General features: G+C 36.5%; 3 protein-coding genes and 2 pseudogenes across 6 annotated transcripts; 2 read left to right on the forward strand and 3 right to left on the reverse strand.

The window, feature by feature from the left end:
* Positions 1-30,137: 30,137 nt before the first annotated feature.
* SPAG16 (sperm associated antigen 16) lies at positions 30,138-744,638 on the forward strand (the record flags this gene model as incomplete). Of its 2 annotated transcripts, none has more annotated exons than XM_084253918.1 (16): positions 30,138-30,264; positions 41,127-41,173; positions 42,412-42,507; positions 47,262-47,380; positions 51,781-51,918; positions 61,823-61,930; positions 70,328-70,463; positions 75,543-75,612; positions 78,272-78,384; positions 149,804-149,931; positions 360,148-360,291; positions 393,250-393,435; positions 445,865-445,991; positions 518,325-518,390; positions 546,173-546,299; positions 744,463-744,638. In XM_084253918.1, 16 exons carry the CDS (start codon positions 30,138-30,140, stop codon positions 744,636-744,638), a joined length of 1,908 nt encoding a protein of 635 aa, XP_084110044.1. The 2 variants fall into 2 exon arrangements, with proteins under 2 accessions (XP_084110044.1, XP_084110045.1); XM_084253919.1 differs by having other exon boundaries at positions 70,328-70,445.
* On the reverse strand, positions 730,897-731,517 carry LOC311184100 (small ribosomal subunit protein eS8-like; annotated as a pseudogene). Its single transcript has one exon. The product of its transcript is annotated as a small ribosomal subunit protein eS8-like (transcript).
* Positions 744,639-748,291: 3,653 nt separating the features above from the next.
* On the forward strand, positions 748,292-906,768 carry VWC2L (von Willebrand factor C domain containing 2 like; the record flags this gene model as incomplete). Its single annotated transcript, XM_084241574.1, has 3 exons — positions 748,292-748,696; positions 769,557-769,686; positions 906,620-906,768. Exons 1-3 carry the CDS (start codon positions 748,307-748,309, stop codon positions 906,766-906,768), a joined length of 669 nt encoding a protein of 222 aa, XP_084097700.1. The 5' UTR covers positions 748,292-748,306.
* Positions 906,769-1,013,090: 106,322 nt separating this feature from the next.
* On the reverse strand, positions 1,013,091-1,080,950 carry BARD1 (BRCA1 associated RING domain 1; the record flags this gene model as incomplete). The annotated part of the gene is made up of 11 exons (XM_084230431.1): positions 1,013,091-1,013,505; positions 1,014,757-1,014,854; positions 1,030,342-1,030,434; positions 1,030,990-1,031,122; positions 1,035,934-1,036,042; positions 1,044,144-1,044,316; positions 1,045,874-1,045,954; positions 1,053,671-1,054,620; positions 1,067,051-1,067,199; positions 1,070,986-1,071,042; positions 1,080,808-1,080,950. The coding sequence occupies 11 exons, from the start codon at positions 1,080,948-1,080,950 to the stop codon at positions 1,013,173-1,013,175; spliced, it is 2,319 nt and encodes a 772-aa protein (XP_084086557.1). The 3' UTR covers positions 1,013,091-1,013,172.
* Positions 1,080,951-1,113,097: 32,147 nt separating this feature from the next.
* Positions 1,113,098-1,113,608, reverse strand: LOC311180413 (DPY30 domain-containing protein 1-like; annotated as a pseudogene). Its single transcript has one exon. The product of its transcript is annotated as a DPY30 domain-containing protein 1-like (transcript).
* Between the last annotated feature and the right edge of the window lie 39,825 nt (positions 1,113,609-1,153,433).

Raw genomic sequence — 1,153,433 nt, forward strand, 5'->3', positions numbered from 1 at the left:
ATCTGTGGCCTCTGCAGCACGAGTTTGATCCCCTGGCCAGCCAGGGAGCTACCCACATGGGGCAGCAGACCTCTCCTGTCCCCTCACACCTCTAGCCTGTACCCCAGTTCTTGTATGCATAAATAAATCTTTAAAGTAGCTGATAGCTATGCAGATGCTCGTAATCAGAAATGCACGAAGATTAAGTCCTACTTAAAGTTTTGTTGGATACCTATTGGCTGGACAGGGAACAAAAACAGGGGAGCTTTCTAGTTTCTAGTGTCTTTTGAAAAAGGTTTGTGTGGTCACAGGAGATACTCAGAAGGAGCAAGAATGTGAATCAAAAAAGAATTGAAGTCATTAATTTAGCACACTAACTCAAGTTACTTCTGTGGTAGGTCAAGAGGGCCTCTTAAGAGAACCTACAGAAAATGAACTTTGGTCTTTAAGACTCCAGCATTCCTGAGAAATGCTTTGACATGGGTTTAAAGAAGTCAGAGTGAAATTAGGGGCTAACTCGATGTAGTTGTAGGGGCAGGAAGGGCACGGAGCAGGTTTTCTAAGATTTGAGCAGACAGGGGTAAAGGAGAATCCTGGAGCCCTCGGTGGGTTTCTCAGATTTCTATTGAGCTCTTAAATATAGTGCAGCAACCAGGTACACAGCAGGCAGGGGTGCTGGGGGCCAGGAGGCCAGGAGGCCTCTAAGCCCTACCCCGCAAGAATTCACTCTGGGCTTCTCTGGCCTTCTTTCTCCCCTTTTCTCTCCTGCCTCTTCTGCTCTGCTTCTTTTGGTGACTCTCTGTAGGGTAAGGTAAAAGGTATCAGGCTTTTCTGCCCTCCCGCCATCAGGATAGATGAGGGAACCCTGTGATCCTGAATGCATGCCTGATGGCGGGCACCTGAAGTGGGTACACCTGAAATAAGACTGTGCTTTTAAGGACGGTGTCACAGGGACGCCAGAAGCCGAGAAAGCAGCAGCAGAAGCCGAAAGAGAAGCCGAGAAACAGCAGAACGAACGCTAGAGAGCCCAGATAGAGTGAAGACTTGCTTTTATTGGGGTTCACCAGGCATATGGCGGGCCTCCCAGCCCCCCAGCCAGCACCCCTGCCTGCCATATGCCTGGTGAACCCCAATAAAAGACCTGCAAAAAACCACTGAGGACTCTGACTCCTCCATTACCTGTTCTGCATGGGATCCCAGAAAACCTGCACTGTGTCCTGTCCTGCCCTCCACACTATCTCAATACTCCTCCCATGGCCCACATAAGTGAACAACACAACAGTGTAATAACTGCAGGTGCCCATCAGGCAGGGCAAACCTAACTGTGGGAGGGCAGAAAAGCCTGAAAACCATTTACCCTACGGTAGGGTAAATGGAAGTCATCAGGCTTTTTCTGCTCTCTTGCCATTAGTATCTATGACTGGCACCTGTGGTCTTGCACAGGCACCTGAGCCCAGAGGCAGGCGATATAAGAAAGGCTATGGCGAAGTGTGGGCAAGAGCACGTGTGATAGCTACGAACATGAGAACGCCAGAGAGAGCCTGAAGAGAAGGAGTAAATTTGCTGGGAGCTGGGAGGCCTGCCAGCCTCTTGGCCCCCCAGTCTCCTTGCCTTGCGAGTCTGCAGGCTTGCCTGAGAGCAAATGGCACAGAAAGAACCTTAAAGCCTGAAATAAGCCACCGAGAACCCCAGGACTCTCCTTTATCCATCTGCCCTAATCGATAGAGAACCTGTCCTGGGTCTGCTTCCACAGCACTGGACTTGGAGGGTCACTGAGCAAAGTAAAAACTGGTCTGAAGGGGGAAATGGATGCAGATGTCTTATAACTCCTAGAATATTCAAGATAAGCCTATCTTCAGGCAGTGAAAGCAGGTCTTTCTCCTGCATGCCAGCACTGCCCCAGGGTAAGTACACCCTGCCCCTCCCATTCCCGTCTAGATTTTTCTATATGGTAAAAAGAAAGTTTCTCAGTTTTCATAATAATGAATCCTCTTGGTGCTTATTTTGGTTCATTACTGAGAAAGAACACTGGTATATGTCAGGAGTGCAGCTGTGTTCTTTCCAGCCCCCTATAATTTATTTTATCTTTTGTTGAAATAACTGCATTGTTATATGTTTTAGGTGTGCATCACTGAGAACCGACATGTGTACATACTACATTAACTTCACCACTGAATATCCTTTTCTATCTTTTACTATGTAGTTGATTCCTTTGTCACAATTTACCTGCCTCTCTTCCCTTCTAGTTAACCACTAATTGGTCTTACAATACAAAAGTTTTTCATTTTATTCACTTTCTGTTCTTACTGTATAACACATGAGTGAAATCATATGGTGTTTACTGAGTTAGTTCAATAAGAATAATTCCCACCAAATTCTTCCATATCACAAATGACAGGATTTCATCTATTTTATTTTTTTAATAGTTAAATAACATTCCCTTGTGTATATACACCACTTCTTTATCTATTTTTCAGTTGAAGGGCCTTTTAAGTTGTTTCCAGTATTTGGCTATTATAAAAAATGCTGCAGGGGAAATGAGGAAGCAAGTAGGTCTTCAAATTTGTGTTTTTACATTTTTCAGATTAAGTACCCAGAATTTGTATAAATGTAGCAAATGGAATTTCTATTTTTAATTTTTAAAGAAATATCTATATTGCTTTCCATGATTGCGCCGACTTACATTCCCACCAACAGTGTATAATGTTCCCTTCTCTCGGCATCATCTCCAGCTCTTGTTTCTTGTCCTATGAGTAACAGACATTCTCACAGGTGTAAGGTGATAGCTCATTGCTGTGATTTGCATTCCCCAATAATAATATGATGAACATCTTTTTATGAGCCTATTGGCCTTATTACATTGTTATTTAATTGGAAGATAATATTATGGGTCAAATTAACACCGAGAAGGTAGATGTGGTGTAAAGATGTCCCCATCCTAATATCTACCAAGAAAATACCCAACATTTGAAAAATCATGGCAGGGAATTCTTGACTCCAACATTTAAAAGTAAACTTAAAAGACAGCCAGCTAAATTTCTTACTAATTGCCCAATTGTAACATTTATGATATCTTTTGATATCAGTAGTATACAACTTCAGGTCACATCTTATATTTAAATATTAAAAAAAGTGTTGACTAAAGCCTATTGTTTTCTTCTGTCTATGAATCTTTCTTGACTGACATAACAAATGCAATTAATCTTCATGCATTTTAATTAGATTCTATGTATATTGTCTATTCTGGAACTTCAAACTTTATCTCTTCTATAGGATAATTAATACAAAATACATTAACGAATTCACAATTACCATTTAAAACTCATTATTGTCAATGTCTCGAGCAATACAGTAAAGTGAGAAGCACATCTATATGCTTCTTTCACTCTCTTGTATTGTGCACTTGTGTCCAAAAACACATTTTCCAAATTTAATAGGTAAAATTTCATTGCAAAATAAATTTGGAAAGTCTGGAAATGAATGGGAAAATAAATTTAAGAAAGGATAATTAGCCCAAAATTATCCATGAAATTTTTTTTTTTTATATAGAGGCATGCTTTATTTATTTATTTTATTTATTTTGTTTGTTTGTTTTGTTTATACATGCACTGGGTATAGTCAGAAGCGCGGGAGGGTGAGAGAATTCACCAGAGCCAGAGCGGGGAGCAGAGCAGGCAGAAGGACCGAAGTACACTGCTGAGGGGAGCAGCGGGCGGCAGGAGAGGTCTGCGCGCCATGTGGGACCCTCCTCCGGAGGCCGGGGAGCAGCCGGGGATCGAACCGGCACTGCAGAGGTTGCGGGCAGCTTCGCAACCGAGCGCTCAACCACTGCGCCACCGGGGAGGCCCTATCCATGAAATTTTTATTACTACCATTTGAGGTATAGTTTCAGTTTACTTTCTGTAATATTTGTAAGACAGTACATTAATGTACAAGAATGCCAAAATAACTGGTGTAAAAGCATAGGATGGACTTACTATTTATGTAGAAGAAGTCCTCATATTCTTGAATATCTTAGAGAATTTGCACTCAGCACACAATTTAAAAGATTTTTACCTTTGCATTTGGTGGGAAAAATCTACGTCATTTTGAAATGTGTGATACCACACATGGACAGCAGATGGCAATATTGCCATTTTCTAATGATGTTCTGCATCGTTGGAAAGAGTCTCCTGTTCTTTCATTTCAGGGGAGATAAGGAGGATCATTCAAGAATCAATCTTGAAAGTCATCGTTAATTTGAAATGACATCAAAGTTTCATACTTTTGCCACTCTGTTTTTTAAAAGAACAAAATTTACCTCACACCTTTGCTATTAACTTCTCCAATGGGGTCTCCTAAAATTCTTCTATGTATAATGATTTCTTTTTAAATGATTGTAGAGCTTTGCTGGCACAATAGAACAGTCTTACAGAAATGATACTAAGAAAAAAACTCTTCAGGATAAGGGTAATAATACTCTCTATTCATATTTACTATGTATTATCCCTCTTCTATAGCATTATATGTCTAACATGGCAGTGAGAGAAAAGATAGAGTCAACCCAGTTTTCTTTGGGAAGATTATCTGTATTTCCATTATCTTACAAATTGCTTGAAATTGCCTCAGAGCATCTCTTTTGTAGATTCTAAATCCATTCACTGCTACTTTTTGTCCTAAAACAAATAAGACAGTGATAGCAAAACAACAACAAAAACAGTAACAACAAAAAACTTAGTTCTCTACTTTTCCTGGCAATGATTGTTGTGCTGGTTCTATTGTCCAGTTTAATACCAAGTCTGCCATTAGTCGCAAGTGGATCAGTAGCTTGAAAAGGGAGATGTTATTGACAAGCACAAATGGATTTCTAAGTCTTGCTCTAAAACTCCTCGCTAATGTTTCGTTCACAGGACCAGTTAAGCATGTCCATTCCTTCCTGCAATTTTTTTTTTTTTGGTTTTGCTCCAATCAAAAAGAAAGGATTTACTATCCTAGGAATTTCAATTTACTTTAATCATGGAGATCTAGTTTGCCTTCCTAAGATTTTCATGGTTGACTGGAGATGTGAAATAATGCATCAATGAAAGAATAATTTGGAGACAACTCTAGAGAGATGATCTGTTTTTATTTGTCTTATGCTTCCTTCAAACTCAGAAAATTGGTGGATGACTCTTGCATTTGGACCTGCATTTCTGTATGTAATTTTTTTCTGCGTACTTAGGATATCTTTCATCTGCTACAAATACTACTTATTCTAAGCAATTTATATATAAGGAATGTACCCTACACTATGATTCACCTATTCATTTGATCTCAACTACTACTAGAGTCAAGGATAAAAGCTAAAATTTAAATATCTGATTTGACAACCTGTATTGAAATAGAAATGATATAAACAAAGATGAATCATGCTTTCTAGGAATATTCAGAGAGATCCTACATTATATTTTGCTTAGATACTGAGAAACTTTCAGCTGTTTGACACTCCAGATGTGCCTGTATTGGAACCAAATTACTGGTGTACTTTTATTTAGGGTTCATAGTAGATACCGAATAGATTGCAGCTTATTAATAGCTACTTGAGACAGAAATATCTTTACTTCTTTACCTTCATTTAAATTCAGTTCAAGTCAATCAAGTTCAGGCTCTGGCCACTAGGTTTACATCAAAATTCATGTCAGTTTTTATCTCTGCAGACACACTAGGTGCTGAACTACAAGTCAAATAGGAAAAGTCCATGTGTGCTCCTTGCGGTCAAGGAATAGTCTTATTTCTCTTTCTGCCCTGTTATTACCATAATACCTTACACAGGCTAATGTGATGCTCAGCAACTATTTAATCTTTCATGTTTTTTTTTTTTTAAGATTGATTTATTTATGCATGGAAGAACTGGGGTGTAGGCCAGAGGTGTAGGGGGTGAGCAGATTCACCAGAGAGAGTGGGAAGCAGTACAGGCAGATCTACTGCAATACACTGCTGAGGGGAGCAGCAGTGTGAGACAGCAGGTGAGACAGGAGAGGTCTGCTGGCTGGGGATCGAACTCGTGCTGCAGTGGCTGGCGATAGCTTTATAGCGCTGTCTTTAACCCCTGTGCCACCAGGGAGGCCCTATCTCATTGTGCTTTGACCTGATTTCCCTGATTAAAAACAATGATGAATGTTTTTCCATCTATCCATTGGCCATTTGGGTATCCTTTCTGGTGAATTTTCTGTACAGACCTGCTACCAATTTATTAACTGAGTTATTTGGTGTTTTCTTGTTACATAAGATTGGCAATGATAAAATATAGAGAAGAAAACATGGAAACATATGTTATCAATGATAAAGACGTTTTGGAAGACATGATCTCTATGGTAAGGGAAAAAAAGCAAAATAAAAGACATACTAAATGAGAAAAAATGCACATATTACACAAATGAAAAGTGATTAATATCTAAGATGTATATAAAATCTAAGTACTTAATTTAATAAGATGTGGCATATATGCATAACGGATACTACTTAGCTATAAAGAGTGTGTTAGCTATAAAAAAAAGATGTTTGTGACAACATGGGTGGAACTTAAGGGAATCATGTTAAATAAAGTCAGAAAAGGAAACACCAATGCCTGATGATTTCGCTCATATTTGGGATATAAAGAAACAAAGAAAGGAATAGACAAAACTAAATCAAAACCAAATTTAGAAATATGACTGCAGAATTGAGGTTCCTGAAGGGGGAAGGTAGAGGATAACAAAGGGAAGGGGGCACAATGGAAGACTATGGGTGCTTTGGTGATGGGTGTGTGGAGTAACATACATCTGAAGAGGTGAGCACCTGTTTTTCCAAATCTTATACAGTATTGGAAACTAATGTTATGTCAATACAAAAAAGTTAGAGAAAAAGTTAATCACTCTTTAAAATTAGAAAAAGAATTTAAAATACATCATAATTTCAAAAAACAAACACTACAAATTCATGAAATCCAGAGAGAAGTGATGTTTTAAAAAGTATTCGATGTTTATTACACTCCTTTTAGTCTACACTTTTGACTATGCATTATTTCATAACTTATATATGCTGTTTTCAACATCATTTTTCTATAGAAGGAATTTTTTAAGCTGTCTTTTCTATGAAATTGACAATTTTTTGTTAGTATTGATATTGCAAAAAAGTGCTATCATCCTTACAACTTGTTATGCTTATGACTGAATTTTTTAGAATGTATGAAACATGACTTTATATACTTATGGGAAAACGTTGATACAAACTTTGTAGGAATTCATTTGAAATATAGATCAAGAGTTTTGAAAATGTATATGCCTTCTAACTCAGTAGTACAATTTCTAAAAGGATATTTTAGCAAAAACAATTAGTGTCATAATAAAAGATGTATATAAAATAGCTTTTACACACAAATATTTCATTGCTTTCAGTGTTGCTACGGATTGGTGTTCTTTATGAGAATCTTGATCAATTTTAATTCACAGCCATTAGAAAAGAGATAAAATGTGAGTGTATAATAATTAGTAATAGGAAATGCAGCACTATGAGTTATTGAGGATATTTCTGTTTTGAGTCATGAATTATGAGAACTGAATCCTTTGCCCACAATTTCACATGTTTAATTGTTGGAAGAATTTCCTTGAGACTAGCTTCTAGATCTACTTATTTCAAACTGTTTTCTTTTTCTATGCCACCCTTTTTTCCCAGTTCTTGGTGCCAAAACACACAGTCATATAGAAATATAACCACTACCTGTTCACATTACTGTCACAATACCGGGTAAATCAATCAAGGGACACAATACCCCAGGAAGTAATTTCATTCTATACAGAAATGACTCAACTACATAAATGAGTCCATTTTTCCCAACTATATTCTCAACTTGCCTTCAACAGAACCCCCAAAATACTGGTGGTCCCTGCAGCAAATCCTTCAATAATAAGGAAATACTATGAGGAGAACATTATAGAGGAAAAAGAGGACTGTCTTTATTGATGATAGTTATGACAAAATTTTTGCAAATTTAACAAATATTTACTGCAGTGAAAATACATTCCTTTGGTCTCTTCAAGGACCTTGGAGTAACATCCGAATGAGAGGTAACTTTATTAGTTTTTTTTTTTTTAAGATTTTATTTATTTTATACAAGAACTGGGGTATAAGTTAGAAGCACGGAGGGTAAGGAATTCACCAGAGCCAGAGCAGAGAGCAGAATAGGCAGATGGACCAAAGAACTGCTGAGGGGAGCAGAGGGAGAGGCAGGAGAGGTCTGCTGCGCCATGTGGGGTACTCCCTGGCAGGCAGGGAATCGAACCGGTGCTGCAGGGGCTGCGGACAGCTTCACAGCATGGCACTCAACCTCTGCCCCAGCAGGGAGGCCCAACTTTATTTGGTGTTTTTTTTTTTTTTTTTTTGGTGGGACCCTCGCCAGTGGCCAGGGATAGAACTGGTGCTGCAGAGGCTGCAGGCAGCCTCGCAACCCAGCGCTCAACTGCTGTGGCACCAGGGGAGGCCCAACCAACTTTATTAGTTTGAAGCAAGCAAATTTTTGCCATAGCTGCTGCTGCTTCTGCAGGGGAGATTGAAGAGGAGAGAAGAGGGAGGTAGGGTATTTGTGTTGTCACTTACACATGTCAAAATAGAGGAAAATTTCCTACTAATCAATGTGGAAGTTTTACTTTCCCACCTTTAAGCTAATAATCCTCCCTCCCTCCAAAACATTATTTTGTAGCATTTTTGATAAAAGGCAAATTACCATTGGGTTGCAAGCACTCTTGATTAGTCTTAGCTGTTTTAGAAATTCCTATTAGGGGCCTCCGTGGTGGTGCAAGGGTTAAGATGCAACCTATGAAGCGATCTGCAGCCTCTGTAGTACGAGTTCGATCCCTGGCCAGGGAGCAACCCACATGGCACAACAGACCTCTCCTTACTTGCCCCGCTGCTCCCCTCAGCAGTGTACTTCAGTCAATCTGCCAGTTCTGTTCCCTACTCTGTCTCTGGTGAATCCTCACCCACCCCCACCTCTGGCCTGTACCCCAGCTCTTGTATGCATAAATAAATTAAAAAATTAAAAAAAGAAATTCATATTAATGAAATCATACAGTGTATATGTTTTGTATCCTTTTTTTTTGGCTCTACATAAACTTTTTGAGATCTTCCATATTGTTAAATATCTGTCAGACATACATTTCTTCCATAGCTGAGTAGTATTTTATTGAAAGTTGTACAATGATTTATTCATCCAATTAGTAGTAGATTGACATTTGGTTTCTTCTCAGATCTTGGGCATTGTATGTAAAACTTCTATGAATGTTTACATAGAAGTCTTTATGTGGCCCTATGTTCTAATTTTACTGGGTTAAGTATCTAATTGGGATCAACAGGCAAGCATATTTAAAGCAGCATTATGGTCAAGTTAATTTCTCTATACCTCATTTTTTCTGTAAACTGGAGGCTTTTGTATTTGATTTATCATGTATGATGAGTGTAATTCATAGAATATTTAGCACTGTGGTAAGAATTGATACACAGGTTATGAGAATTATTAGATAGGGATGTTTTCTAGGACATATGAAAATTGAGGTTTTAGTCACAGAGTTGTAGGTTACTTTCTAGATGCAAAAGGAATGTCAAGTTGTTTGGAGCCCACTCCCAGGGTTCTGATCCCAGCACCATCATTTCCTTTTTTGATTTATAACCTTTCTGTGCAGTTTCTTCATTTGTAAGCTGGAGAAAATCTTGTAATATTAGAGTGCAATTATAATCATTTTTCCATATCATATCCATATTTTAAAGGAAATTCCTTCGGTTGGAAAGGACTATTGTTCAGAGTTTGTATAGCTTGATCTTCAAAGACTAAACTGCATTTGGTAATTAGCTGGCATCGTAAAGGTTCTCATAACTGTAATAGACTGTCCCCTTTTGATTCTCTTTGTAACATTCCCTATTGCAAGAGAGTACCTTCCCTTACAGCTTACAGTTTTTGTGGTATCACTCAATCAAAGCATTCCCTCAAGGAGAGTTTTCTTTTTTTAACAACATGGTTGGTATTTATGGGAATACATTGAAGGAGATGTTTTTATCCTTTCTATTGTATGAGATTTATGTGCTTAGGATTTTGCCATGATGTTCCTGAGAACTGGAGAGGATATGGAATCCTAATGACACTCTAAAACACCTAATAGTCAGGAGCTGAGATGCAACTGGTTTTTATAGCCTAATTTCTGTAGTATGCAAAATACCAAAATTCGAATTTTGCCTCACTATGTAATGTAACTCTCTGAATATAGGTTGCTATAGCATTAGAAAGGGCTGTATCAACAGGGAACCTGAGGAAACACTATGATATTCAGAAAAAAAAGCCTTGCTTTTAAAAGCTTTCATCGAAAAAATTTCTTCCGGCAAGATAGAATATTGCATAAACAGGGCCCAAGAGACTGCTGGAGATCACAGGGTCAGTAAAATATTCTTTACTTTTGCAAGTCCAAGTGTCTCTATCTCTATTTTGTTTCTTGATGTCATGCTATTTCAGTATTCTATTCTTTAAATAAGATAAATATTTGCAATTATTGTTAATGAAAAATGATAAGCAATAATCATTTGAATTATTTAAAATAAATTATTTAGAACTTAGTGCCTTCATTTTGCTTAACAAAAAGTCTTTCTAATTTTGATTGCAGACTAAGCTTTGAAGACTATGCAAAAGAAAACCGTCTTAGCACTGTTATTGAGAAGTTTATGCTCTTTTTAGGGATCATAGCAACTGAAGCATAAAAGTAGCCAACTCATTCATTCATTGACCCACCAAATACTAAGATGTACCAAATGTTGGGTACTATTTTGGGCTCAGGAAAAACAGGATGCAATTAGATAAAATCCTTCCTTGGTGGTGAAAATGGATGCTAAATTATCAATCAAACAAATGTATACAAATTGAAGGTAAAAAGGAAAAAAAAATAGAAGGTATAAAGAAAAAATAACACCGCCAAGACATTTGTGTGAGAGTCATAGTCTCCCAGAAGCAGGGCATAGCAGCAGGAAGACCTTAAACAAAGATAACATGGCTTTGTCCAAGGAATAGGGAAATTGTTTTTGTGGCTGGATAAAGTAAATTATGGGTGGGTTGAATACCTTTTACCATGCCATCCCAAACCACCAATGAAACAACTCCCTAACTTGGAGTTCAAGGGGAGAGAAGTAGAGTGAAGTAGAAAGGGGTTAGAATGTGAGTGTGGCAAATACATAACAAGAACAACCTTGTTGTATTTAATGCAATGATGACTGCATTTGAATTCTTGCTCTTTGCTATGGTCTGAATGTTTGGCCCTCCTCCACCCAGATAATTGTTAAAATCCTAATCACTAAGATAATGATATTAGTAGAAGACACTTCTAAGAGGTACTTGTTATGAGAATAAACCCTCATGCATGGGATTCTTTCCTATGAAAGAGGCTCAAGGAGATCCTTTGCTTCTTCCATCTGATGAGGGCACAGTGAGAAGGAACTAACTATATGAATCAGGAAGAGTGTCCTCATCAGAACATGACCAAGACGGTGCCTGAATATTGAACTTTGCAGCTTCCAGAGCTGTGAGAAATAAATTTCCAAAATTTTAAGTGATCCAGTTTGTAGTATTTTGTTATAGCATCCTGAAGAGACCAAGGCACTTTCTATTAATCCAGTCCTTCATACAACTGGCTTACTGTTCTTTGACAATATTCTTTTCTTCGTGAGTTTGTGCTTTTATTTATATGTCTTCCTTCTGATGGTTCATGCTCTGAATTCCCCATAGTATTTTATCTGCATTTCTCTGCTACAGTGCATGTTAATTGCTTTCCTCCTAATTGATTGCTGGAGGGCAGCAGTCATGTCTTACTCATCATGATTTGAAGTGCCTAGCAGAGTCTTGCTTTTATTGGTTGTGCTGGTAATCGTTGAATAAAAGGGACATACATACCTGTTTACTTTTCTAGCAAAACTATAATTATACCCAAACTGAGTTTTCCCCAGTACCACCAGGCAAACTGGAGTCATTCAGTATATTTTTAAATGAACCAGTTATTAGTATATTTTTATACTTTTATAGATATACCATGTAAAGTTGTTAAAATAATATTTAGAGGGTGAAAGGTAGTAATGATACAGCATACTTTTGTGTTTTCTCATTTGATGAGTAATTTTGATAAGTGTATTTTAGAAGATTCTACTAAAATGTGAGAAAATTATGTTATTTTGTAGAACTAATGACTTCTTCTGAACTTGTTAGAATTAAAACTAAGCTTCAGGATAGTTTTTTAAATATGAGATTATATCTCAGCAATATCACTTTTTTCTGTCTAGTCTTATTACTTATTTAAAAAGGTTAATGAATTACTAATGTTGTCATGGTTGTAAGAAAAAATGCTCTATCGCCATCTAATGAGTTATATGAGTACTGTGTCTTGGCTATAGGTAGACAGTAGGCACATTATTTGATGACACCATTATCCTTTTGAGGGTAATATTTGGACTATGACCATAACCATTTCAGAATTGTCTTCTTTAGATAAACTGTAACTAACCACTGATAATTTTGAATGGAATTATTAATTAGATTAATGTGAGTTTTAAGTAATTATTTTGTAGTTTATAACTCACCTTCACTAGGTTTGTGACATATGGTAGCAAAATGATGATGTATTTTCAGAAAATACAAGCTATAGAGAGCTTAGGAAGAAAAAAGAAGGCTATAACTTGAACGGTGATCACTCTTTTGGGGCTACTTTAATAATCAAGGGGAACTGAACCTGTTTTGTAGATAGTTATATAAACTCTGTAAAATTCTTATGTATTCATTGTAGGTTGGTAGATTTATTGGGTACATTTAAGTGAATAAACATAGAAATAATTTCATGTGAAATCTGTATCTCAGTATTTTCTACTTTTCTTGATTGGTCCAATGCCAAAAATTTCATTAGATTCCAATTCTAAGAGGCTAGAAACTGATTTGTAGAAATGATATAATGAATGACGTAGGGGAAGAAACTACCCATATTAATCATATTTGAGTACTTCTTTATGTTTGCATGGAGATTTCCTAATTTACCAAAACATCTCTGACTGAAGCATGTTGAAAGCTGAATCTATGAGTGTTTCTTTCATAAGACTTGATAGGCTGAGTTGCTGGGTCTCAGATCTTCAGTCCTTGGTATGGCCTCATGATAACATACTCTTTTGGCTTGATTCCTGAGCTTCCTTTTGGTATTTGGATTTGATTTGAATTTCATTTTAGTCAATGGGGATTTTTGTAGTTGTTTATGTGCAAAGACCTGAAATGTGCTTGGGTGGGTGCATGTTTCCTCTGGTATTTTTTTCTTTTTACCAAGAGAAGAATATGCTACATGTAGTTTCTTGTCAAGGAGGATGAACGATATCTAGAAATTATTTGAATTCAACCCATACTTTGTGTCAAGCGTGCATCTTCACTGAGATTAGCTGAACCCTGGAATGCACAAAGTCATGTTTTCTGCTCCTGAGTTTTGGAGTGGTTTATAGGGCAAGTTTTGTGATAATAGCTGACTCATAAAGAGGTCAAGATATTTGATGGCCTGGAAAACCCTTTGGCTTCATTTTGCTAATGAGAAAAATGAGACTCAAACTAAGTAATTTTCCTGAGATCAGACCAAATCTCAGAAAATAATCAGAGACTACTTGTGTCAACATTGCTTTATATTGAGCCAGGACATTTTAATCTGGTCTCCAAACCAATGAACATCTTCACTGTTTGCTTCAAATGATTCTTGCAATTTTTCTGGGGATGCAGTTCATTCAACTGGACAAATAACTAAATTGTCACACTAGTTTGCTTACCTGAATCAACTGATTCTTAGGACATCAATTACTTTATCAAGAATTACTCTTAAAATTTTTCGCCTATGATCTAAGCTATTAGAACATTAACTTTGTCTAATTATATCTAGATCCCTCCCTGAAAGATCCACCTCAAACCAAAACTCTCTAAATATTTTTTCCTAATCTTTTCCTCTGAATCTATTAGCTTCTGTTAAGGCAGTCAAGGTGATCATTCTGATTGCTAAAGTAGATTTAATGAACTTAATTTTGCTCGATCAACAGTTTGTTGGTGGTCTTGTAAAACTGACAGTTGCCATATTTAGAATTGTTTTGTTAGGCATTAATATATATAATAGTAACAATAGCAGAAACCTAGATATGAGTTTATTGATATTCAATAATCATTGCTCTACCAATAACATGCATATTGATCTAAGCATCAGACTAATATTCATAAAGGAAGATCATCATCTTTAATGTTTCCATATTGAAAACTATGGTTCTAAGATTTTGAGATCAAACACATATTTAAAAAAATTACTGATCTTCATCTCTTAAAAAGTATATAAATTGTGACACAATTTAAATATATTTTTTTTGTCTGTAAGTACCTTTAAAACACTGATTTTATTTATTCTTTAAAGTGTTTTTAGGTAATAAAATTGGTTTACATTTATCTAAACATTTCTTTTTTCTGAAAATTTAGCCTTTTATTTATTTATTTATTTTTAAAGGTTTACTTATGCATACAAGAACTGGGGTATAGGCCAGAGGTATGGGGGCAGAGGTGAGAGGATTCACCAGAGACAGACTAGGCAACAGAACAGGCAGACTGACTGAAATACACTGCTGACAGGAGCAGTAGGCGAGAGAGGATAGTTTCTGCTGCACCGTGTGGGTAGCTCACTGGGCAGCAGGGGGATCGAACTCATGCTGCAGCGGCTGTGGATAGCTTCACGGTGCTGTGCTTAGCTCCTTGTACCACCAGGGAGGCTCCAATTTTAGCCTTTTAAAAATTATTTTTGTGTAGAAGAATTTGGGTATAGGCCAGAGGTGTGGGAGTTGAGAGGATTCACAGAGACAGAGTGGGCAAACAGGCAGACTGACTGAAATACACTGCTGACAGGAGCAGTAGGCGAGAGAGGATAGTTTCTGCTGCACCATGTGGGTAGCTCCCTGGCTGGGTATCAAACTAGTGCTGCAGTGGCTGCTGATAGCTTCATAGGTTGCATCTTAACACTTGCGCCACCAGGGAGGCCCTTTAGCAAAGTTTCGTGTAACGCCTTTGAGAAGTATTCCTGCCCCAAAATTTGCTTTTTAACTTCAGTGATAAAATATCACATACCTACAAAATCTGACCATTTAAACTCAGAAATATCCCAAGTGTTCTAGATAGTAGGGGATTTTGTTATTTTTTAATTTTTTTAAATTTTTTTAAAATTTTTTTAAGAGGCATGTATTATTTATTTGTTTGTTTGTTTGTTTATACATGCACTGGGTATAGTCAGAAGCACGGGAGGGTGAGAGAATTCACCAGAGCCAGAGCGGGGAGCAGAGCAGGCAGAAGGACTGAAGTACACTGCTGAGGGGAGCAGCGGGCGGCAGGAGAGGTCTGCATGCTATGTGGGACCCTCCTCTGGTGGCCGGGGAGCAGCCAGGGATCGAACTGGCGCTGCAGAGGCCGCGGGCAGCTTCGCAACCCAACGCTCAACCGCTGCGCCACCGGGGAGGCCCAGTAGGGGATTTTGAATGTTCCATAATGTTTTCTGGCTTGCTTACTCTAAGTTTTATGCCAAATTCCATTGAATTAAGCTTTTATTACTTATATATCCTTTTAATATTTTATAAACAATATGTTCACATTGTCAAGAATTAAACTGTATTTTACTTTCAGTTCCATCACTAGTTTTATTTCAACCTTCCTCTTTTCCTCTCAAAACTCATTATTTCAAATATATCTGGATGATCTTATATGTGATTCAGTGAGCAAAGGTCAACTCTAAATAGGAAAATGTTACACTTTTGATTTAATCTGCTTTTGGTGTGGAAGTAAATTCAATTGCAAGAGATTTTTTTCCTTCTAAGTCAAAAGCTTTCATTTCTTATAAATAAGATATAGATTGATTACACTTTGTGCTTCAGTTGTAATGATTCCATAACCTTAGCAGAAAATAGTCTAGTGTCTTTGCAAGGAGGTTACATTACAAGGGAACTTTGAAGTCAGGTATTGCCCTTCTCAATAGTTTTACCATGTTAACTGCAATATCTTTCATATATCAAGTAATTAGCATGTTTATACAACTTATCAGAAGCTTTGAAATAGTGAGCACTCAAACTTTTTACTGAGCTCCACCATGAAAATGAATACAGAAATGGACAAAAGAATAAGAAAAATATCAGTACTCTTAAACAGATGATAGATGAAATGATGAGGAATGAAAGACATTTTGTTTTTGAAACTACAAATGGAAGTTTCCTAGCACAATAATGATTATGTCAAAAAGAAAAAAATCAACCACCAAAAGTGTTGAAATATTGCTGACATAATCTGAATTATTTCTTGACTTGTGTATTTCAATTAACAATGGTTTGTGCAACTGATGTATTTTTTTGAATTTTATACAATTACTAAATATTTTCTGACAGGTTGAGTAATAATCTTATAAATCCCAGTTCAGTAGTTCTATGAGTATATTATTGAATTATTTTGAGAAAAAACATACTTTAAAATAAACAAAATAATATACTAACATCTATAAAATTAATAACTGATGACCAATTTTGGTTTGGATGGTGTCATACTATAAATTTTCCCTTATGTAATTATATTCTGTTTATATCTAATATTTGTGCTTACACATTTACTTAAATATCAAAATTGACTTTTAGTAGTAAACTGAATGTAGTATATACATATGATTTTTAATAATATACATCTCAAATTTATATAATATTATAATGCAATGTTACTTCAATTAGAACTATCACACTGAAGTGAAAAAGTATTTCTGTTTTGAGAATTTAACTCTCTAAGATACTTCCTGTGGTCTCAAACTCAAGACTATGAGTTGATTAACTGCAATATTATAATTCACATTTGTAATTTAGTAATTAGACATCCAAGTTTTGACAAACATTTTGAATCTGATGAAATCCAGATAAACTTGGAATAATCACTGTTCACCAAAGATGTTTACTTGACTAGTTGTGAGGTTTTCACCTGTTTGAATGATCTGTTGTTAGAATATTTCCTCAATAGGATTTTAGCTCTATTGGCAAGAATTATCTTCTATTTTAAAATAGATATAAATAGGAATAGAAGAATCATTGAAGTGAAATTTTCTCCTTTGATGGCTGTTTTCGCTTGCTTGAATCCTTAAAAAGTTGGAAGAAAAAACTCTAGAGCAAGAGAAATACAGGGAAGGCTTTTAGGTGTGCCTGGAGGAAAAGGTTTTCAGTTTTAGCATTATGCCAGTGGTTGAAACTCAGCAGCTCTGCTAAGCTCCAGGAAGCACATTCTAAAAGGTAATACTCTAAGATTTATTGATCGATTATGTTATTCCAGAAACTGCTCCAGTTTATTCCAGAAACTGCTACAACCCTATGTAAGTTATTTTATAATCCCATTTCTTGCATGAGCAGTTGAGGATCACAAGGGTTATGAAACTTTTTCAATGTCCCCTTGCTGTTGAACAGTTGCTCCAGAGCTTGCACAACTGTATTAATTATGAAACTGAGTCCCTCACTTAAAAGGAGAGAAAAATGGGTCTCCTGCACTGTAAGGTAAAGAAAATGTCAGGCGTTTCTGCCCTCCTGCCATCAGGATAGATGAGGGAGCCCTGTGATCCTGGGTGCATGCCTGATGGCGGGCACCTGAAGTGGGTACACCTGAGCATATGGCAAGTAGGGGTAGAGAAAGTTTATCTGGGCTCTCTGGCGTTGTCTGCTTCTGCTTTGGGCTTCTTCTCTTTTGGCTTCTCTGTCTGCTTCTGCTGCTGCTGGCGTCCCCGTGACACCGCCCTTAAAAGCCCAGTCTCAGCCCAGGTGAATCCCATCTACCTATGCCCACACCCTACTCCAGGTGCCCGCCATCAGGCATGCATTCAGGACAAGGATCCATCATCTATCCTGATGGCGGGAGGGCAGAAAAGCCTGACATTTTCTTTACCTTACATGCACACTAATGATTAATGTGCACATGGGTTTTTCAGGGCAGGACAGGCTGACATGCTCACTTTGTTGCAAGTACATGCTCACTTTTTTCCCTATTAGCTTACCAGTTTGTGAACATCTGTCTTTCTTTGTAGAAAGATGAACTAACCTTCCTGTGATGATTTATGAATCCATTTCCAGGAAGAAGAATCAGGGAAAGCCATGAGCTAACTCACAAGACAAGTGCTGGTGCCCCTAAGTCTACTTGCTGTGATTCTATTGAAATTTGTGAAATTACAAGTTTCCCTTTAACCCCCAACCCCTTTCTGTACACTCCACATGCCCTGTTCTCCTATATAAGTCTACTGACTGCAGGAAAACAAATTTGGAAAATTTTTTTTTCCCATCCTCTTGGTAGGCACCTTTTTAAATAAACTTTCTCTACTCCAAGTGCAGATTCCTCAGTAATTGGTTTTAGCTCTGCCTCAGGCACAGGAACCTATTTTGGGGAATTCAGTAACAAATTTAGTCACTAATATTCTCTTTTGCCCTTGGGTTTTCCCTCGATTTCTTGTGCATTATGACTCCAATGGGCATCAAATGCTAGTTCAAAAAGTTGTTTCTAGATCTTCACTTGTGTAGGGTAAGGAAAAATGTCAGGCTTTTCTGCCCTCCCGCCATCAGGATAGATGATGGATCCTTGTCCTGAATGCGGGCACCTGGAGTAGGGTGTGGGCATAGGTAGATGGGATTCACCTGGGCTGAGAGTGTGCTTTTAAGGGTGGCATCACGGGGACACCAGCAGCAGCAGAAGCTGAAAGAGAAGCCGAGAGAGAAGCCGAGAAGAAGCAGCAGAAGCAGAGAACGCCAGAGAGCCCAGATAGAGTGAGGATTTGCTGGGGACTGGGAGGACTGCCAGCCTCCCGGCCCCCCAGCACCCCTGCCTGCCATATGCCTGGTGAACCCCAGTAAAAGACCTGCAAAAACCCACTAAGGACTCTGACTCCTCCTTTACCCGGTCTGCTGGATCAGGAAAACCTGCACCATGTCTATTCCTGCCTTTACAACTTGTTTTGGTCCTCTGTATCTCCCAAGTGATGATGAGGTTCTAGTATTGATATTAAAGCTTATGACTTGGTTAAGAGGCCTAATATGCAAATAACCCTTTGTAGGGTAAGGTAAAAGGTATCAGGCTTTTCTGCCCTTCCGCCATCAGGATAGATGATGGATCCTTGTCCTGAATGCATGCCTGATGGCGGGCACCTGGAATAGGTTGTGGGCATAGGTAGATGGGATTCAGCTGAGCTGAGACTGTGCTTTTTAAGGGCGGCGTCACAGGGACACCAGCAGCAGCAGCAGAAGCCAAAGCAGAAGCCGAAAGAGAAGCCGAGAAGCAGCAGAACGAACGCCAGAGAGCCCAGATAGAGTGAAGACTTGCTGGGGGCTGGGAGGCCTGCCAGCTTCCCAGCCCCCCAGCCAGCACCCCTGCCTGCCATATGCCTGGTGAACCCCAAATAAAAAAACCTGCAAAACCACTGAGGACTCTGACTCCCCCTTTACCCGGTCTGCATGGGATCAGAAAACCTGCACAGTGTCCAGTCCGGCCTTTACACCCTTTCATTTAAAAATCAGTAAAATTAACAGAGAAAAGTCTACATATTTATATGGGAGCTTTTTTAACATCAAGGACTATATTATTTTAGTTTTTCAGCTGTAGGGGCCGGATGGTCATGAAGCAGGTTTTCTATGATCTGAGCAGACCAGACAGGTAAAGGAGAGTGGTGGCTTTCTCAGGCTTTTATTGAACTTTTACATGTACTGCAGCAACCAGGTACATGGCTCTACATGTCCAGCAGGGGTGGGGGGCAGGAGGCTGGTAGGCCTCTGTAAGGGCAGGACTGGCCACAGTGCAGGTTTTCTGATCCCATGCAGACCGGGTAAAGGAGGAGTCAGAGTCCTCAGTGGTTTTGCAGGTTTTTTATTTGGGGTTCACCAGGCATATGGCAGGCAGGGGTGCTGGGGGCTGGGAGGCTGGCAGGCCTCCCAGCCCCCAGCAAGTCTTCACTCTATCTGGGCTCTCTAGCGTTCGTTCTGCTGCTTCTCAGCTTCTGCTTCGGCTTCTGCTGCTGCTACTGGTGCTGCTGCTGGCGTCCCCGTGACACCGCCCTTAAAAGCACAGTCTTAACTCAGCTGAATCCCATCTACCTATGCCCACACCCTATTCCAGGTGCCCGCCATCAGGCATGCATTCAGGACAAGGAACCATCATCTATCCTGATGGCGGAAGGGCAGAAAAGCCTGACATTTTCTTTACCCTACAGCCTCCAAGCCCCCAGGAAGTCTTCACTCTGGGCTTCTCTGGCCTTCTTTCCCCCTCTCTCTTCTGCTTTTTTCTCCTGCCTCTGCTTCTGCTTCTCTTGGTGACTATCTCAATATCCTTCCCATTGCCCACAGAAGTAAATAAGACAGCTTGCAACAATTAACAACTGCAGGTGCCCCATCAGGCAGGGCAATCCTAATGGTGGGAGGGCAGAAAAGCCTGAAAACTATTTACCCTACATCAGCTTTTATTATTTTACTTAACATACCTGCAGATTTCTCTTGGGTAAAATCCTTTCAAATACTCTATTGTATTCATGTAGCAAAAGCAGGGTTTAAGTTTCTTTAGTTCTTATTTGTCTTGTTCAGGTTCCCAGATGCTTAGGAAGTGTGATATAAAGTTGTTGAGGTGCTTGTGCATGTTGTGTGTGTGTATGTGTGTATGTGTCTGACATTGCTAATTGTCTCTTTTACAGATATGATAACCAATTTGAAGATGGAATTAATGTCATTGTTTCATTTTGTAGGCAGTGCCAATTTACTACCCATTCTGAGTAGTACTTTGTAGGGTAAAGAAAATATCAGGCTTTTCTGCCCTCCCGCCATCAGGATAGATGATGGATCCTTGTCCTGAATGCATGCCTGATGGCGGGCACCTGGAATAGGGTGTGGGCATAGGAAGATGGGATTCAGCTGAGCTAAGACTGTGCTTTTTAAGGGCGGCGTCACGGGGACGCCAGAAGCCGAGAAAGCAGCAGTAGAAGCCGAAGCCGAAAGAGAAGCCGAGAAGCAGCAAAGAGAACCCCAGAGAGCCCAGATAGAGTGAAGGCCTGCCAGCCTCCCAGCCCCCCAGCCAGCACCCCTGCCTGCCATATGCCTGGTGAACCCCAAATAAAAAACCTGCAAAACTACTGAGGACTCTGACTGCTCCTTTACCCGGTCTGCATGGGATCAGAAAACCTGTACTGTGCCCAGTCCTGCCCTTACATACTTAAAGTAACACTAGGCAATTTTATCAACTATCAAAAGCTTTTGTGATTGGGAAGGGAGAAAAAGATGGATTATCTGAAGATCAAAATTGGTTAAGGAGATAGTCTGTTTATTCTAGTGAAGTCACCAACTACTTAATGAGTGACCTGAGATAACTCCAGTATCTGTTAATCATTCCAAAGCACTGTTCCAAGCATCTTATTCCAGCACTGTTCTGCATTCTTTGCATGCAGTGTTTTTGAGGACACCTGTAGGAAAACTTAGTTTGTGGTAGAGCAATGATTCTTAAACTAGAGTGTCTACTAGACGCACCTGGAGAGCTTATTTAAAACACCGATTACTGGGCCTCAGCTTGGAGACTGAATTACTAAGTCTGTGTTGAGCCCTAGAATTTGCATTTCTAGAAAGTGGGAGTACTACATTAGAGAAACATTTGTAAGGATAGTTGTTTTAAATGGAAATTCAACTATACCATAAAAATTAAACCTATTTTCAAAGTATATTCTGTATGTTTGTACACTATCATGTATTACAGATGCTTTTTCCTCTTAATTTTTGGATATTTTCTATTTGTTAATTTTTTTATTCTTTTTTTAAAATTTTATTTATTTATTTATATAAGCACTGGTTACAGTCAGAAGCACGGGAGGTGAGAGAATTCACCAGAGCCAGAGCGGGGAGCAGAACAGGCAGAAGGACCGAAGCACACTGCTGAGGGGAGCAGCGGGCGGCAGGAGAGGTCTGCGCGCCATGTGGCACCCTTGTCAGTGGCCGGGGATCGAACCTGCGCTGCAGAGGCTGTAGGCAGCTTCGCAGCCCAGCGCTCAACCGCTGTGCCACCGGGGAGGCCCAAATTTTTTATTCTTAATGCAAACTGTCTCTACTCCCTCCATTGTTTTGGTGATATTTTCCAATTTTGGTACTATATATTGCTGAAACACTCATTCCTTTTTGAGTAGTTTTTCAAATTAGAAATATCTTTAAGACTAGAAGCTTCTTTGTACAAGGAAATAGTGCTATTCATTGTTCCTCACCTTGCTCCTTTGCTTAGTGCTCATTATTGTACATGGAAGTCAGTGAATATGTACTGCATTGAATATGTTTTTGACTCTACTCTTTTGCTGAATTACAAAGAAGTTATGTAAAAAGTATAGTTTGAATATCCGTTGGCGTCTGTAGGAAGAAAAGACAGTATGCAATAATGAAACAAATCAATTTGGATCTTAATTCTTTATTTGAATGTACTGTTTCTTTATTATTTATTTGGTGTTTTATAGTGCAATGTATCAAGAGGAAGCAATCAATGCAGATATATTGATCAAAATGAGTTAGAACAGGACAAAAAAGGAAATAGAATTTTACCTAAAAATTGTTGTTAAAGGCCACTGATTAAATTCCATCACTAATAAGTCAGCCAAATAATATGAATCAGCAGCTATCCTTCCTGCCTACCTGTGGCTATGTAGGTGTTTCCTTTTTTTCCTAATAAATATGTCCTTTTAAAATAAAAAAAATAATGACATGAATCATAGAGAATGATTTACAGGATAGAATAAAATGATTTAAATCAAGGAACTCAGAATTACTGGACTTGTACATATAAAATATACTCTAGTGAAAGAATCCCTATTTAATCTCTGTAAAAGTAGATATTAAAATGATTTGTCATACCTTTATATATGTTTGAAATATTTCATGACATAAAAATGTAAAATCTTATGGAAAGACAAAATAAGATTGAATAAATGGAAAGGTCTACAGTGCTCTTGGATAAGACATGAATAGGAAGTCACTTCTAAACTTAATATATAAATTTAATGCAGTTCTATTTAGAATCAAAGTTTTTTTCGGGGGAGAGCATATATAAATAGTAAAGTATAATATCAAAAATAATAAAATAAGGGGAATAGGAAAGGTGACCTGATGTTTCAGATATCAGAACATCAAAATTGGAAAACCATTAAGTGCAAGTCAATATGGCATGGGTATAGAAACTGACAAAGTAACTATAGGAACAGGATAAATATTTCAAAAGTAAAACTCAGTAAGATGAGAATTTAATATGTAAAAATGTTAATATGTCCAATGGGAAAGTGGAAATTATGTTTTGAATGTTCTGATACTACTGGTTATGCACCTGGAAGAAACAAAATTGGAATCTATTTGATCTCCTACACAAAAATAAACTCTAAATGAATTAAAGAGCTACACATGAAAAATAAAAACTGAAAACCTTGGGAATTTTTAGAATTTCAGAGAGGGCTTATACTATCAAAGATTTGGCAAAATAGTCTTAAGACTATAAACCTGGAAGGCATAAAAGAAAATATAGCCAAAGTGACTACAGGAATAGTGAAATTTTATCATCTCAAAATATAAAAAACTCAGGAGGATGATAAATATGAATATTTGTAAAAGAATTAATAGGCTAAGTTCTAATATCAATTATAAACATCTCATAATTTAACAAAAATATATTAAATAGAAAAAATTAAAAAATGCAAGTTTGAAAATTGAAATGGCAACAAATATAAAAATTTCTCATAGTTACTAATTGCCAGGGAATTGAAAGTAATATAATATTGATATATCATGTTATCCCCAACAAAGAATCAAAAATTAGAGAGCTATATATGTATACATTGCAGTTGTAAGTGTGAGGCTTTATAATTTGGGGGGAAGTAATCTGGCAACAGTTATTGAAATTAAAAATGAATGTGTCTTTTGACCCAACTCTTCCACCATCTTACAGAATGTACACCATGCAAATAAATATATATATCAATGTATAGGCATATACATAAATAAAAATAGGCACATAAATAAATGAATTCTCCCTCCTCCCTCCCCTTCCCTTCCCTCCTTATATTTCTAGTGTTGCTCATATATAGTTGTAAGGGGCAGCAATGGACACTGTGCAGGTTTTCTGATCCCATGCAGACCGGGTAAAGGATTGAGAGTCCTCAGTGGCTTTTTGCAGGCTTTTTATTGGATTACCAAGTACATGGCAGGCAGGGGTGCTGGGGGGCTGGGAGGCTGGCAGGCCTCCCAGCCCCCAGCAAATCTGCACTCTCTCTGGGCTCTCTGCTTCTGTTTCTTTGCTTCTCTCTTGGCTTCTCTTCAGCTTCTTGGCTTCTCTTTCGGCTGCTCATGGCTTCTACTGGCCTCCTGGTGACGCTGCTCTTAAAAAGCACAGTCTTAGCGCAGGTGTACCCACTTCAGGTGCCCGCCATCAGGCATGCATTCAGGATCACAGGGTTCCCTCATCTATCCTGATGGTGGGAGGGCAGAAAAGCCTGACGTTTTTCCTTACCCTGCAATAGTCAATTAGGGTTTATGAAAATCTTTAGAGAAATCTGTTCTGTTGCTTTTGTGACAGGTTAATCATCAATGCCTGAAAGAGGCTCCATCTCACAAGGTCTGTCTTGAAAAATGCTGTGCATCCCATTGAGTATTGAACTGTGGAATCTCATTGTAACGCCCATCAACATGAAAAGGTCTTAAATGTGTGTTAGTTGTTCAGCCCTCAGAGTTGTCATGATGCATTCCCAAATCAGACTTTCTTTTTCACCTATTCTGTCTCTAACTCCTACCTCCAACGTGTTCCTACTCTGCACCATTCCATCCTCCCAATCACTTCAGTGATCGTTTCTGTAAACTTTACCACTTCTTTTATCTTTCTATTCTCAGTCTATAGGTGAGGAAGTGTCTAGCTCTTGAACAAGATCAGGGAGAGTTCCCTGGACTTCTAAATATTTCTCCTTCTTTGTGGGGAGAAAAATTTTTTCAAGTCTAAATGCACATATGTTATATGACACATTTGAGAACCCCTCCTCAAGCAACAAAAACTTCAAATGATATGAACATAATATTCTTTATAGAGTCAATATATCAGCAAGTTCTGGTTGAATTGCAGACAAAAAGTCCAATTGAAACTTGCAAAAGCAAAGGGAACTTATTGTTTCAAATAAGAGAAAGGTCTGGATGAGTTTAAAGTAGTAGAGCAATGAAAGGTTGAGAAATTTTTGAAAATAGCCTTGTATTTTAGATAGATTAAGATTTACCCAGAAGTTGCAAAGATATAAAAATTTCCCATTTGCCCTCATCTGGTTTCCCCCATTTTTAATATTTCACATTAATATTATACATTTGTTGTGCCTAACAAACTAATATATCATTACTAAACTCCATAGTTTATTAAAATGTCTTAGGTTTATGCCTCATCTTTTTTGGAGGGGCCAGGATCCCACATTATATTTAGTCATAGTGCGTCCTTGGGCATCTTTGTGAATTTCTTATGCTTTCTTTGTTTTTGATGATGCACTAAGAATTTTGTACAATATCCCTCCATTGTAATTTTCTTCACATTTTTCCTCATGATTACTCTGGAGCTATGGGTTTATCCTGATTCTCCACTATAAAGTTACTCTTTTTCCTTTTTTCCACAGTATACTCTTTGGAAGGAAGTCACCAATTCCAGTGTACACTTAAGAAATGGAGAATTATGCTCCATACTTGGAATGTGGAATATCTTCAAACATTATTTGGAATTCTTTATAAGATATGTGTCAATTCATATATCAGGTATGTGTCGATTCTTAGTTATGCACTCAGATATTTGTTTTATACTTTGAATTTTACTCCAATGCTAGTTTATTTTGTTGCTCAAATTATTCTAATTTTGTACATTTTTGGAAGCTCTTTGAGTTTGGTCCTGTGAGGAAGGATACTTTAAAAAAAAATCTGAATGAGTAAGAGTCTCTCCGATTTCTTAAAAATTTTCACGAAGTCTCACTGGCTCCTTTAAGGACATATGTGAAATCCAGAGCTGACCCCTGTGGCCAAGATTAATGAAATATTCTTACTAGGTCAAGTCTGGGTCATGTGATCCTCACTGGAGGTGGAAGGTTGCCCTTTTTGGAGCACATGGGCTATCAACTTAGAAGTCAGTGAATTTTGAATGGTTGATAGAGAAAAAAGGGAAAATAGAACTGAATGGTTGAAAGTGCTAATTTCCACCACAGTCAATTACCACTGCTTTTATGAATTCTGAAATTCTAACACTGGCTACCACTTACTGTGAAGTTTTGAAAGAATATGATAATAGTCACTTTTCTAAAAAGATGCATCAGTAAATGACTGGGCATTTATGGGTAGCAAATGAATGCTCATAACTTCTGAAAATTGTGTACTACTTTATTATACTTTGCATATTGAATATTATGCTTTGAAACTTCAAAATTCAGAAAGTAAACCCTTTGTCAGAATCCTTTCTGGTTTTGCTTTTAAAAATAATTTTGCTTTTACAAAATGAAGCCTATATGCCTGGAAAGAAAGAAAATCTGCTTTTCTTTATGGCTGTTGCTTCATCATGACTGTCTCCATTGGTTTTCTTTATTTACCACTTTCAGGAACATGTTCAAGGAGGAAACTAGGCAGTCGCTGTCCATTCATTAAAATGTTAATGGCACTTTTTTTCCCCCTTGTAAAATACTTTAAATGGAATACTTTTAAATACTTTAAAATGGAAGGGCTGTAGTATGGATGGCCTATGGGACAGTATTGCGACTGAAACAATTCCTGTGATCTGAAGGTTTTGGTTTTTCCTTAGCATTGTTTTCACAATTATTTTTTCATTGAATCACAATTAACAACTAGAATTGCAAACAATGTAAAAGGATAATTTTAAAATTCACCCCCAGCAAATGTATAGTAGTATTGAGATATTATCAGTCACCACAAAATGTTGCAGCGCATTTTTTATTTGAAGGCAATGATTGGTTCTATTAGTTTAGATTATTTTGTTTTTCATTGTTTTAAAATATTCATATATTATGGAGATCTAAAAGTTTACAAAAGAAAATATTAAAGTTGCTTCTAATTTTAAGTTTTGAAGGCACTGTGTTTAGTTAGGTCCCTGTGAAAAGTGTTCAAACTGTAGTTGAGTCAAGACAATATTGGGTGACTTCCAAATTTAAACTCCATGAACTAGACATAAGCAAATTGGTAACTCTGAATTAAAAGATTATTTGCAAACTTAAGAAAATTAGACTTACAAAATTTTTTTTGACTACAGTAATGATTTCTTTGAATCCCCAGATTTTTTTAAAGATTTTTTTATTTATGCAAGAACTTGGGTACAGGCCAGATGTGTGGGAGGGTGAGAGGATTCACCAGAAACAGAGTGGGGAACAGAACAGGCAGACTGATGAAATACGCTGCTGAGGGGAGCAGTGGGAGAGACAGGAGAGGTCTGCTTCGCCATGTGGGGTGCTCCCTGGCCAGCCAGGATCCAACCTGCACTGCAGAGGCTGTGCACAGCTTCACAGAACGGAGCTCATCTGCCTGCGCCACCAGGGAGGTCTAGTCCCCAGATTTTTTTGAGCACTTTTGATGAGAATCTTTCCCATTTCTCCTGTACTGAAACAGAGGATATTGGTTATAAGTTACGCATTTTTTTTTTTTTTTTTTTGTGGGACCCTTGCCGGTGGCCGGGGAACGAACTGGCGCTGCAGAGGCTGCGGGCGGCCTTTCAGCCCAGCACTCAACCGCTGCGCCACCAGGGGAGGCCCTATGCATTTTCTTATAAATTTATTAACACTCCCCCCTTCTTAAGTACTACATATTTATAAAAATATTCGTTGTAAAAAATGCTTGAATATATATGTTCTTTACAAATATAACCAATTGGGGATTGGTATGTGTAGTCAACATTTTAAGAAAATTTATCAATGATTATTTATTAAAAGTATTTTCTGTACCAAACAGAGTGATGTTAAGTGCTTTTAAAATATTTCATGGCATTTTATATTTTAGTAGAGGAGAGGGAACTAAGGTTTAAATAGTTGAAGTTAATTAAGTTCAGACAGAAAGGCCAGGATTTAAACCTACCGGTAAGAAAGTGACACATTATATACAAAAACTAGGAAAAAGGAGAGCTGTTGTGACAGACCAAAAAAAAAAAATCAAAGTAAACACTAATTATTTGGCAAGAACCATCACCACTGCTCTTTCATGCTTAACTGGCTGAGGAGGTAAGGTAAGGTCTTGACTACTCCTATCCATGCTGTTTCTCAGACTTGTGGTTGTAACAAGCAACCATGAAGGATTAGGTAATGCCTCCCTCTTGAACAAAAAAAACAGCTTTCTATTAAAGCAGTGGATTCTTGTATTTTCAGTCTTTTATAATTGTTCCTTGCATTTAAAGAGGGCACAGGTTCTGTTTGATGCAAAAAGTCAAGGATAAAGATTGGGTTAGTAAAATAATAAATACTGGGAATAAATTCTCCAACTCTCTAAATTTGACCCTTGATTATTCTCAGAAACAAATTCTAGTCAAACCATTAAATCTGATAGATAAGTTGTTTCTTAGAATCTGCTGTGTGCCTGGTGAGTTCTTACAGCTTTACTTTGTTTACTCCCTGCAACAACACTTTCATGTAGACAGTATTATTGTCTTCATTTTACAAATGAGGAAATTGAGGCCTAGTAGCATTAAATAATTTGCCTAAGGTTTCATAGCCAGTAAGTAGTGGAGCCAGGCTCTAAATGCAGCCTATGGTTCAACACCCAGGCTTTCAATCACTTCTTTAGGAAGTTACTGCAATTTTTGGATAGTAAATGGAGCCTTTACTATTTACAATAGCTAAGCTTTGGAAACAGCCCAAATGCCCAAAAATAGATGACTGGATTAAGAAGATGTGGTACATATATACCATGGAATATTACTCAGCATTCAAAAAAGATAAACACATGCAATTTGCAGCAACATGGATGGCGCTGGAAGGGATTATGCTCAGCGAAATAAGCCAAAAAGAAAAAGAAAAATACCGGATGGTCTCACTCATAGCAGGAATCTAGAAAACTTAAATAAGGGACCAGAAAAATGAATAACTATAAGAAAGCGAAAATCAAAATCAACAAAAAACTATGAACCAGAGACACTTTTTGGGGGGTGAGGGGCGGGAGGGGAGGGATTGGGGTCAGAATGGGGGGGTTGCAATTGTATGGGGAATATAAAAATAAAATTTATTATTTAAAAAAAATATAATGAGTTACTGTTGGCATCCAGTTTTCAACAGAAATTTACAATGAAAAAAAATGTGCAAAAAGGGTTCTGTGGATGCATCTGTTATACCCATACTATAAGTGTGGAAGTAATTTATTACACATTAACTTAGCTCCCTTTGTAGCTCATAGTTCTTAAGAAAGTCGGTTTACTTTGGCAAGAATCAGCACTACAAATACTATTCCAAATCCCGGTGCATTAAACCAAAGTCAAAACAGACATCCAGATACTTTAATGGGTGACAAGAACGGAACAGACGAAGGTGACCACTCTGGTTTTTTATGGGGATGCATCTGAGGATAGTAGTTCCCTGGGGTCAGTTTCTCAATTATTCTAGTACATTATCTCTCCCTCTAGGCACTGAGGAGCTTCCTCTTTTTCAGTTTTCCCTGGGAAAAGCTCCACACACTTAAATTCGGAGGCTGATGATGGGTATGTCAGAACCAAGAGAAAGGCAATTTAGTGAAGAAAATGAAGTGAGAAAGAAATGATAGGGTTGAAATGATAGGGTCAAAACAAAAGAAAAACCAAGCTGTCTCGGTAAGAAAATGTAAGTAATCCAAGCCAGCTGTTTCTTGCACCCTGTCCACTCTGGGAGCCACTTGCGGAGCTTGCACGGTAACTAGGCAACGACGTTGCCCTGGTAACCTGGGAAGCAACGCCAGGTCTCCAACCTGGAGGGCAGGGACAACCCTCGGGCCGGAACCGGCCTGCTGAGAGGGGTGGGGGGCAGGGCTCTCGCGAGAGCCACTTGGGGTGAACGGCTGGCGTCTTCGGGTTGCCCTTAGGGACGGTGGGCAGCGCACGGACGGGCACCGGGGCGGGGAGCGTCGTCATGGCTGCTCAGCAGGCAGTGCCCACCTCTCCCCTGCGGGTCCTGGAGGAAGCGCTGGGCATGGGCTTGACCACTGCGGGGGACACCGAGGAAGTGGTGACCGCCGAGGGCGCCTATTACCTGGAGCGTATCCTTCCCGTGTTGGGGTTGCGGCCCCCGGTGCGCGTCGAGCGCGCGCTCATCCCACTGAGGGCGCCTCGCAGGGTGCGGCCGCCCCTGGGCCCAGGCTCCTGGGACACCTGGAGGTGGCGTTTGCGCCATCACCATCTTCGGGTCGCTACCCTCTGAAAATTTCCCCTCTGAAGGGTGTTGGGCTGCTCCTTTCCTGTTGGAGGAGTTGGAAAAGCTTCAGGAGTCTCATACTTTGCACAACTCAAACTTTGGACAAAAGTTTTGTGTTAAGGCGGCACAACTGACCGACTCAACCCTTCTTTCTTTTAGTGTTTTTTTTTTTTTTTTCCCTAAATAACCGCAAAGCCTTCAGAACAAATTAAATGGGCAGATTAGAGAAAGACTTATGCTTTGGACCTCATGGAGTCAAAGTTTAGGGTATTTAATCCATGACCCTGTAGATGGTCCAAGTGTCCAGTGCTTAAATTGGTGGCATCAGTTTCTTGGGTAGTTTTAATATTGGCTAATTAATAATTCCCCCCTTTTTTTTTGAGCGGGGTCATGGTGAGCTGGTGAACTGGTAAGACTCTGATCTGTTAGATAAAAACTGAATTGGTGATGAGTGATTATCAGTGGAAGTACCAGAAAAAAAGAATAGCCACATACTGATAATTCCATTCAGTATTTCTTGTAAGCCTTTAGAGCTGCTCTCCTCTGACCATTTAGAGTTATTGTACTGGCGAGATGGGGTGGAGGCCATGAGAAAAAATATATGTCAACTCCTTTTTTTTCCAAGCAGGAGGGAGAGAGAGTTTTTTGTTTTATTCCTAAAGATGTCAAGAAAACTCCAGAATCAGTCTCTGTCTTCTCAAACTGTAATCCCCCCATAGCTTTAATTGATTAAAGACTTCAGAGATCCAGAAGTTATTTCATTTTGTGGACTTTGGCAAACTGATTAACCTGCCCTGTCTAAGGATCAGTGCTATACGTGCTACATGGATCTTTGAAAAACCTACTTGAAAAGATCAAAGAAAATATATTTTATTTGATACAAACATGACTTTTATAGGAATATAAGTTTGAACAGTTTGAAATCAATTTGAATGAAACATGTTTTGTTGCCTTAAATGAGGTGTTATTGTGTTTTCATAGCACTAACAACTTTTTCAGTAATAATTCCTCTTCTAAATTCAAAAACAATTCAAACAGTAATCTTTAGAAGCTTATCTACATCAAATATAAAGTTATCCATTGTCCTTGCTAGTGAATGGTAATCAGGCATTATATTTTTATCTGCACTAAAAATGATTTCTATAATATAGTTTAATTGTTGACATGAGACAAACATAAGGTCACTTTTTGCAGACAGCTTTTTGAAATAAATGGTGGACTACAATATAGCATAACTTTTCAGCAGTTAAAATCAGGCTTACTTAATTTTCAGGGAAGTCACTGGCACTGCCACAACTGCCAACTTAATCAGTTTGCAAAAAACCTGTTTTGTGAAAACTTCTCTAAATCACTTTGTAAATAAAGCAATGCTAACTTTTCATGATTTTATTATCCAGTTTGTAAATAATCTAATCTTTGCTTTTCTTCCATTTCTCTTTGGTTGACTGAGTACTATTTTGGGCTTCAACCAAAGGGTAGTCAGGGGATAACAAACATTTAACCATTCAATTTTCCTACACTTAATGTTCAAGTAAGAGGTATAGTCATGGGAGAGGCTTTAACTCTTAGTTAAAATGAAGTTTGAGGATTACTTTTGGATGCCAATTATCCCATATCCCTGGGCACTCTTAACATGCATAATTAAGAGTTGGCTGTATAATGTTATTTGACATTGTTTCTTAAGGCAATTATGATAGTTGCTGAAGTGAGACTTTCTTGGGTCTTAAGTCATTAGCTCTCAGGTAATTTAATTGAGCGATTGCAGTGGATAAATATAAGTTATAATATGCACAAATGAGTCAGAAATTTGTTCTCTATTTTGCGCATACAGTTAATCACTTCTAATCTACTGCATTTGGTTCTGGACATCCCTTATTTATGTCTGAACATATGCTGATAAAACACTAAACACCAGGCTATCAATATAGAGCAAGACTTTGTTTTTTTTTTTTTTTATAAATTTTATTGTTATATTCCCCATACAATTGCAGACCCCCCATTCTGACCCCAATCCCTTCCCTCCCGCCCCCGCCCCCCTAAAAGTGTCTCTGGTTCATAGTTTTTTGTTGATTTTGATTTTCACTTTCTTATAGTTATTCATTTTCCTGGTCCCTTATTTAAGTTTTCTAGATTCCTGCTATGAGTGAGACCATCCGGTATTTTTCTTTTTCTTTTTGGCTTATTTCACTGAGCATGATCCCTTCCAGCGCCATCCATGTTGCTGCAAATTGCATGTGTTTATCTTTTTTGAATGCTGAGTAATATTCCATGGTATATATGTACCACATCTTCTTGATCCAGTCATCTATTTTTGGGCATTTGGGCTGTTTCCAAAGCTTAGCTATTGTAAACAGTGCTGCTATATACATAGGGGTGCAGGTGTTCTTTGGAATTGATGTTTCTGTGTCCTTTGGGTAAATACCTAGGAGTGGAATTGCTGGATCATATGGAAGCTCTATGTTTAGTAGGTCCAGAAATCTCCACACAGCTCTCCACAGTGGTTGGACCAGTTTGCACTCCCACCAACAGTGCAGAAGAGTTCCTTTTTCTCCACACCCTCGCCAGCATTTGTTGTTGCTAGTTTTTTTAATATGTGCCATTCTCACTGGTGTAAGATGGTATCTCATGGTAGTTTTGATTTGCATTTCCCTGATGGCAAGTGATGTTGAACATTTTTTCATATGCCTGTTGGCCATTTGCATTTCCTCTTCAGAGAAGTTTCTTTTTAGCTCTTCTGCCCATTTTTTGACTGGATTATTTTCTTTGTTGTTGTTGAGTCTCATCAGCTCTTTGCAGATTTTTGTGATCAGTCCTTTATCATTAGTGTTGGGTGCAAAAATGTTCTCCCAGTTGGTGGGGTTTCTCTTTGTTTTTGTTATTGTCTCTTTTGCTGTGCAGAAGCTCTTTAATTTGATGTAGTCCCAGCTGTTTATCTTTGCCTTCACTATCACTGCTTTGGGTGATGTGTCTGTAAAGATGTCTTTGATGTGCAGATCACGTAGTGTTTCGCCTATATTTCCTTCTATGTATTTTATGGTTTCAGGTCTTATGTCTAGTTCTTTAATCCATTTTGAGTTGATTTTTGTGTATGGTGTGAGGTAGTGGTCAAGCTTCATTCTTTTGCATGTAGCGACCCAGTTTTCCCAGCACCATTTATTGAACAAACTTTCTTTGCTCCAATGCATAGTCTTTGTAGAGCAAGACTTTGAAAGTGGTTGCCTCTAATCATCCAGGAAATCACCCCTTTCTTTGTGCTTAAACATGCAAATGTAAAGAACATGAGTAGACTAATGTGGCCCAAACTAGATACAGCCAGAATCCACCACAGGGGATATAACTTCATCAGTAAGTGTACAGTATTCATTTTGACAGTTCAGAGTATGTGTTCAGGAAAAACAATTCTTACCTTGCAATATCCCTCCCCACTGTAATCTAGCTGTAATAGTGTCACCTATTTCTTTTCTAACTAACTTCACAGTGTCATTGCCTTTATGTTTGAAACTTCTGAGAGGTGAAATACAAATATGTATGATACAGCTCTTAACTTACTAAGTTGTCTCCAGAGCTTTAAGAAATCTAGTCAGAAAGTACATGAATCCTCTGGAGAACTCATCTTTCAAAAGATACTTGCAGCATTGTGAAATGTAAGGGTAGATTTTAAATATGTGATCTGCAAAGGGCCAGGTAGATGTCCCCAGAATTTGTAAAGAAGGCTAGTTGTGGTTTGTGAATGATGCTTCTGTTAGAAATCAACACTGCTTGGCTGAAGTTTTCATTTCTGGTAGTGATCAGGGACTGCCTATTTATGTGGGCCTGTGCGTATGTGGTAGTGCTGATTCCAGTTGGGGGATGCAGACTGGTATCAGTTGTAGTAAGAAAGCTAATGCTTTGTTAAGATTTTGTTTAAGAGTAACAGAAATCATGGACACTGGCAAGGTGGAGTCCCCAAAATACTATTTTTTTGTCTGCCTCCCTTTGTCTTGTTTCTGTGATCCTCTGTCTTTCAATTATTGTTTAATGCTTATGAGCTTCTTAGATACTAGATACAAGTTTGCTGGCCACTAGATATGTCTCCTCTGCCTCAGCAATAATTGTGAGGGTTGAATCAGTTTAAGTTATCCCTTTGAGGCTAGTCAGCTCAGCATGTAGTTCCAAAATCTGCTAATTCTGAAAATACACAATTCCCGTCTCTGAAATATGGTGATGACACTAAATTGATACCCTATCTAAGAGGCATGATTGTCTTAAATATCATGTATTCAGTACAGTAGCCATGTTCACTGATTTTTAACTTTAATTAAAATTGAACTTTTGTTATTTTTGCTTTTTGTAATTTTCATTCTTATAAACATTTCAATATTTTTTCTATTATAACATGTTATTTTTTGGAGTGTTTATAGTATTAAATGAGAAGGTATTTGTAAAATCCCTCAAAGAATCATTAGGTACTCAAGTAGTCTATTTCTTATAATCATTGGAAAACTGAATTTTTCAGTGACTGCTTTGTTGCACCCTACATATATTTAAATTAAAAGGATAGACAAATGGAATGTAGAATCTATGAAAAGAGGCAAGTGACTAAACCTGAGTGATGAATTTTACATAATGAAAGCCATATGATATTTGGAGAGAAAAAGAAAATGTATTTTGTTCTGTGTCCTCTAGTCTAGGACATAGATTTAATGTACACTCAAGTCATCCAGGAATCTTAAATGAAGATTCTAATTCATTAATTGCAGGTCACTGCTGAGATTCTGCATTGCTGGCATGCCCCCGGTGTTGCTGATGCTGTTGGTGTAAAGACTATAATTAGAGTAGCAAGGTTCTAGACAAATACCTTAACCTCTAACCAGTTTTATTTTCAGAAAAAGGTATAATATGTAAAGCCCATATCTTTGGATCTCCTGACTTAGAAGTTTAAACCACTTTCCAGCATGAGGACTATATGTTTTTTACGTTGAAAGAAATTTACTTTCCATCTTCTGAGGCAGAAGATGTGCCATAGTTATTTAGGGCAAGGGTGGCCAATACATTTCCACTCTTGGCAATTTTCTTGAATTCTTCTAGCTCCCTGGCATGTGGTGTTAATAAGAATTGTGAGACCTCATGAAGACTCAGTGGGAAAGACTGCAGGAAGCAATCAACAGTGAAGAAAGTGGCAGCCAGCTTGCCAGTTATTTGGCATCTTTGGTTTATATTATTCATTCAATGTGCTTTATGCAAACTGGCATTCTTAAGATAGTGAACATGACTGTGTTGTTTGCAGGTTACAGTACTTTTATTTCAATTTGCTAAGTAAATATTCATCACGGAGGATCCAGGCTGGATTTTAGATTGCCTCTGTGAACATTGGTCTGCAGTGATGGCAAAGATTACAGAGCAATTTCTGTCTATAGTAGCTTTGGGAAATCATGTGAAATATAATTAGCTATATGTTTCACTCCATTTCTTTATAAAGATGCTGCTGCTGCAGTGATCGCCACTTCCACAGGAGTGGAAGAGATCACTGTGTGAGGAGCTCTGTGTGCAGCTCAGTTCTGAATAGTGTTTTTTGCTTTCTTCCTGTTGTCCATTTGTAGAACCTTGTTTGTGATGTCATCATACTAACCATCATTTCGAGTTCTGCTCCAGTAGGTCAGCTGAAATCCTCTGAAGACTTGTTGAAGTTGTGTCTTTTATAGTACTGTGATGGATTTAGGCTCCCTAGCAGTTTCAGTATGGGTATATATTGTCCTACACCCAACTCGATCTCTGAGGTCAATTCTGTTGGTTCAGAAACTGTCAGTCATTTCACCCATGATGAGAAGTATAGGGAACTGATTCATAATATGCAAATTTTCAAGTCCTGTTAAATTCCTTGCATAGCAAGTGGAGATGTGGAGGGACTGGGCCCTTGGTCCGAGTTGAGACTACCACTTGAGTATACATAACCTGGCATAGAAGTGGGTGGTGCTGTGGACTGTGTGGCTGCAGACCAGGGAGGAAAAGGAAGCTGCAGATTGTACCATGGTCAAGAGCCAACTAAGCAGGCAGGCAGGCAGAAAGGCAAGAATTGATTTGAGGGAAATAGACAAGAGTGGGGAAAAAAAGAATTTGGAACTGAAGTTCAACAATGCTCTTTGAAGGAATACTAGTCAAATAACGGACAGGGAGTTTTGTAAGGGCTCAGAATCAGCTTCACATTAAGAAACTGAGTGTAAGCCAGGATGTGGTTTATTCTACAGTGAAAAAATAGCTTTGCATGAGAACTGTGACTGTCTTAGTTCTCTTGACATTTCCTTGAAAATAGGATCACCTAGGAAATTAGATTACAGATGATGAAGTTGCCTAGTGAAAGTAGAACCTAAGTGTTTTATCTTTCAGGCAATTCTTGATGAATTGTCTAGTTGCACTCTGGCAATATTGCTTCAAAAGCACTGCTTTCCTACCTTTTTCACACCTGGTATTCCATCAGATCCTCATCACTCTGTCTTTCTTACTGTTCCATGATCTAAGGGGATCAATATCTGTATAGTCCACAGTGTTCTTATTATGAGAACCTAAGAGTGTAATTTCTCTCAGGCTTTGAAACCAAATATTGCTGTACATTTGCTGAGAAACTCATCTATTTTCATTGGATGGACACTGGGTTTTGTATCTGATTACATTTCCCTCTTTATACTGACTGCTGGGAAACTTAGAGTGAAATCTGTGACTTATCTTTAATAAAGTTCTTGATACCTTGTGGCATGAACCACATCTTTACCTTGATCTTATGTTTGGTATTTCCTTTTTTCTTCTAATTTCCATATTCATTCATTTTAATATTTTGCACTGTATGCATATTTATAAATGGCCACTGAATCATTTTGGGATTCATTTGTGCTTTTGTCCATGTGTTGCAGGCTAAGTAGCCAGGGAGACAGATGCATTCAAACATACATGCCAAAGTACATTTATTTCTTCAGTAACACTACAACATTACATTTGAACTGGCTTGCTCCTGGGAAGATTTTCTGAGCAAATCATATTGTGGAAGCTAAAAATATCAGTCAAGGAACATGTTGGTTCCTATTTTTATATCTTCTTCCTCACCTTTTGTCTCCCTAAACTTTTGCCCACCATTCATATAACTTTTGCCCTTGTAGTCCTGAGTTCCTTTTATACTACTCCTTCCTCAGTTCTTCGAATTGAGCTATTGAGGTGATTTCATTGAGCTCTTGATAGTACAACACTTGAGACTTGGAAAATAAATATATGAGAGTTCATTACTTAGGATACTGGTAAAAGTTGCATGTTCTTAGTATGCCACTTTCGAAACAGTTGGTGTTATTAGAAAATCTGTGACCTTTCTATTAAAGAAACCTGTCTTTGCCACTCATAGCTATGTGATATGGGGCAAATCTTTTAATCCCCCTGAATTTTTTTTAAATTTAGAGATGACTATATCTCCACCATTCAATGTCATATTATTGTTGTGAGAATATTGTTATGCTCCATATGACTGTATTTTTTAAGCTTTATAAATGCATTTACTAGTTATTCAAAGCTGTTGCCTATGATATTTTCTGAGTGCAGTATGCAGTGTTGTTTGATGTTTCCAAAGCTTTGAGGAAGAATCACTCTTTTCCTATATATATTGCCACATTTACCAACCTGGTTTTGATATTTCATCTTCACAATAATCTTCTCAGTCGACTTACTTGAAATATCCTATGATATACAAATTTCAGAATATTTACTTCTTTGTTAAATTTATTGTATGAGTAGCAATGAAGGATGGTATTATTTTACTAGACACTTCAAGACAAGTGACTGCTTGCAGAATCAACTTCTACTAGCTGTCTTGTAGAAGGGGGCATCCTTTTCTATAAAAATGAGGACCTGAATACCTCCTGTAGCTGAACCTCAGGAAATTTTATCTCATTAAGTAAAAATACATAAATCTAGAAAAACCAAAATCTAGAAAAGGAGCAAAATTTAGAATATTGTTTATCTGTTCATCTATAGCATGTTGGGGAACTGGGCCACAAAAGCCTCATAAGAGACTTCCCCCTCCAAAGGTACTCATCTCTTTTCAGAATAGGAAATAATAACAAGTACTTGTATAGCACTCATTCTAAGCCAAACATCATTTGAATTGATTCACAGATGTTAACTCTTTTAATATTCTTGAAACCCTGTAAGGTATTATAGTAACCACCCTCCAGTGTGATGCCCACCAAAGTGATTCCCACCTCCTGATACTCATGTTCTTGTATGGACCCTTTCCATACTCAGTCGGGTGACCTATGTAATCAATAGAATATTGAATAAATGAGTATATGTGACTTTTGAGACTTGACCTTGAAATATATTGTGACTTCTACTTTGTTTTCTTGGCTAGCTTATTTTTGGGGAAGTTAGCCACTATATGAAGATGCTTAAGAAACCTGTGTTAAAGTCCATGTGGGAAGGAATTGAGACCTTTAGGGAGCATCTTAGGAAGTGGATCCTGTTTGCTTAGCTAAGTCTACAGATGACAGCCACCCTGGCTGCCATCTTGACTGAGATGTCATGAGAGATTCCAAAGTATAGTCTTCCAAGTAAGCCTTTTCTTAACCACAGACACTATGCTATGCTTTTTGTTTTTTCAAGCCCAAAGGTTTAGGAAATTTGTTATGTAGTAATTAAAAAAAATATAGATTTTGGTATCTGGAGGTGGTATTTTAATATAAGAACTGCATTAGAATATTGGAGTGACTTTGCGAATGACCATTTAGCAGATGTGAGTACTTTAAGTAGGATATTAGTGAAAGCTGAAATACTTGAACAGATCATTTACTGGTAGAAGCTTGATGGTCTTTAAGGAGCTGCTGGCAAGAAGATTAAAGGAAAGTGAAGCAAATGCTATTAGATAATATTCCATAGTAGTAACTAATATGGGCAGGCACTTCACTCTTTATACTCAATATGGATGAGTTCAAGATTATGGGATGGACTTCAGTTTTGATTCTGTGGTTGTCTAATTCACTTTTCAATAGTTATTTTTTGAACCTGAATTATTTTTCAATATATTATTAGGGACATTTATGTTTAGCAATAAAATACTGGCCTTTTGACTTTTATCTGGCTCCTAAGAACTGGTCAGACTGAACTAGTCCTAAGCGTCTCCTCAAGTGATAGGGCAAACAGTGAAGTGTCACTGATTATCATGGGTCTGAGTAACAATAATTTATTATCTATCTTTTAGAGGCTTAGTATTATGTGGAAGATGATTGCCAAATATTTACATAGTTCAGAAAACCCATATGAAATAATAAGAGGAAGTAGCATAGCAGAGTGAAACTTGAAATTCTGGGTCTTTTCCTATTGGGTAGGTCTTAACTGTGTAACCTTATGCCTTTGAGTCCTGACTGTAAAATGGAGATAATCATAGTTTCAGTCTTGTAGATAGGGTGAGGATGAAATGAATTAATACATGTAAAACCCTTAGGACAGTGCCTGTCACCTATCTCCTATTAAGTGCTATGTAAGCATTACCTGTTCTTATAATAAAGAGAAACTATATTCTCAGACAGAATAATAACAGTTTCTTATAACTAGCAGCAGAATGACAGCTAGGCTAATCTCATCTTTGATTTTTGTAAGATTTATGGTGCATTAAAGTATTTAATTTCATACTTTTTAAACTTGGCATATACAAGTCTCTACACTTGAAAAAAACCTACCAACTAGCAAAAGAAAATAGTATTACTTGTTTGTGATGATTTCTCCTACTGTGAAATGATATGTTGAAGTTTTCATTTGTTATTAAAATAGCGTGTAATTTTTGAAAGGATTAGCAGTGCTTTTAGAATTTTTATTTGATAATTTCCATTGATATTTTGATGCTTAAATTTTGGTAATTTATGAACTGCTGAATTGTTATTTTTATGTAGTTTATATATGCTTAAAATTCAGTTGTCTTTCCTGAGAAGATAATTTTAAAATTGAGATATCTATGAAAAAAAAAGGTGCAGATTTTAGCAACTTTTATTGAACATATTGAAATGTATTTTTCACTTACATTTAAATATTGCCGTGCTTAATAGTACTGTTAATATAGAAGTCACACTGCATTGTGACACTGACTCAGGAGCTCTGGAAAATTTGGTGTGGTTTTACATAAACTTGAAATTTACTGTCATAGATTTTTATTTATTTTTTTTATTGAACTGTCATCATTTTATATTCTTGTTTTTTTCTTTTTTTCCACAATAAAGGATTTCTGCCCTTGGGTGTGGTCACTATAATGTTCCCATGGCCAAATCACATATACTCCTCCATTGGGTCTCATCCCTTCCTTTTTCTCTGCAATCTCTCTTCCTTCCTCTTTCCTCTCCCCCTCCTGGATGCTTTAGATTTGTCATAGCTTTCTTACTCATAATTTTTTTCTCTTTTTTATTTGTATTTTATTATGCATGTTTTTCTCTTTTTAGAATCAGTTGGAAAAAGATAGAAATATGTATTTTTCATGAGTTTGGCCTGCAAAGAAAATAATTTTAAATAAGAATTAAAATATTTTGTTTTAAACATTGTATTTGTAAACTGTATAAGGAGAAAAAAAATTTAAAGAGGTTACATTGCATATTTTTTACCAACTTGGTGGTGAGATGGATCTAATACTGTATTTTCAGATCAAATTGATTTTAAAAATAATTGTTTTATTCTGTATAGTTTGAAATTAAAACTTGACAAGATATTCAGAGGTCACAATAACTGAAGCATCTGAAGATGATTATGAATATGAAGAGGTAATTTGTTCATTTTAGGCATTTTGTAAATTCATTACAATTGTACTTGTGAAATATTCATTTTATTTTGTTTTTTGTGTTTTACCCCTTGAGAGATGGCTGATTTTTTCATTGAATTCAGGTAATATCAGTTGGTTATGAGTGCGGAGTAAAAGTTCTTTTTAAGAGTTTATGTTTGTTAATCATCTGGCTCTTTTGATTTTCCTGTTAATTGCCCTACAGCATCTGCTCCTTATTACCTGCCCTGTGGATCCATACTACAGACTGACCTCCCTGTCTAGCAGGCATTCCCTGTTACCCAATTGGCTTTCGGTAGGGTTTCCCAGATTGCCACTACTGAGCTGGAGCTCAGATCCTGTTTCCTTCCAGTTTAATTGCACTTATGTCTAACATGGTTACTGTTCAAACATTTCCTTTAATTCATTGTTCTGATGGAACCTGTCATTATTCCTGAGACTTGGAGGAGCATAGTGTCATTTTTAGATAACAGAAGCTGCAAATGAAACTGTAGAAGGAGGCCTGGCAATTTGTGGCCAGACAAGTAAGAGAAAGGACTAAGATAGACTTTTTGTTATCATTGAGGGTAAAATGGAGATTGTCTGTACCACTTGAAACTACTGAATGAGTTGGCAATGTAAAGCTTTAAAACTACAACCAAGATGAAAATGCATACATTGTGCAAAAATGAAAAATGATGTAAAATTGTATAAAATTAAAAAAAAAAAACAACTGCATGACCATAGGAAGCATGCAGTAAGTGTTAACTCTCACTAGTATGATTAGGTTTGATTGCATTTTACAAAGGGTTTTACATTCAGGCGGGAGTTTTGTTTTCTTTAGTTTTTTTTAAATAAACTAGAGATTTATAGTTGCTGGTAGTTATAAAAAAATAATGGTGGATAAAATCTGGATGGGGAGAGAATGGTGGCATTTAGATGACCTAACTTTATTTTTTCAGCAGAGTTGTTAGACATTTGTCATTTTAGATAAAAGCAGTTGCCCATAAGCTAATCTTGGGTTTATTAGAAGTGACATTGATGTTTACAAGGAAGTCAGAAAGCTACTTGGCTTTTGGTTTTTCATTTTTCGTAGATCTTCAGTGTGACATTGTGTCTTACACAAAGTGAATTTCTTTGCATCTTTGTTTTGTGAAGAAAAATTATTTCTCAAATGAAATAAGGTATTTTTATATTCTTGCTTACTCTTCCCAAACTTCTTTTTTTTTCCCTGCGATTTAGATACCAGATGACAATTTTAGCATTCCAGAAGGTGAAGAAGATTTGGTAAAAGCATTTCAGATGGTCCAAGAGCAGGCTGCAGATACTCAAATTTTGGTGAGAATTTTGAATACAGCCATTTAGCAGTGATACCTTTTATTTGAAAATGTGACTCATTTAAATTTTAAGTACTTCACCTTACTATATGCAGCCTTATCACCTGCTGTCTTTTCACTCCTATTTATTTATCCTTCATTTTTAAGTAAGTAGTTGTATTTATTCTTCTTTCCATTGTCATTTTAACATCCTGGTTACTCTTGCATTACTTGCAATAATGACACCTTTTCTTAGAAGTCTGCCTGACCTATTAAGCCGAGGATTTGCAGTGATCATGTACATGGTATAATGCACAGATTCTATAATTTGTTTTCAAGTATTTGATTTTTTTTTCTTATAGAATTTTTTTTTATTTTTTAAAGATTTATTTATTTATGCATACAGGAGCTGGGGTACAGGCCAGAGATGCGGGGAGGTGAGAGGATTCACCAGAGACAGAGTGGGGAACAGAACAGGCAGACTGACTGAAATACACTGCTAAGGGGAGCAGTGGGCGAGACAGGAGATGTCTGCTGTGCCATGTGGGTATCTCCTTGGCTGGCCGGGGATCGAAATCGTGCTGCAGAGGCTGCGGATTGCTTCATAGTGCTGTGCTTAACCCTTGCGCCGCCAGGGAGGCCCACTTATGGAAGTTTTTAACCCACAGGGAGTGGTTACCATCCTAATTTTTTTTTTTTTTGTGAGGCTTATGAAGTAATTTCATTAAAGAATATGGTAGGGAATACTTGCTGATTATAATATCATCAAGTAAAATTGTATAAAACTGATGACATTCCTTTAAAATTGAAAACTCTCAAAAATTGATGATGGCATAAAATATATTATTTTTAATATTTTTAATTGAGGTAGTGTTGGTTTACAATACTGTATATGATTCAGGGGTACAGCTTCACACCTATGCAAATATTCATTGCCATACCACTCCCACCATCAAATCATCCATAATCATCCACCGTAGTCCATTGTACCCCCTCCCACTTTGTTCTCCACCCTCCACCCTCTGGTAGGTTCAGTTCTACAAAATGTAGAATTTTTTTTAAAAAAATTTATGTATTTATGCATACAAGAACTGGGGTATAGGCCAGAGGGATGGGGGGGTGGTGGTGGTGAGAGAATTCACCAGAGACAGGGTGGGGAACAGAATAAGCGGATCCACTGAAATACACTGCTGAGGGGAGCAGTGGGCCAGACAAGAGAGGTCTGCTGTGCCACGTGGGCTAGCTCACTGGCTGGCAAGAGAAACTTGTGCCACAATGGCTGTGGCTTGCCTTATAGTGCTGTGATTTAGCCCTTTGTACTAACAGGGAGGCCCCCAAGATGTAGCATTTTAAAAGAGGTGACTCATTTTTTAATGGATACATATCAGTCACCTGATATCATCTGATATCATCAGTTACCTGCCTATCATCTTCCTCTTGCTATACATCATTAAGTTAAGAAGGATTTAAAAAATAATGTATACGCCACTCATTCATATTGATTTTTGGTAAAGTAGTTATGCCTAACACATAACTTGGCACATAGCAAACACTAAATGAATAACGGCTGAGTAAGTGAATGTGTAAATGAATCGCTGAATGAAAAAATTATGATCCAAGCTAATTAGTGTGTTGTATCATCCTAGAAGGTAAATCAAAAGGTGAATTCAAGGTCAATTGGGGTGAGAAATGCAGTATAGTAGCTGTCATATCTACTGAACCAAATATCAGCAATTTTTCTCATCAGTTTCTTAAAAAAAATCTGTCTCTTATAATCTTCCAAGAATTAACTTTTATGTTTGTTATATTTATAACTGGTTGACTGTCATTTAATTTTTTTGTATCTGTGTCTTGAATTCTTTATAGAAACAGTGCTAAGCAGAAAATTCAGAAAAGTTGCCCTTAAGCTTTTAAAATTAAATATGAATTCATTTTATGATAAGAATATCAACTACCTTTCTATTTTTTTAATTTCTAGATTATCTTATCTTCAAATACTAGCTTTGTTTTTTGCCATGGGCTTTCTGTTTTAAAACATCTTATATTGCTTATGAAAGCAGTTTCCACTTGTTATGATCTTACTACATCTTTTTATAAACAAGATATATTTTCTTCTATGTTAGAGGATTCCGTAGTCACTACCTAATGAGGACTTTCAACATTTTCATTAAAATTTGCAAGTATAAGGCCATCATACTATTAGGAAAATTGGATATAGTTGAAGTAATTGACAAATAGTTAAAATTAGTTGATGTAGCTGAAATAATTGAAAAGCTGGAAGTTGGAAATAATGTAAATACTTGTTAAGAATTTACCAAAGACTATTGTAAAGTTGATATTTAAATAAATTCTCACTACTTTCTTTAAAACTTGGTGATATAGTTGAAAAAAATGAGAACACTTTAAATTGTGTGTTTGATAGAATATAATTATCCTTAACAGATATAGTGGTCCTGCACTCTGAAATAAAACATGGTTTCATTATATTGAAAATGATTATTGAAAAAAAATTAAGATCAGAAGAGGTATTAATCTGTAACAATGGTATAGTTTGGTTATACTATCAGGTTTCTTAAATTTGAAGCCGTTTTTTTGTAAGGATGGATATAAGTAGGGCTACAAAGACATACACACATATACAGATACATTCCTAGGAATTATTTGTATATAATTTCATTTAAAAAAGGCGCCTGCATTTATGTTGGATTTTCCCCTCTAAGCTAAACTTTCTAATTAGTATTAGTTTATACTAATTTATACTTAATATATATTTCCTCACCATTTCTTGGTTAACTTTTCTGTGTATGATATGTAACCTGTTGTACTACATAGAAAATACCAGGTTAGAGAGGAGATGTAGGGAAAAAATGTCCACTCCTTAGTTTCTGTAGATAAAAATAGATTGCTCATCCAAGGGTCAGTAGGTTTACTGAGTTCTTGCCAATGAGAATGAAACGAATGCATTCTGGAGACAATGATGCTGTTGATATTTTTAAGAATCTGCCCATTACTTGATTTACTTTAAATGCTCATTTATGTGATATGGTAGTTTTTATAGGTGTCCTAGTTTTATATCTCATTTGGTGAAATATCTCCATTTTTCTAGTTTTTGTTTATAAACTTATTCTCTCAAGGAGCATATAGTAAATGCTTGAGGGTTTGAGAACCATATGGTCTCTGTTGCAACTACTCAACTCTTGTAGTGCAAAAGCAGCTGTAGACAGTATATTAACAATGGACATGACTGTTCTTATAACCTTGATTTACCACCGATTTATTTGATAGACTTTACTTCCATATGAAATAGTGCAAGCCCTTCACCATATATTATTTATCCATAGTATTTATCAAAATCAAGCCACTAAACTCATACATATTTCTCTTAACAGTGATATTTATTAAAACAAATTAAATGTCCTTCCATTTTAAACATTTTAAAATGTGTTATATTCTCTGGAGAGGGTAAGCTAACCTCCTCAGTATCCAGTCTAATCACACTACTTTCTTGGGGGCCTTTGTACTTGCCTATGCTATATTTGTAAAAAAAATTTGTATAAAACGATTGGTATAAAAATGGATATAAATGAAAAAATCAGTATTGTGGAAAGTAAAGAGTTTTTTTAATATACATACTTTTTTCCCCACCACCATTTCCCACCACCTCCATTTCCCTCTTAACCTCAGATCTCTCAGGTGTTTATTGAAGTCCAGTGTTTTTTTTTTTTTTAAAGATTTATTTATTTATTTACACAAGAACCAGGGTACAGGCCAGAGGCATGGGAGGGCCAGAGACAGAGTGGGAAACAGAACAGGAAGACTGACGAAATACACTGCTGAGCGGAGCAGCGGGCGAGACAGGAGAGGTCTGCTCGCCATGTGGAACCCTCACCGGCTGGCCTGGATCAAACCGGCGCTGCAGAGGCCGTGGACAACCTCACAGCATGGTGCTCAACCGCCTGCACCACCAGGGGAGGCCTGATGTCCAGTGTTTTTTTTTTTTTTAAGTATTTACATGACTGCTCTGTATGTATGTCTGTTTGTTAGGTGTATGTCCAGGATTTGTTTGTATCATTTTGACTTATAGTACTACACATAATTCTCAAACTCCCTCAATTTTGTTGAAAATAACTGCCTTTCACCCTTCTTAGGCTGCATAATACTCCATAGTGTGGTTGTACAATGTCTTCCTGATCCAGTTCTTCAGAAATAGGTATTTCGACTGCTTTCATGTCTGAGTTGTTGTAAATAATCTATGAGCATTGTGGAACCTGTGGATTTTTGTCTCAGTTGTTTAATATTTTTTGATTTTTGTGCCAAGAGTACAATTACTGGGTCATATGGTATTGCCAGTTCTAATGTTTTAAGCTAAATCCAGATTGTTTCCTTTTTGGTTTCACCAGGTTACACTCCCACCAACAGTTAATAGAATTCCTTTTTCACTGTATCCTCTCCAACACTTGTGCTATTGTCATGGGCACAAACCGGGGTACAGGTTCTACTTCTTTAGATTTATACTCAGATGCCACTTTGTCAATGAAATCATCTTACACCATCCTACTATCATAGCAGCTTAATTCCATACACATATTTACTCTATGTTGGGCTCCTTACATAATTATTAGATAATAGGACCAAATCTTGTCTTTTTCCATCACTACTTGATCTATACACACCTCATTGATGAATTCCTGAAAATTATATAATGTTATTATTCAAAGTATTCATCACTATTGGTTGTCTTCACAACAAATATATAATTATACACTTAAATTTCAGGAGCAGAAAACAGTTCTACCTTCAAAGCCTGCAGTACCTGAAGTAATAGAGGACTTTCTCTGCAATTTCCTGATCAAAATGGGAATGACCAGAACTCTTGATTGCTTTCATTCTGAATGGTAAACAATTTTTCAGATAAGTAGTTTTCTAGAAATGCTAGCTTTTAAAATGTACACTTTGAACCATCTTAAAAGTCTTTGAAGTGATTCAGCATATGCAAAATGGGTGAAATAGATAAAAACCTTTCCCTTTCCTACCACTGAATTCACAGACCACACACACACACAAAGAGATACACCTATACAAACATAAAAATAGGATTTTGAATTCAAAGAAATTTTTATTAAACATCTTTTCTAAATATTCAAATTTAGGTGATTTTTTAAAAATCAAGAATATAGAAAATGTCCTAGAGTTTTATAATACTAAGCTATTTTGTGAAATAGTTTCCTTATGTATTTTGAGTAACTATTAAGGTTATTATTTCCTGTCTTAGGCATCCTACTGAAAGCATTTCTTTGCTTGTTTTGCTCATAATAGATTGACCTGCCTTTCTCTACTCACATGTCTAATTGATTCTTTTCAACAAATACTCTTTTATTTAATAGTAAGTAGGATTACGTTTTCAAATGATACCTAAGTACAAGTTTATCTTGTTATGATTGAAATTTTATTAACTTACTTGCTGAGAAAATCTGCAAGCTTACTGTAGTCCTTTGTACACTACTTACTAATAGCATCAGACACATTTCCATAGTCTTAACATTCCTTAAAGAAATGTTACAAGTAATTTGATGTGTAAATATGTTTGATCTTTAAAATCCACTGCATATTATGTATATAATTATTTATGTGATATAGAAATATGTTTATAGTGTTTATGGGCTATATTCTGTTTTATTATTTTTTATTTTAAAAGATTTATTTATGCATACAAGACCTGGGGTAAAGGGCAGAGATGTGGGGGGTGCTGTGAGACGATTCACCAGAGACAGAGTGGAGAGCAGAACAGGCAGACTGACTGACTAACTGAAGTACAGTGTTGAGGGGAGCAGTGGGTTAGACAGGAGAGGTCTGCTTCGCCATGTGGGTTGCTCCCTGGCTGGCCGGGGATTCTACTTGTGCTGTGGATTGCTTCATAGTGCAGTGCTTAATCCCTTGTACTGTCAGGGAGGCCTTGCATTCTAATTTTAAGTATAAGGGCAGTTTTTAATTTCTACTACTTTAATAATGATGTAATTTTTATTTTCTGCTTAAAAAAAAATTCTAATGAGATCATGCACAGGGGAGAAATCAGTTTCATTACAGTAAATGATATGCCTAAATTAATAAATTTAATGGGGAGAGTCATGTTTCCATTGATGTAGTTTAGGAAAAAGAACAAATTTGAAAGTAGAAAAATATTACTATTTCTATTAAGTTTGGAAATTGTGTTAATGGTTTTTATGAAAATGTCTGAGAAATAATTATGAATGCCGTGTAAAATATGCTTTCGTAAGCACAAACAGGTGATTAATTTACAGTTCCAATGAAATGGAAGATTAATGTGTTTTAAATACCTTTCTTCTTTCTAGAATATGTGTTAGTCCCTGTAGTGCTTACATGTTTGACCTGTCTAAAGTGTGAAACCATCACCTTGGTGAAATCTGGAACCTTGTAATCTCTTAATAATTACTCATTTTTTGCCATATCTTTTTAGATTTAGCATTTTTTAAAATTATATTTTTAATTTAAACATTGGGCTCACATTTTTGCTCTTCTATAGTGAATCTGTTCTACTTACCCTCCACCTAACTCCCCTGTCAATGCCCACTTTGCTCCCTCCTTCACCCATTTCTCCCTCCCTTATATTCCCTCAGGTAACCCTTAAGTTCCTTCACCCAGTACAAGATTTAGCAGTTTGAATTGAGATGAATTGAGATGAAATGTCAGGAAGCTGTAGCAGTATTAGTATTAAACGAACCCTAACCAAATTTACCATTTAGCATAGTATTACAACTGTGAAATAAAATTTGCTTGAATTATCTATTTATTATATGGGCTTAGTAATTCTGTGGTTCAAATAACTTTACCCTTATTTCAGCCCCAGTTTGTAATGAGGTTACATTGTATTGGATATTTTTATTTCAAAAGAACCATTTTTGACTTTCATAAGAAACCTTTACCTTTTATGTGTAATAGGACGATAGGAATATTAAATACATAATTTATATAATTTTTATTATGAAGAAAAGCATATATATAATTTCTGAGAATTCATTTATTCTTAGAAAAGTTGACAAAGCAAGCTTTCTTCATTCTTAGTTTTTAAACAAATCAAACAACAAAACAACCCCCACCCCAGCCAAAACATTTGGTCAACAAAATTCAACTGATGTGTTTTTAATCCTCAAACAGGAAATTCAGTAAATCTTTTAAATTTTGGATCAGCAAACAGAGCCTCAGGCCAAAATCTGTCCTGTCTCCTGTTTTTTTCTTTTGTAAAAAAAATTATTTTGGAACCTAGCCACGACCTTTCTCTTAGGTATTGTCGAAGATTGCTTTCATGCTATAACAGCAAATCTAGTCACAGTGTAGACATATGACCTGCAAAGCTTTTTTTGCGAATTCTAATATATTTATTTTTGGCTGTTTACTAATAAAGATTATATATATTATATAGGTATATATTTGTATATACACATATATATAGGTGAATATAGTTGGAATTTTTTCTGTGAACTCAAGAAGTCTCCACTGTAGGTTTAGTTAATAATTTTTTTATCTTCATTTTGAAAGTACATTGAAGGAGACAATTAAAGAAGGGGTTAAAATGAAGAGAATGTGTTCACTTTAAACACTTCCACTAGTGCTTGTGTCGTCTCCTTTCTTTCCCTGCACCATTTTGCAGGCTAATACTTCAGTTCTTCAATCACTACTTTTATCTTCTCTTCTGAGATAAGTATGAGCCACTTTTTAAATATGGATAAAATAATGAATTATGACTAAATGGTTATCTATTTGGTGTTTTATAAATTGTGCTAAATATTACTTAATATTGATTCCATTATCTCAACCTTCTGAATATGCTGTGGAAGTTCACTTGTTTCTTTTATATCAGATAAGATGCATCACATAGAACATCTGGCTATTAAGTATAATATATTAATAAAGTTAGGACTTCTGATGTAAGATATTGATAATTAAAGATTAGCTCATCTGTATCTTGCATCTAAATGCTAGCTTTGTAGGGAGTTCTTTTTTTAATAAATTTATTACTCAAAAAGTTTTTCTATGCTTGGGTTTTTTATTTGGTTTTATGAATTGCTGTGTATAATGATTAAAATTATTGCAATCTCGAAATGATTCTCTGATGTTTCTTATTTCACGGAGAAAATAGAAAAGCAGTTCCATGACTCCTGCTTCCTTCTCTACCAGCCTGTTGCCTCTCTTTTCAGACATTTTCCTTCCCTCTCATACAAAGATGCAGCTCTACAGTCATTTAATGTCAAACTGCCTTTTGTGTATTACATCCAAGCTCTTCTCACCTGCTCAAGGACATTGCTTTTCTAACTGTTCCTTATCTGTCCTGTACTGCATTTCCCCCCCCCCCCTTTGCTAAATTATTCCTGTGAACAGACAGACATACAATAGTATGTAAGCTCCAGATATCCCAGGTATACTTTTTGCTCTTTTTTCTTCATGCTAAGTACTTCTTTGTCTCAGGCTTTTACATTAATTTTTTCATCAACTACAATGGTGCTCTCTCAGCTGTCTACATACCTTAGTCCATCATTTCCTTCAGGTCTCTGCTTAAATATCACTTTGTGAGTCAGATGTTCTTTGGCCACCCAGTCACTCTATCTCCATCTCTAAAAAAGCATCCTTCTAGTCTGCTTTATTTTACTTCAGAGAACATATCTCCATCCATTCTAAAATGGAAATGCCATTGGACAGAGATTTGGACCAACATTTTGTTAATTGCATCAATGTCTAGATTAGTGCCTGGAACATAGGAGATGTTTAGTTATATTTTATAGACCATGATGATATTAGGACCTAGCAATTTGTGAATATTTTATTATAAGTATATGCTATGAATGTTGACATTTTTATTTATAAAAGTAATATTGTGACTAGTTAATGTAAACATTCCCTAAGACTTAACTTTTTTTTTTTTAAGATTTTTTTATTTATACAAGCACTGGGTACAGTCAGAAGTGTAGGAGGGTGAGAGAATTCACTAGAGCCATAGCGGGGAACAGAACAGGCAGACTGACGAAATACACATGGCTGAGGGGAGTGGTGGGCATGGCAGGAGAGGTCTGTCGTGCCATGTGGGACCCTCACCGGCAGTAGGGGATTGAACCAGCGCTGCAGAGGCCTGCGGGCAGCTTTGCAGCCCAGTGCTCAACCGCTGCGCCACCAGGGGAGGCCCAAGACTTAACTTTTTGAATTGTATATAAAGTAGGCCACTGTAGTTGACAGGAACAACATAAAGCTTTTATTTATTTATATATTTTTTAAAATTTTATCCTAGGTATGAGTTAGTACAGAAAGGAGTATCTGAAGTTAAAGATGCTGGGAATGTTCCAGATGTCTACACCCAGAATATGCTTTTAGAAAATGAGAACAAAAATTTGAAGAAAGAGTTGAAGCACTACAAACAGGCAGCTGAGTATGTTATTTTTTTTTTTAAATGACATATTTTCCTGTTTATTTTGGACTAACTAAGGTTTGAATGAAGCTAACGTGAATGGTGGTTAACGAATCAAAATTTTAATTTAGAGAACTGAAATATTTAAATTCGAAGGATTATGAAAGTCTTCATTGGCAAATTAGTTGAACAAATGACCAGAACTCACACACTTACAATTCACCAAGTGTGGTTTCAGGGGTTGTGTAGTAGATGGTTAGTTTCTTACACAATATTCACTTCCTTATGCAATTTTATAACTTTTTATGTTTTGTAAAATCTTCTCCTGTGAGGATAAGCTAATTTCTGAAATAATAGAATTGTAGAAAGCAGAGAGGAAGCAAGGAGTTAGTATATTCCTCGTAGAGGAATTTCAGTATTTGAAAACTCCCCAAAGGAGACTCTTATTTTGTAATTTCCGAGCATGAATTTATACACAGAGGAGAAACAACAGTAAGAAGCCAAATCTCTGTGGATCATTCGTTCTTTCTAAAATTAATGGGAGACTTGCAATTTTCAGTGAACAAATTTAGATAAAGAGTGTATTCTGGCAAAGACAACTTTGTGAATGTGTTGAATTGATGTGGGTCTATTCATCTAAGACAAGGTTAGATGAAAAAATCAATGCTTAGATATGGAGATGAGACAGTGCATGCTTAGTTCATTAATATGTATTAAGCACATTTAAAGGGGAGATTTCTCCATTTAAAAATCAAATTAAAGTAAAAATTAAATTAGCAGAACTACCATATAGGAATATTTTTAAGATCTTTTTAAAAGTTTAATCCAAGGACAAGTCTTTTAATTGTAGAAGTGAAGAAGACATTTAAAATAAACTCCTACTTGTAAAAGATGGTAATATCTAAAAGATAATTTGTATGGTCATTTATTTAGTTCTGATATGCACATAGACATACTTTTGCAAGTTATACAAATTTCATATGACCTATGTGTGTAGTATTTGGCATTTTACATTCTAGATAGAAATGTATGATGATCCACAGAATAGCACATTACCAGAACCTGGGTTCTATGTTCTGAGTTCATTTCTCAGAGTGGTTTGCGCTGTGGGCCGTGATGCTCACTGTGACTTTGCATAAACACCTAATGGCTGCTCTGGGAATTGGGCACAGCAAGTCTTTTAGAGTGCTGTCTGGCATACGGTTCCAGTTCCTGATCTCCTTTGAATTTTTTGAATTTGCTAACTTTCTTTTGAATAGATACAGCCTCTTTGTACAATGAGTTTTGCTCCAGTGACATTAAATAATCATTGTTGATTAATAGTTATTGATTGAATACTATATTTTATTTTTTTTAAAGATTTATTTTCATTTATACAAGAACTGGGGTACAGTCCAGATGCGCGGGAAGGTGAGAGGATTCACCAGAAACAGAGAGGGTAACAGAACAGGCAGACTGACAAAATACACTGCTGAGGGGAGCAGCGGGCGAGACAGGAGAGGTCTGCTCACCATGTGGGTTGCGCTGAGGCCAGTGGGGATCAAACCGGCACTGCAGAGGCTGTGGACAGCTTCAGAGCGCTGCGCTCAACCACCTGTGCCACTAGGGAGGCCCGAATACTATATTTTAAAACTATCATTAAAATCATATAAATCATATCCAGGCAGATTATTAACTTAATGTTATAGTAAACCATAATTAAAACATATGACTCAAATTTGTCTCTTATTTATGTTTACTAAAATAACATTACTACTTATGAAAATTATTACATTTACTGAAATGTAGCTTTAATTTTTTTAACCTTTTTAAAAATTTTTTTTGAGGTAATAGTGTTTTATAGCACTGTGATACAGAGATAGAGTAACATACCTCTTCAGATGTATGTATAGTTCTAGTTTCACTGACTTACAGTTATCTCTCAACTTAATCTCGTGTTGTAATTTAAATTTTAACAAAAATTAGAAAAGAAAAATTATTTATTGGCTGCAGTCTACTTAAATGGAAAATTTTCAGGAAAGTGGCTTGACCAATAGTAGATGCCTAATATCTGTTTTGTTGAATGAATATTTAGCCAATGTGCTTTCACAACACCTTTTGGCAAAGTGTATGGTTTTCAGTTTGACTTATAAGGATATTTTCCCATAGAAATTAGTAATGAACATGGGATTCCCTTCATGGAATTTAACCTAAGACTTTCCTTTATAGAATTAAAGCTATTTCTTGAAACAATGTTAGTGTAGATATTAATACCATTCTAATAGTTAATATTTAAATGCATAGAGTCAGGATACAAATATGTTGTATGTTGTTTTCTATCATATTGGTAGCATTTAATGATGTGGTAGTAAGAATCAGGGAAATCATATAGATATAAGCTAAATAATTTTGTAGGAGAAATTTTCCCTGGCAATAATACTGAACTAAAAGTTCAAATACTTTGCTTCCAATATTCTGCTGCTTATTAACTCAGTTTTCTTATTGTTAAACTGAGAGTAATTATAGTTAATATTATTAACTCCTAGGGAGTGATATGATAATTAAATGATACAATCTATGTTAAAGAGCTGTATAAATCACAAAGTGCTTTGAAAATGTCAGCTATTATTATCAATGGCTCTAAAGGCTGTCTTCCTGCAATTTTGAAAAATCATCACGTTATTAATATTTTTTGAAATTCAACAATGATGAAGCATGAAGGAATAAATGAAAGAGAAAAATCTTTTACTCTAAAATATCATTGGAATTGCTATAATCAAAGCAAGAATTAACTTACCTGTTGTGTGCATTGCAAATTTTAGAACAGAGGCTTTCCCTATACTTGCTACAAATTTAGATTTTCTTCTAAAGTACAAAGTTTGGGAAATAATTGTTTGGAAAATTTTGTATAGATTTTTAAAAAGATTTGTTTATGCATACAAGAGCCAGGGTACAGGCCAGAGGTGTGTTGGGGTGAGAGGATTCACCAGAGACAGGGTGGAGAGCAGAACAGGCAGATCTACTAAAAATATACTGCTGAGGGGAGCAGTGGACAAGACAGGAGAGGTCTGCTGCGCCATGTGGGTCACCTCCCTGGCTGGGGATTGAACTTGTGCTGCAGTGGCTGTGGATAGCTTTATAGTGCTATGTCTTAACTGTCACAAGAGAGGCCCTGCTATAGATATTTTTTAAGGTGAAATATTATTAAAGATATTTATAGTTATATTAAAAGTTAAAGTTTATTGTATACAAGATAGTGGAGAAGAATGACATAATTTGGTATTCTTTCTTAGACAATGAAAATATAACTATGCTTTCTATTCAAATATAGATCAATTGTTTTTTTAACTGCAAAGGTCTAGGATTTAAGTGACCTACTATGCTCTTGCAGAGAACTGTTAGTTAATTCAAAACTAGAAAGCGTATCTTAGAGTTTTAACATCTTTTGAGATTAGGACACTATTCATGAACCCTGTTTTATTTGGCAGTTGACATGCCACCTGTTCACCTTGTCTGAGTTCCATAAGAAATTATTGTTTTATTTATCAGGAAGCTGTTTGATCTTGAACAGCCTTTAACCTCTTATCACATAAACATTGTAGTTATTCTCATTTGGATGGTTTACTGCTAAAAGTACTTATACTTTAATATCCCATAATCTAGTTTTCACTCCCCTATTCTACTCATTGTACGTACTGTTTTCCATTCCTCTCCTCCCTCAGCTGCTGTGATGGCTTCTCCTAGCTCGCTGACAGGATGCCTTTCCTTTTCGTACCTCCTCACTATTCGTGCTCTTGACTGCTGTCCGATAAGACAGCCACTGACATCATCCCTATTTTCGTGTGTACTCTTAGACCATTTCTCTTTCCCTTTCAAGATTCATTTGACTATTCTAGATCCTTTGTATTGCCATAGAAATTGATAAAGTGTCAGTTTATCAATTTCTGTAGAAGGACATGAATGGGATTTGGATTGAGATTAAGTTGAATATATAACTTAATTTGGGAAAATGTCAGTGTACAAATATATTTATATATGCATGTATTTGTGAGTAATTGATGTTCTCATAAGTTTGGCTTCTAATCTATTTACAGGGTATCTTTCTCCATTTGTTTAGGTTATCCTTAATTTCATTCTATATATTTATGAAGGAGCTGGATATTTATATCTTTTATAGCTAATTATTTAATGTATATAATTTTATTGTTATATTGTGAGCTGCATAGAATAAGAACTGGGTCTTGTGCTCAGCATAGCTCTGAGTCTATAGCTATGCCTGGCAAATAGGAGGAGCTTAAGTGAAAGTGTGCTGTTAACATTTTTGGTCTTTAGTTAAGCTTTTAATAATTGTTAAAGTAGTTAATTGATGATTTTTGCCCCTTTCATAACATTCCTTTTGAGTAGGCATTATTTCCTATTATGATGGGAATTTAAACAACTTTCTATTAAGGTAAGTCTTGCCCCATTTAGAGTGTTATCTTCCTTTGCCAGGCTTTTACATGCATGAATAATAATGCAGGCCCGAAGAGGTTTGTTGAGAATCCTAAAGATTTGGTAAAAAAATAATAATACCTGGCATTAATAATTAGAAGATTAGAAGATTAGAAGTCCTATTTTAAAAATAATGAAATATTTTAACCTTCTGCAGAAAAAATGAACATAATGAAAACTAAAATTAAATGGCAATTAATATTGAGGAAAACTTAGGTGCTTTATTTAGGGACCCTTAATTATACATTCAAAGTTCTTATCTAAATAAAAGTATAACCCAGGATAACAAAACCAAAATTCACTTCTGTGAAAGGTAAAAGAGTGCCCAGTTTTTCTGAAGACCCATTTAATGTAATGACTTCAGAAACAAACAATGTGGAAATAAAGATAATAATGAGGCCCATAAAATTTCATGCTTTCGTATTTAGGTAATTGTTTGTTAAATTAAGAAGGTATTTTTCTCTGGACATGGGTATACCCTCTCTTTTTTGGCTAAGAATATAATGAAAGTTTTCCTCTAATCTGACTGAATTCCATTTTGATAATCTCATAATTATTCCAATATTAATTTTAGTTGATTAAATTTATTAACATAATCAATTGAAGATAATAAAATATTGGTAATTACATAGTACTGTTATGAGAAATTATTTAGAAATATATACATGAGAAAGTGCTTGACAGTGATGTCCTACCTTGATTAGTATAGCTAAACAAAGAATGTTTATATACTTCCTTTTGTCAAATTATGGCAACATAATAACCCAGTAAATTCATTATTAAACCATTACTCGAAGATTTTTTATTTAATAAAGTTTTTTTTGAATATTTTACTTATTTATACAAGAACTGGGTTACAGACCAAAGGTGTAGGGAGGGTGAGAGGATTCACCAGAGACAGTGGGGAGCAGACAGGCAGATGGACTGAAAACACTACTGAGGAGAGCAGCGGGCATGTCAGGAGGGGTCTGCCGCTCCGTGTGGGTATCTCCCTGGCAGCCCGGGAATTGAACCCACACTGCAAAGGCTGTGGACAGTTTCACAGCACTGTGCTTAACCTGCTGTACCACCGGGGAGGCCCTAACCCTAATAAAGTTTTTTTTTTTTTAAACTAAGGATATTCACCTACAATATTTTTAGAGCGTACTATTAAATCACATATGTTAAAACATGGAAGTTTTAACAATGCTTTTTTATAGCATGATAAAAATTGTGTACCTTAATATTTTATGCTTTAACTGTAGATCTTGATTACTGGTTTCCTGAAATGAGTAAGTCAGATAGCTTTCTATAATCTCATTAAAAAGCATGAATAAAGTATCTTCTTTGTGATATACAATTCTAAATAGAATGTTTCACTAAACAACTTAACTTCACTGTGTGTGAAACTGAATCTCTGGTGTCTTAAAATAAATGGTTTTTAAAATGCAAAAATAGCCTACTAATGTAATGAGAAGATACTGTGTAATTAAAAATATTAATTGCTTATATGAATATTTTAGACTCTAGTTTTAGAGCTTTTATTTTTGTTTTATTTAGCAGATGGGCAGCAGGAAGGTCATAATAGAAGAAGCATCACCATGAAATGAATTTAAATTGTTTTACTGAATAGACTTCATTTGTGCTAACAGAAAGCAAGTCCCTGAAAACCAATTTAATGGTCAGAAACTTTAAGGTCTAATACTTAAATCAATTCCTATGCTTTCTTTGCTGGGATGAGTACAAATAGGCCTTTAAATGTATATTAGAAAAGTGAGTGGATGCAATACTGCACATTTGTGTTTCTGCTTAAGAAACTTTGCAGCATTATTTTCCTAAATATTTATTTTATTTTATGTATATTTAAAAAAAGATTTTTATGTATTTATTTATACAACAACCAAGGTACAGGCCAGATTTGCAAGAGGGTGAGAGGATTCACCAGAGACAGAGCAGGGAACAGAACAGGCAGACTGACTGAAATACACTGCTGAGGGGAGCAGCGGGTGCGACAGGAGAGGTCTGCTGCGCCATGTGGGACCCTCGCCGGCTGGCTGGGATCGAACCAGCACTGCAAAGGCTGCAGACAGCTTCACAGCACTGCACTCAACTGCCTGTGCAACCAAGGGAGGCTCATAGTTTACTTTATATATTTCTTACATCATTTTTCATTATTGCACAATGTATGCATTTTCATCTTGGTTATATTCCCCATAAAATTGTACCCCCCGTATTTTGAACCCAATCCCTCCCTTTCCCACCCTCCCCCCCATAGTGTGTCTCTGGTTTATAGTTGCTTGATTGTGATTTTTTCTTTATTATAGTTATTCTTTTTTCCTGGTCCCTTATTTAGGTTTACTAGATTCCTGCTATGAGTGAGACCATCTGGTATTTTTCTTTTTCTTTCTGGCTTATTTCACTGAGCATGATCCCTTCCAGCTCCATCCATGTTGCTGCAAACTGCATGTGTTTATCTTTTTTGATTGCTGAATAATATTCCATTGTGTATATGTACCACATCTTCTTGATCCAATCATCTATCTTTGGGCATTTGGGTTGTTTCCAAAGCTTAGCTATTGTAAACAGTGCTGCTGTAAACATAGGGGTGCAGGTGCCCTTTTGAATGAATGTTTCTGTATCCTTTGGGTAAATACCTAGGAGTGGAATTGCTGGATCATATGGAATATCTATCTTTAGTAGGTTGAGGAATCTCCACACAGCTTTTCATAGTGGTTGGACCAGTTTGCACTCCCACCAGCAGTGCAGGAGAGTTCCTTTTTCTCCACATCCTCACCAACATTTGTTGTTGCTAGTTTTTTTTTAATATGTGCCATTCTCACTGGTGTGAGATGATATCTCATTGTAGTTTTGATTTGCATTTCCCTGATTACAAGTGATGTTGAACATTTTTTCATATGCCTGTTGGCCATATGCATTTCCTCTTTGGAGAAGTTTATTAGTCCTTCTGCCTATTTTTTTAACCAGATTATTCTCTTTGTTTTTGTTGATTCTCATCAGCACTTTGTAGATTTTTGTCATCAGTCCTTTATCATTAGTGTTAGTGTTGTATGCAAAAATTTTCTCCTAGTCGGTGGGGTTTCTCTTTGTTTTGGTTATTGTCTCTTTTGCTGTGCAGAAGCTCTTTAATTTGATGTAGTCCCAGCTATTTATCTTTGCCTTCACTATCACTGCTTTGGGTGATGTGTCTGTAAAGATGTCTTTGAGGTGCGTGTCTGTATTATGGGTTTACATTTCAGATAAGATAAACAAAACGTGTTTATATATATAATTCATTAAGTTATTCATTAAGTTATTGAAGATAAGGTCATTTAGTAGACTTAAAATACATGTTTGTGAGTCTAAATTATTTTACAAAAATATGTAGCATTACTAATAATCATAAATCCCAATATTTTTGTTCCATTAAAGATGTTTACTTACTGGTGTGCCTCCTTTTCTAGACAGGCAAATCTATCTATTAGAGGACTTAAGTATATCTGGTCTACTATACAAAATATGAATAATAATATGATATTTAGGAAGATCAGGATGATTACAGTAACATTTATTGAGAATGCTGTGTATAAGGCAATAGTGTATAAGGTGATATTCTTTTGTTTTTATTACAAAATGGTCCACCTAGCCATTCTACATAAACACTCTCCTCTTTGCTCATTGCTTTTTAGACTCATCGTGATGGCAGAGGGGTTCTCTCTCTTTTTTTGATTCACTTTTATTCCATGGAATGCTAACTGGAATAATTAATTTTTCATTTAATAGCTGTCATATTCCTAGCATGATTTTTCAAGATTACATATTTTCATGGACAACTTATACCTTCAAATTTGCTGGCATGGAAATGAAGTTGAGAGTGACATGGTGGGAGGGACCATAAATAGTATGACACATCCTTTACATGTGATGAAGAATACAACTTGACAGTAAATTAATGAAAATACAGGTCAGCAATCAAAAAAGATAAACTCATGCAATTTGCAGCAACATGGATGGAGCTGGAAGGGATCATGCTCAGCGAAATAAGCCAGAAAGAAAAATACCGATGGTCTCACTCTTGGCAGGGATTTAGAAAACCTAAATAAGGGTCCAGGAAAAAGACTAATTGTAATAAAGTAAAAATCAAAATCAACAAGCAGCTATAAACCAGAGACTCACTAGAGTGGGTGGGGGCAGAGAAGGGAGTAGGATCAAAACAAGGGGTGTGGAAATTGTATGGGGACTATAACCAAGATGAAAATGCATACATTGTGCAAAAATGAAAAAGGATGTAAAAATGTATAAAATAAATAAATAAATAAATAAAAAGTGGAGGAGGTAGAGGCACAAGAAAGAAAGGGGGGGTGAGAGGAGGATAAGATACTTTTACCCTGTTTAATGTGTAACAATAAGAAGTTTAACTGATCATAAAATGCTCTATCAGGCAACTGAAGACCTAAGCTCATCCCATGTCTTTGGCAGTATCCAAGTCACTGCTATTCAGTGATTGTGCTGATAAAGCTCCAAAAGTATAAATCTATTTGTGTACATTTGTTTGTAAATATTTGAATTTGAAATACTGTGATATAGAGAAGTATATTCCATTTGATACTCTTGTGAGATGTCAGCTCTATTAACTCAGTTGATCTGTTTTTCAGAAGGTGAGTCTTAATGTTGTAACATTTTGTAAATTAACCCAGATTGTTAGATAACTATTTTTTCATTATAATTTATATTTTACATTATTATATTGAAGCTAACTTTTATTGTGGAAATATATGAAACGTACCAATTAATTTTTCACATACAGTTTGTGCTTAGAATACTCTTGTTTTATGCCATATAGTCAATTGAAGAATGTTTTTGTATTATAATGGTGATATTGAAGAACTTTTTCATCAAGTTGCCACTTGTTTTAGTAGTATGATGTGCAGGTGTGTATTTCTTTCATATGCATTACCAAAATTAAGTGCTGCTTTTCTGGAACTCATATTCCTTCTTTTTCTCAATTTTTAGAAGTAAATAACCCAACATATTAAATGCATTTAACCATATGTTAAAGCAAGTTCAGAATTATAATTCATGAAGAATTTTCTATTACTTGTAATTAACTTTAGTAATTCTGCTTATGTGTGTTTGTATTACAATTTTGTAAACATTTTATTTGGAAGTAGATGGAGTATAAGTTACTTTGACAGCAGACATTTAATTTCCCTTTATTTAATAAAATGTGGATAAATGACATTTTTGGAACTGCTGATTTTGTCCCATTTATCCCCCACTCCCAAGTATTACTGTTTTTTTAGTAATACTCCCAAGTATTACTGTTTTTTTAGTCCTTCAGTGAGAATTATAAAAGTTTGTTTTTCAATTAACTTTTGAATTATTCAAAACTGGATTTGGACTGATGGCTAAATAGTGTTTCAGAAAGGAACGAGCAGTGATTTTTAAAGTTGTTAACTGTTATTACTGTTTTTTATAGTAAGGCTAGAGAAGATCTGCTGAAATCTCAGAAAGAGCGTGATTTTCATCGAATGCACCACAAGCGAATACTCCAGGAAAAAAACAAATTAATTAATGACCTCAAAGGGTAAGCTGCTAATATTTATTGGCATATAAAAGATTTTTTAAATTGGTGTTAAGCAACTAGACCGTGGCAGAAGGTTTTGGGTAAAGCTATTCATTTAACATCTACTGAACACCTGGTATGTATCAGACACTGTACTGTGATTGAAATACAAAGGTAAGTTCAGGCCCTTAGTGTTAAGGCTCCAGGGACTATTGGGATGTATGATGGGGGAGTAGTGAAACAGATGTGTACTGTATTATGCTGCATTGTTGCTAGCCAAGAAGCTGGTCACTCCAAACAGGTTTGAGTGTGATAGTGTTCAGAAACCTATTTCCAGAGGAACTTAACTCTAAAATATGTATGAATTAAAAGTGAGAGAGTGAGCTCAGCAAGGTGCTCTGGGAAGATACTACATACTGTGCAGAGTTACTAAATCCTGAAGGACTGACATGTTCACCAGTTGCACACAGTTCAGAGAAAGAGAGAGCAGAGTGAAAATGGAGTTTGGCAAGGGTGAGACATGTGTGCCTAATGACTTTGAATTCACTTTTCCTCTCCTCTCCCAACAAAGTCAAACAACTAACAAAAAACAAGAAAATAATTTCTAATTCTTAACTAAAATTCTCCTTTACTTGTTCTAAGACTGTGCTGGCCAGTCAACTTTCTGTGATATTATATATCTTCTGTATTTGCCTGAATCCAATATAGGTAGCCACTAGAAACGTGCTGTTAGGAATTCATACAGTTAGTACAACTGAGGAATTAGATTTATAATTAATTTAAGCTTAAATTTAAATTGGGATCATGGCCTGTTAGAGCAAGGTAGGGACAATAATGATCATTGTTGTCTTTATAGGTGATTATATTTATTATGGCTATTATTTAATTATTGGCTGTTCCACAGAGCTATGGTATTGGAATAATCTCAAACTTAGCAATACATTAAAAGCTAGAGGTTTTTAAAATGTTTTTTCTTAAATTGAGCCATTAGAAAAATAAAGCATCACTTTAAATGAGAGATTATATTAGCTAAAAAAGAGATCTTTAGAATGTTTATTCTTTGACTTTAATAATTTCATATTTTGTTCCTTTTTTTTTTTTTAGTTTGTAAGATTGTTTTATATCCAGAAAAAAATCAGGCCAAAATTTTCAAAATGAGTTCTTTTCCTTTTAATGTAAACATTAACTGCATAGCACAATATGATTAGAAGAGCTGGGATTTTGGAGTTTATAGGCATTGAAAGCCTGGTTCCACTACTTATACTTTTGATGACTATTGTAATTTTGTTTCTAACCTTATAACAATGGTGATAATGTATCTTGGATTGATGTGTATCAAATAACAGTGTTTGGAGCATAATAAGTAGTAAATATTTTGCATATACCCTAACATTGAAAATGTGTATTGAATCTATACTGCTTTCTCTAGATTTCCCTTTTGACTTTTTTTAAAATAAAGCTTTCTATTTTGAACTGGATTGATACTGTATTTTTTTTTTTTTTATAGAGGCATGCTTTATTTATTTGTTTGCTGGTTTGTTTGTTTTGTTTATACAAGCACTGGGTACAGTCAGAAGCGCGGGAGGGTGAGAGAATTCACCAGAGCCAGAGCGGGGAGCAGAGCAGGCAGAAGGACCGAAGTACACTGCTGAGGGGAGCAGCGGGCGGCAGGAGAGGTCTGCGCACCATGTGGGACCCGCCTCTGGTGGCCGGGGAGCAGCCGGGGATCGAACTGGCGCCGCAGAGGCCGCGGGCAGCTTCCCAACCCAGCGCTCAACCGCTGCGCCACCGGGGAGGCCCTGATACTGTATTTTATTTTAAAAGCTGTTCTTAAATTTGGGAATTAGTCTACACTTAAGGCAATAAGAAGGCCTGTGACTTTGTAGGAGTCTTTAAAGGTGGCTAAGCTTTTTCTTGTCCAAAGATAAATAATTGCTGTGCTCAGAGTGAGGTACCCATTTGCCCAGAGGAAAAGCCTGATACTGTTTGTAGAAGCTTTCTGTGTGTGTCAGACATGCCACACACACACACACACACAGTGAATTTGAATCGTAACACATCCTTTCATGGATCTTAGGTTTACTCGGTTCTCACCTCGTGAGGATACAAGCCCGCTTCTGTACTTCAGTAAGGTTGACGACAGTCTGAGTTTTCTGTATTCAGTTGTGTCAGTTGAAAAATAGTTGTTCACTTTTGCTCTTTGATGTTCTGCTCTTCGGTTAATTGTGCTTTTTTGGTGTGTTTCAGAATTTTTTTCTTTTGAGACTGTGACCTGTGTTTAAAAATATACTACTTATTAGATTTCTAGCTATATGAAAAATACTGTTATAGTTCAATTCATGAAAAAAATTAAGCACTTTCAGATTATACTTTTTATAATCTTCAGGGGTCCTGGTACTGAAACTCATGTTGTAATATGACTACACTTCGACTATCTCCAGATAGACTTTATTTTAGTATTTAACCATTAAGAATAGTATCTCCATTTAACTATCTGGATGAATCACTAATCATTTTTTTCCAAGGTTCTGATACAAAATCTCAATGATATTATAAGAGTGACAAAAAACTAGTTATGAAGTTAATCAGTCACCAATGAATAACTTGTTCAGTAACATACCATTGCATAATGAATCAACTTTAGGGAAGAAATTTTTTTTAAATTGAAGTAACATTGTATTGTAATAATATATTAGTTTCAAATGTGCACTGTTGAAAATCAAAATTGCTAAATGTCCGTTTCTGGATTCCACACCATTGTTCTGTTTGTTCCAATTTTAACCAGCTTTCCTACATTCTTCCCTTGTGACCAACAGTGGCCTCATAGTCTAAAAATTCATACTTGTTTTCTCAGTTCATCTGTTTGTTTTTACTATACCACATGTGAATACAACCTTATGGTGCTTTTCTGTCTTTGTATGGCTTATTTCACTAAGCCTAATATCCTTTTGCTCCATCCAGAGTATTGCAAATGGAGGGATTTCATCTGTTTTATATTCATTGGTCACTTGTTACCAGTTCTTGGCTATTGTTAATGCTGCAATAAACATGGAGTGTTTATAAATCTCTTAGAATTTGTGTTTTTGCATTTTTCAGGTAAATACCAAAAAGTAGAATAACTATGTCATTTCTATTTTTAAATTTTTGAGGAATCCCCATACTTCTTTCCATAGATTTACAATTATACCAACATTGAATAAGGGTTCCCTTCTCTCCATATTCTCTATACTTTTGTATAATATTCATTCTCAGAGGTAGGAGATGATACCTCATTGTTGCTTTGATTTGCATTTTTCTAATGATAAGATGATGAGTATCTTTTGATGCGCCCATTGACTGTATGGGGAAGGGTGTTTTTATAGTCATGCTGTTAGACTCTTGAGTTCTCTATGTGATATTTTACCCAAATATTTCCATTATGTTTCCATATTTTCTTACTAGGTATCAACCTTAGTCTTTCTGTAAATTGGCCAACTAAGTTTTAACTAGTTGATTTTTACCTAGCACTTTTATAGTATGTCCTATTTAACATTGAATATCTTATAAATGTACTTATTTTCAGAATTATCACTACCCAAAACTAAAACTTATAAGTAACTGAATGATAAAGTACTTATGGAACTTTATAAAAAGGTACTCTTTTAAAATGATTATGTAAAGGGTTTCTTTAAATGTTGCTTCCTGTTATACTGTACTGGTGTCCTGTGTGTTCCTGTGTAACTTTTTGGGCAAAGTATAATCATGTCATCTTTCTTGAATGAGTAGATGCTAGAGTCATTTGATAAAGAAAATATTTTGCCATCAATAATAATAATCCTTCATTTGTCCACATATTACAGGACACATTGTTTTGGATATATAATTTTTACCTGACTATGTATTTATAAATGTATATGAAATGTATACTATGCAGCAAATAGTACATATACATTGAGGACATTAAGAGGAATGGTGAATGGAATTATACATGCTACTTATATTTTATTTTGTTTCTCTTGTTTAGTAGTATGGTTGCATTAATATGCATTATATATAAATCATATACATGCATACATATATGTATTTATATGATAGCAATAAAACCATAACATTAAAGCTTGTATGTAAATTTTAATACTATAGTTTTACTGCTATTATCAATGAAGTATAATTATAATATGTCAAGAGAAATATGACTTACCAGTCAAAGGTTTTCATAAATATTTTCATGAAAAATACTTATTGTCTATGAAGACTACTGTTTTAAATATCAAATAGGAAAAAGTTTACATGAAGAAACTTCTGCTTTGGGCAGTGTCAGGGTAACTGGTATAAACTAACTTTGTAATTCATACTAGATTAGCTGTCTAACTGTAACGAACTAAACAAAGGACACATTTTTACAAGTTTTTTTTTTTTAATATTGGGAAATTGGCAGAGCAGAGTTGTGATGCTTAGGAGAAGGGGAATGCAAAGTGAACAGCATGATCACCCCAGGTTTCTGCCTGGAAGTACTTTCCAGACAACAGTAAGACAGGTTAGAACAGGTTAGACAATGAGAGCACAGTATTCTTGATAAACTGAGGAGAGAGAGACAGAAATCAGAGCTGCCAAAGAAGCTGGAATTTGCAGAACAGAGTACATAAAAAAGGGAGGTACATGAAGAGGAAATTTGGAAATATCTGTATGTTTTCCCTTTAGTTTTGACCAAATATTAAGTTGTAGAAACTCATAGTGAGATAACATGAGACCTGTAAAGAACAGCTCCTTGTGAAAATGTGAGCTAAATGGTGATTTTTGGAGGTTATAGATACAGGTGTTCTGACCATCTACAAAGGAGGAACATTACTGAGTACTCTGAACAATCAGCTAAGATCTTTGATAAACCAGGAGCTGCTTTGGATATGCCTTAAAAATTCTTAGACGTAAGCTTTGAAAAGCTAAAGCTAACCTACCATTAATTTTCTGCCAGAACAATGTTCTTTAAAGAAAGATAACAAAATCCAATTTTCTATCTGTGTCCAACATGCAATAATATATGTAATATATAAATATATTTATAAATATGTAAATAAACTATATGTGCAAAGAAACAGGAAGATGTCTTATGACTAGGAAAAGATAGAAACAGGTCTACTGATGACAGAGACAATAGTATAAATAAATGAAGACTTTCTCATCTATTTAACACTATTTTAAGAAATAATGTTAAGGAAAATGAATATAATGAGTGAATAGATGGGAAAATTCAGATGTTTAATGGAAACAAGCAAACATCCAAATTCTAATTCTTGGACTGAAAGACATGAGGTTTGCAATGAAAAATTCTCCAACAGAAAAGCTGAGAAAAGTGAACAGAAACTCAGAGGAAAAAAATGACTAAAATTAAATAAATAAACAAATTGTAGGACAATTTCAAGTAGCTTACATATGTCAGAAGAAGAGGCTGGTGTGGCCTCTTCCTTTTCAATAGGTTACTCCAGCATCCAAGTATATCAATTCATATCATTCACTCAGGGAATCTGGAATTGATCACTGGGTAGATGACTTTATCCATAACCCTACTTAATCCTGTAAAGCCTCCTTTAACGGGGAGTCAGGGTGTTATCTCAGATTTCTGAATATGAATAACAACCACCTAAAATGTCTTTATCCAGTGTACAATCTGAAAAGTAATTCTGTGGATGGACAGGTTGTCTTCACAGATTATAATTGCTGTTGTGTTTTGGAGTCCCCCTACTGCCCTCCATGGCTGCTCTGGTATTTCCACTTGTGCTGAGAATTGTCCATCACTTTTATCAAGTATCTAAGATCAACCCCAGCAGTGAGTTTATCTCATCCATTTGCGTGCTTGCAGGGGTGTAAAATCCAGTGTTTCAAGAAAGTGCTTCAAGTTCAATGAACTATTGCTTATATCATTTTACAACTTTTTTTTTTATATCAATTACTTCAAAACCTAATCTTTGGGGTACTGTTCTGGTTCCTGTTAGTACATGCTGATTTATTCTTGCAACAGTTTGGTTGTATTGTTTCTTTCTTTCCTCATCAGATTATTTGTCAGTTATGAGAGGAAGAAGTAGAGGCAACTGCAGCACCCTGTTGTAGGGAAAAAATCTGTTACTTTATGGGAAAGACACCTTTGCATTAGCTTGTAAACAACCAATGTGTTAGTTCTCTCTGGGATAGCAGAGCTACCTTTCAAGCCCATAGGGTCTGGCCTGGAGGAGTAGGACTAATAACCTACATTCTCAAGTGCATCCTGACATCCAGATAAGAGCCTACTTTGTATTGATGAAAGGATCAATTCATCAGGAAGACATCATATTAAATATGCATGTCTCTAATATAAGAGCTTCAAAGAAGCCTGATAAAATGGAAGGTAAAAACAAATTTTCATAGTTAAAATTAGAGACATTAACAATTCTTTTATCAATTATTAGAAAACTAGGCAAAAATTCACTAAATCTATAGATCAAGGCATAAATTAATTAAGAATAATTGACATTTGTTGAATTCTGCTTTGGAATTTTCAAGTGCATGTGAATGTTCAATAAAATAGGTTACATGCTGAACCATAGAACAAGTCTGTCATCAATTTCAAAGAATTGATGTTATGCAAAATATATTCTCTGACCACAATGAAATGAAATGAAAGATCAGTGACAAAAAGCTGTCTGGAAAATCCCCAAATATCTGGCAATTAAGTGACAGATTTCTATATAACCCATGAATCAAAGAAGGAAATAAGAAAAGAATTTCAACTGAATGGTTGAAGAGAGCACATTAAAATTTTAGGGATTCATCCAAAGAAGTTCTTAAGTACTTTAGAACTTGGTAGCTTTAAGTGCATGTATTAGAAAATAAGAAAGTTTCAGATCAATGGTCTAATCTTTTTTTTAATAGAGATTTATTAATTTATTTATACAAGAACCAGGGTACAGGCCAGATGCACGGGAGGGTGAGAGGATTCACCAGAGACAGAGCAGGGGACAGAACAGGCAGACTGATGAAATACACGGCTGAGGGGAGCAGCGGATGTGACAGGAGAGATCTGCCATGCCATGTGGGACCCTTACTGGGCGGCCGGGATTGAACCAGGCGCTGTAGAGGCTGTGCACAGCTTCATAGTGAGGTGCTCAACCACCGGTGTCACCAAGGGAGGCCCAATGGTCTAATCTTATGCCTTAGCAGTTCAAAAAGAGCAAATTATATACAATGAAAAAAATAAAACAATAAAAATAAATTCAGAAGCTAATTAAGTTATCAGAGGAACAATAGTCACCAAGAATATATGTTGATTATTTGGCAATACAATAGAATTGAGAAAATTGATATTATTAACAAACCCTCAATAGACTAATCATCACCAAATGTTGGCAAGGAGATAAAGTAACTAGGACTGTCATTTATTGCAGTTGGAAATGTAAATTACAACTCAGCAATTCAACTCCTAGTTATTTTGTTTTTTTTTTTTAAAAAAAAAAACAAAGTAATGCAGCCCAAAATATTTTAAATGACTTGGATAGGGGAATGTTTATAGTAACTTTGTTCTTAATTCCCCTACATTGACAGTCACTCAGTTCTTCATCAGCAGAATAGTGGATACATTCTAGAATATGTATATACAAGGGAATACTACTCATAACAAAAAGGAATGAATTACTGATACCCACATTCATATGGAAGACTCTAAAACATTATGCTGAGTGAAAGAAGCCAGATTCAAAAGAGAATGCATTGTTTAATTCCAAATATTTGAGGCCGTAGTTTATCCTGAGATGTTAAAACCGTTGTATTTTGGTAACAGTGTAGCTACTTGGGAATATGCATACTTCTAAAAACTGAGTATACCACTAAGATTGATACATTTTACTAGAGATAAATTGCATTCAATAAAAAAAGTAAAAATCTTTTCAAGGAATTTTCATATAATTCAGATTCTTGTGTTGCTATCAATTTTCTGCAATGAGATATCAAAATATTTTATACTTAATTTTCTTAATGAGCTTAATCAAACTTGTGTTGAAGACCATTGTTTATTTGTTTTGATGCGAACAACACTTTTTCTACTTAACTACCCATTGTTTGTAGCCTTTGTCTTTTTGAAAATTGTTTCCAAATTGATTTAAAAACCTGCAATTTTTTCTCTCTCAGTGAATCGCAGCAATCTGAGTATTACATACTTGAATTCAGCAAAAGGTGCAGGTAGGAAATGGAGAACTAGTTAACCCAAGAGAACTGTGATTTTTGCGCTCCCACCTCCTGTGCAAGGATGTTGTACATGTCATACTTTCCATCTCTGGCCTCTGCAGTTGTGACCTTTACAAGGTTATTCAGTTTTTTATCCAAAAGGGGAAAATTTGGTTTAGATGTTAGGTGGAAATCACTGATCTAACTCACTTCCCTTTTAAGGTGTAATTGGCCTTTTATGTCTTACAGGTTGAAGTTACATTATGCATCCTATGAACCAACAATAAGGGTGTTATATGAGAAGCACCACTCTTTACTGAAGCAGAAAATACTGACCTCCTTGGAAAGAGACAGAGCAGTTGGCCAGGTAAAGAGATTGTCAAATCTACCTCAAAATGATCTTTACCATTTTATTGTTTTGAAAGCATAAGTAGAGATACTGGTTTTCTTTTGAGATAAATTTAAACAGGTTTAGCCAATTTTCATGTTATAAAAAAAGGCTCATTTGGAAGCATTCAGGAAACATGTTTTATCTATTTTAAACCTACAAACTTTCCAGAGCTGCAAAACCTTGCATGTTGATTGTGCTCTTTGAATGATTTTATTATGATTAAATTAAACTTAACTAAGACTTAAATTTATAAATTATTATATCATTGAAAAATTTGTATGAGATAATGAATAAAAAGCTCCCTACAATTTATCCCCAAATGAATATTTGACACAGCTGGTTACTGACTCAATTGCTAGTTATTTCTACAGTTGAGACCCCTTTCCATTCTTCCAGCAGTGTTTGCATAGACCTAGGGCAGTGATAAGAATCTCTGGCATAGAATTAAAATAAAACACAATGTTTATGGGCCTTGTTAGAAATATGTATTAATAGCATTTTTTTAGCAAATATGAAACTATAACTATATTTAACATTTTTACTATTTTCTGGAGTTCATTTTTTACCAAACTTTTCAAAGCTGCAGAACCTTGCATGTTGGTTGTGCTTATCTTTGTATGATTTTATTATGAAGACATGCTTTAATCCAAGTGTAATTTTGTCTTTTCTTGAGTGTAATTCTTAGCTACTGAAATGTACAACATCAGTAGTCTGCTTGCCTCTTTGTGTTTGAATCTTAATTTTGTATTTTAAATGTCTGGATTCTATTACTAGCAGTAGAGCATCAAATGAATTTACTAATAATTTACATTTTTGTGAAATTTATGTCAAGCCTTCAAAATTTCATCTTCATGATCTTTTTCATCTAACTTCCAACAAGGGGCAGGGCATCTCGGAGTACTAGAAGCTAGATTCAGTTTGCCCCTACTTCTTATTCTGCCACAAACTCAGCTTAGACTTTTACTACCTGCCTTATTTAAATTCCCAGCTTCATATTTATCTCCCCATTATCCTTCTTGATTATAGAATCCATTAGCGATCTGCCCATACAATGCCCAAGTGACCAGGTATATTCTGTCCTCTCTGACTGATCACTCAGACTGCATTTTGCTAGTCAAGGCTACCAGGGCTTCCCATGCACCCATGCTGGCTAACTCCCCTCCAGGTTTATGATTTATACATCTGCAATCTGTCCACCACTGCATTTGCCATTCATCTGCTTTGTTACTAGGCCTAACTTGTCTTCCTGGAAGGCCCATCAATTCAATATGAGGGAATTTCTATGATTACATAAAACACCTGTATGGAGATCATATTTAGAATACGTAAATCTTTTGGTTTCAAATTATTCTTCACTGGTTTAGTTGTGAGAGCTAAGGATTGGGAATGCTAGGTGTGAATTCCAGCTGTGCTACCTGGTATCTCTGTGAAAATTCAGGTCATTTTACATAGGTCTGTTTTCTCACCTATTTAACAGGAATAAAATTGGTTACTTTAAGATTGATATGTGTCTAAACTGACCATGTGATTTAAAAGGTAAAATCTCTATGAGGCAGGGTTGAATTTTACAAATTATTGTTCAGATCTGCAAAAATCTGCACCCTCATTGTCTGCAAATTATTTTCTCCTTGAAATCCTATTCCAGTTGGAAGTAGAAGAAAACACAATCTGCTACTAAACTGTAACTCTAGGTTTAATACAAGGTGTTTGTTATATTCACTGATGGTTTAACTACAACATAACAGTCATTGTTGGTTGTTTCATTCAAATGTCATTCTCTTCTCATTCTTCCCAGGATGCTCCCTAATAGAGGTGACATTTATATCCATATAGCCTGATGCCTATATGTTATCTTCACGGCCTTCACTTGTAGTATAGTGTAAGTGGAGTGGTCATATTCATGGTATTGAGGGGCACCGGTTCTGGGCAATTCTTTCATGTGTGTGACCTTAATGTACTTTGCTAAATCCATGATCTCTGGCACAGTTCTGTGAGATTATTAACACTGTGACCTCATCGCCCTGATCTTATCATTTTTCTGGTTCAATGCTTCTAATGTTAATATTGTATGTACCCCACTGAGCCCTGTTGAGATTTCTATACTGCAAATACAAGCCAGCCACATGCAGTTTGGAAACGACTTTCAGTTCAATCTGTGTAGGCATGCCTCTTTCATTCAATTTTCAAATACCACCTGCAGAATATTAAATTTTTTTCCAGCCAAATGAAAACACAAAAAAGGCTTCTTAAGGGGTTGTCATTTACCTAGGCTACTCCTTAAGAAGCCAAAAACAAGTGTAATCTGTAGTTCGGGGACACCTGACCTATCTGACTTTAAGTGTCCTTTGCTTCTAACTAGCCCTATGTGGATTTTTATCTTGAGAAGGGATGTAGGTCATTTATATCTCACTTTTTGCTGCTTCTCCCATTCAATTGCAGAGATATTTCTTTCTTCTAAGAAAGAAATTGGATGGAATATCTTCTTATCTTATTCTATGTTATAGGTTACTCTACATTCCCATTTGTCCTAGATAGTTCTACTTGTTTCTTATTTTGTTTTATAAATTTTGTATTGAGGTAACTTTGGCCTTGATTTTACAGTCAGATTTCTAGGGTTTGTTTTTGGTTTGAATTTGACTGACCCCCCTGTTTTGCTTCACAGTATTCTACATGTAAGTGAAAGTATTTGGTATTATTTTTCTCCTTTGGACTTGTTTAGCATAATCCCCTCCAGTTCCATCCATGTTGTCTCAAGTGGCAAGAGTTTTACTTTTCCTTAAAAGCTGAGTAGTATTTCATTATATGCTCTGTATAAGTTGTATACATATATACATATACATACAATGGAAGACTGCCGTATAAAATCTTCCTAATCCTGCTCATCTGTCTTTGGATACATAGGTTGTTTCTAAAACTTGGCCAGTATAAATGGTACTGCAATGAACATAGAAGTACATATATCCCTTCAAATTAGTGATTTTACATTCTTTGAGTAGATGCCTAGGAGTGGAACTGCTGGATCATATGGTAGATCTTGTTTTAATGTTCTGAGAAAACTCCATACTGTTTTCCAAAGCACCTAACCAGTCTACCAGTCTACATTGCCACCAACAGTGTATAAGCATTCCTTTTTCTCTACACTCTCGCTGACTCTTATTTCTGGTTTTTTGACATGGGCCATTCTCACAGGTGTGGTTAGAATTTGAGAGTTTTTATGTGTGAGGAAGAACTCACATGATTTGACTCTCCCACTGCTGCAGGAAAGATTCAGGTGTCTTTTCCACTTACCCATTTGTGAGATACAAAAGCAACTGTGAGGAGTAAGGCTTAAAAGCTGTTGCAGTCAAATATCAAAAAATGACGTCAGACTCTTTATATAGGAATAAGTCTAAGAGAACTTTCCATGGTCAAATTAGGAACAACTTGAGCAAAGAGAGAGAGAGACAGACAGACAGAGAGAGAGACAGAGAGAGAGAGAGAGAATGAATGTATTAAATTATAATCCAAGGTATAAAATAATTATCTACAAGTTTGTAATAATATAAATGAATATGTACATAAACATAGGAGAAAAGGACACTCCTGGATATAGAAGAATCCTAAATCACATATGTAGATAATCTCCTTTAAGGAAGTGTGGAGTTTAGCAGCTTGGCTATTAAATATTGACTGTACCTAATGACTTGCTTCCAGAAGTACAGTTGAAACGTTGGAAAATGTAGCTTCACAAGTGGCAAAAACTGACAAATAGTACTTCCAGGAAAGTGATCAAGGTTAATGTCAGAGTTTATCATGTTGATAGCATGTACCCTTGATGTGATGTGTTAAAAATGGCACTTTTCTTAGTGGTTTTTCTCTCCAAAACCCACAACTCTAGCCTAACCATGAGAAAATATCAAGCAGACCTAGATTTATTGACATTCTGCAAAGTATTACCTGATTATACTCCTGAAAATCGTCAAGATCATTAAAATCAGGGAAAGTCTGAGAAAATGTCCTAGTCCAGAAGAGGCTAAGAAGACATGGTGACTACATATAAGAGGGTATTCTAGATGGTATTAGGGAATGGAAAAAGAATATAAGGAAAAGAGTAATAAGGTCATAACAAAATACAGACTTCTGTTAATGATGTATCAAGACTGGTTGATTACTTTTGACAGACATACCATAGTAATGCATACTATAAACAGGGGGAATAGGGTGTAGGGTATACAGAAATTAGCTGTACTGTATTTGCAGTTTTTATGTAAATCTTACACTGTTCTAAGTAAGAAGTATATTTCATTTTTTTATATTGCATTTGATATCCAAGAATATTTTTTTTCATTTTTCTTTTTACCCAGGGAGTTCATGAGTGCTAATCTATAAATTATAATTTATTGTCTGCTATTTTCTTTAAATGAAGAAATGTTGTTTCCCAGTGATAGTAGAAAAAATATTTGTGTTTGTGTATAATTAAACAGATGGTGTTCTCAGATGGTATAATCATATACAATAAGGGATGACATAGTTTTTTAACGTTGAATATTTAAATATGTTGTTCAGGAAATAAAGGTAAGCGGTAATGTTTGTACGCCACAAAACTAACAAATGTTCTTAATTATAAAACATGCTTAATAAAACAATGAGTGTTTTATTTGTTAATAAAGCAAAGAGGTAGAAAATGAGCTAAAAGTTTAAGGGATAAAAGCAGTCTCTACATATTTTACTTCCCACCTAATACTTATCTCATCTTTTATGGACATAAAGATTAATTAAGTTGTTGTGAAGCAACATCAGAGGAGAAAACTCTCTCGAAGTAGAGAACTGAATGATTATCATTCAAAATGTGCAATGAGAATTCTTGGCTCAGGAAACTGCTATAAAATAAATGTTTTGGATTCATACCCATAATAGATATTTAACATTTTTTTTTGTTATAACCCATGCTTAGTTTTTTTTAATACATAAGGATTAATTGAAGAGAGAGGAATAGTTTTTATACTTTGCCATCAGTACCTAAACATTACATTTTACTTAATGTTTTTTAACCTTTTATGTATAAGCCTATATCTTTGTATTTTTATTTTATAGATTTCTGGACTTCAAGCAACATTGAAGCATTTGGAAATAGGGCACAGTTTCCATGTGAAAGATATCAGAGGTAAAACTAAAACATTACAAATCTCTCCTTTAATTATGGTTGGGTTGGTGATTTCTCAACCTTATCAGATCTCAAAATTTTAGAGATATTTGAAATTGAATATATGACGTGGTAACTATATCACAAATTAAAAGGTTAATGAAAGATCCAGTGATAATATAGATATGATGCTATATTGATTAATTTTAGAGGAAAATCTGAGTAAACCATAGTAGGAAGACTACTGCTTCTGTCCATGATGGACTGCCTGGTACCCTACTAACCTTATCTATAAATAACTCTAAAGCTAGAGTTGTAATATAGATGAGACAACTAGCTTTAGGCAGTAGAAAATGGCACAAATCACAGGTTGTGTCAGAAGGACAATTTTTAAGTTGAACTACACCATTCACATGGCTTTGTGCCTGGGGAAATTTCCAAACCAACCCTGGTGAAGCTGGAGTTTGAGAAGAGCATGAAAGTCCTGATGCACTGGAAAACAAAGAATATAATCCACAGCTCTTTAGATGACTAGAATCTGTAGGCTTGGAAGAAGAAGTTGCTGTAGTGAGCAATGACCCAGTTTGTGTGTGTTTACTGTGAGTCCTTAGTGGATGTTGGGTTATACAGGCAAGGCAGCCAGAAACTTGTCTGAGAAAGAAGATTCTATAGGAGTAAGAGGGCACCATGTATTCTAGAGGTCAAACAGTGATGGGAGACATTGGTGATTTATTTGCATATTTTTGATGTTTGCTTTATTTCTTGAAAGTAATTGTAATTCTTATGTTGATTGTACCGAAGGAGAGTTAGGGAGATTACATAGTACCAGTCAGTACCAAAGGCTTTGTCACTAAAAAGTATTAGATAATAGGCACAAGGATGCTATGATAGAAACATGGACTTTTATATTATCAAACAATAAGAAGCATGATGTGGAATTTGAGAATTATATGCACTTAACCATCAATGTGACAGACTTTTAATGACTGAGCCTCTCATTTGTTCTATAAATATTTGTATAAGTGTTTGTCTGATAGAATAGAAATCATGTTATTCTTGCTACGTTGAGAAATAATTGAAAGGTATATTTCTCTGTTTATTCTATATACGTTATACAATGTTTATTCTCATGTTTTGGTTTCAAATGTTAAATATTTTCCTGAAATATTATTGAAGTGAATTTTGGTAATTTCATTTTGCTTGTGATAACTACGTATACTCATAAACCAAACCTTGTTTGAATTCTGCCTTTATTTGTTATCCTTACTATTTTTATTTCTTTAATGAAATAATACTAAGTAATATTATGTAAGCTACCAGAGATCTGCTTGTATTCTTAGAATTATCTTCTAAAATCCTGCTTTCTCTCTGTACTGTTTTCTTTTTTACCCTGTAGATATTACTTTATAAATCCTTTTCATATATAAAAGGGAGTGACCCTTCCAGACTTATTGACAAAATTTCATGAAATAATGTATAAATTGTTTGGTCTAGTGGCTGTTACATAATAAAAAGATCAATGATGCATAAATGCTAATTATTATTTTAAATTAGTATAATTATTAGTTCACACCCTTGGTTGGTGAAGAGGAGAATAAAAGAGAATTAAAGAGGAATTTTTCTCTAATGTCAGTGAACTCTTATTGCCTTTCCCCCATAATTTGACTTCTCATATGTTGTGGGCCTCTAACTTGTAGCATCGTTGAGTCAGTCTGGGTAGCAGGCTTTGAAGTCTTTCAAGTACTTTCATGTAGGGCTGGGTCATGCAGCATTCTGTTTTTATGTTTTCTCAGTGGCCTATTTTGAGAATTTTTCTCCTTTGTCTGGAACTGCATAGGAAAAAAATAGATAATGAAAAATAGTGAATGCCAGTAATGTGATTCTTTGCCTTTATAACTTAGGATTCTTTTGTGAGCCTTAACCTTGAAACCATTTACATTGGCTTGCATTTATCTCCTTTTAGCTATGATAAATATGGTGTTATAATTTAGAACAGTGAATCATTTCTCTTATTTGTGAGTTAATGAGTATGACTTTATTTGAAATCAACTTGCTATTTAGAAGAACAGAGGAAACTTGTATACCTGAAGGTATATAAGTATACCTTATATGTGTATGGAACGATGTGAAAGAGATTTTTCCTATCACCTTTATTTTTCCCTCAGGATGTTATTAGGACCGCTCTTTATGTTCAGGAAAGTTAAGAGAGCAACCATATTGTTACAACTCTGTTAGAATATTAGCTTGTATTTTTATCAACATCAAGAAGCACAGAGAATAATCTTTTATTAATTCAATGTTCTTTAAAAAAAATTTCTTATTAACATTTTCATTTGGGAAATTTTGTTATTACTTACCATTCTCTCCTTTGACTCTTCATTTTTGTTTATAAGCACTTTGAATTCTCTTGGTAATAGAAATTTGGATTATAATATATTTGGAGATTGGCTCCTATACTCTGAGTTTCAGTGCCATTTCATTAACCTTGAAGTAATGCCATGCTGATTTTTTTGGACATGAATGTGAGACCTCACTTAAAACATTTTCATATGGTTTTAATATTATTAGTTTAATACTTCAAACATTACATGAAATTATTACTTTGGCTTTCATTTATTTGTTTATAATCATATTCCTTACAAATGTATAAAGATTAAGAATAAATTGTATTATCTTATAGTTACTCCAAATTTTGAAAAGGAAAATGCACCAGAAGGTCCTACCCAAAAAAGTCTTCGTGAAGCCAGGGAACAAAACAAAAGTAGTAAAACAAAGATGAAAAGAGATTTAAAGGTATGATATATACATATATATATTTTTTCCCTAATAGTTAATACCTAACACTCATATTTTCAAATGAGATACTGTATTTTGATGCTACTGTGACTATAGATTCAGATTTTAAGATTTGGGGACTTACATGGTATCATTATTTAACAAGAAATATAGAAGTCCTATACTTTAAGCCCTTTGGTCTATGAATGGAAACTGGAGGTCCTCAAATGTTACTTGCAGATAGTTGACAGACACGTGTTCATCAAGTGTCACAGACAGGTCAGTGAATCATTCTGCTGCCTACACGGACTTCATCATGGTCATGTTTTCTCCCCAGCCTACATTTCTGCTTAGCATTACCACTGTCCACAAGAAGTAACTGCAAGCTCATCTTGTGTATTTTTCTCACAGTAAAATTCCTAATGTTTCTTAGTCTTTAAAAATTGATGAAAAGAATTATACCTCACTTACCCTTCTTATCTATGATTCCCTTTGCTTTGCAATCAGGCTGATAGTTAAAATCTTCTGAAATAACTAAAGAATGTTGGCATTAAAAATATCTGGTCAAAAGATAAAAAATCAGAAGGCAGTAAAATTACCTAAGATCTGTGAGTGGAGTTTCTTTGTTATGAAAATTGCATAAAAATATGAGTAGTTGTTACCTTTGAGTTCTGAAATATCTGGCATTTTCCTAAAATCTGAAAATATCTATAATAGCTTTTTAGTAGTAATTTTAAAAGAAAATATTTTTATCAGTTCAAATAATATGTCACTTGCTATTATCAATAATGTTATTTCCTCAAAGTTATGCATTCAAATCTGGTACTATATATAATATTTGAATAAAATACTAAAGCTTTGATAATCACTTTTTGTAGAGGTACTTTCACTACTAGTTTATGGATTTATGGTATTTGACTTAGATCCCCTCTTCTGCATTTGGTATTTGACTTAGGTTTGGTATTTGACTTAGATCCCCTCTTCTGCATCAGCCCATCTTCTGCATCACCATGCTATAACCAACCTCTCATCAGGATGGACCTGTCCCTTTTTGTCACCGTAAATGCTTTCTTATTTCTCTGCCTGCTTGTAATTTTAGTCTGTAAATGCAAAATCATAATGGTAGAGGACTCTTTCTGTCAATAAATAGTGCTTGTTTTCATCTGGGTAATATTTGGTTATCTCCATAGAAGTTATTAGTTCAGAGAACAAATAAAGCACTCAAAATACTTAAAAAAATAACAGTTAAGTATTTTGGGGGTGATGGTGATTTTCATTAGGACCATTCTCATTTTCTAATGGCTCTTTCAGGCAGTAAGTTGCTCTTAGAAATGATTTGTTCATTCATTCACTAATTGCTTATGACTTGTAAGACTTCATATTAGTAATGCAGGGTTGGCTTTTCATGTGACAAAAAGCTACTAAAATATAGCACAAATGTATTACATATATGTGTATAACATATATTTTCCATGATGTATTAAAATATTTAACATAATATCTATAACATGATATAAAAATCCAGACCTTATAAAAGTGCTTAAGTACAAAATAAAATGAATTATTTTTCCATTTACTAAGTAATAGTTTTTACTAATATTTCTTTTTTATTTTCTGCAAGGCTGTACCCTTTGACCAACATCTCCCCAAAGCCCAGCTTTGTTCTTTATCGGGATTGCGTGATTATTTGGGATTTTTTTAATGGTTTCACAAAAATATTGGATTATTTTTGCTATTTCTTTGAACAATTTGATTGATGTTTAGATAAAAATTGGGATGTTTTAACAATATTAATTCTTTCTGATCCATGAACACAAGGTGTCTTTACACTTATTTACCTTCAGTTTCTTTCATCAATGTCTTGTAGTTTTCACTGTACAGATCTTTCATCCTTGGCAAAATTTATTTGTAAATATTTTATTGTTTTTGACACTTTTACGAATAGAATTGTTTCTTTGTTTCTTTTTCACATATTTCATTGTTAGTGCATAGAAATGCAACTGATTTTTACATGTTTGTTCTGTATCCTGTAACTTTACTGAAGTTGCTGATTAGTTTCAACACTTTGGTTATCTTTAGAATTTTCAGTATGTAAGATCTTATCTGAAAATGAAGACAGTTTTGCTTCTTTCCAATTTGGATGCCTTTTATTTCTTTATCTTTCATAATTCATGGTGATAGGACTTTGAGGATGAAATAAATATGAATGGAGAGTGGGTACCCTGTTATTAATTTTAGAGGAAAAACTTCTATCCTTTCCTTCTAAAGTATAAGTTTGTTGTGGATTTCTTGAACATGGCCTTTATTATATCGAAGTATGTTCCTTCTGTATCCAATTTTGTGAAAGTTTTATTATGAAAAGATGTTGAGCTTTATTAAATGTTTTTCTTGCATATTGATAATATGATTTTAATCTGATCCTATTAATTTCATTCTAATAATATATCACATATATTTGCTAATTTTAATCCTTGGGATAAATCCTACTTGCTGCTCACTATGTATAACCTTTTAAAAGTATCACTGAATTAAGTTTACTACTACTTCGTTAAGAATATTTACATCTATATTTAGCAAGGACATTGGTTTATAATTTTCTTGTAGAGTATTTAGCTTTGATCAGACTATTGTTGACCTGTTAATTGAGTTTAGTAGTGTTCCACCATTTTCCCCATATTTTGGAAGAGTTTAAAAATACTTGATGATGTTAGTTTTTTATTTTTTTTAATTTTTTTACCATTCACATCCACATTTATAAAAAAATCAAATACAATGAATTTTACAGCCCCCTTTCCTTTTTTTTTAATTTTTTTATTTTTATATTCCCCATACAATTACAACCCCCTTATTTTGACCCCAATCCTTCCTTTCCCCCCCCCACCCCCATAGAGTGTCTCTGGTTCATAGTTGTTTGTTGATTTTTATATTTTCTTTCTTATAGTTATTCTTTTTCCAGTTTCTCTTATTTAAGTTTTCTAGATTCCTGCTATGAGTGAGACCATCTGGTATTTTTCTTTTTCTTTCTGGCTTATTTCGCTGAGCATGATCCCTTCCAGCTCCATCCATGTTGCTGAAAATTGCATGTGTTTATCTTTTTGGAATGTTGAGTAATATTCCATGGTGTATATGTCCCACATCTTCTTGATCCAATCATCTATTTTTGGGCATTTGGGTTGTTTCTAAAGCTTAGCTATTGTAAATAGTGCTGCTATAAACATAGGGGTATAGGTGCCTTTTGAATGAATGTTTCTGTATCCTTTGGGTAAATACCTAGGAGTGGAATTGCTGGATCATATGGAATCTCTATCTTTAGTAGGTTGAGGAAACTCCATGCAGCTTTTCATAGTGGTTAGACCAGTTTGCACTCCCCCCAGCAGTGCAGGAGAGTACCTTTTTTTCCACAACCTCCCCAACATTTGTTGTTGCTAGTTTTTTTAGTATGTGCCATTCTCACTTGTGTAAGATGGTATCTCATTGTAGTTTTGATTTGCATTTCCCTGATTACAAGTGATGTTGAACATTTTTTCATATGCCTGTTGGCCATTTGCATTTCCTCTTCAGAGAAGTTTTTTTTAGCTCTTTTGCCCATTTTTTGACTGGATTATTTTCTTTGTTGTTGTTGAGTCTCATCAGCTCTTTGCAGATTTTTGTGATCAGTCCTTTATCATTAGTGTTGGGTGCAAAAATGTTCTCCCAGTCCATAGGGTTTCTCTTTGTTTTTGTTATTGTCTCTTTTGCTGTGCAGAAGCTCTTTAATTTGATGTAGTCCCAGCTGTTTATCTTTGCCTTCACTATCATTGCTTTGGGTGATGTGTCTGTAAAGATGTTTTTGATGTGCATATCATGTAGTGTTTCGCCTGTATTTCCTTCTATATATTTTATGATTTCAGGTCTTATGTCTAGTTCTTTAATCCATTTTGAGTTGGTTTTTGTGCATGGTGTTAGCTAGTAGTCAAGCTTCATTCTTTTGCATGTAGCGGCCCAGTTTTCCCAGCACCATTTATTGAACAAACTTTCTTTGCTCCAATGCATATTCTTTGCTCCTTTGTCAAAGATTAGTTGCCTATAAATCTGTGGGTTTATTTCTGGATTTTCTATTTGATTCCATTGGTCTGTGTGTCTGTTCTTGTTCCAATACCATGCAGTTTTGATGATTATGGCTTTGTAGTATAGTTTGAAGTCTGGGCATGTGATGCCTTCATTCCCTTCTTTTTTTTTTCAGGAGAGCTTTGGCTATTTGGGGTTTTTGGTGATTCCATATGAATTTCATCAATAATTGTTCTATATTTCTTTGAAGAATGACATTGAAATTTTGATTGGAATAGCATTGAATCTGTATATTGCTTTTGGTAGGATGGCCATTTTAATAATGTTTATTCTTCCAATCCATGAGCAGGGGATGTCTTTCCATTTCTTTGTGTCTTCTTCTATTTCTTTTAACAGTGTTTTATGGTTTGTATAGGTCCTTTGTATAGGTCCTTTACCTCTTTTGTTAGATTTATTCCCAAGTATTTCATTTTTTTTTTATTTTGATAATAAAAGGGATGGTTTTTTTTTTATTTCTTCTTCAGATTTATTGTTTGTGTATTGTTTGTGTACTGATTTTGTATTTTTTTGCGTGTTGATTTTGTATCCTGCCACTTTACTGATTGATTAGTTGAATTAGTTTTTCTGTAGAGTTTTTGGGGTTCTCTATGTATAATATCATATCATCTGCAAATAGTGATAGTTTGACTTCTTCTTTTCCTATTTGGATTCCTTGTATGTCTTTCTCTTGTCTTATTGCTCTGGCTAGGACTTCCAGTATTATATTGAAAAGCAGTGGTGAGAGTGGACATCCTTGTCTTGTTCCGATCTTAATGGGAATGCTTTCAGCTTTTCACCATTGAGAATGATACTGGCTGTTGGCTTGTCATATATAGCCTTTATGATGTTGAGGTATGTTCCTTGTATCCCAAGAATTTCAAGGGCTTTTATCATGAATGGGTGTTGTGCTTTGTCAAAAGCTTTCTCGGCCTCTATTGATATTATCATATGGTTTTTATATCTCTGTTTGTTGATGTGTTGGATAACGTTGATTGATTTTAGGATGTTGAACCATCCTTGTGTTCCTGGAATGAATCCTACTTGGTCGTGGTGAATCATCTTATGGCTACATAGTTGGATTCTGATAGCTAAAATTTTATTGAGGATTTTTGCATCCGTGTTCATTAGGGAGATTGGCCTGTAGTTTTTTTTGTGTTTATCCTTGTTTGGTTTTGGTATTAGTGTAATGCTGGTGTCATAGAACATATTTGGTATTATCCCTTCCTTCTCAATTTTTTGGAAGAGTTTGTGAAGGATAGGCACTAATTCGTTTCTAAATGTTTGGTAGAATTCATTTGTAAATCCATCAGGTCCTGGGCTTTTGTTTTTGGGGAGGTTTTTGATTACCATTCAATTTCGCTGCTTGTAATTGGTCTGTTTAGGTGTTCTATTTGTTCTTTATCTAGCTTTGGGTGATTGTAGAGTTGTAGGAATTTGTCCATCTCCTCTAGATTGTTGAACTTGTTTCCATATAACTGTTCATAGTAGTTTCTGATTATTCTTTTGATTTCTGCTATGTCTGTTGTGATTTCTCCTCTTTCATTTATGATCCTATTTATTTGTGCTTTCTCCCTTTTTTCCTTTGTGAGCCTGGCTTGGGGTTTGTCTATTTTATTGATTTTTTCGAAGAATCAGCCTTGGTTTCATTGATCTTTTGGATTGTTTTTTTAATTTCAATTTCATTTAGCATGTTAGCATGCTAAATGCTTCAATTTCATGTTAGCGTCTGTATTTGCCATTGTGTTTGTCTTTCCTTGGATTTTATTTATTTATTCTTTTAATAACTTTTTTTTTGGCCTTCTTTTGTTGTTAATTGTCCCTCTGAGGTTGTGGCTTTAGGACTCCTTGTAGTATTTTTTGGAGTGGGGGTTTAGTTGTGATGAAATTCCAGAGTTCTGCTTTGGTTTTTATTATTTCTTTTCTTCTACTGGTTTTTGTTTTTTTTTGTTGTTCTTTTTTTAGATCTTTGAGCTTCAAGATTAGGTTGTTTCTTTGAGTTCTTTCTTGTTTCTTGATGTGAGCTTCTATTGCTATATATTTTCCTCTTATTATTGCTTTTGCTGCATCCCATACATTTAGGAAATTGGTGTCCTCCTTGTCATTCAATTCAAAGAATTTTTTAATTTCTTCTTTGATCTCCTCGTTAGTCCAGTGGTCTTCCAGTAGTGTGGGTTTCAATCTCCACGAGGTAGGAGAGTTCCTTGCTTTCTTTTTATGGTTTATTTCTAGTTTGATGCCTTCATGGTCAGAAAAGATGGTTGGCATGATTTCAATGTTGGTGTATCTGTTGATGTTGGTCTTGTGTCCCAGTATGTGATCGATCCTGGAGAATGATCCATGTGTGCTTTAGAGAAATGTGTACTCAGATTTTTTGGGGTTTAGTGTTCTATAGATGTTTGTTAAGCCCAAGCACTGTAGATCCTTGTTTAGAGCTTTAGTGTCTTTACTTACTTTTTGTCTCATTGATCTATCCACTGTTGATAGTGGTGTGTTGAAGTCGCCCACTACGTATGTGTTTTCTCTGATGTCTCTTTTCAAAGATGATAATAGTTGTCTAATATATTTTGGTGCTCCTTCGTTTGGTGAATATATGTTAATGAGTGTTATTTCTTCTTGAAGTATTGTCCCCTTGATCATAATGTAGTGACCGTTGGGGTCTCTTTTTACCATTTTGAATTTGAAATCTGTTTTATCTGATATAATTATAGCTGTTTTTGCTTTCTTTTTTGATACATTTGCTTGTAGGATTGTTTTCCATCCTTTAACTTTGAGCCTATTTTTATCTTTTGTAGCTAAATGTGTTTCCTGGAGACAGCAAAAGGTTGGGTTTTGTTTCTTAATCCAGCCTGTGAATCTGAGTCTTATTGAAGAGTTTAGTCCATTTACATTTAGAGTTAATATTGATATGTTAGCATCTGTATTTGCCATTGTGTTTGTCTTTCCTTTGATTTTATTTATTTATTCTTTTAATAACTTTTTTTTTTGGCCTTCTTTCATTGTTATTCGTCCCTCTGAGGTTCTGGCTTTAGGACTCCTTGTAGTATTTTTTGGAGTGGGGGTTTAGTTGTGATGAAATTCCAGAGTTTCTGTTTGTCTGGGAACGTCCTTGTTCTTTCTTCACACAGGAAGGAGAGCTTTGTGGGGTAGAGTATTCTTGGTTGGCATCTGTTTTCTTGGAGTCTGTTGACTATGTCTCTCCATTCTCTCCTTACCCATAGTGTTTCTTCGGAGAAGTCTGATGTCACTCTGATTGGTTTTCCCTTGAATGTTATCTGTTTCTTCCCTCTTGTTAGCTTCATTATTTTTTCCTTGTCTTGGATTTTTGGGAGCTTTACTATTATGTGTGTTGCTGTATTTTCCTTTCATCGTGGAAGTTTGGTGTTCTTCTTGCTTCTTGTATATCAGTTTTCAGCTCCTTCTTCACGTTTGGGAAGTTCTCTTCAATTATTTCCTTGAATATTTTCTCTGTTTCTACATCTCTTGCCTCTCCTTCTGGGATGCCTATAACTCTTATATTTCCTTTCTTCATGGAGTCAGATAGTTCCCGAAGTCTTTCTTCGTTCTTTTTCCTTCATACTTCTCTTTCCTTTTCTGTTTGTGTTCATTTTATTTCTGTGTCTTCAAGAGTACTTGCTCGTTCTTCCATTTCATCTATTCTGCTTTCATTGCTTTTCCCACAGTTCTTTAGCTCCTCCATTAATTCTTTGATCTCCTGCATTTCTTTTACCTCCCTCTTTAAGGACTCAATTTCATTCTTCTGAGCATTGTTTTCCTTAATGACTTCCATTAGTTTTTTCATCACGGCAATTTTAAGTTCTTTTCTGGAAGGCTCAGAAGTTCTTCCAAGTCACTGTTGTTGCAGGCTGGTGTGTTTTTTTTTTTTTTTTTTTTTGTGGTGTGTCTTTTTTCTGAGGCATTGCTACTTTGCTTGTAGTTTTTCTTTTCCCTGCTGCCTGTCTTCTAATTTGCCTTATGTGTTGGGACACTGCTGTGGTACTGGCTGGCATCTTTTTGGTGTGTTCTTTCGGGAGTTTCAGAAACTGGCAATCCAAACGAGTCAAAAACTGTTATGCCAGAAGTCTAGTGAGGTAGTGGTACTTTGAGTATGTTAATGGTCACTGTCACAGAATCTCTCCTCCTTCTGTGTTTAATTACAAATGTGCGTCTTGAAGTCCCATAGACTTCCCTGGAGGTGGAACTGCTGGATTGCACTCTGGGTTCCAAATCTCTGGATCCTCCTCTGGGCTCTGACTTCCTGCCAGGTGAGATTGGGCTTGTGGAGGCCTTCAGCTCACCTCTGACTGCTCAGGGAACCTTCTCCCTCTGACTCCACGGGCAGCCTTCTGCCATATTCAGCAGTTTTTATTGAAGAAAGGTCCCTGTTCTAAAATGGCGCTTTGGAGACAGGCAAACTCTTTTGCTTGCCCAGTAGCCCTGGCCGTGGGTGCCCGCTCCTGCTCTGGGTTCGGACTGCTGGCCTGAAGGGGCCTGGCATGGGAAACTTCCCAGCTCACCTCTGGCTCTTCTGGAAACCTTCTGCCGGTTTCAAGCAGTCTTTATTGAAGAAAGTTCCCTATTCTAAAATGGCGCTTTGGAGATAGGCACACTCTTCCGCATGCTGGATCTGCCCTGGCTATGGATGCCTGCTCCCCATCTGGGCTTGGACTGCTGGTCAGAAGGGGCCTGGCTTGGATGAACTTCCCAGCTCATCTCTGGCTCCTCCGGGAGCCTTCTGCTGGTTTCAAGCAGTCTTTACTGAAGAAAGGTCCCTATTCTGTGGAGTGTTGGTGATTTTTTTCTGGTCGCTAGGTGGCGCCAGAGATATCTCCTAGTGTCCTTGGGGAGCTGTTTTTTTTACCCCATGGGACAGGAGAACAGAGTGGGAGTGGTGGTGAAAGCCTCAACGGCTTTGGGGTGCTGGTCTGCTTTGTGCCCCACCATCATGGGGATCCCACGCCCTGAATTTCATGCCCTCGGTCTCAATTCCAAAGCCCACAGGTCTAGGACGTGGTAGCCCAGTTCAGTATCTGCAGAAATGGCTCCTTTTGCACCCCGCCCCCTTGTCCGGGCGCCTGGTTTCTGATTACTCAGTGAGGGACATTCACCTCAGTGAGGGCCCCCGCGCGTCTCCCAGCAAGCCTAGGCCGCAGGTGCAGGGACCTGGGCAGCCGAGATCCGCGTATCCTTTTTAAGTGTGCAGCTTTTCCACGCAAGCTTACCGGCTGGCCTGGGGCTGTTTGTAGGTCTCCAGGAGTCTTTGTTTTTCTCTAATGGCGCCTGGAGCCGTTCGCTCACCTCCGCTGTGAATCCTGCAGGGTTCTCCACAGCTCCAGTTCACAGGGTGTGGTGGCTGAAATAGTTCCTTTCCACTCACAGTCCCGCTTGATGCATAGTTCGTTCTTGTTGGTTGTTTTAGTTTTTTTGTTTTTTTCCTCCTTCCTGTTGGTCAGAGAGGGCTGACTTTGTGGGTGCGGGAGGGTAGCAGGGTTCTGAGCTTTCCTCCCTTCTGGTCCTCTTTTATGGCAACTTTCTTCTTCGGGTAGTTTGCTGGAGTCACCCGTTTATCTTCCGTGTCCCAGTTCTCACTGGGACCTGCCGCTTTTCCTCCCTATTAACTTTTTTTTTAATGGGAGATTTTACTCGCAGCGTTTCCTAGCCGCCATGTTGATCTGCCCTAATTGATGTTAGTTTTTTAAATATTTGGTGGAATTCAACATTGAAAAACGTGATCTTGTGCTTTTCTGTACTGATAGGTTTTTAATAAGCAGTTCAATTTCATTTGTTATTGGTCAGTTCAGATTTTCTCCATGATTCAAATTTGATAGGTTGTATGTTTCTTGAAATTTATGCATTTCTTCTATATGGGTTATCTAGTTTGCTGGTTTGAGATTATTAGTGATCATTTATGATCTTATATCTCCATTTGATCAATTCTAAGAGCTCCTCTTATTTCTGATTACAAGTCTCCTGTCTTTTTCTTAGTCAGCTGAAGATTTGTCAATTTTGTTTATCTTGTCAAGAAAACTGCTCTTAATTTTAGGTGAAGCTTACAATAAATCTGTAACTCATATTTTCAAATGTTGCTGCTGACTTCTAAAGCTTAGCATTACAATATTGTATCTTCACACCAATAATTTAGCCATCTTCAGGAATTTCTATTTTGCCATGCTGCCGTCACTTTAAAATTAGCATGACTTAATTAAAAAATCATCATGTTATTTCACAAATAGGCTAATTTCTTCATTTTTCAAATGCATTTTAATAGTGGGTGAATTCTACTAATTCATTCAATTGAAAATTATGGCATGTGCACGTGCATGATTACATGTGCATGTGTGTTCTCTCTCTCTTTCTCTCTCTCTCTCACTCTCTCTCTGTCACTCTTTCACTCTCCCCCTCCCCCCACCCTTATCTATGTAGATATATATCTTAGGGAGCAAAAGGATATTAGTTTTAGCCTTAATTTAGTACTTTTATAACTTATCTTTGCATAAGTTAACTATCATAAATCATTTTTCCTTCAGCATAGCATCTATTAGCATATACTTTCACAGAAACTGTTTTAGAGTATAAATTATTTTGAAGTCTAATCTGTATTTGAAACCCAGGTCTATCACTTATTCCTTGTATAAATCTAGACAAATTACTTAATTTCTATGTTTCCATCTTTATAAACTGGTAGGAATAATATGTACATCAAAGGTCTTTTGTCACTGTCAATGAAGTAATATATGTAATATATGTAGCACACTGCCTATTACAGAATTAATACTCCTGGCAAAGGGTATTTGCCAGAAGATAAATAACATTCAATTATTTATATTATTCTATTTTTGTTAAATACCATCACAGGTAATATTGAAGAGAAGTCTATAAAATAATTTTATTTTTTAATATAATGTATTTATTTATATATATTTTGCATTTTTTTAAAGATTTATTTATTTATACAAGAACCTGGGTACAGGCCAGATGTGCAGGAGGGTGAGAGGCTTCACCAGAGGCAGAGTGGGGAACAGAACAGGCAGACTGACTGAAATACACTGCTGAGGGGAGCAGTGGGCGAGATAAGAGAGGTCTACTTGCCATGTGGGTTGCTCCGAGGCCAGTGGGGATGGAACCGGTGCTGCAGAGGCTGCAGATAGAGCTGCACTGAACCGCCTATGAGGAGGCCCTCATTGTTCATTTTGTCTGATGTTTGCTTTCTCCTCTCAGGTGTAGTCCCCATAGAATTCCCATCACCAATTCTCCTGTGCACTATTGCCATATTTCCTTATCGTCCCTCCCCTGTTTTGATCCCTCTTCCTCCCCTTACCCTTCAGATTGTCTCTGATTTATAGTTGCCTGACAATTTTTATTATTTTTCCCTTATTGGGCCCCCCTGTATTCCTCTTGTAAGTGAACCATGTGATATTTTTCTTTTTTTGCTGTCTCCAAGAAGGTTGGATTTTGTCTTTTGATCCAGTCTGCTACTGTGTCTTTTTATTGATGAGTTTAGTCCATTTACATTTAGGGTTATTATTGATATGTTGACATCTTTATTTCCAATTTTGTTTGTCTTTTTGTGATTTTATTCCTTACCTAGTCCTTATTCATTCCTCTGTTGGTTTTGGCTTTAAGACTTCATGTAGTATTTTTGGGAGTGGGGGCTTAGCAGTAATATATTTCTGGAGATTCTGTTTTTCTGAGGTCTTTATTTTTCCTTCATAGAGGAAAGAGAACTTTGTGGGGTAAAGTATTTGTTGGCATTTGTTGACTTGGAGTTTGTTGAATATGTCCCTCCACTCTCTCCTTGCTGGCAGTGTTTCTTCGGAGAAGTCTGATGTCAGCCTGATTGGTTTTCCTTTATAGGTTATGTTTTTTCACCCTTGTCAGCTTCATTGTTTTTCCCTTGTCTTGGACTCCTGGAAGCTTTACTATATGTGTCTTGTAATTTTTCCTTTCACTGTGGTAATTTGGTGGTGTTCTAGCTTCTTCTAGTCTGTTTTCATCTCCTTCTTCATGCTTGGGAAGTTCTCTTCAGTTATCACCTTGAATAATTTCTTGGTTCTCTTTTTGTATCTGAAATCTGTGAGAATACTGATTTGTGCTTCCATTTCCTCAGTTCTGTTTTTGTTGCTTTTCTGAGTTCTTTAGCACCTCCATTAATCTTTTAATATCCTGCATTTCCTTCATTTCCTTCTTTAAAGACTCAACTTCATTCTTCAGTTCATTAAATTTCTCATATTCTTTTCCTTTTCGTTGCCTTTATATTTTTTAATTATGGTGATTCAAAATTCTCTATCTGGCAGGCAGAGAAGTTCTTCTTCCATGTCATTGTTGTTGAGTTCTAGGGGCTGATTTTCTTTTTGTGGTGTGTCCTTTCCCAGAGGGCTTGCTTGGTTATTTGTATTTTTTCCTTCTCCCTGTTGTTTGTTTTCTAATTTGTTCTATGCTTTGGGCTACTGTGCTACTGGTACTGGCAGGCATCTCTTTGGGGTGCTCTTTCTGGGATTCGGAAGCTGGTGGCCAGACCAAATCGAGCGCTGTTAGGCCAGACTCCACAAGGCTAATGATGCTGTGGATGGGTTGATGGGCTCTGTCCCTGCAGATCACTGAGTCTCTGTATGCTGCTGGTCTCTTTCTCTGCATGTCTGTCTTAAGCTTTGTTTTCTGAGCCCTCCTCTGTCTTTACTCAGTTCCAGAAGGGGATCTTGGGGTTGCTGGCTTCCAACAGCCCAGCTGGCAGGCCTGTACTTTCCCTGCACAGTTCACCTTGATAGCAGAGCCCTCCCTGTCTTCTACTCAGTTCTAGAAGGGGATTGCACAGTTGTTGGATTTTAACATCCCGGCTGTCGGGCCTGCACTTCCCTAGGACCCACAGTTCCCCTTGATGGCATAGCCCTCCTCTCTTCTACTCCTCAAAGAATTTTAGATTCATTCCTTAGCCATTTTATCATTTCATTATAGTCATAATTAATTTAGCAGTCACCTTCCCTGATTGTAGGTATGGTTTCCTATTTCAGATTGTGTAAATATAGCAACATGGATATTAGAACATGATGGCATCTAATCTGATGGTCCATTATTTCTTTGTCCTAGTATATGTTTGAGAGTTCTGTTATTTTCTGGAAAATTATACACAACTCTCACTTCTTTAAGGTTTATTCTATAGTTTGATTTACTTTATGAAAAATTAGTTTTTTTTTTTTATTGAGGTAACATTGGTTTATAAAGTTGTGTTTTCAAGGTATAGGTTTCCCACTTCAGGTGTTGTTACTACACATACCCACTACCAAAGTACTCATAGTTTTCTACCATAGTCTATCCAGAGGGATCCCCACTTTATTTTTACCCCTTGTTCTCCCCCTCTGATTCTGGTAACCTCCATTCTGCAGTCAGATTTCTAGGGTTTGTTATTACTTTGGCTTTATCTGACCCTTTATTTTGTTTTTCTATGTTCCATATGTGATTGACACCATCCAGTATTTGTCTTTTTCCTTCTGACTTAATTTGCTTAATATAATCCCCTCCAGTCCCACCCAAGTTGTAGCAAAAGTCAAGAATTAACTTTTTTTTTTTAAATCTGTCTGGTAATCCTTTGTGTATATACTACCTTTTCCTAATCCACTCATCTTTGTTTGGGCACTCAGGTTGTGTCCATTACTTGGCTATTGTAAATGCTGCATATGTCCCTTGAACTTAGTGACTTTGCATTCTTTGGGTAGATACTTAGGAGTAAATTACTGGTCATATGGTAGATACTTTTTTAATCTTTTAAGAAACCTCCATAGAGGCTGTACAGTGTCAGAGGGTTCTTCCCCCCGGTGTCCTTGCCAAAATTTGCTGGTTTTGTTCTTTTTAAAGTGGGCCATTCTCATTGTTGTGAAGGTGATATCAAATTGTGGTTTTGATTTGTATTTCCCTGATGATAAGTGATGAACGTTTTTCAATTGTTGATCACTTGTTGATCATTTTTCACCTGTTGATCATTTGTGTGTCTTTGGAGATGTTATTTAATATTTTCATGAAATTTGCCAGTGATTATATAAAAGAGATATAGTTTAAATATAATGATATGAAAATGAAATGAGAAAAAGATTCCTTCAACGTTGACATTACAGTGTATGCTATCGTGCTGTTATGTCACACTGACCATGACAATGGTGCACTTGAAAAGCAGTTCAGCATATTTGTATCCTGATACCTTGCACTCATTAAAGTTTAATTGCATTTTATATAATATTCTTAAGTATTGCTATACAGTTTTTATTATTTTTGGTCTAATGTTTGATAGCAACAAAGAATTATGTTGCCATTTTGCCAGTAATTGTGAATTTTACATTAGAATGTTAAATCATTCTATTTAACATAAATAAGGTTGCTTTCATGGAAATTACTTTTACACATTTTTGGAGTTTGGAAATATGGAAGAAATTAAAAAGTATATAACCATATGAAAATGGAATTTTTAAATTTTTTATATATTTTTACATCATTTTTCATTTTTGCACAATGTATGCATTTTCATCTTGATTATAGGCCCCATACAATTCCCACCCCCATTGTTTTGATCCTACTCCCTTCTCACCCCCTGTAGTGTGTCTCTGGTTTATAGTTTCTATTTGATTTTGATTTTTACTTCATTATAGTTAGTTTTTTTCCTGTCCCTTATTTAGGTTTTCTAAATTCCTGCTATGAGTGACACCATCTGGTATTTTTCTTTTTATTTTGGGTTTTTTTCACTGAGCATGCACCCTTCCAGCTCCATCCATGTTGCTGCAAATTGCATGAGTTTATCTTTTTCGATTGCTGAGTAATATTCCATTGTGTTTATGTACCACATTTTCTTTCTTTCTTTTTTTTTTTTGGTATTCCAGTTTTATTTTATTTTTTTAAAGATTTATTTATTTATTTATTTTTTAATTAATAGAAGATTTTAGAATTTATTTTTTTTTCCTATGTCTTCTCTGACAAGATTTATTTTTTTTAATTAATAAATTTTATTTTTATATTCCCCATACAATTGCAATCCCCCCATTCTGACCCCAATCCCTCCCCTCCCGCCCCCCACCCCCCAAAAAGTGTCTCTGGTTCATAGTTTTTGTTGATTTTGATTTTCACTTTCTTATAGTTATTCATTTTCCTGGTCCCTTATTTAAGTTTTCTAGATCCCTGCTATGAGTGAGACCATCCGGTATTTTTCTTTTTCTTTTTGGCTTATTTCACTGAGCATGATCCCTTCCAGCGTCATCCATGTTGCTGCAAATTGCATGTGTTTATCTTTTTTGAATGCTGAGTAATATTCCATGGTATATATGTACCACATCTTCTTGATCCAGTCATCTATTTTTGGGCATTTGGGTTGTTTCCAAAGCTTAGCTATTGTAAACAGTGCTGCTATAAACATAGGGGTGCAGGTGTTCTTTGGAATTGATGTTTCTGTGTTCTTTGGGTAAATACCTAGGAGTGGAATTGCTGGATCCTGTGAAAGCTCTATGTTTAGTAGGTCCAGAAATCTCCACACAGCTCTCCATAGTGGTTGGACCAGTTTGCACTCCCACCAACAGTGCAGAAGAGTTCCTTTTTCTCCACAACCTCGCCAACATTTGTTGTTGCTAGTTTTTTTAATATGTGCCATTCTCACTGGTGTAAGATGGTTTCTCATGGTAGTTTTGATTTGCATTTCCCTGATTGCAAGTGATGTTGAACATTTTTTCATATGCCTGTTGGCCATTCTCATTTCCTCTTCAGAGAAGTTTCTTTTTAGTTCCTCTGTCCATTTTTTGACTGGATTATTTTCTTTGTTGTTGTTGAGTCTCATCAGCTCTTTGCAGATTTTTGTGATCAGTCCTTTATCATTAGTGTTGTGTGCAAAAATTTTCTCCCAGTTGGTGGGGTTTCTCTTTGTTTTTGTTATTGTCTCTTTTGCTGTGCAGAAGCTCTTTAATTTGATGTAGTCCCAGCTATTGATCTTTGCCTTCACTATCACTGTTTTGGGTGATGTGTCTGTAAAGATGTCTTTGATATGCAAATCACGTAATGTTTCGCCTATATTTCCTTCTATGTATTTTATGGTTTCAGGTCTTATGTCTAGTTCTTTAATCCATTTTGAGTTGATTTTTGTATATGGTGTGAGGTAGTGGTCAAGCTTCATTCTTTTGCATGTAGCGACCCAGTTTTCCCAGCACCATTTATTGAACAAACTTTCTTTGCTCCAATGCATAGTCTTTGCTCCTTTGTCAAAGATTAGTTGACCATAAATCTGTGGGTTTATTTCTGGATTTTCTATTCGATTCCATTGGTCTGTATGTCTGTTCTTGTTCCAATACCATGCAGTTTTGATGATTATGGCTTTGTAGTAGAGTTTGAAGTCTGGGAGTGTGATGCCTCCATTCCCTTCTTTTTTTTTCAGGAGAGCTTTGGCTATTCGGGGTTTTTTGTGATTCCATATGAATTTCATCAATAATTGTTCTATTTCTTTGAAGAATGACATTGAAATTTTGATTGGAATAGCATTGAATCTGTATATTGCTTTTGGTAGGATGGCCATTTTAATAATGTTTATTCTCCCAATCCATGAGCAGGGGATGTCTTTCCATTTCTTTGTGTCTTCTTCTATTTCTTTTAACAGTGTTTTATAGTTTTCTTTGTATAGGTCCTTTACCTCTTTTGTTAGATTTATTCCCAAATATTTGATTTTTTTTGTTTCAATAATAAAAGGGATGGTTTTTTTGATTTCTTCTTCTTCAGATTTATTGTTTGTATATAGGAAGGCTACTGACTTTTGCGTGTTGATTTTGTATCCTGCCACTTTACTGAACTGATTGATGAGTTGAATTAGTTTTTCTGTGGAGTTTTTGGGGTTCTCTATGTATATTATCATATCATCTGCAAAGAGTGATAGTTTGACTTCTTCTTTTCCTATTTGGATTCCTTGGATGTCTTTCTCTTGTCTTATTGCTCTGGCTAGGACTTCCAGTATTATATTGAAAAGCAGTGGTGAAAGTGGACATCCTTGTCTTGTTCCAGATCTTAATGGAATTGCTTTCAGCTTTTCACCATTGAGAATGATACTGGCTGTTGGCTTGTCATATATGGCCTTTATGATGTTGAGGTACGTTCCTTGTATCCCAAGAATTTCAAGGGCTTTTATCATGAATGGGTGTTGCACTTTGTCAAAAGCTTTCTCAGCATCTATTGATATTATCATATTGTTTTTATATTTCTTTTTGTTGATGTGTTGGATAACATTGATTGATTTTCGGATGTTAAACCATCCTTGTGTCCCTGGAATGAATCCTACTTGGTCGTGGTGAATTACCTTATGGATACACTGTTGGATTCTGATAGCTAAAATTTTATTGAGGATTTTTGCATCAGTGTTCATTAGGGAGATTGGCCTATAGTTTTCTTTTTTTGTGTTGTCCTTGTTCGGTTTTGGTATTAGTGTAATGTTGGCTTCATAGAACGTGTTAGGTATTATACCTTCCTTCTCAATTTTTTGGAAGAGTTTGTGAAGGATAGTGTACCACATTTTCTTGAGCCAGTCATCTATTTTTGGGCATTTGGGTTGTTTCCAAAGCTTAGCTACTGTAAATAGTGCTGCTATAAACATAGGGGTGCAGGTGCCCTTTTGAATGAATGTTTCTGTGTCCTTTTGGGTAAATACCTAGGAGTAGAATTGCTGGATCATATGAAAACTCCATTTTTTGCAGGTTGAGGAATCTCCATACAGCTCTCCATAGTGGTTGGACCAGTTTGCACTCCCACCAGCAGTGCAGGAGAGTTCCTTTTTCTCCACATCCTCACCAACATTTGTTGTTGCTAGTTTTTTTAGTATGTGCCATTCTCACTGGTGTAAGATGATATCTCATTGTAGTTTTGATTTGCATTTCCCTGATTACAAGTGATGTTGAACATTTTTTCATATGCCTGTTGGCCATTTGCATTTCCTCTTTGGAGAAGTTTCTTTTTAGCTCTTCTGCCCATTTTTTGACTGAGTTATTTACTTTGCTGAGTCTCATCAGCTCTTTGTAGATTTTTGTGATCAGTCCTTTATCATTAGTGTTGTGTGCAAAAATTTTCTCCCAGATAGTGGGGTGTCTCTTTGTTTTGGTTACTGTCTCTTTTGCTGTGTAGAGCTCTTTAATTTGATGTAGTCCCAGCTGTTTATCTTTGCCTTCACTATCACTGCTTTGTGTGATGTCTATAAAGATGCTACTGAGGTTTATGTCATGTTGTGGTTAGCCTATATTTCCTTCTATATATTTTATGGTTTCAGGTCTTATGTCTAGTTCTTTAATCCATGAAAATGGAATTTTAATGCTAATAATTTAATAATATTGAATGTCTTCAACATTTGAAACAATTCATTAAAAATCTCCAAGGAAATATACTAATCAAAATATTTATTCATAATGCAGTGCAATGTTAAATGCATAAAGATTAAATCAACTCATTTACAATTCTGTTCAGAGTAGGAAGTCAAATTGGTAGAAATACTATTATTATACTGTGTTCTGTTAACATAAGAAGTAAATGTGAATCAGAAATAAAAAAAAATTAAAAGCTAATTTTCAGGATCTTTACTACTATTTTGTATTATGTATAAGCATGGTTTATTTAGACAACACAAAAATGAGAGTGAAATAAAAAAATTAAGAATTTTACAGCATTTTGAAAATTTTCAGTATTATCAATATCTTTGTATCTGAATTGCAAAACAATAATTCACAAAAAATATGGTTTGCAAATTAAACATACTAACTTTCAAGCAAATTAATATAATAGGTATGTTCTTGAATGTAATATACAAATTAACTATATATAACACAAAATGCAAGTTACACATGATGTATGTAGTCTTCTGCCATTTGAGTTTTCATTTGCTGTTTGGTTTCATAGATCTTCCTCATAGGTAATATTTCACAATATTTATTTTTTCATTTTATTATTAATGGATAGCCATGTTGTCTCCAAACATGTCTCCATGTTGTCTCCATAGGTACATCTCCAGCTGCACATATGAAAAATTTTCAATAGGATACTAATCTTAGGAGTATATAGCTTGGTCATTGGGGATGAGAATTCTTTTCCAAATTAGTTAAACAGATTTACAAGTCCCCACACAGATTCCCTATTACTCTGCAGACTTTCAGTACTTTGTATTACTATGGTTCTTTTTTTTTTTTTTTTTTTTTTTTTTTTTTTTAATAAATTTTATTGTTATATTCCCCTTACAATTGCAGCCCCCCCATTCTGACCCCAATCCCTCCCCTCCCGCCCCCCTAAAAGTGTCTCTGGTTCATAGTTTTTTGTTGATTTTGATTTTCACTATCTTATAGTTATTCATTTTCCTGGTCCCTTATTTAAGTTTTCTAGATTCCTGCTATGAGTGAGACCATCCGGTATTTTTCTTTTTCTTTTTGGCTTATTTCGCTGAGCATGATCCCTTCCAGCGCCATCCATGTTGCTGCAAATTGCATGTGTTTATCTTTTTTGAATGCTGAGTAATATTCCATGGTATATATGTACCACATCTTCTTGATCCAGTCATCTATTTTTGGGCATTTGGGTTGTTTCCAAAGCTTAGCTATTGTAAACAGTGCTGCTATAAACATAGGGGTGCAGGTGCTCTTTGGAATTGATGTTTCTGTGTCCTTTGGGTAAATACCTAGGAGTGGAATTGCTGGATCATATGGAAGCTCTATGTTTAGTAGGTCCAGAAATCTCCACACAGCTTTCCACAGTGGTTGGACCAGTTTGCACTCCCACCAACAGTGCAGAAGAGTTCCTTTTTCTCCACACCCTCGCCAACATTTGTTGTTGCTAGTTTTTTTAATATGTGCCATTCTCACTGGTGTAAGATGGTATCTCATGGTAGTTTTGATTTGCATTTCCCTGATGACAAGTGATGTTGAACATTTTTTCATATGCCTGTTGGCCATTTGCATTTCCTCTTCAGAGAAGTTTCTTTTAAGCTCTTCTGCCCATTTTTTGACTGGATTATTTTCTTTGTTGTTGTTGAGTCTCATCAGCTCTTTGCAGATTTTTGTGATCAGTCCTTTATCATTAGTGTTGGGTGCAAAAATGTTCTCCCAGTTGGTGGGGTTTCTCTTTGTTTTTGTTATTGTCTCTTTTGCTGTGCAAAAGCTCTTTAATTTGATGTAGTCCCAGCTGTTTATCTTTGCCTTCACTATCACTGCTTTGGGTGATGTGTCTGTAAAGATGTCTTTGATGTGCAAATCACGTAGTGTTTCGCCTATATTTCCTTCTATATATTTTATGGTTTCAGGTCTTATGTCTAGTTCTTTAATCCATTTTGAGTTGATTTTTGTGTATGGTGTGAGGTGGTGGTCAAGCTTCATTCTTTTGCATGTAGCGACCCAGTTTTCCCAGCACCATTTATTGAACAAACTTTCTTTGCTCCAATGCATATTCTTTGCTCCTTTGTCAAAGATTAGTTGACCATAAATCTGTGGGTTTATTTCTGGATTTTCTATTCGATTCCATTGGTCTGTATGTCTGTTCTTGTTCCAATACCATGCAGTTTTGATGATTATGGCTTTGTAGTATAGTTTGAAGTCTGGGAGTCTGATGCCTCCATTCCCTTCTTTTTTTTTCAGGAGAGCTTTGGCTATTCGGGGTTTTTTGTGATTCCATATGAATTTCATCAATAATTGTTCTATTTCTTTGAAGAATGACATTGAAATTTTGATTGGAATAGCATTGAATCTGTATATTGCTTTTGGAAGGATGGCCATTTTAATAATGTTTATTCTTCCAATCCATGAGCAGGGGATGTCTCTCCATTTCTTTGTGTCTTCTTCTATTTCTTTTAACAGTGTTTTATAGTTTTCTTTGTATAGGTCCTTTACCTCTTTTGTTAGATTTATTCCCAAATATTTGATTTTTTTTGTTTCAATAACAAAAGGGATGGTCTTTTTGATTTCTTCTTCTTCAGATTTATTGTTTGTGTATAGGAAGGCTACTGACTTTTGCGTGTTGATTTTGTATCCTGCCACTTTACTGAACTGATTGATGAGTTGAATTAGCTTTTCTGTGGAGTTTTTGGGGTTCTCTATATATAATATCATATCGTCTGCAAATAGTGATAGTTTGACTTCTTCTTTTCCTATTTGGATTCCTTGGATGTCTTTCTCTTGTCTTATTGCCCTGGCTAGGACTTCCAGTATTATATTGAAAAGCAATGGTGAGAGTGGACATCCTTGTCTTGTTCCAGATCTTAATGGAATTGCTTTCAGCTTTTCACCATTGAGAATGATACTGGCTGTTGGCTTGTCATAGATGGCCTTTATGATGTTGAGGTATGTTCCTTGTATCCCAAGAATTTCAAGGGCTTTTATCATGAATGGGTGTTGCACTTTGTCGAAAGCTTTCTCAGCATCTATTGATATTATCATATGGTTTTTATATTTCTTTTTGTTGATGTGTTGGATAACATTGATTGATTTTCGGATGTTAAACCATCCTTGTGCCCCTGGAAGGAATCCAACTTGGTCGTGGTGAATTATCTTATGGATACATTGTTGGATTCTGATAGCTAAAATTTTATTGAGGATTTTTGCATCAGTGTTCATTAGGGAGATTGGCCTGTAGTTTTCCTTTTTTGTGTTGTCCTTGTTCGGTTTTGGTATTAGTGTAATGTTGGCTTCATAGAACGTGTTTGGTATTGTCCCTTCCTTCTCAATTTTTTGGAAGAGTTTGTGAAGGATAGGTACTAATTCGTCTCTGAATGTTTGGTAGAATTCATTTGTAAATCCATCAGGTCCTGGGCTTTTGTTTTTGGGGAGGTTTTTTATTACCATTTCAATTTCGCTAATTGTAATTGGTCTGTTTAGGTGTTCTATTTCTTCTTTATCTAGCTTTGGGTGATTGTAGAGTTGTAGGAATTTGTCCATCTCCTCTAGATTGTTGAACTTGTTTCCATATAACTGTTCATAGTAGTTACTGATTATTCTTTTGATTTCTGCTGTGTCCGTTGTGATTTCTCCTCTTTCATTGATGATCCTGTTTATTTGTGCTTTCTCCCTTTTTTCCTTTGTGAGCCTGGCTAGGGGTTTGTCTATTTTATTGATTTTTTCAAAGAACCAGCTCTTGGTTTCATTGATCTTTTGGATTGTTTTTTTAGTTTCAATTTCATTTATTTCTGCTTTGGTTTTTATTATTTCTTTTCTTCTACTGGTTTTGGGGTTTTTTTGTTGTTCTTTTTCTAGATCTTTGAGCTTCGAGATTAGGTTGTTTCTTTGCGTTCTTTCTTGTTTCTTGATGTGAGCTTCTATTGCTATATATTTTCCTCTTATTACTGCTTTTGCTGCATCCCATACATTTAGGATATTGGTGTCCTCCTTGTCGTTCAATTCAAAAAATTTTTTAATTTCTTCTTTGATCTCCTCATTAGTCCAATGGTCTTCCAGTAGTGTGGTTTTTAATCTCCATGAGGTAGGAAAGTTCCTTGCCTTCTTTTTATGGTTTATTTCTAGTTTGATGCCTTCATGGTCAGAAAAGATGGTTGATATGATTTCAATCTTGGTGTATCTGTTGATGTTTGTCTTGTGCCCCAGTATGTGATCGATCCTGGAGAATGATCCGTGTGCGCTTGAGAAAAATGTGTACTCCGTTTTTTTGGGGTTTAGTGTTCTATAGATGTCTGTTAAGCCCAATTGCTCTAGGTCCTTATTTAGAGCTTTAGTTTCTTTACTTATTTTTTGTCTTGTTGATCTATCCATTGTTGATAGTGGTGTGTTGAAGTCTCCCACTACGTATGTGTTTTCTCTGATGTCTGTTTTCAGAGAGGACAACAGTTGTCTGATATATTTTGGTGCTCCTTCGTTTGGTGAGTATATGTTAATGAGTGTTATTTCTTCTTGAAGTATTGTCCCCTTGATCATAATGTAGTGACCCTTGGGGTCTCTTTTTATCTTTTTGAGTTTGAAATCTGTTTTATCTGATATAAGTATAGCTGTTCCTGCTTTCTTTTTTGGTCCATTTGCTTGTAGGATTGTTTTCCATCCTTTAACTTTGAGCCTATTTTTATCTTTTGTAGCTAAATGTGTTTCCTGGAGACAGCAAAAGGTTGGGTTTTGTTTCTTAATCCAGGCTGCAACTCTGTGTCTTTTTATTGAAGAGTTTAGTCCATTTACATTCAGAGTTATTATTGATATGTTAACATCTGTATTTGCCATTGTGTTTGTCTTTCCTTTGATTTTATTTATTTATTCTTTTAATAACTTTTTTTTTTGGCCTTCTTTCATTGTTATTCGTCCCTCTGAGGTTCTGGCTTTAGGACTCCTTGTAGTATTTTTTGGAGTGGGGGTTTAGTTGCAATGAAATTCCGGAGTTTCTGTTTGTCTGGAAAGGTCCATATTCTTTCTTCAAAGAGGAAGGAGAGCTTTGCGGGATAGAGTATTCTTGGTTGGCATCTGTTTTCTTGGAGTCTGTTGACTATGTCCCTCCACTCTCTCCTTGCCCGTAGTGTTTCTTCGGAGAAGTCTGATGTCAGCCTGATTGGTTTTCCTTTGAATGTTATCTGTTTCTTCCCTCTTGCCAGCTTCATTATTTTTTCCTTGTCCTGGATTCTTGGGAGCTTTACTATTATGTGTCTTGCTGTATTTTTCCTTTCGTCGTGGAAGTTTGGTGTTCTTCTTGCTTCTTGTATATCAATTTTCAGCTCCTTCTTCACATTTGGGAAGTTCTCTTCAATTATCTCTTTGAATATTTTCTCTGTTCCTACATCTCTCTCCTCTCCTTCTGGTATTCCTATAACTCTTATATTTCCTTTCCTCATGGAGTCAGATAGTTCCCGAAGTCTTTCTTCGTTCTTTTTCCTTCGTACTTCTCTTTCCTTTTCTGTTTTGGTTCTTTTTATTTCTATGTCTTCAAGATTACTTATTCGTTCTTCCATTTCATCTATTCTGCTTTCATTGCTTTTCCCAGAATTCTTTAGTTCTTCCATTAATTCTTTGATCTCCTGCATTTCTTTTACTTCCCTCTTTAGGGACTCAATTTCTTTCTTCTGACCATTGTTTTCCCTCTCTAGGGACTCAATTGCATTCTTCTGATCGTTGATTATTTTCCCCTTATCATTGTTTTCCTTTATGACTTCTGTTAGTTTTTTAATCACGGCAATTTTAAATTCTCTTTCTGGAAGGCTCAGAAATTCTTCCAAGTTATTGTCTTTGCAATCTGGGGGCTGGCTTTCTTTTTGTGGTGTGCTTTTTCTCTGGAGAGTTGCTAGGTTGCGTGTGGTTCTTCTCTTCCCTACTGTCTGTTTTCTAATTTGCCGTATGCGTTGGGACACTGTGTAGTTGGGACTGGCCGGCATCTTGGGTGGGCTTCTCTGTTCCCCTCTGGTTCTTCCAGGAGTCATCTGTCAGTTTCAAGCAGTCTTTACTGGAGAAAGGTCCCTGTTCTAAAATGCCAATGTAGGGACACACTCCCCTGTGCGCCTGGTCTGCCCGGCGGTGGGTTCCTGCTCCCCTCTGGGCTTGGACTGCAGGCCAGAGGGGGTCTGGCGTGGGCGAACTTCCCCCGCTCACCTCTGGCTCCTGAGGAAGCCTTCTGCAGGTAGTCTTTACTGAAGAAATGTCCCTGTTCTAAAATGGTGATGTGGGACACACTCCCTGCGTGTCTGGTCTCAGGCACACTCTTCTGCGCACCTGGTCTGCCCTGGCTGTGGGTGCTCGCTCTCCCTGTGGGCTCAGACTACTTGTTCGGAAGGGGCCCGGTGTGGGCAAACTCCCCAGCTGGCCACTAGCTCCTTCAGGAGCCTCTGCTGGCTTCAAGTCGCTAGGTGGTGCCAGAGATCTCTCCTAGAGCCCTTGGGGAGCTGATTTTCCACCCCGTGGGACAGGGAGCAGAGCGGGGATGGTAGGGTACACCTCAACGGCTTTGGGGTGCTGTGTCTGCCTTGTGCCCCACCGTCGTGGGGAACCCACGCCCCTAATTTCGTGCCCCGGGTCTCTGTTCCAAAGCCCTCAGTTCCAGGACGCGGGCTGTAGCCCAGATCAGTGGGGCGGGAATGGCGCCTTTTGAATCCTGCTCCCCTGCCTGGGCGCCTTGTTCCTGCTCACTCAGGATGGGCCTCCGCCGTCTCCCCCTAATTTCGTGCCCGGGTCTCAGTTCCAAAGCCCTCAGTTCCAGGATGCGGGCTGTAGCCCAGATCAGTGGCGCGGGAATGGCGCCTTTTGAGTCCAGCTCCCTTGCCTGGGCGCCTTGTTCCTGCTCACTCAGGGAGGGCCTCCGCAGTCTTCCCCTAATTTCGTGCCCCGGGTCTCAGTTCCAAAGCCCTCAGTTCCAGGACGCAGGCTGTAGCCCAGATCAGTGGCGCGGGAATGGCGCCTTTTGAATCCAGCTCCCTTGCCTGGGCGCCTTGTTCCTGCTCACTCAGGGAGGGCCTCCGCAGTCTCCCCCTAATTTCGTGCCCCGGGTCTCAGTTCCAAAGCCCTCAGTTCCAGGACGCGGGCTGTAGCCCAGATCAGTGGCGCGGGAATGGCGCCTTTTGAATCCCGCTCCCCTGCCTGGGCGCCTTGTTCCTGCTCACTCAGGGAGGGCCTCCGCCGTCTCCCCCTAATTTCGTGCCCCGGGTCTCAGTTCCAAAGCCCTCAGTTCCAGGACGCGGGCTGTAGCCCAGATCAGTGGCGCGGGAATGGCGCCTTTTGAATCCAGCTCCCTTGCCTGGGCGCCTTGTTCCTGCTCACTCAGGGAGGGCCTCCGCAGTCTCCCCCTAATTTCGTGCCCCGGGTCTCAGTTCCAAAGCCCTCAGTTCCAGGACGCGGGCTGTAGCCCAGATCAGTGGCACGGGAATGGCGCCTTTTGAATCCCGCTCCCCTGCCTGGGCGCCTTGTTCCTGCTCACTCAGGGAGGGCCTCCGCCGTCTCCCCGCAAGCCTAGGTCACAGGCGCGGGGACCTGGGCAGCTGCGATCCGGTCCGGATCCGCGCCGCTTTCCGCACGCAACCTTACCGGGCGGCCGGGGCTGTGTGCTGGTGCTGGTCTCCTCCTGGGGGGCGTGGCTCTCTTTAATGGCGCCTGGAGCTCACCTCCGCGGCGGATCCTGCAGGGTTCGCCTCTCCCGTTCACGGGGTGTGGTGGCTGCAATAGTTCCTTTCCACTCACAGTCCCACTTGCTGCGTCCGTTTTTCTTGTTGGCCGTTTTGGTTTGTTGTTTCCCTCCTTTCTGCCGGTCGGAGAGTGCCGACTTTGTGGGCGGGGGAGGGGAGCAGGGTTCTGCGCTTCCCTCCCTTCTCGTCCTCTTTTATGGCAACCTACTATGGTTCTTAATTCTTGTCAATCTAATGAGTAATATATGTTACTTTCGGGGTGTGTGTGTGTGTCTTGTTTTTATGTGTACTCCTGTTTAAAGGTCATTCATACATTAGCTTCTATGGAATATAATCTCAGTCTTTTCCTTATTTTCCCCTACTATGTTTTTAATGAACACTGGATCTATAGAGAAATTTCTTGCTTTGTTTTTTATGTTTGCAATTTGTGTCTTGGCCTTATTTGTTTTTGTCAGTTTTGCTAGATAGAGACTTACCAGTTTTATTGACACTTAAAAAAAAAGAAAACTAGCTTTTTGTTTCATGATTTTCTGTATTTTTCTATTTTTAATGTCACTGATTTCTGCTTTTGTCTTTATTATTTATATTACTCTTCTATCTTTGAGTTTATTGTCCTCTTTTCTACTCTGTTAAGATAAGAACTTAGATTATTCAGTGTAAACATTTCTTCTTTTGTAAATATAGTGCTATAAATTTCCCTCTCAACACTGTTTTAGCCATATACAACATATTTTGTTATGTTGCACTTTTATTTTCATTCAATTATAAATAGTTTTCTTTTTATTTTACTTGAGACATCCTTTTTGACCCATGGGATATTTAGAAGTGTATTTAGTTTTCAGGTGTTTGAGACATTTCTTCTTTGATATGATCAGAGTATCATATCAGGTAACAAACATTAACATTTGTTACCATACATAGGTCACTTTCTTCTGTAATACAGAAGATGAAAAATACTTTTGAATCCTCCAATTCTGACATCTCTATTGTCACCTTTCAGCACTCTGCTTTGATTGTATCTTACATTATTTCTAAGGTTTATAGTATTTAGCATGAAATGGTACAGGGAAAGATGAGTCCACAGCATTTTGTCTAGAATAGCTGTCTCTTCATAAAATATTGCTATCTAATTTTAAGCCTTTAATTATTCTGAAATCAGTTTTTAAAATGTGGAATGCAGGGAGAATCACATTTCACTTGGCTTCATTCATGTAATTGATTTTTCAGCACAGTTTGTAATATAGTACTCTTTCCCATTGTCTGTAGTATCAGGTCTCTCATTTAAACAGACTGATATATGCATGGGTTTGCTTTTAGACTTTCTTCTCTGTTCCATTGGTTGATTTGTTTATTCCTGTGGTAGTAACATACTTTTAAATTCTTAGAGTTTTTAATATGTTTAGATACATCCTAGGACTGTTTCCTCAAGCTTATTCTTGTTTTTCAAAAGTATTTTAGCATTTCTGTAATTCTCTATAAATATTAAAATAGGCTTTCTAAATTCCTAGAATATTTTTTCTTGGAATTTTTATTGGAATAGCATTGGTTTATATAGATTGTGCAACTACCTGACATCTTTAGGGTAGCTAGTCTTTCAATGCATGAATGAACATGTTTTATCTCCTTGTGTATTTAGATTTTTCTCTAGTGTTTTTCAATAATATTTTCATACTTTCTTCATAATGATCTTGTGCATGGTTTTGTTATATAATTTTTTTATAATTTTTGCTATTGTAAATGTTTTTTTTTAAGTTGTTAAAATAAATAATTTATACTTTGTCGACTTTGAGGCTTCCTTCAACAGAAATCAAGAGGGAGCATTTAAGTTCACTACAAGATCAGCATACTGTCCAACTCCTCGCCTCCATCAGCAGGAGTGGAGTGGGACCTCTCAAACATGGAATAAGACAACACCTTTCCAGGACACCAATGACAGGAGACAACAGAGTGTCCGAGGTCTCAGAATAGGACCATCTGTCTACAGGACTTCATACTTCTGTCAACAGGAGTCAAATGGAAGATACTAAGCAACACATGTTCCTGCTCTGTCCTGCCCTTGCGACGTCCTACCCCATCCTCTCTTTCTCCAATAGCAATAACCTGTACTTTTGTCGGTTATTTTTAGTATTTGGAAAGAGCCCAGGACTCACTCCTAGTTTATCCTTTAATTCAGAATTCTAATTCTCACTAAGCTTTCTTATATCACCTTTTCCTACTCTGACCTTTCTTGTTCTTGACTTTCAAAACATTTCCTCTGTACTCTGGGCATTGATCAGCAGAATCCTCCATATTTTCAACTTCAACTATGAATGTTCTGCTCACTTTCTGTGCTTATGGAAAGCTAATTCTTCCTTGCTTATAATTTTTTAACACAGTGGTGTTCTGGTGAGTGTGTAACAATTGGTGATTTGCGGGAGAAAGCTTGATTTGTATCATCCAATTTCTGTGCTAGAAATACATCATAACTGTTCAAGCTACCATCTTATTACACTAGGTGTATATTTAGGAAGTGAAACCCATAGTTCGCTTTCCTGTGTCACTATGAGCCAACCTACACTATATAACAACCATTATATTTTCCACTTATTTGTGCTTGGAGGCGAGATGAATGTTTCTTTTATTTCTCATTGCTGCCCTCAGTTCCTTCTCGCTGGCGCCTTCAAGAACACAGCCCACCATGGATGTCATATCAGATTATCTCACTCACTATAACTTTCGATTATAGGCACTTTTCAGTTCATTTTTTGGTAATTATTTAAAAAATTATCCTTGGGACTTTTTTACTTTCTTCAAAAATGTGATTTATATATTTACATGGGTGTGTCTTCACAAACTAATGACTTTCAGTTCCTTCACAGTCTCCCCTTCAGTGATCCTCTTCTCTATTCATTCTCATCTTCTCGTTTTCTAATCATTTCCTCTTATTGTTGCCAATAATTGCTATGATTTTTCTGTGTCAATGTTGTTTGCTCCTTATCTCCATCTCCCCATTTTCTGCATATTGAGATGTTTCAGAACTCAGTTCTGGTCCTCTTTTCTTTTTTTATTGTATTTTTTAAAATTTAGGTAATACTGGTTTGTAACTAAGTACATGATTCAGAAGAATAAATTCATACCTCTGCAGATGTATGTTCCCACACAATACCTGTTATAGGACAGAGAGAGGGGCAGCCCAAACCCCGCAAACCTGCCTATTCTACATGGGTTCTGCCATCCGCCGCATCAACACAAAACATAGGAGACTTTAATGGGAAGGAACTTTAATAAAAACTAGGAAACAATACAGGTAAGGCAAAGAGTCTAGTTTCTAAATGAAGCACCCAAAGTTACCCGTCCCCTCGTGGGTAAAACTCCATCCATATGGGATCGGCCCAGAGCAAGGCCCCAAAGCCTGCCACAAGTCTAAAGCATCTTCCAGTGGGGACCCACAGAAAAGGGTCAGAAACAACCAGACAAGCCCGGAAGGAAAAGAGCAAAATCAACATCAAGATAAAAGCTGCCATTGTCACCTCCCCATGGGTCTCACCCACATCTGTGTCACCCCGTCCACGACCAAAAGATAAGCGCAGCTTCTTCACGTGTCTCTAGGCTCCATGCGCCTCCTCCAGGTCTCCTGGCTCCATTCTGCTTCCTTCCTCAGTCTCTTCTGCAGCTTCTCCTCTTCCTGCTCAGCTCCACCCTCCCTTGGGTGGGGCAGGGAACCTCCCTCTTTCCTGGGGACCACCCTGTTACATACCCACCATCGGGGCACCTTCAGTCCTGTTTGCTCACCACTCCCCACCTGCCCCTCTAGTAGCCTCAATTTTACAGTAAGATTTCTGGTTTTTTTGTTGTTGTTGTTCTTGTTGTTGTTGTTTAGTTTTGTTCATTCCTTTGTTTAGTTTCTCTGTATTCCATTTTTGAGGTAAACCGTCATATTTGTCTTTCTCCATCTGTTTTATTACCTTAACATAATCCCTTTCAGTTCTGTCCATGTTGATGCAAATGGAAAGATTTCACCTTTTTCAAATTCCTTTTTAAAACTGATTAGTATCCCATTGTGTGTATGTGCATATGTGTTTGTATGCATATATTATGTGTGTATATTGTGTGTATATATATCATATATGTGTGTATATATCACATATCATATATATATATACACACACACACACCACATCTTAATCTACTCATCTTTCATGAGACTCGTAAGTTGTTTTCAAGACTTAGCTATTATAAATAGTGCTAGAATGAACACAGGAGTGCACATACGCCTTCAAATTATTTTCTTCAAATTTTGTGTTCAGGTACATACCTAGGAATGGAATTGCTGGATTATATGGTAGAGCTATTTTCAATGTTTTAAGAAACCTTCACACTGTTTTCCATAGGATCTGGACCAGTTTACATTACCCTCAGTAGTGTATGAGGATTCCTCTTTCTCTACATTCTTTTAATATTTGCTGTTTGTAATTTTTTTCTTTTTTAATATGGGCCAATGTCATAGATGTGAGTGACCTCTCATTGTGGTTTTGGTTTGTATTTCCCTTATGGTCAGTGATGATGAACATTTTTTCATATGCCTGTTGGCCACCTGTATTTCTTCTTTGGACAAGTGTCTGTTTAGCTTTTCTACCCAATTTTTGATTGGGTTGTTTGTTTTGTTTTTGTTGACTTATATGTGTTCTTTGTAGATTGTGGATATTAGATGTGCCTCTTTTTTTTTGAGGTAACATTGGTTTGCAACATTGTGAATAATTCAGAGGGATATCATCACATCCTTCATGTATGTGTTACCACACCAAACCCACCACCAAGGTACCCATAGTCCTCCAATAAAGCCCATTGTGCTGTCTCCCCACTTTGTTCTCACCCCTCCCACTCTGGTAGCCTCAATTTTACAATCAAATTTCTGTGGTGTGTTCAGGTTGGTTTTATCTGCCCCTTTGTTTCCGCTGTATTATACATGTAAGTGATGTCATCTAGTATTTGTCTTTCTCCTTCGCACTCATCTTGCTTAACCTAATTCCCTCTAGTTCTAGTCATGTTGTTCGAAAAGTTGTGTTTATCTTTTTTCAGCTGTATGAGTGGTATTTCAATGTGTATAGTGTATATATATCATATCTTCTAACCCACTGATCTGTATTTGGACACCTAGGTTGTTTCCATAGGTTGGCTATTGTAAATAGTGTTGTGATAAGCATAGGAGTGCATGTATCCCCTCATATTAGTGCTTTTGCATTCTTTGGGTAGATACCTAGGAGTGGAGTTGCTTGATCATGCGGTAGATCTATCTTTTTTTTTTTTTTAAAGATTTATTTATTTATTATTTATACAAGCACTGGGTAGAGTCAGAAGTGCGGGAAGCTGAGAGAATTCACCAGAAACAGAGCGGGGAGGAGAACAGGCAGAAGGACCGAAGTACACTGCTGAGGGGAGCAGCGGGCGGCAGGAGAGGTCTGCGTACCATGTGGGACCCTCCTCCTGTGGCCAGGGAGCAGCCAGGGATCGAACTGGCGCTGCAGAGGCTGCGGGCAGCTTCGCAACCCAGCGTTCAACCGCTGTGCCACCGAGGAGGCCCTCTTTTTGCTGTCTTTAGTCCCTAGGTGATCTCATTCATTCTCATGGCCTTAAATTACATATATATTGAATCCTTAAGTTACATATTCAACTGAAATTTATTCCCTGCACTTTAGTTTTATATACCCATTTGCATGTACATACATGACCTCTGCAGCTAGATATCAGTTCTCCATGACAGCTCTATTTTCTGCAATTTTCCCCACTAAATGAATGAAAACTATCTTTCCAGCTAGTCAAAAAATTATGGAGTTATCCTTGAGTCATGTGTCTCTTACACATTTCAGATAAGATATGAAAATAAATCATTTTGGTTCTTTGAAAAATGTCTGTGCTTCCAGCTTTTCTTGCCACCAGCACTGCTGTTCCCCCTTGTCTCCCTTTTTTTATTTTCTCTGCAGTTTCTCACTTAGCTAATTGCACTTGTTTTCTAGTCAGTCTCTCTGCTTTATCCTTCATTTTCCTTCAGTTTCTTTTGAACATAACAGCCAGAGAAATGCTCTTAAAATATAAATCAGTCCATATTTTACTGCTGAAAATATTCTGGTGGCTTCTTACTCCAAGTAAAGGGGTAAAACCTTTCTAATCTCTGAGTTCCAACATAATTTAGTCCTTCTTACCTCTCTGACTTAAGAGACTTACCTCAGAGACTTATCTCTCTGATTTCTTGCTATTCACTATCTTTTACTCAGTTTTAACCTCGTCCTTACTTGTAGAATATCTAAACATCCTTCATAAACTTTGACACTTGAAATTTCCTGTTTGAATAGTCTTCTCATGTCTGAATAGCTCATCCACTCAATTTCTTTAAAGCTTCAATGTCTACTTTTAGAGAGTCTTTCCATTGCCACCCAAACTAAATTTTCATGCTGCCACTTATTCCCTGTTCATCCCTGGGCCTCTCATTTTTTTTCTCCTTATTTGTCTTACATATCTTTCTCTTACATGTCTGTGTTGTACTTATTAACTTGATTATTGTATCTGCTCCTTGGGAGCAGAAATATTTACCTGCTTTATCCACTGCTATATAATCAGTTCCAAAAAACAAGACTGGCAAATGGTACATAGTGAAAAAATAAGTGTATTTCAATGAATGCATAAATGAAAAAAAAAGAGTTTTTCTGGTGCTGTTAGTTATGAAGTTTACTTCAATGAAAATTACTATATGTTCACCTTAAATGTAGTGACCTTGCTAAACTGTCCACTCAATGGGTTTGTCTGTACATCCTTGTAGATAGGAATGACATTTATTAGCAATGACAGCTGTGATTTTCTTTTTCTAATCCTGAAAGTTTTATACATATATTGCTTTGTGAATTGTTTAGGATCTTTAGAAAGTGATTAAATGAAAGTGGTTGGATTGTGTATTCTTACCCTATTCATGATTTTAGAAGAAATGCTTCTTATATTTTAGTGTGAGAGGTATTTGTTGTAAGTCTTTGGTAGATATTCTTTATCAAGTTAAAAATGTTCTCATTACTTCCGTATTTGCTATGTTTGTGTTTTATCATGAGTAAATTTTAACTTTTGTAATCATAAATGAATGATAATATTATCATGATTTAAGTGTCAAGATTTTATTTTAATCCTGAATGAATATTGACTTTTCTGCTTTTGAAATGTTTCTTTTCTATTACTATTTTAATGTGGGAAATGACATTCTGGGTTTTCTAATGTAAACATTAGCTCCATTCTTAGGATAAATATAACTTACCATGTGCTATATGATTTACATTTCATTGGCTCTATTTCATTATTTTTAAAGGTATTTACTTCTAGTTTATTAATAAATTTACTTTTAATTTCTCTTTATTGTCAGTGTATTGTTATAATTTTGGTATTATTTAATGGGTTGGAAAATATCCCTGCTTTTTCTATTCTTTGAAAGGGTTTTTATGTGTCGGAAGACTTGATCCTTAAATATGTAGTAGGTGAGATGATTTTATGTTATGGATTCATTTTTTTTTAATATTATAGAACTATAAAGATTACTTCTTCTTGAATCAGTTTTGGCATGTTGCAGTATATTTATATGGACATAACCATTTGTCTCAGTTCCTGATTTACCAACATAAATATTTTTGTCATTTTTTTCATATATTTATCTCTAATGAATATAATGGATCTGCAATGTAATGTATCATAGTTATGATCTATATTTATGATACCTGTTTTTGACTTTCCTTTAACAGTTCTCTCCTCACATTGTTTTTTTTTTTCCATCTCTCATCATTCTACTTGGAGATTTATAAATTTTATTGGCAATTTTGAAGACCCACTTTTGAGTTTTAAGTTCCTCTATTATGTGATCCTCTGTTTCTTTATTTCATTCTGTGTTTTCATTGTTCCCATCTCCATTTCTTTACACAATTTGAGTTGTTCTTCACTTCTTTTCCCACTTCTTAAATTGGATACATAGCTTATTAATCTTTGACCTATATATTATCCTAAATACTAGTTTAAATAAATATTATTCTCATTCATCTTTCATTTAACATTTAAATTTTAGTTAACTTATAAATATTTTAAGATTTTCATTGTGGTCTCTCCCCTTACCCATAACATAGTTGGAAGGTACATTAAAAATCACATATGTACGGGCTTTAGGTTATCTTTTTTTTCTTACTGCTATATATTTCTAGTAGAGATTAATAATAACCAGAGCTCATGGTGTATATAAAATCAATTCTTGAATTTTGTTGAGAGTTAATATGGTAGAAAACACTACTCCACCAAAATGTATGTATTTTGTTCCATAGTTTTCATTATATAGCTAGACATGTATGTAGTTAGACACTATATTTCTCAGCCTCTTTTACATCTGGATATGACCATGAAACTAGATTTATTCTCTTGCATCTGCCATGGATATGAGAAGAATGTTTCAGTTGGTTTCTAGTTCAATGGAAGATATGAGGAATAATGCTACCATAAGTAGCCCAATTTTAGCTGACCGCCTGCTGATTTGAAATACATAAGCCAGGAAAGTGTTTTTTGTTGTATGCTATTGAGATATTGTGGTTGTTAATTATATGACACTAATACCATTGCCACTCACATGTCTCATCCTTAAAAGTACATCAGACTTAAATTGCTTTGTACTCATTTCCCTTCATTTTGTATGGAACAAGGGTGTGCCTTTGATCACGCAGATCAGGACAATGTCCTAAATTGCTGAACATAAAAGGAAACATATCCTGATGCATCATGCTTAGCTCTGAGTCAACTTTAATTAATTTTTTGTTTCAATCCATCTTTTTTGAGGCCTCTTTGCCTCAGCAATTAAATTTTACCTAGTAGTAAAAGTGCTTTATCAAGTGGTATAGGTTCCATTCTTGTAAATATGTGTACTTGAGAAGAATATGTATTTTCTAACTTGGAAGTTCAAAATTCTATATATAATAAATAGAATATAGCTGGATTTTTATATTTGATTTATATTATATTTTGGTCAGTATCAGTGTTTGAGAAAGTTGATGGATTTATCTATCTTTTCCTACAGTTTCATCAACTTTTGCTTTTAAAGCTATTAGGTGCTTATAAATTTACAGTTCTATTTCAACTAGATAAATTAAAACATTTTGTAGTAATCTTTCCTACTTAAAAAATTTAAATCAATTTCAATAATCAGTACTATCTTTTTAGTTCTGTTATTTTATGCATATATTTATATACATGTCAAATTTATAATTAAGTAACATTGGACACATTTTTCAAGAGAAAATGCTAATATACTTTTACACATTTATATACAGTGTTGTATATTTTTCACTTCACAAAAACATTTGTTATAACATTCTTCAGAAGTACTTAATTTGATGTTCTTTAATGCATCATTATTTTTCACAATGTATGTTATCTCCTTGTATCTATTCATTTTGGTTATTTCCATTGTTCTGCTATTTCAAGTAATCCAATGAGGTTTTACATAAAAGTACAATTCATTTCTGATTGAGCTTCCTGAGGATAGAATTGAAGAGTTAGCGTTATTGAGTTAAAGATTAGAAATAAATGTTTGTTCTTTATTTTGAAAGGGAAATAAGACGTTCCCTTTAAAAGATTGCTGCTTTCATTCATTTTTCTTCTACACATTTGTTTCTTTACCTCAAACCTTTCTATATCTGGTAATGCTTTGTCTTTATTGTAGTCTTTTTTTTTGTGACATTATAGCTACTTTATCTGTCTTTGATTAGTATTTTCTGGTACCTCTCCTTATACCTTCATTTCAGTATTTCCCTAATATTTTTTTAGTGATTTTTTAAATTAACGTTTACTTCATTTAAATATTTTACACTTACTATGATTATTGATATATTGGATTTATTTTACCATTGTCGCTTTCACTTTATATTTACCTTTTATGCTTTTATTTAACTACTCTTTATTTTATATATTTTGAACTTTATATTATATATTTTCTCTTTTAGTATTTAGTATTAAAAATTTAGCATGCACTTATAATGCAATGTAAAATGAATTACTTGAATAGTACATAGATCTTCAATCATTTTCGTTGAACAAAATACAGTCAATTTGCACATTTTTATGTTTCTTTAACATGACACAATATGCATTCTTAAATTTATTTTATAAAGTCAGGTTCCTTTATAAAGGCAATATTCATTTATCTAAAATGAAATTTATTAATTTTATTTTTTGATTGTTTGAGATTTCATCTTTTTCGTTTGTCCTGCAATTTCACCAAAGTAGGTTTGCTGTTTTTTTCACTTATTTCATGGTATGTGTTATGTATTTGGGTATCTTACCTTTTCATTTCTTAAAATTCCCAACCTTTTAATATTGTAGTCAGTATTGTCTTTCTTCCATTAAAAAAAAAAAAGCAATCATTCCATCCAGGGGTATAGTTAGATATATGTAGGTTATACTGCTTCATTCTACCTTCCATATCTCTTTGCCTCTTTCAGCTTTTTTCAATTGGTCTCCTGGTGCTGTGTTCTCAGAAATTTCTTCCTTCTTTTGATTTTTTCTTTAATATAGTTTTTATTTTATTTTTTAATCCATCTTTTATGGTTTTATATATATATAAACAGTCTGTCTTTCCAATAGCTGCATTTGGTTATTTCAAGACTATTTTTGATAATCATTGATAGTTCATTGTTGCTTGCACTTCTTTGTATGCATGCTTTTTATTTCTTTAAATGTTTCTAACATTCTGCTTCCCTATTGTATGTTTAACCTAAAGCTTTGTCTCCAAAGCTTTGTAATCCTAGTTTTGGCATTTGCCAACATGTCAACCTTTTGCATGTATTTACTGCTTTTAGCTCATAAGGTATTCCAGCCATGTTTTCTTACTTTTGCTTCCTTTCATTTTTCCTGAGTGCACAATACAATAAAATTGTTGTACTTAGGTTTTAGTTTTTTAGTGGAAGAATCCTTCAGAGTATATATAATCACATATTGTTGCAATAGAAAGTGCAGTATTTAATTTTAGCAATTAAGATTTCCATTGTTATTACTTTTGGGAGAATACAACTAAATGGTAATCCACTTTTAATCTTTGAAGGGAAATTATAACAAACTTAAATGCTTATCTGGAGTTAAAAGTATTTTCAATGAATAAGCCCCAATCTAAATTAGTTTCATTTGTCCAGAAAAGATAAAGAAAGTTAAAGATGAGTTTGGAAGTATGTTTACTTGGTTAGTGTAGGAGCTTTTGGAGTTACAGTAGTATAAAAAGGAGCCTTACAATAGCAAGAAGAGGCATAAATTGAAATACAATAGGCCATCATATGGTAGCTACTAGCTTGCATTGTTCATCTTCATTTATTGATTTTTTATTGTATTTATTTGTTGAGATAATTTGGTTTGCAGGATTGTATTTTGAGGAGTACAATATATTTTAATTGATAGATGTCATTTTCTCACCTGTTTCAATAATTTTCTATTTTCCCAAAATTCTAATTATCATGAATCAGATAGTAGAAGGTTAGTAGTAAAGGAAAAGACATCAACTGCACACAGTCATCCTATTTCATATTTCTCATCATAAATTTATTCAGTATACTAGGCAGATGGAGGGTACCAAAGAAGATGAAAGGGTCCTAGTTCTAAGGATTTATAAGGATTATATATATATATATATATATATATATATATTAGATCAACTGGTTTTAAACCTGGAAAGAAAAATCATCTTATTCGAAGTTGCTAACTTTGGAATATTAATGCATGTTTTACTACTTGAAAGTTAATGTCACAGTCTTTCATTTAACTATATTGTATTGTTTATAATTTGTATTTAGGTAATTTATGAGGTAATTTTATGTACCAGAAATATTCAGAACCCTGGATTTCAATTACTGAAATATATTCATAACTTCCTTTATTAAAATGATGAGTCTCATATTATAGAGAAAAGATTTGAGTTAACAAATAGATGTATCTAGGCATTGTTATTCTAAGCACTTCACTTAGGCACTATGAATCAGTTTTATCACTTTTACTTCATCAATAAATCCTAGTATACTTCCCATAATGACTTTTTTATAAAGTTTCATTTATTTATGCATGCAAGAACTGGGGTGTAGACCAGAGGTATGTGGGAGATAAGAGGATTTACCAGAGACAGTGGGGAGCAGAACAGGCAGAGCCACTGAAATACATTGCTGAGGGGAGCAGTGGGTGAGGCAGGAGAGGTCTGCTGTGCCATGTGGGTTAGCTCCTTGGCTGACCTGGGATCGACTTGGGCTGCAGTGACTGGGAATAGCTTGATAGTGCCAGAGTGGATCTGGGTTAACCCTATGTGATCAAAGGAATGTTGTTGATGATGCATAACTTCTGAGATGAGGTCATAAAAGGAATGCAGTTTCTTGAATACTCTCTTCTGGGAAAATATGTTTGTAATATGTTTGAGAACCCTGAGACCACTATCCTCTGAGGGGCTCACTGTATGGATTGGCCACATAGTAAAAGAGAGAAAAAGGTTAGTGTTCTGCCTGTTCCCTCTGAGGCACCTGGCATGGGATTGTGAAACCAGAGCCCCAGGGTATAAACCACAGGGCAAGACTGGTTCTTTCTGCCACCTTAGCAGTGAGAGCCAATGCTGGCGGCAGAAGTGGCAGTTTCCTGCCCTGCTGCTCCCAAGGCCAGCTTCCTGCTTATGGGCTGCCCCTGTTCCAGCTCAAGCCAGGCCCGAGTGCTAGTCCCTGAGCGTGAGTTTCCCAAAGGGCTGTCCTGAAGTGCTGTCTCTGTGCAGCACCCAGGTGGCCCTGCAGCAGAGGTCTGTAGGAAGGCTACAGGGAGGCCCATCACAGTGGGTCGTACTTGATGGCTAGTTGCGGCACTGGGGTGTTTGAGTGACAGAGACCCTGACCCTCCCCTTCAGGTGCCCGGCCCCAAATGTGTGCTGCCTGTGGGGCTCAGCCCCCTCTCCACACTCATCCCACCTCATACAGAGGGCAGCAGGAGGGCAGGTGGTTGTGGTTCTGCCACGCAGCCACAGGGCATGAAGCCTTCTGGAGGCAAGACAAACCTCAAATCACCTGGGTTCAAGGATGCTGGGAGAAGTATGGAACCCCCACTGATCAGTTAAGACAGAAGATAAAAGCAATGCTTTATGAATATGTTGGAGACATAGAGGAGTTAGTTCACCTTAAAATATCATAGGAACAACCTGAGCATGCAGTGAGGAGGGATGATGAAACAAGGAAAGTTGTGAAGATGATATGATGGGAGAAAGTAAATGTTCAGAAGGGACACATCTTGAACGGTGCCCTGGGTGATCAGGCCTTCATCTGTAGTGAGCTGTCTGGTCGGAAGTTGCCAGATTCCACCATTCCATAAAGTTCCTCCTGGATGGCAGGAGGTTGGAGATGGGAGAGAGTCAGTCAGTCTTCTCAAGAGTCTGAATATATTTCCAAAGTTCTAATGTGTGACAGGGAAAGTGACTTCTAATATAGCCAAATTCTGTCATTCACACATGAATTGTCTGTGTACCACAAACTGTTACACAGATTCTCAAAATGCACCAGAGACCAGATACGAGGTTCACAGGTATAGTCTAAATAGTTACAAACTTCTAGGAAGCATAGGTAGGTCATAGTCTGACGACTGGAAAGCCAGGTGGACATAACTATAATCACTTCTCCGGGGTATGTGGCCCTATCCTTGGTGTTGTGAGTACAGCATAGCACAAAACAATGTTTTAGACAGTATCACTGGTATTTTGTTCTTTCTGTACCAGGGCACTCAGGTAAAATATTTGTGTGACCTACTGAGGTAAATAGCAAGATATTTTATGATGGAAGAGACTGGCCACTGGACTCTGGCAACCCTAGGCCTTCCTGGTGGCAGTGGAGGTTAAGAAGTAATAGCTTGGTAAACCAACTGGAAACTGTTTTGGGGTGATACTAAAATGAATGAGAGGTAATATCTGCCCTCAGGTTCTTAGTGTTTTATAGAAGGGAACACATTTGTGTAACACAGTGATTTACCTAGATGATTTGAGGTGATTTTTGGAGATGTTAATATAGTACTGTGACAATTAAGGAAAAGATATCCCCACATATTTCTGAAGTCTTTGGAAGATAACCCCTGTTTTGTATTCCACTCTGCTTGATTTCATGGAACAGTGTCACATAGTGCCCATGGATATCATGTCCTCAGCATTTCTGATCTGGAGTCAGGCTCTGTAAATTCCAGAGACTTCTCCCAACTTTTTGTATTTTTTGTTTACAGATATTCACATTTTTGCTTTCATAGTATGTTATAAAGAGATACATTATCATGTATCTAGGAAATTACTGTTGTGCAATATACATTGCATGGAGAATAGACTTATCTTTTTGAAGTATAAAATTCTGTGTCATGTGGTCATATACAAATATTTATTGGATATAACTTGCTTTACTTGATATAGGTGTAAAGATAATTTTGGTAAATCATAACGTGTCACTTTGTAACTGAAATAACTAGCATTTTTAATAGAAAATTATGCACTCACATTGTAAAACATTCAGAAAGTGTAGAAAATCATGATGAAGAAATTAAAAATTATGTGGAATCCTATTAATCTGGGGTAGTCATTATCATATGAGTGAATAGTTTTAATTTGGTTGGTAATGTACATGTTAAAACATGATTGTTGACACATTATTACATATGAATTTGCTTTGATTTTGCAAAAATTGGACTATTATTTGTTGACTTACCTTTTTCCTATGGACAAATATATCGTTGATTTAAATTAAAGATCTTTACCTACTATTTAGTTTTTTTTATTTTTTAACCAAAGATCAAACTTTGAAATTCATTGTTCTTTAACTTTTAAATGGCTAGGGATTAGTGAAGAGAAATGATGTAACCATAGTAAAATTTCTCATTATTTGAAAAAGATTGACAGTATCATTTTAATTATTTTAACTGCTTCATTTGTCTATTTTGGAAGGATGCATTGATAAATCGGACATGATATCATTCTCTAACTTAAAATTTGATTTCTTTTATTCCTTAACTCCTTTAAATTATTAACATAATTTTGGGGTGTATAATTCATTGGAGTAGGAATTAATATTCTTATAGACATTATGTTATAAAACAAGTTCAAATAACTTTTTTTTAAATATTAGGGAGATTTATTTTTTTAATTTTATTTATTTATTTATCTATCTATCTATCTATTTATTTATTTATTTATTTATTTATTTGTACAAGCACTGGGTACAGTCAGAAGTGCGGGAGGGTGAGAGAATTCACCAGAACCAGAGCGGGGAACAGAATAGGCAGACTGACGAAGTACACTGCTGAGGGGAGCAGCGGGCACGGCAGGAGAGGTTTGCAAGCCATGTGGGACTGTCGCCCGGCGGCCGGGTATGAGACCGGTGCTGCAGAGCCTGCGGACAGCTTTGCAGCCCAGCACTCAACCGCTGCGCCACAAGGGGAGGCCCTCAAATAACTTTTTGTGATTATATTTATACCAAGTGTAATAACAAAGTAGTCTGTGGGTGGTACATTGTTTTGTTTCTCTAAAATTAGATTACTTGGTAAAGCAAAGTTGTTCTGTGGACTATTACTGAACATAGATAAAGAGGAAGTAACTGATATTTTTATAATTTGTACTATATGCCAGGAACTGAATTACATGTCTCACTTGTATTAGCTCATCTTACTTTTGCAAACAATTTCTATTTTAAAAATAAACATCATTCTCTAATTTTATAGAAAATAAACAAATTAGTTGGAAATATGCACTTACATAAATGGTTTCACAAATATTTTATCTAACTATGGAGTAGAATATATATAAAGTGTGGGTATTTAGTTGTTTTCATAGACATATAATTTGATAGAGAAAACATTATATATTGAACATAATAAATTCACTATAATACATAAACATGTATGTATTTATAGTCATTTTTTATCTGCAGGTAGATAGTCTTGTTGGTTTTCCTGTATTGATCCTCTGTTTCACTTACACTTTCATTTCATATCTTCCTTTCTATTGAAAAATTTTGTTTTGAGGTCTATGCATTTCATTTTACAGAGCTCTTTTCTGATTTTTTTCTATAACCTGTTATGCTTGCTTAATTGATTCTAATAAATCATAATATCTTCAAGAGTAGAAATTAGATTTTTTTTGGGTATTAAAATCAGTGTATAAATCCTGGCACTACTCTCTTATCTGGGATCTTACTTTGATTTTTATTTATTTATTTATTTTTTAAAGATTTATTTATTTATTTATACAAGCACAGGGTACAGTCAGAAGCACGGGAGGGTGAGAGAATTCACCAGAGCCAGAGCAGGGAGCAGAACAGACAGACGACGAAATACACTGCTGAGGGGAGCAGTGAGCAGCAGGAGAGGTCTGTGCGCCATGTGGGACCCTCACCTGGTGGCTGAGGATCGAACTGGTGCTACAGTGGCTGCAGGCAGCTTTGCAACCCAGCGCTCAACCGCTGCGCCACCGGGGAGGCCCTTACTTTGATTTTTAAAAAAAAATTTCATGTCTTCTGTAATTCTCTTCTATGGTTTCATTATTTTATGTTTATATTAAGAATGATTCAATATAAAATCTGATTGGGATCACTATGTGTATTTTCCCCCCAGCAAGTTTGTTATGAGTAGATGGGCAACTTGATCCTAGTTTTAAATACCAGAATTGAGGGGCTTTGCTCTGGGCACCAATATCTATAATAAGTACTAATTGATTTTAATCTTATTTTTTTTTTACCAGCATTTTGATTATTTCCAAGATCTAAGTGCCTAAATCTTGATCACATTATGCTGTGAGAGTAGTATGCTAGAGATAGGTATAGTGATGAGAAATAGCAAAAGTAAGTCAATTCTATACAGACCAATCAACTTTCTGTTTTTAGCTTCCCTTCTCTAAAGCTCACCCCATTTTTCTATTTCCAAGTGGTTGTGAATATATAGATGAAATTACTTGTCTCAGAACTGTATCTCCTCCATGAAAAGTGTAAGCTATTTTTCTCTCCTTGCTTTCTTAGTTAATATTTTCAATCACTCTTCTTCCTTCTTTAGTACCCATTTTATTTTCTTTATCTTTGCGGGATTATACACACACACACACACATGCACTTTTCTGTATATATTCTGTATATTAGCCATCACTTGTTCTACTTGCCTTCTTATTCTACTACCAAATTCTTCCTTAACATACTCATGAGAAGATTATTTTAATAGCATTGATTGAAGTCAAATAAAAATAAGGGGTGAGAAGGAAGATATTTATAAGAAAGGCTCATATTCTGAACTTTGAAATGTTTATATGGAACTTATGATCTGGCAGGCTGTCAAGAACTAATGAGATCCAATAACATTTAAAAGATTCACAGTTTTTGGAGATAAAAATCCTTTTTCCCATTAAAATAATTGTGCATTAAAAGTGTGCACTAGTGTTTTTTTGGAAAGCACTATTTGTATTACATATCTGCTACTATTGTTATAAGGACAACATTGTGGTTTGGCATATTAGATTGGAGGATTTTAATCACAAGTGTGATATAAAAGATTACGTTGAACATCAAAAATGGAAGGCTCTGTGAACAATTCATGTTAAGTACACATCCCATTTCAATTATTGCAGTAGCTTGGAATGTATCTGGGACTTTCCTATGTGAAAAGTTGAGTTAAGGAAACAGGTAATATAGCGATTTCTTCCTGCTCCTAAAGCAGATGAACAAATGACAGCCTGTATTTATGGAAATCCTTTGGGCAATATGATGTTCTGGTTAATACAAGATAAAATTAAATTATACATTTGTTTATCAAACATTAAATAATAGTAAAAGTAATATTCATTGATTTACAATTTTCATTTATTCTGCATCTCAGTCGCATTGTTTCAGAGCTTGTGACATATCTCCCACTGACATTTGTAATGCATGTCAAAATGGCAGTGTGTTTATTGCTTTCTTTTGGAACTTACTTTTCATGGAGAATAAACCCTGGATAAACAATGCGTTTGATCTGATGATAAAGGATAAGAGCAGTGCTGTATATTGTTTGGAATAATCTATCATAAAACACTTTCAGATATTCCCTAGAGAGTGAGCTCATTCTTTATATGCTGTATTTTTCTTCAGAGACTGATATTACCCATTTTTGAGATGACAAAAAGAGAACAGAAGGGAATGGGTTGTTATATGAAGCAAAAATGAGTGCATTATCACTCACAAAAGGATGTTATTGTAAACTAGAAGGCACATGTACACATTTTCATTTTAAAAGACAAAGACCAAGAAGGGTTTTTAGAATTTACACAGCAAAGAAGGATGTGAATAGAGGAATCGTGTGAGTTTCCTTAATACTCATAAAGGATTTAAATAAGTTTCAAATTTATTCTGTACAAATATATATTGGATTATTCTGTGTTATATAAGATTCTTATTGTTCTTTCAATAACCTAGAGTTTTATAAGCATTGCCCTTTTACTGCCCTTATAGAGTTTCTAAAGTATTAAATATTTGCTATAAAATGGCTTCTGGGTTAATTTTAGTGACATTTTGTTAGATTTTTAAAGTTCCTTTTAAAATATTAATCATGCCTTTCCACAGCACTGAAAAAAAAAGAACAACATCCCTAAGCATGCATATTCTCTCTTTCTCTCTCCCTCTCGCTCTCTCTCTCTCTCTCTCCCTCTCTCTCTCTCTCTCTCTCTCTCTCACACACACACACACACACACACACACACCATGTTGTTTATATTTTTGGTACATGGATAGGAAAGTCATGAATGGTACCAGATTCACAGAGCCACTTCTTCCTATAACTGCCCTTGTATACCCAACTATGTGCCGTTCTACAGTTTCTGACCTTAAGACAGAAGAAGCTTCCTGTAGGCTGTTCATTTTACTTGTTGAATGATTTGTCATTAAAGATTCCTCTAGATCAAAGCTTCACCTTCTGGGTACCATCTTTCCCATCGTGGTGAAGGCTGAGGGCTAGCATTTGATCGAAAGCCTTAGCCTCCACAGGTGGATATAGCTTCACCAATAGGGGCTGTTTATGATGACAGCTCAAACTTCTAAGTTGTTCCCCTCACTGCCCCAGCTCTTATGCTATTAGCATAGTGTTATCTTCTCTCTACTGTCTTCCTATGCTGTTGCCTTAAAAACTAGAGGTTTAGAGGCTCCCCTGGTGGTGCAGTGGTTGAGCGCTGGGTTGGGAGGCTGGCCACAACCTCTGTAGTGCCGGTTTGATCCCCAGTGCGGGTCCCCCCCAAAACAAAACAAAACAAAACAAAAAAAACCCAAAAACTAGAGGTTTATCTTTTATTGAGTTATTTCTTGAAGAGATTCAGGCAGACGAGCAGTGGTTTGTCTATTACTGATTTAATTTCTTTATTTCGTTCGTAGAGATAGGTCATTCTTCAATCTGGTTTGTGTTGACCAGGAAAAAATCATTTCCTATTTTATGATATTTTGAACCAAAACATTTTTGTTACCTAAAACCTGAATGTTTATCTGGTTTAATTCTATTTTTTTCTCCAAAGGTAGCACTGAGAATGCAGAAGAAAATTCCCATTCACAGACCAAAATTTGTTTTACTTCTTTTTTATTTCAACTCCCAACATTACACATAAACTAATAAATATTTAATAAATATTCCAATAATAGGTTAGATTGCTTTAAAATTAATGATATAGTACAGCAGGCAAAGACTGGAGAAAGGGATAATATTTGTATTCAGATACTAGTTTGGTCAGCTATTTGACTTGGTTTATTTAAAAAGATTCCTTGTGCCTTAGTGACATTATCTATAAAAGGGGCTAATTATTCCTTCCACATATGGTATATGTGAAGTTTACAGTATTTAAAATAGTTTTTGCCTTAACTGTTAGCTTATCAATGGTATCATAAAGGCAATATGAAACTATTAAATACAAACACTTTGCTTTTTATTTCTTCTTGATTCTTTCAACAATTATTTCCACTTTGTAGGTAAGCATACTAAAAGTTCAGAATATTATATTAATTTGTCCAAATTATGCCATCAGAATTGGGCAATGCTAATCCAAATACAAGACTCTTTGTTTTCAAAGCCTTTGCTTTTTCCCTCGTAAACAGTCCTTTTTCATTTCCTGACTTTGAGTGTCTTTAGTAAAAGCTAGTCTTAACAAATATGGCTCTTTTTACAGAGCATTTCATTGGTGTACATATCCTCTGTTTACAGTTGGTCTTGTAGGTTGTTGAACTTAAACATTGCGGAAAATTGAAGAGCACTTTCCCTGGAAAACTAATTTCCCCATATACCTAATTTAGAGGGAAGAGAACAAGGCATTACTTAGTACAAATCCAGTTGGGATGCTACAGTAGATGCTCTGAGACTTGATAGGCAATATCGTGGGAGAGGGAAACCAAAGGTGAACGAAAATGAGAAGGGAAGTTCTCAAACACAGTTCAGGTACTTTATAATATGGCTTAGGCAAAATTAATATTATCAGCAGAAATAGGAGTAGATGAAATAATTTTTAAAAATTAAATATTTTTATGTAAGAATATATCATTTTACCCATTATAGACCCAATAATTTCAATCTACATTTAATCATATTCATTTTAAAAACCTGAATTTATGACCTAATATGACAAGATAGATACAATTGTTCTTTGCATTAGCAGAGTCATATTAAAATATAGTATTAAAACAGTCTCAATTAACAAAATGAAAAGTCTTCATGGCTAATATGCTGAAGTGATCTTTTTTATATTTAAGAACATTTTAAATAATCGTACCCTTTACTTGCTAACCCATCTTTAACTTTGAAACTGTTAATTCCCTGATGCCTAAATGATTTTAATGATATGAAAAACAGATAACTCTTCTATTTTCTGGAGATGGGTATACACTCTAGGGATAGCATTCTTCTTACACTTTTTCCAAAGATATCCTTATAGAATATGATCTTTGGGAATCTGGAATATTAGAAGTTTGGTTCAGGGATTTATCCTCCTCGTGGACTGAGCTGAAGATGGAAATTTCTGGTAGGTTGACAATATGGCTTCCAAGTTTCATTAATTTGTTTGCCACAGGCTTACGGGAGAATTTATAGTTTGGAGAGTCTTTGAAAATAAATAAGACTTATGGGCCTTGGTGTTAGGAATGTATTTTTAATTTTGTCAGTAATAAGGGGTACATTCAAGGCAAGAAGAGATTTGGTTGATGCTTAATCTTGCAACAAAAGCTCTGTATCTCTACTTCTTTTGTACTGTCATCATACTATCCACTATTCTATTTACATTCTACATAGCATTCTACAACAGTCTATCCACTGTTCTGTTAAAATTTTATACAATTTCTCAATGCATAATTGAATGAGTTTTAGTAATTTAAGTCATGTTTCCTATACCACTATGGTATAATTTACTGGGTTAAAAGTGGTGGTTTCATTCTTCAATTAAAGGAAAGGGGTCCTGGACAAATGTCTGATGCTAGGGCTGGAATAGGTAAGCATGTATAATGGGCTTGGGATTTGTTGTAATGTCAGAAAGCAAAGGACAAAAACCTGTGGACATATTAAAGGAATATAGGACATAGAAGTTAGCCTGAAGGGGTTACCGATGATCAAAGCTGTAGCAATTTGAACAGTACAGCATCATCTTGTATTGTAACTCAAAGCAATGAAAGCCAGAGCAGTGTTGCTACTTTCCAGAAGTAATTGCTATTTTAAATTACAGAACTATATCCCATGGAATCTCAATTCTAGTTGTCAAAGCTGCATATCTTGTCTGCTTTATAATGATTGTTTAGGCAAGACTGTTCTGGCAAATGGCTATCATTAAAATATCTACTGCAAACTTAATTTTCTTTGCTGGATATAAAATTCATCCAAGAAATAGTGCATCTTATTTTCTAGATAGTGATTTTGAGGGAAATGTTATTGAATGGAACATAAAAGCCCCTGTCTCTTACCATGTAGTTAAATCAAATAAATAACTGAAAACTGATATAGAAAAGTAATGGGATAAAATGTATTTAATGATAGTGATTTTGTTATTTGTGTATTTTTCATCCCATTGGAGCTCAATATAATTAAGCTTAATATTTATTAAATCTAAAAACATTGATAGAATTGTATCACGTTGTATCAGTTCAAGACAGAAGGCAAATCTGAACTCACTTAACTATGTTAAATTATTTAAATGTACGACATCAAATAACAAGAACATGCAATATGTATTTAAATCTGATTTAACAGTCAGCAACATGTGTGTCCAGCCTTGATTTCTGGTCCTAGAACTAGTTGCTAGCTATGTCATCTTGGACAACCAACTTTGGAAGCAGCTCACCTTTTACTTAGTTACTCTCTCCCTTTTATAGCAGGCACACATGACTTTTATTCCTGTTATTCTTCATGTCTTTTAATATCTATATGCTGATTAACTTAGATGGCTAAAAACTAAGTTAAGTCTTTTTCAAATTTCCTCATAGATGTAGCTGAAAATACATTGGGCTTGGAGTAATAAACCCTGAGTTTTAGTCCAAACTTTTATTTTTTTTAATGTTAAATGAATGAATACTTATTGCTAAGTAAATGAATAACATTTTTGACTCAGCTTTTTACCACTGATTTAATAGAATGTAATTAGGATTAAATTAGATAATTGAAAATAATTTTAGCAGTTTTCAAATGAGAGGTAAGGGGGAGTGTCTATGGAAGCATTGGATAGTGAGGGAGATGAAATTAAAGATCAACATTGCTTTGCCCTGAAATCAATTAAATTTACTTGAACCTTATAGTCAAGCAGTGAAGATATTGGACATTTAGAGAAATGTTTAGTACTGTTGATTTACTATGATACTGGATCATTAAGTCTATATTCACAAAATTGTTTTTGAAATAGTAGCATTATTTGATTATTTTACTCTTGTCATCCCATTAAACTTGTATAAATGTCATATAGGTTGTATTAATGTCATATCTAGTCAAGCTATGAGGTATTTGAGCATCAGAAGTACTGATTGTATTGTATTATGAATTGTATTTCTTCAGATTACTCACAACTAGAAGACTTCTTTTGCTTTTTTAAAAAATTATTTATTTTTTAATTTTTATTTTATATATTTTTACATCACTTTTCATTTTTGTACAATGTTGCATTTTCATCTTGGTTATCATCCCCGTAAAATTCCCACCCCCCTTGTTTTGATCCTACTCTCTTCTCCCCCCATGTAGTGTGTGTCTGGTTTAGAGTTGCCTGTTGATTTTGATTTTTACTTTATTATAATTAGTACTTTTCCTGATCCCTTATTTAGGTTTTCTAAATTCCTGCTAAGAATGACACCATCTGGTATTTTTCTTTTTCTTTCTGGCTTATTTCACTGAGCATGATCCCTTCCAGCTCCATCCATGTTGCTGCAAATTGCATGAGTTTATCTTTTTTGATTGCTGAGTAATATTCCATTGTGTTTATGTACCACATCTTCTTGATTCAGTCATCTATTTTGGGGCATTTGAGTTGTTTCCACAGCTTATCAATTATAAATATTGCTGTAATAAACATAGGTGTCTTTTGAATCAATGTTTTTGTGTCCTTTGGGTAAATACTTAGGATTGGGATTGCTGGATCATGTGGAAGCTCCATCTTTCGCAGATTGATGAATCTCCACGTAGCTCTCCATAGTGGTTGGACCAGTTTGCACTCCTACCGGCAGTGCAGGAGAGTTCCTTTTTCTCCACATCCTCGCCAACATTTGTTGTTGCTAGTTTTTTTTAATATGTACCATTCTCACTGGTTAAGATGGTATCTCGTAGTTTTGATATGCATTTCCCTCATTACAAGTGATATTGAACATTTTTTCATATGCCTGTTGGCCATTTGCATTTCCTCTTTGGAGAAGTTTCTTTTTAGCTCTTCTGCCCATTTTTTGAATGGGTTATTTACTTTGTTTTTGTTGATTCTCCTCAGCTCTTTGTAGATTTTTGTGATCAGTCCTTTATCATTAGTGGTGTGTGCAAAATTTTTCTCCCAATCAGTGGGGTGTGTCTCTTTGTTTTGGTTACTGTCTCTTTTGCTGTACAGAAGCTCTTTAATTTGATGTAGTCTCAGCTGTTTATCTTTGCCTTCACTATCACTGCTTTGGGTGATATGTCTTTCAAGATGTTACTGAGGTTTATGTCATGTAGTGTTTAACCTATATATCCTTCAATATATTTTAAGGTTTTAGGTCTTATAGCTAGTTCTTTAATCCATTTTGAACAACTAGAAAACTTTTATCTGAAATGATAGTCTTTTCCTTTTCAAATACCATTAAATTCATTTTCTTTTATGTGTTATTCACAACTAGTGGTGCCCCTTGACTTAATATTTTATATTTCTTGATTTTTAGTATAGCATAAAATACTATGCCAAAATAAAACCCACTTAGTCTTTAAGCACTGTGATGAAAAATATAAGGTTTAGTGTCACACTGCCTGGGCCTTGTTTCTTACTAACTTTGAAACTTTGAGCAAATTAATTTCTCTGGCCTTCAATTTTGTCATCTATAAGGTCTGGATTATAATAGCCCCTAATTTCATAACTTTTATGAGTTAAATACTAAAATGTCTGCATAGCTTATAATAATATTCTCAGTCTATGGCAAACTTTCATATTGTTAGTAAGAATTTTCTATATTTTTAAATTGTTTCTTTAATTTTTTTTCCCTTCATATTATAAGTCTTTGTTTTTGAGCTTTAAGTACAATTAACTCAGATTGTTTTGGTTGCTGGTGACAGAAACCCATCAGGTTTACAATCCTGGATTTTCATTCCCATAATTTATATAAAAAATAAGCAAGAAGATTGGTAATACACAAGGAGACTCAACAGAGTAATTGCTACTAAAGCAGCTGTACTAGTATATAGAGGTTAAAGCATGAAAGACTTTGAACATTTGTAAATGATGTTCCTTATTTGGCAGATAAGTCAAAGATATTTTTCTTTAAAAAATGATTTTTTTTTAAATTGAAGTACCATTGCATGTAGCATTAGGTAAGTTTCAGGTGTACATTATTGAGGTGTAAAATATCGGCTCTTGGTAAGATTATAAATTGATGCAGCCATTATGGAAAACAGTACGGAGTTTCTTCAAAAATTAAAAATAGAAATCCCATAGAACTCACCTGTCCCAATTCTAGTTATTTATCCCAAAAGTACAAAACGACTAATTTGCACTTACTGTATGCACTCTCATGGCTATTACAGCACTGTTTACAATAACCAAGAACTAGAAACAACCTAGGGGCATATCAAATGAGGACTGAATAAAGAAATTGTGGTATTTATACACAATGGAATACTATTCAACTTTTTTAAAATAGATGAAATCTTGCCAGAGGGAATCATGCTTAGTAAAATAAGCCAAACAGACAGAGACAAACATCTTATGATTTCATTCATATATGGTATATAGAGAAAAGAAACAAACAGATAATGTAAATAAACAAAAAATAAACTTTTGGACTATCAGGCTAATTAGTGGCTACCAGAAGGAAGTCAGATGGGGGTGGGAAAATCAGGGAAAGGAGACAGTGTGGTGAAGGATATTATTGGATCTTCAGTGTACTTAATACTTAATGTAGTGTATACACACAGGTGGATATTCGTGTTGTTTAGGAGTTACTATCTGAACAGCTTGAGGCTACTTATTAATCAGAGTTTCTGACGGGGCTAAAAGATCTATTGCTGCCATCATGTAGAGCAAATTTTCTCATAAGCGAGACTACTGGACTGAGATCTTTTATAGTCACTTTATAATAAGCATTCAAAACTAAAAATGGAATGGTGAGGTTCTACATTCCAATGAGCTTGAATTATATTTATTACCTTATGTCTTTGTTGCCTGATTAGAATGGATGAAATTGTGTAACCAAAGCACAAGTTGCTTCAGGGGATTACATTGGACTCATCTAGTGATGGTTTCATTCTATTCTGAATACATATTCTAACTACATATATTCTTCCCATGTAATAGATAAATACCTCTTAGAGGTTTAGAATATATTGTCTGATTTTGTGTTGTAAATTTTCAGTCATTTAAAAGACCTTGAACATTGAGAATTAATTCTAATTTATTGGAAAGAAATACTTTCAATGTCTTATGTTTTTTGAAATCTAGTTTTCAAATCTACCTATTTAGCACATGCTAGTTAATAAAATCCTAAAAATTTGACCCTTTACCCATTTTATTTCTCTTATCCCATTAACTAGCGAGAGCCTTGAAGTTTACTCTTCATTAAACACATTTCCTTGAGAAAGTGACACAATTCATTATTGTAGACTAAAGTTTAACTTGAGGAAAAAAAAGCTCTCTAATGTACTTTTTTGGTATAAGACACTTTAGAAATATTTATATTATACTATCATGTATAATAATGTTATAAAGATAAGATTTTTAAAAATTACACTTTTGTTGTGGTAATGTTGGTCTACAATACTGTATATGCTTTAGGGGTATGGCGTATGTATATTATAATGCTCCTACCAGCAAAGCACCAGTAATCTTTCATCATAGTTCATTGGGCTTTCCCCTTCTAACTCCCCCTCCCATACTACTCCACGCTCCCTTCCAGTACTGTTAATTCTATAGTCAGATCTCTTGGATTTGGTTTGGTTTAGTGTTGTCTATTCCTTCACATTCCACATATGAGTGAAAAATCATATTTGTCTTTTTCCTCCTTAATCACTTAGCATGACCCCCTCTAGTTCCATCCATGTTGTTGTAAATGGCATTATTTTATCTTTTTCATAGCTGAGTAGTAATCCATTGTGTGTGTGTGTGTGCGTGTGTGTGTGTCACATCTTTCTTAATCCATTCAACTGTCCTTGGGCATTAATGTTGTTTCCATAATTTGGTACTGTAAATAGTGCTGCAGCAAACATAGGAGTGTATAAATCCCCTTGAATTAGAGTTTTCACATTGTTTAGATAGATACTGGGGACTGAAATTGCTGGATCACATGATAGATCTAGTTTTTCCATAACTACTGAACCTGTCTACATTTTCACCAACAGTTAATGAGGATTCCTTTTTTCTTCACATCCAACAGTTGATGTTTCTGGAGTTTTTGATATAGGCCATTCTGACAGGTTGTGAGATGGTATCTCATTGTGGTTTTGATTTGCATTTCCCTGATAAGTGATGATAACCATATTTTCCTGTGCTTGTTGGCCATCTGTATTTCATCTTTGCAGAAGTATCTGGTTTTATATGCCCACTTTTTGATTGTATTATTTGTTGGCTTGTTGAGGTTTATGAATTATTTGTGGAACGTTTGTATTAGCCCCTTGTTGGATGTATGCTGTTCAAGTATTTATTACCACTCAGTAGGGTATCTTTTTGATTTAATGATAGTTTCCATTGCCATGCAGAAGGTTTTCAGATTGAAGTTATGACTTTTTAGACATACATATTGCCATTTTCTATTTAACCTTTTGTAACTCTTTTTCTTTTTTTTTTAAGATTTATTTTATTTATTCATACAAGAACCTGGGTACAGGCCAGAGGAGTGGGGGGTGAAAGGATTCACCAGAGACAGAGCGGGGAACAGAACAAGCAGATTGACTGAAATACACTGCTGAAGGGAGCAGCGGGCGATACAGGAGAGGTCTGCTGCACCCGGTGGGTAGCTCCCTGGGCAGGGATTGAACTCGTGCTGTAGTGGCTGCGGACAGCCTCATAGGTTGCATATCAACCTCCTTCAGGGGGAAACAACCAACATCTTTTGGATGCCATACTACTAGCTTGAGGTAGTTTATCCTTTGAATGTGCTGCGTTAGCTTTATTGAGCCATATCTTTGAGAATTTGGGCTTTGTGATAAAAAAGCAAGTACTTCGTGGAAATCAGCATGAAATGCCCTGAGAATAGTAGGTTCAATATGATTCAAGGTTAGAGAAGTGCCCTTGCTAAAAGGCCTACAGTGCAAATATTAAGCAGTAGATGTCATTTAAGAATGAAATAATCTTTTCTTTTAGTTGTATGTTTTTTAGATGTGCTATTATTTTGTTGAGAGTTAAATACTTATTAGGGTATTGGAATATGATTGCTCAACAAAGAAACTAAGGTATTTATTTTTGGCCCAGGGTTATCTATTAAAATTGTTGAGGGATTAAGGGGGAAACTTGGGATACCTCTGACTCTTTAAATGGCCAATGTGCTAGTATCCTTTTTACCCCCTTTCTCCAATTTTTGGTTGCTTTGCCATTACACATTTCATTTATATATTAATCATCTACTCTTTTATTTTTAAAGACTTATTTTATTTATACAAGAACCAGGGTACAGGCCAGATGTGCAGGAGGGAGTGAGGATTCACCAGAGACAGAGCTGGGAACAGAACAGGCAGACTGATGAAATACACTGCTGAGGGGAGCAGTTGGCAAGACAGGAGAGGTCTGTTTGCCATGTGGAGAGGAGAGGTTGCTCTGTCACTGGCGGGGATCGAACCGGAACTGCAGAGGCTGCGGACAGCTTCACAGCTCTGCACTCAACCGCCTACGCCACCAGGGAGGCCTCTAATCATCTACTCTTGTCCCAGTTTTATTTTAGTTTTAGATATATTATTTTGTGTATTAAAATGGTCACTTCAGTCCTTGCTGAAGCATTTCCAGTAATCTTTTGGTTGAATGAAGCTCTGATAGATCACTCATGAAGTGCATATGGCCCTTTCTTAAATGTGCCTTAATACATTTCAACGCGAGCCCATTTTCCTCTTAGATATCTAGTAATATACTTGTCATTTCTGAGAAGATCTTGTCTTTTCCATAGATCTCTTTCTTAAACTTTTTATTTTATTTTATTATTTATTTTATAATTTTTGTCTTTTCTAAATCCTTTTTTTTTAAGATTTATTTATTTATACAAGAACTGGGGTACAGTTCAGAGGTACAGGAGGGTGAGAGCCTTCACCAGAGAGAGCAGGGAGCAGAACAGGCTGACAGACCTAAGACGCTGCTGAGGGGAGCAGTGGAAGAGGCAGGAGAGGTCTGCCGGCACAGCGCAGCGATCAACCTGCTGCGCCACTGGGGAGGCCCTCTTTCTTGAACGTAGTCAATTCTATTACATCTCTTTTTATGTACATTCCTGTTTTCATGAATTTCTAATTCAAGATGCCTTTTCTCCCATGTGCAGCTTTTTTGAGTGTCTTTAATTCAGTTCTGAGTTGTGTTACAGCTTCTTCTATTTCAGGGTGGTTTTTTGTGGAGGAGTTTTTCATGGGTTCAGATGTGAACAATCTTTTTTTTATTGTTTCACTTATTTTTTCCACAATATTTCTAATTCAGAGCCTCCTGGGTGGTGCAGTGGGTTGAGCACCGTGCTGTGAAGCTGTCCCAAGCTTCTGCAGGGCAGGTTCGATTCCTGGCCTGCCAGGGAGATATCCACATGGCTTAGCAGACCTCTCCTGTCAACCCGCTGCTCCCTTCAGCAGTGTATTTCAGTCAGTCTGCCTGTTCTGTTCCCCACTCTGTCTCTGGTGAATTCTCTTACCCTCCTGTGCCTCTGATCTGTACCCCAGTTCTGGTATAAATGAATAAATCTTTTTTAAAAATATTTATTTATTTATACATTCAAGAGCTGGGGTACAGGCCAGAGATGTGGGGGGTGAGATAATTCACCAGAGACAGAGCGGGGAACAGAACAGGCAGACTGACCAAAATACACTGCTGAGGGGAGCAGCAGGCGAGACAGGAGAGGTCTGCTGTACTGTGTGGGTAGCTCCCTGGCCCGCTGAGGATCAAACTCGTGCTGCAGAGGCTGCAGAATGCTTCATAGTGCAGCACTTAACCCCTTGTGCCACCAGGGAGGCCTAAATGAATAAATCTTTAAAAAAAAAATTCTAATTCACCAATACCCCTTTCTATTCTTATAGTGAGTTTCTTTAGAGGCTTATTTTTTTCTGATTGTGGGTAGTATTATGTCTTTTCCATTATTTTGATTCTTTTTTTATATTGTAGTATCCTACATTTTCCACCTAAGTTTTTTCTCTCTTTCAGTATTCATCTTTCACAGGTCACTTCTGCCTCTCTTTTTGGTTGTTTCTTTCCAGAAACTATGCTTTCTGAAGACTGCCACGTAATGTTGCCTGCTTTTCTAGTTCTCTCCCTGTTTAGTTTGGTTTGAAAAAGAGTATGCAAGCATTCTCTTTTATAAGTTATTTAATATTTTGTTTGGCTGGGATCTTGATGATTTATTTTTTTAAGAAGTCTGTTTTACTAGGTTATGTCTCAGAGTAGATCTGAAAGACCCCCTGATCAGACCCTCTACTAGGTACCAATTCTGTTTTTATCATACAAGATGGATATCTTTCTGTCGATGTTAAGATTTATTTTAATTTTAAATTTATTTAATTTAAAAATATTTGTTATTAAGTAATTTATTTATTTATTTATTTGCCTATTTATTTATTTATTTATTTTATAGAGGCATGTTTTCTTTGTTTGTTTGTTTGTTTGTTTTGTTTTGTTTATACATGCACTGGGTATAGTCAGAAGCGCGGGAGGGTGAGAGAATTCACCTGAGCCAGAGCGGGGAGCAGAGCAGGAAGAAGGACCGAAGTACACTGCTGAGGGGAGCAGCGGGCGGCAGGAGAGGTCTGCGTGCCATGCTGGACCCTCCTCTGGTGGCCGGGGAGCAGCCGGGGATTGAACCGGCACCGCAGAGGCGGCGGGCAGCTTCGCAACCCAGCGCTCAACCGCTGCGCCACCGGGGAGGCCCTAAGTAATTTATTTTTAATAGAGGTCACATGGTGTGCTTTATTAGCACTCCTCATTCTTCTTACTTTTTCCCAGCTTGCTCTACCAAAGCTTGAAGTGTGGTGGAAGTATAAGAAATTACAAGCTAGAATTTGATTTTTTTTCTATTTAATTAAAATTATTTTTAAATTTGGGCAGATTATGCTGAATTTCTGATTTTTGTGGTTTCGTATTCTTTTGTGTTATTTTAGGGAAATATTTTGAAATACTGTCCTGTGTATCATTGTTCTTGAAACATTTGCAGTTTATATTTTGAAGTAATATATCTACCCAATGAATTGAATTTATTAATAATGTAGATGTTCTTTTTCACTTAAACTTTTGTATTAAAGTCTGCTTATATCATGCTATCCCACAAGATTTATTTTTGACCATGTTTTCTTACCTTAGTGTTTTGAACTGGATCTTTGTTCCATGTAACCTAGTAGTGCATCATTAATGAAACTCTTCTGCTTTGAGGAAAGATATTCATAAGCTTAAAATATTATAATTATACATATAGTATGAACTTACTATTGATTAATTTGAAATAGTGTACTTTTGTTGAAAATGTGATATATTTTCTTAAATCATATTCTTGCTTAGTTATTTTGTGCCTGCAATGTCTATAGAACTCCAACTGCTTGATCCAGTGTCTATAGAACTCCAACTGGTTGTGCTTTCATGATCTTCTGTCATATACCTTTCCAGTGTTCCATCCTCACCTACATATGCCCTGCTTGTTTATTTTGAATTGCATTTTGTTTTTTCATCCCCATACTCTATAGTAGCACTATATTTCGATTTTCCCTGACTATGGGTACTTTTTTTCAGATTAATGCATGTTGTTTGCTACCATCTTACTCAAATTTTATTTTATGCCTGCAAGACTGTGATTTCCTTGAGTTGAAAATTAGTTGGCCTTAAAAGCTTAAAATTAATTCATTTATATACCTAGATCAAGTCTCATTATTTGTGTCCTGATAAATCCATGTCAGGGATCCTACTTTCTTCTAGTTGTGTAATTACTGAAAATTATTTTGACTATAGAGAAATATGCTTCACTGCCTTGCATATGCTTGCAAATTTTTCAAACACTCAAACAGGAATGAAAATTCCTTTTGGCAAAGTGATTAAAGCTAATTTTGACCACAAGATAAATAGTTGAAATCTTTGAAACACAGGTTATCTTGACTTATTGCTGCCTAGACTTTGATTTTGTAATGAATATATAGTAAATTTGGCATATGTGTGCATGGCTAGAAGTCAAAAGATAGAAATTGAATCAGAATATCTGAAAGGTATTATTAAAATATAAATATATAATGGCTTAAAAATCATATTTACAGAGCATTATTGTTGGCCATTATATATCAGTAGATGCATTTTTCAGAGTCACTAAATCTTTAACACTCTATCGTTCCATAGTCTGAAAATGAGTAATGTCTCTAGTCAGTCTTATGTAGGATTTACCACTTAGTGATTGAATTAGGGAAATAAAAGTGCTAACTAAGTCTGTGAACACCAATATAAATTATAAGGTTATTTTATAGCATTTCTGCCTCAGAGAAATATGTTTGTTCTGTCCTATGAGTGAAATATGAACAATGCTTTGATTTTTGGGAGGAACATTTGTTCACTAAATAGGCATTTGTAGAGTGTCTTTTAGGTATAGTATACTCTATTAGAGAAACAGAAGTGAGTAATATGCCATATTTGACTTTTAATAGCTCATACTTGAATGGAAGGGCTATGTAATGACACAATTACAATATTCTGTAGTAAGTACATTTCTCTATTAATAACAGGTGTGGCCCAAATAGAGCGGTACTATGACATGAAATATATTTAGGGGAGTGATGGAATATGAAGTTAGAGAGAAAAGCTGAGGTTATCCCCTTAACTGGCCTTGTAGGTCAATCACAGGACTTTAAACGTTATCCTGTGAATGATAGGAAGTCATAGAAGAATGATATATGATTATAAATGCCTTCTAATAACGCAATTTTGTTTGTGAGATTCTTTAAGCAAGGAGATGTGAGATACTGCAGTAACCTCTTGTGGAAAATGATGGATAACTATGCTAAGAAAGGAGCAAATAAGAGCAGAGAAGAGATGACTTTCAAAAACATGATTCAAGAAATACTAGAATGATGAAATTCAGGCTTGCAAGTGAACAATAATGCCATTAATTATAATCATGGCTTCAAAAAAATGAAACTGATTTGGGTGAGCAATAAGAAAAAAAGTGTGTTAAAACAGTGAGGCAGCTATGGAACATCCAGGTAGGGTTAAACAAGAAAATATACATTAGAGTAAGTCAGATATAGACAAAATTGGTATAGGATTAAATGTGAAATGAGGAAATAAAAGTACACTTGTGACCTCCGAGTAATAATACCTGGAAAGGGGAAAAAATTGTTGCCTAAAATCTGTCACAAATGAAACTTTGATAAATGATTAAAAATATTAAAATTTTAAATTCTAATAATTAAATTATGTATTGATAGTGAGTTCCACAGCAGATAAATAGGAGGCAGAGTCTTTTTTGTTGTACAAACTTTAAGATTTGCTTGTTATTTCAGATGCCTTATGGTACACAAGGCCAATTTTAAGAACTGATAGACATTTGGAATGGTATGGAATTCCTACAGTCAACGATAATATTTTACATCTAGCACAGGTCATACAACCTCATTATCTCTCATCTTAAGGAACTAGACAAAAATGAACAAATGAAACAAAAGTTAACTATCTTTCAACATTGGGCTTACAATCATATATTCACATTACATTTTCTCTATTGGTTGGAACTTACTGGCAACTGTAGCTTCAAGCAAGATGTGCTGGGCATTCCCCAGTCTTCTGTAATCATCACTTTTTCAATTTTATATTTATTGAAACTAATCTTCATGGCTCTGTTTTATTTTTTTCTTACAGTAGCGTTTAGAGAAAAGTTAATTTTATCTTGTATTCATGTCTACTAAAAAGGGAGAATGTGAGATAAAGAATGTTATGATACTGAGAAATGAAGGGGAATGTATTTCTATGTTGTAGAGAAAAATTTATGTATTAAATATATAAAAAACATATTTTCTGATAACTACCTAATTTATTTTAATTATCTTTCTGACGCCTGACTTTTGAATATCTGACCCTGCTCCACATGTCACACTCAAAGATTGTGACAGTCTTATTCAAGGATAAGAGGGATCATTGAAGCATGTGTTAACCAAAGGAAGATTAAATATTACAAAAGATAATATTAATGGATATTACCTTCAGTAATTCAGAGTGGATGTTCCTAATTTTCTATGGTGTCTCATAAAGTTATGTCAAAAAGCTAAAGAGATCATCTTTGGGAATATCCATCAACTATATAAGAGGGATATCATTTTAGGCTTAGACTTGAATTTATATCTGAAGATTTGAGGCAAACAGATGCCAATCAATTGGAGAAATATTAGTCATTTCTCCTTGGACACTAATGCAAATAGCTTTACCTTGTTACAAGTTTTGTATTACCTTTGAGGAATGGAAGCATATTACACCAGTGAGGAGAGATGCCAATAATTATCCATACTATCTATCCACGAAACTAATCAGAAAACACTTGGCATTTACTAGGAGTAATGCAAATAAATAGGTGAAAATATGAATTGTTGGTTTAGCAAATCTGTTGAAAGTAGGGCTACCATTTTCAAAAACTTCTTTGTTTATTGACTTCCATAAAGCATTGTTCAGTGCTGCCTCACTCCCTGATACTGACAGAAATGGCCATCTATGTCATCATTATGGTACACTTTGGGATTTTCATATGCCTTTTTTTATCTGTTTCTTCATTCCCTTTACCCTCAGTTTGAATATTTTTGAGTTTGTAATACTTTTGTGTAATTATAATAGTGTTAAAGAAAAGTTATAATTTATTGTCCACAATTATTTCATATGTAATACATAATACTTTTCAACTATTTGCATTATTGTATAGCAGTGTTAATCAAATTGAAAAATTGGGCCGTTTGATATTTTTATTAAATTACAATTATCAATTTAATGACATAAAGTCATGATAAGATAACTGAGCTAAGTGTTGGCAATTTCATTACAAAAATGCATGCTTTTTCTTTATTTTGGAAGTTCTTCAATTTTAAAATATATTGGGCAGTGAATGCAACTAGAAAAGTTATCCAATTCAGCAATTTCTAGCTGGATAGATATATCTTCAGGCAAATTTAACCTTTTATTTACTTGTTCTTGTTCTCTTTTTCATAGAGATTACACCATTGTTTATTTTAAATGAAAATTATAGTAGGATGGATATAATCTAAAAGTCATTGAAATTTCCACTTCTATTAACTTTAGCTTACATGCTGCTAAGTGAGGGGAATTCATAAGGACATAGAAAATCTTCCTTCATTTTCAAATGAAACTACTAGTAAAGATTGCCTTACTTTACAAACTGAAATAGATTATGTCCTTTACTGATAAATGTCCAATTCATTGATTTTTGTCATATTTCAACTAATTGCTTACATTTTCGTTTCAAATAAAATCTAAAAAGGTTTTATAACTACTGCCTTTCAATAATCTTTCAATAATGTACTGACCTGATTTTAAAATTGTTGTAAAATTGAACAACTACATTTTAATAGCTATGCATAGAACTACTGTATGAGTGACCTCATGAACTCCTTGAATCCTTCTGGGATTTTGATCAGCATCTACTTTTAGACTCATAGAGTCTATGGAGCCACTATGTTGACTCCAGAGAAACAGAAGGATAAGCAACCCAGCCATGTGCTCTTTTTGTCAGTAAGAGGACCTATGCCAGCTGGCTGCCTTCCAGAAATGTGTTTGATGATCAGAAACTACTGGGTATTTCTTGTCTTCCCAGAAAGGAAATAGTAGCCAAGGAAATGCAAATAAATTGAATAATTTTTCCCATTTATCAGAAAAGTTATAGGCAAGAGAAGGGTATATTCTTCATTCATTGCTTTCAGACACAATTTTATTAAGGCTGCCATTGTTGTGATGTTGTAATTAAAGAAGAATCATAGTATTATTGAAACAGTTAATTTACGTGGGGTTTACAATCAGCAGTAGGATATCTTGATTGGGTAATGAGTAGAGAAAATGATACTTCCCAAACTTTTCAGTATGTATGGTCCTGTCTGTACCAATTTGAAATTTGGGTATCTTTGTGCAGAAAAACTTATACTTCCTCTATTTTATGTGGACATTCATCTATGGTCATAAGTATTCTTTGTAAGTATAATTATTAAAGCTTAATAGTGTCCTATCACCAAGATGCATGGTATTCTATAATTCAATTAGCTAATCCATTTTCTTTTGAATTTAAGTGTTTCTAGTACTTAATAAAAAGTAATGGTTCATAGTTATCATTGTATTACATCCTAGCACATTGGTCTGAATATTTTCTTTCTATATAATTTTAGAAATTGATTTACTGATAGAAAGTATTGGGTAATTTTAAAAGCATTTTGATATATATTGCCCATTTTGTTTTTTTTTTTTTTTATTTTATAGAGGCATGTTTTTTTTATTTATTTTATTTGTTTGTTTGTTTTTTGTTTATACATGCACTGGGTACAGTCAGAAGCGTGGGAGGGTGAGAGAATTCACCAGAGCCAGAGCGGGGAGCAGAGCAGGCAGAAGGACCGAAGTGCACTGCTGAGGGGAGCAGCGGGCGGCAGGAAAGGTCTGCGCGCCATGTGGGACCCTCCTCAGGTGGCCGGAGAGCAGCCGGGGATCGAACTGGCGCCGCAGAGGCCGCAGGCAGCTTCGCAACCCAGCGCTCAACCGCTGCGCCACAGGGGAGGCCCATATTGCCCATTTTGTTTCTAGAAAGTTTGTATCACTTTTTATTATTACTTGCAGTATGAGTACCTTTTAATGCATCACACCAATTATGTTATTAAAATACACAATTAACTAATTTGCAAATGAATAACATCTCTTATTTTAAATTGTATTCATTTCATTATTAGTGAGATTGAATCTTTTTACATGTTTAGACTAATTAATGAAGACCTGTTTTATTTTGGTACATTTTTCTTCTAAAGAGTTTTAGGTTTTGATGATTGATTTTAAAATCTCATTATGTGCAATTATATTATTAATTTTACATACTTGGGTTTTCTGGAATTTTTTCCTTTTTTAACTTGGGGAGTTTAAATGATTTTATAACCAAATATAAATTTTTAAAATTCATGATTTCTTCCTTAATGCTGTGCTTCAAAGGGTTTCCATATTCCAAGATTACATAGATATTTACTTAAATGTCCTTTTTTGCTTCCTTTATGATTTTTTGCCATATTTGATTTTCTCTTCCTAAATAGTTAAACCAGTTTTCACAACTTTTACTGAACAGTTCATTTTGAGTCTTCTAAAGATTTCAGTCATCAAAAATGTGTACTTTTACCTCAATGAAAGCCAGCAGTGTGGGGATCTCACCAGAGACAAAGACCTGCATTAAAAATCACTGTGCTCCTAAGTGGAAGGCTATGCTGAACCTTATTAGCATAGATAAGATAATGTTCTTAATAGATTGTTGTGACATTTGGTCTATAGCAGATTAGAAACAGCAGGAAAGAGGGATCAAATAAAGGGCAGAAATAGCTGTCATTATCATAATTAGAAGACAAAAACTAAAAAGTATCAAAGTTGTGTTACTTGATGGTAGTGTTCATGATTTTTGAGCCAACAAGAAAAAAAAATTCTTACTTTTATTTTTATTTTTCAGAAGCCCATTTAAAAAAGAAAAAGTTTAGTACAACAGGCTTTGATGAAAGAACTTTGCAAAGCTGTATTTTGGAGCTGAGATTTGGAATCAAACAAACTTGGCTTTTAATTTGAGGTTCTTAACCTAACAAATCCATGACATTGGGAAAGGGATTAAATTATTTTAGTTTAGGGCCTCCCCAGTGGCGCAGTGGGTTGAGTGCAGTGCTATGAAGTTGTCCACAGCCTCTGCAGTGTGGGTTCGATTCCTGGCTGGCCACATGGCATGGCAGACCTCTCCTGTCTCCTGTCTCGCCCTGTCTCGCCCCGCTGCACCCCTCAGCAGTGTTTTTGGTCTGTCTGCCTGTTCTGCTCCCTGCTTTGTCTCTGGTGAATTTTCTCACCCTCCTGAGCTCTGGCCTGTACCCCAGTTCTTGTATAAATAAATAAATCTTTAAAAAATTATTTTAGCTTAAACTGGTGCTTAAAATAGTAATTCCTTTCATGTAAGATCTAAGAGAAAGCATAAAGCTTATTATCATTCCCTATGTTTTTAACTAAAGCAAATCTTTGATCTCTCTTCTTACTTTATGGCACAAATAAGGGTTTTAGCTCAGAAATATACTTCAACAATGTAATGAATTAGAGGAGTTTCCAAGTGATAGTTTATTGATTGTATGGTTTGTTTTTGTTTGTCTTTTTGCTTCAACATAAACGATATAGGTCAAAATAAAGACTGACTCAGTGACAGCTTTAAAATACATTAAAGGTACTTTGCTTAATGTAATCATATATCATAGACACTTTAAAGCATAATTAGGTATTTAACAATATTAGATAAAAAATGCTTAAATACATGTGGAAACCTCATTTAGCAAGTAAAATTCTCTTCCTACATCTAAGATAACAACAGTGCAAACAAACATAAAGGTCATGAAATTGAACACATATATAAATAAGCAAGGAAGACTTTCCCTGACTCATTATCATTGTCATACTTACACTGTTAATGTCAATTAGTTCAATCAAGTCTTGCTGATAATGTCAGCTGTCAGTTATTCCAGGTGTTGATATGTGAAGCTTGTCAACAAGCAGTAGACCACTTGAGTGATGTAGGAAATAATGAGGGCACAGAATTCTGAAGAAAATTTCTCCATTTCTGGTAAATTCTCCCTGTGTGAGTATTTAAAACAAGGAGAGAAAAAAGACCTTGAATCTATTTTAATGTGGTGTTTATTAAAATTTATCTTAAGAGATTTGAATTTTAGCTTTGTATTAAAAAAAAACTAATGAAAATGATCTGTGATTAATCATTGGTCATTATAAACAACATTAGTTGCTGTAAGAGATAACCCCCCCAAGTCCCAAGCGTTTTTACAGTACAGGTTCATTTTTAATTTGTGGGTAATGTAACTCTTCTATGTGATTCTCCTCCATTCTATGACTTAAGAATATGGCACCCATCTGATAGTTACACTGTTTGGGACATAGTCCAAAGTTGTTGTGTCCTGGGAAGAGAAATGGTGAACCATGCTGGAATCTTTAAAGGTCAGGACTGCAAGTGACTTATACAATATCACTTATATTCACGTCCTGTTCTTCAGAAACCCAATCATTTTAACTCAGTTTAAGTACAAGAGAGATTGGAAAATGTAAGAGAGTTCTAGAGGGTTTCTGCTAGACCTACTGAACTTGTTTATTTCAAAGTAATTTAAAGCTAGGTTTTTAATGATAGTGTGTCCAGTTAAGATATGAAGATGTGGTCTGTATACACAGTGGAATACTATTCAGAAAAGATAAACTCATGCCATTTGCAACAGCATGGATGGAACTGGAATGGATTATGCTAAGCAAAGTAATTCAGAAAGAGACAAACACCAGATGGCATCACTTATATTTGGAATACAGAGAAACCAGACAAAGGGTCAGATAAAGAAAACCTCAAAAACTAGCCCATGAAAGCAGACTGTAGAACTGAGACATTTAGAGGGAGAGGGGAAGAAGGAGAGGTGAACTCAAAATGGGAAGGGAGCACTATGGACTATGGTGGTGAACTATGTGTGCTTTGGTACTGGGAGCACTGGAAGGGGTGTTGGTGGGGGGAAATCCTGCACTTCCAAAATACAAACAACAATGTAAACCAACACTAACGCATTAAAAAAGAATTAAAAAAAGATATGATTTGAAAATACTAGCTACAAATGAACAGCACTTAATATGTATTGGACTAGTTTTCTTACAGAGATTATTTGAAAACTTAAGGGAAAAAATACATACACATGGTAAAATACTCAAATAGTAAAGAAAGATACAACACACAAAGAAATTATTTCTCTTCCTTATAAGCTTACCTCCTTTTTCTATGCCCATTGATAACCAGTCAGTATTCTCTCTAAAAATGTGTGTTTTGTGCATATATTAGCACTTTACCTAAGTAGATCCTTTTCAAAGAGCAAATTAAAAATATCTATCAAAACAAAAATTGTCTTGGCAATTTCACAGTGAGGCATTTGCCTTGTAGCTAGTCCTGAAAGTTTCACCAAGTTACACAGGTTTTGTTATTTCTTCACATTATTTATTCTTTGTATTTCTACTCTAGCTTTTCTTAGTGATGTGCTTTTTCACTGTATACTATTCCTTTATGAGACCATGAATCCTTGAAGTGAAAGGAGAATATATTCTACTTAAATTTGTGGTCTTACAACTAACATAATACCTGGCATAGAATAAATGCTCAAAGGTAGAGTGAAGGCCTGACTGAAAAAATTTGAATGTCAGACTCAAAATTGGCCTGAAAGCAAAGAAAGAGATAGAGGAGCAGATGAGAGTTCAATGGCTTGGGTCCATAGTCTAGGAAAAACCTCAGTATCCAAGGAGACTCATGCCAAAGAAAGCCTAATAGACATTATATCAATAGTTTGTTTTTTCCACAAGGTGAAATACAGGGGATGCCTCACTGATTTATCACTGAAATGGAGAGAGATGTATCTGTGAGATCTTTTATCCTTTGGATATAAACAGCAAGACTGTATTTAATACTGGCGGGCTAATAAAACAAGAATTCCTTATATCATTATTACTGGGGCAGATTTACATAGCCAGTAGTTAAATGGATATGGGATTGCAATTCTGATAGGTAGGATCATAGTAAACTCATCTTTTCTAACCCAAAATAATATTAAATCTGGAATTTGATTAGGTATAATATTTTGTAATAAATATAGTATGAAATAATTCATAATGAATTTACTAATTGGTTGAAATTAACATATGCCACTAATTGCAGAGACATAATAGTATCCACAGAAATAGCTAGTATTTATTGAGCATTTGTTATGGGCCAAGCATGTGATGAAAGATTATTTCACTTAATCCTCATGGCAGCCTATGAATCACATATGATTTTTGTTGTGTCTTCCAGATGGGGAAATATGGCTTAGAAATTTTGTGAAATATGTCATCCATCTAGGTTCACGTGCTAGTATGCAGTAGTGATTACTTTGGAGAAAGGATTTTCAATCTTGACTTTTATTTCACATGGAAAATTTTAATATAAATACCAGTGCCAGAGTAAATACTCAAACATTATTACTTACTTGATTTGGGATTGCGGTCCATAGTACTAGTATATTTAAAAAACCATCTGGTGATCTTAATATATAGTTGGGTTGAAAACCACTGACAATAAAGGTGCATTGCTCTCCAGTTGTAATATGTCATTCTGAAGAAATGATAATGGGTATGTAGTTTGAAAAAAATAGTTTTAAGATATGGCCATTCTTTCCTGAAATGTTTCCATGTACAGAGTGGATAATATACAGGGTCTTAAGTTTTGCCTCTGCAAGTACATCTAGGTTTAGATAGGATTGCTGTGACTAGGCCTGTGCTGTTCCTCTTGTGAATCTTTAGCTAGGTGTTAAGGTATTTTTATATTGCTGATACTCTGTTTAGTTACACCAAATATGCTCTAGTTGATTAGGTTTTTTATTAAACCTAGCTGATTAGGTTTTGTGAATTGTCTTACTGTATTAGTGTTAACTAATGATTGCTTTATAAAAATTGCTGTACATAATAAGGTTATGGTTCTAGTTATTTCAATGTAGTCAAATAATTCTATAATATCTATGATATTAGATTCTGATCCACTTTGCTGTATTTTCCAACACAGTAATTTACCATTCCTCCATTTCCAGCCAAGCAACATTATTAAAGTGAAATATTATCATAGCAATGGAAAAACGGTCAAAAGGAAAAATATGCAATTCGGAAAAAATGGAAGTACAAAAAAGTTTAACCAACCAAGTCAATTAATTTAAAAAATGTCAATGAGACAGTTTTATATATAAATTAGCAAGATTTTTCTTTCCTTAGATGTTTTACCTTATGGATACAGTATGATGGTTATTGTTCATGGTGTCCTCAGGGTAAAAGGCAAGCTCTGAAGGGAGGGAAGTTTTTCTTTATTGTTAAGTGATGAAAGAGCTAAAACCTGTGCCTGTCATAAAATAGATACTCAACTGTTTCAAAGGAAACAGTTGCTGGATGTATTATTTTAAGTATATGTGTATGTGGGCACTAACAAAGATCTTGCACACAGTACCATAGGACTGGCAGGTGTATAAATTCACATAACATTTTTGAAGAGGTGCCTGTGAAGAGGCATTTTATTTATTGTTAAATGCTTATTTTTGAAACATTCATTTACACTTCTAGAAATGTGCTTTAAGAATATAACCAGTAAAGGACAGATTTATAGATAGAAAGTTATATCCATAGCACTGAAAATATAGGGGAAACAAAAGTAGCTGAATGTGGGTGTGCTGGACTTAAACGGCCACCATTTTGGTTAAGTGCAGTCTGCCCTCCAATAAAAGGTCAGAACAGCCCCAGCCCGGTCAGTTATATGACCTTAAAGAATGTAGGATATCAGACTCTTCAATGCTCCTTTCAAATTAAGCAAGAAAAGAGTGCTGAAAACCCTGGGATAATGCACATACATCACTAGGTGTGACCAAGAACACCTGGGGTGGGGGGGCATTGACTAATGTGTAACCATGCACCCCAGAGACTGATCAGTTCCTTTTGGATAAGGTTGGAACCATGTCTGGGGACCCAGGGTATAACTTCGATTACAACACTGGGTCAGATAATAAAAATATCTCGTCAGCAGACTTATGTCCCCTTGAAGCCTTAAATGAGATAAGCACATTTTCAGTTTCACCACCCTTTTTCTCTTTTTTTTTTCCTGCACTTTGTAACTGATGCTGTGATTATTCTGTCGATAAAAAGGCCAGGATCTTGTTTGTTCAGCAGCATCCCACATTGTGTAGCCTGCTCCACGACTCTTGTTTTCTTTATTAGTGTGGTGTTGCTGATGCAACAGCTGAGTGCCAAATAAAATATGTGGCAATTATCATACTTTTAACCAGACTCAACAATGTTAAAATGAAGTAACTTGATGTTAAATGAAAAATGGAGGATCATTAGTAGAATATGGTTCCAATTGGTAAAAATTGAGAATGAGAAATTAACCAAAGTATTAATGGTAATTATGCCTGGGTGCTGAAAGTAAGATTGTTTTTACATTTTTTGTAGTATTATGAATATATTTATACCCACACACTTATTACCTTGTTAATCAGAAAAAAGCTTCACTTATGAAAATTGGGCTTGTAATTTTCCAGGTTTGAGGCTGTAGGATAAGTGAAAAAGTATCAGGCTTTTCTGCCCTCCCGCCATTAGGATTGATGATGGATCCTTGAGGTCCTGAACGCATGCCTGATGGTGGGCACCTGGAGTAGGGTGTGGGCCTATGTAGAAGGGATTCACCTGGGCTAAGACTGGGCTTATAAGGGTGGCGTCACGGGGATGCCAGCAGAACCACGAGAAGAGCAGAGAAGCAGAGATCACCAGAGACCACAAGAGAATGCTGGAGAACCCAGATAGAGTGAAGACTTGTTGGGGGCTGGGAGGCCTGCCAGCCTCCTGGCCCCCTAGCACCCCTACCTGCTGTGTACCTGGTAAATCCCAATAAAAGCCTGAAAAGCCACCAAGGGCCCCAGGACTCTCTCCTCCTTTACCCTGTCTGCTCGGGTCATAAAGATCCTGCTCCATGTCCTCCTGACATTACAGAGGCTTAAGAATCCATTGTAACCAACTAAGGAGAAGAATTTTTATGTGCTTTGTTCATTGACGGATTCTTCATACCTAGAGTAAGGTTTGGGATGTAGTAGCACTTAAAAGTATATTTGAATAAATGAATGATTGCACAAATGATTGTTATGTTACTGTCTCTAAAATTCCTTTTCTACTGTTAGTTTTAAGATCATCGGTGAATTTCTTTTGGAGTTAAGCAATTGTTTTGTCCATTATTAAATATTAAGTACCTACTCATAAAGTCTTTCCACTGAGGAGAGACAAATATTCTCATAAACTACAAATAGTCTTTGGTCATGTTTTCTTCCTGGGGAGACAGGTGACCAACACGTGGATTCTAATGTGGATTCTAATGTATGTGAGATTTAAAATGATTACACCTGAGGGGGTGGGGGAAGCAAATAATGTTTAAAAATGAACAATGATGTAAAAAATAAAAAATAAAAAAATGATTATGACAAATAGTTTAGCTTCAGTAATCACCTTTAAATTAGATTTAAAGAAGAAAACCATAAGTAATCAATTAACAAGCAGCTATATTCAAGAAAAATGTTTTTATTCTACCACTGATGGAAGGCAAAAGAAGTATCAGAAAAACTAGACAGAGAAAAAAGAATAATCACACACTTTGTTGATAATTTGTAAAAAGGACAGTTATTGAAAGAGAGCGATTGACAAGTGTAGGGTAAGGTAAAAGGTATCAGGCTTTTCTTGCCCTCCCACCATCAGGATAGATGAGGGAACCCTGTGATCCTGAATGCATGCCTGATGGCGGGCACCTGAAGTGGGTCCACCTGTGCTAAGAATGTGCTTTTAAGGGCGGCGTCACAGGGACGCCAGAAGCCGAGAAAGCAGCAGCGGAAGCCGAAAGAGAAGCCGAAAGAGAAGAAGCCCGAAGCAGAAGCAGAGAACGCCAGAGAGCCCAGATAGAGTGAAGACTTGCAGGGGGCTGGGAGGCCTGCCAGCAACCCTGCCTACCATATGCCTGGTGAACCCCATTAAAAGACCTGCAAAAAACCACTGAGGACTCTGACTCCTCCTTTACCCCGTCTGCATGGGATCCTAGAAAACCTGCTCAGTGTCCAGTTCCTGCCCCTACAACAAGTACTGTATTGTGCTTACTGTGATTTAAAGGGGATGTTTAAAAATTTTTTTTTTAAAGATTTATTTCTTTATACAAGCACTGGGTACAGTCAGAAGCACGGGAGGGTGAGAGAATTCACCAGAGGCAGAGCGGGGAGCAGAGCAGGCAGAAGGACCAAAGTACACTGCTGAGGGGAGCAGCGGGCGGCAGGAGAGGTCTGCGCGCCATGTGGGACCCTCCTCTGGTGGCCGGGGAGCAGCCGGGGATTGAACCGGCGCTGCAGAGGCTGTCGGCAGCTTCGCAACCAATTGCTCAACCGCTGTGCCACCAGGGAGGCCCCCCCTAAAAATTATTTTTTTTTTACCATGTAGCATACATCTTTGATTAATGCTTTATTTAAAAATTTACCTTTTTGGGTGTATTTTCACAAAACTAAAAGAGGAAATGATGGTCTTAATGTAAGTCTTAGGGGGAATATAACATTTATGCTGCAGTTATTACAATGCATACAGTGACTTTACACCGAACTTGTGCTTTGTTTTTTCTCTAGGATTCAGAATTCCCCATTGATACAAAACCAAATTCAAACTTGTACTCATGCAAAGAAAACAGTTGCCCAGCAAAATTTGACTACAAGCTGAACGACATATTTAGACTTCATGAACTTCCAGTGAGCTGGTAGGATTCTTGATGTGTTATTAATGGCTGTGAGCATTTATTTTCATGTTTAAATTATGGTGTTCTTATCGTCATTCATGGTCGAAGTGGTTTGCACTTAGCCTGTTTCCAAATTGCTACTCCTAGCAGTGAAACAATCTGCTTACGGCTGCTGCAGGAATCTTAAAACTAATTGGTGTAGGCACTTGGTGGCAGTACAGACTAAGTGCACTGTTTTATTTATAGTAGAGGTCACCCTTTTGACTTAAAATGCATAAATCAGTTTTAGAAATGTTTGTAGGATTTATTGTAAATGTAGGATCACAGCAACTATGCATTTGACTGGTTTACTTCACTTACAACTTTACCAATGTGTGCTTTCATCTGTTTAATTTGGTTTGAGAACATAGTTTTGTGGCCCCTAATCACATCCGTTTAAAGATAAAATGTATGATGCAGTATTTATTAAAATGCATCAATGTGGATTTTACGAAAATGTGGATTTTACTAATCCACATATTTAAATTTATAAGGAAACATTTAAATTTATAAGGAAACATTTAAAATTCCATAAAATTTACACTATTACTCAGTTTTTGAAATGAAATTTCTCTAGAGAGCCTGTGGATGCACCTTCTATAATAAACTTCTGAGGTATATTAGAATTTTTGTAAGTGGTCAGCTTGTGTAAATTGTCATGGATATATCATTTTGAGTACAGCTTAGGTAAATATTATTTCTTAATATTTGTTCATATGATCACAGGTTTATGTCATTGATCTTCAAGAATTCTAAGATTTTTATAAAAGTAAATGGCAAACATATATGCTCTCCTTATACAGAATGAAGACAAATTTCTCACAATAGGATGTTAGCCAACTCTAGCAACTACATAGGTTTTCCTGTGATGTTTTTTTTTAATCTTGCAAGGAACCCTCTGTTATTGATGACTGTTTTTGTAGTTTACTTTCTAAATCCTATTTAACTATTTTCATGTAGTAAGGAAATGTCATGATACATTGCTTAAGAGCACTGCAGATATGATCTTCTCTGTCAGGACCAAAACCAGTAGATTAATGAATGGAAAAGGTCTATTAATGAAGGGAAACATAAAAATGATATATTCATATCTTAAGTATTCTATTTCAACCTAAAGCAGAGCATTTGTATTCACGTGTCAGTCTTTTGATGTAAGGTCACTTTGATTAAGTGACTGTTGATTGGAGTTATACACCATCTTGCTTACACAAGTGATACCAGTAATGTGTCATCTAAAATTTCAATTTTGTAATTTTCTTAAACTGACACAAGAACTTCAGACACTCGGGAGACGATCTTCCTACCTTTCCATGCCATTAACTTAATTTTCATTGACAGCAATTTTCCTTACCACACATATTTTATCAACTTCATTAATCTTTTAATTACATTATAATAGCAAACACAAATGACTTATTAGGAGGTTGAGGACCCAATTCCTTTGTGTGTGGAGGTTGAGGACCCAATTCCTTTGTGTGTAATGGTGGACCTTGGCTGGAAGGAGTAGCCTGTGTTGTTCCGCTTGTTCTGGTGAGAGCTTTGAGCAGTCACGGTGCAGTGAGCACGGCTAACATGTTTTATAGGAGAGATTGGAAACTTTTGGTCAACTCAAAGATAAAGTGGAGGCTAAGAAAAGGTTTTTTAAATGAAAATGTGGAGAAGACAAAGAGGGAAATACTTAACTCTGTCAAGAAGAAAATCTGGATTTTTAAGCTTAATTTATTTGCAGCATTTGGAATATAAGTTGCCCTGCTAACTACTACTGCAATCCAAGGAATAATTCATCTGTCACAGTCTGCACTAGATAGCCCGTTAGAAGACAAGGCTCGAGTACAATGAGTTAGGCAGTAAGTAGTGAATCACTAGTAGACAGGATAAACTCTAATCTTCTAGAGTTACATGCCTCAAAGGAAAATTAAGATGTGGTTTGGACATTCCACTTATCTGGGCCTTTTCTTGCCTGTGTCTTCATGTACAACTTTTCTGTTTTTATTTCTCTATCCTACCTTTTCTTCTTTGCCAATAGTTTGTTTCTTTCCCACCTATTTTATTGTACTTATTTCCTCTTTACTCTTGGTGTACAATGCCAACCCTTAAGTAAATGTAATGTAAAATTTAATTGTAAATTTTTAATGTTTCTCAAATAGTTTCATATTCTCTCTTAATTTTAAAGTCAAATTGTCTGTTCCCCTTACCTCACATGTACACACAGAGGCTTGGTACTTAACAGGTCTTTTACTAATGTTCACTGATTTAGTTACATGTCTTTTTAAGGAACTTAAATGAGTTGTTGTTTAATGTGACTGCAAATTTATTTATTTTTGTTTGTCAACTGCCATCAGTGGAAATGAAGTTCATCTGCTGTGGTGTGTGGTCCCTAGACTTCATTAATTTAACAATAGTAATATAATGCTAATGAAAGAATATCAATAATAATAATAAGCTGTGCTTTACCAAGCATTGATGAATGGCAGGCTTCATATGGTTTATACACTGGTTTAACTTTTGAATTTCTGTAGGCAGTTATCATTTCCCCCATTTCTCTCTTCTTATGTCCCTCACTGCATACATGTGCTGTCGTACAAGTAACACACGTGCATTCAAAGAAAGAATTTATATCAGGTCTGGTTAACTCAAAAACCAGTTACAAAACAATGAATAAGTCACACATTTTAAAGTAAATACTGAGGAAATAGTCTCTGTATTACAATTGGGCATGCAAGTTTGCCAATAAAATACAATTAAATGACATCGGAGTTTGGCCACAATCCTTTCTTCCCCCGACAAGCATGACACATGGTAATAACTTTACACTTAAGTGTTAAAATAATTAGTTATGTAAGGGCAGAATTTGTTATATGTTCTTTCCTTAGGGAAAAAACACATTTATTTAAATGTTTTTTACTATGTTTTCCTAACAAGGTCATAATAAAATAAATGCACAGTAAATTCTAGATAATTTAATAATTCTCAATGTCTTACTAATTTGCATTTTTATGGAGTGTGATCTCATAGGTTGAAGAACCAGAAGGGCTTTAAATCAGATTAGTTGAGAGTTTTTAAATTGTATGGGTTTACTTTTTTGATTGCTGAGTAATATTCCATTGTGTATATGTACCACATCTTGATCCAGTCATCTGTTTTGGGGCATTTGGGTTGTTTCCATAGCTTAGCTTTTGTAAATAGTGCTGCTATAAACATAGGGGTGCAGGTGCCCTTGTGAATTACTGTTTCTGTGTCCTTTGGGTAAATACCTAGGAGTGGAATTGCTAGATAATATGAAATTAGCCAGAAAGAAAAAGAAAAATACCAGATGGCTTACTCATAGCAGAAATTTAGAAAACCTCAATAGAAATCAGGAAAAAGACAAATTATAATAAAGTAAAAATCAAAATCAACAAGCAACTATAAACCAGAGACACACTACAGGGGGTGGGTGGGGAGGAAGTAGGATCAGAACAAGGGGGGTGGGAATTGTATGGGGTTGCGAAGCTGCCCACAGCCTATGCAGCGCCGGTTCGATCCCCGGCTGCACCCCGGCCACCAGAGGAGGGTCCCACATGGTGCGCAGACCTCTCCTGCCACCCGCTGCTCCTCTCAGCAGTGTACTTCAGTCCTTCTGCCTGCTCTGCTCCCCGCTCTGCCTCTGGTGAATTCTCTCACCCTCCCGCGCTTCTGACTGTACCCAGTGCTTGTATAAATAAATAAATAAATCTTAAAAAAAAAAAGAAAAATTGACTAAAAAAAAAAAAAGGAAAAAAATACATAAAAAATATATAAAATTTAAAATAAATGAAAAAGAGACAAAAATTAAGTTCTGATTGAGCTCCTGTCTTTGTCCGATTTTAACAGGATCATTCCCATCAGGCCAGGAAAACCCCCAGTAAGTCCCATTAGATAATTTTTTTCCTTGCTCACAATTCCCCTCCACACCTTTCCTGTTTCCTCATGTGCTGCTCATTTTCACTAGAAAGATTGGCAGAAGTGTCGCCAGAACGAACAGTGTCCTCTGCTCTTCCCATGCCCCCTCTGTCGAGTTCTCTTCCTCTTCTGTGCTCTGAAACTGGACTTGTCAGTCATTTGCCATTTGTGTTCCCCCCGCCCTCCTTTTCCTCTCCTGACTCCCATGATTTGTGTGGTCCTGGTTTTCTGCTGTGGCCCACGCCACCAGCTGACCACTTTTAGCTGACCACTCTTCTTCCGTGGGTCTCGTGGCTGTGTGAAACCAGCCTCACAGCACTCTGATGGCCTCTTCCATTCTGGTAACTCATTTCCATGGCAATATCGCTATCATTGGCAGCTCCCCTAAATCTGAATAGTTAAGAAGTGTCTCCAAATGAACGTGTCCTGAAAAGAACTCTTGTTTTCCTCCAGAAAACCTGGTCTCCTAATCTTTTTAGTAAGATGCAAAGTAAGAACTTATGTGAATTTACTCAAGCTAAATGCCTAGGACTCATTTTGATTCCTCATATTCATACACCACAAATCCCACCACTCCATCACCAGTAAGTCTGATTCCTGCAGAATATGTTTGCATTTTCTCTACATATCATGATCAGTTTTATTGTGGCTATTTCTCACACTATTGCAGAAGTCTAATGCATTCCACCTTATCTCACACTAATTCGCAATAGCCACACATGTCTTTAAAACCTGGAAATCAGAATGGGGGGCTGCAATTGTATGGGGAATATAACAATAAAATTTATAAAAAAAAAAAAAAAAAATAAAACCTGGAAATCAGGTCATAAAATCCCCTGCTTTAAGTGCACTTGTAATGGCAGGAAGACACACTGCAGGATTTCTATGTTCCTGTGCAGATGGGGTAAAGGAGCAGTCCTGGAGCCCTCAGTGGCTTTTTCGGGTTTTTATTGAGTTTTCCAAGTACATGGCAGGCAGGGGTACCGGGGGGCCAGGAGGCTGGCAGGCCTCCCAGCCCCTGGCGAGACCTCACTCTTTCTGGGTTCTCTGGCGTTCTCTCATGACCTCTGCTTCTTTTTCACTCTTTTCACTCTGCTCTGCACTCCACACCACACCGCTCCACACCACGCCATCCTCTGCCACACTGGCCTTACATGCCCAGTCTCTTGGCCCAGGTGTATCCCATCTACGCACGCCCACACCCTCCGTCAGGTGTCCACCATCAGGCATGCACTCAGGACCGCAGGAATCCATCATCAATATTAATGGCAGAAGGGCAGAAAAGCCTGACACACTTTACTTACCCTAAAACACTCTGTCTTCTTATTCTAAAATAAAGTCCAGGCTTCTCACTGTGGCCCTCTGGGCTCAGCAAGTTGAGTCTCCTGCTACCTCCTTGGCCACATACTGTCACATGCTCCTGGCCCAGTACCCCAGCTGCCACAGTGTTCACATTATCCTGAAATTAATGCCACACCCCCAGTATTTACACTAATCTTCCTTCCTGTTGTTTCTCCAATTTTTGCATGGTTGACTCTTTTTTCAGTCTCAGTTCAAATATTACCTTCTGTAAGAGGTATTTCCTTGTTACTGATCTCCTTCCTCCAGATACTTTCAGTACATCAGCCTGCTTCATTTCCCTCGTGGTTCTCAGTAGGCATGTCAAATTAAATTTATACTTTTTTATAAAAACGGAAAATCAACATGACATATTAGTGTTTTCCTAGTTTATATGTGACCGAGTCTGACTTGATTCTCACCAGTCCAGTTTTCCCTGTGCCCACTGGAAGTTTCTGTCTCTCAGTCTTCAGAAGTGACGTGAGCCGGGAGACTAATTGTGATGAGAACCAGTGTGCACCACTTCCAGACCTAACTCCCAAGACTTACACTGGGATTCCTGTTCTCTGTCCTCATTCTCCTAGTTGGAATCAAACTATGAAAGTGACATGTCACCTCTTAGAAGGAGCATGGTGCATGAGGCACGTGCTGCATGGAAGGTTCTCCAGCCTTCTTTGAGCTTTACCTGAGGTACTGCTTTCACTGCCCCAACTAATCCACCATATTTTTGTGACTAGAAATGAGTTAGGCTATACGAGATGAGTGAAATTTCTTTGAAAAGACAGACTCATCCATTCAACAAAAATTCACACTCATTCATTTTTTTCACCCATTCATTCAACAAAATTTATAGAGCATTTGTCGAGTAGTATTCTGGCCAATCAGCTAAATACACTGGAATCTGTTTCCCGGGAGTTTGTGATGGTCTCAGGGAACAGAAAACCCATAATGAGCACAGATATACAATAATGTTTGGTGACCATAATGTCGTAGAGAAACATAAAACAGGACAGGTTAGCTTCAGGCTTAAAGAGAACAGCCAGTGATACACTGAGAAAGTGGCATGTCGTGAAAACCTGAAGTAGAGAAATAAGAAAAATAGTAATGAGGAACAGCAAGTGCAAAGCCCTTCAGGTGGGAATATGTCCAAATTGTTCTGATAAGTTCGGTATAAACAGAGTAACAGTTTGGAGGAGATGGGGAGAAAATGAAGTTAGATACTTAGTGATCAAAGGGAGGCTTTATATAGCATAGTAAAAAGGACTTTGAATTTTATTCTGAGGACGTGGGGAAGCTATTAGAGGATTTTGAGAGGAATTTGTCCTAACGACAAGGTCACTCTGACTACTGGGTGAAAATTAGACTGTCAGGAGTTAAAGGTAGAAGCTGGGCAGCCTAATCGAGAACCATTTCAGTAACCCAAGAGGGTTATGAAGATTTTTTGTGTTAGGATGAAGTGTTATAGTGACTAAGTTGTAAGATTCTCTCTCTCTCTCTTTCTCTCTCTCCCTCTCCTCATCCCTCCCTACTTCCCTATTTCCCTCCCTCCCTCCCTCTCCTTTAAAATATATTTTGGTGAGGGCCTCCCCAGTGGCGCAGCAGTTGAGCGCTGGGTTGCGAAGCTGCCCGCAGCCTCTGCAGCGCTGGTTTGATCCCCAGCTGCTCTCTGGCTGCTCCCCGGCCACCAGAGGAGGGTCCCTCATGGCGCACAGACCTCTCCTGCCGCCCGCTGCTCCCCTCAGCAGTGTACTTTGGTCCTTCTGCCTGCTCTGCTCCCTGCTCTGGCTCTGGTGAGTTCTCTCACCCTCCCACACTTCTGACTGTACCCGGTGCTTGTATGAATAAATAAATAAATAAATCTTAAAAAAAAATAATATATGTTTTGGTGAGAGAATTAATAGGATTTCTGATAGGCTGGGTAGGGGGTAAAAGAAGAGTTAAGCATGATTCCAAGGTTCTTGTTCAGAGCATGTGATGATAGAGTTGCCTTCTTTCATTAGGGAAGGGTAAGAGAGGGGCGATTTAGTAAGAGATGCTTGTTAACTTCCCAGTGGACATATATGTGTATGAAACCCCTTAGACTGTGAACACCATTCACAGCTGTATGTGCTGCCAGGCAGGTAGGCAGATTCATGCCAGTACTATTCATGCACCTGCATGGAAGTGACAACAAAAAGTAAAGAAAAGGACTAAGTAGCTTTTAATGCAACAAGTCGTTATATGATTGTAAATTTCAGTATGGATCAGTGTGAAGCTTAACTTGCATTTCTTTAGGTATAAATTATATTTTCAGAAAATCTCTAGTTGTATTTTAAAATGTGAATTTTGAAATTAAATGTTAAATCCTTTTCACAGCTATATATTTTACTGGTATTTTACAATGTGTATTTATAATAAGTTTAAATTATAATATTTATGCTGTTTATATTTACCAAATGAGAAAGATAGTAGAGCAAAGGGCATATGTAAATTTTGAATTATCAAAGGGAAAGAATTTATATTTTCCTGGAGTTTCAGAAAATTCTTCTTAAGAGGATAATTATATACATGTAAAATTTGTAATCATTACTTGTAAGTAGAGCTTGTAGTGATTTAAAATACTTTCTAAATTATAAAGCTATTTTCTGCTGGTTTTGCTGTTAACTATCAAAGTACTAAGGTATTAAGTTAGCTTTATTTTTTTAAAGATTTATTTATTTATTTATACAAGAGCACTGGATACAGTCAGAAGTGCAGGAGGGTGAGAGAATTCACTAAAGCAGGGAGCAGAACAGGCAGAGTGACGAAGTACACTGCTGAGGGGAGCAGCGGGCGGCAGGAGAAGTCTGCGTGCCATGTGGGACCCTCCTCCCGTGGCCGGGGAGCAGCCCGGGATTGAACTGGCGCCGCAGAGGCTGTGGGCAGCTTCGCAAGCCAGCGCTCAACCGCTGCGCCACCTGGGAGGCCCAAGTCAGCTTTTTCTTTTCTTTTTTTTTTTTTTTGAAACTTTTACAATTGAAATTTATTTTTTTTCCTTCTAAAGTGACATATTGTTACTCTAAATTTAAATGACACTTTTAAATTGTTGGTATTGTTTCTTATGTGCTGCTGATGCCACCCTAATTTTGTTTTTTTTTAATAAATTTTATTTTTATATTCCCCATACAATTGCAACCCCCTTATTTTGACCCCAATCCCTCCCCTCCCCGCCCCCCACCACCCATAGTGTGTCTCTGGTTCATAGTTTTTTGTTGATTTTGATTTTTTTTAATAATTTTATGCCATTGAGTTTTAAGATGTAAGAGGTACATGAATTTACAGTAAGTGTAAAAATACATTTTAATGACCTGTTTATCTTTTTGGTTGTGTTCTGTGCATAAATACATCATCTAATTAGGAGATTAAATTTTCAGTTTATTTCAGATTGTCTTTAGTGCTCTTGCATGTATCTATCTTCAGCTTTAAATTAACTTTGTTTGGACACTGGGTGTGTTGAGCAGCTGTCTTCTTCTAGAAGGTGTTCTAATTTGTTTTTTGGGTCTACTTTAATAGCTAAAAACAGAAAGGCCTTTTCATTGGTCACAGATGATGCACAAAGCATTTTCAATTCCAGTGTTTCATAGACTCAGCGAGAGAACGACAGTTGCCCTTCTGGGGCTATAACAGTTTTTCATTCTATTTTAATTATCTAGATCCATAGTAATAACCACAGTGACCTACAAGAAGGCATTGTTGGACATATTATAATTATATATGGCAATTATGCGTAGTGCCAACAATGCATAAAAATCTCACCTATTAACAAAGGTTGGTAAGAATAAAACTATGCTTGTCTCCCTTAGGACATAGTTTCAGTTTTTGAAAAAAAAAAAAAACGTAAAACAGTTTTTTCATGAATTTTTTTTATGGAGTGTATTATTAAGATAGAGCTGGTCTATTGCCATCAAATAACCATACATTAATAATAGTCCAGTAAATATGGAAACAAACTGTCACTCCACCTCTTGCTTAGCTATATGCTGGTATTTCCTTTTCTTATTACCTACTGTATAATAGAAAGGGACATGGAATTTAAAATCAAAGGTTAATGTCTATAATGTAGAATGTCAGGGAAGATGATTTAGGACAAGTACCAGTATACCTCTTTTTTTTTTTTTCCTAACTTTTTATTGTCGCAGCTGTTTTCTGTTCACATGTATAGTCATACTTCAGTTTAAATAACTTAAATAACATAATCAATGATTTGATTATGTTAAAGCTATCAGTGGTTCCAATATTTTCTGCCATTACTTGGTGGGGTGCCTGCCTTACTTAAACTTGCAAAAATCTTGTGTAAAGTCAATGCATGTGGTATGGTAGCCCATATTTTTTCCCCCTTGCTGCTTACCCATTGTGAATGGGTTGTAAACTTCAGTACTTGTGCTGATAGGTCTAAATCTTAAATCAATTTTGGCAATTTTTTATATGGCTATGATTAGGATGATGTGCACATTTTGATTTATATTATTTTCCCCATACTTTTGAGAATGTTGAGATATTTCTGTAATAGATTTGCAGTGTAAGTTGCATTATTGCTGACAGCAAAGTTACCTTTCCAGTGATCCTACCTTGTCATATGAAAAGTCTCAATGATAATATTGATTGACATTTTTGTTTTAAGCAATTAGATATTTTCCATGTGTGCTCAGATTAGAGTCAATTTTTTTGTTCTATTCATTTTTCTTACCACCTTTCTTCATATTCCTTTTGCCCTTTCTTCCTCTCCCCTCCCTCTTAACCTTAGAAACCTCACTTTGTTTACTAGTGTCTGCTAGTTTTTACAAGTATTTTGCTTTGTGGAATTGTCTACTGTGTAAATATCCAATATTAATTTTTGACATTTTGACTTGCTTTACCACTCACAGTTCCCTCAAATTCTTTCCATCTTGCTGTCAAAGGCAACATTTCATCTTTCCTTATAGCTGGATAGTATTTTATTGTATGGACATACTCTATCTTTTTAACCTAAACCCCTATCATTGAGCACTTATATTGTTTCCATGCTCTAGTTATTGTAAATAATGTGGCAATAAACACTGTGGAGGATATAATTTTTGGAGAAGTCTGAATGAAAAGATTGAGAACCCACTTATGGAAGCCATTTGGAATGTTGCGAGAAAGCTGGGTGACAGAGACTTCAAACTTAACCTTACTTGGAAATTGTACTCCCAACACCTACCCCCTATTTGATGCTGTGCTTACAAATAAAAACAAACATTTCTGTAACAGAGAATGAAGGGGAATTTTAAAATGAAAGTGAAATCTGGAATTTTAAGAGCTTAAAAATTAAAATGTGGGCATAGAAATATGAAACACTTTTAAATTTCAAGAACTTAAGGTACTTTTAATAAAGATAGAATTATTAAAATCAATATATTAAAAATTTAACAGTGTTTAGAAAATCATTAAACTAGAAAGTTAAAAATAAGAATGATGAAAATTAAAGGCAATGAGAATTTTCATGCTGATTCAACAAAATTCTTTGTTAGGAGAAGATAAAGAAGGTCAAGTATAAACAGGGAGACCAAAGATAAAAGATATAGTCAATTGAAGTTGAAAAAAAGGAGCAAATTAAAATACCCAGTATAAAACAAAGAAACCTGGAAATATTAAAAAAATGTCAGGGTGCCACTGGGTATTAAAATTACATATTCTCTAAAGATGTATGACAAGAAGATTGAATATGGAAGAAATAAGAGGTGTATATAAAAACTGCTAGATATAGGCCAGTGAAGTTGAATCCTGCCTATATATCCTTTTGGAGATGTTCAAGATGTGCATCTTGAAAAAAAAGTTAAGCCTGTGAGCAAATTGTCCTTGGCCTTTCACCTGACATTGTGCCCATCTATCAGTGAGATACAGACTTGCCCAGGTTGGCCCTTCAAACATATTCACAGAAATGTGCTCACTGCCCCGTAGTTTTTGTTTTTTCCTTAGACTTGCTCCACAGCCTAGGTGAACACTACTTTCATTCAAGGAGGAGCATTTAAGCACTAGTATGCATCCAAAATAGTATTTCTGTTGTCGACGTTCAGAATTCCTTACTATTTCTAGCAGCAAATGTTTTGTGTAAACATAAATAGATCTTCTTTATAGGTATTATCTTTAATTTCACCTAAACTGTACAGATTATGTATAAGGAGATTTAGATCAGAGTATTGTTATAGAAAATAAAATGTTATCAATTTCAAATGTGCAATGTCAAACCTAATAGATGCAGTTGAAGTGAGATTTACATGTGAAAAGCATATTTTCTTTATATGTGTTTATATATATTTACACACACACATATACCTGCACATATTTATATTTTCCTTTGGCAATTATTTGGAGATGTTGAGAAAAGTTCTGCTAAACTGTATCTTAATAATATCACTTAGCAAGTCTTACCCTACCATCACATGTATTTCATTGGCCCCTGTTATATTTTGAAAGGTTGTATAGTTACAATATTGGTTTTGCCAGTAAAGATTTATCAACAATATGTTTTATATAAATCATAACACAGTAGTGTTTGATTAGAGTAAAAAGGAAATTAGCAATGATAATAGTTTTTATTTGTATATATATTTTTAGTAATAGTTTTAAATTGCAGGAGCAATTACTACATATTGAATAATTACATACAACTTTTGGCAACTTTATTAGGTAAAGAGATGATGTTTAATTAGGTATATTATACCTTTATGTTTTTATTTTCCTATTATAAAAATACTTGATGTTGCCCTCAAGTACCAAAACAGGTAAACATTATTAATATTTTAGGTAACTATTATCCTTTCAGAAATTCTTTGTAAATTTTCCATTTTCTCCCATCCCCAGTAAGAATCATCTTATAAAGAATGTTCTAAAATTTTCTTTTTATAATTAAGATAATGTAGATAACCTTGTAAACTATTCCAAACTACTGTTTACTTATCTGGTTAGTATTTTACTTCAGTAATTAATACTTCATTCTGTCATTTTATAAATAGCATGTTGGTGATTATATTTTACATATATCTTTGTGTAGTTTGCCTATTAAATGGCAGCTTATTTCTATGGATTTTTGTTTACTATGCATCCTTAATTTAAAGAAATAACACTAGAGTAGCTAGTAATTATTGATGCAATAATAAATATACTTACCCCAAGTATATGAAAATTACATTTTATGTTCTTAAAATAAAAATACATTCATTACTTTCTACCTAATTTGTGACATTGTGACATTCTTCTATGCCTTTTTTACAGGTAGACCCCTTGATCTCCCTGCATTGGTCATTGTGATTAGATCCCCTCTCCCCCATATCTTGTTTCCTACCCTCATCTCAGTTTTTTTTCTGCACTGGGCTGTTAAGAACTTTCCTGGTAACCCTTTTGGAGACTGTCACCTAAGCCATGCTGAGATCCCATCTGCTACTGGTATGCTGGGATGGATTGGTTGAAAGTGACCAAAAATATAATATAAATTGCTTTTAAGATGAAGATGAATTATTAGCTCTATTAACTGAAAAGATCATAAGTAGGAGTAGCCTCAGGTCAAGCATGACTCACTATTTTTAAAATATCACTAAGTCCCTGATTTCACTGATTTTCTATTCTGACTTTTGTATCAGCTTTGTCCTCAGGCTCTAACCTCTCTTTTCATGGTAATAAAGTAGCTGAAGCAGCTTTAAGCTCTAGATTTTATATTCAGCATTATCCAGGGATATAAAGAGGGGCTCTTTCCATAGTCTCAAAGAAAGAGAATGGACAGTCTGTTTCCCGCAAGTTTAGGAAAATGTCTTTCAAGTTTCATTTACTGATCAGATTAAATGTCATCCCAGATTTGAAAACCATGACCAGGAAGTCTTGGCATAAAGCAATTAAGACTTATTCTAGTGATAGGGATGGTATGTATCAGTTTACATGACTGATAATAGGGATCAGCATTTCGAAATAAAAAGAAAGTTTGGGTGTTGTTACCAGAAGGAAAAAAGGAATGGATGGTAATCCGTGTTAGCCACTCCCTGTTCCCCAAGTTGTAGTGTATTCCCAGGTGTCTCAACTGCTGTCTCTGTTTCTTGTTTTGAAACTTCTAGTCTTGTAATATTTATCGTTGTGTAGTAGAAAGAAAATCACCACAGGTATCAAGCACTCAGCCATTTGGCACAGTTATCAGATATACCCAGGACATTGTGCTATATCTCACCACAGAAAACACTTCTGCAATTGGTTGTGAGGATTACATGAAATGATCTACCTAATGGTACATGGCGTGTCTCCTGGATCCTGGTATGTGTGAGGTGGATGTTAGTCTCTCATTTCTACCTATTTGTAATATCTGTCCTCTTTGTCTACAGGGATTTTATTTCTTTTTTTTTTTTTTGATAATGCATACAAGAACTGGGGTACAGGCAAGAGGTGCGAGGGGTAAGAGGATTCACCAGAGACAGAGCGGGGAGCAGAACAGGCAGATTGACTGAAATACACTGCAGAGGGGAGCAGTGGGTGAGACAGGAGAGGTCTGCTGCACCATGTGGAACACCTCCCTGGCAGGGGATTGAACTTGTGCTGAAGTAGCTGTGGATAGCTTCATAATGCTGACACTTAACCCCTTGTGCCACCGGGGAGTTCCAGGGATCTTCTCTATTTCTTGTCAGTTCTTTCACCAAGCTGTAGTCATGCATAGCTTAATATCAGTTTGGTCACCCATGGGCCATGTATACTATGGTGGTTCCAATAGGCTACAAATATATAGCCCCAATGTGTAGTCACCAGACAGGTTTGTATAATTACACTCCACGACATTCACTTGAGAACAGATTCACTTAATGACACGTTTCTCGGAATGTATCTCCTGTAGTGAGATGAGACAGGACTTCTATTACCTGTGAATATACAGTTTTCCCTCCTATAAGTGTGGGTTCAGCATCCATAAATCCAAGTACGAATTTCAATAAATTCAACATATATTGAATATATAGAATGTAGTGAGTATTATGATGATTGCATCTCTGCTACATATGTACAGACATTTTTCTTGTTATTATTCCTTAGAGAATATAACAACTTGTATAGTATTTATATTTTATTAGGTATTTTAAATAATCAAGAGATGATTTAAAATATAGGGGAGATTGTGTAGGTTATATATAAACACTATACTATTGCCTATAAGAGACTTAAGCATCCTTTGATTTGGTATCTGTGAGGGTTCCTGGAACCAATCTTCCACAGATACCAGAGATCACTGTATTTTAAGACATTCTTTACCTTCTATTCTGGAGTTGTGAGTATTTCAACACTTACAGAGACTCACTTTTGCTTTCTGGTATTTGGACATTAGATTAATTTATGAATGGTATGACTTGCTCTTCCAACTGAATTTCTATTGCAATCTGTATCAGCTCTAACCTGTTTGATTCTACAAGTCACGTCTATTTTTCAGTCTGACCTTTCTCTATTCTTGCCATTCTTCTCTAAGGAAACAACTATGAATCAGTAGTACATTGTCAAAGATGACAATTTTAGGTAGAGAAGTAGATTATTCATTTGGCTGGAGATCTTTAAGTAAAAGAAATTATTGATCTACACTTTAAGCTTACTAAATGGAAATAGTATCCAATCACAAGGGTGCTTTTCTCTGGGTAGTTTAAAGAATAAGTAAAAGTAATAATTGGATATAACATAGCCTTTGATTGATGTTGATATTTTCTATAAATATTTCTGCATAGAGCAGACTTAAATAATTTATCACCTCATAAACATGCTTCATAAATATCTCTGAGAAATTCACTGTGACTTATTAAATTACTACCTGAAATCTTTAGTACACTTTAAAAAAAATTAAGGCCAAAAACAGAAAAAAAAAAGAAGTGATAAGTTTCATCAAAGATGTAGATAATTGATATTTTCACTTTAATGGTTAAAGTTTTCTGTTGTTATAACTTAAAAGGTGTTCAACAGATTTGAGTGTATATTATTGATAGATTGGAATAGCAAGCATATTTCAGCTACCAGTTGTATATTTACTTATTCTTAGAAAGAGTGCATGCTTTTTGTTATATTATTTATAAAATCTCAAAATGATTTGGTGTTCATGCATTTCATAGGAGACAAAGTTTGGGTAGTGGTTAATGTGTTACATGTTAGAGTATGGAAAAGTGTAAGGACTAATATAAAAAGTCAACTAATTTGTTATCAATTCCTACCAACTACTTAAAGGTCATCTTAAGTGTCACTAGCTGAGAGAGAGATTCTCTGGCCTGCAAGGGAATAATCCACATTATTTCCTTTAATGCACTGCATTTTCTTCATAGCATAAACAAAATTTCAACTATTTTTAATAATTTATCTCTTTCACTCAAAGCTGTCTTATTTGATATTTAGATATTTACACATTGACTTATATTCAAAATGACTGGAGAGAACATTTTCTTATATTGCTATTAGCTTTTTATGTCAACTAAATAAGGGTAGACATCTCAGGTAGGGGTCTGGATTTTTCGAGCAGGAATGAATTACAAATGCCACCACTTTTAAAATATCAGTGAAGAGACTAATACGGTTTGAAAGCTAGTTTGACAGAAAACATCACTGTTATGAGATTTAAAAAATATAGTTAAATAAATCACTTATGGTCTTCTTGAATAATAATTCTCTTTTTTTTGTTAGTAGTGTTTTCAAGAAGTTGATTTCAAAAGTAAAATTTAATTTAAGAAAATAGATGTTTGATTATCCTATTTACTAGTTATTATTTCATTTTTCTTTAACCCTAAAGCCCATTGGAAAGAATTATTGCTGCTTAGAAAGGACCTTTGTATTACAAGTTTTTCTCTGGATTTCTTACCCTTGATATAACAATAGCTTTCTTGCTTTATATTTTATTTTTTTATAACTTTTTAAAAAAGCTTTATTTATGAATATGGGAGCTGGGGTACAGGCCAGAGGTGTCGGGGGTGAGAGAATTCACTAGAGACAGAGTGGGGAACAGAACAGGCAGATTGACGCAAGCACACTGCTGAGGGGAGCAGCGGAGTAGTCAGGAAAGGTCTGCTGCTCCATGTAGGTTGCTCCCTGGCCGGCCTGGGGTCAAACTCATGCTGCAGAGACTGTGGAGAGCTTCAGTAGGTTGTAGTTTTAACCCATTGCACCACCAGGGAGGCCCTCTTGCTTTATATTTTAAATTAAAATTTTTAATGTCAAGTTTAAATTATTACAGTTATGCTTACCTTTCCAAAGTACAATTTTTCCTTTATGGTCTCATGTTCATTTTAGTCTCATTATTGATAACTTCAACGTTATAAGTTAGGGGTATATAAAGTAGAGGAAATAATATGTAAATAATAAAATATAAAAAGGTAAACTTGACTTGTCAAATTATATAGCAAGAATGATTTACTCTCTTTGTACAAGTTGCAGAGTCCTCAAACTATCAAATTAAGTGAGAGAGTAGCTTTCTACATCATTACTGAAAAAATAGGATTTAGGGGATTCAGGGTTGTTGATTAACATCACCTGACATAATGTTTGCATAAATTGGCTTTTTAATCCGTGGATCTAGCAACTCTGGCCATGAGTATAGGTAGGATGGAGCTTAGCTGCATAAACCAAGGCAACGCAAGCCAGTGTTGTACAGTGTTTTCGCTGCAACACTACTAGCATTTTCTGAAAGTATATGTTCTGTCACATATCATTCTCTCCTGCTGAATAGAACAGGGGGCACCCGCTCTAGGTATTTCCTGTGTTTGGTGGCCTACCAACACTTACATAGGTATGCCTACCTCTTCATTGTCTACCAAAATTTGAAAAAGCCCCATCTTGCTATTGGTAATTCCCAATATTCTCAGCCTTTTTCTCTGCATCTGTATGAATTCTATTAGTAGGGGCAGCTTTCTGGGGTCCAAAGAGTGTTCCTAGAACCTGCTGAGGCTGGATAATGCAGTCTAGTAGTAATGCCTTCAAGAGACTATTATTTTTAAGCTATGCCAGTTTTCTTGCTATCTATTCACTGATTCTCTTGTCCACTGCCATCTTTTTTTTTTTTTTTTTTTTTTTGGTAATTCTTATTACCTAACCTCCTGTCCTTTTGTCTTTTACTTGCTGTTTTGTAAAAACCTTAGCAGATGCACTCCCTGTGTCTCTTTATGCTATATACTTGTAAATATCCCAAATCTGCCGAGGTCATTCACTGTGGCTGACTCAGTCTCACTCAGTGGATGTACCACTTTGACCATGGGGCCCTACAAGCTCTTCAAAAGTGTTTTATATTTCTGCCTCTGATAACTCATTCCTATAAATGTTCTCAGGCAACTTGAGGTTCAGGAAGTTTTAAAATAAATGCTTATTTCTCACTCAAATTTGCTCAGTGAAGGTTTTCCTATTTGAACAACTTTCTTGAACAATATGAAAGTGGCATCTCTTCTTCAAGTGGCAACCCTAGTAACCTCAGAGATGAAGGCTCTTTCTACTTTTGTAACACTAGCATCTTCAACACATTACCACCAAGATTCTAAGAAGAGTGAAAGGAGGGTCAAATATGCCTGTGAGAGTTTTATGACCAGCCCTGGGAGGGTTAGACACCACTGACCTTACATGATACTGAATTAGCTGTAAGGGTTACTGAACAATATGTGCTAAGGTTAATTAAGCACATGGCAGAATCTCTGTCAAATCATCTTTCTTTTTTATAGTTTGGTTCCTCTTACTTTCATGGGGTGACGGCAGGAGCAAATGCCCTTCTAGTAGGAGAGAGAAGGAACCATCTATGTTAAGTCTTTCCTTCCAGTTTTGCTCACAAAGCAAAATGCCATGTGGATGACAGTAGAATACCTGGATAAAATTAGGGGTCTATAATGGAAAGTAGAAACAGTGACTAGATAGTAGGCAGTTTGACTATCATTGTGATAGGACGAAATGGTACCATAAAGTCCAAGAAAGGGTTTTGTTAGGATGAACTGGATGATGGATTGCAAAGAGTTCAAGATTTTAAAGAGAGTGCTTTTAGAAATTAGAAGATAATTATAAGTAAATTTAGTATAAGTAGTCCAAAAAGAAATCATGACATTTTTTCTTGTGGCTTATGTAGAGAGAGAATGGTTGCCGAGGAAATGGGACCGTGATATTCATTCATAATGAATATTTTATTATCCCTGAAAGTTTAGGGGAAAGGCACTGGACTGTGAAGATAACATAAAAATATTATGATAACTGCAGTTTATTCCAATAAAAAGTCAGTTCGGTTGAAATTTAGCATAATGTCAATATGTTACTTATAATTTTTCACATTTGCAAAATTCTCATAGAGCTATAGTGAAATATAATTTATAAAATTGAAATTATTTATGACAGTACAGATACACATCTATGCTAATTGCTCTAATAACCTACATAATTAATTATTATGCATTCCTAAAATGGAATGCCATTAAGTTATTTTACTATGATGGGTGTAATCATTTTGATAATATAAGTAATCTACACATTTTTCTAGATTAATCAGAGATGCTGTTCTAAAGCTCTTTTAATGTGATGAATTATAATAGTTCACTTATCAGCATCAAGGGTCTTTAAACACTTAATAATCATATTCAGATTCTATCACTTAGAAATAAATTGATTTTTTTAATTTAAAATGACATATTTTAAGATGACTTATTTTCTACAAAACAGGCAACAAGTATATATTCATGAATTGTGCTAAATAAGCATCCAAACTATTGAATAAACACTTTATATTTGAACTTTTATAAAAGTTACTTAAATTAGGTCCTCCTGATCTCTTACTTGGACTAATAATTAATTACCTCCTGCTGACGTCTAGCTCTGGTTCATCCTCCAAAATCACTAGATTCTTCTTTTAAAAAGGAAAAATCACCATTAAATATCCTTATTTTAATATCATACTTGTGGCTTCCTGTTACCTAAGGATGACAATCAACTCCCCACATACTTTAGCCCTATTCCCTATGCTGGCTTCCTGTCCTGTTGCTCTCAAACAGAATGCTGCCTGAGCCGTGCTGAGCCAGCTGCTGTGTCCCAGAAATGAGCATGAGGTATGTGAGTCAAAATTTTCTTGAAATATTAACTGATTTTTTTTCACCCTAACAATTCCATTTTCTGTTGCCTTTATCCCATTTGAAGCTGTTTGGCTCTGTACGTCTGCCTAGGGGAAAAAAATAGAGCGAGAGAAAAAGAGAATTTTTCTGAAGAGAATCTGGCCTTTACGGCTCATGGCATAGTTAAAACACACTAGAAAAACATCCTGAGTTGAGAGCTGGGCCCACTCCTTTTTCTTTTACCTCCAGATGATTTTGTGAGGCCCAAGAATATGAGATTTTCACACTGTCTGCTCGATACAGCTCTAGAGATCTGACAGGACCCCAGAGAGAAATCACTGCCTGGCATGCCCAGTAGACAGCATGTCATCATTTCAGCTCCCCAGCATGAATTTGGAGTTACCAGATGATTCCCTTGTTTCCTAGAATGGAACAGAAGTCGCAGGAGTAGCAGAAGAACTATTGAAACAAATCACCACAGGACAGGAACCAAAAGTTTTCACTGAGACTATTGTGAACACTTAAATGAATTGTTTTAGTGATGTGCCCCATCCCTGGTGTGGATATAAATGGGAAACTAAAAATCATGCATAAAGGAGAAATTTAGCTAAGAGAAAGATAAAGAAGCTACATTTCTAGCACACATGAAATTATGCCCTGAAATTCACATCATTTATGGAAATTTATACCTAGTTCTTTTTATGCATTTAAACAATGTGTAATAAAAATAATCAATTCATGACTGAGGGCCAATCATTTTCCCTTTAATAGGTATCCATACATTTTGTTTGATAACAAAATGAAGCTTAGGATCTTTTGTAAAGATCCTAAAAATGATCTTGAAAAATGAACTGATATTAATGCTTTCTAACTTTTCTTGATTTCATTGTAAGAAATGCTTTCTTAAAAGCAGATTATAATCATGTCTTTTAATTATAGATTTATACCCTTTTTTTTTACTGATTTTTAAATATGTTTTAACTCAATATATTTTAAGCATTATGACAGATGGTGGAAATGCAAAAATAAAGAAAGTCCCTGTCCTCAAAGAACTCAAATCTATCGGGGTGCTATAAAAACAATGTAGTAATCGTATAGAGCATCACCTAAAAGTAAAACTGTAAGGAATTGTGGATTGTGAGAAAAGATCCCGTTTGATTTGGACTTTGATTATAAGTATTGGGAAATGTATACACTAGGTGACGAGGGAATATTTTCTTTTCTTTTTTCATTTTTTTTTGAAGATTTATCTACTCATTTATACAAGCACTGGGCACAGTCAGAAGCGCGGGAGGGCAAGAGAATTCACCAGAGCCGGAGCGGGGAACAGAACAGGTAGACTGTCAAAGAAATACACTGCTGAGGGGAGCAGCGGGCGGCAGGAGAGGTCTGCGCGCCATGCGGTACCCTCGGGGATCGAACCGGAGCTGCAGAGGCCGCGGGCGGCAGCCTCACAACCCAGCGCTCAACCGCTGCGCCACCAGGGGAGGGAATATTTTCAAGGAAATAATTTGGTAGCATTTTCATTAAATGAGAAGAATGGAAAAGTTTCGATATAACTGGTTTGCATATTAATGAATTTATTTAGTGCACCTTGATACACTGTCACTTTTTGCATTAGAAGCATTTTTCAAATGTTGAACATAAAGCTTGTAAATTTATGCGACTTTATCCCCTTATATTTTATTACTGACTTAATATTTTATCCTAAAGCTATAATTAAAGTGACATCTAAGAATTTTAACCTTTACTCATAGGAATCATCTCTACCACTGTAGAGCATCTTTATATTTAATTCTCCTGTAGAATCACTGCAGGCAAATAAAATGAAAGCAAACATTTTTATGGTATAATTCTTGTTTTGGATTGAACTCTGAAGTTCAGATAACTGTGAATGTGATCCAATTTGGAAATTAATTTATTGCAGATGTAATCCAATTGTAGTCATACTGTATTACAGTAAGACTAGTCCAATATGGTTGGTATCCATATAAGAGGAGAAGTTACATACACATACAAAGCAATCCACAAGATTTGCTTTTATTACTTATTTAAATAACTTGTGATTATTCTGTGTAACTTCCTAAGTAAATTACTGTCACAGCAGGGTTGTCTGGATGTAATCATATTCAGGTGGCGTTACAGGCGTGTTTATTAAAGATCAATGGTCAGTATCACCTTCACTTGGGCAGATTGTCCTCTGCTCTTGCCCTGGCACTCAGAATGTCCTGCTGCTTAGCCTGACTTGCTTAAGATTTTTAAGTCTTCATTGGTATCTAGAAGGCTTGGGATTGGCACTTCATCTGCTGAACGACAACTTGACAGGGTGCCCCACCCATTTCTTTTTTTGTGGGGTCTATGGCATTGTACTGTTTGCATATCTATCTTTTCCCTGTGGCTGGAGAAAAGAAATTAGCTATAAAAGGTATATATGAGAGTAAAGTACAAAGAGGATGTTCCAGGATCTAGAGACTGAAAAATCTCTGATTTCAAGATTGAATAATAAGCATAAAACTACTATTCTGTCCATCATTCTAAATATGCCATTGTACCTCAGATGAGACAACATATGTTAAATGAAATTTTACATATAGATAGGAACTTCACACAAAAATGGTTGCCCTGGACAAATATTCTTTAAGGATAAGTTCTGTCAATAGCTATGAAAGGGGCCAGTGAAGAGAATAGAATTGGGCTGAAGGAAAGTTGACAAAGTCCCAGCCAACTCAGCCAGGATTATGCCCCTGTTATCTGAATGAAATGGTCTCACCATTGAATGCTCATCTCTCTCATTCACTGCCCCTGAAGGGACAGAATGTGGGCAAAGTGGTGTTGTATAGCTGAGGCCCACCCTGAAGAATCTAATAGCTGGAGGTCATCTGACCCCCTTTAAAATTGATTTTTCTATTTTAAAGTGTAATATTTCTTATTATAGATGACCTACTTGCTTAAATAATCACATCCTTATTTTTCTTCCATCCATACTCTCACATTGTTTCCCTCCACCCTCCCAATTTATAAATTTCCTTAATTCAATACTAATTTATATATCAGATGACCTTGGAAGTTCTAGTTTTAGCTGAATCAAGTTGCGACATTTCCCTTTTTATACTACCTGTTTTCCCCCTTGGAAACAGATGTCATTCCTACCACCTTCTGCCCTCCTGTTTCAGTAAGGACCACTTGCCTTGAGGGTGGATGCACAGCTCTCATCTCAGAATCTCCATTTCCAGCATCCTGGAAAATCCCTGGGCCTTTCTCTATTGAATTCCATTTTGTGGCCATTATATTCCCTTTTACTTCATCTCCTCATTTTGGTGCCATACTTTATAGAAGAGGAAAGACATGCTGGGTTTGATAGCTGTTTTGGTGAAATAAACTGAAATTAGGCAGACTGAAAGGACATATGTATCCAAATTTATTAATTTTCAATATTATATGCACAGGGACACTACAGCCAGAAATTGTTAATTCCTCCACCCCAAACACAGAATTGAGAGCTTATATCTTGTCTTAATAGAAGAAAGGGATGAAGATGTAGCCACTTTTGGGAGAGAGTAAAGATTTTTAGGGAAGATGGATAGACTCTTAGAAGAATGAATGGGAAAGTATGATGATTTGTGACAAAGCTTGTCTGGGGGTGGATGTTGAAGTCTAATCTCTCCTGTGATAGAAGTCTACGTTCCCTGGGTGATGAAATCCTTGGGGAGGAGATTTGTGACAGTTGAGTTCTTTTGGAAGATCTGTCTTTAGGCAGATAAGGGAAATTCAGAGAAAGCTTCTCCCTGCAATTGTTTTTCAAGTGCCTTCTGATCAAAATAATCCTTATGTCAAAGTAACATATTGTGGGGTGAAATGTTCTACTTTTCCACATTGATTCTATGAGACAGAAGATGGTTTACAGAACATTAAATTTTGAAAATATCTTTATCCCTCATATTTGACTTGAACAAATTTCTTGATCATATAACTTTTCCTCAAAATGTTGAAATACTGCAGCAGTGTCTTCTAGCTTGACATTCAGTTAATTCCTCTCGTCATTATTTGTTCTACTTGCCTTCTCAACCATGTTGATATCTTTAAGGCTTTATCCACCATGGTTACATGTCTTTAGACAGTAAATATTTTTCCGTTTACCAAGGAGGTTGCAAAGGTTATGGGAGGATCTCAGGGAGTCTGATTGTTGTTGATGTAAAGTCTCAACAACTCTGCACATTTCAGCTTATTCAGTACCTGTATCCCATGTATTTTTCAGAATCTAGGAGAAAGATCTGACTTCCCTTTTGTACATGTTACTTCGTGGGATTTTTGTTTATCCCTTTATTCCTTATTGTTACTTTTGTTGAGTTTTGAGGAGAGGAATTAAGGGTGTAAGTTAATGATATTCAATGAGACATTTTAAATCTCAACCTCTAATTAACATCCTCAGTGACATTGCTGCCTTTTTTGTTTCTCTGCTAAAATGTTCTCATGAAATTGCAAATATTAATAGTATAAAAAATTCTGATCAAATATATAAAAGTGAAGATTTTATTTATTTTAGTCTCCAAACAGTCCTAAAACTAAAAATGATATGCACACAAAAAGCCCATATTTACAGAAAATAAGATAACAATTTTAATGAAACTAGAAACCAGACACCATTCTAAAATGAATATTGTAGAGAATAGTTTAGGAAGTAATACAGGAAAACACTACAAATTATGAAAGTAAGGGTGCTAAGAGCACACACATCTTTAAATTTCTTGCAGCATGCAGAATTCAAAAAATGAACTCAGTACAAGTGAAAAATCAGACTAGAAGCATGAAAATATATCATGAGCTCTGCTGAAATAAATTCATCAATATTGAGAAGAGATAAATGAGTCAATAAAGTTGTAAAAATAAATGAAGATGATCTGGCAAATAAAAAGTAGAGTCCTGATACTTTATAGGACTCAAGCAAAGTATATATTGATAGATAATACACCTTCAAAATATAAAATGAAATATCCTGTCTGGGATTCTATATTAGAATCCAAATTTGTAATGAACTGACCATCTTCATCTGCTCCATGGACAAGGGGTAGTTTACATAGTGATTTTTAGTTGGAGCAAAACTCCAATATTATGTTGGAAATTTTGAGAAAAAATAAGATTTTTTTTTTTTTTAAGATTCATTTATTTATATGAGAACTGGGTACAGGCCAGATGTGTGGGAAGTTGAGAGGATTCACCAGAGAGAGCAGAGAACAGAACAGACAGACTGACTGAAATACACTGCTGAGCGGGAGCAGCAGGTGAGACAGGATAGGTCTGCTGCGCCATGTGGGTAGCTTCTTGGCCTGCTGGAATCGAACCGGCACTGCAGAGGCTGTGGACAGCTTCACAGTGCTGTGTTCAACCGCCTGCACCACCCAGGAGGCCAGATGTGTTTCTTAGTAAGATAGTAATGCCTGGAAAAATTTATCTTTTGGGGGTGGTGGTAAGAATTGAATTGCATTTGGTATTTAAAATAAAACTATGAAGTATTTTTGAGTATTATTTATTTCTCAAGATGGGAAACCTGTTTTTATAAAATAGCAAACATTAACTTTATAATTTATAAATATATCTATGTATGTATAGTATTATCTATATATTCAGTCATACATACATGCATACCACACTTTACTGCATGTGTTTGCATTTAATAGCTTTTTTAATACAGAAAAATTCCAATAAAAATTGCATTTATAAATTCAGTAAGCACCTGTTGACTCCCTGATGGAGACTGTTTCAGCAAACTTTGCCTCATTGTTCTTTCTGTTATACTTTCTTGCATCTAAATGAAATACTAGAAATACTATTCTGAAATGATGGAAAAGCTCCTTTATTAGTAGACAAGAACTTTTGGTGTTACTTTGTAAATAGTCTAATAATAAGGATAAATTATTAGAGTAGATTTTAGTTGAACTTAAAATGTTCAGACTGGTGGCATTTCTATGTTGTTTTAATCACAACACTCATTGTGTGTGTGTGTGATGTGATGTGATGTGATGTGACAGTATGTGCTGGTTTGCTTGCACTCTGCAGTTCAGAAGCAGAAGAGAAAGAGATGAATGGAGGGGGAAGAGACATGTAGGAGAGCAGATAAGTACATTTGTTTCATGTACAGAAACTGCTACCAGTCCTTTCTTCCTGTTCCAACTCTTTCCTGGTACCTACAGATTCCAAGTTCAGTGCCTTTGTTGAATTCTGCTAAGGATAGATGCATCTTTCTCTTGTGTAGACTGTTTTCATATATTCTGAGTCTTAGCTTCCTATTTCTGTTTCATCCAATGAAATCTTCACTATAACTTTAATTTCCCCAGAATTTTTGGAATCTCTCATCCACTGAGGGTCATTCTTTTGTTTTGGTGATTTCATTTTTTCCCCCTGAAATTTATATGAGGATGAATTGGAACATAGAATTAAAACTGCATTATTATTGAACCTATTTCACAGTAAACCATTTAGAATCCTACCATCCATGAACTATCTCTCTGCCCTCTTCAGGCACAATCCTCATTGTATCTGGTATCTGCACATAATTATGTTCTTTGGATTATGATATTAGCACTGTAGCTAAATACTGATCCATAGTATCAGGGATCTTTCTAGTTTTTGTTTGTTCATAGGAAAATATAAATATCAGGAAATTACATTTCTTTGAAAGTATACCTGTTGGTGAAATCTTATTCTATATTCTGATTTTTTAAAAATTACAATAGTTACCTATGAAATTTGAAATATACTAATGAAGATTATTTCATTTGAAAGAATAAAATGAAATCTTATAAATTTTTAGAATATTGTATTGCTAGATCTCATTTCTGTTTTTATGACACTCAGAATGTAAATTTGCAAAGCTTGCTACCTCTTTTAGGCAAATGATCTTGAAAAACATAGTCATTTATTTGCATATGAGTTATAAGGATTATTTCTTTAAATCTTTATTATATTTCCTTATTTGATTTTGGAAGAGACGAGACAATTGGCATTATAAAGGTTAATTATTGTACAGGAGTGTCATTGTATTTTGGCTCAATTGACTAAAGCCTGAATATTATTTTATAAATAGATAAAATTTTATTTTCTAAGTATTTTAAACCAGATAATACAACTCCTGCTCTCAACATTTATAGTTATCTAATTGTTAAGTTGTTTAAAGATTAACCTTATATTTTGACAGTAATAAATCAAATTTGTATAATAAACTTGTTCATATTTTTCAGTAAAATATAATTAATACAATGGGAAAAGACTATAAATACGACATGCCTAATTCATTTTCGTGTGTACCACTATGATACAAATGATTCTTAGAATTTAGTTTCACTGTCATAGAATAAATACCTATATCTGTGCATAATGCTTTTACTTTTATGTACAGAGCATAATAAATGTCAAAATGTAGTCATCTTTTTTGTTATACACAAAACATAATTCATAAATAGATGTTCGTAGTATAGATAAACTCAGTGTGTGTTTATATGTGTATTTGCATGATTTCAAATGCAAATAAGCTGACTACTTGAAGTCCTTCCTTCTCCACCTATGCCTTATTATTCTGCACCACACATTCACTTTTATTGAGTGGTTAGGGTTAGGCTGACACTTTTCAGGCTGAAAGGCAGAAACATTTATCTTCACTGACAAACAATTTGTGAGTACTTTCTTTAGGTTATGAGACACTTGCTCTAACACAATTCTCATTCTATTCTATTATGAAGCCTCTGCAACATTTGGCATCTTTTAACTAAATTTGCATGTAATGCACCTAGTGGCACCAGATGTTGATTGTAACATATATTAAAATGTTAATGCAAAATTTTATAACTCTGAAATTAAAAAAAGGAATGTGGGGATTATTTTCAATACAATTTTTAGGAAAGAAATATTAGTTTTTCTCTGAATATAAATACATTGTTTTATTAAGATTATGTGAAAATGCCAAAAGGAAATGATATATTTATAATCTAACGAATCAAATAAATTGTTGATATTTTATGTCATTTAATCACATTTCTATAAAATGGATATTATATATTAAATATTGCAAACAGCTTAAATAGCACTTTTGATTACTTTTGAATGACATTTTTTGTTATTAAAATATACTAAATAACTTGATATCTTGGTTTTTAATGGATACATGCTATTTCATTCTGTGTATATACTATCATATTATCACTAGTTTTGGTTATTTATGTTAGTTTCATTTTTTGCTATTATAAATTATGACATAACCAGTCATAAATTTTCATGCAAATCTCTAACCGTTTGGCCATTTTATGTATTTTTATGTGTAATCTCATCATCCCCTGGTCATATTTTTAATATCTGAATATGTCTTATTGAATTTGAAGTTATTTTTTCTATAATGTTATTAATCTTCAGACTTGTATATTTTGCAAATGATTTCCCTACATTTTCAGATGTTTATAAGAGGTGTTATCACTTAAAATATGTATTTTTGTTTAAAATACCTATTTTCTTAAATCTCTGGAGAAAAGGTTGACAGTTATTCAAAAAGTTAATTACACACCTACTTTATTATCCAGCAACTTTTCTCTTAGGGATTTACCCCAAATAATAGAAAGCATATGCCCACAAAATGTTTGCACAGAAATAGCAAACTATTAAAAGCAACTTAAATTTACGTCAAAAAAGAATGGAGGGCCTCCCTGGTGGCGCAGCAGTTGAGCGCTGGGTTGTGAAGCTGCCCGCAGCCTCTGCAGCACTTGTTTGATCCCCCGCCGCAGGGCAAGGGTCCTACATGGCACTCAGACCTCTCCTGCCACCCGCTGCTCCCCTCAGCAGTGTACTTCGTCAGTCTGCCTGTTCTCTTCTCCACTCTGGCTCTGGTGAATTCTCTCACCCTCCCGCGCTTCTGACTATACCCAGTGCTTGTATAAATAAATAAATATTTTAAAAAAATGGATAAAAATTGTGGTATTCATAAAATGGATAAGTCAGCATTAAAAAGAATGAATTATATAGATTCACATAAACACAGAAGACGCTCAAAAATATTCTCATTGAAAGAACCAAGACACAAAATAATACACTGTGATTCTGTTTCCATGAAGTTCAACATCAAGTATAAAAGATTTATAGGTTTGGAAATCCTGAGAACCATTGCCTATTTGAAAGGAAGAGAGAGAAAAAAAGGAAAAGAACACAATGGAGCTTTTAGAGGTTTTTTAATGTCAGTTTCTCATTTGGGCCGTTGGTTATTACATGGATTTATACTTGTCAGAATGCAATGATTTGTGTTTGCTCAAAAATCATATGCTGAGATCCTAACATCTAGTACCTTGGAATGTCACCGTATTTGGAGATAGAGCCTTTGAAGAGGTAATTAAGGTGAAAGGAGGTCAGTGATTCAATATGATTGGTGTTCTTGTAAGAAGAGGAAGTGAGAACACAGCCATACAGCGGAAGATCATGCGAAGAAACAGAAAAAAGACATCTACAAAGCAAGGACAGAGGCCTCGGAGGAAGCCAACCTTGCCCACACCTTGATCTCAGAATTCTATCCTCCAGAATTGTAAGAAAATATTTTTATTGTCCACCTAATCTGTGGTAGTGGCAATGACAGTTCCAGCAAACTGATGTATCTATCCTCTAGATGTATGCAGCTTACTGTAGGTTACTTTACTCAACAACAACAACAAAATGTCAGTAACTAGACTTCTACTTGTGACCATGCCAGAGTAACAGGGGAAGAATCAATTTACTAACCGATATAACTGAGGGAAAAATAAACAAGGCAAAACTGAAATAAAGAGGGGAAAAACAGACAAATCATATAAATTTATGATTTGCAAGGTATTGGACATTAGGCAGTCAAATAATGTTAATAACCATGATTTTATGGGGAAACTTTCAGACATGTGAATAAATAACTTAGTCTTTGCAATTAGGTAATTTAGACTAATTTAATACACTCTAAATCGTTTTGAAGAGGATGGTAGTTATGATCATTAAACCTCCCCATTATCTTATATTACACCAGATTAATGTAGTTATATTTTAAATCTTTCTTTCATTTACTATATTCATTCATGAAAAAGAAAGCATTATCTTCACAAAATTGCTGTTTATTTATGGCATAAAATCCTATGCAATCCAAGTTGAAACTAAAGAAAAATTATGAACAAAATATTGAGTTACTGCCGCTACTTAGTTTTTGTTTAGTTTTCTTTGCCTATAAAATTTCACCAATAAAATCTGCATTAGCACAACTTCCTCAATTACTTTCCCCACTGATGTCACTAATTAATCATGAGAATGCTAACAGAAGGACCAGAAAAATAAACACAACTAATACTGAGTACAAATATTCCTAATTAAAAGATGAGCTGTATTTCCCCTGCAGTGGGAGAAAGTATTTCCAAATGCAGTGTCTCTAATCACTGACAATGTTACTGAATATAGTTCTCAACTTGTTTGTTGCCCATTTACTCAAGACTATGTATTTTCTTGAATTATTGAAATATTTGTGTCAAAGAAATTCATAGTATGGAGAAAAAAGGAAAAACAAAGCAAATCCGTGAAATAGAAAAGAAAGTGAGACATCAATGAAATAAAAATTGATTCTTTGTGATTAATAAAAGTGATGTGATGTGAATGACAATGAAAAAGGAGAGATTTACATTATCAATATCAAAAATGAGAGAATGCCCATCACTGCAAATTTTTCAAACATCTGAAGTAAATGAATGAATACTAGGAACAATTTTATAGCCAATAAATTCAACAATGTAGATGAAATGAACAAATTCCTTCAAAGACATTAACTGCTAAAACTCAAGAAGAAATAGATGACCTGAATAACTCTATCTAGTAGAAAATATTGAGGAGGACAAGCATCTCATGCTATTTCTCCTTTATAAAATCTCATTTCTTATTATTTGCCCATTTTTCTATTCAACACTGTATTTCTCTTTTTTAGTTGTTGACTCCTACCTTTTACCATATTGATCCATTGTTAGTTTTAGATGTTGCAAGTAACTCTTCCATTTTTTTATGGAAATAAAAAATACTTAATTTTCAGTCATTGAAATTCATTAAATGCACCCTTTATGAATTTTACTTTGAGTCTTTTTGAATCTTTCCCTAACCCTATATAGAAAAGATAGTCATAGATTTATATCTTTGCCATTTAGAGGGGTATCTTTATTCCTTTACTCCAGTTTGTTTGAGATTTAATATAGCATCCCTCTTTATCTTGGTTATTTTCTGAGCTCTCTGTCTTGTTCATTGGCCTATTTATTCTTGACTATTAAGCTCTATTACTATGGTTGTTTAATATATTTTGATAGTGGTTTAACGAGCATCCCTACTTCCTTTGCTTTTTTTTTTTTTCAAATTTTATACAAGCTCTTCACAGAGTTCTAATTTCTTATAGGCATTTTTTGTGTAACTTCCTTATTGAGGTAACATACAGTTTTTATTGAGGTTGCATATACATTTTTGGTAAATTTGTTGACTTCCTAAAAAAAACTGCATGTGAAATTTTATTGGAATTGCTGAATTTATATATTTATTTGCAGATAATTGGAAGAGTTACAATTCTGAATGGTTTTGCCTGTACACATGGCATATTTATTAAACATCTTAGAAATCTTTCAATAGAATATTTGCATATTTCTCAGTGAAGGTCTTGTGCATACTTTATTTGTTTAGTTCCTCACAGTTTTCTGGTGTTTTCTTTCAATAATGGATATTAGTTAATATTGAACTTCTTGTATTAACTCTTTTTTCTCCCATTCTATTATCCCCTATATTTTTGACTTTGATAATTTCTTTGACTTTCTCTTTCAAACACTTAATTAGCATTTTATTTTAACTAATTTTCTTAACTGTTTTCTGAGTACTCCATTGTCTAATGTTCCTTTTTATATTATATATAAATACAGTGCCTTACGTTATTTCCCAGCAAATATTGATTATGGAATTTTAAAGTATTTTTTTTCTTTTATCTCCTCTATTCTGAGTGCTTTTATTTGTTCATTTTGTTTTGGTCCCCATTTTTCACATAGGTGTCTATCCTTTGATAGTGATCATTGGCTGACCTTTCCGCTTAAGAATGAAGTGGGACATGTATAGGAGGAGTTTCCTTTATGTGGTAACCACCCACATTTTAATTGGGGCTTCCCAAATGTTTATATCTTTAGGTTTTTGTCTCCCTACAGAGAATGAACTTCCAAAGATGTAAATTTGGTTTCTATGTCCAGAACCTATTAGAAGAAAAGGGCTTGGGGGTGGAGAAGGTAATGGTGGAACTCAATATTCAATTTGTAGGTATCACTTAATCCCTCTGTTTGTAGGTCTGGCATCCCACTTTTATACTACTCTGTAATGTGGCTCCTGAGTTTAGAATCTCTGTTGAATTTCTTTAGATAATGTATCTTGCAGTTCAGTGCTTGAGGAGAGAGTGGGACCAAGGACTCCCAGACCTAGCTGCTCAAACAGGCTGAGCTAGTTCCTGTTTATAGGCACCTGCCTTTACTTGAATCTTTCTCTTTGTTATCTCTCTGTGCAAGCACTTACTTAGGTTTGCTCTCCCTCCTCTGCTAAGTCATTACCGTATCTCCATCTGTTTCCTGTTTTTATATTGCAGGTTGCAATTACTGATGCCTCCTGCTTTCATCAATCATAGCATATTGATGCTATGTTATTGTTCTACTTGCTTTTTGATCTGTCTTTTATCTTTCTGTATTTAAACATAGTCAGAAACTTTTTTTTTCCATTATGCATTTGTTCATCGTGGTCATGTAAGACTGGCTATAGAAAGAATTCTATATATGTTGCAGATTAAGTACATGTTTGATAGCATATACAAATATGTAGTAGTAATTTAATTCAGCAATAACTAAGTGACAATAACTCTATTAGGCAACAAGAAACTGTGTTCTTGTGGGTAAGAAATAATTAACACATATGAACTATATGACAATCGATGTTAATGGCATTTGCTATAAAGAAAAATATAACAGATAAGGTAATGGTAATAGATAGGAAGGATATTTTAAACAGGCTGTTCAAAGCTTCTTCCTATTTCCTTAACATTTGAAAAAAATTTTTTTGATTAACACAGGTATCAAATGAATCGACAAGAAATTCACTTAGAAATAAGAATGATACTTGTAAGTTTGTAGAGGTTATAATTACTTTTCAAGAAGTATCTCTCTCCTTCTCATTTCCCCTGTGTTTGGAGAATTGGAAAAATAAAACTGTTTAATGAATGTGAGGTTTAAATACCCTTTGGAAATCTAAGTTGCTATTGAAAGAGATGTATAATGCAGTTATATTCCTTTGTTTATAGAGCTGGAGGAGTGAAGGGGAAAAGCGGGGCTAATAGAATAGATTACATCTCACTTATGGCACATAGATTAAAATAATGTATTTTATTGTAGATCTGTCTTCAGAATTCAAACTAAATATCTTTTACTTTTTCTGTTTAAGTAATAGCCTCAGGGATTTTTTAGAAAATCATTATCAGAACATAACCTAATATATCATTGATACAGTTTCTTCCTATTGTGGGATCATTGACAAAATATCATGTTAGCAATATCACCTTTTCTAGTCTTGAAATGAGAAAACAGAAAAGGGCTCCCAAAATATATTTTTTTCCAGTAAAAGTAATTCTGATACATTTCTCTCTTGTCTCACTCTATTTTATTGAAAGAGAAACCATGTCAAATATTTTCCTGTGTATTACGCAGAAAGTGAACATTTATATGGTCTATTTTAATTCTTAACTTCCTTTGGAGTATCTTAAACATATTTATTATATGGTAGTGGTTTAATTTAAAATGATTTTCCAATATACTTTTCTGCTAGAATCACTAAACATAAACATTAAAGTGTCTTAACCTCATTTTAAACTTTACATATGTTTACAGAACAATGGATTTGTGATATAAAATTATGTTTTTAAAGTGAGGAATATTTTCAAATTTCAAATTTTCAAATTTGAGAGTCAGCTGGACATATGGTTCCAAAGTCGGATATATAGAACTAGATACACAGCAAAATCCCTCCCTTCTACCACAGCCACACTCTCCTTAATCTCTTTCCCCATGTGGAAGTAAACATTTAGTGTGTCTTATGTCTCTTTTTTTTTTTTTATAGAGGCATGTTTTATTTATTTGTTTGTTTGTTTTTTGTTTATACATGCACTGGGTACAGTTAGAAGCGCAGGAGGGTGAGAGAATTCACCAGAGCCAGAGCAGGGAGCAGAGCAGGCAGAAGGACCGAAGGACACTGCTGAGGGGAGCAGCGGGCGGCAGGAGAGGTCTGCGCGCCATGTGGGACCCTCCTCTGGTGGCCGGGGAGCAGCCGGGGATCGAACTGGTGCTGCAGAGGCTGCGGGCAGCTTCGCAACCCAGCGCTCAACCGCTGTGCCACCGGGGAGGCCCTGTGTCTTATGTATCTTTCCAAAGATTCTATTCGTATACAAACAAGCTTGAGTATACTTTTTTTGCTTGTTCTTATGTACATCAATATTTTAAAATTGTTCTTCACATTGTTTTAATCATTGTCAGGGAGATCTTTCTATATTATAATATTCAATATAAAGTGCTTCCTCAATTATTTAATATCTACATAGTATTAAATTTTACAGTATACCAATATTTACTTAATGTCTCCAATTAATGCATATCTACATTTCTCTCAATCTTCTGCATAAATATAATCAATGACATAACAAACATATATTTATATTGTTCTTGTATATATAAATCTTTGGGGAGCTGCCACAGATGTGGAATTAGTGAATATAAAGGTCTTTTGTAATTTTGGTGAATATTACAAATTTCCTCCATTTTTAAATAAATTTAGAGAGGTAATTTCTGTACAATATTTTCACTCACTTTTGGATTTGTATTTATATGTTAGGTAAAAAATATCTCAGGACAGTTAGTTTTTTTCTCATGTTAAAAGTGAGGTTGAGAATAATTTAATAACCCACGGTTTGTGTTTCTTTTTTTTAAAAAAAAATTATTTATTTATGCATAAAAGGACTGGGGTACAGGCCAGAGGCGTGAGGGGTGGGAGGATCCACCATAGAGAGAGCGGGGAACAGAACAGGCAGATGGACTGAAATACACCACTGAGGGGAGCAGCGGGCAAGTTAGGAGAGGTCTGCTGTGCCATGTGGGTTGCTCCCTGGTTGGGGATTGAACTTGTGCTGCAGTGGCTGTGGATTGCTTCATAGATTGCGTATTAACCTCTTGTACCACCAGGTAGGTCCCTGTTTGTGTTTCTTTTTTTGAAGATTCTATTAATGTAATTTCACTATTTTCTTTAGGATTGCTTTTAGCAATTTCTAGGAACTCTTTATGTATAAGTGAGTTTGTGTTTGCTATGCAAATATTTTCTGTGTAAATATTTCCTCCGGTTATTTGTCTTTTGAGTTTGCTTATGGTCTTTAATTATTTTAATTTTGAGTAAAAATTTGCATTCTAAATTTTGAAGGATTACTTCCATGTCTTTTGATTTTTAAGATTATTTTACATTTTAATAATAGTATACTTTAGAATTTATCCTAATTTTTCACATAAAGTTTAGATGTCCCTATATTTTTCCCCAAATGCCACCACATTCTTCTAATACCATTTATGTAAAGCTTCTTTCCTTGATGGATTTATAATGTCACCTTAATTAAATCTTATATTATCTCATATTTTGGATTTCTATTCATGTCTGTGAAACTCAAATAAAACTTAATTTTAACATGATTGGTTTTCTTTGTCATTGAATTAATTTTTCTTTTTTTTTTTTTGTTTTTTAATAGAGGCATGTTTTTTTTTTTTTTCTAAATTTTATTGTTATATTCCCCATACAATTGCAGCCCCCCATTCTGACCCCAATCCCTCCCCTCCCGCCCCCGCCCCCCTAAAAGTGTCTCTGGTTCATAGTTTTTTGTTGATTTTGATTTTCACTTTCTTATAGTTATTCATTTTCCTGGTCCCTTATTTAAGTTTTCTAGATTCCTGCTATGAGTGAGACCATCCGGTATTTTTCTTTTTCTTTTTGGCTTATTTCGCTGAGCATGATCCCTTCCAGCGCCATCCATGTTGCAGCAAATTGCATGTGTTTATCTTTTTTGAATGCTGAGTAATATTCCATGGTATATATGTACCACATCTTCTTGATCCAGTCATCTATTTTTGGGCATTTGGGTTGTTTCCAAAGCTTAGCTATTGTAAACAGTGCTGCTATAAACATAGGGGTGCAGGTGTTCTTTGGAATTGATGTTTCTGTGTCCTTTGGGTAAATACCTAGGAGTGGAATTGCTGGATCATATGGAAGCTCTATGTTTAGTAGGTCCAGAAATCTCCACACAGCTTTCCACAGTGGTTGGACCAGTTTGCACTCCCACCAACAGTGCAGAAGAGTTCCTTTTTCTCCACACCCTCGCCAACATTTGTTGTTGCTAGTTTTTTTAATATGTGCCATTCTCACTGGTGTAAGATGGTATCTCATGGTAGTTTTGATTTGCATTTCCCTGATGACAAGTGATGTTGAACATTTTTTCATATGCCTGTTGGCCATTTGCATTTCCTCTTCAGAGAAGTTTCTTTTGAGCTCTTCTGCCCATTTTTTTACTGGATTATTTTCTTTGTTGTTGTTGAGTCTCATCAGCTCTTTGCAGATTTTTGTGATCAGTCCTTTATCATTAGTGTTGGGTGCAAAAATGTTCTCCCAGTTGGTGGGGTTTCTCTTTGTTTTTGTTATTGTCTCTTTTGCTGTGCAGAAGCTCTTTAATTTGATGTAGTCCCAGCTGTTTATCTTTGCCTTCACTATCACTGCTTTGGGTGATGTGTCTGTAAAGATGTCTTTGATGTGCAAATCACGTAGTGTTTCGCCTATATTTCCTTCTATATATTTTATGGTTTCAGGTCTTATGTCTAGTTCTTTAATCCATTTTGAGTTGATTTTTGTGTATGGTGTGAGGTGGTGGTCAAGCTTCATTCTTTCGCATGTAGCGACCCAGTTTTCCCAGCACCATTTATTGATCAAACTTTCTTTGCTCCAATGCATAGTCTTTGCTCCTTTGTCAAAGATTAGTTGACCATAAATCTGTGGGTTTATTTCTGGATTTTCTATTCGATTCCATTGGTCTGTATGTCTGTTCTTGTTCCAATACCATGCAGTTTTGATGATTATGGCTTTGTAGTATAGTTTGAAGTCTGGGAGTCTGATGCCTCCATTCCCTTCTTTTTTTTTTCAGGAGAGCTTTGGCTATTCGAGGTTTTTTGTGATTCCATATGAATTTCATCAATAATTGTTCTATTTTTTTGAAGAATGACATTGAAATTTTGATTGGAATAGCATTGAATCTGTATATTGCTTTTGGAAGGATGGCCATTTTAATAATGTTTATTCTTCCAATCCATGAGCAGGGGATGTCTCTCCATTTCTTTGTGTCTTCTTCTATTTCTTTTAACAGTGTTTTATAGTTTTCTTTGTATAGGTCCTTTACCTCTTTTGTTAGATTTATTCCCAAATATTTGATTTTTTTTGTTTCAATAACAAAAGGGATGGTCTTTTTGATTTCTTCTTCTTCAGATTTATTGTTTGTGTATAGGAAGGCTACTGACTTTTGCGTGTTGATTTTGTATCCTGCCACTTTACTGAACTGATTGATGAGTTGAATTAGCTTTTCTGTGGAGTTTTTGGGGTTCTCTATGTATAATATCATATCGTCTGCAAATAGTGATAGTTTGACTTCTTCTTTTCCTATTTGGATTCCTTGGATGTCTTTCTCTTGTCTTATTGCCCTGGCTAGGACTTCCAGTATTATAGTGAAAAGCAGTGGTGAGAGTGGACATCCTTGTCTTGTTCCATATCTTAATGGAATTGCTTTCAGCTTTTCACCATTGAGAATGATACTGGCTGTTGGCTTGTCATAGATGGCCTTTATGATGTTGAGGTATGTTCCTTGTATCCCAAGAATTTCAAGGGCTTTTATCATGAATGGGTGTTGCACTTTGTCGAAAGCTTTCTCAGCATCTATTGATATTATCATATGGTTTTTATATTTCTTTTTGTTGATGTGTTGGATAACGTTGATTGATTTTCGGATGTTAAACCATCCTTGTGCCCCTGGAATGAATCCAACTTGGTCGTGGTGAATTATCTTATGGATACATTGTTGGATTCTGATAGCTAAAATTTTATTGAGGATTTTTGCATCAGTGTTCATTAGGGAGATTGGCCTGTAGTTTTCCTTTTTTGTGTTGTCCTTGTTCGGTTTTGGTATTAGTGTAATGTTGGCTTCATAGAACGTGTTTGGTATTGTCCCTTCCTTCTCAATTTTTTGGAAGAGTTTGTGAAGGATAGGCACTAATTCGTCTCTGAATGTTTGGTAGAATTCATTTGTAAATCCATCAGGTCCTGGGATTTTTTTTTGGGGAGGTTTTTGATTACCATTTCAATTTGGCTAATTGTAATTGGTCTGTTTAGGTGTTCTATTTCTTCTTTATCTAGCTTTGGGTGATTGTAGAGTTGTAGGAATTTGTCCATCTCCTCTAGATTGTTAAACTTGTTTCCATATAACTGTTCATAGTAGTTACTGATTATTCTTTTGATTTCTGCTGTGTCCGTTGTGATTTCTCCTCTTTCATTGATGATCCTGTTTATTTGTGCTTTCTCCCTTTTTTCCTTTGTGAGCCTGGCTAGGGGTTTGTCTATTTTATTGATTTTTTCAAAGAACCAGCTCTTGGATTCATTGATCTTTTGGATTGTTTTTTTTAGTTTCAATTTCATTTATTTCTGCTTTGGTTTTTATTATTTCTTTTCTTCTACTGGTTTTGGGGTTTTTTTGTTGTTCTTTTTCTAGATCTTTGAGCTTCGAGATTAGGTTGTTTCTTTGCGTTCTTTCTTGTTTCTTGATGTGAGCTTCTATTGCTATATATTTTCCTCTTATTACTGCTTTTGCTGCATCCCATACATTTAGGATATTGGTGTCCTCCTTGTCGTTCAATTCAAAAAATTTTTTAATTTCTTCTTTGATCTCCTCATTAGTCCAATGGTCTTCCAGTAGTGTGGTTTTTAATCTCCATGAGGTAGGAAAGTTCCTTGCCTTCTTTTTATGGTTTATTTCTAGTTTGATGCCTTCATGGTCAGAAAAGATGGTTGATATGATTTCAATCTTGGTGTATCTGTTGATGTTTGTCTTGTGCCCCAGTATGTGATCGATCCTGGAGAATGATCCGTGTGTGCTTGAGAAAAATGTGTACTCCGTTTTTTTTGGGGTTTAGTGTTCTATAGATGTCTGTTAAGCCCAATTGCTCTAGGTCTTTATTTAGAGCTTTGGTTTCTTTACTTATTTTTTGTCTTGTTGATCTATCCATTGTTGATAGTGGTGTGTTGAAGTCTCCCACTACGTATGTGTTTTCTCTGATGTCTGTTTTCAGAGAGGACAACAGTTGTCTGATATATTTTGGTGCTCCTTCGTTTGGTGAGTATATGTTAATGAGTGTTATTTCTTCTTGAAGTATTGTCCCCTTGATCATAATGTAGTGACCATTGGGGTCTCTTTTTATCTTTTTGAGTTTGAAATCTGTTTTATCTGATATAAGTATAGCTGTTCCTGCTTTCTTTTTTGGTCCATTTGCTTGTAGGATTGTTTTCCATCCTTTAACTTTGAGCCTATTTTTATCTTTTGTAGCTAAATGTGTTTCCTGGAGACAGCAAAAGGTTGGGTTTTGTTTCTTAATCCAGGCTGCAACTCTGTGTCTTTTTATTGAAGAGTTTAGTCCATTTACATTAGAGTTAATATTGATATGTTAACATCTGTATTTGCCATTGTGTTTGTCTTTCCTTTGATTTTATTTATTTATTCTTTTAATAACTTTTTTTTTTTTTTTGGCCTTCTTTCATTGTTATTCGTCGCTCTGAGGTTCTGGCTTTAGGACTCCTTGTAGTATTTTTTGGAGTGGGGGTTTAGTTGCAATGAAATTCCGGAGTTTCTGTTTGTCTGGGAAGGTCCATATTCTTTCTTCAAAGAGGAAGGAGAGCTTTGCGGGATAGAGTATTCTTGGTTGGCATCTGTTTTCTTGGAGTCTGTTGACTATGTCCCTCCACTCTATCCTTGCCCGTAGTGTTTCTTTGGAGAAGTCTGATGTCAGCCTGATTGGTTTTCCTTTGAATGTTATCTGTTTCTTCCCTCTTGCCAGCTTCATTATTTTTTCCTTGTCCTGGATTCTTGGGAGCTTTACTATTATGTGTCTTGCTGTATTTTTCCTTTCGTCGTGGAAGTTTGGTGTTCTTCTTGCTTCTTGTATATCAATTTTCAGCTCCTTCTTCACATTTGGGAAGTTCTCTTCAATTATCTCTTTGAATATTTTCTCTGTTCCTACATCTCTCTCCTCTCCTTCTGGTATTCCTATAACTCTTATATTTCCTTTCCTCATGGAGTCAGATAGTTCCCGAAGTCTTTCTTCGTTTTTTTTCCTTCGTACTTCTCTTTCCTTTTCTGTTTTGGTTCTTTTTATTTCTGTGTCTTCAAGATTACTTATTCGTTCTTCCATTTCATCTATTCTGCTTTCATTGCTTTTCCCAGAATTCTTTAGTTCTTCCATTAATTCTTTGATCTCCTGCATTTCTTTTACTTCCCTCTTTAGGGACTCAATTTCTTTCTTCTGACCATTGTTTTCCCTCTCTAGGGACTCAATTGCATTCTTCTGATCATTGATTATTTTTCCCTTATCATTGTTTTCCTTTATGACTTCTGTTAGTTTTTTAATCACGGCAATTTTAAATTCTCTTTCTGGAAGGCTCAGAAATTCTTCCAAGTTATTGTCGTTGCAATCTGGGGGCTGGCTTTCTTTTTGTGGTGTGCTTTTTCTCTGGAGAGTTGCTAGGTTGCGTGTGGTTCTTCTCCTCCCTACTGTCTGTTTTCTAATTTGCCGTATGCGTTGGGACACTGTGTTGTTGGGACTGGCCGGCATCTTGGGTGGGCTTCTCTGTTCCCCTCTGGTTCTTCCAGGAGTCATCTGTCAGTTTCAAGCAGCCTTTACTGGAGAAAGGTCCCTGTTCTAAAATGCCGATGTGGGGACACACTCCCCTGTGCGCCTGGTCTGCCCCGGCGGTGGGTTCCTGCTCCCCTCTGGGCTTGGACTGCAGGCCAGAGGGGGTCTGGCTTGGGCGAACTTCCCCCGCTCACCTCTGGCTCCTGAGGAAGCCTTCTGCAGGTAGTCTTTACTGAAGAAATGTCCCTGTTCTAAAATGGTGATGTGGGACACACTCCCTGCGCTTCTGGTCTCAGGCACACTCTTCTGCGCGCCTGGTCTGCCCCGGCTGTGGGTGCTCGCTCTCCCTGTGGGCTCAGACTACTTGTTCGGAAGGGGCCCGGTGTGGGCTAACTCCCCAGCTGGCCACTAGCTCCTTCAGTAGCCTGTGTTGGGGTCAAGTCGCTAGGTGGCGCCAGAGATCTCTCCTAGAGCCCTTGGGGAGCTGATTTTCCACCCCGTGGGACAGGGAGCAGAGCGGGGATGGTAGGGTACACCTCAACGGCTTTGGGGTGCTGTGTCTGCCTTGTGCCCCACCGTCGTGGGGAACCCACGCCCCTAATTTCGTGCCCCGGGTCTCAGTTCCAAAGCCCTCAGTTCCAGGACGCGGGCTGTAGCCCAGATCAGTGGCGCGGGAATGGCGCCTTTTGAATCCCGCTCCCCTGCCTGGGCGCCTGGTTCCTGCTCACTCAGGGAGGTCCTCCGCCCGGGTCTCAGTTCCAAAGCCCTCAGTTCCAGGAAGCGGGCTGTAGCCCAGATCAGTGGCGCGGGAATGGCGCCTTTTGAATCCCGCTCCCCTGCCTGGGCACCTTGTTCCTGCTCACTCAGGGAGGGCCTCCGCCGTCTCCCCGCAAGCCTAGGTCGCAGTCGCGGGGACCTGGGCAGCTGCAATCTGAGCGCTGCTTTCGCGCAAGCTTACCGGGCGGCCGGGGCTGTGTGCTGGTGCTGGTCTCCTCCTGGGGGCGGGGCTCTCTTTAATGGCGCCTGGAGCTCACCTCCGCGGAGGATCCTGCAGGGTTCGCCTCAGCTCCCGTTCACGGGGTGTGGTCTGAATTAATTTTTCTTTTGCATTTTCAATTTTTCTTTTGCATTTTCAAACATTTTGAGGAAAAAACTCAGATAGGAATTTTCACAATATAAATTTCAAGTAATTTTCCTATAATATATGTTTTCAGATTTTATTGTACCCCTTTCTCTAAACTACTATTTATTTGGTGCATTTTAATGAAATCTCAAACTGATGAATTATTTTAAGAATTTTTAATAGTTAATTTTGAGATACCTCAAATCAACATGTCTAAAGCAGAATTTATATTTTTCTCTTACACCTATACCAAATTCACCACCCATGTTTGGGAATCATTCTTGTCTCCTGCTTCTCACTAAGCCTGTTGGTACTAATTTCTAGTCTTCTCTCTAATACCAATCTTATTATCTCCATCTCTGCCAAAAGTGGCATCATCTGTTACGTTGACAGTTTAACAAGTCCAGCATGAGGATACCTGCATTATGTTCATATGAAAGCTAGAGACTAACTAAAGGAGCAAAAGCAATCTTGGGCCTCTCCGGTGGCGCAGCGGTTGAGCACTGAATTGTGAAGATGCCTGCAGCCTCTGCAGCGCTGGTTCGATCCCCTGCCAGTGGGCGAGGATCCCACATGGCACGCAGACCTCTCCTGCTGCCCGCCGCTCCCCTCAGCAGTGTATTTCGTCAGTCTGTCTGTTCTGCTCCCCGCTCTGGCTCTGGTGATTTTTCTTACCCTCCCACACTTCTGACTGTACCCAGTGCTTGTATAAATAAATAAATCTTAATAAATAAATAAAAGCAATCTTGCCCCCCCACTAAAAATCCTTGAATGCTGCTTCATATTTATTCTTTCAATTTGTATCTGAGACACTTAAACTAAGTTGGAAAATGTACTAAATAAAATTTCTAATAAGTATTGACATATAACATGTCAATATATTATATAACATATAACATTGAGTAAATTTCAGATGTACAGCATGTTGTTTGGAAATATTTATTTTGCAGGATTAATGCACTATAACATTAGCTAAGATCTGCATCAGATAATTATCATTTCCTTTTTGGGGGGTGTGAACACTTAAGATGTACTCTTAACAACTTTTCAAGTGTACATCATTATTAAGTGTAATTATTATGTTGCACATAATTTACTCATCCCAGAACTTACTCATCTCATAACTGGAGGTTTGTATTCTTTGACCAATATCTTTCCTTTTTTTCTGCCTTTTTTTTTTTTGCACATTGAGATCATGTAGTATTTGTCCATTGCTTTGAAATTGCTTTCCTGTGAGTTTTTGTTTTGCTTTGTTTTTTGCTATGTTTAGTGAAACCTCTCTTCAATGAAAAGACCAAGTTTTTTTTTATCTGATATGAATGTTTATTAATTTGTTCATACCTTAGGCAACATAGACATACATTTATTTGGAACTTAGCTCTCTAGTGTACATGTTTTCTTCTTTTTTCAATTTCTCAATTCACTTATCTGCTTGAGATAAAGTGACATCATTCATGAAAGTGTGTTGTTAGGAAGTCAAAAAAAGGATCCCACTGGAAAAAAATACCTGACTAAGCAACATTGCTGAAATGTATTAAAATTAGTAAAGCTTAATCTAGAAAGCAAAGCTTTTGTTATTTCTGGTTTTCTCTCACTAAAAGAATCCTTTTTGCTCAGGTGATTGAGTAATGAACAGTATCAAAAGGATACTGCTTTATGACTCTTGAGACCACCAGCTGGTGGCAGTCTCCCTCAGAGTGATCTCACCACTTTCTTCTGTATTTTTTAAGTTTCCCTTTCATTTGCCCTTTTTGTTTGTATTTCTTTCTAAATGAGTGCATCCTCTCCCTTCCTTTCAGTTACCTCTATGTTGAGACAGTTTTGAAAAGTAGGAAAATTGTAGGTCTTCCCAATATTTTGTTTATTTCCTACATTTTTATGAAGTATAATGATGAGACCATTGGGTAATAGTAATCATAGAGAGTTTGAAAATCATAAAACTGCAGCATACCATTTTGTTCCCAGGAAATGGTACATTGAAAAATCAGAATGAGAATTAAGGACAAGGAAAGTTGTAAATTGTAAAATGAAAATGCAAGGCAGACAGATTATGTATATTTAATGTGTTTAAATTTCAGAAATTCTTCCTTTTAATATAAAACTAAATCTGTATACTTACTGGTGGAACATCACAGTTAATTTTCTTCTCTGATTTAAATACACATGAAATGCATATTTATAATTATGTACTCACAAATGTAATCCTATTTTTTAAGGATTTATTTATGCATACAAGATCTGGGGTACAGGCCAGAGGTTTGGGGGGTGAGAGGATTCACAAGAGACAGAGTAGGGAACAGAACAGGCGGACTGACTGAAATACACTGCTAAGGAGAGCAGCGGGCGAGTCAGGAGAAGTCTGCTGCACCATGTGGGTAGCTCCCTGACTGGGTATCGAACTCGTGCTGCAGTGGCTGCGAATAGCTTCATAGGTTGTGTCTTAACCCCTTGAGCCACCAGGGAGGCCCAATCCTGTTATTTTTTGCAAGTTTTTTTTTTTTTTCAATTGAAGAATGAGAGGGATAAAGTGGCCTTTATAGCATTTTGTGAGTTTTAATTTCTAAGGGATATATATATTTTCCACTTGAAATATAATACAATTTATTTTGAAAACAATATTGCAGAGTAACATTAAATAGTAATCCAGTAACTTAATACTTTATCAGTTGTGTCTATGTAAAAATTTGCTAGTTCCTTATATAACTATTAGTACTTGAATAACTGTATTAGTGACTAATAGAGTGTGAAAATCAGCAGCACTGATAGTTTCCCTTTCATCTCCCATAAAGCTTTTATATTAAGTTTTTATATTAAAAACTCTAGAAATTAAAAATACAAAACAGATGAACTCATTACAATATATTTAAGCATGGGATGTCTTTTAAATATCACCAAAAATTGGCAGGAAAGCATGTGGCTTTCTGATAAAAATGACAAGTGAGAAACTTTCTCTTTCTTTTTTTTTTAATGATTTATTTTATGTATACAAGAGCTGGGGTATAGACCAGATTCGCCAGAGGGTGAGAGGAGTCACCAGAGACAGAGAGGGGAGCAGAACAGGCAGATTGATTGAAATACACTGCTGAGGGGAGCAGCGGGCGAGACAGGAGAGGTCTGCTCACCGTATGGGTTGCTCTGATGTCTGTGGGTATCTTCTTGGCCTGCTGGAATCGAACCGGCACTGCAGAGGCTGTGGACAGTTTCATAGCGCTGCGCTCAACTGCCTGTGCCACCAGGGAGGCCTGTGAGAAACTTTTTCTAACAGATATATGATAAAATGGTTTAATTATATTTATTAGTTTAGCTTTATTCATTCCATACTTTATTAAACACTTTCTGCATGCTAGGGATGTACTATGGACATGGACATAAAAATAATATAATAGACAAAAATCTTCAGCCTTTGGATGTTTATAATCCACTTAGGAATATCAGCAATACAGTATTGTCTGTGAAACTAGAAATCATAGACAGGTGTAATACTTTTTTTTTTTTTGAGCTATTAGGTTGTGTTTGGAAGTTCTGTTTTAATTTTATTTTTTTCATTATAGAAAATTTCAAACATCCATAAAAGTAGAATGTTGGAATGAAACTCCAGGTACCATTACTCAGTTGTTTCAAAACTCATAAGCTTTAGATCACTTGAAATTTATATTCCTTTTCTCCTGCTACCTCTTCTTTGCTGCAGTGTTTTAAAACATACCCTTCACGCATCTTCACCATATTCACACTTCAGTTTGCACCTCTAAAGAGAATATTTAAACAACTGTAGTTGCATTATTATTATTATCATTATTATTTAAAGATTTATTTATTTATACAAGAACTGGGGTACAGGTCAGAGGTGCAGGAGGGTGAGAGAATTCACCAGAAAGAGCGGAGAGCAGAAGAGGCAGAGGGCCCAAAGACACAGCTGAGGGGAGCAGTGGGCGAGTCAGGAGAGGTCTGCTGTGCCAGGTGGGTTTCTCCCTGGCCAGCTGGGAATCAAACCCGCGCTGCAGAGGCTGCGGACAGCTTGACAGCACAGTACTCAACCTGCTGCGCCACCAGGGAGGCCCCTTAGTTGCATTATTACATGAATAATATTGACAATATCTTAATATCATCCAAGTTCTAGTCCACATTCAGGTTTCCTTCAGTTGTATAGAATTCATTTTAACCATACGAATTGTGAATTAATTATTCAATAAATAAGACTATTCATTTTATCTTTTTAAACAAATAAGAAAATCATAAATATTAGTTTTTGTATGCCTACATCTGTGAAGGCAGAATAACAACTGTAGTCCTGCAGAGATCACCTCTGAATTATCTGCACATATTCCAAAAGTAATAGCTGTGTTTATTCTCATTTCAACTTAGAAGGTGAGGAAGTGCATAAACTTTTTGCTATGTGATGTCATGCAGATTTTCAGAGAAAGAATTCAATTAGTGTCAGGTGCATCAAATCACTGCAGGTAATTGCAATCACTTTTCAGGAGAAACAAGAGGAAACAGAAATCTCAGACTGAAAAAAAAGTTCTCAGCTATCTGGCAACTTACATAGTGGCCCTTTGTTATTCAGCAACTGTACTACCATGGAAAGAAAGGTCATGACTTGTATTTAAATAGCAGAATATATCTAAAAATCATATTGTAATTTTAAAAGAAATGGTTGCTTATCTGAGTAGTTAACAGATTTAGTCTAAATCACAAATTATGTTTTCGACTTAGAACATCAGTTTTTCTCATGAGAGATGTAGAATATGCCAAAAATATCCAAAACCTTGTAAAAAATTTATTGACAGTGTTTTTTTTTTCACCCAATAATATAACTTCTTGGAAGCATATTATAAATGTTGAATTGTGTTTACAGTATTCACTCAGGAAACACAAACATGTACAATTATATAAGCATGCTTATTTTAATTAACCCCTAACTTGTACTTTTGCCTTCATTAAGAAATCTCAGTAGAATAAAAGGAATGTTTAATAGATTTGTGAATCCCATAAAGAAAGTCTGGAACATATTTAAGTATTTGGATATAGGAAATCATGAACAATGGTACAATATTTATTTTTTTGGAGAAAAATAAAGTTAGAAACCATCATTAAGAAAGTTAGTTTCTAAATACTTGAACTAACAGAACCAATAATCTGTCATTTTTTTTCTTAGAAAAAAACACATATATTTCAAGCAATTCTATCTAGTACAGTGAACAGAGTCAACTATGGTATGCAAGCAACGTTACCCTACACATATGCTATGCTCTCCTGCCATGCCATTAGCATCAGTGATCGACACTAGTGGTTTACACGCGTGCCTGATGGCAGGCACCTAGAATATGTTTGGGAGAGCAAAAGTGGGCACACCTGAGCCGAGAGACTGAGCATATAAGGAGTGGCACATGACCATGTGACAGACCAGGGAAGAGACCACGAGAACACCAGAGAGAGTGAAGTTTGGCTAGGGGCTGAAGGCCTGGGCCCCAGGCCTCTTTGCCTGCCTGCACCTGGTTGACTCATTACAAATGGTATAGAAAGATCATTAAAAGCCTGAAAAAGCCACTGAGGGCTCTAGGACTCCTCCTTCATCCATCTGCCCAGACCATAGAGAGCCTGCACTATGCCTTGCTAGAACTACAATATGGAAATAAAAATTTAAACAGCACTGAGGAAGAAAAGGGAATAGTAGAGGATTACTTCTTAATCCACATGCTTATTTCCCATTCTCAAATGTGGCTATTTTGACCATCTCTGTGTCTAGTTCTTTTGGTGATCTATGATGTATACTTTGATTTCTTGTTATATTCCCCTCTGAGCAAAATCTGGTGTTTCTCCACAGTGGAAGGTGAGACCTAGATCTTTTTTTCCTTCCACTTCCTACCCTCTAAGAGTTCATTTTTTGTTTTTGTTTTATCAAAATAAAAGATTAATTTTATCTTTATAAAATTAATAAAGATTAAACTTTATTTTGGAATCCATCTATTTCATTTGATTTCAATAGTTATCTTTGAGTTCACAAAATGGATTATGAGGAATTTAGCATCTATTAACTTTCTTCCAGGCTCTCTCCGCATCTCAAATTTTGCTTGATATGCTAGTAGATTAATAACACCAAGAAATGCATATGTATTAATTATGATTATCTTTAAATTTTCCATAGGTTCATTTTGAAAATGGATTTCAATAAATGTCATTTGTTATAACTATTAGCTACTATTTACTGGATAATATGGTTGGGTTTATGGACAAAAAATAAGTAATTCTTTACCCCTAGCAAAACTTTTCTGCCTACAGGGATATATATATATATGCATGTAAAATAATGCAATTATTTATTATTATTATTTCATTTTTTATGAAATATGTATTAAATTATATGAATGTGGACTTTCCAAATTTTGGGAGATAGCAATGAATAGAAGACAATATTATTTTCTTCAGGAAATATATATTCTCTTGGAAAAAGCTCTCTCTGGCTAAATACCAGCTCAATGTAGACTTCTACAAGCAATGAAACTGTTTTTCTGAGCAACTATTCCATTCACAATTAGAAACCTGGGCAAAATATAAAATATATATTAGAAAACATGGGGGAGCTATAGGAAGATATAGGAAGATTTTCAGGAGTGAAATCCTGGAAGAAGGGAAATTTCAGTAAGTGAACTTGATAATTGAAGCTGCTTCTCCCCTTTCAATTCCAAAGCAGAGGCTTTGTTGAGAGGCTGAGAAGCTGAGCAGGAAGTGGAAGCTGAGCAACTGAGAAATAGACCAGGATTTTCAGCAAGCAAAAAGTGGAAATAATCAGGACCAGCAAACAGGCAAGATCCCATGTAAACTCCCTGGCTTTCAGCTGAAATTCTGAGGGGCTACAGCCTAGGAATAAGAAACTGCTAGTAATAACTCAGGGTGGACAGGCACTGAAGGCCATTTTGAATCAACTCCAGACCTTGAATGCCAAAGCAGAAGAGAACATATTGATGGTTCAAACTAATGATCGAGACATTTTGGAAAAATATACATTAAGGGAGGAAAATGCCAGTCTTGAAGAGGAGTATTGAATTAAATGATTATGGGGTTGATAATGAATTGGGATGGGAGTGAAAGCAAAAGATGATTTATAGGCCGTGGGAATAGGAATAACTTTAAAACTGGAGGTTATGGTAACTGGATGTAGGAAGTTCTGGTTTGAAACCTGCGTTTCCAACTGAACAGTTCAAGAACTGAGTCTAGACAATTTTTGCAAATGGCCAACTGAAGGAGAATATAATTGAACAAGAAAAAAACCAAGAAACTCCAGAGGAATTATCCAAATCAGATGGTACAGTTGCATTGAATGCTGTGTGGAATTAAATTAAAAAGGAAGACAAAACCTCTCTGATCAGAAAGGTTTGAAAAGGTGTGTCTTTGTATTTTCTCTAAGAAGATTTCAACCTTAACAGGGGAAGCATTCAGAGTGGGAAAAAGAAATACAACCCTTTATCTTTTAATTTTTAAAAAAGATTTATTTATTTATGCATACAAGAACTGGAGTACGGGTCAGAGGTGCGGGGAGGGGGCATGGTGAGAGGATTCACCAGAGACAGAGTGGGGAACAGAACAGGCAGACTGACTGAAATACACTGCTGAGGGGAGCAGCACGGCAGGAGGGATCTGCTGCGCCATGTGGGTAGCTCCCTGGCTGACCAGGGATTGAACTCGAACTCATACTGCAGAGGCTGCAGATAGCTTCATAGTGCTGTGCTTACCTCTTGCACCACCAGGGAGGCCCCTTTATCTTTTAGCTAAGGATCACTTTGTTTTCCCTCTCTTCCTTTTTAATGATTTTATTCTTCAACCCTTAAATTAAGAAAATGATATACTTTGAGAAAGGGAAATTTCAATTACTTTAACTTCCATGCATTAAGAGAAGAACACTTTAAATTCCATATCTATTATTTTAAGTAAATTGCTATTCTTCATTATAATTTTTGGCAGTAGAGTAATAGCCTAAACTTACTGTGTAACATCTGGAATACCTTCTGTTGACTATCAATTAGAACTTTTAATCAACATCTGCATAACAATCTGATTCAAAGCCAAATTAAATGGTTTTTCCGGTGATGTTGTTGAAAGATACATTCATGACTTAAGAAACTGTCCCTTCCTAGACTGTACAGCTTGAAAATACTTGGTTTATTTTTCCTGATTTGGTTATCAGATTTAATTTATGTGGCTAATAGTATATATCTTTGTTTCTTCATAGATTTTGAGATCCAATACCAGAATTCTTTCTTTTTATTGATATTTCTGTTAACCTTAGCACTTGATTTTCTTATGAAACTTTTTCAGAATTGGCAAATAGCAAACAACTCTGAAATTCCAAATAATCCCCATATAATTAATTGCTGATGATATGATTTTCATCCTTCTGGCTTGAGCCATTGCCAGGGCTGTTTAAATCTTCTGATTAGAAGAGTGAGATGCAAACAGAAATAGAATGGAGTGACCAGAAACTCAGGAAATAAATTTGAATGTTCTGTTCTAATCAACATAGATTCTAATCAACTCAGATGTCAGTTTTTAATACTTGATACATTGAAATTGTCTATAACAGAATTTTTACTGCTTCTTGATAATTTTTGAAATTCTGTTCTTCATTAGGATGCATTATTTAAAAAGAAATGTTAATAAATCAACATTAATCCGTAGATGCTATTGACCACTCTTATTTGCATTCTAAATATAATTGATTTGGTGAATAGTAATCATTCCTCAATACTAAATGCTGAGCCATTAATTTTGCAGTTGTATAGCGTTCTCTTGAATTATTGTGCTGTCTTTCCCTTGTTGTTCTCTTTGCTTGGTGAATGTACTTTTTATGTACATTTTGTAGTAATTTCTTCTGTTTTTTTTTCCCAGAATACTCTTAATTTTATCATAAATTTCTGTGCATATTTGTTTTGCTGGTACGAAAATGTTGGGATGGTTTCTTAAGCATTTCTAGGAGCTTTGAATAAATATTGAATGTTAATACTAATAATGAATATATTTATGAAATATATGAAAACTCTCAATTTTGATGCACACTAAACCTCTGTGTATCACACTTTAAAGTGCACACTTGTTACCAGCAAGTCTTGTTAAAAAATCAAATTCCAATCCAGTAGGAATGAAGTGAGGTGTAAGATTATGCTTTTCTAATAAGCTCACAGGCTACAGCTATGCTGCTGAGACACAGGCCATAATTTGAGAAACAAAGATAAAAGTAACTTTAGGTTTTGATTTTTTTATCAAGTAAAACTTAGAATTTTAGCGTGTATATTAATAGTCTCCACTTTTAGATAATATGCCCTTGAGGTATAACTGTTTATCTGTGAATTGAGTATGGAGAACAGAATGGCTGAATATCTGATATGGATATTTATATCTCAGGAAGTCAGCTACTATCCATATCCCAGATTGGATGCATTAATTTTGATGTAAAGATATTATATGTGGGGCCTCCCTGGTGGTGCAGGGATTAAGACGCTATCTATGAAGCAGTCCGCAGCCACTGCAGCATGAGTTCGATTCCCTGCCGGCCAGGGAAAAACCCACATGGTGGGACAGACCTCTTCTGTCTTGCCCGCTGCTCCCCTCAGCAGTGTACTTCGGTCCGTCTACCTGTTCTGTTCCCCACTCTGTCTCTGGTGAAATCTCTCACCCTCCCATGCATCTCTGGCCTGTACCCCAATTCTTGTATAAAAATAAATCTTTCAAAAAATGTTCAACATCACTTGTCATCAGGGAAATGCAAATCAAAACTACCATGAGATACCATCTTACACCAGTGAGAATGGCACATATTAAAAAAACTAGCAACAACAAATGTTGGCGAGGGTGTGGAGAAAAAGGAACTCTTCTGCACTGTTGGTGGGAGTGCAAACTGGTCCAACCACTGTGGAAAGCTGTGTGGAGATTTCTGGACCTACTAAACATAGAGCTTCCATATGATCCAGCAATTCCACTCCTAGGTATTTACCCAAAGGACACAGAAACATCAATTCCAAAGAACACCTGCACCCCTATGTTTATAGCAGCACTGTTTACAATAGCTAAGCTTTGGAAACAACCCAAATGCCCAAAAATAGATGACTGGATCAAGAAGATGTGGTACATATATACCATGGAATATTACTCAGCATTCAAAAAAGATAAACACATGCAATTTGCTGCAACATGGATGGCGCTGGAAGGGATCATGCTCAGCGAAATAAGCCAAAAAGAAAAAGAAAAATACCGGATGGTCTCACTCATAGCAGGAATCTAGAAAACTTAAATAAGGGACCAGGAAAATGAATAACTATAAGAAAGTGAAAATCAAAATCAACAAAAAACTATGAACCAGAGACACTTTTAGGGGGGCGGGGGCGGGAGGGGAGGGATTGGGGTCAGAATGGGGGGCTGCAATTGTATGGGGAATATAACAATAAAATTTATAAAAAATAAATAAATAAATAAATAAATCTTTCAAAAAAAAGGTATGTGAATACTTATTCTCTCAAATACGTCACAGTGATACTTACAATTTTACAGGATTTTTTTGGTATAATTATGTTGATACCTTGAAATTTACTTAAAAACATTAAAATGATAGCCTACTATTTTTTTATAAACTGACAAGTCTTTATTATTTCCTTTTATAATTTTCTTGACTTTCATCCACTAGAGATCTTTTACCTTATCCTCATTTCAATTAATATTTCAGAAGTTTTATATCTTTTATATATGCCTATTTCCCCCAGTAATGTAAATTGTAAGTCTGGACTGTTTAATAAAACACTGACGCATTATTGGGCTATGAATTGCCCTACCAGTTTCTAATAGCCAGGTTGCAAATAAATCCATACATATTAATTCATCCAGTTTTCCTTGAATGAGTTTTTCAGAAATTTATATCAACATTATGGTTTATTTCCACTGTTAATAAACTGAGTGAACACAGTCAAGTGTCTTGGGTTGTTCCTCTACATTTATGATGCTTGAAGTCATTGAGCACTATTTTCATTGTTCACAAATAGTAGTTGCTCACGGTCATTAATCACTTGTCAGTCTCTTTATTTTCTCTCAAAAAGCCCTTGCTTTGTAAAATGAAATTTCTGATAATGAACCTATCTCAGAAACTTTTAAAACCAGTCAGTTGATTCTCAAATATTTCATACTCCATTTTAATTTCCATGACTTTTAATTTGGAAATCCATTTTAAAAAAATACAAGATCCAATTTTTCCCTTTTCCATAGTTAATTATAATTATAAACATATAATTAATACACACTATAAAGAATACATTTTAATAGGTTGGCATTATATACTGTTTATAGGACAAAAAAGGGAAATTTTTCCACTAAAAGAGAAAATACCTCAGGCCTCCCCTGGTGGCGCAGCGGTTGAGCGCTGGGCTGCGAGGCTGCCCGCAGCCTCTGCAGTGCTGGTTCATTCCCCAGCCGCCGGCGAGGGTCCCACAAAAAGAAAGAAAGAAAGAAAGGAAGAAAATACCTCCTGGTAATATAAGCCCATATGGCTAGAAGTTTATCCTTGGTCTAAACACCCTACCGGACTTGAGTCTAATTACCTTAACCTTGAATACTACGGTACAGAATGGACCTTGAGTGGCAGATGCTTTTCTTTCTCATACCAGAACTTATATCTCCTTTGGGACCTGAGCACCTTGTCCTTGACAGTTGATACTGCTACAGCAAGACTGTGACCATGATGTTTTCCCAATACTCATCTCTCAGTTTCCTGCCCCATTTCAACTACCTATTTCTGCTTAGATGCTATAATACTTGTTCCTAAGTTCTGATACTTCCAATATTCATGGGCTCATTTATAACACGATTCAATTCTGACACTTGTGAGAACTGTGATAGTGACAGTATTTGTATATTTCCTTTACGTTATTTTCATTTACTCATGAAGTTAGTACCTAAATATATTTCAGTGATATTCATTTTATTCAATGTTGCTTGGTTCCAAGAAACAGAAACTCACTCAAAGTAGCTTTAATATTTAATAGTACACAAATTTTGTGGAAAAGAAGTATACAAGTGGACATTCTCGAGAAAGGCACTGGCATGTTAGAAGCCACTGGGACAGAGATGATGGCTTCTTCTGCTCACTCTCTGCCTGAGTCCACAGGTCCCTGCTCATTCTTCCTTCTGTGTATTTTCACCAGTCTCCTCTCCAAAGAAGGTGTTCCTCTACTTAGCTTAGGCTTTTGCTGTGCAACAGCAGACTAATATGTGAGCATGAATATCATAACATAAATCTGGCTGGTCAAATGTGCACCCCTGCTTCAATCAGTGTGATGAAAGAGAGACAGGACATGGCATATGATTCAAATATCTTTATTGTTGATATCCTGGAACATGATTCCCTCCAGTATTTTATTGTTGTAGTTCTTATATATAAATATTTAATCCATCTGGAATTTATTTTTGTGTATGGTATTAGTGAGAAATCCAAACTCATTTCTTTGTGTCTCTTTTAATAGTAATATACTTATTTCTGATAAAAATAGTCCTATTTATTTTTGCTTGAAATATATGTATATTTCAAGTATATTTGCTTGAAATATACTGTTTTTATATAAATTTATAGGTGTTTCATGCCATCCACTTATTTACAAGTCAGAGGATTTGCAAATATATTTCCTGGTTTATCATTTTTTTTGCCATTTAAATGATTAATTGTGTATTATTAGCTAAGTCTATACTTCCTTTATGGATTTCTTCCTATTTTGTTTAATGAAATTACTTCTAATTTAACAGGTTTTGTTTTTTATATTTTATATAATTCCATTTTTTACATTTAAATATAATTTAGCTTTGTGGGGTAATACTATAGTCCCTTTCAATTACTAATCACCTTTACTATTTTAATCATAATTATTGCAATGTTTGGCATCTCCCTAATAGAATATCTCATCAGAATCCTGGCATGCTTATGCCTTCTTGCTATTTAAGAATCTTACATGTTCTTTAGAAAACTACCTTTTCAGTCATGTGTTGTTGAAAAGGAAGCCAAGTCCAAGTTGATACCTTATTTTTATACCTAACCTTTAGTTTGTATCAGCTGATTGTGGTAGTAAGAAAAAAATAGTCATTTTTAACATTTTCCCTGATTTTTTTTTTTTTAACAAAAACATCCCCTGATTGAAAGGTGCCTGAGTATTCAACTTTAGCCTTGAAACATGAGGCCCTAGGGTCATGGACTAAAAGGGACAGAGAAACAAAAAGTTAATTGAAACCACTATTAGAACATGCTCTAGCTGTTAGAAATTAGGGTGAAAGTCAGGAAAGAAGTAGAGAAAAGGGGGAAAAAGCATGTGTATATATAAAAAACATTAAAAAATAAATATAAAAAAGCATGTGTACATATAACACTTCAATCTCAAAAAAATGCTATAAAACTATAACTCAAATGAAAACAGAAGAATCTCACTAATATGTACAGAATGTTATTTTATTTCTTATTTAATGGCACAGGAATAGCTGCAAATTAAGTTGTTTCTGTATCTTATTTTCATGGATTAAATATGACTACTATATATGCCAAGTAGAGTATTTTGAAAGAAAAACCCAATATATACTATATTGATATATAAGTGAAATTGACTGTTCTATTTCATATTTTTTTCCAGTAATACATTTTTCCTGACAATAAAAAGATTCCATTCCAGATGGAAAGAAACAGATATCAACTTGCCAGTATACAGTCTATATCTATTTTTAAAAATGTATAGTTCTATCTACTCCAAAACAAAAGTGTATGGCATACTATTTAATATTTTTTCAAATGACTGATACTGGTTTTCCTTTATGTGTTTATTGTAACTGCTCTTGCAGATATCAGTTGTGATACAGTATTTTTCCAAAAGCCTATGAATGGTCTTGGCGGCTTTTTTTTTTTTCAAAGATTGATTTATTTATGCATACAAGAACTGGGATACAGGCCAGAGATGCGGGGGCTGCGAGGATTCACCAGAGACAGAGCGGGGAACAGAACAGGCAGACTGACTGAAATACGCTGCTGAGGGGAGCAGTGGGCGAATCAGGGGAGGTCTGCTGCACCATGTGGGTTGCTCTCTGGCCGGGCAGGGATTGAACTTGTGCTGCAGAGGCTGAAGATTGCTTCATAGTGCGGTGCATAACCCCTTGTGCCACCAGGGAAGCCCTGTCTTGGCTGCTTTTTAAAAATAAAAGAAGATGAAAAAGCATCTTGCCTGTTTTCCCTTAACTGATTTACACATTGCTAAGTCATTATGGAACTCTGAAAATAAAGGGATTATGTCAGAGACAAATAACAAAAGAGGAGATGCTGGTATTTTTTTTAGGTAACTGAGGTATAGATATTTTTGTCTGAGTTTTCCTTAACTAAATGTTAAAATGCCTTTCCTACTGTTAGCACAGAGAAAATGATTTTCTCTATAAAGTATTTTTCCCAAATTTGATCCTCACTGTGATCTCTTGGTTATTTTTTTAAAAAAAAAAATTTGATTAGACAATTAAAGAGGAAATTTTGTTAGGATTTGCCAGAATATTTTAAACAACTTGAGATGCTTTGTAGAAACTGTTAGTCAAGGAAGTAAAAATAATTTGAAGTTTCAAGATGTATTCTTGGGCCACATAAAAGATGAATGCAGACTCTTGTACTCCCTGTTTGGCTTATTAAAGAAAAAGCACATGACACTTTGATGAAATCATGTAATATATAATTGTAAAGTGTAAATTTTAAAAAGAATTTAATATCCTTGAAGTTAGGGATTCTATAATTGCCAAAGAGTGAGGCCCTAGATCACCCAACAGAGCAAATATTCCTCTAACATAGAGTATTGGCTAAACTTATTTGAACTGTTCCTATTCTGCTAGCAACATCTTCTTTATTGTCATTTTTATATGATGGGCATTGAAGTTATCTTGTACGAAATGTAGTTGTGTTACTGAACTTTAAACCTTCCAGATACTTTGGGAACATACTGTCGCTTGAGTAGAAAATGGGAAAAATCATAGTGAGATTCAGAATAAAATTGGAATTGGTGTTCAGAGTTGCCCAAATATATGAACAATAAAATAAAGGAGTGGTCAAGGAGTCTTTGAGACAAAAAAATTAAAGAATTTTCTGGTTATTTTTTGGTCAAGGCAATGTTTTTATTCAAGAGAAGGTGTCGGGAAGTAGATAGCAATGATGAAAGAAAGGAGAAGATAAAGGGGGAGAAGAGAAGGCGAGAGAGGGAGACTGCGTGGGAAGGAGGAGAAAATGAAGCCCAGGAAAAAAGAAAATTAGACATGGGGCTAGGGAGGACACCTGAAGGGAGCTTTGGAAAAAGAATATTTTAAATCTTAATGATATATTTTTGGAAGAGGTAACAGTCATTTCAACAACTAAGTCATCAGTATTACTGATGTCTTCACGTTTAAGAATTTATTGGCAACGAAGCAATATGTTTTAATAGCTATGAGCCCAACTAGCATTTGTTTTGGTGTTGGAATAAGCATGGCTTAGAGGAGCGCTTCCCTTTTAAAAATTCTTCATTGGGCCTCCCGGGTGGCACAAGGAGTTAAGCACTGCACTATGAAGCTATCAGCAGCCTCTGCAGCTCAAGTTCGATCCCCTGACAGCCAGGGAGCAACCCACATGGTGCAGCAGACCTCTCCTGTCTCTCCCGCTGCTCCCCTCAGCAGTGTATTTCAGTAGATCTGCCTGTTCTGTTCCCTGCTCTGTCTCTGGTGAATCTTCTCACCCCCTGTAGCTCTGGCTTGTACCCCAGTTCTTGTTTGCATAAATAAAAAAAAATAAATCTTTAAAAAAATAAAAATTTCTTCATTGATTAAAATAGCCTTTAAAGAACTTTAAAAATAAAATTTCCTGACTTTCATTTGTGAATGAGGGCAGACTGTTCACAAATATAGAGACTTCGAAGACAATAAAATGTAATTATATATTTTTTGCTAAACATAGATATTCAATCCATGCAATGCATAGCACGTTTTCTTTTTTTTTCCCTTTCATGTCACTCTCTAAAATACAGCAAGTGAAGTTTCTGTTCATGAAGAGGTAAAATATAGCCTCTGTCAGATTAATGAATTAATTTGTAAACATTTTTATTTGCATAAGTTTAACCTTAACCAATAATTTTTGAAAGTGACAATTTGTCAGATCTGGTTTGAGTTATGAGTCTTGTCTATGACAAGAAAATCATACCTAACAACGTCAAAAGGGACTGGTTTTGGAGCATTTATTACCTGCCCCACGCCCCTCCTTTTTCTTTCCAAATGAAAGCATTTAGTACAATCATCTCCATAACATATTATGAAGTACACAGTGCTGAATCCCATACATTCAGATTCCCATGTTTAGAGTTTAAGTAAAAAATATAGTACTTGACTCAAGTTCTATGTTTGAAATCTTATACCTAGATAGTTTTTCTGTAGACAGTGGACTCATACTTGAATTAATTTTTATATTTGTAATAGTCAGTATATGATTAAATCTAAAATTACCCATTGAATATATGCCATTTAAAAATCTTTAAAGGGGTATATAGGTATAAAAATTTTAGAATGACTGCTCAGGAGAATACCACATTTCAGTAAGATAATCTCATTATTTCACCCACTGCATTTTTTTTTTAAAGATTAATTTATTTATACAAGCACTGGGTACAGTCAGAAGCACGGGAGGGTGAGAGAATTCACCAGAGCCAGAGCGGGGAACAGAACAGGCAGAAGGACCGAGGTACACTGCTGAGGGGAGCAGCGGGTGGCAGGAGAGGTCTGCGCGCCATGTGGGACCCTCCTCTGGTGGCCGGGGATCGAACCAGCGCTGCAGAGGCTGCAGCCTCGCAACCCAGCACTCAACCACTGCGCCACTGGGGAGGCACCCTCACCAATTGCATTTATTAAAGCTGACTATGTGTTAAGGTCTGTGCTGGCATGTAAGTTGTATTCGGACACCAAAGGCTTGCATCTGAACCTCCAGGAATTCATAGTAACAGAATGAACTGCTTAATATAATTAAAACTCTAAATGTTAAATGCTATAAATAGAACTAGTAGGAGTGGACTCCCTATGTCAGCTTGAGGGCAGAATTAATCTGAGAAATTATTTCCATATAGATGATTACTGAAATGTTATTTAATAATTAGGTCCAGAATTTGGATGTAGCTTGAGTGGTAGAAAGAAAGCAGTTAATGATGAAGAGAAGAAAATTGAGACATGTTTCAGAAAGACTTTAAAATGTAGAAAAACATATATGTATAGAGAGAACCAAAAAAAGACTGCTATGTTAGAACAAAATTTATTTGACTGTGTGAAATTAAATATTGTTGAGACAAAATATAAATGTGAAAGATGAGATTAAAGTGATGGGCTGAGCCCAAATCACAATTGCTGCTGTATGCTTGCCATGAAAAAAAAAAATTGAACTTTGCCTTATAATTTGGAGTCTTTGAAGTATTTTAAGTAAGAGGATGGAATGATGGTATAAAAATTGTGGACTAGAAAATATAATATTGAATGTAGCGAAGTAAAAAAATAATCTGGTGAGAAGCAAAGGGATTTGGCACTAAGATAACTGCTTTGGGGAAGGATGAGCATTGATAATTTTAAAAGAATTTTTGCAACTAGAAACTAGATTGGATGTTGAGAATGAAGGATAGTGTAAGAGTGTTGTTATCCAGCTTGGTTCATTGAGTGGATGGTAGTATCGTTTGTTAAAATTACGGGCATAAGAGAAAGACTATATGGTGGGGATGAGTTTATGCATGAAAAGATTACTAGTAGAAAACTGGATGTATATCTGAAGCTAAGGAAAAATGCCTGAGATTTGAAAACTTAAAGTAGTCATTTACTTAGTGTTTTTATATTTATTCCTGTGTATTTCTGTTATTATATAGCTGTTCTCATGTTTGGTTTTAAAATTGTCACCTGGGTTGTGACATTTCTACCTGAGCTGTAGATTTTCTCTTTTTTAAAGCAATATTTAAACATCAAAGGCACATGAATAATTTAAAATAATTTTATTTAGTTAATTTTCTGCTTTTTAAACTTTTTAAATAGAACATTTGTATGTTGTCTATTACTTATCAGTCAAGAAGGTGTATCCTCATGTGTTTATATTAACAGGAAATTGAATATAGACCATTGCAATGAAGCCCTATTGTAATTTAATTTGAAAATGACTTGGACTCTTATAAGACTTTAAAGCTATTTTTAAGCAAAACACTAGCTACTTCATTATTTTTTGTAAGAATACCCAACAGTACAACATAATGACATTGCATTGAAGCATGCTATCCATTTAGAGAATCTACAGTTGAATAAAAAATTATCAGAAGGTACAATCAGTTCTTTTTTGAAGTTCTTACATGGTAGAAAATTGCTGGTTTGGAAAAAATGAGTTCAAATTTAAATGATAATCTGATCAAGTATTTCTTGAATTGGGAAAGCCTTATTGATGATTTTGATTTTTACAAAAATTACTTTCATTAGGTTTGTGAAAAAAAATATATATGTAGTAAATAGTTTATTAGTTCAACAACACCATTATGAACAACAACAACAAAATAACAGAATTATCATTTGATTATCTTCATGAATAGTTTCCTGAGTTGGGCCTGCCCTTTGGACCCAGGCATGAAGTCTCACAGTTGTCACTGAGGTGGCCTGAGTTAGATCCCCAGCGAGGGAGCTAACCTACATGTTGCAGCAGACCTCTTCTGTCTTGCCTTCCTGCTCTCCTCAGCAGTGTATTACAGTAGATCCACCTGTTCTGCTCCCCACTCTGTCTCTGGTGAATCCTCTCACTACTCCCTCCCCATACCTCTGGCCCACACCCCAGTTATATGCAAAAAATAAATAGAATCTTAAAAAAAAAGTTTCCTGAGTTCTGTAGGGCTAATGTAGATTGCCCAAACTCCTTCAAAAATAGCAGAGAGTTAGATGAAAGTGTGGATAAACAAATATATCTGCTTTTTGACTTCATATAATCAGAAATATAGATATGCCCTCATATTCAAAATATTTTATCTACAATTTACTTTGTTGAATATTTCAGGTATTTTATTGATAGACAAATGAAAGATACTAATTTTTCAAGCCCACTGGAATTTTAATTGTCAAAGTTCACACCTACTTCTGCTAAATAACGCACCTCCTAATTGCTCCAGATCCTGACTATGGCAGTCAAGTCATTCTAGCTATTTCTTGTGCCAGAGAATTTCTGTGCCCCCTATTCCTGTCTTTCCTTACACAAAGGACTGTACCACCACCTCATCTCTCCTGGAGAATAGCTTCTTTGAATACTGGGAATTCTAGGTGCTTTTAAATTTACAAAGTTGTCATCTGTACCACAGAATTAATAATATTCCCTCCCATTTACTTTAGATCTGCACTTGTTTATCTTTTAATGTTCCTGTCCAAATCCTCAACCAACTTGATTATGTGTAAAACTTAGTGGAGAATCGTGGTGGAAAAAAAAAATAGCATCATATGGTTTTTGAATTGATAATATCATTGTTTTTTAGTCAAGTTTAATAACAGTTGAATTTATCTAGCTGGAAAAAGTTAGACAAAGTCAGGTAATTATTGTCAATTTGCTTGAGAAGAAATACAGCTTTTCTTTGAACACACATCAAACGTATAAACGTAAAGTACAAACAAAATATTCTTATTTTAAGTAACATAATGGACTTTCAATTCCAAGCAGTTCAACAAATATTAAAATTTACACATTGTTTTACTGTATTCTCTGGAAATATGAATCAAACAATCCTTATATGTAAATGGCAGAAATCACTACTCAACAAATTTGATGGCATTTTTTATTAAAATTGAATATTTATTCTTTACGTCATTTTGTATACTATTTAATAATATATTCAGATGTAACCTGCTCACATTTATACTTCATCAATATATTTTTTAAAGATTTGTTATTTAGGCATACAAGACCTGGGATACAGGCCAGAGATGCAGGGAGTGAAAGGACTCACCAGAGACAGAGTGGGGAACAGAACAGGCAGATCTACTGAAATACACTGCTGAGGAGAGCAGCAGGTGAAACAGGAGAGGTCTGCTGTGCCATATGGGTTGCTTCCTGGCTGGCCAGGGATCGAACTCATATTGCAGAGGCTGTGGGTTGCTTCACAGTGCAGTGTTTAACCCCTTGTGCCACCAGGGAGGCCCTTCATCAATATATTTTTGTGCTTCAGTAATTAATTCATGTTTATCATGTGCCAATTTTCTACATTTCTAGGATAGCTTATTTTCATATTCAATGCCAAATCACTAAATATTTTATTATTTATTTCTAATGGTAGAAAACTCAAAGGTCAAATTGATAGCTTATAAGAATACAATGATATGTTTTTATTTAATAAGTAAAAGGCCAGGTTCCTTTCTCTGTGGGGCTAATATCACCTTGATTGGAATTATTAGGAAGAATGCAAGCTTTTACAAGCTGACTTGAACCCTGAATAATTGTGTCTTAGCCTTACCTCTCTCATGAAATCTGATTTACTTTAAAATTGTGTCTTCTTTGGCACTTAGGAGTTAACTTTTGTCCTACATTACTTGTTTGTGTGTGGGGGTTTATTTGTGACCACTCCATTGACCCATGTATCTGTTTTTATACATGCTATTTTGATTTCTATCACTTTGTATGATAGCTTGAGTTGGGAGATTAATTACTGCAATTTTGTTCTTTTTACCTCAGGATTGGTTTGATTATTTGGAGTTTTAAGATTTTTTTTTCTCATTGTTGTCAATGGTATACTGAATCACATATTTCAAAATCACACTGTAATATCTAAATTTTAGACATTTGGTAAAAGTTAATACTTATATTAAATAAGCTTTACTTTTTATTTGGAAAATGTTTTATCTCTTAGAATTTCTTTTATTTAAATTACTTGAGTACCAGTTTTGGTCAGTTATATATAGAAACTAAGGTTCATGAGCTCTGTGCCTCTTAATTATTGATAAATGCTATTTTATAGAACAATGTTATTTTATAAGTTATTACCTATTTTGCATATGATTTGCATCAAATAGCTTCCGAATATAATGAATAACAGTATTTTATGTATACACAGAGATTTTAAAATACCTCTTTAGGGGGCCTCCGTTGTGGTGCAAGGGGTTAAGCACAGCACTGTGCATCTATCCGCAGCCTCTGCAACATGAGTTTGATCCCTGTCCAGCCAGGGAGCTACCCACAAGGTGCAGCAGACCTTTCCTGCCTTGCCCACTGCTCCCCTCAGCTGTGTATTTCAGTCTGTCTGCCTGTTCTGTTCCCCACTCTGTCTGTGGTGAATCCTCTCACCTCCCACACCTCTGGTCTATACACCAGTTCTTGTATGCATAAATAAATAAATCTTAAAATAATAAATTCCTCTTTAGGTAATCAAGTTAATCTTATAATGTGTCAAGCAATATGGTATTGGTTAGAAGCAAGATTGCCAGATGCTAGCTCCACTGGCGTGTAAAATTCAGAAATCAACACTAATGATTACTGGGAGAACTTCAAATGATTGAATACTTTGAACCCAATTGAGTTTTAAGACTTAAATGAACTGTTAAAAGAATTATCTGTACTACTCTCATAAAGTGCTTCTTACATGTTCTATATTGTAATATTTGTTCAAAGTAAAATTTGCAGACTACTCAATCACAAGAACAAATGAAATAATAAATTGTAATTGCACATACTTTCTCCTTTTTTCTGGATGGAATTACTAGTTTTTTAGCATATTTTAGCAATGGGCCCTTAAGCTGAAACGTAGCTGAATTTTCTTACAGATCATGGTTACATAAACTTTTGGGGGAAAACAAACTCTTTCGACAACCTAGCTATTTATTGCCATTGAATATGAAATATTTGACTCAGAAAGTTGACCTTTAGAAACTATTAGCTATATGTCATCTAAAGTCAGCAAATATGCATTAGTAAAGGTTACATCTTGTCAGTGTCATTCTTTTGTATTATCACATACTTAAATACTTATTTGTTCTTTTAAGAAGAAATTGTCACAAGTAAAATACTCTTTTCAGAATTTTAAACCTCAGTAAATAATAATTTTAGAACGTGGTTTACTTGTAATAATCTGAAACTGTAAAGTACCTGATGATTTACAGAGTCAACGATAGGTGGGCAATTTATTAAGGAACTATTTCTCGAGGGCTGTTATGAGAATTGTTTCCTTTTTTTCCTACCTTTTCTTAAAGATTTATTTATTTAGGCATACAAGAGTGGGGGTACAGGCCACAGGTGTGTGTGTGGGGTGGGGTGAGAGGATTCGCCAGAGACAGAGTGGGGAACAGAACAGGCAGACTGACAGAAATACACTGCTGAGGGGAACAGCGGGCAAGACAGGAGAAGTCTGCTGTGTCGTGTGGGTCACCTCCCTGGCCCAGGATTGAACTCATACTGCAGTGGCTGTGTTTAGCTTCATAGTGCTGCGTCTTAATCCCTTGTGTCACTAGGGAGGCCCTTTTCTGCTTTTTTAAATATCAACTTTATTTATTTATTTATTTTTACAGCTACTATTTATTTATTCATTTATTTATTTATTTTTGAAGAGGCAAGCTTTATTTATTTGTTTGTTTGTTTATTATTTATTTATACATACAAGCACTGGGTACAGTCAGAAGCGCGGGAGGGTGAGAGAATTCACCAGAGCCAGAGCGGGGAGCAGAGCAGGCAGAAGGACCGAAGTACACTGCTGAGGGGAGCAGCGGGCGGCAGGAGAGGTCTGCGCGCCATGCGGGACCCTCTTCCGGTGGCCGGGGAGCAGCTGGGGATAGAACCCGCGCCGCAGAGGCTGCAGGCAGCTTCACAACCCAGCGCTCAACCGCTGTGCCACTGGGGAGGCCCTACTGCTACTATTTAAATATCAACTTTATATGACTTATAATTCCAAACTGTTCCTAAGTTCACTGAAATAAATTATTGTATAAAATTTCATGCTTAAACTTTCTTTCTCTTTACACTTTTTCTTTTAATTTACTTTAGTTTTGTTTTATATAAAACACTGGGATAAGTGAATGATCTTTGTGGTCTCTTAGCCAACCTCCCTTTCATCAGCTACCCATGTTAAGAGTTGTATGTTAGAGGGCCTCCCCTGGTGGCGCAGGTGGTTGAGCGCAGCACTGTGAAGCTGTCAGCAGCCTCTGCAGCCGGTTCCATCCCGGCCATCCAGCGAGGGTCCCACATTGCGCAGCAGACCTCTCCTGTCATGCCTACTGCTCCCCTCAGCAGTGTATTTCGTCAGTCTGCCTATTCTGTTTCCCACTCTGTCTTCGGGTAATCCTCTCACCCTCCCATGCATCTGGCTTGTCCTCCGGTTCTTGTATAAATAAATAAATAAATCTTAAAAAAGAAAAAAGAGTTGTGTGTTAGGGTTCTCCAGAGAAACAGAACCCAAACAACCTGGAGACCCAGAAGAACCAATGGTATAATTCCTGTCTGATGCTTAAGGCCTGAGAAAGCAGAGGAGATAGTCTGAGTTCCATGTGAGTCCAAGTCTGAATGTAGGGAAAGACCAATGTCCCAGCTCAAGGACAGGCAGAGAGAGCAGGTTCACCCTCGTACAGTCTACTCAGGCTCGGCAATGTGTTTTGCTTAGTTCAGATTTTCAAAAATACTTTATTCTTTCTTCATCCCTGAGGAGAAATGGCTCTACAACCTTTGAAAATATTGAGAAATTTCCACGTTTTCAGTTATGGATTCTCTACATTCTCTGTGCTACATCCTCTCTTTCTCTTGTTCTCATTACATGTTTTTGTGTGTTCATGTGTGGGTTCATGATAGATTCAGAAGCTAGACACAACTTTAATGTGCAACAGTAGGAAATATGGTGATCTACTGTGAAACAGTTAGAATTGGATTCCCAGATGTTTCTCAATAACATAGGGTTGTGTGAAAAAAAAAAAATCATCAACTCAATCAGAGCACCTTAGTTCTGGAACAAATAAATTGAAAGTAAAACTACTTTTAGATTTCATTTTCTGCTCAAATGTAGAAATAAAACAATTTACCCACATATTCATCTATTGTTGTTTTAAATATTGTATTTTTACATATAGTAATCATTTATTGAATAAAATCTATAACTAATTTTGCTTTATTTTGACCAACAGGAGTACTTGCATAGGAATTTTTTTTCCTTCTGCCAGTTTATGATAATAATATTCTGCATCTTCTCTTACTTTTATCACTTTTTTTTTAATAATAAATTTTATTGTTATATTCCCCATACAATTGCAGCCCCCCCATTCTGACCCCAATCCCTCCCCTCCCGCCCCCGCCTCCGCCCCCGCCCCCCTAAAAGTGTCTCTGGTTCATAGTTTTTTGTTGATTTTGATTTTCACTTTCTTATAGTTATTCATTTTCCTGGTCCCTTATTTAAGTTTTCTAGATTCCTGCTATGAGTGAGACCATCCGGTATTTTTCTTTTTCTTTTTGGCTTATTTCGCTGAGCATGATCCCTTCCAGCGCCATCCATGTTGCTGCAAATTGCATGTGTTTATCTTTTTTGAATGCTGAGTAATATTCCATGGTATATATGGACCACATCTTCTTGATCCAGTCATCTATTTTTGGGCATTTGGGTTGTTTCCAAAGCTTAGCTATTGTAAACAGTGCTGCTATAAACATAGGGGTGCAGGTGTTCTTTGGAATTGATGTTTCTGTGTCCTTTGGGTAAATACCTAGGAGTGGAATTGCTGGATCATATGGAAGCTCTATGTTTAGTAGGTCCAGAAATCTCCACACAGCTTTCCACAGTGGTTGGACCAGTTTGCACTCCCACCAACAGTGCAGAAGAGTTCCTTTTTCTCCACACCCTCGCCAGCATTTGTTGTTGCTAGTTTTTTTAATATGTGCCATTCTCACTGGTGTAAGATGGTATCTCATGGTAGTTTTGATTTGCATTTCCCTGATGACAAGTGATGTTGAACATTTTTTCATATGCCTGTTGGCCATTTGCATTTCCTCTTCAGAGAAGTTTCTTTTTAGCTCTTCTGCCCATTTTTTGACTGGATTATTTTCTTTGTTGTTGTTGAGTCTCATCAGCTCTTTGCAGATTTTTGTGATCAGTCCTTTATCATTAGTGTTGGGTGCAAAAATGTTCTCCCAGTTGGTGGGGTTTCTCTTTGTTTTTGTTATTGTCTCTTTTGCTGTGCAGAAGCTCTTTAATTTGATGTAGTCCCAGCTGTTTATCTTTGCCTTCACTATCACTGCTTTGGGTGATGTGTTTGTAAAGATGTCTTTGATGTGCAAATCACGTAGTGTTTCGCCTATATTTCCTTCTATATATTTTATGGTTTCAGGTCTTATGTCTAGTTCTTTAATCCATTTTGAGTTGATTTTTGTGTATGGTGTGAGGTAGTGGTCAAGCTTCATTCTTTTGCATGTAGCGACCCAGTTTTCCCAGCACCATTTATTGAACAAACTTTCTTTGCTCCAATGCATAGTCTTTGCTCCTTTGTCAAAGATTAGTTGACCATAAATCTGTGGGTTTATTTCTGGATTTTCTATTCGATTCCATTGGTCTGTATGTCTGTTCTTGTTCCAATACCATGCAGTTTTGATGATTATGGCTTTGTAGTAGAGTTTAAAGTCTGGGAGTGTAATGCCTCCATTCCCTTCTTTTTTTTTTCAGGAGAGCTTTGGCTATTCGGGGTTTTTTGTGATTCCATATGAATTTCATCAATAATTGTTCTATTTCTTTGAAGAATGACATTGAAATTTTGATTGGAATAGCATTGAATCTGTATATTGCTTTTGGAAGGATGGCCATTTTAATAATGTTTATTCTTCCAATCCACGAGCAGGGGATGTCTCTCCATTTCTTTGTGTCTTCTTCTATTTCTTTTAACAGTGTTTTATAGTTTTCTTTGTATAGGTCCTTTACCTCTTTTGTTAGATTTATTCCCAAATATTTGATTTTTTTTGTTTCAATAACAAAAGGGATGGTTTTTTTGATTTCTTCTTCTTCAGATTTATTGTTTGTGTATAGGAAGGCTACTGACTTTTGCGTGTTGATTTTGTATCCTGCCACTTTACTGAACTGATTGATGAGTTGAATTAGCTTTTCTGTGGAGTTTTTGGGGTTCTCTATGTATAATATCATATCGTCTGCAAATAGTGATAGTTTGACTTCTTCTTTTCCTATTTGGATTCCTTGGATGTCTTTCTCTTGTCTTATTGCCCTGGCTAGGACTTCCAGTATTATATTGAAAAGCAGTGGTGAGAGTGGACATCCTTGTCTTGTTCCAGATCTTAATGGAATTGCTTTCAGCTTTTCACCATTGAGAATGATACTGGCTGTTGGCTTGTCATAGATGGCCTTTATGATGTTGAGGTATGTTCCTTGTATCCCAAGAATTTCAAGGGCTTTTATCATGAATGGGTGTTGCACTTTGTCGAAAGCTTTCTCAGCATCTATTGATATTATCATATGGTTTTTATATTTCTTTTTGTTGATGTGTTGGATAACGTTGATTGATTTTCGGATGTTAAACCATCCTTGTGCCCCTGGAATGAATCCTACTTGGTCGTGGTGAATTATCTTATGGATACATTGTTGGATTCTGATAGCTAAAATTTTATTGAGGATTTTTGCATCAGTGTTCATTAGGGAGATTGGCCTGTAGTTTTCCTTTTTTGTGTTGTCCTTGTTCGGTTTTGGTATTAGTGTAATGTTGGCTTCATAGAACGTGTTTGGTATTGTCCCTTACTTCTCAATTTTTTGGAAGAGTTTGTGAAGGATAGGCACAATTCGTCTCTGAATGTTTGGTAGAATTCATTTGTAAATCCATCAGGTCCTGGGCTTTTGTTTTTGGGGAGGTTTTTGATTACCATTTCAATTTCGCTAATTGTAATTGGTCTGTTTAGGTGTTCTATTTCTTCTTTATCTAGCTTTGGGTGATTGTAGAGTTGTAGGAATTTGTCCATCTCCTCTAGATTGTTAAACTTGTTTCCATATAACTGTTCATAGTAGTTACTGATTATTCTTTTGATTTCTGCTGTGTCCGTTGTGATTTCTCCTCTTTCATTGATGATCCTGTTTATTTGTGCTTTCTCCCTTTTTTCCTTTGTGAGCCTGGCTAGGGGTTTGTCTATTTTATTGATTTTTTCAAAGAACCAGCTCTTGGTTTCATTGATCTTTTGGATTGTTTTTTTAGTTTCAATTTCATTTATTTCTGCTTTGGTTTTTATTATTTCTTTTCTTCTACTGGTTTTGGGGTTTTTTTGTTGTTCTTTTTCTAGATCTTTGAGCTTCGAGATTAGGTTGTTTCTTTGCATTCTTTCTTGTTTCTTGATGTGAGCTTCTATTGCTATATATTTTCCTCTTATTACTGCTTTTGCTGCATCCCATACATTTAGGATATTGGTGTCCTCCTTGTCGTTCAATTCAAAAAATTTTTTAATTTCTTCTTTGATCTCCTCATTAGTCCAGTGGTCTTCCAGTAGTGTGGTTTTTAATCTCCATGAGGTAGGAAAGTTCCTTGCCTTCTTTTTATGGTTTATTTCTAGTTTGATGCCTTCATGGTCAGAAAAGATGGTTGATATGATTTCAATCTTGGTGTATCTGTTGATGTTTGTCTTGTGCCCCAGTATGTGATTGATCCTGGAGAATGATCCATGTGCGCTTGAGAAAAATGTGTACTCCGTTTTTTTGGGGTTTAGTGTTCTATAGATGTCTGTTAAGCCCAATTGCTCTAGGTCTTTATTTAGAGCTTTGGTTTCTTTACTTATTTTTTGTCTTGTTGATCTATCCATTGTTGATAGTGGTGTGTTGAAGTCTCCTACTACGTATGTGTTTTCTCTGATGTCTGTTTTCAGAGAGGACAACAGTTGTCTGATATATTTTGGTGCTCCTTCGTTTGGTGAGTATATGTTAATGAGTGTTATTTCTTCTTGAAGTATTGTCCCCTTGATCATAATGTAGTGACCATTGGGGTCTCTTTTTATCTTTTTGAGTTTGAAATCTGTTTTATCTGATATAAGTATAGCTGTTCCTGCTTTCTTTTTTGGTCCATTTGCTTGTAGGATTGTTTTCCATCCTTTAACTTTGAGCCTATTTTTATCTTTTGTAGCTAAATGTGTTTCCTGGAGACAGCAAAAGGTTGGGTTTTGTTTCTTAATCCAGGCTGCAACTCTGTGTCTTTTTATTGAAGAGTTTAGTCCATTTACATTTAGAGTTAATATTGATATGTTAACATCTGTATTTGCCATTGTGTTTGTCTTTCCTTTGATTTTATTTATTTATTTTTTAATAACTTTTTTTTTTTTGGCCTTCTTTCATTGTTATTCGTCCCTCTGAGGTTCTGGCTTTAGGACTCCTTGTAGTATTTTTTGGAGTGGGGGTTTAGTTGCAATGAAATTCCGGAGTTTCTGTTTGTCTGGGAAGGTCCATATTCTTTCTTCAAAGAGGAAGGAGAGCTTTGCGGGATAGAGTATTCTTGGTTGGCATCTGTTTTCTTGGAGTCTGTTGACTATGTCCCTCCACTCTCTCCTTGCCCGTAGTGTTTCTTTGGAGAAGTCTGATGTCAGCCTGATTGGCTTTCCTTTGAATGTTATCTGTTTCTTCCCTCTTGCCAGCTTCATTATTTTTTCCTTGTCCTGGATTCTTGGGAGCTTTACTATTATGTGTCTTGCTGTATTTTTTCTTTTGTAGTGGAAGTTTGGTGTTCTTCTTGCTTCTTGTATATCAATTTTCAGCTCCTTCTTCACATTTGGGAAGTTCTCTTCAATTATCTCTTTGAATATTTTCTCTGTTCCTACTTCTCTCTCCTCTCCTTCTGGTATTCCTATAACTCTTATATTTCCTTTCCTCATGGAGTCAGATAGTTCCCGAAGTCTTTCTTCATTCTTTTTCCTTCGTACTTCTCTTTCCTTTTCTGTTTTGGTTCTTTTTATTTCTGTGTATTCAAGAGCACTTATTCGTTCTTCCATTTCATCAATTCTGCTTTCATTGCTTTTCCCAGAATTCTTTAGTTCTTCCACTAATTCTTTGATCTCCTGCATTTCTTTTACTTCCCTCTTTAGGGACTCAATTTCATTCTTCTGATCGTTGATTATTTTTCCCTTATCATTGTTTTCCTTTATGACTTCTGTCAGTTTTTTAATCACGGCAATTTTAAATTCTCTTTCTGGAAGGCTCAGAAGTTCTTCCAAGTTACTGTCGTTGCAATCTGAGAGCTGGTTTTCTTTTTGTGGTGTGCTTTTTCTCTGGAGAGTTGCTAGGTTGCGTGTGGTTCTTCTCCTCCCTACTGTCTGTTTTCTAATTTGCCGTATGCGTTGGGACACTGTGTTGTTGGGACTGGCCGGCATCTTGGGTGAGCTTCTCTGCTCCCCTCTGGTTCCTCCAGGAGTCATCAGTCAGTTTCAAGCAGTCTTTATTGGAGAAAGGTCCCTGTCCTAAAATGTCGATGTGGGGACACACTCCCCTGTGCGCCTGGTCTGCCCCGGCGGTGGGTTCCTGCTCCCCCTCTGGGCTTGGACTGCAGGCCAGAGGGGGTCTGGCATGGGCGAACTTCCTCCGCTCACCTCTGGCTCCTGAGGAAGCCTTCTGCAGGTAGTCTTTACTGAAGAAATGTCCCTGTTCTAAAATGGTGATGTGGGACATACTCCCTGCGCTTCTGGTCTCAGGCACACTCTTCTGCGCGCCTGGTCTGCCCCGGCTGTGGGTGCTCGCTCTCCCTGTGGGCTCAGACTACTTGTTCGGAAGGGGCCCAGTGTGGGCTAACTCCCCAGCTGGCCACAGCTCCTTCAGTAGCCTGTGTTGGGGTCAAGTCGCTAGGTGGCGCCAGAGATCTCTCCTAGAGCCCTTGGGGAGCTGATTTTCCACCCCGTGGGACAGGGAGCAGAGCGGGGATGGTAGGGTACACCTCAACGGCTTTGGGGTGCTGTGTCTGCCTTGTGCCCCACCGTCGTGGGGAACCCACGCCCCTAATTTCGTGCCCCGGGTCTCAGTTCCAAAGCCCTCAGTTCCAGGACGCGGGCTGTAGCCCAGTTCATTGGTGCGGGAATGGCGCCTTTTGCACCGCTCCCGTGCCTGGGCGCCTGGTTCCTGCTTACTCAGGGAGGGACTTTCACCTCAGTTAGGACCTCCGAGCGTCTCCCCGCAAGCCTAGGTCGTCTCCCAAGCCTAGGTCGCAGGCGCGGGGACCTGGGCAGCCGCGATCCTGGTCTGCACTTGCTTTTCAAGCGCACCGAGCGCGCCACTTTCCGTGCAAGCTTACCAGCAGCCAGGGCTGTGTGCGTGTCTCCCGGGGTCTTTGTTCTTCTCTAATGGCGCCCGGAGCCGTTCGCTCACCGCTGCAGCGAATCCTGCAGGGTTCGCCTCAGCTCCCGTTCACGGGGTGTGGTGGCTGCAATAGTTCCTTTCCACTCACAGTCCCACTTGCTGTGTCCGTTTTTCTTGTTGGCCGTTTTGGTTTGTTGTTTCCCTCCTCTCTGCCGGTCGGAGAGTGCCGCCTCTGTGGGCGGGGGAGGGGAGCAGGGTTCTGTGCTTCCCTCCCTTCTGGTCCTCTTTTATGGCAACTTTCTTCTTCGGGCAGTTTGCTGGAGTCACCCGTTTATCTTCCGTGTCCCTGTTCTCACTGGGACCTGCCGCTTTTCCTCCCTATTAACTTTTTTTAATGGGAGATCTTACTCGCAGCGTCTCCTCGCCGCCATGTTGCTCCGCCCCCTCTCTTACTTTTATCACTTTATGTGATGCACTTATACCTGATTCACTTAGAGTTCATATTTGTATATGATGCAAGATGGGTCAGTTTTTTCTGCAATGAGAAGTTAACTTCAAAATCTTGTCGACTTACAACAGCATGGATTTATTTTTGTTCACTTAGGTGATCACGTCTGGTTGGCTCCGATGGGCTCTGCCAGGAACTTTAAATGTGGGGGCTTGGAGAGCAGCCTATCTTAGGCATGGTGGTTTGCTCATTAAAATTTGTCTCCTCTAATCTTTAAACTTCATGAGGTCACGGCCTCCCTGGTGGCTCAAGGGTTTAAGATGCAACCTATGAAGCTATCTGTAGCCACTGCAGCACAAGTTCGATTCCCAGCGAGGGAGCTACCCACATGGCACAGCAGACCTCTCCTGACTCACCCGCTGCTCCCCTCAGCAGTGTATTTCAGTAGATATGCCCTTTTTGTTCCCCACTCTGTCTCTCATGAATCCTTTCATCCCCCACACCTCTGGCCTGTACCCTAATTCTTGTATGCATAGATGAATAAATCTTTTAAAAAATAATTTCATGAGGTCAAAGACAGTGTCTGTATTTTCTCCTTTCTGTGAAATTCTTTATACACACACACACATACACACATACATCTATAGCTGCATGTATCTTAGCTCTTTTATCTACTGAATTATTTTATGACTGATTTGAAGAAATTTTTTAAGTATGCTATGCTGATATTTTGTCTCATGAGCATTTTGTCTATATTCGCCCATATTTTTTTCACTTTGATTATGTGTTTTGATTAGCAGCCATGTATTTTTTAATGAAATTGAATTTATTGAAAGCTCTCTTTATAAATTACAAATATTGTCTCACTGAAGGTATTTTTCAACTCAAAAGTAACAAAGGCATTCTCCAGAATTATTTATCATCTGACTGTATTGTCTTTTGTGTGTTTGTGTGTGGAAAAAGGTAGACATAAAGTAAACGGTTTAAAGGACTGAATGAATTCTATCACATCTATTTTTAAAATGAGTCAGTGGCGTTGACTTGTACTTAGAATAAAATTCAAACTCTTTTCCTTGGTACTGCATCCTGTGGCCTGTCACTCTCGGCACATTTCATTCTGTTTCTTCCCTTGTTCATCCACTGAATGATACTGATTTCATTACACTTTTCTTATATTAATCTCAGTCCTTTCTTCCTCTGTTTTGTCCATCTCAAGACTACCTCCCTTTTTTTTGAATGTCAGCTTAAAAGTCATATTTTAGGGTGGCCTTTTCTGCTCATCTATTTAAATTGGCTTTCATATTCATTCTCCTTAAGAGAATCCTGGTTTTTACAGAGGTTATTCTTTTATTTATTTTATTTGTTTATTATTGATTTCTCTTTCATAAAACTCACACTTCATGAAGCAGAGATTCTATTTTATTTGCTCCTTAGAGTCCATAATAATTGTTGGCATTTATAGATGTTGAATGAATGACAAAATCATGTGCTGTCATTTATTTTTTACTTTAATCCAATTAATCACTCTATTGTCTGAAGTCAGTATCTTACTATTCTCATTTTGTAAATAACTTATTGATATTGCCATAGTTTGGATCTATATCATTTCTAAATTTGTTATTTTTTCTTCTGACATTTTTCCCTTCTGTTATCCCATCTGCAAGATGTGTCATCCTAAAATTTTAATCATAGGACTTCCCTGATTGTAGTTCTTCATATCTTCATTTTTTGTCTTCAAAGAAATAAAACTAAATATATAAATACACACAATATTGTTTTGATCCCACGTTGTTTTCCATCTATCATCTCATTTGTTTCTCTTTACTGCAAAATTACACAAAGTATTTTCTGTACATATTCGCTTTCTCATTTCCAAATTGCTATTTCTAATAGTTTTTATTATGTGGTTGTTTGACTGATTAATGAAATTTTTCCAACATATGTGAAAATAGAAATACTATCCAAACTTCTGTACTATTCAAAAATTAGTGAAAAATGGGCCTCCCCTGGTGGCACAACAGTTGAGCGCTGGGCTGTGAGGCCTCTGCAGTGCCGGTTCATTCTCCTGCCGCCGGCGAGGGTCCCACAAAAAAAAAAAATAAAAAAAATAGTGAAAAATGATCAATTTTGCTTTGTGTATGATCACTCAACTATCTCCCATACATACAGTGGATAATTTTGAAGTTAATATAAGACATACTATTTCATCTATAAATACTTCAGAATACATTTATAAAAGAAATATTCGTTTTAATTAAGTACACAAATGTTAGGTATGCTATTTGAACATTTTTACACACACACATACACAGAAACACAAACTACTTCTGAACAGTTATTCCACCTAGAAGTTTTTTTGATGTCCCTTACCATAGTATATCTCAGCAGTTAATATTATTCTAACTTCAGTGACCAGAAGTTAGTTTTATGACCTTTTAATAAATTCAATTGAGTAGTGTCCTTGTAGTTGCTGTTATTATTTTTTTTTCCATTTAACAATCTCTCTGAACTCTATACTTGTTATATGAGTGTTGGTAATTGATCCTTTTCCACTGTTGAGTAGCTTTTCATTCACAATTTGGTTGAAAACTATGTTCTTTTTAGAATTTGGTTATTATAAATTAGACTAAACTGAACATTCATGTTATGTATCTTTTGGTGAACATATGCTGGATCAGAAGGGAGCTAGATGTTTAGGTTTAATAGATAGTGCTACTTTTGGGCCTCCCTGGTGGTGCAGGCAGTTGAGCGCAGAGCCTCTGCAGTGCCGGTTCCATCCCCGCGGAGATGCCCACATGGCGCAGCAGACCTCTCCTGTCTCACCCACTACTCCCCTCAAGTGTATTTCAGTCAGTCTGCCTGTTCTGTTCCCGGCTCTGTCTTTGGTGAATCCTCTCGCCCTCCTGTATCTCTGGCCTGTACCCTGGTTCTTGTATAAATAAATCAATCTTAAAAAAAAAAAGATATTGCTACCTTTACCCCCCAATCGTTGAATCAATATATACACCTACACACAGTATAACAGAGTTCTAGTGACTTCACATCTGCCAAAGGTGTGAGCTCATGATATTGTCAGTCGTCTTGAAAATATTTTGATGTATGTTGCTATTTCATCCTGCTTCATATGCTTCCAGGACATGATTTCTAGATATTTACTAATTACAAATAATGTGGCCATGACCATTCTAGTATCTGTCTCATTGTCAGTTCAGTTGTCAAATGTCCACCTCATTCTGATCATTAACTTGCTGCTGTACCTAGAAGAGATCATGTGCCCAGTTCTCATTTGTGGATTTAATTGTCTACACATGAACCTAAATTGCTTTGCTTTAACTTACTGATTTCTCTCAGTCCGTGCCTGAACTCTTTCCTAATTCTAGCACTGTCCATACTCTCAGTGAAGAGTCCGTACTCTCAAAGCTTTGTCTGTCTTACAGTCCTATTATCTCACCTTTACTGGAGCAGAGACAGTGGTAAAGGAAGTAATTCACAGAATATTGTGGAAACCATTGGATGAAATTAGAGATAAAAAAGACATTAATAGAGAAAGGCAGAATATTCTCAGTGGAGAAAAAAATTGCAGCATGTAAAAAATAACTGGTCAGAAAGTTTATACTTCATGTGTCTTACTCATGGGAAAAAAGTTTTACTTTTGGTTTGAAGAAAGATGAGACAATGAGACCGATTGTTAAAATGCCTTAAAGTTTAGTGAGAGTTTCAGTTTGGTTTAATGTAAAGTATGGAGTAACCAGCCATAACAGTTCCCAAATTAAATTTCTTTCATGAGCAAACTATAATTTTTCTCTCAATTTTAAAAGACCTCTATTTATTAGAACTTAAAATAACTACATATGCTTATTAAATAGTTAAATATTTGTTTTTTTTTTTTTTTTTGTTTTTTTTTTTACTGAAGTGTATATGTAGGGTAAAGAAAATGTCAGGCTTTTCTGCCCTCCCACCATCAGGATAGGTGATGGGTCCTTGAGGTCCTGAATGCATGCCTGATGGCGGGCACCTGGAATAGGGTGTGGACATAGGCAGATGGGATTCACCTGGGATAAGGCTGGGCTTTTAAGGGCAACGTCACCGGGACACCAGCAGCAGCAGCAGAAGCCGAAAGAGAAGCCGAGAGAGAAGCAGAAGCTGAGAGAAGGCCGGATAAAGTGAAGACTTGCTGGGGGCTGGGAGGCCTGCCAGCCTCCCGGCCCCCCAGCACCCTTACCTGCTGTGTACCAGGTAAATCCCAATAAAAAGACCTGCAAAAAGCCACTAAGGACTCTGATTCCTCCTTTACCTGGTCTGCTGGATATTAGAAAACCTGTCCTGTGTCCGTTCCTGATCCTACAGTATATAAAAATACTTTTGCCATTGTAAAGGGAGGAATAGACATGGTGCAGGTTTTCTGATCCCATGAAGACCAGGTAAAGGAGGAGTCAGAGTCCTCAGTGGTTTTTTGCAGGTCTTTTATTGGGGTTCACCAGGCATATGGCAGGCAGGGGTGCTGTCTGGGGGGCTGGGAGGCCTGCCAGCCAGCCTCCCAGCCCCTAGCAAGTCTTCACTCTATCTGGGCTCTCTGGCGTTCGTTCTGCTGCTTCTCGGCTTCTCTTTCGGCTTCTGCTTTGGCTTCTCCTGGAGTCCCTGTGACGCCGCCCTTAAAAGCACAGTCTTAGACCAGGTGTACCCACTCCAGGTGCCTGCCATCAGGCATGCATTCAGGATCAGAGGGTTCCCTCATCTATCCTGATGGCGGGAGGGCAGAAAAGCCTGATATTTTTCCTTACCCCACAGCCATATTTTCCTCAGTGCCTAAATTGTAAATTAGGTTTATGAGATAACTTTCTAGATTGATAGGGGTAGATACCCGTAGCTACACCTTATAATCTGGAAATATTAAGCCCATTCACTCATAGCATCTGTGTTAGTCATGTAGGGTAAGGTAAAAAAGTATCAGGCTTTTCTGCCCTCCTGCTGTTAGGATAGATGATGGATCCTTGCGGTCCTGAATGCATGCCTGATGGCGGGCACCTGGAGTAGGGTGTGGACATGCGTAAGTAGGTACACCTGGGCTGAGAGACTGACCTTGTAAGGGTGGTGTCACGGCATGCCAGAAGCAGAACTACGAGGAGAACAGAGAGAAGCAGAGGCCACCAGAGAATGCTGGAGAGCCCAGAAAGAGTGAAGACTTGCTGGGGGCTGGGAGGCCTGCCAGCCTCCCGGCCCCCCAGCATACCTGCCTGCTGTGTACCGGGTAAATCCCAATAAAAACCTGCAAAAGCCACAGAGGACACTCTAAGGCTCTTCTCCTTACCCCGTCTGCTTGCATCATAGAGAACCTGCTCCGTGGCCTTCCTGCCATTACAGTAAGTACACATTAAAATACTTTCACGCAAGTGAAAATCAAAATCAACAGAAAACTATGAACCAGAGACACTTTTTTGGGGGGTGGGGGGCGGGAGGGGAAGGATTGGGGTCAGAATGGGGCGTTTGCAATTGTATGGGGGAATATAAAAATAAAATTTATTATTTAAAAAAATAAAATAAAATACTTTCACGCATGGTATAGTTTAATCATTTTTTTTTTTTCTAAAAGAGACTGCTAGTAGACAATATTATTGTCATTTTGTGTCTGGCAAATTACTCAAATGGACTTATCTGGTAAGGGCAGTGCGTGGACACACCTGAATCTACCATTTTGAACCCCATTGCTCTAGACTCTGTAAATTACCTGTTTTATTTCCTGTGTGATCTGCACTTAGGCACATTTAAAAATGCACATCACATATAGTTGGTGTTCTGACTGAGAAGCGTCCATTTTTTCTTTTACCCATGGATTGCAGGCAATACTTGTATTTTTGTACAAAGTTGATAATTTGTAAGTTGATAATTTGTCAGGTACTATTGCCTTTAATTTCAAGAAGTATTTCAGAATGTTGCTTCCATTAGTGCTAATAATCAGCTTTCATAGTTGTTTAATTTTGTATTTTCACGATCCCAATCCATGTTTAATATTTTCTGAGATGCTAAATTTAACTATGATCCATTGTGGTATGAAGTATAATAGTTTTTTTTTTTCAATTAGAGTTTATCTCTACTAATTCTTGAGTCCAAAGATTCAAATATGCTAAGAACTCTAATTTTGTTTTCTGTGTGTGTGTGTGTCTGTGTAATAGAAGGGGAGCAAGGATGTGGGATTCACAACCACAATAGATATTGTACTTTCAAAAAGAAAACAAAATATGAGAGTTAATAAAAGCTGGCAACTTTAATAAAAAAAAAGCCCTTTAAAATTATATATTCTGACTTTTGCAGATGTTATCATGTCATTATCACAATACTAGTTATTCATAGGTGTAAGAGGCTTGACTTTATAGCAAGTGAGAGACTAATGTTATCCAGTGAATTTGTCCATTTTGAAAGTTAAAGCCAGAAAAATCTCAAACCCTTGGAGGGTTCCTAGGAGGCTTTTTGCAGCTATCAGCTTGATTGTCTACATTTGTTCTAAATTGTTAGCACAGTGATTTATATTGACCATTCAAACCCTTTCCTTATTTTTGACTAAATTCATTTTACTTTAGAGAAATAGTAACGTCTTTTATTCCACATTTATAAACTGTATGCATGCCAATTATTCTGTAGCACACTGTTGCCATCTTAGTCTCCTCTGGGTATTTTTAATATGTACCTGTCTGGTTTTCTATACTCAATTAAAATTAATCCTGAATTTTACATCTTGTTGCTAGGTTAGTTTTCTTACATACCGTAGTGACTAGCCCCCTTAAAAGTGCCCTCCTCTTAGATGCAGAAATGACAATCTGTTGACTTCTATGTTTCACTAAATATTTCTCCAAGCCCCACTCCATCTTACTGTATATTGCCTCTCATCATTTAGGACTCTGTCCTCTCAAATCATTTTCCCCCCATCATTACCTTTTCAGTTCAACCTGTGTATATGATTCTCATTATTAAATGTGCAGATTTATCCTTTTTTCCCTCAGGCTTTCCAGACCAAACAAAATGAGTGTTGATCTTTAATTTAGCTTTTAATTTGATGGTAGTAGTAGGGGTGGCCTGATATATGTAAATGTGCATTTTTATTCGTGGCTTTTTTCAGGTTCCAACCCTCTAAACTGCCTATTCAAAATCTGCCCACTATATCCACCATGGCACAGAGGAGGCTGTTCTCCATTAGACTTACTCATGCTGAGACATGGTTGTCTGAGGTTCTTCATTCAAAAGTCCAGTAGAACCTTGGTCATTATGAAAATGTTATAATTATGGCCACTTTTAAGTTCCTGCCACTTTTATTTCAAAGTTTGACTGATTTTTTTGTCCCCTTTTTTCCTATTTTAATCAACACTTTGATGATTTTAATATTAAGTATATTTTTGGTTGAAATAAGTCAAGGACATTGATTAAAATGAAGATCAATGCTGCTTATTAATATAATATATTCTATTATTATTATTATTATTATATTCAGGAATTGTGCTTATGTTATAATACCAAAAATAAGTCTAATGGTTACCATATTGAACAATAAAAGCAGCTTCAATATCCTGATATGCTATATTAGATACAATGTAAAGGGTTTCAGTTCTTTTTTGTTTTTTTGTCTTTGTTTGGCTTAAATGGAGTGTTTAGCTTAATAATACTATGAATTATGTCTTTTGTTTACTTCACAGACAGCTACCCCATTAAACACCCAATATATTAGGAGATTTGCTATGTAAACTAGTAATAAAATTCCCACAAGAAATATAATTTTTCACTAACAAACACATTTTTGTAATTCTTATATATCCTGTTATTATAGTAGGTAATGAGATATGATAAAATGTGCACGTACATAAATAACTGAACTGTTTTAGAGATGTAGAGAGATCTTTTATATTCTTAACATTTCACCACCTTTCAATTAACACTAGAGATCTCTTTACATATTTGTATGATTGAGAACAGCTTCCCTTTGAGTCATAGAAAGCAACCCATTTTTGATACTAATTTTTATAGTTTCCATAATTTGTATGACAGAACTGTGAAAGTAAAGAAGTAATACTTTATAAAATTGTAATACTGACGGTAGTAATAAAACTTGTACTGCTTTATAGAAATACAGTAACATTTGCTTAGTGATCTGAAAACTATATGTGTGTGTAGGTGTGTAGATTATAATTTTGGATAATTTGTACTAAATGCTTGGAACAGTGAGGGTTTCAATCAACTTGTATATCTGTCTGCAATGTTTTGTGTCTCATCTTTAGTTTAGATGTGGATTATTTGCCTTTATATTTTTTAATTAACATACACTAAGTAACTAACAGATGTTCAAATAATATTCAGAGGGGAAACATTAAGATGAATGTATTTGTGCATAAAATATAAACATCTGAAATTTTAAGTGCCCCAGGATCAGTCAATGGAGTTTTTTTCTTTTCCTTTGTTGGAATTATATCCTCTTTAACTTACTGATTTCCAAATGTTTATCTTCACCCAGGACCTCTATTTCTGAACTAAAACTGCCTAAATCATAACTTGGGCATCTAAAATACATTTCAAACTTAATATGATAGATACAACCTTTTGGACTTTCTTCTTGCCTATTTTAGTTTCCTAACTTCATTCCAAGACTTCGCTATAGTAAGTAGTTCTGCAATGAGCATAGGAGTGCATGTTTCCCTTCAAATTAGTGTTTTTGTATTCTACAAACATGGATTTTTAAAAATATTTTGAGAAACCTTCATACTATTTTTTATAGGGGCTGAACCAGTCAACATTCCTACCAGCAATGTAAGAGGATTCCTTTTCCTCCACATCCCCGCCAGTGCTTGTCTTTTTTTTTTTTTCCTTTTTGATATGCGTGAGCCATTCTCACCGTGTAAAGTGGTACCTAACTGTGATATTTTTTGCATTTCTCTGACCATAAGTGATGATAAGCATTTCTTCATGTGTCTGTGGCCATCTGTGTCCCTTCATTGGATAGTTGCCTATATAACTTTTCTGTCATTTTTTTGATTGAGTTCCCCATTTTCTTTTTGTTGAGTTGTTCACATAACTCATTTCTTTGCAGATCTTGAATATCAGTCCCTTTTCTGATGTATGGGGTGCAAATATTGTCTCCCATTCAGTATGGTGTCTTTCTGTTTTAGTGATGGTTCCTTTTGCTGTGTGGAAGACATTAGAATGACATAGTCCCAATTGTTTGCATTCTGTTTTTTTCTTGTTGTTGGAGATGAATACACAAAAACATCTCTAAACCTATGTCATAGAGTGTCCTGCCTATGTTTTTTCCTATGTATTTTATGATTTCAGGTCTTATATCCAATTCTTTGTCCAGTTTGAATTAGTTTTTGTGTGTAGTATGTGATTGTGTTCTACTGCATACAACTCACCAGTTTTCCCAGCACCATTCACTGAAGAGGAGCACATTGCTCCAGGGTACATTCTTGGCTTCCTCATCACAGATTAACTATCTATAATAGTGTGGGTTTATTTCTGAGGCCTCAGTTTATTTCCTTTGGTCTGTATGTCTGTTTTTATTCCAATACAATGCTGGTTTGGTTATTATAGCTTTGTAGTTTTAGCTGGAAGTCTAGGAGGTTGGTTCTGCTATTCTATTTAATAGGATTGTTTTTGTCTAGTCAGGGTCTTTTGTGGTTCCATATGAATTCCAATAATATTTGTTCTATAGCTTTAAGGAATTCCATGGGAGCCTTGATAGGACGTTGCATCTGTATATTGCTTATTGTTAAGACTGCCATTTGGACAATATTAATGCTGTTAGTTCTTATAATGCATGAGCAGGGAATATTTTTCCATTTCTTTGTATATGCTATTTCTTTTGATAATGTCTTATAGCTCATTTTTTAAAAATAGGTCTTTCACCTCCTTAAGTTTACACCTATAATTATTTTTGATGTAATTTAAATGGAATTGTTTTCTTATTTTCTCCCTCTTCTATCTTATCATTTGCATATTAGAAGAAAATTGATTTTTGAGCATTGATTTTTATCCTGCCACCTTGCTAACCTGATTTATTGCATCAGTTAGATGTCTGGTGGAGTCTCTGGGATTTTCTATGTATACCATTTGCATCTGCAAATAATGATATCTTTTTATATGTTATTTATATAGCTTACAGAATGATTGTTAGCTTCATGTAACTATCATAAATTCTATGAAAATGCATCTTTTGTGTGTTGACCTGAGATCAACTTGGTTAATGGCTATTCAAAGCCCCACAACTACTGAGGATTCAAATTCACATCCTCTAGTACCATTTTCTGAGCCTGTTTTCAAGACACCAAGAGAATATGTGAACTCACTTCCTGCTTCTCTGTGGAAAGAAATCTCCTCCAGGAAATTGTTCTGTTTTTACTGCTTAATTAAGCAGATTATAGTATAAATTAATGTGTTGGCACAGTTAACTATTTCTTACTTACTTTTCTTTCCCTATGGAGTCTGCTACTCTGCAGGAGTCCCTTTAAATGGGAACATCCCATTAACTTCCTTAACACAGAGGTGGGGAAACAAACACAGCAACAAGTATAGTTACAAGAGCTACCCCTCAGACACCCTGAAAGTATGTTATCTCAAACATTATTAGAGAGCAATAATCATAGAAGGAAAGTGGCAGTAGGGGAATCTAGAAGAGTCTTGCTTACTTTTTCTCAAAATGTGATCTTAAAAATCCTGAGAGAGCTTATTAAACATGCAGATTCCTGGGCTCCAACCCAAACTACTTAATCTGAACCTCATATAAGGGTCCAAAATGTACCATTTTAAAAAGCCCTCCAGTTAATTATCTTTCATTTAATCACATTAAATATTAGGATTCTGAGAATATAGTTCATTTTGAGTCAGTGTGCTTCTGTTAGGATACTTTGACTGCAGTTGGGTGCTGTGACTGAACTAAACACTTGAGAGCTCTTGCTGAAAGCTCTCATAAAGATAATTGAGGCAGAGGAAGCAGTGTTGGGAATGGAACAATACCGAGTTAATCTCTGGAGTCTAGGAAATTCAAACTGTAACATGAATATTCTTCTCCGGACAGTGTAGGTCAAACTACATGGACACCAACTGTTTTGCCTCCCAGGAGCAGCACTGACCAACTGCTGGCTCTATTCAATGAGTTTTCCTAGGCTGCAACAGACCATGTTGTACCCAATGTTGTACCCAATGAGGACAATACAATTCTCATAAGGAATCTGCCCAGTATTAAAAAGGAGAATCAGTGCTGCCAGTCCAAATACATATGTTCTCTCTACTATGCAAGAAACTGAAATCTAATATAGAATTCTGCAAGCACCCCTAATAAGATCTATCAATAGTTTGGAAAGGGCTTGCTTCCACTTACAGAAACAAGTAAACATTTTAATGTCAGTTCTGAACTCAGTTGTCATCAAATAACAGAATGCTCACACTTTAAAAGACAGCAGGCCAGCTTACCTCAGCTCTTTGGTAGTACTTTGTGTCCACAATGCTATGCCACCTACATACCTAATTACTCCTCTGTCCTCACTAAGAGTGGGCCTGTCCAATTTTAGGATGAAGTTTCTTAATTTGATTAATTCAACAATATTTTGTTGTGAAGAGATAGCAGAGGTACATAGAAAATGTTCTAAGCAGTAGGATTGCCTTTACTTAGCTATAGATTGAAGTTTAATTATTCATTTACTATAGTCTCCAACCATTGTTGCCTCTGTCTTGCTGTGCCTTCTACCTAGAACACATCCCACTAGATAGATCATCACATTTTGGGTTTTTTTTTAATCAGAAGTCATGTTTCACCACAAGTGAAAATTTCTCAAGGAGTCCTTTATAAGTATTGAGTCTTCATAATCTTCCATACCCTTGCTCCTTCTTTCCATCCTGTCCTCACTTGTCTGATCATTTCCTAGTCTACAACCAAATATTTCCTTCATAGACCTATTATTATCTAAGGTTACTTACCTTTGTTTACTTGTTTTTTTAAAGATTAATTTATTTATGCATAGAAGAGCTGGGGTATAGGCCAGAGATGTGGGGGGAGAGGGTGAGTGAGAGGATTCACCAGAGACAAGAGTGGGGAGCAGAGCAGGCAGACTGACTGAAATACACTGCTGAGGGGAGCAGCAGGCAAGACAGGAGAGGTCTGCTGCGCCATGTGGGTTGCTCCCTGCCCGGCCAGGGATTGAACTCGTGCTGAAGAGGCCTCGGACTTCTTCTTAGTGTGGTGCTTAACCCCTTGCGCCACCTGGGAGGTCCCCTTTGTTTACTTGTTTAATATGTATTCACTGACTCGCCATGCCATCCACTCATCCAAATAAGCTCATAATGCCATTTTCCTAGGTAGGAGCATATAAAGCCCCCCCTTGTTCCCCATCATGTCTTTAATCACATCTCACCATTTATGCCATTCCTGAAACACACCAGTGTGTTTTAGAATTTGCTGAATATGTTATACTCTTCCATCCTCCTCAAGGGTCTTTATTTTCTTCACTTCACTAGAAGTTAAATGAAAGAAAGTCACAAAGTGGATTGGGTTGTTAGACCTTGTGACACCCCATGATTTCCTTGTCTCTTTTGTTTATCTTTTTGCTAAATTTTATCTCCAGATTCCTTGTCTTTCCTTTAGTAAAAGTTTAACTGTGCCTTGTACAAATCAGCAATTTAAATGCAATTATTCTCTTAATAATTAGTCCTAATAAGAGGTTAGAGAGTTGACTCACATTAACAAAGTTAAGTATTTAATTTAAAATGGCATTATTTTCTGAATATATCCTTTTAAAAATAACTTACATATACCTTTGAACAACAAATGGAAAAATTTATTATAGCTTTAGGTGAAAATGTTTAACAATTCAAATCTTCAAATTTTAGGCAATACTTAGGAAAGCTGCTTTTATTGTCAAATATAATTATATGTATTATATATATAATTGTATAAGTATGAAATACTTATTCAGCTAACACAGAATATGCACACTTCAGTTCATGGAACTGGAATCCTGCAGTGATGACAGAGTACCAAGACATTCCCTACTATTACAAAGAACCACACACTAGAATGAAAATAATTATCACAATTAGGAAAAATAAGACCAAAGACATTTTTTGGCTAACTATAAGCCAGAAAATAATGCCATATGCTAACTGTAGCCATATGAAATAAAAAATTTTTGTGTAATGTATGTGTATTTGTGTATTTTATTTGTAACACAAGTACATTTTTGGTGATGAGCAATCTAATGGTTGGAGAAGAGCTTTATATATATATGTAAGTCATTCAAGTCACAGAAAACACTGTGGCATCATAAGCCCTTGAGAGTTTACTATCTACTTGGGGAGCTAGGACTTCTCTAAAAAGATAAATAACAATACAGACATGTACTTAAGTAGGGCAGAGAATTATATATAAATGGCTATCTTTATTAGAAAGGAGGCGCTGTTTTTTAGGACAGGCCATGGTTAGTTTGACTAATATGAAAAACTTCATGAAAGGGGGAGGATTTTAATGGTCATAGAAAATTGTTCATTATCAGAATACTGATAGATGAATTGATAGATGAATTAATAATAGATGAATTATTCCAGGAAGAGTTGATCCTGGGAGATATGAAAGGAAATAGAAATTTCATAGGTTAAGGCAGATTAAGAGTATGACCAGAGAAGACTGTGTATAGAATTGTGAGATGTATTTGAAAATGTATTTTGGAATGTGTCCTAAGGGATTCTGAGGTATTATAGAATTGTATGCCTTAGCAATTGATCTAATGCCTTAGACCATTTAAAGGTTTGTGAGTCTTTGGGAGATTTCCAGAAAAGAAAGATTGGTTTTATTAATTTTTATAGTAAGTCCATAGTTGGATCTGCTGGTAAAATTACCTGGTGAGTCATTAAAAATGTATATTCAATGTGCCTAAACCCCAAACTCTCCATTAGTCTTGGAGGGATTCAGTACTCTGCATTGATAACAAGACTTCCTATTTCTTATTTGGCTATAAAGTCCTAGACTCATAGGAGGAGAGATTACTACATGTGGAACTCTACTTTGTGGGTTACTAGAACCATGGTATCTCATGCCATTCACTAGAGTATGTCTTCAAATGTGGAGCATCTCAACATTCTCAGTATTACAATTAAACAATTACATGACTATTTTTCCATGTTAAATTGGAATATTGGGATTTTATCCCAACCTGTGTTCAGAGCCAAGGCCCCCAGAGAATGTTTATGGTCACCTTTATGAAGTTGTCACATGTCAGTCAGGTTTCTCTTTGATACATGAAATAGAACTCATAGAACATGCAAACTCAGCAATTCTATTTTTGTAAGTATGGGCAAAAAGTAACTTTTTTTATGAACAATTCAGAAGTGTCACCTGGATTTTGTTTTTAAGGTTTTTGTAACTTTGCGTTTGTTGAAAGTATGATTCTAAAGCAACATTTAAGAAGTGTAGCTCCATGCCTTTAACTGCTGATCTATCATTTGAATCATCTACATAAGGCCTTGTGTAGATCAGGCACATGTAGAATGTGTGCGGAGAATAAAAAATGCTTCAGTAATGTTCAGAAATCTATAAAAGCATCTCCTTTATTCTTTGCCTTTTGAAAAAATGGAACCAGTGTTCCCTGATATTTACCCAAAGGAGCTAAAATCTTATTTCCATACAAAAACCTACACATGGGTGTTTATAGCAGCTTTATTCATAATTGCTAAAACTTGGAAGCAACCCAGATATCCTTTAAGTGAATAGATTAATAAGCTGTAGTACATTCAGACAATGGAATGTTATTCAGTACTATGGAGAAATGATCTATCAAATCCTGAAAAGGATTTGGAGGAATCTTAAATGCATATCACTAAGTAAAAGAAGCCAATCTGAAAAGGCTACATGCTGCATAATTCCGACTCTATGACATTCTAAAAAAGACAAACTATAGAGACAGTAAAATGATCAGTGTTTTCCAGGTGTTGGGTGGGTTAGAAAGAGATGAATGGGTGGAACACAGAGGATTTTTAGGGCAGTGAAAATAGTCTATAGTGTCATAACGATGTACACATACCATTATATATTTGTCCAATTCCAGAGAATATGCAACAACAAAGGAAATGATGTGTTAATATAATGTGTCAGTTGTAACAAATGTACAATTCTGATGGGGGATATGGGTAGTGAGAAAAGTAATGCATATATGGGGGCAGTGGCCTATGGGAAATCTCTGTGTCACCTCTTAATTTTAATGTGAACCTAAAACTACTCTAAAAAACAAGTCTTTTGAAAAATTGAACCATTCCCAGTTTTCCTGTTTGTTAGGTGTTGCTGTTGAATATTCCGAGTGTCTGTACCCTATGAATGATGAATGTCAGGTTGTCATGGAAGATGCCATGTTAAGTTAAACGCTACACTTGTTTCCCTGTGAATTGATTGTTCATGTAAAATCAGTTTTTATTGCCACTGACGGGACGCATGTGAATTGCTTTTACTCACAACACGTCTGACACCAAATAAATATGTGAGCCTTTTTCACATCAACTGTTTTCCAAATTTTTAGACACTAACTGGGTGTACCACAATCCAGCTCAGTTCTGACACTAATTACTCTTCAGTCTAAGGACTTAGACACACATGGTGACTCCTGTTTCAGATCCAGCCAGAAGTCCTGCATTGTACCCATAGTTTTGGACAACTGGCTATAACCCAACCCACTGCTTAGGTTTGATAATTTGCTAGAACAACTAATTTGCTAGAACTCAGGAGAGTGCTTTACTTATTATTACGGCCTATTATAAAGGTTGCAACTCAGGAGCATCTTGATAGAAGAGATGCATAAGACAAGGGGTGGAGTTTCCACAGTCTCCCAGGCATGCCATGCCTCCTCTACCTTGCTGTGTTCATCAGCCCACAAGTTCTCTGAGCTCATCCTATGTGGATGAAGTCTCATTACCAAGTCAGAATTGATTAAATCACTGCATTGGTGATTTCTAATAACCCTATTGAAGCTATCTTGGGACCTCCAAATACTTACCTAACTAGTTTTAGGATCTGTGCTCCAGGAACCTGGGACTAAATACCTGTCTCTATTGTATCACAAATGATTACTTACTTTTTCAAAATGATCCTGTTACTTGTTTATTATATATATATATATATATGAAACTTTTTCTCTATGTTGTCATTGAATTAAAGGTAAAAATGTATGATTTTGTCAAACTGTGTATTCTATGCTTCCCTCACAATTGATAAAAATAGACCACATACTAGAGGATTCTGGAGAATATTCATGCAGCATCCACCTTTAGGCTTATCTAAAGTAGTCAGAGACTTCCTATTATTTCACATTTATATGTGTCCATTTTACATCATGGTCATTTGTTCCATTGTCTAAATAAAAAATGGTAAATTTCTACCTGGTGATTAAACAAGTCTCCCTTTTTAAATAGAGTGTACATTTATTTGATTCCATTGATAAGTGATAGTTTAAATGAATCAAGAAGCAGATTGTTCCAGGATTAAGTATTTGAATACGAATGGGTTAGGTAATTTAGAAAGCTGCAGTATCACAGGCAAGCTATATTGACTAATATTAAAAAATAACAAAGTTAGATGAATTATTCATAATCCAAGACATACCAGAGTAAACATCTAACCCCTCTTTTATCCTTACCTCTACTAAAAGATTACATGGCAATATTCCTTCATGGTAGATATTTAACAATGCAACAGGTTAATAAAATTAAAAGGCATTTTATTAGATTAATTACACAGGACTCAGTAATTAAAAAACCTATAACATATTTACACCAATTTAAGGAAAATGCTTTTTTTTTAATATCTGGAAACCTTGTAGAAGTTAAACTAGAGAAAAAATATCTACATTCTTGGTTTTGATGATCAGTATTCTAGATTACAAATTCTTGTACTTGGACAAATTATGTTATGGTAATTTTTTCCTTTAGAGGGAAAATATCAATGGTTGAAGAGTAATTCAAGCTATTTATCATCATCTTTGAAAGCGTAAAATAACAATAAAGTCCATTTAGGAGACACATTAATCTCGTGTGACTCCAGAAGCAGGCAGAATTTTAAAAAGCTTCTTCAAATATTATTTAGAACATGCTTCTCTCTAAGAAAAAATATTTATCATTCTTTTAAAACATTAAGACATATAGACTAAGGTAGTAATAGATGCTGATCTTTCAGAAAGCATCAAAGGAAGAAAGTTTTGATAAAGTTTGTGCTTTCTGAGGCCTTGGAAGGAAAGACTGAAAACTGTAAGTAGATGGTTATTCATTTACAATGATAAAATTTATAAACTTTTGCACATTAAGTTATATTAGAACATCATTGGTAGGTGACAGAGCTGAGATTTGAGCCAGGTTTGTGTGAGACAAGTCCCCACACCTTGTTGCCAAGTATGTGCCTACTACCCAAAGGCACAGAAGCCAAAATCCATGCTACCAGCCTTGAGAAAATAATCAGTTTAATGCACGGACAACTACCTGGAGATTGCAGGCAAGATTCAAGTCAGTCTCCCCTAAAATGTGGCTTTGGGTAGTATATATGGGGAGGGGGAATAAAGAAAAATATAAAGAATGCAAGTTATTAGAGTTTGGCTGCTTTCTTCTGAATCATGGTGTAGCTCAAATTTAAGTCAGGAGCTGCAACAAAATAGAAGCATCCCTTCTGAATGTTGTCCATCTAACCATGAGCTGGGCATCTTAGTTCATGGCTACTTTTCAGTCTAGGCAATGAGAGGTCATTCGGAGGACATAGACCATTCTTATGAGCCTACACTCTGAAACACAACTTATCAACTGACGAAAAATGAGTTATGGGTATTTTTGTCCCATTGTTTCACAATAGCCAGCTTGTCCTGCTATTCCTGCAAAAAAAGGAGAAACAGGAAAAGCCATCATGGTTTCAACCTTTGACCATAGTACCTTGATATAATGCTTAAGAGGAGGTATTTTGTTTGGCCAGATAATCTGGATTCAAAGCCCTACTCTGTGCTTATGATCTGCATAATCTTGGGCAAATTCCTTAAGTCCTGTGTCTCCTTTTTTAAATTCTAAATGAAGATATGATAAGAGTATTTACTGTGTAGGCTTGTGAGGTTTATATGAATTAATGCAATTATAGCATAGTAAGGGTTCAAGTAATTTAGAAAGTGGACTAATGTACCTAACTAGCCATATATTTGCCACCAATATTTAGATCATTTTCTGAGAATTTACATTGTTCTCAGTTAAATAGTTTCCATGTGTTTTTTTTTTTTTTTGAAATGAAGTATGACCACTTGCATACAGGCTCAGCTGGTGGTGGTGGTGTTGTTTTGGTATATTTTCTGTACTTTTTGCCACTTGACTAATGAGTATAGGTTTCTGATTCAGAAACAAGTTTATTTTTCTCATTTTCAAAACAGGTCAAATTTGTCCCATATTGGGCTGTGACACTTGGTGTTGCTTTGCCTGTAGTGTTCTCGTGGATTTTCATAGAGACAGGTCCATCTCTTCATTCAAGTTCTAATTTCATGGCACCTCTTTAGAGTAGCATCCCTTGCCCGTCAGTCTAATATTCTACCACCACCATAGCACCCTGTCTCCTCACTCTGTCCCGTTGCTAGGTATTAGCTTCTGCAATAATTTACTCCAAATGACTTTACTCTTTGTTTGTTTATTACTTGGTTATTTTCTAATTTCCCTGCTAGGTTGTAAGTGTCTCTGGGACAGATATCATGTTGAAGTAGGCCATTTGATGGTAATTTTACCGATTCTACTGAATCTTAAGGGATATGCACTTCCTTTAATTGCCCTCTAGTTACTATTTAGAAACAGATATTCTCTATTCCTTATTATTTACGTTAAACTTGATTACAAAAACAAATATACTTTTGGAAATATCCAAATAGTTTGTAGTTATAGTCATTCTTCCAAATACTCTTTGTTTTATTCTCACTTTTTAGCCAGCCATCATCAAGTTGAGTTTCTGGCATAATTTTTGTACTCGTGAGGTTGTAGAATTACTTTTATTATTTATTTATTTATTTTAATTTATTTAATTTAATTTATTTTTTTTTAAGATTTATTTATTTATACAAGCACTGGGTACAGTCAGAAGTGTGCGGGAGGGTGAGAAAATTCACCAGAGCCAGAGCGGGGAGCAGAGCAGGCAGACTGACAAAACATACTCCTGAGGGGAGCAGCAGGCAGCAGGAGAGGTCTGTGTGCCATGTGGGACCCTCCTCCGGTGGCCGGGGAGCAGCCGGGGATCGAACTGGCGCTGCAGAGGCTGTGGGCAGCTTTGCAACCCGGCGCTCAACCGCTGCGCCACTGGGGAGGCCCTATTTATTTTTAAAAGATTTATATATGCATACAAGAACTGGGGTACAGGTCAGAGATGCAGGGGGTGAGAGTATTCACCAGAGACAGAGTGGGGAGCAGAACAGGAAGGCTGACTGAAATACACTGCTGAGGGGAGCAGCGGCCGAGTCAAGAGAGGTCTGCTGCACCATGTGGTAGCTCCCTGGCAGGGGATCAAACTCACGTTGAAGAGGCTACAAATAGCTTCATAGTGCTGTGCTTAACCCCTTGCGCCACCAGTGAGGCCCCAGAATTACTTTTAATTGAACTGTGTTTTGACATTATGTCCTAGCCCACACTGAGAAATATAAGAGACTTGTAAAACTTGCCATTATTTCAGAACTGGTGCAATGGAGGATTTGACTAGTAGCTCTAATATCTGTTAGTCTATGAAAATAATTTAAGTAGTTAAAACAGAAAGGAAGAAATTTCCTGCAGGGCAGTGGTTATGTAGGTGATGGAAACGCAGAGAAGCCAAACGAGTTGAGACTAATGAGAAAACAGTGACAAGCCAGCTGCCATCCCTAGGCTTGAGGAACTCAGTAGATCACATTCCTGAATCCAGGGGATTGGGGTACTGGAAGGAGAAAGCTGTAACTCCAAATGAGAGCCACAGCCAGAGCCAGCCTCGGGTGAGGCACAGATCTGAAGGCTGACTCACCCAGAACTGGCATGGCGCTCCATGAGGAAGCACAAATGCACGCTGTACTCAGTTCTCAGGATGAGGAAGAGATGTTATCTTTCAAGGCAGTTGATATAATAGGCACTAAATTATTCCACTGATCATGATTCTCTTCTTTCTGTTTGTTTCTAAAGAATGTAAAATAATTCTCTCTTTGTGTTGGTCTCTAAAGAATGTGAAATAAATCTTATGGCTCTCTTTTGTCACTGTGTACAGGAGTCTTAAGGGATATATTCTGTGTTATCTTCATATGCCCAGATTTATTCCCTCCATGTTGTTAGTCACTTGGCTGGGGGTTGCAGCTACAAGCTGTGAGTTAGTAACACAAGTAATTCTTGGTGGCCATGGCTCTGAGGAAGTGACTACTATGACTCTTACTCTGGCATCCTGTCCGTTGCCCTTATAAATGAGGGTGTTGACAATTCAACATAACTAACCAAGCTTGTTTTAGAAACCTTGATTTCTGACTTCAAAATCTGTCCTCTTTCAACTAGGCAGACATTTTAACACTCCTTTCTAATTTTTATCCAATTGTTACTTTTTTGTTTCTTTGCCCAAGAAAGTTATTGTTCTTTCCTCTGCCATTGCTTAGGTTTAGAACACACACCTTGCTCTTTCTCTGAGATTGTTTGAGAGTAGGTGCATTGTTATTTATATTCTCATTTTTTTCAGCACCTATCTCAGTGTTCAACGTATACAGTATGCTTAATAGACACACTTTGAATGAGTGAACAGGGAAATGAGTAAATAAAATGAGAACTTCGATTCTGTCAATCCAGTTAATTGATGAAGTAAATAATACAGTTAATAATTTTACTGGTAGGATTTATTTTAATACGGATATTAACAAAATTCCAAGTGACCCAGACCATTTGGGAAAATGTGATGTCAAAAGAATTGAATTTGATTAAGACTAGTTATGGGATATAAACTTTGTAAAGCAATCAAGTCAAGACATAGAACATGGAAATTACAAGTGAAAAACACGTTGTGTGGATCTATAAGTCATAATGACATGCAAAATATATAAGTCCACTGTACAGTACACTTATTTCATTAACCTGTTTTTATTTAATTAAAGATTTATTTTTTTTATTTATGCACACAAGAATTGGAGTATAGGCTAGAGGTGCAGGGGTGAGAGGATTCATGAGTGATGGAGTGGGGAGCATCACAGGCAGATTGACTGAAATGCACTGCTGAAGGGAGCAGTGGGCCAGACAGGAGAGGTCTGCTGTGCCATGTGGGTTAGATCCCTGATGAGAGATTGAACACAGGCTGCAGCGACTAGCAATAGCTTGATAGCCTGAGACTTTAACCCCTGTGCCACCAGGGAGGCTCCCTCATTGACCTATTTTCTAAATCTGGCATGTGCCTTCTCTTTGGTGAACACTTCTTTGAACAATGACCACAGATGGGCAATAAGAGATTTCATAGATTAAGTATAAAGAAAATAGAATTCCTTTACTGCATAAAATTCCCAAGAGTCATATAGAAGTGGAATTTGCTTTGTGCTTTACTAGATTCTTGGGGAACCAGGTTCCCCATTTGGCTTGTGATACTCTTTGTAAAATTGGAAACATTTGCATTCTGGAAAACAGTCAGGATTTTCCTGACCTCCCAGGAAAAGGCTTGAAACCCAGTGCTGAGAAAACTCGATTTTATTATAGAACTGTAACTGAATATTCACAAGTATGTGAAAAGTTGACTGTGATAACTCAGAGAGACAAAATTTCAAACTAGTATTAAAAGAGCTCAGCCTTCCTCGCTTTCTTTGGGTCATGCATGCATGGCCTGAGACTGTGGATGAGGCAGTGCTGAGGCCTAGGACTATCTTTCTCTTTAAATGGAATTGTACAGAAAGTACTATACTTTGAAAAATACTGTAAGATTTCAACAGTGAAATTTCTTTATTGAAGGGCTGGAGGAAGGGATAGTGCCAATGACACTGAAACTCTTGTGCTGTTCTGTGGTGTGGTAGTTAGACGAGAGAGCTTGACTTCATTATGGAGTGGGCTATGCCATTCTTGAGGTTTGTGGTACTTACAATATGGGTCAGTTTACTATATGGACAGTTCCCTTGGCACACTGGTTTTGTTTGTGTGATTGAAATCTCAGGATTGTTTCATTATTTTGTTTCATTCATTTGTGAATTCATTTTTTTTCATTTTTTCAGTATTTAGTTTCCGACTTCCTTTTATTTTTAGATACCAGAAATATAGTAGCAAGATGCTATAAGATTCATGGTGTGGTAAAGCAGGAAGACAAGCTACTAGACTAATACACATTGAAATTGCTAATTGAAAAAACTACTTTGAGAATCTGTGGTTTAGAGCAATAGCAATACTATTTCAGAGTTCAAATCCTGAGCAACTAGTTTTGAAAAAACTGAATCAAGTAGGCCCCTCTTGCTCCATTGCACCTACTCTCCCCAACCATGTGAGGAAGATCTTCTCCCTCCCAGACATATTCTGTCACTTGCAATCCCTTCAGTACTGTGGACTTCTGTTATAGTCACTCCAGTGGCATGCTTAATTCTCCACTGGAATTATACTAAAGTCTAAGTTCCTGGGTTCTTTTCCTCCACTGTGTGTTGCACAGATGCCTGGCACAGGTTAGTTTGCTGAGTAAGATCTTCTGACTTTAAATCTTCATCGATGTAAATTTTGTATGTTTCTGTCTATGGTATTTTAATCTAAAAGGGAAAAAAATGAGACCAGTAATAATACTGCTTAGTATGTTATGCAATCTTATATTGTTGAAGCACTAAATTAAGATAGCAATGATCATATAGAAAACTTGTCTAAACTTAAATTTGTAAATATATGTCAAGTTCAGCTGTTAAACCAAAGAGGCAAACTATACTAACTTAGAAAATACAGAACATAGATTGTTACTCAAATATCTATCCCATTTTTAATGCCTCATATTTTTGTTTAAAAAGACAGGTTAGTTCAATGATATAAAATGCATCATTAAATTATTTTGTAAGTAAGTAGGTTAACCCATTTGACCTTTATAGCATGTTTTTTGAAAATGAAGAAAATACAGATGTGTGTATTTTAATTTCTAAGCTATTAATTCTAGAATAGAGAACAACTATGTTTTGGTTTTTGGTCTGTATGTTTTCTGTGGAAGACCCTCAAATATTATTCTATTAACTCTAGTAATTTATGGAAATATCTTAAATTTCTAGGTTGTCCAGGAATTTTTCAGGCATATACATAATATTATGCTGTTTCTCATTATTTATACCTCCATTGCTGGGCCTTTCAATCTAGAGCTCATTCTTTTAAAGCAAGTAAAATTGCTTTGTTGTCCTCATTATTTTTTTGTCCTCATTATTTATTTATTGCTTCTCCTGCAGGTATACTGTTTTTTTTTTTTTTTCTGAAAATCTAGTTTTTTATAGTTTGGTATTCCTGGGTTTAACCTTGGAGTTTTATATCATTTCCCTGTTCATATACACTTTCATTTAATATTTCAGATAGCTAAATGATCTTGAATCTTGAACATTATTCAGTTCATTTTCTGAATGTGTTTTTGCTTTTTCATTTTTTTTTATTTCAAATCACTTCCCTTTTCTATGGGGTTTGTGTGGTGATGTTCTCTCTCAAATAGAAACTCAGAAAATGGTTTTCCGTATGAATAGTGACTATAACAAAAGAAGTTTGATTTCTGCTTACTCCATACACAAAGACCAACTCTAAATAGTTCTAGGAATGATATGTCAGTAACAACATTTTAAAACTTTTAGTAGACTTTTAAGTACATATTATATTTTAAAACTTGGGAGAGTAAGAATTTCTTAAAGGACATATGAAAAACACTATAAAAGATTGAGAAATTTGATGTTTTGAAATTAGTAACTTGTGGTCTGTAAAGGACACTTGAAATTAAAACATAAATTACAAATTGAGAGAAGACATTTTTAGTACATTCACCCAACGAAGTATGAAATATGTACATATTCCTACACATCGAATAAAAGCACAGATAATTTAATAAAAATGGCAGAAATCATGGATAGCACTTTGCAGAAGAGGAAGTATATATTACCAATAACTATATGAACAAATTATTTGGACTCAGAAGACTTCAGAGATTACATACCACTTCACAATGACCTCTATTTTACTCTCCTTTGATTGGGGTAAAACAGCTCAGTTGTACCAAGTGATTCAAAGGATATGAATATATAAGGGTCTCTTACATGTTATTTCTTTTTTTTTAAAGCATTTTATTATTATTAATTTTTAAAGATTTATTTATCAAGCACTGGGTACAGTCAGAAGCTCAGGAGGGGGAGAGAATTCACCAGAGCCAGAGCGGAGAGCAGAACAGGCAGAGTGACGAAGTACACTGCTAAGGGGAGCAGCCAGTGGCAGGAGAGGTCTGCGTGCCATGTGGGACCCTCGCCCAGGGGCCGGGAATCAAACCAGCGCTGCAGAGGCTGCGGGCAGCTTCGAAGCCCATGCGCTCAACCGCTGCGCCACCAGGGGAGGCCCTATTTCTTTAAATCTAGGTTGGTACGAATGCTTTGGAAAGCAGTTTGGTATTATGTGTATTGTTGTTCTTACCTTATGATGCAGTAATAGGATACTAGCCAGAATATATTCTTTCTAAAATCCAAGAGAAAAGCTTCCCTGTCTACACTGGAGACATGTAGAAGGATGGCAGCTGTTTTCATAATAATAGCACTTCCATGCATGGAGAAGTCACAGCAGTGTCATACACTACTGCCTAGGATTGATCAAATTCTATACAGCATAGTATGGCATAAAATGCTGCTATTTGTTTACTCTGAACTGTGATTTTTCTTTCTTTCTTTCTTTTAAAGATTTATCTATCCATGCATACAAAAACCGGGGTACAGGCCAGATGTGCGGGAAGGTGAGAGGATTCTCCAGAGATAGAGCCGGGAACAGAACAGGCAGACTGACTGAAATACACTGCTGAGGGGAGCAGTGGGTGAGACAGGAGAGGTCTGCCGTGCCATGTGGGTAGCTCCCTGGCTGGCTGGGATTGAACCCATGCTGTAGAGGCTACAGACAGCCTCACAGTGCTGTGCTCAACTGCCTGTGCCACCAGGGAGGCCCTGAATTGTGATTTTTCTACAGACCTATTTGTTCTTTGTTGTGAGCCCTCTGTGAGAGTGTGCTATTACTTTTTCTGTTTATTTAGAACATAGTTCCAGCTGCTGACTCACTTGTCATGGTGATGAAGTGCTAGAGTGGTAGGTGGTACATTTGCTCTTCTCCTTCATGTCTTCGATTTAGCAATAAGAATAGGTGTTCCTTGTTGGTGACCCAGAAAGAAAGTATCTCTGTTCACCGGTCTAAATGTAGTCTCCTACCCTCCTCAGGCTCTAAAAGTCAGCCATACTAGACTCACTAATCAGATGTATGTCACCTTTCCTCAACTCTAAGGAGCTCTGAGGCAAAGTTCTTGCCAGGATCATTCTCAGCCTAATTGAAACCTGAGTCTCTCTATACCAGACCCCCAAATCCTTCTGTCCTGAGGGGCACAAAGTATACCTCAAGTGTCCATCAGGACCAGAGGACAACTGAAGGTTTAGCTGCCTTTTCTAGTTTATTCCTTTCTTTGGACCACAGCAGATTCTTGCTTTATAGGTGTAGCTGCATTGTACTTGAGAGTGAAGGGAGCCAGGAAATTTAAGTTGTGCTGCCTAGAAATATCTACTCTCTGAAAAGTGCCTTTAGTTAGGCTACAATTTTCATTTTCATAAGCATAGCAGCTCAAAATTACATAACTTTCCTCATCTACCTGTGTACCTTATCTATTTGATCACCCACTTGTTAATCATTTTTATTCTCCTCATTTGCTTCACTGGAGTATTTTTTAATTCAGACTGTGCAAAATAAAAGAAAGATAAAGCCCCAGGAATAGCGAACAAAGTTTTAACATTTACAGTTGGCAGAGCAGGTTTGAGAATAATCTGACTTTGTGAATGACTACAAAAGGTGTTAATTAAGTAGCAGGTGTTTTATCACCTATGTCTATTTGAAAAAAAAATGCAACACAGATGTAGAAAGCTTAAGTACCTCTATAGTTTGTATAACAAAACTCTATATTCATTGGGTTCCATCTGCCACACTAACCTCAAACTGCACTTAGTGCCAGCCAATTAACACCTTGATTAAGCTATAGACCACCTGCAGCTTCAGCACTATAATGAAGTCACTAACTTTTATATAAAAACTCATTGTAATACCTAGATTAAAATAGCAGAACGAAAGGGGAAAAATTCACACATCAGCCCTGGCAGGTTCACACACACATGTACACACACACACACACACACAGGCACACACATTAATTGTGTCATCTCTGTTTCGCTCTTCATTTTTTCAATCTGTAAGGCATGGGTTATTTGGTTGAAGGCCTTCCAGGTTCATAAATACACAAAAAGCCAGCAGAAAACATTAAATCCTGTTCTCTAAACTCAAATTTGAAAAGTTCCAGATGAGTCCTATTTGCTTAGTTCATGTTACATGCTCAACAGGATTGGGTACTATGGTTGACCCAAGTTAAATTAGTTACCTAATTCTGTGGCCACACTCAGAGGAACCCATCATAACCATGTGCTGGTAGCAGATAACCAAAATAACCTAAATTAGCAATGCATAACAATTTATATTTTTGTCTTTTCATAAGTGTGTCATGTTTTCTCTCTTCACATCTTAAAAATGAAATTCACATTGTCACTTATAAATTGTGAAGCATATTTTCTTTTCATACTGGGGAAACAACAGTGACTGCCCAGCAGAACAATTAAGATATCATTTAAAATATTTTGAAGTAGAAATGTGACATTTTGAATAGAGAGTTCATGACACCTTACCTAATAGCAACTTGCAGGATTGGTTGAAAGGGAGAGAACTGGAGATCTAAGAGACTTTTATACTCACCCAGATGTAGTATTCGACAGGGAGGGCATTAGAGTGGAAGGGTAGGTCTGTATTTCCAGAGAAAGGGTCACAGCAAGGGGCTATGTAGGTGACAATTAGTTTATTCATGGTGCCTCAGTGGTGCAATAGTGATGGATAGGTTTCTTTCTCAACTCATCACAACAAAATATGTTTCTTTATAATAATGAGAACAACAAAAAAATAAGCAGAATGCTGAAAGATGAAAAATACAAGAGGAGCAAAATAAACTAGAGTAAAAATAGATTTTATTTTGCCCAGCTCATTTTATTAAGAAGCTTATTGCACAGTTATTCACTCAGGACTACAAGAAATGGGTGGTCCAGCTATCCAGGACTCAGCATCAGAGTGCATTCTTAATAAAAGGACCCAGAGACTACCATGGCCTCAAGTATTAGCATTTCATACTGATTCTTCTATAAAAAGGAAGGAAAGGAAGTTCTTGAATTTTATTATATTCTACACTCAAGGGAGAGAAAAGTAGGTTTTAGCTGAATGTATTTCATGTCTGGTAAATGTTAATTTAAAAATCCTTTGCTTCCCTCAAAGTGGTATTTGTATAAATGTAAAAAGACCAATAAATAGTGCCTGAAATGGAATAGACTAGTGAATGGGTAACAGGGAATTGACCTGTACAATTTGTGGAACTGATTAAATAATCTCTGTATAAGTTTGTTGTCTTTGTAGCAAATGCTGGAACTTAAAGTTTTCATGTCAGGCAGTGATGGAAAACGTATGTAAAATGAGGGAGATAAAGACAGGAACAAATCCATGGTCAGGAGCGAGGTCCGTGGGAAATGACAGAACATATGTCGATTTGCATTGCCCTCAGTCTTTTTTTTTTTTTAAATTTTTAAATAAATTCTTTTTTAAATTTAATTATTTTATTTTATATAATTCTTACATCTTTTTTCATCTTTGCACAATGTATGCATTTTCATTTTGGTTATATTCCACATACAATTGCAACCCCCCCTTATTTTGACTCTAGTCCTTCCTTTTCCTGCCCTTCCCCCCCCCACCAGTGTGTCTCTGTATCTCTTGTTTATAGTTGCTTGTTATTTTGATTTTTACTTTGTATTGATTAGTCTTTTCCTTGGTCTCTTATTTAGGTTTTTCTGGATTCCTGCTATGAGTGAGACCATCTGTTATTTTTCTTTTTCTTTCCAAGTTATTTTGCTGAGCATGATCCCTTCTAGCTCCATCCATGTTCCTGCAAACTGCATGTGTTTATCTTTTTGATTGCTGAGTAATATTCCATTGTGTGTATGTACCACATCTTCTTGATCCAGTCATCTATTTTGGGGCATTTGGGTTGTTTCCATAGCTTAGCTATTGTAAATAGTGCTGCTATAAACATAGGCGTGCAGGTGCCCTTTGGAATTACTGTTGGTGTCATTTGGGTAAATCTTGATGGCATGGACGTCCTGCAGGAGAAGCTGGCAGCTTTGTCTCAAAGCTAAACACATACCTGGCTCAGAAACTGGAAGAGGTTCCAAGGGACCATGAGACAATTGTGTGCTTGCCTGGCCCCAGGCCAGACATGATCAGACAGGTTAGTGTTTGTGTTTGTGATCTACAAAAGATAACCCAGAGATCCTGCCCTAAATTTTCTGAGGACAAAAGTTAACATGACTGCTTGCTTTACTTCTGTTTTTAAATCTCATGGAAAGTAATGCTTGTGCTCTGCCCTGATAGGAAATAAAGACAGATAATTCTGGGATATATTTCACTCTGGACCCAGTTGACACCTAAGGCCCCTGCTGGTACTGTTTTCAACCTGAAAGCTCCCCACAGTTTTATTTTTATGTAGAAGAACTGAGGTATAGGCCAGAGGTGCAGGGGATGAGAGAATTCACCAGAGACAGAGTAGGGAACAGAACTGACAGATTTAATGAAATATACTGCAAGGAGATCAGTGGGTGGGACAGGAGAGGTCTGCTGCACCATGTGGGTTTGCTCCCTGGCTGGGGATCCAACTCAGGCCATAGTTGTGGTCATGATGATAATGCTGAGACTTAACACCAGGTCACCAGAGAAACCCTCCCAACATTTTGAAACCATACTTAAATCTACAGCTAAATAATGTCATACTTTTGTCTACTATGACAATATGATGCAACTGTTATGTCTGATAACTAAACATATGCTTATTCTTTCAAGCTGTAAAAGTCTCATTAAAAACAAAAAACAAAAATTGTTTTCTTCTTTTAGCTCATTTTCACTTCAATTTTGATATCCTGTAGCTTAAATAATGAGATATATTTTGTTAACTACTATTAACACATTGTGTGTTAAATGATAGGGGAATGGGATAGAGAAAAAATATTTATTTTATACAGACGCACACACACACAGGCATGCATGCAAATAGCACTCATTCATATCAAAATAACGAAGAAATACTCAACAGTTAGTCTTAATTTCTGCAGTGGACATGTAGTTGCATCAAATATTTCTACCTGTCTTTTTCCACTACCTCTTCCATTTCCCTGGTTGTTCCTTGCAAGGCAGCTACCTGAGATAGGGAGGTCATTATGGGTTCTTCAGGCAAGGCAAGACTGCTTTTCTGAAGCAGAAGAAGAAAGCATGCTTCAACAGGCAAAGCAGGCTTGAAAGAATATAGGGGTACAGTATCTCATTTTATCTAATTTTGCCTCATCCTAACTTGCAGGATCCCATTCCTTTCCAATTCCCTATTTTTACAAAAATGGTCTTGAGTTTGGAATTCAGTTTGCATTGTAATTTATTCGTTGTCATTAGACTTTGATTTGGATTTTTTTTAAGTACGACATCATAGTTATCAGGATCCTGATGTGGACACAGCTAGGAATTTAAAGTCCTGAAGTCAGTGCCCTTTAATATGCACCAAATACTGTCTCAGAAACAGAATCACTAGACTATTGTATGTGCACACTTTGTTATCAGGACTTGACAATATACAACTATGGAAGCTGATTACGACAGTTTCTGTGAGCCTATTGATTTTGGATCTGATGCTGAAGCTTAAAGTGTAAAAGGTAGGCGGTCACGAAGGAAAAGATGTAAAGTGAGAGAGAACAAAGACAAGCTGAAAAAACAACAACCCACAAGCATGAGCTGGAGCCCTTGAGAACTGACTGGAGCTCATGTCAGTTCTCTTTCTCCCAACTTTGGTAGTCCTTGTATCCTACAGGAGAAACTGGTATTTCCTCTTGAAGGTAAGCACAGCTCTGTGCCCTGAGAAGCTGAAGGAGAATCTGAGGGAAAGCGAAGTCATAGGCCCAGCAGCTCTCACACTAGTCAGTGGAGTCAGCAGATAAATGACAACATGTGTGAGCTACAGAAGCACCACTTGATTCTGCACAACTCCTGAGCAAAGAAATGACATGGTGCCTGTCTCGTCTCCTCCCTCTAAAGCAAAAATGCCTCTGGTTTCTCACCCTAACTGTGAACCACGGGGATTCCTAGGAACTGCAGTTTAGCCTAATCAATCCCACCCATTACTAAGCCACCACAAGATCTTTGGAATGTTTTGTGCTGTTTGTTTATTGTGTGTGTGTACAATTAATATTTCTGTCTGGTTTTAAAAATTAACTTATATTGATGAAAATTATTATCAATTTCTTATACGTTTGAGGCAAATGTTGGGTTGGCCTTTTGAAATATTAAACACTGTGACTTTAATAGTTTTCCCTCTTTGTTCTAAGCTCTTAAATTCAAGTCGGAGTTTCTCCTACCACCTCCTTCCTCTGGAGCCAGAGAGCAATTACCTTTGAAGATGTAATTCAACTTAGATAATTGGTAGTAATATTTATATATTTTTATTTCTAATTTACACAGGTCAATCAAAACCTTTTTTTGTGATTTTGAGCCATATATAAAGTCTTGGCATTTTATGAATGCTATTTATTGAGCAAAAGCTACCTTTGAGAAGTAAATAATGGGTATAGTGGCATTTATCCAGCTCTCAAAATTGTACAAAAAAGGTGCAGTTACTTTGTACTTCAAAATAGACCTATTCCTTCAAATTGACCGCCAATGAATTTTTTTCCCCAAAGGTTGCATTCACCAGCCTGCCTTCTCTGAGAGCACCTCTGTAAGCCTCTAGGTGTTTGCCAAATATATCAAGTCGGTACCCCAGGCCAAAGCTCTAGGACACACAAATGAGTTTCTCTCATGGAAAGTCTGGGCAGTTTCATTTTGCTGTTTGTGCACTTTAATGGGGGTGGTAATCTGCCAAGAACTGTCCCTCTTGTTTTTACAATCCCTAAAACCCAGGAACACAACCTTCTCTGGCCTCCAGAGTCAAGTATCCCCTACGTGGCAGCCGCAAAAACCAGGACACCAGACACATAGACAAACCGTATTTAAATTGATACACACAGTACTTAAAAATTTATTTCCATGAAAAATGATCCTGCCATTGCTACATAAATGAGTATTTAACTAGAACTAAATTTTATTGAACCATTAAATAATTAAAATAAAATTTACTACATTATTTTATAGTCCTTCTCCCATATAGTTGATTAGAATATTACTATGAATTAATTTTAAATCACTAGTATTGAAGGTATAAAAGTGCAAACAAGGCAGCCATAGTATAAAACTGTGAGATCTCAGAGAAAAAGAAAGTAAATTCAGGTGAACTTTATGTTCGTGCATCTTTTCCCTCTGGACCATTGAAAACCAAATAGTATGCTTTAGATTAGACCTAGTGGTTTCTCTGAACAAGAGTGCAAGTCTGCAAAGGTAGGCAGAACAAGGTGTCAAGAATGTAAGGGAGCCATAGGGCAGCAAGCATAACACTATCCATGTATTTCTCCTCAGATTTTGCTGACTTCTGAGATTCACAAGTATTAGGCAAGACACTGATATGAGACGAAGGAAAAGAGAGAGAGGTATCGCTGAAGCTAAATCAAAACAAAATTGTTTTTTCAGTCCTCACAGTATCAAAGAAAAAATAACTAGAAATAACAGTTTAACAAATAGAAGGTTTTTTTGGCTTTTAAGGGTCATAGCTTTAAAAATCATGTGTATAAGCAATTGGGCAGCATTATAAATATGTGTTAAGGTGACTGCCCGAAGAAAATGAAATGTATAACATCTGATTTTGAAGAGTCGAGGTCTGCTAGGAAATTGGACCAAATGATCCGCACCAAGAGCAAAATCGTGTCTTAGAAACAACTTCAAGTGATTCAGGTAATTAAGTTATCAGACATTAGAATAATTGTTTTTAATATGTTAAATTGGTGAAAAGGTGAATAATTTACTAGAGCTTTAAAACTTCAGATGAAAACGCTATAACTGAAAAACACAGTAATTAAAATTAATTGCTGTGGGAGCTTAATAGCAAATAAGACAAAACAAACCGAAAGCTCAATGAACTAGAGCATAAGTCTGTAGAAAAAGTTCAGATTAAAACTCAAATATTAAAAAAAAAAGGAAAGTAATACTCACAATAAAAGAGTGTAAGCGTACTGTGGGATATATTAAAGGTCTAACATATTTGATAGTGGAGTCCAAAAAAAGAGAAGAAAAATTGGGCAGAAGCAAGTTTTAAGAATATTCAAACAAAGTAGTTTAAAAGTGACAAAACATAGTTGACATATAAGTTGATTTATTCTGAATCCAGATGACATAAAAACAAAACAAAACTTTGGCTTCACAAATGAATAATGGCATTCAAAATCTCCCACAGTTTTATCTCATAACAATGGGTGGAAACTTGCTTTACATGTGCATAACTAAATGACATTTTGAGGGTGGAATGCTATGCTTTTGGCATTTGAGATGATTACCATTTGACAACTTTTTTATTCATTATAATCAAGGATTCTTGGACTATAAGAGAAATGGAAAATTTCTTCTTGTTATAACTTTAATTCCCCCCATTTATTTTTCTTTTTCCTCTTTCCGGAACTCTTGAAATATATTGACCTTTTGGAGGAGGTTCTCCAGATCTCTTAAATTTTCTCATATATCCTACCCCGTCTTTTTGTAATTCTGAGATTTATTCCATTTTATCTTTCTAGTCACTAACTTATTCTGGTCAATTTTATTGCCATTGGATCTGTGTGGACTTTGATTTTGAAATATCTCACATTTTTGTACAGTATTTCTGTTTTTGGTTTGTGTGCTCAGCACACAGGAGAAAATCAAATACTGAACACCAAGTGTTTGAAGCAGGGGAAGAATTTAATATCTGGAAGGCACTGACCAGCATGGTGGGAATCCTAAAATCCACCATCCAGACTAAGGGGCTATAAGCTATTTTTAGGGAAGTTTACGTGCAGAGAAGCAGGGAAGCTATTGGAGTCATTTGAGGAGGAGCACAGTGCCAGTCTCAGTTTCAGAGGGGACAGGGTTTGATGCTTGGTGTTTTTTGTGGATTTGTAGACATCCAAGACCATGACCAAAGACTGGTTTCATTATCTGTGTATAGACTTGTTGCAATAGCTTGCTGGTTCCTGAGGAATAAATTAGTCTGTCTTACAGATGTGTATTCTTTGATTTGCAAACAGAGAGGTAGATTAGTGTATGTCCAGAGGATTGATAGTGGCCTGAGGCTTAGTTGAGTAATACAGGTTAAACCACCATGTGCTGGGTTAGTGTTGGTCTTCTTGACTTACCCCTTGAGAGATGTTCTTTTTTTACAGTACTAACTGCTGTTCTCCCGGGTGGCACCATGTGTTAATAAGAGGTTTCCTTTGTGGAAACAGTCCCATGGCTCAGAGTCTGATTTTCTAATCAAGAGTGATATGACCATGATGTTGGGTGTTAGGCCAGTAACACCATTGTTTCACTCTTGAAAATCTGCCATGAAGTCCTTCCAAGATAAACAGGAAAATATCACCAGCACAGATTAAAAATTTATAATCTCATTAGGGTAGCTGTTTGACTTTTTGGTTTGCTATTTATTTATTTTAAATTAATCATAGACTTTATTTTTCAGATTACTATTAGATTCATAGCAATATTGAAGACACGGAAATTTCTCATATACTCTGTCCCCAGGCATGCATAACCCACCCCATTATCAACTTCCCCACCAGAGGGTGCATTTGTTACATTTTTATCACCCAGGGTTCATAGTTTACATTTTGATTTTTACTCATAGTATGAAAGAACTTTAATAGAATAGTGTGCATAGAGAGAAGAAAATAGTTTCCAAAAAAAACCACCCAAAGTTACTTCTCCCCTCAGAGGTTAACGCCCAGCCAAACATGGTTGACCCAGAGCAGGGCCATGGAGTGGCTGCCACAGGCCTAAGTTACCTTCTGGCAGGGAACCAAAGAAAGGAACAGAAAAGTGACCAAGCAAACCTTAGATGAAGAGAGCAAAATCAAAATACAAATCAAGGTAAATGCTGGCATTATCAGTCTTCCTGTGGGTCTCTCACCCACGTGTTTCTCCCATGTCCCCCAAGTCCCTGGTGTAAATCCAAGGCTGAGAAGCTAGAGTGCCCTCCTTCACGTGTCTCTGCTCCCCTCCTTGTGTTGTTCTTCCTAGTGTTCTCTTCCAAGTCTTCTATATTATTTCCTGGCTGCTCAGCTCCCCCTTCATTAGGTAGGTCAGGAAATATGGAATCTCCCCTTTCCTCTGCCACAGTAGCTTGTGATGCCAACTTTGAGTAGTTGTTCATACTATTCTGACATTTTTTTATCCATGGAAAGTCTTCTGTCTTTAAGGAAGTATATATTAATGAATGCTTAGAGTATCTTTTTACTCCCATTTTAAAAATGATCTACCATAGGTCTGGCAAACTATCCTGTTTTCAAGTTTCCATCCATCACCTGATAGAACAAGATGGGGGGATTGAGGAATCCAGTAATGTGGCCTCTGATAGAGGGTATTCCTTTCAGGCTGCTTCTCTAAGATTGGTTCCTTTGAATATTCCTTCACAAAACTTATCTGCCAGTAAACAAGGTATGCATCGGTATCTCAAAGCAAGATGTGGTGGGTGATTTTTAGTTAATTTATTCCTTCATTCTTATTTTCTTTATATCTGTGTTAACTGATAATATGCAATTGTAAATTAAACACACTTTTATTATATAGTGAGTTTTTAAAATATTAATAAGATAAATATACAGAAAAGTGAAATATGCTTGTTGTGAAAGGCAAACAGTGCTGCATATTGTAGATAAATGGAGTAAAGACTTGAATTTGGTAGATATTAGGACACTGGGAAAAGTATTCTCTAATATAAAGTGTGAGAAGGTTCTAGTTATAGTAAGAGCTATGGGAAAAAGTATCCCAGACACTAAAATTGTTTAAGGCTCAAACTGCTGAGATAAAAAGGTTTCAAGTTTGTTCAAAAAATTGAAAGAGAGAAGGCGAAGTTTAGATGAACCATCCTGAATAAATGGGGAACATGGTGAGAAATCATGAACAAATAGTCTATGATAGAAGTTTAATTCAGTCAAAGTTAAGTGGAAAAACTCTGAAGGGTTTTTTTAGCATGTGTCACAATCTTTGATTTTTATTTCATGATATTCCACTGGCTGTTATGTGAGGAATAGTTGAAGGGGTGACCCATTATAGGCTGGGGTAGCCCACTAAGCTTGATGCTATCAATAAGTAAGGATAGTGAGAGGTAGATGGGTGGGTTTGTTTTAGGAAGTGGAATTGATAGGACTTAGTAATTTTGAATTTTTCTTTCTTAAGAAGAGGGTTCCTGAGTTGGTCACCTTAGTGGGTGATTTAGTGAAATATTGAAGACTATTTATTTTTTAAAAGAAGATTTATTTATTATTTATACAAGCACTGGGTACAGTCAGAAGCGCGGGAGGGTGAGAGAATTCACCAGAGCCAGAGGGGAGAGCAGAACAGGCAGACTGACGAAGTACACTGCTGAGGGGAGCAGCGGGCGGCAGGAGAGGTCTGTGTGCCATGTGGGACCCTCACCCGGCAGCCGAGGATCGAACCGGCACTGCAGAGACTGCGGGCAGCTTCGCAACCCAGCACTCAACCGCTGCGCCACCCGGGAGGCCCTGAAGATTATTTAAACAGCAGTTTCAGTAAAGGATGCCAAGGTGATGAAGAACTTGGTTTGGGGCAAGCACAGTTTAAAATTACTGTTGCCTGTTGATTAATATGATTAGCTTCTTGCTTCTACTTCCTGAAATCCTTTGCTTTCTGCGGGGCTTTGTGGTTATATTAGACCCCTGAGTGCTTTCCTGATGGCTCTTCACCTACCTCACTGCCTCCCTGTCTCCAGCAGACTTTTGTTTTCCTTCCCTGAGCCATGACTACATTTTCTTACTATAGTTATGTAATTGTTTCGTTAATAAGCCTTGTGGTGGAGGGAGCTGTTTATATTGTTGTGTCAGACAATACCACACTCACTGTTTGAGAGCAAGATCCTGGCTGTTTTTATTGATAGAATAATCATACAGCATCAGCTACATGTGTTAGGAGGACAAGGAGAAAAGGATGGTGAAATTAAGGAGTGCTATCTAGGGCTTGGGGTGACATGAGTCTGCTGACCATGTTTATCATCTTGATGACCAAGTGTTGTAATCAAAACTGGACCCCAGACACCCGGCCATGGTCCTAATCTTAGCAACAAGGCATCCCACTGATCAGGGTTCCCGGTCGTACCTCATGATGTATGAGTTGGGAGTAAGTTTATACATCCATCGTCAGCACCCGGGTGTTCCCGGTCATACCTCTTGATGCATACCCTTCGCAGAGTGATCAGGCTTAATGTTCTTGATTGATATGAAAGGCACCTTGTAAGGTTTGGCTCATATGGCTGATTGACCAGTTCTGAAGGGCTGTTCTGACCTTGTATAGGAATGCAGAACTGCAGGTAACCATAATGGCAGCTGAACAGGCCTCTTAAGTTTAGCAGACCCACATGTATGACAGCAGTGTGCTGTACTTTGAAAGTAAGGATACATCTTAATATCTTATCAGTGATTTGCACTGACTCTGCAGATGGGAATTTTGTATGGCCAATTTAAATACATTATAACATCATAGAACTTAGCTGACCTGTTTCATCTACAAGTCTAGTGTTTTGATTCTTGCTTGTTTTTATTCTTGCTCATCTGGGCAAGTCAGTTTCTTGGTACTTCCAGTTTCTTTTTTTTTTTTTTTTAAGATTTATTTTAATGATTTATGAATATAAGAACTATACCTCTGGGGTGTAGACCAGAGGCTTAGGGGGTGATAGGATTCATCAGAGACAGAGTAGGGAGCAGCAGAACATGCTTATCTACTGAAATACACTGCTGAGGGGAACAGCAGGTGATCCAGGAGAGGCCTGCTGCACCGTGTGGGTTAGCTACCTGGCCGGGGATCGAACTCTAGCCACAGTGGCTGGTGATAGCTTGATAGTGCTGAGACTTTAACCCCTATGCCATCAGGGAAGCCCCAGGACTTCTAGTTTCTTGTTTGTAAAATGGTTTATATAAACTAAGTGATCCTGGCCTCCCCGATGGTGCAGCGGGTTGAGCGCAGTGCTGTGGAGCTGTCTGTGGCCTCTGCAGCACCGGTTCAATTCTCGGCTAGCCAGGGAGAAACCCACATGGTGTCTCACCCGCTGCTCCCCTCAGCAGTGTACTTCAGTCCATCTGCCTGTTCTGTTCCCCGCTCTGTCTCTGGTGAATCCTCTTACCGTCCCGTGCCTCTGGCCTGTACCCCAGCTCTTGTATAAAAAATAAATCTTAAAAAAATTAAAAAAAAAAAAAACTAAGTGATCCCTAAGATAACCTCTGTATCTGGTCCTCAAATCACAATATATGTAGAAGTGGGGAAACTGTTATCTAGGTAACTATCTTAGATACTACAAAGAATAAAGTGATATAATTACAAAGTAAAGGAGAAGGACATTGGAGGTTGGCAGTTGAGGAATTCTTTTTTTTTTTAAAGATTTATTTATTTATTTATACAAGCACTGGGTACAGTGAGAAGTGCGGGAGGGTGAGAGAATTCACCAGAGCCAGAGCGGGGAGCAGAGCAGGCAGAAGGACCGAAGTACACTGCTGAGGGGAGCAGCGGGCGGCAGGAGAGGTCTGCGCGCCATGTGGGACCCTCCTCCATGGCCAGGGAGCAGCCGGGGATCGAACCGGCGCCACAGAGGCTGCGGGCAGCTTCGCAACCCCGCGCTCAACCACTGTGCCACCGGGGAGGCTCAAGGAGGAATTCTTGATCACCTTCCGTATCATTTCATTAAAACTGAGTTATGGAAAATAGAAATGAAAAGGATAAGCAAAGATATAAAAATCTTTATATGCCTAATATGGCGATAAATTTTGACAATTCACATCCCACATACATAAGAGCTGAGATGTGGTCATTGGATATCATTTTTTCTATTTTTGCAGAATTCTATCATTAACTGCTTCAGAGTGCAATAAAGTATATAGTGAATAATTAATTTTATATAACTACAATTGAGCATATTTAAATATCCAATTTTTAAGTACATCTTACCCATTTCTAGATAATTTTCAGATGTTTTAGCATTGATATGGTGACCTTTTTTTATCCGTGTACTTTTGGTTCTGGAGACATCAGGACACATACAAATTCTATTAAAATAGTTCAGGAACTCACCCAGGCATGCAATAATTATGATCATGAGCATCCAAGGAAAATTAGTGTGTAATGTCTTGATTAAAGCTAAGGCAACACAATTTTGTTTACGGATTGACTTCTATTAAATATTTAGAGTGGTATATTTTCATTTTCCTCTTATGTAATTAATATTTAAGATAGCTTTTTGGGTAGTACATTGCATAATTAACACATTGCATAATTAATGCAATTAATTTTGTGAGAAATGTAGTAGTATGTAAAAAAAATCTTTTTGGAAAATAGCCCATATATTTTGTTATTATGTTAAGATGCAAATTTTGCCACTTGTTTTAAAGTTTGAAAAATACTTATGCATTGCACATTTGTTTATCTAGAAATAACAGCTGAGAAAAATTATTAGCATCCTTTGATTTTTTTTGGGGGGTGGAGATTTATTTTCATGTTTTTTAGGCTGAGTTGGGAATCTTTCCCAATGGTATTCTTAAATCACAGATGTTATGAGAATATATTCTGTTTGCCTTAATCCTGATCTTGCTTTCTTTGGAAAAAACAAAACTGTGATTCATATTAGTAGTGTTATTACCAAAGCTACTAGATATTGATATTAGATGGCTATTAGATATTGAGTCTTGGGATAGAAGAGTTAAAAAAAACTTTTTTTTAAGATTTGTTTATTTATGCATACAAGAACTAGGGTACAGGCCAGAGGTGTGGGGGAGTGAGAGGATTCACCAGAGACAGAGAAGGGAACAGAACAGACAGATTGACTGAAATACACTGCTGAGGGGAGCAGTGGGTGAGTCAGGAGAGGTCTGCTGCACCATGTGGGTAGCTCCCTGGTGGGGGATTGAACTCATGGTCCAGTGGCTGCAGATAGCTTCATAGGCTGCATCTTAACCCCTTGTGCTACCATGGATGCCTAGAAGAGTAAAAATTTCAAATTCTTCTTATCGCTCTTGTTGCCAGACATTCTGACTATGGTATCCCTTTAAGAAAAACATCTTTTATCTTAGTTTAGCTATAAGAAGTCTATAGAAATCCTTTCTTCATTTTTCAAAATGAATTTTCAGAAATATCCACAAATAGAAAACTAATAGTTCAGCACAAAACTCTGTAACATTTGACATTACCAAATAGATGTTCTATTGAGACTTTTTTATATGAACAAAAATAAATGAAGATGAAAATAAAAACTCCCCAAACTCTATATCCCTAATACTCAAGTGGGGAAATATGATCCCTCAAACAGTCCTCTTAGTTCTCAGATTGGAGTAAAAAGCCCCTGAGCCAAATGAGGGATATTCTATTGGAAAGAAAAGAAACTGAATTTCTTAATTCCAAGTTGCAGCTCATTAGCACACCATTACTTCCCAATACTGTGCTCCCAGCTCCACTTGTTCCCCTTCCTTTCATTCTCACCTCCTGTAACTGTGCCTTTTGGTGACTCGATTTTCCCAGGTGCAATTAGAGAAAAACAGCCTTTACTTAACATTTGATTTTATCTGGCTTCTTCCTGCTTGATTAGATCTAGAAATCTATGAAAATGAGACTCTTTTCTTCTACTTTACATTTGGCAAACATATTCTCTCTAATTCTTAAATGATTGTGAAACAGATAATCAGATGTTGTGTGGAGCAAATTCATTATAGCTAAGTACTTTCAAGAATTAATACTAATAATCATCTTTATATCACAGCAGTAATGTTTCTCATAAACTCTATCACTCTTCTAATTTAGAATTTGAGGTGAGGGTTATTTTATTTTGCTTTAAAGCAATTTTTGTGATTTATTTTTTTTTCCTGAAAGGATAATTTTCAAGTGGCTCTTTTTTTTTTTTTTAAGCTCTTTCAGAATCAAGGTTTTCTCCTTGAGTTAAAATATTTAGTATGCTTTATGTGTCTAGTAAAAATACTTTTCCATATATGGATGGCATCTACATTAATGTTCCAATGCTAATTTCTAACTAGTGCAGACTGGTCATAAGGCACTAATTTATCCTCTGTAACTGGGCAAATACAAAACTTCTCTCTGATTTATTTCTGGTTTTTAAGTATGTTTACCACTTTTAGAACTTAGGGATTAATGAAGAAATTCTTAAGTCAGAAGCAAAATAAAGGCCATTAGAAAATAAAAGCAGAATTGGTCATTGTAAGACAAAAATATAGGTAATTCTCACACAATAAACCAAAGGAGATGAGAGTTGTCTTCAGTTGTTTCCAGAAGCCAATCCTACTGTTACCCCCAAGAAGGAGGGGTGCCATTTTACTCACCCCTACTTATATGCAGCATCTTGGATTACAAGTTCCAGTGTGCCATGAACTGGACTTCCTGAATAGGAGAGCTTCTGAGAACTAGCAGTGGAGCTGTAATACAAAAGGCAATAATATGGTCGGCCTCTCTCTTGCTTCTTGCTTCTGCAGTTCAGCTTACACCCTGATTCTGCTGGGAAGGAGACTTGAAGAGATAGACATGTAGAGATACTTAGAAGAGACTTACAAGAGACAGGTGGGGATGCTCATCTTGGTCCTTGGTAGAGACAATGACAGCTTTTATCATGACCTCATGGTGAATTATTATGTAGTACATTTTGAATTTTCTGTCCTAGCTTTCTGGGACCTGCCTAAACCCTATCTTGTGTTTTCCCATGAGAAGATAATTCAGACTTGTGGCAAGCTTTCAGGCCTTAGTAGCCCCACTCTTGGCTGATTCTGTTTGGCTAAGAATTTACCCGCAAGGTGATGAATAATTTTGGGAGTTTTATTGGGAAACTCTTATTTGAAATCCTTTCTTCTCTCTTTATCTATGTATGCCAATTCTTTTAAAAATCTTTCACATTGTGTGATTCCTTTGCCTTTGTGTTGTGTGGATGGCAGAATCCTTTTTAGAGCATGCACCCTTTAACAATTTGGAATCCCTTGGTACCTCTTGGTCATATACTAAAACAGCAAACCACCGCATAGTTACTACAGAGGTCTTAAATGGTAAAAACAACTATGAAAATAATTTATTGCCACTGTACATGATTAACTCCTATATTTTCACACTGAAGTCCAAAATTACATAAAGTAATTTTAAGATAGGTACATGGAATAGTCTTCGTTTCGATAAGTTTGCTTTTATTTTAAGAAACCAAAAATTTGATTGCTATATTGAAACAGTTTTGACTGATACTGTTTAAGATAAAGCTAAGGAATGTTTGTAAGTGAATAATAAATCACTTTAATGAAAATGTGGGAAATTTAGGACATTGGGAACTTGGCTGTGGTATTTGTTCTGGAGCTGGTGTGTGACTTACAGAGGTTTAGGAAATGGTAGACCAGTGCTGTCCTTTCATTTCATAGATTTCTCAAAGGATTCTTAGGGCAAGAGACCTTGTGGGGGAAAAAAAAATACCATGTGGGTGGAGATTAGAACAGTAACCAAGACAGCACTTAAGAGCAACTACTTTTTGTCACCTCTTTCCTGGAAGTTTGGTTTCTCTCTTCCCTGATGCTTCTGCATCTCCCATATAATATAATTTCCATGGACTTCTTTCTTTATTCATCTTTTCAAATATGTAATGGGTGATTTGCTGGTGTGATTATAGGGTCCAAGAAGTCCCATGATCTGCCATTTCCAAGCTAAGAGAAAACTGGTGGTGTTGGTTTGTCTGAGTTGAAAGACCTAAGAACCAGGGGTGCTGATGGTGTGTTCTCAGTTTGTGACTGACAGGAGAAGTCTCAGGAGAAGACAGATATATGAACTCAACCAGTCAGGCAAAAGGGTGAATTTTCTCCTCCTTTGTCTTTTGTTCTATTCAGGCCCCTCAGTGAATTAGATGATCTCCACCCAAACTGGGAAGGGCAATCTGCTTTACTGAATGTACTGATTCAAATGCGAATCTTGTCTGGAAACACAACCACACACAACATAGACATGATGTTTAATGAAATATCTGGGTAACCCCATGATTCAGTCAGATTGTTACATTCCTTTTATTTGGATGCCTTTAAATTTAGTACCTCATTGAACTGAATACTCAATTGTGGACATGGTGCTTGCAGGGATGCCAGATGTACATAGGGCTCTCAGCAGGGAACTGGAGGGAGCAAAGGTCTACACCTCCAAATAAGTCTTTGTCAAGAGATTTATTGCATGGGAGAGACTCTGAAGGCTAGGTAAAGGTTACCCTTTTGTGAAAGACATTTACTAGTGTAAATGAAGCTGCCTTTAGGGTGTCTCTGTGTACCAGAAAGACCTAATCTTGTCTCTTTTTAGTGGAGAAAGCATGTCTTTGTTTATTGAGCACCCCTCCTCTTAGCAGGTTGTTTAAGATGAGGCCTGAAGCCATGTGAGTAAGTTCCTCAGCTTTACTTGGTGTCTTCCATATATCTAGAGGTATCCAAGTTATTATTAAATTTCTTTTTGACTTTTTCTCCTATTAATTTGTATGATGCTTCTTTGATTATTTCTCAGCCTGAAAGAACCCAGAGGGGTAAAGGATGATTTTCTTTGTACCCCAGTAACACCTTCATTTAAACAGATGTGAGCTGAAGAGATAGGACATCATTAGTGTCACTGATTAGAAAATTGAGGATAATCATAACACATTGAGTACAGATCCAAGATTAGAACCATCTTTTTTTTTTTTTAAGATTTATTTTTTTATACATATAAGAGCTGAGGAGTAGCCCAGAGGTGTGGGTGGGATAAGAAGATTCCCGAGACAGAGTTAGGAGCAGAACAGGCAGATTGACTGAAATACAGTGCTAAGGGGAGTAGCAGTTGAGACAGGAGAGGTCTGCTGCACCATGTGGGTTAGCCCCCTGGCCAGGGATTGAACTTGTGCTGCAGTGGCTACTGATAGCTTCATAGTGCTGAGATTTAACCCCTTGCACTAACAGGGAGGCCCAGAAACCAGTTTTGATTAGGCTTATTGCTAACCAAATATTATCACCATTTATCCCAAAACATTTATTATATATCAGCAGTACTATTAAGTGACTAAAATCATGTAGACATATAAAGCCTTTTCCATTTAGGAAAAATTATGAAGTAGACCTGAGTAATGTGGAAGGGCAATTAAAAGACTGTAGAAAGGAGTGACTTATTAGAAAGTTGCAAACGACTCAAGACAAAATTCTGAATATTGAATAATTTTCACTTTTGTTCATTTTAGTCATGGTTTTCTTTCTCTTCCAGAAGTCTATCATGTTAATATCATTCTGTGTCTTCATCTAGAATTCCTTTTTTCTCATATGTCCTTATTAGAATTAAAATGTATTTGCTCCCAACAGAACACAAACTTTTCTCATCTACTTTTTGTAAACATTTTTAAACATTACTGTTTGTTAATTAACTCTTCTTAGGTTGGGACTTTTATTTTTAGAATTTCTAGCTCTACATTTATTTTTCTCATGTCACTCTTCTGATCCATTTTTTTAATTCCTTTTGTCGTCTTAATGACTGCCCACTGCTAGTCTGTCAGAACTCTATATACTGCACCTCATTGCTTTGATTTCTAGCCTGTCAATACTAGTCTTTGGCATGCATGTCTGCATCTCCTCACCCTCTGTTTCTGATCATATTTCCACTTTCTTTAACATATTTACATGTATGTTTAATTTTTGATGCACATCAGTGCGTTTGAAAATTAATGCATGACCTCCTCTACCTTGCTATAGGAATCTCTTTAAATAATTGATTTTCAATTATAGTCATGTCTCTAACTTGTTTCATAGTCTCTTCTTTCTTGAATTACAGAGTTTTGCCAATTTTTACCTTTACTGATAATGTTCATATAGATTTTTTTTCATTAAAAGTTGAACCAAATACTAGCCCACTCATAAAATCATCTGACGTTGGTAGCCTTTTATGATCTTCATAGCTGTTTTTTTCCTAACTCCATAGAAATGATCAATCATTATGTTAAAAAGATATCTTAGAAATAGAAGGCTGAAGTCCTAGAATTAGAACACTTTTATGTTAAAGGTTTCCCCCCCAAAAAACTTTTACTTTGCATTTCAAGTTACTAAACCTAAAATGTTCATTATAATGTTTGTTATATTGTCAGAGGCATGTACCTCTAATTTTTATTAATTTTTAGAGTCATTTCAATGTGTAGTTACTGGGTCTAGGTATTGTAATAGAAGTTTTGATAGCTAAATGTTTGTCATTAAGATCCTGGAAATAAATTATGACATGTCCATGTAGAAAAAATTGCAGTGTTGAAGAAGGATGTATTCAAGCTGTAGTATTGTTCAGTGTGTGTGTGTGGGGGGATAACACATTGCTGAAAAAGTTACATCCTCACCTTTATACAAAACTATGCTCTTGCACAGATTGGCATGACATTTATATATTCTATACACACAGCAGGAGATCTTGAAATTATGCAGCAATTGTCAACAATGGCTCTTGCTAGATAGTACAGTAGTTACTTTTTGCAGTTCATTATATTTTGAAACATTGCAACAGATCTGGATTAATATTATATTTAAACTATTTATTACAAAACAAAGAACATTTGAAAGAAATCATACCTTTAAGAGAAATACTCATTCCATCACCAATTGCTAAAGTGTTTGTGACTATTAAAATAAAAAAGTCTCAGTGTATTCTATAAAAATATTAGTAACTGTAATACTTAAAAGTTGGGTGCATTGTTTGTAAATTGATAGATTTTTAAATTATTTTTCATTATGGCCCTATTTTCTAAAGTTATTCATGTTAATTTCTTGAAAGATACATATTTATTACCTGTGACATGTTACAGATGTTAAACAAATTTAATTTACATGTTTTTCAGATAAATAAGGAGAATTAAATAATGATCATAATGATTACAGCAATAGTAATAACTATCAGTCAAAATGACATGTTTCTATAGCTTTGTAGTTATAGTTTGAAATTTCATCTAATTCCCTGAGATTGCATATTTGGTTCTTTGGTGATTACGTCTTGGGGCCAATGGGACGTGATAATTGTTTTTGTAAATGATTGCAATCTAAAGTTGTCCAGAGCTCAAAAATCTTGCCTGTCATACCCTGTTTCTATATCTTCGGATTGAAGCTCTCATGTTTCATGCTAGAAACTCTCCTTTTTTTTTTTTTTTTCCCTAAGACCAAGTCTTTTTGGTGTCTCACTCATTGTCAGTTCTCTTGTGTTTTTTCTTCCTAGTCTGTTGCTAATCATAGATCAATTTAATCTTAGCCTGAAATTCTGTGAAATGAAACAGATTCATAAGTTTGCTTAACAATGCCTATACACTATAATCATCAAAAATTACTTTTACTGGAAACTTTAAGAAGATGCATTCTTCACTTACAATTTTGGTTTTTTGTTTTGTTTTGGTTTTGTCTCAGAATTTGAACTGCTGTTTTCAAGAACCAAATAATAATTGAAAATTTCTATCCTTTTGTTTTGCTTCTTCCTGCAAATCTGCTACTCCAGAAAGTGAACTAGCCAAATAAATAGTACAATTTGATTTTAAATTGTACTTCTGGCCCCAATACAAAGAACAAATGTGATTTTGCCTCAGCCACTTTGTTTCTTTTATATTTACCAGGTCACATTGAAACTGTAAATACATTTTAAAAGTATCTATGAAAAACTTTATTTTCCCATTTTCTAATTCTCTCATTCTAACCTTATTTCAGAATTTGCTATTATTCCAATATTTTATGGTTGCCATTTTACCTATGATCAAAATATCTGTAAAATTACCTGTGTAGGATGACTGTATCCCTTAATTTCATGGCCCCATGATATTTAGGATTAAAATTTTTAATTTTATAAGATTATTTTAGAGATACAGAATTTTAAAAATATTTTTGTTTGTTTTCAGTCAGTAGTTGAGATACTAAGGACACAATACCTGGAATGGGAGTGTCGATCAAAGGGCCCTCATAGGAAAGCAAATGGTCTTCAGACACATATGCATAAGGTCTAATCCCCACTGACTCTACTCTATCCCTTCCCATTGGAGAGAATGAAATTCTCACTGGGGTTATAGGGGTGGTCAAATACCTGCCACCCATCCAATACTAGAGGGGATCCACATATTATCACATTAACTTATAGCCCAGAGATATTCTGGGTCATATGGAAGTTGCTCTCTGGAACAGAATGAATGAGTAGAACTATGGGAGGCAGAGGTTTGTAGTATCAAGAAGGTAGGATGACCTCTGATTTCCAGTGGAAATGTGGTTTGCACATTTTGCATGTTTCAATAATTTTATTGCTAAGAAATAACTGAAATTCATGACTTAGGGATAAGTGGAAACTCTACCTAGTGCCTTTGATAGGAAATGCATTTGGGTAGAGTGAGAAGGGCAGCTTTCAGTTAGGCCATTTCAGGCCATTTGTGTCACCAGAGGTCAAAACAGTACATTATATTGGGCCTTAGTCTCAGTCTAAGACACAGAATGATTTCTATGATACATTTTGTTTTTGAGGAAGGAATCTCTTCTCTGCAAGTTAAAGCATATATTTTTATTATTAAAAAGGCAAAATGAGGGTCTCCCCTGGTGGTGCAGCGGTTGAGCACTGGTCTGCGAGGCTGCCCGCAGCCTCTGCAGTGCCAGTTTGTTCCCAGGCCTCTAGCGAGGTTACCACAAAAAAAAAAAAAAAAAAAGGCAAAATGAGCCATGGAAAACCAAGGCCCAGAATATGGGAATATGGGAAGACATCAGGAACCAAGCCTATGTTCTGTGTTTTAAAGGGTCATCTCTTTTCCCTTCAAATGGATGAGCTTCTCAAACACCGGTTTCTGATTCTTTTGGTTTTGTTGGTGCAGCTCTTTCTAATAATCTTGGATGTTTCTCATAAGAGCCACTCTTCTCATCCTTAGAAGTACTTACATTTCATCATCACTTTTTTTTTATTTATTTTTTTTATTTTTTATTTTTTTTTAATAGAGGCATGTTTTTATTTATTTATTTATTTATTTATTTATTTGTTTGTTTGTTTGTTTGTTTGTTTGTTTGTTTTGTTTACACATGCACTGGGTACAGTCAGAAGCGCGGGAGGGTGAGAGAATTCACCAGAGCCAGAGCGGGGAGCAGAGCAGGCAGAAGGACCGAAGTACACTGCTGAGGGGAGCAGCGGGCGGCAGGAGAGGTCTGCGCCGCCATGCGGGACCCTCCTCCTGTGGCCGGGGAGCAGCCGGGGATCGAACCGGCGCTGCAGAGGCCGCGGGCAGCTTCGCAACCCAGCGCTCAACCGCTGCGCCACCGGGGAGGCCCACTTTTTTTTTTTTTTTTAAATGTGGTATTAGAGGTTCTACCCAGAGTTATCAGATAAAAACAGCAACTAAATGGAACACATTCAGAAAAGAAGTGGAACTTTCAGTATTTGCAGATGATAAAATATATATAAAATCCTAAGACTCCACCAAAAAGCTATTAGAAACAATGCATGCATACAGCAAAGTGGCAGCTTACAAATTAATATACAAAATTCCATAACTTTTTTGGTATACAAACAATGATTGAGAAGCAAATAAATCAAGAAAACAACTCCATTTATAATTGCTTCAAAAAGAATGAATGACGTTGGAATTAACCTAACTAAAGAGGTAAAGGACCTATACAATGGAGAACTACAAGGTGTTATTAAAGAACTTAAATGGAGACATAAGGAGATGGAAAGATATCCCATACTCATGGATTGTGAAAAATCAATGTAATCAAAATAACTATGATACCTAAAATGGTCTATGAATCTAATCAAAGTCCCTGTAATATTTTTCAAAGAAATTGAATAAAAAATATTGAAATTTATATGGAACAACAAAAGGTATTGAATAGCAAACTCAACTCTGAGGGAAAAGGAGGGAAATGGAAGCATCTTATTACCTGACACCTAACTTTACTACAAAGCATCATTGTATTAGCACAAAAATAGATGGATCAACTGAACAGAATTGAAAGTCCAGAATAAAATATGTACATATTAGTGCCTAATTTATTATGAAGCACCTATGATCATAAAAATGAGTAAGAGAGTCTCTTAAATAAAAGGTGCTGGTATTTAGGAGTTCTTTGTAGATGTGGGATATTAGCCCCTTATCAGATGTATGTTTTGCAAATATTTTCTACCATTGTGTAGAGTGTCTTTATGATTTACTGACAGTTTCTTTCACTGGGAAGAGGCTTCAGTTTGATACAGTCCCATTAGCTTATTTTTGAGGGAATTATGTGTAGTAAAGAAAGTCACAATGAGAAAAACAATTATTGGACATTTGCATAGCAGGCAATTTGATAAAGTAAAATATTATTTTGTAGGAGATCAAGATTTAAAGAAATAATAGCTATCAGGATTGTTACGTGTTGTATTATTTGTCTGTTTCCAGACCAGGTATAACCCTCTGGAAGATACAAATTAAATCTCAAGTTTCTTTTTATAAAACAGCCATTCAGTCATATGCACTTTTGGTGATGGTTATTTCTGTATGATTTGAAAACATTTATTGTGAGATTTTTGTATTGGTCATGTGATTCCACTGCCTATAAGAAATTAAGTATGCTATTATATTTCCCCCATTGGGCTCAAAGAATGAAAAATCAGATATGATTGTGTATGAGATGTCAACATTTAAGCTACAAACTAAATGGAGGATTCCAACAGTGACCTCATGATCTTTTAGTGATACTGAGAAGAACCTCTTTGTACTTAAAGAGTATACCGAACTTTTAATTAAAAATACAGCTTTTGATTAAAAAATAAGTTAAACTCATAGAATTAAGACAATAAAAGCTTTCCTGGGCAGAAAAATCACCTAATGCAAATTTGAATTAAAGAAGTAATTACTATTTAAAATATAAATGTACATTGAAAGATAATATACCATTTACTACATAGTTTATTGAGATCAATGAATGATTTTCTACATATTTTCTTTCTTCATTTTCAAATGTATCTTATTCTTGAATCATCTTATTTTCAGTTAAAGAGTGAGGGCCATATATATATATATATATATATGAAAATTATATCTCAGCTGTAGAAGCTAGTGCCTTTTAGCTTTTTTGTGCATATTACCCTATCCCCCCCAAGGGGATATATTCAGGATTTAGTTGATATTTTGTAGTGTTACATTTGGAAAAAAGTAGGGAAGTGATAATGACAACCTTTGGAAAGTTTTTGTTAGAAATTTACTTAAACTTTGAACAAAATGTCATTAACTATTTCTGTTCTCTTATAAGTATCTGAAAGTTAACATGTAGCTTATAGAAATTTCAGAATATTCTAATTTGCAACTAGGAAAGGATTCTGTGCTATTCTAACCATAGCTTCTTTTTTCAGTTTTGTGTACTTGTAAGTGCATAAACAGGATTTTCCCTGACTCTAGACTGACAGCATTGGATTGACAGTTGATAAAAGTTGTCAGCATTGACTGTCATATTGAAACTTAGCAGAGTACAAAAAAGCATGTAAAAGCTTAGTTATCCTGTCAATACTGGCATTTCATTAAGGATTAATTAAGCCAAATATTCTTGCTAATAATGCTCAAAATAACCATCAGATCTATCCCTAAAATATGTGACTAACGTGTGCTATGTGGTATGTATATATTTATGGTTAAGGTATAAGATATAATTTTTTTAGCTTATACTAAAGACGACAGCATACAAAGGAATGTGGAAGATTTCTAATTAAATTTAGATCATAGAATAAAAAGCCAAGGATAATTTCAATATTCTCCAAAACCAGAAAAATAAATGACAGTATGTCTTTTCTTTGAAAACCATTCCAGTATTTATTTTATACTTAGCTTTTATAATGATTCACATATTAGAACAAAACTAATTTCATTTAAAGTGAACTAGATTGGTTCATTATGTTAAATTTACTACAATATTATGTGTTGAAAAAATTGTTAACATTTTACTTACCTATATTTCAACAATTAACTTATTAAACTGCCAAGTCCATATGACCCCTCTGGTCTCTTATAACATCAATAAGTATATCTTTTAAAAGTTCTATGTTACCTGAAGTCATTAATAAGCAACTTATTTAATCTAAAATAAGCATCTTATGTAAAATATATTTACTGATAATGTACTATGTTCCCTGTATTCTGCAAAGTGACTGAATAAAACAGTATGCAAAACAGATATATTACCTATCCTTATGGAGGGGATAATACATGTTTAAATAGCTCTTTCATGCAAAATGGCAGCTCTAACAGTGCTATGAAAGATATTTCAAGACTATGAGAGTCCAAGATAGAGGATGAAGTGAAAGAAATTTTGAAGAGGTGAGGCCTCCTGGGTGGTACAAAGGGTTAATAAGCACAGCATTGTGAAGCTATCCCAGGCCACTGCAGCATGAGTTTGATCACCAGCTGGCCAGGGAGCTACCCACATGGCGCAGGAGACCTCTCCTGTCTCTGCTGCTCCCCTCAGCAGTGTATTTTAGTCAGTCTGCATACTCTGATCCCCACTCTGTCTCTGGTGAATCCTCTCAGTCCCTGTACCTCTGCCTTGTACCCCAGTTCTTGTATGCATAAATCAATCAATCTTAAGAAAAAAGCTAATGCTGAGTCACCTGAAACTTGACTTTAGGTCCCATTCACATTTAATCAATCAATCAATCAATCTGAAGAGTTGGTTGAAGTGGTTGGTAAAAAGAGTCAGGGGAATGATCTGCCCAGCAAAGCTGCCTAAAGGTACAGTGGCAAGATAAATTTTCAACAAGTATAAGGACAGTTATGACTTGAGTTGTGTTACTCCAAAAAGATATGACAGAAATGAGTCATAATAAGCAAAAAATCTAAATATTTTTATTCCAAAGTAACACAAAATTTTAAAATGAGAAACATAGAGTAATGATTTTTTTTCATAGAAGGATTTGTTGCAGCACCTTTTTTGAGTGATTCAAGTGTTAACATAATTTGAGTTACGCATGTTTATTAATATTACCTTGGAGTTATTTAATGGAATGTCTGCTGGAGACTGACTTGCATTTGTGCTCAAAATACAAAAAAATGATTTAAAAAAAAAAAGATGACAGGTAGAGACACTGACTTACAGAATTTGGTATCCAAACAAAAGTCAGATTGCTTTTTGTGAAAGAGTGATGTCTTACTGTTTCCTTAAAGATCATTTGTCTTGAAAACTGTATTTTAGTTCTTAGAATTAGGTGATGTGAATAGTAGCTATGAGTTTTCAAGGAATAGATATTTTTAAGAATGTGTACTGAAAATCTTAAACTACAGAATCTGAATTTTAAAAACACATAGATTCATTATTTAACATATAACTACATTCTTGATATTGTAATAAAAGTATCATCAATGTTTAAACTCTAATTTATATGCCGACATGCATTTCTAAGTGAACTTAAACAAAGAAAAATGCCAACTATTTTTCTGTCAGCTTAGAATATATATGAATTTTATATCAATTTTGTTTTACTCCTTCTGAACTTTAACATTTACAGGTCTTATTGGGCAATTTATCAATTCTCATGCTCAATGAATTTAGTCATTGAGCACATGCAACTTAAAGCAATGAGGCATAACTGTTGGGGGTGGTTAGGAACATCAGTACTGATAGAATCAGCATACAAATAGAGATGTACTAAGATAAGCAAAGGGTAAAGGCTAACATTCACCCTGAATTTGGAGCAAAACCAAAATTAAGACCAGATTCCCCAGTATCACAATGAAGATCAAGTCTTGCATGTATTTTGTAGATGGACCTATTTCTGAATTACCTTTCCATCCTGTGACCTGCACATTTAAAAACAAAACAAAACAAAAAGCAATGGCATTAAACAAGAATGCCATGATGCAGTTTACTAAATATAGTTATTCTAAAGTGCTGTTAACACATTCTAACCTAGCATTTCCCTATCTGATAGAATGGAGCATCGTGATGGCTTGATGCAAATTCAGATCAGTCAAGCACAAAATTTCCCCTTTGAAAATGAAACTTAACATGAAAAATGAGTTGAAGTGGCAGCCTCTGTTCTGCTCCACAGAGGATTAAGTACTGCAGTGATTAAGTATACTGGACCTGGTGTCACTGAATTAAGTGAGTGACACAACTTAGTCTGACTGTTCCCTTCTTACCTGGTTGGGCAAGTAATTTTGCATCTTAACATGTAAAATAGTAAAAGTCCTCGAAACTGTTGATTAAATGAGATGATGCACATCAAGTACAAAGCATAGTATGGGTACACAGCGGGTGATTAATACATGCTGGCAGTTATTATTAATGCTGCTTTTCTTCTTCCTAAGCACTCATAATTAATACCCCAGCACTTCTGTTCTCCCTCACATTTGCTCTAGTAGCTTCTCATTCCTTTCATAATGTTCCATGTTTATGGCCCATCATCGCCACCCTGCTCCTCTGCATTTCTTTCCATTACTCTTCCTGTCACTCCCACACCCTCATTTTCTCTTCTTTTTGTCATCATCCTCTTAAGTGGGATTGTTTTCCATTCATAAGAAGGCAAATACCTATATGAAGTCACGTTTTTTCCCCATCTTTTATAGGTGTTCAAACTACTTCCTTTTATTGAGGGTTTCTCGAATATCTCCTAATATTGCCTTATTTTTTGTATAGACCCTAGTATAGTCCTTTTAACTTCTAAGATTATTTCATCACATAATGGTATTTCTGAGCTATAAATATCAATCTTGAGCACACAGAAGTTAAAATTTCAACTTGTTCCATTTTATTGAATTGCAGGAGAGAACAACTGACAAAAATCTCAATGAATTTTCTTTTGATTGTTCCTTGGAAAGATCTGTTTTCTCAGTTGATATAAATCAAAAAGATTTAAAATTGTCCTAAATAAAATTGGCCCTATTTGATCCCTGCCAGCCTCGGATCAACCCACATGGCGAGGCAGACCTCTGCCTGTTATGTTCCCCACTCTATCTCTGGTGAATCCTCTCACCCTCCTGGCATCTGGCTAGCCTGTATCCCGGCTCTTGTATAAATAAAATTAATCTTAAAAATAAAATAAAATAAAATTGGCCCTAAATAAAACTTCTCACAGGAGGTAAAAACCTGACAGTTGTGCTGGCACCCAGACCCTCTGAGAGGGGCTACTGCCTGGGTTTTGTCCTGGATTGTGTTGTGTTCACCTGTATGTCCTGCACCCATGGGAAGATTATACCTGTCGACAAAGTTGTACATGGGTGTCCCATTAGGATATGTATTTGTCAGTGAAATGTGAATGGAAGCAAAGGCTGCTATTTCCTGGCAGAAACTTTTAAGAGTTGGCACACACTCTTACTTTCTCTCTGTTTCCCTCTGCTATAATGACATATATATTGTGTTCTAAAAGAAAATGACATGACAAAGCTGCAGGCAACTAGGAATGGAACACGTGTGATGAGTGAGAAATGAAGCTTTGTAGTATGAGTCAATGACATTTTGGAGATATTTGTTACTGAAACACAACCTAAACTATCTTGACTGATAGTTTTTTTTTCCTTTTTCAGATTATAAGGGACTTCACCATCTTGTTTTCTAATACTATTATTCCCATTTTAATATTCTGACCCCAATATTATCATTAGACACTCCTCTTAATTCTCCACTGCTGAACAAGCACCAAACATTTAAAAGATTTTGTTAAAACTAAATTGAATCTAGCATCTACTAGAATTCCCCCCTATTTTTTATAGATTGCCTAATTCCATATGGAACTCCAGGATAAAAACATCTTGATCGAAATCTAGTCTTTTATGCTTGCTTTTTGCTAGCAAATGGAGTCTCTTTCCATCTCTGGCAGGCCCTACAGCAATGTTCAGATCAGCTCCCCCTTCAAGAAATATCTCATGGCCCAACTATGAGTACCATCTGTTAACTCCTTCAGGTCCACCTTATCTTAACTTGAAGCCATATTTTTGTGAGAGCAGCTTCAGTCAGTTACTAAGCCAGAATGCGGTGAGAACACCTAGTCACTTCCTTTCATTGTGGGACTTGTCTGATGGGAAGTCTTTGATCTGAGTCTCCCAGTTAGACTGGCAGAGACTTTGTCAGATCTTCATTGCCATCTGGCAGTCCCTCCTGCCCAACCCTGCTTTCTCCCGTTTCTTCACAGATCTCACTTTCCAAGATATTTTGTACTCTTAACTTTGACTCAGCATCTGCTTCTCTGAAGAACAAAGTTAAAGTTTTTGAGAATGTCCTCCTAGATATAAAATCAGGACTAAAATCAGACAAAACAACAAAAGAAAGAAAAGCATGCCCTGGCCTCTTCTTCCTGTAGCTACTCTCGGTGTCTGTCCTGTGTGCATCTACTTGGTTTATTCATTGGGGCACTGCCATCAGCAGGATAATTATGTCTCATCAGAGAACATTAAATTTTGCCAGACAAATAACAATATATCTAAGTTATATAGCCTTGGTTCTTGAGATTTTGAAATGAAATAGTCTCCTCGATAATTTTCTCAAGTATAAAGTAGAGATAATAAAAGTAACTTCCCCGGTGGTGCAATGGGTTGAGTGAAGCACTGTGGAGCAGCCTCTACAGTGCGGGTTCAATTTCCTGCTGGCCAGGGAGATACCCACATGGCGCGGCAGACCTCTCCTGACTTGCCCGCTGCTCCCCTCAGCAGTGCTTTCGGTCCGTCTGCCTGTTCTGCTCCCTGCTCTGTCTCTGGTGTATCCTCTCACCCTCTCGTGCTTCTGGCCTGTACCCCATTTCTTTTATAAATCTTGAAAGAAAAGTAACTTCCCCATAGAGTTGCAAGAAGAATTAATAGCTAATGTTATCAAATGTTTACTTTTTGTCAGGCTTTACCTGCATTATTTTGTTTCACCCCCTCAGCAGGTGGTTACCAGGGAAAATAGAAGATAAAAGTAAGAGCAGATAAAAGTTTGAGCCTATACTGGAGCCGAGACAGAGTGACATCACAGCTCACTTTCTCAGCCACTCTGCTGAGCTCCTTTCTCCAGGAGTTCTAGAAAGAACTTAGCTGGAAGAGTACCATGGCTTTAAGCTCACCATTTGCTGCAGTAAGCATTTGATAAATGTTAACCCACAGAGCGATTCATTTTCAAAGTGGAGGAAAATTTTAAAAACTGAATAATTTGGATATAAAAAATAGGAGATACTTTAAAGCCACTTCTGTGAATTTGAACTTTATCTTGAGTTACCAAAAAGTATTAAGAAGGAGTGACATTCAGGTTTCCATATTAAATAGGGGTCTCTACTAGTAACAGGTCAGTTAATTGAACTTGGCTGTGAATCGTGGTAAGGAAATGGTGGGTTGAACCAGACAAGAGGTATTGATGAACTGACCTATTGTGGTACAACAGGATTTGAAACAAGTTTTGAACAAATATAGGCAATGCAAATGATAGACTTAGCATTGCCACTAAGTTGTGCCATATTAGTCAGGACACTTAATGCCCCTGGATTTCAATTTACTGCTGTGAAAAGGAGGCATTTGAGTGAGGTAACTGCTAACTTATTTTTATTTATTTATTTATTTATTATTGTATGATACATTTTCAGAGAGAGAGTGGGAGAAGCATACAGGGGCGTATATGTGGAATTGGGTATGTGGAATTATAGGTATGAAAATAGAGTAAAAGAGATTTGTATATTTGGGTCTGGAAGATTTCTGCATTTATAACAGTGAAAAAATGTTCCACTTTTTAGGCAAAACTCTCAGTAAGGGACTTTTTGACATATAGATCATCCTCTAGTCTCCCACTTCACTTTTAAACTCCTTTAACACAGTAAACAGATTTTTATCTAGTCTTTTGAAACAGAATTTAAGCATCTTAGAACTGTCATCTAAATATGAAGAGGATACAGTCAGAGTAAGGTGTTTGGTAATTTTGTAAAAAGCATTAAGCAAGTTCCCAATAAAACCATCTTTGCTTTCTAAAAAAAATTACTGGAGGGCCTCCCTGGTGGTGCAGGCGGTTGAGCACAGCACTGTGAAGCTGTCCGCAGCCTCACAACCCACATGGCGAGCAGACCTCTCCTGTCTCACCCAAACTCCCCTCAGCAGTGTGTTTTGTCAGTCTGCCTGTTCTGTTCCCTGCTCTGTCTCTGGTGAATCCTCTCACTCTACCGCGCATCTGGCCTGTGCCCCGGTTCTTGTGTGAATAAAATAAATCTTAAAAAAAAAAATTACTGGATTTATGCAAATCCCATAAACGTTGGCAGTCATGGAAAACAGATCCCTGCCATAAAGAGTAGTGACTTGGGACTGTATATCAAGCTGTACAGATAATTGTAGGGAAAATAAAGAGACAAGGCCCACTTTAGTTTCTTGCGCTTTGGGAAATTGGGTTGCATCTGCTATGGACAGCCCCTCCGCCCCCACAAAAGTAGAGTGTATCATTTTGGAAATTGCTGCTGAGTGGTGGTGTGCACTACCACAGCAGAGATTTCTGAAGACATTGTAGTGCTGAGGCGGCAGGATCACGAGGGATAGCACTTTCAGGGGGCTTTGTCAGAGTCCTCTGAGTAGCTGATGTCAATTACAGCAGGCATAAAAGCCAGAATATTTCACTTGGCAGAGGTTTGTGAGATGATGGTAGAGTGAATGAAACTATTAACTTACTTGCACTTTTAGAACTCCATGATGTGTATTATGTGTTGAATTAAAGAAGAAAGAAGAAAACAATTTTTAAAAAAGATTTTCTAAATCTTTTAAAGTCTAAAAATTTTCCAGAAATAATCTGTATTTTATTTTTAAATTATCAGTAAGTGAAAATGTAACATTGAAGAGTAATGTAGTATTATCATTTACCTTAGTATGGGGCATCACTGCCTTTCTCCTGTTGTACTGAAATAGTCCCCTTACCTCCCATTTTGCCTTTCCGGAGTCTTTCTACACAGCGTAGCCAGAGATATTTTTCTAACATGAAAATAGGATGATGATATTCTCTGCTTCAAAGTCTATTGTCTCAACTGTTTATAAATCTTCAGTAGATTCACCCATGGACTAATGCTGTCCAGGAAATTATTCCAAAACTTAGTTGCCTAAAAAAACCCAGGAATTAATAGCTTTTCCTCACCATCTCTGTGGCTCCATGATCCAGGAATGGTTTGACTGGATGCTTCTGGACTAGGGTTTCTCACTCAAGCTGCAGTTATAGGGAAGCTTTGGTTATTAGGGATTTTGTGTGGTTCCATGTACATTTCAGTAAAGTTTGCTCTTGTTTCTTTAAAGAATGCCATTGAATTATGATGGAAATTGCATTGAATCATAGTGTATTGCTTTGGGTAAGATGGCTATTTCCACAATGTTAATTATCCCAATCAATGAAAAGGGAATATCTTTTTAATTCCTTCTGTTTTCTACTTTATGAAAATTATTTTCATTGTACAAGTCTTTCACGTCTTTATTAAGTTTATTGCTAGGTACTTAATTCTTTTGCTGTGACTGTAAGTTGAATTGTTTTCTAAATTTCTTTCTCGTATCGTTCACTGTGTATAGATATGCAGTAGACTTTTGTGTATCGATTTTGTAGCCAGCCACTTCACTATACTGATTATTGTCTTAAAATTGATTGTAAGGAAATAAAATTGCTCATCACCACTGTTCTTCAGGGAATTGCAAATCAAAGCAATAATGACATATTGTGTCATACCTGCTAGATGACTAAAGAGAGTAGTCAGGATGTAGCCTTATTTCCCAAACTGGGGTGGTGACCATCTTTTCCAGAATTTTAAAGAGTAATCAGAGATTGGTTCTGCTAGTATCACCTTTCATTTAACTTTTCTCTGCTCCTCACTGCTTCTCTATCACACCAGAGTAGTCACAACTAGTGTGGAGTACAAAGATTCACTACAGGGAAAGAGAGAAAGAGCCAACAACTTCTTGTCTGGTCCATTTAAAGTCAAACTGGAAGAGATGCTTAAAATGGATGACATATCATAGCATTTATGTTAGACTAGACTAGACATGGTATTTTAATTCCATGAAGTAATTTGAAAAGTCATGCAATTTGATTGAAATCTCATCCATCACAGAAGAAGAAATTTAAAGAGGAAATTGTGAAAAGGTGTAAAGTGATGTTCTTCTTGCACCTTTCCCCTCTCAGTTCGTTCTAGTAACTGGTCAAAAAAAAGTATTAAATGATAGCAAAATATCACAAATTGTATGATATGATAAATAATAGATCTCACAGGTGAACAGAGAAGGAGTTTTACCTCCAGCTCTCTGTATGATTCTGTTAACAACTACTCAATGAGGTTTGATGTAATGAGAGAGGGATCCTGAATCTGTGGTAAATCTCACCTAGGATACTGACTAGAGAGGTGAGGTGTTTACAAGAGGTGGGTGGAATGACTGAAAAACCAAGGTTTGCTGAGCTGAAAAAGACTATAGGAAAATCTATTGCTTTTGCCTCAGAGTGCACAGTAGAATTTCTCAGGGTACTCAGTTTCCCCTAGTGATATCTACTGAGAACTCACAAAAGAGTCCTATATGGGAAAGTAAACTTTAAAATTCTGTTAGCTTCAGAAATAGGCAAGTAATCTTATAATAATTCCTGAGAAGTAAGAACTTTCATACTCTTATTACCTTTTTTTTCCTTCCCTTTGACCCTAAAGGAGAGATAGTAGCATTAGCTGACAAGAAGATCTTACAGTTGAACAAAATTGGAAACCTAGTTTAATTATATGGGGTAGAACATTTATAATTACTAAATTAAAAATTTATCCTTGACTTGAAAATTACCCAAATTGTCCCACTCCCTAATAACAGAACTAACACATATAGCTCTTATTATGTGCAAAAGCATGATTTTAAGAGCTTTTACCTCTATTAACCCTTTTAACCCTTGTAACAACTCTGGGATGTTAGAATTGAGTATATTCTGCATTTTATAGAGAGAACACTGAGGCACAGTTAAATAACTTACCCAAGATTATATCATTTAAGTATCACTGTTTAGGATTTAAAACCAGCAGCCTGGTTCCAGGATATATGATCCCAACACCGTTTTTTATGCTAAAAGTAAAAAAAAAGGTCACAAAGTTATAGACATAGGGATCCACTCTGTGGATGTGATGGAAAGAAAAACAATAGCAAAATTGCCTCTGCAGCTAAAATTCCTTATACAATGTCCTGATTTCTTTCCTGTCCTTCAACTTCTAGAAGAAAGAGTTTAAAACTGATTTCCTATTATGGGCTATGCTTTCTGGTGTCATCACTTTGACTTCTGTGAAGGCTGGAAAAGTACAAGAGTAGAAGAAAATAGGTAGGTTAGAAAGACTGTTAGGAGCTGATGGCTGCCTGAAATAGGTAATGGAGGTGAGATGGAGAGAAGAGAAATTACACACACATGCGCGCACACACACACACCAGATAAAGACTAAAATTGGTGTGGGGGTGAAAATTATGTCATTAATTTTGTGCACGTGAATCTAAGATAAAAGATCATAAAGTTAAAGTAAGGATTAAATTAGATAATGCATGAAAAATACTTTCACCATCTTCTACAAGTGTACAGGAAAGTTTGCAAAAGCTTGGTTCTGGCAGCTTTCATGTGTCCTGAGGTAGGTGATGTAAACCCTCCATACCTTTTCTGCCTTAACTGTGAAGCACTGGTACCTTCTTCTTGGTGTACAGGGGGCCTAACATGAATACATTCTTGTTAAAGAGATTAGCACAGTTTCTGGCACATAGAAACTCTTAGTGGCTCATCTTTTACTGGATCATTTTCTTCTAATCTACCTGATATGACTCCATGAAGTAATTTCTATATATCAATAAATATACATAGTTGCTCTTAGAGGAAGCTAATATTTCATGAATATAGTTCATTGTTCTTACATAAGCAAAGAAAATTGTTTAGACTGTAACCTGTTGGTAAAACTTCTCTGTTTTGTCATGATACAAGTGCAGAGGGTACTGAGATGCATGCATTCACTCTACATCCGTAATGCATAAGACAAAAGGAAAGTGGGCAAATGATGGCAAGCTAACTACAAAGTTCAATAATGTATCAAGTAGGAGGTGATAAAACTATACCAAGGGTTCACATTTCCCTCATCTATCTATTTAAGACCTCTGACAAACTTGTTACGTTCTGGGACATCTTTGACATTTTATGTTCTGTATTCCGCACGTGTTCTCTACTTTGGTTCTCTTTCCTCATATTTAAACATACAGTGACTATGCTGAAGTCAAATCAACTCTTGGTTCTATTTTGTTTTCATCGCAAATGCATGACATTTGGGATAATTATTGTGAACAGAACTTTGATTTTTCTGATTATATAGTTAAAATGTAACAAAATATTTAATTTGTTGCAAAAGCTTTTCTGTACATATCAAAGTGATGATAGAGATAAAGTAACTTACCAGACTGATAAACAATGCCATCATATCATGGCTTGAAATGTTACTTAGTTGATGTACAAGGTAATTTGGGGGTGTCAGTGAATAGTATATAGGAGTATAGGTTGTAAACAAATTCAGCAGTTCTATATTGAAAGGTGCTTAGATCCAGATCCAGATTCAAAGTCTGGTTTCAAGGGAAAATAATGAGATGAGAGTGAAAGAGAGTAACAAAGATGTTTTCTCTAACCAAGATGGGTACCTTAGTGGTGGTTGTGGTGTGGCACGTGTGGTATGGTATGGTGTGGCATGCACTTGAAGGTGTGATCATGTACCTCTGAATCATATACATTGTTGTAAAACAATATTGTCTCAATTAAAAAAAAAATCAAAGAAGAATCTTCCCAAGCCAATAATTTTATATCTTAAATTGCTATTCTTTTGGCGAAATTTATAATCATTTGCCAACACTCTTCTGAATGTAAATCAGCTTATTTTTTGTTGGTAGTTTTTGTGAGGTTAATTTAACTTCTTTCTTTAATTTACGATTCCTAATTACATTCAAAATTAACTTTATACCAGTTAAATCACAGTTTGCTACACTTTATGGATCCTGGAATTTTCTTGTCACTACTTTGTCATCAGTATAATTCTAAAAATTCTGTTTACAAGCTGTAGAGCTGCAGTGGTAAACACACCCAGAATTAAAATGCATTGACAAGTGAAAATAAGTTCTTTGATCTTAGTGGGTAAAGGAGAAATGTAGTCATATACCCCTGAATTCCACTGCTTTCACATCCTAAGGCTTTGAAGTTTTTCTTTCCTTTTCTGTACATACGTTGGTTCATAGTTTGTGCTTTATTTTTCATCTTAGAAGAGTTAGTTGATACACTTAGACTTTGAAGACAGGAGTACTGTTTAATATAGATAGATTCATGAAGAGAGATAATTGTTTAATCATTTCCATAAGGCCAGACACAAGGCCATAGACAACTTAGTTCTGTGAAACACCCCCACCCCCATCTATACTCACAGTGTTGGGGGGGTGGGGTGGCGATTGGTGACTGCCTGACAATCTGCTTGAAATGCATATTCTATCTCAGGTCTGGAGACTTTAAATTCTGTTTTTCTAGCAGGTTTGCAGTCTATGCCCTGGGGATGACAATGAAGAATAGGATTATAGGACAAAGCGAAGGTCAGGAATGTCCTAAATATCTTTTACTTTCACTATGGTAGATTCATTCACATCCATCATCTGCTTTAATCTCATCATAGATCATATTATCTCTAAGATGTAGGAAATTTTTTGAAAAATACAACACAGGTATAACAATGCAGAATAACACGCTCATCTCTCAGCTGATTAAGCAAGGTATGCATTGTGAAATTACCTAGCCTATGAGGGCCTTTTTTTCCATTTTGTTATCTCTTTCACAGAGATGTTAGAAGGATTTAAGATATATATGAAGCATCAAGCCTAGTAACTGACCCATGTGTCTTTAAAAAATTGTTATCATTATTATATGTCTAATTTTAGCGATATATTTTGCCAATCAACACAGAAAAAAACTTAGGTGTTTAAATGTCATATTTAGGGTTGGCCATTACAGATAATATAAATTAAATTATAGGTATAATGTACAAATTAGTGCTTTCATTACCTGATCATTTAAGATACTTAATCATATATCACTCTCCCTTTTGAGATAATGAGTTTTGGTAATAACTGTTCATTCAAATTATGAATGTACTGACTTGCTTATAGTTTTCATTAGTCAGCACTGGGGTGTATTGTGTATGTATTTTTTTTCTCAGCACAGAAAAGTACAAGTCAAATAGTGAACCCTAGTATGCCAATCATTTCGTAATTTCAAGATTGCTAATTAGCATCATGCTGAAATGCAAAGATTATCAGGGCATAATGCATTCATTTATGTTAATGACTCCTTATTTTATCTTATACAAGAATCAGAAATTTCCCTGAGAAGCAAAAAGAATAAAAAACCAACTGGGAGCTTTTAAGAAAATGTTTATGCATTTAAATGTATGATTAACCTATAGTCATATCATAATCCTTTATTTTAAAGGAAATGATATAATAAAATGGAAAATACATTTTATAAAAGGTAAGTTTTTTCTTTATAATGTAACTGATATTTTAGTAACTGAAATGGGAATTATCATAGAAGTACAGGAAATTTTGTCTGCCCTCAAGGAGAAAGAAAAACCACACACAAATAATTAGAGACTAATTATAGTTTAAGCTCTGTGCGAATAGCTACATACAAGTAAGAATTAAAAATGGGAGAAATAGGAACAGTTATGTGATGATGAGACTTCAGGTCAGGTTTGAAGGATATAGTACAGGTAGATGGATAATTTAAAAAAAAAAACCACATCAAAAATAGCATCTCATTTTCTTTTTTTGTAGGAGCAAATAGTAGGTGCTGGTTTGAGAAACTGTACATTTCTTGAACCACACTTTCACATTTGTGAAATAAAATATTCTATAAAAGTTGTCTTAATTACTCTATTCAGTTCCGAATTCCAGACCTAGCTATCCAGGGCAGGAGACAGAAGAGATGTGTACAGATCGAATATGTTAGGTGCTTGTGGGAAATAGGATTGCATAGAGAACCTTGTCCAGACCCTGGCAGCCTTTAGCGTTGAATGACAGGATCACTACCTGCCACTGAGGATGACAGTCAGAAGAGGGTAGCTCAAATGAAATTAGGATAAAGATGTAGTTTTGGATGAAGGATCCAATGGATAACAAAAGACTGAGAACGAAGTAAGACATGGTGATAGTGGAAGGGCTGTGTCAGTAACATGGAGACTAACTGTCTGGGTTGTCAGATCAAAATCCTGTGATGTGACCATTCACATAAACTGGGCTTTGTGTGGCTATGTCAGAGCTGTAGAGGAAAACCTAGATGTCCACAGTATAGTCCAGGGAAATGAGCACAATAAGGTCCACTGCCAGTGAGATAAGGGCATTCTATAACATTTCTGTCACACTCTTCTGTCCGTATCTCACTTGTTACTGAAATTTGAGGGAAATGCGGGTATTATTAATGTGTCCTAAGCTATCATAGTGGATCAGATTTAAACAAGATACATGGCATTAGACAACATATATATATATATATATATATTGTTTCAAATTTTAGAAATAGTTTTAAGGATACAAGCAATAAGATACATAGACAAGAAAGAGACATCTAGGACATTGTCTTAGCTTCCTCAGGCCTTTCTGTGCTGTGCCAGACATAAATCACAGCCCAGAGTAATAGATGAAGTTTCTATAAAGGTAAATCACCTTATCTGATGGGATTTTAAGTCATGATTCATCTGTGTTTTATAACCAGACTCTGATGGGGGTTATGTAACATTTTTCAGGGAGCTATCCTTCAAAAATCTACAATTCTAGGTCTCCCATAAACAAATTAAATGGGGACATTTTGCTAAGAGCATTCTATAGGTAAGAAGAGATTTTGCAGTAGGTATCATCAGTTTATTTACCAGAAGGTACTTTATCAACATACTTACAGGAAGGAAAACCCGGTCACTTTCTTTCCCCATAGGTGTGTCTGTCTCTTTATAATGAGAGAGAGAGAGAGAGAGAGAGAGAGACAGAGAGAGAGAGAGAGAGAGAGAGAGAGAGAGAGAGACGTCACTAAGTCACTACTTTTTTTTAATTAATTTATTTATTTATACAAGCACTGGGTACAGTCAGAAGCGCGGGAGGGTGAGAGAATTCACCAGAGCCAGAGCGGGGAGCAGAGCAGGCAGAAGGACCGAAGTACACTGCTGAGGGGAGCAGCGGGCGGCAGGAGAGGTCTGCGTGCCATGCGGGACCCTCCTCCAGTGGCCGGGGAGCAGCCAGGGATCGAACCCGCGCGCTGCAGAGGCTGCAGGCAGCTTCGCAACCCAGCACTCAACCGCTGCGCCACCGGGGAGGCCCACTAAGTCACTACTTTAACTCCTTCTCCATACCCACTAAATTTTCACAGACTGGGGAGGGAATATAAAAGTTGGGGGTGGACTTAACATAGCTTCTGGCATTAAGCTTAATAATTATTGTTACTTATTGTGAATAGAAATAATAAAAGAAAATCAGTATCCCTTGGGGGAAAGAGCCTACCCAGACTTTATAAAAGAGTTTAGGGAAGAGGAATTGGAGACAGATTTAGCAATCAGAAAGCATGCGAGAGTGAAGCTGAGTATCATGATATTGACAATGGCAACAGAGAGGAAGGAATGAAAGGAAATTAGAGAAATAGAAATTTTGCAGTGCAGTCCAAAGTCACGACAAAAAGATAAAGTGAATTATACTGATGTGTGAGTAGCTATTCCAGTCATCCAAAAAGAAGTAATGCAAATGTGTTTGGAGAAAGGATTAGGGAATATGAAATTGTAGAATGAGAGAAATATAATCATTCATTTAACAAATATGCATTGAACACATTACTCTGTGTTGTTTCTAAGCGTGGGGGATATAAACATGGATCAAAACAGTGATGAAAATAGACACAAATATTCCTGCACTTCATTATGCAATTCTTGTATACCCTCTCTAATATGATCTCATTGCACTCCCAGACTCTGGCCTCAATGGCACAACCATATTCTGAGTTTCCTCATCCTAGAATATGTTTCTATGTCATTTCTCACAAGAAATCACATCAGGAGATACCTCCTCTTGAACACATTTACCTCCCAATCCTGGAGTGTATGCAGTGAGTGCTCTGCTCATATCTCTTTAGTACATTACTCTAACGTCCATGCCACCTGATTTCTAACAGTCAACATGATGTACAAAGTCTTTTCTGTGGCTTCTTTTCACTAATGAAGTTCACTTTGCACACCTGTATGTCAGGCAAGCCTTTTAGGAACAACCCTCAGCCAACTGCTAGCATTAATCACTGTCTAAATACTCCACTGTCTAAATACTCCCTCATCCTTGAAGTTGGAGATCTCTAATGGGTGTGTCCTACAATGCAGAGATTCCCCCAGCAGGATTAAGATCCAGTCACCCATAGTGGTAGCTGGCTGAACAAGTAACCTTTCTTGTCTTATTTAGAATCAATGTAGGTGAGAATAACTGAGTATGACCTTTTTCTTTTTTCTTTTTTTTTAAAGATTTATGTTATCCATACAAGAACGGGGGTGTAGGCCAGAGGTGCTGGGGTGTGTGAATTAGAGGATTCACCAGAGACAGAGTAGGGTACAGAACAGGCAGAATGACTGAAATATACTCCTGAGGGAAGCAGTGGGCAAGATAGGAGAGGTTTGCTGCACCATGTGGATTAGCTCCTTGGCCAAGGATTGAACTCCTGCTGCATTGGCTGCCTATAGCTTCATAGTGCTAAGACTTAACTCCTTGTTGTTGTTGTTTTTTAAGATTTATTTATGCATACAAGAACTGGAGTACAGACAAGAGGTGTAGAGGGTGAGAGGATTCACCAGGGACAAGTGGGGAGCAGAATAGGCAGACTGACTGAAATACACTGCTGAGGGGAATAGTGGGAGAGGCAGGAGAGGTCTGCTGTGCCATGTGGGCAGCTCCCTGGCCAGAGATGGAACTCATGCTGCAGAGGCTGCGATAGCTTCATAGTACTGTGGCGAACCCCTTCCGCCACCAGAGAGGTCCCCAAGACTTAACTCCTTGTGCCACCAGGGAGGCCCCTGAGTATAACTTTTTCTATTCAAAATACTACTTGTTGAATGTGTTTCACTACGGGAACCTAGTTAGAGGTTATTCATTGCCAAGCTTTGCTTTGGAAAAAAGCTAAGAATTTTAGCTGCTGAGAGCTGTTGCAATCAGTCCTATTAGGAAATATGAAAATAAGTTGGGAATCTTCCATTTTCTATCAAAAATGTGTTTGTACAGGTATCACATTGCTCTCATCACTAATTGGCTTTTGGCATTCACTTTGAAAGCTTCAGGAGCTACACTTGCAGAAGCAGACATCAAGAATGTCAAGTAGCCATGACATGACACTACTTATGTCAAGATGAGTCGTGAAACTACTTGGTTTCACTAGTGTGATCACACTCATAATAGGTTGTTTTGAAATATCCAATGCTGCCGAGGAAGCTGATGAATCTGACAGAGGTAAAGTTCTTTATAGGGAAATTAGGATTCTGAATGTCAGAGGCAAATGTCAGACTGTTTTGTTCTAATTTACTCCTTTCAGTTTGAGGATCTTCAAAAGATAGTTAGGGATATATACATGTATTAGACATACTGCTCTGCAAGTGTAATTGGGCACATAGTGTAAAGGTAGAATTTTATCTTTTGGAAAAGTTTATGGGCATTTCCATGCATTCAATCTTGGTATCAATAATTTTTTATAAATTATTTTATATAATTCTTACATCATTTTTCATTTTTGCATAATGTATGCATTTTCATTTTAGTTATATTCCCTATACAATTCCCACCCCCCCCCGGTTGTTTTGATGTAAATCTGACATTATCAAATCACTATCTTAAGCTTCCCAGGACATAATGAATATACACTGGAATTTCAAGTAAATTTGCTTGCCAGACATGCCTAGAGAGAATAAGTCATTAAACTTCATATTATATAGAAATGCTAGTTTTCTAGCTGTTCATTCACCAGTTCATTCATTCAATCAGTCATGTATGCCAGGCACTCAAATTTGAGCAGTGACTGAAATACACAGTTAAAAAAACTCCTGACTTCATGGATATTAATTTTAGAGGGAAGCCAACAGCTGAAAAAAATACAAAGAATCATTTAGATAGTAACAAATGCAATGGAGAAAAGGTATTAAGTGAATGTGATAGGAAATGATGTGGTAGGTTGGGGTTTGAATGGCAATTTCAGGTAAGGAGGTCAGGGGAAAACTCACCAAGTAAAAACAGGAAAGCAGTGAGAGAATGACCTATGTAGGTTTCTATGTAAGAGTCTCTCAAGCAGAGGGAACTGCTGATGCAAAGTTATTCATGAAGAAACAGCAGCTAAGGCAGTGCCACATGGAGAGGATTGAGTGAGAAAAGGAATAGTAGGGGATAAATCTGAGTGATGAATGAAACCACTGGAGGATTCTGAGCAAAGAAAGGGTGTGAATTGACGTCATTTAGTGGCATCCATCTGGATATTATATTAAGAATAGAAAGAGTATATTTGCCAAATTTGGCAATTGACTGTAAAAAATAGTAACTTTCAAATCTTAGTGACTTAACATCTAGCACTTTGGATTTTATTTTTCTTATTCACATACCTAAAATGAACGTGCATTTGGCAGAGAATATGTCTGCTCCAAGCAGTCAGTGAAGGACCAGGCTCATGTGTTTTGCTGCTCTCTTAGATTCCCAGCCCCAAAATGTCTGCGGTGTCGTGCTACCTCTCTGGCAGTCTGGGGAAGAGAAGAGAGCCCCTGTGAAGCAGTGCATATGATATCCATTCTTAATTCCCTGGCCAATACTCCATCATTTGGAAATGGCTGAAGTTGTTTTTAGGAAGAAAAGGAAGTGTGTTTAGCTGAACAAATTATAGTCTCTGCCACTGGAAACAAGCGCAGAAACAGGGAGACTAGTTTCTTTCTGAGAAAGAGATGATGGCAGCCTGGACTCTAGGGAGTGTGGATATAGTGAAGACCTCAGAAGAAATTTTCAAACTATTCTTTCTCTTTACTGGGGGATATGGAGTGGCAATATTAATAGATGCTATATGAAAATTATTTCAGAGATAAATTATGGCTAAGAAATTCTGAATTTCTCTACAGACTTCTTGCTACTTTTCGACTTAAGCAGAGGATTTTTGCTTTTTATTGTTTAAAATAAATGTCATATGTAGTTGTTTAAAAATTTTCAGGAATTACTTTTAATAGACAATATCACATAGCAATTATCCATAGAGTATCCTTTGGGAAGAGAAATAGTTGGTTAGAAGGACACTTTGGTCCTTAACAGACTTTGGGGGACATTTTATCCTTTTTGAAACTTACTTTTCTTTGAATCTAAAATAAATACTAGCTTTTAGAATGCTTTCCTTATAGGGTTACAGGTCAAATATAATATACCTGGAAACACAGTGGGCATAAGTCCATGTTATTACTAGATTGCTGTAGCTAAGAAAGAGAAGAACACACATGAATGTAGAGGCTTTATAAGGGGACTGGATGCCTGACCTCAAGTGGTCTTACAGGATAGCATCACCTTGAGGATAGCCCAGTGGTTTTCTGCTTACTCCCTGGAATTGGTCAAACTAGACTTGCAAAGTCAAACTCTATTTGTTAACACTTAAGATACAGTTGTGTTTAAACAGGACTCTCAATTTATGAATTTAAAATTTTCTGGGACAACTATATTCATGTCTCCCATCCTTGAACACCCTCTTTTCAATATAAGTATATTTGGGAATGCCAAGTGAAGATTTAGACATTTCTTTAATGAACACAAAGGATCAGAGAGGAAAAAGTTAAATTTGTTGGAAATATTCTCTTTAGGCATTCATGAGAACTGATCCACATCAGCCCTCCGCTCTGCAGTGAGCACATCTCTGACAGTGGGTGTCTAGATCACATCTATTATTGGATTGAGAAGATTTATCTTCTCTAAGTGATACAAACTGAGCATCTTTTCCAGTTCAGAACATTTTGCTACAAATTGGACAGGGAACCAATTATTTGATTTAAATTTATTAAGTCATGGTCTCTTTCTACTTGTGGTTTCTTGTGATTATACTGGGTCACCTAGGAATGACCCAGGACTCTTTCATTCAAAGTTGATTAATCTTATCCATTATGTCAGGGCTAATAATTTTTCCATCAGAGGTACCTTCTTTCTGACATGAAAGACCTGGGGTGAATCTGACTTACTGTAACTCCAGGGAGGGAAAGACTTAGCTAAGGAGGAAATGGTAATGCCTATGGTTGATGCTAAATTTTATGAAGCATATTCTAAGTATTTTAGAGTGAATACCACCTAATATCATAAATAAATTGGCTTATTCATAGACTGTCCACCTATTATGTATCTATTTTCTATTAAAATATTTAATTTTGCACATTTAACTTACACATATATTAATATTTTAAGATAAACATTATTTTCCATAATTATTATATTTACAAATAATTTTAAATTCCACCTATTTTTTTCACTTAATTATGGGTGTGATTTTAGTACGTGATGATTCGTTCAATTTCTATAAGAAGATCTTATAATACCTTTTAAAAGAGATATTTATTTGATCAAGAGGAAAAATTGTTGGCCTAAAATATCATGAATGGTATATTAAGAGAAGTTATTTGAAATGGTAAAGTGCGCAAGTATATCTACCTTAAATTTGAAAGTAAAGTTTTATTGTCCATTTTCTCTGGTTTATATATTCACTTATGTAGAGCCAGTAGGTTTGATTTCTTTATGTCTCAGTTTCTAATACATTTGCTTGATGTTCTTTTTCTTATATCAGTGTTATAGACCTTGCCTGGTTCAATGGAATGATCAACATTTTATTGATTCAGTTGCCCATAATATGTACTGTTTTGAACTGTGTACATCGGACCTGGAAAAGTAAATATATTGAAATTCTAAACCCTGATAATTTCCCCCATATATTTGGATATATTATTTGAGATGAAATGTGTGTGTTTTCATTACACTCTATCCATTAAGACACTAAACTCTGATGAAATATTGCATCTTTTATGTAAACACCATCCATATAAATCCATTTGTTGTTGATGTTTTCTGCATTTGTTATGAATAGGAGTCTGTGAAAGCTATCTGATTAATTTGATATAAAGGATTATTTATCCGTAGCATTGGTTCAGCTTATCTGATGTTCTAAATTCTTACCACAAAAAGGTAGATTTTATCTTTGAGACATATACTATATTTGAGATAGCTAAACTTTGATCTTGGCTTTCTATATAAAGCTCAACCTTATATATCTACTAACATTTGAGATCACAGATTATTGTCAGAAACTACTTCAGTTTTTAAAATTTGTAATTATTTTAGACAATTTTAAATTTATCAAATTTTTATTTTTTATTTTTCAGTAACCATCATAAAATTACCAAATGGCCCATTTATATTCAGTTATAAAACATAGAGAGGGTCTAGGTGTTTTATTCAAAAGTATTTTATGAAAATGCTTTTAAAAAGAGTGATCATATCCCAAAATGAAAAAAGTATTTTTTGGTGCATTATTCAGAAGCACTTTTATTCAAGTCTGCTTAATCAATAGAATTTGGGTGAATATCTGTTTAGATGTTTTCAAATAAAATACAAATAGGTTTTTTACTTTCCTTAAAAACATACAACTTTTTAAAAAAATCTAAATAAAATTGCCTTATTATGAGTTTATATTGCTTTCCTTCTTAAATTTTTCTTTTTTAAATCAAATTTAAAAAAATATGAAACTATCATTAATTTGGTTAGTGGCTATTTTATTCAGTGTTTTAAAAATAGAGAATATGTAAATATAGCTTATGCACTGAATGTTATTAGTTAGATATATTTATTGCATTTATTTTTATCTGTACATCTATTAACGCATAACATAAATTAGAAGTGTAATCTGAAAGTAATTATAAATCTTGTTATACACAATTTTGTGTCATTTTACATATCCAGACATTCATACATATGCTAAAATTACTGTCACATAATCAATTTAAATATGATTAGCAAATTTATTTCTCAGAGCTTAAATGAAAACAACAGTGTTATTAGTATCTTTTAGGGTATAAAAATTCATTCATTTGACTTAGTCTGTGCCAGTTAAGACATTCAGAAAACTTTAATTGCTGTCACACACTTTCAACTTTGTCTCTTTTCCCCCTTCTACTACATCAGTGTTTTTCTGTGTATTTTCAAAGTTAATATAATCTGACAGCATGTATGCAGTTTAATGATCTGATTGTCAGTTATCCAAACAAGTTTTTCCATCCTAGTGGTATGAGTCTGCTTGGCATGGTAGAAGTTCCAGGACTCACACTGATGAAGGAAGGCAGATGATAGCAGTACTTAAAAAATTCAGTTGTATTTTAAATTATCAATTTAAATATAGCAAATTATAAATTTAAACTGCTTAAGCTTAACATCTTGGCTACCAGCTACTACTCTTTATGAAAAACATCCTTGTTTATTGATTCAAGTTAATATTATTTTTGTAAGTTCTATTTTATTTTGTCCTCTGTTTTCCTTTTTGTAGTTTCTTTACTTGGATTGCATATATTATTTTTCTCTATGAAATTTATTTACTTGGACTGCATAAATTATTTTCAAACCTGTCTTCTCCTGGCCCATTTTCCTTCTGAATAATTTCAGCTGTTTTTATACATGTTGAGCTATGGGAACCTGTATAAATATTCAATATATGTGTCATTCTGTAACATAATTCATAAATTATTTTCAGTGAAAATCTCATTGAGATGCTTCCATTCTTATTCTTCATTTACAAAGTGTTCTGGCCCTCTTGGATAATATGCTGAGACCTGGCATAATTGTATATTGTGTATATTGACAGTGACCTGAGTAGAAGACCCTATCGTATTCTAGTAGCAATAAATACATTGGCTAATAGGGATCAAAAAGAATAATATATATACACACATATATTATTATATTTGTTTCTCCCTGTATACTGTCAGGGAAAGTACTCCAATAACTCTGAGTTGTTAATGAGACAAACAGAAAATAATATACAAAGACTTTGTAAAGATTAATAATGCAATATTTATCCAAACACATATTTTCTATAAAAAGGTTAGTAATGCTGGCTTTCTGCATTCAGAGACAATTTTACTTCACTTTCAGCATTATAGGAAACACTGAATAAAAAGATGTCAACAGTTAATTTGAAGTATGTATCATAATGACTATATGAAGAAATTAAATCATACCTTCATTTTACCTGCCATGATTGTTATAAATGAATAAAATGGACTATTTGAATCTCTATTATGAAGAGCTATTTGCAAAAAATTGAAATAATACTTTCTTATTGTAGACTTTTTAAAGTTGTTTCCACACTTACTCTGTTTCTCTTTATATAGTGTGCTCTCTTGTTTGTAAATCCCCAAAGCCTAAAAATACATATTCCTTTATTTAAGTGGTAGCTAACTAAAGTGGATCAACACTCGCTCACCTTTCTCTTGCCGACTTTTTTGTACTGCAGAGGTAGGAAGTCAAAAAACTCCATTTCCCAGAACCACTTGAAGCTTGAGTTCTGTATGTAATTTGATCCTGCCGCTTTATGTACTTGAGTGAAACTTAGAAGGTGGAATATTGAAAAGCCTGCTTACTTCTTTTTTTTTTTTTTTCCTGCTGGTGAACTCTGGTGGATTTCTTTAATATCTGTTGTTTCCATTTCTAGGATCTGGATTCTTGGATCAGGGCTGTATCCTTACCATAACACATTCCTAATCATGACCAGCTTCTTTATCAAAGAAGAGCATTACTTTCCCAGGTGGTCTGGTTCTCTGGAAGAGCTACATGATTGTTCTGTTAAACAGTTTAGTGTCTGTCTTTCAGCCCACACTGCGATTCTGCAAGTCTTTTCAGAATTTATAATACAGGTTTTTTTTTTTTCCCCACTTATAGTGTCATTGTGTCTTTTGCATTCGAAACCACTAATATGAACAATAATATATGTTGTATTTTACTTATTTCAATTGTTAAATATTTTACCAGAGAAACATTTACATGTGGTAAGATAGACCAAAAAAGTAGAGGTGATCCTAAAATAAAAAGATATTTATTCCCTGACCCCGTCTGTCCTACTTCCAATTGCTTTAAAATTTGGGGGTGGGGGGGTGTGTTCTTGTGGCTACTTCCCATCTCTGAATAATGTGGCTATTGTGACAATCTTGATTTGCTCACATCAGACATGTTCTATTGATTTTCTGTTAGGTTACATTTATATTCCTTCCCATCTTTCCCCACAACCACCCCGTATAATTATACTACCATTTTTATTCCCTTATTGATTATGTATGAGACTTTAAATATCTAATTCTGCCCCCTTTCTATCAACTCTAGGAATAAAATCTGACTCCCCTCTCTGTCAGGTAAGGGTATTTCACCCTTACCCTTCCCTGACCTTGCTGTCCTCTATCTCATACATCCATTCTGTCTATTTCTGTAGGTATAATAATTACAGTAAATAGCATGTTTCATTCTCTTAAGGTTTTTATTGAACTGCAAAAGATTTTTGAAGTTTCATTTGAAATTAATTTTGCTTTCAAATTTGATTATTATCAAATTTCTCCTGCTGGATTGTTCATGATTTTATTATCTATTCTGATAATCATTTAGTGCCTGATCTTTCAAAGTAGAAGTTTCATTTTAGTCTATTCTTATAGTGAAATTCCTCCATTGAGGTTTTTTTTGTTTTTGTTTTTTTTTTTTTTAACTGTTCTCAATTTTTTTTTCCCTTGGCTTTGTAAGCTTTCTATTTTGTGAAGCAACTACACAGAACACTAAAAAATATACTAAGTATACTGGTGAAAAAAAAACAGGTTGATGTTTTATTTCAGGTTTTTAAAATGTGAAGATCATCACTTTGTTAACTTTATTCAGTTTGTGATAGAATAACTCCAGCGGACAATATACAGAGACTCCTTGCTTCCTTTCCTGAACAATAAATGAAAGTTTGCAAGCTATTGTTCTATGTATACAGGTTATTTTTCTGAGAAGGTTTTCTGTGTTCTTTTTTAAATTGAAGTACATTAGCCAATTCTATGCTAACAAAGTTGTGATATTGTTGCCATCTTATGTCATTTAGCTTAGTATTTTCTTATAATGCTTAAGGCAATTTGACACTTGAGATTTTACTGAAATTTTTTTTTGTGTGTGATTCATCCAGATTATTTTTTATTATACAAGATTCTTCTCGGGTTCTATCACAACTTCAATATATAGTATATGAATTATATATTATTTATAAGTATGATAAATATATATTCAAATAATGGATCTTAGCTTTTTGTAGTATTAACTTTCAAGCATGTTTTAGTTCCAGTAGGTACAGGTAGAGAAGAAGCACAGACTAGGAATAGGTAGATCCAGAGTCAGATACCTTGTGTAGCTCTTTGCATAGCTTTAGGACTCGCCCTATGGGAAGATGGTGATACAGGTGACAGTGTCCGGTGTGGATATAATGTGAATGTAATGTGCAAGGCCCATAAGGATACTTGTAAGTGAACTACTGGTGTCATCACTGTAGATGGTCTGAATGGTTTGGACTAGATTAGAGACAGAAAGACAGAAAGACATGTGGTTTTAGGGAAAAGGGGATAGCAAGACATAAATAACTAAGTTATCAGGAAGCTAGAGAACATGCCACCTTTGGGAGGGAGGCAGACTACTATCAAACAGAAGCATATTTCCAGTTGCATATATTTAGAAGCCATGGTATAGGTGAGAATCAGAGATCTCAGCCCACTAGGCATGATCTATCTTAGGAGTTCACTCTAACCTAGTATTCATCAAAATGTTATCCATTGTTTTCCCTTGAACTTTGGCTAAAAATTCATACTCTGAGTCCTGTTCCATTTGTTCAGCCTGTGATAGGATCCAGAGATCTTATCAAATTTGTTGAGAAATCCTGATAAATCTTTAAATTTGTGAACACATTTCTAATCATGTCAGATACTGGACTTAGGAAGACAATTCCCTAGGGATTTTATTTCACTTGCTTACTCCCCTTCACTTCCAAGTATTTAGAATAGCCTTCCTAATCTACTGTCCTTGTCAGTGTGATTAAAGGGCTGGAAACTGTTCCTATGGCTTGAAAACTTTTAATGTAGCCATGGATGGCAGTGAGAACAGAATGGGACTGAGCAAAGTTTGCTCATATCTACTTTGTCTTCTGTACTAGTTCAATTTGGGAATACAATATGAAAGTCCATTTCAACATCAATAGATTATACTGTGCTTCCCATAATGAGCCCTTAAAAATTATGTCTAATGGGTGGAACTTCCTAATCAATATAAAACAATGTATATGACATTATAAATCTATTACAGTTTATGAGATCTAATTTCCTTTTGTAATCTTCATGGATATAAAAAATCTGTTTTTTCTTTAATAAGAGAGCTAAAATGTATCAAAAATAAGTCTTAAATATGTTGAAAAATATTTCATAGCTTCACAACAAGTTTCTTTTTATTCATACGATGAATACTATTCCTTGTCTATTAGTTGAAATAAAATCATCTGCTCTGTGTTCAGCTGCATTAAGCTGCAGAAGCATTAGGGGATGTTAAGAAATGTGATTTTGAGTTTACCTGCTGACTTTTTGATGGCAATTTATTATAAGAAACAGTTAATAGTGATATCTTGCTGTTGCACTTGAGCTTGCTGCTGGAGGTTGTAATCCAGTCTTGGCAAACCTGTAATTACTACTTCCTAACTAATTCTAGGTTTTCAGTGTTGAATGTGGAAGTGGATATGTTTAAAGTTATCAGGTGTAATACACAAATAGGCACAGTGATCAAGAAATTAAAATTTTGGGTGTCAATAACATATTTTTAAATGGTACTGTCATTTTTCATGGTTACAAATCCATTTTTCAAATAGAAATATTTTTGTTACAGTTTTATGAATCTGTGAATTACAGCTTTGAAAAAGGTGAAAACAGTGAAATTTTAAATTTAAACTTAAATACCTCTCACTAGTTATTCAAGTTAAATATTTTAAAATGTTTTTTCTCTAATAACTAGCACTCTGTATTGTGCAGAAGCCATAAGTATCCGTAAAACGGAATGTAAAAAAGTTACTATGTTTATTTGGAAAAAGTCATGATAGAGTCATCATTTCTCATTTTAAATATATAGATAATATAAGTGATCCACTAAAAAGATGAACGCCCCTAATACAGTTTAATTTTGCAAATGAAAATATATATCATCCATGAGGATGAAATCTTTCTCCTTTTTTTATCATTTAATTTTCAAGTGTTTTAGGTACTGTATTAGGTACAGGGACTAGAGTTCTGAACAATACAAAGAGTTTGCTCTTGTAGACCTGGATTCTAATGGTGGAGGTAGAACTAAGCAAGTGAACAGTTATTCCAGGCTGACAGGGCAATGTCTCAGATGATAGTTGTAGTGGTAATGATGACGTCTGCTTTAATATGTACTTTAAAGATATATCATATTGCATTGCATATCATGTACTTAGCCATATATTGTGTATAATGAAATAGTTCACAATGTTATCCAAGATCATGCAACTAATAAGCTGACTGAGTTAAGATTAGATCCTTGGTCTGGGAAGAACCCCTGATACCAGTCTCCGGGATCAGTAAGCTTGAACATGACAAACCAAAGGCCAGGAGCCTTCCAGGGGGGAGTTAGAATATTCAAACATAAGTAATTTCAGCAACATGATGGATGTAGCTGGTATGATTAATATCCAGACAAATGTCTAGACAAATTGATCAATGCCTTTGGGGGCTTGGCCTGCTTGGATTTGTACCTGCACACTTGCTTTTGTATCTGAATTTATACCATTACACTAGTCTGGATAATAGACTTTTCCAGAGATATCAGTGGATTTATAGGATCCTTAGGAGTGGGAACCCAAATATTAAGTACACCTCAGATTAATTAAAATTTAATGACCTGTGTGTGTATATGCATGTGTATTCACAGAAAAGAAAGAAAATAAAGTCGTCACCTAAAGTTAAGTGCTGTAATGATTGTATTTTGCACCCATATCTCAATGGTGGTCAGTAGTGACTAGCCTTTCTTTAGAAGTGGTCTTGAATGCTTAGATCTAAGGAGACTTAAAGGAGTTGCCTTTATGCAGTAAAGACAAAATAAGGAAATGAAATGGGAGTTTGGAATAGAATTCCTGCTAGATGGAGTATAATATAGTGGAAAGAACCCAATATATATGAAGCAAAGACCTTTATTGAAGATTTGCTTTGTTCTAATGAGTTACTTAGGACAATTTACATACGCTCACAGTCTCCTTTAGGGTGTGTTGAGGATCAAAAGAAATAAACCTTATGTCAGGGAGGAATTCTTAATCTGAAGAGCAGTATTGCCCAGATGTGTACAATTGGGCTACTTTTGGCCTATGAACCAATTGAAAATCAGAAATCAGATCCAGATGTTAAGGATGCAAGTTCATTTCTCTCTTCACAGTCTCAATAAATTTCTATGATACCCTGTGAGATTCAGAACTACTGCTCTTAAGTGTCATATAAATATTATTTTGATAACTTGAAATGAAGGTAATCAGTAATTATGAAAAATGCTGACTCGGTGGCTGAAGAAATAGCAGATTTTTAAATGTTGAGCATTGTTATTTTTATCCCTTTTACCTAATTTTTTCACTGTTTTGCCTACTAGGGGTATTTTTTCTTTGATAGTTTTGGGGACAGCACAAATGATTGCTTGGAATAGTTTCCTTTTTAGCTTTGTTTCCCCACACTACTTTGCATTGTTCCTATCAGTATGTGTGACATTGGGAAAGAAGAAAAAATGAATATATACAAGCTGTCAGTTACAAGATAGGAGAATAATCTGCAAAAGACAAAAAATTGACAGTAAGCTGGAATGTAGCCTTCGATTTACATTCGCAGCTTACTTGATGATAGACAATACTGCAAATATTTTTTTAATTTTTTTTATATATACAAGAATCAGGGTACAGGCCAGAGTTTTGGGGGGTGAGAGGATTCACCAGAGACAGAGTGGGGAACAGAACAGACAGATCAACTGAAATACACTGCTGAAGGGAGCAGCAGGTGAGTCAGGAGATGTCTGCTGCACCATGTGGGTCACCTCCCTGGCCAGGGATCGAACTTGTAGTGGTTGCTGTGAACTTCATAGGTTGTGTCTTAACCCCTTGTGCCACCAGGAAGGCCCCCAATATTGCAAATATTGTTTTCAAATACTCTGAAAGAAATAGAGAACATGCAAATTAAATAACTTCAAGGCAATTATTTTACTTACATTGCTAAATTATTTCATTTTTAGGCTTGTCCTCAGTCTGAAGTCAGTTCTGATGTTATTACTTGGATAAAAACAAAATATATGAAACTGCTAAGAGTAAATGTGATTAATTTTCCCAAAAGCTATTATCTAAGAAAAGAATATAGGGCCTCCCTGGTGGCGCAGCGGTTGAGCGCTGGGTTGCGAAGCTGCCCGCAGCCTGTGCAGCACAGGTTCAATCCCCGGCTGCTCCCCGGCCACCGCAAGAGGATCCCGCATGGCGCAGACCTCTCCTGCCACCTGCTGCTCCCCTCAGCAGTGTGCTTCAGTCCTTCTGCCTGTTCTGCTCCCCGCTCTGGCTCTGGTGAATTCTCTCACCCTCCCGCGCTTCTGACTGTACCCAGTGCTTGTATAAAAAAAAAAAAAAAAAAAGAATATAGAGAAGATTGTAAAACTATGAAATATATAATTATAAATAATATATTTAACAAGAGCAAATATTAGATATTTAATATCCTAGTAAATATATTGCCATATAAAACATTCATTTATGTTTATATCTTGCTATTTCATTTCTCAAAAAATGCTTCTGAGAAAATAAATATTTTAAGAAGAGAAGTCTGGGAGAACTTGGTGACAAGTATAAATGCTCAACTCAGGCAGAGGTCCCTGCTCTCCAATTATGTCTGAAATGCTTCTTACTGTTCGAGGCCTTTTCCTCTTACTGTCACTGAATCAGATGGAAATAGGCACGCCACCAAAATGCAAAACTGGAAAAGCAAAACAGGAACTTCTAGGATACTTTTTGATCATGTTTAGAAGAATGAAAGTAGATAAAGTAAGCAGATTCTCAGATAGGGAATCCATTCCACATTCCCTTGAGAGTCTTTATTTGTATTATTATTTAATTGGCGCTGCTATCTTAAATATCTCCAGATACACTCCCATTCCTACCCTCCCCAAAGTCTTCTCTTAAAAATACAGGTCCCAATATAAATAAGACATTAACTGAGAGCCAAGGTGATAGCTGCTAATTTGGAAGAATTGCTTTGTGCCTAACACTGAAGCTCTGAAGGAATTCTATTTCTGCTGGTGATGGAGATTTGATTGTGCTGGAAATTAATGCTTTGATAGTTGGAGCTGGTATGGAGATAGAGCATACTTGAATAAGAAGTTACATATAGACAATCTTAGGACAGTGGGGTTAGGAAAGAGAAATGCAAAGAAATGGGAAAGTGTTTGATAAATGTTAGCAACTTGAAGTCACTGAGAACAACTGCAATATTTGTCTGAAACTGACTTTGGACTGAAGGGGATGATGAGGTAACTGGATCCTCCTGCAGGTACTGAAAAGTCATCTAGTGGCCTCAATGTGACACTTCAGTTGCCTCAGGAATGGAATTTCTGATTCTGGGCTATGAACAAAAAAAGCAAACTTGCACATGGATTTTAGAAAAGGCCACTTATGGTCTGATTCCATTTACAAGAATTATTCAGAGCTGGCACTGCCACCAGAGAGATAGAAAGTGGTTTAGGAGCAGGGATGACATGGGAAAATGCTAACTCTATGGGTTTCTTTATTGGGTGATAAAAATATTTTAGAATTAGACAGTGTTGATGGTTGTTCCGCCTTGTGAATATACTAAAAATGGCTAAATTGTAGGTTTTAAAATCGTAGGTTTATGTAAATTATATCAAGAAATCAACATAAGTTGGGAACTTTCTGAATTTATCTGTCAGCTCAGCTATGAGATAGACAAACTGCCCTTTTCAAGTTATTAAAGCAGTTAGTCCAAAGTAAGAGTTAATCCTGCCATCATTTACTGCTATGGTATAAGCAAGAGGCTAAAATCAGATCATGTGCTAACTCCCTCTGTTTGCCCCCCAGTTGAGAGTGAGGTGGAACAGCACAGAGGTGGATTTCTTTTCAATGTTGATGGAGTCCCAAACAAAAGACTTCAACAATTTTATGAACCTTAGGTAGGGTTAGGGTGGAGGACGAGGAAAGACCAGGAATAGGAAAAGTAAAGCAAAGGTATTGAGTCAGAGTGGGGAAAAGTATCTTCACCTCCCTCCACCCCAGTAAGAGGTCTGAGCAGAGACACTTGAAGATCTCAGCCTATGGATGGGCTAACTAGATAAAAAGACCTGGAATGAAAGCACCTGGCTAGGAATGCAAAGAACGTAACTGGCCAGCGGATCCTGCATCCTTGACTGCAACTCCCTTCAGAGACTGCAGCACTGTCTTCAGCAAGTCTGGTGCTATGAGACCAGCTTTCCACCATGAGGCTTCCACATAAAGCCATAGTTATTTCCCTGAAAAATCACACAAAAGTTTATTTTTTGTGTTTAAGACTTATTTATTTGAATTGTCATATTTTTTATTTTGTTTCTTTTTTTTTAATTGAGGTAAGATTGGTTTAAATCCCTATATTTTACTTGGAAGTATAGGATCATACCCCTTCAGGTATATGTAACCATACCATCCCCACCACCAAAACACCCATAGTCCTACACAGTATTGTATTATTATTTTTAACAATGTGGTAACAATGGTTTACAATACTGTATATGACTGAGGGTTGTAGGTTCAGCCCTTTTCAGGTATATGTTACCATACCACACCTATTAATCCTCCACAATAGTGCATTTGGCTCCATCCCCTTTTGCTGCCTATCTCTCACCTCCCCTTTTAGTGGCCTTAAATCTGTAATGAGATTACTAGAGTTTGTTTTGGTCTGGTTTTGTCTCTTCCTTTGTTTTGTTTCTTTATATTCCACATATAGGTGAAACCATCTGATATTTGTCGTCTCCTTTTGACTTTTTTGCTCTGCATAATCCCCTCTAGTTCTTTCTGTGTAATTGTAAATGGCAAGAATTCATCTTTTTTTAGTATCTGACCCTATGGATGAATTCCATTGTGTATATGCCACATATTCTTTCTCATCTGTTCTTGAGCACTTATGTTATTTCTGTAACTTGGCTATTGCAATAGTGTTACAATGAACATAGGAGTACATGTATCACTTTGATTTAGTATTTTTGCATTTTCAGGTAGATACCTAGGAGAGGCATTGTTGGATCATACGGTAAATCTACTTGTAATATTTTGAGAAATCTCCATATTGTTTTCCATAGACACTGACATTTCCATCAATAGTGTCCAGGAGTTCCTCATTCCCTATATTCATTGGTTCCATATGTTAAAGAACTGCATTGGAATAGTCTTTAACTCAGTTTTGCAAGGATAGAGGAATTGGGCTGGCTTTTAAGAGATGCCTACCAGGATAAAGTAAGATCTTATTCCCATTGTAAGTCATGAAAATAGAAAAGGAAGCAATAAGAAGGAGTGTATCCAGTGAAGAAGGAAGGACATGGTACAGTGCCCACAAACTAAGGTGTCATCTGAGTCCTGGACACAGTAAAATAATGACTTAAGTGTGAAGTATTAGCTCAGAGATTGGTGAGAGCAATAGCTGGTAAAAGAGGTAAAGACTGAGTAAAGAGGACATTCTAAGACAGAGAAACAATTGAATGCATTAAACAGGGTGATGACATAATCAGATTTACATTACATAAAGTGTCTTCCTGATGTCTATGCCAAGAATGAATTTGAAACGAGAAAGGACAAAGATAGGAATGTTATTTTAAAAGCTCTGGCATTAATTCAGGCAATATAATTGTGTTCTAATTTAGAATAGTGGCCTTCATAGTAGAGAATGGTATATAGATACCAAAAATTGTTAAGATTTAAAATGCACAGGGGCTAGGGATTAGATATGAAAGGTATGGGAAAAGATGTAAATTTCTGGTTTGGAAAACTAGATGGACAGTGGCACAACTCTAAGCTTAATACTACAAAGAAGCAAAGAGATATTCATGGATATTTCTAAGCTCATTATTGGCATAGTTACACTATTATGCATATATTTACAGTATTTAGTTTCATTATTGTAAAAATCAAGGCATTTTTATTGCCATACATAAGGTTACACTCATAGGTATGTATATTTTTATAGATCATTTAACAAAAAAACTTTTTTTAGAAATTGTTATACATAGCTGTATAGTATAGTCATAAAAATCTAATGCACCCAGACTGCATTAAGACAATATCAAAAAAATAAATAATATATTACAATATGTGAAAAAGGGAGGGGCAAAAAAGGGGAATAGGATGACAATATTTTTTATTTTTTTTTAAGATTTATTCATTATACAAGAGCTGGGGTACAGGCCAGAAGTGCGGGAGGGTGAGAGGATTCACCAGAGACAGAGTGGGGAACAGAGCAGGCAGACTGATGAAATACACTGCTGACGGGAGCAGCGGACGAGACATGAGAGGTCTGCCCCACCATGTGGGACCCTTGCCAGCTGGCCGGGATCGAACCAGCACTGCAGAGGCTGCGGACAGCTTCGTAGCACTACGCTCAGCCCACTGTGCCACCGGGGAGGCCCTATTTTTGATGTTTTGTGTTTGTATTAACTATGAGAAATCCACATAGAAATATCCAGTGATCAATCATCTATATAGGTGGCCCAGGAGAGAGATAGGAGTTGTGACTCTGTAGAGTTGAAAATCATCAGTCTGTTCTTTTCAGAGATGAAAAGCAGAGAGTATGGTTAAGTAGGACAAATATGCATCAGAAAGAAAAGCTTAAAACCACAACAATAACAACTAGATTAACAAAAGCATTAACAGAAGACAAGTGAAGAGGGAATGTAAAAATAGAGAATGGGTAAAAAAAGTGGTCAGAGAGGTAACAGGGAATTCAGACAAGTGGTGTCCTGAAGTTTAAAGAAAATGATAAGCACAAGAAGGAACAGTCAGTTGGAAACAGGCTGTGTGTCAGGTTCACAAAGGACTGGACAGGAACTAATTCCTGAGCATCCAGCTCACTGGTAGCCCTGCCAAGATCTCTCTCAGTAAAATACTGGCAGTCAATGCAAAACATCAGTGAATTGAATGAGGAAGTATACAAGGTCAATATTTTTTTATAAGTCAAAGTTTTTGAGGAAACACTTATCAATTTTGTATGGCCAATTCCATTTTTCTCTTTTGCATTTCAGTAGGCTATCTAGTTCCACTATACGGAAATTTCCCATAGTTCATTTGTAATAAGATGTAGATATAAGCTAGGCTCAGTCAAGTGTTCTTTGAATTGAGAGCTGTTGCTAAAAAGCAATACCTTTTCAGGCAGTAGCATTGGTGACAGCACATCATTTGGGGGGGGTGGTAAACTAGCGTGAGAATTGGCACCCAATTCTCATTGCTAATAGCAGAGACACTGACATTGGAATCTTCACAGAGGATTTACTTGGTATGATTTTGAATATCGTCCTCCATGGAGATGGAGGTCACTAGCGAAGGCATAAAAAGAACATCAAAACCAAAAAAAAAAAAGCAAGGAAATGGATTCTCCCATTGATTTTAATCCATGAGAACCATATCGGTCTTCTAACTTACAGAAGTATAAGATAATTAAGTTGGGTTGGCTTATATCACTGTGTCTGCAGTAATTTTCTACAAGAGCAATAGAAAGCTAATATAAGGTCAGAGCAAAAAAAGTTACATTTCTACTTTTGAAAATTAGACAAAAATGATGAGAATCCCCCCCCCATTCTCCTATTTTTGCTTTGCCAGGAGAGTAAGAAAGAAATTAGAAACCTGGAAGAAATATTAACATTTTTTTTTTAAACCTGAAGGCCCAGGAAAGGAAATCTTACAATGTCTTTCTAACATGCATAACCTTCAAAGTTCAGAAAATTAGTCATTATCTTCCTATACGCCTTGCAACATCATTCACATAATCTTAACAAAAGTATTCAGAGTGAGATGTTTTTAATGAGTCTATATTAATTGGAAACAGGTAAGTTAAGTGTTGAGTAAGAGTAGATAAAAGCAAAACAAAAGCAACTGCTTTAATTTTAGAAGACATAAAACTTTGTTAATAAAACTTTATAGGTGTTTTTGCTGGTTCACAATTGAGAATCTCATAACTTGTTTTCTTTTTTTATTTATACCATTTAAGAAATAATTTCTAAAGATGGTGCTATTTTCCTACTAAAATCCAACTTAACATTGCACTAACCAAAAATAACCCCATGGTTCTCCAGCGAGTGGCCAGTTTTTAAGCATAGTTTAATTGCATTCCAATTGTACCTAATTCAATTGCACTCCAAGTGTTCTACAACCAATCCAATTGCACTGTAAAATGTCATCTTCCTGAAGAGGGACACATAAGGACCCTTGAAATTTGCCTTTTATTTTGGCTTTTGAGATATAATAAATTCCCTGGCAAAGCTGCTGGCTACTTTTTCTGGCTATCCCAAAACGCAGTAAAATAACCTGTTAAATCCAGTCATAGTTGAGTAGTGAGAAAAAACATAAATAAATAAGATGATTGTTGTTATTTGATATTAACATTTTCTGCTCTTATATATACTGAAATTATATGATGATTGTATATATTGGCAACTTACATGATTGCTACAATTTCTGGAAGATCTACAATGTCTTCAGAGTTTATCTGATGTTTTTAAAAATATTCAGTGGGATTTTCTATGTAATATTAATTTATTTTTAAAGATTTTGTATTGAGGTAACATTGTTTTGACTTTTTAGCTTAACATATATAGTTCACTACAATTAAAGTAATATATCATTTAATACTAACAATGAGGATAGAATAACAGGTAAATAACTTTAAAAATAGACTTCTTTAATACAGTTAAAAATCATTTGATTCTTCATGATAAGGGTAAAATGTTTATACTCTTTACTTCTCAAGGCTAGTATGTTGCATGCTTTGTTATTAACCATCTTGACCTTAGAACTTACATCTGTATTCTGTCTTCATCCATCTTCTTCAATAGTTATACCCTAGCTTTTGTCATAATTATCAATACTGTATCCTCTGATGTTAAGAGCGTGCAATTCTGATTAGTATACATTTTCTTCTTTTTGTTGATATATATTTATCCAAATCCATTGCTTATCGCTTCCTCCAACTTCTGCCACTGTCTTTAGTTTTCTGACCCCACTGACCCATCTGCAATCAACCCCACTATCTACAAATTAACCTTATCTTATGCAATTGGAAAGGTGAGAATTAATATTAATTAATGGTTTCCATTGTCATATCCATAATGTAGCTCAGTAAGCCTTCTTTGTCCTCATAGTCATCTCCCCTCTGCTCTGTAGCATAATTTCAAAACATGTCTGCTCACCAGACTGATTAAACAGCTATAACATGTCATTTCACTCTCATCGATCAACTCACCTACTTCTTTCCAAATAACATAAAAATCATCTTGAGTGAATGAAATTAATTTTTTATTACCAGACATCCACAAATACCTCCATCTACTTCAACCCTTTCCAACTTTAATTTGTTGTTGTTACTGTTATTTACAGTAGGAGACTTGCTCTCCTTCTAATATCTTTCTTGTTACCCATGTTAACATGGGTCTGGTCACAGTGGTTGTCAAATTCAAGCAGAAGGCAATATTTTACATTTAGGAGAGGAAACTGTAGTTTTGGACTTTCAGAAATCATCCCGTTACTGGGGAGGAAATCTCTAAACCAGGTAAAATTTCTAGAACTTCTGAAATCATGTCATATTTCCAAGTTTATGTTTGCACTTTGCTCATGAGGAAAAGTATTTATGAATCTGGTCATTGAAAAAATTTTTCTTTTTTCAATTGTCTATTGTAGTATCAAGGTCAAAATAAACCAAGGAATAACAAAATTGAGTAAAGATTTAGATTACTGTTTAAAATCTTCAAAATATTTTTTTGGTGAACAAATATATAGTGCATTTTATGACTAAAAGTCCTGTTTTCTATAACAATAACTACCTCCTCTGTGTTCTCACCTCTTCAAAGGCTAATAAGATTGTCAAATTGATGGAAAACTTCCTGCTTACTAAATTATAGCACCTCAATTTATATTAGTGTAATATGTGGCAGAAATGAAATACTCTCTCATTTCAAAATCTGTAAATTTGTTTTATTACTTATAGTTGGTTTCTCTAGTACTCTAAGCCTTGATAGTCCTCATTAGATTTTTTTTTTAAACAAACAAGAAGACAAGGAGGCAAGGAGAATGAGGAGGAGGAAGAAAGGTAGGAGGGAGAATTCAAATGTAACTCTGAGCATTGGAGTTTTCCTCCCAACGTGTTACATGATTAATAAAATAGGATTTTCCCCTTCCCTTCATTTTGTGTGAGTTACCAGCTCTTTCAGTTTCTTTGTGATGCTGTAGTAAATTATATTGACAAAAACATTAACACTGAGCAATAAAATGAAAAGTTATAAAGAGATTCCTTATTATGTCTTTATGTGAGAGGATCTTTGTGTAGTGAAATTTAATTTTGGTGGTATGAAACCAATTTGAGTAATTAATAACATTTAGAGGAGAGGACAATTTGAAAGAGGCTAAGTTATTGTCTCTGCTGGGCTGGGACCATAGGGAAGTCTTTTCAAAAGGAGAATGAGCAACTTAATGCAGTGAAGCATGGCACCTGACTGAAAAGCATCTGAGAAGAGTTATATATTCCAAATGTAACACTCAACAATGGTTATATCACTAACTTTATTTTTTTAAGATTTGTTATATGTGCATATATATATATATTTTATATATATATAATATATATATATATTGTTAATTTTTGGACAGTATTTGATTTCTCTCTTCAGGTGTAGTCCACACAATTCTCCCACCTCTATAGCACCCATGATCCATCACCAAAGTCCCTTGTGCTCTTCCCTCCCTTGTTTTGACCCCTCTCCGACCCCATCCCCTGATATAGGTCTCAAATCTATGGTCACCTTACCAGCTTTGTCTTTAAAAAAAACTATTTTTGCTATATTGATTTATAATCTTGTTACAATCAAAAAATTATAAACCTTTCACCAATAAAAAGTTAGAGAAGGTAGCTGAATTAAAGGTTGAAAATATGAGCATCTAGGTATTTGTACCCTAGCATCTCCTCACATAAATTCAATTGTAGACAGAAATTTGAGGATATCTATATATCTTAGAAGGGCATATCACTACTTGAGAATGACTGACCTATCATATTGCAAATAATCAAAGAGAAATATAACATGTACTATTTTTAATAGATAGGAAAATTTTCTCTCATTTATTACTGGATTAAATCATCATCATATTCTTGCAGGGTAATTTGACTATTAAGAAAGTAAATAGATGGCTGGATCAAGAAGATGTGGTACATATACACAATGGAATATTACTCAGCAATCAAAAAAGATAAACACATGCAGTTTGCAGCGACATGGATGGAGCTAGAAGGGATCATGCTTAGCGAAATAAGTTTGAACGAAAAAAAAATACCGAATGGTCTCACTCAAAGCAGGAATTTGGAAAACCTAAATAAGAGACCAGGAAAAAGACTAATCAATACAAAGTAAAAATCAAAATCAACAAGCAACTATAAACCAGAGACACACTGGGGGGGGTGGGAGGAAGGGGCTGGGAAAGACAGGACTAGAGTCAAAATAAGGGGGGAGGTCCAATTGTTGGGGAATATAACCAAAATGAAAATGCATACATTGTGCAAAGATGAAAAAAGATGTCAGAATTATATAAAATAAAATATTTAAATAAAAAAAGAAATAACTATCTTAAAAAAGTCTTTGATATGGAAATTTAACTTTTAGTTACCTATTCTAAGAAATGCATTTGATTGATATTCAATGATTTAAGTACTAATGTGCCATTAATATTAGCCAGAAACCAGAAACAAAAATAAGGCAGTTAAACAAATTATGCTACATTACACAGTTGAATTGTATGAAGTCATTAATAGTAAACATTTGTAGAAATAAAAGTACAGCATAATACATTGTAAAAAGGGAAAAAGTTACAGAATAATGTCTAAATAAATCTTATAGAAAACATTTGCATTTGTATGTAAATATAAATATTATGAAACCTACACCAATCTCTTGTGTAGATTGGTGTAAGTTTCATGATATTTATGAATTATTGGTCAAAGAAAACCCATATTGATGGAATTTTAGATGGTGTTATTGTTTTCTCCATGATGTTTATCTCTATTTCCTACTTTCTCTGAATTCATTGTTTTCTATTTATTTAATTCGAATCACTAAAAATTGTGTTAATGGTGAAATACAGATCTCACCACCAGTCTCCATAAAGCATTTGTCCTTGCAGGAGATAGATAAATTCTTTACCTAAGGGATTTACCTGGTATGTTGAATTCCACAGAAAAGCCTTAGAATAGACAGCATCAATGGAACCCTTGACAGCATTATTCATATGACTGTCAATCCTTTGTTTAGAAATTTCCTCATGTGTTACCTAGGATTTATTGGATTATCCATAAATGCTAAAAGAATTAGAGAAAATGTCAAACCAATCTCAGCCTCTGTTATTGTTTGTGACTGATTGGCAGCAAACGGGCATTTTTTTTTTCATGGGGAGATACTGCATTTCAATCTAGCATGTGATGTGACTCTTACCAGGAAGATACAACCGTCAAACTTCACTTCACATTAATATTTTTCAAAAATTTCTATAACACATTAAAATTTTATCAACATTTTCAAAAAAATGTGAAGTATGACAGTCACATGTAAAACCATCAAATTGTTTTGCTTCTTTTTTTTTTTTTTTAGATTTTTTTTTTTTTTAGAGGCATGTTTATTTATTTATTTATTATATTTGTTTGTTTGGTTTATACATGCACTGGGTACAGTCAGAAGCGCGGGAGGGTGAGAGAATTCACCAGAGCCAGAGTGGGGAGCAGAGCAGGCAGAAGGACTGAAGTACACTGCTGAGGGGAGCAGCGGGCGGCAGGAGAGGTCTGCGCACCATGTGGGATCCTCCTCCGGTGGCCGAGGAGCAGCCGGGGATCGAACCGGCGCAGCAGAGGCTGCGGGCAGCTTCGCAACCCAGCGCTCAACCGCTGCGCCACCGGGGAGGCCCTGTTTTGCTTCTTAATTGATTTTAATTTGGTCTGCATTTTAATGTACACATCTAGTCTCTGTTAGCATACTAATGGATGTATATAAAAGCTGTATTTTTCCAGTCTCATCAAATTCTTGCTCATCATACCAAGAGTGAATACTACTGGTCTTGTAGATGAATCTTTCCTCTGTTATTAATACCAAGATAATAACTGTCAAACAATTTCTCTTTCCATAGGTAGATCCTTATCATTTATTCTAAGTAATTCCTTCTCTCTCCCCTTTTAGCATCATGTTGTCTTTATAGAGATAGATGAAAAACAGAAGTCTGAATATTTTTCCTGTTTCCTTTGTCACTGAAAGAAAAATATTGGTGTACTTAATGATAAACAGTTGAATGCTATTACTTTGGAAGGACCAGTTTAATCACTGTAATTGTAGTAGAGCACTTAAAAATGCATGGAATGGAATCTAAAAGTAGATTTAAAATTCCCTCAATAAAAACACTCATTCACTTGATTACTTTGTAGTTAGAAATAAAACCATCCTTTCTGTAAGCCATGGCATTTTATTTTGGATTAATTTCTGAGTAAGAAGAATTTGATTCTTGACATGTAGTATGTCTTAATTTTTTATCAAATGTTTTATAAATTTGACTTCAGTGACATAGGGCTTCTCGTTGAGATTTTCCTACCTCATGTTCATCTATAGAAATAACTAATCAGTATCTTTGTTTAATAATTAATGTCACAATACTAAGAATTATTGCCACTATGTTAAGGTATGACTGAGACAAAGTCTGGCATCTCTCCTGGAAAATACACACATAAAAACTGTTGAGTATTTTATTAGAGACTCTGCTTTCAGGATTTAAATTTGTCATTCCATATTTTGTTTTACTGGCAACTTTAAAAAGACACTATTTGTGTAAATTGCATCCAATACTTGACAGTTCTGATCAGCAATGGCCTTATTCATTCACATTGATGTAATAATTTTTGTTTTTTCAAAAGGACTCTTAATGTTCATTTCATGTTTCCCCTATAATTCTAATAGTGAAAGTATGATGCTTGAAACTCAAAACAGATTTATTTTCAACTAAAAGTGACCTTATCATACATTCACTTTCAGCCCCCACACTTTGTAATCTCTTTTGTCTCAAAGTTAAAAATATTGATAATTTGTGAATCCTTTGTGTTCCCAACTTTTGCTAATGATGTTGATATCATCCTGTTCATTTTGGATAAAAACCTGGATAGTATTTTTAATTTTCTAGATCTTTCGACTTTCCAAAAATGACTCTTAGAGCTGCTCTCTTATATATATTGTCCTTTCCATGCGCTTGTTACTGCCACTTAATATCACTCAACTTGAATATTGCTATTGCAGTTACCTTCTTATCCCATGACGCTTCACTTCCTTGTCCTTCCCTAATACATCACTCTTAGCCTATAGACAAAATGATTCCAACAAGTCATGGGTTTCATTATTTGAATTTAATTATTAAACACCATTGATGTCTCATCACTGCCTATAAAATAAGATGCATGTCTTTTCTTTCAGCATTTAAAACTCTCAATAATTATTCCCCAAATTATCTTTTGAGCTCCCTATTTCTCTTATATACTTTTCAATTCCCCACCCCCAATGCTCAGCTTTCAATAATTTTATCATAGGCTCAATAACCAAGAAAATAGAATGAGCTAAATGATATCAGTGGGTCATTTAACATTATCTGAACATTTCATTTCTAAAGCACCATTCTCACCAGCTTAAATGTGCTCCACAATTTAGACTAGTATAATCAAAAGTATATCATTTTACTTTAACTTTAGTACTATTTTTTCCATAGAGGATATTTGTATTTCTGAAGTTTTTGACAATTTCTACCTCACTGTACTTATATTAAAACATAAGCTGTTTATTTTATTATAAATTATAACATTTGTATAATTCTACTTTACATTTGATGAAACCACCTAATTATATACAATTTATTAATAGTTGAAGAGTATGTATGAATGTGTTTACGTCTATGTGTGCTAAATGTGCATTTTTGTGTGTTTGTGTGTGTTTACACAAGAAATAAAATGAAGGTAGTCCTAAATTAGAAGGTAACTTTTGACTGTTTCATAATTTTGTCACGGCTCAACTGTAACTATTCCACATCAGTTACAGTTGCACATCAAGATATCTTAAATAACTTTCTTCTGCCTGTTCTGACCTTTGTTGTCTCACTTCAACTCATCATCCAGCAGCTGCCTGAGAATTTTGCTTTAATCTGTTCTCTACTCAGCTAATTTAGAAATACTATTTTAGATGAAAATAGCACATAAGTATCCACTGAGAAATCCCTTGTGGTTTAATTATCACTGATTTTTTTTTAGAAGCAATTTAAAATTGTCTACAATTGTGGTTAATTTAGCAATACATTTTCGGTGGGGTGGACATGGCAATATGTGTTAAAATATTAAACACGCCTTCATGGGCTTGGAGTAGTTTTAATTGTCAAGTTTCTTTTATAGCAAAACTAATATAGAAGTTGTTATAGTCAAGTCCTTTTTATTAATCCAAACCCTTATTGAGTGTTTGTTTTTAAGCTTACAGTAGAAAATAAAAGTCTCTTTGGAGAAAACCAAAATTCGAAAGGAACTTGAATCCTGTCTATATTTCCCTCATTTTAAAATCATGAGATTTTTGGTAAAAGTGACAAGAAAATACTATTACTGTTCTTTAATAAACTCACATTTATTTATATAAAGAAAACAGATTTGAGGTCTAAAATGGTACATCAGGTTCCACTAGTGCAGAGATAATAATCATGCTTTTGGGGGAAGACTATTTGACAACAGCTTAAGAGATACATAAAATTAAAAGCATTAGACTGCACAGAAGAGATTAGCCTAGTATGTTCTTTCAGTGATGAGGTGAGTTGCATAAATCTGGAACTAGAATAGAAGAAGAAATGTGTGCACCCTAATCCTAAACAAGAAAAGCATATTCATCTTTAAATATACATTCAATATTTAAAGAATAAGCATGTTTTTATAGAAATATGGATTTTCTAAAATCTATTTTTAAAATGTAAGTTAAGTCTGGTAGACAAGTTCTTACCACTAAATGGAAAGGATTAAGCATGAATGAAAAATTGTTCAAACATTTCCAGAAGTTTATTCTGTGGGAAATAAGTCCTTCAAGCTATTTAATGAAAACAAAGTGTTTGTGAATAGATTTTTTTTAATGAATATTGCATGTTACGTCATCCTGTAATGAAGGTATGGCACTCATTGACACATTAAAGACAGCATTTTCTGACATATTAGAAGCCAGCTCCTCTCAAAATTATAAAATTTCAGTGTAAGATACCATCCCAAACCAAGCACAATTTCCCCTCTCTATCTACCAATCTAGTATTCATCATGACAAATGCTCAGGAATGCTGTTTTTAAAATATCACCAACTTAAAAAAAATCTATACATGTAAAGAACAAAGCTGAAGTACTGTTTGTAGTGACCTACAGTCTTCAGCACATAAAGTGAAACCACAGAGGAATCACATGACTGGTGCAAATATTTTGTCAGTGTAGCCTTCACTGCACCGATTGTGGTATATTCCATTTAACTTCATTGAATGTTTGTCTTCTCAACTATAAAGGAGCAACAATTGTGCCTCCCTGGATATGTTGTTATGAGGATTAATTACACATAGAAATTCATTTTACCAGCCCTAAAATGCTACAAAAATTCCCCATGCATTTCAACTTAATTTTACCTCCTATTTCTTAATTTTACCTTCAGTTTTTCAAGTCAGTTCAGCATCCCTCCTCTGAAATGACTTTTAAACATGTTCTCTTCTCCTCACATCTGTGGACCCTCCTCTACCTGTGTGGCCTCTTTTCTACCTAAGGTCTCAGCACCTGTGTGTGTGCATGGCCTCTCTGTTCACCTATGTGTGTGTGAAAGATTTGGATAAGGCACTCCCGCATGACTGTCTTGAAACAATGGTCCACATCACAAGGTGGCCGGGAATGCCTAGGTAACCATTGACTGACTGTGTGGTCAGGGTCCGAGATGGTCTGGGAGTAGCCCAAAAATTATGCCATGCACCTGCACAGGAAGTACTCCCTGTACATGTGGCCAACATGTCCTCCCCTGTTTTCCGTAAGATTGATTATCCTTTGATCCCTTTGCAGTCCTGTTCCCCATAAGATGAATACCCTTTGTTTCCCCCTGCACCCTGTTTCTCCTGCATTGTCATATAATCAATCATGCTTGTTCACTATTACTTAATAAATAGCAAGAGGGCTATTCACTGGACAGCAGTGTCTTGCCTTGCAAATCTGCTCCAAGACTCGTCTCTCAAACATGCCCCCAGGAGTGTGCTGGCATGCTCCTGACCACCAGATATCTGCATTGTTCATCAAATATCAATCCTTTTTAATTCTTTTTTTTTTTTTACTTTTTGAATTTCTGTTTTATTTTTTATTTTTTTAATAATAAATTTTATTTTTATATTCCCCATACAATTTCAACCCCCCCATTTTGACCCCAATCCCTCCCCTCCTGCCACCCACCCCCCCAAAAGTGTCTCTGGTTCATAGATTTTTGTTGATTTTGATTTTCACTTTCTTATAGTTATTCATTTTCCTGGTCCCTTATTTAAGTTTTCTAGATTCCTGCTATGAGTGAGACCATCCGGTATTTTTCTTTTTCTTTCTGGCTTATTTCGCTGAGCATGATCCCTTCCAGCGCCATCCATGTTGCTGCAAATTGCATGTGTTTATCTTTTTGGAATGCTGATTAATAGTCCATGGTGTATATGTACCACATCTTCTTGATCCAGTCATCTATTTTTGGGCATTTGGGCTGTTTCCAAAGCTTAGCTATTGTAAATAGTGCTGCTATAAACATAGGGGTGCAGGTGCTCTTTGGAATTGATGTTTCTGTGTCCTTTGGGTAAATACCTAGGTCTTTTTAATTCTTAATGAAAATGTAAATCTTATGGGAAATCCACAATGTCTTTCTGTGACATCTTACACCTTACCTGCATCTTATCTTGCCTGCTTTGCTTTCTTTTTTTTTTTAGATTTATTTATACATACAAGAACTGGGGTACAGGCCTTGTGGGGGGTGAGAGGATTCACCAGAGAGAGAGAGGGGAACAGAACAGGTAGACTGAAATACACTGCTGAGGGGAGCAATGGGCAAGACAGGAGAGGTCTGCTACGCCATGTGGGTAGCTCCCTGGCTGGTCAGGGATGGAACTCGTGCTGCAGAGACCAGGGACAGCTTCACAGTGCTGTGCTTAACCCCTTGCACCACCAGGGAGGCCCTGCTTTGCTTTCTATTAAAATGCTGGAGTATGTCCTTCAACCATAGGTTGCCTGAACTCTACCCTCTGCTACATTCTCAGAATTCTAAGCAAATTTTCCTTCTCAATATAGTATTTTCATTGACTTTATCTCCTTTAGAATCTTCCCATTAATATTTAGAATGAGGTTGAGGTTTATGTTCCAGTCAAACTAAGCCAGCACCAAAACATACAAAATAAAAAAAAAAGAAACCAGCAAGCATACACACTTTTATTTTTTTTTGAGCTTTTTTCAATTTTTATGGAAGTAACATTGTACTGTAACATTACACATTATACACTAAAACTCCCAATCTGTCCTTCATCATTTAATTTACTCTTTTTACCTGATTTATTCTCCTCTCCTTCCTCTTCTGATATCCATTAGTTGGCCTTACAGTCTAAAGGTTTATTTGTATTTTATTTAGTTCATCCATTTGTTTTCTATATATTACACGTGTGAGTGAAATCGTTTGGTGTTTCTTTCTGACTTATTTCTTTAAGCATAATGTCTTCTAATTCCACCCACATTGTTACAAATGGCAGAATTTCATCTTTATTTACAACTTTATCCTTATATATCTTTCAGCTACCATCATCTCTCTTTCCTCCCATTTGGAGTCTTTTTTTTTTTTTTAAATGTCTGCACTTTTATCTCTTCTCCAAATAGATATGTCACTACAATTCATCCCAAATAGATATATTATCAGTCTAACTTCTGCATATACAATTTACTCTTCCAATTTACTTTCAGTAGTTAGCAACCAATTGTTTTTATATAACAACTTTAAAATCCTTTGAAAAATAGTTCCAGAGAACTCATTTCAAGTTGCAAAGTTTCTGTTATTTACATAACATTTGTAGTCTAACTACACATATGGTTATTATATAAGCTTTGATAACAATTCAAAAAGGAATTCTCTAAAAGATGTTAAAATAGCTAAAGCATGATCTTATACCAAGATCAGAAATAGAGGCAAGATAATTTTCATGTTTCTTTTAAATGCCAGTTTATCCCCCCTGTTGTCCTGTTTGTGTATCCCAGAAGCCATGTATCTCTTATATACTTAAATATTTATTGCTTAGTCATGAATAAATTACACATTTCTTGGTGGATTATGAATATGCATTGCTTCACAAATGTCTGAGGTTGACTAAAAATAAAAATCACTAATACCTTTGAATTGAACTGGATCTTAACTCTTGTATGAAATCCAAATTTAAGAAATTCTTTTATAAAATATTATAATAAACATAGGGTGAATAAAGTTTCAAACTTAGTCCTTAGCTGGTCATATTATTCCTATTCAGAACACTCTTAATATCAAAGAATTGTATTTTAAAAAGATTCACTGAATTTGAAATGAAAATTATTTTAATTACAGTGACAGAAAAGTCAATATGATATTTCTTTCTGGCAGTTTGTTCATATGAATTCATTCAAGAAGTAAAATTTTATCGGATATAACTTATATGCACATTATGCAATTTCATATGTAAATGGTAGCTCAAATCATAATGGTAGCCCAATTTTATAAGCAGTATTTTAAAACAAAGTATCTAGACTCTGTGCAAATAGAAACTTTTATTATAAAGATTCTTGGCTTTCAGCATGTACCCTTTGCTTTTTTTTTTTTTTTTGCTGTTTTACTGTGTCTTTATCCATTAATTTATGTTTATTGTATTGTTTTCTTTTGAACTTTCTTTCCAAAATGATTTTCTTCAAAGGCAGTGTTGAGAAAGGAGCAATAAAATTTATGGCCTGGCTACATAAAGAGCAAAATATATTTTAGCAGTCATAACTGATATCTCACAAGTTAAATGGGTAAATCTTATTTAATACCTTTTAAGGATTGCTCATATCTATTATATATCTCATTATATATATATTATATATATAACTCCATATATATAATTGAGAACAAAGGAGTTATATTTCATTGGCTGAGGAATGTATTAGGGGCACAGAAATGTGGTTAGTTGACTGCAGTTGTTTGGCTTGTCCTAGGGCAGTTACACAAAGAAGGATGAAGAGACTTGAACTGACCGCTTGCCTCTGGATCACTGCCTTCTCTGTGTCAACAAGCTTGTGTCTTAGCCCAAGGCTGGATCATTTGTTGATAAGCTTCTAGGCTCTACTCTTTTGTAAATGCAAGTCTCAAATGAGAAGTTTGGGTAAAGTTTTTTTTTTTTTTTTTTTGTATGCTCTAGGATCTGAGAACAGTAGTAACCCTTTAACCCCAGTTTCAATGTTACCAAATTACATAAATCTAAAAGTTCAGATTACTCAAAATTCTTTTAAATTTGACCTTACAATGCTATTTTTCTCTTATTTTTCCTACTATTAAAATTAATGTATAACTTCTAAATATGCAGTAAGTCATGGTGAAAGCTTGTTGTGATAATAGTTGATGTGAATTAAAAAAGTGAGTTTCTTTTTTTTAATAAGGTTCATTTAATTATATCATAACAGAGAATCAGGAGTTAATTCTAAAAGTCTAAAACGTGTGTGTCCTCTAGAATAGTGGTAAGGTAAACTCTGTAAGCACTGCAAATAATGAGATTTTATACTTAGGATTCATATTGGCAAAGTCTGGAAAAGAAATTATCATGATATGTTGTATCCTCTTTCAATATTAAGCTATTTACCCAGTGTTGAGTGTGTAAAATTCTATTATATTTGTTCAATATATAAAAGTGATACTAAAACTGCCAGTCATTTCTGTACATTAATGTTTTTGCATCAGAAATGAAGCTTAAATTCTTATGCTTTCAAGGTAATTTCTATTCATTATCAGTTAAACTCTTTGTATACATAGGTCTAATTTCTTCTTTCAAAAAAATTCCTTTTAATAGAAATTATGGATAATTTTCAACTCTTTCATTCTTGTTCATATACCTGACATTTGAAATTCCAGAATGTATATTGTGGAAAAATTATCATTTAATAATAACTATTTCATGATACTTATCAGTTGAGACAATAGAGAATTCATCTCATATTAAATCTGATTAATTTTTTATTAGCAATCTTTCTTTGGATTCTTGACTCTTTAACTGCTTTGCTAGGATTTTTTAATACAGTTATACACAATTTGTTCATTTTAATTGTTCACTTTAATGATGCTTTAGTAGATTCACAGAATTGTGTGACCATCAACATAGTCTAATTTTAAGAATGTTTCTGTCACCTCAGGAAGAAAGCCCATGAGCAACAGATCCCCATTCTCATCCTCCCCAAGGCAATGACATCTACTTTCTGTGTCTCTATAGTTGCTGTTCTGGACAGTTTATATAAAATAGTGTCATGAATGTTCTTTCATGTCTGACTTCTTTCATGGAGCATATTTTCTACATTTATTCATGTTATAACATGTCACTATATTATTTGCATTTCCTTAATGTCTAATGCTCTTGAGAACATTTTCATGTACTTAATGGCCATTTGCTTATATTCTTTGGAAAACTGTTCAATTCCTTTGCCCTTTTTTGAATAATTTATACTTTTATTAATGAGTTTTGAGTGATCTCTTTATATCCTGTTTCAAAATATCTCATCAGATATATGACTTGCAAATACTTTTTCCCATTATGTATTGTTTTTCAAACAATGATTTTAATTTTGATGAAGTCCAATTTATCAGTTTTTTAAATCACTTCTGTATGCAATACAGTTCACTCATTCACTCAAGATCATGAAAATTTACTGTTTCTTCTATGAGTTTTATAATGTTAGAATTAGATCTGTGATCCATTATTAACTTTTTCATGATGCAGGGACCCAAAGTCTTATGCATATGGATGTCTACTTGTATCATTTTTTGAAAAGATTAATTTCTCTTTCAAATTTCCTTGCACATAATGGTTTATTACTATTATAGACAGAATATACAGCCCTAGTATGCATTCTTTAAAATACTTTATGAGGGACTTTCTACTGTAGCTTATATTTCACTACACCAAAGTTCAGAAAACTTTTCCTTAAAGGACCAGCTAGAAAATATTTTAGATCTATAGGTCATTTAGTTTCTGTTACAATTTCATTATTCTGATGTTTATGGCATTCATTGACAAAATATAAATGAATGAGCTTGGCTGATACAGGTACAAACTTAATGGCTAAAACAGGAAGCTGGCCTTCAATCCCTGGTTTGCTGAGCTTTTTTTTCCCCCCCTTAAGATTTATTTATTTATTTATACAAGCACTGGGTACAGTCAGAAGCATGGGAGGGTGAGAGAACTCACCAGAGCCAGAACGGGGAGCAGAGCAGGCAGAAGGACGGAAGTACACTGCTGAGGGGAGCAGCGGGCGGCAGGAGAGGTCTGTGTGCCATGTGGGCGAGAGGTCTGTGTGCCATGTGGGACCCTCCTCCGGTGGCCAGGGAGCAGCCAGGGAATTGAACCGGCACTGCAGAGGCTGCAGGCAGCTTCGCAACCCAGCGCTCAACCACTGCACCACTTGGGAGGCCCTTGCTGAGCTCTTAATCAGACTTAAGCTTCTAAATAACCATGGGTACATAACAAGCATGTTTTTAAAATGAATGAAAAAAAAAATTTTCTTATCTCACACCATGTGTGTTACCCTCTTTCAGAAGTATTCTTTTTAGCTCATCTAATTCTCTCTTAAATTGTGATGTTGACCCATTGCTATGACTTGTCTTAATTACAGTACAGATATGCTCTATATATCTGCTTGCTCCAGATAGCCATTACTTTTATTAAATCAACTTCAATTTTTTATGCAGTAATATTACAATTCTGGTTGTGTGATCATCTGATTGTCCTGTTCTTTTTCCTCGTTAAATGCTGTTGAATTATACCATGTCCATATTTCTTGTGTACTTTCCATTCTTCCTTCCTGTGTTTGACCATGTTGATTTCATCCCACTGTATCATGATCTTAAACTAGATTTCCTGATTTTGTCTACAGCTAGAATTAAAATTAAAAAAAATTTTTTTCTTAGACTTCAAAAATATACCAGGTATTATCTCCACCATTACATCTCCAAATCTTGCACCAAATTTGCAATGTTATACAGTTTTAGAAGTTAACTTCCCAGTCCTGCTTCAACTGGCTCTACATTTCCACATACCAGAGTAGAATCAGCTGTGCCAATATTTGTCTGTGCTTTCTACCAAGTATGTTTGCAACAAAAGAAGAAAATTTTGTCAATTTCATTAAGAAATTAGCAAAACTCAAGAATTTCACCATCACACTTCAAATTCTAGTCTCTCACTGACTATATTTTTTGAATTTTGTCATTTTGTCATCATCTGTAGCATAAAAGCAATAATGTCACTTGTTCTAAGGAATGTAGCATAAAAGCAATAATGCCAGTCATTCCAAGGAATGCTGAATTAGTCACTGAAGAGCTGGCATTTTGTGAATAAAATGTTTTAAATATACAATTTCTCACCAAGGGGCCAAAGGGTCAAAACTCTCCTGTTGGTAAATTGGATGTGTGATTTAAAATAAATATGCATCATTAATAAGGATTTATAAATGTGTCTTCAGATCAAGTTCCATGTACTTGGAAATTAATTATGAAAGTAATCAAAATATATATTGAATTATAAAATATAGGTATGAAGAAGAATCTGCATTTGTTTTTTCTTGTGGAATAAAGACTTTCTATAGATCTTAACTTATGATTCTGGGAATTATATATCTTCAAAATGATAATGCATCCCTTGACAATGGAAGTTGAAACTGTTACTTAAATCTGCCACTTATTCCCATTGTTTTTCATTATATATAAAGAGATAAGAAGTATGAAATGATATTTTAGGAGATAATCAGTTTGTCCAGGTAAGTGCCATGTTAGCTCCATAATAAATTCTATGTTTTGCAGAACACAAGTTATGCAGTCTTTCTCAGAGCAACAAAGTAAAGCATACATCTTTCCACAATGCCCAAACAGCTCTTTTACATGGCAGGAAGACATAAAAATTTAGATTCCAGAAAGAATATGTTAAAAAAAAATGAGGTTGGTGCCTCCCCGGTGGCTCAGCGGTTGAGCGCTGGGCTGCAAAGCTGCCCGCAGCCTCTACAGCACCGGTTCGATCCCCAGCCACCGGCAAGTGTCCCACATGGCACAACAGACCTCTCCTGCCGCCCGCTGCTCCCCTCAGCAGTGTATTTCATCAGTCGGCCTGTTCTGCTCTCCACTCTGGCTCTGGTGAATTCTCTCACCCTCCCGTGCTTCTGATTGTACCCAGTGCTTCTATAAATAAATAAATAAATCTTTAAAAAAAATGAGGTTGGTTATGAGATACCTAAAGAAAATAGGAGTTAAATGAGAGAGCAAGATGCTGGGAACAGAGGATCTAAGATAGAAGCCTGAGAACACTGAAATTTCCAGTTTAAAATTAATTTATGCGTAGCCTCTGAATTTAGGAATAAATTAGTGTGTGGGGTGGGAATGAAAGGATTTGATAGTTATTATGGGAAACAAATATTTAAGGTGAATAATTAGTTTATAAGATTTGACTTTGCTTTATTAGTTATAATATCAAAATAAAGTATTTTACAAACACCAAGTCACATTGTTATAAATTTCATGAAAACATGATTTTTCTATTAAAAATTGTGTCATTTGTGACAAGTTACCTCTTATTTCTTTCATTCATCAACACACAAATAATGACTAACCAAAAAAATACTAAAAAAGGCAAATTGTTTTGTTTGCATTTTCCTTATGTTGTAGGGAAAATCTTGAGATATATCTCCACTCTCTTTGTAAGTTACTTTTTCACCTTTGATGGTTTTGAGAAAATGGACTAGTTGATGAGAGGTGGTGAGGAAGGAATGTTTTAGATCTTCAGACTGACTTTTTTTTTTGTTTTTTTTTTTAATAATAAATTTTATTTTTATATTCCCCATACAGTTGCAACCCCCCCATTCTGACCCCAATCCCTCCCCTCCCGCCCCTCACCCCCCAAAAAGTGTCTCTGGTTCATGGTTTTTTGTTGATTTTGATTTTTGCTTTCTTATAGTTATTCATTTTTCTGGTCCCTTATTTAAGTTTTCTAGATTCCTGCTATGAGTGAGACCATCCGGTATTTTTCTTTTTCTTTTTGGCTTATTTCGCTGAGCATGATCCCTTCCAGCGCCATCCATGTTGCTGCAAATTGCATGTGTTTATCTTTTTTGAATGCTGAGTAATATTCCATGGTATATATGTACCACATCTTCTTAATCCAGTCATCTATTTTTGGGCATTTGGGCTGTTTCCAAAGCTTAGCTATTGTAAATAGTGCTGCTATAAACATAGGGGTGCAGGTGTTCTTTGGAATGGATGTTTCTGTGTCCTTTGGGTAAAGACCTAGGAGTGGAATTGCTGGATCATATGGAAGCTCTATGTTTAGTAGGTCCAGAAATCTCCACACAGCTCTCAGACTGACTTCTTAGTAGTGAGTAGGCAGAGATCAATAGAGGAAGAGATCAAATAAAAGGAGAGGTGCAAAGGCATTAGGCTCATTGAACCTTCTTAACCATGTTGCCTAAGATCAACCCTCCTCTGAATTACAGAATTTTTGAAAAAAAAATTTAGAATGCTAAGTGATTGATGTCTTCTTACATATGTTAGCTTGGAGTTCATGATCTGATTGTATAGTTCAGAATTTTCGGTAATAACCAGCTATCAGATTTTTCCAGGCACAAGTTGATAAAGAACAGTTTCTTTTGAGATATGTTAAAACAAGTATCTACCTTGATTGTGTAGATAAAAACAATAATGAATACTTTTAATATTGAACTGAAAGAGGTAACATCTTTTTCCCTAGGCAGAATGTGTTACGAATACTCATGATTTCACAAAAGAAGCAAAGGTATTAAGAGAATAAAATAGATACACTGATTATTTGAAGTTTAATTTGTACATTTTTCATTTAGTGAATTAGTTTAAGTCTCTCTCTTTTTCCTTAAAGTTTCCTTTTACCATTTATTACCATTTCCAGAAGAAAAAGAAAACTAAAAATGCAGAAGGAAACAGAAAGAAACCCCCCAAATTATAGCAATTTCAATTTTTTCTCTATCATTCAGAATAATTGTTTTCAGAAGAGAAAAAAATTTAAAATGAGCCCATCAGTAACTGAAGTTACTATGCAATAAGATGTAAGATTTGTGAGCAGCTATTTTATATAAATGGGTAATTTTTTTTGTCTCAGATTGGCTATACTGTAAGGTTCTAATACATAATAATCTTTTGTTTTTTTGTATTAAACCTTTACCTATAAAGTATATATACCTGTTTAATATCCGTGTACATAGAAACAAATGAATAACATAAACCTTATATAAATACCAGGTAATTCTGGAGGTAATATACAACCAACAAGCAAGAAAATGAACAGAACATTTTTAATGAGAAACTTATAACAACTGGCACCTGTCCTTGGAATAGGGCAGGATTATAGCTTAGACAGTAATTACAGATCCTAGGCAGAGTAGATTCTTATGTCCAGAGAGTTAATATAATATAATCCTACTGTGTGGTAATGAGGCATAACAGAAAATTGAGACAAGAAAATCTTATGGCAAATATTTGATGATTGTTTGTGCTGGGGGTGGGGAGTTGCAAAGATGAGAGAAGAGCTGAGAGACAGTTTTTACTTTTGAATTGTAGTGCACACAAAACTTTTCAATATTTCAGTTTCTTCACAGAGACTACAAGTCTCTATGAGGCTTGTAGAGGCCAAGCTTCAAGAAAGATGAGAGGTTTTAAATGGTTTCAGAGGTCCTGAGTGAGTGAATGAGGTGCTCACTCGTTTCCTGCTGTCAACATCTTTCTTCCAGCACCACAAGCCTAACTAAAAATTCTAGTCTGTTTCTCAGCTTCTAAAACTCTGTTTATTGGGGTTACGCAATTTCTTGAAGGGAAAGCTATTGCCAAATAGTGAACTTTCATCCTTGTACCTTCCTTCTTTCCAGACTCTCCATCTCTTAATTTTTGGTTTCTTTGGCAACCCTAACCTCCAGTTTATGATATATAAATTCTACTTGATTACCTCTTATAGACCCAGTACTGGGGTAGGAGGTAGGAGAAAATTGAGAATAAAAGCAGATATGTTCTTTGGTCCTCATACTATATCAAATTAACTGGAGGACTCAGACATAGTTAAGTAATTGCCTAAATGCTGCCTTATTGGTGGCAGTGTTGGGAGAAGCCTAGAGGGACTACACTAAGAAGGTGCAGCCCTGATCCAAGGGCAGTCTCGTATTTATTTAGAACCAGGTTCAGAGAAGATGTATGAGCTCGTGGGAAATATATATGCATGGGAATGTGTTATTGGAGATGCATTATTGTCCGGTGCAATCAAGGGTGGAATGACCTAGGGCTGTTGCTTGGGGGGGTGGAGGGGGGGCTTTACACGTCTCCCTAATGAAAGCATACTATCTCTATTCCCTATTCTTACCTAACTTAATGCTTATCTTTATAAGTAAGGTATGTTAGGTAATCTTGCTAATCTGGCCATAATGTCTGCCTGCTGTTTTCAGCAGATAACTGGTTTCCAGTGTGTTCCTTATACCAAGACTTTTGCCCTTGGTGAGAGATCTCTTGCCTCATTGTATATTAAGCTTGACCAGTGGGACTTCTGGGCATCAAGACAATAGCCTTGAGAACAAGGAGGGTCAGGGATCCCACACATAAATACAAGTAAAATTGAAGTAGGGGTGAGTGGAAGGAAGTACATGCTGCCAAATCTATACTAGGTGTTTTAACTTTGCTGTGGAGGCCAGGAGGTGATAGACTATCACTAATTAAGGATGGGTAAAGGTAGGTTAAGGGAGGAGGAAAGTAAAGAGCATTACTGGAAGAGGGTGCAATGTGGTAAGAAAAAGAAGCAGAGAGTCTTCTGACTGATGTGGTTGAAGGAGGGAGTTTTGGAAAATATGACATGTGATAAGGCCAGATAAGATGCTAGATTTGATTTCATGTAGTATAACTCATGTTGTATCTTTAAAACCAAGCTGAGAAGCTTTATCTTTATCCACAGAGTAATGGGAAGTCATTGAAAGAAATGCTTATTAGAAATATTTGCTGACTGCAATGTGGTTAATGGTCTGTGTTTTATTAAATATTATAATACCAATTTTCCTGTTACATCTAAAATTCAAAGAGATTCTCAGACATATTCATGGTCATAGAGCTAATAAGTGATGAATTTGGCAATCATATTCACAATTCTATTTCCTGGTTTGATATTTCTTCCTTAAGTTCAAGTTGCCTTATGTGAAAACAGGCATAGAGAAAGGACTTAAAAAATAAATTTGGTTGTTGGATGGCACGTAGCTAGCAGAGACCAGTCCTGGGTTCTGTACTTTCAGATTGGAAGAAACAAACAAAAGAGAGAATGATCATGTTGATTTAGAAATTGATGGTATGGCATGTAATGAATAGCTGAAGGAACTAGGCTGGTCTGTTCTAAAGAAGAGAAAATGGGGCCTCCCTGGTGGCACAGCAGGTTGAGCTCCACGCCATGGAGCTCTCCTCAGACTCTGCAGTGTGGGTTTGATCCCAGCCGGCCAGCGAGAATCCCATATGGTGCAACAGACCTCTCCTGTCACGCCCGCTGCTCCCCTCAGCAGTGCATTTCTGTCATCTGCCTGTTCTGCTCCCTGCTCTGTCACTAATGAATCCTCTCACCCTCCTGCCTCTGGCCTGTACCCCAGCTCTTGTATAAAAATAAATAAATCTTTAAAAAAAAAAAAAGAAAGAAAATGTGGGTAGTTGGAACACAGTAGCACATGACAAACCTGCCTGTGCTTTCCTCCTTCAAACAGTAAAGAGAATGAACTTATTCTGCAGGGCTTCATAGAGCTAACCAACCCAATGGGAGTAAGGTAGAGGAAAGTACATTTCAGTTTCTTAGAGAAGAAATCTCCGGAGACATCTGTTGTCAAACAGTAGTGTGGTTTTCCTCTTGTTGAAAATAGGCAAAGCCGGGCAACCACATGTTAATGATATTGTGAAAAAATATATATATCCATTAAGTAAATAAATGAACCTTATGATGTGTTCTTCATACTTCAATTCTGTGATTCTCTGGTATATAATGGCACATGATATTTTAAATTTGTAAATGATTAAAGAACCTAAGTATAAAAAATTGATAAAATGCTTTCTAATATCACTGAATTTTCTCATACAAATTGTTCCTTTTTTTATTGAAATATCCTCATATAGCAGTGGTTCTTAGAAAGCCTATAGCACAGTTAAAGTCCAGGTTCAAGACAGTCTGGAATGTTGGACATTTTAGGTTATATGATAAAACATCAATCCCTTAAAATAATTCTTGAAATATGCTGAATATTAATAAGAAAACAGATATGCTAGAAGTCACTGTATATGTAGAATAAATGGAAAATTTTATAAGGTTTTATGTCTAACTTGATTGTTGGCATAAAATTGATGGTTCCTTTGTTAGCATGATGCTTTCTTAATGTGCTCAGCATACAGCTAGCAATCTTCCAAAAGACAGAGATTAATTGTTCTATTAAAACACAAAAACAAAAACAAAAATGTAGGTTTTTCAAGTGAAGAATGATACCTGCAGTTTGGGAGATATATTTATGATTGCTCACAGAGGCCTGTTTTAAAGCTTTTGTACCAATAAAATATATATAACTTTTGCTTCTGCCACCAGATGGCAGAAGGAAGCATTGCTTAAGTAAGAGTTTACAGTTAAATTGCTTTAATATTTCTTACATAATTAAATTAAATCAAAACAGATAATTTGAATATTTTAATAGCTCTTGTGACAAGTTTGGTAGTGGTGGAGATGGAAAATATTAGTTAAAATGAGATTTTGGAATGAAATTCATTATAAATGTTTAAGAAGTCCCTTAAAATAGTACTATTTTACTAAGACAAAAAGTCTCACAAGGAATTCCCACTAACGTTTTAATTCATGAGGTAAATATTTTAGTTGTCCTCTCATAAATTATTAATGGATGCATTATTCAAAAGGTAGTCAGTAGACAAGTAAATAGGGTTAATGTGTTAAGCTAATGAACACATAAAGTACAAATCAAAGAATAAAAGTATAATATAGTTAGTTAAGACAGATGATTTGAAACAGAATTATAAGTGTTTTAAAGAGTATATAAGTAATCACATATACATTAAGAGATAATAATTAAAGAGATAATAAAATTCATTCATCCAGATCCTAGGCATTTGGAAAGTCATTCATTTCATCCATTTGTGGCATGCATCTGAAGAGGTGTGATCCTATATCTTGAATCACACACAGTGTTATAAACCAATGTTATGTCAATAAAATAAATATTAATTTAAAAAGTCATTTCACAGTGGGGGAGGAGGGGGAGGGTTTGGAGGGAGGGAGAACAGGGGACTGGGGTGATGGTGCACGGGTGCATTGGGGAAGGAAGCTCTATGGGGACTACACCTGAGGGGGTGGGAGGAAGCAAATATTGTTTAAAAATGAACAATGATGTAAAAAATAAAATATTCAAAAAAAATAAAGTCATTTCAATGAGATACCCATTTCTTAACTAAGTAAATGCTGTGACTCATCAAAAAAAAGTTTCAAGATAAAGGAGATTTAACTTTTTTGTAACAGTTTGTATTTTTGTAATGGTGTTTTTGTTCCGTTTAAAAATGTCACTTCCTGGTGGCATTGACTCTTTGACCCTCTGTATCTGCCTGAGCATCCTACTGATGTGAAAGGAAATATTCATATATAGTAAATTTGTCTGGCTGAATCATTTGCATGAAAAGCCCTTTCTTTGCCTACCTAAGGGGCTATTTTGAATTTGAACTCATAGCATCATATGACAACTTGACTGTGTTTTTCTTTTTTCAAAAAAGATTTATTTATGTATACAAGAACTGGAGTACAGGCCAGAGGTGTTAAGGGTAAGAGGATTCACCGGAGACAGAATGGGGAACAGAACAGGCACACTGACAAAATACACTGCTGAGGGGAGCAGCGGGCAAGACAGGAGAGGACTACTGAACCATGTGTGTTGCTCCCTGGCCAGGGATCAAACTCATGCTGCTGTGGCTGCGAATAGCTTCATAGGTTGTGTCTTAACCCCTTGCACCACCAGGGAGGCCCTGTTTTCCCTTTTAAAGCAAGATTTTTCTTTGATTTCTGTGTTACATTTCATCAGGTTTGTTCATGCATCCCTTTCGATCTCTTTGGTGGGAATGGGTCCTGGCCTCCACCCCCAGCAGATGTCAGAGATCATAGGACCATAGGATCATTTGTTTATCCTCAGCAACTCCCTACATGGTGTCTTCATTCTCTCACCTCCAAACACTATCTAAATGAGGTTTCCCAAGTGTCTATTCAGCCCACTTCTCTCTGTTGACTTCTAGATCCATATAGCCACTGCCTACTTGAAATAAGTCTCTTTTATTCTAGCACATTCCCTTTCTTGATGGCATTGACTTTATGAAAGTGTAAGATAAGTTTTCCAGCACAACGTTCCACTTTTTTTGGTAAAAATGTCAAAAAATGTGCCAAATATTCTATGGCCTGCATTTGTATCACAAATTAAAAAAAAAAAAAATGTCACTAGAGAAGCCAAACAATCATCACTGTTCTTCAAAAACAGGATATTTATAAAGGGTTTTGAAAGTTTATTTTTGCTAAGGACAGTAATAGCTAAACAACTGAGGTATATCTTAATTTACAGAATAGACATTTTCAGGGATAAATACATGTTTGAGTCAGCGTGTATTGATTCAGAAATGTGTTGGTTAATACATTTGTTTGAAGTAAGGGTTCTTGGTTTATCCTGGTTGTTTTATATTAAAAAAGACCTGCCTGTATGAATATGCCTGTAATGTATATTTTATATTTCTTTCACATAACTTGGAGTAGAAGACTGCCAACAGTCATCTCCCAAAAGGCAACCTAGTAGCCTATGACATGTCTTATGCCATATATTCTGCTTAAATGAAAAGCTGCAGTGCAGACTCACTTTGAATTTGAATCAAGAGGCATGAAAAGAATGAGACACAAGGCAGTGGGATACGCAGTTGTAAAGTTGTGAATTAGGGCCTCCCCTAGTGGCTCAGTGGTTGAGCCCTGGGCTGTGAAGCTGCCCGCAGCCTCTGCAGTGCTGGTTCGATCCCCAGCTGCTGGCGAGGGTCCCACATGGTGCGACAGACCTCTCCTGCTGTGCCCGCTGCTCCCCTCAGCAGTGTATTTCATCAGTCTGCCTGTTCTGTTCCCCGCTCTGGCTCTGGTGAATTATCTCACCCACTCGTGCTTCTGACTGTACCCAGTGCTTGTAGAAATAAATAAATAAATCTTTAAAAAAAAAAAAAGTTGTGATTTAATTTGCTGAAGCAACCATGAGTCAATCCAGTTGTGAGAGTCTGTCCTTATGAGGAAGAATGCTATTAAAATGAGCACCTACTGTGTGCCAAGTATTGCTCTGAGTACTTGAAAGCAGTTAACAAAAGTTCCTGGAGTCATGGAATATAAAAATTGATAGAGACATAGACACAAATAAATAAATATACAAGGCTATTTCAAGTGACTATATATCTTGTGGAGCTATGGATTTAATAAAGCTGGTATTATTCTGGGATAGGGTAGATTGGAGCAGTCCTAGAAAGTCACTTTGAAGGAGTGATAGCTGAGATTGTGAATACTAAAAAGTGACCACCTGATAAAAAATTTCAGGGAAGAACATTTTAAGCAGCATGAAAAACAAATGCAAATACCCTGAGACATAAGCTAAAACACAGAAAGGGCAGTGTAGCTAGCTCTAGGGTATTGTGAGGGGTGTTTAGAAGTGTTGGAAGAAATTGTCATTATCTGGGGATGTTTAAATCACGAAGAAAATCCACTAAAGACTTATAAGTAATGAGATATGATATCTAATTATTCTCGTTGTATGGACCATGGATATAAGGTGAAAGCAAGGAGAACTGCTTGATGAAGAACAAGAGAATGATAATTTTCTTAAGTTTTCAAATGGGGCAAAGGGACACATTAAGAATAAACTAGAAGGAATGATAGGGTCCAAGTAGTATTGTATTTATTTATTTACTTATTTATTTATCTTTAAAATTGGGAAACCTTAAGCATATAGGTTAGACTTGAATAAAAGAAAAATGCAGAGAAGGAGCAATTATAGAGACAGGTAGAAAAAAGTGACCGATATAAGATCCTAGCTGAGATGTCAAGAGTTAAATTAAAAAAGAATTGGCTTCCATCTGAGCTGTCTCAAGTAATCCAAGAAATTCTGGTGAATTTTACATTAAGGGTTACTGGTGGAACCTTTATTGGCTGGAATTAGCAAGATAGAAATGTTAAACTACCCCAAGTCCCATTTTTATCCCACAGAGAGTCATACCAAGAACATGCATCTGATGCACATGTCAGTTTAGAGAAAGAACCCCTCATGTAATCCCTATTAATAGGGCAGGCATGAGAAGTGACCTTGTCAATAGGGAATACACTGCTTTTTGACATCAGGGATTTGAGGACTTCTTCAGTCCATCTTTGCTATAGGAGATGTCATTGTTTCTGTGAGAAGCTGGGTGCGGCTATGTTTCTTGAACTGAGACAAAGAAGAGCCCACCCAGGTGTTAAGTTCATTGTCCAGACAATCCAGAATAAGCAGCTGTGGCCATTTTTTTTTATTTCTGCTTATGGTATAATAGCTATGAACAAGAGAACAGATACTTCATCTTAGACTAGACAATGATTATATGAAGGTTGAGGGTTTTGAGGTGAGAACAGGAAAACAGAAATTTCAGGAACCACCGTCTCCAGTTTTCTCAGTGAAGAAGACAGCTATGTCTTTTGCTGAGAACAGAAGTTGTGTCAGGGCACTTGAGAGACCTAGTGATAGTTTAAAACCATCATTGGTTTTAAAGAAGTTGTTGAGAGATTAGTTCATATGATAACTCCTATGCCATGACCTTACATTTAGTGAGAAACAACTCCCCAATAATACCAGGAGGCTGACAGATCAAGAAAAAAGGATTCTCAACAAACAACTATGAACCAGAGATACTCTATGGGGGTTGGGGGGTGGGGAAAGGAGGGCTTGGGGTCAAAATAAGGGGGTTGTAATTGTATAAAAAATAAATAAAATATTGCCATCTTAAAAAAAAAAAGGATTCATGAAGAGACCAATATTCACTCTATTTCAGATGTCCCATAAATCCTGAGTGAGACCATGAGAGGTAGGGTATGGAGGCTTTTATCAGCTGTGGAATGCTTTTGTGTACACAGTTTTAGGTGGAACAAGTGGGGACAAAAATATAACATTAGGATTTTGTTGTTACAGTGAGCTGAGGATAGCATTGGTATTAAGAAGTTCTAGGATTTTTGAGTTTAGAGATAGTGGCTAGGTCAATTACATGAATTCCTAACATTATAATGAGAATTCTGATACAAAGAAAGAATGTAAGATGTCCCAGTTTGGAGCAAATTCAAACAGTTTTTTGAGAATTCAGTGGATAGAAGTGGTAAGGGAAAAGCAGAGTCTACATAGATGACAGCATGTGAAGAATAGATATTATAAAAGAGAAAGATTTCCAGATACTGTTGCCACCCCCACCCCATACATAATATACAAAGTGGTGCAGATATGGGGACCTGTCACCTTCGTAAAAAATGGGAAAAATCTCAGTTCAGCCAGTAGACAAGGCTAGAGTTTGATGATAAAGAGGATACAGCATATGAACTTGAGAGAAGGAAATCTATATAGTGGGAAGAATAGGTATAAAGTCTATCAAAAGAAAATTTTAGAGAAATGCTTGCCTTTATTTTGGTAGTGGAGGATTGCTGAGATGGGAGCATAACTATATTTAGCTTCAAATTTTCTGATGCTGGTTTTTGATGTTTTACTTGCAGAACCAGCTGAGGTTTGGAATCATGATTTAGGGCCGTGGTGAAGCCAGGATTACCATGAGGATTGTGGCAAAATCCGTCAGTCCTCCATCTGGGCCTGATTCATATATCACTAGAACAGGATGGTAGTGGATTATTGCTGGGAATCTTGTTTTCATATTCACTTTTATTAGACATGAAGATAAAGCAGTAATTAATGCATGCAATTTTCAGCATAATTAAAACAAGAATATATAATTTTTAACACTTCTGCTATTTTAAACAAAGATTTCTCTCCTGGCTTAACAGTGTAAATGTAGAGGTTTGTCATTCAATATACCTCTTGGAAACACAAAATCTCTATCATTTACTAATAAGTATAATTAAAGTACTGTTTTCTAACAGACCAGTAATTAGGCTCCATAATAAACATACTGAAGTAATTCTTAGCTGTGACAGTTAAACCACCGCAAGATGAGGCTTGATTCCTTTTCTCTCTCCCTCTAGTTTTACTTCCTCTTTAAAATTCTTACGCATCAGGTGTGTGTGCGTGTGTGCTCTTTACACATGATGTGGTTATGGCAGAGGGTGACCCTGGGGCAAAGGTCTTTTTTAGTGACCAGCTGGGAGCTTTTCTTCCTTCATTTCTTTTTTCAATTCTTACTCATCCTTCTTTGACAGTCCTGCATATGTCACTGCCAACAGACCGAGGGATGAGATGGAAAGTGTGAAGGAATGCAGCCAAGGAAAGATGAGTTTGTTGTTGTCTGTTTTCCTTTCAGAAGGTGGATGACAACTTTTTCTTGTTCATCATAATCTCAGTTGCTTGCACAGCTGTTCAATTAATAACTAATATAAATAGATAGATAAGCCTTTTCCTGAAACTAATTGTGAAGCTAGAAACTGACCTGTTTACCTATTTATGTTTCTATTTCTGCTTTGTTGATTTTGGTAACAGTTTTTATGAGAAACTTTTTTTAAAGATTTATTTTTATGCATATAAGAACTGGGGTACAGGCCAGAGGTGTCAGGGGTGAGAGGATTCATAAGAGACAGAGTGGGGAACAGAACAGGTGGATTGACTGAAATATATTTCTGAGGGAAGCAGGGGGTGAGCAGGAGAGGTCTGCTGTGCCATGTGGGTAGCTCCAAGGCCAGGAATTGAACTTGTGCTGCAGTGGCTGCGGCTAGCTTCATAGGTTGCTTGTAAAACTCCTGAGCCACCAGAGAGGCCCCCAGGAAACTTTTTTTATTTCACCAAGGTTACATATTCTTTTGGTGATGGGCCTCAGATTACAGATTAGCACATGGGTGACTTTTTGGCAGTCTTCTGATAATGGATGCATAAACAGTCCTCATTACAGTTTCCATATGCATGAAAAAAAAAGTAATTTTGGTTTATTGAGTATAAATTATGAGAAACTTCCTGAGAATATATTATTTGTATTATTATATCTCTATATTTGACTGATTCATCTGCTAACTGAGGGAGGTATAATGAAGACTCCTAAATAGTTTTAGACTTGATGTGTATATTTGGATGCTATGCTATCAGATGTGTATAGGTTTATGATTTTATATCAATATTATGAATTGTATCTTTCATCTATATTAAATGACTCATGTTACCAACCATGTCTTCCTAATATGGATTAGTACTATCAACCTTAAGTTTTTCATCTTACATGTGTGTTATACTTTGTTTTTATTTCATATATAAATTATCATTGTGTCATAAGTTTGTCTTACTATGCATGGAGAAATCTAGACATAGAGCTGTAAACAAAATGAAGGAATGCCTTTCTGAATTCTGATAGTTTTTTTTTTCCTTAACATGTATTGTGTTTCTTATAAACAGTACATATAAGTTGTGTTGTTTGTCTGCTTTCTTTTATCTAGTCTGAAAATTCATATATTTTACATAAACTGTTGAATTCCCTGAACTTCACTCTTATATCATATTGTTTTCTGTTTTTATGCAGTCATGCCAAGTATTGATTTTATTTTTTAACTTCTACTTTTTGAGCTGTTTTCTTCCCTGTTTGTTTTTCCACTAAATTAGAATGCTTTTGCCTCTTTCTCATTATATTAGGGATCATCTTAATGTTGAAAACATACTTTAACCCATACTTTTTCATCAAATAAAATTGATACACTTTTTAAATTTCAGCTTTTCATTGTAAAATTAGATTTATATTTTATCAAATTGGTACTAAATGCCTCCTTTGTCAATAAATTGCTATTTATTGTTAAATGTACATATTAATTTTTTAAATTATGATTTAATTTTTGTGCTCCATTTTGTATCCACATGTGCAATAATTGTTTGGTTTCATCCTATCTTTCATTATACTAGAACTCAAACTATTTTACCTCTTTAAGACTCACAGCCTTGAAATTCCATAAATCTATGTTCTTAGTTTTGATTCATATTTTATTGACTGCTGCATATTTTAAGTATTTCTTTTTCACAGTATTTGCTTGTTCTCTATATATATACATAAATGCATATATACATATATATGTATTTGACAGAATATATCAGAATCTTTCCATATGTCTGTACATATAATATACATATATATATATGTATTTGGCAGAATATAGCAATACGTTAGAGTAAGTATCTGATTTACAATACTTTCCTCTCAAAATTCTTTATTAGTTTATTTTATTCTAATTTATTATTGAAAAGTTAAGCATCACTCCTTTAGCCAATATTTGTAGTTGCTCATAGTTATTTTTGTTATGCTGTTTTGTTTTATATTTGTTTGTTTAAGTACTCGTTTGTTTTCAGCTCAGGAAAATTTTGTCCACTCATGATTTTTATTTCACTTGAATTATGTAAGATCTTATGCCCCATCAATTTAATAATCTCTGCTTCTCGCATCTCCTTGAACTTTCTCTGTATTCTAGGAAACGTGCATGCCATATCACTGATTTGCTATTAGTTATACTTTACTGACATTGTTTTAAAACATTTCAAGTATTAATTGATTCATCCTCCTCATAATTCTACATTAAAATATTATTGTTCCATGTTGTAAATGAGGAAAGAGAGACATAAATAGGTTTTGAAAATTGCTCAATAATCACATAACTAGTCAGAGGGAAACAAACCGTGCTCCAAACCCCATGCTGTTGACCATGGGGCTATCCTGACTGTATATTGCAAATTTTGCTTTAAACTATAACACAATTTTTAATTGTTCTAGCAGATTTTTATGTAATCATTTTTATCTAAGTCCTCTCTGCATTTCAGTCTCAAATTACTGGGTTGCTGTCCTCCCTTCCCCAACTCTATCATGTATTTTCTCAGGACATTCTAATCCTTCCAAGAAACCACATCTTAAATATCTTCTTGTATCTTAAAAAATACTTTAATTCTTCTAATTTATTCTGTCCTCTCTGTCCTCCAATGATGTGCATTCTCACCTAAATTTTTTTTTCCTCTATGTTATAGTATTTTTCAGAAGCACTAAACTGTTGTTGCTCTTTTAGATGGTGTGTTTCCTCTTTGTTCAGTTTCCAAAATGAGAGAGCCACCAGACTATTTTTCAGCACACAGTGTATCTGAATTTTATTAACCAAATTCTTTGGCTCCCTATGCCCTATACTATTCACCCCTATTGCTAGAGGGCAGGTGTATGAGAGTGTGTGTGCACTGCTCATGTTGAGTCAGGTTTGAAACTCAGAAAGGTCTGATTTTAGCAGTGTGTCATGTTTGCTCTTAAGTTGACATTTGTTTTTCCATTTATAGCCCAAATAATTTTCTTTACAAAGAACAAAGATCACAGAGAATAAAGCAAAGAGAATTATGCTTTATAATCCATTAACATTAACCACAGCTCCAATGGCCAATTTATCTCATAATTGTTCTTTTTTTGTATGGTGTAAATCCATATACTAGTCAAACCACTGTTTGTCACTCTGAAGTTGATTTTGAACTTGACCTCACAGAGATTTTCTGGCATCCATGATAATATATTATGATCTCTTCTGGTCTAGGGCCCTACCTTTCATCTGTTTTTTTTTTTTTAAAGATTTTATTGTACACTCTTCTGGTTTTATTTTTTTTCAAAATTGTAAGTGATTGCATAATGCAAATCATTCCAGTAGATTATTTATGGCCTACTATTTTAACTTCCACACATTATTATTTGTATGTCAGTATTTTACATTCTCACTTTAAAACACTGACCAGTTTGAAGTTGGCTGGGATAACAATCCCCAGCCAGGTGAACCTTGTATTCACCTGTTTTCTCTTTATTTTAATATCAGGTTATGATTTCTCAGTTGAGCCAGAAAGAATGTATAGGTGAGAGTATTAGCATTTTGACCGGTTCCATTATTTATCCTGCTATTTAAATAAAGCAAAGTTGAACTTACAGCCTTTATTAATACAGGCTTTGAAAATAACTGTATTTCTGCATTTTGATAAACATTTCTTCATGAGCAACAAATTCAGTGGAAATTGAGTTATTAATTGATAACATCATCTCTCAGTTATCTGAGATCAATAGCATCAAAAAGTTAAAGTTGGCACATAAGTTAATAGTATTTATTTAATCTCCAAGAGCAATTCAAACAAAATCCTAATGTGTTTTCAGTATTTTTTTTTCTCATGTCTGAGCGAATGAAAACAGTTCTGAAACCATCAGGGGTTGTAATTGGTCCTTGTATCTTCTTCCCTTGGAGGCACACCCAGGGAATGTATTACCCATAAGGAAAAGGAATCTTTCAATTTTCTTGAAACTAAATATGTGAGAAAAATGTATCAGTAGAAATTGTTGTGTCTATTTAAATTAGAAAAGTATAAAATTTTAATTAATGTGTGTTTACCTAACTCAACTATTATAATGGGAAACACAAAACAGTGCTGTTATTATTTTGCATTTATATTAGGTGCTATATTTGCTTCAGAATTCCTTTTTATTGGTCTTTGTGATGGCAAACAGCTATCCAATTGCTCTTTTTCAAATTTCTCTATGCCTTCTAGCAGCTCTGGTTTTTATTATGACACCTTTGTCTAAATCTTAATATTTTTATTTCCCCAACAGTACCTTCCCTCTGTGAAATGAAGAAGGAGATATTAACCGACCCCCAGCATATATTTATTTTCCTTGAGTCAGCTTCTGGAATCTCCCTGATACTATTGACTTTTTCATTGACTTCTCATTTTAAGGAGTTTGAATACACAATTTCCAGGTGCCAAATTGAATACCAGTTAGGACGTGTTTTAAGGAGCACTCTCTTTTTTGTTGCCACCATCAATTCTTTTATCATCCTGCAGTTCTTAGTGGGCTCCTTCCTTTGTGAATACAATATTAAAGGAATGAACCATGAAATATATTTATGTGCCCCTGCAATGTTCCTATCTGCCTGAAGAATCACTATAGTAGATAATAGTTTAGTGTTGTGCTTGGGTGCTAAATAGAGAAAATTTGAATCTGTTTACTATATCTGCCTTATATCAAATATAAACAGGGTTTTTTTGGTTATATCCTAATACATGTTAAGATAAATATCATTTATAGCTTGGTAACTTCTGTGTTCTTTCTAAATGAAAATCATAAATAAATCACAATTTTATCAAGTAGTATCTACACAAGGGTCACTTTTGTAATATAGAACATCACTTTGACTTCTCAGAGAGTTTTAAATTTTTTTTAAATGTTATTTGCTTTTCAGCCTGGGGTAATGTTCCTGTTTTGTAGCTAAGAACATTGGGTGTTTTTCGTGGTGATGTTTAAATCACCAATATCCCGATCTTTACTTTTGCAGAAGGTAAAAAGAATATTTGGCGGGCAGAATAATGTCCATGTTCTAATCCCCAGAACTTGGGGAATTGTTGCCTTTTATAGTAAAAGATTTTGCATATATGATTAAGTGAGGATCTTGAGATAGGGAGATTATTCTAAATTTTTCAGATGGTCACAAAGAAATCACAGGAGAATTGGAGGATGTGTGATGATGGAAGCAAGGGTCACAGTTAGAAATAAATCAGAAGGAAAAAGATAAATACCAGATGATTTCATTCATACATGGAATACAAAGCAAAACAAAGCAAAGAAACAAAACAAAACAAAGGCCAAAGCAAACCTTTGAAATCTGACTGTAGAACTGGGACTGTCTCAGGGAGAGAGGGTGGGGCTATTAAACTATTGAAGCAAAGCAGCCAGGGGACCTAACGAGGCGTGGGTAGGGGATTGGTGGGGATTGGTGGTAGACATGGTGTGCTAACATCCATTTGTAGAGGTGTGAACCTGTATCTCTAAAATATATAGGGTTGCAAACTAACATTAGCTTCATAAACATAATAAATAAAAGAAAGCCAGTTCCATTAAAAAAATAGGAAATGACACAAATATCCATAGCCTTTAAACAGCTTAAAGCATTTCTCTAGTCTTAGGTCCCATTAATGATTAATTTGGAACGGTTTATATTTCTCTTAAAAGAGCACCATTGAAAAGCTTTGAAGCAGAAGAAAGAGCACCAGTGGCCAGGTGTTAAGTGCAAAGTGCATTTAATTGGCTGCTGCTACTTTGAGAGTATGTGGCGACCATGCGAGCAGCATCTTCCATTCTCCTTACTTGAAGGTGGTGTTTAGTTATGTGTCTCGAGGTGGTAGAATTGTGAATGTTGAGTATCCAACAAGTCTAAACTTGAAAATTAGTCATTGTAAAAAATACAGTGGCACACAGTATGCACACTTTGATGTATCCTGTTGGTAGGTATGTGATCTGAATATAGATTATGACAACCTGAGCAAAGATTCCACCAACATTACCAGAATTTTTCTATCCTAAAATTCTTAGGTGCTTAACATGTGTCGTCTTCACTAGAGCAGTTCCACATTCTAGTTTTTGACATGAAGCCACACACTTTTCAGGTGTCCAGTTGAATATCAGGATCTAGTCAGCTGAAGAAGCAACATGACTCACAGCCATTTAAACACACGAGTTTCTATATCTCAGTCTGTGTTTGACTGGCAGAATGGCTCATATCATGGGATTGGACTCTCTTTATCTTCCTACAATGTCATCCTTAATGTGTTGCTTTTGTCTTCATAGTTACAAACCATATCCTTGTACTTTGAGGCATCACATCTATGATTGCATAAGAACGAAAGACAAAGAGCAAAGAGCTTTGTCCTTATCCCTGCATTTATAGACAGCAAAGTTCCTTCCCTAGAACTTCAGCCTATTAATCTTATTGAAGGAAACTATGTTTTGTTCATGGTTACTAATAGTAACATTGTCACTATTATTCTCAAGCTAGTCTAGGAAGGTGGTTCAACTATAAAGTTCTGTAGTGAAAATAAAATTCTGTAAAAAAACAAAAGAGAAAAAAGTAAAATTGTGAACCAGCCTCAGTGTCTACAAAATACAAATTTAAATGAGGGATTAAGGTGGATGGTATCTACCATAGATACCACAATTCAACTGCATTGTATTTAAAATGTTCATCTGCATAGGGCTTTTGCAGAAAGACATGGAGAATAGTCAGCAAATGTATTATTAGTTGAGTTTTTTTATGTCTCTTACTATTGTTCTTTGATTCAAAAAGAAAATATTTGCAGTGTAGTAAAAATGCATTCTTTCCCTCTCCATGGATGAGGAAACATTTTTTTCATGAATCTCTTTTCTATTCTTTTACCTCTTTGCCCCTCCCCCCTCGAAGAAACTATTGGAGTCACAGATAACTCCTAAGAAAACAGAAAGTGTCTAATATCTCAACAGACTTTCCCTATCAAGATTTCAAACAAAACAATGATTTAAATAATTTATCTTTATACTTACTCAGACTAAGCAAGTTGCAAAGTTCTAAAGCATCTTGTGTACTTGCACACATACAGCATCTAGTCAAAAGGACCAATTCTAAAATGACATCTTTTTAGTATGGATTGCAAATTTTCTTAAATGAGAACATACTTTACAAAGTAGAATGTGAGGTTGCTGTTGCACAGCTGTAAAGTTAATAGCGGAAAAGTTAATGTGTCCAGTGTGTGGCATGCATCCTACCATGTGATTTTAAAGGTTGATTATAATGTATACAGTACAAACCTATAGTGGAAATCACCCACTTACTCATGCACTACCTTTTAAAACATTTTTTTGAAATGAATTTCGTGAGTGCCTACTGAAGTCCATAGAAGGGAGATGATGATGGGGAAATGAAAAGGAAGGTTCTTCCTATAATGAAAAGGAAGAGAGAAATAGAAAAAGTAGGAAAAGAACAGTTTTATTGGCCATGTTTCTAAAGAGAACACTGTATACTCAGCAAGCTTTCTATAGTTCAGTCTCACAATTACTCCTGATGTTCCTTTGGGCTTTTAAATCAGATGATTTCTGAAAGAAGACCTTTTTTGTTGTTGTTAGAAATTTGGATAATCTTTTCACACTTGGAAATTAAGAAAGCACATTTAAATGCTGATAGAAAATTAAGATAGAGAAGGAATTTATATTTTTTATCACTTAAATTTAATAATAACCATGCTTAGGCCAAGTCTCACTACCCAGTGAAGAAAAGAATTGAGGCAATTCCTTGACAAGTGAAACAAAACCTTCCAGAAGATGTTTTCCTGCCTAGCTGGCTGTATACTAGATAAGAGGCCTAAAATTGATGGTGCTTGTTCTTGAGGATCTTGAGTTATACAAAATGAAATCAAACTCTTGCTTTTTTCCCCAGTCCGTGATTCTTGTGTTGGTTTCCCTGTTAATAAGAAATCATCAAATTATCAGTTAAAAGATGAATGAGAAATAAATAGTGATTGTTGGACCTTGGGAAATCACCTGGAATTCTAGAATTTCTTTTCACTCCTTTGATAAAAGAATCCATTTAAGGCAGAATAAGGTAAATTCCATATATGTCTAATTACCCTAGAGGTTCAAATATTGGGGGGGGGGGAACCGCTAGTTAGAGGAAACCAAAAAAGACTTCTTTGAAAGAAATAATATTTGTGATCAGATTTCTAAACTTCACTGTGCTTGCTGGGGTTGGTGAATGGCAAGAGGGCAGAGTATGTCTTAAGGAGGAATGAACTGCCACTAAGAAGCTGAAGCAAAACAGTAAGTTTGTGAAGTATAGAGTGAGCTGTTGTGCCTGTTTGTATGTCGGAGAGTAGTGGCTTGGCTAAGGACACTGGAAACCAGCAGGTGCTAAGACAGAAGCACGTTTTTCTTAGTCTGCAAACATAGCCTTTGCTAATATCAGAAGTAGACTTTATGGCTTGGGTGAGGTTCATTTACTGCCAGCTAATTTTTTTTGAAGATTTATTTATTTATGGATACAAGAGCTGGGGTATAGGCCAGAGTTGCAGGGGGTGAGAGGATTCACCAGAGACAGAGTGGAGAACAGAACAGGCAAACTGACTGAAGTACACTGCTGAGGGCAACAGCGGGCGAGTCAGGAGAGGTCTGCTGGGCCATGTGGGTTGCTCGCTGGCCGGCCAGGGATCGAACTTGTGCTGCAGAGTCTGTGGATTGCTTCATAGTGCTGTGCTTAATCCCTTGCACTACTAGGGAGGCCCTGCCAACTAATTTTCATAGTTATATTGCATTTCTATTAATTCCTATAATGGAGATTTTTGGTTATTACTGGGCCTTTGTTGTTGTTGTTGTTGATTATCTTTAAAGAGAAAAATACTTCTTGTCATACTGTACCCTACCTCTAAAAGAATAGCCTTGAGCATGACAATTGTGGATAAGAGCAATGGACAAGTAAAGACAGACTTACGTTGGCAAAATTGTGTCTTCACTTGTTGGGAAGCTGATGAAGCACAGGGGCAGTTAGCTGTTGCACATGATTGTAGTAGAAATAAGGGTTCTCATTTATTTTACATCTTTGGTCTATTGTGTGCCTACTTGGTGGCATTTGTGATTATTTTTTAAAAAAATTTTTCCTTAATAAAATGACTAAAACAATCACTTTAATCGAAGTAGACATAAAACTTTGAAAATCACTAACAATAATTTGGATGGTCTTAGCATTCTCTTCTCATGCTTGCAGTTCTGACTTAATTGTTGATGTATCTTCAAAGTTTCATTATTATTTTTCCAATTTAAATTTGAGTTAAATTGTTAAGTTAATGAAATTTAATGCAGCTTATTTGGTAATTGAGGACTTATTTTTTAAGTACAGGGAATACTCTTTCTTGTAGGCTGTAATTAGAGCTATATTCATTGTTCCAAATTATACATGCATTGTTAGACCTTCAAACCCCATAATAAATTCTGTGCTTTACTGTTTTAGGACTTTTCCTTAGTGTGACACAAATATTTATTTAACTAAAATGTGAGTTATATTTATAAGAAAAAAATTCTTTGAATTACTAAATTCTTTAGGATCTACATTCTCTGAATAGAGAATATTTTAATCACTAAAATGTGATGGGATATAATTATATGATTTTTAAAATCGTAATTAAGCATTCATGTTCATTTCTACAGTTTTTAAAATTAGGTCTGTATTAAATAACTTTTTATTAAGGTTAATGAAATAGGAAAGCATATGACAGTGTAATAAACAAAGAATTAAGGGTTTGAATAATTTTATTCTAAAGATTATAATTTCATTTCTTTCCTGAACTGACAACATTTAATAATCTTAAAAAATATAATTCTTCATAAAAAGAAGCATCTATTGGACTGGTAACACAAGCAAGAGGTTTAAGAATTTAATCTGAATAATGTGGATTATTATTGCAATGCATATATTATATTCTTACTGCATATTTTCAAAGTACATTTACTAGCAGTCTTCTTGAAAGACTTTTGCTATTTATCTTTTTTTGTTTACATGGGTTTATTTCATAATAAGAAATAAAATATTTGTAATTTCCCCAAATATACATATACATATATACACATATATGTGTAATTTGGTTATCCAATTGCATTGCATATGCCCTGCCATTTAGAGACATTTACTAAGAAGTGAATTGTTAGAAACAGAAGACAATTATATTAGACATAATGCCTTGCTTGCCAAAGTATCATTTTGTTAATATCCAAAACTAGACATTGTGGAACATTACAGCACTGAAAAATTTGTTAGTGTAGTATGTTCATCTCTTTCTGCAAATGAATTGCTGTTGATGTGGAGGTAAACATTTCCCTGATGATAACTGATTTTTTGTATTTCCAGAGAAAGCTGAAAGGCAAAACTAATTTACCTAAAATAAATTCTTACATGACTTCAAGATTATTAGAGGTATATTGCATTTGTCACCACTCTTGACTTTTATCTTTGTTAATGCCAGTGATTCTTATGATTAGCCATAGCAAAGATAGGGAAAAAGATACCTTACTATTGTCAGAAGAGGGAATACAAAGCCAGCAATTCTGTTACATCCAGGCAACAATTTACTGATCAATACTTTTGGATCTTTTACAGCCTTTGTCTATAACCTAACTTAGAGGGAAATCCATAAAGACAATTTTTTTGTATAGACTGGTATTAAGCAAGAATCCATTTACCCCTTCTATTAGAGTGTACTTTTCCAGTTGGCACTAAAAGGCCAAAACCACCTGAAGAGAACTCTCTTACTCCTCCCATGTCAAAAACTATTATATATAGTTCAGTGTTGCTTAGGTTTGAAGACTTAATATATTAAATAAATTGAAGAGATGTTTGAAATCCAATTATAGCCAAATTGTGGAAACAAACTAATTGCCCAAAAAACAGTTGAGTGTTTCAGGAAGATGTGGTATATATAAAGAATGAAATACTGCTCAACTATTAAAAAAATAAACTCACTCCATTTGTAACAACATGAATGGAACTGGAGGGGATCATGCTAAGTAAAATAAGTCAGAAAGAGGAAGACAGATGCTGCATAGTGTTACTTATATGAAGATTATTGGGGTGGGGGAAGCAAAGGACAGATAAAGCCAAATCAATAACAAACCCTAGAAATCTGACTAGCAGAGGAAAGGGGAAGAGCCAGAACAAAATTGGGGAGGGAGCCCAGTAGACTATGGGAGAGGACCATGGGTGCTTGATTGTGGGTGTCGTGTGGTGACCCTGAAGGGGGAGATTTGATACCTTTAAAACACAAAATTACTGCCATAAAATGATTTTTAAAAATCCAGTTATTATCAAGTTTAAAATTTGAAAAATAAGTTTGCTAAGAAATTTGAGAATGATTCATAAGTATGAAAATAAGGAAAAAAATAATATATTTAATTCAGTGCCTAATATATGACAGATGCTTTCCTATATGCTTTGTGTATAATTTAATTTAAATATTATTTAATTCCCCAACATTTATGTTCTAGAAATGTGGAAATAAATGGACCTGTAACCCAGGACACTTGTTTAAAGTTTGGAGAACATTATTTTAGAAGTCCTAAGAAAATAACAGAGGGGGAAAGACCTGTTTCTTATATACCTCAACAAAGTTTATTTTCCTACAAGTTATTTCTAGTAAAAAGCTGATTTTTTCACTTTAATGTTACACATTGTTTGAGAAAGTATTTCATGAGGCCAGTTACAGAGAACCACACAATCCATGGCTGTGAGCCCTTCTACTTGGCCCATATTAGTCAGAACCATCTACATATCTATAAAAGCAGTAGCAAGCCTAAAAGCACAAGGCATAGTAAGAGCTACCTAAAACTACTAGACTCAAATCCAACCTGCTCCAAGATTATAAAAACCCTCTTTTGTTAGTCTTCCAAATGATGGTGCTTATGTTTTGCTCAGAATTTGGAATTCAGGGAACCAATAAATAGCCTCTTCCCTTGATCAAGTCAAGGACTCTGAACACAGGACTCTGAAAGATGGAGATAAAATATTAGCTTTTACTGATAAAAACTGGATTTGTGGGATATTTTGATATATAGCCACCATAGACTTTCTACTTCACTTTTATAAATAGGTAACCTAGGGAGGCATGGAAAGTGCCAAATGATAGTTGGCTTTTAACAGAGACCTATCTTTGTAGCGTTCAACACAGAGCAGTTGAAATGTAATCACTTCAGAAAGACTGCCCCAGAGAAGAGAGAGAAACTGGGAGAGGACTATTGTAAAACTAACTTTTTATTCCAAACCCATACAGATAAGTTATTCCTTCCTCCTCATGAGTACACTAAAGGTGGATAGAGGTTTAAAGGAAATTTCTCATTAAAAACACAAAGCTTAATGAGATGCTTTCCTCAAACAATCTTTTAAATTATAATATTTTTTTTGAATGCTGAGTAATATTCCATGGTATATATGGACCACATCTTCTTGATCCAGTCATCTATTTTTGGGCATTTGGGTTGTTTCCAAAGCTTAGCTATTGTAAACAGTGCTGCTATAAACATAGGGGTGCAGGTGTTCTTTGGAATTGATGTATCTGTGTCCTTTGGGTAAATACCTAGGAGTGAAATTGCTGGATCATATGGAAGCTCTATGTTTAGTAGGTCCAGAAATCTCCACACAGCTTTCCACAGTGGTTGGACCAGTTTGCACTCCCACCAACAGTGTAGAAGAGTTCCTTTTTCTCCACACCCTCGCCAGCATTTGTTGTTGCTAGTTTTTTTAATATGTGCCATTCTCACTGGTGTAAGATGGTATCTCATGGTAGTTTTGATTTGCATTTCCCTGATGGCAAGTGATGTTGAACATTTTTTCATATGCCTGTTGGCCCTTTGCATTTCCTCTTCAGAGAAGTTTCTTTTTAGCTCTTCTGCCCATTTTTTGACTGGATTATTTTCTTTGTTGTTGTTGAGTCTCATCAGCTCTTTGCAGATTTTTGTGATCAGTCCTTTATCATTAGTGTTGGGTGCAAAAATGTTCTCCCAGTTGGTGGGGTTTCTCTTTGTTTTTGTTATTGTCTCTTTTGCTGTGCAGAAGCTCTTTAATTTGATGTAGTCCCAGCTGTTTATCTTTGCCTTCACTATCACTGCTTTGGGTGATGTGTCTGTAAAGATGTCTTTGATGTGCAAATCACGTAGTGTTTCACCTATATTTCCTTCTATATATTTTATGGTTTCAGGTCTTATGTCTAGTTCTTTAATCCATTTTGAGTTGATTTTTGTGTATGGTGTGAGGTAGTTTGCAGCAACATGGATGGCGCTGGAAGGGATCATGCTCAGCGAAATAAGCCAAAAAGAAAAAGAAAAATACCGGATGGTCTCACTCATAGCAGGAATCTAGAAAACTTAAATAAGGGACCAGGAAAATGAATAACTATAAGAAAGTGAAAATCAAAATCAACAAAAAACTATGAACCAGAGACACTTTTAGGGGGGCGGGGGTGGGAGGGGAGGGATTGGGGTCAGAATGGGGGGGCTGCAATTGTATGGGGAATATAACAATAAAATTTATTATTAAAAAATTTAAAAAAAAAAGAAAACGATGGATCAATATTACTGATCCATCTAAGAGTATAGATACAAAAATCCTCAATAAAATCATAGCAAACTGATTTCAAGATACTTAACAGGATCATGCCAAAAAAAAAAAAAAAAGGATCATACATCTGGGCCTCCCTGGTGGCGCAGTGGTTGAGCGCTGGGTTGCAAAGCTGCCTGCAGCCTCTGCAGGGCCGGTTCGATCCCCGGCAGCCAGGCAAGGGTCCCACATGGCGTGCAGACCTCTCTTGCCACCCACTTGGAAGGGATCATGCTCAGCGAAATAAGCCAGAAAGAAAAAGAAAAATACTGGATGGTCTCACTCACTCTATGGGGGGTGGGGGGTGAGGAAAGGAGGGATTGGGGTCAAAATAAGGGGGTTGCAATTGTATGGGGAATATAAAAATAAAATTAAAATTAAAAAAATATTAAATAACTAGGAATAAACCTAACAAAGGTAGTGAAAGACCTATAAAAAATAAATAAATAAATAAATTATAATATTTGAGGACCTCCCCTGTGGCACAACGGTTGAGCGCTGGGTTGCGAAGCTGCCCACAGCCTCAGTAGCACCGGTTCGATCCCCAGCCGCCAGGCGAGGGTCCCACATGGCGCAACAGACCTCTCCTTCTGTGCCTGCTGCTCCCTTCAGCAGTGTATATCGTCAGTCGGCCTGTTCTGCTCCCTGCTCTGGCTCTGGTGAATTCTCTCACCCTCCTGTACTTCTGACTGTACCCCAGTGCTTGTATAAATAAATAAATATATGGTCAACTAATCTTTGACAAAGGAGCAAAGACTATGCATTGGAGCAAAGAAAGTTTGTTCAATAAATGGTGCTGGGAAAACTGGGTTGCTACATGCAAAAGAATGAAGCTTGACCACCACCTCACACCATATACAAAAATCAACTCAAAATGGATTAAAGAACTAGACATAAGACCTGAAACCATAAAATATATAGAAGGAAATATAGGCAAAACACTATGTGATATTCACATCAAAGACATCTTTACAGACACATCACCCAAAGCAGTGATAGTGAAGGCAAAGATAAACAGCTGGCACTACATCAAATTAAAGAGCTTCTGCACAGCAAAAGAGACAATAACAAAAACAAAGAGAAACCCCACCAACTGGGAGAACATTTTTGCACCCAACACTAATGATAAAGGACTGATCACAAAAATTTGCAAAGAGTTGATGAGACTCAACAACAACAAAGAAAATAATCCAGTCAAAAAATGGGCAGAAGAGCTAAAAAGAAACTTCTCTGAAGAGGAAGTGCAAATGGCCAACAGGCATATGAAAAAATGTTCAACATCACTTGTAATCAGGGAAATGCAAATCAAAACTACCATAAGATACCATCTTACACCAGTGAGAATGGCACATATTAAAAAACTAGCAACAACAAATGTTGGCAAGGTTGTGGAGAAAAAGGAACTCTTCTGCACTGTTGGTGGGAGTGCAAACTGGTCCAACCACTATGGAGAGCTGTGTGAGATTTCTGGACCTACTAAACATAGAGCTTCCATATGATCCAGCAATTCCACTCCTAGGTATTTACCCAAAGGACACAGAAACATCAATTCCAAAGAACACCTGCACCCCTATGTTTATAGCAGCACTATTTACTATGTTTATAGCAGCACTATTTGGAAACAGCCCAAATGCCCAAAAATAGATGACTGGATCAAGAAGATGTGGTACATATATACCATGGAATATTACTCAGCATTCAAAAAAGATAAACACATGCAATTTGCAGCAACATGGATGGTGCTGGAAGGGGTCATGCTCAGCGAAATAAGCCAAAAAGAAAAAGAAAAATACCGGAATTCTAGCAGGAATCTAGAAAACTTAAATAAGAGACCTGGAAAATGAATAACTATAAGAAAGTGAAAATCAAAATCAACGAAATACTATGAACCAGAGACACTTTTTGGGGGGTGAGGGGCGGGAGGGGAGGGATTGGGGTCAGAATGGGGGGTTGCAATTGTATGGGGAATATAACAATAAAATTTATTATTTAAAAAAAAAAAATGATTTCCAGGAAAAAAAATAAATCTTAAATAAATAAATAAATTATAATATATGAAATCATAATATTGTTACTTATTTTGAGCATTTGTAAAAGTTGTAGATTGTTCATAGTTCATAACAGTTTGGGCAGGGAAGTGGTTGATCTATTGAGTAAGAGGATAGAAAGATAATCAAGTAGAATTAAAATAAGTGAAGTTATTAAATCAGATGATATTTTACAGGTCACTGAATCCTTATATTTAGAAGAGATAAAGCAGAGCATGCAAGCACACAGAAACAGACTCTTGTGCATTGTTATAATTACATGATTGAGGTAAAGAATGGATAACAGCACACAGGAGAAAGTTAAGTAGGCCAGGGGAATAAAGAGTCAATAAATATTGCAGCAAACTAGTACCCTTACAGTGAGATCTCCTCTCCTTGTTAAGGACATTCAAATGTTAAAATGTAAACCACACAGACACACACGTGCACACACACACAATTATCCACTTTGGGTAAGAAAAGAGAACAGAGGCATATGTGTGCACATGCACGCATATACACACACAAATACAATGTGAAATTACTGGAGGCAGAGCCATATGGTATAGGGGAAGCATTGGGTCATTTTGAGGGGTTTGGTGCTGCAGACTTTGAGTACTGCAATAAGGAAAGTCATTTGACTTTATTTATAAAAGGAAAGTTGAGTATACTGTGTGCTTTAGAGATTGGGGCTGGTGCAAACTTTTTATATCTCCCACTGAATTTGGTAGTACTCAGGGAACATAATAAATCATGGAATTGAATATCTGTGGAGCTGTTCCTGTTCTAAGTGATTGTAATATTGAGCAGGTAAAAATAGAAGCTCCAACTTTTACCCAAGATTGTGGCAGGATACTGCTAGAATTATTCCCTCTGTTCTCTTTTCTTACCCATAGTGGATAGTTGGGAATAGAACAGGGAGTCAATAGACACCTCTTTATTCTTGCTTTTTTCAAGTGGAGTAGAAAAAGGAAGATGTCAGCAGCATTTAATATGCAGAGACAAATGCATGGAAATAAAAGACAAATGAAGCAGCATCTTACTACATGGCAAATCACCAGGCCCATTCCTTGATTGTTACTTGCTTTTATTAATCTGCCATTGTTTGAACTCATTTTTGGCAAACCAGTTCCCTCTTTAGGATTTATGTCCCAATGCTTATGTGTTTATCACTTCTTATCTTAGCTCAATTTGCTACCTACTTCCACATTTTAAACTTTTCATTGCATTCATCAGTTGTGGCTGTATATGTCTGGCTGCCAACCCTAAATTCAACTTACTTTGTGTTTTTTAGCTTCTTTATGGAGATTTTTTTTCAACATCTCAGTTCTTATTCCTAGCCCTTCATCCTTCCATCCACTGGACAGGAATGGGGGCTCACTCACTGCAGCTCCTCAGAATCTCCTGGCTGACATCTCCAGCTAACAATCATTGAGTGCCCAGCTCAGTCAGTTCCCTTTTCTTGTCCTGTTACTTCTCTCACTTGCCTCTGATGCAAGAAGCAGGATGATGTGATTCAGTCTTAGTTTATATTTTAATATGAAGATTAAGATTGTGAATTGTTTATAAAACATGATGATTTTAATACATGTCTCTTACATGCCAAAATTTTGTAAAAAAAGTACTATATTCTACTCAGTTCTCCTCAAAAGTAAAAGGACCATAAGTAATTAATTTTGGTTTCCTAATTTATTTCTCAATTAGGTAACAAAAAGCAAGTTGTCAATAATTAAAGATTATCACAATCATCATATTGGTTTGTTGATTTCTATTAAATTAAGTCAAATTCATAATAGAATTCTACATTATACTTCAACATGTAAATTTACCTTAATTTTATGTCTTACATAGTAATACTTCCAATTATTCCTAGGTTAGATATAGGTCATATTTCTAAATTTTCCTCTGGAAAAGAGATTTTCCAGGATAAAGCTCTTCCCTTGGGGAACTATTACTTTATCTTAGAAAAGCATCTGCTCTGTGCCACTAATACACTAAGGAGACATGAAATGGAAAATTTTATGTTCATAACTACACAGAATTCTTGTAAATTGCTGAAACATGAAATAACCAAATAAATTTTATTGTTGAAATTCTTAAAAAACATAAATGTGTAATGTACCTTTGTATGATAAACCATAAGAACTACAGCAATTTCATAACATGAACCACTGTATGCATAAAACTACAGAGCATAAAATGTTCAGCTGCTAAGGTAGCAGGAGATACTTTGGTAAATCTGGATGTGATTAACCTTGATTTTCCTCACCACATTTAATGAAATAGTGGGGCCTGCTTTTCCTGTCATTTCAGTTTATAAATATCATTTAGTTATCTATTTTGAAATGGTCTCTCTTGAACATAGAAGTAAATTCTGGAGAAAGAGGAAAAGATATTATTCAGATTGATTATCCTTTGCTAAGTTTTTGTTAATTTGATTCCTGCAAGAGTGAAGGAAACAAGATAAATGATATCACATCATCTTATTTGAAGGAAAAAAGCAAAATAAAGTTAAATGACTTTTGTCCAAGATCACTGGCCCTCGGGTCTTAAGAATTTTCACTTGGAAGATAATTGAGAAATGGCCTGGGGCGCACTTACCAAAGCAGAAGCCCCACCAATCCAGTGAAACAAAGATATGCAGGCAGCTGTGTAGATGAGGTTAGTGCATTCTGGAAGATCATTAGATTGCATACTTGCAGATATGTTGACTTTCCGTTTGAGTGGAAGTGGAAAGAAAAATTTTACATTTATAGGTGTATTTGGGGGAAATTTTCTTATAAAAATGCAGGTCTACAAATCTTACAGGAACATTTATATTAGGATATAGAAGTTACAAAATATTATCATCCTTATTTATTAGTAGTTGATTTAATTATAAGATTAGCAAGAATTTAACTTAATCCAACCTTCAAACTTTTCCTGGAGGACTAGTTATATTTGGAATCAAGTTAAAACTTGAAAGTGTAGGTAGTGCTACCTAATTTAAGAATAAAACATAGTTTTTGTAAAGTTGTTTGAAACTGCTTCTTTATATGGGGTTCTTGAGAAAGACCAACAGTTTATATTGTGCTAAGAAGGATTAGGGTTGATTTTGTAAATTGATGAAATGACAAAATGTTACATATAACTTAGGTGAATTTGTTCTTTTGATAAGTGGGCTTTTGAATTACAGTATCTACTGAGTATTTAAATGACCTCCTGTGACTTCTACCCCCCAGAAAGCCTGAAAATGCTCCCAGTCTCATTTGCCTCTTAGCTTGCTGATGATTGAAATCAGCAAGGCCCTCAAGGTAGCAAGGCAAGAGGGTGACTAGTTGGCACCCCACTCTGTGCCAAATTTATTGTACATATAAAGTTGGAAGAACACTGGAAAAGAAAAGAAAATGGAGACATTAACCCCATAAACTGTGAAAATGTCCTATATAGTGAAAATGAAGAGAAGGTCCTACTTTCCAGATCCCGACAATATATAAATAAAAATCTGCATTGAATAAATCTATAAGTATATTAAATATTATAATTTAAAGTGTTAGTATTCAGATTTCAGTTTTTCCTAAACTTCTGAGCTGACTTCTGAAAATGGATCAAACCCAGTATTTTATTTTGACAGATTGCTAATTGTTTTGTGTTCACATTTGTTTTATACCTTTAGCTCCATTTTATTTGGCATTTTTAAAAATACACTTAATTATTTAATATTTTTATTGGTGAGAACAGCTATGATTTGCCTTTTCCTAAAGATAGTGGTGAAAATATTAATATACTAAAATTCTGTCATAATAATGAGGAGCTCTGTTTTAAGTGGAGCTAAAGCCACTATTCTTGTCACCACTGCTGTTAGGACTGTACACTCCTAGCCAATGTCCTGCTTTCTTCTCTTGCTTTCCCCTTTCTTATTTTTGGATGGAAGCTAAAGAGCATTTAAATAATAATCACCTATCATTCTCTTACTTAAAACCATCCAATGATCTTTGGAAACATTTCGGTCTTTGTTCCTCAGTTTGTGAAACGCTACATGATATGGTCCTTGTCCTCTTCCTGCTCCTCCTCCAGCCTCAGAAAAGTCCCCTCTGCCTGATCTCTGCAGTCACTCAGGTCTTCCTTTGGTCCCCTGATCACACCACCTCATTTCAGCCTTAGTATTTTCACACCTGTGCCTTTAGATGAACATAAAGATGTTCTTTCTAAACCAAGGCAGAATGTCACATCTTCACTGAAGACTCCTCTCAAAACCTCACAGAAGATCACATTTCCCCCAAAGCATTGTCATATCACTTAGTTATGTTTTCATTATAGCTGGATTATTTTGTCTAGTTATTTTAGTTTTGCTGTTTCTTTCCTGCCGTTCATATGTGAACTCTTCAGGAGTGAAGGCTCTGTCTGTTTTGCTCATTACAATGTCATCTCTTGATGCTTTTTTTGCTAACATAATGAAAGGAAGTTGCATTTTAGAGTGTTTTATAAATCCTCATGCATATCCAGATAGAAGATGTGGTCATTAGCTGAGCATCAGTCAGACAAGTTTTGATATATATTTGGCCTGGTGCGCGGGCTAAAGACATATATAATGCATGACTGTGTGCTGTCCTTAAGGGCTAGCAGATAAGTGGTCACCTAATGTTCATAGGGCACACATCTTGATATTGATTCATTTTCAGACCACTGAGCATTTTCTGCAATAGAAATAATTAAAGCCTGTGAACCAAAGTGAAGGAAACATTTACAATGCTGAATAATCTAAAGTGAAGACAGGGGTATCTAATTAGTCTTTCTTGTGACAATCTTTTTTTAGATTAATTCTTCTCTTTGAAAAGTCTAATGCTGGTGCTTATGTCACCAACTCTACTGATAATTAATAGTGTTCGCCATACACCTACACAAATTCCCTCCAAAATATCCTTGTGTAATGCCACTACTGGAAAGAACAATTTCAATTAGGAGAGTTTTTGAAGTATATATCATGTAGTCTATTATAAGGAAAGTGTCCTGTTGTAAAAGGGACAAAATCTCTGCGAGAACATAATATTTTATGTAACATGTCTAGTAGTGTGTTGTTTAACAAAACATTCTATGGATACTTCATCAGGACATGACTTAAGAAAGAAGATAAGCATTCATCCATATTTTCTTTTTTTGAGTCCTTAAGATGTTTTCCTGTACTATTTTCACCCAAGTCACAAGCTTATTAACTTAGGAATAAGGTGACAGGGCCTTTGTCTTCGAATCTTGTAATTATAATTAATAGTAAGTTAAAGGCAAGCAGAAAGCTTATATTCAGAGTTTAGAGTACAATGACTTTGTGCCACTTAGGGCAGCTGCCAGGAAGATATTTAGTAAGAGTTCATTGTTCTTATTAATTAGAACTCCAGGAAGACATCTTTCAGAAGGAAAGTTATTCTATGATTGCAAGAGCTTTGTGGAAAGAGCTTGAGGGGGAAATTGTGCTCTCTCCCTCAAAGCATGCCAGAAGCCTAGCAGAGGACACCCCTCACTAACCCCCAGGGCCAGCATCTACCTCATACATACTTGCCAGATGTATACACAAAGACAGGGACAGGAGTCCATATGTGCGTCCTGTCCACCATTTCCTTCCATGCATTCTTGAAAACCATAAAACTTCTGTATATTAATGTGTAGAAGTATTAAATACAGGGGTTGCATTCTCTCCAGAGGGTTTAATGTCAAATAAAATCCAGAAATGTCCTTTGTCTATGAGAACCTTACAGAACACTACTTTTCTCTAAATAGGTATAATTTTAAGCATTGTACTACCCATGATCTCTTAATGAGGCATGTATGGATCATAGAAGTTTCCTATTCCAAGGGTTGGGTGACAATGAAGTGTAGTAACATTGAGTTACATAACATTCATGTTTAGATATTGTTTCACCTATATTACTTACATCAGCTTATCTTAACCCCACAATACAGCATGCTTATTAATTATATTATTAACTCCTCACATTTAAGAAAACTGAGGCTGAGAGTTTGTGCGGTGTAATCAGCTAGGAAGTTAGAGGCCAACATTTAAATATGAGAAGGCTGGCCCCGGGAACTCTGTCTTTCTGTACTATGCTACTGTTCACTGAGTTTTCACTTTGTGTCTAATACTGTTCTAAGTGCTGTGCATGGATTGTACATGGAGTAAAGTAAACATTTTACTTTACTCAATTCAAAAACAAAACTTGAGGGAAGTCAATACTATTTTCATCCCATCTTTCAGACAAGGAACCTGAGGAAAAGGCTAGTGAAGTAACTTATCTAGGATGTCTAACGAGTAGATGTGAGTAAGAGTTCAAACTCATCCTTATTCTGGAGTCCACTCTCTTAAATTCTAATCTACTTCATGCAGTTCAAATGCTCTGGAGTAGGTTAGGCAAACTCAGACCCAAAGACCAAATCCAATCCACCACCTGGTTTTGTAAGTCAAGCTTTACTGGAACACAGCCCTGCTCATTCACTTAAGTTTTGTGCATTGCTGTTTAATGCTACAATGGCTGAATTGATGAGTTATGACAGAAACTATCAGATCTATAAGCCTGAAATATTTACTGTCTAGCTCTTTGCAGAAAACATTTTACTTTACACACTAATTTTTTTTTTCTCAATTGTTATTTTTAAATCTATTTTGGCTTTGCTACTCCTTGGTTTTGTGACCTTAAACACTCAACCTCTAATGAAGTATCCTGTCTACTGAATGATGAGAATAGACTTAATCCTTAGGGGTATAATAACCATTAAATATGTTAATGCATGTAATTTGGAGATCAAAAACTGATTTCTATACCTATTTAGTTATTGCTCTTTTAGCTTCTTCAAGAAACTGAGTGATAAGCAGAAAAATAAAAATTGAGGTCTGAATATACTGGGGAAATTCTCAATGAGTTAAAAGTTTATGGAATCAATACTAGTTAAATATTCTTCTAGATTCAAACTTTACAGAGCACACTGTGAAAATAGGTAGATGAAAGGTCAGTGCCCTCTGACAACTTGGAATACAATAGAAAGCTCATAATATTAGCACAAGAGGATAAATTAAATTTCTTCGGTGTCACTAATATGTGAAATATAAAGTAACCAAATTAATAGTCTGATAAAGACAAGCTGAAAAACTAACCCTTGGGTGACTGGCTACAGAACTGAGGCATCAAATGTGAACTTGAGTAGTTTACATAATATCTCAAACTCTGTTTACTTAGTCATAAAAATGACAAAATTAATAGGGCTAATCACTCAGTCAGGTATTTGACGCACATTTATTGAATAGCTACTATGTGCCAACTACTTTTTGGGTTGTGTATATAACAATTAAATGGCCAGCAACAGATGTAAAACCTTTCCTCCAGAATTTTTATTCCACTATTGTGAGAGTTAAGCACATAGTACAAGTTCTGGTACACATTAAGTTATCAAACAATGTTAATAGCATTGCCATTTGATGACATTGCTGATCATAAGCATGATGATGATGACAAGGATGAAATAGGGGAAGAGGATTTCAGATTCCAATGTCTCATTATAGAGTTGATAATACCATTAAACTTCTGTATCTGGGAAATTATTTCTGGTCCCTGACCTTTAGCCTGCATTCCCCATCTTAATCATCGCCCATAGGGAGTAATGTGAGTTGGGATTTGCAACTCCTGACTAGAGGTCTTTGCTGGTATGACTCAGTCTTTACTGATGTACTCATTCAATATTTGCAATTTGTTAATTGATTGTTATTAAAGTCTTAAGTCCCCTCCTATAGCTTTTGCAAATATTTTTATTCACTTAAAGACCATTTCATGGATTAAGTTAAAAAAATTAATTCAAATATTGATATTGTATGATTTAAAGAAAATATATTTGAATGAAGTTTGTCCACAATGACTAGAAAAAATTATCATTAATAGAGATATTAAAAAAATCAGTGTTGGGAAAGTAATAATATGGCAAATACACTAGTGTCACTAGTAGGTGCAGCCCATGCCAAGTGGAAGAGGACATTAAAGGTTGCCATGGAGGTGTCTTCAAGGAGACAGAAATGAGGAATCTGAAAAAAATATCCAAAACTGATTAGCCACCAATGGAATTGTGTTTATTTTTTTTTCTTTAACTTCTACAAATAGTTCCCCTCACAAAAGTCATTTTGGAAACTTATCTTTCAAAGTTCGTAAAGACATCAATGATTTTAGTTATCTTGACTTAAAGAGGGTAATTTATCATCTAGTCAAGTGTGCATGTGTCTGCCAGGAAAGCTGTGAGCCAACATACATCATACTCAGTAGCTTCCAGGATTTGGTTTGCCTTCTTATGTGTATTTGAATATAGAATTCATTTCAATCTGACATTTTTTACCTCTCACCATATTTTTCTTCTAATTAAGTTCTATAAATGTATCGTCTACCCAGTTGGAGCTGTAATAAATTCATTTCCTGAATTGGTCTTCTGAAAGTCACAAACCAACATTATGATGAATTGCAAAATAAATAATTTCCCTTCTGTGGTGTTTATTTTGAGCTGCATGTGCTGGGGGGAAAAATGAAACAATGATTCACTTAGAAAGAAGGTCCTGCTCTTAATGGTTACTTGTTTGTGATTTGAATGTTCCCAACACTTTTGGATCTCAACACATTTCCAGACTGTATAGATGTAATGCAAGGAAATGATTTTCCAGTTCAAATGTTTGGAACTTACTGGTATTAGTGGAAGGGAACAATAATGAGAAAAGTTTTGCTTTATTGTATTCCTGGAGTTACAGGGTATATTCTGAGATATGGACTAAACATGGTGTCACTGGGAATTGATTTCCTGAAGTCTATATTTCAGGAGAAAGGAGTTGTCATTTTACTTTACAAAATAGTCAAGTAAATACATTATATCGTTGGTTTGAGATGACTATGTTGAAACTGAATGATTTCTTACTAACGTTTAGGTTGTCTTCTAATAAGTGTTTAACATTGGTCACATTTGTTCCTGTTACATTCACAGATGAAACTCTATATAAATAAGATTAAAGCATTGCCATAGATAAAATATCAGGCATTAACCTTGCAGACTCTTGATTTTAGAATGGTTTAGCTCCAGTATTTAAATAGCCACAGTGATCATAGTCTGGTTCAAATAATACAGCTTAATGTGTTAATCATTAATTTTACATCTTTCTCATTTCTCTCTGTGCCTTTATAGAGTGGGAATTGCCTTATGCACCCTGAATTCATTACCACAATTTGTGTACTGTGCATTGACTGAAGCCAATTTAAGTGGTGTATTAGCACAGAATTTGAGCTTCTTTGCTTTGTGTATATAGTGGGCCAGAGAGTTAATGTTTCATTTATAGTATTTATTATAGAACTATGATAATATGGTTATGATTCATCATCTTTTCCTGGGTAATACGTGATATAAGATATGCTGTATTCTGACAAGAATTTTGATTTTTGTAGTAAGTGTGGCTGCTGGTCCAAGTAATCTGACACCACATTATTATTGGCATAACTTTTTCTACATAAAAGGAAAAGCAGAATCACTGTTTGCACACCAAAATTAAACATGAGCCATCACCTAAATCAGCCCATCTTATTTTGAAAGCTAGGAATCTGAGATCGAGTAAAGTTAATTAATTAGGTTGATTATGATCAGAAAGCTCTAGTGTTGGAACTGTAGAACTATAACCAGGGCATAGAACCTGGTTCCTCTGACTTCCATGATAGCTCCCTATGAACTGTGCTGCCTTGCTGATTGGAAAGAATTATTGTGCTTCATTTATTTAGAATGTGACACCATTCATGATAATCCCCCTGTGACTGTCTCTTCTCTCTTCCTCTGCAGCATTGTCATGCACCCCCACAAAGACATCCTAGTCACCTGTGGAGAGGACCACCTCTGGAAGATGGTGGGTCTCCCCAAAGGCAATGTGCTTCTCACGGGATCCGGTCACACTGATTGGCTTTCAGGCTGCTGCTTCCATTCCAGGTCAGTGCCTATAACTCCCTGAATGAAGCTAATCTCTAGAAAATGCACTTGTTTACTCTGTTTCTTCACTGTGCTGTTTTTAGAGGCATTTTATGGACACATGATTAACATACTAAAAGTATACAACTAATATGTAAAGTTTGGTAAGGAGATAAATATACTGCCTTGGGACCTTCACCATAATTTGTACCATAAATATGCCTATCTGCTCCATATGTTTCCTTTTACTCACTTCCTTGATAATGATGCTAAGAATAATTAATATAAGATCTTTGCTCTAATCAAATTTTAGAGTATATAAAGTATAAAAACAGATATTAAAGTATATAAATTTAAGTTCAGTGCTGAACATTAGGTATCTAGGATTTATTCTTCTCATGTAAATAAAACTGTATATTTTTAATGACACTTTGCTCTCCGCAGCCTTCTCCTGAATCTCAAAATGTGTAGATAAATGCTCTTTTGGATTTCATTGTATTGACTCTAGATTGATTGAGTTTGATGCTTGGTACATGTAAAACAGTCCACATGCTGATGCATTTAGCAAAAGTCATAAGCTTTTCAGGACAAGTATTATTAATGTTTCTTGTATTCACAAGCTCTGACAAGGCACACAGATTTCTAGTCAGTAATGTATGACCATGTTTACTTTGCTGCTGTTAATCTTGCAAGTTTTGCTTTTAGAATTTAGTTGTCTACCAAAAAGGATCAGATGGTAGTGATCAGTTTCTTTAAAATTTCAGTGACACTCAAGAGATTAAAGATGACATAACTGAAAGAACTGAACCTCCTGGTTTTCAAAATTCACTGAATTTCATACTCAGAGTCAGTGGCACAGAAGGAAGAACTTTGCAGAGCACAGATTTACCACCTCTGGTGGACAGAATGCTCTGCCTACAGTTCCCATGGTCAGTTCCTACCCCAATCCCGACTGTCTTCTCTCGTTCATCATTATATTTAACATTTGTAAACACTCTTGGACTCCACTCTTTTTTACATCTCTGGTCTAATTACTCTTGGAGATTTATCATTTTTACTGTAATTTCTAAACTAGTCCATTGGGAATTTTTGTTCTTAAGTGGCCTCTTTGTAGAGTTCCAAATGTTCATAAAATTCCCCCCATTCTTAGCCATCTTAGTCTTATTCTTGGTATGAATATCAATGCAATTAGATTGAAGTGAATTAATTGGATCATATATGAATTATGAGAAGATTAAGCTAATTTTTTTAGTTTAATGTAATTTATCTTCAGCACTAAATGTTTGAACTTCATTTTTGAACATGTAGGGCATTCCATATCTGGTATATAGATAAATAGAGCCACAACACTCTATCTGCTCTTAGGGATGTAAAACCCATCTCACAAGCAGAGACAACACAATTAGAAGTATAACTTAAACTTGTGTAGCTACGGGGCATACTAATTAGATCTGGATAGTGCCCTGTTACCATGACAGCCAGTGACTCGAAATTTTCTCAGTGTTTGGCCAGCACATGGTCCCTTTAATAGATCTTTCTGTTTTCCCACTTGGTTACTGAAATTAAAATGAAGTGAAATACATCATTATTCACTCATAATATGATTTTACATTTAGTCCTCTGGAAGAATTGTAGTAAAATGCTGCCAAACTGTTTATTATTATTATTATTATTATTATTTTCTACATGTGGGATAAAAATAATGGAGAAAATACATTTATCCATAAATATTTTAAAGTGAGAGATATTGAATAGCAAATGTGCTTTTGTAGAATTTATAAAAAAGAATATATGATACTTTTAAACAACAACAACAGCAAAATTCTAGTTTGGACTAGAGATCAATTCTGAAGAAGTTTATAGATCTCAAAAATTTTGTAATGCTGATTTATGCAAATCAACACTGAAGGTCTTATACATATTGCATGTAATATGTATGCTTATAATAATATAATATGCCAACATGTAATGTTTATGACAAATACTGTTGAATTTCCTGCTTTCTGAAATTTATATTTATGATTTTCAATTTTTATTTTAGCTTAGGTAATTTAAACAGTAAAACAGTTTATTGTTGAAGATAATTTTTCTGCCCTCTATATACTTTATATATCATTTAAAAATCAGGGCCTCCCTGGTGGCATAGGGATTAAAGACATAGCACTATCAAAATATCACCAGCCACTGCAGCAGGAGTTCAATCTCTGGCTGGCCAGGGAGCTAACCTACATGGCGCAGCAGACCTCTCCTGCCTTGCCTACTGCTCCCCTCAGCAGTGTATTTCATTAGATCTGCCTGTTCTGCTCCCTATTCTCTCTTGTAAATCCTCTCATCCCCTGCACCTCTGGCTTATACCTCAGTTCTTTTATATATAAATAAATAAATCTTTAAAAATATTTATATATAATTTAAAAATCAAATAAATTTGATTCAGATATGACCTCATAAATCCACAGGCATGTTTTATTATAGTTGTTCCATTTAGACTAACTTTTGGCAACTAAAACATAAGAGTTGCATTATCAATCTGCAGGTGAATATTAATAGATCAATAAAACTCATGCTACACTACCTTCATAATTTTTATTTGATTTTTACTCATACTATGGAACTGTTCAATGACAGCAAGATAGTTTTGAATGTAAATACAGTGTCCAGTTCTTCACTCACTGCTTGGGGTTGTACTTTCTTTTGTATGACCACAGCTTATTATGTGAAACAGCATGTATCTTCCCAAATATCTCTATAAAATGAAAGCAGTTGGGATTAGTGGTTTAAACAATTTCACAGTGCTGCATTTTAGCCTGAGTTCACTGCCTGAGGCAGAAATAGAGCTGACAGCATCCTGTTAAACATTGCTTCCACCCTTATAAGCTGATTTATGAATTGTGAATAAATGGACCTCTCCAAAATCCCTCATATTCTCTTTCCTGCACAAGCTACCTATTCATGTATTTATGTAGTGCCCATAACCATAATATGAAAGCTTCTTGATAAGTATATAATTCTGTTATTAAAAAATAAACCCAGAAGCATGGAAAACCTTTTATTTGCTATTAGCATAAAGCTAAGCGTTCAAATTTCAAAGCATAATTGAAGAGATTGGTGTATTTTCTCCCTAGATGGTGAGGTCCTGCCACTTCTGGAGCTTCCAGGGCCAATGCTTTCTTAATCTAGAAACCTCAATAAATTTTTACCAAGATGATGTTGAGATACATTTATTAAATATAATAATAATAATTGTGTACTTTGAAAAGGTGTATATTATGCTTCTGTTCTTAATATAGTTTGTCATCATTTATATGATGGGGCTAAGCTTTGAAAGTAATACCATACATCTTTAAATATTTTTGTCTCACCTCTGACTGACCTTGAGAATTTGTGTAAGCAGAAAAAAAAAAGCTAAGGCGGAGTGTAAACTTCCAGAGTGTTGAAGAAGTGCTCCAACATGAACACTAAGTCACCCATCTAAGACTGAATGAATTACTGTTTCAAAGCATTTAATCTTTATATGTTCACTCATTCTTTAATCACTAAGTTCAACAAGCAGACTTCTGTACCCTCACATAACAAGGAATACAGACTTTATTAAATTACTTGAGGAAAATCACCAAACAAACAACAAAGCAGCCACAGCAAACTCTGGAGAGGAAGAAATCTTATTTTGAGAGTTCCCATACTATTGAAAATGTTGGTATTCAACACTGATGGAAAATAGAAAGGAAGGAAAACGTATAGAGCCTATAAAATAGCTTATGTGAAATGACAAGTGGAGTTAAACCTAAAGAAGAAATTAAATTTCTCATCAGTTACAGATAAAGTGATTATCCTGTATCATCCAAGTAGGCCCAATGTAATCACAAGTCTCCTTTAAATATGAAAGAGGAAGACAGAAGGTCGGAGTAGGAGTGATGTGACTCCATGTGGTGTGGTGTGCGAAAGGGATTCTCCCCATGATAACAGACTTTTTGATATCTTAACTTTAGCCCAATGAAATTTATCTCAGAGTCTGTGCTCCGGAATTAGGTAACAATAAATTTGTTATTTTTTATGCTGCTGAGTTTTTAACAACACCAAAAAAGAAAACTAATGCATAAATCTATGTCTGCTACTGTTAAATTTATTCTTTAGTATTTTCTTCTTTTTCATTAAAGCTATTAAAATTGTTTAATACCTTTATATATAAATATATTTCTATTGACTTTATACCAATATATGACCTCTTTTTATTTTAATATTTTGAGTAGATTTCTTTCACATTAAATGTGAAGATAATTTTCCTTTTTCTTTCCCAATATTGATGTTTTATTTCTTTTTGCTCAGCTAAAATTGCTTAGCTAAAAAGTATATATGTTGACTAGATGTGGCAAGAGCAGATGTCCTTGTTTCATTTCTGACCTTAGGAAGAAAGTGTTCCATCTTAAAACATTAAGTATGATGTTGAGTATAAATTTTCTTGTTATACCTTTTTGAGTTTGAGGAAATTTACCATCTATTCCCAATTTGATGAGCGTGTTTATCACAAGAGGATGTTGGGTTTTTGTTAAATGCTTATTCTGCAAGATTTAAGTGATCATTTCATTTTTCTTTCTGTCAAAATAGTATTTTACATTTATTGGCCTTTGTATGTTAAACCAACTTTGCATTCCTAAAATAAATACTTGTTTGGCACACAATTCTTTAATACGTTGCTATATTCAGTTTGCTAGTATTTTGTTGAGGGTATCTGCATCTATATTCATAAGAGATATAGGTCTACCTTTTCGTTTATATTGTCATCTGGTTAGGGAATCAGCAAAAACTGGTGTCACAGAATGAATTGCAAAGTCTTTTCTCTTTTTGTATTTTTTGGAAGAATGAAGGATTATTATTAATTCTTCTTTTGAGATTTGCAAGATTTATGAGTGAAGCCATCTGGTCCTAGCCTTTTCTTTGTGGAAGTGTTTTAATTGCTAATTCACTTTGAGGAATTTGTTCTTTTCAGATAGGTTATCTAACTTGTTGCCATATTGTGTGGTATTGCTTATAGTTTCCCTTATAATACTTTTTAAATCTGTGAATTTGGTAGTGATGTCCCTTCTTTCATCCCTGATTTTTACAATTTAAGTAGTCTCTTTTTTATTTGATCAGTCTAACTAAATATTAGTCAATTTTGCTACCCTTTCCAAAGAACAACTTTTATTTTTGATCATGTATATTTATTAAAATTCTTTACTTCATTTATTTCCACTCTAATATTTATTATTTTTACATTCTGCATTTTAATATACCAGTTAAAGCTATGAATTTCCTGTTAATGCTAGGGAAAATTTCGATTTATATTTTGAATATGTGTTTTGTAAGTTAATTCCACTAATTCCATTCCCAACACACAAATTTTAGTATGTTGTGTTTTTATTTTCATTCCTATCAAAATATTTTCTAATTTTTCTTACAATTTCTTCTGTCATCCTGTTTAGAACTATGTTCTTTAATTTGTACAAATTTGTGGATATCACCCATTTCTACCTGTCATTGTTATTGTTTTCTCTTTCAACTCCATTGTAGTTGAAAAACATGCTTTGCATGATATAATTCTTTTAAATTTACTGAGACTTCTTAAATGTGCCAGCACATTGTCCTGAAGAATATTCAGTGTACATATGAGAAGAAAACTTTTGTGCCATGTGTGATTCATAGGTACTGGCTCACACGTCTTCAGATATGTGTTACCATACCCTTGCCTTATTCTTACTCCAGATGGTTCAACCACAAGTAGTAGCTATTGAATTAGCAGAAAACGTTTGAACACATGAAACTGGTACATTCAACTTATAAAATACACATTCAACATAAAGAAATTACAGTTTTCAATGCCTTCTCTGAGTAGCATTTGTCACCCTGTATCCCATTTTTACAAACCCTGTTCCCCATTGCATTCTATTGTCATCATCTTAGAAATTACCTCTCTCTCTACTAGATGCTCTAAAATCATAGATGTTATGTTGTCTTGCATCTTTTGGAAATATGGTTCGGTAATTTTCCATTTCTCTTTCCTTTCCTTCTTAGTGAATAGATTTCAAAAAGAGGTATTTTTCTCTTATTCTTTAAATCTGTTCCCTTCTTCTGACTTTTAGCATCATTTTAATCTTAGATTTTAAGGGGAAAAATGAGATGAAGACGAAATCAGTCAAATAAAACTGGTCTAAAAAATGTTGACTTTCCAGTTATATATGCCATCTAGAAGGAATCTGTAAGGTTTCCTGAACTTTCTGCTTCTCGCATCCCTTACCCAAAATGAAGGGCTGCTTCTGATGTCTTGGGACCCACTCAAATCTGGAGGGAACTCCCAGTGTGTATTCTCCTTAATTTTTTCAACCTTATTACAGAAAAAAAAAAAAAAACTGCTTCCATGACCTTTGGAATTCCCATTTCTTCTCTAAGGAGGTTTTAATAGGATTTTCCAGACTTCTAGTTTTTTTTTTTTTAAACATTTCTTGAAGCTGCAATTCTTTTATGGACAAGAAATTGTAAAGTAAACCTCTGTGCATTGTCCCAGCCAATTTGGTGTGTTGCATACTTAGCAAACTTTCCTTGAATTTTGGTGTATTTTAATGATATTTACTAGTTTGTGGTCTTAGAGCATGTTGTTCCTTGTTTTTGTCTCTTCCTGTTTTTTAATAAACTCTGCATGAGGGGAGTTACAAGTCTGGGTCCTGTCATCATTGTACTCAGAAGTTTATATTTATTTTTAATAGATGATTAAAATTGACCTTAAAGGTCAGTTTCATTCTTGAGTCTTTTATGAGCAATTTTTTCCCTAAGACAATTTCTATAGGTAAGAAGTTTCTCAGGTCAAACAGATGTTGTCAAAATAATGACTCCAGAAATTGTTAAATGTCATGAGAAACTAACATTTTGCCTCTAGTTAAACCAAAAATCATTCAGCTGTATCTAAGCTGTAAAGAAATGTTAGCTTGTATGACCTAAACTTGCTGATTGATAGTCTGATTAAATTAAAGGTAAAGCTTTGGCAAGTTACTGCCGTTTTTTAGAAAATTTTGTTCCTGCACAGATATCAGTAAAGCTTCCAGTTCTTACCTGGGAAATCCATATTAATATATATGAAAACATTTTAATTGAGGGAATTAACACCTTGAAAGATAACAGTAAGTCCTGAGGCTAAACCTGTTTGAATGCTGGACAGCTAATCAGACAGTGATAATAGCCTTTATAAAGTATGAATGACAACAACAGGTTTTCATACTATGGATTGCTACTGAGAAAGCCATAGCTAAAGCCAGCCTCATTGGGGCTGGGGGATGGAGAATATCCACAGGCAGCAGGCTGAGGCCTTCAAATCTCAACCCCATCAAATCTGCCTTGCCCTGTGGCCTCTGATCACTTCAGAGATCCATTGCACTACAGGAAACTTTTATCCCACCATAGGCCAGGCTTGATGTGTTCTCACAGAGAGGCTCAGGTACAAAGATATGCAAGCCCGACTATACAAGAGAGCCAAAAGACATATTCCTGTTCTCCTGAGGATGAGGTATGAACTGGCACATCACCATGTCATTATCATTCTATTGGTCAAAACCCAGAGTAAGAGAAAATGTCAACTACAAAGTTGTAGGGTCAAGGGTTTGGAGAGAGGACAGATGTAGAATTGAAACTATTTGTAACCTACATTTCCATGTATGGGATGATCTTTCCTCCAGGTATGCCCAGAAAAGTTCAAGTTTATCCTTTTATCATTCTACCACTATTAATAGCATCTCCTTTTTAACTAAAATTGTTCCAATTTAAATAATAAATTATATTGGAGCCCTAACTTGGGTATATATGATAGGAATGGATGAACTAATTGAAACAGAATGTGTGATGTGAACAGAAGAGATGAGTTAAAATTAGAGTCCATAAGAGTGGTGCTAGGGAGCAAGAGATGAGCCAGGATGGAATGAAACTGAGTAAGCTAGGAAAGAAGCGATGCATGAGAGAAGGCTAAATAGCACAATCAACACCACCAAGGCGTACAATATGGAATGATTGTGTTTACTACATTTAACAACTAGAAGTCTTTGGTGAACATAGTTTCAGATAGTGGTTGCAATGAGTTAAAGAACTGATCTTCCACCATGGTCCATTGTGTCACCTCCCTGTTTTCTCATTGCCTCATGGCGGTTGCTTTGTGGTGAACTGCATCTAATGAGTTGTGTGTGAGCCTGTGCTGCTGAATGATATACGGTGTTGTAAACCTATAAATTGTAAATTGTTAATTGACAACAAAATTTGAAAAAATAAAAATGCCAGGTAGAATACTGGAAAGAATTTTGAGTAATAAAAAAAATTAGTCATTAAAAACATAGAGTTCACCCCATATCTTGCTCTCACACTGATTTAACTTTGAAATTTTTATTTGATTCTTCTGCATCATAGATTTAATATAGAAGGGCCTGGACTCTGAGGGATGAGGTCCTTTGAGTGCTAATATCCTCAGGGTCTGAATATTAAGTGCAGACTCTAGACTAAAGCCACTTGTGCAAGAAAAAAGGGCTATAGTTTATATTTCTTCCATATCCATCGTTTTTGACACTAAATAAAAATGGACTGATGTGTATTCATTAGGAATTACCTAATTTTATTTTATTATGACTGTAAGTTCATTTTTCTCCATGTATTTGATGCCTTTGATTGACACAAAACTCAATAAGACCTGCTGTAGTTATATTAAATATTTACCAGTACATTATTTTAAAACATTATGGAAGCTGTGATATCTCAGCCTGATCTGAAAACTTACTAAGCATGTTAAGCAAGACAGCTTTGCGACTTGTCAATATATTTCTGACAATTGCCCTAACTTCAGCAAAGCAAATAAGAAAATATCAACTTCCTCTGTAGAGAGTTTACTTTAAAAAGCTTTATAGACTTAGGATTTTTTAGTTTCCAACTACAAGCAGGTGCATCCTTAATGGCAGTAAATGACATTAAGTTTTTTGAATAACAAAACTTGAATTTGAAATGTAGGAACATATCTTTCAGTAATTTAAAACTTCAAGGTTAGCTAATTGGCTAACGCGTAAAAGAACAGAAAATCTGACTAGTATTGACTTTGCGCCAGGGAAAAAAAATTAAAAAGTAAAAGAAACTCACAATCTTCTTGTAGTTGCAGCCTTTCCTTGGCTGCCACTTATATTTTGCAAGCCTATTTTGTCTGAGTGGACATCAAATTCCCTTTGGGATTCTCAATTTCATTTATTTTATCAATAAAAAGGGCCTTCTTGTGGAGAAAAGAATAAATCACATATAAATGGAATACAAGCGATTACACCGGGAGCTGAGCTTTTACCTTGACTAATCCAATAGCTTTGGCCAAATATCTCAATGTCAAAAGCATTATAAGTATTCTACAAGGTATGTCTGGCAAAGAGAAATCGATAACAAAGTATTGGATTTGATTAAAATGTTTACTTTTCCCCTCCACTCTTCCTCTTCTCAAGCTAAATAGCCTTCCCCATACTAATCTGATCTTTGTTATGATTATTGACTGGCCTTGTTTCTGGCCATAAAGCCAGATGCCTTAGAACTCATTTCTGAGTCATGTACTTTGGTTCTTGCTCTGATGTCATGCAGTGTGTCACTGGACTTAACATTTCAAAATGATCTTACAAGCTCTATGTATGTAAATTATATATGAATATTTTCTTACTTTATTCAGTTTTCATTGTTTGATATCACAGTAAGTGACACCATTGGGTATTTGTCTTTCTCCTGATTTATTTCACTTAGCATTATTCCTTCCAGGTCCATCGATATTGTCACAAATGGCAGGAGTTCATCTTTTTTTTTTTAAGGCTGAGTGGTGTTCTGTATGTATGTATATATATATATATATATATGTTTATATGTATAAAATAGCTTTTTTAAAAAAGTTCATAATCTCACTTATGAATAATGTCACAAAAATGACTTTTTTCTTACCTCTCAAGTCCATATTTTCCAGATCTGCCTGAGTTATTATCCTAAAATACTGCTTTTTATCCTCTACCTCTTTCACCATCTATTATTTATGAATGGTGTAAAGGTTAATAAGGAAGTGAGGGAGGGAGGGCAGGAGGGAGGGAGAGAAGGACATTTTAGTGTAACATTCAAGTCCTTCATGATTTGCCCACATCAATTTTGTGATCTCAGCACAGCCACTTTTTTCCAAAGCAATCATTTATTCCTAGCCAAAATAACCGAGAGACTGAATGCAGAATACTTATTCCTTCTTTTTTTTTTTTTTTGGCTTTATTTTGATTTGCTACCCTGTTTCCTTATTCACTTTGGATGCTTTCTCCCTCTTCATTTGTCCATCAGTCTTCTCTGTCTTGGAATGTGTCATGTCTTCAGTGATTCAATTTTCATTACATACCACCTATTCAGTTACGATTCTGTCACATTTTACCATTTACCACAAGGGAACATTTTATATTCCTTCTACTACCTCCACATTTCAGAGGTTTGAAAAATCAAACATTAAACCAATGCAAAATGTATATATATATACACATAGATATATGTTAAAATGTATAATTTCATTTTCACTGAGGCTACTAGAAGGGGGGAGGGGCAGAAGAGGGGGCTTAACTTCATTGGCAAAGGAATATGGGGTATAGGGCAAGTTATGTGCACCTGGGAAGGTATGAACCTATCCCCTGAATTATGTACAAAGCTGCAAACCAATATAACCTCAATAATAAAAATCTAAATTAAAAAAACTTTAATAAAATTATTTCTGCAAATTCCTTTTTTCTTTGGCTGAATTCAGCAAATTTGGCTGATTTTTAGCAAAATCCGACAAAATATAGAGTATGATTCTAATTTTTATAAAATGTTATCTTTGTTCTGTATCTACTTCCAGCTACAAGCATGTAAAGAGAGAATCCAAAATAATTATTGGGAAATACTGACTATAGGTTTTCCCAGACAGTGCAGTGTTTGTGTGTATTACAAAGTGATGTGTTTTTTTTTTTTCACTGATTCTATGTATTTTTCTGTTTTATTTTATTTTCTATATCCTTTTATAATGTGATTATATAATTTTATTAAGAAAAACATTTAATATTTGGAGCACATACTATGTATTTTTAGTTGTCTAAAATAATTCTGGGAAAATAAAACTCAAAGGATTATTTATCTTGTGGATACAAGGACTGTGGATTTTTTTTTTTTTTATTGTGGAGACTTTTATTTTCTTGTCTGTAGTTTTAAATTTTCTACAAGGAACTTGTATTGTTTGGGAAATAAATTGCCCTCATGACTCCTCTCATGGACTAAGAATCTGAAAATCTCCAAATGGGAGCCTATATTCTCAAGTGACAGGCATCAGTTACCTTATAAATTGTCAGTTTCTTTTCTGTACCATGACATTCTTGATAGAAAGGAAAGTTGCTCTGTCATTTATAGTGGACTTATGACTAGCACGCTGCCTAGCACTGTTAAGGTAATCTTTAATATTTGTGGAATTTAATTGATAACCTCTGAGAAACCCTGTCCTTTCAGGACCTACCCTAAGTGGTATTCTTCATTTAGAAGCACGAATAAATAATCTGTTTTCTTTGGAGAAATTTTATTATTCAGGTCTGTTATACAAAGCTTGAAAGTCCTATGTTTGAGAATTTCTATGAAATCTCCTGATATGTAAACAGGATTAACGTCTTCAAGAAAATAATTTGAACTAAAGCAAATGCTTCTGTGTGGCATTTTGGACCAAAACTTAGGGCTTTTAACTTAAAGAAAACAATTGATTTCAGTCATTTCCTATTATACTGTCAATGGAGATTTGGGATAGATTTGCCTATGAAGTGATTAATGTAAAGTTGTGTAAATAAAATACTGTATAAAGTTCATTGTAGCTTGTCTGGAGAAAGTGTCTGTTAGCAGAATAAGTATTCTTCATGGAAGTAGTGGAGTCAAAAATGAGAATTTGTCTCTTTTAGGGGAGACAACTTTAGTGGTACCTTTGTACACTAACAGTGGTTGTATCCACCTATCCTAGGTGTTAAAACAACCCAATCTCTTTTATCTAATTTCATAGTTATGAAGCGAAACCCTAACTACAAGTTGGCTTCCATTTCAAGTTCCTTAAGTTTGGGAAAGAGAATGTGAAGATTTGAGAATTTTACTATAGCCTTCAGTTATAGTTCTTACTAAAGATTGTCGTGCTTTTTTTTTTTAAAGAATTATTTATTTATGCATACAAGAACCAGGGTACAGGCCAGAGATGTGGGGGAGGAGAGAATTCACCAGAGACAGAGTGGGGAACAGAGCAGGAGGATTGACTGAAATACACTGCTGAGGGGAGCAGTGGGCATGGCTTGTGAGTTTATTATCTGCCTGGTCAACCCTTGGTCCTGACTCTAGTGTTCCCCGCCACCAGTCCCTTACCCCGAGAGATGCTGTTTTGAGCAGCACTTCTGTAGCCTATCAGGCCCTCACTTTGTCATATTTTCCCTTTCAGTAAATATAGCAAAACTATGCTGGTAAGAGTTAGCATGGGCCTGGATATGAAATCTTGAACCTTCAGTCAACTATCACATTTCACTTTTTTAATGTTTCAATCTGCCATTTTTCTGTATTATATGAAGTTTTCTGGTTGAGAACCGTATCTGAAAGCAAGGTTCTATTTGCCCTGACCTGAAGTATGTTTCTCAGAAATATGAATAAAACATACAGTTCTCTAGTGACTTTAAGCTCTATGAAATGCAAACTTCCTTGAGAAGATCATCATTTGCTTCTTCATGTCCCACTGTATTATACATCTGTCAACAACCTCTTCAACTAGGGAAATTCATGATAATCTGGTGTTACTATATTTTCCCAAGGGAGTTATTTGGCAATGCTTTGATTTTCTTTCAGAGCACCTGCCAAAAATTGCCGGTTTAAAACATTCTTTTCCACCCATTCAAATTGTCTTCAGTGCTTTTATTTAAATTTTAATACAGCTATTATATATTTATTAATCATGAGATGTTAATGGAGATAGTTCGTTTTGAGAGTTAGATTTGTTAATATGTTGTTAATTTGTCCCTTAGTCCCTTAGTTATAAATTAGAGTTTTCAGATAGTTAATCACAACTATCCTCACCTAGGCCATTTGTTTATCGTTTTTAGTGAGTTATGTGATTGTCACATTAAAAAAATTATATTAGAATCTAGTTTTGAAAATTATACTCAATTGAAGCTATTCTTTGATGACTGGCAATGTAAGAGAATTGTCTTAATCTTAGTTATATTCAACAAATACATATTTAATGCACATTATGCATGATATATTTTATATTTGTTATACTCTCAATAGTTCATGTATATTCACACATTTGTATATGTATGCATTTATATATAAATATGTATTTTGTGATTATAACTATTGATATTTTTCTAAATTATGTAAAAAAGGTTTGTTCTGTATTCTTTATTATGGAAATAGTTCATTTCATATCAACATTTTAAGGTAGCCCCCAAAAATCTTTATAAACCATATAATATAAAAGTGAAATAAATTATATTTAAAGGAAGGCCATGATTGAGAGTCAAACAACAGACTTCTGAGGCTAGGGCCAGTTGACTTCTAATGGGTCTAGTGACATGTTTTGCTAGACTAAATTCTAAAAGTCCTTTTGAGGGAAACATTTCTTTCCTCCCTTCTCTAAGAAAAAAATGCTGATATCTCCTTGAATGTACAACACAAGATCAAATCCATTTTATATAGTATTGAAATACTACTCAATGACCTGTTTATTACACACTGTATTTCTGCTTTAACATCTGCTCTTTTATTTTTAACTAATTTTCAAGCACCATAACATATTTATAATGAAAAGCAAAGGGTCTAAAAAAGACCACATATTAAATATCTTTACATTATATGTTTAACAAATTATTTGTACAAATCTTGAATATTTTTGCTGTTTGTTTGCAATGACAATAAACTACAATGTGCGAAGATTTAAAAAGCCACTTTGTTAAACATCTTTAACTTCATGTATAAAGCAACCACTTAAATCACCTTTTCTGCTTAGGATATGTCATCTAATAGATACCTAAACTCCCCTAAAGACTTCTTACTCTGCATATTTTGCTACTCTAATAAAACCACAGAAAATTTATTAAAATACACTTATTATATTTAAATATACATTTAGCACATATGTACTCCAGCAAATATTAGTTTAGGGAAAATAATGATCTAGAAACTTTTCTATGGAAAATCTCTAATTTGTGAAATATTTAGACTTAGTAGCCAACTATAATACTACATGATATAAAGTGTTCCATATCTTCTGAATATTAAAATACTTAAAATTCCCCATACTATTATTTGAAGAAAGAAATCGTCAAGGAATAATTGTATGATGTGATTATAGGTAGTATATAGACATAGAATAATTGTAATATGAATACATTAGTGTCATTAAGTAATTTGCTTTGTAATTATTTTCATGAAAGCTGTATAATTTGAGTTTCGTTCCAGTAGACCAACATCAGTCCTAAATTGGCATCCTTTAAGCCATTTAAGCAATTTTAAGTCTTACAAACATTGGCAATTGAGTAAAAATGACACTTCTCAGCAAATTTCTAAGCTAATAACCTCAGTGTTATTATTAACTACCCACAGGTGTTGTTAGGGAATTCTGAATACAGAAATATGAAATTTAAATGGAAAAATTCTATTAAATCTGAAAAGTCATATTCGCTAAATAACATTTTTCTTTCATTAATCTTTTTGTATTTCTCAGTGAATTTCATTTATTAATTTACACCTATGAAGTATTGTTCAGAATTTTAAAAGTGTGCAAATATGTATGAGCTATAAAAATCACATTTAGTTATTAGTAAACAGTGTATTATAAGGCAGAGAAGTCTCAGAAGTGGGTAATGGAATAAAAAATAGTTCATTCTTTCCAACTTCGAGTATCATTATGAAATGCAACAACTTAATCATAAGTAACTGATTTTAAATGACTTTCCTTTGTTATTTAAGTAGGCAGAAAAGGTAGTTTTGCTTGTATTTACATTTCTTCAATTATTAGTAATATTCTTTTTTACTCAGTGACTTTTTTTTGGTCCAATATTTATATATTGAAAATTGGTACTTGTCACATTTGGAGGAGGTGTTTGTAGGGATATTTTCATGAATTTATAGTTTAACAGTCTTCTCTCATGTACAACTAGATTAATATTTAATTACATCTTTTATAGATTTCCAGTGTACTTTTAAGACTTTATTGTCTTATAGCACTTTTAAGTTTACAATAATATTGTGAGGGAGGCACAGAGATTTCCAATGTACTCCCAGCCCCTCTCCCACACACATGGATTATCAACATCATTCATTTGAATGGTACATCTTTTTATCAAGGATTAAGCTACACATTGTAATCACTCAAAGTTCAAAATTTAGCTTAGGATTTTTTTCTTGGTGCTGTACCATCTTTGAATTTGGAATAAATATAATGACATACTTCCATCATTAAATATCATACAGAATATTTAAACTCCTTTAAAAAAAAATCCTCAGTGTTCCGACAATTCCTGTCTCTACACTATCTAGCACTTCATAGTAGCAATGGATCATTTTATTGTATCCATAGTGGTTTTTTTTTTTTAAACTGATTCTTATTTCTGAGATTTCAGCTTGTATCTTTTTTTTTTTTAAAGATTTATTTATTTATTTATACAAGCCCTGGGTACAGTCAGAGGCGTGGGAGGGTGAGAGAATTCACCAGAGCCAGAGCGGGGAGCAGAGCAGGCAGAAGGACCGAAGTACACTGCTGAGGGGAGCAGCGGGCGGCAGGAGAGGTCTGCGCGCCATGTGGGACCCTCTTCTGGTGGCTGGGGAGCAGCCGCGGATCGAACCGGCGCTGAAGAGGCTGTGGGCAGCTTCGCAACCCAGCGCTCAACCGCTGCACCACCGGGGAGGCCCTGTATCCATAGTTTTACCTTTTCCAGAATGTCATATAGTAGAAAACATTGCTTAATCATAGGTATTTATTACATCTTATCACATTTATTATGTGTTCCTTTATTATTTTTTCATGACTTGACAACTTGTGTCTTTTTAGTACTGAATAAATTCTACTGTCTTAATGTGCCAGTTTATTTACCCATTCACTGAAGGCCATCTTGGTTGTTTCCAAGTTTTGGCAATTATGAATATGGCTACTATAAAAAAAAGTATATATATATAAGTTTTTGTGTGAACATAAGTTTTCCACTTCTTTAAGTTAATACCATGAATATGTTGGATCATATGATAAGAGCATATGTCTAATCTTGTAAGAACTGATTTACAAAGTGATTGTACCACTTTTCATTCCCACCACCAGTGTATGATAGTTCCTGTGGCTCCATATCTTCATCAGAATTTGGTGTTGTAAGTGTCCCAGGTGATTTTGGTCATTCTAGTAGGTGTTAGTGGTCTTCCATTGTAGTTTTAATGTACATTTCCTTGATGACATATGTGCAACTTTTTGTGTGCTTATTTTTCATCTGTATATCTCTGAGAGGTGTGTTAAGACCTTTAGCTCATTTTTTTTTTTAATTGAGTTGTTTGTTCTCTTATTGTTGCATTTAAAAAGTTCTTTGGATATTTTGGATGTCCGTCTTATATCAGATATAGGCTTTTTGCAACTAATTTCCTCCTAGTTATTGGCTTCTTTTCGTATTATCTAGTTCATCTATTACTTCTTTCATGGTATGTTATCTAAATAGTTATCACCATACCCAAAATCATTTAGTTTTTACCCAAGGTTATCTTCTAGGAATTTTATAATTTTGCATTTTATATTTATGTCTATCCATTTGAGCTAAATTCTGTGAAGGGTGTAATATCTACTCAATTTGTTCTTGTGTGTAAATGACCAGTTGTTCCAATACCATCTGTTGAGAAGACTGTTTCTGCTCCATGTTATTATTTTGCTTCTTTGTTAAATATCCATTGGTTGTATATATGGGTGTCTATTTCTGGGCCTTCTTTTCTGTTCCATTAATTTTTTTTTTTTACGAATAACATACTGTCTTATTCTAGTTTTAAGTATAAAGTTTCATAGAATAAGTCTCAAAGACAGGTAGTGTAAATCCTCCAACTTTGTTCTCCTCCTTTAACATTGCATTGGCTGTTCTGAATCTTTGCCTCAATATCCACAAAATAGCAGTCCTGGATGGGATTGCAAGGAGTCTACAGATCCAGTTGGGAAGAAATGACATTTGACACTCTTGCACTCCATGAATATGGATCACTCCATCTCATTAGTCCTTGGATTTATTAGAATTTTTATTAAAATTTCCTTGTATAGATCTTAAATGTATTTTATTGGATTTGTACCTTAGTATTTCATTTAATTGAGTGTCCAGTGTATTTTTAAGTTGTGTTTTCTTCAGAGTACTTCTGCATGTTAACATAATATCTTTAACTTTTAGATTGCTGATATATTTTCTTTCTCACTTGATTTTTCTTTTAAAATATAATTTCAGATATAAAAATATAAAAGCATAATTTTATGTATACCTATTCATTATATTAATTGACCATCATTAAGAGTCTCAAACAGTGCCAATATAAATACAACTTTAATTCTATTTATGAGAACTTTCAGTAGGGATTTAATGAAGGAGTTTGGCATTGTATGTATGGGTTTTTTTTTGTCTCTATGTTATATCTCCTTGGTTATAGATAATGTAAGCTTTAAATAATATTTTACAGTTTACAAAGTGCTTGTATTATTGTTACATTTAGGGACATCATCATATCACCATGGTAGACAGAGCTATAGGTGAAGCCATTCTAGAATGATATGTCCCTGAATTGTTACAACTTGATGGGCTTCAGTAAAAGTCTCTGAAATTCATATTTTTCTACTCTACAGATGAAACATGTTTAGGATACATTAATTGGTGTTGAAAGATAAAAAAAGTGATTAAACATAATACAATTATGCAAAATTTGATATAGTGAGTAACAAATTAACACTGATGCATATTTGGCTGTGCTTTACAGCCAAGATTGAACACCAGAAGCCCCGCAATACGTGTACAGTAACAACAGCTATCAGGTAGCACTTGGCCATAGTGCTGCTGCTTATACCTGCTGTGCTTCTGCAGTCTTCACTTTGCGTCTTGTCATGGTGTTTCAAACTCCTCATCACAATCTCCACACCCAATTATTTTGTATCTGTAACTTTTGATGATTTTTTAAAAGGGATTTCCCTTTTTGTTTCTACATCCCCATGCATTTCCTTCTATTTTCAGTATCCTATTATTTTATTTTCTAGAGACTGTGTCCCCTCCAGGTGTTAGTTTCAGGCTTACACAAGTACACTCTCTTGTGGGTCACTCCCAGTTCCTGAGCTCACTGCACACTGTGCTAATCCATATCTTTAACTGGTGTACATCTAATTTCCAATTCTAGCTTCAGCGGTAGCTTACTGCTCCATAGCCATAGTGATTGTACAGTGGGGGTTTACATTAACTCTGTTCATAAAATCCCATTCTGCAAGAAAGGGCTGACCTCCTAGAAAATGTTGACAAGGACAATCATCTTCCTAACACACATGAATTTCCTGTTCCTGAGATAATTAAAAAAATATTTAAAGTAATGTGCACCATGCAATCAACAGCTCTTTAAAGATGATTATACAGAATTCCACAAATTTTAGCTATTAGTGCCCAAAATGGCTTTGTATGGGATATTTTGGCAAGCATCCCCGGTTTGACTTCATACTCAGAGTCACAGTAGAAAGATATAAACCTACCCTTTATAGATGAGAATACTAATGTCCCTAATGACTGTTTTGGAAGCAAGAGGGCTTTTAAATGGCAAAGAAATGATTAGAACACAAGAAATCTAACCTTTACTAAAACTCTAGTTTACCTTATTCAAAGAACAGTTAACTAAATTTAAAGCACCTAAACAATCTTAATTAATTGTAATTATAAAGCTTGAGGTATAGAATTCACAATTAGAAAATAAACTAAGGCATACCCTGAAGGTTACCAATGTCTTAGTGTGTGCTACATTCATGGTGAAGAATATCTGGCCTGTGAAAACTTGACAAATTCATGTAAAATTTGTGACATTTTCCTAGAATTTATTAGAACTGTAATAATTTACTGGGATCATAGGTTTTGCTCCTTTATTCACTCCACTGATTTTATGGTGGAACAGATAACCTCCGAGAAAGAACGGTTTAGCACTTTAGTGACTATGACATTTTTATGGAAAATTATTGAACGTGGGGATACATGTGCTGTTACCATTACTTCTTTCTCTGTCTACAGTTTATGGAATCAATGGACAGGGGAGGTAAAGAGCTAGATTTAAATATGATTTAAGTGAATGGAATTTGGATTTCTGAAAAGTGACCTTACAAACTGAAATGGGCTCATAAGTAGAAATACAGCACAACTCAAAATATTAAAAACAGCTTTGTCCTGAAACAAACTGATTTTAACAAGAGAATAACAACAATGAATATGGGGCTGATATGCCATAGGAAGAGAAATGAAATTTGAAAATGAAACATTAAAAGTAGTTAGTAAAAAGATAAGAAACAGTATTTAATGACTTGAATGGAATTAAGCAAAGGTACTCTCATTTTTAATATATGGAAATGTATATGATCTTCTATTTATTACCAAGATTTGAAGAGATAGGTGACAGAGTTAAAATAGAATAATGAAATTAGACCAGTTTTGAATTGAAAAAGAGTAGATGTAAAAGCTTCTCAGATCTTCATGTACCTCTAAGAGTAGCACAGGAAAGATGTATGAGTGGTAAAGGAGATGAATGTAGTGTCATTTATAGGACATTATAGCTTTCTTCCTATACTCTGAAGACTATTGAGTGAAAGAGGATTTGAATTATGAATGATGCAAATGATTATATCTGTCTTTAATGAGGGCAAATTTTATACATAAAAAAAGTAAACTCAGTAAAAGGATGACTTTCTACCCAAGCTACTCAAAATCAAGTGAACTGTTACTGAACATGTTACTGAATATAGTGGTTAGGCTATGTACTGATCAAATATCAGTAGAAACAATTAAAATGAGGGCTGTATGATTAGATTACATGGAATTAAGGCCTGTTCCCACCTTAAGTTTCTAGAATTCTGTGATACATGAATTCACTTTCACCAACATAGTTTTTAATGTATCCTAATTGTTATTGTAATACTGCCAGTTATATAATACACCTTAACTTTATACCAGAAATAGATACTTCAGCTTCTGGAACCATCAGGATATCCTGCTTGTACCCATTGTAATCTTTCTGACAGTTTAACTTTGGCAGATATAGATGATGAAAAATCTGATCCCAAGACTAATTGTTCCTTCCCAAACATGCTAAGAAAACATTTTTCTCTTTTCACATTCCAGACTGGGTGTAGAAAATATTTATTTGGAAAAAACTGCCCCAAATTCACTTATAACTTTCCCTCATCTAAAAGTAATGCTCCTCACTACACTTCTTGTCCTGTTGGAGTTCTGTGCAACAGCTCTTGGTGCCAAAGCAGGGATTGCTCAGAAGTATCACACTGTATATTTAGTCAGTTTCAGGTGATGGAATATGTAACCTGCCTTGGTTAACCTTGAATATTTTAAATCAGTACTCCAAAGACTTGAACTTGGCATCATACCCTTGTGTTTTCGCTACCATATTCTCCTGGGAGTCAGGGAAGTGTACAAGGAAAAATTCTGCAGATCAGGCTTTTTACTAACAGAGCAGAGGTGAAATGAAGGTAAATGCAGTAGCATCAGAGGCCTGCTTTCCACTGGAAAAGGGCATATCCCCATTCATTGCAATTTAGACTTGGATTAATCCTTTCCTGTGGAAAAGGCAAGTGTTGGACTGAGACTTTGCCTTGAGAATCATTTACCAAATCTGGGAATGATTGTGATTATACAAAGCATAGATCTCAAAATAATTAAATTCAATAATCAATATGTAAACCTTTAATGAATATCACTGTAAGTTCTCTAACATATATGATACTTTCCCTTCAACAAACCTGGTCTTCATATTGCTCCCAGATTTATGTTCCTAAAATTAATATCTGATTACCTTAACCCTTTCATCTCTCATCATCACCACAGATAAAAACATGTTAGAACTATAGGCAAGAACTTCTATTATTTGACTGTTGTTTAGAGTATTTTTCCTTTATTTTTATCTTTTTGAGTGCAAATATTGAAATATCTCTGAACATGCCACCATTTCCACAAGCTAAACACTCATCCTTTTTCCTTCCCTATTTGTACATTGTGGACACCTGCTTATGTATACAAAAATCTTTTTGAATATACTTTTACAAAAATACTTTTACAAAAAAGTATTTGCCTTTTTAAAGACTTTGTGACCACCTGCCAAACCTAGAAAATTAATTATACTCTTATCTGTTCTATTTCTATATCCTCTCTGCCATCTATCAGCACTTGAGAAAATATTATAACTTGTTGGTTATATATTTGTGTATTCTGTTAGATCATGAGGCTCATGAATTTCCCCCCAGAGTTTATTTCATTCAGTTTTATATTCACAAAACATAGTACAATGTATGAATTATAAATTAAGTTTTATATCATTTTCTTCCAGATTAATTTAGAGAACTTGCAAATAGAAGAAGATAAGATTTTGAGAATTAAAGTGAAGGATAACTTGAATTGGTAAAATAAAATGAAGCCAAGAGTGAAGTTAATGCATGCAATGCATGTACTTTCACTTGAATCCTTTGTCCTAGCAATCAACAGAAAGAAATAGACCTAGAAAATTGTGTGATTTTCATTATCCATAAAATAAATCCCTCAAACAGTTCAGCAGATACTCCTACTAGTAAGCCTTGAATGGCATTGCATCACTGCTTCCATATTAAGTGTACATGATACTATGCAGTATTTCAAATTAAGATTTTATTTTTTTTATTCCTGGAGATGAAAAACCCATTGGAAAGTTTTGAGTAGACAAGTGTCATAAACAGTATTGAAAATAGAGACAAGGACTGATACATGAAGATCTGTAAGAAATCTATTATAATTCAAAGTTAATCCTTGGAATTTTGGTACACCAATACAATTCTTCATTAAAGACGCTATTATGATGATCCAAAGACTTTAGAAATTTGATTTTTCACTAACTTATTTTATGGGCACTAGTTACTTGCTGAATTTATATCTTGCATCTTTCCAAAAAAAAAAAAAATACGAGGTGAATGGAGTGGGGAAAATATGTTATTTTCCTAAGGCTACATGATAATATCCTCAATATATAAAATCTGAAATTTTACATGTATAATAACTTTTTAATTAAATTATATATATAGTAAATTGTATGTGTATAAGACAAAATTCAAAAGGAGATCATTTGGTATGTTATGAAATAGAGTCTTTAAGAAAATAAATGTTCAAATAAGATATCCAGTAGTAAAATGGGGCATAGGGTCCATTTACCTCATTTTTATTTGTATTTTTATACCCTAAAGAAGAATTGTTTGAATTATCCATTAGAAACAGAAATTAAGAACTGCTGTAATGTTCATACTGTGTTTTATTCATTGATTCACAGCTATATATTGAGAATCCCTATATGCTGAGTATGATGCTAGGCATTAGAAATATAACAGTGAATAAAAAAACAAGTTACTGCCTTCATATGTATTACATTCTATTGACACAGAGATAGATAATAAATAAAATAATTATATACACTTTAATAGATGGTGGTAAGTGCCATAGAGTAAAATAATAGGCTGCAGGGAAAGAAGAAGGCAAAAAGTTGGAGAGATGGAATATTTCAAATAAAATTTCAGAGATCCCCTTCATGATAAGGTGAAATTGGAGTCAAGGTCCTTACTGAAGCAAGTAGCAAGTCTTGGGACTATCCAGAGAAAATAGCATCCCAGTGCCAGATGAAGCATGGACAGATGTCCTGAGGGCATCATGCTTGGTGCATTTGAGAAACACAGGGCATGCCGGATTGAGTTGTCTTGCATAGTCACTGGAGCATTGTATCAGTGGATCGCCTATGTCTTGAAATCTGGTATTTAGGATAAATTCCAGATATCTCCCTGTGGCCACAAGGCCTTCAGTGCTTCAGTCCTTCCTACTCCTCAGGCCTGAACTTCCATTTCTTCACCTTCCTCTCCTCCCCTTTTCCCCACCACACTAGCCTCTTGAGTAAGTCATGTCCAGCTGGGAGCTTGTACCCTGCACTCTCTGCTCTTTCCTGCCCAGAGCCCGCCCTGGCTCAGAGACGGCAGGCTTCCCTTACTCCGCAGGTCCCTGCTCATACGGTGGCTCCTTGAAATTCTAATCTAATTTACTCCTGCTTATTTTACTCTGTTTCATTTTATTCATAGAATGTCTTACTATCTGAAATGGGCTCACTGATTCGCTGGCTTTGATTATTTTCTTTCCTCCTTCAGTGGAGCATAAGCTGCACTAACCCACACCCTCCTTTGCCATGTCTATGGCTCTGGGCATAGTAAATTCACCGTGAACATTAATGAATTTCAGTGGAGGGGCCTTCCTGGTGGTGCGAGGGGTTAAGATGCAGCACTATGAAGCTATCCGCAGCCACTGCAGCACAAGTTCGATCCCCTCAAGCCACGGAGGTGACCCACATGGCGCTGCAGACCTCTCCTATCTTGCCCACTGCTCCCCTCAGCAGTGTATTTCAGTAAGTCTGCCTGTTCTGCTCCCCACTCTGTCTCTGGTGAATCCTCTCACCTCCCATATCTCTGGCCTGTACTCCAGCTCTTGTATGCATAAATAAATAAATCTTCAAAAAAATGAGTTTTAGTGGAGTAATAAATACATATTAATTTGGTAAATGATTTATTTAATAATTTAAAAACTGATTTTTCATTCTTCAAAGTATTACTAAGGAAAAATAACATGTTTGTCAAAAGAAAAGAAAACTTCAAATGTAAAGGTCTTGAGATAGCTGAAAAAATTATACTTAATATCCTGAAAATAATTTTTCCTAAAAACCTAGGGCATTCATAAAAACTTAATAATAAAAAAGATGGAGCAGCATTTTAGTAGCTATGAATATATATGTATATATATATGAATATAATTAACCAAAATTATGTTTTTAAACAAATTTAATTGTGATATTTCACATGCATACAAAGTACATGAATTACAACTAGAGAATACTGAGAATCATATTGGATGCAATCAGAAACTAACAAATCAATTCCAGAGATTTAAATTGATTCTTTTATTAAGAATAAATAAATATCCTTTGCATTAAATAATAAATGCAAAGGATAAATGTGATCCTATATCTGTAAATTATATACAATTACAATTATATAACAATGTTGTCAATCATTGTTACCTCAATAAAATTTTAAAAATTTAACTTACACATTTTTTAAAAACAGAAGAAGAAGAATGTTAGTAGTTTCATCACTACAACAGCTAGCTCTGTTAACACAGATCTATTTCCGAGTGAAATCTCTGCTTGCTTAGTACATTTACCATTCATGAATTTACCCAACACCCAGAGTATTTTTAGAGTCACTGTGTACCAGATGCAGGTACAGGAAAGCTAACTGTGAGCAACGTGCAGTTGAAGTAGTTTAAAAAGTGTAGGGATGAGGAAGTATGGGCCACTCATTTCTCTGTCTTTTCTATTCTCTGCTATTCATGTACCTTTCCACTTACTATATAAGGATTGTAATGAAACACATTCTTCATCCTTGCCTTTAGGTTTTCCTGGGCCTCTTCTAGAAAGAAATTTAAATATTTAAAAAAATTATATCAGAGTCCAAACAACCGGATGAATAATTCTATGTCAACAGTCTGCACAGTTTGGTGATAGCTCAGTCATTGAAAATCTCTGGCTGGCAGGCAGTGTGAATGGAGGCAGGTAAGGTGTGAACAGTGTGAACTGTCTAACTGTTGATGTGGAGAGTAAGCGTCCTTTTGAAAGAAGGTACTACTCAGCTCTGGGTGATTCTTTTCGTGCTACCTATTTGTGATTTAATTATTAAAAAAGAAAACCATGAATAATAAAATACCATGTGGCTTAAAATCAAACACCATATGTTTGAAGACTAAATCTAGCCCACTTGCCAGTATTATAGTACTCTTGTATAAAAGATGAAGTGTTGAGTTGAAAATTCTACGTAAGGTGCACAAGCAACTGATAGATGTGAGCCTGGAATGTGCACAAATGCCTCTGGAACTAATGCATCCTAGTATGGGCGGCAGTTTGGCATCCAGGGAGGGAAAGCCCTAGGTCTGGAGGTCACCCTCTTCGGTACTCTGCTGAACATCCTTTCATTACTTCCTGCCCAGTTTTTCAGGACACTTAAAGGGGACTTCTAGAGTCTCTCTGCAAGAAACTCATGGTCACTTATTACTAATAGTTCCTAGGGCTTTCTAGCCACCATTTAAATTTATTCAGTTGTTCTGTGTTTTTTTACTTTCTTGCTTTCTTGGATTCAATCTTCCTCTCTTATCCGTGTTCTCTGAACTTCTCTAAGCTACTCTGGAAGTAGCTGTATTTTCCTGCATTTTCAATATTGCCTCTCAGCTTTTGCTAGGATCTGCAATATCTGCATGTAGCGCTATCTCCTCAGTTCATTTCAGTTATTTTTGGCTAATTCTGGATTTCCACATAAAAGGAAGGCATTTCATTTGGGAGTAAAGGCAAGAGCACTTGGATGTGTGTTTATTTCAGAAAACTAACCAGGACCATTGTCAGTGTGGAGTTGCACCTTATCATATTTCACTCAGTCACAGTGCCCCCCAGTCCTTATCCAGCCCGCTGCTGTGTATCATTTTCAGTTCTTTGTTTTAACTTACCATTCCGAGGACTCTCACAAACTGAGCACACCAAATGTCTCAAATATGTATTAAAAATTTTTAAGAAGTCCCAATTCTAAATGTGAGCCTTTCTAATAGAATCATTTTATGAGATCAGTGAAACCAAAATTCTATCTTTTGCCTTAACAAAGCAGTATAAGAACATGTTTTTATTAATTAGGATTTGGTATATATTATTCTGTCACATAAATTAATATATACATATCCTATACTATCTGAGAATATTGTGACTGATAGTCACAATTTACAACTTCAAATAGTCTTATTAACTAAAGACAAATGAGACTATAATGTTATAGTAGTAGCTGGATTTTACCACTACTTACTGAAATATGGGCAAAAAAATTCCATATAAAAGCTGAACTAGAAATCACAAGAGAATAGTTTAAAAATTCATAATCTCAGTAGTCAAGTTATGGAAACAACCTAAGAGCCAACACTAGTACAACCACGACAGATGAGTGGATTAGGAAGACGTGGTATGTATACACAATGGAATACTACTCAGCTATCAAAAAAGAGAAACTCTTCCCATTTGTGACAACATGGCTGAAACTGGAGGAGATTATGCTAAATGATATAAGTCAGAAGAAGAAAGAAAAATACCAGATGCTGTCACATACATATGGAAAATAGATAAACAAAGCCAAATGTGAGATAAAGCTAATCTAGTATAAAACCTTAGAAACCTGACTTTAGAACTGAGACTAGCAGAGGGAGGAGGGAAGATGGAGGGAACACAGTTTGGAGGGGGCACAATGGACCTTGATGGAGGGCTGCGGGTGTTTTGGTGATGCATGTGATGTGGTAACACCTAAAGGGGATGGCCCTATAGCTCTAAATCATATACAGTGCTGTAAATCAATGGTACTGAAATAAAAGAAATAATTTAAAAGAAACATTTAAATGCTTCCAGTTATTTGCAAAATATTATCCCTATGATATATTTTCCTGTAAGTTTTTGATCAATGTTGTGTATTTTTATATCATTACCTGAATTTCCAAGAATAATTTTCTAATTTATAACATTGCTTTAGAGAAAATAAAGATTTAATGCAACCCAAGACGAAATGATGTAGCAAGTCTGATACATAAAACCTACTTTTCTTATTTCTAATTCTTACCTCTTATTTTAACCCTCCCTAAAGAAATTACCTCACATAATTATTTGACCAGCCTCCACTGTCTTTTCAGATACAATAAAGCAGTAAACAAACAAAACAGCATTCAACTTTGAATAAAAGCACTTAAGTTTTACTCAGCAGAGTTTATCCATGTTTGTAGATAAAGATAATCAGTTTCTGGAATGGTAGATAAAAATGTTAAAAGGAATGTTCAAGGTCCAGTAAAGTCAGAGTAAGAAGCACAAAGTCTTTCTTATATATGTGCTAGCTCCCACTTTGTGGTACAGGAGGCTCTAGTCTCTGTGTTCCACTCATCTTTCATGCAACACTTCAGCAGTTTTCTTTAAAAAAAAAAAGTAATGTCAATCTGGAAGCTTATATATTTAGTTCTCAAAACTGAAATAATTTCCAGCATTAAAAACCCTAATATTTCTGCAGTTATGTGCTAAAGTCTGAAAAATGTCAATAATTTACGTAAAACACATACAAAGTATGGAGTAAAATACTTTCAGGAAATATGAAGTACTGCTAATATTATTTGATACTTAATGCTTACTGTTTAAATTTGCTTGACCCAAACAAATTTGATATAATTTGTCTGTAGACTCTTTAGAAGCTGCAAAAAATATGTTAATATAAGTAACCCTTTTTATAAAAAATAAATATAATCCCCCAAACAAAAAACTTAGCAAAAAGAATAACATTATTTTATACTTTTGTAAAATATTATTAGTATATGGCTTAATCGATGGTAAGCTTGAGGGGACTTTTTCTTTTTATTACCAGGTTTGGCAGAGATTTGCTTATATTGTTAGATTTTTCCCAAAGAATTACTTCAGCCTTTATTGACCTTCCATTGAATTATTTTATAGTATATTTTGTTTAACCTTAGTGCCTCTTGCATTAGCGGAAAAGTTTTGCCTTTATGACAAGGAGGTATAAAGCAAAATAAGTTGCCTTCAAAATACTGATTTGATTTTGCTTCATATTTTTGATACATTGTTTTCATTTAGTTCTAATTATTTTCAAATACCCCCAATTATTTCTTTGATGTTACTGAAAATTGTGCTTTAAAATTAACACCATTTTATCGATATACAATTCTGTTATTCATGTTTAACAATTTAAGTATGAGAAAATATAATCTCTATTATGACAATAATGTTAAGTTTTTAAGACTTATTATTTGGTTAACCATATCATCTTATAAATGTTTCAACCTTGCTTGAGAAGAGTGTGTAGTCAATAGTAACTTGGTAACGAATTTTATATATGGCCTTGAGACCTATAATATTTGTTCCTTAAATCTTCCATGTCTTTATTTGTAATTTGAATTCTGAATTAGAAAAACAAATCAAGGCCTGTAAATTTTTCACTCTGACAATAGGCCATTTTTTGTTTCTATGGCACTAACGTTATTAAGTTGTATCATGTAAGATGCATCTAGTATTTATATGATTTAATTTTAAAGCCTTTCTAGAAATGAGAAAAATTACCATTATATAGGGAATATATCCCTACACACGTTTTTGCCTTAAGTTCCTTTTTGCCTGACATTAATAGAACTATGCATATTTATTTTCATTTCTTTTTGCCCACATGTTTTTTTCATCTTTTTAAAATGTTCAACCTTCGTATGTCCTTAGGAGCAGCACAGTGTACCTTGTATAGATAATATATGACTGAAATTTTTCTTGTTTATAATTCAAATTTTTTTTTATTTTAGTTAAGGTAACATTTGTCTAAACCACTGTATATGGCTCAGAAACATAGGATCCCACCTCTTCAGGTGTGTTATCATGCCACACCCAGCACCAGGGCTACCCAATAGCCCTCCACCTTCGTCTACTATTCTTTTTGGCCAAACTGAAAAATCCTTGTGTTTTAACTTCCAGCTTGTGTTTATTGGTTTTATTAATAATATGTTTGAGTTGCTTTCTACAGTTTTATTTTTTTATGTTTCTTTTCTATTCTGCCATTAATTCTAATGCTTTCCTCCCCTTTCATCCTTTGTTTTGGATAATTATTTGTAATTGTCAGCTTTTTTTTCTTTTGTGGGTCAACAAGTTATATATTCTATTTCTGTTCTTATAGTGGTTACCCTGGACATTTTTTTTTTTTTTTAAAGATTTATTTATTTATTTGTTTGTTTGTTTGTTTGTTTTTTTTTTTTATTTATACAAGCACTGGGTACAGTCAGAAACGCGGGAGGGTGAGAGAATTCACCAGAGCCAGAGGGGAGAGCAGAGCAGGCAGAAGGACTGAAGTACACTGCTGAGGGGAGCAGCGGGCGGCAGGAGAGGTCTGCGCGCCATGTGGGACCCTCATTCGGTGGCCCGGGAGCAGCCGGGGATCAAACCGGCGCCGCAGAGGCTGCGGGCAGCTTCGCAACCCAGCGCTCAACCGCTGCGCCACCGGGGAGGCCCACCCTGGACATTTTACTGTGCAGATTTGCTTAACAGAGTCTAAAATTAATCAGTGCTATACCATTCTTTCTGGACACAGAAATTTTATTGTCAATATTATTATTGTTTTCTTATTTGTTTCAAGCACATGTTTGTGTGCAAATATTTAGATATACTGACATGTTGATCAGTTTTTTGTTCCTCATTTCATTTTAGATCTGAGTCCTTTTCTACCTGCAAAACTTGTCTTTAGTAGTTCCTCTACAGGAGGATTGCTTCATTTAGTTGAAGATATTTTTATTTGCCTTTATTTTTGATAATTCTATAGTAACTATTTTTTTCTAGTTGAAGAAATTCTAGGTCAGCTACTATGATATCTATGCTAGCTCTATGTTAGCTCTATGATATTGTTCAAGTGTTTGAACACAGCAGTGGTGCCAATTCCAAAGGATGTTTGTGAGGATCAAATATATGTAAAAGATCTTCGTAGAGTTTCTAGCATATATTAAACACTGTATAATCTTTCTGTCTACTTTTTCTCCCTCTCCTTATTCTTTGAATTATTGTAATTGACTCTCACATTGCTCTTTAGTTGACTAAAATTTATCTAAGTTGGTATTTCTTTTTGTGTACTCTACTTACACATCTTGGTATGGATTTTACTTCCCAATTTGTGGTTCTCAGCCTTAAATTTTCTAATTTCTATAATTCTCAAACTTTAGTTTTTTAGCTTTGCATCTATTTATTTCATTTTCTTCTAAGATTTTGATTAGGAAAATATGTTTCTGTATTAAAAATACTTTTTATGCTCTCATCCCTTAACTTGTACACTATTATGCACTGAATATCTGTGCCCCTACAAATTTATATGTTGAAACCCTAGTCCCCCAAGTGATGATAAAAGGGGGTGGGATCTTTAGGAGATAATTAAGTTTATATAAGTTCATGAGGGTAGAGGCCCACGATGAGAATAATGCCTTTATAAGTAAAGGAAAAGATATCACTTTACCTCTTCCCCCTCTCTACCCTTTCTGCCATGTAAGGACACAGCAAGAAGATAACGATCTGCAAGTCATAAATCAAGCTGGCCAATACCTTAATCTTGGACTTCTCAGACTCTGAAACTATGAGAAATAAATTTCTGTTGTTGAAGTGACCCAATCAGTCGCTTTTTTTAATAGCAGCCTGAGAGCACACCAAGAAATAATATTTTCATTTCCCTTTCTAGCTATAGTCTAGAAGGCCTAACTCTTATTTTTTTGGATTTATTGTCTAATTCTATTGATTTCTTAATTTCAATAATTAATTTTTCATTAATTGGATTTAGATCTTAGAGAAAAAGGCTTCACTTTTTTTCACCGAGTATGATGATAGTTGTGGGTTTATCATACATGGCTTTTATTATGTTGAGATATGCTCATTCCATCCCCATTTTTTAAACATTTTTTGTCATGCATGGAAGTTGGAACTTATCAAATGCTTTCTCTGCATCTATTTATATATGATTTTATATTTCCTTTTGTTGATTTGTTAAATACTATTGATTGGATTGTGAATGTGGAAACATCCTGGAATAAATCCCACTTGGTCATGATGTATAATCCTTTGAATGTATGTTCAATTTGGTTTGCTAAAATTTGTTGAGAACTTTTACAACTCTTTTATTCAGGGACATGGGTCTAGAGTTTTCTTTTTTGTGTGTGATGTTCTTGTCTGCTTTTGGTATCAGAATAACGTTGGCCTCCGAAAATGTGTTTGGAAGCAATATCTTTTCCTCAATTATTTTGGAAGTGTTTGAGAAATATAGATTTTAGTGTCTCTGAAGTTTGGTAGAATTCAGTAATAAAACTGTCTGGGACTGGGTTTTTGTATTTTGGAAGACTTTTGATTACTGTTTCAATTGACTTGCTTGTAATTGGTTTGCTCAGATTTTCTATTTCATCCTGATTCAGTCTTGTATATATTTCTAAAAATGTGCACATTTCTTCTAGGTTATCTAATTTGTATGCATAAAGATATTTATAAGAGTATATTATTATTTTCTATATTTCACAATGTCTGTTGCAACTTCATTTTCATTTCTGATTCTATTTCTTAGCCTTTTCTCCCTTTCTTCTTTGTGATCTAGCTGGAAGTTGTCTATCTCATTTGTCTTTTGGTATCATTGATCTTTTAGACTTTTAAAATACAATTTCCTTTCTTTTAGTGGCTTTAAGTTTTGCTTGCTCTTATTGTTTGAGATCTTTTTTGTCCCTTCATGCCCTTAGTGCTCTTAGCACTGCTTTGCTGTGTGCCAGAGCTTCTTTATTTTTGTTTCTTTCCAGGTATTCTTTAAATTCTTCTTTGATTTCCTCATAAGCCCAATAGTCATTCAGTAGTATGTTTTTCAGTATCCACTTCTTATCCGGTGGATTAGAATTGACTTCAGAAATATGCATAATCATGTATATTACCTTTTATTTTAGAATGACTTTTCTTCTGCTTTTCTACAAGTAAAAGATGTACTTTATAGCTTTAATGAGAACTTCTTCACTCAATGATCCAATTTTTCTGTGTCACCTTTAAGCCCCTATTCAGTGGTTGTTTTTTCTCTGTACATAAAAATTTTGTTGTCCCTTAGCATGAACATAAGCAAAACAAGCAAGCAAACAAACACGTTTCTTTGTCTTGCCATTCCCTCTCTTAGAGATACTTTCAGTGGATACCTTTTCTTCACTTATAGCATAACTTCATTCATCCTTCCATTCACTTATTTATTTTGGAAGAATTTACTGCGTACTTCCGTTGCTCTTCATAATGCTATAGAAACAGAAGAAACACAGTGTCTATGCAGAAAACATAGCCTAATAGGTAAGAAGGAAAAATCAATTAATTATATTCAGCCAGAGACAAGTTACTGAACAAATAGAAGGAACATCCAATGCAGCAGGATACTGAAGAATGGAAAAGATACTTTAATGTTCTTGAAATTGATATTTTACCAAATAAAAATCTAGATGTTTCTGCTTATGTCACTGACGTGACGTGATGTCCATTCCTTACTTAAACTACCTTTTGTGTCCAGCATTTGAAATTCACTGCTTTTTAAAAATATCTGCTAATAACCTAAATAGAAAATCTAATGACTGTCAGCTACTGAGCACTTCCAAATCTTTCCTGATTCTTTCTTCTTCAGTAACACTATGCTCCTGTAGCAGTTAATAAATGTAAACATAAACAATGCTGACCTACTATTTTATACTGTATTTTTTGAAATATATGTCTATATTCATTATTTTAAGGCTACATCAGCCATTGATGCTAACATAGCCTTTAACCCAACACATTCCAAAAAGTAAACTGGTAAAGTACATTAACCTAGAAGAATTAGTCTAGAAAGTACACAACTGTTTATTTTATCAATATGAATTCATAAACAATGCAAGTATCGCATTGTGTAAAATCAATATAGTAAGTTCCAGATACTCATGTCCCTAAAATAATCCAGATCCACAAATTACATCCACAAATTACAGAATACAACTGTTCATAAAAATAATTATAAAGTGATTTTAAAAGTGCATTATCTTTTTATATCCTTGTGAATAGCGGCAACAAACTGGCTACTTCAAGTGGTGACTGTACAGTGAAGTTGTGGGACCTGTCTAAAGGCAATTGCATTTTGACCTTTGAAGGACACAACCATGCTGTGTGGTCCTGCACATGGCATTCCTGTGGTGATTTTGTGGCTTCTTCCTCAATGGATACAACAAGTAAAATCTGGGATGTTAATAGGTAAGAAATGTTTTAAATATTATTAACCCCCACATTGAGAAATACACGCGTTAATGCTATTTTTGTTTCCCTCAGTGCTACCATGGGAAACAGTAAAAAGAAATTTCATTGATAAAGTTATAGAGAGCTACTTAAATAATCTCTGTTGAAGCCATTTCTAACTCCATTAATCTTTGTTGCTATAATAAGTTCCTTCTAAATGTAGGTATCAAGATAAAGTCTATGTAATAACGTTTGGATTGCTTCACTGGAAAGTGTTTTAAGAGTGATAAAAAAAAATACTTATTTTAATGAGTGAAAATTTTAGTACTTCCTTCCATAGGATTGCTGTTTTTCTGTATTACTAAACTAACAGTTAAATAGACATGAGTATGACAGGAATAATTACTGGCTGTATGCTTAATTTTGACATGATATTTTCCAAAACTGAATGATTTTTGGCAATTCACATTGTAAGAATTAATGCATCTTATTATATGCAAAGTCCTATAAAATATCATGTGGATATAGGTTTCTGTTTTGATTTTAAATCAAGATAGAAAAATATATTATGTTTAAAGTATTAAAATTCCTGTCATCCTTGTAATTTTTCTTGACTGTTACATCCTGTTATGTATACAAGTAGAATAAAGAGGTAAAATTAGCTCCTAAACATCCCGATTGCTTAAGCTAAGGATTATAGATCAATGATAAAATTTCTGGTCACTTTAAATATTGAAACAGTGCCAAGATTCCAAGTATAAGTTACAATAACTCCTAAAAATTTAGGAAAACAATTGTCACTGAACTATTACAACTTGTTTTATAAAAGTAAGATGGAATCACTTTAAAGGTGGACACTTGCTTTGTGATCATGTGAAGACAAACTTTCTCCATTCTTTTTTGAATAGTGGATAATGCTGGGTATTTGGGGAAAGAACAAGCATATGCTTGCAAAATTTCAACCGGTTTTCTGGGAGGATTCATTGGAAAGGGTATGTGCTGTCCTATGCATGAATTGATTATCGTGCACAGGGATGGGCCAGTTAATAGATTGTTTTCACTAAACAGCAAGGTGTCATTCCTATACTCTGCTTTTGTAATGTAGAAACTGGGATTTTTGCTTTTCCAGCCAACTCTCTGTTAGGCTTTGGCAATAGCAGGTGCTCGTAGGAGACTGCAGGGCTGGAGGAGAACTCCTTCTTGTGGTCTGTTTCCTCTGGGCTTCTGTGGACTTGCAGTTCCAGTGAGTTTCACCCTGGCAACACTTCACCTGTGTACCAGCAGTTGTTCTACTCACAGCAGCCGAATCTCATTGCCAATTTTTCCAGCACTTGCAGGAGCAGCTGTACCATGCTGTCATCAAAGACAATTAACCCAGCAATGAGGTGTCCAGGGCTCAGAGGCCTGTTTTCCCTGTTCTCCATGGTGCCTGCTCTGAGAAGAGGCACTCAGATGATTTTGCCTCATCAGAGATCATGGACTGTGAGATACAAGCAGCCAGTGAGTAGGAATTCATGATGTCTCATTTGAGGAGGGGGACAATTCCAGAATTCATGTGCAAGGATGGCACAAATATTTGGAAGAAAAAAGACCAAACTGTCAGAAATTGTAGGATGTTCACCATAATCCACTCTCTTCCGTATTTGTTGGAACTCGATTGTCTAAATCAAAATCTCCCTTTTAGTTAAGTGTAGTTATGTCACTACATTTTATGTAATAATATAATATATATAATAATAGAATATTACTTGAAGTGATATGTACCATTTCTGTATTCTCTGCCACCCACCCCACCCCCCAACCAAAGTGCTGTGGTGGGATTGAATATCAATTTCAATTAGAAATTAGAAATGAAAAAGCAGTCTTCATCCAGCTGGAAGTAAAGCTACCCCCATTCCCTACTTCCTGCTAGCCTGCAATATCCTCTGGATTCTTCAGCATAAAAAATATATATATTTTAACCTATATACATTTTTACTTTATTCTGTTATAGCACTTTAGACTTCCCAATCTTATTTATACAGGCAATTCATGAATATTTTTCGGGTGATATGCTTTTCTCTTCATTACATAGTAGTATGGTAACGAAGACAAGTCCTGCAACATCCTCAGAATTAATAGGAATGGGTAATAGAATTCTTTGTTGACAATAGATAACTGTTCAACTCCCTCTACTGGTTTTCCCTTGCTCCGTCTCACTTCCCACTATTAATGACTGCTGTAGTACTATTGGGAGCCTATAAAATCCTACTTGTCGGTAGAAATAACTGTAAGTTGAATAATTGGTTCACATGAAAGTAAATGCCTGTAAAAGTAGCTGTAAATTTAAGAAAACATGTAACTGTAGTAAAATCGTGTCTTTCCATTAGTGGAAAGCTGATTTGATGATAATGATTTCATTTAAACAATGAAAAAACACTAAGAATCTTAATTTTATAGTAGTATTGACTATTTTACTGATGGGAATCTGTGTTGCTCATTGCAGTCAGGTTTATGGAACACAACTAGTGGCTTCCATGTGGCTGAACTTACCAGTGTTTTTTCCTTTTTAAAAAAATTTCTTTATAAACCCAACAAATATGCATTAACCATTTAATCTATTATGTGCATTGTTCTCACTATAGTGGTGACTAAAACAGACAAAAATCCCTGCTGTCATATAAATGGGTTTTCTATTGGAGGCTGAAAATAAGTCAAATGAAAAATGAGCAATAATTATGTATAGTATTTATGGATGATGTATTTTATAGTGAAAAGAATATCAAAAATGGAAAGGAATGATGAGCATTGGAAAGTATTACAATTTCAAACAGGATAGTTGGGAAAAGTCTCACTCAAGCTGATGTTTGTGAACATGCCAAGAAGAGCTCTGGAAGAATATCCCAAGCTCTTCTGAATAGTGAATCCCCTGTGGTATTCACAGAACTCATGTGACTAAGGAATAGCAAGGAAGTCAGTGTGACTGGAGTAGAGTGAGCAGATGAGAGAATGGTAGAGCTAAGGCAGATACAGCACTGTGTACATATAAGGTAGAACCTTCTAGCCCATTTAAATGATTTTGCTCTTCATGAGATGGGAAAACACTAGAGGGTTTGAAGCAGAAGAGTCACATGATGTGTTTCATGCATTAGCAGAATAACTCTACCTACTGAGTTGTGAATAGGCAAATGGCAGAGAAAGAAAGATTGGGCAAGGGTAAGAACAGGAAGACCAATTGGGAAGCTATCATCATAATCCAGGCTAAAGGCAAAGAAGGTTTCAACCATCATGGAAATGGTGAAGATAATAATAATAGTTTATATTCTGGATAGATTTGAAAGATGAAGTTAATAGGTATTGCCAAGGTAGTAGTATTTGTTATAGAAAAATAAATCACCTGTTACATTTTGAGACAAGCAAAAGGCAAAAGGCTCATTCTGTTTCTACTGGAACACTGGAAATTTGTAAAAGATTTTTCCAACCAGATTTATCAACGAGCATTACAGAAAAAGTTGGAGAATGCAGAATTCCTTCTTATTGTCCATCAAAAAGAATTGAAAGTTTCCTCCTGCTTACTGGCATTTCTTCCTTCTTAGTTTAATACTTCATTGACCAATCAAAACCCCCAGGCTGGATGAAATAGAAGTCTACAGATAAAGAGAACAGTTAAAATTAAAAAAAGAAAACATGAAATACTAAGATTCTGTTGTGTTATGCTTTTAATAATATGTACTACTAATTTTTGGTGAAATAATGCACCAAGATAGACTCTAAATGGGAAAAATATTATATCTTTATTATAAAGTCATTAATAAGATATACTAAAAATCTTTATAAAAATGAAGCTTAGGGACTCCTAGTGGCACAAGGGGTTAAGTCTCAGCACTGTGAAGTTATAGGCAACCACTGGAGTTTGATCCTAGGTCAGGGAGCTGACCCGCATGGCATAACAGCCCTCTTTTGTCTTGCCCACTGCTCCCCTCATCAGTGTATTTCAGTCAGTCTGCCTGTTTTGCTCCCCAATCTGTTTCTCGTAAATCCTCTCACCAACTCCTTGTACCTCCGGCCCTTACCCCAACTCTTGTAGGCATAAGTAAATAAAATAAATCTTGAAAAAATGAAGTTTATTATTTACAATATAAAATTTTTCATTAATATATGCTATGTTTTTTATGATTCATTTACAAAGTTGGATATATAAGAGATGGACATATTGTCTATTAATGGTTTTAAAACATGATCATCTAAAAAGTACTAAGACTCAAGGGCAGGGATTATTGATTCATTAATACCTGTCTTGAATTGTAAAGACCCCCAGTTTGCCTTCTTATACTTGAAAAGGCACCCAAGATATACATTAATAGACTGCTAAAGCAGTACTTGAAGCATAATTGTTACATTAAAAGAAATGGTAGCATACTAAATTGACCTCTGGTGATCAATTTATTCTTTTCCATGGATAATAAATCAATTATTATATCTTCTAGGATTTCAATTTATATTCAAATGAATAGTTCCTCTTTGAAATAAGACTTTAAATGATATCTAAGTATTGTGGAACATACAAATATAGATAAGCATGAGAAAAGAAAATAACATATTTTTGCCAATATTTTTCCCTCCAAAACAGTATAGAATTAATAAGAACTGTGTATTTTATGATGAAAAATACATTAAAGTTAGTTCAGATTTCATTTAGGAAGTTTCACTATGAATCAAAAAACTCTCTCCCAATCAATATGTTTTTGTGTATCTCTTTATGAGTGCTTTAAACAACAATATCGATGGCAATAAACTTGATGTGAACATTGTTTACATCAGGATTCATGCATTTGTGCTTAATCTATGACTCCAAAACCCTATTTGTTTCAAAATCACTCATTTGAGACAACAGAAACTAAGTATTGTCATGCCCCTGAAATGTTGTGTTGGAGTTACTCAAATGACTTTCATTCAAAAAAAAAAAAAAAAACCCTCAAATATTTAATTCACTTATATTGAAATGAATTAAATGTTTATATGCATCAAAAATCAATATAAATGAAGTAAACTCATTGATAGAAAAACAGCAAACAATAAAATGTAGGTGAAATTAGCCTCCTTCCTATATTTTTAATTGAGGTAACATTGGTTTACAACACTATATGTGATTCACAGGTGTAAGATTATACCTGTTAAGATGCATGTTACCACACCATAACACCATGCTGACACTATGCGAAATTTGTCTTTTTCATGCTGACTTTTTTCCACTTAGCATAATCCCCTCGAGCTCCATTCATGTTGCAAATGGCCAGATTTCATCTTTTTGGTTTTTTGTTAAAGATTTATTTATTTATGCATACAAGAACTGTGGTACGGGCCAGAGATGGGGGTTTGAGAGGATTCACCAGAGACAGAGAGGGGAACAGAATAGGCAGACTGACTGAAATACACTGCTGAGGGGACCAGGGGGCAAGTCAGGAAAGGTCTGCTGCGCCATGTGGGTAGCTCGCTGGCCTGGGATCAAACTGGTGCTGCAGAGGCTGTGGGTAGCTTCACAGTGCTGTGCTTAGCCCCTTGCACCACTAGGGAGGTCCACAACTGGCAAGATTTCACCTTTTCTGGTAGCTGAGTAGTAGCCCGCTGTGTTTATATACCATGTCTTCCTGACCCTCTCATCTCTTTGTGAACTTTGATTGCTTCCATACCTTGGCTATTACACATAGTGTTGAAATGAACATAGGGATGTAAATAACTGTTTGAATTACTTTTTTGTATTCTTCAAGTTGAAATTGGGAGTGGAATTGCTGGGCCATATGGTAGAGCTATGTTTAAGTTTTGAGGGACCTCCATACTTTTTCCATAGGAGCTGGCCCCGTCTTCATTCCTACCATACCTGTGTGTGGGTTCCTTTCTCTTCACACCCTCCTCGGCACTTGTTCCTGATATTTTTGACTAGAAAAAGCAAAAAAAAAAAAAACCAAACATGCTGACTGGATTCATTTTATATTTATAATCTCAAGTCATACGTTGAATCTTAATGCATTTATTTTATCAATGAAAATTTCATACATTTCTCCTTTATCTTAAAATTTCCTAGCACCTTTGTTTTTCATCCTGAGGATCAGGATTTTTATTTCACTCAGCCAATGGAAGCAATCAGAAAAGAGCTATCCAATATTCCACTCCCAAATCAATCATTAATTTAATTATATTTTCTTCCTTTCCCTGGGTGTTGACTGTGTGGTTCTTCTGTTCTGCTGTATTAATCCTCATTATTTTTTTCTTAACTAAAATCATTCAGTCTGATTCTTCTAGCCATATTACTTTTCTAGTTACTATCTATAGCTTGTTTTTATTTTTCTTTCTGATCCTCACTATTGACTTACTTTTATCCCCACTTGTAGCTTCATGCTACTCACATTTTCATAAACTCCCTCTAGAGTCTTCTCTTCAAATAGCCAACCTATTATTTTATCTTTCAAATATGAATGAAGACTTTGCCCTTCTAAGAAGCCTTCCTGCCTAACCTAAATCTCTAATTGCCCCGCTTTTCTTTCCTATTTATCTATCTATTTATTTATTTATTTATTTATTTATTTATTTATTTATTTATTGTTTGCATAGAGAACTGGGGTGTAGGCCCAAGATGCAGGGGGTGAGAGGATTCACCAGAGAGAGAGAGAGGGGAACAGAACAGGTGGAAAAACTGAAATACACTGCTGAGAGAGCAGCTGAGTGAGACAGGAGACGTCTGCTGGGCCATGTGGGCCGGCTCCCTGGCCAAGGATGGAATTCAGGCCATAGCGCTGATAGCACTGCGACTTAAACCCTAGGCCACGAGGGACCCCTCTTTCCTTTTTCTTATTAGAGTTGAATAGTGTGTTTCCAAGGCCTTAAACATAAAAAATTGTATTCCTCCCTCATATAATTCAAAAGTAAAAAATTAAAACAAACAAAGCTGTGTAAGGAAGTCCATCAGAATGTGATATTTTCCATGAAAACCTCTTTATTATTACTCCACTTACATTTTGAAATATAAAATTATTTTAAAAATTTTCTCTCCCTCCCTCTTGTATATTTTCCTTTGTTCTCTCTGCCCTGTTTTCTCCTTCCTACTTTGGTGCAGCTGCTTTGCTGGTACCTTAGGCATGCTTTGTCTTCCTACTGGGTAATCCCGTACTGACTTCTATAAATAATTTGTTCTGTATCATAAAGCGTTCAGCTTTCTGCTCCAGTTCTCTTTATCTGTGTTGTCCTCCTGCTGCATCATCATCACCTGTATTTTCTATCTTCCCAAATAGCTTATGTAACCCCTAGTTGTTAACTAATGCCATGTTATCTCATCTGCCTCACATATTCCATCAGCTCTATTTTTAAATCATTATGCTTTTTTTTTAATATTCATTTTAATTTATGCATATAAGAACTGGGGTGCAAAAATATATGCATATAAGAACAGAGTTGCAGGAAGTGAGAGGATTCACCAGAGACAGAGTGGGAAGCAGAACAGGCAGATATACTGAAATATACTGCTGAGGGGAGCAGCAGGCAGGACAGGAAAGATCTGCTGTGTCCTGTTGTTTAGCTCCCTGGTGGGGATTACACTCATGCCACAGTGGCTGGCTGTAGCTTGATTGTGTGAGACTTTAACCCCTGCACCACCAAGGAGGCCCTAAATCATTATTCTTTGTAAAAATAAACTCTTGCATTCTATGTTCTTCCACATCCATTTTTGCTACAGTTGTTCTATAGATCCAAAACACTTAAATTTCCTCTGTAACTCCTTTCTCCTTAGAAAAGTACATTAAAAGAAATAGAGGCTTATTAAAATTTTATTTTTAAAGAGTCTATTTGAGCAGAAGTGGTTTTGAATTGGTCAGTGCCAGACTGGAAGTGATTAAGGCACTCCACCGGCAGGAGCCAGAGGAAAGACTAATAATGTAATGTAAAAAACAGCTTTCTTACTTAATTAATTCAACAGGTGTGTATCCTGCAGTGCCTTAACTTAAATAAGTAGCTCCTTACATCTTCTCTTCATCCATTTTCTTCTATAATAGGGTCTCCTTGGCCCTATCTTTGCATAGCCATATTGAATGTGAGCTACAGAAACTTTCTCTCTTCAAATAACTTATTAACTAACATCTGTTAGATAGAGTGATGAGAGTGTTCAAGCTAGATGAAAATAAAGCCTACACGCATGCATGCACGCACGCATGCACACATGCTTGCATGCATATTTCTGGAGGCTGGAATACTACTCACCTGAAACACTCCTTTATGATGTACAATTTCTACTCAACCAATAAATGCTAAAGATATCTAACACATTAAAGATACTTTGTCTACATGATGAAAATTTTTTTCTTTCAAAAATATACTTGTTTGCACTATGAGGCTTATGGCATTTGACCTTTTTCAGCAAAGAAAATAAGTTCTAACTGTAGGGCTGACAAAATATACTGTCTGAATATTTAACTCCAAATATCATTTTCCATGCCTACATGTGCCCTTTATTTTGATTGCATATGAAGTGTCTGAAAGCAAGTTTGAATCTGACAAAATTAAAGACACACAGATTCTATGTACAGAAATGTCCGGGCTCCTACATGCAGGGAAGGAAAAACTAAGCAGCAGATTTGGGTTATTTTCGAAAGCTAACAATAATTGAGATGATTTCTTTCTTTCCACCCCTTTAGCAAATCTTTGTTGTATAACTCTGCTTCACTAAGTACAAGCCTTACATGTGTGAACAAAATATAGCCTTCATTCAGATGACACCAAAAAATATAATGTTGGATCAGAAGTAACCGAAGCTTCTTTCACTTCATATTTCTATAGTGCGGTGACATGAACTGGCACATATTTCTTATTCATGAGATCTACTGCATGCGATGGAGGATTCACCTGAATCTTAAACTCTAATGAAGTATTAATATATTCTGGATTGGAATTAGATAAGCCAATCATATTATATCAAAGGAAAGTTTCCTACATTGACTGGTTCACAGCCATCAATGTTTCTCATTTGGATTCCAGTTTCTGTGGCCTGCGGCAATCTTTGCAAATGATCTTTCCTTTTATTCTTCTAAGAATTTAGAAGAGATTTTGAAAATTCAAGTCAGTTTGTCCTCTTCACACTGTCATATATATATATATATATTTTTTTTTTTTTTTTTTTTTTTCTGTGGGACCCTTGCCGGTGGCCGGGGATTGAAACAGCGCTGCAGAGGCTGCGGGCAGCCTCGCAACCCAGTGCTCAACCACTGTGCCACCAGGGGACGTCATATTTTTTTTTTTGTCCTGACATGTGTATGCTTTCAGAAGAGTACACATGCCTGAACACACTCATGTCATGCTTAAATCCTTCAAAATTGTTTCTTGGCATTTTGGCTAAGATCAAGTGTAAACCCTTTAAAATTGGCTAGTTGGAAAAAAGGGACATGGTCACATGGTCATTATCGTGGCTTCTCCTGGTCAAAAGGTCTCCAGGTCATTGCACTAAAGTCAGTAGCTCCTTGTCCTCCCTGGTTGCATAGATCTTAAGTCTCACTGCTACCACCTCGCTGGCCTATGGTAACAGCCTGAGTTCCATCTGGCCAGAGAGCTGACAGATATGGTGCAGCAGACCTCTCCTGTCTCACCCCCTGCTCCCCTTAGCAGTGCATTTCAGTAGATCTGCCTGTTCTGCTCTCCACTCTGTCTCTGGTGTATCCTCTTACCACCACCACCACCACCACCCATCACTGGCCTACACTCCAGTTTTCCTATGCAAAAATAAGAAAATCTTAGGAAAAAGTTAAATCAGTGGCTTCTAAAGTGTCTTTGTACCTTCTCAAGCATTTAAAAATATTCAGGATAGCGCCCCTTGGGTGTTGTTTTAATAAGTTGTTTCTTCTCTTTGGCATTGTTTTCTATGTAATACATTTGGTGTGAGTTGATTTTTATCCTTAGAAACACATTAAGTATGATCACTGAGTTTTAAAAATTATAGCCTCTTTACTCAAATATACAAGGTAATAGGGCTGAAATTCTCCTAGTTAAAATTCAAGACTCTCTAACGTGGTAAAGATGTTAATTCTCAGTGACTAAGAAAATTGATGAAAATTAAAAAAATATATAAAACCTTTTCTTCATAATTACAAAAACCTATAGTATTTAAAATTTGGCTAATGTGATGACACAAATCGTGATTCAAATAGAACCACCAATTATAATAAACTGAACTGTTTTATATTTATTTTTTAATTCATGTATTGGATTACAAGACTATGGTTCAGAGGTATAGTTTGACACCTCTTCAGATGTCTCCACAGCATACTCAGCATCAGCAAGGCTCTCAGAGTCCTCCACCACAGTCAGCTGAAGCTCCTGTCCCTTTGCTGCCTACCTTCTCTCTCCCGCTTTGGTAGCCTCAAGTCTGCAGTCATATTTCTAAGGTTTGCTTTTGGCTTGGTTTCATCTGACCCTTTGTTTTGTTCTTTTATATTCCACACGTGAATTTCACTTGGCATAATCCCCTCCAGACCCATCCATCTTTGCTCAAAGTATTTTTTATTTATTTTTTAATCACTCTGTAGTATTCTACTATATATATATACTACATCTTCTTAATCCACTCATCTGCATTTGGGTACTTAGGTGGCTTCCATTAACTTGGCCATTGTAAATAGTGCTTCAATGAATATAGGCATGCATATATCACTTCAAACTATTGTTTTGACATTTTTCAGATACATACCTAGGAGTGGAATTGCTAGCTCATACAGTAGAACTATTTTTAATGTTTTGAAAAACCTGCATAGTGTGTTCATAGGGGCGATACCAATCCACATTCACAACAACAGTGTATGAGGGTTCTTTTTTCTCACTTGTTTCTGAATTTTTGGTATGGGCCATTTTCAAAAGGTATGAGATGATAGCTCATGGTTTTTGTTACCATTTCTCTGATAAGTGATGGTGAACATTTTTTCATGTGCCTATTGACCATTTGTATGTATTCTTTGGCAAATTGTCTATATAACTCTTCTGCCCATTTTTGATTGAGTTACATGTTATGTTGTTGTTGTGTTGTATGACTTCTTTGTAGACCTTGGATATCTGTCCCTGTGTCAATCTGTATATTGTTTTGGATAAGACAGCCATATCAAAAATGTTAATTTTTCCAATTTATGACATTTTTCTTTTAACAATATCTATTGTTTTCATAGAATAGGGTCTTCACCTGCTTTGTTAAATTTATTCTTAAGTATTTAATGTTTTTTCATGAGACAGTAAATTAGATTGAATCTGAATTTTAAAATTAATATAAATATAGCAGAATTATGAAGTGTGCCTTAATTCAGTGTTGTATTAAAATAAACATGTTGCTTTAAAGTAGAGAAATATTCATGATCAACCTGGCAACACAGCAGAACCTGCCATGATTTCTCCAATTCCTAGTTTAAATACTTATGGGATATACATGGATAAAAGCTCATAAAACACAAGGTGTAGATAAGGCCAAAAAAAATACTGGATCCAAGTTTAATATATACTTTTAATTTGGTTAATGTTATCCTCACCTTTTCCAGAGCAGATTTAAACCAGTAAAGATAAACAAGAGAGCATAAATTAAGGTTGGAAAAATAAGAAAGGATAAATAATGAGGAGTGAAAATGGGACTAAATACCAACCAGCTATATACCAAAATGCATGCTATAATAATAATGCATACTCGATGCTAATGATGTTTCACTCTTTAAGCTCTAAGCTTTCAAATAGCCAAGTAAATGATAATTTTCTTTTAATTTATATAATTAAGAATGTTTGAGATACATTAAAACCTAGTATTAGGAAAAAATCCATATGATTGTATTATTAGCACTAAGGGAGGATTTTAACTGATGTTCTTCAAAGAACAGAGGCAGGTACAATAAATGATGTTCTCAACAGTATCCTTCATAATGGATGCATAATAAACTCAACAGGATGGCTGCTGATAATCTATAAAAATATTCTAAGAATGTCACCTATGATCAATAGGTGATCCCAAAGATTCCCTTTACTGTTTCTTGTAAGATAATTCTGCTAGCAATATATTATTTTTATTTATCTGGGAACATTTCTATTTCACCTTCTTTTTGAAAGATAAATTTGTTGAATGGAGATTTTGCTTGACAGGTTTTTATATTTCTTTTGGCATTTTGAATATGTCATACATGACCTTCTTGTTTCAGATAAAAAGTCAGCTAGTTAATCTTTCAGGTTCCCATGTACAACGTGAGTCTTTGTTCTTGCTACTTTCAAGATTTTTTTTCATCATTAATGGTTTTTAAACATTTTACTATGATAGGTCTGCTTGTAGATTTGTTTTCAGTCTTCTTGAAGTTTGAGTTTTAAAATTAATGTAAATATAGCAGAGTTTGAGTTTTTAGATGTATAGATTAATTATTGAAGATTAAAGTTAAAATTTGAGATATTTTTCAACCATTATTGCTCCAAATACCTCTATCTTTTCCTGCCTTATGTTAATGTCATTATATCTACGTTGGTATTCATAATGTTGTCTCAGGCCCGTAATTCTGTTTTCTTAATTCTCTGTGTTCTTCAAATTGCATAATATTCTAGTGAATATTTGAAAGTTTGCTGATTCTTTCTACTGCCCACTCAAAACTACTGTTGTACCTTCTTGTAGTTTTTTTCACTGACTGAACTTTCATGTTCAGAATTTCCTTTTAGTTATTTCTTTAGAATATCTATCTCCTTACTGACATTATCTATTGTATGACCAATGTAATCACACCGTTTTTTAATTATTTAATTATTTAAGCATGGTCATCTCTAAGTCTTCAAGCATAGGTATTGATATAATAGCGTTGAAGTGCAATATTTGAAATAAAATATTTGAACCCCTCAAAAGCAGTTTCCCTCATGTATATTTTGTTTCCCTGTGTATGCATCGCACTTTCCTGTATCTGGGCATGTCTTATTTTTATATGCAAATTGGAACATTTCAGATGATACAGTGCATATATGGGTACTCAGTACCATTTTCTTCCCTTCTCCCATCCCTCTTGAGCTTGTTGCCTTGTTTCATTAATGACTTGGGCAACTCCCCCGCTGTGTGCAGTCTCTGAAGTTACTCTGCAGAATATGCAGCCTCAGTCACAGGCGTGGTCATTGGACAGTGCCCCCCCACTCCCCCACCAACCATGACAGTGAATTTTCACTTGGCTACCTATTGAGCCAGCAAGGCACAGTGAAGGTTCCCTATGATTCAGGCAGACTGGTCAAAGAGAGTGCTGGAGCCCTTGCTGGCTTTTCAGGCTTTTCTTGAGCTTTATACCCATTATAGTGTAGCACCCAGGTACCCAACAGGCAGGGGGCTGGGAGCCGAGGGGCCTGAAGGCTGGCAGGCCTCCCAACCCCTGGTGAATCTTCACTCTTTCTGGCCTTTCTAGTGTTCTCTTGTGGTCTCTTTGATGCTGCTTCTGCTGCCATTGCTGTTTTTCTTCTACTGCTGGTATCCCCATGACCCTGCCTTTATAAGCCCAGTCTCTCAGCCCAGGTGTGCCCACATATGCATGCCCACCATAAAGGCATGCTTGGGATCTATCATTAATGCTAATGGCAGGAGGGTGGACAAGCCTGATAATTTCACTTCCCCTACACTACCTTTGACTGTTCTTTTTCTGATTTTTTTTTTTTAAATCCTTTTGCCGGTCTGTTTCCCTTGATATTACCCCCAGCTGTTAACCTCCACTGATTGGTAGCTCTTTGCTGTGTTATTTTAGAGAATATATCAGACCCTAAGTTGCTCTGCAGCCTGATCCAATTACCAGCACCATCTCTTTGCTGGTGTAGTTTTTGAGGCCAGTCCTTGAGTCAGACTCTGCCCCCAGGAGGTCTTTTTTACTATCAGTCTCTATTCCTACTTCTCTCTATTTGATGTTTTGTTTGTTATTGTCTTGTGGCTACCAGCATTCTCTTAATTGCTTACCTCCAAAATAGTCATTGTTTTCTAAAGCAACCATACACTTTAACATCCTCCTGCTTTATTCAGACCTTCAGGGAGAACTATAGAGCAATCTGTTCTTATAGTCTGCCTTTCCTCCAGGCGCCTATCTGTGCTACTGCTCTATAGCTGGGAGTGAGAACAGCTGTCCACTTCTTTTTGACTAATATACCTGCTCTATGCTGAGTGAGGTTGTTAGCCCCTGATTTTCTCAGTTTGCTGCTTCTGTTGTGGTATCTCCATGCTACAAGCAAATTGGGACAAAATTGATTAGTATCATGAGATTTAAGCCTATTGCATGTGCACAGAACTTCTACTCTATGAGTCAGAGATAGGCAGAAGAAGGAAGCCTGAGACTTCTTAACATTGCTTGCTTGAAACAGAGTTTCTGCAACATGGAACTAGAGCAGATGAAAAATGCTGGTGAGTAACCTTTCCCTCCTAGGGAGAAATTATATATAGCCCTGGGAGCTTGGAGGCTGTAGAGTATCATCTTCTTAACCATACCTATAGAACTTCTATCACACTGAGCCTCAAGGGTCAAGGATGAAGTTATAGTTAATTCCCACGGTTGATCACTGTTCTTAATGGGATTTAATAAATGCTCTTAAATAAATGTTTCTCCATAAGGGTATTCCCTTAGAAAAGTTTCCAGGGATTATACATGGATGTTATTAATAATTTTCATTGTTTCAGATTGTTTTGCTCAGGAGAGGGTATAGTAAGCACCTCATATCCCCATTCAATCCAGAAGTGCCTTTCATTCCTAATTAATTAGTTTATATATATATATATATATTTAAAATAGCTTGAGCAGAGTCATACAGCTAAGTGATGGAAATGAAAAATTAAACCTGGAAATTCTGAATCTACAGGATTTTCATCTTACTCTGCAATGAAATCCTCTGATGCCTATTATTATTTCTGAAATCAATTTATAAAAGAAATACTTGGGGCCTCCGCGGTGGTGCAGTGGTTGAGCGCTGGGTTGTGAAGCTGCCACAGCCTCTGCAGCGCCGGTTCGACTCCTGGCTGCTTCCTGGCCACTGGAGGAGAGTCCCACATGGCGCGCAGACCTCTCCTGCCACCCGCTGCTCCCCTCAGCAGTGTACTTTGTCAGTCTGTCTCTTCTACTCTCCGCTCTGCCTCTGGTGAATTCTTTCACCCTCCTGCGCTTCTGACTGTACCCAGCGCTTGTATAAATAAATAAAATAAAATCTTTAAAAAAAATAAAAAATAAAAGAAATACCTTAAAATTTGTCACATCTAGGAAATGTTTTCAGTTAAAATACTAGCTTAGTTTCAACAGAAAGCATTCTTTTTAATTGACATATAATTGACATATAACATTGTATTAGTTTCAGGTGTACCATATAATGACTCAATATTTGCATATATTGTGAATGAGCACCACAAATAAATCTAGTTAAAATCCAGCCTCTTAATTAGATATAAGTTTTTCTTGTAATGAGAAATTTTAGATTTATATGCCAGGAAATTTTCAAATATTCAACATGATATTATTAACTATAGCCATGATGTTGTGGATTATATTCCCATGATTTACTAATTTTATAACTGAAAGTTTTTACTTTTTGAGATCTTTAACCCATTTTGTCCACCCCCAATCTCGCAACCACCAATCTTTTCTCTGTATTTATGAGCTTTTGTTTGTTTACTTGTTTGCCTTTAGATTCCACATGTAAGTAAGAATGTATGTATGATATATTTTTCTGTCTGACATTTCACTTTCCAAATTGTTGTTAAGGCCCAGTCAGATAAAAAAAATTTGAGTCCATTTTTTTTTTATGACATGATATAGAAGTATACATATGTCAACTTTTCCAAATTCCTGTTTATGTTCACCTCCTCCACAATTCAGGGATGTTTTAATGCCATCTGAATGATGAATCCTTTCTAAGAAGTTTACAATTTACTGAGATCCATCAGAAGACTCAATATCTACAGCAATTATAGTCTTATAAAATATTTCTTATATAGTAATACTTGAAACTTGAAATGATTCATGGGTTGCAGAATGGATATTGGTTTAGCAGGCATGAAAACATTTATCTACTTGTACATCTCCAACAGAGCTCGTGGGTTACCGGGTGCATTGTCAATGAGCCATATAATTTAAAAGGAGCCTTTTTCTGAGCAGTAGAACTCAATAAATGGCTTACAATATTCAGTAACCATGTTGTAAACATATTTGCTCTAATCAAAGCTTTATTGGTTAATAATATAGATCACAGGCAGGGTAGATTTAGCATCTTTAAGGGTCACAGGAATTTTGGAGTGGTAAATGAATGTTGGCTTTAACTTTAAGTCACCAGTTTCATGAAGTACTAAAGAGAGAAAGTCTGTCTTTTGAAGATTTAAAGCTAGATACTGACTTCTCTTCTCTTGCTATGAAAGTCCTACATGGCACCTTCTTCCATTATATGACTATTTGGTCTATATTGATAATCTTCATGAATGAATGATCTTAGCTAAATCTACGGGATAACTTTGTACAGCTTCTACATCATCACTTGCTGCTTCATTTTGCACGTTTATGTTATGGAGATTGTTCCTTTCTTTAAACTTCATTAGCCAATTAAAATGTTTTTCTCTAGCTTCCAAATACCTTTCAGCCATAATAGAATTGAAGAGAGGGCCTTGCTCTGGGTTAGGTTTTTTGACTTCAGGAAATGTGACTGTGTTGATATTCTTTTCAGAACACTAAAATGTTTTCCTTATCAGCAATAAGAATTTTTCACTTTCTTATTCTTGTGTCCACTGGAGTAGCAATTTGAAATTCCTTAAGGAACTTTTCCTTAGAATTCTCAACTTGACTTTTTGGTGCAAGAGGTACAACCTTTGACATCTGTTGACTCTTCACATGCTTTCCGTACCATGCTTAATCACTGCTAGCTTTGTATTTCACAGAAGATATGAGACACTTAAAGCATTTAGAGGCCTTTGTAGAGATATTAATTGCCTTGATTTCAATATTGTTATGTCTCTGTGGATAAGGAGGTCAGAGGAATGGAGAACTACAGGTGAACAAGCAGAACACACAGCATACAATTCAGTTTACTGTCATATATGAGCACATTTTTATGGCTCCCCAAACAATTACAGTGATAATATCAAGAAAACTGAGAACACATAACACATTTGTCTAATATTAATGAAGAGTTTGAAATATTGTGAGAATTTTCAAAATGTGACATGGAGACATTAAGTGAACACAGGCTGTAGGAAAGATGGTGCAGGTAGACATGTGTGATACACGCTTGCTGCAAATCTTCAGTTTGTAAAAAAAAAAAAAAAAGTGCAGTATCCAGTACAATAAATTAAATCCAGTATACCTGATATGTATGAATCTGATAAGGGCTCATATCTATATTATATAAAGATCTCCTACAACACAACTACAAATGAAACCAGTAACCTGATCAAAAAATGGGCAGAAGACTTGAATAGATCATTTTCCAAAGAAGATATTCATGTAAATAAACAGATAAAAGGATGTTTACTCACTCATATTTAGGGAAATAAAAAGTAAACACCTCCCACCCATTAGGATGGCTACCATACCATCAAGAAAAAAGAATATCAAGCATTAACAAGAATATGGAGAAATTGCAAACCCTGCACATTGCTAATGGCAATGTAAAATTATATAGAAACTACAGAAAACAGCATAATGTTGCCCATGAAAATTATAAATAGAATTACTGTATGATTTAGCAATTCCACTCTTGTATTTATACCCCAAAATATTGAAAGCAGGATTTTATACAGATATTTGTGCACCTAAGTTCATAGCAGCATTATTTTCAATTGCCAAGAGGTAGAAAGAAGCCAAGTCCATTGAGGGATCCATGAATCACAATGGAATGTATTCCAACTGCAAAAATGAAGGAAATTCTGACACATCTACAACTTGACTGAACCTTTTGGTTCAGTAAAAGACAGTAAATAAAGTAAGCCTGTCACAAAAGATAAAAGTATATGATTTCACTTCTGTGAGGTGCCCAGAAAAATCGGAGTCATAGAGACAGAAAGTAGAATGGTGATTGCCAAGGACTTGGGGATAGGGAGAATGAACTGTTTAATGAGTGTAGAGTTTTAGAGCTTTAGTTTTATAAAATGAAAGAGATGGAAATATGATTGCATATCTATGTGAATACATTACTGAACTTTACACTTAAAAATGGTTATGTTAATTTTTGTGTTACTAATATTTTGCCATCATTAAAATAGATAGATATATAGACATGTAAGACTATTAAATTTAATAAAGATTTGTTCTTGTAGGAAAAAATTGTAATAAGAAAAAAATCCCTATTGTAGATATCAAAAGCAGAATCAAAACTATCATATGCTATATAATCCTTTTGGGGAAAATATTAATATAAACATTCCTGCCAGAAAGAGAAATAATTTTCTTAAAAATAGCAAAATGTTACAAATAATTTTTCTGAACTGTGTGATTAAGGGTGATTTTTATTTTCTTTGACATATCTTTACATATTTTCCAAGTCTTCAACAATATATATTTCAATCTTTAATTATTATTAAGAAATAGGCATTATTAATCTTTCTTAGATCCTGAGCAATGTTTGAATGAATTTCATTAAGTGCTACTTAGACGCCCACTTGATCGCTGTTGGCTCTGTAACTCTGTCTTTGCTTACTCTGCCTTGATATTCATTCCTTTTTTTTTTTTTTTTTAAAGATTTATTTATTTATTCATACAAGCACTGGGTACAGTCAGAAGCGCGGGAGGGTGAGAGAATTCACCAGAGCCAGAGCGGGGAGCAGAGCAGGCAGAAGGACCGAAGTACACTGCTGAGGGGAGCAGCGGGCGGCAGGAGAGGTCTGCGCGCCATGTGGGACCCTCATCCGGTGGCCGGGGAGCTGAACCGGAGCTGCAGAGGCTGCAGGCAGCTTCGCAACCCAGCGCTCAACCGCTGCGCCACTGGGGAGGCCCTTGATATTCATTCTTGATTGATCTGGTATGTGACCTATTAAGGTGACCTCTGTTCCTTTACTCACTAAGAGAAGCATGAGAGGAAGATGAAATTCACACCCAGTTACTTCCTTTTGCTCCCTTCTGACTCTAAGCTACATACAAATCCTTCAGGTCACATGAAGGTCTGGGAAATTCAGTCAGAGCTCACCTTTAAAGCAGAAAGTTTAACTGTTCTCAGCAGGACATCCCCAAGCTGTTTTAACTTTTGAATAGCTTAGTTCAAGCCAGTTCTGATTTCTCTGTCTGTATATTCAGGCAGTCTTCATTATTAAATTTTGACATTAGAATCTTTTACTATCAACCAATATAATATAGCCATTCTTAAACTCTAAGTGCATTAAAAAATACTAGTTACTACCGCTGTTTCATCAAAAATTTCCCCAGCAACACCTTCTTCATACTGAGCTCATAAAATATATTAGTCAAAAAATCTATTTCTCCTTAGTTATCCATTAGGGAATTGGTTTTCTGTCGCTTTGAATTTTACCAAATAAAACCCCTCAAATTTAACAAAGCCAAATCTTGAATGTAAATAAAAGATCAAATAGAGACCAAAAGAGAATCATAATAAACTCATGGATAAAATAATTTATAAGCTTTTAAAAATATTCAGTTACTACCATAGGTACATGGGAGGGGAACCCTTTTTATTTGTGATTCTAAGATCAAATAGTAAAATATATAAAAATATATAGACACAATAAAATATTAGCCATAAGTTTTGTGAAAAGAGGTAGATTCTACCCTTACCTCTGCTGTGATTACTAACAAGTAAAGTAAAATAATTTAAAATTATTGTCACAGTTTTTTTATGTTTATTAAGCAAGCATCTTAATTTTAGGTTAAATATATTGTGGGAGTATAGTGTTGTTCATGGGCTTTATGCACATTTTATTATATGTGGAGGCTCTTTCCATAATCACGTGTATACTACATTTAGCCAATTTTATGGAATTTGAAGGACAATTGCATCACTTTATGTGATAGTAGGGAATTATAATGGTTATGCTTTCTTTTATGACATACCAATGATAGATTTAATCACCGACTATTAATGTATTCCTTTGTGTAGAGGTAGTACACTACTATGCCCAACATATTATATGAAGCTGTCCACGTAGCAGTCTCAATCCATTGATTTATCTGCAGTTTCAAAATATCAACCACTTCCCTTTGAACTTATTCTTATCAGGCTTCTGCTGATAAAACAGAAAATTTACTGAGCTTAGATTCAGAGAAATTGAATTCAAATCCTATATCCTTGGGCAATGATTTAACTAACTTTTTAACTTCACTTTCATTTTCTATGTTATGAGAAGCTATGTATTTGAAATTGCCAGTCTTAGATTTAAATCCTGGCTCCATTTATTGTTACTGGGTGTTTGACATTGGACATATTTCTTGATTTTTGTGAACATCAGCACTACTTTGTGATATGGGAATCATAGTCCTATCGCCTTAAGAAAAACACATGAAATAATGAATATGAAAGTGTTTTGCAAGTTGCAAAGCTTCATTCTGACAATTGTACACAGCACATATATATTCAATGCCTATTTTTATGTTGAGTTTCCTTTCCTTTGAAGTGCTCAGATCTTTTTTGAGGAGGCAAATATAAGTAATGTTCATTCAAAGAGTGAAATAATATACAGACTTGCAAAGAACTACAGGAAGCTTGCCGAGAAACAACATTCTAAATTAGCATGGAAGACATGATGAAAGTGGTGGCTTTTAAGGTGAGGATTTAGGGAGCTGCAGATGGAGGGAAAAGCATGAATTTTTAACAGTAGCAAGAAGTACCACTGCTATGGAGTAATGCAAAATTGACTTTGCCTAGTAGGACATAGGTGGAAACTGGCAGGAACTGAGGTTTGAGAAGCATTTTGAAACAAATGACAAAAAGCCATCAAGGCCAAGCTGGGAGCTGGACCATCTCCTTGGTTGGGTAGGGTATCCATGAGAGCTTTTTAGTGATTCTTCACATTATGGCAAGTTGATATCTATACCTTATACTTTTTTTTTTTTTTTTTTTTTTTTTTACTTCAAGTCTATGTCTGTAGAAGATGCCAGGTAGTAAATTTCTAAGACCAAACTCCCTGAACTCCAGTATTACAATGTAATGAACTGAGGGGGGCAAAATACAGAAAATTTAGCCAGACTGATTAAAATTACTTAGTTTTGGGCCTCCTCGGTGGCACAGTGGGTTGAGCGCAGCACTTTGAAGCTGTCCTCAGCCTCTGTAGCATGGGTTCGATTCCTGGCCGGCCAGGGAGATACCCACATGGCACGACAGACCTCTCCTCTCTAACCTGCTGCTTCCCCTCAGCAGTGTATTTCGGTCAGTCTGCCTGTTCTGCTCCCTGCTCTGTCTCTGGTGAATCCTCTCACCCTCCTGTGCCTCGGACCTGTACCCCAGTTCTTGTATAAAAACAAATAAATCTTAAAAAAAATTGTGAAAAAGATGGCAAACAGTAGTGAAATGTTGGCAGTCAAATAATACAGAAAGTTTGTAATAGTACACTGTTGATGAAAATGACTGTGAAACTACTTTTTTAATAGGATCTGCACACATGGTTTGATTGGAAAAAATGCATCTTGGTATCATTGGAATATTAGATAGATGCCTTTGTTCCAACTAGCCCAGAGAAGTCACATAATATATGCACACATGTTTAGCATACAGAGTAAATGCTCAGAATATATGTGTGCTGAGTGAAGTTATGGGATAGAGTGCATTTTCCCACTAAACTCACATAATTACCTCTTTGGTTCATAAAACTGACAGGATTGGCCTAATTTTCATTAAGCATGACTGTAGTTTTCCTACATTAATCATATTAATGTCATACTTGTTTTGATGCCCAACAAAGTGATTAGGTTGTTTTTGATAATAGTGACTATAATATGTATATTAACATTGGTATGTGTTTCATTCCATTTTTCATTTCAATTTAAATCTAATCAACTGATAGTGCTCTAGTCAGGTAACTAGCAATTAAGAGCAACATCCTTTTCCCTAATTTTATCATTTGAAAACATGGTTTTAATAATTTTAAAAGATTAATCAGAAATTTTCAAGAAAAATCAGGTTGTTGATGTACTGAATCTAAGAATATATTGAGAGTATCTTTTCAGTTATAACTTTTATTAGGATAAATCTACATACTGCTAAGTGGATTAACTGCTTTTTACTTTCATATTGAACAATGTTATACTCTTTAAAATGATTTATGGAATATTCATATGTATGAAACTAAATGATATAATTCTTTAGAAATTCTATCTGTCATTTTCTACTCATATAATTAGTCATGTAATAGTTGAATGTAAAATCAGTGCACTATAGGTTTTTCTAGAATGGTATAGTATAATAAAATTTGCCATTTTAGCCATTTTTAAGTATATAATTTTCATGGCACTAATTGCAGTTACAATTCTGTACAACCATTACCAGAATCCATTTCAAAATATTTCATCAAAGGTTTGAAAACAGGTATACAAACAGATACTCATACATATGCATATGTTTAAATTTTGAGGAGCTACCAAACTTTTCCACAGTAGCTATACTCTTATATTCCTAATGTACAAGGGAATGTACAAGGGTTCCAATTTCTCCATATCTTTGCCAACATGTTTTTTTCTTATTTTTTGATTATTGCCATCTTAGTTAATTTTAAGTAGTATCTGGTGGTTTTGAATTTTTTCCCTTCATGACTGACATCTTTTCATATGCTTATTGATCATTTGTATATTTTCTTCAGGAAAAAAAATTACTATTTAAGACCGTTTCCTATTTTTAACTTTTCTTATTCATTGAGTTGTACACATTTTTTTAATTCTGAACATTAATCCCTAGTATCAATCTTTTAGGAGGCTACAGATAGGTTAGAACAGACAAACACAAATGACTGTTTTAATAAGGTCTGTTCTTCTCCCTCCAGAAGTAGGGACCAGGTGTCACAGTAGGAACATGGGCTCCCAACTTCAGGATTGCAGGGAGTGGGGAAGGACAAAAAAAAGATGTGACAACTTTTTCCTACCATTTTAGAGTTGGCTTTTTCATGATTCAGCATTTTCTTGGTTAGTGTATACCTTTGACTATTTATTCTTGAGTTGTAATACAATTGATTCTGATTTTCTGCCTTTTTTTTTCCCCAATGTTTTTGTGAAGAAACAGGTATTTGGAGTTAGCTACTTTGTCATTTTGCTGATATCCCACCCCTGTACTGTAGGTTCATATTCTAACTGGAGTCAGTGGAATTAATCAACAATATGACAAGTATTGTATGAGGTGGAAGATACACAGGTAGACGATTGACACTTAGGGTATTTAGAGATTGATATGAACATTTATCAATTTTTGTTATATAGGGCAGTTTATGAACTGCATTAAAATAAGGCAATTGGGAAAGGATTAATAGTGATAGCTTTTAAGATGAACTTTTTTTTTTTTTAATTTTCTAGAGGCATGTCTTATTTATTTATTTATTATTTGTTTGTTTGTTTGTTTGGTTTATACATGCACTGGGTACAGTCAGAAGCGCGGGAGGGTGAGAGAATTCACCAGAGCCAGAGAGGGGAGCAGAGCAGGCAGAAGGACCGAAGTACACTGCTGAGGGGAGCAGCGGGTGGCAGGAGAGGTCTGCTCGCCATGTGGGACCCTCCTCCGGTGGCCGGGGAGCAGCCGGGGATCGAACCGGCTGCAGAGGCTGCAGGCAGCTTCGCAACCCAGCGCTCAACCGCTGCGCCACCGGGGAGGCCCAAGATGAACTTTTTTATAGTGGACTATATATAATGGAGAAAATGTTCAACTGGAAGTGGCACACACATACTATAAGGAATGAGAAATATCAATCGGACAAAGAAGAATCCTGTTATATAGGTCTATAGGCTATTTGTAGACTTTTGGAGGAAGATAGAGCCAGATAATGGAAACTATGTCTTTATTTTATTCAGAAAGCAATAAAAACAAAATCTTTTAAGTGAAGAAATACCATGATTAAAGCTACTCTTCAGAAGCTTAGCTTGGCAAGGTATTAAGACTATAAAACTGTGGGTTGAGTTGCTATGGACTTTTTTTCCTAGTAGCTGAATTCCTGAATTTGATGTAAGTTTATTTAAGATTTTCTTCTAATTTGGAAAATTTAATAGATAAATAAAAATTCAATTAAAAAAGAAAGCATACATTTAAATTATAAAAAAAAATCATTATTTGGTGTTTAGTTTTCAGTCTATGACAAACCTTACATTTACAACATCCAACACAACATACTGCATGAAGATTACATTTTGCTATAAACATTTAGATTCTTCATTAATGAAGAAAGATTGTTCATATAATAGCAAGTCTATTTTTTCCTATTATCTAATTTCTTTAAAGTTTTATTTTTTTTATTTATGCATAATAGAACTGCAGTGTGGGGCAGAGGGGTGGGGGTGGTGAGAGGATTCACCACAGACAGAGTGGAGAGGAGACAAAGGAGTGGAGAGGCAGATCTGCTGAAATACACTGCTGAGGGGGGCAGAGGTTGAGATAGGAAAGATCTGTTGTGCCATGTGGGTAGCTTCCTGCCTGGGGATCAAACTCATGCCACAGTGGCTTTTTATAGCTTGATAGCACAGAGACTTTAACCCCTGCACCACCAGGGAGGCCCTTTCTTATCTAATTTTTTCCATTACACTGACTTCAGTGGTCAATATTTAAATGTATACAGAACTTTGAATGTCTTCTAATTATGGTATTTTGTCACCCTATTTAGTAACAGCTAGTATTTTCTATTTATTCTAATATATTAAATAATTCTATTACATAGGCATATGTCAACTAACATGCTTTATTTATGGCATGCCTTAATCTCTTTATGTTCTGCAGTACCACATTTACCTACATTGGACACTTAATATTGCTTTCTGATAATCAAATATTAAGAAACTTTGTTACTAAAATATTTCCCGTAGTTGTGGTGAAAATAGTTTTCTGTGCTTTGTTCTTTAAATATTATCAATAATTATACCAAGGTACTTTTCAAACTATGTTTGTCCCAATGCTTCATAGCACTAGGTGACAGTACTACTACAGGAGAAATGCTAAGTATCTCATTAATGATGAGGGAATAGTTTTATTGTTGTTGTTTTCTTGCTTTTATTTTGTGGCTACCTCCCATTGCCATCTATTTGCAATATCGAATGAAAACAAAGCAGATTAATCTGTCCCTTAATAGATATTGAGGGGTCAGCAAGTTTCTCCAACCTGGGCAGTCATTCAGAACTGGTAGGATACATATCTGTTGTTGTCTATTTCCAATAGTTAATACAGGTTGTATATGCCCTCTAGAGAATGAAACTTAGGCCTGACCTAAGATAACATGCATCATTGTGTAAAAACAATGTTGTCAGGCCCTTATCAAGTAGAACCTCAGAAATCACTCATAATTTACAGTCCCAGATACAGATCTAGCCTTGAATTTTACTCTTTGCTTAAATTTATCATTATAATGACAAAGGAAGAGGAAAAAATAAAATAAATACCCCACTAAAAACTATAAAAAGGAATCATCCAAATGCACTGAGGAGTGTTTGTAAAATAGAGTTCATCTGAAGCCAGAATGGAAAAAGAACAACTAGGTGAACTTTTATAACATAAAAGCACCCCAAACAACCAAACAAACAATAAGAGAAGGCAATGAAAGCAAAGGTGTTGGGACTCAGGAACTCCAAATCTCAGTGGAGATTTATCTTTCCTTCCAGCAAATATTTTTAAAAAATATTCTAGTCAGTAATAAATTAAAAGTAAGAAGTCAAAAAGCATGTCACTGAAACAACAGACAGTGATGCAAATGAGAATATAATGTAGACTATTCTTTTTTTTTTTTTTTTTTTTAATAGAGGCATGCTTTATTTATTTGTTTGCTGGTTTGTTTGTTTGTTTTGTTTATACATGCACTGGGTACAGTCAGAAGCGCGGGAGGGTGAGAGAATTCACCAGAGCCAGAGCGGGGAGCAGAGCAGGCAGAAGGACCGAAGTACACTGCTGAGGGGAGCAGCGGGCGGCAGGAGAGGTCTGCGCGCCATGTGGGACCCTCCTCTGGTGGCCGGGGAGCAGCTGGGGATCGAACCTGCGCCGCAGAGGCCGCGCGCAGTTTCGCAACCCAACGCTCAACCGCTGCGCCACCGGGGAGGCCCCAATGTAGACTATTCTTAATAAAAAAAATCAAATGCTCTATAAGAGAATAGAAGGAGATTAACATAATAATGTGTATCAAATGACCAAATTATTTCTATAAAAATCTGGAAAAATTTGATGGGTTAGGAGAAAAAGATGTAAAACATAATAAATATATCACATTCTGTACAGAATAATTGATACTGTGTAACTTTAATGGCTAAAGTATAATGTATAACTTCATGATTGTTACAGAAAACACAGCTAGAATCAATATAGTAAAAGAAAGATTTTTAAAGATAATGACAAGGAAAGTGAAAGCATGAAATAGTGATAAATTATAGTATTAACTATTTCAATAAATAGGATTATGTTAAGACTTTTTAAAATCTAGAGACTCTTAAGTTTATATAATGAATAATTAAATTTATTTATTTAAAAACCTACCTAAACAGCATGATATCTGAGGTTTCAAAATACTATGCAAATGCAACTAAAAGACAAATTATGTTCAATAGCAATTATCAAAGTACATTTCAAGGGATGGTAATAAATAATAAAGAAAAGATACTTACATAAATGCCATTTAAAACCCCATTGTGTTTCAATGATTATTGAGTATTTCCTATATACCAGGCATTATTCTAAGTGCTTATGGGTGATGGCTCAAGTAACTCACGCAATAGCCTATCAATTATGAACCATTATTCCCATCATTCTCATTTTATGAATGACGAATCTGAGTGGAATTTGAACTCATTCTCTCAGGCTCTAGAAACTTTAACCTTAATTGTTACATGATGTTGTCTCCCTTTGTAACAGCCATCAGGCATCAGGCACCAGAGAAAATAGTAAAAAAATAAAACAAATTTGTACAAAGAGACACTGAGAGAATTATCATCATAATGAAAATTCCTAATGTTCTACTTTCTAAGTCTTCAACTGATCACAAGGAGAAAATAAAAAAAATCAAAGACTTTATGTTACATACTAACAAGACATAATATTAATATATTTTAAGTATTTACATCTATATTTAATTTTTTAGCTGAAAATGCATAACATAGCTTATATTCCAATACTCGCTGAGTAGTTACAGAGATGAGAAAGTGATATTATTTTAGGGAAAAAAGTAAATATTGAAAAATTTTGAACAAAATATACATGTTACGGTCTTAGGTCCTGCTGACAGTCTAGAAATTAATAACAAAATCTTAAATAGCTATATGGCAATTTGATATTTCTAAAATTAATCTAAGTTTAAGGAAGTGTTAGTGTTACATATCAAACTGCAAGTCACAGTCACGATGAGAAAAGAATTTGCAAGAATATACCATAAAGGTTTTTAAAATGAAGTAATAAGATAGAGTAGAACAATGAAAAGGAGAGGGGGTGAAAAAAAGGCGGGGTGAAGGGAGGGGGCAGGAAGGGTCATGCTGAACAATCTAATATATTAAATTGTTACAACAGTAGAAAAACTGGATAAATTAAAGAACAGATCTTTGATCTGAAGAAAAGACGTTCATCACAGTAGCCTAAAAAACAACTGGAAATGTCTAAAAGTGAAAGAGAAAACACACACAGAAAACAATAAAGTGAAACTATTATTTATTTTTTCATAAAATACTTCAAAACAGAACAGCTTAACACAACAAATATATATGTGTGTGTATATATATAATGTATATATAATGTCCGGAGTTTCTGCAAGTTAGGAATCTGTAATTAGCTTCCCAGGGTGGTTCTGGCTTAGTCTCTCATGAATTCTTTGTGGTTACACATCTGAAAATGTGACCGAAGAGCTTTCAAGCCCCAGAACTGACTGCAGGCAGCTTCAGGGGCTCACCACATGGGTCTCTTCACACAGCTACTCATGATATGGTATCCCCCAGAGTGAGTGATAAGAAAGATATGCTGCATTTCTACTCTACTGAGTGCTTCTTAGAAGCACTACCTTTTTTTTTATTTTTCCCCTTTGAGGGAATTTGAGAAACACACCTTTAAATTATTTAGAGTGCCTTTTTTTTTTTTTTTTAACTCTCACACTGAGGAATACTATGAGACACTGCCTTTGAGCTTTCTGAGGTCTTTACAGAGGATGTTAGTATCACACCATTGGTGTCTTTAAGGTTCTGAGAGTTTACTGAATTTTATCTTTTTCTTGGCATCCATTGCTTAATTTGAAGATTATTTGCCATACTGAAATATCAGATCTCTTCAAAAGGCATTTAAGTCCTTTCTCTCAGTTTAGTAGTAATTTCTTTAAATCATAGTTTCCTCTCATATTTTTCTCTAAGCAACAAGAAGAAACCCAGCAGTGTGTTTGAGACTCGCTGGAAATCTCAGCAAGAGAACCCAGTTTATTAAGTTCACTTTCTACCTGCCATGTTACTACAGATTATACTGTGGCCAACTTTCTGTCATTAAATAGCAAGGATCTTCTTTCCTCCAGTTTCCAATAAAATTATCTTCACTTTCCTTTCAGATCTCACAGGCAGGGCCCTCAGATTCCAATGCTCTATTAACAGCCAGTTCAAGGTTGTCACTAACATGCTTCTTAAAACCATTTTAACAATCACTCACTGCCTGACTCCAAAGCCACTCCACATATTAGATATTTATTGTGGCAACACACCACTTTCAGGTTCCAAAATCTGTGTAATTTGTCTATTGCGATATAACAAATCATCCCCAAAATTGGTGGTTTGAACAGCAAACATTTACTATCTCACACGGTTGTTGAGTGCCTAGAGTCTGTGAGGGCCCGAGGCAGTGCCCTGGTGTCACTCATGATACTATAGGTGAGTTGTCATCGAGTGCTGTGGTGATTTGACAGTATGATTGGGGCATGAAGCCTGCCTCTGAGATCAGAGATCAAAGAGCAGTCACAAAGATCAGCTATTGGCTGTTAGTTGCTCATCATGTGAATTTCTCCATGGCAATGTTCACATCCTGTTAGGTAGATTTTTCCAAGGAAGTAATGAAAGAGAGGGAGAATGCAAAAGAGAGAAAGAGAAAGAGAGAGAGAACTAAAGATGACAACTTTAGTGTCTTTTATAAAACGTGATATACCAACACTTCTGGCAAGTTCTATTGGTCATATACACCAACTATGGTATAATGTGGGAAGGGAAGACCAGATTTTAGGAGACTGGCTACTCTGTATACCCTCTGGCATCTAATGAGTACTGTTGTTCTTCTGTTTTTTTGTTTTTTTTTGTTGTTGTTGTTTTGTTTTTTCCTAAGGGATTGTATTTACAATGTAGGAAAGTTTGTCTTGGAGAAGCAAAGGGTCTTATCCAATATACTATTAATGCAATTGGTTTAACCCAGGTTTATTGACCTAAATTCTAATGAGATTTCTCCTTCAAGAAAATAGGATGGGGGTTAAGCCTCAGTGCTGAGTTTGTCTCAGTGCTGGGTTAAGTCTCACCACTACAGCCTGAGTTTGATCACCAGCCAGGGAGCTAACCATATATGGTGAAGCAGACCTCTCCTGTCTCACCCACTGCTCCCCTCAGCAGTATATTTCAGTAAATCTACCTGTTCTGCTCCCCACTCTGGTGAATCCTTTCATCCGCCCCACCTCTGGCCTACATCCTGGTTCTTCTATGCATAAATAAATAAGTAAATCTTAAAAAAAAAAAAAATAAGAAAGAAAGAAAAGAAAATAGGATGCCTGCAGGTCTACTACTCTGTGCAGTACTGTTTTCCCCTATACATACTATTCCCATATACGAACCTCAGAAACATTACAGGTTCAGTTCCAGAACACTATTATTAAGCAAAAATTGCAATAAAAGTCACACAAACTTTTGGTTTCTCAGTAGATATCAAAGTGCATATAAATAACAAGGTACATCCTTAATTTAAAAATACTTTATTGCCAAAAAATGGTTTTAATGTGTAAAATCTTTTAATTTGCAAAATGCGTATCTGACAAAGACAATAGTTAATCATGATAAAAGGTTTGCTTGTTCATCTGAAATTGTCATGACTAGCATTTCCAGTTTTACTTTATCCACTACCCTTCAGTTAACCTTCTAGCATATCTCCCTGGTATAAATATTCCAGACTGACAAATAATTTCTCTGATTCTTCTACACTGCTGTGTTTGTTTGCATAAATGTTTATACCATGAAGCCAGGCTGGCGAGAATCACAGAAAAAGTAAAAGTGAATGTGCTTGGAGTGAAATATGTGGGTCTTTCCATGTTTTAGTTTGCTTGGGCTGCCATTACAAAGTGTGCCACAGACTAGATGGGTCAACAAGAGGAATTTATTTCTCACGGTTTTGCATGTAGAAAGGTCAGGACCCAGGTTTCAGCTGATTTGATTCCTGGCGTTGGCTCTCTTCCTGACTTGCAGATGGCTACTTTTCTTCTGTATTCTCACAGAGTAGAGAAAAGTTCTTTTGTGTCTTTTATAAGGAAATTAATCCTATTAACCATAAACCCACCCAGATGATCTCATTTAACTTTTATTACTTCCTTATCCAAATGGTCACATTGAAGGTTAGGGCATTAACTTTTGGCTGTGAAGGAACACAGTTCATCACACCTGTAGACTTCCTATCAGGAGAAAATGTCATGCTTCGATTCGGGCATATTATAGCTCTGAATGTTTTTTTTGTTGTTGTTGGTTTTTATTTTCCAAAGGGGCCTGTGTTTGTTTACATTATTTTTCTCAAAATTAATGCACACTATGAAATTTGTTTTTGTTTTATTGAGGTATACTTGACATATAAAATATTTATTAGTTTCAGTATTTCTGTGTATTGACAGTGGTCACCACAGTAGAGTTAACATCCATCCCCATACATACTAACAAATTTTTTTCTTGCGATGAAATTTTAAGATCTACTCTCAGCAATTTTCTGACATACAATATAGTACTAATAACTATAATTGCCATGCTGTACATTTCATTCTTGTGACTTACTTATTGTATAACTGGAAGCTTATACCTTTTGACTTCTGTAACCTGTCACCCACCCTACAAACACACATTACTTCTAGCAACCACCAGTGTGTTCTCTGTATTTGTGAACTTGATTTATTTGTTTAGATTCCACATATAGGTGAGATCATAAGGTATTTTTTCTTTTACTGTCTGACATATTCCACTTAGTTTACTGTCCTCAAGGTTCATCCATATTGTCACAAATGACAAATTTTCATGCTTTTTTTAGGCATGAACAATACTCCATTGTGCATTTATGTGTGTTTTTCTGTATCTTGGCTATTGTCAATAATGAGCTTCAGTGTGGGCCTCCCCTGGTGGTGCAGGCGGTTGAGCTCTGCGCTGCGAAGCCTCTGCAGCGCCAGTTCGATCCCGGCCGGCGGGCGAGGGTCCCACATGGTGCAGTAGATCTCTCCTGTCTCTCCCTCTGCTCCCCTCAGCAGTGTATTTCATCAGTCTGCCAGTTCTGTTCCCCCTCTGTCTCTGGTGAATCCTCTCACCCTCCCACACATCTGACCTGTACCCCAGTTTTTGTATAAAATAAATAAATAGGGCCTCCCCTGGTGGTGCAGCAGTTGAGCGCTGGGCTGCAAAGCTGCCTGCAGCCTATACAATGCCGGTTCGATCCCTGGCCACCGGCAAGGGTCCCACATGGCGCAACAGACCTCTCCTGATGTGCCCACTGCTCCCCTCAGCAATGTATTTCATCAGTCTGCCTGTTCTGTTCCCCGCTCTATCTCTGCTGAATCCTCTCACCCGCCTGCGCTTCTGACTGTATCCAGTGCTTGTATAAATAAATAAATAAGTCTTTTAAAAAAATAAATAAATCTTAAAAAAAATAATGAGCTTCAGTGAGCATGGGGGTGCATATATCTTTTTACATTATTGTTTCATTGTCTCCTGGTAAATATCCAGAAATGGAGTTACCAGATGATATGGTCATTCTACCTTTAATTTTTGAGGAACTTTCATATTGTTTTCCCTAATGGATGTACCATTTTACATTGCCCCCAACAATGCACGTGGATTTCCTTTTCTCTATAGCTTCACTATTATATCTTATTGGCATAGCATTCGAACAGATGTGTGTGACATCTCATTATAATTTTGATTTGCATTTCCTTGATGGTTAGTGATGTTGAGCATCTTTTCATGTACCTGTGTCCATCTGTATGTTATCTTTGGAAAAAGGTCTATTCAGATCCTTTGTTCATTTTTTAATCAGTCTTCGTTTTTGCTATTGAATTGTATGAGTTCTTGGTATATTTTTGGATATCAACTTCATATGATCTAAATTATTTGAAAATATTTTCTCCAGTCACTTGGAAGCCTTTTCATTTTGTTGATGATGTCCTAGCTGTGCAGAAGCTTTTAAATTTACTGTGGTCCCTCTAGTTTGCTTTTGTAACCTTTGCTTTTGGAGTCAGATCCAAAAATGTCTTCCCCAAGATCAATGTTAAGGGACTTTGATTGTCTATGTTTTCTTCTAAGAATGGTTTCAGGTCTTATGATCAAGTCTTTAATGTATCTTGAGTTGACTTCTCTATATGGTAAAGATTGTAGTCGTTTCATTTTTTTTCATGTGGCTTCCAGTTTTCACACTATTTGTTAAAGAGATTGTCCATTCCCCATTATATGTTCTTAGCTCCTTATATGGTAAGCTTTTAATATATTTGTGCTCTAGATAATTATGTTGTTCACTATATATGGAATTCCATTATTATTGTTATTTTAGAAAAACAAATTTCTTCAGTTTCACATTCAAAAAATAATCTCTTTTTTAGATATTATACATTTCTGATTTGGAAATAAAACTTGACAAAATTCACCTGTGTGAGAGATAGTGATAATGAAGTAAAATTAAAATGATTAAAATAGTATTACCTGCTGGTGGACCTGAATATTTTTACTCATTTACTCATTTGAATAGCTCCTTATTAGAGAATTAGATGATATCAAATTAATATAAAGAATATAAAAATCCATTAAATAACTTCATTTTTATACAATGCCACTGGCATACTCTTGTAAATTGTCTTAAGCTATTCTCAACATTCTCCTAATTATACATACATCCATATTCACAATAATCAAATGGCTTTTTGACAAACATTTTTGAAGTCAGTCAATTCCTGAATAAAAATAAATATATTTTTATTCAATTGTGTGCAATTATATTGCCTTTAAAATCCCCACAGAATCCTCCAATGTCTTCTTCAAAACAGCTTTGAGAAACAGTTGTTCAAGTTTAAGTTTTCTTTCTCCATGTTGTTATTCTTATTTATGAATTAATATTTATATTAATGTCTTAGGAATCAAAAACAAATTAAGACTTAAAAATTTCATACTTATTTAAACATAATTTTAAGCATTTTTAATTCTGAAAGGGAATTATAACATGATTAATATTTGGAAATAAAATGTCTACCATTAAATAAAACAAATATAAATGAATAAATAAAACCCATGCTTAAAATATAGTTTATGGTGTGTGTGTGTGTGTGAGTGTGTGAGAGAGAGATAGAGAGAATGAATATGTGTATGATGTAGCTTATTTTCATGTTATAAAATAACAGTTATTTGACTCAAACAATTTGACATTAGTGTACAAGATGATTGAGCAAAATATGACAGTTCAAAGTTACTCTCTACAAAGTCTGAGAAAATAAAAGAATATTTGCTTTGTTTTTAATTTGTTAGTTGAGATCAATATATTTCCTCTTAAAATGTCACAAAAAGGTGTAAAATATATCTTAGTATTATCTTTAACACTAATAATTATTCTTACAGTCCAAATAAGTCCTAACAAAATTTATTATCTTGAATATTTACTTTATATCATATTTTCTTCTATAAATACTAAGCTTTCATAAGCAGTGTTGTAGAATGTGTAAATATTAATTGCTACTACTGAAAATTTTGATCCTAAAGAATAATTTTTAATAAAAGCTTAAACTTAAGAAATTTTACTTATGATTTTAAAAGGAGTGGTACCATTTTTCATAGATTTAAGATTGGTAAAATTGGTTGGAAATGCTAAATATAGCAGTCATTTAAAGGTCACTTGAAAGGTTGTTATTTTCCCTGATAGATCAAATTCCAGCTTTATTAAAAAAAAGTTTGAGGTAGTTTATTTTCCTATTACGAGCAGGAGGAGGAGAAGGAAAGAGAAGAAAAAGAAGAAGAAACTCATTACAGTGTTACTCAGATGCCTCTTTTTATGCCAAATTCTGCTACGCTGTCCTTGGTTTCGTGAAAACTTTTTACCATCACTTAGGTGACCAGTAGCAAAGAGGTGCTTTAACATCCTGCAAATTTCACAAGGCTTTTTGCATTCCATAAATTAGAATCAAATTTAACATAATTGGAAAGATTCTTTGAAAGACTATGATGCTCCATGAAAGCACTGTCTGTGAGCATCCACTACCCCATCATCTGCAAACAGAATGAATTTTTTAATCAACTTCTCCAAACTTCCTCCAAATAAAATTTATTTCTCTTGACTATCAGCAATGATTTACTATAACTTTTATTTTGCTTATTTGTCATTAGTAAAAACAATATATATTGTGTTTTAAGGCTGTAAGGGGAACTGAGGAAGTTATTGATATTGTAGATTGTTTTCATATTCTAGTAAGTGGAACAAAATGTAAAATAGGGGACCATCCTGGTGGCGCAGGCGGTTGAGCACCGCACTGAGAAGCTGTCCTCAGCCTCTGCTGTGCTGGTTGGATCCCCACCGGCCTCGGAGCAACCGACATGGCGAGCAGACCTCTCCTGTCTCACCCACTGCTCCTCTCAGCAATGTATTTCGTCAGTCTGCTTTTTCTGTTCCCCGCTCTGTGCTGGAGAATCCTCTCACCCTCCCACACATCTGGCCCGTACCCCAGTTCTTGTATTAAAAAAAAAGCAAAAAAAAAGGCTAAAAAATGTAAAATAGTAAATGGTAGATACTTAGGGCATAGGGCATTGTAGTAATAAGACTGACACAAACATATAACTTATTATAAACTTCCTCCCAGATCTCATACATCAAAGTAAAAGAGATAATGAAGTAAAAAGGAATTGAACTGAATCAGATTAAGCTCAGGATCTGGAGACTTTGAGACTAGTGTATCACTTTCTCTGTGTTCTGGCTATAATTTGCAATAGAAAAGTGAATGCTGCTTGTGCCATTATATGCATAAATGAATATGATTGAAATAATTGATATGTTACTTTACAAAATCCAATTACATGACTATTACCAACTGACTAAAAAAATCCAATTGTTGATTACAGAATTTATGACAGAGATTTTTTCCTAATATGTTTCAAATTGACATTGCATACTGTACTATACCTTGTTTAAGATCTATGGGAACAAAATGGTAAGCTCTAGCAGATTCTCTAGCTCTCCATCTTGCATGCATATGCATACTTGTGTACATACACAAATATACCCAATATGTAAAAAAGTATGAGATATATCCTAGCCTTCTTTGTGTCCTTTAAACTTTCTGTGACTAGAAAGTAAATCTCATTTTAACTCCCCAGCACCACCAATTTTCTTGCTTCCTCTAGTCTAGCAGACAGCTCCACAGCAGACCTTGTCCCTCCTGTACAATCTTGCATTTCCAGAACCCAGCAAGTCAGTTAATACATGAGAAGCAATCAGTGTATCATCCTACTTTGAGAATTTTCAGCTTTCACTATCATTGTCGGCCCTTTTAAAACTGTGTTCCATAGGACCACAGTGTTTGACAATGTATAGCTTTGGTTAAGCAAATAGTGGGGAAATTAGGAAAAAGGAAATTGGACTATGAATAATCAAACAATAGTAAGAGGGCTTCCCCAGTGGCGCAGCGGTTGAGCGCTGGGTTGCGAAGCTGCCTGCAGCCTCTGCAGCACTGGTTCGATCCCCAGCTGCTCCCCGGCCACCAGAGGAGGGTCCCACATGGCGCGCAGACCTCTCCTGCCACCCGCTGCTCCCCTCAGCAGTGTACTTCGGTCCTTCTGCCTGCTCTGCTCCCTGCTCTGGCTCTGGTGAATTCTCTCACCCTCCCGTGCTTCTGACTGTACCCAGTGCATGTATAAACAAAACAAACAGACAAATAAATAAATAAAGCATGCCTCTCTATATATAAAAAAAAATAGTAAGAGCATTTGTCTTTTTTATTAATTATGCTAGTTAAATTTAAAAATTTTAGTTAATTTTTCTGTCCTTAGGTATAAGGAAACTAAGAAAATGCCATAAGTTTTAAGTTTGTTTTATGATAAAATGAACAAAAGAAAATGTTAGAAAATAATTTTTTATTAATCCTGAAATCTGAGCATACATCTGAATCCCGGTGGGAGGAAATAGAAAAATATTTAAAGTGCATTTGTTCAAGGCCATATTCAAGGTCTTGTTAATTGGTCCATGCATTACACAGTAATTACTCATTCATTTATCATCCATTCATTCATGTGTTCTTCCATTGATTCATTCAGTGTAGTCTGAACCCTACCATATGCTAGATATTGCAGCTCCTTTTTACCTGACCCCGAATAATCCCATCCTATTTTTACCTCAAGCACTGATACTTCCAAACTTTGCCACAGCCTCTGCCTGCCTTCCTCATCCTCAACTGAATTGCATTTGCATTAGGAACTTGGAAGCTTACCAATAGGCAAGAGAAATGGAGGCTGAATTTTGGATCCAGTACTGCATTTTATGGTCCATACTCCCTCTGTGCTTTCAGTCTTAGGCAAATTGTCTGATAAATCAAGTTAACTTTAAAACAAATATATTTGATACATCAAATTAGGTTGTGCCTTCTATTTATGGATTGAGTTCTCTGCATAGACTCTTATACCACTGTTCATAGTTCTATCTTTGGCTCTCTCATTTTTGTCTAAACCTAGAATCATAATCCTGAACAATTTTGGTTTTTCCCACTTGGTCTATCTCAATCAAACATGTATTTTACACCATTCAAAAGGGACACATTGAACTCTGCACATATTGAGAAAAGATATGCATATTCTCTAAGATATGTACAAAGTCCTTTAAATTCTAGCATTATTAATAACAATATATATGCAATGAAGAGTATGCTAAATTCCATATGAGAGGAGCTGTATCTATCTTGAGCAGACTGTAAAAAATGTCTAAGATGGGGGAAACACTCCACTTAATAATATTAAATATATAACTTTTATACTGCTAAGAAGCAACCAACTGACATGGTAGGGGGAAGAAATGAGAAACTCAGGGAGCTGAAATGATTATACTGTAAGATACAGAGAGATGACTAGTAGAATAAATACCTAAGCTGTTCTAAAGGGATGTTCCAACCCCTTTTTATAAACCAAGGCCATCCCTACAAATACATGCTCTGAGTATTGTGCTATGACAGGAAATCAGTAAATACTGAAAAGGTGAGCAACACTATCAACCAAATTTCCCTAATTGAGATTCACAAAGCACTCCACCCAACAGCAGCAGAATGCACGTTCTTTGTAAGTATACATAGAGCATCACCAACACAGGCTGTATGTTGGGTCATAAAACAAGATCAATACATTTTAAGTGATGTAGATCAATCCGAGTATGTTTCCAGTATACAATTGAATTAAATTAGAAATCGATAATGGAGATATCTGGAAAATTTTCAAATATTTTGAAATTTAAAAAATACATTTCTCAAAGATCAAAAGAAAGAATGACAGAGGAATTATAATTTAGATATAAGCACATGTCAAGATATCTGGAATAAAATCTAAGAAGGATGCAGAATACAAGGTCTACATACAAAAACAATCATTTCTATATGCTAGCCACCACATGTATTTGCAACAAAATGTAAAAAAAAAAACCTCAATTGATCAAAAAAAAAAAACTTAGGTATAAATTAAAAAATATATATCCTCTAAATATCTAAAAACTGTAATATTAAAATAATCCAGGAGACTTCAATAAATGAGAGACAGATCATGTTTGTGATCTGGATGACTCAATATAATAAAGATGTCACTTCTCTACAAATTGATATATACAAGTTAATGCAATTTCTATCAAAATTCCAGAAAAATTTTTGTTAATGTAGACAAATAATTCAGTTGTATAAAACAGAGTGTCCTATTATTGCAGATATTAAATAAGGGGAAACTATGCTTAATTGCTGCATTCAAATTTCTGCAGGATATGTGCATGACTGGGTTCTCCAATGAACTGCAACTACTAGCATGGTGAAAACAGTTCCTCACTTAGGTGTTATTTTGGGTACCTTAACCCTGTAGACTGGCCCTGGGAAACTGTGGACATAGTATCTCTCATTTTACTTTCTCATTTCCAAGAGGGTTTCTCAAGGTTTAGTTGGCTATTCTCAACCTTTTCTTTATATTCCCTCCAGCCTCTTACACAGAAGATAAGACCTTTATCCAGACCAGTTTGCAGGTAGCAGGAGTAAATGCCAATTACATTATATTTACGTTTGTATTATCACATGGTGTGTCATTTTGTGGCTTTCCATTAAAATTATTTTTCTTGTTTCTAAAGCTCCAATTTTAATAAATTCATTGGAGCACTGCCACTAGTAGACACACCTACCTACTCCACGTGACACAACTAGTTTTCACACCTTCATCGTTGAATGAAACCTAGAAGAGTTATATCTGCATCACTAAGCCCAAATAAGATATGACTTCCATTAGTTCATAACCCCAAGTCCTAATTCTGGTACTCTTTGCATAAAACCTTTAGAAAGTAAAGTGTTTTTGAACAGTTCTGTAAGTAATATATAGTTTCAGCAAATGAAAACTTATCTTGGATTTAGAAGAGCCATTTATTTTGTTTCGTTTTTCTTTGATTCCTTTTTTAAAGAGATATTTATTTTTTTAAAGATTTATTTATTTATTTATTTATTTATTTATTTATTTATACAAGCACTGGGTACAGTCAGAAGCACGGAAGGGTGAGAGAATTCACTAGAGGCAGAGGGGGAGCAGTACAGGCAGACTGACAAAGTACACTTCTGAGGGGAGCAGCAGGTGTGGCAGGAGAGAGGTCTGTTGCACCATGTGGGACCCTCGCAGGTGGCCGGGGATCGAACAGGGGCCACAGAGGCTGCGCGTGCAGCTTCGCAGCCCAGAGCTCAACCACTGCGCCACCATGGGAGGCCCCAAAAGTCATTTTTTTGCCCTTATTTCAAAAAGATTTGACAGTATGTGATTTTTGCTAGAAAAATGCCAGATCTGAGCTGAGTACCTTTCCCTTTTATATTTCTTTATTTGCATCTCTTACTTTGACATAAGGATAATTAGGATACATATGATCATGGATTACAGATTATATAAAAGGAAAATTATATAGAAATGTGGTTTGTATTTACATTTGAATAATATTTTATCTGAATATAAGTGATACATTGTCTCTGGTATTAGCATTTTTATTTCTATTTGTTTCAGTATTTAAAAATACTTCCTGGGCCTCCCTGGTGGCAAGGGGTTAAAGACAGTGCTCTCAAGCTATTGCCAGCCACTGCAGCGGAGTTCAATCCCCTGGCAGCCAGGGAGCAACACACATAGCACAGCAGACCTCTCCTGCCTTGTCTGCTGCTCCCCTCAGCAGTGTGTTTTGGTAGATCTGCCTTGTTCTGCTCCCCACTGTGTCTGGTGAAACCTCTCATTCCCCATACCTCTGGCTTACATCCCAGTTCTTGTATGCATAAATAAATAAATCTAAAAAAAAGAATAATATTAAAAATACTTCCTGGGAAAGACCATATTAGATATTGAGAAATTAATTACTTTTTTGACAATCTATTCTTCATAAGAAGTCACTTAAAAAGACCCCCTGTATGGGAATTGTAAAAGAGCTGTAGAATTTTATCACATGGCACAGTTTCTTTACAATGACTTTTGGATGATGGAAACAACAAAAGTGAGACCTAATAGGAATGGCAGCTGGCAGAGAGTTTCCTACCTTTTCCTTCTGTAAATTCTCCTGCTCCCCCCAATCCTTGGTTTGACATCCTCACATTCTATATCTTCATCAGATTCTCTATATTTCCCACATCCTTGGCCTCTTCGGTTGTCTCATGCTGTTTTGCCAACTCCTCCTCCTGGCACTCCACCTTCTGAAGCTGGGACAGTCATGAGTCACACACTCAACTGATTTTTAAAAAAGCAATAATATGTATTAAATTGGCTTTCCTGGAATCTTCATTATATTGGCTTCAAAGTTTTGTTTCCTGGGCAATGCATTGAGCAATAAAAATAAATGGCAAATTCAGTGTAATCACCATCATTGTTCAACAGGACAGTGGGTAATATTATGCCCAGAGGGGCGTTTTGATGATTCACAGTTTTTGTTTTTAAATTTTGATGATTGCTGGACATGGCTAGCTTGAAAGAGGGGGGTGCCAATCTTGCCAAATGCCTTGCCCTACACAATGAAAATATTGCACCTCACATGATTTCCAAATAGCCTTATGCACATTCATGAATTTGAAAGAAAAATCCTATTGAAAAATCTTTGAATTTTATTTTAGCCTAAAACCCAACTTAAAAATAAAGTATATACTATTTTTCAGGAATGCAGTTCCTTTGTAAATCAAGGGGATATTTAAACTTTTATCAGAACTTTAGAAGAGTTGTTTACCATTTCAGAAAAATATCTCAGTGCCAGAAAGAACCACTATAATTATTGAGTTTTCAAAGCAGCACACCTGAATAGTTTGCATTTATGGCAGTCATAGTCATGTCAGTTCCAATATATATGTGGCTCCATCCGTATGTCTCCTACTATAGTTGGGGTTGAGAATGTATATATTGAAAAACATTATTTTGTTACAAATCACTGGTTTTCTATTTCTTTTTATAATAGTCAAAATTGATTTTTAAATAATTATTATCTATGAATTTCATTCAATATAGTCAGTGGACTTTAAATATGTTAATTTTCCAAAGAGACCATTAGATCTCACAGAATTAAGAATCTCTGAATAAAGTAATTGAGCCAACTAGTACCAAGTATTAGATGCAGAAATTGCATAAATAGTTATTTAACTGAACATAACAAGTGCTAATTATATAATCCTAGAATCAAGATTTTTTTTTGTGGGGAATAAGGGTCTCCGTGGTGGAACAGGGGTTAAAGTCTCATTACGGTATCAAACTATTGCCAGCCACTGCAGCATGAGTTCAATCCCCGGCCAGGGAGCTAACCCACATGGTGCAGCAGACCTCTCCTGTCTCAACCCCTGCTCCCTTAGCAATGCATTATAGACAGTCTGCTCCCCACTCTGTCTCTGGTGAATCCTCTCACCCCCCACACCTCTAGCCTATATCCCAGTTCTCATATGCATAAATAAATAAAATAAATTAAAAAAAAGATTTGTTGGGGGATAATTGACACTCATGCATTGATTGATATTTCTATCATGTGTAAATAATGCTATATATAAATGATAAAACAAAGTAGTGTAAAAGTTGGCCTTATAATACAGATTCTAATTGGCATATAAGTTATCCTTATCAACTTTCAGCTCTGCTGACCAGTCATGTAATGAAAATGGATGGCACCTGAATGAGAAAATAATTATGTGGCTATCTGAAAGAGGTTGACCATATACCCAAGGATGAACAAAACACTTCAAGCAAAACTAACAGCAACATAATGAGCTAAGAAGTGACCGGCACAAGCACAGACAGATCATGTTGGCTTGAAGCAAGCCGACTTTGAGCTGCTTCACTGCCCCATTTAAACAGAAGACTATGTGCAGCGTGAAACCAAGAGACAGCTTACTGAGAATGACACTCTGCAGGTAACAACTGCTGCTAACACCCAAAGGGCAGAATATATAGAAGTATATTTATTTATTTTGTAATTTGTGAGGAAGCAATTGCCTGACATGATCAGTCTTTTCAGACCCACTCTTATGCACAAGAAGCATCAAGGTCAATATCCCAATCACACAGTGCAAGAGATATTGCCATGTTTATATGATTTAATGGAATAGCTGAAGTCATCTGAACAGGACTACTCTGCATCATTTCTATAAAGTGTAAATAATTGACTGATTATAGTTCTTAAGAAAAATAGACTTTCAAAACTAAATACCCTCCAGCATAATTTTAATGGCACTGCCCTAGAGCCATATATTCTCATGTATTCATTCTCAATTTTTCTTCTGGAATTTGTACCCATATTGCATCCAGTAATAGGTGTAGGCCATTAAAAAAGAGGGGAACCCAACTTTAAAAGAAAAACTGACTCCATATATATTGCGATTTACGAAATATATGCACAATAGGAAAACAGTGTTTTCTCACATCAGATGAAGGCTTTATTTCAATAAATATTGAATACTATGATTAAAATATAGCTAAAAATAACAGTATTAGCTTTATTGAGATGCTAGTAGTTTTAAATCCTGACACAAGTAATTGGATATGTCATATGAGAATCTACCAAGGGATAAAATAGAGATCATAAAATGTAAAGACATGATAGAACATATTTACAACCCCATAAAACAAACTGGCAGCTTAATAGCTTAAGCTGACCACTTTGCTATATTTGTATATGGGTGCTCACTGCAAGTGCTTGTCCCTGATTTGCACACATTACACATACAAAGTAAAAAATACATAGTAGATAAAGGATACAAATGGCATTGTGTTTATGATCCTCATCTTTAGGTTGGTACCATTCTGTCAATACAGCTATGGTGATAATATATCTTTATAATGATTTTTAGGATCCTGCAGAACTTTCTCAGTGATACATTTGGGTTCTAACAAATCAATGTGTAATGCAAAAACAACAGATGGAGATTAAGAAAAGTTAGTGCCATCAGCAAAAGAGACAATAACCAAAACAAAGAGAAACCCCACTGACTGGGAAAAAATTTTTGCACACAACACTAATGATAAAGGACTGATCACAAAAATCTACAAAGAGCTGATGAGACTCAACAAAAACAGAAAATAATCCAGTCAAAAAATGGGCAGAAGAGCTAAAAAGAAACTTCTCCAAGAGGAAATGCAAATGGCCAACAGACATATGAAAAAATGTTCAACATCACTTGTAATCAGGGAAATGCAAATCAAAACTACAATGAGATACCATCTTACACCAGTGAGAATGGCACATATTAAAAAAACTAGCAACAACAAACGTTGATGAGGATGTGGAGAAAAAGGAACTCTCCTGCACTGCTGGTGGGAGTGCAAACTGGTCCAACCACTATGGAAAGCTGCGTGGAGATTTCTTAACCTACTAAAGATAGAGATTCCATATGATCCAGCAATTCCACTCCTAGGTATTTACCCAAAGGACACAGAAACATTAATTCCAAATGGCACCTGCACCACTATGTTTATAGCAGCACTATTTACAATAGCTAAGCTATGGAAACAACCCAAATGTCCAAAAATAGATGACTGGATCAAGAAGATGTGGTACATATACATAATGGAATATTACTCAGCAATAAAAAAAGATAAACTCATGAAATTTGCATCAACATGGATGAAGCTGGAAGGGATCATGCTCAGCGAAATAAGCCAGAAAGAAAAAGAAAAATACCGGATGGTCTCACTCATAGCAGGAATTTAGAAAAACTAAATAAGGGACCAGGAAAAAGACTAATTGCAATAAAGTAAAAATCAAAATCAACAAGCAGCTATTGACCAGAGACACACTACAGTGGGGGGCGGGGAGAGAAGAGGGATTAGGGTCAGAAAAAGGGGATGGGAATTGTATGGGGAATATAACCAAAATGAAAATGCATACATTGTGCAAAAATGAAAAATGATGTAGGAATTATATAAAATAAAAAAATGAGAAGCATGTTAATGTACTAAAAAAAAGTGTGATGTGATATAAATATGAAAAGCATGTGTGTCCTTTTTTAAAACTTGGTTTGATATATTTTCTACTGGCAGTAGTTTTCTTTAAAAGCATTAATTAATTCAGTGTTTGTGTGCTTTTATGGGTAGGAAGTATGAGTGGCCATCATAGTAGCAGTAAAATTCAGTGAACCCTAATATATAATTCATTGTAATAATGGTGAGGAACACACACCAGGTGACATATTTTAATGAACTAGTAAATGAATGACCAAGGAAATAAAGAATATTGTTTTCAATATAAAAGGCGGAGCCCACTGAATAAAGAAAATTGAGGCAAGAAAACATTGTTAAATCATTCTTCTATTTCAAATCACTCCTGTGATAGTTAAAGTTCATTAACACAGTAACAGATCAAAAGATAGATCCTTTTCAAATCTAGCTGTTATTTAGATATATATTTCAAAGAAAAAAATACTTTAAGTTGTTTAGAAAACTAAGGTACAAGTAGAAAATAATTATTATTATTAAAGCATCTGCTTATATTCACTCAACTTGAGATAGCGCTAACTGATTACTTATGCATTCATGACTGCCATTATTAAATGCACTTTATGCTAAATTTTGCTCTCCATTTTGCAGTTACAATATAAAGGAAATAAAATAGATATACTTTGTTCAAAGATCTCAATGGGGCAAAATTATTTTCATTTTTAAGAATAGATTCAACAGACAATTGTCTTCATCATACAAAGTCCTACATGATCTTGATTACTTTTTTCAAACCAGTTTAATATCTTATAAGTTTCTTCTATGAACTAAGATTCCTTCAATTCAAAAAACATCTCTTGGAAAAATAAAGATAGGGCTTTATTATTAATTTTATGTAGTGTTTATTATGATATTTTGAAAGTAACTTAAATATAAGAAATGGGCCCATGAGAAATGAGAGGGGGGATGCAAGTTTAAAGGAAGATTTCTCCTGCATCCTTCTCACTTCATTACAATGAATTAATTTATTAAATTAGCTAGTTGTTCACCAAAGCCTGACCTAAGACTTATGAGGTGGAAATGCCACTAAGGTTAAGTGTGTGATCGAAACAACAGCAAAAACCCTCAGGAAAATGCTGAGCAGTGTGGACTATTGCCAAATGGATTTCCATAGAGTAGAGTCCAGAAAAGCCTCAAGGAAGTATAAGGGTGTCGGGAAAAGCAGATCCAAAGTTTGAGAGGGCTACAGAAGTGCTCATGCTTTAGCATAGAAAAGACTGATTTTACCCTTCCTAACCTCTCTCTCTCTCTGCCATGAATAAGATATATGGAATTACTTTTAATTATGTGATGAATATATTTATAACCACTGCATATGAATCTGCCTACAAATCAGGCATATAAGAATGTTTCTAATCTTGTTTTCTAGAAGTCAAGGTGATTTGAACTTGAGTCTCTTTCCAGTTAGCCTGGCTGAAAATTCCACCTGGTCATTCTGAGTATATCCCTTCCCTAGAATTGTGCCAAGATCCTAGGATCTTATCCAGCACTGGTCATCAAAAACCTTCTGTGGTCACTGGTTATAAATACTCAGTGTCCCAGCTTCATTGTGAAGTTAGTTACCTTGGTGTCTCACATGGAGTATTTCTGGATGAAGGATGAGTCTCCTATCTGGGACCACTCAGTCTGTCACATGAACCATGTGGCTTTCCCATGAAAGAGGTAGCTGCCTTCTGCAGACACTGCATAGCAGTGACACAAAATTATTTCCTTCCTAAAGAGTTTGAAAGGGTACCCTTATTTCTTCTTGCTCTGAAAAACTTTCCAGCAACTTCTCTTTTCCTTCATATATAACTAGGTGGAGTTTAGGGTTTTACAAAACATTGTAACCTTGGACTTCATGTATTTCTGTTCTCTATTGACTCAATATTCTATGAACAATGAAGCTTGTCTTCCTGCTTAAACTGGGAATTAGGAGGAAAATTGTAGGACTATATATGTGAATTAATATTGCAATATGTTACACTGTCATAGAGGAATATAATTTCATACATTGATATCACCAGACACATTAGTGATAAAGAAATTCATGTCAGGACCTCCCTGATGGCGTGGGGATTAAAGTCTCAGTATTGCTAAAATCTATCTCTAGCCACTGTGGTATGAGTTTGATCCGAAGCCAGGGAGCCAACCCACATGGCACAGCAGACCTCTCCTGTCTTGCCCACTATTCCCCTCAGCAGTGTATTTCAGTACATACACCTGTTCTGCTCCCCACTCTTTCTCTGGTGAATCCTCTCACTGCCCTGTACCTCTGGTCTACACAGGTATTGTATGCATAAATAAATAAATCTAAAACAAAAAAGAAATTCATGTCAAATACAGTTTTTAAAACAAATACCTAATGGCTAAATTCTGACAAAGTATCAGTGTGATTTGTACATAATTTGATTAATTATTTCAAAGACTGGGATAATGAATCACATTTAAGACATGTTATTATTGATAATGAAATTATACAAAATTGAGACCGTCAGAAAAGTCTGGCATATTTGGTCTTTGTATTCAGTATAAAGAGCCAGTGAATGAAGACAGCTGTATCTTGGTCACTAATAAGAGCTTTGCCTGTGTTCTTTGCGCTTTCATTTTTTTGGTCTACTTTTATGTTTTTATGTATTTTATATTCTTCTTTCTTTTTTCTTTAGATTTATTTATACAAGCACTGGGTACAGTCAGAAGCGCGGGAGGGTGAGAGAATTCACCAGAGCCAGAGCGGGGAGCAGAGCAGGCAGAAGGACTGAAGTACACTGCTGAGGGGAGCAGCGGGCGGCAGGAGAGGTCTGCGCGCCATGTGGGACCCTCGCAGGTGGCTGGGGATTGAAACAGCGCTGCAGAGGCTGCAGGCTGCGGGCAGCTTTGCAGCCTAGCACTCAATCACTGTGCCACCAGGGGAGGCCCTATTCTTATTTCTTAAGCAGAAAACTCTGGAATCTTAAAAAAAGAATGCTTTCTTTGTGTAAACAGGAAAGTTGGACTGATTGATCAGTATTTAAATTGTGTTTACTACTGCCAGTATTTTCATTTCTAGGGAGGACGTTCATAAAGAAATGTATCCTGACTTGGGAAGTTCAAACTAAGTTTAATTATATTCCTTTCTAGATTTTCATATAACCTCTGCCAATGATCCCATCTTTCACCTTGCTTTCAGTTGTTAGAGAAGCAAAGAGTAAGAAAAGAATGAAATAAATAAGACATACCGGGGACAGATGAGCCAATACTATTACCTGTAGAAAATTACTCTATGTGAAGTAGTACTATAAGATTTTTTTTTCTGGGCCTCCCCTGGTGGCGCAGGCAGTTGAGTGCCATGCTGTGAAGCTGTCCGCAGCCTCTGCAGTGCCAGTTTGATCCGGGCCAGCCAGCCGGCGAGGATCCCACATGGCATGGCAGACCTCTTCTGTCTCGCCTGCTGTTCCCCTCAGCAGTGTATTTAGTCAGTCTGCCTGTTCTGTTCCCCACTCTGTCTCTGGTGAATCCTCTTACCCTCCCGCACATCTGACCTGTACCCTGGTTCTTGTGTAAATAAATAAATAAATCTTTAAAAATTAAAAAAAAAAAAAGAAAAAGTTTTTTTTTTTTCCCCTAGTTCGGAAGGGATAGGAGTACTTAGTAGAAAGAAAGAGACAATTGGTAACTAAGTTTCCTAAAATAAAGTTCTCCTATCACCATTTTGTCCCAAGTTACTCTGGTCAGATGATGGCAGCAACAGGAGGTTAAATAAAGTTGTGAGGGATGGACGTTGTATACTAGACACACTGTGGCAAAATGAAGGTTCCTCTGATAGGATTAAATTATTTGCCTCATATTTTCTTGACTAATTCTATCCTCATTCAAACACAATGGAAAAATGGGTCCTTTGGATTGATACCATGAAGGATGGTGACAAAATTGATCTAGATAATACTTCTTAGAGGTTTTCAGTCATAAGAATAAGCATGCTGGCCTCCCTGATAGAGCAGAGGGTTACGTCTCAACACTATGAAGCTATCCACAGCCTCCCCTGCCAGGGAACTAACCTACATGGCAGAGCAGACCTCTCCTGTCTCACCCGCTGCTCCCCTCAGCAGTGTATTTCAGTCAGTCTGCGTGTTCTGCTTCCCACTCTCTCTGGTGAATCCTCTCACCTTCCCCGCACCTCTGACCAATACCCCAGCTCTTGTATGCATGAATAAATATTTTTTAAAAAAAAGAATAAACTTGTGTGTTAAAATGAGTTTAAACTAACGAAATTCTACATTTAGATGAGTAAATAGAAACTAAAATAGTGACAGTTTCTATAGTCCCTTCAGGAGGAATTAATTTTTAGATTATTTATGTTCATAATATAATCCTTTCTTTTTTTAAGGCAATTGTAATCCACATAAAAATCAGTAAATGTATTCTTTTTTTTTTAAGATTTTTTTATTCATTTACACAAGATCCGGGGTACAGGCCAGATGTGTGGGAGAGTGAGAGGATTGACCAGAGACAGAGTGGGGAACAGAACAGGCAGACTGACAAAATACACTGCTGAAGGGAGCAGCGAGTGTGACAGGAGAGGTCTGCTGCACCATGTGGGACCCTCGCTGGCTGGGCGGGATTGAACCAGTGCTGCAGAGGCTGCGGGCAGCTTCACAGGCAGTACTCAACCGCTGCGCCACCAGGGGAGGCCCAGTAAATTTATTCTTAAACAATGCAGTATTTTAAGAGGAAGGGAAGGAAATTGAATTGAGAGTTAATATTGGGAAGAAATGGTGTCTTCATAGTTCATGAAGATTTGCCATTTCATTAATTATATCAAGCATGTATTAAGTAGTTAACATGAACTTAGTGTGTACTACTGTTCATCATGGAACATGATCAATAAGGTCTGAATTTTCATGGAGGATATAACTCTAGACATGACTGATAGAAGTGAGAGGATACAAGAACATAAATCAGTAATCTTGACTTTTGTCATTAACTTTTTCATTCCTGGTAGCTGGTTTCTTTCAGAGAGTTCACTGGGAAAGGGAACAGTGTTAAGATTCAAATGTGTCATTGTGGTTACATGTGAGCATCTTCTATTAAAATATTTCATAGGTGTTTGCATGGAAAATTTCGGAAATGGTTTTTGGATTTAAAGTATTTAATATTACATCTACTTTACAGATTTCCTTATCTATAAAGTAGATCACAATCATTTTTAAAGTTAATGTATTTCCATCTTATTTAAAGCAAATGATATGTTTAAAGAACATGGTTGCTGGTTTTTTTCATTTTTTTTTTTTTTAAACAACCCTGTTGACCTTTTGGTATATAAAAACTAAACCATTAAATCTTTACTTGATAGTTCTAAATCATAGAATTTTTTAGAAGCAAAAGTTCATTAAAAATATGACCCATCTGCATAATGTGAACAAGTAACACCACATGATTGTCACACGGGACAATTTCACTCTTCCTTACTCACGTCTGAGTTTCAGGCACATGAAAAATTGACTTTCATCGTTCCACATCATAAGACACGGGTTCTAAAGCATAAGTAACCATTTTATTTAGTCTATTAACTTTCATAAACCCAGACCATAAGAGTCAACTCAGCAGTGTGACCTTCCTTCTAACTCTTTCTGTCCTTTATAATAATATTCAGAAAAAATATTCTGGATCAGCTTATACTGTGTAGTAAATACTACACTACCTAGGACATCTAAGTGGCAGGTAACACACCTATGCTCTAAAAGTAAAGGAAAAGTTCTGATATTACTAAAAAAATAGTTTGCTATTATATCTTCATGAACTGAGACACTTATAGTCATTCTCAAATTCATTCTTAGAAGCCGCAGTATCAAATGTGGTGAAGTAAAAAATAAAGAAAAATAAAACAAATAAATACATTAAGGATGCAAAGGAAACAAGTCAATACAGACAATGTATCATCAGAATACGAATAGGATTTTTTTTAATTTAAAAAATTAATTAGTATAAATTTGAGGTAAATAAATTCTGGATAAACTTGAGGATATTTAGCATCAGGCAGTGGTATGTTTGTAAACCCATTCTCAGAAATATAAAAGCCCTGTGGTGTAGCATTGCCTGTTTTCATGGTCTGAATAATCCCAGCATGACAAATTTCAAGTTGCCCAACTGTCAGCAAAAAATCCTGCCTCCACCACAAACTACCTGTGTGATCTTGAGCAAGATCCTGGATACTGTGTACGTTGATTTCCTTATCTGTAAACTGCAGATCTGAGAATTCACACAAATCTGGAGTTTTAAAGGAGCAATTTCTTTTCCAATATTTATAATGTTAAAAAACACACTGAAAGGAAATAAAACCTCTAATAGTGTCTTACAAAGGAAAACTATGTATTAAAACAGTACCCTCTTAAGAGTTTGGATATGTGTAGGAATACATTTTTAAATGAGAATGTATCTAAAAGAGCAGATAAATTCATTTCAAAGCAAGTGGAAAGTTCAGAGAAATATCCATCATGAAGTTACCAGAATAATAAATTAAATCAAGGGAACAAAGAAAGCAAATGAAGATGAAGGGAAATAAAGGCAAAGAAGAGGTAAGTTAAGAAAGAGCTATTGTTTGTGAACTAACTTCTCCAGTCAAAAATGATAGGAAAACAGCAGACAGGGCAACAGAGAGGAAATTGCATCGGGCTTCAGTGTTTATGTTTTTGATGGAAATGTACAAATCATTTCCATCCCTTGCAGTACTGTCATGCTCCATCACTTTAGTCCATTTTCACCTTGCAAAGGAATTCTGAATGGGACTTCCTTCCCTGGCAGCTAATTAATCTCTCACAAGCCTGCTCTTGCAGCCTGTCTGCCTGCAGTGCCCACACCTTTAAACCAGTGACTTGTGAGCAGATTTCTTGCTGCCTTGAGCAGTCCTTTCTTCCCTTAAGCTATGGGAAGACCCATCTTTTCCTTCTCATTGGGAAATATATGTGAGCTGTAATATATCATCAAGGAATTGCTCCCTCTACTCCACTATCTAAATGAATATACTCCCAGATAATTGAATTGTCTTTAATGATAGCAGACAAAGCCTGAATATGAATTGTGAATGTGCACAGCATTTTATAAATAGTGGATAAATAATGTGTAAGGACAGGCTTTACTACAGACTTTACTACTACATTTGCTTCACATACATTTTTTTGTGTATGTGTTATTTGTTAGATCTTCACTGTAATGAGACATATATACTCAAATTTATAATACTGTTCTATTTACTAAATTTTGCAATAGGAGGAAAATGACTATTTACTAAATTTTACTGTTCTGTTTATTGTTCTATTTACTATATTTTACAAATAGGAAGAAATGACTGACAAGAGTATATAGGTAGAAAAGGCCAAGACTATGAAGTATCTGATAGGAGTTTTAGACTGTTTCAGAGAGAATCTGTTAAAGAGTATTAAGGAAACAGATTTCTTTTTTGTTTTAAAGGAAAATTCTGTATGTAAACTTTTTTAAAAAAAAGAAAAGCATAATTCTTTACAGCTTTAAATGCTTTAATTTAATATAAATCTGGTTCAGGTTTAGTCTGTTTAATAAATATAGCCTTCTAAAAGTTACCACTCACAAACTATTTATAAATAGTAATGCTTAATTTTAGCACAGGTAGAATTCTTTCAATTATAGCTCATGAGGTGATTAGACTTGTAATTATTATTCTTTAATATTTGGTTGATAGTGTTCAGAGATCATCTTTCTTTTGTATGTTGTTATCTGTATTGCTTTTATTTTCTCTCTATTGTTTTTTGCCAAAATTTTTTGTGGATTTTTACCTGTTTCTTTATACTTCCTTTCCTTCTTGCTTCCTTGCGGATTAAAAATAAAGCACCTCCTAGAAGCTATAATACGCATGCCTTTAGAAAGCAGAAGATATGTATGTTTATCAATGACTATTCCAAATATCAAAGAATGTCTGCCTATAAAGATGTAAGTGGTTGGCCCATGCATGTCATGGAGCCATACTTGATAAGAGAGTGGGATCAATACACACACACAATATATATATATATGTGTGTATATATGTCAATATATATACAGGTATTCACAGGAATATTTCTGGGGCACATTTTCTATCTCTGCACATGCATAGTACTTATTTTTTAAATCTATGTTGAATGTTCTTAATGGTAAATTGTGGGAAGTCTCACACATTAGTGAAATTTTTCTTTTCTTAGCACGTTCTTTTATTAGATGGAGATTATTGTTTTGTAGTCATTTCATGATAAGATATTAATAAAAAGATAGCTTTATCAAATAATTTATAAATTGGTGATTATTTAAATTTAGTCTGTTTTATTAGTTCTATAATGTGCTTAGACTGTAAGATGGTTGTAGAATATGCCATTTAAAATGTTGTTCTTATAAAACTATATCTCAAGTACTTATATTATCTTTATTAGAATTGTGTTGACAGCATAGGAAAACAAGGTTTTGCTAACTCCTAAAACCTTAAATCTTAATGTCCCTCTATACAGTGAAAGATGCAGGTGCACTTTGTATGGACACACCGATTCTGTGAACACCATAGAGTTTTTCCCTTGCTCGAACACTCTTCTCACGGGTTCTGCTGATAAGACCCTGTCAGTATGGGACGCAAGAACGGTAAGTAGACTACCAACACTTTTTTAAGTTTTGACACAAGTTCGGTATATTGGATGTAACTTGTTGAGTAATTGTGTAAGGGCATGTAGGGTAAAAAATGACAACAAATTCCTATCTACATTCTGTGTACCCAACCACCTTCTAAATGGAAGGACTAGAAAAATAATGTAATTATTTCATTGAACATTAATTTGACAATGATTTATTGACATAGAAACTCTGCTTATATGGGCAATACAAAAGGGAAACAGTGCCTCTCCAAATGACTTTGTTGTTTGGTAAGGAAGGAGAAACAAAGGTGATTTCAATGCAATGAAGTATGCATGTAAAAGGGAAGAGATACAGGTATGGGTTAAAAAAAAACATGCAGGATAATCCTCATCTACCTGGAAGAGTGTGGATGACTTTCAGGAGGAGGCTGTGCTTGAGCTGAGATTCAGAGAATAAAGACATGCCAGGTCTTGAGAAGGGTGACTTCCAGTACAGGGCACTGCATGTCCAAAGCTGTAGGCATATGAGGCTATCATGACAGTAATAATACTTGTGGACAGAGTTTAAGGGAAGAAAGAAGAAATGACTGACAAGAGTACACAGGTAGAAAGGCCGAGATTATGAAGTATCTGATAGGAGTTTCAGACTGTTCAGAGGGAATCTGTTAAAGAGCATTAAGGAAACAGATTTCTGAAGACAAATCAGATTTGTCTTTCAGAAAAATTCATGTGATAATAGAGTAAGGAAATCAGTCTCATTGAGGAGGCCAGTACACCGAGAGCTATAAACAGATGAGAATGTGATCTAGCAGATTGTGGCAATAAACAAGGAAGATTGGATTAAAGATAGGTGGTTTTATTCTATGAATTTGAATAGTAATTGGAGGTAGAGATTTTGGGTGAAGGCATTTAAAGTGCTCAACTGTCCTGGTTTATCTAGAATTCAGAGTTTTCCTTGATTATGGGATTTTCAGTTTATTTAATATTAGACAAACCTGGATTACTATGGCTTAGAAAGTAATTTGGATGTGAAGTAATGGAGATAGAATATGGGGACTATATTTTCAGAATTTGACTATGAAGATGAAGAGGAGAAAAGGCTGTAGCTTTAGAGTCAAACAAAGGTCCTCCATTGTGCAGACAGAAGGCAGCGTTTTCATTTGCTTAGGAGACAGAGCATAGGAAGGGAACAGGATGCAGATGGAAGAAAAGAGATAATAGATGTTTGTTGAGCAAAGATTGTTCCTAGTTTGAGGAATGTGAGGATATGCAAAACAGGGTCTCCATCTTCATTCTTAGCAAGATTTGATAAGCATATGAAGAAAACAAGGATTCCAGGTGTATATATAAAAAATGAGGAGATAGCTTCTGGTATCTATTGTAGTTTCTGTTTCCTAGGTCAATAAAGAAATGCAATTTGTAATTTCTCCCGTATACCTTCCTATGTACAATACGTTATTGGCATGAATAAAAGAAAATGGTGATCAACTTTCAAATGGTGTGAATGGACCAAAGTTCATTATGAAGGCATAATTTCATCCTTTGAAGTAGGTTTATTTTGGATGAATAGAGAACAAGTAGTCCACATATTTTAGAAAAAAAAGTAATGGTTGAGCTACAGATGCCTTAGACATCAACTCCACATGTAGCAAAGATAGAGCCCTCTTGGGGTCACTGTGGGAAATGTATGTCAGATGTGACTTAAGATTGTTGTTGGACACAAAGTTCCCACAACTTTCTCCTTGCTTTGAAATAGCTTAGACCCTGGCACAGCAGAGGTCACTCTTGCTAATGGAGCATCAGTGGAAAAACAAGATTTTCAATGCATTTAGCCTAAATACTTAGATGTGAAGTGCTTATAAAAGCAATTGGTAAAGGAAAACCCAAACAGAAAAATATTAATTTAGCAGTGACCTAAATTTTATGTTCATTTTCTCTTGTTTTCAGTGTTTTCCCCCTTTCAAAGTGCTCTGAGTATTCTCAGAAAAATGTGTCTCTTATTTACTTTCTCTCATGTGAAAAGTGAAGCTCTAATGTTTGTGAATAAAACTACTCTTATTAAGAGAAGTTGCTCCTCATACATCTGCTGTAATGATGCATAGAGTTGTTTAATGATGGTGTCCTTGTACCTGATGTCGTGAGCTCTTTGTGTGCTGGTTTGATCCCCCCCCCCCTCGCCGGTATCTCTGAGAGCAGGAAAAAAAAGGAGATTCAGCACAGCAGAGTGCCTTTAGCATAAGAAGCATAGCACAGTGGATTAATGTATGTGCATAGGAAGGTTGTGAACCCCAAAACTTTAATCATTATAAATATTTTGTGTCCTTTTTTTAAATTTTAAAACAATTTTTTGAAGTAACACTGAATTATAATGTTATATGATTTTCAGGTGTTCATCCCTGCAAATCAACATCTGCATAAACTACATTAAGTTAACCATGAAAAATCCAGCTTTATCCTTTCACGTTTAATTGACTCCATTTACCTGATTTACCCTCCCTTCTTCCTCTTTTCCTTCTGTAACCACTAATATCTTGTCTAAAAGTTTTTTTTGTTTTATTTCATTTGTTTGTTTGATTTCTTTATATGCCACATATAAGTTAAATCATAGCATCTTTCTACACCTGACATATTTTAAATTAGCTTAATGGCAAATTAAAATTTATATTATTAATATCAGTATTCTAATGCTTTTATTATTATGAATATTAGCTTTATGTTCATAATACTAGAAAGGGGCTCTATGGTGGCATAAATGAAATATTATTCATAAGTAATGACAAATCAGTAACTATTAGAAATAAATTTAATGAGTTTATTTTCTGAAAGTAAATTGATATATAACATACAATTAGCATGTAAACCAAGGGGAAATTCACTTGTTATTAATAAGTAGACAATTTGTAATTTCTCCCAAATGCCTTACTGTGTCCAATACATTACAGGCAATTCACACGTATGACAAATATTCTAAAAATTCACACATATGTGCCAACAAGTCTAGAATTCAATAGAATACTTTCATTAAAGTTGTATTAAGCAGTTCTGGTGATTTTGTTTCAGATCTACATATTTTATTTAAAGAACAAAACATAAAAACTTGAAAAAATCAATTTTTAAAAAATTATATACAGCATTTTTAAAAGGTGCATAGTGTATGTTGCTTTCATAATGTAGATTAGCTGTTTCATTAAGTAATTAAAAATGAATTAATTTTTACTTGACTATTATGAGGTATTGAAAAGGATAACCAATATAGCTATAGTTTTTTTCTGTGTAATTGTAAAAACTTCATAATGTATTGATTTGGAAGACACTATTTGACTTGTAAAGTCAATAGCATCCATAGCATGCTGTTCTTCTTTACCTCTTTTCGATTATGTCATTCCTTGATAAATGATAAGCTGGCTGTTTATACTAAAAAATTGAAACTAGAATCAACCTTCTCAGTAAAGTAAGAACAGTGTATTTTGCCTCCTCAGTGTCATCAGTTAGTATCAAGGCATCCTCTAAAGTATTTTTGATAAACCCTGAAAATTATATCCCTATAATTATATATTTTATATAATTCCTATGATTATATAAACCATATACCCTATAATTATTCCTATAAATTAGTCTTAAACCTCTTTTCTCCCATTACCAAACACATGCTAGTCTTAAATCCTTGTCAGAGATAATGAATGTGGAAACCTCTAAGTCAATATCTACGTCAACTGGACAGATCAGCTCTCAATTTTGTGGGAGATGAAGAGAGGGATGTAAATCTCTTTAATTGCAAACTGAGTTTATTAAATAGCTTTCAGTTTGAGAACTCATGAAATCATTCCTCTTTACTGGTTTATTTGCAGCATATTTTTATTCAAAGATATGAAACAGTTCAATTTTTTTATTAAAAATTTTAAATGAGGTTACAATATTTTCAGAAAATGAGTTTTCACTCATTTTCTCACTCAGTAGTATATTTAATGAAAACTTGTGATGCGCTTTCAAAAAAACAACATGAAACAATATATATCAGTGACTTGGAAGTGCACTTAAAATAAATGCAGTGAGATGATTAGTCAATCACAAATCTAATGAAAATACTAAGGCTTTTGAATCTTTTTTAAAAAGGAATGTGCTCACTGTACAGTAAAGCACAGAATGGGATGAGTAATCCATCTGCGAGTTGTTCAGCACTGACCTGCCAGCAGTCAGAGTTGATGACATTTTGTCTCTAGCGATGAATCAGACACAGAGTTCATGGCCTGGACTGCGTTTGGTGTCTGTGCCGTGCTCCCCAGACTCTCTACAGGCTCTCATCCAGCATGGTGTTGTCCTGACTTAGTTTTAGCAAAAGATCCAGTGACTGATCACTGTGAGTTCCCACAAAGAAACTAAGAACTCACAAAAAAATTTAACTAGAGGATAAAGTGCAGGGCCTTGTCAGCTCCAGAGTTCAACCTGCACCCTGCTGGTTTCTCCAGATGGGACCTAATAAACTTGTGGATGAACCTGATGTTCATTATTCAGAGGTCAGACTGTGGAATCAAAAGCAAAACTTGGACATTCTTGCTGAGATTTTATTCCTCAGTTGCATTTAATATAGTGATATTTATTGAAGATCTGTGTGCCAGGCAAGCATCCTGCATTGTGATCGATGAACTTGACAGAATCCTTACCTTCCATGTATGCTCAGTCTATTAGGGAACAGACATAGATTTAAATTATCTTAACAAAATGTATTAATGCTTCATATTCAATATAATTATTGCTTTGGCTTTTTATGCCAAACTTACTATTCAAAGTGGTGATTTTAAGACAAAGGTGTTTTAATACCTGCTATGTACTTCACTTTACCTATAACTTCTATGTAGTACCTACCTGGAATTACCATTATTATCTATACTTTAGAATTGAGAAGACAGAGATTTAGAGGGGTGAAATAAATTGATTAAGATCAGCCAACTACTTAGTGGCAGAGACTCTCCAACTTCAATTCTATATTGGCCTTCTTTTATGGCCTTTAATTTTTTGGTGGTTATCAATGAAAGAATAAGAATATTAAAATGCCATCTTAATAAAAAAAGATAATCCTTATATTTTCAAAAATATTGGCTTAACACAACAATTCAATGATTTATAAGTGAGACCTATGCTTGTATTTAGCAACTCTCAGAACTGTAAGTGACCCCTTACAAAGATGAAAACATTCAAGTGGGAAAAGTACATCATGGTCTGAAATTATCAACTTGGATACTGAATTTTCAGATTCATTTACATTTGTTTGAAATGTGTATTTCTCTTATCTGAAGGTCTGTTGGTTGGTCTTATGAATTTTTTTTTTAAGATTTATTTATTTATGCAAGAACCGGGGTACAGGCCAGATGTGCGGGAGGATGAGAGGATTCACCAGAGACAAAGTGGGGAACATAACAGGCAGACTGACTGAAATACACTGCTGAGGGGAGCAGTGGGCGTGACACGAGAGGTCTGGCACACCTTGTGGGTAGCTCCATGGCTGGCGGGGATCGAACTGGAACTGCAGAGGCTGTGGACAGCTTCACAGTGCTGCGCTCAACCACCTGCACCACCAGGAAGGCCCCGGTCTTATGAACTTAAAAGAAGTTTTCCAGTGTTATAAAACAAGGTAGAAAAGTCTTGTCTGACATTTTTTAAAAGAGTCATATTCAAGAGCTTTTAAAGGTGACTAGTCTTACAGAGATTTGGCAGGGGAGATACTTTCAAACAACCATTATCAAATATTCCATAGTTTCTTTTTAAAGTAGTTCTTTTTTTGTTCAGTGTTAAAATGTCACCTTTGCTTTGATGGCATAATTAACTGTATTATTATTTTCAAAAACATCTGTTATAGCACATGGCTGACAAATCTGTGTCATCACATAAAAGGTCAAAAAAATAGGAATACTTATGTTTTGAGAAAAAATATAACTCATTGTTAAGGTCATCTTTGAAAAAAATGATTTGCTAAAATATAAGTTAAATTCTGAGGGAATGAGACATTTCTTGATCACTTCCTGATTCATTAGAAAAGATTATGAAGATTCTAGTCATCAAAGGATCATTTTGCATAAAATTAACCAAATTAAAAATATCCAACATGTTTCATACACAATATTACATTGCAGCACACAAAGAAAGCTTCACTTCACTGCTCTCTGTATATTGTGATGTACCTTCTCTGAAGATCTTGATTCAAAGACCTTTATGAAATGTGGCAAATCGAGGAGAAGGTGATAACCTAGTTGGTGAGCCTTCACCCAGGTGCTTAAGAATGCAAGGCAGGACTCATAAACTGACAGACAGAAGGAAAATAAATGGTTTTCCTTACAGAGAATGAGAAAAAGGGATGGGGTGGGGAGAGAGAGAAAAAAAGAAAAAAAATGTATTGGCCTATATGTGGCCAAATGCTGTCTGTTCTACCCCATGCATTATCTGTTGTGAAGAGACCTCAGACCAAGCTGAGACTTCACATGGCAAGATGGCTGCTATGAGCTGTGCAGAGCAAGACCTGGCTATACATGTGCAGGGTGAAGGGCAGAAGAGGTGGTGAATGTCCACCAATGCTAGAGGGAAAGCAGGATCTGGCCTCAAGTGGAAGAGGGCTGGTCTGCAGAGGAGAGACTAAAGCACTCTAGAACAGAGTGGCACAGGCAGCGAAGAAGAACAGACCAGAATGCAGGGACCAAAGAGCATTCTCTGAGAGCAGCCAGTCTGTGCTCCAGCTTTTGAAAGTCTTCATGGTGTCTGCCTTGAGATTGTTAGACCCACTTGTTGCCATGGTTACAGGGCAGGGTGATGTCCAGAAAGCAGCAGGTCCACTCACTGTACCAATCTGGTGCAGACCAACCTAGTGCAGCAAGATAGCACATGGGCCACTACCTGGATGCACATGTCTTGGGAACACAGCATGCCCAGCCTCAAGGCTTCCTGCTCCCAGCTTAGCAACAGTGGCCCAAATGCCTGCTTTGGAAGCAGAACCTGCAGCCTATCAGCCACTGTCTGTCCCCAGCCAGTCAATGCAACTGATACACGCTCTGAAGAGCATCCTGAGGACTGAAGTGCTGCTTGTGAGCATGTATACACCCAGTCCAAAGCTTTGTCTGCAGGCCAAGTGGCACTGTAGTGAGCCCCCCACACACACACTTGGGACTATGACTAGGTCCTTGGCACAGACCTGCCTCAGCAGGCATTTGGCTCCCTCATGCTTTCCAGAAGAACTGTGACATCGACAGCATCTTGGGGCTTTCCTCTTACATTTATTTTGGAAAAAAAAAAAAAACTATATATAGGCTTACTGCTGCCGTACTAAATAAGTGTGAGCTACCATCAGGTTATTCTTCTAGCTAATATACCTTCTCCCCATCACCCCTCTCAAATGGAGAGTTTGCATCAACTCTTTTACTTCCTTCATCTTCCCTAAAGTGCTCTCTGTATTTACCCTTCTGGAATAGGTGTCCCAAAAGGCAACCAAGAAAATGTAGCCCATTTTTTGGTAAAGTACTTAAAATGTTCAACTTGACAGCCGAAGCCTTCTTTCTTCCATCACAAAATGTCAAGTGTTACCATTTTGCTAACTTTTTAGGTAATGACTAAAGGCTTCTGTAATGTGGTACATGCAGATTTACTTGAAAAAGTAAATGTACTTGGGCCTCCCCTGGTGTCACAGGTGGTTGAGCTCTGCACTGTGAAGCTGTTCGCAGCCTCTGCAACACCGGCTCGTTCCCAGCTGGCCAGTGAGGGTCCCACATGACACGGCAGACCTCTCCAGTCTCACCCGCTGCTCCCCTCAGCTGTGTATTTCGTCAGTCTGCCTGTTCTGTGCCCCCTTCTGTCTCTGGTGAATCCTCTCACCCTCCCACGCATCTGGCCTGTACCCTGGTTCTAGTATAAAATAAATAAATCTTTAAAACTAAATAAATAAATAAATGTAGTTAATTATGCTTTAATAGAATCCTGGGCTTGCAGCCTGTGTTATCCGGTATTTATGTCAGACAGTACACTGCTGTGATAGCATGCAGCCAGGCTATGTATATTCCAACCGAAATGTTGCTGCCTATTAGCAGTGTGGCCTTGGTCATAATTATCTAAAATCTTTGTGCCTCACTTTTCTCATTAGTAATATGTGGAAAGTAGTCCTATCTCTCCATAAGGGTACAATGAGGATTAAATGGCTATTCATATTCAGTGCATAGAAGATTGACTGATACATTTAAGAACTTAATACATTTCAGATATTCTTGCAGCAGCTGTCATCATATTGTTGGTGTTTGCCTGCTAATATTTCTCTGTGTTGACACTCTGGATTTTCTTCTTCTCTGCCTTCACAATAATTGGCTTTATAGGCATTTATAGATGACTAAAAGAGGGACAGAAGGAGGGGAGGAGGTGGGGTGACCATAAATCAGATGTTTTAGTTTCTATGTAGAAAAGTATTTTATCGAATAACCTACTATTTTCTGAAAATTAAAAATAAGTACTTTTAGTATATAATAAAAGGACTATTAGGTAATCAATTATTATGTCATAGGGTTTCAAAAGATTGTTCTTTAACCAAAAATGCATATTTATATATACATCTATATATAATTCACCATTTGTATATATGTTTATCGATGTGCAGAAATCTCTGAATACATATCACAATACCATCATTCTTTTCCTCTTATCCTTTGCAAGTCACATAAATGGCACTTCAGTGGCCATTGGTGGGAGGACTTTTCGTATCAAGAGGTCAGACTTTGAAAAAACATTTATTATTTAATAATGGAAACAATGGGACCTCCCCAGTGGTGCAGTGGGTTGAGCGCAGCATGGGAAGCTGTCCACAGCCTCAGCAGCGTGGGTTCGATTTCTGGCCAGCCGGGAGCTACCCACATGGTGCAGCAGACCTCTCCTGACTTGCCCACTGCTCCCCTTGGCAGTGTATTTCAGTCCGTCTGCCTGTTCTGTTCCTTACTCTGTCTCTGCTGAATCCTCTCACCCTCCTGCTGTACCCCAGCTCTGGTATAAATAAATAAATCTTTAAAAAAATAATAATGGAAGCAATGATTAATAATCACTTTATATTTCTAATGAAAACATACAGATAGGTGGAATTTTATGAGATTTTTCAAGCCTGTAAGATGTAGAAATAATGCCTTCATACTTCATGTAGTTCATTTAAATGTAATCCAGTAAAGATGTAAAGACATAAAAATTAGTAAATTCCCTAGCCAGCTCTTTAGGCCAGCTTGAATATTCTCAACCACACTTCATTTATGTCATAGTTAAAATGCCCTTTTGTACTGTCTTTTATATTGAATTGCATAAAATAAAAAATGAAATAAGATGAATAAAAATCTTTTGAATAAAAATAGCAGCCAAATCTCCAAAATCTTTTCCCATATGCTTGCCCTATTTTTATGTCATCATTGGAATGGATTATTTGTACCAATTTGAAAATATTGACATTATTAGGAGAGAAAGGATCATCTGGGAGGGTGATACAGAGAATTCTGTTCCTCTTCTCTTTAATAGTAGCTGTAGTAAAACTAAGGTAGTATTTATTGTCAGGCACTTCAGACACATGATTGTATTTGATCATGGCAGACAACATTACAAGTTGGAGAATATTTGCATTTTATTATAGATGAGACACTAAAGATCAGAGAAGTTAAATTACTTTTCAAAGGTCTACAGCCCTAAATGATGGTCTAGAGGTGGCAACTGTGATCTTCAGGCATCAAGTCCATATCTCGTCAGCTCTATGCTGTGTCTGCTTGAACATGACATTAAAACCTGATTATCAAAAGGCATCTGTAAGCATCTTTCTATGACATTGGCTTTGATACCATTCTAGATAAAATGAAAACCCTCTCAGTCTAATTCAACTTTGTCAGCTGGTTCCCTTCATCATCACATATGTTCGTAGGGAAGAATAAAGACTAATGTATGATAAAACATAGCTATTTAAACATCCTTCTAAGAATCAGGTCCTACATTCCAAACTTAACAAAGGTGTCCTTTCATTCTCTCTTGAATAATATAAGTGACTGTTCCTTTTATTAAGACTGCCAGTAAAATTATATGGACAGATGACTAGTGGGAAATTAAAACCAAAGAAGAGTCAAGAATAGCAACTTTTTTTAAAAATAACAGTTTTATTACTTATTTTACTATATACTAATTTTATTTTTAAAATTTATTTAACTTTTTAGATGTGCTAGAGCCTAGAAGTAGACTCTTTTTTTCGATTGAAGAAGATAAAATTTATCATGTAGAAGTATTGAGGGTACTCTAATCCTAAATTATGTTTGACCAAAAGTAAATGCCAGAACAATGCCTTTAGGCCTTTTTGCCTTGAGTACTGTGTAGAGAAAACATAGACTTTGAATTCAATTAGAATGGAGTTTGAATCCAGGTCCTGTCACTTCAGTTGTATGCGTAGGTATGACTTTGATACCTATAAAGGTCAGCATTCTTTTTGTGTAATGCAATAACAATTAAGTCACAATATCAGCAATGGGAGTAAATATGTAGAGGAAAAAACAGTTATTTTTCCCTGTGTTGGTAGCTGAAAAGGCTAGTGGCAAATCTCGTGATTTGCAGTTCTGACTCTTTGGACGATGGGTTAAATGATGCTTAATGAAATTGAACAATTCCATTGCAGATTGCTTCACCCCAGTGTTGTGCCTGTTGCTGTCACTTTTAAGCACTCAATGACTATAATTCATTGCATCAACTTGTAATCCCATCATCTGTAGAGTGTCCATTTGACCTATTTTGCTTGTCGTCCCTTGACTTCAGTTCAACATATAGAAACTACTTAGGAATACTCTTGTCACTTGTTATTTATTCTTTTATACATTCAACCCATTAAAGCCTCTGTACTGATGGCTTGGCTGGACTTCAAGACATTCCTATCTTTGAATTCACTGTAACACTACATGTTAATAATAATTTTTAGGTACCACTGAAGAAACTGGAATTTAAATGCAGCATTTTTGGCAAGTGTTTCTGGCATGCCTCTCTGGTTGTCATCTTTGTAATGTAAAACTCCCCCTCTTATTATGTAGTTCTACAGCACCAGAAAAATTGCTAACAATAAAAGTGCACCTCTAGTAGAAAATTATGAATGCACCATATACTCATTTTTTGACCATTAGTTACACTCAAGTCTTTCATTCAATAAAGAAAAATATTGAAAAAAGAAGATAAGCCGCTTTGTGTGCATTTCTTTCCTCATCACATACACAGATTATTTTAATTCTTAGGAAACTTCAATAAATTAAGACACATCATGTGTCAGTTATATGTCCTATGTTTAAAGGCAAAAAAAAATCAAATTTGTTATATATAACATATGAAATTTTAAATTTCTATAAGAGATATTTGAAATGGCTATTTGTTATTTACTTGACTACCCAATAATCTAAGAAAATTTCTTGGGGGAAACCGACAAGATATGAAACTTGGTGGGAGATAGGGCTGTAGAGGTTTGATATTTGTGTGTGTGTGGTTTGTTTTGTGGTTTCTAGGAAGTTAGCACACATATGCCTACCTAGAACTTTGAATTTGGAGGAAATAATGCCAGGACAGAGGTTCAAGTGGGACATCACTTGTGGCTGCAATATTTGGTTGAATGGCAGTGTCCTGGCTGTACAATCCAATCAGAAATTTTGACAGTGTTTATTGTTCTTTAGTTTTCTTTAGCTCTTAGGTATATTTTTTCCTGATCTTTTAAAGTTTTTCTCTATTTTTTTTTCTTTATGAGAAGGGACAGTCGACAGAGAAAAATTTTATTGTTTGCATTCATAAGCAGTGGAGGAGGGCCTCCCTGGTGTTGCAAGGGGTTAAGCACAGCACTGTGAAGCTATATGCAGCCTCTGCAGCAAGAGTTAGATCCCAGGCTGGCAAGGGAGCTACCCACATGACATAGCAGACCTCTCCTGTCTCGGCCGCTGCTCCCCTCAGCTGTGTGTTTAAGTCCGTCTGTCTGTTCTGTTCCCCACTCTGTTGCAGGTGAATCCTCTCACCCCCCCCCCCGACATCTCTGGCCTGTACCCCAGTTCTTGTATAGATAAATAAATAAATCTTTTTAAAAAAACAGTGATGAATACACATATCAAGACTTAAATAATAGCTAATGATTAAATATAGCCTATTCCAAACTGAGCAAATGCAATAAATTAGAAATCACCAGTAAAAGGGAACCCATGAACCATAGTATTAAGACATGTGAAAAAGAATAATGCCTTAATACTTAAGTACTACCTGTATATGTGTATTTTCATACCAAATTGCACATGAGTCAGAGATTGACAAATTCTTAAAAATAAGAAGTTCACTTCAAATAAAATTTCTGAGCAACAATTAAACTTACTGAGAAGTCAGTCTTCGATGCTTTTATTGCTGTTCAAGAAAGTAAAAATAAATTGTTCCATCACAATATTAGTAATAATACAATGAAATTAACTAAAATAGCTGCAAATAGAAAATAATAAAGATCAAAACATAATTTATTGGGAAGGAGAATGTAAAATTTGTCGATCCAAAATCATTTCATTGTGAAAGTCAGTAACAAACCATACTCAGACTTGCTTTATCTTTCCCTGTTATTATTTTCTTATAATTTATACTATTGCAGTAATATACAAATTACATATTTATCCATTAAGATGAAAAGATAATTAATTCAGTAATCTACATAAAAAAATCTGAGGAACTAAGTACCAACTCAGTTTTGGAACTAATTAAAATGTCATCAATGTAGTCCAGTAAAATTAAAATTTTAGTAGCTTTCCTCTCTGCTGCCAAAGCAAAAGTTAAAAATGCAAATTAACAATATCAAGAAAAAAAATGTAAGTAAAAGCCTTGTAATAAGGAGAGATGTAAATAGATGTTTATATACATGTAAGTGCATGCCAAATTCTTTGATTAAAAGAGACAAACATACTACTACTTAACCTTTTATAGAGTAACAGATTGGTTTAATAACAGATTGGTTTAGTAACAGATTGGTTTAATAAAACAACAAGTATTTTTAATGAATAATTTTTAATAAAATTCCCAATGTTATTTCTGGTATTGTTCATGTTTTAAATATTCATAAAAATCAAGAAAGTTACTCTCATCTATCTGGAATATGAATTGATAAATAAATGTTTGACAAGGTAAACTACTTACTAGGCATTAAAATATATGTAAAATAAGATACTATAAAACTAAAATAGCAGCAAATAGAAAATAATAAAGATCAAAACATAATTATCAGGCAGAAGAATGTAGAATTTGTTGATCCAAAATCTGTTTCATCTTAAAAGCCAATGATAACATGTTTTCTTTTAGTTAACTATTATATATACATACATATCTATACACTTACAACAAATGTATATATATGTATGTTATAGCTGTTATATGATTACCCTCTATTTTCCATACTTTCTGACTTTATTTTGGGTTTTGTGGCCTCTGTCGGTTGTTGGATGATGATATGAGATCGGGAAGTTATAGCACACTCTTGTACTTTTATTGTTCTACCTCAGTTTTCAAATACGCTGAACAAATCTTCCTCATATTTTTTATAGTTATTCTGGGGTCTTCAGTTTCTGACTATAGTGAAATAGTGTTGAGTTTGTGAGGAACATGGTGTAGAATACCAAGGAGAGCAAGTAGTGTATCATGCACCTACCATTGGCTCAAGGGATTTGAATCATATTGTTATTAATATCTTAGCTCATAGAGACTGCTGACCTTGGGGTGAGCGGGCAGATGATGGGACATGTAGAAAATACTTCCTCTATGTTTTCACAGTCAGTCACTATTCCATGAAGTAAAGCTACATATTCTAGCGCCTGAAGGATTCTCAGTTCAACAAAATTAGGGATTATTTCTCCATTTGTATGTTTTAATGTATTTGTGTGTTTTAGTCTCTTTCTGAATGTTTGTTGAGATCACATGTATCCTGATATCCTGTTATAATTTCTTATCAAATGATTCAAACCAAGATTTTAATTTTAATGTGCATTTTATAGTTTCAGTATATACTACTGAATATTCTTTAGTAAGAATTTCTATATCTGATACACTGAAATTGGGCTCTGGAGTGATTTTATTATTTCTGTGTTATATATGAATTTATTCTTATATCTTACTCTGTGTGTGTGTATCTAATCTTTACTACTTAATGTGTGCTACTAGTATATTAGATAATTATATATTTTGTGGAGAAAATATAAGGTAAGAGATCTTTGTTTTGTGGGGAAAGGGGGGCTGCAATTCTAATTGAGATACAATTTGAACAAAGTCATTTTTAGAAATAACCCTACTGGTATATGGGAGTTGTGTCTGGGAGTGTTACCAAGAAAAAAAAGTACACATTCATAAAACCTTGAGGCTGGAATATGCCCAGTGTGTGTTTCAGGAATAAGCAAGGAATAGTAACAGGCATGAATGAACAAGGGAAACAGTGGTGGAAAAGATAAAACAAGGCCTTAGAGGTGTCAGTGGGTAGGAAGACCAAGGGCAAGTTTCATAGTCATATAGGTCATTGTGATAATTTTTACCTTCACTCAGGGTGATATTTGAAGATACTGTAGAGTTAAGAGCCAAGGAATGATGTCCTTCCTATCAGCTTAACTATCAAGGAGAAATGAAAGCAATAGTGGAGGTAGAAAAACCATGTCTGGTTATTATATATATATATATATATATATATATATATATATATATGTAACAGTTGACTGTAGCTTGAACCAGTGTGAGAAAAGGGGAGAATGTGATTGAAGGAAAGGGGAGGAGGGGCGAGAGGAGGAAGAGAAATGATAAGGGAAGGGAAGGGAAGGGGGAGGGGAAAGAGAAGGGGAAAATACACAGGAAAAGAATGTGGAGAAGAAAAGATGAGTAAGAACTTGGAAAATAATGAAGTTGCCCCAGAGACAAGATTCATTCAAAGTTAAATTGAATTATTTCCCTATTAAGTCAAATTACAAAAACACATTACACAGCCACTTGGATAGGAAAAATAGAAGGAAAACATTTAATTTTAAAACATTATGTGATTAGTTTATTTACTTATTATTTATTTATTTATTTATTTATTTATTTATTTATTTATTTATTGGGCTAATAGTAATTTACACTTGTTTGTGTTTTAGAAGTATAGGATCTCCCCTTTCGGGTGTTGTAGACTTATTATGTTGACATTATATTTTGACATTATATTTATATTATATTTTGACTGCAAATGACCATTGTCTCAATATGTCTATGCTTTTATATGTCTTATATAAAGAAGTGCTGGTTTTCAGTGCCATAGTTTGAGGTCCATCTGAAATCAATACTGAAAATGCAAGGATTTCTATCAGTGACATACTTGTTAATTGAATTAGAATCTACAGCTCTTCAGTGAACAGTTCTTTCTTCACAGATGATGTATTTACCTTGGATCAGCCTCCAAAATAAGCCAGGACACCAAAGCAGAATCTGGTGAAGCCTCGCCCCATAACCTCACATTAGCCTATAGCTACGCTGAACAGTTCTCAGGGCCCTTATCCACTTCCTACCTAAGGACTTCCCCCACCTATATCTCTCTAAATTTTCCTTCTTTGGGGGTTTTACTTAGAAGCCATGGCTAACTAGGTTCAAGCGTGAGGAAGTATTGCCCCGTGGGAACATATGAAAATCAGTGGGTAAATAGTTGAGCATCTTTAACCTCTAGTGGGACAATTGTGATTTCATATGATTCCTCAGTGGGGCATCAATGGGTCCTAACCTGTTTGTCCATAGTGTGCTTATAACACACCCTTTATTGGTGTTCCCTCTTCTATTTCACTTTTCCTTATGTTTCCTAGGGTCATCTTCAAATTATTTATCTCAGAGTATGCTCAGGAGGAACCCACACAAAGCCAGGAAGATACCTTTCCTGTTCAATTCACAGGAATTGAACAAAGGTGATGGGTGGGTGAGTGGTGCTTTTGGTTTTAATCGTCCCCTTTTTGCACTTATGGGTGTCAATTTGACCAGCATTACAGAAGCAAAGGGTGTTATGGAGCTAATAGAGCTCTTTATACTCCCCTGCCGGTGCGCTGTTAGTGTGAGTTTACATTTTATAAATGGTAAATCTGGTGTTACATGTGAACATAACCATAAAAAGCAAAATGAGTAGTAGGAAGCTGAAAATTTATGGGAACACTGAGGAAATACAACAACCACTTGTATCAGTAACAGAGAAGAGGAACTTGAGCAAGTTTAGAGAAAAGAGAGACCTTGCTAGGGGACTGTGTGTTTATGTTATCTAGAATTTAAAGTTCCATGATATTTAGAAGGCACAACTAGCTTTACAGTTTGATTGAATTCTAGGAAAATCACATGCTATCTACCCTTGGTTATGATCAGATACTGAAAATGCTTTTAACAATGAAGAGTTTAGAAAAGACAAGAATAATAGTCCTATATTAATTTTTATGTTGATGTACTTTGGGGGTATAACAAGTGTTTCTGGTTTAGGAAGGTTAAAGATGTGAGGAACATGGGTGAAAATATTCAGTGGTCCTTTTCTTTCCCTCTTCTAGCATAATCTGCCTCAGGAACAGAGATATCCATGATGCAGAACACTTTTTTTTTCTGTTATAGAATTAATTAAAAGCAAAAACTCACTGATATTTAGAAATCTGAGAAACTATTAACAGAGAGCATAGTTAGCAGAGGTAACTGTTAGCTGCTAATAATCAGCACAGTCCTATTCCATGAAGAGTTTCAGATAAATCAGGCAGCAAAGACTTGAAGTGGGATGCCAAATCAGAAGCCCACTATCATTTTCCAATAATAAAATGGAAAAATGAAATGTTTTTTATCAGAGCAGCAGGAACCAAATTAAGGTAATATTATGTAGCACTTAATAAACTTATAAAATAGGTAAAAGTTGCAGCAAATACATGATCATATATTTTCCCCATGATTGGTGCTAAATAGATGAACAAAATAAACATTTACATAGTGTCAATACTCTCATGGGTGTGTACTTGCAGGCATGAGGAAATGAAGCAAACAAATAAGATACAGTTCTTTCCTTGAGGAATTTGTAGTTTAGTGGTTGAGAAAAATATGTAGACAGGCTATTTCAGTACAGTGTGAAAAGGGCACTGGATCCTTGACAGAGTTAGAGGCGAAGGAGTGACATGACCTGATTTATATTTTCAACAAATTGCTCTAGTTGCCCTATGGAGAATAGACTAAAAAGGCCAGGGAGGCAGAAGTCTGGATAAAGAGCTTGGAACAACATGGAATCAGTGGAGGTCATAAAAAAGTGATTAAAAAAATTCCTTCAGTTATTTGTTCATTTAGGAATACATTAGATCTCACTAAAAAATGATAGAAATAATACAATGTACAATTTCCCAAGTGTTAAAATTGTATTATATTTGCCTTCTCCTGTCCTGTCTTTCTGAATGTATACATGCATATATGTTTTTTCCAAAATATCTGGGAGTAAGTTGTGAGTATGATAACCCTTTACCCATAAATAGTTCATTATGTAATATTTAAAAATAGGGACATTCTCTTAACCACAGGAAAATTATGCAAATCAGTAAGCTGGCATTGATACAAGTATCTAATCAGCAGACATTATTTAAATTTGTCCAGTTGCCCCAAATAATGCCTTTATAACAAAAGAAAAAAAAAACAGTATCATGTGTTGCACTCAGTCATGTCTTTAATTCCTTTTAATCAGAGATAGTGCCACAGTCTTTTTTTGGGGGGGGGCGGGGGGCTTCATGATATTGACATTTTAGAAGAGTATCTGTAAGTTATTTATAGTGTCCCATAATTTGGGTCTGTCCTCATAATTAGATGCAACACATAATACTTTAACAGGAATAATCCAGAAGTGACCTTTTTTTCAGGGAATTATATCAGGAGGCACATGTTAATCTAGCTCATTTCTGGTGAGGTTAACTTTGGTCATGCAGTTATGGTAGACTCTCCTAAGTCTTTCCACTGCAGAGCAGAATATTTCACTTTGTAATTAATAAGCCTTATTACTTTGAGAGACTATAAATATCCCATGTCTACTCAAAATTTCACCTGCTCATTTTAGCTGTCATGATAATTCTCGCCTTCATCAATTATTACAATGGTTGTAATGATTTTCTAATTCTATCATTTCTTCACTTATTAGTTTATTTTCTACCAAGAGGAAGTATATTCCTTTCTTCCCCATTTTTATATTAAAATATATTAATGTATTTCTATGTTCTTCAATAAGTTATTATCCTTTATGTCATTTATTTGAATATTCAAATTATTTCATTCTTGACTATTGAGCATTCCTTCAAGGTGGCCACAGGGTCCTTTGGACATGTCCACACAATTCGTTGAGCAATTCTCTACTTCTAGCACAGGACAGCACAGACTGTCACACAATTTCCCTACCCTTCCACAGGAAGCAGCCATTTCTCCAAGAATCCTTGGATCCTTTTAGTGAAGAATGTTATTGGGATCAAGATCTAAGTTTTACTTGTTCTCATCATGTCAGGGAAGTCTTTGCTTCTCAGTAAGCAGAGTTAGAAATAGATATAATGATGAAAGTATTCACACATACACACACACACACAAACACACACACATCCATACATACACACAGCCCTAGATCTGTACTGCTAACAAGCTATATTAAAAATTGTGAATTCATACTCTCTGATTCCCATACAGTAAGAATTCTGATTTCTACCTTCCCATATTTAAAACTCTCCTTCTGATAGGACACATAGGTCCCTTTGTGTGCATGCATGTGCATAGGTATATGCATATATATACACACATATATGCACATATAAACCTATAGATACACATGTATACATATATACAATATGTTACTCATATGTTCAATCTTACACACAAAGTAGTTTCAGTATTATTGAATCAGACCTCTAAGAAAGGAAACCTAACTGGTATTTGTTATATGTTTATTTTAATTAATTTATTTTTAATTATTTTTAATTGAGGTAATATTTGGATACCCTTATCAGGTATTACCATCATAGTGCACCAAATCATCCATACTCCACCCTCAATTCCATTCTGCTTCCTTCCCTCTTTGTTCTTACCCCTCCCCACGTGGTGCTTCAGTTTCTATAGTCAGCCACAAGGTTAATTTTTAAGCTTGTCTTTAGCTGACTGTTTCTTAGTTTATTTACTTTATATTCCACATATTAGAGACATGAAATAGTATTTATTTTAGTCCTTCTGACTTATTTCTCTTAGAATTATCTCTTACAGATCCATCCATGTTGCTACAATTAGCATGAGTTTATCTTTTTTTGATCTCTGAGTAGTAGTCCATTTATAGATACCACATTTTCTTGATCCACTCATCTGTTCTGGGCAGTAAACATGGGAATGCATGTTTCCTTCTGAATTAGTGTTTTTGAATTTTGGGTTACAAATACCAGGTAACCAGGAGTGGAATTACTGGGTCGAACAACAGCTCAATTTTTAATATTTTGAGGTACCACCATACTGCTTTCCATAAGGACTGGGCCAGTTTGCATTTTCACCAGCAGTGTAGGAGGGTTCCTTTTTCTCTGCATCCTCCCCATTACTTGTTGACTCTGGTCTTTTTGATATGGGCCATTCTCACAGGTATGAGATGGTATCTCATAGTGGTCTTGATCCACATTTCTCTAATAATAAATGACGGTGACCATTTTTTCGTATGCCTATCTGTAGTCCGAATGTCTTCTTTGGAGAAATGTCTATAGTTCTGCCCATTTTCTGATTGGGTTGGTTGTTTTGTTTTTGTCAAGTGTTATGTGTTCTTTGTGTATCTTTGATATCAGTGCTTTATTGGATGGATGGTGTGCAAATATTTTCTCCCATTCAGTAAGGTATATTTTCATTTTAGTTATGATTTCTTTTGCTGTATGGGAGCTGATGTAGTCCCAGTTGTTTATGTTCTCTTCTGTTTTCCTTGCTGTTGGGGATGAATCCATAAAGGCATTGCTAAAGCTTATGTCATGAAATGTTTTGCTCTATGTAGCAAAAACGTTTTGTTTTCTTCTATGTAGTTTGTGGTTTCATGGTTTAGAGTCAAGTCTTTTATCCATTTTGAATTGATTTTTGTGTATGGTGTGAGATTGTGATCTAATTTTATTCCTTAGAATTATTTTCTCTTTATCCTGAAAGCATACAGTCCAATGATTGCATCCAGCAGTTATTTGGATTAAATATCCTTTACCTCCCTGTTAGTGTTATTTATTCAAATGTTACATATTTGAAATATGTTGGGCAGTTTGTTTCTGTTTGTTTGATTTTAGGATTTTTCTAATCTTCCTTTTTCCTTTTTATTTATTTAATTTCCTTTTTTAAGAGTGTGGAAATTTTAACCTCTTTAGCATAATCATTCATTCCATCTACATTATTATCTTCTTTGTGTTTTCTTTTGGTTTGCCTTAATTTTTATATTTCTAGATTTGTATGGTTAGAATGTTTGTGTTCTCTAAAAATTCATATGTTGAAATGCTAACCTCCCTCCGCCCCGCCCACCCCCCTACCCCAAGTGATGTTATTATTGTTTGAGCCTCCTGGTGGTGATTATGTCAGGAGGTAGAGTTCTCATAATGGGATTAGTGCCTTTATAAAAGCGGCCTACAGACCTCATTAACCCCTTCACCTCTTAAAGTTCTAGCAAGTCTGAAAACTGGAAAAGAGTCCTCCCAGAACCTTGCTGGCATACCAGCCCCAGAACTATGGGAAATAAATTCCTGTTGTATGTAAGCCACCCAGTCTGTGGTATATTGTCATAGTTTCTCAAACAGACTGAAGCAGGAAGTTAATGGATTACATATCCATTACTTTAATCCCTTCCTTCCAGTGATTTGATGTGATTTTCTTTTTTTGTATTTTTCTTTTTTTCTAAAATATTAGATGTTGGATGGATAACTGGAAGAAAAAAGTCATGTCATAGAAGTGGTAGTAAAATTCTAATAATTTAGATCATGTTAGAAAAGCTTAGAACTGGTTTAAGCAGTTAGAACCATTCTACCTGGTTGTAATACTGGTCTATGTTCATATATATAGCAGACTTTGTGTGTGTATGTGTGTGTGTGTTTATGTGTGTATATATGCACACACAAACATATCCAAATCATATATCTCCATATAGGTTTCCTAATAGTCATTACAGTAAATCAAAATTCATGTGTATTCTGCTTATCTGAAAATCTTATGCTCATTTCACTCTTTTTCAGTCCTTATTGTGAGCTAGAATAAGGTTTTACATAACTCCTTTGGACTCTTGTCTTTATCTCTTCTATTTCATGTCAATGTTTTCTTAATGTTTTTCTATTATAAAAATGTAATATAAAAAAATCCTTACATATGTATAATTTTTAATTTATAAAGCGCTGAAAAGTATAGAAATTGCTCTAAATATTCTACAGTTCCCTAAGCAGTGAAATACTTTCCAGAGATGCAGTAAACATCGTATTCCTTTCAATTCATAAAACACCATTGACTTTAGTCTTTTCTCTGTCACCAAGTTATAGTTTCTCCCAATCGATTGCAATGGCTTTCTGAGGGTCTCTAAAGTCACATACTCCCTGAACAACTTGGTAGATGACTTTTAAGAAAGAAACAAGCAACTCACCCATTATTCCCCATTGATGAAATCTAAAAACAGTTTAGTAATTTAGATACATTCCAAAGTGAAAATGAATATAGTATTCTGAAAAAAACTATCCTCAATTAACTACAAAGACAAGTCAAAAAGTGAAATGGGGGCTTTCTTTATTAGAGGTAGTCTTGGTATTGATCACTGTAGCAGAAACATCTTTTCATTCAATGTTTGGGCTTTTTTGATCTATGTGAGCTAACACTGCTTTTACTTTAACTCCTCATATGCTTTCTGATTTACAGTTTTGTCTTGCATTTTGTGTACATATGAAAAATCATTATACTCATTATAGTTATTTAATTGTAAATATAGTTCTATGTCTAGTTGACAATGGAAGCTTATATTGGAATACATGTCCATAAATAAATATTTTCTATTCATATATATGTTTTTTCTAGGATGTTTCAAAACCAGATTTTGCTGTTGTACTTTCAGTGGAGTCCATACCAGGTAGCTGGGCACCAGCAGGCTGCCCAAAGCTATTGTGAGTTTACTCTGAGAAAGCTGGAGGCAGCCCTGGGGACTCCAGCGGGTCAGAATCCCAGGCAAGCAATTTTGGGCCAATATGGAAATAATTCTTTAAGAGAAAGTTATATAATATACCTCAAGTGACAAGGCAAAATTAAATAAAAAACCTTTTTAAAAAAACATACATTTTTATACAGTTGAAGAATACCATTTGGAAAATAGACAAAAGAAATGCAATATGTGTTTGGTATTTAGAAACAGACTTGATGGAAAAGAAGAATATATAAAAAATTATATTTTATTTGTATTTATTTCAGATAGAATTCTTTAGAAAGTCGCCCACAAATAGATCAGGGCATCAGGAAATTGATCATATTTCATATTTTCCATATTTCATATTTTCACAACTTGTACCAATTACATTACTGTATTTCATTCCTCTCAGTAAGAGCTTTTGCTTTAAATATGACTTATTTCTAGATCTTTGAAGAAAATCAACATGACTGACACAGCCCCACTAAAGAACTTGTTACGAACACCCAGCTATGCGTTCCAGATGGTGGGAAGAGATGAGAAGTAGGGCCAGAGAGAAATAATTTGCCTGCATTAGGGGCAAGATAGACGTCCCATTCACCAGTGAAGGAAATTCTGGTTTGGTTGTTCTTTTGTTTCAGTATCACCTGATAAAGTTGTGTTGAAGTGCAAAGTCCCAAGTCTCAGCTTGAGAGGTTCTAATTAAATTTATCTTCAAGATCACAGGAATATATATTTTAACAAATACCCTAAATAGTCTTGATTAAAGCACTTCTCTGGGTACACTTTGGAAACAATAGTTTTAGTGTGAGTACCAATACCTAATGGTCTGATGTGAGGAACTCAGGCAGAACACAGCAGTAAAGCTTCAGGTCATCATGTTATTGTCCAGCACTTGATAGAATTTATGTCATTAAGTAATTGATAGCCATGAAATCAGAGACCAGTATAGGAACTCACTAAATTCCATAGCAAATCAGAAAACAATATATGTACTCTATATAGGTACATGTGTAAAAAGGCTTTGTGCACATTCACACACACAAGTACACATGTATATTACACATGCACATGTATACATATAGTTTACCTCATTCTCATTACAATAGATCATACCTCTAGGTCTATGCACAATCTTTTTTTTTCTGTTAATTAAAAACAGCAGCTACCAGGTGTTGATAAAAATTGAACCAAGCAAAAATAAGTGAGTTTATTCATTAAAAATTTAGACTGAGGTCTCTCAAGCCCAGGTACAGACTCCAGATAGCTCTGGGATAGCTGTCCAAATTCTGAGCCTCACAATAAGAACAGATGAATGGATCAAAAAAATATTGTATATATGCACATGGACTACTACTCAGCAATCAAAAAGATAAACTCATGCCACTTGTAGCAACATGAATAGAACTAGAAGGGATTAGTGTAAGTGAAGTGAGACAGGAGAGAGATAAATATTGGATGGTTTCACTTATATGTGGAATCTAGAAAAACCAAACAAAGCATCAGACAAAGACAAACAGTAAGACTGATCCTTGAGGAGAGAGGGAGTGGGAGGAGAGGCAAAGACTATGACACAGAAGGGAGGAGAACACTATAGATTATGGTGGAGAACTATGGGTACTTTGGTGGTGGGAAATCTATGGATTCATAGGAATGGACTCAAGGGTACCAGTGATAGGGTTTATTCATGAGATAAAAAGATTAACATGATCCAGGTTATTTAAAAGGAAAATGTTAAACAGAAAGAAATTGTAATTGGGAGTTTTGGAAAATTCTCAGCCTGTCCATTCGCAGGCAAAGTGAGGGGCACCCCAGGAGCCCCCAAACCTGCCTGATCTGAATGGGTTCTGCCATCCATCCCATTAAAAGGAAATATTAGCACATAAGACCTTCAACAGAAAAAAAAAACTTTAATACAATTAGTATGCAAGAGAAGAGAAGAGAAAGAATATAGTTAAAATAGTTTCCAAATTAAAAACCTAAAGTCATCCCTCCTTTCATGGGTCAGTGCCTGGCCAAACAGCATTGTCCCAAAGCAGAACCCCTGCGACCTGAAAGCTTGGCACAATTCACTGTGAGGTTTTACTGTTACTGTCACTCATACAACTGCAAATAATTCTTCACGCAAAACTCTAAGTAGCCTGAGGCAGGAACGATCTCTGTGCTCCCATTTGTATCTTTACAGAGGCACACTTAACTCATGGTAGGAACCTGATCAATATTTTTGAATAAATGAATATATGTACATGAATGAATGAATTTTAAAATCTCAAGAGAATATTGTTTTTTATTCTTTATTGCTATCTACTTCAATTCTGACCATCTAGTATTACTGGTTAATAATTAACAACCAAATATATGAATGAATTGCTGAATTTTAACCTGTCTCAATAGATCTGTAAAGGAACACACTTACTTACATAGAGCAAAGCAATGTATATACATGCTTTGAAAATTGTGGGTGGCACCGTCAGCTCTTACCTTGCAAGTTCAGAAGTCTGCAATACTCCACATAGTTCCCCCTTCATTCAATCCTCCTGTACCCCCTCTCTGTCACCAGACTGTTTCTTCACCTAAGTTATTTTTATTTATACAAGCACTGAGTACAGTCAGAGGAGAGGGAGGGTGAGAGAATTCACCAGAGTCAGAGCGGGGAGTAGAACAGGCAGACTGACGAAGTACACTGCTGAGGGGAGCAGCGGGCGATAGCAGAGGTCTGCGCGCCACGTGGAACCCTCTCCCAGTGGCCGGGGATCGAACAGGCGCTGCAGAGGCTGAGGGCAGCTTCGCAACCCAGCGCTCAACCGCTGCACCACCGGGGAGGCCCTCTTCACCTAAGTTATTAACCTAACTTCTTCTTCCCCCACCTAATTCATTGTGTACTTCAGGAAAAAAAAAAACAACCTGCAAAATGAATCACAGGGTGTCAAGCTGTGACTGTGTGACTGTCACTGGTAGAATTCTGGTACTGGTCTTTACTCTTCAGTATTATTGTTGAGGCTCAGAATGCAGAGGGGGAGCCACACCAGAACATCCGGGCTACTTGTTTGCCTGAGGGCAGTCAAGATATTCTTTCAGAAACATCCCATCACAGCAGTGTCTTACCCTTTAATGATGACGACACAATGTTTGGTGGCATTTTAATTTGGCTATCAGGACAGGCTTTCCCTCCCTTGTTGCCTCCTTGCAGAAGTTACCCTTTCAAGGGTGACGAACAGCTCTACTTTGCTAGTGCTAGTGTTTTACATGCCAGTCCCTTACTCAGCTCATTGTGTTTTTTTTCCTCTCTCTGAAAATATTTTATAGCAAAGGAAAAATATCTCAAAAAGAAATGACATTTATCAAATGAAAGGTAGAAATAAAGGAGCCCAAGAGGGATTGCCAAGAAAAGCTTTCACCAGCCCTCCTTGTGAGCAACGGCTTCAGAAGCACTTGGTGTGACTGAGAAACCAGGTTCAGAGAGCGTGAATGGCCTTGGAGTGTCAGCACACTTGCTTTTTTATTTGCTGTTTTCTTTTCCCATCTCATTCATTTCTCAGTTTGTATTTTCTCTTCCCTTGTGGGTGCTAGTTTTCATTTTTCTTTTCTAAATGATTTCCTATGTCTGCTGCAACATTCTAATTAAGTCTTTTCCAGCTGTACTAAAATAGTGTAAAGTACCAAGGTGCCACTTTTCTTGCACCTAGAGAGTGGATGACCCATGTTGGGGAAGTTCAGATAAATAAACAAAATTTAACAGAATCAGAAAGATTTCTGACAAACCTAGGAGGGGTGTGCCTTCCAGAGGCTGACAGATGACATCTCTGCCCAAGATTGGCCCTCAGGCTGATCACATTCCTATCACTTTCCCTGGTAATCTGTTGTCAGACACTGAGCAGCTGCATACCATAGTGTTTATATCCTTTGTTGTGAGAATTACTTGATAAATTTTGCCCAAGAGGCAGACTTATTTTTAACACATCCCTGCTTATCAAATGAAAAATAGATTTCCCTTTTTCTATCTCATTTATAATCTGGTATATTTCTATCACCTGGAACATACTTGTATATTGTTTTCAAACATGTGAACATGCTATATAAGCTTTATTTGCAACAACTAAGAAGATAATTTTCATTTATTTTTGTATCAATATGAAATAATTTTTATTGATGGGACTATTTTTACATTGAACAATGAAGGGAAGCCGATTTCAAAATGTTTTTAAAATATAAACATCCTCCATCTCGTACCTCTATAGCTGTTTTCATGTGTTTGGTAAAGGAAATTGCATCAACTGATCCATCTGTGCCAGACTGGACAAGGAGTTAGTGTCAGCCATCAGGTGACCTTTGAAGCAGAAGTGGACCCTCTGGACATCTGATGACCTTTGTTGTGGTCACACTGATTTTGATTTTTTTTGTGGCATAACTCAGAGTGAGGAAGAGAATCACAGAGGCATGGTGACCCCTTGACTGCAGGGCACATCTCCAGATAACTCATATCTAGTAAACTCTGACTTACCTCCATCAGGCACAGAAACCAATGCTGATTGCAAAGTTTCTCACAGATTATTTGGATTAAAGGCATAAGTCTTCCAGACTTAGTATTGGAGAATTTTCCCCTCTCTATACCTATATTATAATAACAAGAGAATGAATTCAATCTGCAAGAATTTTTTATTTTTTTAACAGTAAACAAAAAAATGCTCTCTATCAATTTTAATCAGACTTTGGTTCTCCTCATATATATTGTTACCCAGTCTCCATGCAAGGCTAATTTTTCTTCTCCTATTTCCCCTCTGTTTGTCCCTTATAGCACATAAAAACAAACAGGCAAACCTGAACACAAGATGAAATTAAAAGGGAATCAAAAGGGAAAACTTAATAACTAAGTTGATTTTCTAGAAAATATTCTAATATCTTACCAGATGTGTGCAGCAGAAAAATAAACACAGGTAAAAACCTGAAAGTATCTCCTGTGAAAATGACCGGGGCCTATGCCTATGGTTGACATTACTTAGTACTTAACATCATTTCCTATTTGAGACCACAATTCAAGTGTTCCAGACTACAAATGTGACTGAAGAAGTGATTTAAGACTTCCATGAAGGGCCTTCCTGGTGGTGCAAGGGGTTAAGTCTCAGCACAATGAAACTCTCTGCAGCCACCACAGCATGAGTTCGATCCCAGGCCATGCAGGAGCAGACCCACATGGCGCAGCAGACCTCTCCTGTCTCACCCGCTGCTCCTCTCAGTGTTGTATTTAAGTCCATCCACCTGTTGTGCTCCCCTCTCTGTCTCTGATGAATCCTCTCCCATCCCTGTACCTCTGCACTGCACCCCAGTTCATATATGCATAAATAAATAAAAATAAGACTTTAAAAAAAAAGACTTCCATAAAAACAAGAAATGAGAACTTCTGAAGAAAAAGCTTAAAAAGAAAGATTGTTTTACCTGGAGGAGAAGGACCAAGGGGAAAAATAAGTCAAGTGTGAGTTGGAATACTGAATAAAATGTGGAAGACAAAGATCCCATTTGAATCCATGATTCAAATTTAATTCCATTTGAGTTCAAATGACATTTAGCATTAATTTATACCAGGAGGAATTTGCAATTCATATTAACCCTTCTTAACTAGACCATAACAAAGGGAAATGGAAACTAGATATTCTTTAGCTATAATTAAAAACTGACCAAAAATTATCTGTGATTAATGCTGCTCAAAAGCAGAGACATGTTGTAGATGAGAATAGAATAGAGTGTGTGTTCAGTACTTACTGCATGTCACACCCCTCAAAGAGGGAGGGAACCTGCTGAAAGTATGATGACCTTGTGCATTCACACTGCTTTTGACCCAGAGTGTGGCAGAGAAGTACAAAGCAGAAGAGAAACCTCATCCCCAGGATACAACCAGCTCACTTCCAGACAATTCATTCCTGGAAAACTGACTTGGGACAGCAACTACAGGCCCCCACGCTGATCACATTATGGCTCCAGATTATCATGAGTCAGGGTCCAGGGCTAACACAGGATGCTCACGTGATGACCACGGTGGTACAGTGATGAGCCGGAAGGCCAGGGGATTGCCTTTCAAGATTCGCTGGACCTGGGGCCTCCCTGGTGGCGCAGCGGTTGAGCGCTGGGTTGTAAAGCTGCCCACAGCCTCTGCAGCACAGGTTTGATCCCCGGCCCTCAGCGAGGGTCCCACATGGAGCGCAGACCTCTCCCCCTCTGGCTCTGGTGAATTTTCTCACCCTCCCCTCCCCCCCCCTGCGCTTCTGACTGTACCCAGTGCTTGTATAAATAAAATAAATAAATCTTTAAAAAAAAAAGATTCACCGGACCTGGATGAGAACTTCGGTCTATTGATGCCAATGTTTATTGTATTCTTTCTACTTTTCCACATTTTGTACCTAGGCCGTTTACAAGTCCTTGTCAAATTCTGTTTTGTTTTAATATGTGTCACTATCTGAATGTTATAGTTTTACTTAATTGCTAAGTAGAACTCAGAAGTAAATAATGAAACAATGAAATATTTTCTTTTCCCCTCCCCCCTTTTAAGTTCCAAAATACCCTATCTTTATTCTCAAATACAAGCTAGTCATTAGAAAATCCATAGGGAAAATTATTAATACAAGTGTTCCTAGCAGACATTTTTAAAGTGTTTTATAGAGTATTAAACAGAATAAAAAAGAAAATATAAAAATAATGTTTCCTTTGCAAAGTTTAATATATTTTTGAGGTTGAATGGCCCTAATTAACTAATTATTAACTAAACCCATGGGAATGAGAAACCAAAATATCTACCATAATATTTCTGTAACTTTTTGCTGTACATGATGAACAGTAGCCTGGACTCTTTGCAAGGCCTACTTTTTTCCTAAATCAGAATGCATTTTATTCCTCTTTGTTTATAAAGTTATGTGGATCATTTCATTATGAAGAGAATTTTTTTTGTTTTTGCAAATTTAAGTGATTAAAATGGTTTTTAATGGCAGCAATTTTGCAGTTCTAATTATAGTGTTTATTATAATAAAGTATTTAATATAAATATGTGGCAATTAGCAATGTTCTATTGGGGAAGGCTGAAAATAATTTGTCCTAATCTAGAGATTTTCTGAGATTCATAATTTGCGTATACTAATTCCTTTTCCTGACAACATCACTGTATGAAATAGCTGCAGGGATTTATAAAGGTTAAAGAGATATTTACAGCAGGAGAATGACAGAGCATATAAGGCAAACCTGAATTCCTCTGTCATTTAGCAGAATTTTCCCCATTAAGTCACAGTAGCATAAAATTAGATATGAAAAATCTCTTCATTACACTTATTTTTCATGTATATTTAAAAAGTGCCAGGAAAACCTCTCCAAATTTCTCTTATTGTATTTTACTATATTTGAAACCTTATGAGAATTTCTAATTACATACTGGTGATTTCTATTTTTTATGGATAACTTAGGCACAGAACTTTCAAAATATCAATCCTATAAAATAATCCTACTGAATGAGCAAGGTTACTTTATCCATTAGCCCATCCTGCATTACTAAATAGATTACATTTCTTAATTAACTTGGCACTTTGCAGTATATAAAGAAGCAAACAGTAATGATTTTTAAAAATATTTCTGACTTTCAAGCTTTTATTTCACTTTCTCAATTCTGATCTGCCAAAAATGAAACAAATGCCTATGGAAAAAGTAATTACTTTTCTACTTCTTTAACTTCTTCTTAATTAACTTTTAATCTATGCTATTACACAGGGAGCATCTCTTAATACTAAATGTGTCTAAAATGTAGGAGACAGAGATTTAAATGATTTAGATAAACATCTGCCTACCACTGAGGCATAAAAATTTCAAAATTAGGATATGGGTGGCTGAGTGCCAATAGTAGCTGCCAGCAGAAGAAAGATATTGACTTCATTTTTTAGAATCTTTTGCTTACAAACAAACCAACTTAATAAATGCCTTCTAACCATACATCTTCATTTGAGGGCATATTTCTTGGCTTATCCTACATAATTCTAAAAACTTCTAAATGAGAAATGCAGAAAATGAATATGTAACAATTTATGAAAGACCTGGTTTTGCTTGTTTTGTTTTTTTTTTTAAATTATGTTTGTTGAGGTAAAGTTGATTACAACACTATGTGTTTTAGGTGTATAGGTTTGCTCTAAGACATTTTAATAGAGAAAAATCAGTAAGAAATGAAGCACTATTGTTTTGTTTAGTTGGAGTAGATTCTATCATCAGTAATTTAAAATAATCAGTTCAATGATCCCTAGTCATTGTTCAGATAATTGCTGAAGTTATGTCTAGTAATTTTCAGCTAGTAAATGGAGCACAGAGTGACAAGTAAAGACAGGAAGCTTTGACACTTAACGTCTCCTTTACAACATGTATGCAATTTGTCTTCTGATAAGTAAAAGAACATGACAGTAAACTCCTTCCATGCAAAATGGAAATAATCCTACATCCTTTATGTATGTCCAGTTAATCAAAATATCTTGCAAATTTTATACAAGGTACAGAAGAATATGGACATAGGCATCAGTGCGAGAGAGGGAGGAAGGAATGGAGAAAGAGACACAGGAAGAGAGGAGACAGAGAAAGAGGTGTCCAAGCATCTCCAAATCCTACTGAAATACTGGGGGTGCGGGGGAAACAAGCACATGAATATATTCATGTAAAATACTGAAGAGTGGTAGATAAGGATATCACAGGCCAGAGATTTCGGTGAACTTCTGAAATCAAAAGGTAGGTAGGTCCTATTAGTGGATAACCCAAATTAAGGGAAGGGATTACTATAGAGCTGTTGGAAGGTTAATGAGTTCATACCTGGTTATACTGGCAACTACAGTCCTTTCTCTAAGCAGTCTCTATGTGATGGCCGATTGTTTTCTTCCTTCCAGAACCTATGCTTATTTTAATAGTATAATTTTTTTTACCTTTAAATATTTGGCTCCTTATATGAACGTCTTTAGTATGTATGTCACCAAGGACTTTTAAAATTAGAGTCTGAAAGGATCAAATCCTTTTTGCAATTTATGGATTATTTTATTATTTGTCTGATTATCATTTCACCTCTTATTTTTCTCTAAACATGAGCCATTGCCATGCTCTACATCTGGTATCTGTCTTCCAGTTCATCTTTATCTTATGATTCTCATATTCTTGTATATTTTCTCTCTGTTCTAAGTTATTTCACTTATTCTTATCATTGCAAGTAGAATTCTGAGCTCTACCTAGCCTTTTATCTGTGTAGTTCCATTATTTAATAGTATATGAATCAGGATTTAGTTGTAGAAAGTATTTTCATTATATTCCTGTGGTAGCCCTCATTCATTTTATATTAACGTTTTCTTATGACTCCTTACCTGTTTCAGTTTACTGGAAATGTCACTAATAGAACTTTGGCTCGCTCTTCATTTCTCAGCTTGCTGATCCCTGTATAAGTACTTTTTCTTTGCCTACTTTTCATTGTTTGTATCTTTGACCTTCATAGTCGGGGATATTATTGGTTTTGAGCTGCAGCAGACTTTGAGAGGGGGCTTGGGTGGAGTAAAATGGAAGGCACAAGCATTTTTGCCCTGGAATCAGGTTGCATTGCTGCATTTTCAGTCACACGTGTTAGTCTCTCTTAGAGCATGGAAGTGGAAGTAGAGCTTCCCTAGTTCTTATTTTACCTGAGTGTAAGGAAAAGCCCTGTTTCAACCACAGAAACTAGTGATAATCTAGCCTTTGGTGACTGGATTTCGTCCATGTCTCTGGGAGTGACTGGGGGAGACAGATCTTTCAAAGACGACACAGCCGCTTACGCCTCATGCAGGGGATTTTCAGGCTTCCTTTAATTAGTCTCATTTAAGAAGAAATTTTTCCAACGGTATCCCTAAAATATTAGATGCATCCTCTATGATCCACCAGTTTTCATGCCCTCACCTATCAATTCTTGCAGTGACTTAGGAGGAATAAGAAGCCAGGAACGAGAGCTTAAGTTCCCACTCTATTCTGAAAAGAAGTTGGAAAAATGTTATTTTTCACAAAAAATGTTGTGCAAAGTATAATTATATACCTTTAAATTCAAGAGATAAGCTGAAACACATTGTGAAAAGAATAAGAGAATTTAGTAAAAAGATGGGTTACTAAATGTCCAAAAATCAATCAGAAAACAAACAAAACAATAATGAAAGAACAAGAACCATTTACACAAACAACAAAAGCATGTAACCCCTAGAATGGAATCAGTAAACCAATTGTAATACTTATAAAAAGCTATAAACTTTTCTTGAGGAACAAAAAGATGTGTGAATAAGATTTTCTTCACCCTGCATTGGAATATTTAATTTTGTATATAGATCAAATATTTCAAAATATCTTTGTGAAATCAGAATGGCTGTTTAAAATTCCAACAGGGTTTTTTTTTTTTCTCTTTGAAAGATAGAACAGAGTCAGAATGATATAAAATAAATCTTGAGTATCTGCTGTATTGTAGGAATATTGTGATCTAGGTTGAGAGAACATATGACCAAAGATTTTCAAGACACTGGAAACCAGGCATTGAAGACCTGCACCCCCTGAGTGAGGAAAAACAATGGTGGGAACCCCTCTAGGGCCTCAGCTCACTTCCTTGAGGAGTTGAAAGTCCAGGGAAACTAAGGGAGCCATATATACCTACATATATATATATATATATGTATATATATACATATATGTATCAATATACTGCCATTTATTTGCATATATGTCTCTATACATATATTTAGAATAATATGAAATATTAAAATGGAAAAAAAGATAAAAAGACCAATGACAGTCTTTTTGTTTTGTTCTTTTTTTTTGCTTATCATATGTGTAAAGATTTGCAAATTTGATGATACTCAGTGCCTATTCCACTGTTATTTGCAGTATAAACTGATGGAATATTTGGCAATGTTTATTACAACATTTCAGGTACATTTGTGACCTGGAAGTTCCAGTTGCCAAGTATTGTTGGTGAATATACAAAATGGGGAAACATCCCAATCATGTATTTGTTGGTGAATACAAAATTAAGGATGGCGTGTCCAGTGCATTCTCTTCTCTCACCTTTCTCAAACTCCTAAAATCCATATACTTTAAACTTCTCAAACTCACTGTCCAGCATTGGCAAAATCTACTATATCTGTGTTCTTCAAATGTACCTTTTAGCTTCCTATTTGTAACAAACCCAGAAATACCCCAAGACACTGATTGCCCTGTAACCCTCTCAGTTGGTGGCTGGTTTTGCTCTCTTGAGGCCCTCCTCCACTGGGACCAGGGTTGGTATGTCTCCTTTCTCTTAACTGCCACATCTGAAGTCTAACAAACCACTATCATTGTTGCAGTCATCTGCTGACACCCTCACCTAAATTCTGAAGACCTTAGCTTCTAGCATAGAGTCACTGTCTCAAATTCTACTTTAATAGAAATTGTGATTTACATATACTTATAGATGATTCTCACAACACTTCTAATTCCTTGACCTATTGCTAATAATGATTTATCCTATAGCCTACCTCATCACTCACCCCATGAATATACTTTAGCTTGTTGGCATCACCACCATTAACACCCTCGCCATAATCTCAGGTATCCTACTTTCTGACCCTGAAGACTATATTGCCCACTACTCCTTCTACTAATCTATCATCACTTTTACTGTACCTCATCTTAAAGCCCCTCCACTTTCCTACTCAGCTTACTTAAATTACATTCAGATTTTTGCCAACTGTGTCTGGGAAAAAGAAGAACTGTGCTGAATGGACTTACTTAAAACTGAAATCCATAATGATGTCCAGCAATTAATTATTCACCCTCCTACCTTTCCTGGAAGAATCTCCAGAATTACTCTCCTTTACTTCACTTTGATGTGTCTCTGATTATTTCACTAAGGAAATCAAAGAAAACTCTGACAGTCTCCTCCCATCATTTCCACCCACTTACAACAGTCTACACCCATATACCTAGTCTTCTGTCGTACTTGTTTACTTTTGCTCTTACCATGGAGTTCCATACAGGTTAGCCTTTGGACCTCTTTCATTTTTACACTTACTGCTTTGGTGATTTCATACAGTCTCATGTCTTTCAATATACTGCCATTTATTTGCATTATGACTCCCAAATTTACACCCACACACATACCCCTACAGTAGATAGCATACATCTCTTTCTTTTTCTTCTGAATTCTGATATGTGCAAATGTCTACTTGACATTTCCATTTTGATACTTTATAGGCATCTTAAATTTAACATCCAAAGCCAAGCTCCTGGTCTTCACTACCACTCATCCCCACCAACCTTACTGCCCATATCAGCTTATGACAACCATCCTTTCAGATGCAGACCTAAAACCTTTTTCACTCCTTCCTCTCTGATTACATGTCAAATTTATCACAGATTGATTTTGGCACCACCACTTCTAGTATAATAGCCTTCTAATTGCTCTTCTTGTTTCTGTCTCTGCTCCCTTAACATTTATTCTTAATATGGTAACCAGAATGATTCTTGCACTATAGAAATCTAATCAATCACTTCTATGTCCAGACTCATCAAGGGCTCTTCATTTTATAAAATAGAAGCCAATGTCTTTTGAATGGCTGCATGATCCATCCCTCTACCATAGCTCTGGCATTGTCCAATAGCAAGCAACGTGAGTCACATATGCAATTGAAAAGTATTTTGAAAACTCTTTTATTGAAATAACATTGGTTTATAATAGTCTATAGGTTTCAGGTCTCTACAGCAATATAAATCAACATTTGTATTTACTACATTATGTCCACCCTAGAAATTTGGTTTCTACCCACTAATATGCAAAAAAAGTGAAAAACAAAAAACACAGGTAAAATTAATAGCATTGCATTTAACCTACATTTCATATTGTAACTTTAACACATAATTGATATAAATATAGTTCTGAAATATGTCTCAGTATTTTAGAGCTGAATTCAGTAGTCACATGCAGTGGGTACTATATTAGACAGCACAGTACTAAGCTCATTCCTCAAACCACCGTACTGGTTTCTTTTACAGTCCTTGACCAGGCCAGCTGTACTTTTCCCTCAGAGACTTTGTTAAGAGTTTTCCTTTTTTGGAACAACTTTTCACAGACTGTATATGGCTTGTTCTCTTTTGTCTGTCCAGTGTTTGTTTTTTTAACATAAATATCTCAGGGATCATGCCAGACTGCTCATTTTATTTATTTATTTATTTATTTTAATTTAAAGAATTCTTTTTTTTTAAAAATTTTTTTATTTATTTATACAAGCACTGGGTACAGTCAGAAGTGCAGGAGGGTGAGAGAATTCACCAGAGCCAGAGTGGAGAGCAGAACAGGCAGACCGACGAAATACACTGCTGGGGGAGCAGCGGGCAGCAGGAGAGGTCTGCACGCCCAGACTGCTCATTTTAAAACACCTACTTCACTCCATCATTGCATTTCTTGTTCTTATTTGCTGTAGTTTTTAAATATTATTTATCACTGCTTAATAATATATAAATTATCATGCTTATTATCTGTATCTCCCCCAACTAGAATCTCTTCCATGAGGGGAAGAACTTTGGACTGGGCATTTGTACATCCTTCACCGATAATTCCTAATATGTAATAGTTGCTAAATAAATGATTGTTGAATTAATAGAAAGAATAAGTGCAGTGAATACTATGTAATTATTTGACAATGTAGAGTCATGTGTACTGACTTTGAGAAATTCTCAAGGGCCTCCCTAGTGGTGCAGCAGGTTGAGCGCAGCACTGTGAAGCTGTCCGCAGCCTCTGCAGCACGTGTTCGATTCCTGGCCGGCCAGGGAGATACCCACATGGCATGGCAGATCTCTCCTGTCTTGCCTGCTGCTCCCTCAGCAGTGCTTTCAGTTCATCTGCCTGTTCTTTGCCCCACTCTGTCTCTGGTGAATCTTCTCACCCTCTCACACCTCTGGTCTGTACCCTAGTTCTTGTATAAATAAATAAATCTTAAAAAAAAATTCTCAAGATACTTTGATGAAGGGAAGAAAACAACATTTGGAGAACTTTATAAACATACACCTTTTATTTGAAAGTATATGCCTATAGATATAATTGTGTTTAAAATGACATTTCATATAACATTATAAGTTTAGTGACTGGTAATAGCTTTAAAATGTTATCGGCACCTATTACCTTGCTCTGAAATTTAGTACTCATTTAGGGTCTTAAGATCTATTTCTTATGGATCACCATTGCAAAACCCTGTAGGCATTTCTCCAGTAATATTCTGAGACTCTACATTGTAAATATATCAGTCTGATATCTTTTTGTTTGTATAGATGGTTGTCTGGATTTCATCATTTTTATTTCTAGAAGTGATTTATAAACTATCCTTCCATTCATAGCCTTTGCAACTAAATTATAAGTTAACCTACTAACTGAATTAGAGAAATTAGATATAAACAAATGAACAGATTTCAACCTTCCATCCATTTGATATAGTGATTCAAATTAGTTTTAATGGGCCCCAAGGCAATTTTCTAACCTATAACTGCTATTAAACAGAATTCTGCAAACTCACGAAAGATGTTTAAATACTCTGTGCAGTAATACAACTGATTTGTGTTTTACACAAGTAATAACTATGACTGAATTACAAAGAAAATATGCCCCAAAGAAAAGAGATACTATTTAATGAAATTTTTATTTTCTTTATTTTATTGCTTTAGAACTTTCACATATTTAATTCAATTTTTCTGAAAAATGGAAATTTTAATAATATTTTAGTAGTACCTAGACTTGCTATTACACTAACAGCTTTAAATATTTATCTCAGGTAATTTTTAGAATAGTTGGTACCAATATTATCCCTAATTTTACAGATGAGGAAGTTGAGATTTAAAGAGTTGAGGTAACTTGCCAATGTCCATTCAGCTAGTAGGATTAGAATCAGCACTTAAATATCTGATTTGGTTTTACTCTAAAGTCATGTTCTCAGGCTCAGTGTGACCAATGTTTATGTCATAATGAAACCAAAGACTTTTGATTATCTTTACAATTAAATAAGCCTAATAGTCCACAGGCATTTTGACTTAAAATCTATTATAAGTCAGTTATATGAGACTGACAGTTGAATATTGAGAGAGAACAACCAGTGAACATGAGAACAACCAGTGGAACCTTGTAAGAATACAATAATAATTTTGAGTTAATTAAACCAGGAAGTTTTCATTTATTTAACATTCTAAACCTTTATCATTAAGAGGGAAAATCCTTAAAAAGAAGAAAGGGCAAAAATAAATATCATGGGGAACTGTTAGCATGTGAGAATACAGTAGACAGATAAAGCGTATTTAAAATTCACTTGACTGGGGACCTCCCTGGTGGTGCAGGGGTTAAAGACAGCACTATCAAGCTATTGCCAGTCACCGCAGCACCAGTTCCATCCCTGGCCTGCCAGGATGCAGCCGGCATGGCATAGCAGACCTCTCCTGTCTTTGTCTCTCCTGCTGCTCCCATCAGCCGTGTATTTTAGTAGATCTGCCTGTTCTCTTCTCCATTCTCTCTGGTGAATCCTCTTACTTCCTACACCTATGGCTTACACCCCAGTTCTTGTATGCATAAATAAATAAATCTTTAAAAAATAAAAATTCACTTGACAGGAATCAGGTAGAAACAATAAATAAAGAGGAAATTGGAAAGTGCCAGGATATTCCACACTGTGCCTGTACGAGGTATCACGGCACAGAGGTGTGTTCTTTGAATGCTTTAAGTAGATAATAATAATATGCTTTAAGTAGATAATAATAATAAAGCTTTTAGTAATTTTTATAAATTAAAATACTTTTAATTTAAAAAGTATAGGAGATTACCTAAATTTGATAGCAGATAAGATATATTTATTTCCTCTGGTGACTATGCATCTCGAAAGATCTGAGGCCTAGTTCAAATAGTAAATCTCTCTGAAACAAATATAAAAAGTTACTCACTCTTCTCCATTAAATTAGGAGATTTTGTCTTAGTCTCATATCACGTTGACCTAGTCAATGCTTTACTTTCTCTTCCACCTCCCTCCAAACCCTGTCAACCACTTTCAAAATAGCATGTCCTGTTGGATTTGTCCATCCATCTGTCCATCCAAAAATGATTCTCAAATTTACCTCATCTTCACGGTATTTCTACCACTTCATTAATGCAGATCATCATATGTTGCTTCAACTAATGAAATCACGTCCAAAATATTCTCCTTGTGGGCCTCCCTGGTAGCATAGGTGGTTGAGCCCAGTGCTGTGAAGCTGTCCGCAGCCTCTGCAATGTAGGTTTGATTCCGGCCGCCCGGGAAGATACCCACATGGCATGGCAGTCCTCTCCTGTCTCGCCCATTGCTCCCCTCAGCAGTGTATTGCAATCAATCTGCCTCTTTTGTACCCCACTCTGGTGAATCCTTTTACCCTCCTTGACATCTGGCCTGTACCTGAGTTCTTGCATGTATGAATAAATAAATCTTTAAAAAAAATTCTCCTTGTGACCTACAAAGTTAAGGTTTAAAGCTTCTTCATGAAATTAAAAATCCCAGAACCTTGCCCCAGTCACCTTTCCTGGCTTACCTTTCCCCCACCCTCCAATAGACCTACATTATGTACATAAAGTGACCTTAAGACTGCCCCAAATTGCTAGGCACCACCTCACACTAAGTCCTGTTATTAAAATGCTGTAGCCCATCACTCATCAGTCAGAATTCTCCTCAAGCATCAAGACTCAGGAAAATGGCATCTCCTTCTTGAGACTTTACCTAGTCTCTCCCATTTAACTCCCAATGTGTAATTCTGTGCCTTCTTCACACTGTATTCCATTGACTGCATATTCATCATTATGATAGTTGAACTCATGCATTTACTTATTGAGCTGAACTCTGTGGAGAAATACAGTGGATTACTATTCTCCTTATCACCTAGGAAAGGGCAATATTTACAGAAAAAATCTAATGTCTTAATTATGTTGTTTACTAAAATATCAAATAAGTTCATAAACTGCAATAATGTATTTTTTAAATATACAGAAGAAGAATAGCAAAGGAGAGAAAAACATAATCTCTATATTATAGAAATAGAACATGATAAAACATTTTGATAACTGGGTGAATTGAGATGGATGTCTTATTGGAAGAAAGAAATAGAAAAGCAGAAAGGAAAATAAATCAAAATTATTCTTTGATTTCAAGTTTTCAGGAAAAATTACTTTCAGGTACTGTTTATCTGCATTGGGAAGAGGTGATTTTATAATTTCCAGAACTGTCATCCTTTGTTACACTGTTGTCCCCCACCCACTATGCTCTCTGGGGGTTTTCAGCAGATTGCACACCAGGAGCTGTGGACGATATGGCAATGAAGTCTTGCAGCTCAGGAAGCTGGGTAATCAATTCCCCACTCTCCAGGTGGTGCTATTTGGCTCCATTCACATTAACTTTTCCGCGTTCCACGTGAAGAAAGCCTCCAGATAGTGCAGAGGGAGGGAGAGCAATAAGACCAGTGATTACAAATCAATCACTTTTATTGCTGCTGGAGCCAGTAGCAGAACACAGATGATAGACAAAGCAATGGTTTTGTGCAATAATGGAGTTCTTTCTTAGGGGGGTAATGAAGTCTTTTCAATATTCCACACTTTTAGAAAATATGTATGTTGTTTCAAACATCAGGTGGCACACAATAGAAATGTAAGTTTTAATAGCGGACCTTATTGTGACTATCAAATGTTATAAGGCAACTTTGATTAGATCTGGGGAAGTCTCAGCTCTGCTGCAAGTATACAGCCAAAATATCTGTTACATCTGTCCACAAGAAGAACAGGAGGTACACATTCCCTAAAACATGGGTGATTCAGGTAAGGTATTACTATTGAGCAAATTTATAAAATGTATTCAAAACTTGGACAAAAATAATGTTTATGCACATAGGTATGTATATATTTCTGGGGAAAAAAAAACTAAAGTTATGCTGTCATAATGATCTATCTGGAGTTCCCTATATTTGAGCCTTCTCAATATGTACCTTGCCAGGATTTGTTGAAGTAACTTTTAATAATATCAAATGTCTAAATTAATATCAGTGTTTTTATTTGTTTGTTTGTTTGATTTGACCTGTACTTTTTTCTTCATTCTCTTCACACCTGTTACCACAAATGATGTGACACCCACATTAGCTATAAATGGGGCACAGAGATAGAATAAAGCATACTTCAGTGATTAGAAAACTCATATTTACCTGAAGAGGAGGATACAAACCTATTAAACTAATGTGTTCCTTTGTAAATAGAATTCAAATCAGAGTTTAATCCTTGGTTTTGTTTTTTTTTTTGTTTTTTTGTTTTTTTTGGAAAGTGATGAGAGAACATGTAATTCGTAGATAAGCCAGGCAGTGTAATAGAAAATGACCCATGATATGAGGATGGAAAATAGAGTTTATTCCCACAGCCAAGATTGGCTTTGATCACATTAAAGCTAGTCACTTAATTTCTGGCATCTTCAAATCATATTAAAAATGGAACAATTGCAGATTCCTAACAAGAGATTATGCGCATTTTGGGATGACAAATGACATGGGATTGTTATTTAGTTGCTTAATGTATCATTTTAAATACTATTTCCCTGACAAGATCCACTCCCAAAAGGAAATTACAGAAAATAAGTACTATTGGTGTGCACTGTGTTAGAAGATATTTTCACATGAGTCATTATGCCGAACCCAGAAAGAGTATATTTAACTGGACGTAGAGCTTTTTATTTGTTCTAATAAAACCGTAATTTGCCCAAGTTCTATCAGTAACCATGGTTTCCACGCATGTCTCATGAAGGTGGCCGTAGTTTTTATTTCCTAATAAGGCTCACTGTGGTATAAAATCTGACTCAGAGCTTTTCCTAGGAATACAAAAGGGATAAATAAAAATGTAAAAGAAAAATTATAGAACTGTCCCTGGATAACTAAATGGTTGATCATAAATTGGAGTGTCTATGCAAATGAAGTAAATAATTAAAAACTCCAAGAACAGCATTGACTAGGTGGTTGATGACTGGCAATTATAAAAGCTGAATTTTTAATATGCATACATCTAAGGAGCCAGTAAAAATTAGCTCCCAGACTAATGGACTTGCCTTTCTTCCAAGGCAGAATTTTAATGAGAGCATTATTTATAACAGAGAGCCCAAGAACCAGGGTATTCTTGCTTAGTCTCATTTTTTTATTCCCTGACACCTTATCCATTAAACTATGAACTTCTTTACAGAAGAATAATACTTTATGTGCTAGGAAATAAAGGTCAAAATGACCTCGGAAATTAGTCATACTATATATACTTTAAAGATGTGCCACTTAGGAGAAAAGAAAGTTTAAAGCATGTGTTTCTGAATAACTAAGTAATATGTGTTTCTTGTATATATTGTATGTGATTACATTACATTTCATAGCGTGTCACTTGATGGTACATACATTGCTATTAAAAATTTCTAGTGATTCTTTTCTTTTTTAAATTTAAAATCCCTGAGGATATTTTAATCATTTTGTATACCTTTTGTAATGTGGAAGAATAGTTTTAGTCATCCTGATACCTGTATATTTACTTAACTGTAGATTTCTTTAAAACCACTAACGTGCTGCATTTTCCCCTTGGAACACCATTTTTATGACCAGCAGTCTGTGTAATGAGCATCTCAGTCATTTGGTTAGATTCCTCCTTTCCAGTCTTAAGATTCCAGCCAGAGTCATCTCTGCTTTTGCTTCCTTGACCTCTTCCCCCACAGTTGTGACTAAGCAAGGACTGTCTGGCAGACTGCATCTCAAGAGATTTTATTGATTGTGTGACATCCCCCATAAACTATGAGTCAGGCAAAAGCCTGATCCAAGGATGAGTCAGAAAAGTGGTTTCCTTAGAGCTACTTTAAACAGAAAGTCACCAGTTCCCTTTCAATTCTGTCCCTTTGCCTTCACCAGAGCACAGACCTCATGTCATATGACCAACAGAGCAGGGTAGAGAAGCATGACCAAGGGGGGCATGATAAGTGTGTCTCCTTCTATCTTCTCTTTTTAAGCACTCAACATTTTATGAACTTCCAAATCCACCCATAAATACTAGAGAATTAGGGCTTTCTAAGAAACCATGTGGTCCCCAATGGCAAGAGTCCATTGTAATAGCTGAGTAGTATTTCATTGTGAACATATACCATGTATTCTTTTTTTTTCTTTAAAAAAAATCAGTATTTATTTATTTTTTATTTTTTTTTAATTTTTTTTAAATAATAAATTTTATTGTTATATTCCCCATACAATTGCAGCCCCCCCATTCTGACCCCAATCCCTCCCCTCCCACCCCCGCCCCCCTAAAAGTATCTCTGGTTCATAGTTTTTTGTTGATTTTGATTTTCACTTTCTTATAGTTATTCATTTTCCTGGTCCCTTATTTAAGTTTTCTAGATTCCTGCTATGAGTGAGACCATCCGGTATTTTTCTTTTTCTTTTTGGCTTATTTCGCTGAGCATGATCCCTTCCAGCGCCATCCATGTTGCAGCAAATTGCATGTGTTTCTCTTTTTTGAATGCTGAGTAATATTCCATGGTATATATGTACCACATCTTCTTGATCCAGTCATCTATTTTTGGGCATTTGGGTTGTTTCCAAAGCTTAGCTATTGTAAACAGTGCTGCTATAAACATAGGGGTGCAGGTGTTCTTTGGAATTGATGTTTCTGTGTCCTTTGGGTAAATACCTAGGAGTGGACTTGCTGGATCATATGGAAGCTCTATGTTTAGTAGGTCCAGAAATCTCCACACAGCTCTCCACAGTGGTTGGACCAGTATGCACTCCCACCAACAGTGCAGAAGAGTTCCTTTTTCTCCACACCCTCGCCAACGTTTGTTGTTGCTAGTTTTTTTAATATGTGCCATTCTCACTGGTGTAAGATGGTATCTCATGGTAGTTTTGATTTGCATTTCCCTGATGACAAGTGATGTTGAACATTTTTTCATATGCCTGTTGGCCATTTGCACTTCCTCTTCAGAGAACTTTCTTTTTAGCTCTTCTGCCCATTTTTTGACTGTATTATTTTCTTTGTTGTTGTTGGGTCTCATCAGCTCTTTGCAGATTTTTGCGATCAGTCCTTTATCATTAGTGTTGGGTGCAAAAATGTTCTCCCAGTTGGTGGGGTTTCTCTTTGTTTTTGTTATTGTCTCTTTTGCTGTGCAGAAGCTCTTTAATTTGATGTAGTCCCAGCTGTTTATCTTTGCCTTCACTATCACTGCTTTGGGTGATGTGTCTGTAAAGATGTCTTTGATGTTCAAATCACGTAGTGTTTCGCCTCTGTTTCCTTCTATATATTTTATGGTTTCAGGTCTTCTTAATCTACTCATCTGTCTATGGTCAGTTAGGTTCCTTCTATAACATCACTATTGTAAGTAATGCTGTAATAAACAGAGGAGTGTAGTATCACTTGAAATTTAATTTTTTTTACAATCTTTAGATACCTAGGAGTAGCCTTGCTGAGTTGTATGGTAGACCTGTTTTTTAATTTTTGAGAAAATTCCACAATATTTGTCCATGAGGGCTACACAGGTCTACATTCCCACTAACACAGTATGAGGGTTTCTTTTTACCCACAACCCCACCAATACTTGTTGCTTCTGACTTTTTTTAATGGTTCATTCTCACAAGTGTGAAATAGTATCTCATTGTGCTTTTGATTTGCATTTCTCAGGTGACATGATGATGAGCATCTTATCACGTGCCTCTAGGCCAGCTGTGTCTTCTTTGGAGAAGTGTCCAGTTACTCTGCACGTTTTTTTATTGGGCTTGTTCTTTATTGTTGTTGTTGTTGTGTTCTTTATAGATCTTGAATATTAGTCTCTTGTCAGAAGTATGATGTGCAAATACTGTCTCCCATTCACTACGGTGCCTTTTAGTTTAATGATAACTTTTGCTGTGCGGAAGTTGTTTCTAGTGTGACATCCCATTTGTTTATTTTTGCTTTTGTTTCTTTGACTCTTTGAGACCAGTCCCCAAAGACATCACTAAAGCCAATGTGTTGGAGTGTTTGCATATGTTTTTTTTCTCTGTATTTAATGGTTTTAGGTCTTAATCCAACTTGTTTATCCATTTTGAGTTAATCTTTGCATATGATGTGAGAGAGTGGTCTAGGTTTATTCTCATGTATGTGACTGTCCAGTTTTCCCATCACCATTTGTTGGAGAGATTTTCCTTTCTCCATTGTATACCTTTGATAACTTTGGGGTTTTTTTAATAAATTTTTTCCCCTACAATGTTTGCTTTCTTTTCTCAGGTGTAGTCCCCATAGAATTTTTACCACCAATTCACCCTTACACCATCACCACAGTCCCTTATGCTCTTCCTGCCCTTGTTTTGATCCCTTTCCCTCCCCTGACTTTTGACAACTTTGTCATAGATTCATTGTCCATATAAGTGTGGGTGTATTTCTGGACTCTCAATTCTGTTCCATTGGGTCTGAATACAAGGTGATGCCATAAAACTGTCATTCAAACAAAGCAGGAGAAAAGGTAATTTAATTAGGAAGATTAGAATTTTCTTAAAATTAAAAAAAAATCAAGCATAACGCAGGTGAACACCGAGAGGAGAGGTGAGACCCCACATTTTCAACAGGTCACAAAATGTGTTACTATTAGAAGATCAACAAATTGGATATTATAAAAATCAAGAAATTCTTTTCATTAAAAATCCCATTAAGAAGCTGAAAGTACAACCAGAATAGGAGAGACTATCTGAAAAAAGGAGGAAGCAGAAAAATAAAGCACTCCTATTAATCATAAAAAAAACAGCCAATATCCAATTAAAAAGCAAATGTAAGAGATGAGATTTGAACAGAACATTTACAAAAGAAGAAACCCAAGGAACAATTAAACATATAAAAAGGTATTCAATATTATTAGTCATCATGAAAATGTAAATTAAAAACACTGTGACACACCACTATACAACCACTTGAGTGCCCAAAAGTAATAAGGTAGAAATATCAACTGTTGGCAAGGATATAGAAAAAAATTATTCATAATAGCATTATTTGCAATAACCACTACCTCGAATAGCTCCAAATATCCATCCCAAGTAGAATCAATACATAAATAGGTTAACTTCATATATTGGGATATCATAAAACAATAAAAAGAATAAAACACTATTATATAAAACAGATGAATTTTACAGTCATAAATTTAAGCATCAAATGATACATAATTAGTAATTCAATTTAGAATGAAAAAACAAAGAATACAGACCTATATTGATAAAAATAAAATAAAATATATACTGTAATGTCTGTCATGGTCTTTGGAGAGGTTTGTGAAAGGCTCCAGGGATGCTAGTAATGACCTATACGTTCACCTAAGTGTTTTTACTTGACATAAACTCATCAATTTAAATATTTATTATTTTAGCACTTTGATGTATGCATGTTATGTACTTTAATAAAAGTGTTTTCTTACAAAATAAAATAGAAATACACAGAGAAAAATTGTATACCCTCGGGGAAACAGTAAAACACACATCCTTAAGACTAGAGGCAAAATTCAAATACAGCCCCACTCATTAATGTCCAAGACAAGGAAATACAAACATGATGATAACTAAGTGAAATTGATTTATTTTTTATCTCAAGATACATCATCATAGTTCTTTATGTCTTTATGGGTTGTGCTTAAGGAAATACTCATTCTGATGTCTGCAATAAGAACAGATTGTAAATTCAAAATCTGTGCTTGAGTTTAGACTTTTCAGAAGTAATTGTTAATTTTCTTGAGATTTCTGCCTGATTACACTGATTAGTAAAAGAAAATTTCTTTCAGTCATATTCCCTTTTATAGAATCAATAGCTTATTAAAATAAGTTAAGCATCTGTCTACATTTAAATATATCTTTATATAATTAAATATGCATTTTATATAGTAGAATATGCATTATATAGAATCACACAAAAACCTATTCACTCATAAATGATGGAAAATGATGATACGGATAATTCAAAAATCATTTTCATTTCTATTTGAATTTAGAATGCCTTGCATGATTGTTACGGCATATTTATCTTCTTGATTAGAGTTTGTTTAGCCAGACATTAAATTGAGACTGCATTACTTGAAGGCACAACACCTGATCTTGAAGGAGAACATCTACAATATATTGGTTAACAGGAAGAAGCTATCTAAGGATTAAGTATTTTATACTAATATTCATCTAAAAAGATCAGCAACATACTGATAAATGAAAATTTGCTGTAAATTGGAATCAGTCATTAAAATGAGGATGTTCCTGAAAGTTAAGTGTAATTAAGAAATTGTCCTAAAGTAAAAATGAGAGTATCTCAATTAATTTTAATTCTTCTAAATTCTATCCCTGTGTTTGTAATTGTGTGTGTGTGTGTGTGTGTGTGTATTTTGAGAGAGTATGTGCTATATTAAAAAGATTACCAGAGACTTCAGATTCTGGCAAGCAAGTGTGTTAGCAAGTACTTGGCCTCTTGCAGTTCTTGTAAAAAGCAAGTGCCTTGGGCTATTATTGTAAGAATTTAGCCACAATGACATTTAAATTAATATTTTGCTTTTGGTGCCATATACTCGATAAGTAAGCAGGGGGTCAAATCATGAGTTGGAGAAGTTTGTGCTAGATGATTAATTCAGTTTGTGATGTAGTCAGTGTTATGAGACCACCCAGTTGTACCACAATGAATGAAAAGTTGAATTTACTTCTGCGCTGGAGAAGGAAGTCACAGTAATCATGTGCAAATGAAACTGTGGGGATGAACCAATTACTCCAGGATAAGTATGTGTAGTAGGAGAATAAAGGAAAGTCTAGATTCTAGAAACCTAAGAAAAACATTTATAGGAGGACACTAAGGTATTTCTGTGGGGCCTTCTAATCTGTTGGTAATTCCTTTGGCTCTACATACAAATAAATAGAACCAAATCTGAACCCATGAAGAAAACATTTAATAAAAACAACAGGTCACTAAAACCTCTTTGGATGCCTTAGGTCATGAATATAACTGAACCTCCTAAGGGATTGAAGGCAGAAGTGAGAAGTCTTCAGGGATCCCAAGAGTATGATCTGTCACCCCTGCCACTTCTTCTCCCTGTTTATCCTTCTACCGACAGATTTAATTTGTTCCTAGAAGAAAGTAGGAGGATGAGATTTTAGTATAGAGAAAAAAGAGTTTAGGGCCTCCCCGGTGGTGCAGCGGTTGAGCGCTGGGTTGCGAAGCTGCCTGCAGCCTCTGCGGCGCAGGTTCGATCCCCGGCTGCTCCCCGGCCACCAGAGGAGGGTCCCACATGGCGCGCAGACCTCTCCTGCCGCCCGCTGCTCCCCTCAGCAGTGTACTTTGGTCCTTCTGCCTGCTCTGCTCCCCGCTCTGGCTCTGGTGAATTCTCTCACCCTCCCGCGCCTCTGACTGTACCCAGTGCATGTATAAACAAACAAACAAACAAATAAATAAATAAAACATGCCTCTATAAAAAAAAAAAAAAAAAAGAGTTTAAATATCCCCTAGACACAGGCCCATAATGGCATATTTTGTTCCTCCTTGGCGATGCTGCCTTGGAGTCTTTGCTTTTGTTCTTTTTCCTGTAAATAAACTTTTTCTTACTTTCTTGAATACAGTTTGCTTCTCTCTGCTTACTCAACTGAAAAGACTGTGAATTCCTTTTTATGACGTCATGGAACAATAACCTGTGGTGGTTCAAGGGCTAAATTAACAGCGCACACCGGCTCTATATTGAAGAAAGTTACTACCACTGTTTCTGGCTCTATTTATCCCATCCTAAAAGCCAACTGACATGAAAGTAGAATTTAAATCCTTATTCTGAGTTTTGGAGATAAGAGTATCATTTCAAATATAAACCTTAGACATCGGCATCACCAGCCAGCTCTCCTAAGGTGCCAGAGCCAACCAGTTGCTGGTCTTGGGGGTGCTGATCTCCCCTGCTCTACCCCTTTGCTACCCCTTGCAGACAGGCTGACCAGCCTTGTGCCAAGAATTCTGATTCCATTGATCATTTTCGATCTCTAATGAAAATCCCACATGGGAGGGGGTGGAATCAAGCTTATTCCTGGCTGTCAAAATACCTGGAGATGATATATTCAAATATAGATGATGCAGAAGTATAGAGATCTTTTTAAAAAAACAAAACAAAACAAAACAAAACAAAACTTTAACTGAGTATCATTCCTTTCTCCTTCCCATGGATTACTCAGTTTTCCCTGCTTCCTGTCTGCAAGGGGTACACTGCTGAGTAACCTGCTGTTCTTTCTGCCTGGTCGCCAGTGCAATAATGTCTCATTTCCTATCTGCCCCCTGCCTCACTTCTCTCTCTTTTCACCTTGGTTGCCATGGCTGTGCAGCTCCCAAATAAACCACCAGCACATCAATCCTTGCTTCAGGCTCTGCTTTCAAGGGAACTAAGAGAGGCAGCTTTTTTGCTCATATGGGCATCAGCATCCCTTCTTTCCTATCTGCGTGAGGAAGGAAGGAAAACTCTGTCTGTTAGGAAAGATCCACATGACTCTGAGGCTTATAGGCACAGGGAAGCATGTTTCTAGAAGAGAAAGTACTAAGAAAAGATATTTGACAAATATTAGAAGTGTCATAGACAAGGACTCTTCTGATAGTTATTACTCCTTCTTTGTGAATCTGATAATGGTGTCTCCATTTTACCTTTTCCCTCTTTAAATAATGGAAAGAATATGATCAGATAAAGTGTTTCTATGAAAAAAAAATATTGGGGAATTTATTATAACATCATTTTATTGAGTGAAACACATACAAATATAATTTATAGGATTTATCTCTATGAAATTAAGAATATAATTATTTTCAATGTACATATAATTAACTTCAAATAATATGCCTTAAACAAAATAATTTTCTTAGAAGCCATCTCTTTAGAATTTCCAGACACCATGCAATCACTGATTCAGTTCAGTTTGCTGAAGAAAAGTAGGCAGATACTGGCATAATTGCCCTCTCTACCGTAGAGACAGCTACCACCAGAGAGAAGATGATTTAGAGCTTGATAATCAATCTTTGTGTGATGTGTGTGCGGTATCAGTGTTTAGTTCTTTCAGAGCACCTCAAATCTCTCCCCTTCCAGAACTTCTTATAAGCCTAAAGCACATGTAAGCACAATCAAGAGTAAAGATGGTCACAGCAAGGTAGAAAGTAATGTAGAGAAACATGAAATACTTTCAAATTAGATCTTTTCAGCACTCAAAACAAATTTAAATCACTATCCAAATTTTCCTCACTTCACATCTCACCATCAGAAGGCAGTATTTAGCTTTCTTCCTTTCCCTTTAATGCATTCAGCAAACTGAATGAACCATACAATATGTAGAACATCATAGAAAAGCTATAAATACTAACCAAATTATATAAAACTGCCCTTGGCAATAATCATCTCACAATCTGGTAGAGGAATCACTTTGTTTAAATAATTTCTTATGTTCTGAATTCACGACATTTAAAATGCTAGATTTTACTACAGCTATAATGTTCATAGAAATTATTAAATGAACCAAGTTAGAAAGTTAGATTTCCAGAGAAGACAGTAATGCAAAAACTTAATCACTGTTAAAGATTTCCAATAAATTTCAAATAATACCTATAACCTAGCAATCCCTATTGAAATGGTAATACTCAGGGCAAATTGGAAAAATAGCTCCTAAGTTTTCTATTGACTGATTGAAAGACAACATAGGGTCTCATATACCTATGCTTTTGTGATATATTGCATTGCTCACCTTCTTTTAAGTCAGATTTTGGACTTAGAATAGCCTAGGAGCTGGAGACCCAAAGAGGATGCCAATGTTTTTCAATTCCAACCCCAGGCCCACATCTTTTGTTCTTGTTTTAGATAAGAAAATAGAACTTGGAGGGGAAAATGTACAATTAGTTTAAGTAGCTGTTTAAAGTCTCTAAATTGAAGCAAAGTAGTATAGTCAAAGGAATATGGACTTTGCAATTAGTGAAATTGGATTTGAAATCTACTTTTTGTTAGTCCTTACTGTATAAACGTGGGTAAATGCCTTAACCTCTTGGTGGTCCTGTTTCTTCATTCTTAAAAAGGTAATAATATTATTCAAAATAAATTTTTTGTAAAGAATCAATTGTATCATTTAATGTGTGGCACAACTAAGGCGTCTGGCACATGGTAAATTAAAATTTACCAAGGATTTCTTGGCAAAAGAATTATCTGAAGACTGGAAGCATTACAACCACCAGCAGAATTTAGTCGGAGGTCCTATCCTAGAACTTTTCTCATATTCTACAAATCTGACAAGACCTTTGAAACCATACTAAGCACATGAAAGATATTTAATAACTTTGGGTAACTGTTATATTGACCCTCTATTAATTTAACTCTTCAAACCACAAGCTCTTTTTTTAAAATTTAATGAAGTACCATTGTTTTACATCCTGTTTAGTATTTTGAATGTATACAATTTCTCCCCTTAGGTGAGGTCACCATAGCTCTCCCATACCAAAGCACCCATAGTCCTCCACCATAGTACATTGTACACTAACCCCCTCACCATTCTCACCCCCTCCCTCTTGGTTGCTTCAGATCTATGGTCAGCTTTGGTTTTAATGTTTGTCTAACCCTTTGTTTAGTTTCTCTATGTTCCACATATAAGAGACACCATCCAATATTTATCTTTCTCCTTCTGCCTTTTTTCACAGCGTAATCCTTTCCAGCTCCACCCAAGTGGCATGACTTTTGTCTTTTTTGATTGCTGAGTAGTATTGCAATGTATATACGAAACCTTCTTGATCTGCTCATCTGGTTTGGGGCACTTAGGTTGTTTCCATATCTTGGCTACTGTAAATAGTGCAATAAACATAAATTAGTGTTTCTGTCAAACCACAAGCTCTTTAGGTCACAGTACCACAGTGAAAACCTACCTTGCCTGATTGCAGGCAAGATTTTCTATGAAGAATCACATGGTTCTCAAATAAAAATCACCAGAAAAGCCTGGAAAAATGCAGATGACTGAGCACACCTCCAGAGTTCTGAAACAATGGGTGTGGAGTACATTTCCAACAGTTTCCAAGGTGACATTCATGTACTTCTTCTGAGGACTACATGTGGAGAAGTACTTGATAAGGAAATAGTCTTTTAGATGTTTTCAAATACAAGGCTATCAAATCATGTAGAATAAATAGAAACATATGTTTATTTAAGGACATTCATATAATATAGCATACCACTTGTCTCCTTCCTCCATCTCCTCACTGAAAACCACAATTCAACTGAGACATCTCCACAAGTGGGATCACACCATGACTACAAGCTGTGTAGTACCTTCATTTCTTTCATTAGATTTTATTTAACAATTCCTAGATTTGTCTTCCCCCCAAAATAAGGTCTATTTAAGTCCTGACCCCCAATACTTACAAAGGGTATTGGATGGGGAGTAGTCTTCACAGATGTATTTAATTAAGGTGAATTTATACTGGAGTAGGATGTGCCCTAAGTTAATGACAGGTTGTTTGTAACAAGAAAATATAGAAACACAGTGGTAAAATGTCACATGAAGATTGAGGGAGATATCTGAATGCTTCATCTACAAATGAACAAACATTGCAATCACCTGCCATCACCATGAGTTTAGAGAGAAGCATAGCACAGATTATTCCTCAGAATCTACATAAGGAACCAACACTAATGACACTTTGTTGTTGTTTTTTGTTGTTGTTGTCTTAAAGATTATTTATGCATACAAGAACTGGGGTACAGGCAGAGGTGTGGGGGGTGAGAGGATTCACCAGAGACAGAGTGGGGAACAGAACAGGCAGACTGACTGAAATACACTGCTGAGGGGAGCAGTGGGTGAGACCGGAGCAGTCTGCTGCACCACTGATGACACTTTGAAGATTTATGGCCATCAGAACAAAGAGAGAATAATTTCCTGTTGTGTAAAGCCACCCTGTTTGTGATACTTTGTTACGGGAGCCCCAAGAAACTCATACCCTCCTTAACCCAGTACCTACAAGATTCTCAATCTGTCAATGTTGCTTCAGATTTCAACATTTTTAGTCTATTTGCTCACCCATTTATTTTATTTTCTCATCCTTGGATTTATCCATCTTAATCCTTGCTTTAAAGAAAGAAGAGGGCCTCCCCGGTGGCGCAGCAGTTGAGCGCTGGGTTGCGAAGCTGCCCGCAGCCTCTGCAGTGCCGGTTCGATTCCCGGCTGCTCCCCGGCCACCGGAGGAGGGTCCCACATGGCGCTCAGACCTCTCCTGCCGCCCGCTGCTCCCCTCAGCAGTGTACTTCGGTCCCTCTGCCTGCTCTGCTCCCCGCTCTGGCTCTGGTGAATTCTCCCACCTTCCTGCACTTCTGACTGTACCCAGTGCTTGTATAAATAAATAAATAAATAAATCTTAAAAAGATAAATAAAAAAAGAAAGAAAGAAGATGCACGAAGAGAGCAGGGCCAGTGTGACCATCTCCACGTGATCACTAGAATTGAGACGAGCTCTGGCACTATAGAAACGATTTTCTGACCATTTTCCCTTGGGCTCCTCATCAGTTTCCAATTTCTTGTTTCTGCTTTAATTGTCCTTTACCTTTAGCTTTAACACCCTGACTCAGATCCTGGACTTTCCTCCTGGCTTCTTCTTGCCCCTACTCTTGGTTTTGATACCCCTACAGTATCCTGCAGTGTACCTGGTAAAACATTCCCTTACCTTCCCTTACCTTCATCTTTTTTTTTTTTTTTTTAGTTAATAGTATTTTGGTTTATTTTCCTTTACAAAATAAGGGAATGCTTGACCTCTTAAAGTCCTACAGTAGAGTCCTTGTGAAGAATAAAAGCATTGAAAGTGAATTTTGAGCAATATAACCTTCATCTTTTAGCTCCTACCACACATTCTTCCTTCTCTATCCCTGAGTCTGCTCTTTCTATAACAAAGTTCTTTCCCAAGAAGTCTACTCACTTTATTTTTCCAAAATATAAAATTCTCCTCCTCATCTTCTTTCATTAAATTACAGTGTCTGTACCCTGAAGACAATAGCTTTTTCATCTTTCTCCACTACAATTTTTTTCCCTTCTCTATGCCCCCTGACCTTTGGAGACTCTGATAGTTTGATTATCCGTACCACTTTAGCTCTACTGCCATTTTTGGGCTGTTACTCCACTGCCTCCACTCAACAATCTTCCCCATTTTTGCCTTTTTCATTCTTCAGCCTTTCTTAATCTGTCCTCTGTCGTCAGGACATCATCCCAGGTTCATTGCTGCCTTTACTATCTATTTCATCCTGTTCTTCCTCCACGTCTGGCTGACATAGAGGACCTCAATTCTGACTGCCCATTACAATCACCTGAGAAATTTTAGAACACTCTCCAACACCTCTGCCTCCAGAGATTCTAGTTTAATTGGAGGCAGCCAGAGCATCATATTTCTTAAATTCACTTCCCAAGTATTTCAGCTGTTCATCCACTATTGCTAACCATTGGCTCAGCAATTCAACATCCGTGGTAAAGGTCTTCTTCACTCCCTGACCTCAAATTCTTCAGTTCCAATTCTAAACAGTCACTTTGTTTCACCCACCCCATCACTCAGACATGCCTTACAACTCACCACAGCTTGAAATAGTTCATCATCTGCCAGCATAATCTCAAGCTCTGGTATTGACCTGATTGTGACTTTCTCTCACCTTTCCCACTTCCAGTGACTAAGCTTTAAATTCTTATTATGACCCTATATTATTCCTTGACTTTTCCCAATTCATCATACAGGATGATTTAACTTTCAGGTCTACACAGTCAGAAATGTGGTCAACCATTTCAATAATACTTACATCTATTCATAAGGAATGCTAGTCTGCATTAATCACTTTTGTATAAAGGGGAAAGAATTTCTGATTCCTAGGAGGAAAATATTGGAAGAATACTTGAGGCTTTTTCTCCAGACCCCTCCACACACAACTCCCAGAGGAGGATATGATAGGTTAGCATCCCACTGCTTGGAAGAAAGACCCATGCATGTAGAACTCAGTCTCTTTCTTTCTGTTGAGTTGAGGATGCAGTTATTTCTTCTCTACCAAGGAATAGGGGTAGTTTTTCAGCTCCACCAGTGTCTATCTAGACACATTTTATTCAGTGTAGGAAATATTGCATATGGTATCTAAATACTTAGATAAGGTTTCTAATCTGGGTTCTCTAATAAAGCGATACTAGTAATAGATATTGTGTTCTGAGGGCTATATGTTAATAGACACAATGAACTGACCTCTCATCATTCTCTTTTTGTTAACTATCTGATCTAGGAACACATGAGATAAAATCTGTGGCTCCCAGCCACTCTTACTGCTGCACACTGTTGCAGAATGCACAGAAATAATTATTGTATCCGCTGTAATTTTTACTTCTGTAATCAGCTAGACCTTTGTTGCTGCATTTTAAAAAATCCCTTTTATGTGTTTACTACTAACTCCTCTCTGATAGCTATCCCAACCTTCCCAATTTTACTTAACCTCTAATACTAACACTACCCCTCCTAAATTTTTAGTAAATACCCACACCTTGTACACTTTTGGGAAAAAAACATACAACATTTATACACTTTCCTCTTATTTGCTTTCAAATTAATCTTCTCTTCCTCCGTGCTTCTCTCTTGGAATTAACCACTCTTTTCCCCTGACAATCCTTCACAACATGCTTAGTTGCTCTTCTCTCTGAGACACCGTTCCATCAAGTCTTCCCATTTGTTTATATCTTTAACTTATCCCTCTCTGCAAAATAATTTCTCTTCGCCTACAAACATGGCACCATAAGCAGGCCCTTAAGTGGAAAACAAAATCCTCAATCATGTTAAGCCAGACCTTCAAGAAACAACTTGTAAGAATATAATTCTTAAAAGAATCACCTACATTTTCTGACTCCAACTTTTTATTTTTCTCACACCTCACATTATTTAACTCTATTTAAATCAATGAAAGTGCCTCATTTGTCAATAAAATAATAAGCATGTTGGCAGGTTTTTTTTTTTTTCATTTCTGACATTGTCTCCTCTCTCTTTTTCTAATCTACCCATATCCTCGGCTTCAACACTTTATGTGGGTGATAATATAAAATTGTCCTCCCCCACTTCATATATATATATTTACAATTATTCACCTGGGTCTAAATTCAACATATCTTTACCCTAATTTGCCAACTTAATCTTCGTTCCCTAAAGCAGTAAATGACAACTTTCTTTCCTAATGACTCACACTCAAAGTGTCAATGTTATTTCATGCATTCATTTATTACTTTCTCCATCATTCATTGTGTACCTGCTCCTTGCCAAGGAGTGCATTTGTGTCCTGGGGGTTATAAAGGAGAATAAAGCAATATCTCTCCCCGGTCATCTTACACTTTAATGGAGAAGATGACTGACAAGTAAGCAGAGGGTATGAAAAGTGCTGATCTAAAGGTATGCCTAAAAGGCTGTCCGAATAGAAAATGATTCATATTGTGTGGGGGAGGCGAAGGAATGTTTTCTAAGAGGTAGGCTTTTCAGTATTGAGACTTTCATAAGAACTGGCTGTTTAAGAAGTAGAGAAGACAATTCCAGGAGGTTATAGGATGTCATTTTAAAAGTCAACAATACATAAAGTCTTAGGAAATTTCGTTGAACTAGAGCAGAGAATCAAAAAAGGGTACGCCTATGGGGACTGAGTCCAAAGAGTTATGGTGAAGGTCACCATTTGTTGTTTACATGTTCACCCTAGCAACAACATGGAGTGGGGAAAATCGTCACCTTCGATTCTACTGTTCAGTTTCCCAAGTCTTCAATTACTTGTTAAATCTTGCCGATGTGCCTTTCATATTGCCTATGATATCTTTTCCTACTGTCTAGATCCCACTACCCTCATCCTGATTCCGGAGCTCAGTATCTTTCCCTTGGACATTTGGACTACTTATCTTTACTTTAGATTCTTTACCATAAAATGAGATTTTATGATATTGTCAAAGAGAACAGTCACATCATTATCAACTTTAGGACATCCCAGTACCACATTGAATGTAATTTCTTTATCATAACATTTTAGATTTTTCTTACTGACCTAGCTATCTAATTATCTGCTAATATGAAGTTTTAGCTATCTAATTGTCTGCTAATATGAAGTGGACATATTCAGTGTCACAGCCAAGAACCACTTTTGGCTGACGTTCTATATATATAGATATAGATATAGATATCTATATATATACACACACACACATATATATGTGTATGTATGTATATATGTGTGCATATATGTATGTATGTATATATATATTTATATATGACACAGCTTTATGGCCCCTGTGTCTTTGCTTTTGTGCTTTTGCAGTGGACACCACCTTTCTCCCTCTACCTTTGCCTTTGTAAATCCTGTCCAACCTTAAACACTTACCTTAAACATATCTTCTTTTAAGATCAACATTTTTTTAATATTATTTAAAACATACATAATTATCTCATTTTGCTTTTATGACACATTTTGCCATCTTGCTACCCATTACCATAGAATGTAACCTTTTGAGAGCAACACTACTTTGCTGGTTTGAATTTTTTAATATTTATTTATTTATGCATAGAAGAGCTGGGGTGTAAGCCAGAGGTGCGTGTTTGGGGTGGGGGGCAGGTAACAGGATTCACCAGAGATAGAGCCAGAAGCAAAACAGGCAGATGTACTGAAATACACTGCAGAGGGGAGCAGAGGGCAAGACAGGAGAGGTCTGCTGCGCCATGTGGGGTAGCTCCCTGGCTAGGATCAAACTCATGCTGCAGTGGCTGGAGATAGCTTGATAGCGCTGTCTTTAATCCCTGCACCACCAGGGAGGCCCCCTGGTTTGCATTTTTTTCCTTCATATTATTTGATTAATGCCTTTTGTTAAGGCAATATGGTTTTGGTTAAACCTCTAAATTACATTTAATTTTTTTTTAATTTACATTTTTAAATGTAATTTAGAGTAGTTACTTTCAACATATCTTAAGAGGTCAACACTTGCTTTTTACTTTAACATTCATGTTCAAGAAACTGTGTATTCAGTTATGCTAATTTGTTGTGTGCCACACAAGATATAAGGAGGACTTAAAAACAGTCTTCAGTTGCCTATATATTTGGTGCTTTCCTTCTGCCCTACTGTCCACAGAAGGTAAAAACAAATAAACAAGCAAACCGAATCAATCATGTTTCAAATGTGTTGCTCAGAAAGCATCCTCAGGCACCATGGTCTAAGAAAAAAGAAAATCTGATTTTGCAATGTCAAATAAGCAATACAATTTAAGTTATTTTTAACCATTCAACTCACTGACACCAAGTCATTATTAACAGATTAAAAAAATACACTTTACCTCAAACTGCAGTGTCCAGACACTCTTATGATTTTTCTTTCTCAATTCTATTGTGTGATTTAAAAAAAAAAATGTTTACTAATAATTTCTCTCCTTAAATGGTAGAACCTTGCATACTTTACTAACACACACCCATGAATATATTTTTGGTTCAATATAAAGACTTATTTTTGTGGGAATGCTAGCAGTGATAAATAAAATAGGAATTTCAATGCAGTTGTTATTTTCCATCATAATATTATTTAAGGAAATAAAATAATGTAGGAAAAATGTATAGGGCCTCCCTGGTGGCGCAGCGGTTTAGCGCTGGGTTGCGAAGCTGCCCGCAGCCTCTGCAGCACCGGTTCGATCTCCGGCTGCTCCCCGGCCACTGGAGGAGGGTCCCGCATGGCGCGCAGACCTCTCCTGCCGCCCGCTGCTCCCCTCAGCAGTGTACTTCGGTCCTTCTGCCTGCTCTGCTCCCCGCTCTGGCTCTGGTGAATTCTCTCACCCTCCCGCACTTCTGACTGTACCCAGTGCTTGTATAAATACATAAAATAAATAAATAAATCTTAAAAAAAAATGTATAGACATCCATATAATGACCAAGGACCGAAGTAAGGCAGACATTATCCTATGGAAAAGTGATGTATACTATTCCATTCCTTCTTTCTCCCACCTACGCAACCTTTTGGTCTCAACTATTAGCAATTATTACAAATGGATTATGAGATAATTTTTCATATATTAACTCAGTCATTTACTAAATATTTATTAAACTCTTACTATATCCCAAATAACTATACAAGTTATTAGGAATTTTGATAATAACATGGCATTTGACCATGATGAAAAGTGTAAATCAGCAAAGGAATGAGTAGAGATGGGTGGAAATCAAGGAACAGTAGATGCTGGGAACTATAGGGAAGTGTCCAAAGTAACAAGGAAGGACAGAAAGAGGACCTCGGGAGATGGAAACACCATTCCTGTTCAAGAGCAAGATTTAATCTGGAAAGTCAAACTTCCAGGTACAACTTTGAAAATGGAAATCAGTCATTTTCAGCACAAGTATAGTGTGTCACTTAGACACTGGATGTTCTAGAGAAAAACAACAAGATAAATCTTGCTCATTTTTAAGACTGAATAAAAATAAACACATATGGAAACAGTGAACAGGAGTGACATCCAGAAGACCCATAAGTAGAATATTTCTTGGAAAGTGATTTTCTGCACATATTGTAAAAGGATAAAAAAAGTTTAAAAAAATCAAAATGGCATCATTGATCAAAGAAGAAATTATATTTACTTAGAGTTAAGATATGAACAGAAAAGAATGAACAGTTATACTGTTCTTATACTTATTGATGTATAAAAAGGAAACTGAGTACAATTTAAAAATATATTGAAAGAACATTAAGTATACTCAGAAATTTGATGTAGTATGTGGACGGCAACGCTGCAAAGCGTTTTTCAGGGAGTGGAAGAAAAGAAGTATTCCTTGTATGTAAAGGAACAAGGGAGTTGGAAAAATGACAAAGAAGATGACAGTTATGGAAGCCCAGAAACAGAGTCACTACACACAGATAAATGTCATTTCACAAGAAAATGTCAGAACACATGTAACCAGATTTATTTCTAACCTTACTAAACACCTGTGCATGCAGTTTGACAGAACTCTGTAGACCTCTGCAGATAAAGATGAAACCCCCCCTCCAAATCTATTCCAGAGATTTGGGCACTCACTCTTCACCTCTCACAGCACTAAGTTCATTCTCCTTTGTCTTAGACATAGCCTAGAAAGCCACTTGAATTGAAAGAATAAAGAAAAACATCTACAAATCTACAAGGATAAAAATACATTAGCCATACTAAAGACCAAATAATTTACCTCTAAAATATGAAAGGCCAGAAAATAAAGACAGTTTGAAAGGGGAAAAAAAGTAACTGCTTGGCTGCATAACAGACTGAATTGTCTTTTATATGCGCAGGAGCAAATGGCAGTTCTGTCATCCAGTAGGTGTCAGGAAGCACGCGCGCGCACGCACACACACATACACACACACACACACACAAACGTGAATTAAAGGAGAGAAAATAGCATATAAGGAAGAGCATTAAAATACAGAGTCCCGATAGTTTGAAATACTTCAAAAGGGAATAAAATTGACAAGGTAACCACAGCAAGTAACACAGTGCCTAGTAAAGTGGCGCTCACTTATCATTCATTGAAAGAATATGTGTTGCAGATAATCATAAATGAACAAAATGTGAACAAAATTACAAACATCAAAAGTAGATAACCTGACTAGAATTGTACCCCTGGAAGAACTGGAAAGAGCTCAAGAGATCTAACCTCTAAACAGGTGCTGGAACCATATGGCTTTACGAATGAATCCTCTCACCCTTCAAGGAACAGAAGATAGTGGCAATGATGTTCCAGCTATTCTAGGACATGAAAAAATAGAAAGATGCCCTAGTCATTTTATAAATCTGGCATAACAATGATATTAGAATATGACAAAGAACAGGAAAGCAGACCAATTTGACCTTAGACTATAGACGTTAATATAATAAAATATTTGTAAACTAAAATTCAGTGCTTTATTAAAATGACAGAATCAAGTACGTTATAGAATAATAATAATAGCTAAGAAATATGTGCCTTTGATCCCTTCCATTCCTACCTTGTTAAACATTTCCACTGCAAATTCCTTTGTGGCCGAGTGGGACAGTATTTATGTCTGTCCAGATAGGTTACTTCTCTAACCCTGTTTTATTGCCAGAGTAATCAGTTAATCTCTCTTAGTATGTGGATTTTAAATGGGTAGTTTATTGGAGAGTGATGGGAAACAGTAGCAATAGGTACAAATAAAATTGGCAAATAAAACAATGAGTCAATTATTAATTGGGGAAACAAAGTATTAGAAAATAAGCCTAATTTTGATATACTACTTAACTCAGCAGTGAATGTTAGGAACATAATCCTAATAATGTAAACAGAGTATTGATTTAACTATAAATGTTATATTAGAAATATGGGATGAGAGGAAATGGGATGCTATTTTAAGAGTATAATAATTATGCATAGCAAATAGGAAATCAAAATATTATATCTAATATAGATGCATCAGTTAATAGCAGTTTAAGATTTCATGTAGGTGTATGCAGGTGAATCCTAAGATTGTGTACAATGAAACAACTAAAGGAGTTTTAGTTTAGTTGTCTGTAGGGAGTAGAATTGCCCAGATCCGGCAGGATAGGGGACTACTATATTTCAGTACTGTAATTAGTCATCGGTATTATAAGCAAGATTCTAGGTACTTAAATGGCTTTAAAAGTATTGTTTCAACTTTTAAAACTTTAAGCATGTATTAGATAACATGAAAATGTATGAATAAATCTGGTTGTAACAACATTAATTTGGGGCAAAGGTATAAGAAAACTGGCCCTCAAGGAAACGTATTGTGGGATTCAAATAAATTTAATTAAAAAGGCATGTTTTCATTGTTATTAAAAGCTTTAGTAATCCATAATTCCTGACCTAGTAACTTCTATTCTTAGAATTTATTCTCAAGAAAAAGTCAAAATTATTCACAAACTTTTTCATCATTTGCCATTTTTGTGGTATCTTTTGCAATGGAAAAGATATATCTTTTAAGATTTGGTAATTGTACTACCCACAATTTATATATATGCCAATTATTAACTTATTGTATATCAGCTCCAAACTCATCCTTCTAACCCACTTTTTGTTCCTGAGACTGAGATCTTGGAAACTACATTTCCCACTTGCCTCCGTGTTGAACTCTGCCTGGGAGATTACAAGGCCGGAGGAAGAAGTAGGAACTTGCTCCTTCTTGTGGACTTCCAGTGCTTCCAATGGCTTGCTGCTTCATGGTAGCAGCAGGTGACCCTTCCTACGACAACAGCTAAATCCAATTTTCAGTTTTTCCCCCAGACTCCTAGAACTAGCCTCAGTGAACCCTCTTTAGAGACTCAGGAAAGCAACACCCTCTCTCAGAGGGTCTGAGTGTTATGGTTTAATAACTAAAATATCTTCCCCTTGATCTCTCAGCCCTCCAGATTAAATAAAGCTGCTTCCTATAGTTCCTGCCTTTAAGATACCTTAAGGGTTCTCTTTTAACCAGATCAGCTATCTGGTTAGCAAATTTATACTTAAAACATTTTTCCTCTCAAGTTCTTTTATGGAATAAATGGTACAGTTTCTAACTCCTGACTCCTAAACTATGTAATTATGGGGGGAGTGAGGGAGGGAGAGAGGGTGTGTCTGAGTGTGCACATGCTTTTAACCCCTATATAATAGTTTTAAAACCTGAATAAAGGTTGCTCAAACACCTTTGGAAAAAAGGCATTCTTTTCCATGGCAAAATATTCTTTGTTGAAAATAACAGTAAGCATATCTAAGCAAACAAAAAATCAATTATAATGTAAAACAATTTTCTGAATTTTGAAAACTTGAATTACAGGGTACAATGGAGAAAAGACTTAATTAAATAGATAACACAAAGTGTGGAAATTTAAAATCTGTTTGTGCTGAGATGAGCATCTTTCTCCTTTTTGCTTATCAGTCACTGGGCTTCTCTGAACTCTAGTCACTGGACTGCTTTCTTATCCATTACATTTGCTTTGTTCCCAGTAACTATGTTTCTAGCATAAGCCTGACAGTGCTTTCCACTGGAATTAGATGATATTGGTGGCTTTATAGAGAGAGGTGTTTTTTTGCTAAGCAGGAGAGTTGGGATGATTTGTCCAGGGAAAGGAACTCCTACAGACAACTTTGGTTAATTTAACATTGCCCATTCTATCCAGTCTGTGTTCTACTTAATTGCTGTGGTGGACATGTGGTAACAAAAGGCTCATTTTCATTAGTAAAAAACAAAAATATCCCAGGGGGTTTGTTGCTTTCCTGAAATGGAATTAGTCTAAAGGAAGGTGGTTGGAAATATATACAGATAATAACAATTTAGTCAGGGCCTCCCTGGTGAAGCAGGGGTTAAGTCTCAGCACTATCAAGCTATCACCAGCTACTGCAGATGAGTTCAATCCCTGGCCAGAGAGCTAATCCACATATTGTGCAGCAGACCTCTCCTCTCTCACCAGCTGTTCCCCTAAGCAGTATATCTCAGTAGATCCACCTGTTCTGCTCCCCACTCTGTCTCTGGTGAATCCTCTCCCCTCCTCCACACCTCTGGTCTACACACTAGTTCTTGTATACTCAAATGAATAAAATAAATCTTTAAAAAAAAACAATGTAGTCAGTTTTCATGCTAGTGGAGCCTTTTCTAAAACTCTCTTTTTAAAATAGCATCAAGATTCCTATGCAAAAACTTTTCCTCCTGGGGGAAAACAAAAGTTTGTTTCTTCAGCAATTCATCTGGCACGAAGAAATCAAAAATACTATGTATTAAAAGAAATCCACAGCAGTTTTGTAGTAGCATGGCAAACTAACATTAATAAATGAAGCTAATTAGGCTTGATTTGCATATTTAACTCATCTTAATTGCACATGGATCCAGCAAACATTTTAAAAGCTGCAATCAATCTTTCACAGACATGGTTAGTTATTTATATGAAATAACAAAAACTAGGAATCTTGTTAATGATTTTTGTTTCCAATTTATATGCCATTGGGATTATTTCAGTAATAATAATGCATATTTTCTTTAACAAATTGTAACCTTTGTAAAGGGTTAAAATTCTTTAGTGTCACAGTTGTTTTTTCAAAAGACTTGCAGAATATGTGAATGTTATATAAATTATTCAATTACATTAAATATTTGACCAAGTTCAAATTAAAAAGAAGATTCATACTATTCATTGACATTAATTTTTAAATTTGATAACTAAGGTAAAAGCTATAATAGCGACAAGCTACACATAGTGAATAGTTAGTAGAATATTTTTCTCACTTTTTTCCAAGGCATAAATTTTCAAGGTATAAACTTTAATTATGCTCACCCTCGGGCACAGTTAGCTTTGTCTTCTTTAACAGTACTTTCATTGATCATGAAATTTGAAGTAAAAATACATAGGGTACAATTGCACAATTTAATTCTATTTAGCTCCAATAAGTTTTATTTCAAGAACTTCTCTGAATGACTTTTAAGTACTTTTTTCTTTACTATAAGCAGTTACTTTCTGGAAATATACACTAGAACCGTGTTGTGAGGAGACAGTGCCTCTACATTGCCAGTTGGGAGGGGCTGGCAGGGGTTGCAAGGATGACAAAGTGCATGGGGGGCTGTGGACTGGGGAAAACAGTACACAAAACTTGCTCCTGTGGTACTGTCAAAAGGTGTGAAATTCACTTATTAGGGTTCCATATCTTAGCATTCTCTCTACCAGGATTCACTTATAAAATCCAAACTTTAGGAAGTTAACCCTTTGGCTTGAATTACCCTGGAAATGCAGAGGTCATGTAGTAAAGAATAGAAAGCTGGTGAAGGGCAAAGGTAGCCATTAATAGCTTTCCTAGGAAAGGTTCTACTAGGTTTGGGTGAATGTGTGTGAGTGTGTTGTGTGTGCTAATTCAAAAATATTTATTAAATACCTCAATGAGCCAGCTCATTTCTGTGGTATAATTTTGAAGTAATGAAGATAATACTCACCATTCCTATTATCACAGAGTTTATACTCTGTATGTGGCTTTGTAATAATTCACATTTATTGAGCACTTGCTAGGTCCCAGGCAGTCCTCTAGGCATTTCACATGAATTTGCAAAGTCTCACAATGATACCATCATGTAGATGCTCTTATTATTTCCATTTCAGAAATGAGAACTCTGAGCTCCAGAGTGTTCCAAGGACAATATAAGCAGCAACTCCCAAATTCAAATCCAAGCACCAAACCACTTGCACCAAACCACTTGCTTTTAACTGCTACATTACATGCATGCATATTTGTTCACTTAGATCTATGCTCTAATGTGACATAGAAAGGAAAATTTCTTGTTTCATTTTGGCTCAAACTGCATTAATGTAAAATATATAGATTATATATACAAAATGGCTTTTTCATTCCTGAGATATTTTGAGAATAGTAGAATAAATATATTCTCAGGACCTTTGTTATGGACTGAACTGTACCCTCTCAATATCATGATGTCCTAACCCACAGCACCTCAGAATATGTCTATATTTGGATGCATGGTCTTAAAAGAGATGATTAAGAATAAATGAGGTGATTGGGATGGACTCTAGTCCAATCTGACTAAAGTCTTTATAGGAAGAGATTAGAACAGAGATACACACAGAAGAAGAGCATGTGAAGACATTGGGGAGCCCCAAATAGCACCCATTAATCCTCTCTGTGGTGTCAGAGAATGTGACCACCACTCAATGTCTGAAAACAAAGAATTGAATTTATCATGTTAAGTTAAGCAAAGAAGAGCTATGTAGTCAGAGTTATACTCATTGCACAAACCCAGTTATTAATCTTTTATCAAGTTTTTGTAAGAGACATGAATGGATTAGGTCAGTCTTAAAAAAAATGTGCTTATTATTGAGGTTTATTTTTTTTGTCTCTTACAGGGGTGGAAGAAAGTTAATATCAGCCTTAGGAACATGTTATCTGTAGTGAATCTTAGGCCAATTGGCTGACTTTCAAATTGTGAGACTAATGCTATTTGGGCTTCTCAAGGAGTATTCACTGAGGTTAGTTGTCATTGATTAATTAGGTAGGTTTAAAACCAGTTCTGGTTGTTTACTTGTAAGCAGAGCTATGAAGCTGTTACTAATTGATTGGACAAGTTTAAAACTAGCTCTGGTGTCTGTTACCATGGCTATAGAACAATAGGGTTTTCCTGAGAGAGTCCTGACTTTTTTATTCTCATTGAACACCAAAAATTGATATGTAGAACAAGGACTAGAAAAGATTACCAATTAATGTACAAATAGTAATATTTTTCACTTGTGTGGGCACTATGCTTGTCATTTTACATACATTTCTTAAATTGTAATTGGGAACTTAAAGTGTTATAAACCAATAAAATTTTTTAAAGATTAAAATATTATCAATTTTATATGGTAGAAAGTATGAGTTGCTACATGTAGAGTAGCATAGGATTTATACAAATTGGAGATGTTTCCAAATATAAACCCTGCAATTTCACTCTAGTATCATATTATTCATAACAACATACTGCCTCTCATAATAAAATACACATACAGTATGATTTTCATTTATGCATTGATGAGAGAATAAAAATAATGAATGTATGTGCACAGATTACTCCATGTAACATACAACAGGTACCATTTTCAGTGATTGTTTCTGAGGATGGCCCGAGATGGGAGACTAGATTTTCATTGGATGGCTTTCTGTTAATACTGGATTTTCTAACATATTTTTCTCATGGTGGGAATATTTTTACTGAGAAGGGCAGGAGGAAAATCTCTGAAATGATGGAAATGTTCTATATCTTAATCTGAATAGTGGTCACACAGAGAGAAAAGTCCTTGACGTCCCAAAGACTTTTGCATTTTACTCTATGTAAGTTATATGTCAATGAGATAAAAGGCAAAAAAAAAAAAAAAAAAAAGAAGGCATTTTATCACATTAAAAAGACTTTTTAAAATGCAGCCTTGTTTTGAAACAAGCCAGTTCTGAGTTGGAAAGCCTTATTTTATATTTTTAAGTCTGTTAAACTCTTTCAAAAGAATATTGAATTCATCAGTTAAATAAGAGCATTGTAATGAGAAAGGAAGTTTGTAAATATTAACTCTAACAATTTTAGTGATGCATTAGCTATTTTATTATTTTATAGTAGGCATAATTTTAAGAGTTTTTCAACTTTTGTCTTGAGTATTAGGCTTCTGATAAGTGCCATTTTAATATTTAACTTTTCATATTACATTATTGATGGTAGAGGAACTTTTTAATATTTGAGGAGACAAGGTAAACCCTGTACTTTAGTGCAATTTGGGATCGGCTGGGTTTTGTTAGGAAAACACACAACTATCTGGTCACAGCAGCATTTTTTGCTCATGGTTTATATCCCTGTATGTTGAACGGGAGGTCTTTGTTCATCCTACTCACAGGATCAAAAATTTTCTAGCTGCTTCATTGAAGCTGCTGGTTTCTGCCAGAGGCAAAAGATATTCCTGAAGCTATTGCACCTGTAATTAAGTGCTGGAAAAGTGCAGCTGGAGTGAGCATGAGATGGGTATTGCATGATCATTCCAAGCACAACTCTTGGGGGCAGGACTTATTTTGTGGTTCTGTATGACTATATCTGGGCCAGGAAGTGCACATCTGCCAGAAAGAACAAGCCTTGGAATAATTCGGTAAATGCTACTGAAAAGTTACCTCTACTTTTTGTCTTGATTCGGCTTCTTCCCCACAAAATATTAGGTGACTTTGTAATTAAAATATTTACTATCTTAGCTGTAACTTTTTACCTATATCACCATTGATTAAGTGCTTCTTTTTCTTAGCTCCAGGATGGGAATTTTAATAATGCCCATCTCATAAAATTGTTGTTAAAACTAAATGTGATAATAACAGTAAAAAAAACTTAGTACTATGGTCTAAGTACATAATACACACTCAATAAATGTAAAGGTATTTCCTTTACCTGAAATTATCAGTCTCCATAAAATCATTTAAAATGTTGAGTCAGTGGCAAAGGATTGTGGAGCTAAGACTGTGTACCCTCATGCCATGACTGACCAAGATGAAAATAAATATTGGGAATAAGACCAAGCTATTTGTCCAAAAATACATATATCTGGTGAGATAGCGTTCTTCCACAATTTAATATTTCTCTGTGTAATGGTTTACTGTGTCTCTCAACAGCTGTTTATAAATCTTATCAGAGCTATCTTGGGCCTTGGGGATGAGGGAATGGTGGACAAGATAGTGGGGACTTTAGTCCAATGGGAGGAAACTAACAAACACACAGAAACAAATGTATTAAATAATCTTAATGATGAGTGATATGAAAGAAACAAAACATGATGACCTATATGCTGGGCATTAGAACCTGCCAAAACAGTTAGACAAATGTAAACAAATTCTTCACAGGAAGATACCACTAAATCTCTCCAAAAGTCTCTATATTTAGAGTTGTTGTCCAGTCATCCTTTCACTCGGCTGAAATACTCTGCTCAGAAAACTCTGATCATGCAGAAACATGACAATATTCATAGAAGCCAGGGGATGATAAGACAGAAGCAGACAGAAGCCAATATAGAACTTTGGACCTATGTAGAGTTTGGGATATATTCCCAATATAATGATAATTGTTTTTCTAACTTCAAGCAGACCCTTGGTGTGATCTGATTCATGTTTTATTAATCACTCCAAAGGCCATGAGAGGAATGTATGGGGAGTGGGGTAAGAGTAGGAGCAAAGACACCAATAAAGATGTTCTGCTATTGTCATACTATGTATGATGATGATGTCCTGCACCAGCGGTGATGGTGAGAGAGACAGAGGAGGGCACAGAAGGACTGTATATTGAATAAAGAGCTAATATGCTGGATGGGAATGGGGGTGGAGAGGGAGGAGATGAGTAGGTGTCTGACTCAGCTTTTTTATTGCCTAGGTTTTATTTAGCAATTGGTGATACTTATTAGTTAGAGGGTAAAATTGGCAATGGGAAAGATAAGCAGTTGGAAAGCATTAAATCATAAAGGATGCTTTTGTATGTTCTGTCTGACATGCTGCAGGTCACCAGCTGAAAACGGATGACCGATGGGGTAGATTCAAGTTGAATGTTTGTTGAAATTCAAACAGTTATAAGGAACAGAACATGGCACCCAAAGGCTTCCAACAATGGAAAGCCATTATTACCCTTAGGCTAGGTCTGAAGGGGCAGAAAGAGAGCATTACTCATCACACTATGAGCTGGAGTCATGGAAGAGGAGCCAAACAATAGAAGTTGTGGGATTAGGTGAAGAATAGGGTCACTGACCAAATCACAGCTGAACAGGAAGAGAACTGAAGTGGACACTTATTCATCTCTATCTTTGTGTTTCCATATCCTGCCAGAGCTTTCCTCTGACTGAATCTAACCAGAGGCCAGAGGGACTGAGATCCCACAGTGATGTAGTTAGTAGAGAGCAGGGCTTTATACAGGGAGCAAGGCAGTGCCACAGAGGAAATGAATCTGAGGAATGGACAAAAAAAAATTGTACTGATGCCTCAAAGTCTTTTTAGTGGGGTCTTTAAGGAGGCAGTCAACTAAAGTTAGAGATGTTAATCTGGACGTCATCAGCATTTCAATGGTGTATGTCTTAAATATTAGGACCTGATATTCATTAATATGAATATTATTTTGCATTATTTACTCTACCAACATTAAACATACAATATCTCATTTAATTCTTAAAATAAACCTACAGGTTAAGTATCAGTATCTCGTTGTACACAGGTAATGGTATTGGACAGATAGGTTGGTTTTGAGAATTAGATGAGGATACTGAAGCAGACGCTTCTATCCCCAGGGCCAGTGCTAGAAACCATTAGTGCCCAATGCTTCTCTGAGAGAATCGAATACTGCAGCAGTGACTTATTAGATCATGTGATTGTTTTTTTTTAAGACTCTTCTCTCTTTTTCATGTTTTCCATTCCCTTTAAAGAAAACAATTCTGACAAAATTTCATCAAAGATTTATTCCAAATTTTAATGCCCTGATTTGAGTATTACTTTTGATTAAGGCTGTTTGCAGACTGTACAATATTAGTAATCCACATATTCCCTTCGCCACTGAAAGAGTAGATTCACTTTTATCTTGGGAACAAAGCTGGATAGAAAGACTTTTTAAACTTTTCTTAATTCATGAAACATTTATCTTCGAGTCAGGTTCTGTTCCAGGAGTGCAAATGTGGCCCGTCAGCATTTCCATTATAACCCTATATTTCCAAGGCCTTTCAAGAGTGCCTTAGAGATTTGACTTTGAATTAAAATTTGGCATTCAGGAATTGAATCAGAAAAGTGTATTTTCCTTACCAATTACTCAAATAGTTTCAATTTCTCAGTATAGAAGAGGACCAAATATAAAACTTTTATGAATGCAAACAAATTTATGAAAAAATTGCTAATTTAAATATTGAAAACATTGACACTCACTATACAAGTATAATTTTATATAACAATACATGATACTAGTTTTCAATAAAAATGTTCCTAAGGTAATGTAGGAAAGCTAAAGAAAACACGTGTCCCCCTTTTGACTTTGTAAGGAATTTATTTCTACTTTGGAAATTTGGGTGATTTGAACTCTCAGCATCACTGGTTTGATGTTATAACACATTTAAGATACTGAACCAGAATAACCTGTGCAACGGGAATCCTGAGAGACAGTTGAAGTGTTTCAACAACTTTCAATGAAATTTGATTTATGTGGGAAAATTTTGCATTCTATGAAAAAGGGTTAATAGCATACATTCATTCTGTAAATGGATACTTAAAATTTAATGGGGCAAACACAATGGCAATAGTGAGGACTAACTAGAACTTAAAAAGATTTCCCAGTTTTGCTGAGTTCAAAAATATCCCACAAATGTGCTACAAGAAGAAAGACACATGATAATGAGCCTCTGTCTTTACTATCTCATTTTAGTCTTTTCTGTCATCCCTCTCCAACCATAAATGGGTTAGTACTAAGTAAATACTAGATGGCTGAGAAGAGCAAATGAAGCCTTTTTTTTTTAAGATTTATTTATTTATGCATACAAGAACTGAGGTACAGGCCAGAGGCACAGGGGCTGTAAGTGGGGGCAGGTGGTGATAGGATTCACCAGAGACAGAGTGGGGAACAGAACAGGTAGACGAACAAATATACTGCTGAGGGAAGCAGTGGGCAAGTCAGGAGAGGTCTGTTGCCTCATGTAGGTAGTTCCCTGGCTAGGCTGGGATCCAACTCCTGCTGCAGAGGCCGAGGATAGCTTAACCCCTTGTACCACCAGGGAGTCCTGGAAGCCTTTTTAGTAAATCTACTCTCCTGATTGACTTGTTACCAGCCACACTGGCCTCCTTGCTATTCTAGAGACACACCAGGCAAACTCCCACTCTGAGGCATGTGCTCTAGCACTTCCCTTTTCCAGGAATTCTTTTCCTTCAGATGTCTGCTTGATGGAAACTCCCTTCTATCTCTCTGACAGTAGTTAAACCACATCACTCAACTTCGTAATTTAATTTTCTCTTAGCCCCTTAATCCCAAAATCATGAGGTCTCCTACCCCACCTGACTTTTCTTCTTTCCACATCACTTATTGTACTTGAGCCCACTTTATACCATTTAAAAATATCTATTCCTGGGCCTCCCCTGGTGGCACAGGTGGTTGAGCACAGCGCTGTGAAGCTGTCCACGGCCTCTGCAGTGCTGGTCCAATCCCCACCAGCCTCAGAGCAACCCACACAACGAGCAGACCTCTCCTGTCTCACCCGCTGCTCCCCTCAGCAGTGTATTTCATCAGTCTACCTGTTCTGTTCCCCACTCTGTCTCTGGTGAATCCTCTCACCTTCCTGCTCCTCTGGCCTGTATGCATGAATAAATAAAACTTTAAAAAAATAAAATAAAAATACCTATTCCCTCTTTCTCTCTCCTTAAAATAAGGTCACTGAAAATAGTTTTTTTTTTGTTTTATTCATCAATGTACTCTAAGTACCTTGAAATGTGCCTGACATATGTCAATTTCTCAAAAATATTTGGTGAATGAATAAATGGCTGAATGAAATCTGAATTTTGACTCTTAACAAGAATCTATAAACAATAGTCCATACATAATTTGGAATATTTTGCTAAGATATTTAACTATGCATTTTGACATTGGTGTCAAAATGAAAGTTCCCACATTTATGTTCCCATAGTTTTGCGTTATGAGCCCCTTTTGCCTGGTATCATTTAAAAGAAAGCTTGGACATTTTTATAGTAAGCTTTAATTTTAGCTATGGTTGGAAAAGATGAGCTGAATGGGAGGTGGTGAAGTATAGTTTTCACAAAAACTTATTTTGTTTAAAAATTATTACTATAGGGCCTCCCCTGGTGGTGCAGCAGTTGAATATTGGGCTGCGAAGCTGCCCGCAGCCTCTGCAGTGCTGGTTCGATCCCCAGCCACCAGCAAGGGTCCCACATGGCGCGCAGACCTCTCCTGCTGCCCACTGCTCCCCTCAGCAGTGTGTTTCGTCACTCTGCCTGTTCTGTTCCCCACTCTGGCTCTGGTCAATTCTCTCACCCTCCCACGCTTCTGACTGTACCCAGTGCTTGTATAAATAAATCTTAAAAAAAAAAAAAGGAAAAATTATTACTGTATGGGCCTCCCTGGTGGCCTTGGGATTAAGTCTTAGTGCTATCATGGATATGGCCTGAGTTGGATCCCCAGGCAGGGAGCTGACCAGCTGATGGCACAGCAGACCTCTCCCATCTCTCCTGTGCTCCCTGTACCAGTGTAATCCACCTGCTCTGTTCCCCATCTATCTTAGATCAAAAAAAAAATAAATAAATAAAAGGGCCCCCCACCCTCTCAGTAATGGTGGAAATGTCCTGAAAACAAGAGCTTTCTATAAAGACTTTACCATTGGGCTTCATCATGCTAATTGCAAAACTTGAATCATTTAATGAGAGTTCACCACCTGTTCAGTGGTGTAAAAGGAAGTGAACCAGAATGTCAGAGCAGACACCGGTGCTGGTGGCACACTTGCCCAATAGCCTTATATGATTCAAAGTGGTGGCTGACAGCAAAACTCACATTTTCTATCATAAGAATATGTTCATTTGTTGTTGGACCTAAAAAGTGATTTCAAACAAAACTACTATCTTTCCATTTATTTTCACATATTGAATAGACTTTATTTGATGTTATTTCTGCTTTGTCTTCCTAGGGTAAATGTGAGCATTCTCTCTATGGCCACATGCATTCGATCAATGATGCCACCTTTACTCCTAAGGTGAGTTCAGTTCTCTCTGTGAATTCTTTTAATGCTTCATATATACAAGTTCGTTCTAATGAGACAGTACCAGGGGGAAAAGGTAAACTAACAAGGCAAGGAGGAGAAAAATAACAGGTTTGGGAATTCACTATGACAATGGAAAAGATATCTCCATATAATAAATTGCAGAAGGTTAAAAACACCCACAAACACTTGACAGTGGTGGAAATGAGGAGGAGGAATTCTCCTATTGTGCTTAATTCCACTTAAACCATTTATAATTTTTTTTTTGTTTTTAAACTTGAGTATCAAGAAAGTTACTGGAATATGGATTATAAATAGTAATGTAGGCTAGTAAAACTGATAACATTGTGCAAGTATTTATCTGCAGTTTGCAGTATTCAGGTATCAGGATGTCTTCTCCAGTGAAGACTGTTTAACTTTGCTTTGAGTTGCTAAGCTAAATGGGTTGTGTTTAAAAGGGTTCAGATAGTAATCATGGAGGGATAATTCAAGTTTGTTCCTTATCAGATGAAAGCAATTTGACCAGATAGATGACCTCTCAAATCCCTTCAAACTCTATGATTTAATTACATCTAACATTTTAATTTGTCTCTCAATTCCCAGTAGATGTGAACCTTAATTCCGTATTCCTCTTCTTTTCCAATTAGCTAAAAAAGAAATCTGATAGATTACCTACATCTAACTTCAAAATGACAGCAGAGTCAAAATACTATTACTGTCACAGTGTTATTATTCTTTTAAAAAGAAGGAAAATGTCCACTTAGAAAGATTTTTACAAAAGGAATGTTGCTACCCACAACTGAAATTATGTGGTCTCACTGTTAGCCCTGAGATGTTAATGACGGCTCCGCTACAATTACATTTTAACAAATTTGTCCTAGTAGGGATTTCTCCTTCATTGACTCTGTTGAGCCAATATATAATGAATTAGTTCTAGATAACAGTAAAATTTTATTTCTAGCAGAATAGTGTCTTTGAAGCACTGTGGACCCAAATGATGTAGAATATTTATGCTAAAAATCTATTAAATGTCTTGCAGGTTCATGTACCCTAGAAAAACTAAATGTAATTTAAAAATAGTAAACCAGTATGTTGAAGTCAAGTATATGTAAACAATGGCATAGCTAAAAAAGACACAGAATTCAACATCCTAATAGTAAAGTTAATAAAATAGGAAATAGCCAAATTGCTTTATTGAATCAGCAATCGGGGAGAGAAATACCTTAATGATACATATTTCAAAGGAAAAATTGTCATTCCAAAGCCCCATTAATTGACTTTTCCCATTAATTTATCTTTTCTTTGTTGTATATATTTTATAAATATTAAGGAAATCATGTTTTGTTACGACTGATATTCCTGAGTAAAATATTTGATGACATGTCAATTGCTTTGAAAACTCTTTTACTTCACATACCTGCTAAGAATGTCAGCAGATTGGGAGGTAACAGTGACTGAAAGAGCACAAAGACTTTCAGGGATCTCCTGAGGATTTGGCATTTCAAACAATCCCTCAGACAGAATTGTGATAATAAATGCATTGGGCAGTGCATTTAGAGCAGGCAGAGATTTGAATTATTTAACATTAGCCTTGCTAATTAATTGATTCCTGTAAGGATACACATGCATGTTACATTCCTAGTTAAAAATGCATTAGCTGTTTAGGTAAACACATTCTTAGGAAAGTTCTACAAATTTAGATTTGTAAACAGAAATCACAAATGAAAAATTCAGTGTTATGTAGCTATCTAGCAACCCAAATTCACAGACACAGTATATGATATGCAGTATTTGTATTGTGCGGTATCTTAAAAGTTATGCAAATTGACTTATTTCTAAATTATTGTTTTAGAGCTCTGATGTCTTCATTTCTGACTGATTTTTCTACTGGAAGCAGTTATTTAAAATCTCTTTTTAAAGTAATCTGTTAATGAAACATTTTAAGGAACTGTGAAAAGCTTTTACGAAGTCTGTTGTAGAGCATTTCTCCCTAACAAGTCCACTTTGCAAAACAAAACCAAAAAATAAAAAAAGTTGACAGTAATTTATGGAAAAATATTAATAGACACGGGCAATTTAATATGAAGTATAAAAATTGCTTAGCAAGAAAGGGAGCAGGATATTCCTAGGTGGGGGCAAGTACATAGGGAGTGTTTATGTGTGTGGGAAGCAGTTAATGGAGATGTGAGCTAGGGTGGAGTGACCAGGGGCTATTGCCTGAGGGGCTCCATTGTTCCTGCTGGTCTAAGCATATTATCTGTATTCTAATATCTGCCTGCTGTTTTCAGCAGATACTGGTGAGAGGTCCCCTGCATGACCCTACACCTAGCTGACAAGCAGGAACTCTGGGCACCAAGAAAATATCCCCATGTTATAGGACAGGGAGAGGGGCAGCCCAAACCCCGCAAACCTGCCTATTCTAAATGGGTTCTGCCATCCGCAGCATCAACACAAAACATAGGAGACTTTAATGGGAAGGAACCTTAATAAAACTAGGAAACAATACAGGTAAGGCAGAGTCTAGTTTCTAAATGAAACACCCAAAGTTACCCGTCCCCTTGTGGGTAAAAGTCCATCCAAATGGGATTGGCCCAGAGCAAGGCCCCAAAGCCTGCCACAAGTCTAAAGCATCTTCCAGTGGGGACCCACAGAAAAGGATCAGAAACAAGAGGGAAAAGAGCAAAATCAAAATCAAGACAAAAACCGCCATTGTCACCTCCCCATGGGTCTGTCACCCACATCTTTGTCACCCAGTCCACAACCAAAAGGCAAGCGCAGTTTCTTCACATGTCTCTAGGCTCCACGTGCCTCCTCCAGGTCTCCTGGCTCCATCCTGCTTCCTTCCTTCCTCAGTCTCTTCTGCAGCTTCTCCTCTTCCTGCTCAGCTCCACCCTCCCTTGGGTGGGGCAGGGAACCACCCCCTTTCCTGGGGACCACCCTGTTACAATCATAGAACAAAGGGGGCTGGGGATCTCACATAGTCCTATTTTCATTGATTCTAAACTTTGCAAACCTGTTGTTTAATTCAAATATTGTTGCACTGATATTTTAAATGTACAGGTATATATCTTTGTTGTACTAGTTATATAAAATGTTGATATTTTTAAATCCAAAATGTGGGGCCTCCCATGTGGCACAGCAGTTGAGCTCTGGGTTGCAAAGCTGCCCTCAGCCTCTGCAGCACCGGTTCGATCCCTGGCTGTTCCCGCCCCAGAGGAGGGTCCCACATGACGCACAGACCTCTCCTGCCGCCCGCTGCTCCCCTCAGCAGTGTACTTCGGTCCTTCTGCCTGCTCTGCTCCCCGCTCTGCTTTCCTTGTAAAAAAAAAAAAAAAATCCAAAATCCAAAATGTGTAACATAACATGTAACTTTTAAGAAGACTAGTCACATTCTAACTTGTCTCTATCTATATAATTCCACAAAACTTGTAATAGTCATGAATGGGGATGAAGGAAAATGAAGTGGTCATGTTAGGGGGAAAGGATGTCCTGAGCTAATTCCATTTAAGACTTAATCTCCCATTTTTCTCCCTGAGTTGTACATTTCCTCATTTCCCCTTCCCTTGTAAATAAACCTTTTATTAACCTTGTGTGTGTGCCTGCAGTAGAATATTAATAAGTCCCTTTAAGCACACGGGTGAGACCCACAGTCAGGCAACCTGTTTTGTACCGGGGCTGCCCTGTAACAGTCAGTATTATGTTTACAGCATTTGGAAGTTTTAAATATATGAGAAAGGGAATTTTCAGCAAGGGAGACACCTACCTCATCTGCTGGCCTTGAGTCATAAGAAGTATAAGGACAATAATTCCTATTTTAGAGAACAAGAAGGAAATTGTAGTGGTGGGTAGTATGCAGGTCCCAATTTACGCTAAGAAGCTGAAGCAAATGGTTGGAGGACAGAGTGGAATTAGAGATCAGATGGCTGGTGACAAAAATGGATCCCAGGGGGAAGGAGGGGAAGGGTCTGAGAGATGTGAAGGTAATAGGATCAGATGAGGAACACTTACAGCTCTTTGGTGATGAAAGGCTTGACTAATAAGGGAAAACCTGCGGATTTGGACAACTATATAACACATTTTGTTTTTGTTTTTTAATTTATTTATTTATTTATACATACAAGCACTGGGTACAGTCAAAAGCGCGGGAGGGTGAGAGAATTCACCAGAGCGGGGAGCAGAACAGGCAGACTGACGAAGTACACTGCTGAGGGGAGCAGCGGGTGGCAGGAGAAGTCTGCACGCCATGTGGGACCCTCCTCCAGTGGCCGAGGAGCGGCTGGGGATAGAACCGGCACTGCAGAGGCTGCGGGCAGCTTTGCAACCCAGCGCTCAACCGCTGCGCCACTGGAGAGGCCCTGTATAACACATTTTGTATGTAAAAATGGCCACATAGTCAAAATTCTTCCATAAAGGAAATATCAAAACCCAGTGCTCATGGAACATGATGCTATAGGAAAAGAATAAAGTCTTCTCTTCATTTCCTATCCCATATACTTTCCTCAGCACCTCCTACCCATATTTAACAGAGGCTGTGGATCCAGGTTGTTGGTCTGCAGTTGCCCCACAATGTGTGGTCTAAATCAGCTTCAGGTCAAAGATCACTAAGGAAAGAATGGATTTTCAGAATTAAGTCAGAGATCAGGAATCTAAAGCTATTCACCATAAAGGCATCATCTCCAAAATCTCAGTTCCCAGCACTGTTTTTCTGAAAATAACTATCTTTTCTGTACAACTATAATCACACTTCACTGAGAGCTTTAGGTAGCTAAGATTTTACTCACCACCTTATCACCCCTTCTGCCTTCATTTATCATTTAACCCCAGCTTAGGCTCCTTAGTTGTCATGATAATTACATTGCAAAGAACTTTAGTTCAATTTTACCTCTTTTCTCTGCAATGCTTATCTAGCAAATCTAGTTTCTTTGGTCAGCACCACAACACAATAAAAAATGCTGGAGAAAACGAAACAAACTGTTTCATTTTCTCTAAATTAACTTTAAATTTACAACTTCAAAGTCCCAACACTTACTATTGTTCAGCCTTGAAGTAGTATTTTCCCATTGTGTTCATTTGTCTATGTACTAACATTACCTATATACCTTGTCCTTAAATGTCTTTATACTTACTCTAAGTTCCCTGTCCACAAATTTTTCTCTTATATGCATGATTCATTCTCTAATGAAAAACTGCAAACTTCCTTCCAGGGAAGGAAATCTCATACCTTCTTAGTACTCCATCTCCAAATAAACAGGCATCTCCAGATATCTTATGTCTTGCCTCAGGTAACTATCGAAGGGAGTATATTAGACATTTTAATATTTAGGTGTTATTATAAATTCCACTCTTCTTCCACTTTCTTCATGTGCTTACTTTTTCAGTTATTCCTTATCTTTACTTTGCTACAGTATCATATCCATCTGTATACAAATCTGGTCCAAAGTTCTCTGTATTTAAGTTTGACATTTCATCTTTCAGTCACATGCTGTCTTATTTTTCTTACTTTCAGATATTCTTGATTTCTTCTGTAAACTTGGATTTCTTTTGAAATTGCTTTTAATTCCAAATTATGACAAATATGAAGGATCTCTTAGAATTGCTGATTTATAATCTGAATACAAAATTATCAGAAAAATTATTTGTATGATACATGTTTTGGAGATTTATTAGAACTTATTTGTGTTCTTGTACTTGATTATTTTTTTAATGTCATGGGTGTACTTAGAAAGAATATATCTTCTCTTTTAAGGCACCAACCATTCAAATATGATCTCCAAGTCAACTACTCCACTGAATAACTCTTGATTTTTATATAATTACATTGAATAAACTTTCCTCAATTTTTGTCACACTTTGCTTTTCAACATAACCTAAGTCATTCTTCCTAAACACTGAGAAAAAAAATCTGAGGAAAAAAATAGAGGAAAAATCTATTTTTCTTCTACTATTTGACAGCTAAATATTAAACTGAATCCAAACTCAATCTTAATTACTGTTCTCTAGCAGATTTTCTTCTAACATTATCTCATTCAAACCCCTACTTCATTTTCTTTATATGTGACAATTTCCAAGTAAATTTCACTCTGACCTCCAGACTCACTGTTAGCTATTTTGCATCTCCACCTAATTATCTATAAGATTTATCATTTTAGTCTGCTAAAAATGCAACTCTTGCCTTCCCTTTTTCTTAACTGGTTTCTTTCCCCAACTTGTCATCTTAGTTCATGTCACCCTAATCATCCCCAATGTAGAAACAGGAGGGTCAGTTGTAGTTAACAATGACTGACACTGGAATGTACTGTAAAAAATTGCAGTGAAAAAGGGTGAGTAACTTCTTGTTTCACTTGATATTCCCAGCATCTCATACAGTTTAATATTCAAAAATGTGATGCCCAAATCTAGAGATCTGAACAAATGAAAACACAAAGACTCTTTAGCATTGTGTTAGTACATCGTCTATTGGCCTTCCAAAATCTATGGATATTGAACTTAAGCTCAACTCATCTAATCTTCCAAATAGATTAGTTAAAGCTTCTATAGCATCATAGTAAGCCATGACTTTGGAGCTCTGGAAAATTTCCCAGATTCAGTTAACATTGTCTCCTCTTAATACCTTTTGGACACTAGATTTGTCATTCAGAGGGTATATAACCTTGAGCAAATAATTTAGTCCTTCTATAATAGTGAATGATAAAAAGTAATAAATAATATGAAATAATATATATAATGTGCTTAATATAGTACCTCACAACCAGAATATGTTCTTACTGCCAGTCTACCTTATCATTCCCAGTAGTAGTAGTAGTAGTAGTAGTAGTAGTAGTAGTAGTATTGGAGCTAATGTTCCTTTCTACCCATTTGTGTTCAACTATGTAAATGAAAGAACACAAATACAAATATGTAAGATTTCTTATACCACAATTTAATTTCATTTGACTTAACATCAATATAATAAACATAAAGCTATAATACATATTTTTAACTTTAGCAAGAAAATGGAATTCTAAAACTATTCTAAATAAGTAGCTCTCAATATGTAATTGTATTAAACTTGAGCTGAATGCTACTAAAAGTGAATATCAGCCTTAGTATTAGTATTTTGTCTTTTTTTATATCAGAATATAGCATTTAATATTGAAACAGTTAGCAATTTTTAATATGATCTGAGATAGGCTAATTACTTTTCCTAAAGTTGTCAGTACATAGACATGAGGGCATTAATTCACTTTGTATTGTCTTTATTGATAAACAAATACCTGCAATTGCCTACACAAAAAAGTTATCCTTACTCTATTATAGCAAAGAAAGCTCAATTTCTGAATTTTATTTCTTATCCAAGCTTAAACAGAAAATGCTTAGTATCAATCTCTGGCCATTTTATATAAAGAAATACAAACAACATTTAGGTCATGCAGCCATTGATCTGCTAAAGGACAAATGATGTCAGGCAGTACTTACATACCAAAAAAATTTCAATTTTGCTTACTTCTTTAGCAATCCAACTTGATGTCAACTACCATTTAGCTGGGCCAATAATATTGATATTTGATGTCAGTTCTTATTCATTACTGTACCTAGATGGCATAAGTCAAAAGTTTTAGATGTGTGGTGAAAAACAAGAGAGCAGAAAGCAGCTTCTGTCTCTGGGGAAACTGGAAACAATAACATAATAGAAAATTAAGGGGCATGTAACTTTCCATTTTTATTTGTATAATATTTCAATTATATCAATTTTCCTACTTATTTAAAATTAACTTTATATCTTTTTTTTTAACCAGTGTTTTTTTTTTTTTAAGATTTATTCATTTATTTATACAAGCACGGGGTACAGTCAGAAGCACGGGAGGGTGAGAGAATTCACCAGAGCCAGAGCCGGGAGCAGAACAGGCAGTGGGCGGCAGGAGAGGTCTGTGCACCATGTGGGACCCTCACCAGGTGGCTGGGGATCAAACCAGCACTGCAGAGGCTGTGGGCAGCTTCACAACCCAGCGCTCAACCACTGCACCACCCGGGAGACCCAGCTTTATATCTCTTAAAGTAATCCCATACTAAATGATATTCTTAGACAAATTTAATGAAATAACTATTTTTCAAAGAAAATAATTTCTGATGAAAAATGTGGCACTAAAAGAAAAGTTAAAAAAAAAGAGTTCATATAACTAGACATTCAAAAATTAATTAGAAAAGTTTTCCATGTAATGGCATTGATAAAGGTCTTTCTCCTTTATTTCGCCTTGTTTCTTTCTTAGAAATTAACACCATTTGTGACAAAGAAAAATAACACATTAATATTATATCACTTTGCCTCCAAAGTTTAACCTTTAATAACTTCTGCAGTTGGATAGCTATTATGTCATGCATTTATAATTTTCTTGAAGTTTCCATAAAAAATACAAGTGACATAATTGTGTCCTATTTCTTGATACTTCCTCTTTGACTATGAAATTTATAATTTGTTTTTTTACACATCTTTAGGAAACTAAAAATTTTTGGCATATATGAAAAAAAATTAGCAATGGACTTTCTACGTAGCAAAGTAGAAACTGAGAGCCTATCATGTCCTGGGCACTTTAAATGTTGAGGTTCAACAAAGATTAATATCAACTCTTGACCTTGTAGAACTTATATATTGGTAAGACTCAAAGTCAATAAACAAGTAAGTGAATGAATAAAGACTATTTGTTATCCATCTGGAACAAATTAAGGTAAGAAAGAGCTAAGGAAGGAATTGGTCAGGGGGCCCTTTCTGAGAGAATGACAATTAAGAAAACCCTGCATGACTTTAAGGAAAAGAACTCAAGCAGAGACAACAGCAAAGGCAAAGTTCCCGAACTGGAAGATGTGTGGCTTAATAGGAGAAACAGGACATACTGAGTGGACTAGGATTAGTTTAAGCAGATGGAATATCTTGCATCTAAATGATAACTGCTGTTAGATTTTCTTATTGCTTACGTATGAGATAGTTGAAGCTATTTTAAAATCTTAACCTTTATCTGTGTCTTCCAAAATATTTATTTAATCAAAGATGATCAGCCTAGAAGAAATGTAACAGAATATTTTAGGTAGGTAATAGCTTAGCTTTTTATACCCTTACCTCTTGGAACAATTCTTGGTATAGAAGATGATAAATAGTCATTGATTAGGAAAAATCTGGTTACAGTGAAGCCTCGTTTATACAGGTTTCACAGTATAAAATTTTTCCAAATAATACTAGAATATCAGTATGAATTTATACCTTTCCAGTTATCATTGTCAGTCTTAATTTACATGTAATTTTTTAAGTGTGAGAAACTGCTTGTATGATAAAATCATGAGATATTTTTGCGATTGTTTTACATGTAAGGATAATGTATAATACATCATACATTATCCCTGAATCACATAATTAGAGCAAAAAGAATTGTCACACCAATTACACATGAACATAATTACAAGAAAACTTGATTATCCTCTTTAATATAATTTTTCCCACTTAATTGTGTGTTCATGGGTGAAAGTGACCCTGTGAATTCATACTTCAGGAAGTGACTACTAGTTAAAATGACTATAGCCAGAGCAGGAGAATCTGCCCTTCTTCTTCATATTTAATTTGTGTGTGTGTGTGTGTATATATGTATATATATAGATATATAGATATATACAGTGACCTAGCAGATCGGCTTGACTTTCCGGTGGCCAATTTTACCAGGGTGTTGGGATCTAGCATGTCAATCACCGCCATGTTCCACCCTTCAATCCTATCCTGTTCCCAGCAGCAGTATGAAAAATGATTTTTTAACTTAAGGAAATTAAGTTACCATTTTCCACTGGCATTTTGAAGCGTATATTTACTGCATTTTTCTTAAAGTACTCAGGTTTTCATAGCTGTAGATATTGCTTAACTTGCTACTTGGGTAGTAATGAAGCCAAAAAAGCTTTTTCACTTAAATATTGTTTGCATCTAGGTCTTTACTCCACCTGAACTGGAAAGTATTAACACTGAAAAGAATCTTAAATATATTCTCTCTTTTTTTGGTTGTTAGGGCCTAGGGGAGTGTGTTGTGATTTAATATTGGAATTGATGAAAGGCATTCAAAATTTTGTCTTCTTAAGCTGAAGAATAGAATTTTTTCTTGGAAGTATTTGGTTTTCAGTTAACATACTCAAATACAAACTTTAAAAGCCAACTTACTAAATTATGCATTGTTTCCGTATTATGTTATGCTTTGTATACTTTAAAAAAAAAGGTAAAAACAGACTTCTATGCTTTGTGGGTTTGTAACTTTTTTTTTTCTCCAAAGAAAAAGAAATATTTTGGGCCTCCCCGGTGGCGCAGCGGTTGAGCGCTGGGTTGCGAAGCTGCCCGCAACCTCTGCAGCAGCGCCAGTTCAATTCCAGGCTGCTCCCCAGCCACCTTAGGAGGGTCCCACATGGCGAGCAGACCTCTCCTGCCACCCGCTGCTCCCCTCAGCAGTGTACTTCAGTCCTTCTGCCTGCTCTGCTCCCCACTCTGGCTCTGGTGAATTCTCTCACCCTCCTGTGCTTCTGACTGTACCCAGTGCTTGTATAAATAAATGAATCTTTAAAAAAAAAAAGAAAGAAAAGGAAAAAGAAATATTTCTATAGAAATATCTACAATATCTATAAAGTAAGATTGTTTCCTAGTGAAAAAAAAAAAAACCTCTAGAGTTTCTTTCTTTCTTTTTTTTTATCTTAAATATTCAAGTTTTTTTATTGTGGAGAATTACTCAAGTGCATATATACAAGGAGGATTGGGTTTTTAAATCAATACAGCCTTATCTGAAATCCCATCAGCATCCTGACATGGAACAGTTTATTTTGGAGTTTGCAATCAGTACAGATATAATAAATATATCATTTACTGTTTAGACCAGCCTTTCAACATAGATTCTTAAAAATAATTCATTAAATCAGGAAAGTCCAATATAATTGCTTATATACTTTCTTAATTTCTTAATCATAATAAAATGAATAAATTGTTCATACAAAAGAGGAAGAATTAGTCCATAAAATTCTAATTGACTTATAAAGTATCAAAAGTTTTTTTTTTTCATTGAGCTGTACATAGCCAAAAAGATATGCAACAGTGATAAGAAACTTCTGTCTAGGACACTATGTTATATGGTCTAACTGATAGGAATTTGAAATAACTATGTCAGTTTGTCAGAACAATAATTAAAATAACTGACTTTGAGAGCTTAGAAAGGGCAGGTTGAATGCTAGGATTTTCACGTGTATATATTATATGTTTTCATTCCAGGTTTAGATTTGTAAGCAAAATTAGTACACTCTATGTAACTTTTTTTTTTACTGTTTTATTTTTTTATTTTTTAATATTAAATTTTATTTTTATATTCCCCCATACAATTGCAAACGCCCCATTCTGACCCCAATCCTTCCCCTCCCTCCCCCACCCCCCCAAAAAGTGTCTCTGGTTCATAGTTTTTTGTTGATTTTGATTTTCACTTTCTTATATTCATTTTCCTGGTCCCTTATTTAAGTTTTCTAGATTCCTGCTATGAGTGAGACCATCCGGTATTTTTCTTTTTCTTTTTGGCTTATTTCGCTGAGCATGATCCCTTCCAGCGCCATCCATGTTGCTGCAAATTGCATGTGTTTATCTTTTTTGAATGCTGAGTAATATTCCATGGTATATATGTACCACATCTTCTTGATCCAGTCATCTATTTTTGGGCATTTGGGCTGTTTCCAAAGCTTAGCTATTGTAAACAGTGTTGCTATAAACATAGGGGTGCAGGTGCTCTTTGGAATTGATGTTTCTGTGTCCTTTGGGTAAATACCTAGGAGTGGAATTGCTGGATCATATGGAAGCTCTATGTTTAGTAGGTCCAGAAATCTCCACACAGCTCTCCATAGAAAAAATTCTTTGCAACTAGAGGCACAGCTTAGTAAAGCAGTAGTTTTTAGACTAGTTCCACCCTCTAATCTATTTTTATGATTCAGAATATAGTTTTGTGGATATTTTATACAATCATTTCTATATGACTGCGGTCCAATATAGCCTATAGTCATAAAAACATGAATTTTAGTAAACATCATGATGACACAAACCTATTAATAAATTATCATTTTTATGTGTATAGCAGAAGTACCCTGATTTTATGCAGCTGTGCTTATATACATGTTAAGAGACAATAAATTTATTGCAGGTTATTCCAAGAATGTAATTGCAGTGGACACTATATTAATCAACAATAATTGGCCTTGTTAAAGGACACTTCTGCCAAATAGAGTAACACCTTAGGTTGTTATCAGAATAAATAAGAGATTTAATAAAATTTGTGTGCATTAACATGTAATATCTTCTGCCACAACCAAAGAGCTGAATGACTGTTATTAAGTACAATAATTATGGGCCTCTCTGGTGGTTCAAGGGATTAAGATGCAGCACTATGAAGCTATCTGCAGCCACTGGAGCATGAGTTCGATCCCCAGCCAGGAAGGTGACCCAAATGGACAGTAGACCTCTTTTGACTCCCCCACTGCTACCCTAAGTAGTATATTTCAGTCAGTTCACCTGTTCTGCTCCCCACTCCATCTTTGGTGAATCCTTTCTGGTGAATCTTCCCGCCCCCCCCCCACAGCCCCACCTCCCCATTCCTCTGGCCACCCAGCTCTTGTATGCATAAATAAATAAATCTTTTAAAAAGCAACAATAATTAACATGTTGCTGCCATCTTTGCTAGATGATTTATTTTACTTCACCATGAAGTGTTAAAAAATACATATTAAAAAATTCATCTAAGTACTTAAGAATTTATTTTGAAATTCATAGTAGTATAAAGTTGTACACTGTGAATATTTGCATAACTGAATTAGGTGGGTAAGAGCATCTTATCTTTTTCCAACAAGTAAAGCAACAGATTTGACTGGATATTTTACAGTCTGCACCTAACTCAGCCACTAATGTGGACATTCAGATTCCAAGCCCTTCTCTGACCTACATCACCTCAGGGGAAGAGTAGCACTTCCGCAATATCCATCCCTTGCCTTGCCCTCCTCATCACTCCAGGAAGAAAAACTAACCGACTTTCTTGCTTGATAAAGGACAACAGATTAATGAAGTTAAGTGCCTGTACCATTCAAATTGTCATCCCTGGTAACTCTTTCAAGTGTAATATCAACTGTGGCTAGCTTTTACTCTTCAGGAGGTCCTGTGATCTTCAGTTTCTTATGTAAATTAATGCAAAAACTGCTCCAACAATATCACATGTCGTTCATTTCAAATGCCAAAAGGAATGTTCTATTTCTTGAATCAGTAAATGGAAAGAGCAGAGTGGCTGTGTGCTAAGTTACAGGTTAACAAACAAGATATTGGCCCAACAAGGATGAGAAGAGTATTGGAGTAGAAAGCACAGTGTGTATTTTCAAGTGGGTTAAATCAGGGATCACTCATATCTGTATTGTTCTATGTATAAATATTTTCAAAATGTGAAGCTACTGGAGAATTTATTTCATTTCATTGGGGAGGTTTACAAATCAGATTGAATAAGATGACTCCTTAGCTCATTTAGGACCATGCCTTCTCCATTTCTACATTGCATCTCCCCTGTCTTCTCTTCTCCTCACCACACTCAATCACCTGACACCAAGTCATTTTGATACTGACTGCCTATTTCAGTTCCCTTGGCCAGTGAAAGGAAACAGAGTTTAAAGAGAAGGAAAGTAGTTTAATTTGTTGACAAATTGAGGAGGGCAGCAGATTCGTGCCTGAAAGACCATCATCCTGCTCTTTGGCAGAGGATAAGGGTGTTTATCCAGAGTTACACGGAAGTAGAAAGGGAGAGTGAGTAAGGGTCAGCCTGACACCAGCTTGGTTTTACCAACACCTGGTTGTCAGCAATTCAGATGTTATCTTCCTAGTGATGTTCTTTTCCCTCAGGATGCAAGAAAATAAAGTTTGTTAAGCCTCGGGGGTAAAGGAAATGGGAGAGCTTATTGGTGGGACAGAAAAAGAGACTAGTATTTCATTGCTCTAACAATTTTAACAGCTAAACTTTGGCCAGTAAATATTTAATGAGTGAATTCTAATTTTATGAGTCCTTAAAAACTTCAGACTCGGGCCTCCCCTGGTGGTGCAGGCAGTTGAGCGCAGTGCGGTGAAGCTGTCCGCAGCCTCTGCACCGGTTCAATTCCAGCTGGCTGGCGAGGGTCCCACATGGTAAGCAGACCTCTCCTGCCTCCCCCACTGCTCTCCTTAGCAATGTATTTCATCAGTCTGCCTGTTCTGTTCCCTGCTTTGTCTCTGGTGAATCCTCTCACCCTCCCACACATCATCTGGCCTGTACCCCAATTCTTGTATAAATAAATAATCTTTAAAAAAAAAAAAACTTCAGAGTCTACATTATGTTCAAATTTCTTTGGTTAGTCCATCCAAAGAATGGACTAATGAATCATAATGAAAAAAAAACTAGTGGCGGGTTAGAGATATTTCTACAAAAAGGATGGGTTAGAAAAGCTTGATTAAATGTATCAAAGAGAAGTTACAACAATCCTTAATAATAACATATACGGAAAAGAAGAATAATAGCAGTTTGGTTTTTAAAAGCATTTGAATGTTCTTTCATTCTCAGATTGGATTACCCTTGATCCTCTTAGGATTTTTTAGAAAGTAAGATTATCAGTGCAGACTTCATTCAAATGTAAATAAATAACACATACTTTATATAAAGATGGTTGTTTAAAAGAAAACAAGCAAAGATTGCTCAAGTTATAATTATTTCAGGAAAATACATCTTTTGTGTATTTTCAGGAAATATGTTTCAGTTGTGTATGTAATATGAGTGTGAATTACCCTGTCGGCTAATCACAGTAATTTTATATATGTATCATATTATGATTGCTTAAACATTGAGTGGGACATCTGTTGGTTAAATTTCATATTTTCCAGTTTATAGGGGAAATAACACTTTACCCAAGCTTTTCAGTGTGTGATCGATCAGTCACATTCACTAATAAGCCACATTAACTTTTCCTGTCCCCAAATCGCTCTTATTTTCACCCTCAACTTTTCTAGTTCCAAGGTCACTGTATAAAAATCATATAATAACATGCATCAAAATTGAATTTGAAAGCTTCAATAAAGACCGTCTGTCCGATTTGCATATTAATTTATTCCTGACTTTCTTATTTATCTAATAAATTTGAACTCAATCAATGAGAGTTTCAGATCCCAGCTACATTTAACGGGAGTGTGAATCAGAAATATCCTTATTTTCTCACTTATAAAATGATGGTATTACCATTGTTAAAAATGCCAGGCCCACCAAGACTTGATATCTAACCAAATTGCAGTTTCAACCTCTCCCAATAATGGAAATTTTAACTGTTGCAACTGGTAAAATAATCTTCATGAGAACCATCTGCACCCCCATCACCTTATCTCACCTTCTTTCTGACTATAAAAGCCTTTTGTTTTGAATGAAGTTTTGCAGCATTTTCCTACTTTCTAGAAGGGATGTTGCCCTGACTCAAGAATCATTTGATAAAGTCAACTAGATCTTTAAAATTAACTCAATTGGACTTTTTGTAGTTTAGCAACACATATCTCATAAATTCATCAGGTTAATCTTGTTGGATGCTAGATTATTTTTACTCCTGTAAATATTCTTGAGCTTTATCCTGGGATGCTGTAAAGTTAGAAACTAGTTAGCCCTTTCAGGTCTGCTTTTAAGATTGTTAGATAGGACAGGAGTAGTGCTCAACCCAGAGCTAATGATTTCCCCAGTACTAAAGCAATCCCTTCTTTGATGCGCTAGTCTACCCAATGTCTGCTGCTGGGACAAACATCAATCCCAGTCTTTTGAGGTCTTCTATCCCTAATCTTTTGCTTCTTTCTCTCTTGTTAGTTTCCTCATATGTGTATGTTCTACCAACTGCTGGAAGAAGTCTCTTCGCAGATCTTCAGAGTTCTCTTTGTGGGTCTTTCTCTTCCATATTCAACTCTGCAAACTTGAGCTGCCTTGTTTCCCCTGGACTCCCAGCTCCATCCCCTCAACCCTGGAGTCTGGGTTCCCTCTCCCAGTTCTGTGGGTGAGGAACTGTCAAGACAATATGTCACAGCAATCTTCCATGACTCAGATCTTTAGTTCTCAGACTTTCAGTGATTATTGTACTTTGTTGCATGATTTACAGTATCTTATAAACCTTTTTTTTTTTTTTTTCTATACTTTATTCATTCTTTGGGTTGTTTCGGGCAGGAGAGTAAACCAAGTCCCTTTTACTCCACTGTGACTGGCGATGGAAGTCTTTTTATCCTGTTTTTAATTATTAACAGATTTAACCATAAGATATGTGATTGTAATGATAATAGCATTTCTTTAAAAATTTATAGTTACTTTTCTCCTATAAAAGATAAAGGCTGACAGGTTGAAAATGTGTTTGCAGCATATCTGAATTATAGTCCTGATTGGACCACATATTTCATGGAAGGCTTAGCAAGTACCTTAATTTCTCAAATCTTCACTTTCATAATCTGTAGGAAACATGTATTTACATAACCTTTATGTTCTCTTTCAGAAATTTGTCAATAATCACTAATGTTTTCTTTAGAAACAGAAAAGTTACTGAATTTGCATGTATCATTTAAGAAGGCTTCTAATGGACCTTCTGAAATTTCAAAAATTCTTTGTGACTCAGTACTAACTGGCAAACTCAAGAGTAAAAATGAAATTTTTCTTTTGACATACAAAGCAGTGCCAAGCTAAAATAATTCAATATCACTCTTCAGATACTGAGTACTAAGCTTATCTTTTACTTCATATCTCTGGTTTATTCCTTCAATTCTACAAATCCTATTGCCTTGCTTTGATGTTGCAGTACATTACTATGTTAATCCATCATGGAAGACCACTGCAATGTCACAAGTCACATGGAAGAAAACACCAAGGGCCTGCAAGACAAAGATCTCGTACATGAATACCTGAAATAATGCCAATAATGACACTAAAAATGAAGTGAACTCATGAGAGTCCGAAAATTTATCTTTAGTGCTTTTAGAAGAGGCTTGCTGCCAGAGGCAGAATGCATTAATTTCTATGCCATGTTAAGAATTTCCATTACTCCTTGAATGAAATGTTAGTCTCAAAAATTGTCCTTAGAGTCAAAAGATTCTCAGTGATTTATTGAAACTCCTTCTCCCCTTTTCCTTTAGAAATCTACTAATATTGCACCATATTTAACAGGAGGAAGTTGGCCCAATCTACCCTCAATTCTTTCAGAATTCTGCTTTCAATTTATTTAGCATCCACAGAATGAAAAGCATAATAGTAGGCATTGTAGGAGATTCAAACAAGTAAAATATTTAGTCCTTTTCCTTGATGAACTAGACTATAATTTAAAAATCAAAATATGTACACTAAGTTGATAACCACCTCTGTAAGGCAACAACTTCGAAGTATCAAAATTGGCTAGTTAAATAGGAATGGTAATACCTGATTTAATTCTTGTGAGAATTCAATCATATAACCTCTTGGAAATGTTTTGCTTTGACTGGACAGCTATGGAAATAATGATTCATTAATTCATGTATTGAAATATTTACCTACCAAGTATGTGATAACATGCAAACTAGTGAGTACAAGTATTTTAAAGCAATCCTGTTGAAGAGAACTTTCTATAATTATGTAAATGACCTTTATCTAAAATGTCTGATATGTTCATGACTAGCTATATTGGGAAATTTTAATTGATTAAAACTAAATACAATTAAATCCAGTTCATCAATTGAGTAGTTACATTTCAAGTACTCAGTAACCTAATGTTTTAAACAATATAGGTCTAGATAAATAGGCATCTATAAAAAAAATGCAGTTTGTTGTGATATGAATCTGTGGTTCAATGGGAACAAGAGAAGGAATAGCTTACATTACTTGGAATATTTTATTAAAAGTTATGTTTCAACCAATTTTTAAGTATGTTTAATATTTTCTATGGAAACAGCAGGAAGGAAAGCATGAGGAAATGAAGTATTTGAGGAATTGAAAGCAGAGGAATAGGAAGGGAAGTTGTGGGAGATGATAGGCAGGGAGGGGCCAGTAAAGGAGGGGCTCAAATATTATTCTGCCATTGGTTTGTCAACCCTGGCATTATTAGTGCTATGGACTTGGTAATTTCATGGTGGGATCGAGACTGTCCTGTGCATTGTACAGTGTTTATCAGTATCTCTCACCTCTACCAACTGAATATCAGGAGTCGGTGCTCCAATTGAAAGAATCAACGATGTTTCTAGACATAGCCAAGTGCTCTTGGGGAGGCAAAATCGACCCCACTTGAGAATCACTCTTGTGAGGATGATCTGGAAAGATAAAGGGTGAAGGGAGGTCTTTCATTTCATCTGTCCACATGGGAGATGAGGGCCTGAAATAAGGGACTGTGCAGAGTGAAGAGATGCTGACCTCAGTGGATCAGAACTAGACAGTAGAGAGATGGAGACCAGGGTGACCAGATCTAATGATCTCATGGAGTGTGGAAACTTTTGTTGAAATAGAAAATACAGCAGACAGGGAATGATCATTTGGCTTTGAACATGTTGATTGTAGTTATCTGCGGAACATCCAAATGGCGATATCTGTGGCTAGTTGGAAACAGGAATCTGGAATTCAAGAGAGGTGTGAGTTGAACATGTAAATTCTGGAGTCATAAATGTCATGGGATGTTTTCTCTCTGCTCCCAGCAATCTAGACTTAATTGACAACAGTCATCATTTCCAACTTATCTCCAAATAGCCCTATGCATTTCATCCAACACATAGCACTGATTTTATTTTGTTTTTCCTGGTTTCATATATAATCAAGGACTTTAAAAGTCAGGTACACCGGCCCCTTTATTCTCAGGACTTGTGCCTGGGGCCCTTTGATCTCATGTCCTTTCACCCTAGATCATCCTTCTTCCCCTATAGCACATCACACAAATCTTGCTGCTCTTAATTCAAAGGTCATATTCCCAGTGAGACCCTCCCTGGCCATGCTATTTTTATTTCAAGACACTTTCTGCCAAATATTCCATGTCTACAATTTTTGTTATTCTTCATAACTCTTTTTTTTTTTTAATAGAGGCATGCTTTATTTATTTGTTTGCTGGTTTGTTTGTTTGTTTTTGTTTATACATGCATTGGGTACAGTCAGAAGTGCGGGAGGGAGGGTGAGAGAATTCACCAGAGCCAGAGCGGGGAGCAGAGCAGGCAGAAGGACCGAAGTACACTGCTGAGGGGAGCAGCGGGCAGCAGGAGAGGTCTGCACGCCATGTGGGACCCTCCTCTGGTGGCCGGGGAGCAGCCGGGGATCGAACCGGCGCCGCAGAGGCCATGCGCAGTTTCGCAACCCAGCGCTCAACCGCTGCGCCACCGGGGAGGCCCTCTTCATAACTCTTATTAACATCTAAAATGCTACACTGAATTTATTAACATCTAAAATGCTGCACTGAATTTATTGTATTTTTCCCTCTAGTAGTATATGAGTTTCATGAGGCCAGCACTTTTGTCTGTTTTGTTCATTCTTGTACATCCACCACTTAAGGCAGTGCCTAACATAGATGACTCAAGAATTACCTCTTTGGAGTAATGGGTTTCATACTGGTTGAGCCAAATTTGCCAGGAAATAATCAAACTCTTCCTCTTAAGCTTATAGCATACACTAGCACACTGCCAGAAAACAGTGTGCTCCTGTATTTCAGAGTCTAAAAGACACAATATTGTACTTGATAGAACCCACCACACTCCTTGAGATTGTTGACCTTCAAACTTTCTGTAATATATCAATACTTATGTTCAAACACATAACAACTTTTTGACATCATATATACAATTTACATTTTTAAGTATGATCTCAAAACACTCTTTAGAGTGTTTTACATTGTTAACCTCATCATAAATTTATCACATTCCCCATTGTAAAATGAGTTTACTCTGCTTTTATATTCTGATGTCATACCATTTTCAATACTGTTGCCTCCGATCTTATCTTCACTAATATCAGTTCATAATCTTACTCTACTTAAAGTGTTATTCTAGAAAACTGCATTCACTAGATGAACTGGGGCTGCATTTCTAGACAAACCCTTATTTGATCCTATAGGCTTGAGTTAGGAGGTCACTTTTTCCCTAAATAACCCTTTACCTAGGGCCTCCCCTGGTGGCGCAGCGGTTGAGCAGCCTCTGCAGCGCCAGTTTGATCCCCAGCCACCAGCGAGGGTCCCACAAAAAAAATAAATAAATAAAAATAAAATAAAAAAATAACCCTTTACCTACTTCTAGCATTTTATTTAGTATAATAATTGTTGATTACTACCATACAAGGGGGATAAAATAACCCTGAAGGGATGCCATGGTCACCAGAGTCATGGTGGTGATAGAAGGAGTGAGTGAAAGAATTCACCAGGTCTGTGCTGGCTTCCTGGCTGTTATCTACTGAAGTGGCAGACTTTGTGACTAGTCCCTGTGTTTTTTCAGTATTTACATCAGCCTTTAATGGCCACAGATGCCTGTTTGAATAACAATCCTTTGGTTTCCCTGTCTACCCAAGGTAACTGGACCAGGTTCCAGGGCAGCTCTTCAGTTGCCTTTATCTGTTCAAAACTTCCCATCCCAGTCTTCAAGGCAAGAAGAAACTAAAGTTTTAACAGGATAGCCCAACAATTATTCCTTTTCTCTCTCTAGCAATTAACTATAAATTCCTTGAGAGTTTAAATCCATTGTATCTCTCTCTCTCGGGCCCAATCCAGAGACATCGTACTGCTCTTTAAACGCTTGACTCAATTTGTTCTTTGCTAGTACAAATTTGTTGATATTCTGCTAAAGTATTATTGGATCTTTCTGTTGTTCGACTTCGGAGACAGAACTTGTTCTTCAAACACTTAAGAAGTAATGCAAGGGTTTCCATAACACAAAGGGTTAAGTCAAAGCATGTAAAAGATTTTTCTTCTTCAGAGTTTACAAGAGTAGACACAAGTTAAATCAGCTAGATTTGAATCCATGTCCTATGTTTTAGTGGCAAAATAATTTTGAGCAACTTGTATAACTTGGTCTCTGTTTTCTTATCTGAGTTATAGGATAGTGTAACCAAGCCACAGAGCTGTTGGATTGAATAAAATATTACATATAAATCACTTTGAACAAGTTGACTTGATGATGTAATGTGGCATTGTGTACTCTAGATGCTAAGTAATTATTTTTGAGCTGTCCAGCTTCCATATCCCTGGGGCATGATTGGTGATACAAGTTATTAATGTCTCACAGATTAACAGTGGTATAGGTAAGCGGTATTATATGACAACAGCAATCTTATCCAAATCTTTCCAATATTTTGTCCCAGATTTCAGCATTCCCAGATTTCACCTGCTCTTTCCATTTTATTTCCATAATTTCTTGGCTTTATTTGTGCTATTAGGGTCCTGAGGAAATGGTGTAATGAGCTGCAGAGGCCTGTCCTAAGAGACATGCTAATGTATCAGTACTAAAAATGTTTGAAATACTAATTTTCCTCCTAATGAGCCTAAACATTTTATTATAGTTATACCTTAATACCACGTTGCAGGTCATTACCTTCACATATTGAAAGCAGCTGATGTTTCTGAGGGTTTAATGTTTCTGCCATTTGCTTGATGACCCCTCTTTCTTTCCCATTTAATTTTTTTTCTTTCCCATTTTAAATGTAGAATTTCAGGCAATGAAAATGAAATCATTTGACAGATATTGTAGATAAAGTTTTGATTACATTTATTTATTTAAAATATTTTGATTATATAATAATATGTACTAATAACATTAAAGTTGAATTTTAAAAATGCAAAAAGGAGCACATACACTTAAAATGATTCATCCTACCACCTAAAGACAATCATTTCTGATTTAGTTCCTATGAATCTTATTTTTAACATTTTATGTGTGTGTATATGTTAGTGTAAATAATTTTGTTTGCTATCTGTTTCTTTGAACTACACATGTAGTCTTTTGTCATTAATAATCATGTAACTACAGTATACTAGTAAATATCATAGTGTAGTTACATAATTATATGTTACAGTTTATATGTATTTTATGAATTTATACATATGCATTTATGTCAACCTAGCTACTGAGAATTATTTTCTTATTTACTACTGTACCATCTTACAAATAATACTGTGAGAAACATCTTTGTGACAAATATTGATCTGAGTTATTGACTTATCTATATTTATGCTAATATTGAGAATATATTGAATATTTTCAAACATTTGTGATAAATTATGCTTTATGTTTCAAGAAACAGAATTAATATATTGATTAAAATCTCAAACTCTGAAGTCAACAAGATGTGTGCTTGAATCCTAACTCCAAATCATTCTACTTAGGTAATTTTATGAAAGTCATTTGACTTCTTTCAACTTTATTTACCTCATCTGTGAATTAGAAAAACTGTATATTGTGATTAACATTATAAATAATAATGAGCATATTTTATGGCGGTAAAAACCATTGACCTCCACTCACAGCATGGCAAAATAGGGAGACTTGGATGAACCCCCCCCCCTAAATACAAATGAAAATAAAAGGAAAAATTGCTGAGAGGCAGTTTCACAAATTCATCACTCAGTTGGGGGATTGTCACACAGAAATTCTGCAGTGAGGTTGGTCTTCCCTTGTGGGGGTGGGACAGGTAGAAGAGAAGGGATTTTCAGTCAGGGAGGCAGCCATTCTACTCAGTAGAACAGGCTGGTGGACAAACACAGATGTTATGGTGTGCTCAATCTTTCCAGTGGAAATTTTCAGTAAAAGAGAAATGCAGACTAGCATACTCACTGGTGCTGGGATTATTGGTTCAGTCTGGAATAATCTAGATGCTGGATGCTGGTGGCAGAGCCCCAACCCCCACCCTGACTGGAAATCATAGAGGAGTACCTGTCACTCACTAATTACTACTTCCCTGCATGCTCCCCTCCATACACCCAATGTGACCCTCCTTGTCTGAAGCCCTACATCATTGGGAGGAAGGGCAAATAAGTGGACCCCTAGGCTTGGGCTCCATGACACAGTTAATAGACCTTATTATGGAGAAAGAGAAGAGACACAGTACATCTCTCTACTTGAAATCAACCTCCCTTCCCACCAAGACTAAGCTCTAGTCCTTGAACCCTAGATTCTGTTCCCTCCTTCACCCATTGCTAACTTAAACAGAGAAGAGAATAAAAATAAATCCACACCACCCCCAACCAGAAAAAATTCAAACAAACCACATGATTAGGAAGCAAGGGATACCTGAGCACAAGTTGGAAAAGTTTAAAGAGAAGTCCAGAGACCTATATCAAGGACACAGAATTCAAGGACAGAACAGACACTTATCCACTGTTAGTGGGGAGGTAACTTGGTGCAAACTCTGTGGGAAACAGTGTGGAGATTCCTCAAAAAAAAAAAAAAAAAGTAAATTCCTTATGATCCAGCAATGCAACTTTTAAGTATTTGCCCAAAGAATATATGAAAACACTAATAAAAAAGATTTATGTCCTCCTGTATTTTATAGCAGAATTATCCACCAAGGCAGTCATGCACCCAACCTAAATGCCCATTGACAGAGGACTGGAGAAAGAAATGTGGGAAATACATGCAGTGGAATACACCCAGTTATTTAAAAAGATGAAATAGTGACTCAGTACAAATGGATGCATCTTTAAGTGGTTATGATAAGTGAAATAAGTCAGAAAAGGGAAGACTTACCAGATGGTTTTACTCATTTGTGGAATATAAATAACCCAAGGGGGGGGAAAACTGGTAAAGCACGACACAAAACTAATAATTCTTAAACTCTGTGGAAAATACAATGGTTACCAGAGGCGGTAGGGAGGGGAAAGGAGAAGAAAGGATCCAGTAGGGAAGGTGATTAGGTGCTAGTAGTAGGACACTGGCGGAGGATGAGTGAAGCATGTACACAGATGAAGGTGTGAAGTTGTACTCCCCAAAATAATGTAATTGTGTCAACAATTGGCACGTCAACAAAATTGAAAAGAAAACAGTTTATTTTAGCTATTTGTGCAGTCACTAGGAGTGCCAGCCTGTTTCTGTTTACTTTATCAGTATCAATATTGTTACTAAAACATCTGCTTTAATTTGATAGAAGAAAAAGCAGGATTGTTTTAAGTGAAAATTGAAACTCTAACTTAAGCAAATTAGGGTCTTCACTGCCTGACAAAAATAAACTTAAGAAAAAGCAGGGAATAGCTCACATCATATATGAATCCCTTCCTTCAATTAATTCTGATCTTGTCATTTATCTTGCAGTTTTTTTTCCTTTTAGCTTCAAAATGTTTTTTTGAAACTTTGTATAATTTTTAGTTTCTAAGTTAATTGTTCCATTGTGAGAAAATATGACCTTTATTACATTTCCTCTTTGACAGCTCTTGAAACTTGTTGTACAGCCTATTACATTATTAATTTTTGTAAATATTTACATATATTTGATACCATTATATATCATGTATATAATATACTGATTTCTGCTTTAGATCAAGGGTTTTTGTTGAATTTTTCTTTCTTGTCTGAACTGTATCTGATAGTCATGTATTAAAATATTCCTTTGAATTTCAGGCAATTACAATCTGACTTTACAGATATTACAATGTTTATTTTATACTGAAGACTTTAGTTTTAATTACATAAAAATTTATGATTGTTGAATCTTGTTGATAGTGTCCTTTTATTATTTTCTAGTAATAGCTTTTATTAAATTTATATTTGATGTTGATACTCTTTTATCTTATCAATTTCCTAATTCCTGTTTAATAAATCTAATATCAAAAGAAAAAAAGAACAATGTAACCTATCACATAATAAACTAGAGAAGAAAAATCACATGTTCATAGCAATAGACACAGAATAACCATTTGGCCAAATCCAGCACCCATTCATTATGAAAACTCTCAACTAGGAATATAAGGGAACTTACTCAAATTGATTAAAAATATTTTTAATAAAGGTTTATTTACTTATTTATTTATTTAATTTATTTATACAAGCACTGGGTACAGTCAAAAGGAGAGAATTCACCAGAACCAGACCAGTAATTTTTATCATAACTTTTTAGCCAATTTTATAATAAATTTGGAATAGCATTAAAAGTTTCAAAAGTGGGACTGCTTTTATAATCCTTAATACATATTTGATTTTACATTACTCTACTCTAACTTGTAATTAACTTCCATGTCTATATGGCTTTTCCCACTATGGTATTTGTAAGTTGGAAGTGGGAAGGCTTAACAGGTAATTGCAAGACAGGACTATTCACTTTCATCTCAACTGTGTGCTTTGTCCTCACCACAAAATTCCACTTGTTTTATTTAACTCATTTAAGTCCAAGATCACAAAAATATTTTTTCTAAACTTCAACTCATTTATATGTGTATGTTTTGTAAAACGGTTCTTTTAGATCATGCTCAGTCAATATTGATTCCTCTTTATCCCTTATTCATTCATTCAATGATTTACTCAAGGTCAATTGCCTAACCTGTACCAGGACTGATGTCCAATGCTGGGCATTCAGTGTTATAAAAAGAATCATATATCTGCATCTTAACTCTTCTGAGAACTCTCTTCTGCAGTCATCTTTATCAGTAACAGTAGTGGTACCAGTGACATAACCAGAATTACATTTTAGAGAAAACCCCAAAAAACTCGAGTCTTTACTGTCTTTAAGATTATTCCATAACTCTCTCTTATCTCTAAAAATCATTTCTTCAAAATCTTTCCAGATTTTTAATCCACTTAAATTAGAAGTGGTTGTACCTAAACTCTCTCATCCAAGTTTTTCATTCACTCACAATATCATATTTTTTTTGGGGGGGCAGATATTTTGGTGATCAAAATTACTAAACATAAAATCAGAGTGTGTAAAGACAAATCATATTCTATGATAGAAAATGATAATACATCAGTTTGCAAAGAGTTGGTTTCTTATTTTATTGATTGAGAAATGAAACCGAACTGTCAACCAGTTAGTTCTTTTCTCTTTTATGGCAAAATTTCTTTAGAACCAATCAGTAAAGCAGCAAAAATGCTTATAGTAAAACTGCTTACCACATGGTTTAAAACTCTTATGCTACCAGACATGGTTTAAAACTCTTATGTCTTGAAAACCTTTTTAATTCCTCACATTAATATTTCTTGCTATTCTTGAGAACTGCCCCTTTCTTCTTCTAATAATTTAATTCACTGATTCTTCACAATTTTTATAGTATGTGTTTACATATTTGAAAGCATTTCAAGTTCTCCATGTTCCTTTTAAGTCATAAAAATGATTAAGCATCCCATTTATTAGATTGGGGACAAGGTTGTATTGTTTTGCCAATGACAACAGTTACAAAATTAGTAAAATAATGCAATTATTTGTTGCATTATTGGCATTTTCAGGGAAAGACAAAGAGTCCACAAGTAGCACATTTTTCTAGTAAGGTTACAAATCAAGGAGTAAATGAGGAAAAAAAAATGTGTGAACTAGTTCAACATCATAAGAAGGAAAATGTACAATAAAGTTTTTATCTTGAGTATTTTAGAATTTTTTTTAAGATTATTTATTTATACAAGAACCGGGATATAGGCCAGATGCGCGGGAGGGTGAGATGATTCACCAGAGACAGAGCGGGGAACAGAACAGGCAGACTGACGAAAGACACTGCTGAGGGGAGCAGCGGGCACAACAGGAGAGGTCTGCTCACCACGTGGGACCCTCGCAGGCTGGCTGGGATCAAACCGGTGCTGCAGAGGCTGTGAACAGCTTCATAGCTCTGTGCTCAACTGCCTGCGCCACTATGAGAGGCCCTATTTTAGAATGTTTGGGAAGAAAATAAGATGACTTGAGACTTGACATTAAAAAATTGAAACTGGACCTGAAGGGAAACCATATATCAAACTGGTAACAGTATAATGACTTACTATAAACATCATATATGGGCCTGATGTAGTCAATACTCATATTCAACTGGTCAGTGGACCCAAAAATTAAATGACAGAAGGTGAGAATGAGAGTAGATTATGAGTTGTGAGAGAGCAGAAGCCCCTCTTGCCATCAGTGTGTCCTGTTCCCTGAAATGGAGTGGATGCTCCAACATTTCCTGACAGTCCAGGAGGAGGCGTGCAGACAGTGCTTCAGTTCTGAACTTTTATACTGGGAAAATATCCACCCTGTTTCCAGAATTCTTGAATTCATGCAACATTCCTTTTGTTTTCATCCTCTTTATCCACTACCTTCTTCCTTATCCCACTACATAATGCCAAAACAACCCCCAATATTTTCATTAATAATTTGTCCTGACAGACCACAATAAGAACCTTTCCTTGTCACTGGTTTCACCAAGCCCTTGTGATTCTCCCTACTGTGATTAAAAACTCTTGACTATCACTGTTTTTATTTTTTCTGTTTAATGTATAAATTGGCAATCCTAATTACAAATGCACTTTTAATGCAATGTTTTCATGTGTACGGTTTTTATTTGTAGATCAAGTTAATACATGATATGCAGAGTATGTGTGTGTGTGTGTTTATATATATATGGGTGTGTATATTTTTGTTTTTTACATATTCTCATATAATTAAACTAATCAAAATGATTACCTGAAAAATTGTCTTTCAAACTTTATATAGGCTTTCATATAGTTATATCTTAGACAAAGGTATAATGAATGCCTGTAATTGCAGAGGAGTATAATCTTATGGATTTAATAATATCACAACAAAGTAACTTTTGTCTGTGAGTTACTGTATATATGTATATATGCTTCTTTTTATACTTTAAAGGGTCACATGATAGCATCCTGCGATTCCTGTGGTGTTACAAAACTATGGGACTTTCGGAAGCTCTTACCAATTGTATCCATTGATGTAGGTCCCAGTCCTGGCAATGAGGTGAACTTTGATTCATCAGGTAGGATCTTTACAATGTAGTATTTGTCACCAAACTAACAAATTTAATATTTGTTCTGAAACTGTATTCTGTTTCCTTAAATTTTTTAGTGTTTCCTCCTAGTAAGTTTCCATTCTTAATATATTAGAATGTATTACATTTTGTTAGATAATATATTTTATATCAAATGTCATATCATGAAAACATTACATTTATCATATATTTAAAGAAAAATAATAGAGAAAACAAGTATGTGTTCATATGGGTAATTCAAAACCGGCACAAAATCTTGGAGTCTACATCCTTTAAAATCACTATCTAAGGTAAGTAAATTGTCTTTTTGGAAGGAAAATGGCTGAAATAGAGAACATGAGTTTACAAAAATGAAATTGAAAACAATTAGTTTGTGTGTGACAATTTAGTATTCTAGATTTTTCAAGTAGTTATATATACATTTATGTTATTATATTTATGTATTCTGGATTCTTTAACATTGTTATTTGATTTTGTTAGTGTTTTTTACAATCATATGAACATTATCACTCAAACAAAATATTTTATCCTTTTTCTTAAATAGTGTAGTAACTGATGTTAACAACTACATAAATATTCCAGTAGTCCACCTAACATTTTAAATTATAGGTGTGTATTTATTTTTAATGATAACCTTTGCTAAATAATGTATTTATCTTTTTGGATAATGTAACTGTGAGTGTGATACATGTTTTAAATGTCTTTAAGTTTGAGAAGTTTAAAAATCTTTCAGATTTATTTGTAGTAGTAGAGATGTAATTTTTAGAATAGAATATATATAAATGGAAAATATTTTATATTAAAATAGCCAATATTAATTCTTATTCCAGAAAATATGAATATACTAGGAACAGTTCCAGAGTCATGAGAGTGTGTGTTCCATGGTTCTGGATTCACAATACCACCATTACAAATCTGAAATTAAAAATACGATATGTTTGTCTCAGCAAGTTTTATTCCACTTACCAACTAGTACAAGAAGCACACTAATACCAATGACTTCTTTAAAAGCATTGTTAATAATGTCTTGAATTAAGACATTTATAGTCTGTCAGAATTAAAAATGAAACACTACAGAATCAAAGATCTCATCAAAGACAATTTCATTTTGTAGTGTGAAAACATTTTAGTACTTTCTGATTCACAGAATCTGCATTGATATTATAGTTCTAATAGAACTTTAACTTGGTTTTCATAAACATTTTTATATCCTTAAGTTCCTTTTTATCTTAGAAGTTAGCATCCAAGTATTCATGTCCTTGAATTTTGAACTCAGAAATTTCAAAACTTTTGGCTATGCTTTCTAATTAAAAAAAAGTGAAGGTGTCTGGAAATGCCATACAATCAACAGTAGAAATATTTTTGTTATTGTTCTTGTTAAACATGTTGCTATTGCTTTTCATTCTCCTTATCATCTAGCCAAAAATTTATTTTCTGTGAAGAATCAGACAAAAGTGATTGTAGATAAATGTCTGTACCGATCTCAATGGCATACAAGTCAATATCATCTTAAAGTCCTTGGTACATCAAACCTATTTTTTTTCTCTCCCTGAATACTCAATCTTTGGTAATACACTAATATTAGGGAAAGTGCAAAAATAAAGGGCAGAACAATGAGAAACATAAAAGAGAAAATCTGTAAATTGGAGATCCTGTTAATGAAAACAATTCATAAGTTTGAGGGAATATACTTTCAACATGACCTTCCTATTTCTTTGATCATTTTTTCAAGTAACATACGATAAGTAATTTTAATTCCACATGGTTGAGAAATTAGTGTCATAACTTTCTTTTTTTTTATAATAAATTTTATTTTTATATTCCCCATACAATTTCAACCCCCCCATTTTGACCCCAATCCCTCCCCTCCCTCCACCCACCCCCCAAAAGTGTCTCTGGTTCATAGATTTTTGTTGATTTTGATTTTCACTTTGTTATAGTTATTCATTTTCCTGGTCCCTTATTTAAGTTTTCTAGATTCCTGCTATGAGTGAGACCATCCGGTATTTTTCTTTTTCTTTCTGGCTTATTTCACTGAGCATGATCCCTTCCAGCGCCATCCATGTTGCTGCAAATTGCATGTGTTTATCTTTTTTGAATGCTGAGTAATAGTCCATGGTATATATGTACCACATCTTCTTGATCCAGTCATCTATTTTTGGGCATTTGGGCTGTTTCCAAAGCTTAGCTATTGTAAACAGTGCTGCTATAAACATAGGGGTGCAGGTGTTCTTTGGAATGGATGTTTCTGTGTTCTTTGGGTAAATACCTAGGAGTGGAATTGCTGGATCATATGGAAGCTCTGTTTAGTAGGTCCAGAAATCTCCACACAGCTCTCCATAGTGGTTGGACCAGTTTGCACTCCCACCAACAGTGCAGAAGAGTTCCTTTTTCTCCACATCCTCGCCAACATTTGTTGTTGCTAGTTTTTTTTAATATGTGCCATTCTCACTGGTATAAGATGGTATCTCATGGTAGTTTTGACTTGCATTTCCCTGATTACAAGTGATGTTGAACATTTTTTCATATGCCTGTTGGCCATTTGAATTTCCTCTTCAGAGAAGTTTCTTTTTAGCTCTTCTGCCCATTTTTTTGACTGGATTATTTTCTTTGTTGTTGCTGAGTATCATCAGCTCTTTGCAGATTTTTGTGATCAATCCTTTATCATTAGTGTTATGTGCAAAAATGTTCTCCCAGTTGGTGGGGTTTCTCTTTGTTTTTGTTATTGTCTCTTTTGCTGTGCAGAAGCTCTTTAATTTGATGTAGTCCCAGCTGTTTATCTTTGCCTTCACTATCACTGCTTTGGGCAATGTGTCTGTAAAGATGTCTTTGAAGTGCAAATCACGTAGTGTTTCGCCTATATTTCCTTCTATGTATTTTATGGTTTCAGGTTTTATGTCTAGTTCTTTAATCCATTTTGAGTTGGTTTTTGTGTATGGTGTGAGGTAGTAGTCAAACTTCATTCTTTTGCATGTAGCGGCCCAGTTTTCCCAGCACCATTTATTGAACAGACTTTCTTTGCTCCAATGCATATTCTTTGCTCTTTTGTCAAATATTAGTTGACCATAAATCTGTGGGTTTATGTCTGGATTTTGTATTCGATTCCATTGGTCTGTGTGTCTGTTCTTGTTCCAATACCATGCAGTTTTGATGATTATGGCTTTGTAGTATAGCCTGAAATCTGGGAGTGTGATGCCTCCATTCCCTTCTTTTTTTTTCAGGAGAGCTTTGGCTATTCGGGGTTTTTGGTGATTCCATATGAATTTCATCAATAATTGTTCTATTTCTTTGAAGAATAACATTGAAATTTTTATTGGAATAGCTTTGAATCTGTATATTGCTTTTGGTAGGATGGCCATTTTAATAATGTTTATTCTTCCAACCCATGAGCAGGGGATGTCTTTCCATTTCTTTGTATCTTCTATTTCTTTTAACAGTGTTTTATAGTTTTCTTTGTAAAGGTCCTTTACCTCTTTTGTTAGATTTATTCCCAAGTATTTGATTTTTTTTGTTTCGATAATAAAGGGGATGGTTTTTTTCATTTCTTCTTCTTCAGATTTATTGTTAGTGTATAGGAAGGCTTCTGACTTTTGCATGTTGATTTTGTATCCTGCCACTTTGCTGAACTGATTGATGAGTTCAATTAGTTTTTCTATGGAGTTTTTGGGGTTCTCTATGTATATTATCATATCATCTGCAAATAGTGATAGTTTGACTTCTTCTTTTCCTATTTGGATTCCTTGGATGTCTTTCTCTTGTCTTATTGCTCTGGCTAGGACTTCCAGTATTATATTGAAAAGCAGTGGTGAGAGTGGACATCCTTGTCTTGTTCCAGATCTTAATGGAAATGCTTTCAGCTTTTCACCATTGAGAATGATACTGGCTGTTGGCTTGTCGTATATGGCCTTTATGATGTTGAGGTATGTTCCTTGTATCCCAAGAATTTCAAGGGCTTTTATCATGAATGGGTGTTGCACTTTGTCGAAAGCTTTCTCAGCATCTATTGATATTATCATATGGTTTTTATATTTCTTTTTGTTGATGTGTTGGATAACGTTGATTGATTTTTGGATGTTGAACCATCCTTGTGTCCCTGGAATGAATCCTACTTGGTCGTGGTGAATTACCTTATGGATACACTGTTGGATTCTGATAGCTAAAATTTTATTGAGGATTTTTGCATCAGTGTTCATTAGGGAGATTGGCCTATAGTTTTCTTTTTTTGTGTTGTCCTTGTTCGGTTTTGGTATTAGTGTAATGTTGGCTTCATAGAACGTGTTAGGTATTATACCTTCCTTCTCAATTTTTTGGAAGAGTTTGTGAAGTATAGGCACCAATTTGTCTCTGAATGTTTGGTAGAATTCATTTGTAAATCCATCAGGTCCTGGGCTTTTGTTTTTGGGGAGGTTTTTGATTACCATTTCAATTTCGCTAATTGTAATTGGTCTGTTTAGGTGTTCTATTTCTTCTTTATCTAGCTTTGGGTGATTGTAGAGCTGTAGGAATTTGTCCATCTCCTCTAGATTGTTGAACTTGTTTCCATATAACTGTTCATAGTATTTATTAATTATTCTTTTGATTTCTGCTGTGTCCATTGTGATTTCTCCTCTTTCATTTATTATCCTATTTATTTGTGCTTTCTCCCTTTTCGCCCTTGTGAGCCTGGCTAGGGGTTTATCTATTTTATTTATTTTTTCGAAGAACCAGCTCTTGGTTTCATTGATCTTTTGGATTGTTTTTTTAGTTTCGATTTCATTTATTTCTGCTTTGGTTTTTATTATTTCTTTTCTTCTACTGGTTTTGGGGTTTTTTTGTTCTTTTTCTAGATCTTTGAGCTTCAAGATTAGGTTGTTTCTTTGAGTTCTTTCTTGTTTCTTGATGTGAGCATCTATTGCTATATATTTTCCTCTTATTACTGCTTTTGCTGCATCCCATACATTTAGGAAATTGGTGTCCTCCTTGTCATTCAATTCAAAGAATTTTTTAATTTCTTCTTTTATCTCCTCATTAGTCCAGTGGACTTCCAGTAGTGTAGGTTTCAATCTCCACGAGGTAGGAGAGTACCTTGCCTTCTTTTTATGGTTTATTTCTAGTTTGATGCCTTAATGGTCAGAAAAGATGGTTGGTATGATTTCAATCTTGATGTATCTGTTGATGTTTGTCTTGTGTCCCAGTATATGATCGATCCTAGAGAATGATCCGTGTGCGCTTGAGAAAAATGTATACTCAGATTTTTTTGGGTTTAGTGTTCTATATATGTCTGTTAAGCCCAAGCACTCTAGATCCTTATTTAGAGCTTTAGTGTCTTTACTTATTTTTTGTCTTGTTGATCTATCCATTGTTGATAGTGGCGTGTTGAAGTCTCCCACTACGTATGTGTTTTCTCTGATGTCTGTTTTCAGAGATGCCAATAGTTGTCTGATATATTTTGGTGCTCCTTCGTTTGGTGAATATATGTTAATGAGTGTTATTTCTTCTTGAAGTATTGTCCCCTTGATCATAATGTAATGACCACTGGGGTCTCTTTTTATCTTTTTAAGTTTGAAATCTGTTTTATCTGATATGAGTATAGCTGTTCCTGCCTTCTTTTTTGGTCCTTTTGCTTGTAGAATTGTTTTCCATCCTTTAACTTTGAGCCTATTTTTATCTTTTGCAGCTAAATGTGTTTCCTGGAGACAGCAAAAGGTTGGGTTTTGTTTCTTAATCCAGCCTGCAACTCTGTGTGTTTTTATTGAAGAGTTTAGTCCATTTACATTTAGAGTTAGTATTGATATGTTAGCATCTGTATTTGCCATTGTGTTTGTCTTTCCTTTGATTTTATTTATTCTTTTAATAACTTTCTTTGGCCTTCTTTTGTTGTTGTTCGTCCCTCTGAGGTTCTGGCTTTAGGACTCCTTGTAGTATTTTTTGGAGTTGGGGTTTAGTTGTAATAAAATTCCAGAGTTTCTGTTTGTCTGGGAAGGTCCTTATTCTTTCTTCAAAGAGGAAGGAGAGCTTTGCGGGATAGAGTATTCTTGGTTGGCATCTGTTTTCTTGGAGTCTGTTGACTATGTCCCTCCACTCTCTCCTTGCCCGTAGTGTTTCTTCAGAGAAGTCTGATGTCAGTCTGATTGGTTTCCCTTTGAATGTTATCTGTTTCTTCCCTCTTGTTAGTTTCATTATTTTTTCCTTGTCTTAGATTCTTGGGAGCTTTACTATTATGTGTCTTGCTGTATTTTTCCTTTCGTCATGGAAGTTTGGTGTTCTTCTTGCTTCTTGTATATCAATTTTCAGCTCCTTCTTTGCGTTTGGGAAGTTCTCTTCAATTATATCCATGAATATTTTCTCTGTTCCTACATCTCTCTCCTCTCCTTCTGGGATTCCTATAACTCTTCTGGGATAAATATAACTCTTATATTTCCTTTCCTCATGGAGTCAGATAGTTCCCGAAGTCTTTCTTCGGTCTTTTTCCTTCGTACTTCTCCTTCCTTTTCTGTTTTAGTTCTTTTTATTTCTGTGTCTTCAAGAGTACTTATTCGTTCTTCCATTTCATCTATTCTGCTTTCATTGCTTTTCCCAGAGTTCTTTAGCGTCTCCATTAATTCTTTGATCTCCTGCATTTCTTTTACTTCCCTCTTTAGTGACTCAATTTCATTCTTCTGGTGATTAATTATTTTCCCCTTATCATTGTTTTCCTTTATGACTTCTGTCAGTTTTTTAATCACAGCAATTTTAAATTTTCTATCTGGAAGGCTCAGAAGTTCTTCCAAGTTACTGTCGTTGCAATCTGGTAGATGGTTTTCTTTTTGCGGTGTGCTTTTTTGCTGAGGAGTTGCTGGGTTGCATGTGGTTTTTCTACTCCCTACTGCCTGTTTTCTAATTTGCCGTATTCCTTGTGACACTGTGTTGCTGGTACTGGCCGGCATCTTGGGCGACCTTCCCAGCTCACCACTGGCTCCTCTGGGGAACTTCTGCTGGGTTCACAAGTCTCCAGCAAAGAAAGGTCCCTGCTGCAAAATGGCGATGTGGGAACGTGCTCCCCTGCATGCCCGGTCTGCCCCAGTGGTGGGTGCTGCTCCCCTCTTGGCTGGAACTGCAGGCTAGAAGGCGCCCGGCATGGGCAAGCCTCCCAGCTTACCTCTGTCTCCTCGGTGAGCCTTCTGCTGGGTTTACACAGTCTCCAGCAAGAAAGGTCCCTGCTGCAAAATAGTGTCATAACTTTCTTCTCATTGAAAAATGAAATATGTGTGTTTCTGTTTAGGGAAAATCTTCAGTGAATCTTCATTGAAAAAGGTTAAAATATATTAAAAGTTGAAGAACCTAGGGAGAGCAAACACAGGTTTAATAAGAATATGAATATAGAGCTGATAAGTAAAATAGCAAAAAGTATGTTCATCTTCACACAGTTAAGGCTGAAGGCGAGAGTAAAACAAAATTGAAGTAAGGACACATAGATCTTTTAGCTACATTTATTAAGGAAATGATTGTTTAAAAGAAATGTATCTCAAAGTTATATTATGAAAATTCTTCAAAGATGAAGATAAAATCAAATCTAACTTAATAATTTCATTTGTTTCGAATACTTTTAATGCGTCCCAGAGGCAAAGCAATATAAGTATATATATACTTGCTTTGTTTTCCAACAAAGCAAGAGAATATTAACACTGTTAAAATAATTAACATTGAGGGTTCATATTAGTTAAGGTGTGCCAAATCATGTTTCCATTTTGAAATTCTGTGACAGAATTAAGTTGTGCACCAATCCTATGACATTATTTGTTGCAAATGAACTAAAGTGAGAAAGACTCTGGTCTGGTGTCTCAACTGTGCCAGTGGACCCGAGGAAAAGTCATTGAAAATGTATGTGTGATGTCGTCATAATGTCACATCATACCTGTGGAAGTAGTGGCAATATTCTGCCTGAGCTATTTAATACAAAGAATGTAAATAGTTAGAAACAAATTTTCTAATCACATTTTATATCTCCAGTTCAGTTTAATTGAACATCCTGAGATTATGAGATGTTCTATTTTAAAAACAACTTTTCACATAAAATGATTATCTTTAAAATTAAGAGATTTCTTTATCACTACTAATTCAACACAGTAAATAGGGGTCAGGTATTTAAAAGGTTAAGCCTGTGGTCCATAACTTAGGATTCAAATTCTTGATTGTCTCACTGTTTATTAGCCTAAGTAAGTATTTTCATTTTTAGTAAATAAAAGTAAAATTGTACTTATAGCATGCTACTTTATCTGCTTTAAAATTGAGCCTCCTTATAGGAGTTCTAAAATGTGTTTTGATAAAAATAGAAAAAGAATATATAGTTTAAACTCAGATTTAATCCACATTCACTATCTTTTATTTTTAATAAATTTTTAATTGAAGTTACATTGCATTGTAACATTGCATACATTTCACTGAGACCCAACATATACTACCTTTTAGACTTTATTTAATCTCCCTGAACTATGGAAATAATGGAGGAGATGATTTTCTTACAGTGTCTTAATGTGTTTCCAAGGAATAACATCTGTTATAATGAGGAAACTTGCCATGTTTTATACTAGTACTGGAAGGAATCTTAGAAGTCATCCCATGCATTTTAGGGGTGGGAAAAATGTGTGAGCATATTGGTATGCAAGTAAGTTCCCCAAGTCTGTGTGTTAGTACAGGCTATTTGTAGTGGAAGCAATAACACCAACAAATAAATATCAAAAGAAACAAAAGAAAATATTGTTTTCACATAATATTAAAAACAATTAAAATGGTTAGGTAAGAAGTAAAATGTCTTATATATACATCATATATGATTAAAATCAAAAGACTTAAAGATGTTGGATTCATCATCTAGCACTTATTTAGTTTTTCTGTTGCAATAAAAAAATCAGCTCTGATACATTTAAAAGATGAGTTGCATTAGATGTTGCACAGCATTATTTACATGTTTTATTTGCAAATATATTGCTGTGATAAACACAGATTATCTGTGTTTATAGGTATATATTAATATATATGTATAGCACATGGATTTGTAAAATGATAAGTACTCCTTTCTCATTAAGCACAGAGCATTCTGGTAATATAATGCTACACACTTTTGTGAATATTCACTATCTAAATAATATCTTACTTGGCATACTCAAGATGCCATATGTTTTACCATTTGAAAATTTATTAGTATTTCAGAAAATGTTAAATGGAATTGCATAGTGAAAGTAATAAAAATGAACTGTGAGAATTTATACCTATACTTTTCCACATCTCTCATTACTTCCTGTTTATGTAGTTCAGCAATGATTTCCCTCTTTTGTAAAAGGTAATTCCAGTTCATTTGCAAAGAAGTCACATCCCTAGAAAGAGCAGGAGCTGAAGTTTGAGCCAGATGGGGACTTTCCAGTATAAAGCTTATCAGTATCAGATCATCTGAGCGGGCAGTTTCCTACCATTTGGAGACAATTCTAAATATTCTTCACAGGCAAAATCACAATAGAGATACTAAAAATGAGAGGGGCAAAAATATCATTGAAAAATATTAAAAGTATCAGACACCTCTAACATTTTTCTAAACATATAACCCTAAAATTTATTATAACCCTAAAATTTTTGGTTTAAATTTGATTTATCAGTTCCTGTTAAGACTATACTTCATTGCTTTGTATTTAAAAGGCAGATTGTGGTTAATTTCTTCTGATGGAATCAATGTAATGTAATAAAGCATTCATTTCAAAGTTAGAAGCCCATTCATTTTAAATATTATCTCCACTGCTTACTAGCTGAATGAACTTGGTGAAATTTGTAAACATTCCTGAGGCTCAGTATCTTTTGTAATGGATTTTAAAAACTATAGGAATTTCCACATTCAGCCAATATGGGGATGAAACAACTGAAACAACTGAAAAATACAGAGCAAATACATTAAATAATAGTTTTCAGATTGGAGGAAACTGCAGTATCTGAGCAAAAGGAAGTAAGTAAGCTGAACCTTATGACTGCCACGGAATACTAACAGAAGAAAGCTTCCAATTTACAACTCAAGGATGGACAGAAACCAGTTTCTCCTTGAGTTGTGAAGACAGAGTATAAAGTGCAGGGGGCTGCAGCAACTAGAATTTGCAGGCGTTTCATCAAACTATACATGATTATATATTACAGATGAGGAAAAGAAATTAAAGACGTTAACAAGTCAAAGACACCTAGTTGATCAAATGTGGAGACAGAATTCAAGGACAGCAGTAGAATTCCAGAGACTAAAATTTAAACTTTAGATTATTCTGCCTCTCATTTCACTAATAGCATTAGGTTTCATATTGATACATGACATATTAAGAAAAAGTATTTGTTTTTTATGAATACTGAAATAATCCTATAAATGACCTTTGGCAATGTCTGATATGCATAAATGAATAAGACACAGAATCTTATCACTTGCTGTCAATTAGTTGTCTCTGGAAGAGAAAAGGCAAGGAGACTCTCTCTCTATTATAACCTGCCAAGTTTTTGATATGTCTTGTGCACAATCATAAATACCATATGTTCCTAAAGGGACGCCAACCCCATAACACAATATTAATTCCTATCAGAGTAATCAGGCTAGATTATATAAGCACCTGTAGCTCCTCTTTTTATGAGGCTGGTTATGCCAACTGCTCATCTTTCCGCCATTACTTTGCATCCTGGTCTGTTTGGAAACGAAAATAAAAATCAAAGAAAGCAAGTTAATTTTTTTTATCTGCTAAGGTGAAAGGGAAAGCTAAGCTAAGTTGCTCCTCCTGAGAGTAAGCCCACTCTACCATTTCAATTTCCTGGAAAAGAGTGTCATACAGAGAGAGGATAAAACAGAAGAGAGAAAGGTGACTCGATGAACCTGCTTAATTATACCTAATTACATTAGATCATGCCCTGTTGGAGTGGTTCTATTATGCTTGCAAATCCATTTTGTTCTTGAGTAGAATGAGTCTCTTTGATAATGGAGAAATTGGAGGAACTGAAGGAAATCAGATATGTATCCCCTGGGAGTCCCAAGTCTGTGATTAATACCTGGAATGAAGTATATTCTGCTGTAGGAACCAGGCAAGGTACTTTCTCTTGTAATCATCACAGCACGATGAGTTTGTTCAATTTCTCTCATTTTAGAGTTTTGAGAGTATTAATTATCCAAGTATATATGTAGTTAAGGTATATTTGTATAGTTCTATGAATGTCTGAATTGCATTTCATTTAATTTTTAGCTTTAGGAAATTGTAAAGAAGCAGCTTTGGAGATTCATAGGAATTGTTTTTATACTCTAACTCTAGAAAAAGCATCTTTTCTTTTTGATTTTTGTCATGCTATCCCCTGAGTTGGAAACAATTTTATTTACCTGCTAACAAATATGCAAAGTAATATGCTGATAATTGTGGGAACACTTTTAAATTTTGAATTAATTTAAGAAAGATATATTAATTCAGGGATAATATTCATAGTTGTGCAAGGTGTGTGATGGGGATATTGCATGTTCTATGGGTTTCTGGCAATACTGTGTCAGTTGCTAGGTACTTAGACTATCATCCTGATAATGAATTATAAATTCTAAGAACTGAAAAGCATTTGACATATATAAATTATGATGGTTTAATATAAGTGAAAGCTATTGACCTTTCCAAAATATGGTGTATGTTATACATGTAATTAAGGCTTAATCCTTTCAGATAATTGTGTTTGAAATATTGTGTACTTATTTTAATTGGTGACATTATTATACAAACTATACGGCCTCCTCTCTTTTGGCATGTCTTCTGAGTCTTAGGAAGAATGATATAATATTCCCAGTACTCCCAAGTTATTCTCTGAGTGTGAAAAGAATTTGTAGAAATGTCTAGAAATTGCTCACACCTCATGAGTCAGAACAGGATATTTGAGCATAGCATAAAGTGAGGCTTAAAAGATTATTGTTTCTCTGTTTTACAACATGAAATTGAACAAGGCACTCTACTTCTGCTGACGTCAACTCTATCGTCTTCCAAGTGAGAGTCTTGAATTAGGTGACTTCATCAAATGGGTTTGCGATCTAGGTTTTATATAACTTGAGTGCTGTATTTTCCCTGTATTTATTAGGATATGGTATCTAAAACAAAAACTGATATTCTAAAGCAAAATGTAAATGGCATTTTATTAAATCTTGAAAACAAAATAATAAAGTGTAGCAAAACATTCTACTTTGTATTGACCCAAAGGAAAATAAAACTTGGCTTAAGAATCATTATTATTTAAAAATTGGTCTCAAGTTTAAAATGGCAGCTATAATACTCATCAATACAAAATTTTCACTTCTGCACACCTAGCAACACATTCAGTCTCTGTAGCAACAGAAGTTTTGGCAAAAGAAATGCATAAGCTCCAACAATTTAATAAATTAATTACTCAATCAAACTCTTAGAGGATTATGTGAGATAGTAAAAATCTGTCTTGTGCTGGTTAAATCGGAGCAGCAAATAACTTATTAATCTTACAAATTGCAGCATTAAGCAGATGCAGTCAGCTATTGCAACTGCCTGCGTGATGCAAAGAATTCACACTTGTGTTGTTAATTTCTCAATTTTGTATAGTATTTTTACAACAAGTAAAGTTATAATTGTTGCTTAACTCTCTGATGGAGTGGTATTACATAGAACGAAAATTGTAACATTATAGGCATAGATAATCAAAAGGTTCATTGAAATGTTTTCCTATATAAATAAAATACTCCCTCAGAATATTTTATGCATAATTATATACAAACCATTTAAATATAGCATGTCCAAATAATGACAAATTCAAATTAGTGTCATCATATTTAATGAATATTTTGTAGTATTAATGTATCATTTGCAAATGCACTTACAGTAGTTATATGTATGTAACAGTTAATGTGCTAATGCCAAATTATTTTTAAATGCATTTATGAATTTCAAAAAGATTTGTATCTATGTAGCAAGTATGAGAAATTAGTTACATAACTAGTTATATATTAATAAAATCAAGGCAAGAAATGTAGTGTATATAATTAGCTATGCTGCTGTGTTTGCAGATGTAATGAATATGCTAGAATAGGTTATTTCAAAATATAGCAAATGACATTTGTGCATATATCTTAATCAAAAAATTCATTTATATAAAGAAATAAGGCATAATCAGACCTTTGCATTTTTATAAGGGATGCACTGTTGTGGTGTTAAGAGTAATATATTATTTTAATCTAACAGCATGTACTAGTTATTAGATTAAAATTTAATATTGTTAAAATTTGCATTCCTCATATAAGTCATGGTCCAAAGTCAAATATCCTGAGAATTTGACTTCTTATTAATAGACTGTGTGTACAAAATAGAATAAATAATCATCGTTCATTGGCTAAGCTGATACTGTTTAATAGGATAATCCTTTAAGATTATTTAATAGAAAGTGCAGTTCAATAGATGTGCAAATCAACCCAGAACAAATAGCACACTACTCTTGAAACTGGAGCCTGTACAGTTAGCACTTGTGATAACTTGCAGTTATATTTATTTGAAATTGAATTTCAGAAATATTCAAATATGATTTGCTCAAATTTGCTTGAACTCAAAAATGTCTTTTTTCACTTGTAATATGAGTATAAATACAAAATGTTTAAAATCATCTTTTAGCATCCCTTCACTCTACCAGCAAAAGAAAAAAAATGAAAGGAAATAGTGTAGCATTAGTATTATGAAAATCAAACTCTAAATATTTTGAAGTAATAAATTGAATAAACACCTTAGAATAATAGTCAGACCCCTGCCTTCTGTCCAAGAATTTTATCATCTGCTCTCTTGTATTGTTGGCCTAATGTTGGAAATGACGTTTTTTGTGTTGACTAATATTTAGTGTAAATCTATTATCTGCCAGGTAATATTCTAGATTCTGGGATTCAGTAATGAAAAGGTAGGTAAGATTCTAGTTACGGAGTAAATTGAAGCAATAGGTATGAGTCTGGGAGTAATAATTGAGAGTGTTGAAAACTAAGTTAAGTTGTTATGCATGTGATATGCTCTACCTGCATTCCAAGTGTGATTGGATAGATCATCCTGCGCAGATGCTAATGTAGTGAGAGGGGAAAAAATGGGCACTCCTGTAATACAGGTCATCCATTTCTGTACTCATGGACTCAGTTTGACATTTTGATTATGACTACTTTCTTCCCTTAACCTTTCACTACACCTTCCACGATGTTTGAGTTGCTCCTTCATCCATGATGCATCAGGAATCACTTATCCTTACCACTAGTCTTAACCATGAGTGCTTCTGTGCTTCTGCTTGCTTTCTCCTCCTCCTTCTTTTCCTCCTCTTCCCCTTATTCCCTGTTCCCCTCATGCTCTAGCTATGTAAATATATGACTGGATATATATTTATAAATAAATATATGACTGGATAATATTCCATTTTATTTATCTTATTTCATTTATCCATTGCACTAATGACAGGCACCTAAATTCTCTCTACATCCCTACTACTTCAAGATATGCTATGCTAACTGGCCTCATACATATCCCTGGGCTTCTGTGAGAGTGTATGTGTGGCTTTCAACAGGGGTAGATGTGCTATGCCAAAGAGTGTACTTTCTTTTCATTCAGCACTGTCCTGTTGTTCTTTGGGCCACCTCATTACCTGCCCCATTGAAACGCTAACCATAACAACACAATTGTATTTGTAGATAGGGATTTTAGGAGGAAACTGACATGAGGTCAAACGGGTATGATCCTGATTCAGCAGAGCTGGTGTCATAAGAGAAGAGGCACACACATGCATGGGGAAGGCCATGGGAAAATACATTTTTGTTTCCAAAGCCATACAATTTATGGTAATTTTATTATGGCAGGTCGAGCAGGCTAATACAGGTAGCACTTGATCTCCTAATTCTATCATTATAGTTGGCACTGTGTCCATTGTATTTTCCTAATTACTAGTGATGCTGAGCAAGTCTTCCCATACGTGTCAGTCTTTCAAGCTTTCTCCTCTGTGAATTAGTTATTTTTTGATTAGGGTTCCTTTCTTAGGATTTAATGTCTTGCAGTAATTACCTGTGTATTAGTCTATTGTTGGTTTTAAAAGTTATAGATGTCTCATAGACAGTTGCCTATTTACTAATCTCATCTGTGTTTTTTTAAATTGAATTGAAATCTTTAAATTTTATAGAATCAACTTGATTTTCTTTTCATTTTGAAGCGACTCTGCTCTTCTTTTCCAAAAGTAGTTATTGGGCTCCCTATCTCCTAGAGATTTTGGTTACCCTTTTGTAAAATTTGAAATTATACTAATTATCTCCAAGGATATGACTTCCACTAAGTCAGTTTTCTGTGGTTTCTAATATGGACAATTTGTTCAGCCTTTCCCGTGTAAGAAAATAATTATATTTGTGTATCCATTGGCAATTCAATTATTTTTATAGAACTTATTTTGAACTTATTTACTGGTTATTCAAATAATTTATAATGTTTCCTTATATTTTGATTGCTTGAGCTCTTTGTTTCTGAGATGGATACTTAAAAATCTGTAACCATGGGTTTTAATTAATATATCTGAATAAAATTTTTATATCCTAATAATATCTAATAATTTCATCACATGAGAAATTTAATTGACTTTGAATTGCAGCAAATATGGCTAGTTAACACAAGTCCTTCCTTTATTACAGAAAATGGTAGTGCAATAATTTAATTCGGTTGACTGAGTTATAAAAGGGATTGAGTACTATTGTCAGCACAATATCCACCACATTGTTATCATCAGTTATCAATCACTCCGAAGCCAAGTCAAAGTTTTCTGAAGATTAACAATGTCTAATTGGAACTACAATTTCAAGAGGAAAAGAAAAAAAAGTAATAGAAAGGTTATAAGACATTTGGCTCCAGGGAGAAGAAGCTAAGTAACAAATCTAGAAATAAGGCCTAGGTCAGTTGTCTCAAAACAAACTGAATGTCAATTATGGCAATTTTTTTTTTTTAAGTCAGTGCAACCACTGTAAAAGAGAAGTCATTTTTGATCATTAAAAATCCCAAGGAGAAAATATTAGAAGATTTGACAGTGAAATGAATGACATTACAAATTTACAAAGTTTTATACAGCTGGAGGGTTATATCACTAAGAGGCCTTCCAATTTGAGGCCTGTAAGCACTCTCTCCCACTGCTTCATGGTTCCAGAATACAAAGCAAAATTCTAGAAAGTTCTCTAATTTTGCTTCTGAAATAGAAACACTTTCCTCATAGAACCTTATACAGATGCAGATAACTTCAAGGAGACTCTCAAACAAATCAAACTAATTTAATCATAAAATATTACTGTCTGGCTAATAGTAGTAAAAGTTAAGCACCTCTAAATATTATTGATGTCAAAATGTCTATGTCTAAGCTTCCATAATGGTGATGAGGGGCAAATTATCTGTTGATGTGAGAGCGGAAAGTAGCAAATACGTGAATTATATCCTCCTTAAAAGAACATTCACAGAATACTCATATACATAAATTTCATGTTAGCTTTTTAAAGAAGAAAATGTTGCAAAGATAATTATAGTTTAAGAAATTGTCCATAATTACAATGTTATCAATTGGTTTCTGTTAGCAGTTTCTGGAACATTTAGATTTCTATATTTTATATGGTTAAGTTCCCTAGTGTCTTTAGACATAAATAAGGATAACAATTTTGCTGTGATTTAATCATCCATAATTATAGCAAACCAATTTTTCAATTTTTCTTTGACTTGATCGACTATATTTTTAATATGAGGCCAGATAGAACTTAGAGCAAAATAATCATGAAGATAATGTAACAGTTTGAAAAAAAGGAGAAAAGATCAGGAACATTTAATGATTATGAATATGTACTATCTAAAAATATAGTCTTAAAATATATGGCAATTGATCATAATGTGGTAGATATTGTGTTGACAATAGTACTCAGTACCCCCTCATAGCAACCAAATTAAATTATTGCACTGCCATTTTCAGTAATAAAGGTAGAACCTGTGTTAACAAGCCATATTTGCTACATTTCAAAGTCAATTAAATTTCTCATGTGATGAAATTGTTAGAGATTCTCATTTTAGTGTTGAATAATAAAGAGCATTAATTATGATAATTATAAAATAATCCTCAAAAATAATTCAAAAAGCACCTTTGAAAACCAATCATTAAAGATAATAACTGAAGACATTTTGAAAACAAATTAAATTTGTAAGCCTGAAACTTGATCAATTATTTCCTTCAATAGAATACCATGGGCCATTAAAATGTCAAAAATGTATATATAGTGAAGTACAAATAAAGATGTCGCAATGAACAGATAGATATAGAGATAGATACATAGGTAAGAGTTGCATGTAAAAAGCCTGGCATTTTATCCCACCGAATATGTGTAAGCATTTTCTGCGGGGTGTTTTCACTATGTTCTAAACATTCTAAAGTAAATATATAATTGTTTTCCATATAAAAGAAAAGAAAAGAAAAAAATCCCTGCACATGGAAAAATAGCATTTAAATGAATAATGCTGATAGGAAACAATGAAGAGCTGATTTTTTTAACTTCTCATTGTAGAAGGTTAGATGAATCCTGGTGTTCACCTACTTCCAATCCAAATTCTCACTCATTTCCTCCCAAAATGAGCCTGAAATAATGGAGAGGGGGGAACAGATACAGATGGTTCATTTGAAGTCAAGGGAAGGATGGTATTTGTTCCTAGTAGAGGTTAAGACTTAATTCTGTAGTCTTTGCTTTAGTGTGGAGAAAGAGATCTAGAATATTCCTAGCCTCTCTCTACTCCATTTCTGCCCTCACTTCGTCCTTCCTCTTTGGCAGACGTGTCTTGCTTAACTCAGGCGTTCAGGAAGAATTGAGCAAGTCCCACTGACTAGCTTATACTGTTACCCTCCTCTTTGGAAAACTGTTCTCTGACCTCACAGGTTCTTTCATCCATTACTGCCAGCAGACTACTCCAAATGCAGAAGTTGAGTTTTCGCTACTCTGCCAATAATTTGCTGGGTAGGGTTAATTCATTCTGGGAACTGCTAGGATACTCATGAAGTTGCATATTCATGTTGCATTTTTTAAATTCACCTTTATCACATTAAAGGTGATATTTTGATTTCTACCCCTGTAATTACTGTATCTTCTCCTCAGGTAGTTTCAAACTAGAGTGGTAAAGCAAAAGGTATTTTACTAATGTTTACAAACCATAATAACATTCAAATTCCTTTTATATGCCCATAGGAAGCATTATTTTTTAAATGTATATTTTTGTTATTCTAAAAGTTTTATATGATTATTGCCAATGTTTTCAAATAGCAATACAGAATATATAGAAAAGAGAAATAAATAACACAAATCAGAAATGAAAAATTATTTCTTTTGAAACTATGTAAATAAATATGATAAATATGTTTATGTAGTATTTTACACTCTTTTTATATCTTAATAGTCTCCCACAGCTAACCTTTTATAGAGTTGTTATAACATTATTTTATACTTTATAGTGAATGTTGTTCACTTTAATTACATATGGAGTCAGTGGGGCAGTTCAGAACAAGTCTCCAGAGTGACAGTGATTGGTTTTGAGTCTAAATTCTACTCTTATTTGTTCCCTAACCTTGCACACATTTCTTATTCTTTCTATGCCTACATTTCCTCCTCTATATAGTGAGAATAACAAAATAGTGCCTGTGGTTTTTTTTTTTGTTTGTTTTGTTTTTGTGAGCACTAAGGAGATAATCCATGTAATCATGGCAAAAAAGACTTAAATCAATATTTTGTTGCTTTTAAAACTAAATATTCATGTTTGTATTCTAATTTCTAGAAATTCCTACCATTTTTTAGGTTTAAATATTGAGTACATTTTTATATGAAATATAATATATAAGAAAGAACTAGTGATATCATGTAACTCATAATTTGATAATCCAGACATTTATGATTATATTATAAAAGTCATTATTTCTTGAACTATAATGATATCTAAATATTAAATCTGTTTGATGCTGACCAATATACATACTTAATTTTATGCCACTTCTACTCTTCCTTATGTTTATAAGAAAGAATAGTTTCAAAATTGGACTCTGTTATTCTAAGGAAGTAAATTAAATTTCAAAGTGTTGAGCTTAGAAATGAGTTCGTGAATGTTTATGTTAACACTCTTTTGAGTGTTTCTGTCCCAAAAGCTGGGTAGTATTTTACATTTTGGTCATTTTTCTTTTGCTCAGATAATGAGTACAGAGACTCTTTACAACTGCAGGCAATTGCTTTGAGCTCTAAGCACTTTGAAGAGATTAGCCCCATTGATATTCTCTTCATTTTTGGGGAAAAAAATGCTACCTTCCCCTGAGTATAGAAAGATAGACAGCTATTGAATAGAAACTGCTTTTGTCTAGCAGAACGTATAGTATTACATATTCTTTTCTCAAAGACATATATCCAACATTGGAATGTTCTCTAAAATGATTGGGAGTCTCATTACACTCATATGTTAATTTAGTCTGAACCTGCAAAGTTAAATTTGGTTTCATTTGCTTGGAAAATATCCTTAAAGGGGTTAGAGCCCAGCTTGTACTCTTATTAGACCAACCTACTTTGATGAGCAAATTAATTATCCTGGGGATAAAATGGGCAGTGGGGTGGGTAGAATGACATGATTTCTGCCAGCAATACAGTGGAAACTGTCTGAGTGAACTGTTTGGAGGTCTGCCTGGCCAGGACTCAGCTGGGCAGTGACCTTTTCTCCTGCGTGAGTTCAATCAAAGATGTCTTTCTTTGATTTTAAACATGTCACATTTGTTAGAACTCAGATGAAGCCATATAAATAAGTTTTACACCAGGTAACTCCACATGTATTATGTTACTATTGTTTCATCGAGGTTTAATTATAACTTTCAAATCAAATGCCTCTTCTGTCATAAGTTTTGTCTTTTGTGGGAAAGGGATATGTATGTATATATGTATGTGTACGTGTATGTAGTTGTGTGTGTGTAATTTCCAGTGCTTCAGGCTGCAGGTGTATCCAGTGTCTGTCTTAAACACAAGACTTGATCTACTTATTAGCTTGCTCCTTTAGACAATCAGTTAGGTACTGACACCTTTTGAAGGTCACTGTATCCTTCCCTTTCTGAAAGCATCGCTTGAAGTTCAGCCGCTTAACAAATTTATGTTGCCTTTGTGTTCTTTGCTCTGTTATACATACATAAAAAGGAATATTACTTTCATTCAGAGAAGGTAATAAAAACCTATGATTTAGGAAACAAGGTTATCATCAAATAAGCCTTTTATTTATGCTATTCAAACTGCCTATCTTCAGGATATCACAAGTATCAGTCAATTTCAGGTCAATTGAATGTGTGAAATAGAAGTGGCATGCTATAAGCTTATGATTATATCCTGTGGTTCGAAATAGTGAATTAGATTACATGACATGTTCCTGTTCCCTCTTTGGTGTTATTGCTGTGCACTTGAGATAATGTACCTGTGCAAACTCAAAAAGTCGGCTTACAGGGAAAAGATCCATGATATAATTCTATCCATTTATTAAGGATGCTAGAAATTAAAATCTCCCTCCACCTCCATTCCTAGAACTTCATAATTCTGGTGCCAATATCATCATCAAATATCCTGGGCAGGTTCCCTCATGGCACTGGGATGGAGATATTGGGATGGGTACGTGGTTTCCTAAAATATATGTAAGGACAGAAAATTGCTATTTTGCCTTTATCTCCAAGAGCACCACAGAGGTTTCAAATATTTTGTGACTGCTTAGCTCTGGCAAGTAAAATCAATGAGCGTTTTCTAAGAGCATTAATATTTTCAAGGTAATGAGATAATGTAAAAAAATTCTAATCTACAGGTCTGGTCAGTTTTACTTGGGGTCACCCTGTTTGTAATGTTGTAATTTAACTATGAAAACTTGACGTAAGACAATATTTTGTCTTGTTTAAATCTCACCAAGAGTTGTTCATAATTTCCAAAAATCACATCACCAGTGGTACTTGTGATACTTGTGATACCACTGCTTGTGATAATTAAGTTACTAATAAGCTTAACTATGCTTATCCACATTGGTGTTTATTACACTCATTGTGATTCTACTTTAGAAAACAAATATCACACATCTTCATTTATATCCTAGAGTTGTTACACTGGAATATTTAAATATTTAAAAGCAATGTATTATTATTTCTTCTGTTTATCCTTATTACTGTTTAGGTATTTATATTTTAAATTTATGTGTGCAGGCATGTTATTTTATGTACAAAATTATTTAACAAAGCTTTGTAAAATTAAAAAATAATAGACAAACCAATTTTGTCTCCTTTACGTTGAGATTGATTCTCAGAAATTAGAATGTCAACATGCTCCTTTTTCATTGTACATTCCTCTGATTAACAAAACTTATTCTGTCCTTTTGTTAAACTTTGCTAAGTTATTCACATTTCTCTTATACAGATACTAGCATTGTTTTGATAAATATTTATTAATTTTTAATTAGGGTAACATTGGTTGACAACATTGTATATAATTCAGAGATTATAGGTTCATACTTCTTCAGATATGCCCATTATCACTATTTGCAGATGACATGATATCCATAGAAAACTAAATACTCCACTGAAAATGAAAACCAAAAATCAGTTAAGTACCAGTTTACAAAATCATTTTACACAATTCAAATATATTCATATATATAAGCAATAAGTTAGAAGAGAAAGAAATCAAGAAAACAATCTCATTTACAATTATGTCAAAAAGAATTAAATACCTAAAATTAAGTATAATAATGGAGGTGAAGAACCTGTACAATGAGAACTACAGGACATTGTTAAAAGAAATAGAAAAATACACCAAAAAAATTAGAAAGATATTCATTGCTTGTGTATTGGAAGAATTAACATTGTTAAAAGACCTTTATTTTTTTTTTAAATGTGTTGATTACCACTGGCTTACAATGCACTGTAAGTTTTGTGATTACACCTCTATATGTGCTCATTATTATACCATCCACAAACATTTCAGTGCCATTCACATTATCAAATTTATTCCCTCTACCCTTCTCCTGTACCCGCTCCCGTCTGGTAACTACCATGTCTTTCAGAGACTTAGAGTTATTTTTGTTGTGTTTTGCTAGTTTGTTTGCTTTGGCTATTTATATTACACATATAAGAGAAAACCTTGGGTAACTATCATTCACTTTATGACTTATTCTTCTGGGTATAATCACTTCAACTTCCATCCATATTGCTGCAAAAGGTATTGTTTCATTTTTAATAGCTGAGTAGTATTCCGTTAAGTATATATATCACAGCTGCTTTATCTAGACATTGTCAATGGGCATTCTCATCATTTCCCTGTCTTAGCTATTGCAAATAATGCTGCTATAATCATCGGGGTGCAAATATCTTTTAAAATCCGTGGTGTTATATTCTTTGGATAAATGTCTATCTAGGAGTGGTATTGATAGGCCACATGGTGTTTCTATTTTTACTTTTTTAACTAATCTCCATAGCATTTTCCATAGAGACTTCACCGATTTACATTCTCACCAACAGTGTGTAAGTATTCCTTTTTCTCTTTATCCTTGCTAGCACTTGTTGTTTCTACTCTTTTGGATGTAGGCTTTTCTCACAGGAGTTAAATATTTGTTGGCTGATAAATACACACAAAATATTTGTTGAGGGCCACTGACCTTTGTTATTTCAGTGCTTTTTCTTGAGCTTTACAAATGGGTTTTCTGAGAAATCACCCATAAAACTATTTTAGAGTTTAAAGTTGAGCATATCTTTCAGTAACTTTGCCTCACTTTTAAAGGAGATCTTGGGCTCCTTGAATTAACAATATGTACTGGAAAATTAACTCTGCCCCTATGTAATAAAAAGATGTTATCTGCCACTATAAATCAGAGACATTCTACAAGGGAGGGGAAGGGAGAAGGATCAAAACAGGGAAGGGAAGAGCACAAGGGACTATCGTGATGGTGCACAGGTGAATTGGTGGTGGGAATTCTGTGGGGCCTACACCTGAGAGAAGAAAGCAAACGTACAAAAAAGAACGATGATGTAAAATATATATAAATAAATGAATTATGTGTGTATATATATATATATTTATCTTGTTTCATATATTTCAGTGGTCCCCGACTCATAATTAGGGTTGAAGATTCTGATTTGATTTGCATCTTATACCAGTATATCAGGTGTTACTGAAATTTATTAGGAAGTATATATACAAATGTGTGTATATACACAATAAGTGTCTATTCAGTAAGTATCTATCTGAATAAATACAATGAAAAGTTATTATGTTCAAAAGCTCAGCAAATGTTACCTGCAGATACATTGGGTTGTTGGAAAAATTATGACATATAATGATAAGTGATGGGAAAAGTCAATGACGTAAAACAAAAATATCAACTTCTAAATTGTATGTGAAGAGGACTCTGTTCCATGCAGCTTGATCCCCAAAGTCAAAGGCTCTTTGTCTTTACTACATAGCTTCAAAGGTCTCTCTGGGTAACTATATCTAGGCAGTAGACAAGAGATGGAAGGAAAGAAAAAGAAAATCAACTTTTCAATCACCTTTTCACTGATGTAAAGTAAATCTGCTATTAAGGCCAAAGCTTTTCAATAAATATTTACTTCATTCAGTTGGCAAGAATTAGTTTCATGGCTTGCCTTCATAAAAAAGGAAACTATTCCTTGGCATGGCAGCCATTCTAGCAATAATTTTATTCTGTCAAAGTAGGTCTGACTTTTTGGTGGAGATACAAGTGTGTCTACCAGGCTGTATCAGTTATTCTTGTTAGGCAATCAATGGAAACTGAGTCTGCTAACTCAGCTAAGAATGGGTTAGAAGAATGTGAAGCTCTTATCAGAATCAAAAAGAAAGGTTAAACTGAACAGCCAGACCTCAGAAAATAGGAATCAGAGAAGCTACAGAAATAAGAGGAACTAGTTTAATGACCAAGGTCTCAGTATTATGTCCAATAAGATAAAGTGGCTGCAGCCACTGTCAGCCTGGGTATTTTTCCAGTCAAGATTCAGAAAGAATCTTTGAGGAAAAGATCTGATAAACAGATCACTTTCCCTCCTCTTAGCTGGTAAAGTAAGGTTCCTTCATTGACAGTTTTCCAATATTATTGCCAATGGGTAACAGGAAGAAACCCAAAACCAAAATATACTGGAATATATAATAGAAGCTAAGCTGTAGAAGATATAATAGAAGATATGGGTAGATTATACGTGCTTTTCAAAATCAGCAATTTCAGACCACTTTTAGTTTAATAAATTAAAGAATAAAGGAGTTTCCAAATCAAACAAGGAAAAATAAACTAATGAAGCAATATCTAAATTCTACTAAAGATTTTAGTAATCTATCAGTTACAAAATCTTTTTCCCTTTTCATTGTAACTCAGTGACTTTAAATAAAATCACAAAAGTCTCAGAAGCTAAGTTGCTTTATGTGTAAAAGTACAAATAGGACAGTTTCTGTCACATGAGGCAATGGTATTTGGATATGAGAATCTTGGATTGTAATCAGAGGAAATTGACTAGGGAGTGGTGGGGAAAAGCAGTGAAAGTTTATATTTTCATCATTTTATATGTTGTGATTTCCCTGAAACATAATAAAATATGATTATTGCTGTTTAAGACTAAAATTATATTCTGCCAAGGAGATATTAGAATATATTCAATTGTATCAGTGAGAAATACATACTTTAAACTGTCTTTCTAGGTGCCTCCAGATTATGCACAGTATACTAAAGGCTTTTTGGGGAATGACAAATGTAATCAAATATAAAACATTTACCCATATTCCCCACCAGAGAACTATGGGTGAATTAGATCCAAATGCACAATATCCAAGTGGATACATTTTAAATTATAGGATGGGAAATTGTTTTTGTTTTTGTTTTTTAAAGTAATACTGCTAGAGTCAGAGTCTCTACAGGTAGTTACCCCTAAAAATGAATACAAGGTTTAAAAGTAACAGGACAGACCAGTGGAAATTTGTAAAAATTACAATGAAATATCTTTCAATCAGGTCTTACTATACCCCTCTTACCCACTTACTCTATACTGCAGTTGTTTTCCACGTAGGCTACTAAGTTATCTTTCAAAGGTTTATTTTAGCAAATGCCTGCTTCATCTATGCACAAAGAAAGTTAAAAATCCTATAATTTTCTGGATTTTTAAAAGGCAAGCGAACAAAAAGATCTTTTACTTTGAGGCCAGAGAACATACAGTGCACATTCTTTTCCTTTGGAAACATAATCAGATAATCTTTCCCTGAGACCTCTTCTGCCATCTCATAGAGTAACAAAAGTATAGTAATGGTCATTTTTTTAAAGCTTCCTGAACTTTCTTATTCTCTCTCTTGAGAGACACTAATGGGATTTATTATGTGTATGTATGTGTATACACATGCTTTTTGAAAAAACAAATTCTTTATCAAATAAATAACAATGGCTTTCTTTAAAGTTATAGTGATTTGGGCCTCCCTGGTGGCGCAGCGGTTGAGCGCTGGGTTGCGAAGCTGCCCGCGGTCTCTGCAGCACCGGTTCGATCCCCGGCTGCTCCCCGGCTACCACAGGAGGGTCCCACATGGCGTGCAGACCTCTCCTGCTGCCCGCTGCTCCCCTCAGCAGTGTACTTCAGTCCTTCTGCCTGCTCTGCTCCCCACTCTGGCTCTGGTGAATTCTCTCACCCTCCCGCACTTCTGACTGTACCCAGTACATGTAAAAACAAAAAAACAAACAAATAAATAAATAAATAAAACATGCCTCTATAAAAAAAAAAAAAGTTATAGTGATTTGCTTAGGCATTATCAGCAAACATCTAGGTCTAGCATAGCATTTTATACTAAATTATTTGGTTTTTGTTAAATTTGTGTTTGTGGAATATCTTTTGTTTATAATTGGCCTCAACTCTAGCTCCAGGAATGCTCAAAAATATGGACCATTATTAGAATACTAATTTAGGTCTGATTTTAAAGATTATGTTTGGAATGACACTCTGTAATAGCAACTCCCAGTGTGGGAGCTTATTATGTATATATTAAAACTAAAATCATGTTTATTGCCAAGGAATATGAAGTTATTGTCCTGTTAAGCATGTAATATCCTATTTTCTATAGAGAGGAAAATCATTTACAGCTTTTTCTCAGTTCAAAAATGCCTGTATTTAAAATTTCCTTTAAGCTCTTTTTCTTAACATGTGGACGTCACCAAGTACTGTCTATAATACTTGTGAAACAAATGCACAATCTCCTCCTCCCCCTTCAAAAAGACTGATCTTGCCATGGCAATTTCCTTCTTTAAAATCCTTGATGGGAACTCCCACTCTCCAATTCATTTCTTTAGTATTGCAGGATTCATTTCTTTAGTATTTAGTATCTTAGGATTCTCTATCCTGGCTCTGTGGATTCCTATCTTTCCCCTTTATTCATGGAAACCCCTTTTATGCTTTAATGCTCTATCCAAATAGCATTTTCTCTAGCATCATTCCCTCACTTCTGCAACTCAACTCCACCCCTTGGGTGGAATCAGTTCCTTCCTCATCTCTGCTCTTTCTCGCTTGGTACATGTCTCTGTCCCCTGTCACATCTCAAGGGCTTTCACTTGTGTTTCATGTGTCATCTCCCTTGCAGAACCAAATTCTGGGAAAAGGTTTTCACTGCTGGATTCCACATCTCTGACATTGCACCTGGCTTACTGTGGGCACTCAATAAATGTTTATGAAATTACTCTGAGGTTAATATCCTGCTGAAATAGATGTAGTTAAAGAAGAATTCTGGATCTGACCTAAGACATTGTGTATAATTAGATTATAAAGTTTATAGTCACAATTGCAAAATCTGAAACATGAGGACGGTGTTCCTGCAGCTTCGGAGCTCCTCATTTAACTCACTCTAATGATTAATAGAAGTTTTGGGATCTCAGTAAATCAGATCATTGGGAACACTATAAAAATTATGCCCTGGGCCTCCCCATTGGCGCAGTGGTTGAGCGCTGGGTTGCGAAGCTGCCCGCAGCCTCTGCAGCGCTGGTTCAATCCCCGGCTCCTCCCTGGCCACAGGGGGAGGGTCCCACATGGCACTCAGACCTCTCCTGCCACCCGCTGCTCCCCTCAGCAGTGTACTTCGGTCCTTCTGCCTGCTCTGCTCCCCGCTCTGGCTCTGGTGAATCCTCTCACCCTCCCGCGCTTCTGACCGTACCCAGTGCTTGTATAAATAAATAAATCTTTAAAAAAAGAAATATTATGCCCAGAAGACTATCCCCCCCCCCAGAATAGCTGCATATGGAAATCATTATATTATGATTTCTAGTTTGTTTTGAGGTGTTTCAAGTAAGAATGGACATGAGCACAGTAGCATACTGAGTTTTGTTGGTATGTCCATTAGTGTCAAATTAATATTACAATGAAGCTTTCAAAATAATTAACAAAGAACAAAGCTTCTTCCTATATGTAGGAATTATTTAACAATAATTTCCTAATTTTAAGGAAATATTTAAGTTAAGTGAAAAAACAGGCTATAGTATGTGTGTATCTCCAAATACATATTTATATGTACACCATTTATATATATATATATATATCATAGATACTCAAGTATATGTATTTAAGTATTAAGTATACATATATATTTGCATGTACACACATAGCGAAGAAAGAATTGAAAAGGGCTATAGATGGTAATCTTTTCTAAATTTTCTATAATGTTCATATTTAATTTTTATTTACCACAAACATCTTTTTTAAAAAAAACATTCAATCTAATCTAATCAACTATAATTAGAATATTTTTAGAATAAAAAGTTGTTTGACTGAATTAACTTTCTTTAGGTGGGAGATGTTAGATTGCCACAAACACTGTGTTATATTTTTATAATAAACTAATCTAGGAAATTGGAATGTAGGAATGGTTGCTACATTATGTAGTTTGTAAAATAATGAAAGTGATTGTAATCAATGTGGAAAACTGCATGTATAAATTGGAAACAGATGCTAATACACAGGTGGTTGAACAAAAAATAATATGGCCCTGGTTCAGCACTCTTGTGCTAAAGGAACATCTGGATGAGTGTGTTTTATCCCAAAGCCAGAACTCACTAACAAGAAATAAAATCAAGAAATTTCTTGAGTGCATAGGATTGAGTCAAAAAAATGAATCTCAAGGTGATCTCTAAGTCTGCATTACTTTTGAATGTCTATAAATTAAACTAATTTACATGAGCCATGCATGAAAATATATTGCTGACAAATATCTTATGCCACCTGAGCACATACATATAATTAAGTTTTTCATAACAGATAGTTTAAAAAATTTAATATTTCTAATTTTAAAAAATACCAGTATCTCGTTAAGCATTTTTACATAAATAGTCTGATGATTTTTATTAAAAAGAACATTTTCTAGAAATATAATATTTTAAAGGACATTTCTAGAAGTGCTGTTTATTACATGCGATAAATAAATAAGGGCACAGTTGTGTTTGGCATGCAGTGGAATGCTTGCCAAGTTTTTATTTGACATATGAATGTCTCTTTTACAAACTAAGATGACCTACTATGTAATCTTCTATTAGCTTCCACCAAAATAAATAACAGTGTCCAGGACAACAAAATATTACAGCCATGGTATCTAAGTAATAAAAATACTTCCAAGTTCCAATTTTATTTGTAGAAATATTTAGTAAAACCAAAATTATGTGTGTAAAGACTAAAAGAAAGTACCACCTACTCCTAAGGAACTGCTTGTTACAATATTTAGTTTTCACTGTTTGCAAAATTAGGAAGAACAGATGAACCTGCATTCAAAAGGAACCCGGGGGCCTCCCTGGCGGTGCAAGGGGTTAAGCACCGCACTATGAAGCAATCTGCAGCCTCTGCAGCACGAGTTTGATCCCCAGCCAGCCAGGGAGAAACCCACATGGCGAGGCAGATCTCTCCTATCTCGCCCGCTGCTCCCCCCAGCAGTGTATTTCAGTCAGTTTGCCTGTTCTGTTCCCTACTCTGTCTCTGGTGAATCCTCTCAACCCCTGCATCTCTGGCCTGTACCCCAGCTCTTGTATGCACAAATAAATAAAATCTTTAAAAAAAAAAAAAGGAACCCATTCTCTGGTAATGCTTTTATGGCCTGCACAATTTCCATGGAATTTTCCTACCTGAGTATAATATTGTGAGAGTATGAAATGAGCGGTATGCCAGGAATAATAAGGACCCATAGAACTGAATCCTTGGTTGATAACTGCCTCTGTTATAGAAAAAACTCATTACCTGTAGATCCATCCATTTTACTTAGCCAAGACCATCTGTTTGTAGCCACCAGTTTTCCCAGAGGAACACTTCCTCTTCAATAAAGAAACCTCCATGATATCAAAACACCTTTCCCCATAAAGTGGTGTCTCTTGTCATCTTTTTCCATTCCTTCTAAACTAGATGCTTTGTTTTAGAGCCAGCAAGGTAGCTCTAGATAACTTAGGAAGTAAAATAAAATGAATATGGTAGACAATGCTCTCAACAGAAGAGGCTTATACATGTGCTTGCATATATTTATGGCTACAGAAAGCTTTTTTGTAAACAATGATTATCACAAAATACTTATATATACCTATTACTCTGGGATTATCAGCATCAATGAGTAAACTTATTTTTCAGCAACATAAGACTGGTATATTTCAATTTTAACATAATCTGAAATAATAAGGAACATTATGAGGGGAAAACAGTGTTTCATATGCTTGGAACTTAGCAATTTATATTGATTATTTTTCAGGAAAACGTGTAGAATAGTTCAAATATTATTAGACCACTCTTGGTTAATGGTTTATTCAGGAAGACTGTAAACTTCATATAAATTCTCCATAAATAAATTGGGCAGGGAATCATGCAGATAAATAATGTTCTACATCCCTCACCCACCATTTCATAACAAACTAGTATCAATTTTGCTAAATAGGAGGCTACATGTTCTAAAAGCATGAATACCCATGGTACCTGCACTGCTCACAGTTAGTCATTTGGAAGTGCATTAGGAATTTACACATAGTCTGCTTGAGTTTGTGTATTTTCTACTTATATCGAGGGAAGAATGAAGCAGACCTGACATCTGCATCCTCTTTTCTCATAGTTTGTAAAGATAACATAAATATTGTTTGAAAGTCATTAAATTAGCAACCTTCGGAATGTAAATTAACAGAGAATGTCTGGGAAGGAGGGAAAGCAATAAAGGTCAGCAAGTATAACAAAGAAATACCAAAAATGAGAAAGAAGACTAATTTTAAATTTGGGTACTTAAACACATCTCTCTCCATAGTACCAAGCTGGTATAAGCATATCAACTGATAGGATACAATCAACAGAGAGAAGGGAGGTCATACTTCTTGACAAAAGGTAAGATTTCAAATAGAGGCCTCCGATTTCACGTGGCGGAAAATGCAATGTGCTTTTTCTCTCTCCTGGTGTTCCTGAGGAGGAGTTTTAACAGGCGTTCCTGTTTCATAAGCAGTCATTTCTCTCCCTTCCTGGCTGAGACTGTCAACACTGTTCTGCAACCATAGCGAAGAAGCTTAGCGGCAGAACACGTTGAACTATCTGCTCACAGACAGTCTCTCATGGGCACAGAATCACTGGAGCCAGGTTCTAGCTCTGCAAATTTTTTCATCTTTCTTTCATTCACTTTGACTTCTCCTTTTGCACACCTAGGTTTGAATTTTATTTTTTTTTTAAGTAACTGCCATGGTCACTCTTGTAAGATGTAATATTACATATCTTAGTCCCGATATGTATCCAGTAGTCAAGAAGATGGGTTGAATTTTTTTGTATTAAAACATAAACAACAGGAACTGTCTAAAAGATGCTACTGATCTGGTCAAAGTTAGAATCAAAATCTCTAACTTCCACGCCTCTTTCATTACAGTGACTTAAAATACATTTTTAGATAACTTATCCCTGAAATCAAAGCTGCATTCTCCAAAATTCCCTCCACTACCCGCCCACATCTCTCATCATATACACATCAACTCATTGAGAACCGGAAATGAAATAGTGATTTAAATGCCTGTGTTTATCTAAGAAGTTTCATGGTCTTTCATTTTTCTATGTATTTTCCACTGGATTGAACATGGTATAAGAGGAACGGACTGTTGTTTCTTTCTCTTCTTTCTACCTTTTGTTCAAGATGAAAAACTGCAACAAGTGGACAGGGGGTGAAGGGGATAAAACTCAAGATTCTAAATATATTTTGTACCAGATAATCAGCTCTGCAATTATCAGGAGTTATTTTGTTACTCTAATATTTTTCAAACTGTGAGACTGTGGGTAATGAGATTCTTCATTTTAAAATATACCAAATTCTCTAGCAGTATACTCACAATCACTCACAAATGTGGTCTATAGCTTTTCAGAAAGTATAATCTAAGACATATGTGAATAATTAACAGATAAGCTATGCTATTTAACAGATATTGTGTGTTACACAAACAAGATTTAAAGATAAGTCTTTCTTGAAATTCTGTTTAATATAAGTACATTAGGTACATGCATTTCATGACAAGAATGAAAATGGTTATAAATTTGTGTCAAAAGGTTAGTTTTTTAAAAAAAAACTTCAGTCCTTTTATAACTGCTGAATAATTGTATCAGCTATAAGGATATAAATTTACAAAATATATAAATACCAATGTGATATATTAGGATAAGATAGTAGATTCCATGATTTTTATATTTGCTCTACCTTAAGCCATTTAAAGGGACCGATCTATACAAGGTGCCAGGATCATGTCACTTATACACAAATGCCATTTCCATGGCCCAGATCCTTCCTAAACACTGTATATTAAAAAAAAAAAAACAGATGAATATAACATATAGTTAAAAAATTATTTCATTACTGTGCCCACACGTAGTGTATTTCTTAAATCCAAAATTGTTAGGAACTCTGCAAGAAAGCATAGCAATGAAGTAGCTGGCAGTAGTAAATATTCAAAAACACATCAGAGGAATAAATGAGTAGCTTTTGGATATTTTTCTAATATAACAGTTCAGTGGTAATCTCCAGTTTCATTATTTTTTCATTTTAAAAAACATCACTTTGTATTTCTAGGTTGTCCATCCCTGTTTGAATTGCTGACTGTTCTCTCAGCTTGAAAGTCTAAACATCTAATATATAGTTTCAGTTGTGGCTCTCTGAGCTCAGACTTAAGTGTAAGTGGATCCATTTTCATGTCCATGTGTTGCCTAAATTTTCTTCCTGAAATTACACTTCTGTTAACAGAAAGGAATTTGCTAGGGAACAGTCAGATATCTTTTGAGGAAAAGTGTAAACAGGAGTTCTGTTCCTTCCATAACAAGAACTCTCTGGTCAGGTAGCTATCCGCATGTGTGGAGAGGCTCAGGGACCCCGGGGCACACCCTGTGGACTCTCTCCAGGCTGGGAGGTGCTGCTGCACCAGGGCCTGTTCATGTCAGGAAAAAGAGGGAGAGGGAGTGTGGTATGAGCAGCTTCCTTCCCTTCAATGAAAGCTTTTCCAGAAAAACCCTAACCGACTTTTGCTTCTACCCCACTGGCTTGAACCTCATTATACAGTAAGCCTTTGCTGAAAGAGGGGCAGGTGGAAGGGTGAAAGGAAAGGTCAGCCCTATTACTCTCTCTTCATTTGAGCTCAGAAAGCAGTCCTGGCTGTTTTCCCTCCTTTCCTGTCATCAGAGCTTGTAGTATGAGCTCTTAATGCCAAACTGGAAAATAGAATAGAATAAAACCTTCTCGTCCTGTTCTGTGGGAAAGTCCTCCAGGGACAGAATATCCCATCTCAGATTAGAAGAAACAATCACCAGTGGCTAAGGTAAGTTCAAACCACAGGAGAAATACATCTCTTAAAACATCTGTGGGTTTTGAAGCAAAAGCTGCTATATCATGAAAAGAGCTTAGTTCCATTTCTATTCCACACTTTATAGTTACTATATATTCATCTGCATTAAAAATTCTTAAATGCTTACTTCCAATTTCTTACATCCTCTTGAATCAATAACAAAGAAGAGAGCTATCAGCACCAGTTTGCTAACTGTACTTCACATAAAATAATATGCTAGTATTTTGCATAGACATCTTTTTGTTTGTTTTATCTTGATGGCAAGATGCATGATTTCTTATATGCCATTTAAATAAAATTTGATCATAATTATGATATTAAAATCTAACAAGACTTATTTATGGCACATAAATGTGAAGTTAGCTAAAACACTTTCAAGTTATCTTGATTTGGATAGCAACCACTCACCCCAAGAGAGTTCATTTATAATTGTTAGTGTTCATTAGTTCAGTATTGACATTATTGGCATAACTGGGCTAACCCAGCTTGATTGAGATTTAGATTCTTTCCTTTTATCTTCCATAGCCACGAAAATGTAAGCACTTGCCACCCTGTGTTCTCAGTACATTGTAAGACCAGCTATTAGTTGTACTTTTCTTAAGGGTGAATCTGCAACTGGCTTTAGAGCCAGAAACAAAAGGGCATAATTTGATAAAAATCTTATTGCCTAATAGTTCACAGACATCTGTCAGCAGTTTTGGTTCCTTTTAAAGGGCAGCACATGGCTGACTGATCTCATAGTAGGATTTATAAGTATAATTATTGTCATGTAATTCAACAAATCACTTTTATCACTGAAAACTTAAGCTTTCAAATTTTGACTCTTTAGTTGTTGAGTTTTAGGGGGACAGGTTTCTCTAAAATGAATTTTAATTCCAAAAGGAGCCCTTCATTGAAATTTAAGGCATATAATGACAATAGAAATGATGATTTCAAATCATTAAAAATAATCTAGGTTTTGATTCTGCATGTGGAATATTTGTTGTGGATAAAACAATAGCAGTTGAATCTTTTAGGATGACATTTCTTATCAACATCAATAATTAGTTATGCTTACTAACATAAAAAATTAACAGCCACTGATTGACAATTAAAATAGATCTGTGCACACACAAAAAATCTGACTTTATTCTAGTTGAAAAATGTTTTCAAAGGTAGTCATTCTAGTGGCGGTACTGCTTTCTAAGCACATTCCACTGTAATCCAACATGTACAGATAGTTCAAGAAAATAACCTTTCTGAGCCTGGGTCTGCTCTCTCATAAGGTTAATATATGCATAAAATGAAACATTTTATGTAAATTAGTATAATTCCTGCCATATAACATGTAGCTGGTTTATTGCACAGAACTTATTTCTTAGTTACTGGGTATAAGCACTTTGTCTTTGGAAAGGAGAATACTAACATGGAGCAAGATAAGGGAAAAAAAACATGCTAACACAAATACAACTATATGAAATGTCCCTGGAGAAAAGAAGTTTACAGAATGATGGTATGATTGAGGTGACAGAGAGAACTAAGACATTGCAAAGAGGGATTTCCTTAACATTAAACAGATAAAACACCTATTTTAACCCAAAGGATGGAAAGTGCCAATGTACAATGGAATAGTCAGAGGATTTTCCACAGAGCAGAAAATCAGATGAAACTTAGCGGAGGGAAAGAGATCCACTTAGTGCAGACCTGACCAAAAGTAACTCAGTAGCCCAGGACTAAGAGGCCTAAGGCTGAACTGCACAGCTGTAGTTACATGGACATCAGAGAGCAGAGGGACTGACCATTACATGCAGGAGAGTTACCAGTTGCACACACAAGGGGATCACCTTTCATCCCTGTATTCTGTTTATTTCTTCATGCCACTGTTCACAATCTGTAATTATCGTCTTTCCTGGATTTATTTTAATTTACAGCTCCTCTCCCCCACTGCAATGTAAGTTTTATTAAGGCAGTGTCCTTATCTGTCTTCTTCAAAACCTTTGCAGGTGTGAGTCAATTGTCAAAAAAAAAAAAAAAAAGCAAGCAAAACAAGGAATGAATGAATTAGTGAATATCAATTGCAAATTAAAGAATTCTTTCAATGAACTTTACTGGGCAAATTGTGGAATGACATTGTTAAATGTTAATCAGTGAATCCCCTGCTGTTACCATAATTTCAGGTTATCAGGTCTAGTCTCCCAGCCAGGAATCCATCCCAGGCTGCAGCTCTAATCACTAGACCATCACAGGTTGGTGTCTAACGAAGCCACAGCAGGAACTTCACTGACTCTCAGGCAAGTAAGCGAAAGGAAGTTCATTCATTTAGAGAGGTAGACACATGGAAAAGTTTATTAAGGATAAAAGGAACAGAAACAAAGTAGGACTCCCAATTCTGCAGACTAGGCCTGGAAGGGTCAAGGAGGCTGTAATGGAGTCATGCCTCAGGAAGATATACTTTCTTTCCCTAATTATTTTAGAGCCCCATCAGTCTCTTTGTGATTAGTTAGTTCTCGGTGGCCTCATTCAACCTGCTACTGTGCCCGGAATTTCCCTGCTTCACAGCCCTTTTTCTGAGAATGCTTTTTTTTTTTTTTTTTGAAGATTTATTTTATTTATTTATACATTCAAGAGCCAGGGTGTAGGCCAGAAGTGCAGCGCCATGTGGGTCAGCATTCTGGCTGGGGATCAAGTGCTGCAGTGGTTGCCTATAGCTTCATAGTGCTAGTGCTGAGACAACCCCTTTAGCCACCAGGGAGGCCCTTGAGAATCCTTTTTGATTGCCCTTGTCCCAGAAAGGGAGAGGGGTTTGTTTGATTAATCCCCTTTGGAATTTGTTGTCCTTATCTCTGGAGCCTCCCTTATTCCTCCAAGGCCTTTTTCCTATTCTGTTCTGACCCTTGAAGTCAAAAGAGTGACTGCTGCCACCTTCACCCACCAGCTCCATTGTGAGATGTCTCCTGCCACAGGAGACACCATCATAGCTCATAGTTAAGTTAGAACAAAGGAACATGTGGTACCTTCTATGTTTAAATCCATTGTCAGAATGTAAGAAAAAAAGTTTTGTGAGAGTTGAATTATTTTGATTTTTTCCCTCATCTAAACTAGATCAAGATCCATGTAATGGAGTTCAGATTGTAAGAAAGAGAAGTTCCTGAGACCAATGGAGTACAATACTGATGAAATGACTTAGTAAATGTTAATACAAATTACATGGCAGGGGAGTTAAAGATTTTCAAATGAATCAACAATTATTACCATAGAGGAATGACAGGGGTCAAGAGCCATATGACCCCTCCCTTTGCTGTAACCTTGTATTAGGCACTGTAACACTTGTGTCACCCGAAAGGCTGGATGGAGAGAATGATAATAAGCTGACTTAGTGTGCTAGGAATTGTCAAAATGGAGTTCTCTCTTATGGCTAGGGAAGCACTTGATACAGAAACTTATGCAATATGCAAATAAATTCAATAGAAGGGAAAAATTGAAGCTTTTCAAAGTTTACTCTCTCAGGAACCACTATGATGGGACACTGTATAGGCTTAAAATAGTTCTATCTTAAATTTATGTGCATTCATCAATATACTCCTACACGTAAAGTTCCACTGTATTTGTGTTAATCCCTAAGAATCTCTTTATATTTTAAACACCTTTCAATTATTCCTTGACCTTGACCAAGCTGCTTAGTGGGTGAGGTACTGTACTATATAAATTGTCGGGCATGTTGGTATTATAAATTATTCTAAAATGGGAAAATAAATCTTGGCAACCCAATTTTGCCATTTGTTCTGATTACGAAATCTAAATATTCATCCATCTACCCATTATATTTTCAACAAATATGTGCCACCTTTATCAGAAAGCAGGAGCTTTTCCAGATTTACCTGCAATTTAAATTCACATTTCATTGGCCAGATATGACTGCTATGCCTCCCCTTGCTGTAAGAGAAATTGGGAAAGAGTTGCCTTTATAGTAGAAGGCAACAAGGAAGAAGACAGCTGGAATTGTCATACAAAGAAGGATGTCTGTCATAATAAAAAATGAAAAGAACCTCAGGTTAAGACAAATCTGTCTCAAGTCTTAGCTGTCACTGTTGTGACTCCATATCGCTTAACCTCCCCTGTTTTCCTGTTGGACAAAGGGAAAATTTAATTAGGAAAAAAAAAATGAGAATGATATGGTTCTCAAACTTTTGTACCAGGGCATACTTTGGACTTCTTCCTCTTTTCCTACTTCTCTTTTATTACTAAAGTGTAGTTTTCTCTAGTTCAGAGATTTTTCAGATTGGAGAGACCATTAGCTCTTGTGGCTTTGAAGCTGAAACTATTCCAGCAATCCCATCCAGAACCATAAGAAGCCCAAGTTATGAGCAATTGAATAGTTCAGGGTGTCTTGTCTCACTACTTCTGCCCAAATTACTCTCTTCTTTTGTACCTCCATTTCTCCTTGAATATCCTACACTCTCTGCTCAAACTCACTGCCCAAGATTGGTTCATTATGGCCACAGACTGAAAGTGTGCAATTGTAAAATTTCAGAGGCACTGCCAATAAAACATTAATTAGGCATGTCATTATTTATATTGAAAATATATTGAGGACATATAAGGAGATATTTTCTTGTCTCATATAGTCTTCTAAAAATATTGTGTTTTCGGGCCTCTCTGGTGGCACAAGGGGTTAAAACGCAATCTATGAGGCTGTCGCAGCCTCTACAGCATGAGTTTGATCCCCCAGCCAGTCAGGGAGCAACCCACATGGTGCAGCAAACCTCTCCTGACTCACCTGCTGTTCCCCTCAGCAGTGTACTTCTGTCAGTCTGCCTTCTCTGTTCCCCACTATGGTGAATCCTCTCAAACCCCACACCTCTGGCCTGTACCTCAGCTCTAATAAATATATAAAAAATATTGTGTGTTCATGGACCTCCCTGGTGGTTAATTCCCAATACTATGAAGCAATTTGCAGCCACTGCAGCACAAGTCCAATCTCTGGCCAGGGAGCTAACCCACATGGTGCAGCAGACCTTTCCTGTTGGATCCACTGCTTCCCTCAGCAGTGTTTTTCAGTAGTTCTGCCTGTTCTGTTCCCACTCTCTCTCTGGGGAATCCTCTCACACACACCCCCCCCCCACGTCTCTTGCCTACACCCTAGCTCTTATATGCATAAAGAAATAAAAAATAAATCTTTAAATAGAAATATATAAAGATACAGTGTTTTCAGTCATCCAAAACATATGCCAAATTCTACATAATAAAGTGTATTTCCTGAACATGGTCTTTCGTAAGGCTTAACCATAATACAATGAAATTTAAGTCTAGTGGCATTCATTTTAATTAGCTCTAATTCTTCAAATCATAAATTAAGATCATTGAAATTCCATATTTTAGAATGGAAAAAGCTCATTAAATTAGATATCTGACTTTTTTCTCTTTATATTTCAAAAACTAAATATTCTTTGATACCTAATCCACATAGAGTATTTCTTCATATTCATAAGAATGTGAACTTTTAAGATGTAATTGTTCAATCTTCAGAGGCAAGATAGCTTTACTTCTGAGCCTCTCCTTTGCCTTATGCCTGCTATGGCCCTGAATACTAATTTAAGGAATACTGAGCTCCTCTTAGTCAACATTGTTCAAATGGGAAAATCTGTTCATGCAATTATTGCCATACTTTTTGAATAATATATTTATCTATCATTGTAACTTCCCTTTTGTTCATATGTGAGTCATCAACTAATTTCATGATAATCACTTCTTATTGATTCAAACGTGGAATTCCTATCTCTCTCTGCACTTCATTTAAGCAGGTTGTGAAAGTCTGGGTGTGATTTTGGAGAGAATGAATAGTATTTTATACTAAGCAACCTCTCTTGGCCAGGAAGGAACTCAAATCTTTACCAAAAAAGTCATCCACTTTTTCCCTTTTAGTCAGATGAATGTTCACTTTTAAAACTAACAAGTCAATTCATATAATTATTTTGTATTGCTTAAATTTATGCAGTACTGCTCACAATGAATCTCTGTGACTCCTCTAAGCTTTTGGCTGGTGAATGACAGACTCACAGCTATTCTGCTTGTTAGATTAACATCAGAAAGCAGAATTTGCATCTGGCCACCAGGCCTTTACTCATCAAATCAGCAAATGGAACTAATGTGGAATAATAATGGGAATGCTTGCTTGAGCGAACAGAAGACTGAAAGGAATTTTTATAAAACATGCAGTTCACATTTTTTAAAAATCACAAAAGCTATTAAACACAATGCATCTTATTTTTCATGTCAGCTAAGGTTATCATTGTCTCTTCTAGGACATCCATGATTTCCATGCAACAAGCTATGTTGTTGAGAATTTTCTGATAATCATTTTAAATGCCCATTATGTAAACAGTATTTCCTGTCTTTGGACAGACTGCTCTACCTACCTGTGCATTTTGTGTATTTTAAATATGTAATTGAATTGGAGAATTTTTTAAGACTCTAGTGAAATGTGATCCTGGGAGACTATCACAAAACAGCAAATGCTCGATGTGATTTTTCTGTATTGAATGCATAAATAACTTCTTTACATTTTTCTTCATGATATTTTAATAGAGTGATTGAAAATACTCTAGGGAAGAGAGAAGCTTTTAAGAAGTTCTTTTAAAAAATCAACTTAATTATACAGTTAACTCCTTTACATGTAAATTAATTTATGTGACTACTTAAGGTAGAGATGTGTGCTTTTATTTCTATCAAAAACTGAATTAACATAATTTATATTCTGAATCATCTAAACTACTAACAATCCCCTTTAAAAAGTAGTTTATCTACTTGGGATTTTCACAATTTCAGATTTTGTAGCTGTAAATAATTCAGTGATTAAGAATTTCAAGTGAGTAAACCAATCTTCAAAATGACCAGTCTACTAGAAATTATCTTCCACTGCACTATTTTGTATTATTGTTCTCTACCTTGATTCATTCATATGGAAATGTGAAATCAGATACCAATCACTTCTCTTAACATTCAAACCACTAGAATGTTCTTCAGGTCTTTCCTCAGTGTCTGTTTCAATGCAATTACTCTTTCCTCTTTCATGTATTCCTCTCAGACAGAATGATATAGGACAAAAATTAAAAGGGAATATGTGTTAATCTTTTCTGCCAGATTATATTGTGTGATTTGAAATTAATCAAGAAGAAATGGTTTGAAAATTTTATATCAGAGTGCTTCAAATTCCTTCCTCAAATATGTTCAAAAATGTTAAAAAATACACACTCATACAAAGCTGATATCTAAAACTGTTTCATAAAATCAAGTGGTAACAAAGAATGTTATCTCCAGCATGTTGTATGTTCTGAATGTGATATATATGTATTTATGCCAAAAACTTGCTAACTGGAAATCTAGTTTATTTAATGTATAATAAATGGGATTGATGTCGTTGGCGTTGATGGGTTTGGAGTGCGGGGTCCTTGGGTTCACTCTGGGAAAGGTTTCACTAGAGCTCCCCTTTTAGTGGCACGCGGTAAATTTCCCAGGCCACATTCTCCACGAGACAGAGACGTTACTTATATTTAAAGGGCAGGTTTATTAGGGAAAGGGACAGAAGAGCAAAAGACACTTGCATAGACGCAAGCGGGCAGGAAGAGCAGGACAGGTTTGCTGAGAGAGGCCTACATGGTTGCAGGCGGGCGGCCTTGAAGAAAGCGGCCTCTGCTGAGGGAGGTCAGTGAAGAGAAGTCCGGGCATGTACAAGTCACGGGCAGGCAGGAAGTTGCTGCCCTGAAGAGGGAGAGAGTTGGTGAAAAGAAGCACCTGTATAGTCACAGGTGGGCAGAGGGAGTGCTGCCCTGAGCCTGTGCAGAGACTGCACTGATAGAGACTTCTGTTTGGGCGGGGTCACTCCCAATGCTTTGTAATCTAGGCATTTGGCCTAAAGATCTTGGTTTCCATAGATGGGGGGTGGGGGGGGGGCGATGGCTTCTACCCCCACCTCCTTTTGTGAGCCAGGTTTCTGGTCTTGTGGTGCCTCCTTTTCAGTTATTTTTTCTAATCCTGTCCTCCATCAACCTGAGATAAGTAGCCTGGGGATCTTAGTAACAACCTTTTGCTCAATTCCTGGTGTGCAACTTAGTTCCTGGTATGAATCTTGCTTCATGTTAGAGCATGTACTGCCATGAGGCAGATGGATCTGGGCGGAGGTGGGGTGCCATGACTGCTGACCATTTACTCACTTCTTGGTATGCAACTGTGCACCTCACCTCTTGGTATGTAGCCATTTACCATGTACAGCTGTGAACGTACCCACCTAGAACCTTGTAGAAACTAGAAGTATGTTTAAGCCGCTGACTTCCTACAAAGGGGGCTCAGCCTTTGTATGCAAATGTGCTGAGTCAGCACCAGTGTGCTTCTTGATAACCCTGGTGTCTAAGTTTCTTTTCCGCCATATAACAGTACCTTGTCCTAAGATTTTGGTTTGGTAGGAAAAAGACACAGCCACCTTTCAGATATTTTGCCAAAGCCCTTTCCCCTGTAAATGCCATGAATTTTCTAATTGTCTCAGGGTTCAGCATAGCAGACTCAGTTATATCCAGGCCACTAATATGTTACTTTTCTAATATGTTACTTTTCAACAAAGTAGGAAAACATCATTGAGTAAAGAGGAGGTAGAAAGGATAAACCCGGGTACTGTGAACTAGAATGGTGTGAACCACTTCTAGGAAGGAATTCATGTAGAAGATGAGGCTCTAGAAAATTATCATATTGCTAAGTGCCATAGGTAATTCTTCACGGGCACATGAATACTGATTTGAAGGCCAACATGTAATTGATGCACAATGTTGTATAAGTTTAAGGTCTTAAAATGACTTCAGCATGGAGACTTCAAATCCAAGTAGTTTCTTATTCAAGGAGCCTGAATGAATCTTGGACTTGACTTGGAAGAGGGGGGAAAAAAATAACCTAAGGTAAAGGAATAAATTGGTGAGGAAAACATAAATGCTACTCTTGGCGAAACTGAAGTCAGGGATTTACCAGAGTTTGAAACTCTAAAAGCATGAAAATCCATGATTCTTTTCTAAGCAGGAATTTATGAAATTTTGGACCAAAAAAAAAAAAAAAAAAGAGGGCCTCAATAAACCAAGCAACTCTACCTTCCAAGTGACAGTGTTTTATGTTGGTGATAAATTCACAAAATATTAAGGAAGTCCCACAAATGATTGATGTGGAACAAAGAAGTCGTTTTCTCCTTCACTGCTCTACTTTCTTTAATGTTTCCTTTTTTCTTTATGTTTTAAGAAAAGAATGCCTTTGTAAAATAATTAATGAATAATGTTAAATTTGTTACTGAGTAACTCTACAATCTGGAAAAACATTTTAGTTTCTAGGCCTTAGGGAGAAAGAGATTTTTTTTAGTCTATTAAAGATAGGTCCTATCATCCCCAGGGGCAAAAATCAAGGAGAACATAGTATTTTGTTTAAATAGCTTATTCAGCTATATTTAGCTATATTTTTCCAATATATTCTACCAAAAGCTGTTTCTTCTCTCTTTGTCCTATATTGTAGTTTTCTCTGTTTATTGCATTTAGTGGCACAGTACAATCCTTTATTATCTTAGTTTTTTCACTTGTCCAAAAAGTTCTAATATTTTATTCCATTTAGGATGGTTGTTTTACTTAAGTGTTTTTCATTAATATTTCCTCTACTGAATAAGAACCGATGGGTAAGTAAAACATTCTGTTGTGAAATTGTACCTTTATAAGATTGTTACTCTAATATCATAATACATTTTAAAAATAGCCAGTGCTATGTCTTGTTTTACATGATATTCCTCTAGAAGAGCTTGACACCTTGAGACAGGGGTTCTGAGGTAAGAAGAATACCCTCAGAATGAACTTGTCACAAGAGAGGGAAGGAATAGAAGCCAAACAGCAGTGATGGGCCAGTGCTAGTCTAACATCAACCTGATCTAGGAGGAGCTTAAGATATGACTAACCCAGTAGTTGACCCAACTCATTTTGTCCCTTCTGTCAATTTGTTTTTGGCTGCAGGAGGTCACTGGGGATTGAAGGTGAGGCATAAACTCTTAGACATTTCCAGGCAAGACAACTTCCAACAAAAGATATTTTAAAAAAATAAGAAGTTGTCCCTATGTCAGTTAACACCCAATATATTTCAGCAGCTAAAAAATTGATGCTATACTGACAAGAGAGAGGGGCCTGGCTGAAGCCCCAGCAAACTCTAGTGCAGCTACAGAGCCAGTCAAATATATTTCTGTAATTAAGAAGTTAAGAACTTTCATTAGGTTTTATTGAAATTTATTAACATTCAATGCAAAGTAAGATTGTGTGTGTGTGTGAATGTGTGAGAGAGAGAGAGAGAGAGATCGAGAGAGCGTGCACAAATTTTGGAGAGCTCAGGGCTACTCCTGCCAAGATTTCAGGCAGAGTGATTTAGTTTAAGAGAAAAAAGTCCTCCGATGGTAATAGATTCATACCATTTATGCACCAGGTAACCTTCGGTAGTCATTTAACTTTTCTGAATACAGTTTATCATTTCTGGAACTGCCGTTTTAATACCTACCTGTGGATTATTGTGAAAATAATTTGTGTAAGATTACTGATCAGAGGGAGACACTTACTTCACGGGCTCCTTGTCAATATATAGTGCAGTTCCTCTCATGACCTTAGACACTTGCTTTGAAAACAAAGCTAGGCCAAGTGAGAAAGTGTGACTGTGTTTATACAAATTTTTGCCATTTCTGCTGGCAAGAGTGATCAACACTGGGTGTCTTCTTTATGTAAGGAAAAACAAAAACCAGAACATTGAGTTTTGTATTCTTTCTTAAAGTATAAAGTCCTCAGACACTACTGAAATGAATAAAGCAATGAGCCATTGAAGCACGCCATTGCTTCAGTAACAATGGTTGGTACTCTATAGAGATATCTAAAAGAAAGTAACTCTTCATATATTACACAAATGTTATAGTCAACAAATGGTAAACACAGCTTGGACAGGCAAGATATATAAAATGGTCACTGGCACATTCTAGAGCAGTGTGTTATGTGGATAAAACTCTTGGACACAAGTTGGCAGGAGATGGCAGCCTTCGTGGCCTTGTTCTTTTCCTACTGGTCACCACTAGGTGGTGAATAAAATTTACTTCAGACTTATTTAAAGATAAAAGTAAAAATTTGGATCTCCAGAAACTATAGGCAAATCCACTATGTAGATAGTCACGAAGTATATGCACTAATCCACACACTCACTGATGACCAGAGTGCTCACTAGATCCCCTTTCTCTCTCATTCAGAGACACTCTACCCTCTGCGAGCTAGTACATTTGGGGTACTTGATGTTTGAAACTACAAGTCAATTAGAAGCAGAAAAATGAGAAGGGTAATCACAATAAATCTACCCACTTTCAAATTAATATTCAATAGAGTCAGAGCAATAATTCTTCAAATTTGTGTATGTTTTACTAGTACAAATTACATCCATGAACATTATCTCTAGATTTTTGCAGTACATATACTCTCAGGCTCACTGATCAAAAATTCTCATTTTACTCTCATATGAAGAATGACCCAGAATGATTTTGACTTTTGCAAAGGCACAAGGTTATAAAGCAATGCTGAATTTCAGATGCTTGTATTAGACCTCCAAGGCTGCATGACGATCATACTGATAAATTTCAAGGAAGGAGGTGTTTTTTTTTTCCATAATTCAGAAAACCTTGTTCAAAATCGATTTAATAATGAGAAAAAAATTCATGTTTCCTGCTAGGACTGAAATGTGTGGCCATATCTTGCAATCAGAACTTATTTATGTACACAATGTCTACATGTGATAGTCACTGGACTAGACGTGAATCCTAGGGGTTTCATTGTGAAACATAACGTGTCCTTCTCCTCATAAAACTTACTGCCTAATAGACAGACACAGTGCAAGTAAATATATAACATAAACATAACAAATTTGGAATGCTATAAAAGAATAGATAATTAAAGATAGTAAGTGGCAGAAACTACAGGAATCACCTCCCGAAGTAGTATCATTTAAGATACGACTTAAATATGAGCGAGAGTCAGCTACATGAACAGAAATGATTTGTAGGACAGCCCTGAGGGCAGCAAGTATCTTTCAAGTTTTAGGAAGTTAGAGTCAGAAATGAAGTGTAAGAGAAGCAAAGGAACTAGATGGATGCTACAGTGAAGCGATGAAGATAGAAATATAGACAGGTGCTACATTAAAGAGCTTGGATTTTATTCCCAGTTCAAATGAAGGCTTGATAGATTTCAAGCAGGGAAGAGTGCTATGATCTATTTTACATTTTTGAAAGCTCATTCTGTCAACTTTGTGTAGAAAAAGAATTGGAAGGGCTTTGTTGTAGAAGTGGAGAGACCACCGATGAGGCTCTGTAAAAGTGTAAGATCGACTACAAGAAGGCCGTCGGGATGGAAAGAGTGAGAAATATATATTTGAGAAAACTTTGAAGGTAAAGCTGATGGATTGCACATGGGAGTTGGTGGCAGTGGCGAGTAGGAATAGTGACTCGATCCCTAGGTTTCTGACTTGTCCAAGTGACTAATTTGTGAGCTGTGCAATTACTGAAATGAAGATTGGGGAAATGTAGGAGACAGATGTGGGAGAGGAATCAGCAATTCTCTGATTTATACTTGGTAAGTGTGAGATTCCTATAAGAACCAAATGAAGATTCAAGTAGAAAAGTAACTGTGTGCCTAAATTCTTTTGTTTTTTTGTTTTTGACCTTTTTTGTGCCTGACATATTTTGCTTAGCATAAGGTCCTCAGGGTTCATCCATGTTATAAAAAAATGTCAGAATTTCCTTCCTTTTTAAAAGATATTTAAAAATTTATTATTATTATTATATTATTATATAGTACCTAAATTCTGAAGGGAAGCCTCAGGATACAGTTATGAATCTGAAGTCACCAACCTTAAGATTCTATTTCAAGTCAAGTACATGAATAGTAGCTTCTAGGATAATAAAGAGATTAACATAAATGCTGGGGACCAAGGCTGAAGAACACTAATAATAGTGGTCTTTCTACCATGTCATGTTATTTCCAGTTTCGGGAACAAAGATTTCTATTGTTTCTTTTAACTTTAACCTCATGTTGCATGTCATAACCATCAGCATTATGTGCATAGGAGAGGTTGAGGTATCGGATAGAAGGAAGAAACTGTATAAATGAGACAAGAATAAAAGTACCACTGCAGTCTTTTCCCTTTGTCCTTTGAACTTCTCCATCCTTTCCTACTTGTGAGACTTGGGCATTTTATGATCTTTACCATAAGGTCCTAAGCATGAAAGGATCTGACACCTGGATGTCACACCTAGAAAGGCTTCCTGATGGTTTACATACCACTTAACAAGTAGGATAAAAAGGAAATCTGCCCTAAGATACTGAACAAAGAGTCTAGTACTAGATGATTATTTAATAGTTAAGAAAATATGGACTACAGACAGATATAATTGCTTAATTCAGATAGAGGGGTAAATATTATTGGCCCCAAAAGAGTCTCCTAATTCTAAATGAAGACAGTAAAAACCAAGAAAAATGCAGAAGATACTTGGAAATTGTGTAGAAAAACAATTGAGAAGAAATATGAGAGAATAAAAACAATCCATATGCTTATTATATTATAGGGGGGTTGAATTAAAAATGTATATTTTTAAATTTGGTAAATTTATTTTTAAGCTGGGGTATAGGCCACAGGTGTGGGGAGGGGGATAGGATTCACCAGAGACAGAGTGGGGAACAGAACAGGCAGACTGACAGAAGTACACTGCTGAGGGGAGCAGCGGGCAAGACAGGAGAGGTCTGCTTTGCCATGCGGGTTGCTCCCTGGCTGGCTGGGGATCAAACTCGTGCTGCAGAAGTTGCGGATAGCATCATAGGTTATGTCTTAACCCCTTGTGCCACCAGGGAGGCCCCCCCAATTTGGTAAATTTCTTTCTTTAATTGGATTTAATATTTAAGTCTCAAAACTAGAACACTGATTTAGGCTTCAGCTAAAAATAAAGTAGGTGAGAGCTGAAGGAGAGTATAATGCAGTGAATCATATATCACAACATAATCCATCAAAACCACAGAGCCTACAATTTTCTTTCTTTATATGCAATTGAAAAATGACTTCAGAGTATATGCTTATAATGATAAGTAATGAGAAATCTAAGTTGAGGAAAACGCCTTGATATTAGTTTTATATAATGTATAAATCTGATAGCCACAATTAATAATAGTTAAATGCATAAATGGCCCTGGGTTATACAGTTAACAGAAGACAGGTACACCTGTCAATATGAAGTTTGGGAACATTACTCAGACAAAGTGAGGGCAATTAACCTGACAGCATTCACTAAATTGTTGAGTACAAGTGTTGTAAAAATAATGTGGGTCAGAATATGTCTTTCATTATTATTTAGAATTCTAACAACATATTTAAATTAATCATTATTGAATCATAACTTAGAAATCAATGAATAAATCTGAGCATGCAATTTATACAGACAGAATAAGTAGGAATAATTCTTATTGAATTTATATGCATACTTCAACATTAATATTATTTTAAAAGGCTATTCAGTCCTCCTTAGAAATTACAGGATTTATGAATCAATAAAGTTCAATTTAAAACAAAATGTCAGTCTTTTGGACACATTCGATAATGTGAATGTGCTAAATAGTGAATCCCCATAGTGAATAATTCTAAATCCTCTGTATTTTTACTGACAGTTAAAATATCAGTGTCATTGCAAATAAAGTATCATTGCCATTATTAGTAAAATTGTTCTAGATATTCCATATAATGTTGTTCACAAAGCTTCTTTTGAAATTGCTCTGTCAGGCCTCCCTGATGGCTCAAGGGGTTAAGACGCAGCCTATGAAGCTGTCTGCAGCCTCTGCAGCATGAGTTTGATCCCCTGGCCAGCCAGGGAACAACCCACATGGCACAGCCGACCTCTCCTTACTCGCCTGCTGCTCTCCTCAGCAGTGTACTTCAGTCAATCTGCCTGTTCTGTTCCCCACTCTGTCTGTTGAATCCTCTCATCTCTCATACCTCTTGCCTGTACTCCACCTCTTGTATGCATGAATAAATAAATCTTTAAAAAAAAAATTTGTTCTGTCATTAGAACTTTACTTCTGATATTTATATTTTATTAGTTTTTAGTGACATTCTTTTTTTTTTAAAGATTTATTTATTCATGCATACAAGAACCAGGGTAGAGGCCAGATGTGCTGGAGGGTGAGAATATTCACCAGTGACAGAGCAGGGAACAGAACAAGCAGACTGACTGAAATACACTGCTGAGGGGAGTAGCGGGCAAGACAGGAGAGGTCTGCTGTGCCATGTGGGTATCTCGCCAGCAAGCCGGAATCGAACCCACCCTGGAGAGGCTGTGGACAGCTTCACAGTGCTGTGCCCAACCGCCTGTACCACAAGGGGAGGCCCTTCAGTGACATTCGTATGATAGCTATGCATGTTAATATCAGCTTATGTGACAGTCATCTGTTTTTGTGTTTTTCTTCTGTTGACTCAACCCATTAATTTATAAAGTACTTATGATAATAATAATTACCATGATTTTAAAAATTAATATGAAATAAATATAATATTCATTTTCACTTCTTTTGTCAGTAAAAGGCTAATTTTTTTTAAAGATTTATTTATATATACAAGAACTGGGGTACAGACCAGAGATGCAGGGGATGAGAGGATTCACCAGAGACAGAGTAGGGAACAGAACAGGCAGACTGACTGAAATACACTGCTGAGGGAAGCAGCAGGTGAGCCAGGAGAGGTCTGCTGTGACATATGGGTTGTTCTCTGGCTGGCTGGGTATCAAAGTTGTGCTGCAGAGGCTGCAGATTGCATCATAGTGTGGTGCTTAACCCCTTGCACCACCAGGGAGGCCCAAAGGCTAATATTTTTTATTACCCGGCCATTGGTTGAATATGGTCCTAGGTTTTCATATTCTGTGATTCCATGTATAAATTATATGTAACATAATATATGACTTATTTTCACTTCATATCTAATTAAGAGTTCTTTATATATTCTGAACATTATTGCTTTATCAAATATGTGATTACAAACATTTTTTCCATTCTGTAAGATACCTTTCACTTTGATGACACTATCTTTTGATGCACAAAGCTTTTAATTTTAATGAGGTCCAATATCTATTTTTCCTTTCGTTGCCAGTGTCTTTAGTGTCATTTCCAAGAAATCACTGGCAAATCTGACAACATGAAAATTTGCCCTGTGTTTTTTTTTTAAGAATTATATATGTAGCGCCTATATTTAGGTCTTCTATTAGTTTTTTTTTTTAAGATTTATTTATGAATACAAGAACTGGGGTATAGGTCAGAGGTGTGGGGGGTGAGAGGATTCACCAGAGACAGAGTGGGGAGCAGAACAGGCAAACTGATTGAAATTCACTGCTGAGGGGAGCAGCAGGTGAGACACGAGAGGTCTGCTGCGCCATGTGGGTAGCTACCCGGCTGGGGATAGAACTCATGCTGCGGTGGCTGCGGATAGCTTCATAGGTTGTGTCTTAAACCCTTGCACCACCAGAAAGGCCCTATTCTGTTCACTTTGAATTAATTTTTACAAATGGTGTTAGGTACTCTTCCAAATAATTCTTTTGTATACAGATATCCAGTTTTCCAAAAGCCATTTGTTAAAGAGACTGTGAATAATTACATGCCAACAAATTGGATAACTTGCATGAAGTGGGGAAACAGCAACATGTACCATCTTTGTCTTCAGCACCATACAAGAACTCTGCTCTTTTATGCCTCTATCCCAAACACTTTCATTTGTTTGTCTCAAGTTGCATCTTTACACATATATGTTTGAGAAAATACAATAATAATGACTTGTTAATCCATTACTTGCTTAATTATGCAAAAAAGCAAGTGGAGTTACCAATCAAAGTTACTGGTACTGATGCCTATGGCAACAATGTCTTGACTTTGCCCGGAAATGTTTGCACTTCTACCTTGTATTAAGTCTAATTGAGATTATTAACCTTCAACCTGTCACAGTCAATAAGATAATTTATGAATTTGTTACCAAGAGCCTATACTTCAGTGTAGCAAGTATTTATTTTTTTAATGTGATAAACCCAAGGAAATTCTTAATATCCATTGACTATGTCATCTGACCTTTACAACCTCACTCTTGCACTTACCTGTCTTATCAAGACAAATGGAGAATTTATTGTTTGCCACAAATACCAGATGTTGAACAAGATCACTATGTGAAATCAATACTTCCTCCTGCAGTTTTTCTGACCTGTTTGATCAGCCTGAGTAAGTTTGATTTGGATCAGTTGAAACTCTAGGACAGGTTTAGATGGTAAAGAAGAGAGGAGGTGAAGGGTCATTCTTTTAGTCACTATTGAAAAGAGTTTTTTAAATAAAGCATGCATGGAAGAATAAATTCTCATGACTATTTTGAGCATTTGGTAATATCATTTTCACTGCATAGGATACTATCTTTGCTTTAACATATCCTGAAAAATGTTTCCAAGGTTTTAATTAGAACATAACAGAAAAATATGTTTGAACTGAAGTTAAAATATTCATGTGACCCTAAAAAATGAACCTCCTAAACACTGTTAATAACCAGGATGAAAAAGAATGATTAATATTTGTTTAGAGACACTTTGGCAGTGATAATGTTGGTGATAGTAGTGATAAATTCCCACCTTAGGAACCAAATTTAATGTGTTCTGATTATAAAATAGGCCTTTATAACCAAATAATGACATATTAAGAGTGGAAATGGTAGGTTAATGTGATCTGTTTGTAGATTTGGATTTTTAAAAAGGGTCTTGCTTCAGTACCCCATTGCTTTCATGGTGAAAGATAAACACTTTTTTACTTACACCTTTTGTGATAGAGCTCAGAGCTCAGGATCCACTTCTCAAGCCTGTATCTTCCTATTTCCTTACTGTTAGGGCAGGACTGGACACGGTGCAGGTTTTCTGATCCCATGCAGACCGGGTAAAGGAGGAGTCAGAGTCCTTAGTGGCTTTTTGCAGGTCTTTTATTGGGGTTCACCATACATATGGCAGGCAGGGGCGCTGGGGGGCCGGGAGGCTGGCATGCCTCCCAGCCCCCAGCAAGTCTTCACTCTATCTGGGCTCTCCGGCCTTCTCTGCTTCTCTCTAGGCTTCTGCTACTTCTTTTCTCGGCTTCTCTTTTGGCTTCTGCTGGCGTCCCCGTGACGCCGCCCTTAAAAGCACAGTCTCAGCCCAGGTGAATCCCATCTACCTATGCCCACACCCTACTCCAGGTGCCCGCCATCAGGCATGCATTCAGGACCTCAAGGATCCATCATCTATCCTGATGGCAGGAGGGCAGAAAAGCCTGAAATTTTCCTTACCCTACACTTACCCAGCCAGTGAAAATTAGTTTTCATTCTATAGAGGACAAAAAAATATATATCCTAATTTATTAATTTCATTTGTACATTCTATTCCATTTGTCTAAAATACCCTTCCCAACTGCACTGTGTGTTCCCAATTCCAAAGGGGAATGGGTAGTTTCCCCCCAAGAACAAGCAACTATCTTTTCAGGTGCTTCCAAATGTTACCTTTTGTTTTTCTAAAGATTTTTTTTATTCATGCATAAGAGCTGAGGAACAGGCCAGAGGTGCAGGGGCTGAGAGGATTCACGTGCGATAGAGCAGGGAGCAGAACAGGCAGACTGACTGAAATACACTGCTGAGGGGAGCAGCGGGTGAATCAAGAGAGGTCTGCTGCACCATGTGGATTTCTCCCCGGCAGGCTGGGGATTGAACTTGTGCTGCAGAGGCTGCGGATTGCTTCATAGTGCGGTGCTTAACCCTTTGCGCCACCGAGGAGGCCCCAATGTTACCTTTTAAGCATAAGACACATTTTTTCACTCTTAACCCCTAAAAACTTCTAAGCCTTTTGAAAACTGTGAGCTAAAACTGTGAATGATAACCAGATGTGTATGGTGAGAAGTATATATTTTGGTCATTTGAAAAACCAAAATACATATTTCCTATAAATAATAATATATCAAACTTCCATTATTTTCTCTGGCATAGTAATTCCTATAACATTAAAAGATTTCTCCAACTACTCTTCTTCCCTATTCCTACCAGATCAGTTGGCAACTCTCCCTCTAATTCACCAACTCTTAGTGGTTGTTTTGTTTCCTAAGTGTCACTTGGGATTTTTACCCATCTTTTTAATGCATGTGAAAGTCATAATTGTTTACTTAGCTTTGAATTTTGTGGGTCCTAAAGTTTATATATTCTAGGATGCTTTCTTTGTGTGTGTGTATATGTGTATATGTGCACACGTGTGTGTGTTTGTAATTATTAATAAATGACTTTAGGTATATTTATTTAGAATTAGGGAAGACATCATCAGAAATGCCTGGCACTAGAGAATTAGACTGCTTTTTTCCTAAGATTTTCCAAATATGCTTACAGAGAAATACTTCCTAATAGCAACCTGGTTTTCCCTACCACCTGGAATGTCCTATAACTCTTAGCCTTTCATAAAATTTCTTGGTAATTGAGGATCTCCAGAGCTTAAGATTCATTACCTTTATGGTAAATCTGCTTATTAATGGATGGTATTAATACTTGAGTGGCAACACTTGAATTTTGCTTGATGTTTAAGAAATCTCCTCACCCTTTTGTTTTCTAGAAAAAAAAGACTCAGTGAAGGAACCATCTTTCCTCAGATGACTTAATAAAGACTCATAAATGCTCCCCTTGTTTACCTAAGACTAGCCAGACCTTTCGATTCTATTGTTTGCCTCAGAAGTGACAAGCTGAACTTCTTGTCTCCATTGAGCAATCAGAGCTATATACTTGTTAAACAAACCTTGGTTAAGTTTCTGTCCCTCCTCCATGTCTTTGACCTTAGATTCCCTGTCAGCCCAAAACACCAACACACAGCAACTCCTAGTAAGGAGACTGACCTATTATCTGTCATGTCACCCTTTTATCCCACTTGCCCACACCTGCTTCTTTTTAGCTTTGCTTACTCCTATTACAAAAGAAAATTTATTTTTATATAACTCTTGAGAAGCTTGCAGATGTCATGATAACATTATCATAGGGGACCAAACATCTATCACCCCCAAATATGTCTTTCTTGGCAAAAGATTGATTTTCATGGAATGGGCTCTGAAGGTTGGGTGGTTTCTTTTCAAAAATATTTACTTAAAGATTTTTGTAAGGGTCGGTACTAGGAATCATTTTATGTCTTTTTAACAAAGAAGGCAGAATTTAATCTGTATATTTCTGTCAACTGTACTCTCCTTGTAACCATAGCATGTGACTGAAGGTTACCCAGGTGCCCCAAACTCTTAAGTAGTGCACACTGTAAAAGGAAATCCAGCCGTGTGTGCACAATGGAAGCAGCTCTTAGTGTGAAATATTTGTGACAGAATTGTCAAGCAGAGCGGAAAGGGTATTCCTAATAGTAGTTTCCAAGTAAAACCCCCCAAATTACCACCCCTTGTGAACAAATGCCCAGCCAAATGTGGTCAACCTGAAGTTGGGTCATTGAGGCCACAAGTCTAAGAAACCTTGTCCTGCTCACTAACCAAAGAGTATTGTGATTATTTGCTTTAAAGTATTTTGTCCTTTACTAATCATTGCTCACCCCCAGAAGACACTAGTTTTCTGTCTTTCCTATTAAAATTTATTTTCAAATCTCATTGCTTGGTCTCTGTCAAGTAATGTAGGACTTTTCTGTCCCAAAAATTTTGGAAGGTAAAGTATGTGTGTTGGTGAAGTCACCTTCCTGAGTGACTCTTGGCTTTAAGAAATTTTTTTCTTAATATTGATCCATCCATTTGGTTTTGATTTCTCCTAGAGTCTTGATTCTCAGTCCCAAAAGAAGATACTCCCTTCCCAGATAAATAAAAAATAAAGATGTCCTTTATTTTTTTTAAGATTTTATTTCCTTTTGTGTAGAAGAGCTGGGGTATAGGCCAGAGGTGAGGATTCACCAGAAACAGAGTGGGGAGCAGAACAAGCAGATTGACTGAAATAAACTGCTGAGGGGAGCAGCAGGCAAGACAGGAGAGGTCTGCTATGCCATGTGTCACTTGGTCCTGGCCAGGGATTCAACTGAGGTCACCATAGCGGGCCATTGCTGTGATGGCACTGAGACTTAATACCTAGGCCACTAGGGAGTTCCCCAGGATTTCCTTTAGATTTAGAAAATCCTACAGGGATTTTCTTTCTTATGAAGTGACATCTAGCTGTGCTTCTCTTTCCGTCTCCCTCTTGAGACTTTGTTTTCGATATCTTTTTTGTATGCAGTGTTTTGTTTATATTATTGGTTAATTATGTGTTATTTTATAATATATAGCTACAGATTCCTAACTTGAGGTTCAGGCAAAGATTGTCTCTGTTCTGTTCCATGGGTGGGAAATTCAGTTTCCAAGATCTTGCTACCTCCCCACAACCATGTTCCAGTACTGAAATTTGGGTAAATGTGCTGTTGCCTCCAGAATATTTTCTCCAGAATATAACAAGAAAATCATAATGTTCACTAAGGTAAAAGCTATTGCTAAGGAAATCTTGAAAGCCAAAAAACCACATAGGTTATAGTTCTGGCTCTTAAGAAAAAACAAGCTTTAGCTGAAGACTATTCACATATATTGAGCTTTTCCTTTTGTCATGTCATATTGGGTGTGAAATACTTTGGATTTTCCAGTAAACTATAAAAAAATGCTAAATTGGTTGGTTGAGTTGCTATTGAATTGGAAAACTTCTAAATTGATTATTGAACTTATGAAAAATTCAGAGAGCTCTCAATCTAAACTTCTTATTGGAAAAAGATTGAATTGGTAGGGAAAAAAGGGGAAGAAAATTTCAAAAAGTGTCTTAGTTAGCTTTAGGAAATTTTTTTATAAGATGAAAATACATAAATTAGACTTAAACTCAGGTCTTAGCAAAGATTATTGCCTTACTTTTGCAGATTCTTGCCAATAATGTGGGTCATTAATATCAAACATGCCTTTAAAATTACACTGGCCACTAGGGAACTCTTTCAAGCTTCCAAAACTTGTGTTTTGCATGCCAAATTCAAAACTTCAGATCTAAAGATAAAGAAGAAAGATTTTGAAACCAAAGCTGACTAGGGGCAATGAACAGCAGAATGTAAAATAAGAGATTTCAATCTATATTATCATAGTTATTTCTTTCCATAGCCTTGGAGGAAGTTCTTTTTCCAGGCTTTGAATAGCCTGTCCTTACTAAATCCCTATTTATTTGTTATTGGACAGCAGTAGAATTACTGAAAAGGAAAATGAAGACTGAATGAAGGTGAACGCCTGTCATAGCAACCAGCTTCCTTTGTGGCTCTGTAATATGCTGCTGCAGTGATAATACTTTTCTCCTCCTGACCCCACATGGACTGTTTTTTGACACTGTCCCCTGATTCAATCCACTTCTCTGCCAGTCAACTTTACATTTAATTTGTCGAAATTATCAAAGAGTTCTGACATCTGTCTTCATTTTGGTTTAAACCTCTTCTTCCTCATGGCTCAATCTAGATCCTAAACCATTCATATTTTTTGCTAGCTTAATTCCCAAGAAAACCTAATCCTTTTTCGTGAAAAATCTGTAACTGAAGGGCCTCCCCTGGTGGTGCAGCGGTTGAGCGCTGGGCTGTGAAGCTGCCTGCAGCCTCTGCAGTGCCGGTTCGATCCCCAGCCGATCCCTAAATAAATCTTTGAAGAAAAAAAAAAAAGAAAAGAAAAAAGAAATATTCCTGGGATTCTGATTGTCATGGTTGCTGTTAAAGAAGAAACATGTTCGGAATTAATATTGCCTAGAATGAAAATCATGAGCTCTGTTTTTATATGTGAGATTTAAGATTTTGGCAAAATGCACAAACAATGTTAACGTGAATGAAAAGGTGTTGGAACTGTAATTTGGAAGACATTTAACACTCTTATGTTTTGAACATTTAAGTACAGTTAACATTTGAGAAAATTTTTAAGAGCATTAAGTGCAGTTTTGAACCTATTCTTTCATTGGTTGATGTTATTGTTAAAGAGATGGAAAATGGAAATTCTGCACAGGCACTGACTGTATTAAAATGCCATTATGATAGTGTTAAATTATGGGGTCATTTTTGCAATCATTTTATCAATTAACAAATGTAAACTTCATTAGAAGTTTAAAGAACAATGATTTATAAGAGCCAACTAGCATATTTAATACAATCTCACGTTTTAATAAAAGTGTTACAAAGTTTTAGTTATTAAAAATTCAAAAAGGTTAACATTTTAGATATAAAAGGAGCAAGGCACCAATCGATTTAATGGGAGATAAAGGGTAAAGCATGCAATGCTCAGACTTTTAAAAATCCAATTATTCCTGTTACTCTTCATACATTAAGCAGTCATATTTTAGTGCTATCCCATGCCTCACTTGTCTTGCTGCCTCTTATCAAACCTCCTGTTTGCATTTTAATTGACTTGGGGAAAAGCAAAGGGAAAAAGAAAAATAAGTGGTAGAATTAAAGAAAGGACCCTGCATATTTGAAAGTATGTAAGAGTCTTTCCGACTCTGTTAAGCCAATGCTTAAAATACCATTGTGTTCCAAAAAATCAGATCCCTATCAATTGGGCTGTTTTTAAATTGTCATTTCCAAAGCCAAATACATTTTATAAAAGATTATGTCACCACTCCTAAGAGAGCTTAATATATACAATATGACATTTGACTTCCTTGACTAAATTCCCACTGGTCCTGCCACACTTTTCATGTGCTGAAAGAATAGAAAACATGTTTATTTTTATTGGGTTATGTTTCACAGTCATTTAATATGTATAAGCAAATGGGGATTGCCAGAGCTGTCTGAAAATGGGGATGGCCAGAGCAGCTTTTTATAACTGAGGATGAAGGGAAAGTTAATATTTGGGCATGCCTGATGAAGCCCTATGGACTCCCGGGAAACTGACTTGTGTTTTGTTACTATTTCTGAAGAGATTTTGAAACTGCATCTGGACAGTGGTTTTCAATCGTCTCAGATCCCAAAGTCCTTTTGCTTATTTGGCATGTATCTTTTGACACTGTGGTTTAATTTAAAACTTCCCAGTCTAATAGACAATTATTCATTAATTTATTTTAAATTCTATAATAATAAACGCGTGACATCATAACATAAAGATTTTTAAATCTGTATTTTCCAAAGAAAAACAAGCAAATAAAGGAAAATGATCAGTATTGTTTTTCCCGTCTTTTTAATGCCTAACCTAAGACATCTAGATTCTAATATCTGCTTCTGCATCCAGTCTTTTATAATATGTTGTTTGGGTTGAAACTAGAAAGAAAATCAGGTCTCACACAGATCTGTGGTTGGAAACAACATTACCTGGAATTCCCTCTGCAAGAGTCTCCAGAAACCCCAGAAATTCTGAAACCAGTTTGAGAATTGATGTTCTTAATAGGGAGGAGAGTAGAGGCTGTTGTTCTCAGCATTACTTCATGCCAAACCATACAAATAAAAAGATCTCCAGTATTTCCCAGAAAATTGGACAGGGAAATACTGGAGATACATCCAGTATTTGAATAGTTTTTCATTGAGATAATGTTGGCTTACAACACTCTATATGATTCATTATTAAATATGGTATATCCTGAATATATGCCAGTTTGACGTTTGCAGTTTAACATCTAACTATAAAGATGTGTGGCATGGGGCCTCCCCCGTGGCGCAGGGGGTTGAATACAGCACTGTGAAGCTGTCTGCAACCTCTGTAGCACGGGTTCAATTCCCAGCCAGCCAGGGAGATACCCACATGGCATGGCAGACCTCTCCAATCTTGCCCACTGCTCCCCTCAGCAGTGCTTTCCATCTGTCTGCCTGTTCTGCTCCCCACTCTGTCTCTGGTGAATCCTCTCGCCCTCCTGCACCTCTGGCCTACACCTCAGCTCTTGTATAAATAAATAAATCTTTAAAAAAAATAAAGATACATGGCATATAATCATTTGTAACTTTGCTGAGGCATGAATTTGGAACATACCACAACTCCAGTAAGTGAGGGTGAGTGGATCATGTGATAAATGAGCTTAGCACACCCCAGCATTTCATCTGAATGGAATTTACAGATGACCACTCTCTTAGGTGAACTGATTGTAGAAGAATAAGAGTGACTGTTGAACATTTGGCATTTGGGGGAATATTATTTTGTGAAAAATGAGCTTGGGAAATTGAAAAGCCAACTACCAATCTTGGTAGTGAAACAAAGAGAAAGTGAAACTAAAGCAGGATGTTTATTAAAAAAATACCCCTACATTTTATTTTGGTGCACTATTTATGAAATAATTAAGTATACAGAGATATCACTTAAATTTAAGCTTTATTTTAGGCAGATTATTAGATATATTTGTGATACAAATTTGAGCATTTGAAAGTGTCAAGAGTTTACTAAATAAATATTTAAATGGAATGTTAAAATAGCAGTGTAGGTCCTCCCTAGTGGCACAAGGGGTTAAAATGCAACCTATGAAGCTGTCTGCAACCTCTGCAGCATGAGTTCAATCCCCAGCCAGGGAGATACCCACATGGCACAGCAGACCTCCCCTGGCTTGCCCGCTGCTCCCCTCAGCAATGTACTCTGGTCAATCTACCTGTTCTGTTCCCTACTCTGTCTCTGGTGTATCCTCTCACCCGCCATACCTCTGGCCTGTACCCCAGCTCTTATATGCATAAATAAATAAATCTTAAAAAAAATAAAATAGCAGTGTAGTTTTTAATTCTCAATTTGGTGTGATTATGAAATCCTTAGTTAAAATCTAATGTTTAGGAGAAGCTGAAAAGCATTGCTTATTGGTTGTATTGGATAGTATTTATAAAATAGTATTAGAACAATTGTTTGGCATATATAAAGTGCTATGTAAGTCCTTGCTATTTTTATACTTAAAAATACCAATCACACATACAAAAAGAATGACAAAAAAGAATACAAAGTTAATTTATTGACTACCTGCTTTTGTGCCAGTTACTATTTTAAGCATTGAGAATAGTGTCTAGAATAGAACTGGATGGTGAATGTTACACAGCACAAAACTTTATTTCATAAAACTCTCTAAAAAATTCCTATAGTCCTTTTGCCTATCGGTCTAGTGTTAGTTATATGAAGTTACTCTCACTGGAATATTATTCTATATGGCAATCTCACGATGATTATTTCCATTTGAAATACTAAGCCAATAATTACTTTAGTTACCATTGACAAGACTAAAAAGTACAAACCTTATTAATAAATTTAATAGGTATTAACAAAGATAATTTAGAAAACCATATTAATATGATCACCCTTTAAAAAGGATTATATGTAATTTTTAATTTTTTATTGATACTCCCTCATTTCTGATAGTTTATATGGAAAATTACACATATAGGTACATTAAAAACATCAACATATTAAAAGAAGGCAAAATTTACATTAAATGCTTAAAAATAGAAGACTATGATATGATTTCATATTAAGTTTCAAAGTTTACTATCAATAACTATTATAGGTTTACACATATTTACAAAGTCTTGAGTCCTTGATCCAGATGCTTTTTATCTGAGCTGTTTATAATTTTATCAAAAAAATTGACTTTACCTCTCAGCCTGCCCACAGCCACTTGAAATTTACTTCATTCTTCTGGCTGATTTTATATGTTTCCAGCTATCACAGATTGTCAAGGTGCTGTCTGTTTGAACCATGGAAACACTTAATGTTTGACAAATTTCAATTGTGTTTGAATTCCTCATTCTCAATGAGGAAAGTCTTATTGCATAATGTGAAAATTAAGTGACCCACCCCCCCCAGCTCCTACCCAAAACACTTCCAGACTCCCCATTCACACCTCTCTCATCCAATCAGAATTTAGTACTCCTGTGTTCTGATAACCATTTGTACACATTGCTGTTATGAAATTTGCTGTTGTTAAATATGATAAAACTGCATTGCAGATTTCAGGGGACCAAAGACTTCCGTTAGGTTTTATTCTCTAATGCTTAGGGTAGTGCCAGAAAAATAATAAACCATCAACAGATTTTAATAGATTAACAAATAATCTTCTAGTAGCTATTTTACTTAAAAGCAAAATAAAATTAACATGGTGAAATGTATCATATGTCATGTCATGTACTATACATATTTTTTAACAATTCTTTATCTTTGGGGTAATATTCCTTACCTTATTCTTTTTTTCTTATAATTGAAAGAGAATTGATTGTATCTCCATAACTTAGGTGCAGGCATGTAATCAAGGAATTTTGGAGCTTCTTCCCCATCCTCAATGTTGTAATTATGAGAGCCAATATATTTTTGTTTTACTTTAGAAAATTCTATTTGGATGTCAGATATATTCAGTAGCATCCTGTCAACAACATTACATTTTAAATTTTTTCCATCAGAAATATTTATCAGACATACATCCCACAGCACATTTCTAACTATAGCTTTATATGCATATGGAATTCTGGATTTTTTTTTTTTTTTGCTTTTCTAGACTACAGAATATTTTCAACTCCCACAACTATTGATTTATTTATTTTTCTTCTCACAATGTTTCAAATATTTAGAGCAGATCCAAACTATTTCTAAACACAGGTATACAGAATGGTATTTTCTTTGTACCTTGGGTCATTTCTTTTTTGAGTGTCGAATTTGTGAGGAATTTTTACTCCTCATGCCTGTCATTTGTCTCCATTTTCTCCAGTAGTTATATTTCAGCTATATTTTATTCAAGAGAAAGAAAGACAAAAAATACATTTTAAATTATAATACAGCAATACTTTCCTTTGGGAAAAAAACTCACAGTGGTTAAAGTGAGATTCCCACTGTCTGACGTGAATATTGGTAATAGCTTATTTTTCTGTTTTAACTCTCTATTAAAAAACAGAGGCTGCTAAAGACTAGATATCATTCCTTTTGAATGTATTTCTTTAGCTTCTGATATCCATCCCTCCATTCCTCACAAAAAAAAAAAGGGTAAAATGATATCTTTCCAATTCCAGAGTCAATGTAAGTCCCTAACTGGCTTTAGAACTCTCTCTCCAGCAGAGGACTACTGAATAAGTCAGGAAAATACTTCCTACTTTCTTTTGTGTTTTCATTTTAGCATTTCAATTACATGCTCATTAATGCACATTCTTATATTTGGGATATTTTGTTTTCTGGGTTTTTTTTTTTTTTTTAGAGGTTTTAGGTGCATAGCAAAAGTGAGAAAAGGGTATTCACACAAGTTCAACTCTTCCATTATCAACATCTTTCCCCCAATCCCCCATCCCAGAATTGGTACATTTGTTACTATTTATGAACCTACAATTGAGAATCATCATCACCCCAAATCCATAGTTTACTTTAGTGTTCATATTATTGTCATAGACTCTATGGTTTTTAGGCAAATGTAAAAGACATGTATCCATCAATGTGCCATACAGAGCATTTTCAATGACCTAAAGATCATCTATGCTGTTAATATGTTCCTTCCTCCCACACTTCTCCCAGCAACTCCTGACCTTTTAATTGTCTCCATATTTTTTCCTTTCCCAGAATGTCATATAGTTGAGGCCATGTAGTATGAAGCCTTTTCAGATCAATTCCTTTAACTTATGGAATTGATGTAAGCTCTTAAGGTTCCCCCATGTGTTTTCATGGCCTGATAACCCATTTGTTTTTAGTGCCAAATAATAATATTCCATTTTCTGAATGTACCATATCGCTCATTTATCCACTCACCTAGTAAAGGACACCTTAATTTCTTCCAAGTGTTAACAATTATGAATATAACTGATATAAATATCTATGTGCAGTTTTTTTGTGTGGACATAAGTGCATCTCCTTTGAGTAAATACCAGTGAGCATGATTGATGGATCATATGTTAAGAGTATGTTTAGTTTAGTAGGAAAAGACCAAACAGTCTTTGAAGTGGCTTATCTCTCTGCATTCCACCAGCGTAGAATGAGATTTTCTACTGCTCCACATCCTCACCAGCATTTGATTTTATCGGAATTTTAGATTTTGACCTTTCTAATCAGTGTGCAGTGGTTTCTCATTGTTTTGAGTTTCCTGATGACATATGATTTAGAGCATCTTTTCATGTTTATTTGTCATATGGTCATACATTTTGGTGAAGTATTTTAAGGTTGTCCAGTTTTAATTTGGATTCCTTTTTTCTTATTGCAGAATTTTAAGAGTTTTTGTGTATTTTGGATGTTTATCTACCATCTATCAGCACTATGTTTTGCAAGTATTTTCTCCCAGTCTGTAACTTGTTTCTTGATAACATAAAACAGAGTAGAAGTTTTTAATTTTAGTGAAATTTAGCTTATCATTTGTTTCTTTTATTGGGTCATGCTTTGGTGTTGTATCTAAAATGTCATTGCCTTTGTCTGTCTGAGAATATGGTATCCCAATTTTTTTTTTTTAGAATATTAGTTAGATTTAAAAATCAGCTAACACTACTTGAGTATTTTAGAACTAGGAAAGTGCCAATTGAAAAAAAATTAAAAGAATTGAGAAATACTGAATTTTCATTTTAAATTAAAATATGTCTCCATCTTGTAATAGTCAATCACAATGAATGTGACATTGTGGCTGCCTCTGCCGCTGAACGCCAGTGAACTTACTGAAAAGAGGGAGGCTTTCACTCAGAATATAGTACATCCGAGTGAATAAGACCCCCTTCCCCTGTGCGCTTGACTGGACAGTCAATGACGGGTAAGATTGGGGGCAGACTAAAGAAGGCACTGGCTAGCCGCATGTCTGCGACTCCTGAGACCTAAGACAGGCGCAGTCCCCAAGGGGCTTCATCATGATAAACTTTGGCGTTCACATCAAACAAGGCCTACATGCCTATAAGCCTAATTTAGGCAATAAGCCCGCAGTAAAAAAACCCCTCCTTTGCTTGAAAACAAGGCTGCTAAGAGCGTTGCCTACAAACAAGCCTGATGGAATTACCTACAAAGCAATTTAACCATTAACCAGTTAATCATTGTTTCTGAATAAGTAGTAACTTAGCAACTTGTCTATAATTATACTATTTTCTTACCTACCTGACTTTTTCTATATATGTAAAAATCAGTTTCAGGTAATGTATTGTAACCACATATGCTTAGCAACTTGTAAACCATTAGCTAGAAAATTGTATTCTATGCCTAGGTAACAAAAAACATTGTTATGCTGGGAAAATAAATTTTGTGTAACCTAATGCCTTTTGAAAATGTATAAATATGCGTAATAATTTGAGCAAATTACATTCAGATCTTCACTCTTGAAGTGTGTCTGTCTGTCATTTATGCACCGATTCCTTGAGCATCCTCACAGTTTCTCAATCCTGAGACAGTCCTTCAAGTCTACCGCTGCGCTGGTCCGTGGCATGACATGGAACATCTATTTTTGATAGCTAATAGCTTTGAGTATTTACCAACTAACTAAAAGTTTAACAAGTGCTAAGAACTTCATTTCCTTGCTGCAATAGTCTTAGTGTTTATTTCCCTCTAAAATACTTATGTTGAAATTCTAATATCTAATGTTAAGGTGTTAGGATGTGGGGTATATGGAAGGTCTTGCAAGTGCAGCCCTCATACATGGGATTGGTGACCTTATAAAAGGAACCCAGGGAACGCCCTTACCCCACTGCCATGTGAGTTTACAGTAGGAAAACTGGTCTATGAACTAGAAAGTGTGTCCTGCCCAAAACCCAACTCCTCTAGTGCCTTGATTTTAGACTTTCCAGTCTCCAGAACTATGAGAAGTAAAGTTCTCTCATTTATAAGTCACCCAACATATGATATTCTATCATAATATCATGAACTAAGATACTTGTCATTCTTTAGCGTCGTGTACCAAGATGACCCATTTTAGACCAAAAATAATATAGCCATTTACCCTGACACTTGTAACCAAATAATAAATTGACTTTTCCTTTTCAGGAGAGAATTTTTATCATTCAGTCTGTGAAATACAGAACCCAAGGAAATGCTTTCTGTTTTAATAAACACTTTTTTTTCTTTTTATGTCTTATAACATAGTTTTTCACCCTGAAGAATAGTTACTACAACTAATGTAATTATCAGAAATAGTGTAGGAAATATCTACTTTCATTAAGGTGGTGTGACTAACCCAGCTAAAATATATTTTTAAGATACTACCACCCCAAAAGTATCTAAAGTCTCTAAAACACTGTACTTTAAAGTTACCTGAAACCTCTAAAATGCCCACTAGACATGCCCAAGGCCAATTAAATAATTTTTGGAGGTGAAGCCATGAATTATATTTTTTAAAACTCCTCAGGTAATTCTAAGGTACAGCTAAGGTGAAATATCATTTTTGTGGGCCAAATGGATGTTCAGAACCATATTAGTCAATATTTAGTCATTTGTTGAGAACCATTTCCTTGACCAAAAAAAAAAAATTCATTTAGTGATTTAGTGTTGATGGATAATGTCAAATGTTTTTCTTTTCACTTTTAACACGAAGTGTGTTACAGAAACCTTTGATAATAACAAACATCTGCATTTTAAAATATTTCCATTATGGTGAACGATTTTTGCTCATTCAGATCTTCCTGGGGGGACCTTATCTCACTGGGAGGTAATCTATGTTTAGTTTCAACTCAAAAAAATGAAAGCTCTTCAGAAAGCTTGGGGCATACAGGTCATTAGCAAAGAGCTGAAACTGAAGTATTCATTGAAGTATCCATTATAATAATGAATACTACATTATTATGAGATTTATTTTCCTGGAATAGTAATTTTCCCATGTAGGCACTTTGCAATGTTTTATTGTTGTAGGTTCACTTTTAAACATTTCTGAATATATGTGGTATATAAACAGAATCAAGTAGGAATAATAAACATAGAACAAGAGAAGGATTTAAAAAAAGACAAGAATAAAGTTAGGTCCAACCTTTTGCTTCAGAATAATAAAATGCAAAATACTGAATTGAAATGTTTTATTTACTGAATTTAATGGAGAGTTGAGTGGCAAAAAGAAAGCAAAGCAATAAAAAACATTTCAGTAATATTTAAAAATAGGAAAGGGCTGACTAATAAGGTAATATTCATGCCATGCATATAGAGGCAGCAAGACAAAACTTAAGGTTGAAGCATGTTCTTCATTGTTCAAGGAGACACAAGAAATTTCGGTACAATTGGAAGAGAATGAGTCAGTGATAGGTTGGGTGACAGGAGGTGTGGGCAAAATGTGAGATGCATGGAATGAGGGAGATGGGGCAAAACCTTATAGGCCCTTGCAGACTAGTCTCAGGATTTTGGATTTTTACTGTGAGTAAGGTAGGAATCCCCTGGAGGGTCTCATATTTTAGCAGCATTTATCTGACTGCTCCAGAGATTAGATTAGAGAATGTCTACAAAAGGAGTCTTGTCACAACCCAAGAGGGAAAAGATGGGGGCTTGGACCAGAGTGGAAGGAGATAAAGCAGGGAAGTTTTCATTCTGTATATTATTTTCTGAAATCTTGAGTAGCATGGATATCAATATATGAACTATTAAATTACCATCTATTTTTGCATTAAACTTGTCTTCATATTCGTAACATAGTTTTAATATCAACAAAGCCCCCACAATCACAGAAGATTCCTCATCTCTAGGACAGGCCAGACAATATTTCATATACTTTTCTTTGGCTTCAAACCTCAAAAAGGAGAGAGACAAAACTACTTTTTGTAATTGTTGAATATCCAATATATGCACTGACTCATTCATTAGTTAATTTTGCTCATAATATAATATCTGATTTTTAAAATGAGGATAAATGTGGAGATTTGTTTCATTTCAATCAATTAAACTGTTATTAAAATCAAATTCACTAACAACATGCCTATTTTGATACTCAGAAGCAATTACAGATAAGTTGATATCATTCCTTACATCTGTCCCTAAACAGTTTCTTTTCCTACCAGATAGCATTCTGAATGAATGTGTCTGAATGAATGAGTCTCTACTGGATGAAAGCCAACAGTGTGTTCACTCTTACTTATGTATAGGCTGGAGGCAAAATCTGAAAATGATTTGATTTGCAAATCAATACATAACAAACCACTCCAAGCTTACTGACCTGAAACATAAAGTATTTAATATTTTTCACGAGTCTGAGTGTATTTCTGCTGTCCTGCACTCCTGCACAGTGTGCTTGGGCTGATGGGCCCTGGCTGGTCAAAGATAGTCTTGGCTAGAATACTCAACTCTGCCCCTGTGGTCTTTCATCCTATTGGGGGTTTTGGCTGGAGTTCTTCTCATGACGATGGTAGAAATCCAAGTGAAAAAAAAAAAAAATACACATACACTTTTTTAAGTCTCAGCTGTGTCGAGTCTGATAATATCCTGTTGGTTTTATCACCAAGTAACATGGCCAGGCCCAGAAGTAAGGAGTTCGGGAGAAAGGCTCTGACCATTTAGTGAGAACTTCAAAGGCATAAGTAAAGGACAAATAAAGCAAATGCATCAGCCATAAACATAAGAAGCATTGCCATCACCATTTCTTCTTCGCCTGTCAAGTCTAGAAGACAAGCAATTTTGGTTAAGTAAGGCCTTATTCCCTTTCCTGACACTTTGGTACTCAGAAAAATTTGGTTACTGTGTCCAGAACAGCAAAGTGATTTAAAGTCTACTTTAATCATTCGCACATACTCTCCTCAAACCTTACCCTAGTAAACACACACACACACATATATATATATATATATATATATATATATAATTATATGTGTTCATGTTTGCAGCACTTAGTTAAAAAATAAAAGATCATAAGATCAGATAGAAATTCAATTTTTAAGAAAAGAGATGCATTTTCTAGCAGGTACTAATTCCCCAGCTCTTAGAATGTGCTTGGATTCTTAAAATCTCAATTACCAGATCTTTAAGAATTTCACTTTATGTATTCTTATATCTTGGACTTTTATGCTTATCTTTTATTGATATCAGGAAATAGCTAATTTGGCAATATAGTTATCATAAAAATAATTCAAAGATGATTAAAATCTTTAAAGACATCTCAAAGGCAAAACAATGCAATAATCTAGAGAACTAATCCAAAACTGCAAATTCATTAAAGTATTTTCCATAAAGTTTTTTAAATAAATTATTAATTATGTTTAATTAAGTAATAAAAGTCATATAAACTTCATGCCAAAAACTTGTTAAATTCTGTCTTTCTCTTGATAATTTTTCTAATTAATTTCTGGTCAAATAGTATAGATTCCCCCTGTTGTTCATTCCAATTTGGTTTATTATTAATTTGGTAAATTATCAGGGATCTGGGAATGCTCAAATGATTTTCCTTATGAATTAATGGTAATAGAATTTCCAGATCCCAAAAATAATCACTTTTGTTTTCAGATAATGAGGGATACCTGTGGTGATTAAGAACATTTTAGGGATTCTGCATCTTTGGTAAAATTTATTGTGACTGTAAACCATGACCTGAGTAATTTGATGCCTTAATTATGTCAAAATAAACTAAAGTCAGTCCTAGGAGCTGTTTCAACATTTGCTGACAAATAGCTCTAAAATATTTTTCAGAACAAAAAATGAATAAACACAAGCCAATGATATTAATAATTTATATTATTATTCCCAAAAGCTACATATATTTTATGTCCTGTCATTCTTGCTTTAACTCCTTCCCCACTCTGGACTACAGTATGTGCTCCTGCATCCCCCAGAGACAAGCAGGTTGACTTGGCCTAAGTTTGCTTTTTCTATCTCAGGATGCAGCAGCTCCTCTTTCCTTTTTTTTACCTGGAATAGCTGCTGTAATTGTTCTTTAGTCCTGTTCCCTTGTTTCTGCTATAGATGGCAGTCATTTTGGAAATTCCAGCTTCTCAATGGGTATCAAGGAGTTTGTGTTAATAATAAAATTTGTTCTTTGTACAAGTCACTCAAACAGTATGTGATCTTTGTGATACGCTTCTTTTAATTAGTATAATGTTTTCAAAGTTTATCCATGTTGTAACATGGATCATTCTTTTTATGGCTGAATTTTCCTTAATACTGTTTTGGCTATATTCCCCACCTTTGGGTGTATATTGCTGTCTTTTTAAAAATAATTCCTTAATAATTTATGATTTTGATATCCTATCTAATCCAAGAATTTATTAGAGGCATTTGTTTTTTAAAATTTCCAAGTAACTGGCAAATCTACAGAGGTGAAACATAGATCAATAGTTGTCCAGAGTTGGGGGTACATTTGAGGGGAGATGGGGAATTGCTGTTAACGAGCATGTGGTTTCTTTTTTGGAACATTTTCATTAGAATGTTCTAAAGTTATTATGGTAATAGTTACATAACCCTGTAAATACACTAAAAATCATTGAATTCCACAATTATGAGTTATGTGGTATGTGAATTATACCTCAATAAAACTTATGAAAAGAACATTTAAAAAATTTGTTCTTTGTGGAAATAATGTATGTAGGTAGGTAGGTATGTTTGTGCCCTAAGACCCTCCAGATTTCTTGTTATCTTCTCCCTCTTACAGACTGATCTTAGGTTGTTATTATTTAACTCATAGTAGGAATAAAACTAGCAAATAGTTTAGAGATGGAAGTATTAGCAAATTCCTTTACCTAAACAATTAACCTGGAATGTCCTTTCTACATATCTTTTGCTGACATTTTGTGCTGTGTGTGTTTGTAAATATAAAAGCTGTTCCTGGAGACAGATGGTTATTTACAGTGTTTTCTCTATTATGTGGGATAAATTATTAACAAGAAAATAATTGAATATTGAATATGCCCTGGCAAAGAAATAATCTTTCACCAAGTCTGTCACATCGTATGCTGCAAGCCTGCATTCCAATTAGTAAAGTGGGCCAAGTAGATTAATGAATCAAATTGTTTAAATTCATGATCCAAACCTACTTTAAAGAACTTAGTATAATTGTGAGTTAATTGCTATTCAAGTTTAACTTTCTGCAAGTTTCAACTATGTTTTTTGATCAATGGGCTTAAATCATAATTCAATATACATACTAGAGAAAAGGTTTTCTCAAAAGCATTTTTCATTTTTGATATTATATCATTTTATTTTGACAGTAGTGTATCACAAGTGATCGAATAACATGTCATTTTAGCATTTTAAAATGAATATTTAGGAAATATTTTGCCTCATTTGTAAAGTAAATGTACAAACCAACCACTAAATATTGACAAAGTATTTTCAGGTAGAAAAATAAAATAAAATAAGAGAAATAAAATAAGTATTTGAATATTATAGGATTATAATATCAATATAGGAACAAACAAAACTGGCAAACCACTGCATTTTAATAATCCTTTTTATCAGAGGCTCATAAAGTCTGGTCCTTCATTGACAGCACCAGCAGTGCCTGGGAACTTGTAGGAACTCAGACATTCCCACCCCAGAACTTCCAAATCAGAACCTCTAAGGGTGGGTCCCAGCCATCAACACTTTACAAAGATCTCACCTCAAAGTGATTCTGACTAACACTAAAGTTTGACAGCCACTGCTCTCAATGGTTATTTATCCCTGAAGCATTTTTATAGTCATTATGTCATTTAATCTGCATTTGAAAAAATCAAAGTAGTAGTATCCACATTAAACCACTGAGGAACTAAAACTCAGCAAGATTAAGATTCATGTTTTCAAAGTTCCACAGCTAAACTGACAACATAAACTATGCCTACTTGGCTTTTACTAACTCTTGCCTCCATTAACAAGCTCATAATTTTCACCTTAATTAAACAAAAAGGAAAGATTAATTGTGGCAAAACAGTGACTTTTGGCCTGAAGTGCACAGTTAGGGAAAGGACTGTCAAAGTACTGATACTAACGAAGCACACTGTACATGGGAAGAATATTGGTAAGATAAAGGCAACAAAGAATTTAGTTATGTAATTCCTTGCATGGCACATTCCTTTATTGACAAATAATAATAGATACTATATCACTGACTGTGTTAGGCACAGAAGAGGATGAACCCTTAATCAAGGCACAGTTCTTGCCCTCAAGCATCTTGTCATCTGGTAGGGAAACATCAAAACATGCTTAATTTCAATGTACAACAAAATATGTTATTATATATAGGATGCCATAATAAGCATAGAGGAAAAGCACTTCTTCTGGCCCTGAGTTTGAGGAAAGGGTTGGCCAGTGACTCAGTGACCATTGCTGGATGTTTGTAGAATCTCCCAGCAGAATAGAGGAGAAAAGTTCTTACAGAAACCATGGCTGGCAATTATGAGAACGAATGAATGAGATGGTGTGTAAGTGTTCAACTATCATTATTCTGAACAATACCCATAGATACATTAAGATCCAGAGGAAAGTTTTGAATTCAGTTTCCTTACTGGAATACAAACATCTAAACATTTGACAGTATAAAAATTAAGCATATACTTATTTTGTTTAAAAATCACTCTATAATTTGGAGTATTACAAAAAAAGTTCAGTGCTTATTTCATCATTTGGAGGAATCAGATACAAGTGATTTGATGCCATTAGGAAATATTTATAGACAGGGCAAAGACAAGAGTCAGCATTGACCATATTATAGAATGAATTATAATGGAATATCTATAATCTATATAACCTCTGCTGTACCGCAGAGTTCTTATAGCATTGTCAATATATTTCTTTTCATAACAATACCAGCTAAGTTGTGAACAATAATGTCAAGCTCTTCCATTTTTGTTGATTCAACCTCATGCTGAGTTTTCTCTTGCCTTCCAATATTTTGCATCATAAATGTAGAGAATGAGGCAAATACTTAATATATTGGAGTAGATGGGGGAAAATAGCTAAATCAGAAAGATTTCCCTAAATTTTTAGTTTGTGAAGCAAGAAAATGAAGATTTAATATGCAACATCTTTTCCATTGTAATTATTGTATAACTGCGGTCCCATGGTGATTAAAGTATTTAGTATACTGAACTACATTGTTAGCCAATATTGCTACCTGATTCTTGATAACATATACATCAGCTAGCTAATTTCTACATTAACTAAAATGAGTGGCTAATCAACAAACAAAACAAAAGAAAACAGGTGCTCCTAACCTTTTGTTAGTCTACAACAATACTGAGTTCTCGAATATCTGAAGGATACATTAATTTCACTATTAGTTTTGTAGTGTCAGTATTAGGTGCAGTTCCAACTGACCTAACTCAAATTCTTTTAGGCAACAATATGAGATATAATGTCAGTGATACATCAGTGATCAGTGATATTAAATACTTAATAAACTTTTTAAGTATTGAGAACAACAGTTCATCTCAAAGAGAAATAGTGTAATAGTTTAAAAAGCAATTCATAAGTATATATTTATAAATTCAGTAGTTTGCTCTTAGACTTTGTTCCCAGCAGAAATTAAAATGCCCCTGTATGCATATGCTGGCAGAGGCATGATGTGTAGAATCGGGAACTCTCCAAGAAAGCACAATCAAGTTCTAGCTTGGTGTCTGATATTTAAGAGAGAAGTCAATGTTGTAGAGATGTTGAGTGGGAAGTCATGGAGCAAGAACATACTTCAGAAATAATAGATGCAGTAGTTGTGGGTCAAGTTTTGCAACATATATTTTGAAAACAAGATGGGTTATATAGACCCTAACCATTTGCCATCCTGGGTTTATGTGCTGCCCGGAGTGAGAACTTTAGGGAATCTCTGTTCTAAGAGGTCTCCTCTAGAAACATGTTCAAGTATTTTAAACTGTTCTCTGACTCACCACCTCTAGTCCACGTCAGCACATTACGATGCTCCATGTTTATGTTAATTCTTGTCCTACCTCATTGGATCTAGACATATTTGGCACAACCAGCCAATGTAAAAAGTAGACAAATCAATATAGAGTAGAAACTGAAATTATCAAAATCTATGCTACAAAGTGAATGTTTTAAATGCAACAGCTGGCTTTCACATGCAGTTTCTTAAAGAACTATCTCAGATATGAGGCCATACTATTACTAGATCTATAAATGGATTATGGAAACCCATGATTTAGAAACAGGCAAAAAAAAATGTATCTATTTAGAGAAAGGTATAGTAGAATAAAAAAATACTGATGTTATTAAGTGTTTATATGTAACTATTCATATATATATAAATCATATTCTTCCATTTACAGTTTTGAAATTAATATTTAAATAGGACTATTTAATTATGATTTCTTCTATGTAATTTAAAGAAAAAATAAAATACGTGATTTATACTAGGGAACCCCATGTAGTCAGAACATATTACTAAAGCATTGAGTTCCCAAAAGAAAAAGGGATGTAACAGGGTGGAGAAAGAAAAAAAGAAAAACTTAACAATGTAAACTATATTCACTTTGTGCTTGCAGAAGCATTACATTGTTTCTTTCTTTTTTTTAAAAGATTTATTTATTTATTTATCCATTCATTCGTTTATTTAATTATACAAGTACTGGGTACAGTCAGAAGTGCGGGAGGGTGAGAGAATTCACCAGAGTCAGAGCGGGGAGCAGAACAGGCAGAAGGACCGAAGTACACTGCTGAGGGGAGCAGCGGGAGGCAGGAGAGGTCTGCCCGCCATGTGGGACCCTCCTCTGGTGGCCAGGGAGCAGCCGGGGATTGAACTGGTGCTGCAGAGGCTGCGGGCAGCTTCGCAGCCCAGTGCTCAACCGCTGTGCCACCGGAGAGGCCCAGCATTACATTGTTTCTTAATTCCATTGTCAGTTTTCAACACAGGCTATTATCTGATTTCTTTCAGATAGTGTAAGAATATATTTATGTATTTTAATTGCTAAAATGAAAGTTAAAAATTTAATGTGCTTTTTATGTTTCAATAGAATGTAAAATTTTAAATTATTTTAAAACAGATGGCTTATGCAATGTTACTCAATTGTCCTAGTATTCATTTAGTTATTATATAAATGCCTAGATATACCATAGAATTAGTTTTAAAAATTAGTTGCAGATTTATTTTTGAAAATTAAATAATATATTTGAATATGAATGCAAGAAATATTCAATAACAGTATATCTGGCATTATAGCATACTAGTCTGCATGAAATTTATTTACTTTTACATAAATCTATACTTTCTTGTTTTTACAGTAACAACTATAGGACAAGGAAGAAGTTATTAAAAAAAAAAGTAAACATATGGTAGATGCTATTTATTCTCATTTCTGGAATGTGAAAAGTCAAATTTAAAACTTCAATCTAGAGTTATCGCAGAGTGTATCTTTTACCTTAAATATTTCACATTGGTGAAATATATTTCTATTTCATCCAAAATTGAAATAAGGTTCACTTTTTTATTTTCATTTTCCTATTTACTGTTCTTTTTTTATAGCTGCAACATTAGTGGTAAATTTGATTTAGAGTTTTCAGTCACTGGGGAAAATCCAGTTAGTCATGGAATTGATAACTATGTTTTAAAAGTTTCTGAGAACATTTCATATTTCATATCCTTAAACTATGTTTAGAAGTATAAATTAGAAGGATGCTCTAAAATATTAACTAAGTAATCATTTATCTTTATAGAGGGATGGGGGTATTCCTGATTATGTTGCTTTTGCTCAATCTAGTCTGAAAGTGCTAAATGCAAAATTGAACAGTAATTCATTTTAAAATCCTTTAAATATCACTAGTCATATAGAAATATATATACACAATATATAATAGTGTTACTAATATATATTGTCATATATATGATAACTGAAATGAAATTTAATAAGACTTATTTTTAGTATCATTCTGCTTTTGCCTTTTTGGTAATTTTTGACAATCTCTTAAAATGCAGACAGCATCACTAAGTTCTGAAGTGTTATATTTTTCTCTGTTAAATAAATATTACAAGAAGTCAAACCCATTAGTTAAGAAGAGAAATAAGAAAATAAGCCAGACATCAATCAACAGTAAAATGGATAAATAAAATGTAGTATCTCCATGTAATGGAATACACGCAATGATGAAAATGAATGAGCACATAGCAAAGTATAATAGTGAATGGAACCAAGAGAAATGAACACACACTCTATGACTCCTGTTATGAAAAGCTCAACGCCAGGCAACACTATTTATGTTATTTAAGAATGGATATGATACAGAACTGCACAGACAGGCAAAGAAAGGATGACCATAAATAGGCTTCCTTCATGAGAGAAGACAAGTCTTGGAAACAGGAAGCACACACCATGGAAACTTGTGAGGAATGTTCTCTTTCGTGACCACTGCCGCAGTCACACAGATGCTTACTTCACAGTAATTAATGTATTTATGTAGTCTTCTTTAATGAACCCTAATTATCAGTAAAAATAAATAGCTAATAGATAGATACATACATATATACATGCATGCTTAGTTCATGGATAAATGTGAAGAGAAAATCAGGAACACCCGGGTATTCGATGTACTGTCTATTTCATTCAAGGTGTGTAGTTGTTCCATCACAGAAAAAATAGTACAGAAGTTAGTGGAGATACTTTGGAAAGACTAGCAAAGAAAGTGAAAATTTGCATTCAGAATCCAGATCTGCACTTCCACATTTACATTCTGTGAATCACGAAACTTCTCTTCAATTCTTGGAGCCTCAAATTCTTATCTGCAAATTGGGAGTAATAATCACTTATAGAGAAGTGGGTGATAATTTTAATGAGATTTAAAAGTTATTTTCGTAATTAACTTCTCATCTCTATCATTCTCACTACAAATCCTCAATTTTATGCATGAAGATGTAGAGACAATATCAGTTATAATTGCCAAAAAGTAAAAAAATAAAAAGATAACTTTATATATTTCATTCCTTTTTTTTTTTTTTTTTGTCTGACTAACCTTCATTGAACAAGATAGTCTGGTCATGAGTAAAGAAAAGGGAGAAGATGTTCTTTTATACACATACACATATACACCCAGTCACTGGTGTGTGCATGCATACACTCACTTTTTGTCAGAGTTAAGCACATCGGAAAGAAAAAAAAAGCAAGGAGTAAGAAAGAGCAAAGTAATGCTTAGTCAGTATTCATCTGGTGTCATTCCTGTTTATAGGAACAAGCAAAGGAATATACCACTGTAAGCATTAACCTGACAGTAAAATATGCATGTCTAGAACAAGGAGAAAGGAATGATTTTTATTGAACAACTCTTCCTCTCTTGTTCTATGCATTATGTTTGATACTCTCTCTCTCAAAATACTCCATTTAATCTCACAGCAATATTGTAGATAAGATCAAAATTTTAAAATGTCAGGGGATGTTCCCAAGATTCATGGAAGATAAATGCCAGAATCAGGATTTCACCTTAGATTTGCCTGATTCTACCACCCCAGTGTATCTCCTCCATCCATCTCCCACCCCTGAACACAGAAAAACATGAGGTAATTCTTTAAAAAGTATTATCATGATTTATTCATTGCTATATTTAACATACCAAAAGAAGAAAATAACCAACTAATGACCCTCAAGCAGTTTTTCAGAAATATTTAGGTCATAGTTCTGAAAATAATGAAAAATTCTTTATATTAATTTAGAAATAAATTGAGTCCACATTTAAGTATCATTGCCATGAATAAATTTTTGTATACCTAGATTTTCTGATATTTGTAAAAGGGCCGTACCTGAACTTTTATGCAATATTGATTTAGAGGACTTTAATTGATAGCAGGCTAAGAGTTCAATAGTACATTTGATGAAAGCAAATTTCTACAACTGAAATAAAATGTACATCGATTTTATTAAATGAAAGCCTAAATTTAACATTTCTATAATTTGAAAATATTTTCCCAAAGAATTATTGCACTATACCTTTCTCAAATAAATTCTTCTTAGACAGATATTACACCCTGCCTACCTCAAATAAATGTTGAACTATATCTGTCCTTTGAGCATTTCACCAAATATCTGCGCTTCCTGCTGCCCAAATAGAATGAATTAAATATACTTGTGCTAAAGGGAATTGAAAAAGGTATCTCTGTCTCACCTTCTGCATCACTGAAGATCTTGCTACTTGTGGGATAGAGGAGTGGTCTATGATCACCAAGGTTTTAAAAATTATTAAGAATTCACATTTCTTTTTTCCAGCCTCATTTTCATTGGCAAAATGATACAAATTGTGATGTCTAAACCATTTAGGTTTCATTTGGTTTTCTTTTGATTATAACAATAGCATTTATTTCCAACAATGCAATTAAATTGTTTGTTGTCTTTATGTATTATAGCTTACACAATGATACAGTATATATCCCAGTCCATTATTATATTCTAGTAGTGCTATTAATTTATTTTTTTAAAGTTTTTAATTTTGAACTAATTTTAGGAGCATAACAGAACAATATCTACAGAGGAATGGGAATTGGTTGTTATTCTAATGAAGAAAATACACATTAAATTCTTCCTTTTCTATTAAGGGATGTAAATATACTTTTCTATTAAGGATGTAAATATACTTATTTCCTTTCTAACTCGAATGATTAAAATCTAACCATATGCAAACACATTTTATTCCATAAATTATTGCCAATAGGTGCCCTACTAACAAACTCAGGTCAATTAGTACTTATAATTTTAGCTCAGTAATAATTACAGCTAGTGAGTATTTATTTCTTGTGTGTCAAGTCTGGTGATAGATACAGTTTAAATTGTTTTAAGCTTAATATGAGAATTATATTATGAATATAAGTGATTATACAGAACTACTAGTAAAAGTAAGCCAGATATATATAAATTCTTCAAGGATATAATTTTTTGAACTCACCCAATATTTTGATTCTCCAGTATTTATCATCATGACTCAACATATAAGGCGACAATCATGTATAGAGATTTTTAGATTTAAGCATCCTTTGATTCAAATGAATCCCCTGAATATATCCATCGTCCTTTATGTGATTATGGAATGAAAAATAACTCCAAGACTTTTAGCTAAATTGAAGGTAATAGAGAGTTTTTGCCACCCTCTTTAGAAAAGTAACATAGGGGGCCTCTCTGGTAGCGCAGGGATTAAAATCTCAGTGCTATCAAGCTATCGCCAGCCACTGTGGCATGAGTTCCATCCTGGTCAGAGAGCTACCCACATGGCACAGCCGACCTCCCCTGCCTTGCCTGCTGCTCCCCTCAGCAGTGTATTTCAGTAGGCCCGCCTGTTCTGTTCCCCACTCTGTCACTGGTGAATCCTCTCACCCCCCAACCCCCGTACCTCTGGCCTACACTCCAGCACTTACATGCATAAATAAATCTTTTTTTAAAAAAAGAAAAGTAGAATAATAATTATTAGGAATCCTCCACCCAGCATTTTTGCATTTTATTCACAGGACTTATTCTCCACATGGTGACCCCTTCTTTCCTATCTGTAATTTGTACTTTTGATCCATGGACTTCATCATGAACAGTTGGAATTTTATTTTAAGAACCAGGATTTTTCTCAAAAAAATCAGGAGGTAGAGTATCATGAATCCTTATGGGGTTGTTATAGGACAGCCCCGATATTGAACGGGTTCCTGGCTGTGGGTCCTCACCCGCGCGCTTAAAAGGGACTTATTAATACTCCACTACAGATACACACAAAAGGTTAATAAAAGGTTTATTTACAAGAGAAAAGGAAATAAGGAAAATGTACAACTCAGGGAGAAAATAGGGAAATAAAGTCTTTAATGAGTCCTAACCGATTCGCCGACCTGGAAACCCAAAGTCACTCTCAGAGCTGGCCGGACGCTGCTAACTGGTGGAGAGCCAAAATGGGGGACCCCCCCCAAAGCCCATGTGTCTGTCTTTATACCAATTTGGCTGCTTAACCCCACCCTCAGGTCCCAGCCACCTTCCCTTTGGTGGTGATGGGATTTGGAGTTCCCAGTGTCTTTGGCTTTGGCCTGGGGTTGGGGTTGAGTCCACAAAGCCTGTATGGAATTAGCTTTAGGACATCCTTTTCCCCCTAACAGGGTCAGCAGTAATATGGCAACAGTGAGGTAGAATTTTAGCAGTTTTGCCACCATATTGTTACTCTTTGCATTATGCTCTGGATTTAGAATTATTCTGATATAAGGCAATATTTCAAAACAAAAAGAATGTACTTCTTAAGAATATGCTGAGATACAGTCCATAAGAGACTGAGGACATTAAGGTTTGTTCTGATATGAGGCAATATTTCAGAAGATACAGAATGTACTTCTTAAGAATATTCTGAGAAACGGTCCATAGGAGACCTGGAACATTATTTGAGTTAATGGTGCTTGATGTTATTTTCAAACATTAAAAATACAAATTTAATTCATTAATTGCTGTTAGTATTTTATTCATAAGATAAATAGCATCATGTAATCATTAGTGATCTATTCTCATGGAGAATGTCTTTACATGATGGTATTTCTGAGATGTTTGTAGAATTAATTCTGCATTACTAGGTTTCTGAAAGCAACTATGAATATCCTTTAAAATGTTAATAATTTACTTAAATGTTTAACACATATAAACCTCCTGGAAAAAAATGGGAAAAAATAAATTGCAAATTGTACTTATTTCTTATATCTTGGAAAATATGATAATCTGGGGACTAATATTTTGTTGAATCAGCTTTTGTCACTTACTAAATCAAATAATAGTATGCATAATAAAATTCCATTTCTATGATTTTATAATTCCCTGCCTGGGAGTAATCTTATCTTTACTTCATCTAATTTTCTTTATAAAAAGTCATTTGGGATCCAAAAGCAAAGTGTGAAAGTATGTTTTTGAAAGAACATGTACAAGGAAGAAATTTAATATGATTTAGTTTCCTAATATGAAGATTCAAATAACAGCTACCATAATTTTAATTCCTATTTTTCACATTTAGAGACAATACTATCATTCTTCTAGACCTATAAACTTTTTTCTGCAGATTTTCAGATTAAAGCATTGTATCTAAGCCTAAAACAAACATTTGGATAGTGGACATTATCTTATATACTGCAAAAAATCTATTGTAATTTAGATTGTCATTGATATCAAGATTTATTAAAATTGCATTAATGATAATCATAAAAATGTTTTATATTTCATAAAAATGTATTATTTCCATATGGGTTAGCGACCCAAATATATTGTTTCTCGCTTTTTTTAATGTTACCTCAAATTCAAGTTGTCAAGGTACATCTAAATAGATGTGATAATACTGTATTTCATATCTGTCTTCCTTCTTGACTTATCACTCTTTTGTTACTGTTCATTTCATACTGTCTACTTCCTTAGAACTTACCCCTCTAATCTTGTCATTTCTTTAAATGACAATTTTCATGACCAGGATCATCTTATTATTTTATATCATTATAAACAATCCTACCTTTTCAGTGCTGTAGGAATTAGATTTCCTGGTGTTAATGTGTTCCATCAGTAAGAGTGCTGAGTTCAGAAAGCAAAATTGTAATTGCATTTTAATCAGAAAAATTATTTCAATATATACTATAGGTATTTTGTTAAATTAACATTATAGCTGGTAGTAACAAGGCACTATTAAGTGATTATTGCATAAATTAAATTAAATACTACATGACTTGGATAATTTAGAATTTCATGTGCTCTTTTTCCACAAAATTCATGGACTTATCTACTTGAGTTTTAAAATTTTAATTTGTGAGGTAATAAGCACCTTAAAAACCTACTTTACCTGATAGAAATGTCTTTTGGCCTAATGATAAATGTATCGGTAGTTACCATTTTTTGGAAATAAATGATATTTAATATTTAGCATTTAGCTGTCACACCTAGCTTTTCACCATAAAACCCTATTTAGAAATTTAAATTTGGGGTGCCCCTGGTGGCACAGAGGTTAAAGTTTCAGCACTATCAAGTTATTGCCAGCCACTGCAGCATGAGTTTGATCCCTGGTACCCAGCCAGGGAGCCAACCCACATGGCACAGCAGACCTCTCCTGTCTCCCCTGCTATTCCCCTAAGCAGGGTATTTTAGTAGATCTGCCTGTTCTGCTCCCCACTCTGTCTCTGGTGAATCCTCTCACCCCCAGCATCTCTGGCCTATACCCTAGTTCTTGTATGCATAAATAAATAAAAAAAATCTTAAAAAAAGAAATTTAAATTTTGAGATTTTTGTGGGTATTGGAATCAAGGCTCTGATATTATTACCCACAAGGCAGCAACTTATTTGTTTGTTTAATTCATCTTATATAAAAACATAAAAGTTACCATTTTGTGATTAACTGCAAACTTTAATTCATCCAACTTCATTACTTTTCCCTGAAGTCCTTTTAACATGAATAGGACAACATTAGTATCACACTGGGGATAAGGGTGGCAGACACTCAGGTTGTCAGGTCCCCATTCAGAATCTGAGAGAATAGCTGTTGTTGCTGGAAACATAATGGATCTAATTATTATTAAGTACCTTAAATCAGATAACAAATTTGAAAGTATAGGGACACTTCTATTTTACTGTGACACCTTAAAGCAGTTTATATTTCATAAAATCTCAGTGAAAGAAAACAAACAAAAGACTAATACGTGTCACCCATAGGTACCCCCTCCACTACCCAGTCAGTAACAAATTCAGGTAAGCATTGCATGACTATCTGGAGTGTTAATTAAAGATGAGGAAATTAAACTGCAGAAATCAATTTGTGTCTTCCCAAGTTCACTCTCTCTTTGAGGTGTACAAATGATGCAAGTTTCCTTCATCCCATTACCTTGCTGTTCTGGAAAGGATTTTCCCTAATTATCCCCAGTCCCAGTCTGGAGATCTCAAAGTGTTATAGGACAGGGAGAGGGGTTCCTTCCTCAGTCTCTTCTTCAAAAGTAGCACACAGCTGCCTTCAGAAGACAGGCTTATTATTTGTGATTTCCATATTAATTCCAGGAAAAAAATTCCAAAGTCAAATAACTCAAACACTAAGCTGTATATGACTTTGTTACTTCATTTATTTTTAAATACACTTCTGAAGAGATTGCATGCCCTTTGAGGGTCAGGTCTGTGTCTTGTTCATCATTGTATCCCTCAGGTTTTATGGTGTCTGACACATGGTGGTTGAATAAGAAAGATTCATTGGCAAATGAGTGAATAATTGGCTTCCCAGAAGAAACCTGAACAACTGTTTGATTTCTGTGGGAACTGCACAAGTTCCATCTAGTGCACACATCTACCACAGCAATGTTTGGGAAGGATGGCTAAGGATGGAAAAAGCACACTAGAAGTCTTCAAGTTTGAAACGTTTCCTCTATACATTCTCTTCGGATTTATAAAACTTACCTACACACTGTACCTCAGATAATGGCATCTAGGGGCTATTTAGAAATTGAACAGTTGTGCCACATAAAAAGCATTTGACATCATGATGCAAATTAGTCATCATCAAAAATGTATAATAGAGACCTAGAATTTATATAAATTCCACTAAGCATTTATTTTGTATGAAAGAGGAATACCTTCCACAGCACACATAATTAAATGTAAATGTATGCTGAAAAATCTCATAACCATGAAAAATACATATCCTGATGGACTACTTTTATTTGGCAACCTTTTCCTTCCAATATCTGTCTTAATATTCAAGAGTAGATTAGAAATTGTATCTACAGTCCCAACTCTTTCTATGAAATATGTATAAGAGTCAGTATAGAGAATTTATTTTCCTTCAGCTGTACATGGAGGTGGATAATTACGTCTTTCAGAAAACTTAGTGAAGCCATTAGGTGTCTACTAACCTTTAACTGTACCTTTATTGAATTTAATATTGTCAGCTAGAACAACTTAGTTATGTATTATTATTTGAATGTGCTTATCCCATTTTTCTAGCATCACTTATGTTGTAACATTTACACACAGTATCAGGACATCTGACTTTATTGTATAGCTTAAAGTAAATTATTGAGGGACAGCATTTTCAAAAGAGTAAGATTTTTTACTATTTAGTTAAATTTAAATATTTTGATGAGGGAAATGCTATACTTTCTGTATGATTTTTCTATAAATCTAAAACTGCTCTAAAATACAATCATTTAATTAAAAAAATAAAATGATGTGGGAAAGATTTATAACTGTTACTTAAAGTGGAAGAGGAGGAGAATAGTTTAATAACCTTGCAATTAAATATTTTCACCACATTCACTGCCTTTCATCTTCCCTAAGCATAAGACAAGAAAGGAGAATTAAATTGTCATAAAGCAAGGTATGATTTGTATAAAAGAAACACTCCAATGATTAGAGTTCATTAGTAGTATCAAAACCGATTCCTAGAGGCAACTTCCAGAATTCATATCTTAGGGACTTTAAAGGATACAGGTAATCAATTGCCTGATATAGCTTTACTTTCTTGCCTAGAGGCAAGGAGATAAATTAATGTCCAAACTAACAAAACTGATCCAACCTCCTGCATTTCCTAGACTGCACTGCTCAGCCCGTTAGAAAATGAGGAGCTTATAAATTTAAGGCCACAGGTCTCCTGTTATCTCCTTCTGAAGTCATAGCTTCAACGCCTAACATTACCAAATTATCAATATCCTGTAACTTTCATCCATTCACAAGACAAGATGGTTGGACTGGCCAGGCATCCAATCCATCAGCCTCTAGAGGGTACCTCGACATGGATTGTGCTCTTTTTTTTTAATTTATTTATTTATGCATACAAGAACTGGGGTACAGGTCAGAGATGCAGAGGGGGAGAAGATTCACCAGAGACAGAGTGGGGAACAGAACGGGCAGACTGACTGATTACACTGCTGAGGGGAGCAGCAGGCGAGACAGGAGAGGTCTGCTGCACCATGTGGGTCACCTCCCTGGCCCAGAATCAAACTCTAGTGGCTGCGGATTGCTTCTTAGTGTTGCACCTTAACTCCTTGTGCCACCAGGGAGGTCCAGGTTGCACTCTTGATAAGAAAAGAAGATATAGGCAAAAGCAGAGATGGCTCACTGTAATTTTTGCTTGTCAAAAACAGAGAAAGCCTGAAATTAGCCTTTCAGATTCTGATTCCCCTATGGCAACAAAAGAGAGGTCTGCTTCAGAGCATTGTTCTGGTTTTTCATTCAGAGTCTTACACTGAATTCTTTTGAATTCTGCTTGTTCTCCGACCTCTAATACCTGATGAAAGTTCTCAAATACATAACCTGAGTTCAACCAAAATACTTTGAAAAATAATCAAGAAGAAAATGAATGCATTTTCCTTATTTTTGAATAGTAGAGTTTCCTTAATTACTATAACAAGATGAAAACAGCATGTGAGCTGGTTATTACTGTAAATAAAACAATTCCCATTGTGTAAAATAATGCAAAATTCATATTTCACAATGTCACATAAATCAAATACATAAATCTCATTAATAAAGGAATAGCGAATGATTTCTATCCGTCCATATTTGGCATCTTCTACTCAGATGCTAAATGTGATCTATGAAGCACCATTTGAGTAGACATGGCCCTACATGGATTGCTTGATCTTTTTGACAAAATAAAAACTTAACTCAGGACTGACTCACTGATTAGGAAAACTGTATTTTCTTAAGCTTAGTACTTAGAATATCAATAATTGAAAAGATAAATATTTTGAGTCATAATGAGGAAAGCAAGGGTATTCTCTCTAACTTCCTGAGGCTTTGTCTAAATGTATAGAATGGTTATTAAGCATTCAAAGACTAAGAAAGCTAGAGAAAAATTTTAAAACTTGGCTCAAAGTCTTGAAGTATTTGTCATTTAATAGTGATAAACGGGTTTTAATCAATGTGACTGTAAAAACAGTCACAAGGACTAAGTGGCATCAATAATCAAGGAAGCAAATCCTGATATGAAGTGCTTACTACACAATTTCAGTAGTCCCTTGAGGTAAACTAAAATAACGTTATTTTAACATACACATTTGCTCATATTTATCGACCAAATAGTCTCAAAATATAGTTTATTCTTGAATATATTCCCTGGAGTAAAATTTCATCCACAGAACCTGGCCTTCCTATTTTGTGGATCCATATATTATGTTAATGTGATTTGATAATTAGTTAATCTCCCATTATTGAAGAGTATAATAAATCATTTGTGTGGCATTCTTAATATTTAGATAAATCACAAAAGGTTATATTCTAATCAGTGAATTTCAACCTATATATGTCACAAATGTCTAATTTAAGAATATATATTTATATATATCACTTCCTATTTTAAATTTGATATTTAAATGTCCATATTTACCTTTAGGAGTTCACCAATAACATATAACTGATATTTACAGGCAACAAATTTCCTGAGAATTTGAATGAAAAAGGTATTTTAAATTGTACTCTTATGAGATATCAGAATGTGGAGTTTGGATTGAACCAGTAAATAGCATGGAGTATCGTCTTGTTCCCTTAGCTCTCATTGCATTTTCCCATTAGGTAAAGATCTAAATTCAGAGCTTCAGCATATTGACTGCCTCTAGGCAGCCTATAAATAAGAAGGAAGAAATTCTCAAATCTTCAAAGTCAATGTAAGTTCTAAGTCAGGTTTGCCCCCAATTCACATATTGGACAAAAAAACATGAAATTATATCATGATTACCAGTAGTGTTTCTTAAGTTCAAATTGAAAACTTTTGTCATTCATGAATTCTTTCATAGTATGATTTTATTTCACTTTTTTCTTATTGAAATAATATTCATTTATAATACTATATATGATTAAGGGGAGTAGGTTCATATCCCTTAGATATATATCACCATGCCACACCAAATATCAAGCTCTCATATCCCTTAACCACATACCATTAAGCCCCCTACCCTCTTTGTTCCTATGCCTACCTTCCACTCCGATAACCTCAGCTATGTAGTCATATTTCTAAGGTTTGTTTTGGTTTAGATTTGTCTGTTCCTTTGTTTTGTTTCTCTATATTCCATATGAACACAATCATCCTTCTATTTATCTTTCTCCTTCTGACTTATTTTTTCTTAGCATAATCCCCTCCAGTTCCATCTATATTGTCAAAGATGACAAGGGTTCATCTTTTTTTATAGCTGGGTAATATTCTATTGTGTATATATATACCACATCTTCTTAATCCACTCATCTGTTGGTGGGCACTTAGGTTGTTTCCATAACTTGGATGTTGTAAATTGTGCTGCAGTGAAAATAGAAGTGCATATATGTCTTTGAATTAGGGTTTTTCATTCTTTGGATAAATACCAAGGAGTAGAATTTCTGGATCATATGGTAAAATGATTTAATATTTTGAGGAACCACCTTACTGTTTTCCTTAGGGTGTTGGGCCACTCTACATTGCCAACAATAGAAAAAAAGGGTTCCTTTTCTCCACATCCTCACCAACATTTTCATAATGCATGTGTATCACACAGACTTTACTATAATAGTTTTCTTGGAAAAGTACTTAATCATTATATATGTTTAAGAAATAAAATAGATTATTGAAAAAATATTTGAAATAAAGAGTATATTCAAAATAATTTTATATATTAACATCATAGATCAGAATCCGTATGAAAATTAGAGACATTTCCTAAATTAATCAATTCCCAGTGCAATTACAAATACTTTTAATTGGCATTGGGACTTAAAGCTTACTTACTTGTGTGTAACTAATTAATAGAATTTTCAGCTCATTCAGCATGTGACTTCTTCAATGATAAGCTAAACTTCAGAAAATAAATACTTAAACGGACCATGCATATTATAAAGAGTCATATAAAGAGAAGCTTAAAAACCAACCCTGATAGGGCCTCCCTGGTGGCACAGGCGGTTGAGCACCGTGCTGTGAAACTGTCTGCAGCCTCTGCAGCACCGGTTCGATCCTGGCCATCGGGCGTGGGTCCTACATGCCATAGCAGACCTCTCCTGTCACGCTTGCTGCTCCCCTCAGCAGTGTAGTTCGTCTGTCTGTTCGGTTCCCCACTTTGTCTCTGATGAATCCTCTCAACCTCCCACGCCTCTGGCCTGTACCCTAGTTCTTGTATAAATAAATAAATAAATCTTAAAAAAAAAAAACAAAAACAACTAACCCTGATAGCTGACGACAGAACTGAAGCAGGGGGTGAGAGTAGGGTAGGAACAAAGAGGGAAGGCAGCACAATGGATTATGGTGGTAGGCTATGGGTGATTTGGTGGTAGATGTACTATGGTGGTAATATCTGATGGAGATATCCAAATCTTACCTCAATTTTAATAATTTATTAAAATAAAATTTAAAAAGATAAAAATAGAAAATCAATCACTATTTCGAAAAGTTTTGAAAACTTTTCAAAATCACTATTTTGAAAAGTTTGTCATAAGTTTGTCATTCATACTGTTCGTTTTCAATAAATAAAAACATTGAAATTATACTTTTGGGGTCATAATCATCTTGCTGACAAAAATAGTTGGTTGTTATGAGTATATTTAATCAATTTCCCGCATTCATCATACACTTTTATTTGTACTCGGATGAGTGTCTAGAAATTTCTGTAATCTTACTCTCTCTCTTTTTCCAAAGAGACGATACTTTATTCAGAATTTCTCTAAATTTAAACTTTCTTATCTTACCAATCTTAAACTATGCCTAGACTTCTTTCTGTTTCCTGGCACCACTGGCAACTCTTCTTATGATCCAATGCCCTTGAACTACAATTGTCTGAATCTTTATTCTAACTATAAATTATGCATGTTCCTTAAACACCACCTATAAACTTCTATTTCTGCACACTGTTCCGTAATTGCCAAATTGCTGCACAGAAATATGATTTTAACTATGTAGCCACATTCTGACATCATGGATTTGGAATTATGTAGATATTTTTAAATATCTAGCTTGTCCTCAGCAAAAGTAGCCTCCCTATATGCTATAGTTCCCTGTAGTCTGACATCATGGATTTGGAATTATGTAGATATTTTTAAATATCTAGCTTGTCCTCAGCAAAAGTAGCCTCCCTATATGCTATAGTTCCCTGTTGATCTTGCATTTCTCCATCATCTTTTTCTCTCAATCCCCAAAGATAACCTAGTTATGCTTAAAAGAGGAATTAAAGAGAATATAAGTCACTGAGCATTTTCCTAAATAATCAAATGTTAAAAGCTTTAGGCAGAAACTTGGGCTGTAATCTGAAGTTGTTTTTTTTTCCCCCCACTAAAAAAACAGCTTTGGGTCTTTGAGGAAGCACATCCAAGATGGTGGAATGTGGGAGCACTGGTACTTACTTCCTCCCATAACCACAACAAATTTGCAACTAAATACAAAGCAATCGGGTCAAATCTCTATTTGACCTAAACAAATAGAGCTTTTACAACAAATTATAAGAAGATTGCATCCAGGGGGATCAGAGAGACAGAAAGACACTTTATCTAAGGAAGGGACTCCAACATGGTGGCAACATCATTCAGAAAGAGATCTTTAAGGTTTGGGACTTTTTCCTGAGGAGCAGGGGGGGATTGCTGTAGGGAGACACATTTCCAAAAACAAGACATGAAATGAGACAGCATCTCTGAAAGACTCAGTATCTCAGGATATTAGTTCCAAAATTCTATTTCCAGATCTAGGTTCCAAACAGAGGGCTCAGATGACTAGACAACTGTAAGACAACTAGGAAGGGAAAGATAAGCAGAGAAGAATGAAGCAAAGGATGGGTTGGGAAATGGTCACATTAAATGAGCCTAAAAACAGATTTCAAGACATTTGAAGCAGTCTAATATCAAGAAAGCCAAAAAAGTATATAGATATCAACCAAGAACAGACTGATATTTAAAAGTTAATTTAAAAATCATAAAGATAAATGTTATCGTCTTAAAAAAAAAACAACAAAATTAACAAGGTAAGGTCTAAACTAGATATATAATGGTATGGAGAAATTCATCCAGAACACAGCATAAAAAAGGAATGAGATAAGATATCTAAAGATAAACTATCCGTGTGCTGGAACTAGGAAGCTGGAGGAAAGAAAGTCATTGACTCTAAATATATATTTAGTACCTACTATGTGCCAGGCACTGTTCTAAGCAGTTAATATAGCAATGAAAAAGCAGACCAAAAAAACCTCATTAGATTTAAATTTTAGAGGGAGAGTAGGATGCTATATGGACAAATATATTAAATGTAAACACTTTATAGAAAATGAAAGCAGGTAAGTGAAAAGAATGTGATAGAAAAGAGAGTTATACTTGAGATAAGATGGTCAGGAAAATATTCTTTGATAACAGTGAAATTTATGGAGAGACTGGAGCAATGTAATGATGTAAGTCTTGCAAATGTCAGGGAAAGACTGTTCCAAAAATAGAGAATCACAAAAGGCAAAAGGTTTGAGACAAAAATAGTTTGGGCATACTTGAAGAACAATAAAAGGTTCCATGTAGCAGAGAGACACTATTAGAAGAAAGGATGATTTCCAGAATTGAAGAAAGCCATGTTATCACAGATTGATAATGCCTCTGAGGGCAAAGAAAAATAAATTTTCACCTACACTCATTATGTGAAACTAAAGAATTTGAATAATAGAAAGAAAATTCCTAAAAGGTATCAGAGAAAAAATCCAGACCAATTATCTTCAGTGAAGTGTAAAATAAAGGCCAGAACACAGAGCAAAATTGTTTTCAATGTGATGGAAAAACCATAACCTGTGTTTTTATAATAAAAATTCATTTTTATTCAGGAATGAGGACAAATTAAAGTTTTTTTCAGGACAAAAGTTGTGATTCTTTACCACCCACAGATGTACAATCAAGGAGGAATAAAGGAAAAGAATATAGTATTGAAAAAAAAAAGTACATGCAGAAATTGATGACATTTTAACTAATTACTGAAAAAAGATTCTATATGAAAAAGGAAAACTAAAACTAAACAATAACATTAAGGAAAGTTAAATCACACTGATTTATATCACATTTAACAAGAAAATAAGAATAATAAAGAAAGAATTAACCATTTTTTTGAAATTTGAAACACAAAATATGTATTTTCTAGTAGTAGTAGTGTATAGAAGTAGTAAGTTTGATTTCAAGATTCACCATGAATATTTATGATTATTGTTGATTTGAAGTCTCTTAAATACCTACCATTTTGTGAGAAGTAGCTTCAGGTACTGTATTAATTATAAGAAGACTGATTATATTACAGTAACAACTAATCCTTAATTTCAGTGGTGTAGACCAGGGATAGTATCTTTCACTCATGAAATGTCTTATGTGACTAGGATCTTATGGCAGCTTTCTTCCAAAGATGATTCAGTCTGCATTCATTTTGCAACTCAGCCATCTGGAAATTTGCTGCCAGTCAGAAGGTTGAGAGCACGAGGTCAGGAAAGTCACACTTTTTCTTAAGTGCCTTAAACAGGCAACCAGATATCACTTTCATTCACATTTTCTTAAGAATTATCACACGGTCACAAAGAACTGCAAGAAACCTATAAAACTAGGTATGCACATAGATATTTGGTAATTCCTGTCTCTGTATTGAGTTGTTTATCATTTTATATAAGAGTTGCATCTTTTTGAAAAAAAAGTTTTAAAATTGTTAAAAAAAAGAAAATTAGCCCCTTAAATGTGAAAAAAAAAAAATTCATGTGGAGGTGTGGATGCAATAGATAACCAGGAAGAAGAAAGTACTGTGTCAGCTTGTAAGGCGAGCTGAGGCCGCCATTAATAAAGATCAAGTTTGATTTGCACTAAAATATAAATTCCATGTTAAATGTTTTAAATTTTTTTTAAGTATAGAAAATATGAAATGGGTGAGTTCACAAATTCTCTAGCTAAATACTCAGTTTCCTAATATTAATCACATTGCAATAAATTTAGCATTTTAATATCTATAAATTTTAAAAAGTGAAAAACTATCTTGTTTTTAACTCACTAGCCTTTTAAAAGTAGAAAACAATCCTATTTAACTTTGCAATATAACAAAAATTTGAAACTCCTTTGGAAAGAAATACACATAAATGGTCAGTCTTTAAAGTTTAAATAAGCAATTTAAACCAGAGGCATTTTTTTTCCCATGTTTTTTCTTCCCATTCTACCAGATTTTAGTTGTTTGCTGGTTTGCCCAGATTATTTAAAAACAAGTAATTTTCATTTTGTCCAGTGCTTACACAGAGCACTGTTGTTTTCACATATGAAATGGGTGCAGTTTAATAGGGATATTTAAATATTCCCTGTTCCTTATATTACCTATGGTTTGTTTTAAGTATATATTTATGTGGCAAATTGCTGTGTAGATTATAACACTGTGAATACTTTCCAAGTCAGGACTTGGGTGTGCCCGCCCTCCCTCCTGCCCTCTCTTCCTCAAGCTTCTCAGCCTGAACAAATTTAGGGCTACTGTGTTACAGAAGAGTCACTGCAAACCTGGGGTAGGTATTCCGTCTCTAGAACTGGACAAATAAATAAACCAGATACCAAAAACTAGAGGGAAAAGAGTTTTTTACTAAAAACTAAAATGAACTTAACCCTGAAAATCTTAAGTAATCCTAAAGACTATGTACTATTAATAAAGATTATTGATAAACATTGTGTATTTATATTTCATTGTGTCAAAGCTCAATACATGTAAAAATTAACTATAAAATTATTAATGGGAAAAAACCATTTTATATACTACAACCAAGAATGCACAATTCTAAACTCTGTGATTTCCTCATTCATTATAATTCAAGACCAGCATCATCCTGTGGGCTCCCTCTATGTCTAATAAATGTTTTCCTCTAATATTCTTGTTTGCTTTGACTAACCTGTATCCCAGAGTATCTGTTTGAAGCTGTTTCTCCTTCAAGGTTAAACTATTCACACTCAAAAGACAGTGTAAATTTTCAGAGTAGGATCTAAGTAGCCAAAGAGATGTTTATTTCTGCCTGCTGAAATTTGAGGAGTAAAACAATGATAAAGTACTATAGGGCCTTTAGTTTACTTATTGTTCTCCTTTAAATTCTGAGGAATTACATTCAAATAACAATAATCTTAAATGAGCTGATTGGATGTTTGGAATATTGTCAGTTTTCTTTTACATGGATGATTTTAAGATTTCTACTCTGTAAGTAAAATTTATTATGCTTAGGTCATAAAAATGTTCCCAGAGGACAGTATTTTTTTTATTTTATGGGCAAAATCTATACAAAAATAAAATTCTTTGTAATTTTCTGAACCACATCTGTTTCCAGTAGGCAGGTTGGGATGCTGGTAGAAATGGCACTGACTTTGCAGTTGGAAAGTTTTGAGACTTGTTAAATTCATTAGCTTAGGAAATAAACCCTTAACCTCCCCTATCTATAAAACAGAAGGAAAATAGGTTTCAATACATGTAATAAACTAATACATTCTTCCATTACCAATAATTATCATTGTTGCTTTAACATGAGATGGTATTTTATTAAATTAGTCACTAGCATGAATTGTATCAGTGAATCTTATGATCAGAGATTTTCTGGCATCTTTTTCTCTCCAACATACCCATGTCCTTCTTTTGGTAATGTAACGATTCTTCCTTTAGGAACATATTTTGTTGCTTAAGGAGGTTTGACCTCTGAATGAGCTTGCCAACAGCAAAGGAATCAATCAATCAATTAACCAATCAATTCTGACCTCAATGTTTTTCCAACATAAATGTTTAAATTATGTTATAATTAATATTTAATTAACCTGAAACACCCATATACCAACCACTTTCATTCCACAATTAACATTTATTTTATCTAATTTACTCATCTATCTATCCTTCCTACCCTTGTATCAGTGCATCTTATTTTTTGATGTATTTAAAATTAAGTTGCAGATATTACTTCTACTCCAAATACTTCAATTATATATTTGACTAGAGTTCAGTATTTGTTTTGCACAAATTTTAAGTGTACCATTTATTGCTTTACAATACAGGCATAAAGTCATGTAACTCAAACTTATATCAGATATGGAATGATATTCCAGAAAATTGTTCTCTCATGTCCTTTCCCACTCAATCTCCATCCATGTTCTCTCTCACCTCTTCAGCTAGTATATATACACATGTGAGATCTTTCATTTTCTGCTTCTCACACACACACACACACAACACACACACACACACACCTTACCTAACATATACACACATATTTTTCTTTCTTTCTTTTATTTTTGAGATGACATTGGTTTTCATCATTGTGCTATAGAGGTAAATGATCTCCCCCTTCTGGTGTCATTACTACACCAAATCCAACACCGGAGCACCCCAGTCCATCCCCATAGTCCATTATCCTCCCCTCCTCTTTCTTTTCACCTCTCTCCCTCCCCCTCTACCTCTGATAACCTCAGTTCTAGTACCATATTTCTAGAGTTTGTTGTCAGTTTGGCTTTGTCTGACCTTTAGTTTGGTTTCTCTCTCTATTCCACATGCAATGCACACATTTTTCAATAGATACCTTTAACCCAAATTCTGTTCTTTTGTTCATTGGGAAGACTCAGGTTTTTATATCAGTGTTTTACCCATCTCCATCTTGCCAGCCTGGAATCTTCCTCTGTCAAAAGGCCAAAAACTAAAAAAAACACCTGAAATGCCCTAAGTCATGCCCTTCTCGCTTTTTCTCTCCTTCACTGTCTACAGGCCTGTCTGTACCTATCTGCTGCTACTTTGCAGTGCCTCCTAGTAGTTCGTTATGTGTTTTTATTTTTTTAAGATTTATTTATGCATGTAAGAGCTGGGGTACAGGCCAGAGGTGTGGGGGATGAGAGGATTCACCAAAGACAGAGTGGGGAGCAGAACACGCAGACTGACTGAGTGAGATACACTGCTGAGAGGAGCAGTGGGTGAGACAGGAGAGGTCTGCTGTGCCATGTGGGTCACCTTCCTGACCGGGGATCGAACTCATGCTGCAGAGGCTGCAGATAGCTTCACAGTGCTGTGCTTAACCCCTTGCGCCACCAGGAAGGCCCTCATTATGTGTTTTTAAAATATAAATTTGGTAGTTTTGATCAGAGGAGACCGAAAGGAGAAATCCCAGAATGTATGTTTCAACTTATTTTCTAAGGGAACTTCTGAATTACCTAGATGAGTTGTCTACATCGAGAGCCAGAAGGTATCTGAAACAGTTATTTTGTCCAAACCTTTCTATTATGTAAATTCAGGGACAGTGAGATGGTTCCAAAACCACTTATTGAATAATTGTACTGTTTTGCCAAGTTTATGTAATTTTCAATTTTTTTTAATTTTAATTTTATTTTTATATTCCCCATATAATTGCAACCCCCTTATTTTGACCCCAATCCCCCCTTTCCCCACTCCCCACCCCCCACAGAGTGTCTCTGGTTCATAGTTGTTTATTGATTTTGATTTTTACTTTCTTATAGTTATTCTTTTTCCTGGTCTCTTATTTAAGTTTTCTAGATTCCTGCTATGAGAGAGACCATCCAGTATTTTTCTTTTTCTTTCTGGCTTATTTCGCTGAGCATGATCCCTTCCAGTGCCATCCATGTTGCTGCAAATTGCATGTGTTTATCTTTTTTGATTGCTGAGTAACATTCCATGGTGTATATGTACCACATCTTCTTGATCCAGTCATCTATTTTTGGGCATTTGGGTTGTTTCCAAAGCTTAGCTATTATAAACAGTGCTGCTATAAACATAGGGGTGCAGGTGCTCTTTGGAATGGATGTTTCTGTGTCCTTTGGGTAAATACCTAGGAGTGGAATTGCTGGGTCATACGGAAGCTCTTCATACAAAAGAATAAAACAAATTTTTTATCAAAGAATTAAACTATTCTCTTGTAATCTGATAGCTAAATAAATTGGAGGAATGCCAGCAGGTAGGGAAGTTAATTTCAGTCATTCAGCATCTTTTCCCTCAGAGGATTTTTCCACATTCTGAGGGACTTACAGGAGAGAGAAAATTATTTAGTCCTTGGGCCAATGGAGATTCAAGGTTTAGTTCAAGGAAGTGATATTGTAAGATGGGTAGGAATTGGGGTAGGGAGGTAAAAACTATCAGTTCATATTTTGGAATATTATCTCCCCACATACATTTGGAATTTATGAACTTACTACTTCTGGTTTTCAAATACAAGTCATAATACAAATATTTTACACAATGTTTCACTTGGGTGTTTATTAAAAAGCATTTTTCTTTGTATAACATTAAAAATAAAAATTAGAGTATAAATATATATATCATTATGTATATATGTGTATGTATTATGACTATAAATGTATATATTTATAGTCAAGGGCTTAACAGATTAATATTATAACTGCCTCATTTTTTGAAGTTATGTCAAATAATTTGTTTCCTGAGAGACTTCTATGGAATTTTGAAGGAAATATCAACCAAGAAATATTGGTGACACAGACTGTATGTCTAATCTGAGATGAGATACTCAGTAATGAGACAGGCATCTCTTTAGGTGGGCGATTGTTTTGTTAACATCAGGAAAAAGGAGAATGCTTTCAAATTGTAGTTTTATTTTACATTTTCTTAGACACTATATGTTGTGTCTAAGCATAACATAATATTTAGTGTCTAAATATTACACAAATTTATTAGATATCTAATTATATTACACATCCAATTTGATAATCTAATTAATCAGTGTCACTCTTCTGTAATTATCCTTATTTTCAATTAACGTTTTTGCTTTGAAAATGTCCCATTATTTATTCTAATATCCTATGTATTTTATGCAAGAAATACTTTGCCAAACTGTCTTTTCCGTGTAAAAATATAATGTGCCAGTACAGTTAGTAACAACTGTACTGTTGTTAGTATTTCTTCCATAACTATTTTTTTAATTGAGGTGACAGTAGTTTATAACACTGTGTATGACTGTGTGTGGTTCACACCCCTTCACATGTGTTACCACATCAATAATCCTCCACTCTGGTCCATTGGGTCCCGTCTTCCATTTTGTGCAGTGGAGGGCATATACCTCTTTGAATTAGTATTTTCTCAATCTTTGGATAAATACATAGAAGTGGAGTTGTTGGATTGTTTGGTAGATCCAACTTTAATATTTTCAGGAACTTCCATGCTGTTTTCCATAGGCGCTGAGCCAGCCTCCATTCCTATCAACAGACTATGAAGGTTCCTTTTCCTCTACACCCTTGCAAGCACCTGTCATTTCTGGGCTTTTCAATATAGGCTATTCTTGTGGTTGTGAGGTGGCATCTCTTTATGGTTTGGATTTGGTTTCCCTGGTGATGGTGATGATGAACAATTTTTCACACACATCTCATTAAATGGGCAACAGATACATGAAAGAATGTTGAACTTCTTCAAAAAAAGTTTTGAGAACTTTTGTAATGTAGTCTTACTTTTGTAATAGTCTTAATAATATGATATTCCTGTTTCAATGACCAAAAAACAACAGCCACCACAGGCTGACATAAACTTTTCATGTTCCCTATGGTATAACAAGCTGATCATTAGCGTTTTTCTTAGGATGATGAAATTCTGAAAGGGTCTTTAAATATGAACCAAAATTTTAGCACTGTATCATGTCAAAATAGATTTTTTTATTATTTTCAGTCTCTTTATCTACAAAATAGCAGTAAGTTTCACTATCCTATTTTCTGACTCCAAAAGTATTTGATGGTAGTAAATAAAATTAAGTTCTAACAGTATTAAGCACAGTTAATCAGAATCAAATGGCTAATGATACAGGTTCTGTATGATCTTTCCTTACGGTAATAACTCCTGGCCTCTATTGTCAATCAGCAGAGTTTTGATGTTAAATTGTGTTTTTTGATTGAGGTTTACTAAGGGTACAGGTGCAATAGCACCACACATACATTTGCATTTCAGCTCCTTCATTTAGCATAACCCCATCTATCCCCTCCACTGAATTTTTAGTTACTGATTAATTATGTCTTCATCTGCTTTGTATTGTGTGCAAGGTTTGCAGTAAATTCTGTATATCATTATATGTGTGCATGTGTGGGTATGTAGCAATGAAATCATTTATGTTCCAAGCACTTGGTAGAAGCATATGTTTTTTTATCAACCTTGCAATTCAGGGTATTTTTGCATACATGGGAGATCCTTCGTTATTTTATTGCATCACACTGCAAATAACCTTGGCTGTTATACTTCAAGGTCTCAGGTGTTGAGTCATCAGTAGCTATGGAATAGATTAGAATTGCAGTACAGCTGCACAGCTACAGACTAAGGGTAATCCAAGATCTTTCAGGCTTAACATCAGCATATGGACAACTCCTCAGTACTTGCCTGGAAAGAGAGCTAATTTCGGAATTTTTAGCTAATTCCCTCAAGATGACTTCTCCAAATGATTTTTAACTTCTATAATGCAAATAGAAAGGCATGTGAAAATAAGCAGAGTTCAATTAAAACCGAGAACAATAACAGACATTTTTGCCTACATCTTCCAAAATCAGTCATTTTATAAAGAACTGTACTTCAACGTATTTTATTTCTACTTGGATGCACTTGGAGAATATTTAGCTCACTGATATCCCGGGTATAATTCAAGTAGTAATAGAAACAGATCTATGAGCGATTTGTCATAATTATTTATTATGTACTTAAAAATTAAACATAAAATGGCATCTATCAGAATTAGAAACAAGAATCTGAGTCGTAAATCACTTAAATTATAGAAATGCGCATGGCTATCTGAACAGTTGAAACCACCTCCTAATTGCTATTACTGTGTAAATGTTCCCTCTGCCTATACTTCACCCAAATCCCTGAAATATATGTTCTTCCCAAGAGTCAAGTGGATTTGGGGAAGTCATCAAACGTCTTGTGTAACACCCCAGAACGGATTCACATTGTCCCTCTAATTAACTGAAAACATCTCTCTGAGCTCGGAGAGCTTTTATGACCACCTCTACCTTGTAGAAGTCATCTATTTTATTATAATTACTATTATTATTAATTGTGGTAAAGTGTGTTTACATTGTTGCTGGTATTTTGGAAGTATAGGATTCCCCCTTCAGGTGCAGCACCCCTGCCACCAAAGCACCCATGGCCCACCACCAAAGTCCATTGTGCTCCCACTTTGTTCGCCATCCCCCTACTGCTCCTCTGGATGTCTCAGTACTATAGTCACCTCTTCTTATTCCTCTCTTCTCTGCAGTCCAGCCACACTGGTTTTTACATACCAAATATATGTCTCTTGTCTTTGCTATTTAATACTTTTGCCTCTGTTGCCCTGTTCCTGCCCATGAATCTTCTGATTAAAAAAAAAATTATTAATAGACTATTTTTAGAGCATTATTGGGTCTATTAAAATAATGGGTAAAAAGTATAAAGAGTTTACGTATACTACCTCTTCCTCCTTTCTTCCCCCACATTCCCAATACCCACATTCTCCTATTATTAATATCTTGCATTAGTGTAGTACATTTATTGTGATTAATAAACAGATACATTTTTTTAACTAAAGTCCATAGTTTGCATTGGGTTCACTTTTTGTGTTGTACAGTTTTATGCTTTTGGAGAGATACATAATGTCATGTATTCATAATTACAGTATCATAAAGAATAGCTTCATTGCTCTAGAAATCTCCTGTTTTGCACCTCTTTATGCCTTCCTCCACCCTCCCAAACCCTTGCAACTGCTGATCTTTTTTACCATCTCCATAGCTTTGACTTTAATAGAATGTCATATAGTTGGAGTCACACAGTGTAGGCTTTGAAACTAGCTTCTCTCACTTAGTAATATGCATTTAAGCTTCTTTCTTATCTTTCCATGGCTTGATAGCTCATTTATTTTTATTGGTGAATAACACTTCTTTGTCTGCATGTACCACAGTTTGTTTATACATTGACCTATTAAAGGATATCTTGGTTACTTCCACATTTTGGCAATTATGAACTAAGTATTTACTCCTTTGTGTAAATACCAAGGAGCACAATTGCTGGATCATATGTTAAGTATATTTTTAGTTTCATAAGAAACAGCGAAACTGTCTTTTTAAATGCCTGTACCCTTTTACTTTGCCACCTGCAGTGTCTGAGAATTCCTGTTGCTTCTCATCCTCAACCACCATTAGCTGTTGTCATTGCTTCTAATACGTATGCAATAGTATTTCACTGTTGTTTTAATTTGCAGCTCCCTGATATAGGGATGGAACACCTTTACATGTGTTTATTTGCCACGTGCAAACTTCTCTGGTGGAGTGTCTGCACAAATCTTTTACTCATGTTTTAATTCAGTACCTTGTGTTTTTGTTGTTGAGTTTTCAGAATTCTTTGTATATTTTGGACACCAGGTCACTATCAGATGCATATTTTGAAAATATTTTCTCTCAGCTGGTGGCTAATATTTTTTATTCTCTTAAAATGCCATTTACAGAGCTAGAGTGTATTACATTTTAATGAAGTACAATCTATCAGTTATTTTTTCATGTATTGTATTTTTGATATTGTGTCTGAAAAAGTCAATGCCAAATCCAAGGTTGCCTAGATTTCCCCCTATGCTATATTCTGGAAGTTTTATACTCAATTGTTTTACATTTTAAGATGTATGATCCATTTTGAATTCATTGTTGTGAAGGTGCTAATGGCTTTTTATAAATTCCATCTCTTCTTTGCTGTTCTGATTTAATGTTACCTCCTCAAAGATGTCTTCTAAAGAAGTCTCACAACAAATCACTGACAGATCCACTATCCTCCTTTATCCCTGGCATTATCATCATACAAAATCATGCAGTCCCTTATTTTCCTCTTTATTTTTGTCTAGAATTTAAGTTCCATGGGAGTCAAGACTCAGTCTATCTTGTCCCCTACCCAGTGTTAGTGTCTAACAGAGTGCTTGCTCCATGTGAAGGACTTGGCAAATATTAAGCAAATGAATGAACAAGAAATATACTTAACAGAAATCTCAAGCACATCATTAAGTTTGTTAAAGACCTTGACTCTTAGTTCCTTAATAAATAATAGAGATGGAAAATTTACAGCAAGGAAAATGGAGGATACTGAAGAGGAATCAGAATAAGAAAGGATAGCTATTTTGTTTGTTGTGCCTATGACATATATTAAGCCTAGATGAATTTAGAGTACAGTGCCGCAAGAAGAATGTGACTCTTAGGGAAATTAAATGATTTGCATGGAAGTGTTTAGAGTCCCTGGTTGATTGCCAATAGACTTTATTTTGGAGAAGATCTGTTTAATCATTTTGAAGAGTCAATAGCAAACTCAGATAGATTGCATCTCCTTTCCACAAAATGCAAATTAACTTCAACAAATTTTAGTTTAGTTTCTATTAAGCAAATAATGGAAAATAATGTATTTGTAATCTGGGTTAGATTAAACAATAAATTATCTTTCTCATACATAGGGAAAGAATCATGTGATCTGATCTTTTTATCAGCTCTATTGAATCTTAGGAAAAAACAAAGCCAAACAGGTTTAATAATTTTCTTTGGCTACTGATGGGCCATTATGTAAAGATTTTTTTGAGTCCTGAAAGTATCTGTATTCACATTTTATTGCCATAGGCCAGAGATGTTTAAACTGTAGACATTATCAAGATGTTAATTGCTGGAATTGAGTAGACATTTTATCACCTGTATCTTTTTATAGTGAACAACTCATAAGAAAATTGAGGATATATTGGTCATTTCTTCTGAATCTAATTATCAGTAATTCTGCACATATTTATTATGAACGAAGTAAGGGAGAAATACCTCTTTATAGGTTGATAAAGCACATTTGTTTCAGCAATCTTTGTAACGCAAACTGTTTGGCTAACCTGACTGAAAGCACTGTGGTGTTGTCTTTTTGAAGAAATAAGCTTTGGTTGCTTAAAAATTTGTCGAAAAACACAAAAAAGAGATTTTTTTTTTTGCATAGAAGAACTGGGGTGTAGGCCAGAGGTGCAGGGGGGAGGGGTGGGAGGAATGAGAAGATTCACCAGAGACAGAGTGGGGAACAGAACAGACAGTTTGACTGAAATACACTGCTGAGGGGAGCAGCAGGTAAGTCAGGAGAGGTCCGCTGCGCCATGTCGGTCAGATCCCTGGCCAGGGATTGAACTCTTGCTGCAGTGGCTGCCGATAGCTTGATAGCACTAAGACATAACCCCTGTGCCACCAGGGAGGCCCCCTCAACAGTAATTTTTTTAAGATTTATTTATGCATACAAAAGCTGGGGTATAGGCAGAGATACAGGGGGTGAGAGGACCCACCAGAGACAGAGTGAGACAGGAGAGGTCTGCTTCACCATGTGGGTTGCTCCTTGGCTGGCTGGTATCGAACTCATGCTGCAGAGGCTGCAAACTGCTTCATAGTGCGGTGCTTAACCCCTTTCCCCACCAGGGAGGCCCAACAGTAATATTTTTTAAAACAAGAGAGTGCTACATGTAAATGTTATTAATTTCTTTGTGTGAAACTTGTGTTTCAACACATGAACTATTCTGACGACCTTTTACCTTACTTAGTGCCTACAATTTGGTGTCAAGTGATAAAACTAATCCCTAAAAATATAACACTTTCTCAGATTATATTATTTATAGAAAGACAGTGCTGTTACAAATACTGCCATTGGATATTTGCCTTGCTATCGTCTAGGAATAATTTGAAACACTTTTAAATCCACATTAAATTTGAAATGTGCTAGACAGTTATCTTCTTAGGTTATTCATGCAATATGTAAACAGTAAAATATATTTGTTTCAATTTAAACATGAAAATTCTAATAAGCTAGTATAGCTTAATAAAAAGAACTCCCTAATATGGTTCTAGAATAGAAATGACACTAAAAATTTTTATAATAAAATATTGTAAAATGAATGAGATTTTTAGAGAAGAAAGTAAATCACCTACACTTATTAACTCCCTCCTCTTATAATACAGTAAATAATTTCGGATTTTGAGGTATGTGCCTATTCTTTGCATTGTTATATTTCCTGAATAAAGCAAATATAGAATTATTCATGTGTATACTAATATGTGTTGTTTAAATTAATTATATTACTATTTAATTAAATTATATTGGGGGGCGTTTATTTTTATTTAACATTATAAATTTAGTATACACTGGACTTTGCCAAGCTATTTTAATCTACTCACTCTATGCCAAACTACAAATTGCTGTGCCATAAGAATTATATGATATGCATTTTATTGTTTCAAATCTGCTTGTTGAAGGGAAAGGGAATGGTAAAATGTGTCATGTATCTATGAGAGAATTTTCCAGGTAGGTACTTCAAAAGATGATCTTCTTTCAGGAAAAAATCATTGCCAACAAAGGGAATGTCTGTGAGAACAATCTACATCAAGCACTTAAGCTGAAACCAGAACTCCAAATATTGATCTCTGAATCATAAGGGCATCTCTTGTCCTCTCCTTACTTTAAAATTAACATTTGGTCAAAAAGATTACATTGAAATGTTTGCAAAGCTATATGTCATTTACTGATGAAGATCCTATAATGAATTAGTGCCAGAGATAGAACTTGAAAAAAACAAATGAAAATGTCTTTTGACATTTAGGCCCATTGTTATCAGTATGTTTAGTCTCATAGCTTTTCTCCTCACATTGAACTATAACTTTGTTTAAAATAAGAACTCTGGATATCCATTTTACTGTTCCTCAGAGCACCCAGTACAGCATCACACATTCAAAAACATACTGAATAACACTCCTGTGGAATCTACATATCTAAATATATAGCCAATTGGCAGATTAGACTCGAAATGATAGTGTTATTGAACATTGGCTGCATCTTAACAACTGTTCTGTTAATTTCATTTGCATAATTTTTATTCAAGTATTTTGCAATTCAGAGCTTTCCTCTTGGACTAATCCAAACATTTTAAAGTAAAAATGAAGTTCTTTATGGGTATTTTTGATATTCATAAAAAGTGCGATGTCAAACTTGTTGGCTGGTGAGATGGAAGGTGGTGTCTCGGGATCTGAGTTTTCTTTCTGGCTGTCAATCTGAGCATTCTGTATCTGCTTTCAGCATATTATACTTAATATAAGACCAAACTCCTCCAAAATGTACACATGTGCCTCTGCGATATGACTCCTGCTACCTATCTGTCTTTATTTCCAATCAACATATCTCTTTCAGCTTGTAATGTTCCAGCAATATTCTTGCAATGTCTCTCTGTTCCTAGAAGACTCAACTCTATGAAATGTTATCCCATTGTCCTGAAATGGTTACCCTTTGACTGGTCCCATTGTTGACTCCGTTAGCCTACAAGATATGAATTAGATAGCCCTTCCTCAAGGAGTTTTTCTCTGACCACATTATCTAAAGTCTCTCCCCACCAAAGCTCTTAGGCATCCTATCATAAGCTATTTCGTTCATAGGATCAATTACAATGATGATTATATTTATTGGCACTCCTTTCCAACAAAGTGTAAGTTCCATCAGTACAAGAACCTTTTTCTACACTTTCCCCCTGATATATAGGCTGTTTAGAGGAGAGTGCCTAATGGGCAGGAAGTTCCTGGGAAATACTTACTGAGTTAATAAGCAAATTATTATTGCAAAAATGCAACATTTTAAATCTTAATATGAACAGTAAGTTATTTTTGAGAGTCTGGTACCATTCTGACACTCATTTTATTTTTGTTTGACTAAACCCAGTTACTAGCTGGTGTTTCACATGGTGAGCCAGCCAAATTGTTTCATATATTTCACCAGTTGAGACTCTGGAACATATGAAGTTAGGTAATTTTTCTAAACATAATGATAGAGATGAAACAAAAGATCTTTGAGCTCTGTTTTTGTTCAGAGAGGAAATAACTGAATTTGTTTTTAAAGTTTTTGAATGTAGATGGTGCCTTGTGATACCAAGTATTTTCAATACATTATCTATATTGATTTTAATAGTTTGAGCAAAATTCATAAATTTGGAAACTTGTTGGCAAATTATTACTTCTAGTGATTTAAAAGAAAATGATTTCAAAAATATATTGAAACCTACTAAAATTCCTTGGAGACCAAAAAACAGCAGGATTTTGTTATATATGGATTTCATTGAGCTTAACAAGTCTAAAGGTTGAATTTTGAAGCGTTTTCACTATATGTGTGATTCTCATAGTTTCTATCCCACTTTAAAGCAGATCAGTGAGAATAATTTCATATGAAATAAGGAAATGTATCATTTAATACAATGCTATATAGTGACAATATTTCATAAACATCCTTAACATGGCTTGCCTTTCATTGAAAATTTTATATCTGTATTTCTTATATCATAATAAAAATTTAATTTACCAGTTTTCCTTTTTAAATTTGGTACAAGATATGGAATCTTGTTAGCCTTATTTTGCTTAAAATAGAAGGACTACCCAGTACACTCATCTTTTTCTACTATGCACTAATATAATCTTTTTGTATGTGATCAAAATATATGGTTAATATATTGAACGATCTCCAGACTGTTTTCCCATATCCCTAATTCATATACAGTGTTGGAAACCAATGTTATCTCAAATAGATGAGAAGTGCCCACACACACAAATATGTATATATGATTATATAAATGCCTCTGATAAATTGATATTTTCCGAATAACTACAATCTTTGAGAAAAAAGTATTTTCTGGTGAATAAAATGAGGATATGTGAGGATATGGGCAAAGATGATAATTTTCAACTTTCACTTACTCCCTTTTCAGCTCATACCTGATTTGTGATTTTGCTAGTTTATAAACACAGATCCCACTTCTCAAACAGAATTATTTACTTTATTGTCTTTAAATATTTCTATTTCAACCTACAGTAAATAAAGTTGGAAATAATTTTGTTTCAAACTTCACAAAACAAGGTATGTTGAATAGTGAGATATATTTCAACCTAAATGCGGAACTCTCTTTAAAGACATGATGTATAGAATGAAATATCTCATTTACTTTATCTGTTATATCTTTGCATATTTTCATCTTTGAATATTTCTTGTTTTGAATATGGTACTTAACTTCTTCCAAGATAGAGGAATGTGACTAAATTTAAGTTGCTCCCTAAAACAATAAGAACCAGAGCAAAAGAAGTCAGACAAAATGCATCACAAACATTTTCAAGATACTGGGTATTAGGTAATGAAACAGTGATTCCAAATAATATAATGAAATAAAAATGAGCCCTAAATGTGCATCAGCTCACTGTCTGGAGAAGGTCTTTCTAGGCCAGACAGGAAGAACCCAGATGGAACTTGGTGATGTTTATAAGGTGGGAGGATGGAAATGATAATTTAAGGATATTAAGGCTTATAGAATTCACAGAACAGAGTTGTGAAGAGATATAGAATGAACCTCAGATTTGCATAGAAATACCTCTGTGTCCACCTATGTTAAAACTCATCAGACTTGCACTTTACAAATATACAACTTATTATATGTCAATTATTCCTCAATAATGCAATTACAATAAGAATTAACCACATAAAAAAGCATTAAAGCAATCCAGAAACATCATAAAGTAGAAATTATAAATGTTTGTTTCCCAAATAAATTTTAACCAAAGATAAAGCAAAAAACATAGTGCTTTAATGTGGTGACAATAACTCTATGAGGAAAAATTTTAGACAGTACAGGAAGACTAGTGGATATTGTTTCTGATTCTTTAATCTAATTCAATATTCCAAATATTAATATTAATCCATGTTACAAAGTATTCTTGTCTAGAGAATTGGTGACTTGCTTATTTCTCTTAAAAAAAAAGTTTTATCCTGCAATTGTATAATTTCTCAGTTATCCTGGCTGCCTGTCTATTCCCAAATGTATTATTTTTTATTTTGACTAAGGATTTAAAGAAGCATGGTTGTATAATTCTTAAATTTATCTTTTTGCTACAAACTTAGGATCAAATTTTGGAAATGAGCAGAATCACAAATATCTTGTAGTCTATCACCTCATTTTATAAAAGTCAAATTTGAGGCCAATTTAAATGACTAGCTTAGTATATGAAGAATAATTAGGGGCAGAGATAGAAGCAAAATTCAAGTCTTATAATACCCACTCCAAAACTCTTTGTGAAACATTATGCGTGCTACTTCATCTTGATATATTATGTATAGTAGCATAATGGATTTCCTAAATAGGTGTAACAAGCCTTTACCTTGAACTGACAGATTACATGAGAGAAGACAAAAAGGATCACAGCAGGTTTAGATGAAAAATTGATAGGAGCCACCATCTAAATCTAATATTCAAGATAAGATGTATAGACAGCAAACAATGCTGCAAAATAGCTGTATATGGGGGAAAATGCAACCTAGAAAAAATGCAAAAGTATATGACTGGGGTAATTATTAAGAATTCCAGTTCTCATCAGCCTTCTGTCACTAAATTAGCTTTCCTCTCATTTCCTAGCTGGATAATTTGTCTTGCTGAATCAGTTCTTTTGTCAAATTTTCATCATATTTATAAATATAAACCAGTTTTCTTGAAAGGGCAAGGTCTTTGGTATCTTTGTGAATTTATAGTTTAATGAAAATAAGAAAAACAAAAAATGGCAAGTACTATTAGAGTGATAAATACATATATATATACATACATACACTATGAATAGCTACTACATAAAAAAATTACATACTTTCGCTCCATTATTTTAGATATTTCTAAACATGTAGTGTATTCTATTTTTTAAATATTTTTTATCATTGAGTAACATTGATTTATCATACTATATTCAATTTAGAGGAATAAGTTCACACTTATATATTTGGTATACTGTATTATTACTTAAACATTTGTCCAATATTATATATTTGGTGGTATCATTATCACCACTTCATAGATGAGGAGTCCAAGGAGGATAAACTAAGCTGTGAAGCCAGGTAAAGTCTATCAATAGAGATAATACTGTGCAATTTTTAAAATGCAAATTAAGTTTTTAAAAAATGGACTTGATACCTCAACTAAATATGATGGGAAAATTTGCATTCCAAACTTATACTTTCTGATGATATTGGCAACAGTTTTTCTGCTCTAATAGTTTCTATTTCATCAGTAAATTTCTTTATACATACTACTCTGGCAGTAAGAATAAAGATAATTAATCAATTTCTTTTTCATTTGTGATTTTTCCAATACTATCTGTTGTACAATAGAACTCTTAATTTAACCCGAAAAAGTATTACTGTTAAGAAATCAACTTTATAAATTTAAAAAAAATTTAATATAGGGAGCAATATTAGATTTAGATGATATTTCATGCTCAAGTCTTTAATTCATTTTAATTGATGTCGGAAGAATTAATATTGTAAAGTGTCCATACCACCCAAAAGTAATCAATGGAATCAATATCTATTTCCTTATCAAATTCCCAATGGCATCAAAAAACAATGCTAACATAGGAAAGGAACCACAAAGGAACCTGAATATCCAAAGCAAGCTTGAGAACTACAAAACAAGAGGCATCATGCTTCCTGAATTTAAACATATTGCAAAGCTATAGTAATAAAACAGGATAGTATTGGCATAAAACAGATAAATAGATAATAGAGCAGAATAGAGAGCCCAGAAATAAACTCACACATAGTCAATTTTTTACAAAAGAGACCAAAATATAGAATGGTAAAAGGAAAGTCTTTTTTAAGGAAAACTAAACAGCAACATGCATAAGAATTAAAGTAGATCCCTTTCTTATGCCTTAGCGAACACCAATTAAAATGAATTAATGACTTGGGGCCTTCCTGGTAGCGCAAGGGGTTAAGACACAACCTGTGAAGCTGTGCACAGCCACTGCAGCATGAGTTCGATACCCCAGCTGGCCAGGGAGGTAACTCACATGGCACAGCAGACCTCTCCTGACTTACCTGCTGCTCCCCTCAGCAGTGTATTTCTGTCAGTCTGCCTGTTCTGCTCCCCACTCTCTTTGGTGAATCCTCTCACCCCCTGCATCTTTGGCCTGTACCCCAGTTCTTGCATGCATAAATAAATAAATCTTAAAAAAAAAGAATTAAAGACAAACATGAGACCTGGAACTATAAAACTCTTAGAAGAAAATCACAAAGTTCCTTGGCTATGCTTTTTTGTTTTTGTTTTTTGTTTTTATATTTTATACCAAAAATCACAGGCAACAGAAGCAAAAAAGTGTGTCCATATAAAACTAAACAGCTTCTGTACCACAAAGGAAACCATTACCAAAAAAATGACGGCACAATCTACAAAATGGAAGACAATGTTTGCAAACTTCTATCTGATAATGAGTTACAAATGAAAATATATATTTATATAACTCATACTAAAAAAAATACTTTTAATTAAAAAATGAGTAGAGGAACTAAATAGACATTTTTCCAAAGTTGAGTTGCAAATGACAAACAGGTACAATAACATGATATTATAAAATTGACATTTTCTGGGAGGAAAATTTAGATGTACTTACCAAAAAAATATACATAGGTGTGAGGTGATGGCTGTGTTAATTAATAGTGTGAATTAACTGTGTTAATTAGTTAATTAATCTTTTCACAGTGTAGACACCACTGTGGTGTTTAGTCATCACAACATGCACCTTAAATATCTTACAATTTCATTTGGCTGATTTTTTAAAGCCTATGCATTGGAGGTGGGCTTAGTACTAATTTACAAAAGGAAGAATCAAGTTTGAAGGGCTTTGGATAACGTTCTGTTGAGATTCATAGGAACATGAAGTTCAAAATCCAGCCAAATATTTGTTATATTGAACATGACTTATGCATTCACAGGATTAAAAAAGGAAGTTATCTCTTCCTCTCTAGACCAACTTCATTACCAAATTATCCTTTATCAAAAAATCCCCAAGAATCTAAAAATTTTATGTCAATGCCTATCTAAATTTAACCTCCAAAATTTATGTAAAGTCTCAAATAATGCTATAGAAGGACTAAGTAGTGTGTTTTTTTAAGTGATGGTAACTTGTTTCAATGTTCCTTTACTGAATGGTTTAGAGTCATTAAAAAAGATTGATTGGCTCATGAAAATATTAATGCTCCCCTTAATAGTCTAATGGTGGATCACCTTCTTGAATCCCATCTTCCTTGTCGCTTATGTTAAATTATAACTACCTTGAAAGATAGTGTTTTCTAATTATTTTGGATTTATTGAATTAACTTTGAATTAAAGCTGGAATTATGAGCTTAGTGAATAAAGTTATTTAGAAAAGGTGTTTTAGGGCCTCCCTGGTGGAACAGGGGTTAAGGTCTCAGTCCTTTCAAGCTATCACCAGTCACTGTGGCATGAGTTCCATCCCTGGGCAGAGAGCTAACTCACATGGCACAGCAGACCTCTCCTGTCTTGCCCACTGCTTCCCTCGGCAGTGTATTTCAGCAGATCTGCCTGTTCTGCTCCTCATTCTCTGGTGAATCCTTTCACCCCATGCACCTCTGGCTTACACCCCAGTTCTTGTAAGCATAAATAAATTTAAAAAAAAGAAAAGATGTTTTACACATTAATTTTAATACTTGATTTGCCAAATCTCATGATTATATGCGCAAAAATATAAACCGTGTCTTGTCTTTCCTCCTGCCTTACAAATTTAGTAATGCCAGTACCTAGCTTGGTCTGCTGTTACCTTCTTATTGATTATACTCATCAAAATGTTGACTTTGAATGATTGCTGAGTTCTATTAGTATATGCATTGAATGTATTTGAAAGTAGAAATAACCACACTTCAAATTTCATTACTTTTATCTTCATTATAACAACTTATCAGTTACTTTTCTCTGTATCCTAGGATAGGAATGGCATCGTGAAATAAAATATAAGCTGACAGTTCACAGATTTATTATTGCATTTGATATATTCACATTTTAAAGAGTGATGTTTTGCAGTTAAATGAATCCAAAGAAATTAAATCTCCTTAAAAGGAATCAATCCTCTCAGAGTGCTATTTTTTTTGCCAATATTGCTTGATCAATCCATAATTGGGCGTGGGCTTTCGGAGACTACACACTTTTCATCTACCTGAGGTAGATTATATTTTTGAGAATTAATATCTTAAAATATTGATTTTCTGTCTAATCATTACAATTGAATGTATTAATATTAGTCCATTCCAATGAAAGTATCAACACCAATAGAAAATTATACTTCGGAAGTAGATTTGATTAATGTACTTGAAAAATCAGTGTGTGTGGAATTAAAAAGTCCAATTTCCATAAATATTATCCTAAAGTGTTTCAATTAAAATGCCAACTAAAGTTCCAGTAGAGCCTAAGACAGGCAGTGAGCACATGAGCCCTTGAATTCATGACTTGACACTGCTTACTGGCTGTCCATCAACCTTGCCTATGGGTGACATGACATCCGGTCTGGTCAGGAGCAAGTCATTGACTTTGTCACAGGAATTCCACTAAGACTTGATGTTTGGTTATATATATTCCATCTTGATCTGGCTACAACAGCCTACATCATTCCAAACCATGCTTCTCCCTTCCTCAGAGAAAGGTTGTTCATCAAGTAAAACAGAATAATGCTAATGCCTGAGCTTAGTAACTTTCCTAAGATTTCCTAAGATTCCTAAGTTTTATGCAATAGTACAAATCGAGCTGGTTGAATTCTTTAGTGTGTGATAATTGTAAAGACTGCTCTATTATATACTTAATTCTGTACCTCACAGAATGGAGAATTTTTTTTTTTTTTTTGGCAGAATAATGGTTGTGCTTGTATTGCTGTGTGAACACTGAATAGTCATGGTTACCCTGCTATCTGCACAGGGTTTGGTGAAACCAGGCTTAGCAGCTATAGTCAAGTGAAGGGTAAAATTGATGGCACCCAATAAAGCATTTAGACTCAGTTCATGTACACGATAGCTCAGCTCCACTACTTCACTCCAATTGAGACGAAAACCTCAAGTGTTTTTGGGTGCAGTTGGCACCCAAAAGGGGAAAATGATGATGAATCTGTGTGATGATTAGTTTATCAATGCACACCTTGTTATGCAACACATGTTCTACTCAATGTGCATACCATGAGGGATTTTTTTTTTTAATTCTAATTTGTTCCATTCTCTAATGAAACACCCTTTTGTAACTAATATGTCTTAAACATATTTTTTGCAAGTTACACATAATAAGCAATCCTTATGGGATTCTGAGTATTTTCTCTCCCCAAGCTTTCTTTAATTGGGAAGGAAGCAATATGAGATCAGACTAGGGTTACCAATCTGTTATAAGTTCTTAAACCATTTTCTTGGTCATCTTCAGTCAATTTATCTTTCTGAAACTTTCCATTTAATTAGGTAGGTTCAAGAAGTGATGTTCTCTAACAAATAGTGATGATCCTCACTCTTTTGAGGAAGATATGCACAACTAGACTTCTGAGCCTACATAGAATACTATTAGTGTGAAACCTGCCCTCATAAACCCCCACTTTTTTTTCATTAGAAAGAATTAACAGAAATTGTTGTCACATGGAGGAGATTATTACTGACTATATGCATTTAAAAATGAAGAATTATAATCCTTCAGGTATAAAAGTATTTCCATACTAATAAGTTGAATTATTCCAAATATATATTTTACATGGGTTTTAGTGTGTGAATCATTTCCTTTATGATGAAAATGATCATGCTTAATGATGTGAATCATATCTTTTAACAGTTATGATAAATCTCCTAAATCCAAACTGAGAATTATGAAGAGGCATCCAAATTAAAAACAAAAGAAATACCCTCCCAGGGTGTGTTATTAATTTTTAGAAATATATTATCTCTCAGTTTATGCACTTGAATACCACTTGGTAAATTCACCTGCTGCACTAATGTGTACTTTGGTCTCATGCCGAGGTAAAGATAGCTCATTATATCCTTTTAATAATTTAAATTGAAATGGCTATGGAGAGAATAATTTTCATCCTGGGTAAGTTTAGTCATATACCCAAGGTGTCCCTGGGTCTTGCTTTGAGCCCTTCATTAGTAGTGTTATTGGTATCATAGATGTTTTGTATAAGGCTACTACATTCCAGATAAGATTAGACTTCCTCTAAATAGTCAATTCTCGTAAACAGAAACAGATATATATGACTCCCTCTATGTGTCTTAGTCTGGTGGACTGTACTGATTTGACCTGTATAGATTTGGCCATCCACACAAATAATCTTTTACCACTTAATGTATATGGAGCCCAAGGCATTGAGTTCCTGTTTGACTCATAGCAATCTACCCTTAAAATATAAGTGACTTAAACAAAAAGTCTTATACAACAGAATATCATTAGTATCCCATTTTCTTTTGGTGTTTCCATTTCTTGCTTTCTTTGAGGCAGATTTCCTAAGTTCCTATCTATTGGGACAGATCCTGCTGATAGTGTTGAAGTTAATATAATACCTATCACAGTGAAGTAGTAAATAGAAGCAACTCTTTTAAAATCATTATTATCTGTCAAAAAAAAGTTACTGAATATAAAAAGTCTTGACTTGAGAAAAGACAACCAATGGAACTACCTGAACAATCTCATCGCATAATTTTAGCTGAATGAACTTGAGCTAAAATGGTTCCACGTTACCAAAGTACATTTTTAAAAAATCCAAGTATGTCAAACTAAGCATGCACTTTAATAAAACTGAAATTAAAATAATAAATAAAACTGAAATTATGATCTACCAAACTAAGTGTCATTTTTACAAAAATGAGTATCACTAATATTTAGGAATGGTACAACATACACTTGCCATTCCAACCAATAATAATATATGCACCCCTGAAAGGATCTTTGTGAATTTAAAATCACTTGTTGTTAATTTGAAGAACATTTTATCTATAGATCTTTCTCTTATTCTCTGCCAAAGAATTCCTGAGTATTAAATTACATTTCATTTATTTAGATAGTTTCATAAAACATATTAGGGCAATTTTTAGTATAGCTGAGATATGTCAACCCATAAGCTTTGTTTAAGGCTTTTAAAGAGGGCATTGCACAATTTCAGCACATAAGAGTTCCATAAATGTCAGCTATTTTGAAACACTTTTTATTATCCCTGAAAAATATCTTTAATATTATTTGATACAAAATGCCCCTCCAAATTGAATAATCTTGCATGATCTTTTTTCAATTCCACTAGCCATGATTCTTTTCCAGCTACTTTTTATTTATTTCCAAAATAAACTTCCTGAAGTTAACAAGCAAATATGAATACCACACTCAAGCTCATGGGCACTGTCAAGGAATGGCACCATGATGTTTACACTTTGTTTTTTTTAATTTTAAATATATCCTGATATGTGATCCAGGTTTGTTTCTAGGTTTTTTCCTATTTTCTTTTTTGTTTTTCTATGTTATTAAATATGTAGTAAATATACTCCACAATGACATAGTTGAATTGTTTACTCAGGTGTTATATTTGTATCTCAGCCTGATAACATTTTATTTATCACACTTCTATGGTTAAATGGCAAACATTCTATAATTATTGTGTAACATATAGGTACCTTGAAAATTAGCAAACATTTGGTCAATTTATCTTATTTTAATTCTAAAAATAAGCATATAACCCTCTTCTGTTTTGGGTTATGCTTTCTTAGAAATGGAATCAGTTTTACCCCATGAGTAACATTTTTCACATGTTTGAGATATTTTTCTTCTTCATTAGTCCCATTTATGTAGTTATTTATAGATGTGTAATTTTAAAACATATATGACAGTTAGCATTAATTTTGAAGTTATACTTATTTATTTAGGATATCTAAAATTACTTTGAGAAGCCTTAAATTTAGACCTAGTTCTAACTTCAGTGTCTCCAAATTCTAAAACATAAAGTCCTAACATTCCATTTTGAATTTGAGTTTTAATGCTTATTTAACAACCATTAGCACAGATTCTAGAGACAGCATTTCTGGGTTTGAATCTCTGCTCTACCACTTAATGACCTGAGCACATTTTAATATCCTCTTGAATATTTTGTTGAATTTGGAAGGATAACTGCTTTAAGGATAAGTGGAGGTAGGGAAAAAGGAAATTCTAAAAAATTTAAAAAAAACATAATGTAGGCACGAGCAATAAGTGGTCAGGACATCCAGGGAGAATTTGACTAAGTCAAAGGATGCACATGTTGGGATGAGTTAGGAAATGGTAGTTAGTTTGGTTGGATTCACATAATGGAAGACCCTGAACATCACAAAAAAGAGCAGAAGAGTGTCACAATGACAACTGTTTTTTTTTTTAAATAGAGATATTCATGATGGGGAAAGAAGAATAAACAATGAATATCAATATAGCAAGAAGGTATTTTCCTTGTTGTCTTAATGGGTAGGGAAGAAGGTTAAACAGAATATCATCAGGTAAAAGAACAGAAGGATCTGGAACAGTGTACGAAGACTTCAATGGAAGAATGACCTCAATGGGGGCCATCGCTTCCTTTGCCACTATTTCTAGCTTCATCTCTTTTCTTCTCACTGTTTCCAGTAACCAGAAAGGAATTAAAAGCTGAGTGAGGGAAACTTCAGTAAATGTTCAGGGACTATTAGGATTGGAGCCAACAGGGCTAGGGTGATACTATCTACAAGTCCTTTGTGCAGACCCAAAGACTCCAACCCTATACCATTTATTCTTTTCACCTGTGAACATTTCTGAAAACTAATTATGCTGTTGAATGTTTGAATAGGTTATTTACTATTAAACACATTAAACTGATTTAGAGATTTTATTTCCTATTGTTGGTTCAGTTGTCATGACCTCATTTTAAAAAATTTAAAATGTTCTATGTTGCCCTCCAAATGGAACAGAAGCATGAGTGATTGTATCTCAAATATATAGGAGACAGTGTGACTAGTTTGAGGTGAATACTATTTTTTTTCATTTTGCCAAATCATGCGTAAATATCTCTCTTACTGGCTTTGACTGTTCCAATATGGAAATATGCTTTTAAAGGAAGTGCAGAATCCTGGCTTCTAATCCAATGATAATAGTGAATGAAAAAATTGGAAATATCTGGTCATTTATCTGCACCAGCTTGTTTTGTTTATGGAGCATTAATAACAAAGATGTGATTGTGCTGATTCTGTAGCCTTCTGTATAACTAGCTTCTTTATTATACTAGCTTTGGTCACCTTGGTGACTGTATTCCCTTATGACCTTTTTATATTTTTAAAGATTTTCTTTCCAGTTTATGAATCCCAAGTGCCTTAATGAGTGCCTCTGTAGGTAGCCTATTGTGCAAAGTTGTAATAAAGTGAAACAGTGCACTAGAAATGCAACACAGCAGTAATCCTATTATCAAAGGCAGCCAACATCAGAGATGACATAAAGAGCTGTTTGAGCGAGATGGGAGGATGTCACAGCCCATCCGTGGGTTGCTGAACAAAAAAATTCTCTTAACCTCCTCAGCGGGCAGCTGACTTTTGGGTCCTAACTTTCATTTAGGGATGGAGCCCCCTTTTTTTTGTAATGTTACTGTTCAGTGATGAACGGTTACTCTTGACATCTTTGTCACTAGCACCTTTTCTTAACAAAGATCAATAATGTAAGTTGGAGATAGTAAGTGTGAAGAAATTTCCTCTCTGCCCCCCTACTTTTGAAGCCCTGAGATTTAAATAGGAGGTCTTCTTAAGGAAATATGTCCTATATTAACTTATGTAACTCTAAACCAGATTTCTAGATCTTCAATCTTAAATAAATCAACATGTTTTCTTTCTTTTTTCAACTGGGATATTTCATCTCAGGATTCTACTAGTGCCACGTGATACAAATCCCCATATACTAATCCTCATCCAGTACTTCAAAAGCAGATGATAACCTGTCCACATCTTGACATTCACATTGTCTCTGCTGTATCCAGCACTTCACCAAATGATAGGTAGGCCTGAGCTTATCAACACTGGGCAGAGAACACTGTGAGCCAAGTCAGTTAATTAAAAAAAATCCTCAATTTTGGATTAAAATAAATACTTTATGCTATAGGTACAGATAAATACCATACCACGAAAAGTAGAAAATGCTTAAAGGATATCCCTTGTTAGAAACAACCCAGCTTGTAGCATCTGCTGCTGAATCCCAGATGAGAATTGTGGGTATTTTGCACTCTAGAAGTTAGGACCCCATTGAAGATAATCATGACTTAGTTAAGAAAAACATATCCCAGAGTGTTCAATTTTCTGATCAAGGTCACACAGAGGCTTTGTATCAACATAAGGACAAGAATTCAAGACTTCTGACTTCCAGCCCAGTGTTCTTTCCACTTCATTTTACTGCCACAAGTACAAGTCATTAACATCAACATAAAAAGTAATTTGAGCACATGCTCCATTGAAAACAGACTGTTATAATATCAAAGATGATCCAACTCCAGAAATGTAGCCATCACAGTGTGAACTGAGGGATGGTTCTCCCAAGTGAAGTGAGCACACTCTTGAATCATTCTCCCTCTTGAGAGATGCCTAACAATCACTTAATAAAAATTCCCAAAGACATATCATTAAATAGCTAAAACAGTTTGGATGCCTAGTCTGCAAGTATCCTGGCATTTATTTCTAAAAGTGATGTAAGTAACAAGGAGTTAATCCATTCATAGAATTGTAGACCAGGGGTTTGGAAGTTCCAGAATTCATTAAGACATCAATTTCACAATGTCAAGATTTTCATTCTCTTTGATCCTATTGACTTTGCTTTTTTAGTCAACTATGTTTCCTGGCATTATTTCCAGCAACAGACAGGGAAATTTAACTAATTTCTGCTGGTGTCCTTTTTTCAGAGTAGAGGAAAACCTTCCCAGTCACTCTCCCCATTAGATTTTCCTTTACAGCATATTAGTCAGAATTATATCACATGTCCTTGTCTAAACTAATAATTGTCAAGAAAATGGAATTATTAAATTGACTTAGAGTAATCAACCTTCAGTTCCCCTGAAGCACAAAACCTCCAGTATCTGGACAAAATCAGAGTTCTGTTAGCAAAGAAGAATTAGAAAGGATTTGAAGGAGGATGGGAATTGATTCGTATATAATTTCTTAATTACTAGGCATGTGTTTCTTTTAGAAATATTTAGGATATAAGGCATCAAAATTCAAGGTTCATCAGTATCTGACAGGTTCCTACTACTTGTGACAAATCTGAGAACATCTGTTGCATGCAGCAACCTGGCACTAGAGAATATGTGCTTCTGTGCCAATTATGACTGGTACACTAAGAAGAATCATTATTCTACTCATAGAAGCAGGAAACACTTCAAAAACACATTGGGTCTAAGCAGTAATGCAAGATTTGTTTCATTTCCCTGTCCCCACTCCCAAATAATCTCACTGACTCTCAGAAATTGTACTTTGAAGAGGTATATGAACTTTCTAACAATCGGGCTCCACAGCAACTTGGAATTTACTAATATAGCAGGATGGTGCTTTTTTTTTTTTAAGATCTGAAAATGTACAAAGATGAGAAGAGGCACTGAATAGACTCAGTTGGCAGAGAGTTCTGGATATAGGTGTTGGCAGAACCCAGCCTGAAGCAGAGCTAGGTCTGAGGTGAGGAGCTGGATAAATTATGAACAAACAAGATACCACCCACTCTTCTGTTATCTTTACTTCAAAAACTTGCTTTTTACATTGACTCTTCTAAAGTGCTCTCATTACATTGCTGGAAACCTTAAAGTGGACATATTACCTTAATCCACTTCTGATACAAGGCTAGTTCTGAGAATTTGTTCAGGATGAACAATTTCTTCCCCTCTTGCTCCCAGTTATGCTTCAAACAGAGATGAGATCTCAAAGGTGGGGGTCAGTTTAGATTTTGAAGACTTCCTTTATGTTAGGATAAATTATTTTTATTCTAGACTAACACCTAAGTAATCCAGAGAATGTGGTTAAACAGTGTTGTACAAGACTGAAAACCAGGTTTCAGTGAAAATAGAACATGGAATGATATTAAAGGCCTGCAATGTTAGTGAAATGCAGCGTCATTCAAACAGAAGTAAGAAAATCCAAAACCAAGGAAACAGACAGGAGGAGTCATTACAACTGAATAACAACAGGAGGTCTATGTGTGGGAAACTGGGTGGAAGCAGAAAGGAGTGGTAGAAGTTGACCCTAGTAGCTAAATCTGGATGACAAAGACAATGACAAAAATGAAGCTGTGTATTTCTAGGGAAAAAAAAATAATTTATCATTTTGTTTTCCCTTAACCTCAATAATTCTTTGGAAGGTTTAGTCATCAATAAATTGCTGTTAATATATTTCTGAAGTTACAACATAGAAATGATAAGTTAACAGTGAAGCTTAATTTTGTACATCATTTTTCAGGACATATATATTTTTAAGATACGTTTCACCTTTATCACAGAGTTTTTCATTTTTGCCACACACCTTGAAATGTTTGTCTCATGCCATGAAATTACAGACAGGATGCAGGCCCAAGAGAAGCTGGTCCATCTACCTCGGTCTACCAATAGTGACATAGCTTTCCAAATACCAAATGATGCAACCCTGTCAGTCTCTCCAGTCATAGATCTAAACTACTTTCCTCTATCCCAACCCCAAATTTCTCTGTCCAGCCTTAGCTAATCTCTTCATTGCTCATTGCTATACACTTTCCTCAAATCCTTTGCTGAAAATTTTTCTTTTACTTCTACTTTTCCTAGCCAGTCCCGCTCATTAAGTTTTCAGTTTAGGGGCCTCCCTGGTGGCATAAGGGGTTAAGTGTCAGCGGTATGAAGCTATCTGCAGCCACTGCAGCATGAGTTTGATCTCCAGCCAGGGAGGTACCCACATGGCACAGCAGATCTCTCCTGACTCACCTGCTGCTCCCTTTAGCAGTGTATTGCAGTCAATCTGTCTTTTCTGTTCCCCACTCTGTCTCTGGTGAATCCTCTCACCCCTGCACCTCTGGCCTGCACCCCAGCTTTTTATGCATAAATAAATAAATCTTTAAAAAAAAATCCCCAAGCAATTAAAAAATAAAAGTTTTCAGTTTAGTCATACTTTTCCAGAACTCCCTGTACTCCCACATCTGGGCCTAAGGGCCCTAGTTATACCCATCACACAGCAGCCTCCCTTCACATAACATGCATCAATCTCTTTTTCTCTTTTCCTGCACTTCTTTGTTGTTAACCATACTCTAATGAGTTCTACCCTGCTCAGTAGATTTAATTGATCTAGCTTTCAAATTGTTTTAATTTACTTAAAACCACTACATAGTAAAAAATGTAAATGTCATGAGTTGTAAATATTTATCCAGATTGTTTTAGGCCATTTACTTTGTAGATTACATTAGCTGCTTTTATCTGTGTTTCTGTAAGACTGTTGTTATTTTATTTCAACCTTCCCAATGTATTGCGGACTATTAAATTTTGGAAGTTACACCTGTTATTTGCAAACAAAGGTATTCAGAGTTGTGTAAAGGAATGGCTAACATCCTCCTGTACCGTTTACAAACCCAGCTGTTATGAGTGAATAAGAGATAATTTTGTGGATTTTCTTAGATGTTTTTACTCTGTAGTGTACATATTATCACGTTAATTTGTAATTATTTGCTTGTGGTCTATCTTATACTCTTCCAATGATTCTCAACCCTGTTTACGATTAGAATCACTTAAGGGCCTTTTTCAAGAAATTCAAATATGCTGACATCCCCTTCCCTAGTTCTGATTTTTGGGGTCAGAGGTGAAAAATCTGCATTTTAAAATGTCACACATTTTAAAAATCACCAAGTGTCACTGATATCTGATTTATGGGTGTATTCCCCATGCCTGCTTCTCATCTTGAAGTCTTCTAGAAAACAGTACCCAAGTTTGTTTAATAAACCCATTAATTTGTCTTTAAAGAGAAAAATCTGCCTAGATTAACCAAAATGGAGAAAATGCAGATCTCTTATTTCTGATTTGCTTATAGAAATACCTCACCTTATGGGGAAAGAAAAAAATCACATAAAAATGTATCACAATATATGTCCAAAAATAACTTACATTTTTGTATAAGTTTTATAGAAAGTTGGAATGCATTTTGGATAGGGGAGCATTGGCACTAAAAAAAAAAAAAAAAAAAAAAACTAAATTATAAATTTCAGTGAATTTTTCAAATATAATTAAAATACAATTTAAACATTAGCCCTTCCATTTTATCACCAGAAAAGTACCAGTCACTCTTTATAAAATTTAAAATTACTCAATGAATTACTTCTCCTGGGAAAAAGGTGGGTTGGTGGTCAGCATTCTGTTCCCAGTATGTCTCTGGTGAATCCTCTCACCCCCACCCCACACCTGGCCTGTACCCCAGTTTATGCATAAATAAATCTTTAAAATAAAAAAAAAAATACTCAGTGAGAATTACTTCAATTGGGAAAAAGGTGGGTTGGTGGTAAGCCATGTCCTAGGGCACTCTCACTGTGCTCACAATGACAACTTGCATACACAGCCTGGAGCCAAACTACTCCCAGGTGGCCCCTAGGGACCCAGCACTCCAGAGGACCAAGCCCACAGCCCTAGTTTTGTTTCAAATTTCAGCACAGGAAGTCTCCACAAACCCTGTTACTGCCTGATATAAGAACTCATTTTTCAAAAAACTAAAACTATGGAGTCTTTCTTGGGAACCCAGTCTATTATTTTTAGCTCTTTCATCTAAGAGAATTTATAGAGCGCTTTGTTACTTATCCTTGACTGCTGTTTCTTGATTATTTGTTGAAGGGAATCTGCCCTGTTGAGGGTGGCTGTTGATATTGTTTATTTAGCATCTGTCCTGCGGCTTTATCCTAAAATAAAAAGCTTGTGCTTTAGTCTGTATTCTCTTCTTCTCCCCACCCCACTGAGCTTTAGATTGCTTTTAAAGGGTGATCTGGCAACCCCTGTGTGCAATGATATTAAAAAACACACTTTCCTCATTTATTTGTGGGATTTTTAGTCTAAAGAATATCATTTAAATGGATTACACTTGTGCTTAAGAATTTATATCTCTATAAAAGGATAAAGGGATATCCAGATCAAGTACTAGGTCATATTTACCTTAAGAAGGAAATTTGGGCCTATTTTAACAACTTGGGATGAGTAGAGAAGTAAGTAGATCAAACTGCTGTTTTTTGAACTCCCACCTGGCCACCCCTAAATGTATTAAATCATGAAGTTTCTCCCCATGGAAAGTTAAATAGCAGGTGTAGTACTTAATGAACTGCAGCAACTTGAGCTTATTGGTGTGGCAAATAGATTGTGATATTCATTTCCAATTAAAGTTCTTTTGCAAAGATCAATGAAGCACATTTTCACAAATTGAATCACACTAGACTAATAAACAAAATTCTCCCATCTCCATTGATGGCAAATTATTATTTCCTTAACATTTAAAATCCCATCATGCTAATAATTGTAAGATGCAGGCACCAGGAAAGATCAAATATTTATTTACTCATGTGTTTCTGTTTTACTTCTCATTTTATAAGAAAGGTAAGGTACGTTAACTATTTGTAAGTAAGCTGTGTAGGAATAATTTTACAAAGTTGAATATTTTTGGTCTTTGATATATAAGCATTTTTGTTTACTAACTAACATGTTTGTTCTAATGATTAAAAGGTCTGATCTTTGGTAAATTAGAAAAAGAATCTGCTGTAGAGTAACCTTTAATTAATGAATGCAAGGTGTACATTTACATGAGAAACAATGGGGGTTTGTGAAAAAAGGAAAATAGCTCAGGACTTTGCCTTTCGAATCACTGAGTTGTGTCAGAAAAATTAAAATGTTAATTTAGCAATCTTAAATGTCACTAGTTTGTTCAAAGAATGCACAAATGTTATGATATTCATTTTCAAGGACCTTCCCACCTTTCACCTTCCTTATTATTTCCTTCAAAGTATACTTTTGAAGAAATGTTACACATTTGCATAGTTTTCATTTTTAAGTTTTCAGTGTCTCGGTATTGATGCAGGAAAACAAAATGAGACATCTCTGAAGCAAAGGGTAACATTTAAACACAACTTTGATTTTCTCAGCGAAAGGGACTATTTGTGAGATAAGCCCATGCAAGATTTCCCCTCTGAGGAAATCCTAGGACTTGAGATTACTTTCCAAGCCATGGCCCACTACTTTAAAAGATGTTTTCCAGTAATTCATAGGACGATCTGTATCATGTGAACATTTCTAGCAGGAGGAGGGCTTATCAGTGCCAGGTGGAGTGACATTTTGGTAATTTGCCAAGCCTTTTATATGCGGCCCACCCTAAGTGGGGGGGAAAAAAAACTTAAGGAAAATGTTAAGAACTGTTAAGAAAAATGTAAAGAAATATTCTTCTTTGATATTCCACCCTCCACTTTCTCCTCTTCTACTAACTCCACACTTGTCTTGAGTAACTCATCCTCTCACCTTCCTACTTTTGGATTTTATGGGAGTTTTGCAGCCATCCCAGGCCGGGTAAATGCATTGTTGATTCTCACAGATGAAAAGATAATTTTGGAACCTTCGGTTTTTAACAGGCCTTTAATGCTGAATGAGGGGACAGACCAGCTTTCTCTCTCAGCATTTCTCTGGCATTCCCCTGTCTTTCAATCTCATAGCCCCTCCCCCTTCAGCACAGATGTCCCCCTTACTTATGCCCACGCCCCGTGCTCTCTGGCCCAGGTGTCCACAATCACCAGAGGGTTCCAAGCCTGGGAAGGAGTAAAAAGCCTGATTTTTCACTTAATTACCCTACAAAAGTAAAAATTACTGTGGGTGCTTATCACATATTTTGAAAAGGACTAAACACATACATAAACATGTACACGCATGCATCTTCGTTTCATAGGAGAAAACTAGTAATAGGAAACTCAGTATCAGAATAAAAGACATTTTATTAATTAGCCTTACACACTTACAAATTTTTTTTTTTTTCATTTTGTCTCACACTGGTGACCCTTATCATCCGTGAACATAAGCCTGAAGTTCCATCTTAACTTTTCAAAATGCAATGTGCCTACTAATTACCAGCACACAGGATTTGGTCCGGCTGGGTGTGGCCTGATATTAGGATTTCTAACAAGCTACCAGGTGATAATTTACCTGCTGATCTGTGGCCACACTTTGAATATCAAGGAACAAGGCAGGCCCCTCCCCCACACAAGAGTTAATATTTAAACTCAAAGGTATTGTCCTTTCTAGAACTTTTGAGGTAGGGAAGTAAGGTGTATTACAATGAAAATCTTTAAATACCCAAAGAAATGAATCTATAAACATGTTGTAATTAGGGAATCATTGTGGGGGAATGTTAACTTCAACTTCTTAAACGTTTTGTTTACAGATTATTTTGTGTTTGGGTCACATTGTGCAACATTAAATATCATCTCTCTTATTCTATTTGGAAAATGTCCTTACCACAAATGATGAGTCGCACTGGTGGCTTGGCTTCCAATTCTTTTTATCATATCAGCATATTGAAACAAAAGCAGGAAGAGAAACATCTACAATACTTTATAATTTTCCTAAGTTCTTGCAGCAGTGAAACTGTTTCCATTAACTCAAAGATCCTGCCTTTTTCTCTCAAAGTAATCTCAGCATCCATGTCTAAAATAAGTGCATTTGGCTGAATGACTCTGTAGGGGCAGGAATGGGCACTGAGCAGGTTTTTGGATCCAGCAGACCAGGTAAAGGAGGAGAGAGTCCTTGGAGTCCTCAGTGGCTTTTGCAGGCTTTTATTGGGATTTACCAGGCACATGGCAGGCAGGGGTGCTGGGGAGCCAGGAGGCTGGCAGGCCTCCCAGCCCCCAGCAAGTCTTCACTCTATCTGGGCTCTCTGGCATTCTCTGCTTCTCTTGTGGTTCTTCTCGTTCACTCTTCTTCTCTCGGCTTCTCTGCTCCTGCTGGAGTCCCCGTGACGCCGCCCTTAAAAGCCCAGGTGTACCCACTTCAGGCACCCGCCATCAGGCATGCATTCAGGACCACAGGGTTCCCTCATCTATCCTAATGGCGGGAGGGCAGAAAAACCTGATACTTTTACCTTACCTACAGACTCCCACACCCCCAAATAAGAAGCAGCATACATGACCTAGAACCTGTGAATGTGACTTTATTTGGACAAGGGTTTTTGTTTTTTTTTTTATATGTAATTAAGTTAAGGAGCTGGAGAGCAGCCTGGATCACACAGGTGATCCCTATAGCCCATTAACAAGCATCCTTATAAAAGAAATAAGATGCCCAGAGGAGGAAGCAAGGTGAAGACCACGGAGATGAAGACTAGCACCACTGATGCAGCCACAGGTCGTGACTGCTAGCAATGACCAAAGATAGAAAAAGCCCTCAAGCCTCCTGGGCGAGAATGACCCTGCTGGCACCTGCTTTCAGACTTCTGACCTTCAGAACCGTGAGTGAATCCATTTCTGTTATTATAAGCCACCAAGTTTATAGCAATTTTTTATGGCGTCCACAGATAATACAGTATGCAAAAAGTAAATAATTCATAGAATGGTTGACTAAGTGAAGGGCAGATATTAAAAATTTAATCTTAAATTAATAAAAGTATTGCAGAATGTTCAGAGAGATGAAGTAACTTGCCTGCCTTTGCTCAGCCTAGCATGATAAAAAATAAGTCTCAATTTTCACAAACATGAATTTCATACTCCAGCGTTGATATACAAAGGGTATACAAAGGCGTACAATATTTGAAAAGTTGTTAAATGATTATAAACTGTCTATAGAAGGTAAATGTTTGGTGAAAATACTGAATATTTTAGGACAGTGCTCTCAAAGAAGACAAACCATTTTTATAAATACCCTGTGACATTTAGTTTATGAAAGTTGAGAATTATGTTTCTATTATCTATTGTGTCTATTATCTAACGTTTGTGAGATATCCCTGCTCCTGATCAATTCAACTGAATTACTAGCGACTCTGAATACATGATAAAAAGTGAAAGCAATCAAAATAAAAGTCTGTTGGAAGGCAGATAAGGGTTTGAACCATGGTTTTACCATCTAGGGACAATAAGGCTTTGGTCATGTATTTTAACCTCTCTCTGCCTCAGTTTCCCAGGAGTGAAAATGATATTTTAGGAAGTGTTAATACTTTGGAAAGGGATAATATTTTGAGGTAAAAAGCACAGACCCTGATGTGTTGTGGCCATGAATATCTGGTGTCTGGCACATAGTAGGAGTTCAATCAGTATTTGTTGATTTGTAAGCCTGTTGTTGGACTAAAATAAGACATTTTCACTCTTTTGATTGTGCTCTAAAAATATCTTAATTGTATCTTTTTAAACTACAATTCAAACTATTGACTTTGCTTGTGAAGTCATATAGAGTAAAAATTCAGTAGAAAGAGAAGAGGTAATTTCTTTGGTATTTACATATTTTCTTGGTCATGAGACTTTCAAAGACCTGCTGTTTGGAAAGGCTGCCTTTCCTTGAGAGGAAGAAGGTAAAATATGATACAGACTTTCCCCCCTTAAGTGTTCGTTTTTGAAATTGAATTCTCCTTTCTGATTGAAAAGTCTGGAATTTGTTGGCTCATAAGGGATTTTGGAAAAGGCCCATCTGCTTCATCAGTCACTTGTCTGTTTGATACTAGAGCATCAGCAGGGTGGGTTTCAGATCATGGAATGAAGGATCTGACAATTAATTTGGTGTCCTCTATGTGCATGTTCCTGGAGACTATGGTAGGAGCAGGCATAAATAAAAAATAAAGAAGCTATTTATCCAGGTGCGATTCGATTTCACTCTGAACTTGTGTTATATATAGCAGTCTATGAAAACGAGTATAGGCATTAATTGATAATGTGTAAGAGTCACTAAGAAAAGCTAGGTTGAAGGACTTCACGTTCAATACAGGAGCACTTTGGACCCTCAAGCTCCCACAATTCTCTTGCATGAAGTTACCACAAAATGTGAATTGTACATTTGGGCAGTTCAGTTGGATACGTGTGCATTATTATCTGATAGCTCAATTTACATTTTTAAAAATCTGTTTTGTAAAACTTGAAAGTTAAACTCATGGTTTTAATCAGAATTTCTAATTTCTCCTTTGGTGTCATTGTTCAAATCCACTTTTGAATGGTATTTTATGTTGTAGCTTCTTTATGAGAACTTCATGAAAAAAAAATGTGAAAGTTAACATTCATTGATTTGTTAGTTTTCAGAAACTGGTGAAAGCACTTTATATCTGTGTGTGTTTAAGTTTGAAGTGGTTATTCAAAAAACTAGCCTAAGTCTTCATTATATAGATAAGGAAACCAAGGAAAATGAAGCTGTTATTCACCCAGTCAAGGACACCAAGATGGTTAGAAATGTATCAATGTAGAATCACATCTTTATGACAGAAGAGCAATAACAAATCTGTGATGCAGAAACAAAGGTTTCTCATTCCATTCTATGTGAAGCAGAATTGTGCAAAGAACAAAGCTGCCTTTGAAGCGAGGATTGCTCCTTCTAAAATCAACTCTGTGGGGTGCAGAATATGACATGATGGAGTCAACATTGCTGAAAATAAAGTTCAAAAGCTCTAAAATTATATACAGTCCTCTGGTGCCAATCCTTAAAAAAAATCATTATTTTTATGCATATTCCTAAATTGTCTTCATTAGCTTCTCTTTGATACTTTTGGCCAGGTTAACCTTCAATATTCTTTTATTCTACATAGGTTCATCAAACAGCTAAATAGATAGACCAAAAAGCAGTATTTTCTGTGCTAAGGAAGCAGCAATTCAAAAGTGTAAAAAAAAAAAAAATGCAAATTGAAGTTCCTGGCTGTTTGTATATATCCCCTACATTACTTGGTAAAATACTGCTTTTAAGAAAAGATTGAAAAGGAAGTTTTAGATTGTGGCATTTCTCTTTGCTTGTTGGTTCCTGCTGAAGTCCTGCTTTCAGGTAGGATTTGTTTCCTCTCGCCTTCCTTAGAGTACATACATCAATGCAACACTGGCCTTCAGTGGTATCAGAGCTTGCTGAAATATCACACAACTATAAAAAACTGCTGTGAGCAAAGGTCCCAACTCTGGCCCCATGTTATCAATGAGATGTCAGTTTGAAAGTCCAGGTATGTTGGGCTGATCGAGACTAAAGGAAGGGAAGACAAATGAAAGAGGCAGGAAGGACAATGAAAATAAAGTTTATGGGACAAGACCAGCTAGATCTTTTAGCTCCATGGGGATAGAGTTGAAGATAAATTAGAAACATGGAAATGTTATGAGAAAATGAAAGGGTACTGCCTTATGCCAGGTTTCCCAAAAATACTGCTGAGAGGGAGGTAATTGGAAAGTGCTCTTGGAACACTTGAAGAGAATGAGAGAAAGAAATTGGGAAGAGGGAGAAGCTGGCAAAAGAAGCCTCAGTGGATCCTGAGTGGTCATACTGGAGTGGTCATACTGAGTTGTCTAAAGTCAAAGCAAGGGGTTAGGGCTTTTGACACTCCCCTCAACCCCCAAATCATCTAGCTATTCTGTGCTAACTGGGTTTAGAAAAGGGGGCAAAACAATGAGCAAGGCAACCTTAGGTGAGAGCGATGCCTGGAGCTGAATGGTCCCAGCTTTGGGCCATAAAGAGCCAATACACGCAAGTTGGGGAAATAAGTGTGTTGACTCTGAGCAGGGGTGTGGTTGGGGCATGAGGGCAACTCTTAGAGCTCAGCCCTGTGCTTCTCAGATTTACTTGCCTCGCCTCATAAATTCACCCCAACTGAGAACAGTTCTTCAGAGTTTTCTAAGAGAAAACTCTGCTGGTCTCTTTGCAAGAGAAACTTACAAGAGCAAAATTATTTCATATGAAGTACCATGTCCACCAAGACAGTTATTCCTAACAATCAGTTGCAGCTGATATTCGCTGATTCTCTTATTCTATGTTTTCAATGGTTAAACGTCTGTATAGGTCTGGTGGGATGACCCAGACCCTCCATTCCTGACAGATAGGAGCACCTCATCATTGGGCCTTTTCAGGCTTCAGTAGCTTTGCTTGTCCACACTGTCAAATTGCAGTGGAGGAAAGCCACGGAGTACCCAAAGTGGGTCACTGGAATCCCAAGTACACCCTTGGCTGATGAGCTTGTGTAACAGAACTCTACCTCTTCCTGTTGATCGGGCTTCATTACTTCAGCTGGGGTGGTGACTTCTCTGATTACTTCCTAGGCTCTTGGCATAAGGAGCATGAATTGAGCAGGAAACACTCATAGCTTGAAGGCTAATAGGATGCTTAACTGTGCCCCCTCATTGAAGAAGTCCCCCTGGAAATTATATCTCCCTTGCTTAAAGTTGCAGAGACAGGAAAACTTCCACAGTGGATCCTGGGGAATAATGTTAGGTGTGGTTGTTCCTTTTTCCATCTTTTGGGGTTTTGAGTCATTTATTTATTTCTCTTGGGGACACACAGAACCTCAGTCAGGCAAAATAGCCTCTCAGCTTCAGTTTCAAAAGACCATTCCCTAACTCTTAGGCAGACAACTTTGGCATGGTAGAGGATATGGTAGGGTCTACATTTCCTGTTCTCCTGTAACCCATTTACACAGTTGCTTTTCTGTGAAGAAAATCTCCGGGACTGAGATTATTTTGTTGGGCAATATCATTTGGAAAAAATGCTCTAAGCGCTCTGATAGTACTTAGTCACAGCAGAAAGGCATAACACTACCTGGAAAATACTCACTTCAGTCAAGAAGAAAGTCTACCTCTTCTAGAGTGTATTGTGTCTGATTGAACCATTTGTCACAACAAAGTTTTGTGGGACTCTGAGGTATTTTACTGTATTGATGACTTAAAGAGCAGTGTTGGAGAATGGAATCCCAAGACACGGGCCCACATGTAGCTCATGCCTGACACCATGTCTCTGGTGTGCTTAATGATAGGTAATGGCTGACAGCAAATGGCCAAGTCATCTCTTGTTTTGTTTTGTTTTTTTCTTTTTTAAGATTGATTTATTGGGCCTCCCTGGTGGCACCGGCAGTTGAGCGCAGCGCTATGAAGCTGTCTGCAGCCTAGGCTCAATCCCGACCAACTGGGGAGATACCCACATGGTGAGACAGACCTTTCCTGGCTCGTCCGCTGCTCCCCTCAGCAGTGTATTTCAGTCAGTCTGCCTGTTCTGCTCCCCACTCTGTCTCTAGTGAATCCTCTCACCCTCCCACACATCTGGCCTGTACCCTGGTTCTTGTATAAATAAAGATTTATTTATTTTTTATACAAGAGCTAGGGTACAGGCCAGAGGCACGGGAGGGTGAGAGGCTTCACCAGAGACAGAGTGGGGAGCAGACCAAAATACATTGCTGAGGGGAGCAGCAGGCCCGACAGGAGAGGTCTGTCTCGCCATGTAGGAAACTCCCTGGCCGGCCAGGAATCGAATCCGCACTGCAGAGGCTGCGGACAGCTTCACAGTGTTGTGCTCAACCTCAACTGGCTGCGCCACCTAGGAGGCCCATTTTTTGTTGTTGTTTTTTTCTCTTGATGGTATGTTCTCTCTCAGGGGGCATTATCATGTAAGCATGTGATTTAAAGATAAGCTTTATGCTTACTCCCTGAGATCCATCTACATATGTTCCATTCTCCTTATCCCCAACATTTGAGTCTTTCACCCTCAAAGTCCATGGTAAACCAACTAAGACATTTTGTACTGCTAGAGTCTGTGTATTCTTAACTCAGGTTAATTCTCTTTCTACACAGAATGCAAATCAGCAAGCTGTTTTTAGTTTTAATGCTCACACACTGATGTGACTCATCAATGAAACCAGCTTGTACTCTTGGCATTTCTGTCACTTACTCAAAGGGATCCCCATGTGGTCATAGGTGGAAGCTGAAGGAGAAGTGGGTGCAAATTAACGAATAAGATGGTGGGAATGATTACATTTTGGAAATCAACAAACACTGTATTTCAGGGCTTTCTTCCAGTTCTACCTGAAAACAAGGGTGAAACTAGGTGACTAAAGAATTACTTTGGCCTTAAGATAAAGTTTATTTAAAGTCAAGAACTTGAATTCTTTGCTTTTTTAATTGTATTTCATATATTTTTACATTATTTTTCATTTTTGTACAATGTATGCATTTTCACCTCCATTATAGTCCCTGTGAAATTCCCACCATCCATTCACCCATGATCTATCACCATGGTCCCTTGTGCTCTTTCCACCCTTGTTTTGCTCCTACCCCCTTCTCTACCCCCCCACCCCCCACAGAATGTCTCTGGTTTATAATTGCCTATTGAATTTGATTTTTACTTTATTATAATTTCTCCCCCCCCCCAATCCCTTACTTGGCTCTTCTACATTCCACCTATAAGTGAGACCATCTGATATTTTTCTTTTTCTTTCTGGCTTATTTTACTGAGCATGATTCTTTCCAGCTCCATCCATGTTGCTGCAAATGGCATGAGCTTATCTTTTTGATTGCTGAGTAATTTTCCATTGTGTATATATACCACATCTTCTTGATCCAGTCATCTATTTTTGGGCATTTGGGTTGTTTCCATAGCTTAGCTATTGTAAATAGTGCTGCAATAAACATAGGGGTGCAGGTGTCCTTTGGATTAATGTTTTCATGTCCTTAGGGTAGATACTTAAGAGTGGAATTGCTGGATTATATGGAAGCTCCATTTTTAGTAGGTTGAGGAATCTCCACATAGCTTTCCATAGTAGATGCACCCGTTTGCACGCCCACCAGCAGTGTAGTAGAAAGAACTTGAATTTTTTGTAAAAATTAAAAAAAGTTTTTTCCTCCAAAGCAAAATAACTAATGCTAGTGACAGTGAGATTTTTATCTAAACTAGTGTAAATACTCTTACACCATTCACTTTAAAAAAACATATAAAAACAAAGTTACATTGTTCTATTTGTAAGGAGTTCATTTCAGCCTATGCACTATAAAAAGGGAGTTTCATAGAGAACCATCTCTAAAATTAATAGAATCCATTTTGATAATCTATTTCCTGCATCCCATAAGAAAAATCCAATAGGATTCTATAGTTAAGAAATTAGATTAATAATTTTTGTTAGCTTTATCTATTTGTAGTGCTTTTCTAAACATGTTTAGAGCATGTAAACATGTTTAAAGCATGTCTGTAGTTACTGAAAATCACAACTATTTGATTCTCTTATGCTCCTAATCCCAGTATATAAAATTGCTGCTTAAGAGTAGTTTTTATTGTTTGTTAATGACTTGTGTGTGATACTATTATTGTAATAATTGCTCAGCCTATCTCTTTCTCTCTCGCTCCATGTACACACACTTGTGTATATATATAGACATACATACAGATATATTTATATATATGTAGTAAGTAAATGAAGTTTAATTGGCACAGTCATGTTTATTTCTGTACATACTTTTATGGGTATTTTCTTGCTATAACAATACCTAAAGTATTATATGATTTCAATTTGCAGACCCTGTGCTAAAAACTTAACTGATTATTTGGGTTGTACTTAATTAAAAATAAAATTTACTGGATACCATAAGGAACAGGGAGGAGGGAGGCAGAGATAAGAGGGGAAGTAGAAAAGGCAGTGGCATAAGTGGAGGGTAAGTGCAACATGTTCACATATAGAGGAGTAAAAATATAACCCCCAAATTATAAAAAGATGAAAAATGACCCAGCAATTCCACTCCTAAGAATCTACCTAAAGAACACAAAAACACTAATTAGAAGGGAAACTTGCATGCCCATGTTTATAGCAGCACTATTTACAATAGCCAAACTATTGAAAAAACCTAACCACACACACACACCAAAAAAAAAAAAAAAAAAAAAAAAAAAAACCACAGGATGAGTGGATCAAGAAAATATGGTGTTTATGCACAGTGGATCAAAAGGCAAGCTCATGACATTCACAGCAACATGCATGGAGCTAGAGAGGATCATAAGTGAAATAATTCAGAAGACAAAAGACAAATACTAGATGTGGCACTTGTATGTGGCATATAGAGCAACTAATTATAGGAACAGATAAAGCCAAACTTAAAAATTAACCCTCCCTCTGATCCCTCTCCTTCCTCCTCCCCTGCAGTGTGTCTCTGATTTATAATTGTCTGTTTTTGCTTTGTTGTGTTTTGTACTATTAATTTTTTATACTGATGTCTTATTGGGTTCCCCTATATTCCTACTATAAGTGAAACCATCCAATATTTTTCTTTTTCCTTCTGACTTATTTCACTGAGCATAATTCCTTCTAGCTCCATCCATGTTGCTGCAAATGGCATGAGTTTATCTTTTTTGATTGCTGAATAATATTCCATTGTGTATATGTGCCACATCTTCTTGATCCAGTCATCTATTTTTTGGGTTTTTGAGTTGTTTTCCACTATTTACCTATTGTAAATAGTGCTGCAATGAACATAGGTGTACAGGTGTTCTTTTGAATGAATATTTTTGTGTCCTTTGGGTAGATCCCTAGGAGTGGAATTGCCAGATCATATGGCAGCTCCATTTTTAGTAGACAGAGGAACCTCCAGACAGCTTTCCATAGTGGTTGGGCCAGTTTGCACTCCCACCAGCAATGTAGGAGTGTTCCTTTTTTTACCACATCCTCGCCAATATTGTTGTTGCTAGTTTTTTTGATATGTGCCATTCTTACTGGTGTAAGGTGGTATCTCAGTGTGGTTTTGATTTGCATTTCCCTGAAGATAAGGGATGTTGAACATTTTTTCATTTGCCTATTGGCCATTTGCATTTCCTCTTTGGATAAATGTCTTTTAAGTTCTTTTGCCCATTTCTTGACTGGATTGTTTATTTCGTATTTGTCGATTCCTGTGAGTTCTTTGTATATTTTTGTGATCAGTCTCTTATCAGTTGTATGGAGTACAAAGATTTCTTTCCCAATCAGTGGGGTGTCTCTTTGTTTTGGTTAATGTCTCCTTTGCTGTACAGAAGCTTTTCAGTTTGATGTAATCCCAGGTGTTTATCTTTTCCTTGACTTTCTTTGCTTGAGTGTTGAGTCTTTAAATATGTTTTTGAGATGTATGTCTCGTAGTGTTTTACCTATACTTTCTTCTATATATTTTATGGTTTCATGTCTTATGTCCAGTTCTTTTATCCATTTTGAGTTGATTTTTGTGCACGGTGAGAGGTAGTGGTCTAGTTTCATTTTTTTGCGTGTGGTGGTCCAGTTTTCCAAGCACCATGAAATGACTAATTTTAAATGTTATGTGTATAGGATTAAGATAGGATGGGATCTCTTGATTAAACCAAAATAATGTAGTTTAGCATCATAATTTAATGTCTCTCAAGACAGTCTAACCATTCTGGGGAATGTCTGATAAGATCCTGAGGTCTTTTGGAAAAAATTTCTTACCATCTATATTTTAGCCAAGCATATATTTCAACTTGAGGATAGTCAAATATGTTTATTGGCTCTTGCTAATATCTAACTTACCTATCATTTCACACAAAATAAATTTCTGAACACGGGTAGTTCCATTTTAGGAATTGACACTCCATTGTTTAAATATGACCTTGATTTTTTTAAGCCACTTTATTTAGATGATTGACATGCAAAAATGTATGTTTAATATATATATATAACTTGATGAGTTTGGAAACTGCCATGCATCTATGACTACCATGTGTCATATCCATCACCTCTTAGAATCTCCTACTCAATTCATTTGTGTGTGATAAGAACACTTAACATTGTTAATTATAGACACTATGCTAGTCAGAGATCTTTAGGACTTATTCATCTGTATAACTGAAACTTTGAACCTTTGACTCCTTAAATACTTCCTGTCCTTCCCTCCACACACACCCCCAACCCAATCCCTGGCAACTGCCATTCTGTTCTCTGATTCTGAATTTTTGACAATTTTAGATTCTTCATGTAAATAGTATATAATATTTGTCCTTAGGTTTCTGACTTATTTCACTTATAATGCCCTCCAGGTCAACCATGGTGTGATCAATGATAGGATTTCATTTCTATTACTGAAAGTATTCCATTATATGCATGCACTGCATTTTCTTTGTCCACCCATAGACATTTAGATTCCATATCTATCTTGACTAGTGTGAATAAGACTGCAGTGAACATGGGAGTGCAGATACCTAGAGATCTTGATTTCAGTTCTATTGGATATGTGCCCAGAAATAGAATTGGTGGATCATGTAGTAGTAGTACATTTTTTTAAGATTTTTTTTGGCAACTTCCATACTGTTTTCCATGGTGGATACACCATTACAATCCAATCAGCACTGTGTATGGGTTTTTTTTTTTTTTTTAAGTTTTCATTTATCCATGCAAGAGCTGAGGTCCAGGCCAGAGGTGCAGGAGGTGAGAGGATTCACCAGAGACAGAGTAGGGAACAGAACAGAGAGACAAACTGAGAGGAGCATTGGGTGATCAGGAGAGGCCTGCTATGCCATGTGGGTCACTTCCTTGGCTGGGGAGCAAACTCATGTTGCAATAGCTGCGAATTGCTTCATAGTGCTGACACTTAACCCCTTGTACCACCAGAGAGGCCCTGTGTATGGGTTTCTTTTCTCCACAACCTGGTCAACATTTATCTTTATTTTTGTAATAGCCATCCTAACAGGTGTAAAGTGATCTCATTCTGGTTTTTATTACATTTCCCTGATTGATTAGCAATGTTCTTTAATTTATATCTGTGCAGTTGGCAGAATTCTAAGGATGATATACGATGATACTTCTTTAATTCCTCTGGAGTGTGGACAGAACTTGTGATCATAATGGGATATCAATGGTGAAATGAATTTTGTAGATGCAATTTAGTTACTTACTGGCATTGCGTTAGTCTAAAAGAAAGTTATCTGGTTGGGGTGACCTGATCACATGAGCCCTTTACATCTGGGTCTAAATATTAGAGACAGGAAGTCAGAGATACAGAATAGCTAAGTGTTCTGCTGCTGGCCTTGAAAGAGCAGCTGCCATGTTGTAGAGGGCCATGTGGCAAATAACAGTGGGTGCTCTCTAGAAGGTAGTACTAGTCCCTGGTTCTGTCCTGCAACCATAGGGAACAGAAGTTGGCAACCCGTTGATTGAGACTGGGGGAACCCTGCAAGCCTTCAGTGAGATGGAAGCTTGATAAACACCTTCCCTGCAATCATGTGGGGCCCTCAGCAAGTCTTCATTCACTGGGCTCCTGACCATAGAAGCAGCAAGGTATTATCTGAAGCCACTAAGTGTATATAATTTGTTACACAGCAGTAGAAAACTAACACATTCTGTACATAAAGGATGGAAAGCTTAGAGAAAAAAACAAGAAGCTGAGAGAGTAAGAAACATGAGTAATTAAGTCAGTCATGGGTATGCTTGGAACTCTGTTCCTTAGCTTTCTCTGAAGGCAGGCCCACACTCATTCTTTGTTCCACCTCTCACTTCTGTTCCCAGTATTTGGAAAGGTACATATATGCACAAATTCCTATGTGGTTCTCTTCTCATATTTATCATTCAGCATTTGTGATATACAGGTTTGTTTTTTTTTTTTTTCCACACCAAGCAATTCCATGACACCAATGGGGCCTTCTACGGTCTAACTAAATTCTGATGCTATCTGCCTGAAGATAACATTAGATCCCTCAGGTAAACTGTTCAGTCCCACAGGACTGATCACCCCCTTCCTTCAGATGCCAATTGCGAGTCAAGTTTGTCACCTGTGCTTCTGACTGACAGACTATAAATTCAAAGTATCCATGACCCCCTCTTCTGGTTTGATTAATTTGTTAATGACTTAACTCAAAGAAAAAAAAATTTCTTAACTTTTACTAGTTTGTCATAAAAGGATCTGATAATACTGATAAGTATTCAGATGGGAGAGGCACAGGGTGAGGTGGGTGGGAAGTAGTACAGGGTTCCAGCACCTCCACAGGCACAGCACTTCAGAAACTATTTGCATCTCAAACTTCTGGATTTTTACGGAGGCTTTATCACATATGGATGATTGATCAATAACTCTTCCACTTTCTCCTCTTTCTAGAGACTGGGGAATGGGGCAGAAATTCCAAGTCAATCATGGCGTGGTCTTTCTGGCGACCCTTTCTCCCTGAGGAGCCCACCCAGAGTTATCTCATTAGATCAGGAGACACTGTGGTTACCCAGGAAATGCCAAGAGATATAGAAATTCTTTATTAGGAACCAGAGTAAAACGCCAAATAATTAGAATGAAAGATGTTCCCAGTGCTCCTATCATGCAGGGTTTTAGAACTGTGGCAGGAATAAGGGCCAGAAGCCAATATCTGTGTTTTCTATTTTCTCCCTTTTACCTGCCCCAACACCATCCATTTTTTTCACGTTGCCAACTTTTAAAATCCTAGCTCACAGTTCCTAGAGAGATGCACAGTACATAGAGATCACATTTCTTTTTTAAAGAATTTATGGAATCTTAAATGAATCAGAACATAATAAATATTACATAATGCAATAGAGCAGTTTTCAAATTTATGTGAAATATTGCAAGCATTCTTAGAATATAAATATTTCAGTTTGCCCTGCTAGATTGCTGTGTGTATCCAAAGCACAGTGGGCAATGAGGGAAGTGCATGCATGGTCTTGCCCCAGCAGGACTGGTGTGTACTTAGTCCTTTGTGCTCATTCCACACCTGCACTGCCACACTGGTCTTCATCTACTTTGAAAACAGTTTTTCTTACCTGGCTGCCAAGTAAAATCAGGCCATCTTGCTCAATATTAAAGATGTATGAAGGAACACATCTAGGCGTAAGAGAACCAATAAAATGAAAGAGAAATATCAAGATAATAAACCTAATCCTGGTAGGTTTTGGAGGATGGAGATCATTGGGGGAACAGAAAGAAATAGTAAAAAAGTTCTTAAGTACTCAGAATAATTTGTGAGAGTATGATATCCCCCAAAAAAGAAAAAATGAGCATAATTCCACCAAAAGGGAGCAAAAAGAACTTTTTCCAAAAGGTTGAAAACTGAGTGCTAAAATTTAAAAAATTGAGCACAAAGACTGAAAAATACTTGAAAATCTCCCCAAAAGTGGTGGGTGTGGAGGAAGAGGCATCAAGTGTTAACCCAAGAGGTGTATGTTCAACAGCCCTAAAAAGAACAAACAGAGGAAAATAACAAGTGATAGAAAATACCCCACAATTGAAGACCCCAGTCTTTACATTCAGGGATTTCTGAAAATCCAGCACAATGAGTGAATAACACATATACAGTTAAATTACAAATTTTCAAGTAGTATCAAGAGAAAATTGTATGGGGGAAAAAAAATTCTAAACTTTGGAGATTAAAACAAAAAAGTCACCTGCAAAGGAATATGGATCAGATTAGAGTCTTGTTTATCAGAAATCCCAGATTCTGGGAGAAAAATGAGTACTTTTTTTTTTTTTTTTAGTTGAGAGGAAATAATCTTTACTATAGAATCGAATAGCCAGCTTAGTTTTAACCTAACATAAGAAAAAGTTTACCTTCAGTGCATTTTTTTTTTTTTCTTAGCAACATGCTGAGAAATACAATCTAGCAGGAGAGCTAGATTGAACTTTTGTTGTTACATCCAAAAAATCATTGCCAGGACTGATGGCAAGGAGATCTTTCCTTTTTTTTCTTGTAGTAGTTTTATAATTTTGTGTCTTGCACATTTAAGTCTTTAATATGTAATGTAACTCTACATTCTGAGGTAATTTTTAATTAAATTAATTTTTGTGTATGGTGTAACATAGGCATCCTAGTTTATTCTTTTGCATATGAATAGTTTTCCTAACATCATTTGTTGAAGAGAATATCCTTTCTCCATGTAAGTGTGGATTTAAGGGTTTTCCATTCTGTTCTCTTGGTGTATGTGTCTAGGTTATTTTGTATTTTGGGTTTTTGTTTGATTTTTTTGGCCAGTTTTGATTGTCATAACTTTATAAGAAAGCTTGAAATAAAGAAGTGTGATATCTCCAACATTGTTCTCCTGTCTCAGGATTATTTTGACTATTCAGGATCTTTTGTTGTTCCATGCAAATGTTAGGATTTTTTTATATTTTTGAAAATGCCATTGGAATTTTGATAGGAGTTGCTGTAGATGGCTTTGGGTAATATGGACATTAACAATATTAATTCTTCATAAACATGTGATATCTTTCCATTGATTCAAAGAAATATCTTGTAATCAGCAATATACAGATATTTTTATCTCCTTGGTTCAATTTATTTCTAGTAGTATTGATGCTGCTATAAAGGAACTATTTTTTTTTCCAGTGAGTTCTTTGAAAATATGAAAAAACATTGATTTTTGTCTTTTTATTTTGTTCTAATTGGTATCATGTATGTCAGTAGTTACACTATTATTCTCAGTAGGTTATGGAACCTACTGGTCTAAGTCAACTAGATACACTTAGATACAATGGGGTATTCAATTTCAGCAAAAATTAAAAGCTCTTTCTATTTAGTAATCTAGTTTCTACTTCAGAATGCCCTCTAAATTAACTTCCAAATTTCAAATAAAACAAATACCTATGTAACCCCCAATATAATAGTTTTATTGAGCATAATTAATAAAATTTCTGATCTGGCTTGCTGAGTTTGAATAGGACAGATTAACAAGAGAGAAAGAACCCAGCAATGACAATGAGCTGAGTGTATTCATAGTATCTTTTGTTTTAAAGATTTATTTATTTATGCACACAAGAATTGGGGTCCAGGCCAGAGGTGCAGGGGAGTGAGAGGATTCGCCAGAGGCAGGGCATGGAACAGAACAGGCAGACTGACTGAAATACACTGCTGAGGGGAGTGGTGGGCGATCTAGGAGAGGTCTGCTTCACCATGTGGGTAGTGGACAACTTCACAGCGCTGTGCTCAACCCCTTGCACCACCAGGGAGGCCCATATTTGTAATATCTTAATGATCATATGCAGGTGACTTATAAAGAATAGATGGATTTTCTTTCTCTTAATAATAGTGGGTTTCCATTTCCTTTTTTCTTACCTATACACTTTCATTAACAGCACATTTATCATCAAGTACCATTTACTGAAAAGATTGTTGTACATGCAAGAGAGTATCAGTATATATTTTAAAAGGAGATATGTGTAGATGCTGTGAATTTGAATGACTTCAAAACTTGACTTTCGTGTGTAGAGGAGATAACACTTAATAAAGTCAAAGTCTTCTCAATTGTTTAACTTTTTAAAAATCAGAATTTCATAGCTTTGAAATATTTGAAATAAAAACTGGCTCTCTTAATACTGTGGAAGTTTCAACTTGACTCTGCTTTTTAAAGCTTTAAAAAAAAATCAAAAGACTTCATTGAGTATAGAAACACTGCTTTTTTTAATAGATATGAATTGCTTGGAGAAATTACCATTTTTACTACTGTGCTATGAACTTTTGACAGGGTCTTTTGAAAATCTACTTTATTCAATATGGTTGCATGCTTTGTATAATATTAGCCAGAAGCAAAGTCAGTATTTTTAAAGATTACTCTTTCTCTTATTTTTAATAAGAAATGGAGATCAAGGTTAAACTTGAATCATTTTTTAAAAAGATGATCTTGTCTAAAGTGTCATACAAGTGACAATTCATGTATGGTTTATAACATGGGAATTTATTATTAGCTATATCTACATGCATGACTGTTCTTTGCTGCTGAAGTACATGCAAAGCTAAGCCACTGAAAACTTGCTTGCAGTTTCAAAACAGACTATCCTCAGACATCATCCCTGTCAAAGAGAGTCAAAATCCTGAACCAAGTCCAGCTGATTTTGCCCCTCAACTCACATAAATCATTTCCCTTTGTTTTAGTAACTTGAGAGATTAATTTACCCATATTTAAGCTATTCCCTTGAACTTCAGTTCAAGTGAGTTATTTTTTTCTTTCTAGTCATTCATTGACATCAATTTTTCACATGCCTATTCATACTATTTTTTTAGACCATCATAGTAAACTTAAAGTCTAATGGAATAGTAGATCAGTAGTCTTCTTCTGCTAATGAACTCGGTAATCTGGTTCTACTTCCAGAACCCAGTTTTCCTAATACTTGCAGGAATGGAGTCATAGATGCCCCTTACTTTCACAATTGAGTGTCAACAGTTTTTTGGCGACTTTGTTGAGGTTGATGTGCCATTTGCCTGCGCTATGGGCTGTTACTGCTATTGTCCCTGTGTTGATTACAGCTGCAGATCCTTCTGATTTCTTGTGTGTGATAATTCCATTCTGTTTTAGGGATTAGCAACTCTCCCAACTCCCATGAGATTCTCATCTTTCCTTTTGCCTCCTTTCCTACTGCTTTTTCCTTAATTCAGATTCTGGTTATCTCTTGCCTAGGTTTAACTTCCTATGTACAGTCTTAACTGTCACTTTTTCTTCTATATGCTGTGTTAAAATAATGTAACTTACATAAAATGTACAAATCCACACATACTCTTTAAATGTGAAGTACGATAAATCACAAAGGTCACCATACCCCTGAACCCACTACCCAGGGCCAAGAATAGAACATTGTCAATACCTCACAAGCCCTCTTTCAGTTCCTTTCTGTTCTGTCATCCACAGAGGTAACCACTATCCTGATCCCTTGGCCTTTTAGGGTTTAGGGAGAACTGGCAGTTTCCAACTTCCCTCAGGATCCATAGCTCCCCAAACACCAAATTGTTCCATCAAATTTGCTGTTACTGAGTCTCCCTACTGAACTCTGATGGCTCCTCCAGTAGATCATGCCTCTCATGGCGCTACAACTGACTTGAGTTCTCTCTGAAGATAACTCAGTAGTGACTTAAGACTAGTCCACACCCCATGGCCCTCTGGACATCCTTAAACACCATACATTAGCTCTCCCTGTTATTGAACTGTACACAAATAAAAATCATACAGTATGTATTCTGTAGCCAGCTTCTTAATGTTCAACAACACATCTGAGTGAACTTTTTTTAAAACCATTGACCAATAGTTCATTAAGTGCATTGCTATGCAGAGTCCCATTATATAAATATGCTACAAATTATTCATCCATTGTATTTTTGACTAGCATTTGAGTTGTTTCCAGGTTTAGCCTCTTAGAAATAATGCTGCTTTGAATATTCATGTGCAAACTTCCAGGAAGTATATACACATAACTCTGCTGGGTATGATTAGGTATGAAATACTATGCCATAGTTTTTATATTTTCAACTTTAATAATTGATATCAAAGATTTGTTCAAAGTAGTTGTGCCGAACATACTCCCTCTAGAAGTTTATGTGAGTTCCCACATAAACTGTTTCAAACAGTTCTTGTCAATCTTTTAAGTTTCAGTCATTCCAGTGGTGATGTAGGAGTATTTCATTATGTTTTGAATTTTCATTTATCTGATAACAAATGAGACTGAGCAATATTTCAAATATTTGTCTTGGTATTATCTTTCATGATAAGTATCTGGCTTAAGTCTCTTATATATTTTGGATTTTGTAGTCATTATAAATCATGACCACAAATTATTAGATGTTCCTCCTACTTGAAGATGGGTCTGTGTCTCCTTTTCTTGAATCAGTACAGGTTAATGATTTCTTAATAACAGAGTGATGAAGTAATGCTGTTGATCTGAGGCTAGATCATAAAAGACCATGATGATTCCAATGAATCATTCTCCAGAAAACTTCCTTCTCGAGCCCTAAGCCATAAGATACAATATCCAACTATCTTGAGACTGCAGTCCTAAAGGTACCATATGTAAGCATTCTGGGCAACAGGTGAGCCCATTCTTTCAGGTGTTATCCACAAGGCACCAGACATATGACTGAAGCTGCTCTGGACCCTCAAGACTACCTCATTCTCCACTTGATATCATTGAATGACTTTCATTGACAGCTCTTGAAACAGAAAAATCATATAGCCAAATCCTGCTTGTAGACCTGACTTTTTACATAATGACTTGCAATGAAATGGTAGTTATTTTTAAGTCATTAAGTTTTAAGTTAGGTTTTCATGCAGCAATTGATAACTGAAATAGAACTTGTTACCTGAAATTAAGATGGTATCATAATAAAACTAAAAAATGTGGCATTGAGTTTGGCAATGGCTAACAGCCTTGAGGAAGCTGTTGGTGAAGACTAAAAAGAAAATGAGGAAACTAGTATTGGAGCTAGAAGAATGGGGATCCTGGTTATGTAACTGTGGGAAATTTGACAATACTTTTGCCTGTGAAAACATGATAAATGGGAAACATATCAAGTAAGCTGAAGAAGCTCTGGGCAGAGGGTTGCATATGCAGCCTGACTTATTCATACCTCCTGTAACAAAATGTGTAATGAGAGAAATCTAGATAAATTTACTAGACAATGAACAGTTCAATTTTTAGTAGAATTTGAAGAAAATATAAAGGTTCATTAATAGTCTTTACATTCAAAAAATATCCCTAAAATTAAAAAAAATAGTGCAAAGTCAAGTTAAATAATGGGCACTGCACATGAAAACATTGCTTTTGGAAACTCAGGTGTGACAGTAAGATTCTTTGTTAAAACCTCAGCAAGATTTAATCTAGTACTTCATAAACCTTCTCAGTTAAACAAACAAAAAAACTCTCTAATAATGTTAAGGGTGTGCTTTAGACCCTTTCTGCTAGCCCATAGTGTTTCTACAGATAATATTTTAAAGTTATTGTCACAATGAGCCCTGGATAGAAAGGGTTTACTCTCAAAGGGTCATGAGCTTTTTTTGTCTAAAGGAGTAGCTTACAATAGATAAGCAGCCCAAAGGAATAATATTAGCTTGCACTGGGTGGGATAACACAACTCAAAATGAAAAGAGGCATTTGAACCCCAAACATTTGTGGACAGGAAGCAGGCTAAAAAAAGCTCAGCTGCAAACTTAAGGTACTTCTATGGGGGAAAAAAAAAAAAAAAAAAGGACTCAGAGGGAAAAAGCAAGACCCCAGGAGGCAAAGAGAAGAGCCCTGGGGAATCATTTCCAAAGAGACAAGCCTGCCCCAAGCAAGGAACTGGCAACATATGTTCTGCTGAATTTCAGGATCACTAAGGACCAGTGACTTCTCATGCCTTACATCTCCCACCTCTCTGAGTCAGTTGTAGGGAGAGGGTGGCCAGATGAGTTATTTATTTGTTCACAGGGTATCAGATGGAGAAGCATGGTACCCTAGAACCTGAACCTGCAAAGCATCTTTCACACACAGGTATGATTCAGATGATGATTGGGAGACAATCCAAAGTCATACTGGAATGAAGTTTTGGGGAGCAAGATTCTTTAAAGGGAATGGGGGCATTTTTCATGTGCAAGGAAATGATTTGGGACCAGAGGGTGGACTCTAGAGGTTTTTAATTATGGTCACTAGATCCTGGGCATTCCTTTAGTCAAGTGACTGGGTCAGATTCCTCTTCTACCCTGGAGTGCCTGTGACTTCAATGAGCACTACAGTACAGGCACAACCAGTGCTTGGTTCCCAGGATTTGTCATAAAAGGACAGAAAGCTGCTTCTTCACTTGCTGAAAAATTCACTTTTAAGTCCCGAAGTACCACATATTAAGCCTACATAGCCTGAGATAAACCAAGCTGGAGAAGCCACGCATCAGTGCCCCATCACAGTCAGGCCCAGCCTTGGAACCATCCCTAGCCAGAGGGCAGAAGTGTACAAAGTTTCATCTGCTAGCCAGTACCTCCAACTGACTGTTGATACCTCCTGGGGCCGAATTACTTAGCCACACCCTGCCCAAATTCCTGATCCACCAGCATCAAGATATTTAAAATAAAATGATTGTTATTTTAAACCTTTAAGATTTAGAGTAGTTATACAGTCATTCAGAATTGGGATAGTTACTTGTTGTTTTCTTATTATTTTTACATTTCTTTATTCTTATTGAGCAGATTTTTTTTTATTCTCAGTGAGCAGATAGTTGAATTTATCAGTTCTTGTTTAGAAATCTTTGTTTATTCCAAGGTTATGAAGATATTTTCCTATTTTGTCTTTCAGAAGTTTTATGTTTTTTCTCTATGATTAGATTTACATTTCACATCATCTGTTTATGTATACTGTGCTAATTGAACACAATCCTAATTATTATAACTCAAGTGTTTAAGTATTGATATTGGAAGCCCTACCACTTTATTATTATTCAATATCATCATAAATAGTCTTGGTCCTTTGCTTTCCTATACGTATTTGAGAATATGTATATAGACATAAATGCGCAGAGACCCAAACACAAATCTGTGTTGGCCTTCTGATAACAATTGTGTAATACATACATCAAGTAGGGGAAAGTTGACAGCAATACCGGACACATCTTCCACACCCCTTCAGACTATCACCTGCCTCCCATTCCCTTAGTACTTTGCTGTTTCTGCTACCCACATGGGAGCAGACTCCTGTAAGTCAAACCATATATCAAACACGTGGTCAAATCTTTTGATTTCCTCCTTCCATTTCTTTGGAAGAAAAATAAGCAAAATGAAAAGAACTGGAAAATAAGAAATAAAATTATCCTCATTTACAGTAGATATGATTATATTTATGTAGATAATCCATAGATTGTTTGCCTAACAGGTCTTCACATAAACAGAATCATACAGTGTGTCATCTTTTGCGTAAGGTTTCTTTCACTCAGCAATTGAGATCAACCCATGTAGTTGCAGATATCAGTGGCTTATGTCTTTTTATTTCTGAATGTGTTGTATGAGTATATTATGATCTGTTTGTCATTCTATTGATGGGCTCCTGGGTCTTTTCTAACTTTTGGCTATTATGAGTAAAGTTGTTATGAATTTTCTTGTGAAACATATTCTGTGGGCATATATTTACCTTTCATTGAAATAAATTCATAGAAGGAGAATTGTGTATATTCTTGTCTATTCTCACCAACAATGTATGATAGTTATATTTGGTGCCCCCCCGCCCAACATTTAGCATTGTCAGTCCTTTTCATTTTAGCCATTCTAATGGGTGTGTATTGCATCTCATTGGTTTTTCAATTGGCATTTATTTTATGACTAAGGGTGATAAGGATGATAAGTTGACTGTTATGTCTACTCTTGTGAAATGTCTGCAGGAATATTTTTCCATTTTTATTGAGTTTTATGAAATTATAGAAGTGCTTTATATAGTGAAAATAGGTCTTTTGTCAGATACATGTATTTTTTCCGCGTCTTTGGTTTGTTTTTTTCGTTTCTCAGCAAGTCTAATTTGTCAGTGTTTTCATTTATGATTATTGTCTAAGAAAAATACCCATCTATTAGGAATAATCTCCTTGTTTTCCACTAAAAACTTTATGGGAATTGTTATTTCTCCATATATAATTTGTCCTTTTTCCTGCTACTTCAAGGATTTTTCTAAGATTGAAGTGTCAACAGTTTCACAATAATGCACCTTAGTGAGGTTTCCTTTTTATGTGTCTTGATTGGGGCTTACTAAATTTATTGAGTCTGTAATATATGTCTTCTGATAAATTTGGAAAAATTTCAAACATTTCTTCAAATAGTTTTTACTGCATTCTCTTTTTTTTTTTTCTTTCTTCTGAGACTCCAATTACACATACAGTAGACCATTTGTTATTGTCCAGTAGGTCTCAGAAACTCTGACTTAAGGGACATCATTTTCACTCTGTTCTTCAGATCGGATAGCTTTTATTGTTTTCTCTTAGCATTTTTTGCCTCTTTCGTCATCGCCATTCTACTGTTATACCTATCTAGTGAATTTTTATTTCAGATACTGCATTTTTAGTTTTAGAAAATTCCTCTCTAATAAATCCTATTAAGCAAACTTCAGGAGAAACACTCTGAGTGAATGAAATGTCTTTTATCATGTGAAAGACAAACGAATGTCTCCCATCTGAGAAATCTGAAACCTAGAGGTTATAGGCAATTGACAGGAAAAGAGAAAGATGTCCAGGTTACTAGTGACTCTGCTTCCATAAACAGAGACAATGGTGCATATTTACTTTGGTCTAGCTGTTGTCACCTTGAAAAGTTCAGATTCATCTCAACAGGGACTCTGCCTAACAGAATCTTATGGAGGCCAAAACATGATCTCAACTTAGTAATGAGCTAATGGATGCCCAGAGGCTAAAGTGAAACTTGTTTGCAGCCATCAGGAGTAAAGGAAATGCCAGATTAATGGATCTGCAATAGGCATTAAGACCCCAGCAGGAGATATCTAAGGAATCTCCAAGGGAACCCATGAAAGAAAACCTGTGAGTTCAACCTGGCATTGCCCCAAAATGTCAACTAAAAGAACAACTAAAGTAAAGAAATAGAATTGAACAAACACCACTCCTGTACCACAAGCTTCCAGCCTGCTGCAGGTTTGAGCTGGATGAGAAGAGACTCATTAATTAAATTAAAGCAAAGATTTTTCAGTGATATGGGAATGAAGATACATGATTAATAGACTAGAAGAGACTTTTGTGTAATCTAACAGTGACTTGAATAGCTGAGGTTTGTCTAATATTTCATTTAAGAGTTAAACATAGTGCACCAAGCAAATTTGAAATTATGAAAGGAGAAAGAAGGTTGGTACCTGCCTCTGTTTGTATTCCATAGACCCATAGGAAGTTTTATCACTTCTATAAAATTATTACCATATATTACCTATTTACAATATATTATTGCCATGTGTTATTCACCTTTGTTATTCTGCATATAGAATATTGTAAATTATATATACATACACATACTAAAGTATTGCTGGTGACACATGAGATGATTTGTTTTTAAATTTTTTCTAGTTTTCTACAATTAACATGTACTATTTAAATCAGAAAAATGCAGCACATGTATTAGAGGGTATGTGAGTTAGTATTTTTCTGCTAATATCCCAGATTTTTTAATTGCATCCTCAGAGTTATCACCACTTTTAAATTTTGAATTTTACTGATTTGACACATTCGAGAAACCAAGTATTTTATTGTCCTGTATTTGAAGGATAAATCACATTTTAGTTTCCTTGATTAAGTGGTACACTTGAGAGTTCACAAATGCTTTCATAACATTCTCCTTAAAGGGACTCTGTCTTCATTCCTACTTTTCCCAATCTTTGAATCCTTTCCTATATTCAGTTCTCAGTGTTGTAACATTTGTCACACAAGAAAATTAATGTTTTTCTAATTCTTTGTGTGTTTGTCAGTTACTTTTTCCTAACATTTCTTTCCTTTCTCATCTTTGGAAATTGCTTGCACTATTTTAGTCCCTCCTAGGTTTTTATTTTTTGATATTGGCATCTTAAACTATATTTTTCAAATCCTGGTAAATCCATGTGTTTTTGCTCTTCCCTTTTTATTTACATTTTTGCCCTTTTACTGCTGGCTATACAAACTATTATATTCCCTCAGCTTTTATGCTGCCTGCAGGCTAATAATTTAACAGTTTATTTTGTCATTGAATTTGCTTTCAATTATTTTCTCATAAATTTTATAGAGACCCTTTAGGATAAATGTGTTAGTGCAGCACCACCCTTGTGTTATCAATTCTCTTCTATGATTCCAATTCTAAATGGGTATATTAGGATACTTCCACTTTCTTTTTGCTCTTTACAAATCTTTTAATATATTTAAAAATACGACTCATTGCCACTTTCATGCATCTCTTTCCCAATTAATGCTTTTTTTTTTTTAACACGCACAAAGCTGTAAATATTTCATGTATACAAATACCCATGAAATCATCACCAGAATCTTCACCAGAAATGTACTGTCACGTCCAGAGGTGTCCTCTGCCCCCCACTGGATATCTGCTGCTGCTTTTTCTCCTCCTCTCCCTCCTCCTCCTATTCTTTATTATTAGAACACTTAACCATAGGATCAACCATCTTAGCAAAACTTTAAGTATGCAATATTGTATTACTAGCTACTTAGCTTGCATAAGAGAAGTCCCTCCCGTTAGTCCCTAGCAATCACCATTCTACTCTTAAAGATTCACCTTATAGATTCTACTCTTATAGATTCAATTTTACAGATTCTACTCTGTTTTAGATTCATCACATAAGTGGAATCATGCAATGTTTGTCCTTTTTCTCTTTATTTCATAGAACATAATGTCTGCCAGGTTCATCCTTGTGATTGCAATTGGCAGCATTTCTGGTCCTTTATTTAGGAATCATATAGAATTTTTCTCATCATCTTGTTAGAAATGGGCCTTAATCTAAATATTTAATTTAACTGTCAATTTTTTTATTGCATAAAATTCACACTAAATCATGGGAAATGGCAGGCAAAAAAAGGGAGGGAACCTTACTGAAGGCTGAAAATCAAGCTGATTAATTTGACATTTCTTAAATTTACTACTAATTATATATAAAATTGCTGAGGGAAAAAAATCAACTCTGATTTCATTTTTGAAATCCTGTGATAACACTGCGTATAGAGAGATTGCTATAATAAATTTCCTAAGCTTAACAACCATGCTAGGAGGATAATCAAGGATTAAAAAAGCCACATTTTCAAACCTACAATTTAGGTTTTAAATTGTAGAATGTACTAGTACACAGAATCTATCTGCAAAGATGTGAGCAATCCTTGATGAAGATATCAGTAAATTTATTCTTTTCTTCTAGAGGTCTGCATATCAGATGCTCTTTATAAATTAAGCCCTGCATTTCATAGATAACAGAATAGCTAGTCAGTCAAAGATCAAATGTTAATAGGCAGAGTTAAATCACCCAGTAATGAAAGATGCAGTTTTGCATTAAGATATAAATAACACCTCCCTTAAAATTTTAAGATATTTAAACTTTCTCTAAATCTCAATTTCCCTTTAATCACACAAAAATCAACATATTATTACATGGTCAGTGATAACCTGTAATTATGGTTATTATAAGAAAACCCAAACCACTAATTTCTGATCTTCTTTTATGACATTTATGTTTTAAGCATTCCAGTATGTCTCTTAGCTGTGATTGAATAGTGTTAATGAGAAATAAACATCTGAAAACATGGGAGGGGGGAATCATAAAATTGATGTCTCTTTCTGCTTATGTTCTTAAAAAAATACTCTCCTGGAATATATATGTGTCACATATTCTCTGTCCCTTTGAAGAGTCCAAAATTATAGAGGAAGACTTGTATTCCTAGGTAGGAGGCCATACAAGTGTTCTCAACCTACGTAAAAATGGAAAAAAGCATATTAATATCTAGGCCTCTTGTATTTTATCAACCTTTTCTCTGAAAGGATTGTAGTGTATATCAGAAAATAAAACAATTATTAAAACTTTTTCATACTTTCAAATCCATTTTTAATTTTTTTCTTTTGGGTATGCTATAAGTCCCCCGAATTTCTTTCTTGTTTAACTCTGTATGTTTAAATTTTAATAATTTAGTATTACCACTATTACAAATATGTTTACTATCTCAGTTATTTAAATTTTTAACTTTCATTTCATACCTTCCTTTGTCATTTTCATCCCGGAAATTTCATTAGTCTGTACATCCTAAATACTGTGTTTATGTCTAATACCCTCATTTTGCCCATAGTCTTAATATTCTTTTGACAATAGATTTGTAGATCTATAGTTTCTCAGACACCTTCAAGATACTGCTCTTTTTTATGATTCCCACTGAGGGTATGGAGGTAACTTTTTCAATCTAGTTTTATCTCTAGAGAGTGCCGGTCTTTCCTGGCTGCTTTATGTTCTCCTTTGTGTCATAGGAATTCTGCAATTTCACAGACAGGCACCTGGATTGGATTTCTTCAAAGTGATTCTTAAGATTGGATTCTTTCATCTATTCTGGAAATTTTATCATTTTCTTATGGAATATTTTTTCTCCCCATCTCTCTATTATCTCCTACTGGAATGACAAAAAAAAAAAAATGCTATGTCCTTCCAGCCTCTTTCTCTGTTACCTATCTTTTATATTTCTCCTTGTCTCTGTGTTGCATTGTAGCATTTTATTTCAATCAGTCTTCTAGTTTGTTCAATCTCATTTCAGCCATATCTGCAGTTTCTAATTGCAATTACTTGATTTTTTTTTTCACTTATAGAAATTCTATTTGGATCATTTAAAAATATTCCTAATCATTTTTATGATCTCTTTTTTATTATATTTTGATACTGTCTTTTCAAAAAATAGTCAATAAATTTTAATTCTGTGCTAATAATGTCATTTTTGAAGTCTTTGTGGATGACTTAAGTTTTTTAAAATTTTTTATTTTTTAATCATTTCTAAACAAATTCTAGTGAAATAACATCACATTATAGCATTATATAAATTTCAAGAGTGCATCATTAGTAAATCAACTAATGTATATACTGCATTAAGTTTACCACTAAAAGTTCAGTTCTATCCTTTACCATACAATTGGCCCCTTTTGCCTGATTTACCCATCCCCTGCTCTTATAATATCCATAATTTTGTCTTAATACTTTATTTCAATTTTATTTAATTCATTTATTGTATTTCTTTATGTGCCACATTAGTAAAGTCGTACAGTGTTTGTCTTTCTCCAACTGACTTATTTCATTAAATGTAATATACTCTGGGTCCATCTATGTTGTTTCAAATGTCAGGATTTCATCTTTCTTCTACAACTTGAGAAGTAGTCCATTATGTATATATATGCCACATCTTCTTTATCTGATCATCTGTCAACAGGCACTTAGGCTGTTTCCAAATCTTGGCTATTAAGGGTGCATGTGTATATATTGCTTTCAGTAAAAGAACACAAAAGGGGGTTACAATGGAATTTCTATTAATTTTGTGAAAAATCTCCATGCTGCTTTCCATAATGGCTATCCCAATTTACATTTCCACCAACATTATGCATGGACTCTCTTCTTTCCACATTCTTGCCAACACTTGTTCCCTTTTCAGACAATAGCCATTCTCACTGGTATGAGGTGATATCTCACTATTGTGATTTGCATTTCCCTAATAATAAGAGATAATGTACATCACTTCCTGTGCTCATTGGCTATCTATATGTCTTTGGAGAAGCTTCTCTTTAGATCCCCTGCACATTTTTAAGTTTATTTTTATGTTATTTATGAGTTCCTTATAGGTTGTGGATAGCAACCTCTTGTCAGATGTATGAACTGCATATATCTTCTCCTGTTCAGTAGAATGTCTTCATTTAGGTGATAGTTTCTTTTTGTCAGAAACATTTTAGCTTAATGCAATTCCATTTATTTGTTTTTTGTTTCCTTTGTCATTGGACTCCAGCCCCAACAGAAAACTCTAAAGCCAATGGTAAAGACTGCATTGCTGATGTTTTCATCTATGCATTTTATGGTTTCCAATCTAACATGCAAATCATTAATCCATCTTGAATAGATTCTTATGTATGGTGTTAGAGAGAGATCTTCAATAGTTTCATTCTTTGCCTGTGCCTAATTTTCTCAGCAACATTTATTGGAGAGACTTCTTTACTCAGTTGTGAAGTCTTAACTCCTTCACTGTAAATTGTCTACATGTGAGTTTATTTATGGTTTCTCAATTCTATTGCATTGATCTGATTATCTGATCTGAGTTTGTTTTTATTCTAATACCATACTGCTTTGATTACTCTCAGTTTGTGGTACAGATTGAAGTCTTGGAGCATGACTTTTACCTCCATTTTTGTTATTTTTTTTTCCTCAGAATTATTTGCTATTTGGGTTCCTATTCATTTCCAAATAAATTCCATGACTTATTCTATTTTTGTGAAGACTGTCACTGAGATTTAAACAGGGATTGTGTTAAATATGCATATTATCTTAAGTAATATAACTGTTTTAATAATAATTATTCCAATCCATAAGCATGGTATATCTTTCTATTCTTTCTCTTCTTCCTTTCAACGATGTCTAGTTGCACAGACCTTCCACTTATTTCATTAGAATTATTTCAAGGTATTTATTTTTTTATGTGATTGTAAGTGGGATTGTTTTCCTGTCTTTCTGCTATTTAGATTTTTGCAGATAGAAATAGACTTTTTACTTTAATTTTGTTGCTTGCTTACTGTATTCATTTGTTATTTCTGATAGCTTTTTACTGGAGTATTTCTGGCTTTCTACATATATATTATGACATCTACAAATAGTGATTTGTTTTTCTTTCCAACTTGAGTATCTTTATATCCTTTTCTTGTCTAATTGTTCTGAGTGGTACTTCCAAGACTATATTGTTATAATGGCTATACTTGTCTTGTTCCTGATACTTATCAGGATAAGATATCAGATTTTCACAATTGAATATGTTGACTGTGGGTTTGTCATATTAGTGGCCTTTCTAATGGAGTCAAATAGCTCTTGTGTCGCTAGACTTTTTTGTATGTATCCTATTCCAACTGTATCTTTTCTAGATTTCTGTGTTCAAACTCACTGATTTGCTTCTCCATTAAGTCTATTATATTTCCATAGCTTTCTATAGCACTCTTGATCTCATTTATTGGGTTCTTCACAGTCTGAGTCTGTTAATTTCTAAAAGTTTCAATTTCTAGCTACTGCTAATGAATTTTGATCCTGAATTCTCTGAATTTCTTTTCTGAGTTCTTTTGTATCTCTGAGTTTTTTCTAATAGCTCCAATGAAATTTCCTAATAGGGAGATACAATTTTCTACGTCTTTGAGTTTCTGCAAAGTAGTCGTTTATGTCTGTATCTATCATATTACCTCAAGGTCTCAAGTTGATTGGGGTTATTTTTTTCTGTCTGCCTATTTGCTGTTTTAAATTATCTTTTCTTCCCTAAATATGGATCAACACCTCATAACTGTGATACTTTAACTTTAAGCAGGTGGTGCTATGGTTTTATATTTTATTTTCATTTTTTTGGTTACTTCTGGCTGCTTTAGGAGCCTCATGTAAATGAGGGCCTATTGTTATGTCAGGAGTTGTGGGGAAGGCACAGAGGAGGCCTGCTACTGTTGTGGATGTACTGGTGCCTGTCTTCACTGTTCACCCCTACCCTCTGTGGTATAAGATCTGAGAATCAGTAGTCTAGCTACTGTTGTTATCCTTCATGGTCCCAGATCCTTTGGAGTTCTCAATTTTTTTTTCCTCCTTGCCAGGGTCCCAACCTCATGGAGTATCTCAGTAACTCCACATTGAGTAATGTTATGTATGTTGTATATGATGTTTGCAACCATATGTAATAGTCGTGGTGACACCATTTGGGCATCCCAATTTAAATGTCCTGACTGCTCATTTTCCATGGGCCCATGCTTGCCCCCACCATCCAGGTCACTTAATTCATTAATGGTCCTGCTCTACTGGGTCATGCGGAATGAGCAGGGTAAATGCCAACCTTACTGATAATATCACTCATAAGTTTTTTATTATTTTTCCCTAAACTATATTCTTCCCTGCAAGTAAAGTAATGAATCTTAAGATTTTTTTAAGTAAACTATAGTATTTTGTTTTCACTAGAAGTTCTTTGCACATTCAGTCTATCATATTGTCAAAAACAGAACCTATATTACTAACTTCTGAAATCCAAACCTAGTCACTGTTATTGTTGGTGCTCACAGCACCCCAGTGAACAGGGGGATCATTACTAGCTATGGCTTCACATGTTTAAACTTTGGTTGTTGCAGTCTTCTGAGCTCTAGTAGATTTATTTCATCATACTGTGTATGGAGACTTTAATAATCATGGGAATTGGGAAAGAGGTTACAAGAGTGAAGTATAAGCTTCTAACTTGCCAGACTGATCAGTTGACTCTCTATTTGGTATTTTCAGTATTCCCTTGCCATCCACATTATTATCCCATACTATAGCACACTACTGAGCTTAGAACCATGACCGTCTAGCAAGGATATCCTTGATATCAATTTGGGTTTTTTTTTCTTTGTTAAGAAATGGTCTGGTTCTTTTTAAAACCTTACAGAGGTGTAGGGGAAAGGAAGATCAATTACTAAAGGTTTATTTAAATCACTTGCTATGGACTACCTATGAGTCATTTGTACTCCAATTTTATAGATAACATCACAGTAAAAATGGTACAAACTTACATCTTCTGAGAGCTTACTATGTATCAGGCATTGCTCTAGGTATTTCACATATCAATTTTCATGATCCTCTCAACCTGTGGGGTTCCATTTCTATCCCCATTTTATAGATAAATCATCTCAGAATTTCATTTTGCAGGTTCATATGGCCAGTGAGTGACAGATAAGGGTATAGACTCATGTCTGCCTAGCTCCAGACTTTATGTCCTCTCTATGTGCAATACGCAGGCCACTCCATTAAACTGTGCTAGGCATTTGGGGAGGCAGTATTGTTTGACAAAACAACAACAAAGTCATTTCTGTGGTGCTCAAGAGTTAATACAGCTTTAGAGGATGAGAGAGAACATTTTTGACAAATGAAAAACATCTAATGCTTTGGCCTTTCAAAGAGCATTTAATTCTAGTGGCTGTGCCTGTCCTGTATTTCTGCATCAATTGCAGATGAACTATTAACTTTCAAATTAGTTGCTCCAGGGTTCTATTTACATTTTTAATAGACAAAATATCAGAGGATCCTAAGGCCTAAGTTAAATTCAAGAGAATTGTCAAAAGAAGTAAGTGATCAGAGCAACAGAAAGTATCCCAATGCCCTATATATCATTAAAGAGTTAATTAAATGTATTAAGGAAAATGTAGTGTCAATTTGCTCTAATTGAGAAAAATTTTGAGAGAAATTATTAAAATCAGACTTAAATGAAGGAGGCTTGGTCTGCATAATCTGCAGGAGACTTGTTTCTGCCACCAAGGACTTCTTGCTAATGAGCTCTGACTTGGTTAAAGTCCCTCTGAGGTAGAGTATTTAGTCTACAATTGGTTTGCTAATGAGCACTGTCAGAGCAGAGATTGGTCTCAGGTGCTCTACTCTAAAACAAGCAGGAAGTTTCCCTCTCAAGTCAACTTCTTGAGGAGAACTTGGTATGCAAGTTCACCCTGTCACCTTCTGGGCACAAAACTCCCCAGTTGTCATTTCTTAGGACAGGGCACAAAAGATAACGATTGTTCAATGAGAGGATTTGTAATTTGGGAGCATCAATAATTTCTTCTTAATTATTATGCCAGCTAAATAACTGATGGAATGTGAATAGTTAGAAAACAATGACTTTATTTTAATAGACTTACTGTAGCCTTTCAGCATAAAAATACTAAAAAGAAACTTACTCTGGGTATTGGCTATGATTTTAGCCTTGGTAAACATTGATAAGTCTAGGTATTCTGTAATTTTCTAAATAAGTGTGAAGATATGAGGATTTTTGGAAGCTCTGACATTTTCACAGAAACAAGATTCTGTAACCTTATATAAAGAAATTTCTATTGTTTACAGAATATTCTGAAGTTAGATGCAAAATTCATTTATCCTAGATATCTATCACTAGGTTGTTTCATACTTTAGGTTACAAGGGTCAGAACTTTTCAAACTGAATTAAATCACTTCGGTATAACCCAGATATTATAATTTAAATTTATCTTTTGCCTGTACTAGTCAGACGCTGCCAACAATTCAGAATCAATCAATACATAGAAACTCTTCATCTATGACATGTGATTTCCTAATTTGTTAAAACCTTATTGTTCAAGTAGTTACAACACTAATATTCAGAAAAGTAGATCAAGTAAATTAGCATTATTAGACTAGGCACCTACAAATATTTCATATCCTCATATAACGTAATTGTGCATGTATATACATATGCACTCTTGGTTTTGGTTTCTATTGTTAAGTTTATTATAAAGTCATAATGATTTGAATTGCTAGTCTAACTCCTTAATCTAATCCTAGGGGGTTGTAAAATTTTTTTGTATTAGAGAACTAATTTGAAAGATTGTTTTAGTGGAGATGGATATGAGAACATTTTTGGAGGCTTGGGAGATTCTGAACTTGAATTCTATATATCAATTATATACATTCTATATATCAGAACTCTACATATCAATTCCAAATATCTGTATGTCTACAATATCATCTTTCTTCAGTTCCTGCTCTTGGTCTTTAAAAACTCAACTCTCAACATACTCTGTGAAACCTTCACTTATTTAGCCTACTTCCAGTCTTCCTGCACAGCTCTCCCAAATTCACTTCAAATTAATTTACACTTAAAGATAATTACTTTATACCTTTAAATTGTTTCATTTGTATATATCTTCTCTGAAGCTAGATTGAATATGTACCAGGCAGTGGGTTCCTTATCTTCATGATTCAAGGTTTCTCATCTGACTTCTCAAGAATATATGTTAGGATTCCTTGTTATGGTAACAGACAATCCTAAATTTTCAGTAATTAATTGGAGCAGTTTTGTTTCTCAGTCACATAAATAGCCACTGTAGGAACTGAGGTTCAGTTCTGTGTCATCTTCAACATTAGACACACGCCAAGGACTAGCCACTGGTCTGGAATATTGTCAGTCTCATGGCAGAAAAGAAAAAAAGAAACATGTCAAAATATGTCACTTCCATATTTTATTGGTCAAAGCACATTGTTCAGCCATTCCTGTGTAATAGCTTCATCAGACTATTAGTGTCTTTTTCCTTCATATGGATGAGACATAGCAAGTCTTGTGACCAAGCTGGATTCACTGGATAAGGAAATAGAAAATTTCCTCAGGGAAAGTTCAGAAACTATTTCAAACAATAATATACTATAAAAGGGAAGTATAGCAAGATGACAAGTGTAGCATCTAACTATCTTGGTGACTGTACTGCCTGGGTAAATACACTTGTACCATTTTTAACAATTTTTATTTCTGGAGGTAACAAATCCATATGGTCTCTCACACTTCTCAAGCCTCATAATCAAGAGTTAAGTTATGCCTATGGTGTCCTCTTCGCTGTGCCTAGTCAATAAAGGGTGATGTAACACATGTTTATTACATAATGAGATACAAAATACATTATATCAGCTCCTCCTCCTGCCCCCAATTGTAATTGGAAGCATTGCCCTAAGTGTGAGGAAGAAACACAAGAAAATGAGACATGGTATCGGATTTTAAGCAGCTTATAATTTTATTGGGGAACTTAAAATACAAACAGCTACTGTTCAGAGTAGAATGAGATCAATGCTTGGAACTCTTCCTGTAAGCACACACAAAATTGGAGCCATTGAACTCCCCCAGTTTTCCTCATTTCCACTGCTGAAGTGCCGTTCATCCTTTTTTCCCCTCCTGCATTCCTTACCCCTCTTTGCACCAAGGCTCAGTTTCATTCCACCTCTCTGGAAACAGTTCTGCCCTCTTCATAGCTTTAATGCCCACCTTTCCTTACTTGGTTCTCCTCACCTTACCACTTCATCTGGGTTTTCTTTCCATCAAAAGTAATCGCCTCTCCTGAATATACCTATATTTCCTTTTAGCTCCAAAGCTTCTTGTACTAGAAAACACTACTTACAACCTTTACTTCTCAATTCTCTTTCACAACACAAACCACTGTGATAATGTCTGCTATGATCTTTTAAAATTCTCATTGACAAAAATAAAAGGTTATCTTAATGGTTGAATTAAAAAATTGTGTGACTGCCCTCACTGTCAAAAGCTATTAGCAACTCCATATATATTTTTTAAGTTTTTATTTATTTATTTATACAAGCACTGGGTACAGTCAGAAGCGCGGGAGGGTGAGAGAATTCACCAGAGCCAGAGCAGGGAGCAGAGCAGGCAGAAGGACCGAAGTACACTGCTGAGGGGAGCAGCGGGCGGCAGGAGAGGTCTGCGCGCCATGGGGGACCCTCCTCCCGTGGCCGGGGAGCAGCCGGGGGTGGAACTGGCTCTGCAGAGACTGCGGGCAGCTTCGCAACCCAGCGCTCAACCGCTGCGCCACCGGGGAGGCCCAACTCCATATATTTTTAAGCCATCTTTCTGCTTCTGAGATACTTCTTCTAATCTTAACATATTTCTTCCCTTAAAACAAAATTCCCATGCCTTCAAATACAGTTTAGATGTTAACTCCTATAGACCCACATTTCTGTAGATCCATGTGGACATCTAGCATATAATTAAAACTTAATAGTTTGCAAAATGACCCAAACATATTCCTTCTTGTTAATTTCTAATTTGATTAATGGGCTTATCATTTCTCCCAATCAAGAAATCCCGAGTCTTTTTACACTTTCACATACTCATATGACTAAAGAGTAAATGTTACATTACATTTCCACTAAAAATTTCTCACCTCTTCTTGCTCCTCTGTTACTTCTTACTGTAGTTGTGTTCCTAGTAATCATTAATGTCTGATTTTAGTAGCTGCTCAACAAATATCTGTTAATAGCTTTATTTACTATGTTTTGGATGCTGTTCCTCCATGTGGAATGTCCTTCCTTTATTTTACTTATAGAAGTGGTTCAAATAATACTTGCTCTAGAAAATGTTTCCTGATTATCCAAAGAAGAGATACTCAATCCTGTGTTCTCATAGTACTTTACTTCTCCATTATAGGTAAGATTTACATACTATTTATGTGATATTGATGTTATTCTTTATTTTCATATTGTTCCCCATTAACTTCTTGTGGACAGGAACCAGGCATCATACTTTTAGTATTCTTACCATCTTTACAATGCTTGGATGAATCAATACAGGGTTGGAAGTTTAGATGAATATGCTTCACATAGGAGACAGCATTTGAAAGGGCTTTAAAAATGGATTCTATTCTGGTATGATGAACATGGCATTCTGATTAAACACATATTCTCTAAGAATACCCAGAATGCCAGCTCAGCTAAAATATGGGGATACTTGGATGAAAGATTCATGGCAAATTAGATTGGTGGATGGATCAAAGATTATCATGGAGTGCCTTGAATGACAAAAATGTATAGATATTCTATAAACTATTTTTCCTTTCCAGTTAGAGGTGAGCGCTATATGGATTGAGAGCAGAGAAAAACGGTTTATTCAAATATATAACCTTTGGAAAGTTACTCTGATGTCAGTATGTCTTCTGGAATGGAATGTAGGCTGGAAAAGCTATTAGAAAAATATTGCAGTGGCCCAGAAAGGAGGAAATATGTAAGTGAAAAAAGAATGGTAGGAGATACATTGTAAGGTACCATACAAAGGACTAAGGAATGTGGCTGCTCAAGAATAAGCTGGAGAGAATATAAGTGGCATTTCAAGCCTGAGTGACAGATGCTTCTGCTTTTAACAAGTGCTAGAAATACAAGAGAAAGCATAAGTTTGTAGGAGATTATGAGTTCAATTTTGGACATAGTGAGTTTGAAGAGCAAATATGAATTTGAACTTGAATATCAGCACTTACTTAAACTCTTGGTATCAGGATTGCTTCCCTTTTCCTATTAAATGACTTAGGCAACTGTCATTTAGTAAGACATTCCAGACCAACTGCTTCTGTTAACAGCAGCCTTCCATGAATGACAGCCATCTTGACAGATTGTTAGATTGCATTTGGATGGCAACTTCCAATCAGCAAAAGGCACCAATAACAATGAATTAAAGGGGAAAATTAAAGTATAAAATGAAGATTTTTAAATAGAAGGAAATCCATGCTTCTAGAGTATTTCATATATACTATGGAGTAGTGTTATAAACCAAGTAACTGAAAAAACTTAGTTCCCCAAAATTGATTAAAATTATGATTTTCATAGTATTTCCATTGAAAATACGAAGGTGAATGATGCCCATTTCTCATACTTTATATCTTTTGAAATATATTAATTTTACCTACTGTGAAAAATGACATTCAAAACAGGATTGTAGGGAGAGATGACATCTTTATTATTCTGTCACATAAAACTAGTTCTTCATTCTCTTCAAGGTCTGTGTCTTTCTAAAAGTGACAGTCTCATGCATTCTATTATCAAATTCTAAGTAGCCTTGATAAAGCACCAATAAATTTCTCCTTACAACTGAAAATAAAAAGGAATTCTATAAATGCATACCTAGGAAAAACGTGAGAAGCTAGTTATCAGAACAACTGTATTTGTCAGTTATCTTTAAAAGACTACATGTATTACTGAAGTTGTAATTATGGTCAGATAATGGTTATATAGCTTCTACCAAAAAACTTTTGATATGACCTACTTTTCAGAACACCATTTAAGAAATATTTAAACTTTTGCTCAGTGAAAAATTCCCAACAGTATAAACTAAGGTGTGTGTGTGTGTGTGTGTGTAGCATGTATGTGTATACCATATGTGTGTGTCTGTATATACTATCTGTATAGCAAAGACAGAGAAAGCATAGATTCATACATCCACATGAAAATTCCAGTGGCCTAGTAAAGAAAATTTGGAGTTTAACAAACATGCATCATATTAAATCTTGTGCATTGTGCTATTTTTGCAATGAGTGATGTGTGAGTTACCATACTATCAATCAAAGCATGATTTGATGCTGACTCAATGAGTTTCCATTCACTTGGAGAAAATGATTTAAAAGTTGGCAAAGGTAACTTCACAAAAAAATAACTAATGGCATTAAATGCCGATTGTTCAGCTCCAGCCATCTGCTGTAACTGAGATTACACTGAACACCTAAACTGAGATTACACTGAACACCTAAACGTGTAGTTCAGACAAACACATTTGTTAGCAGGAATGCTGTCCCCAAGCAGTCCTTCCTAGCTTGTTATAGTCCGAAGCCTATTGTAAAGACTTTTCGGATCAAAAGCTTTAAATCTTCAAGCCCAACTAAACAGAAGTGGTAAGGACAAAGCCTTCTTTTATTGCCTTTTTTTTTTAATCCTCTAACTGCTTCCTCTTTGGTTTTCCTCGAGAAGAGGGTTTTGGTAGGGAATCAATGGGAGACAATAGCAAATTGGCTGAGATAAAGTTATTATCTTAAAAGGTGATGGTGAGGGAATTTAACCTGTGCTATCATAATGCTATTGTGTAAAAATGGTTAAGAGTTAGGTAAAAATAACTCTTAAAAAAAAACTTTAAAAGTCAAGAGTTTGGAGGTTGCTTAAACAATTCAGGCTGCCTGTAAACTTCCCGTGTATTATTGTAAGGCAGACAATTCAGAGGTAACTGCACTGATACCGGCTTGTTCTCTGTAAAAGCACATTCTTGTTATCCTTGCTTGCTGGAAAACGCATATACTGGTATGGGCTGAGGGAATAGTCCCCATGATATTAGAAAAACTCTACATCAAACTTAACTGACTCTAATTAGTATAACAGACTAACGACTTTTCAGTACTTATGATTCTCTTTTGGTAAACAGCTAAAAGCAGGAAAGGCTTCTGTGATTCATGATGGCAAGTATTAGTTCAATAAGGAGAATAGATAAAATTTCTGAACTCAAAGAATCTTCAGGGAATGTGGGTTAAGCTAAGGCATGTAAAAAAGTTAATACACTCTATTTTTTTTATAGACAAAAAAATAGTATTTTTTCCCATCACTTGACTTGAAGAGACACATTACCTTGTGATTGTAATCTAGCTGTATCTACCAGCTCGTTTTCTTCAGAAAATTCTGAGTGAACGTGTATTCCAAATATTTTAATTGTATTTCCATCAATTTCCTTTGATTCTAGCAATGAATCTCATTCACACTAATACTTTCCCACAATTCTCTGACCTATACCTTAAAAGCCAGAATGAGGTAAACATAAGGTGAAGAGCTTTGAAAGCATCTATGGGTGTGTGGCAGATAGAAAAATGTTCTTTGTAAAGCCTGGAATCTCAATAGTGACAGTTTCCTATTACAACTTCAACTTCCTGTAATGCCCCTTGCGCTTTTCCCCTTTGTATATCATGAAAATGCTCATCAATCCCTTATCAACATATTTGAAATCATTTTTTCTTGACCTCCCAATGTATATTTTTTCCTTTTTTAAACTGCCCGTTTTAATAACAACATCAGTTTAGACATGTCACGTTCTTCTCCACTCACATCTTTAAACACATTCCATTCTGCTTCCTACGCCATTTTTTTCCTTCTCTTGCGGGTCCCATTAAAGATTTCTATAATAATATCCCTTTTGGCTCCAATATGTAGCCAAGAAACATATGCAGATTTTCCTCGTTGTTTAATTGAAATTCGATGTTTTCTCATAACAATTCCCCATGTGTAGGCTTTTCATTTCTTTTCTCTGCATGAGGGTAATGAGAATAAATTTACAATATTTTTTGTCCACCTCATCCTATGCCAGACTAGTTGTCTCAAACTAGTGCATTCTACTCTATTTTGAAATAAAGCTTTTATTTGTATCAGCATAACCACATTTTGTCAGCAAACTCTAAGCCATCCTTTCTGATGTTTACAAACTAAGTTTCTAGCTCACAGCTAACCTCTCTCCACTATTACCATCATCCTGAGCAGAACTCAAGATGGTCCCTCTGATTAGCTTCAGTCTTTGATTCCTTGTAGTCCTATGACAAAATTCAAGGTGCTTTAAAAGTTTCCATGACCCACAAACTTTAATTAAAAAACTAACCTTTAGGGCCTCCCCTGGTGGCATAGAGGTTGAGCACTGGACTGTGAAGCTGCCCGCAGCCTCTGCAGTGCTGGTTCAATCCCCGGCCACCGGTGAGGGTCCCACATGGCGTGCAGACCTCTCCTGCCGCACCCACTGCTCCCCTCAGCAGTGTATTTTGTCAGTCTGCCTGCTCTGCTCCCCAGCCTGGCTCTGGTGAATTCTCTCACCCTCCCGCGCTTCTGACTGTACCCAGTGCTTGTATAAATAAATAAAAAAAAAAAACTAACCTTTATACTTCTTACAACTTATATTCTGAAATTCCCATCTCTGCCTGCAGTATCTTAGCTTTCCAATTCTCCATCACCCCTACCCCTTAACCTTCCTTTCTTAATCTTAATCATCACAAGTCCCCAATACTCATGCAGTTCTTTTCCTGTCTTTTGGGTTTACTTTTTATTTCCACAATAAAATCCCACGATGATCAGCTAATTCACCCTCTATGGCCCAGACCCTGAGTCCTGATACCTGCAAGTACCTTCTACCACACCTTTTCTCAACCGCCAACCTTGTGTCAACCTAAGAATTGTCTGAACTTAAAGTTTGTATGGAAAGGAAAAAATAAGAACCTACTTTGAAGTCTTAAGACCAGAATTTTGTTCAACTACCTACAGTAATTGTTTAGATGACTAGGGCTTCAGTTTTCTCATCCAAATTGAAGATAACTCTTCTAAATGATGCTTCTGCCTCTGTTTCCATTGGGATTGTCTATAACCTATTCTCAACTTTTATTTCAGTACTAATTTTTTTGGTTAATTTTTTTTCATTCTCTACAATAATTCATTTTAATTTTTTTTCTAAGACATATGTTCCACACCTGGTTCCTGATCCTTAACAGATGATGAGTTCTCTTTTTTCTAATCAAGTGAATGTAAATCATCTGAACTCCCTCAAGTTTTCTTCCAGACTTAATCTATATAGTCACCCAAGCTATCAGGACAGGAAGTAATGCCTTTCCAAGGCCAAGTTGTCTTGTCAGGAAGATTGATCTGATCTTTGCCTCCTCTGATCTAATACTCTTATCAATGATTTCTTGTTTGATATCATTAATCTCTTCTCCAGGTAATTTCCTCACTCTACCACTCAGCTTCATTCTATAAAAAGAAATTAAAAATACACATTTTCACCTTCTTCTCAGTATTGAAATCATTTTCCAAAGTCAAAATGACCTGATGATTGGAAAATCTTCACACTTCACTTGGTATTTATATTTGTCACTCTCCACATTATTTCCCAGAACCTGCTACTTGATCATACTTCCTGTTACATCTACCATACCTCTTCCTAGGACTTTCCCTCCTAGCTTCCTGACTTTACCTCCTAGTTTCCTGACTAATCATGTTTATCCATCTTTAATCAGTTGTTCTTCAATTCAGCAATAAAATCTTTCCACAATAACTGTCATTATATGAAAAAATAGGATTCTGCCTATTTTTCTGCAAATACAGTAGTTTTTAGAAAAGTAAGTCACCTGGGAATTTTCTTTAAAAGATTTACTTATTTTTATTCAAGAGCTGGGGTACAGACAAGAGGGGCGGGAGGATGAGAGGATTCACCAGAGACAGAGCGGGGAGCAGAATAGGTAGATGGCCGAAATACACTGCTGAGGGGAGCAGCAAGCGTGACAGGAGAGGTCTGCCATGCCATGTGGGAATCTCCCTGGCCAGCCGGGAATTAAGCCTGCGCTGCAGAGGCTGCGCTCAACCCGTTGCGCCACCGGGGAAGCCCATTCACCACAGAATTTTTAATCTCTCTTTTTGACCACTCCTGGCTATGCCCGAACCATATCCAATGTCCAGCATTGCTCCCTTCAGTTGCTGAGGTGCCTGTTATGAAACTGTGGTCCTCTATCACAGTGATCTTCACTTAAGAATTCAGTTTTCCTAGAAAATCTAACATGTTGCCTTCTCAAGAACATATGTGAGAACAAGCTATAATAATAGCATTGCATTGAAAAGATGGGCAAATGCATTTATATTTCAGTTAGGTTTTTATTCTTATACCAAACTCCTTGACACTCTTCAGGGACACTTGTAGCTGAATGTTTTACTTCCAGGACTTCAGTTCCCATCCACTGGAGTTGTTTCAGGTCATTTTAGAGCTTTGAAAGGACTTTCATTCTAGCAAAGGCATTTTCAGGTTCACAGACTACGGTGCATTGTTCCTGGAGTGACTCACCATGTCTGATCAGAAGTCTCCAACATGTAGAGTAATTCAGGATATTCTGATGAGATTACCCTAATGTAAGTAATCTATGGGGGGAAGATCTTTTCCTTTGTAACAACCTACTCAATTAGTACACAAGCATGTGTTGCACATCAGCCCATGCTCTTTGCATTGGCTCTGTGCACAAGGTTGCCTGTGAAGGTGATCACACCTAAGAACATAATTCATATTGTTTTCTCAGGTGAAATTATTCTCAGGTAAGATAACAAAGATTAGTTATCTCTATTATGTGTGTGTATCCTGTGTATAGGCTATTACTACTCTTCCTTTGTCTTAATGTTTAAGATACAGCTTGGTTTCATAGGTCTCTCCTATTAGATCTGTATTGAATAAAAGTGATACAGCCAGTAGCAGCTTCATACAACAATCAGATATTAGTGATTCTTTGCATACTGGTTTGAAGTTAGAGCATCACATCTAAAGCTCTATAGGAATCTAAATCCCATGCTGTTTTGTTTATCTCAATAATAGAAATAGTATAAATAGTCTATCATGTATTTTATTACCTTCCCATGGCCAATAGGAAAATAGTGACCTCAGGTTTCCTTGAAGCATCAGAGATTGTCATTTAGACTTCAGTGTCATACAAGATCAGACTTCCTTTCCTAAAACAAACAAAATCAAAATATACAATGATACAACAAAACTTCAAAATTAAAAGAGTACTGCATAAGCAACTATCCTGTTTAATGTCATTTAAAACATAGCCCTGGGAATTGTTTAAACAGGGTTTTGGAAAAAAAGACAATTTTTGTTGACACATTAAATGGGTACCAAAGCTGATACACAAGTCCTTTCTCTGTGTTGTTTGCTTATTCATCCTTAGACAATTATGTAGAGTTCAGATACTGGATCCCTGAATTATTCTGCTTTCTTCTTGACATTCTTCTATTTGTATTGTTTTATAATACGATTTAGACAAAAGGAATAAGGCAATGGAATATTGAGGAGCCAACCAGTAGTGGAAAATCTCAGCACTCCCTCTGTTATCACTGTCCACCCCCCAGCTAAATAAATGCCCTAAGATTCTGTTACCCATTTTTCTGTTAAGATTAGAAATTGAAATTGAAATATTCAATTATATGTACTAAAAAATAGCACTACTGTATATTTACTGATACTCTGGAATAGCAAAGCAATATTTAAGAGGGGAAAAAGTCATGATAAACATTTTAGGTAACTCCAAGTCTATGAGAAAATCAGAGATTATATCAAAGAATATGTAGAATTATGTTTTTCTTATTCATGAAATCCTGGTGAGGTTAAATATTTCTCCAGACTGGCATTTTTTTAATAAAGAGAAATAATTGCTTCAAAGCAATTGCTTTCAGAATAAACTAATACTATTGAGGAATTTGGACAATTTCATAACACCTTTAATAAAATGTCACTTTCTCACTACCCATAGATAATATGAAGATGATAGGGAGGTGTTAGAGGCCACAGTAAAAATGTAAGATTACATTTCCCTTTTATGATTCTATTGATTACATGAGATGTAGCTATAAATCAGTAAATTGCAAAAGCCTCACGTTATATACTTAAACCTTACAATGTAGCTCATCCTCTCAGAACAAAAATCTAGTATACTTGTATGGGACAAAAGTTTCTAAATAACCTATTGATTTGCAAAATAGAAGTATCTTATTATGCAGGAACTATGTGACTTGCAGTGCCCAATTATTAATTATCAATGAGCAGAGAAACCTTGGCACAAAGCCCCCACTCCACTAGAACAGTGGTCCTCACTTTGTAATTAAACCTCTGGAAGGCAATTTTAAGAGAGAGGAAGGAGATCAGGATAATAGAACTTTGGTGTTCTGAAGTGCAAACTTTATTTACTTATGCAAAGAAGAACTGGGGTGTAGGCCAGAGGTGCTGGGTGTGAGAGGATTCACCAGAGACAAAGTGAGGAGCAGAACAGGCAAATTTACTGAAATACACTGCTAAGGGGAGCAGTGGGTAGGCTGGAGAGGTCTGCTATACATATGTGGGTTAGCTCCCTGGCTGGGGATCAAACTCAGGCTGCAGCAGAGGTAGCACTGAGAATTAACCCTTAAGCCACCAGGGAGTCCTCAGGAGTGCAAACTTTAAAGGAGAAGACTATATTTCTGAGAAGCAGAGGTAGAGAAAGTGGGTGATTTTACTTTTGATGCACCTTTTTTTCTAATCCCATCAATGTTGAAGGGAATAGAATAACTCATGATTTCACTTTCTCATAGAAATAGTTTCATATATCATAATTGAAATAAAGTGAAATTATTCCTTCATTTAGCCTGAATTCTTTGAATTCCCACTATATGCATAAAACTGACCATGGTCTAGGGATACGGACGCAAGTTAAACAGGCACGATTTTTACTCTTGAGTTTGTCACTCTAGTCAGAGCCAAAAATAAGTAAAATTAGGACAAAACAATAAAACAGAACAATGCAAAGTCAGTAAACAGTGGTGACTGCAAGTGGGGTTTGCAAAGAATCTCCCTGGCACTTACACTAAAGAATTTGGATTTTATCTTATGGGTGACTTACACATACTGCCTGTAGGCTAACTATTTTAAATGAACATCCAAAAGTGACTGCTTTGCAGTGATATATCAGGAAGGGAATCTGGAAATGACTCTAAAAATATCCAGAGTGATTTTCTTCAGATGAAATTCTCCAGCAAGCAAATTTGTCCAAAACCTATTTGGCAGATGTTACAGTTAATCTGTACAATGAAATATATCTAATTGTACATTAAATAAAAGAGAAAACTTGATGGGCTTCCAGTATAAGAACACTGATTTCTCTGGATATTTATCAGGAATAAAACATGTATTTGCCCACATTTAAACCCCTTGCCAACTTACTCCTTCAATTCCTGTTGCTTGACAAATGCTCTTCTGAAACATTTGGTATCATAAACTCTTATCAAATAGAATGGAGCCAAGCAGAACATCAAAAACCCTAAATTTCCCATAATGCACAAAATGCTGGAGAGGCAGCCTGCACCTGCAGCCCCCAAAGCAAATGTGTTGAATAATCAGGAATCCCAAACAGAGCTGCACTAGAATTATTTACTCAGCTAATCATTATATGAAATAGAACAGTTGATTTCCGCACCAAAGTTGCGTTGAAGTAGAGGCATACCTCATTTGATTAAATAAAGCACCACAAACAAAATCATTTAGCTCAGTGTGTGTCTCTTTATAAGCACTCGGTAAATCCAAGTTCCTTTCGTAGAGAAGACACTTGTCTTTTATTTCTGCTGTATGTACTTCCTGACACGTGGAGGCATGTCAGCATGATTTAACATCCTGATAGGTGATGCTTGTCTGTCACCTAAATCCTTGGTATACTAATCCTTAGTATTTTCCCTTGCAGGAATATACACCATGCTTTAATATATTTAATATTGAAATGCTTCCAAGATAAGCATATTGTCTGTCATTTTGTTAGTATAAATTTAAATCTGGGTCTTGGAACACACATGTCAGAAAAGGTCTATCTCCCATTAATCTAAGAACTAACCTCTTCAGCCACAAGTGTTAACAGTCAGGAGAAAGACAACAGCCTCAGCTCACACTCTCCAGCCCTCAGTGGCTTTTCCAGATTGCAACTTATTTTGAAACTAAGCTTCATTTCATTTTTTATCATGAATACAAGGGTTTGGGTTTCTCAGAAAATACATAGAATTGCTAGAATATAAAACAGTTGAAACGTCTCTAAAATAAGTGATTTTGTTTTTTTAGAAATGTGTTAGGGAACAGTTGCCAAAACCAGTTGACAAAGTAGGGTATATATTTTTCCTTTTTTTCTTTACATTCCCTCTTCATTACTTGAGAATACAGATTTTCATGGCATGTGACTTCCTACACCAAGTACACTCTGACCAGCACATACATGTGTGCCAATTCTTACCACCTGCCCATCCACACACACAGACACACACACATAACACAAACAAAAATAATCTCTGTGCTATAGCAACATTGCTGGAATGTCATAGATGCTCCTCAGGTTACAGAAACAGTGAGGAAGGGAAAATGCAACCTTAGTGTGCTTTGTTATCTATGGCTTTTAGGTACATAGCTTTTTAACTGTGAAAATGTAGGAATTATACAATACCATACATATCACTTATGGTTTAAAATTGGTATTAAACTAGGACAGTGATTTCTCTGAAATGAAATGGAGAGGACGATTTCCTTAATTTTACAAGTTAGCATCTCTACAATTGGGAATTGTTGTATAATTAATAGTATGTCAGCTTAATTAGAAACTTTTTTCATACTGGCACATCAAATATCAGTGTATCTTAAAATCTTAGAATCTCTAAGATATGCTAGATTTAAAACAACTGCATTTGTTGGTGATGTTTGTTTTCCTGCGATCGTCAGCATTTTAAAAAAATTAAGAAAGGGTAAAAACAATAGAAAATGAGGAAATGTTGAACAACAAAATAAAAGCTGATAATGTGGCAATTCGTGGCAGAATTAAATATTGGTGTATCAAATAATTTTAGTTGTATACCTGCCCTATCTTTCATAAGACACCATGATATCTTAATCACCTTTGAATTCCCTTTGGAATGCAACATAGTTCTAAGTAATTCAGTAACCTAACAACACATTGGTTGAACAGGTAAATACTTTTTAAATACTTTGTGCAAAATCATCTGGACCACAATTCTCAAATTTCTTAGGCATTTTCTCAAGTGATGCTTGTTTGACCAAAAAACACCAGACCTACAGAAATCTTTTTAAAAATAGTTCAAAATAATAGGACCAAATTGAAATTGATTAGTTTAAGACTGCATTTTTCTTAATAATCTTTGTCTTAGTGACATTATATTCTATATGTGTAATTAAAATGTCCTTATTACAACAGACTTATCCTAGCAATTACAATGAGGTCTCCTTCCTGTTCACATAGCTTCCGCTAAACATTTCTCTATGATCTCCTGATTTCTTGTCTAGTCTTTTTGAGAAGGGAAAAGGACTTTTTCATTTTTGTAATCAACATGCTAAGCACAATGCCTAGCTTATTATATTCTATACTGATTAAATGATATGACTAAATGACAGATTTTTAAAAATGGAAAATTGGTATTGCTAGTACTTACTGATAGCAGAACACAAAAAAGCTACTAGGAAGGTAACCATTTGACTCTGTGAAGCACGTGTGGCAAGAGTAATAATAACCTCTCCCAAGATGTCACATCTTATCCCCAGGGCCTGATGGTAAGTACCTTAGGGTAAAGGTACTTCATGGATGTTGCTAAATTTAGGGATCTTGAGATGGGGGTTTTCATGAGTTTATCCAGTGGGCCCAACATAATTACAAAGATCCTGTTAACAGGGGCAGGAGAATCAGAGCTAGTAAAGATGTGATGCTAGAAGTAGAAGTAGGAGTGATGGGGAAACAGAACCCAGGGATACAGGCAGCACTGGGGCCTGGAAAAGGCAAGAACATGAATTTTTCCTGCCTTGCTGACTCACTGTAGATTTCTGATCTCTAGAATTGCAAAATAATACATGTGTGTGTTTTAAGTCACTAAGCTTATGGCAACAAATTATAACAGCCATAGAAAATTAACACAGCAGGTAAATAAGTGATAATTTGGCTTCCAATTGCAGGACTCCCAGCCCAAACAGGCAGAGACATAAAGTGCACTGGTGTTCATATTAAGAAGTCTGATATGAGGCAGAGGGGGCTGCTTCAGCGTCTCGGTGATATCATCAGTAATACCATTTAATTTCTTCTTTTGTCTCCACTCTGAATTTCTGTTGGCTTCATTCTCAATCCAGTTCTCTCATAATTTGAGAAGATTGCCAGTAGCAATTGGAGTTAAATGCTGGCTTGTCCACTTTTAGCTGGTGAGAGCCAGACTTCTTATAATTATCTACCTTGATAGACTTGGACTAATCAGGGTTCCCCTCTAGAGTGTTCTTCAGGGGACTACCTGTGACAAGGCAGGAGCCTGAACAAAATCAATTCTATTAGGAAAATAAGAGAAGTGAATGCATCCAGATAGGACACTACTAGCATTGCACCTCACCAGCACTTCGCAACCCCCTGTGATAAGAAGAGTATAGTGATGAAAGTACAAAGAATTCGGGGGACACTGTGCCCTCCATCTGAGATCTAGGAAACAAGTGCCAGCTTTCTCTTGGCAATGTTTTCCCTTCTCTGTAAGGATGGTTGTATAATAGAAGGAGCAGCAGCAGTTAGTAAAAACTCCCTACTTATTCTGCCAGGCTCAGACTGGCAGTTAATCTGGACTTTTTTCCACCTGGGGAATGGCAACATGCCCAGCACCTTGGCTCATCACCTCACCGTCTGGCATACCTGCTGCAGGTTGCTCAACTCTGGATTAGATTGACACCAGATAGCCTCTTGTGAATCATCCCTAAAAATGGTGCATTCCTTTAAAAATGGTTACTTTTCTTTATCTACATTACTGCATTGAAATTTGTTTCTTCATGTATATTTTACAAGTATCTAATATAGTCGTTCTGAGGAATTTGCTACTCAACCAGCTCTGTATCCTGGCTAAGTAATACAGGAGAAAAAAAGAGAGACAGGGAATATTAATTGGGTAGTTACAAAGTATTTGCTGAGCTATACACTTTATATTTCATTTAATTTCCAACTTTGAATGCATTGCTTTTTCCAGCTTTATGGAAATTTGAGAACTAAGTTGCAGAGCTTGTAAGTGTCAGAGCTCTTATTAACCTTGAGGCAGTATGATTCCTGAGTCCATGTTCTTCCTTTCACATTCCCGGGGACACCACCCTCAGAGTTGGACATCTGAATAGAGTTGACCTGCGAGAGTTGCCCCAACCTAACGCAATCCCTGTGCTTTAGCAACTGGTCCTAATATCCTGGACGTAGGCTGGAAAATCTAAGGGGCATCAAACTTTCCCTAAATATGTTTGATATTTCCCTCATCAAAAACAACATGAAGAAAGATCATTCTAGACCAGTTCCAGAAGAAAGCTAGAATGGCTTTAATGGCTTCCTGAGCCCCTTACAACATGCTCTGCATGCAGTACACACTGGTCATCAGGATTGGGCAGGTTAATATGACTACTTGCCAGGTGGGTCTATCATTTCTCTTCCAAATTCCTCAATATTTGCAAGAGGATTGACATCAAAGAGAGAAGAATTATCTTTCAATATTCTTTTATTTCCAGGGTCTCTATCAGAAGCTAGACACAAGTTTCCCTAGCCATATGTACAGCTCAAGAGAGCCCAGGCATCCATAACAAAGCATGAATGGGCTGGACTCTGAGCCACATGAGCTCAGAGATTGCATGTTACAAACACTATTTCTAACCTATTACAAGCACAGTCTCTAACACTATTACAAGCACAGTTTCTAACCTACAAAATCATTATTATATGAAGTATGAACTAAATGAAAGGGGCAGCTTAGTAAATGCCTTCTTTTTTGCTGGAAAAAAAAAATGTAAGGACAGAGCAAGATGGTGAAATGGTGGTGAACAGGACAAGATTTGTGTCCTTACTCAACAAAAATTATGGAACATTTGCCATAAACAAAACACTCATAAGTCCCAGACCGATGGTGAAGACCTTTAAAATAATGCAGATTCCACTGTGTTCATGGGATAGAAAAGAAAGGTTTTTTTACCCAATAGGCATTATATAATTTTTCAAGATTTGCAAAATGTTAGTGTCTGCCAGTAACTTAGAAATACTTTTCAATTGTCTAGAAAATGCCTAAAAGTTTTCAGATATGCTTCTATTGAACTCTACTGAAATTACATTTTATGGAGTCCTGTGTGATTGCATCTGCTTTATTGTTCAAGAACTGTTAATAATGAGTGAGAGTTTTAATATGCAGAAAATGAGCAACAGAATGGGACCTACAGTTCTTTTATTTTTTAATAAAAAAATGTAAAGACCCTATTACAGTCAGTTTCCAGAAATTATTTACTGGCATATACATTGTTTAATTTATTTCTAATTTAGAGATAAATCAATGTATAAAGAAGTTAAAATAGAGCATACCTTCCAAATGAGATGACTCACAGGCTCTCAGGAGCCACAAAACATTTTTTTCATGGCAGTTGTGACTTGAAATCACAGAACAGAAATGATAAACACCACACACTCAGCAGCAGTGAGCTGAAAGTGGTCACAACTGTTTGCATCACCATTTCCCATGGATGTTTTCCATGTTGTGAAGTCAATTATTGCTTCCACTTCTACATTAGTGTTAATTGGTTCTTGCTCTCCAGAGGAGAATTTATTAAGGCAATTTCAGTAAATAAGGCAAAAGGGGTCCCGATTTGCTACTGAATCCACTGGGTACGAATAATCAGGCCCATCTTCCTCCAGACCCTATGGGAATTCTTGGCACTGCTGTGTCTATAAAGCAGTTTATGCTTTGCAAAGGAAAGCAGAAAGACACTTTATTGTCAAGAAAATTTGTATGCTTAGTGACAACAATCCTAAGAAGCAGTACCTTTCAAAATATTGATTATTACACATCTAAAGGAACTCTGAGTGAATCAGAGGATAGTACAAAGGCATGTACAATTCTCAATAATTCTAAATTTCTCAATAGTTTTAACTTCCCAGTTGCTATTAAGAAAATGCAGGCCAAAGCTAAATTTTTAACAGTTCCTGCATCACGCCAGATCTTCAGTCACTTTTAGCAAAATCAAGAGGTACTTTTCCTTTGGTAAAATTGTTCCAAGTCTGAAAGAGCACTGATGCCTTTTCCTGTGGGCAAGTTCTTCCTACAGAGTGTGAGACATAGGGAGGCAAACTTCCCAAAGATGGTTGCCTTTTTTCTGCCAACAATTTTTATTTTGAGTAAAATATTTTTGGAATGCCCAAGAGATTTTATTATTTGAATAAGGAGCTGGAACATCACACTTACAACCTATTTGGCAAACTTGGAAATGTAATCTAGACAGGGGAACTAGCTACAAACCCAGTGCTGCATTCTCCACACCTTCTGATGTTGAGTGTAGCCAAATTCTATGGGTGAAGCCAGTTCCAGGGTCTTCAGATGAGGGGAAGCTTCAGCATCTGCACCATCTCCAGGGGCACAAGGTTGACTATAGTTGTTTGGGCTCTGGAGAAGCCAGATTCAAAATAGGCAATTTGTTACTTCATGCAAGCGGTGCAAAGCAAACAAACAAAAACCACTCTATTTAGAGATCTGTGCAAATATACCAAGGGCTTCGATAGTCATTTAATTCAGGTGAGGACAAGTAGTGCTGCCTCTATTATCTGGATTGTTGCCTGAACCTTCAGCTCTGCTTTGAAAACCAGGCTTTGCTTTGCATCCTCAGAGCAATATTAATTCAGAATTGACTTGGATTTGTTCCTTGGGCAAAAGGTTAAGTGATCCATAAATTTATTTCCCCGTAGATTTGGAAAAAGAAAAGTAAATATCACAGTGATTTGTTAGCCAGGTTTTGCAGCAACAGAATCATCGAATATCCCTCCTGTCAGCAGAGGCAATGCCATGTGGTGAATAGAAAATAATTAAAATATTTATGGCTCAACCACATGAGTGATGCCAATGACCAGAAAGATCAAATCCTCAAGGAAATCTGATTAATACAGAACGGCTCTAACCTGCATCATGTTTGACTAAGAACTAATTCCATTACAAATGTGCAAAGAAGCATAATTCATCCCTGCAAAATGGCTTTTTGTTAACATAACTTCACTATGAAGAAATGCTTAGTATCTCTAAACCAAAACATTTGTTGCAAAATAGAACTTACATTTTTTATGACCTAACCTTAGATTTTGTGGCTCCCTATCCAGTGACTCAACATTAGTACAATAAGAACCTTTATAACTCATGGCAGGTGCTGCTCTCTGCAGCAGATTCTGTTATTGCAGGTAATAGCCTTCAAACTTAAACGCTCTCATGGAGAAGCATGTGCTTGAAAAGATAATAGTAGTAGAGAGATTCTTGGAGATGGCACCTTCTCTCTCAGCAACAATAGTTCAGCTATTGAGTATAGCAAGCATGTGACATGGGTCTGTGCTCATTGAGTTTCCATATTGAATCTGAGCCGCCTCTTCTCAATGAGGACCATTATCCTCATGTCCCTTTGTGTCTCCAAATAATTGTTCAAAATGAAGTCAGAGACTAGGCTTTTCCCTCTGAGAACTGTTAGAATGTATGTCAGATACAGAAGATCAAGAACCATGTCATGAGCTTGTTCAGCTGTCTCTGCTGCTCTCGCAAAGGCTATATTCCTGGGCCTTTCATAAAGGAACATGTGTCACAAAGCCCTAGGGCTTGCCATGTGATCCCTCCATAAGAGATCCTTCCTGACTTTGTGTTGAGCATGGGGTATTGCAGAAGTTGCATCCTGTCGAGAATCGTTTCCTCACTTTCCCACCGCCTAGACCTCTTCTCGTTCAGCACAACACGTGTTACTTCTGCCAACAGCGAGATGAATGAGGAGCATTTCTAACCTTCACTGAACTTAGCGCTCTGCAGTTTTTGTCACAAACAAGCTATTACATGTTGCCTGGTACTGGAAAGAGGGGTAGGTCAAAGAGGTTTCTAAAGTGAGAGGGGCATTTAGACTAGAATTGGAAGGAAACTCAGTGAGTAAAAGGAGGTGCATTCTAGCCAGAGAAAATACAGCAGGTCAAGACTGAGATGTGAGGGTGAGGTGGAAAAGAGATGATGAAAGGGAAGGTAATTGTGTAAATTGTGTATATCATAATGCAAATAAGCAAATCTAGAGTTCTTAAAATTTATCATGTTGATATTTGTTGAGAGAGAGAAGATGCTGGGAAAGCCTGGTGGAAGATGTCACAATTTTTCATGCATGTGGCCAACCTAAAAGTCTATGGATAAAACAATCATGCCTCTCAGCTTATTAGCACTGACATACTCCTTTTAACACATATTTAAGACATTAAGTCCAGAATGTCAAAAACAGAACCATGACTTTGAATATGATATACTAACCTGTCCAAGACTATCTCAGACATTCCAATTTCAACCAAATATCAGTTCTCTAATGAATATATCAAGTAGAACAAAATTTAAAACACTATTTAATTATTATAGACTTTGCCTCTGCTTGATTTTTTGCCAGAAAGTTGAGTTGTCTGAAAAAATGTGCTTTTCACCAAGGCATGACAATTACCACATGAACCATATTTGTTACACTTTACCCCCCAATAACTTTAATTTTTCATATGTAACTATCCTTTTCAAGTAACACTTGTACTTGTTAGCACTCATTTTTTGGTCTAGAGATGATCCTGTGATGTGCCAGGTTATGGAAATGCAATAGAACAATTAATACGAATGTACTGCTAACCATGCGTCTGTTTCTCCAGTGTGATCTTTCACTCAGGAAACTGCTGGGTTTCAGAGTTGTGCCATAGTTCATAGAAAGGAGGAAGGTTTAGTAATTTTCCTCCCCACAAATCCTAACTCTGCTTTTCCCCCTCCCTCCTTATAATAAGTAAAAAGTGTCTCAGGCACCTTGGATACACGCCTGCGTCCGTCTCCAGGCAGAAGACAGATACTCACATGCCAGTGGCAGGACATGTTTTCCAGGCAGGAAAACTTTTTCATTTCTTCAATTTATGTAATAGGTCTCCAAATATGCCATCTGCTGATCTGCTTTCCAAAGCATATGGCTGCTTCTTCAATCAGAAATGTAGAAGATGAACTAGAAGTCATTTTTAGAAGGGTAACTAACACACATACAATCATGTCCCTCCTCCATGTGTTTGAAACTCTATCCCTGGGTCAAGTTAGAATAATTAAAGGCCTAATTTTGGGATCACATTAGACCTGCCTTTTGCCAAATTGCTGTCAGTGAGTTCTAGTATGATACTTACTCTTTACACAGGTAAGACACAGTCATAGGAAATCCATGACAATGATTGCTTTCAGATACTATTGCAAATGTTCTGTTCTCTATCATAACTCTAATAGTCTTTATATCTTAAGCACTTACAAGGTGCCAGGTACAAGCTCATAGATTTCATTGTTTTAGAAGGCAGACAAGCAGGTAATTCGAGCAGGTAATACCTGGGTTAAGATTCTGGGTCCCTCACTCACTGTTGTATGTTCTCTAAAGACTAACTTAACTTCCAAGTGCCTCATTTATAAACTGGAATAGAACTTCCCGCATTTGGGTGTTACTGAGGGATTAAGTGACTTTATATACATAAAGTACTTTTTTCAGTTCGCAACACATATATTCAAATTATGTAAATCTTGTCTATTAGTATCTCATTTAAACCACAGTTTCCATTTAACATATGATTCAACATATGATGAAGCTGAGACTCAGAGCTTAAACTACAACCAAGTAGACATAATTTCTTGTTCTTTATATAGAGATTCAAGAAAGGATACTTTAATTTTTAGAGTTATATCTCTTTTTATTAAAACTATGAACTCATTTTCTGACTGGGCTGCCAGCAGGCATAGTTCCAAACTTGTAGTTGGAATGAAGCTATTGTGTTGAGGTTTCTGGTTGCCCTTTTTGAATGTTCTCTTTTTTCCATCATTCTAATTTTTTATTCACATTTCCAATTAGCCTTTCCATTGTATAGAACCTTTAATAGTTACCTCATAGCGTGTTCCAAAAAGGAAAAAGGTATGAATATTGTTTTCCTAATGAAGAGTACGCTGGGTAGAGAGGAAAGTCAGCTAAATATGGAAGAGTTTATCCAACAGGGAAGTTGTGTTCGAACAGGGGCCATTGAGGAATGAAAGCAGGGGCCTAGTCAGTATGAGTATGATGTAGGTAGGACTACTTGCCTTTCGCAGTTGCTTGACTTCAATCCAAACTCTCATCAATCATATACAAATCTCCTGTGCACCAAACCCACTTAATTTAACTCCTCCATCCAAGTCAAATCTTTTTACACATCTTACATATCACTTCCTTTACACAATATATTCTCTTCTCATCTTTTTTCTCTCTAACTTCTTTTTGTCTTCAATGAACAAGTTCAAACATAAGCTCTGTGAAGCAAGCTTTGTCTTCATACCCTTAGGTAATGTCTCTCCCTATTTTTGTGCTCTTATGGTATCGTAAAACTATTACTGCATTTTAATGATTCACTTGCTTTTACTGAGATATAATTGGGATATGATTTATCAATTTAAAATGTACAGCATATTGATTTTACTTGCATGTGATGTGAAATAATTACCATGATAAGCTTAGTTAATATCTATCATCTCATATAGATACAAAAGCAAAAAAATCATTTTCCTTGTGATGAGAACTCCTAGAATTTTCTCTTAACAAGTTTGAATATACTACCCAGTAGTAATAACTGTACTCATCCTGTTTGTATAATACATGTCATATACTTATTTCTCTAATAACTGAGAAGTTATACCTTTTGTCCACCTTCATATAATGCCCATGCCACCTATGATAACCACAAACCTAATCTCTTATTTGCTTATCCTTTTAACAAATATTCATTGAATGTCTGCTGTCTGACACTTTGCATTAAACTGGGATAATCATGCAAATGTTAGTTCCACTTTTAAAAATGGGACCCTAAATTATCCACCTGGGATGCCTGGAACAAAACAGGTCTCAATGATTGTTAAAGGACAAAAGTTGGCCAAATAAAATAATCCCAGAACTCTGTGATCACATTCTATTTTTAACCAAATATAATATTATTCTAAGTGGTCCTCTATTTTCTACCAGACTCTGAATACCTTTTATCATTAAAAAAAAACCTTGCTAATCAAAATTTGCCTTCACTTAGAAAGTACAAAAGTGCATGTTACATTCCAAAGTGTCATTGTACCGTCATTTTTTTAATTTCTCCCCAAGTGATGAAAAGACAAGAATGTCCTCTTTTTAATACCTTTAATAAAGTACAATGATCCTTGTGTGAAACTCTTTCCTGCTGGAGAGATATATATTTGTGAGAATGCTAGGAAAAAAAGATACACTTATTTCAGATCTGCTGGCCTAGAAAGATTTCCAAGCTCAAGAACAGATCTAGATTTTTGTGGAGGCTGGTATATAAAAAGTTAAGACAAAAGAAAATGATAAATAAAAATTTTTTGGACCACCCCCCTCCCAGGGCCATACAAGTGAAGGCCCCGGCTCACTTACTTCATTGTAAAACTGCCTGCGTTCATGATCTATTGTTAACAGAAAAGAAAATAGAGAATATTTATGATCGATACATTTGCCTAAAAAGAATTCAAGTCATTATATATTATGTGTATGTTATGAGCAGATGAAAACTACAGAAGATATAAAACAAATTATTAAAATCAACTTCATTGGGGGAATAGGGTAAAGTGATTGTGTATGTGTTCATCACTTTTATTTTAGTCATTAGCTATGATAATGGTGCTGTTTCAATTTCCAGTATTAAAAACATATGCTTGTTGTACACCGTGATCCATGAAAGAAGGCATTCTACAACCGCTTTGGGATAATTCCACATCCTCAAAGGTAACTATGTAACTAGACTGGTTACTGGTTTTAGAAGTTATACTGTAGTTATTAAAAAAACCATTCCTTTAGGAGAGCATTACTTATGTTAATAGACTGTTCCCCAAACCTCCCTAAACAAATGCAGCAAGAGAATCAGATGAGAGAACATAAAAGGTCAATGACCTATTATGGGGTTCCAGAAAAACTATGATAAATTAGACTACCCAGAGTATCACCTAGAAATTACATAAATCAATCATACTTTGAAACAAAGAGCAACATTCCTCCTCAGGATAGACAAATTTAAGATGAATGCACAGGCATATATAACCCACAAGAACAGAAAAGAATCAAGTAAGTCAAAAATATTTCTCTGGACTTCTGTGCAGGTACCACATGACTGTGGCAGAGGAAAGCTCAATACAATTTCAGATCAACTTATCATAAAAAGAAATTAAAGCAGATTCACACCAGAAAGGAATTTTTTTTTTCAAATAATGAGTTCCACCAAAATATGTGCAATCTAACTTATGTGATAGATTTATGCCAACAGCGTTTTCCAGCAAGAGAGTCTATGATTCCAAAAGGCAGCATTTCATGGCAGTGTAATGCTAATGATTACAGCGTGTCTGATGGTAGTCCCAGGCTCATCTCTGAGCATGAAAGCAGATGCCTTTCTCTGAGGTGTTCTGACAGGCTGATATTAAAGAGCAGCATGTGTCAGAAGAGGTAGGAAATCCACTGGCCTCTCTGACAGATCTTACAGTAGAATGTTTGTACTGTCAGGGAGGTGGGTATGATAAACCTGAGAGATGACAGTAATAGGAGTGTTTAGGGAAGAGAACAAGCTTAATAGAGATGCCACTGTTGACAATAACATGCTTATGTTAAAAGAAAGAGTCCTGGCTTTCATTTTTTACTGGAAATTCCAAAGCCCGTTTTTGAATCTGTTTTTACTAGCTCTTACAAAAACACCTTTTAGTTCTTTGCAGGAGTGGGAGAAGCTAAAATGCCAGTCATATTTTCTCATCTGCTTTTTAAGATACCTCAGATCATCGTATCGTTGACATTCTTCTGTCAGGGCATTAGTCTGGACTGAAGCAGAACTTATGCAGAATTCTGAAGTGACTGTGAAATGATTGCCTCCTTGTCTGGAGTGCACTTCAAATTAACCTTGAAGCCCAAGCTCAGCGATCGTTATTACCCAACATTTGTACTGAAGTCCCACATTGTGCAGATACCTTGCAATCATTCTAGTCAACTAGTCCATTATTTTGAACCACAAAATGTATGAAACAACATAATCTTTCTCTCCACAAACACACAGAAATTTGATATTTCTTACATTTCTATAGATGTTCAAGTTAATTATAGTGTCTATATCACATCTCCAGCAATGACCTACTTCCAAGTTATTTGAACTCTTCCAGAAATATTTTACTCTAACTCTGTATGCATGCTCAGTGATAGAGCATTTGGGAGAATGAATTGCCAGTTGTGAATTGATGCTAAATGAATGGGTATGCTTTTAAAAAAAGAGTCCTTTTCACTTGTGGGCTCTAATACTCATCTAATTATAATGATTTCAAATTCTCTCAAGGCTAAAATTAAACTTGGCTTCCTGGATAGCCAAACAAGTGACTATTCTACACCACCCAGCTCTCATTTTATCTCAGCCTCACTTTGAGCCTAAATTGGTTAAAAACAGTCATATTCTGAATACTGAATTAAATAACACTAAAAATATAATTTGAAAGGTCAGTTAAAACCCAATGCCATCCAATTAGAATGAGAGTAGGGCATTGTCACATTCCCCTCCCCAGTGAAATGGAAGAGACAGGTGGTGGTCCGGGCACACCACACTGGTTCTAGAAGGGATTGTTGGTCATGGTATTAATGTCCAACTGGATAGAATATGTGGAGCCAAGGGGAAAGTTACCAGAAGCACAACTCCAATGGAGAGCCAGATCATATGAAAAAGATGGTCCAGAATTGAGCTGCCAGTCTATAGGAGAATTGGCAAAAGAGACAAGCCCACTTACAAAATTAATAGGCATAGACCAAGATGCTTCTTGAGAAAGGAGGCTTAAAGCAAGGGAAGAGAAAAGCCCAGAGATACTCCTGAGGTAGTGATCAGTCAGCTGCGGAGGACATTTGGTTAGTTATCTATGGATTTAGACATGGGGTTCTTACAGGCTGTAGAGTACACTGTTGTAACATTGGAGATCACAAAGCCATAATCTGACCTTAGTCTACATATATATGTAAACATATACATTATATGTAAATAGTGGTATACAGAACCATGCTGCATGTGGATGGAGCCGCTGACATGTGGTCATCTAGCACACTTATTTGCTAGTGGATAGGGCTTGCTTGCTGGATATATGTGGGCCCGGCTTGCTGGCTGTTAAATGTGGCCCATTTGCTACCTGCCTAGACTGCCATTGTGTATGGTGCACATGACCAGCTATGCTGTAGGAGGCACTTGAGGTTGGCATGGCTGCAGAATGTAGCTGCACAGCAACTAGGCTACAGGTGGCATGCTAGGGTTGGCTAGTCTGTTGCAGAGCACAGTATGTTCTGTTTGCTAGTTGACTAGACTGCTGGAAGTGTAGGGCACTTGCTGGCATTAGGGGCATGGCCAACTTGCTAGCCAGCTAATGGGGGCTGGGAGTGGCTGGGTGGTCTTATTTGCTAAGGTGGGCCCACTTAATTGCTGCCACTAGACTGTCAGCTATCTCAGCTCTTTCAGGGGTGAGTGTAGCTCTCATGAGGTGTTTGCCCTTAAAGTCTAATAGCATAGAGGGTGGGATTCCAAGATTGTACCCACCAGTGCTGGTATTAACAAGGTTGCAGGAAGTTGACAATACCATCTGCCAGTGATTCTGGTCTGAGTGTAGGCCCTAAAGTTTCTTGCTTCTCAAACAGATGCTGTAATAATGGTACTGTGCTTTCCCCACCGTATACACACCCATGGTTTGAGTGCTATTCAGTCCAATGCCATTTTTTTTGTGTCCCAGGGTGAGTAAGTATGCATGTGGATGGTTCTTGGTCTCTACTTTTCTGTGCTTATTTCTCTCTGGCCTTTGATGTAGGGGTCCCAGGGGCTCATCTGACTGAGCTGGATCAAAGGGATGGCATTTTAGGTGTTAGGCATAATCCTCCACTGATATCAGGGGGAAAGTTATGCATCTTGGAGATATCTTCCCAAGTTCTCCTCAATTCCATCCCCTCACCTCCCTCCACCCAGGTAATGTTTCTTTCTTTGTAAGAGTGTATCTTTGTCTTTCCCATCCATCTGGGTGCTGCCAATTTAAACTTTGTTGAGGAATCTCTACATGTCCAGATTTCAGGTATATTTCTGGGTAAATTAATCTTTATTGGAGATTTGCTGGGTCTGCGGAAGGGGGTGAATACATGTTGTCCTTGTGTCACCTTGAACGCAATGCCTATTTTTAAAATTTTGAGAAAACTTCATATTGTTTTCCTTAGTGTGGCACCCACTTGCGTTCCCACTAACCATGCACAAGGGTTTCCTTTTCTCCTTATCCTCACCAACATCTTGCTAGCACAGCATTTATTGAAGAGACTTTGTTTTGCATTGTATACTTTTGATTCCTTTGTCATAGATTAACTGTCCATGTAAGCGTTGGGTTTATTTCTGGGATCCCAATTCTATTCCATTGTATGTGTGTTTTATTCCAATCCCACACAGTTTTGATTATATATTATAGTTTGAAGTCTGGAGCTGTAATATCTCCATTGTTGAGAAGACTGTGCTTTCCCCACTGTATACTCTTGACATCTTGGTTGTAAGTTAATTGAGCATATATGTCTAGGCTTATTTCTGGCATTTCAAGTTTGTTCTGTTGACCTAAGTGTCTATTTTTTATGCCAATACCATATTGTTCTGATTACTACAACTTTATAATGTAGTTTGAAATTAGAATATGTGGTACCTCCAGCTTCGTTATTTGTCAAGATTTATTTGACAATTTGGGGACTTTTGTGGCTTCTCACAAGAGTCCAAATTTCTTGTGTGTGTTGGTCTGACTGCTGACTAACTTGTGACATGAAAAATGTCATCATTCTGTGAGTTTAAGTTCCTCTTCTGTAATGCTGAGTTTACCATTAGCATAATTTTGAGGAGTAAATAATACATGTAAAACACTTATGGAAGGTGAAGATCAAATAAGGAAAACTAAATATTTTTTAAGCTTCATCTTTTTCCATTAAAAAATTAATATTTTAAAGATCTCATGAAATATTTAAGTCTACACTTAACAATTAGACTACTTAATTTGTTAAAGGTAATTATATTTTAACTTTATTCTTATTCACCAAAATACAAGTATCACATGAAGCATGCATTAAATATGGTCAATACCAAGAGCCCATTACAATGACATAAAAAGAAAAGAATGGGTATAGACACTCAAGGACAAAAGAGAAAGGATATCAGAATGGGGTGGAAGTATCATTTGGAGGCAAATGGAGGAGTGGTAACTGGCTAAGCAAAGTAGATGAAGCTGGGACCCAAAGTTCCTAAAAGGGAAAACTGTAAAATGAGTGAGGAATTTGCATCACAGAGTTCCCTAATGATTCTCGAACTGGTCTCACCAGTTACAAAAAATTTAAGAAAGAGACATACATCTGCTAAATTTGTATAATGAGGAGTTTAAATCCCCTGAGAGGGCAGCTGTCCCTCTGAACCATAACTCTAAGAGATAGTTTTCTCTCCAGGAAACTGAACAGAAAGAGCTCTGAACTTCAGAACACAGGGCACAAGAAATGAACACAGAACAGAATTTTGACCAACTAGATTCTCAACTCTGCTCCCCTCATTGAGATCCTGTGACAGCCACTTGTCAAGAGTCATTGCTGGGGAACTGAATAGGACCCAAAGAAAATAGAGATACTGACATTTATGGATCACACAATAAAAATGTCAGTGTCTCCCACTCATAATTTTATCCCCATATACTCTTTCTCAGAAACCCCCAGAGGATACACTTATGTAACCAAGCTCTTGTTCAGTAGGTATGGTCTTTAGGAAGTAAGGATCCAAATATAAAATTGATGTATTTGACTATGTACAGAATAGTATTGAAAGAAGTTCTATGTTTTGAAGCAAATTTAGGAGTGATTAGTGAGAGGTAAATAGAAAACCAAGAAAAAAAAAAAAAGTAAGCTGTAAGCAACACCCTATGTTGCTCAGCAGTGAACCATATGGGTAGATGTCATGATAATGTAACACTGAATTTAATACTGAACCTAAAATTGTGAGCGAAACTAATTGGAAGCATGGAAAGATGAGGAGTGGGTGTAATTACATGAGTCTAATATTCTCCCTTAATACAAATTGCATAGAAAATGTCTGACATTGATTTATTAAAAATAGCTGTGGCAGTTATTGGGGATACAAATACCAAAAGAAAGAGTTAAAAGGATTTAAAATAGGTTCTTCTGGTTATGGACTGTGTGATGGGAGAGAAAAGTTACTTTTCATTATCTCATAGAATTTGTTGATTTCTTTAAACATGACATATTTTCCTCCATAAAAATAAAAATACTAATTAAAAATGGAATTATCTAGCATGGAAGCAACATTATACTCCCTCCTCTTTAAAATAAATTGAAGACATTTTCATTACTTTCTGTTGCATTGAGAGCGCAGTGAGGGACACAAGAGTCAGGGAGCAGGTTTGCAAGGCAAGACTCTACTACTCAAGCAGAAGTTCTTGTGCTATTTATTGAATGTTTGCAGGCTAATAAAAGCTGATCATGAGAGAGTAGTATGATGAATAAGGTCTGGGGGGTATGGGGAAAAAAAGTTTATGAGGAACAGAAAAGAGGACATTGTGACCAGGGGAGCACAGTGACCATAGATTGTTCTGGGCAAAGGGCAATTTGTGTCAGCAGCAATATATGCTGATATTATCAGGAGAGCTATTCCTAGAGCACTATGGAGCAAGTCTCAATCATGTCGACCCGGGCGTTCCTAGGTCTGCCTCGGGATGCAGGAATGCTCAACTGTGATACCAGATGACAGGTGTAGGTAACAGGTGAGGCCACATGAGACCACATATTGTGAATAGCATGCATGTACTTTATCCTTGTATTAGGTGAATGTTAAAAATGTCCCACTCATTGTGTGGGTTTCATCTTGTCATGCTCCTCCTATTACCAGGTAGAGAAACTTGTTTCAAGAATACTTAAGAGTTGGGTTTTAAAAAGGTTGTTAGTTGTTTTCTTTATGACTTGATCATTGAAAGAAATATATATATATATTTCTAAGTATGTAATTGATGATCATTGGCATACAGATCTAGAAGAAAACAAAATTTCTTCAATTTTTGTTGCCAAATTTGCAAAATAATTATTTATTAAAGTAGGTAACCTTTCCTATAAGCCAGAATCATTTAGGTCAAGATGTACATGTGCAGAATTAAACATAACTCTACCATGTTTACATCTGACTGAAACAAATATTGTAGGCCCTGCATACTGTACAACACTCAAAACACGAAGATAAAAAAATACAGAAAAATGTTATGTTATACATGAGAAATAGTGAAAATGAAAGTTCCTAAAACAAAGAAGCTTAGTCTTGAATTTGCTCTAAAAAGTTTTAAAGGCAATTCCACTCCTAGGTATTTACCCAAAGGACTCAGAAACATCAGTTCCAAAGAGCACCTGCACCCCTATGTTTATGGCAGCACAATTTACAATAGCTAAGCTTTGGAAACAACCCAAATGCCCAAAAATAGATGACTGGATCAAGAAGATGTGGTACATATACACAGTGGAATATTACTCAGCATTCAAAAAAGATAAACACACACAATTTGCAGCAACATAGATGGAGCTGGAAGGGATCATGCTGAGCGAAATAAGCCAGAAAGAAAAAGAAAAATACCGGATGGTCTCACTCATAACAGGAATCTAGAAAACCTAAATATGGACCAGGAAAAAGAATAACTATAAGAAAGAAAAAAATCAAAATCCACAAACAACTATGAACCAGAGACACTCTTTTTGGGCAAGGGGAGGGATTGGGGTCAAAATTGGGTTGCAATGGTATGGGGAATATAAAAATTTAAAAAAAGTGAAAAAAAATTTAAAAGGGCTAAAATTGTGCTCTTTTAAAAGAGACTCTTAATTTAGAAAGTCCAAGTAATATCTAAATGTGTTCTTTCTTTCTTTTTTTTTTTTTTTAAAGAACTACAAAGACCTTTATTACATGAGCTAAGTGAGGAGGGAGGAGGGCTTATTTGCCTTTCCATGCTTTGATTTTCCTCAGATAGAACTCTAACTCCTAGCCCTCCAGCACATAGCCATCTGCTTGGCCACACTGGCCTGGTCTTGCAGCGATGCATGCAAGAAGCTTGCCCTGCAGGAACTGCTCCTCCAAAAGACTGCTGGTATTGGCGTTCTTTTTCCTTTCATCATATGTCTTCTGAATTTTCTTTGATCGCTTTTTGTTCAGGATCTCTTCTTCAGGAGCCAGCTTGGCTCCCTTCTTGTGACCCAGGAGCAGTGCATAGTGGGACTCATACCACTGCCAGCATGGTGTGCTGTCAATAATCACACTGCAGATCTTCACCAGGGTCTTGGTGTGGACCAGCTCATTGTTGGACACATTGTAGACATCAATAATCCTTGTTTTGCAAGTACAACACTCAGAGCCCCAAGAGAAGTTCCCTACATCCAGCCTCAAGGCTCGGTACTTCTTCCTGCCTCCCGGAACTCGAACTTTGTGTATGCGCCAAATGCCAATCTTAGTGTTGGCAGCAGGACGTCCCAACTCATACTTTCACTTCTTGTGGTAGGGCTTTTTCTTGCCCCCAGTCTTAGGGCATTTGTGCCAGTTGTCCCAAGAGATGCCCATCATTCAGCGGTGGCCGGAGTCTAAATGTTTTCTTAATGGAATCTCTCTCTACGTAATCAATGCAAAGCAGATGGTGGAACAATTATCTGGTGTATTTGGGCACTACCATTGGCCAGTTCTTGGAGTGTGGGCCAGGAAATTTATTCTGTTTTCAGTCTGCTTTCTAATTATGATGGATAGTGGTTTTTAATGAAAATCTTTGTATATTTTAATTTCCATAATGAGCCGCATCTACATAGGCAACTCTTTTTAAAATCTAGGTGGAACTCATCACGATTTTTGCAATCTAATTGTTGAATTGAAATTGTGATTACTTTTAAATATGATCAGACTAGTAATTATTGGGTAAATAGCTGCTTCCTGTACCATTATACAAATTTTTGTATTTTATTTAAGTACTTCAAATATTCAAAGCCATGGTATGGCTCATAATTTAGAAATGCCACTTTTTGAATAATTCAGGACTATGTTCAGAGTTAGACTTCACAAAGACATTAAAGCACCTACTTTTCAGCACCTGAGATAACATAAGTGATATGTATTATATTTTAAAATTATAATTGAAAATGATCTACTGAGTCTTCGGTATCATTCTGACTCTGTAGGTGCTAACCTAATATTGTATAGACACCTAATTCTAGAACACTTGTATTTCTCTTTTTATTTTTCTATCTAACCATATTTTTAGTTCTAAATACAAGAAATGACTACACAGTGATGGTACTTATCTTATGTGACTAATTTTTTAGTCATTAAAAAATTCATTAATTAACCTGATTTGACCATCATCCAGGTTCAACAATTGTCAAGATTTTGTCAGTTTTGTTTCTTGTGTTTTATTCAAAAGCAGTTTTTAAAGAATAGCTTTTAATTTTCAACACTGACTACAGCAAAAGTATTTTTCAGGACAATAGTTTCACAAAATACTTTGTTATTGTATATATTTTATACTTTTATATTTTATTTCTAAAATAGTATTTTCATTTCAGAAATACCTGAAATGTTTGTATGCAAAACTCTTTAAAAACATATCAAAATATTTTAAATATGTGCAAAATTATCACAGAAATTTAAAGTACCTCAACCTAGGAATAGTCCTTAGATAGTTCTCTTGAATCAGTTTTTCCCTGATAGATATTGCTAGAAATCTTTAAAAAAAAAAAAAAAAACTTTGGAAATTGTAAAAATTTTATTCTGTTTAACAAGGGAAATTCAATGTGACTTGCTCGGACAGTGTGTCTTTGGGGGGGGATAAGCTGGCATATGTATGCCACTCATTTTAATAATCATAGTATCTAGTTAATACAAAGGAAGTTTCTTATTGTGGAATATTTTCTTTACTAACAGATTGTCAATCAGGCATTTAGTTCTTTCCGTTCCTTTGCAACAGTAATTCCCACTTTACCCCATCCTCTCTGCAGTTTTTCTTGGCACTTTTCTGCGTTTTATAATCCCGTTGTAATTCCACAAACCCCACACTTCAATCTCTTTGACAAAATATTTGTGCTTGCTTCTTGGAAAAGCCAGAGACAGTTTATTGTCCTAGGAGTCTTTCAGGTGGTTAGAATATACCAGGCTGAATTGTCACATGGAAAGACAATGGAAAGTAAAGCATTATTTCAGTGGCCGTAAATGGGGATTTTTATGTTTTCTAACGCAAAATTGGCTCTGGAATGACTGTCTGAAGTATTTTGATTAATGCAAAGTGTCAGTGTCTCTTAACATCTTGATCTCTTCCTTTGGTTAATTCTCATATACCACGTATTGCACAATGAGCAATCGGTGCTGGACCATTACTCCTTTCAGCCAGACTCAGGGTCCAATCTAGCCAATGAGGGACATTTTTGACCCAGTATGAAACTAATGAGTAATGGAGATGTTCTTTTCATGCACCTTGAATTTGGGAGGCTATATTTGCTGGGACCTCCAAGTGTAGAGAACCTTTTTGAGAATAACTGCAAACCGCAGAACTAAGATATGAGAGATGGTATCTTTATACAGCCTCACTTCAAACCTCTAACCATTAGTGGGGGTGCAGTGGATGTTGATTCTCAACAGTGAACACCTGAACCTTAAGTAGTAGTTATTATGCAATGTTACTTTCAATTTATTTAGAAAAAAAAAAGCACATGTATAAATTTTTCATCAAATTTTATTTGTCAGTAATTTAGATAAGGACATAATTTGGGGAGTACAGACTCACATCGCAGCAAGCGCACATGCTGAACTTACCCTCTACCAGTGCCAACAATATCATGGTATCCCCCATTCTCTCCCTTTTCTTCCTCCCGTCTGATAAGCACTGTTTTTGCGATCTTACTTGTGTTGTGTTTTACCAATTTGCTTCCTTCGGCTATTTATGTTCCACAAATGAGTACAACCATCCAGTAATTGTCTTTCACTTTCCATGTGTACAATCTTCCTAGGGGAAAAAAAAAAATCATTCCTACCTCTTAGTTGAACTATTTCTGGAGTCAGTCTACTTGTATTTCTGTGTTATCAATATACATCCTTAAACTGTTTTCTCTTTGCTTATTGGAGTTCATTTTCTTTTACTTTCAGTGAAAATGCCCTGACCACTATTCTATTATACTGAGGCAAGTCAATGTTGTTTTTTTAAATATGTTGGCAATACAACTTTATCATCTTTGTCTCATGTGCATATCTAAATCTTTGTCTCTCACTACTCTAACACCAAGTAGTCTTTGGTGCCCTTAATCTCAGTGTTTACTAGATTTTAGCAAAAGCCTATTTGATACAAGTGAAATGCCAGATTAAGAGAATAACAGAGAGACCGTGTGATCAGAAAGACTGAGTAAAGAACAAACTTGTTACATGTTTCTTTAAATTTCTGAATGAAGTACAAAGCCCAGTTATCAGAAGACAATATACTAGAATATTACTTTAGATTTCCATAAAGATGCCCTCACAGAATTATGAGTTAATATAAATTTATTTAGCACTTCATGTAGCAGCCAAATGAGCTTAACTTTCTGGCATTAACTACCCTTTCTCCCCAGGCTATAGAATACAAAACGTTTATAGACAATCTTGGGCTGGCAGTCTTACCCTAAAAGTAGCCCTGTTATCTTGAAGTTGCTTTTCCATGATTCACTACCGTTAAGTGTGTTTATAAGGATTACATAATAGAAAAGTCAGAAAAACATAAGCAAAGGATAAAACCACTAGTTTCCATTTATTAAACTTTTCAAATCATTTAGAATGTGTAGCAGTTAGGTTTGTGTATTTTCTCAGATAAAAAATTGTGGAAGATTTGGAATTTAGGCAGTCTTTATGAATTCAGAGTTTTAATGATTTTCTTAAAACAAGCAGATTATTACACTATATTTAGTCATTCCAAATGCATATAGCACTTTAAGTGTTGGTATTCAAGACATTCTTTGCCCCATTTCGGGAGGAGGGAATGACATCATCTTGGCTACACTTTATCACTTATGTGCATCTTTTTTACTGTGACTATCACTGGGTAACGGTGCTGACTTACCACTTGACCGTGGATGGTGTGACCTGGAGTAGTAGGAAAGGATGAAGTTCTAAAAATAAGGACATAATTATTAATAAGTCATTACCTTAACATTAATATAAAGAAGTTACTACTGACACAAAGGTCCATGAAAAGAGATACTCCCAGAATTGATTTCTGAATTTCAGGATCTTAAAATGCAGTAAATGCTCTTACAATAAAAGGTAGAAAATGTGACATACTCAAGGTGGGTTTATTACTTCAAATACAACTTTATACCAATAACTTTATGATATAAAAACAAAACTATAAGCCTTCTGGTCATATCTCTAATCATGAACAAAAAGGAAGAAAATATAGCAGCTAATTTGCTCTGAACCATATTTTATCAGAGGTAGAAATGAACCAAAACTAGACTGTCCTCTGACATCAGCAAAAGTTTTTTCTGAGATGTTTGCAAAGCTCCAGGTGCATGGGGTCCCTGAATAAATATTATTTCAACACTGATCAGCTGCATAGGTGAAGAACAAGTTAGGAAACAGGTCTACAAGGATTTCTTAATGAAAGCAGGTGGCTGTTGATATTCTAAATAGATTCAATAATTAGTTAGAACATACTTAGAACTTTAGGTGCATCTCACAGGGGATTTCTGTAATATTCAGAAAGATAGCGCATGTAAGAAACACCTGTTCAAGAATATCATCATTCATGCTGTCCTAATAGAAGGAAATATTTTTGAAACTATGTATGGAATGACCAAAGTTTATGTACCTAATGAGACTTTTTGTTTTATATACATGCTAAAATTTATGACTTTCTTGCATTATAAGATAACTACCTTCCTAAATAAGATATGGAATTCATGTCAAAGACAAAAATATTAAACATACTCTGTGGTACAAAATTGACTTGCTTAGCATTCCATCCCAACCTTAAGTAATGGCAGATTTTATCTTCAATCTTTCAGCATGTTGTACCCATTAAATACAAAATCTATTCCAAGCAAGGTAAACATATCTGCTTCATTAGCGCCCTAAAATAAGATATTAAAGTTTTTCCTGCTCTCTCCTCTGTCATCTTTATGGCATGACTTTCTACCCAGAATTTTAAATGCACTTGTTTCCAGCCTATATTTGGACATTGACACAAATGAAGCTTTTTTGAGATAGTACTACCTACTTGAGAAAAGTAAAAACCCTTTAGCAGAAACAATAATAGTAAAAATTACTGAAAGTTTATAAACTGTCACTAGCACTTAGGCAAGTTAAATTCACAAGTAATATTTTCTTACTGTATTGATCAGCAGTAGGGTGCAAAATAAACTGAATCAAATTTTACATTGCCTTCAATGGTGTTTTTGAAATTCTGAGTAATGAACCAGGTTGAACCATTAATGCAAATCCTCAAAACTTAAATAGTTTCTTGATACTTTTCATTTTGAGGCATCTTTTAAAGAAACAACAGATGCCTCTCCACATGCATTCTAAAAATCAATACAATTAATCAATAACACTCTCCACAGGTAATAAATGCTGAGAATCATTTCTGCCTATCTATATTGAGTCAGAGAATTGCTTCAAATTGGTTCTGATGTGTATAAAAATCATTTCCTTATTGATCAAAGCCTCTCCTCCTCTCTGATATGTTATTTCATATATGGTACATGATTGTTTCAAAACTCCATTCTTGTATATTTATGATAAACACATTTATGATCTGTGTGCGAGAATAATTTGGAATGTAAAATGGGTGTTTTTGTTTCTTTGGGGGAACATACTGCTCAAAATTTAACCAAAGTATGAATAATCATGAGAAATTACTGAGGTTATTTTAATGAGAAATGTAATGATGTTTTTCATTCACATTTTGATTATTTGTAATAAGCTTAAAAGTTTGGTGTCTGCTGTTTCTTATAACATAACTCCATTCATGCAGATACTTATTTTTTAATTTTATTTTTTATATTCCCCGTACAATTACAACCCCCTTATTTTGACCCTAATCCCTCCTTTCCCCGCGCCCCCACCCGCCATGGAGTGTCTCTGGTTCATAGTTGTTTGTCGATTTTGATACAGTTATTCTTTTTCCTGGTCCCTTATTTAAGTTTTCTAGATTCCTGTTATGAGTGAGACCATCCAGTATTTTTCTTTTTCTTTCTGGCTTATTTCGCTCAGCATGATCCCTTCCAGCGCCATCCATGTTGCTGCAAATTGTGTGTGTTTATCTTTTTTGAATGCTGAGTAATAGTCCATGGTGTATATGTACCACATCTTCTTGATCCAGTCATCTGTTTTTGGGCATTTGGGTTGTTTCCAAAGCTTAGCTATTATAAACAGTGCTGCTATAAACATAGGGGTGCAGGTGCTCTTTGGAATTGATGTTTCTGTGTCCTTTGGGTAAATACCTAGGAGTGGACTTGCTGGATCATATGGAAGCTCTATGTTTAGTAGGTCAAGAAATCTCCACACAGCTCTCCATAGTGGTTGGACCAGTTTGCTCTCCCACCACCAGTGCAGGAGAGTTCCTTTTTCTTCACACCCTCGCCAACATTTGTTGTTGCTAGTTTTTTTAATATGTGCCATTCTCACTGGTGTGAGATGGTATCTCATGGTAGTTTTGATTTGCATTTCCCTGATTACAAGTGATGTTGAACATTTTTTCATATGCCTGTTGGCCATTTGCATTTCCTCTTCAGAGAAGTTTCTTTTTAGCTCTTCTGCCCACTTTTTGACTGGATTATTTTCTTTGTGCTGAGTCTCTCATCAGCTCTTTGCAGATTTTTGTGATTAGTCCTTTATCATTAGTGTTGTGTGCAAAAATGTTCTCCCAGTCGGTGGGGTTTGTCTTTGTTTTGGTTATTGTCTCTTTACTGTACAGAAGCTCTTTAATTTGATGTAGTCCCAGCTGTTTATCTTTGCCTTCACTCACTATCACTGCTTTGGGTGATGTGGCACTTACTTTTAATTCACAATATTACGATTGTATAAATGATTAAAAAACTAGATAGTTTCAGTTGTCTACTCAATATTGCTGGCAAATTATATTTTTGTAACATGATCAAACATAAGTGAATTTTGTGACCTTTTTGGCTAATGTGTTAAGTATATAGACCTAAAGTAATAAGAAAAGCATGTGTACTAAAGTTTCAATAGATACTGAGAGCATTTAATGAATCTTTTTAAATAGGACTCTGCTCACCTTCACCCAAACAATATTTGTGTCCACAGTAGCATTGGCTAATAGTACCTGAAAATTCATTATGTTAGATCAGTTCGAGTTCTCTAAGGAAGCTCAGTTTTTAACTCTTGATATATTAACTAGTGTTCTGAATCATTCCTCCAATAACAAAAGTCAAAAATTCTTATCAATATGATTCAATAAGTTTCATAACCTACACTACCTATTTTCTTAAAATTTGAACATCAATTTACTTGATCAAAAGGTTTAAATCCATTTCAGAATTGTTATTTGAAATTTCAGGGACTATGAATAGTTGAGGTCATAATACTGCTAACTTAGATAATTTCCTTTTTTTTTTTTTCAAATTTGAAGGGGTCTTTCAATGAAACCTGTTTGTCTTTTCATGAACAATTAGTATAAGGATTGGATAGAATATATTCAATATATTTAAAAATACTGTGTCAATAGGGGATGGGATGTTACACAGTGTTGAAAACCTAAGCATCGAAAAGATGATATATTCTTATTTTCCCAAGTATACAAATGAAACTTTTATAACATCTTAATATAAAATGCTTACCTAACGATATGGAGGTATCTCCTCTCCGTAGGGCACTGTTGATTTCTTGGTACACTGGCTGTATTCTTTTATTCTTTAAAGCTCAAAGCTGCTTTTCTAAGTTCCTCATTTATTCCCAGGAAGCTAATTGAACAGTAAGATTCTCAGTCAATAAGTGCCATTAGGGTAACCACAGAAATGAAATTTTTGAAATATCTCTTGCACTTAAATAGAAATTAATTTTAAAGTATTCCCAGGAGCCAGCAGAAACTCGGCTGGAAACTGGAGTTGCACACCAAAGAGATGTTTACTCTGACTCATGTTCGTAAGGGCAGCTTAAGAGCATTGGGAGAGATGACACTGAGCCCATCAATAAAAATTTATCCAGAGGTATTAGGGCATGAGATCAGCAGAAGTTGCCTGTATCTCTGTAAACCTCATTTTCCTCCTCTAATCAAGCAGGAGATGTGCTACCACTGTCTGACAGAAAGATGTCAACCACAGATAGTTTAACCATTTGAGTAACCACTTTTTAATATGCTATATCAAAATAGCACCATCATATGTAATCAACATAGAATTAATATTTTACATCCTCAGGTTTGGTTTTGCTATACACAGTAAGTCCTTGAAATCTGGTGGGCACTTCACAATGACAGCATATTTCAATTTGCTGCATATCAAGTGTTTCATGTGAGTGTGGCTGCCAACATGGATAGGGCAGGTATATGCCAGCCCTCTAGGGTTGTTGTAAGGACAAAATGATACTGAATTTTAGATGCCTGAAAAGCTTAGTGCTTATTATTGGTCATATACTTTTCTAACAGAGGTGGTTGTGAAAGTTCTGTTTTTTTTTAAGATTTATTTTTATTTATGCATACAAAAACTGGGGTGTAGGCCAGAAGTGGAAGGGAGTGAGAGGACTCACCAGAAAGAGTGGGGAGCAGAATAGGTGAATCTATTGAAATACACTGCTGAGGGGAGCAGCAGGGGAGACAGGAGAGGTCTGCTGAGCCATGTGGGTCAGCTCCGTGGCTGGGGATCCAACTCATGCCTCAGTGGCTGGTGATAGTTTCATAGCACTGAGACTTCAACCCCTGCACCACCAGGGAGGCCCAGTGTTGTGAAAATTCTTAATACTCAGCACTGAGTATTGATACAACAGCCTGTATGCTAAGTTGGGGAAAGCAAAAATATATTCCCCATTCCAAGGTAATTGAACAGTGATTCCTTGTTAAAGTTAAGAAGGTAAGGCTGTAAGATAAATATATATTGATAATTATAGTTAATTATATATCTTATTACCTTGTGAATGGTCTGTATAAAATATAGTAAATGTCAGATGAGTAAAATCTGAGGTGCCTTGTATGAACATGGTAAAGTAATTTTAACTAGTATGTTGTAAACTGGTTGATTTTTATTAGGAAGAAGTGGTCAAGGGCCACAGAGACAGGTAAGGGAAAAAATATATACAAAAAAGACAAATAATTTGGTGGTGAATACAAGAATTCATGGAAGAGTATATTGGGTGAAAAAATGAAGATACTAGGACCATTACTCATTGCCCAAAGGAATTATTATAAATAGCACTGATAGGAGTCAAAGATCTGATTTCAAATTCTGAAGCTGCCATATATGTTTTCTTGCCAGGGCAAGTCACTTTCTCTCAGCTTCTTTGTTTATGAAATGAGATGGCTGGATCTAAAACAAAACCAAACCTGAGAATTTGAGTTTTAACTGCTGATGCTTGTTTTTTTTTTTGTTTTTTTTTAATTTTTGCTATTTTAGAATGTAAGTGACATAATTCAAGAAATGCCTTAGGAATTAATAGACAGAAATTCTAACAAAAAATTATTTTGCTGCTCCTGGCATCTAAAAATGACATAACTGTTAAAAACAGGCAGATTCTAGATTATGGAAAATTAGTAAAAAAAAAAAAAAATAGAAGTTGGGGGGGTGCTCTCTGGTGGTGCAAGGGGTTGAGCATTGCACTGTGAAGCAATCTGCAGCCTCTGCAGTACAGTTCAATCCACCCCACCTCCCGGCCAGCTAGGGAGCAACCCACATGGCAAGGCAGACCTCTCCTGCTGCTCCCCCCAGCAGTGTATTTCAGTCTGTCTGCTTTGTTCCCCATTGTGTCTCTGGTGGATCCTCTCACCCCCCCCCCCCCCGCATCTCTGGCCTGTACCCTGGCTCTTGTATACATAAATAAATAAGTTAATTTAAAAAAAAATAAAGTTGGGCTTACACTGGCGGGGGAAAAAAGGTAAATAAAGTCACTGCAGTTTGGAGTCTGGAAAAAAATGAGAATATTCAGAAACTGTAGAAGAATTGAGGAGATAATTTTAGTAGAATTATGGGAGGGGATGTACTATGAGCCTTTTTAGTTGTCAATTATGTATGACTTTTACTAAATACAATACATGCACTAGAATGCATACGTAAGAATTAATGAATATATATGAAGACGTGCCAAACTGTTACTTACCTAAGTTTTGTCTTACAAAAGAAACTAAAGCCAGTAAATGAAGCAAGATTTTTTGAATATAAAGATTTTGATTCAAATTCTGGCTTTATCTTCTCTGCATCTCTTTCTTCATTAGCTTAAACGGAGAGACCATCTACTTTCAAGTTGATTGTAGAACACAACTCTGGATACTCAATAAATGATGGCTTCTATGAACTTATTCCAGTCTCCCTAGAAGAAAAAGAGATTGCCTCAGCTCCTTTCTACTTAAAAAATTGATCATAAGGGTCTTTGTGTTAATTCACATCACACCACACACCCCTCATGCAATAAGCATTTGTTAACTGTTGTGCTCAAGTTATTAGACCAATTTAAATTTTTTTCCTTAAAATATGTATAAAGGAGCTATGTTAAAGGAAAATCTGTAAGTTTATTTGGAACTGAAATTTAAAAGACCTAATTTTTAAAGGTTGGTTGGTTTATTTAATAGCAGAAAAATACTTTTGAAAGCAGGCAAAATTTAGTGCTTAAGACAAATGAAGTTGACAATTCATTCAGCAGGTTAAAGTGGATAGTAATACTTGTTATCCTCATTGGTCAACAAAATAAGTGGTTTAACCAACAAGAAAATATTTTAACATTCTTGGTATGAAAGTACCAAGTTTTCAGAGACATGTGAATGAAGAAACAAAAGTTAAATCAATTTTCTCCCTGAACTGCTTATTTTCTTCTCAGACTGTGAAGTGTGTGGTCGTCCTAATAATTTAAATGTGAACCAAAGAAAGGAAGCAGTCATTTCTTTTTTCACATAGTACATGTTCATGACAAGTTTGGCTATTTTTATTTTTCAATCAATATTGACAAACTGTACTTCTGATTTTTAATTCTATATTTACAGTCCATGTGATATTTAAAGAATGTATACATTTATGTTAACCAACATTATCACTCAAAAATTATGTTACAAGAAAATTATTTTGATTAATTAGAATTTATAAAGTGTAAACATAATTTGTCTTTAGTGTAAGTTTTACATAGATTCTTAAGACACTGTTTAAAATTGTATTTCTGCCATATTTTTATTCCATTTATCAATTTTAATGTAGATGAATCTTCCTAAATTTGTCAATAAGACTGGCATGAGTACGACAAATTATTAATACTGTCATTTAATTTTCAATGCCAATCATTGGGAAATTTAGAAAGAGACACAACACATATTTATGAACACTCTGCTTTTGAAAGATGCAGCCTTTTTCTCACTAGATACTAACACAGCACTTGACACATTCTGGTAATTCTGAAGCTCTTCTAACTATTCTCAGCAAAACTAATTTTTTACGTTAGACACTACATGCCACTATATCTTAAAGTTTAATATAGTTATAAATTTATATCCCTTTTAGGAATTATACACACACACACCCAGTCTTGCAATCTTCAAGTAAACCTGAAAAACCTCACTATAATCTTGCTGACTCAGATGTTTTCTAGCAAAGACAGATTTTTGAAACACCTAAAGCAAGGTGTTGCTGGATGATATAATCCTATCTTTACATTCCATTATTATCATTTTCTCTTTTTCATTGAAGAAAGTTTCTGAATTTTTTAAAGAATCTTCATAAAGATTTCCAATTACAATTTTTACAGATTTCACTTCAATGAAAATAATGGTTTAGAGTTAGATCGTTTTTCCTCATGGGTTTTGATTCTGTTTTGGTTTAGTTTGGCTTCAAAAATAGAAAATATTTATTCCCCTTTCTAGCTATTGTATAAAGAATACAAGAAAAAGTTATTCTTAGGAAAGTCACAAACAGCAATTGCCTATAGAATGAGACTAAGTGAAACCCATATGTAATGCCTCTGTCAGCAAAGACTTAGTAGAAGAGGGTTTATAATAAATATTCACATCTGCTGCTTTGGACACTCTAATCCATCCTAAGGATCTTTGCTTTGTCAGGCTTTGTTCTAGATGAAGAAGCCCAGTAGTTATAAAGGTTCGCAAATAGGCCATATTTATCACGGTTAACTTTACTTTTATAACTTCTGTTTTAGAGATAGCTGTGACACTTCGGGCTATAATTTTACATATTTCACAGTAACTTTATAATGATATCATTATGATAATATGAAATGAACAAATTCGATTTTTGTAACATATTACCTACTTACAATCTGCAAGGCATCACTGATAACAATACTATGCTGGACGTGGGAGAAAAAAAACCAACTAAAAACCCAGGCTCTGGATTCACAGTGTTTGTGATTAAATGCCTGCTCCCTCCATTTTCAGCATTTGCAAGCTTCTCTTTTTCCACCTATATAATGGGGAGTATTTTCTGTGTCATTAGACTATCCTAAGTATTTTATAGAACTGTCCACCTCAGGTACAAATCTAGGATCTAGCTTAAATGCTGTTACTAGAACACCAGTATGTCTTCTAAGTAGAATTAGATAATTCTATGGGTAATACTAACATATTTATTGAGCTTAGATGAACATACTCTATTGTTTTTATTTACCTCTAAATTACATAATTGTTTTGTACCAGAATTCCGTAATGAAAGTATTAGTCAGAATTGGATTGCTGATTTGTTTTTTTACCTTAAGGAAATTATTCACTCAAATATATGGTTTAAGAATTATGAGAATAGTCTGTGCTGTATTTAGCGCTCTTACGTAACTAAACCTTAGTTTAACAGAATTTTGAATTTTAAATTAGAGTAAGAAAACCTAAGTCATCTTTGGAGATTTTTTTTTACTTCAACTCCAAAAAAAAAAAATGTTGAGTTCATGAGTATCATAATTTTAAGCATAAATATATAATTATGATAATCATTCCTTTAAGCAATGTTAACATAAAATACCCATTTCAAAATAAAAATACGTTATATAGTATATATAATCTTTGCAACCTAAGATTTTTAACATTTTTTCCACAAATTCATTTTTAAAAGTTGCATTGCTTAGTTGTATTCAATCTTAAAATTATTTAATAATCCCCAATATAAGGAGACTATCAGGACATTTGTGGTCTTTGCAAATAAAACATTAGGTTTTACTTCATTTAAAAATTTTGTAGTTATCTGTGTCTTTATTTTGACTCAAATTGTTTGCTATACAAATAGGTCTGTTGAAGTACAGTTGAAACATAATCCAATTCTTATGACTTCTTGAAATTAAACTTTGATTCTATCTCTCTCCCTCTTTCTCCCTTTCCCCTACTCCCTCCCCCTTTTTCCATCCTGCCCCTAGGTCGAGTTTTAGCTCAGGCAAGCTGCAATGGGGTTATCCATTTGCTGGATCTTAAATCAGGGCAGATTCACAAATTGATGGGCCATGAGAGTGAGGCTAACACAGTCGTTTTTTCTCATGATGGAGACAGTCTGTTTTCTGGAGGCTCTGACGGCACTGTTCGAACATGGTCTTGACCATCAGTAGATCCCACTGCAGAGGGCATTCCTTTTAAGACTTGGAAGAAATGCCTCTCATAGTCTCAAACCAATGAATATCTGGTTAAATATGCCAGCAGCTAATATTTACAATTGGTTCTTTAATGTGATCTGGACATATGTTTTAGATCTTATACTGTTACCAATTAAAAAAAAAAAACTTTCTGCTCGTTTGTGTCTGGGTCTTTTTTTCTCTCTCATTTTGATAAGAATTTAGAAATAGAGCATCTTTGCTAGGGATTTGGAAGAAACAGCTTTACAATGACGCCTAATGACAGACTAGATGAATTACACGAGATTGATTTTGAATGTTAGGGAACAAACTGCAGGAGAACCCAGCTACTTTTTTTTTTTTTAAATCAAATCCAAGCTGCAGTAAGACCTGAAGTTTAATCATGTAGCAAGTCTTTGTGCAAACAAAGAGTCAAATAGAATCAGGAACACACATTTTCAGTTTCTCTGACAATGATATGTTTTATCTATTAATAATAATCGGAGACTGCAGATGATTTAAATCTAAAAGCAAGGTTCTTCTGGAACTTTCATCTTTGCAGCCCTTCCAAGAAGGCATTAGTTATAATTACAATGTTTTATTTTTATTTTAATTTCAATAGAAATAAGTATTTTAAACGCACAGTGCGTTCCTCCTCTTAACAGAAGTATCGGGTGTATGAAGTGCTATTGCTTAGAGAACTCTAGCCTGGTCTACAGCAGCTCCGGGATTGCAACAGAGCTGGTTTTATAAGCCAGTTGTTGGCGCTGTCCGTGGTGCTGAGGAATTCCCGGCTGCCGGCAGAATCAGCTCCAAATCAGCAGTCTGCAAACTGCTCTCAGTGATGCAGAAACCCAGCTAAAGTTGCTCCTTTCCCTCACGTCCACAGTTAGTATTTTATGGTGTGTAAGAGGGGATTCAAGCAACCTATCGTGGATGATGCTGATGGTATTGCCAGCGGAGTGGGCTTTAAGCTACAGCATGCTGTTGCTGTTTGTGATCCTCAGAGCCTAGCCAAATCACCTCTACTGCCGTAGCAAACACTGTGTAAGTGAACTCATGTGTGGAGGAGGCGTAATCAGCCGGGAAATTTCATAGAAGGATCTGAGAAAATTCTAAAAATAAGTTCAACATGATTCTGCTACTGGGGTCTGGATTTCTACAGGACCAGCATTGCTTCTTGCTTTGAATTCTGAAGACAGGTCCAAAGCCTATTTCTTATGTGTGTCTGCTGTGTTTCTCTCTGGAAGGGAGGGAGACTGCTTCTTGACTGTGTTTTGAAATGGGAGGTAGAATGGATTACCTTTAATTCATGCCTGAAAATGTATTCTTTGGAAAACTGAAGAGGAACTGCTTTCCTAAAACACACCTGGATCTTTTAGTTAATATTGTTCTGTGACCCCCACCACCACCATTAACCTCCAGAGTGATTAGGTAAGTGTATCTTATGACATAAGTTATGTTTGTTTTCCTGAATGTATGCAGTCATTTTATATCATATGTAGGAATATGAGGAGGGGGAAAGTTTAGCTGAGAAGTGATCCTCAGTTTAGTGATGTTTGTTACTTATTTAAAATCTTCAGATACAGATTTGATTTCTCCAATGTTTCTTCTCTTAAATAGTATCTTCAACTGCATTAGAGTAGCTCAATTATGAAGGGGGAATTAAAAAAATAATCTAAGAACTTTGTTATCCAAAGAAAAGCTTGTTTTCTCCATGCAGATTTTAAAATGTATTTCATGTAAAAAAATGTTTAATGTTTATATAAAGTGGATATTATATCTTTTTCACCTTTAAGTTTACATTTACCATAGCCTGATAACATTAATGCCTACCTGTAGCTTGTAAAGAGATCATTTTTCTGTCTTTTCTTTTGAACCAAATGATATGTGTATTTTGTATAGCTTTTTCTGCATGCATTGCCAGATACTTCTGGAATACTACAAGGAAGCACAATAGCTCCTTTCTTCCAAGATAAACTTTCTCAATACATGAGAAATGTATAATGTATGCCTTAATTAGTACAATATATTTATGCTTTCTCAAGAAGCTTCTGTTATGGTTGTGGCTTCTATAGTAATTTAAGTGATTAAAAAATGCTTTGTCAAGGGAGCTTCCAGTTTCTGGAGTAGAATTACAGGTTTGCATTTTTTTGTTCTGTCATGACTCATTATTTTTGACATATGTTAAATCAATCTCCTTTATCATTACCTACCCAAAGGGAATTCTAATATCAGACAGCAGCTTTCTATTGGAGGGCATGAATATACTACCTTCCATTTTACTATTACTACAATTTGCACATCTAACTTAAAATGCAAATATAGTACTTCATAAAGTTTCCTAATACCATTTCATCTTATTTGAAATCATCCATATGTTAGAAAAGAGTTGATTTATTCCTTTATTATCTAAAAATTAAGGACTAACATTCTAAGCAGTCTGAAAATGTCCTATATACAATCTTAGCAATATTGAAATAAAAGCCACTAGCATTTAAATAGACATATGAACTATTGGATAGCACTTTTCCTTATCTATCACTCCCTAAAGTCAGTTTCCCCAGTGCTTTTTTATGAGTCACTCTCAACAAATGAGTGCACTACCAACACTCCACACCAAACACTAATACTGAGTGAAGTTTGCAAAAATCAATACCATCAAATCTATAGTGTGTTTTCTATGAATGGCAATAGCTCCTTACCATTTTAAGAAATTTCAATAGTTTTACACTGGCATTTTTTATGTATTTTCATCATTCCAAAGGGGATATATTTTCAAGATTATGAATGGTATTTATTTTATATTGGTATGATGCATTGAAGTGTTACATGAAAACTAGTTGCTGTTTAAAAAAAAAAAATTCACAGCTACAGCTTTCCTGCCCACTAGGAGCTTACTTTCTGTGTAAAAGAGCAATGTGGATAATAATACAAATCCTCAGAGTTCTTTTGTATTTTAATTCTGTTATCCTCTGTGGGATAGTTGTAATATTTTTCTTCTTGGAACAAAATCTAGATTCATGTCCACAAGTAACCCATGTGGAATCCATGGTTGTGTTCCAATTATGGGCATAAAGCAGAAAATTCTCTATACTAGCTCCATCCCAATTACAATTTACATTCAACTATTGGTTTCTTCCCTTTCTCCTTGAAGTAGAATTTTTCTCACTAATATCTTGAGTTTTCAAATATATTGTTATGTAACATTGTATATTTTATTACTGATTAGTCTGTTTAAAGAAAAATGTGAATTTCAATATTCTTGTGAAGTTTATGATTACTTAGCATCACCTTCTGAGGCTCAGCAAAACCACTCCTTTTAATTTACAGCAGGCTAGCTCTTTCAAATTTAGAATGTAAATTCAAGATGCCAGTTCCTAGATGACATAACTCAAAGAACAAATTTTAATGCATATATTGCCAAGAACCAGCTTTTAAACTTCATAAAAGTATACATAGCTGCATGAACTTAGTCTATTCAACATCCTAATACCTTCCAATTAGGTCTCAAACAGTTTAAGGGCATGGGTTTATATGAATCTATATTCACTTTATCTTACTCTTTTTTTCAGCCCACCCCTCTTGTATGCCCATGGAAGGAGCTGAACATATTTAATATTAGGAGCACATCCAGAAGCCTTTGAGGAGGGGAATGGCTCTTCATATTCATGAAGCTTACATACTTCTGTTGGTCATTCCCGGATTAGTCACCTCTGCTGCCATCAGTCATGAAGACTATCCTGCTGATGACAGTGACCAGACCTCTAGTAATGATAATCTGATCTTTGATGACTATCGAGGGAAAGGGTGTGTGGATGACAGTGGCTTTGTATACAAGTTGGGAGAACGATTTTTCCCAGGGCATTCCAACTGTCCATGTGTCTGTGCTCTGGATGGACCTGTTTGTGACCAGCCAGAATGCCCTAAAATTCACCCAAAGTGTACTAAAGTAGAACACAATGGATGCTGTCCTGAGTGCAAAGAAGTGAAAAACTTTTGTGAATATCATGGAAAAAATTACAAAATCTTGGAGGAATTTAAGGTATGAGTCACCCTCAATATTGAATACTATTCATGCAACATAATTGGTAGATTGATAAACTAAACTTAAAAATAGAAAAAAAAAACTTATTTTTACTTTCCCTTTAATTTACACCGACATGATCCCAGTTAGCTTAAGTACCATCATGGTCAACAAATAACCAATTAGTTTGTGGGATTTCCGGATAACCTTTCCCTTACGAGTATTTGGGACGCGCTTAACATCTTTTGGTTTTGTCCTTAAACATTACTACAAAATACATTTTCTAAGGGAAACAATTTTGTTTATAGGCTATGTGATTATAGGCTATTTATTAAGTGACTGTTTAAATCTGAGAGTTGTGTGTGTGACTTTCTAGTCTGCATTTGAATTCATTTGCTTATAGTCTAGAATTATAGTGGTTGGAAATGAAAATGCTATAGATATGCACTTGAACTGTTGACTTCATAGTGAGAATATGTGTTGGCCTTCCTTGTTGTGAACATGGTGCCCATTCTGTTTTCTACTCGTTAGATTTTTTTTACTTATAGGAGCCCAGGCAACCCTGAATTTTTATCATAGTCCCTTGTAAAAGGTACGTAAAAAATACATTAACACTTTTTCAGCTTCTGTGGTATTCCTTAGTCTTTTATGCTTGTGTCTTATTTTCAAGTAACTTGGACTTAATTTTTATCTCTTCTTGAAGTTTTTTTTTTTTTTTTTGCAATGGCCGATTTTAATTAAAATGTCTGAAAAGCCAGATCTGAATCCTAAGGGTATATAATTAATATATCAAAATGTCCTCCTTAAACATGACAGTTTGTGCCTTGGAGTGTCTATCATCCTGATGGCTTGATAAAGAAGATTTTCATCTACCCAATTTCTGTGACATTGTGTTCAGAACCTTAAGCACAGGACAATATAGCTAGTTTTCATGGTGACTGTTTGAGGGGAAACTTCAGTTACTAGCACTGACCTCATTTCCTTTTTTTTAAACTAAGTAAAATGGTGGAAAAAGTCAGTGAGGGGAAAGAAGGTTTTAACAAATCATGATCAGAATATTCTATATATTTGCATTTCTCTGCATTCAGTTCATTACAGGTTGTAGGTCATTTACTCATAAATACACAATCATTTTAATTAGGTCCCTTATGACATGCAGTACAATTTAATAACTGCCATATTTAACTTTCTTATACATGAATGTAATTCTAGACTTTTCTTTCTTATACTATACTATTTTGCACAATATTGAGAAGTGAGACTTTGAATGAAGTAGATTTATTAATAGCTTTATTGTAAAATATTGTATATACTTGACACTAGCTATTTTTAATTAATCACCTCAAATTGTGACTTGATCCTAGGTATGTTTCTAGAATCATGTCATTCTCCTTTAACATGCATATTTATCTAGAGAAGAATGCAAAAAGGTATTATAGGAATGGCAACTCATAGCTTAACCCAAGCTAAAGAGCATATCAGGTAACAATAGATTTTTTTTATAACTTTGGGTAATCAATATTTAAACTACCAACAAAGAAATGAAGAAGTTAGTAATTCCATCATTCTAATTGTATATCCATGCTGTCATCAATATATAATCCTTTGATATATACAACTTCCCTACCTGACTCTATGCCATGTGATTTAAAAATAAATGGATGTCACATTCACAAGCATTTAGTCATAAGAGCTTTAGATATAATTGAGGGAAAACTCATATGAAGGAGGAGCTGAGACCAAGAAAATTTGTTGCATTTCCACAATTGTCAAATTATACTAACAATGAAGCTTCAACAACTTCTCAAAGCATTTGTCTCTAGAGTCAGACCCAGAGCTGCATTCAAATCCCAAATCATCACTTGACTGCGAGACTTCGGAAGGAGTGCTTAAAACTTTTTGCACTTTGGTGGCATTTGGCTGTAAAATGGCCATACTAATTATTATTTCTCTGGGAGGAAACATTAAAGTTTTAATGAGATATTTTATGTGAAGTTAGCAGCCTCGTGATGACTGGATACACAACAGATAGAGAATAAATAATTGTTTCCCTCTTTCTATATACTAAGTTAGTCTTGTTTTCACATACATTTTGTAATGGCACTTCATAATTCAGAAGTATTCAATTCAAAGAATTTCAACACCTCTTTTAGAATGTTTCACTTATCTATGTGAACTATATTCACTTAAGTAAAAATCAACCATAGTCATTCTTTCCCAACTCAACCTGCAAGGGACAAGTCACTAATTTTACAATTGTATGGAATTTACACATAATAATCTTGGCAAGTTTTAAGGAGGTTGTATTATGAATACTTTTACACATAATCTATTCATCCACCAAGCATTTGTTGAGCTTTTGTTGTTAGTACACAAGATACCATAGATATGCTTACACTGGAAAGATACCTGAACAGTAAAACCTACACTCACAAGGAAGGCATGAGCGATGTGTAGACATAATAGGGAGAAAGGCAGTCTAGAGTTAAAGTATGTGATTGTGAAGCTCAGTACCAAGAAGCTGTGGTGTTAGAAGTCTATTAATATAGTGTGATGTTTGATCAAACAAAATTTATTTTGTTTATGATGTTCAAAGTTGAACCTGTTCTTAGAGAAGTAACTTGAAATGATTGGGGAAGATTAAAACTCCAAAGAGGGGCCTCCCCGGTGGCGCAGCGGTTGAGCGCTGGGTTGCAAAACTGCCCGCAGCCTCTGCAGCGCCGGTTCGATCCCCGGCTGCTCCCCGGCCACCAGAGGAGGGTCCCACATGGCGCGCAGACCTCTTCCTGCTACCCGCTGCTCCCCTCAGCAGTGTACTTCGGTCCTTCTGCTCCCCGCTCTGGCTCTGGTGAATTCTCTCACCCTCCCACGCTTCTGACTGTACCCAGTGCTTGTATAAATAAATAAATAAATAAATCTTTAAAAAAAACTCCAAAGAGAAAACTGCTTAAGCCAAAGCAGACGTTGGGATGAATAAAATCTATAAAGAGAGGAGGGTGGGGATAACAGATAGGTAGATCTTATGAAAACGATATTCTAGTAAGAGGGAAATTTGTATATGTGATTAGACTGCAGGGGAAGGACCTGAGTGGGTTATTGCGCATAAAGATGAGCTAGTTACATGTTTACTTAAGCAACATTATCTTGTAGCCAAGCATAGAAGTGAAGAGATATTAATGGCTGAAGAGAAGTAGAACTGTTATAGAAAACCAAGAATGAGATAGCCAATATGTGTGAGCACAAAAATTTCAAGACAGTCTTTAGGATGAACATCTAAAACCTCCTATCGTAATCTATACTCATCATCCTATCAACATCAGTGACCTCTGCCTTGTGCGTCTGTCCATGCTGTACCACAGTATATGGCTTCAACACTACAAACCTGTAAAAGTCCTACTGGACTCGCTCTCACTCCTGTCTTCTAAGTCTACAGCATATCATGCATCTCTCCACGACAAGAATAGTAGTCATAATCAGACACTGTGAGTACCTTTTTGTAAATAACACTTCATTTCATAACACTGAAGGATTATACTTCAGCACAGATAACAAAATTGAAGTACCAAAGTCTAAGGTACTTAGACTTCTAGTTTATCTACTAGAAGTCTACTAGATAATCACACACTTCTAGTAGATAAACTCAAATTCACACTCAAACAGCCTGGCTTCAGAATCTAAGCTCTTCACCACCTTCAGCTGCTCTGCTACACTACAGTAGCAGAATGGGAAACCACATGTCTCTCCCACTACACAAGTGAAACTTTGGAGGCTGAGGACAGAGCTGGTTTTCTTGGTCTCTGTTCCCAACACCATGTGAACTACGTAACATTATTTTTGGTGAATAGTGTCATGAGTCAACTTACAATTCAAACTATAGAATAGAGTTCCTTAAAAATGCCTTAGTTCCTGTTTTTATTGAATTCCTTTAATTTGTTAAGGAAATAAAAGTTCATGACACCCATTGTTCATTGAGAACCTATTTCCAATGTCTTCTCTCTACCCCTTCCTGCCCCAGCCTCATCTTGGATTCCATCTCTATCCCAGTGTTGTACTGGCCACCTGGCATGATAATTATGCTCTCTGCTCTATACATTTGCAAGATACATGTCCCTCAGTCTTTTTTGGTGACCAAATTCAAATGTAAATTGATCCACATATGTCACTCAATGGGAGGAATCATGTTATTTAAAAGGGTTCTTTTTTTTAGTGCAGAAAATGGATTTCTCTACTCTTTTGAAAACTCTAGATTTTCCATATCCCTATAATATTGCATTAAAATAAAGGTCACTGTGTAGTATGTTCTCTCATCTTCTTTTTATGTGTACCCAGGCAAAATAACATTGGCACCTACTTTTTAGATATAAGGAGTGTAAATAATACATTGCAATGCATATTTCCTACAAAAAAGTGGATTGGTGATTGGAAATGTAAGCTCTCCAGCTTTGGCTCTGTGCTTAACTGTCTCATGCTGAGTTTCCCAAAGGAAGAAATAATTTCTTATTTTGCTGAGTATTTTTATAACTCTTACTCAGCTAGACTTAGCCTTTTTGGATTTCCTTTATACTTCAAAACTTGTACTGATTTAGTTTTAGGTCAGACACTAAAAGAGATCTTTTTTTATTTTAGCTTTTGCATAGCTTTTTTATTTTAAAGTGATTTTCTGCAGTTAACATCCAAAGTCTCCAATTCAGGTTCTGGGTTTGCCCAAAATCTGCCCTTTTGTGCTGGGACTGACCCCATGTGCTTTCCTCATTACAATCCAGAGAGAGTTGATCAGGTTTCTACTTTTCAGTTTTAGAACATTCAGTGTAGTGATGTTCTTATGCTGTATATCCTATATGCATGTTGTCTCTTAAATGGTAAGCTGCCTAGTTTTTGCCCAAAATTTTTAATAAATATTGAGGAAAGAAGCAAAGAGGACAGGAAATTAAATACTTGGAAGTACATATTGCCAATTCATCACACCCATAAAAAAATCATTGACGCCACTTAAGATTTAGAGTTGACTTGCTCTTTAGTGCCTATAGTCACAGGAAGACAGTTTCTCCAGCTTTCTCAATTATCTATGACCACATCATTAGTGTTCAATGCAAAACATTTAATCTGTAAAGGTATTTGAGTGGGAGGGAATTTTGAATTAGATTTTGGAGATTTATTTGATATCCTTTTTTAAAATATGAAATAACATGTTCTAGGAGCTGTGGGCCAAATCTACGAAAGAATAGAAAACAGTGGAAGATGGAAAGAAATCTCAGTTGAGAGAGCTAAAAGTTAACATCTTGTGGAAACACAACTCACTGTACCCCATCCACTGACTTAGCACTGCAGAATGAAGATGTTTACACTAGGCAAAGTGTACAGAGTGCATCTTCCCAGGGGTGTGATGATGGTATTTATTTTAATAATAGAGAAATGGGAAGATTTTGAGAATATGGGTGAAGTTTAAGGATTTTTTTTCCCAAAGGGGTTTTATGAATTCTAAGGAATAGTTGTGAGATTCACCCAAAGAAAGTCCTGGAAAACATTATAACTTCATATAAGAAAGACAACTGAGAATCTATCGAGAGGTTGTAAGATTAATTCCACAACTGTCAACTTTGCAAAATACAGTTTCTATTTTGCAGAACATTTTAACATAAAACAGTCTAAGCAAATTCAGGAATGGCTTTTTCTTTCAAGTTGCTACAAAATAACAGATTAAATAATGATAATCAGTAGTGACTGTTGCTCATCTGAGGCTAAATCCTAGCATTCAGCCGACTGTGTACTCTCAATGGGAAATTCCCATCCCTGTAAATAACTAGAACCTCCACTGAATTTGTATAATCTCTGACCCACATCAGGGATTATAAATCAATTGTTAAAACATATACTTATAAAGCTCCTCATACCCTTTATTACCTTCATATTGTGCTCACTATGCATTTTTTGATTCAATAAAGCTACATTAAATCTAGAGACTAGATCAGGTTTCTAAAATATTTTTTCTAAAGCTCCAGTGATAACAGGCGATGATCCTTTTCATTTAGCACTTTTTTAAAATAATGGAGTGCGGGTCTCCCTGGTGGCGCAAGGGGATAAGATGCAATCTATGAAGCTATCCACAGCCACTGCAGCACAAGTTCGATCCCAGGCCAGCCAGGGAGCTACCCACTTGGCGCAGAAGACTTCTCCTGGCTTGCCTGTTCTCCCCTCAGCAGTGTATTTCAGTCAATCTGCCTGTTCTGCTCCACACTCTGTCTCCAGTGAATCCCCTCACCCTGCACAGCTCTGGCCTGTACCCCAGTTCTTATATGCATTAATAAATCTTTTTTAAAAAATGGAATGCAATTATAAGAAATGTCTTCCAATTTAACCCCTACAGGAGTAAAATAAACCTTTTTCAGTCATAAATAGTCTCCTGTTTTAAGTTTTAAGAGAACTGATGGTGTGCTAACCCTTAGGGTAGTTGTTTGTAGGAGTAGTTTTTCATACCCACCAATATTTATTGCTGTCTCTCCTACTGCAAGATGCTGCTGTTAATGGTGATAGCTGTGTGATAGGTTTGACTACAGAGATTTGTGAGCGGGCTTCTGTGCCATGTGCATGGGACAATAAGTGTTTGATTTGCAGCCACATTGAGATTTACAGAGCTTGTCACTGTCAGTGATACCTTAGACTAGAGGTTACTCATCAGATCTATAGACATTGCTGCCCATCCTCACTGACTCTCCAACAGTGTGCAAAGATGGAGCTAAGAGTAATCTGGTAGGCTCCTTTCCAAACTCTACCCCCAGATGCAAAAGATTTTGGATATGTTGGAAATTTGCTTATTTTTAATTGTGATTTTACTCACCAAAATGCATTACTGGTCAATGTGATATTAGCAAGCATAATTTTTTTCTATTTCCTATGTCATAATTCAGGCCTATATATTTTATGGGAAATTATAAATCTGTATGATCCAGATTGAAATTGCTCTGTACATGCATTGATTTGTACTTTTGTGTATTAAATCTGAGGAAGCAGGAATGTTTGAATGCTATGAAAGTTTTTCTTCAAGGAACTCAGGTTTTAATATTAGGTGACTCTTATTTCTATTCCTCCTTATTCATCCTGATCATATATTTTTTTTGTTTTCTTATGGTTTGATTTCTAGAATAGGCATTGTGTTTTATGAAGGAAAACATAAGAAAAACCTATTAGTTTATATTTTAGTTGTATTTTTCAAAGCTTTTGAGGAAGAACTCAAAACACAACTAAGAAGCAATTTAAAATCAGTGGATTGACTTACTCAGGTGATCTTTCTTACACAATAGCTCTTATTAATTGGGCCTTATTTCTTATTTGAGAGTCTGTTCCTTGGACTTTTATCGTCACTACTGATTAGCATCAGTAATTTCAGTCTGACACACCTCCATTGTTGATTTTCTTGCCTCTGGCCTCCAATATAGCACATTACAATAAAGCCATCTTTGCAAGGAGTTAATGACACCACCAAAAGAGTTAATAAAGTACCAAAGTGACAAGAAAAATTATTCATCTCCTGAAATAGCTTCCAGATGATATAATTTTATGACTGTATCACTTTGTCTAACTTGGATAAAAGTCCACTGAACACAATTCTTAATTTCCTCAGGCCTCTTGTGTCATATGGTCATGAACAAAAACTCAACATACTTTTAATATTTCTAGCTATAGGATGGATAAAAAAGGTCATTATGTCTTGTGAAGAATACATAGTATTGGGAATTTGAAAGTTATTGTGTTGCATGTCATTTATAGCAATTCTAACTGCACAAAAGTTCTTAATTAAGCATTACTTGGTGGGGATTTTGGAATCATTTTGTTTTAATATTGATGTTTCACTACCATTGTTACTTAGTATAGAATTGGATTTCTAATATCGGTATATGTAAATTCTATAAAAGGTAGGCATTAGAATTTGTTTTTGTAGTCTAGGTCCTTCCTACTTTAAGAGTTGACCATAGAAAGAACTTTCATTTATTTTACAGATATTAAAACAAAAGACCAACAGAAACAATGAAAACACCTCAATGACAGAGCTCATTATTTGCAAGGCAATTTTTGCTATATATTACTACCTTCAGATTTAATGTAAAATATTACTCATTTTGCATCTTCTTTTCCAATAAATATGTTGGATGTAAAGATTTGTTCCAGCCAATTGTCTATAGAAATGTGATATCAGGACCTATCACCATGACAAACCAAGTTACAAGTAGACAAAAACAATAAAATATTGGCATATCTAAAATCAGTCTTTGACACAGACTGAGTACAATTTACAAAAAAAAAAAAGGTGCAAATTTGCAAAGGCAGAGAAAAAAGGAGGGTCCTTTGTCTAAAAGATGAAAAACTCTAATTAAACAAACAATACAGGACAAAATAAAAAAATATCAGTTAACACAAAGACTACTGTCTACCAGGAAGTAACAAAGGAACTATGTTAGCTATCCTGCCTTATACTTGGTGATGTTAGGAACTAAGGACCCATATTCTTGAATTTTTCTAACCTGAAAACTTCTCATATTGCCCTAAAGCAGGAATGGAATAAAACCAATGGGATATACAAAAATCTGATTTTGTGATATTAGAATAAGGGAATATCCCTAAACTGTCATATTATCTATGTCATTTAAAACAGAAATGTTACGAAAATTCACATTCCTTAAAGTCTGTGTATTTTTAATGTTTCCCAGATTATTCTAATGACCGGCTGGATTTGGGAATTGCTGCCGTAACAAAGTGTTTTCCAGACTCTTTCAAGGGAACAGTAGCACCCTTTGAGGCTGTTTGCAAGGATCATCAATTTCTTTTCCATGGTCCAGTAAATTTAAGAAATCATGCATTCTTTAAAAAACATCTCTTGGAAATAGAAGATGTACATTAGTGTGCTGAATTCACTTTAGCATTTTGAAAATGACTGTTTGAGAGTCAGTACATGTAATGTAATAGCTAAGAGCTCAGTAGGGAGGCAAAGCCTGGATTTCAGAGTAGGCTCACTCACCAGCCAAGTAACCTAGGTTGCCATGACTTAAGCGGTAGGTCCATGCACGCCTCTAAAGCAGGGCTAGCAGTAGAGATGACTGTTGGCACACAACCAACGGTTCATACAAACTACCAGACATTTTCCCTACTATAACTACTAAGCTGCTTTTAATCAAATTTCACAACAATATATCACAGATCACCTAAAATTCACTGAAACACGGAATAAGAAACATTGATTCAAGATGCCCTATTTCCTTTGAGTCTTATGGGCAATTAATGATAAAAATCTATGTCTCCACTTATTTTATTCTTCTCGACCTTCTCAAATTTGCAATTAATGTGACTATTGTGGTGATTTATTAATTTGTATTACATAAAGATGCTATTTTGAATAAATTATTATTTAAATAAGTGATAGTGATGACAATGCTAATTACATATAACCACAAGTCTAAGACAGGGGTCAGTATGCTTGACTCCATGAGCTAAATCCAGTTGACTGCCTGTTTTTATGAATAGTTTTATTGGACAACTGTCATGCTTATTCATTCATCTATCGTCTATGTTGACTTTTAGGCTGCAATGCAGAATTGAGCAGTTGCCCAAGAAACCATATGACCTTCATGGCTCAAAAGTATTTACTATTTGACTCTCTGCAGAAAAACGGTGTCAACACCTAAGCTAGAATCCAATCATTCTTTCCTTTTGACTTCCCTCAAATTGCACTCTCAACAAATTTTTCTAACATGCTTTTTTTTTTTACAGTTTTTTTTTTTTTTTTAAGATTTTATTTATACAAGCACTGGGTACAGTCAGAAGCGCAGGAGGGTGAGAGAATTCACCTGAGCCAGAGCTGAGAGCAGAACAGACAGACTGACGAAGTACACTGCTGAGGAGAGCAGCGGGCAGCAGGGGAGGTCTGCTCGCCATGTGGGACCCTCGCCCGGCAGCCAGGGAACGAACAAACCGGTGCTGCAGAGCTTCGCAGCCCAGCGATCAACCGCTGCGCCACCGGGGAGGCCCTAACCTGCATTCTTTAAGATTAAAAATTGTTTGGGTACTGAGATTGGTTCTACTACACATGTAGGTAGTCTCAATCTTTTCACACATTTGAATTATAAAAGGCATCTAGAGTTGCTATTTTAACTGTGTTTTACATACTTAACAGCAGTCATGTTAAGTGTTATTTCTTTGCATATTTGTCTCTGAGAGCTTTGCTCTTTACACTAAGGTACAATAATATATTAACTTACACTTATCCCAAATTCACAGATAAAATATGTAAGCAGAAATAATAAAATTTCCATTATTATATCCCACATACTCTCCTTTGATAGTTCAGTAGTCAAGTATTTATTTTAACAGTCAATTGGTTATTTTAAATTTGATGTAATATAAAAATAGATATATCTCTTGTGATATTAGTAAGTGAAAATATGTATATGGTCTGCTTAGTTAGGCATTAAATCCATTATTATATCTTTCAAGTCAACTAACACAATCCATAAATTAATTCCTTTCAATGTCCAAGATATCTCTTTCACGTAGAGAAGTGGTAGGTCGTGTGGGGATGTACCAAAATACAGAAACACAAATCTGATCTCCAGATGCTCCCAGTCTACCAAGAGGAATAATACAGGAACCACGAATACTGGGTGGCTTATCATGACCAATCTAGGAACTCCTATGAAAAGGAGTAATTCATTCTGAAGGACAGAGGGAAGATAGAGTAAGGGATGTCAGTACATTGAAAGTATTTTAGGCATAATAGTAAAACTGATAAAAGTAAATGTGGAGTTAACCCAAGTAGCCAGAGAATAGAGTCTAGAGGAGACAAAAAGTAGGAGATAAGAGTAAGGGAGCTTCGGGCTTAGCACCCAATAGAAATGTCGGGTTAAGGTACTTGGACTGGGTAAAGAGCCACTAAAGGGCTTTGAAGTGGCACAATCAGATCTGTGCCCAAAGCAAATACAAGTCAAACAACTGTCACTTTTATGAAATGTTTTGCAAAACACTCCCTCGTTGAATTATTTAGTTCTGAGGTATTTTTATTCTCATTTTTATGACTGAGAAGAGCTAACTCCAGTGCTTTCTCCACTCTACCTGACTAACTTCCCAAAATTCACTACAGATATCATGTGAGAAATGTGGTCAAGATGGCTTCCTTTGCTTTTGAGTGCATACATCTCCTCCATTGTTCTATTGGTGTTCAACTGTAACTCTGATAGAGGCAAGTTCTTTTCTTGCTCCACGTTTTATAGGACTATATTTGTCATTTAAAAAAAAAAACTATTACCATAAAAATGTGTGCATCCAAGGCACATTCCTATCTGTTTTAATAGCAACAACTAACTTCTGAATTTAGTGAGAACTGACCAGAATTATTTTTATAAATTTAAATTTTCAATAGTTTTCTACATCAGCGAATAACATCAACAAAGAAAACTGTTTCTCGACAATGATATTCTCTTTATTGTGAAAGAAGCATCTTAGCTCTCTGAAGCTCTACTTATTTTCACTGCATATTAGTTTTATTTGCCTTTCCAAAAAATGACAGGGAAAAATTATAATTATTCATTCTCACTTTACTTTTCCCCAACATTAGAAATAAAATCTTGCTAAAATGGCAAACCTTTCATGTCTGAGATTTAGAAAGCTTCATTAGGGAGAAAAAGAATAATCAGAATTTTCCTTTTGTTATTAATGAGACTCTAGAACGTTCACATTGAAACTAAGAGACACTTAAGACTACCAAGAATATGGGCTCAAGTTACCCTGCTAAAAACCTGCTTTTGGCAAGAATCTTACTAATCAAAGATTGAAGTTTTTTTCTGTTAATAAGAATCTTACCATCTAAAACTGTCCAAAGTCATTCTCAGTCTAACCACAATTTGAGTGCAAACTGTTACATATTAGAGATACAACACATTGCTTCTATTCCTGACAAATTCAATAGTTTGAATAATTCATAACACACACAAATATGACATAATTTCACAAAAATATATGACCAATACACTTCCTTCAGTAATACACAGCCAGTACACATGGGCAAAGCAAAAAAACAACAACAACAAAAACCTCACTGGTCAAGTTGAAAGCTATGATGCTGTTACACACTTACATAGGCTACATAACTTCCAAGTTCCTATTCATGTCACACTATTTCCTTTTCGTGTCATAATCCAGGTTAAAAATAAGCACCTCACCAATATTTTTAACTGTCTTACTAGTGGGCAAGTGGGTTAAGTAACCTGTCCAAGTGGGTTAATACAACAGTGTTTAATAGCAAGACTTGATTTCTACATGGGCTTTTAGCCAGATTATCATAAAATCAGCTTCCAATGGCAATAGCACTAGTGACTTTTATAGAACGGTTACAAAATTATGGCTGCGTCTGCTATACCTTGCATAAGAAGTACATACTGAAGCTTAAATGTTATTGATTAATCAAGGAATACCAAGATTCTTTTGTATTGAGGTAATATTGGTTTACAGACTGTATATGTCTCAGATACTACTGTCCATAGCCATCTTAATATCTTTTTGTATATTTAGGCAAACTCTAAAGTTAGCATTAATGAAGTACAAAATTCAGCAGGAAATTGCTACTTTAACTTCATATATTTTGATTTTAATTCCTCCCTCTTTATAATATGTAAAAATACATGTATTTTTGTAAAATATACAACAAATAGAAAATGAAGAAAACATTTCAAATGTTTTGGATTCTGAGATGGTGGCAAAGTGATTTCTTAAGTAATAATCTGGTGCTTACGGTACAATGGATTTGGTTGTTCCCAGCCTAGAACGCCCACTTCCTTGACCCTGAAAACCTTCCATTCAGTATCCTCACCTCCTTTCAACATTTCCCATAGAGCAGGACTGGTCAGTTATCTCTTCCATGATTCGTTTAAGTTGTAGAATTTTAACAATGTGTTCTCTCCCACCCATACCTGGTCTTGTTTTGACGAATTATAAATGACTGACTTTTACTGGTATCAACAATCTGTCCTTTTCGGTGTCAACGGGGAAGTTTTGAGCTTTCCACTTATTAAGTCGTGATAAATGGAGCATCTTTATCTTGGAGACATGTAGCCTCTACTCAAAATATTCAGTTCAGTTATCAGAGACCTTTCTTGTACTATAGCCAACTGTCAATCCAGTTTCAAGGAAGGACTAGAAGTTCCTTCTCTGTACTATTTCACAACTACAGGTGTGATACTTATCAAAATCTGCATCTTATCTTGAATCCTTTAACCTTTGTCTATCCCTTTGGTTTGTCCTTCAGAGATTTTAGAGGCAGCTAAAGCTTCTTTTTTCCCTCTTTTAAACACACACTGATATTTTCTTGGTAAGTGTATTTTACCTACTTAAAAAAAATCCGATTGCAGCTAAAGATTTTTTGCTTACTTCCTCCTTATCTATATTTTATTTTCCTGTATGTTATTCATATTCCAGAAAAAAAGCCATATTTTACTGCCACAAGACTCCTTGAAAACGTTCAGAAAAAATTGCTTCCATATACTATTATTCTACCAGAATAGGCACTATAAAATGGTAGCGTTGCCTGCCCCCTAAACATGTTCTAATTTATATTTTAATCTTTCAGGAAAAAAAACTTTTAGGGAAAATAATAAGGCATTAAAATAGTCACTGTTGTGTTGCAACTATAAATGATGAATTTTCAGGAATGAATAAACTCTTATACTTGATAATTAATAATTTTAGACTGGTATTTCATAAAGCATTATGTAATATTCTTATGGTTTACATTAGCTCAGAGTAAATGAAGTAGAAACAGATCAACTCAATTCTGTTCTGATTTATAATAGCATCATCAGGTATTGTTATAAATTTTGATTTTTTAAAATGAATGATTTTTATATTTTACAGATATCTTAGCTCTTCACTTCCAGGTTGAATGTGAGGGCTAGCTAGATATGAAGTTCATCTCTGTGTACCTTATATACATTCTTTTGCATATAATACACATTTAAGATACATAAATTTAAAATTCAGAATATTATTTCTGAATTTTATTCCTGCATTTATTATGTCTATGGGCAAAGATATATGTACCTCTTTACATCATTTATCTGTTTGTGTCTTCATACACCCTAGAGATATTCCAGAATGTATTATCAAATTACCAATATTTTAAAAAAAAGAACAATTACTTTTTAATTTGTATGCATATCATTTGAAGAACATTTGCTCACCAACAAAGGTCGTTATGAAGATTTGTGCTTTCAGTTTATTCCCTTCAAAAATATTAAAATCCTTAAAGAATTTTCAGCAGTATGTCCATAATTTGATAAGACAACCTTGGTGTTTCAAATATGCTCCAATCAATAGGGCAGATCCCTGAAGAGGTCACAGAAATCCCATTGGATGCAGGACACTGGGAAGCATTTTAGTCAGTGATGCAATGGGCCTTCTTTCAGATGATTGTGAAATTTGGTCAAAACTCATTGGATTCATTGATTATTAGGTGACTTCTACCACATGCAAATTACTGACTACAGGAGTGGCAGTGAATGTTAAATATTCTTGTACTCTAATTTTAATGTATATTTTAATGAAGTGAACAGTGAGATTCCTGACAGGCATCAGCAGCTTTGAAATAGTCTTCCAAATTTCTCCTACAGTTTGAAGGTAATGAGATTTGTTCCATAAAGTGATGAAATTTATGCCATAAATTATCCCTCAAAGAAAAGTACTTCTTAAAGCAGTACCTTTTCCTTTCTAGAGATCAGATTTTAGATAGTTGTTTAATGGAAAGTTTTCAGAAAAGCAATTTGAACTATATTCTCTTTGATAATTTTCACCCATTATCAAAGAAAAGGAGCACCACATGGCATCCAAAGCCTAGTATCACTTGGTGAGAAGAAATGTCATTGATATCTGTAGTGTCCTAAATCTTGGCATTCAGAGTATATCCCATTCATTTATGTATCCACCCTGTCCCTTCAACCTTCTACAATATTCACAGAAGGCTTTCTAGGAATCAAGTTTATTTCCCAGAATACTCAGGATGTGTTTCGTTGGAATTTGTATTCTAACCCACTCTCAGGAAACCTTTAAACTTGACTTACATTATAAAATGAGACTACCTTTTTTTTTTTCAGACCTGTTAGCAATTCCCCTGCTTATATTCTTGTCCTAAATTTGGTTATCATGCTGTTTTCTAGTACAATAAATATAATTATCTGATAGTTAGTCTAGCAGTGGAATGCTTGAAGGCTGATTTATCTTGTGATTCATACAATAGATATTATGAATTTCAAATTACCTTTAGAGAGTGAGTTTATGTTCATTGCCATAATATTGGAACCCAAATAGTTATTTCATAACTAACCATTAGAAACCTTCTCCCCCAAAGTACTCTTTATAATATTTAAATAAAATGCAAATATCTTAATAAATGAGGATCCTACCTATGCACTACAAACTCTGATGAAGCCACCCAGAGGTATAGTTTAACAATTAGAACATAGATTATGCATGTTAAAAATGGTTTTTGAGTAATCAATGCTAAGAAGTCTTCTTGGTGCTGAGATACAGCAATGAACAATATACTCCAAGAAGTTTATAATCTATGGGGAAGGCAGATAAAAATAAACCAATATAAAGAAATTATTAAGATACTTTAATGAACTTTAAAGAACACTGAGTGAGCAATATGATGGAAAGATGGAGGGATAGTTAGAAAGGTCCTTCCTGGAGAGAGAGCATTTCAGCTGACATCTAAGGGTTCAGGAAAAGAAAATGGGCTTGTTGCTTTTCACTCTTTTTCTGAATATTTGTAATTCTCATTTTAACCATTCACAAAAATTTATCTAGAGGCTGCTAATATTTTTTCTTCAATATGATTCTGATTAATGATTTAATCATAGATAATTATGATTAACTCTAATATAATTTGTATTTCAATGTTTAATATTCATATATAATATTAATATAATTTAATTATATATAATTATGATTAATTCTATTAGTTCACAAATCCCCCTCAAGCCAAATTCTGTAACTTTATGGCAACCACCACTGAGCCCAGATTTCATTCTGAACCAGTTATCATCTAAATAGTCTTTTCAATGTAATTTTGTATTTCCAATTTTATACCTTTTTGAATGTTTTCTAGGCCATAACTAGCCAAGTATGCAAGTGAACAACAATGTTTACATGCCTTTTAGCGACTCTAAGGTTGGTAATATTCTTAGTCCCATTTTATAGATTAAGACACAGAATGGTAAGGTATTTTCCCCAGGATTCACAACTAGTAAGTAAATCACCTGGGACTAGAATTTAAATACTGCAATGACAGAGAACTTGCTTTTAATCCTGATACCTCAGTGATGCAAACAAATCCAACTAAATCTTTTTTTCTAATTTCTTAGGGTACAGCCTCTCAGCCTATAAGATTATCATCTTCAACTTCACCAAGTTAAAACAGTAAACTGTGTCTGTCTAAGTACACATAGCACATCTCAAGATGGTGACTATTTCCTCCTGACATCTCAACAAAGGCCATAAGAGCCACCAAATAAGTAATGATGCCACGAGGTATTGTTATGTGGACCAACCACCCGAGCTTCCCTTGAGTATGGATAAGTCTCCGTGTATTCAGAATACAAATAAACATCTATTTTCTATAATATATGGAAAATTCTATACAACCATTCTGCAATTATGTGTCCTAATAACCTATGTAGTGTCTAACCACACTGGCTTCCAGATTTTCACAAAGAACAACTATAGCAGTTTTTCTGTACCTAGTCAGTTATTTCAGCCATCCAAGCTACACATTTTCAGGCTGCTTATCTCATTGGAAAAAAAAAAAATCATGGTGTGATCCATTGTTTCTAAGACTTAGGTAACTCCCCCCGCCATTCCCACCAATTCTCAAAAATCACAGGCAGTAACATTGGGATTTCAGCATTAAAATCATTAGAAGTTAGCCATTTTGAAAGCATTGGGTACTGCCAAGTTGCCATACTGCTACCGATGAGGACACCTTAGATTCTAGTCACTTAAACCAATATTTAAGAAAGAAACCCCATTTAATCTATGAAATACTTATGTTATTATTTATAAATTAATTTATTATAAAATAATATAAGCTTATTCTATTAATTATTCCTGATATTTATATATCTAACTGTGGCTACATTTATCTCAGGTATCCCCTTTAAGATATGGAGACAGCTGGAACATTTGGATTTGGCAGAAACTACAGATAATATACACAGCCTCTACTGAAACAGAGTTCTACAGTGACTATTCAAAAACACTCAGCAGAAGATGCAACAGATTTATAACAGACATAATACTGAGATCATCTAGTAGATATGTTAGCAAATAAATTTGACCTCTAATCATAATATCAACTTAAGTAAAGATATTTATAGTGAATGTTATTTTACAGAGCTTTTATAGAAATGAAATACTGAGTTTTCTTAGAAAAAGTGTTTTCTTGTAAAAAAAAAAAATTTAGGGTATTGTCATTTGATCATTTTACCAAATCTCTAGCTGACAAAGCCATAGCCTAGTAAAAAAAGGTAGTGAGAATATATTTTCTTCAGTACTTGGTTCCAGTATGCTGTTCCTCTAAGGATAGCTTTATTGTTTAATCTTTGGTTTTACAAGGACATTTTCAGATTTAATCTATAGTATTCACATTGAATGGTCTGATAAAAGGAAATTTGTAACCAGCTCACTGCTTAAGATGTAAAGATTTATTCAAATCACCAAACCTTTCAGAATTTTATGCTGTAAGGAGGGACAGATTTTAAATGTCTGGACTTAACTGTAAATAGCACACTGATTCTTCCAGAAACTTCTCACCATTGAAGCAATGTCTTTTCAGAAGTGCAGGAGAAAGCCAGGGCCGTGGTGAAAGTGAAGCTGGGCCAGGGAACAAGCAGGGTGTCTGGTGAGCAGATGAAAGGACAAGGACAGAGGGGCATTTATCATGAGGACAATAAATTAAATTTGATTGAATGTTTAGAGTGGAAGAGGCACATGGACCGGAGAGGAAAAGAAATGAACTAAAAAAAGATTTGGGAAAAATAGTTTGATGAACACAAAGGAGATATATGTCTGAAGGGTTTCTAGGCCATGGAGGGGAAAAGGGAAGGTTTAGAAGAGGCTGATAGCTAGTGTACTATGTTTATTTTTCTAATTTATATTTCTTTTCAAATCCCTTCAAAAATCATGTATTCTTTAATCATCAAGACTTGTGCCTGATATTTATATATCAGCTAGCGTACTATGTTTATTTTTCTAATTTATATTTCTCTTCAAATACCTTCAAAAATCATATATTCTTTAATCACTAAGACTTGTGGGCTTAGCTCTTAGGAGTATTTCTCAGGATTTCAGTACGCAGGTGTCCATTGTCCCCCAGCCTCAGTCAGAGGCCTGGTGGTCTTTAGCAAAGCATCACCTCCTAGTGCTTCTCCCAGATGCCTACACATATAGTTACCATATAGTTAAGGGTAACTATATAGTTACCATATAGTTAAGGGTAACTAAGGTCTCCTGGTAACAACCTAACTCTGACTACTAGAGTTTTGGCTACAGCTCCATAATCATCTCTGTGCACCAAATGACCTTCCTTCCTTAGCAAGGAAGTGCCTGCCATCTTCAAAATCACTTATTCTGTTAATCTCATTCCTCTGGCTATATCCTGCATATAGAAGTATACCAAGCCTTGAAAAATAAACTACTCAGATGGAAGGGAACAAACAGTGCTTCTTGCTGTCACATGGCAATATGGTATAGTGGTTAAGCTGCCTGCATTTAAATCCCACCACTGCCCCTTCCTGCCTATAGGACTTGGAAAAGCTATTGGGTCCTCTCTCAGCCTATTTCCTCATCTGTGACATGGAAATAATAATAAATCTTCCTTCATGGAGTTATTGCAAGGGACAAGCAAACTGATACAGGTAAATTTTTCCCCATGATGCCCACTGGATGACCCTGATGTTTTCATCCATCTGTGCTGAGAATCTAAGAGTTCAGCAAAGGACCACAATTCTTTTAAAGTAAATATTTTCCATTGGAAAATTTAAGGTCTCCAGCATTTTTAATGGCAGCATCAGTTTGCTAGAGTTGTACGCAGGAGCTGACAGGAATTATCAGGCCCTCCTTTGGCAAGAAGGAAAGCAGCAAGAACAGTCACAGCTGTTGAAGGGCAGGGTGTGAGAGCGATTACATTAACAGCTTCCCTTTTCACTCACGTTGGCAATAAATGCAGGCCAAGTCCTTTCTGTACCACAGAAAGCTGTGCAGAAATACTCTGCAATTAACCTAGGAAAGGGGGACAAACTGACAATTTTGCTTGGTATTCAAGATACAACAATGGGGCTTGCAAGTATAAGGAGCAGTAGAGCAGCAAGAATTTGATCTCTCTCACTGTTCATCATTCAAAATCTCCTCCATCAAACAGTGTGCTGTGGTATCAAATCTTTTTGTTAGTTAAGTGAGATTACTCTATGTAGGAGTTTCAGGAAAAACACCAACCCTTGGTGTTGATGATCCTATAGTCTGAAATGCAGAAACCCAACTCACCACATAGAGAGGTTAATTGTACCTCTCTAAGTAAGAAATAGCAATAGTTTCTCCACAGATTCTATGGCACATTCTCTTCTTTCTAACACAGTTGAAAGTAAAATCAATCATTGAAAGCTAGATTATCATTCTTCAGCAGAAATCAAAGATAAAATGAACTTTAAAGTAATTAGTTGAAAGGTTTCCAGCCACACAGACTACCTGCATCAAGGAACCCAAATTGTCAGTGTCAGGAAGAAACAAGAGCTGACTGGAATTATAGATAGTAGCCACTGGCACAAAGGCAGGGGGCTTTATTTAACATAATTTGGAAGTGAGCAATGTGGCATTGGGGTATTTGGTGGGAGGCAGAATTTTCTGGAACTAATGGCTTGATTTGAGAAACCACTGGAGGCCAGTGTTATACAAGGTCTCATAAGTTCCAGGCATAGCATCTCACTTGTACAATTTCTGAGACCTCCAAGTTTTTTCCAGAATTCAAAATCTGTTTTAAGAGAAAGGAGAGCTAGGACTTTCAAAGGATGCGATTATTTGTGGTGCAGACTGTTTCTAGGAAAGAAAAAGAACAGAAAAATCCCAGAATTAATCTTGGTCGGTAAGTATCATGAGGACAGATTGTTTTCTGCTTTTTTACTTTTGCTTCTAAATTAGTCACCTTTCAATTCTATTTTTAGTCTTTGACTCTTAAGTAGTGGCTATTTAAGTCAATTTCAGTTCATAAACACAAGGAAGCAAGATGAAAGGTAGTCACTAAGCCTTTCAAGAAGCAATATCGGGATGTTTGGATCACAAATCCATCTCCTCTCACTGAAAAAAATGCCATTTAAAATCTAAGGTTAGCTTGAAAAAAAGTTCATTCAAAGGGTAAGGATGCCCTCTCACCATTTTCCTATCTCTCAGTGATCTTTTCCTTTCATTGGAAGAAAAATGACAAATGGCCAAAATGTATTTCACATGTTCCAGTAGCATTCCTGTTTACCAGATTGTTCCAGACAGAACTATCAGTTCACCTGGGGGAAGAAAACCCAGGAGGTGACATATTAGTTGTCCAAACGTTTCTTTGGAAAAATGGACAGGAGACATAGGGAAGGTCATATATGAGCCTCGGGTTGCACTCCCCCTGGCAGCCCACCCAGGCGAGGGTGTCCAGGCTGCCTTCCTTGTATGAAGAACCACGATGCACACGGTAAACGGAGTTAATACAGTAAAGCCAAAATAAACACTGGTGTTTTGTCTTCTGACAGCATATGAATGTGCAAGCATTAAGTTATAGGAGAAAAGGGGCTAATTTTAGATTTGTTCCTAGCCCTCTCCATGTGAATGGTGTCGCTGTGAGCCCAGCAATGAAGTTCACTGTGTTGTAGCAGACTGCGCAGTTCCTGAGTGTGTCAACCCAGTCTATGAACCAGAGCAATGTTGTCCTGTCTGCAAAAATGGTAAGACCACACTGCATTAGCTTTCAAAGAGGGGTTAGTGCCAAATACAAATACTTCACCACTGCACACCATTCGATGCAAGAGCCCTATAACATCTGCCTGTAGCTTTCAATAGGGGCATAGCCGATTTGTATTTTTATCCCAACTTAGAGTGAAAATAAGCCAGCAATGGGTGAATCATAAAGCTTTCCATCTGGGGAATTAAAGCTCTTCTAAGCTGACTTTGTTGTGATCCCTATTATTTACTGTTGATGTATAAGAAGAATATTAGAAAGAACAACACAGTACCATATTTTGTAGTGACTGGAATCTCTCTTGTGGAGGCTCTGAAGCATTTCACCCCATTTCATAGTACATAACCCAGATTAGAGAGAAGGATAAATGCCAGGTATTTTGCTTTGGGCATAGATAAGGCTTTAGGTTTAAAGTTATCCAATGAATACAAATTCAATTATTGATACACTTAAGTTGAAGTAAGAAAGAATAGAAAGTTTAGTGCTTTTCTTCTAGGTTTTACTACCATGGGAACTTGCTCTCATAATAATTGCCACTGAGCGGAACTTGATTATTAAGATTATGGGTTTCTCTTTGGCCCTCATGGAATGGAGAGATTGAAATACTATCATATACTAATCACCCAAAATCAAAGTGATACTGCAAAGGAGACAAAGTAGTATCGTAAGTGCAGAACAGTCTACCAGAGAAGTCAATATCACTCTTGTCCTAGTGGCCATGTACTACCAAACAATGAACCTTCACTGAGTCACAGTTCACAAGTACAGTGAATACCTGCTGGCAAAAAGCAGTTCTAAGTTCCAATTAAGCTGAGGTTATTCTAATTCAAATGGATCTCTAGCTCTTCCCATAAGTTCTCTGTGCTCGGCTCCCTCAATTACACATTTTCTGTACCGATTTTGACATTACGTTAGCTCACCCATTAGTCCTTTGTAGAATTAAAAGCAGTGAAGAGAAGGATCAGGTTTTGTTTTTGCTTTTTTAAAGCAGCTCTGGTTGTTTTTATGGTAATGACCATGTATTGGTACCTTCCCAAAGAACTTAAGAAGCCTCATGACATTTTTGCAGGCATAGTTTTTACTATTTCTGATTATATTTATCTCTTAAGTTGCATATAACTGTTCATCAGGATTATCTTCTGCTTTTTATCCCTCTCATCTGACTGACCAATGTCTTCTTTCCAAATCATGACGAGTGTTTAGTGGCCAACTCTCTGACTTACAGGTGGAAATAAACATCCTCCTGTAATTCAAACTTATCTAAGTATATGCAAAAACATCAAGCTTAAGACTTTATATTTTTAAAGGATTTGGAAGAAACAGGAAAAGGTACAGGAAAGAACAATAAGATGTTTTAATGACTGAAAAATAGGACCTCCGAGGACAGACTGAAGGAGTTAGCATAATTTGTCCTGGAGAAGAGAAGACTCAGGGGAGACCTAACTGTCATCCAGTATATGAATGGTTAGTCTAAAGTGGAAGAGGACCTGTTATTTTTCATTTTCTCCAAGGACGGAAGGAAGGAAGAAGACAGCTACCTAATCAATCTTCAAAAATAGGATAGACACGTCTTTGACTGAAGACTGATTTCTTTTCCAGAAGTAACTGTCTGAACAGGTCCTGTTGGAACCTCTCTCTTCCCTAGATGGCCCTGGTTGGCTTGGTTTCACATTTAGGTTAAAGACAACCATGTTTACCATTCAAAATTCATGTGGACACACAGAGTACTCATAGAATTAAATCCCATTGGACCATGTATTGATAATAGATGTTTTACATATGCATCCACCACATCACCCTAGTTACCTCACATCACAGCCTTTACTATATCCAAAATTAATGTCGCCATAAAATACTCAATCAGCTATCTCAAACTAGTCATGTTCAATTTGATGCCACACAAGATTACCCTGTATCATGTGCCAGCATAGAAATTTTTCTTCAAATGATACCCTTTTGTACTAAAAAATAGACTGATTGGGCTTTAACTGTTCAATTAATTCACTAGTTAGTAATTTGTTCATATCTCTAGTAACTCTATCTTGAGCGAACAAGGTATATTAGGTAAGTCTGACTTTTTGTTCATGAAGCACTAGAGAACAATGACTTCTGTTCTCTCTTTCCACTTCCATACAAATGTTTTTATTTTTTAAAGAAGTGTACCTGAATTAGAATTATTAGGAGGACTAACACGCGTTGTAATAGAACATTATGACACACAATCACTTTCATTAATGAATGCCACTAACTAGTCACTTGTGCCAAAAAGGTAAAGTACAATCATTATCAAAGAAAAGCTTATCAAGGACCCTTGGAGAATCCTTGTGACCACCTGTGGCAGCAGTATTTTATGGAGAGGGCAGACTGAGCCTTATTCTTGTTTACTGTCATTGTAAGCCAACCCTAGAAAATAGATACAGGTGACCAAGTGTAGAAGAGCAGGGAACATAGGGAAGGTGTTTACTAAGACGAATATAACTATTGATAGAACAGTTTCTTAAATTTCCAAGATATGATAATTCTCTCACTCTATCTGATGAGTTAATTTACCCATTATAATGTAAATTATTTTTTAAGCTATGAGACTATTTTCTTAGATTAAAAAAGATTAAAGACTCTTGCCTCTACCTTGAAGAGTAGATTTTAAGTAAATAGTCATAACACTTTCTACATTTCTTGAATCTTCATAAATGTTGAAAATTTTCAGTTGGCATAAATGCTGATTATCTTGGCTGTCAAATACTTTCCTTTTACATACAAAGATTGATTTTGCTCTCCCTAAATTATAACTTGCCAAGAGCACAAGGCATTAAAAATATAAAATAAAAATTTAAAGCAATAGAATTTCCCATATCTAATCTTAAAACTCAATATTCGGCTAATATAAACATCCTTGTCCTGAGATTATTTAAGAGCAAGGAAAAGAATATGATACAAACATGACATATGTATAGTTTTCCCAGAAGAGGTAGTTTACCAATGAAAATATAATTATCTTTCAAAATAAATATTTTTTAACATTATGAAATACATAGTCATCTCCCAAGATAAATGATAGACTTCCCTTACTCTCCATAGCATAATATGTGAGAATAAATTTAAAGACATACTTTTAACTAAAAGTTTTCTCTAATGATGTAAAACAGAAAAGATAGTTTTAAATTTCCTGTTCTCAATGATTCTTCAAACCAGATTTCTGGTGGTTATCAAAGAATATAGACAAGTCATAAAACATATTTAAGTTAGTTTAGTACCAAGAAAAAACTGTCAAGTTAGCCTGAATAAAAGGAAAACATTAAGGAAAGATTTAAGAGACTAGGCAGAGTGTATATATATATATATATATATATATATATATATAAGGGTAACTTTTTGAGTAGGAATGTTATAGGGTTCATGTAGGAATTTATTGTTTTAAAAATATTATTAAGCATTTGCTTCTCTCTCTTCTATATGTTTGCAAAAGTTAGCAATTCTAATGTTTTCCTGAAAAATATGACATTTCCAGACTCTCTTCTTCCCTCAACATTGTGTTATTTTTAACTATAGTTCAGCCCCTGGCCTTTCCATATAAATTAATGAAATATCCTTATGGTTTTTTATTTGTTTTTATATGAAAAAAAGCATAGAAAGTTTTCCTTAAGAAGAACTAGTTTGGAGTATCAGATAAATATTTCAAATATTGGGAAACTGTCCATACATTGGACTAGCAAAATATTTGATCATTAGAGCATCCAAGTGGCTAAACTGCATTTTTTCTATATTTCATCAGTTGATATGTCACTTGGATATATAGATAGTAATTATTCATGGTTCTGAGGGAAAAGTTACTTCATGAAAAATTGTAATACAAAGGAAACAAGTACAAAATCCTCCCAATACATTAAGTGAGGAGTTTTCATCTCCTTCTAAGTTAACTGAAATTCTAAACCCTCTTCAAATATTTAATTCCATATCCATTATCTGCTTTATTTTAGTAGTGATACAAATAAAACAGGAAATAGACTAGCCAAAAGAACAAATGTGGAAAAAAGATAACAGAGAGATGGTCAAGCACAAACAAGAGTGAGAAAAAAAAAAAAGAACTTTATAGATGTCTAATGCTTAGTCAAAGTATTAGGATAAAAATATGAGATACAGGGCCTCCCTGGTGGTGCAGCGATTGAGTGCTGGGCTGCGAAGATGCCCCCAGCCTCTGCAGTTCCAGTTTGATCCCCAGCCAGCCGGCAAGGGTCCCACATGGCATGCAGACCTCACCTGCAGCGCCCGCTGCTCCCCTCAGCAGTGTATTTCGTCAGTCTGCCTGTTCTGCTCCTCGCTCTGGCTCTGGTGAATTCTCTCACCCTCCTGCATTCTGACTGTACCCAGTGCTTGTATAAATAAATAAATAAATCTTTAAAAAAAAATGTGATACATAGAATTGCTACCATCCTTAATAAAGAATCCCTAGAAACAAATAAGAGAAAGAAAATCAATTTCACAGGGAAGAAAATGGGCAGAAGGTGCATGAAAGAAATTCACATGCTTAACCTCACAAGGGTTAAAACAATAAGATATCAGGGTTGTACTAGTAAGATTTTGTGACTGATAATACCTTAAATTGGCAAAGATATTAAGGAGTTTTTTAAATGTTGGAACAACTTTATGAAGATGCTTTTTCTATGAAAGTTTTTGTGTAACTTGAAGTCAGCAGTTCTACCTCCTGTTTGTTGTACTGCATTTCACAGTTTTAGAGTAAAAGGTTGGGAGAAAAACTAATTGTACTCAAAGTAATGAAATATAGTGCAACTTTTAAAAATACCTTATTAATACTTTTTGTTATGATACACTGTAAAATAGACAAGGACTATGTAGTAGACTATACTTTTAAGTAATATATATTTAAAACATTTTTATTTTAAATTAACATAAAATTTTAAATAGGTAGTAAACTTGTATGTTCCTAGGAAATGGGCTAAGTGGACATGAAATTGAACATTAATAATGATTCAATGATTAATTTTAAGGTGTGGAAGTAAAAAAGTTAAAGGGAGAAGAGACAAGAGCAAATCCCTTTAATACATTAATCATTTAAAGATTAATACAGGAAAATAATGCAAAAATTATTCTCACTAATAATCAAATTAGATTATTTTTTATTTTTTAAACCCTTTTTTGTTATTTTTGTAGGTGGAATAAAGAAAGTTCTGGAAGAACACACAGCAAATTTTTAACAGTGATCCAGTGATCAGAAGAGTAATTAAAGAGTAGAAGTAAGAAGGTAGTAGCAGTGGCCCTTGGCTTTTCACTTCATGGATCTTTTTACTGACCTCTTTATTTGAATTTTCAAAAAGCTGTTTTATTTTTATAACTTAAAAGATTTTATCAAACCTTTAAAGTAAAAATAATTGTAATATTTAAACTCAGACAAGAGCGAATTATTTTTTCTGGAGTAAACTATTGACACAGACTAAAGATTACAAAGAAAAAAATAGAGGACAATTTAACTCAAGATTATTAATGGGGAAATACTGAAATGCAATTACAAAGTCCCCAACTTAAAACTTTTGGGTTATGGATTTTAGCGAGGGAATGGCCTTCATGTATTGTATACTTGTGTAATGTATTCTATCACCAGTGGATCTAGGGAGGTGTTCTTCTATCAGTCATATGAACATTTATTTCTGCAATAAAATATGTGATAATCATGAGACTGAATAAATAACAAGTCTCACATTATGTGAGGTCAAATTTCAACCCCAAGTTTTTTGTATTTAAATTATGAAAAAACATTGGGTTTTCGAGATTGTACAGAAATTGTATAATTTTTACATAATAAAATATATATACCACAGTCCCAAAACAGAATCATGTTTCATAGGTTAACAGTAAAGGTATTCTCAATAAAATCATGCAAAAGAGAAAGATGCCCACTACTATTTAAAATTTCAAATATAGTAGGTAAGAACTAACTAATGAGAAAAAAAGGAGAAAAACTGGTAAAGAGGAGGGAAATCGGTTGCCATATGCACATGATATAATTGTATACTTGAAAATCCATGAAAACTACTAAAGACAACAGGATGAAAACTGAATATTCAGTTTTCTCTCTCTCTACCCCTCACTCACTCTTCTCCCCAATTATAACTGCAGAGAGATCAATAAAAAAGTTTATAAACATATTTAACAGTATGAAAATTTAGTATATGATAAAATTGTATTGCAAACCAATGGAAGGAAAAATGGTTTGTAAAAGAAATGGAACAGGGAAATTTGGATAACCACCTAAAATAATTTAATTCTTACCTTAACACTCAGGAAAAAAAATATTTCCACAAAGACTTAAATGTAAACTATTTTTTAAAACAGCACAAAAAGAACACTGGGTGATTTGATTTATAATCTTAAAGTTAAATTTTAAAGACAAGCAAAAAAAAAAAAAAGTTCATAGAACAAAAAACCACCATAACTGAATTAAAAAGCTGGGAGGAAAATTTATCTTTGATACCGTCTATTAATTGCTCAATTATGTAAAGAGCTTAGAAAATGACAAGGAAAAAGACCAGCAACTCTATTTTATAATTGGTCAATGAATTTCAAAACTCTTCTCACACAAAATGAAACAAAAAGTTACTAAGACATGAAAAACTTTTCGATCATTTTAAAAGAGAAAAAAGCAAATGAAAGTTTTATATAATTTTACTTACAAATTAGAAAACAAATCCTAGAATTAACTATCCTACTTTATTGTTGATATAGTGGCAAAACAATACTGTGGTATCAATCATCTTTCATAAATAAACATTAACATTTAGAGAATCTACATATACCATTTAAAACCACAAGATCTTACTAATATTTTCAAAGACAAATGAGATTTCTAAATGTGAAAACTGAAATTTGTTAGGTTATATTTCTCTAATAACAAATGAAATGGAAATTCTATCAAATTTTATATGTGACTATTTTTTGCTAGTTGAAAAGGGATAGAAAAAACAATGCATTTAGTAAGAGTGGGAAATTCAACCTACCAGAAATGTTAAAATGATAAATATGTGAGTTTTAAAAAAATAGTGACATTAAAGCAACAACAAAAAAACAAAAACCCAGATAAATAGAAAAGAAAAAACTTAAAAAAGTTACCCTCATCTGTATTACAATTTAGTATGCCAGTTAAGGTAACATCCAACTCTTAGATGAAAGACTGTATTTTTCTTAAATTATATCCTAAAGATTCAAAAGTGAAGTGACATTTCTCACTTACCCATTATATTTAAAAAAATCTTCAGTTGAATTTAAGATCTTAATCTAAATGTCTAAGGAATTTTAGAATTAGTATAAATATCCACATGATAGGGAAATTCTTCCTAAAAATAAAAGTAAATAAGGAATACATAAATGGCAAAATCAAAAAATAAACTAGATAATGTGATTTTAGCCATAAATTTCTTCATAAATTAAAAGATAATGTCTAATTTTGTGAAGGTAAAATACAACAGACATTCTCATGCACAACTGCTCAGTGTTATATACTCCATGCAGGGGCAATCAAAGTATGTGAACCTTTGATCTAGCAATGCTACTTCAGGAAATTTTATCCAAAAAGTAATCAGATTATTATATAAAGATACATACCAAGAAATGTTTATTAAGAGTTTTCTATAATTTCAAAACCTGCGAAAATCTGACTACCAAGAAAACATTACAAATGATATTACAGAAAAAAAATAAGGACATCTGCCACAAAAGTATTTATGTTCAGAATATATTACTAAATTAAACTGGTGAGCCAGAGGTGATATATAAGACACTATTTGTGTTAAAAAGAAAACATATTGTACATAAATATATTGGCAGTAAATACTTCAAAATGTGAATGGTACTTAACTCTGGATAATAGACTAATGGATGACTTTTAATTTCTTCCTTTAGTGGCCCTATATTCTAAGCTTGATGCCATTGACATGTAGTAGCCCTGTGATTTAAAATTACTATAGTAAAGAGAAAATAGAAAAATTCTTAACCACTTGACTTGTAACTCCTTTAACTATGAGATATTTTACAAAGCATTTGGAAAACCTCATTACATGTTTTATATACATCTATTAGGGCAATTGTTAAAACACTTAAGAATATCCATTTTCATTTTCTTGAAGTTATTTTGCAAAATTGGGTGAAATACTTTCACATTAATTTGATATATTCTCACTTCCTCTTAGGTAGACAATTAGTAACAAGTGAAAAAGACTTAAAACACACTGGAGATGAAAACATTTGACAACTGCACATATCTATTTGCCAGAGAACTCTTGAAATGGATCATGATGAATGCACAGCTTATGAAAGGCAGGTTCAAAGTCTGCATTTTATTGACTCTGTAATCGAAGGTCAGAATTATCATATTTGTATAAAGTAGATGTCAAAACAGAGTCATTATAAATAGCTATTTTAATGAGCCACAAACAATAATTTCCAATTGCTTTCATAAAGCATCTTCCAAAATATCAAAGGAAAAATTTATATTTAAGTTGTCTTAAACCAACAGGATTCCCTCTTAATTCATAAGCAAATTAGATTTCAGAAACATGATTTTACAATGTTGACACAATGAAAATTAATGCCACATTTGTTTCCTGCTAATGTCTTTTCTTTAATTGTAAAGGCTACCCAGCTACATTTCTTTCAGAAAATGTAAGGAGAAAGGCCAATAGTGCAAAAATTTGATTCTCTCCATGATTCCCCCCAACATATGGAAAATGATTGGGACAAATTTTTTCTCTGAGTAAGTACTGGAACGTTGAGTCAGGTCCTCTCACAAAGCACACACATCCTCCCTCATGAACAGGTACAGTATGAAGTCGCACTCACTCTCTGGAGCACAATCTAGTACTTTAAAGCTGAGAGCATCACCTCACAGGGTACCTGAAAGCCAGGAAGAAGAGTATTGAACATACATGCACTGAATGTCTAGCTCCTAAATATTCACAAAACCACAAAGATAACCAGGGTCAAAAACAGTATTGAAGCAGAGTGTTTGATGCATCTCCCAGAAATGGTCCTGAATTTCTACTCTTAATCCCACCTTCTGTCTTATTCTTGAGCCTCTCCAACTATGTTATTAGAGAATATTGCTGACTTATAGGATTATAGTAATGGCTAATAACCACCTTTGTGAACTATGGATGACAGTAAAATGGTCCATTGGGGTCACTAACATGCACCTTGGGTGTTGTAGTTGATTCTAGGAGTAATTAAGTGGGCTAGGAAGACAGGGAAGCCAAGGCATTCATTCTTGTCAAAATTCTTGAACTCCCAGAAATAGCTTCATGCTTCTAGGGAGGCTCTAGCCATTGACCACACAATAGCCTCTCTGAGGGTACAGCCTGCTGTTTGGTGTAAGGATGGTGGAACCATCGCTCCCTGACAGCTGTCCATAATGCCCATGAGTTCTTCCTCACACAAACATCCATGTAGTTCTCAGAAGCACCCAAGACCAGCAGGTCACTGCTGACAATGCATGCTTAAGTTAAGGTAGTAAGTTGCTCCTCCAAACCTCCTTTCTTGTGTATGTGCATTGAGAAGCTCCTTTCACTGCTTCCCTAACATCAGCATCGCCTGTCAATTCTCAAGCATTTCAGAGCAGTGGCAGCCCAAAACCAACTGTCTCCTTCACAAACTGGTGTAAACCTTGCACAGTCAGACAAAATAAGGGCAAAGTCTCAACGTAAATGATATTTTTTAACTTTGAATTTGAAATCCTTCAAAAGGACTTGGTCAAAATGAACCTTGAGAATATGCCGGACAGTATCACATCTCTTCCTCAGGAGCTTCAGAGGCCCAGAGTAAGTCTCTAGCAGATTCATCCCTCTGGCACAGATCCCCTGAGCCACTTTCTTACACATAAGAGCAAACATTCTTGGGCCTCTATGTCCCTTGTTACAGGTAAAGAAGGAACCTAGACATTTGGGTGTTTCTGAAAAGATCCTAATACCTCCTGGGCCAAAAGTCACAGACTCAGTCTCACCCTCTGGCTTTGTGTCACTTAAGACTAATTTCTTCCTCCTTATCTCAGGCCCCACTAGAAGCCTAGGACCACTGGGCACCCCTCATCCCCATGACTCTCGTATGGTTCTGGAAGCTATACAGTAACATCTCAGACTACCACTTTCTCTTCCTGTTTACTTTTTTTTGTTTGTTTTCCATCATACCTACTGTCACCTAAATAGTATACAGCGTACTTATTAGTTGTTTCTGTCTCCTCGCAAGTATAAAGTCTGTATAGACATGGCTATATCTAGTCACAGTTGTATTCCACCTATAATATGCTGTAGGTGCAAATATATATGTTAGAATAAGTGATGAATAAATACCCATAGTGCACCTTTGGAAGAACTGCAATTAAATAAGAAATTTGATACTTTCAGTTAAGCCTCTGCCTCTCTTGGAAAGTAATTGTCTTCCATTGCATAGAGAAGAACTCTTATATGAAAAATCCATGGTGCATTGTGCAGTAGGAATGGGGGAGGGAGGCTTATCAGATTTCTTTCCTAATTAAGTTTGTTGTAGGTTAGCAGTGAGATTAGGCTGAATGTTTATTGATGTCAGGCATAGGAAGGTGACCTGGGAAAGATAGGCTGGTTGCCAGACTGACGGGGTCCATTTTTGTATTTTACTGCTTCATTTCTTTCCATAGACACCTAAAGCTTCTGTTCATTGGGAACTGACTACATGGGTCACCTTAGTGCAAAATTAATGTAATACAATACTGTAGCCAATATTTATCCTTAATGATATATCTTATCTGACAATAGAGATCAGGCATTTTGAGAAATAAGGATCCATGAGAAGTGACCAAGTATGTGATTCGTCAGTGTTCAGAAGAATCCCAGGACATAATGTGAAGACACAGAACAAATTCAGAAAACGTAACTTGATACGAGGATGGAGAGGGAAAAAACCTTATTGCAGGGGGTAGTATTTAATTCTAGACATAAAATTGCATGACCTGAAAAGAAATCAGAAATATGGGCATAAAACAGGGACAGAGGAAACTTGCTAACTGATCTTTTCTGGCATATAATGATTGGGAAGCTCTCCAAGGACTGCTGAGGCCGAGGCAGGAAGCCCTTGCTGTAAGACCTCTGATATTTAAATGTAGCTGTGAGCTGCTTCAAATCAATCTATCAGAAATGTTAAACCTCTTTTGAAACATATTTATGGTTGGATGCCCCTCGATTGAAAAAAGGGAAATGGGAAGTCCTTGCATGCATACTTATTTTGCTTACATGGCCTTCATTTGTACAAGGTGATGGCGCAGAGCGGTCATAAATGCTGCTGCTTGTCAGGATAGATAGCCAGCCAACCCTGAGTCCTCCTTCCTTTCACCCATCACTTTATGTGTTCTGCAGAAAGGTCCATAAAGCAACACACCTACCTTCTGGAAGGCTAAGCTCAGTTAGTTTCCAACATCATTAAATAACTAAATAGTTGGCAGTGTTGTATCCAAATCTTTAAAAGCTTGCTTCTTTGCTCCCAATCCTGAAAGCCTTCCTGGCTCCAACTTTCCATTGGGGATTCAACATAAGGCTGTAGCGCCTAGGACTGATGTCATGTGCTTGTGATGTGGTGTTCTAGGTATTTGCTTGCTTTATCCTGCCTTCCTGCTTTGCTTTGATTATTTCTTTAAGAAGGAGAGGGAGAAAGCTGCAGTGTAGAGGATAGCATGCAAGACTTTCAAGCCAGAATTCCTGCAGGTTGATGGTTTAAATAAAATTTAATTGGATCCTATTTAACACAAGTAAATGCAATAATCAAGTCCCTGAGCTGAGTGAGGTAATCAGCCCTCTATGGAATGTCATCTGAGAGATACTAAAAAGTGGTTCAACCCATCAAAAATATTGGCCTTTCTAGCACACTGACATACATACATTTACACGTGTGTTCATAAATATTTTCATACTCATGATTCATTTCTGAAAGTTTCACTTAATGTTGCTAAAAATCTGAGGGAAATAGTTGAAGCATCAGATATTAATGATACCAGTTAAGTTACTTGTATTTCCTTGGGTTTGCCAGAGGGCTCAGTTATCAAACATAGGTCCCATTAGTTTATTTTTTTTTTTATAAATTTTATTGTTATATTCCCCATACAATTGCAGCCCCCCATTCTGACCCCAATCCCTCCCCTCCCGCCCCCGCCCCCCTAAAAGTGTCTCTGGTTCATAGTTTTTTGTTGATTTTGATTTTCACTTTCTTATAGTTATTCATTTTCCTGGTCCCTTATTTAAGTTTTCTAGATTCCTGCTATGAGTGAGACCATCCGGTATTTTTCTTTTTCTTTTTGGCTTATTTCGCTGAGCATGATCCCTTCCAGCGCCATCCATGTTGCAGCAAATTGCATGTGTTTATCTTTTTTGAATGCTGAGTAATATTCCATGGTATATAGGTCCCATTAGTTTAAATGTGGATAGCAGGAGACCAGAAATCAGAAAGACCAGGAAGATGTTACTAACAGACAGGAACAGAGAACACCTGGATCGGTCAGAGTCTGAGTAAGGAAGAATACTGAGAGAACAAAATGGAAAGTGATGTCTGCTAATGATGGAAAATGAGGGAAATGGTTGCCCTTTTAATCTGTGTTCTTGAAAGACAACTCATCAAATAATGATAATCTAACTACCAAAAGTAAGGGTACCTTTCACTTGCCAAGCCCTCATAAGTTCTAGACATTGTACAGATATTAACATATTCTATCTTTATAATAGTCCTATAAAGAGGAAACAATTATAATTTCTAGTTATCAGGAGAGGAAACTGAGGCTAAAGTAAATAAATTGCCTCAGATTGACAGGCATCAAAGCCAATAGTTCTTACCCAGCAGTTCTCACAGCACAGACCCAGGCTGGAAGCAACAGGATACTCTGGAAATTAGTTAGAAATACAAGGTTCTGAACCCATTCTAAATCTACTGAACTAGAGATTCTGGGAGTGGAGCCCAGCATTTTGTATGTGGTCAAGCCCCCAAGGTGATTCTAGTGTTCAAACTTTGAGAAACAAGTAACACTTCTCAAGAGTCTACTATGGAGTCTGTTCTGTTTCAAACAAGGGGTAACTATATGTGGCATAAAAGCTAAATAATTATGAGTTAAGGGTATCTATAATAATGTTATACCAGAACAAGAAGTAAGGCAATGAGGACTGCAAAGGAAGAGTCAGACTTACAAAATGCCCTGGAGTTAAAACAAGGTTGAATATGATGCGGTAATGGCAATTCCAAATACAGGTAAAAGCAGAAGTGATACAGGTAGGAGATACTAGGGAGATGATATTCAGGTTAAGCTGTAGAAAATGTTTAGCCCTAAAGACATTCCTGAAGAGCAAAGCCATGATCATTGAGAGCTAAATTCACTGATTTTTAAAGGCAGCAAAAGTTGCTAGAGAAGATAAGGAAAAGCAACACATAGCGGCTGCTAACTCACTCATCATCATGTTCCTCTTTACTCAGCTGTGAAACTAATTGTTTCATGTGAATTCATTCTGGATTTAAATTATAGTAACTTAATTTCATCTTATAAATCATAATTATATTTAGGAATATTTAAATCTTTTAAACAACCATGTCAAGGTCTAATTGACATAATGAAGTCTACATTTTAAAGCATATGATTTGATGTGTTGATAAGTGTATACCTGCAAAACCATATGAATAGTAAAGATAGTGCCCATAGCCATCGCTCCCAAAATTGTCCTCATATCTCCTTGCATTTCTTCCCTCTGGCCCTTCTCTGCCTCATCCCATCCCAGGAAGCCTCTGTTCTGCTTTCTGTCATTAAACATAAATTTCTACCTCATTGAACATTATATAAATGGAGCCATTCCTTATGTACACTATTTTGGTCTGGATTCTTTCATTCAACATGATTATTTTGAAAGTTATACATATAACCTATATCAATAATTTAATCCTTTTTATTGCTGAATGGGACTATGTAATAGACATAACATGGCATCATTTATCCAGTCATTTTGAAGTGGCTATACTATTTCAAACCCCCAGGGAAAATGTATGAGAGTAGACATTCCTTTGCTTTCTCTCCAATACTTTGGATCATCAGTTGTATTTAATTTTAGTGACTCTAATAAAAGTGTATTATTATTTCATTATGATGTTAAATTGCATTTTCCTAATGACTCATTGCTGAACATCTTTTCATATGCAAATTTTCCATCTGTGATTAAGAAATCTTGGCCTAACACAAGGTCAAAAGTATTTTTCCTGTGTATTTTTCTACAATTGTTTTAGTTAGATTTTACATTTAGGTCTATAATACATTTTGAGTAATTTTATGACAATGATGTGAGGCATGGGCCTAACAGACATCTATAGAACACTGCATGCAAAAAAAAAAAATTGAATACACATTTTTTTCAAGTGCACATGGGTCATTCTCCAGGATAGATCACATACTGGACAACAAGACTAACATCAACAAATACATGATGGTTGAAATTGTACCAACTATCTTCTCTGACCATAAAGGCATCAAACTAGAAATCAACTATGTAAAGAAAGCAGGAGCTACCTCTTAACATGGAAAATGAAGAACACACTACTGAAAGACCACTGGATTAATGAGAAAATAAAAGATGAAATTAAAAAAAAAAAACGTTAAGACAAATGGCAAGGAGTATACAACTTTGCAGAATGTATGGGCATAGCAAAAGAAATAATAAGAAGAAAATATATAGCAATACAGACCCACATCAAAAAAAAAGAAAAACAAGAACCCAAATAGACAACCTAATCTCCCATCTCTAAGAACTAGAAAAACAACAACAAAATAAAACCCAAAAGCCAGAAGAAATAAAATAAAATAAAATAAAATTTCATTTATTTATATATAAATGAAATATAAATTAAAAAGACAATCCAAAAAATTTCAATGAGACAAAAAGCTGGTTCTTTGAAAAAAAACCAGACAAATGTCAAGGCAAGCTCACAAAGAAAAAAAGAAGAAAATTCAAATTAAAAGGATCATACATGAAAGATGAGAAATTACAACAGACATAGCAGAAATCCAGAGGATAGTCAGAGATTACTATGAATATACGCAAGCAAGCTCAACATCTAAAAGAGATGGAAAATTCTTCAAACTTTTTAAGCATGCAAAACTGGAGAAAGAAGAATTAGAAATCCTAACAAACCAATTACAAGCAGCAAAGTTGAAACACTAATTAAAACCCTCCCCAAAAACAAAAGCCTAGACCAGATATTTTCTTAAGTAATTCTACCAAATGTTCAAAGATGAACTGGTACCTATCCTACAAATATTCTTTCAAAAAATTGAGAAAGGAATACTGCCAAATACATCCTATAAAGCCAACACATGACAGAAAAAAAAGAAAACTACAGACCAATACCCCTAATGAACACAGATGCAAAAATCATCAATAAAATACTTGCAAACCAAATCCAATAATACATCAAAAAGATAATACACCATGACCAAGTGAGATTTATTCCAAGGATACAAGGATGGTTCAACATTTGAAAATCAATTAATATAATCCACCATATTAACAAAAACAAAAATAAAAGCCTTATGATTATATCAATAGATGTTAAGAAAGCATTTGATAAAGTTCAATATGCATTTATTATGAAGACCCTCAAATTATTGGGATAGAAGGAATAAAACATAATAAAAGACATATATGACAAATCCAAAGCTATTATTCTTAATGGTAAAAAAACTGAAAGCCTTCCTTGAAGATCTGGAAAAAGACAAGGATGTCCATTCTCACCACTTTTCAATATAATACTAGTCCTAGCGCAATTAGGCAAGAGAAAAATTACAACGAATCCAAATAGGGAAAAAAATATAAAACTAACAACATTTGCATATGATAATATATAGTGAGTACCCTAAAAACTCCACAGAAAAACTAATTTAAAATATAAATCAGTTCAGTAAAATAGGTTACAAAATCAACACACAAAAATCAGTAGCCCTCTTATATGCAAACTATTAGTCTGAAGGAGAAATCAGAACCATCCCATTTAGAATTGTACCAAGAAAGAAAAATACCTGGAAATAAACCTAACAATGGAGGTGTAAGACATATACCAAGAACATTACAAAATATTGTTGAAAGGAATAGAAGAAGACACAAAGAAATGGAAAGATATTCACTTCTTGTGGATCAGAAAAATAAACTATCAAAATGGCCATTTTACCAAAATCAATTTACAGATTCAGTACAATTCCAAAAAATGTCAATGGCATTCTTCGAAGAAACAGAACAAGTACTGCTGACATTTATATGGAATCACAAAAAAACCTTGAATAGACTAAAAAAGGGAAGAACGGAGGTATTTCACTCCCCAAACTTCAAATTATACTAGAAAACCATAATAATTAAAACAGGATGGTACTGGAACAAAACAGACACACAAACCAATGGAATCGAAATGAAAACCCAGAAATACAGGCATACATCTATGACATCTAAATTACGACAAAGGAGCAAAGAATGTGCACTGGAACAAGGATGTCTCTTCAATAAATGGTGCTGGAAAAACTGGCCCGTTACATGCAAAAGAATGAAACTAGATTACTACTTCACACGATACATAGATCCAACTCAAAATGGATAAAAGACTCAGTTGTAAGGCCTGAAACCATAAAATACATAGAAGGAAATATAGGCACAACACTCCGTGACATCTCAAAAACATCTTTGAGTCCTTATCCCCAAAAGTAAAGAAAATTAAGGAAAAGATAAACAGCTAGGGCTACATCAAACTGAAAAGCTTATATATAGCAGAAGAGACAATAACCAAAGCAAACAGACAACCCACAAATTGGGAGAAAATACTTGCACTCCATATAACTGATAGGGGACTAATATCAAAGATCTACAAAGAACTTACACAACAAAACAAAGCAAATAACTCAGTTTGAAAAATGAGTAGAAGAACAAAAATACACTTCTCCAAAGAGGAAATGCAAATGGCCAACAGGTAAATGAAAAAATGCTCAACATCACTTATAAATCAGGGAAGTGCAAATAAAAAAACATGAGATACCACCTCATGGCAGTGAGAATGGCCCATATTAAGAAACTGGTAACAGCAAATGCTGGTGAGGATGTGGAGGAAAAAAGAAACTTCTGAAACTACCGGTGGGAATGCAGTCTGGTCCAACCATAATGAAATTACTAAAAATGTATCTACCATATGACCCAGCAATTCCACTCCTAGAAATCAACCCAGAGGACACAAAGGAAACCTGCATGCCTATGTTTATTGCAGCACTATTTACAGTAGCTAAGATATGGAAATGCCCCCAAACAGATGAATGGATCAAGAAGATGTGGGATGTGTGTATATATACATACACACACACAAACACACACACACACACAGAGGAATACTATTCAGCAGTCAAAAAAGATAAATTCATGCCACTTGCAGAAACGCAGATGGAGCTAGAAGGGAATATGCTCAGTGAAATAAGACTGAAGAAAAAAAGAAAAAATATCAGATGGTATCACTTATTGCAGAAAATAGGGAAACCGAACAAATGGTCAAAAAAAAGACAAAACTTGAAGGCAAAAGGTTGACCTGAGGCATACAGCAGGTGAGGAGAGAAAAGAGGGATCAAAACGGGATGGAAGCACACAAGCAACTATGGTGATGGTTTATGGGTGATGTGGTGGGAGATTTAAGAGGACTACACTTGAGGGGAGAAAAATCAAATATTATACAAAATTGAAGAAGAAAAAAGTTTAATAAAAATATGTGAGGAACTGACTGAAGTTTTATTTTTTAATGTGGATTTCTAGTTTTAGCACCACTTGTTGAAAAAACATTTTCTTAATGAATTGCACCTATATCTCTTCTCTAAAAAGTTGTCTGTATGTGCCTGTATATATTCCTATACATTCCTGAGCTCTCCATTTGGATCCACTGAAGTTGTTTTTGCTATCCTAGTACCTTTATATTTCTATCTGAATTTTGGAATCACTATCAATTTCTACATAAAACGTCTATTTTGGCTAGCATTACATTGAACTTATACATAAATTTAAAGAGAAATGATTGCTATTTTGATTCTTTCAATACATGAAATGGTAGGTCTCTCTAGTTCTTTAATGTACTCCAGTACTATTTTGTAGTTTTTCGGTGTGCAAGCTCTTCATATCTCTGGCTGGTTTATCCAGTTTTTCAGTGTGCAAGCTTTTCATATCTCTGGGCAGTTTATCCTAAAGTATTTCATTTTTAACGCTATTGAGGTTAGTATCAACCTTTTTTAAAATCTTGATTTGCTACCACATAGAAAAGAATTTGCTTTCTGTAGATTCCATCATAAATGGGGTTGGATTTCTTCCTCACCCGTATGGAGGCTTGTTAGCTTTACTTCATAATGCACTTGTTAGGACATCTAGCAAGTGTTGAACAGATGTGCTAAAACACAAGTTTACATGGCTGTGGTTGGAATGTAAACCATCCAGTTTTTCCCAAACATAATTTTCTATATAGATTTTTCATAGATAACCATATCAGGTTGAGAAAGATTCCTTATATTCCTATTTCACCAAGATATTTTATCAGGAATAGAAATTAGATTTTGGTAAAGTCTATTTCAGAATCTATTCAGATGTTCATGTGATTTTCTTTTATAGTTAATGACCACATATAATAAGTTAGGCAAATACTCCCTTATATTTCAATTTCCTGCAAGTGTTATTATAGAATTTGTATTAATTTTCCCTTACATTTGATAGAACTCACCAATGAGCTATGAAGTTATCTGAGCTGCTGGCATCTCTGTGGAGAGGTTTTTAAAAACAAATTTACTTAATAGATATAGGGTTATTTAGCTTATTTTATCTTGAAGTATTGGAAATTTGGGTCTTTCAGGAATATGACCATTTCATCTGAACTGCTGAATTTATGATCATAAAGTTGATAATATTCTCTTAGTATCCTTTCGATATCTTCAAATTCAGTAGTTGTTTCATATTTTTCATCATTGTTTGGGTAGTTCTATTTTTCCTCTGAATAATCTGACCAGAAGTTTTTATCAATCTTATTTTCTCAAATAATCAACTTTTGGGTTCATTGATTTCTTGAATGTTTTCTGCTTTCTGTGTCATTGAGGTATGTTCTAGTCTCTGTTGATTCCATTCTTCTACTTATTTTGGATTTAATTTGCTCTTTCTCTAGTTTCTAAAGGTATAATCTGGCATAATCATTTTGAGAACTTTCTCTTTCTAACAAGTATTTTTATAAATATCCTAAGTTGTCCTTTAGCATCATTCACCGATTTTGTTATATTTCACTTCCATATCACTAAATTGAAAATACTTTCTAATTTTTCTTTTTTCTTCTTTGAATTGTGATTTATTAATAGAAAGTGTCAATTAGTTTTCAAGTTTGTGTAGGTCCCATGCATCTGTTTTTTATTTAATATTTCCACAAGAATTAAAAGAACACATATATTTTTTTTATAAATTTTATTGTTATATTCCCCATACAATTGCAGCCCCCCCATTCTGAACCCAATCCTCCCCTTCCGCCCCCGCCCCCCTAAAAGTGTCTCTGGTTCATAGTTTTTTGTTGATTTTGATTTTCACTTTCTTATAGTTATTCATTTTCCTGGTCCCTTATTTAAGTTTTCTAGATTCCTGCTATGAGTGAGACCATCCGGTATTTTTCTTTTTCTTTTTGGCTTATTTCGCTGAGCATGATCCCTTCCAGCGCCATCCATGTTGCTGCAAATTGCATGTGTTTATCTTTTTTGAATGCTGAGTAATAGTCCATGGTATATATGTACCACATCTTCTTGATCCAGTCATCTATTTTTGGGCATTTGGGCTGTTTCCAAAGCTTAGCTATTGTAAACAGTGCTGCTATATACATAGGGGTGCAGGTGTTCTTTGGAATTGATGTTTCTGTGTCCTTTGGGTAAATACCTAGGAGTGGAATTGCTGGATCATATGGAAGCTCTATGTTTAGTAGGTCCAGAAATCTCCACACAGCTCTCCACAGTGGTTGGACCAGTTTGCACTCCCACCAACAGTGCAGAAGAGTTCCTTTTTCTCCACACCCTCGCCAGCATTTGTTGTTGCTAGTTTTTTTAATATGTGCCATTCTCACTGGTGTGAGATGGTATCTCATGGTAGTTTTGATTTGCATTTCCCTGATGACAAGTGATGTTGAACATTTTTTCATATGCCTGTTGGCCATTTGCATTTCCTCTTCAGAGAAGTTTCTTTTTAGCTCTTCTGCCCATTTTTTGACTGGATTATTTTCTTTGTTGTTGTTGAGTCTCATCAGCTCTTTGCAGATTTTTGTGATCAGTCCTTTATCATTAGTGTTGGGTGCAAAAATGTTCTCCCAGTTGGTGGGGTTTCTCTTTGTTTTTGTTATTGTCTCTTTTGCTGTGCAGAAGCTCTTTAATTTGATGTAGTCCCAGCTGTTTATCTTTGCCTTCACTATCACTGCTTTGGGTGATGTGTCTGTAAAGATGTCTTTGATGTGCAGATCACGTAGTGTTTCGCCTATATTTCCTTCTATATATTTTATGGTTTCAGGTCTTATGTCTAGTTCTTTAATCCATTTTGAGTTGATTTTTGTGTATGGTGTGAGGTAGTGGTCAAGCTTCATTCTTTTGCATGTAGCGACCCAGTTTTCCCAGCACCATTTATTGAACAAACTTTCTTTGCTCCAATGCATAGTCTTTGCTCCTTTGTCAAAGATTAGTTGACCATAAATCTGTGGGTTTATTTCTGGATTTTCTATTCGATTCCATTGGTCTGTATGTCTGTTCTTGTTCCAATACCATGCAGTTTTGATGATTATGGCTTTGTAGTATAGTTTGAAGTCTGGGAGTGTGATGCCTCCATTCCCTTCTTTTTTTTTCAGGAGAGCTTTGGCTATTCGGGGTTTTTTGTGATTCCATATGAATTTCATCAATAATTGTTCTATTTCTTTGAAGAATGACATTGAAATTTTGATTGGAATAGCATTGAATCTGTATATTGCTTTTGGAAGGATGGCCATTTTAATAATGTTTATTCTTCCAATCCATGAGCAGGGGATGTCTCTCCATTTCTTTGTGTCTTCTTCTATTTCTTTTAACAGTGTTTTATAGTTTTCTTTGTATAGGTCCTTTACCTCTTTTGTTAGATTTATTCCCAAATATTTGATTTTTTTTGTTTCAATAACAAAAGGGATGGTTTTTTTGATTTCTTCTTCTTCAGATTTATTGTTTGTGTATAGGAAGGCTACTGACTTTTGCATGTTGATTTTGTATCCTGCCACTTTACTGAACTGATTGATGAGTTGAATTAGCTTTTCTGTGGAGTTTTTGGGTTTCTCTATGTATAATATCATATCGTCTGCAAATAGTGATAGTTTGACTTCTTCTTTTCCTATTTGGATTCCTTGGATGTCTTTCTCTTGTCTTATTGCCCTGGCTAGGACTTCCAGTATTATATTGAAAAGCAGTGGTGAGAGTGGACATCCTTGTCTTGTTCCAGATCTTAATGGAATTGCTTTCAGCTTTTCACCATTGAGAATGATACTGGCTGTTGGCTTGTCATAGATGGCCTTTATGATGTTGAGGTATGTTCCTTGTATCCCAAGAATTTCAAGGGCTTTTATCATGAATGGGTGTTGCACTTTGTCGAAAGCTTTCTCAGCATCTATTGATATTATCATATGGTTTTTATATTTCTTTTTGTTGATGTGTTGGATAACGTTGATTGATTTTCGGATGTTAAACCATCCTTGTGCCCCTGGAATGAATCCTACTTGGTCGTGGTGAATTATCTTATGGATACATTGTTGGATTCTGATGGCTAAAATTTTATTGAGGATTTTTGCATCAGTGTTCATTAGGGAGATTGGCCTGTAGTTTTCCTTTTTTGTGTTGTCCTTGTTCGGTTTTGGTATTAGGAACACATATACTTTTATATTTATTGATAAATAAAAGCAATTTGTTATTAGCAATTACACTGCCAAGATTAAACATATAACTACTTAATTTATGGTGAAGTATATATTTTGATAAATATAATATGTAGACCTAAAGAGAATGTCTATTTGCTTGTTGTTCAATATGGTAGTATATAACTGTTAAGTTATGCCAATTTGACTGCTAGTGTTGCTCAAACCTTTCATATTATTACTGATATTCTGTCTACTTTGTTCTATCGACTATTAAGAGAGGGATATTGAAACTACTGAATATGCTTGGATCTGTCTCCTTTAGTAGCTCTATTAGCTTTGTTTCATATATTTTGAAACCATTATATGCATCAGTATTTAGGATTCATTATGACTTTGTAAGTTATCTGCTTTATTATTATTAAATGGCATTCTTCATGCCTTTGTAGCCATGCATCATTTAATGCCATTTCTATCTATGACAGATTGTGCAGACAACAGTGGTCCCAACAGACTATACCATATAGGCAAGGTATATGGCAAGGTCTGCCATCTAGGTTTACATAATTGCACGCTATGATGTCAGCATAATGATACAGTAGCACTGTTTCAGAATGTGTCCCCATTGTTAAATGACAATACTCTAAATTTTCTGCTTGGTAATCTACTTGTCCTCATATTACTATAGCCAATCCAGCTTTCTTTGGATTAGTGTTAGTATGCTGTATCTTTTTCCATCATTTTACTTTTATGTATTTGTGTTTGTATAGTTGAAATCTTTTTCTTATAGGCAGCACAAAGTTGAATTTGGGTTTTCAATGCAGTCTGATAATCCTTACCTTCTAATTGGGCACTTAAACCACTTATATTTAATGTGATCACTTAACTGTGGTTGGGTTTAAATCTATCATACTGATTAATTCTTTATTTGTCCTTTTTCCTCTCTGTTCCCTTTCCAGGTTTTCTCTGCCTTCTTTTCAATTATTTAAATATTTTATGACTTTATTTTATCCTTTGTTGGCTATTTAAGCTATAATTCCTTATTTTGTTGTTTTATTATTTTCTTTGTATCCATCTTTAACTCATCACACTTGATATTCATGTGATATTATACCATTTCATGTGTAAGAATCTTATAACTGTATGCCATTCTGACTTTTGTTAAGACTGTGATCATGAATTTTACTTTTGTATATAATATATACAACACAATAATTATATCTTAAGGAGATATGAATAAGGAGATGTGAATAAGAAAAAATACATATCAATAGATAAGATCTATGGGTAAATTTATACTGCTTTTCATTTATTTTATGTAGATCAATAGTTATATCTGGCATAGTTCTTCAGTATAAATGATTTTATAATTTCTTAGTGTGCGAGTTTGTTAGTGAATTATTTAAGTGTTTTTATATCTAAAAAGCACTTAACTTCTTTTTTTAAAGATATTTTCATTGGTATAGAATTCTGGCTTAAAGCATTTCTTCCAGGACTTTGAAGATATTTCTCTGCATATTTTTATGGCAAGATGTCAGCTGTTACATTTATTCTTGTGAATGAGATGTTTTCTCCCAACCCCATCTCTGGCTATTTTAAGATTTTCACTTTATCAGTGTTTTTGTGCAATATTATTATGTGTCTTTATATAATTTATGCTATAAACTGTAGTTATGCTTCTTTCACTTCTATCAACTGTGAGTTTATACTTTTTATCAAATTTGGAAATGTTCAATCTTCATTTCTGCAATTTTTTGTGCATCTCTTCATCTTTGAGAACCCCAATTATACATGTATTAGAGAGGCTGCTGACAATTTTCCTACTGTCCTGATTTTTTCATCTTTTTTAATACTCCATTCTGTTTTTCATTTTTCATAGTTTCTACTGTTAAAGCTTAAAACTTGTTAATCCTTTCTTCCTCAATGTCCAATTTATAAATAATCATATTCAGTGTATTCGCTTTATAGTTGTTATCTATTGAGGTTAGATTTAATTTTTGTTTTTGGTTGAATTTTCCTAGTTTCTACTTAAGTTTTTTGAATATGTGGAATAAAGTTATAATTGTTTTTCTAATATCTATGTTATATATATATATATAATTGCTTAATTTATCTCCTTACTATGGGTGTTTTCATGCTTATTCAGATGCAAGGTAATTATTTTATTAAATGCCAGATGTAATTTTACCTGGCTATGTCCTGGACATTTTGTTTTTCTGTAAGTATTTTTTAGGTTTCATTTAGTACAGTTAAGTTACTTTGAAACACTTGGATCGATTTATGACTGATTAAGAATTATTCAGCAGGACTAGAACAGTGCTCAGTCTTAACACAAATTATTTCTTTGCTGAGGCAAAAACTTTTGAGTTCTATACCCACAACCTTATTAAATCATAATATTTTCCAGTCTGGCTGGCAGTTTTCCCAGCCCTGTGACTGGTGCTTTCTTCCCTGCCCTCAGTAGTTTCCTCACATGCATATGCTCATCAAAACTTAGCTGAATGCTTGAGGAAAACCATCAGCAGGTCTCTGGAGTTCTATCTTTGGCAGCTACCTCCTCACCAGCACTCTGTCCTTAAACTCGAGCTGTCTTGGTCTCCAGGAAACCTCAGATTTCTCAGATGGTTTCACTCACAGCAGGAATATAGGGGAACCAAATAAGACATCAGTGTAAAAAAAAATAATAACAACAGTACAAAACACAACAAAAAAAAAAAACAGACAATTATAAATCAGAGACATCCTGCAGGGGAGGAGGAGGGAGAGGAATCAGAGGGAGGGAGGGAGGTATACAGAGGACTGGGTGATGGTGCACGGGTGCTTTGGGGAAGGAGATTCTATGGGGACTCAATCTGAGGGGGTGGGGGAAAGCAAATATTGTTTAAAAATAAAAATAATAATAATAATAAAGTTTAAAAAAACATCAGATTTCTCAACTCTAAGTCTAAGCTGGGTTTCGCCACTCAGCACAATGGCCTGTAAACTCTCAAAGCAGAAACATGTTCCCTTTTTTCACATCTCATCTCTCAAGGATCCCTGCCCTGTCTTGCCTTAAAACTATTTTCATGTATTTGTTTTTCTTTTTTTTTTTCTTTTTTTTTATTTTTAATTTTCTAGAGGCATGTCTTATTTATTTATTATTTGTTTGTTTGTTTGGTTTATACATGCACTGGGTACAGTCAGAAGCGCGGGAGGGTGAGAGAATTCACCAGAGCCAGAGCGGGGAGCAGAGCAGGCAGAAGGACCGAAGTACACTGCTGAAGGGAGCAGCGGGCGGCAGGAGAGGTCTGCTCGCCATGTGGGACCCTCCTCTGGTGGCCGGGGAGCAGCCGGGGATGGAACCGGCTGCAGAGGCTGCAGGCAGCTTCGCAACCCAGCGCTCAACCGCTGTGCCACCGGGGAGGCCCGTTCATGTATTTGTTTTTCATTGTTTCTAGCGGGGTGGCGTAAATCTGATCAGTTACTCTACCTTTGTCATAACTGAAAGAGCATAGTTTAATTTCAGAACTTGTATTTTTCAACAAGACTCAGGCTCATTGAGACTCTACCTGTCACAATAATGCTGAGCAACTCACAGCTAAACAAATTTGAACATTAATATATTCACTCACCCTGTAATAATATCTGCCAAGTAATTATCAATCAATAAATATTTAGTACCTACTGTGTCTCAGCCATTTTGTCATATAGTTTATACAAATTATTTTTATTCTCAACATATTATAAAGTTTTGCATTTTTTATTTTACCTCTCATGTCAACAAGGAAATTAGGCCTGGAATATGAAATAATGTGCCAAATACTTAGTAAATGATGGGGCTAGATTTCAAATCCAAATTTTGATAATTCACAGGACTTTATGCTTTCCATACTGCTTGGTTTATTTACCATAACAGTAGAAACAGGACATTTAATAAAGAATTTTCTAATTATTCTTTCTAGCTAGTAGAAATAATAAAACATGTCTAACCTCCTTAAGAGACTTAGCTGTCTAGTAGAATTTTAAGGCTTTCTATACCATCAGAGAAAGAAAATTGATATTGCAAGAGTGATAGAATGAAGAGAATAAAAGTAGTTCATTTTCACTTTATTTAATACCAAATCCTGAGAACAAGAATTTACTATAGAAGAGAAGGGGATCTAGAGATGCAGAAATCCAAGGACAAGACTCAGGGCATTAAATTGGTTCATTTGACAAACCTCCAAACACAGCACATGTAATCTTAAAGGAATCGCATGTTTTTGACTTAAATATTTACTAAAAATGTATGTTCTTTTACTGTAAGTAATCTATGCCCACATCCTCCTTTAAATAGTATAAATATATTTATACAAAAAAAAAAAACCTTCTCTAAGCTTTTTTTTTTTTTTTTTTTTTTTGTTTGTTTTGTTTGTTTATACATGCATTGGGTACAGTCAGAAGTGCGGGAGGGTGAGAGAATTCACCAGAGCCAGAGCGGGAGGCAGAGCAGGCAGAAGGACCAAGGTACACTGCTGAGGGGAGCAGCGGGTGGCAGGAGAGGTCTGCGCGCCATGTGGGACCCTCCTCTGGTGGCCGGGGAGCAGCCGGGGATCGAACCGGCGCCTCAGAGGCCGCGGGCAGCTTCGCAACCCAGCACTCAACCGCTGCGCCACTGGGGAGGCCCTTGTTAGTATAATAGTTGCATTTTACTACTGAATTGACCCTATGGTGGAAAATATACAATAACTGAAAAAGCTAAAAGAACATTCTATATATATATTGTGCAAATAACTATCAAATATTCAGGAACGACCAACTAACTCCGACATAATCCATGCAATCAACCACAGCCTATATGAGAACAGGTCAGCTTCATATTCATACATCCTCACTAAAAGCGCTTTAAAGTCTCATGGCTACACTGTATATGAGAAGATGAAATGGAAATCTATAGAACATTTGATATCACTATATTTCCTTAGGGATAACTGAAGTAAAATAGCACCTTGAAAGGCATTAGAACAAAATAATAAATTCCCCAGAACTGTCTATTCATTTTCAGTGGTTTAAAATTTCCTACATTGAGGCAAAATGTAAACTTTAAGACTATTTCGTTCCTGTTGAAGAGAGATCTCAGAAAGAATCTTGATCATACAAATGAATACTCATGCTATGATTATTTTTCTTTATGGTATAGTTGTAAAGAATAAAAATGGAGGGCCTCCCCGGTGGCGCAGTGGTTGAGTGCTGGGTTGCGAAGCTGCCTGTAGCCTCTGCAGCACTGGTTCGATCCCCGGCCACCGGGAGAGGGTCACACACCTCTCCTGCTGCCTGCTGCTCCCCTCAGCATGTATTGTCAGTCTGCCTGTTCTGTTTCCCACTCCAGTTCTGGTGAGTTCTCTCACCCTCCCGCACTTCTGACTGTACCCAGTGCTTGTATAAATAAAAATAAATAAATCTTTAAAAAAATAATGAAAATGGAACTGATTTTTACCTATGACTCAGCATTTTTCAAGCATCTAAGTAAAAAAGTCATCCACATTAGAAAGAGCAGAGACTTAACTCATTTAAACAGAGTTTATCTTAAAAAAAAAAAAAGTCAAGGGAAAAAAGTTGTTACATGTAAGTCATCCATGGACTATTAAAATACATAAGACATTTTGGTGACAAGTGGATACAGGTGTAGATCCCTCAAGCATAGGTATGGTGGTAGCTCTAAGAAGGTTGGGCTGCAGGTTCTGGAAATGAATTATATTTCCAATTGCTTTCTAGTAAATTTGAAAATCAAAGAAGAATGGAATTATCAAAGTGAAAGCACCCTTGAACACCAAGCGCTTGAATAAAAACCCCACAAAACCCAAGACTGGAAGGGAGGTGAATTGTTCAAAAGGCTACAGCAGGAAAAGCTGGGGCTAGAATTCAACTATGCTGACTTCTAGGGTTGCATGTTTTAAACTAAATAGATACATATCCTATTCCATGTGATATCCCAAAGGTATTTGTTGGTTTGTTTTCATCTAACAGGAATGCTTGTACATTTTTATGACAAGTATTTTATAGAATTTAATTTGTTTTTATATACCCCTGGGTGTTGAGTGCCAATCAAATGATCCTTAAGGTTATTTCTGATTTTGCAAGTACTTGTGAACCTACAAGTAAAAATATGTGGTTAGAAAGTTAATGGCAACATTTACTAAAGACTAGGAGATCTAGCATGCTAATAGGTTGGCAAATACCATGTCCCAGGGCCCACTTCAAAAAAAATTTTTTTAAACATTTCAAATTATTACTTGAGAGAAAAGACTCCAAAATATTTTAGTGAAATCTTGGAAAATAACTGATAATAGTTCCTTCTTAGCATCTGTATCTTTCTCGTGACATGATTTATCATTGTCATGATAAATATATTTCACAGCACAACAAAAATAAAAATGTCAACTATTTTGTGCTCAATACAGTTTAGCAAGTATTGAGCTCCTTCAGCCAGGCAACAGATACTGAGTACCCATTCTGTGGTAGGCATTGTGCTAACTGCTAGAAATACAATGGGCACCTGATTCATACTCTACCTTCAAGAAACTTCCAGTCTTACATGAATTCAGGCAAGTAAACTGTCTAAAAACTGATTAATTCCAAGAAATTATAAGGGAAAAATACTGCCAAAGAATGCCTACAGGAAGAAAAAAAGTAAATAGCACTTGTAGTCATTTTGATTACATTGGAGAGATTTAATCATAAGCAACTAATAGAGGGCAATCTGTCGGTCTTTCTGCAGACTATTTTAACCAATATGTTCATTAGTTTGAACTTAGTGACAAACATTGATTTCATATGATTAGATGTTTAATACTTTTTTATTAGTATCCCATTATATACTGGGTTGATAGAGTGTTAGGAATTGATAGGTCAAATAGATATTTTTACTATTTCCAACTCACCTACAATGAGAAACAAAAAACTGATAGAAAGGATTCAAGAAAAAAAGTGATCTTTAAAACTAAATAAAAAAAAATTTAAATAGGAATTAGATATTAGAGCCCAGGACATTAAAATGCAGTGAGATTATTTGAAAATTTCTGTAAGTTTGTTTCCTTTTCTTCACTCCCACACTACTTCATATTCCTCAATCATCTTCCCTCTATTCCTCTGCCAGTTCTAGGTACTTAATATAATTTCACTGAAAACACCAACAGTTAAGAAACAATCTAATTCCAAATGATAGTATCTCTGATTTGTTCCTTTAGTTATTAGAACTTGAAAATACTGACTTCTGTTATTTCAGGGACTTTACCAACAAAGCCCTACAGTTTTCTGGAAGACTCCCTATAGAAAAATAAAAGTGTGCACTTCTCAAAAATGAGTAAGCAGAAATAGAACCTCAGTTTGTAGCCCCCTGTGGAGACAGTAGGTCATAGGACAGTAGGACATTAGGCCACCTGTCATAGGTGGGTTAAGAATAGATGGGAAAGTAAGGTCAAGGTCATACTTTAGTAAAATGTATCATCTTGACTACAAGGCATCTTTGCACTCTACAAGTTTAAATCTATTTTTAAAGTGTCTGTTAATGACTTTTCAGTATTTTTTATTGAAGCAAGGTATCAGTAATCCTCCAGCATGAGAAAGATGACATTATACAAAATGACCAGGCTCTAAACTGCACTACATTCCTGGAAATAGTTGAGAAAAGAAAGTTTTAGAAGACTAAAGTTATTCATAGAAGCTCATTTGACTAAAATTGATGAATGACTGAATGAGCTAAGACAGGAATGGGTAATGTAGGCATCATTTTATGCACATCAGGATGCTTAGGTTAGATAAAATTAAATCTGAAAATGATTAAATTTGTGTATAAAGCGGGCATTTATTGGGTAGCTAGGTTAGTTGCTGCATATCCTTAATCTCATTTAATTTTCCCTATTGTCCTTTTAAGATGAGTCTGAAGGTTACAAATGTATTTATCATTGGATCACATGACTGACAAATTGCAGTACCTATATTGTTTATTTCCTGTCCAAAGCCCTTGCTCTTTCCACTAAACTGCATAGCCAGCATGTGCTCTATGAGCAGACCACCTAGTGAGATAATATTCATCTACTCCATTGACAAAGGGCCAACTGCATGGGAGCTTGAGGTTCTAGAACAAATGCATAGGCTTTAACACTGAAGATGCAATCTGTACTCTGTAGTTAGGTTACTTATTTTCTCCGGTTGCCTTAATGTAGACCAGCTCAGTTGCACATGAAAACTCCATTCCTACGCACCTAAGTCAAAAAGTTCACCTGATTGAAAAATTCAAGAGTATCTTGCTCTAGAGCTAGGCAAATGAAAGGACTTCAACAAGAGGATTTGACTTTTGTCATTTTCCTGTTCTACGTTTCTCATGTTAGTAGCATTTTGAGGCCCTTCATGGTGACATTTGCCAACAGGTTCATACTTTCTTCCTTATCTGTCTATAACTAACAGTGGAGGATGAAGGGATAGATCTTTGTGCTGACACAAGCATTTGGTGTCACGCACATTAACCTGAATTGAGAACTGATTCCTTAACCAATCCTTCTGAACAGAAGGCTGTGTGTGGTGCTCTATTAGCTAGAGACAAGATGGTAATAGAGAAAAGACCACTAGAGTGGCTTGGTAGTGAGAGTGAATGGAAAGGAGTGCTATATCCAGAAACAAAAATTAATGTTTCCAAAATGTTAAAAACATGACATCTCCACCTAGAGTTCAGAATTAGGAAGAAAATTGAAATATTTGCTACCAAAAAAAGAAGTCTGTACTCATGCACCAAATTTATAGGTGTTTAACAATAACAATGACAAACATATTTTAGATAGTTTAAGATTAAGCAAACTTGATATAAAATATATCATGATGATGCATCTGTATGTTCAACTCAATATCAATGAGTGAGATTAGTCTTTGCATATATGGAATCTTGAAGCAAATCAGCACCCAAGACAGGCAAAAGATTGAAGAAATCTAGTTAACTGATCCTGTTTCCAATAGACAGGCATTCTATCACCATGGTGGTGAGAAGGAAATTGCCACCAATCCTGGCTGACTACCCCTGGTTTTTCCGGAAGTAGAATTTACCAGTTCTGTTTTAAGAGAAATCTTTCAGAACTTAGAGCTAAATGCATCCTACAAATCAGTAAGTGCTACACTCACCAGGGGGACCTGAAGGTGGCTTGATTTTTCAGTGTAAAATATGTATGTAACACACCAGAATTAGACATCTACCTGGGCTCTACAACCAAAGTCAGGTGTCTGATATGTTATCACCACTCTTGAATAACTTTTCTTCTAGCAAATCAACAGCTTAAAAATAATACATTTCAAAGACATATTTCAGAAGTTCCTATTTGAAATATTCTTTGTTAACAATTTAACCAAACTTAACACAAGCAAAGGCAAATATTAAATGAAAATTGGAATAGTCCCAAGGCACTTTAGGCAAATTTTCTAAAATTAATAAAATGTCCATTTCAATCATGTCCTAATGAGTAATAAGATGATGATTAATGCATGTCTATTATCTATCAATGAAATGTGCTTGACATCTTCCATGCACTAATTCTGATTTAGTTAAGATACAGTTAAGCTGCCTTAACAGACCAACCCCCAATTCTCAGCAGTTTAAACCAATGGTAGTTTGTTATTGTGCATATAAGGGCCTAAACAGGTGTTTTTTATTGGTGGGTGACTCTTCCCAAAGATTCAAGACCCAGACTCCTTATACACATGCAGAATCTGCATCAACTTGATTATAAAACCCCAGGAAGGAAAGCGTGGAGGATTGCCTGGAGGAGAATTTTACAGGCAATTTTGGAAGTGAAACATTTCACACACACAAACACATGGTCACAACTAATTGCAAGAGAGGTAGGGAATCAGGACCTCATTGAGTGTCTAATTTGGGGGAACACATATGCCTGTCCCATCTAAATTTAGATAGGATTTCACCTATACAAGAACCTTAGCCACGAGATAGCTATATTAGCACCCCATGGTTTCTCAGGCACTGCATAGCTTTCTTCCTAACAACTCTCTCTAAAGAGCATGTATAAAAAAGTTTCAGGGGCCTCCCTGGTGGCACAGGTGGTTGAGTGCCGCACTGTGAAGCTGTGGGCAGCCTCTGCAGTGTGGGTTCAATCCCAGCTGGCCAGCAAGAATCCCACATGGTGAAGCAGACCTCTCCTGTCTCGCCCACTGCTCCCCTCAGCAGTGTATTTCGTCAGTCTGCCTGCTCTGTTCCCTGCTCTGTCCCTGGTGAATCCTCTCACCCTCCCTCACATCTGATCTGTACCCCGGTTTTTATATAAATAAATCTTTAAAAAAAAGTTTCAGGAGGAAAAACATTATTTGCATTTTTGTTTGTTTGTTCAGAACATTTACTAGCATTTCATGGAACACAGTTTGAGAAATGTTGCATTTATATGCCATCTCCTCCTTGACTATTCATATAGAAACATATAAAGAGATATGTCTAGTTTGTGCATAGTTTTCTGATGTACTGAGAAGAAAATTGAAATATTTGCTACCAAAAAAAGTCTGTACTCATGCACCAAATTTATAGGTGTTTAACAATAACAGTGACAAACATATTTTAGATAGTTCAAGATTAAGCAAACTTGATATAAAATATATCAAGATGATGCATCCTTTTCTTTGGGAAGAAAAGGACTCAGTTTTCCATCTGGTGGGGAGGGGTCCTAGAAAAATTGGCCCACTATTCTCAGTTTTCCTATAACATTTGGGAAATGTGACCAAGGCCAGGGGGCAACCTATTTTTATGGACATAAGCAAGGCTGAATGAACATCTTGGTCTCATTAGCACATGCAGAGATTTACTGGTCAATTACAAGCACATTCTTTGATATTCTATGAGGAGAGGACTTAATGATCACAGACACCTCTAAAAAATCACATGTCTATCTGATAATTTTATCTATGAGGATAGTATGTGGGTTTCAAACAGACTGCTAACCGGTATAACTCGGATTTCAATAATATTTTATTACCATCTGCATTACATTCAATGAAAAAAAGAATTTTACTATCTGCATAGAATGCATGCCATTTGTCCTCATTTTGTAAAAGAAGAGGCCCTTCCATACATAAAAGTTTATCAATCAGTGAGCCCAAAAGAAGGGAGACATGATAGAGAGTGATGAGGCTGCAGCATATGAGAACTGTAGTTCAATTCCATTAGCGGTGTGACTTTGAGTAAGTCACTCCATTTCACAGAGCTCAGTTTTCTCACTTGCAAAATGAAGTTAGTAAGACCTACCCTGCCCACCTCCCAGGTCTTTTGTGAGAGTTAAATGCAAGTGAAAATACTTTGTCAAATATGAATTATTAGAAGACAAAACTGCATATTTGTAGAAAAATATTACAGCATTTTAGGGGAGGAAATACCTTGTTATTGTATAACTAAGCCATTTATTTTGTTCCCTGATCTTTCTTTCTCAAAACCATTAAGGTCCTTGTATAAAACTCAAGTGGTTTCAAGAAGAGCCTGTGGCAATAGACTAACTCTCCAGTGTTACTTGTGTGACCTTGAACTAGCTCTGTAACCTTCCAGCACCATAGACTCCCCATGTGAATTATGGAGAATAATACATTTCTCATAATTATGAGGATTAAATGAGATAACATAGGTAAAATGCTTTTCATAGCACCTGGCACATGATAAATGGTGGCAATTGAGTGTGTCTATTATCAGGAAGGACATGAGATGCTATTTACTTCAGCCTTGCTTCCCCAGGTCCCCACCTGTTCAGGTCTATGATTGCCCAAAAAAGCTCAATGCAGTGCTAAGCAGGACAGAAATCTTTGATTCACTGAGGAAATGGAGGAATACAGGGAGAAATGGAAATCTGTTTCTTGGGAAAGCCATTCTCTTGCTCACAGTGGTCTCACCAAGGTCTCTGAATGGAAGCAAATTGCTTGTAACTATTCAGCAAGCTACTTACTGGCCTCCAGAGTCCTTCTTTTGAAAGCTTTATATTGCATGTGTTAAAGCCCTTCTTCTGGCTATTAGACTGAGACATCTTCCCAAAGAAATTCTCTCTTTGTTGTACATCAAGGGAATATTAAAAAGAAGGCATCTGTTGAGAAGTTTCTTCATGAAGTTATAGAATTATAGCATTTTATGCTCAAAAGGACCAGGATGACAAATTTGAATACCTAGAGGGGCTGGGCGAGTAACATAAATAAGTGAAGTAGGGCAGTATTCTCTTAGCACAAACGCTTGCTGTTAGCATGTTCAAACCAAAGAGAGCTCTCCTTCATTTTTAAAAAGAAATGTGCTCTTGCTGTATATTTTTTAAGCCTATGGATTGGATATTTTTTCCCTTCAGATGGAGATGCTGATACTACAAATTATAAGCTTCATCGAAGAAAATCAACAATAAGCATTTCCACTCACTAGTGGAACTAGCATGTAATCCCATTTAGTTCCAGTGTTGGGAAGAGACTAAGGAGTGATGGAGAGTGAGACAAAGGGGAGAAAGCACAAGCCATGTGAATGAAGGCACCATTCTGATCTGGTAAATTGTTGCCATGTAAGAATATGAAACCAGTATTAAGTCTTCTAAATTTTCAATGGAAACCAAGTATCAGATTTTTAAGGAAAACCTCCAATTTTTTAGAGTTGGCTCAGAAAAACCTTTACAACATAATGCAGGTCAACAAAAAATATCTGTAGATCAAATATGGCTTTCTGATTGCTGACAATTACTAAGCCCTTGTGGCAGAAAAGTAACTGATTGCAAAGGAGGCTTCAGTGACCTCATCAAGGTCACATTGGTATTGATAAATCCACAAGTTGAAACCTGGATCTCCTGATCCCCAGCCCAGGAAAATCAGTCTTTCTTATTACATCTACATCAACCACAATATCACTGTCATGAAAACAAAATAGATAGCAATTAAATACATGTGTTCTTATTATTTTTTTCTCGAGATTTCTCCATTTTCTCATGTATTATCCAGACAAGCCCCTCCTTTCTTAGTATGACAGTAGTTTTCACACTTACAGAAAGCAATCTTCTACCTGAGAGCTAATGTCATTGTAGATTGAAGGAAATAGACTGCAGCCGATATGCAGAGAGGTTTGCTACAAGAAGTACATATTCCACTACTTAAATCAATATTTTCCATGATATATATTCAGAACAAATTCAAGCACATTCCAACTGCTAGCTTGCAAAGTTTTTAATACCCAGTATGAAACCTACTACACATTAGACATTCCGGTCAAAATGTTATTTTCCATGTAGCATAGCAATTGCAAAATTACTCATTTGGTTACAGATCAGGGCATCAAATGCCAAATATTAATGAAAAGAAATTTTTGGACAGAATGCATCTAATTTTTCCAGTCTCATGCTCTGATACACCACAGGCTTAAACTAAAGAGATTACCTGTGGTTACCTGGTGAGCTAATACCACCTAACCCAAAAGCTATATTACAGCAGGTACTGAATAGCAAATTATTAGTAGTGGGGAAACAGTGATTAAAACCTGAGCTGGCCTCATTACATCCATAATTATATTCATTCAGCACATTTGGAAGAGAAACCGCATTTCCCCCTGCCTTTCTCAAGCGTGTTCATTCTCTCTCATTTTGAACTATTGGAGTGTTTTTATATTTCATCTACTTATTAGTAGTGTAGAAACTCGAAAAACTTCAAATATTTATTTTGTCAATTGCTTATGAGGTCGGAGCCAAGGTGTTCTCTTCACATCCAAGGACATTGATTAACTTCCCTTAAAAGTCTAAACTCCTTTTAGAACTCTGCTCAGACTAGCTTCCATGCTATGATAAAATCTAAAGTTATAAAGACAGGGGAAAGAAAGAAAAAGGTTGCTAATGTTAATTTATCTTCCATCTGCTAAAGCTATAGGACACCTTCAGTTAACATCACCCTTTCAGGAGAACTACAGCATCAGGAATACATATTTAAGAGGAAAAAGAATAACTCTCAATCAGAATAATGTCATTTAGCACTCCACTTCTTAATGAGGCTGTGGATTCAGTTCCTACCCTCTTGTCACAATGTTAGAAAATTCCCCAAGCAATGGAAAGTGCCAGTATATTCTCTCCTTCAACCAGCCATGTTCCTAGAAGCTAAAGCTATGCATTCATATTACAGGCAGGCCTTAAGAAGTTGCAGAAGGCAACTTTGGTTCAGTTCTAATAGGGACTTGTTTCTCAAGCACAAACTCTGGTAGATTTGCAATACCCCTTGACTTATCAGAAAACAGCCTTGGCTCCTTTGCATGCAACCTCAGCAAAGAGGCCAGTTCCACCTTGTTTCATCACTGTTCCTGGAAGCGTAACAATGACAACAGCTAGTATGTGATGAGCACTTAAGACTTTATGGATGAGTTCATGTAATTATCACAACAAGCTTAGGAGGCAGTTAGGATTATCATTAGCCCCATTTTACAAGTGAGGACACAAAGGCTTAAAAATATAATGCCTTGTCTAAAAAAAACCACATAACTAATAAATGATATGGCAGGATTAGAAATGGAGCAGACACACACACACATGCTCACACTTGCACATACACAATCCCATACACTTGCATGAACACACTCAATGCATGCACACACACAACACTCAATCATGCATTCACTCCCAGAGGCACAACTGCACACAAAATGCTTATGTGCACACAGGTACCCAAATGCACATACACTCAGACACACTTGCATACATGCTTGCATGCACACATAGCCACATACATGGCCACCAGACACACATGCAGACAAGCTCTCATACAGACTCACACAGCGGTCACACATTTGCACACACACAAGCTTCACTGTTGAGTATTAACCTGCATCCTCAGGAGAAAGGGAGACAGACAGACAGTGGGACCTTAGGACCAGGTTCCCCTGGGTGCTTGTATTTTTCTGTTTGCGTGCTTGTTTTTAAAAATTTTTTCTTTGTGTGTACATATATAAATTACATATACATGCATGTACATCATATATGTGGGCCTACTGCTCTGTGCTTTACCTGTGCTTCCCTTCTCTACTCACTCACACTCCCCACCCTCCAGATAACACTACTAAGAAGAACACAAGTCAACCCACACAACTTCACCTTATCAAGTAGCCCATAGTGTGCTATAGGAAATACTCCTTTGGCTTCTACAAATATCTCCAAGAAGCACTTCTCTGTTTGGTTCTGCCACAAAGTCATGCATTCACTGGCCTCATTATTTCCCTGTCCCTACCTGCCAAGCCACCATAGCTTTCCCAGGTATAGTCAGAGATCATTCTTCTTTAGCTCCCAAAAGCAGGAAACATATTTCAAAGTTCTCCATTAGGCCCACTTATTAAGCTTGGGATCAGGAATTAGAACTGCCAATCATAACTCAAAGAGGGTTGGAAGGATTCAGGCAGAACAGCTACTTCCACAAAACTCCATCAATGTCCCCTCTCCACTCTGATCCACTTTCTGACACCCTCTGACATCTTAGAACTTGCTTAAGAGTTCAGAAATTGTGTACCAGGTTACTTCTCTTTGTAAATTCTGCATATGGGTGAGGTCATCTCAAACTCATCTTGTCATCATGATGTCACATTGTGCAAAACTGATGGTGTAAACATCCCATTCTAGTATCTTTTACAGGTATATTCATAGTATAGAAACAATTTTATATTTCACTCTATTCAGAAAATTTTTTTCTTATAGTCATTGTGTTTGTCATGTTACTGACTACATTATATTCTTCTTAATTTTCCATATTTATTGGGGGGGTTGTTGGACATTTGGATTGTAAAACTGAATTCTCATCTCTTCTTGCATTTTTTCCACAAAAAGTAAACAAAATATAAAGCCTATTAAAGTGACTCTTCCTAATTTTGTTCTGTGATGTGGAAGTGGGGCAAACTGAAAATATTAATTTTAATAGTTCCCATGATTTAGTGTTAACATAGTAAATAGCTCCTGTTTTTTCTATATTTACAAAAGAAATAGACGACTTGAATTAACAAAACTAGAAAAATCTGAAGTCAGTGATTTTTGATGTTTTAAACTTATGATTGATTAATACACATTAGAAAAAAATTAAGTTCCCATCCCAGTATAATATCAAAAGAGGAATAGTTAGCTACATGCTGATAGAGTCAGTACATTCTGAATGGTTCACTAATTATAAACTGAAGGAAATACTATAGCACTCAGATTCGTCTGCAAAGAGTAGAGAGATCTACAGAATAGTGCTTAGTTTACAAATGTAATTTTCTTTCACATTCAAGAAACAAATCAATCCATGTAGTATTTCTGGATGTAGTATTTCTTGGGATCAGGAATCCCTTCTCTCCTACTGCTTCTTTCATCTCCTATATTGTTGGTCCACTAAATATTCTAGTCCCTGGTTGCTTCATGATCCAGGATGGCAATTTGATGGGAGTCAATACATCTGCACTCCCTGCTTAAGGAAGGAAGGCGGCAATGAATAGTCATGTCCCCTGCCTTAGAGCACTCTGTCACATCCCATCATACTGAAATTGACCCCATGACACACCTAGCAGGAAGGAGGCTGCAAAAGAAATCTTATGGCAGAGGTTCCATGTGCCCAACTGAAAAACAGTATTTATTTCTGATGAAAAGGGAAATAGATTTTTAAAAGATAAAAGGCTATCTCTACAGCAGGAGTATATTCTCTGAAACCAAACACAGGGTATCAAGTGGGGAGAAGACCACAGGGACAGAGAGAAAAGGATGACAAGGATGCCCACGCATGAGCCCAGCATCTTCCCTCCGGGCACACCCTTTGCAGTGTGACTCTTCTACTTTCCGACTGAACAGGATCGGCTATTTCTCTGCCCCCTTGATTCTGAGATGATCTTAGAAACTGCTCTGAGCAGAGGTGAAGACTTATGAAAGCTTGCAGCTTCACCTAAGCAACACTCCCACCATCATGTGGGAAAGCCTGGCGAGACTAATGGTTACGAGACCAAGAGAAAAAAAGACCCCGCGGATGTCCAGCACAGGAGCTCAAGCTTGTGAACAAGTCCATTTTCAGACTTTCCAACATCAAAGCCAACAACTCATGACAACTTTGTGAGGAGAGGCCCCTTGTCCAGTCAAGAACTATGGGAAATAATAAATCACTGGTCCTAAAGATTTGGGGTGGTTTGTTGTGCACCAGTAGACAACTGATAATGGTATATTTGAAAACCATCACAAAAATATAGTAGAATAACTTTTACATTTTATGCAAATTATGTAGTCCTGATGTTCAACAAAGTCCATTAAAAATATCAAACAAAATTGATGTGAATTCTAATTTTGACTAAGGTAACATTAGCGCTGTCGCATTTATCTCTTTCAAGCAGCCTTACAAAGACCTTATTAGATTCTTGAAAATAAAAGCATCAGGAAGCTTCATTACCATGTTTGTGTAAGATACCCATTCCCAGACACTGCAGCCTGTATAATGTTAAAAAAAAAAAGTGTGATTTAACAAGGTGAAAAAATGTTCCATTCTAGAAAAATAATGCAATGCATGGGAGGGAGGAAAACTAACGCAAAGCAACTTCTTTGTTTAGAGTGCACAGTCCAGGGAAGCAAATATAATCAGGGCCTGGGATACTTATAATTGAAACATCAGTATAAATGCAAGAAAAGCTGCATGGTTGCCACCTTCCTGGTGGCACAAGGGGTTAAGTCTCAGCGCTATCAAGCTATTGGCAGCCAGTGCAGCACAAGTTCCATCCCTGGCCAGGGAGCTGACAGCACAGCAGACCTCCCCTGTCTCACCCACTGCTCCCCTCAGCAGTGTATTTCAGTTCAGTCTGCCTGTTCTGTTCCCCACTCTGTCTCTGGTGAATCCTCTCACACCCTACACCTCTGGCTTGTACCCCAGTTCTTGTATGCATAAATAAATCATTTAAAAAAGCTGCATGCAGCTGATAACACAACTGACATGAAAGGTCAAGGAGGCTTCCAGAACACATGGGCCATTCACATAATCACAACTTAAAGTGTGGGTTCACCTTTGCCCTTCATTGTCCTCCGTGCTCACTTACCACATTTGCATTTGATGATCTATGTATGAAAATAAATTTTAATTCTAATAAAGGGCCTCAAAAGAGGCATAAAACCAAACGTAAACCTCCTAAAAACACACCACTCAATTCCTCACAGCTCCTCATTGAGAAAGTGACCCATGCCCTCTCTTACTGACCCAACACCAGCATGAAGAAAATCTTTTTTCTCCATCTATCTTCCTTGAAACAATAGCTACACCTGCATGTCATTCCAAGCTGGAAGAAAAATAAGATAAAATAAAAACAAAATGTTCATTCAATACAGATCTTGGTCTAGCTGATGAACTGTTGGATTTTTTTTTTTTTTTTTTGCCCTACTTATGCCTAAAGCCTATTGTCCTGGATTCTAAGCATCTATCCATTCCAGAGGTGTGTAGACATGACAAAAGGCCCTTCACACTAGAAAGACTTGTATTCTGTCCTCCTATTCCTGACAGCAGGCAGTTACCCCTTTCTTTTCTCTCTCCTTTGATCAAAATCAGCAATATACAAGAGGTGGGCTTGACATCAGTATCCTCTCTTCTCCTAGCATTCCTATTATAAAAATAAGGGGGCTTGAGATGTGAAGTTCTTACTGAATGGCTGTTTATGTGACATGTAAACAAAACCCGAGTGCTCTGGACACAGAGCCTGAGCTGTCAATTCCACCTTACTCCAACATACTTCTGTGTGGCTTCAGAGTGAGTGCAAACTAAGAATGCCACACACAGCTACTTTGTTCAAAGCCAACAGACGCAGAGCTGCAGATGAGTGTAGACTCCAATAAACCATAATACAGTCATCTGAGTTAATGACACAAGCATTTTTTTTCTGTTAGACTTTCCACTTAAATGAGCATGGTAAAAATCAGAATAATCAATCAGATCAAAACCAAAAAGTCTTGAAAAATTACCATTCTGTGTAGATATAGTGCCCAAAATATCAATATTTCTCTTACTCTGACCTCCAATAATCCATGCTCTCATCGATGCTAAATTTCATAATACCCCATGACTAGGGAGTTAATTTCTCTGCATTAAATTCCTCTGTGGTACAAAAGTAAGCAGCAATATATTTACATTCAATTTAAATAGATCACCGCTTCCTGTGATGAGATTTAAGGTGACTTACAGCTAATTGGAACAAAAACAACAGTAAGTGTGCTTGTCAGGTGAGAGTAGGAGAACCATTCAATTTATAGGTTAAAATCCTGCCCTTCATATCTGAATTCAGGGGTCTTAACCCACTTGTAGTAGTAGTGCACTTGGGACTCTTGATCCAGGAAGAGGGATGCCCAAGAGCTGTGGTGAAGCTGGAGATTGTATTCCATTCCTATGGCTGCCATAAGATCACGAATGAGATGGTATACAATGATGGGAATTTATTCTCTCACAGTTCTGGAGGCTAGAAATCTACCATCAAGGAATTGGTTAGGTCCTCCAGCCTCTAGAGGCTCTAGAGAATAATTCCATCTTGTCTTTTCTAGTTGCTGGCAGTTGTTCAAGTGTTTCTTGGCTTACAGATGCAACCCTCAAGTCTCCTCCTGCATATCCATATGTCTGCTTTTTCTTGTTAAGATGATACCAGTTATTGGACTAGGGTCCACCCAAATCCACTTAACAACTTATGGCTGCAAAAACTGTAGCTACAAAGAAGGTTAAATTCTGATATTCTCAATACACATGAATTATGGGAGACACTATTCAGTCCAGGACAGGGAACTAGCGAGGGATACAAGGGGTCTGATTTCTTCCTGGGGATGTACCACTAGCTAATTGTTTGACAGTGGGCAGCTCATTTCACCACTCCAGGCCTCAGTGCCTTGCCTCCAAATGAAGGGCTCGGAACTAGATGTTCTCTGAGAGCCCTCCAAACTCACGCCATTTGTGACCCTCTCGTGTGCTCAGTCTCAGCTGTCCCAATTTCCCCTTCTGAACAATGGTGCACATTTACCAGCCAGCTGGCCATCCGGGGAGGCGCAGCGCTCATGCAACAGAACAATGGCAAATGGTCTCTGTTAGGGTGCTTAGTCAGTGGGAGCCTAAGTTTCAATTAGACCTTCACAAGGGGTTCTATCTTTAAATACAACATCAGGTAGAAATCGATGGAGATTTTACAGCTCCAAAAGGTGATTTATTTCTAACATGTTATTTTAAAGTCCTTTGAAAAGCTTTTCTAAGACATGATAGAAAGTGAAGCACCATGATAACATTTGTGTTATATTTCCTCATAATTGAATTTGGTCTCTGCTAGCTACATGTTCTCATGAATTTTGGGCATCAAGGTTAATGTCAATGCCAGCCATTCCCTACAATGAACTTTTAAGCTACACCATATCCTAGAGCATCTGTGTTTTTATAACCATAAAAAAATGCATCTTCAAGGAAATTATTTAAGGGCTGTTTGAAGCTGAGACATTTCATATATTTCGAGCTCAGTATCTTAAACACAACTTGGGAAATTGATCTCTAGCACTGGATTTAATTATCTAGCTCTCCCATTCTTAGCTGTGTGACTTTAGGCAAGTTATTTAAACTTTGAGTCTCTTTTTCCTCATCTGAAAAATGAGGCTAATAAAAATATCTTCTTCATAGAATTATCATATAGCTGGAAAATAATGTATGAAAGTCACTGAGCTTAGAACCTGTCACAGAGTAAAAAAGCAGCAGAATCCCACTGAATCATGTGGTAGGAAGCGGATATTCAATCATTTTTTTCCCTCCCCCAGGAATTGTGCTTTCTTCCTCTGTGCCAGCAGTACCTTATACATACATACAATAGTCACTGTTCTCAAGGCTCCTTGAAGACAAGAACCACATCTCTCTCATTCTCTCCAGTGTCCAGCAAAGTCAACACTTGAATAAGAGAATCGCAAAATAATACTAGATGAACTGAATTTTATGGACATTAAAAGACATAATAAAATCTAATTCACAGAACAAAATTATTAAAGGTAGAGTTAACATAGACCCCCCAAGTCCTAATTGATGAATCTGTTATTTGAGCATTTCACCCAGGTATAACGCTAAGAAGTCTTCTTTCCTTCCTGTGTGTAGGCCTGTGTGTGGTGTGTGTGTTGGGGGGGGGGGGAATGGGGGGGTAGGTATGCTCAGAAAATAGCTGTTGTGATGATAAGCTGAAATTATACACTCAGTGCCCTTTTAATTCCTTATTTATCACAACAGCCTGATGAGGAATGTCACAGATACCATCATTTTTCACAGAGAAGACCCTGGGCCATGGAAAGGTTAAGTGGCTTAGTGAGGTAGATGCCATGAATCAAAGGCAAAGCAGGAGTTAGAGCTTGCAGCCCTGGAATCCCCTAGTTATTGTTTAGCACCACTGCACATGACTTATGGCTATTTGTAAGAGTATGTTCCTATAAGAAATCTTAAAAGACCAGGGGTTTAAAAATTGATCTGAGTAGGATGTTACCTTCCCTTAATTCTTTCTTGAAGATAACCTTGTTCACCTGACAGCTTCAGAGCTGCTCAGCGCTGCACTTACTACTCTGGCAATTACTTATCCCTGTGTCAATGAGGAGAAATTAGCCATGGGTGAGGGAAGCAGAGCCACTGACCCTGCTATGCCCACATGCTAGGGGCCTGGGGTAAATCTTGATATACTTGCCCCTGGACTTGGATTGCTGGGTACTTGGGTTTTTTGTTTGTTTGTTATTTTACAAAGGTTTTTTTAAAAATTAGGTTTTGGGTAAATACCTAGGAGTGGAATTGCTGGGTCATATGGAAGCTCTATGTTTAGTAGGTCCAGAAATCTCCACACAGCTTTCCACAGTGGTTGGACACAGAAACATCAATTCCAAAGAACACCTGCACCCCTATGTTTATAGCAGCACTGTTTACAATAGCTAAGCTTTGGAAACAACCCAAATGCCCAAAAATAGATGACTGGATCAAGAAGATGTGGTACATATATACCATGGAATATTACTCAGCATTCAAAAAAGATAAACACATGTAATTTGCTGCAACATGGATGGCGCTGGAAGGGATCATGCTCAGCGAAATAAGCCAAAAAGAAAAAGAAAAATACCGGATGGTCTCACTCATAGCAGGAATCTAAAAAACTTAAATAAGGGACCAGGAAAATGAATAACTATAAGAAAGTGAAAATCAAAATCAACAAAAAACTATGAACCAGAGACACTTTTAGGGGGGCGGGGGCGGGAGGGGAGGGATTGGGGTCAGAATGGGGGGCTGCAATTGTATGGGGAATATAACAATAAAATTTATAAAAAAAAAAAAATTAGGTTTTGGCTTATCATAAAATTGAGAGGAAGCTACAAAGATTTCCTATGTATCTCCAATCTCACCCCATTATCAATGTCACTAACCAGATGCCACAGTTTGTACCAAGGATGAACCTACAGATCATCACCCCCGAGTAGATAGTTTACCTTAGAGTTTACTCTTGATGTTGCACATTCTATGGATTTGGACACATGTATACATATATCCCTCATTATAACATCACACAGTATTTTCACTGCCCAAAAGTTTCTTAATCTGCCTATTTATCCCTTTTCTCCTTCCAGCCTCTAAAAACCACTCATCTCTTCATCTCTCCATAGAACTCTATATTGTCTCTATGATATTTTATCTCCATGGCTTTTCCAGAAAGTCCATAGAGTTAAAATGGCACAGCATGCAGCCTTCTCAGATTGGTTTCTTTCACTAAGTAACATACATTTAAAGCTCCTTTATGTCTCTGTGTGATGTAATACCCAATTTCTTTTTAGCACTGAATAATATTCCTCTGTTTGGATGTACCAGTTTATCCATTAACCTGCTAAAGAACATCCTTATTGTTTCCAAGCCTTGGCAATGATGAGTAAAATTGATAAACAACCATGTGCAAGTTTTTGTGTGCAAGTTTTTGTGCTTCTTTGGGTGTCCACTAAGAAGTGCAATTGCTGGATCATATTGTAGGTATAATTTTGTAAGAAACAACCAAGCTGTTTTCCAAAGTGACTACCATTTTGCATTCCTCCCAGCATGATGAGAGTTCTTGTTGCTCCACATCCTCTTCACCATGTGGGGTTGTCAATGTCTGGCCTTTGGCTGTTCTAATAGGTGTGCAGTGGTATCCTGTTGTTGTAATTTGCATTTCCCTGATGACAGATGACTGGAGCATTTTTTAATATGCATATTTGCCAATGGTTTATCTTCTTCTTTGATAAGATATCTGTTAAAGTCTTAGGTTCATTTTTTAGTTGGGTTGTTGTTTCCTCATTGTTGAGATTAAAGAGTTCTTTGCATATTTTGGGTAACATTCTTTATCAGATCTGTGTATTTAAAAGTATTTTCTCCTAGCTTATGGCTTGTCTTCTAATTCTCTTGATACTGTCCTTCACAGGACAGAAGTTTTTAATGAAATCTAACCTAGCAATTATTTCTTTCATTATTAAATCTTTGATACTTTATCTTAAAAGATATTACCATATCCAAGGTCATCTATGCTCTCTTCTATGTTACCTTCTAGGAGTTTTACTGTTTTGCATTTTCAATTTAGGTCTATGATGCATTTTGAGTTAATTTCTGTGAAGGGTATATAATCTATGTCTAGATTCACTTTTTGCATGTGGATATCCAGTTTGGACCTTGATTTTTCATTTATTTTTCCTCCTCATTGTCAGCTAAAACTCCTCTATGTAATCACAGAATGTGCTTTAAGCTGTCCTTACTTTGCTTTTAATCTGTTTTGCACTTTACCTTAAAGCAAAACACAGCTTCCAGGAAACAGCTTACCAAATTTAATCATTTGGTGTTATGGGTCTAATATGTTGAAATTCTTACCTTAGTATATCAGAGTGTGACTGTATTTGGAGGTAGGTCTCTTAAGAGGTAATGAAGTTAAAATGAGGTCATATAAGATGAGATCAGGATACACCCAGAGGGAGAGACACAGGAAGAAGATGGCCATCTACAAGCCAAGGAGAGAGGCCTCCCAGGAGACTAAACCCTGCTGACACCTTGACCTCTGACTCCCAACCTCCAGAATTGTGAGAAAATAATTATCTGTTCTTTAAACCACCCAGTCTGTGGTACCTTGTTATGGCTATTCTAGAAACTAATATATTTAGTAATCTTACATTCACTACTAAGCAGCAATCATTGGCTCAAAGAACTGAACTTATTCAACCCATTACTTAACGCGCCTACTGTAGCCACTACTGAGCGCCTCTGTCTACCAGTCTCTGTCTAGTCACTACTCTAAGTGATGAGAAAGAAATAGCTGCTGTTCTTCTGTGTGGGAGTGGGCAGGGGGATGGAAGCACAGGGGAGAGAAGGGTGTGCAAACCTATTGGAGGAGATAGCAAAAGGGAGAGATGATTGTCACTCAGTGTGATAAACGAGCAATGAAAGAGACATACCCCATGTGCCACGCAAACACAGAGACACACAATCCAAATCATGCTAGAGAGCAAGGTGTCGGGCAAGGCATTCAAAAGAGGCTTGCAGCAGCATTATGTTTTAAAGAATGAATAGAAATCACTTGGCAACAAAGAGGACTTCCATGAGACTAGATGCTGCACCTGGAAAAGTAAGGATCCCCGCGCACATTGCATGCAGAAATGCTGCACAGCCAGCGTGGTGCAAGGGCCTTACGTGAGTGAAGTATCAGGAGAGGAAACTGAAGAAGCAAGTAGAGGGAAGTCATGACACCTCACAGCAGTGATGCCTTTTGGTTACAGGCAGCCAATCTGTAGCACTCAGTTTAAGTCAGCCGAGGGTGTTTTATTAGATTAGGTGGAGGCATGAAGAACACAGAAAACATCTCATACTTCAAAATTTCAGTCTCACTGAAAAAGTGGAATGTTGATCAGACTGCAAAAGCAGCCTCAGGCTTATTGATATTCTGGCTACTTCAGCAAAATCATTCTCCAAAATGGGTAGTGTTAGTCTTACTCCAGGATCTCCACGCACCTTAGATTTTATTCCTCTCGGCCTTGAATTCACTCTGCCTGCATCTACATCTTCCCCCCACCAAATCTCTCCTCTCCTTGACACCTCCTGGACCCTGTGCTTCTGACGGCTTCTGCTGATTCACAGTTTTTGTTCACAGATGCCTGCACTCCACAGACATAACTATAAATATATTTTCTGTAATTCTATGACTGTTCATATTTTTTCATATGCCTCACATTCAAATCTCCTGTGACAGAGAATCTGGTAAGGTCACAGGTCATGAGTCAATCCAGAGAAACGCTGTGGGGCAGGGTGGAGTAGGTGCTGCTTCTTCAGCTGCCTTGCCCTGATCAGGGGCAGCTCTGGCTCAGTCCCCTGGCCAGCGTCCTCTCACCTACGGCCATAATCATATCAACTATGCCAAAGGAATTATTTCAAGTGATTAATACAGAAGGGGGCTATGATCATGGCAGGCAAATGGGATTTCACAGGCAAATGGGATTTCACAGGGGATGTTAAGGTGTTATGGAAAGATTTTTAAAAGAGAAATAAAATACACTTTTTGTCTTGAAAACTTACCATAGCAGGAGAGGAAATATAGATTAGTCAAATAACCTAGAGAGACGAGTAGTAAAACTTTGTGATAACATTATAAGAGACACCAAGGCCCAGAATGAAGGCATTCTGGTGAAGTATAATGGAGATAGGTGGGGAAGATTTTAAATATGTTAAATCAATAGTAGTGACGGACCAATTACAGTTGGAAATTACAGAACATGGAACAGTCAAATACGATGCTGAGATTTCTGGCTTAGTGGACTTTGGAACCTGTGAGATAGTAAGAAGTTATGCATGTATATATAAATTTATGTATGTATAAGTATGTATACATGTGTGTATGTATATGTGTGTACATACATGTGTATATATACATATGTGTGTGTATAGATATGTCTGTTTCCCAAGTTCCTAACACAGGACTCCTAAAATCCTTGTGTTCTACGTGGTAAGAGAACTGGAAGCCTCTTCTGTTTAGTGAAACAACTCTGGGTGGGTTTCCAGATGGAGTTCAGTGACCAGAAAGACCAGGCCATAATTAGAATCTTGGAATTTTCAACCACTGTCTCCTTTTTCTAGAGAGGAGAGAGGTACAATCAATGGAACTAATAATCATGCCTATGCAGTCATAAAATCCAAAACAGAAGGAGGTTTGGAGAACTCCCAGATTGGCAGTCACATCTAAGTACTGGAAGGGTGACTATCCGAGCTCCATGGAGACGTTCCTATGCTTGGCACCTTCCCATACTTCACCCTGTGTGACTCTTCATCTGACTGTTCACCTGTATACTTTTTAATATCCCTCAATAAACCGATAAATAGGGTCCTCTCTGTGGCTCAAGAGGTTAAGTCTCAGCACTATGAAGCTATTGGCAGCCACTGTAGCACAAGTTCAATCCCCATAATAGGGAGGTGACTCACATGGTGCAGCAGACCTCTCCTGTCTCAACTGCTGCTCCCCTCAGCAGTGTATTTCAGGAGATCCACCTGTTCTGCTCCCTACTCTGTCTCTGGTAAATCCTCTCACCCCCGCACCTCTGGCCTACAGCCCAGTTCTTATATGCCCAAATAAATTAAAAATAAAAAATAAACTGATAAATATAAGTGTTTCTGTAAGTTGACCTAGCAAGTTATTTGAACCCCAAGAGGAGGTCATGGCAACTTCATATGTATAGCCAATCTGTCAGAAGCACCCAACCTGGGCTAGCAATGGGCAAAGAGATGGAGTGGGAGCAGTCCTGTGGAACTTGACCCCTAGCCTGTGGGATCTGACACTATCTTTAGGTAGGTAGTGTCAAAACTGCATTACACTGTAATGCATTGACACCAATTGGTGTCACAGAGAATTACTTGGTGGATGGGGGCAGGGAATTCCCAACTCTCCATGTTGGGAGCATGGCAGTAGTGCAAGAGTAAAGGAGAAACATAGGAGGATAGACCTAGTCTTTTCCTCACACAGAATTATTCACCAACACAAGGGACACTAGAGAGAAAGGGAGATTATAAATGTGGTTTAGGCACATTAAATTTGAGGTAGCTTTGAGACAACACATTGATCAGATTAGGTAAGTGACATATGACCTTTGGCCACATTCTCGTGGCAAGAAGTAATGACTGGATGTTAGGGAATGGGAAGAGGAAAGGAAACTGGGAATAGTTTAGCTGTGTGTCTCAGAAGATGAAATGGCCATTGTCTAGTCAGTCTCTGCCACAAATAGCTGAATGGAGTTTTCAGAGGCAAATGGATATGCAGAGAAAATTTTGAGCTGACGATATATTTGGAAATAGATCAGTTGTATCCCAAGGGCAGGGATACAGCCAAGTTTCAGGAACATACCAGGGCTTATAATGACTCATTCTCTTTATATCATCTCTTGATCTTGGTGTCTCAGATCACAGAGTAAAAATATGACCACTGATAGCTACCAGCCTCAATACTACAGAGATGCATGTGAAAAAAGTCAAAATCTAAATTTCCTTTCAGGGTCCAATTACAATTTTCTAGAGAAGATTTTTTATTGGCTCAATGTAGATCACATGTCAATCCCTTAACCATTTAATTGACAGGGTCACAGAAGTGTGGCTACTAGGAGTCTTATGGGAGCAATAGGGAAGATCAAGTTCAACATATAGGGATTTGGCAGACCACCAGGTAAATAACTACTACTGAGACTGATTAGAATAAGTATGGCTGCTGAGGCCTAAGAAGGATGTATATAACCTAAAAGAAAATACAATGGAAAGTAAACGTCAGCTGGAACCATAAAACTAGAATATGTAAACACCAAGTGGGGAAAGATGAGCCTATACAAAGTTTTCAACAGAATAACCTCAGAAGCATGTGATGCCCAGGTAGGAGCAAGGCTCAGGAGGAAAACAGGGGCCAAGTGCTTGATGCTCCACCAAGAGCAGGTCAAACATGGGCAGTAAAGGATGGAGGGAGCTGGAATCCAGGTCAACAGACCACAAGCTCTAAGAACACTCTGTCGCTACAGCAAGGAGCACTTTGGAAATACTGTGCTAAAAAAAATTAAAACAGGAAAGGCCACATGTTGTATAGGTCCACTTCTATGAAATTTCCAGAAGCAGCAAATCCATAGAGACAAGAGGTTGACTAGTGTTACCTGGTGCTGGAGGAGGGGAAAAAGAAGAGGGACTGCTTAGTGGGTAATGGTATTTCATTTGGGGATGGTGATGTTCCACAATTAGGTAGTAGTGCACAAGCTTATGAATATGCTAATTTTATACTTTAAGGTGGTTAAACTGGTGAATTTTACATAATCTAGATTTTACCTCAATCTTTTAAAAAGTTAAATTATAAAAAGCACTGCAAGTGACTTGGTTGGGTAGGGTGGGGGCCTTGCATAATGGAAGAGTCTTGAGTAAGCTATGTGTAGCGGAAAAGAACACAGAAAGGAGAGAAAAATTCAACAGGCAGAAGAAAGGAATAATATTTACTGCTTTGTCCTGACTGGGTAGAGATATTTAAGGTGTATAGCACCTGTAATAAGTTCAGTTAAACTTTAAATGTGAAAGACACCTTTTCCATCAGGAAACAGGCGAGAGTGAGTCCTAGAGCCAAAGGGTTGGTAAGAGGACAGTGAATAGTATTCCATTGTGTATATATACCACATCTTCTTGATCCAGGCATCTATTTTTGGGCATATGGGTTGTTTCCAGGTTTTACCTATTATAAATAGTGCTGCAATAAGCATAGGGGTACAGGTGTTCCTCTGAATCAATGTTTTTGAGTCCTTTGGGTAGAGCCCTAGGAATGGAATTGTTGGGTCATAAGGTAGCTCCATTTTTAGTGGACTGAGGAAACTCCAGACAGATTTCCATAGTGGTTGGACCAGATTGCACTTCCACCAGCAATATAGGAGAGTTCCTTTTTCCCCCACATCCTTGCCAACACTTGTTGTTGCTAGTTTTTTTATATGTGCCATTCTTACTGGTGCAAGGTGGAATATATACACAATGGAATACTATTTGGCAATCAAAAAAGATAAACTCATACCATTTACAGCAACATGGATGGAGCTAGAAGGAATTATGCTCAGTGAAATAAGCCAGAAGGAAAAAGAAAAATATTGGATAGTTTTACTTATAGGAGGAATACAGAGGAAACAAATAAGACATCAGTGTAGAAAAAATAATAATACAAAGCACAACAAAACAAAAACAGACAATTATAAATCAGAGACATCCTGCAGGGAAGGAGGAGGGCAACGGATCAGAGGGAGGGAGGGAAGAGCACAGGGGATTGAGGTGATGGTGCACGAGTGCACTGGGGAAGAAAATTCTATGGGGACTACACCTGAGGTGGTGGGGGAAGCAAACATTGTTTAAAAATGAACAATGATGTAAATACACACACACACACACACGCACAAATAAAAAAAAGATGACAGTGAATCAAAGAGACATCTCTACTTTTATCCAATAGAATAAAAATGCAGGCTTTTGAGCAATCATTTTAGTTTCACAGGATATTGTTATGATACCTTTGAGAAAATTTTGCTCAACTCTATCATTAACTAGAAAGCTTAAATAACTTTCCCAAATCATGGATTTCCCTTCATGTCCTGCCATCTTTTTTCACATAATTCTAAGAAACAGTATCATATAGAACAGCATCATATAGAAGAAAGAAAAGAGCACTGGCATCAGATAGAAATAGGTTTGAATCCCACCTCTGGCTTGCATTACCTTGGCCACATGACTTAACCTTCTGAGATTTATTCCCTGATGCTTAAAATAAAGGAAATAACTTTTTGACACTACAGTTCCTAGTCAAGTAAACACACATAATAAACTTTCTGCTCCCTCTTTTCCTCCAACCTCACTTTCTGATTCCTTCCTAATTATGAAATAGCTAAAATTTGTATAAATGCAGCAACTGATAAGGAGGATATTACTGTGTTTTTATTTGACACATTTATTTTTGCCAAAGGTATAAAAGAGAAGTAGCACAGCTCAAAATACTGTAGGGCCTCAGGAATATAATATCAAAGGGATAAAAGCAAGCATGTGACTGCTGATCTTAGAAAATTAAACATGATGAACAAATCACAGGGGGGGAAAGTCAAAGAGTAATTTTCTACAAGTAGTTCTGAGATGCAAAATATGACACAGGGTGACCCACTAAGCATCTAAAGTCTCTTGGAAGCAAAAGGACATGTGGTGACTCTTCCCAGAGGTAGAGGCTTGTGTCAGGGATACAGAGTGTGATGTGTGACAACGGAGAACATCTGTTCGAAGAATCCACAGCCTAGCAACCATGACCACAAAAGACTGTTACAAAGGAGGGGGTGTGGCAGCTGCTTCTCTTGTGACATTGCTTGTTAGAACAGCTGAGGACCTATCAGCTTACAGAGATCTACCAAATCATCAGTTCAGACCCATAGAGCATGGTACTTGCAAGACACATGAAACAACCGGAGAAAAGACAAGCAAGGAAGAGAACAGTTAAAATAAACTCAGCACTGGAGAAGACTATACTATTAATCTTGTATAATTTTGTTTTTGGTAAATTGACTATTATAATTCACCAAAGGCATTTGTAATTTTAAAAAAGACACCAAAACACCCAATCTAGGCTGAAGGAACAGTTCCTATCTAGGACCCATCATTTTCTTGGCAGAGGAGGGAAAAAGCAATGACCTTCAGGTTCTGCTTATACATGGAACTCATCACTTCCATTTCCCTTCTCACTGGTTAAAAATAACTCACTTAGCCATAGGTGTGTTAATGGGACAGGGAAACAATTATTTTATTTTTTTTTTTATAAATTGTATTGTTATATTCCCCATACAATTGCAGCCCCCCATTCTGACCCCAATCCCTCCCCTCCCGCCCCCGCCCCCCTAAAAGTGTCTCTGGTTCATAGTTTTTTGTTGATTTTGATTTTCACTTTCTTATAGTTATTCATTTTCCTGGTCCCTTATTTAAGTTTTCTAGATTCCTGCTATGAGTGAGACCATCCGGTATTTTTCTTTTTCTTTTTGGCTTATTTCGCTGAGCATGATCCCTTCCAGCGCCATCCATGTTGCAGCAAATTGCATGTGTTTATCTTTTTTGAATGCTGAGTAATATTCCATGGTGTATATGTACCACATCTTCTTGATCCAGTCATCTATTTTTGGGCATTTGGGCTGTTTCCAAAGCTTAGCTATTGTAAACAGTGCTGCTATAAACATAGGGGTGCAGGTGCTCTTTGGAATTGATGGGAAACAATTATTTTAAAGGGATAGAGAGACATATAATTAAGAACAACATTAAACTCGATCGTAACATATTCCTAACATGGAGTAGACCAAGAAGGACTTATAAAGTTACACAAGCTCAGATTAGATTAAACCATACAAAATGTAAAACTACATTAACATCTCAGAAGATTATCTTAGGGAAGAAGTTTATGACTTCTGAGCGGCAGAGTTCAAATAAGTCTGACTAGTTCAATATGTATTATTCTGATTAACCTATATATTATTCAATTGTGCAAATGTCAAAACCTAACTCCATGTTAAGAATATCCAAAGGAAAACTACTAGTTTATGTAACTGAAAAATCTAAGAATGGGTATAGTTTTATCTATGGCTAGACCCAGAAGCCCAGAAATATCCTAGGGATTCTATCTCATTGTCTTTCTATGCTTTGGGACTTCTTTCTTCATTCTCAGGTATCCTTCCCAATTTTTGTGGCAAAGAAAACTAGTATCAGTTTTATATCCTACTCATAAGGCGACTACAGTGAATGAGAATGTCCTTCTAATTGTTCTGGCAAAATTTACAAAGACGATTCCACTTAAACTTGAATCATGTCCACCTCCGAACCAAGAAAAGAGCATTGGGCTCCCCTGTCCATGGAAGGCACAGGAGTTAAGGGTCTGGGTCAGCTAGATTTCACAGACTGAATAGGGTTGTTACAGAGATGATGACAAAGGAGTTACCAGGCAAAAAAACAAGTAAGCCAGCAAAGTACATCTAATTTTCTATCTGCAAATGTTTCTAGAGTGAGGTTAATTCCTATGCTGTTTACCACATGTCACCCGTGTCTTTCATTCTGTTTCCATCAAGAACCAGCCTTGTACCACCAGCTTCTAATAAGCTAAACAACTAATAAACAGCCACCTTCTAAAATCCTATTCCTAAGTTTCCAAAGTGCAAAAGGAAATCGATGGGTAAATCTACTCTACTTTCCTGTAGTTATTTTTTTTATTCTGAATGCTTCTGCTGTATCCTTATCAGTACATGATGAAGCTATAGCAGTCTTATTGAGCATAACCTCATTCCACACAAATGGGGAATACTGTAAATTGTTTATCTAAGGTTTTGTTTCTTGCTACAATGACTTCAATTATTTATCTAGTCCTAGGTGTAATAAAATATTATAATTTATTCTCACAAACATGAAATAAAGTACTTTCCAATTATTCAGATTCAGAAACTATCTTAGCAAAGAAAACTGCTTTCCCCTGCAGAGTGACTATGAGGCTATTAGAATGACTTAAGACAGATAAATTTTGCAAACTATTCTGCCAAAAGTATTTTAGCAGCAAACCAAACTACAAACGCCCTCCCTGCACATTACTGAAGACCTTCTCAGTTGAGGATCAACTGAGACTTTGACCTTCACCCTCATTCTAGCCAGTTTTTGTAACCTCTTACATTTGTGACAAGTCTTCTATTTTAGAGAAAAAAAAATCTCTCAGCTCATCTTTGAGTCTCAAAATCTCTTCAGATCAGTTTTGTTTACCCCTTCCTCTTAGAGGTTCTTAAAGTCAATCAGAAATTAAAGTTTATCAGAACTAGGCAGGTGTTGTCTGCTTCAAGACTTGAATGTGCTTAAAATTCATCCTTGAAATGTTATACAACCATGTTTTTTATAGCACTAGAGACTTTTTTTAAGTTTCTAATTTGGTGTCTTGGGTGTTTTCTTCTTGTTTTTCCTTTCAAGGGCATACTTCAAGTATAAAAACTTTCTGAAAAAGTGACAAATACTCTATAGCTCTCATTTCCCATTAAAGTTTTCATCTAGAACAACTCTTAGATTTCTAAGGTCTCTCATTGTTTCTGAACAGTTCTCTAATAATACATTGCAGTCCTTAGTGTGTACTTTCAAAGTGGCCTGGCTTATCTAGAATTTTCATAAACAACCAAGTATTTCATATTTCCAATGCTGTTGTGTTTTGCTTTTTAAAAAATCAATCTGACTGAATACTTCTCTGGATTGGAAAATATTCTACTAATAATTTTTTTAAACAAAAATCAGAATGTGGACTTAGTTACAGTAGAAAAACAGATTTTACCCAGGAACTATTACAACAGAGGAAATGAGATCTCAGGATGAAATTGGCTTCAATTCAGAATAGATTCTGGACAAATGAGGTGTTCACATCAAAAGAAGTGGGAAGGGAGATCAGTGGATGGAAAATTACTAAGAGGAAATCAGTGGCAATGGGAGACTTCTCACTAAATAGACGTCACAGGATTCTTGCTGAAGGCAGACCAGGGAGAGAAGATACACCTGGGAGGTATTGGAGGATGGAGAATTTGAGTAGACAGGAAAGGTGAACAGATACAAGGTTAAGGGATTCTTCACAAATTGTACCAAGAGTCTTGGACCCCAAAGTCCAAAAGTTGAGGCCTACTTGTGAAAGAGGGTTCATCAGAGCCTAACTATAGTTTGGTCAAAGAGGGAATATATGGCAACTTTTTCTTCCCACTGTCAATGGACAGTAGCAGAAATTACCAAGGTTGCTGAGCCTGTGCATGCTGCTGTTTGCTGATTCCTTGTGGCCCCTTCCACCCATCATTTGCCATTTTCCATTGCTGGGTTAGTAATGATGCTGAATGCCTGTCCCATAGGGTTTGCTTTATTCCCTTTAGAGAACTGAACTTGACAGCAGGCATGATACTCTGTCATTTTTGTGTTAGCTGAAATTCCAGAGCAGTTTCTCAACAGTTCTTAATTCAAATGATTTCATTTTGTGGCCACTCTCTAAGATATCAGAGGTGCCTTCAAATAGCAAATTCGCTCATTCGGCTGACCAGTATTTGGGAACCAGTGCCAAACACCCTTCCCGTCCAGTGCCAAACACTAGTTTGGTGGTGCAGTTTTTTTTAGCAGATCACTTAACCTCTTTTTGTTTTCGTTTCCTCATCTGTAAAATGAGAACCAACACATTTGCACCAATATATTTCCATGAACCAACACATTTGCACCTATATATTTCCATGAACTATTAGGCAGAGTAAAACAAATGATCTCTGTCAACATGTTTTGTAACCTTGAAAATGCTATAACCATTTTTCTGAAAGAAATGCAGGCTCCTAAAACTTTCACAAATTATATCATTTTACATGTAAAGGATATAGGCTTGAAAAGAAGTATGACCTCTTCCTGAAATCCCCATGAACAACATCAAAACATGCAAATTACAGGAAATAATATTTCAAAGAGCCCATGTATCAAAACAACTATTTTGAAAACTACCTTATATTTGGAAAGAAAGATGCAATAGAATAGCTGAAGCATTTGAAACTTCTTTCCATGACTTGGTTTTAAAGTTACTTAAGCTATCCAGCTACCTGTCACAGATCATGACACCTGTTCGTTATACTGTATTATTTTACAAATATGTTATACTTATGCCTTTAGACCTGTCAACCTACAAGAAAACCAGTTTTCAGCTCATTGAGGGATCCCTTAATTAATTTGCTAGTTCAAAGAACATGTTTGCCACTCTGCTTCATCCACTTTGGGATTTGATGTCACTATTACAAACCAAGTATGTTTTTAACTGGAGCTCCTGATATCCTAAGGAAGGCAAAATCAAGAGAAATTCTATGCAATTGTACACTATTGGGTAAAGTTGTTGCTGACCAAATATTCAAAAACTGAATGATGCTTTAATATAACCAAATAGCTATCATTTTGTCAACCTTTTTTTTTTTCCAAAATCATACTTCTTTCAGGTTCTCTTCCTACCAGATATTTGTTTCTTAATAAGAACAGTGAAAATATCCAAGGATATTCATGATTTGGTCTATAGTTAACCAAAAATGAAGGTATATGCATGGTCCTCACCTGTATGCATGTATGGATTTGTAGAATTTGATCCTTTTGCCTCTGGCTAAATTTTCTCTCTATTAATTGTGCTAATTACACAGTATCAAAGATGATATTTCTTTAAGGGAAAAAGATGATCTGCTCCATGTTAAGGTGAAATGTAGATTTTCCATTAAAAGGCAAATTCTACATTTCAAAGATTGGACATGCTGATACTTAGAGAATCCCAGCAGGTTAAATTTAGAACATTGGAAAAAATCCAATCCAAGAATAGTCTTTGACTTTAAGCCTGTAACATTTTTATTTGATAGTGTACTGGGAAAAAATTCATTTAAAGCTCTTGCCATTTCACATATTGTTCTTCTGTGATAGGCGGATGAGTGTTGATAGTGATATTGGCCTCAAACCCATCTTCCCTTAAATGATTTATTTCAATGATGTTATGCCAGTTTAAAGGGATTTCTGTTTGCAAATGTTTATATTAAATCCATCTTCTGTGCCTCTCCAGATGTTAATCTGCTCTCCTTTTGTCTTTGCCCAATTTTCAAACCCCATCTATGAGACTTTATCCTCCTTGAAATATGGCAAGGTCATAGTTACTCAAGTGTAAGTACTCACTGCTGCAGTATGGAACTTTTCCTTCACAATTTTTCCGCATACACACTGACTTCTAATTTATCCAGCTTGCATTTTGGCTCAGGAAATAACCTGCTGTCCATTTCCAACCCTGGACTCCCAGCTGCCATTTCTACAAATCCACTCTTTTTATCAGTACTCTTCAAAATATGCATCAAAATCACCTCGAATGGTGATTTAAATGCCCATTTCTGGGCCTCAGCCCAGATTTAATGAATCAGAATCAAGGAGTACAGTCTGGGGATTTGTATTTGTAATAAATTCTCCCCAAAAGACTCTAAAAGTTTGAGAGCTGCTCTCTGCTCAGTCAGCTTTCTCTAATGATGGTAACTTCATAACCTCTGTTAAAAAGCTATTGCATGCGTGTGCTGGTTGATCTAAGTGCTAGGCACTTTAACAGACTAAAAGCTGAAATCAGTGTCTTAACACAAGAGATGAGTGAGGAGGGACGTTCTGCTCTGAACTACCTTTATATGACTGAGCCTGGCAGAAGATCCACCATCTTCGATACAGGTCTCCCAAGGTCACCTTGCACACAAAATCCAGCTAGTCAGTTCAGGAAAACAGGGTGGAGGTTTACATAGGAGATGTTCATGGACCTGACCTGCAATTTGTTTACATCTTCCCCATGGCAAGAAGCTGGGATTCAGCCTCCATGTCCAGAAGTGCTGGAAAATGCACACTGTGGGTAGTTACTTCCCAACAACCACCACACATTATCAAAGTGGCGAAAGCACTGATGAATCCCGGCATCTCTGTCCTAAATGTCACCCAGTGGGTAAAGAAACAAGGTTCATGGTTCTGCAAGATATACTGTGGAGTATCAGAAGCCTACTATTCAAAGACCATTTCCAGAACTTTCTACCCAAACAGGGAAGCCAGAATTCTTTCAAGGTTTATCTCTATCATAATTTGAATTCTTAATAATTATTTTTCTTAACACTTTTTCATGGCTTTCTTGAAACAGAAGCTTATTTTATTAAATTTTGGAGATAAACTATATGAATAGTATAATACACTACTGGGCAGGCATTTTTTAATATATTCTTGATAGTAAAAAACGAATAGTTGTACATATATCCATATATTTATCTACTTATGTACTCTATATATATGTGTGTGTGCATATATATTCACATGTGAATATGACATATATATCTGCCACTGGATTTTGGTCTGTGTTTGTGTGTATATATAACAAAATCCAGTAGCAGATATACTTTCCATGAACCTAAACCATTGCTTCATGCCCATTTTATTATTGAGACATAGGGCGTATCAGCCCAAGAAAAATTAGGCACTACATGGCCAAGTCAACATACAGGCGATTTATGAATACCTTCTTGTGCCTTCTGAAGCTTATATTTCACCATTCTAGTTCTTTCAGATAAAATTGAAGGGAAGAAATCAGCAAAGTTTGAAAAATTGCCTTCTAGTTTAAACACCATCAGTTACACTGAACAATTTTAACAGAAATATTATTTTAACAGGCATAGCACTATTTGAAATTTAACTGTATATTTGAAATTCTCAACCTGAAATGAACTATGAGTCATCATTTTTTGTACATGCATTAATTTTTTTCTGGTCATTTTCTCAGAAAACTTTCAGAATCAAAGTGCATTCAAGTTCTTTTAGCTATTTGATTAACAAAAATTTGCTGAACAACTAGTAAGGTTAAGATACTCCTCTAAGCACTAAAGAGACAATGAACAAGAAAGTGAAAAAATGTCAAGAGTAGCAAATAGACTAAAGTTATTGCTAGTGACAGGGGTTACTATGTACATAGGATAAAAACTGTCTCAACTTCAAAGAGTTGAGCAGAAGCCCCAGCGAAGGGAGGCTGTGTAGTGTGTCATTCATGAGAACACCAGGCAGAGATAAGAGAAATACACTGATGGAAGAACATGCAAGAAAATCTTCCCTTATGATTTTGAATAAATGTTTCACCTAACCGGGAACATCTTTCTTGGGAAAAGCATCAACTACATACTTTCATTTGTGCGCTGTAATGAAATGATCCGTTAGGAACTGTGTTCAGCTACAAAGTTATAGAAATATAAAAATCAGATGCTTAAACAAAATAGAGTATTTTCCTTCCTCCTTGTAAATGGAAGACAGGGAGCAAGTGGTGGAAGGCTGGTGGAGGGACCCCAGCATGTCAGCAATGTTCCTGCTTCCTAACTTTTTGCTTTCCTGTTCTCAGTGCTTACATTTCATCCTTAAATTCCCCTCATGGTTACAATACAGCCCTGCAGCTGTAAGCATTCACTCTGCAATCCAATTAGGAAGGAAGGGCAAGTAAGCGCCTCTATCTGAATCTGCAGCTGAGCTCCCTAACCCTACCGACAGCTTCAGAGGAACTTTGCTACCAGTCTCCCCTCACAGCTTCTGCTTACCTGTTACTCGTTGATTGAGTCATAGGGCCCTTTGATGTGGCAGGAAGGTTAGGGAATATATTTTTACCTGGCTATATTGCTGTCCTCAGCAGGATCAGAGTTCAGTACTGGTAGATCACTAAACCTGGGTCACTGTGGCTGTAGTTAGCAGAGATATACACACATGCTCGGCCTCCATCTTAGAGCCCAAGAAGCCTTTATCTATCTATTATTTGTCTTTCCTCAGTTAAATAATAATATTTTCAGTGTATTCATCTCTGACTTTTCATCCCTCTTCTTTTGAGTCCCCACACATATCTCATCATTTGCAATCTCCTGGGGTTGTCATAATCCCCAAGGGGGCCTGGAAATAACATCTCTTTTCTCTGAACTGAGAAATAACACAGTAGCACATGGAAGGTAAGTACAATTTTGATTATAAAGACCAAGTTTCTTCATGTAAAGTTGTAGTCCCTCATCTCCAGCCAATTTTGACCTGAATCTCTTCACTGGGAAAAAGAAACCAACTTATTAGCCAATAGCTGATACTGACCTACAGCACAAAACAGACTTGCCGACCAAGCTTCTGAACTCCTCCTGCAGAAAACTTTTGATCCCAAGAGGCACACATGCTCGGTTCTTTTTCACAAATTTAACATGATAAAGCCACTCTACTCATGCAGTAGCAGAATATTTCACCGACTGTCCCCACCACCTAGAAGGATGCCTGAGTCTGGACAGGGATCCCCAGCACCATGGAGTCCACTGCATGAGTGGTCTGCAGGAGCCCCACCTTTCTGCTTGAACCAAAAGAATACATCACCCTAAACCTAAGTTTTAAAAGGTTTTTGATTGCTCTCTTGAGACCTGTGGGCCACTACGTAAAAGTCCAGCTGCCCTTCAGGACAGACCAGGTAGAAAGGCAACTTAGAGGAGGAAGTGCCAGGAGATTACAAAGAAAGAATTCCAGCTGTCCCCCTAAGCCAGCTACCTAGTGACTCACCTGCTTACATGCAGTTACACAAATAACCACCAGCAAGATGAGCAGGGCATTCCAGTGAATCAGTCCAGCTGGCAAGGTTGGAACAAATAACTGGTTGCCCTTGATGGCGAGATTTGGTGGATAGTTTACTATAGATCAATAGCCAAAGCTAGTAAACATTGCTTTCTTTGTCTACAGTATTTTTCATACTGTTTCCTTCTTATCCAGTCACAGTTTCAGTGAATATTATCACTGACTTGAAATACTGGCAAGTTCTTAATAAATATTAGCTATCATTATGTAAGTCACTTTGTAAATGGCAAGTGTAAGTGTAAATATTCAGAGTAATAACCATTTGCAAGCACTGTTTGTTGCTAGTTGCCTACTCAGAATTCTAAAATGATACTTCGCCTTCCTAGCGCTCTTCTAAAATTGTCATTTTTTTATGGTCTCCTCTCGGTTCAGTCCCTCTTCTGTTGCTGTACACCACCAAGCCTGTCCTTCGTATTTGCATACTCTTAGAAGTCCATATGCATGCTCTTCCTGCCTCATAGTATGAATTTCTTATCTACCCCGTATTTTTGTTTTTCTCTTTCTGCCCATTCTCCTGTTTCCAATAAGAAGCTCTGCTGGATTTTAGCCACTGGGACCTAATAGTTGGCAGCCCTATTATCTAATTTTTTTTAATTTATTTCTGCATATAAGAACTGGGATGTAGACCAGAGGTGCGGGGGTGGGGGGTAAGAGGATTCACCAGAGAGAGTGGGGAGCAGAACAGGCAGATCTACTGAAATACAGTGTGAGGGGAGCAGTGAGTGAGTCAGGAGAGGCCTAGCTGCGCCATGTGGGTTGCTTCCTGGCCAGCCGGGGATCGAATTCATGTTGCAGTGGCTGGCGATAGCTTGATAGTGCTGTCTTTAACCCCTGTGCCACCAGGGAGGCCGCTAATATTTCTGAACTTGTCACCTATACTTTTTAGTATATGTCACCTAAATAGGATGATACTTAAGTATCATTAGTATCCTTCCCACTTTCACATTGGCCAGTATTGAGAAGTCACTTGGAAGTTGTCTGTCTGTCTTCATAGCCAGGTGTCGAACCCCAAGCACAGGTCACCCTGCATATTTTCTTCATGCAAAGCTGTAGTCCCTCCACTCTAGCCAGTTTTGACCTGAATCTCTTCACTGGGAAAATGAAAGCATCTACAGATTTGACAAAGATAGGTATGAAGGATCTGAACTTTCAGAATTTTGGATTGCTAGTTTTCTAGTTGACTAGTCTTAGACTCATTTTAAGGCTGTAGGAAATAGGAAGCAAAGTGCCCTAGGTCCAGGATGCTCTTAGGAACCCATAAAAATGTTTTTGTTTTTTTTTCCTTAATCACAAGGTAAAAATGAATTTAGGTTAGAGGAAAAAACATATATATATATATATATATAGTATTAATACAGGCATCTAACAACACAGTGGTGAAATGTAATTTTTATTATATTTCATAAAAGAAGAGACTCATGAAGTCTCAAGTACCTAAGGCTCACTAAAGTCATAGCATGGTCCAAGATTAATTAGGCTAATTGTTCTCAAGATTTAGAAGGCATTAGAATTTCCCGAGATGCTTTTTTAGTGCATTCTCAGCCATAACAGTAGGGATTCTATTAAACAAAGCTAGAATAAAACTTGGGAATCTGCATTCACAATGAACAATTTAAGTATATATTCAGTTTAATTTAGGTTTATATTTGGTATAACAACTTTATACTGAGTTGAGGAAAACTAAAGAAGCAGAACCAGAAATGCAGACGTTTCTGGCGCTAGGGATCAGAGTTAAGGGAAGGGACAGACAAGGTGTAAGTTGCTTTTTGTTAAAACTTTTCTGTCCTGAGTGGTTCTGTCTACATGAGGCATTAGAATGTCAGCTCTATGTCCCCACCATACTTGGTACTCCCTTGCAATTCTCATGCCTGTGGGTAACTTAATCTGCAGGGAAGCACAATTTGGTGACTATAAGTAAACCACTTCAATTGTCTACTGGCAAACAAGATACATCAGGTTTACCTTGAAAACAGCTGAGATTCTAGTGCACTATACAAATTGTAGCTGAGTCTGTGTACATTTGGGACACGGTAAGTGGATGATTGAAATACTAAACAAAAAAATTGTAAATTTCTCTATAAGAGGATAGAAAGTTTTATTGTACTTTTGATAGGATTAGATGCTTCCATTACCCTAAAAGAGGGGTGAAATCACATAAAGCAATGAGAACATAGGAGACATTTGTGTTGAAATGACCAAGGTTGAAGCTAGCTGCCTGTCACCCTTATACCCACTGAGTGAAATACTAAGAACCCACAATGATGGACTTTCCTCCATGAACAAGTAATTAAGGTCTAAATGTGATCACTTGTGAGAGGGTGGAGACCTGCAGCACAGGTGTTTAATGTTGGGGGGAGCTGAAATTTATTAAGAAGTTCAACTAGACTGCCCAGCAAAAGTCAGCTTCCAGCCATGCTGATTCTACAAAGGCCAGTAAATTAACCTTTAATTAAGATGAATTGAATAACCACCAGAGGATTTATCAGGGGGCAGGGCCAGAGCAAAGCTAGCATTCTTACACCATTATAAATAGCAACATCTTCCCTAGGAGAGACCAGACATGGACCACAGCATGAACCGAAGTTATTGGTTATTCCCTCCAAGTTCTGGGAAATACAATCCAGTGTTTCCTGATTGCAAAATGCCTCATAACATTCATTATTGTATCTTTACAACGCGCCTGTTGGGCAGCCTGGGATGTGATTCTCATTTTACACAGGAGGAAACAATGAGAGAGAGATTAAGTAACTCACCCAATGTTCCAGAATGAAAGAGGAGACAAGTCCAATTCTGAACCGTGCATTTCTAGCACATCATTTAGCTCATGCCTTGCTTGCTCAAAATCCTAAAATACATTTAATTGGTCTGAACATTTTAAAAGATATCTTAATTAGTTAAATTAAAGATGTCTGGATAGACTTGAATGCTACTTCTTGTCTGCCACCATCCCCATGGACATGTTGGGTGAAATTTCTTTTCTCAAGGACAGTGTTGATTTCCCTGCAAAGAATTGGGTTCTCTTCTCCTATTTTGGCTACCACAGTACTCCCAGCCATATGCACAGTGGCCATCTGGAAAAATCTGCTCCTAACTTCAGGGTGTATTGCATCAGTTTGCCCCAAAAGTGTTTGCCCACTGGCACTGCTCTTCATTTTCAGAAACAGTGTGATTTCTACTTGGGTTTACTTGAGATTCTGCCTAATAACCAAAACAAACAGTGGTGCAGAAGCCTCCATGGAGAATCTGAACACATATTTAGAGAATACTCCCCCAGTGCTACTCTATAATTTGTTCCTTTTCTGCAGATTTTGTTTTTCATAAAGAGTTGTTGAATTCAGCTTTTGTTCAGTGTATACATGACTACAAGATTTGGTTTTTTTCTTTCCTTTTTTTCAGACTAAGAAATACTCAAAGGTGTAATCAGGTCCTTCCACAGTATTTAATTAGCCATAATTAAAAGACATCTACACAAAGCACAGTGTTTTCAAAGTCTTTTCTTCTGTTACATTGCTAATGAATTAAGGAATTAATTGGCATTGTGAGCTACAATAGAAAATGTCAATGAGAAAATTTTAACTGTCTTATAAAAATTATCCTTTTTGTAGTTCATGTTCTGACACTGTATTAAATTCAATGTCATTCCCAACAGTAAAAGAAAAAAAAAACACAAAAGCCAAGGCATAAAAACAGTGGGAGAAGGAGAACAGAGAAAGGAATAAAGACATTTCTATAGACCCATATTTCAGTAAGATTGTTTAAAATGATCAAATCTCCAAACTGTGATGTTAGGTTTTGGAACTTTCTTAACTCTCCAAATATTTTAGGATTAAGTGGATGGGGCAGGGCACAACTAGGAGTATTGGAGAGAAAATGTACTTATTTTCATACCTAGCAATCTCACTCTATTGCTTAATAATATGTATGGAAATGTTATACATATGATTAATTCTAACAATAACAAGGTCTTATGAAAGACAGTTTAATAAAGATTTTGAAAAGTATTACCTCATGTTTACATCTTTAGCCTTTCACAAGGCTATTTTCTATGGGCATACATAAACCTCATCCTTTCATTCTAAATGCTATGTAGGGACTTGGATTTGGGCAAAAATGCAGAAATCAAATATAACAAGTACGATAGATTAATATTGTATATCCTGAATACATGAAAACCTGAAACAAATTGGTAAATTAATATAAACTACTAACTCAGGAGAGCAAAGGACATGAACAGACAGGACCACATACAAACAAAAAGATAAATATTAACTCCTGTATTATTTTAGGAATTTCTAAAACTCATAATATGCAATGTTTGAAGAGGGTTTGGTGCAATGGATATTCTGACCCATTGGTGTTGAGACCACAAATGTTGTGGTCTTCTAGAGAACAGCTTAGCTATATGTATCAAAAACTTTAGAAATCAATACATGCTTTGACTCAAAAATTTTACTTCCAGACACAATGGGATTCTACTCAGCAATGAAAATAAAGTTGTTAAAAGAAACAAGTCAGAAGGAGGAAAAAAAAAGACAAAGGATCTGACAAAACTAAACCAAAACAAACTCTAGAAATCTTACTGCAGAATTGAGGTTACCAGAAGGTGAGAACAGGGGTGGGAAGCAGAGGGGAGAACCATCAGTGGACTATGATGGAGGATTATGGGTGTTTTGGTGCTGGGCATGAAGAGGTGTGAACCATAATCATATCCAGTATTGTATCAATTAAAATGATACAATTCTTAAAAATAAAAATAAAGGGCCTCCCTGGTAGTGCAAGGGGTTAAGAACAGCACCCTGTAGCTATCTGCAGCTTCTGCAGCACGAATTCAATCCCCAGTGGCCAGGGAGCTACCCACATGGCACAGCAGACCTCTCCATTCTCACCCACTGCTCCCCTCAGCAGTGTATTTCAGTCAGTCTGCCTGTTCTGTTTCCTACTCTGTCCTGGTGAATCCTCTCACCCCCCCCCCACCTCTGGCCTGTACCCCAGTTCTTGTATGCTTAAATATTTGAAAAAATAAAATATAATAAAATACACACCTCTGAATGTGAATGGAATGAAGGACTTACATTGTGGCTTATTTATCATAGCTGTTATAACACGTTTGTGATATAAAAAATATAAATCATTTAAATCCCAACAACAGTAAAATTTTAAATATATATTCATTGTAGATTTAGTTGAATATTATTTCAATAAAATATTTCTGAACAACCAATAATGACACAGAAAAGGTTTATGATACATTGTTTTATAGGAAACAGAATTTAAAACTGTTAATTTTTAATTTTTTATACATATAAGGAGGGAAGACAGGAATACACTAAATATTGAAAGAAGTTATGTCTGGGTGGTTGAAATTACTGGAAATTTTTTCCCCTAATTTTTCTAAAACTTTTCTACAAAGAAAATACACTATATTATAGTTATAAAATATAAAATTGATTTTATAAAACATTAGAATTGTTATTTCTTTGAAGCAGTAAAAACTAAATCATAAGAACTAGTATGAAAAAGAACATTTTGAAATTACTCCTGCCACAATCAAATGTAACTGGAAATATGTACAATATTCAATCTGTGTTTATCTGATGGTTTTAATAACTCAATATTCAAACCAAAGCTATACTAACATTGATAAGGAACCCTCTAGTAAGCTTCAAAGAACAAATGGCATCATCTACCCAACAATGATCAGAGAGAATCTAATTTCATATTACCTTTAGAATTTTTAACTCTATGCTAAACAATTTGTAAATCCACTCATAACAATGCTGTGTATGGAGTGATCATAGAAAGATGAATCATGAATAATGATTTTCTTATATATTAGTATATGTGATCCTCATAAGTGTAAAAGAAAATAAAGCTTTTCTGAATAGAAATATGGAGAGATTAGAGCAATATTCATGAAGCTGTCTGAAGCCTCTGACAATTCAGGGAGGGCACCAAGATTTTGACTCTGTAGCCCTCATTACTACTTCTGAACCAAAATCTAGAGTTTGTCCAATTGTCCAGGTGGGCACCTTAAATGTCTTAAATGTCTTTTTCTTTTGCACTCATGCGAACCTGCCAAACATATTTTGCTCTTAAAGTTAAGTATAGCTTATCTGTAACTGGTGAGTGTGATAAACAGCCCTGGAGACTTAAAGCCCTGAACGTAAAATGGGGCCAAATTTCCACTAGATGACATGTCACCTGCATCTCATCTGATGAATGGGTTACAAAGAATTTGCAGCTATTTGCCATATTTTCAATCAAACCCTTAACATATACTATATTTATATTGTTTAAAAAGCCAATTGATACAGGGGTTTAAGAAGAGATGAATAACAGGAAAAAATAACATAGGGGCTTAAATTGTCACTATCTTTTTGAACTTTTAATTGACATAGAAACTTTTATTTTGTATTCCAAAATTATAGAATTGATCTCTAATTCCCCATTTGCTACCATGAAGATATTAGTGTCTCTCCCCCTTCCTTTCACCCTACCTTTTCCATTTTACTTTCCATTACTGCCATCCGTATTTTACAGGATCTAAGTCGGTAACATTTGCGTTACATTTACAGTCTGTCAAGCTTTGTTCACTGGATGAATCTAAATGATGGAGCTATAAATAGAGTAACATGAAAACTGACAACATAATTGTTTATCACTAACACCAAGTATTTCACTATATAGTCACATTTCCCTACCTATGCAACTACCATCTATTATTTTAACCTAAAGTTTCCTCTTGTCTTTCCCTTATATTTCCTTTTTCTCAAAAATCATTTGATGATTTTCCTAATCCATGCATGGATTTTTTTTAATGCTAATCATTTACATTTCCAAACAATCTTTTAAGTTCTCAGATCTTATTTTTTATATAGCATCCCATTCTTTTACTAATGTAGACTCCCCTGCCCTCCACACACACACACACACACACACACACACACACACACACGCACGCACACACACCCCCCACACCCCTGACTGAGAATTTAACCTTAATTTTATTCTGGAAATTCCAACCTGTTCCTGAAAGAGTACTATCTTCTCAATCATTTTTTTCTTTCCTCCCTCCCTTTCTTGTCTTTCTCTTTCATTTCTTTGGGTGTTATAGCCCACAGGAGCCTTGCCTCCTGTCTGAATCACTCACTGGCATATATTCACACTGTGTCTCAGAGCACCCCAGTAAGACCAGACCCCAGTTATTCCCAAGTGTGAACATGTACCTTCCATCAGCCCTCTTCCCTCCCAAGCATCACTTGTCCACCCTCCCACTGGAGTTTCTAGGGATTATCTCCCAAACTCTATCTACAGAAAGATAGTGAATGTCCTAAAGTCTGCCAGGACTTTGATGGTTCATGCATATTTAAGTGGGAAGTGATGAGTAAATGGTGATAAAGCATTCATTGTGTTGGAAGACTTCTACTTAACACAGCTAACACAGCTGATTTTTTTTTTTTTTTTTTTTTTTTTTTTTTACTATTAAGCACTAAATATCTCTACTGGCTTTCCTAGACCCTAATTTAAATAACACTCCCCATACATCCCCCAAGACATTAATTTTCCTATTTCTGTCAAGAAATACTTTGCTACTATTTTTTTAATTTTAACTATAATTATTGGGTTTAGTCAATGATTCATGAGTGGGGTGGCATCCAATCTGGCAGATAGAAAGGAGGTTCAAGGAACTGTGAAAAGTAAAGACTTTAATGGGCAGAAGGAAAAGAGAACAAGAAGTGATACCATGAAGGTTAGGATTACTTGTCACAAGGTACTTTCCCTATTGGGGATTACCTAATTTAGGCTGACAAGGAATTCCTGATTGGTGGGTTTAAGATTCCATTTTCCACATGGCGCAGGAGACCTCTCCTGACTCACCCGCTGCTCCCCTCAGCAGTAATTTCAGCCAATCTGCCTGTTCTGTTCCCTACTCCGTCTCTGGTGAATCCTTTCACCCCCTAAACCTCTGGGCTGTACTCCAGTTCTTGTATGCATAAATAAGCAAATCTTTAAAAAAAAAAAGATTCCATTTTGGGGGTAGCTAAAACTGTAAGTCTTGGTTTGGTGACTTGTGGCTTAGCAAAAGCAACTCCATTTTAAGTCTATTGTCTTGTTTTTAAAAATCCCTACTAATCATCTTCCACCCAAAATTCCATTTCCATTTCTGCTTCCAGAGAACCCATCCTGTGCCAGGAGACAAAGTGCTTGCTCCACCATCACTTTGTTACTTTAAAAAAAAAAGTTGATGTTGAATTTGCCAAGATGGTAAAGGTCTTAACTCCTAGAAGTTGCAGATTTGGGTGGAGGGCAAGGAGAGGGGGTAGGGGAAGATGCAAATGATTTGAAGACAACCATGCTATTGTCTTTTTCCTCACTGTCTCCCTGCTCTGCCCAGTGTATCTGAGAACTTAATTGCTCTGGTATCTTGCAGGGCATAAGGATTCACTACTTGACTATAACACCTTTCTGCATAATTTCAGCAATAGCTTTCTCCATTCTTCTTCAAAACTCATTTATTTTCCTTCCAGATTATTGTTGAACTTTCCTACTGAGAGGACTCCCCTCCTATTCTTTTCATGACTGTAGATTTACACATTTTAAAATCGTTATCTTTATGATCAATTTAAGGCTGGCTTCTTGAAGGGAAGGAAACAAACGTGTGATCAAAATGTCACAGTAAAATTCGCACTTTTTCATAAATAAAGTTACCATCAAAATGGACTTTCTGCCTTACATACTATGAACTATTAAAATAAGATCCCATTTGTATCTAGAGATTATAAAATATACATGATTTTGGGTCAGGAAGCACCTGGCAAAATTTTGTTAGCCCTTACTTTTTAATTAAATCTCTATTATAACCCAAGCATCATTATAATTTTATTTCCGAATAAAAAAGCCATTTGATACTCATTCTGGAAAGTTTTCATTTCTAAGAACTCATTAATGGGGTCCAGATGTAAGCTGAACTGACGACCAGAGATTCTGATCATTGATTATATTTGTACTGCTGTGGCCCTGCTGAAATGTTTAGAAATGATGATTTATTCTCCTTATTCACTAAGTATTTAATTCATTCACAGGTTATATCTAACTCTTCTTTTTTTGGAGCTTATTCCTAGTTTTCCCTCTCACAGTTCTGGAAACGACAGCTCAATCTAATGTAAAATACTCAAAGAGAGGTTAATCTTACTTGGAACTTTTACTGAGCCTTGAAGACACATTCTAATGGCTCCTCTAGTCAGCTAGAATCAGTAGAAATTCACCCATTGCTCCATGTTCTCCTCAGACTGATCAAGTAATCAAAGCGGGGTGGGGGGGAAACAGGTTGGCGGAATAAAAAGATCAATTTAATAATGTACACACAGGGAATCTACATAGATTATAATGACCGCATTTAGTAGTGTGGGAGAAGATTTGAATCCTGAACTAAGGGGTAAGGTAGATCCTGAAGAACAGAGGAAGGGTACTTCACATTTAGAGAAATGATGACTTACACTGCAAATATAGACAGGATTCTCAGATAGAGAGGTCATTTCTATTGAGAACGCTATATCTGGATAACACCAACAATCTTCATTCTTCTAGGAAATTAAGCAAGAGGTGGTAGTTTCCAATTTGGGGAAGGATTTGAGCTTCTCAACCTCCAGACCTCAACTCATCTTAGTTCAAAAGAATATGCAAGTCAGAGTGACACTTCCTGAGAAGACCAATTATGGGAATGTTGGGGAGGCCTATCCCAAGCACTTTCAAATCACATCCTAAGTCATTTAACAATACACTATACCCCAGAGTGTATCGCCAGGCACAAAGTCATTCCCTAACAGATAATTACTGAATAATGCATCCCACAATAGCTCTACCCCTTGGCCCATGTGCTAGGCAGAATAATGGTCTCTCTAAAGATGTTCACAACCTAATCCCAAAACCTTAAATATGCTACATGTCTTTTACCTTGATTGAGGTAGGGAGAGTTATCACAATTTACTCATGTAGACCCATTATGATCACATCCTTAAAAGCACAGGAATTTTCTGTGGTCAGAAAAAGATGTAATGACAGAACAGTCAGGGAGATGTAATTTTTCTGGCTCTAATGATGGTGGAAGGGACCATAAGCCATGGAAATCAGAGAGCACACATAGATACATGATGTTTTTGGTCTTGCTTGATGAATTTAATGTTTAGCCTTCCCATTTGTGCTTCCCTTTTTGAGACTTGTTATTTACAAACTATCCCTCTCCAAAAATCAACCATCCATATTACTTGATCTCGTTTGGTTATGGTTTTGGAGAATGAACATGATAGGGACTAAAATGAATTTTTCTTTTTATAACAAATCATCTGAGAAGCAAATATATTGCTACCTGCCCAAGCAAAAATAGACCAGCAAGTCTTTTGTTTGCCATGTTTACCGCACTTTCATGGAAGCTCCACTATTGCTATATGATAAGACTCATCTGCATTTCAAAAATCAATCACTATCACTTTTAAAATTTTTTTCTGAATGTGGCAGATACATGCTGATGAATAATAGGGTTTGTGCTACAAACCAAAAACTAGTACTATCAGGTAGAAATATAAAATTCAAGGGTAAATGCATTGAATTCAACACCCAAGAATTTCAAATCTAAGAACTGTCAAAGGAATAGTTGGTTTCCCCATAAAGTGGTGATAGACCACAGGAAGAACATATTATATGAATGCAACTAGAAACTAAATCATTTTTGACTTTATGTATCCAGGTTGGCATGATGAATTATAGCTAAAAGGAAAATGATTATATAAACTACAGTATCTAAGTGAAATATGTGCTAGAAAGTTTTTCCTGAAACATTGGTAGTTTCCAAGGCTAACTCCTTACAGAATCCACTGAGACTGGGGTGATTTTTAAGGTTGAATCTTACAGAATCCACTGTGATAACACCACAACTATAATGAGTGGATAAAGGCAGCAAAAGTCTACTGACAATGGAAGACTGCATCTCAGTCATCAAGGTGAGTTAGATAAAAGATTACTGCACAGCTCCAAATGTGGGAAACCTTACAATCATTCTAATACTGGTAGTAACATTTTAAAAACAAATGCCGGGCCTCCCCGGTGGCGCAGCGGTTGCGCGCTGGGTTGCGAAGCTGCCCGCGGCCTCTGCGGCGCCGGTTCGATCCCCGGCTGCTCCCCGGCCACCGGAGGAGGGTCCCACAGGGCGCGCAGACCTCTCCTGCCGCCCGCTGCTCCCCTCAGCAGTGTACTTTGGTCCTTCTGCCTGCTCTGCTCCCCGCTCTGGCTCTGGTGAATTCTCTCACCCTCCTGCACTTCTGACTGTACCCAGTGCTTGTATAAATAAATAAATAAATAAATAAATAAATAAATAAATAAATAAATAAATTAGCGGAAATTAAAAAAAAAAAAGTAACATTTTAAAAACAAATGCCATTTGGTCAGACAAGAGATTCCCTTAAGGTAAAGCGAGGAACCAGTAATGTCTTAGCAACAACAACAAGCACTAGACCTTTAACCTGACCTTCAGGTTTTACTTCCTTTATCCTGAAATTCAATCATCAGACTTCCCAATCAGAAACATCCAACATTATGTACTGTGCATGCAATATTCTGTGCTTATGAACTGATTATCAAATGATGCCTAAGATGTGGATAATACAGTCCTAAGAAATGCTTCTAAGGTGTCCAAAGTATGATTTATATTTCCATTAGATAAAAAATAGAGAAAGGAAGGTCTTCATTACGTGATAGTTCATCTGCAGGGCAAGAACTACACAAACACTTAAAATGTGGCAGAGACTATACTTATTATTGACACTCCTCAGAAGTATGACAATGATATCGTATAGAACTGTAATCTTTCAGTCATTCAAATATTCATTCTTTCATCCATTCAAATATAAGTTTGGAGAACTACTCAGTGCTAATGGTCCTATTGAGTCATGTACCACCAATGGTCCTACTGAGTCATGTAGCTCTTCTTCATGAAATAAAGACCACATTAGGGCCAAAGTCTGCAAGTTATAGAATCGAATCCTCTCTCCAATGTGAGTATATCATCGTTAGTACTCCTAGCAGCTGTCATCTAGTCTCTAGTTAAAACCTTCTAGAAGTCTGTGAGCAGGTATGAGCAGTTATTTTTGGTTCTTATCAGTGAGTACTGATTGAAGGTTCAATTCATATACACACTGTCATGCTAATGACTTCATCTTTATAGCTCTGAATGTAAAACCATGTTAACTTGGATAAAGGACTGTTGAGGTTCATAGCCAAAGTTTATTTTTTCTGTAATCATTTACTGACTATTTTAACTTCTTGCCTCTCAATTCTTCTAATTTAAATTGTTTAAAGATAGTCTTGTTGATCTGATATAGACAGAAAGCATCTGTGTTGTGTCAAGCACAGATAAGAAAAGCAGAACAGCAATTTCTGATCTTTAATCATTTTGGTCTTTATGTGATAGGTAGACAGAGAGATGATAAGGAAAGATAAGAATAGACAGATAAGATAGATAGGTAAATAGGTAGTTGGAGGGGAGAAGGAACTACATAGTTTTACAATTAAATCCCACCCCACACACACCACTTCAGAAAATGTAGTCCTTCATGGGCTATATTTTGCCAAACAAATAGTGTTATAAGAGGAAATCATGATGATACTTTTTTGCAACCCTATATTCCACAGCAATATGGTGTTAAGTTTCTGTAGCACTTTACCCAGAAATCTTCTATTAGGTCAACAGCATGTGATCTAGTGAGGAGAAAAGTAGGGCTGGAGACTACAAATACATATACATGTTTGAAAATTGGCAATTGCTTTTTGGTAGAGATGTGTTATTCCAAAATTGGCATAATCACAGTTTCCACCTCGTTTATGACCAGCATAAAAAATTGCATAAAATATCATGCACAGCTGTAGTCAGAAGGAAGATTCAATTTGGGCTTTGTGTAGACTTGACTTTCTGCCAGTGCAGTTACATACATAATCTATGGCTGCATTAAAAAAGATAAAATATAGTTCTAATTCTTACAGCAAATTTATTTTTTAAGAGAGATAAAAATGTTAAAATAGATCATAAAGAACATTAAGTCCCTCCTTGCCCCACCCAGTCCATCTTTTGTTAATATAATGTTAAAGGGTTAGCAAAAGATGGGAACATCATAAAATTAAAGGTTAAGGCTGCAGTTCTAGCTATCCTCAGAATGAGAAGATATCTGGTGTGATTGCATTCTCCTTTTCATTATTTAGACAGCCTCACTGAGAATATTTTACATGAACAGCCTCAAACATCCCTGCTGGGTTCTTTGAGAAATCTCAAAGGCTGCAGTGGTAGAGAACAGCATGGGTAAGCTACTAAGGAAAGACAATGGCTTCATCTGAAACCCAAAAGCACAATGCAGCACACAGTTTTACAAGGAGATTTTCTCCACCCCCACAGAGGAGAGGGATGGCTTCTAGCATCCTCTGTGCCACTGCGTCACAAACATCTTCAAACTCTCAAGAGCCTTAAAGGGCTAGCTGCTTCATTCCTCAATCCAGGTCCAAAGAAAATGAGTGAGTTGGCAAAAAAAAAAAAAAAAAAAAAAACCCAAGGCTCATAATCAAGTGATTCAGGATCAGATTGCTATACTCTGCAATTTGAATACAATGTTCTATCCCCTTTAGATTTAGATGGCTGCTTCAGAAAGTGCTTGACCTCTCAAGAAATGAGTGAGAAGGTCCACTGAGAGAGAGCAGGGAATTTTTTATTTTTTTATTTTTTTTTTATAAATTTTATTGTTATATTCCCCATACAATTGCAGCCCCCCATTCTGACCCCAATCCCTCCCCTCCCGCCCCCGCCCCCCTAAAAGTGTCTCTGGTTCATAGTTTTTTGTTGATTTTGATTTTCACTTTCTTATAGTTATTCATTTTCCTGGTCCCTTATTTAAGTTTTCTAGATTCCTGCTATGAGTGAGACCATCCGGTATTTTTCTTTTTCTTTTTGGCTTATTTCGCTGAGCATGATCCCTTCCAGCGCCATCCATGTTGCAGCAAATTGCATGTGTTTATCTTTTTTGAATGCTGAGTAATATTCCATGGTGTATATGTACCACATCTTCTTGATCCAGTCATCTATTTTTGGGCATTTGGGTTGTTTCCAAAGCTTAGCTATTGTAAACAGTGCTGCTATAAACATAGGGGTGCAGGTGTTCTTTGGAATTGATGTTTCTGTGTCCTTTGGGTAAATACCTAGGAGTGGAATTGCTGGATCATATGGAAGCTCTATTTTTAGTAGGTCCAGAAATCTCCACACAGCTTTCCACAGTGGTTGGACCAGTTTGCACTCCCACCAACAGTGCAGAAGAGTTCCTTTTTCTCCACACCCTCGCCAACATTTGTTGTTGCTAGTTTTTTTAATATGTGCCATTCTCACTGGTGTAAGATGGTATCTCATGGTAGTTTTGATTTGCATTTCCCTGATGACAAGTGATGTTGAACATTTTTTCATATGCCTGTTGGCCATTTGCATTTCCTCTTCAGAGAAGTTTCTTTTAAGCTCTTCTGCCCATTTTTTGACCGGATTATTTTCTTTGTTGTTGTTGAGTCTCATCAGCTCTTTGCAGATTTTTGTGATCAGTCCTTTATCATTAGTGTTGGGTGCAAAAATGTTCTCCCAGCAGGGAATTTTTTAATTCTATCTGATGTGTTGTAGTTAGTCCGCACAGACATTTCTGAGTCAATTGTTTCCCTCTCTTCCTAACTCAGACTTATGGACTTCATGTTGATCACTTGACCTGAGGCGTGATAGAAGCATTTATACCAGAGAAGTGGGAAAAGATTACAGGGTTCTTCTGTCCCAGAGAGATGTCTGTCAAACATCTACAGACATACCACTCTTCTACTGCGCCACTGCAAGAGCTGGCTCCTGGAGGGTTAGATGTGTGCTGCTCTGACCCAACACCGCTCATCCCCCACCTCACTGTCTTCAGTTACCAACTTTCAGTCCTTTCAGTCACTTATAACATAGCTCCTACAGTGCTCTTATAAGACTCCTTTAAGACCACAAAAGAGGGCCTCCCTGGTGGTGCAAGGGGTTAAGCACTGCACTATGAAGAAAACTGTAGCTAGAGTTCAATCAGGCTGGCCAGGGAGCAGCCCACATGGCTCAGCAAACCTCTCCTGTCTCGCCCGCTGCACCCCTCAGCAGTGTATTTCAGTCAGTCTGCCTATTCTGCTCCCCACTCTGTCTCTAGTGAATCCTCTCACCACCCCCACCGCCCCACGACTCTGGCCTCTACCCCAGCTCCTATATGCATAAATAAATGAATCTTAAAAAAAAAAAAAAGACTACAAAAGACCTTAAGAATTAACTGTTTGGGGCTAAGGGGAAGGTTTAGTGCTCTACCTGGACACCTGAAGTCCAGGTAGATACCAGAATAGGCAGTTGTGTCACTGACTTCCAGATAGTGCATATGCTCAATAGTTTTGTCAGAATTTCAAGTTCCAAAGATATATTATTTTTAATCTAAGAGTGCATCAGTACCTTTATGTAGATCAAATCATAATGTAACTATTTTGCTGCCAAAAAAAAAAAAAAACAGGGTCTTAATATTAAAAAAAAAAGAGCTGAGAAATAACTGTATATAGAGCTGACTCAGCTGCAATCAGAGTACCTATATTACCCACAAAAGGCAAGTAAACATAATGCCAAGAGCTTTTTAGGCAGGTAGACTTATGTTTGAGACCAGAACGGACAACTCTAAATTCTGTGACCCTGGACAAGTCAGTAACCGCTCTAAGTCTCACTTTCCTCATGTGCAAAATCCAAATAAAAACAATACCTGCCTTTTAGTGTGTTACCGCAAGGATTAAATGAAAGAATTATAGTAGGATCCATCCTATTTAATCTGCTAGAGAATTTTGTTCTGGCAATTCTCTTCCCTTCTCCATCTGCATTATCACATTTTTGTTCTCTGGAATTCCCACCACTCCGATGACCTCTGTCAGCTTGTCAAGGTTACCAGTGACCCATATTACTAAATTTGTTGGTCAAAACATTGCGTTTCTCTTACTGGACTTAGCACATGACAGGGCTAATCAATCTCTCTTCCTTGTAACAGAATGTCTTTACTTGGCTTTCAGCACCGCAGGGCTTTCCTCCTTCCTAAGGGTATTTGCCAATTCCAGTGGCTTAGGGGTTTTAAGGAGATTTCTCTTTTCTTTACAGCAGACTGTGAAAGAACTGGCTACCCTCATGAGGGAGGCAAAGGTGCCATGGATGACATATGAAGAACAAGGAGGAAATGTTCTGTGTAGCATTTTTCGATTTTGGTTGCACATTTGAATCACTTGAGGGGACTTTGGGAAATCATGATGTCCTTGTCACATCAAGTAAATCAGAATCTCTGGGGGTGAGACCCAGACAATCAGTATTATTTAAAGTTCCCCAGGTGATTATAAAGTACAATTAACACAAAAAAAAAAAACCCACTGATTTAAATGAAGGAGAATTGAAAAGGCATATCTCAGGGGGAGGAAGCATTTCATAGAAAAGTGGCTTGTGGTGAGGTAGCAGGTGGATATCAAAGACTGAGAAGGTTAGTATGCCAGAGCAAAGAAGCAAAATAAAACATGCATGCCCATAACCATAATAAAAGGCAGAGTATTACTGAAATGATGCCATAAAAGGTATACTTATAAAGTACTACTGAAGATGTTCAGAGCAAATGTAGACGATGTGTTCAACAGAAAGTACATAAAGATGAACATTTAGAGAAATGGTGCTGTGCATCGGTGGGTAGGAAGCTTGGGGTCAGACTAGCTGGATATCAAAAACTTTTGCCACTTTATTTGACCTTGGGGAAGGTGCCACAGTTTCCTCATCTGTGTTACATACATAACAATAAGCGCATACCTTTCTTGAAGGACTAGTTTAGATAATTCAGATAAGGCACTTGGAATACCAGTTGACATTGTTAATACATATCAGACCTTTGCAAAAGTTGAGGAAATTAAGTTGAGAAGTTTGTCCAGTTCAGAATCAATTTTAAGAGAACCATGATAGATGTGAAGTTGGATTTTCCTCCTCCAGCTAGAACTAGAACAAGGAACATTGTGAATCATAAAGAACTCTGATTAATATGTCCATTCTCCTTTATGGCACTTTCCTCCTTCCTTGTCCTTGAAGACCTTGATTTTTCCATTTGCAAATACTTCCCAGTAGAAAATGATTGGGAAGCAATACCATTACTGGGATTATTTTCCCCAGCAGGACTATCATGTCAAGTTTTATCTGAAACTGTGGAATGAATGAATTTTTTATTCTCAAAGTAATGTTAGCAATCAGTAAATTAAGTGAGATAAGGTAGATAAAAATCCCTTTTTAATATATAAACTGTAATACAAATATTAACCATAATGTTAGATAACTATTTCTACAAAGCCCTCCTGTAACTTACAGGAGTAGCCCACTTTATTTGGCACTTGTCCAGCAAAGAGCCTATGGATCTACTAGAGAGTCAGCAGCACATTATTTCAAAGTTTGTAGGGAAAAGAATTGACTGCAATGAGCAGTATAGCAAAAAGCAGGTTTGTAGATTGCTTGGGTTTTTTTTTTAACATGGAAATCATATTGCTTTATTCATAATTACTATGATTAGGGAACAAATGGGAGAGAGAGGGATACATGTGTCCCTAGAGTTACAATCCTGTCCACTGTCAGATCCTTTGTTCCATTTTGGATCTCCACTTCTTGCTGATGTATTATGACCCAGAAAAACATAAGCGGAGCGCTTACTGCGCATGAAGCACCTTTCACGGCACAGGAGACATAAAGATGAATAAGATATAGTCTCTGCCTCCTGGGAAGCCTGGAGAGAAGGGTGTACAGAGCACTCAAGGAACTAGATCAGTCCAATGGAATAGAGAAATAACAAGGATTGAAGTAGGCACCTGGTGCAGTGCCTACTTACTCAACCACTGAAGCACAAGTGTGAAAAGAGACTAGCCAGGCAAAGAATGTTCTAGAGAAAGGAAAAACAAACCATGAAGCAACCACAGCAGCTCTTCTGGTTAAAAACTTTCAAAAGCCCTAGATCATCAGAATATCTTGGTCTCCAATGCAAACATATTGTCTCCAGTGTGTGCCATGCCCAGTGTTGCCGTGTTCACTTTTTTTTCACTATATTGCAGTGATGGCCCCATTTTCCTCCCTCCTGGCTTGCTTTAAAGGTGCAAGTCCAGTTCTATGTATGCATGAGCCCAAATATACCCTCCCAGGTTCACTTGCATGACCCAATGATGCCTTTGCACCACATAGGAAATAGTCTAGAAATACAAATAATGATATCTGTGTGCAAAGATGTACATTGCAACCATCTGTATATTTTAAACAATACCCACAAAGGTCAAGTTTACTATGGTATATTCACAAAATGACGCACTCTAGAGTTCTTAAAAATACACAGTTCTGAAATTTTAAAAAATTTAACATAATGGGAAAAGTCTCAAGGTATAGTGTTTACTTCTGTTTCATATGGGTGTATTTGTACATGTATGTGTATACATGTGTCTACACATGCATGTTTGTGTTTGAGTATGGGTTTGTATAAGCATAAAAGGTGAATATGTAAGTCCTTATTAGCATGCATGTGTGTGTATATACACATACATACTCACCTTTTATATTTACTTAAGCCTATGCTCAAAGTAGAATATTTAAGAAATACAAATAACTACTTAAATGAATACCATATATAATCCTACCACCCAGAGATAAACATTATTATGAGGTAGGCACAAATTTTCTAGGACACTCTCCCTACATGCTTGCTTTTTTTTTTAAGATTTTTTATTTATATAAGATCCGGGGTACAGATATAAGATGTGCAGGTGGGTGAGAGTATTTACCAGAGACAGGGCAGGGAACAGAACAGGCAGACTGACAAAATACACTGCTGAGGAGAGCAGTGGGCGAGACAGGAGAGGTCGGCTGCGCCATGTGGGACCCTTACTGGCCAGCAGGGATCGAATGGGTGCTGCAGAGGCTGCGGACAGCTTCACAGTGCGGCGCTCAACCGCCAGCACCACCAGGGAAGGCCCTACATGCTTGCTTTTTTTAAACAAAATTGGAATACAGGGGTTTGGAGTTATACATTATGCTCATTCCATGTAATGTATCAATAACCCTTTTTTCCCACTTTATTATTCTTTATAAACTTGATTTTAAAGTCTACACACTATCCCATCTTTTGAAGGTAGACTTGACGTAGCAGTTTCCTTATGCTAGACAGTAATGGTTTTTATCTTCTTGTTGTAAATGATTGCTCAGTGAACTTCTTGACCGTTAAGTCTTTGTTCATATATTCACTTTTTTCCTGAGACTGACTACATAGAAGCAAAATTACCAGGTCAAAAGGTAAATGATTTTTAATGCCCTGGAAATATATTTCCTAAATTACTTTCCTGAAAGGTTCTACTGGCTGATACTCTCATCAATGATGTATGATGGCTCCATACCAAAGTCTGGCCGGCATCAACTCTTAATCACTGTTGCCAATTTGATAGGAAAAAATCCACACCTCTTTTTGATCCTATATTATGTTAAATAAAATTAAATACATAAAACTGTAATGTAATATAATATCAGCAATGGAAAAGTCTGTCTAGAAAAAAACAAATGGAAGGAATTAAATGAAAATGGTTTAGTACTTGGTGTTGGAACAATTGATTATGGCTATTTTTATATAATAATGTAGTATCAGTAGAATATGTGCTACCTATTCAAAAGGTACCATGTTTCAGGAACATCTCAGGTGACCTAGATACAGTAACTCATTTAATCCTCAAGACACTACAAAGTTATTACATGTGAATTTACTAGATAGTGGCCAGACCAGGGTTAAATCCTAGCCTAGCTAGTTCTAGAGTTCATGAGTTGTCCTCTTCATTCTCCTACTTTCCCATATTTCTCTTTTGTCAATGAGCCTTTATTCATTTTTTTTAAATCATCAAAAACAAGAAAAGTTATTTTCATAGGTCATTCCCAAATAAAACTGTTATGAAAACTTGACAGTAAAATTTGACCAACTTCCCTTGAAAAGCAGCTCATTCTCCAGCTAGAGGAGAGGCAAACGTGAGTTCCTTGGCCCGACAGCAACCATGGGCTGCTGAAATATAAGAGCACAGCATCCTGACACCCAGAGCATGACTTCCTGACACCCTTGAAACCACACACGTTGGTTGTGCTTGTCCAACAGCTGTTGGTTCAGGCCCTACCACTCTGGCCATGAGAAACACTGCCGCTGTGAGCAAAGTGACTGCATTAGGGAGACAGACAAGTTAGAATACAACCTGCACCATTCCTGCATAAACAGGATGGTATAAATAATGTTGTTAGTAATTTTTGAGAACTGGAAGGAAGTTAGGTAAACATGTGTTCTCCTGTTTATAAATGACAAGTTTGCTTCTGTTTTATTAAAGCTAGGCAATTTTTATGGTAGTTTTTAAACATATACATCATGTTCTAAATACATATTATCTACCAAAAAATAAACCTCTAGCATATCTGCAAGGAGTCATAATTTGTTTTTTGAAAGATACACTTACTACTTAATGATCATTAGGAGTTGTAAAAATACATGTTTGCACAGGATGAATACAATAGCTACTTTCCAGAATAAGGATCTACTTTTCAATCTGTACTTTTGTTTTGGGTTTTATTAAGTCTTGATGTGTTAAATATTTGTCCTGAAAACACAATTCACAGAACAATAAAGAACAAATAAATATTTGTATGTGAGTTAAAGGCCCCAAAGCTAACTTTTTTAATATCAAAGAACAGGTTGATTGTTAGGGTATATAATATATTCAGACACATTGTCAGATATTATATCAATGTAGAAATAAGCATTAATAAGCCAGGTTTTGTTAGTAAACTTTTAGCTGAAAAGAACCAGATGAACAGCTTCTGTGGATTTTTGTCAGAAGAGAAATAATTTTTCATAATGACTATCATTTAGTTATGACTTCTGTCTGTTTCTAAGGCTAAAATGTCAAATCCAGGCCCTTTTTCTCTGGTCCCATGCCATCACCTCATTTCATTTCAACTCCAATCATCTGCTAATTGCTTGGCCTCTGTGACAATCTCAACCTGTGCAGAGAAACCTTTGGGACACTGGCATTCTTGAGAAAAGTAGCACCATTCTTTGTTTCCCAAGAGCCATAAAAATCTGGAAATAATGACAGAACGTCACTTTTCCCTCTCCCACTAAGATGTGTAACACATTTACAATAGTTTCCCAAGCTTCTAATTTTGTCTGTTGTTTGCATTTTAAATGTGAGGATTCCTCATTGGAAAGTATTTTAGAAATCCTAATGTCCACTTTTTTAAATGGACTAACTGAAATATTTTTCCTGAGAGGCAAAAAATAAAATAAAATTGAGATGTCAAAGAGAAATTGATATGAAATTATTTAAGCATTAAAAAGGCTTAAGTTTTACTAAATCATCTACTTTTATTGGTAATAGTTACTGGAGTTAGCGTATATAAAAGAAAGCGTGGTGCAGGAATAATTTTAGATTAATTTGGATACAGAAATTGAGAAAGTCTGTCTAATGTAATAAGCTTTTTTTTAAGATTTATTTATTTATACAAGAACTGGGGTACAGTCAGAGGCACAGGAGGGTGAGAGAATTCACCAGAGACAGAGCAGGGAGCAGAACAGGCAGATGGACCAAAGACATTGCTGAGGGGAGCAGTAGGCAAGACAGGAGAGGTCTGTGCGCCATGTGGGAATCTCCCTGGCTGGCCGGAATTGAACCTGCACTGCAGAGGCTGCGGACAGCTTCACAGTGCGGCGCTCAACCCGCTGTGCCACCGGAGAGGCCTTATATAAATATTTTTTTTTGTTTTGTTGTTTTAATTTTATTTTTATATTCCCCATACAATTGCAATCCCCTTGTAATAAGCTTATTTTAAAGAAATTTTTATTTTAAAGAAATATTTTATTATTTTAAAGAAATAATTATTACTCATTATAAGAGAGCAAAAATTTAAAAGAAAGTTTCAAATACTGAATCATACCCTATCCTGTCATACAGAACACATTAGAGAAAGCAAATTATCTTAATACCTACTTTGTCATCAAATAGCAGTAAAACTCAGGTTATATTTGCCCCCCTCTGTGATTTGTATCTTGCCAACCTCTCAGTTTCCCGTCCTCTCCATCCAAGTTATTCTCTGCTGTTAAAACGTTGAAGTTCAAGCACATATCACACCTTAACACCAGGTAGAACAATATCTCCATGTTCTAAAGATGAACAATCTTGGTTCTGGTGGCTCTTTTTCCAAGAGTTTCTACCTTCTGTAAAATTCTTTGATCTTAACCAAATTCTGGGAATTTTTTCTTTGTCTGAGTTGAGCCTAGGTTTTCTCATTTAAAAGAGGATTAAGCCAGGAGGACTATCTAAACTTTTTTGCAATAAAAGTAAAGTTAACCTGATTCTGATGGAAGCAAGAGACCCAGGAGCCCTGCCCCACCTAGCTCACCTGGAACAGGAGGCATGCTGTTGGGCGTCACTGCTGCAGGCTCCCTAATGCCATTGCTTATTTAAAAGAACCAGACCATTTGACCATCAAGCCACATTTACTGTAGACAGTTACCATATAATCTTTTTTTTTTTTTATAAATTTTATTGTTATATTCCCCATACAATGGCAGCCCCCCCATTCTGACCCCAATCCCTCCCCTCCCGCCCCCGCCCCCCTAAAAGTGTCTCTGGTTCATAGTTTTTTGTTGATTTTGATTTTCACTTTCTTATAGTTATTCATTTTCCTGGTCCCTTATTTAAGTTTTCTAGATTCCTGCTATGAGTGAGACCATCCGGTATTTTTCTTTTTCTTTCTGGCTTATTTCGCTGAGCATGATCCCTTCCAGCGCCATCCATGTTGCAGCAAATTGCATGTGTTTATCTTTTTTGAATGCTGAGTAATATTCCATGGTATATATGTACCACATCTTCTTGATCCAGTCATCTATTTTTGGGCATTTGGGTTGTTTCCAAAGCTTAGCTATTGAGTTACCATATAATCTTGGCGCAAACAAAAGTTAGGGGAAACACAAAGATTTCATTTTCATTTCTTCACTGACAGCTTCAGAGCCAAGAGCACATCGACTGACTTTATCCTGTTTAGAAATGTTAGGTATAAGACAAGTCCACACATATTGAGAGATTTGTGTTTAGAAAAGGTTGGGCAGTGGAGGGGCAGTCTTTCTACTATTTTTTAACTTTAAATAATGAACTCAGGTCCTCCCCGGTGGCTCAGCAGGTTAAGTGCTGGTGTGAAGCTGTGTAAGCCTCTGCAGCACGGGTTTGATTCCCGGCTGGCCAGGGAGAAACCCACATGGTGAAGCAGATCTCTCCTGTCTCACCTGCTGCTCCCCTCAGCAGTGTCTTCGGTCCGTCTGCCTGTTCTGTGCCCCCCTCTCTCTGGTGATTTCTCTCACCCTCCTGTGCCTCTGACCTGTACCCCAGTTCTTGTATAAATAAATCTTACCAAAAAATTTTTTTAATTAAAAAAATAAATAAATAATGAACTCATCAGTACCTCAAAAAAAAAAAAATCCTTTTTATAAAGCTTAGGGAAAAAAAAAAGGCAGACCTCCTGGCCTGTTTTTCTGCAAAGAAATTACTTGTTTGGGGCTTCCCTGGTGGCATGAGGGGTCAAGCACAATACTATGAAGCTGTCCACAGCCACTGCAGCACGAGTTCAATCCCCGGCCAGGTAGCTGACCCACATGGCGCAGCAGACCTCTCCTGACTCTCCCACTGCTCCCCTCAGCAGTGTATTTCAGTAGATCTGCATATTCTGCTCCCCACTTTATCTCTGGTGAATCCTCTCTCCACTCCCTGCATCTCTGGCCTACACCCCAGCTCTTGCATGCATAAATAAATAAATCTTAAAAAAAAAAAAAAAAAAGAAAAACAAATCCCCTGTTTGTATTCTTAACCATCCTGGCTCAGAGAGCTCTTTGAGAATCAAAGGAAAGCACTGAAGATGGAGGCCTGGGAGGCAGAGAGGCCTGGGGAAGGTGGGAACTAGTATGTACAAAAAATGCATATATACAAAATTTTACACATGGTTTTACAGAATTCACAAAAAAATTTTAAAAAATAGCTGCTATCAGAGTACCCAAAAGATTGAATTTCATAATGTATGTTTTCAAAAATTGGAATTACTATTAGTCGGGAGGAAAAATACTTCCACAGTGGATGAATCTAAGAAATGCTGGGCTTGAAATTGATTTTAAATTATTTTTCAAACTTCTTTAGTAAATTAATGTGCCCCATACCACCCTAAAAAATGGTGGAGATGTGTCGATTCCACAAGTGTCCTGAGCAGGGAGCCTTCTTTCACCATCCACCTTTGAATTGCCTTTTCTGATCAGTGTTTTAGGAAGCACTGGAGAAATAATTCATTCTTCATGTTCCTGTCAGGATCCCCAACCACCCACTGAATCTGGCTGAAGTAGATCATCTGCTGAGAGGAAAGCCACCCAATAATGGTATCATTAAGAGTAAATGTTAAGACATAGGAATTAAAAACAAATGTGTCCACTTGTTTGATGGCCCCATTGCCCTTTTTCACTTAAACCCATGGTCTCTGAAATGCAACGTGCATGCAGATAGAACAAGTTTCTAGCCTTTCTCTGCATCTTTCTCGCCAGCTAAATAAAGACTAAAAGATAGTACCTACCATATGCCATGACAGTAAGAATGAAATGAGTTAATATACTTTCAGCACTCCAAATAGTATCCAGCATAAGTTTCCAGTAAGTATTAATTATAATTTTCATTTTTTGTAGTTTTATAAATATATTTCATGGCTTCAGAATGCTCAATAAGCTTAGAATAGTTTATATATCCACCAAATTGGGATAAGTAATAACATTTTCAAAAGTAGACAGTGACTATTCTGCATCAGTGTCTCTGAATGTAAATTGAAACATGTGGAGAAAAGAGCCAGATATTCAGAAAAACAGCCATTTCTTATGCAGAGAGTTGGATACATTTCCATTTTGTTTTACACAGACATGTAGAGTTACACATGGTGAAGTAAAAATGACTCAACCCTGCTTGCTAACTTAGCCCATCTTCATACAATGCTTCTTTGGCACTATTTAGTTTCTTTATGGTAGAATAAAATAGAGCACAATTAGTGCCTCAGGATTTAATGTCTAAATCACAGGCTACTGTTAAAAAAAAAAGTCATCATTATTGATATATGGACAAAATGATAAACTGATAAACTGGGTTTGAGTCACCTACCTAGAACTGACTCGGCACCATAAATTCAACAAGAAGGGATGGGGAAAATTGGCTGTTTCCTACTGGTCTCTCTTTTCTCATTGCTTTCTTTCCTCACTTAAGCCCTCTTACCACGCAACAGCAACCTGCTACCCTGTTTGTCACTCTGCAGTGAGTTCTCCTTGAGCTTAGAATGCAATCCTTAGTTGGGTCTAGGAGGCCCCACATGACGAGGCCTGCTGCCTCTGCCCCTTTAGCTCACATCACTCTCCCCATCCATGCTCTTTTTCCTGTCCTTGAACCAAGCTCCTTCCTGCCTCACAAACTTTGTGCTTACCCCATTGTCTCTCCCTGAAATGCTTCTGTCTCAGATTGTACCTGACCTGACTCTGTCTTAGCATCCAAGCTGGAAAAAGACATCTCTTCTAATAGGTACTCCCTGAAAAAAGAAAACTCTCTTTCCTGTTCTCTCCATTTTGTCCATCACACCAGCAATTTAATATCCCTTGTTATTATTTGATAACAAGTTATTATTAATATCAAAATTGTGTTAGGATCCAGTTATCTCCACAGTATATAGGAAGCCTTCCATATCTTTTCTCATTAAGGGAATTGCTGTCCTATTTCAGTTATTGCTGTTGATCTGTAAGTCCAGCTACTACAATAAACAGCTCATTTTATCATTTATCATGTTTATCATTCACAATAAATTTCAAAGTATATTACTCTTAACATTAATTTTAAAGAAATCTGTTGGATAGAGGAATAATAACTTAGAGGAAACTGAAGCTCACAGTCCATTAGCAGTATTTTTCAGTTATCAAAACAGACCTGTTTGCTCTGGAACAACACTGGAAGGACCAAGAATGCATGGAGTCATACAATTTCAGCATTAGAAGAAAACACAAACAACTTAGAACCAGCCAGCCAGCCATTTAATATGTGAAGCCCTTCCATGACATTCCTACCACATAGTTAATTCCCCATTAATACAGAACTCACAAATGTCCTGGAGGCTTTTGACTTTTAGAAATCCTTACAAAATAAGATGATATAGGTCTCACATTAACTTCTATTCATTGGTCCCATTTCAATATCTTAAATCACAGTAGAATAAACCTAAGCTCTCTTAAACACAGTGCTCTTTCAGGTTGCTAAAGGCATTTGTATTATCACCTTATCTTTTCTCTGGGGTAATATCTTTAGTCCTTTCAACTGTTCTTAATATGCATTGTTCCCCATTCTCACCAGGGAACAAGCCTCTTAATTTACACTACTCCCTCTAAAGCCTTCTTAGCCAAGATGAACCCCTTGCCACAGTAACCAGATCCCCGCAGGATAAAGCAGTCTGTCAAAACCTATGTTCATCGTGTTAAAAAGCAGAAACCACCACCACCACCAAGCACAGAGACTCCCTAGAATTTTAGGGCAAGGGGTGGGGGTCGGGGGAAGGAACAGGAATGAAAGGAAAGAAACTGGAAAATACTGGACCATCCTTCACCCCCTAGCCCTCCACCATCCTTTAATCATTTACAGTCTCTTTAATATTTTGCAATTACATTTAGGATCACTGTGATAGATAGAGTCTCTCCCTCTAAGAGATTAAAACCCTATTTAGCTCAAACTATATGAAATTGCCAATATGTGGTTATTTAAACCTACAAAAATAACTTTCTAAATCAAAACCATCATGAGCTATATCTCATATCATCAAAAAGACAAGAGATAGCAAGTGTTGAGGATGTGTAGAAAAGAAAACACTTGGGTATATTCATAGGGATGTGAACTGGTACAACCTCTGTGGAAAACAGTATGGAGATTCCTCTGGAAATTAAATCTGCCATATGATTAAGAAATTCCACTTTTAGGGATATAGTCAAAGGAAATGGAATCAGGATCTCAAAAAAGTATCTGCACTCTTATGTCCACTGCAATATTTTTCACAATTGCTGAGACATGGAAATAACCTGAGCATCTGTCACAAATAAGTAGATAAAGAATACACACAATAATTATTTAGCCATAAGAAGGAAATCCCACCATTTGTGACAACATAGATGAACCTTGAGGGTATTTTTCGAAGTAAGTCACAGAGAAAAACAAATACAATATGATGCCATTTATATGTGGAATTGCAAAAAAAAAAATAAAAAGTCTAACTCAGAAACAGATAAGTATTGGTTAGAAAGGACTTGGTTGGGAGGGAGAAAGTAGTAGTGGGGGAAGCAGGGAGATACTGGCCAAAGCTCACAGACTTTCAGCTATGACTAGGTTTGGGGATCTAATGCACAGTATGGAGATTATAGTTGACAATACTGCATTATATTTTTGAAAGTTGCCAAGAGAATAGATCTTAAATGTTTTTAGCATATACATGGAATAATTTACATGGAAATTGAAGTGTTAGCTAATGCTACAGTGTTAATCATTTCACATGTATAAGTGTACCAAGTCAACATGGTGTACACCTTCAATCTATACAATGTTATACGTCAATTATATCTCCAGAAAGCTGGAAAATGTAATCAACTGCTTAGTGTCCAACATAGCAAGTCTATATAAATAAAATATAGCAAGACGTAGCAAGTCTATATAAATAAAACACACTGTTGACATTGTTCAAATGAAGAAATTGAATAGAGAGCAACTTGCCTAAGATCACAAGCTAGATAATGGGAAACCAGGACCAGAAGGCAGACTCCTGCCTCGGTTTATCACCTCCAAGGCTCTTATCACCTTGTCACACAGCTTCTACTCAAGGACATTTGAGATTCCTGGAAAAGAAAGAATGTGTTATATTGTGAGGCAAATTCTATGATCATCTTCAAATAAAAATTTAGATATTGAATCTCAGAGAAATTTACCAACTCTACCAAAATCACAAATCATGAAGCTGAGACTGGAAATGGGGGCTGTGACCAGCATGTCAAGGCCTCTTAGCCAATGTGACCATCAGTATTTCTCTTCTACCTCTACCACATCCGCCTTTATTATTAACAGTTGCGAGTTTTGTGGAGTTTCTGATTTTTTTAAATTGAAAAAACCACTAGAAACTAACAGGCCAAAGTGTTTTCTCAGTGAATGTATTTTTTATGAGCCAATCTTCTTAACAAAACTTATTTGTTTCACATCTTTAGGCAGTAGAAACCTTAGATACAATTTAGAAAAAGCTTGAGAGGCAAAAGCACTTGTACCAAAGCCATTGTCAGAACCAGGTTTTGTCCCATTGCAGTTTTATGTCTAAATTATGAAGCTTTTTTACAAATTGGGCTCATAGGGAAAGTGCTGAGTCATTTTCATTATTGCATCAATCCTACACTGGGATATCACCACAATACTTGAGGAAGTAAAGCAGGCACTAAGTTTTCTTTAATTTATATTTCAGATGGATGGAATTATCAAATCATGCATGCACATCAGTGAAAGTGATTCATACTTTGGCTCAAATATATGATAGCTTCATCCCTCATCTTTCAGCAGGTGAGAGACCACCAGTTCCAGAAGCTTCCATCATAAACTCACACAATTAGGTAGAATTTTAAACCTGAAGTTTAAAAACACAAGCTTCCTCCAGGCTGGTTTCTTCCCATTTCACAACGGCTTCTAGTAATGGCAGAAATAATAACAACCATGTCAAAGTCATGAGAATTACAATGGCCAACACGTGGGGAGGTGGGATGGAGGAAATTACTCTGTATTTACGTCTCCATTTCTTTGGCAAAATACTTTTTAAGATGAATTTGTGCCAAGTGGGGCTATGCCAAACCTTCTCTCCTTCACAGCTCGCCTTTCCTTAATTAAAATGTAGACATCGTGACGGTGCCATTCTTTCCACAGCCTTGTGTGTGGGTGACAAAGGCAACCAGCAGTTATTCTGGAAGAGGCCACGTAAATGCCAAAAAGCTGAGAGGTCAAGACTGTCTGTTGAATTCAGCTGTGAGTGATGGCAGAGACCTCGTTTTCCAATATTAACTATTGATCCCCATTTAATCATGTTTACGATACACATGAGATAACATTTATCTCACTCCAGTGCCATAGTAGCTGTTTCTTTATCCTACACACATTCTTAATATTGACAAAATAATGGGCAGGCCTGGCCACCCACTCCTGACTCATGGGCTTATTAACAACAGCTTGAGGGAAGCCCTGGAAGAAGAGCGACCTGGGGGATCAGAAGACGGAGCTTTCAGGTGGCAAGAAGAGAAAAGATTAAGGATCAAAACCAATTTCAGTAAATTAGAACTCATGCAAGTTCTAAGAATGAAAAGCTGTCCCAAGTTCCAGGTTATCTTCGTTTCTGTCCCAGCACAAGTTAATGGTATCTGTATAGATAAAATATATGCAGTTCATTACTAAAACCACATTGACGTGGAAACCATATAAAAAAGGGGATGCCACAAACTCTAAGCCATTGCTTCAACTGCCTTATTAACTTTGTGTGTGTTTTACTTAGCAGCATTGGCAATCATGTTAGGATGAATAAGTGGAAATGAAAAATACACTAATGTCTACAATAGGAATGATTTAATATTGCCACCCACACAGTCATTTTAATGTTTCCCCAATCTCAAAGGATATTTCCATTTTCATCCTTAAGTGAACTTTACTTGTGTTTTGGCATCATCTTGTTACATTTCCATAGACTTAATAAAAACTGTAAAGGAAAGTGGTTTACTCCCCCGAGGACCTTGCAACCAACACCTCTACAAATCTTGGACTGTGTTGGGATGACAGAAAACATGAAAAATGCAAGCAGGGCAGGAGAAAAAAGGTAGTGTTGTCAGCGACCCCGGCCTAAGCAACGCAGGGCATAGGATTTTCCACATGTAAACACATCCTGATTGTGTGTGGATGGTGTTAGGACAATTTTTTCTGCTGAGGGTGTGAAGAAACACTGCCAAACAATTATTACTTGGAAGTAACAGACACCTTTTCAATCAAGTTATTTTTTCCTTAGTATGACAGTCCTTCTTCCAAATAGATAGAAGAATAGGTAATTCGTTCTGGCACAGTGGAAAAATGTGAAAATAAAAGAAGCAATTGTGCATTTTTCTCTGAGTTGGAATATTAGGTCTCTTCTGCAGGTAATCAACTTTTCTGTGAGTAAAGTGTTCTATTTTTCAGGGAGGGTGAACTTTTCAGTAGGCAGATGTCAAGCAAAGCCTTTTCTTAAGTGAGCTCTTTGCAGAAGTGGTTCGCTTCACATTAAGGCAGAGTCAAAGTTACAAGTGGCCCAAGGATGCTACAACTAAAACAATTTCTGATGTGACAGACTGTTCAGGGGAGAACCTGCCCCAAAATTTCACTGTCCTTGGAAGCAACCGACATCTTCCTTCCTGAGTGCAACAAAACGGGTTTGAAATGCCAAGAGTTCAGGTTCCCAGAGCTTCTCTAGCTATGAGATTTTTAAAGGATGAGTAGAAATGAAAATCATCAAACTGCAATGTTACAATATTTCCACTCACACACTAATTTTATATCCAGGGTCTTTGAACTTTCTTCCATCAGGCGCTGTCCCATAAACTTGCGATTTCTCTAAAAGATCAGTAGTAGTAGGGGAAGAAAAGTAAGCCTACGCCGCTGAGAACTTCCAGAAATCATGGTCATAAACATTGAGAACACAGAAGCTATGGAGATAGGATACACACACCAGGGACTACCACCAGTCTGTTCTCTGATTTGACATAATTCATTTCTGATGAGTGAAATGCCTGCACAGCACCTGGCTCATAGTAGGAAAGCAATAATCAGTTATAAGTCACAGCAAGAGCAGTAATAATATTAGGAGTATCATTTTCATTATTACTCAGATTCTCCAGGTAAAGACTGATAAACCCGATCTCTTATTTTGCTCACATGGATCTTACTGAGGTAAGAAAGTGCTTGTTTTAATAAATGTACTATGGGAAAAATAATGACTCACTTCGCTGGAGCCACACTAAGAAACTAATACTCCTGGTATTTGAACAGCCTTGCTGTTGCGATGATCAGCCAAATCTCCACCTTTTGTTTCAACAATTTTTATGATTGTGTTGAAATGCCTTGCAAATTCATTGTTACACTCTTTTGGTACCAAAATTAGGAGACAAGGGAAAAGGCTAATCTCACTTCATTTTTAGCTCTATGCTAATTTTGTAGGTATCTTAAATACCACCAAGATTTTTTTGTGTGTGTATTGTGTTTTGAAGTCACATTTATGAATATAAAAAAACTGATAATGGCAACTTGACTTATCTGGTCGTTTCAACTAAATGGAAACAGGAGATGATGGGGAGCAAGGACAGGTGTCAGTGCACACACTAAAAACTTGATCCCTCCCAGTATTTGCTACCTGAGACCAGATAGTAAAATTAAGGGGCAACAGCCTCACCCATGAGGCCAGAGTCAGGGACCTGGCACTAGAGGTGGGCCCTGGATAGGCTGACTTTTGCATTCATTTTCATGATCCCCTCCCCTCAACCCAAATCCCTTTTGGTGTATCATACCAACTTGCAAAGACGTGGCTCCTTTTATAGAATGAAAGCTCCCTGCCTCTTCCCGGGAGCAGAATGAAATCCTGCCTACCTCCGTTCACACCTCTGCTCACAATTACCTAGTAAACCATTTAACCTCACCATGCTCCAGTTCCTTTTGTAACCCAGAAACACAGTAATGTGCAAATTTACCTCATGGGATTGCTTTGAGCAGAGCAATCACCGTGTGTATATGTGTGTGTGCATATACAGATGTGTGTGTGTGTGTGTGTGTGTGTATATATATATATATAAAATGTATTAAAGCACTTTAGCTTTATAAGGTGCTCTAGCAACATTTAAAGAGAAAGTCGGAGATATCGAATAAGCCCACAGCATAACAGTCTGCTCTCTACACGAGGCTGCTAGTTCAAAAACAGCAGCACTGATAGGCCAGGCCTCCCAGGTCTCTGCCACTGACTTGCTCTGTGTAACTCCACCTTAAAGTCTCTGCCTCAATATGCATCCTTAAAGCAATTGTAAGTGATGAACTCCCTAGCAGGTCTATGGAGGGGAAAGAAGGAAAAAAATAAGTCAAGGGATTTAATAAGTGTAATTGAAAAAACAAATATCAGACAGGAGCCATCCCTCAAAAACCACTTGCTATTTCTATTCATATAAATGCAAATTCAGCCCCAGAGTAAAATCACATGGAATTCTCTGATTTAAGGCATTTGCCTGGTAATAGTCACAGATATTTTTCTGGTTTTAGCAGACTCAGTGAAGGAGAGAGGCTTGAGGGATGCCTGTAACTTCACCCTGAATAATTTGTATGTGGCTTCTGAAATTTGAATTGTTGGGGTTATCTACGATAACGCTAGGCAGAGTTGAGCCATAAACCCTCCAAGTAACCATGACTTCTTGAGCACCCCCAATTCTAACAAAAATTTCTAAACTGTTTTCCTTGACTCATTGCCAATAAAATGGATGGAAAGCTTTCATTCTCTCTCTCTCTCTCTTGGTCAGAGCTTCAGAGCCCTAGCGCTGCTTGATTCCCTTCAGTTGCAGATATTGGTGGCTGGAATCAAGGGCCAGGCCCCAGAAAAGTTTCACAGAAGGGACATACGTAGGGCCAAATTGGACCCTCCGATTCACACCGCGTATCTCTGAGATGTGTGGTAAGTGTCCGAGGACCGAAAATGCTGCAGCGCAGGTGGTACAATGGAGCCAGCACAGCACTCACTGTACTGAGAAGCCTGTCGCCTCCGACAACCAATTGTGCTGCAATGCATATTGCTCAGGTCCTCCCTGTCCTGGGCGCTATGCATTTTAATTGCACACGTGCTGCAATTAAAATTTAGATTTAAGAAATTACGGTATGCCTGTGTTTCCAGATTATTGTCTAGTATCTCTGATTTCTTTGACAGAAACTTGGAAAATCTGGAGTTGTAATATGGGTGGAGTCTTAGGGGCCATTTTCAAATGCTCCCCATTTGAACAGAAAAAATATGTCATCACCCATGAGAAGGCAGTGGTGGAGGGGTTCAGATAATGTACAGTCGCTGCTCAGCTCTCAGGGGTGCTGATCACTTAGTTCACAAAAGGCATGCTGCCCCCTGGAGTTGTGCTGTGAGAAATCCTCCAAGATCCCAGATACCCCTAGGGAAATCTTCCTACATCAAGAAAAATGAACGGGAGTAAATTAGAAATGTCTATCTAGGAGACAAGGTTCCAGTTCCTATGCTCTGTAGGGTTAGCTCTTCTCATCATAGCCAAAAAGGGTGCATGGGATCACCTGCGGTATTAACTCTGGCTTTGAAACTGTGATTCTGAGTCAAGGTTAATAAATGCACATCAAGTGACAGGACTGATGCAAACAGCAGTGTTCCTGTGACTGTGGCATATTAGTGGATACAAGAAGACATTCCAAATGATCCCTAGTGGATTTGGAGGAGGGCTTTGGCAAGAAGTTAAATCCCCGGACTATCTGACCAGTTTAGTTGCCTTCATAATTAATGAAAATCCTGCACAAAAAAAAACAAGAGAGAACAGAATCACAAAGGAAAGTTCCTTTTCAGCCACACAGGGAATGTTTTTAAAACGAATTTGGAAGCTTTGTTTTCTCAAACTGGAAGCATATTCTTTGAGGCAAATACTAAAAACTGCTTTAAATCAAAGACAAAAGCCACGTTATTTGAGGTAGTATTTTATATATTTTTAAAAACTAGGTCCCCTATAATGTTTTCTGAAACTATCTTTTATGCATCACCAAATTCTTTTAGTTTTGTTCTTATTTCACTTATAAAAGCAGTAGATATGTTCTGGGGCAGGGTGAGGGGTGCCCCAGGAACCCCAAGCCTGCCTGCTATAATTAGGTTCTGCCATCTGCCACATAAAAAAAAAAACATACTGTAGTGCATAAGTACTTTAACAGAAAATAACTTTGATACAATTAGTGTGCAAACGTGGATGGAGCTAGAAGGAATTATGCTCAGTGAAATAAGCCAGAAGGAAAAAGAAAAATATTGGATGGTTTCACTTCTAGCAGGAATATAGGGGAACCCAATAAGACATCAGTGTAAAAAAATAGTAACAGTACAAAACACAACAAAATAAAAACGGACAATTATAAACCAGAGATATCCTGCAGGGGAGGAGGAGGGAGAGGGATCAGAAGGAGGGAGGGAGGAGCACAGGAGACTGAGGTGAAGGTGCACGGGTGCACTGGTGAAGGAAACTATGGGGACTACATCTGAGGGGGTGGGGGGAAGCAAATATTGTTTAAAAATGAACAATGATGTAAAAAATAAAAAAATCATTAAAAAATATAATTAGTGTGCAATAAATAGAAGAGAAAGAATACAGTTACCAAGTAAAGCACCCAAAGTTACCCATCCCTCATGGATAAACACCCAGCCAGACAGGGTTGGCCCAAGGCAGGACTGCTGAGGCCCGAAGGCTTGCCACAAGTCTAAGCACCTTCTGGTGGGGACCCATAGGAAAGGGACAAAAGGGGCCAGACAACTCTGGAAGGAAAAAAAAAAACAATCAAAACCCAAGCCAAGATGAAGTCTGCCATTGCCAGCCTCCCATGGTTCTCTCACCCACTTCTATGTCCCATGTCCCTGGTACCAGCCCAAGGCCAAGAAGCAAGTGTAACTTCTTCACACATCTCTGTAATCTAGGTGCCTCCTCCAAGTCTTTTTCTTGATTCCCCTTCCGTCCCCATGTCTTTTGTTACTTTTCCTCCCTGCTCAGCTCCACCCTCCCTTAGGATGGGACAGGGAAACTAGAACATTCCCTTTCCCTGGGGATTACCCTCTTAAAATTTCCCATGTTCTTTCTACTCCTCTAGTCCAAGATTCTTCTACCCCAAGGTGCCACACCTCCCTTCTTCTATGCCTTCTACCCACATTGGTCTACTGAAATATGAGCTGAGCTTGACTTCCCAATGGGGAACTGCAGATTTATGACATTCACACACTCAATAATGTCTTAAGTCTATAATCCCAATGGCAGTACGAGTGCTTATAAACTAAACTTTTGTCTTAGAAATATGAACAAAAGGGGGATTTTTTAAATTAACTAAGTCATCCTAATGTCCAACATTAGGTATTTGGCCGAAAGCCTGACTCAGGCCTTCGGTATTGACACAGTACTGAGTTCAACTAAATGAAGTTTTACAGTAGATATCAACAAATGCATGCCATCAATTTAAACACAAGTTGAAAAAACAAACATAAACCCACAATATTCATGCAATCACTCAAGAAAGAAGATACAGGGCTCCGACCTTACAAAGTCATTGATCTATACATACTCGTTTCTAAAGGCAGTGGGCATTCACTGTTTCAGTCTCTCTTTCTGCCCAAGCCTAAGATTCCCCCCATAGAGTGTTCCTGGGCATTCTTATTTAAGTATTCTCCAATTTCCTTAATTGGTTCAGGAAAAGAGATGTTTCTCCTAATCTAATTCTCAACCACTCATTATCACACTACACTGAGTTCCATGAGGACCTTTTTTATTCACCTTGGAATCCCAGTGGTTACCATTTTGCCTGACATATTGTAAATGCTCAGTAAAAATCTGATCACTGAATGAAAGAACATATTTTTTTTTCTTTCATGAAACATATTTTTTGAATACCTGCCACAGGTCCTTCTTGGCTCATAGCAATACTATTTGAGTTTATATTTAAATTGTGCTAGTTTTAATTCAAGGTGAGCTTTAAGGATGAGACAAAAATTTACATGGACTACAATTTGGTTCTTAGATTAGCAGTCCCTTTTGTATTCCCTGTGACCATCATTAGAGGATGTGAAGTTCATGGCAAGGGCTACTTCCTGTAGCATTTCTGTACTTTTCAGTGAGCTAAGAAATTGCCTCTTTGTGTCCAGAAAGTTCTTCATCCACTATGGCAAATTTGATACTTAAGCATCCAGCTGAAGACCAAAACTTTAACATTTGTGGGTAAAACTATGTTTAAAAAACAGAAGTGAGGATTTATCCATTAACCCTTCCTTTATCTTTCCTTCTAGAACAAATATTATTAGCATTATTCTGATGAAGTGTAAGTTTAGTCTGTTTATAAGATAATCTTTGTGTAAGGAGACCTGCATAGCTCAAATCTGTCATGTTCAAGGATCAACTGTATACTAATTAATATACACATATATTAAGTATATAATTTAGTGCAATAGTATACTTTTACTTAAAGATGTCCTAGTGGAATGTTTTCTCTTCCTTCTCCCAAGTAAAATATTTTACTTTCCGGTACCTTCATTTTGATAGTCTGCTTTGTCAATGTTAAGTTACTCAAAAGCTACAAGTGGTTAAGTGGATGAATACAAGGTCACTTTTGCCAATCCTCAGTTCTGTAATCTGTTCTGCCAATCCTCAGTAACTATTATCTCAGTTCTGTTATCTGAGAGGAATTCACTATTTGCATACAACTCACATTAAAATTTTCATGGGGGAAAAACCCTCACAATTTCCAAACTGAGTCTTTTTAAATTGCATCTCTAGATCTTCCTTGCATGAATGAGTATCTGGCTTCATCTCTACAGATCTTATTGCAATGCTTCCTCATAAAATTAAGCAACTATACAATCAATTAAAAATTTTAAAAGGCAGTATGTTGCTGCTCTCCTTGGATGTCACATAGCCTCTGAAGTGTTAGGGGACTATTGTGCTTGACTAAAAATGATAACACTTGATAACAGGCTGAGGAGATGTAAATCAACTCCAAGGAGCAACCAAGCATAACTCAGTTGCTATCAAGGGAAACGATTTATTTCCTAAGTGTGTTCAATCCAATTACAGAAAAGTTTATAAAATTATTTGAATTGGCCTTAACAAAGTTTCACTCCTTTCCCCAAAATTTGGCACAATTAAAATGCAAACATGAAATAGATGCTGTGATTAGTTCACTGTTAGTAAAGCTGTCACTGCCAGATGAAATCCTTGTGTGTACCTTGTACTAATTAGGAGAAAAGATCAATCGGGATGTAAGAGACCTTAGTTCCCTTACTGTGCAACTGCCTGTTACTCTGCAACACTAAATTCAGAGCCTACAATTTCCATACTTACACACATATTGAATTCTTAGTGAACAGAAAAGCTATCCTGACCTTATTCAGTAGCTAATCTAAAGTAAGGGACTTGTTTTGTATATTCTACTCTCTTGATGAAATGCTTCTCTTTCATCAGTAACCTGTAATTAGATGGCATAAGCTTTTTACAACTAATATTTTACCCAAAATATTCACTTTCCTGAAGCCTATATCTTCCTTTAAACTAATTACAACTTCTAAACATCACTGATATGGGGAAATACAAAGTACTACCCACATTTAAAGTTTAAGTTTCACTTCTAACATAATTCTAACATTTTTTTTTTCCAGAAGATTCACCTACCTATGCATACAAGAACTGGGGTACAGGCCAGAGGTGTGGGAGGTGAGCGGATTCACCAGATATAGAGCAGGGAACAGAACAAGCAGATCTACTGAAATACAATGCTGTGGGGAGCAGCAGGCAAGTCAGGAGAGGTCTGCTGTGCCATGTGGGTAGCTCCCTGGCCATCCCCAGATCGAACACACGCTGCAGAGGTGGCAGATAGCTTCACAGTGCTGTGCTTAACCCCTTGCACCATCAGGGAGGCCCTCTAACAATCTTTTAAAGTAAAAATTAAGATTAATTTCAATCTTGGGTATACTTTTTAATGCTGCTTATATATTTTGCATTGGTAAAATTCAAAGAAAACTTAAAAATAAATGAATTGACTGAGGGAATAAGGTATAAAATTTAGAACCTCGCACTTCTAATACATCTGCCCCCCAAAAAGCCTACTTAGAACTGAGCACCGAGCTGGCAATGTTATCTGTTAGCTGAAAGGCCCATGTAAAATAGTGGATATTCTCTAATACTTGTTGAATAAACTTACATCTCCTAAGGATATCAAATAAGCCCTTTGTATTGGAAAACTTGGCTGGAAAAAAATGCCAGAAAGATAATATCCACCATCAAAAATAATGCTTAGCGAGTATATACTGAAATCTTTATGTGCATTATCTCTTGAGTCTTCACAATGAAATGTGAACAAAATACCCCACTTTACAACGAAGGGCACTGAAACTCAGAGAAGTTAGGTAATGAGGACAAAGTCCTCAAATAGCAAATACTGGAGCAAGATGAAGGCCCAGGCATTGTGAATTCAGGGATTTCCCTGGGAACCACAGTGCAACACTTTCTAGAGACAAAACATGGTATTGTCCTGGAGAAAATAGTTTCTATTTGCCTATAGTGGACATATATCGGAGAGCTCATGTCTTTATAACCAATATCACCTGTACCTGACTAGAGATATTTCTATCTAGAGTTCCGAGTTTATTTGTGCTAATGAACGTGGCAGTGGCATTCACATGTAACTAGGACACAGACCTCATCTGAATTAGAGGAATCCCAGAGAAATTAATTGGCTCCCTCAGAAATGTGTGGTAAACAGCAGGCAGCTTTTCTTCTAATGTGCCTCACATCTATAACAATACATTGAAAAGCAAAATTAGAGAGACTTGGGCTGGATTTCATGATGATGACAAAGCGGAAAACACACATTACAAAGTGTTTCTCCTTTAGGAAATATCAACCTGAAATCAAATTTTTTCTTTAGGTAACACATGAAAAGAAACCAAAAAAGTATCCCCCCAATTGATTTCACTTTATTTTACCCCTGAATGTCTTCAGACTTAGCTTTTCCTCTCCCGTCCCTGGTGGCACGTAGTTTCTTCTTGAAACATGCCAGTTAGATGTTAATACTTGGAAGAAATAAAAGTCATAGAAGATTGGCATTTCAGCTAGAGAAACTCAGGGTGTTTTGTGTAGACCAATGGCAGAAATGCTTTGCCACAAGTGGTAGGATGCTGCATAAGAGGACTACTTTGGCTGGACACACCCCCTATCCTGCCATCTCCTGTCAAGGTCATTTGACTTCAAGGTCATTCTTCTTCATCCCTTTTAATTCCCTCATTTTGCTCCCAGTCTGTAGTAGAAAAAGAGAAAGGAAAACTGTCCCTCTATGGCTTCTCCTTGTTCATTTCTCTGAGTGACATTTGGCTTTTTCCACACCAGACTGAACCACCCCAACAGATGTCCTTCTGCTAGTCTGAGGGTTCTTATCTCATCCCCACTGTAGCTGCCTCATTGTTCCCTGCAGTCATGACGCATGCATTAGCGTGCCCCTGGGCACAGGACAGGACCTCAGACAACATGTATCAAAGAAATGATTGAATGAACCTGTAGTCTGTAATGTAAGATGAACAAAGGGAAGAATTTCCTGGGATGTGCAAGAATAAAAATGGCAGCACACATGGTGGTGAAGAACTTGAGCTTTGGGGAAGGACATCCCTGTTCCACCACTATTAGTTGGAGTCTGAGAAAGTCACTGAACCCCACCATAACTCGGTTTCCCCATCTTTAACAGTTACAAGCTGTGTCTGACACGAAGCAAAGACACAAACATTTTATCTTTTATTTATCTTGGGAGGTATAAGTAGTTAAGGCACTCATGCTCAAAGTGTGGAGATTTTAATATGAGTCATTGAATCTGATAAAGTCTAGGCAATTGTAGAATAGTATTTGAGTTTTGGGGAAGAATAAACAAGGATTTGTCTTTTTTTTTTCCTGAGGTAAAAATATTGAATATAACTCAGAATCATAATAAACAGTCACCAGAAGGGAACTTCAACTCCTGAAGAGCTACATAGCTGTTTTATTTTTGCTCAGGTGGAAGAGGTCATTCATTATGGGACAGTGTTGGCTCCCCTGGTGACTATAACGCCGATGACAGTCTGCCTGGCTTTGCCGCCTTCCTCTCGTTCTAGGTGGTTCTTGCCAGTAGATTATTAACAGAGTCCCTTCAGCTTGTCCTTATGTGCAGTGCAGTAAAATTTTGGGAAAACAAGCTGTGACCACTGGGGACGATTTGCATCTGATCATTTATATACAACCCACCAAGCTTCCAGGCAGCTAAGAAAATTACATAAACACCTCCAAACCCTACCAGTACTGCAGTCGCTCTCAGGTGCCTGCCACCAGCAGCTGTTGCTCCTGTCTGGGGACCAGCATTGCCAATTGCCTTCCGTCTTCCACGCTTGCTGCATCAGTGAGCAATCATTGTGGCTGACAAGCTTCTGATGGTCCCAACACAGAGGTGGGAGCAAAGTTGAAGCGACTGAAAACTTCTCCTGCTGCTCCCTGGCTCAGATTGACCCTGACATCATTCAGAAATGTGCAGTTAATGCAAGATGCAGATGCTGGTATTAGAGCTGCCAAGGCCGACAGAGTTCCTATTTTAGCTCGTGTCCACCACGCAGTGACAGGGGTGCCCTAGGCAAGCGAAAACTGCTGCAGGCACCAGTCAAAACAAGCTCCCTGCATCTGATTATCCCCCTAGTGAGTTCTCCTATGCCCTTTCCAATCTTTCAACCTTCAGACTCTCTCTGCCTTTCCCACTCCAGGAATGGATCTGTCCCAGGGGTGATTACAGCTAATGGCTGTACAGTTTCGTATGCTTTCATCCAGGCACATTTATATAATAAACTTGCCCATTCCTGAAACATGTGCACACATCAGAAAGGTTGGGCCGACCTGAGGTCATTCTTGGTGCACACACACCCTGTCTGTGTCAGGTCATCATTGTAACCCTCGAGGGTCTTTTCTTTCCAAGTATCTGATCACTCTCATTAAAAATATATAAATCCTTGTTGGAGAAGAACTTGCACCCAAAAGAATACAGCCCTCTCTTTGCTTTGGTCTCTCCATCAAATATTCAGCAGAAACAGCAACCTGGGGGCAACAGTGCATTCAAGTTAAAGTTAACTTCCCAAGTAGAGCAGAAAAAGAGCCCTTCCCCCATACTCTCCTCTTCCTCTTGACTTCTATAGAAGGTGAATTAGAATGATTTCACTCAGATGTGTTCAAATGTAATTTTCAACCTTGCCAAATGTTAATTCATTTTTGCAGCTACTCAGTTCTCCAGGGAGTGTTCACCTTTAAATATATTGGGTTTAACTATATAGAACTTACCTATAATAACATTAATTTCACATGGATGGTTCCATTTAATAGAAATTACAAGCCAAAGCTAATTCTACTTCACACACTTTAAAACTTAATCAGGTTAACCTAATCAATACAATCAGGTCCTTCCTTTCACAATTCATAAGCAGATTTGTTTGTTTGTTTGTTTGTTTCTTTGTTTTGAAAGGTAGTCATTAAATAGTGAACAAAAATATTGGTAACCTCTGGAACACTAACCAGGAATACAAACTATGTTGTATTTGTTCCCACAATACTTACATCACAATCCTCTACATGAATATGCTGACCAAAGAAAGCAAGAGAAATGAAAATAGAGGAAAGTGAAGATGGCTGGCAAGGTCTCCCAGCTTAATGAGATAAGCAAGTGAATTCCAAGTAGCATTCTGTGTGTCTTCTCAAAGTTAAGCCAGTTTGGCTGATTCTAAAGTGCTAAGTGGTTCCTACAGGGCATTAAGAGGTCTTGACTTGCTGCTGGATCTGCCAAGTGGTGTCCCTTTCACTGTGTTGCTGGGTAAGGGGAAAATCTTTATGGTGTGCCCAGATGGGTGATTAGTCAAGATCATGACTATGAAAATAATAATACTGCAAGTTACAGGAGTGTTTTCTTATTATTTTACCTCATAATTTTGCAAGCCTAAAAGAATAAAAACACAGGCATGATGTTTTTAGGCCTGTCTAAAAGTGAGGCATTAGATTTAGAAAGATCACATAGCTAAAAAGACACAAGACTGGCACTAGACCCCTTGACTTCTGACACCAGGTCTGTGGCTTTGTGCTTATTCAAGGAGACAAGGAACTCCAGACTTGGACAGCTGATTCCAGCATTCAGAATCATCTGGACATAGAACAGAACAGGCACAGAGCACACAGCCTTGTTTTAACAGAGGTGCATCCTCAGAGCTGCTGATCCTCTCTTTGGGTAGAACCCAACACAGTAAGAAGATCTAAACTGTAAAGCCTTTGCGAAAGTGTTAACTAGCCACAGGCAAGGAACCAGTTGGAGCTACTGGCCCAAACTGGTCAGTGCAGTCCCTCACTTCAGCTTCTCTGGGAGTGGAATTCTCTGGCAGTATTCTTGTTCCATCCATCTGGCTGTCTTTCCCAAGATATTCCAGCTGCGGACTGCTGCACTGGATAGTCCTGGATTTTACAATCCATTGTTATGTAGGGTGAAGAGTTTCAAACCAATGCTTGATAACCAAATAGGTAGTTGAACAGTCATTAATGGTACATGGGATTTGGAATAGACTTTGGGTAAATCTCTTAGGCTCTGAGTTTTAATATTCTCATCTATAGTGGGGAACAATAGATGCAAATTTTAAAGATGCAAAGATTAAATAGGAACAATCTTTGCAAATTTGCTTAGATTACAAAAGACTAATGGATTAATCCATTATCCTGTGCTATGGGACCAGGCACTACCATGTGTACTACAGCAACCTTATGAGGTGAGTACTATTATTATGCCATGATGAATTATTTGCCAATAAGAAAACTAAAGCACAGAGAACTTAAGTTGACCAAGGGTATGCAGCTGGTATGTAATAAAACAGATTTGAACCCAGGTTGCCAAGTTCACTGTGCTATGCTGCTTTCCATTCATTCTGATCTTTCACATACTCCTAGTCACTTAAACTGCTAAGTCTTATGTTTGCTGCTTTGGATAGATGGTTCTAAAACACCCAACTGCCAGAAATTCATTGCTAAATGCATATTATAACAATTACAGGGTAACTGCTATGACAAGTACATGATACACATAGAACTTTGAAGAGTTATAAATTAAAAGAAAAGAGTCAAGTAGTACAATAGGCAAAGTTAGTCTGGAGAACTGAATTATTATAGCAAAAATATTTTGTAAAGATTAAATGGGGGAAAAAATCTACCAGATACTGCAGAAACACAGGTATGTACTACACCCATACATATACTCACTTTGAAAGCCAGTGTTATTAATCACTCATCTTTAAGTAATCTCTCTGCCAACACACTGAGTAACAGCCCTATCCCAGCCTTTATAGAAAGTATACGATGATCTATAGCTATTGCCTTTTGGATTAATGTTAGAAATTATTTTTAACCAAGTATCACAGAATCACATGATGATTGTAAAAAGTATAGACCATCAGTTGTTTTATTCAAGATACAAAAGGTGACACTAATACTAAATCAAAACATATATATAGCATCTTACATGAAATATTTTTTTAATAATGATGCTTTGGATGTTTCAGAGTTGCAAAAACCTAAAGAAGCACTAATATCTGTCCTAGAAAAATAATTATCTCCGCAGCAATTTTATAAAGCAATTTTGTATTGATTTTAATCAACTGAAAGATACAGTTTAAGAAAACTTCCTTAGCAGGATCACACACGCTTTGTCGTGAGTGCACTAAGACAATAATACTGGGGAACTGGGGGTGTTTTTATATTCCCAAAATACAAACAATGATGTAAACCAACATTGCTTACTTACAAAAAAGAAATCTCATAAAACCTTGGTGACCACATCCCAAGAAACCAACCACAAGTCATGTGATCTCACAGTCCTCCAGTCCTCACTACAGAATATGAAGAAATGTCTGTTTTCCTCATTCCCACACCCTAAAGGAGTAAAAAATAATCTATGAAATATCATTCAACATCAATGGATTCAATTTTTTCCACTGGATCTAGCAAAAATAACAAAGGGCTGCTCATCAAAGTAATTTACTCACTGCCTGAAAGGCATTTCTCTACCCCCCTATGACCCCCACCTCCAGCCCTGTTCATCCCTTCTAGGCTGATTTGGATCCTATGCCAGAGCCTGGATATCAGCTTTCTCGGGGGTGAGCAGGGGAGGTAATTGGTATAAGCAAAGGAAGACACAGCCCAAGCAGAGCACTAGAAAATTAACTGCCCCGAAAACAGTCTAATACGTTGAGCTTAAATGATTTCTGCTTCCTTGTCATGTTCTGTCTTTCATTTCCACCTATGCTTAGACCCATTTACTAAACAGTGAGAAGGAATCGCTGTGGCATTAGGCAAAACGCTGCCAGAATATACAAAATTTCAGTCGGATCACCATATGTTCATTGTGTTAATTTTCTTTCTGCCAAATGCTCCCTAGATCTTATTTGCTATCTCTTTAAGCTTCTCCTAGATTCTCCTGAATTCCAATGTTTTCCTTCCTGTCTCAATAATGCTCTAGTGGGGAGCATGCAAAGCTCTGTTTTATTCTTGAAATGGCCACAGTAGGAGTAATATTGCCCTGCTCTGCAGCAGTTTTCCTCATTGCCAGTGACTGTTAGCTTCATAAAAATGAAGTGTAATGTTCATAGGCAGGTATTGCAAATATTAGTTTTTAACAATGAAAAAGTATGCAGAATTCAGAAATATTATCATGTGATTTATAATATTTAATAATCAATATTTACATATCTTAAAGGAATGCTATCCTTCTATCCTTATGTTCCATTTTTTACAAACATTTTTTAGCAAATAATGAGAACAGAGAATGTAACAAATTATGCAAGGAACTGTCCGAGAATGGTTCTCATCAGCAGCCTGGGAGTGTTCGAATGAGTCTATACCCAAACCAGCATCACAGAGAAAATCCTGAAGAGGATGTGCCCTAACTTTAATACCAGATACAAAACCTTTCTTTCAGGAGTAAAATTGAACGAATGCTACAGTCATTTCACAACTCCTATTATACAGTGTGCCTTTGTGGTGTTCAAATTCAGCATGGAAGTGAACATGGGCCATGATATAATAGAAGGATTATGTGCATGCCTTATATGCCAGATTCCATAATGGTCAGCTTGAAGTGGTGTCATTTTATGATTCGAGACCTGAAAGCCCCCTTAATGTCACCATATATCCAGCAATGAGCTAGGGATTTGAGCAAATTCTAGGAAAACAAGTAGAACACTTGGCATTATATCCCCAAACTTTTGAGTTTATACCCTGCTGAAATCCTCATATCAACTCTTGAAATAAAGCAAGGGTGAGAAAGATTAGAACAAAACAGATGTGCGTAGATGCTAACACCCTGAAATGCGCTGGAAAAATTTTACAACACTCTGGGACAAGGTACCATTGACAAGGGTTACAAGCATAGGAGATACTCAAACACTCTTCACTGGTGGTCTGTGGTTGTTAACAACCTGGGGCTTTTTTTTTTTTTTTAAAGATTTATTTTATTTTATTGTATTTATTTATTTATTTTTTATAAATTTTATTGTTATATTCCCCATAAAATTGCAGCCCCCCATTCTGACCCCAATCCCTCCCCTCCCGCCCCCGCCCCCCTAAAAGTGTCTCTGGTTCATAGTTTTTTGTTGATTTTGATTTTCACTTTCTTATAGTTATTCATTTTCCTGGTCCCTTATTTAAGTTTTCTAGATTCCTGCTATGAGTGAGACCATCCGGTATTTTTCTTTTTCTTTTTGGCTTATTTCGCTGAGCATGATCCCTTCCAGCGCCATCCATGTTGCTGCAAATTGCATGTGTTTATCTTTTTTGAATGCTGAGTAATATTCCATGGTATATATGTACCACATCTTCTTGATCCAGTCATCTATTTTTGGGCATTTGGGTTGTTTCCAAAGCTTAGCTATTGTAAACAGTGCTGCTATAAACATAGGGGTGCAGGTGTTCCTTGGAATTGATGTTTCTGTGTCCTTTGGGTAAATACCTAGGAGTGGAATTGCTGGATCATATGGAAGCTCTATTTTTAGTAGGTCCAGAAATCTCCACACAGCTCTCCACAGTGGTTGGACCAGTTTGCACTCCCACCAACAGTGCAGAAGAGTTCCTTTTTCTCCACACCCTCGCCAGCATTTGTTGTTGCTAGTTTTTTTTAATATGTGCCATTCTCACTGGTGTGAGATGGTATCTCATGGTAGTTTTGATTTGCATTTCCCTGATGGCAAGTGATGTTGAACATTTTTTCATATGCCTGTTGGCCATTTGCATTTCCTCTTCAGAGAAGTTTCTTTTTAGCTCTTCTGCCCATTTTTTGACTGGATTCTTTTCTTTGTTGTTGTTGAGTCTCATCAGCTCTTTGCAGATTTTTGTGATCAGTCCTTTATCATTAGTGTTGGGTGCAAAAATGTTCTCCCAGTTGGTGGGGTTTCTCTTTGTTTTTGTTATTGTCTCTTTTGCTGTGCAGAAGCTCTTTAATTTGATGTAGTCCCAGCTGTTTATCTTTGCCTTCACTATCACTGCTTTGGGTGATGTGTCTGTAAAGATGTCTTTGATGTGCAGATCACGTAGTGTTTCGCCTATATTTCCTTCTATATATTTTATGGTTTCAGGTCTTATGTCTAGTTCTTTAATCCATTTTGAGTTGATTTTTGTATATGGTGTGAGGTAGTGGTCAAGCTTCATTCTTTTGCATGTAGCGACCCAGTTTTCCCAGCACCATTTATTGAACAAACTTTCTTTGCTCCAATGCATAGTCTTTGCTCCTTTGTCAAAGATTAGTTGACCATAAATCTGTGGGTTTATTTCTGGATTTTCTATTCGATTCCATTGGTCTGTATGTCTGTTCTTGTTCCAATACCATGCAGTTTTGATGATTATGGCTTTGTAGTATAGTTTGAAGTCTGGGAGTCTGATGCCTCCATTCCCTTCTTTTTTTTTCAGGAGAGCTTTGGCTATTCGGGGTTTTTTGTGATTCCATATGAATTTCATCAATAATTGTTCTATTTCTTTGAAGAATGACATTGAAATTTTGATTGGATTAGCATTGAATCTGTATATTGCTTTTGGAAGGATGGCCATTTTAATAATGTTTATTCTTCCAATCCATGAGCAGGGGATGTCTCTCCATTTCTTTGTGTCTTCTTCTATATCTTTTAACAGTGTTTTATAGTTTTCTTTGTATAGGTCCTTTACCTCTTTTGTTAGATTTATTCCCAAATATTTGATTTTTTTTGTTTCAATAACAAAAGGGATGGTCTTTTTGATTTCTTCTTCTTCAGATTTATTGTTTGTGTATAGGAAGGCTACTGACTTTTGCATGTTGATTTTGTATCCTGCCACTTTACTGAACTGATTGATGAGTTGAATTAGCTTTTCTGTGGAGTTTTTGGGGTTCTCTATGTATAATATCATATCGTCTGCAAATAGTGATAGTTTGACTTCTTCTTTTCCTATTTGGATTCCTTGGATGTCTTTCTCTTGTCTTATTGCCCTGGCTAGGACTTCCAGTATTATATTGAAAAGCAGTGGTGAGAGTGGACATCCTTGTCTTGTTCCAGATCTTAATGGAATTGCTTTCAGCTTTTCACCATTGAGAATGATACTGGCTGTTGGCTTGTCATAGATGGCCTTTATGATGTTGAGGTATGTTCCTTGTATCCCAAGAATTTCAAGGGCTTTTATCATGAATGGGTGTTGCACTTTGTCGAAAGCTTTCTCAGCATCTATTGATATTATCATATGGTTTTTATATTTCTTTTTGTTGATGTGTTGGATAACCTTGATTGATTTTCGGATGTTAAACCATCCTTGTGCCCCTGGAATGAATCCTACTTGGTCGTGGTGAATTATCTTATGGATACATTGTTGGATTCTGATGGCTAAAATTTTATTGAGGATTTTTGCATCAGTGTTCATTAGGGAGATTGGCCTGTAGTTTTCCTTTTTTGTGCTGTCCTTGTTCGGTTTTGGTATTAGTGTAATGTTGGCTTCATAGAACGTGTTTGGTATTGTCCCTTCCTTCTCAATTTTTTGGAAGAGTTTGTGAAGGATAGGCACTAATTCGTCTCTGAATGTTTGGTAGAATTCATTTGTAAATCCATCAGGTCCTGGGCTTTTGTTTTTGGGGAGGTTTTTGATTACCATTTCAATTTCGCTAATTGTAATTGGTCTGTTTAGGTGTTCTATTTCTTCTTTATCTAGCTTTGGGTGATTGTAGAGTTGTAGGAATTTGTCCATCTCCTCTAGATTATTAAACTTGTTTCCATATAACTGTTCATAGTAGTTACTGATTATTCTTTTGATTTCTGCTGTGTCCGTTGTGATTTCTCCTCTTTCATTGATGATCCTGTTTATTTGTGCTTCCTCCCTTTTTTCCTTTGTGAGCCTGGCTAGGGGTTTGTCTATTTTATTGATTTTTTCAAAGAACCAGCTCTTGGTTTCATTGATCTTTTGGATTGTTTTTTTAGTTTCAATTTCATTTATTTCTGCTTTGGTTTTTATTATTTCTTTTCTTCTACTGGTTTTGGGGTTTTTTTGTTGTTCTTTTTCTAGATCTTTGAGCTTCGAGATTAGGTTGTTTCTTTGCGTTCTTTCTTGTTTCTTGATGTGAGCTTCTATTGCTATATATTTTCCTCTTATTACTGCTTTTGCTGCATCCCATACATTTAGGATATTGGTGTCCTCCTTGTCGTTCAATTCAAAAAATTTTTTAATTTCTTCTTTGATCTCCTCATTATTCCAGTGGTCTTCCAGTAGTGTGGTTTTTAATCTCCATGAGGTAGGAAAGTTCCTTGCCTTCTTTTTATGGTTTATTTCTAGTTTGATGCCTTCATGGTCAGAAAAGATGGTTGATATGATTTCAATCTTGGAGTATCTGTTGATGTTTTTCTTGTGCCCCAGTATGTGATCGATCCTGGAGAATGATCTGTGTGCGCTTGAGAAAAATGTGTACTCCGTTTTTTTGGGGTTTAGTGTTCTATAGATGTCTGTTAAGCCCAATTGCTCTAGGTCCTTATTTAGAGCTTTGGTTTCTTTACTTATTTTTTGTCTTGTTGATCTATCCATTGTTGATAGTGGTGTGTTGAAGTCTCCCACTACGTATGTGTTTTCTCTGATGTCTGTTTTCAGAGAGGACAACAGTTGTCTGATATATTTTGGTGCTCCTTCGTTTGGTGAGTATATGTTAATGAGTGTTATTTCTTCTTGAAGTATTGTCCCCTTGATCATAATGTAGTGACCATTGGGGTCTCTTTTTATCTTTTTGAGTTTGAAATCTGTTTTATCTGATATAAGTATAGCTGTTCCTGCTTTCTTTTTTGGTCCATTTGCTTGTAGGATTGTTTTCCATCCTTTAACTTTGAGCCTATTTTTATCTTTTGTAGCTAAATGTGTTTCCTGGAGACAGCAAAAGGTTGGGTTTTGTTTCTTAATCCAGGCTGCAACTCTGTGTCTTTTTATTGAAGAGTTTAGTCCATTTACATTTAGAGTTAATATTGATATGTTAACATCTGTATTTGCCATTGTGTTTGTCTTTCCTTTGATTTTATTTATTTATTCTTTTAATAACTTTTTTTTTTTTGGCCTTCTTTCATTGTTATTCGTCCCTCTGAGGTTCTGGCTTTAGGACTCCTTGTAGTATTTTTTGGAGTGGGGGTTTAGTTGCAATGAAATTCTGGAGTTTCTGTTTGTCTGGGAAGGTCCATATTCTTTCTTCAAAGAGGAAGGAGAGCTTTGCGGGATAGAGTATTCTTGGTTGGCATCTCTTTTCTTGGAGTCTGTTGACTATGTCCCTCCACTCTCTCCTTGCCCGTAGTGTTTCTTCAGAGAAGTCTGATGTCAGCCTGATTGGCTTTCCTTTGAATGTTATCTGTTTCTTCCCTCTTGCCAGCTTCATTATTTTTTCCTTGTCCTGGATTCTTGGGAGCTTTACTATTATGTGTCTTGCTGTATTTTTTCTTTCGTCGTGGAAGTTTGGTGTTCTTCTTGCTTCTTGTATATCAATTTTCAGCTCCTTCTTCACATTTGGGAAGTTCTCTTCAATTATCTCTTTGAATATTTTCTCTGTTCCTACTTCTCTCTCCTCTCCTTCTGGTATTCCTATAACTCTTATATTTCCTTTCCTCATGGAGTCAGATAGTTCCCGAAGTCTTTCTTCATTCTTTTTCCTTCGTACTTCTCTTTCCTTTTCTGTTTTGGTTCTTTTTATTTCTGTGTCTTCAAGAGCACTTATTCGTTCTTCCATTTCATCAATTCTGCTTTCATTGCTTTTCCCAGAATTCTTTAGTTCTTCCACTAATTCTTTGATCTCCTGCATTTCTTTTACTTCCCTCTTTAGGGACTCAATTTCATTCTTCTGATCGTTGATTATTTTTCCCTTATCATTGTTTTCCTTTATGACTTCTGTCAGTTTTTTAATCAAGGCAATTTTAAATTCTCTTTCTGGAAGGCTCAGAAGTTCTTCCAAGTTACTGTTGTTGCAATCTGGGGGCTGGTTTTCTTTTTGTGGTGTGCTTTTTCTCTGGAGAGTTGCTAGGTTGTGTGTGGTTCTTCTCCTCCCTACTGTCTGTTTTCTAATTTGCCGTATGCGTTGGGACACTGTGTTGTTGGGACTGGCCGGCATCTTGGGTGGGCTTCTCTTCTCCCCTCTGGTTCCTCCAGGAGTCATCTGTCAGTTTCAAGCAGTCTTTATTGGAGAAAGGTCCCTGTCCTAAAATGTCGATGTGGGGACACACTCCCCTGTGCGCCTGGTCTGCCCCGGCGGTGGGTTCCTGCTCCCCCTCTGGGCTTGGACTGCAGGCCAGAGGGGGTCTGGCGTGGGCGAACTTCCCCCGCTCACCTCTGGCTCCTGAGGAAGACTTCTGCAGGTAGTCTTTACTGAAGAAATGTCCCTGTTCTAAAATGGTGATGTGGGACACACTCCCTGCGCGTCCGGTGTCAGGCACACTCTTCTGCGTGCCTGGTCTGCCCTGGCTGTGGGTGCTCGCTCTCCCTGTGGGCTCAGACTACTTGTTCGGAAGGGGCCCGGTGTGGGCTAACTCCCCAGCTGGCCACTAGCTCCTTCAGGAGCCTGTGCTGTCTACAAGTCGCTAGGTGGCGCCAAAGATCTCTCGTAGAGCCCTTGGGGAGCTGATTTTCCACCCCGTGGGACAGGGAGCAAAGCGGGGATGGTAGGGTACACCTCAACGGCTTTGGGGTGCTGTGTCTGCCTTGTGCCCCACCGTCGTGGGGAACCCACGCCCCTAATTTCGTGCCCCGGGTCTCAGTTCCAAAGCCCTCAGTTCCAGGACGCAGGCTGTAGCCCAGTTCAGTGGCGCGGGAATGGCGCCTTTTGCACCGCTCCCGTGCCTGGGCGCCTGGTTCCTGCTTACTCAGGGAGGGACCTTCACCTCAGTGAGGACCTCCGCGCATCTCCCCGCAAGCCTAGGTCGTCTCCCAAGCCTAGGTCGCAGGCGCGGGGACCTGGGCAGCCGCGATCCTGGTCTGCACTTGCTTTTCAAGCGCGCCGAGCGCGCAGCTATCCGCGCAAGCTTACCGGCAGCCCGGGCTGTGTGCGCGTCTCCCGGGGTCTTTGTTCTTCTCTAATGGCGCCCGGAGCCGTTCACTCACCGCCGCGGCGAATCCTGCAGGGTTCACCTCAGCTCCCGTTCAAGGGGTGTGGTGGCTGCAATAGTTCCTTTCCACTCACAGTCCCGCTTGCTGCGTCATTTGTTCTTGGTGGCCGTTTTGGTTTGTTGTTTTCCTCCTCTCTGCCGGTCGGAGAGTGCCGCCTCTGTGTCTATTTTATTTATTTTTTATTTATTTATTCATACAAACACTGGGTACAGTCAGAAGCGCGGGAGGGTGAGAGAATTCACCAGAGCCCAGCGGGGAGCAGAGCAGGCAGAAGGACCAAAGTACACTGCTGAGGGAGCAGCGGGCGGCAGGAGAGGTCTGCGCACCATGTGGGACCCTCCTCCTGTGGCCAGGAAGCAGCCGGGGATCGAACCGGCCCTGCAGAGGCTGCGGGCAGCTTCGCAACCCAGCGCTCAACCGCTGCGCCACCGGGGAGGCCCAACCTGGGGCTTTTTTTAAAAAAAAAAATTGATGAACACTTGACATGAAAGTTACTAGGGAGTAGAAGAGCAAATAAGCAGCACTCACTGGAGACTATGGTAGAGCAATATTCAATGAAATTTTATCTAGCTTTCTCCCTAGTATTAGGACACATTAGTTAATGTGTTCTAGGCATATTCAATGTCACAGATCCCTGAATACACAGAGATTCCAAGGGAAACACATAAGTAAAATCACAACATTTAAGTTCCTGAATTTCAGTAAACAGTCTTGTCAAGACCTCATTCATCCTTGGCTGAGGGCTACTCTCCCATACTAATAGCTGGAAGCAAATCTTTCGGTCCTGAAAAAGCACAGTGCGTGGTAGACAGCGATTATAGAGTGAACCCATGAAAATATGTCTCTCTTGTATGCATGAGAATTTTTATTTCTTCTTCCCGCTTCTTTCCTTGATTTAGGTTTCACACTGAGTTATACCAGTTAACATGAATCCTGCTTTCTTTAAATGTTTTCACAATTTGGAGGCAATGCCAATGTAATTCTAGGGTTGTCATTAAAACTACAAAAATCATATGACTCATGGATGCTCGCCTCTCAGGGGCTCTTTGCCAGTAGTATACTAGCAATTAGTCACTCATACCACTCATAACTGCTGGTTCTGCTGAGTCACGTGCCTCACCATCCATGGATCCTGGGTGTTCCATCGCTGCTTGACAACACAGGGCCTGCGATTTACAAACTTAAAACATTTACACAATTTTTAAAAATGCTTTATGCCAATTATACTCTAGGATCTGTGTGGGCATATTTGTTTTAAAAGAAAGCCCACAAGTTGGCAGGGATGATGTACTTTTGATTTCATGAACAGTGCAAGCCAGGGCTTACAATTCATAAATAAATTTCCATGTTTTCCCTGCAGGATATAAATACTCTAAAACACTGCCTACAAATTCAAACCTGAGCAGAAAATTCAACCAAATCCAGTGCATCAAGGAGCTACTTTGAGAGTCCTTAAGGACCTTTGATTTTTTTTTTTTTTTTTTTGGTTAAGAAAACATGTTAAGAACAGATCGTGAATGCTTCAAATCCAACCAAACTGTTAACATAGACAATTTCTTAAGTGGTTACCATGACAGTAAGTACCTTGCTTAAGGTAGGCAACTATTTTGACTTCTGTGTCTAAGCTGGACCAAACCTTTATTCCGCAAGGGATTCTTTTCGAGCACACTAATGGCAGCATTTGTAATCAAGACACAGACTGAAATTCTTTTAAAATCCACTGGGAAATTCTACTTCTGCCTAAGCTTCCCTTCCCACTTTAACATTGTTTCTATGTTGACTTCAGCAGTGGTGCTTTTGGTTTCTTATTGCTTCTGTAATAAATTACCAGAAGCCTACAGCTTAACACAACACAAATTTACCCTGGTGCAGTTCTAAAATCAAGGCGTTGTTGGCTGGGCTGCTGCATCTTTTCTGGAAGGTTTAGGGGTGAATCTCTGTTTTCCTCTATGTCCCCAGTTCCTAGAGGCCACTGGTGGTAGTTGGCTCATGACCCCTTGCTCTCACATGCCAACTTCTTACTTCCTTTATCACATCATTTACTTCTGACACTTACTGTCTTGCCTCCCTTTTATAATCACTCTTGTGATTACACTGGGCCCATCTGGATAATCCAAGATGATCTCCCCCCACAAAAAAAAAAAAAAAAAAACCCTTAACTTAATCATATCTGCAGTTTCCCTTTGACTATGGAAGGTAACATATTCATACCATCCAGGGATGTAATTATTTTGCCTATCAAAAGTGGGTATACCAAAGGGGACATAAAAATAGCAGCTCCACCTATTTAGGACAACATTTCCAATTCTAAGTACCAGAGAATCATGGATGAAAAATAGCAATTAGGACATTCAATTAGGCTACTGCAAACAGACTGTATTAAGAAGTTGACCTAGCCATATGTTTACGCTACAAAATACTGAGATCCGGGTAGAATGATAGGGTATGTTTCTTGTATTTTCCTTCTTGATCCTAAATACAATGTCCTCTATACCTCTTTTGATGCCTAGAGGCATCTAGATGCCTCTCCTGAAGTTCAGAGGCAAACATTGAGCTGGATCAGTGACTTTACTTAATATCATCCATGATCAGTCTGCAAATTTTCTGATGCAGAGACAAACTCAAATATGCAAATGTTTAAAAAGTGCCTAATTCAGAGTTTAGAAGCAACTTGGCTTGAAAATCTGCATGTGAAATGCAAGTACTGCACAAATTCTCTTTATTGCTCAAATGCTCCAGAAAGCACTGTCCCTAGGGCTGTGCTGTGCCATTTGGAATGAAAATGAGCATCATATGAAAACTTGGGTGTATCTAAAGGTCAGTGGAATTTCAACCAGATGTTTTGCTTTGCCACCAGACTTGTCAGTAGGAGTGGTGTGTAAGTTCCACTTGGGTGAAATAAAAGTAAATATTTTTAATAAGATGTTTCCATTTCAACCTTGACTTGTCTTTAAAGTTCAAAACACAGCAGCTCATTCTTTCTTATTTACTAATGTGTTCAACCAATGTTTATTATTGCAAGTAAAATAGTTTTTAAAATCGAAGATTGAACTCTTTGCTCCCCACCCATCCTCTTCCCTCTCCCCTCAACCTGCTTCTTTTTCTATCCATATCAGTGAATGCCATTACCTGTGTCACCCAATCCAGAAACCAGGACGAACTACATACTTCTTTCCTAGCCTCATCTCCTACATACAACCTTACTAAATTTATTAAATGAGAATTTTCCTGTCCAGAATCTGCCTTTGCAGACTCTGTTCCTCATCTGGATAATCATGGGGGTTTTGCACATTCTTGCCTCTCACCATGAGCACCTCTGTTCAGTCCCGTACACTGTAGACAGAATGAGCGTGCAGAGATGCTAATATCATTAATACATCACTTCCCTACCTTAAACTTTCACTGAGTCCCCATTTTGGAGGGTAAAATCCAACCATCCATCTTCAGCATAGCCTACTCCATTCCTAAACCCTGTGATTCAACCCCAAAACCTTCTCTTTGTCAGGCACTGCAACAAAATTAGTACAACTCCTATATTATTCAAATGTTACTGTTTCTTGGATTGTGTGTGTGTGTGTGTGTGTGCAGGATTGATACATGTGTGTTCATATAAAGTTTTATTAATGTATATTCTATACACATAGAAAGAGTTAAATAGCATCATAAAGGAGGAACAAAGTGCTCTTAGGTTTAAAAGTTAGAGAAATAACATTTGGGGGAGCAGAACCAGTGTAGCACTCATAATATATGTCAGGTATAAATTTTGAAAATGGTTATTAAAAAAATAAAGGGCATTCAAGTTAGGAAAGAATATCATTCTGATGCCATATTCCCATTTAAAGAAGTGTAGAGCTGCAGTGGATTTGGTAACGTGGAAGCTATCTTACTGCAGAGTGTCAGTGCTGGAGCAGCCTGAGATTCTACTTGAATAGGTGACCACTGGAAGGGAAAGTGTATGTTTTACAAGGGTTATTTGTAAAACATACAGCCAAAAAGATTGGCAGTGAGAGGGAACAGGTCTTTTGGAACATGTGGCTATTGTTACTGGCAGTGTAGTATTTCTCATTTCTATTAATGACTGTGATGGGTGTTCGTTTTCTTCCAATCTATCAGCTCCCACTGATTTTTACTGACTTCTCTTTCTAACCTAGACCCTGTGGTTCATTAATTCACTATCTTTCTTGCTGATGCCCACTTGCTAGCAAAACCCCAAACCTTCCCAAACCTCTACCAATCTAAATGTCAGCATCCTCCAATACCACCCTAGGCTGCTGGCGACATCTACACAATCAGTTGCCACAATATATTCCAGGGTTTCTCTTTCAGTCAAGCTTTTAGTGCTACCCCTTCAAACCTCAAGGGCAGACTCATTTACCACATGAACTTACTGCCTCTCTTTCTACTTCATTCCTTCACAACAAAATGAGGTATCACTTCGACTCCCTTCCTTATCAACACCAAGACACTCACCTGTCCTTATCCTCCTTATCTGATCTTCCCACCTCAGGAGAATTTTTTGTCATGTTAAAAGACAGAATCTGGTTTAATAAGTCTGGAGTAGGACCTGGCATTGCTCCTTTCTGTCAAGCTCCCTGCTGATGCCACAGATGCTTCCCGAGATCCTGGTACTTTACTTTGATTCCAAAGTCCTGGAACTCAATCTCTGGACTAACACACAGAGGAAGGTGTTCCTCTTCTCTAAATTTGCAATCTCCCCTTCACCGGGAATCTCTTTCTTCTCAGTATCTAGACAGGCACATCTCCCTGGTGGTGCAAGGGGTTAAGATGCAGCCTGTGAAGCTGTCTGCAGCCTCTTCAGCATGAGCTTGATCCCCAGGCAGCCAGGGAGCAACCCACATGGCACAGCAGACCTCTCCTGACTCACCCGCTGCTCCCCTCAGCAGTGTACTTCAGTCGATCTGCCTGTTCTGTTCCCCACTCTGCCTCTGGTGAATCCTCTCACCCCCACACCTCTGGCCTGTACCCCAGTTCTTGTATGCATAAATGAAAAATCTTTTAAAAAAAAAAAAACCTCAGAAGTTGACTAAATAGATTCCAGCTCAGTAAGTTCTTCTCATTATTAGCCCCACATCACAACTTCTCTTTAATGTGTAGTTTAACAATTTTTCTCTGCATATTAATTTAAAACCATTGTAATCCAGCTTCTTGCCCATAAATGGCATGGTAATTGCTTGTGCCTAAGTGTCTAGGAGCAGCTAGATTCTAATCCAATGGATACATTCAACTCTTACGTCATCCAACATGCCAGCAGCACTTGACTCCTTACTGAAACCTTCTTCACATTGATTTCTATTACATTTGTTGCTTTGGTGTCTAGAACCATCTCTTCACAGCCCTTTCTCAGGGTTTCATTCCTCTACTTATGACTTAAATGTTTGCCCCATGGGGTGCTATCATAATGGTAATCTTCCATTTATCCTCGCTCTTCCTAAAACTGTACTTTCATGGATTAAATCACCATGTGTATCCTGAAGACTTCTAAACAGATGCATCCAACTCAAGTATCTCCCTTGAGATGTCAACACTTATATCCAACTACTAACTCTAAGGTTTTTCCTTGTTAGAAGCAAAGACATTTAAAACTGAGTATGTCTAGAACTGAATTGTAGATCTAGCTCCTAAACTTGTCTATTTTATATTACTTTTCTCAGTGAAAGAAACCACCTACTATTCCATATGAAAGCAAGAAATATAAACATTTTATTTCCTTCCTCTGCCATACCACTTACTCCTCATTCTGTCAGTCGTACACCCTTTACTGTCACCCCATCTTAGCTCTATTTCTCTATTCCAACTGCCACCAGGTTCAATACAGGCCTTTTCCATCTCTTTCCTAGAGCAGTTACTGCTCCTGCTTTCCTAGAGCAGTTACTGGACACCTTCCAGTCCCACCCCACACAGTAGCAGGAGTGATCTGGTGAAAGCATAGACCTGCTTATCTGAAAATCTTGCATAGACCTGCCATCTAAAAATCTTGCCCTGTCTGCGGATGATTTAACAGTAAATTTCATTCTATTTGATAAAGCTTGCAAGTTTTTCCAGAATCTGGCTAGTCTCCTTTCCTCTCTTCCAATTTTTGTTCCTTAAAATCTTCCTAGGGCCCCTAAGTACAATCCTTATATATCTCCAGTGGATCGTTACCTTTTCTGTACTCACAGCACTAACTTTCTTTCCTAACCTACCAACGCCACCCACTCCGATTCGTCACTAAAATAGTCCCTGTTTACCTCACAAGATCCACTCAGTCTTCTCATTTCCAAGTAGCCTTCCTCTTCCCCTGTTTGATTAGGCTCCTCCTGAAATCTATAAAATCCCATTTCTAACATTTTCTTATCTTACTTTCTGCTAGAGTATAAAGTCCATTGAGAACTGAGAACATATTTGTTTCACTTGTCTCCAATGATTTGCAGAGATTCTGATACATAGAAATCTTGCAATAAATGTTTGCAAGTAAACTATTTGTCATAATGGATGTCTCTCCAACAGCAATTCCTGGGAAGACAACTCATCTGGGGGTATCTTGGAGATAAGAGTGTCATCATATGTACCTAAGATGAACTACACTGACCTTTCCTTCCTCCACCCTCCCCCTTCTAAGTGTCCCATCTAAATTCAAGGAAAACCATTTACACAGACAAGAAAAAAAACTAAGCTTTCTAGATGCCCAGGGAGGTTAGGGTCCTAAGTCTATAATTGTACTTTGCTTATTTATTTGCTTGTTAGTACTTGAAACTATTTCCTATTTTGAGAGAGCTCAATGGGTTCTTCAATAATATCCTTGCCATATAAAATCTCAATCATTTTCCTACCTGGAAATAAATGTTGGTGTCTAAAGTCCATTTACGTTTATATGATAAAAAGCCCTGGTCCCAAAGCCTGACCTGAATGACCACACAAAAATGTATTCTCTGAGACAAAATAGCCCCGCTGAGTATCTACACATCAGCAATGCATAGAACACCTTTGAAAGTTCAGTTTTGAAAGCTATTTATTCTGCTGCAATTCAAGCTTGGGCCAAACTGATTGTTTTTGTGGCTTAAATTGCATTGTGGACCTCAAGGAAAAGAACATAAACAGTTGGCAAATTTACAGCCTTTAAACAAAATTGCCTTAACTTGAGGGGATTCCCTTAATATTGTTCCTTATGTTTTATTTTTCCTCTTGTTAGAAAACTTTCCCATTTCACAGGAATTCAAAACATGAAGTGTCACACACAGGAACTGCTTCAAGCTAAACTCCTCTAGTAGAGAACATATGTAAGGTTATTTTTAATGAAATTCCTTGTGGATGGGATGAGGGGAAGTTAGGAATTAGAATAACAGAACTCAGATAATGTTATTTCTTTTGCATCCACACTGTCATCTTGGGCTAGGAATCTGTAGTAGGAGGACATCCAGTAAATACAGGATAATCGAATCATTGCCAGAATCAAAGACTTCACTTGCCATGCTCTCCAGTTTAACTGCATGGTCTAAACTCCAACCTCTCACTTGTTAATATTTCCCACTCCCTTGCTCCTCCCATCCTAACCTGACAAAACTCCAATGCTAGAAATTAACTAACACAGTGTACACATAATGCTAACTTTTCTCAGTACTGACACATATTAATTCATTTAATGATTCCAACAATTCTGTCAAGTGGGTAAAAGCCCATTTCAGGAATTAGAGGCTTCACATTTCAGGTATTAGAGGCTCAGAGAGAGTAAGTGACTTACCCAAGGTCACACTTCTGTTAAATGGTGGCCATCTGCCTGGGGCGCTCTTCCATTATACTGCTGAGCTCCAATGGGGAAGACCACATGCAAACAATCAAACTGAAACCACTAAAAGTTATAGTCCTCGTCTGGACCTTCACTCTGTTCAACCATTTCATTAGGTTTCCCCTGTCAGGTCCTTTTTTTTCATTCTCCTTAATGACCACTTCAACCTTCTTTTCTCGTTTTCCCCTTCATTCTCAGTAAATCAGTGCCCGCCCACTGTCCAGAGGAACAGACATTAGCAGATAGAAACTCTGTTTCTTCTTGCCTATGACAATTAAAGGGGCTCCCATCTCCCACCTAAATGCAGAACTCCCCGCCCTTTTACATCCTCAGGACCCTATTCTATTCATTCTTTTCCCCTCACCTCATCTTTTATATCTGACCTCTCCTCCCCATCTTTTTTTTTTTTAAAGATTTATTTTTATTTATGCATACAAGAACTAGAGTACAGGCCAGAGGTATGAGAGAATTCACCAGAAACAGAGCAGGGAACAGAACAGGTGGACTGACTGAAATACACTGCTGAGGGGAGCAGCAGGTGAGACAGGAGAGGTCTGCTGTGCCATGTGGGTATCTCCCTGGCTGGGGATCGAACTCCCACTGCAGTGCCTTCGATAGCTTCATTGTGCTGTCTTAACTCCTTGCACCACCAGGGAAGCCCTGTCCTTTGCTTTGATCATCCCATAGAAACTGTTCTTACGAGTCACCACTAAGCTTTTCCAGCCTGTATCACATTTGCCATCTCAGATGCATTTGACACTGCTACTACTAAGTGCTTCTTCTACAAAGTCTTTCCTTTGCCTCTCTGATAACGTGTGTTATTTTTTCTTCTTCTTTGCAATTGTTTTCATCACTTTAGATGGTTGCAAGTCCTTTGGCCTACACACTCTTTCTTCTAGCACGATAGCAAGTGTGACAGGGGGACGTATCCACTGCCCTGGCTTCAATTATCATTCATTTACCAGGGATTCTCAACTCTATGCCGGGTCATTCAAATCTATTCTGCTATGTATCTCCACTTAGATGATACATTTGTGCATAAATTTCAAAATTTGGGGCCTCCCCTGGTGGCACAGGCGGTTGAGTGCCACGCTGTGAAGCTATCCACAGCCTCTGCAGTGCCAGTTCAATCCTGGTCAGCCAGCGAGGGTCCCACATGGTGGGGCAGACCTCTCCTGTTGCGCCCACTACTCCCCTCAGCAGTGTATTTCATCAGTCTGCCTGTTCTGTTCCCCGCTCTGGCTCTGGTGAATCCTCTCACCCTCCTGTGCATCTGGCCTGTACCCCAGTACTTGTATGGAAAAATAAATCTTTAAAAAAAAAAAAAGTCAAAATTTATAACATTGCTAATAGTAATCCTGCTCTTTCATCAGTGTCTCATGTCATACTTAAATCAGAACCTTGAGGGGAATCTTCTACCTTATTCCATACATTTAATTCAACACCAAATCATGTTGACTCTACCTCCTAAATATTGTCCACATCCATTTAACAGCCACCATCCTAGTGAGGCCCACAATTATTTTTGCCTGGTCTAATACAAGTGTTGATTAAATTGATCTACTTAATACAACACAACTCTTACAGCTTCTTACTACAACACAACTCCTCACTTGCACTGAAGCCACTGAAATCTACTAAAAATGTATATTTGGAGATGGAGGTTAAAATGACCCTTCAACTGCAGTCCTAGCTCCTACCTATGTCTCTATTTTCATGTTTGATTTTTTTTCCTTCCACTGACTCTTACTCTGCACTGTCTCAAATGCAACTTTGTACCCCAAGCTTTTATTGTACCAGGGAGCTGTTCCCATAAGGCTCCTTGGACCCCTCTCTCCCATTATAGCCCATCAGGTCCTCAAGACACTCTTCTCTGATTTCTAGACTACATTAAAATTCCTTAGAACATGTTCCTCATTTTTCATAAGTTTTATACCATTGTTATTTATATTCAATATCTACTTTGGCCACGTCTACCCAGAAAGGAAATATGACCATATAGTGACATATTTCAAGACAAGAAATATTTCTCACTGGACCCACTGCACAGTTTTCAGGCTATTTATTTCTACTAATCTTGTCATCATTTCTGTGCCACAGGTATTAGCTATGTAGAGGCATAGTTAGATGGACATTAAAGAAAATGTCACTTTGTTACTTAATTTACCCATGGGATGGTACGTCAAGTAACACATTACTGTAAAAACAGAAATGTTAGCTGGGTCATTGTAGTCTACGTTACAATAATGAAATCGCCTGTTCATAAGTTTTTTTCAGTCACAAGTCACTTTCTGTCTCTGAATGTACAGCATAAAAATGAAAAGTCTTCCATCACATCTCTATTATGAAATGTGGCATGTTGTCAAGCACGTCCCATGTCTTCTGCCCTCTCCCCCAATGAGAACATGACTTCCATTCTGGTGTGTTCACTCGAGCATTTTTTTAAGGAAATGAAAATAGGTTTGCGATTTTTTTCATCAATGAAATAGGCCATTTTCAAAGATGAAACAAAATTACTTGTCAGAAGTAGAAAGTTTGTTGCTTAAAGAAATTTTATTTTTTACATGAAAGTTAGATAAAACTGAGTAATACAATCTTTTCTAACCTGTTTCTATCCCAAAGATAAATATATACTATTTTCTTTCCAATGATAGCCAACTTGTTTTTTAGAAAGTGAGGTCATTAAAGCTTTCGAAATGGTTCCAAATGCCAAGTTTCACACATGACTCTTTGATTCTCCAAGCTGTCTTGTAGGTAAAAATCACACCTATCAAAGAAACACAATAATGACAGCTCTGAGGCTGATGCTGCAACTTGAAAGTAATTGAACCATTTAACCACCATTTACTTGCTCAGAATTTCTCTTCAAGAACGACCCTTTGCTAAAAGCCTATGTTCCTGTAGCACGCTGAGTGCATTGCCTTTTGGATAAGCTCAGCCTATTTTGAAGCATCTTCCAAAGCTCAGACTAACTACGCTCTCTTCCTGGTTCCCATTGTTAAGGATTTTATCTAAACTGTCTTATCCTAAATCAGTAGTTCTCAAATTTTAGCCTACAGTAGAATGCCCTGAAATTTTTGTAAAAACACAGATTCCTGGATTCCATGCCCAAATGTTTTGATTTAGTAGGTATCTAATAAGATGGGAAACTTTTCATTTCAAAGATGTTCTCAGGGATGCTGATGGTGTTCATAAAGGGCCCACATTTTGAGAACCCCCATCTTAAAGATACTACCCTTTTCCACAACACCTAGCATTCTTTCCTAACAAGTTATATAAAAATGAGTTTCCTCTCCACCCCGACACCTCTTTATTCTTCCCTAATTCTGCTAGGCTAACGATGTACAAACATCATGTGAGTGACACAAGTTGTGGCATTTATTCAATTTTCTAAATTTAATTTATTTTTAATAAATTCTCTAAACTAGACTCTTCTAAATTAAGCATGCTAAAAAAAAGGAGATGACATTAATTTAATAATATATTCATTTAACTCAGTGTAGCCAAGCTCTTTTCATCTAACAGGTAGTTGATATTAAAACCATAATGAGTGACTTTAAATTATATTATTTGTGTTCAAAGACAGGGGCTTTGCAATCTGATGTGTATTTGTGCACTTACAGCACATCTCATTTTGAACTAGCCACATTTCAGGTGCTCCATAGCCACACACGCCTAGTAAAGGACAGCACATCTTTAAAACTTTAGAGTCAAGGAAACCGAAGTATTAAAGCTACTGTTTGACCTCCAGCTTTCTATGAATTTCCTTCATTTCCTTGACTTAAGATGTACCTGACTGTCAGATGCTTTTTATGTTTTTAAGGGAAAAAAAACATTACATCTTTTAAAGCACACATTGATTTTTAAATGCCTGTCAATAAAAGAATTTTCTCTTTATTTTTATAAGCAGAACCAAATACAAATCTGTCCCGATGCACTGTTTTTCTCTCCTGCTCTTGTTCCCATCACAGCCCCATTCTTCTGCAAGAGAATTCATGTTAACAACATATTTGTGCTTCTTTACTTTTCCTCTATCCTCATATAATCCTATACAAATATACACACAGAAGTTTGTCTACATTTGTTTTATTAAAATAGGATCATATGATACTCACTTCACATAATTCTTTGCTTAGTCAATAATAATTCATGAAAATCCCTGCAAGTCAGCTGAAATTGAATTTCATTCTTTTTAATGGCTACAGAAGAATCTATAGATAGGTGCAGCAAATATATTCACTATTTTTTATAGGGAGACATTCACACTTGATCCAGGTATTTTAAGCATTAATAAAAATGCTGCAAATATACTCTAGATAGACAACTTAGATTTATTATCTTTGCTTATTCTCTCTCTCATTTAGCTTTCAATCTTTTTGTTAGACTTTCTCCCACCATATTTGGGCCTTTCCTTTCCACCAAATGAAAGCAGTTAACATTAGCGATCCAAGTAAACCACCCCAAATCATTTTCCTAATGAGTCCTTTCACAGTCAATGAATGGCTCAGACCAAGGTGTCTCCTCCTAACCCTTCCCAATAATGCTTTCTATTCAAGTCATCTCTCCATCTGTCATCTTCATGGTAAACAGTTAACAAGTTTGGGGCAATTCACCTAGAAATGATTTTATTGTTTTATGCTCACTCTGCAAAAACAAATTAGTTGACAGGAGTAAGATTCATTTCTGGTGCTTCAAAATTAAAATAAGAAAAATTAGGCTAGAAATCAAAGGATCTGACATCCATAGCCTACCCAAAATAGCATAGATTGTATTCCAGGTAATAATAATTAAGATGATAAATAGCAACAACTACTATTTATTATTAGGATGGGACAGGCACTGTTCTAATTACTTTGAATGTTTTAATTCATTCACTCTTTTAAAACCTCTATAAAGTAAGGGCTCTTATTGTTTTATTATTAATCCCATTTGATGATTGTAGACACTGAGGTCACACCTCCAAATGGCAAGAGCAGGATTGAAACATGGACAGTTTCACCTTAGAGTCTTAATCTCCTCAACTAGAAGTAAATCAACTTATCTAGTAAGTAGTGAATTACCTCCCCTCCTTGCTTTTTGAAACTTCTGTAAAAGGGGTACAGTAATACCAGCTCCCCCTACATTGAGGATTTTTGAGAAGTAACATGAAAATAAGTTGAAACTATTAAAAGCTCTAACTATTAAAAGCCTTATTTCAGCTTGGAAAATGGTGCTAAGATCATTTCATCAATTAAAACGAAAACAAAGTCGATAAAGTGTTGCTGGTAGGAATGTAAACTGAACCAGCCACTATGGAAAACTATGTGAAGGTTCTTAGAATATTAAAAATGGATCCACCAAACAATCCAGTGATTCTACTCCTAGGAATCTATCATGGTTTATTCCAGCACTATTTACAATAGCCGAGATAAGGAAATACCCTAAATGTCCCAAAATAGACAAATGGATCAAAAAGTTGTCATATTTATACAATGGAATATTATTCAGCGATCAAAAAGACAAACTCATGCCATTTGTGGCAATGTGAATGGAATTAGAAAGGATTTTGCTACTCAAAATTAGTCAGAAAGAAAAAGATAAATACCAGATGGTCTCACTTAGGTATGGAATACAGAGAAATCAAACAAAAGGTCAAGAAAAAGGCAAAACTAGCAAACTGAGCATAGATCTGAGGCACATAGCAAGGGAGGGGGAAGAGGAGGGGCAAGGGTCAAAACAGGGAGGGAAGAACACCAGGCAATATAGTGATGTCCACAGGTGACACAGCGGTGGCAAAACTATGGGCACTACGATGATGTCAGGAAAAAATAAAAATAAAAAAATAGTTGAAGTCATCACTTGAATCAGGGAAATGCAAATCAAAACTACCATGAGATACCATCTTACACCAATGAGAATGGCACATATTTAAAAAAACTAGCAACAACAAATGCTGGCGAGGATGTGGAGAAAAAGAAACTCTTCTGCACTGTTGGTGGGAGTGCAAACTGGTCCAACCACTATGGAGAGCTGTGTGGAGATTTCTGGACCTACTAAACATCGAGCTTCCATATGATCCAGCAATTCCACTCCTAGGTATTTACTCAAAGGACACAGAAACATCAATTCCAAAGAGCACCTGCACCCCTATGTTTATAGCAGCACTATTTACAATAGCTAAGCTTTGGAAACAACCCAAATGTCCAAAAACAGATGACTGGATCAAGAAGATATGGTACATATACACCATGGAATATTACTCAGCATTCAAAAAAAAAAAAAAGATAAACACATGCAATTTGCAGCAACATGGATGGCGCTGGAAGGGATCATGCTCTGCGAAATAAGCCAGAAAGAAAAAGAAAAATACCGGATGGTCTCACTCATAGCAGGAATCTAAAAAACTTAAATAAGGGACCAGGAAAATGAATAACTATAAGAAAGTGAAAATCAAAATCAACAAAAAACTATGAACCAGAGACACTCTATGGGGGGTGGGGAGGGGAGGGATTAGGGTCAAAATAAGGGGGCTGCAATTGTATGGGGAATATAAAAATAAAATTTATTTTAAAAAAATACTTGAAGTGTTATATACAACAGCAAACCAAGCTGTGCTATGACCACAAACATGCTTCTGAAGGTGAGACCAGGCATATGAGGCAGCTGATGCAGAAGGTGGACAACCCAGTTTCTCACAGCCTGCTGATTTGCCAGAAATGAGAAAAAAGAGCAGCCAACCTTTATCTCTGTTGTGTAACTTGACCATGTCCTTCCTCTCTCTGCTCCAGCCCTTGCATTTTACTTAATTGGAACATCGGGCTATAAATCTTATATACTTAAGAGCCAGAAAACTCTCTGGAGCTCTCACACTGAAATTTGCGTGGGAGTTCAGCAATATTGAATTTTCAAATAAAATGATTAACAGGTAGCTTTAGGGCAGCCTCAGAGAAAACAATCCTGTCTGAATCTTGCTACCTTAATAGGGGAAGTTTTTTGTTCATAGGTTTAATAAAAAGATTGGAAAATAGATTGAGTGACTAGAAGCAGACGGGAGAGGCACTCCATCCTCCCACCTGGAATCTTCTCAGAAGGAATCTCATCACTGTCCTCTGTCCAGGCTTGACCAGTCCAATGGAACCCGTTACTGGGGAGGTTTTAGTCACTGAGTCCAATTTGAACTGCAAATAGCTCTAATTGCTGTTTTGTAGAAACATTTTGTCCACGATTGTAATAGTGAAAAATGAGTACACCTGATCAGAGTCTATTTGCTTTTCCATGGCACAATAACATCTATCAGACTTCATAAAGCAGAGAATTAAAACCAGTTAAGAGGAAGAACATCATCTGATCCAATTCAACCCGAGGCTGAGGCCTACAAAGCTACTATTTGCCTAAACAATGCTTTTGATGCTCTGCCAACTAAATATAGGATGTTTATGGCCTTACACAATAGGAATCTGCCTCATTTATGCAGCAGGAAGATCATTTACAACTGATTTCTAAAAGACATCAAGCGTCAATAATACATTTTCAAATCAAGACCAGAAATTGCAACACTCAAAAGGGGAACTATTAAGCAATATGAAGTTGTTGTCAGAAAGAGGACTTCTTGGGAATGCCAGAGTAATTAATAATCCAGAAGTATCCAGGAAGTGGCCATGCCCAGCCTGGCTTTCCTAGTGCCTAGGAAGGCGGCTTGACTCTAAAGAGGATCTGGGTGGACGAGCAACAAGGACAGGTCATCTCCTACGGAGAAATGGCCACAGGAAGGCTGAGAAGCCTTAACCGCCTTCCAAGTGATGGCTGGAACCAGACTGCCTTCTTGGTCACCTCTGCTTATTGGCTATTCCTGCAATTCAAAATGATTCCATCTTTGTTGTTATGGAAAAAGGGATGAATAAAGCTGTAGGAGGCGCCCACTTCTCTCCCCAACAGAGATTTTGTACTCAAGCTCTCTTCTATGCATTCATCCATTTGCCTATTCACCCGTGTACACACACGCCTCTTAAAAAACAGGAACTACCATAGGAGGGCAGTGAGATGTGGGTAGCAAAGTAGGGAGAGGACCCAGTGGACTGTTGTGGAGGATCTTGGGTGCCTGGATAGTGGGCATGGTGTGGTAACTTATCTCTGAAATGAATACAGTCCAGTAAAACAATATTACCTCAAAAAAAAAAAAAAAAAACCCAGTAAAATCAAAACAGGAACTGAAATCTCCTAGTCTTTTCCTACACAATCTTACATGATCCCAGGTGCTTTTAAAACTTGGAGAAATTAAAAGTAGCTCCATTTCAGAAAGATTGACTTCTGGGCTGGAGCTTGGAAGGGTGGTGCTGTCAGGCAGCTCAGTCCCACACAAGCTGTGTGACTTTCTCAAAGTCATTTCAGACATTTCTATGCTCATTGTCTTACCTATAAAACAGACTATAAACACTCTGGTGAGGAAGAAATAAGAGCATGCATAAAAATTCTCAAAAATAACTCAAAAAGTAATCACTGAACTTGGTGTAGTCAGCTGTATCTGGACTTCTCCTAAAAGTAAATTGGGGAGGGCATCCCTGGTGGCGCAGGGGTTAAGATGCAACCAACGAAGCAATCCACAGCCACTGCAGCAGGAGTTCAATTCCTGGCCGGCCAGGGAGAAGCCCACATGGCGGGACAGACCTCTCCTGTCTTGCCCGCTGCTCCCCTCAGCAGTGTATTTCGGTCTGTCTGCCTGTTCTGCTCCCCACTCTGTCTCTGGTGAATTCTCTCACCCTCCCATGCATCCCTGACCTGTACCCCAATTCTTGTATAAAAATAAATAAATCTTTAAAAAAAAAAAAGTAAATTGGGGAGTTGGAGACGGAAGAGTGTATGATTTTGACTAATGGTTCAGAAAGTAAGAGTGCCCATAAGCTGACCTCAAAGATGTTGATGGGGGTCAGAATAAGGAGGTTGACATTTTAACAACCCCTATGGTTTCAGCCTCTGTCCTGTATAAAAACGCCTATTTTCTCTGAGGTTTACTTTCCTCACTCATGCAATGGTTTTCATGATCATCACCTTATACCATTATGGATATGAGACAAGGGGGGAAAAAAACCAGCTATGAACATGTTCTATAAACTAAAGAATTTTCCCTCTGAGTCTAGGCTCTCAACTACATTGTCTTATTTTCTTCATATATGGGATGTCTTGAAGTGGCCCCTGAAGGTAGAAACTCCGTCTCATTCATGCTTAGTCTGGTTTGAATATTTATTTTGTTACCTGACTGAGACAAGCACATTGGTCATCAGCCCCAGCAAATAATTTGAAGAAGGTGAAGTTTGTCCTCACTGACCCTTCTCTACATTCATCTTATCAGAATTGAATAATTGCCTCCTACCTATGGTGCGAAAAACTCTAGGCATGAAGAGACCCCATCTCTCCCTAGAGAAGCAACGATGCCAGGCATTTCTAGTCTAGCCTCCCTTGCAGTGAGGGTCCAGGCACTTGACCAGACTCTGTGCCCATGTTTACTGGCTGTGCACTTAGAATTGTAAGCTAGTAATTTGAAGACTCAATGCCTCCACTCTGGCAGAGCAGTAAGAGAAATAGCTTTGCTGTTTCACACAGCAGTATACAGGGTCCTGGTTTGATGATAATGTCAGGGCAGCCATTCTATCTTCACCCAAAGTGTGTTTTCAGATCTGGGGCTTGATTTTGGTCCTTGCTTCCAATTGTAGCATTGCCTCCAAGCTTGGTCTCTTGATTATTCTGGATATTCTCTGGATACAAATTCCTTAATGCCATTAATAATTAAAATTTTCCACAACAGGTTGTTTTTGGACTGATAGGATGCTTCTTTTTACCAACAAGTCCAGTGTCTTCAACAGATTACACAAATCCCTGGTCCTGGCCTAGGCGTTAAGTCTCAGCGCTACCACCACAACAGCCCACTGTGAAGGCCTGAGTTCAATCCCTAGCCAGGGAGCTAACCCACGTGGTGCGGCAGACCTCTCCTGTCTCGCCTGCTGCTCCCCTCAGCAGTGTGTTTCAGTCAATCCGCCTGTTATACTCCCTACTCTGTCTCTGGTGAATCCTCTCATTCCCCACATCTCTTGCCCACACCCCAGTTCTATGCAAAAATAGATAAAATCTTTAAAAACAAACAAAAAACCCTAAAGGACTCCAACTAAGCTGTCTTCCTAGAAATTTCCTCCCTTCCAGCCTTTTTCCTTTTCCTTTCCCCAGATCAAATTGCACATTTTCTGGGGCCTTCTCCATTAGGATCTTACTTTCTATAATGGATAATCTGATCAATTAAATCAAACCAACATGTTAATTGCTGACACTAATTTAATAATACCCCAAATATGTTAGCAGACACTTTTAATGCTTCAAAGCAAAGAAGAAAAATGTGCTTTTATTATCACACAGTGCCAGGGCCTGTAAGGTTTCCAGTCTTTGTCTGCAATCTCAAAGGTCCTCAGGCGTCCATCAAAATAAGTCACATCTAACCCCAATAACAGCTGTTCTGTGGACCAATCACACAGTAACAATTCGTACTTTATGGAAACAAAGTCTTTATTTCACTATGAAATATGATCAAACATACACACACAGACCTACTTGACATAGTTTAATGGCTTCTCATTACTTTTAAAATGAAGGGCATAAAAATAATAAATAAAATGAAGAGCAAAATATTTAACATGAGCCCTAACCTAGGCATATAAATGTTTGACAAGAGTGCTCAGGTGGGGGAGGGGTGATTTAAACCCTAACTTGTAGCACTTGCTGATTTTAGTGGGGTAAATACTTTCACCATGGTTAACTGCAAGCAACCAAAACTGTATCAACAGTGTTATGAAATTCCTGAATATTTAAGAGTTGACTCTTACAAAGGAATATGAACCACTAGAACTTGTTCTCCTGGCTACTTTTTTTTTTCTTTTTTTTCTTTTTTTTCTTTTTTTTCTTTTTTTTCTTTTTTTAAACATTTGCTTCCCCCCACCCCCTCAGGTTTAGTCCCCATAGAATTTCCTTCTCCAAGGCACCCATGCACCATCACCACAGTCCCCTGTGCTCCTACCTCCCTCTGATCCCTCTCCCTCTTCCTCCCCTGCAGAATGTCTCTGATATATGATTGTCTGTTTTTGTTTTGTTGTGTTTTGTACTGTCATTATTTTTACTCCTGGCTACTTACTACAATCACCACTCTACCCCTATTGGCTTTGTTAACTTCCTCCATACATCATACATTTGCCTCCCTGAGAACAAGTACCCACCCACCCCAGGCCCAAATCTTTCACAGATCCAAAGACTAGGTCAAGTTCTCCATTATAACTTTCCACAGCTGTGCCCCTCTCCTTACACAGCACTTATTTCAGTTTATGTATTAGCTCCCTAATGCATCTGGTTTGGTATTTATTTTGTTGTTTTTTTTTTTAATTTAAATTTTATGTTTATATTCCCCATACAATTACAACCCCCTTATTTTGGTTTGGTATTTAATAGCATAACTAAGCTCGGCTCTGCAGGACGTATGATGAATAGTTGTAAGACTTCCTTGTACACACCATTTTATGAAAGAAATTTCAGAATTTATCAGAAGGAAAACTTCAGTGGGTGAGTCATTCTCTGTTCTTACAGTCACAAACTTGACATAATCCTTCTATATTTCTTGGCTTCTTGGATTACGGAAGCTGAAGATCATCCAAATACTTTTTGTCTAATCAGTAAATAGTCTATGCATATGTCTCATGGAATGCCTCTGTGAGGCTGAGGTGGAAGGTTGGGAGATAATAGCATGGAAAAGACAGAGCTCCAGATTGCCCATGGCCACCTCCTCAGAGAAGTTCTGAGCTTCGATATCTCATACCTTGGTCTTATTTGTAAGATTTCCTTTGAATGATTTTTAGTGTGGAAAAAGAAAGTACAGCATATCAGTTTTTACTTCATAGGTGTGCAAAATAAGTACTAAAGTACAGTGTAATTGGGAAAAGTATTTGTCTTAAGGAAATATTTTTTCACGTATGAGAAATCCCAGCCTTCTTTCTTTTAGTTTCAACTCCCAGCAAAAGTTTGAATCCTTTCTGAGACTTGATCACATGGGTCCCATTTGCTTTGGCTTACAGTGGACTTGCCTATAGTCACATCATCAATCGCAGAACAACAACCTGAATCAGGCCTCCTGAGCCACCATCCACTTTCATTCTGCTTCTTAGTTGTATATTTCCAGAAGCAGCAGAAATTTCACTGATGCCCAAAGGAGAGCTAACGCCTCATGCCCTAGTGCCTACTCCATTAGAAATTCTGTTAGTTTTTAGATAAACTTTTCTGGACACTGTGTGAATATATAATAGAATGCCAGTAAATCTGATGAAGATCTATAGGCAAAATAGTCTTACTTCTTCCATCAATTTCTTAACTCAGAGTGCATTCTCAACTCTAAGACCAACAGGGCCTCTAACATCTGATCAGCAGAGTTCAGGATCTGGGCAAAGAAACCTAAAAATGCACTAGATCTATGGCTCAGAGAGATGCGAGTTCACATCCCACTGATGCCACTTCTTGGCTAATGTGATCTTGGGCAAGTTATTCTCTGTCTCCGAGGCTCAGTGTCCAGGGGGTAAGTATGTGCACCTTTTATGGTTTGTTGGAAAGAGTAAATGAGACAAATTCCTAACATGACCTAAATACTCAAGAAATTATTTCTACATGCTTCCATTAATTAATATTCTATGCAAATATTCTATGCTTATTAGAATGAGGTTTGCTATATATACGTAGTATCTGATCTATAAGTTCAGGTCATAATTTTGTTTCCAATACGTAACTAGCTAGTTCATACTATTAATTCAGGTAAACAAACATGCTGACTTTTTAATATTTGCCAGATACAGTATTAGGCCTGGACCATAAAAATGACAGCTATTCAGTTCCTGTTTTTAAGAAGCTGGTCATTTTAATCATAACTGATAGATGCGACAGGCTATGTTCTAAGAGAGACGTCTCATCACACCACAGGCAACTGCCACACTCAATTTTCAGGGCAATTCATGTGTGTGTGCGCACATGTGCATGTGTGCACCCGTGTGTGTGCGCAATTCTATGGTATCAATTTATATCAATTTCTTCTTATTCTAGGCATCAGAAAAAAAGAACAATTGGTCACCATTCTTCACGTAATAATCCTTCATTCCTTGAGAGTTATCAAGTTATTCCTCTCTCTTCTCTTTCTAGATTAAATAATTCCAATCCCTTTAACCTTTTCTCAGAGGCCCTATTTGCCAGCCTTCAGTTTAATCATTTTCACCGCTCCCCTCTGGAATCTGTCCAAGTCTTCTACATTAAAATATGTTGCTTTTGCTATCATTCACACTTCTAGGCAACTTACACTTTCACATAAACCAAGACAAAAGCCAAGCTGCTCCCTCCTCCAGTAAAAGAGAATATAGAGAAGGATAGATTTCCTGCATAAGAAATACATGGAAGACTTACATGCTCAGGCAAACTTGCATCTACTGTTGCCACTATTAAAGAAGGTCCCAAACAAAACAGCTTCAAAATAATACCAACCATTTTGCTTAACAATTATCTAAACTACTTTTAAGCAGATAAGGCTATTAACAGCAACCTTGAGGCTTGCTTTAGAAATACCTCAAGTTCTCAGTACGGTGCTAATAAAATCAATTAATGTGATCACACAGGAGTTTCTGAATCAGTAAAATATTGCAGGCCACCAAGCAGACAGTTGAGAGATTGCCCCACTATTTACAGGCCGTGTCTTTGACAGGTCAATCCTGGCAAAGAACTTAGGCTCTCTCCTTACATCCTGTCAATCAATACAAATTATTATTTCCCAAGCTGAGAGTGCAGAAAATTCTAAATGACTCTTAAGATGGAGACAGGCTGATCAAGCACACTGATCTCAGTGTGGTACTGACACAGGCGGGAAGAGGCAGATCAGAACACCAAAGCCCTAGTTAAATCTCTCTTCAAGACATGGATGATGTCAGGAACCTATTTCACCAAGAACCCATCTTTCTCTCCTCTCTTATCCTGTCATTGAGATGAAGCTGCCCCTGGTGAGCCAGCCATGCTTGTGTGCGCCCATGCCTGCACCCGCGCACACACACGATTCTTCTGACAAATTTCTAAATCCCTGCAAAAAACTGGAAGTGTCTTACTGGTTAATATTCTGCCTGTTTCAGGGAATTCTTTGTTTTGGAACTACTACTTGGAAAGAAATTGTTCACCCTATCTGGACAAATTGAAGGTATACAACTGGGGTGAAGAGAGTTGGTTAGAAAGAGAAACTTCTGTTTCTGTGGGGTAGCTCCAGGAAAACAGGTGGTAGTGGCCATACAGTTCACTTTCCCAAGCTAGTTTGGCTCTGTTCTGACCCCGTCTGGCCTACAACAGGCTGGGCTGACAGAGGACTGTCAACGCTAGCCATGAGAGAGCCAGCTATATCCTGAAAAAAACTCCTGGCTCAGTTCTCTGAAGACTCCGTGAAGTTCTGGGTCCAGAGAAATTCATGATTTGATGTGGAGTTTTCCCAGGAAAATATAGTCAAAGACAGCTCAGCCTGTCAAAGGATGACTTCAAGCTTAAGACTTATAGGATGGACATAATGATCCTGAAATAATCAGCCATTAGAATGGCCAGGGATTGATAATCACAGCATCATAACAAGTAGCACTCTCCCAGGCAAAAGCAGTTTGCTAGCTGTTTAACTGTCAGTGTTGAGCCATTACATCCCGCCCACTCTGGCTGGGGGCTCCAGGTCCCACATTTGCTCCAGGTGTTTGTCCATCAGAGACAAAAGGAGGCACAGCTACACCAATGTTTGCCATTGGTACATGCCTGCACAATCTAGGTCTGAGCGCACCAAAACTATGGGTGGTTAAAGTCAGAGCATTATTTTGTTTGATAAATATGCATGTAATTTGATAGCTACCATTTTTGCAACAGAGAAATTCCAATTATGAACTATAGCTTATCCCTAATTCTGTTTATTTGGTGGCAAAGACAGTCTCATAAATTCTTATCAAGTGGTAAGAGAGTGAAAGCAGGCACTGATATTGATGAATGTTGATATGTTACTTTGTAGTGGTTACGGCAAGTGGCCAGTAATGTGGAATTATTAAAGCATTAGTACACACAAATTAGTGCTTCCTCTCTTTATCCAAATAGGATCTTTAAAAATATATACCAATTTGCATCACCACACTATCATCATTGCACCTTGAGAAGAAATTTTTATTCCATTGAAATTTGATAATATCACCAACACTGATTTATACATTGGGAGGTCTTATATGGCATTGGGAGGTTATAAATGGCATTTCTACATTGGGAGGTTAATATGAAAAAAGAAATAAGGGGAAGAGGAAAAAAAAAAAACAAAGTAAAAAAGAACTTGAGTGAATTTTTTAAATATTTACCTAAAATGAGCAGGTGATTTTTTTTTAAAGATTTATTTATTTATACATGCAAGAACCAGGGTACAGGGCAAATGTGCCGAAGGTGAGAGGATTCACCAGAGACAGAGTGGGGAACAGAACAGGCAGACTGACTGAAATACACCGCTGAGGGGAGCAGCGGGCAAGACAGGAGTGGTCTGCCGTGCCATGTGGGTATCTCCCAGCCTGCCAGGCTCGAACCCGCACTGCAGAGGCTGTGGACAGCTTCACAGTGCTGTGCTCAACCACCTGCACCACCAGGGGAGGCCCTCAATAAAGCTTTTCTGAATCTGAAAAAGTACAAAGAAATTCCTACCGACTTTCAAAAGCCAACCATTTGGGTCATTCTTTAAAAAAAAAAAAATAGATAGCCAGCAGATTAAAGGAACTCCATTTATAAAAATCAAATCAAATGAACCTCTAACAAAGCTTGTTTGGGACATGAATAAATCATCTGGTCATGAATTATTCATTGTTATCAAGAAACTAGCCAAGGAGGGGGGATTCCAGGAACTGGGGCTGGGGAGGTGCTGGAAATGGAATGTAAGGGAGCTCCATGCCTCATCCCCACAGGGAACGGGCATCGCACAGGCCCTGTGCCCTGCTACAGACCAGGCTAGACCCCACTGAAAATCCAGAGGACACTTCAGCAGCCTTTACACCCCAAAAGATAAAGCAAACAGAGCTTCATCTGCAGAACTTTACTTTAGGAAACTGCATGTACTGAGATAGCACAGTAAGATTTTTTGAGCACTGACAATTTTTTTAAATGTATGCCTATACATGGGAAATGTGACAGCAGAGTTGACAATTTACATTTAAATGAGATGGTAGACAATTCCTTGATGACAAACTGGGACAAGTATACTTACACATTCATGAATTGGGGGGCTGGCGTTTCCTGGGGGGCAGTAGTAGAGACAGAGAACCTATCCGATTTAATTAACTAATCAATGTATATGTATGTTCCAGGTCCAAACTGCTTTGCAGGAACTACAATAATTCCGGCTGGCATTGAAGTGAAAGTGGATGAATGTAACATCTGTCACTGTCACAACGGGGACTGGTGGAAGCCTGCTCAGTGTTCCAAGCGCGAATGCCAAGGCAAGCAGACTGTGTAGAACAAGTTTCCAACCGATGACGAGCTCTTAGGAGAGGATGCTATGGCTTCTACACTGCACATGTTTAAAACAAAACACAATAAACAAACTCCTGCCAGCTACAACAGGGTCACCAGCAAAACCTTTTAGGGTTGACAAAAGTGACTATTTTACTAAGAGGAAATTTCTCTCTTTCTCTTGCTATATAAAGTATATACAGTATATAGCTATCAAAACGGCTTTTGTAATTATCCTTGCTTGAGGGTGACTTAATGACTGGATTTCTGGAACAAAAAAAAAAAAAAAACAAAGAGCCTTGTGCAGGCTCCTCCTCTGGTGACACCTCTGGCCTCTCAGCTCACCATCTGATTTACCCCCTTTTACTCTTCAGTACATCACACATGGCATTTTTCTCTTGTGTTGGGTTTTTTTCCATCCTTAAAGTCTAAGGGTGCAGATTTAACTGCACAGTGAAGTTTTAAGTTGTATCCACAAACTTTGGTAAAGAAATGTCAGGGCTAAGAACTCTTTCTAACCAGGAAGACACAAAGGCATCCAACCAATCATGCCCTGTAGGCTCAGAAACGAGGAGGGCACACATTTGGACCCACTGTTGGGCAGGGTGGGGAGTTGGCCCTTGGTGCAGTACGTGGGGGCTCACAACTTGATTATTACACACCACGCACTTCATATGCAAAACCTTGAAACTGCCAATCAAAAACAAGTATGTAAAGAACACCAAGACAGTGACTAAAGAATCCAAAGGGAGACTGGTATTCAAAATTGTAGCAGTAATCACCAGACTTTCCTTGATGCTGAATCTGAGTTTGGCTTGCAACCGAACACTTTCTAAATCCACTCTGTCACCTGGCACTATGAATACCACAACCAGGCTGAGTAGCCCCACTGTGAATCTGAATCCTTCTGAACACTTCTGGCTTTTCAATTCAGATCTGGCCAAACGCCAATGGCACACACAGGCAGTGTTTATGGTTTGGGACTGTATTTGCCATGTTACAGTAATGACCACTCAGCCCTATGTCTAAAACACAAATTCAGGACACTCTTTCCACCTCAAGTGCTGATTTAAAGATCAAAATTAAAGATTAGGGTAGAGTGAGTCTTGCACAATATAATTCCATTTGTTGAACATTTTTTAAAATGTATATATTAGATACTGAGAAATTCAAGTGAACCTTTGAAGAGTCTCAAGGTCGCCCTGGAAATGCTGCTAGTAACAGGAAAAAAACAAACTACACAGGGTATCTGATGCCACCTCGATTAAAGTGCAAATTTAAAAATTCTGAAACCACAAGGCATCGTTAGTTGCTTTTTCCACTCTCCTGTCTTGAAAACCCTGGCGCAGATCTGGTAGGGTCCTTGAGGAAACTTTAAGGTTGTTTTCATTATCGATGTTCTTTTTTTTCTGCTCCCACCCCTATGGGTTTGGCCATAGCTCCTGTGGAGTGCCACCTTCTTGAACAAGGTTCTCAACTTTAGTGCTATTGACATTTTGGGGCCAGATAATTGTTGGTGGGAGCTATCACATACATTTCTAGAATGTTTAGCAGCATTCTTGGCTTCTATCCATTACATGGCAATAGCAATACCCTAGTTGTAATAACTGAATGTCTCCAGATATTGCCAAATGTCACCCAAGGGGATGGTAGGGCAGGTGGGGGCAAAGAAGCAAAATTTCAAACCTGAGAACCAATGGTCTAGAATAATCAGCATAGAGTGGTGCCTGCCAGGGTGACATACCAGGCAAGCTCTGGCTGACCCACTGGCTTTGGTGAACCTCTGAGCCCTCTGGATCATGCACTATCAGCAGCCCCCAGGGGAGAGGTGAGTCTCTCCCAAAAGGTGTGATGCTTCTACGCCAAGGAAGACCCTCAGGACAGATGCTCTAGTCTCTTCAAGTGGGCGTTCATACGGATTGCCAGCCTTTCCTCCCTGAAAGCATCTCTTATCAACAAAGAGCTGTCATTTCCAAAATTATTGTGTTGTCAAGCCGGACCTGGCACTTCTCACGCACACTGTGCCTGTGTTATGATACAAATCGCCATGCCGGCGCCGTCCGCCTAAGAAGATCACACCGCCCGCCTCAGAACACCGATTTGCAGCAAGGTTGGTGCCTTTCACTCGCCACCATGGATACATCATAGAGACAGTCATGAATCATTCATGAAGAATTCTGCATGATTTATTCCCGCCCTCCAAAGTAAAGGCATCCCACACTTCAGCTTGTGTCTAGACAGAGATGTATTATAGAGCTTTCTCTGCCCCGAGGTTGCCTGTTGCCAGCTTCAAAAATCCACACTCTTGGAAAGAAATAATCATAGTAATAATAAATGACAGGAATAAGGTTTGAAACCCAGAAAATATCATTAATAGAGCCATGCAGCATAGTACCCTATCTATTATTAAGGAGTTACTATGTCCTTTTAAGAAAAACAGAAAAAGAGCCACTGGGAAGCCAGGGTACATCAAAGTCTTGGCACTGTGATCATCACAGCAAGAATTTCTAGAATGGAGACTCTGTCCATCACGAAACTCTCTTCAGAGGGTTTGCAGAAGGAAGGTTGCTCATTGGCCGCTGTTAGCAGCCAGAGAGAGGGATATTTTCTTTTCTTTTTATTGTTGTTGTTGTTTTTTTTCCCCCTCAGTTTCACAGCAAGCTGTTTCCTTTAAGACTTTGTAGCACTGACATTTTTCCCCCTTTAGGGAGAGATGAACCTATACTGTGACAGAATTTCTCATAAACCGACAAGCATTTTACAACTTCCTTCTACCAGGTCACTGAGAAATTCTTTCCAAACTCTGGACAGCAGAGTTCTGGTCTCAGCTGTTGTGTTTAGCTTTTGAAGGTTTTGTTTGCAGCCACACTGTCACCTCTGTCCTCTTCTTCCACCTTTGGTTCTTGGCTTTAACTACAGCTATGTTTAAATAAGGGATCAACATCCTATTTGTCAGCTGATGCCTGTTAAAAATGATTCAGTTTCTAAAATTTGAAACATGGTGTGCCTGAATACTAGTGAGAAAAAAATAACTAAACACTAAACTGTAAAAAAGGGGAATCTAGCAACAATATTTGATGTGTAAAAGAATATATTATTAAAAAATTATTTTGTTAAATATAAATTGTGTTAACCAGCAAACATTGTTTGTGGTCTATTTTCCTTCCCAAATGTCTCCCCTCTCCCTGCCCTCATTATTTAATGTCTAACTCTCAGTGACTTCTATCATCTAAAAGCATATGTGTCATTAGAGCTACATTCAGTTAGAATTAAGCATTAGCTTTAGCCTTTGCCTGTGTGCATTTTCATTTTTCATAATATAAGGCAAGGCTGACTAGGAGATCAAAGAGGAAGCTCAAATAAATCTGCAGTGAGAGTGAAAGCAATAGGAAAAATATTTTTCTGACCCTGTATCCTAACTCAATCCTAATGATGATCTGTGGGTGGGTGCTCTTCCTGAAACCCCCAATCTCCTGTTCAGGCCTCCATGCACCTCCAAGGAAAGGGCTCTTACTATTTCAGGTTTGCTGTTGAGGAAACCAGAACACAAAGAGGTTAAGTGACTTGCCCCAGGTCACAGGCTAGTAAATGGCAAAGCAGTAATTTTGTAGTAGAAGTTTTCAAGCATATGCAAACATCAAGAAAATAACAAACACCCTTTGATCAGATGTAACAGTTATCAAGATTTTACATAAGGCCTCATCTATGCTTTTTGTATGAGTATTTTAAAGCAGATATCCAGTATCAATATAATATCATCCCTAGAGTCTTGCAGTCATCATCTCTTTTGAAAAAAGGGGAGAGTTTCTTCAAAAAACATATGTTAAGTATTACCAAAAACTAGCCAAATTCTAATTCCTGTGTATCATCTAATATTCAAATGTCTTAGATTCTCTAAATTATGAAGGGCGGGACTATTTTCAGGATCCAAACGATCAAACAATACATTTGGCTGTGATGTATGTCCAAAGTAGGGATTTGAACCCCACCATCTGACAGCTGTGAACTCTGTCCTGTGTTTGTTGTTGCAAATGGAGGGTTTGTGCTGGGAAAATTGCTCTTTTCAAGCTCCATGTTAAACTCTCTCCCAGACCCCCAGCAGGGCCAGCAGTGAGGGGTTTCTCCCAGTTAACCCCCCCGGGGCAACTGGGAACTCTAGAGGATGAGGAGGAACCATCGCTGACACCAGCACCAAGGGGGCTGCAAGTTTTCCTCAGGGGGTAAAGGCAAACTGTTATTTTACTTCTCCTTGAGACAAACACCCTGCCTAAAACACAGTAAAACTTAATATTTTATAAATTGCCATCATCTACTGCACTGTTGGAGGAAGAAAAATATAAGCCAACCACTAAGAAAACGTCAGCATGGAGTCCCCACCAGATGGATACACACCTCCTCTTCACCAACATTTTCTTAAAACAAAATTGGACTTTCTAGGTTTTCAGTTTCACATGAGTCCAATTCTCTGCTCCCTATGTCCCTTGCAAAGGATTATTTACAGTTCATTCCTGATTCAGTTTTCACGGGAGGCCACTTCAAAGCATAGTAGAGAAAGCTATGAACTACGACAGCTCCTGGTTTGTTTTTATCTGAGGGCTTACATTGGGACAATTATTCTTTAAAGAATGTTACCACCATGATTTTGAAAGACAACTGTTATATCTGAGTCAATAATATCACCTCTAGCCTTTACCACATTTTTAAAGGATTTACACCTTGAATTGGGGTGATAATCAGTGAGCCTCAAACTGTGCTATTGACTAAGAACACCCAATTTTTCCCAATCAAACTTATACAACTAGAAGACATGTTGTTCTTTTGATAAATGAGACACAGCTAGCAGCATAGTGCCTTTCACAGACTAAGAGTTCAATGACTTGAGTTAAAGGAATTTATGTCATTTGATTTTTAAGATTCAAAATGTTTTATATTCCCAATATTTTCAGTTGTGAGTTGATGGTTTTCTTTCTAATTTTTGAAAATCTTGATGTCTTAGTTCTTTGAAACCCTAACTCCAATTTAGTCGATCCCATTAACATCATTATAACCTGACTTGGAATAGTTTTTAAAACTATGGTTTGAATTTTAGTTTGAGTTTTAATACTTCCAAATGAATAGTTATGTGAGGCACATGGCCTTGGTATAAAGCTTATCTACCATTTCTTTTGAGTCTCTTGTTTGTATCAGACATGCTATGGGCTACATTACATGAAGCAATGATTTACATCCATTAGTTTAACCATTTTCATAACCACCATAAAACTATAGTAATTGCCATTTTTTAGACAAGAATGCTGAAACCCAGCGAGGTGTTGTAATTTTTTCAGGATCACACTAGTAAAAAAAAAAACATAAGCCAGATTTTAAGCTGAGTCTTGAAAGTATTAAACAATATTACCCATAAAATAGATTATAATAGAGTCCACACATAGGCGCTGCCTATTCTCATGTGTTAGCTATTAGCTTTAGTTGTCATTATTTGGACTGGTGGTATCATAAGAGAGGTAAGGTAATCCTGCTAGCTTTAGATCAGCTAGCTTGTTGGGACAGTATTTAAAGGGATGATACTGTAACATAAGAAATAGTATATGTGGAGAGTGACAAACAGTGACACTAATTTCTGTGTGGGGTTAGAGAAACAGAGGCATACAGAGAGATGTGTCCAGAAGGAAACCCAAATTGATGTGTGCTAGAAGATCATGCTAAGAAAATCAGATTAATTAACATCGAAAAAGACTTGGCCATATTTGTGCCGTGTACAATTCTGACAGCAGAGTGAAGGGTGTGATCTGAAGGCAGAGTGGGTGGGACATGGGGAGATGTGGATACTCTATGGAAGGTAATTACAAGAATCTGGGAAAGATAATAAAGATCTGTAGTGAGACTTCAACAGACTGCTGGAGCATGGAGGATTAAAAGAGGATTTGAAAATTAAAGTAGGTCAGGGTTTCCAGTTGAAATGATGACAAGGATATTTGATGCTACCCAATCATCACCAAAAATGGGGCATGCATGCTTCACTTGGGGGTGGTACATCACCTCATTTTAGGACTTGTACTGAAAATACTGGTTATACCAGGTATGTAGGAGTATCCTCAAATATCCTCGTCTCCAGGGCAACCCACTCTTTATTTACTAATACTATTTTCTCCTTGGTTTAAATAATTGCCATTGAAATAGCCAACATTTTCTGCTGGTCAAGAATTCATAATATTCTTGAAATGGAAGTCCAAGTCAGGAATGGCAAGACTAACAGATTTTCTTCACTAGTTTGTGGCAAATATTAATCTCACACTATAGGGAAACAAAATTTGCATATTATGATATAAACGGACTTATAAATTTTCAACCCCTCTTTCTACTCATGCTTTTCATCCACTTCAGAATAGAAAATGTTCACTCCTTTTCATGTTGCTATGCCTCAGGGTTCTAGACATTCAAAAAAAAAAGGACTGTTTAGCTATTCACAGTGGCCTTCTCTGTTATTCCCGCCCCCACCAGCATATAGGGGTAAATGGCAAGTTAAGTGCTGAGAGTGGCTTTTGATTTGAGATTTCAAAAGATGCCCACTCCGCTGCCATTACATTTTTCTTTGCCTTTGTTTGTTTTTTTGGTTTCATTCCCTTTTTAATTAATCACAACATTGGGTCAGCCAGACCCATTAACTGCATTTCTCATTTAGACCTTTCAGAGATGCAGTTGCAGATGCAATTTAATTTGTTGACCCATGATCGATAGCAATTAATAGCATCTCTTTAATCTTGTTGAAAGGCCTGTCTCTGGCTTCCAATAGCTACTATCTCAAGGGAAAGGTATCCACACACTCAGGTTATTTAGCTTCTAGACAATAGTTGCCCTCAGCCACCTACTTTTCTCATGACTGAGTACTCATTTCAGAAGCCACCATTCTCTTTCCATTCACACACGAAAGTCCATGTGTTCTGCCCAAGATTCCTCTACTACAAGTTCATCATATAAATTTGATGCACCAGGAATTTTGAGAAAATTACTCTAAAGCACTTTAATGCAGAAAATACGCTTGAGTTTGTAAAGCCCATGATGTTAATAAAGTAGGTGCTCAACTTTACAGGGATGTCTCCTTGCTGTCTCGGGGCTAACTCAATCACTGCAATCTAGACTTATCCTTTTATTGGTCATATTAAAGAGTTTATGCATTATTCAATAAACATTGTCCCAATTAGAAAACTTGGCACTGTAGTTAGAACTAAATGGGGCATTTTTTCTTGCTCTCAAATAGTTTACAACCTGATGGGGCAAACAGCAAGGCCAGTCTACAAAGAAATGAAAGCAATGAGTTCTGGGTAAGAACACATACATTAGGGATATTCGCAAAAGGTAATCCATCATCCTGAGCCAGTGGGAAGTCTTCCTGGGAAATGGAACTTGTAAAATGAGTTATAAAGGAGTAGACTAGATAAAATATGAGGGAAGTAGCCAATGCCTTCTTGAAATTTATAAGGTGATGTTTCTAGTGATACAGTTCAGACCGTGTAACTGCCCCATTCTGCTAATGACAAAATCCATCCAAATAGTAAATATGCACCTGGACTCTGGGATGGGGGTAGGGGAATCAAAATGGTCACATCCATACTGTGAAGGAATTACTTGCTCAAGTGCCATCAGCCCTTCTCTGTAATCAGTTTCCTGGACAGTAGACTTTCTTCTCCAACCAATTTTTGGTACCAAGTACCACCTATTTTATCAAAACCTGTCCTTACATTAATGCGAATTTGGGTGCTGCCAGCCTTTAATGGTGTTTGCATTGTCGGCTTCACCGAGTGCCCATTCTTACTTGATACCAGGGCCACTTATGGAAAAGAGGGCTATGACAGCAAGGAGATGACAGTGACAGCAAGGAAGAGGTTTATTTTTGAGCAAGGATCCCTCCCTTCCCAAATTTTTGGAAACGACAATGTGAGGATGACCACGTGCTCAGTGAGCTCAAAAGACTGTCTTAAAACCAACTGCCAGGAAATTTCCTATGTTACAATTTTACAAACAAAATACAAACATGCTAGGCAACATCTTATAGATAAAAGGAGTTACTGGAAATATAAATACAAGGCATATTACCTGTAAATTCCATAAATTGTGGGAGGGGCTTACACAGGCTATTTCTGTGTAAGCAGTACAGATCTGTCTATCTGCAGAAGTGTAAGAAACTAGAGCCATCGTGGTGGTCTGCTGGCTGCCTGCGTCCTCCAGTCTGATGCCTTCTAGTACCCCAGAGCTAGTACACCCTCCTCCCTCCTTGGTAACTAGCAATCGCAGACTTATTTAGCCTATAGTAATTTTTATTCCACCTTTACCTTGCTGTGAAGCATTTCATTAGTTCTGCCTGTTCGTAGATTTAATTTCCCATCCCTAATCATTTGTGGCTCGTGTGGTCCATCGATTTCAGAGGAAGCCTGAACGTGAGTGAAGGGGAGTTGCAGAGAGGAATGAAAATCAAGCTGCCTTGAAGCCTAGTCACTGCAGTGACAGTGAGATACATGTATAAAAAAGAAAATATTTCTTATTAAATGTAAAATATTAAGCTGATTGGCGATTTTGTTTGTGCACTTGTGTGGGTGATTTTTTAATTTATTTATTTATTATTTTTGGCAACTGAACAATCATTTCTGCCAGACAGAGTTTATCATCCATTTACCTGCTCTGTTTAGTACCTGATCTGTTTACTACTACTCCTACAGAATGAACAGAGAAAGGCTGTCCTGGGTACCCATATGCACAAAGGTACTTGTACACAGCTCAAGGAGAATGTTCTCCAAGCCATTTTACTTGTTTACATTAAGCATACTCCTGTCCTGTTAGCGGAGCCAGATGCTACTTTCAGTTCTCAGGAGAAGCCAGCAATGTTCCAAGGAAGTTCTCACCACTCAATTGCCTGTTTCTCAGCCTGACAAAGATTCTGCTCCCAAGGAATGTTAGCTTTAATTGCCTGCATTTGCTTTAGATACCTATTGGTCCCTTCCAGCTCATGAGTTATTGAGCAGCTCTCCAAGCCACACTTTGGAGATAAATAGCAGTATGAGCACCCTGCGCCACTCATGAATGAGAGCTGAGACGACCCATGTTCTTTCATTTTTCTCTCTCTTCCATCACAGTGCTTTTCAGCAGCAGCCAGGCCACAGGCTACCAAGATTCCAGAGTCAGCATCCTATAATAGCGTCATTAGAACATTATTACTGGGGCTTCTTTTTCTAAAAAGAAATAATGCCTTAAGCTATCCTCCAATGGGCAAGGAGACCAGGGTCACAGCAGCAACAGTGTGAAATAAAGTATTTTAAAAACAGGGTAACTTTAAAAAAAATGGGGAGGCTCACAGAATTGTGATGTTTCACACCAGTAGTGATGTAGCACGCGATAAGGCATTTCCTTTCCCTGCACTTGTGGGAGTGAAACCAGAACATACATCTGTAATCACATATTCCATCCCATTGATTTGCTCTCGCAGAAAATGAAAGGCTAGTTATCAAACTCATATGCCTATTGAAATGATGTCAAGTCAGAAAAAATATTCTTTGTTTACCATAAAATCCATATTTCAGTACAATAAATCTACCATATGTAGGCAGGGTATACATCACCATACCATTTTCTTTACCTGTCTTCTGGAGAAACAAAAGGGCATATTGGAAATGCATCATGCATGCACTGAAATACAACCTGAAAACTTGTTCTCTGACTCTGTTTTGGCACACAATGGATACAGATTTTTAAAAGTGTTGGTTGTTTGGAGCAACTGCATACTTAGCATCATTGCACCTGAGGTTAAACTAAATAATCTGTTCCAAAGTAATTTTCTTTGACACTTGATTTATGTCTATTGAGCTGGCTCAAACTAACTGGATTGTTGTAAAGGACCACTTCTTAATATATCTGTAGATATTGCCAGAATTGCTAAGTGTTTTCTTCCTTCATATAAAGAATTCATTGTAAGTGAACATCATTTTATAAGATTCTGTTGGATGTATAGGATGTATAGAGTGTATCACTACCACCCCAGAAATCCCCAATTGGCTAGACCCTTCCAGTCAATAACAACACCAAGGATAATTCCCAAAGAGAGTGGCCAGCTTTCCAAATACCACAACTTATTTTTGCCTGTTTGGAAACTCTACTTAACCAGAATCATACAGCATGCATCTTTTGAATCCAACATCTTCTACTCAACATTTTGTTTGTGGGATTCATCCATATTGTTGCATCTTTATTTTCTTCATGAAAAAAAATTTGATTTCATGAATAGTTATCTCACTGTTTCTTAGGAGAAATATAATTATTAATATTAAAAATCTAAAATCTCACTGAAAGATCAGAGATTATGAAGAAATGAGCAGAGGAAATCTCTTCAAACTTATAATTTTTAACTCTCCTGGGGATCAGTAATATATATTGATTTAGGCATTTACTGGACTCTTACACTGGGAGGTGCTTCTAAGAAGAAATAAATGTTAAAGATCACCAGTGGTGAAGCTAAGATTCTATTTCTGAAAGAGATGGCTTGTCCTTTGCTGCAATATTTCATCAGTTCTAGCCGAATGTGTCATTTATCACCTTCTCCCTTCACTCTTCAATAAAGCCTTATGCTGACCTAGAAAGAGAAGCCAAGACTACCTGACAGGTGAGTTTAGAAAGTTCAGATCTAAAATAGAGAAGGAAAAACACTCTAACATCCAGCGAAGGGTCACTGGAGACAGAGGGGATGTCAAGCATCTCAGGAGAGAACAGCTCATCCTCACGGGAACTGTGCCCTCTGCAGCCTTTATCCAGAACACCTGCACCCACCCCTTCCCCTGACTATCTCATTTCCGTCACTCGATTCTCAACCTAAATGCCACCATTTAGGGAGCACCACATTAAACTGTAACTGGGATATTCTCCCCCAGCACTCTGGACTTCTCTTTTTGGAAAACTTATGAGGCTTTCAATAATTATTCATTGGCTGTCTCTTCTACCAGAGTATAAGTTGATGAGGGACTTAACAGTGTGCCTGACACATAATGGATATTCAACTAATATTTCTTCATGGCAAAAATTAAAGTAAAAATTGTCAAAAAAATCATAGCCCTTCTCAAAATATTATTTTGACCTCTGAATCTTTTGATATTTTTCCTTCTTCTTAAGTTTCCTTAGTTTCAAGGTAAATATTAAGTCCCTCTAGACAAAAAAAAAAATCATAAGTGACAAACAAACCCATCTCTCTACACACAAAACTATGCATATCTGGGAATGCCTTATGGGTATTAAAGGTTTCTAAATTAGAAATCTAACTGCTCACCATTTGGTTCTAAAACCCACCAAATGAATGGGAGGTCACTTGACCAAACCCATTTGGTTAGAATGAAGCCTGTTATCCACTTCAGATAAGTGGATCAATAAGTGGATCAAGGCAGACAATCAAAATGACATCTTGAAGAGCCTTGTAAAGTGTAGACCCCCTCTTCACACCCACTGGATCAATTTAAGATGAAGTATTTGGCAAAGAGAGGAAACAGTTAAGAGACTATCTGTTGTGTTTTCATGTTAGTTCAGAGAAATAGACACTTTGTCTTCTTTACTTTTAAGATTCTTAGATTGTAAGGAACTCACTTCAAAGTATCAGGAAAGCATCTAACAAAGTGTTCAGGTTTTCTTCACAAATGCATCTTACCTGGCAGCTGCAATAAAGTTGAAACACTTTCTTCTGAAATACATGTTTATTCCTAGCATTTCAAAATTTCAAGGGGTCTCAGAGGTTGTGACATGTTTATAGTTAATACCCGTAAAATTCAGCAACAAGTTATTTATATAAGGCATTTGCATTTCTAGCAATTTAAATAAATTTGTAGCACATTTCTATATATGATAGCAACAACCCTATAATCCTAGCAGTGCAACGAGCTCCCAGAAACTTTTAGCCAATTGTCTTTAAAAGGAAAGTTGAAACTTTGGTGTATATCTTTAGGACATTTAAAAATGCAATACTTGTTCTTAAAACCTGCTTTCAATCCATAGGTGACAGCAAATAATATCTCAAAAATTATCCTAAGGTATTATGCTCCCCAACTCAAACTATCCTACACAGTGATAGTAATAAAAAACAGTGTATTGTCAATAGAATAAAATATAGATACATAGATCAATGGCATAAAACTGAGATCCCAGAAAAAAACCCAGATATAAATGGAGAGTTAATCTATAATGAAGAAGACAAAGAACATACAGTGGAAAAAACTCAGCAAATGGTGTAGGAAAACTAAACAGCCACATGCAAAAGAATGAAACTAGCCACATGACAAAAATTAATCAAGATAGATTAAATACATGGATGTAAGACCCCAAGCCATAAAATACACTGAAGAAAACAGATGATACACTGTATAACACTAGCCTTAGGGATGTGTCCAGGGGGAAAAAGCAAAATGAACAAATAGAACTACCTAATACTAAAAAGCTCCTACACAGTAAAGGAATTAACATTAAAATGAACAGACAACCTGTTGAATGGGATATTTGCATAGCATTCATCTCCCAAGGGGTTAATATCCAAGATATATAAAGAACTCATAGCTAAGATATAGAAAAAACTTACATAGTACAACAAAAATAAGACCATCAAAGGATGGTCAGAAGTTTGAATACACTCTTCCCCAAAGATGATGTATACAAAACAATGAACAACCAAAAAAATGTTTGTCATCTCTTATCAAAAGTACAATGAGATGCTACCTCATACTTCTGAGAATTACTTAGAGCCAAAAGACCAGTAGTAACCAGAGTTGGTGAGTAGGTAGGGAAAAGAGACCCTTTTGGTGGGAATGCAAAATTGGTGCAGCCTCTTTGGAAAACAGTATGGAGGTTCCTAAAAAAAAAAATATATATATATATATATAGCTCTACCATAGGATGTAGCAATTCCACTTACAGGCATCTTATCAGAAGAATAAAAAACAGTCAACAAAATATATGCACCACTATATCCACTGCATTTTTTCAATAGCCAAGAAAATAACGTGCTCATTGATGAATCACAGCATAAAAATGATGTATGCACAAGGGAATACTACTCAGATATAAAAAAAAAATGATGAACTCTTGCCATTAGCAGCAACATAGATGGAAAGTGAGGGGATGATGCTAGACAAAAATCAGAGAGAGAAAGACAAATAGCAGATGGTTTCATTCATGTGGAATATAAAGTAAGCAAGCAAAGAAACACACACAAAAAAATACCCTTGATCTCTGACTGCAGAAATGAGACTACTAAGGAAAGGAGAGTAGAGCAAAGCATGAAGGGAATCCAATGGACTGTGATGGAAGTTGGTAGACATGGTGTGGTTACATACATTTGGAAAGTTGTGAATTTGTACTCCTACAACATGTACTGTGTTGTCAACCAATGCTATATCAAATTAGAAACATATTGAGTAGACAACTAAATAAATGCATTTATAAATAATTCCAAGATTTTTCCAAAAACCTACCAATTTTCCTTTCCTTTTGAGAGTTTTTAATATCTTGTCTAAAATTATTTAATGCATTAATTTATCTCAAGAAGATTTAACATTATTTTTCACCATTTACCAAATGAAAAGCATTGGCCTTCATGTTGAGGGTACAATGATAAATACAAAATAAGTGTTTTTTCATAAACTTTACAGTTAAATGAAGGGGAGACACAAACTGTCAGTAAGATTTCAATATATAAAGGTTTACATAAAATGTGATGGAACATAAAAGCGAATTAATTAATTTCAGTTGGGTTTCTGAGAGGGCTTGTGGGGAAAAAAGATGCTTCAGCAGAGTCTTGAAAGATCAACAAGGGCTGGTCAGGTGCTGACAGATGAACAGGCTTTTGCCGCGGAGGACACACCACAAATATGCATGTGGTGTAAGGCAGTAACGCATGTGTGGAGAGCTCTAGGAAAACCATGACACACATTAGACAAAGAAGTAAGGCAAGTGTAGGCCAAGTGAGGAAGATCTTGATTCCTGTTAAGAAGTTAACCTCCCATCTGTAGCTACTAGGAATCTGAAGAGGAAAGCTGCATAGCCAAATTGCAAGCAAAATAATCATTTGGGTTCTGACTACAACATGAAAATAAATCTGGGAAAAGTGACATTCAATTGGAGGTAGGATTAGAAGATAGCTATACTCAATACAAGACAGAGTGAGGTATATACTAGAGCATTGTTTACGGGGTTTAAAAGAAGTGGATCCATTTGTATTAAATTTAGGCAATGAAATGAGGTCTTGAGAGCTTTATAAGGGAATTGAAGAAGTAATATAACTTGAGAACTAAAACACCAGAGGAAGAATAGGGTGGGTTGGTGAGAATATGACAAGTTAAACTTTAGACATGTTGAGTTGCAAGTGAGAGTGAGATTTCAAAGTAACTTTCTCTAGCAGTCCATTGAAGTTCAAGGTCAAGCTCAAGATAGGCTACAGGTTGAAGAGTTCTAAGAACATAGAAGACATTTAAAGTTGTGAGGCAGATAAAACTGCATAAGTCAAGACTATAAAACTGGGAAAATAGCAATTACAACACAGAAAAACAAGCTAAATGAAGATACATGGGATAGTGAGCAGGAGATCATAAATACCGTAAAGCCACATATTTTTTTTCTGTATTCTAGTCATTATAAGACCATTCATTATCTCCAGTGGTCAAAATATTCATTAAATCTTATCCATTGATAAGATTGGATTCTGACTGTAGACATGAGAATACAAAGGAGAGGAGTTGACAGTGAAGTCAAGAGCTAATGATGGATTAAAGTTGAACAAAATTTAAGTGACATCGATGAAAATTGATTCTCAGTTGGCTCAGACATTCAACAGAATGCTTGACTTTACCTATCCATGTAGATACATGCATATATTGCTCGATAAAGGGCATGTGAGTAATTTATTCTCATACAAATAATTCTTACCTATACGTGCTGAAATGCTCATTTCTCAGTCCATTAGGTTCAATTTAATGCATATAGAACATGTCTAAAAATCAATAGGACTTTGAAGGTTTCATTTTTAATTTTACTCAGATGAAAAATTCTGTGTGTTGCTTGATAGTTCTAACATTTATGCAACATTGGCAACAGGCCCCACAGGAAGCATGAGGCCAAGGTTAAAGACCCTCTAAGTCAAGAAGCTATGATACCCAAAGAACCAATTTTTATTGTATTGCATGTCTTCTGGTATTTTATTGGCATGCCCAGAATCTGAGAGCAGAAGGGGTGCACTGGGACTAATTTCAATTGCAGATGTATAACTCTTGGCATTAAATTTTCCTTAACTTTCACAAAATTCAAGGTTACTGCTTTAGCTTATTAGTCTACAGCTAATTTCCTATCTTGTACAAAAACAAAAGTAGGAATGCTGTTTTTTCCAAAATGTGAAAGACAAGAGTATAACGGGAGATATGGGTTCCAGTTTCTGCTGAATTAGCAAGTACTTGCTAAAGAAAGAACAGCTCAAATACCTCTTCTGCAGGAATACCATAGTGGTTTTCTGTGTGCAAAGGTGATACTCCTGATACCCATAGCCAAGTAATCTCCTTTAATTGTTTGTGATTAAAATTGAATGTACATATCCTCTTTTGCAAACTGGAAGACTCACAGTGGGTATATGGTTTAGGAGCACTCACCCTGGCAGCACCCTAATATTCAGTAAGGGCAAACCCCTCCAGACTATTCTACTAGTTCATGTGCCTTAAACCACCTGTTACTGATGTCATCCCTGATGACCCCTGTACTAGTCTGACTCCCTCAGTTGCTGAATGGTACTTTATAAACTGAACTTGTATTTGTTCAGGTATTTTCACTTTGCAATTTTCCGTGTGTTTTCAAATATGCTACTTAATTATCCCCAGAGCTCGCTATAGTGACCATTGCATTATCTTACTAGAGAACTAAACCTCCAAAAAGTAAAATGGTTTGCATAGAACTACATGATGAGGGGCCTCCTGGTGGCCCAAGGGGTTAAGCACAGCACTCTGAAGTTATCCTCAGCCTCTGCAGCATGAGTTTGATCCCCAGGCCAGCCAGGGAGCTACCCATATGGCACAGCAGACCTCTCCTGTCTCGCCCACTGCTCCCCTCAGCAGTGTATTTCAGTCAGTCTGCCTGTTCTGTTCCCCAATATGTCTCTGGTGAATCCTCTCACCACCTACACTTCTGGCCATTACCCCAGTTTTGTATGCACAAATAAATAGTTTAAAAAAAAAACTACATGATCAGTGAATGATAGAACTCATCTGGAAGCTAAGTCGCCAGGCTTCTAGACAAACATTATCTTCACTCTACTGCAGACATCTGTAAAAGTGAATAAAATGAAATAAAATAACTGAAGAGTTCTCAGTCTAGGAGTATTGCCTAATATCACGGAATAAAGGATGTTTCTTAACTGGTTGCAACAGGTGACAGCACCATTGAAAAATAAATGTTGTCCATATATAAGTTTGACGTTCCTGCTCCTTTTTCTAGAGCCCTATTTTTTCACCTCATTTTTCTCCCTAACTCTTCCCCTTCTAAGAACTGAAATAAGCGTCTTCAAAAAGGCTCCAAATCCTGAGAAGACTCAATTCTCTTCACTCCTTAGAAAGGAAATTTCCCTAGTTATCCACAGATGACCTGACATCCTCTCTGAAGTTTTTCCTTTTTGCTCCTAGAATCATCCATTGTTCCCTCTTCCTGGACTACCAGAGGATAGCTTTATTCAGACATTTTAACATCACTCATTACATTATGTTTTAATATCTCATTCCATCCATTTTTCTTGTCTGTGGATTCACAAAAGACAAGTACCTATGTTTCATCTTTGTATCATCTACAGTACCTGGAATAATATCTGACCCATAAAAGACCTACAAGGAGTGTTGAGTACATGATGTGAAATCCTCTAGCCTAAAGGAATGGTGACAATGTGTCCACTCCCTCCACAATAATAGAGGGGTGCAAATGTTAACTGATGTCTTCAAAGCAAGGTCAATATTTAGCACAAATTAATGAATCTCTCATGATGAAATATCAGACACTGTAATAGTGAGAGGTATTTAGAGACAATACAATCTACCTAATGCTTCTCAAATTCTGTTTCACAGACAATTTCCAAGACAAATAGAATTATTTCAGTGAACAAATATTCATAGCGGACATCTGACAATCAGACGTACACATTCTTCTATATATTCTTGAATTTACTATTTCAGAACATTTGCATGGGATTTTTTTCCCAGAACCATCTGTTGAAAAATCACTTGTTTCCTTTTCATATCCAAGCTGTAAGTTGACCATCTTTTAAATTTCTATTGTCATGTCTATTTGCCTTTATTTTACACACATACAAAATCAGGGAAAATTCAAAACCACAAATATTAAATCTGAAAATGCCAGAGGGGTAATGGATGTGTACCACTGACATGCCAGACATTTGGTAAGTGCTTCAAAGAATTCAATATGCATAATTGTCTCTGTCCTAAATTTTCTACCAATTAATCCAGTACCTCGATCTCTGATGTATTGCCATTGCAGCTTCCATTTTTATTTAAGAACTTCCTAAAGAAATAGCCTTAAAGAAATGGTTTTCCATCAATATGGTATCTTGAATTAATTCTTCCACCTCTTCTATGCCACAATCACACACAACATTTATAGATTAGATGCTTTAATATTAAACAGACGTGTGTGTGTGTGTGTGTGTGTATTCACAAGAGTCAAGAAACAGAGGAAAGTGGAGGCTATAGTCACCAGATCAACCCAATTCAATAATTGTTCATAGCACTTATGTTAGAAAACTCTGGCCCATATTTAAACTGGGTAGTTTAAATATATATTTATTTCTCACAGTCCTGGAGTTTGGGAAGTCTAAAAAGCAAGATGCCCACAGATGCAATTCCTGGTGAAAGCTCTCACCCTGGCTTTTATACGGCTGCACTATGTGCTCACTTGGCCTGTGTCTGGTGTGTCTTCTGGAAAGTGTGCTCTCCTGTTTCTTCTTCTTCTTACATAGGCACTAATCTGAATATGAAGGCCTTACCCTCATGATTCATCTATTTCCAATTTCCTCTCAAAGGTTCCACACTTCCAAGTATCATCCCATTGTGGATTGGGGCTTCAACATATGGAATTGAGGGGGGTCGATGGAGCTTCCAGACACTGAGCCATAATACAACATTCTTACATATTTTTTTTAAAAGAATGAAGACTTGAAAACTGGAAAGAGCTGTTGCGATTTTGATTACTGCAAGGATAGGCAAATGCCTGAACCAGACGGATCGCATTAAACCAGGGACCTGACATAAGGCTTTAGAAGCATTAAAAAGAAACTGAAAACTATGCAAATTCCCAGGTCATTGATTTATGGGGATAAGGGTAGAGGAAGCAGAAAATTTATGCGGGTGGGACCCCAGTCAGGCTGCCCAAAAGCTCACTTTGTACCTTCTCCATTGCTGCCATGGCCAAGAGCATGGAGGCATCAACAGGAACCTGACTTCAGGTAGGAGAAACCCTCCATGTGGAGGCTTCTACACAGCCAGAAACAGGAAGGAATGAGCACAGAGAAAAGGACTTGTCATTGAAGATAAGCTTGCAAAAAAATTTTCAAGCTTATGATAAATAGTAAAGCTAAGGGAAGAAGATTCAACTAGGAAATGTTGAAACGACTTTAAGGCAGATGTTTTATATCCTTAAAGAAGTAAAGGAATAATATCTGAAAAACTGGAGCACAATTATGAAACTAAGCAGTCAGATATGAACAAAGAACAGGTAGAAAAGAAACAACCAATTAGAATTTCCAGAATTAGCTATTAAATACATTGACATGTGCCCAGATATTACAAAAGCAACAGCGGATAAAAATGCTGAAACCAAGGTAGTTACACTAACTGTACTAGTCGTCATTTTCCTTTTGCAGAAAACACTTGCAGAAAACAACTGCTGTCTGTCCATGAACAAGTTCCTGGAGCATGAGAGACCTGCAATAACTACCTCTCGGAGGAGGATTAAGTGAGATATGCTGAATCACGGGGCTGCAGATTCTACTAGGAAGGGTGTTGGTTTGTTAGAACTGCCACAGCAATGCTCCGCCAACTACATATGGCTTCTACAACCAAAAAGTACTGCCTCACACTCTAGGCACTAGAATTTGCTGACCCCGTTTCCTTCTGAGGGTTTAAGGGAAAATCTCATCTAGATCCCACTTTTTGGCTAAAGAATAGCATCTTCTCCCTCTCTCACTTTACATCATCTTCTCTCTATGCCTCTGGGTCCAAACTTCCCCTTCTAAAACACAACAATCACATGGAAGAAGGCCCACCCTAATTACCTCACTGAAATTCAGTTAGCTCTGTAAAAATTCTATTTCCAAATCAGATCATATTCTGGGGTACAGGGCATTGGGATTTCAACATATGAATTTTGGAAGGACACAGTTCAACCCACAGCATGTGTCACACATAGTACTTAAAATACATATAAAATATTCATATCTATACATATAAAGAAAAACGATTTAAGATTAAGCACATCCCCGACTAAAAGTGATTTTAATGTCTGATATTAATCCCTTGGTCAAATGTTATGAGGCAGGACTGAGGTATAGAGGAAAGAGGTCCTTTTCAGCTCCTTTTTCTAACCAATGATCACGCCTGTGTTGGTGAGCCTTGTGATCTTACAAAAGCCTACACTTGCCAACTTCTTATGTGTCCCTCTATATCCAGCATGCTCCAGAGGACAGAAGATAATGCTAGCAAAGCCAAGATCTTACCCTTGATTCCCATCAGAGCTAATTAACTTCACTCATCCCAACACGGAGTCTGCTGTTAGCTGTTGCCTGCTGACCGCAGAACCACTGAGGCCAATAATATGATATGGCACTGAATGTTCAAAAAGCCTTGACTTCTATTCTGAGTCCCAGGTAGCACAACCTAAGAGCAGAAGAGAGGCTACCTTTATCCCCATTCAAAGAGCCCCTCTCATGTTATTTCAGACCTCTGTGACAGGTGATTGACACTGTGCAAAATAAAATAAAAACTTCACAGAATGAAGTCTATACAAACCAAGGAAAGTAGCAGCAAACCTATAAAATGAGCTGAGGATCCATGACCTTGAATTTATAATGCTCTTCTCAAATGACCTTTTTTTTCCCGCTGAATATATTTTATATTAAAATAATTAGAAATTAGTTAAAACTGAATAATCACTACTTACAAATATGTTACTCCACTTATCAGCCATTTCAGCTTTCTCCTCTGGAAAACAATAGGCATTCTACAGAATAAGCTATTTATAAACTTTACCAAGAAGAATCTTGCTTGTTTTGGTAAAATCTTGGTTGTAATTAAAGACAGTTCTTCACATTCAGATACAAAAAGCAGTGATAATGTTCCTGACATCTCATGAAAGCATTCCAAATTTCTAAATTTTTCCTCTTTATATAGGAATGTCTTACCTCCCTCCAGCCTCAGAAACTCCGAGTCTTAGAATTGATATCAACTATAATGCAGAGAAATCAGCTAGAAACATAAAGCACTAGGCTGTCCAATACCTAAATATGTTGGGGAAACTATTTGCACTCTTATTTTTGTTAATCTTCTGAGAATGAGGACCAGAGAACATATGTGTGAGAATATGCTTTTGGTTACAAGTACCAGAAACCCAATTCAGCTCAAAAGAATTTTTTTTACACTTATAATTTAAAAACCCAAGGGTCTACTTCAGGTGCAACTGGATCCAGCTGCTTAAAACCCTATGCCTATTATCTTGACTTTCCTTAGTTAGGCCCTCCTCAAATAATGACACAAAGATATAACAGGAGTCGTCAAATTATAGCCTACTATTTCAGTAGCACAAGAAGAAAAATATAAAACTTCTTCTTTCTGAAAATTATAGCAAGAACCCAAGGTTTTCTGATGGCACACCTGTCCCTGAACCAGTCAGCATATCTAAGCAGCTGCTGGCCAGTCATCCACCATGCCTGGTCCATGGACCCACACCCAGGACCTAGGCAAGTCACCCAATGTGGACTGAAATGGGCAGGGGTTGGCTCCCCCAAAGGAAAGTTGGGGTGCAGACATCAGAATGGGAACTAACAGACAAAAGCAAAAAATAATCAACTGTCAAAGCCTTTATCTATTATCTCAGGAAAAAATACTATCAGTCACAAAAAGGATAGAGTCAGAAAACATGGCAAGCTCAATACAAACTCATGATCATAACTGGGAAAAAAATAAATTAAAAATTCATCTTCTGCTGCTGGAGGGTCAACACTACATTTTCATATGCACAAGTAATTATGGTAAGTCACAGATATCATGTAAGAGCGGTTCTGTGAGTATGAGAAAACAGCAAATGAGAAGTGATACTGAAAGGCTGTTTAACTCCCCCCAGCCACCGATAAAAATCACGCCTAAGCCTTCCATTTGTGAAAACCCACAGAAACAAGGTGCTATCATAATCATTCCATTAGAATTAAATTATTAAGAAAAATTATACCTGCTGCCTCTCTAGTCCTCTCCATGCAAGGGAATAACTCTTTTTGTACATGTCATTCATTAATTTGTTGTAACAATTAGCTTCAATGCTCCTGTGAGGCATGCTAATCTCTCACCAGGGTAAAATGAGGCACTTGGATAAAAGTTGTGCTTCTGGGAGGCATGAATTTCCAACCCTGATAATGACTTTTGGATCAAACTATGTTCACTCACCCCAAGGACTATTCATGTGGCGTTCAAAAAGACTATGAAAGAGAAGATAACCTCACTAGGTGTGCTGCTTCAACTGCCAATTAGGACAAGTTCCCTGTTTGAAACTTGGCCTCCTTGGATTATCTGTCCAGTGGAAGAATCAGACACAAGAATCGGGCATTCTTTTTAGTCCCGTTGTGATTCTCTATCATAATGAATGACAGTGTCATTCTGGACTTCACGTAAATTAATCCTATGTTTATCCAAGTAACTCAATACAAGATTCATGTATAGCCAGATATTTTTTAATGTATTAAGTAGATGATGGAAAAGACATTCTTCTACAGAGGATTTTGCATTTTGATTTTTGGCTTTTTGGTTGTTTTTTAAATCAGCAAATAAAGGGCTCACCACGTGTAGCCTGGGACATTGCTTGGGGCATTTAGCAGGGTCAGATTATCAAATTTCATTATTTGATACATTTTCAGACTTGCAAGAGAGTTGCAAAGAATTGATGGGAGCCACAAATTCATTTTTAAACGGGTTTATCGCTTCATCAGGTATTCATTTAAGCAGAATCACTGGATCCCTTTAGCCCTATGTGACATGTTTTTCCAAATGGAATGATAATAAGGATAGAGATGTAATATGTAGTTAAGGACTACCCATCTTCATGAGATACCCAGATAGCAAAGGAAGAAGTAGCTTCCATTTTCAAGCCACAGCTCCCCAGCAAATCAATGGCCAGGTGTTTTAGGCTATGCCAGAGAAAAGTTAAGATGTCACAAACCTTTTGATCTTTAGTGAATGAAGCTAATAGCTAGGTTATAGGGAAACCATCAGAACAATTTAGTTCCTGGTGGGAAAAAGATTACAAATTAAATAAAGTATTATCATCTATTTTCTTAGAGCTGTGAAGCCAGATCAAATAGGGAAACTGGCTTGAAATTAGCTAAGAAAATAAAATTACAACTTTAAATGAGTTCAGATTTCCAGAGTATGGTAAATTACACATATAATGTGTCCCCCAAACCAAAACCTATAAAATCCAACTTCTGGGATGAGATGAAGACTGTTAATTTGCTGAGTTCTTAAAGAATGGCTTCGTTTCATGAATTCTAATGAATTCTAACATAAAAAGTCACTTGAAAATAGAGCAAACACATGTTGACATTACATTTTCAAAACATAAGATGTTCTAGGTGGTACAGTGGTGGGTGTCTTTGTTTCATAGAAGAAAGGTTTCTTAGTTAACAGATTTCATGTTATCAATTGCATAGCATTGGTATAAATCATGTGTAAAATGTCAGCCCTTTACTGATAATTCTGTATTGAAGGCCATAGCTTAGATCTGCTGTCTCAGTAGGCTAAAATTCCTGCCTCTCAGGGGTTTTCTACTTTTCCACTTGAGCTGCACATTAGAATCACCTCTTAAAATATGCCAAGTCCAACCAGTGAGATCTGAAGACTCACTAAGGATTTGCTCTAACATCAGTAATTAAAAACAAAAAAACAAAAAACTTCCAGATACTGCCAACGCACATCCAAATTGAGAATCATTGGTTAGAACAGTAGGTCGCAGTGTGTAGTTCCTGGAGCAGATACCTCAGTTATCAGGCTAGAAATGCAAGCAGGTCCCAGCTCAGACCAAAAGAGTCAAAAACCATGGAGCAAACAGGAAGCGGAACATACCTTTCTGGTGATTCTGATGCATGTTGAAGTTTGACAACGCTGACCTCGAACTGGAACAGCCCAGCCAGTGCTGAGCACTTAACCTTCATCTCTACTTCTCAGCAGTCCAGAGCAGATGAGGCAGAAAGCCAGGGCTAGATCAGGCTTTGAGGAGCTTGAAGTCAATTCCATTTCAAGACCTTTTTTTTTTTTTTTTTAAAGAAAAAGCAGAAGGAAACATTAGATACAAAGTAAATAGTCATTTAGAATCAGAAAACACAATCAATTTTAGAAACTTAATACTAGCAAGTAGTACCACAAACCTAAGATCACATGATACTTTCGCTAATTTATTTCCTGGACTATCTTCTTTGTTTTTCTAGCACTTTCCCTGTATAGTTTTTTCACCATAATACTGTGATGAACTCTTCACAATGTAAAAATTGTGGAAAATTTATGCAGAGATAAAAGTAACTCATTCCTCTACCATGGTAATAATTTTGTAGGAGTTTAGAAAAGGTGATTTTTGACTTTCTTGGGGGGGGAGGAGGGTTGTTCAGTTTGTTAAAGGAGAGTGTGAATCTGGACTCTGTTACCTCGTTCTGGTCTAAAGCAAAAGTCCTGTAAGTTACCTCTCTTTATTTCTTGACAATCAAAAGTTACATTTTTGTGGATTTTTGAACATAATTGGCATGTAATATTTTATTAGTTTCAGGTGTACAAAATGATTATATATATATATATATATATATATATGGCAAAGTGATAACCCCAAGACCAGTTAACATCCTCACCTCACAATCAGCAAAATTTTTCTTTGTGATGAGAACAAAGTTCGACTCTTAGCAACTTTCAAATCTGCAATATGGTGTTAACAGCCATATTCCCCATGATGTAGTACACCCTTACAATTTATTTTATTATAGCTAGAAGCTTGTAACTTTGACCTCCAGTTTGTTGTGAATCTGGGAAAGCTTCTCACAAGTTTCAGGACATTTGAAGTGTTTTCACTGCAGTACCTAACCTTGGACATGCTGAACTCAAATACAAGCAGGGTCTTCATGTGTTCCCTGCAAATGAGGGGCCTCGTGTATTTTTCACTTCATGCTAAATCCATCTTCCACAGGCTTGATAACTACCCCACTCAACCCACCACCTAGTTTATTCATTCTCATTCCAGATCACTAGGAGTTTTAGAAAAAAACCCTTTTGATGGAAACTCAATGAAGGAAATCATTGTTTCCTGAGAGAAAATGGCAGTCTTTGGGATTATTCACAAATAGGAATGTGTACAGTCAACTGAGGTCACATATCCAGATTCCCTTCCCACTCACTCTCTAAAAAGCATGATGTTTCAGCTTCTGAAATTGGAAAAACCCAGCAGAGTCTATTATAGTTGTCTAGATAACAAAGTCAAGTCAAGATATATACTGTGGAGCTGAGTGCCTGCTCCCTATCCTGAAACTTGAGGGGATCTGGAATGTCATCCCCTCAAACAACACTTCTCTGAGGACTCTAATCAGATATATCCTGGGTGAGAATTAACATTTGGACACAGTTCAAAATGAATCCTGTCTATTTACTCTTAAATGAGCAAATAGTCTATGGAATAAACAGAGGACGGAGATCAAACACTGACACTGTGAGACCAAGAGCAAACTAATCACCACTTGAGAAGAGCTTGAACGTGGGCTTGCTGTCCTCCAAGCAGCCTGCCAGACCTTATTTTATATGTAAAGATAATAATTTCATCACTTAGGAACGCTTGTCTAGTTGTCAGCTCTTAAAATTCTTGCTAGATCAGCATTGAGACAATCTCTTCTTACAAATACCTGCCTGTGGTCTCAGGAGTTTTTCATCTTAATCCACTCAAGTAAAAGTGTCTGGAGCATAATAGCACCCAACAAATATTTCTAAGATGAAGAGTAGATGAGTTTACAAGATGTTTAGAATGTGATAAGTACATCTTTGAGAAATAAAGTGTGCCTGGTACAGTGTTTTCTTTTTATTTGATAATTTAATAGGTGACAGCTGCAGAAATGAACACCTGTTTACAAGCTGTCTTTTACCAGTATTCATCTGCTGACAGGCTAAAAAAGAGAGAAAGAGAGAACACATCTTGTGGAACTCAAAAACAGCTTAATGAAGTAGGTGGCATTTTGGATGGGTCTTGAAAGATGGAATTTGACAGATGACATATTTCAGGAAGATATTCCAGATGGAGGGAACCTCATTAGCAAAAGTAGGAAAGCATGGAGAAGAGCAGTACTAGTTTAACTGAAATGAGAATGCCTGAAGGGGAAACTGTACTGAAGCTCGGGTCCTGTGTGTCAGTCTGAAGAGATGGACTTCCTTCAGTAGGAATGAAGGCGCCATGGAAAGTATAGATGCAGAGAGTGATGCATCAGAATCACACTTGCCAAAGATGACTCTGTCATCGAAGATGCAGCAAGCACTAGAGAAGAGAATAACCACAGCCCTACAGGATCAGCTAGGATATTACCGTAACACTTCAAGTACAAAGGAACACACCTTCACTAGGATGGTTGCTCTGGAAACAGAAAGGAGGGTATGAATGTGAGGAACAAGGTAGGAAAGCTGCTACCAAATGTCAAAAGAGGAAGAATTTGTGGGCAAGGACTTATGGGATATATAGTGAGACAAGAAAGTTCTGAAGTTTGAAATATGAAATATGCTCTGTCATTTACAAATGTGGACCCTGGAGAGAGGCCCAGCATATGACTGGATAAACAAGGCAGGACTTTGGAAGTCACCTCCAGACCTAAACTGTGAGTTCCATGAAGACAGGAACCGTGTTGTCTTCACCATTAAAACTCAGCAAATAATTTTGTACTTACTTAAATTGGATATTTAAGAAGTGTTTGGGGGGCCTCCCCGGTGGCGCAGCGGTTGAGCGCTGGGTTGCGAAGCTGCCCGCGGCCTCTGCGGCGCCGGTTCGATCCCCGGCTGCTCCCCGGCCACCAGAGGAGGGTCCCACATGGCGCGCAGACCTCTCCTGCCGCCCGCTGCTCCCCTCAGCAGTGTACTTCGGTCCTTCTGCCTGCTCTGCTCCCAGCTCTGGCTCTGGTGAATTCTCTCACCCTCCCGCGCTTCTGACTGTACCCAGTGCATGTATAAACAAACAAACAAACAAACCAGCAAACAAATAAATAAAAGCATGCCTCTATTAAAAAAAAAAAAAATTTAAAAAAAGAAGTGTTTGGGTAGGAGAAAAGACATTAGTCAATGAACACAATCTTCCAGTTATGAGATCAATAAGTTCTGGAAATGTACTGCACAGTACAGTTAATAATTCTGTATTATATTCTGGAGCACAGCTGAGAGTGGATTATAAATGTTGTCAAAATAGAAAAGGTAATTATGTGACATGATGGAGGTGTTAGCTAATGCTATAATGGTAATCATTTTGTAAAACACAGGTGTATTGAATCAACAGATACCTTAAACTTATACTATGTTATACATCAATAAAGCTGGAAAAAGTATTTGTTGGATAAAAAATTTACATTTTTGGAATTCAGAGAAATGGATCAAATACATAAGCTTATATGACACCTGCAAATGATACTTTGCAAAAAAAGCATCAAAATCTAGCAGTTGTACTAGACTGAGCGTATTGGCATGCAATGAGAATTCCTAACACTTAGGGTAAGCAGATTATGACCTCCATGCTTAGAATTCAGTGGAAGATAGGGAAGTATTTGTACATGGAACATTTTTGGACCCTTAAGCCAATATGGCACCATTAGGAGATAATGCTGTTTAATAAAGTTAAGAAAGGGATGAGTAAGATTGAGTCTCTCAGGGTACAGTACCCCATTCTGTGTGATCACACTCTAGAAAATCTGGAGAGAAGAGGGAATGTGTGAGCACCTTGATACCCAAATGATCTTTTTATGTCAAGCCTATTACTCCTCAATTTAAAACCCTTCAATGCCTTTCTGTGACCTTTAAGACAAACCCAAGCTCCCCATTATGGCCCACTTAGTCCTGAATTCTGTTTCCTGTTAATATCTCACCCCATTTTTTGCTTCCATCACCAATACCCATGACACGCCCAACACACCTACCACCTTCCTTTCCCCAGATAAGCTCAGCTCTGTTCCATTTTCCCTTTTGGTGGGATGTCATCCCCTCAACCCATACTTCTTTCCCCAACTACTTGCTTCATGTAGTTCATGTCTTATTCTTCAATCTTAGTTTGAACATCACTTCTCTGAGGAAGGCTTTTCCCTCTCTCTATTTTATCAATAGGTCATATTCACCTGTTACTATACTATTAAAGTTCCACATGTTTGCACTTTATACTCTTATTATAGTTTATAATTGGACACTGATTTGTCTCCTATTTAAATATTATTCTCTGCCAATCAACCATTATCTCCATGGGGATAGTGTCAGCTTTTATTCTCTCAACATTTAGCAAGTGACTGGCATATAACAATACTCTACAAATATCTTAATAACACTAACTTTTTCATATACATTAAGCATTTAAAACCCACCCTGATATTATTCTAAGTGCTTACATGAATGGCAGTAGACTGTAACATCAAAAGCATGACTAGGAAACTGACAGCCTTGGTTCAAAACAAAGTTTCACCATTTATTGAAAGTGTGAATTTGGAAAAAAATTATTAAATTTTCTGTACTTGAGTTCCCTTGTTAATAAAACAGAGATAAAGCAGAGTTGTGTGATGATTAGGTAACTAGAGAACCAAAGAGATTGATTAAATGTCCCAAGATCTTAAAGCTGAAAGCAGCAAAAACAGAACCAGACCCAAGGAATCGGAATCTGTTATTAAGCACTAGATTAAAAAAAAAAAGTAGGTATTACATGTAATATAAAAATGGTTTCCATTTCTAAAATTACTATACACTTATATAGAGACATCCGTAAGCACCTGTATCTTTCTCACACCCTACCTTGCTTCTTCCATTTCCTCTAAGCAAAACATAGACACTCAGTCTAGATCCATGAGAAAATATACCAAGAAGTGAAATTATCTTTTGTACCAAGATCACAGGCAAAATGAGAAGAGGAAATCCAACAAGCACAGGTCCCCTGGAGTAGACTGAGTGGCCAGCGAGGAACACTCCTGGCTTGTACTTTGAAGTGGAATGCCACTTCACGGATAGATCTCAAAACACTTTCTCTCTGCACACACCAGCATGCTTTGACACTTATCACTTAAAAACACATGAAAGATCGCCCAAAATCTGTGTCCAATGAGCCTGATGACAAAGCATTACTGACCCAATCCTTCTCCAGAATTCATGATGTTTTGCTCCAATAGCCTAGCCCTGTGCCTCATATGAAACAAATAAGGTACTCGTGCATAAAATGAATGCAGTAAGCTCTCCTGGCAGTGATCAATTTGGAAAGGAAACAGGCCCATATAATCATTCCATCCCTCTTGAAGGCAGATTTCCTGTAAGACCTTGAATCACCTACATTGTGACTTGTGCAGCTCCTTTGGAAATGCCATTATCTCACAAGAACCCCAATAAGGCATGTGCAGTCAAGATGGAAATAAAGGGTACAGTGAAGCTGCTGAGGAGAGGCCTCAAAATATGGCCACTTCATTTTATGCAGAAAGGCAATTGATCTCTCAGCATTGAAAGAGCTCTCAGCTTGCCCTTCGCTATTCAGTTTCCCTCACCCCTCTGCATCTTTCAGTTCACCTGTGTGTAAATAGGTCCCCAATTCTCCTGTCTTATGTATGGGGTAGCTGAAGGTGATTGTATGCTTTGGAAACCTTTGATAAGCAACAGTGTCATCATAAAAAAGCAAGGTCGCCTTGATTTTGTCAGTAATCATTACAAAGCACCTCTGCTTCAGAAAGCATTTATCTCACTAGGGCGTTCACAAATAAACCCCACATGTCCTCAGAAATATGTCTTCATCACCGACACAATGACACTTACTGCAGATGTTTGAATAAATATTTGAAAGTTGGCTTTGAAATATGAAAACTGAACAACCAGGCATTCAAAAATTCCCATTTATAGATTTTGAAAAACAAAAAAGGTCACTGTTACTGCATGGGATACAACTAGGCATTCCTGACAAGAGGGAAATCATGGATTTACTTACAGAGTACACTGTTAATTTGCTGCATGTGTCATATTAAGTGATATCTGAGAAAAATAAGGCATTCTGGATGAAATGATATTGAAGTTGAAAGTTGCTGGTTTTACTTTGCCAGGCTCAAAACAACATCCCTCATGAACTTCAAATGCCTGCTCTGGCATTTTTTTTATTCTTGTTACAACTCTAGTTGGTTGCAAGAGTGAGTTTCCAGAATATGTCTCACACTGTGGCTGTGTACTCAGTAAATTATATATGTGAGTGTGTTTGATGGATTCCTTTTGACCATGTTGGTATTTATGTTTCTTCTAACACTTGAGAAAGGGATCAAGACAGGAGAGGGAAGAACACAAGGGACTAGGGTGATGATGCACTGATGAATTGGTGGAGGGAATTTTACAGGGACTACAGCTGAGAGGAAAAAGCATGCATTGTGCAAAAAAGGAAGAATGATTTAAAATATATATGTATATATATATAATAAGAATAAAAGTAAATGAAAAATAAACTTTGTCTTCTAAGGTTCTCTTTTCCACAAGGGGAATCTGACAAACATTCTTTTTTTTTAACCTTTGCTGGGTGGGGTTCCTGAACTACAGAGTAGTTTACATATTAAATTGATAACATGAGTCTCTACGGAAAATGAAAGGCAAGCTAAACTACACCCTAGGGCGATACTAAGGTGCAGAAATGTGAACTTGTTTCTGTATAACCAAAGCATTAATATTAATAGTGAGTTAGGTGTACTTGCTTATCAAGAAACTCTCTTCCCCAGGGACTATCACAGCACTGTATCACAGCACAACACACTCTTGCTGGTTCTGTCTTCTGATGGTGAATGCCAGACATCAGGGTGCGAATATTTTCTTGCAGATTTCTTTTTCCTTACAAGTCAAAGAACTCAACTTATCAACTCATCCTTTGGTTATAATACATATGTCATTCTGTAGCTACCCTACAATTTCCCGTCTTCCACCCTCCCCCTACTAAGGGCTATTTCATTTCCCTCCTGCCTTCCCCTTCTTTGTGTTACTGAATTACATCATTTCCAATAACAGTCCTCAATTCCTGAATTATGAAGAACTTAGTTTTAACTAACTGAAAAATAACCAATACATTTTAAGTGCATATGTAAAGTTCCCTGAAAAGCACAGTCCACAAAAAGAGAAATTGCTTCCCACTATGCCATGATCAGATTTCCACCCTCCCGAGCACAGCTTTCACTTCTTGCTGCTTTTGTGGTTCGTATCTATGGGAATTTGAAGAAACAGGTGAGCAAATGTTGTAATTATGGAGAAATAATAAGGGACACATTTATTCAGGGTGTTAATGTTTATCTGTTACTACTTGTGTCTATTTACAAACCTTTCAATGAATAATTAAGTTCATTTTGTATGCCATAAATAAGTCATTGTTAAAAGCTACTCAAACATAATTAATTAGAGCTGCTGGAACACATATTGGGTCATTTTTGAGATTATGAGAGACTGACTCAGGGACTGTTTCTTGGTCTCTGTTTTGACTTCTTGGAGATCAGATCTCTGTGCAAAATGGACACAAGAATTTTTTGTGTAAGACTGAATGTCCAATTATCCTACCCAAACACTGCTGCTGGGAATCATCACTACCACATATATGGGCTCACTTACAACATTTATATCATCCTTTTCTTTCCCCAATAATGACATTTTATGATTAGTGTGAACAATTGTCACTATTAGGAAAATAAGAAGTTTGTATTTCCTTAGAACCCAATGTACTAGAATGTTAAACCTGAAATAACATTTTTAAAGTCCATGTTGTCTACAATTTGCAGCAACATGGATGGCCCTGGAAGGGATCATGCTCAGCGAAAAAAGCCAGAAAGAAAAAGAAAAATACCAGATGGTCTCACTCATAGCAGGAATCTAGAAAACTTAAATTAGACACCAGGAAAAAGAATAACTACAACAAAGTAAAAATCAAAATCAATAACTATGAACCAGAGACACACTATGGGGGCTAGGGGGTGGGGAAAGGAGGGATTGGGGTCAAAATAAGGGGGTTGCAATTGTATGGGGAATATAAAAATAAAATTAAAATTTATAAAAATAAAGTCGATGTTGTCCACCCCAAACAGATAAGTGAAGCCCCAAAGAGAAGTGGTTTACAAAGATTTCACATTCAACTCCTGCCTTTATACCACTAATATATTATTAAACAAACATTTTTAAATGCATCACAGCAAAGAGAATGAGAAAGGCAGCAACCTATACAAGACAGATTCCACAGATGTATGGAACACAGAGGTGGACAAGGACTGATAACTATTGGAAGCAGAGATCCAGTGATCTCAGTGTTTGGCAAAGGGATTATAGGAGGCATAGGGAGTCCCCGAGTCCAGCCAATTCAGAGCTAAATCCAACTATCTTATGTCATACAGAAGAGAGACAGATGGCTTTACCAATGAATGTTCCTGGTATAAAAGTTAAGTGTCAATAAAACAGCTTCTGAGAAGGTTAGGTGAGCATCCATGAGACAAGGAAGTCATCTGACAAAATGATAGCAAAGTTAATTTGAAGTGCCAGCAACAGCTGCAATACAGAAGAAAATAGTACCTAGCAGACAGACCTATCTTAGGACCAGGTATTTTAGATAACTCCATTTAACAAGTATCCATTGAGCATCTACTGTGCATGAAGGACTGTTGGAGTTACATGTTGAACAAAACAAAGTCCTTATCCTCCCAGAACTTCATCTGGTGAGGAAGACAAACATGAACATCTAAACTTATGTGAGGAAAAGCGAAGCTTTGGAAGCAACCCAAATGCCCCAAAACAGATGACTGGATCAAGAAGATGTGGTACATATACACCATGGAATATTACTCAGCATTCAAAAAAGATAAACACATGCAATTTGCAGCAACATGGATGGTGCTGGAAGGGATCATGCTCAGCAAAATAAGCCAGAAAGAAAAAGAAAAATACAGGATGGTCTCACTTATAGCAGGAATCTAGAAAACCTAAATAAGGGACCAGGAAAAAGAATAACTATAAGAAAGAAAAAAATCAAAATCAACAAACAACTATGAACCAGAGACACACTATGGGGGATGGGGGGCGGGGAAAGGAGGGACTGGGGTCAAAATAAGGGGGTTGCAATTGTATGGGGAATATAAAAATAAAATTTAAAAAAAATAAATAAACTTAATGTGAAGAACACTAATAAACAGCCTATGGAAATGTTGCAAGCAACTTGTGGTAACTCAAAAAGAATAAGAAAATGCACTTTGGAATCCAAAAAGATTTTTACTTTTGGATTTTTATTATACTTTAGCTATGAAGGACAAACAGTATTTTGAAAAAGAAGAAATGGTATTAGGACTGTCTTTCATGAAGAGAAATAGAGAGCTAAGTCATGTCTCCTAGCTTGGGAACTGATGTTTGAGAAAGGTATTCACTGATATCAATAGATTGGTAAGTATTAGCCTGGGCTAGTAATTATGGGTTGCCATGGAGAATGCCTCTTCTAGATCATCGAGAGCCTGGAATCCCAAGAAAGAAATTTGGGTATATTTTAAATGCTAAAGTGGTATCAAGGCATTGAATACATATGGTATAGGGAGAAAAGTAATCAGATTATTTTTTTAATCAATCATACCTTTATGATTTACACCCAATAAAATGCACCTGTTTTAAGTGAACAAGTTTCAACAGATATGTGTACTTACACAACCACCATTCTATCAGCCCCAAATTTCCCTCATGACTTTTCCAATTCAGCCCCTCCACTCCCTACTCAGAGAACTATGATCTTATTTATATGCCTACAGATAAAGTTTCTGTTCTGTAAACTGATATAAATGGAATCATGTGATAATTACTCTTCTATTTTTCTGGCTCAATTCATTCTACATGTTGTTTCTTGAGTTTTATCTTGCTGTGCTACTCTGAAGCCAGGTACCGCAAAAGGAAACTCCAACAGAACTTATCATACTCGCAGAGTCCAATTCTCCATTGTTATATAGACAACCACCCTTAATCTTAGCAAATTAAAACAACAGGAGGTTTTTACTTTCCTTATAACTGAGCCATTTAGACAGTGATTGGGGGCAACAGATGATCAATGGTGCACATAGTACTTTCAACATGGTGCCTGCATTTCAAGAAACAGGAAGTGAAAGTAGAAGTTGCTGGTCTTGTAAGACCTGGTCTCAAAAACTGACATAACCTCATTTCCACTGTAACCTATTTGTAAAGCAGGAACAGAACTCATCCAGAATCAAGAAGCAGAGATACAGATCCTCACTTCTTGAGGGAGGAAGCACCAAAGAATTTGTAGCTATTTCTAATCTAACATTATGCTCCCAAATCAAGGGAGAGGACTTTTGAATAGCTTTTGACAGCAAAGGAAACCCCACTAGTCATCTCCAAAAATTAACATTTTTGTCAGATGTTTGAAGAAAACAATATAAATGTAGGGAGAAATAGCTGATTAAAAATAATTGGAAATAACTGGTTTCCACTCTAATTTTAATTCAATTCTAATTAATCTGGAATTATACCCAAAGAGAATAAAGAGGATATTGCATCTGTAAGATAAGCACAGGTTGGTGTTTTTAAAAAGGGAAGCTGAGAACAAGAATGGATTCTTAGAAATTTTATATACATACACACACATATATATGGTATTTACATATCACATATATATTTACCAATATAAAGTTCACTTGAGGTTGAATCTTAGAATTGATATGACTGAAGACCAAGTTAGACATCTGAAAGACAGCAAAAATAAATCCCTCAGAATTTAAAGCTAAAAGACAGAATGAGGAAGCAGAGAAAAATTAAAGCACACAGAAGCTAGACCCAGAAGGCACAACATCTGTCTATGAAATATACCATAAGGGTAATACAGAGAGAATTAAAGAGATGAGCAAAGAAAAAAATTAAAAAAAAAAAAAACCACAAGCATTTTCAGATTGAAGTCACCTAAGGTCCAGAAGGATTAAGGACAAAAGCTCTCACTTAGCCACATGGGGGTAAATATTTCTGAAGATTAAAAGACAGCTCCAAGTTTCTAGAGAGGGGAGAAATTTTGATAATAAGGAGAAGAATCAGGTTAGTATCAACATTAGCAACAATGAATTCTACCAGATAATGTGGAAAATTTTTTTATAAAAATTATAAACTTTGTGACTAGACTTCAAGAAAATGTATAAGCAAAATAGTTACATTTTCAGACATGCAAGTCCCTCAAAGAACATCATTCAAGGTCCTTTCTGAAAACAGCACTTAATTTTATTCATTCCAACAGAATGAAGAAATTCAAGAAACAGGACCTCAGAAAGAGTGAAACTAACCCACAAGTGCAATGAGATGGCATCCAGATTATAGCAGCTACATAGGTCTGATGATAAATTAGAAATTGCTAGAAAGAATGATTCAATCAGTTTTTAAAAAACATGGAAAATCTTCATAAGGATTCAATATAAAAGAAAACATGCATTTAGAAATTCTGAAAACAATCAAAAGCCTTATAAGAAAGTCCTGATCCAAACATGAAATTATCTAATAAAATAGAAAACTCCATTTGATCTTAACACTGAGAATATTTTCCTTCAAAGGAAACAGATACACTAAATAGTATTGTATTTCTTTCTCGACCTAATCATGAACTTCAGTTCTACAAGGAATAAAATTTAAGTAGTCATATTACATAATGTTTTAATTTTTATTATTCTTCCATGGACAGCTCTCACAATCCCAGGAGTCACTCTATGCACCAACCTAAGCACAAACACCCCATTCTAATACATACATGTACATATCATGTACATATGTATGCATATGTGTATATCCCTATACAAATACCCTCTATAAAATCAGTGAAGTACCGGACCAAGAGTGGGGGGGAAGGGTAATGTAGTAAAATTTGGGTATGCTAATTTCTTAATTTTAAATATTGCTTAAAATGAATAGTCCAAAAACCAGGCATGTAGTTACAATTCTAAAGTAATATTTAAACTAAAAAGAATAACTTTAAAAATCCAAAAGTGACTAGAAGCTAGCTTATATACGCTAAGTTCCTCAGTTTTTCTAGTGGTTCGTATATATAGATGTTACTAAAGTCATTAGATCAAGAAATAATTTCAGGGCCTCCCTGGTGGTGCAGCGGTTGAGCGCTGGCTTGCGAAGCTGCCCGCGGCCTCTGCGGCGCCGGTTCGATCCCCGGCTGCTCCCCGGCCACCAGAGGAGGGTCCCACATGGCGCGCAGACCTCTCCTGCCGCCCACTGCTCCCCTCAGCAGTGTACTTCCTTCTGCCTGCTCTGCTCCCCGCTCTGGCTCTGGTGAATTCTCTCACCCTCCCACGCTTCTGACTGTACCCAGTGCATGTATAAACAAACAAACAAACAAATAAATAAAAACATGCCTCTATTAAAAAAAAAAAGAAAGAATTTCATAGTATATTGAGGGGTTATCAACAGTTTTGAGAAGGTAGGGATGAGAAGAGCACCAGGTACATCTTACTGCCCTATACTCATACTCAATCAAGAAGGGGCATGACCTTTTAGAAGCATTCCTTTTGCGCTGAAGACAAATCCTTCTTGTTAAGCTACTGGGGACTGAGCAGTTCAGTTCTGGGTGGAGATCTGGGTGCTACAGAACTGCATCCCCTAGGTGAATGGCTGCCATTGATACCTCTGAGTTCTTATAAAGAGGATTCAATAACTGAGGTTTTGTTGTATGGAAACTTCCTCTGTTGTTTGGTAATCATTAGGTAGTTCTTTCTTATACATATAAAAATACTAGTGTTAGCACTAGCATAGAAATAATTTCAATAATTCTTTCTGATATGAATATTTTTTATAATGTACTCTAAACATATCCAATTAGGACATATTTGCTCAAACCCTCAAGAACATAAGGCATTCCTTATGCAAAATGAAGCCTTAAAAATGTGTGAAAATCTCCTAATTACAAATTCTGTTGGATTTATTCTACTACTCTGTATCAGGAAAATCCATCACTTCTTCATCTATAGATGACAAATACAGTGAAATTTTATTAATCCTGTTTCCACTAAACTGAATTGATAATTATTTTCAGAGAATGGGTTGGCATTTTTTGTCGTTTGTATGAATTATAAAATATCTTTAAGTTTTTACAAAAAATGACAATTTCATAAAATATTCATCAATTATAGGCAAGCATAAAAAATACAATTCAGATTTTACAGCAGGGACCTTTCTTGCTGGAGACTGTGTGAACCCAGCAGAAGGCTCACCTAGGAGACAGAGGTAAGCTGGGAGGCTTGCCCACGCCGGGCACCTTCTAGCCTGCAATTCCAGCCAGAGGAGAGCAGCACCCACCGCTGGGGCAGACCAGGCGTGCAGGGGAGCACGTCCCCTGCACTGGCATTTTGCAGCAGGGACCTTTCTTGCTGGAGACTGTGTGAACCCAGCAGAAGTCTCACCGAGGAGACAGAGCAGGGACCTTTCTTTGCTGGAGACTTGTGAACCCAGCAGAAGTTCCCCAGAGGAGCCAGTGGTGAGCTGGGAAGGTCGCCCAAGATGCCGGCCAGTACCAGCAACACAGTGTCACAAGGAATACGGCAAATTAGAAAACAGGCAGTAGGGAGTAGAAAAACCACATGAAACCCAGCAACTCCTCAGCAAAAAAGCACACCGCAAAAAGAAAACCATCTATCAGATTGCAATGACAGTAACTTGGAAGAACTTCTGAGCCTTCCAGATAGAGAATTTAAAATTGCTGTGATTAAAAAACTGACAGAAGTCATAAAGGAAAACAATGATAAGGGGAAAATAATTAATGACCAGAAGAATGAAATTGAGTCCCTAAAGAGGGAAGTAAAAGAAATGCAGGAGATCAAAGAATTAATGGAGACGCTAAAGAACTCTGGGAAAAGCAATGAAAGCAGAATAGATGAAATGGAAGAACGAATAAGTACTCTTGAAGACACAGAAATAAAAAGAACTAAAACAGAAAAGGAAAGAGAAGTACGAAGGAAAAAGACCGAAAAAGACTTCGGGAACTATCTGACTCCATGAGGAAAGGAAATATAAAAGTTATAGGAATCCCAGAAGGAGAGGAGAGAGATGTAGGAACAGAGAAAATATTCATGGGTATAATTGAAGAGAACTTCCCAAACGCGAAGAAGGATCTGAAAATTGATATACAAGAAGCAAGAAGAACACCAAACTTCCATGACGAAAGGAAAAATACAGCAAGACACATAATAGTAAAGCTCCCAAGAATCCAAGACAAGGAAAAAATAATGAAACTAACAAGAGGGAAGAAACAGATAACATTCAAAGGGAAACCAATCAGACTGACATCAGACTTCTCTGAAGAAACACTACGGGCAAGGAGAGAGTGGAGGGACATAGTCAACAGACTCCAAGAAAACAGATGCCAACCAAGAATACTCTATCCCGCAAAGCTCTCCTTCCTCTTTGAAGAAAGAATATGGACCTTCCCAGACAAACAGAAACTCCGGAATTTCATTAAAACTAAACCCCCACTCCAAAAAATACTACAAGGAGTCCTAAAGCCAGAACCTCAGAGGGACGAATAACAACAAAAGAAGGCCAAAGAAAGTTATTAAAAGAATAAATAAAATCAAAGGAAAGACAAACACAATGGCAAATACAGATGCTAACATATCAATACTAACTCTAAATGTAAATGGACTAAACTCTCCAATAAAAAGACAGAGTTGCCGGCTGGATTAAAAAACAAAACCCAACCTTTTGCTGTCTCCAGGAAACACATTTAGCTGCAAAAGATAAAAATAGACTCAAAGTTAAAGGATGGAAAACAATTCTACAAGCAAATGGACCAAAAAAGAAGGCAGGAACAGCTATACTCATATCAGATAAAACAGATTTCAAACTTAAAAAGATAAAAAGAGACCCCAGTGGTCATTACATTATGATCAAGGGGACAATACTTCAAGAAGAAATAACACTCATTAACATATATTCACCAAACGAAGGAGCACCAAAATATATCAGACGACTATTGGCATCTCTGAAAACAGACATCAGAGAAAACACATACGTAGTGGGAGACTTCAACACACCACTATCAACAATGGATAGATCAACAAGACAAAAAATAAGTAAAGACACTAAAGCTCTAAATAAGGATCTAGAGTGCTTGGGCTTAACAGACATATATAGAACACTAAACCCAAAGAAATCTGAGTATACATTTTTCTCAAGCGCACATGGATCATTCTCTAGGATCGATCATATACTGGGGCACAAGACAAACATCAACAGATACACCAAGATTGAAATCATATCAACCATCTTTTCTGACCATGAAGGCATCAAACTAGAAATAAACCATAAAAAGAAGGCAAGGTACTCTCCTACCTCGTGGAGATTGAAACCCACACTACTGGAAGTCCACTGGACTAACGAGGAGATAAAAGAAGAAATTAAAAAATTCTTTGAATTGAATGACAAGGAGGACACCAATTTCCTAAATGTATGGGATACAGCAAAAGCAGTAATAAGAGGAAAATATATAGCAATAGATGCTCACATCAAGAAACAAGAAAGAACTCAAAGAAACAACCTAATCTTGAAGCTCAAAGATCTAGAAAAAGAACAACAAAAAAACCCCAAAACCAGTAGAAGAAAAGAAATAATAAAAACCAAAGCAGAAATAAATGAAATCGAAACTAAAAAAACAATCCAAAAGATCAATGAAACCAAGAGCTGGTTCTTCGAAAAAATAAATAAAATAGATAAACCCCTAGCCAGGCTCACAAGGGCGAAAAGGGAGAAAGCACAAATAAATAGGATAATAAATGAAAGAGGAGAAATCACAATGGACACAGCAGAAATCAAAAGAATAATTAATAACTACTATGAACAGTTATATGGAAACAAGTTCAACAATCTAGAGGAGATGGACAAATTCCTACAGCTCTACAATCACCCAAAGCTAGATAAAGAAGAAATAGAACACCTAAACAGACCAATTACAAGCAGCGAAATTGAAATGGTAATCAAAAACCTCCCCAAAAACAAAAGCCCAGGACCTGATGGATTTACAAATGAATTCTACCAAATATTCAGAGACGAATTGGTGCCTATCCTTCACAAACTCTTCCAAAAAATTGAGAAGGAAGGTATAATACCTAACACATTCTATGAAGCCAACATTACACTAATACCAAAACCGAACAAGGACAACACAAAAAAAGAAAACTATAGTCCAATCTCCCTAATGAACACGGATGCAAAAATCCTCAATAAAATTTTAGCTATCAGAATCCAACAGTGTATCCATAAGGTAATTCACCACGACCAAGTAGGATTCATTCCAGGGACACAAGGATGGTTTAACATCCGAAAATCAATCAATGTTATCCAACACATCAACAAAAAGAAATATAAAAACCATATGATAATATCAATAGATGCTGAGAAAGCTTTTGACAAAGTGCAACACCCATTCATGATAAAAGCCCTTGAAATTCTTGGGATACAAGGAACGTACCTCAACATCATAAAGGCCATATATGACAAGCCAACAGCCAGTATCATTCTCAATGGTGAAAAGCTGAAAGCAATTCCATTAAGATCTGGAACAAGACAAGGATGTCCACTTTCACCACTGCTTTTCAATATAATACTGGAAGTCCTAGCCAGAGCAATAAGACAAGAGAAAGACATCCAAGGAATCCAAATAGGAAAAGAAGAAGTCAAACTATCACTCTTTGCAGATGATATGATAATATACATAGAGAACCCCAAAAACTCCACAGAAAAACTAATTCAACTCATCAATCAGTTCAGTAAAGTGGCAGGATACAAAATCAACACGCAAAAGTCAGTAGCCTTCCTATATACAAACAATAAATCTGAAGAAGAAGAAATCAAAAAAAAACATCCCTTTTATTATTGAAACAAAAAAAAATCGAATATTTGGGAATAAATCTAACAAAAGAGGTAAAGGACCTATACAAAGAAAACTACAAAACACTGTTAAAAGAAATAGAAGAAGACACAAAGAAATGGAAAAACATCCCCTGCTCATGGATTGGGAGAATAAACATTATTAAAATGGCCATCCTTCCAAAAGCAATATACAGATTCAATGCTATTCCAATCAAAATTTCAATGTCATTCTTCAAAGTAATAGAACAATTATTGATGAAATTCATATGGAATCACAAAAAAACCCGAATAGCCAAAGCTCTCCTGAAAAAAAAAAGAAGGGAATGGAGGCATCAGACTCCCAGACTTCAAACTCTACTACAAAGCCATAATCATCAAAACTGCATGGTATTGGAACAAGAACAGACATACAGACCAATGGAATCGAATAGAAAATCCAGAAATAAACCCACAGATTTATGGTCAACTAATATTTGACAAAGGAGCAAAGACTATGCATTGGAGCAAAGAAAGTTTGTTCAATAAATGGTGCTGGGAAAACTGGGTCGCTACATGCAAAAGAATGAAGCTTGACCACTACCTCACACCATATACAAAAATCAACTCAAAATGGATTAAAGAACTAGACATGAGACCTGAAACCATAAAATACATAGAAGGAAATATAGGCGAAACACTACGTGATTTGCATATCAAAGACATCTTTACAGACACATCACCCAAAGCAGTGATAGTGAATGCAAAGATCAACAGCTGGGACTACATCAAATTAAAGAGCTTCTGCACAGCAAAAGAGACAATAACAAAAACAAAGAGAAACCCCACCAACTGGGAGAACATTTTTGCACACAACACTAATGATAAAGGACTGATCACAAAAATCTGCAAAGAGCTGATGAGACTCAACAACAACAAAGAAAAGAATCCAGTCAAAAAATGGACAGAGGAGCTAAAAAGAAACTTCTCTGAAGAGGAAATGCGAATGGCCAACAGGCATATGAAAAAATGTTCAACATCACTTGCAATCAGGGAAATGCAAATCAAAACTACCATGAGATACCATCTTACACCAGTGAGAATGGCACATATTAAAAAAACTAGCAACAACAAATGTTGGCGAGGGTGTGGAGAAAAAGGAACTCTTCTGCACTGTTGGTGGGAGTGCAAACTGGTCCAACCACTATGGAGAGCTGTGTGGAGATTTCTGGACCTACTAAACACAGAGCTTCCACAGGATCCAGCAATTCCACTCCTAGGTATTTACCCAAAGAACACAGAAACATCAATTCCAAAGAACACCTGCACCCCTATGTTTATAGCAGCACTATTTACAATAGCTAAGCTTTGGAAACAGCCCAAATGCCCAAAAATAGATGACTGGATCAAGAAGATGTGGTACATATATACCATGGAATATTACTCAGCATTCAAAAAAGATAAACACATGCAATTTGCAGCAACATGGATGGCACTGGAAGGGATCATGCTCAGTGAAATAAGCCAAAAAGAAAAAGAAAAATACCGGATGGTCTCACTCATAGCAGGAGTCTAGAATACTTAAATAAGGGACCAGGAAAATGAATAACTATAAGAAAGTGAAAATCAAAATCAACAAAAACTATGAACCAGAGACACTTTTTGGGGGGTGGGGGGCGGGAGGGGAGGGATTGGGGTCAGAATGGGGGGATTGCAATTGTAAAAAAAAAAAAAAAGAAAGAAAGATGGTATGAAAAAAATAAATAAATAAATAAATAAAATAAATAAAAAAATAAAAAAAAATACAATTCATCACTTAAAACATAACACTCAGAAACAGCCATTGCTTCTATCACTCTAGATATCTCTAAGATGAATGGGTGGACAAATGAATGGCTAGATGGACAGAGATAAATAAAAAAATATTTGCATCAATGGATTAAATGTACATACTTGACAGCTTCTTATTACTACAAAGTAATAACTACATGTGAAATTCTTAACGCATTTGTGACAATAATTTTTTAATCCCTTAAAGCTTCTAATTAAAAATTGTTTTGCAGTGAAAGTAACTATCATTAAAGAATGAAATGAAAAATTATGCATCATGTGTGGAACAAGAGGTTAGTACCCAAAAACAACTCAAAATCCAACAACATTCCAGTTAAAAAGTGGGCATAAGAGTTAAATAGACACTTCTCCAAAGATGACTTACAGATGGCCAACAGGCACATGAAAAGATGTTCACTATCTCTTATTAGAGAAAGGCAAATCAAAACAATGACATTAGCACATCACACCTGTGAGAATGGCAATTATGCAAAAGACAAGAAAAAACAAGTAATGGAGATGTGAAGAAAAGGGCCCCATGTGCACTGTTGGTGGGAATGCAAATTGTTGCAGTCTCTATTAAAAAAAAAAACAAAAAACAGTATGCAGAGCCCTCAAAAAGTTAAAAGTAGAAATCCCATGCAGTCCTGTTCTGCCTCTCCTAAGTATTTATTTACCCAAAGAATATGAAAATGTAAATCCAAAGAAATAGATGGACCCCCATGTTCACTGCAACAACAATGACCATTGCAAAGATCTGGAAACAACTTAAGTGCTCCTCGACATGAATGGATAAAATGGTGTATATACACAATGGCATGCTATTCAGATTTTTTAAATGACATCCTGTCATTTGCAATAACATAGACCTAGAGGGTATCATGCTAGTGAATTAAGACAAGCATCATCTTTTGGAAGGATGGCCATTTTAATAATGTTTATTCTTCCAATCCATGAGCAGGGGATGTCTCTCCATTTCTTTGTGTCTTCTTCTATTTCTTTTAACAGTGTTTTATAGTTTTCTTTGTATAGGTCCTTTACCTCTTTTGTTAGATTTATTCCCAAATATTTGATTTTTTTTGTTTCAATAACAAAAGGGATGGTCTTTTTGATTTCTTCTTCTTCAGATTTATTGTTTGTGTATAGGAAGGCTACTGACTTTTGCGTGTTGATTTTGTATCCTGCCACTTTACTGAACTGATTGATGAGTTGAATTAGCTTTTCTGTGGAGTTTTTGGGGTTCTCTATGTATAATATCATATCGTCTGCAAATAGTGATAGTTTGACTTCTTCTTTTCCTATTTGGATTCCTTGGATGTCTTTCTCTTGTCTTATTGCCCTGGCTAGGACTTCCAGTATTATATTGAAAAGCAATGGTGAGAGTGGACATCCTTGTCTTGTTCCAGATCTTAATGGAATTGCTTCCAGCTTTTCACCATTGAGAATGATACTGGCTGTTGGCTTGTCATAGATGGCCTTTATGATGTTGAGGTATGTTCCTTGTATCCCAAGAATTTCAAGGGCTTTTATCATGAATGGGTGTTGCACTTTGTCGAAAGCTTTCTCAGCATCTATTGATATTATCATATGGTTTTTATATTTCTTTTTGTTGATGTGTTGGATAACGTTGATTGATTTTCGGATGTTAAACCATCCTTGTGCCCCTGGAATGAATCCAACTTGGTCGTGGTGAATTATCTTATGGATACATTGTTGGATTCTGATAGCTAAAATTTTATTGAGGATTTTTGCATCAGTGTTCATTAGGGAGATTGGCCTGTAGTTTTCCTTTTTTGTGTTGTCCTTGTTCGGTTTTGGTATTAGTGTAATGTTGGCTTCATAGAACGTGTTTGGTATTGTCCCTTCCTTCTCAATTTTTTGGAAGAGTTTGTGAAGGATAGGCACTAATTCTTCTCTGAATGTTTGGTAGAATTCATTTGTAAATCCATCAGGTCCTGGGCTTTTGTTTTTGGGGAGGTTTTTGATTACCATTTCAATTTCGCTAATTGTAATTGGTCTGTTTAGGTGTTCTATTTCTTCTTTATCTAGCTTTGGGTGATTGTAGAGTTGTAGGAATTTGTCCATCTCCTCTAGATTGTTAAACTTGTTTCCATATAACTGTTCATAGTAGTTACTGATTATTCTTTTGATTTCTGCTGTGTCCGTTGCAATATACAGATTCAATGCTATTCCAATCAAAATTTCAATGTCATTCTTCAAAGAAATAGAACAATTATTGATGAAATTCATATGGAATCACAAAAAACCCCGAATAGCCAAAGCTCTCCTGAAAAAAAAAAGAAGGGAATGGAGGCATCAGACTCCCAGACTTCAAACTATACTACAAAGCCATAATCATCAAAACTGCATGGTATTGGAACAAGAACAGACATACAGACCAATGGAATCGAATAGAAAATCCAGAAATAAACCCACAGATTTATGGTCAACTAATCTTTGACAAAGGAGCAAAGACTATGCATTGGAGCAAAGAAAGTTTGTTCAATAAATGGTGCTGGGAAAACTGGGTCGCTACATGCAAAAGAATGAAGCTTGACCACCACCTCACACCATACACAAAAATCAACTCAAAATGGATTAAAGAACTAGACATAAGACCTGAAACCATAAAATATATAGAAGGAAATATAGGCGAAACACTACGTGATTTGCACATCAAAGACATCTTTACAGACACATCACCCAAAGCAGTGATAGTGAAGGCAAAGATAAACAGCTGGGACTATATCAAATTAAAGAGCTTTTGCACAGCAAAAGAGACAATAACAAAAACAAAGAGAAACCCCACCAACTGGGAGAACATTTTTGCACCCAACACTAATGATAAAGGACTGATCACAAAAATCTGCAAAGAGCTGATGAGACTCAACAACAACAAAGAAAATAATCCAGTCAAAAAATGGGCAGAAGAGCTTAAAAGAAACTTCTCTGAAGAGGAAATGCAAATGGCCAACAGGCATATGAAAAAATGTTCAACATCACTTGTCATCAGGGAAATGCAAATCAAAACTACCATGAGATACCATCTTACACCAGTGAGAATGGCACATATTAAAAAAACTAGCAACAACAAATGTTGGCGAGGGTGTGGAGAAAAAGGAACTCTTCTGCACTGTTGGTGGGAGTGCAAACTGGTCCAACCACTGTGGAAAGCTGTGTGGAGATTTCTGGACCTACTAAACATAGAGCTTCCATATGACCCAGCAATTCCACTCCTAGGTATTTACCCAAAGAACACAGAAACATCAATTCCAAAGAACACCTGCACCCCTATGTTTATAGCAGCACTGTTTACAATAGCTAAGCTTTGGAAACAACCCAAATGCCCAAAAATAGATGACTGGATCAAGAAGATGTGGTACATATATACCATGGAATATTACTCAGCATTCAAAAAAGATAAACACATGCAATTTGCTGCAACATGGATGGCGCTGGAAGGGATCATGCTCAGCGAAATAAGCCAAAAAGAAAAAGAAAAATACCGGATGGTCTCACTCATAGCAGGAATCTAGAAAACTTAAATAAGGGACCAGGAAAATGAATAACTATAAGAAAGTGAAAATCAAAATCAACAAAAAACTATGAACCAGAGACACTTTTAGGGGGGCGGGGGCGGGAGGGGAGGGATTGGGGTCAGAATGGGGGCCTGCAATTGTATGGGGAATATAACAATAAAATTTATAAAAAAAAAAAAAAAAAAAAAAAAAGACAAGCATCATCTGATTTCATTGATGTGGCACATAAACAAATGAATAAAAAAAAATCTAAGCTTTTAGACTAGAAAACCAAAAAAAAACAAAACAAAAAAAAAAAAAAAAAAAACAGCAACCAGAAGAGAAGGGGGATAAGCGGTAGGTAAATCTGGTGAAGAGATCAATTGTATAGGGAAAGATAGAATTAGACTTGCAGTTGATGAACTTAGAGTAGTTTACCTAATGTACACACATGCAATTTCCAATGATGCACACCTGCAACATATTGTTATAAAGCAACGCTAATTCAGTAAAAAATCTAAAGTCATCATAGTCTTCCTTTCCAATTTAACTTTAAACAACCCAAATTAAGTTATTTTGGTTTATAACTTTTGTTTTCATAATACTAAAAATACTGCTAACCAGCCGATGTTAAACCTTTGCAAGGAGGGAGGCACTATGATAAGCACTTTTACATGGAAGAGTCACCTCATTCAATGCTTCCCATAAAAAACTGAGTCCTAACAGAGAGGTTAGGTGTCCCAGGTCAGGCAGCTAAGTAACAGCCTGGGTCTGAACCCAGACATTTGGCTTCCAGAGTCTGCACTCTTAACACTATTCCATACAAAATTCATAAACCCCTCATTACAGAAACCCAATACCAGACGAGCAGTGAAACATGTTTTCTCACTTGAATTTTCAGGTCTTAAACTCATGACAATATACTGCCATATTCAGGGAATAATAATTAAGAATCTATGAGCTCTCAGGCATTGTCTTAGGACAAAGAATTCTTTTTCAAAAGGAGCAAGAAATGCTTCTGTGAGGGGTTTTATCACAAAATAATGAACAAAGAAAACTTCTTTGACTGGAGAACGAATTGAGGTTTATTCCTTGCCTGACCTTATATACACCCAACTTGTAAATATACATTTTTCTATTTTCTATCCCATTCTGTAGTCTGCCTCTTTTTATCATATTATAGGTATTTCCCATGTCATAAAATATCTTAAAAATTCTTAGCTATTTGAATGTAATTTTAATAGGTACATTCTAGCACATGGTTGAGCTATAGGGTATTTTAATTATTCCTCAACTGTTTAATGGTTATTCTGTGCAATTTTCTCTATTATAAAACAGTATTTTTAACAAACCTTTGGAAAACCTTAAAGGAGAAATAAAATGAATCAACTTTTTCAAATATTCTAGACCAAGAAGAGAATGAGAATTTATTCAATTAGAGTCTCTGGTGTTTAGAATCCCAAATTTTCTCAATATGACTTTCAAGCTTATTGTCCTATTTTTTACCCTGTATGAAGTGATGAGTTCATATTATTTTTCTAAATGTCTTCCCTTTATAATGTATTATTTTCTCTATTTCTTTCCCCTTTCTTGTTTACCTGTATGAAGGGCACCTCTTACAGTGAAAATAGTCAATTAGAAAATATCCCAAATTTCTGGAAAAAGCCACTCTTAATCTTTCTCATTAGTTTACTATCTCTTGTATTCCAATTAGCACTGGAAGATTCACACAGCACCAGTCTGTGTCTAAAATGAGAGTTTACCATCATCACTGAATTAAATTCCAAGCTTTGGTTTAGAAAATTCACAAACTTCCAGCTGAGGTCTGATTCTCTTAAACTGATGTGATATTAATGGCTTTGGTTGTTTTCTTTCCCTTAGCAGAGGGAAATAGTTCAGTGGCTTAATTTTTCATGCTTTCATGAATTTAAAAATAAATAAATTAAAATTATCCAAAGGCAATAAATTATTCATCATGTTGTTTAGCCTTAAATCCCTGGCTATTTTTTTCCCTATCATTTCCACATATACTTTTTCCCTGCTCCATAATACTTCAGATACCAGCTAATAAATATGTGTGCCTGTGTTTTGATCAGTGGTTTTAATCGCAAGAATGTTTATCAAATCCAAGGGACTAATTATTATACGCTTTCTACTGCACTGAGGAGCATTTTGCTGGGAACTGAATATTAAAAATGCAAAATCTCTCCCTCTCTATGCAAGATGTAAACTGATTTATTCTCACGAGAAAAGACAGTATAAGCTGAAAGAAAATTGGCAAAAGCAAGCAAAATGTAGCCTAATTGGCTTCCTTGAATCCATTTTTATTTCCTTCTTAATAAAGAGTTGGAGGAGAAGCCACTTAAAGTAGATTTCACAAAAAGGAAGTCAAACAGAAACATATGATACTAAAAATGCTTTTGGAATTCTGTCTAGTGTATTTTGGGGCTGGCCATTATAGCTAATGTTTAAATTAAAACTAATGTTTAAATACAGAGCATGACTTCTCATGTATAAAAATGCATCATTCTCGGGTCAGTTAGTCTAGAACATTTGCACCAAAACTATTGCCAGAGAAAATATAAAATTGACACCGGAGGGCCTCCCCTGGTGGCGCAGCGGTTGAGCGCTGGGCTGCGAGACTGCCCGCAGCCTCTGCAGCCGGCGAGGGTCCACAAAAAAAAAAAAAAAAAATTTGACACGGGAAAAATATCAGTAATATCAATCTTGTTTAAAAGATATGTTCAAAAGACACTAATCGACTCCTGGCCTAATAAAATCATGGATAAATGCGGTCACATGTTGAGGAAACATTTGTATTTGACAACATTGGGCCATTTTTGAGGGTATAATATGCACTTTTATAGGAGCGAGCTCTCGGACAATTCTGTCCAGGAGTTTTGAGAGTATTTCCAGGACCCTGGGATTTACACAGAGGGGGCATGAATGACATGGGGGTGGGGATAGGTAGAAGGCTAAACACATCTCCCCTACCTTTTTAACCAAAATTGCTCAGCATTTACCTTGTAGATGTGGGGGAGAGGCGGGAGGGACCTAAAATTTCATTTTAGAGATGAGAAATAAAGTTATTTAGTCCGACTGCCTCATCTTACAGGCTGTGTTTACCCACCCTGCAATTATTTGGTAGCACAATCAGTTGTACTACCCAAAGCTTTTACAAAACCCAAAACTATTTCCTTTTCTTTAATGATACTACTCACATAATCTCAAAAATCAACACTAGATTGAAAGTTTCTAAAACTCAGGTTATTTTTAACCAACTTCCTTTCTCACAATTTTCTAAATATAATTAGAAAGTCAAGCTCGCAAGGAATTTTCAGAGGGCAAGGTGTCATTCCAGGACTCTCTTTTTCTATGCTTCAGGAACCACTACCAGGTGTATCAGGTGGAGGCTAAGTATTAAACTTGTCAAGCCTTATTGTCTGCCTTTTTTTAAGCAACAATAGTGTGATACCAATATATCAAAATAACAAGATACCATTTTACATCTGTTAGACCAGCAAAGAAAAATTTGCTATCAGGTGTTGGTGATAAAATGGGGAGGACAAGAAAACTGGAGCAATGCTCATGCTTTTATTTAGCCTTTGAAAACAGCTTGGTTAATCCTATTAGCTAGAGCTACTACTTCTCATTCTATGAGCCTAAGTATCTCACAGGAAACCTATATAGGAGGATGCTCATGTGGCATTACTTCTGGAAGTGGAACACTGGGGATCGTGTCCCTCCCAGGAACAGGAATGGAGGGTGGCCTGCTGCCCATATAAGAAGGTTAGACGTTGCCTCTCCATCCACAGCTCTTCTAGGCTCATTATAAGAGAAGGGACGAGACGGCAAACTGCAAGGCTGGAGAGAGAAACAGTGAACGCAGGAAGCTGTGACTTACCAGAGCAAAGAGGTGAAACCGCAGGGGTAACCTTCTTGGGAAAGGAATCCTAGTGGACGAGTTGCTGGAGGCTGAATGCAGAAAATTCATGGAGGGATCCAGACAGAGGGCGCCCACAATATTGCGAGAGTTGCCTCCAGGATCTCGGGCAGACTCCTACAGTAACTATACAGTAAATATTGGAGAAAAATAACCCCAAGCTTCTGACGGAGGAAAGGGAAAAAGAAACCATCTTGAAATTACTGAGCAGACGCTGCTCTTCTTTATAAAGCCCGCGCTCAGGGGAAATTAATTAACCAGAGTCTCACCAGGTGGGTGTTATCAGAGGCTAAGTGACCTGGGGAGGGGAAATATCCACCTCCAGCTGGCAAGAGCTACCCCATCCCACTTGGGGGGAAGGGTGGACAGGAGAAACCAACAGAAATTCTTGTGACGTTCATAGACTCACTAAAAGACTAAGATCCCCAACCCCATCTCAGCACCAAGTTACTAAAGGTCAGTTTCAGCAGTTCTTTATAGCGGGTTCATCATGTCCAGCTATCAGGAGAAAAATACCAAAAGACATTTAAAAAAAAAACAAAACATCATTGGATGAACCAGGAAAAGCATCAAAATCAGACATAGTAAGTATTTTGGAATTTTCAGGCCATGAATTTCAAACAACATCACTGATATGCCAAGGGCTCTGACAGATAAAATAGCATGTAAGAAGGGATGAATGATGTAAACAGAGATAGAGGAATCCTAAGTAAGAACAAAACAAAATGCTGGAGATAAAAAATACTGTAATAGAAGTAAAGAATGCCCTTCTTAGGCTTATTAGAAAACAGGACACTAAGAAAGACTCTCGAGTTATAGGATATATCACTAAAACCCTTGAAAACTGAAATGCAAACAAGCTGAAGAAAATAGAACAAAATAGAGGCCTCCCTGGTGGCGCAAAGGGTTAAAACGCAGCACTATGAAGCTATCAACAGCCACTGCAGCAGGAGTTTGATGCCCTTCCCCCGCCAGGGAGGTAACCCACATGGCCCTGCAGACCTCTCCTGTCCTACCCCTTTCTCCCCTCAGCAGTGTATTTCAGGCAATCTGCCTGTTCTGCTCCCCATTCTGTCTCTGGTGAATCCTCTCATAACCCCCCACACCCCTCTGTCCTGTACCCCAGTTCCTGTGTGAATAAATAAATCTTTAGGGGGGAAGAAAATAAAACAAAATAATTAAGGACTGTGGTACAGCTGGAAAAGATAGAACAGACATGTAATGGGAATACCAGATGAAGAAGAGAAAGGAGTAGAAGAAAATATTTGAAACTATACTGAGAGTGTCCCCCAAATTAATATCAGAACCAGAGATCCAAAAACTCAGCAAACAGGATAAATGTAAAAAGAAAACAAAAACAGAAACTACTACACCCTAGACATATTTTCAAACCATAGAAAATCAAACATAAAGAAAAAATTTGAAAGAGACCAGAGGAATAATTACAATACCAATAGAGGAACAAAGATAAGAATTATATATCTGACTTCTCCCCACAAATCATGCAAGCAAGAGGAGAGTAGAATAAATTATTTAAAGTGTTAAAGGAAGAAAAACCCACCAAACTAGAATTCAATACGCTGCCAAATTCTCTTTCAAAAGTGAAGGAGAAACAGACTTTCTCAGACAAAAAAAAAAAAAAAAAATTAAGGGGATTATTGCTAGTAGATCTGCTTTGTAAGGAATGTTAAAAAACAGTGCTTTAACGGGCCTCCCTGGTGGCGCAAGGGGTTAAGACGCAACCTATGAAGCTTCCCAACCTTTGAAGGTTCCACAGCCTCTGTGACACGAGTTCAATCCCTGGCCAGGGATCTGCCCACATTGTGCAGCAGACCTCTCCTGTCTGACCCCCTGTTCCCCTCAGCAGTGTGTTTCAGTAGATCTGCCTGTTCTGTTCCCCACTTCGGCTCTGGTGAGTCCTCTCACCACAGTGCCTCTGGCCTGTACCCCAGTTCTTGTATGTATGCATGAATGTATAAATCTTAAAAAAATAAATAAATACAGTGTTTTAAGGGCCTCCCCTGAGGCTTAAGGGGTTAAGTCTCAGCACTATGAAGCAATCCTTGCAACTGCAGCATGAGTTAGGGAGGTGACCCATATGGCACAGCAGACCTCTCCTATCTGTCCAGCTGCTCCCCTCAGCAGTGTATTTCAGTGGATCTGCTGTTCTGCTCCCCACTCTCTCTCTGGTGAATCCTCTCACCCTCCAACACCCCAGCTCTTGTATGCATAAATAAATATTTTTTTAAAAAAAGCAGTGCTTTAAAGAGAAGTAATATATTTCAGAAACTGAAATCTACATAAAGGAGAGCTCTGAAGAATAAACAAAAGTAAAATTTTAAAATTTTCATATTCTTAATTGATCTAATAGATAACAGATTGTTCAAAATAATACCAATAATGCATTCGATTGTGAATATGTTATGTATAATAAATATGTCTGTGAAATGAATGATACCAAATCCACAAGAGGTGGGATAAAGAAATTGGAGGCTTTTTTTTTCCATTATAAGGTGTTCATATTACCCATGAATCTGAATGTGTAAAGTAGATTTGGATTGGCTATAACTGTATATTGCAAACTCTTAAGGTAGCCACTAAAGAGTATAAAAAACGAAATCTTAACCGATATGCTAAGAAAAGGGAGAAATATCAAGATTATTCATAAAATGAAATATTTTGTAGCAGTCAAATCAATGAACTAGAGCTATGTGTATCAATACAAATAACAGAGTAATCATGGGCAAATTACATAATCTTTTTGTCCTTCAGTTCATGAAATAGTGATAATGATAATGTAACTGTCTCATAGGGTTGTTGTGGGCATTGAATGAGTTGAGAAATGTAAGTAGCTTAGAACATGCTGATTTGCAAAAGGCCTTTGAAAGTGTGTGCTCTTGCTATAATATAGGTATATCCAAGGAACAATGTTACAGTGTTGAATGGAAAAACCAAGTAGTAGCTGCTTCCAAAGTATCATCCCGACTTTCTATAGTCTAGGCAGATATTACTCATCAGGATTTTCGAATGAGAAATTGAAATTCTCAAAAATTCCCCAAATCATGATTTAATATATGGTTTTCCTAAACTTTTTATATTTTTAAAATAATTGTAACCAAAAGTGAATCATTTCTATATGAGAGGGTTAGCCTAAATATATCCAGCAAGTAATCATCATAATAATAAACCTTGTGCTTTTTACTGCCATTGTAGTTATTCACGTGCTTTATTAGCTCTGAGTGACAAATATATTTCAGTGATATATAGTAATCTGTACCTATTAGAAACAGAAAATATTGATAATAGAAAATATTTTAAAATATAATATTAACTTTTAAAATGCCAATAAAAGTCATTTCTAATAAAAGACAATTAATATTCCATATATAGAAAAAATTGTTTTCATTTTGTGTTGATACTGGACAAATCTTAAAAGTATGCATAAAAGCATCTTCAAGTTGGAGTCAGAGTACTTTATTAAATTGGAACATCCTTTGTTTCCAAGGAAAATATTTTGTCTGCAAATGTTTATTTACAATAAACTGTGAGTCGTAACAAATATTCAACCATGGAAAAATTCTATGAATATTTTTGGGCAATATAGTAAAGGGACAATGTTTTAAGGATTTAAAATTTTCCTTTATTAGAAGGAAAATTCTGAGCCACATTTATACATTTGCCTTCTTCATAATGTACTTAAAAGGTACAGTCTGACCTCATTTTGCTTCTTGTAGTCTTTTCCTAGCTTTATATTTTCTGATAGTAATCATGAACCAGTTAATGATTAAAGTACTTGATTCAGTCATGTTGACTTGTTTCTCTTGATTTCTTGATTTTAAATTTTTTGATTAAGTGCCATTAGTTAGTCCACCTACTAATGTTTGAGAAATATTTATGCCATGAGAAATCTATCCATGTTTTATTATACTATAAAGTACAACCAGAAGCAAATTTTAAGGCTTATGATGAAGAGAAAATAAATTCAGACTTCTGAACATTAAGACCTAAATATGTGTTCCCATTTCATTCTCTTTATATAGAAAAATAGGTTGCTGATTAAAATAATCAACAAAATAAACAGCTACCTGGACAGCTGCATTCATTTTCTCAAAAAAATCTAGTTTCTGCATCAGTCCTTAACTTTGAACAGTTAGTTAGAAAAGGTTGCTGACCCTGTAGCCTAAGCTTCTGACTTCTGGGCCCTAAATTTTCTCTTCCTTCCTATCTCCTTCTGGCTCTTGTTATCTGATGCCAAATAGAAGGGACCATGCTTGATTCAGCAGCACACATACTAAAATTGGAACGACACAGAGAAGATTAGCATGGCCCCAGCGCAAGGATGACACGAAAATTCATGAAGCGTTGCATATTTTTAAAACACAACACAACAAAACAAAAACAAACTGACAATTATAAACCAGAGACATCCTGCAGGGGAAGAGGAGGGAGAGGCATCAGAGGGCAGGAGGAGGAGCACAGGGGACTGTGGTGATGGTGCACGGGTGCAGTGGGGAAGGAAACTCTATGGGGACTACACCTGAGGGGGAGAAGCAAACATTGTTTAAAAATGAGCAATAATGTTAAAAATATATAAATAAAAAGAAAAATACAACCTAGCCACAAAATGCAAAAAAAAAAGGGGGGGGTCATTCCTCCCAAATGCAACTGACAAGGCTCATTGTCATCCTGATCAAAGTGACACCATGTGGAAATTATTTGGCTATTTATCCAAATGCCATGGACTAAGTGGAATGCCATCTGCACAGGGAATTTCACAGACTGTTGCTCTCACTTTGGCATTTCAACAATGCCAGTAGCTGCTACTGTGGCATAAATGGGCTTCGCCAGTTACATACACAAACTTTCAATTAAAAAAATTCTTCAACTTCTAAAAATTGTTCCCCACGTCGCAAAGACATTTGCCTAACAGTGCCTGTCATATGCTCTTCCCACTTCTGACTTCAACTCAACATTTACAAGTAACACTTATAATTAAAGTTATTGGCGAGCCCAGGCCTGTGTGGTCTCTGCCCTAACTCTGAGGCAGGTGTGCTGAGACACTTATGATGATGCAGGACTGAGGAAAATGCATCCAGGCATTGCCTCATCAAACACAGACAGCCTGAATTAAGGTAAGAAGATACGTTCAGTCCCTGACTCTGAGTTCTGTAGATGGTGCTAACTAAAACTCTTGAGTAGCCACTTTTTTCAAAAGATTTATTTATTTATTTATTTATTTATTTATTTATTTATTTATTTATTTATTTATTTATACAAGAACTGGGGTGCAAGCTAGAGGTGTGGAGGGTGAGAGGATCCACCAGAGACAGAATGATCCTGTTCATTATTGCATTTACAGTGTCTGGAACAATGTTTGACATATGCTGGGTGCTGAGATATTTGAAAACAGGCAGATCTACTGAAGTACACTGCTGAGGGAAGCAGCGGGCAAGGCAGGAGAGGTCTGCTGCACAATGTGGGTTGCTCCCTGGCAGGCCAGGGATCAAACTTGTGCTGCAGTGTATGGTGATAGCTTGATAGTGCTGTCTTTAACCCTATGCCACCAGGGAGGCCCTGAGCAGCTATTTTTCAATAGCACGAGACTTCTGTACTTTGAGAGACCCTGTCTCATCCACACCTTTCACTTGCATGGACAGATAGCATATTCCAGAATATAACCAGGCCCCAGCAAATGTGGTGGGGAAAGGACAATGAGGAGGGAGCTCTGGAACTCAACCCTGCACCTATTTCCAAGAAAAGTGCTACACACAGAGGTGCAGAGGACAGAGGGCTGCTGGCCATCCCTGCTGGAGAACTCTGTTTTAATCCACTGGTGTAGAGTACTTCAGGGAGGAAACTGGGTCTAAGGAAAGGTGGCACTGCATAAAGCTGAACTGAATTAGAAGAAAGTCTAAGGATGTGGCCAAGAAGGAGGTTTAAGATTGTAGGGTAAACAAAGGACACAGAAACATCAATTCCAAAGAGCACCTGCACCCCTATGTTTATAGCAGCACTGTTTACAATAGCTAAGCTTTGGAAACAGCCCAAATGCCCAAAAATAGATGACTGGATCAAGAAGATGTGGTACATATATACCATGGAATATTACTCAGCATTCAAAAAAGATAAACACATGCAATTTGCAGCAACATGGATGGCACTGGAAGGGATCATGCTCAGCGAAATAAGCCAAAAAGAAAAAGAAAAATACCGGATGGTCTCACTCATAGCAGGAATCTAGAGAACTTAAATAAGGGACCAGGAAAATGAATATAAGAAAGTGAAAATCAAAATCAACAGAAAACTATGAACCAGAGACACTTTTTGGGGGGTGGAGGGCAGGAGGGGAAGGATTGGGGTCAGAATGGGGCGTTTGCAATTGTATGGGGGAATATAAAAATAAAATTTATTATTTAAAAAAAAAAAAAAAGATTGTAGGGTAAAGAAAATATCAGGCTTTTCTGTCCTTCCGCCATCAGGATAGATGATGGATCCTTGTCCTGAATGCATGCCTGATGGCGGGCACCTGGAATAGGGTGTGGGCATAGGTAGATGGGATTCACCTGGGCTAAGACTGGGCTTTTAAGGGCGACGTCACGGGGACGCCAGCAGCAGCAGTAGAAGCCGAAGCAGAAGCTGAAAGAGAAGCCGAGAAGCAGCAGAATGAACGCTAGAGAGCCCAGATAGAGTGAAGACTTGCTGGGGGCTGGGAGGCCTGCCAGCCCCCCAGCCAGCATCCCTGCCTGCCATATGCCTGGTAAACCCCAATAAAAAACCTGCAAAATCACTGAGGACTCTGACTCCTCCTTTACCTGGTCTGCATGGGATCAGAAAACCTGCACTGCGACCAGTCCTGACTTTACAAAGATATAAAGTAAATGTAATTTATGGATGAAAGAGTGTTGGAGGGTGAACCAAGAGCATACCTGGTGGCGGTGGAGATAAAAGGAATTTGGGGAAGACAATGGTGATTCCAATTGGTATGGGAAGGTGGAGGATTTTGGAGAGATGTTGATTATTGTGGATTTTGTCCTGAAGTTAATAGGAAATCATTCTTCTGTGGAAATTGGCTAGAGAAGAGGAAGAGATGTTGCAGGCAAACAAGTTAGGAGAATATTCTAGAAAGGATGGTGACTAGGTCCAGGTGAGCCCAGTAGTTGAGGAGAAAAGTCAAGATTAACAAGTGGAATCCATATAATGTGTTGGGATGGGGTTGGTGGGGATGAGGACACTGTTATCAATGATGGCTTCTAATGTCTGACTTGAACAAATGGACAGAACAAATGTCATTTACTGAGCAAGAAGGCAATAGAAGTGGAGGTGTGTAGCGGCAGCAGGATGGGCACCGAGGAGGATCTCTATGATCCGAGCAGATGGGGTAAAGGAAAGAGTCCTGGAGCCTTCAGTGGCTTTTCAGGCTTTTATTGGGCTTTTACCAGGTCCACAGCAGGCAGAGGTGCCGGGGTGCCAGGAGGCTAGCAGGTCTCCCAGCCCACGGCAAGTCTTCACTTTTCTGGGCTCTCCGGCGTTCTCTCATGGTCTCCTTCTTCCTCTACTTCTGTTTGTTCCATAACTTGCTTGTTCTCCTTCTGGTGGTGGTTCTGCTCCACTTTTATAAGCCAGTGTCAGCCCAGGAGTACCCACGTGCATATGCCCACACCCCACTCCAGGTGCCCGCCATCAGGCATGCATTCAGGACTGCAGGGATCCATCATCAAGCCTAATGGCGGGAGGTCAGAAAAGCCTAACAATCATTTACCCTACAAGGTGGCTAGCAAAGAATCAATCAGAGCCTTCGCCTCAAAACAAAAATCTAGTTTAACAAAATTTTGCATATCTACATGTACTAATGAAAAGTTAAACTGGCAGAATCAGCAGCTGATCCAGAACATAATTTTCAGGGACCTGCAAGCGAGTGACTTACACTAAGTCCTTGGAAGGGTAAATCACCCTATTAACAACTGAGTTTTGAAAACATAGAATCCCAAACACTTAAATAAGCAATGACTTAAATAAAGCATAGCATCATTTTTTTCAACCAGAATATCATCAAGACAAAGAGACAGGTACCTCTTTCTGTGTGCTTTCATAGATGTTGGAGTTGCATATCTTAACTCAATCACAGCAGCTGGGAAGCCATCAGCATTCCAGAACTTAGACCTGTTATTGCTTCAAGATGGATTCTGTTTTATTTTTTAACAAAGAGTTTTTAAGTGATTTAGTGTTTTTCAAATTCTTTTCTCTACTTCATTCAGAATAAATGTTTGTGATATCATTGCCTTAGGGGTTCTCAATCAGTACCATTCAATGAGGCCAATGATTGATTAGATATTGGCACCTCATCATTGCCAAACAGGCAGATCAGAAAGACCATCCAGGTAAGAGCAGGGCTTGGAAAATTAAAATGCTTCTAGGGATAAGACATGATACTTGAATGATTGAAGTGACTGCATATAGAATAAAATATGCAGCAATGTTTATAATAAATAATATATTGCCTCAGAGTTGGTAAACATTAGGGGTTGCTGAAGACTGCGGCATTATGGAATGTGCACACCTCTCAAAAGGAAAATAGCTACTGGCTGTTTCCTTGTAAGAATAAGAGTATGAGTTTGCCAGCTTCTTTCATTTTATCTTACATTGTTTTCTTGAGTCTCTTGATTTGTCACTATCAGTTAACTAAACCTTTTTAAATGTATAAACCAAATAAACCAAGCCTATCATAGGTTGTCAACTTGCAACTGTAATAGAAAAAATAAAAACAACCTTGCTGATATTTCCCATTCACACCTTAGTTGAAAAGGGTGGTCCCTATGATTGTGAATATCTTTACTATCTGGCATTCTCAGTTACAAAGAGGTTGTGAATCATTTTTCCATGTGCCCCCAATAGAAGGAGATGCTAGAAAAACTATAACTTTGGGATAGATTATCTTCACAAGACAGAGGCTGAAAAATATCTGTGGCATTGTCAATCTTTGTAGATGAAAGATAAGTGAGTCAATTTTATTTTTAAAATTATATTTTAGTGTTTGTTAGGCAATTGCACAAGGCAAGACAAAATGGAAAATGCAATCCCTGCCCACAGGGCATGAAGTCTACACAAGGAAGACAAAACATTCTGGAAATAAAAACACCAGCAGGGAAAGAGACATAATTAATGAAATAGTGCCACGATTATTGTCTCGCTGCAATTACCAGGTGTTTCTGATACTTCAGCAGAGACTGATGACTCACAGTGAAATTGACAGACTAGGGACTCATACCTGGGATTCTACATAGGACTGAAATGGAGTGTAAAAATCTCATATGCTATAGTGCCTACTTCTGTCAACAAAATGCAGCAAGTAAAACTAACTGACTTGAAAAGCATTGAAATAGTCCTTAATGATAGTCGTTCTACATTTACACAATTGTCTTGACCTTTCCAGAAAATTAATAGCATTAAATTGCCTTGTCTTCCAGATTCATCCCTAATTTATTTTTTAAAGCATTTTGCAGTTTTTGTCTTTTTAAAAAGACTTTAGTAGAAGATTAGGGAAAATAGATGAAAAACGTACACTGTGACCCATATAATATGATCCCAATTTTATTTTTTACAAACTTTATGCAGGCAAAGAAAAAGATGAAAAAAAGTAAACCAACATACACCAGATATCTGCGGGTGGTTGTATCTCAGGTGATTGTTATAACATCAAGGAGAAGACCAAGCTTGTTTTCTCAAGTATCCACCACATCTACAAACCCACTGGACACTGCTGTACCAGCCCCTGAGATGAAATTTCAGAGTTCCCATAATATTTTTTCAATGATTCTTTAATAATTAAGCAATAGTCCCTTTCTCGGTATAATAAAATGTCCCATCCAATCTATAAATCACACAACGCCAGTCAGGTGTAATATTAAAACTTCAAATTCTTATCCAATGTCAGGATTTCTTTTCCTACAATGAGTAGTAGTGATGGCTCCATGTGGACTGTGCTGTGGAGAAGGGACAGTGATTCTGGTCCTTCCCTCTTTACATCCTGCACAACTTGCGAGCTGAAATGTCTGACCTTCTCCAAGTTGATTGGAGGTGAAGCTAAGAGGTAAAGGTACAGGGAAAGGTTTTCTAGAATGATGCCCTTATAATCTTGTGTTGGAATCTTCTGGACATAGCAGTCCATGGCTGTTTCTTTCATGGGAATCTTTTGCGTATCCCTCACATTCATGTCTGGGTGCCTCTGATTACACCTTCTCACACACCTCATGCCTCTCTTCTACCACACTCTGACACTCCACCGAAACCTACTTTCAGGAGTCCACTTCCAGGTTGAGGTCACACTGTCCCTACATATTCTGACAGAGCCGATTTTAATATAATCCCAGGCTATACCTTTCAATGGGGTCTAAATCTGATCCACAAGAAACACCTTTGTCCCACCTTCAAAAGCAGCACACCTGGGGCCTCCCCTGGTGGAGCAGCAGTGGAGCGTTGGGTTGTGAGGCTGCCAGCAGCCTCTGCAGCATCAGTTCAATCCCCAGCCACCGGCGAGGGTCCCACCAAAAAAAAAAAAAAAAAAAAAGGCAGCACGCCTGTAGGGTAAGTAAAGTATGAGGCTTTTCTGCCCTCCCACCATTAGGATAGATGATGGATCCTTGTGGTCCTGAATGCATGCCTGATGGCGGGCACCTGGAGTAGGGTTTAGGCATATGTAGATGGGATTCATCTGGGCTGAGTCTGCACTTATAAGGGCGGCGACACAGGCACCAGCAGAGAGCAGAATCACGAGAGAAGCAAAGAGAACACGAGAGAATGCTGGAGAGCCCAGAAAGAGTGAAGACTTGCTGGGGGCTAGAGGCCTGCCAGCCCTGCCTGCCATGTAGCTGGTAAATTCCAATAAAAGCCTGCAAAAGCCACCGAAGGCTCCAGGACTCCCTCCTACTTTACCTGTCTGCTTGGATCATAGATAAACCTGCCCTGTGTCATCCTGTCCCTACAACACCTAACTCCCAGCTTTCCAAGGCGGTCTTTTACATTAGGATTTCTCCCGGGTACAATGAGGCCTACGTTCTGAGTTTATCAAACTCTGGGGAACAAATGTCAAGTCCTGCAGGAAAATATGAAACCCCTTGTCACTTGGCTAAGCAATTGGCTAAGAAGCAATTCAGCTCTTCCCAGCTTTTCACGTGGGACATTACTCTGGGATCCTCTATCGTTTAGTGCATCCTGCATAGATGCTTCACATTTCACTTTAAAACACGGGGTGTGTGAAACCTATTATTATTCTTTGCCTTCAAGTTTCCACGGAAACTCCATGATAAAAAGAGCACCACTTAACATGTTGGTGCATCATTTTGTTTTTCTTCTTTTGCTAATTTTCCTCCATTCACATGAGTTCTTTGATCATCAGAAAAAAGAAATCAAAACTTTTTTTTTAAGATTTATTTATTTATTTATACAAGCACTGGGTACAGCGCGAGAGGGTGAGAGAATTCACCAGAGCCAGAGGAGGGAGCAGAGCAGGCAGAAGGACCGAAGTACACTGCTGAGGGGAGCAGCGGGCAGCTGGAGAGGTCTGCGCACCATGTGGGACCCTCACCCGGTGGCCAGGGATTGAACTGGCGCTGCAGAGGCTGCGGGCAGCTTCGCAGCCTCAGCCCAGTGCTCAACAGCTGCGCCACCAGGGAGGCCTGAAATCAAAACTTTTTACAAGGGTTTCCTGTGTGAATTTTGTGGAAGCAATATGGCAGCAGTTGCCACTGTTTGTTCAACAAAATTTAAATATTTTAATTAAATCAGTTATAGGAAAATTTTCTTGAAACTATAGGAATATTTACCAGCATCTTTTAGAATTTTGCCACATGTATAACTAGAAAAAAATAAGCTCTATAATATGTCACCATGCTCAGGTCAATGCCATTTCCTCCCCCATTAATATTTCCTGTTGTAATTAAAGTCCCGGTGATAGCATTGACGATTTAAGAAAAGGCCACCAGGCTTCCCGAAAAAGACTTCTAAGACTAGTATATCTCTGAGGCCTCCCTGGTGGCACAAGGGGCTAAGGCACAGCACTACGAAGCTATCTGCAGCCACTGTAGCACAAGTTCAATCCCCAGCCAGGGAGGCAACCGACATGGCGCAGCAGACCTCTCCTGTCTCGCCCACTGCTCCCCTCAGCAGTGTATTTCAGTCAATCTGCCTGTTCGGCTCCCCACTCTGTCTCTGGTGAATCCACTCACCCCCTGCACCTCTGTCCTGTACCCCAGGTCTTGTATGCATAAATTAATCTTTAAAAAAAAAAAACTAGTACATCGCTGTTCACACAAAGTCACTATTACCCAAGGACATGATCATAGCTCTTGGTCTAGAAATCAAATTGACTAGGGAAGTTAGAATTTATCAAACAAAATCACCTATGAGGGATATATGTGATATGTATGTGATGTGTTCAAATCTCAGAAAGTTACTTTTTGTATGTTTTCTTTCTGAATTGATTTTGTGTTTCAAAACATTGTCCATTGAGTAAACAGATTTTAATATTGCTTATTTCACAGTCATCTGTTGATTTGGGGTTTCCTTCACTGACTTAGAATATCTATACAGAATGGGAGTAGATAATTTATTTAACTCTGGGGGAGGAAAATTTGGTCTTCTACTTCCTTGATGAAACACCACTTTCCCCAGAGAAAAGTCTTGCCTTGTCTCTTTCTTACCAAATTCCCACCCACCCCCTCAAGCACTTACAGGTTGTCATTAATAGAGGCTGGTAGCTACCCCAACAGCATCACTCTCAAAAATAGCCTAGAACCCACCTGTACAAGGAAGAAAATTATAAATAAATCAGAGGGACAAGAGGCAGAACACAAAAGTGAACAAAATGTGATAAGAAGTTTTATAATCCATGGCCTATAATTTTAAAAAGCCATTGATAAACTACCATTCTCTAACTTCAGACACATTCATGTGGACTTAGGGGCTAATACTAAGAAATAGCTCACAATTTCCCCCAAAAGACAGTGCAGTACTAACTATAGGCAACTCATCTTAAAGAAAATCACTGAGTTTGGTAGAGGATCATTTAATAAATTGCAGTCCTCATGCACTAAATGGTGCTTCTGTAGCCTGGGGAAGTTAATTTTTTTCAAGAGCTCAATAGACAGCCACGATACAGCTACCCTGGTGGGATCTAACCCAGAAACAATCTTGGATCCAATTCTTTCAAAGCATAGATTTATTGCAAGTCTACAATGGAAAATACCAATCGGATCACAGACAGAGCGTATTTATGGCTGGATTCCCAGAGAGCACAAATAACCTCAATACACAGTGGAAAGAAGCAAATGCCCAAAAGAAAAAAAGATGGCGAATTATAGGAGTGGAGAGGAAAAGTAGAGAGTATTTCAGGGAAGGGTAATGGGGACAGCTTCTTAGGGATCAGAGTCGAGTTCAAAATGACAAGTACATGGATGTTGGGAGGTAATGGAGAAAGGCAGGTCAAGGCATTGGCATCAACGGAGGTGAAGATCAGGGAAGGCAGAGATTCTAGAAAGAATAAGGCTGAGAGGTAGGTTGAGGTATGGACAAGAAAGGCCTTAAAAATCCACCCAAGAATTTAGAGGGGGTTTGGTTTTTGGTTTTTTTGTTTGGGGTTTTTTGTTTTTTCTTCTACTAATGGGGCTGCACTGGTGGTTACTGAGCAAGGGAGTGCAAATATGAAAGCTGTGCTTGAGGAAACAATGGAATGGAAATTGTCAAATGGATGAAGGGGCAGGACTTGAGTCAGTGAAATGATGATGAAATAGTGACATGAGCGGGAAGTCTTCTCAGGGCTGGTGACCTCAGCACCTACCGGTCTCCGTGCTGAACGGCATGGGGTTAAATGTTGAAGATGACTCAAGTTCTCCAACTAGTAAATATTGGAAAATAAAACTTGAGGCAGGTAAATGAGTTTTGAGAGAAAGACAACTTTGATTCCTATAGATAAATCTAAACCTTGGAGTGAAGGGGAAGGTTATCTGACAAGTATGAAGTTAGGGTCATAAATGATTGAAAGTGTCTTGCAACTCTCTCTGTCTCTCTCTCTGAACAAGCAAATTCTTTTTATTCTCTTATAATCCCTCCTACCTGCCCCAGATTCCAAATATAGGCCATAAGGCACAATTTTCATTAAAACATAAATTCAAAACCCACTAATTATATTTTTCTGGGTAATAAATATCTGCTCTTTTAAGGTAAATAAGTTAATTTATTTTTAAGGTAAATATTAATTTAAATAAATAACGTGGAATTAATTTAAATAAACTTTATTTTTTATTTAAATATTTTATTTTATATAATTCTTACATCTTTTTTCATCTTTGCACAATGTATGCATTTTCATTTTGGTTATATTCTCCATGCAATTGCACCCCACCCCTTATTTTGGCTCTAGTCCTTCCTTTCCCTGCCCCTCTCTCTCCCCTCCCCCCCATAGTGTGTCTCTGGTTTATAGTTGCTTGTTGATTTTGATTTTTACTTTTTATTGATTAGTCTTTTTCCTGGTCTCTTATTTAGGTTTTCTAAATTCCTGCTATGAGTGAGACCATTAAATAAATAACTTTAAATAAATAACATTCAAAAGGTCACTTGTAATTTCATCCCCAGAAATAGGCACAGATGTGTGTAGCTATATGGAGGGTTTAAGGTGGGATACTATTTATTTTTAGGTAAGCTTTTCATTTGGAGTAGTCATACAATCTGTTCTTTATGAGAAATAAATTCTTGTGCTCTTTGGTTATTTTAAAATTTGGTCATTGTTGCTTCTACGTCTTACAGAGTTCTCTCAAGATTAAAATCTACACCAAAGCTGTCCTTTCTTTAATTAGTTATAATATGTATATAGGACATTCACTGCAAGGGAGCTGGCAGCCCTCTTGGAACTCCAGGAAGTAAATAGGACTACTTTTAATCTCCGCACTCAGATTCATAAACACGGACATCCAGCGGTTCGTAATGAGCTCAAGGTCACCTGGTACATGAAAAGCAGGTCTGGAAATCAAAGCCAGGATTTTGAAAACTGAAAGTTTTACCTAAGGATGTAACTCTCTATGCAGATGTTCGATCTTGCAGAGCTGGCCCTGACAGATAGGCTAGTTCAACCTCTTCATTTTACAAAGCAGTGACAAAGGTACTAAAAGATTTTATGGTCTGTGGGTCATGTGGATGGTTGATAACTGATAAGAGTTTTTACCATGGTTTTAAAACCGGACAAGATACAAAATTTCCTAATTACTGGTGGGGGGAGGGTCAGAAGGGGGGTTGTTTTTCAAAATGAAAAGAAAAGTTAATTAAAAACAAACTCTTACTGAGTCAAAACTTAAGAGTTCATTAAAAATGCAGAAAAGATAGCCTGACTATTTTTAACTTGATAAAAGCAATTTAAAAGTGAACTCCATTTTTTAAGACTCAGTATCTATTACCTCAATGAGTTTTTAAATTAAGTTATTAAGTCAATACATGTTTTATGATTTCTAATTAACTTTTCTTCTTAAACATTTGCATCAAGCTTTGCTACACATTTAAAACAGATTCTGTCACTGTGTGATAGTATTCTTTTTTTTAACTGTGTGTGAGCAGTGTATAAGAAAGGTCAGACATCAAAATATTAACCTTGGATGGTGAATTTGAGGTCATTTTAGTTACCTTTGTCTTATCTATGCATGCTCATTTTTTTTTCATTTTCCTGCAATACCAATTTCTTACATAATGCAAAATAAAATTTTGCCAATAAATCGCCAGGCTTTGTTGGGGGGGGGGGTGAAAAAGAGGAAATCCATTTATTTTATTTTAAAGCAACAAGCTATTTGCTCATTGTGGCAGATGCAGTATGTGTCCTGCCTGTTTAATATCCATTTCAACCTCCTTTCTGGCACATCTTCCTCTACTGCAGTGTTTGGAAAGCTGAACATTTTATTTTTAGACTCCTTTGCAGCTAGGGTTTCAGAGGAGATTTAGGTTCTGCCTGTCAGACTCCCTCATGCTGGACTAGCATTTGAAAGAGAGCTCACAGAGTAGACAGGCAGGCTGTAGGTACAGGTGGAGGGAGGTGAAGGGAAGTTGAGGCAGCTCCCCGGGCCCCGGCCCCAGCCTCCTGGCTGCAGCTTCTGGCAGCAATGCTGGCAATGACAGTGAAGCATTATAAGTCTAGAGCCTGGAGCTGTTCCTGGAAATTCCACCTACCACCTACTCATCAGCTTTTCTGATGGTATCGTAATCCATTTTATAACATAGTAAAATAAATCCATTCTGCTTACAATTAGCTATGACACTTCTGTGGTTTGTGATGGGCAAAAATTGTTGAGCACTGAGATGCTCTAACCCATGGATCCTGGTTCACATGTTCTTGTATGTGCTCCTTCTGGTCCTCAAGTTCCACCATTTGTTTTTCTCTCTCTGTAGTTACAATACCTGCCTATGGTAAAATAAAAAATCAAGCAATATGAAAGTTCTATATTGAAGAATGAAAATCTGTCCTTATGTTCTCCAGCCCGCATCCTGCAGCTCAAAGGAATTTGCTGTTAAGTTTATTGTTTCACATTCTACCAGATATTTTTATGCCTGTACAAAGTATGAACACAGAGAATGCTCTTTTTAAATTATTTTTACAATAATAACAGTGCATGGGGCCTCCCTGGTGGCACAAGGGGTTAAGCACCACACTATGAAGCATTCTGCAGCCACTGCAGCACAAGTTCGATCCCTGGCCAGCCAGAGAGCAACCCACGTGGCTCAGCAGACATCTCCTGTCTTGCCCGCTGCTCCCCTCAGCAGTGTGTTTCGGCCTGTTCTGTTCCCCCCTCTATCTCTGGCGAGTCCTCTCACCCCCCTGCATCTCTGGCCTGTACTCCAGCTTTTGTATGCATAAATAAATACATCTTTAAAAAAAAAAAAGTGTGTGTACATAAACACTGCAACTTGATTTTTTAAAATCTTGCCAGATTTGTGTGTACTGAGCTACCTGGCTCTTTTTGAACGCTGTGAAGGAATAAATATATCCCAACATTCCCCCATGAATGGACATGTTAACATTTTTAAACAATTCATTGTATCTCTTTTGTGTAATGTTATACTATTTCTTGAGATAGAGTCTAAAATCCAAATGCAAAAAAATTTAAATGTTAGCAGATTGCATTTAGCAATGTTTTTAAAGAATAATGTCTGTTTTGCTTATTACTGTATCACTGGTGCTCAGAACAGCATCTGCCATGTAGAAGGCACTAAACAAATATGTGTGAAATGAATGCCAAATGAATGATCGAAAAGAGATTAGAAAAAGCACTAATGCAATTCACCACATGCACAGATTAAAGGAGAAAAAAATAAAACATATACAAACATTATGATGGATGTCCCCATAAATTGGGTAAACCTTTACATGCATTCCTGATTTTTAAGAAAAACTATCCATCAAAAAAATGGAAGAATTAGTATTAACCTGATAAAGGCACTTATCAGAAACCAACAGCAAAGTAAATATCTAAATATTTATAAAAGTATAGCTACCTCTTTCAAGGACTCAGTTATGAATAAAAATAAACTCATAGGGCTGAGATAGGAAAGAAGGCAAAAATATTAAAATAAGATATAAAATATTAAAGACCTGTAGACTTCCACAAAGGAATGCAAAGTAGTTCTAATCAAAAAGCAGAATTGTCAACCACACAGGTGCACTGAGTTTACCCTGAAGATCATTGTATGGGGGGGCACACAATGGTGTCCTGGTAAGTATGGACTTGGTGTCCTTGGAAAGTAGGACTGGCTGCAGTTTTTCTGCCTCCTCTCCAGCACTCCTGGGTTCATCAAGAAAAACAAACCTACACACCTCTCTTTTCCCTAATTCTCTGCTGTGTCTGTTCTAAATGTTTCACATTCCCTAATTATGGGCATTTGGAGAATATGGACAAACCTAGAATAAATGTTCTTTTAGCATCAGGAAATTGTGATATAAATTCAAATTAAGGAAACAATCAAACATCCCATAATTTGCCATGTTACATAATTTTTAAAAGTATGGGCAGCTTTATATGCTCTTGTGTGGGGAAAAAATCCCTCTAGGATGTGTTAAGTGAGAGCAAGATGGTATTGCGGTCAGCATGATCATACTCGCAGACAGGTATTTTCATTCTAACAACTTCATTAAGATGAATGTATGTGCCATCATTTTCCCTATTTAATTTGTACAGGATCATGAATTGAGTAATCACTATTCACAAAGCCTTGTGATAAACAATTTATAAATATTATTTCTATTGTACATAGTGACCCTCAGATAGGTTCAATTAGACTTCTTTTGGCCAGATGAAAAGACCAAGACAAAGAAAAGTTAGGTGGCTCAATTTCATAGCAAGTAAACAGAGAAAGCAAGGTTGGGCCCCGCTGTTTGAACCTCGAGCCCATGCGCTGCAACAGAGATGACATGCAAGTGTATTCCCCCACCCCCACCCCAGACTTGGTCAAGAAGAAAGTATTTAAATATAGCACTGATGGTGTCTCCCAAATGTTTTCTCACTGAACTGGAACATTTGTTTAAGTTTATCCTTGTTTCAGACCATTAAGTCAAATGAGTAATGCCATATATACATATTTACATATGTATTATGTGTATATATATATATGTATATAGCGTAGCAGTCTTCGTATATTTTTGCAATATTTTTTTTAATTTATAGCATTTATTTTTTGAGATAACACTGCATGATAACATCTAATATGCTTCAGATGTTTATCAATATGTGTATATACTACATTAAGTTCACAAAAAACAAAAGCACCAAGACACCCCTGATGGCCTAGGAGTTAAGCTCAGTGCTATCACCACTGCTGCTTGAGTTCGATCCCCAGCCAGGGAACCAGCCCACAGACGTGCAGACAACCTCTCCTGTCTCACTCGCTGCTCCCTTCAGCAGTGTATTTCAGAAAATCCACCTGTTCTGCTGCTCACGCTGTCTCTGGTGAATCCTCTCACCCCCAGCTCCTCTGGCCTGTACCCAGCTCTTGTATGCATAAATAAATAAATCTTTAAAAAAAAAAAAAACAGCACCACATACATTTAAGGGCAAAGCTCCAAATTTGGTGGCGACAAAGCACAGATTCACCTCTTTATGAGGACAAGGTAAGTACAAGATTTTTTCATCGTTGGATCCTTAGCAAAATATCTATGAACATGTATACATGAGCAACACAGCAATGTTTGTGGAATAAATGATTGAATAAGCAAATGAAAGATTGAATTGAAATAGCTGGTGAACATAAAAATTGACAATAATCACAGTCAAATGAGGAAATTTCTATGCAAATGAAAATTAATGGTGTCTTGATTATCACCAATGATATAAAAGTAAATGAAGATTATATACCATATTGACATCGGTTTATCTTGTTGTTTGAATTCTAGGATATTACATTCCCAAGAGACACAGAAGATAGACATCTATTCAACTTTGAAAAGCTACCTTGTGATCTCACAGAACATCATTAGGTCTGAGTTGAATATATCTTAAATCGTTTAGCATGAAGAAGTCTTCCCAATCTTGAACCAGAATCTGGCTTTCCTAGTTCTCCTACTGGAAATCATGTAGAACAATCTAATCTAGCTAGCACATGATGACCCATAACTATTTGAAGTAATTCACCATGTTTCTTTGTTCTTGTTACAGGGCAACCCCAATATGAAACGGGTTGCCTGAATGTGGGTCCTCATCTGCATGCTTAAAAGGGACTTATTAATGCTCAACTGCAGGCACACACAAAAGGTTAATAAAAGGTTTATTTACAAAAGAAGGGGAAATGAAGAAATGAACAACTCAGGGAGAAAGAAAGGGAGATAAATTCATGAATAAGTCCTACCCGAACTGCTGACCTGGAATACCAATGACTCTCTGAGAGCTGGGGAAAAGCCAAGCACTGTGAGGTCAAGAGAGCGACCCCCACCCACATGGCTAGTTATATCTCAAACATGGCTGCTTCACTCCACCCTCAGGTCCCAGCAACCCTCCATTTGGTGATTGTGGGATTTGTAGTTCCCAGTGTTGTGGGGGTGAGTCCACAAAACCTGTATGGAGTTTGCTCAGGACACCCTAACAGTCTCCCTTCCATCTTCTCTGTTTTCCTCAAGTATTGCTTCTTTCATTCCAGGAAAATGAAGATTTCCATGTACCATATGCTAAATCGGTACTTTATAGAAAAATCTATTCAGGCTCAGAATATAAAAGCAAGACTTTGCTCTTTACAAGAACTGCCCTGAAGGAAATAAAGGTTTCTGAAAGAAGGGACCTCCACATCCAGGTCCCTAACATCTACACAACAGCATTTGGTTGGGGCTGGAGCACAATCTCAGACCCTCTGATATTTGCTTTTGCAGACCCTCTGCAGAGCAGCAGTGTGACGTGACTTTAGTTAAGAAGGAGAGCTCATGGCAGTCAGTAAGAAAGGAAAGTGTGGCCGTGTGCTCACGAGTTAGTGAACTACCCAAAGGCTAGAAAAAAGGGAAACTAATAACACACATCTGAAAGAGGTGACAGGATTGTGCCAGGAGACATGTATAGTCTATGAAGGGCTCCTGTCTCTGTCCAGAACAAGAGGATGTTGCAGATTTTAAATGGAGTCTCAATGTCCATCCTGGAGAACAAAATATTAAGGATTTCCCTTAGTTGACAATTTATGTTTGTAAAACTATGACACAGAGATTTGTGGCTTGTGAATCTTTTTTCCATCTTCCCTGCAGAATCCTCAGTGCATCTCCTTTCTAAATGGCAACTTGTGGGGCCTCCCCAGTGGTGCAGCAGGTTGTGAGCAGCGCTGTGAAGCTGTCTGCAGCCTCTGTAGCACTGGTTCGATTCCTGGCCGACCAGAGAGATTCTCACATGGTGAGACAGACCTCTCCTGTCTCGACCGCTGCTCCCCTCAGCATTGTGCTTTGGTCCTTCTGCCTTTTCTGCTCCCTGCTCTGTCTCTGGTAAATTCTCTCACCCTCCTGCGCCTCTGGCCTGTACCCCGGTGCTTGTATAAATAAATAAATCTTAAAAAAAAAAATTAAAACTAAATGGCAACTTGTCCTTTGTCCTCTCCCAAGAGGAGAGGTTTCCCATGTGCACTAGGCTTGGAGCTGTTTTGCTCACTGTCTCCTGCTCCCCACTCAGCCTTCAGCCACAGGGGACTTTTAATGTTTAAATGTGGGCAGAATGTAGTTTCAATGTGTCATTACTGAACTAAAGCCCCATTTGAAATAGAAAAAAAAATCTGTATATAGTTATCTGACGCTGTAAGTTGAAATTGTTAAGGAATTACTTCTCTCCTTTCACAAGTCATTTTTTGCCATTTAGTAACGAAGCATAATTGCACAAATCAATGTTAATTTATGACAATGAAACAATAAAATATTGATGATATAAAAACCCCTAGACTTCAGTAATGAGAACAGGCATTTAAATCAATTCTGCACACTGCCACCAAAGCAATCTTTCCAAAACACTAACCAGTTTGTATTTCTTGCTTAAAACACTGCACTAGCTTCCTGCCATTTGTAAAATAAAGTTTAAACTCATTAGTAAGATAAAATATTTCCTTCTTGGTTGACTCTTGCTTATTGCTCTTATCCCACCATTCAGATCTGATCTGTTTTAGACTAAGATATTTTCATATTTCTCCAAATATCCCGTGCTATTTTATGCCTCCTTGCTTACATGCTTATCATTCTAATGGAGTTTACTTCTCCAATGTCCAAATGGTAAAATCCTATTCATCCTTCAAAATCCAAACCAGAGTTTACCTATATCAGGAAATCTTTGTTCCAATGTTCCACTGAATAAATTCATTATTCTTGCTTTCTCTGCTACCTCTGTACCTCATCCATATTTCTATAATTCTATTGTTTTATTTAACCACAATGTTTTGTAGGCTCTTTGGGAACAAACTAAATTTTGTGTCACAGCATGTAGAATACAAGATAAATGTAAACATTCTATAAATAATTTAAATTACACAGCACAGTTTAGATTGTTTGATAAGCGAGTACTTTATATTTTTATAAACTCTGCAAAATGAATGCAAATACTAATACTTTAATGTTATATAGCTCTGGCTTTACTCTTACAGAAATCTTTCAAAATGAGCAAGACAAATATTTTCATATCAATCATGCAGACAGTAATAAATAGAAATGTCACAATCAGAACTCAAGACGTTTGATTCCTAAATTGTCCATTCTACTACCTACTTTGACAGTAAAACTTTCATGCTCAGACATTCTTCTGATCAAGTACCCTAATGAAGTTTACCCTTATGGGATCAAACTCAAAATAATTATGGTAAGGGGGCGGGGGGAATATCAGATAAGAAAAAGTATATACCGCATGATTAGATATCTATAGTCTCTACAACAGTGGTTTCGACCAGGGTCAACTTTGCCCCCTAGGGGACATTTGGCAATATCTGGTGACATTTTGGTAGTTGCAACTGGAACTGGGGTGCTTTACACATCGGGTTGATAGAGACCTGGGGTGATGATGACCTCCTGCAGTGCAGATGGCAGCACTCACAACCAAAAATTATCTGGTCCACAGTGTCAAAAGTACTAAGGTTCAGAAACTCTGCCTTAGAAAATGCAAACTAACCTATAGTGATAGAAAGGAAATCAGCAATTGCTTAGGGTTAGGGGCCAAAGAAGGCATTACAAAAAACCATGAGGAAACTTTCAGGACAGATTGGTTCATTCACTATCTGGATTTTAGTGATCGTTTCATGGATATAAACATGTGCAGTTTATTATTTGTTTATTATGCCTCATTAAAGCTGTTTTATTTTGCAGGTTAAAAGTTAAATGACAAACATCAACAGTGAAAAGCCCCAACAGTATGACTCAAACGTCTCAACAATCTCCTTTACTCAGAAGTATTACACTCATTTGAGAAAGCACAATCTATCTTAGAATGTCCTCATCTCTTGGATAACCAACAAGTTTCCTTTCCAACCTTAATCCCTGGAAAAACATGAGCTGTTACCAGTTCCAAAGGTGCATTAGAACTGAAAATAATATAGCAGAATTATAAGGACGATCACAAGTCAAGATGTGGATGAGGGTACCATATACACAAGGCTCAAAGTGTTCATATTTCAAACAAGCCAAAGCAGAACAAAGACAATAAACATAAAACATTGTCCATCTATCATGGAGGGAAATGTCTCCTGTTAGACACCTTCCAAGTGTCTATCAGAGTAGATAGGCTCTGTGGGCCTATGGAGCCACCTCCAGCAGATGGCTTGTGAGTGTTGACTCCCACCCACACTAGTCAGGACTCAGACCTCTCCCTGGGTGAAGGCTGACATTGCACCGGGGTGGGTCTTTGGAATTATGGTAAGTCACTTCCAAGACTGATTATAAAAGGCACTTCAGATCATCTCTTGACTGAACCGACACATCTTTGAGGTGAACCAGCTGTTATGTTATGACCAGCCCCGTGGAGAGCTCCAGGCAGTAAGGAACAGAGGGTGGCCAATGGCCCTGTGCATGAGGATCATCCAGCCCCAGTCAAGCCGTCAGCTAAGACAATGTAACTGCAACTTCATGAGCAATCCTGAGCCAGAACCACCCAGCTAAGTGATTTCTAGATTCCTGACCCTCACAAACAGAGTGAGAGAATAAGAAATGTTTGTTGTTTGAAGCTATTAATTTGTAGGAAGGTTTGTTATTCAGAGATCAGTGATTAATATACCAACCCACTCCTAAAACTTGGGAGCTAGATGTAAGCCTAGATTTGGTATGTCCATGGCCTTAGACGCCCACATCCTGACCTAATAGCTATGTCTAGGAGGGCATCCCAGAGGCTATATGTTCTTAGGCTGATGAAAGAAAAGGAAGAAGGACGTGAGTTAGTCAGGGGAGCAGAGGTAACCCAATCTGGACTCTCTGGATGTCCATAATGAGAGCTAGATAAAGGGAGGATAACCTCCTGAGCACACACCTGGAACTGGTTGAAAAGCACAACATGGAGACCGTGCCAGAAACCTTCTTACATACCTGTTCTAAGCAAACAGACTACAGGCTGCAATGTAATTGAGAAGTTAGGTAGAGACGTATTGTCAGACAACTCGCTTAAAATTAGCACCATTATTCCCATAGCTTTAGATAGAGAACAAGGCATAATCTCCAGAAGATCCCAGTTCATATGCACTTGCCACAGGACCAGGAGCAAAAGCCCTCTTCTATTAGAATTTATGTCAAAAGGGTTGATTGAAATGATTAAATGTTTTTTGTATGTAAAGGTCATGAAGAGAAAGGCGGAAAAAAGGAGATTGAAAGGTGTTGTTTAAACTGTCACACCCTCAGAGGCAGTTGATTAAAAGAACAAATAAATATCAACAGTAATCACAATAAAACCACAAAAGAGGTTCTCAACCTTAGCTGTCTATGGACATTTAATTAGGGGGCTTTAAAAAAATCCTAGCAACCAGAACACATCCTACCTCTATTATCTCAGTGTCTTTGGGGGTGAAAAGCAGATGCAGTATTGCTTTTAAAGCTTCCTGAATGTTCCAATATGTAGCCAAGTTTGAGAACAATTGAGCCGTCAGATGTGAGACATTCAAGAAGGAAACTGAAGAGCAAGGTAAGAAAGAAAAATAAACTGCAGAATTCAGCAAATTTGTCCTGTCCCTTTCACAGGAATCACCCAAATGCTTTCACTGCTGCTATTGACTTGACAACACAAACTCATCAATCTATCTCAGGATTGTACTCCTCATTTTCCTCAGCACCACGGGTTCTGTTGATATTCTCTAAATGTTAACTAATAACAATGGTTTGCTGTCAGTTCTTCTTTCTATCATGACTAGAAAGCTGGATATCAGGGGAGAGTCTTTGTTCAGCAAATTCCAATATTTGGCTATCACAGAGCTTGTGAAATCTGAGTCTACTGCAGACCCTAAGGCAGTAAAAATATAAATGAAGTGTCAACAGAAGCCATTCCTGGAGTGTCAATTTATTTACCCCACCGTTATGTCCTCAACTGGTTTTCCAGAAAATCCCAATCTCTCTCTCTCCTTACTTAGCAGCCATCCTCCAACTTTCCCCAATACTAACATATGGGTTGAACCCAAAATCCAGCAGACTGTCTGCCAGAGAGCCAAGCTCCGGCTCATTTTCTTCTTAACAAGGTATTTTTAAGACCACCTGCTCTGAATGTTTTTGACAGTTGTAAAAGGGTCACTGGGAAGGACACAAGGTCTGGGGAACCCTCCAGGTGTTGATAAGGCAAAAACAATTAAGAATCAAAGCCTTGACAAAATTACATTTCCAATGTCATCCAAATTGACCTTTAATTGTGAGTAGTTAAGAATTATTCCACGTCCAGACTCTCAAGTGCCTGTCTAGAATCTTTACATTACAAAATCTAAGCTTCTGCTTTGTTTTAATAATATCTTTAGGCTTCCACTGGGAATTTCTTCAATACACAAAGATGTTAATTGGTGAACAAGAAAAGTCTTTGAAAGACTTCATGACCTACAACTCTTCTATGGGAGAGTTAGATTATTTTTTAATATAGGAAAGAATATTTGAACCTCATCTTCTCAGGGAAAACTTATGGTAGCCATAATTCTATTGGCATGAGGCTATCATACATTTTAGAACAGCAAACTAGAGAGTCCTCTGTCAGAGAGAACATCCCAAGACAACTTAATGAGAAAATAAAGCAAGAGAAGTGCAATTCTCTTGTGAATGCAAACAGCTAATTTAATGAATTACACAGTGGAGAAAAAAATGAAGATAATGCAAACAAGATTCTGGTTCTTCGATTATGTCCCATTTTTTTCTGTTTTGCACACACACACACATACACACACACACAAGGGCCCAAAGTTTCAAGATTGCTTTGCCAGAGAACAAAGAAATGCAAAGATATCATTTTTTTTCTTAGTAAAAAGGACTATTACCACAATAACACCACACAGAACCCATGGCCAAGAGTCAGGGGCATATTAAGAAGCATTGTTAATGTTTGGGAATGATTTTGTGCACCCAAAGTTCCTTTTTTTTTTCCTTAAAGATTTATTTATTTATACCAGAACTGGGGTACAGGCCAGATGCGCCGGAGGGTCAGAGGATTCACCAGAGACAGAGCAGGGAACAGAACAGGCAGACTGATGAAATACACTGCTGAGGGGAGCAGCGGGCATGACAGGAGAGTTCTGCCACGCCATGTGGGACCCTCCCCGGCTGGCCGGGATCGAACCGGTGCTGCAGAGGCTGCAGACAGCTTCACAGTGTGGCACTCAACCGCCTGCACCACCAGGGGAGGCCCCCAAAGTTCCTTATAATAATAATTTGAACTAGTGAGATACAATTCCTATACAGCAGTAAAGAAGTATTACAATGAAGACTTACTGGTTCATTACCTGTTTCAGGTGCTGTGACACATGAAAGCACAATGACACAAAAGCAAGGCCTTTGCTTTCAGCTCTGTTTGTAACTGCAAATAATCAGGGGAAAACTAAACACCCGTCAACAAGAAATATTTTAAATAAACTACGATATATTCATTCTATTAAATACTAGGCAGCTGTTAAAACAATGGGGTAGTTTATGAAGTTTCCTTAACAGATATAGTGACATGAACTTCAAAAGGTGTAGTGTAATATATATGCAATCATCTGTGAGACAAAAAGGAGTTAGACACACATGTATATGCATAATTTTACATATGCCAATGATTTTTTTTTTTTTTTAGGAGTAGTGGAGTAGAGGACTGCAAGGGTAGGAAAGAGAATTTTCACTTACTATCTTTTTGTTCTGTGTTTATGTTATAAGTACTTTTCTTTAAAATACCTCAACATAGATAGTATGGCACATACATATGCATTCAATATTTTTAACTTATTCCTGTACCCTAGGAGGGTTAGTTAACATTTGAAGTGCCTTAATCAGGAATACACACTTTAAAAGCTATTAATAAAAATTAGAGCTTAAAAGTGCTAATCAAAACCCCACAGACCATGAACAGGCTATTTTAATCACATCAGTCTTGCTTTCTAATAGCAAAGGTCATGTCAGTGTTAAAAAATAGACTTTCTTGATTTATTTATGTTTTTAATACATATTTATTGAGTAACTACATGATAACAGGCAATTTTAGCACATGGCCTAAATCCATGAACAGTGATTTGTTTTCTTGTAGACATCTAACGTTCATAGAGGTATCTTTTATTGAAAGACTTAGTGGCTTTGATTTCTGTTTCCAGCCATGATGAATCTACATTTCCCTTCCAACACAAACAACTAGATAAAAATAATGTGAAATAATGTTATACACATAGTTAATGTAAGAGAAGGTAAATAAAAAAGGAGTACCCTGGTTGTTGCTCTGATATTTCTACCTCAAGGCACTTCCCAGAGCACTACACAGAAACAAGGACCCCAAGCAAACCATATTGGTCTCACTGACTAGAAGAAACAAAGATCAAAATTCACGAAAGAAGCTGAATTATTCAGAACTAATATTAGATAGAAGGGTGCTCCATGTAGAAGCTCAAGATTCTGTATAAGCATTCTTTTGAATCAGAAAAACTATAGAATAATTAAAAGTCGGACAATTATGAGAGCTCACAGGGTACTGGATGACATCCAAGTTCCAACGAGTCAACTCGGGAAGTCTTTGACACACAAGCCCATTCGATAGAGGCCTGAGAAGGGCCATGCTCAATAACAAACCTCAATTAATTATAGGGCTACTGAAGACTTGCCCTATAAAAGCTTAAAAGCAAGCCGCAAAAATATCACAGTATTTCAATTTCCAGGCAAAACAATATTCAACAATTTTTAAAAAACATACAACAAAATCTTGATTCTCAATAATAATAATATATGACAACATCTGGTATCCACTCAAAATTTCTAGGCATGCAAAGAAGTGTGAAGCACCTTGAAGCTGTGAAGCTGTCCGCAACCTCTGCAGTGTGGGTTCGATTCCTGCCAGCTGGCCGGCGAGAATCCTACATGGCGCAGGGGACCTCTCCTGTTGCGCCCACTGCTCCCCTCAGCAGTGTATTTCTGTTGTTAGCCTGTTCTGCTCCCTGCTCTGCCTCTGGTGAATCCTTTCACCCTCCCATGCCTCTGGCCTGTACCCCAGCTCTTGTATAAAAAAAAAAATCTTAAAAAAAAAAAAAATTCATGCACCAAGACAAAAAAAGTCTAGAAAAATCACAGAATGTCAGAGACAATAGAAAGAACACACAAGAGTTATTAAAAGTATGTTCTAGGATGAAAAGGAAAAGTGAACAAAAAGAAAGAAATGGAAACTATAACAAAGAACTAATAGGTGTGTCCAGAAATGCAAAGCACAGTATCTGAAATGACAAATTCATTGTGTTTAATGTCAGACTAGACAGTACACTGACTTGAGGATATGACCAAAGAAGCCACTCAAGATGAAGCACAAAAGTACAGTAAAGCAGAACAAAGTTAGGATTCAGTCATTAGTAGGACAGTAACAAGAGCTCTAAATTATGTGAAATGAAAATACTGAAATTCAAGAATCAGCAGGAGGAAAAAAAAGAGAAATTAAAGAAATAATAGTCAAGATTTTTTTCACATTTGTTGAGAACTATAAATCTTGAGAGATCAATATGTTCCACAAACCCCAAATAAGTGCATCATATCCATGGGAAAAAAGTATAAGTCTTAAAAGCAAATACAGAAAAGAGACATATTACTTAAAGGAAAATAAAATGGGAATTCCACTGACTTATCACCAAAAATAATTCAAGTCAAAAGATAGTATGGGTAATCACTTTAAAGTGATAGGGGAAAAAAACTATCAACTTCAAATTACATACCTAGTGAATTTACACTTTTATTTATTTTTTTTTAATTTTTCTTTATCTTTTTTTTAAAGATTTATTTATTTATTTATTTATGCAAGCACTGGGTACAGTCAGAAGCGCGGGAGGGTGAGAGGATTCACCAGAGCCAGAGCGGGGAGCAGAGCAGGCAGAAGGAGCGAAGCACACTGCTGAGGGGAGCAGCGGGCGGCAGGAGAGGTCTGCGCACCATGTGGGACCCTCCTCCGGTGGCCGGGGAGCAGCCGGGGATCGAACCGGCGCCGCAGAGGCGGCGGGCAGCTTCGCAACCCAGTGCTCAACAGCTGCGCCACCGGGGAGGCCCAATTTACACTTTTAAAGTGAAAGGAAATAAGGACTGATCAGACAATAAAAAGGAGAGAATGGTCTCTAACAGACTTTTACACAGAAGTGCTCAAGAAAGTTCTTCCCACTGAAAAAGAAAGACACTCTATAGAAACTCAAATCCCCATAAAGAAAAAAAAGACAAGGTTCACGAGTGGATAATATGTTATTTATATTTTCTAATGTTTAAATTATTCAAATGTAATTATAAAAATAGTATATTTAGGGGTTATAACATATGAAGAATAGCAAAATGGCCAGGACAGAGAAATGGCTGATATAGATGAAGTATAATGGGATTTTGTGTTTTTTTTTTTTTTAATTAAAGAAAGCACTCAGGGGCCTCCCTGGTGGCGCAAGGGATTAAGCACCGCACTATGAAGCAATCCACAGCCTCTGAAGCGCACGAGTTCCATCCCCGGCCTGCCAGGGAGCAACCCACATGGCGAAGTAGACCTCTCCTGTCTCGCCGGCTGCTCCCCTCAGCAGCATATTTCAGTCGGTCTGCCTGTTCTGTTCCCCACTCTGTCTCTGGTGAATCCTCTCACTCCCCGAATCTCTGACATGTACCCCAGGTCTTGTATGCATAAATAAATAAATGTTTAAAAAAAATAGAGCACTCAGAGTTATTTAAGTTTTTTAGGCACACAGCCCTAAGGAACTGTAACAAAGAGATGACTCTCTATCAAGCTTTTAGAGCAGGCTCTACGACTGCTCTTGTACCTACATGCTCGTAAAAGATTTTATATGTGGCAGATTGGGTCTAAGACTTGTTTCCAATGTAATATACTACCTGGAAAGGATGCTGTCATGGAGGAGATCAAAGCAGAATGATAATAAAATTAATCATTCAAACCAGGACACTTTTAAGAGTATTACACCACTAAGCTGAATAGGACACCAGGATAATAGAGAGTCTGGTCAAAGCAAACTGAACCAATAGTCCTTCATCTCTCTCAATACTGACGCTGCAGAAAACTCTCAAAGAAAGACTTTTGACAGACCAGATGAGCTAGGTCAGTTAGTAAGTTTGAATTTAAATACACATACATAGATATACACATGTGTATCTATATGTATATACTTGTTTATAGGCATGTATGCACACATGCACATACATGCAGGTGTACCTTTTCGTATATGCATGTATAATGTGTGTCCATGTGCCTTAAATGATATATACACATGTGCATGTATGCATATGTGCATGTATGTGCATTTTAATGTTTGCACCGTTTCATATGTGCATAAAAGTATGTGTGTTTACTAAGAGTCTTGATTTTTCAAAATAAAGAAAATCTGCTGAGTTTTTTTAAATAACTTGATCATCAACATGATTTCTTAAATAACTTATCATTTCCAATATGTAGTCTCCTAGGAAACAGTTTAACATATGGTTTTGGTTGTCACTTTGTACTCAAAAGACAGACACCTGAGAGCAAAAGCAGGGACATTTTTTGGTAAAATAATCCTATTACATGCATTATTTTCTTCCTTATGGAATCTAGTTCTCTAATAATAGGCACGGTAAGAAAGTTGCAGACACCTCAACACTTTCTCAGAGGCTTTCAAGGCAGAGGTGAAAGTGGGAGATAAGGACATATTTAAAGGGCCTTCAAAGAAGGAGCTACACACACATTAAACACATACAATGTTTCTGGATGACTGTTCTCTATGTATCTGGTCCCCAAACCTTCCTCTTTACATATAATTATTCCAAAAGGAACTTGTTTCAAGAGCAACAAGAAACTCTCTTCATTACAATCACATGAAATAAGTACATATAACTAGAATTCTCACAATCTTGCTTTTTGGTATGATTTCTGTAGACTAGAATTTAAGTCAATTGCCATAACAATCGGAATTTTGGCATGTAGTTTTTAAGAGTTGAAAAATCTCAAGTATTACCAATTGATTCTCTGTGTCTATTTTCTTTTTGGAAAGAAATCTATCATTGCACAATTCCCGAAAACATTGCCAGTGGGCTTGAATCACAAGAGTTTCTGGGCACACATGTCAGTCAACACCCAAGTTTCCAAATGCAAGACGATGGCAGAGTCATCAGGAGAAAATATAGACTTGGTGTGACTTCACACTCGAGTGGCTTTTCAGTTTCTAGTTTGACAGTACGTTAAAAGCAGTGAAAGCGAAGATGTGCGGCACAGAAAACACAAAACCACTCAACAGCTTAACGGCTGTGATTAAATCAATATTCATGCAAAGAACAGTTTTTCGAAAATAGACTTCTGTCTATGAATGTAATGGAAAAAATTCAAAAGCATTTTGCTTTTAATAGAAATTGGAATGAAGTCCACAGAATTATGATTTGGGGGGAGGCTTTGGTGAAAAGAATACCGAGTTTATTTCCTGATTTGTCAATTTCTAACAGTTTTGCATCAACTGCAGTTGTTGTCCTTCCCGATGTCATCAACCACCACCATCCTGAGGGGAAATCTGTGCATTGAGTAAGTGAGTGAGAGTGAGTGAGTAAGTGAGCGAGCGAGTGAATGAGTGAGTGAGTGAGTGAATGAGAGGACAACAGAATGTTAGGGGATTATGAACCGATGGTTTGTTCTGCTTATCAATTCTGGATTTTGACTCAGACCTCTCCCCCCACACACAAAAATTCCCTTCTACTACTTCACTCCTCTATGCTCTACTCTGCTTTTCTTTATTCCTTTTCATTCTTCTTCTTTTGATCTTTATTTATTCCCTCTGCTTAGATATGAGGAATTTAGTTAATGATCGCGACACACCATCATCACCACTTTATTCATTTTATCTCATCATTTATTTTCCTTGCCCCTATCTCTAGTCACCCACTTTACTATATTTAAACTATGCCCGCCAAAATACGATCCTTATGTATAACAAGATGAATATGCATTCTTAAGGTATTTCTGTACATTTTATAAAATTTCATTAATGATACTAGATTTAAACCTCATTATTTGTTGTCCCTTCTTTCCACATAGTGTTGAGTTCTAAGTACACTGTTATTTATTAATACAGTTAATTAAGTCTGATAACAGTGTAATATTGGGCCATATGGTCAAACCACAGTTTAAGTCTTATTCTCCTAGAGACCATCAGGAATCAAGTATCACCCTACAAAAATATTGCCATGAACTTCCCCAAACATGTCTTTTTATGCATCTATGCCAAAAGTCCTCTGAGGTATGCACACTGGAAATGGCTTGTGGAGTCTAAGGGAACGTCCTTATCTAATGTCACTGAGAACTACCAGGATATTCCCCAATAACTGTATATGAGAATTCCCTCCCCTCCACCTCATCAACCTCATCACATATTTTGAATTTTTGATGTTTGGCAAAATTAGTGTCATTTGTAAATTTACAAATAATAATAATTGAAGAAATCTTCAATTATTAAACTACTCACTATAGCCTTCTTAGCATCCAGTTTCTCCTTCTCTGAATTACCTGTTTTCATTGTCTTTGCCCAGTTTTCCACTGGATTTCCTTCCTGTCCCTTTTAATTTATAGACGCTTTCCTCAATGTTGTAGATATTACTTCCTTCTTATACTTTTAGAAATTTCATCAAATATCGTATCTCAATTTATCACCATATTTAACTTGGTTATGGTAAACATTTTTAAGCAAAAATAATTGTAGTAAAAAGCAAACACATTAACTCTCTTTCACCTTCTGGCATAGATATTGAGGTATTAACATTTCTATCTCTAGCCTCTTTTCTCTTAATTTTTCTTTTATTCTTTCTATTTTCTTAGCCTATTCTTATGCTTTCACACAAAGTCCCTCAATCTGGTCATCCAACTCATTCTTATTTTAGTTGCATTCATTGTTTACTTCAATATATCCATTCAGTTGTGTCAACAGACAAAATTTAAACTGAAGACCAGAGTCACTTGAATTGATGCCACATGGTATGAGAATCACCCCAGTGGATTCTGCCCGAATCCCTGACACACAGAATTATGATATAGTAATATTCTTAAAGATACTACTGAGTTTGGCATGATTTGTTACACAACACTTGATAACTAGAGATCACAAGAAGGTAGTAAAAGACAGATGAAGCCAATCCAAGTCTAGGCTTTGAAAAGAAAATAAAAACAAATTATTTTCATCTAAACTTGAAAAAGAAAATAAAAGCAGCCCAATATAGACAACCATTACCCTGCTCTTTCCACCCACTGGTGCCAAACGAGTCACAGCATCATAGAAATTTCTAGCTCCCAGGGACCTTCCACATCACTAAACTCATCTGTGTGGACAATTTAAGGGGCATTTCTGTTCACAGAGCTGTGGCCTGTTTATTAACTGAAGTAGCAAGCCTCATTATGAATATATCAAAATGTGCTTGTGTTTGCTCTTTGGAATCTCTCAGTGACTTTTAACACACCTTTCTGATATGCTAAGAACCTCTCATGAGGACAGAAATCATCAACTCAAAAAGACAGTAGGCTGCAGGAAGACCGACTTATTTGCTGTTAGTTGACAGTTCACACAGAGGGGTCAAACAATGGATCATCATTCATCACCAGGTCTCACTAAACAAGACAACTTACCAGTGACCTTGAAGAAGACAAACATATTTGTCTTTAATTTATGTCAATTACATAAAATTCAAAAGCAAGTTGTCCAGGAGAAAGTACTGAAAGGCCACATGACACGAGAAGGGGTGTGGAATTAGATACGTTAAGCCCCATCCCTGTACCACGCTGAAGGAGTGGAGAAGCCCACAGGATTTTTTGTTTGTTTGTTTCCTTTAATAACAGTTTCCTCACCCATTAAAGGAAGAGAACACCCAATTGTCACCTGCAGCCAAAGCGAGAATTTAGTGAGAATGTATATCTAAACTGTAATAAATGGTAGCTATCTTTTATCATCATCATCATCATCCATAAGGGAAGAATGAATCTCAGTAACTCAGAACAATGTTAAAACCTAGACAGATGATGGAAAAAAACCATTTTGTCAAGATGTCACTCCAAAACCAGTGAAACAACAGATTAACTAGAAAAACACCAGAAATATCACAGCTGAGTCACTTGGGGGCTTCAGACCAAAATCCAGGGAGTCAAATTTAGTGAAGAGGATGAACAGCTCAGCTAGACAACAAATTTTGGACCAGTATAATCTACCCTACTCTCTGCGCCATTTTTAAAGGGCAATTTGCCTTGATTAATGTCCAGTATTAAAGTCAAAAAAGGGAAAACTTTTGCTTAAGGACAATAAAATTTAAATGGGTGGGAAAGATGGTGCCATCACCAGGTACTGTCCATGTTCCATCTACATCTTCATGGTTCCCTCTTCCTGTTTCTTTCTGCCCCTTCTCGGTAGCTAAAATGTTTCCCTGCCTCTCAAGACCCAAGGCAGCACCTCTTCTTTGAGGGACCACTCTCAAGTGAATGGAGTCCCTTGTCTGCACATAACGTAAACTCTAGTATGTGAGAGATTATGATCCTTCCGGTTGACCCTTGTGCAATGATTGATGGTGCCAGAATATAGAAACCCAGCTTTCTTGCCTTTAGTCACAGTGAGGTAAAATTTACTTTCTGCAGGATCACATCAGACCTAGGACTTCACCTTAGGTTACACCTTTGTTAGACTTCATGCTCCCTTCTAGTTTCTCCTGGGAACAACTTAAATACCTGAATTCCCATCTCAGACTGCGCTTCTGGGAACCCAACATAAGGCAATGAACCACTTCAATATTGACTGCAACTCCAAAATGATGCATCAATCACAAGATAATTTCAATCTACCTTCCTAAATTTGTGGATCCTATTTATCAGTGGTCTCTTTGTTTCAGTGGGTGTGAAAATATAACTGCAGTAGTAATTGCAGAAACAGAGCTGTGATTTGTGTGATATGATCACCTCTCCCCAAATACAAATGATGTCATTGGTGATGTACTGAAAAATGTCTATATCTTACACTAAGAAGTTCACACACAAGTGGATTCTTTTCAAGCACTGGACCAACTTCCAATTTCCTCATTAGGATGGGCAAGAAACAAAGCCAGAAATTGCTCATGTGAAACTACTCAGGACTAGAGAATTAGAGCACGTTCTCTCCGGTTATACATAAAAGACAAGATTTTACATTGTGATCAACAAGATGGAACAGAAAAATATTAGCTTAAACTTAATCTATTTGTTCTCCTCTTTCATTAACCCTTTAGTTATATAAAATACTCTATTTGTGCCAAGTTTCACCATCTGTTACTAAAAGTCCAATTAAAGGATTTATTTTCTTCCTTTCTTCAATGATCAGACAATATCCCTTATCCTCTCAACACCTCAGAGCTCTTTACCCACATTTTTATATCTTCTTTCCTTTGGGTGTCTTCCCACCTTCCTATAATGGAAGGCTGATGTCATCTTAAAAGAACATGCACTCTTGATTTTCAGAGGTTCTGTCATCAACACAGCTGTCTGGCCTCCTGTCATTGCCCATCTCTGTCAGTTAGGGCAGGAAACACAAATCTTCCACGACATTATGCAAATGTGTAACGTTCCCTGGAGACATTCTGCTTGCATGCCAATGTCTAGGTTGCACTGAAATAACACAGTGTCCACTTAGACTGCTGTAATTTACTCTAATGTGTGTCAGAAAAACAAAGAAAAATTATCCAGATCTCCTTTGCTACAGGAACCTGTAATTTTTACAGTGGAGGAATATTCTATACCAAAGGACTCACAGGGAAAATGCCCTTAGAATCCCTTAATCCATGTCTTCTAGAAGTTCTCAACAGAAGCAGAATTTTAAACTTATTGCACATAACTGCTTGTCCTGGTTTTCCAAAAGGCAACTAGGAGACTTTTCACGATCCATATCACAGGAAATTCGCTCTTCCCAGTTTAGTGAAGGTGCCCTCTCTTTCCTTCTTTACTCTCCTCCCTTTCAGGTTCATCAGCACAATGATGACGCACTAACAATCCCAAAAAGCAAGGCATATAAACTACTATTATCTGAGCACCCCAATAGTCTTGTTTACCTACAACTGCTCCTCAAACCATTTTAACCATCAGTATCTCTAGTCTTCCCTTTAACTGAACAAGTATTTCTTAACTATTAACTTTGTTCAGGCACTTAATTTAATAAGTCCAGTAAATAAACACTGAATCACAAGGGGTCTGACCTCAATGAGCTTACCACCTAGTAGGGAAACTAAGGCACATACATATAAAATCAGTGAGAATTTTTGCATCATTTTGATCACTCAGAAGGGTTTTAAGGAGAAGTTAACATTTATTAACAATGTTAAAGAGGAGGTTACAGCAATTTTCTCATGGCAGCTGTAACAAATTATAAATTTAGTGTCACACGGCTGGTCCTTCTGAGGCTTCAAAGGAGAATCCAATCCTTGTCTCTTCATGCTTCTAAGAGCTCCCCTGGCTTCCCAACTCACACCTGCATTCCAGCCTCAGCTTCCTTCTTCATATCACCTTTCCCCAGTATGATCTGTATCCCTCTTATAGGAGCCTTAAGGTTATGTTGTTTTCACCTGGGTAAACAGAATAGCCCCCCATCTCAAAATCCTTATCTAAACCACATCTACAAAGTCCCTTTTTATCACAGAAGGTACCACATTCCCAGGTTTCAGGAATTAGGGAACGGTATCTTAGAGGAATATTATTTAGCCTTTGTTTCAACTTATAGAAGTTTTCAGATGAAAGGCAAGGAAGCCAGTGGGGAAATCATCATTTTGTTGGGGGACGAGTATGTGCTGAATGAACTCCACCTACTGGCGTTTTATGAACTCGACTCCTACTTCCATGCCAAAGAAATCCCAAATTTTAACTGCTGAGCAGTTTTCCAAAGTCAAAGATAAGTCAACACTTGATACTATTTCATAGGTTGAAATGCAACCGATTTTAAGGACAACTTTACAAAAAGTCCACTCTTAGAGAATTTGACTAGTACAGGTTAATTGCTCACCTACCTACATACCAGTAATTCAGGTGTCTCATCAAGTACAGTCATACCCATAAGATTTTTTTATAATGTAAAGATGTTGTATTTGTATTCCCAGCTATGTATAATCCTAATTTCCTACATCAATGGTCCTTAATATTTGTTTTTGCTTTAACATATTGTAATAGACCATTTTCACATTCCCTGGCTGTGCAGATTTTGCTGAAACAAAGAAACAGCTGAAAACTAAAGCATTTTTAAATAGTCCCATGGATGTAATATAGAGTTAAGACTCACATTCTCTCATTCACATTTCTTTATCCTTTCTTCTTTATTATAAATTTGAACATTTAGTAAAATTTTTAATAATAATTAAAAGAGGATTTAAATAATTCATAATCCCTTACATACTACCAGTGCATTAATAATGGTAGCATTCCAAAAACAAAGCTGTGAATTATGTACAATTTCCACCCAGCTAATAAATTAGAACTCAACCCTTTTTGTCCCACACAGAGAGCACGTAAGCAAGATAGCCTCCAGTCCACCTTAATTTTTAGCAAATACTAACTCATTTATAAACTCTGGTACTCTTGTTAGTGACAAATGACCTATACCTTGGTTCACAATCCATTTTATCATAGCTATATGTGTGACTTGACATTATTTTTGAGAACTGCTAGCCTGTTAAATGCAAACTAATGTGTGTTTGCAAAGAAAAAAATTTAATTTCATATGTTTGTGCCTTCAGTGGGAAAAAATGTGCTCAGCATAATAATTCTGGATCATTATAGAGCATGCATTTGGAGAGCAGGGTCAGTGTATATTAATATTTTTTATTATTTTCTATCTCCCAAAGTTACTGCATTCATTTTACCTATGGACCAGAATTTAATGAAAATATGAAATGTTATTATAGAAGAAACTGCATGAGAAAATTCATTCATCATGCAGATCCTATGCAGATTTTAAAAATCTCATTATGATCTTAATACACAATTTCCAATGTTCCTCCTGCCTAGTGATACACAAGGGTAGGGACAGCAAGGAAGAAGTGGCTTAAAGGATTTAGTAGTCTGAGTTGATAGTAAAGTTCAATGAGTTAACAGTGGCAGGAGCCAATCAAAACATCTCACACATTCTTTATTAGAAATGTAATATCTAGAATAGTCTCTCTCCCTGACTCTCAAACCATGCCTGGATTCATATGCGACGTTTGGATCTTGCCTTATAGAGCTGGATGTGGACAAACAGGAGGAATTCAGAGAAGAGTGACTGGGATGGGAAAGGAACTTAAACTCTTCTTATAAAAAAGAATTGATTGAGGACATTATGCTAAATGAGATAACCAGCCACCAAAGGAAAAATATCTCAAGAAACACTTACACCAACACTTACAGCAGTTAGATTTGTTGGGACATAAAGGAGCAAGTAGGCCCAAGGCTTTAAGAAGGCAGGTGAGGAGTTGTTTAGTAGGTAGAGAGTTTCAGTTTTGTAAGATTAAGTGTTCTGGAAATGGTCGCACAACAATGTGTGTTGTTAACGCTACTGACTACTCACTTAGAAACAGTTAAGATGGCATATTTTATGTTGTGTGCATTTTACAATTAAAAATATAGAAAGAAATGTGGATGGACCTAGACTAGGAGGTATTATGCTTAGTAAAATATGTCAGAGAACGACAAATACCATGATTTCATCTAGATGTGGTACAATACATAAGGAAATGCATGAAGCAAATAAAGGGAAAATAATCTTTTAAACTATAAGAACAAATTACGGGTTACCAGAGGGCAAGGGGGAGGGTGTGGCTGAGTAAATTGCTTGAAAGGGGTCAACTGTATGGTGAAGGATGGAATTTGACTTCTAATGTTGAGCATAGTATCGTCTATACACATGTTGAGAAAGCTCTATTACAGTAAAGATGAAAACCAAGATAAACAGCCCCAGAAAAAACTGAAGTTATTTTGCATCTTTAACAGTATTTGAGGGCCTCCCTGCGGGTGCAAGGGGTTAAGCAATGCACTCTGAAGCAATCCGCAGCCTCTGCAGCACGAGTTCGATCCCCGGTCAGGGAGCTACCCACATGGTGCAGCAGACCTCTCCTGTCTCGCCCACTGCTCCCCTCAGCAGTATATTTCAGTCAATCTGCCAGCTCTGTTCCCCAGTCTGTCTCTGGTGAATCCTCTCACCCCCCACACCTCTCACCTGTACCCCAGGTATGCATAAATAAATAAATGTATGCATAAATAAATCTTTTTTAAAAAACAGTATTTGAGGATGTTGCAGATAGAAAAGCAGAACAAAATAGAAAGGTGATTTTTTAAAGTTTAACATTTTTGGTAATAAAGCTACTAAAATTTTATTCTAACGTTTATTTTCCTTTACTTTTCCCATAACTTGACATCAAGACTAGGTATACTTTTTTTTTTTAAATATTAAATTTTATTTTTATATTCCCCCATACAATTGCAAACGCCCCATTCTGACCCCAATCCTTCCCCCCCCACCCCCCAACCCCCAAAAAGTGTCTCTGGTTCATAGTTTTTTGTTGATTTTGATTTTCACTTTCTTATATTCATTTTCCTGGTCCCTTATTTAAGTTTTCTAGATTCCTGCTAGTCAACAGATCACTGGGAAAAAAACAAAACAAAACAAAACATAAAACCAGGGCCTCCATGGTGGCACAGGGATTAAAGCCTCAGCACTATCAAGCTATAGCTAACCACTGTGGCATGAATTCAATCCCTGGCCAGGGAGCTAAAGCTAACCCACATGACACAGCAGACCTCTCCTGCAGACCTCTCCTGTCTCTGTCTCACCCACTGCTCCCCTCAGCAGTGTATTTCAGTAGATCCGAGTGTTCTGCTCCCCACTCTGTCTCTGTGTGAATCCTTTCACCACCCCCATCCCCCGCACCTCTGGCCTGCACCCCAGCTCTTTTATGCATAAAATAAATAAATCTTTAAAGAAAACTCACAAGATAAATTAGAAAATACTTTGATGTTAATGAGAATGAAGTCACAATGTACCAAAATACAAAAAAAGCAACTAAATCAGTGTCTAGAAATTTATAACTAAGTTTCTATAGTAAAAGAAAGATTTCAAATCAATAACCTAAGCCTGTACCTTAAGAAATTAGAAAAGAGAGAAAATCAAGGAAATAAAATAAATTGGTTCTTTGAAAGGGCAATAAGATTGGCAAACCTTTGTTTAGACTGGCCAGGGAAAAAAGAGAGCAGACTAAAATTATTGATATCAGAAATGATACAGGAGACTTTACCGCTGAGTTTACAGAAATAAAAAAAAATTAAGAGAATATCACATATAATTGTATGCCAAAATATAGATAACCTAAATAAAATGGACAAATCCTAGAAAAATATGAACTATAGAAACTAAGTTTCAAGAGAAACATTTAAAAATCTGTATAAACCCAAATGAGAAAAATAATTGAATTAGAATTAATCATCAAAAAACTTCTTACAGGCCTCCCTGGTGGCGCAGGTGGTTGAGCACAGCGCTGTGAAGCTGTCTGCAGCCTCTGCAGTGCCTGTTCAATCCCGGCGGGCCTCAGAGCAACCCACATGGCATAGCAGATCTCTCCTATTTTGCCCGCTGCTCCCCTCAGCAGTGTATTTCATCAGTCTGCCTGTTCTGTTCCCTGCTCTGTCTCTGGTGAATCCTCTCACCCCCCATATCTCTGGCCTGTACTCCAGTTCTTGTATGCATAAATAAATAAATTTAAAAAAAGAAAAGAAAAGAAGACACAGGAGAGGGAGGAAAACTTTCCAATTCATTCCATGAGGCCAGAATTACCTGAAGCTAAAACCATCAAAGACATACATCATCAGAAAAGAAAATTAGACTGATATTCCCCATGAAGATAGCTGCATAATTCATAAACACAATTCTAGACACAAAGCTGAGCAACATATAAAAAGGAATATTTATCATGATTAAGTGGGGTGATTCCAGGAATGAAAGGTTCTTGCAATATAGTAAAATCTATCAATGTAATGCACAATATTAATACAATAAAAGAACCACATGATCAGCTCAATAGACGGAGAGAAAACATTTGACAATATCCAAAATTTTTCATTATAAAAACATTCAACAGACTAGAAATAGTCAAACTGAATTACTCCAGTTTGATAAATAAGTATTTTTTAAAAAGCCAACAACTAACATTATACTTAATGATGAAAGACTGTATATACTTTTCCTCTACAACCAAGATAAGGATGTCACTCTTGCCACTATAAGTCAACACTATACCAGGGGTCTTACCCAAGCAACTAGGCAGTAAAAGAAATTCAATGCATACAAATGAAAAGGAATAATTAAAACTCTGTCTAGTCATTTGACATTATCTTACATGTAGAAAATCATAAGAAATCCACAGAAAAACTATTAAAGCTAATAAACAAGTTTAGCAAGTTTGCAGAATACAAGATGACTATACAAAATCTCAGTTGTATTTCTAATACTAAAAAAATCAGAAAAAGAGATTAAGAAAATAATGCCAACAGTCAGTGTCACAAAGAATGAAACAGGGATAAATTTAGCAAAAGATGTATGAGTCTTATCAATGAAAATACTACAAAGCATTATTGATATAAGAACTGAAGAACTAAATAAATGAGAGTCACAACCCATGTAAATGAACTGGAAGTCAACATTCTCAAGATGGCAATGCTCCCCGAAATTATATACCGATTCAATAACCCCACATCAAAAATTCCAGTTATCTTTTTTGCAGACATAGCCAAGATGATCCTAAAGTTGATATGGAAATACAAAACAAATAGCATAGTCGTGGATAAACAAAATGTTGTCTATCCATACAAGGGAAAGTATCAAGCTGTGAAAAGGAATGAAGTACTGTTAAATGCTACAGTATGAATGAATCTTGAAATCATTATGTTAAGTGTAAAAAGTATCCCCAAAGGCCGTGTATTATATAATTACTTTTATATAAAATGATCAAAATAGGCAAATCTTTAGAAACAGAAAGTAGATTACTGTTTGCCAGGGGCAGAATATGGGGCTAAATGGAGAATGATTGCTTGAGACAGTAAAATTTCTTTCAAGGGTGATGAAAATGTTTTGAAATTACATGGTAATAATGGTTGTATCAATCTATGCCTATTCTAAAAGCCACTGAATTAAACACTTTAAAAGGGTGAGTTTGATGGAATATGGGTTAAATCTCAATAAACATGTTATTAAATAGTAGTGAGGGCCTCCCCTGGAGGCGCAGCAGTTGAGCACTGGGCTGCAAAGCTGCCCGTAGCCTCTGCAGTGCCGGTTCGATCCCGGGCTGCTGGCCAGAGTCCCACATGGTACGCAGACCTCTCCTGCTGCACCCGCTGCTCCCCTCAGCAGTGTATTTCGTCACTCTGCCTGTTCTGTTCCCCACTCTGGCTCTGGTGAATTCTCTCACCCTCCCATGCTTCTGACTGTACCCAGTGCTTGTGTAAATTAATTAATTAATTAATTAATTAATTAATTAAATAGAAGTGAGCAGTATGGACATAAAAGCACAATTCAAATGAAGAAAATAAATTTCAGAGCTACACTTAAATATTCCCATTCTTATAGAAATGTTACATACTTTTTCTTTATATTAAGCCTTGATTATAAATTAGTCATACGGGTGCAAAAATACTTAACTTTTTCTATTTGATTTTAATTAGACTTACTGATTTATTTATTTATTTATTTATTACTTACTTTCAGTCACACTTTGATTACCAAAACAACAAACATAAAGGAATTGATTTCCCTTGGTGTAATCTTTGGCCAACTGCAACTTAACAACCAGAACATTAACTGAGGTCAACTTTAAAGTTTCCTTCATTTTCCTTGGATGTAATGACCATGTATATAGACTGTTTCCTTCACCGAAGCCACCAAAAAAGTGCCAGATCAAAAACAACCACAAAAAACAAGAACTGGGTCTCCATGGTGGTGCAAGGGGTTAAAACGCAACCTATGAAGCTATCTGTAGCCACTGCAGCACGAGTTCAACCCCAGACCAGGGAGCTACCACATGGTGTAGCAGACCTCGCTGGACTAGCCTGCTGCTCCCCTCAGCAGTGTATTTCAGTCACTCTGCCTGTTCTGTTCCCCACTCTGTCTCTGGTGAACCTCTCACCCCTCCCACACCTCTGGCCTGTACCCCAGTTCTTGTATGCATAAATAAATAAATCTTTAAAAAAAAAAAAAAAAACCAAGAACCATACTTAATGTTCCACCCAGGGACAAAGAGCTCTATGAACACCGCCTCTATTTCCACTACAATTAAAGTACAGAAAGGAGGGCTTGTTTAGCAGATGAATGAAGTGACATGAAGCTTGACTATTACATGGCTTATTATTAAAATAACAACAAAAATCCAAAATAAAAATAACTTATGTAAGACACAAGTTTACCTCTCTCACATAAGAGAAGTTCTAGGGTGGCAGTGGAGGGCTGGCATGGACTCTCCACATGTCATGAGGGAACTCGACTCTTCAGCTTCCAGCTCCGTGACATCAGGGTCTGACGTCCGTGATACCAGCTGACCTATCCATTGTAGATGGTAAAATGAAAGAAGACAACAAGTCATCCAACACTTTGTGACTAATCATTGGCTCCTCCTAGCACAAATAACCACAGTAAATACTGTGAAGTGTAGACTTCTCATTAGGCTAAAAAAATTTAAACATTTTAGGGAAGAAGGGAGTTTGAGAAAGAGGAGGCAACAACGAATCTCTACTATGAAGAATATTTGTGATAAGTCAAAATTTCTTTCATTCCAAGTTAAACCAAACTAAGAGTATAAACCATCTTTTCTTCTATTTTATGTGTTAATAATAATTATTCTTCATTCATTCATTTAACAAACATATTTTTCCACAGCTGTGTATCAGATCCAAAAGCCATAATACCCTATGTTTTAATGAACTCGGTTTTGAATCAATAAGCGATGAGGAAGGATGTTTTAAAAAGTTAATGGCAGAATCTAAAACAATTTATAGGATGCCATGACAATTTCTCACCCAACATGGAGATGTGCCCTCTGCCATGGATTGAAGATGGCTGTAAAGTCTTCAACTACTCCTTCTATTCAGATGTGGTTTCTATTTTCCCTCCCCTGGATCCAGGTTGTTCTGTGAAGTGCCTCAACCTGTGAACACAGCATAGGTGATGCTGTGTAACATCTGAGGCTGGGTCTTAAGAGATTTACATTTTCTTCCTACACTGTTTGAAACAGTACTGTCTTTTGCAATCTGGTTGGCACATTCTTAGAAATCTGAGCCAACTCTAAGCTGAGAGGCCAAGTGGAGGAGAACCAAGACACAGGGGGTTGTGTAGCCAATTGCCAGTTATTTGAGTGATGTATATTGAAAGATCCCAACCCAATCAAATCTATAGGAGTCTGTATACCAGGTAGAGTTGATACTTAGCTGGTACCAGGTAGAGCAGAACCATCAGGTAAGTTCAATCAAGCCACAGGTTCATGAAATTATATTGTCTTAAACCACTATATTTAGTCACACAGTAACTGAAACAAGCAAACCCTCCCATGTTAGATTGGTGAGAAAGACAACTGATTTTATCTGACTTAGACTTAAAATACTTGTTTTTTTTTAAAATAATAATTGGGCCTCCCTGGTGGCACAGTGACTGAGCGCTGGGCTGCGAAGCTGCCAGCAGCCTCTGCAGCACCAGTTCGATCCCTGGCTGCCAGCGATGGTCCCACATGGCGCACAGACCTCTCCTGCCACGCCCGCTGCTCCCCTCAGCAGTGTACTTCATCGGCCTGTTTGGCTCCCCGTTCTTGCTCTGGTGAATCCTCTCACCCTCCCGTGCTTCTGACTGTACCCAGTGCTTGTATAAAAAAATAAATAAATCTTTAAAATAATAATAATAATAATCAAACTTGTTACATCATCAGGGAGATCCAATTTCCTCTCATGAATCTTCCTATCTTGAAATCCACAGTGCCTTGACCAGTAGGAGACACGGTCATCATGGAAATATTTAAGAAATGATGCTTTTCAAGAGATATTCATTTATAATAAAAGTAAATGGAGTATAAGAATAAAGATCTTTGGTAAACAGTGTAAAAATCTCAGTAACATTCTTCTGGAAATTATTTCAAGCATTTTAAGAAGAATGACATTTACAGATGGAATGCTTTCCTTTGATAAAAAAAAAAAAGGAAATTGCTGTTGGTAATCTCTCATTTTGTTCATCATATTGAATTGACCTTTGATTTCTCACTACTTTTTAGAACGTATTTCCTTTATATTATGTAGAGTTTTGCAATTCAGAGCTAAATTCTCATTCTACTGTACTGCAGAAGCAACACTCTTCACTACAGACCCTTTTTTAGATCCCTCTCATATGAATTTAACAGTATATGCCATTTAAAGTCCCCCTTTCTAATTTTTGAAGGTGAAACTGAACCTATGCATGACTGAGAATCCAATGTAAAGATTAATCTTGATTGCAATTTATGATTCTCCTGTACCACTGAGAGTATGTAATTATGAAGAATAGCTCAAGAAAATATTCTTTATGTTCTGTGAGATTAAAAAAATCATGAAGCTTAGAAGTAAAACACCTTTATCCAAGAATATCTCTTTATGAAAGAATGTAAATAATCTCTTTCATATTATATGAAAGGACAATAAATAATCTCAACTATTATCAGAACTACATAATAGTTATTGCTTGGTATACAACAAAAGTAGTCCATGATTTAATAGCAAGTGAGACACTAGAGATATTACTGATTTGATTTGATTACATGACTTGGATAAAATATTTCAAATGTTTTTTAATATGCTGATGATATCAGTTATTGTTAATATAGTTAATCTGTATTTTGGAACTAGAGAGCTTTTGGAGATGCTTCCCACTCCCAAATATGAGATCTATTTGATGTTCAAAAAATCTTCCCATTTATTCTGACAGCCATTAACTTTGTCTGCCTTGCTCTAATTCATCTATCAGCATTTTTTTTTTAACTTGATAGAATAAACCCTGAATGCAGACAAGCTAGAATTGTGTGGAAAGTCTCCTGTACAGGACAAGATTCCTTACTTCTATGGAGGATCTGACAATCTGCACATTCATTGCTTGAAGTGCAAAGCAACTCCCTGGAATAGCCAGCCAAAGAGCATCATTTTTATGACACAGGTAGAGAAAATGAGGCTCTGAAAGGCTTTACCAGGTCCACAGTTAAATGGCCCACTGCAAACTCAATCCCAAACTTCTGACTCCGGGTCTGATGTACTTGCTGCTGTTTCATCTGCTTAAGACCCCACAAAACACTTTAACACGAAGGATTGATAGCAGAACCTATGACTGCTGACTTAAAAAGGCAAGTGTAAATTTATTTTATGTTGTATTAGAAATTACAGAATATTGTAAAGGACAGGGACATAAAGTGTGGTTATTGTCAAAAAGAGCCTTTGCAAAAACAGCACCTCAGAAGAAAATATATTTCCTTCCCATGTGTCTTCTGATTCATGTCTGCTTAGTTTACCCAGAAAAAATAAATTTTTTACTACCATCTTCTCTGCAGAACCAATATTGCTACAGAAGAGCAAAATGCATGCTACTGTGCCTCATGAATCAAAAATATTGCTGACTAAATCCCGATTTCAGAGTCACCATGGTGGGTAATGCTGTAAAGGCGAAAGGAACCCTTCTTTGTTAAAAAAAAAAAAAAGTAGTAATAATGTTTTCAATACTATGTTCTTAATATATAAAGTAAGCAATTATTTGGTAAAATATCCTATGTGAAGACTGTTTCAGCAATGCTTGAATTTGTTCTGATATAGAAATACTTGACATCTTAAGTTATGATGTGAAAGTGTGTTCTAAGAATGGCAGTCACAGATCTTATTATCAGGAGACAGTGATTTAATTTAATAAATCCTTGACTTTTATGTGGCAGAAATGTGTAGCAGAGCTCTAAGAAATTGAGAAGCATTGTACTAGCCTGACCATGCCTAGCAGTGATTTGAAATTAGGTAAAGCAGAATCCTTCAAGCCATAAAGAGTACATCTACATAAATATCAGGAGTTTCTGTGTAATTGCATTAGTTTTTATCTCCACAGTGGCAAAAACCCAGCCACTGAAGCCAGCAAACTCTACCAACGCCACGAAGAAAATGGCTGGACTCATAACTTCAGGACACAAAGAAGCCTGTCTTCCTCCTAGGGCAATGAAGACTCTTAAACCTAGAGCATTAAAGGCTCAGACCCGACTTTTTGTAAAGACAGTCTGGCAGGTAGATACTTCTCCAAAACTTTAAATGTTTCTTTTTCAGTAAATGAGACCAATTTTGCCTCATTTACACGTTTGTTACAAATTGTACATTAACCTAGTAAGAATGAATCTTCCCTGAAAAGGCCTCTCTTATGAAAGGATAAAAATGAATTTTATCAGATCAGAAGCCAAAGAGATGTATATAGACCACTGTCCTCTCTCAAGCCCATATTAAAATCACCTTATCGTTGCCTTCACTATCACTGCTTTGGGTGATGTGTCTGTAAAGATGTCTTTGATGTGCATATCACGTAGTGTTTCGCCTATATTTCCTTCTATGTATTTTATGGTTTCAGGTCTTATGTCTAGTTCTTTAATCCATTTTGAGTTGATTTTTGTGTATGGTGTGAGGTAGTGATCAAGCTTCATTCTTTTGAAGGCAAAGATAAACAGCTGGGACTACATCAAATTAAAGAGCTTCTGCACAGCAAAAGAGACAATAACAAAAACAAAGAGAAACCCCACCAACTGGGAGAACATTTTTGCACCCAACACTAATGATAAAGGACTGATCACAAAAATCTGCAAAGAGCTGATGAGACTCAACAACAAAGAAAATAATCCAGTCAAAAAATGGGCAGAAGAGCTAAAAAGAAACTTCTCTGAAGAGGAAATGCAAATGGCCAACAGGCATATGAAAAAATGTTCAACATCACTTGTAATCAGGGAAATGCAAATATAGAGAGAGACTATATGCAAATAAATGTATATGTGTGCTCAAAAAAAAAAAAAAAAATCACCTTATCGGGCCTCCCCGGTGGCGCAGCGGTCGAGCGCTGGGTTGCGAAGCTGCCCGCAGCCTCTGCAGCGCCAGTTCAATCCCCGGCTGCTCCCCGGCCACCAGAGGAGGGTCCCACATGGCGCGCAGACCTTTCCTGCCGTCCACTGCTCCCCTCAGCAGTGTACTTCGGTCCTTCTGCCTGCTCTGCTCCCTGCTCTGGCTCTGGTGAATTCTCTCACCCTCCAGCGCTTCTGACTGTGCCCAGTGCTTGTATAAATAAATTAATTTTAAAAAAGAAAATAATCTTCATTTATATAAAAAAATTAAAAAATTAAATCACCTTATCTCCCTATGTTAATGCAGATGGGGGGAGGGGCGGAAAGGAAATAAGAGTTATCTTTTTCATTCATGCCATTTCCTAGCATTATAAGAAGTTTACCATTAGTGGAGACCCTGGATGTTATTCTTCATGGGTTATATTTCTATCAGTTTCATCCAGCTTGCATTGAGTTCTTGAATATTCTTTTATATACTCCATTAACTACATGCTTTAAAAAACCTATTTACCTACTGTTCATTACCTTAGCTATCAAATATTGTCAATTGAATCTTCTGAGTCAAATACAGTATCATTAAAAGTACCCCTTTCTCTTGTGCTGCCATTTTCTTGTTATCATCCCTTAGATATGTACTTGGGATAACTGTATCTGTATTTGTCCTCCGATGAAGTCAAGCTTTGTTTAATGAAATGACACCAAAATGCTATCTAAATATAATCTGATTGTGTATATACAAGGTCAAATTAACCTTTGATTATGTAATTGTTTGAGCAATGAAGCTGCACAATGAAAGACTTTATCTTCCACTACAGATCAATAAGACTAATGAAATCAACTATTTGCAGTCCAAGTGTCCAGTAATCCACTGAATCATCTGGCCAAGAAAACACCAATGCAGAAGGGTAACTTCAGAAAAGAATGCAGTGTGCACTGGCTGGTGACAGATGGGCCCCTGTGAAGGTCGCAATGACCCACGCGAATCAGTTGCAGGCTGTCATTATCGACTACCTCTCGTCTACCAGCCCATTATCTTCTAAGGGAAAGTTTGGTGATTTTGGTTTGTTTTTCCCTTGGGAGTAGGGGTGGTTGAAAAATACAGTCATATTCTTTGACCTGCACTCACTTATGAGGTTGACTAAAGACAGAGGACAAGGGGGCAGGTAATTAATCCCTGTGGAAGTTAAGCCCATACTGAGGCTTACCTATCGCTCTAACCAATTAAGGGAACTTCTGAAGACTTGGATGTGACCTTTTTTAAAAGTGTATTTGCATGCTATTCTTTTGCCAGGCAGGGAGAAGCTCTTTTTTTTTTTTTTTCCTGTCTTAAAATTTTAATGTATGTATCAGGAACATCTTACTTTCCTCATTCTTTCTGGTTTCTCCTGGCTGCTGCTGCTTCAATTTACTATGAATAAGCTTTCCAATGCGCCCCAAGTTTTGCCTTGGTTTGTTCTTTATAACACTGCTTCATGACCCTTCAACACATTATTGTCCCCATTTTACAGATGAGCAAACTGAATGTCAGACAAGAAGCTAATACCTGTCACAATCATTCAAGTTAACTGTATAGCTGTGCATTATTATCCTCCATAATATTGCCTCTCCCACACTACTTTTCAGAGTTCATTCTCTTTAGAGTTGTTGCTTCAATGAGCACAGGAGCACATTCTTTGCACCAAAGACTCTTCTGAGGCCATGGGTGGGTTGGAAGAAGTTGTGGGAGGTTGACAGAGTCCTTAATGATTCCATCTCTTGAGTCAGACTATCTGGGTTCATCTCTCTGCAGGATCAGAACCAGTCTTATGATGTTGGCCAAGTTAAACTCTCAGGGCCTGTTCTCACCTTTAAAATGTGACAAAAATAGTACCAAGGCAAAAAGGAGGCTGTTGTAAGGATTATTTCACATATTTAAAACAATGAAAACAGTGCCTGATGGTGGAGGGCATGCACCAAGACAGCCTTCACCACTGCAGGATCTGCAGAGTGTAGTCCCAGCTCTAAGGCACTTATATGAATTAGTCATGGTTTCTTAAATAGCAGCCAAGGACCAATGACCTTCACCAATAACTGGAAATAAATTTTTGGTAACTTTTTGATAACTTCATTGACTTGAAGTAAAAGACAAATTCAGGAAGGGGTTAAGAGATAAAAAAGAAAACCAGTAATTTATAAAGCAAATGAAAAAGAAAAAGGAGTATCCCAGGCAGGGAAATAGATGAGCTTCTAAAGACTTTATATAAAGTAGACAATTCCAAGGATCCTATGGAATATTTTTTCCTGCTGGATGACAAAACTAGAAAATCACTGCAGAGCATCAAAGCTCAGGACATTTGAGATTATATGACAGTGAATGTCAATAAGGGGTAAAAATACAGCATAAAGCAGAACAATGCTATGGAGTAAAAGGACAGCAGAAGGAAAAAAAAAGCAGAAGACAATGCAATCAGTCTTCTGTTCAAATGTAGGGCAGGGGTGGAGGCAGAGACATTTCTATTAAGGAAGCACCTACTAAAAATACCTGGTGACAGAACTGGCAAGAAAACACCCAAGTTTAAAATGGATAAAAAAGGAAAATCTAATAACCAGGAAGAAAAAGTTCTGAGCTCCCATTCTGGAACCTTTAGCAAACCGTGAGGTAACATTTAAACAAGACAACTGAAGCAGTATGCTATTTTTAGTGATTCTGACTATCACCTACGAATGGAAATGATTTCTAAAGGAACAAAACTTTGGAAAAGGTTCAAAACAAGAGAAGGAAATGGCCCAAGATCAAGATTCTAATTCCAATTTCCTGACACAGTTGACAATTTTAGTAGGGATGATCGCATCAAGGTCATGTTCAACTTTATATTCCTCTTTTACATTCTATGGACTCCTTTCCTGAAAAAAAAAATTATTATATAATATTTAAAATATTCTCCAGGGCCTCTCCTGGTGGCACAGGCAGTTGAGCTTCACTCTGTGAAGCTGTCCGCAGCTTCTGCAGCGCGGGTTCAATCCCGGCCAGCCAGTGAGGATCCCACATGGCACAGCAGACCTCTCCTGTCGCGCCTCTCAGCAGTGTATTTCTGTCATTTGCCTGTTCTGCTCCCTGCTCTGCCTCTGGTGAATCCTCTCACCCTTCCGCGCATCAGGACTGACTGTACCCTGGTTCTTGTGTAAATGAATAAATAAATCTTTTAAAAATAAATAAATAAAATAAAACATTCTCCAGAGATAACTACCTGGATATATTTCTATGAATTACTACCCAAAGCAGGCTCAGTGGTCTATGTTCCTAACTCCCATGAGGTACAGATATATTAAAAATTGAATGACTGTATTTTCTTGATGAAATGCCACAAAACCGCAAACTTATCTCTCAGTGAAGAGGCTTATCTTAGCTGCCAATTCTTAAGAAATGGTAGTGTAATGTAAAAAGATATAAAGCAATTATTATAGATGCTTCATTTGTTTTTCTTCCTCCTTCCTCAACCGTAGTTATAAATTAATAGGCTATTTGATATTGAAGTACCCAAAACGTCTGGTTGGTCACAATAGGCCTTGTGATCAGTGTATTCATAAACTGACAGCTCTTTCTCAGTCTTTTTAAAATCCCCTCACCACACAGATGACTTTCATGCATACTTAGCAGACCCTGTGTGAATACTGCCTTTACTACTAGGCTACAAAGACAAGATTTGCACATTTCTATGTACTGCCTATCTAATGCCGCTAAGATTAGCTTTGAATGCAATAAAGGTTTGTGTATAGATTAAGTGTTGCTTTTCTGGGCAAGGAATAATTCAGTCATTGAAAATCATCAGGTGTCCAGATCTCATTCAGAAAACAAAAACAAACAAACAAACAAAAAAACCGCAACAAAAACCAAAGCTGTTACTAAATTCTGTTAGCAATTTGCCCTGAGCCCAACATCATGACTAACCTGCCTTAGTCAAGCATTATTCCCAAAGGGCAAGATTACCCTCTTTCAAACAAGAGTATGCCCAATTATTTCCAAATGGCAGAATACAAAACAGTATTATTTCGATACAAAAACTAAGAATTTCTGATTTTCAGACTGAGTCCAGGCGTTAATGGCATTGCTGTTGCCTGCCCTTGCTCAGCCTGGGTTACTAATCAATCCAGTGTAACCCTCAGCACAGCCCATGGTGGGTGAAAATGACTTTGTGGATAGAAGGAAGGAACCCAGTGCCTGCAGAGGGAATATGGACAAGCGGGAAGACGCTGATTCACCCTTCATAACCACACTCAAGGGGAAACAATTGTTAGCTAACATTTTTTTTTTTTTAAACTAAGCCAAAATCAGGCGTGATGGCAGAAAGTGTTTTTCAGGCAAAATACTGATGGATTGCATTCTTTCTCATGAAGTTTCAGATATATGTCATCAAATAAAAAAAGCAGAAAAGCAAAAAACCCAGGATCTGGGAAAGAAGGTAAGTTGCAGGATGAAAGTCATGCAGATCTCAATGGCAAGCAGTCCACATGGAGGAAGGCAGAGGTCTGCAGGGGCATTTCCAAGAGAAAGAAAACTCATCTCTTACACAAACAGACTTGTCTTGGAGAAAAATTATATTGGGAGGCCTTTTTCAAGGATGTCAGAAAGTAAGTTCAAAAGTGTAGACACAGATTGTTCAAACTAATAAAAATTCAAAGAAAACAAAAAGATTTGCAAAAAAGGAAATGCGATCATTGCAAATAACTTGGAAGAGCAGTGAATATTTCCATAGTCATCACTGGGGAAAACCTAGAACTGTGATTTAAATTACCTATTGGGAAGATGAGGCAAAAGAAACAAAATGATCATTTACCATAGCAGGAAATTGTGTCTAAGAGAGATGAAAGGATGCTGTACGCACGTGCTTTTTAGGTAAACGGTAAATGCCCAGGTAAACTACTAAGCATACAAAGTTGTTTCTGAGTGGTGATTGAGAGAGATGTCCAGGAGACTGATGCTTTTCCTAAATTTTAGCACTATTTGACTTTTTTAAAACTATGTACACAATTGCTACAAAATGGAAAAATTTTAAATGCCAGCAATTTGAAAATCTTTCTTACATTAAAAAAAAAACTCCTCTCTTCTAGTGACTTCATCTGAATTCACAGAAAAATAACATGAATATTAAAAAGATGCATTTTTAAAGGGTAGGTGAAATAAATCTGGATAGCTTTAACTACTGTTTAAATTATCTTAAGATTGAATTTGCTAAGTTAGCAAATTAAACACTGATAGCAAAAAACTCATTTCCTATTCATGGCTTCAGTAACCTGCATTTCCTATTTCTGACTTGACTTCCTAATTAAAGGAAAAAAGCTCTAATAAAATATTGATGAAATGTCATTCTCTTCTGCAAAAGTCTGTAAGTATCACTCAAGAGGAATCAAAAAACAGTTAGTGAATATCAAGGCAACTATTAATCATTTGATCCTAAGAATGAATCCCAGTTACCTTTTTCAAAAGTGCCTGATGGTGACTGGAGCAAACGCGTTTGTCTCTTCTGCCAAATGAGTCATGGTGGGGGAGGCCAACTCCTCAAAGTGTGTCCTCATAAAGAAGTGCAAACCGGTGTGCAGCTCTCTGCTCAGGTGTTTCTCATGCACAGATCACAGGGGCCTGCCTTCATCAAATGATGCTTGTGCATTCATCTGATGACCTGAATGACTCTCCTAGAAAGTAAGGCTCACCAGGGCTGTGGCCATTTTCTTTTCACTTCAGTTGTGCCAAGTGAGCAACAAAGCCTGAGAGCCAGTAGTTTCTCAATATTCAGTGAATGAATGTATAAATGAGTGAACAAATCAGTATCAGAATTGTTTGACTTCCTCTTGAAACATAAAACCAGATCTACATTTTTTAAAAGGATAAAATGCATATGTATAATTGCTAGTAAATCTTTGCAAAGCACTTTAAGAGGACACTCAGTGGAAAAGTCAATTACCTGCTCTTATGCTTCTGTCACCTATCTGCAAAAGAAAGGTCAATAGAAAAATCTTCACAAACTTCATTTACTTTTCAGAATGTATTAATTCCCTTATAAGTTAAACATTGTACTTGTTAATTATTACTTCCACAGTCCAGAAAAAGATTCGAATGTTTTGAACCTTACATGTAAAGTCTCATCAACTTGTGAAAATCATAACAATCAATTAAAGCTCATTTTCTAATTTTTATATTTTAAGTATAACTATAGGTCTTAATTTAAATGTGTAGGGTATACACTGCATTTTGTACAGATGATGTCAAGTGATGATGAAGCCGCACTCTCAAAAACTTCCCCTTCCCTTAGAGCCAAAATATATTATAAAGATGTTAAATGGTTTTATAAAAGAAATAATCCAAATATTCAGTAGCAGGAGTTTAGCTAAATTATCATAAATGAAGAAATGACTGATGCTCTTGATTTTAACTCCCTCCTAACATGCTCACATTGTATTCGGAAATTATTATTTAAGCACAATAAAGTAGCCAATATCCTTTAGAAATAGTTCTATCCAAAATTAAAGCGCACTGTTGTTCAAAAGGAGAAGCTTTTGCTAGCTGATTCTTTCACGGATCTTTCTCAGTCTGATTCTTCACTAGCACAGAACAAACCACTTCCAAAGAAGACACAGAGAGATGGAAACACAAATAACTTTAATCATTTATAGTAAACAAAAAGAACGCTTGCATCTATGATTGAAAAATGAAAACAATTACAAGCATATCTATATTGAAAAGTACAAGTTTCAAGAGCTTCACATCAATCCACTGCAAATCATTTAGGAAACCAAAAATAAAACTGCCTAAGAGTGGAGGGACAAAATATGACAGAGCAGGAAGGGGACAAACAGGAAATAAATGAAGTAAAAGTGAGCAGCAATGCCCAGAGGTGATTTACAAAGAGAAATTCAAATCGGAAGTACAGACGCATACCTGTCTAGGAATGTGACCAATGAGGCAATAGAAAGTGACTGAAAGTCATTTATAAATCAAAAATGACAACCCAAATCCCAGACCGTCTTAAATTATTTAATCCAGACATTATCTAACCCCTCCGATCTGTTTGGTGCTATGGTGTTCATCATTCTCCATTAGAGAGAAACGTGGGACAAACACATTACCAGTTAAAGAGAGTGTTTCAGAGTTAACTCACCCTTGAAGGTCAGGGTCAGCAGTATATTATTTTGCTCACATAATGCATTTCTTGATATGAAAAAGTAACATGTCAAAGGAGGAAATAAGTTAAAATGTATTCTGAAATAATCAGCAGAATATCAAACTTTCAAAAAAGTGGATCTTTAAAACTCTCAGTTCAAATGCAGTCGTTATTTATCAAACTGTTCTCAAACTGGCAGTTCTCACAGTATCTCCCTTCTCGTGTCTTTATTATCATAAGACCACTCCATTTCTAGGAAGACTTTTTAAAGAATTCTGCTTCTTAAAAACTTTTTAAACTATTCACAAATGGGAACACTGAGACGGCAGCAACCTCCCAGGTTTCCCCGCTCTCGGTGTCCTGGCCGCTACCCTGCAGCCAGCACTGTCTTGGCACTGGTAAGTCCTTCCACTCCTATCTCTAGACTTGTTGTTCTGGCCTTTTGTACCTTATGGACAAAATCTGTTCAAAATCAAATAATCCCCAACTTCTGCCTCCTCGGGAATGTACGTATTTTTAAAATACCGTGAAGGAAGAAATTCAGACCTTCAAAAAAATTAATGTCGAGCAATGTCTACCAGAAAAAAACTGCTTCCTAATTTAATGTATTAACATTTGATTGACAATTTGCTGACTAGTCTAGTGAGACCTAAGAAATATTGACACTAAAATGTTAGAGAAAATGCTCAATGTATCTATACATATAGTAAATAAAGTTATAAACGGATAGTTAACACTACGTGTACACAATAAAAATGTGTGCCATGAGCCCAAGGTTGATTTTCACCAAAGAACAACACTGTTAAGGTTCAAATCATGATTGCCTGATGAATATACAAGCTAAAAATAAGGGATAAAAATGTGGAAGAGGATTCCAAGTAAATTATAAAAACTAAACACAATGAAAGAGGGAGAAAACTGTAAACAGGAGAATTTAACCCTGTGGGGAACATTTAGATCTGTACTCTATTTTTATTACAATAAAGTCAGGATAAATTATTTGACAATATTCTTCGTTTACTAAACAATGACAGGTACACTTGCTGGTGGCAGGTATGGATTTTTTTTCATCAAAGAGCATTAAACAGCTGAGACAATAATGATACCCCTTCCATATTTAACCAACAGTTTCATGCTCTCTCATTAATCTTTGATAGCTGACAATTTGAATAGAAAGACATGATGAATCAAAACATACACCAGTTTTAAAAAGAAAATTCCTTCAAAGCAATCTCAGTAAACAGAATGAATTCCTAGTCTGACACGACTTACTTTTCAAGGATAAAAAGTAATAGGAACTAGTCTACCTATTTGTAAAAATGTGAATGATCAAAACTGTGCAAATGCTGGTTCTCAGAGTCAAGTTCAATCTCAACAGTTCATCGGGTGCGGTATATTCAGCTGTCAAGAGGGAGCAACTCAAAGGACATCACACAATCTATAAACCAGCTGGAAGGAGCCATCCAGACTTTGCCCTGCCGGACCCTCTCCGGGCGATGACCGGACACGTCTTCGTAGATGATGTACTGAGTGCAGAAGCGTTGGTCGGAAGCGGGCCTGGCGTGGTAAGCCACTGTGTTGATGGTCTGGGTCACATCGCTGTCGGGCTTGGGCTTTCGGCTGAGGACCCGGCCCCCCGCAGCGTGGACAAGCTTAACAAGGTTGTCCTTTGGATGGTGCTTGTAGGTTCCCCCGAAGTAGAAGTAGCATCCATCAAATAGCTTTGGCAACTGAAATCACACCCCAAAAAAGCTTGTTGAAAGTAAATCAAAATATTTTAAAACACTGCATTTGAATGAGGAAAATAAAAACAATAGTTATGAGCAGCGAGAAGCTACTTAATGAGGTGGTGGGACAAGCTGTATTTCAACAGAACTACTTGGGTCAAGAAAAATACTAATGCAAATAAAGGTTTTGTATTTACAGTTTTTCCTGCTAAAATTCAGTCACCATGTCATGTATTTTTCACTCTTCTCACATTTTCAGTATGCTTTGTATGTAACTTCTTAAACGCAAATAAAAAAAAAAACTGTTCATCAAGCTTCTTTTATCAGAATATTTAATCTTATTTGGTGAGACTTAAACTAAAGCGTTCCTAGAGAATCTGAATCATGCTCTGGGATACTAAGCAAAGTGGGGGGCGGCCTCCAGGGTTCCTTCCAGACACATATTCCTGGGGGTACAATACTTTCTGAAACCACAGCTGGGGATCCAATTAGCTATGAAACACACTTCTGTGAGCTTTATAGGGGGGGAAAGCTTAACAATTACCTTCCATAAAAACTGTTTTTCTTCATCATTCTAATATACTTAGATATCAGTAGGATAATGGAATATTATCCATTAAAACTGCAATATATGGCAATAAAAACATATGGCAACGAAATCCAAACAGCAGCTGTATGGTTTCTTTCAAGCCACTTCCTGTATCTGAGATTTACCTCAGATTATGAAAGGTTTATGGGAACGTTCAAAATGCCTAAAATCCATTAACAGTAAGAAATTATTACCGTCTAGATTTTACTGCTCATCATGATCATCTCTCAGAATCAAATGCTTAAAATAAGCACAATTAAAAACTTAATCAGTCACCTGTACTTGCTTAAAGGGCAGGAGAAATTTTTCCTGATGGAACTAGTAATGTTAAATTATAAGCACAATGGGGCCTCCCTTGGTGGCTCAAGGGGTTAAGACACAATCTATCAGGTTATCCACAGCCACTGCAGTATAAATTCAATCCCCGGCCAGGGAGCTACCCACATGGCGCAGCAGACCTCTCTTGACTCGCCCGCTGCTCCCCTCAGCAGTGTACTTCAGTCTTTCTGCTTGTTCTGTTCCCCATTCTGCCTCTGTTGAATCCTCTCACCCACCCACCCCCATACCTTTGGCCTGTACCCCAGTTCTTGTATGTGTAAATAAATAAATCTTAAAAAAAAAAAAAAGTTATAAGCACAATGAAAGTAGTAGCAAAAGAAAAATACCAGCTGTTCTCTATTGAGCCTGCTTCTCTTTGGGCCTTCAGAAATTTCGTACTTTTCTTCCTGTTCACATTCTTTCCTTTGTAGACATGCTTTCACCCCTGACAAAAACAAGCACAAAAACAAAATAAGCATAAAGTGAGTACTACTTCTTTCTCATTGGATTTAACAATTTACCTAAATGATTTCACTTCTTCATGGTTTTTTTAAGTACTATTCTGAAATAGAAACTTTTCTTATGCCAAAACAAAATGTAATAAAATTGGTTTTCCATATAAAGAAAATACAAGAATTCTTTCCTTCAAAGAACTGAGCAATGTTGTACCAAACAATTAACACATTATAATTCCTGGAAAAACCTAAGTCAATACACTATTTCACATACAAAAATAAAAATCTAAGTTTTTTCTTCAGCAATTACTGAAATTAAGGTGAATAAAAAGTCCCTCCTTTAGAGAAGTTGGTTAACTTTTGTTGAAATATGTGTTATATTTTACATGTGTATTAGGAGGGGATATTACCCACAGGGAAATTGGATAACTTTTGTAGAACTATTATTTTAGTTTTATATGTGTATTGGGCGCTGATGCTATCAATTAAGCTTTGCTTAAGTGAAGACCATGTTTTGCGCAAAGAAACCAAATCCCTTCCTCCCAGGATTATTCAGTTAACTTTCTCACTTTCTTCTCTTCTTGTTCTTATGTCAGCTATTTAATTGGGATGTTAAGGTCCCTCACAGCTCTGAGTGGCCATTTTAAACCAGATTTCTCCCTAGACTTAGAAGCTAGCAGCATTTGGATCAGATGAGGCTGATCCAATTATATAGGCTGAAAACTCGAGAGATTTTTCAAACTGCCATGTTATGTCCAGTGTTCTCTTTTGTTAAAAATAAACACTGTCAGCTACAAAATAAAAAAAGCCCCTCCTTTAATTTCTCCCACTATGGTTTGACCTTGAGCTCATCATCCACAATATTCACCTGGGTGGTTATCTGTCTCACCCCCTGCTGGACTGGAAAGAATCTGACACGTGTGTTAGTCCACAGCACCTGGCTCAGCTGGTTGCACAACGGGGGCTCCACAGTAGTATTTGTTAAAATAAATGATAAGCAGAGCCAGGGACATATTTGGGATTTGACAGGTACATAGTCTATAGATGATAGATGGGCAGGGCTTTGCAGCAAACAGAGCCTTCTGCTACCTTGAAAGTTTGTTCACACTTCCCAGGTTAAAACGCTCAAGGCACTGGTACTGGTGAGGGTCACTCTACTCACTGGCTCCTGGGTGGCAAAAGCCTGAAACAGAGATAATGTACCCTCAGGAGTGCCCAAGACCAGTCATGTGGGAGGACACTGGCAACTTGTTCTACATGTTGGTATATTGCCTGTCACTTAGAGAGGGAGCTCATGATACATACCTGTATATTTTATATCAACCATGCTCTAATTTTAATAATGCTATGTATCATCAATATATCATGCTTTTGTTTTTGATGGTAAGTAAACTATGTTTAGAATTTGGAGTCAAATGACTTAACTAATCCAATTACTTGTGCTGGGATAATTATTTAAACTCATCTGTTTCTTTGCCTATGGACAAAAAGAAAACGAAAAATAGTACCCATTTCACAGGATTACTGTGGATAAAATGTAAAAAGCATTCTGGAAACTGAGTACGATAATAAATATCTTCAATATAAAACAAATCATTCACACAATTTGCTGTCTTTGAAGATTATTTTGCTCAATAACCTCAGTTTGATCACTGGAGAAACTCCATGGTGATAGGAAATCATCCATTTTCATTTGTGCATTCTCCAGCTTTTTAATATACTTTCCCATATAACAGAAACTTAATAGCAGAGGTTATTGGTAAAGTTGGGACAGTAGTTCAGGTCTTCTCACTTGCTGTCTAGTATTGTTACTATAAAGAAAAATATTCTCATAATATTCACTATAGACATAACCAGTGAAGAATTCTATGCACACCAATTAAAATTATTACAGTACTAGTTACAGTTCACACTCTGAACTGTTTTAATTTGGAATATCAAAATGTTACAAGTAACACTTGAAATCCAATAGAAAATATTTATAGCTGTCTAAACCTAGGCTTTTGATTGAAAATCAGACACATTTGCTAAAAATACATTGATTAACCATATTTTGACAAACTGAAAAAAATGCAATGATAAATTCTATCCAGCTGATACCTACCTTTTTTTTTTTTAAGTTTTTTTTTAATTTATACATTAGCTGGGGTACAGGCCAGAGGCACTGGAGGGTGAGAAGATTCACCCTCTGGTGAATCCACATACATCACACCCAGTCCCTCACACCTCTGGCCCACACCCCAGTTCCTGTATGCATAAATAAAAAAGATAAATCTTAAAAAAAAAAAAAAAAAAAGGAGAATTGTAACAGGGTGGTCCCCAGGAAAAGGGGAAGTTCCAGGTTCCCCGCCCCACCCAAGGAGGGTAGAGCTAAAGAGGAGAAGCAGCAGATGAGACTGAGAAAGGAAGGAAGCAGGATGGAGAGCCAGAAAGAGACCTGAAAGAGGCACATGGAGTAGACAGACACATGAAGAAATTGTGCTTGCCTTTTGGTCCTGGACTGGTTGAAAACACATGGGTGAGAGACCCGTGGGAAGGATAAAATGGCAGCTTTTAGCTTGATTTTGCTCTTTTCCTTCCAAACTTATCCAGTTGTTTCTGAGCCTTTTCTGTGGGTCCCCACGGAAAGGTGCTTTAGACTTGTGGCAGGCTTTCAGGCCTTGCTCTGGGCCAATTGCGTCTGGGTGGACTTTTACCCACAAGAGGATGGGTAACTTTGGGTGCTTGATAAAGAAACTATATTCTTTGCCTTTCCTGTGTTGTTTACTAATTGTATTAAAGTTCCTTCCCATTAAAGTCTCATAGGTTTTGTCTTGATGTGGCGGATGGCAGAACCTATTCAGAGCAGGCAGGTTTGGGAGCTCTGGGGTGCCCCTCTCCCTGCCGTGTAACAGAATGACTGCACAGCATAAGGACCACTAGGAGATTCCGGACACTGCACAAGCCTGCAAATTTCACCCTTTCTGAGCCTACAGGTGATCTGACACAAAGAACATAACAGTTTCAGAACTGCCTTTGATACACAATTAGATTCATTTGTGGATGAGAAAGAAAAGGTCACTAGAGCTATTAAAAATTATCTCAAGAGCAAAAACCATCAATGGAAAAAACAAATTCAAGATTTTCCAAGAGTTTCTCTGTAACAGTTTATTTCAGACTAACCCAGACTTTATGAAATACCACTTTTAACTTTCTTCTCTATTACCCCAAAGTGACATATTAGTAAAATGTCATCTCCATACATGAGTGAGTATGCAGAATTGGAAGGAAGGCAGATCGAGATGGGACTGAAAGCAGTGGCACTTTTTGAGGGGAAAAAAATGTTTAAGACCTTCTTATTAGGTTTATCTTACTCAAAGCAATCCTATAATACTTAGTTTTTTTAAATATCGAGACTCAAAATTTAAGACAGATAAAACTTTGGCAATCTACTCTTATTTTACAGATTTATAAAATTAAGTGCAGAACATAAAATCACTTACTAAGATCATCAAAAACAACAAAGTTACATATTAACTATTTCCTAACACAGCAGTCCCACTCCAGTACCCTTTTCATATCATATCTGTGTAGCATCTAATATGTACAAAAGGAGTCACAGCCTCAGTCACAGCAGTCTATTCATTTTTTTTAATATTCCTGATATTTCCTGCCACATCCTATTTCAATTATCTAGTCCTAAACTTTACTAAAATCTGTACTAGAATGCCTTATCTTTTCTTTAAGTACGCAATGATAAATGATATAAAAACCTATTGCTTTATTTTCCATCAATAATTTTGAAATTCAACTTTTAAGCAAAGGTGCCATTAAGACAATCCCAAGTCATAACACATGGCGGCAAAGAAAAATCCCTACTTTTGTCAAGAACTTGATGGGTCTTGAATATCTGTCACAAAGTCAACTAAGGAACAAAGGTCAAGTGCTACCGACAAACATGAAAAGATTCATGTTTTTCAGATTCCGCTTTTCCGTCAGTTCAAACATAAAATGGCTAACCTTTTGTAGAATATAAAGTGCAGAAGCAGATCTGACTGTCAGAAAGATCATAAAAAAGAAAAATACTCCTTGATATTTATTTCAATGTGTTAAAAGCAAAATCAGTTTCTTGAATAAAAATGTCTGAATGCAAAGTAGATTCTGAAAACAATGTAAAAACAATATTTTAAAAGCTAGCAATCAAATATTCTGGAAGTATTATAGATCTAGATTTACTAGTGAAGTTGGCTTCAAAAACACGAAAAATACTAGTGAAGTGGGAAATGGTGCACAACCAGTTTTATTTACTTTTATTTCAGGTATTGAAAAGATGTGAAGTAGAATTATTTAATAATTTTAAATAGTAAAACATCTTTAAGAAAACACCAAACATCATGATATTGCTTCACTATTGCATCCTTGGGCACAAATGAGTAGAATGTATCTATAAAACTCATTATTTGCATGTAAGTTACTTTCAAATTTCTTTTCATCACCTAAGTATGTGCCTCCCTTTGTGTATTTCTAATGATATTTGCAGAGCATTCAAAAACAGGATCTGTAGATGAATGAATATGACAATATATCAAAAATAAGTATTGAACATTTAATACTCCTCTGATATCTACCTTAACAAATGACTGGCTAATGTCTCATATAGAAATAAAAAAAAAAAAAAGCTGGGCCTGTACTATACTGGATGCTTATTCATTTTATCAATTTGGCTTATAATTTTAAATGTCAAAAAATCAAGTGAAAATGTCATCTATTAATTCTGACAATGTGCTGGCATTAGTCAATCAATAGAATGTGTCCTTAACAGATACTAGAAAGTAGTATGGCATCAGGAAAAATGACATGGCACAAACCAAGAAGGCAATGGGGAAGACTTATACTTTCATAGTATAAATATGTCTCATGGCATAAAACTTTCATTTATATAGCAGCTGCTCTGAAAAGCAGGGCAAAAAAAAAAAAAATCCAAATTTCTAATTACAATTACTGAGCAGAATGAATACAACTTTCTGATAGCCTATCCTAATAGACAATCTCTAGCTCCCTGTGCCACTTAATACCAAGAAAAGAAGGATGCTAAGCAACAATGTCTAGATCCATAACATGTTTGAACAGTGACAAAGTGTTTTGTTAAAGTTGTTGTGACAGCATTAAATATTGTGAATTTTTTAAAAGCCGAGAGTGACTTGTAGATTGCAACTGAAATTGCAAGTAGGTCCAAACAGACAATAATGAAAAATGAGGAAACTGATTCTGTAGAATCAAGTTGTGTAGATTAAACAAATAGGACAATTCACATTATACCTAGAAACACAAAAAATAGATGGCTATGCTAGACTAAACCAAATAAACTACATACTCTGGCCTTTAGACAGACAATTTGACACTTGCGATGCTTTCATCTCATCAACTCTTCATTTCATCGATAAGGAAATTTAAGTCTTAAGAGATTTAAGCTGCTTTTGCACTGGCACAACTAAGATGAGGATTTGGATATCCTCCAACTCCTAAATCAGTTGTTAAAAATCTTTAATCTTTATTCTTTATCTTATTAAGAAAATAAAGAATTTAAGTAAATGCCAGATATTCTCAGATTTAATTTATTGTACCTCTTTTACAATAAATCACATGAACATGATTAAGTAGGAGAGAGATTAAAAGACAAGAGATAAGCCAAAAAGTATTACCAAATGGCAAAAATTGCTTACCAAAATACCTAGAGCAAGGGGGTATGGGGAGAACAATGCATTTGGCTTTGTATCCAATGAGCAATGAATTTATCATATTCTTACAGGTGCAAAAGCCCACTCTCTAACTTGCAAGTTACAGAATAAAAATGTCCATTTTCAATAACTGCAAAATTGTATCAACTTCCTAATGAACTTCTATTGAGATAAACCAACTAACTGATTTACTAAACAAGAAATAAGAATGAAATACCTTGAGCTTTCAGCAATTTAAATAGTGATACATTAATGCCATTAATGAGATGAATCTACAGTCAAAGTATTACTTAACTAATGAGCTTAAATGACTAATGATATTTTAAGTTTTATTTACTCAAGTTAAACTGCAGTAAGAATTCTTCATCCTGTTTTCCATGTTAAATATCAGAACTTTCACAATTCTCCTAGACAAACTCATCTAAAGTACAACATAGACTATAATCTTTAATCCCTATACATACATCAAAATTTTTAAAAAGGTCATTTTCCAACAATTTAAAGATACAATTTAACCAAAATGTTTTACATTTGTAGTATTACTTAATAAAATTCATATTATTCCATCATCTGCCACTAAAAAGTTTGACAGAGAAAAGTGGACTCTTATTCTCTCTTTTGAAGAAATAAAATGTTATCTATAAGACCACTTTTTGGCTTCCTCATCTAATAACTTCCAAACTGAAATGACTTCACTTAAGTTGTATCATGTATATAAACACCTGAAGTTCCTGCAATCGAGAATAATATATACCTTAAAATGTCAAACTACTGTCCTTATAAAATATTTATTATCCTTATCTCACCTTTCTTATTTTTCATGTATTCTATTATATTTTAAGATTTTTGACTGAAGCTATCATTTTGCAGAAACATAGGAATGAGTACCTATCTTATTAGAATTAAGAGATTCTTTTAGCCCAGATGTATTCGTGCTCATGCCTGCCATTTCAGGTAAGCTTTCATTCTGCCCTGATTTTATTACTTTCTTGTATGTAGGTAAGCAGCTCGATTCCCAAAGTACTGCTATGCTCAAAGTCATTAGCTCAAAGTCATTAAGGCAGCTCTGGTACCTTAGCAAAGCCTGGAATCTTTGCATACTAATGCAGCTTATGAATCCGGGCTACAATAATTTTTATAAAAGCTTGCATTATACAGAAAGGTATTCCTTTATCCTAAATCTCTAGTAACCTCTCCCACCTCATAAATGCATGTATTTTTTCACTTAAGCTGCATGAACCACTAATTCATGAATTATATTAAGTTTAGTCACTTTTCCTACTTTCAAGAAGGAAATAAAAATTCATACAAGTGGGAATAGAAAAAACAGATTTCCTGAATCCACAGCACCACAGAAATTATTATAAAATACAATGAACACGAGAGAAAGTTTCAAAATGGAGATCTGTTAAATGTTCAAAGGGGAGGAATTATCCTCCTATGGAAGACCATGGAACTTGTTCCCTCTCTTCAAAAGCTAGAACAGTAAATAAATACATATTGTTATTCTTCTGAAGATACAGCTATGTGTAACTGAAATAGCACTGACAATCAGAAACAAAAATCACTCTCTGTTAAAAGCAAATATCCTAAAAAAAAAAATAAAATGAAAACACAGAAAATACATCATTACTATAGAGCAAGACCAAAAACCCTACTGTTGGCAGAGTCAAACAAGGCACTTATGGAACTGAAGATAACAACTGCTAATTAGTAAAAGGAATGCTGAAATATTTACCTCCTTCTTCTATTCAAAATGAAACAAGTTTTGAAAACAAAAAGGATTGCTTTTAGTTGCTTTTACTTTAGGTTTTCTACTCACCTGGGCCATGTTATCACTAAACTAGAAAAAAAGGAATCATAAGAGGAAATCTTTTACAACAGTGACAAAAATAGAAAAATAACAATCGGAAAACTTAGTGACAGGTAAAAGAAATAATCCAATATTATGAAATTCTATAGTAAAGAATGAAATGACAATGAACTGAAAGTTAGACATGCAAATTAAAAACTAAATGCTCCAGTCATGCCATCTAAAGCAACTAACTTTGGGAAATCACAGAAAGTACTGTCACAAATCATTCCACACATACATCATTTAATAACTAGTTATTTCTAGCTATATTTTAAGCCAGTATTCTAATTATATTTATATTCTAAAACCCTATGTTATGAATAATAGTATCAAAATAATCCTCTTCACAAATGTGGCTAAAGATCACACTCAGTCTAATATCCAAAATTTATAAAAAAATATTTTTAATCATACTTTGTATTTCCTTTCAGTCACATATTTATACTTCAAATATTTATGTAAGAACTTCTATTGTGACTAGGGAAATCACCATATCAAAATGTATTTGCTAAGTCTGCATAACAGGTATAAAAGGTCTGGTGTGTCACATTGGAGAAATAGGCATACACAGGTTCTAATTTCCCTGATTAAAACAGAAGCCTTTACCTATTCAAGTAATTTTTAGGAAAGACTTAAAAAAAAGATATACTCTCTAGTTATTATTAGAATTTGATGTGGAATAACAGTATCTCTCATTTATTGCTGATGGGAATACAAAATGGTACCGCCATTTGGAAAAGCTTGGCAGTTTCCTACAGAACAATTTCACTCTAGGTACTGATACTCCAAAGACTTGAAAATTTATTTTCACACCTGCATGTGAATGTTTATAGCAGCTTTAAAGTGAAAATTTAGAGTAATGAACTTGTCCCTTAATAATGAACAGATAAACAAATTTTGGTACAATTATTCAGCAATAAAAATGTGGGATATTATTCAGTGATAAAGAGAAATGAGCTACCCAGCCATAATAAAACATGAATGAATCTTAAATGCATTTTGCTAACTGGGGAAAAAAACCTAGTCTGGGCCTCCATGGTGGCCTGGGTTAAGTCTCAGCACTATTATTACCCCTGAGGCCTGAGTTCAATGCCTGGCCAAGGAACTAATCCACATATGGCACAGCAGACCTCTCCTGTCTCGCTCGCTGTTTAGATTTGCCTGTTCTGCTTCCCACTTTGTCTCTGGTGAATCCTCTTACCTCCTGCACTTCTGGCCTACACCCCAGTTCTTCTGTACATAAATAAATAAATCTTTTAAAAAAAAGAAAACCTAGTCTGAATAGGCTAACACTATACGTTTTCAATTATGACATTCCGTAAAGAGAGAACACCTGTTAAGAGGATTTGTTAGCAGAGGTTTGAGGACAGTGTACATGTGTTGATAGGTAAAATGGGTTTTTATTTATTTATTTTAAAGATTTATTTATTTATTTATACAAGCACTGGGTACAGTCAGAGACACAGGAGGGTGAGAGAATTCACCAGAGCCAGAGCAGAGAGTAGACCAGGCAGAATGACGAAGTACACTGCTGAGGGGAGCAGCAGGCGGCAGGAGAGGTCTGCGCGCCATGTGGGACCCTCCTCCGGTGGCAGGGGAGCAGCCAGGGATTGAACCGGCGCTGCAGAGGCTGCGGGCAGCTTCGCAACCCAGCGCTCAACCGCTGCGCCACCAGGGAAGCCCTAAAATGGGTTTTTAGGTTAGCCGTAAAATGGGTTTTTAGGTTAGCCCTAAAATGGGTTTTCATACTCTCCTGTATGAAACACACCTGTCAAAACTCATGGAATTTTACAGCACAAAGAGTGAACCTCAATGCAGACAACTTATAAAAAATCATTTAGGAGATGTTGTAGATCCCAGCCTGGAGTGCAGAATGGGAGCAAATTATCCAGTCATAATACAAATGTCTGAGACAACTTCACAAAAGAGAGTCAAGAGGTAAGGTGCTGACAAAGTAACTTTAAAAATGAGTGAAAACAGTGAGACTAAACGCAACAAAAAATGCATATAAGTACTGTAGTCTCCTTAGTAAAGCTGCTGTCCATGGGAGTACCAGTTAACTCTGATTCTGCTATATTACAGACTAGAATTGAACCATTTTGTCCTTGCTAAGCAAACATTAATACCAGATGTTGCTTTCTAACACTGTTCTCTAATAAAAAGACCAGGACCCGCGTGAGAAATGGCCTACTAGGACTGGGTATTAAGATGAGCCTAGGACATCTTGCAGTACCAAAAAGCAAGAAAGTACCCCAACTCACTACTCCCCAAAACACACACAAATATGGGGGTATGTCAAAAGGCAGGGATACAAGAGTCAATTGAAAGAGCTTCCAATGGCCAAACCTGGAAAATTGTGAGCAAGAAAACAAAGCAGAAATGGACTATAACCCAATGCATAAAATACATAATCATGAGCTCATGCCAATATAAATAAATTATTACTTAAACAAGTAGGAAAACAGGAAATAAATCTCCCATGAAAAGAAAAAAAAAAACTCAAGGGCCTCCCCTGGTGGCACAGGCGGTTGAGAGCGCCACACTGTGAAGTTGTCTGCAGCCTTGGCAGGGCCAATTCGATTCCAGCCAGTGAGGGTCCCACATGGTGTAGCAGACCTCTCCTGTCGCGCCCGCTGCTCCCCTCAGCAGTGTGTTTCATCAGTCTGCCTGTTCTGTTCCCCGCTATGTCTCTGGTGAGTCCTCTCACCCTCCCGTGCATCTGGCCTGTGCCCTGGTTCGTGTATAAATAAATAAATAAATAAATCTTTAAAAAAAAAAAAAAAGAAAGAAAAAGAAAAAAAACCTCAAATAATTCATGTAAACACTCCATCCTCAGAGTTTCAGAGGCAGGCCATAATTCCCCACTACATGAGCTTGGGCTGCACCAGAGCCGACCCCTCAAAGAGCACAGTATGGGGGGGGTTATAGCAGAGACACTTCACAGTATAGCCCTGACACGCTACTTCATCTAGGTGATAGGGTCAACACCAGGGGTATTTGGTTGTGTTCAGCATGCACCTTTGATGTGATGTGACCAGAACGGTATGTTACCCCAGTCTAGTCATGAGAAAATTATTAGACAAATCCCAATTAGGGACAGCCTACAAAATGCCTGCCAATACTCTTCAAAACTGCCAAAGCAGTTAAAAACAAAGTATGAGAAATTTTTGTAGCCAACACGGCCATAAGGAGACATGAAAGCTGAATGTAACGGTATCCTGGATGGATCCTGAGACAGGACATTAGGTAAAAATGTAGTAAATCAGAACAAAGAACATCATTTAATTTTAATAATGATATATTAATTTATTAATTGTAACAAATACGCCACACTAATGCAAGATGTTAATAACAGAAACTGGGCATGGGGTATATGAAAATCTCTGTAATATCCTTTCAACTTTTCCATAGATCTATAACTTCTTTTAAGTATATTTAAAAATGGAGTAAAAAAGAACTTAAGAAGTAGACTTTCTTCCTAGAGAACTAGCATCCATTTAACAGACAGATTGCTTTTAAACTAGTATAAACAAACAGGCCTCTACCTACCAATCCACCACTATTTTCCTTTGACTGTATCTTTGCTGTATGCATTCTCACTTGTACGTATTGTTCAAAGGGACAATAAACTTAGCTTGCGCTTTTTTAAAATTTAAATAATCGTTTTTGTTTTAAGTACTTCAATCTTAATCACATGAAAATATGAATTTCTTCAGAAACTCTCCTTAAGGATTGCAGACGTTTAAAAAAATTCTCTCATATTTAAGTTATTCCTTCTATTTGCTATTGAATACAAAAAGTTCTTTTTTCTGTATTATTTGCTCAAGGTGAATATTCAGAAGTGGGGCCACAATCCTGTATTACTTAAGGGGAGGGGGGATTAGTGGCAAGAACTGCATCCTCAGGCAATTTCTGTTGTGTCCACACCACAGAGGAACTTACAGCTCCCAGGCATGAGGCTCCCAAGACCACCACAGAGCATGTGATCCACTGTTGACCACAGCATCATCACGCAACACCAGAGGGTATTAGATCAAAGGATTATTTTTTCCCTAGGAGAATCTTTGGTAAAGGAATCTGTATGCAAAAAGTTGCCTAATCAATCTTAGCTGATGGTTTAGTATGTTTATTTTTTGATGATTAAGTTTAAATAAAATAAAAATTACATTTATTTTAAAAACTCCACAGCATTCTCAATATCCATTTTAATATATATGAAAATATATTATAATACGTAAGTGTTGGCTTACTAATTTGACTATGAGGTTATTTATAAAATGATGAATAATGACTGTCAGGTTTTCATACTTCCCAACAAAAACAAAAAAACCACCCACTTGGTTCTTCCTCACACTACAGATATAAGTCTAGTACAAAATGTCTGGCATATTCCTACAGCAATTCCCTTAGGTAATGAGGACCTCCAAATCATCTACAGCAAGTTTCATTTAAACTTAGATGAGAGTGGGGGCAAGGAAAGATTATTAAAGAAAAGATGACAACCATCTGCTCTCCCCTTCACAATGAGAAATGAAGAGGCAGAATTAAATTTAAAAGAAAAAAACTAGGGGAGGATATTTTGAAAGCAATGTACTAAAAGAAATGGATCAATAAAAGATATCTTAACTTTTTGAAGGCTAGTTTATGTTTGGAATGAGTTCCCTCTTATTCATACTCTAAGAAATGAACAAATGACTTATTCTATTATTGTCTGTTCTTCCAGTCTAGACACCTCTTTACCAAACTTTATTTTGTACAGAGATAGTTACTAGTTGCCTGTGTGGAATTAGTACCAAAACTAGGAGTAAAGCAGTATCCCAGAAGACACAGATTTAACTCTTAATATCGCTATCTCCCATTTCTCTAAAATAAAAGATAAATATCAGACTAAAATATCTATGAGACAGAATGGCTATAACAGTATAATTATAGCCTGTTGTATGACTTTATGCTAAGTCTATGAATTGTGACATTTTAAGGTACTTTAAATGTATAATATAGGACAATAAAAGATCAATTAAGATTAAGCATTTAAAAACAAAAACAGAAAACCTTAGCTAAAACTGAATCCAATGGATCTTTCTCAATATCCATTTTAATACATATGGAAGCAAATTATAATACGTACGAGTTGGCTTATTAATTTGACTATGAGGTTATTTATAAAATGATGACTAATGACTATCAGGTTTTCTGTTAACGTGATCAGACTCCTTCTGTTAATTTGTTTAAATTAATTTGTTAAATGAACTTTACAAAGATAAAGTTTCCTCTCAAATCCACTTGGCTAATGAAAAGTGTCATAAAAAAAAACATTAAATATTTCTACATAGTTAAGCCAGTAAAGATTTTATCTACCAGCTAGTTAATGGATACCCTGAAATAGAAAATCTAGAAAACCACATTTCCTTAATATAGATGGTTTTCAACAAGATCTGAATAACAACTAGATTTGAGTAGCTGAATACCTTTAAAATCAGACCGAGATGCCTAATGCTAAGAACAATATAGAAAATAGGAGAAAATATTTCTTAGGAAAAGATATTTGAGAGCCAGTGACTATTTAAAGTAGATGTCTCAATCCCTGAACCTATTTCTCATCAGACTCTATATTAGAAAATATAGGGATTTCAATAAAAAATACCAACCATCCTTTATCCTAAAAGAACCACTGATATTGGCTTAACATTATTCACTGTCTTGAAAAATCACCCAATAGCCCACTACTCAGTCAGCTTGAATCCCTCAGTGATTCTATAAAAATGGCATGGCCCAGCCATTAAAGTGAGAAAACTTCTACTTCTTGAAGAAGTCAGATTTTATGGAAATAAATCATGTAGACTGTACGGTAACCAGTTGCAAGTTCAGCAGATTCATAAGAACTAGACTCAAAGTTATGTCCTAACATTCAAAATTCCACTCGGCTTCTTTATTACTGAGACCTTACTGTTATGAAAATCTATTCTTTCCTGTAACCACTGGCAAGGTTTTTGGCACAGATTCAGTACAAAAACATCTAGAATCAGAGAACCATTTGAAATCAATTTTTAAACACTGAGGACTAATAACACTTGCTACAGATATAAATGGATAGACTAAAAAATTAGAGTGACACAAAAAAAATTCTATGTAAATGGCTAATCAGTTCAACTGCTTGTCATACTTTTTAAGCTGGTCATGACTGGCAGAAACTAGTAACAGAGATTGATGAGAACAGATGGAGTGGTGTTGGTAGTCACAGTCACTTAGCTGGATCAGACTGCATCAGTGGAGACCGGCATCACAAGAAAAGTGGTAGCTGCATTTTAAAAGGACATGAATACCAATTGCTAAAAGGAAACTGTTTTACAAACCAAATTAACTTCAAACTGGAGATTAAATTAATAATATAATTAAGATCTTGATAAATCAAGCATTTCTACCATAAAACTTACAAAGCAGAAGCCATAATGTTTTTTAAGACTAATTCTAATCCATCATTTGCTTCTTAAAATAAGTTTCATTAACTCATTTTGTTCTTTTAACTTTTTTTAACATTTATTTATTTATTTATTTATTTATTCATTCATTCATTCATTCATTCATTCATTCATTCAAGCACTGGGTACAGTCAGAAGCACAGGAGTATGAGAGAATTCACCAGAGCCAGAGCGGGGAGCAGAGCAGGCAGAAGGACTGAAGCACACTGCTGAGGGGAGCAGCGGGCAGCAGGAGAGGTCTGCGCGCCATGTAGGACCCTCCTCTGGTGGCCGGGGAGCAGCCGGGGATCGAACCAGCGCTGTAGAGGCTGCTGGCAGCTTCGCAACCCAGCGGTCAACCGCTGCGCCACCGGAGAGGCCCCTTTTAACTTTTTAATTGAAATAATTACACATAGGCAGCTACAAAGAAATGCAAAGAAATGTGCAAGTCCCACACACCTTTCCTTCAGTGTCAAAGCTAACATCTTCGACAACTGTAGCGCAATATCAAGACCAAGAATCTGACATTATTACAAACCACTGAGCTTATCCAGATTTCATAAGCTATATATGTGTAAGTATATACAGAGCTAAGCAATTTATTCACATGTGTAGACTTGGGCAATATAACCACCACTAGGATCAAATACTCAACTGTGTCATCACAAAACCCCTTATGTAACCACTTTATTGCTAGTATTATTTTTTAAAGAATTAGCTAACAAAAAGTCATTTCATTGTCCTATTTTAGCTGGTTTATCAAAAGTAGACACTTCTGCTCCCCAGGAGTAAGAAATAACCCTGTAGGAGCTTTTTCTTTTGTTAACTCCTGTATGAATCCAAGACTTAAAAAAGCAAACAAGAAAGAGGTCAAAATATGAAAGGCAATTTGGAAGGTGGTGATAATTGACTACCAACAAAAAGAGGTTAATGGGGCTATATTTTCAGTGGAAGTTCAGATAATGGCTGAAGTAACTGCCCCAAATTGGGATAATACAAAGCAGGCCAAATTTCCCAACAGCATCCTAAAATATACTGACTTATTTAAGAAAGCTATAAGGTGTTAAACAGGTGAAGTTTTTAGAAATCATCAAGGGGAAAAAAATATTATTCCATAATCATATATTTAAACATTATTTACTAAGGTAAATCTATCATTTCACAGTAATATAGGTTGCTTAGGCTTACAAGTCCACTATAGAGTCCATTTTCTCTTTATTAAAATAGCTAATATCAGAGAAAAATTTTAAAACCAGAATATATCTCCAGACATTTACCAAGAATATTTAAATGACATCATTAATAAGATTTTTCAAAATGCAGTGACTAACCAGAGATAAGGAAATTAGCATAAATTCCTTAAATAATTATTGGCAGAAGTGCGCTATAAAAAAAATCAAATGTATACTTAATTCATTTTGTAATTCTCCCAAATCCCAAAACTTACATTCAAATTTTAGGATCCAGCATCCACTGAGAATCCCAAGCATACATTTTAGGGTACTCTGAACTGTGTCACCAGGAACAATGACATGAGTTACTAGAAAACACAAAATACAGCAAGAGAAACAGATATAGAAAAATATAATTCTTTAATTAGCCTGCTTTTTATAATCAGTAAGTTTACATTTTATAAACATATCTGAATTTCTTTCAAAGTCAACAATTTTTATGGTTAGGATATGTCTTTTTCATTTAGTATCATTCTCTAACCCAGCCACCAAGAAGAAAAATTAGACCCCAAATCATAAGTCACATTTAGCAAATTCAATTTTTGTCTTTATTTTCAAATTATAACAAAATAATTTAAAGCATTATATTGCACTGCAACTTGTCATTAACAAACTCACAAATTTGCTCTTCTGACATACTGTTCTAAAAATTACATGCAAGGTTTAAACTTTACATTCTTAACTAAAATTAAGCCCATAAGCAGTTCATAACTATACAAACATTTTAAATTTCTTGTAAGATTTAATGCATACAATGGTATCCCAATGGCTAAAACATACATAAATTGATAAAGGGAGTTCTACAAAGCAATTTTATACTTAAAAAAAAGTTTTTTTTCTATCAAACAAATAAAATTTCTCACCAGAATTGTCAAATTCGGCACATTTTTTAGCTTTAAGAATTGCTGCAAGCTCACTGAGCATTTTCTGTTGTTCTGAAGAAAGTCCACTACCTATGAGTACAAGAGGTCCATCCCTACGCTGACCAGTGTTCATCTGTTAATAAAAAAGGAGATGCCATAATCTTAAACACATTTAAAAACTAGAAGAGACTAAATTGACCTTATTAGCTTAAAATTCATTGTTTAGCTTTACTCAGTATATTAATAGTAATTCCCAAAATTTCCATTGAATCATCATAATGTTAATTCATTTGATATTCAATGCATTTGAGTAATTATTTTTTTCTTTCTTTATCCCCTCTCCCATCAATAAAACACTACTTGGGACAGTGCTCCATAACACAGGGCATCTGTTTACTTGATTGTAAATGGGGTTTTGCTAGAACCATTTCTGTCACCAGCAGCTTTTTTCTTTTTTTCTAAACAACCCCAAGTATTCTCTTAAAATTATCAATTCCCTGTCTCACCTTCCACTAATTTATTTGCAGTGCAGTTAAACTCAACTTTGCCTGTTTAAACTGAAATTTTGTGAAAAATCAAAGAATACTAACTTCTGTAACCGTACTGATCTAAAAAATAAAAACATTTTTATGATCAAAATCATTACTTCTCTCAAAAACCAAGAAGATGGGGGCCTCCCTGGCGGCGCAAGGGGTTAAGACTCAGCACTATCAAGCTATCCACAGCCACTGTAGCACACGTTCAATCCCCAGCCAGCAAGCTAACCCACATGGCACTGAAGACCTCTCCTGTCTCACCCGCTGCTCCCCTCAGCAGTGTATTTCACTAGATCTGCCTGTTCTGCTCCCCATTCTCTCCGGTGAATCCTCTCACCCCTCCCCCCCACCTCTGGCCTATACCCCAGTTCTTGTATGCATAAATGAAAATAAAAAATCTTTAAAAAAAATAAAAGCAAAAGAGTCAAAGAAACAATGACAGTATCTTCAATATCTACAACAGAAATTTAATAAATGGAAACAGGAGAGTTAGCCAAAAGCCACTCTGATAAAAGAAAATGATCTAGCAACGAACTAAAGGTAAACCAGCATTAATGTGCTATAGAAAAAACTGAAATACAAACACAAGACATAGGACCCTAACTTGTGTGGGAGTGTGGCTATCTGGGACACCTGGGTTCTGAAGAGCTCTGAAGACATGAGTGAAACACTGAAGGTTTACTCACTGGTATAATTCAGCAACTAAATTTTATTTATTTATTTTTTAAGATTTATTTATTTATTTATACAAGCACTGGGTACAGTCAGAAGTGTGGGAGGGTGAGAGAATTCACCAGAGCCAGAGTGGGGAGCACAGCAGGCAGACTGATGAAATACACTGCTGAGGGGAGCAGCAGGCACGGCAGGAGAGATCTGCGCGCCATGTGGGACCCTCCCTGGCCAGCCGGGGATCAAACCGGCGCTGCAGAGGCTGCGGGCAGCTTCGCAGCCCAGCGCTCAACTGCTGCGCCACTGGGGAGGCCCTTAGCAACTGAATTTTAAAAAGCTCTCATTTAAATACTCACTTCACATATCAGAGTGGTAACAATTTCTCCAGTCTGATGCATTATAGTATTAATTGTTATCTAAATCAACAATATCTAAATTGTTGACTACCTATACAAACATATCCATCTAAATAATTCACTCATTCAAAATACATTAAGTGGGTCAACTGTGTATTAAGCAAGTATGTATATAAGACATTTTTTTTAAAAAGATTTTTATTTTTAATGTCAGTATTTAGCACTTAGAAGTTCAGTTTCCTGAGTTAATTATTCCTCTAAGATTCAAATTACAAAGGTTTTACTAGACATGATACACACATCACATATTCCTACTCTATTTTTATTCCTTTCCCATTCATTAAATTGTAAGATCACATAACCATATCTAATCTAAATACCGTAAACACACCTTAACCTGAAAATAGTTCAGCGTACTTTTATAAATTGTTCAATTACTATAGGATAATACCAAAAAATAGTATTTTCAAATATCCTTGTCAGTTATACAAGTAAATGACATCAAGATAGTTCTAAGTGGAACACATTGCTTTTCAATTTATATAACTCCATTTCAGCTCAATTGGTTCTCTGCACAAAATTCAAGAATGAATGATATCAGTTCTAAATATAGTACATGACACTATTTCCACCAACCCAAGGAAAGCACCAAAGTGGGTCAAGCTTTTTTCTATCACAGTTTCTTAATTTTAATAAAAAATAGAAACGGCACTAATTTCTCATAGTTAAGCAATGTTATGGGAAAAAAAAATAAATAAAAACAAACAGCTGCCAAAGCCACATGTCTGATTTGGGGCTGGGCATTTGATGTGAATAAGTGTTTATCTCAGAACATTAAAATTCAAAAGGCATTCAAAAAACATCCCAAAGAGTCAACAGCCTGATGTTGTAGAGATTAGACCATTGTGTACATTGGCAAACCCTTATTTAAAGAATAAGCCTATATGAAACTTTGTCTTAGATAAATTGGTTAGTATTAGTTTATTAAAATTAATGAGTTTATCAGTAACAGGGTTTAAAACTTATGGGAAAAATAAAAAGAATAAACATGCTGCTCAAAGGAATCCTGGGCAGAGAAGTCCCAAAATAAACATGGTGATCAGCTTTTGCAGCCCATGAGCTTATAGGCTGCTTCTCAGATTTAAAGCAGTGCTTTCCAACAGCCATGATTTTTCACTTGAAACAACAAAATGACCTGGATGAAGATAATAGCAATGGAGGTTATGGGAAACTTCTACATAGATAGTAGAGGAATCTAAGCCCTGCCCACTTTTCAGCCCTCCACCTCCACAGGACACTTTCCTTGCAGCAGCTCCCAAGACAGTTTGGAAATCATGTATTTGAAGGATTTCAGACTCAGTTACTAAGCACTTGCTGGTTTCAAGTATGTATCAGGAAGGGCCCTCTAGGACTCATTCATGCATTCAACACACACTTTCTGAGTACCCACTATTTGCCAGTGCTATTCTCAGAGCAGGGCTAAACAAAAAAGTAAAGTCTCTGACTCACATAGTGTATATTCCAGTTGTGAGGGGGACAAAAAAAAAAAAAATACATCATGTCTGGCGACAGCGGTATGCAAAATAAAAGCTGGGCTGGTGGCTAAGAAGCACTGGGAGGTGCGATGTGACAGACAACAGCACAGTCCTTCTTTGATTGGATGACACTGGAATCAGCTCGAAGGGAGTGGGGAAGCAGACAATGTGGACATCTAGTCCCTACAACTGCGCAAAGGGCACAATCTGGTGGTTTCAAGGCAGCAAGGCAGCCCGGGTGCCTGAAAACGAATGAGTGGAAGGAGCCTGGCTGGCAGACTCCAAAGCTTAAATTTTAAGTACATAAAGAAATCACCTTTTCTGCTTTGGCAGGGGTATGGTGTGATACATTTGTAGAGGTGTGACCCTATACCACTAAAACATAAACACTTGTTGTAAAACAATATTACCTCAATAATTTTTCAAGAAAGGAACTATTTTTTTTCAATTTTGGAAAACTTATCTTATAGTGGGACCACCTTTATTTAAGGTAATACACTATATTAAAGCCTTTAAGGAAAAGTTTTCTACTTTTGCAGCCAATAGCATCCCATTAGATCCCTTGCTAAAACTTTCACCTTACAGGACTTATAGAAACACCCTCTTTGTCACCTCTTCTGTGAAGCTCTCCCCAATCTCCCCTGAAGGGAGCATCTACCTTCTCATGATTGTACTACACATTTCTATGGCTTCCATTATAAATTTACTACAGTGTGTAACAACACTTTTTACATCTATATTCTCCACAAAGCAATAGGTTCCTAAGAACTGTTCTTGCCACTTTATCTCAAGTTTATACTTTTCTCCTAAACTGCAGACTCACCTATCAACTGTCTAGTCAACATTTCCATTTTAGGTCTTACAGACATAAAACTGGCAAAGAGAGCTATTTATTTCCTTTTCCATGGCAGCAAATGGCACCACCATCTACTTCACTGCTACAGTCATACTAATTCGACTTTTTCACCACATTTCACCTATACATAATCCATCAGAAGTTCTGCTTGCATTAACTCAAAACTCTGTGCTAATACTTCGTGACTTCTCACCATCTCCATTGCTATTATTTTACCCTGGGTCATCATGGTATTTCTATCCTGTCATAATCAAACAGTTCTAAATGATCTCCACTCTTGGCCCCACTCCGTAATTTCTTTAGTACAAAGCAGCCAGAGTGAAATTTCTAAAGCATAAACCCAATCAAGTTCTACAGCATAAATCATGCCATTCCCTTGCTTTAAATCCTCTCAATGATTTCCCATTACTCTTATACTCTTACTAGTCTCCAGCAATAATGACCTTCTTTCTAACCTTCAAACATGCCACACTCATTCACTGAGGACCTGTATATTTGCCGCTCCTTCTGCTTAGAATGCTTATCCTCCAGATACTCACCCTACTCCTCCTTTATCCCTCAGGTTCAAATCATCAGTTTTTTAAAGTCCCTTTTCTGGAACCCATCATTTCCACTCAATTACACTCTACATAATCTTCTTCAAATCACTATCCGTAAGTTCCTAAAACTATTTTATTTACACTCGTTTACGTATTTACAGCTTGTCCCTTTTCCTCTCAGTAAGTTATAAACTCCTTGAAAATAAGAGTTATATCACCCATATTTATTGTTGCATGAATGCTGCCTAAAATATAGAAGGGGGGTCAGTAAATATTTGCTGATAAACTTATTCTTATTATGTGAATTCATGGTGGCTAATACACAAGAAGTGTGCATTAATTGTTTGGTGAATGAAAGCAATTTGCTAACTGGGAATTGCTCCATTATGTTCTTTTCATAACCAATTTCAATAAAAGATATAAATTTGCCCCCTAAGCTAAATCCATACTTACTACTGAGCAATGGCTAGTTGATGATGATTCATTCTTCCCTGGTAGTAGCAATAGCGATTTCATATTTTCACTGTCTGTATAATCCACAGGCCGCAGACCAAATATGTTACTGGTAAAATAAGCGCAGATGGGTTTAAGTAAATAAAATGTGTGACTTGATTATTAACTAAGTAGATATACTAGCAGAACAACTGTTTCAACCTCCTTAATAACACACAATTTGAACTAAGATAAATGACTCAGAATTCATATAAAGCATAAGGATCAAGTATCACAAGCTGCTGGATTCAATGGAAAAAGAGATGTAAAATTTTAATCTGACACCAGACCATATAAGGAGTATTTTTAATTGTATATATTGTTACTTACACATGAATGTTTTTACAACTCTGTATTATTTCACATCCATATTCATATTTTAAAATCTGCCTTCCTAATCATTAATCACTATGGGTGAGATATTTTCAAATGCAAATAAAAATAACTTACTGTAGCTATTAAAGGCTCTTATTGTCTCCATAAACAAATACAGAATTAGAATTCACAGGATAAGTACTTAGATCCACTGGAAGAAAAGTAATGCCACACGACAAACAATTTAATGAGGTAGTACACAGGGCACTTTTAACATTAATTTTAATATGTATGTACACTATAATCTTTACTAATCACAGTCACCAAAGAACAAACTGGTATGGTTCAGAGAACAAGCTGATGCAGACTTCTCAGCATGTACTAATTCCCAAGTCACAGAATATTACTCTGCCAGTGACTTTTTCTTTGTATAACTGTTATTTCAGAACAGAATGCAAAGGGAAAAGGACCCAATAACTTAATCAAGACCACACTTACCTTGTTTATTCCAGTGATATGCAATAATACCCATCACTAGTCTTCCAACTGTTAAAACCATACAACTTTGATCTACTGCTACATTTTCTTATAAATGGCTTCAAAATGATTTTAATATATTATGCAACGGCAGGAAGTTTTCTAAAGTGCACATTTTAAAATAATTTTTACGGCTTTTATAATGGAATATCCATGTAATGGCAATTAAAGTTGATGTGTAAATGCAATTTGTTAAATGGGATTCAAAATGATAAACATGGTACAAGACCAGTTTTTAAAGAATTAAAACTGTACAGAAAAAGATCCAGAAGCAAACAGTGAAACATTAGGGGAAGAGGGAAAGGGAAGGTGTCAAACCTGTTTGATGTGATGTTGCATGGAGGACACATATGAGGGACTTCATCAACTGGATTTAAAGGCAAGATCATTAATGACCTTGGAGAAAACTGATGGCAAAAGAGGAAAAGGAAGCTTAGTAGTTTACGAAAAGAAATGAAGCAGAGCAAATGTTTCTCTAATGACTGCTATCCAAAATATCAGGTTCAGTCACTCTTTTTTCCTGGGACAGTACTAGATAAATAAGGATCAAATGATATTCTCAGATTCCCCTTTAGGTTCAACTCTAATAATGTGTAACCCTCCGATGGCAATATTCTTTCTCCAGCCAAGGTATAAGACAATCAATTATATTTCAGCTTTCTTATTTTCAACAAAGCAAAACAAGTCACTGTTTTAGAATTTAGGCCTCCCCAAATTCCTCCTATATGTTTAGAGCAGACAATCTCAGCTTGCTGCAAAAGGTAGCTGATTTCATACACTACACTTGATATTGTCAATTTCATTCTCTAAATTAACAGAATAATCCCATACACCACATGAGCAATCCTTTCAGACACACATGCTATACGCACAACAATCAAATATAGAAATTGAAGTTAAAGAATCAAAATTTAAGGTATTTAGCCAAGAGCCAAAATGAATAAACAAATATATATATCACAGAATATGCCAACAAAAAATCATATTCATGTAAGAACTTTTTGAACAAAGACAAATATAGATTTTACACTTCAAGGAAATAAAATGTAATGGTCCAATCTAGTGCACATTAATGCACAGTACATATAGCATAGTTATTTTACACAAATACGAATAAAAGTCCACTATGACAATATGAAAAAAAGTTAATGAAAGCACTTCCCAAAGTACTACTATCAGTTAGTGTGAGCTTTAAACAAAAAATGACCAACTAGGTAAGTAAGTTAGATGTAAGTAAGTAACCAAGCAAAATGCTTTTATCATCTAAAGAACTATTTCGTGAAATGACTAAAAGGATTCTGATTTACAGTTAGAGTCCTTGCTATACAAAGTCTATGCCACATGGTCTTTATACTCAGCCTTCCTGTATTGCTAATGAAGTGTAAAATGACACAAGTGCTACAGATTAAGACACAACCGTTTAAACCTCACACCTGCCTCATGGGAGATGGAGTATATTAAATACTGCCCAAGTTTCTGCATTGCTGTAGACCACTGAAATTTGGGATGAGATACGAGTTTTTATGTGACACCTTTAGAAACTGTAACAGGAGAAAGTAGGGCACATGTAAGATTTCTCCTTTATTATATGGACACAAAACATTTTTCCACATAATAATTTGAATTGGCTAACACAGAATTAGCATGAAAAATTAATCTAAAATGTACATAAATGTATTGTTTTTTAAAAAAATCGGCAATACATGGATGGTAACACATTCTCACATCATATGTACAAGGGATTTTCAAAGTGACCGATTACTAACGGTAGACGGTGATAAATCAGTTATTCTACATCGCTACACAGAGAAAAAGATTTTTCTTCACATCTATTACACCAATGAACTCAGAATAAGTAATTTCATTTTTTTATTTTATTAGAATGGATTACCAAAGGAGTTTAGAGTTATTTTTTCCTAAGGTGTTCTTAAATACAGCATGGTCTCTATTTTCTAACACTTTAATATCTTAAAACTTAAAATGAGGTATTTTGGAAGGCTACATAAGACTTAGAAAACACTGTCCTTACCTGTAACCATACTGAGGACAAATGCTCATTCAAGAGGTAAGTATTAGCTAAAGCATAAATAAGATAAATAACATGAGATGGATTTCAGAGGTAAACAACACACATTAGCAACAAAATGGCCTTGAATCCAGGATTAGAAACTGAAATTTGGTGAATGAAAGTGAAGGGCTATAGAGGGAATATGAACTTGATCACTGGAATGAATGGAAGGCCTTCCATCAACACTGAAGACACTCACACTGTTTTACTTGTGTGTGAAGACAAAGAAAATACGGAAAACTGAGAAATACTCGAGCATAAAGCATTGCATATTGGAGATCAAGACAGTATGTAGCTGTGAAAATGCAAAGGCACAAGTGTCTACTAGCTAAACTATAAAGTCAATGTAGCACCAAAAGAATGAGGGTTATTTTCGGAATGTAGGAAAACAACATGTCCACCGAGAACTTCACAAGTGACACATGACAGTATGTTGTCACCTTCACACACTTCACTTTTGACAATTCTCCTAATGCCCTGACAAAGAAAGTCTCTTGTAATTCAGTGAATTCCAAATAATCATGATCTATTAATCAGTTTGGCAATCATTCATTCACTCAACCAATAATTCTAGGAACTATTTTGGTCAATAAAGTACCAATAAGGTTAAGGGGAGTTTGTTCTCAGAGCTCAGTAGGGCAAAGCTAAGGAAAGCAAACAGGTGGAACTTACAAGTCTGGTACAGCTTCCTAGATGTGAAAGGAGGAAGAAAAGAGGGTACAGAAGTAGAATAAGAGTATTCCAACAAAGAGAAAAGTTTACATGAAGGTGGGCCTCACTGGTGGCGCAAGGGGTTAAGACGCAACCTATGAAGCACTCACAGCCACTGCAACACGAGTTCCATCCTCGGCCAGGGAGACACCCACATGGTGCAGCAGACCTCTCCTGACTCTCCCGCTGCTCCCCTCAGCTGTGTATTTCAGTCAATCTGCCTGTTCTGCTCCCCACTTTATCTCTGGTGAATCTTCTCAGTCCCCCCATACCTCTGGCCTGTACCCCAATTCTTGTATGCATAAATAAATAAATCTTAAAAAAAAAAAAAAAAGCTTATGTGAAGACCTTAAAGTGAGATAATATGGCACTGAGTAATAGCAAAAGAGACAGACCAAAAAAAATTCCAGCAACAAGAAAACCCAAATGGTTCCATATAGCAAGGCAGTTATGCGCTGGGTTATAGGATCAGACTACCTGAATTCAGATGCGAGCTGTGCCAATCAGTAGTTATTTGACTTTGGACAAGTTAATAAACCTCAAGTCTGTTTCTACATCAATAAAATGGGATAGTAATAACCTACGTTTATAAGATTGTTGTGAGGACCAAATGAATTAATACATCAAAGGCACTTAAAACACTTCCTGGAAAATAGTAAAAACTCAGTAATTACTAGCTATTCATACTTTTAGATTTACATTTTCTGAAGACAGATAAAAAATGAAGATAAGGGAACATACATTACATTACAGTAGCACTGGCTTTTATCTTCATTTTCCCTAACTTGATGATGCACTTCATGCATGTTTTGTAATTATAACTTGTATGTGTACCAAAGGAAAGGACAGAAGCCTGTCAACAACATTAAAATGGGAGATTTTCACTTTCCTGGATGGTTCAATGTAAAGATAAAAAGTATGAACTAGATGACTTTGAAAATCCTCTTCCTCACTAGCCCTCTCTTTGATCACTAAGACTGATAAAAAGGAAATACTTATTAAAGGGTTAAACTATGGGGCTCAGGATTTTAGTTTCTCCTCAAAAACCACGTCCAGAGACAGTACAACCCTTCAATGTCCTTTTCCCTTCAAGATGATACAACTGACCTGAGAGGAGCTGCGCCACTAATGAATGTGGGAGGAGACATTTGTGTGCAAGTGCAAACCTAAAGTTGCACTTGCACACAAATGATCACAAATGAAATCCTTTATGAACACCTCATAAATGCAAACACATAGATTTTAATTTTTCAAATCACTTGACTTGCTGTGAAGCAAGAAAATGCACAGAAATTCAAAAGAGCAACATGCTTTCTTTTTAAGGCCATAAAACATAAAACATCTCTGTTGCAAGGAGATTAATTTTTTTAAAAATTAACTAGGGCAGTGGGACAATTAATAGATCCAAGGATCCGTATGATATTTTCTTATTAAAAATTCAACATCCTTCCAAGAAAAATTTGTTAATGGCAGAATAAAATATACATATTTCCTTAATAATCATAGATTTAAGGTCCCAAAACCTTTTACAAATGTAAACTTGAAGATCAGTCTTTATGGAAAAACAAAGAATTAGGAGAACATGCTGGTGAACCTATGAAAATCTGTATTTTCAAATTAAAAATGAAAATGGCCAATAAAGATCAACAATCGTATTTTAAATTAGTATTACATGTGGTTAATTCCTAATCACACATTACCTTAAACAGATCAAGATTTCCTTCTATCAGTATTGAATAGGATGTTTTTAAAGTCAATTGACTTTACAGTAAATAATATTCCATTCTTTTCTACCCTTATACCTAGTCCTCCATAAACACACAGTGCCTAATTATATTACTAAGTTGCTAATTCTCACCACTTCCTGGACTACAAAAAGGCTGTCATCTTTCTATCTTATAAATATATATCAAATTAGTTATCGAACCTTCTCTCCAATATTTAAAGTCATGTGATCTTAGCACCACTCATGACAATTTATTAACAGAAGATATCAGAAAACAGAACTTGCTAAAGTGAATTCCTCAGTCTTGTAAACAAGCTTTCTTCCCTTTTAAAGACATCTAAGAAAAATTCAAAGATGGGTTTTCTTTGTCCCTGCTTTCTTCTCTCCTAGGGCTAAAACATAAAAATCTTTCTTTGCAAGTCTGCTTTATTCCCAATTGAAATAATTTTGACAAATTCTTATAGTAGGAGAAGTATAAAGACAACCAAATAAATGGCAAATGTTGACTAGGAAGAATCTACATTTGGTTTAAGAACACAGATCATCCATTCATCAGCGCCTCTTTATGGCTCTAGTTCAGTGAAGAACAACAGATGCCTGCTGATCTACAGAACTACTTCAGCTTACAGGGCCCTAAAGTATATAGAAACAGGTGGTATTTTTTAGTATTTAGTACACAAAGACTCTCACAACACTTGACTTACAAACTATATACAGGAAAACTTGAAGGTTGATGGATTTGAGATATACATATGGGAAATGCAATAGGGGCAGTATTTCTTACCCTGTCTCATGAGTGTGCACTAAGTTAAACATAACATGATGATCTTCCTGGACATCCTCCTAAAAATCACTGCCTCAGACAAAACTGCAAAATTGGCTAAACTTTTGTTTTCATAATCTACAGAACAATTTAAGAGTAAACTTAATGGCATAACAGGAGATTTGAACAGGCCATCAGGTAGGAACCAGTCAAAGCCAATCAAATGAAGAATAACTAAGATGAAACAGAAAGCAAGAAAAGATTTTAAGTAAAATGACCAACAATTTAGAAAAGGTGTAATACTATTTAGTAACAGTTACCACAATGTTATATCCTGGATTAAATATACCCCGCACGTGCCTTATCCAACATCATTCACAACCTCCTTTTACCAAAGAAAACCCCCTTCCCAATACCCTATTTATATCAACCAGCTGTCCGATTCAGTAGCCACTTGGCACATGTAGCTATTTAAATTAATATAAAATATACTTAAAAAGTTAGTTCCCCAGTAGCAACTGCTACATTTCAAGAATTCAAGAGCAGTAGACGGCTTGTGGCTACTATGGGCTAGAAGTATACCTAACTCTTCAACCCAACTAGGTAAGCCTGTTTAAAGCAATAAGGCTATCTCAGAAGGCACTTGTCAGGGCAGACCTGCTCACTGTCTCATGTCCGCACCTTCTATATTAATAAGCTCCACAGTGTAGTGAAGAATCATGATGTACAAACCACAAGACAGATCCTGGGTTTTGCCTCATTAATCCTCACTATGTTCTGAAGAAATAGAAAAGCAGCAGGCATCACCCATGTTTTATAGGTGAGGACACCAAGGCACAGAAATTAAGCTGCCTGAGGCTATAAAGTCAATAATGGAGTCACAAATAAAAGTTGGATTCCCTAACACCCTGACCAGTGCTCTGTTCATTAAAGTAGTCTTGGCTGATTTAAGAACCTAAGGATGGAAACTATTCAGTTTCATCTGACCCAAGCAACCACATGCTCTGTCAAATAGCTTGCAAGACCCACAAGAGGGTCATATCAGTATCGATACTTGAACTCTGTGTGTGTGTGTGTGTGCGTGTCTGTGTGTATAAAAACAGGAAAAAAAAATAAGAGTGTGTACCTCTTCAACTTGCCTCAACATTCACACTCATATCACGTGATAGGAAATAAAGAATATTTGGCACACCCAAAGTATTATTAACAAGATATGGTACATTACTGCGTTATAAATTTATGTTTTAATTATGCTATATGGTTACCTATTAAAAAAAAAAAAAAACTACAACCAAGAAGTTCTTACTCTATAAGCAGAATAAGTCTGAATTTTTTTATAATCCAAGCCTACAGAAGCAATGAGGGCACATGCATCTTCATTCCACCTACCTCATTAACTGAAAAGAGTAAAATAATATGTAGGGAGACATGAAATAATTTATAGATTAAAGATAAAAAAAAATCCACGTATGGCATTTACTTGTGACACTCTTGACAATAGCAATTTTTAAATGCAGCTACCAGCATTCATTAATGTGTCTCTGTACCCTGAAGCTGCAAAACAATTTACACAGAGCTGCATCTGAAAGGTGTGAAAAATCATAATAATTCAACTATACTTGCCTCGCACCTGAATTCTTACCTATTTTAATGATTGTTACACTAAATATACAGAAGAATAACAGAAATAGAATATTTGAAATAATTCTAAAGTATCCAGTAAGACATATTCATGAAACTAGTTCTCTTCTTTTTAATAAATACTAATCTACAGGCTCTAAAAACTAATTGAATTTCACCAGAAATTCAAAGTTTCCAAAAGTAATTGTTTCTGAATTAAAAAAGTAAATCCCTCCCAAATATTAAGGTATCATAAAGGAAAAAGGCAAGAATGCTGATTTTAAATCCAGAATATAATGACCATATCTAACCTAAGTTTATGGAAGAAAAGAGAGACTTCAGCATGGGTAGCAAAGCCTTTGCTTCATCACTAGACCTTGACTCAGGATACGAATCAACTGAAAAAACAGTTTTGAGGTCGAACTACTTACACAGCGCTCCTGGAGGCTCCATAGGATAGTAAGAGCTTGACTATATCCACATGCCCATTCTTGGCTGCATCATGAAGTGGGGAGTCATTCTGATACCCAGTGGTATTCACCAGTGCCTTGTGCTGGAGCAACAATTCTACAACCTTCAGGTGCCCGTGATTGCAGGCTTCATGCTAATTATACAAAAAGGAGTGAGAAGATAGGTGAGGAAGAGGATTGGATAACATCATAATAAAACCGCATTAAAAAAAATAAATGTGAACTTCAGTCAGTAAACTGATTCTCAACTAAACATGCATACAGAGTATGAGTCACTGATAGTGTAAAATTCACCTTTAATGATTTCTGTGACAAGATACATCATGATCAAGTTCCACGCAACCCATGGGGAAAAACTGCTTTTCATTTGAGCTTGGGGCAAACATTCTTTTTTAAAGTAAATCTACCTTTAATCCAACTATAGCTTCTAAACTGCTGTACAATTAAGAAATTGAAAACAAGGAAACAAAGTACTTAATGACCAAATCACGCGTGAAATTCCCCAATGCTGAAAAGAATTCCTAAATCAGGTGCTCAGCCACACACTAAGTGGCACACTCACACAAATATGTAATCACCCAACAAAGTAAATATCCTGGAATACAATTACAAGGCAAGCCTCTCTTGTTGCTGAAGCTCTAGATTATTATTTGGCTGGTGCCACTGATAACAGAAATATCAGGGAGAAGGTGCTCAGAAAAAGCTTACTGAATGAATGACATAACTAGAACAATGGAACGTTAAAAGATGACTCACATGCAAATCTCTCCTTATGTCTAATGAACTAGCAACACCACTAGGCTGTACTCTAATAAATCTCTACACTATGCTTTTTAAAGCATATTTATTCAATTCATAATAGATGATGCCACATTAAGCATCTGTAAGTCTTTCTCAAGGAGAAAAGAAATCATATTAACCATAAAGTCCTCTAAATCACTCACAATCTTTACTACCAATATGACTTAATTTGGCAAGGAGACGTCATTATATACAACTTTAAACCTTGTATAGACCTGCCACATGAGAGGCTCACTGTTTTGATGCTACATTTACAGTTCATAAGATAAGGGCATTCACCTTAACCACTGTATTTCCTGTGGCTACATTCAAATTACATGCTCTTGTCTTAATGTGATTAACCCATACAGCACTGTTTCCAAGTATTTATGCTATTCTTTTTCCAGACTATTTATCACACTGCATTTTTAGTAGTAACAAGCAAAAACTCTTTAAAAATGTTTAAGCAAATATTTCTACTGCTTAATAATTTGCAGTTGAATAGGGCATAAGTGAGGCAAAGATAGAACCTCACTAAGAATCACTGCTCGTACACGTTCCAACACCCAGTTCCTTTCACCTTTTTTCCCCAAGAAATCTGGTTCCAATAATAAACAATGCTGCGGAATGAAGCCCACTACTACTTGTAGCAATGACCTCTCTCTACATTAACTAAATTCAGCAACATAATTTAACTAGATTCCTAAATCTAAAGATAGTCAAAAGGTAGTCAATTTCTTGCCCATCTGAATTGAAAAACAAAATGAAAGTAATCATTTTCTCTGACTTGGTGAAAATGTAAGTTTTTTAGATCAAAAAGAGAATGTACAATATGGGAGAGAATGATAGACAGACATAATTTTAAACTGTAACAACTATAAAACATAAACAGAATGAGAATAGAAAACTACCAATGGGGTCCATCCAGCATGGTCTTTAACATTTGGGTCGCTTCCATTTTTTAATAGGTATTCAACAGAAGGTACATCGCCCTAGTGGAACAATAAAAAAAGAAATTAAAAATGATCAATAAGAAAGAGAAATGATATTTGGGGTTTTCTTTTTAAGATTCTGTCTTCTGTAAGCTAGAATAAAACTTCAACCTCTTTTCATGCTTTATTGCTTGTGTGATAACACTACTACTGATGTATGAACTGCTCTGAGTTTTAAGTGATGGAGCATTATGATCTATTCTGGAATGAAGAAAACAAAATCTGTGTTGTTAGAAGATTATTTCAAAATGCTAAATAAAGGGGCCTTCCTGGGGGGGAAAAGGGTTAAGCACCGCACAATGAAGCAAACCGCAGACTCTGCAGCATGAGTTCGATCCCCAGCCACACCCACATGGCGTAGCCGACCTCTCCTGTCTTGCCCGCTGCTCCCCTCCATAGTGTGTTTCAGTTAGTCTGCCTGTTTTGTTCCCCACTCTGTCTCTAGTGAATCTTCTCATCCCCCACGTCTCCGGCCTGTACCCCTTTTTTTTTTTAAAAAAAAAAAAAAAGCTAAATAAAGAACATCACCAAAAAAAAAAAAAAATCAACTGATCATGATCGTTTTTTATTTATTTTTTTTAAAGATTTATTTATCTGTTTGTTTATAAAAGCACTGGGTACAGTCAGAAGCACAGGAGGGTGAGAGGATTCACCAAGCCAGAGCGGAGAGCAGAACAGGCAGAAGGACCGAAGTACATTGCTGAGGGGAGCAGCGGGCACGGCAGGAGAGGTCTGTGTGCCATGTGGGACCCTCCCCGGTGGCCGGGGTTTGAACCAGCGCTGCAGAGGCTGCAGGCAGCTTTGCAGTCCAGCACTCAACCGCTGCGCCTGCGCCACTGGGGAGGCCCCATGATCGTTTTTTAAAAGCATCATTTGTGAAGAACATCTTTTGTACATACATGAAAATGAGTTTTAGTTGTCATTTAAAGCAAGGTTGCTCACTGAAAACAATGTTAAAAGTGCCCAAAACTTGTCTTACTGATAGTTAATCTATCCTCAATACACTAGTTTACTTGTTTTAAGATATTTTTCTAAGCAAAAGCAAAATTTATTTTCTCCAAAAATAACTGACACAGCTTACTCTAAAAATGGCTGAATAACTAAAGGTTACATAACAATGTTGTTTCAATTAATTTGTAAAGCGCCTCTTAAGGGAAAAGGAAATCTCTTCCCTCCAACTACCAGCTTCAAAATGCTTCTGAAATGTTTTTTTTCCCCTTTGTTGATTGATAGTCTGTAAGTCATTGAGTCACCTAAATACAGTAACATACAACATACATTTTTATGTTCCTAAACGAATAAAATGACCTTAAATAGCCAATGGATCTAAAAAATGATAATTTCAATTAAATTGTTCCAGTTTCAATAAAAAACATCTCCCATAGTTACTTAGGGGTACAAATTCTATGCCTTTAGGTTAGTTAACATGTCCTTATCAACTTTTGCTCTATATTCAGGTTTGTCCCAAAACAAATTCTATGCCTCTAGGTTAGTTAACATGTCTTTATCAACTTTTGCTCTATATTCAGGTTTGTCCCAAAAGAGCTCAGGAACATCTGCCAAGTTAAAATAATACTGGGGCAGATAAACTGCCAAAACCACACATTCCTAACCAACATGAAAGTAAACACACACACACAAACATAAAAAAATGAGAAACTACCTCATGCTAATTCTACATGGTAATCAAAAAACATATTAACCTAAAGAAGTCCATAAATAACACAAATACAATTGTGGAATGGAAGTGCCACATGCAAAGTCACATAGGAACAGAGTGACAATTTAGAGACAAAGAATCTCTTTAAGGTTGTTACCAGTGGGGTTTTTTCTTTCATGTCACATCTTCAAATTATCAAAGGTGTCTTCTTAGTAACATTCCATCCCTAGACTTCCCCTAAATGCATAAGCTAATTTGCAAACTATTTGCTTTTCACACTAAATCTGCATTTTCCTCCACTAGTACTTAAAAGTCTGTCATATTTTCACCATTTTATTTTATGTAAATTTAATGTCATGCACACAAATAAAATTATGCTAATTAGATAGGGTCCACAGTAACTGGGTAAGCTGAAACCAATATGAAGTTTCTGAGAAATAAATTAACTTCTGCTTCTGATTTCTTTAAATTACTTTCTTCTCTAACGCAGTATTTTCTCAGAAATAACCACTCACAGGCCTCCCTGGTGGCGCAGCAGGTTGAGCGCCACTCTGTGAAGCTGTCCACAGCCTCTGCAACGCAGGTTCGATTCCAGGCCAGTCAGGGAGATTCCCACATGGCGCGCCGACCTGCCTCACCTGCTGCTCCCCTCAGCAGTGTATTTCAGTCAGTCTGCCTGTTCTGTTCCCCGCTCTGTCTCTGGTGAATCCTCTGACCCTCCTGCGCCTCTGGCCTGTACCCGGCTATTGTATTAAAAAAAAAAAAAAAAAATCTTAAAAAAAAAAAAAATCACTCACTTTTAGGCTCCTCACAACTTAAAAGAACAATTAAGATTTTTCTTAAACCACAGCAAAGAAAAAAAAACATCTAAAAAAAGTATTTACCAAGACTGATAAGAAATATTAAGTGGGTTTGGTATTTCCATGTAATAACTAAAAGGCTGAAAATAAGGAAACCTGTGTGTCACAATGAATTTTCTTATTGTTAACCTTTCATGCAAAGAAAAGATCCTTCACATCCTAGTGCATATTATAGCAATATAAATTAACTTTCCCCAACCATACAGACACAAAAACAACTTTAATCTTGATTATGAAGGTTAACTATTCTAAAGATTATTAATAATAAACATCTTTATAAAAAATAGTATAGGGCATTACAATCAAATACAATAAGGATGACTTAAGGTTAAGCATTTCCATATTAAATGAACTGACCACATAACCTAAAACTTCTTTAACTACTAGCTGTTGCTTAAAAAAAAAAAAAAAAATGAGTCACCTGTTTTGCATTCTAAAACATATTCTTTCCTGGCTTCTTAGTCAGAACTTACTGAATAAATTACAACCAAGTCATTACAACAACATTACTATTATTTAAAAGGTGGGTGAAAGAGGGAAAAATGATACTGACACCAAGAAGTGTTACAAAAATTGAAATCTTGAAAATAGCACAAATGCCAGTTTGCTTGAGTTCTTTGCTACTTTCTCAGAAAGCTAGTATGTACAACATGTAATAACATGGCTTTGGCTTTACACACAATATTATAGGACTGCCTTAAATAATGAATTACAAAGTCAAACTCTGAAGGAGACTCCTTATAAGGGAATTTCTCTCTAAGAGAGATCTATTTCACCCTTGCTAAGGTAAGGACACCACGCCTTGAAGATGCTTTCAAAATATTATCTATTATATCTGGATCACAAATCTATTATGACATGACAACGCCAAGTCAATCTTCTACTTCATATGTTCACTGCTGTGACATGAATTATGAGTAATCATTGTCAATTTAAGAATCTGCGCTAGAGAACTCTGGCGAGATTTATTTCAGCACCTACAAATTCTTAAGTAAGGTGACATAATCAAATAACAAATCAAAATGTTCTCTATGTCTAGAAAAATATCAAATAAAAATAAAAATGTTTTTATTAAGTAAGAATAAACAGCGTTTGTATCTATTTAGGCATAACATCTTCTCATAACATCTTCTATTTATTATAACAATAGTCTCAATATCATGTTTCTATACATTCACATAGAAACACGAGTTATAAGCAGAAAGCCTAGCAGATCTTAATTTTGGGTCTGTTTAAAAGAGAATGTTCACAACATCCCAGACATTATATTAATGAATATTCTGCTTAGTTTCTATAATGTAATAAAAGTATAAATAAAGATTTTAAGAATAATTCTGTGTAGGTTTTGCATTCAAATGGTGCTGAATATATAAAAACTAATTGGGTAGGCTTTAAGTTCATGATCCTGGAGGGAAGAAAAATCTGAGAACTGACAATAGAAACAGTATTTCTGACAATAGTAACTGTACTCAGGCAGTCCAAATATTTAGGCAGTCTGGATATTTAAGAAGCATCTTCTGTTGCCAAATATGGAGGTTATGAAGATAAGACGACCGATGCTTTATAGTAACCCAGAAAGAAGTCTTACTTCTACGTATTGATCCAAAAATGCATGCTCCCAAATAAAACAAAGATATATAAAATCTGTTTATAAAAGCAAAAACACATGGGAAAAAACAGGCATCTATCAGTAAAGGGCTAGTTAAATAATGAAAACTTATGGACATCTAAAATTTTTTAAATGTACAGTTGATAATAACATGGAGAGCATTTGTTTATTCCACATAAAGAAATTCGCAAAAGATACACAAAAAAGTAAGGAAAGTAGTAAGCAGGAAAGGTCTGTCAACTACAGGTGGCTGGGGGCAGAAATGGGAGTGAAGCTTTCCACCATAGATACTTTTGTTTATTCTTATTTTTAAAACATAAAGTAGTTGCTTATATTTTGAAATTGAAATTTCAATGAAGGATATACTCCAGATAATAATAGAATCTGAGGAGTCATATAACTGAAAACTAAATGAACATAAATGCAACCAAAATTATGTCACCATAGAGAAGAATCTAACTGGAAATTCTGAGAAAGACTTATTAAGAAGGCAGCCTATGGGGCCTCCCTGGTGTCGCAGGCAGTTGAGCGCAGCGCTGTGAAGCTGCCCTCAGCCTCTTCAGCACCAGTTCAATCCCAGCTGGCCGGCGAGGGTTCCACATGGTGCTGCAGACCTCTCCTGTCTCGGCCGCTGGTCTCCTCAGCAGTGTATTTCTTCAGTCTGCCTATTCTGTTCCCCACTGTGTCTCTGGTGAATCCTCTCACCCTCCCGCACCTCTGGCCTGTACCCCAGTTCTTGTATAAATAAATAAATAAATCTTTAAAAAAAAAAAGGAAGGTAGCCTATTGCTAGATTTTGAATGGAACAAAGGGAAATGGGAAAAGATGCAGAGTATGTGAAGCAGAGAGAAGAACACATGCAAAATTACTAGTAGCATTAATGAATATATTTGAATAATTCATAAGATTAAAGTTATGGGTGAGAGGACAAAAGGGTTCAGATCATGCCTGGGTGGAAAATTCACTCATTTATTCAATAAATATCAATAGCAATCTACCGTGTGCCAGGCAAAGTTCTAGATACCATAGACGTAACAGTGAACAAACGGATTCTTGCTATCATTCTAAAGAACAAGCAGCAGAGAGATCTATAACAATGTCAGGAAAAAACAATGAGAAGAAAAGCAAAGAACTGAGGGTACAGTAGAGACTGTTACTTTAGAGCAGTCAGGAATAGTCTCTCTAAAGAGTTGGTGTCTGAGCAGCAGGAGGGCTCACATAAAATTGTGTGGAGCATGGGAAGAAGTGTGTATTTTATTTTAAATGTAGGAGAGCAGAGAAATAGAAATTTCTGACAGTTCAGATTAGTCTGGCAGTCACATAGAGCACTGATTACCAGAAGTGTAAAGGAAAGCAGAGCACGAAATTAGGAAGTTACTTCTATGGCTTAGCTGGAAGAATTATGACTGCCCACCCCCACCTCCAAACATTCCATGTCCTAATCCCTAGAACTTGTAAATGTGACCTTACATGGCAAAAGGAACTTATTGTGATTAAGGATGCAGACCTTGAGATGAAGAGGTTATCCTGTACTGTTTGGTGGCCCCAGACTCAACCTATGAATGAAAACATTTTGCTGGCTAGGGCCAAAAAATGGGATGCAAGGACTCCATCCACTCTTGCTGGTTTTAAGGACAGAGGAAGAGGATCACAGATTAAGGAATGGGATAGCCTGTAGAACCTGAGAACCATCACCTGTAAGATCGAAGAAAATGGGATCTCAGTCCAACAACTACCAAGAACTATGCAATTTCTGCCACCAGCACAAATAAGCAAGAAAACAGATTCTCTCCTAAGGTAATGCAGCTGACAGAAAGTAATACAGCTGACAAAATGACTTTCATCTGGTGAGACCCAAACCAGACTTCTAACCTACAGAACTGTTTTAAGTCGGTAAATTTGTGGTAATTTGTTATGACAGTAATATGGCACAAATGCCAGCGGTCAGGGCACGAAAAGATAAGTAGCTTCTACCAGTTAGTAGTACGGAAAGTTCTGGCCAACAAAGATGCTCAGAGGTGGGTTTGGGGCACGATACCAAAGAATCTTAATAATGTCACCAAGTTCAGAGATCATTCTGCAAAGCTGTAACTGCAGCCTGGGAAGCCACAGTCCAAGAGATCTGAAAAACTACTGCAGGGTCCTCTGCACTCCCTCAGTGTGTACATCAAGCCTTCACAGCACAAGTGTGCACTCTTAAACAATGGAAAGGGGTTAACTGTGAGTGGAGCAAGATGCTCAGGGAAAAGTAACAAGAACAACATCTATCTTCTGACAGCAAAAAACCCTGGTACTTCCCTTTATTTGCTTTGCTGTCTAAAAGGTCATCAGATCTATATTAATTATTCAGCGGCAGTAACTTCTTCCTCTTTCTTTGCTCCTTGTTCCATTTTAATTTTAACCTTAGAGCTACCTCAATCCTTTGCTGAAGAGAGTACGAAGTTCCTAAGATAGCAGAATTGCAATATTCACTTTTCTAGTAATGGAATTAGTCATTTGAGGCTAACCAATCAAGAAAAAAGACAGAAATTAAATGAGTACTATTTATAAAAAGATAAATATAAATTCATTTTCCCCCCAAGTATTTTTCCCCAAATATTAACATCACATTAAATTCACAATAAATTTTTAAAATACAAAACTCCTTAGTTTTGTTACTGATTATAGAAAACAATAGAAATCCATTTAATTTTCTTAAATGTACTGTATCAGAATCAGCCAACTAGTGACAACAATAGTATGTAAAAAGTTGGGCCTCCCCGGTGGCGCAGCGGTTGAGCGCTGGGTTGCTAAGCTGCCCGCGGCCTCTGCGACGCAGGTTCGATCCCCGGCTGCTCCCCGGCCACCAGAGGAGGGTCCCACATGGTGCGCAGACCTCTCCTGCCGCCCGCTGCTCCCCTCAGCAGTGTACTTCGGTCCTTCTGCCTGCTCTGCTCCCCACTCTGCCTCTGGTGAATTCTCTCACCCTCCCGCGCTTCTGACTGTACCCAGTGCATGTATAAACAAACAAACAAACAAATAAATAAATAAAACATGCCTCTATTTTAAAAAAAAAAAAATCTTTAAAATAAAAAAAAAAAAAAACAATAGTATGTAAAAAGTTAAAAGAGAATCAAAATGGGTAGTTCTAGTTCTGGCAAGATTCTAAGAAAAGCAATAATATGACAGAACCTCAATGAAGCAATCTTGAATGTATCAATGGTGAAAAGCCACAAAGATAGTATCACGCCACCATTCTTTTCCTGTCTTAAGTCTCTACTGTGGATTTTCCCAAGGTGTAAGCCAAAGGTAGCCCAACTACAGTCTGTGGGCCAGACACCTAACTTTGTACGTTTACATATTGTTTATAGCTGTGGAAGAGACAAAAACAAAAGCACTTAACAAAGCAGAAGCTAAACTATTGAAATAATTAGTTATCTCACATAAGATTATGGCGCCCAGGGGCCATGAATTTTGTTTTTTTGGTTCAGAAGTTATCACATGTGTGATAGGTTAATTAGTAGTCATGTCATTTTTCACACGCCCCAAAGTAACTGTTTTATATGCTGGTCTCATTCAGAAAGCGCATTTCAGAGTAAGCATCCTACCTTAATAGAAGCAATATGGAGCAAAGTCTCTCCTCTGTGATTTCTCTTCATAAGGTTACTCGATGACAGCTTCATGGCTGAGGGGCTAGACATCATTCGTCTATAACTTGCACTATTCAGTGTAGAAGGTGGTGTGCCTGGCAATAGGTTAATGGGCTCATCTAATATAGTGCTGTTTTTCCTTCTTGATTTGTCACCAACGTTAAGTCTGCTTGAAGGTGGTGAAGAACAGTCAGGAGGCAATGGTATGTCTTCTGAGAGCACTGTCTGCTTAATAGAATTTCCACCAGTGCTTGGAATGCTGCTTCTACATCTCTTAGATATGGGATTGGAAAGCCTTCTGTTGCTACGTCCACGTTTTCCTTTATCATCTAAGGACAAGGACTGCTTAGATGCAAGATCATTTTCACAGAGATTTTCCTCAGGAACTTTTTCATTCTTACTCTCAATTTCTGGAGACACTATGTGCTCAGCCAGTGGTAAGGAAATCTTAGTTAAGCTTCCAAAATCTTCAGATTCTATCACAGAACCACTTGCTAGCAAGTCTATTTCACCATTTCTTGGAGGGCTAGCGCTAAGAGATGCTTGGCTAGAGAATGAGATCAGTTTTTCTTTAAATTCTTTAGACTCAAGTTCACAACGTTCTGTTTCTGCCTTACATTCTTGGTGGATTTCAATTAAAGTTTTCTTCTTTTGCTTTTTCCCAGACCTTGTAGAAGTCTTTTTAGGCCTCTCAGAAATATTTGCTGGAGGAGTTGTAGAAACAAATTCATACATTGAGGCTTGCTGAGCATTCTCATCATTTACAATTTGAGGCTGGGTCTGCACTGAAACTTTATTCACAATATATCTGACCTTCTTACTTCGAGGACTAAACCACATTTTTATTGAATTCTTCTTATTTTCTGAGTCTTTAAATAAGCTTTTCCTAGACATATCTTCTTTCAAATCTGACAGAAAAAAGCAAAGAAATCCATTATATGAACTTATTATCTTTTCCCATGTTAAACTCCCAAAGGGTTTTGTTGATAATTCTCCTAAGTATAGCAACCTTTTATTTGTGTACCTTTCTCTCATTGTAGACTATGAATTCCTTGAGAGTAGATATTTACTCCTTCAACAAACATTTACAGAATCCTACTCTATTCTAGGCAACATTCTAAGGGCTAGAGATACAACAAAGAACAAAATATGGAACTTATATTCTGCCAAGAATAGGCAGAATATACAAAGAAGTAGGACAAATAGTATGCTCATGAGTATAAGCAAGCAGAGATATTTAATAAAAGTAGTCAAAACTGATTTAATTTTCAAAAGTTTGAAAACCAATAACTCACTTTATCAAGAAACTAAAGGAAAACCATGCGATTTTCTTAACAAATACAGAAAAAAAATTAACAAAATCTAACAACCATTCATGATTTTATAAAAGATTCGGCAAATTAGGGATAGAGGGAACTTCTTCAACCTGAAATACATGCAAAAATACATAGACTAGTATCATGTTTAACTGTGAAAGACTAACGATTATTTTGTTCCTACTATCAAGATCAAGTAAACATGTATATTCTCATCACTACCACTTAAAACCCTATTGAAAGTCCTAAACAGTACAGCAATGTAAGAAAAATATATAAAAGGCACATAGATTGTAAAGGAAGATATAAGACTGCAACTATGTACAGTATACTTGACTATATAGACTATCCAGGATAGTTTTTAACATTAAAAAATCTTACCAAGTGACTTTAACAAGGTCATAAAATACAATGAATATGCCAAATTCAACTTCAACTATACTTCTATATATTAACAATGATAAAAGTAAATTGGAATTTTTAAACACTTTTATAACTGTACCAAAAAAACATAAAAAGAGTTCATTATAAACCAAACAAAATATGTACAAGTTCTATTTGCTGAAAATTAGAAAACATGTATTAAAGAAATTCTACATGAACAGAAAGATATCCTTCAGCAGTACAATGTCTGTCGTAGGTTATATACCATGTTCATGAATCAGAAGACTCAATCTTTTTAAAATGTCAATTCTCCCAACTCTAAGTACAGACTACAAACTATTCTCAATGAAAATCCAGGAGACTTTGTAAAAATAGAGAAGGTAATTCTGAAATTTACATGGAGAAGCAAAGAAATTAAAATATAGAAAGGCAAAAGACTAGAATAATAACACAATATTGAACAACAAAGTTGGAGAATACACACTAATTTCAATATAAAATTAAGATAAAATTAATCTAAGGGATTTAATAGTCACAATCCATTAAATACCATCTAATATACTCTCAAGCTATGTAAGCCAAAAATTAATGAGAATCAACAAACTGTAACTAGGTACACATATTATTAAGCAAAAAGAAGCAAGACACAAAAGAGTGCATTAAAAATAGCCCAAAACTAATCTGGCATGTTAAATCTTAATGGTGAGTATCCCTATAGGAAGGAGGCAGTTACTGGAAAAGGACAAGAGGGGTTTCTAGAAAACTGTTTATTCTTCTAGGTGAATCATGTTTATGAAAATTCATCAAGCTACAGGGCCTCCCTGGTGGCACAAAGGGTTAAAGCACCGCAATATGAAGCAATCCGCAGCCTCCGCAGCATGAGATTAATCTGTGGCGGGCCAGGTGAGCAATCCACATCTCCTGTCTTGCCCGCTGCTCCCCTCAGCAGTGTATTTCAGTCAGTCTACCTTTTCTCTTCCCACTCTGCCTCTGGTGAATCCTCTCACCCCCCACATCTCTGGCCTGTACCCCAGCTCTTGTATGCATAAATAAATAAATCTTAAAAAAAAAAAGAATATTCATCAAGCTATATACTTACACTTTATAAAAACAAATTTTCAAGAAAAACATATGACCAGAAATTAAAATACAGAGACTTATTAGCTTTAAGAGTTTCTTTAAAAAAAAAAAAAATCACAGTCCCAAAATAGACGTCACATTTTGTGCGTGCATATTTTGTGAGTGCATACTCTCCTGTAGTAACAACACCTTGCTGCTTTACTCAAGGTCATTTAGTCTTTCTGAGGGAGCCCTCTTTTGAGTTAAGACCTAAATGACAGGGCCTCCCTGGTGGCGCAGGCAGTTGAGCGCGGCGCTGTGAAGCTGTCCGCAGCCTCGAGAGCATGGGTTCAATCTCGTCACCACAGAGGTACCCACATGGTGCGGCAGACCTCTCCTGTCTTGCCTGCTGCTCCCCTCAGCAGTGTATTTTGATCAGTCTGCCTGTTCTGTGCCCCGCTCTGTCTCTGGTGAATCCGCTCATCCTCCCGCACCTCTGGCCTGTATCTAGGTTCTTGTACGCATGAATAAATCTTTAAAAAAAAAAAAAAAAAGAAAAAAGAGGGCCTCCACGGTGGCGCAGCGGTTGAGCGCTGGGTTGCGAAGCTGCCCGCAGCCTTTGCGGCGCCGGTTCGATCCCTGGCTGCTCCCCGGCCACCAGAGGAGGGTCCCACATGGCACGCAGACCTCCCCTGCCGCCCGCTGCTCCCCTCAGCAGTGTACTTCGGTCCTTCTGCCTGCTCTGCTCCCCGCTCTGGCGAGAGCGAGAGAGCGAGAGAGCGAGAGAGCGCGAGAGAGAGCGAGAGAGAGCGAGAGAGAGCGAGAGAGAGAGAGAGAGAGAGAGAGAGAGAAAGAAAGAAAGAAAGAAAGAAAAAAAGAAAGAAAGAAAGACCTAAATGACAATAGGGAAGCAGCTGTGTAAGCATCTAGGAAAGTATTTTTTTCCAAGCAGAAGGAAGAACAAGTGCCAGTGTCCTAAGAGACAGGAACAAATTTAGCATATTCAATGGACAGAGAGTCAATGTGGCAAGAGCTTGGAGAAGGATCAGAAAATGAGGGAAATGAAGTCAGACAGGTAAGCAGATGCATTCTATAAAGACCTCAATCTGAGGTATTTTTGTTGTTACTCCTCAAACCATCAGTTAAGTGGAAGGGCTGCAGTCACTCCCTCCGTAATTATGTAATTTCCTGCCCTTTCTTTGTGGATACAAGAAACTCAACACACAACTCAAGGTCTTGAATCTGTGTCTCCAAGGCTGTAGTCCTAATAAAGCCCCAGATAAATACCAATAGTTTGCTTCAACCAACAGTAAGATCTCATTCGATCTGGTACAACAACCAAAATAAGTGAATTAGTATCAGATCTGAAGTAAGCAGAAATCAGACAATCTATGTTCTTTGACACACTGTAATTGCATTACAAATTAACAGCACCAGTTTTCCCTAGCTTTCTGCTCCCCTCCACAACTGATTAAGTAGCATGGAAGTGTGAAAGTCCTTCTACCCTTTTCCCCCAACCTAAAAACAATCTCTTTATTTCCCATTAGTTAGTTAATCTTTCAGTTCTTTTTGATAAATGTATTATGAATTAGTCTATATCCAATAGAATTTTTAAAATTTAAAAGGGGTTGTGCTATATTTTTGTCTTGAAGACCTTTGTAAGTAATGAGGGGAGGAGAATTTGCTGCTTCAAAATGTACCTCTTAGGCATGAGAATTACCTTGAGGCCATTATTTTTAAAAAACAATAAAGGAAAAGCTCTGCAAATGCACTGCAGTTATCCTTTTGGAAGGTCCATCCATACAGAGAAGTTCCATTTGTAAGGTGTCTCCCACTCTGTACCAAGAAGGAAAATAATGAAATCTCTAGATTGCCCATGGAGACGGTGAGCACTTAAATCTGCACAGCAAGCAGAACATGGTCTTCGGCTGGGAACTTCCCAGGACTGGCTCAGTCTCTCCACCAAGAGTCTCTCAACCTCGAGGTGGCCTTTCAAGCTAAGGGCTTGAGACATTTTAAATTTAGTCAGCTTTCTGGGTCTCTCCCATGTATACAGGAATTACATATATTATTAAAATTCTATTGCTTTTCTCCTCTTAATCCATCTTTTATTATTGGAGAAGGAATAGTGTCTCAGCTAGGAATCTAGAAGGGTGAAGGGAAATTATTTTTCCTCACCTACAGTTGTAAAGAGTATGTTCACCTATATTTCTTGATGTAAATTAAACAAGTAGAAAATAAAACTTGTGTAAGGTTATATACCTAATTGCAGAGCTGGCTGGCATTGAAATTCATGTCTACTTTCACTTATTAGAAATTAAGACTTTTCACTTATGTATACAAATGTAATATTTATTACTATAAATTATATATTTGGTCTTCACCTACTATTCCTGATACATAGCCTTAAAACTCTTGTAATTTCCTATTTAAGGCTGCAAGAGGATCACCTTTCCTTATGATACTGAGCATGTTCCCAGTCTCTGAAAATAGGTATGGAACAGGAAGGTGGAAAGAGTGCCTATCATTATTCATTGCAAGCCCCTTTCAATCACACTAGCGTTTATATTAATAAGGTGACTTTGGGCAGTCCCTAAGGATAGGAACTGGTTGCCAGGGGAACCAACCAGATTAAGATGATGAAATTTCAGTTCTACCCCTTGACCTCAGAAGGGGAGGACCTCTAGAAGTTGAATCAATCAAGAGTGGTGAATGATTTTCAAAACCATTCCTGTTTTCAAAACCATTATTTATAAGAAAAGAAAAATGATGGTGCTTAGAAAGCTTTGGAGCTGGTGAAGATGTGGAGGTGCTGGGAAAGTGGAGTCCCCAGAGAGGGCACAAAAGTTCTGTGTCCCTTCTCACATACTTGCTCTTGTGTATCTTTCATCTGGTACTTCCTGAGTTATGTCCTTTTCTATTGAACCAGTAAGCTAGTAAGTTAATGTTTTCCTGAATTCTATGAGCCACTCTATCAAATTAATCAAACCCAAGGAGATTGTGGGAACCTTCAATTTCAGTTGGTCAGAAGCAAAGATTACAATCCTAACTTGTGACTGGCACCTGAAGTGGGAGGGAGGTAGAAGCAATCTCCTGGGACTGAGATGAGCTACAATACTATCTCCAAGTAGTGTGAGAATTCAATTAATTGAAGGTTGTCCAGCTGGTGACCTAAATGGCCTGAAGTGTAGAAAACCCAGACATCTTGTGTCAGAAAGTGAAGTAACATGGTAGGAGAGCAGAGATATATAGGAGGAGTTTTCTTTACATGATATATATTGTAACCTCTATGCATTGTGTTTTATACCTACCAATCTTGTCCACTAACAGAAGCTCAAGAAATAGCTACTGAATTAATATGTACACACTTCCACTTTCTAGTCCTGGAAGTAAACCCTCTGCAAATTATCTTTGCTTTTACTTTTAAGCCCATTCATATTCGCAACAACGAAAAAAATTCCCTTGACATTCTCTCCTCCAACCCTATACATACAAATAAAACATACCATAGGTGTTAGCACATAAGAGGAGCTAAGAAATTATTTGATATCCTCTCAAAACTTGACAAAGGAAGTTAGAACTCATTTCAAGAGCTGGAAGACAGCTTGAGTATCCTCCAGCCCAATCCTCTCATTGTAAAGATGAGGAATTAAAGAAAAGAGAGGATGAGAGCCTGCTAACTCCCAATAAAATGCTCTTTTCTCCACACAAATTGGATTATCAGGAAGCCCTTTCAGGTATTAAAAAAGGACATAGGAAAAGGCTGAAAAGCTGGAAAAATTACCACCACCAGAAGACAGGATAATAATGACTAGCAAATAATTTCATACTGACTGCTCTTCACTATCCAACTAAGACATTATATTTAATGAACTCCTTTGACCAACCAGGATACTTGGAATATCTCCCTATTAAAAAAGAAAATAGAAACTACTGAAATTATGGTATTTTTCCAGAGAACTCACTTCTCATTCAAGTTGAAGAGAACTCTGTGTAAAATGTTCCTTCCATTACAGAACCTAAAGAAAAATTTTAATGAATCAAGCTTTAAAACTAAGTTAATTTAAGAAGAAAACCAACGGCCAGTAGAGTTTGTCCTAATGACTGGCAACATCTACAGCATATGAAATAAATGTACCTCATGTCTTTAAGGTGTTATATAAAATTGTCACATATGCTAATTCCTGAGAAAATTTAGTACTTAAGAGATACATTTTCTACTACTTCTGGGAATAAATTTATTTTCATCATTCTCATGTCTTAAAATTTTAGTAAAAGGAAGTTTTGATATATTATTTTATATTTCTTTTATTGATAGATATTTTATAGTCACACAGAACATTGTTTTATTACTTTACCAGTGTAAAATTATTAATGTACCAGAGGTCTAATAGACAAAAACCTCAAATCTTTTCTAAAATTTAAAAATTTCTTCTACCTATATTGTATACAAAAAAACCTATTTTTATGATTTGTCAAATAAAAGACAGCACCATATAAATAAAAAGTAAAAAAAAATTTTGAAGAACAAGTAATTACTGAACTCCAGAAAGTTTAGAGACATAGTCCTCGCCTATCAAGACTTCAGTTCCACGCCACTCCAGTGCAAGCAGCAGCCCCTCCTCCTGTAGAAATGGAAGCAGCGCACTGGAAAGAGCACTGATAGGCCCAGTGGAGGCAGTGCTCCCACACTCCTCAACACCCAGCTAAACATCACCTGGTCCATAAAGCGGCATTAGACAAGATCTTGGAAATCAAAGCAATCAAAAGAAGTATCCACTCACACAGAGACTTTATGTCTAAATTCAACAAGGTCTTTTCTCACCAAGTCATTTCTGATACAATCTAAAATCGAGAGGAAAGGTCAAAATGAAATGTTACTAGGATTACTTTGTAAGACTGATTCAGGATTACAAAGATTTAAAGGTTAATCCTCTGGTATTCTACAAAAAGTTGTATTAGATTTTTATAACTGATTTTCTACACAGATGATGGCATTTTCAATTAAAAACAAGTGAAATTCTAAAATCTTCAATATTTATAAACCTTACAAAATGTAGATTTATGTATTTAAAGGAAAATTAAGGTTTGCAAATAGTAACAACACACTCAATAAACTGAAAACTCTAATCTAAATGGACAACAAAATTTCAGTCAGGTATACACATTTCCTAACTTATAAAGGAATGCAGAAAGTAAATACTCACGTAATTATATGTGCACAATTTCACTAATCATCAATAATAATAAATTTACTCAAGAAGATTTTAATTATGTATCTTGTCCTAACTAAGGACCACAACAACAAACATAGTTATAAATTCTGGATTTTAAACAGTATGTCTAAGCCAAGACTGCAAAACACAAAAACAGCACTACTGCTGGAAAATAAATCATACTATTAACAACTACAACAAATTTTATGTGTGACTGCATCTAAGCATGATAAATTATTATATTCATTTCACAAAGAAAAATATTGTTTCTTCCTCTACATAGTAAATTTCTTAATGACGACATTTAAAAGAATTCTGTTCTCTGAATTTAAATATTTGTAAGTACACCACAAAATATTGAGGAACAGCGATGCACATGTTGCTAAGGAGTTGTTTAGCCAAGTTTTTTCTTAAAATTTAACAATAAACTACAGAAAAGGGAGGCAATTAGAAAATGTGATTTAGCTATCATTAATCTACATCAAAGCATCATAATGATGTACATTGTGTGCCTTTCAAATTATTCTCTATTATAGGTTTCACCACAGAAGTTGAGAAATCTCTTTGACAAACTATTCCCTTATTAAAAATCAAAGGAAAGTGCTTTGCTACCATCTGTGCAACATTAACGCCTTCACTAAAGAATGATTATTCTGTAAGTTAAGAAGTATTCAGTTCTATTTTTACAAAAACAACAGCAAACAGCTATTCAAACACTCATCTTCATCTATTATAAAGAAGTCACAGCATATAAGAAATTCACTAACGACTAGCCTCTCTCATGAAAACAGAAACAGTAAAGGAAATTGTGATCCTATGAAAGCATAATCAAAGTATTTCTTTAATGTCACCAGCACTAACATATGCTTCACAGAAGTGACCAGCACCTGCAAGGTCCAATTTAATATGTTGGGGGTCAAGAGAAAATACAAACTTTTCAATTTAACTGCATTAGTAGAAAGCAGATTATCTTATGAAGAATACGGTAAAATTATCCATAAATGGTTGTCAGAAAAATTTATGACAATCTTCTCTTAAAAGTACAGTGAACTGGGAAATATCTGTTCAAGTATTCAGAAGCTCATTTTAAAAAGTATTACGATAAATCAGCCTTCTTTATCTCCAGTATACCATATGCTATGTCCATGATTTGACAAGTTCTTCCTAATTACCTACCTTAATTACAGTAATTATGTATTTTATAGTAAATGCAAGTAACAAGGTTCATTGGGAAGATAAACTGTGAAATACAGGGTTTTAAAAAAATAGAGAAAAGTGTGAGATGTCCAACCATTCCACTTATTTTTTTTTTTAAAGATTTATTTATTTATTTATACAAGCACTGGGTGCAGTCAGAAGCGCGGGAGGGTGAGAGAATTCACCAGAGCCAGAGCAGGGAGTAGAACAGGCAGACTGACTGAAGTACACTGCTGAGGGGAGCAGCGGGCGGCAGGAGAGATCTGCGCGCCATGCTTGACCGGTGCCGAGCGGCCGGGGATCGAACCGGCACTGCAGAGACTGCGGGCAGCCTTGCAACCCAGTGCTCAACCACTGCGCCACCGGGGAGGCCCCCATTCCACTTATTTTATCATCTTCAATACTTGGTCATTTAACAGAACTGAAGATGTTGGAGCGAGACCCTAGGGATCACTGAATACCATACCATCATTTTATACTGAGGTCCTTTTCCAATTTTCTCATTATAAAGAGGATATTTGTTCTCAACTGTTAGTTCCTTCTCCTATTTACTTGACATCCCTTTACTTTAGAAGTACTTGCTAGATAATAAAGAAACATAAAAGAACTGCATAACATATACTGAATGGATAAACTATAAAAAAACAAAGAGAAATACACCCAACAGTCCTCGAAAGTTTTTCACTGCTAGTTTGCTTGGAGGATCTCTGGAGGAAAAGCTGATGATTATATTAATAGAGTTTACAATCAGTAGAAAGGCTTTGTACCATGGAAATTACAGATCTGAATAGATTCATCTAAATTCATATCCTCTTCTGTAAAAATAGCAGAGGATGCTATCATTAAAAAATGAATTATTGAAATCAAAACCTATGAATTTGTTTTAAAATAGTTTTAATCTAGTCTCTTGGATCTGAATTAATCTTAGCACTGCCAATTTTTTTCCAACTCAATTCAACAAATCTAGGAAGTACATTTACTTCTAAAGAAAGCACTGAAACAATAAGCAAAGGACTAACAATATGACCACCCTTTGCATAACTAAGGTCCTCAATTTCCTCATCTACAGAACAAAGGGACTAAGGTCATCTTCCAACTCCTAAAATTATATATTATCCAAACAGTGAAATTCCAACCCATCGAAAAAGAAAAAGAAATAATGATGAAGTCAGCAAAGCTCAACTATGGTAACAAAGTAATATTACTTGCTATGAAAAGAAAAATCGACACAAAATGACCTTTGGGAAAAAAATCACCATAATTCTTTCACCAAACTACCGCCATTTCCTTTTTTTTTAAAGATTTATTTATTTGTTTGTTTGTTTATACATGCACTGGGTACAGTCAGAAGCGCAGGAGGGTGAGAGAATTCACCAGAGCCAGAGCAGGGAGCAGAGCAGGCAGAAGGACCGAAGTACACTGCTGAGGGGAGCAGCGGGTGGCAGGAGAGGTCTGCGCGCCATGTGGGACCCTCCTCCAGCGGCCGGGTAGCAGCCGGGGATCAAACCGGAGCTGCAGAGGCTGCGGGCAGCTTCGCAACCCAGCGCTCAACCGCTGCGCCACTGGGGAGGCCCAACTACCGCCATTTCTTAAGATGAGAAAGACAGCTTTCTGAGAGGTCTCAGGTCCCATATAAAACTTTTCCTGCATCCAGTAATTTTCCTAAATATATTTCTTAGTGATGAAAGATTTATGGTTCACAAAATATAAAAACCCCATACTGATGATTTCAGTACCAACAATATCAAACATACAGTAAACTACTGTGGTTTACAAGCTACAACACAATTTCTTGAGGAATATTTTTTTGTACCCACAGTATCTAGTAGTGCCAGTATGCCTTTATTGGCTACAGTCAACCCATCAAGTTTTATTACCCTGCTCCTCCCCCCACTCTTATCACCATTTAAAATGTCACATTACATGAATAACCTAAACAAAATGGGCAAATTACTAGAAATATATAACCATCCAGAACTGCATCAGGAAGAAACAGAAAACCTGAACAGAAAGATTACAAGTGAGGAAACTGAGGCAGTAATCAAAAGTTTCAACTAGGGGCCTCCCCGGTGGCGCAGGGATTGAGCATTGGGTTGCGAAGCTGCCCGAGGCCTCTGCAGCACCGGTTCGATCCCCGGCTGCTCCCCGGCCACCAGAGGAGGGTCCCACGTGGCGCGCAGACCTCTCCTGCCGCCCGCTGCTCCCCTCAGCAGTGTACTTCGGTCCTTCTGCCTGCTCTGCACTGCTCCCCACTCTGGCTCAGTGAATTCTCTCACCTTCCCACGCTTCTGGCTGTACACAGTGCTTGTATAAATAAATAAATAAATCTTTTTTAAAAAAAAGTTTCAACTAAAGATCACCATGGGTGGTGCAAGGGGTTAAAGACCCTGGTGGTGCAAGGGGTTAAGACGCAGCCTATAATGCTATCAGTAGGTAGGGCAGTTGCGGCAACACGAGTTCAATCCCCTGGTCAGGGAGCTGCCCACATGGCAGAGTAGACCTCTCCTGTCTCGCCCATTGCTCCCTATTTTCTCCCTGAGTTGTACATTTCCTTAATTCCCTTTCCCTTGTAAATAAACCTTTTATTAACCTTTTGTGTGTGCCTGTAGCAGAATATTAATAAGTCCCTTTTAAGCGCCCGGGTGAGGACCCACAGCCAGGCAACCCGTTTTATAAGGGGTTGCTCCTTAACACCCTCAGCGGTGTATTTCAGTCAATCTGCCGGTTCTGTTCCCCACTTTGTCTCTGGTGAATCCTCTCAAACAGCCCCCCCACCCCGTGCCTCTGGCCTGTACTCCAGTTCTTGTTTGCATGAATAAAAATCTTTTAAAAAAGAAAAACTAACGACCACCACTAGACAGTTCTACTAGTGAATTCTACCAAACTTTCAAAGACAAACTAACACCTAACCACAAATGCATTCCAAAAATGAAGGGGGAATACTTCCAAACACATTTTATGAGCTCAACATTACTCTCATACCAAATCAGACAAAGATATCACAAAAAAAGCGAACTACAAAACAATTTCCCTGATGAACATAGAAGCAAAAGCCGTCAACAAAATCTTAGCAAACTGAATGCAACAATGCATTAAAGGGATCATGAACCATGACCAAGTGGGATATATTCCAGGGACAAAAGGATGGTTCAACATCAGAAAATCAATCAACATAATTTACCACATCAACAAAAGGAAAAATAAAAATCATATAGTCATGTCAATAGTTGCAAAGAAGGCATTTGAAAGATTCAGTATCCATGAATGATAAAAACCATCCCAAACATGGGGATGTAAAACATAAAGACTCCATTAAAAAAAAAACTGAAAAAAAATAAATTAGTTAGAAGGCACAACAGAAAGATATATAATTAATACACAGAATCTAAATCTTAAAAAACATTAACCCCAGGGCCTCCCTGGTGGTGCAAGGGGTTAGGATACAACCTATTAGACTGACCACAGCCACTGCAGCACGAGTTCAATCCCCAGCCAGGTGGCTACCCACATGGCGCAGCAGACCTCTCCTGTCTCGCTCACTGCTCCCTTCAGCAGTGTATTTCAGTCAATCGGCCTGTTCTGCTCCCCACTCTATCTCTCGTGAATCCCCTACCCCCCACACCTCTGGCCTGTACCCCCATTCTGTATGCATGAATAGATAAACCTTTAAAAAAAATTAACCCCAATTACTAGAAAAGAAAATGAGTATAAGATTTCTACTCTTTCAAAATGTATTCAATTAATTCACTCTAGAAAAGTGATCCAAGGAAAACTGTTTTATTCCTCCCGTAAAATGTACTTAAGTGAGTGACACACAACTAAGGACAAATCACTGGTCCATATGGATTACACAGAAATCATCACAGAAATCATAACTGTAAAAAGCAGGCAATAAAGATGGTGAAAAAGTCTTTCTGTTGCTTCTGGTCCTAATTGCATGTATGACATTAAGGTCATTTAACCTCTCTAGGCCTGGGTTTCTTACCTATAAAATAAGGAAATTAAGACTTAAGTATCTCTGAGGAAGCTGTCATTTCTCAAAATAATTCCAAACACCCAAAATCTTAAAATCTGAAATATGATACTCAGAATTCCTAACAGATTCTACATGTGGCGAATATGAACTCATCAGTCACTTAACTAAGAGAAAAAGTGGTGCATCTCACCTGAAAGTTTATCGTCATGCAGCAAACTTCGAAGCTTATTACAAAGCTGGATCATGCTGTCCAATTGTCTATTTATCTTCACGTCTTGTATCCAGGCTGGGGTGTAACACACTGGACATCCAGTTCCAATGCAGTCACTTACACAATTACTTAAAAAGGAATAAAAAGTTATGTATCAACACATTCAGCAGAATCTGAATTCCAAAAAAATAAGCAGAATTTGAACAAAATAGATGAAGTAGAGGCTGTTCTACCAGGGGTCAATGATAAAATATTTGTTCCAACAGTGTTCTGGAAAATACCATGCACACACAAAACCTAAATCTAAGGTTGCTTATGTAATTTGCTATGAAGAAACTTTGCATAGCCAGACATAAGTCTGCATAATTTTTAAACTGCATAGAAGCAGTTTAGAAGTCTGCTTCTAAAACATTAAGCAGAAACAAACATTTTTAGAACCTAACGCACAGCAGCTACACATCTCAACCCTCCAGAACTTAAACCTTAACACTGTGTTCCATGTAAATATTTAAAATTACTATGAGAATGAGAAAGGTATTTTTCATTATTTTTGGACAAGTGTCTACAGATTTTAAAGTAGTTCTTGAGAAAAAAATCATTGGTCTAACTTTCAAATACTTTCATAACATGCAGAATCAATTGAATTATCTTGAGTTATCTGACCAAGATCTCATAGTCAGGAGGGTTTTCTTAACTTTGAGGCTACAAATTCTTTACAAATATGATGAAGGAAGATGTAAGTCTTTTTTTTTTTAATAAAAAAAGGGGGGGTGGGAAAACAGTTTTGCAATCTCATGAAATCTGTGAATCTGCAATATTAGAAACTTCAAAGTCCACGCCTTTCTTAGCTTCACCAGATAGGGTCTGGCAAAACGGGGTAATAAAATACAATAGTTGTAGATGCAATCCTTTTCAGAGAATCCCTTCTTTGTAGACACAGAGGAGTATTATACAATATTCAACGCCTTCAGAAAGTCTGTGGCATATTCAACGCCTTCAGAAAGTCTGTGGCATTTCTAGTATTTTATCCTAATATCATAACATAAATCCTGACATAAATTAACCCAGTAAATATAAAATCAATCTGTAAACCACAACCTCCCACCTCGCCACCAAAGATGTTCCAAAAGGGCAAATTTCTTTAGCTAAGAAACATTTTTAATTAGCTCATAATTAAGAACTCTTAAGGACCTCCCTGGTGGCGCAAGGGGTTAAGGTGCAACCTATGAAGCAACCTGCAGCCTCTGCAGCATGAGTTCGATCCCCAGTAGGCCAGGGAGCAACCCACATGACACAGCACACCTCTCCTGGATTCACACCATTGCTCCCTGCAGCAGTGTACTTCTGTTGCTCTGCCTGTTCTGTTCCCCACTCTGTCTCTGGTGAATCCTCTCACCCACCCCACACCTCTGGCCTGTACCCCAGCTCTTATACGCATAAATAAATAATTCTTTAAAAATAGAACTCTTAACTTGGAACCCCAAAATAGGTAAACTCTTCCCCTCAGGGGATGTGAATAATCAATTGTTGTGCAATATTTAATTATTTGAGGAACACCAGTGAAATGCCACCAATGCCTCCCTGGTGGCATCAGGGTTAAAGTCGCAATGCTATCAAGATATGGCCAGGGAGCTAACCCACATGGCACAGTAGACCTCTCCTGTCTCGCCCACTGCTCCCCTCAGCAGTGTATTTCAGTAGATCTACCTGTTCTGTACCCCGCTCTGTCTCTGGTGAATCCTCTCATCCACTGTATCTCTGGCCTACACCCCAGTTCTTCTATGGACAAATAAAAATAAATATTAAAAAATAAAAGGAATAAAGTCAAAATCTACTCAATCAACAATTATACCACCTCGTTTCTAAGATGAAGAAAATGAAATCTAATTAATTAAGACACTAGAAAACAAAAGCCCATTTTATATATGCTAGAATGTCTGCTTTACATCTGTCCTCAAATTATTTCGTATACATTTATCCAGATTTCCAGAAAACAATGTATCATTCCTGAAAAGATCTGCCTAACTCGGTGCGCCAATATTTTCCAAATGATCAATGCATGATGTCATAAAGTCATGCAGGGTAAACAGATTCATTCCAAGTACAAGATAAACCAATGAAAATTAAAGCAACAGAATACAGAAAGTTTACTCATACAGTTTCAGAGTCTACACTATAAATATCTAAAGAAATAGCATTTGTCAAGTTGTAGTACAGTTACCAAAGAATAATATCCATAATTATCTATAAATGGCTATTAAAACATTCCTTTCTCCAACTATATAAGACCAAATTTTCTTCACATGTTCCAATCAAAAATATGTATCCCAACAAATTACACACAAGCAGATGAAAATCTAATTGTCTTCTAAACAAGCAGGATCAGTTAAGAGATTTTCAAAAATATAAATAAAATAGTGCCATTCTTTGTTCTGTAAGATACTCACTTTACTTAGAGTATTATATTAGAATGTGTATAAATGGGTTTATCAACATTTTTAAATGAGTTAATATTTTTTAAATATCTGTTTTATACAGTAAACACATACATAAACAAAGGCTCTGCAGTCGGGGAGGGGCCCATTTATTGCTATGAAGATCAGGAGGCAGGAACAGGTTGAAGCAGAGGATGGTCAAAAGATCTGCTGCAAAGATATCAAGTTTGAAATCCCTTTCATCACCCAAATGGAGATAGCAAAGAACCACAGGTACGATTTCCTACCCCATTCTCTGGGCGGATACACCCCACATAACAGATCTACATTCACTGATGGGGAGAATCCTGACATTATCACCATTAAAAGAATAAATTGAAATTGTTTTAAAAAAGAAGTAATAGATCTACATTTCTAGAAACAAAATAAAAATCCCAACACAGCTTCACCTACACATCCCAGCTTACTTCAGTCACAGTGAATTTTTCCACATGTGCTAAACTTCATACTGTAGTTAGCTCAGACTATCAGTCACAACTTGAATTAAAAGACTGATTCAAAGGAGTCTATATTAGCTCTCGCTCACAGAGATTACACTAAGATGTTCAGTCCTTCACTTGGTTTTTCTGGAGAAGGAATTAGGATAAGATAGAAATCTAATATTTAAACTAGGTCTTTCATGTTATAACATTATGGACATAATTTCACAGTAACTGTTTTGGATTCAATTATATCCCCCAAAAGGTGTTGAAATCCTAACTCCCTGTACCGTAAAGATGCCCTTATTTGAAAATAGGATCTTTGCAGATGACCAAGTAAAAATGAGATCGGGTGAGTCCTAAGCCCATATAACTGGTATCCTTATAAAAGGGGGAACTTTGGGTAGAGACAAACATGCACACAGGACAGATCCATGTGAACATGAAGGCAAAGATCAGTGATACACCTATAAGCCAAAGATTGACAGAAACCAAACAGTTTCCCCTAGAAGGAAGGAAAGAAGCATGGAAAGGATTTTCTCTCAGAAGGAGAAGGAACTAAAGTCCTCAGAAGGAACTAAAGCTCTGGAGACTTCTAGTCTCCAGAGTATGAGACAAGAAATTTCTGTTGTTCTAAGCCACCTATTTTTTGGTACTTTGTTACAACAGTCCTAGAAAACAAATATAAGAGAGGGCCTCCCTGGTGGCACAGGGGTTGAGTAGCAGCACTATCAAGATAAGGCCAGTCATTGCAGCATGGAGTTATATCTCCTATCCCCTGCCAGGGAGCTAACCCACATGGAGCAGCAGACCTCTCCTGTCTCGCCCACTGCTCCTCTCAGCGGTCTATTTCAGTAGATCCGCCTGTTTTGCTTCCCTCTGTATCTCTGATGAAACCTCTCACCCACTGCACCTCTAGCCTAAACCCCAGTTCTTGTATGCATAAATAAATAAAAATATTTTTTAAATAAGTAAATAAAGTTACATGTTTTTTACTTACCAACAGAAGATGTGCTCACATCCACCTAAACACACAGGCTCTCTCAGAATATTAGTGCTGTTTGGAGAAAGGAAAACAGTCAAGACAGGTCAGTGTTCAATAAATGTTTTAAATTCTACATTTCATAAATCCAAGTCTCAATACTAGTGTTTCTTTCTCAAAGCAGAAGATATTAAGAATATATTCACTTGAAAGGCTGTTACTCCTTGGTTAAATATACACCTGCTGAATTAAAATAGCAACTCTCAGACTGTACAAACTCCAACATTTTTCTAATTCATGTAACTCAGGAGTCACATAAACTAACTTTGCTCAAGAATCACTCGAGCTCTTACAGGCAAAATCAACCACTGCTTGCTTCTTTTGACTATTAAAATATATCTTCACCCAGTGATTCAAAGTATAGGCCATAAATCTCAAAATGAGACACAAAAGAATGACCACAAATATATTGTCCAAATGAGAATATTTCCGTGCTCAAGGTAGTAAAAGGGAGTGATAGTATTTTGGGACAAGTACAAACCAGGATTGCCCCTGGAAAAATCAGGACATCTGCTCACCTTAATCATAAAAATTCATGGCTTCTCGTAAGAAAACATTGCTTTATGACAACAGTTAAATAGTCACCTATTTTTCATAAATACAGTCATTGTTAAAAATACGTTCATTCGGTTCACAGGAAGTAGATTGCTTTGTTCTCTAAGTAACTACAAGAAGTAGGAATCACCAAGTTGATAGTCTACACTTGAATCATAGCACTGAGGAAGATGGAAACACAATTATTCCCGACCTTTTCCATCAAAATGCCTGTAACATTTGATAAACCTAAGAAGGTAATGGTACGTACTGATAAACACACATCAAATTATTATACTCAGAGGGTGCAGTTTAGCAAGAGCAAACAGAAGTAAAGCATTTCAAGGATGAACATTTATAGTGCTTGGGTTTATTACGCTAGCCCTAGAGCCTTTAGGTATTTACACCATTGTTATCCAGTTACCTCTATATACTTAACATATTACCAATAAAAAGTTTGCCACGTTACTTGGAAGATTAAAATTATCACTTTGTACATTTTAAGAAATATGAACTCTAAAGTAAAATTAAGTTTCCAGAAAGACAGCTAAAAACAGTATGCATCCACAATGTTATCCTCAAGACACTGAAAATGGGGCACACTATTACAAAACCCAGCACTTTTAAAAACTCACAATACCTGTTTTTTCTTTCACATTAAGTAGAACACAATGATAAAAATCAGACTTGTGATGTGCCAGACACTTTTGTGATTCTGGCAATTTAGATGATCTGTTACAATGTTCATGCTACCCCTATAATATAGGTTTATTATCTGACCTACCAAATTTAACCTGTTATCACCCAATAGTGTTGAACTCTAATTCATTACAAGCTCTGCCTCTAAAATCTCAACAGTGGCTGCAATCTCATCTCTTTCTATAACATTCTTCCCCTATCCCTTTAATTCTATTACCCTGACCAAACACCTCTACTTCCATGTTGCTCTCCACCTTGAGAGAACTCCATTTAGTCCATTATTAGCTGGATTCTCTAGCCAGCCCAGGCCAGAGAGTCAACTGCTTCGGAGCCAACTCCACCACCACCCTATTTCCACTGTCTTAAGACCCTCATAGATGCCAATCTACAGTGCTAGATAGGTCCCAATAGCCGCTCCTGAATAACCATTACAAAGACAGAACGAATCAGACAAACACGCAATGCTTACAAAACTAAAACTTTAAAAACACCAAAGCTATCTAAACAAGACGGCAAGATAGCACCATCTTCCAAATATTGAGAATAAAAGTAAAATGTCATTTATAGTTCTTAAATCAGAATAGCATTAGACATCTTGTGGATAACAAGGGATGCCAGAGAACAGTTAAGTCTTCAAAAAAATAATTTAAAATGATTGTGTAAGTTGAATTCTATATGCATTTTCTTCCATAACAGGAAGTTATTAGATAGCAGGTAATAAGAAAGCTCATTTTCCAAAGCAGGAAGCTAATAAATGACTAAAATGGGGAGGAATCAAGAAATAGCAATAGAAAACATATTACTCGGCAATGTAGAACCAAAACAGACAAAAGAGGTCCAGAGTAGAACTTCAGGGTGAGAAGAAATGAGAGAAAATAATGTTTTCATTATAGCCTCCATCCTACTGACTTTGTCAACTATGTTCCTTATAATTTCACTAAAAAATTTTAATGTAAAGGCATATGGGCAATGATATTTACTCCAGCACTGCATTACTGCAAAAGCATGAAAAGAATCTAAATTTCTATCAACCAGAAAACAGCTGAACCATGCTACACTGTCCTTATGTATCATAGCCTCTCATCTGAGGTAGATAATGCTTATATAAAAAAAGAAAAACTCTTAAAAGATGTAAGATATTGATCATAGTGGGTAGGTAAGGAAGTGAATTCAGATCTACTATGATTCTTTTAACAATTACTTACTAACCACACACCCTGTGTTATTTTTAATTCGTTGGCATATGTGCACATTACTTTCAATTTTGAAAAACTTTATTAAAAATATAAATTATATTTTATTGAAACTGTAAAGAATACACAGTATAATTTTTCACAGTCTGCTAATATCCAAGCCAGGCAACCTTTCCTCTCACTGCTTCTCAAAACACGCTTTTTTAATCAGGCCACTGTCTGGATCAATGCTCAATACCCTATGCACAGTTCCAACCCACAACTGCTCAGACTGCTCTTCCCAGCCTTCACTATATTTTCTCCTCCCCAAAACAATGAAAGCCCAACACAGTATCCAAATACTATCAAGGATGGTGTAATAAAAATGATACTAAACAAAGGAGCCCGGTAATTCATTGATGTTAGAGTCCATTTCAACATTAATATGAAATCTGCACCAGGCATCACTTTACTAAGGAGTTTATAGTTTTACAAGCCAAGATAATATATGGCATGAGAAGTACAAAATGCTCCAAAGTTACTACAGATAGCATCCAGTTGGGACTCTGCAATCAATGTTAAAAACCCCTGCAATCAATGTTAAAAACTAAATATTTTGTACTTTATCTGCCTTGTCTCTAAAATAAATTGTAGCCCTATAGACCAGAGATCTTGACTTTCATTTGCTCTGAGCTCCCCAACACATTATTATCTACTTAGCACAACGCTGTAAGAATAGCAAGATTTTAATAAATCCTTAGTGAACGAACCAATTGGAGGAGTATATAGAAATGTGCATTTAAATTAACAATTCTATTTTATACTTTCCCTACTTTTTATTTGATATACATATATATTAGAGAGAAAAATCCCAGAAGAATAAGATATTTGCATGGTAACAGGATTTCTATACCTTGAAAATTCAGCCACTCTATTGTTTTCCCACCTGCAGTCAGATTTCTATTACTTTACACGTATTTAATTTAGAAAAATAGGAGCAGTTAAAGGATTTTAAGTTGGGCCTCCCCTGGTGGCGCAGTGGTTGAGTGCTGGGCTGAAGCTGCCAGCGCCGGTTCTACCAGCGAGGGTCCCACATGGTATGCAGACCCCTCCTGCCGCACCCGCTGCTCCCCTCAGCAGTGTACTTCGGTCCTTCTGCCTGTTCTGCTCCCTGCTCAGGCTCTGGTGAATTCTCTCACCCTCCCGCGCTTCTGACTGTACCCAGTGCTTATATAAATAAACAAATAAATCCTTAAAAAAATAAATAAAGGATTTTAAGTTAAGGAAGAGCTCAAGAGTAAGAACAAATTTTTTTCAAAATAAGTTCTCTTGATATTAAATTTTCTTTGAGAATAAAAACATGAAAGTAAATTCAGTTGAGATCACAATACTGAGACAGACCTATTTCTTAACTGACCGGCTCCCTAAGATTCCAGGAGATATCAACTGCCATTGAATACTGGGCAAGATGGCTACCACAGTGCTCTTACACTGCAGAAAATCCCCAAAGTATTTTTAAGTGAGGACCAATACATTTTACACCAAAATTCATAGGACCCCCAAGTCGATTAAATAATTTGTTGTGTTTATCTTTAGAAGAATAAACAAGAGTATTATCAAGTAAAGGATCCATCTTACTTTAGTTATTTTGTATGACAGATTCAAATAAATCATAAGGGTAAAATAAGAAATCATGCCTAATTTTTGGGAACAATAAATACTGAATAAATCCATGAGTTAAATATCCCAAAAGTCAAATGGGTAATAAAATTCTATCTATTAGTAACTAATTATAATTTGTTCTACTGTTATGAAACAGACAAGCCACAGACAATATAATGTACACCCAACTCTAGTTCTGGTTATCTTATCTTCTATTCCCTTTCCTCCAAAGCAAAACACAATCTAAGTAACTGCTGACTTTCTTCTATCTTTAAGGCTTCACCTTTTCTACCAAATATCCAAAGGTTGTGTTTCAGTGCCTACACATGGGCATTCCTCTTTATAAGCAAATCCCCACTCACATCTTAAAGTATGCCTTCAGTAACTATCTCTATGCAAAAGATTCTCAAATTTCCACTCTCAGTCTAAAATTGCTCATCTAAGTCCTGACTGCTATGACAGTAAGTTCTCCCTTTGATATGAAGATGGTATGAAAGGTGCTCTAAGGGTCTTGTAAGTTTCTCCGCCTGCCACAAGCCCTGTGTAACACCAGTGTGTGCAGGCCTGTAGTCACTGTTTACTCTGGGTCATTAACCCCAGGAACCTATGGAGGATTCTTGGCAATTCAGATTAAATTAGCCAGGTCCTTCTAACTTTTTCCTTCACAAAGCTCCCTTAAATGGGGTCCTAACTTGGGCCTACCTGGTGGCACAGGTGGTTTAAGCGCAGCGCTGTGCAGCTGTCCACAGTCTCTGCAGTGCCGCAGAGATGCCCACATGGCGCGGCAGACCTCTCCTATCTAACCCGCAGTTCCCCTCAAGCAGTGTATTTCGTCAGTCTGCCTGTTCTGTTCCCCGCTCTGTCTCTGGTGAATCCTCTCACCCTCCCGCAGATCCGGCCTGTACCCCAGGGTTCTTGTATAAATAAATAAATAAATCTTTTAAAAAATTAAAAAAAAAAAATGTGGTCCTAACTTAACCTATATTATTTCATATATTATTTTAACACTAAGACATTACGGCCCAGCACTGTGACTACAAATGTGAACCCATCTATGTGAAATGTGTAGTATAGCTGAAGAAGACAGACATCAAAGAATCAGAATACCACATAAATAAATTTCACACGCTGGAGTGATATGTTTGCTAACACCAATGATCTATGGCCTTTTCTGTATATATGTCAAACTTCAATAAAAAATTTCAAACATGGGCCTCCCTGGTGGCGCAGCGGTTGAGCGCTGGGTTGCGAAGCTGCCAACAGCCTCTGCAGTGCCAGTTCGATCCCCGGCTGCTCCCCACCACCGGAGGAGGGTCCCACATGGCACGCAGACCTCTCCTGCCGCCCACTGCTCCCCTCAGCAGTGTACTTCGGTCCTTCTGCCTGCTCTGCTCCCCGCTCTGGCTCTGGTGAATTCTCTCACCCTCCCGCACTTCTGACTGTACCCAGTGCTTGTATAAATAAATAAATAAATCTTTAAAAAAAAAAAAATTTCAAACAATAGTTTGCATCCAATGAACATTACTAATTATGGAATCTACGAACTGCAGTTAGTCTTAAAAGTAAGTTAGTCCACCGTCCTCACTTTATAGATGAGAACAGCAGAGTCCCTGGAAAGTTACACAAATACTGTCCTTAGGAAGTAACTGTGAGCCAACTGAAGAGTTTGTTGTAAAGCTACTAGTCACTGTGATTGTCCCTGTCTTGACTCTCTGCCCACTGACTCACTTGCCCTTTATTCTACTATACTTGTTAGCATAGTTACTTGTAATTAGCACTCCCCCCACCTGGCTCCACCTATTAAAATTCATCCAAGGCCCAATTAAAAAGCCCATGAAGCTTTTCTCTCCTGGCTCCACTCAAGCACCCTTCTTTGCATCCCCCTGGCCTTCATTATAGTTTACCCTGAACTGCACAGAATTTTATTTTTCATAATTAAGTGTACGCTTTTTTAGGGCAGGAAATGTCTCACCATATCGCCACTAGCGTAGTGCCTCAGTGACTGCCAGCTGTCCTAATAAACAGCACCAGAGCAAACCATAACGAAAAGGGAGTAATCGTCCTACTTAAGGATCCCTACCCTATAAGAAGGGCTCTGAACACTTGAAACTAGCAAAGAAGGCAAAAGTTGAATGTTGGGGTTCAGGAAATCTACCCTTTAGAATTTTACAAACATATATTTGCACTTGGAACATAACAGGCATCACCATTCTAAGTACCTTATAAATATGAAGTCATTTCATTCCCATAACAACCTTATTCTATAGGTACTACTACTGAATTATTTTGCATATGACAGAAAGGAAGCACATAAAAATGGAGTAATTTGTCCGAAATCACTAAGAGTCTAATCCATGCTCTTAATCACTAAGCTGTGTTATCTCAAATAGCAGAAAAAAAAACATTAATCTTAATAACCTTTTAAACAAGATATAATTCAGAAAATCAAATCACCCATCCCCAAAGAAAAAACTTTTTTTTGACATTTTTACTAAAAGTTGATATAAAAAAGCAGTAGAACTCTAAGTCACAATTGTCACGGATGTGAAGCCTCCCCTAAAAAAGTATATATGTCAAGAGGTACCTAATTACTTTAATTCACAATGTAATGTCAGGACACCTGGGCTTTTACACTACAGCTCCTATTATCATTTTCTGCTTCCTTTAGGAACACATTATTACTATGTTTGCTGCCGGCCTCTCAAATGAGATGGTCTTCCTGTCTCATTTTTCCAGATCTTTAAATAGCTTCTATCTGGTTGTAAAGCTTGGATCTAACACAAATGTCACATCTGGCCTCTTGAACAATTTCATCAGTTTCACCTTGGAGCCATACTTATGTTAAAGGTCAAGAAAGGATGCCCTGTAATGTAGCCAATCCACCCTCACCAGCAAATCATGCACTCTGCAAAATAGATCCAATGTGCTACACAAGACAGATGACAGCTGGGAACATGAGACAGATGACAGCTGCAAGCTGAATGTGAGGGTAATCGGGGTAATCACCAGCTCACTGGTGGAACTTTGAAACTCTGTAAAAGGACACACTGACATACAATTTCAAATAATATGACACTGCACTGAATGGTGGGTAGCAAGAGCAAAAAACAGAATATGAGTTGCTCCTTTTCAGCAACGATGTCAGGCAGTTACTAGGCAGCAGCAGAAGTGCAAAGAATGAGGTTCCCCCCACCCATAGTTAAGGTGCAACTGGCCAACTTTTATTCACTACAACACCACACTGGAAGAGACACTAAAAAAAGGAAAGCAAAATTGTTCTAAAATCCCAAGTGATTAAAGAATTTTGCACCAAAAAGTCTTTTTAAACATAAGACATTTTACCTGTTAAAATAGCTTTGCACACTGCTGTCCGCATATCCACTCAACTCAATAGTCTTTCTCTACAGCCCTGGGGCTAACAGTGGTTTTTCACAATTTTAAGAATTGTTTAAAAAAGGGGGAGGGGCCTCCCGGGTGGCGCAAGGGGTTAAGATGCAGCCTATGAAGCCATCCACAGCCGACCTCTCCTGCCTTGCCCGCTATTCACCTCAGCAGTGTATTTCAGTCAATCCACCTGTTCTGTTCCCCACTCTATCGCTGATGAATCCTCTCACCCCCCACACCTCTGGCCTGTACTCCAGTTGTTACATGCATAAATATTTTTAAAAAAGAACAAAGCCAGCAAAGAAAATATTTAACATCTGATCCTCTATAGAAAAATTTAAGAGTCCTATATTAAACCATGCCAAGAAAGCGATGAAATTTAGTTAATCCATCAATAATAGCTCATATATATATCATATATATACCACTGGATTCAATACCATTCCCCAGCCAACTAAGTTTATAGTGAATGTCTGGAGCATCCCTGACATCTACATTCAGTCCTTTGGCTCTCACTGTCAGTTCACTTCAGTCGGAAACTGGAAAAATATGTGGTAGGGAATAAACTGGTTTCTTTTTTTAGAATTCAGGACAACCTATAGATTACTGACATGGATTACCTCTTTTGTCTATTTCACACCATGCAGCAACCAAACTAAGTTATTTTTAGCACCAACTATTCTTTGACAACCAGCAACACTCAATAATTTACATGTATAATTTCATTTAGTTTCTTCTCCCCCGTAAAACACAAGTTTCTAACGGGCTGGGAATTTTGTCTGCTTTGTTCACTAATGAATCCCCAATGCCTAGAGCAGTATCTGGCACTGTGTAGACGCTTGATAATTGTTTTATTATTTTTAATGAATCCTCACAGAGGATGAGCTGAGAGCTATGACACTGAGGCATACAAAGGGTGAATGACAGGACACTCATGAGTATCAAATCAGGTATTACACTTCTGCACCAAAGAAAAATGTCCCACCAGAATATCTAATTTTCTTCAACTATTAAGGTGTGATTTCCTATTACTGCAACCAGCAGAAGCAATTTTAAATTTCCTAGTCTCAGATGTATGATCCATGTGCTATGGGAAAACACCCACAATGCTGTCTTGATGTACTCATTCTAGGAAAAGTCAAGCCACTTTACTGGGTGCAATGATGTCATTTCGTCAAGGGTTTTAAAGACTTCGTAAAATGAAAAGTAATCGTGTCGCTGTGACAGTACCTCCTTTTCATTTTTAAAGAGCGGCTACCTTACTGACAAGAAATTAAGCTCAAGTAGGAAATCAGCAGAAAAAAAAATTCAGAACTAAATCCCAAAAAAGAAACACGGTCCCGACACCTACACCTACATGCCAAGAAAAAAAGGGGCAGTTTTTAATACCGAGCTGCGCACACAGCAGGTGCTCAATTAATGCTTTTGGAAGAAATGCAAAGCGAGATGAGCCATTCTTAAGCTTTAGATACTTTCTTGCTTTCTATAAAGAGCTACACCGGAATCTAGAAAACCTAAATAAGAGACCAGGAAAAAGAGTAACTATAAGAAAGAAAAAATCAAAATCAAAGAACAACTATAAACCAGAGACACACTATGGGGGGGGGGCAGGGAAAAGGGGGGTGCAATTGTATGGGGAATATAAAAATTAAAAAAAAGAAAGTTACAGGAAAAGGAGAAGCAAGGAGTACCAGCCAAGAAAATGTCTTCGGATGGAATGAAAACCTTAAACTGAGCGACCCCCATGGTGTTAACAGGAAAACGTGACAAACACCATCACCCCTAGGAGCTGGAACCCCGAACCCCAGCGTCTGTAGGACAATCCGAGGGACGAGAAACCGCAGTCACCAGCACCCCGGCCCGCCCGGCTCCTCGCGGCTCCTCCCCCGAGGCCCGGGCCCCCGGGAGGCGGCAGGGCGAGCTGGCCCGGCGACAGCGGCCTCGCGTCCAGCGCCTGGAATCGGGGGCCCCCGCCCCGGGGTCGGCCGGTACCGGGTGCAGACGCCGGACCCCCCCCAGCCCCTAATTCCAGCCCCGGGGGCGGGGCCAGGGCCCGCGCTCCCAGCCACACCCCCGGCCGCTCAGACCCGCCAAAGTTCGAAAACTGCAACCCCAGCAGCGCGCGGGCGGGCGGGGGTGGGGAGCCCGGGGGCCGGGGGACCGGGGGGTCGGAGGGGGGTGCTGAAGAGCCCGGGGGGCGGGGGGGACGCGCGGGGCCGACCCGGGCAGGTGCGGCCGGACCCCGGCGGGCTGGAGGGAGGAAACGCGCGGCCCGGACGACCCCCCACCCCGGGGCCCGGCGCGCGGCCACCCCCACGGCCGGTCGTACCAGCGCGAGCAGCGCAGCAGCTTCTCCAGCCGGTCGAGCGCGGCGCGGCTGTGGGCCCAGGCCCCGCGGCCGGCCGGCTCCATGGCGGGCGCGGGGCGAGGCTGGTTCCCGGAGCGGGCCCGCGGCCGCCGGCTGCCCGGCATCGCCCCGCCCGGGCGGAGGAGGCTCCTCGGAGAGCGGCCCAGGCCGGCCGAGCCACGCCCGGGGCCGCAGACCACCCGCCCGGCCCCGCACCAGCGGTTCGCGCTTTGCCGCCCGCGGGACGCCTGGGGGCGGGGCGGGGCCAGGCCGCAGAAACGCGCCAAAAGCCCGGGCGCGCGGCACCGGGGGGCGGGGCCGCGGAGACACGCCCACCGGGCTGAGTTCGCGGGAGCAGGGGAAGGGACGGGGCCGCGGAGACACGCCCCCCGGGCTGAGTTCGCGGGAGCAGGGGAAGGGGCGGGGCCTCGGAGACACGCCCCCGGGTTGAGTTCGCGGGAGCAGGGGAAGGGGCGTGGCCGGGGCGCACCCGTTTCGCTGGTGGGACGCCCCATGGCGCCTCGGGAGGGGTAAAGGCCAAAACCAAAAGCCTTTTGCCTTCCGGGACCATCCCAGGAAGGGTCAGCTAACTTAACCGACGGAAAATCAGACACTTACAAACTTTTAAGTGGGTGTTATCTGTAGAGTGCAGAGTCACTGAGCTGGAGTGAAGCTTTGCTAAGGCACTGAAGTGCCTGTGTGTGCTGAGAAAGGAACACTTTTACCTCCCGGCCACCCCAGGGGTGAAAGCTGGGTACAAATATATAATTTTATATATAATTTACATGTGATTATATATATAATTTTACATGTAATTATAATTTTAACTATATTTTTTACATAAATAATTTTAACTAGTGATAAATATTTGCTCAGTGATATAGTTTAAGGTATGTTGGTTTAATGTGAAATGTGATTAGAATAAAATTTCAAAAAAGCATTGTTAAAGAGTGTCCGCCTTCCTGATAAGGATTCTCGCTCAACATGACATTTTACAGGTAACACCTACTAATAACATCATTTCACCCACCCCAGTGATGGAGGACAAGAATGAAAAAAAAAAAAAAAAAAAACAACTGAAAAGGAGGTGTGCCACAAGACCAGAAACCTGGCTCACACATGGAGGTGGGGGTAGAAGAGAGCATAGCCATTGACACAGCTATGGAAACAGATCCTCAGGCCCCAGGACAAAGTTGGGGAAACTAGTATCCCTAGGCGCTGATGCCTCCATTACAAAGCAAAACTTCCAAGCAGGTATCGGAGGGCGAGGCCGCATGCAAAGGTAAAGATATGGAGATTGAGCCCATTGTGGAATCTCCGGTTCCTTTCAAATTCTACATAGTGATCCAAAATTAACAACCAACTGATAGCTCACAAAGAGTGAGCCCTCCCAAACAGAAGAAGACTCTATCAGTCTTCAGATTGCTGAAGACTGTATCAGCACTCCCACGGCCCACCTGTGACTATGCTGGTGCCTCATTTCACCAACTGTCTCCCTCTGCAGGGCAGCATCTTCCTGCCTACCTGTGACCTGTCAAGGCCGCCCGCCTGCAATCATGCAGGCCTCTCTCAGCAAATCTGTCCCTTCTGAGGCAGCTCTTCCTGCCTGCTTGTGTCTATGCAAGTGTCTTTAACTTTTATCCCTTCCCTAATAAACCTGCCCTTTAAATATAACTACCGTCTCTGTCTCGTGGAGAAACTTGCCTGGAAAACTCGCTGCGTGTTGCTGAAATAGAAGCTCTGGTGAAACTGTTAGGGGGGAAAAGGATGTCCTAAAGCTAATTCCATACAACCATTTTAAGATTTTTTTTTCCTGTGATTTTGACATATCTGCTATCTTGTTTTGGCTAAAGCCTCCATATGTTTTTGTTTTTTTTTTTTTTTTTTTTTTTGGCTTGAACTGTTAAACTGTTTTTCCAGAAATAGAGGACTTTTGCTTTCCACAATGAACAAATACCTGGAGGGACTGGTTTTCTTTCACACTGAAACCTGGTAAAAATACTCATCTGAGACTGCATCCCAACATCCATATATTCCATCTTCATCACCACGGAAATGGGGGCATAAAGTGAAAGGGGGGAATTGTTATGGGGAAAAGGATGTCCTAAAGCTAATTCCATACAGGCTTTGTGGATTCCACCCCCACCCCAGGCCAAAGCCAAAGACACTGGGAACTCCAAATCCCATCACCACCAAAGGGAAGGTGGCTGGGACCTGAGGGTGGGGTTAAGCAGCCAGGTTGGTATAAAGCCAGACACATGGGCTCTGGAGGAGTCCCCTCTTTTGATTCTCCGCCAGCTCGCAGCGTCTGGCCAGCTCGGAGAGTGCTTTTTGGGTTTCCAGGTTGTCGGATCGGGTAGAACGCGTTAAAGATTTTATTTCCCTATTTTCTCCCTGAGTTGTACATTTTCCTTATTTCCTTTTCCCTTGTAAATAAACCTTTTATTAACCTTTTGTGTGTGCCTGTAGTGAAGTATTCATAAGTCCCTTGTAAGCGCGCGGGTGAGGACCCACAGCCAGGCAACCCGTTCAATATCGGGGCTGCCCTATAACAAAACCTTGCCCAGAGTGACCCCAAGGACCCCGCACTCCAAACCCACAGGCTCCAAAAACCACATCACCAGCAAGTCTTAGCCAAATCCTTGCATTACTCTCACATCCCCCAAGTTTATCTCAAGTCTACCACTTCTATCCAGCTTTGCCCACAACCTGTCTAAATGCCTTGTCCAGTGTTTTCATAACCTTCTAGCTGATATCCTCTTATCCTCCTGCTAGGGGGAAAAGGATGTCCTAAAGCTAATTCCAAACAGGCTTTGTGGACTCCGCCCCCACTCCAGACCAAAGCCAAAAGACACTGGGAACTCCAAATCCCATCACCACCAAAGGGAAGGTTGCTGGGACCTGAGGGTGGGGTTAAGCAGCCAGGTTTGGTATAAAACCAGACTCGTGGGCTTTGGAGGGGGGGTCCCCCATTTTGGCTCCCCGCCAGCTCGCAGCCTGCAGCCAGCTCTGATAGTGCCTTTGGGTTTCCGGGTCAGTGGATCGGGTAGGACGTATTAAAGACTTTATTTCCCTATTTTCTCCCTGAGTTGTACATTTCCTCAATTCCTTTTCCCTTGTAAATAAACCTTTCATTAACCTTTTGTGTGTGCCTGCAGTGGAGTATTAATAAGTCCCTTTTTAAGCGTGGGTGAGGACCCACAGCCAGGCAACCCTTTTATATGGGGGCTGCTCTGTAACACTCCCAGCTCCCCTCTAACCCTTAGGCTACAATGTAGCCACCTTAAACATTTTCAAACCAAACACCAACTTAGAATGAATAAAACTAAAAAAGGTTTTATATAGAGTGTGGCCTATGATAGCACATTAAGCTAATTCTTTTTAACTCATCAGAGATAGCCAATAAATTAACCCTTGATTTTCAACCCTGTTTAGCTATCCATTACTCTTTGCAGTCTCTAAAAATCAAACTACAAAACCCAACAGGTTAAATTTGGAGAGATGTTATGGTATGTAATGGAATAAATTGAGAATTTCTGGCAGCAGACCCTCCCCTTTAAATCCCTCTTCTTCCACTAAGTGTGGTTTAAGTCGTCTTAAATTCTCTGAGCATTAATTTCCTTATTCTGTAGATTTGGGGAATTATTAAATGACTTAAGTGTAAAATTGCCTGCATCATAGGTATTCAATAAAAGGTAACCAATATAAAGATTATTTATTACACATATTTTTTCCTGACCTAAAGTACCGTTAGATGAATTGTGATGGAGTAGCAATGAGTTCTTTCTATTTGTTTCCTCTTTTCCTTTTCTCTGCTTTTGTCAGATTACCTCTCCCCAGGCTCATGAAATTCTTGACGGCTGTTGGATGGTGGCCATGGTAAACTTATCACTAGAATGAGCAAGTTTGCTCTCCTATCTGCAGCTTCTCCTTCCATTTACTTCCAGCACTGTTCTGCTACTGCTTAAGCAGCAGATTCTTTGCCTTTTTTTTTGTTTTGTTTTGTTTTGTTTTTAAATTATTTATGCACACAAGAACTGGGAGACAAGCCAGAGGAGTGGAGTGAGAGGAGTCACCAGAGACAGAGTGGGGAACAGAACAGGCAGACTGACTGAAATACACTGCTGAGGGGAGCAGCAGGCAAGACAGGAGAGGTCTGCTGCGCCATGTGGGTAGCTCCCTGGCCGGGGATTGAATTCATGCTGCAGTGGCTGCAGATGGCTTCATAGGTTGTGTCTTAACTCCTTGTGCCACCAGGAAGGCCCAGATTCTTTGCTTTTAAAAGAGAAGGGATACCATCTCCTACTCTTAACCCTAGATGCTGAATTTTAAAAGCCAGTTCTTTCTCCCACGTCCACTTATAGATGAGTGCATGAATATAGCAATACCAATACCTTGTAATATCCTGGAACTCTGCTATCAGAGGAAAACTTCCAGCAAAATCCAGTCCATGTAGAGTGTCATAGAACCTTAGCTAAGGGTATGGACAATATCCTCTCTCCCACTTTTTTTTTTTTTAAGATTTATTTATTTATGCTGGGATGTAGGCCAGAGGTGGGGGAGAGGGGAGGTTGAGAGGCAGAGACAGAGTGGGGAGCAGAACAAGTAGATTGACTGAAATACACTGCTGAGGGGAGTAGTGGGTGGGGGAAGACAGAAGTCTGCTGAGCCAAGTGGGTTCCAGTGATCGAACTTATGCTGCAGTGGTTGCACATAGCTTCATAGTGCTGAGACTTACTGCTTATTGCCACCAGGGAGGTCCCTCCTCTCCCACTTTAAAAAGAGCTAAATGATCTGTTGCCTTTCTTTTTCCCTGCAAAGGACTTCTGAGTGCACCAAATTTAGGTCTGATGCTCCATAGTCTATTCTCTTCATCCTCCAATGAAACAATATTCCCCAATACCTTAGATCCTCAAGAATATTCACTCTAATCTAGAGTAACACCATGGTCCTAGCAGCATTCTGAGTCACATAAATTGGCTTATTTAAGCCTATTTACCCATCCTCCTCTCTCCATGCCCCTCTCCCCGTTACTTTGATTATCTCTGTAGCGCTACTTTACTCCAAAGTCATCTCAGCTCTGGATCTGTTACCTGATTTTCAGGCTCAATATAATTGTGGAAAACAGTCTAGATGCTAATATTTGTCTTTTGTTGTGAACTGTTTTTACAAAGTAGTAAATCTTCCTCATATTTACCTGGATAAACATATATGACAAGAAAATGGAACAAACATAATACCCAGAGTCTCTCTTCCTATGGAATGTGAAGCTATCCTACAGACCCAGCCTACTAATTCTTTTGTGTTTTTTAATTGTGGTGTCATGCAGTGGGATCAACCACCTTGACTCCTGAATACATTGTCTTTCTCAGGGACAAACGTAGTTTACAAGGACCTCTATGAAACCTAGCGTTCTCCCAATAAATGCCCTTTGAAAACAATTGATAAAGCGCAATCTAGTGTAGTAACTGATGGAGTTACTGATGGAGCAAGGCTTCGCAGCATCTACAAGTGTGTTGTCTGCTCTGCACATTTGACGGAGCAAGCCTTTGATGTGAAAATGTTCTTAACCTAAGTTAAAGTCATAAACTTTGTACTGTTTTTTTTCCCCCCTGGAATCCAGTATGGCATAATGATTAAATGCATAAAGCTCTGGAGTCAAGCAGAGCTGTGTTATAAACCAATCATGCTATTTCCTAGGATTGCATCTATGGGTCTGTTGTTTAACCAGTCTCAAAATACTCATTTCTTGTAAATTTAAGATTAATATAGTCCAATCTTATATCCACAGGGCTGTTGTATGACAAGAATTACAAATTATGAAAACTTTATAAACCAGTAGTGCAGCATAAGCAATGGACAAATCCCTTCACAATGAGCTATACTTAGCTTTAATACATATATTAAAATGTATATCATGATAAGCAGAACTGGTTTGGCTTTGTTGAGTTGCACTAAGTCATTAGCTTTAAAATTCTCTTATGAAAGCACATATATTCTGAGCAAGAAAGAGACACTCATTTCATGACTATTGGAAGAGAAATACTTGCTGTGCAATTCCTTTGCAAATAGGATGCAATAATTCTGAAAGGAAGCTTGAATTCTAGCTAATGATAATAACCTCTTTCAGTATCATCTCAAATTAAATGTCTACTGGATTTCTAATACCATCCTTAGAATCATGTTGGGACGTAATAATGAAAATCTTTAGTTTTGGATCAATTATCTTAGAGATCTTTTATTTACAACTTGTCATTCCTGCTTTAAGAGCAAGAAACCTTCAGCAATTAGAATCAGTAAATTTATTGTGTGTATTATAGACATCTTATACAAAGGCAACAATTCACGAGGGCTGAATGTAATTCATACCCACCCCCTATGGATGCCATCATGATAAATGTGGATCTGCATTTGATCAGCACAGTTGTGTAGATGTGTATTGATCAAGTTATTGATTGCAATAGACTATACTGAACTGTTTTTGACATGCTGCAGTTTCTTTATTTACAGATATAGACACAGTTTCAATGTCACGGAGACCTTACCATTTACTGAAAGATTCCCCAAGCCTCTAAAATCATCTAGATATTTTAAGATAGTTTTTGAAAGGATATTAACTCCATTCTTGTGGGCATCTGCCAAGTCTCTGTCACAGGACTGAAAATAACTAGTCTAAGGATATAGTTACATTAATATGTCCCTACACCACTGACTTTAAAGGTTTTGGTATCTTCTATATTTCCTGATCGTTTATCAAATTCAGTCTGACACAGATATTTCACTGGTCATTGTTTTTTGTTCAATAGACTTCAGAGTTCAGCCCATTCCACTGCCTTTTATTGCTTGCTATTTTTAAGAAGACACCTCAGTAGAAACCCCCTTTTTCTGTACAGTGTAATTACTGAAGCACATAAAGTGGTTATAGCAGGAATTTATCACTTTCAGGTGGAAATACTCCCAGCCAAATAAAAGATAGAGTAGGAATGCCAGAAGCAATTTATAACAGGCTCACTGACATTTTGTGTTGAGAAGCTCTACCACTGAATAAGCATCAAGCCATAAATCTCTGTAAACGTGATTAAAGCAAGCAAGTTATTCTTTGAGGGGACACTATAATAAAAGAAAGCTGCGATGCAGAGCAGGAAAATTCTATTGACAAAAATCACCAAAAACAGCTGTCAGTAAAATTTACAAACAGCTTGTTTTAAATTCTGTTGAATTCTAGCAGCTGTTTGTTTGCACATAAAATGTTCATTTAGAAAATGAGCATTGGCCGTAGTTTGGGTTCCATTGTGTTTTAAAATTCTGTAATCAGTTTAATCAAAATTCATGCAATAGTTTAAATTTCTTTCAAAGGACAAGGGAGAGGTAACCAATGTTTTTCAGTATACCTCGTATAGAGCATGTGTTCAACAAATAGGGAAATAAATGAGTGAATGACTATATATCATTATTCCTGAAAGCAGCAATGAATTACAAAGTGCATTTCATCTTGTTTTCCCTTTCATATAACCTGTTTTCAAAAGTATGCCTTGTTTGTATTGGATTCATTTCACCAGTATTGGTAATAGTCCTTTAGCAATATCTTTCAAAGTTTAGAAAGCTGAATTAAAATTTCTGTGATAAAATTTCTGTGATAAACTCACTCTGTGAGAAGTAGTTCATTGAATTTCTCCTTAATATTTTTGCATATGACTTTGTTTAGTTGCTTTCTCACTGACGTGTTTTAAATGGAAGGAAAAAATAGAAAGGAATGGTGGAAAATAGCTCATTGCTTTGCATGGATAAAATAAGCTCATGCATTCAGCAAAGTCCTTGGAATACAGTAAGTTCTTAATATGTGCTGGCACTTACTACTGTACAAAAAATTTTAGGTTCGGGCCTCCCTGATGGTGCAAGGGGTTAAGTCTCAGTTCTATGAAACTATAGGCAGCCACTGTAGCACCAGTTCGATCCATAGCCAGGGAGCAAACCCACATAGCACAGCAGACCTTTCCTGTCTCACCCACTGCTCCCCTCGGCAGTGTATTTCAATCAATCTGCCTGTTCTGCTCCCCACTCTGTCTCTGGTGAATCTTCTTACCTCCTGTACTTATGGCCTATACCCCAGCTCTTGTATGCATAAATAAATAAAATAAAAATCTAAAATTATTCTAGGTTCAAGAATATTAAAAGGATAAGAAATTTACTCTTAGGTAATAAAAACCACAATGACTTCAGGAATAATCAACTATATGGGAATCCAATGTGTTTCGATTTACATACATACACGTGTAACATTTTAGATATTAATTTGGGAGACTGGGAATTTGCAAAAAAAAAACATTATCCTAAAGTAACTATAACAACACTTTTCATACATAAGCTAGACATGTACAATAATAACCTTCCCTTTCCCTGAATTATTTAAATCATTGATTAAAATATATTCCATTGGTTTTAGATCCAGAAAAGTATCTACCTAAACCATATTTATCATATAATCGCAACAGTCACCCAATGATGTGACTACCATTATCTCTCCATTTATGAAGATTGAAAAAAAAAGGGTGTCAGATTTTATCAGACATGTAACTTTTTTTTTTTAGACACAAAAACACAGAGCTGACAAGTGGCAGAGCTAGGAAATAGATCCAGATCTTCCTGACTTCCAAGGTCAAGATGTAAGCACCTTCTTAACCTAGTTTTGATTAAATTCAACATTGAAGGATATTGTTTAAAAGGCAAATCAGTTGAAATACCAGCGTGCATACTAATTTTCATCACAATTATGCACTGTAAAGTTATAGGGGTTTATATGATAGTTTGTCCACTAGAGAATCTACTGTCTACTTACAGACGAGACTAATGCAAGAAATAATCTGAGACAGATTATAATAAAGTATTCAGTTGTGTAATGTATAGATGTAAGCTTCAAAAGGGATCAGCAGAGTGTTAAAATTGAATAATGATGATTGGAGTGAACAGGGATATCTTTGTGGGAGAGATAAAAGCAGGAATTATGACTTAGAAGTAGGAGAGAGAGGAGAAGGATTATTTCAGATGAGCAAAATCCTGTGAATACAGAGACACCATTCATAGGGGTATATCAGCACCAGTTTGACTAGAGAGTTGGGCCAGTTTGCCCAGATTGAAGCATATAAAATTGCTGTTTTGGGTGCCTCCCCGATGTCACAGTGGGTTGAGCACCACGCTGTGAACCTGTCCGCAGCCTCTGTAGCACTGGTTCGATTCCTGGTCAGGGAGCTACCCACATGGCGCAGCAGACCTCTCCTGACTCACCCACTGCTCCCCTCAGCAGTGTATTTCAGTCAATCCTCCTGTTCTGTTCCCCAGTCTGTCTCTGATGAATCCTCTCACCCCCCGCATCTCTGGGCTGTAAACCAGTTCTTGTATGCATAAATAAATCAATCTTTAAAAAATATATATATATATTGAGATGAGGGATATTTGCGAAAGCCAAAGCAGCAATGGGCACAAGGAGAGATATTGGGTTTAGGGCCAGGGAAGAAGGAAAGGAGGAGAGAAAGAGCAGAGGGAACCAATGACAGTGTCATGAGACTGGGCTTACAAGGGAAGGCAGCCAGTGAAAACTCCCAGGGTTTGAGTAGCTGGCAGCCTTAACAAGTCATTCACTCTGAGTTGGATTAGTATCAGGGAGATGCCCTGGGAGAGGGGATCTGCCCCATCCAAGTTCTCTGCACCACCCTAAGGAAGGGTGGAGCTGAGCAGGGAGGAGAAGCCAGAGAGGACTGGGAGTTAGAAGGAAAGGGAGCAAGGACACCTGGAGGACACACTTGGAGCAGAGAGACAGGTGAAGAAGCTGTGCTTGCTCCTTGGCCTTGGACTTGTGCCAGGGACTTGGGATACATGGAGGGAGACACTTGAAAGGGAAGTGGGTGAGAGGCCTACGGGCAGGCTGACAATGGCAGCCTTTATCTTGATTCTGATTTTGTTCTTTTCCTTCCAAACTTGCCTGGCCCCTTCTGCCCTATTTCTATGGGTCCCCACCAGAGGGTGGCTTAGACTTGTGGCAGGGCCTCAGTGGCCCTGCTTTGAGCCAACCTTGTTTGGTTGGGCAGTTACCCACTAGGGGATGGGTAACTTTGCCTATTTGATTTGGAAGCTATATTCTTTCTCGTCTCTCTATGACGCACTAATTGTATTAAAATTCCTTTCCCCTGAAGGTTTTATGCACTAGAGTATGTTTTGTCTTTATGCAGCGATGGCAGAACCCATTTAGAGCGTGTAGTTTTGGGGGGTCCCTGGGGTACCCCTTAGTCTTCCCTGGAGCACATATAGGATTCTTATGGAAGCAAACCTGAAATCTCCGGGTTTATAGGGCCTGGCTCCCTGGAGAGTGTCATGTAAGCTATGCAACTGAGTGTAAAAGGGAAGCTAGTTCATGTCTGAACAGGTTGGTCTCCTTTGTGCAAATGGTCAGGACCAAAGCACATCAAAAATTATGTGGCCAAAAAAAGTGGGGATACTTGGCTCCCTGGGACTTTGAAATGACTAGGAAAGTATGAAATTATTAGAGAAAATGTTAAGAGCTCAGCTTTGTGGAGTCTAGCTTGAAATCTAATGTGTTGCTTTATCTCTGAAGGCATGGGTGAAAAAGCCTTCAGGGTGTTTTGCTTTACTATCAGATTCTTCCTGTAGGGGGGAAATGTTTTGCTACCAGGACAAGATGGGTAGAGGGTTTGGTGCTAGGTGTTTCTGGAGGTTTCTGGGGTCTCTGACAACTGTATTACCGGCCATGAAATACAGGCTTATCTTTCCAAAGGCAAGAAATGACAGTTCTCATGGGTAAAATGTATTACCTGGAATTTTTCTGATCATATTATCTTCTCAACAGAGTTCTGTTTTCACACTCAGTGACTTGATGTCAAAGATTTTCACATCTTTCTGACGTGTTACTTTAGGTGAACGCAGATGCTGTGATAGCAATAATGATCTAAACCAAGAAAAACAGAAGGAAAGGTTCTTTTGTTTTTCAACTATATTTAATGGTTAAGCATATTTAGAAATAAAAGGAGACATATTTTAAACGTATATGTATTTTGAAAAGAATTCGTGAGCATCTATGTTTTGGGAGGGTAGTAATAGGGGGGAAAATTCTGTCCAGGTACCTGAACTATAGACAAAAAGAAATCCAGTAGTTTAAATAGAAATAACCTCAGACTTAAGATAATTTTTTTTATTATACACCATCAGCACAGAGGAATGAGAGAACTACAAATGAATAGGCAGGAAAAAACCCAATAGGGCAGTGTTAGATCCAAAAAATTCTTGGATCTAAAAGAAAAATGTGCAAGTTTTGTTCCTCTCATTTGCCAGATTTTTTTTTTTTTTACCCTAGTTAGGCCATATAATGTTCTAGTTATTCCCATGCATCAAATGATTCCTAAGAGTTTGTCATATCCTAGTCATTGTCATAGGTGCTAGAAATGCAGGGGGTGAATAAAACCTTCCTGCCCTCTTCCTGCCTTCTTCATAGAGTTTACAATCCATGCTTCCATTTTATTAACTCTAAAATAGGGAAAATAATAATTGCCTTCTCATAGTGTTGCTGTTGAATATCAAATGAGAACACCTTATGTAATAGCAGTTTGTAAAACATACATGTGAGAGATTATTATTATACTTTTCTCAGCCAGCCCCACATTTGTTAAAATTAAAATGAAATTATTAACTTCAATTGTCAGGTCACAATTGCCTCTCTAAAAGAAAATACCTTCTTTAAAAAGCCTTTCAAGCTTTTGTGCGACTCACATTATGATCAATAGACAATGCGGCTTGCTTTGAGATTTCTCCTCTACATTTTATTTCCAACTAGGTATTAAATTTCTTTTCTTGAATTATAGGGTGCCAGAGTCACTGCTGAAATATTGGGCAAGAATTACAAAATCTCATTCTGGCCAGGCACTGAACTATAGACAAAAAGAAACCCTGTAGTTTAAATAGAAATAACCTCAGACTTAAGGTAATTTTTTATTATAGAACACCAGCACAACATAGTAAAAAAAAAAAAGAAGAAAGAAAAAGAAAATATCCACACTGAAATCCAATTTTTTAAAATATTACATTAAAATAACTTTTTTCTGCTCACTCAGAATAAATTTAAGATCAAATCAAACTGAACTATTGTGCTATATCCCTTCTTATTCTCCTTTCTATATATCTTTAAAAAAATTATAATACTTCCCAAAATTGTAAATTTATGTAAACTATTAGTGAAAATAAAGTTTGAGAAAAAAGTATAAAATGAAAAAAATAAAGAAATTACTTCAGCAACATGTTCACAAATCAAGCAATCATGACAAGCTCAACTCTGGTAAGTGTTTTATAATTACTCAAATATCCTTAAGTGTTACTTGAAATGAGTATTTCCTGTATTTCAAATATTACTTTTTGACAGCATGCCAGTTTTGGAGTAGTGGTGATACCAATCTTAAATAGTATTGAATCCACTGGTGTTCTAAATAAACTTGCCTTAACTTTTGAAAACGAAAGATACCAGAATGGAACTCATCAGACAATAAAATAGATAAATGCATCATCTTCTTTCTAAAAACTGAAATATGTTAGCCATCTTTGTCAATAAATCTGTATATGTATGCATTTTTCTGTTGTGCTTCACTTGAATTTACAGCTAAGTAAGCTTAGAACAAATCATATGTATTATAGCTGAGATCAAACTTATATAAATATAATAGTACATACATACAAATATATGACTGTCATAGGATGTTAGATGAAACTGCTGGTTGTTAAATTCATGAGGTTAAAGAGTTATGGGTTCTAGAAATATAGAAAGGCTTTTTTTCTACAATAAATTATTGCAGACAATTGGACTTTTGAAGTGCAAGCAACCTGATCCACCTAAGAATGAAGAATACACAGATCACTAAATTTGCTTTATGCAGTATTTAAACACAAGCAATGCAGTTTTTGCCTTTATAAGGCAAATGTATTTCAAAACCAATTTGTAATGTGACAGAAAGCCAGTAATTTAGTTTCAGGAGTGGTATGATACTCTGTGATAGTTTAGTTCTATGCAAACATGAATCAAGACCTCCACATCCTGTGGATTAGGGAAGAACCCAGCCTTGCTTAGAGAGTGATGAAATCCAAACAATGCACTTCTTAAAGGAAAAACTAGGGTGAAAAATGACACCAAGATTTTTGGGAGAGAAAAGATGTATGATCACATTCTGAGTTGATTTTCTGTAGCCTCTATTTTTTTTTAAAAGAAGCTCTCCATGATAACTTCTTCATGTACTACTTAGTACAAATGGTCTCTTTATTAAAATGCCAAGATGAAATTTTGAAAAAAAAAAAATAGTGTTTATTGCTTGATAGGGTTTAGTATATTTTCAATGTAGTCAAAATTAAACAATATTCATGTTGTAAAAATTAGTACTTTAACTCAATTGGAATGAAGTACAGGAGGAACCCACTTTATGATTATGAATCTGTTTTTTAAATAATAAACATATTTTTATTATTTTCCAACATTTCTTTACAGGGATAAATCCATTCTATAATATATAACTCATACTCATATTCTCTATAAAGGAAATAAAGAATATAAAGAAGTGATTTGTACAAGTTCATAATCATAATCAATGAGCCACATTTTATTTTTTAACTATTTAAGAGAAATATAGTAAACCCTGGATAGAACATGTTTTTGTAAGGAATAATCATTGTTCTTTTATATTTGGACTTATGTCACTGTGAAGATTTTCTTTATTAAGATCAGTTGTAAAGGGCCTTCCCAGTGGCGCAGCGGTTGAGCACTGGGTTGCGAAGCTGCCCGCAGCCTCTGCAGCGCCGGTTCGATCCCCGGCTGCTCCCCGGCCACCGGAGGAGGGTCCCACATGGCGCGCAGACCTCTCCTGCCGCCCGCTGCTTCCCTCAGCAGTGTACTTTGGTCCTTCTGCCTGCTCTGCTCCCCGCTCTGGCTCTGGTGAATTCTTTCACCCTCCCGCGCTTCTGACTGTACCCAGTGCTTGCATAAATAAAATAAACAAACAAATACATAAATAAATCTTTAAAAAAAAAAAAAGATCAGTTGTAAGGTAGCTGAAGAATGAAATTTGTAAATATGAGTAAATAGCCAGGCCTCCCTGATGGCCTAGGGGTTAAGTCTCAGCGCTATCACCAAGACGGGCTGAGTTTGATCCCCACCAGGGAGCTGACCCACATGGCACAGCAGATCTTGCTTGTCTCGCCTGCTGCTCCCGTCAGCAGTATATTTCAATCAGTCTGCCTGTTCTGCTCCCCACTCTATCTCTGGTGAATCCTCTCACCCACTGCACCTCTGGCCTGTACCCCAGTTCTTGTATGCATAAATAAATGAAAAATAAATCTTTTTGTTAAAAAAAATGAGTAAATAGCCTATTTAAATAAATAGCCAACTCAACCTAAAATTTATGCCTAATGCTCATTTCTAGTATGCACTATATCAGCACTAGGAGTGACCAAAAAATCAAGTACACTAATTTCCTACAGTTTATTAGAACTACCAGGAGGGTAGAAACCAATACGTGTTTTTTTTCTTTTTTAGTTAATTAACTTTTTATTTCCATAATAACAATATTTTAACTTATATTTATTGAGATAATGTTGATTTACATCATAGTATGTATCTTAGGGGTCTAGGTCTACACTTCTACAATTGCTTATTATTTCACCAAACCCACCACCAAAGCTCCAGTAAAATATTTCTTATTCTTCACTTGTATGCATGGTCTTAGCTGAATCATAATGAACAAGATTGTTCAGTTATAATCTCCTTTATCAATTGCTCAAGCCAAGAAAAGATAGTAATTTTATTTTATTTTATTTTTTTAAGATTTATTTTATTTATACAAGAGCCAGGGTACAGGCCAGATGCACGGGAGGGTAAGAGGATTCACCAGAGACAGCGCAGGGAACAGAACAGGCAGACTGATGAAATACACTGCTGAAGGGAGCAGGGGGCGAGACAGGAGAGGTCTGCTTGCCATGTGTGTTGCTCCGAGGCTGGTGGGGATTGAACCGGCACAGCAGAGGCTGTGGACAGCTTCACAGCACTGTGTTCAACTTGCCTGCACCACCAGGGAGTCTTCCCGAGATAGTAATTTTATTCTGGTGATGGTATGCTCTGATAATTAGAATTAACAGAAATTCTACTTTGGATAGAAAGAGGATCAGTTTCACATTCGAAGTGAAAGGGAAAAATGGGAGAGATTTGGTTTCATAATCTGAAGAATAATAACACAAGAAAAAAGGCCTCCTCCTGAGATTTTGCATATTATAGCTGTTAGATGTGTTAGAACTTGATTTTCGTGTAGAAGGAAAATTTTTGGTCAGAAAAGTATCCCACGTGCTCTAAAATTGCTCCTGTTTACCAGATGATACATAAAGCAATTGAGAAACATGATCCCTGATTTTTAGGACATTCAAAAATTGTACATTGAGGGGGAAAATGGGACAAGCACTGTAGCGTATGCCTACATTTAAGAGGCGGGAGAAGCAAGATGATCTGGAAGACTTACAGGAGAAATTATTTAAGAATTGAAGGAATGTTATTTAAGCTTAAAAACCTTGTTTTGAAGAAGAGTTTGAGATACTAATTGAGTAAAGTGGGTGCAGTGAGGAAGAGAAACTGAAAAATATCACTGGTCACATTTGTCTTGAACAGCTATTCCAGTGCTAAGAAAGGTCAAGGGCTGATAACTGGGAAAAGACCAAATGAATTATGTTTTCCACCCGAAAATGATGATGGCTGTGTTAGTCTACTGCTTTGCTCTTCTCCAGTGGTTGATGGGTTTAATCCTCATTGGCTTGTGGTTCTAGTAGTTTCTCCATCATCACTCAGTGACTTCAAGAGAGTTTGAACAACATTTGCATTTGCAACTTTAATTTTATTTGCATTATGTTTTATCTCATGTTATGATGCTTTAAGCCATGGGAAGTATGGAAGCTAGTGGTAGGGATAAAGAACTCTTATTTCAGTCAGGACTAATTTTATAAATGGAGAGTATTATATATGCATTTGTAAGCATTTTGTATTTTACCTTCCTGTACATTTGTACAGAAATCCAGGGATTTGATTATTAAAATCCAGAAAATTTCTTTGATCTCTGAATAATGTAGAATGACTTGGATTTCCAAACATTCTAAAGTGATTATAGATTTTCATAAAAAATAAAATATAAGTGTTGAGGATTATGGTTTTATTTCACCTTTGAAAATATTGGTTTGCTAATGTTAGGTCATTTTAATTTATTTCAGGAATGTACACCCAGTCTTAAGCAAGTCAATAGTTCATCTCAAAATTTTCCTATTAAAAAATAGCAGAAAAAAATAATTGCTTATTCAATCTAAGCATGACTCGTGAGTTATCAACAAACAAATGAGGTGCGCAGACCTCTCCTGCCGCCCGCTGCTCCCCTCAGCAGTGTACTTCGCTCCTTCTGCCTGCTCTGCTCCCCGCTCTGGCTCTGGTGAATTCTCTCACCCTCCCGCACTTCTGACTGTACCCAGTGCATGTATAAACAAAACAAACAAACAAACAAACAAATAAATAAAACAGGCCTCTAAAAAAAAAAAAAACAAAAAAACAAATGAAAGATTCTCTATTTTCTTTTTTTTAAGATTTATTTATTTATACAAGCACTGGGTACAGTAAGAAGCGCAGGAGGGTGAAAGAATTCACCAGAGCCAGAGCAGGAAACAGAACAGGCAGACTGACAAAGTACACTGCTGAGGGGAGCAGCGGGCACAGCAGGAGAGGTCTGTCGCGCCATGTGGGACACTCGCAAGCGGCTGGGGATTGAACCGGTGCTGCAGAGGCTGCGGGCAGCTTCACAGCCCAGCGCTCAACCGTTGTGCTACAGGGGAGGCCCTTTTAATTGCTTTTCTCTGCGGTAGTTTAAATTGGCAGCAATTATTAGTCAGTTTGTTAAGTTTAAGTTTAATTTTGTTAAGTTGTTTATATGTGTAGAAAAAAATAACTAAATTATGACAATTTGAAATAATTACAATCTTATGATACAATGCATGTGCACAGTCAGAAAAATATATCATTGGTATGAGACTTGTGGCTAGGAAATGAAGCTATCTCTACTAATTACTATTTCTGGAAATTTTCTATTAAATGAATGTATTGATTCATTTTGAAAGATTCTCTGGGTTCATTTGAACTTTCAAATCATGTTTATACAATGAATTAAGCCGATAAAAAATGTAAATCAAACTTAAGTCTACCCAATGCTTTTCAAAATAAGATTAAGGATGGCAACCTGGTAAAATCCCATTTATAATTTTAAATCTCCTCATTTTATTTGTACTTTTTATATAGAAAAATAATTAGCATGTATTGTAAATTTTAAATTGCTCTGCATTTGGTAGTATTAGTAGCCAAGCCATTGTTGGTCAGCCGGTAATCACTGAATGAAAAGACACAGAAAGATGTACTCCTTTCTGCCATGTTTGATACTTTTGTATTGTAGTAATTGGTATCATATTGTGCCCCTTTGGAAACATCTATATTTTAAAAATTTTTTATCTTTTAGTATTCTGCAAACCTCTCATTGCTTTAAACATTAAGGACCACTTCCTATAGTAGAATTTTGTAGAATCTGTTTTACTTTGCTGTCTACCACAAGCAATCTCGAGTAATATTACAGTGGTCAATGCAAATAAGATTATGAAGAGGCTGGGCCATGATAGTTACTGTGTACTTCTTCCAATCACTTTCCAACTATGCAAAGTGCAAACATCATCTGTGATTTTTACATCTCTTTCAAGCTTTGAATTCACGACTATATATAAAGAACAGACATCAAGTTACAGTGGAAGAACCTTGGATTGTGTGTCTGGATGCTGAGATTTTAAACTGGGCTTGCATGAACAAGAGAAATCACAATACTCCTTAATTTAAGTTTCTATTGCATCCACTCATCTACTTTGTTCCAACTCAATTTTCGTGCTCAAATTACACTACAGCTTAGTCTTTCTTACATGATTCTCTCACTTTTACTTGCTTTTGCATTTTTTCTTACCTCAAAGTATTTTTCTTTTCCTTTCTTTCAAAGAGAAGAAACTTTCCTTATGTAAGAAATCAACAAAGATATAACAACTCATGGAGAGTTTTCTCAAATACAACCCATATACTTCATCACCCTAAGTACTAGAAAAGCATTTATATAATCCTTTTAGCTTTAGTCAGTCTGCCTGTTCTGCTTCCTACTCTGTCTCTGGTGAAACCTCTCACCTGTAGTACCTCTGGCCTGTACCCCAGTTCTTGCATGCATAAATAAATCTTTTTAAAAAATAAATAAAAATTTCCTTGAGAAAAGCAAGTTACTTTAAAAAGAAAAAGAAGAAAGAAATTATGCAATTAAACTGCCCACTTCTGAGGAACAACCTACCAGGACCAGAGCCTCTTTTTGAAAGAAGCATCCATAGGATGTTCTTTGTGATTGACTGGACCTGCGGATGCTAATCCCATCACTGCGAACTAGGGCTGAGCAGTTTGACAGCAAAACTCTGTCCAAAGGAGATGACCCATGCCAAGGCTGCTGGGCCTCAATCAGATCCTTACTGTAAGAGGGAATCAAAACTCAGGCTGGGAGTGCCTAAATCACCATGATGGTGAATAAGTAGAACAGAAAGATATTGCATACTGAGAATTGTAATGGTCCAAAATGATAAACTGATACAAGCATGGATCATGGGGATGGGACAGCTGATAGCTGAGTGTCATTTGGCAATTCCATGCTTGTGTCTACATTGCATTTACATTTTACATACCAAGCTAAGGTTAACAGAAGCCAACGTCACTTTCTCAATCATAGAATTTGAGAAAGTCTCTGAAATACTGAGTGATCACACAACATGCTGAACTGAAAAAAAAACCTTGACCTCAGCAACCAGTACCACCACACTGGCTTTGCATGGAGGGTTTGCTAAGCTAAATGCTGGCCCTCAAAGACATGCAGGTCCTAATCCCTGGAAAGTGTAAAAATTACTTTACATTGAAAAGAGATTTTGCAGATATAATTAAGGTAAAGACTTTGTGATTCAGAGATTATCTGGATTACTTGCCCAGTCCTAAATGAAATCACAAGTGTACTTATAAGAAGGCAGAGGGAAATGACTGCAGAGATAAGGGGAGAAGGTGATGTGATGATGAAGAAAAGAGATTTTTGAAGATGTTACATTGCTGACTTCATCGAGAACACATATAGGCTGTCCTGCAACCATGTGTTCCATGAGTTCTGTATTTGAGGTTGGTGCATTGTGGGAAAGAAGCAGACATGTCCCTACTGCAAAGAGAAGGTAGATCTCAAGAGGATGTTCAGCAATCTCTGGGAGAGGCCTCACATCATGTTTGGACAACTGCTGGATTGGCGTCGATACCTGGTGGCCTGGTAGCCTGTCATCATTGGCCTAGTGCATGACATCAACTACATCCTGGGCTTGGAATAGTCAGGAAGTCAAGGAATGGTAGACATGCATTTCAGCTCTAGATGAAAAAAAGCAAGGAAACAGACATTCCCCTAGAGTGTCTTGAGGGAGTGCGACCCTGCCAACACCTTCAATTCAGTCCAGTGAGACAAATTTTGGATCTATGACTCCAAGAACTGCAAAATAATATATTATGTATATTATTTATGTGACCAAACTTGTGCTAATTTGTGCATCAGATGTAGGAAACTAAAATGAAGATAAATATATGCATATATGTGCATATGGAAATGTATGTGCAATGATTTATGCAGGAAATAGAGTAGAAAATACACATTAAGGAGTTTTTCTTCACCAACAACTGGATTTAATATAAATCTCAATAAATTGGCAATTAAGTTTGCTCCTGACAAAATTTTGATTAAGTGTGAATTCTCATCATTTTCATCTAACAAGCAAATTCTTGGAATTATTGATGTTAATGTGAATTGGCAATCTCTATATTAAAATTATTAAGGTTAGAAATATATACATAAATATAAAACCTGGCTAAATCTATATCTTTCAAATTTTTCACTATTTTGTTTTACTAAAGTAGTACTAATATGTATCATAATAGGTTAATGCTTTAAATTACATTAGTTTTATCGTTGAGTTTTCATTTGATTTGTCAATTTGTTTTTTTTTTTTTTAAGATTTATTTATTTATGCATACAAGAGCTGGGGTACAGGCCAAAGGTGTAGACAGGGTGGGAAACAGAGACAGAGTGGGGAACAGAAAAGAGACTGACTGAAATACACTGCTGAGGGGAGTAGTGGGCGAGACAGGAGAGATCTGCTTCGCCATGTGGGTTTCTCTCTGGCAGAGCAGGGATCAAACTTGTGCTGCAGAGGCTGCGATTTCTTCATAGTGCAGTGCTTAACACCTGCACCATGAGGGAGGCCCTGATTTTTTTTTTTTTTTTTTAAGTAATACATTTATTCTGGGCCTCCCCGGTGGCGCAGCGGTTGAGCGCTGGGTTGCGAAGCTGCCCGCAGGCTCTGCGGCGCAGGTTCGATCCCCAGCTGCTCCCTGGCCACCGGAGGAGGGTCCCACGTGGTGCGCAGACCTTTCCTGCTGCCCGCTGCTCCCCTCAGCAGTGTACTTCGGTCCTTCTGCCTACTCTGCTCCCCACGCTGGCTCTGGTGAGTTCTCTCACCCTCCCGCGCTTCTGACTGTACCCAGTGCTTGTATAAACAAATAAATAAATCTTTAAAAAAATTAAAAAAAAAAAAGTAATACATTTATTTTAGTGTATGAGTGCTATTAGTCTAAGGAGTTGAGGCTGAGTCTTTCCTTTGTACATAATTAAATCATCACCAGAGTCTAAAACTTTTTCTCCTTTAAAGCCTACTATTTTAAACATTACTAAACTGAGAAACATTATTCAAATTCTTTGTGAAGCTCAGCTAAGCTATGGCTATTTATTCTTCTATACTCCCCAACAACTTTCAGTAATAAAACATGTCTATAAAGATAAAGAAATCTTACAGTATCTGTACACATGGGCACCTTATCTTTAAGTTCTCCTTGGATACCTTTGTTCTAGGATGGGATTTGATAAATGTAATCTTAACAAGGAATTCACCAACTGGGTGAGTTGAACATGACTTTCAGAATAGCTACATATCCACCCTGGTTAGAACTCTTGTAGTTTAAATATACAGAGTTTCACTTAAGAAGATGTAAGTCCTCAGATGACAGCTTACACAATTTAATTCAGTTGGTAAGAAGCAATGCAGAATTAATAGATAGTGGTGATAGATATCAGAATGCAAACTCCTGAAGTTTTATTCATCTTACAAATTCAGCTGCATTGTCATTTTCTTGAAGAAGCTGAGTCTCAGGGCCTGCTCTTGGGCACATGCTGCTCCTTTATAGTCTTAGGGTAGCTGTCCTGGCTGTGCTGGGGAGATGGTGAGGAGTAGGGGTGTTTGTATTTTATCTGTGTTTCTCTACTGTCCTGAAGGCAGAGACTCTTTTTTCCCCAAAACCAGCTTGCCTAGTATATAGTAGGTATTCAATTAATGTTTATTGGTCGAATTTAGCTCCTCCATGTGCTATGTTCTGGGAGGAGGAGCACTTTTTATAACAGGCACTTTCTCAAGGGCTACTCAGCAAATGTCAAGCCTTTTAAACGGTTGCCTGGAAAATCTAACACTGGCAGCATTAACCTTTAGAAGCCATATTAGCATTTACTTGAAGGCTATGTCTTGCAATGAATAGCAGGCTACATCTCAGGTCCAGTGACTTGTATTCCAATAACACAGGTTTAATAAAAATGTAAAGTGGATTATCAATTATCAAATTATCAAAAACCATAAACTCCTAGATTATTATTCTGTAGCAAAGAACATATTCTCTACTTAATCTTCTTCTATTTCCCAAAAATTTACGGCCAGTTCCTAGAAACCAGTCAAATCAATTACAGCATTAGTTCTTATAGCTTCCAGGCAGAGATATTCTTCATCTGCCCAAATACATGTTCCCTTGTAAACCAGGTAAAAGTTTATTTTAAAAAATAAATGACAAGTTTGTTGATGATTTACATTATTTTTAAAAATGGGGAAATAGAAACCTTCGAGATGAGGAGGATAATGGAATCTATATCTACTAAGGCTTTATCTAGGCACACCCCCTTTGCCAGATGCTGCAGGAGGCAAAACACCAAACTTGATGCAGCCCTAAGACAAAGTCAGGTGAAACATTTAATGACATGAAAAGCAGAATGTGATTGACTGTCAAAATGAGAAACACAGTAAGGGCTTTTGAAGTTCCGCTGAAGGACAAAGACCTCAGCAAGTGCCTCAAGGAGTCAGCCCTAGGTAGCTTCAAGATATATGGACAAGGGACTCGGGTAAGGGACATTGTAGATAATTCTAAGCAACCAAAGTAAGAAGAGCACAATCAGGAGGAGAGGGAGAGGAATAACCAGCAAGGAGAAACTTACCCCTCTCTTAGTCTTTTTTTCTTTTAAAGATTTATTTATTTATGCATACAAGAACTGGAGTACAGGCCAGAGGAGTGGGCAGGGGCAGTGAGAGGATTCACCAGAGACAGAGGGGGGAACAGAACAGGCCGAATGATTGAAATACACTGCTGAGGGGAGCAGTGGTCGAGACAGGAGAGGTCTACCTCACCATGTGGGTAGCTCCCCAGCCGGTGATTGAACTCATGCTGCAGTGGCTGCGGATAGCTTCATAGGTTGCATCTTAACCCCTTGCACCACCAGGGAGGCCCCACCTAGTCTTGTATCAGTAAATGGCACGACCATAACACAATGTCTCAGTTCAAAAATGTAGGAGGTATACTTGATTTCTCTTCCTCTTATCTCCCTATATTAACTAATCTAATATTTTGCGAGTTGTTAGCTTTGTCTTCATATGTATTGCAAGTACATTATTTCCACCTCCTCTGCTCTTACCCTGGCCCATCACCATCTTTCACCTAGACCACAGCAGTAGCTTCACAATTACTTTTCTAATTTTTCATTCTTGCAATTTCACTCTTTGCTGTCTGCACAGCAGAGAGAATGATAATGTAAATGTAAACAGACCCAATTACTCCACTGCTGAAACTCCCTAATGGCTTCTTCCACTTGGGGTAAAACTCAGCCCCCTTACTTCTGAGCCTCATGATGTAGCTCCTCCTTTCTCTCCAAATTCATGTCTGGAGACTTTCCCTTCTGTTCATAAAGTACAAACACTCTGGCTCCTTATGAAATACTGAAAAGACCAAGTCTTTTAGGAACCCTGTATTCCTCTTCCTTGGGCCAGGAACATTCTTCCCCTGATTGTTTATATGCTGGGTTCCTTTTTATTCTTCAGATCTTCAAACAACTTTCTGTCCTCAGAGAGGCCTTCCTGGGCATCCCATCCAAACGAGTCACCCTCCCTATGTCAATCAGTCTCCTTCATCACCTGCTTCATGTGTTGTTTTATATATTTGTTTATTGTCTTCTACGCCACATTGGATCATAATCTCCATTAAAGCAGGAGTCACATCTTTCATTCACCTGAATGGCTGGAACACGCCCTTGTTCACCTAAATGAGTATCACCACATATGTGGTCAGAAGTATCTGTTCGATGAATAAGTGAATGAATGAATGAAAATAAATGAAGAAAAATAGATGAGCACTCTCAGAGTCTAAACATGCTGACTTAGAACATACAGTTTACTTTTCTGCTTAAAGTGACATGGGATGTGACTGGTTCCATATGTAGGTGCCTGAGTTTGGGGAAGGATAGATGGATTTATTTGTTTGTTGATTGACTGATTATGCTTGAGTATATCAATGTGAGAAAAACTCTGTTTACTCGCTCTTGATTTAGAGGGCATTGCCTCAAATAAAGACACATAAACAGCCATGTTCCTACCAAGTATGTATCACTTTACAGAAAATAAATTAACAGATTCTCTTATTTATTTTTTCCTAGAGTCACTGCCTGCTCTCTAAAACTATTTTTTAGCTTCAGGGAATAACAGATTCACAAATACCACTAACAGGAATACTTAAGCAGGAAATCTTCACATAAATTATCAGCATGGGTAGACAATGATCATTTTTAGCTATGCAAATTCAAATTTATATGTGATCAAAGAAAAAATATGACATCCAGTAATATGTAGGAAATACAAAATACGTGTTAGTGTTTGAACTGTCCACATTTGATATAGCAAAGAAAAAGCAGTTTTTTTAAACTTAAGGCTTTTTAGATTTGTGTGATCCAGTTATAAAAAATAATGTTTTTTCCCTAATTAATTAGGAGGCAATGGTTACCTAATCAATTTTTATTGAAAATGAAGAAATGAGTTATTTTAATAAATAGCAAAGTTCATTTCTAGGGTCAGACAGGAAAAAAATTTCAAATTATATAGGAAAATAAAATTCACTTCTGAGACAAAAGTGAGGAAGGCTAAGATTTCCACTGAGGCAAAAGAGAAAATTTTAAAAGATTAAAAAAAAAAAATCATTGTAAGACTTCCATGTATCATTTTACTCTTAAAAATGCTTTCTTACTATATGAAAATATTTGGAACCTGCCCCTAAACCTACATGGAATTACATCCTTTACTGAATGCAGAACAAGAATACAGCAACATTGTCAGAGATGTGGGAGCTATGAATAAGGAATCTCCAGATTTGCTTTGAATGTCAATGAATGTTAAATTGGTAAAACTTACTAATAATAGCACTAACATTTGTGTATTACTTTATAGTTTATGGACACTTTCAAATACATGATCTCATTTGGTTTTCAAAATAACCCTTGGGAAAATCAGAATACACTGAGTGTTCTTTGACTGATAGGAAAAGGTTAGGGCAGACCTAGTCACTTAGTAGCATACTAAAATAAGTAAAGCCCTCCCTGCAGCTTAACATCACTTTACCCAGGAACAAAGCCCATCTTTCCCTTCGGGAACCTAGCTTTAACCTACAAATGCCCAGGGAGATTTAACACAATTTACATTTCCACTAAGATGTAAATGAAAGATTAGAGATTCTTCTCTGCTGGAAGACTTTGGGAGAAGTGTAAGGGTCCCTGAGCTTGCAGTCTCTGAAAAGGTGGGTGTCCTTTGGTTCAGCAGGTTGCAGGAAAAAAGGAGGAACTCTTGAAGGGAAACCTGGCTTTACAGGTCAGCGGAGGTCACCCTGCCCTCACTTTAAGCTCCACTAGTGGACATCATGTATAAAAGCATATTTATGTTCTTGAAATTATAATCTGTGTTGATTTTTTAAAACAATGAAAATCAAGGCATTGTTTACAGTTGCTAAGTCATGTTTAAACTAAGACATGAAGCATGAATAGGAGTTAGCCAGGTAAGGAGGAAGGGAGAACATCATATTTCAGCAAGAAAGCAGCAGGTGTGAAGATCAGAGGCAAGAGATGGTGTGGCCCATTTGTTTTTTTAAAGATTTATTTACTTATGCATACCAGAACTGGGGTACAGGCCAGAAGTGTGGGGGTGTGAGAGGATTTACCAGAGACAGAGTGGGGAACAGAACAGGCAGATGTACTGAAATACACTGCTGAGGGGAGCAGCGGGCGAGTCAGGACAGGTCTGCTGTGCCATGTGGGTCACCTCCTTGGCAGGGTATTGAACTTGTGCTGCAGAGGCTAGGGATAGCTTCATAGTGCGGTGCTTAACCCCTTGTGCCACCGGGGAGGCCAAGTGCTGTGTCTTAATCCCTTGCACCACCAGGGAGGCCCCCATTTTATTTCTTTTTTCCATTTTATTATTATGTGCAAGAAAAAATCATTGAAAAATTAATTTGTGCTTTGTTTGCACAGCTCTAGATGGATTAGAAGCACAAGAATTATTTTTTCCTTCCCTTATAACCCTCTCAGTTCCAAATAGCCCTTACATTGAATGGAGACTGACTGGGGCTTCTCTTGCAGAGTTAAGAAAGTTTTGCTTTTTAAAAAGAACTTTTTTGGGCCTCCCTGGTGGCGCAGCGGTTGAGCGCTGGGTTGCGAAACTGCGCGCGGCCTCTGCGGCGCCGGTTCGATCCCCGGCTGCTCCCCGGCCACCAGAGGAGGGTCCCACATGGCGTGCAGACCTCTCCTGCCGCCCGCTGCTCCCCTCAGCAGTGTACTTCGGTCCTTCTGCCTGCTCTGCTCCCCGCTCTGGCTCTGGTGAATTCTCTCACCCTCCCGCGCTTCTGACTGTACCCAGTGCATGTATAAACAAAACAAACAAACAAACCAGCAAACAAATAAATAAAGCATGCCTCTATAAAAAAAAAATAAAATAAAAATAAAAAGAACTTTTTTTGTAAAGATTTATTTGTTTGTTTATTTATTTATGCACACAAGAACTGGGGTACAGGCCAGAGGTGTGGGGGTGGGGGTGAGAGGATTTGTTATAGAGCAACCCCGATATTAAACGGGTTCCTGGCTGTGGGTCCTCACCCGCGCGTTTTAAAGGGACTTATGAATACTCTACTACAGACACACGCAAAAGGGTTAATAAAAGGTTTATTTACAAGAGAAAAAGAAATAAGGAAAATGTACAACTCAGGGAGAAAATAGGGAAATAAAGTCTTTAATGCGTCCTACCCGATCCGACGACCTGGAACCCCAAAGTCACTCTCAGAGCTGGCCAGACGCTGCGAGCTGGCTGAGAGCCCAAAAATGGAGAGCCCCTCAAAGCCCACGTGTCTGCCTTTTGTATCCACCTGGCTGCTTAACCCCACCCTCAGGTCCCAGCCACCTTCCCTTTGGTGGTGATGGGATTTGGAGTTCCCAGTGTCTTTGGCTTTGACCTGGGGTGGGGGTGGAGTCCACAAAGCCTGTATGGAATTTGCTTTGGGACATCCTTTTCCCCATAACAGATTCACCAGAGACAGAGTGGGGAACAGAACAGGTAGATCTACTGAAACACATTGCTGAGGGGAGCAGCAGGCGAGTCAGGAGAGGTCTGCTGAGCCATGTGGGTAGCTCCCTGGCCAGGGGAACAAACTCATGCTGCAGTGGCTGCGGATAGCATCATAGGTTGTGTCTTAACCCCTTGTGCCACCAGGGAGGCCCAAAAGCTTTGCTTTATAAAAGAAAGTCTGGGGGCCTCCCTGGTGGCACAAGGGGTTATGTTGCAGCACTATGAAGCTATCTGCAGCCACTGCAGCTTGAGTTTCATCCGCAGCCTGGAAAGTGACCCACATGGTGCAGCAGACCTCTCCTGTGTTGCCTGCTGCTCCCCTCAGCAGTGTATTTGTGTATTTTAGTAGATCTACCTCTTCTGCTCCCCACTTTGTCTCTGGTGAATCCTCCAGCCTCCAGCCCCAACACCTCTGGCCTGCACCCCAGCTGTTGTATATATAAATAAATATTTAAAAAAACATAAAAGAGAGTCCAAGAAAGGAGGTGATCAGGACAATAAGATCAGGAACTGGACTTGACAAAATCTGAAAGTATCACTCAGAATGGTTGATGACTATCTTCATCATATACCAGGGAGTGTGAGGAGCTCCACAAAGAATGGCTGGTCCCAATCACCAAAGCTCCCAGCCTGGGCAAGGATCTCAGTGCTCATGTCACCAATGAAGCCTCTTTACAAAGAAAACTCAGGCTTGGACAACAAGCAGTGAATTACGTAGGCCCAAAAGAAAACCTAATAAATGTAAGATAGGGTGGGCTTGGCAGAGGGTATGTGTCCCAATTTTCTTTGCTGTGGAAAACTACAGTAAACACTCATTTAGGATATATCTTATCTGAGACTCAGAAATCTTAAGACTGATCCAGACCTTAAGAATATGCATGACTTACTCTAACCTTTGTCTCCAGAAATAGTAGGGTTCCTGAATTACCATTTTTAAATTTAGAGGTATTCATCCTCACAATGATTTCATAAACTCCCAGTTAAACAATCATCATGGTCACAAGTTATATAAAGGTAGGTCATGCAAAAGTAAAACCTTTACCATGTTCAAAATAAGAGGTAACCCTCATGCACACGCACAAGCTCTTTCCCAAGTACTATTCTAAGTGAATTAACTAGATTAAGTCAAATGATCCTCTCAATAGCTCACAAAACATTTTGAAGTTTTTGAGTGTGGGAAACCTAAACAGAGCTGGGAGGCTTTTGAGGATTGAGCCCCCAGCACATACGGGCTAGTCACATCTACTCTGGGAAGCTGCCAAAACACAGCTAAACTGTCACAGCACACAGGATTGAAACTTGACTAATCATTATTCAATGAATTTTTTTATCTGATTTGCATGTTATTGCACTGATTGGACTCAACTTACTTCTGCATCAATTTTAACTGTGATTTGTGTAACTGACCCCTCCTTTTCTATGTGGATACTCTCTTTAAACAACTTGGCTACTTGCTTGGTCCTTCTTGAATGTTGTCTCCTGGGCTGCAGTCCTCATAAAACCCCAACCAAGTGCTTATATTTTGGGCCTACCCGATGGTGCAAGGAGTTAAGTGGCAGCACTAAGAAGCTATCTTTAACCACTGCATCAGGAGTTACATCCCCGTGTGGCCAGGGAGCTACCCACATGGCATAGCAGACCTCTTCTGTCTCTCCCGCTGTTCTCAGCAGTGTATTTCAGTCACTCTGCCTGTTCTGCTTCCCACTCTGTCTCTGGTAATTCCTCTCACCCCCTGCACCTCTGGCCTACACCCCAGTTCTTGTATGCATTAATAAATAAATATTTTAAAAGAAATAAATAAAAACAAATGCTTATATTTTGCTTCAATCAGGTTTTGTTGATTCTGGGATGATACAACCCTGTCTGTAGATACTATTTTTATCCCAAGTCTGACTGTTTCCAAGAGAATTGTGAATGAAGAAATGTAAACTCCAAGTAGGCAGCATTCTCCATCAGAAAAGAAAATGGCATTGAGTGCTGATGAAATATTTTAAAGGTAATTCCTAGAACAAATTCAAATTCAAGAGTTATGAGAAGAGGGGGGAAAAATTTACTATTTGTACCAAAGTTAAAACTAGATACAGAAGAACTTTTTGCCACATAGAAGATGGATGAAATGATTTGGTAAACTTATTTTGCCTCCTACATCCTGGGAGTCAGTTGCCTTTTGTGTATAAGGCTTTTTGACACTATCCCTCTAGGGTTCTCATTGTACAATTAAGGCTTACTGCTAGATGTTGTCAGCATTGTTACCAAGTGGCTTTGCCATCCTGAGTCCAGCCATCATTACCTGGTCATGTAGAAGCCTCCCAACTATTACAACAAGCCAAATATTTTCGGTACTATTTTCGGTACTATTGTTCAACAGAATCTACTGTCCAATTTATTTTACAGCAAAATCTATCACAAAGACCTTCAGTAATTAATCTACCAGGAAATTCTAGTGTTACTGTATTTTTCCTCCTAGGACACCAAAGGAAGTTTGTTCCTCTGCCATTTATATGATTCCCAATGTTTTATTGCCAATGACATGGCTGACCTGAGGCAAATTACAAATTATTGTCATGCATACCCTCCTCATCCTCTTGAGAAAGCCTGGATTGTGTTGAGTCACAGGAATGCTCGGTTACCCACTGAACCTGTTGGATTCAGGAAGTGATATCCCATAATGTCCTTGGACACCATAAATAAATGTGTTCAAATACATCATCATATTTGAACTGATCTTCCCATTGCTAAATCCACTTATCAGTGTTTAGTTCTTGTTTGACTTAACTTATCAACAGCATTTGATACAGCTCATCACTCCCTCCTCCTTTATACTACATGGTAGCCAATATAGGATGCTGTTTCTTTCCCTCCCCATGCCTTCTATCCCCCCATTTCCTGGATTTTCTTATCCCACTGACAGCTTTTTTATTTATTTTTTTGTCTATTCCTTCTCTTCTCTCTAGCCTTTTAAGGTTGTGAGATTTCATTGTACAGATCTTTGCCCTCTTTCTATCCATGCTTTAGGTGGACTCATTACATATCACTTATATATTAATGATTCCTATTATATCTCTTGTGAGGGTGGGTCTTCCTTTTGAAATCTAGTCTTCTGTATCCAACTAGCTACTTGAAAGCCTCCCTTGAACTTTTAGCAGGTATCACAAAGTTAAACTGAGCAAAATTAATCTCCATATCTTCCCCAGAAAATTTTCTCTTCCTGTATTGCTTTCCATTTTACTCGAAAGAAACTTATCATGTCAGTCAATCTAGACAGAATCTGTGGTGATATCCTGGACTCTTTTACCTATGGCTTGCATTCAACTTCACACATTGAAATTCAAAATCTACTGTAGACAACTGGAGCTCAGTCCTGCTGGGGGCCCTCTGAGAGACTGAAAGGAGCCTGTCTGTAAATTGTGCCACCAAGGAGCAAGGAACCTGAGATAGTTAACCCAGCTGCTATGTGCTACGCCTCTTTGTGATAGGAGGCATAGCAACTTGCCCTTCATATTGAAGGAATGTCTTAGAATTCCAAAAAACACTGGTTCACAAAAATGTCACTGATGTATCTTGACTTTTCCTGGGACTTATCTAATTTCCAATTCACATATGGCTCACCAGAGCATCCAGAGCCACTTCATGCCCACTGGTTTCTCATTTAATTAACACAATGTCATTCACCTAGTTGCCCAGCTTGATACTCTGTGGCATGTCGCTTTCGATTTGACTGCAGCAGAGAACAGGAAAGTTAACAAAGACCTGGGCTAAAACTCTGAATGTGCATTGTTCTCCGTTCGGGTGAATGAAAAATGTACCTGCTTCCTGATTTGTTCTAGTAACAATGACACACATGATAACACATTTATGAATATAACTATGGTTCAGTCCATTTTATCATGGTCTGCTATTATTTGCAGTGATCAACCCGATTTTTGTGTGGGCCATACTACAAAATTAAATGAGATCAATAGATGCAAAACTCCCCATTATTTAAGACTGACGATGTCACAAAGAATTGCAAGTCATGCTACACAGATTGAGGCAGAAACTTAAACTGTGTCCCAACGAGGGAAAAAGTGTTAGAGGAACAAGAGAGAGCAAACTCTGAGCCTGTGAATAACCTTCTGAATGAACTCCTCTCCCTGATTTTTTTTGTTAAGATTTATTTATGCATACAAGAGCTGGGGATTAGGCCAGAGATGTGATGGGTGTGGGGGAAGGTGGGAGGATTCGCCAGAGACAGAGTGGGGAGCAGAACGGACAGATCTACTGAAATACACTGCTAAGGGGAGCAGTGGGTGAGATAGGTGATGTCTGCTGTGCCATGTGGGTCAGCTCCCTGGCTGGGATCAAACTCATGCCATGGTGGTTGGTGATAGCTTGATAGCACTGAGACTTAACCCCTTGTGCCACCAGGGAGTCCCCATTTTTTCCGCCATGTTTTTAAAGACTCTGCCCCTATCTTCATGCTTAAGAGATCTCAGGCACTAAAGACTCTAACTCCCAGCTTGCCATGAACCTCACTTCCTGAGTAGGGCATCACTGGGAACCATAGACAGAATGAAGCAGCCATGCTTGACTTTTAACTGCATGTTCTTGCCTTCTTGCTTTTCTGGCTTCAACTCGCTTTCTGGTACTATTGGCAGGAGACATGTGGAAGGAGACACATGTAGAGACATTTGGAAAAGATCCTTGTAAGAGACATGTAGCTGAAGAACATGTGGGAGATGACTCCCGGCCTTTGCCCAAGACTATGGCAGCCATTATCTTGACGTGGTATATTCTGAATTCTGAGTTTCTCTTTCTGTCCCAGTTCTTGTGGTTCCCTGCCAACCTATACTCTAAACTTGTGTGAAGTTTTTGGTTATCAGCAGCTCCACTTTGGGCCAAGCCTATTTGGTTTGGCATTTGCCCACAAGGGTTAACTTGGGTAGTTTTAATGGGAAACTATGATTTAAAATCTTTCTTCTCTGTCTCTCTGCGTACCAATTCTATTAAAAAAAATCTATCACACTAAGAGTATGCCTTCTTTGCCTTTGTACGTTCGGATGCTTTTTAAAGCATATATCCCCTAACAGCTTAGGGTCCCTGGGTACCCCTCAGTCATGTCCTTACAAACGTCAGGGTTTTTTTATTGGAAGAAAAGAATTTGAAATGGTTAAAGAGTTGATTATTGTCAACAAGCTCAAACTACTCTTGGCTAAACATAATTGGTTACTGATTCTATTCTCTAGGGAAAAGGTCCATAGTTCTAGTGATCTGGACACCTTTTCAAACAATTGTTTGTTTGATGGTTTCTTAAAAATATTCCTTTTTGACACCATAGGTTTTTTTTTTTTAAATTGAAACAAGCAGAAAAATTTATTACTCGGGTTGGTTGAGATAATAAATCTTAATCAATGTTTAATGCAACATCAGATAGCATCAGTTCATCAACCTCCTCCACTCTGCTCAAGTTAGGCACCCCGTACCGGTTGCTAATTTCAGCTAGTGTTTTGCCTGATTCCTCTAAATGGGGGGCATCATCACCCTTAACTATATTTTCCATATTCATTCTTGCCTCCATCGCCATTATTTCTTCTATTTTCTTTAGTTCTTCTATTCTCACTCTCTTTTTCTTGCATTTCCAGCCCTAGCTGGAAGGCCAGTTGTTGCTCCTGAAACATGAGCTCCTCTGCTTTGAGCCGCTCCATCATTTCCTGCTCCATTAGAGCTATTTCTCTTTCATGTTCCAACTCCACCATTTCCCTTTCTCTTGCTTGCTCTGCGGTTACATTTTCTTTATACTTGTAAAGCCACAACGCTAAGTATTCTATTGGATCCACTGGACGAACTTTTGCCACTTCTGCAAGACCCTGTGTTAGACATGCCCCGAGTTGCATTTGAAGATATGCTGACTCCATTCCTAATTCTTATACACAAACCACACCTGTTTCAACCTGTCCAGGACCAAAAGGCAAGCGCAGCTTCTTCACATGTCTCTTGGCTCCATGTGTCTCCTGCAGGTCTCCTTCTGGCTCTCCATCCTGCTTCCTTCCTTCCTCAGTCTCCTCTCCAGCTTCTTCTCTTCCCTCCTCATCTCCACCCTTCCTTGGGTGTTAGTCCATAGGTTTTTGACCTAGTTCAAACAAAACAGGTAATGCAGTTTCTTTCTAATGGCTCCACTTTTAAAATGGTTCCACAAATGTCAACTTTTTGCACTATGATACTGAAACTGCTCTGAAAAAATAACATCCTTTAAAAAAAAGTAGGTGCTTTGGGCCTCCCCAGTGGCGCAGTGGCTTGAGCGCAGCTCTGTGAAGCTGTCTGCAGCCTCTGCAGCACCCGTTCGATTCCCGGCCTGCCAGGGAGATTCCCAAATGGCAGGGCAGGCCTCTCCTGTCTCACTCACTGCTCCCCTCAGCAGTGCTTTCGGTCCAACTGTTGTAGAGCAACCCCGATACAAAACGGGGTGCCTGACTGTGGGTCCTCACCCGCGCTTAAAAGGACTTATCAGTGCTCTACTGCAGGCACACGCGAAAGGTTAATAAAAGGTATATTTACAAGGGAAGGGGAAATGAGGAAATGTACAGCTCAGGGAGAAAAGTGGGAGACAAAGTTTTAAATGAGTCCTACCCGATCCGCCCATCAGGAATCCCAAAATGGCGCTCTGAGAGCTGGCCACCAGCCAGGAGCCGTGAAGCCAGGAGGCGAGCGATCGCGAGCCAGAGAGAGAGCCCAAGGCCCACGTGTTTGGTTTTTATACCCAACCTGGCTGCCCAACTCCACCCTCAGGTCCCAGCCACCCTCCCTTTGGTGGTGACAGGATTTGTCTTTCCCAATGTCTTGATGGCTTTAGTCTGGAGTGGGGGTGGGGTCCACAAAGCCTGTATGGGATTATCTCAGGACATCATTTCCCCCTAACACTTCTAGCTGTTCTGCTTCCCACTCTGTGTCTGGTGAATCCTCTCACCCCCTGCACCTCTAGCCTGTACCCCAGCTATTGTATATATATAAAAAAAAAAAATCTTTAAGAAAAAAAAAGTAGATGCCTTAAATGATTAAAAAAAGGAATCAAAGTTCAAATTGCCTTTTGCTTGGCCTAGTTACTTATTCTCTGTGAAGTCCAGTTCCTCATCCACAAAATGGAAAGTATGATACTGCCAGAAAATAATGATTTCACGAGAACATTTAAAAACTACAAAGCATCCTATAAACACTTGATGTAACAAGACTGTATGGCATTTTATTTCTCCTGAGGTAACTCAAGTGTCTGGCAGACAACTTGTTGCTTTGAACTCCTCCCACAAGAGATAAAACAAAATAAAATCCCCATGAAAGCATGAATCAGAAATGTAAATTTTTTAAGTAATTTCATAGAGGTAATGGAGATTTTTCCAAATATCACTTAGCCATTGATTTAGTAATATCTTCACAGAAATTTCTCTTTTTTTCTCCTGAAACTGTGAGTGGGCGGAAAGCAGGCCACCCCAGGCCCCCCACACCTGCCTGCTCTAAATGGGCTCTGCCATCTGTCGCACAAAGACAAAGCATACTCCTAGTGCACAAGACTTTTAATAGAAAAGAAATTTAAGACAATTAGTATGTGATAGAAAGGAGAGAAGAAAGGATAATAGGCTTAATAAATCACTCATTTCCTCAGAGTTGGCCCAAAGCAGAGCCACTGAGGCCGGAAAACTTGCCATAAGTCTAAAAGCACCTGCTGGGGGGGAGGGTCAGGAGGGGCCTGGCAAGTCTAGAAGGAGCAAAATGAAAGCAGAAGTCTAGATAAAGGCTGCCATTGTCATCCGCCCCACAGTTACCCGATTCAAATCTCTTCCAAGTGTCTCCTTCCACGTTCCCCAAGTCCTTGGTACCAGTCCAAGGCGGTGAAGCAAGCGTGGATTCTTCTTCATGTGTCTCTGCTCCACGTGCCTCCTTTAGTGTCCTAGCCTCTTCCATCCTTCCATCCTCAGCCTTCTCCAGCTCTTTCCTGCTCAGCTCCACATTTCCTAGGGTGGGGCAGGGAACCTGAAACCTCCCCTTTCTGTGGAGATTAATTACACTGTTAGAAACTTGTTAGGTTGGTTAGGACAAAGGGAGGCAAAAGGGCATCTTTTCCGTCCGCTCTTGTTCTTCTAGGCTGAAAATAAACAAGTCAACATTGATGTTGGTTTGAAGAGCTGTTGGTTTCAGTGAATTGTTTGAAGAGCTGTTGGTTTGAAGCTGTTGGGTTACCTCAGGGAAGGGTTTCGTCAGAGTTCCCTTTTCAGCAGCACATGAGAGTTTACCCAGGAAAGGAAGATATCTGTACAGGCAGGCAAGCGAAAGCTACATTTTAAAAGGACAGGTTTAAGGGCCTCCCCTGGTGGTGCAGCGGTTGAGCGCTGGGTTGCGAAGCTGCCCGCAGCCTCTGCAGCACCGGTTCGATCCCTGGATGCTCCCCAGCCACCAGAGGAGGGTCCCACATGGCGCGCAGACCTCTCCTGCTGCCCATTGCTCCCCTCAGCAGTGTATTTTGTCAGTCTGCCTGTTTTGCTCCCCGCTCTGGCTCTGGTGAATTCTCTCACCCTCCCGCGCTTCTGACTGTACCCAGTGCTTGTATAAATAAATAAATAAATAAATCTTTTAAAAAAATCAGAAAAAATAGGGGACAGGTTTAATAGGAAAAAGAGAAAGAAAAAGAGAGGCACCTGCGTAGTCACAGTTGGACAGAGGAGCTGCCACTCCTGTTTTGCAAAGGGAAAAGGTTTGTGAAGAGAAACACCTGCTTAGTCACAGGTGGGTAGGAGAGCTGAGTTTTGTCAGTGCAGAAATTGTGCTGATGCTGTGTTCTTTTTGGGAGGGGTTCTTTGTGGAATGTTATCTATGCTTTTGTGGAATTGTTATCTATTGTTAATTGTGTCTAGGGTGTGACCAGGTTGATCTGAGGACTTGTGATTCTCTATAATCCTCCTCTAAGAGGACTCAATCTCCATTTCCCCACCTCTGGTCTGAGCCTCCAGATACTTTCTATAGGGGTCAGATACTGGCTGTGGCCGCCAGGGGCTAAGCGGTTTCCATTTCTATGGCCCTTTTAACTACTATGTTAATCATTTCTACCCCCACCTCCAGTTTCTGGTCTGGTGGTGCCTCCTTCCTAAATTTTCTACTCTTACCCTCCACCAAACATCATTGTACGGATTGACAAGAGAATAAAGCAAAACAAGTTTATTATAATGTGTATCTACTATATTGTAGGGTAAAGAAAATATCAGGCTTTTCTGCCCTTCTGCCATCAGGATAGATGATGGATCCTTGTCCTGAATGCATGCCTGATGGCGGGCACCTGGAGTGGGGTGTGGGCATAGGTAGATGGGATTCAGCTGAGCTAAGACTGTGCTTTTGGGGGCGGCATCACGGGGACGCCAGCAGCAGCAGCAGCAGCAGCATGAAGCCGAAAGAGAAGCCGAGAAGCAGCAGAACCAACTCCAGAGAGCCCAGATGGAGTGAGGACTTGCTGGGGGCTGGGAGCCCAGATAGAGTGAAGACTTGCTGGGGGCTGGGAGGCCAGCCCCCCAGCCAGCACCCCTGCCTGCCATATGCCTGGTGAACCCCAAATAAAAAACCTGCAAAACTACTGAGGACTCTGACTCCTCCTTTACCCGGTCTGCATGGGATCAGAAAACCTGCACCGTGTCCAGTTCCTGGCTTTACATATATACATGCAAAATAGTGAAAATGGAGTAACTTTCTGAAAGGATTTAGGTTACCTCCCTAAATAATGTCAGCTGAAGAGAAAGGGTGTTGTGGGGGAGGAGGTTAGTTAAGGGGGGTTAAACAAACAAACAAGGGTATAACTTTTATGCAAATTGAAGTTGTGACCTCTCCATTGATAAAAGTCTGAATTGTCTTCCCCAGAGGTGCTACCTTTACAAATGACTGTTTTCCTTTATATGTATGAATGTCTTTTACAAAAGGGCAATTTGCACCTAGCTTTCTGATTCCCTCCTATCAAATAATCCCCTGACCAAGGAGATTATTCTGGGTTGGCAAATTTTGCTTCTCTATAGCAACCAATTGTGTCGTCTTCTCTTTTTCCAACTTTTCCTTCCCAATACCCACGCGTGCAACTTCCCTTCATAGTAAATCAATTTAACTTCTTTCTTCATGAATATTGGGGACCCACAGGAAATCTCCTTGGGATGTAGTTACTAGCATCTCTTCAATATTGTCTTTTCCTACAAAGGAATTCTACCATCTGCACAGAAAAGAGTTATTTTCTCCAGGAACTCCAGGTATATTCCACTGAGAAAATATTTACATCCTGACAAATCATTATATAATCTCTATCCCCTTACATTGACTGATGTGGGGGTGGGGAGTGGGAACATGATTTATATGTGGTTTGCAGGCTTCTGGGTTCAGAGACTCACACTAGTTTGGGGAGGTTAAGGATCTTAGCACATCTTCAGCTCTCCCCCTAGGGAATGGCTTTCCCACCCGCTAGCCCAGCTTCCACTTTGGAGAATTTTTTTGTGGTTCCTGCACAAATGGATAATCAGTATGTCTTTATTGGTTCATCACAGGAGCATGGGGTGACAAAGCTGTGGGAAGAATAGGTGGGAAGTCCAGGCTGGCCTTCAATTTCCCCAAAGCTCAGATGTTGTCTCCAGACTTGGTTGCTACACCTTCACTTGCTTTGTCTCCTCAGGCTATGCCAGATTTATCTGAAAGGAACTGGGAAGATCAGTAGGCCTAATTATTTAGAATATCTATGAACACCTGTTAGGGGGAAATGATGTCCTGAGATAATCCCATGCAGGCTTTGTGGACCCCACCCCCACTCCAGACTAAAGCCATCAAGACATTGGGAAAGACAAATCCCATCACCACCAAGGGGAAGGTGGCTGGGACCTGAGGGTGGAGTTGGGCAGCCAGGTTGGATATAAAAACCAAACACGTGGGCCTTGAGCTCTCTCTGGCTCGCGATCGCTCGCCTCCTGGCTTCACGGCTCCTGGCTCGCGGTCAGCTCTCAGAGCGCCATTCCTGATCGGCGGATTGGGTAGGACTCATTTAAAACTTTGTCTCCCACTTTTCTCCCAGAGCTGTACATTTCCTCATTTCCCCTTTCCTTGTAAATAAACCTTTTATGAACCTTTCGCGTGTGCCTGCAGTAGAGCATTGATAAGTCCTTTTAAGCGCGCGGGTGAGGACCCACAGTCAGGCATCCCTTTTTGTATCGGGGTTGCTCTACAACATACCCATGAACACAAATAGCTTATTTCTTGGTCTCCATTTCTGAAGGACTAGAGCAGAGTTTGCCTCAGATCTGTGTACTCTTCTTTGAGATTTCTATGCTCTCCATAATAGAAAAAAAAAGTGATTTTTTTTTCCCCTCTCTGTTGTGTAAGGATGATCAAGAGGTGACCTGAGGACAGCAAAGAGAAGGGCTGACAGAAACGCCGAGCAGACTCACGTGCGCCAGGGCGGCAAACCACCTGGGAGGGATGCCCTGTACTTGTGCCTCCTTGGAAGTTTCCTCAGTGCTAACTTGGTGCAGCAGATATCTACAAGGACAGCCATGTCTGGATAAGCCCAAAGGCTCACTACATGGTGTCCTTGGGCTCACGACATGGTGAGGCAAGGTCATTCTGTTTTCCCTGACTTATGATGAGCACAGATGTCCTTGTTCACAATTCCCATATAAACATGCTGAGGAAAATAAAGAATCACTGCTTGTAGCTGACAGCAGTTCCCCTCCTGGTGGGTCCTCCGTGATCAACATCCCAGGTCTCAGAGCCCACTAGAGTAGCTCACACTCTCAACAGAGTCCCCACATGCCTTTGTGTTCCCTGGAATGCCAGACCATTGGTGATCAGGTGGCCACACCTTCCTGTTAGTGAATAGGCAGGCTGCATCTCTGGTACATGAATGGATAGGGTCTGGAGAATTTTCTGTGCCTCCTTCTGTAGGAGGACTGGCTTTTCCTCATCTTGGGGAATCTTTCTGTGGAGAACTGGATGGGAGGTGAGATGCAGAATCATGGCAGGGAACTAGGTAACTCCAGTTCCCTAAACTTGTAGTGGTGCTTCCCTATGCAAACTCTCCATTTTAATCCAGTTGTTACAGGGCAGCCCCGATACTGAACGGGTTGCCTGGCTGTGGGTCCTCACCTGCGCACTTAAAAGGGACTTATTAATACTCCAAAAAGGTTAATAAAAGGTTTATTTACAAGGGAAAAGGAAATAAGGAAAATGTACAACTCAGGGAGAAAATAGGGAAATAAAGTCTTTAATGCGTCCTACCCGATCCGACGACCTGGAAACCCAAAGTCACACTCAGAGCTGGCCTGACGCTGCGAACTGGCAGAGAGCCAAAATGGGGGACCCCCTCCAAAGCCCATGTGTCTGGCTTTATACCAACCTGCTGCTTAACCCCACCCTCAGGTCCCAGCCACCTTCCCTTGGGTGGTGATGGGATTTGGAGTTCCCAGTGTCTTTGGCTTTGACCTGGGGTGGGGGTGGAGTCCACAAAGCCTGTATGGAATTTGCTTTAGGACATCCTTTCCCCCTAACAAAAGTACCCAAATCTCTCTCTCTTCCTCCTTTTAAAGCATCTTTTCCAACAATGAAATTTTCACAAACTCTTTCTAAGCTTTGTTACCGAACGCCGGCCTCAGTTTCCCTCAGCCAATAAAAGGAAACTAAGTTTGAGGAAAAGGAAAGCGGTTTTATTTGTCGACAAATGAGGAGGGCGGCAGACTCATGTCCGAAAAACCACCGTCCTCCTCTTTGGCAGTGGGCAGGGGTATTTATACAGGGGGAGATGGGTAGGCATCCACGAAGGGGAGGGGGAAGGGGTCCGCACAGAGACAAGTGGGCACCAGCTCAACAGGGAGATGGATGGGTGTCAGCTCATTCATCTTAAGGGAAGGGGAAGGTGTCAAGGCACAGAGACAGGTGATCGCCAACTTGTTTTCCTTAGGGCGAGGGGGAAGGGTCTACAGGGAAACTGGTGGGCGCCAGCTTTTTTTTTTTTCTTCCCAAGGGGAGGGGAAGCTGCAACAAATGGGAAAGACAAGTCATCAATCCTGTTGATGCTAGATAAGGGGAATTGCAAAAAATGGGGGAAAGACAAACTTGTTAACTGTATCAGCTTGCCTCTGAGCTTCTTCAGAAAAATCTTATTGTCAATTGTTCTATGAACTACCCATAGCAGGAAGTGATGGAGGACAAGAATAAAAAAAAAAAAAACTGAAAAGGAGGTGGGCACAAGACAGAAACCAGGCTCACAAAATGCCAAGAGCTGGAGGTGGGAGTAGAAGGGAGGATTAGCACTGACAGTGACACAGCTAGAGAAACCAAGATCCTTAGGTGCCAGTGCTTAGATCACAAAGCATAAGATCCAAGCAGGTATCAGGCCACTGGAGGGAGTGTCTAGAGCACAGCCCAAGGGTAAAGATAAGGAGATTGAGCCCATTGTGGAATCTCTGGCCCCTTTGGATTCTGCATAGTTATCCAAAATCAGTAACAAACCAAGGCTCACAAGGAGTGAGCCCCTCCCGAACAGAAGGCTATATCAGTGCAGTCTCTGCACTGGTGCAGGGCAGCACTCCCTCTGCCCACCTGTGACTAAGCACTGCTTCTTTTCATCAACTCTCCCTCTGCAGGGCAGTAGCCTCCTGCCTGCCTGTGACCTGCACTGGGGCTTCTCGTCACTGACCTCCCTCGGCGGAGGCTGCTCTCCCCAAGGCCGCCAGCCTGCAAACATGCAGGCATCTCTCAGCAAACCTGTCCCTTTCAGGGCAGCTCTTCCTGCCTGCTTGTGTCTATGCAAGTGTCTTTTACTGTTTTATCCCTTCCCTAATGAAAGGATTGGCAGGGTAAAGAGAAGGAGAGCCAGGCCAAGTTTCTGACAGGCAGGAGCTTTATTGTGCCCCAGGGTGAGTTTGGAGAAGTCTTGCCTGTTGTGGAGGAGAAATGTCCTTTTATAGGGTGAGAAAAGGTTAAGGGGGGAAACTGACATGCGGAATCGAAGTCTAGTGGAAGCCTCTGGTTCCAGGAGCTGAGGCAAAGGTGGAATTCCCTCTGCGCTTTCCAGGCCCCTCCTTGTGCCCACAGTCTAGGGCCCTCACCAGGCCCCCTGCACTGACCTTACACCTAATAAACCAGAGTGACCCCAAGGACTCACACTCCAAACCCACTGACTCTGAAAACAACATCACTGTGCTTGTGTAAGAGGGTGGTCCCCAGGAAAGGGGGAGGTTCCAGGTTCCCTGCCCCACCCAAATGGAGGGTGGAGCTGAGCAGGGAGAGGAGAAGCTGCAGAGGAGACTGAGGAAGGGAGGAAGCAGGATGGAGAGCCAGAAGGAGACCTGCAGGAGGCGCATGGAACCTAGAGACATGTGAAGAAACTGCGCTTGTCTTTTGGACTGGGTGACACAGATGTGGGTGAGACCCGTGGGGAGGTGACAATGGCAGCTTTTATCTTGATTTTAATTTTGCTCTTTTCCTTCTGGGTTTGTCTGGTTGTTTCTGACCCTTTTCTGTGGGTCCCACTGGAAGATGCTTTAGACTTGTGGCAGGTTTTGGGGCCTTGCTCTGGGCCAATCCCATTTGGATGGACTTTTACCCACGAGGGGACGGGTAACTTTGGGTTCTTGATTTAGAAACTAGACTCTTTGCCTTTCCTGTATTGTTTCCTAATTGCATTAAAGTTCCTTCCCATTAAAGTCTCATATGTTTTGTGTTGATGCGGCGGATGGCAGAACCCGTTTAAAATAGGCAGGTTTGCGGAGTTTGGGCTGCCCCTCTCCCTGCCCTGTAACACTTGGACTTTTTTATTTTAATATCAGGGTCTTCTCGACCAGATTCTAGCACTGAGTGCCTTAAATATACCAATATTCTCTCGTAACATGTAGCTAAAGGCACTCACAACAGACCTCCTGAAGAGGCTCAGAACTGGTCTCTTCAAGATGCACCACTCTGGCATGCAGGTTATTTTGAGCAAAGTCAGTTGAGCCCTGCAGGGTCAGGAGAAACTATTACCATTCCCTTAAATACCTAGAAGAATAAAAATCAAGAGTATTACTGAGATTTAAGGTTACCTCCAGAAATGGAGATACCTATTCTATAAGGCAAAGCAAGAAATGTGATTACAGAAAATCTGGGTTTTGTTCTTATGAGTTACTCTTTTCAGTATTTAAGTTCCTCCCTTCCTGGAAGCCTCAGACCACTATCCTAAGCTGAGGAGATGTACTTTTTATTAAAAATTATTTTACTTTACGTATATTTTACATCGTTCTTCCTTTTTGTACAATCTATGCTTTCTCCTCTCAGGTGTTGTCCCCGCACAACCCCCACCATCAATTCATCCATGCACCATTGCCATAGTCCCCTGTGCTCTTTCCTCCCCTGTTTTGATCCCTCACTTGCCCCCTCCCCTGCAGAGTGTATCTGATTTAAAGTTGTCTGTTAACTTTGTTTTTCAATTTATTATAATTATATATTTTTTTCTGATCCCTTATTTGGGTCCTCTATATTCCTCCTATACATGAAATCATCCGATAATTTTTTTTTTTCTTTCTGGCTTATTTCACTGAGCATAATCCTTTCCAGCTCCATCTATGTTACTGTGAATGGCATGAATTTATCTTTTTTGATTGCTGAGTAATATTCCATTTTGTATGTATACCACATCTTCTTGATTCAGTATCTATTTTTGGCATGGGTTGTTTCCAGAGGATGTGTACTCTTTTCTCCCATACTGAAAACAGAATGCTCATAACCTATGTTGATTCTTAATACTGTGTAATCAAACTGATATATTTCCCTGCTAATCTGATGCAATTTTGATTACTTGACCAACCCAAGTAGAACCTAGAAGGGTAGTGAGAAATTTCCCCTCTGCCCCTACATAACTTTTACTTGATGAGTGCCTTCTTCATAGACAGTTTTATCTCAATCGCTGAAGGAGGAAAAGCCTTGTTTCTCTGCCTCAGACCTCAATCTTCCTCCAGGAACAACCCCCCCCCCCATTCTAAAAGGTCACCACAGAGACTGAGCTGCCCATCATTTTACCTGGCTACTTTACCAACTTAGAACCATTCACCCGATGCCCAATTGGACTGATATAATCTTAAACCCTCATCATTCCCCTAAAGATTAACTTGCCAATCTCATACAGTTTTTTTTTTTTTAATAGAGGCATGTTTTATTTATTTATTTGTTTGTTTGTTTGTTTATACATGCACTGGGTACAGTCAGAAGCACGGGAGGGTGAGAGAATTCACCAGAGCCAGAGCGGGGAGCAGAGCAGGCAGAAGGACCGAAGTACACTGCTGAGGGGAGCAGCGGGTGGCAGGAGAGGTCTGCGCACCATGTGGGACCCTCCTCTGGTGGCCGGGGAGCAGCCGGGGATCGAACCTGCGTCGCAGAGGCCGCGGGCAGCCTCGCAACCCAGCGCTCAACCGCTGTGCCACCGGGGAGGCCCAACCAATCTCATACAGTTTTTACAATCTCTTGCAGAAACTAGGAGGGCTGTTCCAAGAACTGACAATCTCCTTGAACTCTGTATCGTAGTTTAGAGTTTAGCTAGTGAGGGCACACTCCTGACTCAGTTCCATGAAACTATCAAGACACCTAGAACAGTCAGAGAAGAAGAGGACTTGACAACAAACACAGAAACACTCAGTGCCTTAGCTCCATCACTAATTAGATGGTGTAACTAAAAACAAGTCACTTAACCTTTTGGTGCCTCATTTCCCTCATACATCAAAAGGAAATAAAATAACTAGATTTGCAGCAAGACAAAATTCAATCATGGGAAAGTGCTTTGAAAAATCTGAAACTGTACCACGATAAGGTAATTTTATATTATGTAGCCTAAGTTGCTTTGGTCTTCCAATTTCAGTTGAAATTAAACAATTGAACATGAAACATCAATTTATAAAGGCACTGCAGAGAATGAACAGTGGTAAAAACATCAATTTAATGTAGACTTCATATTTTCATTATGTGAAGTCATTTAAAAGGAAATGGTATTTTTATTCAGAATTTGTTTTAAGAAAGGAAATATATTGGAGCAATTGCAAAGAATTGGGCCATTAGTTTTATTAGATTTTGACATCATTTAAATATGCTTCAAGTAAAGGTTATATGTTCATTTCATGTATCCCAAAATGGTAAACTTAAATAATACAATATTAGCAAAATCAAAAGTTTCCTTATTTCCTGTGCAAAATAGAAAAGGAGGGGGCCCTCTCTTGAAAAATATTAGTAATGTAAATAGATCTTATCATTTTTGCCTGTGAATGATTACAAGTCACAAGAATAGCAAAAATAATTTTTCCACTAATAATTCATTATAATGAAACATTTAAAATTCAATTTCACATTTTTATAATTAGAAAGTTCAACAGTTTTTAGCCTTTGCCCTACCTGGTTGGTGCTGCAGGTTTGCAAGCCTACAGTCGAGGTGATTCAGCAACTCTTCTGCTTGCATAAAATGATTTGAATTCTATTCACAATCACCAGAGTGAACAATCACAGTACAAAGAAATCCCCAAACAATCTATTTTTCAGGCAGCCTGCCCATCTTAATACCTTGTATGACTGGAAATGAGAACCCCTCCACAGAGCAGCTCCAGCACACTGCTAAGTCCAGGCTTTTCTCTCTTGCAGGCAGGTCTGCTTTTCCAAATGAAATTTAAAGTTGTTTCCGAATCTGGGGTCCGGAGCACTGGTCTCTAGAATGAGATCAATAAAAAAATATTAGGATGTTGATATTTATTTTGTATCTTGAAAATAAGAAAACATTAAGGTTTATCACTAAGGTGATGCCTTGTGAAACCTTTCTGTAATATCTGGTAAAACAGTTTATGTACACAGTTATAAACAAAAACACATATCACCAAGGGTGCACGCTCATGTATTTTTGCAAATAGAGCCATGATGACCACTGATTTTGAATTCACTTGTTTAGAACACCAGTAACTGCAACAGGCATCCTTGAAACCAGAAGATGCTAAGCCAGGGAGAAAGGCCAAGAGAATTGTCAGGCTTCTATTCTGACATATTATACTTCTGGACCCAAATCCAGGAGCATCTTTCTTCAGGAACTGTTATGAGAAAATATATTTTTCTATGAGTTGGATTTCTTTGATACTTGAAGCCAAATGTATTTCTTAACTAGCTGACCCCCACCTTCTGAACAAGAAAGGTGTTTCAGATGTACCTACATTCTTTTTTGATCATTTCTCACTGTCAAATTAATTTCTGTTAAATATTAGACATCAACAATTCAGGTGCCTGCTTAATTGTGTTAAATAGATTTATTTATTTTTCTTTTCTTTTTTTTTTTTTAAAAGATTTATTTATTTATGCATACAAGAGCTGGGGTGCAGGCCAGAGATACCGGGTGTGAGAGGATTCACTATAGAGTGGGGAACAGAACATGCAGCCTGACTGAAATACACTGCTGAGGGGAGCAGTGGGCGAGTCAGGAGAGGTCTGCTGTGCCATGTGGGTTGCTCCCTGGCCTGTTGGGGATCTAACTCGTGCTACAGAGGCTGTAGATTGCTTCATGGTGCGATGCTTAACCCCTTGCACCACCAGGGAGGCCCCTATTTATTTTTCTCTCATGGGAATTTATCTCCAGGACTTCTTTCAGAAAGGACCTGTAGTTGGTAACATTTTTGGAGACCTCTCTGTCTAAAAAATATCTTTATTTTGCTCTCACACTAAATTAACTAGATATAGAATTCTAGATTTGGGTTAATTTTCTCACAGAGCTTTCAAGTGGCGGTGCTACCTTTTCCTAGGTCTTACTAGTAGGGTAAGGTAAAAAATCAGGCTTTTCTGCCCTCCCGCCATCAGGATAGATGAGGGAACCCTGTGATCCTGAATGCATGCCTGATGGCGGGCACCTGAAGTGGGTACACTTGCGCTAAGACTGTGCTTTCAAGGGTGGTGTCACAGGGATGCCAGTAGAAGCCGAAAGAGAAGAAGCCTGAAGCAGAGAACACCAGAGAGCCCAGATAGAGTGAAGATTTGCTGGGGGCTGGGAGGACTGCCAGCCTCCCGGCCCCCCAGCACCCCTGCCTGCCACGTACCCGCTGAACCCCAATAAAAGACCTGCAAAAAAACACTGAGGACTCTGACTCCTCCTTTACCCGGTCTGCATGGGATCAGAAAACCTACACTGTGTCTGGTTCCTGCCCTTACACTAGTGGTGACAAGTCTGGCCAGGGTGTTGTATAACAGCAGGAAACACCATCTGTGTTGGGATGCTGTCCGGAGCCATCCGGAGCATGCTCCGTGTTGCACAACACGTGCCATCAATTAAGTTTCGCTTTACCGTTTCGCCTTCTGAGAAACCACAGGTTTTTCCTGTTAATCAAATGAGACTGGGAGATACGATGGGAGGAGCTACCAGGATATAAGAAGAGAACCACGAGAAGGTCAGGAGGTTATTGCGAGAGGTTACTGTGAGAGGAGCAGAGAGAAGGTCAGGGAAGGTAGAAAGACAGGAAAAAGAAAGACATGGAAAAGTAAGAGAAGGTAAATGAAAAATAAAGAAGCAACCGCTAGCGTCAAGTTGTCTCAAGCCCCTCATTTCAATCCTCAGCCCTTCTCTTTTCGTGCCTACAAATCCCGCTGGTCGGGACAGGATGCTGGTCTGGAGATCTTTGATCAGCTCCACAGGAGTTGTTGTGAGTTATTGTCTTGGGCTATAAAGTCATGGGGACCCTGAGTATGACACTAATTCCATTTTCATTCCTTCATAGATGCATGTTTGTTTTCTCTCTGAAAGTCTCTGGATCTCTAGTTTTCTGGTTATTACTTACACATTTGAAAATGCAACTTAGAACAAAATAAAAATCATATGGGCCATAACTCCAGTATTTAGAGATAATTTGTAGTAATATCTCAGCTTTGATCTTTTTGGATATTCTATTGGTATTTATTCAAACAAAAAATAATCTAGACAAGAGAGATGATGGAATAAGTCAGCTATAATTGCTCAGATCTTTCCTTTGAATGCAAGAGTTTAACACTTTTCCCCTTTTCTGAGCTTCTGAAGGTCATGTTCCTGTCCCATAGTAGCCCGCATGCAAGTATTGGTTGATACAAGGGAATAAAGGGCCTGCCTCCTTGTTCCTGTGGTAGACAGAATTCCAAAATTCGTGGCCTCTGGTTTTCACACACTTAAACACTAATCTAAGTATTACTATGAAGGATTTTTTCAAATAATATTTTATGGTCCTAAATCAATCAACTTTAAGGTGGGGAGATTATTTGGTAAGTCTGACATATTTCAACGACCTTTTAAAAGAAAGTTATCTCCATCTGGTTGGAGAAGAAGTAGTGAAATTTGAGGGAGAACAATTAGACACATAGGATTGCTGGCTCGAAAGATGGCAGCATCCGTATGACTAGGCATGCAGTAGGCTTCTAGTTCCAAAGAGATAGTAAGAAAATAGGGACCTTAGTCGTACAACTTGCAAAAAATTGAATTTTATCAACACTAAGAATGAGTGTGGAGGCCTTTGAGCTTCCCCAGAGTCTCCACATGAGAACCCAGCCACATAGTGGTCAGCCACATAGTCTAGCCACATAGTGCTAGACTTCTGACCTATTTAGAACCATGAGTTAAAATATGGGGATTGTTTTAAGTCTCTAAGTTTGTAGTAATTTGTTTTGCAGCAAATGAAAACCAATATAATCCCTAAATTGCTGTAGAACTTAGCCAAAATATGCTGGCAGGAGTTAGGAGTACACATCAGACTGTATTCTGAAAGAACTGCATTAAAGAGGGTAAAAAAGTAGGCTTCCCTGGTGGCACAAGGGGTTAAGTCTCAGCACTATGAAGCTGTACACAGCCACTACAACATAAGTTCAGTCCCCGGCCAGGGAGCTGACCCACATGGTGCAGCAGACCTCTCCTGTCTTGCCCACTGCTCCCCTCAGCAGTATATTTCTGTCAATCTGCCTGTTCTGTTCTCCACTTTGCCTTTGGTGAACCTCTGCCCCGCCCCCCGCCCTATACCTCTGGGCTGTACCCCAGTTCTTGTGTGCATAAATAAATAAATAAATAAATCTTTTTTTTAAAAGGGGGGGGCGAAACAAAAGCTGTTTATTGATTTGAGAGGTCTCTACAATACACAGGATGTAACATTTGGGAAAGATTCCAGGGTATGGTATTTTTTACTAGAAGCATAGAAAAAGTGGTAATCTACAATAAATGAGGTAGTAAATGCCAGAACTGCCATAGCAGATAGTGGAAGAGAGGATTAAAAAAACCCCAGAGAACTGGACATGTGCTGGAATAGCTACCTTCCCCAGGAAATTAGTACATCTAAAACAATGTTGTGCCCCAAAGAAATGTCAGAGTTTAGTCAGCCTTTTAGGACCAAATGGATACAAGGGTAATGCTCCCTTTATATCTCTATTTAGTTTTCAACCTGGCCTTTGTTAAAATTAGACAGATTCTGGAGGAAAACTGCAAACTAATTTCTGAGTCTGAGTTTCTGGTCTACCACACACTCAACCAAATAGTCTCACCAACTGTAATTTTTTTAAAGATTTATTTTTATTTATTTATGCCTACAAGAACAGGGGTGTAGGCCAGAGGTACAGGGGGTGAGAGGATTTACCAGAGACAAAGTGGGGAGCCAAACAGGCAGATCTACTGAGATACACTGCTGAGGGGAGTAGCGGGCGAGATAGGACGGGCCTGCTATGCCATGTGGGTCAGCTCCCTGGCCAGGGATAGAACTTTTGCTTCAGTGGCTGGTGGTAGCTTGATAGGGCTGAGACTTTAACCCCTGTGCCACCAGGGAGGCCTGGCAATTTTTCTGTTAAATATGGCATCTTTGGGCTTCCCTGGTGGTGCAGCGGTTGAGTGCTGGGTTGCGAAGCTGCCCGCGGCCTCTGCCGCGCTGGTTCGATCCCCGGCTGCTCCCCGGCCACCGGAGGAGGGTCCCACATGGCGCACAGACCTCTCCTGCCGCCCGCTGCTCCCCTCAGCAGTGTACTTCAGTCCTTCTGCCTGCTCTGCTCCCCGCTCTGGCTCTGGTGAATTCTCTCACGCTCCCGCGCTTCTAACTGTACCCAGTGCATGTATAAACAAGCAAACAAACAAATAAATAAATAAAACATGCCTCTATTTAAAAAAAAATAAATAAATATGGCATCTTTGCTAGAGTATATTAGCATAATCATTGATAAATAGTATGTAGTCAATGAACCAGCAAATGCACTTATCCCCTATCCCTGTCAAAAAGTGGATCAAGACCTCCCTGGTGGCTCAAGGGGTTAAGATGCAACCTATGAAGCTATTCACAGCAATGCAGCACAAGTTAGATCCCCAGCCAGGGAGCTACAAACATGGTGCGGCAGACCTCTCCTTTCTCACCCGCTGATCCCCTCAGCAGTCAGTCCGCCTGTTCTGTTTCCCACTCTGTCTCTGGTGACTCCTCTTACCTCCCACACCTCTGGCCTGTACCCCAGTTCTTGTATGCATAAATAAATAAATCTTTAAAAAAGGGGGGGGAATCAGAAAACTTTTTATTTACTGAGAACAAATAATTACATTTATGATCTTGCTCCAGGACCCTGGGAGCAACTCTTTCATCCTCTACTATAGTGCAAACAGACCTGTTTCACTGTATAGAAAAGATGATGTCAGAAGGTACTTGTGAGTCATAAACACTCCTAGTATGGGAGATACATCTATAAAGATTGTGAGACTTGATATATCGGTGCATTTGGTAGAAGTCTAGACATCCGGGATATCAAAGGATACATGATTGCATCTAAACTTCTTGCCACAAAGAAGGCAACACAACCAAAAGGTTGGCTTTTTCTTCTTTATTTCTTGAGGCAGAAAATCCCACATTTTGGAATACTCTCCAACCCACAGACCAGGCCACAGGAAAGCATACTTAATTCAGGGGAGGATATAGCTTTACAGCAGTTTTGAATGATGGTGATGATAACTCTACTTCTTTGGCTGTACAAACCTGGTTTTCCTATTGTATTAGAGATCTTGGTGGGAGGAGAAGCACTGAGTTGCTATCGAGTCCCAGATGGAAGAATAAATTATAATTTTGCAGGTTGACTTAGATGTCTGGGTAGTCGTTCGTACATTCACCAAGATAGGGAATATAGAAATAGTAGCAGACTTTAAAAGAGAAAATGACAAATTTTTCCTTGAACATTTTCATCACACATAGGAAGGAAAAATGCAACAGTATAATACGTATAAGCTTATTAGACTGGATCATATAAAATTGTCATTTTTATAGGTCAAAAACAGTCAAATGCTGACAATTTCAAATGGATCAACCTAATAATTACATATTAGCTTCCTCATGGGAAAATTTACTATTTTTATTAAAACTTATATAGGCCATATAAGATTTTAGAAAGGTAATATCTGTCAGATTCAAAAGATAATCTTTTGGATAATGATATATCATTTACACTTAAGCTTCCAAAGCAGGAATATAAGTCATATATTATTGCTTTAAGGCACATTAGGGGATCTAGCTGAGCCTGGGAATTCTGTTTTATATCAATTTTCTTGTAAAAGTTAAGACATAATTGCCATAAGTAGAGCCAGCAAAGGTCACAGATAACTTAATTTCTATGCCAAAGCTTTCAAAAACATGCTATCATCTGTCATAAAAGAAAAGAAACTAAGACAAATGTGATATGCTATGGCATTTGTTGCCTATCCATACACTCATTTGTAGAATCTGAGTGCCTACATTCAATTTTAGGAGAGACCAAAACCGTGAACTCAGACAACCTAACAGCCTCTTTATGGACTAAAAAATACACTCTTAATATACATCTTCTACTAAGGTTGAAGTATCTAATATTCATTGAATATGGGTATTTAGATACTACTGGTATCAATGATTAGAAGGGGTAGTTGAAGGGTGGAGGCAGAAGATGACTCTGTTTTGCTTCTTACTGTGTTGAGAATTAATTCAGTATTTCATCCTTTTAACAAAGATATAATCCACTGGATCTGTATATCAATCTGAGTGGAAAAAATGGCAAGTAATTATGACTAATATTATGTTTGACTGCAGACTGGGAGAGAGAAAAAGAAATAATGTGTACATGTAGAAAGAAAAACAACCACCTTCTTTTAAAATAGAGAAACAGTCATATTCCTCTGGGAAGGTTAGAGATACAGGCGAGAGATAAGGGGAAAGTGTCAATACACCTATCACCTAGAATAGACTAGGTTATTCTGAAGTGAAACAAACAAAAACTCAAGCCTAAGAACTTTGATGACTTAAACCACTGGCTCCCGTATTGTGTCCCATTGCAAGTTGACTGTGGACTCTCCTCGTCTTGTCTTATTCCAGGACCCAAGTTGAACAAGAAACCACAATTTGAAACATTGCAAGTCACCCAAAGCGAATAGAGTGTGAGGATTTGCACACTGGCTTTTAAAGCCTCTGTTTAGAGCAATACACATCCCTTTTACTCACTTCCCACTCTTGCCTTATCGTCCAAAGCAAGTTCAAAGGCACAAACAACTTCAGTGGGGATGAGAAAACACGATACTACAAATGCCTTGGAGAAAAAAATGAGACTATTTGGTGAGCAGCAGTAATGACATACAAAGACTGACACCTTCCCTTTCTGTAGTTGAGACCGAAGGATGGCAGTGCCAGGAGATGCAGCAGCAGACGTGATGAGAATCTTGGAGAAGGCACACAAAGACCGTGGAGGGAAGATAAAGGCATGAGGCTGGACGCAGTGCACTACACACGACTTTGAAGTTTCAGATCCACAACAGCCTTTTCTGGAGATGTGAGAGAAGCTGTTTCTCTTGCCTACGCACATAACACCCAGATTTTGTAATAATCAGAGAGAAGAGAAGCTAATATAGGGAAATTAGAGGTTTATTTTATTTTATTTTATAAGATTTATTTATTTATGCATACAAGAGCTGGGGTACAGGCCAGAGATGGGGGTGGGGTGAGAAGATTCACCAGAGACAGAGAGGGAAACAGAACAGGCAGACTGACTGAAATACACTGCGAGGGGAGCAGCGGGCGAGACAGGAGAGGTCTGCTGCGGCATGTGGGTTGTTCCCTGACCGGCCAGGGATCAAACTCCTGCTGCAGAAGCTGAGGATTGCTTCATAATGTGGTGCTTAACCCCATGTGCCACCAGGGAGGCCCAGGAAATTAGAGATTTAAAAGGAAAGTGTGACTTGAATGAATGTGACTTATGGAATCCATTTCTCCTCTTGGTAACATTAAGTGTTCACACTGCCCCAGTTTCCACTCCTGTCCCAAAACCCTGCATCTAACTTCGACCATTGCTTGAGGGGCAGCTTGTTAATTAAGATGAGATTTTAAAATGGGAAAAATTTATGTTCTAATTATCCACTCAAAGTGCTATTTCTATAGTAATCCCACATTTCCTATTGTTTATTCTAGAGTACACTTGATATGATTTATTAAAATAATTATTGATTCAGCCAGTATTCAGCCACTCTATTAATTTTTATGTTTTCAATTTATATGGATTGTCACTGTAACTAAGAAACATACAAACCCTTGGATGACAGATTTTATGTGTAATATATAATTTTGAGCAAATGGCATTATTCTGAATATTATCTGCTATTTTTCAAGAATGCTTACCAAAAAAAAGAACACTTTTCTGCTTTCTATTTTATCCAAAAGCAAAAAGATGTGGTTACAAAGTCTTATACTGTTATGTTTAAATATATCTGTAAGACAGATTGCTAAAAATTTGGTTATTATGTGGACTAAGACCCTGTCACAAAACTATATTAAGAAATGGTATATTAAGAAAAGGCCTCCCTGGTGGTGCAAGAGTTAAGATGCAACCTATGAAATTATCCGCAGCCACTGCAGCCAGGGAGCCACCCACATGGCACAGCAGACCTCTCTTGACTCGCCTGCTGCTCCCCTTAGCAGTATACTTTGGTCAATCTGCCTGTTCCGTTCCCCACTGTCTCTGGTGAATCCTCTCACCTCCCACACCGCTGGTCTGTACCCCAATTCTTGTAGGCATTAATAAATCAATCTTTAAAAAAAAGAAAGAAAGAAATGGAACCAGATGGTTCTTAACAGTTGATATTACATGGGTCACATTAATTCTTCCCTCAAAACTCCATTTTATCTTGTTAAAAACCTAAAGAGTGGTTATTAAGCAGATAAACAATTTTTTTAGATTATTATTATTACTTTGCTGAATTGAATTAACATTGGTTTAAACTGTTATATAGGTTTGGGTGTCCAGCACTGTGATTGGACATGTGTATATAATAGGTTATAACAACCACAAAAGCCTAGTTTTCATCAACCACCATACAACTGATTTCCTTTACCCAATTTACCCACCTTTTCCCCTTACCCCTTTGGTAACCACCATTTTGTTTTTTATCGTCTAAGGATTTGTGTTTTGTCTGTTCATTTGTTTTTCTGCCCCATGAGTGAAATAATATGGCATCTGCTTTTTCTCCACCTAATTATTTCACTTAGCATAATACCCTCTAGATCTATCTATGTTGTCCCAAAAGGCAAATTCTCATCATGTTTTTTGTAGCTGAGTAGTGCCACATATATAGAGTCCTTTGCTACCTAATGACATTTCTTTCTTTTTTAAAAACATATTTATTTATTTATGCATACAAGAGCTGGGGTACAGGCCAGAGATGCAGGGGGCGGGGGAAGGTGAAAGGACTCAACAGAGACAGAATGGGGAACAGAACAGGCAAACTGAAACACACTGCTGAGGGGAGCAGTGGGCGAGACAGGAGAGGTCTGCTGCGCCATGTGCATTGCTCCCTGGCTGGCTGGGGATCAAACTCGTGCTGCAGAGGCTGCGGATTGCCTCATAGTGCTGTGCTCAACCCCTAGCACCACCAGGGAGGCCCTGACATTTCTTTTAATGATGGACTGCCTGTGTGATGGTCCCAATAAGCTCTATACTATGTAGCTCCGGCATGCAGCTGGGCATACCGTCAAGGTTGTATAATTATACCCTAATATGTTTGCACAGTGATGAAATCCCCTAACAACGCATTTCTCAGAAAGGATCTCTCTTGTTAAGCACCATAACCATTTGCCACATAGTCTTTCTCCATTTGTCTGTGGAGGGACCTTTGGCTACTTCCAGTTCTTGGCTATTGAAAATAATGCTACAATGAACTTAGGGTGCATGTATCTCTTCAAATGAGTGTCTTCTTATTCTTCAGGTAAATATCCATAAATGGAATAGCTGGATTATATGGCATTTTCATTCTTCATTTTCTTACTGTTTTCTATCATGGCTATAAGACTTTACATCTGAATAGTATACAAGGTCTTCCTTTTTTCCACTTCCCAACCAACACTTGTTTCTTCTTTTTTGATATAAGCCATTCTCACAGGTAATGACATTTCATTGTGGTTTTTCACTTGCTTTTCCCTAATGATACATTTTTTTCATGTGCCTGTTGGTCATTTTGCATCTCTTTTGAAGAAGTGTCTGTTCAGATCCCTCTCCACTTCTTAATCAGGTTGTTTTTGTTGAGTTGAATGAGTTCTTTATATAGTTGGGATTTAATCCATTATCTGATATGTGAATTGTGAATATATCCTCTCATTTACTAGATTGTCTTTTTATTATTATCATTATTTTTATTATTTTATTATTTTTTTAAACAATATTTGCTTCCCCCCACCCCCTCAGGTTGAGTCCCCATAGAATTTCCTTCCCCAAGGCACCCGTGCACCATCACCACAGTCCCCTGTGCTCCTACCTCCCTCCCTCTGATTGCTTTTTTGTTTTTAATGGTGGTTCCTGTCACTGCGCAGAAACCTTAGTTATAGTAGCATATGTTTATATTTGGTTAACGTCATGTTTAAAGACATTGGTGGCTTTAAACGTCAGTTAGTGTGAGGAATTTTCCTAACAAAAAATGGGCTCGTTAATAAAATTGAAGGAGAGTAAGCTTTGAATATTCTATTTTATAGCATAATAACTTACATGTTAAATGCTCAATGGCAAAAGGAATTACTTAGAGCTTATAATTATATGTTCAAAGTTCTTTAATTCTACTTTGAAAATTGAAGTTGAATTAGGAAGCTTACTTTTTTTTTTTTGTGATTTTTGGTATCAGTGTTACATTGGCCATATAAAATGTGTTGCATATGGATGCATATATGTCCAATGTAGACTCAGAAATGCTCCAACCTCTTTTCTGAAAGAGCTCAAGTGACATTAGTGTTATTTCTTCCTTCAGTGTTTTTAAAGAATTCACTAGGAAAGCCACTGGGGCCTGCAGTTTTCTTTTTTGGAAAAGATTTTAACTGTGTTCAATTTCATTTGTTGCTATAAGATTTTCCCTTTGGGTCTGCTGTGTTAGTTCTCCTAGTGTCTTTTAAGGCATTTGGTTAGTTGACTGAAACATGACCCAAAACAGGCCTCAGAGTGAGCAACTTAGAAATGCTGGACCTGCCTTGGTCTAATGTAGGGGAAGGAGTTCAAAGAATTAGGGAGAATGGAATGTTTGAGTGGACTCTCATTTTCTCTGGCTCCTAATTGCTTTTTTGTTTCAGTAAAGATGGAAAGGAACTGAAGACGGTCCCTAACCCATAGGTGGCCGGAACTGAGGTCCATGATGAACAAGGTGAAATGGGAGTAATCGTGTGAGGGAACTCTGAGGCAGGTCTCTGCTCAGCTGATAGCCAGGTGCCGCCTGTGTGGTATCCTGTGAGAAATTTGAGGCAGAGGACACAGGTAAGCAGTGCCCAGATTCCTGACTCATAGGAACTTTGCAATAATGAATGTTTTAAGCTGCTCAATTTGAGTGATTTTTTTTTTTATAAAACAGTAGATAATTAGTACAACAGCATACCATTGTACAGCTAGAGTGTCATCTATCAAAGACCTTTGCTTGCTTCACATAAGAGAATAAGAATCCCAGTGGTAATTAAGAACATAAAATATGTTCTTTTAACATATCTTTCTTAAGACAAAAAAAGTTTTCAATCACATTGAGATTTGTTTCATTTTTCTTTAAAATAGCACCAAATCTTTCACGGTGTTTAAATAAATGAATTACTGAGCCACAGTCTCATAAAGCTGGAAGGGAATTTAGAAGTCAGCTGGTGGAATCCTCTCATTTTACAAAGGAGGAGAAGAAAAATCTACTTTTTTTTTTAAATTCCCTTTTGTAATTGCTTTCTAAAGTGGTTTATGAGCTACATGAGAAAACTAGACTCATAACTTTAGCTCACCTTATTTTTGAAAGCAGAAACAGTATAATCCAATTTAATCAACTGCTTTATCCACTAGTCTTGACTTTTGGCAATCTCTGAAAAATCAAATCCCCTGTCAAAGGATGAAGATTTGCCACTGTTGAGGATAGTCAAAAAAATTAGCTTCAGGCTCTGAAAGCAATTTCAAGAGGAGTTCTAAAACTGTTCTTAAGCAATGGCAGTCATGCTGGAATAAATGTATATCCTGTCAGGGCAGATACTTTGAATTGGATATAGTAATTTGGATCTGTAATTTCTGCTTTGTTTCTTAAAGAGTTGAAATATTACAGATCCAGTGTGCATAAAATAATACCATAACTACAACAATTTAAATAAAAGACTTCAAACAGTGCTTTAATCTTTGCTCAACCATCTACCCCTATGATTCTGAACATGACCTTTTTACATTTTGTAGTTATCAGATACTTGGGTGATATTACCCTGAACATGAATTCTGTCATTAACTATTGATTTCTCTAACATTTTCCTTCAATATCGTATCTAATAGCAGGGCAAGATTTATAATGATGTGGACTCTCATCATTCAGTCCCAATACTTTCAGGCTTCCATATAGCTCCTATTTTCTCGACTGATACTTAAAATGTAACTATTAGAGTTTTAAGACATATGCTGAATTATAAATAAGTTTTTATCTTATGGGCTCATTTTGTTGAATTGTTTGGGGCTACCTAAAATATCAATGTTGAAAAATATTCTGTGGCCTTATGTGGTCTCAGTAGAAAAGAATTCCAAGCTTTGTTAAGTCTGCTATGGTTAAGGAGAAATTTTGAGGCAAACAGGTTGTTGATTCATGTTTGCATTACTGCTTTAATTCTTACTGCAATGAAAATATTTCTAAGGTGAATAATAATTTAACAAATTGCTAGCTAGTTATACTTAAAAATGAATGAAAGGTCTTCATTGTGTGGAAGTAGGGAGCACATACAATTTCTATGTATCGGGGATGTAGGATATCAGTGCAAGGGAAACTGAAACGTAATTGTGCAAAGATGATCTGAACGTCCATACTTCTCAGGTTTATTCCGGTTCAGTCCTAATTGCTTTAAAGTGTTTCTTCAATTTGGTGTAATTGCATCTTTTCACAATTCAGAAATATTATAGAACTCTGGAATCTTCATATGATAATGTATGTGTTCAGGAGATATATTTAATCTCAGTTCCATTAAGCTAAGTAAGACAGATTGATTTCTCAAGCTATAATTTGCTTGAAGAAAGGAGAGAATTTATTGTGGTCATAGCCCATGCTGGAAAAACCCTTAGTGGAAGTATTTTGTTTTATTCCTGGATCAGGAAGCACTCTTATAGCTCTTTATCCTACTCATATCACTTCTGTCTCGCTCACATGGTCAGCGCCTGGTATAGGATGCTTGGTCAATGTCTGGTGTTGGGATGACAATGACAGTATCCCTTCACCTATGCCTGGATTTTGGAGATTGTAAATTTGACTATTCACCCCTCCACCCCCATCCTTCTCCTGCCTATAAAAAAAACTCAATAATTGGAACAGTTTGAATACAACCCATCCAGGTGGTATTCAAGTTTGAATACAAACCGTCCAGGTTGTATTCAACCTAAAAACCTGACACTTCAGTTGAACCTGATTTTACTCCTGTAGATTTTCCTTTTCCATGTTCCTCTTTCTTCCCCTTCTCAGTGGTCTATATCTTTTTCCAAACCTATTGATGTTCTTTTCTTATTTTTCTACCTCGCTTTACTATAGTCATTCAGAACTAAATAGAGTGCCAACCTCTGAACCAATCTATAGTATATTGCTGTGACCTGAATCCCATTTTCTCAGTTACCAATAAATTGCAATTCATTCTTCACCACTTCCTGACATAACCTCTGACTGGTTCACACTAAATCTTTACTGTGGCCCAAAAATCTCACCTGGTCTACATTCTAGTTCACTTTTATGGTGACTCAATATGTCTTTCTAGAAGGAGAGCTATCTCAATTAGCATTAGCTAATTTTTTTCCTTAAAGTCTGAGACAGTATTTCATAATTTAGGAGAAGCAACATTAATTATTGCAAAGACTTTAAAAATATCTTTTTTTTCAATGTCATTCCAGCTTGAAGAAGCATGATGTTTTGTAACAGAATGCTGAACTTTACTTTTTCTTTCATTTTATTAAGAAAAAAAAAGGAAAATCCTAAAGAATGCACATTTTCTGAAGTCAAGGTTTTACTTTGATAGGTTCAGAACTTTTTTGTGTGCTTTTATGAGAAGTAATCGGATGTGTGCATAAGATGAATTACAATTTAAATCAATCATTGCAAACATACCAATTTGCTCCCCTGAAAATAGACTGAATTTGTTACTGGAATGCTGGTCTCAGTTCCCTTGGTCATTAAAAGGAAGCAGGAACTCCTTGGTGTGTTGTGTCGGGCAACATCATACTGATAAACACGGGAGTCATGGAGCAGGCTACATAATGCAGGGTGCTGCTAAAGGCCTTTTTACTGGTAAAAGAATTATACAACATCAGTTGAGAGGAAGGTGGACAAAGAGAAAAGGGAGGGGTGAAATAGAAAAGTTGCTCTGTCATCTATAGTATCAGGGGTTGTGGGTCTGCCCTCCAGGCACTCTGGGCTGCTTGATGGCTTGGTATTGTATTTGAGATAAAGCTCTAGTTTCCCAGCCAAGGTTTCAATTTTATCAACAAGGCCTTCCACCTGGGGTCCTTTGTTAAACATTGGTCCTCAGCCCCACTGGATGTTCCCCATCATACTTCATGATGTATAAGTCAGGAGACGTTTCATGCATCAGTCATCAGCTCTCTGGGCATTCCCAGTTATACCTCGTAATGCATAGCCTTCCCAGCATGATCCAGCTTTGCGCTCTTGATTGATTTAAAAGGCTCCTTAGAGTGTTGGGCTCCTGTACCTAACTGACCAGGCCATTCTCACCTTACTTAGGATTTAGAACTGTAGGTAACAAAATGGTGGCTGAACAGGCCGCTTAGGATTAGCAGACCCACACTGGTGGCACAAGGGGTTAACTCTCAGCACTGTGAAGCAATCGGCAGCTACTGCAGCACAAGTTCGATCCCTGGGGGCAAGGAAACTACCCACGTGGCACAGCAGATATTTCCTGTCTCTCCCACTGCTCCTCTCAGTGTCAATCTTCCTGTTCGGCCCCCCACACCTGGGGCCTATACCCCAGTTCTTTTATGCATAAAGAAATCTTTAAAAAAGTAAAAGGAAACAGAGTATGAGAAGAAAGGAAAGTATTTCACTTGACAAATTAAGGAAGGCAGCAGACTTGTGTCTTAAAGACCACTGTCCTGTTCTTTGGCAAAGGGTAGGGATATTTATCCAGAGTTACAAGAGAGTAGAAGGGGAGTGGGGGAGGGGAGTGTGCAGGGGTCATCATGACCATCCTTGCAACACAAGCATCTGAAAGTTTTGGTTGATGCCAGCTTGCTTTTGCTATCACTCCATGGTCATCAATTCGGATGTTATCTTCCTAGGATGCTCCTTTTCCCTCTGAATGTAAGAAGATAAAGTTTGTTAAGCCTGGAGGGTCAGTAAGGAAATGGGAAAGCTTATCTGGTGGGGCAGAGAGACATATACTTTGTTGCTGCATCAAGTTTACTACCAGTGCATCCTCAAAAATCAGTTTGGCAAAGCGAGGTTAAAAATATGCAACTTCTCATACTGTTGATTATTTAATCTATGAATTAATTTGTATCATTGAGTATACAAAAAATGTACAATTGAGTGACAACTCAATTATTCTTTAACAGACTGGAGATCTCACACTATTAAACATTTTTCTGCTCTCTGACTATTGTCTTGCCACTGCCAGTGAGAAATAGACCACCACCAATTCCTTGATATTCCAGAAGAAAAGCTTACTTCTTATTTTATATGACAATCTTATCTCCAGTGTACGATAGGAATCTCCATAGAAGATATTCTATGAGTTATCTGGGTGGAGAATGGAAAAGGAAAACACATTGTGAACAATTTATTCCTATAACAATGAAAGAGAATCTTTATTTCCTTATTAGGCAGGATAACACTAATGATAGAGAAGCAAAATGGGAGCCATGCATAGCTATTCTCCCTGCAAGAGTCAAGTCTGGGCCTCCCTGGTGGCACAAGGGGTTAAGAGGCAACCTATGAAGCTGTCTGAAGCCTCTGCAGCATGAGTTTGATCCCCATCCAGGGAGCTACCCACATGGCACAGCAGACCTCTCCTATCTCACCCTCTGCACCCCTCAGCAGTGTATTTCAGTCAATCTGCCTGTTCTGTTCCCCACTCTGTCTCTGGTGATTCTCTCACCCCCGCACCTCTGGCCTGTACTCCAGTTCTTGTATGTATAAATAAATCTTAAAAAAAAAAAGTCAAAGTCAAGTCAGTGTGTTTACTGGGAGCTGCCTAGCTCCATCAGAAGCTTCCTTGTTAGTCCTTATTTCTTTCTAATTAGTCTCAATTAATGCACATTGAAAAATAATTGCATGTCCAGGAAAAGTTTACAAAAACCAAAATGGTATTTCCATGTCTCAAAATTGAGCATCACTGAACAAAGAGATGAAAGTGAAAGACAAGTGGGATAGAAAACAGGGTCTCTGAGCATGTAGGGCTATTACTGCCTGAGTGAACACTTCCTAATGAGTATATAAATATCTCTTCCCATTATATCAAGAAACTAGAGCTATTGGAAGAAATAACCAAAGAAGTGAACATGAAAGGTACAGTCTGAGGGCAAATGTAGTTAACAAGAGGTACAGCCTGCAGGGAGAGTCAGAAGGAGCATGGAGGGTGCTGACTACAGGGAAAAAAGTAGAATAAAAACAGTCTCAGGGGGCCTCCCTGGTGGTCTACGGGTTGAGTCTCAGTACTATCCCCCATATGGCCTGAGTTTGATCCCCAGCCAGGGAGCAACCCACAGGGTGCAGCAGACCTCTCCTGTCTCGCCCCCTGCTGCTCCCCTCAGCAGTGTATTTCAGCACATCTGCCTGTTCTGCTCCCCACTCTGTCTCTGGTGAATCCTGTCCCCCCATGTGCACCTCTGACCTATACCACCCCAGTTCTTCTATGCAAAAAAACCAACAAAAAACCTTGAGTCAGAGAAATAAAAGCACTAAGGCCATAAGAAGCAGACACAAGTTTTTAAAAAGGAAGAAATACTGAAAAGTAAAAGGAACTTGTAAGGACATGTACTAATAGTAGCAAAGATCTACTAAAAATGTTCCAACATTAAGATGGTTACAGAAGGCATGTTCTATTTCACCACAGCAGGAAGGCAAAGGCAGACAGTAGTTCTTCTGGAGATGACAGCTCAAGCGGTAGACTCAACTTAGTCTGTGGTGAAGGAAATAAAGAGAAAAGTCTATTTGGAAGGCAGAGGAAAAAGCCAACAATGAGTCTTGTGAAACTCTCCAATTAAAGTTCGACAGTGTTGCCACTGACAGCACAATTTTTACTTTTGAAGAAAACAGATTCAGCTCTTCTCACAGAAGGAATCTCCTTTCTCAAATATATGGTGAATCATTTCCCCCAGGGAGTGTAACATCTCTAACTCTCATTCTAATAAATACATTTTTAAGGGCTTTTCTTTGTTTACTCTCTCTATTTGCATGTCGCATAAAGAGAAAATGTGTATCTTCTCATTTCCAAGTAATAGAAATTGTGATTGGATTTACCAAGCCCACATATTTTGCATTAATGATAGCAAAAAGAAAACAAAACAAACCCACACACAAACACACAAAACCAACAAGAAGCCAGACTGTTCCCTGGCTGGAATGATCTTAAATAATCTGGTGTAGGATACTGCATGAGGTTTGTAAGACAGATTTATTATGAGGTCATGATGACCACGTTTCAGGGTGACCTCACTCATATAGATCTCAAAACAGAAGCTTTGGGTATGATCTGATGTTTTGTTGCTATTGTTTCAATTTTTTTTCTTTTAATAAAGATTTTTTTAAAAAATATTTATTTATTCATACGAGCACTGGGTACAGTCAGAAGCACAGGAGGGTAAGAGAATTCACCAGAGCCAGAGCAGGGAGCAGAACAGGCAGACTGATGAAATACACTGCTGAGGGGAGCAGCGGGCATGACAGAAGAGGTCTGCTGTGCCATGTGGGACCCTCGCCAGCGGCCGGGGATCGAACCGGTGCTGCAGAGGCTGCGGGCAGCTTCGCAACCCAGTGCTCAACCGCTGCGCCACTGGGGAGTCCCCATTTCTCTCTTTTTTTTCTTTTTTAAAGATCTATCTATCTGTCTATCCATCTATCTATCTATCTATCTATCTATCTATCTATCTATCTATCTATCTATCTATCTATATCTATCTATCTATACAAGCACTGGGTACAGTCAGAAGCACGGGAGGGTGAGAGAATTCACCAGAGCCAGAGCAGGGAGCAGAGCAGGCAGAAGGACCGAAGTACACTGCTGAGGGGAGCAGCGGGCGGCAGGAGAGGTCTGTGCGCCATGTGGGACCCTCGCCCGGTGGCCTGAGATTGAACCAGCGCTGCAGAGGCTGCGGGCAGCTTTGCAACCCAGCGCTCAATCACTGCGCCACTAGGGAGGCCCCCCATTTTTCTTTTTGAAGTCAGAATATTTTCTATTAATTAAAACATTCTCCATCCTTTTTGTTTCATATTTTTAAAAATGTTTTACCTGAATTTTCTTCATTATTTGATAAATTTATCTATGACAAAGATGGTACCATTTGTAATAGTCCAAGTTCGTGTCAGAGATGTCTCATTTACTTCACTGAAATGGTTTCTAAGGGTAGACTTTGTTAAGTCTTTTTTTTTAAGATTTATTTATTTATTTATTTATTTATTTATTTATTTATTTATTTATTTATTTATACATGCACTGGGTACAGTCAGAAGCGCGGGAGGGTGAGAGAATTCACCAGAGCCAGAGCAGGGAACAGAACAGACAGACTGACGAAATACACTGCTGAGGGGAACAGCGGGCGGCAGGAGAGGTTTGCACTCCATGTGGGACCCTCACCCAGTAGCTGGGGATTGAACTGGAGCTGCAGAGGCTGTGGGCAGCTTTGCAAGCCAGCGCTCAACCACTGTGCCACCGGGGAGGTCCCGACTTTGTTAAGTCCTGATGCAGCACTCAATAGGGGTTCAGCTACCACCAACTGCTGGGCTCATATTTCTTGGTTTTGTTATTTGAAGGATTACAGGATTGACCTGCTTATCTTAGTTCTGATTGTTAAAAGTCTCAGGTGAGTGGAAATGTACACTTTTTAGACCATTTTGCACCTAAGTTTATTTTGGTAATTTTGTGTTCTTCTTAAGGACAGACGTCTGTCAAATTGAAGCACACATCAGCTTCTGCTTGAGGTCTCACTGCCCACTCTTGAGGCATTAAGCAGCACTAGGTTAGGGGATCAGAACAGTTCAAATGATGCAGGAATCTGATGTGGCATCAACAGGACATATATTGACTTGCAATCGATAGGAAATACAGTTATGCATTCTAGTTAAGTCATCCTTTCTATATAGGTGTGGACCTAGTCTCAAATACTGTCTAGATTAGAATGGATGACCTTCCCCAAGTGGCAGGTTTTACAATATTATGTCATCCCAATGTAAAGAAGTATTGCCAGAAAAATGGGAGAAAGAGGTGGTAGAAATTCAATGCAGGATGGATTACATTATTAAAGAACAAAAATGATAAATTTTATGCTTATATCAAATCTTAACAAGTCAAATTTATTTTCCATGAGATAATCAAGTTATTTTCAGTCTAAAATCCCAATTTTAAGAACGTTAACTGGGCATTATTTGTAGGAAAAATACCTAGTACAGGGAATGATGATTCCACAGTTAATACACTATTGCTTAAGAAAGAATGGAAGAAGGTAGAGTATCAGAATTAACATATCCGTGAAAGTCTCATCTCTAAATTTTTCAAACTTTTGTAGAGAAGAGAATTGGCAAGCATTCCACTCTTCACACTAGAGGGAGATGCTAAAGTTTAGGGAGTAATCATATTGGGGAGTCACTCTTTCAGGAAAAAAATGGGAGTCAGTATTAAAGCTAATGTAATTATTTACTCAGGTTGAACTCCCTGCACACCAATGCTCTAAATGCGACTCGATGCAATGATGATGTCTTCATATTAAGAAAATTAGTTTTTCAAAATTATTTTCATTCAGGGCCCCACTTTCAGTGGCGAGCATGTGTTTTGTTTGGCCTCTTCAATGTTTAAAAATCAGCTATTTTACATGTAAATCCAGATCTCTGAGAAAAGAGGGATGAGAACACCATTTTCATAGTCCGGCAGAACAGCAATTGTAGGGAGGTAACAAATGTGCCCTTTGCGAAGGCATGCAACTCATTCTGCTTTGCCACAGCCCCATCTTTTCCATTAATAATACCAAATCCACTTCTCTCATTTATATTATCTGCTTGAAATCTAAATGCCTCAATTTGTGATTCTTCGCTTAGATTGCCCTATTCTCTGCAAATTAATGACTTTACTTGGATTTGTGTCTCACTTAAATGTTCTTTAATTATGGGGATTAGCTCAATGGCAGCATAGATCAGGAGGTATTTATTAAAAATTCAACCAGGAGGCTCCGGCTTCAGCATTACCAGGGACTCAAACAAAGCTCTTTCTCCTTCACCTGTTCTGTGAAGCTTGGGTATCCACCTGCTTCACCATCTTGCCAAACTCTGGATCTAGTACTTGTTAAGCGTCATACTTGGATCTTTATTTCAAAGGAGAGAAGTTGAGTGCTCCATGGAGGTGGATGAAAGTTCAGGCAGATGATTAGAAGATAAGAGACACTTGGAGGAGTGGGTGTGTGTATGGAGGGCACGGGAGCAAACTAAGCTATGAAGGAATCCCTGGAGGGTGGGGGGGCTCTTTTGCAGGATCCAATTCTTGGGTGCCTTCATTTTTAGTGCTCGAGTATAACCTTTTGCCATCTGTAGTATACTTCTCTTTTGAAATTGCCCAAACGTTTTAGTAAAAAATTTGCATTTGAGTAGGCATATGAAAGTCTTTAGGCAAGCAAGCTGATGGGTTAAAGGAAAGCAGGCGTTCTTCATTTCATGATCTCTTGCACCAGGGAGGAATGGCAGTTCAGATTATCTATTGCGATGTTATAAGCTCCTCCAAAACGTAACTCATGTCAGCGTGTTCACAGGCCTGCAAATTGGGCAGGGATACTTGAATGACTGAGGGCTGGAGCCTCCAGCTATACATGTCTCATCCAGTTGCTCTCCCAGGTAGTTTCTCCATCAAGGGGCCTCAGGGAGGTCAGAGTTCTTACATACCAGCTGAGAACCCGAAAAGTGAAGGCAACACTTTTTTTGTTTTTTAAGATTTATTTTTCATTATGTGTACAAGAACTAGGGTACAGGCCACAGGTGGGGGGTGGTGGTGAGAGGATTCACCAGAGACAGAGTGGGGAACAGAACAGGTGGATTTGACTGAAATACACTGCTGAGGGGAGCAGTGGGAAAGTCAGGAGAGGTCTGCTGGGCCATGTGGGTAGCTCCCTGCCCGGGGATCAAACTCATGCTGCAGTGGCTGCAGATAGCTTCATAGGTTGCATCTTAACCCTTTAAGCCTCCAGGGAGGCCCAAGGCAACACTTCTTACACTCTCAACTTAGAAATGTTAATTGTTATTTTTGTTACATCTCATTGCTCAAAAAAGTTCCTAAGATCAGCACTGACTTGGGAAGAGAGCAATTAGATTACTCTGTAGGATCGGTGCCCCCTCTGCCTCCCCTCCACTCCGGAATGTTCAGAAGGACTTTTTCTCAGATATCCCAAGAAAGATTTTTTTCCAATACACGTCAACTCGATATGAGGAACGAACATCAATCAAGGCCCTGTGAGCCTGTGGAGAAACTGTTACTAAAACCTTAAAAATGAATAAAGACCAACCAGATTTAGGGTCATCTCCAGAAATAACTGCCTTTTTTTTTTTTTTTTTTTTTTTTTAAGAGAAGCCTATGGTGAGGCAAGGCAATACCCAGAGGCAAGGTCTGTCCTGTGAAGTCATCTCCTCCTCATTATTTGAGACCCTTCCTCTTTCCTTGAGGGTCAGGCCTCTGTCTCCTTGCTTAGTTCAGGACAAATGTCCTCACTATTACAAAAGGAAAGGAGGTGGCCCAGGTGTGACTCCTCATGATACAGTTACAAATGGCCAGTCTCTTAGATAGGCATTAACAAATCCATCTTTCCCCTATTTTCTGAGAGGTTTGTCTTTGATGGACATTAACAAGATAAACAGTTTGTCTTTCCCCCATTTGTTGCAATTTCCCCCTTATTTGTAGATTTATCTTTATGACCCAGTCTCCCAGATGAGCATTCCTGCATTTCAAGGAAGAGAAAGTTAAACATCAGCTATTGAAGAAAATCAAGCTGGCGCCCACCTGTCTCAGTGCTAATGCCTCCCCCCTCCTCTTTGCAGACCCGAGCCCACCTCCACTTTTTTTTTTTTTTCCTTTGTATAAATACCCCTGCATGTTGGTGAGGATGTGGTGAAAAAGGAACTCTCCTACACTGCTGGTGGGAGTGCAAAATGGTCCAACCACTATGGAAAGCTGTCTGGAGGTTCCTCGGTCTACTAAAAATGGAGCAATTCCACTCCTAGGGATCTACCCAAAGGACACAAAAACAGTGATTCAAAAGAACACCTGTACACCTATGTTGATTGCAGCACTATTTACAATAGGTAAAACCTGGAAACAACCCAAATGCCCAAAAATAGATGACTGGATCAATAAGATGTGGTATGTATCCATAATGGAATATTACTCAGCAATTGTAGGGTAAAGAAAATGTCAGGCTTTTCTGCCCTTCCGCCATCAGGATAGATGATGGATCCTTGTCCTGAATGCATGCCTGATGGCGGGCACCTGGAATAGGGTGTGGGCATAGGTAGATGGGATTCAGCTGAGCTAAGACTGTGCTTTTAAGGGCGGCGTCATGGGGGGACGCCAGCAGCAGCAGCAGAAGCCGAGAAGCAGCAGAACGAACGCCAGAGAGCCCAGATAGAGTGAAGACTTGCTGGGGGCTGGGAGGCCTGCCAGCCTCTCAGCCCCCCAGCCAGCACCCCTGCCTGCTATATGCCTGGTGAACCCCAAATAAAAAACCTGCAAAACTACTGAGGACTCTGACTCCTCCTTTACCCGGTCTGCATGGGATCAGAAAACCTGTACTGTGCCCGGTCCTGACCTTACAGCAATCAAAAAAAGATAAACTCATGCCATTTGCAGCAACATGGATGGAGCTAGAAGGAATTATGCTCAGTGAAATAAGCCAGAAGGAAAAAGAAAAATATCGGATGGTTTCACTTACAGCATGAATATAGGGGAACCAAATAAGACATCAGTGTAAAAAAAAATAACTGTACAAAACACAACAAAGCAAAACCAGACAATTATAAACCAGAGACATCCTGCAGGGGAGGAGGCGGGAGAGGGATCAGAGGGAAGGAGGGAGAACAGGATACTGTGGTGATGGTGCACAGGTGCCTTGGGGAAGGAAATTCTAGGGGGACTCAACCTGAGGAGGTGGGGGGAAGAAAATATTGTTTTTAAAAAACAAATTTAAATAAATACCCTGCATTTTGCCAAAGAGCAGGACAGTTGTCTTTCAGACATGAGTCTGATGCCTCCTCAATTGTCGGCAAATCAAACCACTTTCCTTTTCCTCAAATTCTGTTTCCTTTTATTGGCTGAGGGAAACTGAGGCCGGTGTTCTGTAACTCTCACCTGTGCACTTAAAAACCTTAGAACAAGGCCTAACTGCAGGCACACAGAGAACGGTTAATAAAAGGTTTCTTTACAAAGGGGAAATGAAAAAGGGGGATCCCAAGGAGAAAGAATAATTTGTGAATGTAGCCTACCTGTGACGTTGTCTGAGCTGGTACCCCGAGAGCACGCTGAAGGCCAGCAATGCCAGGAGCATGCAGGCCCACAGGTGTTTGGTTTTATACCAGCCTGGCTGCTTAACTCCACCCTCAATTCCCAGCACCCTCCTCTTCGGGGAGTCAAGAGTCATGACAGATTCGTGGCATCATGGGAGTTGCAGTCCTTGGTGCCTGGGCACTATGGCATGGAGGTGGGAGTGGATCCATAAAACATGAATGGTTGGGGTTCATTCGGGACCTACCCGCCGCCAACATCACCTCATCCCAATCACTCTAGAATCTACAGTTAGGTAAATTCTCCATTGGCATGTAAATAAATTTGATCTTTTTCTTTTCTTCTACTTATCTGTCTGATGTTCATTTGTTAGCACTTCCAGTCTTGAGGGGTGAGGGAATTTTCCTGTTTCCCAGCACCTCTCAGTGGGAGAAGCAGCAAAAACTATGCAGGCTTAGAAGTTTACTGGGCACATTTGGTCAGCAAGCCGTGGCCAGCACTACCGTGGGGGAACTCCAGGGCAGCCTGTGACTAAAGTTCCTGATGGTTAATAATACAAGAGAACTCTATGGGGGACCCCTCAGCAGAGAGCAGGTTAAGCCTTTGCACTGCTCCTAGAAGGAAAGAATTCTGTCACTGGAAAGGCAAGTGCAGGGAGGCTGAATCTTTTTTTGGTAGGACGTTGAATAGATAACAGTGAGTCAACAGAAATCATGCCAACATCTCACTTGTTTAGATGACACTTAACTGACTGCCTCAAATGCAGGATACGATACTAAAGAAAATCGAAAAAATATCAGAGCAATCAAAATAATGGCACAATATCTAGATGTCAAAGTGTATTTATTTATAAGAGGGCCATTCTAGGCTTGACTCAGAGATTCTATTTTTTTTTTTAAAGATTTATTTATTTTTATACAAGAACCCAGGTACAAGCCAGAGGTGCAGGAGGGTGAGAGGATTCGCCAGAGGCAGAGCAGGGAGCAGAACAGGCAGATGACAGAAATACACTGCTGAGGGGAGCAGCGGGCGTGACAGGAGAGGTCTGCCCCACCATGTGGGACCCTTGACCCTTGCTGGCTGGCCGGGATTGAACCAGTGCTGCAGAGGCTGTGGACAGCTTTACAGCCTGGCGCTCAACAGCCTATGCCACCGGGGAGGTTCCCCTCCTTTTTTTAAAAAAGATTTATTTATTTATACTTACAACAACCAGAGTACAGGACAAAGTTTGGGGGGGTAAGAGGATTCACCAGAGACAGAGTGGGGAACAGAACAGGCAGATTGACTTAAACACACTGCTGAGGGAAGCAGCGGGCGAGTCAGGAGAGGTCTGCTGTACCATATGGGTCACCTCCCTGGCTGTGGATAGCTTCACAGTACTGGGTCTTAACCCCTGGGCCACAGGGAAGACCCCTCTGAATCCTTCTTTAATCAGGATTGAAGTTCATTCACCTGTGAATGGCATTTTTCTTTTTTAAAGATTTATTTATTATATAGAAGAACTGGGACCAGAGGTGAAGGGGGGGATATAGCAGAGATAGAGTGGGGAGAACAGGTGAATTTACTGAAATACACCGCTGAGGGGAAGCAGTGGGACAGACAGGAGAGTCTGCTGTACCATGTGGGTTAGCTACCTGGCTAGGGATGGAACTAAGGCTGTGGGGGTGATAGTGCTGAGACTTAACCCTGAATGGCCTTCCCTGAATGGCATTCCTAATGCTCACTTCCTATCTGCTGAACTACCAAGTGTACCAAATCCAATATACCAATGTCAGATTCTCCTCATTTTAGTCGCCCTATTCTTACCATGAAGTTGTTGCTGCCTGTGTAAGCCACAGCTGCAGAATAGAGAGAATGGCCAAGTCTGGACATTACATTTGTTAACTTGGTTTCTTTAAGTCTTTGATTTAATTTTTTTTAAAAAGATTTATTTTATTTATACATAGGTGGGGTACAGGCCAGAGTTGCAGGAGGGTGAGAGCTGGGGTACAGGCCAGCTCCCAGAGACAGAGCTGGGAGCAGAACAGGCAGATGGACAGAAAGCACTGCTGAAGGGAGCAGCGGGCGAGACAGGAGAGGTCTGCCTTGCCATGTGGAGATCTCCCTGGCTGGCCAGGAATTGAACCGGCACTGCAGAGGCTGCGGACAGCTTCACAGCGCTGCGCTCAACTTGCTGCGCCACTGGTGAGGCCCTACGTTGGTCAATTTGAACACTTGTCCACACTTTCTGCTGTCTGAGTGTGCTAACTCTTCCTAGTGGGAATTCCATTGCTAGAACAATGGGTATTGTTTGCCTTCCTGTCCCATCACACTCTCAATGGTTGGCAATGACCATGCCTTCTCGGTAACCTAGATATCACCGCAACATCCCAAATTAAAGAATCAGAAAGAAAATGATAGTTTATCATGCAAATAAAAAAAGACTGGTATTATTTCTGGTGTAACCTTTTTTTTTTTTTTTTAAAGATTTATTTATTTATTTATACAAGCACTGGGTACAGTCAGAAGCACGGGATGGTGAGAGAATTCACCAGAGACAGAGCGGGGAACAGAACAGGCAGACTGACGAAATACACTGCTGAGGAGAGCAGCTAGTGGGGTAGGAGAGGTCTGTGTGCCATGTGGATCGCAAACCGGCGCTGCAGAGGCTGCGGGCAGCTTTGCAGCCCAGCGCTCAACTGCTGCGCCACTAGGGGAGGCCCTGCTGGTGTAACCTTTTTGATGCTCATTATTTTTGGATTACATAGCTCTTTTCAGAATTAAAATCAACAATCCTCCAAAGTGGTGCCTTTGAATCACATTTAAGAGACAATGGATTCCAGACTGAAAATAATTTGTGAATTTTCTCCCTGTAATGTATTTGTAGAACTTAGGTAAAATCATCAAATTCCATTTTTCTAAAAGTTTGGCTAGGTAAGTAAATAAACTTTGTTCAGTACATTATATTTCTTAAAAAATGAATCCTAATTACCTCACAATTAAGGGAGTCAGTTTGTTACAGGTCATGATTTAATTGCATCAATCTAGAGTTTATTGCCAAATTATCTTGTTAGCATCCAGAGCCTTTAGGCCACTGAAAGTCTAACTAAACAAAACATGCTATCATAAATCTTATCTTAGAAAGGGCAGATGGAAGGTATTAAAAGCACATAAAAAATAGAAATAATCATCCAGGACATTTAACTCTTTCTTCTTAAGAAATCCCAACATGGGTAAAATGACCAAAAAAAAAAAAAAAAAAAAGGCTGAGTATGGCAGGCAATTCAGAGAATTATAGCAAGACTTTTAAACAAATACTTGAACTTTACTCCAGAATGAAGTAAAATCAGAAGCTCAGGGAATGACCCTAGACATTGATCCATTTAAAATTTCCCCAGTTAATTCTAACACTTAGCAACCTTGGGGACACTGATCAACAGGGTTGATAAACTTTGGTTGCTGGTCCCCTCCATAAACAAAGTTTTTGGGGAGCATAATCACACCCATTCATGTACATTGTTTTGACTCTTTGGGGGCCATAATGGCAGAGTTGAGGAGTTGAGAAGAGACAATGCGGCTTGCAAAGCCTAAAATATTTGGCTTTTTAAGAAAATGTTTGCTGCCATACCTGCCATAGGATATTGCAATGCCTTGGTGCTTGAGTCATATTTAGATTTCTTCACTTGCTCAAAAGAAAACAGGAAGGGTAAAAAGAGTATGGGCCTCTGTCCATCTTTAATCTTCCAGAAAGTGGCACATAACATTACTGCTTATATCGCATGGTTAGAATTTAGTCACATGGTCCTACCTTCAATGGAGGGAGGTTGGGAAATGTAGTGTGTTCTGACGGCTGTGTGTCCATCTAAAATGCAAGGGTTCTATTACTAAGGGAAAGGGAAGGCAGATACTAGCTGACTAAAAGAAATCTCCTGCGCATCAGTCTATTTTCATATTTAAATACTACACCTAAGAAAAGAAATGCTCTTTGAATTAGAAACAACCAAAGAATAAATTAAGAATCCATTGTCAATAATTGTGTTCAATTTGAACCTTCAGCTTTGTATCTGATATTCATTGATGTAATCTACGATGGAGCACAGAAATCATTTTTTCAGCCAGAAATTTCTCTATAATAGTGAGACTTCTAAATACATTACAATTTAAATTTAAAAAATAGTAAAAAAGAAATAAAAATTTCCTGAAGGAAAATAAGTATATAAAATGAGGCATCTGTTTGACCCAGATATCCAAAACTAACTGGGCAGAGTTACCCAACTTTTGCTGCCATTTTGATATTTGGGGAAGATGTGCAATTTATGTCCAAGAAGATTGTTGAGAGTGGCAGGGGCACTATTAATAATTGGACAACAGGTATAATCTGGGAAAATAGGACAATAATCACCCTAATTTCAATCTGTAATTTGAGTGAACATTTTCTTATTTAGGATAAATGAGTAAGGCAGGAAAGAAAAAAAATTTCAAGATGGAATCTCACCTAATGCTGATCAACCACTGAGCCACAAGGTTCTCATTACTTAGGAAAAGTAGCAGATACTATATATAATTCCTTTAATG

Source organism: Talpa europaea (assembly GCF_964194135.1).
Source record: "Talpa europaea genome assembly, chromosome: 1".
Classification (NCBI taxonomy): Eukaryota; Metazoa; Chordata; class Mammalia; order Eulipotyphla; family Talpidae; genus Talpa; species Talpa europaea.